The 1,153,433-nt window shown below is 44.6% G+C and overlaps 1 protein-coding gene across 1 annotated transcript; it reads right to left on the minus strand.

The window, feature by feature from the left end:
* Nucleotides 1–213,159: 213,159 nt before the first annotated feature.
* LOC144823882 (mucin-5AC-like) lies at nucleotides 213,160–877,040 on the minus strand. The gene is made up of 48 exons (XM_078682770.1): nucleotides 876,781–877,040; nucleotides 874,233–874,350; nucleotides 839,889–839,979; nucleotides 829,585–829,691; nucleotides 803,068–803,284; nucleotides 798,603–798,728; nucleotides 791,837–791,954; nucleotides 787,758–787,896; nucleotides 741,767–741,877; nucleotides 721,672–721,741; nucleotides 683,844–683,981; nucleotides 683,593–683,757; nucleotides 681,729–681,823; nucleotides 668,374–668,500; nucleotides 661,580–661,835; nucleotides 649,147–649,199; nucleotides 648,710–648,810; nucleotides 637,194–637,345; nucleotides 633,633–633,771; nucleotides 633,428–633,538; nucleotides 620,483–620,662; nucleotides 600,362–600,601; nucleotides 576,311–576,467; nucleotides 572,232–572,360; nucleotides 553,323–553,467; nucleotides 498,208–498,251; nucleotides 483,187–483,405; nucleotides 387,830–388,147; nucleotides 385,428–386,219; nucleotides 383,177–383,497; nucleotides 366,736–367,527; nucleotides 364,475–364,792; nucleotides 362,065–362,856; nucleotides 359,801–360,118; nucleotides 356,836–357,627; nucleotides 330,567–330,674; nucleotides 321,433–321,563; nucleotides 293,882–294,056; nucleotides 288,326–288,357; nucleotides 265,467–265,644; nucleotides 263,240–263,344; nucleotides 250,865–250,905; nucleotides 247,769–247,897; nucleotides 247,528–247,623; nucleotides 247,293–247,424; nucleotides 245,120–245,171; nucleotides 238,158–238,266; nucleotides 213,160–214,221 (listed from the first exon to the last, which is right to left on the minus strand). Exons 1-48 carry the CDS (start codon nucleotides 877,038–877,040, stop codon nucleotides 214,053–214,055), a joined length of 9,708 nt encoding a protein of 3,235 aa, XP_078538896.1. The 3' UTR covers nucleotides 213,160–214,052.
* Between the last annotated feature and the right edge of the window lie 276,393 nt (nucleotides 877,041–1,153,433).

The following is a 1,153,433-nucleotide window of genomic DNA, read 5'->3' on the forward strand; positions in this document are numbered from 1 at the left end:
GGCCAGGGACAGACTAATTTGCATATAGCCAGGTTCTGTGCTGGGATGGGGCAGTGAGCTAAATAACGGTGATGGATCAAGCCCTGATCTATGGACTGGGTAAGAGTGGTCTGCTTAATTCAGACACTCTGTTCATCACCACCCCCTTTTCTGAATCGTTTTTGGCCACTATAGGTGTGGCAGGGTATACTCAGACATGAGTCCCTTGCTCACTGCTCCATCAGGATTCAAGCAAGCCGGGCCGACGAGGCTGAAATGCCAGAAACCGGTCCCCGGTAGCTTGTCTCCTTTCTGGTGAAGAATTGGCTTGGTAGTTTGGTCTGCCCTGTTCCCATGATGCACTGGGCCAGGGACAGACTAATTTGCATATAGCCAGGTTCTGTGCTGGGATGGGGCAGTGAGCTAAATAACGGTGATGGATCAAGCCCTGATCTATGGACTGGGTAAGAGTGGTCTGCTTAATTCAGACACTCTGTTCATCACCACCCCCTTTTCTGAATCGTTTTTGGCCACTATAGGTGTGGCAGGGTATACTCAGACATGAGTCCCTTGCTCACTGCTCCATCAGGATTCAAGCAAGCCGGGCCGACGAGGCTGAAATGCCAGAAACCGGTCCCCGGTAGCTTGTCTCCTTTCTGGTGAAGAATTGGCTTGGTAGTTTGGTCTGCCCTGTTCCCATGATGCACTGGGCCAGGGACAGACTAATTTGCATATAGCCAGGTTCTGTGCTGGGATGGGGCAGTGAGCTAAATAACGGTGATGGATCAAGCCCTGATCTATGGACTGGGTAAGAGTGGTCTGCTTAATTCAGACACTCTGTTCATCACCACCCCCTTTTCTGAATCGTTTTTGGCCACTATAGGTGTGGCAGGGTATACTCAGACATGAGTCCCTTGCTCACTGCTCCATCAGGATTCAAGCAAGCCGGGCCGACGAGGCTGAAATGCCAGAAACCGGTCCCCGGTAGCTTGTCTCCTTTCTGGTGAAGAATTGGCTTGGTAGTTTGGTCTGCCCTGTTCCCATGATGCACTGGGCCAGGGACAGACTAATTTGCATATAGCCAGGTTCTGTGCTGGGATGGGGCAGTGAGCTAAATAACGGTGATGGATCAAGCCCTGATCTATGGACTGGGTAAGAGTGGTCTGCTCAATTCAGACACTCTGTTCATCACCACCCCCTTTTCTGAATCGTTTTTGGCCACTATAGGTGTGGCAGGGTATACTCAGACATGAGTCCCTTGCTCACTGCTCCATCAGGATTCAAGCAAGCCGGGCCGACGAGGCTGAAATGCCAGAAACCGGTCCCCGGTAGCTTGTCTCCTTTCTGGTGAAGAATTGGCTTGGTAGTTTGGTCTGCCCTGTTCCCATGATGCACTGGGCCAGGGACAGACTAATTTGCATATAGCCAGGTTCTGTGCTGGGATGGGGCAGTGAGCTAAATAACGGTGATGGATCAAGCCCTGATCTATGGACTGGGTAAGAGTGGTCTGCTTAATTCAGACACTCTGTTCATCACCACCCCCTTTTCTGAATCGTTTTTGGCCACTATAGGTGTGGCAGGGTATACTCAGACATGAGTCCCTTGCTCACTGCTCCATCAGGATTCAAGCAAGCCGGGCCGACGAGGCTGAAATGCCAGAAACCGGTCCCCGGTAGCTTGTCTCCTTTCTGGTGAAGAATTGGCTTGGTAGTTTGGTCTGCCCTGTTCCCATGATGCACTGGGCCAGGGACAGACTAATTTGCATATAGCCAGGTTCTGTGCTGGGATGGGGCAGTGAGCTAAATAACGGTGATGGATCAAGCCCTGATCTATGGACTGGGTAAGAGTGGTCTGCTTAATTCAGACACTCTGTTCATCACCACCCCCTTTTCTGAATCGTTTTTGGCCACTATAGGTGTGGCAGGGTATACTCAGACATGAGTCCCTTGCTCACTGCTCCATCAGGATTCAAGCAAGCCGGGCCGACGAGGCTGAAATGCCAGAAACCGGTCCCCGGTAGCTTGTCTCCTTTCTGGTGAAGAATTGGCTTGGTAGTTTGGTCTGCCCTGTTCCCATGATGCACTGGGCCAGGGACAGACTAATTTGCATATAGCCAGGTTCTGTGCTGGGATGGGGCAGTGAGCTAAATAACGGTGATGGATCAAGCCCTGATCTATGGACTGGGTAAGAGTGGTCTGCTTAATTCAGACACTCTGTTAATCACCACCCCCTTTTCTGAATCGTTTTTGGCCACTATAGGTGTGGCAGGGTATACTCAGACATGAGTCCCTTGCTCACTGCTCCATCAGGATTCAAGCAAGCCGGGCCGACGAGGCTGAAATGCCAGAAACCGGTCCCCGGTAGCTTGTCTCCTTTCTGGTGAAGAATTGGCTTGGTAGTTTGGTCTGCCCTGTTCCCATGATGCACTGGGCCAGGGACAGACTAATTTGCATATAGCCAGGTTCTGTGCTGGGATGGGGCAGTGAGCTAAATAACGGTGATGGATCAAGCCCTGATCTATGGACTGGGTAAGAGTGGTCTGCTTAATTCAGACACTCTGTTCATCACCACCCCCTTTTCTGAATCGTTTTTGGCCACTATAGGTGTGGCAGGGTATACTCAGACATGAGTCCCTTGCTCACTGCTCCATCAGGATTCAAGCAAGCCGGGCCGACGAGGCTGAAATGCCAGAAACCGGTCCCCGGTAGCTTGTCTCCTTTCTGGTGAAGAATTGGCTTGGTAGTTTGGTCTGCCCTGTTCCCATGATGCACTGGGCCAGGGACAGACTAATTTGCATATAGCCAGGTTCTGTGCTGGGATGGGGCAGTGAGCTAAATAACGGTGATGGATCAAGCCCTGATCTATGGACTGGGTAAGAGTGGTCTGCTTAATTCAGACACTCTGTTCATCACCACCCCCTTTTCTGAATCGTTTTTGGCCACTATAGGTGTGGCAGGGTATACTCAGACATGAGTCCCTTGCTCACTGCTCCATCAGGATTCAAGCAAGCCGGGCCGACGAGGCTGAAATGCCAGAAACCGGTCCCCGGTAGCTTGTCTCCTTTCTGGTGAAGAATTGGCTTGGTAGTTTGGTCTGCCCTGTTCCCATGATGCACTGGGCCAGGGACAGACTAATTTGCATATAGCCAGGTTCTGTGCTGGGATGGGGCAGTGAGCTAAATAACGGTGATGGATCAAGCCCTGATCTATGGACTGGGTAAGAGTGGTCTGCTTAATTCAGACACTCTGTTCATCACCACCCCCTTTTCTGAATCGTTTTTGGCCACTATAGGTGTGGCAGGGTATACTCAGACATGAGTCCCTTGCTCACTGCTCCATCAGGATTCAAGCAAGCCGGGCCGACGAGGCTGAAATGCCAGAAACCGGTCCCCGGTAGCTTGTCTCCTTTCTGGTGAAGAATTGGCTTGGTAGTTTGGTCTGCCCTGTTCCCATGATGCACTGGGCCAGGGACAGACTAATTTGCATATAGCCAGGTTCTGTGCTGGGATGGGGCAGTGAGCTAAATAACGGTGATGGATCAAGCCCTGATCTATGGACTGGGTAAGAGTGGTCTGCTTAATTCAGACACTCTGTTCATCACCACCCCCTTTTCTGAATCGTTTTTGGCCACTATAGGTGTGGCAGGGTATACTCAGACATGAGTCCCTTGCTCACTGCTCCATCAGGATTCAAGCAAGCCGGGCCGACGAGGCTGAAATGCCAGAAACCGGTCCCCGGTAGCTTGTCTCCTTTCTGGTGAAGAATTGGCTTGGTAGTTTGGTCTGCCCTGTTCCCATGATGCACTGGGCCAGGGACAGACTAATTTGCATATAGCCAGGTTCTGTGCTGGGATGGGGCAGTGAGCTAAATAACGGTGATGGATCAAGCCCTGATCTATGGACTGGGTAAGAGTGGTCTGCTTAATTCAGACACTCTGTTCATCACCACCCCCTTTTCTGAATCGTTTTTGGCCACTATAGGTGTGGCAGGGTATACTCAGACATGAGTCCCTTGCTCACTGCTCCATCAGGATTCAAGCAAGCCGGGCCGACGAGGCTGAAATGCCAGAAACCGGTCCCCGGTAGCTTGTCTCCTTTCTGGTGAAGAATTGGCTTGGTAGTTTGGTCTGCCCTGTTCCCATGATGCACTGGGCCAGGGACAGACTAATTTGCATATAGCCAGGTTCTGTGCTGGGATGGGGCAGTGAGCTAAATAACGGTGATGGATCAAGCCCTGATCTATGGACTGGGTAAGAGTGGTCTGCTTAACTCAGACACTCTGTTCATCACCACCCCCTTTTCTGAATCGTTTTTGGCCACTATAGGTGTGGCAGGGTATACTCAGACATGAGTCCCTTGCTCACTGCTCCATCAGGATTCAAGCAAGCCGGGCCGACGAGGCTGAAATGCCAGAAACCGGTCCCCGGTAGCTTGTCTCCTTTCTGGTGAAGAATTGGCTTGGTAGTTTGGTCTGCCCTGTTCCCATGATGCACTGGGCCAGGGACAGACTAATTTGCATATAGCCAGGTTCTGTGCTGGGATGGGGCAGTGAGCTAAATAACGGTGATGGATCAAGCCCTGATCTATGGACTGGGTAAGAGTGGTCTGCTTAATTCAGACACTCTGTTCATCACCACCCCCTTTTCTGAATCGTTTTTGGCCACTATAGGTGTGGCAGGGTATACTCAGACATGAGTCCCTTGCTCACTGCTCCATCAGGATTCAAGCAAGCCGGGCCGACGAGGCTGAAATGCCAGAAACCGGTCCCCGGTAGCTTGTCTCCTTTCTGGTGAAGAATTGGCTTGGTAGTTTGGTCTGCCCTGTTCCCATGATGCACTGGGCCAGGGACAGACTAATTTGCATATAGCCAGGTTCTGTGCTGGGATGGGGCAGTGAGCTAAATAACGGTGATGGATCAAGCCCTGATCTATGGACTGGGTAAGAGTGGTCTGCTTAATTCAGACACTCTGTTCATCACCACCCCCTTTTCTGAATCGCCATCGCTTTGCGAGGCATGTAGTATACACTATAGAGTGGAAGCTTCATGGAAGCTCCACCCACTCTCCGCCCATCTTTTTTATTGGCGTAGGTCCTAAATGCTGCCTTCCGATTGGTTTTAGGTTTGTTAGTCCCTCCTTATGACGAGAATGCCGTCATTTGTATCCTTCCACGGCTACTGGACCCTTTACTACTAACACTATTTTCTTCCTGAGGGCCCCCTCCACCTCCCCTCCCGCAGCCGTTACTCCCCCCCCAACCCCCGGTTTGCTTCACTCTGCACATTTCACGTTACTCCATGTGAAAGTTGCCGGCTTGCAGAGTGCGTGTGCGCAGCCGAGGGGGTGAGACCGATGTGAAAGGACGCATTGCTGGAGTTGCGTCACTTTTGTGACACATTCCAGCAATGCGTGACTTTTGCTCTTACAGATACGTCAGAAATACTGACATATCTGTAACTCCTTGCGACATGATGCGTCATACATTAAATATGATGCATCAGGAATGTCGCAAGGAGTGCGCACTGAGAAGTGACGCATCGCTGCTTTTACGCAGCGATGTGTCATTTCTCATAAATGAGGCCCCAGGGGTTTACAAAGTGACGCATCTACCTAGATGCGTCACTTTGTAAATATGGTGCAACAAGGCACATTTTATACGCTGCTGGTGCGTCAAAAAAAGTGACGCACCGGCGACGTAAAAGTGACGCACGGCCTCATAAATGAGGCCCATATGTGTCTGCAGAAGGCACAGTAACCCACTGATCTGTTTTACCACCAGCCCGGAAATCTCTGTTGCACAAACTCGCCACTCAATTTTGGAAGGGTGTTATCATGTGACCAGCAGGATGCACACATATATAGCTCTGCAGCAATCATTTTAGCCCACAGAGCTATGTCACTAGGATTCACCAATAAATACATAATACATCCTGTGCACAGCCGAGAGAAGCTGGCGACTGCAGCCCTAATGAGAAATACCTCCTTGACAGACATTGGCAGAGCGGCAGCCTCGAAGTCAGTTTATACATTTGCCAACTGGCCCTGAGGCCTGCTGACAACTTAGATAACTTGGTGGGTGAGGACTCTTAACACAATTTAATTTTGTTGGGAATTATTGTAAGCATGTGCCTAAAGCCTCTGGAACCCTCCTTCGGGGCAGAGTGTAAATTATTGTGCTATTCTACTGTGTATGGATGTCGAATAGAATCCCATAACAGAGAAGGAAAGGTTACTTACATCTCAAATCTTAGCATGGTCAGTGACGGCTACCGCCCCCCTCCCTGTGAACCCACATCAACCCAGAACACATTGACACGAAACATAATTTGTCTTTGGAAGGCGGGGGATCACAAGACCCCCCGGCCGTATTTATTAAGATACAAAATAATAACAATTATTAAACAAAAGATACAGTTTTATGCAAAAAACATTCAGGGACATTAGATCCAATCATATCAACAAGTATGATAGGCTAACCTTAACAAGATTCTAATACAGCTTGTTTCCTAACCGAATCTAACATCCTCCTCTGAAATTTTTGCATACTAACATTACTGGCCATATGGCGAGGTCGCTAACCGGTGTCAGGTCCTACTATGCGCCCTTACCGCAGGTGCGCATGCGCAGCCGAGCCCGTTAATTACTCGGTCCACTCCGTGAACTCCATTTACCCACTGAAGGAGGGCCCTTACTCGCGCCATTCGCTGATGTCATGAGTACGCGCGGGGTGGCTACCAGCCTGAGGACAGCGTGACTCTCCTACCCGCGCCCCTTTGCAGCACCAGTGATACCTGCCCCTGAAGTTCTAGGAGGGGCCAGTGACCCCTCCCCCTGGGCGGACACCTCCAAAGGATGATGCCGCCCCCCCTCAGACCTTAAAATAGCTGCTCACCGTTCATGACCTTACCGCATGTCCATACCCTAATAAATACGACGACCTGTGGAAAAAAGATCTAAAGGACAACTACACTATCTAAATCAACATGTCATGACAGACCATCGTCAGGCTACTATGGGAAAAAAGGCCTAAACAAAATTGCAACAGACATTTATGTTTCAACACCACTTCCTAAAGGGAAATAATTAAATAATACACGTCAATACACAATAAAACAGGTATACAATATGCACAAAACACCATTGTAACCGACATTCATGTTTCAACACCACTTCCTAAACAGAAAATAAGTAAATAATACGCGTCAATACACACAATCATAGAGGTATACAATATGCACAATACACCACAATGTTCCAGGGATGGTGGGTGGGGAAAATTAGGAAGCCCCGAGCGTGGGGCACGACCAGTATGGGGGAGCGTCCAGGCGACAAGGGGCCACCTGAGCGCTCCACCCTCCTTTATTCCTGGGATCGCGGGGAGGGGGCGGCACGCCCCCTCCCCCCGCCCCCCAGCAGCTCACCCCCCCCCAGGCCCGGAAGTCTGCACAACGCCTTCCGGGTCAGGGGTCGGGCACCAGCCAGCCGGTGGTGCGGTGCGCACCCCCGCGTCATCACTGGACGCCGGGAGGTCACGCCCCACCACCGGGAGGCATGGGGAGAGGGGGTCGCCGCACTGCCGGGGGGGCCGAGGGCCCCCCTTTTCATTCTCTGTCATAACTATGACTTCCTGTCCTGCGTCTCTACATACACGCGTTCGACGGAGGTGCAACAAAAATACGCGATTGAGACATATTCACACACAGTGGGAAAATAGATAAACACTTCCCCTTCAAACACATATTGGCCCTCACAAGTTTCTACATTAAACATTCCTTTCCATCTTGCAGGCATCTTTCACAGGCTACTATACTTGACAGGAGTAAATCCAGGCTATATGATACTTTACTTGTAAAGCGTGTCAGTTTCCACCTGGGAAGTTCTGCTAGTGGAGTATTTTAGAAGATGTTCCCTTTCCAAATGCATTTTTTAAATGATATAAGTAATTTAGGCAATGAAAACCCAGGCTATATTATAGTTTACTTGCAAAAGTGTGCCAGTGTCCCCCTGTGAATTTCTGAAAACGGAGTATTTACGGGCATGTTCCCTTTTCAAATGCATATTTAAACTATATAAGTAATCCACGCTATAAAAACCCAGGCTACATGATACTTTAATTGCAAAAGTGTGCCAGTTTTCACCTGTGAATTTCTGCTACTGGAGAATTTGAGGAGATGTGTTACCTTTCCAAATGACTTATTTAAATTATGTAAGTAATCCCGGCAGTGACAAAGAGCAACATCGGTTTCCATCTAAAGGCAAAGTAACATGATGAAAGCTTTGAATGTAGGTGCAAAATGTGAAGCACGCCGTACCTATATTCCTTCTCTGCCACTTACAATGCAAGATAATACTGTCTGTACCGACTTAATCATTGTATTATTTTCTCTTCACCTGCTGTCCCAATCTGTACTATCTATCTCATCTTCCGTTTTCTCAACCAGCTCCCCCCTTTTGTACTATTATTTCCAATGTCGCCTCTCTTGCATAACTCCTTCTTTGTCTTTCACTAGTCTCTTATCTCACTCGCCTTAACTTAATTTCCATCACTGACTTTTACATTTAAAAACAGAGCTTTGGACTATACCATTTCCCACTGAAAGGCAATATTTCTCTCCTTGTGTTCCCATACCTGGCGTGTTACGCAGTTTAATGGTTACTTTCCCTCCATGTTAAAGAGCAGTAGATGTTTCAGCACGCAGGCTAATGTGCTGCCTACCTAAATGCAAACCTGCTGATTTTTTAAATTGCATAGGGCGTTATTAAAATTTCCTGCCCAAATAATGGGAGGGTAAATCGTAGATGCTTCACTAAAAATATGTGATGAGATTTCAAGTTACTCCACCACTGATGTGGTCCTGTGATCAAAAATATTATATGAAAAGTAAATAACCAAAAGATAACATAAACTAGTACAAGATAAGAGTACATCTTGGTACCATTTTGAAGTACTAATAACCTCTACCTTTGCAACAGAGACGAGTAGAGACAAGCCCCCCTTCGCCCTCCTGGATGGAGATGGAATTGTCAGTGAGAAAAAGGTGAGTACACCATCAACTACAAACTTCTCCAAAGACCAGGGGCCATATTATCAAGGAAGCTGCGGTAGTTTATCGCTGCTTTACCGGCAGGAAACTGCCGATAGAGCGGCGATAATGGCCTTGATAATATGCGATTCGAATTTCAATCGAAGCCCAGGTTAGGTGTTCACACATCTAACCTGGGCATCGATTGGAATTCGAATCGCATATTATCAAGCCCATTATCGCCGCTTTATCGGCAGTTTCCTGCCGGTAAAGCGGCGATAAACTACCGCAGCTTCCTTGATAATATGGCCCCAGGTTTCCTGGCAAAAGGCAAGGTTGTATTCAGAAACTAAACTAATCCTGTCCGGATTATTTTACATAGATCGAATTCCTGCAATATTCCAGGGCATAATTTTAGGCATCTGCTTGTCACAGGCATTATAGGGCAGAACGAGAATTATAGGATTTATAGTGCAGGATGTGGTTCTTGGAATCAAAACTTCCCCGGAGGTCATAGGAGGGTATGGGGTCACAGCCCCAGGGTACGTTAAATGGGATTTTGGAGCCGCTCCATTATTGCAATTGGAAAGTCAATCTATATTTGTCAGGGAGTTCAAAGGGGCAAAACAATTTGTTAGCTTGACATTAACCATAAGGTCCTGGGGTTGGGGAAATGGTGGTGATAAGGGTCTGGATCAAAGCTTTTGAGCAGTAGAAAGACCCAATGCATGGGCCTTAATCCTCCCATGCAAACTAGACAACTAATGCAAAAAAATTCCCTCATAGCCCCAGAATGTTTTAAGTTGATCACCAAACAGTCCCCTATGGAACACTGATGGTCGCATCTTACCCAGTCCACACCTCTCATATACATTATCTCCTCACACAAATGTGCTTTAAACCCGGAGTTTGATTTGAACCAGTGCACAACCTTGTGTTTTAAGTCTCGCCCATCCTTTGTCTTTGAATGGGAAATCGAGGGGACAGACCCTAGCACAATGACATAAGGAGTACATGCAGGAGGAAGTTGCATCTGTATTTCATGGACCTTCCTTCGGTACTCGCAGTTCACCTTCCATCAACACCTGTGCACTTTTTTTTCTCACCTATCCCACTTTCCCTGGCAAAATAGCCTAGTCCATCGTTCTAAAGCCCTACTGGTACCCCTGGAAACCTGATACCTACTTGGTAAGCACAGAGGAAGGACACAAAAGGGTAGGTTTTTACTATGATTTCAGACTTAGCAGGCCCTACACAAGCTACTGTGTAAACTGTAGCGACAGGCACAGCCGCTAGAGTCAGTAAGTCTGAACTCAGAGCTGTGTCACATGTCAATCCCCAGACCCCAGTCTAGTTCCCAACAAAATGTCCAGTTTAGGGCCAATGATCTTTAACACTCAAATAAACAGTCAAGTCTAAAATCTAATGAAGCGCTGAGCTTGGTGCTGAGAAGTTAGGCTATGTCTGTCCCACCATGGAAATCAGCATCATAAGATGCCTGTGAGGCTTGGGAGGACTGTTAAACCTGTGAACATAGTGGAAGAGCACTATCCCAGGATTTGTACAGAATTCCTTGGGGGAAACTCATGAGTTTCACCCAACTCCAAACTGAATCCTACCCCTTATCCCAATAGAAATGCTAGCCCTAGGAACCAATCACAACCCAGATGCAACAACTAATAAGAAACATATTTTAAGAGCACATGGCCTTAAATTTAAGGGGCTGCGCAAGTTGTTAAAGGAGGGCAAAGTGTTTTAGGTGCTCTGTACGCCAATCAGTAAAGCAGAAATCAGTGTGCAGGGGGAGAGGCAGCTGCTCAGGTACTTAGGGCCTTATTTATGAAGGCCTTGCGCCGTCGGTGCGTCACTTTTTCCCATTTTAAAAGTGGCGCACCGGCGGCGCAAGGCCTTCATAAATAAGGCCCTTAGTATCTTTTTGAATACAGATAGGTCCAGTGCACACTTTGCAGGTCCTATGCAACCCTGCAGGTCAGGACCAAATCTAAAACTACTAAATAATGTGTTTTGCTTAAAACCCTTGTTTTTCTAGTCAAAAACTAGTGCTACATACACATTAAACAACACAATTTTTAAACCACAAAACAGGTTAGGCATTCTCTTTAAACCTAAACTGAGGGCTTAGCGGTGTCTTTTTGCCTTTTTAGATTCTAGAAGGGGTGGGCAGGGGTGTGCCTTCAAGTAGACTCAGGACAGGTTAGGAAAAACAAGGAAAGAAATGTAAACAGTCACGGATTGAAAAAGAGCAATTTTAAAGTAAAAGTGCACTGCACAGAGTGTGTGTTCTCACCACCTTTGCTTTGACCTGGCTCTCTGTGCTGCTCCAGGCTCACCAAAATTGAGGCTACAAATAGAGGTGTCTGATTTGGACTTCCTACCAAAAACCTAAGGGGTTGTGCAAGGTGTTAGGAGAGGGCAAAGGCCTTGCCAGGTGCCCAGTGGGCCAATTAGTAACGCAGAAACTGTTGTACAAGGGGCAGAAGCAGCCACTCACTTGCACTGCTTTCTCATCACTTTAAGTGCAAATGTTGCAGTGATATTATTAATGATGTCATAGACGATTTCATGAGTTATGTAATATGTGTGGTAATTAGCAGTGCATGGTGAGGGAGTGAGTTACAATTACCTTAGGACAATATTTATTGTTACCAGAGCTAACAAAAACTGGTGAACTTCAGTGGTTTTGAATATTTAAAATGTTACATTGTCACTAAAATTCTCACCATACTCAAACCTTAGTTTTTTCAGTGAATTTCTAATTTTATTTTTTAAATATAAAGTAATATTTTGTTACCATACATAAAGCCAACCCCTGATGCACATGGCTTTCAACTGTGCCCTATGGTAGTTTGGCTACAGGGCCTGGCATGTGGTCGGGTCCTGCATCCAACCCCAACTCATTAAGTGAGCCTCAAACTACACGTTACCTTTGTCCGTGCGCAATGGGGGTTGGCCACAAGGCAAAGCCTGCAGCTAGGCCCTGTGGTCATCCCACCCAGAGGCAGCCAACTCCACACTGTGCACAGCCTTTGCCAATGTATAAGGACTAATTGGCTGCAGAACTTGGCTATGTCAAACCTTCCTGCAGGCTGCCAACCCTAGGCTTCAAACAGCCTCTGACCGTGCACAATGAGGGGTTGGTGACAGGCCCAGCAGCTAACTCCCCACAGCAGTCAACCCCATGCCATGCACGGCCTTTGACATGCATGGCGTAGGGTTGGCCCTCAGGCAGCCGGAACCCCATCTCCCAGGAAAACATTTTTAAATCGGAGGGGATGCATGCCCCCCCGAGCCAGAAGAGACTTCGATGATCCCATCCCCAAAGACCTTAATGAAGAGGGGACTCACACCCCCCCTCCCAGAGCCAACACTGGCCACAGTGATCCCATCCCTCGGTGTCAAACCATATATGTAAGAGGGAGGGGGTGCATGGCTCACCTCCCTAAGCCATAAGTGGCACACTTGGCCCTGGGGACCCCATCTCCAGGACCGAATTCCCATTAAAAGGGGTTGGAACATGTGGCCCCCTCTACAATACCTACATCACCCAGGGCCGAAAGAATTATAATGGATAGAGGGGCTGTGCGGGTCCACTCCCCGATCCTTATTAGGCCAAGGGGACCTATCTAAATTATAGGTGGGTGGCCCAGTGCCCACCAGGTCTTCCACCAAGTACAGTGTGGAGAGTAGCCCTGGGGCCCCCACGGCCCCAGCCGGCTCCCCACATACTGTGGGAGGTGGCATTGCTCCCGCCCGGAGGTCGCAGCAGTTTCTTGCATACTCCCTCTGGTAATATCAGTTTCCCTGCCAGCATCAGTGCGGGCAGAGAAATAGAAGTCTACTACCACCCGGTGGGAGCATTTTTGAAATCTCCCGCCTGCTAGTAGCAGACTTGCCTACCTTGCCCGTGCTGCTGTAGACAGGGAAGGAATATTGCTCTTGCTTGGCAGGAGCAAATATATGTTTCCCTGCCTACATCAGTGCTGGCAGGGAAACTGCTCTGTCTCAGGGGTGGGCTCCTCTGGTCCGAGTACTTGCGCCAGCCCAGGCGGTGAGGTACCTGAGCCTTTTTAAAGTTCATGGATGGGGCCATGTGGCCCCCTCCCTTTTAAAGTTATTTTGTAGCCCCGGGGGAAGCAGTCCTGGGGCATGTTAAGGCTCCATGAGGGGGCTAAGGATCCCCTCCCTTCACTTTTACCTAGGCCTGTGAGATGGGGAGGGGGCCACATTCCCCCTTCCCTCCAAAAAAGTATTTGCACCCCCCTTTCCCCCTCTGACCCTGGCCCATCACTCCCTGTTTTTTATAAAGACACACTGATCCCCTGCAAAATAAAAAAATATTTTTTTAGCCCCATGAGGATCACTCTGGGACCCCATTATCAGGCATATGTGGTCGAGGTATCCTGAGTCCTGAGTCCTAAAACCGCTGCCACGTCATAGCTGTTGATGTGGTGGCAGTCAATCAGAGCTCTCCAAAAGTTCTGTTGGGTCATCAGATCCAAAGCGGCGTGAAATACACCATATTTTTCAGAATGAATTGCACAAAAACAGATTAACATCAAATCACACAAAGCACTCTTTCTGGACTAAGAACTAGCTTTCTGCAACATTTGGTGAAAATGTGTTCAGTGGCTTGGGCTGTTGCTGTGTCTAACATTCCTGTCAGACCAGGAGGACATTGCCCACCTTGAGTGTGCTAAAATGGCCAATGACTCACTTGAAAAGAGGGTCGAAGATGCAGAAGGCCAAGAGAGACGAAACAACTTTCATATAATAAGGGTGCCATCAGAGATCTGAGGGAGGTCACCCCGAACAGTTTCTTGATCACTTGTTCTGCAGTTTGATGAAACCAGAAAATTGTCTGCTTGCTTCATTAGTGAAAGGGAACATAGAGTCCTAGTCCAGAAGCAACCACCTCATCCGGCCAGGGCCCCAGCCCAGCTGATCATCATTAGTTTTCTCAGTTATCAGGACAGGATTACCAACCCTAAAAAATCCAGAGATCAAAAAGAGATTGGTTTTGAAGGCTCGAAAATCTCGTTCTTTCCAGATTACACTAACCTGGAGCAGGAGAAAAGGTGCTCCTTTCAGAATGGCAAGATGAAAATGAGGGCTATGAACATGAAATGCATGCTCATTTTTCCAGGTCACCTAAAAGTGATACTCTAAAACCATATTTTATTTACACATCTGAGGAGGCGGGAACCTCGTAGCTGTTGTCCCTCCACCAAGAAGCAGTGATACCGAGGCTAAAAGAGACTGAGGGAAAAGGGACAATAGCACGCAGAAGATGGACCTGAGAAAAACAGGGCTATTTGCCCAAGATGCCTAAGTGCTGATTTGTATGAGACACGCTATCGGTACTATGTATTTCATCAGTACAACATGAACAGGGGTTTAAGTAGAGATGCAACGGACTTTTCTGGAGTTGAGGAATAGGGTAGTTATCAACCCACACAAAGGAAATGTAGGTACAGGGAAATGTTAGGGAATAGTTTAGAATTTCACAATTGTTGTTGTTTAACTTCACATTGTAACAAGCAACAATTAGGTGTAAGTCTTGGTAAATAGTCCTAAACTGAGATTGATTGTATCTCACAAAAAACCCTGAAACAGAGCCATTAAATATTCTTTCATGGAATATGAACTGTCTTATTAAAAGAGTTAAGTGAGGGGTGGTGGCTCAATACATCTGTAAACAAGCCCCAGACCTAGCGATGCTACAAAAAACCTGCTTGATAGGCTAGAATTGTTAATTCTAACAATGCTAACTTTACGAGCGGTTCCAGAGATGTAGCAGTTCTGATTAGAGAAGCACCATCTTCCAGAATACTGGACAATGGGCAGACCTGTATGGTTGCTATGCCTGCGTGCAAGGCACATGTGGTAGAAGATCACTTCTGATACTGAACATATTTGCTACACCAAATCTCCAACAGAAGGTCCTGGATAGTCTTAGTCACATAGTGCTAGATGTAGATGCCACAACGCACATAGTAGGGTATGACTTTAATGGCATCCATGAGCACTAACCCAGCACAAATTTCACATAGATAGTGTTACTTCTTTTTGGGAGTAGACAAGATATTTTCATATCCGGATAATGTATTTATCCCATCAGTGGAAGCCACGCTGGTCAGAGAGGCAGAGTATTTAGCATGAGGTATTTCTGATTAGTCTCTCCTTAAGTTTGTAGTGGGGAAAGGAAGAAGGGACAATAGAGAAACAGATGGCAAATAGTATTTGAGATTTGTAGGACACTGACACAGTTAGCGGACTCCAGGGGTATTCTATGCCCTGGGAAGCATATAAATCTGTCCTTAAAGAGAAGATGCAAAACTATATTATGCAAAATGAAAAATGCAAAGCAAAAAAGTAGTAATCCTGGAGGAGGAACTTATGGCACAAGAGAGGATTTATCTAGAGACAGGATAACTAGACATATTGAAACCGTCGGAGGCCATGAGAGCGGAGTAAATGAATGCTACACACGGCATGGCAAAACGATGCTATGTAGAACACCATAGAAGGCTATACCAGGCAGGGTCACGACTGGTCGCCTGTTGGCCTGGCTGGGAAAGAGAGAAGAGGACTCCAGGTGGGTGGCTGAAATATTATTAGAGACCAGCAAGAAAACTGACACATATCAGATCATAGCACAGGAATTTGGACAATATTACCAGTTATATATGCAGCTAGATGGGTCACATCCAGAAGTGACATGGGAGAATTTTTTAGTGAGTTACAGCTGCCAACAATAAGTGCCAAGAATAAAATGTCTCTGGAGGACGACCTCTCCCTGAATATGTTTTGAGAGGCAGGGATAGAGGAAGTGCTTTTGCCAGGCCTGTGCATTGTGACCAATGCAGTTATATACAAACCTGGCAAACCCCAGAACCTATGTGAGTTCTACCTACAGGCCCATCTCACTGCTTAACATCAAAACAAAACTACGGGTTAAAATACTGGTGGTTAGACTCGTCAAAATAATTTGTTCCCTAATGCACAAAGATCAGATAAGATTCACACCATAGGAGTGACCAGCCTGAGCTAGATGAAATGAAGCACATGCAAGAGCTATTTGCTATACTGTCACTAGATGCCAAAGAGGCATTTGACTATATTTGAGTCAGACCCTAATAGTGTTAGGATGTTTACCTAAATTCTGTAATTGGGTAGCATTGAAATACAAGACTCCATCAGCAGAATCATTTATACTGGGATGGAGCTCCAGACATGGAGGCACGCTCTCCCCCCTCTTCTCACTCTACATAGAATCCGTGACTTGGTGGGTCAGAAGTACCAGGATTTCCAAAAATAATGGAGGACACACCAAAAATATCACCATACATGGATGATATCCTTCTTTACCTAAAAAATCCGGTAGAACTCTCCATATTCCAGGATGTTGAGAAGTACTCAGAATATAGGATTAACTGGTGTAAATCTGTACTATATCTGTGTGGCACATTTCAAGAGAAGTCTGGAGATATATTGGGACTCACTTAACTTAAAGTGAGCCCCAATTTCTTAACAGAAACTCAAAGGAAGCTCCAGCTGTCTCTGATGATAAGGGTTTAATATTTAAAATGATTTTGCTCCAGAAAAGTTTACAGCTGTTGCAAAGCACCCCATTTATCATACCAGACTCCTTTTTGGATCTGATTGACAGGACAGGCACATGCCTCTATGTGATGGGAGGATACCCCAAACAGCACTGCATGACTCGTAGAGGGCAGTGTATAATGGATGCAAAGCTTTCCCAAATATCAGCGCATATTGGTGGGCTTCTCAGCTACAGTCAATAATGAATGGGGATTTGCCCCTAGGGAATAGCTGCTAATGCAGCTTGAGAGAACAAAATGGAGAAGCATGCATACATACATTACCTATACAGAAAGACTGCTAGACGACAACTACAATAACACACTTCATTACAGAAGGGAAACATGTTGAGGAGGTAAATAAGTGGACTGGTTATCAACAGTGGGACACGAAGAGCATCTCTACGGTAGGGATGGTGGTGGTTTCAGGAGCAATTAAAAGGTTTGAAGAAGTTCAGAGGGAGAACGACCTAAATCTCACCTTGAGATATAAATACTCACAACTACAGCATGCCATAAGAGTAGAAGCGATAGGCTGGGAAGAGATTCCATAGTACAGTCCAGGGTAAGGCTTAAAAGAGCTTGCCACCAAAAAGGTCTCACAAAAATAAAGAATTATAATCAATAAAATCCTGACAACTTATAGAAATTCCTACACCTCTGGTAAAAATTATATAGGGCACTTGGGAGATGTGGACTGGGAGGCGGTACAGATGCACCTAAGGGAAGTAACCATAAAAGCTAGGGTGTGACATATCCACCTGAAAATACTACGTAGGTCATGCTAAAATAAAAGTAGATTATTCAAATAGGGGAAGGCACAGAGTCCCAATTGTGTGAGATGTACAGTGGCGGGAGGCATATTTCAGCGCATAGACTGCGAATGTCCCCTTATCCCGGGCTATTGGAAGATCATAAAAAGGGAACTTGAAGCAATACTGGATGTAGATATACCACACACTCTCCAATTCATCATTCAAAGTATTCATGCGACCTGGACCTTCCACAGGCTAAGCTGTTGTTGTATGGGCTGAGCCTGATCGTGGCTAAAAGGGATATTGCTTAAGTGTGGCAGAAGAGGCAGATCCCCAACTAAATACCAATAACTAATAGGCATGGCCATGTCTATGGAGAAGGAGAGAGTGATTTTTGCAGAGAGGGATTGCTCAGGGAAGGTACCACACCAGGAATACATGGACCGTACACACCTAGAACAAGGCATGCTGTCACTTAGAATATTCAAAGGCATAGCATCCTTAGATTGGAAGGAAATTATTGAGAGAACTATGGATACGAGGAACCAATGTGATATTCCATGAGGGCTGGAACATGGGAGATGGAAAATAAAACTATTAATAAAGTTATAAATAAGAGTGAAAATAATGTTTAAAAAATATCACACGGGCAGGAGATGAGTGGATTGTGCTGAATGAAATGGGAAATATGAGGGAACACAGCTAGGTAAGAGCAGGCTGGTGTGCCTCATCAAAATGGACCCATGAATGAGTTCTGCGTCTTGCCACTTTGTGCTTTTCTTAAGACAAAATACATGTCACATTATTTAATTTTTAGCACGAGATGCATGAGGCTGCATTTTATGTAATTATCCTTAATGTTGGTGTCATTTTGGGGATTTTTTTGTAACTAATCTAAAGGTAATCATGCAAATGTTATACAACACTTGAAACATTTTGGAAGGAAGCAACTCCACCAAAAAGTGGATAGAACCAGTGCACCTTATTTCAGTACCAATTACTTACCTACAGTAATGTGTTTTCTGCAAGAGACTCTAGCCGCTGATTCCTCCCCTTTTGAATATTCCTCAGGCATTAGACTGGATCCAGAAACTTTTTTGTAGTACCTCATCACACCAGAAGATAATGCCATGCACCTTCACACTGATTGTGTTCTTCTCTGGAAATGACAAGCCAGGCTTATAAACTCACCACTCCAGCATGTTAACATCAGTTGCTTACAAGAGTATCTGTGTTTCCACATCCGGAGTCACAAAACCAAAGGCAGATCGGTAGACCAGTGTGCAGATTCCTAGACTTGGGATCTTATTAATGGATAGAGTTCAACCACAGAAAGGGGAGTATGGGAGTGTCTGTAAGTAATCTCCAGTTAGATAAAGGACCTGATTTGGATCTTGGCAGATAGTTTACTCTGTCACAATGGAGACAGCTATCCCATCCACCAAAATATAAATCCCATTGGATATCATGGGATTTATATTTCATGGGATTGGATATCCATTACAGTTGTGACGGAGTAACCCATATGCCAAAATATAAATCTAGAAAAACCAAAGGTGGTGATGGACGGAGCATTGACAATACAAACACTCACCCCCAGTCAACTGATAAGGGTATAATCCATCACCGTTCTTTAGCTCACTCCGCCACCCCAGTTCAGACATGGCCATATGCAAATCAGTCTGACCCTATGCCTCATGGGAACAGTCCAGCCCGAACTGCCAAGCCATGTCTTCCCTGGACCAGAATCAAGCTTCCCAGGACCGGTTTCTGGCATTACAGCCGTCTTCAGCCGGACTTGCTTGACTCCAGTGGCAAAGTGAGCAAGGGACTCACGTCTGAGCATACCCTGCCAACTGAGGGCGAACAAAGGAAAACCAAAGGTGGTGATGGACGGAGCGTTGACAATACAAACACTCACCCCCAGTCAACTGATCTGGGTTTAATCCATCACCGTTCTTTAGCTCACTCCGCCACCCCAGTTCAGACATGGCCATATGCAAATCTGTGTGACCCTGTGCCTCATGGGAACAGTCCAGCCCTAACTGCCAAGCCATGTCTTCCCTGGACCGGAATCAAGCTTCCCAGGACCGGTTTCTGGCATTACAGCCGTCTTCAGCCGGACTTGCTTGACTCCAGTGGCAAAGTGAGCAAGGGACTCACGTCAGAGCATACCCTGCCAACTTAGGGCGAACAAAGAAAAACCAAAGGTGGTGATGGACGGAGCGTTGACAATACAAACACTCACCCCCAGTCAACTGATCTGGGTTTAATCCATCACCGTTCTTTAGCTCACTCCGCCACCCCAGTTCAGACATAACCATATGCAAATCAGTCTGACCCTGTGCCTCATGGGAACAGTCCAGCCCGAACTGCCAAGCCATGTCTTCCCTGGACCGGAATTAAGCTTCCCAGGACCGGTTTCTGGCATTACAGCCGTCTTCAGCCGGACTTGCTTGACTCCAGTGGCAAAGTGAGCAAGGGATTCACGTCTGAGCATACCCTGCCAACTTAGGGCAAACAAAGAAAAACCAAAAGTGGTTCTGGACGGAGCGTTGACAATACAAACACTCACCCCCAGTCAACTGATCTGGGTTTAATCCATCACCGTTCTTTAGCTCACTCCGCCACCCCAGTTCAGACATGGCCATATGCAAATCAGTCTGACCCTGTGCCTCATGGGAACAGATCAGCCTGAACTGCCAAGCCATGTCTTCCCTGGACCGGAATCAAGCTTCCCAGGACCGGTTTCTGGCATTACAGCTGTCTTCAGCTGGACTTGCTTGACTCCAGTGACAAAGTGAGCAAGGGACTCACGTCTGAACATACCCTGCCAACTTAGGGCGAACAAATAAAAACCAAAGGTGGTGATGGACGGAGCGTTGACAATACAAACACTCACCCCCAGTCAACTGATCTGGGTTTAATCCATCACCGTTCTTTAGCTCACTCCGCCATCCCAGTTCAGACATGGCCATATGCAAATCAGTCTGACCCTGTGCCTCATGGGAACAGTCCAGCCCGAACTGCCAAGCGATGTCTTCCCTGGACCGGAATCAAGCTTCCCAGGACCGGTTTCTGGCATTTCATCCGTCTTCAGCCGGACTTGCTTGACTCCAGTGGCAAAGTGAGCAAGGGACTCACGCCTGAGCATACCCTGCCAACTTAGGGCGAACAAAGAAAAAACAAACGTGGTGATGGACGGAGCGTTGACAATACAAACACTCACCCCCAGTCAACTGATCTGGGTTTAATCCATCACCGTTCTTTAGCTCACTCCGCCACCCCAGTTCAAAATATAAATCTAGCCCAAATTCTCTACCAGAAAGAGAATTTTCTAAGGTAATCCCTCCACAACATCGGACCCAAATACCTCAATGAAAGAGTCTCTTTCCACGTACCCTAAAGAACCTCCGCTACACCGACCTCGCCCTTGCAAGGACCCCATGCATCTGCACAACCAGAGCAGGTAGAAGACCCTTCTCCTACGTCACAGCAAAGACCTGGAACGGGCTCCCAGTCAACATCAGATTCTCCCCCACTCTGCACACCTTCTGGTAGTGCCTCAAGACCTGGCTCTTCTACTGATCCGGACCTGCACCCCCCCTCCCCTAGTGCCTTGAGACCCTCACGGGTGAGTAGCCCACTTTATAAACCCCTGATTGATTGATTGATTGATTGAAGTAACTTGTTCTTCTGATAGAGACTTTTAGAGGCAGGTTTCCCGCAAGACCAAGCAGGCAATGTGCCCAAGATGTTTGGAATGTGAGAGAACAAGGCAAAGGTCTTCTGGTACACCAGGGAGGACATGCCCCCACCAACTCCCCCTCGCTACAGTCAGTGCCATCACCTCCTGCACTGTAACCAAGGATGTTCCTGCCTAGTGCGGGTCAGTCCTAGGCAGCCTACCAATCACTAAGCCCTGCTCATTCTTTTTCCCCTCATTTCTTCAGTTTTGGACTCACGCAGCCCTTTGCACTACAGTGCCGTTTTGCTTCCCATTTTTCCCACCACCTGCCGCCTGCCACTCCACTCCCCAGTGCCCCTCCTAGGACTTTTTTAATGGAGACAACAGCATGGGCGCACCACTGGCTCCTCAAAGGGGCTCCAAAGGCAAGCCTGTCTGCGCCTGGAGCAGACCCAGTGCCAGGAACCCTGGCCCTCCAGATACCCACAGGGACTCCACCCCTGATCCTTGAACCTTGGATCCCAGACACCGCAACAACTGCTGCCTTGCATCTCATCTTTCCACAGCAGGCCCATTCACCTGCCACCGATGCAAGTAAACCTGTAACCTAGGACGGACCACCCTCGTAGAAACACATGCCATCCTCATCCCGCTGGCCTACACATCCCCAGAACCTCCCCCATGAATCCTGATCAATGCCAGATCGCTCTGCAAGCATGCTACTAAAGTCTGGGACACCATCACCTCCCTTGCCCCTGATGTGACCTTCATCACAGAAACTCCACTTCGGCCCAACATCCCACCGCAATGCCCAACGGTTACGAGATAAAACATGGGGTTCGGCCCAACAAACACGGAATCCGCTGCCACACCACCAAAGATGAAACCATGTTGGTCATGTAACACCTGAATTTTCAACTCCACGCTGATGACAAAACTACCAATAAAGTATCCCTTGCCTACAGACCCCAAAGACCAAGATCCGGCCTCTGCGACACCATCACAGACTTCATCCCCCACTCGATATTGAATCCAAGTACTACATCTTCGTCTGAGACATCAAATTCCAGCACAGACACAAACTCCACCAATATCCTGGAATGAATGGGCAACATCGGCCTCACTCAGCTGGTCACAGACCCCAGACACAGAGCAGGACACACACTAGACCCTATCTTCACATCCATCTACAGAGTCAAATACAGCCATACCGCGGAACTTATCTCAATCGAACTCTCCATATTCCACTTCATCATTGCAGGACCACCTCCTACCACCCCAACCCTCCCAGCATCTTCTTATACAGCTAGAGCAAAGTGACACAGAACCAATGGATGTATTCCCGCAACACCACCCAGGCCAATGCTGCAACCAACTTCATTCATTAAGAATCTTTATTCGGTGATTAAAAAACACCATAAAAGCACATATATATATACATAGATAAAAGGTCATTAAACATTAATCAAGATCCTTATACAAGGTTAATACAAATAGAAATACTGACATACAGGTCCATAAATTTAAAATAGAGAATCCAAAATCTTTCATTCCTATCCCCTGGTCATCCTTAAACGGACCGCAACCTTAATAAAATTCGTAATACAACACAAGGTTAGGGGATCAGAGGCTTTTTGCAAAAAAACTAATGCATCCCTGGCATGTTCCTGTTGGGCTTTTTTAAAAATATTTACAAGAAATCTGCGCCTGGGCATAGAAAAATAGGGACAAAGCAAAACAAAATGGAGGGAATCCTGCGGAGACCTGTTGTCGCAGCCGCAGGGTCCCTTCTGCTCAATTGACGTGGTGAAACCTGCTGGTGAAGCCAACATAAAAGGAAGTAAATTCAGTCTAAAACGGCACATAAGAAATCTATCCTGTGCATTATGCACGAGGTACAGGTAAGGCTCCATACCCTCCACACTCTTCACCAGATTATGAGCCCTCACAGTCTTTTTAACTCCTTCAGCCTCAGCTCTGCATTGGATTTTCCGCTCTAGGAAAATTTCCCCTACTTGTTTCTTGCGCTGGGCTGAAATAGTTGTAGGGTTCGTGAAGAGGTTTACAAAACCTAAATCCTCAAGGGTGTTTTTCACGTATTTAAGCCAGGGGATGCGCATACAATTAGTCCTATCTAAGCAGTCCAATAAAATGTCTCTGCTTAGATGCGCATCTGGATTAACCCATATTTTTAGCCAGGCCACAATTGGCCTAAGTTTTAACAGGTCATCCAAGTATGGCCTCCCTAGCTCCCTATGAGCTATGATTCCAGCGGTACTGGGTGGTACCCTCAGGATAGATTTCAAATATTTGTTTTCTTCCTGTTGGATTCTAGTGGTGTTCACAAATCCCCATACTTCTGCCCCATAGATTACTTTGGAGCATGATACGGAGCGATACAAATTCATCACCTGTTCCAGGCTCCATCTACCTAGCCTCCTGCCATATCCAGCTATTGCCCCATTAGAGGCAATCAATTTGCTACAACGTTCCGCCACCAAGGAGTTAAACTGCAGAGCGCCATCAAAGGTTACTCCAAGATAAGCGAACGTTTTGACCTCCTCTAAAATATGGGTGCCTATTGTATAAATAAATTTAGAGGAAGGTTTTTTGCCAGCCAGGAGCACATAAGATTTACCCAGGTTGACAGATAGATCCAGGGTACTCATGAACTTAACAAACCCATCTATCAGGATTTGTAATGTGGAAAAGTAAATTTTGCCATGTTCTGTGTCCCTACGCCCCATCCATCATATGTTATGTATTCATGACCAATATGCATATGTTATTCCCCATTTCTGATTAATGACGCAATTACAGTTGTGTCCACCTCTAATATGTTAGTTTCCAGTCCTCGTGAATACTACGAATATCAGGCCTATGTAAAATAATGTTGCCACGTTTCTCAGTGTGCACGTTATTCCATTATAAAGTCCCCGTTTCTAGGCCTCAAAAGGGCCCGGACCCTGGATTCAGCTCCTGTCTCCTGAAAGCCTCGCTGAGGAGCGATACAGCCCCCACCTGTATCCTCGACCTTTCACTTACTTCCTGCCTCGCACTGCCCGGTGCAGCCCGGCCCTGCCTCTAAGTCTGCCAAAAGTATGTTATAGTTCCAGCTATCAGTTCAGTCCTCCTCCTTTGCATTCCTAAGCTACTGAACTGCATCAATAGTTTCCGTCGTTGTCTAGCCTTCTCGTCTCCCTGTTAGAGAAATACTGTATTTAATGGTCATTTAGTATTCTTCATCACGCATTTCATGTAGAATAATGCATGGTCCAGTCTTAGAATCAAGTTAGCCTCTCCCCTCATGACTTCTAGTTTATATCAACATGTTCCCTAAACATTAGATACCAGATAGGGTTTAGGTACATGTCGCTCCGACCCTCCAGACTCTAGTCTCTGCTCCTAGCACAGAGTTCGTAGCCCCCAGCTTCTCCTAGTAACACGTCATTGCCAGTTTTCGCGCACCATTAGGTTAGAGGTCCCGGCTCCTTAGGTAGCCCCCTCCTATGTGTCCGCCCATTCATGACATATTCTGTTACGTTTTACTTCACATGTCTAAGTAAACTCCCAGTTACACCTCTTTTTACTGTTATCTCTCGCGACTGCTACACGTCATGCCTTCTGCTCCACCCACTGCTACGTCTACTGCAATGTAATGCTATGTGTTTGCGTTATGTATATAAATGAATGTCTTGTTATTGAATGTTAGCGCGCTCATCCCAGACCAAGCCCCGGCAGCTGCCGGGCCTCTTTTCCCCTGCCAGGCCTTATTGTCCTATTCCTATGCAGGTTGTCCTGATCCTGTCCTTATGCTGTAATAAACCTGCAGAAACTCCTACTACCTCGAATCTTGACTCTTATTTATTGAGCTATCTGTTATGCTTTAAGCCTAGTCAAAAATAGGGTATTATTTATTTATTTACCACATAATGGCGCCCGAATAGGGACTTGCCCTTTCCCCACGCGTCGGTGAAGCCACGCCGACCCCCTGACCCTCTGCAGTCGTGACGGAACCATACCGTGCACCTGGCAGATATTTCTGCTTCAAGTATCCCTCAGGCCCACGGAGGAGACGGAGGAGGCGGTCCAGCATCCGAACGAGACGGTGGAGGAACGCGGCGAGTCCCGACCAGAGCCCAAGCCGAGAGTCCAAGGTCCGAGGTATCCGGAGGTCCACCCGTAACTGAAGTCCGAAGTCCGAAGTTCGTCGTCGTAGTCCAGTCCCGTCCGAGGCCTTCCGTTCCGTGCTGCCCGGTGAGTACCATTGCTGGGGTAGTGTCTAGACAGGGTCAGTCTAAATTGACTCTGGTCCGTGGGTTGGTGGTACCCAAGCTCACAAACGAAGTGTTCACCTAGGTGGATACGGGTCTTGATGTGTTCCTTTATGGGACCGGTATGTTCCGTACTGTTATAGCAGTGCATCCAGTAACTCTAGTCTGTTCCGTTCTCGAGAATTCTGTTCTGTTTTCAGTATTTTCAGGTAGTATTCTGTTCGAACTGTTATTTATAATGTTGTTTAATGTATTTCCAATGTCGTGGTATGCCTGAATTGTTTCCCCAATTGTTATTGTTTTTCGTGTATTGTATTGTGTTCCGATTCAAGTTTAGAATGCCGCTCTTTTCCAAGTTACGTCAGTTAAAAACTAGAAAGGGTCTGCTGGAAGCAGCAGTTCCTGTTCCGCCTAGGGACAGTCCAGGTCACTTTATGTATCAGAAACATGGCATAAGCGCCATATTGTATCTAGATTTATGGGTAGAGTATACCAAACAGTTAGAAGAAAAGTATAGATGGCCCGTATCGGGTACATGGGATGCCGAATGTATCATGCGAGTAAAAGAAGCATTATGGAAAAAGAAAGCCAGACAGTCACAGAAAGATGCCATCGAGTTATGGCGTAAGGAAGCGCATAGAAGAACGGAAAAGGAAGTCAGAAAGTCAGAGTTAAGTAGAGAATCCCAAGAACGAACCCAAGAAAGAGAATTAATCGAGATAGGTGAACAAGTTAAAGCCGAACAGTCAGACAGACAGAGGCATGCCCTTATTAAGGGTATGTATCCTCTCCTTGCCGAAGGCTCGCCAAAAGCGACCCCAGAGGCACCCAGTAATTTCCCGCCACCATTAGTTCCGACCAAGCTACGTCACAAACCGACCGCAGCTGATATTTTTATTTCGTCCTATTTGGACGACACAGTTCCAGAATATGCAAATCCAGTTCGCGCTCCACCAGTCCCTGTAAATCAGGCACTTCCCGTTCCTCCAGACACCGGAGTACCTGTTATGGTACCCCCGGGTCAGCCCGTCATACAAGTTCAGCCCACGTTACAATTACCGACTCTGCAAGCACGAAGAATGTCAGTCGACGATTCTAGTCTAGGGGCCGCAGGAGGAGGTCCTCCTCAAACCCCGCCGCCACACAAACGTTTATCAGCACTCGAATTACATACTCAAGCATCACAGCGTACTCCTAAAAGTAATAAGTCTGTTACAGAAATCAGACAAGCCCTTGCCGAATGTGTTTATGATCCAGTTCCAGGCGAATATAATATGGTTTTATATTCCGTACGCGTAAGAAGGGTGACCGAGTATCTAGTCACCTTACCAAATATGAAAGAAGATCTAGACAGAATATATCGTTTCATCCGTACAGGGGATGATCCAGAAAGTATTGGCGAGATCATGTCTCAAAGGAAAGCCGAGATTCAGCTCATGATATTAAAGTTCCTGATCAATTGTCTAATAAGAGAACAAGATTACCCGTCTAAAGATCCCGCCGAAATGAGAATCCTGACAAGGTGGAGTGATAATATAGCCGAGGGTAAGCACAAGACCATTAGTGCCATGGAAAGTATGTACAAGAAAATTCGTAAAGAAATAGTAAGGTTACACGAACAGCGTAAAGCAGCACAAGTAAGTGAGAAAGAAAGTATCTCTGATCCTGAAGAGGAAGACGAGAATCCCGCCAGAATAGCGTATGTAGGGAAATCCAGATTTCCAGATCGCCATTTACGTCTAGAACCCAAGTCTATTTTTCATCATCCAGCACCAGAACGAGAGCCTTGTTCTCTAGAACAAGTATTTCAAGCTACCGATCACATTCTGAAATCACGAGTCGGTTATAGCGAGTTAAGCACCATGCATGAACAAGAATTAGCCCGATCAGCAGTCCGATGGATTACTGATTCTACCACTTTTCCAGACGAAATAGTGGCACAAATGTTTCTGAAACTGCCCCCAGCCGAGCAACGACTGGTGGGTATGTATATGATCCAGCACCTCATTACTCAGTATGAGGGTCAACACTCTGATCCAGGCCCGTTACACGATATCCTGAACGAGTTACTCCAGTACAGATGGAGAGGTCTAGGTACCGATTTAATTAGTGTTATTCTAGAACAGCGTCACAAGTATAGAACGTTCCTGAACCCGCATTTTGTTCACGTCTCACCCCCAGAAAGTAAACCATTCTACATAGACAGACAGAATCCGTTACGAGAAGTCCACCCAGTCCAAGGGACGGGTGGCGAAATGCAACGAGTGTTTGTATACACTCCGATTTCAAAGATGGAACTCCTCGAGATGAAGAAATTAATTCCCTGTCATGACAAAGATCCAGCAGGGTTTCATAGAGAATTAAAAGACATGCTCCGTATGGGAGAATACACTTACCCAGATATCATTAAAATGTTAAAGGTTCTGCTACCCGCAGGGGTGTATGAAAAGTTAAAGGAAAAAGAATGGGAGGTGGGAGAGAAAAAGATCGATTGGACAGCTCTAGAAGCTGAAGACAAGGCACGAGTACCAGGTACCGGTCTTGGAGATAAATGTAAAGAATTACCAGAATTATTGATTCAAGTTTTACCCAGATTATTGACAACTAGAAAAGAAGACTGGGATGCCATCTCAGCCTGTAAACAGAAACAAGATGAAGACATTAGTGATTTTTATTCTAGATTTGAGAAATGTTTCAGTATTAATAGTGGTCTCAAGACAAGTAGTGAGTCATACCCTCATCTTTTCGTTACCAAATTAGTCGAGAATTCAAGTCCACAAATTAAAAACCGAGTTTTGAAAGTCGAAAGCACCTGGCAAGCAAATACTCCGTCCCAGATGCTCCAGATGCTCCAGTATCACCAGAATAGAATTAGAGAAGAGCAAGAACACGAAAGAAAACGTATGAAAGACACGAAAATGAAAGTGCTAGTTGCACAATCTATTCCTCAAGACAGTCAGAAGAGGGGTCCGATTCAAGCCAGTCATCCTGCAGCTCCCGTTAAAGGGAACTGCAATTATTGTAAACAGCCAGGTCATTTTATAAACGAGTGTGCAGTTCTGAAACACAACATAGCTACTGGTAAGACTAAAGAAAGACCACGTCCGCCGAGACAAGAACAAGTTTCACAGATTCCTCAGTCACAGAATGCACAACAGACAGTTACAGTACCGCAGCCTATTGCTGCAACACAGCACGTTACATCGCAGATGTACCAGTATGCACAGTCTGAGTATCCAGAGTACCAGTCATATTCATGAAACAGCCTAGAGAGGGAGGTAGGCTTGCCTCTCATCGAGATACCTGTAGACCAAGAAGGTCCCTATGTACACAGTCAAGTATTAGGGAAAGACAGAAAGTTTCTGATCGATACAGGGGCAAGTAGGACCACAATTAGTCACGCCGAAGTTCCAGGGGCTCCGCTCTCAGGCTCAAGAAATGTTTCCCTTGGATTTTCAGGAAAACCCATAGTTAATGAAATATCTCAGCCAGTTACTCTAGAAGTAGGTCCATTGTCCCGTACTACTGATCTGTTACTTACTAAGGCATGTCCAGAAAATCTGTTAGGTATTAAGACACTGAAAGAGTTAGGTGCAGTTATTTGCTGTTCCCCAGAGGGAATACGTCTGTTCCTACGTGACTTTAAGGGTCACTATGTATTACGAGATTTTGATTCCAGATTGTCTAATGTTCCGCAGCATTTATGGGCGCAAGGTCCAACTGATGTAGGTTACATGCAAATCACACCCTATCGTGTGACTCTCAAACCAGGTGTAGTGTTACCCCGAATCAGACAGTACAGATTGCCACCTGAGGCTGTAGCAGCCTTATCCAAAATTATTGACGAGCTCATGGCTCAAGGAGTAGTTGTAGAAACTGACTCCAATGTATGCAATTCTCCGATCATTCCAGTCATGAAACGTACTGATCCAAATGCACCCCCAGTATATCGATTAGTGATTGATTTACGAGAGCTTAATAAATGTATTATTCCTCAGTATCCAGTTGTTCCAGACATTTCTTCCCTGTTAACTGCCATTGATTCCGAAGCCATGTTTTTCACTGTTATTGACCTCAAGAATGCATTTTTTAGTGTTCCAATTCATCCAGACAGCCAGTTTCTTTTCGGATTTTGTTTAAATGGAAGGAGCTATATGTTTACACGCGCTCCTCAAGGTTTCACAGAAAGCCCTAGTATTTACAGTCAAGCACTCAAGAGACAACTAGACAATATTCACATGCCAACTGACACTGCCCTGCTCCAGTATGTCGATGATCTACTGATCACAGCCCGTTCTGAACGTGCTTGCGAGCGAGCATCACTTACAGTTCTGTATTTTCTAGCCGAGATGGGGCACAAGGTGTCACCTTCAAAGCTTCAATTCTGTGTCCAGCAAGTGGTATACTTAGGACACTTGCTGTCCAAGAGGGGTAGGCAGTTGACACCCGACCGTATCCAGTTAATAGCGAATCTTCTCCAGCCCAGAACCCAGAAGGAGGTACGTGCTTTTATCGGCCTTACTTCTTATTGTAGACAATGGATTCCCCAGTATGCATTTCTAGCCAAGCCACTGATACAGTTAACGACACAGGAGGCAGCCGTATCGACTGTCCTCCCTTGGACATCTGAACATACACTTAGTTTCAACGAGTTAAAGAAAGCCCTATGCCAAGCTCCAGTTCTAGCTACACCGAACTACAGTAAGCCTTTTACACTTTTCGTTACAGAACGCGAAGGTACAGCATTATCTGTTCTCACACAAGATCAAGCAGGTCAATACAAGCCCTGTGCTTATTTTTCAAGCACATTAGATCCAGTCGCCCAGGCGTTGCCTGCGTGCCTCAAGTCAGTTGCAGCCACAGCACTAGCTATCAGACAAAGTGATTCCATAGTTTTAGGACATTCCCTGACAGTACAAGTTCCACATTCAGTAGAAGTTCTTTTAAACCGAACACAAACTCAGCACTTGACAATTGCACGTTTAACAGGTTATGAATTGACACTGTTCCAGCCACACATAGAAATTAGACGCTGCAATGTCCTGAATCCTGCTACACTGTTACCATCAGTTAATTCAAATCCAGACACACATGACTGTGTGGAAGTAGTTAACGTTACGACAAAGCCAAGACAAGACCTGACAGACATTCCGTTACCAGATCCTGACCTGACACTTTATGTGGATGGTTCATGTATGAGAACTAGTACAGGAGAACTAGTCGCCGCATATGCAGTGACTACTGACACTGAAGTTATTGAAACACACCGTATTGATACCCTGTCCGCTCAAGCAGCAGAGCTAGTTGCTCTGACACAAGCCTGTATACACGCCAAGAACCTGAAGGTTAATGTTTACACAGATTCACGTTACGCATTCGGAGTTGTACACGACTTCGGAGTGCTCTGGCAGGAGAGAGGTTTTATGACTTCTCATGGAACCAAGATTCAGCATGGTCTCCTTATTCAAGCTCTGTTAGATGCCATACATTTACCGACATCTATTGCTATCATGAAGTGCAAAGCACATACGAAAGTTACTGACATTATTTCCCAAGGTAATGATCTAGCAGACCGCACAGCCAAGCTTACAGCACAGACACCAGACATTCCAGTAAACATGACACATACTCCAGATCTGATTACATGCATGACAGTTAAGGACCCTACACAAGATGTCATAGATATTCAGTTACATGCTACTCCCGATGAAATCAAGAAATGGTCTGTACAAGGAGGGGTCCAGACAGATCAAGGATGGTTAACGAAGGGTAGAGCCACATGGTTTCTCCCCGATTCTATGGTTCAAGTTATTATCAATACCGCACATAGTCCAGCACATTTAGGAGAAAAAGCTATGTTAGACAGTATCCAGAACATTTGGTTCAACAAGCATTTACGAGCTGCAGCCAAGCAGAAAGTCCGTACCTGTATGATATGTTGCCAGTTTAATCCAGGTAAAAGTGTCCCGGTGGAACAAGGTGGTTTCCAGCCCCCTGACCACCCTTTTGAGGTCCTCCAGATGGATTATATTCAGATGGAGCGATGTCGAGGTTTCAAGTATGTCCTTGTAGTTGTATGCGCTTTGTCCAGGTGGACAGAAGCATATCCAGTCCCAGATTACACAGCCGCGACCACTGCCAAGCAGCTGGTTCGTGAATTCTTCCCTAGATACGGACTCCCTAGAGTCGTATATTCTGATAACGGTCAGCCATTCTCATCCGAACTCATGAAACACGTTTCCCTGTTGTTAGGGTACCAGTGGAAGTTCCATTGTGTACGCCATCCAGAAGCAGCTGGACTAGTCGAAAGACATAATCAGACTCTGAAAATCCGTATAGCAAAAGTCTGTAAAGACAAGGGTGTGGACTGGTTAGTAGCTTTGCCAGTCGCTCTATTTTACATGCGTATGGTCGCACATTCCAGATCAGGTCTGTCCCCGTATGAGGTCGTATTCGGCCGCCCCCCTAACATGTGGGGTACTCCTAGACCCCGAAGTATTACCGATGTTTCATGTAATATGCTGACAGATTACCTAGCTTCCTTGATGTCTGCCCTCAACTCATGTCGTTCACAGGTTGCCGCCGCATTTCCAGACAATACAGAGGTGGCACCGCACGAGATCGTTCCAGGATCCTTGGTGATGGTCCGCAATTTTGACAGATCAAGTCCGCTGGAACCACGTTGGAAGGAGCCACGTCAGGTCCTCTTGACCACCCGAACTGCCGTCAAGTTAGAAGGCAGGAAGGGGTGGGTCCACCTCTCTCATGTAAAACTTTTCAAAGGACCAAAGCCAGACTTCAAAGACATTGCCAAGAACATTTCCCCGGATTCGAAGGATTGCCAGAACATTGTTTTAAAGGACTGTCCCGCACCAGACTTTATTACAACCCCTCCCTTGGTAGAGAAAACTCCGCAACAGGAGTATAAGTTAAAGCTCAGGTCTAATAAGTCAGCCAGTTTGATTGTATAAGTCCTCCCCTAGGTGAAACGGTTAGACTGTTTCTGACATGTATAAAATAGACCCCCATAGTGAGAGAGTCAGTCAAGGTTCACTCAAATGCATCGTTTTTCTAAGTTTCATATTATTTCTCAGCATAATGATTTCTTGCACCAGCTATGCTTTCTATCTGTGTTTTCCAGTTCCTCATGTGAATATGTCTGCTCATGCTACAGTAGAGCACACGTTTAGTGATCTGCCTCCTCACGAATATTCATACCGCCTCGCCATGCGTAATAACACATTCATCCGTATGTTACATTATTCACACCAGACCAGCAATGCCACTAATTGTTGGGTGTGTGGTCGACTCCCCCCTTTCCAGACATCGAAGGGAGTTCTGCCACTGTTTCCTTATCCATTTTCACACAATGGTTCGTGTGGAGCATGGTCCACGCTAACGTCATCCTCAACAGATATGTCTTTTCTTAACAGTACATGTTTCCCAGACAAGCAAGGTTTCCCCCATAGAACAGGTTTAGATCTAGAAAATGAAGTATATAATTTAGGAAATTATTCGTCGAATTTCATGGTTCTGAATGTTCAGTCTGATACTACTCCAGACTCACCCGCTATTTCAGTACTACCAGTCAAAGGCGAATTATGTGTCCGTAGTTATGGTTCTGTACATATAGGTCATAGTGAATGTACTACTGTTATCCAGTATAGTGACAGTAGGAAATCTATTTTTAAAGCTTCACGTCATTCTTATTTTGTTTGTGGTCAAACTGCATATGTCCGTCTGCCCCTCGATTGGGAGGGAACCTGTTACATTGCTTTCCTACTGCCACCTGTTTTTCTAGCCCCACCTGATTATCATAGGAATTCTTTCTTAGTACACACTAGACACAAGAGAAATCTCCCGATTGTCGATTATACTGAAACCGCCGCAGAGCAATTCATTGATATAGATAAAGGTGTTTTCCCTTATTTAGGTACAGTTGTAAATAGTAAGCTTATTCGTAGGTTAACAAGAACCCTTGAAGCAGTAGTAGATGAGACTGCCTCTGCTCTAGGTAACTTAACTGAAGAACAATCCTTTATGAGAATTGTCGTTTTACAGAATCGTCTCGTCCTTGACGTCATACTGGCCGATAGGGGCGGGGCCTGTAGAATTCTCGGATCCAGTTGTTGCATTTTCATTCCAAATAACGCGCCGTCTGTTTATTCAGCTATAACCAGACTCCATAAAATTGCCCATCTGTTACATCAAGATCCAGGCACCTGGACATGGTCCGGTTGGTTCTGGAATGTAATTTCCGCATGGGGATGGAAAGTCCTGTCCTTTCTAGGTATTGCAGTAGCGATCATATTTAGCTGCTGCCTCTGTATACAATGTGGCCCTGCGATTTGCAGCATGTGTGCTACCTCTTGTATTCCTAGTCCCAAGCCCCGTTCTAAATCCCGTTCCAAGACAATTCGAGACGAGCAAATGGTACTGTATGAAATGATAGACGGTATCATGAATATTGATGTTTCCTGATGGAAACGTAGTGACAAGGAGGGAATGTGGAAAAGTAAATTTTGCCATGTTCTGTGTCCCTACGCCCCATCCATCATATGTTATGTATTCATGACCAATATGCATATGTTATTCCCCATTTCTGATTAATGACGCAATTACAGTTGTGTCCACCTCTAATATGTTAGTTTCCAGTCCTCGTGAATACTACGAATATCAGGCCTATGTAAAATAATGTTGCCACGTTTCTCAGTGTGCACGTTATTCCATTATAAAGTCCCCGTTTCTAGGCCTCAAAAGGGCCCGGACCCTGGATTCAGCTCCTGTCTCCTGAAAGCCTCGCTGAGGAGCGATACAGCCCCCACCTGTATCCTCGACCTTTCACTTACTTCCTGCCTCGCACTGCCCGGTGCAGCCCGGCCCTGCCTCTAAGTCTGCCAAAAGTATGTTATAGTTCCAGCTATCAGTTCAGTCCTCCTCCTTTGCATTCCTAAGCTACTGAACTGCATCAATAGTTTCCGTCGTTGTCTAGCCTTCTCGTCTCCCTGTTAGAGAAATACTGTATTTAATGGTCATTTAGTATTCTTCATCACGCATTTCATGTAGAATAATGCATGGTCCAGTCTTAGAATCAAGTTAGCCTCTCCCCTCATGACTTCTAGTTTATATCAACATGTTCCCTAAACATTAGATACCAGATAGGGTTTAGGTACATGTCGCTCCGACCCTCCAGACTCTAGTCTCTGCTCCTAGCACAGAGTTCGTAGCCCCCAGCTTCTCCTAGTAACACGTCATTGCCAGTTTTCGCGCACCATTAGGTTAGAGGTCCCGGCTCCTTAGGTAGCCCCCTCCTATGTGTCCGCCCATTCATGACATATTCTGTTACGTTTTACTTCACATGTCTAAGTAAACTCCCAGTTACACCTCTTTTTACTGTTATCTCTCGCGACTGCTACACGTCATGCCTTCTGCTCCACCCACTGCTACGTCTACTGCAATGTAATGCTATGTGTTTGCGTTATGTATATAAATGAATGTCTTGTTATTGAATGTTAGCGCGCTCATCCCAGACCAAGCCCCGGCAGCTGCCGGGCCTCTTTTCCCCTGCCAGGCCTTATTGTCCTATTCCTATGCAGGTTGTCCTGATCCTGTCCTTATGCTGTAATAAACCTGCAGAAACTCCTACTACCTCGAATCTTGACTCTTATTTATTGAGCTATCTGTTATGCTTTAAGCCTAGTCAAAAATAGGGTATTATTTATTTATTTACCACAGTAAGCTTCGGGGTGTACGTGCGAGCAAGACCGCGTCATCTGCGTAAAGCAGAACAGGAATATGCCGCTGCCCGACCCTAGGGGAATCTGCCTTTAAACCCAAAAGAAACTGCTCCAACTTGTTAATATAAAGGGAAAACAAAAAAGGGGCAAGAATGCAACCTTGTCTGACTCCGCTCTTACATGGAAAAGAGTCAGACAATCCTCCCTCCCTATTAAATCGAACCTTGGCCGTGGTGTCGCTGTGCAATTCCCTTAATATGGTAATTAAACCACTCTCAATCCCCATGCTTGACATCATGTCCCACAACTTTCCTCTATTGACGTGATCAAATGCTGCTGCCAAATCCATGAATCCCATATAAATGGGTTCATCACTGGCCAGAGTATATTTGGCAGTCAGCATATAAAGGTTCAGGCATTGGTCACTAGTGGACCTCCCTGTCCTGAACCCGTATTGAGTGTCCGAGAAGGTGTTATTCTCTTCGGTCCACTCGGACAGTCGGTTAAGGATTGCCCTACCCAAAAGTTTGGCCGATACGTCAATAAGGGAAATAGGCTGATAGCACTTGGGGTCGTCCCTATTGCCCTTTTTGAAAATTGGCACAATAATCGCTTTAGACCAGGATGGTGGCAGGCCACAGGAGGTAGCAGTATTTATGACCCTGGTCATCAGAGGGGCCCATAGTTCTATATTGCTAAGAAACAGGTCAGGGGGAATCCCATCCGGACCCGGGGCTTTATTTTTAGTCAGACCCTCCATCCCTGCGGTAATCTCCTTAAGAGTGAATACTACCGGGGAAACCTGACTTGGGGTTACGGGTGACTCTACAGGGATACGGGACTCATGGTTATATAAACCCCTTAAGTGTGTGACCCACTGCTCCGGGAGGATGTTAGCCCCTATGTCCGGGGAATCATTTTCTTGAAAGGTCGGTTTATTAATGATTCTCCAAAAACCCGCAAGATCCTTTCTTTCCCCTGCCTCTCTTAAATCTGCCCATGCTTCTGCCTGCAGGGCAAGTTTCCTCCTTTTGGTCTCTTTTTTATATTTTTCTCTACACACCTTGATTTTTTGAGGGTCCCTTGGTTTTAGCTTAAGGCAGCATTTCAACTCCCTCAGTGCCTTAGAGCAGTCTTTATCAAACCACCGGGGATTTACCAGGTTACGTGTGGGCGCACTGGTCTTAAGTAGGCCGTCGATCAGGTTAGCGATCTGGTCGAATGCTTCCAGTAACCTTGATCCCTGGACTTCTAGGTCTAGACAGTCATTAATGGCCAGTAGGCCCTTGTCACCCAAAGTTTTATAAAACTTTACCCCGTCTATTTTGGACCATTTCAGTCTCCTGCCTTGGTCTGTGACCCTCTCCTCAATTGTGCGATGGACTCTGGTTCCAGCACCCACCCTATACGAGAGCACCAAAACAAGAGGGTTGTGGTCGCTGAAGCTGCTCCATTCTATCCCTACACTGATTATTTTATTTATCAGGGATCTCGAAGCCAGAATATAATCTATAATAGATGAGCAACCCCTGCCCTTAAAAGTTGGTGGAAGTGTGCCATCCGACTGTGGGTCTATCATATTAATGGTATGCTCTAAGTCGTACTTAAGCCGAAGCAAACTGAGGGCCGACCCAGTAGGCGTATGATAAAAATGCGGCCCCTTCTCCATTGGGCATTGTGACCAATCTGTGTTTACTTTGACCAGTGCCGGACAGAGATGGCAGTTAAAATCTCCCATTAAAAGCAGCCCATGGGACTGCCCCTTATTTTGGAATGTTGTTTCTTGTCCCAGCCTATGGTCTAGTTCAGCTAGTAGCGGGATATGGTTGTTTGCTATCTCAGTGTTATAGATGTTAAAAACAGAAAATCTTAGCCCCTTTCCGAGGAACCGAACTACCTGTATCCCATGTGAAATCCAATCTGGGGAAGACCAGGTGCCTGGGAGGTCTAAATCTACGTAAATGGACAAACCGCCCATTGCTCTCCCTGATCTGGATTTTCGGGCGGGAACAAAAAAACACTTGTACCCCTGTAGATGATAATTGTTCACCGAGGCCCATGTCTCCTGTACACATATAACATGAAATTTTCTAAGGAAATCAACCCATTCCTTATTGTTAAATTTACCCACTATACCTGCTACGTTCCAGGAGATCAATCTCGCTCCCTCCCCCCTCCGTTCTGAACCCCCCTGTGGCCTTGATGGTATCTCCTGTATTGACCCTTGCGTGGCCAGCCCATGTCCCCCTCCTATACATTCTGTGGCTGTAGCCTTAGGTTCAGCATGCACGGATATCCCAACACCACTCGGTAGAGTTTGCTGAACCTGAAAGCTTTGCTCCACCAACACCTCTGCCAAAACGCCCTTTTCCATATAACCCTGGGGGGCATTATCCGTTTGTCAGTCTACCCCCTCTAGACCGTTCAGGCAATTAAACCGGTTATAGGTATGAAAGGGTAGTTCTGGTCGGCCAAATAATGGCCTAGGGTTAAAGTCCTGGTGTCTCCCCCTCCTGCCAACCCTCTCCCAGTTGTTATGAATTTGTGGCGGCTGCAATGGGACTGGAGTAATGGGAAAAAAGAAAGACACACGAAGGGTTTGGATGGTGGATTCCCTGGATCTGTTTTTCCCTTGGCATATATAGGACACCGTTTCTGTGTCCCTAAAACTCACCAATATACAGTCCCCTATAATGGATTTGTGTGTTCTCCCCACCCATGGCACCCTTCTTACCATTATGATTTCATTATTAAGGTGTGTCGGGAGAGGTCTATTTATGTTTAACCACTTAATTACCCTACTTTTCAGGGCACAAAAATCCTCAGTTTCACCTACTTCGAGTGGGGGAACACCCGCCATGACTACAGTGAGATCATTAGTCTCAGGGGGTAGGTTAGGCCTACGTGGTCTCGGGGGAAGCTTCATTAGAGGGATCAGTGTGGTACTATCTACCGGCTGTGCCGGATGAACGGGGCCTGAAGGAGGAATGGGCATGTTAGAGTTAAGGGGCTTAGTTGGTGCGGGCTTGGTCCTTAAGAGAAGTTGCGAGACTGCCGCATTTGCAGCTTGTGGAGGGACTATGTTTGCTGCACTATTTGCAGGCGGTTGAGGGGCTAATGTGATGGAAGTAGATTCTAAAAGCCTTCCCTGACGACCAGCCGGATTTTTCAGACTACCTAGTGTGGCCTCCAAAATGGTTAGTCTGATCTCAATCTTTTCTATACTCTCGCTAATCGGTAGTAATAGAGACCTTAGCAAGAATTCCAGGTTTCCAAGCGTAACGACAGAGAGGGGGACATTAGCGATATTAGTTCCTGTATCTATTATCGGGGCGGGAGCTAGATCCTCCTGGGCAATAGGTTTGGGGTGTGATTCAGCCGGTAATTTCGCTACTAATACGGGGGGTTTTGGGGACTTCCCAAAAGCCAAATGAGAGATTTTGGGTTTGCTCCTTCCCTGGGCTCCCTTCGATTTCCTCCTACGTTTATCAGGAGGGGGCTCAAGTACTCCTTGCGCGGTGGCTGGCTTGGGTTTAGCTTTCCTAGCCTTAGGGGCTGAGGTGGGTTGGGAGACTAAATCAATGGTCACCCTAGTAGGGCTTGGACTGGTAGCTGGAGCTATACTCATGGCTGCAACTGGTGAAGTGTTCGTACAATCCCTCAGCAGGAGTGGGACATCATCTATTAGGGACAACTCCTCCCTGGGCATGGTGGGTTGATCTCCAAGGGGGGTGTTTTTCAAGTTATCTATTGAGCGTCTCCGTTCTGCCCTTAACCGGGACAGGTTGCACTCTTTGTCCCCCTCCCCCACCGCCCGGGAGAAATAATTCTCTAGGGTCCTGCTTTTAACTCCTCCCGGCTTCAATGGGGTACTCTCCTTTGCCGGGGACGGCATAATGAAAAGTGATGGGTTATATTCGGCAGGGGGCTGTAACAGTGAATAGGACCAGGGGTCGAATCCACGACCAAAGAGGGTAGGCCCAGCCCGGCCAACTCCGGCCTATGACGGCCTTGGACGGTCCCGCCCTTGTCCCGGGCTTCTCCCGGCGCGCTCCCGCACACTCCCGCTTAGCGGGTAGTAAAGACAATTTTATACTTCTAGTGCGGCTAGCCAATAGGATGGAGGACAGGGGGGTGTGTCCAGCGGGGAGAGCAGCCCAGGTGTGATCAATGGGCGCGCAGGGGCTCCTGGACACTGGAGTCCCTGCCTGCTCGCAGCCCCGCCGACATTCTGCCCTGCCCGCTTCTCCTCGATGGTGATGTCAGGCCCACACAGTCAAGCGCCTTCAGCCACACGGCGCTGCGGGACCCGCGGAGCGGGTCCGTGAGGTAGTTTTCAAAAATCCGCGCTTACAGCACTTGCAGCTGCAGCGACCTCGGGGGCAGGGGATCCTCAGGAAGCAGTGCAAAGACGATTTACCAATGGGGTCCAAAGACCAGCGACCAACTCGCCGTCAGGGTAAGGGTTCCAACTTAAAATAGGCAGTTAACATTGGATCACCAATGCCGCCGACCAAGTTGCCCCCCCATCAAACCAGCCAAAACTTGCAGATCCACCAAACAAGCCAGCTGGTACATGCCACAACTAAGTGTAATGAAATGCTCCTGCAAAGAAAAAGATGGCGCACTAGCAGAGATGACACACACCAAGCCACCTTCATGTCAGCCCTCAACAAATCCCACCACCAACTCAAACATGCGAAAAAGGCAGGCCTTGCAGACCACCCTGAGGCTAGCGGCAACCACACCAACTCTTCACCATGGTCAGATAGTTCTCCTGCACAGTAGACACCTAAATCTCAATCCTTCCATCACAGGAACTCTGGGATGCTCTGGTAAATCACTTCAACAACAAGATATCCACCATCTCAGCAGCTGAACACACCAGACACCACAGCCATAATGAACTCTATCCCCTCAGGGGCACCCACCGTCCGATGCCCCCATCGCCTCTTCAATCTATGAAGCGAAGAGATCAGCCACAAACTCACCACCATCCTCAACGCAACCATTAACACTACCACCTTTCCCGACTCATGGAAACATGAGTCGGACCTCTCCTTAATAAACCATCAGCAGTCCCCAGTGATCTCCCGAACTACCACCATATCTCACTGCTCCCGTTTTCTGCCCAAGTCTTGGAGAAGGCTATCAACTATCAGCTCACAGGACACCTGAAGAGAAACAACCTGCTGGACCCCTCCCAATCAGGATTCAGGGTCAACCACAGCACCGAGGCCACCCTGATATATGCCACTGATGACATCCGCACCCTAGTAGACAGAGGAGAATCGGCCGTCCTGATCCTTCTTGGCCTCTCCATAGCCTTCGACACGGTTTCCCACCCCACACTCATCAAAAGAATGCACCAGATTTGAATCAAAGGAGACACATTCAGATGGATGGCATCATTCCTCATGGGACGCACACAGGCAATCCAACTCCCCCTTTACCTCGCAACCCAAGAGGGCAATCTGCGTCATCCCACAAGGTTCATCCATCAGCCCCACCCTCTTCAACATCTATATAATGCTGCTAGCTAACATAATCAGAACCCACAACATCAACATCAAATCCAATGCCGATGACACTCAGCTCATCCTCTTGCTCTCAGCAGATCCCACTACAATGAAGATCAACTTCCACAACTGTATGAAGCATATTGCAGCCTGGATGAAGGACAACTGCCTGAAGCTCAATACAGACAAGACTGAAGTGCTGATCTTTTGCAGCCATTTCTCCCTCTGGAATGACAGCTGGTGGCCCGCGGAACTCAGACCAACCCCAACACCAAAAGACAACACCCACAACCTTAGCATCGTCCTGGACAACAAACTTACCATGAAACGGCAGATCAACACTGTCACCTTGGCCTGCTTCCTCAATCTCCACATGCTCCAAAGAATCTTGAAATGGCTCCCCACAAGCACCAGGAAAACAGTCATGCCAGTCTCCAGTCTTAATCACTTGTTGTCTCGACTACGGCAGACACCACCATCAAACTCATGAGAAGGCTCCAGACAATACAGAACTCAGAGGCCAGTCTAATACTCAACCTGCCCAAAATTGACCCACATCAACCAGCACCTTAGAAACCTCCACTGTCTCCCCATCCAGAAAAAGATGCAGCTTCAAGCTATTGACACACGCTTACAAAGCCCTCCATAGTCAAGGACTAGCATACATGAACCACTGCCTACACTTCCACTAACCATCCAGAAACCTTTGCTGCTCCTCCTTTTCCCTAGCACAGACACTGTGCATCTGCCATAGCCACAGCAGAGTTCACTCCTTCTCTCATCTCGCTGCCAAGGCCTCGAATGCAGTCCCCCTCCACATCCAAACATCATCCTTGCTGACAAACTTCAGGAAAAAACTCAAAAACTTGCTCTTCAACTCTGACCAGCAACTCCGCGCCTGGATACCCTCACGAGTGATAAGCTGCGCTATACAAGTTCTGATTGATTGACCTGTGTCATTGAGTTCCAGATTGCATGAGTATAACAAGCCCAGTAAAGAAGAGGCATTGATGGATAGCAGACCCAAAGTATTGGAGGAGAACAAGCGTTTCCCAAAAGTCTCCACCCTCTTAGATTCTCTGTCAGGAGCAGTGATAGCAAAACCTTCAGTATTGCTCTGGCTGGTGGAAGCTTTGCAACACAAGGCTCTCTGGGAGAGGGGTACTGAGTGAGAAAGGCTTAGTGGGCTAAGAAAAGGGCGATAACACCTGGCAATTTGTCAATTAACTGGAGGGCCAGTACATTATTTAACCCAGGTCCCTAGAAGGCTATCCATCAAAGCCTCAATTAAGAGGAAGAAAGGCTGCAGCACTTCAGTCAGGAAGGAAGTTTTGACCTCTATCTTTACCCACCCTACGCATGTCCATGACATAGGTGACAGATTCTTCCAAGGCTGGGCCAGGAGGGGAGAAAAGCATGGACTCTGGGAGAAGTTTAGCCCACTAGCATCTTGTAAGTCCTCATGCCAATTGCCATCGGCATAGGGTTGAGCAAACTCATCTCCCTGATTAGGATCATTGTCGGAGTTTGTGCCAAAACAAGAATGTAAGGAGTGCTGCCTGCCTGGTGGTAAGGTGAGAGCAGAATCCACTGTTGGATTTGGTTGATACATGGGACAAATTGGGACCGGTGTCAAAAAGGACAATCACGCTACCTCTTTGGGCAGCAAAGTCGGCATTGGGGTAAACATGCCTGGGACTAAATAGGTTGAGGGTACTGAGGGCAGCATTGGTACTGGAGCCAAGAGTGAAATCAGCACAGAAGGTAAATCTGGCACTGGGGGAAACCACCCGCCAGTGGTAATCCAGGTGGTAGACCTTTCTGCCCTATGGAGCCTGAAGATGGGCAAGGGGGAGTTGGTAAAGAAGAGAAGAGCCGGGAAATGTCTGAGTGAATCTCTTCAATTCAGTTGACGTCGGGAGTAGGAACAAGACTGTTGTCACTGCCCACACATTGTCAAGAGAATGGTTCAAAGGAGCAGAACTCCACTACGACGCCTTATGTTTCTTATGTCTACTGAGGATTTGGAAAAAAGACAATCTTAGAGAGCTACTCAAATGGCTCCAGGATTGGGAGCTGGAACTGGCTTTCAATTTGGAGCAGGACTTGTAGCGGTCAAGATACTGCCTCTTCTTTTGCTTGATAATGTAAAGTTTCACCTCATGTTCTCTAAGGGCTTTTGGGTTCATCGTTGCACAGTCCCCACAGGCCTTGGAGTCATGGCCCAACATCACAAACACACCTGATAGAGATTTGTCCCAGACAGCCGTTTGTGACTGTCATTACAAGGCTTAAAGGGGTAACATCCGTTGCACACTGTAGAAATGTGGAAAATAGCTAACAAAATACAGTCTCTGAGAGATGACAGAAGCTCCAGATCCATGTCTAGAGATGCAGAAAGAAAGGAAGTGACATAAGATATCTGAAATGGCACCTTTATAGACACTGACTTTATTTCCGAAGCGGAACGACATCAGTGCAGAGGCATATGGCACATCTTCCATTGTGTTGAGGAACTTCTAAAAAGAGTCTGGATCCATTCTGATGCCTGGGAAATATTTAAAAGGTGAGGACTCTGCAGCTAAAAGACTCAATCAGACAATAGCTAATCATTTAAAAGGCTTTCCACTTTTTACCGTAAAAAACTGTCCATTTATTCAGTTTTATGGAACAGTCAAAATACACCACCGCACACCTGGCTTCTGCAACATTAGACCTGGTAGCGCAAGCACCATGCTCACATACTGCATTATTCAGCTTAATGAATGAGTAGACATATATCTCTAGAAGCAGAAAGACCTTAAGGCACTCTGTAGCTTCAAGGAATGGTTCCCAAACCATAGGATTTTTTGGGACTTCCAGAAGAATAACACTCTTTTCGGGCAAATGTATAATGAGGAATCTCATGCCATTGGGCCCTAATTAAGCTACTTGGCAGGGAGGCTTCTATGACACAATATTAGTAACAAAAATATTGTGATCCTGATAATAAATATTGACATTACAAACTTCCAATGTAAAAAGCAAAAATATCAAATACAATAATATAGGGAATCAAAATACTGTTACTAAATAGGTCGTTATAACAAATAAAAAATATTTTATATGGTATTAACTTAATGTATTATCTTTAAGAAATATATATGCACATAACATTATTGGAAGTAAATGAACAAATTGTATAACATAAAAACAAATTAAAAATTTATAATTTAAATAAAAAAGTAACAAAATATTGAAATAAATAAACGAACACAAATTACAGTAATAATAATTAGGCATAATTAAAAGTACAATATATTGAAAAATTATGAAAAAAGCCACAAAAGTATGAAAAGAAAATTAAATCATGTACCCACTGCGGTCAAGGTTATGAAACTCTGTGTGCACCAGCTCAATAATTCTGATCCTGTCACATCAATCCCTACGCTCAACTCTCAGTGGACCACCGCTATAAGCCTACTCAACATTTAGCATCTATACAATGAAAGGAGCATATAAATCATAGATCACATTTATAAATCAATTATTATACATTATTACAACTAATCCAATCAACAGGCCAAGGATTTCCAAATTCCTTTTGAAGTTGAAAAGTTTTTATTCATAAAAGTTCATTAAATCATTTCCATATTCTTCCCAGTTTTGTAGATCAATCCATCAATTCTTTATAAGCACAAATTCTTAACAGTCAAAGCATACGCCTGTTGTTCTAACACAGGACTTCATCAGGGCTGTAAAAAAACAAACAAACAAAAACAAAGTAAATACATTCATCAGTGTACTATCAATTAAAATTATATAAACCCTATTATTCATTGAATTTAACTTTTTCTGGCCTGCCTATCTCTATTCTGAATCATTTAAATAACATCACTGTGTGGAAAGCATATTTCACCAAAATGTCTCACAACAAGTTATATCTACATTAATATGAACAACTTTCTCATGATCAACCACATCTTAGTAATGTATATACACCAATACCCTCTATTCCAAAAACAATATCTTGTTATCATACTAGAACATAATTCTAATGTCAGGGCAATATCTTCAAGTGAATACCCTTCATGTCTTCCGTTGGTAGCTGAACTCTATTTTTGAGTAATTATTAATTTATGACCTTCAATTCTTGATTGTTAGATGTTAAAAATCTGTTGTTCACGACCTCTTATTATATATTGATCCACCTTTTTATGTTATCGCCCTTATTCCTAATTAGTAAAACAATTTGTTGCTGAGATTACAACACTCCATTTTGATCTAATTAAAATTTCAAAAGCATAACTACATACCGGTAATTTTTCGCTTAGAATAAAGATTATATTTCAGATTATTTAACTGGCGGGAATCATTCCTTTATAACTGAAAAGTGAAGAATATATTTTTGAATATATTCAGATTATTCATCCATCTATACAATCTCCTCTGTAGAAATGAGTATTTTTCTAATTGGGTCCTGTCCAGTGTTCCCTGGAAGCTGCGCGGCTGGGCGCTGGCGCATATCAGTGCCCCCGAGCGCGCACTGCTGTGTCTGTGGCGCGCACACACATCTGCGAGAGCATTCGCGCTACTGAAGCAGCGCGAAAAACCGGAATTTCAAACATGCCGAGGAAGAGGCATTTAGCAAGTGCTCCCTCCTCATTGTCTGCTTTTGTTTAAAGCATTCGTGTCGCAGAGCCCATCACGAGCTGCGATTAACATGAATGCTTTAAACAAAAGCACACAATATGCCCTGCAGCCACACTCTGGAGAACGAAAGAAATGCAGCACCAAACACAGCGTGTGCTTTTAGAATCACCTAAAAGCAAACTGTGTTTGTAGACTTGATACATTTCTTGTCTTAATAGAGCTGGGCTGTGGGGTGTGACTGTGCCTTTCTTTTTTGTAAAAAGTTTTCATGTTAATTGCAGCTCATGGACGCTGCCCATTAACATGAAAACGTTAACAAAGGCACCCCACTGCTGCGCTCTTTTATGATAAGAAATACAGGAAGCCTTCAAACGCAGCATTTACCATTGCCCTAAATCAAACTCCTTTTAACACCTTTCACCCCTCTCTTCTTGTTGATCATGGTTTAGCACCTTTTTCGCCCCCTCCCTCGGACCCGTTCCACCTCTAATTGCGACCCGATGCACTGAGGAATTCCAGCTCTGGATGTGGTTGATCACGAATAGCCCTACCGGTTTGTTGACTCTGACTTTCTGGTGTCCCCTGTAGTCTTCCCTCCTTGGCTGGTCTGCTGAGACCCGACCTGCATTCAATCCCCTTTACTTTCCCCCCCCCATTACCCTCTATGCCCCATTGATCTTGTTTTCTATGTTATTTAAAGCTAAAGCAACGGATGTAATTGTGCAACACAGTTGTTTCCTCATTCTATGCCAAGCTTTTGTAACTAATGTAACTTTGTAACACTGTTAACCTCATATAAAGCGCTCTGATACCCCCGGGTCTAGCTAGCGCTATATAAAACTCTTCGAATAAAAATAAACCATAAATAAAAATGTGCTTCCAGGTGCATATGCTGAAGGGCAAACCACATAGCTGCCCAGGTTTCAGATTGCCATGTGTGACATTTTCTTAATTTCAGAGTAATTATGAGCGACATGTTAACCAGTATGAGTGATACTTTCTTACAAGCAAAATCAAGCTATGAAGATGAGGGAAACATATAAATATGAAAAATGACATTCATTTAAGGATTGGGAAACTCTGAATTAACTGGTGCACAGCGTTAGGAATAATTGTTTACTGACTACCATTTATCAGAGGCATGTCTAACCCCCAGATGCATCAAGAACCCATTTTGCTATTCCTTAATAGCGGAAAATACCGATTCGCTATTAAGGAATAGCAAAATGCAATGCATGAAAAAATCACTAAAAAAATAGCGATTTCTTAAAATTCCTTAATTGCGACTCGCAAATTGCGAGTCGCAATTAAGGAATACCTCCCCATTCATTTCTATGGGCCTATAGGCCTATAGGAATGAATGGGAAGACATTCTCAATTTGCGAATCGCAATTAGAATGCGATTTCAAGGGTGCAGGGGTGTCCAAAGGACACCCTGTTGCACCCCTGAAATTGATCTGTGCACATATGTTGCGCACACACATGGCCTTAGGGCATGTGTGTGCGCAGCATGAAACTTTGAAAAATGAACTTTAGTGCATTTTTCAAAGTTTTTGCAAATTACCATGAAGTTCAACTTCATGGTAATTTGCGAGCCCTATTAGCGAAATCGTTATTTTTTAAACTTTAATGCATTGCATTTAAGGAATCTCAATTTGAGATTCCTTAAATGCAAGTAATCGCAATTTAGCGATTTCCTAATTTGCGATTTTTGCATTTGGGATGATGCTTCCCAAATGCAAAAATACCAGTCGCAAAGGGGCAGATTCTGAGAATCTTCCCCTTTGCGAGCGGATTCTAGATTGCTGCATCTGGGCCTAAGTCATATACTTAGAATCATAAAAATATCAGAGAGCTCCTTTGGAATATATTAAATCAAGGCGTTTCACACATGTTCAGGAGCTGTTTTTTTCTCAGTTGTGTGTTGTTTTGAGGCTTGTGCTTCCAGCCTTTGCCAAACAGAGATTGTCAGCCTTTGTGGTGGGTCCCTCCTGCCCAGCAAAATCAGTAGAGCTTAGGGTCTGGGCCTCTCTGACGAAATGTGAGTTACCTGCCAACAGGGAACCAATGTCAGAGAGGCAACAACATGAAACACTCAGTTAGTTACACACATTACGGGGTGCCAGTTGAGCCACCTTTGTCACCTTCTGAGCACCAGGAGGCAACGCAGGCTGCAGCTGCCTGATCGTGCTCTGCCACTTAAAGGCTAAATACTTTAATTTAATTAGGCCGCGGCCACAGATGGGAGTCAGTTCAGACTGAGGTGGTGGTGCCGCTCCATTGGAGGCAGTGACGCAGACTCTGCCAAGGCTGGCCAGGAGGCTGAAGGTACTGGCAGGCTCAGGCCTGAGCCACTGCAGCTGCAGCAATTCAGGTTTACCGCTGGTCCCCAGCCCGCCCCCAGTGTCGTAGAGGATGGACAGTGAGTCCCACAACTCACAGGCAGTCATAACCATGCCGCGATCTCCAAATCATTCGCCATATCACACTGTGCAATTAGCGGGGCACTCTGCAATAGCCGCATGCCTGTTTTGCCATATTTGCACACAAGCTTGAATACACACCTCCTGCCAGCACCCATTGAGCACCATAATACAAGCCGGCAGTCTGGCAAGCGCCTGAGGTAAGAAGGGGGGGGGGCACACAAACAAAGGGGGAATGTCAGGGGGATGAAGGGGGACATCAGACAAACGTGTGTGATGTACCTCAGACAGCAGGCTCCGCAGCTCCGTCTCCCGTGACACTGCAGTATTCGGTCTCCAGTGCAGCTCCTGAATGTAATGCAGGACTGTATAGGTGACGGGAGATGAGCACTGCCGAAGACGCGGCACGTAGCAGGGCTAAAGGGCTGCTTAGCGGTGGGGCTGTTGAGGCTGCCACTGCACCAGTGTCTCTCACTCCTCTCGGTCTCCCTTGGCTGTGGCAATGAATAATTTAATTCGACGGGGAGCTGACAGTACACAGTCTGTGGCTCGGGCTGGTGTGAGCTGCAGTAGGCAGCGCGATGCTGAGATCTCCAAGCTTGAATTTGGCGCCGCCTGCATAGTTTTCAACAAACTCAACTCCTGCTGGCAGCCAGATGTGACATCCTCCCTGCGGCGCCAAGACACAGTATAATGAATTATTTCTGCTACATTGTAGCAGTGAGTGTTAGCCTTCAGGTGAGCTCCAAGCCTGCGTGCGCCCACCACGGTAGGCGCGCTGCGAGCTGCCATACTTTTTGGCAGCCTTCAGTACAGTGACAGATGCTGACACGCTGACTATGCATATGCCTGACAATTCATTTCAGTGCGGTAATGCGGAGCACCACACTGAAATGCGTTAGTCTAACGCCTGATATGTAGAACTTGGCAGGACTAAAACAATTTGTTTCCGAGCCATGCAGTTTCTGTCATCAGCACTTCTCCCTTTTTTCCACAAGAGCAGTTAAGCATGAATGGCAAAATATCCTAGTTTGCAAATGTTTTCTATATAATTCTGGTTCTGCAATATGTACAGCATAATGCATCATCTGCTGCAGAATTTGACGATTTTAACTAATACATCGTTTGTAGCTCAAATGGGTCAAATGTTGCTAAAAAATGTGAATTGTGTTTCTGCAAAGTGAACGGCCCTTTGCAAAGGTTGACTGATCACCTTTGTCACTGCTGGATTTGTATGTTACACTTGTACTACTACTAATAAGGCAACCTTTTTCCAGAGACTGTTAGCATCGGTAAAAATGTAATAATAACAAAGTATCAGAAAATATACTGCATTACATTCAAGCCTCTTTTTTACTGCATAATTTAGTTAACACTGCGGCATAATTTTGTCCTCCATTGGCGCATAATTCCAGTGGCCCCAAAGCAGACAGCACATGTTAAAAGTGCTTAAACATGAAGCAGAGAGACTGTGAAGATTGTGAACTTAGTTTAGTGTGCTTGCAAATCATGCATTGTCGACCCCTGGTGAGTTACAGCTACTACTGCTGAAACAAGGCCAACGGAGGGACCAATGGGTGAGTCGGACTGGCCTCAAGGGCAATGGCGGAATGAGCGCTGGTGGAGCCCTGTGCAACAATTTTTGTTGGTGCCCTCTCAATGACTCTCTCCACCACTGATTCCCTCACTACCACCCTTTAACAGTGCCCTTCAAGTCTCCAGAACCATACTCTCGCTCAGATGAATTTAACTTGATTTACAGCGCCGCTCATACCAGTGAAGGGTGTCAGAGCACTTTACATCACACTTCTTACACGGAGACAATTATTCATATGTGTGTAAATCTTTGTATAGGAAATGTTACATAAGAGAAAGGACTACAAGGTGTACGAGTGACATGACATCCATACTAGTAGGCAGTATAGTTTAATACTGATTGGTTTGGAGAAACACACTGAAATTATAATGTAATATCATGATTGCGAGTTCTCTTTAATAACCAGAATTTTTTTGTACTCAAATTAACCCTTTTTGCAACAATAGGGTAATCAGACTGGGGAAAACATGAAAGTTAATAGCTCACTGTTCTATTTTAGGATTTTGACTTTTAAACTGCAAGTATTTAAAGGATCTCACAGACAAAAGCAGTGACTCACTGACCCATTTACATTATGTGCACTTTGTGATCTGCATGGTACATGTTATTTGCAGCAGTCACATTAACCCTCTGAGCTAACTTTCCATGACTCAAAACTTCCACTTGACAAAACTCCAGCTATCTCTAGGAAGAACATTAATCACCGGAGTAATCATGACATTTTTATTGTTGCCTAAAATTGCTAGCGCCCAGGCCTGGTCAGCGCTGTTCATGAATATTCTATCTCTGACGCATAGCATTTTAAATTTGAAGACTCAGTTGCATGCTCATATATGTTAGACAATTTTAGCGCACTGGTGCTGCCTCATTGGCAGTGTACCTCAATTGCAGTATTGTCAGAGGGGCGCTAGAATACGGGACTAATGCATTTTAATGCTGTTATGTGGACACTAGCATTAAAATGCGTTAGTCGAAAGCCTGGTGAGGCCCTACCCTAACCCAGCCTTGAAACTGCATTTGTTAAAGTTTTCATGTTAATCGCAGCGCCCATCATGAGCTGAAATTAACATGAAAACTTGAACAAATGCACACAATCAACCCAGAGCCCAGCTCTGTTAAGAAAAGAAATGCAGCAACATAGCTGCCAAGGTTTCAAATTGACATGTGGGATGGTTTCAAACCTGCCTTAACAACATTCACTTGGATCTGTTTGTGAGAAAATACACCGTCTTTTCACTTTTTTAAGCAAGTTTGGAGTGATATTTGGCGCTGCACCCACACGCACGGTCTGGTTACTGGCGCACATAGCCTTGGTTGCGGCGCACATAGACCTTACACTGCCGCACACAGAGGAAAAATATTAGAGGGAACATTGGTCCTGTCTAGAGTTACTTCACCCATAAGAACATACTATTTGTTTATACTACTCCTCCCCTTCTTTTTGTTACAAAGAATCATAAATATTGCACTTAGAACCCGGTGCTCATTTTTAATTCAACATCAAGTACATGTATTTTGTGCCAGAATCTGTATTCTGTGTTAATGATCCATGACTATTCTGTCATATTTCTGCGAGTATTGTCCTCAATCCTATTTAGTAGAGTAAATAATTATTCAAATGCCCACAATGTGAATCTTGTTTAATTTCAACTGGGAAAATACACCAACATACCGTTATTTCCTATATTTTAGGTCCTCCAAAATTCTTCCCTCAAGTACCATCCTTCACGTATTCCTAATATATTTAGTCTTGATACAAATAACTGACCAGGTTTGCTACAATATATATATATATATATATATATATATATATATATATATATATATATATATATATATATATATATATATATATAAACACTAACTTAAGTAAGCCCAAATATTACTACAATTTCTCCTATTAGTTAACCAAATACGCTAATCAGTCCTTCACGTATTCCTAATATCTTTAGTCTTGATACAAATAACTGACCAAGTTTGCTGAAATATATATAAAAAAACACTAACTTAAGTAAGCCCAAATAATACAACAATTTTTCCTAATAAATAAACACTCTAATAATATCTCCATTGTCTAATACCTAATCTCATATTAGTTCTATGCTAGGCCCATAAGGTCTGAGCGTCCTTCACTATTCGCAGCCTGTCCCATGAATCCCACCATGACTCAACTTCACTGACTTACCTTTATTTAAACCTGTTACCCACCTATCAGTTTACAAGTCCAATTAATACATCTCCCAATCCGATTTGGTCAGTTCTGAAAACGGCCTTTCCGATCCGAATCCGGTTCCCTCTGTGGTCCACTAAACTGATAGACCAATCACAAGTCTCTATTTTCTATTGGAAGTTCCGCTAGCCCCTTCCTTATATCAACCAATCCGCATTCATATTTACCAGTTCCCACTCTGGTCCGCTACATTCTTTAGTTCTGCCTTGCCTATTCTTTCAACACCAACGGCATTCGCCTCTTACCCCTCATCTCCATGACGTATTTTGACCAATCCGTACCAACTGCCTCACTTAGACCAATCCGCTTTCACATCTGCATGTTCTCTCTCAGGTCCGCTGTACATTTTGACCAATTGGTCTCCCTGATCTACTTATTGCGTGCCCAGAGCTTTGTGGGCTGCCCCACGTTTTTATCTTTAGTCTGTTACCGTCCCATTATTGTACTAAATTAATACCCGTTTTTAATGTCACCAATGTATCACAGTGAGATATTCATGTCCCGTCTACTATTTTTTTCAATAATTGCATATTCTAACATTCTAACTCTAAGAAAATTAACGTGAATCAATATACTTGCTTACCAAGTTCTGTCCCCCACGGGTGATTTCGCACATCATGTCAATGCTGATTTTGTCACGGTATTATAAGTCAATCTAAATCATGCACACGTGTTCTTATATGACGCTTCTTGTTCCTAGTGATATTAACCATGTCATACTCATATTTGTCAAATCCCTACTGTTATTCTACGATATTACCCAAGTGCCATGTTACATTTTCATTCATGCATTATGTACACTGTACCTTTAATTTCCTTTTGTTATGCTTTGAGTGTTCTTTAGAACACATCTGGCTACTAGGCATTCAGATTGGTTATTCTGATCCTGGATGCCAAGAAGCTATATTCTCTGTTGCTGTGCTGTAACAAAATTTGGCGACGAGGATGGGATCTATGTGCCAATTCCAAAATAACATTTTGCATTTCAAAAGATGGTACACATTTTCCAGATTTAAAAACCAGGTTATTCTCAAGTTCCAGTTCACTAACAACATTGAACATAGCATAAAATCTTCTCTCACTTGCTTCTTATCATGTACATTATGTATTTTTTAATAGTCTTCAGGGTAAGATCTTTGTTATCTGCAACAGCCCACATTTCTTCAGAAATTTCCTAAAAAGAAGTTGATAAAATATCTTGTAAACTAGTGATAACTTCAGTATCATCCAAAATGTTGCTGCCAGTAGTTACACAAGGATGACGAGACATAAAATCCGCAACTAAATTTTTTTTCCAGGGAGATACTCAGGAGTGAAGGAATACTCTTGAAGTCTAGAAGTTAACCTGGAAATACGTGCTGTGGAATTCAACCCTCCACCTGGAGACAGAATATTAACTAACGGCTTATGATCCGTTCTCAACACAAACTTACTGCCCCATATAAAATTCCTGAAATTTTCAATCGCCCACACACAAGCTAAAAGCTCTTTCTCTATGACCGCATACCTACGCTCAGTTTCATTAAGGGTATGTGAAGCAAAACAAACATTCCACTCCTCCTTACCACAGACTTGAGACAACACAGAACTAACACCATACATACTGGCATCAACCGTGATCACACACATTTTGTTCAAACAAAAAGGCTTAAGAGTTGGAGCATGCAAAATGTCTGACTTAATGAGCTCAAAAGCCAATTGTTGTTCATTACCCCAAACAAAAGAATTTCCTTGTCTAAGAAGCTTCCTGAGGGGTTCCATCTTAGTTGCAAAATTATTGACAAACTTACTATAATATTCGCACATACCTGCAAATGACAGTAACTGATCTTTATTAGTGGGTGGAGGAGCTTCACTTATTCCCTCAACATTCGATCTTTTAGGTACAACACCATCCCCTGACAAAGTGTGACCCAGATATTCAACTGAAGACTGGAATAATCTGCATTTACTAGACTTTAAAGTCAAACCATTTTTCCTCAGTTTCTCACACACACAACGCAAATGTAATACATGTTCTTCATTACTCTTAGAAAAAATTAAAATATCATCTTGAAAACACTTAACAAAGTGATCTACATCTCTAAAAATATTATACATAACTCTTTGAAAAACTGAGGCTGCCGAAGCTAACCCAAACGGCATTCTTGTATACTGGAAAAGGCCCTGAGGGGTAATAAAAGCTGTGAGGCACTTTGAATCATCGGTAAGGGGAATTTGATGATAAGCCGATCTTAAATCGAGGGTTGAAAACACTTTTGCACCCTCCAGCATTTAGACTACCTCATTTATGTTAGGAAGAGGATGGCAGTCAACAATTATAGCCAAATTGAGAGCCCTGATGTCCACACACATCCTCAAAGATTTATCAGGTTTTCTAACCAAAACAATGGGAGAAACCCATTCCGCAGAATCTATAGGCTCAATAATTTTCTCTGAAACCAAATCATCTAAAGTTTTTTGGAGATATTCCCCAACATTAATAGGTACACCCCTTATCCTTTTCTTAACCGGAACAACTCCAGATTTAAGTTTGATTTTATGAGAAAATTTTTGAATCATGCCCAACTTATCTGAAAAGACATCCTTAAATTCTGATTTTATTAAATCCGTCTTCTTATCATTAACAAGAGAAGAAATATTCTCAACATCAATGGTTTCATCAAGCATAACAGGATCTTTTGCATGAGGATTAAGTATAATTCCAAATTTCCATTGATCCTTCCAACCCAGTACATTCACCCATTTAACTGCCACATAAAGTTTTACCTCAACACACCTGGTTCTAAAAGTCATATTCACAACAAAACAACCTAACATATCTACCTTAGAACCATTGAAACTCACAGCACGAATTTCAGATGGAGAAATATCTGAAAAGTTTAACACCTGTCCCAAACGCACATCAAAGTATTCCTTAGTGATAATCGTCCAAGGCGAACCTGAGTCAGCCATGAGATCAAGACTTACACCTAAAACAAACACTTCACAAATGGGTTTCTTAATGGCTTGAAAATCAACTGAATCATCAACCATAGAAATCTCTTCACCAAGATAAACAACAAACCCCTTATTATTTAAAGAAAAATTGTCCCCAGCTTCACAAGAACAACTACAACTTTTCGAAAACTCCTCAGAGACAAAAGCTACTTTACCTTTAGGATTTTGAATACATTTCTTGACATCCCTACACACTGTAGAAAAATGTCCTAATCTTCCACACTTCCTGCACTCTCTATTAATAGCAGGGCATCCAGCATATGAAGCAACATGTGTCCTACTGCCACACTTAAAACATATCACAGATTTGTCAAACCTCTTAAAATTTCCTGGATTGTTTACCCTATTGAAATTAGTATGTACATTTTCACCAATTTGCCCATCCTTTTGTTTAACCAAACAAACTTCGTCGGAAGATTCCGATTTGTTCATAGTATGTTCTTTAACAGTGAGCATCCATTTTTCAGACTGCTCTAAAGATTTAGCAATTGCAATAGCCTCAGATAATTTAGGATCACCAAGTTCCCAAAGACGTTCTTGTGTTTTCTTATTCTTAACATGAACAATGATTTGGTCTCTCAACATCTCATCACACATACTTCCAAAATAACAATAAATAGATAACGATCTAAAAGCAGTCAAAGACTCATTAAACGATTCTCTTTCATGTTGTGCACGAGTATAAAACTTATATCTATTTAGAGCTATGTTAGAAACTGGTTTAAATCTTTTCTCAATTCTAAGAAGAGCTTCTTTATACACATTGGTACCTTCACCTTCGCCATTCACAGGGGGAATGGGGGGTAAAGCTCTAAAAACCATTTGTCCTTCAGAACCCAGGTAGTGTAAAAGTATGCTTTTCTTTCTTTCCGCTCCCATACGTTCGCCATCAATAGCTTTCATGTAGTTGAAGAATTCTTCCTTCCAACGTGTCCAGGGAATAGGGGGATCTCCTTTGTTTTGTAAATTTGTTTCAGGTGGATCGAATTGCATGTTGTATAAATTTCAGTAATAAATCTTGTTATAAAGGTACAACAAATCTTGTCAATAAAATGTGTTTAGTTAGTTCTTTCTTATTAATTTGTAATGAATTCCAGATAACGATCTCTTGTAAATATGACCATATCCAAAGAATAAATTGTCTTCCTTGTTGGTAAGAATTATGTCTGTATTATGTTCTTCCAAATAATAAATCTTATTAATGAAACACTTACATGTGTAGAAATACACTTCAAAATTTTGCGAAACAACCCGGGATCCAAATTTCAGTCACTCGGTGAAACGTTGCCAAGGAAACCCGAATAAACAAATCCAAAATGGCCAAAACGCAGCGCGATTACGTAATAGCGTACTCCGCGTGATGCGTAGCCCCCAGCTCTGCTCTCGCGTTGCTCTCGCGTTTAGCCTCAGCTCTACTCTCGCGTTTGTTTAGACTCTTACTGTGTGACGCTTGACTCCGTTCCACCTCCGGTTCTCGAAGATGGCCGTCTAAGAAATACAAGAATGACGGAGGTTCTGCTCCATGTCGTCAGTCCGAGAGCACGCTCCTGAAGCCGGTAGGAACTTCACATAGATCTCATCCAGTAATGTTAGCCATGAAAAGGTTGATAAGAAACTATTTCTGGTGGCCAGGTTTGGATTGCATGGTTGATCACAAAGTTAGAGAATGTACAGTTTGCATGGGAAATGATAACATGCTGAAAGTCAGTGTCCTCCTTCGAAGAACAGATCATGGCCCACAGTTCCCTGGAAAAAATAGCGTTTGATATTTCTGGCCCGTTTTTGTGTCTTCCAAGTGGGCTTTATAGGATCACTCCTCATTCGACCACAGAAGTTAGTCCTTTCCGCCTTCTCAAAGGGCGTGATCCCGCTTCAACTATTTGTCCTTGGTGGTTCAGAGATAAATGTTTGAATAAATCCTTTTCAAAGGAATTGGTGGAACAGGCTGCTCAGAAAGTTGAAAGTAAACAAGCAAAATCTAAGTTCTGGTATGATAATAAATGGAATGTTAGAAATCCTAATTTTGCAGTGGGAGACTTAGTTAGGATTAAAAGACCTGGTTTGATTACAAAATCTTCTGATAAATTTGGCAAACCAATGAAAGTAGTAAGGGTGTTTAGTAATAGCGTTATAACCCAAGATGGAAAGTTGTGGAACATCAAACGTGTTGCTAAATGTCCCATTGTTCATCATACCATGAATTCTCATTCACAACAAGCACCAAAGGAGTTGATTGCATCTAGAGTCAAGATGTCTCTTCGGCAAAGATGTATTCCCAAGAAATTTGATGACTATGTTTCTTAATCTGTTTTGTTTTATTCTTGTTTAATGAAAGAAGATGTGTTACATTTTCATTCATGCATTATGTACACTGTACCTTTAATTTCCTTTTGTTATGCTTTGAGTGTTCTTTAGAACACATCTGGCTACTAGGCATTCAGATCGGTTATTCTGATCCTGGATGCCAAGAAGCTACATTCTCTGTTGCTGTGCTGCTGACAATAAATCTTGACTACAATCTTCAAGCTGTTCCTGTCTATTTTATAACATGCCACTACTCAAGTATAGTACTAAATTAATACCCATTTTAGTTTGAAAATGTCACCAATGTATTGCACTGAAATATTCATGTCCCGTCCACTATTTTTTTAATAATAATTGCATATTCTAACATTCTAACTCTAAGACAATTATCACGAATCAATCTACTTGCCAACCAAGTTCTGTCCCCCACGGGTCATTTCCCACATCATGTCAATGCTGATTTCGTCACGGTATTATAAGTCAATCTAAATCACGCACATGCATTCTTTTTTTAAATGTTTTTTTTATTGAGAGTTCATAGACATAAATATAGGACACAGACATCTCATATGAAATTCCAGCATATTTGGGGACACAACAATTGGCGTAACTGTAGAGAGAGAAAAGTTATCAAAACACTAATCAAATACAAATTTAAAAGTGCTCGATAGTGCAGTCACAGTTGTATTTTAGACAATTTTACTCTCCATGCATTGAAAGCGGGTACTTTGTCTGTTTTCCAGAGTTGCAGGATTAAAGATCTTGCTATTAGAGCTGCAATGAATAAACTTTCGTCGTGCGCAGAGATGGCAGAAGAGCAACCCAGGATTGCTATAGATTCATTAAGTGAGATTTGGGGGTCTATTGTACATCTAAGGTATTTCTCGATCTCCTCTCATAGATTCTGAATTTTTGGTCATTTGATTTCCATATGATATGTGTCCAGGTGCCTTTCTCTGCACAGCGGAAACATTTATCTTCTATTTACGGGTATATATTATGGAGAACAGAAGGCGCTCTATGAATCAACCATTTTGAGTAATATTGCATTCGCTTAAAATTAGCTCCTCGGAATATAACTGCATTGAATTTATTTAGTTTATTCCCGGTTAATTTACTAATCTGTATGCCTTCCCTTTTTCTCCATCTATCCCTGATCTTTTCATATAACAGAAGAGATTTGCTCTTGTTATGTTTTGTTATGTTATGGGTGTCTTATATAGCGCTCGGCTACTCCGAAGAGTGTCCTGGCGCTTTCAAACCCACAACAAACTGCATAGGGCAAGCACGAGGGGAAAAAGAGCAAACAAATTACTGACCATAGAGCCACGTCTTCAGACTCTTTCTAAAAGCCAACAAATTAGCTGTACTGCGAAGCGGCAAATGCAAGGCATTCCAGAGCTGGGGCGCCAAGCGTTTAAAATAACGTCCCCCCACCCGTACTTTCCTGATAACAGGAACTGCGGCAAGGCAGAGAGATTCCGATCTTAAGGCTCTAGCCGGTTTGTAGAAGGCAAGCCGTTTCTGAATATATTCCGCTCCCACAGCATGAAGTGCCTTATGCGCCAGCGTAAGTGCTTTAAAAACAATCCGCTTCCGGATAAGCAGCCAATGTAAGGAGTGTAAAAGGTCCGAAGCTCTAGCTCGGCGATGCAGGCCAAAAATGGCCCGGGCCGCCGAGTTCTGGACCACCTGTAGTCTTTGGATAAGATATTCGGGCAAACCCAAATATAAGACATTTGAATAGTCCAGCCTCGAACTGATAAGGGCCTGGACCGTAATCTTCGTATGCGCCAATGGGAGCAGGGGAAGGAACTTACGTAACATTTTAAGGAGGCCATAACAAGTGCCGGCCAGCCCAAGGATCTGGGACTTAAGTGTCAAGCCGTTGTCAATCCTGACCCCCAAGTTCTTGGAATCAGAGAAGATGACATAGGCGGAAACATATTCACCGGCCACCACTCCTGCCAGTTCGGGTCAGACTGACACCCGAAGAAGAGCACCTCTGATTTATCAGGGTTGCACTTGAGGCTGTTTCGCTGAAACCACTCGAAAACAGCCCCAAGACAACCCCGGATGCTCTCTTCGTCAAACTCAGCCCCCTTCCCACAAGTGAAAAGGAGCTGAGTATCATCGGCGTATGACAGGATCTGAGCCCCAAAAGACTCCGCCAGCACTGCCAAAGGGGTCATAAAGATATTAAAAAGAGTCGGGCTCAACACCGAGCCCTGCGGGACTCCGACCTCCAGAGGTGGTACTTTGGCCGAGTACGGAGGGGCCCAGACCACCTGTCGGCGCCCAGCCAAATAAGATCGAAACCAGCTCAACACCGTCCCTCTCAGACCGATCTCATAAAGCCTGCTGAGGAGACCCTCATGAGGGACGGTGTCGAAGGCCGCCGACAGGTCTAACATTACTAACATGGCTCTTCCTCCTGCATCCAGCACTCCCTTAATGGCCTCATTGACCTCCAAAAGCACCGTCTCGGTGCTTAGGTTGCTCCGGAAGCCCGACTGGGTGGAGTGCAGCAAACTGTAGGTTTCCAGAAAAGTAGAAAGCACAGTGTGCACATGCTTCTCCACTATCTTTGCGAGCGCAGGAAGGAGAGAAATCGGCCTATAATTGGCATATAGCTCAGGGTCCAGACCCGGCTTTTTGAGTAATGGGACGACCATCGCTTGCTTCCAGGCCATAGGCACCACACCCCTAGTCAGGGACAGATTAAGGATGGGATTAATCAGAGGGTTCAAAACTCCCGCCACCCTGGCCAAAAATTTAGCCGGGCAGGGATCTAAAGGTGAGCCCGATTTAAGTTTAGTCAGGAAGTCCTGAGATGCGGAATCAGAGAGAGATGGAAACTCCGAAAGAGTGGGTCCAGAACCAGCTATCCGGCTCAACTGGTCTCCCCGGTTGATGGCATCACTCAGGCCCAAAGAAGAAAAAGACTCCTGGATCCGTTTAATCTTAGAAGTAAAAAAGCTCGCTAGCGAAATCACCCACGTCTCAGATAGCTCATGCCGCACCGCATTAGCATTAGGGGTCACAAACTCCTTCACGATGGTGAAAATTTCCCTACAGGAACTCGAAGCAGTCTCGATTCTCGCAGAGAAATAATTCTTCTTTGCAGACAGGATGTCTACATGATAGGCTTTAATGGTCGCCCTATAGGCAGCCTTAGCCCCAGGATCATACTGCTGGCGCCAGAGCCTCTCAGCCACCTTAAAATTGCGCCGAGACAGAGCCAAAGCCTCCGTATACCAAGGAGCAGAGGTTCGTCTAGATGTTTTCCGAGGAGCAGTCTCAGGTGCTAGTTCGTCAAATCGCTCCACTAACCACCGCTGCAGCAGATCGAGATCCCTCTCTAGGTCTCCAAACATCAGGCAGGGATGATCCAAACAGGCCTGGGCCAAACTTTCAGAAGTCACCCGATGAAACGCCCGACAGATGTGCCTAGGGCGACTCGGCATTATACAAGATAATTTGCTCATACCCAAAATCTGAAACCTAATCAGAAAATGGTCCGACCAGAGGACAGGGACAGGGCTGGCCATATCTAGTGGAATGGTGGAAAACACCTGATCAAGGGTGTGACCCTTGTTGTGAGTCGGCACTGACAGGTAAGGAGTAAGGCCCAGAGGGGAGGTGACATCATTGATTTTAATCGTGTCACCATCCGTCCCCACATCCATATGAATATTAAAGTCCCCAAGCACAATGCAGTGTTCTGTCTTCAGGCAAAGCTCCGATGCCTGCGCCTGCAACTCCTCATGAAAAGACCCCAGTTGCCCAGGTGGTCTATAGACCAGGAGCCCGGTAAAAGATTGATGGGGAGATAAGGTTATAGAGAACGCCAGGGATTCGCAACCTGAAATGGCCTCCATAGGGACAAGCACACAGGGAACAGTTCTCCTGACCACAATCGCCACCCCTCCATCCCTCCCAGTCGATCTGTCTTGCCTATAAACTGCATAATCAGGGGGAATAGCAGTCACAACATCCGGATTAGAGGCCTCCCCCAACCAAGTTTTTGTAAGCATAAGACAAACAGGTTTTTCAACAGCTAAAAGCTCATAGATGTCGAGGGCATGCCTGCTTAAAGAGCGGGTATTAAGTTAGAGGCACAAATGTTTAACAATGGCCTTAGTGCAAACAGCCCCCCCACCGGGACATGGCCAGGTAACCAACCACATCCCTGACACCGCCGTTTACCTCTATATCGCCCCGGAAAGACCACACGACACGCATCCTTACCTTCCCTGTATGAAAGCAGATCCGCCGCGGAATACGTAATCCGTGAGCCAGCCCCTCCCGCCACGCCGTCCACCTCCGGGACGCTGACGGGCGCAGACGGGCTGAACTCAGGCGTAACTCCCGCGGTACTACGGCTAACTCGCTGCGCGTACCCGCTGCGCGTCAACATGACCGCTTTAAATGCAGGTGAGGCGTCCGTTCGAGCGACTAGCCGGACAACCAAAACGGCGCCGCCAAAAGTCCCACTATCCCCCCAAGATGTCCGCCGAAATGTAGGCGAAGGAACAGGGCCCGCCAAAGAAGCGGTGGGTAATTACGATTAAAGTGCAAGTCAGAGGGCCAGTTTAAAAACAGGGGGCAACTACGAACCCAACTAAAGAAATAAGGAATAAAGCAAGGTAATGAGAAAATTCACACCGCTAAATGCACAAATGCTCCTCCAGGCGCAGCGCGCTAAGCAATGCACTGCAGGTTTTCTATTCAGTGGGCGCAGCCTGATTTACCCGCCTTAAATGCAGGTGAGGCGTCCGTTCGAGCGACTAGCCCGACAACCAAAATGGCGCCGCCAAACGTCCCACTATCCCCCCAAGATGTCCGCCTAAATGTAGGCGAAGGAACAGGGCCCGCAAAAGAAGTGGTGGGTAATTACGATTAAAGTGCAAGTCAGAGGGCCAGTTTAAAAACAGGGGGCAACTACGAACCCAACTAAAAAAATAAGGAATAAAGCAAAAATCTTAATCCAAATACTGACCTTCCGTTGTATGGGGCCATTAATTAACGCAACCCGTCCCATTATTGACAAAGGGAGCTGATTCCATTGTGATAGCTGAGAGCTCACCTTTTTCAGTAATGGAATATAATTTAATAAATGGAGATCTTCTATTTTTTCTGATATATAAATGCCTAGATATCTCTTCGGACGGGTATTATATGTCTGTCTAAAGTCAGTTAACAGAGTGTTTACAGTACAATTGCATAATATGATTTCTGTTTTAGTTTTATTTATTTTATACCCACCTATTCTTTGAAAATCCACGAACACTCTCATAACTTAAGTTATGAGAGTGTACCCACATGTATTGTTAAATGCCCCATATTGTTCCTAATGATATTAACCATGTCATACTCATATTTGTCAATTTTCTACTGTTATTCTATCATATTACCCAGTGTCACTACTCAAGTTCTGGCCCATCAGGGATTTGCAATGTAATCTAACCCACTGATTCATATATTTCCATTCATATGATGATCAATTGTTCCTATAAAAAAATGTTTATGTTACTTGCCTGTCATAGTTTGGCAACAGCCTATTTTAAATTTCCTCGTGTATTACTTTATCCTTACATATTACTAATCAATCATTCTCGAACCTGCAACTATATTAATAGCTACCTGTGATATTACTATCACAATTCCACAACCCAAAGATAACACCATCTATATTACTTCCTCTAGGGCAAGGTCGTGTATACAATATATTTCTCAATAGATTTGTTCCCCTCAATCTCCTTGTTCCAAAACATAGATGTTAAAGATTAATTGATGTCCACCATAGTTTCCAATCATTCTTGACTGTTAAATCACATCCTACTTAGTCATTATATCTGAATATCATGTTTTAGACAATTAATCAACTATATAAAAACTATTCAAGTTATACCTCAATACTGTGCACTTTCTTAGTATACTTGAACACACCACCGTTTCTCAAAAAATAATGTAGCTCATTGTCACTATTCACCCTCATGGTTACCGCTCTACATCTGCTTATCCATCTTGCCTCTGGCTGGCGTAGATACAATTCCCAGTTTCCACCCTAGGTTCTCGGTAAGATTTTTTGAATGCCATGGAACTTAATTCCTACTCTTTCTTCATGATTTTCTTTAATATGTTGGAAAATGGGAGATTTTACATCCTTGTTTTTAATAGCTCTCTTATGCTCTTGAATTCTTAATTTCAGAAATCTTTTGGTACTCTCAATGTATATTTTGTTGCATTCACATAGGATGATATACACCACCCCAACACTCTTATAATTAATTAATGCATTATTCTTGAACGGTTTCTTAGTATTATAACTAAATTCCTTTGTTTTATTCACAACTAAGTCACACATGTTACAAGCGCCACATGTAAAAATTCAAGGTAATTTCTAGTTACTAAATTACCTATGGTAGGACATTTTCTAAATGTCACCATTGGTTCATCTGTGATAGTGTCTAGTAGCCCTGGTACACCTTTCAATAAACTCACATTTTTAAGCAAGATTTTATATGTATTATTTGTACTATATGCTGAGATGAAGGCCACTTTGTCTGTAGTGGAATTTCTTTGCTTCTGTATTAGGGTAGATTCCCTTTTTATGGGCTGTACTCTTTTTTTGCCTTTTCTAAACTGTCCTGTGAATAACCTTTTAAAATACATATTAAATAAACAAAACAAATACACATTGAAAAGTAAAAGAAGGTGTGAGAAGCTTCTAGACGGTGGCTTTGAAGTGCATGGAATTTCCTGACTCCCTGCATTGGCTGGAAGCTGGCTGCATAGACAATGTGGAAGTGATAGGTACTTTGTATGAAGGCAGAGTACTCCCTGTTCTGTAGCAAGTGGGAGTGTGCTCAGCTCCACTCCCCCATTCTGCCAGCAGATGGCCCATTCAGGCACACCCAATCTCTTTATTGTGTTACTGTTTGTGAGGAATTCACAAAGTCTCTCAGTTACACCCAATCATGTGACTGATGACAGGCTGCAAGCACAATAGGGCTAAGGGCAGTTAAATGTGAACTTTGTAAATTGGCATTTTCAAAGTTGTAATTGATAAAAGAACTTTATAAATAAATGGGGGTTTTCATTACAATTCCAAACACACCAAATATGAAATATCTACTTGCTCCCAATTAGAAATTATAGCTTATTGAATGCAATAAGACATCCTCAATGTTATCCTATGGGAGGGGTAGACGTTACAGTACTCAAAAATGTATTTAGGAGTTTTTCACTAGTAGAACATGTAAAAAGGTATATTTCCAGCATTTTAATTAAACAGTACTCTGCCTATAGGTTACATATAACCTATCTTAGGGGTGACTTATATGTGTTAAAAGGGGAGTTTAAGGTTTGGCAAGGGGGTTTTAATGCCAAGTCGACTTGCCAGTTTAAAACTGCATTCAGACTGCAGTGGCAGGCCTGGGACATGTTTTAAGGTGCTACTTAATGGAGGGGGCACAATAAGTGCTACAGGTCCACTTGTAGCATTTAGGGGTCCATTAGGATGACGGTCGGACTTTGTCCGCCCGTCATCCTAGCGGGGTTTGGGACCACCCGCCATAAGGGCGGGGGTCCCGGGGGTGGTATTAGGATGTGCCCGCCACAGTGGCAGGCACATCCTGTATTTTTAGCATTGTGGCGGGCGGTGCTCTCTGCACCGCCCGCCACAATGCTAAAAATGCTTTCCAGCATTTGCATTTACAAAGCGGCAGGCACCGCGCGGTCCCTGCCGCTTTGTAAATGCAAATGAAGGGGGGTACCACAGGTACCCCCCGTGTGCACCCCTCTACTGTCCTTCACTCTGGGGGCCCGCAGGGGGCCCCCAGAGTGAAGTCCGCATGCCTTTCCGTGGCGGCATTGCCGCCACGGAAAGGCATCGTGAAATGCCTATCATAATATGGCTGGCGGTGTCTGATAGACACCGCCACCATATTATTCCTTTTCCGCCCCAGCCGCAAGCCGACCGGGGCGAAAAAGCGGCGGACGGTCTTTCCGTCCGCCAAGGTCCCCCCCGCCATACTAATATGGCGGGGGGGAAACGAGAGTTGATGGCGGGCGGATTGCCACCGCCAGCCTGGCGGGGGCAGTCCGCCCGCCATCATAATGGGCCCCTTAGTTTATAGGCCCTGGGTATATGGTATACCACCCTACAAGGCTCTAATAAGTAAATGAAATGTGTCAATAGGTTATAAGCCAATTTAACCATGTTGTAGGAAAGTGAGTACAAGCACTTTAGCACTGGTTAGCAGTGGCAAAGAGGTAGAGTCCTAAAGTCAACAAAAATAAGTTCAGTAAAATTGAGGAGAAGAGGCAAAAGGTTTGAGGGAATACCACTCAAAGACTGATAAGTCTAACACTTCCATACCACCCTAAACCTAAATGTTATGACGGTCACTTTTGGACCCTCGACAATAGTACCACAATGGATTTTCATTTACTAGACTTGTTACTCACAATTAGCATAAAAATTACCCCCTCAGGGTGGAAGAATCACAACAATGTTTGGAAGTGTTTGACAATTGGAATGGAATGTACAGGCAGGCGTCCTTCAAATCTAGGTGCACCATCCAAACCGATGGAAGCAGGACATCTCGGAGGAGGTGAATTCCCTCCATTTTGAATTGGCGGTACACCAGCCACTCGTTGAAGTCTCAGAAGTTGATGACTGGACAAGGCCATTGTCAGACATGTGGACCAAAAGGATGTTGCTTTAGAAACCATTGGGAAGCAGGCCTGAGCCACAGAAGGCTCCTTTGCACAGTAGCACTGAAACTTCCCTGTCCATAAGTGCAGCATCATCAACAGAGAAGAAAATGGGACAAGGGTGTGAAACCTGAAAGGGATGGTCCTAGACTTGTATATGAAAACCCAGCGCCCCCCTACACCCGGAACTGAGCTGAGAAAAGAACTCTCACCGTTGGAGTTGGCACAGCCTGCTTGTCCTCTTTATCCACTTGAAGCGCTGGCCTCGTGTGGGGTAAAGGTTGGTGAAACACACGTTAGTCTGATATTATATGTGTCAGGAGCCTTGTCCCTTCTCCCTTGGGTGGAGTGTGGTTTGAAGGGTGGCCAGCCGAGTGGCCGCTGCCTCGGCTGGCCCCCTGAAAAATCTGCAGAGTGAAAATTATTGTGATTTTGGATTGTGCCTTATCTAGCATGGTGAAGGTTGCCACAAACTTTCCAAGCTCCTTTATGAAGGGGTCTCCAAAGAGGCTCCCTTATGCAGACTCCCCAGGATATAGCGGCATGGATTAGCAAATTTAGCGGCAGAAATATGGAAATTTAGTGGCATAAATATGGAAATTTAGCGGCATTTTTGCGGCACTTTATTTTACTCATAATCATTCATTTTCAGCCTTATATCAATGGAAACTGTTTTAGCAGAGTATTCGCTTTGAAATAGGCAGCCTGGAATATGGAACAGAGGAAGCAGCCCACAGGTGAAGGCTGTTATCCCTAGGAAAGGCAATCCTCCATGTGCTTTAGTGTAGGTTCTGAGAAGCCCTGTAGGCGACATGGCCAGCTGCATAGCATTGCTATTCCTAGCTCTCAGTGGCTCGAGAACCAATGTGAACTTATAATACCTCTGGTCTGGCAACTTCACCTCTTTCCTAGCCTATCTTCCCAAGGCCGCACGTATTGGAAAAGCACAAACTCCTGCTCTCTTCTAACCATTGAATGGCCCTCTTCCTATCCCTGGGACTGCATCACCGAGTTGAACTTATAGCAAGCCTGGTATCTAGCTCTGGTCCCAAGAGTTAGTGATAATTCTCCTACCATTTGCCCCACTCCACCAAGTGCCACCATTCTGCCCTTAAGGGTGTTATCTCCTTTTTCGCCCGAGGGTAAAGCATATGGAATTTCACCCACTAAAAATGATACAACATGCCCCTGCCAACTTTGTTGTGTGGGAATGACAACGAGACCAGTACAATCACCAATCAGCGAGCACCGCAGCATGATCCACGAAATCCTGGAGGGTCTGGATAGGGAGAATACTCTTTTTGAAGCATGACACAGACCACCTTGCTATTTCACTGGGGTACAGTTCAGAAATCTAAAAATGGTGGACAGTATGAGGATTTTTGGTGGCGCTAAAAAGAGTAGGTGCTCTCTGCTGGAGCCTTCTCTTTGCACAGCATTTCGAGGTCATTCATCCTTTCTGCCCTACAGGGGAATCACAAAAGGCGCTGCTTTGGACTTCTAATTCTCTTGACTCTGTCTGGAATCCAGACACATGGGACATCATTATAAGTTACACTTTTCCATACTGGAGAAAGGTATAGCTACATTTACTCCAACTGGCCTAATAGGGGTGGAAGAGTCATAATATCGAACCCAAAATGAATAACGAGCTAATTGGCAACCTTGCAAAAATTACATTGCAGAATTAACCTGCAATCTTTTGCGCTGAATGGGATGTTATAAACGTACCTTGAGAGTGCTTGACCAATATGTTTGACAATTGTATGGTACTATACACCGTCTTGACCCCTTTTTCGGAACATTTCATTTTCGGGTAGCCCCCCCCCCCAACCCACTGGAGAGGACAGGTCTTAATTTGCTTGCTGTACTTCCTTTGCTTTGAACAATGCTTGGTGCAGGCAAAGAGCTGTTTGATATCGCGGTCTAGTTCTCGCTGGCTACAGATTTAACCGTAGCGGTGGGTGTTGGCACAGTCCAAGTTGTGTTGCAGCTGCTTCTTACTTTTACATGCGTATACAAATTGATTTGCCACTGCTCACAGCTCAAAATGTCTAAGGCGTCTTTTTGTGTTAATCTACCGCCCGTAAAATTGCCTGAAAGCAGCATCATTAGGAGCTGGTTTCGGCTGGAACGAGCTTCATTGTAGTATTGGTCAAGATGCTTGCCCCCTTATTGGAAAACTTGGAGCTTCGCCCTTTGCTTCAAAATAGGACGAAGCGTCGAGTGCAATGTTTCTTGAAAGACGCAAAGCCGTGCAAACTTACAACCCAATTCAGGTCACTTTTTTCACGCTACATACACTTCCGTTACATGGTCGTAGTCGGACCTTCCTCGCGCTCCCCCCAATCACCTCCCATACAGATACAACCTTTTCCCTGCTCGCCTTCCATTTTGCGGGTACTTTTGTAAAAATCGCTGAATTTTTACAAAAGTGCCAATTTCGCGGGCACTTTTGTGAAAATCCCTGCATTTTTACAAAAGTGCCGATTTTGTGAGCACTTTTGTAAAATCGCGGCATTTTTACAAAAGTGCCGATTTCGCGGCAAACCGCGAAATCGCAAAATCCTGGAGGGTCTGCTTATGCCACATCTCCTAATTTGAGGTCGAGCTTAATGAGTATGGAGCGCAGACACTCCATTGAAAGGGCACAGTTGGCATTACCCATAAAACGATGGCACGTTACGCCCAATTCGAGAGAACCTCTGGGGAGATTAGGGCTCCTGAAATTTTGGCCTCTTCTGTCTTATTTAGGTCGTGGTCATGGGACCTATGGCAGCTAGTAACTTTTCTTGGCATGAGCGCCATGCCTGTCTATGCACTTTTTTGGGTCTTTCATGTACTTTGAAAGAAAGGTGGACATCTTAAAATCGATGTCTTGGGTCAGGGCCACCTTGCCCTCCAGAATAGGACAATGGTACTCTGCCATGAGGCAGTTTGGGCTTCCTTTTCCAAAGGCTTGTGGAGGAGACTGGCAAGGAACTTAGTAACCTTGTCGCTCAGGACCCACCCTACAGACCACGGGTGATGACTATCGTCTGGACCCAACATATCCTAATATCCTCCCTGCAATGGGGAAGGTGCTGAGCTGATGCCTCATGGGCTTGAGAAGTCAGCCTGTCCGAGTCCCCAGGGGAATTGCCATCCTGGGATTCGGTGGTGTCAGAGTGAGGGGGCTTGGGAGATGAAGGGGGATCTGGGGATGGACTCCTTTGGGGGCAGATTTGGCTAGAAATGCCTCTTTGAGGCACGCAAAAGCGTCCCTGTCTACCCCCTCGTCTCACTTCTTTTTTTAAGGGTGGGGGGAAACATCCCTTGAGGTGTCCACAGGGGCAGGGTAGTTTGCGTTGTAGGGGATTTGGTCCTGGACCTTGGTGAGCTTGGCACCCTCCTGTGCAATCCTATTGAAGAGGCGCTGCTCCATAGGCCCCACTGGATCATTTACTGCCCTATAAATTGAGGTATCCACTGTCTCATAAAAACCCTCATCCCATTGCAAATAAGCAAGGGAATCCTCCTCCTCAAATGTGTTATCAGATGTCTCCATGTCAGATAAGGGGCCTTTCACAGTGAGAAAGTCAGTGGGCAGAAACAGACACACAAGCTATTGATTTGAGGCAGCACAGGTACTTGTTCAGCATTAGGAGCTGGGGAGACTCAAGCTATGTGGATGGGACTGAGGCACCCAATCAGGAGGCACTGATCCCCAGACACATTCCCACTCTTTTATTTTATTTTAATTTTAATTGGGCTCCACTGCCAGGATGTCTCTGAAACCTGAGAGGAAATACGCAGTAATATACTGTCCTAAAGGGCATCTACGCGAGTGGTGTATGCACTTACAGACACCCGCTGGGGGAGTAGAAGTCAGTTGTGGGAAAGATACTGACCCGGTATACAGGGGCGTAACCCTGAACTGTGGTGGACAAGGCTCCAAGGCTTTGATATCGTGGCATCCTGCTGTGAAGAGGGGAATGAGACGTGAGGCCCGGAACCAGCGAGGCATTCTGGCCAGTGCCCTCTAGAGGCTGCAGAGCACACCACGTTCCTTGATACAGACCGTAGCTACATGGGAAGTGCAATAGCAGTCCGGTTACCACATTGGGGCTCTAAAAACAGCAGTAATGCAAATTTATGGGCATGCTCAAGAACACTACCATAGGACTAAATGATGTGGATGAACTGAAAAGTTTCTTAGTCCTCCCGACATGATATGTTCAATGGACGCCCTCATGGGATGGGGTTTTCAACACACCCCTGTGGTTGGTCACTCTGATTAACCATATATTTCCATTTGATTGTTGATGGTTTGGTCCATGAATGTCTGTATATTGGTTGGAGGATAAGACTATCTTCCAGTGCATCAGTAATCCTTATTGTATAGAAATATATAAATGCAGTCACAATGTGTGCAAACAGACTGGACAGACCAACTTTTGTGATTCACATTGGTGGGCTCATTGAAACCATTTTTAGTCCATGGAACCAGTGTTGTTATCACAAATTAGCTTCACCATGGTTCCATGTTCAATGGGCACACCTGGCTTGATACATGAGACATGGAGCTCTTTCGGCTCGATCCCACGGTGATAGAACCTTGAGTAAAGTAGGGCATGCACCTTCACCATTTATGGACCAGAATGTAATGGCTAAATGATATAGGCCTGATATTCCAGACTTGCAAATGATTATATCCCCAATTGCATAATTAGATACAACATACATAGAAATCCTTGGGTCTAAAGAAAAAGGCACATGGTCAGAGATAATGAGAGAATTACACAGAAAAATCTGTTGAGTGATCCCTTTCAGGACGTAGTTCCTCACCCACTATAGGTGGCATGCTTCATCATCTGGGATTCTCCTCTTAGTGGGAAGGCCTAGTCCCACCAAGGGCTACAACCCCCTCTCTGAGAGGGAGGAGCTCAGGGATGTTTTCTGCTCTATTATGGATATTCTAAATCCACTAGATGAGAGCGATATGAACAGGGGGAGGGTGCAGCACAACAGAAAAAGACTGTGTGGGAAGTGATCTTAAAACTAACTAGTGAAAACAAATTACATGCTTTATTCATGTGTTCTCACTGTCAGGATTAAAAACATTGCACCTGCTGTATGGATTTAAACTGCATGTGTCAGACGAAACAGAAGGTCAACATGTTTCAGCCGTGATGACCCACTAGGTGTCAAGGCTTTTGTCAAGACCTGGTTAGATGCTGCTGCGAACTAACAAGTGAATAGGGAACGAATAGTTAACAAAAATGATACTAAAATGCAAAACCAGTTGTACTGCTGTTTTTAGTTCAAAATATAGTGAGTGTACCTAATGAGAACAGATAGAAAAAAATACATCAGTGACTCTGAACAAGTATTAGCAAGTCTTAATTCACCTGTGGGAACCTCAGTCTCACCACAATTCAAATGCATTTTGCATATGTGATTGAAGGAATATAATTTGCTTACCCGTTTTGTGGGGGTAAGATACCTCACCTCTACCTGGCGATGGCTCTGGGAAGGGGGCACCGCTCTAAAAAATGTGGACACACAGTTATTATGATCACATCTCGCCCAGTATCCATAGTATAGTAACCAGACTGGGACATTGACAATTAAAAGAAGAAATGCTCAAGACAGAAAACCTATCTACGTAGAAAATGGAATAGGTGCTACTACCATGTCCGCGTTATTCATAGCTCACTCTCGGAGGCACTGATGTTGTAAAGTATCTCCCATTGTCTATCACATGAAGAGAAGAGTGTGATATTGGAAAGTAAATGGAAATAGAAACAGCCTATGGAGTACTGCAGCCATCTAGTGTATGTATGCAGCTAATTACATTCAAAATTATGATATATATTTGCTGAGCATTTCAGATAAACAGAGGGAATTCTGGGATACAGCCGTAGAAGCAGCTAAGGCTAGGCACCATGTGGGACAACTTAACCTCTACGAGGTTAGAACAAGGCAGGGAAGCTGTTGGCATGGTTAGACAGAAGGGAGGGAGCAGTGCGGTGGGTCAGCGAGATCAAGTGGAGAGATGGTATGACGATAGAGGAACCTAGGGAACTACCTGTCACTCTTCCCATGAATTGACTTGCAGAGGAAGACAGAGATGCCCTAGACAAAGAAATGACTGAATGTGAAATAGCTCAGGGCAATGAAAGTGGGTAAAAGCAGGGGGCCCCAATGACATACTGATTGAGTTATACAAACAGACGGCATCAAAGGTGGCCCCATTGCTCCTCTGGATGTTTCAGGAGAGTTGTAGTCTCAGCACACTACCCAGGGACCAAAGAATAGCTAATAAACTGGATATACACAAGATAGGCAAGCCCAAGGAGGATTGTTCCTCCTATAGACCGATCTCACTCTTGAATGAGGAAGTGAAAATATTGGCTAAACTAGCAGCAACCTGTCTGGCCAAGTTTTTACTGTCCCTGATTCACCCAGATCAGTCTGGCTTTATGTCGGGGAGAAATACGGTGCTGAATTTGAGAAGGCTCTATGGAGTCTTGGGGAGAGCGGAAAAAATAAAGGAGTAAGCAGAAGTGCTTTTTGTTGGATGAGCAAATGGCCTTCAATACCATTGAATTGCCCTTCATGTATGCGGTGCTAGAGAAACAGGGTTTTAAGCCACAATTTCTATTTTGGATAAGATTGCTTTACTCTCACCCACTTACCCAGGTGACTGTTAACAATAACACTTCAAAGCTTTTTAGACTGTACTGGGGAGCAAGGCAGGGATGCCCGCTATCCCCATTGCTATTCGCACTAGTACTAGAACCTCTTGCAGTGTCCATAAGAAGAGACTCTATAATCAGAGGACTGATATGGACACCAGATTGGGAAGATAGAATTTTGCTATATGTAGATGACATCCTATTATATATTGCAGCCCCAAGGGCCACCCTCTATAGGATTCTGCATATATTTGAACTCTACCGAAAATATTCTGTATATACAATAAATTGGGAAAAGTCGGTGCTGTACCTGCTCTTGGGAGCGTGCCAGTCCTACCTAGAGTGTGCGTGATACCCATAGCGACTGAAGGCTTTAAGTACCTGGGCATATAAGTCACTAGAGATCAAAAAGTATTTTATGAACGTAACTTAGAACCTCCACTCCGTAACCTACGTAGTGATGTACAATATTGGAGATCTCTCCCATTGTCGCTTCTGGGTAGAGCCTCACTATTTAAGATGATGGCTCTGCCACAATTCCTTTACGTGCTGCAGAACACTCCCTATTTGATCTCCCAAACATATTTCAAAGCAATTGAAACATACTTGCGACTACTTCTGTGGGACGTCGGCTCCCCAAGAATCTGCAGAAGTTAACAAGAGGATGGTTTGATGGGGGAGAGGCAATCCTGGCTTTGCGAAAGTACTATTGGGCGGCCCAGCTAACAGTAGTTAACCACTGGGTACATTACCCTCAGGATGACCCGGCATATAAAATGGACTGTCATAACATGCAAACAGGAGGATACCTGAGAGCTATTCATGGGAGCGACAGAATAGAGTCCTTTCGTGAGCCAACCTTCACTACACTGCAGGTATGGATAGAGGCACTCACAGCTCTTGGGCGGAAGGGTATACTCACACAGATGACACCATTGTGGTATTCTGCATACTTGGGACTCTTGGCAATGCAAGGTGGTTTTAAGAGGTGGGACTTGATTGGCCTCACGAGGCTGGGAGACCTGTGGGCTAAGGAAGATGTCAAATAATTTGCGACACTACAACAAGAATATCAGCTAGCACCATCGGAAACCTTTAGGTACCTGCTAGTAAGACATGCACTGAGGGCAGTATTGCCAAAGGTAGAGGAACTTCCAGACTCCTCACCATTGGAAGACAGAACTTTGGACAAACGTCTTGAAAGAAGGCGATATCTTTGATCTATCGCAAGCTCATGAACAATTCTCCAGATCCCTCGCTCGCCCTCTGTGCCCGCTGGGAGTAAGACCTAGGACAAATGGAGAATGAGGACTGGGTAGAGGCGTTAACTTCGCCCAAGGAGGTAGCCATCCGATCACGGTTTAGGCAGGTACAATTAAAAATACTCCACAGATCATATATTGCCCACACAACTCTGATAAAATGGGTAGACTTGACTCCCCAAACAGTATCCAGGGGTGTGAACAGGAAGGCACCTTCCCCCACATAATATGGGATTGTCCAGATATACAGACATATTGGGAGGGAGTTATTTTCTGCATTCGAAAAGTTCACTCTATAGAGACACAAAAATCGGCACAATGGTGTCTCCTGAATATCTGGAGCGAAACTGACCTTACAAGTAAAGAGCATCTCTGGTTGACACTAGGATTTATAGTGGCAAAACATAACATTGATAGATTATGGAGTGCCCCAATGGCACCTAGACTGAATGAATGGAAAAGTGACATGGATTGGTGTAATGTGATGGAAAAATCCATATATGAGAGCAGAGGCTGCCCAGATATATAGCCAAAAGTTTTGGGGAGGTGAAATGAATATCGAGGCATAATATGTGCACCGATATCACCATCAAGGCAAGTAAATCAGTCAGTAAAGGCCTAAAATATGGGGGGCTTGAATATGTGACCAATGATGTCCTGAAAATAGCGGTGTAGCTAGGAGGGGGAGGGGGGGGCGGTCCGCCCCAGGCGGCACCATTTCTAAGGCGGCTGCGTCACCGCGGCACTGGAGGCCTGTTGCGGCTGCGGCCGCCTTTATAATTTATTTGGGAACGGACACAGTGTCACCAAATAAATTATCGCCGCAGCCCAGTACTGTAAAAGTGCAAAGCGGCAAAGCCAAGCTTCAGCCTGCACTCCTTCTGACCTGCTTTCACTTTCCGTAACTGCTGCACAGTGCACACAAACGCGCCTGCAACAAAAGTGCTTTCAATTAAATTGCCAAAAACTAAGTCCCTGTGCAGCAGTTACCGAAAGCAGGTCAGAAGGAGTGCAGGCTGCAGCACGGCTTAACTAATTCCCGCGTTAGTGTGTCCTAGACTCGGACTCCTCGACCGTTGTTGGCCCCCCGTCCCAGCCTCAGTGTCCAGTGTCCAGGTCTGTCAATCAGTTGTAGTGTGTGCGGCGCGCGCGAGCGCTACCAATGACGGCCCTGTAATTACATTTTTGGCTAGCCCTCACCTCCCTATCAGAATGTAGCAGTGACACGTTACGCGCTTCACTGCTACGCTCTCGTTGTGAGGAGTCAATTTTGGCCTGGGGCAGTGTTTTATACTTGCAGGCAGCTTTGGGCATTTTGCTGGCCCGGGTGGCACTCTGAACTGTGAGTCTGCTGCACTGCAGACTCAATACTAATAGGGTAACAAAGTTGAAAAAAACCGAACCACCCCTGCCTGCCATAGACCCTGCCTGGAGCGAATGAGGTAAGAGGAGAGCAACAGCAGATTCAGAGGGGTGGGTGGCATAGCTGCCAAGGTTTCAGATTGCTATGTGCGACATTTACATAATTTTAGTATCATTATGAGTGACATTTCAATGACTATGAGTGACACTTTTGTGTGAGCAAAATTAATCAGCAAAGACGAGGGAAACATATACATATTAGAAATTACACCCATTTGAGCAACAAGAAACTCTAACAAGGGTTTAAAAGCTGCTGCAAAGGACCAGAAATTGAAGAGCACTTGTAATCTGATCTTACTGTTAAACGAATGTGTAACCATGTTATTAAGTATTTCAGTGGCAGTATTTTATTAAAGTTCTGTGCACATAAGTAGACACACACCTGGGTTGGGCAGGGGCACAGGCTGAGGCAGGAAAACATCAGAGCTGCGCTGCCAGAGCCTGATTGGACACACTGATGTGTTGCCGGCAGTATCAACAGAAAAGTAAATTAACAACCGATTGCCATAGCCATGCTTTGCCGACTGGGCCCCCATACTCCTCCCTGGCTATTATTGATGCCAGCGCAGTTGCAGACCATCACAGTGTGGACTCTAGGGCCTCTCAGTCCCACGTGGGACTTGGCACCAACAGGATGCGAGGCCTGAACAACATTCTCATCTCAGCCCTCAGTAGTGTTTCAGGGTCAGCCGACAGAAAAAATAAATTGATTTTGCTCACTGGGTTCCCTGGATCCCCTCTGGGAGTCAATCAAATCCAATAGGTCTCGTCTTTGAGGTCTATTGGCTTTACCAAAGTTGGGGAAAAAAGCTTTTTTAAAGTATAGAATTAAAAACAAATTTTAAAAACATAGGACTCAGGGGTGAGGGCATTGGTGGTACATTTGGGGGCCTGATGGTATGGGGAGGGGAAATGAAAAGCAGCCGACAAGGGAGAAGAATAATGTGGGATCGAGATGAGCATACAAATGAATGAGTGCAACATGGAGCATAGGAGAGGCAGAGGAAGAGAGCAAATCACCTTTGTGTAGGTACCCACTGCTTTAATGGGGGGACTATGATGTATGGTCATTTAATGTCAGCTGTAGATGATGGATCCCTGAACAGTGTCATGTATGTGCATGTTTGCATTGTGCTGAGGGATAATTGTTCACACAGCTTTCTGATGGATGTCGCATGCGGTTTTTCTGAGTCCCCAGATAGATCATGCAGTCTGTGTGTTCTCTTTTGTACTGCCAGTCACCAGTGTATTCAACTGTGTAGCCTTTGACTGTGTCATGTATGTGCATGTAACTTGCATGATGGAAGTAACTATTAGCAGCAATACTACGTGTGTCTCGGACATCTTTCAAGTGCTCATCATCCTTTTCCCCAGCACCCACCCCCACCCACTCCCCCCCAGGGGCGGCAATCTGAGGGATAGCCCTGGGCGCCACAAGCTCTAGCTACGCCCCTGCCTGAAAATGTATGATCCTGCTAACATGAACACTACAGCTTGGTGCTGGTTTGGCAGCATGTAACAAGATACTGAATATGCATTGATTCTCTGTTTGTTGTTTGTTTTTATTGTTTAAATAAAAAGATTTCAAAAAAAGATTGCCAAGCACCAATGCTGGAGATTGCCAAGCACCAATCACACGGCAGGCACCCATCATTGTTAGGGCCCTACAAGTTTAAGACCGGGTATGAGGGTTTCGACACTCTGCCTATTTTGTCAAGACTGGGCGTTGATTGCTCCATCACGAGCACAATACACACCGGTTTCATTCCTGGGGTCCTATTTAAATACCTATCTAGGTGGCTGTGCTTGCTATGCATGCGTTTTTCAGGCCAGTGGTTTTATATACATACCCCTTCTCTGGGGCCCTGTTCACAGTAGATAGCATGCCTATCGTTTTCAAGCACCTACATTAATTTTGGCTTGCATAACTATGTTGCACGCACGTTTGGAAACACTATGTGTTATTTACACGAGAGAATGCAGTTTGATTGCCAAGTAGGTCAGTGGCTTAATAACACATGCATGACGACAGGCCCTTACCAATGATCTTGACTGGCCACATTATTATACATTAAGGGCTCTATTACAAGTCTGGCGGTCCACAGACCTCAAGACTCATGGGGCCACATCAGTGGCGGTTTTCCGACTGCCCTATACAATAAGGGCAATCAGAATGCCATTTACCCGCGTCAGCCGCCAGGGAACCACCATTCCCTGGCTGTTTTGTGGCAGTCAGGAGGACGCAATATGCTTGGCATGACCGCAGCTGTCCCGCCGAGCACATTACAAGTTTCCTCTCCGCCATGGTTTTAACCGCCATAAAAACCGTGGAGGAGACGAAACAAAGGGAGCCCTACATGGCCCCCTTGTGCCTTTGTGCCATAGTTTGCAAGTAGGAAGGCACAACATGTGCCCCCTTGTGTGCATGTACTACAGTTCCTTCACGTCATGGACTGACATTCGAAAGGCAGTGCACATTTTCAGGGCACTGCATTGGGAATGTAAAAAAAAGCCCGCCAGACACGAGAAATACTTGCAATCCGGCGTGCGGCCCAATAGCAGTTTAGTGATGCGGCGGGGGGCAGGTCCTGGCACCACACCCCCAAACTCATAATAAGGCCCAACATTTTCAGCACACATGTTCCTTCATCACATGCAGTAAAACCACAATCATTCCTTACTCATATTGTTGGGACTACTTGTATTGTATTGTAATTGTAATTGCATTTATATAGCGCTTACTACCCCTGACGAGGCGTCAAAGCGCTTTTTCGGCGGGTAGCACGCTACTCCGGGACCCACAGAGGATTAGTGTTGAATTAGTATAGTGAAACATGCAAGTACATTTTAAGTGGTGGATAGGTTAGTCAGTTATTTGGATTTGGAATTATAGCAGAAGGATAGATGAAATATGAGCTAATTTCAGTGGTGTATATTAGTCTGTTACTTGGAGTGAGAAGGAAAGCGGATGGATAAAAGGAGAAGAAAGATTTGCATTCATATAGCACTTGTTACCCCTGATGGGTGTTGAAGCGCTTTTTGGCGAGTAGCACGCCACTCCGGAATCCATAAAGGATTAGTGTTGAAAATTAGTATAGTATAAATATGAAGTAATTTGAGTAGTAGATATGTTAATCAGTTATTTGGGCAGTATATTAGTATAGTTGAATATGGAACATGGAATTTGAGAAGTGAACATGTTAGTCTGTTAATTTTTATAGAAAAAAAAGGATAGTGGAGGGATAAAAGAGTGAAGGGTTTTTTTTAAGAGAAAAAGGGCAGCATTTCTGTCCCTAGTCCCGATCAGTCTCGAACAGGCCCAAAACAGGCAACTACCCTTGTCCTCTCCACCCTTAGCCTCGACGCCCGGGCTGAGACGCCCTAAGCCTGGCCTTTTTTGTAGCCCTAGTAATCAGGTGACCCCTTCAGCCAATGGGAACCCTATCCCTAACATTACCCAATCACATTAGCCCTAACTTCTAGAACCAATAGGAGACCAGGACCTTGCAGCCAATCTTAACCCTAGTCCAAGCACCCAATCAGTTCAAAAACCCTGATCTCTACGTCCAGTAAAGGCCCTAGCCCTACCACTAGTCCCAATCCAAGTCCAAGCAGCCAATGGTACAGGTAGCCCTAGTCCCTACAAGCCTAACCCTACTCTTAGTCCCACCCTGGTCCAACAACCAATCACACCAGAAGCACTAAATAGCTACTTCCAATTGAAGGTCTAACCCTAGCCCTAGTCCCACCCTATTCCCAACAACCAATAACATAGGAAGCCCTAGTCCCTACTTCCTATAGAAATCCGAACCCTAGCCCTAGTCCCAACCCTGGAATGATTGAATCAAAGACCGAGAAACAAGTCAGAACCCTCAAATACCCAACCAATGAGGACATTAACCCTAACCCAATAGAAACACCAGATACAACCACCAATCAGTGTACACATGTGCCAACCACCAGCACACCATATAAGGTCCCAGCAACCTCAGACAAGGTTTGCTGGCCAGGGAGTTGGAACTAGCTGCTTGCTCCTGTTCAGAATCTCCTAGGAGACAGACAGGCTCAATCCACAACTTTGGACTTCAGCAGGTAAAGGCTTCACTAACTCGAAATCTAACAATACTGTTTGAATAAAGCTTTACTCCCCCTGCTGGCCAAAAAAACGAAGTGCACAGGCCCCAGTAAATACAGCTCACAGAAGCACCCTCTGATGTAGAAAATCCCTGTAGCAAGGGGGGGGGCAGGGGGCTGGCCTCACTGGCTTGTGAACACAAAATGGTGGCTGGGGTGCACTGTTTGAGCACACAGGCCTAAGCACAGATCAAAGGAGAAATTTGGAGGGAAAACAGATTTGTCACCAAGGAATTAGAGGGACAAACTACAGAGGTTGGACTGCAAATCCCACAATTCAACACACTAAATGAAGGCAATCATGGGCAGGGAAAACCACACATTTAAAACACAACACAGGTGATAAAATATGCAATTGCAGGCAGGATAAAACTACAATTTTTAACTGTAACAACCACAGGCATAGACAGTAAACACAGAAAGTGAAAATCGTTTTTTAAACAACTTTTTGTCTTGGGAAGAGACAGCACTAGTCTGTCTCCTTACCACTTCCTGGACTCTGCTCAAAGCAATCTGGGGCACATGTGGGCTGCAACTCACAAGATGGAGGAGAATGATTTGGGGTGCACCCAGCAAGGCCTTCAGGGGCCTGGGCAGGTGTGAGAGGAGGGCTCAGACTTGCCTGGTAGCTGAATAGCCAATGGTCTGCTGGCCTGGGGGTGGGGTTTGGGCAGCTGCTTGCTCCTGTTCAGAATCTCCTAGGAGACAGACAGGCTCAATCCACAACTTTGGACTTCAGCAGGTAAAGGCTTCACTAACTCGAAATCTAACAATACTGTTTGAATAAAGCTTTACTCCCCTGCTGGCCAAAAAACGAAGTGCACAGGCCCCAGTAAATACAGCTCACAGAAGCACCCTCTGATGTAGAAAATCCCTGTAGCTGGGGGGGGGGGCAGGGGGGCTGGCCTCACTGGCTTGTGAACACAAAATGGTGGTGGGGGGTGCACTGTTTGAGCACACAGGCCTAAGCACAGAGCAAAGGAGAAATTTGGAGGGAAAACAGATTTGTCACCAAGGATTTAGAGGGACAAACTACAGAGGTTGGACTGCAAATCCCACAATTCAACACACTAAATGAAGGCAATCATGGGCAGGGAAAACCACACATTTAAAACACAGGTGATAAAATATGCAATTACAGGCAGGATAAAACTACAATTTTTAACTGTAACAACCACAGGCATAGACAGTAAACACAGAAAGTGAAAATCGTTTTTTAAACAACTTTTTGTCTTGGGAAGAGACAGCACTAGTCTGTCTCCTTACCACTTCCTGGACTCTGCTCAAAGCAATCTGGGGCACATGCGGGCTGCAACTCACAAGATGGAGGAGAATGATATGGGGTGCACCCAGCAAGGCCTTCAGGGGCCTGGGCAGGTGTGAGAGGAGGGCTCAGACTTGCCTGGTAGCTGAATAGCCAATGGTCTGCTGGCCTGGGGGTGGGGTTTGGGCAGCTGCTTGCTCCTGTTCAGAATCTCCTAGGAGACAGACAGGCTCAATCCACAACTTTGGACTTCAGCAGGTAAAGGCTTCACTAACTCGAAATCTAACAATACTGTTTGAATAAAGCTTTACTCCCCCTGCTGGCCAAAAAACGAAGTGCACAGGACCCAGTAAATACAGCTCACAGAAGCACCCTCTGATGTAGAAAATCCCTGTAGCTAGGGGGGGGGGGCAGGATGGCTGGCCTCACTGGCTTGTGAACACAAAACGGTGGCGGGGGGTGCACTGTTTGAGCACACAGGCCTAAGCACAGAGCAAAGGAGAAATTTGGAGGGAAAACAGATTTGTCACCAAGGAATTAGAGGGACAAACTACAGAGGTTGGACTGCAAATCCCTCAATTCAACACACTAAATGAAGGCAATCATGGCCAGGGAAAACCACACATTTAAAACACAGGTGATAAAATATGCAATTACAGGCAGGATAAAACTACAATTTTCAACTGTAACAACCACAGGCATAGACAGTAAACACAGAAACTGAAAATCGTTTTTTAAACAACTTTTTGTCTTGGGAAGAGACAGCACTAGTCTGTCTCCTTACCACTTCCTGGACTCTGCTCAAAGCAATCTGGGGCACATGTGGGCTGCAACTCACAAGATGGAGGAGAATGATTTGGGGTGCACCCAGCAAGGCCTTCAGGGACCTGGGCAGGTGTGAGAGGAGGGCTCAGACTTTCCTGGTAGCTGAATAGCCAATGGTCTGCTGGCCTGGGGGTGGGGTTTGGGCAGCTGCTTGCTCCTGTTCAGAATCTCCTAGGAGACAGACAGGCTCAATCCACAACTTTTGACTTCAGCAGTATACATAGGTGTATTACAATACAGGTTGACAAAGGTGTATATGTATGCTGTTTCAGAAATCGATAGTCCAGATTGAATCTAATGGATTTGCATGGCACGTAGAGTTAGTGCACCCTAGAAAGAAGATACATTCTCCAACAGACATTACGGTCATTCGATTGACATACTTTCCAGCGGTTATATATTACGGTATACTGTAATATTGATGTTTCGCACATACCCTTCTATGGTGTATATTGGTAAGTCATCATCATCATTATCAGAACACTTTCAGGTAGACGCATCAAGCATTTTTGCGAGCGCAAACGTTGCGAATCGCAAAATTCGTCTGTTTGCGCCCGCAAAAATGGCATTTGAGATGCATCAAGTGTTCATGCACTCGCAATTTAAGAATTCGCAAATAATTGCGAGTTCTCAAATTGCGATTGCATTTAAGGAATCGCAATTTGCGATTCCTTAAATGCAATGCATGAACCATTCCAAGATTGCAAAAATTCAAAATCTGGGGCCGCTATTTACCGCGAAGTGAAACTACGTGGTAAATAGCAAAAACTTAGAAATATGCACTTTAGTGCATTTTTCTAAGTTGTATGTTACACACACACATGTCCTTGGGACATGTGTGTGCGCAACACCAGTGAACATTACCATTTCAGGGGTGCAACATGGTGTCCTTTGGACACCCTGGCACCCTTGAAATTGCAGCACATTTGCAATTCGCTAATTGCTAATCACAAATAAGGAATGACTCCCCATTCATTCCTATGGGCCTTTAGGCCCATAGGAATGAATGTTAAAGCCATTCCTTATTTGCGATTCGCAATTAGCGAATCGCAAATAAGGAATCAGTAGAAATCGCAAATAATATTGCGATTCCTACATGCATCCCGTTTTGCGAGTCTTTAATAGCGAATCCTTAAAATTCGCTATTAAGGACTCGCAAAATATAACTTTGATGCATCTGGGGGTCTATTTGATTAATTAAAATGATAAAAGGCAGACAAATTCATACAATTCAGAAACATACATCTCATATATATACATCCTTAGTGCAGACCAGCAGTAGAAGATACAAATTGCTTTTCGGATAAAAACACACATGGTAAAATCAATCAAATAAAAATCAATCAATCAGGGTCAGATGGGGAAGGCAGTCTCTTTGTTTTCGCCCACATAGCTGCCACCAGTAAGCTGGCCACATAAAAAATGTCCCAGGGACTACATAGCATCTGCAAGTAGGTGAGAGCGGGTCTGACTTGTATAAAACCTGCCTCTCGTAAAATTGGTAGCAGATATTTTTTCCTCAAAACATAACCCGCAAAGTGAGTCTTAATCCAAATTACATCCTCCTTTAGAAAGAAAAAGAGACCCTTCATAAACTAGGATTCAACGTGGCCCCAGTAAAATATATAAAGAAAAAGAGACCCTTCATAAACTAGGATTCGACGTGGCCCCTGTAAAGGTGGAAACCGGTCCGACACCAGAACACCATCGAGTAAAACATCATTATCCAGTAGCATCCCGGCTTACAAATAACAGCTGGTCAAATCCCTACAAAGATGATATTTCGGTTTCAATTAACAACGGACAAAGACGAAGCTGGGTCAAGAATAACCAATCTCAGCAAATAATCCCATTGGACAACTCATGGGCTTGGATCGCAGAAAACCTTAATAACAAAAAAACGGGTTCCGAAATCAAGCGCCCTTTTTAGCCACGGTCTAACAATCTATTCCTGGAACATCGCAGGAAAATCTCAAGAAAAACTAGCAACAATTTCCCAAGATCGGCCAGGGATCGTGGCTCTACAAGAAACTTGGGCAACTACAAACTTCGATTTTCCCGACTACTTTGTGTATGATATTCCAGCAGAACCGTTTAACCATGGACATGCAAAAGGAGGGATCGCTATCCTCATATCTGAAGACTATCATTGGGATCAGGAAATTATTCCAACACATTCAAAGAACTTTCAATGTTTAAAAATCAAAATAGGGACTGATAAGACCAGAAGCTCGACCAAAATGCTTATCTGTAACGTCTATATTCCACCGGGAGCAAAAATAGATGTATTATCGATAACTATTTTCGAGGATATCGAAAAGGTGGTAGAAGATCAGAATTTCCCGTTGATGCTCCTTATAGGAGACCTAAATGGACAAATCTCTAATGATTTATTAGAAACATGGGATTTAGGAGAAAAAAATGAGGCCCAGGCAATATCCATTCCTCAATTTCCCTCAGGATGTAAACCAAATAAGAGAGGGGAAATCATTTTAGCATCACTTGCTACTCTCAACGGAGTACTTTTAAATGGCAATATAGAAGGTGACATTCCTGCTTCCTTTACAAGAAGGGGAGGATTCAGTGCATCAATCCTTGACTATATGATCTGCAGTCCATGCCTCTTTGCTCTAGCCCATCAACTTAATATAAAGTTCGAGAAAGGAAGTGACCACTCTATTCTACAATTAACAACAGGTATAACCCAGAAACAAACAACTTCAGTACATATAATGGAACTGCACAAAACAGCTCTCAAAAAATCCAGTGCAAGGTCGGTTAGCGTGGAACCCTAAAACCTTCGAAAAAATCACCCAAACCATTGAGAACTCAAATTTACTTTCAATTAATCACAACATAAACCCAATATTAAATTTTGAGGCAGTTGCCAAGAATCTTGTTTAACGACTACAGAAGAGCGGAAAACGAAGAATGATAAAAACACAAGGCAACAAAAGATTGACCTCAGATCCTAAGGCAAGGGAATTAAACAACTTAATTAGGGCACAATTCCTGTATTTCTCTGACACCAGAAAACAGGAAATCAATAAACTAAAAAACTATCGCAGAAGACAAAAATTAAAAGAAAACCAAATCTTACAGGATAAAAAATGGATAGACCTCCAGTTAGCAGCAAAAAGACAAGACAAACGTACTTATTGGACTATAATAGCACAAGAAACAGGAACAAAAAATATGTTAAAATCAAACCCTGTCCCACCTTCAGACTGGGAAACATATATAACTAATTTATACAAAGTGAACCAAGTCTCTAACTGCGACACAGTAATGCAAATCGATATAGGACAGGATAAAGTCATAAACATCGAGCCACTAACACCTTCCTTAGTAAAATATTACATAAAAAGGCAAGAAGCTCGGCTGCAATGGGCCCAGACCAAATTCCGATTACGGTCCTAAAGAACAACCCAAAAGAGTGGAGTAACTTTTTAACATGCACGTATAACCACATACTTCGTACAGGGGAAACCCCAAAGTCCTGGAAGAGAAGCATAGTAATCCCGATTCATAAAAAGGGTTTGAGACTGCTCCCCGGGAACTACCGACAAATAGCTCTCCTAGATGCAACCGGGAAGATTTTTGCTGTCGTACTTCTAGATCACCTAAAAGAATGGGCACTCTCAACCGGCTCCATTCCACTCTACCAAGCAGTATTCAGACACAAACACTCAGTCATAGATAATATTGCAGTACTTCAAACAATACTAGAAAAATACGTGGGAAAAAAATCGCAGGTAGTATATGCAGTATTTGTCGACTTTACCACTGCCTTCGACAAGGTCGATCGAGTCAAACTTTGGAACAAACTACAGAAAATGGGAATACCACAACATCTTCTCCATTTAATAACATCATTGTACTCTGGGACTTGGTGCCAAGTTCAAATGGGGAGGGAAAAGGGTCTAACCTCCCCATTTCCAACTCCAAACGGCCTGCGACAGGGGTGTCTTTTAGCCCCCCTATTATTCTCCTTATATTTGAGCGATCTACCAGAAACTCTTAATCAGGTCAATAACTTTCCGCCGAAGATTGCTTCCACCAAAATTTACTGCCTGATGTAAGCCGATGATGTAGTAATCTTGGATCTGACTCCCTTTGGTCTCCAACGAAACCTCACGGCACTCACTACATATACAGATGAAAACTATTTAATCCCAAATACCACTAAAACAAAAATTCTACCATTTACAGGAAAGAAGACTTATTGCAATTATAACTGGCTACTAGGAGGTAATCCACTGGAAATCGTAAAAGAATATATATATCTTGGGAGAACATTTACTCAGACATTGCGCAACCAGCCTCATTTGCAAAAAATGGGACATAAAGCAGATGCCCATACTGGGGCCCTCCAAAGACTTTACTCATCCACTGGTCGAAGACAATTCTCCTCCTTGCTCCAGGTTTATAATGCGAAAATTCCTGCAGTTTTATCATTTGCAATAGAACATATCCCAACAAAAGAATGGTCTCAAATAGATGTCAAAGAAGGGAAAATCCTGCAGAAGTTAACCAGGATGCCGCAAGCTGTTCCGGTTCAAGCTCTCAGGCTAGAACTATCGTTAGTTAGTTCCTATTCCAGAGGGATCATAAACATAATTAGATGGGCATATAACCTGGCTCACGCAGACCCAGGAACACTTAGAGCACTGTTAAAAATAGAGACACTGGAGCAAGACTATCGAAAGTATATATTTGGAAAAAACCTAAGTAATGCTTTTAAATTATCATCAGTCTCTCTAGAAATGTTAATATCTTGGACACCAGCCCAGCTGAAACTCTGCTTGAAGCACTTAACACCGAGGCTAAGCATGGAATTGGATATTCATCACTGCTCCAGGCTCTCAATGTACAAACAGTTAGCGGACACAATAGTTTTTTAAAAAGCGCAACCATATATCTTTTTTAACCTAAATCATGGAGTAAGGCGAGCTATACTTCAAATACGGCTAGGAATATTACAGCTGAAATCATACACCTTTAAGTGGTCATCAAATCAAGGAGAGACGAATCTCTGTGACTTATACAAAGGTGGGGTGCAAGATCTAGAACATGTTCTGTTTGTATGTCCTAGCGAGATCGTGGTAGCAGCTAGGAACAGATACATTACCCCGATCAAAACAAAATGTAATATAAACTCGGTCCAGATGTTGATTTCCCTCTCCAATGCTCCACCCAATGAATTTGTGTGTATTAACCTGTACAATTTTTTAAAGTCTTTTTTAAAATTATATTAATGTGATAATCTCTTTTAGCAAAAAATTTAATTTGTACCGTGTATAAATGTGTTGTTCTCGTAAGAGAACTAAATCAAATAAAATTATTATTATTATTATTATTATTATTATTATTATTATTATTAATATTATTATTATTATTATTACATCCTCCTTTGTGATACGACCTGGAGATGAATAAAGCTCGGTGCGCCCGAGACGTGTAAACATCATTCTCAAATACTCCAGCCAGGGAACTCTTTTAGCATTATCCATTGCGATAATATCATCAAGAATTGCTTGGTTCAGGGTGATTTCCTGGTTAAGACAGGTTTTAGCCCAACAAATCAGTGGGGCCACCTTCAATTTATCTGTGACATATCCCAGCCCTACCTCACAGTGTGTAGAAAAAGTGGGGGTAGACTGGGGCACAGTCAGAAGGGATCCCAAATATCTGTTCTCAACTAATTGAATCTTATCCTGAGCAACATAACCCCACAATGAAGAACCATACATAGCAATGGACAAGCATTTTGAGTTATAGACTTTCAACAGGGCCTCCATTGGTCGGGACCTCAACCGTTTCGTGAAGCTCATGAGTGCTGAGGTAGACCTCGCCATAGAGATACTTTTGAGCTTTATTTGGGGGCCCCAGGAGCCTTTGTCGTCAAAGAGAACCCCCAGATAAGAGAAAAAGGCAACCCTTGACACCTCCTCTCCTTTACAAAAGAAGGATTTGGATTTAAGTCTGTTGCGAAGTTTACCCATCACCATGACATGTGATTTTTTTATATTAACTTTCAGGTCTAACGTATCCATGAAAGCTCCAAAGGAATCCAACAGTCTCTGAAGGCCCACTCCTGTGCGGGCCAATAAAACTGCGTCGTCCGCGTATAGGAGAACCGGTATTACCGATTCTCCTACGCACGGAACATCCACCTTAAAACCCCCTAAGAACTTCTCCAGAGCATTAATATAAATAGTAAAGAGAAATGGGGCCAGGATACAACCTTGCCTCACCCCCCTCCCCGACCTAAAGTGGCTCGTGCATCTGCCTTCCTGAGTGACCCTCACTGTAGCATTGAGATCCTGATGTAAGGCCGCTAAAAAGCTATCCAGGGGAGGGTCAATACCAATCTGTAATAAAATCGACCACAATATACCCCGATTCACCAGATCAAAGGCCGAGGATAGGTCCATAAATGCCATAAATAAGGACCCATCCTTCGCCACCGTATATTTACTAATTAAAAGCTGAAGGTTTAAACACTGATCAAGGGTGCCTCTCTTCTCTCTAAAATCATACTGTAAGTTAGAAAGGACCCCTAAACTCTCTATGTTATCCCTGAGTTTATGGAGTAGGACTCTGCCCAAGATTTTAATTGCAGAGTCTAGGAGGGAAATGGGTCTGTAACAAGAGGGATCCTCATGCTGCCCTTTTTTAAAAATCGGAATAATAACGGAGGTTGCCCAAGAAGCGGGGAAAATATTTGCGCTAGAAGCATTAAAAACATTTGTTAAAATCTTGGCACATAAATTCGGGGAGTTGCCATAAAGATCTGCTGGCACCCCATCCGTGCCCGGGGCCTTATTTTTAGAAGTCTCCTGAATCGCCCTTTCTACTTCATCAAGATTAAAAGATAATAGGGGCATAGACTCACGCACCAAGGGAGGACCAAGGGAGGTACGTGGGCCTACAGCACCATAGATCTCTTTAAAATGGCGAAGCCATTGATCATCTTGAATAATGCAGTCCAGAGTTGTGTTCTCTGAGGCGGCAAAGAACGGATGATTAATTGTTGCCCAAAACTTCCCACTATCATGCAATACATCAATTGAAAGGAGCTTATCCCAGGCATCCTTTTTGATTTCTATTTGCCGTCCGATAGTGGCTTGTTTATAAGACCTCCTTAAATCTGCGATGACCATCTTATTTCTTGGACTCGCTTTTAGTGCTCTAAGCAAAGCCTCGTGGGCCCTGGAACAACTGCTGTCGAACCATCTTGGTTGGAGATTGCATCTCGAAGTGGTAGTCAAGTCCTTCGAGATCTGTGTACATATGGCTTCAAAGGCACTAATGATCTCTGGTCTGGTTGAGTTACTATCAAGGCAGATGGCCATATGCCCATCGACCTTGACAAGTAGATCCTCAAGAAAGGTTTCAGGGACCACCTTAGACCACTTTATCCTCCTTCCTTGGTCTTTAGTGACTATTGATAACCCATCCTGGTAGGGACGTTTCTTATTAACCGTTACAGCCCCTAAGTCGAACTCAAGGAACATGGGGTTATCGTCGCTAAATATTGAAGGTATGATCTCATAGGCCCCTACCCTATATAGAACCCCGGTGAAAATAAAAATATAATCAATAACTGTGCCCGAATAAGTGCCCTTGTAAGTGGAAACCCTCGCCTCCACCTCCATAAGGCTTGATTCAAAAACATTACAGTTAGCCAAGAATTCTTCTAGTGCCTCCCCTTGCCTTGAATGCTCAAAGTGAGAGACTGCAGCACCAAGCGGCCCCTCGTGTACCCCCGCATAACACTCCTCCCCACAGGGGTGTATATTAAAATCACCCATAAGGATGAACTCGATAACGGTTTTGATTGGAACTATAATCAAACATAAACTTTTCCAGGGCTTCCAAATGTTGTTTACCATGTTCAAGCTCTCTGGAATTATAAAAATTAATCAAAAGAATCTTTCGGGAGATTGAAATCGACCATTCCACTATAAGTATGTTGCACGAGCCAGATTCCATTAACTTTAAAGACCCAACAAGATTTAAGGAAAAAAGGGAAATTAATCCTCCCTTTGCTCTCCCTGCTGTACCCACAGTTGCCGGGACTACAAAACTAGTATAGCCATCCAGGCTAAAGCTACATGAGGGGTCCCAGGATTCTTGCAAAGCGATTATGTCGTGTTTAGTCAAGAAATCCAACCAAACTGGGTCAGACCTCTTAGCTCTAGTGCCAGCAACATTCCAGCTAATATTTTGCATCCAGCCACTGCCTCAAGGTTGGGGGGACTTGGGAAAGTAGACTGGACTGGGACTACCTGTCAATCGTTAGCGTCTAAATCTGTCAATGGGCCACAGCGGTTATTTAAAGTCAAACCGTGTGCCTGAATTACAGTACAGTCTGGGGGTGGTTGAGGGCCTGTGATAGTTGGCCCTTCTCCTAATCTTTGTCTTTGGCCCCTCACAGACAGTTGGTATGGGCGGTTGAGCTGTGGTTTACAGGGTAGGAGAGCCTTGTGCCATACGGGCTTAGCATTACAAATATTGTTGGCCCCAAGAGGTGGGTCTGGTGGTGGATAAAAATATCCCAAGGGAACTGGTCTAGTCTCTACTTGGACTATCTCAGATCCATCCCAGAACAATCTGTCTGCCAAATCGGGACTATTAAAGTTTCCTATAACACAATTGCCCTCACTGGTCTTTGGGCATTGCCCGATCCAACCCACCCTCCTGGCCATGATGACGCTTGAGGAGATATCCAAACCTCCACTACTATAGTCAGAGCACCAGGATCTGGCCTCCCTCATCAGCGCACCAGTTGATTCCTCCTCGCCAGCCTTAAGCGGAGGGACCCCCAAAAAAACTGCCACTAAAGGTGCGGCTTCTGGGGGGGAGATCCAGGTTAACAGCACATCCCTTTACCTGAGTAACGGAAGTACTGGGCACACAAAGCGCACTGCCTGGCAAGCTAACCGGATGGTTACGCTTACCCGCACTTAATGAGTCCAATGAGCCCAGGCTCCCCCCTCATCCCATAATAGCGGCACTAACATTTGTGCTAATTGAGGACATAGGCCCATTAGATGCACCAATAACCTCGGCCATACCATGGCTAGAATGGGTAACAGTCTTATCCAAAGATTTTTGAGATTTATACTCATTAATGAATAGGTCGATCTTGGCACATTTTTCATGAGTCCAGCAACACAAGTATTCAAGGTGTCCACAATGTCTTTGGCTATATCAGCTAACAGAGGCTCAAGGCGTGAAATAAATAGAGCTTCAAGCAACTCGCCCAAATTGTTCGATGTAGGGCTATTAATATTCACTAAGGTCTTTTTAGGCCGCTTGGTACTTTTCTTGTCACCCTTTCCAGCGCCCCGGATAATGTGTACGCTAGGCTCTAACTGCTTAGCACCCTCCAGCAGAGTTTTAATAGAGTCAGCCATACTGGGAGGATTAACCACGACCACGGCTGGTTCCAAAGGGACATTGGACACTGTCTTGATTACATTGTCAATCTCCTCGCCAACCAGTAGGGGTGGGACCAAACCAAGTTCCAGCTCTGCGGTACCAATTTCTTTGGTAAGGACCCCAATGGCAGAAGACAAATAAGAGATGATGGACTCTGATTTCCTGGGAACCTTAGCCTTCTTTCCCCCCTCCTCGGAGTGAACCTGATGTTTTCGCTTAGCATTTATAGGCGATAGGGGGATGGCCCGGCCCCTCCTCCTTCGTCCTCTGACGGCCTTAGATGGCCCGCCCTTTGCCTGGCTCGTCCCGCGCGTATCTCGCGACACGGAGGGCTTTGGTGGCTATAAGCGCCTGTTGGCGCTGCTGCCTGCATGGTTTGAGCGCGCCATGCTACTGAGGCTGCCAGGGATTGCGGTCCCGGGGCCGCGGCGGCGCTGCAGGTGGCGTCTTGAGACTGCTGGTGGTGGTGGCGGCAAGGTAAGCCCCCCCCGCAGTCCAACACCTCTTGGCAGTATCGGCAGGTTTTCAACATGCACCCTCCTGCTGCAGTGCTTATTGGTAAGTCATTTAGTAATGCACACAGCAGATAACACATAGACAACAGTGTTTTCCTATGCAGACTGATGGTTGGTCTCGTTTCTGTCTTCTGAAACATGCAGATATTGAGCCAGATAATTTGTCCTGAAGAGACCCTCTCACCTCCAAGGGGTCAGAACACCAACGCATATCTCCAATGGTTCTTTGATCATTGGTGATTCACACTGTCCTATCTTGCATGCACATGCATATTTTTAAAAAATATAAACCAAGGATAATTTATGGTGTCTTTCTTTATATATTTTAATGTTTATACATACACTTGAGCACTGCTTCATCTGCACTTTTTATAAGTCACAATGTTATTTGCATTTGTATCGGAGAAGAGTACATAACAGCAACTTAATTTCTCTTCCAGTCTCGTTGTCTGTTTTAGCAGCCTAACTGAGAAGCTTCCATTAAGCTGCATAAAACAATATATTTGATGTGGGTTTCCCCTGATTTATAGAAAGAGGATTCCATATGGTTACAAAGAGCCCCAAGGTGGACTCTGTTTATATAGCACATCCTAACTCTAGTTCCCATAGGCACAGAGGGTTCTCCTTGTGACACCATACACAAGATGGAACAGGGAGCAGTATATCTGCCAAAGGCCTGTTCTCACAGGAGCAGAGGATTGGAAAGAGGAGAGGAACCATACATTGGAACTAGCCAAACTAAGGATCGAGGAGGCAAAGTTGGCAAATGGGATTATATTTATGGCTAAACAGGCATAGTACAGAAGTAATGGTGCCAGCATACCTGCAGTGTCCACTAGAGAAGGAAGGGTCTGGATACCAAAGAATTTGGTGCCTAATGATGTGGTTATGTGGTTCGAGACAACATTGATAAGTGGATCCTAGCTTATATAGTGACTCTAACGGTGCACAATGTTCCTGAGGAGTACTGGTGGGCTAGCTTGCGAAGGTACATGCCCTCGGTGGGAAGGTACACACTTCTAACACTTGAGGGCCAGACATTGTACAACCCTATGAATGCCGTACTTGTCAAGAAATTTGGGTTCACCCCTGGGAGATATAGCCAGAAGTTCAGGGGAAATCATTGTTGTAATCTTTATTCGATATTGTCATATCATAAAAGTACATACATTCTATAAAAACATATTTGATAAAATATCCAATTCATAGAATAAAAGGCAATAAAACATTATTTACATTGATAAGAACAATTTGATGACAATACTACAGTACAACAATGTTAAAATGCATGTAAGTTAGAAACAGTATGTATAGGGTCTATACTTTGTTAGCATTTAACATCCTGGTGCGGATAAGCCAGGCACATGATAGATAGTTTGCCACTCCACATACACTAAGATGGGATGTTGTATCAGTTGTGAGGATACGTTGGGCAACCCGGAAATCTCTGACCCACAACTCTATACAAACTGGTTTCAACCATCTCAGTCTTGCCCTCTTGTAAGCTTTACAGCCAAACAAAAAATGTGGTAGGGATTCTGATTTACACGGGCAGCATGGGCAAGTACTGTTTGAGACCCTTGATCCTTTCCATCTTTCAGTGAATTTATTGAGAGGTAGTGTCCCATACCTCATCTTTAGGAAGACTGATCTGTCTCTTGGTATTCTGATGAGGTCTAAAAACGGTTCCAACTTTCTGCTTGGCTTGTGTTCTAAGAACTGTGTGGTTAAAGATCCCCATTTCAAGCTTTTCTGTGCCTCTGCATCTACCCACTCCCAATAGATTTTCTTAATTACTTGTTTTGGGGGGGGGGGCTGAGAGGTCCAGAATTCTGCCAAGCCCAGTTTAATGACCATTTGTCTCAATTTGTTTACCCACTGTATTTTGTTTGCACTGTTCAAGGTAATCAGTTCATCCAACACCAAAGCATAGCTTGCTAGCTCTGGGGTCCTCCTCAGGCGCACCCAAAACAGCAAGGGGCGAAGGTGAACTATATCTAAGATAGAGCGTTTGCCCATGTCATGGAAAAGGGGTTTCAGCGGAGTTGAGGTCGGAAGGGAGACTAGGTCCCTTATAAATTTGTTCTCTGCTCCTACCAGATCAGGAACATTTTCACAACCCCAGAGTTCAGCCCCATATGTCGCAGAGGGCAGCGCCCTCCCCTCATAGACAGCGAGAGCCGGGGCAATAGGTCTGCTGACTGACATTCGCTGTCTCCTTAAAATGGCACATGAGAACCTCTTGAGGTTTAACAGCATCTTGGCCACATGGGAATCCCATTTCATTCTGCTGTTAATTCTGATTCCCAGGTAGTCAAAATCCTCGACCACCTCAAGAGATGACCCATTAAAAATGATGTTAATTTTCTTTGCTTTTTTGGAAGGGGGCAGCACCATCAGCTTGGTTTTGGTCGTACTAATAGTCAGCCCACGTTCGTGGCAGAACAGGCTAAATCTGTCCAGTAATTTTTGTAATCCAGATGGTGTTTTGGCCAACAGGAGGGTGTCATCTGCGAAGAGGAGAGTAGGTGTTTTCTCCCCTGCCAGGACCGGGGTATCGGTACTGCACTCCCTCAGATGGTCTACCACCCCATTAACAAAGAGGGAGAACAATCTCGGAGCCATCACGCATCCTTGGCGTACCCCCCTGTTCACAGACACCTTCCCTGTAAGTTGACCCTGTCTCCCCCATCTAATCCTAGCATAGCTATCCTCATGCAATTTGACTATAACCTCCAGGAGGTAACGAGGAAACCCCATATCCTGCAACACCCTCCAGAGTTTGTCGAGGGGTGCCAAGTCGAAGGCACTTTTAAGGTCTATAAAGGCCAGGTATAGATTCGCCTTCATAATAGTTACTGTTTTCCAGTATATTTCTCAGAACCTAAAAACCTGGTCCATAGTACCCACGTTTTTACGGAAGCCCGCCTGGAAGTGGGAAAGTATATTCCCCTCCTCTAACCATCTGTCCATTCTATTTACAATGACCCTGCCAACTACTTTCTGCATAGCGTCGATCAAACTAATCGGCCTGTAGTTGGCAGGGTCCTCCCTACCGCCTTTCTTATGTATGGTGACCACTTCCGCACCCTTCCAAGTGTCGGGTACAGGATACCCACTAAGGATTAAATTTATGAGGGGGGCAATAAAATCCGCCCACAACTTGGGGTCATATATATATAAATCACCCAGTAGCCCATCCGGGCCTGCCGCTTTTGCGGGGGTTATATTCCTAATTGCGTCAAGAACTTCCCGGGTTGTAAAGGGTTCTACGGGTGCAGACCCCTCATTGCTATGGTTATTTTATGCCCTGCAAAACGGGCCTGCCTCATCATCGCCACAGTACAAAGTTGAGAAGTGTGAATGCCATTGCTGTTCAGTTATGTGGTTGGCAAGGGGCTCAATTCCTCTTCTGTCTAATTTGTTTATCAGGTTCCAAAACAGAGTTGGGTTCTTTAAGCTGGCAGCGACCCTAAGTTCCTGCCAATATTCCTCCTCCCAATCCCTCTCGGCCCTTTTGATACACATGTTATATTCCCTTCTGGCCAACCGTACAGCTGTGGTGTCCTTTCTTCTGATAGCATTTGCTATTTCCCTTTTCCTTTCCCTACATTGTACCGTGCACCATGGGGTACTGGCTTTTACTGCATTCTTCCTTTTAGGTCCCCTTGTGTCTTTTATTGTGAAGAAGGAACCAATTTTTTTCATTAGGGTATTGTAGGAGTCTGTAAGGCTGAAATTATGATCGGTGTGGGGGCAGGGATTTTAGATACAAGTTCCCTGGTTTCTAATTCCACCAGACCTTTGATACAAAGCAGACTATCTTCTTGGCACAACACCCTGTTCCATTTAAGTCTACGGTTACCGTAAGATGGAACTAATTCTTTTGTTATCATTAATGGATCATCTGAGGTTTCCCTCTCCGCCCCCATTTTATTTCCATACAGAGCAGGTTGTGATCACTATCCTGTGACTGTATGACTTCCATATCAATTAATCTATTCCAAGAGCCAGTGTCAAACAGAATATAATCAATTTGGGATGGACAACTAAGTTTGTTATATGTCATCGCACCATTTGGGTCCGAGATTGTCCTACCGTTCAGGGCACGTAAGTTATATTCTATTGTTAGTGCGTTTATTTGGATCGCTCTTGGGGTCCACTTTTTGATTGGGGCTAGGGTCAGAGGCGGGATAGACTTTTTACAATCTTCTTCATTTATGTCCACAATATCATCTACACTTAGGGGTTCGTAGGTACAATTAAAATCTCCCCCTGTGATGACACTGGACAGTAAGGGAATACCTGGCAGTGCCCCCTCAAGTATGGCTATAGTGGATGAAGTTTGACCTCCCGGGGACCCACGGGCATACACATTGAACAACTCAAAAGAGCTTGTAGAGTGGTTGCCCTTAACAGATATATGCAGTATGTCCTTCCCACACAGACCTGGGTGGAATTTCTTGGTTATTCCATCAAGGCAATGATGGGCTGGGTGAGGGGAAGCAAGGTAGAATATACTGGGCTGTAGAACTGAATCTTGAAGGAGCACATGCTTGATATTTGGTTTACGACACTGTGCCAGCACCTGGTTGAGAGCAAGCTGACGGTCCCCAGGAAGCTAGCTGCAAAGGCGGACCGCTGGGTCAGCACCAGAGTCACAGGAAGGCATCTGGGGGTGAGGGGGGAACTCGCAACAGGGTGGTCAGGGTTACTACCAAGAGAAGGAGGGGAGATAAAAAGGAGCTCTCATAAGGCCCCCAAAATAGTTATCAAGGGAAAGAGTCCCCCATCATCTGTTCAGGTTAGCAGAAAAAGAGCTTCCCAGATAAGATTCAGAACAAGACTCCTAAGTGCTATGAGTGCTATACATATGGGAATTACATGGGAAGTCCCAAATGACCCAATGGGACACAGCCTCCCACTGGAGCTAAGACACCAGTACTGGCAAGTCTAGTGCTTGGGGAGGAGCTTGTCCCAGTCATTGGGAGGAAAGTCAGTGAGGTTACCCTAGTGTCTCTAGGTAAAGTAGAGATGGTGCCAACGTCCATATGCCTTCTATTACTATAAAGTATAGGCAGTGGGTCACCATTAATGGGCAATGGGCTGAAGCTCTGAGGGACACAGGAGCAAGTATGACTACAGTAACGAGTCAGCTTGTGGCCCCAAAGACAATGTTGCCCAATACACCACCAGGTTGCAGTATCTGTCAATTGTGAAGGTCACTATACAGTAGCTATTCGTTCATTTGAGTGAGGGGAGGGGTGTTCTGAAAGTTGCTGTGAGCACTGCCATGCCTGTGGACTGTTTGTTAGGGATTGACATTGAGCACGGTGTCTGGAAGGAAGTAGATCCTAAATCATACCTGGAGATGTCGGGGTTGCCTGAGTGGATTTGTGCATCCACTTGGTCCATGGCGGCACAAGAAGGGAGTCAAGGGAGTTTAGAGCCTAGAAAAAGTTCCCTGACAGCTGCCAAAAGATGGAAGGACAAGGGGTGTGGGAAACCAGACTCTGAATGTCCCCCAGTTGAGGTGGATGGGGCCCCAGAGTTCGTTGCTTTGGAGCTCACAGAGCTTCCTTGTTGTCTCCCTTGTTGACCCACCTGAACTTGTTGGATGGCAAGTAGAGGGGGTACCCATCAGGGAGGAGTTCTGCAAGGCACAGAGAAAGTGCCCAACCCTATACAGCATGAGGCAACAGGCCAAAGCACAGGCAGCTGGTGATGCCTCTGGTAGACACCACATTTACTGGGGGAGAGCCTCCTGTAGAGTGAGCCCAAGGCACCTGTGCATGGGCAGCAAGGGTACTGGTAGTTCCCCAATGCTACTGGGCCTTCCTACTGGAGCTGGCTCATGAGATACCCCAGAACATCTGGGGTATGACAAGACCTTTTCTAGGCTTGTCCCGCACTTTTACTGGACCCGAATGAAGATTTTCTCAGATACATTCTGTATGACTTGCTTGACCTGCCAGGCCAGTGGGAAGACAGGGCAGAAGCTGAAAGCTCCCCTGAATTGCTTGCCTGTCGATGTCGCCCCTTTTGAACGGCTGGACATCAAGATTGTAGGGCTTATATATCCCCAGACAGCCTCTGGCAACAGGTTTATTCTGGCACTGGATACCATGCCTACTGTTTGCTTACATAGAGGTACCGCAGAAGGGGGCTGGATTTAGCTGATTTGTGGTTCGATATGGTCATCCTGTAAGGGGACCTCTCTGTCTGGTTAGGGAGGGGTGGAAACAGGCTCACAGGAAACCTCTCCAAGATGTGGTAAGCTTCATGATACCCCTCCAGAGCAGATGGCCAAGGTTTGGAAGCAAGCCTCTGAAAACTGAGAGGCCAGGCAGGAGGTGATGAAGCAGTGGTATGACCAGACAGCTACCACTGTGGAACTTCGGCCTGGGAAGAAAGTGTGGGTGATGGAACCCGGAGAGCCCAGGGTAATGCAAGTTTGCTGAACTGGGCTCTATGAGATTGTTGAGAGGAAATGAGAGGCCGCCTACTGGGTGGACCTTAAAACCCCAAACATCCCCAGGTTTTCTCCATCTCACCTGCCTCAAACATCACTTTTGAGGTCACCCTGTTGTTAGTGACAGATGGTGGGGAGAAAGAGGAGAGTGAACCTCTCTCTCTCCTCCTAGCCTCCAAAGAGAAGGATGGGTCAGTGGAAGGAGTAAACCTTTTCCCCCACCCTGACTTCGTAACAGTAGAGGGACTGTCACCAGTTGCTGAGACAATTCTTCTCTATGTTTTCAGTCACTTTTAGGATTACCCATCTGTGTACCCATGATGCGGACACAGAGGGCAGCCTCCCTGTCAAGTAAAAAATCTATAGGCTGTCTGACAAAGTGAGTGCCAGGATCAAAGATTAGGGGCCTCATTTACAAGAAATGATGCATTGCTGGCACAACGCATCTATGCATCAAAATGAATTACACCTCTGTATGTCATTGTAAAACACCATGGAAGCGACCTATTAATGGTTTGGTGCAACATGCCGTAAGGCGGGAGCCTGCATCCTAAAAAATGACACAGGGGCCGCAATAGTGACATAAGGAAACCAGACGCATATGTCGGAAAGTTGACAGGAGGCTGCCTTGCGTTAAGTGTTGCGAGGCTGATCACCCGAGCGTCAGCTTGTACTGTGTCATGCCTAAAAAAAGACTAAAAAATGTATTTGTTCCTTCAAAAAACTTTGGGAGACTACACTGGAGGCAGCAATGGAAAGGGGAGCACACTGGAGTAGTCAGAACTATCAGCCCAACAGTGCAGTAAAAGCCAAGATGCCCAGGCAGGCTCCTTGGGGAAGGGCAAGTTCAACTTCAGTCAGTAGGCGAATGAGATACTGATCATTGAGGTGGCAGAGTATCAATATCAGCTCTTTGTCATCTCAAAGTTGCCATTATAGAAGAAAGAGGTCATATGGCAGTCCATTGTGGAGTAAATTAAGAGTGTTTGTTAAGCCAAGAGGACAGTTACCGACTGTTGGAAGTACTGGCATGAGTATAAGAGCCAAATAAAGGAGGAACTTGCTACAAATCTCAAGGCAGCTTTGCAGACCGGAGGAGGAAGCCCAGCAGACCAGGAGGTGATGGCTGCCTTGGAGGAGCTGATGGCAGTTGTCATCCAAAATTAATTGGTGGCTGGATTTCTGGGACAGGACAGTGCTGTCTATGAGGACAAACAAGTCGCAACAAGAGGCATTCCGGGCAAAAAGGTCATGTTGTGTAGTTCAGTAGCTATGTCTCAGCACTCCACTGCACTGTGTGCAGGTCAAAGGGTCAACTTCTGGCTCATGTACTGTTAAACATCACAAAAACGCAATTCACACTAGACAGCTACATGTTGCACAGCTCAGTCAAGCTCTGTCACGTTTCTTCCTTCCATTTGTGAAGTTAAGCACCAGTCCAGGTTCACCTTTGCCACTTGTAGTGGAAAGTACAACAAGAATCACTAGAACTTCAAGTCCCAGAATACAAAACAAAAAACATGTACTGGAACAACACATCATATGGTTAATTTACAAGCTCCCCTGCGCTGTCGGAGCGTGACTTTTATTGAAGTTCTGGTGGCGCATAGTGCAGTTCCTGCATCTACAATGCCATATATAGCCACCCTATGTGGCTTTTCATGGCCTTGTAGATATGGTCTAAGGTAAAGCAGCACAAATCGCTTTGTTACCTCACACTGTGATGGGGAAGCATGCCATGGGCGTTATAGTTGGTGTTCTCATGTAACACCCAGGGCATTTGACACATTTGCAGATTTACAATGTTCAGTAAACCTGGAAATGCGTCAAAAGCATATGCCTCCCAAAGAGTGGCGTAGGGGAGGTGCAACAAGGATGCATAATTCGTTATCATCATTCTGTGGGGCATATTCTCATGGAGTTCTCTCCAAGTTAACGCCACTTTATCGCAGCCAAAGTCACGATAAATGTATCACCCCATTCACAAGCTGGTGCTAATAGCCCATAGCACCAGTTTACCTGCGACAGCAGCCACAAAATCACATCGCCACAGATCACCCCCGCAACTATCGCTAATGAGATGCAGAGTAGGCGTTCGTGTGGCAAAAGCTGCGACAACACCACTCTGTTACATTCTCAACGACCAGCCAGATCGATGATATGACCACAAAACATGTGATAAGGCGCAGTAGCAGCAGGAAATTAACACCTGCTCTGACCTCTCGCAAAGGTGGACCACAGCCTGCACCACAAAATGGAGCCCAGTCCAGAGCCACACCTGAAGGGCAACAGATGCCATGGAGCCACTGATGATGCAGCTGGGAGCCCCAACAGGACCACAACACCCACTGCCAGCACCCCCAGGACCCCCTCTCCCCGGGCACCTCCACCCCCCCTTGTCCAAAGACATGCCACATCAACTACACAGAATCATGTACCAAATAATCCACTGATGTCGCGCAATCACATTTGATGACATGCATGTGTCGTCACATAAATGAGCATCACACATTCACCTTCTTATTAACAAATGAAAATGTATTCAAATCAACACAGAACAGAAATGAAGACACATGGCGGCTTTCCTCGGAACAATCCGTAGGTCACCGCCTGCAAGCCTGCAAAACAAAACTCATGATGAGAAGGTGTGTCTTGCGCACATCAAAGGAAAGAGAGAGTGAGCGAAGGAGAGGGAGAGATACCGAGAGAGAGAAAAAGAGGTAGCGAGAGAAAGACTGACAGAGAGTGGAAGCGAGAGAAAGACGGACAGAGAGGGGGAGCGAGAGAAAGACGGACATAGAGGGGGACAAGAGAAAGACGGACAGAGAGGAGGAGCGATAGAAAGACAGACAGTGAGGTGGAGAGAGACACAGATAACAGAAGAGATGGACAGGGAGAGAGGGTGCCGACAATGCGCACCGAGGCCACACTGCTCACCTGCTGCCGCAGTAGTGTAGTTCCTATATATCCCTAATAGGCTCTGCACATTGGAATAATTTACACTATAGTTTTGACATAGGACTGAGGTCAGTATGTCTCTATCGAGTACATTAAACTTAATTACTTGTGTGTGCCAGTTAACTCAGAGGTCACTAGAAACTTTCTCAAGTGAACAAGAAGGGATTCGTCTCTGACAACAGCATAAACATGACAACTTTGTTTCCATTAGAGTCGGAACAATATCTTCAGAGTCGTGGAAATACTAGATAACCGTTTCACTCAGTCAATCATGCATGCTTCATTTCTACAGAGTTTACACAGAAATAGAGAGACAGGAGTTTCAATAAAAGGGATTTGTTGAACAGTCTTCTTTCTCATGCAAGAGATATGAACTGCTACAATCGTAAGACAGAATGTGAAGTATAATGCGTACAGCGTTAGCAGTAATATAAAATAATACTGTAATAGCATGGTCTGTAGCTATGACATATATAAAAATACATGCATAAATAACACAGGCTAAAATACTCAACTGGTGCTTCCGAAATCATCCTACCCCAGTGTGCCTAACCGAAGTCTAGTACGAGGGAAGAAGTAGGTGCTGTCTTAGCATAAGTTTAGTTTTGCCAAGGATTGCCAAAGGTTTCTCTAGGTTCTAATCAGCTCCATACCTTAGAATGAGAGAGGTTGGTGTCGCTTTCCCGAGACATGATCTCTAACACCCTCAAGGGGAATCAGAAAAACTGGAGCTAGATTCTCGGCGAGGAGGATGACAGTGTCTGGTGAGTGCATCAGTTGGGGAGATGACTTCCTTCAGGACTTCCTGTGGCGAGCCGCGTCGTGCAAGTTGGTAGTCGAACCGCAATGTGCCTTGCCATAGCAAGTGAAGGTATATTTATACCTTGTAGGTATAAATATGCCGGTATTGACGTAAAAGTCAGGCATATGAACATCATGAATGAACCCCTAAGGAATAGATGTTCATGCATAATAAATGAGTTCTTGGAGGAATCAATAACCAGGCAAGGGGAAGCCCCTAAAGCTAAAGAGTCTGGTTTTCAAAGAATTCGTAGTGACGTGTATGAACGGATGTAAGTAGCCATGCCTGTATTTGGGTAGCATGGACTATGCCTAAATAAGGACTGGGTTTTTATGCCTATATAAGGGCAATGTGAATTGTACCTATATAAGGGAATGAATCGGGAAATTCATATGGAATCTAAATCAATACCCAACACCACTGGTGTGTCTCCAACCACGTGCCGGTATGTAGTGCAGTTCACCAGGTCCCACATCTGAAACAGATCCGTCAACTGAAACAGAGTCCAGATACATGAATGGCAAAGTACATACAATTGCACAAGAAATCATTGCCTGTCTGCCCCAGCGCACCCAGGCAGCTAGAAGTTTTATTTCACTTAGAACCTTAGTGGTGTGTTGCTTGGTGGACCATGTACAGATATGAAGTTCATTTGAACAGATGTTGCACTATGTGTGTTAATGAATCCTGGCAGCAGTGTTGAGGATTTCTCTGCCATCGGGTCCCTCATCATCCTCCACTGGGTCCAGGGGTTGTTGTTCACCGTCCCAGGGTACATTAGTGCTCACACATATGTTGTGCAGTATGGCATACACTAGGATCATTTTGTAAACCATTGTTGGTGAGTAAAGCAATCTGCTCCCAGATATATCCAAACTCCCACATGAACCTGCCCTTGCGCAGGCTTAAGCTTTACTCGATTATGTTGCGTATTCAGCTGTGTTCCTGGTTGTAGGCCTTTTCCTGGTCTGTCTGGGGGTGTCCAAATTGGGTCATTACCCACGTCTGGAGGCCATATTCTTGGTCAGCTATAAGTCAGAAGAAGAACTGTCAATACTGTAGATCATGGTTACCAAAACATGCCATGGTGTGTGTGTTATGTGTGCTGACATTGTCATACACATTACTTCTGGAATATTCACCTGACGTGTTAGCCATAGAGTGATACATTGTTTGACACATGTTTCTTGTATTGCTCTGTGTCATGTAAAAAGCAGGATAGGGGATGATACGTTGTTGACTTCAAAATTCTACCCTGAATGTTGACCTTATACTTTTCAATGGAAGATATATGGTGTTTGGACCAGTCCACTATATGTTGTCTTCTCACACTGGATGTTTGTATTAGCCTTTGGGAAATCATATCTTTGGTCAGTAGTGGCCCCATATGTTGGTGTTGACATATTCAACATGCCTTACACTGACACATGCATAGTCCATATTAACACAGAGTGGTCAGTGGTGGGAAACATCACATGCATGACAAACCATTGGTGCGGCCTGTGGACCACCCACAACCCCCATGTTACCACTCCCTTGCATACAGTGATGCTACACTGTATTTCATGCCTCTTTCTATGCCAGCCATGGTGGCATTTCATGTGTTGACTTTTGTGACTTGGGGGTTATATGTACACATGTGTTGTGGTGCATGGCCCTATCTACGTTTCTGGACACTGAGATGTGCAGGATGTCAACCATTTCTAGCTGTTGGTGGGTGTGTAGGGAATTTTGATGTTGCTTACTCACAAGTAGACCTTTACCATATTGTCCATTATGGAAGCGGTCATTTATGATGACGTGGCAGAAAATGAATGCATTATGCACACTCCTATGGTATTTGGCCAGCATGTTTGTAAAGAGGCCCGATGGCCTACGATGGCCTGGACATTGATGGACTGGGTGTGTTTCCTGTTGCGATAGAGATGGGCTGTTGCAGCAGGAGGAGCCAGTTGCACAGGCATGCAGTCCATATCACCCAGAACATGTGGGAAGCTGGCAATGGCATAAAAGTCTTTTTTGAACTCCAGCTGCAGCTGTTGGGTGTTTAGGAAGTGGAGGTAAATGTAAATGTAAATGTCATGGTACTTATAGAGCGCACTGTCACCAGACGGTCACCTTGCGGTGTCGCCTATTCGGCTTCCTGGCGCTGATACTCATACTGCTGTGGAACCCCTCCTGGCTTTCCCTGTGAAGTGTCCACTACTAGTCACCCCCAGGGTGAAGCCAGGCATCCTTAGCGCTGTTGGGGCCGGTGTACTGTGGTCTGAGGCCGATGATGACATCCAGGACAGATGGTAGGAAGGCAGAGAACTAGAAATGCGATATACCAGCTACTCATGTTGATGTGATCTGAAATGACCCTCAGGCCAACCACTGGCGTAGCTAGGGGGTGCGGTCCGCCCCAGGCGGCACTATTTCGGGGCAGCGGCCACGCTGCACTGATGGCCCATGATGGCGACCTTTATCATTTATTTGGGGTCACGGACACAGTGTCCCCAAATAAATTATAAAGGCTGCCGTCATGGGCCATCAGTGCTGCACGGCCGCCGAGTATATGGGTCCCAGAGCCATCATTGGTAGCGCGCAAAAGCGCTGCCAATGATGGCTCTTGATCATTTTTGTCCAGTCCCCAGCAGTGACATGCTTCACCACCACGCACTCTCGAGTCTGGAGAGTGTAGGGAGATGCCGCCAGGCCTTTGAACTATTCCGAACATACAGAGAGCCCCGGCCACCAAGAACCAACAATTACCCAAAATAATAATGAAACAATTATCAGGGAATACAATCAACTCTGCTCGTTTCCCGCAACCTGCCCCCCCCTCTTCTAATTTTACGTAATCAGGCCCAAGTCCTCATCTTCTTCTGCCACAAATCTAAGTAACTCCGAAATAATATACAGCGTGAATTCTCAGTGTCCGTGGTCGCCGTTCATCCCCCAGATCCAGAGAAAGAAAGGCCGGTACCATCTGAGAGAGTTTAAGTTTAGAAACCCCGAGGCGGCAGAGACACAGTCAGTCCCGGGAGGCCCTGGAGGGTGCGGGTGGAAGTGAAACAGCTCCGACCGGGCCTGCATGGACAGCGTCGGACCCTGGGGAGAAGTCTAGAGAGCTCACTGGGTTTGTAAGCGAGGGACTGCCTGCCAGGTACACTACAATGGCCTAAACCATGTGCCAAGGAGACACAGACAGTGTCATTAGCCGTTTGAACGCCACTTTCCAGTCAGGTAAGCCAGAAATCTGACTGCAATGAGATTTACTATTCTCTTTACAAAGTTTTGGATTATGTCATTAGTAAAATATCACTTTTTGTGACTTTATGTACAATTGACAGGTGACTTTGATTAAACAGTAGCCTACTAAGTGCTGCGTGATGGTTCACGTCTTATTAGGCCTGCGCAATGAATATTCATGCAACTGTGCACTACCACCATTGTGTGAATTTACATGAAAACATCTTACTTTGCATTTTCCATTGTCCTCCTCATGCATGACACTTACGTTGGTGTGCTGTGATGTTGAGTTTCTGTTGGTGGGCTTGGCAAAGGATGTTTTACATAATTGTAACCGCCCCCTTTAGCCCATCTGGACATAATCAGCAGGTCTCACGGGCCCTTCAGTCATGTACGTTTGTCACAGCCTGGAGAAGAGGCCCTGATTGTATCCCTCACATGTCCCATAGGAGAGAGACACTACTACAGAAAGGCTGTCTGTCAGTAGACAGCGCCATCACCATTAAGCAGCACTGCATGACCTTCAGAGAGCAGAGCTGGCTTGAGAGGAGCAGAGAGATGTACTGTGTGAGTCACTGCTCAGCTGCAAGGCTTTCCCTGGCTATCCCTGCAATGTCAGTGTGCAGCGGTCCAGGTTCTATAGCTGTGGTGCACTTCTTCACAGGCTCTTTTACTTCAATATTAAGCCAGTTACATCATACTGCCAATTTTGCATTCATTTATCATTGTAAGCCATCCTCCGAAGTTAGTGCCCTTCCATTTCTGGTGCTTTGCAGAAGTTTTAATATCTTCTTAGAGTTTCTCGTTTCTCAAATGAGTGTCATTTATGATATTTATATGTTTCCATCATCTTCACTACTTGGATTTTCTCGCAAGAAAGTGTCACTCATAGTTGTTGAATGTCACTCATAATTACACCGAATTTATGAAAATGTCACACATAAGCAATCTGAAACCTTGGCAGCTTTGAGCCCGGGCCGGACGGACACGATGCCACTGGGTGAAGGAAGAAGAGTGCTGTGTCATGTGCTCGAGAGACTGTGGTGAGAGGTTGAGGGCCGTCGATCATCACTGGTAGAGTCATGCTGCCTCATTGAACAGGTCATATGTGTTTTTTAATGTGTACCAGGGATTAACTGGAGCTTTAAATGTAAATGATAACAACAATATAAGAGTGTGAAACTTCTTAAAGCTATTTCTTAGTTTCTCAATTTGTGATTAGTCATTATGTGTAAGAAATCCCCAGAGGCATGGGAAAGCTGCTTGCTATCCGGGCTGCAAAGATATTTTACCAGTAAGAGCTATGAAGTCTGCATGTACTTTGCAAAATGCATTGTTGCACATGAATCTAGTTAAAAGCGCAATATATATGGTGCGTAATGTAACGTTCACTTGCTTGTGGCTAGGTGTGAGTGGGTTTAGGAAAGAGGGAAGTGTGACAAGACATAACTGGGTATTTTTAGTTAGGACAGCACTAGATCCAGGTTCAGAGCTGGATGTTAGCAAGCCTGCAATGATACAAGCCAACCTCATCTGCATCCCGAGCTTAATCAGATTGAATACAAACCACTCACTTCAAAGCTACAAAGACTAGTCTGCAACTTAAATAAATGCTACCTCTCGGCCCTCAAGTACCACTCTGGTCCCACTGAGTCCACCATAGGGGGCTCCCTCTTCCCTGAGGGTACTTGTCCAAGGTGCCACTAGTCTGTGACTTAGCGCCTCCAAGCCAATGGTCCTCCGTTTACAGTGCGCAGAGGAGAGAAGTCAAGGGGGGTGACCCCGCCCGCCTCTCCCTGACGCACGCAGGACGGGCCCACTCTGGGCTCCCCCGTGTATTGGTGGTGACCCTGGGAATGTGTGACATGCTCCTCCAGACGGTATCAACCAGACATCAGTACTTGCACCCGCAGAACAAGCAGATATGACAGGCAACACTCCCTATATTCCCAGTGAGGTCGAGCACAGATGCGAAGGCAGTGGGGATTGTGGGACTTGTGGTACCCAGTGGCTGAGTCAGCATGGGCTTCTCCCTTGCATTAGTGGTGACCCTGGAGTTGCGTGTCAGTCTCCTGCAGATGGTATCAGTCAGACAGCAGTACTTGTCCCCTCAGAACCAGCAAATATGACAGGCGCTTCTCAACCTCAAATTGTTGTGATTCCTGAGAAAACTCTCCCCATTACCAGATTTTACTGCTACTGCCAGGACTGTCCACTTGATCTTGGTTTGGTTACTTTCAAGCATTTTCTCTATACAGTGAGCCTTTTGGCTGTGACCAACCATAAGTTTGGTGTATGTGGCTCAACTAGTAACCTTTGTCCTACGAAATTCACTCAATGTGCCCCCGTTAATCTCCAACTGCTCACTGGAATAATCACTTCACCTTTTTCGAATTCTTCTGCTCTAGGGTACGTAAGCAGGCAACAAACATGCCTTTGCTCAGAGAATATAGTTATTGACACCTCTGATACCTAGGGAAATTCCCAATATTCATTTTCTACTCAATATCAGACCAAGAATTGTCATACAGATGTTCAAATACTGCAATTTGTTTCATATCCTTAAATCTGGGTTTGGGGAGGCCTATGTTGATCGTACACCCCATGTATGCGATTCTAGGCGGCTGCTTAAGGCAATACAAATTACGGGGTGCCACACCAGAACCACTAAGTGCTCTGCAATTTACCATTCTGCTTTCTTTTGCAGTAAACTCCTATTAAGTTTCTATTTTAGTACTGCTGCAGCAAGCAGTGCATTCATTAGGACTCCCATGAGGCCGAACATTGAGGACAGCAGTGGTCGGGCTCCCCTGCACAGGTACCGGCTGCATCACTGGTGAACAGTCAAGAGCTGGAGGCAGCGAAGAGCATGATTGTGGGGGTTATTCCCAGCGAGGGATACAGCCAGATGCAGAGAGAGTCTGGCTGGGGATGGATCCTACGTTTAGTTTTAGGATTATTACTGCTCAGTGTCTCGAAGTGTCTTTTTGAAATAATACAGCATAGATATCTAGGCTATGTGTACCTCAGTCATTCTCTTCTCCTGAGGCTTGCCCCCCCCCCCATCATGCCTCATTGTATTGTAATGTAATTACTTAGACTAGCCATGCAACTTACTTTCAGCCTCAGGTTAATAATATCTGGTGGCGCTGCGTGCAGTGCTGTAATCTACGAATTGATTTTAATTAAACTGCTCAATATGACTTTTTGAAATAAATAGCATCATAATGCATAGCAAGGTTGGTTTCAGATTGCTATGTGTGACATTTTTAGAATTTCAGTGTAATTATGAGTGACATTTCAACAACTATGAGTGACACTTCCACGTGAGCAAAATCGAGCAATGAAAATGAGGGAAACATATAAATATTATAAATTACACCCATTTGAGCAACGAGAAACTACAAGAATATCTTAAAACTGCTGGAAAGCACCATAAATGGATTGGCACATACATAGCTAGGGGTCACAACCCAGGATGGAAGTTACAGAATGTTGTGATGAGGAATAAGGTTAAAAATACATGGTAACGGGATGAAATAATGGAGTATGTCTAATATTATGACGTAAAGCATGCCAAGAATGTCAGAACACAAAAGCAGTGTACGATTTCTTTAAGTCACTAGGTCTTGTGTGAAATGAACTTCTATATATCAATAACAAGCTGGAGGTTTTTGGCGCGAAAGAGCCAAGCTACACGTTTGTCTTCATTGGGAGCTCCGGAGCAAATACGTCCTTTTTTCCACAGCCCCCCCTCTGCCTCCCGCTATCGGCCATGGGCGGCTATCTGAGGGATATCCCCGGGCGCCAGAACCTCTAGCTATGCCCCTGAGGCCAACATGTGCAATACCGCCAGGAGGATAGCCTCCAGTGGGATGCTGGTGACCCTGGCAGTTGGTGGCTGGAGCCTTGGTCCAATCTGGTGCGGCAATTGCACAATGGACTCCCTCCTGATGCAGTAATATGTGATGACCTCATCCTTCCTGAGCCTGATGAGGGTAGTGCTCTACTAGTAGATGCCCCCCTTCTCCTGGGCTGCCTTTGGAGTGGTGAAGGTGGGGGAGTTCTGAGGGGTTGGGCTGGTGGTGGTTGTAGTCTTCTATGTACAACTGCTAGCTGCAAAATGAGGAGGTCCATTTTGTGGTTCTGAAAATTCTGGACTTGAGAATAAAACTTCGTCGTAACATGACGAATTTAGTATCAAAAGACCGAAAATGACGAGTACACTATGTACAAGCATTTTCGTCATATTCCAGTGACGATTTCGCCTCGAAATCGTCATTCTCGTTATGAACCCTTGGCTTCCATTTTGTATACGGCAGCCATTTTGTGAGTTGCCCTTTACATAGGCTTATAATACAGCTAAATTCGATTCCAAAGGACACGTACACCTTAATTGACTTTTCTCTGACCTGGGCAGGTTGAAAGCATTGCCCCAGGCCGAACCTGTTTGGTCAGTTCCTCTCCCAGTGGCCGAACAAGATAGCATCAAGGCACAACAGGCCATAAACCCATTTCATCGCACACACCCTGCCGAATCCTGCTCACACCTGTCCCTGCTCTTTTCTCTCTCACTTGCTTTATGATGGGGAGGTGCTCATTTTTATTGGGGTCCACCGTTATCTGATGAAATGTTGGGCCTTGCCGGGTGATTTGTTGTGGGCTGGAAGAACTGAAATATGGACATGTCATCATGACTCTGCTTTTTCCTTTGTAACAAAAAAATTTGAATAGTATACTGTAAACCCAAGAATGTTTGCCTGAAGCTTAATATTTCGTATAAAAAGAGAAGCCTGGCTTTGTAAATTTGAGCAGTCTCCTGAGAATATACATCCCGTGTGTTGTACTTCTAGGACGCTTGTTTCTTGGTTGCAGCCAATAAAATCGATCCTTGACTTCACCTAGAAGACTCTGAGTTTCTGTGGTCTGAATCAGGAAAGTACCCAGGGTCTTTGGGTGTACCCTGGCACCGCTGGGTTACCGGTTTGGTACCGGTTCTGAAAAACCCAGTACCTCAGTTGGCGCCCAACGTGGGGCGATACCAGCGGTTCCAGTCCAGCCAGAGGTTCGTGAGGAGCTTCGTGTGAAAATTCTGGAGGAAGGCCATCCACTTCATCGACCCCTGCATGTCGACGTGGTCCGAAAGTCTTTGCTGCGAGGGTTCCCGCTTCCCGACGGCTACAAAGGACTGCTGCCCTGGCTATCGCCCTGATTTGGACCCTTGAAGTTTGGTAGAGCGAAACGATAAGACGAGTCTTCTGGTGACGTCATCGATATCTCAGTTAAGTATAAGTGGAGCGTCTCCCAGTCCTTAGTTGGTTTTTAGTCTTGGGTATCCTTTTGGGATCTTTAATTTGGAACTTGCAAGTGCCAAAGCCAAAGGACTTGTGTATTCACGAGAAATATCGTAATCGATAATCCATTGAAGTTTGAAGCTAGACTAGAGAGCGAAGATGCCTGGTCTTAGCAGACTTGGAAATTTGTTTTGTCTTGGTTGTAATAATAGGGACTCCCGATTGGAGGACTCATGTCCGGTTCCTCCGGTTGGAACTCCAACTTATGAGTTATATGTGAAACATGGAGTAGGCCCCATCACATACAATGAAGTGTGGATCAAATACACCAGAAAAGATGGTGTTTTAAAATGGCCCCAATATGGTAGCTTTGATACCGAAATCTTAGATAACCTCGAAGTTAAACTTTTCAAAAAGAAAGCCCGGCCGGCAATGTTTGACTCTTTCCACCTATGGCGTAAGGAAGCCAAACAGAAGGAAATTAAATTAGCGAAGAAAAATGAGAGAAGGGGGAATTTCGATAATGCAAGCTGCTATGCAGTTTAAAGACAATGAAGAAGAACAGATGAGTGAGCAGTTGCACAGGCAACGTAAAATGGTAATAGATAAATGCTATCCAGTTTTGCCACCTCCTCAGCAAGATGCAGCAAAAGGGCTTGAAAAAGATCCCTTAATGTCGCATTTATTAAGTTTGCCACCCCCCTATGCGCAAAATGCCACGGCACCTCCGCAACCTTTAGTTGTGCAACCTGTGCCTCCTCTTCCTCCACAGCACCCACCAGCTGTTCTTCAGCTGGCTCCTGCTCCTTTGGTGCAGCCTCCTCAAGGCCCACCGATCACATCTGCTTCACCTGTGCTTTCTACGACTTTGCCTAGTGCACCTTCTATTTCTCCTAATGATCCCTCTGCTATTGCCTCTGCCCCTGCCTTATCTCACCCTGTTTTTCCACCCGTTCTTCCGTCAGTTTCTCCTTCCGTTCGACAGAGAATGGCCAACACTGTTACTAATCTTTTCTCACCTTTTTTCGGGTCGCCTAATACGACCCCTAACATGGAACGAAGACAGTTGCGAAGTCAACTGCCTGACTATCGAGAGAGAGATTTACTGAATCGTTTAGCGCATAAATGGGTTATCGACGCTGTAAGGTATGATGTAGAGTCTGTCATGGAAGTCTTCCGTCAATGGGAAGCACCGAAGCAGAGATATGTTTTTGAACAAATGTGCGTTTTTCTCTGTGAGGATTTGGAAGACAATGATCTGGAATACAACCCGCCCAAGTTGTGTCGTGTGCGGTTCGCAGAGGGCATGATCGTAGGTCCCGATGTCGAGAGAGCGGTTGAGACATTGTTGTCATTTTGGAGTAAGGGGGGCACTTCTCAATCACTATTTGAGCATGACGCACCCGGTAGGAAAAAGGCGCGACAGTACCCCATGAGGGAAGTCCCTCCAGTATGGAAGGAAGAAGTAGCAGCTGGTCCTGGTAATGTTCCACCACTTGTGCCAGCACATTTTCAGTGTGTGTGGGTACATGTTCCTTGGAAGCGAGCTGAAGTTTTGGCCCTTAAACAGACATTGCCTGATCCCCGTAAAAATCCTGCAGGGTATTACAAAGAGTTGTCACAAACTGCTGGGTCATGTATCATGAATTTAGCAGACATAGACATGTTGTTTGGGAACGTTGTTCCACAGCCTCTATGGGGAAAGATTCGTCATGCAGATCATGATCAGGAGTTAGGTGACTCATGGGCTAATATTACTGCTGCAGATGGCCGACAAGTTGGTGGTGCTAAACCCGAGCCTTTAGTAGCAGACCTCCCTGGTAGGATTATTAATTACATGAAGACTTTAATGCCTGCCATGCGAGTAAATTGGGATAAGTTGTCTGCATGTAAGCAGAAGAAAGATGAAACGGTCTCAGATTTCTTCACCAGGTTTGAAGAGACTTTTGTCGACCACAGTGGTCAAGATATGAGCACAGAAGGTGGTCAGCGTTTTTTCGTCGATAAATTCGTGCACAATCTGCTTCCCGAGTTGTGTAATAAGTTGAAAGATTCAGAGAGTTCTTGGGCAGTTTCCTCTTCAGCACAGATATTGGCTACTGCACAATATTACGAAAATCGAGACAAAGATGAGAAAGATAGAGCAGAAAAGAAAACTAAGGAGCTGAAAACGAAGGTTTTGTTACAGCAAGCATATCCGCCACGTGGTGGTGGCCAGAATAGTGGTGGTCAAAATAATAGTGGTCAGAGTAACTATCAGAATAATTATCAGCAGCCTCAACAGTATCAGAGGAACTCGCAAAGAGTCGAGTATACTCAACCACGTGTCCCTGTAGGCCCCAATCAGTGCTCATATTGTAAGGAAGAGGGTCATTTCAAGTATAGTTGTCCTATTTTATTACAGCGTGCAAATGGTGCTTCTGGTGTAAGAGGTAGAGGTGTTCAACAAGCATCTAGAGGTAGAGGACGTGGAAATTTCCCCCAGAACACACAGTCTCTTCCACCTCAAAATTCGATGAATAGGTTTGATCAGCAGAATAACGCATTTGGTAGGACGGCTCAGTACTACGCTGATGATTACTATGCAGAAGATGAGCATATGGAAGGTAATGATTGCTAGGACAGCCATAGACAAAGAGAGGGAGTTGTTTCAGTTCCAGTAGATCAGAGCGGACCATACGTTGAGGTGATTACATCAGGTGTGTCAGAGCCTTTTCTGTTGGATACTGGTGCTACAAAGAGTTCTATTATGCACTCAAAACTCCCTGGCGCACCTTTGTCTGGCGAAACGAATGTATCAGTAGGTTTTTCTGGCGCCCCAGTTAGAAATCAGATTTCTGACCCTTTGTCCCTTTCTGTTGGACCTTGTGAATTCGAAGCACCCCTTATTCTAACAACAGGTTGTGGTGAAAAATTGCTAGGATTAGATTTGCTGAAAAGACTGTATGCAACTTTGTACTGTTCTCCTTCTGGAGTACAACTTACACTGGGTAAGAAAGTGGTTTCTCCAATGTATTTGTCAAGAGACAAACTTCCAACAGAATTGTCATCTCTCCCTAATATTCTTTGGGCTACTGGTCCTAATGATGTATGTCTTTTAGAAATACCGCCATATGTTGTAACATTGAAAGCCAATGTTAAAATACCACGAATTCCCCAATATAGAATTTCTAGTGAAGGTGAAAAAGCTTTGCTAGCGATCGTTTACGATCTAGTTGAAAAAGATGTCAATGAAGAAACAAGAGGCAACGTTTGCAATAGCCCTGTTCTGCCTGTTTTAAAACGAACTGATCCTTCCCAGCCACCTGTTTACAGATTTGTGATTGATCTTAGAGAGGTCAAGATGGCCGCCGACAGTCCGTAGGGGACAGCAGCCTAATTCCACTCTCCTCGCAATGGTCTTGATTTAATGGTGACCTAGTGGCATAGAGCGAGTAATAATTACCTGATGTCTGTTCAAGGCCCGGCCACGCATCCTGTGTAAACGGAGCGTACAGTGATGCTTAAAGACCTGCATAGTTTGGTGTTTACCAACATATGGATATATGCAGAGGGTCTTCTACTTGGCGAGAGTACCTTTTGGAAGCAAACAGCGACTGTAATAAGGGAAGCAGCTGCACATCTTTTTGGAGGCTGGAAAGCGATCAGACGGACGATGGCCCCAAAGATACAGAGGCTACCGAAGGAGCAAACTGGGCATAAGCAGAGGAGGGAAGAGCCTGGGACACAGAGCGAGCCAGACACCCCTGCAACTAACCTAAGGGCAAAGGCTCGCCACAGAGCTCAAGCAAGAAGAGAGGCAGCAAAAAAGCGCGAGCTGGAGCGCTTTTTGACTAATGAAAAAAGAAGAGAGGATATCTGTGGCAACTTACCTGTGGATACTGTCGACCCTGTGAGAGAGGCGATCCTCCGGCAGCCCTTGATATTCGAGGCATTCTCACCCCGGCTGGAGCGGGCGAGTTCGGCGCTGGAGATTGATCCTGAGGCTGAGGCTCTGATTGAGGGGCTGGACGAGCGGGAAGCTGTGATTCTGGCTCCGATGGTGCCTTCCGTCATGCAGGGCTGTGGAGGGTCCCCTGCGGCGGGGGGAGCGAGGGCCAGGCGAGCAACGGGCTCGGCTGCTGAGGCTGAGCTGCCTGATCAGATCGACGCACTGATGGGAACAGGAACAGGAGCCGCGGAGGTGGCGGAGGCTGACTCAGCTGATTCGGCTAGCACCGAGACACGAGCTGAGTCTGCGGAGACTGCGGAGACTGTGGTGTGCGCCGAGTCTGAGCCGGCTGAAGTTACAGAGCAGGCGATTGGTCCTGCTTTTATGGGCGGCGACGGCGAGGTCATAAACATAAACAAGGGAGGGGCTGGCGATCCTGATGCCAGTCTATGCCTTAAAATAAAATCGTCTGATCCACTGCAGTTGCAGCTTACTGAGACACTGCGTAATGAGCATGGTGCAGTGGAGGAGGTCGCGCAATTGTTAAAATTATTGAGTGGTCCACGTGAAGTGCAGGATGTGCAGGATGTTCAGGATGTGCAGGAATTGAGCTCACAAAAAGAGGGGAGGGCAGACGTGCTCTCAAATAAGGAATTACCGAATTTGCTATCATCACAATTGTCACAATCGCCACAACTGTTGCAAACACTAACTCAGCAGATTCCTGTTAGTGAGCCAACTAGTGAGCCAACTTTGCCTGAGCGAGACATTATGCAGCAGACAAGCTCAGCCATAGAGTTAACCAAACAAGACGATTTGATTTTCTTGATTGGAGAGGGGAGTGTATTACCCCCGAGACAACGAGAAGTAGAAGCTGAAACAGAGCTCACATTTAAAAATAAGGGAGTTGACTGTAGTGTTGAGCAAGGTCCGATATTATTGCAGCAAGGGGGGACTAACGATGCTCCAGTCAGCACCAGCACCAGTACAAACACCAGCACAAGGATCGCTAGTAGTACAATGACAAGCAAAGGTGTCACGGCAGAGGCAAAATCTGCAATCAAACCAAGTGGTGCTATTCCCAAAACAACTATGATACCAAAGTCTCACAGGCTGGCTGGCCCTATAAGACATATCAAAACAAATGACCCTATATCACAAGACCGTAGAAAACTTGAAAATAAAGGGGGCAGTAGCAGCAACAGTAGTATCACTAGACGTTTGCCTGTACAAGGGCAATATAGGGAGGAGTGTGCCTCACTAAGCAATAACAATAAAGAAGGAGGGGGATTCACTGTTACTGATTTGAGCTCTACCTCTACCTCAACTTGCGACTCACCAAATAGTTCGCAGGAAACAGATGATTATTCCTCACTATCTGAGTCCTCTGAGCTATCTGTGACAGATCAGAGAGGTCCCGCTAAAAAGCATAGGCACAGGGGGTCACACATAGGAGCTGGCAGGCAATTGGTTGTGACACAAAGAGGTTGGCCTAAAAAGCTAAACTGGGATAAATTACCTCCATCACAAAAACTTCAAGATGGTGCAAGTCGAGATGACTCACAAAAAGTGAAGTCCATCAAGGAACAGTCGCGGGGGGAAGCACAGGGTCAGGTTCAACAACAAGACTTTGCGTACCCAGACACAGATACTGATAGATTCGATCTCTTATTTTCTACACTCAGACAAATGCAAGAAGAAGCACGACTCGAAAGTAAAAGAGCAAAACGAGCAAATAGGAGAATACAGGGATCTCTTCATAAAGTAAATGAACTTTACAGTGAACTCTCTGGAAGAATGACGGAGGTGGAGGAGAGAACCGGGAAAGTAGAAGATGAGGTCGTAAAACTTCAGGAATTCAGACAGGGGCAGGAGAAAACCGAGTCTGATATACAGTGGAAACTGGAAAACTTTGAAAACAGGCAGAGGCGAAACAACATAAGATTGCTTGGGGTGGAGGAAGGGAAAGAGGGTGGGGATGTAAGAGCATACGTGGTGGAGTTGTTGAAAGGTGCCTTCCCTGAGATGAACAATTGGGACTGGGAGGAAGAGGTCCAACGAGCGCACCGATTTCCCCTGCAACAAAAAAAAGGTAACGCGAGTTCAAGAGCTATTCTTGTCTATCTTGGGAACTATCTGTTAAGAGAGGAATTAATAGCTAAGGCTAAACCATATAAAAAGCGTACATATAAGGATATAACCTTTTTCGCTCTCCCGGATTTCTGTCATACAACAGTTGAGAGAAGATGGCGAATGAGGCAACTTATAGTTCCTTTTCAAAATCTAGGCTGTGAGGTTTATCTTCTGTTTCCATCTCGTCTTAAAGTAGGTTGCAACGGTCAGTTTAGAGTATTCTTTTCTGAAATTGTTGCACAGGAATACCTGGCCTATCTCCGAGAAGAGAGAACACAGAGGGAACAGAGTAATAATCCTAACCGAATAAATGATCTAAGACAAGTAGTTTCCATAACAAAGAAATAAAGGCGATAATGGGATGGAGTAGCTGGTCAGACGAAGGGAATAAGGGAGAGTGGAGGAAGGAACGTCCCCTGGGGGGCTCGGCTGTTACATATAGGTCAGGATTGACCTATTTGCCGGTAAGGGAGGGGGGGAGGGATCCGGGGGGGAACCAGGGGGGAAGCAGGGCACGACATGGCACGGCACGACATGGTATACAAAAAAAAAAAGAAGTATTTTAGTGAATGGAAAAACCGAGCTGAGAGAATGGCTGGGGAATCGAAAATATGAAAAAAGGAAGAATATAAATAACAATGGTATAGTGGCTACAGAGGGGAAAAATCCACCAAGGGAGGGGGATAAGTGCGAGGAAATGGGGGGGGGGAGAAAGGTTAAAAAACGAAATCATCTGTATAAAATGTATAATATGAATCAGTACGGTGACAAAAAAATGATGTATTTATGGGGACTAGATATGTAACGTGGAACGTGTGTGGGCTAAATGATGCTCAGAAAAGGTTAAAAATCTCAATGTTATTGAGACAAATGAACGTTGAATTTATTTTTTTACAAGAGACACATGTTATTACTTCACAAGAATTTTATTTAAAACAATTGGGCTATCACGTTTTAGTAAGTTCACAGCAGGGTGTTAAGAAGAGGGGTGTAGCAATATTATCTAGAAATAAAAACTTGCTTCTAAGAAAAAAAGCATCAGATCAATGGGGAAGATGGGCAATGGTTGAATGCTTGATAGATGGGGAATGGACTACGCTGATAACTGTATACGGATCAACAGAGGATGATCCGGAGATTTTTCAATTCCTAGATGTAGAATTGGCTATTTGGGCACCCAGAATTATCATGGCAGGGGACTTGAATATTAATGGGGCTGAAGGCCTGGGTTTAGGCTCATTCGGTAAATATTCTGGTAGGAAGAGGCGCGTTAGCCAAGCCCTGCAGGGACTAGTGGCAAATAACACTCTATCTGATGTTTGGGGGAAAAAAAATAATGCTGGAAATAAGGGTTATACATATTATTCGGCCCCACATAAAATATGTGTAAGACTGGACTATTTTTTTATATCAAACGCACTTATATCAGAATCAACAATAGAAAGACTTCCACGGATCCTAAGTGATCATAATCCACTAATTCTCACATTACCAAAAGCAGCATATATTCGAGAGCAAAGACAGTGGACTTTCGAAAGGGAAACTCTGCAGGAAGAAAAATACGTGAAACACATGAAAGTATGGATCAAAGAGTTTTTTGATATTAATAGAGATAGCTCTACCATAGGAGTAGTATGGGATGCTTTTAAAGCGGGGGTCAGGGGAGAAACTCTGAGTTTTAACTCTTACAAGAGAAAACAGGAGCAGATGAGAAATACTGAACTCGCAAAGGCAGTACTTAAGGCTGAAGAGAAATTAGAGGAATGTATAGCAGGCAGTATCCCAGTAGATAATGCAATTGTGGAACTCTTAAAAGTGAAAGGGGAAGCAGAGGGAGAAATTGCTAGAAAGGCGGCAAAATTATATACTGCAAAAAGAGAAAAATGCCACGAATGCAGCGAAACAGTCGGCAGAACCTTAGCTGTTCGAACAAGGCAGCAAGAAGCGACAGGAACGGTAAGGGAAATTAGGGATACCTCTGGTAGGATCCAAACAGAATCAGGGAAAATAAGGGAGGTGTTTAGAAACTTCTATGAGAAGCTATATGAGGAATCAATAAGGGGTGATGTTGCTAAAATAAGGGATTATCTACAAGAAATTCCAGTGACTAGATTCTCGGATGAAGAGGCAGATACTCTAGAGGAAGTTTTCCAGGGGGAAGAAATTAAAAATGCTATCTTGAATCTCCCCTCTGGAAAAGCGGCAGGCCCAGACCACATCCCGATAGAGTTTTATAAAGTATTCTGGGATACCTTAGAAGTTGACATGGTTAGGATGTTGCAGCAAGCACAAACTGGAGATTCAACACCTACTTCATGGGGTGGGGCTGAGATAGTGATAATCTTAAAGAAAGGAAAGCCTCCAGACGAACCAGGATCATACAGGCCCATTACTCTGATGAACTCAGACACAAAAATCTTTTCTAAAGTATTAGCAACACGTTTTGCTAAAATAATAGATAGAGTAGTGAGCAATAACCAACATGGTTTTATACCCGGAAGAGGCACCACGCACCATATACGTAAGGTAAGAACTTTACTTGATGCCACGGCAGTCTCAGGGGACCCAATGGCTATTATGCTATTAGATGCGGAAAAGGCATTTGACCGGGTCTCCTGGGACTATCTGTGGCATACTCTTGAAAGATTAGGAGTAAAAAAAAAGTATATTAAAGCTATCCAGGGGCTGTATGTAGATCCTGTGGCCTCTGTGCGTGTGAATGCAGGGAGTACAACACAATTTCAGATAAGGAGAGGTACGAGACAAGGTTGCCCCTGCTCTCCACTATTATTTGCAATCTATATGGACCCATTAATTCGGAGAATTGAGACCTGTGATAGAATTAAAGCATTATCTACTAGAATAGGTTTTTGTAAAATTCTTGCGTATGCAGACGACGTCGCAATAATTACACCAACACCCACGGAAGCCATTACACAAGTGGAAATAGAAGCTTTGAAGTTTGGGGAAATCTCGGGTTATAAACTTAATACTAATAAAACCCAGATAATTAAAAATCACAACACCATCTGTACAGATACCCGAGTTGTACAGGCAGGCACATATCTCGGAGTTTCTATCTCAGCTGACTTAGACCACTTAGTGGAAAAGAATCTAACACCTTTAATCAATAATGTACGGAGAGATCTAGACAGATTAGATAACTTACATTTATCAATAGTGGGAAGAACAAATGTAGTAAAGATGCTGATTTTACCTAAGTTTCTTTACTTTTTTAGGGCAATACCTTTATTATTTGAAGCTAAATTGTTTAAAAAGATAGAAGACACGATTAATCGGTTTATATGGGCAAAGGGGAAAACTAGGAGAGCACTTAGATTTATGACATTACCACGGGAGAGGGGGGGGGTGGGCCCTACCAGATTTAAAGTTTTACTATTGGTCAGCAGTCCTGCAAAACATGGGTGGTTTAGTGGGGGGTGCAGAAATAGATGGGTGGAATGTGTTGGGATCGTTAGCAATCTATGGTTTGCTGCTGGGCCCAGTAGCAGAAAATGTCTTTTTAAAATATACTGAAATTAGTTACTACAAAAGGACACGATTCAGGACGCTCCTAGCTGCCTTTACAGTTTGGAAAGCCTTTACTAAAAGATTTGGGTTGGGGCGGTATCATTTCTACACCAGATTGAGAGGGAATCCAAATCTCCCCGCGGAAGTAGTCTCTGATAGTATATTTTTAGAATGGGAAAGAAAAGGAATTAGAAGAATGGGAGACCTAATGGGTCAGCAGGGCGTCTGTCAGTTTTCTGACCTACAAGCTAAGTATGCAATCGATAAAAGACAGTTTTTTAAGTATTTACAGATAAGGAGTCTTTTGCATAACAAACAAGGTGGTGCGGCAGGATTCAGCAAAAATGCAATTATGGAAGTGATTGAGGTTGGCGAGGAATGCACTATAAAGAAATTCTATGCTGAGTTATTAAGCTCAAAAGAGGATGATATTGAAAAATGGGCAAATAAATGGAAAGACAGTTTGGAAATAAGGGAGGAAAGTTTCTATATGTCTTTGGAAATGGGGTATACACTTTTATGCTCAGCATCTCTCCAGACACAACACTATAAAACATTATACCACCTATATCACACGCCTGCAAGGATAGCCCAATGGGGGGGGACAGTAGGAATAAACTGTTTTAGATGTGGAAGCTCAGAGGCGGATTTAATTCATGTATTTGCAGCATGCCCACATCTGCACCCACTTATAAAGAACATACAGGGATTTTTAAATCTAGAATTAGGAATAAACATTCATCTCACCCCCCCAATCATCCTACTGGGGATCAAGGATGAGGAGAGACAACACCAGTATAGCTGGGAACCCTTCTTATTCTTAGCTATGGCAGTCATGAGACTCTGCATTGCCTCTGCATGGCTGGATCCACTACCACCATCATTTCACCTATGGTTGGCTAAATTATTATCAATATACAATCTGGAAACTGAGATATATGCAAGGAAAGGGAAAAAGGGAAGGAAAACGGGCAAACATATCTGGGATCCCATTACTTGTTGGAAAGAAGGGAATACGGTCCGATAGGTCTGAAAATGTTTGAACAATATATAATTTGTTATGAAGATTATTATAGCTATTGAAGAAAAGTTAAGAGATGCTGATTTTGATCCATTGTGGGGGATAAGGCTTGTAATTTAATTTTGCCTGTCTGTACCTTAATCATCACTGTATTTATTTGTTTATATGGGTTTTTTTTTTTTTTTTTTTTCTCACACCAAATATCATTTGCTTCTGTTCAATTTGACATGCCATGTTTTATGTAAATATTGTCGTGCCCTGCATATATATATGTAAAAAAGAGGGGGGAAAAAAACTTCTCAATAAAAATATTTAAAAAAAAAAAAATTAGAGAGGTCAATAAAATAGTTGTACCACAATTTCCAGTTGTCCCCGACATTACTGCCCTATTGACTATGATCCCAGCTTCTGCAACATGGTTTTCGGTGATTGACTTGAAGAATGCTTTCTTCAGCATCCCGATTGCTGAGGAGAGCAGGGATATTTTTGGTTTCAGTTTAGGAGGACGAAGCTTCCGCTTTAAACGAGCTCCACAGGGCTACTGTGAAAGTCCATCAATATATAGTCAAGCTTTAAAAACACAGCTTGATACAATTGTTTTACCTGAAGGTGCTACCCTTATTCAGTATGTGGATGATTTGCTTGTTGCTGCAGATACTGAGGAAATCTGTAAAGAAGCCACATTGTCATTGTTGCGTCATTTGTGTGATTTGCACCACAAAGTGTCTCTCTCAAAATTGCAATATTGTCGACAAGAAGTGACCTACTTAGGTCATCTCTTATCGAAGGAGGGAAGGAAACTGACCCCAGAAAGAATTCAGGCATTAGCGAAATTGAGTGTGCCAAGAACACAGAGAGAAGTGCGTGCTTTCTTGGGCATTACATCATATTGCAGGCAATGGATACCACATTTTTCGTTATTAGCCAAACCTTTGGTGGTATTAACGTGTAAAGATACACCCAATCCCATTCCTTGGTCTGAAGAGTGTCAGGAAAGTTTTTCTGAATTGCGCACAGCATTATGTTTGGCTCCTGTGTTGGGTACCCCCAACTACAGTAAGCCCTTTACATTGTATGTCCATGAGAAACAAGGTTGTGCATTGTCAGTTCTGACTCAGTTGTTTGGAGACAAGCAGCGTCCATGTGCATATTTTTCGTCGACTTTGGATCCGGTAGCTAGAGCATTGCCGAGTTGTTTAAGAGCAACAGCAGCAGCAGCTGTTTCTATTCGACAGTCTGCTGGTCTAGTGATGAATAATATGTTAGTCGTGATGGTTCCACATGCAGTGGGCTCGATTGTCAGGTTACGAATTGACATTATTAGCGAGTCATGTGCATATAAAAAGATGCAACACTCTAAACCCAGCTACGTTGTTGCCAATTGTAGAGGAATTAGATGCTTCAGAACAGCATGATTGTTTTCTTAGAACAGAAGAAGAAACGAAAGGGAGAATAGACCTCCAGGACACTCCTCTTGCAAAGTGTGATGGTACATTATGGGTGGATGGTTCATGCTTCAAGCTTCCGAATGGTGACACGACTGCAGTATATGCTGTCACAACTTTGCATACAATTGTTGAAGCTGCACGTATTCCACATAATTCAGCTCAAGCAGCAGAATTGATTGCACTTACCAGAGCATGTGTGTTGTCTAAAGGAATGAAAGTGACTATCTATACCGATAGCCACTATGCGTTTGGTGTGACTCACAGTTTTGGACGATTGTGGAAAGAACGTGGGTTCCTGACTTCGCATGGAGCTAAGATTCAGCATGGTCAGTTGGTGAATGAGCTCCTTGAATCACTGACTATGCCTCTGCAAGTGGCGATTGTGAAATGTAGTGCCCACAAGAAGGTGACTGATGATGTTGGTCGTGGAAATGCATTTGCTGACTAAATCGCGAAAGAAACTGCAAGGAATGTAATGAGCCGAATGTATGTTGCAGGCCCTGCAAGATGGGTTGGTGATGTTGGAATGTGTGAGGACACGATAGAGAGTGTGAAGTCTATTCAAGCTGAGGCTACAGAGAAAGAGTTGAGCATGTGGAGAGAAAGTACGGGTAGAATGGATGCAAATGGTTGTTGGATTGAATTGTCAGAGCATCAGAAATGGTTGTTACCCGATGCATATGTGCTTGCAGTGGTTACAATGGCTCATGGAATGGCTCATATCAGCGTGAAAGGGATTTGCAAGTTGTTGGCTCCAGTATGGCAAAATTCAGGAATTCCCAAGTGTGCAGAGAATGTGGTCAAGAATTGCATGGTGTGTCTGAAACACAATCCTGGTAGGGGAACCCCAACTCCAGCTGGTCATTTTGCACCTCCTACGTATCCGTTCGAGGTTTTGCAGCTAGATTTCATCCACATGGAGAGGTGCAACAATTTAAAATACGTACTCGTTGTTGTTTGTGCCTTTTCAAGATGGGTGGAAGCCTATCCCCTAAAGACAACACTGCCTTATCCACAGTAAAGCCCTCGTGAAAGAGTACTTCCCCAGATTCGGAATGCCTAGATTGGTCTGGAGTGACAATGGGAGTGAATTTGTGGGTCGTGTGATGAAGAGAGTATGTGAAGGGCTAGGCATTTAGCAAAAGTTCCACGCTGCAAATCACCCCCAATCAGCTGGATTAGTAGAATGTTATAATGGCACGCTTAAGTTAAAACTAGCCAAAATTCAAGCGAGCACAGGTCTTAAATGGCCTGATGCTCTACCCTTAGCACTCCTATCCACCAGAATGACTGTGCATTCACGAGTGAAACTTAGTCCCTATGAGATTGTTTTCGGCCGCCCGGCCAACATATGGGGAGTGCCAAGGCCCACTAAGTTCAGCGAACTCGAACACCCTGTTTTGCTTGACTATCTGTACGAATTGACGGCTAAATTACGTGTTTTGCATCAACAGGTTCACGACACCCTGCCTCCGTTCTCTGAAACTCCAGGTCACGCAATCGACCCTGGATCCTTGGTCCTTGTCAAGAATTTCCAGCGAACCAAGAACGACCAGCCCAGGTGGACCGGACCGCACCTCGTCCTTCTTTCCACGAGATCAGCTGTTCGAGTGGAAGGGAAGAAGCACTGGATCCACGGGGTCCATTGTAAAAGGGTACCCCTACCTCTGCCGTATGACCAGTGGGTCCAGAAGGGTGTCGCTGACTCAGAAACTGAAACTGTACCACGCTTTCTGCCTTTCAGTGATGCACGAGTAATAGGAACACTTACCGAACAAGAGAGCGATAACATTTTGCAACCAGTTGTATCACCGTCAATTCCATTGGACACTACAGAACCTGAACTCCTTTTCAAAGACCAAACAATACCTGGGAAAAAGCGCTATAATTTGAGACCGAGACCTATGGACAAATAAAAAAAAAATTCCTGCTATTTTTGAAAGTGCAGCTCTCCCATCTAAGAAACTTGCTTTTTTTTGTTTTTCGAACCGCCATCCGGGTTCCGCTGCTAGGGCCGCGATTGCCCAAAGTCTTTGGGGTGCAGCTGACGACGTTAGGTCCGCAGTTCTGGTTGGTCTAAGGGAGTTGCCCTGGACTGACAGAAGCATTCCTTAGCAGAATCAACCTCCCATCGCGGGCAGCACTTTAGAGAGGATGGAGTTTTCCGAGATGGAGAGACCTGCCAAAAGAGTGAACTTTAAAACCAGGATCTGTAATATAATGACAAAGAAAAGCTTTTTGATATTGTGCATTTTCATGTTATTCAGTGTGATGATATTTTTAATAAGTTATGTGTTATTCTCTTTTCGAGTAACATTTGCACCCACTACATCGCCTATTCCTCCTCCTTCTACTGTTTCCCCACACTCTTTTCAAACCCTTCCTGAACACGAATCAGCTAGGAGATTAGAGTTTATTAATAACTCCTTTGTTCAGCTCTTGCACCAACTTGTAATGAACACAACTAACTGTTGGGTGTGTGGTCTTATGCCTCACACAACGGATAAAGGTATCCCTTATCTGGTCCTGCCTTTCAGCCACAATGGTTCTGTGTGGGCATCTGAACAATGTTCATATACGCACATGAAGTCTACCCCCTACGTTCTGTAACAGACAATCCTAAGAATAGTGCTCTAGTTAAGGGTATAGTAGACATGATTAAGGAAGGTATTTCTTATGAGACTATCCCGAGAGATGAGACACTAGTATACATAGGATGGAACGTAACCGGATATGGAGCTACTCTGAGTGAGAAACAGCAAGCTAAGAGATCTTCCCCGATTTGGATTGTACCCCATCAGGGTCATCTGTGTCTGCAAGGTAATGGCACGAATCCCAGAGCTCAGTTAGGGAAGAGTATCTGCACTAAAACGTATGTTTTTTCAGCCCAGACTTCCCCTTCGTTTTTAGCAGCTAAGGGTACCTATTTCATCTGCCATGATAGAGCCTATACATGGTTGCCCCCTGACTTTTCGGGCTCATGTTTTGTTTCGTTCCTGTTGCCTCCCACCTACACAGCAGCGGCAGATTACCACAAGACAAGGATAGTTAGAGGTGCCTTGAGTCAAGAAGACACTGCAGGACAAGAATTTGGGGACTTCGTAAAGGGTTTTCTGTCGTTCTGGGGACCGATGGCTAACAGCAGGAACATAAGGCAATTAACAAGGGTGGTTGAATCCACCGTGATTGAAACTGCTGGTGCCCTTAGTAACTTGACTGCTGAGCTCCAGTCGGATCGACTTATGACCCTTCAGAACAGGGTCGCATTAGATGTCATACTTGCAGACCGCGGTGGGGTATGTAGATTGATCCAATCGAGTTGCTGTGTTTTCATTCCAGATAACGCTCCAACAGTGTACCAGGCCATCTCTAAACTGCATAAGATTTCCGAATCTATTCATGTGGATAAAGGAGATTGGTCTTTAATGGGATGGTTCTGGGAACTGATATCCGCCTGGGGATGGAAAATTCTGATGGTCATTGGGATGGTCCTAGCCATTCTTTTCCTGTTCTGTCTGTGCGTGCAGTATGCTCCTGCAATATGTGGCCACTGTGCGGCATCATGTGTAAGGAAACCTGTATCAAGAGACGAGCTAAGTACTAGAATGATGTTACAGCAACATCTCAATGACTTTAGGAATATAGACCTGGACTCAGATTAGCATGAGATTAGGTTAAATTGCCTATGTAAGGGCAAAAGGAGGGTTTGTGGTTCTGAAAATTCTGGACTTGAGAATAAAACTTCGTCGTAACATCAGGGCCGTTTCTACCATTAGGCCAGACTAGGCAGCCGCCTAGGGCGGCAAAAGGGGGAGGGCGGCAAAAAACATGCCAATGTACGGGCGATAAAGGTTTGGTTTAACCAGTGACCCAAATTCTTTTACCCAGTGATTTTAATATGAACCTTTGCCAGGTTACGTCTATGGAACATATAATGGACATTATTGAACACATTTCCAAGTATTTAAACAAGCATTTGACAGAACATTTACAGAGGCTGGGAGAAAATGCGCAAATCAACATTCTCCGCGCACTTGCAACAATATCGAGGCGGTGTGTTCCTCATCACACATTGCTGCTTTTGTGCGCTTTAGGGAGGAAGGGTATAGACATAGTCTGTGAAGACATTGCTTGTAACCTGCCTATTTCATAGTGTTTACGTCTTTGCTGTGACATGCCATTAGGCTTCTGCAGGTGCAGCTTTCCAGGCATATAAAAGATCAAGTAAAGGCAGGCTTTCTTCTATTGAATATAGCGTGACAGTACAGCCTTTTCTGTATTATTGGAAATAATTTGATTTTATGTAGAATTTCACAGGGCACTTCTAGGCATCTAGGCTCTAGTAAATAAAGGTTTTAACTTTAACTGTATGAATATTCCCATATACCACCAGGGAGATATTATGGATAGTGTGCAATGTTCCACTCTGGACGGGGAAGTGCTCTCAGCTGGGGGCGCCAGGCATAGATTGGGATTGGATTCCCTATGTTCTTTGAAAGCGATGTTCCCAATGCAAGCACACACTTCCATTTGTCTTTCTCTCTCTCTGTTCCTGTCTTTCTCTCTCTGTTCCTGTCCTGCTCTCTCTGTTCCTGTCTTGCCTTTGTCTCTCTGTTCCTGCATTTTTCTCTCTCTATTCCTGTATTTCTCTCTCTGTTCCTAATTTTTTTCTCTCTCTGTTCCTGTCTTTCTATTCCTGTCTTTCTATCTGTTCCTCTCTTTTTCTCTCTTCCTGTGTCTTTTCCGCGCTTTCTCTTTTTGCCAGCTGCCATATACCCCGGGGAGCTGTGGACAGATGCACCGTCGTCTCTGTTTCTGTCCTGCCTTTCTCTCTCTGTTCTTGCCTTTCTCTCTCTGTTCCTGTCTCTCTCTCTGTTCCTGTCTCGCTCTCTGTTCCTGTCTCTTTCTCTCTGTTCCTGTCTCTTTTCTCTCTTCCTTTGTCTTTTCCACGCTTTCTCTTTTTGCCAGCTGCCATATACCCCAAGGAGCTGTCGACAGAGACACCAGTCATCGACCCTCAAAAACTGGCCTCCAGTGACCCAGACTCCACCCCGCCTACCGGGAAATGCCTGCTGAAATAAATGGCCAATCCGTCCTCGGCGATTATGCCTCATAAATGCACTCAGATTCTTAGCCTGGAACTGTGCTCGGCCCACAATGTGAAAAGTGTTTTGGCCGCGAAAAATTATGTTTACTTAGGTTGTTTCAGTAGCAATCACTAGTGAGGCAGCTGTGGGGAAAGTGGCACGTCATGATCTATAAAATAAAAAGCTGAGCTTGCAAAATAGAAGTTCGCAGTGCAGGCATGGGTGTGCAGGCCATGGTTTGAGGGGAGGGGCAGGAGAGGTGGCGGGAAGAAGAAAATAGGATGGAGGTTCAAGCTAATCAGTTATTCCTCATCACTTTGCCTTGAATTTAGCAATTTGATATATTGACCGCCTTTCTATTTTGCACATATTAGGCCCACGCTATTGACTCTTCATTCCACCACTCTTTACTTTTCAATCGTTGGAACATTTCAAGCAGCATCAGCAGATGCTTCCCGCAGGGTCCGAGTAACAGAGGGGATCTGACGAGACAGGCAATGGCCAGGAAAGTGAGGCTCATGGAATGGAATGTGAGAGCTGCACCAACGAGACAAGAGCAGTGTGCGGGCCTGTGAGTGCTGAAGAACACAAGAGTAGAGCGTGCTGCCAAGCTAAACGGTTTTGAGACAGTGACCGTCACGGCACTGAGGCAGGAAAGCAAAGTCAGTATGTATCGGAGCAGGAGACAACGTGAAATAGCCTCAAGGAAGAGAGAGCGGAGGACCCTTGTAACACTCTAACGTGACAGCAAAGAGAGGTGCTTGCTGCGTGTTACTGTGAAGAAGGGGGCACCTCCAGAGCAGGCTTAAGCTACGCACACTAGTCCCTCCAGTCCCAACCTGTATTGCTTGGCACACTGCAGCACCTTCCGGAACATACCCACCCCAGGCCCCCAGAGAACACTCTTCATCGGAGCGGCCGGTCCCACCACGGACTCTCATGGACTTCTTTACTTTTTCTTTTGTCCTGGCCGCCATTTTGCTGCTGTTCTCGGCCGCTTTTCTCTGGACCCTGACCCGCCATCTTGTCATTCCTTTACCCGTTTCCCTCGTTTCCCCCTTGACGATCCTCAAATGTTTCTTCCCTTTTCTGTTTTGCCTTTTCTCCATACCCTTGTATCCCTCCCATCCTACCTGGGTGCTGTTACTGCGTGCCCCCTCCGCCCCCACTTAATGGAATTCTGCTCTCCTGGTTTTTTTTGTTGGGGTCTTGACCTGAGAAAATCTACTATGTGTTTATATATGTATATAGAGATAACTCTAAACACCAGTATATGCAGTAGACCTTTGTACTCTCTACCTTTCCTATGTGACTCTTAGAGTATATCCATTTGAGTGACTTTACTACTTGTACATTTGCAATTTTTCTTTCTGTTTGTATCTCTTCCTTGTGTGACTTTACATCTTGTACATTTGCAATTTTTTCTGTTTGTATCTTTTATGTAATGCATGTAATCCTAAATCCTTATGTTTTGCAACAGGTTCTTATGTAAAGTGCTCTGACACCTTCGGGTAAAGTTTGCGCTTTAGAAAATCGCATTAAATAAAATGAAATAAAAAAATAAAATAAAAATACATTAACGTTATTTACTGAAAAACTCAGAATCACCAAAAGATTATTTTGGTGGTTCTGAGTTTTTCAGTAAATAAGAGAGCATAGAGGTCCACGTCTTTGAGCGCTATGATGTCATGGGTATTCGATATCCAATTATTAAATGCCTTTGCACTTAGCGATTCAGAAAAGGCATTTAGCGATAACATTAACAGAGTAAAACAAGATACCTGGGTCCGACGCCCCAGTAAAGCTATCTCAGTTCATTTTAGCCCATGAGTGGGTTAGAGACAGGGGAATAGTATTTTTAAATGTATTTTGAGTGATAAGGGTGTTAAAAGACAGGGACAGCTGTGTGATGTGACCATAAAGGAGGAAAAGGCCTTTCGACACTAATCAAATGATGCTTGGTAGCGATGGGTTTGAGAGTGTGTGCAGCTGACCTGTGGCATCTTTAAAAAGTTGTGGGAAGCCTGTTGGAGCCTAGAAGGTTAGTAGCTTCTGGGTCCTGGGAGTTTTTCAGGTGAGAATTGAAATCGTCATGAATAGTAAAACTGGGACTTTGAATGATAAAAGGTGCCAGCAAGGAGCACATGAAGTGACTAAAACCTGGTCTGAGGCCTGGGGGAGGCAGCTGTGCCTGAAATGGCATTTATTTCACATTTATAGCACAACTCTACCCAGCTAAGGTGTCGGTGCTCTTACACAACAGCAGAATTTGAAATGCCAGGACTTAAGAACTAAATTAAACCAGTTACCTGTGGTAAGAGATGCGTGAAAGTATCCAAACTAGCAGAAAGCGGGAGGGAGAAGAGGCGAGAAAGAAGTGAAGTCTAAAAAGGTAAATAAACAGGGGGCAGGTTTGGGCAGTGGGGAGAATAAGGTGGAACTAATGAGAGCAAGGGAGGGGGCGGCATTTTTCAATTCTCGCCTAGGGCGGCAAAACACCTAGAAACGGCCCTGCGTAACATTACGAATTTAGTATCAAAAGACCGAAAATTATGAGTACACTATGTACAAGCATTTTCGTCATATTCCAGTGACGATTTCGCCTCGAAATCGTCATTCTCGTTCTGAACCCTTGGCTTCCATTTTGTATACGGCAGCCATTTTGTGAGTTGCCCTTTACATAGGCTTATAATACAGCTAAATTCGATTCCAAAGGACACGTACACCTTAATTGACTTTTCTCTGACCTGGGCAGGTTGAAAGCATTGCCCCAGGCCGAACCTGTTTGGTCAGTTCCTCTCCCAGTGGCCGAACAAGATAGCATCAAGGCACAACAGGCCATAAACCCATTTCATCGCACAGACCCTGCCGAATCTTGCTCACACCTCTCCCTGCTCTTTTCTCTCTCACTTGCTTTATGATGGGGAGGTGCACATTTTTTTGGGGGGTCCACCGTTATCTGATGAAATGTTGGGCCTTGCCGGGTGATTTGTTGTGGGCTGAACGAACTGAAATATGGACATGTCATCATGACTCTGCTTTTTCCTTTGTAAGGAAAAAATGTGAATAGTATACTGTAAACCCAAGAATGTTTGCCTGAAGCTTAATATTTTGTATAAAAAGAGAAGCCTGGCTTTGTAAATTTGAGCAGTCTCCTGAGAATATACATCCCGTGTGTTGTACTTCTAGGACGCTTGTTTCTTGGTTGCAGCCAATAAAATAGATCCTTGACTTCACCTAGAAGACTCTGAGTTTCTGTGGTCTGAATCAGGAAAGTACCCGAGGTCTTTGGGGGTACCCCGGCACCGCTGGGTTACCGGTTTGGTACCGGTTCTGAAAAACCCAGTACCTCAATGTAGTCAGTGTGGTTGTTAAACTGTTCTGTCAGGCTTCTCTTTTATTGCAACTGCTGATGTGTCGTTTCCTACATCTGGGTTTGTGAGGCACAGGAATTTTGAGATATTGGAGAATCTACGCCACCCTTCATGGGGACGCATCATTTCACAAAATACTTGTAAATATCCCTGCACCAGATTTGCAGCAAAATGTATGCAGAAAAGCCTACCTTGCATATATTAAAACTTAAGTGCTGCAGACGGTTCTAGCTGAGGTCTATTCCGACGCAGACTTACATATTCACTGTGCTTTCTGTCACAGGCTGTCACCACATAGCACGAAAAACACACCAGTCGCTATTCTCCACTGCACCAACCACAATTTAACTCTGTGGCTCTCTGGTTTCACACACACTTTTGCAGTGCATTAACTATTAGAGGTTTCATAATTTATGATAGTGCTTTTCCTACTAACAACTTTTAAAATGTATTTATTATTCATTGAAGCTGCCCGTTATTTTATATGTAGCTACCTGACAGTGAAAGACCTAAAAAACTATGGGGCATATTACCAACGATTAGCGATATTTATCGCTAATGAGGCTTAGCAACGAATTTTTTAATGCTAAGCATCACCGGAAATTATCGCAGAGATAACTTGCTATTAGCAAAGTTTATCTCAGAAGTGATAAAAATCCTCGCGCTAACTGCCACAAAGGTTCTGAGCTGGGATGGTGCAGTGAGCTAAAAAACGGTGATGGATCAAGCCCTGATCTTTGGACTGGGTAAGAGTGGTCTGCTTAATTCAGACACTCTGTTCATCACCACCCCTTTTCTGAATCAACTGCCAAATGAGAGATTATCGCTGGAAAACCAACGATAATCTCTCGAAGTTTGGCGTTAGCTTGATGATAGGGGCTCACAAACTTAGCCATGATATCCACCTTCCATAGGATATCATGGCTAAGTCAGGAAAATATTTCAACAACAAAAGAGCCACTAACGGTTGGTCAGCTCACTGTTGACGTGTAATGGTTGGCGAGCAACATAAAGAGTGGACTAGACACCCACCATTCCAAACGCAAGGTGATTTCCATTATTCTTAGAATTACTGGTAATATTTACGTTTAGATGTTATTCTACAAATTACGATTTCCATTTATATGGACCTGTAAGTAAACAGATGGTCCTATTCTTTATGTCATTCAACTTCAAGAAATTTCACGATCCTGAATGTGGTTGCAAAACAGGTTGCAACTGAGACAACAAAGAAGGGCAACACAAAGAGTGGACTAGGACCAACAGACCTACGAATAAAGTTTTTTGAGGCACTGTTGTTTACTTTTAACTTTTCACCCATATTCACTGAGCACACAGCACTCATATCACTATCAACCTGCTCCGCTGCAATTGCAGGCGTTGTAGCACACGGGGGAGATATTCGATTTCCCCCGTGGGAACCCCATGATGAAGCATGTCATCACTAGGATGAGTGAGGGTTCTTTTTACAAATAGTACCATTCTTTCATTACGAATAGGTTGTCTCTCAATTTCACATTGATCTGTTTGTTCTGCCTTTTTCACTTGTACATAGTGATTTAACCGTTAGTTGCTCTTTTGTTGTTGAAATATTTTGTAGTGGGGTAGAAGAGTGACTATCTTTAGCCCTGACTCTCTTGTTGTTGAAAGTAAGTCAGGAAAATACCAGGTATAAAAAAAGCAGTGCTAACCGTGGTTAGCGCTGCTTTTTTTTTATCACTAACAGGGTTAGCGAAATCCTTGATAATAGGAGAAATGTCACTTAACAACATTTCTCCTATTATTTTTCTCTGGAACGCCCCCTTTGCATCTCATTAGAGATGCAAGGGGAAGCGTAGAGATAATTTTTTCTCCGCTTTCTTGGCTTTTAAAGCCAAAAAAGCGGAGATAAATACCTTGATAATATGCCCCTATGTATGTTTTAATTTTGATGAATGATGTTCAGCTACCTCCAGTTACAGGCAGCTGTAATTCCCAAGCTGTCAGCATCCCATAAAATATTGTATGGTTTGCCTCTAATGCTGTGCATTAAAGTTGCAGCTCATGCATTAATGCCATTATACCCAGGGCCACTGGAATTATTTGATTGTGTGGCCGCAGCGATTTTAGTATAATTATAGTTGTGCCACATTTGCCATATAATACATCATCTGCCACATAATCTGCAGATTTTAACCAAAAAAATGTATTTACTCAAAATGTTTAAACATTACTAAAAAGCAGCAACATGTGTTACTGCTCTGTAGAAGGCCCTTTGTACAGCTGCACCGGTCCCCATGTTGTGGCTTATTGCTATATTTTGGCATTAAACTGGTACTACTAAGGTGCCACCACGCATTGACCGTTTCTCTGGAGATCAGTTAGGGTTGTCAATGATAAGGACTACAAGGTTCTAGAAATTTTTGTCAGGAGGGGGTCATTACGCCTAAAAATGTTTGATGGGGGGTCTCGGCATCAAAAAGTTTGAAGACCACTGCCCTAATGCGTCATTTTGTAAATGGCTAAAAAAAAAGCAGGAGGACTGCAAAAAATGACGCACTGGTGGCGCAATAGGCTTGTAAATAACCCCTAAGGTTTCTAAGATGCTTGAGTTGGGGGTGATTGACATTGGAGAATCTGTCTCTCCCTTGCCTCAGCTGCAATTTTTCCTTCTCCTCTAGACCTCAAATTCATGGATCTGACACCACGGTTCCTAGCGATTCTACTTCCCATGCGGAGCATAAAAAGGAAACATCTACTTTAGCATTAACTGCAGGACTCTGCCAAAACATAAAGAAGATATTTCTGACTTATTAAGAAACTCCCAGCCTGATGCCATCTTCCTGATGGAAACGTGGCTCAATGACAGCTCAGGACCTGATTTTGCCATAGCAATACCTCAGAATTACACGATCCTTAGGATGGATCACGCGAATAAAATAGGAGGAGGCATTCAAATCATTTTTAAAAAGGATTTTATTTGCAAATGGGAGGAACTTCCGCTGAATAATTGTGAAGCAGGCCTTTTTAAACTTTCTCTTACACCCCAATTTACTTTCTCAGGGTTGTTGATCTACCGCCCCCCAGGTTCAGCAGGAGCCTGGGCGGCGGCGCTTCTGGATTTCATTGCCCCCTTTTTACTTGACGCCACCAATTTCTCGATTTTAGGAGATTTAAATTTACATCTCGATGACCATAACTGTTCCATTAGCTCTACGCTAATTTCAGACCTAGCTGCTCTGAACATGTCTCTATTCAATTCCGGCCCCACGCATAAAGCAGGACACCTTGTGGATCCTATTTTTTCCAACCTAAATAATATCACATGCGAAACCCACATTACCTCTACTGTGATCGGACCAATATTTAGTTAGCTTTAAGCTTAAGCAGGTGGTGAAACACGAGCCACCATTTGCCACAACAGCCGCAATTTGGTCCAGAAATTGGAAAAAACTTAATATGGATCATTTAAATGCCCGGCTGTTAGACTCTAGACCAGATCTAAAGTCAGTCAGCACCGCGGATACGTATACCATTCATAACTGGCTAACCGCATCTGCGGACATTCTTATCCCGTTAACGAAAAATAAAACTAAGAACCATCCTCTCCCAGCCCCATGGTTCTCAGAAAAACTTAAAGCAGAAAAAACTAAATATAAGATGCTTGAGAGGCAGTGGAGGAAAGACGACGCACCGGCCGAAAGGCGGTCCTGCAAACAGGCCATTAAAGTCTACCAGGCATTATGCAAAGCGGCGCGAGCTGAATACACTAAAAATAATATTCTGTAGGCCCAACATAATCCTAAACTACTTTTCAAGGTGGTACAAGAATTGTCGGGTGCCGCACACCAATCAGAACCCCCAGAGTTAACGAAAACGCAATGCGAACAACTAGCGACGTATGTCAATGATAAAATTGATAACATTTACTCTGAACTTAGCACAAATGGAGAACAGCTTCCTAAATCTAATCAAATGTCAGCAAATTTAACTACTCCCAGTGAGTCATTAGAATCTTCAGAGAACACACTTAATAGATGGTGACCGCTAGACATAACATCTTTCATGGACACACTAAATAGCATTAAGTCAGGATCCTCGAAGGACCCCTTCCCAGTTCATGTTCTAAAAAAACTGGACCCTCTGATTCTGAAAGGGATTATGGAACTTCTCAATGCTTCAATTGAGGAAGCAGTTGTGCCTGCTACTTGGAAATATGCAATGATTCTTCCTTTGCTGAAGAAGGCTAACGCTGATCCGGAAGTCTTCTCCAACTTTCACCCCGTCTCCCTGCTTCCCACATTCTCCAAAATACTGGAAAAACATGTCAACAACCAACTGACTCAATTCGTGAACTCCCAGAATCTTCTGCATCCGTCCCAATCCGGCTTCAGAACAGGTTTTTCAACCAAATCGACACTCCTGGGAGTGACGGAAACCATCCGTCAGCGGTTAGACAAGGGTAACACAGTGGCACTCATCTTATTTGATTTGAGTGCCGCTTTTGACACCATATCCCATGAGACCCTTGTTCAAACTCGAAGGGTGTCGATGGTACTGTCCTGAAATGGTTGGAGAGTTTTCTATCTAACCGCACATTCCAGGTTTTTTCAAAGAATAATAACTTCAGTTCTCATGTTTCCCTTCCCGGAGTGCTCAGGGATCTATTTTAAGCCCATTGCTTTTTAACGTTTACTTTAGTCCCCTGGCAGCCATAGCAGAAGAAGCTGGGCTTACAATATATTCTTATGCAGATGACACACAGCTTATCTTTTCTTTATCCACAGACGATAAGCCTAAGGTGTCCTCACTTCAAATAGGACTTCAAAAGATTGCAGAATGGATGCATTCCAAAAACTGAAGTTAAATGGAGGTAAAACGGAGCTCCTCATCCTCATCCTCATCCAAAGATCTTTGGGACCCCCAGCACTGGCCGCACCAAATGGGTCCCCATCCTTAGCCATCGCAATTTGTTCGCAACTTGGGCATCACTGTCTATGCGACAACAAGCAGTTAAGACCACTTCAATATGCTTTGCCATTTTGAAATGGCTGAGAAAGATTCTATGGATGCTACCGGGTGGGGCTCAAAAGACGGTGGTCCAAGCCTTGACTGTGTCAAGATTGGACCATGGGAATGTCTTATACCTAGGTGCCAACAAGGATGTCATTCACAGGCTGCAAGTAGTACAAAATGCTGCAGCTAGACTCCTATCCCGGCTTCCTAGAATGACCCCCATCACAAGGTACCTTCGCGACTTACATTGGCTAAAGATCGAAAATCGCTCTAAATTTAAAGCACTCTGCTTCATGCACAGAATCAATGCCGGGAAGGCTCCCAGCTATCTTAGTGCTTTGGTTAAGCAATACATCCCCACTCGTCACCTACGCTCGTCAAAGCCGGCCAAATTCGTGACCCCTAGGTTCAAATGGGCTCGGATGGGTGGTCGTTCTTTTGCTCAATTGGCCCCTGCAATGTGGAATTCATTACCACTTTTACTCCGCCATGACCATAACTATGTCAGATTTCGGAAAGGCATCAAGACATGGCTATTCAATCAGTAAGCTCCATTGATTACTACTCTTCTCATTTAAATGCCCGGCTGTTAGACTCTAGACCAGATCTAAAGTCAGTCAGCACCGCGGATACGTATACCATTCATAACTGGCTAACCGCATCTGCGGACATTCTTATCCCGTTAACGAAAAATAAAACTAAGAACCATCCTCTTCCAGCCCCATGGTTCTCAGAAAAACTTAAAGCAGAAAAAACTAAATATAAGATGCTTGAGAGGCAGTGGAGGAAAGACGACGCACCGGCCGAAAGGCGGTCCTGCAAACAGGCCATTAAAGTCTACCAGGCATTATGCAAAGCGGCGCGAGCTGAATACACTAAAAATAATATTCTGTAGGCCCAACATAATCCTAAACTACTTTTCAAGGTGGTACAAGAATTGTCGGGTGCCGCACACCAATCAGAACCCCCAGAGTTAACGAAAACGCAATGCGAACAACTAGCGACGTATGTCAATGATAAAATTGATAACATTTACTCTGAACTTAGCACAAATGGAGAACAGCTTCCTAAATCTAATCAAATGTCAGCAAATTTAACTACTCCCAGTGAGTCATTAGAATCTTCAGAGAACACACTTAATAGATGGTGACCGCTAGACATAACATCTTTCATGGACACACTAAATAGCATTAAGTCAGGATCCTCGAAGGACCCCTTCCCAGTTCATGTTCTAAAAAAACTGGACCCTCTGATTCTGAAAGGGATTATGGAACTTCTCAATGCTTCAATTGAGGAAGCAGTTGTGCCTGCTACTTGGAAATATGCAATGATTCTTCCTTTGCTGAAGAAGGCTAACGCTGATCCGGAAGTCTTCTCCAACTTTCACCCCGTCTCCCTGCTTCCCACATTCTCCAAAATACTGGAAAAACATGTCAACAACCAACTGACTCAATTCGTGAACTCCCAGAATCTTCTGCATCCGTCCCAATCCGGCTTCAGAACAGGTTTCTCAACCAAATCGACACTCCTGGGAGTGACGGAAACCATCCGTCAGCGGTTAGACAAGGGTAACACAGTGGCACTCATCTTATTTGATTTGAGTGCCGCTTTTGACACCATATCCCATGAGACCCTTGTTCAAACTCGAAGGGTGTCGATGGTACTGTCCTGAAATGGTTGGAGAGTTTTCTATCTAACCGCACATTCCAGGTTTTTTCAAAGAATAATAACTTCAGTTCTCATGTTTCCCTTCCCGGAGTGCTCAGGGATCTATTTTAAGCCCATTGCTTTTTAACGTTTACTTTAGTCCCCTGGCAGCCATAGCAGAAGAAGCTGGGCTTACAATATATTCTTATGCAGATGACACACAGCTTATCTTTTCTTTATCCACAGACGATAAGCCTAAGGTGTCCTCACTTCAAATAGGACTTCAAAAGATTGCAGAATGGATGCATTCCAAAAACTGAAGTTAAATGGAGGTAAAACGGAGCTCCTCATCCTCATCCTCATCCAAAGATCTTTGGGACCCCCAGCACTGGCCGCACCAAATGGGTCCCCATCCTTAGCCATCGCAATTTGTTCGCAACTTGGGCATCACTGTCTATGCGACAACAAGCAGTTAAGACCACTTCAATATGCTTTGCCATTTTGAAATGGCTGAGAAAGATTCTATGGATGCTACCGGGTGGGGCTCAAAAGACGGTGGTCCAAGCCTTGACTGTGTCAAGATTGGACCATGGGAATGTCTTATACCTAGGTGCCAACAAGGATGTCATTCACAGGCTGCAAGTAGTACAAAATGCTGCAGCTAGACTCCTATCCCGGCTTCCTAGGATGACCCCCATCACAAGGTACCTTCGCGACTTACATTGGCTAAAGATCGAAAATCGCTCTAAATTTAAAGCACTCTGCTTCATGCACAGAATCAATGCCGGGAAGGCTCCCAGCTATCTTAGTGCTTTGGTTAAGCAATACATCCCCACTCGTCACCTACGCTCGTCAAAGCCGGCCAAATTCGTGACCCCTAGGTTCAAATGGGCTCGGATGGGTGGTCGTTCTTTTGCTCAATTGGCCCCTGCAATGTGGAATTCATTACCACTTTTACTCCGCCATGAGCATAACTATGTCAGATTTCGGAAAGGCATCAAGACATGGCTATTCAATCAGTAAGCTCCATTGATTACTACTCTTCTTAGCATGTGTCCATAGGCGCCGGGAAACCTCCGGGTAGCTGTTGCGCCATATAAGTTTAAATATAATAACATAATAATAATAATTGAACCCTCCAGTGGCCCCTGGTCCTGCCCTGTGGTGTTGGTACCAAAAGCTGCCCTACCAAGTACTACTCAAGAACTCAGGTTCTGTGTAGATTACAGGGGGCTCAATTCAGTCACCAAGACTCATGCTCATCCCAATCCCCGTGCTGATGAGCTGATTGCCAGGTGATGGGATTCCCAGCTCCTGAGTACCTTTGATCTTACTTTAGGGCAGTTGCGGTTGGTGCAGGAAAGCGCTGTGGGGTGGTGGAGAGAAGTGGGAGGGAGTCGATAGACAACATATTAGGTTGTATTTATTTATTCATACCTATTCGGTCATCTGTCGATTTTCCCCCTAACCCCTCCTGCCCCACCTCTGCCCCACCCCGGCCCCCAATACCCCACCGGACTTACCTGTGCCAGCCGCCACTGCTTCAGGGTACTGGCAGATTGTGCTAGCTGAAGGAGACAAGGATAGGTCAGCCTTCAACACTCCAGAGGGCCACGGCTGATTTAAAGTGATAGGTTTCGGACTCAAGAATGTGCCTGCAACCTCCCAAATGCTGGTGAACCAGGTTTTGACTGGAATGGAGGACTTCAGTGCTGCTTACATGGATCACAGTCTTCCATAGCAGCTGGATGGGCCACCTTTTTCACCTGCAGGTAGTGCTCCAGGCACTGCGAAATGCAGGTCTAACTATCAAGGCCAGTAAATCCAGATAGGGCAAGGGTCTGTGGTGTGGGGGGACACCTGATGAATGGGAGTCAGGTGCAGTACCTTCAGGTCATGATAGGACCCATCATGGCCTGGGAGCCACCAAATACTGAGGAGAGAGCATTGCTAGACCTCACAGGTTATTACGCAAGGTTTGTAAAGGAATATGGCAATTTGACTCAGCTGACTTCTAAGAAGCAGCCCAGAATTGTGATTTGGACAGGAGTTATTTTCTAGGGAACAGAGGTGAAGTACTATTGAAAGAGAAGAGTTTGATGCGGTATGGCTTTGAAGATGTTGAGATCATATCATTCATTTATTAAACTTTATTTCGGCTATTACAGACATAAAAGTGCATAAAAACAGAGAAAATACATTTTTTAACAAGCAGGTAAGTAAATCAGAGGAGTAGTCCATTTAAAGATGCACGCAGAAAGTATGCGCACACTTTTTAGGGATTAGGGCTTTTACTAAACATCAATATGGGAAAGATATCTTAAAAATATAAATTATTTTCACACCTTAAAAACAGATAAAAACATAGAATTAAAAGGTAGCTAACAGTTATCCTCGACTAACAATCATAAAATGTATTTCAGCCCTATTAATGCGGCAAGTGTATAGGTATCTATAATACATCTCACGTAATGGTTGCGCAAAGATGATTAAACTATAAGCATTCTCAACTCTCATTGGAGCAGTCAAGAAGATACCTACTTTTTTACCACATTGCAAATAAAAACTTTGAAATCACAACAGCAAAAACCGGGTTAGTGTCTGTTTTTAGAATCCTATAGATTTCTATATAGTTTCTAATGCCCAGGTTCCTGCACAGTTGGATCACCCACTTAGATCGGGGGCTCTTGTATGCTGGACAGAAGAAAACCACGTGTATCACGGTTTCTTCCTCCGCTAGACACTCTGGGCAAGGACGACCCAGGGTGCCTCCCCACTTATTTGTTCGGACATTGAGCGGGAGAGTCCCATATCTAAATTGAAGATATAATTTCTTTACTAAAACAGGTTGCATAGTGTCTAACACGTGTTATGTTATGTTAATAATTTTCTAAAGCGCGCAGCTGCCCCAGCGAAGGGGCGTCCCGGCGCTATCGGATCTACCTACCCAGGAAACAAACGAGGTAGGAAATGGCAGACCTAGCTATACACTATACAGAGGCAAAGAGGAAGGTTTTAATCGCTTTCTGAAATGCAAGCAAGTTCTCCTTACCGCAGATTGATATCGGTAGAGAATTCCATAGCTTGGCAGCCAGATAGCGAAATGAACGCCCTCCCGCCCTACTACGTTTAAAACGTTTCTGCTTTGTTGGCCCCTAAAAGCAGAGAGCTGGCATAATCTAGGCGGGTCAGGATGGTGGACTGAACAATTAGCTGACGTACTATCGGGTCAAAGAATTTCAGAAGGGGTTTAAGACCTCTCAGTAATCCTGTACAGGTAGCAGCAACTCTCTTGGTATGGGTCTGGAAAGTCAGCGTGTCATCCATCCCGACCCCAATGTTCTTTACAACTGCCTTAGGCGTAGGCATGGGACCAAGGGGCATTGGCCACCAATGTTCATTCCACAAGGCAGCCTTCTTTCCCACCAGCAGAACTTCAGTTTTGCTGGCGTTAAGTTGCAAGTGGTTTTCTGTCATCCATTGAGCCACTGCTGTCATCCCCTCTCTGAATGTGGATGCCGCTACTGATGGCCCCTCAGCTAAGGTGATGACCAGCTGGGTATCATCCGCGTAAGACACCATCGTAAGGTCCCAACTTTTCGCGATGGCAGCCAGAGGCTGTACATAAAGGTTGAACAGCGCCGGGCTCAGAGCTGAGCCTTGCGGTACCCCCTGGCCAATAGAATGGGATTGAGAAAGGAACAGCGGGGCTGACACACGGAAGGATCTCTCCGCTAAGAAGGATCTAAACCAGTTCAGGGCGGTGCCAATGACCCCTGCTGCCTCCAGACGATGAAATAGGATATGATGTGAGACCGTGTCAAAGGCAGCGCTCAGATCTAATAGAATGAGCGCTGCACTTTGACCGGCGTCCAGAACATTCCGCAGATGTTCCGTGGTGGCAAGCAGGGCCGTTTCCGTGCTGTGTCCCGGCCGGAAACCGTTCTGTGACGGGTCCAGGATGTTATGAGTACTCAAGAAACGTGATAGGATGTTGTTCACGTGGGCTTCAGCAATCTTAGCCGCCCAAGGAAGAAGTGAGATTGGTCTAAAATTCTCAGGCTTTGAAGCATCTAACGTAGTCTTCTTGATGATAGGAAACACATAGGCCTCCTTCCAAGCAACTGGGACTATAGCCGTAGCGAAGGACCGATTCAGTATATGGCATAGCGGTTGCCAAAGCAGCGAGATTGATTCTAAAAATTGGGGTGGCTTGAGTGGGTCAGAAGGGGAGCCCGATTTAATTCTGCCCCCCAGTCTAGTGAGTTCCGTCTCCGAAATCTCTGATATAGCTGATAACGTAGGGCAGAGGGCCTCCCTAACAGGCGTATGGATAGTATGGGGGGCCACGAGTGGAAAGGATTGGGAAATCTTTTGCACTTTTTCCACAAACGTCGCAAGTTCTTCACAATGTTGTGCGGAGGTAACACACGATCGAGCCACTCTGTTGCTCCTAAGCTCTTTAAAAATTTTAAAAATACATTTGGTCGGGTTAGGACTCTCCTTAATCTCATTCGCATAAAAAGCCGCAGATGGCTTTATGATAAATCTTAACTTTTGACAGATAGATTAGTTTCTCTCCATCCAAGTATTCCCTTCTCCAGACACGCTCCGCTTTCTTACAAGCTTTCCTGAGCGTTCTCAGAGAATAATTGTACCAGGGGCTCAAGCTGGACGTACGCCCCTTGGTCCATTCTGCAGGAATCAGGGAATCAAGTCCCTTTAGAATCTGGTCGCATAACTCGGCATATGCCTCCCCAGGGTGGGTCTTCTCTCCTAAAGGATTAGCCATGAGGTAAGCGTGGAAATCTTCTAGTCTGAGTTTATGCTCAAACTTGTAATGGCACTTAAAATCGAGAAACCCGTAGGTTAAACTGGTGGGATCAACAGTCTGTACAATGCAAGACAACTTGTATTTCTTCACAGTGCATGCTAAGGACTTTTTTTAAATTTCCACACATGAGGTTTAGTCCATAAATCTTCCATACCCATTGCTCTAAATGTGTCCCTAATAAAAGCCAGCCAGGGAATCCTGCCCACCCCCAACATAGACAGTACCACTTTTAATTAGTCTCTATTATGGGCCAGTTCTGGGATGCACCAGAGACGTTGCCAATACATCAGTGGGCGTGCTGATATTAAATCTGCTATTGGGAAGATACCCAGGTCCATTCTAAGTGGTACAAGGGGAATATATCTTTTGGGAGGCTTAGAATCTGTCTCATAAAACCATTTTCAGTTACTGTGAGAGCATTCACTGGGCAATGCCCCCACTGCTCAGCCCCATATAGAGTGGCTCCCCTAGCTTGTATTTTAACAATTTCTAGTGGCGGAGTTATATCTTTTTGGGCCAATGTTTTATGCAATTTGAGAATCCCCCAATAGCCTGGGTTAATTTTAGATTTGCCTTATTAATTTGTGATTCCCACTTCATTTTATCGCTTAAAGTAAGGCCAAGATAGTCAAAGTTGGAACCCCTATCTAAAGGGCAACCATCCATTATGGGGTGTGGGCAGTTGGTGGAGTTCGCGTTAAAAACCATGTATTTTGTGTTTGTAATATTAACCACCAAGATCCTCCTCTTGCAAAATTGGCTGAATTCCTCTAGGACACGCTGCATCCCAATCGGTGATTTCGAGAGGAGCAGGGTGTCATCCGCAAACATTAGTTCAGGAAATTTGGGGTTTGCCAGTTTAGGTGGGTCAATATCTTTAACAGCAAGAAGATCTTCAATCAACCCACTGAGAAAGAGAGAGAAAAGCATAGGTGCAAGCACGCAGCCCTGTCTCACCCCCTTTTCAATGGGGAAAGGTGATGTTAGTTTTCCATTTTTGCCAAACCTGACCCTAGCAAAAGTTCCCTCATGGAGGGACCTGAACTGATGGCATAGGTACGGTGGGGCACCTATGTCTAGCAGGATGCCCACAGCTGATCGTGATCCACCATATCGAAGGCAGATTTTAGATCCAAAAATGTGAGATACAAACTTCCTCCCTCAAGGACTATGTTCTTCCAATAGATCAGTTGTAGCCTAAACAACTGATCTTTGGTCGAGGTTTTACTCCTAAACCCAGCTTGAAGGGGAGTTAAGATGTCATGATCCTCCATCCATTCATGGAGTCTAGCCAGTAAAACTCTAGCATATATTTTTTGGGACACATCAATGAGACTAATGGGTCTATAGTTTAAGGGATCAGTTGGAGATCCTTTTTTATAAATTGGGATGATCTCCGCCCCAGCCCATGTGGGGGGGGGGACAATCCATTAAGGATCGCATTAAAAAGCAGTTGAAGGTATGGGGTCCACACTGCCTGTTCACTTCTGTACAGGTCCCCTGGGATTCTATCTAACCCGGGGGCCTTGTTTGGTAATACCTTCTTAATTGCTGATTATACCGCGACTAAAGTACATATTGGTACATTCATGTGTAGGGCTAAACTATGTGCATTGCATATATTCCCAGTTACACTTACGGCTTCTTTATAACTAGAATACAATTCTTTAAAATGGAGGCGCCATGCTACCTCACTGATATTAGGCTCAATAGCAGTTTTGCCTTCGGCTCGTCCAGTATGGACTAAATTCCAGAAACTTCTGGTGTCTTTAAGGTCTAAGGCATTTTTTATTGCCTGCCATCTTGCCAATTCCCAATCTGCTTTCGCAGAGGTAATTGTTTCTTTAAAAAAGAACCTACTTTCCCTAATACTTGTCCTATCGCCTTCTTTAAGGCATAACAGGAGCACTCTTTTAGCGTCTGTGCATGTTGAATTATACCAAGGACTTTTTCCTCTTGATTGTTTATTCTCACTTAGCTTATTATTATAAAAAAAGGGTACAAAGTTGCAACCAGGTCCTGATGAACTCTTCCCATTTCCTGCTTATCTTCCTCACATGGACCCTCGCTTATAAGAAGACTTGCCTTTTCAAGCATTGGGATGACACTTAAATTCATTTCCGCTATAATGTCTTCTGACTGGGATATTGCACTCCAGCAAATGCACCGGCCTCCCTCTGCCACTATTAAATTGTCAGATTGGTTGTGTCCAAACCTAGCCCCGAATCTAGTGCTTGTGCTTCAAGTGTTAGGACCAGCGGATTGTGGTCACTTTCAGCCCATATCTGTTTAGGACTCACTTCTGGATTCAGACAGACCACAGGCCCCTAAGGTGGCTACTGCAAATGAGGGGTGAGAATCCAAAATTGTTGAGGAGGCCAATCTCCCTACAGGGAAAGTACTTTACGGTGGAACAAATTTTGCTGATCTCTTTTTTGTTGGCCTTAGGACTGCTGACCAGTACTGAAGTATTCTCTCCCCTAATCATGGTAATGATTGGATTATCAACAACAGGCACATTTGTGTTACCTATAAGTCCTTAGTGCAGTGTACTAGATGTGCCCAGGGCCTGTGAATTAAATGATGCTAGTAGGTCTGCCGCACTGATTTTGCCCCTAACTTAAGTAACCCTTTAGACATGTCTCAGACCGACCACTGCAGAGCGTGTGTGTGTAGTTTACATTGCCATGTCGACTTGGCTTTTAAAACCCCTTGAAAAGCCCTAAACTCCCCTTTTCACACATATATAATGCCACTAAGGTAGGCCCTGGACAGCCCAAGGGCAGGGTGCATTGTATTTAAAAAGTAGGGCATGTACTTTTAAGTTTTACATGTCCTGGTAACGAAAAACTCCCTGATTTGTTTTTCACTACTGTGATGCCTACCCCTCCCTAAGGTTAACATTTGGGATTCTTTGTTACATCTAATAAGCCCTAATTCCCAATTGGAAGGAGATAGAGCTGTCACGTTAAGTACCTATGGAATTTTAATAATAAATCATCTTTACTGGTAAAGTAAAATTTAATATTACAATTTTAAAAATGTCACTTTTAGATGATCTTCAAGGATAAAAGGGAATCTGGCTAATTTATTTAGATGTACTGCTGTTTATTCAAGCAGGCATGTGAGCCAATATTTATATTTTTTCTTGGTTCAGGCGAAATTACTTTACCATTATGTCAAAACATGCATTTATAGTTTCATTGAATTTCATGCATGGTTGTACAAAACAAGATACACAGTACATTTTTGCATTAAATAATACAAGTGAAAAAACAATGATTAATATCATAGGGTGAAAAAGTAATAAAAAGTGCAAATAATGTCGCAATAATCAATAAACACATTGAGGTTTTACCACGTCCAATCTGGCCATACTAAGGAGTAACCCCTTATTTACCAACTTTTAGATGATGGCAATTGTTAGACCCTTGGCGTGGGTTTCCCTTGTATTTTTTGCCTTTTGCCTCCTGTGTTTTTGCTGTGTGTTGGACTTTGTTTTGCTGGTCTAGATGCTTTTGGCACTTTGCCACTGCTGTTCAGTGCCAAAGTCCAAGTGGTCCCTTTGTAAATTGTTGTTATGGATTGGTGATTCCATAATTGGCATATTTGATTTACATGTCAGTCCCTAGTACAGTGCACTCACTGTGTGTGCCCAGGGCATGTTAAGCAACTGCTGCTAGTGGGCTGCAGGACTGAATGTGCCACCCACATAAGCAGCCTGTAAATGTAACTCAGGCCAGCCATTGCAGAGCCTGTGTGCAGCCTGGTACTGCCATGTTGACCTGGCAAGTGCACCCACTTGCCAGGCCCTAAACTTCCCTTTTTTCATGTTAGTCACCACTAAGGTAGGCCCAAGGTACCCCTGTGAGCAGGGTGCAATGTATGTAAAAGGTAGGATATGCCCTGATGTGTGTGGCAAGGCTACCTGTTCCCATAGGATAGAATGGGAAGCTTGCTTATAACATCTTATAAACATAACTACCCCTGGAAACAAGGTCGGAAAATAAAGTTTAGGATTCCTGAACTCAGAATGTTAAAATGCATCTTTTAGGGAGGGTGATTTTTACATTCTGTTTTTGAAAATATCACTTTTAGAAAGTAGGTATTTTCTTGCTTTGTCATCCAGTGTGCTTCTGCCAGGATGTATATTCACTGTCTGGCTTTTGTTTGACAGGGGCTGGGGAGGTGCAGTGGCTCCAGAGAGTCTGGATGAGTCAGGGCTGGGATGAATAGACCTGGGCTGCATTTAGAGTAGGGAGAGGCGACTTCCTTTCACCTGAATGGCCCTGGTCTCCCTTCCACAATGCTGTCTTCACCTCCTGCCAGGAAGCTGCATCAGTGAGGACAGAACTGGTTTTGGCTGGGGACAGACACTCTCTGCCTTCAGAGAACATAGTATTTTACTGAATAAAAAGAGGTACCCAAGCCCCAGCCTTTAGATCACTTCTGGGAAATCAAGAGGAAACTTTGCCAAGGAGAAGAGCTGGAGAAACTGAGGAGTACTGCCCCTGTGTTGTTTGCGGTCTGTGGTTGGCCTGCAGTGGCTACTTTCTTTCAAGGAAAGGGAAAAAGAATTTGCTGTTTGCTGTGTCCCCTGCTGTAGGAAGATCTCCAAGGGTTTGAAGAAGAGCTTGCCTCCTGTTCTGAAATCTCAGGGACACAAAGACTTCACCACCGGCTCCCCTGAACTTCCTTGCTGGGAGTTCCGTCCTGCTAAGAGGTGCCGCCTGCTGTTTGTTTTGGACCTCTGGATGCTGTTTGCCACTGGGAGCTGGAAAAGTAAAGCAACTTCAAGAAGTGTGAGGCATCCGCATCTGATTCTGACGCATCACTGAATTAATCGTCGCAGAGCCTGCCCGCGGCTCGAGAAATCACTAACCCTGGGCGAAGTTCGCATAGCCGCACTACGCGAGGCTATGCAAAGTTGTACAAAAACACTGCGACGCTACAGGTAGCTGTGCGAGTATGCAGAATTGCTTGTTTCCGCGTGCTCGAGTTGGCTTGCGTATGCTCGCAAGATGTTTTTGACATTCAGCAACGAGGATGACCTATTCGGGGAAATATCACGCAAATTTCACCACGCGGTTGACAATGGGTGCGGCCATCTGGTTTTCCTATCTTTTGCATGGTTCTGGGGCCTATTTTTCAATCCCTCTCCAATCTTTCCAATCCTTTGTATTTTACCCTGTTTTTCTGATCTTTTTTATTTTTATCTATCCCTCTCAGTCCCTAAGTCTAAATTTGGCATTTTATTTCTAGTTTTACTGTGTTTTTTACTTTCCTACTGTTTTATATGGCTTCCTTCTTTACTCCTCTACTTCTTCCCCCAGGAGCGTCACAGCCGGTGGGCGAATGTGCGCCAGGTAGAGTTTTGCTGCTCTGAGTTTCGGCGCACCCATAATCAGCTGACCCACTGGTGGTCAGACATCTCGGAACGGGAGCAGGACCTGCTGGACCTGCTAGGTGCCGAGGTCGTGCGGCTGGGTGAATAGCTAATACTATTGTGTGTTCTCTAGACTGTGTTACTGTTATTGCAAATATATATATTTTTCCAAATAGCAAGACTGCGGCTGCTTACGGTGCAGGTAAATTAAGTTTAAAAATCTTTAGTGATTGTTATTCTTCTAGACACAGGTGCTCGGTGCTACTACTCTTACTTGTTTGCATCTTTGCTCTCACTTGGGCTGATTATGTAAGAGTTTACTTTAGAGAACTTAAGTTGGGTAATGCTAGAGAGACTCTAGTTCTTTCTTTGTCCTCCGGTCAGTAAGATAGTGGTGGATAAGTAGTTTTGTTACACAGGGCCATATGTAGGTAAAAAAGAATTTGCGATTCTGAAATTGCGATTTTTTGTGAATCGCATTTTCAGAATCGCAAATTCAGATGTAGGTAAAATATCGCTAAAAATATTGCGATTACCAAAAATTCGCAGAATCACATAGCGATTACTGAAATTGCGATTCCTTAATTGCGTAATCACTATTAAGGAATCGTAATTCTGGGAATCAGCAATTCAGGTGCAGAATGATGACATCACAAACAGGAAGTGTGACTGCCCATGCTGCACCTGATTGCCAGCAGCTGTGTGAGAGCCAGATGCAGAGTGAGAGCCTGTAAGGAGGGTTGGAGGTTTTTGCTCAGCAACTAAAATCAGGAGTAATGGAGTCCCAGGGGGAGTGAGAAGCAGCATGAAGAAAATCCAAGAAAGAGAAAACAAAAATTTAGTGAGACGGAGCTGGAGGTCCTCACTCAGGAGCTAGTAAGCCAACATGACCTCTTTTTGGCAAAAATTCACTATGTGTGCCAGAGGCAAGAAAAAGAAAAATATGGAGTGACATCCAGGAAAAAGTGAATGCAATTGGCGTCACACTTGGCACAGTCGAAGACCTAAGAAAAAGGTAGTACGACATGCGGCAAAGGTCAAAGGTGAGGGTGGCCACAAGATTGTCGGAGCCCAAAAAGACCGGAGGTGGGAAGTTGATAGAACCAGACCCAACGCCCCTGGAGGAGCTGGTGGACGGCACCCTTCAGCTTGAAAGTGTGAGTGGCGTGGCTGACCTGGACAGCTTCAAACACACAGACACCAGACAAGGTAAGATGCACGCCAAAACCCCCAAAACATAACCAGCACACTCACACCCCCAGACACCTAACCTGAGTGCAACTCCAGCACATGCCCACAAGCACACCCAGAATTGCATTATGGGAGATGTAGTCTCATGCACTGATTCCTGGGCCAGTGCGACATAGTAAGGGGGACTCATGATAGTACTAATGTGAATTGAAAATTGTAAACTTTAATGCATAACAAATGCAAGACAGGGCACACAATTAATGTGTGCATTTAAATTCACAGCACCACCAACAACACAGGAAACCGTGGCAGAAGGGGTGGACACACCATAAAATGAGGACGAGGCAGGGCAGGAGGAGCAGGGAGCAGCCAGACAGGCAGACCCTGCGCCAGGCAGACGGCGCAACTTAGTGTCACCACTACCACTGCTGGAGGCAGATGCAACAGATACAGCAGAAGAGGCACAGCCAGTGCAGAAGCAGTGTTCAGGACAGCAGACACCACAGCCCCTTGTACAACCTAGAGAGGGGAGTGGGTCAAGACGCAGGGCACAATACTCCACCAGCAATGCTCCTTCCGATGAAGCTGACACTGTGTTCTCTGGCCTTGAAGGCAGCATGCTGACAGCACAGCACCTGCAAGTGAAAGGTATAAGGTAAATACAGCATCAACTAGCAGCACACAATCACAACATGACAGAGTTGTGACAGAGTCGTGGCTTGGTGTAATGGCCATGACAGGTGCTTTGGAAGGACTGTACAGGGAGATAAGGAGAGACAGGTCAGCCAGGCGCAGGGAGAAACATCGTCTATACACCCGGCTAGACTTGAACACAAGAGCCGTCAACGGCCCGTCAACTGCCACATCCCTGCTGGCCAGAAGATATGTCAGTATGCAGCATGAAATGGCCCACTGCTGCCAGGATGTGGGTAGGGGCCTGGTGCAGGTGACACATGCTGTGGACCAGATGCGCGCAGCTGCCGCAGGTGGCATAGGGACACTTGGCACACTGGATACGGATGAACAGTCCAACAGGAGCAGCATCACTCCACCCCTTCCAGCAGGCAGACGCCGGAGTGCGCGCCAGGAGAGAGTAGGTGATGACTCCAGTGAGGTCAGTGTGCAGCCTGAGTGAGGGACAACAGGGCGTGCAGGTAGGAGGTGAAGTGGCAGCAGGGACTCATGGCTATGTGTGAAGTAACACATTCCATATGGACTCATTGACTGATGTCAAATCTAGCACTGTGGTACAAACATGTGCAAGATTAACATGAAAGTCACGTGTGTGACAGTTGTATTCCTGCAGTAAAGGAAATAAACATCACAGTTCAGCACCATTCTGTGGCATTGTGTCCTCATTACTCGCCTAGAAGTAGTTTTGTGTGATTTCATTACGTCTCAGGCGCCTGGCTGCCGCCCCAGCACCACCTGCCGGTCTGCATCGTGGAACTGATTACTCCTCATCTGATGTGTCTGAATCTGTCAAATCCACTGGGGTGCTCTTCTTGGTAGCGATGCTGTGTAGCATTGCACATGCAATCACGATTTTGCAACATGTGTCAGGGCTGAACTGTAGCGCACCTCCACGCTTATGGAGGCAGCAGAAACGGCTCTTAAGGATTCCAAAGGTCCTCTCAATGGAGCAACCTGAGGCTATGTGGGCGCTGTGGTACCTCTGCTCAGCTGCCGTGGCTGGATTCAGGTAGGGTGTGAGGATGTAGTCAAGTCCACATACACACTGTCACCAGCAGGGTAAAAGTAGCATTATGTTAAATACTGTCCTGCCAGTTCAAACCTTTACTGGTTGTGTGTTTGTGAGCCATGCAATTACTTCTCAGGTAGCCCTCCCCAAACTCGCCACTTGTGAGTCTGTGATTTAATCCACAGTGGCAGAAAATGAATGAGTCGTTTGTGCTTCCTGGGTATTTTGCCACAATATCTGTGATTATATGTTTTGCGTTGCACACTACCTGGATGTTCAGGGAATGATATGACTTTCTGTTCCTGAACACATACTCATTCTGTGATACGGGTGACAGTGCGATATGGGTCCCATCTACGCAGCCAATGACGTTGGAAAATTGGGCTATTTGGTAGAATTCTTGCTTGGTCTGATCTAGTGCCTGCTGTGTGCTGGGAAATTGTATGTGGTGATGCAGCCTCTGAACCATTGCATCAAGGAAAGCATGGAAGAAGCGCTAAAGTGCACTCTGAGAGACCCCTCCTGCTGAGGCTATCACCCCCTGGAAACTCCCTGATGCCAGGAGGTGCAGTGAGCACAGAACATGAACATGGGTGGAAATGGTTTGTGCCCTGTATGTGGGGTGTTCAAGTATGGGTGTCAGCTCCTCTATCAAATCCAGGATGCTGTCTGGGTGCAGCCTGTATTGCACATGGATGTCCTCATGCGTCTGCTGGAAGAGGGTGATATGTGCTCTGTAGATCCTTTCCTGGCATCTCCTTCTCTGTGCAGCATCTCTGATACGCAGCCTCCTGGCTATCACATGCAGGCCTGCCATGGTGGGAAGTCCCAGTGGCATTGTGGGCCTGTTTAAATAGGTAACACCTGGTTACCACCTGCTCAGAGTTGGTGGTAATTTGGAAGTGCAAATTTGCGAATTTCATAAAATTGCTATTTGCGATTTTTTACTACATCTCAATTTGCGAATTCGCATTTAACAGGAATGGCATTTGCGATTATCGCAAATTATCGTAAATACTGTGCCGCAGACTGCAAATTCGCAATATTATTTGCAGAATCGTTGGTACGCAAAAATGGTAATCGCTAAATTAGTGATTCCCATTTTTAGCGCTGCAGAAACCTTTCCTACACCGGAACAGTCTGTTTTGCGATCGCATACACCCTGATTTTTGCAAATCCCAGTGTTATCGATTGCAAAACAGGTTCCTACATATTTAGTTATTTAGTTTTAGTTGGTAATTTTTAAGCTGTCTGCATGACGGTGATGCATCCTCTGTCACGTGACTCATGTCACGTGCTGCTGAGTGCTGCTTACTCCAGTCCTTAGTAGAACCTTTTGTAGTTTGTTTAGGGAGTGAGTAATAGGCTTAGCAGAACATAGCAGCAACCAACCAACAACTTGGTGTATGCAAAAGGGTATGCATGTGTCCCCATCTATGCATTTTTGAGGACTAAAATAAATGGAAATGCAGAGTTAGTGAACAATTGGCCCGTCTGAATAGGTGGGCAAGGTCAGGCATAGTATTCTGGAATCATAAATAATAACGAAACTGTCCGTGAATCCCGCGATACTACCAGTCGATCAGATTAGATAGGTCAATTTTACTGCAATTGTTGTTTCCCAAAAATTTTTGGGAGCATCTTTTTAAATATTTTACTTGTTTCACACCAATCATCAATGTTTGTCTCTTTCATTATTGTATCTTACATGATCAGCACCTAGGGGCAAGAAGATGGGGTCGGAGGCGGCGGGAGCAGCCCGGACCAGGACTAGGACCGCTCCTCTACTGAGGGCTCTGCTGCTGTCCCCAGTAAGTCTTCCTCCTGTTAATATTAATCATTATATTTCCCTACTTTTAACTGCCCCTTATTTTTTCCGAAATATTATTTCCATTTCCTAATTCTATTTTACCAAATCTTCTTCAATCTAGACTATCTATTTCTAACTTCTTGTTATCCCTGACTCTAATTGCCTATGCTCTGACTCCTACATTAATATTTATTAGTCCGTCAGTAGCTAAGCTTTGCCAGTTTGCCACTCTTTATTTTTTTAAAAGGTTTTAAAACTCAGATTCACCAATAGCTCTAGCCACTGAGTCCAGTCCTTTGGGTTGTCCTCTTCTAGTCTTCTTAATCTTGATAGTCTTTGACAATTCCCACCAACAAAATGCCCAACCAGATATTTTATTAATTTTGTTAGGATAGGACATACTCCTACTAGTGTCTAGTCTCTACTCTACTACCCGGTTTGAACTAGTGATGTATGTGGAATATATATGTATTTTAACAATTTTTTCAAGCTTGCTAGCAAAAAAGAATAAATAGGGGGAGGCGTATATGGCATCTAAAAAACATGTAATGTTTGTTCTAGGCGTATCGACCACCAGTGCCCGGGCCAGTGGCGGGGCAGGCAACGCCAGCCAGGAGGGAGCAGCGGAGGGGCAGGCAACGCCAGCCAGGAGGGAGCAGCGGATGCAACAGCTGCCACAGGGGTGGATGAGGCAGCAGCAGTTGTGGGCTTTGATAAGTTATACTTATATTCCTTACTTATTGATAATAGTTACACACTTGCTGCAAGGGTGTACACTGTATGTTGAGAGAGACTAAGTTGTTGTGAACAACGGTTGAAGAAGACACCCCTTACTTAGCATTAGAGGCAAACATTGCATTAGCGGTGGGAGTAGTTAAGTAACTAATGGCCTCTTCAATCTGACTTCAACTCAGATGGGAAAGTTTTATGGAGAAGACTAAGAGACAGACGACCTTGATGGATGGATTGAACGAAAAGGGAAAGAAGGATGGAAGGTGGAAGGACGGGCGAGATGTAAATATATATGACTGGCAGAGAAGAATACGTGCTACCTGGGATGCATGCATAGGTGGTTGATAGGAAGGAATCAGATACATGGGTGGTTGAAGGATGGATGGAAGGTGAAAGAAGATAAGATGCCTGCCTTGCTGGAAGAAACTGCATGGGTGATAACTTGAATCCTCTGGGGTGTTTGATGGGTCAAACTCAAAGGCAAGCAAGGAAGGAAGGATGCATGGGTGGTGGTTTAAACAAAAATAATACATGTTTGTTGTTAATACAAACTAAGGTTTGTTGAGAGGTTAAGAAGAATGATAGACATGTTTACTTTGAATGAATGGATGGCTGGATGGTATTCATCACTTCATAGCATAGGTCGAGACTGTCACTGGATGAAGAGTCTTTGAAGAGAATGTAAAAGGAACCGCACCAGAGTAGCAAGCAAAGCTAAGGAGAATAGAAGTGGTATGTTCAGAATACTCCCTTGACTCACAGTAGTTTGCAAGCACAGCATATATTTTGTGTAAGTATGTTATCAAGCGCTTCCCTCCGACTCCGATGCCCACTCACTACCTATGTTATGTTATGTTATGTTAATAACATTTATTAGGCGCAACAGCTGCCCCAGCAAAGGGGCGTCCTGGCGCCAGATCATGTAAATATTTATTTTCGACTATTTCAGCCTGCCATGGTGGTCTTCACTCGCCTATCAGCTGCAGGGATTAGTTACTAACCGGTTACACAATCAATCAAAATAAAGTACCTCATGTCGTCCCATACAAATATATAAGCAATGATCATTTGACTAAGATATCATCTGCCTTGTAGGCAGGGTGAAAGTGAAATTGAGCAGTTGCCCTGGCCTTGATGTAACATAGAGTATGGCCAGTGCTACCCATAATATAAAAAATAAGATGACTGTGTAGTCAGCTTCCCCACCTGCAGAGTGCAGAGAGTAGTAAATAAAAATAACGTTAGCCTACGTCATGAGTGTAATGTTTGTCTTGAGCGAAGCTGACTGAGCTAGCATGCCGGCTGCAACATGGTTACTTAATATAGCTAAACAAGCGAGGAGAAGAAAACTGGTGTAAAAGGAGTCCATACTACCACAAATGTGATGTAATATGCTTGCTAGTGCTACTGGAGCACTATGTGTAGAATTAATTTTGTGTTACTATTTTGCTAACGATATTACAATAGTATTTTTTCTTTTTTGATATAGGTACTCCTTCCCAACCAAAAAGACCAGACAGGAAGGAGTTGGCAGCCATGGCCCGGCGCCAGAAACTTGAGGCCATACGGAATGAGTATCGTTGGCTGGTGGCTCTGGCGGAGGAGGAGAAGGAGGCGGCAGCAGCTGCAGCCTCCTCTAATGCTTTGGGCCCCACCCAGGCCCCTGGCCCTTGAGTGGTACGGCGCCGCAGCTGGCAGCCTTCCACAGCACTACATCCAGCACTGCTGCCCTCCGTGGATGAAATTGCCGAGGCTTTAAGCACTGTGTGCTCCTCCGAATGGTGCGCCTAAAGAGCAGGTAAAGAAGGTCCTTAAGAGACAGCGAGCCCGCCGATAGACTGAGATCCTGTTGGATTGTCCTTTTGTATTCATTTGTTTGGTGGGTGGACTTTGGGCTACGTTGGGGAAAAGTTGGGGTACATATATATATTATTTATTATGGACAATTTTTGAATTCAACGCCACAGACATTGTTTGGACTCTATCTTTTAAATTTTTGGACATTGGTTGGGGTTATTGATTTTTTCAAATATATAAGAAAGTTGGAACCCAAAAAAAAATTCAGCATGAAGAGCAGCAGTCGCAAAGACAACCTGACAATGATGAGTGAAGATCCAGGAAATCTGGAAGTGGGAGATATGGAGGTACAATTTGAATGTCAACAACTGATTAGAGAAGCTGAGGGGTTAGATTTGGTGGGGACTATTAGTCAGACAGACAATTTATTCTGTTTAGATGTGTTTGACAGACCAGCCACTGTGTTTTAGACCTAAATCAACTTTTACACCTAATACCCCAAAAGATGCAATTGATTTGTTCTCTGAACTTGTGATAAAAGATTTGAAACAGTTATCGGTAATGTCTAGTAAGGAATTTCTCAAAAATGAAACTATGTTTGAGAAAAAGTATCAGGCTGTCATAACAAAAATACAGAATAGACATGACATAGTGGTAAGGCAAGCTGACAAGGGAGGGAACCTTGTCCTCTGGTCCTTGGAAGCATATAATTGTGAAACCATGACACCGCTTCGAGATAGAGACTGCTATCAGAAGGTCCCTCAGAGTAACCTGTCAGAAATCAAACACAAATATATGAAAGACCTTGCAAGATGGAGAGAACTAGGTCTAATTAGTCAATCAGAATATTCCTATCTAAAAGTAGACAATCCGGTACTGCCCACTTTATACTTAATACCAAAGATTCACAAGCACAGAGAAAAACCTCCAGAGCGGCCTATTATCTCTGCCATAGGGAGTTTATTTGAACCGACTTCTAGGTACCTAGATTCTTTCCTACAAACACATGTAAGAGCGTATATTCAGGACTCAAGAGATTGTTTTAACCAAATAGCCAATGTACTGCTGGATGAGTCATATCTTTTGATTACATTAGATGTTGCAAGTCTATACACCAGTATTGCCCATGAGGATGGTATTCGCGCAATCAGACTTTTTTTTAACAAGAGTCCTATCAATTTATATCAATATACTAATATGCTGATTGAGATGTGTAGACTATGTCTCAATAACAATCATTTTCTGTTCGGAGGAGACACTTACAGGCAACTGCAGGGCATGGAGATGGGCACCTGCTTCGCCCCCAGCTATACTACATTGCATATGGGCTGGTGGGAGGAGCAGGTGTTCAAAGCTGACTATGGCAGGGAATGGAGAGACCACATAGTCAAATGGATCAGATTTATTGATGATCTGTTCATTGTGTGGGATAGATCCAAAAAATCAGCCCAGGAGTTTGTAGACAACATCAATGTAAATAATCTGAACCTAAGATTCATTGAACACATTAGTGAGGTGAGTGTGACATATCTAGACCTTGAGGTATATATTTCACAGGGAGCAATTCAAACGAGAACATACAGAAAGCCAACAGCTGGCAATACAATTTTGCACGCGACGAGCTTTCACCCACCGAGATTAAAAATGAGCATTCCCTATGCAGAAAATCTAAGAATGAAGAGGAATTGCAGTGAAAGGGATGCTCTGGGTGAAGCACAAAATGCTCTAACTGAGAGATTCCCACAAAGAGTATATGGGCAAGAAACAAGTGTGGCTCACTGATTAGAGGAGGCAGACTTGGAAGCAGAGGTCAGCCCGGGACCAGGGTTCAATTCCCGGCTCGGCGGGGTCTTGAGTCCTAAAATGTCCATGGATTCGACAATTCTCACTCCGGTGCCTACTCGATTCACGGGTTCACACTCTGCGACTCTGGGCAATAGCTTGCTTAATCTCCACAACGGCCCCTCGCGGTTGGATGCCTGGCTTTCACCTTGCGGATACCCTGCCGGGGTTATCTCACAGGGGAATACCAGGACGGGTTCCCTAAGCAAGCGCTTAGAAACCGCTCGGTGATTTGCGCTATATAAATTCCTGTACATTTACATTTACACTAATACAGGCAAAGAAAAAGGTAGACAGCATAAAAAGAGAGACATTGTTGAAGCCTGATGCAGACAAGATCAGAGAGAAGAAAAAACCCATGCAGGATCAAATACGAATGATCACAGGGTACAGTGCCTACCAGGCGAAAGTGAGAGATAGCCTGAGTAGACATTGGTACCTAGTGAAACAAGATCCAGTGCTGCAAGGCAAAGTGTCTAGAAGACCAATGATAACTTTCAACAAGGCAAAATCAATGAGGGATGACCTATTCAAGACGAATGCGGAAGCTAAGAAGGGAGGAAGCAGGTTGAAAGCCAGCCCTGGCTTCCACAAGTGCTATAAATGTAAGGCCTGCAGGTATGGCATAAATGAACAACAGGTCTTATCACCTCTATTGAGCAGCCCATGAAAAATAAGAACTCCATTAGGCTGTAAAAGTGAATATGTTGTCTATATCCTAAGATGTTCATGTCCAAAGATGTACATTGGCAGCACTTTTCATATGGTTCATGTCCGCATTTTACAACATCTAAGGGCAGTACAAAATAATGATAAAAACGATGTGGTAGCTCTACATATTAATGAGGAACACAAAGGAAATGTAAATGATCTTGTGTATTTTGTGATAGACCAAGTTCCTAAAAACCTGAGAGGTGGTGACAGGGTGAGAAAACTCCGCAAATTGGAATCAAAGTACATACTCCTGTTTAATACCAAGACTCCTTATGGATTAAATGTGGAGGAAGACCTACATGTACATTTAGTGTAATTCAAAGTTCCATTTCAAAGATTTTAAGATATCATTTTTAAATTTTGAAAAACAGAGGAAGGAAGAAGGCTATGTTTATATATGTAACAGGAACATTTGAATTAATGTTAAGTAAGTCCAGGTGTCACTATGAGATTAAGACTGTGGTTGAAAGAGGACAAGGGTTAAAAAAGAGTTTTCCAGAGAGAAAAAACAGCAAAAGTGGTTTAAATTTTTAAATATGTTGCATATTGCATCAATTGTATTGTGGGCACTTGCACTTTATTTATTGTGATAGCTATATTTGCACATGAATTTGAGATTCAATGCTTTAATGTACTGTATCTATTAAGTATACTGTGAAAAAGTACTGGCACTTTGTCATTCTATTTGAAATATTGTTAATAACGAATAATATTTGCACTTTATTTGTGATTTTGCACATGGTATTATGTACTGTGAAGCACTTGCACTTTATTAGCTCTTTGTGATAATCCTTTGTCCTTTACCCATATACTAAAAAGAAATTATTTGATTTATTGGCAGAAATTGAAAGTGGATTGTACGTAAAGGCACCGTCCCGTTATCTTTTTCGTGAAATAACTCAGAGACCACAAGCCAAATGAGATAATTGGTACAAGACTGATTGGATGCGCTGATTTTGGAGAACTTATCGATGGATATTGAGACAAAAATGGTGTTTTCATTGAGACTATATCAAGGGAGAGCAACTGAAAGTCTTAAATGATTTTTTATTATGAATTATTAGTAAAGATCCATCGGTGGAAATACACATGATTAATTTGGTTCAGCACATAGAAAATCAGGTTTTTAATCTATAGTGATAATTTTAACTATTGGATTAATGATATGGTCTAGATAATGAGGTAATTTCCCGTATATAAAGACATAGTCTTACTTCCTTATTCATTTTGAAAATGATCATATGACTTGTAAACCTCTGTTTAAAAATATTTGATTTATTGTGGCTGCCCATTGTGAACAAGGCAGGTGTGCCGAAACGCGTCAAGCGGAAGAAAAATAAACGAAAGCTAAATGGCAAAAGATTATTCCTGTGTCAGGGTCCGATTTTTTAAAGTGAAGTCTGGAGTGGTTAGAATGTATTATTTATTATGGACACATTTTTTATTCAACGCCTCAGACATTGTTTGGACTCTAATTTTTACATTTTTGGACATTGGTTGGAGTTAGGGAGAGGGGTGGGTCAGGTGTTGTGTTTTTTTTTACAATAGTTTCTTTTGTTAGTGGATTAAATTATATTTATACTTAAACTTTACATACAATGTAAATGTTTTTTTGGGGTCACTCTTTTAGGTCAGACGATTTCCTTCCTTTGCTGCTGCAAAATAATCTGCCAATTTTGTAACACACGAACAGATAGATGCTCTACCCTCACTGAGTGACTTGTCCAACTAATACTGTCAGTCTCTCCTCCTAGTCTATGCAGTCTGCCACTGGACTCAAGGGTAGGGGTGTGTGAATTAATGAACCAATTAATCTCCATTAATAATCATGCCTTCCCAAAACTTCTTCTCTTATCTGTGATTGATGTTTAAACGTAGTCACAACGATGGCTGGTTAGTGATGATGGTTTGGTTTCCCAAGATGCCATGGTTGTGGTGGCAGTAGTAGACACTGGCAGTAGCATTTGCAAAATCAGAAAATGAGACAGTCAGTCGCCTGAGAGAGACTCTGGAAGGAGTAGTACAACGAAGTACAGTACACAAGAAGACTGTCAAACAATAAACCATAATAATGCTGATTAGCAATGCTAAAGTAAAATAAAACATAATGGTGGCGTGGATAGCCTAGAACAACAAGTTACAAACTAGTTGTGTCGAGTCACTCGACACAAGCATAAACTTTAGTGCTGTAAAAGGAGGATGATGAATCCAATCGATACCAGGAATTAATGATGGATGGATACTGAGCATGGGTGGGCAAGCAGAAGAAGATCCTCGCCCTGCCTTCAAATTGAATTAGTGTTGCTCTCACCACATCCACCCCAGCAAGTGTGTGATCAATTATTGGTGTAAATTTAATTTAGTCACACCTCAATATAATTCACATAGCCTGGAGGAAGAAGGTTAGGGTTTTATGAATGGTCGGGAGGGGTATTTGAGGTAAACGTTTGACAAAGACAAACAGTACACATGGACAACAACACACACACACAATCTTGGCAGACGACCATCATATTCATAAGTCTGTTAAGGGAGAAAAAGGAAATGCATGCATAACGATGAGTAGTACTTACTAACTAGACTAGTAGACAGTACAGGGCAGCAGTATATTATTAATTTGTTTTATGCTATTTGCTTTGACTGTTGCCCTCATAAAGAGGGACCCAAATTACATAAACTGTATGTTCTGTTGTAATGGGTTTCCTTTTAAATCTAGCAAAGAAAATAAAAAAAATAGCTGTAGGGATCGATAAGCAAAGAGCAACAATAACAACAACACACAGTTGTAATGATTGAAGAGAAAAAATGAATCAAATTATTTAAAAGATGATGATACTGAAGTTACTGTATGATCCTTGTCAAATTTGGAGGGACTCGACGTTCTGAAGGGAATGTTTCGACTCTGCATCTGTTTTTTCCATGGAACAGTGACAATGCGTTGGTATAGAGAGCGATGGACTGGTGCCAAAGGCGATGAGCTGGCTCTGCTCCTGCAATGGCAGTGATGTGTCAATTCTGCCCTTGCAGCAGAGGATGTGTCGGTACTGAAGCAAAATACATTAGGCCCACTTCCAGTGGTCCAGGTGTTTCCTGATGGACTCCATAGAACAGTGACATAAGTGTTGGTGATGAAATTCATGATGTAGAATGTTTAGTTAATGGTTACCCACTGAGGAAAAAAACGTGTAATACAATGCTCTGTGCAGTAATTTGCAAGTACCCAGGCTTGGGTAGGACACTACCACTGGCGACAAGATAGGGGATTATATAAACCCTGCAACCTGAAGAACTGAGAGTGCTCTCCCGGAGACTCTTCAGTGGTCCAGCAAACTGCTCATATGTGTCACGAGTGCCTCAGACAAAGTGAAAATTGATGGTTGGCACATGTGGAGTCAAAGCAACACTCTAGCCAGTGCAAAGTCTGTGAAGAAAGTGAAGTCCTGACAGAATGTTTGTTTGTCATCCACTAAGAATTAGCTGATAAAGTTGAGACATAGAGATACTGCACCACAATATGACACATAGCGATCAGCCATACTGCACAACAGCACCAAAGGCAGTGACAACCAGGTACAGAAAAGAGCTAGAGGCTGTGTAAAATGAGTGCAAGGAAGTGCTAAAAGCAGAGACATTTCCGACATCAAGAAACTCTAAGGGCAGTGGCAACCAGGTAGGGAAAGTGAGACACTGCGAATATCAGCGCATAAGTAGTGCATGATGAGGGTGCCGGTGCAAGTGGGCAGCAGAAGCCACAAGAGCAAGCTCTGCTCCCAGAAGCAGAAACTTCCACAGGTTATGATGCTGCCACATTTCTCAAACCACCTCTTTTCTTTGACACTGCCAAAAGGCAAAATATTGGTAACAGATGGACTGGACATTTTTTGATGATTTAATTTATATGCTGGAAGAAGTAAATGATGAAAAGATCATTAAATACCTGAAGAATTTAGTAGGCGATTCTTAAAAGACGTGATACCAAAAATATCACAAGGTAATGAAGTGTTAAAATCGAAGTACAATCCAATGCCAAATGTCAACTATGAAAGGTAAATTTACATTCAGAAAAGGCAGAGAGCTTGTGAAATGACAGATGAGTTTGTAGAAGACTGGATATGCTCATAAAGCATTGCAAGCTCAATGAGTTCAACGATGAAGAGGCTATATGTCTCAGAGTAATATATGGCTGCCTCTCCAATTCCTTTAGATGAGCAATGCTGAAAGAGAGACTGAGCTTGGAGTGAGTACTCATGGCTGCTAGAGCGGAAGAAAGAGCTGACAGAAAAGCTGCTAACATAGAGACCAAAACAGCCCAAATGAATTAGCACTATGAGAAAAATAAGTTGAAACACAAGGCAGAAGGCCATAAAGTAATGTCTCCAAAGAAAAAGAAGTTGTGTTTCCAAAGTAGATTTTCCTTTCCACATGAGAGTAGATGTCCCGCTATTAGACAGGTATGCAAAGGGTGCAAGACAGGACCATTTTGTAACAGTCCACAAAATGAAGGAAAGATCAAGTGCATCACATTGAGAAAACAAAATGGATGCCAGAAATTTCCAGACGCAAGGTTCTATGCATGCTCACAAGGCCAAGCGGCAACATCAGTTGAGGCAAGTAGAAACTGAACGATGTTGTTTGTCGTCAAATTCTTCGTCTAAATGTTTGTCATCGTCATTGTCGAGTGACAGTGAGGTAGATGGGTATGTGATGTCAACAGGTGCAAATGGAAAATTTATTTGGACACTGTCTCAAGATCACACTGCCCCATTAAACTCCATCAAAAACCAAAGTGTATTTGTGGGCTGCTTCCATGCCACTGCAAAGTCAAGGTTTATTTATAGCCACTGTGAAGCATAAAAATACAAAAGAACAAGCAAACTCATGTCTTGCCAGTCACTGCACTGAGCGCATGTTTACTCAGTTTCAGTACTGCTGCTGACATGGGGCTCATTTCTGTAAACTACAATGTCAATTACTATCATGAGATAGTGGATCAATTTCATCTTTGTTTCATGAATTAGGAAGACTTAAGACCATGAAAGTGCAACTTCACATAAATGAGGACATTCATCCTGTTGCTCTATGACACTGTTGTATTGCATTTCATTTACAAGAGGCTGTTAACAAAGAACTTGATACATTAATAAAGCATGACATCATTTAGCGATCCACTGATCTGATGCCATGGGCATCACTCATTGTGGTGGAGCCGAAAAATGATTATGGAGGGGATGTGTGCTTCTGCATTGATAAGCGCCAAGCAAACAAGGTGATTGAAAGAGAACGACATCCAGGTTCGCACATTGCCATCATAATTATGCAGCTGAACGGAGATTAGTAACACACTTATTCCCCTCTCCCTTACAGCCACCCTTCCACCTTACAAGGTTGCCGGTATCTCGAATAATTCACTCGTCACTTTTCCATCCTTTCCAAATCTTCTCAAATTTCTTAGGACACCCTCTCATAGACTATTTTTCCCTGCACCTGACTTATATCCATTTCTCTTTCCCAATCCTGTTTCCCGGGGGCCACTAGGGATCCCCATTTTCTTGTTTTACGAGGAGGAACCCTAGATTAATTAGTGTGCATTGATAAATGGTTGTGTCCAATTTGCTCCAAATCCCAAATAGGGCAAGTGGGGCGCGCATCGATATCCTCACCTTAGTTGCTGTCTCTTGTCTATGTGTCGCTCCCTCCTTTAATGAACTCAGAACAAGGGGCTTGTGAACATTTTCATGTGCTCCTGTATGGAAAACATTTCACAGATGTCACTGACCACCAAGCTTGCTCACAATTTTCGGCAACCCTAAAGCTAAGATGCCCCCTTGCATTGAGGGTGGAGGCTGCTGTTGGAGAAGTTTGATTACACAATTGTGCATAATCCAGGAAAAACTGGAAACCCTGCTGACTGCTTCTCATGTGTGCCAATACAGTGTCATTGCCCTACGTCTAAAGTGGATGATCCCGATGTTAACTTCATTGTGAAGTCCAGTACCCCTGCTGCCATATAGGTAGAACAAATCATTGCTGCCACAAATACTGACAGCAATTTGCTAATACTCAAAGACATTACTACACATCAGTCGTGGCAAACATATACTTTACCTCTTCATGACGACCTTCAATGTGCTGGAAAAATAGTTTTTTTCAGTCTGCGCTTCGCCCATACAGGTCAACTCCTTATTCTACCATGGGAGAGAGCCCTGCCACCTTAATGTTTGGGAGAACCATGGAAACTAAAGTGTCTCAATGGACCATTGGGAGATCTATTGACTTTGATAAACTTTGAATCACTGATTCATCTCAGAGATGCAAAATGAAAACCTATGCGGACAGATGTCGCTGTGCTCGGAACACTGTGTTCAACAGAAGAGACTAAGGGCCAGATGTAGGTAACTTCAATTTACAGACTCATAAATATCGAATTTTACCGATTCGGTATTTATTAATCGGTAAATATGAAGGAGGGAGATGTAGGTAATTTTTTTATTTGAATTACCGAATCGGTAACATTCGGTATTTACCGATTCGGTAAATACCGAATCAGTATTTCCCATTGATTCCTATGGGCTGTGAAGCCCATAGGAATCAATGGGAAATACCGATTTGGTATTTACCGAATCGGTAAATACCGAATGTTGCAAGGGGGCAGGGGGTGTCACTTTGACACCCTCTAGCACCCCAAGTAAAGGCATGTGTGACATGTGGCACACATACATGCCCTAAGGGCATGTCTGTGTGTCACATTGCACAGATGTGCATGGACACCTGGATTCGGTATTTTACCACACAATAGGATTGTGTGGTAAAATACCGACTCTTAAGGGCCTGTGGCACTCTCAGGAGTGTCAACTACATTTGGATTTACCGAATCGGTAAATTTACCGATTCGGTAAATTTACCGATTCTGTAAAATAATGGCCCCTACATCTGAAAACTCAAATACCGGTCGGTAACGGCCGAATTCGGCCGTTACCGACCGGTATTAGGGCTCCTACATCTGGCCCTAAATCATCATCAGGCAGAAACAAAAACCGAAGTCTGATGCTTCATTTGATGCAGATTCAGAAAAGGGGGTGGTGATGAACAGAGTGTCTGAATTAAGCAGACCACTCTTACCCAGTCCAAAGATCAGGGCTTGATCCATCACCGTTATTTAGCTCACTGCCCCATCCCAGCTCAGAACCTGGCTATATGCAAATTAGTCTGTCCCTGGCCCAGTGCATCATGGGAACAGGGCAGACCAAACTACCAAGCCAATTCTTCACCAGAAAGGAGACAAGCTTCCGGGGACCGGTTTCTGCCATTTCAGGCGTCGTGGGCCCGGCTTGCTTGAATCCTGATGGAGCAGTGAGCAAGGGACTCATGTCTGAGTATACCCTTCCACGCTTATGGTGGACAAAATGATTCAGAAAAGGGAGTGGTGATGAACAGAGTGTCTGAATTAAGCAGACCACTCTTACCCAGTCCAAAGATCAGGGCTTGATCCATCACCGTTATTTAGCTCACTGCCCCATCCCAGCTCAGAACCTGGCTATATGCAAATTAGTCTGTCCCTGGCCCAGTGCATCATGGGAACAGGGCAGACCAAACTACCAAGCCAATTCTTCACCAGAAAGGAGACAAGCTTCCGGGGACCGGTTTCTGCCATTTCAGGCGTCGTCGGCCCGGCTTGCTTGAATCCTGATGGAGCAGTGAGCAAGGGACTCATGTCTGAGTATACCCTTCCACGCTTATGGTGGACAAAATGATTCAGAAAAGGGGGTGGTGATGAACAGAGTGTCTGAATTAAGCAGACCACTCTTACCCAGTCCAAAGATCAGGGCTTGATCCATCACCGTTATTTAGCTCACTGCCCCATCCCAGCTCAGAACCTGGCTACATGCAAATTAGTCTGTCCCTGGCCCAGTGCATCATGGGAACAGGGCAGACCAAACTACCAAGCCAATTCTTCACCAGAAAGGAGACAAGCTTCCGGGGACCGGTTTCTGCCATTTCAGGCATCGTCGGCCCGGCTTGCTTGAATCCTGATGGAGCAGTGAGCAAGGGACTCATGTCTGAGTATACCCTTCCACGCTTATGGTGGACAAAATGATTCAGAAAAGGGGGTGGTGATGAACAGAGTGTCTGAATTAAGCAGACCACTCTTACCCAGTCCAAAGATCAGGGCTTGATCCATCACCGTTATTTAGCTCACTGCCCCATCCCAGCTCAGAACCTGGCTATATGCAAATTAGTCTGTCCCTGGCCCAGTGCATCATGGGAACAGGGCAGACCAAACTACCAAGCCAATTCTTCACCAGAAAGGAGACAAGCTTCCGGGGACCGGTTTCTGCCATTTCAGGCGTCGTCGGCCCGGCTTGCTTGAATCCTGATGGAGCAGTGAGCAAGGGACTCCTGTCTGAGTATACCCTTCCACGCTTATGGTGGACAAAATGATTCAGAAAAGGGGGTGGTGATGAACAGAGTGTCTGAATTAAGCAGACCACTCTTACCCAGTCCAAAGATCAGGGCTTGATCCATCACCGTTATTTAGCTCACTGCCCCATCCCAGCTCAGAACCTGGCTATATGCAAATTAGTCTGTCCCTGGCCCAGTGCATCATGGGAACAGGGCAGACCAAACTACCAAGCCAATTCTTCACCAGAAAGGAGACAAGCTTCCGGGGACCGGTTTCTGCCATTTCAGGCGTCGTCGGCCCGGCTTGCTTGAATCCTGATGGAGCAGTGAGCAAGGGACTCATGTCTGAGTATACCCTTCCACGCTTATGGTGGACAAAATGATTCAGAAAAGGGGGTGGTGATGAACAGAGTGTCTGAATTAAGCAGACCACTCTTACCCAGTCCAAAGATCAGGGCTTGATCCATCACCGTTATTTAGCTCACTGCCCCATCCCAGCTCAGAACCTGGCTATATGCAAATTAGTCTGTCCCTGGCCCAGTGCATCATGGGAACAGGGCAGACCAAACTACCAAGCCAATTCTTCACCAGAAAGGAGACAAGCTTCCGGGGACCGGTTTCTGCCATTTCAGGCGTCGTGGGCCCGGCTTGCTTGAATCCTGATGGAGCAGTGAGCAAGGGACTCATGTCTGAGTATACCCTTCCACGCTTATGGTGGACAAAATGATTCAGAAAAGGGGGTGGTGATGAACAGAGTGTCTGAATTAAGCAGACCACTCTTACCCAGTCCAAAGATCAGGGCTTGATCCATCACCGTTATTTAGCTCACTGCCCCATCCCAGCTCAGAACCTGGCTACATGCAAATTAGTCTGCCCCTGGCCCAGTGCATCATGGGAACAGGGCAGACCAAACTACCAAGCCAATTCTTCACCAGAAAGGAGACAAGCTTCCGGGGACCGGTTTCTGCCATTTCAGGCATCGTCGGCCCGGCTTGCTTGAATCCTGATGGAGCAGTGAGCAAGGGACTCATGTCTGAGTATACCCTTCCACGCTTATGGTGGACAAAATGATTCAGAAAAGGGGGTGGTGATGAACAGAGTGTCTGAATTAAGCAGACCACTCTTACCCAGTCCAAAGATCAGGGCTTGATCCATCACCGTTATTTAGCTCACTGCCCCATCCCAGCTCAGAACCTGGCTATATGCAAATTAGTCTGTCCCTGGCCCAGTGCATCATGGGAACAGGGCAGACCAAACTACCAAGCCAATTCTTCACCAGAAAGGAGACAAGCTTCCGGGGACCGGTTTCTGCCATTTCAGGCGTCGTCGGCCCGGCTTGCTTGAATCCTGATGGAGCAGTGAGCAAGGGACTCCTGTCTGAGTATACCCTTCCACGCTTATGGTGGACAAAATGATTCAGAAAAGGGGGTGGTGATGAACAGAGTGTCTGAATTAAGCAGACCACTCTTACCCAGTCCAAAGATCAGGGCTTGATCCATCACCGTTATTTAGCTCACTGCCCCATCCCAGCTCAGAACCTGGCTATATGCAAATTAGTCTGTCCCTGGCCCAGTGCATCATGGGAACAGGGCAGACCAAACTACCAAGCCAATTCTTCACCAGAAAGGAGACAAGCTTCCGGGGACCGGTTTCTGCCATTTCAGGCGTCGTGGGCCCGGCTTGCTTGAATCCTGATGGAGCAGTGAGCAAGGGACTCATGTCTGAGTATACCCTTCCACGCTTATGGTGGACAAAATGATTCAGAAAAGGGGGTGGTGATGAACAGAGTGTCTGAATTAAGCAGACCACTCTTACCCAGTCCAAAGATCAGGGCTTGATCCATCACCGTTATTTAGCTCACTGCCCCATCCCAGCTCAGAACCTGGCTATATGCAAATTAGTCTGTCCCTGGCCCAGTGCATCATGGGAACAGGGCAGACCAAACTACCAAGCCAATTCTTCACCAGAAAGGAGACAAGCTTCCGGGGACCGGTTTCTGCCATTTCAGGCGTCGTCGGCCCGGCTTGCTTGAATCCTGATGGAGCAGTGAGCAAGGGACTCATGTCTGAGTATACCCTTCCACGCTTATGGTGGACAAAATGATTCAGAAAAGGGGGTGGTGATGAACAGAGTGTCTGAATTAAGCAGACCACTCTTACCCAGTCCAAAGATCAGGGCTTGATCCATCACCGTTATTTAGCTCACTGCCCCATCCCAGCTCAGAACCTGGCTATATGCAAATTAGTCTGTCCCTGGCCCAGTGCATCATGGGAACAGGGCAGACCAAACTACCAAGCCAATTCTTCACCAGAAAGGAGACAAGCTTCCGGGGACCGGTTTCTGCCATTTCAGGCGTCGTCGGCCCGGTTTGCTCGAATCCTGATGGAGCAGTGAGCAAGGGACTCATGTCTGAGTATACCCTTCCACGCTTATGGTGGACAAAATGATTCAGAAAAGGGGGTGGTGATGAACAGAGTGTCTGAATTAAGCAGACCACTCTTACCCAGTCCAAAGATCAGGGCTTGATCCATCACCGTTATTTAGCTCACTGCCCCATCCCAGCTCAGAACCTGGCTATATGTAAATTAGTCTGTCCCTGGCGCAGTGCATCATGGGAACAGGGCAGACCAAACTACCAAGCCAATTCTTCACCAGAAAGGAGACAAGCTTCCGGGGACCGGTTTCTGCCATTTCAGGCGTCGTCGGCCCGGCTTGCTTGAATCCTGATGGAGCAGTGAGCAAGGAACTCATGTCTGAGTATACCCTTCCACGCTTATGGTGGACAAAATGATTCAGAAAAGGGGGTGGTGATGAACAGAGTGTCTGAATTAAGCAGACCACTCTTACCCAGTCCAAAGATCAGGGCTTGATCCATCACCGTTATTTAGCTCACTGCCCCATCCCAGCTCAGAACCTGGCTATATGCAAATTAGTCTGTCCCTGGCCCAGTGCATCATGGGAACAGGGCAGACCAAACTACCAAGCCAATTCTTCACCAGAAAGGAGACAAGCTTCCGGGGACCGGTTTCTGCCATTTCAGGCGTCGTCGGCCCGGTTTGCTTGAATCCTGATGGAGCAGTGAGCAAGGGACTCATGTCTGAGTATACCCTTCCACGCTTATGGTGGACAAAATGATTCAGAAAAGGGGGTGGTGATGAACAGAGTGTCTGAATTAAGCAGACCACTCTTACCCAGTCCAAAGATCAGGGCTTGATCCATCACCGTTATTTAGCTCACTGCCCCATCCCAGCTCAGAACCTGGCTATATGCAAATTAGTCTGTCCCTGGCCCAGTGCATCATGGGAACAGGGCAGACCAAACTACCAAGCCAATTCTTCACCAGAAAGGAGACAAGCTTCCGGGGACCGGTTTCTGCCATTTCAGGCGTCGTCGGCCCGGCTTGCTTGAATCCTGATGGAGCAGTGAGCAAGGGACTCATGTCTGAGTATACCCTTACACGCTTATGGTGGACAAAATGATTCAGAAAAGGGGGTGGTGATGAACAGAGTGTCTGAATTAAGCAGACCACTCTTACCCAGTCCAAAGATCAGGGCTTGATCCATCACCGTTATTTAGCTCACTGCCCCATCCCAGCTCAGAACCTGGCTATATGCAAATTAGTCTGTCCCTGGCCCAGTGCATCATGGGAACAGGGCAGACCAAACTACCAAGCCAATTCTTCACCAGAAAGGAGACAAGCTTCCGGGGACCGGTTTCTGCCATTTCAGGCGTCGTCGGCCCGGCTTGCTTGAATCCTGATGGAGCAGTGAGCAAGGGACTCATGTCTGAGTATACCCTTCCACGCTTATGGTGGACAAAATGATTCAGAAAAGGGGGTGGTGATGAACAGAGTGTCTGAATTAAGCAGACCACTCTTACCCAGTCCAAAGATCAGGGCTTGATTCATCACCGTTATTTGATGCAGAGCAGACCCACTAAGGGTTGTTACTAGTAAAAGACACATGTTCACTGCTCTGGAAAGCCCATTAAGCGAAAATCTTCGCATTTCCAGCACCTGCCTTTACCTTCGCCAACTCCAGATGTCAGGAGAGAGACTAGTCTACCTGAGAATCCAGAGAGGCCAATGACTGTATCAATGTTTCTCACCAATTCCAGTCATGGACATTTCTCCAGTATATTTGCAGCCTCACATGACTAGATCTGGGTGACTGATTCGAGCACCAGACCAACTTATTAAAGAGCTGTAATTTATATATGTATAATTGGTTCTTTTTATGTAGAAAAGGGGGAGATGTAGTGTTTTGTGAGTTATAGATGACGGGCCCTTATGGTTCCTGATGGACTCTGTAGAACAGTGACTTAAGTGCATGGGTCATCATTCATGATGTAGAATGTTCAGTAAAAGGTTACATGTTGAGTAATAAAGATGTGTAATACCAAGTTACGTGTATGGAATGATCATTTGCAAGTACCTGGGCTGGGGTAGCATGCTACAGTTATGATAGTCACAAAATGCAAAAAGCATAAATCTGGTGGTTGTACCTAAGATTCTGAGGTCCCGGACTGGTGGTCGGTCTTTTAGATTTGCGGCTGCAAAATTGTGGAACTCCCTTCCTCTAGGTCTGAGAGGTCTGGAAAATGTTAACTCTTTTAAAAAAGCCTTGAAAACTCACCTGTTCCCCAGGGCAATGTAAATGCATCTGTTGCTGGAAAACATCTTGTATGTGTAGGTGTCAGGACAGTCTAAGCGCCAGGATGCCCGTTGGGTGACAGATTTCGCGCTATATAAGAATATCTATACATACATACATACATAAATGTATACAAAGAATCAATCAACACAATTAAATAAATAAATAAATACATAATAATAAAATAGGATACAGAAAGCGCCATCCATATCTGCTTTTTTCCTTCAACACAAGACCAATATATAAGGAGCAATGCACAGAAAACAATAGTACAAAGAGAGACCTTTACTTACTAAAGAAATCTCCTTCAAGGAGTGGAAATATTCTGATCATTTGAAACTTGTTATTTCAGAATTAGGGTTTGTTGGTACTGGGGTCCCCACCAGTAGAACTTCCACCTGGGTTGGCATTCTCCCGGTGGACGCTGGTTTTTCCTTGTCTCCTGCCCTACCCCTTTTTTCCTTGTTTGGCCTCGGCCACAAATTGAGTCCGTTGTGGGCCCTTACCCCTCAGAGAGTTGCTCAAGTCTGCTGAAGACCCTGAGAAGGTAACTACACCTTGGTTCTTGTGTCTCCCCCATACTTTTGTAATACTCTCATGTGGTGGTTAGGAAGAGGCAGTATAAAAATCGTCTAATAGGCATGGGTATGCCTTTTCTTTGTTATAGTGTTTCATTTCTTGAGTGACTTTTGTTGCCTTTTTCTGATGCTCAAATTGGTTATCATCTGTAATTGCATCTGATGAAATGTCTTTATCTAGAATTTCTTTTTGATGGTCAAAGATTTATTCTAGTTTGCTTTTCTATGCTGCAACGCAGTGTCATACCCTGTGGCCATCAAGTGCCTGGAGCAGGTGATTGCCATTTGACTAAATATGTTTCTACATTTTTTTATTGTGAATGGAAATAGCAGGCATGTTTTGCACTTGCAGACCAAGTGGAATCATTAGCATGTGAGCATGCAGTTGGGTGTGAATGTGTTTTGTTTTATACTTTTCTAGTTGGGATAGTTTATCAAGAGTTGGTTGTTCTGGGGTGGCACTAGAGGCCATTGGTACTTGGAATAATGAGGGGCCACTAATGATTTTGGCTATTTATTTCTTAGTATATGTGGGAAGGTCCTTATTGATTATGATATATAGAGAAATGGAAAAGGGAAAACAAGGGTAGAGAAATACCTATTAGAGATATAGGTCAAGGTTATTATTCTAGAAAGAATCTTTGCAGTCAGAAGGATGCTCTTTTATATGTGAAAAACAATACCCAATATGTAAGACCAGAGAACTGAGCAGTAAAATAAATAATAAACCACAATGGTTCACGATAAACTCATTTGAAATATCCTTACTTGGTAATTTGATGGATGCAGACATTATCCACAGAGGATACAAATGTTGCTCAAACATGAATTTACCTTGAACAAACAAAAGACAAGAGGCATTTGGCAAAAGGCAAACAGCTGGTTTAATTAAACTCTTCGGTCGGGAGCACAGTAACTGAAGCAGGTCTGAGGACTGTCTCAAAGGACAATCGATTTGAGCAAGGTTTTATACATTTCTTTGGATTTCGTAAAATGCTCAGTCAATCCTTTTTTTGGTAAAGAATGTGGGTCTTGTCTTTGGAGTCCTAAATAAGGCCCCTCATAACAGATGCAGGTGGGCTTTGACCCTGAGTGGACGTGATGGGGCCAGTGGCTAACGTGTCCAGATGCCGGCGTGAGGTGCCCATAATCGCTGCGTGTACTGTGTGCTGTGTCCTGATTGGCTATGTGTTTTTAAATTCATGTAAATCTGACTCTATGGCGTTTTTGGGACTGAGGGCACCCCTCCAGCCTTTTTTTGTGCTTTATTGGGGCCAATCTCCCTGGACCATTGTGGTGTTGCTACCCCTATCTGTGGGATTGATCTGAGATTCCTGTTTACACAGTTGTCTGCCAGCTACATGCCACCCCACCTGTGACTTTTCAAACAATAACCTCGGGCCTAGGTCTCAGAGCTTGCCTGGCAATGTATTTCTGAGCCGGGGGTGGCAGAGATTTTATGATGGCCAAATTTGATAATAGAGATGCGATTTCATTCTTACATGTGAATGCACCATTATTAACATTGACATTTACTTGACATTTACTTTTTCAGTATAAACATATCAATTAAAAGTGGTATATAATTCAACCATTTGATGATCCCAGTAAAAGATTTCATGACCAAAACACAACAAATTACAATTTATGAAATGTATTTACAAAATCTCACAAATAAAATCCACAATAATTATACTTGAAAAAGTACTCACAAACGTGAAAGGATAAAATGTGAATAAAGACTGAAAAGTGTATCAGAATAAAAGAAGTAAGAATCTTGACTCCTTAAGTGATATGTAGACTTAGGGTCAGAAAAAGGGGAGTCTGTTTAATGTCTGTAGTCAACGGAGTTTCAACTTCATTTCAATAACGGGTGGTCTCTTCTAGCTTCTTTCACTTACGTAAAATCCGTAATATATCTCGATTCCTTACCACAGAGGCCCTCACCCTGGCCTTACTGGCCCTGGTAATTTCCAGGCTAGATTATGCCAACTCCCTTGATGTTGGCATCCCCGCCTACCAACTAAACCGATTACAGCTGGTCCAGAACCAGGCGGCACGAATGATTTTTAATCAGCCTAGGCATCAGCACGTTCGTCCACTATTGAAAACTCTTCATTGGCTCCCCGTGGTTGAGCGGTGCAATTTTAAATTGGGCTGTACCATCTTTAAAGCACTGGCTGGCCTTGGCCCGGCCTTCACCTCCTCCCTTCTCCATCACTATACTCCCTCCTGGAACCTTCGGTCCTCCCATCTTGCCTTACTTAAAACTCCCACTTTCAAATGCAAGAAACATGGAGAGCTCAGATTCTCGTTTCTTGCCCCTTCCCTTTGGAATGCACTCCCCTTAGAGTTTAGGCTCACCACCTCTTACCCTCATTTCATGTCCCTTCTGAAAACACACCTGTTCCGCAAGGCGCACAATTAATTCCCTCATCATCTGCTTCCGCCCGTTTCTCTCTGTCTCTCTATTGCCTACAGCGCCATGAAACCGCTGGGTGTAAGAGCGCTCTATGAGAAATGTTTACATTACATTACATTTACAATAGGAGGTCGTCATCAGGACAGGATTGAGCCCCTAACGTCAGTAAAACCAAAGTGGCATCTCTGAGGGGTATTAATGCTGCATGGGAGATTATCATGATCTGTTCACAAGTTTTAAAGCCTGTAAGGGCTGCTCTTTTATCGCCCGTATTGTGCACTTTACTCACCGCGTTGTGCTTTGCCCGTGTTCAGTGCCTGCCCGCTGTGAAACTATTTCTGATGCCATTTTGGTCAGCAGTCTAGTCTTTAGGCTCAGTTGTTTACAAAATGAGCCTAAGGGCAAGGAAATGCGGCTTGTGTGCCAAAGGTGCGCCTAAGGCAAGCCCATCTGGGCATGTCCACATCCCTCCGGCTCCAGGGGCCAGGAATTCTGTCCCCGTCTAATCCTAAAAAAGTATTTTCTTCCTCAGTCCAATTATTAGTCCTAGGGCCTCACCACATGAACCTTGTATGCACTCTTTTGACCCTAGCTCACTTATCTGTTCCTGCAACTACTGTGAATTGTCTGCTCAGTCCACACCGAATCATTCTTGTATTTCTTCTCCCCCTCCTCTCACCTGGCACTTTGACCTGGTGAACTCTCGTTCTTTTGCTGCCTATCAACTTGACCTTTTCTGTCTCTTAGCTGATTCTAGGCTCGATGATTTATTTCTCACAGAGACATGGTTAACAGAGGACACGGGCCTGATGTGGTGCACATCCTTCCCTCTGAGTTTTGCATCGTAAGGCAATACAGGGAGGGTAGGTAAAATTTGTGGTGGGATTGCGATTATATACAGGTAATATCTAAAGTGTCAAACTACGGAGCTTAATATTCAGGGCTCTGAAAGTCTTCTCTTTTCCTTAACTCTCTGTTCTACCTTTACATTTTGAAGCCTACTTTTGAAAAACCACCTGGCCCATATATCCAGTTTCTGCAGGTCCTTCTTGAAGTGATTGCTGAATTAGGTATGGACAGGCCCAATTTTACCTTCAATCTTCATATGGACAATACGAATGACTGTGCTTCCAAAACCCTCTTACATGATATGGCCTCTCGGGAGTTAAGGCTGGTGATGGAGAGACCGCCTCAGGATAAGGGTCACGTGATTTATAATGTTTTCCTAACCTGAACCCTAACCTGAACGTACCAGTTTTTATCCCTTTTTGTCTTCTCAAATCTCCTGTATATATACCTCCCCCGCCAGCAGTTTAATGAGTAGTCGTGCAGTTTTCTGGATGAGGTTCATCTTGTTAGGTGGCAGAAAGAGACTCAGCAGACCCAAAAATCCCATTGTTTTAATGAACATCTGTTGTCTCTAAAAAGGGAGTGTACGTGCCCATAGAGGAAACGGAGAAGGACATATGATGAGACTAGTAAAAATGTATACAGGAAGTCCATTAGGTCCTACCATGCAGAAACAAAGTATGATCAAGCTGCTTCTTTTTTGTTTTACACTCACACTCTCCTAAAGAAATCTTTATGATAGTTAAAAATATTACTGAGCCTCCAATCGCCAGCTCTACTCCAGTTGCCTCCGGGGTGCATAGTAACGAATAGGCTCTTTTCTTTTGCAAGAAAATCTTGGATATCTAATGCTCTTTTTCGGACATGCCCAACTCGGTGGTGTTGGCTGTACCATACTGCCCTCTGTTTGCCAAGAGGGTGCACTCACTACATTTTCTATGCTTACTGTGAACCAGCCAAGACTTTAAGGCAGGGTTCAAAATGTATTACCCTGGTACTTACAGACTTGGTAAACCTTTTCCTCTTCTCTGGGCAGGTCCCCCAGCTGTAGAAGCATGCCATAGTTTTTTTTTAATTCTTTTTTATTAAATTTTCAAAAGAAACAAACATCATTGGTGCCATGCATTGGCATTACTACAAAAAGGAAAACAAAAATCAACATAAACATTGTGAGTAACCAGTGCACAATAGTACTGTACATGCAGTTTCATTCAACATATTGATGAGCAACTTCGGGGTGCAGACTCGCTCACAGATGGAGATCACTCCACTACGATTATGACTCACCTTGAGTCTGTGACAACAAGTAGTGACGTAATGGTTCCCAGATGTCCTTGGGCTTGGAGGATGATGGACGCTCCCCTGGGTACAGTTCAAGGTTTTCTTTGCAATACACCCTGTCTTTAACCCAGTGATCTACACGTGGAGCCAGAGAGCTTTCCCATGTTAATGCTGTTCGCCGTTTTGCTAATAACAGAGCAATTCTCACAAATTTGCCTAGAGTCCCTTTTATCTGAGGTACATAACACAGCAGACAAATCAAGGGTATACACTGCAATGGAATACCAGGCATGCCCTGTAGTCGCTCCACCACTTTGCCCCAGAATTTAAAGACCAGTCTGCAACTCCAAGCTAGGTGCCAGAAGTTAGCATCCACTTGAACGAAACTTTTGGAAGCGCTAGTGTCTCGGAGACCGAATTTATATAACTTAAAAGGTGTGTGATAGATTTGATGAATTTACTTAAAATAAATGATTCTCAGATTACCATTGGGAGAGGTTGCTGGTAAGTGTGCAGATGTGCTCCCACTCCAATGGTGTCAAGGGAGGATCAAGCCGATCATTCCAGCGGGCTAAGCTTTTATCGGAGGTTCATAGTACCTCGTCCCTCACTGCTCGATATAATTTGGCTTATGCCGTGAGGGTGCCTCCAGTAAGAGCTGTAACATGTGTGGAAATGTTGTGTGGTGTGATTTGATTGCGAGTTTTAAGAGATGCACAGTAAACTGAAAAAGGGGTGATTGATTAGTAATGTATTGGAGCGATGTAGTTCCCGTCAGGATAAAGATCCTGAATGTGTTCAATGCCAGCTTCTTTAAGTGTGTGCATTGGCCTTGTTTCCTGTGTCACCGAGAATGCCACATGATCCGCTACTGGCAAGGCAGGAGCATATATACTGGATGTTTGGCCGTGATCTTACCAATGGCCTGCCATGCAGCAATGGTAACATCGAAGGTGTTAAATTCTGTTTGTGGCGTACCTCTGTGCGTGTGAGCGACTATGCCAGCTAACGGTGTTGGGTGTGCCTCCCCGTCTTCCACTGCAACATGGGGTGTAAATTCATGTGGATGATACCAGTAATATGTGTATTGTGCTTGTGCACACAAATAGTAGATATAAAGGTCTGGCGCACAGAACCCTCCCTTGTCATAAACCAACGTAAGAGAATACCAACCTACTCTAGCTTGCCTGCCCCCCAAATCAGTTTCAGCAGTAGGGTTCGCACAGTTTTTAAAAAATGTTTGGAGAGCTTTATAGGGATATTGCAAAATAGGTACAAGAAGTGTGGCAACACAACCATTTTTATAACAACAATGCAGTCCGCCAGGGGCAATGGCAATGACGACCACCAGTCCACTTGGCGCACCAGCGACACGCAGGCTTTTCCATAATTTTCCGCAATAACAATCTCAGGGTCACAATGCACCCATATTCCTAGATATTTAACTGTTTCTCTTGACCAAACCAATGGATATTCCATAGTCAGAGGGGCCGTTATCGATGTCAAGGGTATTATTACTGACTTGTCCCAGTTAATCGTGAGGCCAGAGAATAAGCCAAATCGAATATATTCCCACAGGACCGGGGACAGATATCTTTGTGATTCATGAATAAAAAGCTCCATATCATCAGCATAAAGAGATATACCAATGGGACGATGCATAACATTTTGTGCTAACTCTCTATGTCGCTGACCGATCACACACGCTAGGGGTTCAAGCATGAGGGCGAATAAAAGTGGGACAGTGGACAGCCTTGTCTGGTGCCTCTTTCAATCCGGAAGGGCTCAGAGGTGAGTCCTCCCACACGTACACGCGCCGAGGTAGCAGAGTAGAGCAAGCGTACCCAGCCTAGAAATATGCTCGGAAACCCATACACTGTAAGATGTGGAACATGTACTTCTATTCTATCAAGTTGAATGCTTTTGAAGCATCCAACATCACGGCAGCTGCGGGGAGCTCAGGATTCAGCGCGTGAAACATGGCAAATAGGGTTCTAAGATTATGAGACGTAGATCTCTCTGGAATAAAACCAGATTGATCCGGCAGCACCGGACAGGACATTAATGGTTGGAGCTTGGTAGCCAGAATTTTTGTAAGTATTTTCACGTCTAGGTTAATTAGCGACAGAGGGCGATATGATTTGCATAGGGAAGTTTTATCTTTTTTGAGTAATGTGATAATTAGGGCCTGTCGAAGGGAGGGCGGCAATATGCCAGTCTCGTGGGTCTCTACATACATCTCTAGCAAGTAAGGTGTTAAAAGGTCAACATATGCTTTGTAATATTCTGCTGTTAGGCCATTCGGCTCGGAGTTTTTTTGTTCAGCAGGAGAGTATCGCCGCCTTGATATTGGCAGCGTCGATGGGTTGGCTAAGATATTCACGGTGGCCATCTGCTAGCCAAGCACAGGCAATGCCAGAAAGATAGCCATCAAGGGCTTCGCCATCCAAACTCACACGAGATGTGCACATATCTGCATAATAGTCCCAAAATTGATCAACTATGTCTTGAGGTGTGATATGTTCCACACCCTGTGTGTCCACTATTTTGGTGATGTGGTGATGTTCAGTGCGATATTTGATCCTAGCAGATAGTTGAGCAACATCTGAGACCCAGTTGTTTGACCTGTGGATTAGAAGCCAATAGTCCAAGCGGGACCAACTGTTATGTGCTGGTGTGGCGTGTGTCCCCCCTCGTGTCTCAGCACGGCGTAAATGCAGGGCAACTACCAAACCCAGTTCCAGCATGGCATCCCTTATACATTGAGCCACTTTACGTGTATGCACGCCCTGTGGACTAGATCTCTATTTGCTGGTATCTAGATGTGTATTGAAATCTCTGCCCCACAAAAAAGCTGCTTCTGGCCAGGTACGTAGAATACTGAGCATTCGAAGAAATACCTGTGGTTCATTCACCACCTGGCCATACACATTAACAATAGTGATCAGTGTCATTCCTAACTTGCCATGCACCATAGCACAATGCCACTCTTCATCTGTATAGGTTTTGATTGGAATGAACAGCATAACTCTTTTGAATAGGATGAGGACTCCCCTAGCATATGTTGAATATGATGAGGCTAGTTTGTGTCCAACCCAACGGAGTGCAATCTTGGCCTCTGTAGTCTTGGTCAAATGTGTCTCCTGTAGGAGGGCAATCTGAACCCCATGCCTCTTTAAATAAGCACTTGCAGAATCTTTTTTGCGGAGTTGAGCCCTCTGATTTTCTCTGTCAGACAGGTATATTTATCACCCATGACCCAAGTGAACAGAATTAAGCAACATCAGAACATGCCTCAAAGTCAGTACAGTTATAGAAGAATGTAAAAATCGTGGACTGCATATCAGTACAATCACATAAAACAATCCCCAGTGAAGAACTATGACCTGCCCCACCCTCTTTAGCAGCTCCAATTTGCCAAAGCCATATCCTAGAATCAAAACATACTCCAACATGTGGAAACAAGTGTAATAAGAAATATGAGGTACACCCATTGGGGGATGCCGTGGCACATCTAACTGCCAGATGAACCAGGGAGGTGGCCGCCAGTTATGAACTTGTGCTCCCTTGAGCACACATCCAACGCCTGTGAAGGACAGCAGTTAGACCATGATCAGCAGTACAAGTGAAACTGTAGTAGACACAAATTAGCAGTAAGTCGGTGTACATATAATAATACTTATGCACAGTCACAACAAGCAATATAAAGCAACTATGGCAAAGTCATTTTGAGTTCCAATTAGTTAACAGCAGTACGCCATGTTGTGAAATGTAAAAGCACCAACAGTGTTCCCGACAGTGTTTGGGCATCTACAACAGTCGCAGATCTGAGTTCAGGTTTAGAGAGTAAAAGCATTAACCGTCGGGGGCGTGGCTTGCAGCCGAAGAATTTGGCCGCAGCCTAGAGAGGCTCCGTGCTCCTAAAACGGGCCCAGTCTATCGGAGCTGTTATCCGGTATCCAATCTGCCCAGAAACGTGAGGAGTGAAGGCGGAAAGTGTCTGGCATCATCCGGGATTATCTCCAGGAGAAAACGAGACCCCCTGAAGCTGAGGCGGTGAGAGGCGTCCAACGGCCTACTGAGACACGGCAGCCGGGACCCCCAGTCGAGGAGGTATCCGGGATAGGAGGCCAGGGGATCGGATCGGGGAGGAGCGGTGGTGGCGGCGGGCGGAGCGCTCCCCCCCTTTCTGTCCCCAAGGTAGCATGGAGCAGCGGAGTCCGTAGGAATATGGGGTAAAGACTGGTGGCGTCCCCGCAACGCAACGCTGCCCACGAGTGCATGCCTGACGGTAGGGGAGAGGGCTGTAGAATTTCCCCTGCCGCCAATTTGAGCCATCGCGGGCCGGGCCACCGAAGAAGAGGCTGCATACCATAGCAGGTGGAGGCACCCCCCGGGCACGATAAGGACTGGTGCATCCTTGCAAAGTAACGCTGCCCACGAGTGAGTGCCGGACGGTCAGGGCGGGGGCTGAGGAGCTGCCCCTGCTGCCATCCTGAGCCCTTGCGCTGCGGGCTGTTGATGAAGAGGCTGCAAACTATAAAAGGCTGAGATAATCTCCGGGCACAAAAACGACTGGTGGCCATTCCACAACGCTGCGCTGCCCACAAATGGTTACCTGGCGGTAGGGACAGGAGCTATATAATTACCCCTGCCGCCATATTGAGTCCCCACGCAGCGGGCAGCTGATGAAGAGGCGGCATATTATAACGGGCATGATCAACAATGCGGGTGTGAGGCCTCTCCCACGCAGACTTCTCCAACATTATTGTTATAGACTGGCATCAATGCTGGGGCTAACCTACTATTCCTCATACGGCGCCTGCAGCTCCATGACCCAGGGCTCCAGAACGGACCTGTACTGATCCGTCCACGGGGGCGCAGGCTGAGAGAGCACCCGATCTCCGAAGGTAGTGGTGGTTTTGCCCCCCCTCGGGCCTTAGGGACCTGTCTCCACTATCTAACTGAGGCATTATAGTGCTCAGAACTGCAGGCAGCGCCACGCACTGGCCTTGATTTACACTGACTCCTTCCCCCTGGCAGCAACATGAGCAACAGAACTGGAAGAGGGGCCAACCAGGTAAAGCTGGACAAATATGCATTTACTAAGTCGCAGGGAGATGCGCCCGACAAAGAAGTCCTGTCGACAGCAGGGGCGACTGGTGGTCTGGCCACCCTCAATGAGGTGGACTCAAGAATCGGGACCCTCGCAATTGACCTGGCATTGATCCGAGCTGATTTTAATAAAATGTCCACCAAAGTGTCCGAAGTTGAAACAACGACAGCCGTCCTATCATTGGAGACTTCCACCCTCAAAAAACAGGTACAACAGCTGAAGGAGGACAATAAGCTCATGATGGCCCGCCTCGAGGTTCAGGAGGGACGCTCGAGACAGAATAACATCCACCTGATTGGCGTTCCAGAAACGGCAGGGGGTCAGGCTCTTGATCTTTTTGTTGAGGATCTTGTAACAACTCACCTCCAGCCGAAAGGATTGTTGAATTTCTTCTCTGTTGAGCGGGCGCACCGGGTCCCGGTTGGTAGGCCGAAGCCAGGAGCCCCCCCACGACCGATCCTGGTGTGTATATTCAATTTCAGGGACCGTGATGCAATCCTACAAGCCGCTCAGCAGGCCCCTCCGATCCGTATTGATAACGCTGCAATCACGATCTTCCCGGACTACACTGCGGAAGTTACGAAACAGCAGAGAGGATTCCTCGAAGTGAAGAAGGCTTTCCGGAAGCGAAAAAACTGAAATTCTCCACACCTGAGGAGGCACATGACTGGCTGGATGGATGGCGTAAGACAACGAGGTCAGGCCATAATGGGCATCGAGACGCAAGGCGCAACGAACACCAGGAAGATATGGAGCAAGAATGAACATTCCTCTTTAGAAGCAGACGAACGGTGCGTCCCTGACTGTATCGGTGGCCATGGCGGGCAACCTGGCCCTAACCTCCTTAGGACTGTATCCTTTTTGTTATGCTGTTCTGGGTAATAGATGAATATGAAGATGCTGCAGGGGTTAACTGTTGCTGCTCACAGGTACTTTATATTATATACCGGGAGGTTGACCTGCAGCGATGTTAGTTGGACACTTTTTAAGTGACTACTCTCCCTTAATCCTAATTGCGAACTCTATTGAAGGGCTCTGGGTTACTGAAGTTATCGGTGTATTGGCCCAAAGAGGGGCAGGGGCTGTTTTCTCTTACCCCCTTCATTGAAGAACTGGGAAATGGTATTAAGCACTCTGCTTTGTTGGGGTGGCGGGTAGTTTTGATTCCGTCGAGCAGGGAGGCAGGGTGGTTGGTGGGAAGGGCAAGGTGGGTTATTCGGATTGTTTTTTGTTCTGTTGTTTTTCTATTCAGGGTTATGTTCAATGTGGAATATGCGGTTCATCATTTTAAGGGCACACGACATAAGGGTCGCTTGGTACTACTACACTGTTCATAGCGATAGAAACAGGGTTGCCATGCTCTGGAGAAGGTAGTGTTAACCCCCCGAAGTCCCCGGTGTCTCCCCTAACGTTGCTTACCTGGAATGTGCATGGACTGGGGGATAAGATTAAAAGGGGGTTGGTGCTACAGTATTTACGGCACAATGCACCAGCGGTGGCATTATTACAGGAAAAACACCTGATGGGTTCAGCGTGTAGAGCTATGGATCGCTGGGGATACAAAATGGTAATACACTCAGAGTTCTCTTCGGGCTCACGGGGGTGGGCATACAGATACGTAAGCAGTTTCCACTGATAGTACACCAGACTTGGACAGATGATCAGGGACGATTTGCAGCTGTAGCATGTTAGTAGGAGGGGAAGCGTTTTAATGTAGTGTTGGTATACATTCCCCCAGTCCTCTAGACTTTGGCCTTCCCAGCGCTTTGCACATTCCTCTTGAAACTACCTGAGGGGGAGCTGATTTTGGGGGGCGATTTTAACACGGTCGTAGATGGTACTAGGGACCGCTACCGAAGCAGGACGAATGGAGCGGGTGGTTCCCGTATGAAGGGGTTCATAGATGCTTTAGGTTTCACGGATGCTTGGAGGTATAGAAATCCCAATGTACGGAGCTACACTTTTCAATCAGGGGTGCATAATAGCCTCTCTCGTATAGACTATTTTTTCCTTACAGCTGATAGTCTGGCCCATTTAACAGTGTTGAGATTCATCCACGTGACATTTCAGACAATTCCCCAGTTTCCCTGCCCTACACAATGCACACTAGGGTGAGGAAGCGTATTTTCCCTATCTTTCCAGGTTATCTCCAGGTTCCCGCGATCCGCAAAGGTATAGTCAAAGTCACAAAACAGTATTTTCACGAAAATGTGTCCTCAGTGCGATCACCTTGTATATTATGGGAAGCATTTAAAACAGTGGTGAGAGGGCAGGCAATCGCCTCCATAACAGGCTATAGACGTCAGACGAAAGGTGAATTAGAGGCCCTGTAGGCAGATCTGGCTGAGTCACAGGCCCGACATGAGGAGGATGCCACCCTAAATACAGCACAAAATCTTCGCCGTATGCTCAACGAGTATCAGCGTAATCAGGTTAAAATGCAGTTACAAACCACACGGCATACAATATACGAAGTAGGGGACAAAGCGGGCAAGCTTTTGGTATGGCTAGATAAGAAAGAAAGAGCACAGAACACAATAGCACAGCTCCGTACTCAGACAGGGGAAGTGGTGACCGGCCCCCAAAATATAGTGGAGGCCTTGGCTGGCTATTTTGAACTAGTATACACTTTCTGACTCTCAAATGACAACAGAGGAGACGCAAACATATATTAAAGATATTAAAATGTCTGGCCTATCAGAAGAAGCGGCTCTAACTATAGAGGCCGATATTACAATTGATGAACTGCGGACTGCCATCCACGCACTACAGCCGGGGAAAGCAGTGGGACCCAATGGAATCCCAATTGAGCTCTATAAACGCACATCTGACCTGACTGCCCCACATCTCTTGACAATGTTCACAGAAAGTTTGGAGGAGGGGGAACTGCCCCATGATCAACGACTGGCTACCATAATTGCGGTGCCAAAACCTGGTAATCCCTTGGATGAATGCTCCTCATACCGCCCAATATCTCTACTCAACGCCGAGGCCAAGATACTATCGAAATTGCTCGCTACCCGACTAACCCCACACCTCGAAAACTTGATTCACCCGGATCAGTCCGGGTTTATGCCTAATCAAAATACCGCGCTTAATCTCAGACGGGTACAGGCAGTAGTGGCGCGTATGCCATGTCTCCAAGAGCCTGCAGTTATCCTCTCTCTCGACCCCCGCATGACATTCGATATGGTGGAATGGCCTTACCTGTTCTCAGTTCTCAGACATCTGGGCTTCAGCCCCAAGTTCGGCGCGTGGGTGAAGTTGTTATTCTCGCGTCCACTCGCATATGTGGTGGCGAATGGTCACATCTCTGGAAACTTTCCGTTGGGACGGGGTACGCGCCAGGGCTGCCCCTTGTCTCCATTACTGTTTGCGCTAGCGCTGGAGCCATTGGCGGCCTGGATCCAATGGGACTCCATGATTCGGGGCCTTAACTGGACTGCGACTTGGGAGGACCGCATCTCACTCTATGCAGATGACGTGCTGTTATACCGGTCTTCCCCAAGACGCTCAATAGTAGCACTCTTAAATATCTGTGAAATCTTCGGTCGGGCATCGGGTTATACCATCAATTGGTTCAAATCAGAGTTGTTTATCCTTAAGGGTCCGCCCCCATTGCTCCCGGCGGATTGTCCACTTACTGTCAAGGAAGACTCTTTTAAGTACCTGGGTATTTGGGTAACTCCTGGATCGGATGCCTTCTTCCTTAAAAATGTAGACCGACCACTCGAAAGAATTAGGCGTGATGTGATACACTGGCATAACCTGCCTCTGACCCTCCTGGGCAAGGCAGCCCTTTTCAAAATGATGACGCTTCCCCGACTTCTTTATGTACTGGAAATACCCCTTTTCGAGTCCCTTTAAAATACTTTAAGAATATAGAAGCGATGGTCTCGGGCCTACTATGGGGAAATCAACCTGGCGTATTTCAAGGGGTAAACTGATTCGAGGCTGGTATGACGGCTGTAAAGCCCTCCCAGATATTCAGTTGTATTACTGGGCAGCCCAACTGAAAATAATTAATCAGTGGTTACACGCACCCCAAACAGAACCAGTGTTCCAGGCAGATTGGTATGAACTGGGTGAGGCAGGAGTACTTTCCGCATTATATGATGGGACATGCTCCTCCTCCCTTTTGGGCCAGACGGCGCATACAGTTATCATCTGGTATACGCTATGGCACAGACCCATCTAAAATGCAAGGATACTATTACTCAAATGAACCCCTGTGGTCAGCGCGGCAACTGGGTAGACTTCGCAATAGCAAGGGATTCGGGGCTTGGGACCTAATAGGCATCTCCACGGTGTGAGATTTATCGAAGAGGGGTGCGGTAGTGACTTTTGAACAGCTTCAGGTCCAATACGACTTGGCACCCGCCGAGAAATTCAAATACATACAGATCAAGCATGCCATGGAATCAGTTCTACTAGCGGACACAGAGGTGCCTGAGGCCACTCCTTTAGAGGACAGATTACTTACTGAGCATATGCCCAAGAAGGCGACATCATTTACTTATCGTAAATTAGTCAACAACACACCGGACCCAACACTAAAATTAAGGCTCAAATGGTCCACTGATGTGGGGGACTTCGACGAGGCAGACTGGCAGACAGCACTGTCTTCCCCGTGGGAGGTGGCTATACCCTCTAGACCAGTGTTTCCCAAACTGTGGTCCGCGGACCCCCAGGGGTCCGTGACACATTCCCAGGGGGTCCGCAGGCAACAGTTTAGCACAGAAAAGTTTCTTGTATAATTAGCAGCTTTCCAGCAACAATAAAAGTGTCAAGATAAAGCCAGTGATTAATGTGCCTGCTGGAGCGTGAGGAGAGTTTTGTTTAGTGGCAGCTTTGACTTAACTAATGTAGCACAGAGGGTTTATGTGCCTACTGCAAAGAACGTGTAACATGCATTTTAAAAAGCAGCATTTTATGTGCATAGGTTCGTGGTTACTGCTTTTATCACAGATTCTTTTGTTACTGTGCACTTCATAAGTGACAAGCGTAATGAAGTAGAGGGACCTATAAACTGTCATCAAAGAGCGGCTTGCAAACTGCTTGGTACCAGTTAGTAACTTTTGTTTTTTGCCAGGTATTCATTATCCTGATGCTGCTAAAAAGATTTATTTGGGTGGAAATACATTTTTAATGTTAAAGTCAATGCTAGCCACTGTGTTATATTCTGAATCCTGAGTTTGTGCTTTCCCAGACCAAGCACCCTTTAAACATTTTATATACACACTGATTTACATGTACGATTCAATGTCTCTATATGTGTGTAATGTAAAGTGCTCTGACATCCTACAATGGTATGAGAGATGCTATAAAACAAATGAAATACATGTGACAGAGGGGCTATTACTTCAATATAAAATACTAAGTGCCAGATGTACGATCCGTTTTTATATGCGCGAACGGGTTCCTGAACCCGCTTTCACATGCAAAAACGTATTGGGCCATGTACATTGCCTATTTATCGAGTCGCAATTTGTTTGCGACTCACTAAATAGGTTTTGCAACTTGCTATTTGGAAGGGGTATTCCCTTCCAAATAGCGAGTCTTAAAACCATGTACAAATGTTTTGCGGTCGCAAAACACTCACAATTACCACTTACTTCAAGAGGATGGTAATGCATTCGCAAATGGGAAGGTGTCCCCGGGGGACCCCTTCCCCTTTGCAAATGCCTGCAAAATTATTTTTTAAGGGCAGGCAGTGGTCAGAGGGACATCTGCCTGCCCTTAGAAAATGAAACGAAAACGTTTCATTTTCTTTTTTTTTTTAAATGCATGGTAAATGGGCTGCATTTTTTTTTAAATGCAGCCCATTTACAATGCTTTATTTAAAAGCAGTCCCAGACAGGTCCCAGGTATGGAGCCCAGCATGCACCATACCTAGGAGGGCTGGCATTCCCAATACGCTCGCAAATTTGCGACCCCATTGGGAATCCGACACAGTGTTAAACACACTGTTGTACATTTCATTTAGCGACTCGCAATTTGCCACTCGCAATGTGTCGCCAATTGCGAGGCGCTAAATGAAATGGTCGTACATCTGGCCCCAAAATCCTTAGGGGCAGATTTACAAGCCCCTTGCCCCTTTTTTATGCCACCGTTGCATCACTTTCGTGATGCAGCGGCGGCGCAAAAGATGCGCCATGGTGCAGGGTATTTACAACGTGACGCATCTGGGAGATGCGCCACGTTGAAAAGCCCTGCGCCAGAAGGAGGCGTTCCGGCGCAGGAATGCCTCCTAAAAGTGGCTGAGTGAAATCTACAAGATTTCACTCAGTCACTTTGGGGCCCATGCTGCGTCAAAACCCTGCGCCTGCTTGAAGCAGGCGTAAGGATTGATGCAGCGTTAACAAAATGTGGCCCCCCCAGAGCATTGCTGGAGCTGTGTCGCGCTTGCGATGCAACTCCAGCAATGCGCCACCTTTACGGCACAGATGCGTCATGCATCTGTGCTTTTTTGCCCCAAGAGGCGCTGCATTGTAAATGCGGTGCATCAGTGGTGGCGGAGGCATTGCGCACAATAAATGGCGCATCCCTGCTGATATGCATGGATGCGTCACTTATTGTAAATCTGCCCCTAAGTACTTTGAGTATTTGTTTTGTGTGCACACGTGTGTATTTTTTGGGAATTACTGTTTTAATATTTGAAATTTAACTCATACAAATCGCTTGGGGGTCCCCGGCTTCCAATGGTGACTCAATGGGGGTCCTCAGGAGTCAAAAGTTTGGGAAGCACTGCTCTAGACTACGACTGGTACAGCTAAAGATATTACACCGCGTATACTATACGAGGGTCACCCTTCACAACATAGGGAGGGCAATGCATCACTTTTGCCTCAGGGGTTGCGGGACGGAGGGAACGTTCTTTCACACTATATGGCAATGCCCCAAGATTGCAGGGTACTGGGCTAAAATCATGAGAACAGTATCTCAGGTGGTCGAAGTATCAGTTGTCCCGGAGCCAAGATGCTGCCTCCTGAATCAATGGGAGCCAAATGATCTAACCCACCCCGCTCAGGACTGGGTGACGCTCGGTGTAATGTATGCTAAACAAAATATAGCTAAATATTGGGGGTCGGTGGAGGTACCGACACTTAAAGATTGGTGCATGGACCTGGATGCAGCAATAATGGCAGAGAGAGTGGTTTATCTACAACGTGAATGCCCCCGGAAATGGGAGAAAATTTGGGGTGCCTGGAACAAGTACAGGGGTTATTTATGTGAACCACCAACACTGGAGGGGGAGAGTGAGACTGAGTAAGAGATGGGAGGGAGGGATGGACTCTGATGAAGTACCAATGGGAATGTTTTTCGTACCGCTGATTATGCTGACGGATATATTGTCGCAAAGGTCTAATGTACACTATCATGCCCAATGTCTGTGTCATTTGATTGTCATGTGCCCTGCATTGTTTTCAATAAAACCATTATTAAAAAAAAGCAATAACCGTCATTGTCCTATGTGTCAGGGGGAGCCTGTTGTTTGCGGCGAAGGGATTTAGCAAAGTACATGGCCTTTGTAGGGCTGGTGAATATCTTGGCCTTATCATCTGTGCCTATCCGAAGACGAGCTGGATAGAGCATGGCATATGGGATACCTTCATTAAGCCGCAGCTTTTTCACATTCTGAAATTCCTTCCACGCAGACTGAACGGTGGCCGTAAAGTCAGGGTAAAAAGATAAGGTATTCCCTTGATACGTGATAGTGCCTTTCTGAATGGCCAAGCGAAGGACTGCATCCCGGTTTCTAAAATGTAATAAACGTGCAATGTTTGGCCTGAGTGGGGTGCCCATAGGTGGACGAGTTGGCAGGGAGCTCTTTCTACAATACGTGGACAACAAAAAGAAGACTGGTTTGTTCCTAACAGGAGAAGAAGGTGGTCACTAAGGTGTAAGGGGCAGTGCTCAATGGAGAACTAACCCTGGGTATCCATTGCGTTGGATATAGTGGCCTCACACACGCTTGCGAGTGTCATGCTTAATCATAGGCAATGCTCCTCGTTGGGCAGGCGGTACAATGCCTAACGGGCACACCTCTAAGAGGGGCTCTTTATCGGAGATCTTTTTATCCAACTGCCTATGGGTGAAGTGAGGGTGAGGGCCCAGAACAGAGTAGACGGTGTGAGTGAGGATAAAATGAGGAACGAGGTACCGGAAACCAATTTTATTCTGGTGGTCCCCTGCTGCAAGTAAAACAAAGATTAGTCTGTACTCGCTGGAACTTAAGTTTCCATATACGAGACAGTACTAAGGTGTGAAAGGTTTGGTCAACATGTTTCTCGCTTAAAGTACATTGACATGCGATTCTTCAGGACCTAATATATATCAAAACTACTATCTACAAAAACATGACGTACATAAGTGTCAGTTTACAAAAACGCACACAAATTGTACTACCTGTTTAACACCTGCTCTTACCTAAATTGGGAGACTAAAGAGTCCGTTACCACAGGTAAGTGACAAAATGCATTCCCTATAGTGACCATGCGCACAAAGTTACATCGTGACATACTAGTGATAGGTGCAGCTAGTATGTGGCTAAAACCATAGTGGCAAATCCAAATATGGGTGTCTTAAAAACAGTAAAAACATATTATTGTTGCAGCCGCATTCATATCTGGCAAGGTATCTGGATGAGCAAGAGCAATTTACTCACCTAATAGTTAGAGTTAATAGGTGTCAGCAGTGCCCAGCAGGTCTGACATCAGGGGAGAAGCCATTGTAACTAAGGCTGAGAAGAGGTGTAGAGGTGTTAGACCGCCTCATAGAGTGTGTCCGAAGCGAGGGCATGTTTAGCATTCATTGTGTATTGGAAGCAGCCAGCTCGGCTTCAGGCTTTAGAAACAAAATGCATGGTCTCTCGTGGTCCCGTGTGTATAGCTCCAGTATAAGGAATCCATTGGGTAGCCAACAACCACGTATAACAGTGGATGTGAATGGGGAGCAGCCGACTAGGATGCAAACTTTCAAAAAACGTGTGTGGTCGCTCGTGAATCACGTGTATATGGCTCCAATATAGGGGATCTATAAAGTTGTAGACTGACAAGCAGATTATAAGAGTGTCGGTAAGACTCATCAAAACCAAGATACCCATTGTATATCGTAACAAGGGAAGAAATGTGAACCGGAGTCGTGATGGGACTAGTTAAAGGTCGACATGGTACCTAGTGCCGTGTCTAAACTGCAAGGTGCATGCACAACAACACATAAGGTTTGTCTGACTGTACGGCTAAACATAACAAAACATAGAATTTGCCTACGTCCTCAAGCGGACACTCATGTGGTCACGCCTCTAGTGATGGCCTTTGATGGTTTGTTAGAGTCGAGCGGATAGCCACGATATCCGCTAGAGTAAAAGTCGTTGGCACCTTGTGAAAAACCAGCCCTACACTCAGCGTGGGGGTCAGTATGAGCCCCCAATAACCCCAGGATGGCAAGTAACAGCCATAAGATCATCTTCTCCACCAATGACACTTACTTTGTCTGCCTGAGTCAGCATGCTTCTTGCCTACCCATCGCTGCCGAGCCCGGATAGTGAAGAGCCGGCTCGGCGGCAGCGTAGATATACCGGGATGGGCGTTGCTGTGTTCACATCCCGGAAACAAACGCTGATGAAAGGTCATGTGATGATGGCTGCGATTGAAGCGGCCATGACACAGTGGAGTCAGTGACCCTGAACTGTACTCGAAAGAGGAATGTAAGCGTGAATGTGGTCCCCGTATTTATTCACAAGTGCTGATGCACAGGGGAGGTGTATAATGTTGTAGACCATTGCAAACTGAACAACCATCTCGGCTGCATTTGTCTTAGTGATATGGCATTGAAGGTGGGGCAAAACCATCAATAATGCCTGGTTAGTTTGTGTATTATATCATGACATCACGCTGCGTGTCTTGCCAACAGTAAGTGGCATGTATCATAAAATGGATATCAAAAGAAGGGGTGGGCATTGCTGTGCTCACACCCCAGAACCGCACGCATGTGGCAATGGTTGTGAGTGCAGCTGACATGATGGAGTGGAGTCAGTATCCAAGGGTTGGACTAGAATGGAGTATTGTTGAGAACACGAAAGGGTTCCCCCGTGTTGTATCACAAGTACCGAATCACGAGGGAAAAAAAGGAGTTGGTTGTTATGAATCAATGCAACCTAAACAACAGTCGTTAAAGTCTTCTTCACGTAGTTATATGGCATTGATGCCATAGTTAGTTGGTGCAGTGTGTAGTGGCCTCGAGCTACGTGTCAATACAATAATAGATGGCATGTAGGATTATGTAAGTCTCACCCACCAGCATTATCACTCAAGTGCCCCCCTTAATGTTGGGGTAGCGATGGTAAGCATAATAGTGCCACTAGGGAGTGGCTGACAGTATGGAAATTTTGCCAAAGTGGTGTTGTGTACCGTCTTTAAAGTGCACTCCATGGAATGTCCTCGTTCAACCCGCGGCTATCAGTAGCAATCGGTGTATCCATCTCTGTCCCTTCAGGAACAGGTTATGTTTGGATGTGTCTGAGGTAGCTTCCAGAATCATCCAGAAGAGTGAATCAGCCGTGTGGTTCTGTTCCACATAGTGTTTACACATTTTGGTATTTGTTTTCTTGCACCAGAAATTGCTTCTATGTTCAGAGATACGGGTTTTTATGGGGCGGGAGGTCATACCCACATATTGTAGTCCACAAGGGCATGGCAGCAGATATATGCAATATGAAGTGTTGCAATTCGTGTGCCCCCGTAGTTCCCATGTAAAGGTATCTGTCAAGAGGATCGTCTTGTGTATTGACGTGTAAGGACACGCACTACGTACAATAAGCAGATGAGAAAGATTCTCTGCACCGCAAAAGTCATGAAGCATATTTTCCACATATGTTTCCACTCTGCCTACATTTGTGGGTTCCAGCAAAACCCGAAATGCACTCGTTATTGCGCCTCAAGGTCCTCAGTTTTAGCCTGAATGACTGCCAGAATTTTTTCGATGTCGGTGGTTTTGACAGTTACCTGTTGTAGCCCATCTTCGGTATTAGAAATGCATTGCTCTGCCTCACCAATCCTCGCTGCCTGCTTGTCCAGTTTAGGTGACATGTGATCCATGTGGCCGTTGAGGGCCTCAATTTTTCCATCTATGGCTGCAGACCAGCCTGGATGGCTTCTGCTGCAGCGTGAACGAATGACACGGCGCGCTGTCAGGGACCCAAGTAACCATGGACTGAGGCTCCAATTAAGAACCACGTATACGGGGATTCAGCTTCCAAACTTAAGAACAAACTCAAGAACAGCCATACCCTACAGCTCACACACGCCGCATCCCCACGTGGTGGTGTTGGGACAAGTTCCCTTTTCTCCTGATGGATCGACAGAACCCGGTATTTACTTTTCCTTTAGGCCACAGCTCCTGGTACTCACCAAACTCAGCATCCTGAAACCTGCCCCCCTGCCCCACACCCGTCCTGAAGAAGACCCGCTGCTGAGAACTGAACCCACCCTTAGACATTAGGGTCGAAACGTCAACACACCTTGAAAGGCCTACACCCTACTCCTGCCCCCTCCCGACCCACAAATGAAGATACACTGTGATTTAAAACAGTCTAACTAATGTGTTGTAGGCAAATGTCCCAATAGGGGTAGGCTGAGATATTTTAAGGGAGACTATCTCTATCTCATATAGGTCCCCTTTCATTGCCCAAAGCAATTGAATCTCTTCTTTATCTTTTCCTTGTTTCTTTATTCTTCCACACTGAACACCAACTTTTCACATACTTCGTCCTTGCTGATGATGACCTTAAAAATATGATGTATTGTAATAACTTAATTATACCCATTTGAAAAATTCTTTGTGTGACTGAATAAACTTTTGTTTTCAGTCCTAAAATTGTTTGGTAGTGACCTTTATATATATGCCTTTGATCTCTTGTGCCTTACTGACTATGAAGAAGAGTCTTTTCAAACTACAATAATCTGGGACCATTGTTTTTCTGTACCATACGATACCCAGGTCCCTTTGACTCTATAGGGTAACCCCATTTTCAATAATAGCCTGGATGGCGGCCCAGGTATTTTCCAGAGCAATCGTGGTCGCAGAGGTTGTGTCCACCTCTGAGTCAGAAGCTGCAGTCTGTGATGGCTTCCCCAACTTGCGCAGTTCAAAATTAAGGCGTGGCTGAGTTTTATCCGGTTTATCCATGTTAGCAGGTAGGTGATAGCACCGGTGTCCAAGTTAAAGATAATGACCCACAAACACTCTTGCACCTAAATATACTGGTCAATGTATCTGCAAGCACCCCTCGCAAAGGGTACCAAGTGGAACCAGGACGAACCTATATGTCACGTTAAAAAAGGCGAGCACGAAAAATCTCTCCCCACCTCGCCAGAGAGCAATGGATCAATGTAAGCTACCAAACAGAACCCAGACACGATACACAGATCCGCTCACGTAGACCCAATCTAGCACTCAGTGCAGGAGAAAGCGTGATGTGTAGGCACAACTGGATTTCTGCTCTCTATTTCCAGCAAGTAGGCGCCGGGAGTTCCCAAAGGCTAGTTACACTACTCTGCGCCAGAGGGCAGAAGCTGCGTCAGTCTGCAAAGGAATGTGCGATGAGGCCCATTCACCACAGCGCATGCACATAAACCCTGATGTCCCAGAGCAGGCTTTCCACTTCAGTTCCAAAGGACAATATAATGACTGCAACGCACAAATGGTGAATCTTAGCGCACAAAATGACACGCCAGGCCCCAACCCCGGACCCAGTGCAGAGATGAGTCCTACCCACAGATGTAGCTGGGTTGCCCCAGTAATTCCCAGGTGTTAGACACTGTGCTTCAGCTAATGTGCCCGCATAGTTCATTATATTAGGCAGCCGTGGCAGAATACACCATCCAATAAGAAGTTAGCACGGCCCATCCACCGTGGCGCAATATTCACACAATGTCCCACAGCTTGGTTCCAATAAGCAGCACAGCAGGAGGGGAGCGGCACTGGCTGCTATCAGTGAGTGTGTGGGAGTCAGCGGCCTATAGCATGGATGCACTAGGTAAGGCAGCAATGCGGGAAGCAGCATCTCACTCACCGCACACCCCGGGCATGTACTGGAGGGGAGCCAGGGCCTATGCCATCCCGAATGCACGCCGCTGCCTGTAATGCAGTATTAAGTGCTGGGCAGTAGGACCAGCGTGGTGAAGGGACGGGACGAGGGTGGAATAAGGGAAGAGGAGGAGTCACGCCCAAGTTAAGCAGTTGTAATCAGGAGGCGATGAGAAATAGAGGTGAAATAAAGAGAAGTGAACCCCACTCCTGAGTCTGTGTCCTATGTAGCCCACAGGACACTACAGCTGGCGACGAAGGTGGCCACAACTCATGCGATGCGTGTGCACCCTGTGAAAAACTGACTGGAGCTGCTGTGTATGCTGTCCGGTGGTTCTGGGAGCTGCCGTGTAAGCGCGTGGAGTGCCGGTGGTGCATTTGCATATCGCGGTTCGGAAGCCTACCCCGGCCGTGTACATATCAGCATATCGCGGTCCGGGTGCCTACCCCGGCCGCGTGCGTCCTGCTGATGAGTGCGGGGATTCTGAGAGCCCCCCCCGACGTTGGAGTGCGTGAAGGACCCGCATTCTGCTGCATGTCGACGCAATCTGGGAGCCCACCCCAGTCGCGTGTTACTGAGACCACGTTACCTGCGGGTGAGTGCTCCATTAATATCCCTGGCTGCTGGGGAGGTCCCGGTGATTGAAGAGCTTCTGCAATTGTGAGGAGGGCCAAGTCTCGTGAGACGCGAGGGTTTGTGGTGGCCATCTTAAAGTCAGGCGCCTGCACCAATCCCCTACGGGGAAGTCTCGGTGGCCATTTTGGAATTAGGCGAAGTGTCTGAAATCCATCAAACTTTGGCAAACTCAATTGGAAAAGTATCCAACGGCGATTTGGAGTGTGTTTCTTGTGCAGTGGATCGATTAAACATTGGCAAATTCAATTTATATACATGACCAAAGGTGATTTGGAGTGTGCCTCCGTCCAGAACACCAGGGTGATGGCCAACTAATTCATTCCTGTCTGAAACACGTGCATATGACACTGAGAAGCGTGAGCACATCAAGTGACATCTGGGAGTAGTTCTGTGCTTGGTCCAGTGCCTGTTGCTATGGTGTGTTACAGTGTGGCGGCTAGTTGTGGGCTGTCGTCTCGGTCAGTGATACTAAGTGGAAGAAGCCTGCTTCGCCACCATATCTACTACACCTCCACCTCAAGCGGGCCCGGCGCAAGTCAATGCTGGTCACATAGGAGTGCTCGGAGTATCGTTCCTGCGTCCACCCGAACCTTTGGTCCTCGAAAAAGGAGGAGGTATGGGTCTTCGATGGAAGGAGTGGCTTGAAGACTTTGAAGACTTCATAAAGGGTTCGCACGTAACTGAAGCAGGACAACAGCTGATAGCGTTACGTAATTTGATAGGAAAATACTTTGGCCAAATCATAAAGGAATTACCTGCAGCAGATGTGTCGTCCTACGCTGATGTGTGTGAAGCACTGAATCGGCAATTTCTGCACTAAAGGAACATTGACTATGAGCGATACACGTTTAACCTGGCGGCTCAAGAAAAGGAAGAGCCCATCTGTGTTTTCATCATACGCCTTAGATGGTTGGCTCGTTACTGCGAGTTTGATTCTTTCTCGACAGAAGATGCTCTTCGTCTGAGAGTTATTGAAGGCTGTCAGTCCAAATCATTGCGGCGGAAGCTGTTAAAGAAAAGTTACTCGCTGGACGAAATCGAAGAAATGACACGGGTGCATGATCAGGCTGAAGAACATGCCAAAAAGATGGAAGCAGGGAGAAATGAAAAGCGTGAACAAGCCTTCAGGCTTCAATCTCGAAACACGCGTAGATATTCTCCGGTGAAGCCAAGGTCATCCCGGTCCAAAATGCAACAGCAACCTGCAAGCCGATGACGTCGTAGTTCCAGTCAAAACAACAGACGGCGTGAACGTCATCTTAAATGTTATCGTTGTGGCTATGATTTTCCCCACACGGATGGGTGCCCCGCTCTGGGTCAAAAATGCAGGAAGTGTGGGGGGGAGAATCACTTCGAGAACATATGTGGAACTTCCAGAAAAGACAAACAGAGAGAGCAGGAAAGACAATCTCGACCGTCGAGCACGTGTCAACACGCCAAAGCGGTACGAGATCACAGAGACTCATCAACGGGATCGTCCCTCTCCAGCTGCCAGTATCGCCGAAGTAACCGATCCCGACGCTCGTCTTCACAAGAATCAAGGTCACTGTCACCCATCTCGCAGGACAGTGATGAATATATATGTATGGTTGCTGACCCTGACATACTAAAGAAATATCCTCGGCACAGCATCCGAATCGGCATGCACTGGACTAAATTTGTGATGGATAGTGGAGCCTTTCTCAACTATATATCAGTGGCGTAATATCAGAGGATGAAGTCGCCACCTCAACTAAGTCCCGCTCATGTGAGAGTCTACACCTGGATGTCCAAAAACCCACTAGCTTGTCTGGGAAAATTCTCAACTCACCTCATGTACCAAGATCACACAATACCTGCCTACATCCATGTCATTGAAGGGCCAGAGGCTGACTGACTTCTGAGTCTTCCCACTGCTAAGCGGCTGAGACTAGTGGACATTTTATACAAGGTTGATGACGAACTTGATGTGGTCCAAAATTTCCGAAGTTATTCGCTGGCCTGGGAAAGATGGCTCATTGTCAGATTCGGCTACACATCAACGAACAAATAACTCCAGTAGCTCAACACCACAGACGAATCCCCTTTCACCTCCAACAAGCAGTAGAACAGGAATTGCATGATCTGCTCAAAGCTGACATCATAGAAACGACAGATGGACCTACACCTTGGGTCTCTCCAGTAGTAGTCGTGCCGAAGAAAGGTGAACCTGACAAAGTCCGTCTGTGTGTTGACATGAGGTCGCCCAACACCGCCATTGAACGAGAAAGACACCCCGGACCACATATCAGCGACATGATTGCATCACTCAACGGAGCAAAGATATTCTCCAAACTGGACCTCAATAAAGGCTACCACCAACTAGAACTACACGAGCAGACGCGTTACATTACAATTTTCTCAACCCACATTGTTATTGTTATTGTTGTTATTGTTAACTGAAGCTTGTATAGCGCCAAATCACCGTCAGGTCTCTAGGCGCTCATGACAGAAAGAGATAACAACAGCAGGATGGATAAAGAAAGAATGGCCGTGATACTAAAGCTGTGGCCGTGATACTAAGTGGTACTTAAGGCTTCCCATTGGTCTCTTTAGGTATAAAAGACTCTGCTGCTGCTGAAATCTTTCAAGAAGCCATTAGGAAAACTATTCACCACATCCCCAATGCCATAAACTACAGTGACGACATCCTGGTTTATGGGTCTATGACACAAGAACATGATACCGCCTTAGAACGAGTCTGCCATGCACTAATGGAAGCCAACCTCACGTTAAATAACGCAAAGTGTGAGTTTCACAAGTCCACATTGAAGTTCTTTGGCCATATCTTCTCCCATGCAGGAATGAGACCAGATCCAGACAAAGTGGCAGCCCTGAATGACACTCCCAGCCCTCGTGATGCTGGAGACGTTCTCTCCTTTTTAGGTATGGTCAGCTATTGTGCCCGGTATATCCAGGACTATGCAACCATCAGTTACACTCTGAGACAACTCACAGAACAAGGTCACCCTTTCCAGTGGTCTGCGAGGTGCGAAGAAGCATTTAAAGAAATGAAAGCGGCTGTGGAATCAGCAGACAACATGGCTTATTTTGATCCGAAGAAAAAGACAGAAATCACCTTTGATGCCAGTCCTGTGGGGTTGGGAGCCATTCTAGCTCAATATGACACCGAAAGTGATCAACGACACATAATTGCATATGCCAGCAGGAGCCTGACTGATACTGAGAAAGCATACTCACAGCCTGAGAAGGAAAGCTTGGCCGTCGTCTGGGCCTGTGAACATTTCCACATCTTCATATACGGAAAACATTTCACAATAATCACCGATCATCAGGCCCTCATCACCATCTATGGCAATCCTCGAGCTAAAATGCCACAGAGAATAGAAGGCTGGGGTCTTCGCCTCCAAGAATATGCCTATACAATTGTGCACAAGCCAGGAAAAGCAGCAAACCCTGCTGTTTACATGTCAAGGCACCCCAAAGAGGCAACCAAGTGCAGATCGTCAGTGGCTGAGGAATACATATGCTTTGTGGTCGATCAGGCCGGACCACCGGCAGTCCCGCTAGAAGCCATCTGGGAGTGACGCCACTCATGAAGATGTTACGCTGCAAGACGTAAAGCGTCGTATACAAAACAATGACTGGAGACACCTAGATGACAAAAATCCAAATAGCCTTAATCACATACATGAACTTGCCGCTTTCAAGCACGTGAAAGAGGAACTGTCAATAGCCACCAATGGCCTACTCTTACGAGACAATTGATTAGTCATCCCGAAACGTTTACGGCAAGGCGTCATCAATCTGGCACATGAAGGCCATCGATGCATTGTGGCTACCAAAAGAGCACTGAGGGAACGGGTCTGGTTCCCATTGTTGGACCAAATGGTAGAGCTCACGCTGAAGGACTGTCCCTAATGTCAACTGGTCAGTCAACCTGATCCTCCTGCTCCGCTGCAAATGTCCCAGCTGCCGGAGGGTAGTTGCGGTAGACTTCTTTGGGCCATTCAAATCTGGACAATATATCTTTGTCATCATGGATGAGTACTCACGTTTTCCTATCGCACAACTCATTACATCGATGAAAGCGTCCAGTACAATACCTGTTTTGGATGAAGTGTTCTCTGCCTAGGGCATTCCTAAAATAGTGAAAACCGATAATGGGCCTCCGTTCAACAGTCAAGACATCACGGAATTCGCCAAGCATCTCAACTTCAAGCATCGCAAAATTACACCATTATGGCCACAGGCCAACGGAATGGTGGAAAGATGTATGTCTACGCTAAAGAAAGCCATTCAACAAGGTGAACTGTCTCGGAAAGACACTCAAATGGCTCTAAATGAAGTCTTGCGAGTGCCCCGCGACTCTAATGTTGGGCTGGCCGGTGTGCACCCGAAAACCTATGATTGACTGGAATGATGGAGCAGTATCTCTAGATTCTGAACATGATGACATCGCTGCCACTGACCAACTCAAGAAGGAGAAAATAAAGACGTATGCAGATCACCGTCGGAGAGCTGCACCCGCTCTGATTCAGGAAGGCGATTGGGGGCTAGTTAAACAAGAACAACAAAGGAAAGCAGACTGTCGCTATCATAGAACTCCGCTGGTAGTCACCAGACAAAAGGGAACTATGATCACTGCTGAATCGGAAGATAAGAAAATCACCAGGAATGTGGCTCACTTTCAAAAGTGCAGCCCTAAAGTCAAAGAACTGTTAACTGGTCCTGTCAATTGAAAAACGGGACCTGTTGAGACGGAAACCAGTGACCAGCCGTCAAGGGTGATACCCGATGGAAGAGAACCTGACTGCCAAGACATCCATCTACGTCCCCGCCGAACCATTAAAAGACCAAGTCGTCTGATTGAAGAACTGTAACTATGTGACACAATTTTTTTTGGGTTATATGTTGAAGGGTGATTAAACTAGCTCATTTTGTTAAGAAAGGGGAAGATGTAATGCAGTATGAAGTGCTGGGCAGCAGGACCAGCGCGGTGAAGGAACGGGACGAGGGCGGAATAAGGGAAGAGGAGGAGTCACGTCCAAGTAAAGCAGTTGTAATCAGGAGGCAATGAGAAGCAGAGGTGAAATAAAGAGAAGTGAACCTCACTCCTGTGTAGCCCACAGGACACTACACTGCCTTCTCGTAGTCAACCACGTTGCTCCAGCGCATTCCACACAAGCCGGGGGGACACACAAGCAGCAACGACATCACGGGAGCGTAGAAGATGATGACTCCATCAGGAAGAGCAGGTCTCGGCTCCGCAGGTCTCCGCAGTTTTTTGGGAAATTATATGAAAGGTTGTATATCTCTTACAATGCTAAGCCATTCAAAATTTGAGGGAGGAATCAATTTTCAGGATTTTATAATACATCAAAAATCTTTTAGTCTTATGCAGGCATCTTTTTGTTTATTTAAGGATGACTTTATTACTTGACCTGTGTAGGTTCATATAGGAAATCACTCCCTTGCACTGTTTTCATTCAAACAATATATTATATGTACCCACACACCATGTTCTATTCTTCATAAACTAGTTGATCAAGACATTCTATTTGTTGCAGAGCATTGTTGGCCTTTATAACTCTAATAAAAATAATTACTTAAAACATGCTGATGCTAATACGAAAATCTTAATTGGGTTAGAAGGGGAAGCTAAAAACTCATTCCACAAGGTAGAATGTCTTGAATCTCTCTTAAGTTACAAGGCATACTCAGTTTATAAAACCTTGAGAGAGACTAAACAAGAAATGTCAACATTAACAGCCGTACTTTCATGGGAAATTATATAAAGGTTACTTGCACTGTTGAGTTTTGAAATAAGTTTTAACCCTAAACTATTAATGAGTATGTATTTTGTAGCTAGAAGATAAGGCATTTGAAAAGCTAGACATTCCTTTTATTGTTTAATCAATCAATCAATCAGTGAGTTGGTGAAGCGCAGCTACTCACCCGAAAGGGTCTCAAGGTGCTGAGGTGGGGGGCAGCGCCTGGAAGTTCCCGGTGATTCGTCGAAGAGCCAGGTCTTGAGGTCCTTCGGAAACTTGGTGAGTGTGGGTGTCCTACAGAGATGGAGAGGGAGGGTGCTCCATGCCTTGGCCGTGAGGAAAGAGAAGGAGTGACCTCCAGTTCTGGTCTTCTTGATGCGAGTTGCAGTCGCGAGGGTGAGTTGGGCTGAGCAGAGGGATTTGTGGGGTGCGTAGAACAATAGGCAGTGGTTCATGTAGGCGGGTCCAGTGTCTTGGAGTGCTTTGAATGCGTGGGCGAGAAGCTTGAAGGTGAATCTCTTATCGACGGGGAGCCAGTGTAGTGTCCATAGGTGTTGGCTGATGTGGCAGTGGCGTGGTAGGTTGAAGACTAGTTTGACGGATGCTTTCTGAACGTTCTGTAGTTTGCAAGTGAGGTTCTTGTTGATGGCAGCATAGAGAGCATTGCTGTAGTCCAGTCTACTGCTGATGAGGGCGTGGGTGACTGTTTTCCTGTGTTGGAGGGGAATCCAGTTGAAGGTCTTTTCGGAGAAGGTAAAGGGTGTAGTAGCAGGAAGAGGTGACAGCGCTTATCTGGTGGTCCATTTTGAGTTTGGGGTCCAGGATGATACCTAGGTTGCGTTTACCTAGCAGTTACATGTTTTAAACTTGCTATTCCTTGTACCTACTGTGAAGGCTATGATGCATTTTAATCTCACAGTTCAACTGCAAGAACTTGTTATTCTTATTTCAAGTATGTAATGATGTTATAACTAGACACTAATAGTGAAATTAAAGTCAGGTTTTTATACATTGATTAAAGGTTTCCACTTATTACAAGTAGAATAACTCAAAACATCTAACATTGTGCATCCCCTCTACTACTTTCTCAGGTTCAGTTCACTATTAGGAGTCATGTATTTTCTTGCCCACTGTAAGAAAATAGGTTTTTAGTTGGGAGGATGTGAGTCCTTCCTAGATGTAAGTGCTTCTAAAGTAATAAGTTCATATTCTTGACAGGACCATCATATAAGTTAAAAAAACAAAACAGGGCTCGACCCCTGGTATCCATAGAACAGAATAAACAGATGTAACTTAAGGACAAGTGCACCAAAACATTTAAAGTACAAAACAAAAACAGCCAGGAGTGTGCCTAGGAGTATGCCAAGGGAAGTGAGCAGTCCACTATTAACCTTTCACCCACTAGGATGTTGCAAGTATGGTTACACTGTGACCTCAGATTAAAAGGCTTCCTTTCCACAGGTTTCACATCAGCCTTAATTAGGAATGGGCAGACCTCATTGTTGTAATCTTACAGTTTGTTAATGTTATCTGTTATACATATATTATGTTATTCCCTTGTTGTCATTTTCCCTTACCTCATTTCCCAATCCCCATCCCAACCTCCAGTACCTCCGATGTTTGGCCCCCCAGCCAAAAGGAAGAAGAAACAAAACCACAAGGAGCCTTCACTGGTAGCCAACACTAGATACAAGAAAAAATCTCAGGAGGACCTCAATGCGGAACATAACAGTGCTAAATAAGCATCACCAACTGTACCACATTCTCCCTCTGTGTCATCTGTTTCTACATGCCTATCCTGTCAAGACATTGAGCTTTTAATGAATGTTTTTCAAAAAAATAATGTTAAACAATTTGTCACCTTTATTGGATAGGCTTGACAAACTAGAGGTCAATGTGGAAAACATTTAAACGTCTCTCACTAGCTTAATGATGGGGGCAAGGAATCAAGGGCATTTACGATCAGAATCTGCGGACCAAACAGGATGAAAAATCTCTGGAATCCAGAATATCATGGCAGGAAACCAACATTGCAACATAACACAACCTTTAGGAGTCCCCACTGCATAAGAAAAAGGTCATGAAACATGGGAAGCCCATTCCAAATCTAAAGTAATGCGCATAACAATCACCCAATTGAGGAGGGGCACTCTGGTAACTCCTATGCGTCTAATATTCATAGCTCCTTACTTATTAGGAATAGAGCTGAACCTCCTAGGTGGCCCAACCCACAAACAGATAACTGTGCTGTTAGGGTTGATACCAGTAACAAGTTGATCCTACATCTCCCACCAGAGTGCTGCCCATATGTGGTGATCTTAACATATGCCAAATACACAAGATGATGGACGGAATGTTGCACAATGGCAAAACATTCACCCATAGTCACAGATCTGGGTTTAATCCATCGTTATTTTGCTCACCAAGCCACCCTAGTTCAGACATGGCCATATGCAAATCAGTCTTGACCCTGTGCCTCATGGGAACAGTCCAGCCCGAACTGCCAAGCCATGTCTTCCCTGGACCGGAATCAAGCATCCTAGGACTGGTTTCTGGCTATCAGCCATCTTCAGCCATGATAGCTTGACTCCAGTGGCGTAGTGAGCACGGGACCCACGTCTGGGCATACCCTTCCCACATAGGGTGAACAGTACGCCCCCTTGCTTCAGGGTAACCTTAAGAAAACCACCAGTCAGCTGAAGAACAAAGTTTGTCATTGGCTATCTGAAAATACAGATTTTTCAAACTCTAGTTTTCATGACATCTATCGGGCATTCCCTAACACAGGGATTGACTTGGGAAGTTCTAATGCGACGCCACACTCCACCACCCTGCTTTCCTTTCCCCCTCTTCCCTTAGATGGGTTTGACAAACTCGCTTTGCGAATTAAATCTGGTTCTCCATCCGATCCAGTTAGACCTGCTCTGTTTAGAGAGCAGGCCTTTATGGGGCGCACCGTTGTGTGTTCCCTTGTCAACCTATCTTTGGAGGCAGGGGTGGTTCCAACTAAGTGGAAGCAGGCGGTGGTGTCTCCCATCCTCAAAAAGCCTTCCTTGGACCCATCTAAGCCCAAAAACTATCGTCCCATCTCGCTGCTGCCTTGGCCGGCGAAGATAACAGAGGCCCATGTCAACTTGGCCCTGTCTGAGTATCTCGCACGAACCAATGTCCTCGACCCCACACAAAACGGCTTCCGTGCTGGGCACAGCACGGAGACCGCCCTCCTTGTGATGGTGGAACATCTCCGTGCAGTGCTGGATGCTGGACAGACGGCGGCGCTGATATTGTTAGATCTCAGCGCCGCCTTCGACATAGTCTCTCACAGCATCCTCCTGCATCGGCTCGAGGAGATAGGTGTCGGCGGACAGGCTCTACAGTGGTTCCGCTCCTACCTTGGCAATCGTTCCTTCTGTGTTTCCATCTCTCCCTTCAATTCCAACTTCCAACCACTGGCCATGGGGGTTCCGCAGGGATCCTCGCTGAGTCCCACGTTGTTTAATCTCTACGTGAGACCGCTAGCTGATGTCGCTAGGCAGTGGGGCCTAACTTTGGTCTCATATGCCGACGACACACAGCTGGCGGTTACTCTCAGCGGGGATGCGGAAGTAGATGCCCCCAGGTTTCAGGATGGATTGAAGGCGGTGGCTAGCTGGTTGACAGGAAACTGTCTCCAGCTGAATGCCACTAAAACAGAAGTCATGGTTGTCGGTAGGGGAGCGGAACTCTGGGGTGATCAATGGTGGCCATCTGAGCTGGGACCATCCCCGGTGCCGGTTTTGGAGCTGAAAAATCTGGGAGTGTGGATAGACTCGGGTCTGACCTTCGTAGGACACACTAAAAGAACAGCGGCCTGTTGCTTTGGTCTGTTGAGAGGCTTAAGACCTGTTCTTAAGTACTTTGATGCCCCAACTAGACAGTTAGTAATCCAGGCCACTGTCATCTCTCGCCTGGATTACGCGAGTTCTCTTCTCGCCGGGGCCAATCAGGCTGAGCTGACCCGATTACAACGGGTACAAAATGCCGCAGCCAGGGCGATTGTCGGCCTCCCTAAATTCTGCTCCGTGGCGAATGTTCTTCGCTCCCTACATTGGCTCCCAATAAGGAAGCGTATTCTTTTCAAGGTACTCTGCCTGGCTTTTAAGATCTTGAGAGGCATTGGCCCTGAAATCTTGTCTGGCTCTCTTTCCCTCTATGTTCCTACTCGTACTCTTCGCTCCCAAGGCCAGGCCCTGGTTGTAGCCCCCAGATACAGGCTTTGCCGCATGGGCGGCCGCTCCTTTGGTGTAAAGGCGGCCTCAGCCTGGAACTCTCTCCCGGTGGAATTGCGCCTGTTAGAGGATCTTATGGCTTTTAGGAAAGCCTTGAAAACATTCCTGTTTTAGTTATTCACCCCCAGTCTCTGTTATGTGCTTTAGAGTGGTCCCCCCTGGTCCTCTCTTTTTAGCTGTGTTATGTTTGTATGCACTCTCTTGTCAAATGCGCCAGGACGCTCCTTAGCTGGAGTAGCTGTGCACACAATAAAAACCTATAACATAACATAAAATAACATCTTGTTTGTCCCAAGAGTGAGTTGGGTTGGTTCTTTACGAAAGCTTGCAAAAGGAGACTGCATTGTGATAAATTGAAGATACCCATATCTTGCAGGGCGGTTGCTCCAAAGCTAGAGGAGTTAGTGCCACTTGGATTCTTTTATAAACATCTTAAGCCAACTGTGCCATCTCCCTCAAAAAATGACTGCGCCACCCAAAATTCATTGAATAGAAAGGGGCAATTCCCCTTGGAAATCAGATTTAGATATCAAGTACTTACTGCTTTGGATAGTCCAGATTGACTAAACCAAGGGAACGTAAATTCATTGCCGGACTGTGCTTTTGCTGTAGCCCGTCAAGCTGAGGGAGTAACAAACACTGGTAAAATCATCCTATATGAGTTAGCGAACAACATTCCACCCAACCAGCCAACCACTTAAGTACCTGTTCATGATCAAATGCTTGTAAGGTCCATACTTAGTTACCCGCACCAGGGAATCATGAGTGCTGACCAGCCATTACAGATTATTTCTTGGAATATTGCAGGAATAAAGATAGTCATCCGGCTGGCGGGCTATTAATTTGGGTTAAGACAACATTGGATTGCAAAACTAAGCCACTTGAAGTAGAATCCCAGGAGATCCTAGGCATAGATATGATATGGCCTAAAGGGAATATCTATGTTAGATTAATTAACATATACAACAGGTTTAGTAGCCATTATAAGCCCTCAGAAATCCTAACAATGCTCTCCAATTTTCTTGATACCTGTAAGGAAGAGTAATATCTTATCATAGCTGGCGACTTTAATATGACTTTTAAGCAAGTACATTTTGTACAATAATTAGTACAGGAGGAAGAGCAAGCTAGGGGTGTTAATAAGCTACAGATACCTTCCATTAAAATATGCACCATGGTTGGACAGCAGGCATTGTCTCTTACCTTAGCCCATTGGGTGGTGCATGTAAAGGGCGGACACCCTCAGATGAGCAAGCTAAGTCTATGTTCAAGAGGGGGAATGTTAAAAGTAGGATCGATTATATCATGGTGGACATTGATCTGTAGCCCTATGTCAAAGATATTAGAGTCCAAAACCGTGAGGATAGTGATCATAATGGCCTTCTGCTGGACCTATCTGGCCTCCCTGTCTTGCAAAGCTAAACTCATCGAGCAATAGCCCCCATCATTACCCCAAATAATAACAGGAGAGTCAAATGGCCCCAGGTTGTGGCTGATGGGAAACTTCTTCCTAAGATCTATAGGGAAGTGGCTCAGATCCTTATGGTATTTAGTGATCCTGACAAAAGTGTTGGTTCTTTTGTGTCCAGCTTCCAACAATGAATAAATATTATTAAGCCCTATTCGAACAGATTATGCAATTTCATTATGCCCAAGCAAAACATTGCCCTGTGGTACAACAAGGATTGTAGACTAGCTAGGAACAATTTAAAAGGGGCAGTAAAGCAAGGGACACAAGATGACTTCAAAAGTAGTAGGAGAATATATAAGAGGGCTCAGGATGTGGCAAAAAGGAGTTGGGAGGCTGACAACGGGCGCGCACTAACTGAGGCTTCAAAACAGAAGGACAGCCAGCTTTTCTGGCACCTTCTGTCAAAGGGCTCAATCAAGCAGGTCAGTGAAGATGATTTTTATATACAATTGCACGTTAGGGAAGAATACTTCCAGAAACTTTACATTGGCACTGTCTCTGTCCCCAAGGAGGAAACAGTAGTAGCAGTTGGGAAATGTACTTTAACACCCACACAGACTATGCTGAAATACAGGAAAATGTTACAGCAATTAACTTACCCCGGACTGGAAAAGCACCAGGTCTAGACAGACTCCCTGGAGACCTGTACGAAGCAGAGCCTAACATTTGGGGCCCACTGCTTCAAACTGTTTTTAATGCCATTTTGTCAAATTATTGCGCAATTATGTTATGTTGGATTTGAGTCTTTAATTCATATGTACCCTTTCACATGTTTGTGCATTCACGTATTTTTTTGATTTTGTATAAGTTTACGTGTTTGGCAAGTAAGTTCAAGACATTGATACTTCTCTTGATATAAATCGTTTTTTCACTTCAAAAAATTCTTGAATAAAACGGCGTAAGTAATTGCCGAGATAAACATATTCAGGTTTGTTTATCTTTCTTCATCCTGAGTTAAAACGGTGTGAAAAGATTTTGAGTGTGGGTTCCTTGTTTTTCATAAATTTTGCAAGGAGGGGACATCCCTTCAAGGGCGCCGAAATAATCCCCATATTCAAAAAAGGAGACAAAGGGGACCTCTCGAATTATAGGCCAATAAGCCTTATAGATGTTTCTGCGAAAGTGTTCTGTAAAGTTAGTGTGTTACGTTGACAAAATTGGATAGAGGAAAACAATATTATCTCACATTTATAGGCAAAATTTAGGGCATCTACAAGTACCCTAGACCAAGAGTTCAGATTTTTGCTTCTTATTTGGAAGTACATGTCGTATTTGTTGATCTTAAAACGGCATTTCATTCCATAGACCGTAATAACCCATGGGCCACTCTTAGAGACTTAGGACTGCCCGGTGACCTACTTCAACCACTGGTCCACTTATACCAAGGCAATTATGCAAAAGTTAGGTTGAACTCTGATGGTAGTCTTTCAAACAACATAATAGTTTCTAAGGTGGTGTGCCAGGGTTGTGTGCTTGCTTGCCCCAACCCTGTTTACTCTGTACATGAATGGGCTCATAAGCGAACTATATGATTGTGAGGGAGACCCCCCAAGATTAGCTGGTAGCCTTATACCCTCTTTGCTATTTGCAGACGATACACTGCTCATTCCTTAAAACCCCTATTGGCATTAAGAGTTTGTTAACCAAGCTCGCTGAAGCATGCAAAGATCGGGGCCTTGATATTAACTGTTCAAAAATAAAGTTTATAGTTTTTAACCCTTATAAATCCACCAAGGGGAACTTAAAGTTTGGTACCCGAAACTTGGAACAGGTCAAGGCTTTTGACTACCTGGGAGTCAGAATTTGTGACAACCTAACGTGGTCACCTCAAATCCAGAAGAGTGTACTGACACTACAGCATGTGGACTGTACAATAGTAAAGAGGGTAAAACACTCAGTATTCTGCCCAATTTCCCCCATCCTTGAAATACATCAGGCCAAAGGCCTAGGTGCGGCCCTTTATGGGGTAGAATTGTGGGGGCTGAGGAATTTGAAACAGCTAGAGGTCGCGGAAAACATGTTTTTTAAGGGCTATCCTTAACCACCCAACAAATACACCCATATTACCACTAAGCCTTGACCTTGATCTAAAGTCCATCACACTCTTTGCTGTTCTCAAAGTACTAACGTTCTGGGTTAGACTTCGGACCAGTAGTACCCAGATCCCTGTAAAGGATACAGTGGAGGAATGATTAACTTTTCAAAGACATACAGGGCGACTGCCCTGGTTTAATAAGTTCAGGGAGTGGTTTATTAGGCTGGGCTTGGGCGAAATATGACAGTCTATTGGAAGAAAACAGTCTCCCTGTTAAAAAAAGGTACTGGGCTTTTGTTGAACTTTCATGTATTGATGTTGGGGCATGTTGCACTTCAACTTCTGCTTTTTTAAATGTTAAAAGTTGTTTTAAGCTAGATTTGTATATGGATGATATTGAACCCCCTCAGGCACGAGCACTTTACATACAATTTAGGACAGGAATTCTCCCACTGAATGCAATGAAAAATAGCTGAGTAAATGTTACTGTATCCCCTTTGTGTCCGGCCTGTCACTCTACCTCAGAGACCATAGAACATTTCATTTTGCTCTGTCCCGCACATGCAAATTTAAGGAAATCATGGATAATTCCAGCATGCTGACTGCTTTCATTTTCATGCCCCTCTGATAATCTATGCATATTTAGGTCAGACACAACAAGGTGGCTTGTTTTTACAATATCTAGATATCTGCTCTATGCCTGGTGGCAGACACCAAAAGAAGCAAAATAATACTGTGATATAGGCTCACCTAAAAAGCAGGGCAAGTTGTTGGCAAAATTGTTTAGCAGGACATCAGGGAAAGATGGGTATAGATTGTTTTAATAGGTGTGTTTGTTTAATTGACTTCATTGTTTTATGGTGAAAACAAAAACTGTAACCATGTCTTAAATGCTGGTTCAGCCAGTTAGGTCAATGTTCTTTTAAACTTGTTCTTCACTTTTTTATGAAATATTGTTTACTATGTGATTTGCTGTGTATGATCATGTTATTGATTGAACAATAAATTATTATTATTATTATTATTAGAAGCCTAAATATTTGTGCTGTGAGAGCAGCAAGCGTTTAGTTAACCACCCTAACTAACAAGCCAGATCGGCCATTTGTAGAAAATGTAATTCAAAGGGTCATATAGCAGGAGTTTGTAGAAACACTTTTAGGAAAAGTGACAGTTAATATTGATAGTTCAGATGGGAGGCCTCATTATGTCAAGAATATCATTTTTCAAGTTTATGATTTAATGCGGGTAGTCATATCAAATACCCCGAATGCAATGTATTACTTAATGGTAAGGTGATCAAAATGTTTGCTGACTCATACTCCCCTTTTACATTAATTAACTTATCTGATTACAAATCCACATCTAATAATCTCAAGGAGGAATAAGTTGCAGCGGACATTTCTCCCAGTGGGTACACCAAGTACCCGATTCCTCTCAAAGGGATGGTTAAAACCCTTATAACTTTCAAAGACCGGTCCCCTATAGGAAAGGTGTATATTGTAGAATAGGGTTCCAATCTCCTTGGATGACAACATCAGATAGAATTAGTAATAAACTAGATCCTAACAATCCTGAACAGGTTTATACCATACATGAATTGTCTATTACAGGTGAAGCTATTTGCGATGAGTTTCCTGAAATCTTCACAGAAAAGTCTGGTTTGCTCAAGGATTTCCAACACAAAACCAAGATTAAACCCAATGCTATACCAGTAGTGCACAAAACTAGACCTATAACACACCTCATGTGGGATCCTTTACAAAAAGAACTTGTGAGATTGGAGAGTTTAGGCATTAGACAAGCCATCGATTATTCTGATTGGATTGCCCCCATTGTCATTGCGAGAAAAGCCCAAGAAAATAACATTAGATTATGTGTTTACTTACGTAACCTCAATAATAACATATGGGTTTAGAGACGCCCTTTACCACACATCTACGAAATTCTAAGCACGATGGGGGAAGCTACATGCTTCAGCGTGCTAGATCCCTCCATGGCCTACCATCAAGTCAAACTCCATCTGGAGTCACGGGGTTTAACGGCTTTTACCACACCAATGGGCACATTCATGTTCTGCAGAATGCCTTTTGGACTGGCATCCGCGGCTGCGGTTTTACAAAAGATAATGCAGCATGTATTGGAAGGAATACCAAAAAGCTTGGGTTTCCAAGATGATGTATTAGTCTATGGGGCCACTGTAGAAAAACATAGGGCCAGATGTAGGTAATCTCGATTTACCTACTCTTAAATACCGAATCATACCGATTCGGTATTTAAGAGTAGGTAAATGGGATGTAGGTAATTTCTCTTTTTAAATTACCGAATCGGTAAGATTCGGTAATTACCGATTCGGTATTTACCGATTCGGTAATTGCCATTCATTCCTATGGGCCTGGAGGCCCATAGGAATGAATGTCAATTACCGAATCGGTAAATACCGATTCAGTAATTGGGGGAAACATTGAAGGGTGGCAGGGTGTCACTTTGACACCCTGTTGCACCCCTCAATCGTGTATGGGTGCACATGTTGCAGACATACATGCCCTAAGGGCATGTATGTCTGCAACATGGCAGCGTTTGAAAAGCAAAAAAAATGATTTTTCAAGGCTTTTCATTATTTACCATCAACTTCTATTTGGTGGTAAATAACAAATTCTTAAAGCCCTGTAGCACTGATTACAGTGCTACCTACATCTCATAATACAGATTCAGTAATTTTACAGAATCGGTAATTTTACAGAATCTGTAAAATTACCGAATCTGTCAAATTACCGAATCTGTATTTTAGGTGGCCCTACATCTCAGTATCCAAATACCGGTCGGTAACGGCCGAAAATCTGTATTTTCGGCCGTTACCGACCGGTATTTGGATACCTACATCTGGCCCATAATGTTTTATTGAGAATAGTATTTTCCAGATTAGAAAAATACAGGACTAACATTAAAAAACAGAGAAAAGTAAAATAAGTGTCAGATCTGTGGAGTACTTGGGGCATACCATTTCCAAAGATGGATTCAAACCAGAAATGTGTCTCCTTGAGGCTGTCAAGGATGCTCCATTTCCAGAATCTAAAGATGTACCATACACACTACAAATGGCTAAAAGACCATCAAACTATGTTTGAGAAATCCAAGAAAGCCATCCTATCAGCTACTTTTTTGTGCAATTGTGGCCCTTGTAGGAAGACCATCTTAACAACTGATGCAATCAATAAAGGTTTAGGGGCTACTCTGTCACAAGTGATTGATGGCAAGGAAAGGATTGTGGCATTTGCTTCCCACACCCTTGCTAAATCCGAAATGATTATGCCGTAGTGGAGAGAGAAGCTCTTGCATGCTTCTGGGCTATAAAACATTTTTAGAAATTCTATGGGGTCTACAGTTTTGCATTTGCACTGATCACACACCTCTCACATTCATGTTCAGCCCTAAGGGTTCTTCCAATAGCACTCCCCATATTGCCAGATGGATCCTTGGCTTGGAATGTTTTTGCTTCAAAGTAGAGTACGTCCATGGGAATCTTAACATGGCAGCCGATTTTTTATCTAGGTCTCCATTGTATAAAGAACAACAGTACAACACCCTTAAGTATCCAGTTTTTTTAATTAATTGCTCAGCCATTACTTCCCAAGACTGGGAAGAATGTTCTGCCAAGGACAAAACTTTTGACCAATTCAAATCATACACCCTGTAGGGTTTGGTCCACTTCCTACAGTGAGGTCAATGGGAAAGCTAAGTAATTTTGGGAAAGTCGCCACAAAATCAATTTAGACCAGAACTTGATATGCAGAAATTACAAAATAATATCTCCTGAAGGCATAAGGGACAAGGTGATTGACCTTGTACATGAAGGTCATTTAGGCAGAAGCCTAACTAAATCCAGACTCAGAGAACGCTTTTGGTTCTCCAAAATGGACTCATTGGTAGAATCCAAGGTTTAGAATTGTTCAATTTGTGCCAACAGCGACAAATCTAAGGTCACCTACAAAACTCCATTATCCTCTCTTTCTATTCCAGAGAAACCATGGGACAAACTTGCCCTGGATATGATCGGTCCCATTAACCACAAGGGTGTTTCAAAAGTTTTGCTTTTTTCTTGACAGATTACCAGTCCCACTGAGTTGTCACAAAGATAGTCAATCTAATCACTACATAGGTCCACATTGAATTTCTAAAAGATACTTTCACTACAGAAGGCATTCCATCCATCCATCTCACAGATAATGGTGTGCAATTATGTCTAATTTTCTGTTTAAATTAGGCATCACTCACCATAAAACCACATTGTATTGCACCAGAGCGAATGGCCTAGTGGAAAAAAATAACAGAATGATAAAAGACTGTATACAACTCGCCTGTGCCAATCACATGCCTATGGAATGGGCTATTCGGGACATGCTATGGGCTTATCACACTACTTCCAGCCAGGTCACGGGTATGTTGCCTTTCACTTCTCTCAGAAGAAGGAAGCCAAGCACAAAGTTCTTTCCAAATTGGATTGGGGGAGGCGAACGATTCGAACTTAGCCTTACAGACACTAGATACAAAATAGAGTCCCATCAAAACAAGTATAAGGAATCTTACGATTTCAAACGTGGCACAAAAAGTTACAAGTGTGAAGTAGGTGAACAAGCCTATGTCAAGAAACCTGTAGGGAGAGACCATGGTGTATTAAACTTATTTGCATCTATGTGAATTGTAGAAATCAAACTTAATGTAGCAGTCATGGATAATGGGCTAAATTGGAGCTTGGACCATTCGGCCAAATGTTCTCCTGATAAAGTCCAAGATATGCCTGGACTTAAGCAAGAACCAAACCCCAGTACTCCCAGACTCAGTAGACTTAGGTCCTCCCCTAAGTGGTATGAAGACTATCATATGTAAGTGTATTATTTGCATCTATTTCCTTCTCCAAATATTAAGGCGGAAGATGTGTTGTAATCTTACAGGTTGTTAATTTTATCTGTTATACATATATTATTTTATTCCCTTGTTGTCGTTTTCTCTTAACTCACTGTCTTGGTATCTCCTGCTTCCCTTCTTATCCTCCTTTGGTATATTCCAGCAGTTGGCAATGAAGCTCACAAAAGAATGCTCAGTGTGAGGCTTTTGATATGTAAACTGCCACTGTGGATCACTGAGACTCGTAATAAAAGTTTTAACCTTTACCAGTGTTTGGATTTCATTTGACAACACTCACCAATGTCCCTTTTATTTTAGTGGTGTTCCTTACTCCTCTGTAATTGCATTTACTGAAAGAGGATAAGTCACATACCTTACCAATAGGTTCTTCAGTGCACAGACGACATTTCAATTTACATGACATTACTATATTTTCTGCACCACACACATTGACCTAACTGGAATGTTAAATATGCCACCTGGGGATTAGACAACTTGACCACATTTAAGGTGTCAGAGCACATACATTGGGGTCTAGACAGCAATAATTCAGAACGCAGAGTGCAAAACCCAGGAAAACAAGTTAGCAAAAAATCACCACGCAAAAAGGGGCATTTTCTAACACCTACCCATTTTGTCCCTGCACTGATACAGGAACGTGAGGATGCCCAGCCTAAATCCGGCAAATACAAAAATGAAACAAACTATGACAATATTAGCTCCATCAGTTTATTAATCAGCATGTATTAATAAGCAGCAATACCAGTGAAGATAACAGTGAAAAACATGATTTTGTAGGCAACCCAGGACTAAAGAGAAAATCAAGACAATCAACATGGATTTCCATGGCAACTATATAAACAAAACGTAGAACACTGAAGGTTTGCTGAAATATTTTTACCTAAATATCTTCAAAGATTCATTTCCATTGGGGACAAGGGTGCGGTATTATTGTGTTAAATGTTACATCTCACACCGTGATACATGCTTCCCTTGGTATGTGTCTTTTTAGACTGAATAGGAGGAAAACGCGGATGCACTGGTCTGTTCTGAAAGCACGGCCTGTAAAATACTGAAAAAGAAGAGACCCAGGGAGAATTTAAAGGGGTTGCTACAGGAATTTCCCTTCATTTCATACTTTCACTTCCATCAGCCCTATCTTGAAGGCTGTTGTAGCCTTGTCCCTGTTGGTCTCCCTTTTTTCCATTATGTATGGGGAAGTCCCTCTTCAGTATGCTGACAGTAGTATGAAGAGAAAACAGTGATAGGAGGACACAAGCAGCATAGTTAAGTGTACTGCCCACCCTTGTCACATAGGTGCATCACATGACCAAAATAACACCAGTCCCATTGAAAAGACCCATCAAACTCTGGACCTACTGATAAAGCAAAACACCTCTTGTGAAAAGTTTAGATATACATAGCCGCTAAATAGGAAGTAATCTAAATTAAATGTGCTATGCAAGTAAAATATACAGGGTTGCCAAAGATATTGGTGGTTCTTCCTTAAAGCCTAGTCAGGGGAAAAATTATTTATGAACGTCTTGTTAATTTGTTTTCTTCACTTCTGAAGTTGTAGAGCTTCATGCGATTTGATATCTGTCTTTTTTACTGTGGGACACATGCAGTTCTTCTGCAGTCACATTCATCCACAGTGTTGTAGGTGTAGTCGATGCTGCTGCCATCTGGACATGATAGCTGTTCTGTCTTCTGTCTGGTCTTCACCTCCTGGCAGCAGGTGCATTTCTGATCCATCTTTCCCTTCATGCTAGAGTACCTTACAAGCAACAGAACACAAAGCATGCACCATAGGTTAGAGAACATCAGAAAACACCGCTATTTACCCCACAGCAAAATGTCCACTTTAGTTTCACATTTAGTTCCCCATGATAGGTATTAAAGGAGAAAATAATGTCCCTAGATGCAAACTTTTACGAGGACTCCTAAAATCAACTAAACATGGCTCTCTCAGATAAAGTTAAGCTGGGACTCCATGGACAGGTGGTTCTCCTTGCTCCCAAATGCCTACACGGACTGGACCTACACTTTACCATCTAACAGGGCCAGCTCCTCCTCTAGGGCGGAGGAGCATCGCTCCACTGCTTTCTCGCAGTGCTAGAAGCAGAAACATAAAATGGTAAAACTACCATTTTATGTATCAGCTTCTTGCACTGTGAGAAAGCAGTAGTGTTCGGTTGTTGAGTCTGCTCTAGGGCTGGGGAAAAGTGGATTGCCCACTGCTGAGGGAACTGACTGTTTGGTCGGCCATCTGGGCCGACCAAACCAATCATGTGCACTCTGGCCTTTCTCCATGTAGGCTGCAATGCAGCTTACATGGAGAAAATGGCCTCCCCGAGGCGCCTTGCTGGTCGGTGTCCCGACCAATCACAATGCTGCCCTTTCAGCATAGTTATTGGATTTTTTTTAAATTAACTCCCGCGCGAACAGTCGCGAGAACCACTGTGCGACCACCCCGCTTGCAAGTCATGCCAGCCGTGACTGCCCTGTAACACAAGAGCTTGCACAGTGAGTGAAAGGTAACTTGACTGTGCAATGTCAGATCTTTTCTAGGCAAAATATTTAAAAGGTCAAACCACTACATATCTGTAGCAAAATATTTGAATTACATTTTCACGACCTGCGCCCATCTGGTGTGGTTGTAAAAGGAATGGATAATTGATTGTACTTCAACAGACAACAGAATTGTTTGTTGGCTAGGAGGTAGACTTACAGAATTGTGGTATAGTAAACCTGTTTAGTAAAACATTTTTGCAGGATTAAATCACCCTGCTTTCTAGACGAGATTTTTTAGATGGTCAGAAAAGAGTACAGTACCAGTAGCATAAACAAACTGAAAATGTGTCTTTACAGTTATTTGCGATCTAAACAATATACTTCCGAAATTAGACCTTCTTGAATTACATTTTATGTAATAAACATCATGGTTAGCTCTGATTACTAGAATTACAGCATATCTCAGCAGCCATACATACATCACAGACCGCCACTCTTTAGTTAAGGTTAAATTCACAGATGCAGGAATTGATTGTGCAGAATTTAACTTGGTAATAACTTTGCCACCGTTTTACGAATCCCCACAAAAATTTGCTGAATAGGTCCCTTTTTCTACATGAGCAGATGATGCAAGGTTTGTGGTGATTCGTTAAGTGGGTGCAAACAAAAAAGGGGTGTCCCAAAGCATGTTTTTCCACTCATGCACTTTCCATGGATTTTGTACTCAGACATAGCTGCATAACGGCTGAACTGATTTTCATGAAATTTGCCACGCAATTAGTGTGGAAATAATCCTTTTTGCTATTTTATGAAAATCCGTTCAGTTGTTTTTTACTAATAAGAGATAAAAACTTAGTGGTATATTGGGTTACAGTTTTGCACAGTAATACTGTGGTATACAGTGGTACATGGTGATGACAAAACACAATATAATTGGCTGACTGCCCTTGCAAAATGAAGTAGCAGCCAAATTGTGTTGTACACACTTTGCGAGTGTTCTTTGTTTCATTAATGTACATGAAGAATATTTTTCCCCTAGGAAGACATGAGGGACCTTGGAAAACTTTGCACAGGTAATGAAAATCTATTCTTAAAAAAAAAAGTTTATGAAGTCCCATGGTGTTACCTTGAAAGTGCTGCAGTACTAAAAAGTAACACCACTGGACTTACTCTGCCACACTATATGCCACTACACTAAATGGCACTGGACCCTGTGCCACTGCACTCTACTGTATGCCCCTCTATTCCACTCTACACCACTGCACTGTGTGCCTCTGTACTCTGCAACACTCTACTCTGCACCACTGTATACTGTATGTCACTGCACTCCGCGTCACTGTACTCTATGCCACTGCAGTTTACACCTCTGCACTCTATGCTACTGCCCTGTACGCCTCTGCACTATGCATCACTGCACTGTATGCCACTGAAATCTATGCCATTGCACTCTATGCCACCATGCTGTATTCCACTACACTCTATGCCACTGCACTGTATGCCAATGCCATGTATGCCACTGCATTCTACATCACTAAACTCAATCCTACTGCACAGTATGTCACTAAACTTTATGCCACGGCAGTGTGCACCACTGCACTCTATGCCACTGCACTGTACATCACTGAACTGTATGCCACTTCACAGCACAATGCTCCACTGTATGCCACTACAATGAACGCGACTCCACTCTACATCACTTCACTCCACCACACTTTACTCTACACTAAATCTAGTATACTCCACTCTACTGTACACCACACTACTATACCTAACTTCACTCTAATCCACTTAACACTACCCTCTTCACTCTGTGCCACACTACTCTACAGGCCCTCTACTGTATGCCACTCTACTCTACCCTATTCCAACGACTGTATAAAAGAAAATACTAACGATGGATTAAAATTTTGATATGTTACAAACACATTTTTTAAATAAAAAGAGCATAGACATTAAATGAAAAAAACAAAGGCTAAAGTTTAGTTATAGCTAGGAAAACATAAATAATTATTCCTATACAAAACCGACTTAAACTACATAAACATTATAAATTCTTATGTTATAGGTATACCATAAATTTATATTTTTACGCACCACCTGCAAATTACTTTACGTTTATTTATTCTTTCTTTACAAACCAAACTTAAACCATTCAAACATTTGACATTCTTAGGTCCAGGTGTGTTCTGAAGAAAAAGTTACTTACCTTCGGTAATGCCTTATCTGGTAGAGAGTATCTACTCACAGATTCCTCCCCTTAGATTCCCCAGAATCAAATTACTTTACCTTTATGTATTCTTTCTATACAAACCAAACTTAAACCATACAAACATTAGACATTCTAAAGTTATATCTCAAATTTATAATTTACGCAACACCTTCAAATTACTGTAAATCGCACACCGCCTTACACAGTGTTGGCAACTTGTTAGCCACACTACATTAACTATAACTCCCTCCTTTATGTCGCTTTGCTTGCACCCTTTCATATAGACCATGTGAAATCATAGCATTCATAAACAACACTTATGACATCTCAAATGACATAATGTGTCAGAACATTGTGCATGGTAGAGTGGTGGGTTATACCAGAGGCAACCAGGTCACGTTCATTTAGGTATAATCCACTAGAAAGTAGGAAAGACCTCCGGAAGCTTTTGATTCCATATAGCTCTAACAAGTCAGCTACTTAGTCCCTTATGGGTTCCTGGATTCAAGACAAGCAGGTAAAGTCCTCCTTCTTCAGACAGCAAGGCAGTCCTTCTTCTGAATCTTCTTAGGTCAAGGTGTCAGCTGAAGAAAGAGTTACTTACCTTCGGAGATGCCTTATCTGGTAGAGCTTAGATTCCCCAGGCGTCAGACTTGATCCAGAACATTTTAAGCGGTACCTTTCAGGAGATGGCACCGATAGACTCCATGTTGATGTCGTATGCGCTATCCACACTAGAAATAAAGTGCACAGTGCCTATATAGTTGCCACCCCAGTACATTGACATCAATTTCTTTACATGACTACTTCTGCACCAGAAGAAAAGAGCCACATCAGAAGGCTGATTAACCAGTGTTCAGATACTAAGGGCCTACGGGGACCTTTTTAGGAAGAGAAATTGGTTGCAAAATGTAGAAAATGGGTAGGTTGGTAAGGAACGTGCAGCTAGATAGAGTCTCTACCAGATAAGGAAGGCATGTTACTTGTTCATGTGACAGACACCTCAAGCCACAGAGTGCTTACCTTAGAATTGACAACAAAGCAATACCTCCACAAAAGAGAGTGTGGAAACTGGTGCAGACAAAAAAGTCCTGCAGAACCAAATTGGCAAAATGCCCATCACGATGGACCTTACTGTCAAAGAAGGGGTGTTTGGTAAATATTTGCAAGGATGCCCATGTTGCAGCCTGAAAGATGTCCAGGACGCAGGCTTTGTGGGCTAACGCAGTGGTCGCAGCGTTGGAATGAGCCTGTATGCCTTCAGGTAAGGTAAGGTAATACTTTATTGTACAGTTAATAAAAACCATTACTAACCGACATCGATAAAAAATGGTTTTGTGTGTCTATAGCAGCATAGAAAATTGTATTAATACTGTGATATGATGTAAAAAACTGCGATTAAAAGGTGTTAAAGCTAAAACTATTAAAAAACATGCAGGAAGGAAAAATGGTCCACTGCTGAGTCACTACCATTGAAGAGCTTTGCATAGTTAGGCTGACCTACTTTCCCCTTCTAGATACATTTGAATATTGCAGTCCGTATTCAGCATGGGTAACAAGACTTTATCCTCCCTGTAAGCTTGTACTTTGTAGTGAATACACCAGGTGGACTCCTAAGTGCCAGCTGGGCCCTCGTTATTTTCCGATTATTTTGGCTCTAAGGATACAAGTGTTGCACTGGGTTCCATCACTGTCCTCCCTGATTTTTGCTAGTATGGATGCCGTCCCTTCTTATTGCAGGTTGTGGTGCTGACCTCTGCTCTACTGCCAGGCCAATTTGGCTTTTTCTGTTTGTTCTTTCTTTTTGTTAAGAAAGGCTTCTGCGACTTCTATGTATTTTACCAGTCGGCAGCTCAATTAAACCTCGTCACCCGAAACACATGCCAGGACCGCTTGCCTGCATGACCTGAATCGTTTTTTGTTAAATATTAGTCTCAGAAGGTTCCGGCGATCTTGCAGCAGCTCCTTACAGATGGTAATAAGGTGTAAGATATTTTCTTTGCCATTCCCACAAAGGCGGCACTTTGCTGGCATTAAGGGATGAAGCCAAGGGGCCATGTGGTCTGCAGAAGGCAATAGTCCTAGACGATATTTCAGAAATTTCTCTTTTGTCTTTTTGGTGAAGCTGGTCTGAAGATATGTTTGTGGCCTAAGTTTGGTATAACATTGTATAGTTAGCCAACCATGTCGTCGCTCCATCAGTAGAGCTTTGTCCTGCAGGAGAGATTATTTTCTGTTATTTATTGCTTTTTTAAAGCCCGCCAGGGGCCCTTACAGATCCTACAGTTGACGCACCCCAGGTGTTTATTGCGTCCTCCAGGAAAAGCCTTGCGGGCAGTTTTCTTTAATTTGCAGTTCCTTCCAAAGGAGAGCGTTGAGTGTATTTGCTTCTCTCCTGCTTATTTTATACCAGTTTTTAAAGTATACTCCTTTACGTGCCAGCTCTTACTTTACCAGCCCAAATACAAGTCTAATCTGTGCAGGTGATGTGTACCTCGGCAAGACAAAGATCATGCGCAGTGCTCTTGTTACTGTTCCGTCTACCATTTCAGCTTCCCTTCTTCTCATCGTTTCGCTTCCATAGGTGATTGATGGAATCAGTTTTGCTTGAATCACCTTTATTAGGGGAATGAGGTTAGGTCTAATTATCTTATTTTGTAGGTTTCTTAGGGATACCACTGTCATTAGTCCTCTATTTTTTATTTCCTCCCATTGTGGCTTAAAGCTGCCGTTGGGGTCTAGAATGACCACCAGATATCTGTATTTACTTGTGAAGACCAGCTTCCTTGATTCCAATAATCAGCTGGTCGTTGATTTCTTTTTGCTATTAGTGATGCACATGACTTTAGCTTTTCCTTGATTGATACTGAGTTTGTTTGTTTTAGAGTATTGCGAGGTGATATCCAACAGTCGCTGTAGGCCTATCGGAGTCCGGCTAATCAGCACCAAATCATCCGCGTAGATTAAATTGGACAGCTGAGTGCCCCCTAACTTAGGTGCATGAGAGTTACTTTCGTTCAGCAAGGTTGACAGTTCAGCCATAAAAAAATTGAATAATGTTGGTGCAAACACACATCCTTGTTTTATCCCTGTGCTTGTGGGGATCTTCCTGAATAAAAATTCCCCTGCACCTAGTTTGACCTGGACCCAGGTATTGCTGTGCAAGAGAATTAATTGGTTCAACAGCAGTGATGGAATTTTCATTTTCTTTCATTTTTACCACATCATGTTTCTATTAACATGGTCAAAGGCGGAACTATAGTCAATATAGCACAAGTATAAAGGTTGTTTTGCCACAAGTGCTGAATCAATCAAAAGCGATAGGGCTAGTATATTAGTGGTCGTCCCCATGTTTTGCAGAAGCCGGTTTGATTGTATGGGATTGCTGTTGTATCTTCCACCCAAGATGTTAACTCCTGGAGTAAGAGGCCCGAGTAGTATTTTGCCTCATTATCAAGTAAGGCTATAAGGCGATAGCTTCTTGGATCATTCCTATCTCCTGTTTTGAAGATTGGGGATATGATTGCTCCACTCCAGGATAGTGGGATTGTTGAAGTCTGCAAGATTTTTTCAAACATTGGTTTGAAAACGACAGCCCAGTATTCCGGCTCTTGTTTAAACACGACTGGGGGAATACAATTTGGACCTGGTGCTCCCTTGCGTCTCCCTTTCGAGATTCTTTAGTATATCTGTGCGTTCGTAATTGGGAATTCTTCATTATGTGCGAGAGCTTCTTTATATTGAGAGTTCCATTCTTCGGAAACATTTTTAAGATTGCGTGATTCTTTCCACAATTCTTGGCCTTCGTTCAAATGTGTGCCAAGGAAAGTTATCCAGGCCTCTTCGGTGGCATAGGATTCGATCCCCTGGCTTTGCTCATTGATCCGACTGGTAATCTTTTGCCAAAACTGCGCGCCATTATTCATTTTGGCATCGTGTAGGAGTTTTCCCCAAAAGACCTCGTCAGTTTCTTTTTTAAGCCATCATATCAGCTTCCTGCGAGTATCTTTTAACTGTCTCAGCGCTTGACGTGTGACAAGGTTCTGTCCTTACTCTTCAGAAAGTATTGTTAATCTGGGTCTTTAACTTCTTTAACTGGATGTCGTTTCTAAAATTATGATTGTTTTTGTGTTTCAGGGCTTTGACCATTCCGTCAGTCCTTACATTTTCATTTATTTCTGATTTATCTCGTAGAGTTTTTGTGAACACCTCCCAACTCTCGATTAAGTCTGTGGTTGCTAATTGTGCATCTCCTAATGCTTGTTTTGCTTGAGATAAAAGGCTTTGTGGGTCATTAGTTTTACACTTTATCTGTCTTTCAGTTGTTGAGTATTCTGAGCCTAGTCTGTTGGTGGCGAGGGGGCTTAGTATTTTTGGGGCCTCGATCGTGATTTCCTGAGGGAGGTGGTCACTGTAATCCATAGAGCCGATGTGGAAATCTCTTGCCCTTTGATACAGGCTGCGAGAGAGGAATGTAAAATCAATTGTAGTGCTAGCCTTAGTGCTATGAAATGTAGCTGATTGGGGGCGGCCCCTGAGAATCTACCATTGAGTGCTCGGAGGCCCAGCTCTTCTATTTTTGCAAGTAGACTCCTGGCTGTTTTCGGGCTTCTGCCTTCCGAGGTGTTGTCTTGGTGGCTTGGCTCCCAAGCAAAGGGGTCCTCCTCTTCGATAGTATCAGAGGCTGAATTACTGAGCATATTTGAGTTAAAATCCCCGGTGATGATCAAGCTGTTGGTTTTCTCGGTTTTTATTCGTTTTATGAGTTCTTCCTTCAGCTGTTGTGCTCCCTTGGTTTTTTCCCTAGGGTGTAGATAGAGGTTTATTAGGACTCTTTTTTGTTCAGCTCACGAGATGTCAATCGCAGTGCTTGCATTGCATTTGGAGGAGTTAGCTTATAAGCCAAGGGTACTACTGCAACAATGGAATTTAGCGAGCTATACGTGGCAAGGCCTCCCTTCTTGTGGCCAAACAATGAGCTCTATGTAGGCAGCAGAAAGTTAAAATTATATCCCGATAGTACTGGTGGATTGTCGGTCCAGGTTTCTTGCAGAGTAATGATGTCAAATCTTTGCAAGTAGATGTTTAATTCTGAGTCCGAGAATTTGTCTCCTAAGCCGTTGATGTTCCAGGAGCACAAGTTGAAGACGTTGGGCATGTTCCCTGCTTTTGCTTTACTTTGTCATTGATTTTTGACATTGACGTTTAGGGTCCTGGATAGCCAACTCCAATTTTGCGAGGTTGGTCTGCAATTGGCAGATAGTTTCTTGTTGGGCTGTTCTCGATGAACTAAGTTCTCAGGGGTTTTGCTCCGAGCCCCTCTTAGGCCTGAGTTCTAATTGGGCTGCCGTTCTCTTTCTTTTGCTGGCTGTCAAGGGTCAGAGGATCTGGATATCTTAGTTTAAAAAATGGTTGAAGTTTTATTCCCCATGAGTCGAACTTTGCTTGTTCTTTTAGCAATCTCTCAGGAAATTCTGCTGTGGCCCATACTGTTTTTGTTGCTTCTACCCCTGAGTGTCCCGACAGTTCTATAAATTCTACTGACTCCAGGTTACTAGAGAATATGTTTTAAGACTATCAATAGTTTTCAGTAGGTGTAGTATATTCCCCCTATTTAGAGTATCTATTATGCACCTTGATTTGTACTCTGGGTGGAAGACTATTGTGGCGGTGCCTATTTGCCCCTTATCTTGTATCAGGCTATTGTGCACAGTAATAGGGTCCTCCCCTAAGCCATGACATTCCTCATTTGCTTCTGCATGTCTTTTGGCACTCATTTCTGTTTTATTTATTAGTTCTAATCCAATAGGGCTTGCTGCAGTTACTGCCTGTTGAGGGCTTCCTCGAGGGTGTCTTTCTTCCTTTTTATGTGGGGGACTGGTAATAGGCCTTCTTTCTTGAGGCGATTTTCTTTCGGGGTTTTTCCTCCCCACCAGGTTTCCAGTTTCTTGTGGATTGAGTTCCATTTCTGTGATTTCTCTCATCTCAGTCAGCCTGTCTTGCGATAAGTCAGGTGTCGATTTCACACTAGTGGTGCCCTTGGCCCAAGCTATTACCTTTGTTTTTTTCTTTTGGTTTCTTTCCTTCCTTTTCGGTTTTCTTCCCTGTTTTCTTGGTTGTAAGTATTCCAGAGCAGCTTCTTTTTGTGAGTTTTCACCCGATGGCACAGTGTGTGCAGTTAGTAGTGGTTGGGTTCCTTCGTTTTGCTGTCTGCTCCTGAGCTTTATCTTCTGTGCTTCTGTAATTTCCCTGATCGACTGTAGATCTTGGGTCGTCTTTGAACTCTCCTGAGTTGGTGACTGAGTTCCGCTAGCAGTGGCATACTCATTTCACATCTCTTCTTGGCAGAGCTAGTTGATCTGTTGCTTTTTTCGACCTCCCTAATATTGGCGAGGAGATTGTCCATTGCCGTTGGGAGTGTCACCAATTTGTCCATAATTGTTATGCAGGAGCAGTTAGGTTGTTTAAATTGGGTCTGCTTGCGCCCTTTTAACCAAGTAATACAGCTCTGCTAACCTGCCGTCAATGTTGGTGACAAATATTGACAGAAAATTGAGGACAGAAAGTTGTAAATCTATCTTGCCAGACTGGTATTGGATGGCATTTTCCGATAGTTGCATTGTGTGCAAAAGTGATGACCAAATGTCTTCTTTTGCTTTTGGTGTTTCCTTCCCAAGATTTGCGTTAGTTGCACTGTTGGACCCTCCTGGCAGTTCTCCCTTAGTTGCCACTGGTAGGATGCTACCAGTCCTTCCCACTCCTCTGGGGTGAGATACGAGGTTTCAAAGTCGTTGGCCTGAGGTGGTAATGGTGGTGTATTGGTTGAAGTGAATATGCTTGCGGGATCAATTTCAGTTTGCCTTGGGGCACCTCCTAGTTTGACTAGCTCCTGTTGTTTCTCAGGTTTCTCAGGTTGTTGGTCATTTATTTAAGATGTATACTGCCCCTGTGCTCTGGCTTCTTGTGTAGTTATGGTATTTGATTGCCACACATCTTCAGCGTCTATCCCTATTGGGGCAACTCTCGTTCTCCTAGGTTCTTGCATTGCCGACCTGTCTTCTGGCATTGTCAGTATGTATTTGCAGAGTGTCAGTTCTATTTGTGTTGTTAAGTCTCCGTACTTCATGTGTTCACTGTTTTGCGCGTCACCCTTGCCCTGCAAAGTGTGGTTCCTGGGCCCCCAATTTGCTGCTCCCTCTGGTCCATCTTGTCTCTCAGGATTTCTGAGTGGTCCTTGTCCACCCTTTGCAAGTTCTGAGAATTCTAAGGATTCTTCATCTATGTGGCTATGGAGCCTTGTGGTACTTGTGGGACTCCTCTTCCAATTTTCTATTGGAACGAAGTTGGGACTTAGGATCACATTTCGGCCCTCTTTCTTATTCTCCTTTGTGCCTTCATGCCCAGAGCCATTTAGGTTTGTTTTTGGGCTCGGGTATGCCAATTCCTGTCTTCGTCCCTGATCCTGCGCAGTTTGATTCCATGAGGCCCTCCTTTCTGGTCCCTTGTTCGGTTCTTCTTTGCTTGCATGTGCAGCCTCTTGTGCACTGTTCCTCCCTTCTCTGAGGTCAGCTGGGTCCCTTTCCAACCCCATCGGTGGTTCTTCCATCAGGGGTGTTGCCTTGCTTGCCTTACTTGGCTGTAGCGGGATTGGCAGACCACTTGTGTTGCGACTATTTAGGCAGAGGGCAGAGCCGACATCTTTAATAAATTAGAATGTTGTATACATTTTAAGTTGAAAGCCAGGTTTATTCACTGGGAATTATTTTACGGTCCCTCTCGCCTTGATGTCTGATGGACATTTGGGGCTTGTAAGCAGGGGTGAAATCAGAGGAAGTTCTCCCTCCTTGTCTCCATTCCTTCCCTCATCCGTCCCCTTGTCTTCGTTGCTGACATTCATTAAGTCTTTCTTAAGGTTTTTCTTTACTCTCCGTGTTCTTTTAGGGGGGTTAGAGGGAGCCGTATAGTTCCTTGGCTTCCCAGTCCTCATTACTTGGCTTTATTTCCTCTTTTCCCCCTCTTTTCTCCCTGTTGTTTTCTTCCTCTTCTTTTCCCTTGTCCTTAACCTGCAGGGCTCTGTGCCAGTCTGTGCAAACTGACGATTTCAGATCCAATAAATGGTAGTAAATGATAAGGCCAGCTATGATATGATGATGTGATAAGATGTGATAAGATGAGCTGAGGGAAAGTCGAAGGAAGTATAGGATCGCGGCAGGCCAGTAGCTCGCCAGTATAAAAATCCCTATGGAACAGACCCCCACTGATTGCTAGTGCGTGGTGTGTGTATACTGAGGGGTCCTGTGCGGAAAGCCGGGACAGTGAGCGAAAACTGCTAATCTGTTTTAAAATTTCTAAACTGACGTTTTTTAGCTTGTGATTGGAATATAACTTACCCTGGTTGTCTTTTACCTTGGAAGATTATTTAGGTACCATCTCGTAACAGCGGGTTATTTTGCCTCACCAACGGGCACAAACCGGAGCTAAATCGGCCCACTTGGCCTTCAGTCCCACCCCCACCGCAGCCGAGTAGATGCTGCCTGGGGCCCCGCCATCTTGAGTGAGGAGCAGGAGCAGGGCGAGCAGACTAGTGCTTGGCCCCTCCAGCCCTTGCCAGTATAAAAATCCCTATCGAACATACCCCCACTGATTGCTAGTGCGTGGTGTGTGTATTCTGAGTGGTCCTGAGGCGGAAAGCCGGGACAGTGAGCGAAAACTGCTAATCTGTTTTAAATTGCGAAACTGACGTTTTTTAACTTGTGATTGGAATATAACTTACCCTGGTTGTCTTTTACCTTGGAAGATTATTTAGGCACCATCTCGTAACAGCGGGTTATTTTGCCTCACCTACGGGCACTAACCGGAGCTAAATCGGCCCACTTGGCCTTCAGTTCCGCCCCCACCGCAGCCGAGTAGATGCTGCCTGGGCCCCCGCCATCTTGAGTGAGGAGCAGGAGCAGGGCGAGCAGACTAGTGCTTGGCCCCTCCAGCCCTCGCCAGTATAAAATGGTACCCCCTCCAAGGACGCGCAGCGGACGGGCGCAGAGGACAGAACACAATCCGTGCGTCTGGGCAACTTCTCATCTTCCCTGCGGAAAATCAAATATGGAGTCCCACAGGGGGCCTCACTAAGTTCAACATTATTCAACACATATGTATCATCTTTGGCAGATATAGCGAGAAAGTGGGGTATCGATATTTGCTCATATGCGGATGATACCCAACTTATGGTAAGCTTAGACGGAGAAGAGGATCCGAAAAATAGGCTGCTAAACTGTCTCACCGAACTATCAAGCTGGATGTACAGTCATTGTCTAAAGCTTAATGCAGACAAATCAGAAGTCCTCCTGTTTGGTGGATCACAGCAGCTATGGGACAACAGCTGGTGGACCGTTGCCCTGGGTACCCCCCCAACCCAACACTGACAGCAAGGAACCTAGGAGTCCTCATTGATAATACTCTGTCCATGAAACCACGTGTCAACAATCTGCGGCAAGGGCTTTGCACTGTTAAAAATGCTCAGAAGAGTTTTTCCATGGATTCCTACTGAGTGCAGGAAGATTTTTAGTCCAGACACTGCTAATGAGCAGGCTGGACTATGGAAATTCCGTTTTTGGGCATGGCAGACTACCTGTTCACAAAAGTACAATTAGTGCAAAATACAGCAGCAAAGGCAATCTGCAACAGAAAAAGGTATGATCTGGCCAAGAGCTGCTTGAGAGACCTTCATTGGCTTCCAATGAGGCAAAGAGCCTCCTTCAAAATGCTATGTATAACACATAGGGTACTGTATAACACCGGCCACTATATCCTAAAAAACAGGATTAAGTTTTATGTACCCACCACGAATCTTCGCTCTCAATCGATAGCAAGAGCGACAACTACTCGAATAAAAAAAAACAGGATGGGATGGCGGGCCTTCTCCCATCTGGCCGCAACCAGATGGAATGAGCTGCCCATGGATCTTAGACTCACGGACTGCCACGTGACCTTTAGGAAAAAATTAAAATCTATTCTTTTCCCTAAACCTGACTAATTCTGTATGACTTATGTTCTAGCCCACCACTTACGATGAATGATTGCGCTTTAGAAGCAACTTAACATTAACATTAACATTAACACTGCTAATCAGTGCCACAGTGCAAGTGCTCCCTATGTTAAAATAATGCACTCATTGTTTATTCCATGATTGGGTTATTTGATTTATCTGTAGGCCCCTAGGACAATGCACCATGTGTGCCCAGGGCTTGTAAATCAAATGCTGCTGGTGGGCTTGCAGCACTGGTTGTGCCACCCACAGAAGCAGCATGTAAAGTGTGTCTCAGGCCTGCCATTGCAAGGCCTGTGTGCAGTCTAGCATTGCCATGTCTACTTGGTCAAGTGCACCCACTTGCCAGTCACTAAACCTTCCCTTTGCTACATATTAGACACCCCTATGGTAGGCAGAAGGACAGGGTGGGTTGGAAGTATAAGGTAGGACATGCTCTGATGTGTGTAGCATGTTCTAATAGTGAATTACAGCCATTTTCGTGTTTCACTATTGAAGGCTACCTGTTCTCATAGGCCAGAATGGGCAGTTAGATTATTACATTCTTATAATCCTAACTGACTCGGGGAATATGGTAAAAATCCGAATTTAGTATGCCTGAACTCAGAATAATAAAATACATCTTTTAGTAAATTTGTTTTTAATATTCTGTGCTTGAAAATACCACTTTTATAAAGTAGGTATTTTTTTGCCTAACTATCCAGGCCTGCCTCTGCTGGGTTGTGTATTCCTTGTCTGGGTTTGTGAGTGACAGGGCTAGGGGATTCCAGGAGACAGGCTGGGGAAGCCCGGTGTTGAATAGAGAGATCTGCATTTAGATTGGAGGGAGGAGTTTTACCTCGGACCTGCATAGGGCTGGGCCTTCTCTCTACAATGCTGGCTCCACCTCCTGAGGCTTGTCTGATGTATCTGCCTTGCACTGTGAAAGGAGAGGAGGAATCATGTCAACAGAGTGCTCCAGAGCTGTATCTTTCCTCCTCCTGTGGGGCGGCTGATGTATCTGCCCTGCACAGTGAAAGGAAGAAGAGACTCATGTAAACAAAGTGCTCAGGAACTGGTTTAGACTAGGCAGAGGCCTCTCTGCCTTCAGAGAACAAAGGATGTTGGGGTATAACTATTGGGACCCTGATCCCAACAAATTAGAAAACTTCTGGACAAGAAACCTTTCGGCCAAGGAGAAGAACCAATGAAGCTGCTGGAGTTGTACTGTCCCTCTGCCAGTGTGCTGTTTGCTGGGTTGGCCTGCAGTGGTTGCTTCATTGCCAAGGCAGAGGAGAAGGAACTGTGTAAGGACTTTCATCTACAGAATATTCTCCAAGGGCTTGAACTGTGCTTGCCTCCTGCTGAAGTCTCAGGGACAAAAGACTTCACCTCCAGCTCCCCACTGAACTTCCTTGCTGTGAATTCTGACTCCAGACACTTGCGTGCCGCTGGGAGCTGGAAGTACGACGCATCGAGAAGCGTGTCGCCGCCGCAGCTGAAATCTTCGCATCACCGGAGAAGCGAGCCTTCGATGCAGCTCCCTGGAAGCGTGTGTTCATCGAAGCTGCCTGCTGTCGCATCACCGGAGAAGCGTGACGGCATCATGAGAGTTGCCATAGCATCGCCGGAGAAGCGTGTCGCAGGGCCTGTCGTGGCTCCAAAGTACAGAGTTGTTGCAAGGCTGCCAGTGCATCATCGCATCGCCGTATCAAGAGCGCCATCTTCTCGCATCACAACCGGATCATCGCATCGCATCAAGGCGCCATCTTGTGCACCGCAACGGGCCCGCAGGCCGAGAGTCTACGCATCACCTCCGCCCCGGTAAGGTTCACTACGCATCCCCTACTCTGCGCAAGCATTGAGGCACAACGCATCATCTCCCACGGATCACGGAACCGACGCATCTCCACTTTGCGAGCCTTTGTTTACTTTGCGTTACGCATCCAGGTACTTTGTTGAGAACTTGGTCGCATTTACCATTACTTGAACTAAGCAACTTTATTCATCTTTTAAGCAATCTTAAGTGTAGTTTTGTGGATTTTTGTCATTTGTGGTCTTGTGTTTAAGTCTATATAAAGAATACTTATTTTTATAAAACCTGTGTTGTGTCCATCTGTAGTGTTTTCGCTGTATTACTGTGTATATTCACAAATGCTTAACACACAGCCTATGAGATAAGCCTGTCTGCTCGTGACAAGCTACCAAGGGGGTGAGCAGGGGTTATTAAGGAGTGTAATCCCCCTTATCCTGACTTAGAAGTAAGGGTCCCTGACATGCTGCATCTAGATCTGCCTGGACCCGCAATTGGACCTTCCTGAGCCATGCTAGCCTCTTCTGGAGTCTCTGATCCACAGGAGGTGCCTCCCCAGGTCATGGACCCTTTGATGGCCTCAGTTGAACTCCACCTGTGACCTGAAATCTTGACGACTGTGAACTCTGCCAGCCGTAATAACTGCCAACGCGAAGATACTGAGAATCTGACTTCACGCTACAGCGACTGCCAGTGTCGACCTGCAACACAAGATCCACACTTCGTGCTACAACAGTGATAGCCCACGGTGATCTCCACTGCAAAGCTCCAGCAAAAACATTCTGCAATGCTTGATTGAACCTTCGTGCTATAGCGCTGACTACCATGTGTTGTATAAATTATTTGCACATTGCCTTTAAGTTAAACCTGACTGCTTTATGTCAAGCTACCAGTGATTTAAGCACATGTTAATTTAGCAACTTTTGTGGTTCACCCTTATAAGGATTGTGGTTGTTGCCCAAGTGGGGCTTCCACCCCGTCAACCAATTACCAGATTTCCTACATTGGTCTCAGCAGTGGGAATCAGAACTTGCATTTGTGTAGTGCTACTCAATTTATGTGTGTAACACTAAAATCTCATAATGATAACCGGATTCCAAATTTGATTTTTTAGATCTACTTAGTCTGTGATTGGCAATTCTTTTTCTTGTTTTAAAATTTAAGCCTTGCCTCTCATCCTTTTTCCTACAGTGATGGTTGTAGTTGAGCGGCATTGAGAACCTCAGCAAGAATAAGCTGCAGAGGCTCTGCAAGGAGAGAGGCCTCAATGTGAGAAGGAATGCCACCAAAGTGGACCTACAGATAGACCTCGGAGCCTTTGAGTAGGTCAGGAGGATGCAGGCCTCACCAGATGAGCAAAACAAAGTTCACCCTGACAATGGGATGGTGGAATTGAAGGATAAGGAAGATGAAGAAAATGGCCAGGCCTAAGATCCTGAGCTGCGGTAGCAGGAGGAAGAGGGCCACTTGCCCACATGAGTGGGCAGGGGACAGGGTGCCCTCCCACAACTTGTCCCCCAAGGAGATGGTTAAATGGTTTTCAGCCTGTGATATGGCCCTAAATGATGCATAGGATACTAGGGGAGGATTGTGGGGTAAGTCTCTGGAACATACATGAATACAGTGGAGAGGGATACCATGCTGACATTAGAGGTAGAAGACCAAATATGATATGCACTCATGAAAGCCATTCTATCAGCCAGACCATAGCAGTGAAAGGGCTGGTTTCTCCAGATCCGTAACTGCAGGAACAGGTCTGTATGGTGAGGCAGGCACTTGGGCTGGACTTTGTCAACCCTATGGGTATGCTACTTTTGGAATGGGGAGAGGATATGGCCCTGAGGGGGCCATAGTTAGTCCACACATGCCCTTTGACTGCATTCTGGGAAATGAGTTACACCTGGTGTTAGAGGAGCTGTGGGAAATGAGTGATGTCTGGTGTTAGAGGAGCTGTGAAGGCCCTGAAAGCTCAGGTTGTGGGGGGTACTACTCCCACAGGGAGAGTACGGAGACCCACATGGAGATGAAAGGGCAGGAGGTGAAAGTAGTGCACAATGGGAGGACCAATGGACCAGGGGTTTCCAACTCTGAGAACAGATTACCCCAAGACTGACCCTGGTGACACCACTTCTGACTTGGAGGTGCACCCTGCACTGTCACAGAGGCCTGGAGATATGCAACAGGCAGACCCATACATGACACAGGCAGAGTGTATTACCCTTGAGGGGGTGGTGGTTCACCTCTGGAAGTCCTGGCTGTCAGACACCTATGCAGCCTTAAGGTACAGACCCTAGACTGAGCGGTAAATTCCAGGTTACCACCACTGGACTGGTAGGAAGGAGAGTGGAAGTAGAGTGCCTAACACCAGGGGCTGTTGACCCTCACTTGCTCTTGACAATGACAGCTGTCATGGCCTCAGTTGTTTTTTATCTTTATGGGTAGAGTTCTCCCTGGGTTGGTGACAGATGTCTGACCAAAGAGGTGAAATGGGCTACATCACCTTTTAAGGTCAGGAGCTTCACAGATGGGGTCTACAGATGAGAAGACGGGTTCCCCATGGGCTGGTGTAGTGACCCCAGAGGCTAATCTCAGGGGATACAGGTTAGGATTGGGTGGGCATTGTGTTGATAAGTTCCACTGCAAAAGAGGGCCATTGTCTTGTTCTGTTGCCTCAGCAGGGAAGACCATCAAGGTATTGGTTAGTCTACCGTAACCTTTGGCTGGAGGGAGGTCATGTTGGACCTGGCCTTTTTTGCAAGGCCTCTCCCATATTTTTTATCTCTGTTGCTGAAGCTGTTAATGTTGGCCTTAGGACTTTTTCCTGATAATCAGTGGTAAAATGCTTCTGCATCTCTCTAAAACATGGTTCAATTTGGCTTACACCTGATTGGTACATGTAATTTACTTATAGGTCCCTAGTAAATGGTACCTAGAACCTGTAAATTAAATGCTAAAGCTAGACCTGTGGGGTGTACCTAATCCCTAAAAGGCAAAAGGGGTGGGTCCCTAAAAAAAGGGAGAGTGGACACTTAGAAATCACACCCAAGGAAAAAATCTCATGTGCATGATTATTAAATAAGTTTAAACAAGAGTGAGTGGCTTGGCCAAACAAGATGGTGATTAGCACTTTAAGTGCGCTCCATGGCATCTCGACCATCTGAAGCGATCCGGCCTGCTGTGCAAGATGCTCCCACCCATCCCAGCATGGACCTGTGGACAACGTGTGCTGCCTGTGAGCCCTTTCCTGAACTGCCTGGTGCCGTGACTGGAGTCCTGATGCCCTTTTCCGGGCCCTTTTGGTCCACCTGGTTACTGGATGCAAAGTGTTTTGGAGCCGGCTGGGGATTGATGCAAGATGCGGGCCGGAGTGAGGCCCTGTTGCTGTCCCTCCCTACCTGCACCAGGAGCTGGAACCTGGGGATGAGCAGTACCCCCTGAGCTGTTGTTGGGTTGTCGGATGTGCATTGATGGCTGTGCGCGTCGGGTGAATCCAGGGTGTGCCACCACGATTTAGAAGATAGCCTGAGGGAGATGCAAAGACGGCAGACTCAGGCCTGGGGTATCACGGTTTGGTTGGCCCACCCAAATATTTTACTCTCCCAGAAATGGTTCGAGCTGTTGGACTTCCCCTTGAAGGCATGGTTGCCTTCTTCCCTGTAACAGATGGCCTTTCTGCCTGCTTGCCTGGAATGCAGCACCAGCACCAGCCTGGGCCTTTGGGGGCACCCACATACTTTTCAGGTCTAGTTCGTCATCATCACTGGCCTGACTTGATGTTGATGTTGGGCTCCTCTCCCTCTACGGGGACCTGCCTGAGGGCCAAATTGTCCTTCACCTGCTCCTTGGATTTGGAACCTATGGGGGACACTCGCTGTAATGGAGCTGACAGCTCGGTCCACAGGCCACATCTGGACATTGTGCCCATCCTGCCACTGAACCCTGACCTCAGGCCCCTGCCCCATACGACTGCCTGCTGGCACCCTCAGCTGCTCGTGTTGCCCCTGACATCTGGATGTAAGTGGGGCTGAGTGGGGACCCCCAGCCTGAGCCTTTAACCTTCTGCTTCTGTCCTGGGAGGGCCGACCTTTGCACCACAGGGAAAGACAAGTGACTGGCGACCTACATACAGGCTAAGATGGACAGATTTACTTCAGCCCCAGATCCGAATGCAGGGCGACAGGGGACCTCTTCTTCCTCTGACTGACAATTGGTAAAACAGACAGATTTTACCGCCATATTGCAGACCATCCAGGCATCCCAGGAGGTAGTGGAGACCAGAATCAGTGAGATAAAGGCTGAAATATCACTTATCCAACAGGATCTTCAGAACATGGTCCACAGGCTGACGGCAGCACAGGAGAGGATGTCCATGGTGGAAGATGATGTCTCCTTGCTCAGGACTAAAGTGGCCAAGTTATTATCCCTCACCACCCACCTAGAAAAGCTCACTGAAGATGGCAAGAACAGATCATGGTGCAACAACCTGCACTTTGTGGGTTTTCCGGCAGGTTCAGAATACACTGACCATGCAGACTTTGTCCGTGACGGACTGCAATCCTGATTGCCCAAAGAGGCCATCTCACAGTGGTTCGTGATCAAGAGGGCCCACAGGTCACTGGCCCAGCACCCACCTCCAGGGGCAACCCAATGCCTACTGATTGCTCAGATGCTCAACTACCGAAACAGAGATTACATCATATGCAAGACCATGAGGGTTGAGAAATTGACCTTCCAGGCCTCATGGATCAGGGTATTCTTGAACAACACCTGTGTGACCGAGTGGCAGAGCTGGCCCTTTAATGAGGTGAAACAGATGCTGCAAGCCCTCAAGCTCAAGGTTCTACATGTGGGTCGATCCCATGTCTTCAATACCTCGTAGGTGGCATGAGAGTGGGTGACTGAACAAGCGCCCTTGGTTCACCCTGGGGCAGAACCCGGGGCCACTCCCAAGGCCAAGGAATCCATGAAACCCCGGCTGCTGAGGACTTGGAGGTAGCGGCATGCAGTATCTTATTGGCTGCAAGGCCGCTCATTGGACTCCCCACTACCTCTGGTGCAAAGACCTGGGCACCCAGCCAACTGGGCCTTCGGCTTTCCTCGTGGGGAGCTCTGCCTAAAGGGGGTGCGATTAGAGAGAAAGGTGGACTACCTGATGATTCTACAGGTGGGAGAGCTTGTGTCCCAGAGTGAGTACTCATCACATGCATGTATCGAGCGGCACAGGGGAGGTGTATGACTACCCACCCGTAACAAAGAAGATGCTACGGATTGCACTCCAAGGACTGCCACCCTCTCTTTTGAGTTGAATGTTCAGTTGTCAGCTTTTTGGGCAACATGTGCGTCAGTGGAGGAAGTATAGGGTCGGGGGAGTTGGGGAATGATTGGTTTCTTGTTTGTACTGCTTCATATAGTCAGTTTAGCTACCTCTGACCACGACACCGCTTCTGTTGACACAAATATGCCCACGGTCTGTTCCTCAATGGGTCCCTTTGCTCCCAGGCCCGTACCTAGATTGGGTAGCTTTTCCAAAAGGGGGTGAGGCATGCTCTAACCCATCATCTACAAAGCCCTCACTTGGAACATTAATGGTCTCCTAGACCGCCTTGAAAGGAGTGAAGTCTTGAGATATGCCAAGCATCTCTGTCCATCGATCCTGTTGCTCCAAGAGACAAACCTTCTGGGCTCGCACTGCCCTTTCCTGAAGTGATTTGGGTTCAACTGGAGCTACAGGGGGGTGGCCATACTTCTGCACAACTCCATTTGCCTGTTAGTTACCCGCACGATTGATGACCTGCTAGGTAAGTATATGAGGATGGAGGGTTTGCTGGAGGTGTGCCCCTGTAACATCCTTAGCATTTACATCCTGCCACATTTACCCACCTTGGCCTTGGAGGCCCCTGCAGACTTACTTTCAACCTTCCCAGTCGAACTTACACTTATTGAGGGAGACTTCAGTGCTGCTCCTGATCCTAATTTTGACATCCTTGGAGCCTTTACTTCACATTGTTTCATATGCCTGCATCAACTTCGGGTTGGATGGAGTATTTTGTTCTCTGTGATATATGGAGGGTCTGGCATCCTCAAGACAGCATACACCTGCACATCTGTATCTCAAAAGATGTTCTTGTGCATAGATCTCCTTCTGGTTCCCGCGACAGATGTGCAGAATGTTACTAGAGCAAATATCCTCCCTAGGTGCATCTCTGATCATTCTCCCACAGAACTATGCCTTAGTGGCCACAGCCCTGCAGCACGCCCCATTTGACACCTGAATGCCTCGTATCTCCAGGATGGAGTTCCTCGCCACTGAGTTGCAAACCTATTTTGACGCCAATGCTGGCTTGGTGGATTCCACAGGCATTCTTTGGGTTGTGAGGAAGGCTGTCATACAGGGGATTGCCAAGGGCTATTTTAAATGGGTCGAGAGAGCCCAGACATAGACAATGACAGACCTGCAAACCAGATCTCAGCTCTTGAAAGGCAATATGCTACCAAGTACCAACCCCACTGAGCCTGTGTACAGTTGGCTCGGCCTGACTAGGTCCAACCTTAGGCGGACAGCCCTTTAGAAGGCCTGTCAGTATTGGTGGTTTTCTACCTGATGAGTGTACAACTTTGGGGATAAATCCAGTAAGCTCCTCTATTGCCTGGTCACCAGCAATGTGGCCTCCTGAATTGTGCCCAAAGATTGGGATGCCCATGGGCTCCTTCAGGTTAACTTGATCCCAATAGCGACAACTTTTTTTGACTACTACTGTGGGTTGTATGCTCAGCGTTCACCCCCACCCCCTGGAGTGTAGTCAGCCTCTCTTGCATTATATACCGTTCACAAGGCTCTTGCCTATCAATGAAGGCAGCCCTTGACAAACCTTTCACAGAGGAGCAGATCCAGAAAGCCACATCCGACCTGCCTTCCAGAAAAACACCAAGGCCAGATGGCTATCCGTTACAATATTACTGGACATTTTGCAATGTCCTCATTCTTCATCTGCTCAACCTCTACATGGAAGTGGTTCGGAAAGGCAAGGAACCCCCTGAACTTGACAGAGCGACTATTGTGCTAATTCCAAAACCAGGCCATCTTCGCTGCAATGTAGTTATTAATACAATATCTCCCTTTTTAACATGGAGATGAAGAATTTCGTGAAATCATTGTATCTAGGATTCAGCAGGTGATCTCCAGCCTGGTCCACCCAAACTAGTGCCGGTTAATGGTTAGTTGGAGCACTTGTCACTGTTTACAGCGCTTTCACTGGCCTTTTCTGAATGGAGATACTTTCCATATGACTTGGCTGTGAAACCTGATTGTGGAGTATTGGAGGAAAGTAGCACAGTCTCCGAATGATGCCCTTCTGGGGGTTCTAGAACATGTTGACAACACCAGGGGGGAGAGGTCTCTTATTGGGCTTGCCACAGTGGTGGAGAAAAAAGAGACAATACTCGGGGGTGGAAATTGGCCACTGCACCATCAGTGGTGGAGTGGAGGAAGGGGATGGACTGGTGTGGGGCACAAGAGGAACCTGTGTACATGGCATGGGGTTGTCTCCACAAATTCGATGGCATATGGGGGCTGTGGTGGAATCATTATGGACTGAGGGGGAATGTATAATGGTCCTAAATAAGAAACCTTGGTTTATTGTCATATCGGGTGCAGATGGTCGGCAAAGGGAGGTTTCTGCCTTTCTATATCATATTGTGTTTGAAATCAATTAAACTGGTTATACTGTTGTAAAAACATAATTTCCTGATATCTAGGGGGCACATTCTTGATCACTTAGGCATCAGAAATCCCTAAAACCCTATGGATGCACCACATCAAGGGCTTATGGAATCTATTGGATACTTAATTCCATGCTTGCCTTCAAAAAATACCAGTTCATGCTAAACCATATTTAGGCAGTATTATCAAAATTTGTTAGCCACATATGTTGGGGGACGAAGCAAATAATCTATGAGAACTAAGAATAAGAGGAATGTATAACTGATTTCAGTAAAGTTTTGCTTGATACAGACATTTTTCATGCACTAATCCTGTTGTTATAGACACAAGTAAATCAAACAGGATAAATGAATGAATGACGTAACTTGTAAAGCCCACACTACTCAGAGAGTGTCCCATCGCTGTAACATGTGAGTAGGGGAGGGTGGGGAAGAAACTACTGACTGAAGAGATGTGTTTTTAGTAATTTGCGAAAAGCAGTCTTTTTTGTTAGACTCCAGAGTTAAACAGGAAGGAGATTCCAAATTTTAGCCATTCAGACCAAAAAAAGAAACGTGGGACCATTGTCAGATGAGCTTTGATAGACCAGGTCGCAATTTGACTGGTAATCCTGATTTTTCTTGTTCAAATAGTGAGGGCAGGATTTATTAAAGGCACGGTGAGCAAGAATTAACCCTTTAAGTGTGATCCTCTTGCTAACTGGAAGCAAATTAAGTTGACTGAGGTATGGTGATGTCGGAGTGCTCTTAGGAATATTGAACAGCAGAAGTGCTGCTGTATTCTGGACAACCTGTGGTTGCCAGACTAGAAAAGTAGGTAAACCCAGATATAGAGCATTTGAGTAGTATAATCTAGATAAAATAGAAGCTTGGACTATTGTTTTTCATGCGTTCCATGGAAGAAGGGATAAGAATTTTTTAAGTGCCCTTAAAATCCCAAAACAGTTTTTAACTACTGTAAGAATCTAGGCCTTGAAGGAGAGTTTATTATCAAAGATTACTCTCAGGTTTCTGCGAACTTGTGTAGGCGAGCAGGTAGATTTGATTTCAGTAGCAGTTCCAACCCAAACTAGGATTAGACCCGAAGAGGAGGATTACAGTATTATCCAGGTTGCATTGCAGGTGGTTATGGTTGAGCCAGCCCAGAACTGCCCTCAGCCATCCTGGAAAAGAAAATGTTGCAGTCTCTATAGCACCCCCATAGGCGAACATTAGCTCTGTATCATCCACATAAGAGATAATATTAAAGCCAAATGATTCTACCAACCCGGCAAGAAGGGACATATAGATATTGAACAATGTAGGACTCAGTATGGATCCCTGGGGTACTCCACATTTGAGGATTCTAGCCTCGGAAAAATGTTCTACCATATAAGTTGGGTCCAGACAGTGTGAGTTAATGAACATATCATCAATGTTTCCAACGCTGCTACTTACTTAGAAGAACTAATGCAGGTCCCGTTACAGTAAGACAGCTTAACATTGGCCCAACACTTGTTGTGTTCAATACGTGTTGCATTGGTGTGTTTCATGCAGGCTACATCTTCTGTAAATAAATAAATATAAAAAAATAAATAAATAGGTTAACATGTTTGATCGATATGAATACACAAAGGAACTCAAATGGATATTCAAATGCTAAATTAGGCCAATCGGGCATATTTTTCAGAGAAACAAGGTACTGCCCTTTTTCTTCAAAATGACTAAATTCCCTGAAAACATTCTCAGATAAAATAATGTAATTGTGTGCATTTGTAATACCTGTATGGGCTTCTATGATGAGCAATAGTTTCTTATGACCTGTTTTCTTGTTCAGAGAAAACATGCCATACATTAGTCTGACACATTAGGTTATCTACTCTCCCATGTGATTCTGAAACCACACATTCTGGGAAACAATTAATATTTCGCATTTGCGTACCCTAACCTTTACCTGCTACTTGCATTTCCATGATAGATGAGGAATTGGATAAATGAATAGTATGCCCAATGAAGCATAAGAAAGTGCTCTGCCAACAAGATGGCCCTGGTTATCAATGCAGCAATTATGTTGTAGATTGTCTAGACTGCAAATTAACCAGTTAGGTAGTTTAATCCTGTAGTTTGTTGGTGAATCTGTCCTTGTGGTGCATGTAGGGCTGTTCGAGACCAAAGAGGTACGGTCGAGGTAAAATGACAGTATTGCAAAGCTGACTTTGAGCACCTTTGTAAAAACATGGGAGAGGCAGGTTGTTAATTCTATGTCAGGACCGGAGGCGAGGATTATTATGGCTATTCTGTCTTCACTTTATTGAATAGCAGCCCTTTTAGATAAGCAAAATAAACCACTATTCCCATGAACCATAGGGAAATAGGGGAAACAAAACAATCAAACGATAGAGAGTCCATGGCTAGAATGTCCTATCCTCTGCACCAATCACAGGCTCCCAATGCGTTGTAAGTCCCTTGTCACTGTTACTCCTCCTCTTTCTTCACTGCTTGCAGCCAAGATAAGTTACAATTTTTGTCTTCTCTCTCAGTTTGTGATTATACTGATTTGTATAGTGTTTTATTGTACTGTTTTATTAATCTTGCACATTGCGCTGTCTATTGCCATTGTTACTGCTGTGTACTGCGCTCTTCTGGTGTTTTTTATTGTCTTGGGCACGTTGCGCCATCACTGACTGCCTGGCGCTTTCCTCTGTGTGGCCGCCGTGTCTTTCAAGTCCACGGTGTTGGTTCTCTTGTTTCAATTTATTTCCTCTCAGGTTGTTTTAGTGTGAATCCGCTGCTACTCTGCGGCTCGTGTTGGGCCGTGGGAGCATCGGAGCTCCCTAGCGGCTGGCTGCTTGGTGCCTGAGACTCGGGGTGACGGCTCACACTTGACTGGCGGGTGTGCTTTGAATTCCATGCATTCTTTAGTGGTCAGAACTTGGAGCACCACTGCTGCCCCTGCCTGGTCTGATCTTTGCCCACAGTCGCGCCCCTGATCAGGGTCTGTATGCTGTGTTAGGGGAAATATCTCCACTTATTAAAGGTATTTTCCTAAGCACCCTGAACGCCCGTGAACTTAGGTCAGTATCTGCCGTTAGGCAGCTGCCAGCAGTCTTACTGCGGGGGGGGGGGTCCGTATTTCCTTAGGCCAAAAACACTCCTGTTTGGGTGTCAGTAACGCAGACAGAGTCTGCTGTGGGCCCATTCCTTACTGTGGGCTGCCCTCATAATCTCTTGGTACCAGGGCTGTGTGGGTCCACGGCTGGGTCCCTTGATATTGCGTGCATTGCTCGCCTTTCTCTTTGGCTGACATCCAGCCTCCTGTATTTCGAGTTATACCACCTCTTAGTTCCTGTGCACTATTTGCCTCTTGAGTGCCTGGTGCAGTTTTCACTATGGAAGAGGTGTGGCGCCGCGGCTAGGGCGACTGACTCCGGAATCTGGGGATCACGGTTCGATCCCCGGCAGCGGCGGCAGATTAGCCCAGCACCATGTGACTCTGGGCAATAGCTTGCTTAATCTTCACGACGGCCCCCAGCGCCTAGAGACTCTTACGGGTGATTGTGCGCTTTATCAAATGTGGATTATTATTACTATTATTATGGAGGAGTTCCAAGATGACGTCTACCAGGACGATCAGTGGGAATAAGACTCCCTTACAGCCCTCCAGTGGGATGACGACTTTTACGATGAAGTAGATGCGCCCATCCATAAGGCGGTGGAGCAGGCCATGACACCCCTTGAACAAAGACTAACTCGTAAAATAGACCAAGCCTGTGAGAGGCTGGCCAAGGCATCCCAGAGTTTGTCTACCGATCCTTCCTCTTCTGCCTCTGTGGCGGATTCACAGCCCCCGGCGAAACGCACTAAGCCTGCTGGCCCGGCCACTGATGCCTTTGATCGCCTGAAGCAAGAGTTTCTGGCCAGCACTGCGCCCCAACCGGCCCCTCCCTCTCCCCCCCCCGGTGCCTCCAGTTTCTAGGGATGATGTCCAAGGGGATGATGATGATGAAGCCACTGGCCCATCTCTCCCTTGGCGTTCTACGTGCCCAGACCCTTCCTCTGACAGGCACAATCTCTGCGCGGATATGTTGGACCCGGATGACATCCTTCATCTTTGGTCCTCCGCCTGGGCCCCCTCTGACAAAGTTGCCCAGTATGTGGCCAGTCGGATCCGCCACCCACTTGAGCCTGCTACTCGAAACTGCCTTCGGGCAGAGTGTCCTCGCCCCTCCCTGGACGGGAAGGTGGCCGCCACGCCGGTCATTGACACGCGAATGGCCACTTTCCTTCAGAAATGTATCAAGGATCCCAAGAAGGAAATCGAGAATACCTGGTGGGCATGCCAGGACAAGCTCCTTGATATCCTGGGCCCAGTTATCAAAATCCTTGACTTGGCAGAGGAGGCTAAGTCTTCCGGCTCTCTTATATCACCAGAACATCTGTCCTCGTAGGCACAGCGAGTTGTGGTGTTTTTAGGGAACGCCAATCGTGCAATATCCACAGAACGGCGCAGGTCACTTTAATTAAAGTGGACCCGAAGTTGGGGGATCTGGCCGATTCTGAGATGGGGCCTGTGGCACAGGGCAGCCTCTTCAGCGAACCCTTTATAAAGGAATTGGGGAAGTTCATTAATACTTTTACCTCTCTGGACCGGGCACAGTCCTCCATTAGGAAGGTTTCCTGAGGGGCTGGACGAGGAAGGGGCTGCTCGTCTGGCCAGCCAAATCAGCACAGGGGACAAGGCTCCGGTAGCGGGCAATATCAAGACCAGGCCTCTTCGGCAACTTTTACCCCACCCGGGGCTGGCGAGGCAAGAACAGAGGAAGGGGTGGTGGCATCTCCAGTTCTTCCTGTGAGTGTTCTCCCTTCTTCCCTTCTAAAGGTGGGGGGCCGTCTGGCGCGTTTTTTCCCAGCTAGGACTTCCATCACCGGGGACGCCTGGGTCTTGCAAACGGTGCAGGTGTTTCACATAGAGTTTCTCAGGGCTCCATTGTAACCCGTGCCCCCAGTCCGCTTTGTTTTTCCGAGGCAGGCTCCGGTCTAGTCGACCAAGAGGTGCACTCTCTGGTGGACATAGGGGTTATTGCAATAACCATGCCTCACCCTATAGGGTTTATCAGCAACTTCTTTTTAGTGGACAAGCCAGACGGGGGAAAACAGCTGGTTATCAACCTGCGAAAGTTCAACGAGTGGTTGGTCTATCGCCACTACAAGATGGAGGGCATGCGAGATGTGCTTGACTGGATGGCGCGTCTCGATCCAAAGGATGCTTATCTGGCGATCCCTATCTTTCCGCTGCACCGGCGGCTTCTACAGTTTACATGGCGGGACACAACTTACGAATTTACCACTCTCACCTTCGGCCTGTCCTCCGCCCCTTGGTGCTGCACCAAGGTCCTTCGGCCGGTGATCAGGCGCCTGTGAACTTTGGGCATGCGTCTCATCGTCTACCTAGACGACATACTGCTGATGGCTCAGGATCCTGGGACACTCTCACGTCACATTCAAATTGCGGTCGACCTCCTTCAGAGTCTCGGTTTTGTGATCACCGAGACCAAGTCCACCCTGGTCCTGGCCCAGACTGTTCTTTTTCTCTGTTTTTCAATAGACTCCGTGGCGTCCACCCACAGCCTGCCCTCTCATTAGATGACGAAAATTCGTCACGAGATTCGGAGGTCTTTAACCCAGTCGCAAATATCCCTCAGACAGTTGGCGCACATTATCGGCCTGTTGTCGACCTCCATTCAGACGATTTTTCCAGGCCCGCTCCATTACAGAGCCCTTCAGCGTCTCAAGGCGAGACACCTGCGCAAACGCCTTTCCTATTCCTTCAAGCTGACGCTCTCAGCGGAGGCCAGGGAGAGCTCCAGCGGTGGCTCTCTCACATGGAGGCATGGAGGCTTGGAATGGACGAGCCATTTTTGGTTCCACGCCAGATATTATAGAGTCTGACGCAAGCAGGTCCGGCTGGGGTGCGAGGTGTGACAACTTTGCCATGGGAGATGTGTGGTCTCTGTCGGAGCAGAAGTTACACATCAATTGTCTGGAGCTCTTGGCGGGCTCGTTCGCGATCCAGTGCTGGACCAAGGACTTGATCCGGTCCTGCGTCCTCAAGATGGACAAAGTGTCGGCGGTCGGATACATCAACTATCTTGGGGGCACGCGACCCAAAGTTCTCTCGGACCTGGCTGCAAAGCCTGGATCATCAGATCTCGGTCACGGCCAAATACCTTCCTGGCCAGGACAACCTGGTCGCGGACTTCCAGTTTTGCCACTTCCGCGATGTGAGTCTCTGGAAACTGCACCCGGAGGTGTTCGCGCATCTCCAAAGCAATTGGGGTCCTTTCTCTGTAGATCTCTTTGCTTCCCGCCTGGATCACCAGCTTCCCCGGTTCTTCAGTTGGAGACCGGATCCCCTTGCGGAGAGGACAGACGCTTTTTTCAGAATTGGAGGGAGGAAGTGGGTTATGCCTTTCCTCCGTTTGCTATGATCACACGGGTGACAGCCTAGGTGCCCCGTCAACTGGCGGATGTGGTGCTCATCTCGCCAATTTGTAGATCACAAGTCTGGTTTCCAGGGCTACTGGAACTTTTCTTGGGATTTTTCAATCCCACTCCCTCTGTTTCCGACTCTTCTTCTCGATCCGTCAGGGAATCCTCACCCTCTGACTGAGGAGGGTTCTCTGGCGCTGATGGCTTGGCGGATTACAGGGGACGATGGGCTGTCCCAGGCCTTTCGGAATCAGCTACGGCGTTCATTTACAAAGCCAGGGCAGACAAGACCGTCAAGGATACCGGTCCTCATGGGGATGGTGGTGTCGTTGGTGTTTGCGACAGAGTATCGATCCCATGGCAGCGGACGAGGCCTCCATCTTGAATTTCTTGGCCTCGCTGGCAGAAGGGGGGTTGGCGTATCGGACCATCAATACCTTTCGCTACGCAATATCTGCTGGGCATGTCATGATTGATGGCTCCCCAGTCGGGGAGCATCCCTTCATCTATCGCTTACTCTGTGGTATTCGGCTCTTGTTGCCTCCAGAGCCTCGTTATTCCCATTTATGGGATGTTAACAGAGTTTTGAGCTTGTTGCTCTCCTGGCAACCAAATAGATTTCTTTCGCAGAAGAAGCTTTCCGTGAAGCGGGCCATGCTTCTTTGTCTGGTCACTTGCAGACGGGTCTCTGATGTCAGGGCCCTGGATGTCTCAGGTAGGATTCTTTCCCCTACGGGGGTTACTTATACTATCCGTAGGTGCACCAAGTGTGCGTTTCTGGATTCCCCGAAGCTCTGTATGGTTTCTTGCCTTAAGGCTTACGAGGAGATGATGGAGGAGTTTCGGTCTCCTGGGGAACGCCAGTTGCTCATTTCATTTAGAAAGCATCACAAGGTCAGGAAGCTGGGATGGACATGCGTGCGTTCGCGGTCCACTCTGCTAGAGGGGCAATGGCCTCCAAAGCTTTTACCCTGGGAGCATGTCTGGAAGACATTCTGGACGCAGCAGATTGGTCTTTAGATTCTACTTTCAAACAGTTTTACTTCAAACAAGTGATTTATATGGCTGACTTGGTGGTGATCAAGTTTTAAACGAGCATAATCCTCGCCTCCGGTCCTGACATAGAATGAAAAATGTCCTAGCTAGCGTAACAGAAAATTTCAATTCTATTAAGGACTCGGAGACGAGGATTATCCCACACAGGGTACAAGTTCCTTGCTGTATACCCTCCCTCGTATTGGAGTAAGTAAGGTCTTGCTTATTTACATCGCTTGTTGATAATTTGTTGTGTTCCTTTGAAAGTTCTCTTTTACCCTCAGACATTTTCTGTTGTTGATATATGCATTGTTCTTGCAGGCGAGTCCAACAAACAGGATTCTTGAAGTGTCCGGTATGGCTCACCGAGCGACGAAAGAGGTTGAGTAACAGTGATAAGGGATTATCAATGCCTTGGGAGCCTGTGATGATGCAGAGGATAGGACATTCTATCGATGGTCTCTCTATTGTTTGTTTGTTTTGTTTCCCCTATTTCCCTATGGTTCATGGGAATAGTGGTTTGTTTTTGCTTATCTAAAATGGCTGCTATTCAATAAAGTGAAGAAAGAATAGCTATAATAATTCCTCGCTTCCGAGTCCTTAATAGAATTGAAATTTTCAGTTACGCTAGCTAGGAAATTTTTCATGCCCTCAACAAACATAATATAACACAGTAATTAGCTGCTATTGGGACCAGTAATTGGTGCTAGAAATGATCAATTCTTGTGTGTTTGGACTCTTGCAAATAACCTTATCACACATTTATCTGTAGCATCTGTGGAGAATACATCTACTAGAGTAATGAATTTGTAATCTAATATTTATTTTGAGGACATACAGAACGGTGCCTACTATGATCATTTACCAAATCATGTCTGTGAAAGAGAAGTACTTACGTTTACATATCCGTATCTTGCAGCAATCATCATACTGTATCTCGTCCACACCCTTTAATGAAGGAAATGAGAGAGATTGCAAATCAATTAAGGTAGGGATGTCAAGAGCTCATGAAAAGTAGGCCCTTGACACATCATCAGAGGCTTTTCCGCAGTGAGACTTTTTCACCAATTTTCTCCATTTAGAAAATAGTTTTCAGCACAAAGAAACCTTTTCCAAAAGGCCCGACAATTTTTGGTGTGTTCTCTCTCCCTCCCCCTTCCCAACCTGGAAAAGGAGCTACTCTGCCTATGTCAAGAGTACATCTCTGATCTCTTCCAGGATGGCAAGAAGATGAGTTTTTTAAATTCTCACAAACATTTAACCTTGTGGGTGTGCTCAAATGAATAGCGCATTCAAACCTCGGCTTACCTACTCCCTACCTTCAGGTTCAGATTTACTCGCTTGAAAATCTTTGTTTGAGTCAATCCCTTTACTATTTCTAAACTTACTCTTGAGAATATACCAAAATTATTTTGCATTCATAAGAAATGGCATTTAAAGGTGTAAGCCAAATTTACACAAGCAAATAGTTTGAGGTTTGGGTCCACATGGTGGTCTTGCTGGCAAAAACATTCTGTTGATTTAGCTCTCTTCCCGCAGTCAGTACACTCGATGCTAAGTGCATGCTGTGGGCCTCATCTCCAGGTTTTTGCTGTGATTAAGCGTAAAATACTCTTGTAGAACTCTTGATTTCAGGAGTAAGTCAGGAGTCCGCCAAGTGTGAATCACAGCAAAGTTTTTTGAATCGGCTCTATGTATGAAAAGATCCACAGCATTCTTCACTGTTCTTTTAGTTGGTCATGGCACACCAGAACTCGAAATAATGGCTCGCTTCAACAAAGAATGTTTCCGAATTTTGTATCCAAACTTTCTTTAATCTTCACTTCTGGAATAAACTTCTACATGAACTTGTAATATTTTCATAATAATAACTTATTTTTATACATATCTCTTGGTATCAGTTATTTTATTGAACGCTGGGCAAAAAAGATACGGCTAAACTGAAAACATGGAAACCACCAGACCTGTATTATAGTCCTAGTTTCAGCCCACAGATTTATAAGTTAACTTGTAAGTAAAACTTGGAAGGGGTTATTTTACAAGCTGTAAACTCACACGGATGTTATTTAAAATCTTTGGAGAAACAGCCAAATAAAAGAGCTAATGCGTGGACAATAATAGGCAGCATTTCTGAGCTAAAGCTCATTTCATAAACATGGCTTCTTCACTGACAGACTGCAGTCACAAATTTACATGACTTCACTGTTCCGTCTTATATGCTTGCTTACAGTTCTTTTCCTAATCTGTTCTAAATTATGCTGAAAGCTACGAGTTTGTGCACATTAATGTGTGTGTTTTTGTTTTCGATACTAATATATGCACCATGCATTGGGGAATAACATACAAGCATGGGTTTTCAAGCTTTTTTGCACAATATCCGTTTTAGCCCCTGATTGCTATGGGTGTTATTTATAGCACCTGGTAAATAACGATCCCGAGGGGTACGCTATTTATCAGGTGCGATAAACAGCACCTATTATGAGTTTCTTGGGAATATCGAGGATTTTAGTGCTTCAGAGGATAACATGCGGATTTAATGTTTAACGCACCAAAATCTGCAAGATACAGTAAATAACGTATGCTTTTCTCCTGTTAAATAAGGGCGGGTGTGACCTGCTGAACTTTAACAAAGGTTGAGGTATTTAAGGCATACGATAATTAAATAAATTCCAACTTGTAATTCTGACCTTTGAGTAAACAGGGGTTTACGGACAGGTTGGAATATACCAACCCACTCATAATCAGGCCCAAAGTGTGCTATTTTACTCTTGCAATCTCCTCCACGATTGACCTGATGGGAAAGGAGCATCCCCTGGATGAAAATGTGCATGCAAAACTTGAGACTGACAGCAATAGCAGTGATGGCATAACAGAGAAAAAACTATCACGTGTGACTGAATTTACAATTACTACTATTCCCTGGAATAAAGCTGCATGCACCACTCACAATCCTCTGTATAATCACTTCTTGTATAAGATGAGTTGTCTGATGCTTTAGCATGAAGTACACATAGTTTGAAGCCCACAAGCCTGAACAATTAATAAACAATAGATACAATGCAGACGTACCAAGTCACAGTTCTTGGGCTCATGAAGAGGGCATGTTCTGTTCACTGTGATCAGCACCAGGCGTCCCTCGCTGCCTTTATAACACTTGTAGTGGCTGCATTTCATGTGTGGTGGACGCCATTCTTGGTCAGGCTAGAGTTTAAAAGAATTAAGACAAGTTGAAAAGTCAAGAGACTGGATCTTTCCTGTCACGCATCAAGACTGATTTGTAAATTATCTTGGGACCAAGTTCTACCTGAAGAATGTGAGTGGTTCCCTCAGTTGTCACTGTGCACACAACCTGCACACACTCGCCGCAACAGAAGCCAACTTTCTTGCGGTATTCATAGCCCTGTGGTGGAAAAAGAAAAAGAGTATGAACAGCCTGACTATGGTTTCTAAAATGAACCAGTTACACACATGGATGGGAACATAAAGGGTCGTGGTTGGGGTAAGGATTGTGTGTACAACATAAAATAAAGCTGAGATAAACTCACCGCTGGACAATGTGTCTGGCAGCTGGTGGCCTTACATTCCATGCGGTTTAACCGGGTCACCGGGTCCTTTTCGTAGGTACAAGTGCACTCTTGGCAAGAGTCTGCAGGCATGGGAATAGACCGCCCTGGCTGTAGAAAATAAAAGAGAACATGGGGCAAAAAATCAACTTGCATTCAAATGTGTTATTACTAGCAGAAAAGTAGACTGACGGTGTTTAATGGATCAGTAAATAAAACAAAGATAAAGATGGCATTATGTCCATGCATTTGTACCCCTGGCACATGTATATATTCATCAATGTAACAAGTGTCAATGTAACAAGTGTTCTAGCTCTGATGTTTACTACGCTAGGTAAAATAGGAGTTTTTAAAGTGCTAGTCAGGTTTATTATCAGTAAGGAATGTCCATATGCATAGATTAAACGTAAAAAAGAAGTCATCCTCCCCAAACTTCAGTCCTGACTCAATTTAGAGTCGGGGTAGGTATTGTGCTTATATCAGTGTAAACATGGCAGCAAGTTCAAATAAACATTACCAAAGCCAATGGCTTATGACTTTGTCAATGTTGTTATAACATAGAGTAATGCAGGTGAAACCTTACAAGGGCCACCAGGTACCATTGACAAACACCTCACAATATTGAGGGTGGGGCAGCCATCACTATTGTCCCTTGCCTTATCTGGTATATGTTGCATGGTGAATAATGTAGATTAAGTGCAGCATAGTCCCACTGAAAGGAGAAAACTGCCTGCCCATTGGGGCCATTTGTTTTTTGTTTAATGTAAACAATCTGCTGTTGCGTGAATTTGTTTCTTTTAAAAAAAGAAATGCTTGGAAAGCGGGTGGGTTAAACTTTTAAATATGGTGTTCACTGTCATAATCGAAGCGATCAACTGTCCAAAACAGATCTAAATTAATCATAGTTGAAAGAAACTGATTCAAGTTTTAAGGTGGACATAAAAGTAGATTAATATAGAAGAAAGGCTGTTGAGGAATAGTATTCAGAAAAGGGGGTGGTGATGAACAGAGTGTCTGAATTAAGCAGACCACTCTTACCCAGTCCAAAGATCAGGGCTTGATCCATCACCGTTATTTAGCTCACTGCCCCATCCCAGCTCAGAACCTGGCTATATGCAAATTAGTCTGTCCCTGCCCCAGTGCATCATGGGAACAGGGCAGACCAAACTACCAAGCCAATTCTTCACCAGAAAGGAGACAAGCTACCGGGGACCGGTTTCTGGCATTTCAGCCTCGTCGGCCCGGCTTGCTTGAATCCTGATGGAGCAGTGAGCAAGGGACTCATGTCTGAGTATACCCTGCCACACCTATAGTGGCCAAAACGATTCAGAAAAGGGGGTGGTGATGAACAGAGTGTCTGAATTAAGCAGACCACTCTTACCGAGTCCAAAGATCAGGGCTTGATCCATCACCGTTATTTAGCTCACTGCCCCATCCCAGCTCAGAACCTGGCTATATGCAAATTAGTCTGTCCCTGGCCCAGTGCATCATGGGAACAGGGCAGACCAAACTACCAAGCCAATTCTTCACCAGAAAGGAGACAAGCTACCGGGGACCGGTTTCTGGCATTTCAGCCTCGTCGGCCCGGCTTGCTTGAATCCTGATGGAGCAGTGAGCAAGGGACTCATGTCTGAGTATACCCTGCCACACCTATAGTGGCCAAAACGATTCAGAAAAGGGGGTGGTGATGAACAGAGTGTCTGAATTAAGCAGACCACTCTTACCCAGTCCAAAGATCAGGGCTTGATCCATCACCGTTATTTAGCTCACTGCCCCATCCCAGCTCAGAACCTGGCTATATGCAAATTAGTCTGTCCCTGGCCCAGTGCATCATGGGAACAGGGCAGACCAAACTACCAAGCCAATTCTTCACCAGAAAGGAGACAAGCTACCGGGGACCGGTTTCTGGCATTTCAGCCTCGTCGGCCCGGCTTGCTTGAATCCTGATGGAGCAGTGAGCAAGGGACTCATGTCTGAGTATACCCTGCCACACCTATAGTGGCCAAAACGATTCAGAAAAGGGGGTGGTGATGAACAGAGTGTCTGAATTAAGCAGACCACTCTTACCCAGTCCAAAGATCAGGGCTTGATCCATCACCGTTATTTAGCTCACTGCCCCATCCCAGCTCAGAACCTGGCTATATGCAAATTAGTCTGTCCCTGGCCCAGTGCATCATGGGAACAGGGCAGACCAAACTACCAACAGGAGGAATAGTAGACAACGTAATGGACAGGTAACGGCCTTTTCAATACACAATACAAGAGTCAGTGTTGTGATATATCAAACTAAGGGGCAGAATTAATAACATTTTGCTTCAGGTTTGCAATACAAAAGTTACACAAACCAGTACAAATCTTTATTTGAGATTTACTTTGCAGTGAAAGTGTCCATAAAGGAAGACAAAGTAGTGGTAGCGCTGTTTTGCATTGCTTTGTGTCAAGGTGGCATACCATGGGTGGTACATGGGCGTTTTTGTATCAAAACCATATTTACTAAGATTTTTAGACAGTCCTTCTCTCCAAAACGTAATGCCCCTTACTGTTGGTGGTAAAATAGATAAATGTTTTAATCTCTCCCAAACTTTCTAACTTTGCTTATGTGCACAAATTCAAAGTAGGTCGAATTATACAGTTTATCTAGATATAGTATTTTGTACTGGAAGAATACCCCTATAGTACAAAACCCATGCTAGACTCAAGGACACACCTTTGCACTGCAGTCCAAAGGTGTGTGTGTACCTATAGCAGTGCTTCATTTGTAAAAAAAAACAAGTACCAGGCCCCTCGTCAGCAGCCCAATGCAGCTTGCACCACGCATTGCCCCTGCCAGCTCTGCCAATATTAGCACTCCTATAAGTGTGATAATTCAGACTATTGCAGGCCCCCAAAGCTATAAGAATGGCTTAGGCAGCAGGTAATAGTCATTTCCAATCTATATTGAATTAATAAACAACTGTTGTTGTGTTCATCTCTAAATTAGGCAGACAGAGCCACCATGTAGCAGACTGTCACAAGCACCGGAGTTGACAATTAAGCGCTGGTGCATCTAACACCTTTTCAGAATTTTGATAACATTACCTGATATGCTGTTTCATTCACGAGGCATATGCGTTGTGGTTCTGTTGGAGAGAAATAAACATTTTAATTGACAGGATACTTCTCTCAAACGTATGAACAAAAAATAAATCAGCAGTACAGACACAGCACAGAATCCTTCATCTATATTATGTTCAAGCGCTTTGTTAAATGAACAGGCCCCATACTGCAGGACTCCTGCTCATTCATACACACACTATGCCCCCTGGAATGTAATTCAGTAGGAACATAAAATGAAATGTCTACACTTGAAGGGGCACTTTACAAAACGCTCTGCTCATGACTTCTCTTCATATCCGCCATGGAAATATAATTTATTCTAAAAAAAATAAAGGTTATGGAAATTGAAAATGAGTCACACTTTGATTAACTAAATAGTAATGTGATTCTAGTGGCTATGATAGGCTGCTCCTGTTAAGATTTAGATTGGGCACCATTCACAGATTAGTGACCATACCTAAAATGAATGACTGGTAAGACCCCTTCCCTCATTTCCCTGCGATACCAACTCCAAGCAGTCTACTATCCATTTAACTCTTTTCTGTAAGCTGTATTCGGAGTTAAGAAAAGTTTGGTTATTGCCACTTTTAATACAGCAAGGTCTTAGGCAATTCCGTCCAGCCCTTATTCGCCTACAACTATTGGAGAATGACCATGTGGCCTGGAGGGTAGCAACGTACAGGAAAAAGGTCCTTCAGCAAAGGAAAAGTATGACATTTGAGGTTTTGTAGGGTCATTTTAATGAGGGGAAGTGAGATATTAACTTTGTGTATATTCTGTTAGCATGTCAAATTTTAATGTTTTGTGAACCTGCAATGTTAGTGCTGTATTAATCTCTGAATTTTATCATGAAATGTCATTGTTATTGTATACTTCTGTGCTTTTATGACTGTTATTATTATAGTCGAGTATAGCTTTTTTGGATTGATTGATTGAGTAATGTGATTCATAGCAAGGCAGGGTTTAGTGTCAGGAGGAAGAATTAGGCTTTACAAAAGAATTACATTTCATTTTGTTCTACTCATCATGACTATCAATATCCTTCTAATAGCCTAGTGACTGTGTCACACTGTTAATGCATGCATCGTCAGGGTATACTGTGCTGGAATAGATTGAGAGTGTGACAGATTTCGGTTCTTGCATCTATACATGAGCGGGCATGGGAATAGTTCATCTCATGACCACTCAGAAAAATTCTCTGTTTGAATTGTAAGTTGTCTGAAGCAGCTCAAACACATCTTGCTGCCAGACATATCACCACACCAGGCAACAAAAAGGCATTCAGCCTTCCATCGTCCAACAGGAAAATGGTAAAAGATAAGTAGAAAGCTTTTTCGACTTTCTCAAACTCAGTATCTACTGAGAACGTTTAGATGCTCACAATACGGACAATTCTAACTGCTTTATTTTGTGGCACTTAAAACAAAGTGTGTATTACTATAAAACAGTGTTTTAGGCATGTGCACTTTCCCCATTCTCCAGCAAGACTGCGTTATAGCCTGCATGGAGAACATGCCCAGGCACCCATTTCCTGGTTGAGTGTCGCACCAGGATGCTCAAAACCAATCACAACGCTGCATTGCAGCATTGTGATTGGTCAGGGGAGCTGGCTGTTCTTCCTGGCTTCCTGTTTCTCAAGTCCCACGAGGAGAGCAGGAGCAGAGACGTGGGACCCGGTGGCATGGTAAGTGAATATATATATATATATATTTTTTGTATTGCACAACCTTGCGCCACTCCTTGTACCACCCCTCCCCATCCCTCCTGCCCCCACGCCCGCCATCCGGGAGTCATGACACTGCCAGTGCTGGTTTGAAAACGTTAAGCAAAGTAATCACTAGCATAACAAAAGCTTGCAAAATACCAACATTATACGGTTTCTGATGGATAATAAAAGAATATAAGCAAGGACTGTGTTCACATGCAAAATACTTGCAAGATTTCTGATCTAAACTAACATTCAAGAGAGAACACTATAGGAGTGCCTATGGAAGAAAAAGCAGGAAATTGTGAACAACAGATATGCCAAAAATTGGGAACTCCTCTAGCCCTAACTTATTCCAAAATAATTCCCAGAAGTTTCCAGGCAAACCTATTTTTGGAAGTAGACAGTTACTTATATACAATCTTCAAAAGTCAAATTATTTCACACAATCTTTATTCAAGAAATATAATTTCTATATTCAAACATCCTTCCTTATTTCCCATTCACATTCCAATCATGAACCTTAAAACGCAATGCATTTACATTAGAGATCACAGTTAAACAGCTACATTTCTAGAACACCTGCAGCATTTCAGCAAGAACCTACCCCAGTTGCTAATGGATTTTGTATATATTTTCAGAGCATTCAGATCCTGTTAAGTAAACATTATATTTACAGAGTCTTAAAATCCTGTTAAATAAATGTGAATACATATTTGCATACATGCATTGATATCTGTAAGCTTGAATCTAAACAGAGAGCCATGGAGTGTAGAGCATTATGATATGAAGTTGATTCAATATTGTGATGAAACGGCAGTAGAAAATAAGCAAGTTGTCATCCTCTGTTTGGAACTTAGCTCGATGGAGGCTGTGACACTCTTTATTGCTGACAGAAAAGGTGCGCCTTGCAGAGAGGCTTGTTCACCTCTCTTCTGAGCTTCAGGATTGATGGTGCAAGCATGGACGATAGTGTTCCACATTCTTGAACATAGCTCCAGAATTCGAGAAGTACTGCTATAGAGCTTTTACCTTTTGGCAGTTCCTCACTTCCTCACACTAAGGTGGTGTTCTGTTACATTCCCCCTGAGATGTTCAACTTTTATTATATGGAAAAAGTAATGGACTTGAATATCAGCTACTCGTAATTACTTGGGGCCACATTTCAGCCTTAGTCCTGCTCCAATACGATCAATCCAGCCTAAACAACCCGGCCAGCTCCTATCTGAACCGGAACAATAGTAATCCTAGCCTGCTATTCCCCTATTTGGACGTCTTCAGTAAGGTGCAGCTTACCATCAGTAGGGCAGTGACCAAGAGACCCACTTCTTGACATGGTCCTTTAGACAAATTCTTTGCTAAAATTAAGACTGATACTGATAGGGAACTCACGCTCGCTGAGAAGCAAGCAGGTCGACGCCTATCAATTGAGTTGTTAAAACTAAGACCACTCCTTGCCGAGAATGTTTATTCAGCTAGCCCTACAGATCTTACCAAATGCAATGATTCTGACAGTGAGGCTCTCAGCACTGAGGGTATCCCACTTATTTTTCAGACAAATCACTCTGTCCAAAATGACATTATAGTCATTCCTGATCCTACCACTGTAGAGTCCATTGATAATCAGTTAATTGACCTAAGCACTCCCCCCCCTCCCCCATTGAATGGTTTAGCCACCCTCCATGATATAAACGTACCCTCCCCTTTATTCACACCCTTGGGTTTAACTGAGCTATCTCACTTATCCAGTAACCCTGAAACCCCAAAGAAATCTTTTACCAAGAAAAGTAACAAAGGTTTTAACAGAGTTACGAGCTCACCCCCGAGAAAGAGAAGAAGGAAGGGTGCACCTATAAAAGGAAATAGTTCTTTTGTGTTCCCTATACATACGATGTTGAAAGATGTGGAAAAAAGGGACTTAGGAGGGAATGCGTCCATCAAATCATCAATATCTGTCCCAAGCTATGAAGGCTTACTTAATGATATTGATGACCTTATTAAGGCTCTGATACTCCCACTTACCGAAAGGGTTAAAATACTAGTGGAAAAAATGGATCAGATCCTTGATGGACAAAAGACAGCTTCCGATTGTAATTTTGATGAACAAATAAATAAAAATCAAGCTGCTAAATTACCTCCCACTGAATTAGGTAAGCAACATATTGGTTCTCCTTCAGTAATTAATAAGCCTGCTGTGGGGAGATCTAATACAGTGGCAGGTATTAAACCATCTAATAAATTGTCAACAAAATCTGACAAGATAAACAAGGATACTCTTCCTCCTAATACAGGGACACAAAAAAGAAGTCACCATATAGCAGATAATTCAAATGGTACGATCCCTGCGACAACTATGAGAACAAGAAATGTAGTTGACTTACCCCCGGATTCCCTAAACTTTGTTATTGTCCTTACAGGAGTTCCACCTATATCAAATGATAGCCATGAACATCATTCAAGTTTAAAAAATAAGGTCATTCATTGGCTAAGGAAAAATAGACCATTACCACCACATCTAAATGGAGATATAGTGTCGGTTAGGCGATGCAAGTGGGTGGGAGTGAGACCAAAGGAAATTGAAGGAGACGTCATTATTATAAATTTTAAAGATCATAGATTGGTCACGCATATCAGCGATTGGTACCCTGGGGACGGGGAGGGGGGAATTGCTACCCATAACCTGAGGTATTTCTATCCGGAAGCTCTTATGAAGCCCCCACCCACTCGTAATCCATCAAGGGAGAATAGAAATCACAGCATTCGGAACAACTGGAGACCAGAAGGTTTACTTAGATCTACCCTACCGCTAAACCAAGCTCAAAGGTATTATAATGGAAATGATCCCCCCTTCCCCCAACCTATGCTCACTCCTTACCATCCTAGGAGCAATAGACCCAAAGTACCATATAGATTAGACTTCACTACGAACCCGGTGGCCAATAATCTTTATAATAGGAATTTTGATCCTTGTACTCCATTGTCATACCCAAACTATCCACAGGCTTATAATAGTCATAGTTTCTATGCCAACAAATCGAGGGATCTTTATCAGATCTATGATCCCAAGGACACTTGGCATATACCTTTGTCTAATTTATTCCATCCTTTCTCTCGAATGGATGAGAATGAATGACTTAATATGTCACATAACACGGAAGAGACCTATGATGGGCACCCGAGGAGGGGCCTTATTTTGGACCAAATTGATTCATCTATTGTCCCCGGGGACCAACAGGTCCAAAAAATATGTAGGGAAGATCAACTGAGACTTACTATAGAAAACATCTCAGCCCCACATTATTCTCAGTTACCCCCTAATGATTGTAGCCAAGAAAAGGAAGAACATGTCACCATCTGTGAGTTGGGGGAACAAAGGATTCAAGAGCCGGGTTGCTATATTAGCGCTCGGGATGATAGGTCAAAGAGTGGTAGGGAATATTTAAGGGTGCAAAATAAGGAATTTAGGATTATAAACTGGAATGTTGCAGGACTCAAACAATGGGTCACCGATTTAGAATGGCTAAAGGTTATCTCAGATAAAGATATAATATTACTGCAGAAAACCTGGGCGCTGACATCTGTACACATAGAAGGCTTCCATTGTTATTGTATTAAGGCCGAAATGCCTGTTTTTGGCCGCCCGATAGGAGGATTATTAATAGGGTTTAAGACAAACATAGGAGGGTCCATAAAATTGATCCCCTCTAAAAACCCAAACATTCAGATAATTGAGTATACTTGTAGGCTTCCATACTATTTAATACATTTTTATAACAATGATTTTAGCTCAACTCCGAAAGAGAATTATATAGATCTTTTCGGGGAATTATCAAAAATAGCGGAAAAATCACATAATCAGGTGAGCATTAGGACAATCTTAGCAGGAGATTTCAATGCAAAGTTTATAACATCTAAAAGGGATAATGTACAAACAGATAGGGCCTACAAACGGGGCAAAGAATTAGAATATTTTCTTAAAGAACACATCTTAACAGACATAATGGATGTTAATAAAAATGAGCCATCTACTTATATTCCAACCTTCAGAGGACGAGAATCCTCTAGTACAGTGGACTATATCTTTATGTCTTCTGACCTAATAGATAGAGTCAAGAAGGCTGGTGTTCTTGAAACTGCCTTTGGGGATCACAATGCCCTGGAGGTTAATATTGGCTTAGGTCCCCCGAGTGCTTTTGTACGCTTCCTGGGAGCAAGGCACATTGTGACCTCAACTAATAACTTAAGACTAAAATGGCGAGGGATAGATAGTGGCCACGTAACAAATACAATCATAAGTAACCATGGTCTATTAATTGAATCCTGCTCCTTGGATGATGAGAACTACCAAAGAATAGTAAAAGACTTCTCTAAACTGTGTAACATTATAAAATCCCTTTTAAGTGTCCCTATTAAATTGACTACCCCTGAGCCACGGTGGTTCGATTCACATTGCTCAGCAGCTAATAAAGCTCTTCGTAGAGCTTTAAACTGCAAACCCAGAAGTTTAAAGGATGTGAGGGCCGCCAGACAAAATTATAAAATAGCTATAGGTTCAAGGAAGGCTGGTCTATTAGTTGAGCAATGGGAGGCATTAACAACTGCTGCTGCATTAGGGAGCAGTACAACCTTTTGGCCTGCTGTTAAAAAGATGCGTGAAATGGGTAAGCAACTAACTCCAACTAGCTGCACTATAGCAAGTGAGCAATGGGAATTGCATTTTTCCAAAATATATGCTAGTTCTGGAGTAAATACAGAAGACTATGCCCAAGGAACGCTGGAACCTCTAGAAATCACCATGGGGGAAGTCACCATGGCCATCAATCAGAGCCTTGGTAACAAGGCACCTGGGCCTGATGGCTTCCTAATAGATATAATTAAGTATAAACCGGAACTCTGGGGGGAAATCTTTGTGAATCTTTTTAACAGTTTACCTTATGTCCCAATACCCGCATCCTGGTCCACAAGTATAATAGTGCCGATTTACAAAAAGGGAGAACGATCTGATCCTGTAAATTACAGGCCTATTTCGCTTTTGGACAATACATTGAAGATCATGGGCAGGGTTCTGTACAATAGAGTCAACGATTGGGCTGAGGAAATGGGGGTACTAGACCGTTGTGAAATGGGTTTTAGATGCAGGGTCGGGACTATTGAACAATGCCTAAATCTAAATCTTTTAATTAGTAAATATAATATAGCTAAGGCATCTCCCATTTACCTTGCATTCATGGACTTATCGTCCGCATTTGACCTAGTAAATAGGTCAAAATTGTGGTCGATCCTTTTGTCATACGGCCTGGACCCCCCCTGGTACATTTCCTTGCATATCTGCATAAAGATACAAAGGCGCAGGTTCGGATTGACATGGAGGGCACAGTTTCTGGGCCAATTAGAGTAGAAAGAGGTGTGAGACAGGGGTGCGTTTTAGCACCCCTGTTATTCATCATCTATATAAATGGCCTGAGTAATTCTCTCAAGATGGCTACCTCAGATGTACCTAAAATCAAAGGAGGCCTATTACCTTGTCTTTTGTATGCGGATGACGCTGTGCTCATGGGATTAACACCAAATGCCCTACGTGCACTAGTCAGGGATTTTTCATTTTATATGGGGAATTTGGATCTTAAAGTAAATTTTAAAAAATCATTTATCATGTCCTGTGGGCCTGGCGCTAGGCAACTAAACTCTATTGCAATAGGAGCTGATAAGCTGCTCTCAACTAAAACTTTCCCTTATTTAGGTATAGTCTTTGCTGCGAGCGGCCTGTGGGGTGGGCACATTGCCCACGCCACAGGCAAGTTCTCAAAGGCTATAAATTCAATTTTATCCCTTCCCAAACCAAGGAAAATTGGAGCAACTAAAGCCATTTTAAAGATATATAGGCTCCAATGCACACCAGTGGCAACCTACGGCGCCGAAATATGGGGTTCTTCAAAAACCCCCACTTTACAAAAAGAAGAGAATCGGCTGTGTAGGAAATTATTGGGGGTTCCCATTTCATCATCAGGGTATATTTGCCACTCAGAGTTGAATATACCCTATATTAGCGATTTTATTGCTGCCAGGCCTGTATTATTTTGGCTGGCTATCTGGGTAAATGATTATGCTAGCCTAACACAGGACATCTTAAGGGAATGTCTAGCTTGTGACAAATGGAATAAGATCCCATGGCTCCGAGGCATAAAAGAAAGTTTGTCTAGTATAGATAGAGGAGACCTCTTTGATAATCCATCTCATATTAGGAGTTCCGACAAAAAGGAAGTTCAACTTGAACTATATGCTATCTATAATGGAAATAGACTGTCAGAAGAGATGCGGAAACAAACTGTTGTGTCCTATATTAATAATGACTTATCAACTCAACAACTGCCATTGTATCTGATATTACCAATGTGCGGTTGGGAAAGATCGTTACTTTTTAGAATGAGAGCTGGGACGATAAAGTTTTCCCTCTGCTTTCCTTTGGGACACAGCTCACATGGAAATATTCCGTGTCCTTGTGACGTAATTAGTAAACAAAGTGATCTACATTTCCTTTTTATGTGTAAATTTTATATGAAATATATTAAATGGTTTTTAGCCCCATATTTTAAAAAATATAGACCTCTTTCTTTGAATCAGTCCTATCTTATGCTCCTAAAATTAGAAAATGATGAAGTCATATTCCGCACAAGTACTTTTTTAAAAGTTATTTTTAATGTTCGCAGAAGTATGGAATGCCCTTAATCTATTGTACTCTTTATGATTATCGACTTCTTCTTTTTCTTACTCCAGATTGGAAATACATGACTTGTTATTTGTAATCATATGTACTGTATAAACACTTATTTGCACTTAGGTACTGTAATTTTGAATATGTTGAACTGTATTTTAAGACTGCACTTTTATGGATTTTTCTTGTAATCCGAATAAAGATTTTGAATCGAATCGACATGGCCATTGTACGTAGGATGTATTACTAAGGACAACAAAAAGAAATAGGTGGAAAGCTTGATTGATTTCACCCACTGTGAATTACCTGAGCTGCATTCCAGCCCACGGAGTGTAATGCAGCCCTGAGTGATGGCCATTGCTGAGATTAATTAAAGCATTTTATTCATCACAATGTTGTTTGTTGCTGTTGAGACCCTAAGTGTGTCCAGGTATGCCCAGAGATGTGTCTCATGCTCACTATGCAAGAAGACTCAAGCTGCAGCCTACAGACGATGTCCAAAAAAAGCCAAACCCGTTCTGGGTTGCTTGTGTTCCATTCCAGAGGGGACTTTGCCTAGCAGTCTGACATGTACTGTTCCTATGAGGAGCAAGGTCAGTAGTGATTTGCATAACGCAGTCTTGTCTAGCGTGGCATGGTGGGTGAAACATGATGGACTACAAAGCGGTCTGAGGGATCACCAGTGGCTGGAATTTCATTCATCACCTCGTTTTTTGTTGTAACTTTTAATCTAGGTAAAGAGATTGTGTTGTTCATCACTGCTTTGTATGAGATGCAGCATGTCCTAAAAATGACAGACTTTGAGGAGTCCCTATTTAGATGTATCAGTGTGGATGAAGTGAGATCAAATATCGTCATGCTTTTGTTGTGAACTGACCACAATTGGAGGACATTCCTCAATGGGGTCATAGTGTAGTCCGAAACAATGGAATACAAGAATTTGACACCATGTAGTTGGGAGAGCAGCAATGCTCGGATGATGGTTTTGAAGAGTTTAGTTCTCATAATAAATAACAATAAATATTGATATCAGACTGTCTGTGTTTTCTAAGCAATATGGGTTTTAAAGTCGATGGTAAAACCAATGTCAATGATAACATCAGGACATTTTGCATTTGTGTTAAATTAAGCTATGAAGCTCTCTGATCGCATGTTAGAGGTAAGTTTGAATTATGTCTTGGTTCTATTGAGCACTGGTAAGCAATTCGATTTTAGGCCAACATTCTTTGATATGGTGGATTTTCTTGACCATGGATTCTTTTAAATACTGCATATTCGTGACTCTTGAAACTATGTCCGTCAAGTAGCATTGTGTGTTTCATGTATAGGTTGAAGATGCCAGATGAAAGGGTTCGTTTTGTGCTACTCCACAGATCATTGACAGATCTTCAGATCAGGACGTACAAATATGAACAAGATGGGGCTGATCAGACATGTAAGAAGCGACCCAATGTAATACAATACTTACAAAGCCAAGCAAGCCAAGAGGATGCTCAGGAGGCATGAGTGGTTACCAATATCAAATACGTTGAGGGGTCATTTATGACAATAAGGTGGGAGTAGCCTCTGACTGCCATGAGCAGTGAGAAGCTCATCATCTGCCTCTTGAATGGTGGGTGTCTCCATTCTGCAGTATGACCAGAAGCCTGCTTTAGCATTTATTAGGATCTGGTACCTCCAGCAGCATCTTGGCTCATGTCAATGTCCATATTTTAAGATAATAGGTGCCAAGGGAGACAGATCTTTGCTGTAAACATACCCTCGTGGGCCCAATGAGTGTGTTATTCACTTTAATCAATTGGCAAAGAGTTTCCCTACATTTGTTTGAGAAAACACAAAATGAATCCATAGGCGAGTATTCCGTCAGCCTATAAAGTCAGACACAGCATTCACAGTCCTGGTTGTTGCAGAGGCTGCTCCCGTAGGGGGCTCGAGAGCCAGCGCCATAACCAGCGCCGTGCCCTCCCCGGCAAATGAGTGGGGGCAGCGTTTGGCGCAAAAAAGACAAAGAAGCCAGAAGAGGCCCCCCTACCCTTCCCCCCGTGGCAGCTTCCGGGATAGCACCGACACCCCCAGCCAATGGGGAGGCAGGGCGGGATACAAACCCCTAATGGAAGGGGGGACTCCCTGGCGGCAAAGGCGAGTCGGGGGGCACAAAACCACTGCTCCCCCTGGCAAGCTCCTATCACACGGAGCGGGGGGAGCAGCAACAACGGCGGAGCCCAATCTTGTGATGAGGTCCCTGTACGGGCTAAGGTTGCTAACTACATTGTTAAGCGGCCAGACAACCCGTTGCTCCCCGAGGGAGGCCGAGGCGGATACCAGAATCCAGTGCGGGAACTCCCAGGGCATGAGAGCATGAGCCAGCATAGGTCGTAGTTGGGGGGAGCCGCAGGGAGACAGAAGCCTCCCATACGGCGTGGCGAAGAACTACGCCGATAGCGGTTGGTACGGAAGCACACCGGAGGGCGTTGTGCCAGAATAGGACCACTCACCTTCAAATGCCGCACGGCTGGGTGAGTTGGCCTAAGGACAGGTGGGTAGGACCACCCACTCTGGGATGCCTCACGGCTGGGTAACGTGGCCTTCCGAATGGGGGGGGGGGTAGCAGACGGAGACGGTGCTCGCAGCCCAGCCCCCGCCGGACGCCAGGGCACAACAAAGTCGGACAAGGTAGCGAGATGGCCTAACTCCGGGACAGAAGCTAATCCCTACCCGCGCAAATGGGGCGCAAAAAATCCAACCTACCAAAGGAAATGACCCAGAAGGGCCAAGAGACAATACCAAGGAAATTTTGGACGACATAGCATGATTGATGCAAAGTATATACATGTTTCCTTGTATTCCTAATAAAACTGCGGCCAACAAATGACCACCACAAGAAAAACGTGAGCCTTGGCTTTCTTTCATGATAAGGAATACAGTATGGGGGTATATACAACATGCAAGAGGGAGTGGGGCAGAGTGCGAGGGTTATTGCAGAGGCTGCTCCCGTAGGGGGCTCGAGAGCGAGCGCCATAATCAGCGCCGTGCCCTCCCCGGCAAACGAGTGGGGGCAGTGTTTGGCGCGAAAAAGACAAAGAAGCCAGAAGAGGCCCCCCTACCTTTCCCCCCGTGGCAGCATCCGGAATAGCGCCGACACCCCCAGCCTATGGGGAGGCAGGGTGGGATAAAAAAACCCCAATGGAAGGGGGGACTCCCTGGAAGCGAAGGCGAGTCAGGGGGCACATAACCACTGCTCCCCCTGGCAAGCTCCTATCTCACGGAGCGGGAGGAGCAGCAACAACGGCGGAGCCCAATCTTGTCCCACCCACCCACACCTAAGGAACAGCAATGTCGCAGGGCTGAGGAAGAAGCAAGGCGTGGCGAAGAACTATGCCGATAGCGGTTGGTACGGAGGCACACCGGAGGGCGGTGTGTCAGAATAGTACCACTCACCTTCAGATGCCGCATGGCTGGGTGAGTTGGCCTAAGGATAGGTGGGTAGGACCACCCACTCTGGGATGCTTCACGGCTGGGTAATGTGGCCTACCGAATGGGGGGGTAGCAGACAGAGACGGCGCTCGCAGCCCAGCCCCCGCCGGACGGCAGGGCACAACAAAGTCAGACAAGGTAGCGAGATGGCCTAACTCCGGGACAGAAGCTACTCCCTACCCGCGCAAATGGGGCGCAAAAAATCCAACCTACCAAAGGAAAAGACCCAGAAGGGCCAAGAGACAATACCAAGGAAATTTTGGATGACATAGCATGATTGATGCAAAGTATATACATGTTCCCTTGTATTCCTAATAAAACTGCGGCCAACAAATGACCACCACAAGACAAACGTGTGCGTTGGCTTTCTTTCATGATAAGGAATACAGTATGGGGGTATATACAACATGCAAGAGGGAGTGGGGCAGAGTGCGAGGGTTATGCAATGATGATGGATGGAACTTACCACATATAAACGACGGGCAGCAGTCATCCGCATGAAGACTCATCATCAACTGATATCCGGGAAGGCAGTTCTCTGTGGTTGTCCTGCAACGCCTGAAGTTGCACACTGTAACAGTGTAAAGGAAAATGAAAGGGGTGAGATGCAAAACCTGACGGCGGCACCAAGTACTTTTCTTCCTCGTTGCAAAATGTATTTAGCTCACCCAAACTCCATGTTCTCTCATTGGGGTTCCAGCATTTGAAACATAAGGAACATATGCTATTTCCTGAGACTGCATGTGTGGGACGATGATTATAGGGGTGAAATTTAAACTGTTGCCATACTGTGTGCAACTCTTGACTTTCCATGAACGAGGAATGAGAACTTCATCATTCTGTGTGTCTGTAACTATAATGACTGATTTCGGGCTTTTAAAAGGACCAAGTGATCAATGTGTTTACATCAATTTAAATTTGAAGTACATTATAATTGTGTTTGTAGCGTACAGGGGATTAAGTTATTCTCCGACTGGAGTATTAAGTACATTTTTAACACATTTAATGCATTTTTAATAATTCATATTTTATTTTGCTAATTGTGAATCGCGTTATGCCGCTTTGTTCGAGGACAAAATACAGCTTGAGCGTCTTCTGGTGATTTAAAATGTGATTTGTTAACTCCAATAATTCAAAACGTATCGTTTTGTACTGTTCTTCGATATATATATATTTTTTTACTGATTATTGTTTTTGCATATGTTCTTCACATATTTATATTCTAAATGTTATTCTGGACACTAAACTCCAAAATAAATGTATATATCAATTATTCTTTCCCAATAGATATAAATAATAATTGGTTCAAATGCGTAAAAGCCTTTCTGCAAATACGTAAAAGCCTTTCTGCAAATACATCTATAAATGACTTGCATCTGCAAAGCTAACCTGTCAATCACGCAAAATGTAAATCAGATAAATGTATGAACGTTTTCCTCTACCTGTTTCCTGAGCCTGAACCCGCCCTTCTCAGTCTAGCTGTCAAGAACAGAAATGGAATAGTTCGACATAGTGAAGATACATTTGTCCTCCTCACGTGGGCAGAGAGGGTAATCCATTGCCTTTGCAAAGGCTTACCCTCACCACCAACTTCTAAATCAGGCAGTATGTCTTTTACTTTCAAAGTTACTTATAATGTAACAACTGTTCTGATACCAATAATTCCACAAATGCCCCCTGTGAGAGTTACACCATTTTTTTTATATTCATGCGTCTGCTTCTCACGCTGATGGAACGATAGATGTAATCTTGATTTTGAACACTCAAAATCTCTAATTATTTGGACGGGCATCTTAAATGGGCACACTCTAATCCTGCTGCGAATTCACAGGGGCAATTGTTACTCTACACTTGCAGAGGTACATTTCCAAACGAGTGCACCATTATTATTTTCATTAATTCACAAAATTCAGCAAGAGAATCCCTGCAAAGTAGCCCCAGTAGCTGCTTTCCAAATTGAGTGAATTGTGTTGTTTGTAAAGTCTTCTATTTCACAAATGTGCAATTGCACCCTTCGTACAATTACACAGTTTGTAAAGGGAGCCCAACATGCAATTAGGCATTTTTTTCATTGATTTTCTCCAAGGCTAAAATATTTTCCCAGAAAAAGACACCCATTCTCCAACACTGCAACCAACCTCTGGGATTATCCGGTCATTTTACCTCCCCTGAAAGGGAGTTAGTTACTCTAGCCCTTCACTGGAATAAAACTCCAACCGTATGGAGGGCTGGAAAGGCTAGGAAAGGAATGTGTGAATCCCCCCAAAACGTATGCCGCTTGGGTATTCACACACTGACAAGGCGACCCACTCCTCACTCTTCTCACCCTGATTCTTCCTTGTTTGGGTTTACTACGGCATAATTGTACATACTGTTGGTGGAGAATTACACTGTTGTAAATCTATTCACATGCATAGCTTTGTAGATAGATGCAAGGCGAAAACAGAGCCTGTTATGGGCGATAATTGTAGGGTTATGGGTGTGAATTGGAACCATACATTTTAATATATATTGGACATACATGGAGAGCACGGTCGTTAGCAGAATCTGTGGGATGTTCCCAGTTGGACAAAGTAAATAGCAAGAAGCATTCGCTATACATTTCTTAGTACATAGGCATAATTGAAGGTATAAAAGCTTTAAGTAGAGCATTCTATCTTCCTATAGGACAGAAGGACAGGAGATGTACATACTACATATCATGCTGGAACAGCAAGGGTTGTCGGGCATCCGGATCTCAACCAACTCGTAGCCTTCCTTTTCGCAGGCTGGCACTGTGGCTAGCGGACAGTTGACCGGGGCACATTTCACACTGATGGTTTCCTTGTCACATGAGCACTGCTGGCAGTTTGAAGTCCAGGTCTCTCCAGGCTATAACAGGAGGTCAGAGAAGATTACAGGATTGTGCGCCACGTGTTGAGTCATGGTCTTTAAGTATATTATCAGCACCTCAGTCATATACTACAATATACAATTTATAGCAAGAAAAAATATGATTTTGCATATTACTGACAGTTTCTTATTTCCACTCCACTTGTTTCTCTTTATCACATGCCATATAAATGTTATCATTCTTACACCTAAGTTTATTGTCCATGTGCAAATTGTATGATACTCATGCTTGCCTTGTGCTTATGCTTGAGTGACCTATTAATGTAGTGCCGAAAGACGCTTCAGGCATCGGCAATGGCGAGCAGGTACTCCAGGCAGCACCATCTTCATGAAAACGAAGGTATACTAACTAGGTCCTGCATTTACTATCAAATTTGAATGACCATACCCTACGAAGAAAATGATAAATGTAATTGGGCAAAATAAAAAGACACATAATGCAAATTATTTCAAAAACTCTCTTTCACATGGGAATTTGTATTAAATCTAAATTAAACCAAACGCCAGCGTTTAATTTGTAATGTAATGTAATCAGGGTCAGACGTAGATTAAAAATAGGCATTGACACCAAAACAAAACTAAATACCATTAGTAAACTAGTTAGCTAAAAAAAAGTGGCCACATTTGAAATACAGGCCATATTTGGACTTGTAAAGACACCTTTTATGGGTATTCTGCAAGGTATGGGAGACTGTGTGCAATTTTTTGGCAATATTTGTATTATTATCAGGGAAACTTCCAGTAAAAAGCGGCCCATCTGGCCATAAAACAGGCCCTCACACTGCAAAAAGAGCCCCCTACACTAATCTGTCAGACCAGCCCATCGACCGCTGACTGATTGCCCTATAGGCCAGTCCTACCCTGAATGTAATAAGTGCAGGTGGCAAAAGTTTTGTTTAGAAGCACTCTGCCAACGCTATTGAAGGTCATGGTGCCGAATATCAACCCTGCATAGTCTTAATTCCATCCCATGCTTCTTTAATTCACCACTGGCTCACCCAGCTCTTTATGTCACTCTTTAAGGTTCCCTCTCATCCCTTCATTCTCCCTTTATCACTGTTTTGGCATTCTTATCTTTCTCCTTCTTTCCTCTTGATTTTCTCTCTTTTGCTCTGGGAGAAAGTCTGATGAGGAAAAATAAGTACTGGTCCCCAAAAATAAATGCTGGTGGTCCCCACCTGCAAACACTGGGTTAAATTAAGCACTTCCTAAGCCCTACTTAGCACACCCAACGACCTTAGAGCAAACACTCCCTATGCAATATAAAAATTAAAAAACTCAAATCTCTGCGAAATCTTGGTCAATTCTAGTTGTACATCAGATCTGAGCTAATGCAGACAGCAAAATAACCAAGGAACATTGCAAGCAAGTATTGGTAAACATCAAGCTGGTGCATGCCTGAAAAATGGGAAATCCTGCAATGACACAATTAATGCACAGTAGGCCACTGTTGAAGTTTGGGTCTCCAGGCTTTGGTGTGGCTTGAGCAGGCATTAAACTACGTCTCTGTCAATATTGCCCTGTACGTGAAACCTTTAGGTGTTTGGGGACAAGTGGAGGTGCAGGGACCACATTGCTTGAGGGTGATTTTGGACTCATGCCGTCATTCGGCTTGTCACCCCAGGATCCTTTCTTCCACACAACGTATCATTTTCTGCATAAGGCTCGAAGGTTTTCAGATTGTGAGGTTCTGTGATTTTGCGTGCTTTTAAAGTGCACAACTTTCTTTTCTAAACATGGGTTTTTGCCATGCGTCGTGACTGCCATCTGGTGTCGCTTTTTACGTAGGCCTCAGAAGTTAGTCTGCGAGCAAAGCAGTCTGACCTTTTGTGGGTCATGTGTACATTAACTAAGGTTTCCTTCGTGCGCTGGAGTTAATTTCAGAAGCTGGCCTTTCACCTGGAATTGACCCTGCCAAGCCAATTTCCCTGCAAGATCGTTATCCACTTTCCCAATCACCATTCAAGACATTTGTTAACTTTTAAGTTTCTTTACGTTTCTGTTATCTTGCACATTATCTGAAACTACTTTTCTTTACTGTTTCTTCATTTCATGGGTTACGCTTTCAATTAAGGGTTTGTTCGGGCCTTCCAGATTATTATTTAGATATGCCTAAATATTAACTTATGGGTTGGGACACTGTAAAATGAGCTTTACTATATGATGCTGTGTGATGTCATGTATTTTCTATTGGTTGAATTTTGGTGCAGGGGCGTACATTTTAAATGTACCTTTTTGTGTATAAATAGGGATGTCTCGCTTTAGTAAATTGAGCAGTTTCTTGAGTTGTACACCGTGTTGTATTACTGGGATTTTTGCTACTGGCTGCAGCTAATAAATTTGATCTCTGACGCCACCTAGAAGTATTCAGTGTCTCTGTATACCAAGGCAAGGGAACCCAGAGGACTTTGGGCGTGTCCCTGGCGCCGCTGGGTACTTGAAATCCCAGTTCTTCAATTGGTAACTGTTGAAATTCTGTTGTGGGGGTCGATTGGCATTTTCCACCTTCGGGGGTTTGTTCATGCCCAGTATACGAGCTGAAAAGGTTGACCTGCATTTTTCAAAAGGGTTTTGGAGAGCGTTCCCTTACACAAAATGTGTGGCTATGGGCAGGCAGGTGACGCGTTGTACCCACGTATTTTGACCATATCCATATGGTGGGATTACTGCGCTCAGTGTTTTGACCAGCTGATGTTTGCCTGCTTGTGTCTCACAATGGAAAAGTGCCTAGTGTGCCCGTCCTATGGCCTACTTTGCCATCAGTGCTTTCATATGATGCATTGGTATTTTTTTCTGCGCTTTTCGATGACATTAAATATGTCTCGCCTTAGTAAATTGAGCAGTTTCTTGAGTTGTACACCGTGTTGTATTACTGAGATTTCTGCTACTGGCTGCAGCTAATAAATTTGATCTCTGACGCCACCTAGAAGTATTCAGTGTCTCTGTATACCAAGGCAAGGGAACCCAGAGGACTTTGGGCGTGTCCCTGGTGCCGCTGGGTACTTGAAATCCCAGTTCTTCAGTTGGCGCCCCACGTGGGGCGACTTCAGTGATACCGGTCCAAGCCCGAAGATTGCGAGGAGCCACGTGAGGAAACTCTGGAGGAGGGCCCCCACTTCATCGACCCCTGCATGTCGACGTGGACCGAAGGTCTTTTCTGCGAGGCTTCCCGCTTTCCAACGGCTACGAAGGACTGCTGCCCTGACTGTCGCCTTGCCTTGGACCCTCCGATTGATGTTCGTAAAGCGAGAGCATAGACGGTCTTCTGGTGGCGTGACAGATATTTGGTTAAGTATAAGTGGGTCACTCCCACGACTTTGTTTGGTCCCTTGGTTTTGATTTGGTTGCTGCAGTACCCAAAGCCTAAGGGCTTGTATATTTACGAGTGTATCATTTTTTGATTCCCTTCGAAGTTTGAAACCAGACTAGTGAGCAAGATGCCTGGTCTTGGTAAATTTGGTAATTGGTTTGTTTGTGGTAGTAACAGGGATTCCCGATTGGAGGATTCATGTCCGATACCTCCGGTTGGAACTCCGACTTATGAGCTCTATTCTAAACACAGAGTGGGTCCCATTACTTATAATGAAGTATGGGTCCACTACACTAAAAAGGATGGTGTTTTGCAATGGCCCCCACATGGTAGTTTTGAAACAGAGATTTTAGACAATCTAGAAGTTAAGCTATTTAAGAAGAAAGCCCGGCCGGCAATGTTTGACTCTTTCCGCCTTTGGCGTAAGGAAGCCAAAGAGAGAGAAATTAAACAAGCAAAGAGAGATAGGAAAGATAAGAATATGTCAGTATTACAAGCTGCTAGACAGTTTAAGGAAGATGGAGGAGAGCGTGCGAGTGAAGTTTTAGATAGACAGCGTTGTATGGCCATAGATAAATGATATCCGGCCTTGCCGTCTTCTCCTCCAAAAATGATTGAAGACCTTGAAAAAGATCCTTTGATCTCTCATTTACTGAGATTGCCACCTCCCTATGTGCAGGGTGCTACTGCGCCTCTATTACCCCAGGTTGTCCCACCCTTTGTTGTTCAACCTCCTGCTGTTGTTCAGCCACCCAGTGCTCCACAGATGGTTTTGCCTCCTCCTGCGCAACCCATTCTAGGGTCGCCAGCCTTACTACCATCTTTGCCTCAAACTCCTTTGCCTTCTGCTTCTGCATCTTCAATTTCTACTGTTCTTGTCCCTACACCTTCTTTGCCTCAAAATACTTATTCTCCTGTTCTTATGTCTGCTTCTTCTCCTTCTGTTCGAAAACGAATGACAGAAACCGTTTCTAATTTGTTGTCACCATTGTTTGGGTCACTGAATATGACCCCTGTTTCGGAGTCGTAGTCAGCTTCCTGGTTCTGAGGAACGGGCTGTGTTGGATTTGTTGGCTAATAAATGGATTATAAATGCCTCAAGGTATAGTTTGCCAGCGGTTATGGATGTTTTCTTTCAGTGGGAGCCGCCTAAGCAAAGGTATGTTTTTAATGTGATGTGTATGTTTTTGCGTCAGGAATGGGAAGATAATGATTTGGGTTTGATCCCGCAGGAATTACTTGATGTTCAGTGGGATTTTGCTAATGGGATGATAGTAGAGTCTGATATTACAGATGCCGTAGAGACGATACTGGCTTTTAGATCTAGCCTTCCGCCTCAGACATTGTATGAACCTGATTCTTCTGTTAGAAGAAAAGCGAGACAGTATCCAATGAGAGAAGTTCCCCCAATTTGGAAGGAAGGGGACCCAAACGCTAATCCAGTTATTCTGCCGCATTTTCAGCGAATATGGGTACATGTCCCTTGGAAGAGAGCAGAGGTCTTGGCTCTTAAGCAGACCTTACCTGACCCTCGTAAGAATCCTGCTGGTTATTACAAGGAGTTGTCCCAGACAGTTGAAGCGTGTATTATGAATTTAGCTGACATCGATATGTTGATGGGTAATGTAGTCCCCCAACCTTTGTGGGCGAAGATTCGACATGAGAATCATGCTGCTGAATTAGGTGATACCTGGGTGAATATTGTTGCTGCAGATGGTAGACAGGAGGGAGGTGCTAAACCTGAACCTCTAGTTTCAGAATTACCAGGTAGAATTATTAATCTGATGAAAACGATGATGCCTGCTTTATGAGTAAATTAGGATAAGTTAGCAGCATGTAAGCAGAAGAGAGACTAGAGTGTATCTGATTTCTTCACTAGGTTTGAAGAGACGTTTATTGATCATAGTGGTCAGGATATGAGTACGGAGGGTGGTCAAAGGTTGTTTGTGGATACATTTGTCTTTAATTTGCTTCCCGAACTTTCTAATAAGTTAAAGGACTCTGAGAGTTCATGGGCTGTCTCTTCGTCGGCCCAGATATTGGCTACTGCACAATATTACGAGAATAGGGATAAAGATGAGAAGGATAGAGTGGAGAAGAAAACTAAAGAGTTAAAGACGAAAGTTCTTTTGCAGCAAGCTTATCCGCTTCGTCAGAATCAGCCTCATTTCCAGCAACCTCCACAATTTCAGAGATTGTTACAGAAGCCTGAGCCTTATGTTCAGCGATTCTTTCCTGGCCCTAATCAGTGTGCTTATTGCAGAGAGGAAGGTCATTACAAGAATAGTTGCCCGGCTTTGTTACAGCGTGCGAATGGTGTATCTGGTCAGAGAGGTCGTGGTAGTTTTCAGCAAGCTCCTAGGGGTAGGGGACGTGGTGTGATCCCTCAGAATGAGCGTTCCTCTTCCCTACAGAATTCTGTGAATTATTTTGACAGACAGAATGTTCCAAGTGGTCAGTATGCCCAGTATTATGTTGAGGATTACTATGTCGAAGGTGAGAGTTCTGGTTATAATGATAACTAGGACAGCCAAGGACAAAGAGAGGGAGTAGTGTCAGTTCCAGTAGACCAGAGTGATCCTTATGTTGAAGTGATTACATCAGGTGTGGTAGAACCTTTTCTTTTGGATACTGGTGCGATGAAGAGTTCTATTATGCACTCCAAACTTCCTGGCGCACCTTTGTCTGGATTGACCAATGTTTCAGTAGGATTTTCAGGCGCCCCAGTTCGTAATCCGGTTTCTAGTCCTTTGTCCCTTACCATTGGCCCTTGTGAATTGGAAGCTCCACTTATTTTAACGACTGGTTGTGGTGAGAATCTGTTGGGTTTGGACTTGCTGAAAAGATTGTATGCGACATTGCATTGTTCTACTTCGGGAGTACAACTTACCCTTGGTAAGAAAGTGATTTCTCCAATGTATTTGTCTAAGGATTGTTTGCCACTGGAATTGCGTTCGCTTCCTGATACACTTTGGGCTACAGGTCCAAATGATGTTGGTCTTTTGCAGATTCCACCTTATGTTGTCACCCTTAAAGCAAATGCTAGGCTACCTCGTATTCCCCAATACAAGATTTGGAGCGATGGTGAGAGAGCTCTTTTAGCGATTGTCTATGATCTGGTTGAGAAGGGTGTAGTTGAGGAAACGAGAGGTAATGTGTGTAACAGTCCTGTTTTGCCTGTTCTTAAACGTACTGATGCATCTCAGCCACCTGTGTACAGGTTTGTGATCGACCTTCGAGAGGTCAATAAGATAGTGGTGCCACAGTTTCCTGTGGTACCTGATATCACTGCTTTGTTGACTTTGATTCCTGCTTCGGCAGCTTGGTTTTCTGTCATCGATTTGAAGAATGCTTTCTTCAGTATTCCTATTGCTGAGGAGAGTAGGGATATTTTTGGCTTCTCATTAGGAGGCCGAAGCTTCCGGTTTAAGAGAGCTCCCCAAGGTTATTGTGAAAGTCCCTCCATCTATAGTCAAGCGTTGAAAACTCAGCTTGACGGTTTTGTGTTACCTGTTGGTGCTACTCTTATTCAGTATGTTGATGATTTGTTGGTTACTGCTGATGATGAAAAGATTTGTAAAGAGGCTACTCCTTCTTTGTTGCGGTATTTGTCTGACCTTCATCATAAAGTGTCACCTTCAAAGTTGCAATATTGTCGCCAAGAAGTGACCTACTTAGGTCATCTCTTGTCGAAGGAGGGAAGGAGATTGACCCCAGGACGAATTCAAGCGATTGCGCAAATGAATGTACCATCCACACAGAGAGAAGTGCGTGCCTTTTTAGGTATTACATCATATTGTAGACAGTGGATCCCCAATTTTTCCTTGCTAGCGAAACCTCTGTTGGCATTGACTCTGAAAGATACTCCGCATCCTCTTCCTTGGTCTGAAGAATGTCAGAAAAGTTTTTCCGAACTACGCGATGCATTGTGTTCGGCTCCTGTGTTGGGTACTCCAGACTATAGTAAGCCTTTCACGTTGTACGTGCACGAGAGAGAAGGTTGTGCGTTGTCATTGTTGACACAACCATTTGGGGACAAGCAGCGTCCATGCGCGTATTATTCAGCAACGTTAGACCCAGTTGCTAAGGCGTTGCCGAGTTGTCTGAGAGCTACAGCTGCAGCGGCTGTTTCTATTCGACAGTCTGCTGGTTTGGTATTGGACAATACATTGATTGTGATGGTCCCACATGCAGTGGATACCTTATTGAACAGGACTAAGACACAGCACCTTACTAGTGCACGTCTGTCAGGTTACGAGTTGACATTGTTGGCTAGTCATGTTCACATTAAACGATGTAATGTGCTGAATCCAGCTACGTTGTTACCGATCTCTACAGAGACGGATCCTCAGGAACAGCATGATTGTTTTCTTCGTACAGAGGAAGAAACGAAAGCTAGAGTCGATCTAAGGGATACTCCCCTTACGGATGCTGATGGTACCCTATGGGTAGATGGTTCGCGTTTTAAGCTTCCGAATGGTGAAACGACTGCAGCGTATGCTATTACAACTTTACATACAGTTGTTGAGACAGCACGCATACCACAGAATTCTGCCCAAGCAGCAGAGTTGATTGCACTGACTAGAGCGTGCGTGTTGTCAGAAGGAAAGCAAGTGAATGTTTACACCGATAGCCAGTATGCGTTTGGTGTTGCCCATAGTTTTGGGCGTTTGTGGAGAGAGCGTGGGCTCATTACTTCGCATGGGACAAAAATACAGCATGGGCAGTTGGTGAATGAACTTTTAGAATCTCTCACTCTCCCAAAGCAGATTGCAATTGTGAAGTGTAGTGCGCATAAGAAAGTTGTGGATGATGTTGGTCGAGGGAATGCGTTTGCAGATGAAGTTACGAAGGAAACGGCAAAAGACATGATGAGCCGTATGTATGTTGCAGGCCCAGCTAATTGGGTTATGGCTGGTGGAATGTGTGAAGACACAATAGAAAGTGTGAAAAGGATTCAGGCAGAAGCGACTGAGAAAGAAGTGAGTGTTTGGAGGGAAACTACGGGTATGTTGGATTCGACAGGTTGTTGGGTTGAGTTGTCAGAACACCAGCGATGGTTGTTGCCTGATGCGTATGTGCTCCCAGTGGTTACAATGGCTCATGGAATGGCTAACATAAGTTCGAAGGGAATATGCAAGTTGTTGGCTCCAGTTTGGCAGAATGCTGGAATTCCGAAATGTGCAGAGAACGTGGTGAAACATTGTATGATTTGTCTGAAGAATAATCCTGGTAAGGGAACTCCGACTCCAGCTGGTCATTTTGCTCCTCCAACGTATCCGTTTGAAGTGATACAGTTAGACTACATTCACATGGAGAGATGCAATACTTTGAAGTATGTCCTTCTGGTTGTTTGTGCCTTTTCCTGGTGGATAGAGGCCTACCCCCTAAAAGATAATACTGCCTTGTCTACAGCCAAGGTTTTGCTGAGAGAGTACTTCCCTAGGTATGGTTTGCCGAGAATTGTATGGTCGGACAATGGGAGTGAATTTGTGGGTCAAAACAGGAAGAAAGTGTGTGCTGGATTGGGAATAAATCAAAAGTGCCATGCAGCGAATCACCCCCAGTCTGCTGGACTTGTTGAATGTTACAATGGTACCTTGAAGCTGAAATTAGCTACAAGCGAGCACTGGTCTTACATGGCCGGATGCCTTGCCGTTGGCTCTTTTGTCAACAAGGACGACTGTGCATTCTCGAGTGGGACTTAGTCCGTATGAAATCGTGTTTGGTCGTCCTGCGAATGTTGGGGGTGTGCCTCGTCCTAAAGAATACAGCAGTATTGAGTACCCATGTTGGTGGATTGCTTACATGACTTGACTGCTAAATTACGTGTTCTCCACCAACAGGTCTATGACAGTTTGCCGACAGCTACTACAGATCCAGGACATTCAATCCAACCTGGTCAATACGTCCTCGTCAAGAACTTTCAGCGTACCAAGAACTTGGAACCTAGATGGACTGGTCCATACTTAGTCCTTTTGGTTACTAGAACTGCTGTTAGAGTAGCTGGTAAGAAGAACTGGGTGCATGCCACCCATTGTAAAAAAGTTCCATTGCCCTTACCATATGACAAGTGGGTGAGGGGAGGTATAGCCGATTCTGAATGTGAAAAAACTCTTAGATTTGTTCCATTTAGTGATGCTCATTTGACATGGACTCGGTCAGAACGCGAGGATGATGATGTTCTGCAAGCTGCTGTGCCTCCTCATCTAAAGATTGACACCACCAATCCTATTAAGGACCCAACTGTACCTAATAAAGAACGCTACAATCTAAGACCGCGAAAGACTGTACATATGGACAAATAAACGTGAAACTGGAATATTTTTTTTAGATAGGAATTTACACGTTGGCAGATCAAGAAACTTTTTTTTCTTTTTCCTTTTTCGAGTCACCATCCGGACTCAGCTGCAGGGTCACGGTAGGAAGTTCTTAAGGGGTGAGCCACGTATTGACACAAGGTCTGTGGTTCAGGGTCGTTAGTGCGATCTTGGCGCACACTTAAGTGAAGAAGGAAAATTTCCGTGAGCAGCACGTTAGAGGATGGAGTTTCTTGAGTCTGAAAAATGTGTTAGGAAAGTGGATTCTAAAAACCGAATATGTATATTGGTTCGTAGCAAATGTTTTTTAATAATGTGTTTCCTTATGCTTGTGAATATTACGTTAGCTTGTGTGGTTTGGATTTTCTATGTCACACAATTGCCACTTACATCTACCTCCCAACCTACTCTTTCTTTTTCTACTGTTTCTCCACATGAGTTTCATACGTTACCTGAACATGAACAGACACGAAGATCAGAATTTGTGAATAATTTGTTTATACAGATGTTGCATCAGCATCAGCTAGTCATAAATACCACAAATTGTTGGGTGTGTGGTCTCATGCCACATACTACAGATAAGGGAATGCCATATTTGGTTTTGCCTTTTTCACCTAATGGGTCAGTTTGGGCACTCCAATCGATGTTTATCTATGCGAACGAAGCCTCTCCAGTGCGTTCTGTTAACGATAACGTGAGCAAGAATGCTTTGATACAGGGAATAGTCGATATGGTTAGAGATATTGACGCGTATAATGCTATCCCTAAAGATGAGGTACGAGCATATGTCGGTTGGAATAAGACAACATATAGTGTTAGCTTGACGGAGAAAGAAAGGCAGCGAAGGTCTCCTCCTATTTGGATTGTACCCCACCGAGGTCATCTTTGTTTGCAAGGTAATGGTCAGAATCCGAGAGCTCAGCTTGGTAAGAGTGTGTGTGCTCACACATACGTTTATACGTCCCAGAAATCTCCTCCGTTATGATAGAGCATACACATGGTTGCCATCTGATTTTTCCGCCACATGTTACGTGGCATTTTTGCTTCCCCCTACATACACTGCTGTTTCCTATTACCATAAGACAAGATATGGTAGAGGTGTAATCAATGCAAAAGATACTGTCGCAAAAGAAGCTGGAGACTTCTTTAAGGGTTTCCTACCCTTTTGGGGTCCAATGGCTAATAGTAGGAATATTCTACAGCTTACGAGAGTGGTTGAGGCCACTATAAATGAGACTGCAGGTGCCCTTAGCAATATTACAGCTGAGCTTCAAGCGGATCGCCTTATGACATTACAGAACCGTTTTGTTTTAGATATTATACTTGCAGATAGAGGTGGGGTATGTAAATTGATTAGATCTAGTTGCTGCGTTTTCATACCAGATAATGCCCCGACAGTGTACCAAGCCATCTCTAGACTACATAGATCTCTGAGTCTATTCATGTGGACGAAGGAGACTGGTCGTTGATGGTATGGGTATGGGAATTGTTGTTCAAATGGGGATGGAAGATTCTGATGTTCCTTGGTATGGCGTTAGCTATCCTTTTCTCGTGTTGTTTGTGCATCCAGTGTGGTCCCGCCATTTGTAGTCTTTGTGCTACGATCTGTGTGAGAAGACCAGTCCCGAGAGAAGTGAAGGATAATAAGATGATGTTACAGCAACACCTTGATGACCTGATGAGAATAGATATAGACCTAGATTGAGATTGACATGAGTTTAGGCTATTGCCTACGTAATGGCAAAAGGAGGGACTGAGGTTCTGTGATTTTGCGTGCTTTTAAAGTGCACGACTTTCTTTTCTAAACATGGGTTTTTGCCATGCGTCGTGACTGCCAGCTGGTGTTGCCTTTTACGTAGGCCTCAGAAGTTAGTCTGCGAGCAAAGCAGTCTGACCTTTTGTGGGTCATGTGTACATTAACTAAGGTTTCCTTCGTGCGCTGGAGTTAATTTCAGAAGCTGGCCTTTCACCTGGAATTGACCCTGCCAAGCGAATTTCCCTGCAAGATCGTTATCCACTTTCCCAATCACCATTCAAGACATTTGTTAACTTTTAAGTTTCTTTACATTTCTGTTATCTTGCACATAATCTGAAACTACTTTTCTTTACTGTTCCTTCATTTCATGGGTTACGCTTTCAATTAAGGGTTTGTTCGGGCCTTCCAGATTATTATTTAGATATGCCTAAATATTAACTTGTGGGTTGGGACACTGTAAAATGAGCTTTACTATATGATGCTGTGTTGTCATGTATTTTCTATTGGTTGAATTTTGGTGCAGGGGCGTACATTTTAAATGTACCTTTTTGTGTATAAATAGGGATGTCTCGCTTTAGTAAATTGAGCAGTTTCTTGAGTTGTACACCGTGTTGTATTTCTGGGATTTTTGCTACTGGCTGCAGCTAATAAATTTGATCTCTGACGCCACCTAGAAGTATTCAGTGTCTCTGTATACCAAGGCATGGGAACCCAGAGGACTTTGGGCGTGTCCCTGGCGCCGCTGGGTACTTGAAATCCCAGTTCTTCAATTGGTAACTGTTGAAATTCTGTTGTGGGGGTCGATTGGCATTTTCCACCTTCGGGGGTTTGTTCATGCCCAGTATGCGAGCTGAAAAGGTTGACCTGCATTTTTCAAAAGGGTTTTGGAGAGCGTTCCCTTACACAAAATGTGTGGCTATGGGCAGGCAGGTGACGCGTTGTACCCACGTATTTTGACCATATCCATATGGTGGGATTACTGCGCTCAGTGTTTTGACCAGCTGATGTTTGCGTGCTTGTGTCTCACAATGGAAAAGTGCCTAGTGTGCCCGTCCTATGGCCTACTTTGCCATCAGTGCTTTCATATGATGCATTGGTATTTTTTTCTGCGCTTTTCGATGACATTAAATATTTTTTAATTTGTCATCAAAGTGTTGCTGAATTAATGCAGACCTGTTTTTGAGCCTAAGAAGCTATATTGGGAAGTTTCTAATTTTCAATCAATCAAAGCATTTATATAGCGCACTACTCACCCGGAGGGTCTCAAGGCGCTGGGGGGAGGGGGTCCACTACTGCTCGAACAGCCAGGTCTTGAGCTGCTTCCTGAAGGCGAGGTGGTCCTGGGTCAGGCGGAGGTGGGTCGGAAGGGAGTTCCAAGTCTTGGCGGCCAGGTAGGAGAAGGACCTTCCTCCTGTGGTGACTCTTCAGATGCGGGGGACGACGGCGAGGGCGTGGCTGGTCGATCGAAGCTGGCGTTTGGGAGCGTAGAAGTTGAGGCGGCTGTTGAGGTAACCTGGGCCTTGGTTGTGTAGGGCTTTGTGTGCGTGGGTGAGGAGCCGGAAGGTGATTCTTTTGTTGACCGGGAGCCAGTGCAGGTCTCTCAGGTGTCCGGAGATGTGGCTGCGGCGTGGGAAGATCAGGATGAGTCGTGCTGAGGTGTTCTGGATCCGCTGGAGTTTCTTCTGGAGCTTGTAAATGTAAATTGTAAATTGATACTTTTATAGCGCACTACTCACCCGCAAGGGTCTCAAGGCGCTTGTACGAATACCGCTGTGGAACCCATCCTGGCTTTCCCTGTGAGGTGTCCACTCCTGGGCACCCCCAAGGTGGAGGCCAGGCATCCTTAGCGTTGTGGGGGCCGTTGTGGAGATTAAGCAAGCTATTGCCCAGAGTTGCAGAGTGGGACTCCATGATTGGAATAGGCACCGAGGCGAGAATTATCAGGTCCGTGGAATTTTGAGCCCAAGACCCGCCGAGGCAGGGAATTGAACCCTGGTCCCGGGCTAGACCTCTGCATCAGGGTCTGCCGCTCTAACCATTGAGCCACACTTCTCCACTCTTGGCGGTGGTTCCGGCATAGAGGGAGTTGCCGTAGTCCAGACGGCTGGTGACGAGGGCCTGGGTGACCGTCTTCCTGGTCTCAGTGGGGATCCACCGGAAGATCTTATGTAGCATGCGCAGGATGTTGAAGCATGACGAGGAGACGGCGTTGACTTGTCTGGTCATGGAGAGGGAGGAGTCCAGGATGAATCCCAGGTTGCGTGCGTGGTCTGTTGGTTTGGGTGCGCTGCCTAGGGCGGGGGGCCACCAGGAGTCATCCCAGGCGGAGGGTGATGATCCCAGGATGAGGACTTCCGTCTTGTCCGAGTTCAGTTTCAGGCGGCTGTTCGACATCCATTTGGCTACGTCTGATATCCCTTCGTGGAGGTTGGCTCTGGCGGTGGCGGGGTCGTTGGTGAGGGAGAGGATCAGCTGGGTGTCGTCGGCGTAGGAGATGATGCTGAGGTTGTGCTGGCGTGCGATGGCTGCGAGGGGGCTCATGTAGACGTTGAAGAGTGTTGGGCTGAGCGAGGAGCCTTGAGGAACGCCGCAGATGACTTCGGTGGCCTCCGACATGAACGGGGGGAGGCGGACTCTCTGTGTCCTTCCGGCGAGGAAGGAGGTGATCCATTCCAGTGCCTTCTCCTGGATTCCGACGTTGCTGAGGCGCTGTACTAGGGTACGGTGGCAGACAGTGTCGAAGGCCGCGGAGAGGTCCAGGAGGATGAGAGCCGCTGATTCTCCGTTGTCGAGCAGGGCTCGGATGTCATCGGTAGCTGCGATCAGGGCGGTCTCGGTGCTGTGGTTGGCCCGGAAGCCAGACTGCGAGAGGTCGAGGGATCCGTTTGTCTCGAGGAAGGCGGCCAGCTGCTTGTTGACGGTCTTCTCGATGACTTTTGCCGGAAACGGGAGAAGCGAGATGGGGCGGTAGTTCTTGAGGTCGGTGGGGTCGGCTGATGGTTTCTTGAGTAGAGCGCTGAGTTCGGCGTGCTTCCAGCTCTCCGGGAACATCGCGGTGTTGAAGGAGGTGTTGATGATGTCCCGTAGGTGGGGTGCGATGACAGCGTCGGCCTTGTTGAAGACGTGGTGAGGGCAGGGGTCTGTCGGAGAACCGGAGTGGATGGAGTTCATCGTGTGGACGGTGTCTTCGGTGCTGATCGGGGTCCAGGCGCGGAGGGTGGTTGTGGGGGGCGGTGGTTCGGTCGTGGCATGCGTCGGTTGAGTGCTGAAGCTGTTGTGTATGTCCGCGATCTTGTTGTGGAAGTAGGAGGCGAGGGAGTTGCAGAGGTCTTGCGAAGGGGTGATGTCGTTGTTTCCGGCGTTGGGGTTGGAGAGCTCTTTCACGATGTTGAAGAGTTCCTTGCTGTTGTGTGCGTTGTTGTCAAGTCGTTCCTTGAATGCGGTTCTCTTGGTGGCGTGGATCAGTTGGTGGTGTTTTCGGGTGGCGAGCTTGAGGGCAGTCATGTTGTCTGGTGTTGGGTTTCTGCGCCAGGTTTTCTCGAGTGCTCTGCAGTTCTTCTTGGAGCTCTTGAGTTCGTCGTTGAACCATGGTGCTTTTTTGCTGCTCGGTCTGCTGGGCGGGGTCTTCAGAGGGGCGAGGTCGTCTGCGCAGTTGCTGATCCATTTTGTGAGGTTGGTGGCCGCTTGGCTGGGGTTCGTTGTGCTGGTGGGGGGGTTCTTGCTCAGGGCAGTAGCGAGCTGGTCTGTGGTGATCTTGTTCCAGCTTCTGCGGGGAACCTGTAGCTGGTGATGGTGGAGCGTGGTCCTTCTGAAGCTGAAGTGGACGCAGCTGTGGTCCGTCCAGTGGAGTCCCGTGGCGTGGCTGAAGGCGATGTCCTTGCTGGAAGAGAAGACCGGGTCGAGCATGTGTCCAGCGTAGTGGGTGGGGGTGTTGACCAGCTGAGTTTTTGAGTTCCTTATCATCTTGGCTTCATGACCAAGCTTGTTCAGGATAAACGAGATTTTGAGTTCTCTTCTGGAAGAGAGATAGGACAAATGGATAGCTTTGTGCTTTAAGATACTGTGCATGGAAAACACAGCTACGATGATAATAGAAGACAATCTGGAAGATATAATATCAAGAACATGTGGGTTCAGGCAGGGCACAATTAAGCGCCTGTTTTATTGTGATTGCCCTGTCTAAAGCGCATTCCTTTAATTTGCAATTTCTCTCAGTCTGAGCATGAGACAAAGCTAGCATAGCTCCTACACAGTAGGCAGAGGTTGCTTCGCTCTGATTCTGAGCTATTGCTTCAGAATTCGGAGTTAAATGTATGAGTTTCATACAATGCAATGACATAAAATGAGATGCACTGCTGTGCCCTACACAAAGGCACATATCAGGAGATGGCCCCTGCTCTGAACAAATAAGGCACACCTCAGGACTGACTGACTGATGGTATTTCTAAAGCGCACTAATGCCGAGGCGTCTTGGCGCTGAGTAAAGTAACCAACCAGGTACTGACCGATGCATTATTGAGTGAAAAGCTATGTCTTAATTTCCTTCCTAAACAGTCTACGGTTAGTGATCTGTCTAAGGTGAAATGGGACTGAGTTCCATAACCTTGAGGCCAGATGGGAGAAGCCCTTACCTCCCATCGTGATCTTTTGATCTTAGGAACATTAACCAGACATTGCGCAGCAGACCTCAGGGATTGGCTTGGCTGATATCGAGAGAATAGAGATTGAAGATCTAAAGTCCCGTCTCCAGCCAAAGCCTTGTGAAACAAGCATAATGCTTTAAACTCCACCTGTCATTGTACTGGAAGCCAGTGTAGTTGACTGATAGAGCGGGAAGTAGGATGATGCTTGGGCAGGTTGAGAAGTACTCTAGCTGCTGCATTTTGGACTGATTGCAGCTTGGCCATTTGAGCAGTGCCAGCTCCCAGATAAAGGGCATCCCCATAATCGATTCTAGAGAAGATGGTAGCAATTATGACTGTTTTCCTGAGGGAGAAGGGGATGAACGGCAGTATCTTTCTCAGCCCTTTTAGCATGAAAAAGCATGCTGAGGCCACTTGATTAATCTGTGGCCGCCAGGACATGTCCTTGTCAAACACTATGCCAAGATTCCTAACTTTAGCAACTGGAAGCGGACAAGCCCCCGCTGAACTAGGCCACCAAAGCTGATTCCAGATGGAAGCTTTTTGGCCGAACTCAAGGACTTCTGTTTTTGCAGTGTTCAGCTTTAAAAAGTTCAGATTCATCCAGGACATAACCTTGGACATACACTAGGAGAAATCGGCTGCCTTGGCCTCAATTGAATGAGAAACTGACACTATCAGCTGAGTGTCATCTGCATACGACAGTAGCTTAAGGCCTTGTTCTTGAATTAATTTCGCCAAAGGGGTGACATAAACTTTAAACAAGGTAGGAGACAGAGCAGATACCTTCGGAACTCCTCCTGGAAGGGTGAATTTTTCTGATTGGTAGCCATTCCAGAGGATAACTTGTTCTCTGTCTGACAAGAAGGAGGTGAGTAGATCCAGCGCTATGCCCTTGACACCAGAGTCCCTAAGGCTTTGAATAAGTACCTTGGGGTTTACGGTGTCAAAGGCTGCTGTTAGATCCAGCAGGACCAAAGTAACTCTACTTCCTTCATCCATGCCCTTTCGTATTTCCTCTGCCGCCATTATTAATGCTGTTTCCGTGGAGTGATTTGCATGGAAGCCGTGTTAGGTATTGTCGAGCAAGTTATTCATCTCCAGATATGATGATGGCTCCGAGTTCATGGCTTTCTCCAGCAGTTTGGCGGGCAGAGGCAAACAAGAGATAGGGCGATAGTTTTTTCCATCAAGGGGGTCTAGTTTTGTCTTTTTTAGCAGCGGGCGAACGCAAGCCTTTTTCCATACTAACGGAAAGACTCCTGAAATCAGAGCCTGGTTCAAAACCGGCATTAATAATACACTGATCTCTGTGGGAGCCAGGTGAAGTACATACAGTGGGTAAGGATCAGTGGGGGATCCTGACTTGGTTTTAACAGCCGATCTGCCACCATGTTCTCATCAAGAGGGGAGAATTGTAACAGACCACCCTGAGTATCGCTGATAGTGGCTAGCGTACCTTGGTTGTTCTCTGTACTTTTTGCTGCATTAGATAAGTCATTGTAGACAGATTATACCTTGTTTTGGAAATAAGAGGCCAGTTTATCCACAAATGCTTGGTCTGGTCTAAAATTTACATCACAAGGACATTTCATCAGAGCACTTACTGTTGAAAATAGTTCTCTGCCGGAATGCACAGCGTCCTGTATCTTCCTAGAATAATAGGTGGTATTAGTTTGAATAAAAAGATTCTTATATCCCTCAAGTGCCGCACAATAGATCTTCTTTTGGGCTGCATCATAGTGAGATCTCCAGGCACGCTCTTCCTGTCTGCAGTAAATTTTAGCCGTTTTTAGTTCTGATGAGTTCCAGGGTGACGACACCCTTTTCTGCCGAGCTTTAAATAGTCTTTCTGGCGCTACCTTATTGGCAGCTCTGTTGAGGCTATCTTTCAGAACCATGGCCGCCTGGTTTCCATCTGTCCAGGCCGTGGATCTGTCCTCGAGAGCCCCTATCAAGTCAGACCTGATGACTGCCTTCCATGCGCGGTATTTCCTGGGAGGAGACCTAAGTCTCCTCCTAAGAATGGTGGTACTAAGTGTAATAGCAAAATACACTGCGAAATGGTCGGACCATTGAATTGGTGTTATTTTATTGACTGTCAAATTAGGATGGTTGGTGCAGATGCCATCCAGAGTATGACCAGCCGTATGTGTAGGTTCTCCATGTTGTGGCTCATAAATATTTACAAGAGATTGGTCGCCTCCGAGTTGTTATTATCCTCAAGATGGAAATTAAAATCTCCTAACACAGTGTAGTAATCATTCTCCAGGCATGTCTCTAGATGGGTTTGGATAGCAGCTGAGAAAGGGGCTCTTGCACTAGGGGGGTCTGCATATTAGTAGGCCGGAGAAAGGGGAAGTATTGTTGGATTTAAGTGTAAAACTCATTGCTTCAGATCCCTCAACAATCTCAGCAGTGGTGAGGAGAGTAAGGGAGGATCTGTAAATTATAGCTAAATTTCCACCCCTTCCTTCAGCACGGTTGACATTCGCAATCGTATAGCCTGGAGGAGTGGCAATGTTCCACTCTGGGTCACTGCTATCATTGGCCCATGTCTCTGTTAAAAATAATACATCAGGATCTTCCGTATGTATTAAGCATTCCAGTTGATATTTATGTTTGACCAATGATCTAACGTTAAGGAGAAGGCAATTAATATTGACCTTATTGTTGTATGTTGTGGCAATATTCCGTGAGAGATAACCCTTTGACAATGAGTTATACCCATCGATGGCTGCCCAGTCGCAGCGTTTGCAGCAGCAAGACCCAGCAAGATTGGAGATATTGTGAAGGGTGCACCTACCTGTGTTAAGTTCTAAAAGACCTTTTTTAGAGTACAGGATCCTGTTGAAAAGACCAGGTGGTCTGGCGCATGGCGCAATCAGGGCGGTGACAGGCGCACACGGGCTTGCCTTTGGCTTGCCACCGGCACGCCCGCTGCGCGCGGACGCTGCATGGTTGAATTTATGCGATGTCTGTGATCTGGGGGCGGAGCTAGCGGCAAGACCGGAACTGGGATACTAATCTTCAGGTGGGTCGGAAAAGATGCCTGATCCCCGCGTTAGCGATTCCAGTCCGGTGCCAAACGTGAGTATTTATGTTTATTTTAAAAGCACAGCATTCCACAACTAAAAGTAACAAGAAAACACCTAAGAATTAAAATTGAGACACAATCTCGCCAACACGACACGGGCAGCTTAGCCAGTTACCTTACAGAGTGCGCGGTCGCTGCATGGCTGAATTTATGCGAGGTCTGTGATCTGGGGGCGGAGCTAGCGGCAAGACCGGAACTGGGACGCTAATCTTCAGGCGGGTCGGAAAAGATGCCCGATCCCAGTCCCTAAAAGATGCCCGATTCCAGTCCGATGGCAAACGTGAGCACTTATGTTTACTTTAAAAGCATAGCATTCCACAAATAAAAGTAACAAGAAGAAGGTTAACTCTGGTCCAGCACACACCCACAGGACAGCTAGCTCTAAAATATTGGAAGGCACATTATTTTATTGATGCCATTATAACTTCACAGCCTCTGCCTTGCTTGTGCACACCGTTCTTGCAGCCAGGATTTGAGCGCGGTCAGGCCATAAGGAGACTGCGATAGTAAATAGAGAAAACAAACGCCACAGGCAGCATACTATCAACTATACTTCTTATTATAAGATAAAATCCTACCAAATTGGAAACAGATTTTAACCAACCTTTCAGGCCCTAGCTCTGACTAGGGCATGTGAAATTGTATACTTGTTTCATAAAATATCATAACACATCTATGAAATATGCTTTTTTTTTCAAATGTATGCTTTTAGTGTGACGTAGTTTGCCCTTTATCATGTGTGACTTGTTTCACTTACGGTCATACTTTTTGTGTGAGCAAGTCTCCCGTGGGCAAAAATGATATCAAATCACATAATGCAAATTTTTCAGGAATTTATTAAATACTAAATTTCACAGAGGCTTTGTTCTGACCCACTTGGGTGCTGGAACCACTTCCTTCAAAGGCTTCCAAACCTCTACCTATCCAGCTAATGAAAGTGTCCTCCATGTAACTACAAGGCCCATCTGAAATTTCAATTGCGTCCACTACATTCTGGGGAAAAAATTCACACAATATTTTAATGTAGGGGACTGGTTGAAGCAGAAAATACCTTATGGACTAGTGTACTAGCTACTATAATGTATGACTTTTGAACAGCTACATTATCAGAAGTACATAGAATTGAATTGTATGAAATTTCGCAATATTTCACCTGATTGTCCAGCAATTTTACTAAATAAAATGTTGTAGTAAACCCAGGCTGAAACTGCCAGTACCGCGAGGCAGGAATGCTAATTCAACAATCTAATACCCAATGTGCTTGACCTATATCTGCCCATTCTGCCAGTACCGCTTTGTTTGCCATAAGTTGGCAGGGTATGCTCAGACGTGAGTCCCTTGCTCACTTTGCCACTGGATTCAAGCAAGCCTGGATGAAGACGGCTGTAATGCCAGAAACCGGTCCCAGGAAGCTTGTTTCCGGTCCAGGGAAAGCTTGGCTTGGCAGTTCGGGCTGGACTGTTCCCATGAGGCACAGGATCAGACTGATTTGCATATGGCCATGTCTGAACTGGGGTGGCACAGTGGGCTAAAGAACGGTGATGGATTAAACCCAGATCTGTTGACTGGGTGTAAGTGTTTGATTGGTTCAGATGCTCTGTCCATCACCACCCCCTTTTGTACCTCTATACCAGTCAGCATCATCTTCAAGGACAACTGCATTGTCTACAAGGCTGTAGTAATGCCTTATCACATTGACTGGCCAGAAAGCTGTTCGACGGCAGTGAACTTTGTAAAACTAGATTGAAGTCCGGTAATGTAAAGGGAGTGGAAGCAATAAGGCGTCTCTGTGCATGTCTCAAACTTTAGAATAACCTTCCTTACACCTTTGATGAGATCCTACACTCCTAAAATCCAGAAAGGAGCTAAAAAAACAGATCATTGTCCAATTGAGGCACTTCTAACTTTGCCCATAAACATAATTCTCATCCAAATCTGGAATTCTTATCCAAGAAATTGACCTTTACTACTATCACACTTTCCTTTACCATGTCTGTTTCTCCGCCATCTCCTCAAGGCTCTATTCAAAGTATGACTCACACCAAAGTAACAACCTTGTTGTGTTCCCACTCCAGAGCCCTGGATTCACAAGCTATTTTACGAGCAATAAATTCAACAAATAAAATAAAACACTTTTATGCAGAAGGCTGGGGTATCGTTAGGTTATATAATACTTGGAAATCTATATATAAATAAATACACTAGATCAGATATAAAACATAAATTGGTATTGAAAGGTCATTGTACCCTGCATTAAAAGCAATTGAAGAGGGTGCAGGAATTTCGATAATGAGTTTCAGTAAAAACTAGCCTGCCGACTGAAGAAACCATGGGGCATATTATCAAGAACAGCATTAAAATTATCGCCGCTTTATCGCAGGAAACTGCTGCTAAAGTGGCGATAATGGGCTTGATAATCTGCCCTTGTGAATTCCCATAGAAGCCCAAGTTCACACCAGAACCTGGGCTTCTATGGGAATTCACAAGGGCATATTATCAAGCCTATTATCGCCGCTATAGCGGCAGCTTCCTGCTGCTAAAGCAGCGATAATTTTAACGCCGTTCTTGATAATGTGCCCCATGTTACTAGATGAGTAAGATAAATATTCACAAGTCATCCTGTCCGGGTGAGCAAATGTTCTCATTGTAGGAAGAAGCCCTCAAGGATCAAGGGGCATATTTACAAGGGCTTTATCTCTGCTTTTTTGGTTTTAAAGCCAAATAAGCAGAGATAAAACTATCGCCCTATTAACAAGAGGGTGCTAACATGCACTAGTGCATGTTAGCACCCTTTTATCCGACGCCTCAATTTGCATCTCTAATGAGATGCAAAGTGGGCGTCACTGGGCAGTACAACCTTGTAAATATCGCTGATGTGCACATCGCGATATTTACAAGGCTGCCAACGCATTTTAGCAGATGTTAGTTTGGAGGCGAAAACCGCTACTTTCGCAGAAAACTAAGGTCTGCTAAAATGCAGACTAAGTCATACCTAATATGGGGGTGGATTATGCTGATACAACCATAGGGTTGTATCAACAAGGCTATCGCCATTTTGCAGGGAACATCGCTGGAAAACCAGGGATGTTCCCTGCAAAACTGCGATTTCCCTGCTATTGCTGGTAAATATATCACTCTGGGAAAATGCGTTGTAAATAACGCGCTAACAGAGCTATATAACCAAGCGATAGACGGCGATAAAAACTCTATTTATCGCCGTCCTTGTAAATATAACCCCAATTATTAGTTTGTTTCTTTCATGTAGATCAACATTTAAATGTGAGTGCAGTATTTTTTAACTGTTAACATTTTCAAAAAGGCAGCAACATAGTGTGTTCCACTGAGAACATCCTCCAGCTATTTTATAAGGGAATGGTATTCCTTTCACCATTTTAATAAGCGAAGTTGAATTGTTTTCTTTCACAGCTCTGGAGATTCTCTTTTCGCTGTGACAATAAACACTTTTAGACAATCATTTAAACGCCTGCCTTTTGAAAGTATTGCCAGGCAGATAGATGCTTCGCAAATACTCACCAATTTGGCTGTCCCATCATGTGCTATGCAGGCTGAAAGAGACGAAGGAACGAGTTACTATGACGTATTTTTACCAGCTCTAGGATTACCCGTAAAAAAATAAGATTTACATTCAAAGGCTCCGGAGACATACTAAGAGGAAAGCAGAAACACAGTGATGGGCTTTCCAGTCAAACAGATCGCAGAAAGGTAGCAGTGATTTTTAATTTGTCGCACATCACTTGCCAAGGAACACTCGAATAACTTGTCTGTCACACACTTTGTAGAAACAGCACCGGTTATTCAGCATATGCCTATGCCTGACACACTACCAAGAGTGCGTTGCTTTTCCATACACTTCCTACCCATGCAAGCTTTTTCACTAAGTGGTAGGCAATGATCTCTAAACAACTTGATACTATTGAGCGAGCGTGTCCATTTACTGCTCTAACTAAAGTCTTTTAGCACGTAGGCACAAAATCACGGGTGGCATGTCTTGTTTTATACAACTGTGGTATCCCTCTTTCTTTTTAGGATTATCTTTTTGGTCACTATTTTAACCAAATCAATATCTTTTTGATTTCGCAATGGTGAACCCTTTCTATTTGTGAAACTTAAAAGTGACTAATAGATGTTATACCAATTTTCAGTTCATACTGTAGCTTTCTAAATTAGAAGATACGATAGCCTTTAGAAATTCCATAGGATGAAACATGCGTTGGCTGCTGAATGTTACCTGTAATTATACATGTTCACTTGTAAAGAACAAAGCTATTAACTTGCTGGTGAGAAGATTACATTTACACAAACAATACATGCATATGGACTCATGCCTTGGAATGTTTAACACCATTTATTACATGTTTTTTGTTTGCTCCAATATCATCTGTTACATTATTCCGATAGCAGAAAACTTAGCGCAGATGCTATTTTCACACCTGGGTGTAACAGGGTGTGGGACAATGCTGTAGTACCCTCACTTTCTTTGACCATTGTTACTTCACTATTCACGCGCATTATTTTAAAAGTAGTATAGGACCTTGACTATAATAAAGGTGTGAAACAAATGAGATACTACGGCTACCTTTTATAATAGTTGATATATTTGTAGCTGTTTGCCCTCTTATTCTAGGTATCAACACTGACACATAGGCCCAGATTCTCAAAGGTTTAGTGTCGGGTTAGTGTTACTTTTGTTACACTAAACCGATGCAAAACCTTTTTTGGAATTCACAAACAAACGCAAATTGGTACTTGAATTGATTTGCATGGAAAAGTAACACAAAGCAGCAGAAACACTGCTTTGCTTTACCTTGCTTCCAGGGGGCGTTACATGGGTGGTACATGGGTGTACCCTGCTACCACCCATGCTTTTTGATGCTAAACCCTGCTCTTTCCCTGTCACGCAATGAGCGCAGCATTTTAGCTACTGCACTGCGTCTGTGACAGTTACGAGAATCTGGGCCATAGTCTAAACTTGAATGGATTTAGCGACAACAGGAATACATTATTTTAGCATCTTTTCAATATAGGGGGCACCAAGCAACAAGGACCAACCCTTAGCAATGAATGTTTGGAACAGAAATGTATAAAGTTAGAACTAACTAAAAAGAAAGAATTTTCCAATTGATGGGACATCTTCATTCTGAAAAAATATATTGAAAACAAAACAGTCCCTAGGGTACACAGTATAGTAATATTTCCATCCTTTGAGAACCTAGAGGATGATTTACTGCACAAACTGAGTGAGGTATGCTGGACAATTTTTATATAGTCTCTGAGGAGGAAAGTGACCACTATCCCCTATGTGCAAAAACTAGTGCTTCATGGTCCTAAAACCCTTTCCACCTCAGTAACTCCGTCTATAACCCCATTTTTGGCAAATAATTGTAGGTCTGTTGAATGGCCCTCTGTAATAGAGACCCAAGGAACCCTCACAGAAGTATATAATGCCTTTGCAGAGCTTTTCCAAAAGATATTACCCCAGCCTTTGCTTAGTTTGTGTATCAGAAATCTTAAAGAAGTATCAATTAATTTATTTGTGGACATTTTTAAAGGGTACGATAAGCAATGTGGACTGAGGGTTGTTTGGATGATTTGTATTGATTTTTAACATAAATTATGCCACAAAGATTTGCCTACTTACCTTCATAATGACACAAATATGTCAACCATACCCTATTATGTACTAGGGCCTTGTAGGTGAGGTCATGCCAATCATAGGGGTACCCTAACCCATAGCGTACCCTAGTGTATGTAGATGTTTTCATGGTATTCTAAGTATCTATTCAGCTTAGCACCTTGTCAGGCAGAGCCCAGGGACAATCAGAGTCACTTACTAACAGTACCTGTCAGCATAAAAATGGGGGGTGCCCATGGCACAAGGATGACTTTGCAACAATAATCTTTTTCTCACTTGCCCATGGCTAACGGCATTATTGGTTGGAGTGCTGTTTGCCGGTTCAAGAAATAGGATACCTGTGATTCAGTATTAACTACAACAGGATGATATCAGAGGAGTAGCCAAGATAAACCAGGTGGTGTTCTACCGCTTATTTCAATTAATTTTAAGAACTCTCAAAGCTTTGTTGTAATAGAAGGACGCAGCACATGCTTGCCATTTGGTGCTATGTCCTGCAAATGTTTTCACTTGACTTATTTATTAGCAGGAAAGCCGCAGTCAGGCCAGACTTCACAATTACCCATATACTAAAGCAAAATAGGCAGGACCAGATTGACATTGCCTCACGTACAGCAGGAAAATCTAAAAATAAACCCGCACATGAGGGGCTGGTTTATGACAAACAAAACAGAACTAGCTTCAAAGTGGGGGTTATCGCACAGAACGTGGGGGTGATTTGAGGGTTTTTCTGTTCGCCACTATCTGGCTTTTCCTGCCAGTCCTGAACAGGAACGGTGTATGTGGGAAGGCCTGTTAATAAGCCAGTCCTTCTGGTGTACATTAACTAAGATCCTGCAGTGAATGGGACATCAGTCAAAAGTTTTAGATAGCAGAGGTAACTTAGGTTGAACCATCAGAAATCTGACGTTTTATCCTTCTGTACATGAAATGGCACACCTGGTGTTTGGTGTATAGCAGAGTTCTGACTCTGCCGAACAAAACTAGAGTCTAGGTGGCAGATTCACAAGGCCCCCGCGCCACCCGTACACCACTTTTCCCATTTTAAAAATGATGCAAAAGTAGCGAAAGGGCTTGTAAATAAGCCCTAGGTCTATATTGGAATTAAGAGAGGAGAAATTTAATTTAAGTCACGTAATTTTACATAATTTTTAGCATCTCACATATGAATGTTGCTCAAATTGGCTGAGATTACGCCATTATTTATGTGGAAAATTTCAGATTTGTTTAGATAAAAACGCTGTTGCAGGCGCAGAGGAGGAAAGAAAAGAAGCTGAACGACACAATTCTGCAATATGTTTTTGAGCGCAATGTGCCAAAAATGGACACAAGGACACATTTCAAATAATGTAAAATACCAAAGCCAGCATTTTGCATAATAACGAGTAAGTTTGGATTCCTTTTGTGGATATTTTTGCATAATTTCCAGAGAGGAAATTACTCAAATTTCAGGCCTGCATATGATAGAATTATTTGTGTACCCTTAATTTTTTATTTCTGAGTATAAATTCTAAAAATTCTGGTGATTGATTCGCCTTTGAATAATCAAATTTATGTTGAAAATTCATGTTTATGACGCAATTATCTAGGCACTCACGGCATATAGAATATGGGCATTTCTATGCATTAAGGGCCTCATTTATAACACCTTGCGTCAGTTTTGCGCTTCTGATGCGTCACTTTTTGTGACGCATCAGCAGAGTAAAACATGCCTCCTGTTGTGCACTATTTACAAAGTGACGCATCTAAGTAGATGTGTCACCTTGTGAACCCCTGCACTACATTATACCTGCGTTAGGTATAATGTATGCAGGTGGGGCGGTCCCCCGTAAAAAGCCTCGAAGAAGTGAAGCAGTGAAATCTATGAGATTTCACTGCATCACTTCTAGGACGCCGTTGGTTCAAAATCTTGCGCCTGCCTCACAGCAGGCGTAAGACTGACGCAGGCCCTTTCACATGGGGCTTGCCCCATGTGAACGGATGCATTGCTGGAGTTGAGTCACTTTTGTGACACACTCCAGCAATGCGTCACTTTTGTGCTTATAGATATACATCAGAAATACTGATGTTTCTGTAACTCCTTGCGACATGATGCTTCATACATTAAATATGACGCATCAGGTATGTTGCAGGGAGTGCGCACTGAGAAGTGACGCATCGCTGCTTTCACGCAGCGATGCGTCATTTCTCATAAATGAGGCCCTAAGAGTCTTGTGTGCCGTGGTGCCTTGCTGCAATGGATACCAAGGGTCGGGAAGCACATCTATGCATTCCCCAGCAATAGCCATACACCATGGACATACAATTGAAAATTTACCTGGAAACTGACATCTACCATTTAAGGGTTGGATGGAATAGGAAGGAGGGATAGGTTCTGATTCTTGGCTTCTAGATGCCCAATCATGGTCCCACTATGATTAAGATCTGTATTCCACAGCCTCATGGCAGAGAGGCCTACAATTTAGGGGAGACATCTGTGGTTCAAAGGGAAACCCCTTAAACCACCACTAACTTCTAAGCACACAACATTAGACCTACATATGCCATCCTTCAGCATGAAAAAGAAGATGCACATGTGGTGAGATACGCTTTTGGGGAAGGGATCTGGAAAAGCTGGACTGCTTGGTGCACACTGCCAGAGAATTCTTTTGTGCACATGGAGGATTACTGCCATTGAAGGGGACCACCTGCCCTTATGAATAGTGGCTGGCCTCGGTTGAAAGACCTGCTGAAGTGTTGTGCCCTGAAGTGTGCTCATCAATGACCCATCTCAGGAACATCAAATATCTCCCATGGGGGACCTACACCATCTACTTGACATCTGTAGAGCAGTGCCCTCTCACGTGCCCACATCGACTACTGAAACCCAACAGGTAGTGCAGTGTGAGTGTGAAACTAAGACTTGTAAACATAAAACGCTTGCAAACAAAGGCCAAGAGCCTAACTGGCCAGTGACTAGTATTCACAACACTCACTGGAGTTGGAATCACTATGTTTTGTAGAAGAACCAGTAGAGTACCACTCTCGATTTGAAGAAAATATTCTATCACCCCTTACGCTCCGGCAATAATTATGAATTCAATTCTGACTTCCCTTTTCCACACCTACTGCTCCTACACGTATGTTTGTATAGGCACTAAACACACTTTATAAATTCCTTTTTTATTATAATCAAAATGGTTTCGGACGAAATCTCTTTTCTTCCCGTACAACTTTGGCTCGGTGGTTAAAGGAAACAAAACACATGATAAACACTCAGCACAATCTCATTGAAATCAGGTCTTTGCGGTTTTTTGGAGTATACTATAAGAAAAATGACACTGAGTACTCATAGCACACACACCTCATTAAAGTACGAGTTGGAGTGGGGTCTCTCTACAACATACGTTGTAACCAATACTCGGAAATGTAATAACTGATTTAATGCAAGTACTTACATTCACACTCGTAATGAAAGCAGCAACCCCCATCAGTATAGACTTGTTTGGGTAATAAACCACTTGGGCAGGTGATATCTTCCACAGGTGAACATTTAATTGTGTCAATTCGAATGCGTGTGTCCTCAAGGCAAGTGGCTTGGGCACACTTGTCTATCATCCATGCTTCATTGATCTGAAATCAAACAGTAAAGGGTTTTGATCACTGCACTGCAGAAGAATAATTCCAGAAGCAACTTATTTTTCTTCTCGTCCATGATTTAATGCCATTAGTTACCTTCTTTGTGAGACTTTTTAGAGCCACAGTAGGGAAACATGTGCGCACAGTTTGCCCCACACCTTATTGTGACTCATCTTCTAATGCCCTTCTTATTAGGCATTGTATATAAATAATCTCATAAGGGCTGTGCCGAGATGAGACGTGCACGGGTATGAAAAATAGTAATTTTCCCCAGTAAGGTTTCACCAGGGTTGCAAACTTCTGTAAAACCATAAAGCTTGGTTCGTGTGTGAATATTTTCATTCCTGGTTAAAAATAATCCCCTCCGGTACTCACTCTAAAATTCTCCCACTCACAAAGCCCCATAGACATGAGGGCGCGATTCCGTCTCATACAGCTCAGAATTCTACACAGGTCATACACAACTAGAAATAGGCAAATGCGATTCTAATGAATGTATGAGGGGTTGCATGTTGGAGGGCTCATTTTTTCATATGCTGTGAGAATGTGCAGGGCTGAAAAAGTACTGGGGAGAGGTCACAAAAGTGATTGCGGAAGTCGCTGGAATGCCGGTCCCATTAGATGCTAGATGGCACATACTTTGGATCACGGGAGAGACCAAGTGGCCGAAATATACCAGGCAGTGTCTACTGCTGGCCGCAATAATTGTTAAAAGGACCATAGACAGGGCATGGGGGCAGTACACCCCCCAACAGTCACAGATTGGAAAAAGGACCTTGACTGGTGTGGAGCAGCCTAAAAAGTGGTCTATTGTAGCCGGAGATGCCAGTAGAAATGGAGTAAAATATAGAGCAAGTGGACGGAATACAATGTTACATGATAAAAAATAAAGTTAGGTATGTAGTTATTTGCTAGCCCAAACTCGGACAACCCGAAATATCTACCCAGTTAGCGGGGAGTGGTGGAGAGGAAAGGGCCATGAGAACTCAGGGGGTGACGGGAAGATAATGCTTTTTGAATATCTACATATTATGACTTCTACAGTTGAATTATGATGTACGAAATGCATCCGCAAGTTCAATAAAATGAATAAAAAATACATTTCTCCCACTCAAAGTGGCTGTTAGCCCCAAAATCTATTTTGCCAACACTACTTTTGCAAATTTGTTTTCTCACTGTTGGGTAGGAAAAACTTGCAGCTTTGTACACCGTCAGAAAACAATTAGTGAGCACGAAACACTGGTAAAACTTGAAAAGTAAGGATAAACTTGTGCAAAATCAGAATCCATATCGAGGAGATTGAGCATGGCAGGCAACATTGGGAGAACTGGAATTTGTTAAGGGATACAGTGCATTGAAGAAAACAAGCAGGATTGGGAAATTGATGAGAAAGAGAAGTGCAGTCAAAGGAGTACTGGGTAGATATGAACTGCTATGGAAATTGTGATAAAGATTTGAACAAAACTGGGAAAGCAGGGTCATTTAAAAGTGGGAGAGTAGGGACATTTAAAAGAGGATGGTAGAAAGGCGATGTGAGAAATTGGATGTTGGTTGACTGGTCAAGCAACAGGCATAATCCCTGGCAGGGTGGACCACAAAAACTCACTAAAATGATCTGTGCTTAACCCTGGGTAACTTGGTACAAGAAGTAGCCAGGCTTAATATAGAGGCAATCTGTAAAATATTTATACAGTACACAAAGATTAATAAAGTGAAAACATAACACAAGAAAAATCCCACACCAAGTTAGAACAATAGAGTACATTTTAATACATTATTTGACACCAAAACAACATAAATACAATCAGTAGAACTGGAGTTGTGGATTTTATAGGTTTTTATTAAAAACTAGTAGCTAAATGATCAAAGTGCCAATTGTGGACATCTAGTCACTCAAGACAAGTTCAAAGTAAAAAATATAACCAACCATGATGAAGTGTGGGTCACATAAAAGAAGAGGATTGGGCCTGCTCAGTGGTTCATTTCGGACTTAGAAGAAATTCCGGAGAAAATGTTCAGAGAAGGTAAAGTTCAGCAGTACAAGGCTGCAGATGATGTTAAAGGAGGGAATGTCATCATGGAGCCGCTGGAGGAAGTCACCATGCAGAGTTAGTTTTGGGAAGTCGAAAATCTCCAACTGGTCGAGTCAGGAGGCTGTAACAGATAAGAAATTCCAGGAGCCTGGATACCCCTTTGGCAGAGGATGCCTGAACAGGATTTGCTTCTGCAGTCAAGAACATTGGGGGAGCTGCCACGAAATCAGTCTGATTGGCAATGCACCTCAGGTGGATAGAGAAGCAGGTTGGTCCAAGTCCTCTCTGGGTTCTCAGAGAAGGTTTTAGCCAAAAATGTTTTAAGTTCCAAGTTTTGGATTTTCGCTATCTGGGCACTTTTAGCACCACCGCCAATGGTCCAGGACTGGAAGGGCATCACTTCCACCTCATAGGATAAGGCAGGCCAATAATCATTCCTTTTAGGGTCTTGTTGAATCTTTCAACAAGTCCATTAGTTTGTGGATGGTAGGGTGTGGAGAACTTACAGGTTACCCCAATGCACCTCAGGTGGATAGAGAAGCAGGTTGGTCCAAGTCCTCTCTGGGTTCTCAGAGAAGGTTTTAGCCAAAAATGTTTTAAGTTCCAAGTTTTGGATTTTCGCTATCTGGGCACTTTTAGCACCACCGCCAATGGTCCAGGACTGGAAGGGCATCACTTCCACCTCATAGGATAAGGCAGGCCAATAATCATTCCTTTTAGGGTCTTGTTGAATCTTTCAACAAGTCCATTAGTTTGTGGATGGTAGGGTGTGGAGAACTTACAGGTTACCCCACAATATTTCCACACTGACTTCATGTACATGAAGATGGTGCTCCTGTCAAACACCGTCTCCTTGGGAGAGCCCACTTGGATGAAAATCCCCATTACATTCCCCATAGGGATTGCTTCTGGGTACCTCGTGACATTGGGCATCCAAGACCAAGATGAACCTGTTGTCTAAGGTCTTTTGGTCCAATGGCACTACATGTCGATGTCCAGCTTTTCAAAGGGGGTGCCAATAACAGGTAAGGGATTCATGGGAGCCTTTTGCTTTTTCCCTGTTTTCCCAAGGGCCTGGCAGATCAGATAAGTCCTGCAGAATGCATCTGAGGATATCTTCATCCAGGGCCAATAAAAGTGGGAGACAAATCTGGCAAATATCTTGTCCTGTCCCAGATGTCCTGCCTGGGGAATTTCATGAGCAACACAAACAGATGATGGACGAAATGCTGAACACTGTCAAACATTCACCTCCAGTCACAGATCTGGGTTAAATCCATTGTTTTGTCCTCACCATGCCACCCCACCCATATACAAAGCAGTCTTGACCCTGCTCCCCATGGGAAAAATAAACTGAACCGCCAGGCTACGTCCTCCCTGGAACAGAAAACAAGCATCTTGTGACCAATTTCGGGGTATTATCCCTCATTAGACAGGCTAGCTTGAATCCAGTGGCATAGCAAGCACAGAACCCACCTCTGGGCATACACTTCCCACTTGGGGTGACTATAGCAACACTAAAAGATGATGGTTGGAATGCTGAACATTGTCAAACATTCACCCCCAGTCACAGATCTGGGTTAAATCCATCCTGTTTTGGCTCACCATGACACCCCAGATTGAGGAATTTCATGAACCCTTCTCAATAGGAAGTAATAATTAAAAAAACCTTAGCTGCAGCCGGCCATGTCGTGCTCTTCTGCTCTTCTTCTCCAGGCACAGGCTTCCAGACTGTCATGCGGCCAATCCAGACACTGCTCTCATGTATGAGAGCAGCGTCTGGATTGACCTGAGCATTCTGGATTTGTGCTTACAAAAAAACTGGGAGCCTATGCCTGCTCTCTCCAACCCAGCGGTACAGCTCGGCGGAAACAAACTTCACTGCGCATGATGGCTTGGCTGTCCTGAGACGGCCGGATAAACCATCATGCGCACTGAAGGCAGTGTCCACCACACCACCTGTCATCTCCCTAGCGCCAACCCCAAGACTTGGCAGGAAAGGAAAATAAACAAGTGCCTTCCTGGCATCTTGGGGGTTGGGGAGGCAACGCTTCTGCACCATAGCAGAGGAGCTGCCGCTGGAAGTGATGCTCGAGGCACTGCTTACTGCTTGGTACGAGACGAGCAAAGGGGAATGTTAAAAATTGGGTCTCTAGTTGGCAGAGGTATGCACTCTGTCCAAGTAGAGAGCACAAAACTAGTCAGGGTAAGTGACAACTCATTATCCTGTGCTCACCCTCTGGTAGCATTGCACAGAGCAGGCAAGCTTAGCTTAGAAGGCATTGTGTAAAGTATTTGTGCAATAAGTCGCAAATTGCGAGTCGCAATTTGCAATGTACAACTGTGTCAGAGACATTGATTGTGATTCCAAAAGGGGTCGCAAAATGCAAGCCTCAAGAATATTAATGAGACACTCGCAATTTGCGTCCCCATTGAGAATGGCTTCCCCTCCCAGGGATGGTGGCGTGCTGGGCTCAGCAGACCTCCATGTCTGGGACTGCTTTTACATAAAGTTTTATCTTTTTTTAAATGCAGCTGGTTTTCCTTAAAGGAAAACGGGATGCATTTTTTGTTAATAAAACGCTTTTTTTCATTTTTTAAGGGCCGGTAGTGGTCCCTGGGACCACTGCCTACCCCTAAACAATATTTTCCCCTGTATTTGCAAAGGGAAAGGGTTACCTTAGGGACCCCTTCCCATCTGCAACTGCATTACCACCCTCTTGAAGAGGGGGGTAAATTGCGAGTGTTTTGCGATGGCAATTGCGGTCACAAAATATTCGTACATGGCTTGAGAGATGCTATTAGGAAGATAACGCCCCTTCCTAATAGTGAGTCGCAAAATAGTGTTAGTCCATGGCCTAGAGGAAAATTGCATGCGCAAATGGGTCGCCAACCTGTTTGCGCATGCAATTTTCCGTCGTACATCTGGCCCTAGAAGAACAGAGAATATTTAAATAAATAAGACCACAATAACAAAGTATCCAATGGGTAGAGGATGAGATATTGAATTTTGAAGAAATAAAGGCTGTTAAGTACTTAGAAGCAAGTAGCGATAAAAAGGTTACTTTAGGTCACGCCAAACTAGGGTAAAGTCAAAGTTCAGGCCAACATCGTAGAAACGCAGGCCGGCTACAGGACCCACGCAGGCCCTGGTGAACAAAGTTCCTTTCCTGGATGCAAGCAACAAAGTACGTCAATCATCTCCACGCAGTGAAATCAATGCGTCAGTTCCGATTTCGATGCCGATGCCTTGCAGTGAAGACTCGGGGTAGGGAGATCGGATCTGCGTTGTGTCAAACCTTGCAGCCAGGTCGATGCACCAAAGTCGAGCTGAGCAGTCAGGTCCCACATCATTGTCGAGCCAAACAGGACTGTCTCTAGATCTGCACTGTGTTGGTGTCGAAGAGCACTGCATCGGTTCCAATCGGCGCAGTGGTGACAATGCGTTGATTTTGTAGTAAAGCAGCTACAGAACCACTTCTGATGCCCGGAAAATGGAGGGGATATCTCAGGCAAGGTTAGGACTCACAGAAGGAAGAGTCCAGCAGCACCAGCAGGATTGCAGGAAGGCGTTTATTTCACTGAGACTTCAGAAAACAGGAGGCCAGCCAGCAAGCCCTTGGAGATCACTTGAAGGGCAGGCAAAGTTCATCTCTCCTTCATCAGAGTAAGGGAGCAGCAGGCAGCAGGCAGCAGGCAGCAGAACAACAAGCAGAAAAGTAGTCCTTCCAGAAAAGCAGTCTTACCAGAACAGCAGTCCTTCCAGAAAAGCATGGCAGTTGAGTCCTTTGAGCATCACATCAGTCTTTCTGACAGAGGTTCAGTTCAAAATCGAGAAGTGTCAGATTTGTGTTGGTCAGGGACCCAGTACTTATACCCAAAAGTGCCTTTGAAGTGGAGGTGAGTGGAGGTTGGCCTCTGAAGTCTGCACAGTCCCTTTCTGTCCAGTCCTGTCTGCCAGGCAAACTCTGGAAGGTAAATCAGTCCTTTGTGTAGGGACTGGACACAACCTATTGAAGTGTAGGTGTCAGCAGCTCCCATTCCCGCCTGCCCAGGAAGTCCCATCAGAATGTAGATGAATGCAGATGAGTGCTTGGAATGCAGATGAACCTCACCTTCATGTGTTTATGGCTGTCTTGAGAGAATGCACAAAGTGTAGCTGTCACCCAACCCAGATGTTTATTGGAGACAGGCTGTAAGTCACAGAAGAGTTAAGAGCAGGGAAATGTCCACTTCCAAAAAGAGGCATTTCTAAAACAGGAATGCTAATTCCAAATTCACCAGTAAAGACGATTTATCAAGACCATTCCAAACATCTGAAACATAAAAAAGTACTCCTCTCTGATCAGTAATTACAGCATAAAAGTGTATTAAGGAATTCCGAATGATAGTCTATGAGAGGAATAGGCCTCGCAGTAATGAAAAATCAAATAAGCTGTTGGTCACTAACAGGACATGTAACTCATAAAAGTACATGTCCTACAGTTGGCAAATGAGGCATTATTTATGAGGCCTGCACAAACAATATGTCTACATTTGTTCTTCACTGGGAACCAACACCCCACTGTAGCGCTTGACTCTCAGAGGGTAGCATAGCAGAGCAGACTAAGGCTTACTCAAGGGAGCTGGTGTGGGCTTGTAATTGCCATTTACAGGTACGCAGAAATAACACTCAATAATTGATTGTCCAGTCCGTACTTTTCTATATAAAAAGAAAAAGTACACTACTCAATCCTTTGCATTAATTTCCAAATATACATAAACTGTTGCAAATGCTTCTGGACATTGCATAACATTCCCCCCGGAGGGGGTCTAGTACAACTACTTTCATGTATGCATATCATCTTGCCCCCAAATGCCCTTGAGTTAACCATTACCGGGAATGAGGGCCCTTCCCACTGGCAACATCCCAGTGGTGGCCAACCCCATTATCTCAACAAAAAAGCATAATGGGAATACCTTCCATAGTGACATATAACACCGAATGAGCATATCATACTGACCACAAAGTATGCACCTCTAACTCACAGTGGTTGACAGTCTGTGTTGTTTTTCAACAAACGCAGTAGCAAGAATACATGTTCAGGCATCACTTAGAATGTCAGGACTTATCATATCTGGTAACAGGAATAATGCGAGTCAATCACAGCTATAATCACAGGATTACACATTAACAACCACGCACCATAGCAGGAATGTGCAGCAACATAACCCCACTTTGTTTATGATTTCACAAATAACATGTGACGCCCAGTCCTCAAAAGGAACACCATTTGCAAATGCACCACCTGTGCAATTACACCTTTCCACTTCTAGGGGGGATTACCTCAGTGACAATCCATGTTTGACCCTGCACACTTCAATGCTGTCCTAATCTTTAGCTCCTGGCTGTAGTACAAACGTTCCAGCAGGGGCTAGGCTTGAACACACAGAGGAACCCTTGGGGGGTGGTATCCCTTGAGACTGATGTGGGGACTTTCCATTTTCGTGCTGGGGGAGTCTGTGTTGCTCCTGCAGCATCTCCTTCCCCTTTGCTAACAATTAGTGGTGACCCCATCTTCCTGAGGCCACCGTGCGCTGAAAACTGGCAAGATTTCATGCAGGCCTTTCCAGGCCCTGGAAAGCATTATGGGGCACTCTTCCCCATCTCATGCATTTTAGAGCAGCGGCTCTCCCGCCTCACACAGCATCTGCCCTTCATTGGGGGCCCGGTCCCACCCAGACGCTGTGCATGCAGGTACGTTGGAGACCAGCTCAGGGGCCCCACTGGCTGCTCTCGCCGGCTTCCCGACTGGCCAGCACCGCGCTTGCTGCCGTGGGAGCCGGCACTCCTTTTGAGCAGACACGGAGGCTGCCACTGGTCGGGCGGGGCCTCGGGGGAGTGAGACAAAACTGCCCCCTCCTTCCCACTGCTGTGGGGGAGTGCAACAGCCCTCCCCTCTCTTCTCTCATCACGTCGGGCCGGAGTTGGGGTCCCGTGCCCACCTTCATCAGGGCCTGGAGTTTGGGGTCCTGGGCCCCAGAGATCCTCACAGAGAACCCAATGGCGCTCCCCGAATTTGTCTTTGGTTGGGCCTGCAGTTGGTGGTCCCAGGGCCAAGAGATCTATTCTCAGGGGCGCAACAGAGTTCTCTGACCTCCGTTGTCGTCGGGGGCCAGGGTGGGCTCCTGGCACCCCCTAGGGGGCAATGTCACAGGGAATGCAATGGCGCTCCCTGACTTTACCTTCTTCTGGGGCAGCCCACAAGACCTGACCAACCCCCGGGGCACATCCAGGACTGGCGGCGGAGCCCCACGTGCCTTGTCATCGGTTGGGGTAGAGGTCAAAGGTCTCCTACCTTCTGGGGGGCATATCTCAGCCCCTATGGGACTCATTTTCACCATTTTGGCCTTTTCTTGTTTCTGGGGGCCAGCCCTAGCCACCTGCAGCACCTTTCACCACCCTCTTCCCCTCCAAGAGGGTGACTCTGCAAAGTGCTGTCTCCCCTGGCTCCTTGCACCAGCCTTTCACCTGGCTCTCCTTCTGGGCCTCTCTTCTCCTTGCCCAGAGGCCCAGGCTTCTCCTCACTGACCCTGGACTCCCTCAAAGGCATAGTCCAGGGTCCTGGGACAATCAGGGAGTTCCTCCATCCAATTGCTCATGGTGCCAGGCTCCAGCATCAGTCTTCCATAGCCAGACCATACCCCAGAGAGAGCTCCTCTTCCTGGGCAAGAGCTTTTAAAATAATTTTGAGGGGGCTGGCAGGAATGCACTTCTGCCCTGTCACCTCTCTGCCCCTGCTCCCTCCTTTGTGCACAGGCCTCTAGAATACTTCAACATGGCGTCTTCCAGGGGTCTCATGCCACATGGTGTCTGAAAAGCCCCCTTACCCCCTTACTAACTGCATGCCTTGGCCCGGAGCAGGCCTGGTGCCTTGCACCATTTGACAGCTGCTGATGGATAACCTGCGGCTTTGCCCTTGGAATGCTTGCAATGAAGGGCTAGGCCTCTGATGCTACAGCTTGGTGAGGAAGGTAAATAATCCAGGATGGCAGGGTCATACCCATCCAGGCTCTAGTTATTAGCTGAGTCAGAGGAATATGTAATTTCTGGATGACACATAAGCAGTACAGATATGGCTTTGTTCTCCTCAGAATACTTCTTTTTACACAACTTACAGTGTACTTTGGTGCGGGTCTGGAATTTGTAGGCCCTAGGGAAGTAAAACCATCCCATGTGGCCCCTGTCTTCATAGAAGAGTAATGGAGTGTTCCTACAGTGAAAACAGCACACTGACTTTCCCTTGCATGTGTCTCCCCACATTATAAAGCCTATTCCATGTCACTACCCACCTCTGCATAATTCCTGCCACACCAATCTATCTGTACCTGCTATTGGGCTGCGCACGCCAGAGATCTCCCTTGTGCAGCCCTTAGAAGGGTGCACACGCATGTGCACACATGTCTTTATGAAACCAGACTGGTGCCCCTTACCCTGGCTGCAGGGCAGCTGCCTTCTTTCACAAGGGGGACACCGGTGCAATCCACATGCAGTCTGTTTCATCATGAGTTTACTGTGGGTGAGTCCCAGCTTATGAGGCTCTCACACAGTAAAAGCTCACAAATTAGGTGTTCAAAAAGAAAAACATCTGGGCGATTCAGATGGGCAGAACCACCTTCTAACACCTACCTTTTACTTATATTGCACCTTTCCCTTTGGGTTTCCAAGGGCCTTCCTTAGGGATGACGGATATGTAATGAAAGGGGAGTTTAAGGCATGGCAATTAGTTTTAAATGCCACATCGAAGTGGCAATAACCTGCACACATAGGCCCTGCAATGGCAGGTCTGAGGCAGAATTTAAAGGCTACTTGAATGAGTGGCACAATCAGTGCTGCAGGCCAGCTATTTGCAATTAATTTACAGGCTCTGGGTAAATGGTATACCACTTGACAAGGGACTTACTAGAAAATTAAATATACCAGACAGGAGTAAGTCAACCATAACATGTTTAAGTGAGAGAGCACATGGTCTTTAGCACTGGTTAGCAGTGGTAAAGTGCTCAAAGTCCTAAAACCAGCAAAAATGAGTACAGAAAAATGGAGGGAGGCTAGTAAAAAGTTTTGGAGAAGACCACACTAAGGCTGTCAAGTCTAACAGGGAGTGATACGTTATACTATGCGGCTAGATAGCCTGGGTCTTTTTAAAGACTGCAAGAATAGAGATAGTATGGATCAGTTACATGTTTTTTTCAGGCAGGTGGGTCAACCACCATGAGTAAAGTGAAGAATACAATTTGCATATTAAAATGTAAAAATATTCGGTATGTGTGAGGTCCATCACCATTAATAAGTGACATGCATTGAGAGAATATCAACAGTTAGGTAACTCGTGAGGATAAAGCCGTGGTGTATAGCCATGGGAAAGTTCTTGCAAGACATGACATTAATTCCGACTTAGAGTGAGAGTTAATAAGAGCCCTGGGACGGTAACCGTTCCCACAAAGTCACACAGTCCTATGGTCCATACTACCTCTTTAAATAGGCTTTAGTTCTTACAAATACTTTTTCTTGGCACTCAAAAAATATGAAGTCATAGGGTCCTTACAGCTCTGAGTGTTGTTCTGTATGAAAGCAATTCTCTAGTCATCATGAACACAATATTTGTGGGTAGAGACGGGTTTTAGTAACCAGGAAGTAATGGCGCTCAAGCAATGTTGACATTTTATCAGTATCTAGTACAAAAAAGTATGAATGGTGCTGTCAGGAAGGGGAGACTCTCAAAACCCCTCAATCTGTGTAGAAAACCACACAATTACAAATTAACAATAGTCCTGCGCACATATATACAATAACAAATCTAAATAGATGAGTATGTTGAGAGAAATAGGACCAATCCAACGGTGGAGTTTTTGCTCTTTATCTTGTCTCTTTAATCAGGTATAAATTACAAACAGCCAGCCAACACGTGTTTTGTTGTAGACTAAAGTGTGCTACAACTCTTCAGGGCTGGGAAATAGAGAAACATAATCTCAGAACAAGGCACGGAAAATCCATGTCCTCAACAAAACATTTATCAAAAAACTTCAAAAATATATAATATTCTACCCGCAATTAGTGGCAGGTTAAACTACCGTAACCCAACACGCGTGGAAACCACAAGAGAAATTATCATACTCTCGGATAACATAAGGAAAAAAACATTCAAGAAATATCAGTAGAGGTCCCAAATTAGTATAACTGACATTGTATCCGCATTAAAGGCTAATCTAAGTGAAAGTAAAAACCAACAGCCTGATTCACCATGGGGCCGTTTTGCGTGGCCCTAATAGCGAATCATAGCGACTCGCTATTGAGGACACGCAAAACGGTATTCATGTAGGAATTGCCAAATAAATAGCGATTCCTACATGTTCTCTATTTGCGAGTAGCAATTTGCTACTCGCAAAAAAAGGAATAACTCCCCATTTATTCCTATGGGCCAAAAGGCCCATAGGAATGAATGGGGAGTATCCCTTATTTGCGAGTAGCAATTTACTACTCGCAAATCAGATAGCGATTTTAAGGGTGCCAGGGGTGTCCAAAGGACACCCTGTAGCACCCCTAAAATGCACATTTGAACAGGTGTTGCGCACACACATGTCCAAAGGACATGTGTGTGTGTAACATGCAAAAGAAAAAAATACACTAAAGTGCTTTTTACACTATTTACGCAATTTACCACCAAGTCAGACCTGGTGGTAAATTGAGACCAAATATTGCGATTTCGCTATTTCTATTTGGTTGATTAATTGCATTTAAGGAATCTCTATTAGAGATTCCTTAAATCCAATTCCTCGCAAATATGCGAATTCTTAAATAGTGATTTTTGCATTTGGGATGATGAATCCCAAATGCAAAAATTGCACTCGCAAAAGGCAAGATTCTGAGAATCTTGCCCTTTGCGAGTGCAATTTAGCTTGATGAATCAGGCTGCAAGTGTCAATAATGGAGTACCGAAAAGGTTTACAAATGGATAAGTAAACATAGTGAAAGCTATTAACAGTATCAATCAAGTGTACAAAAGACCTTAAATTCACTATTAATAAAATCTAAGAGATACCTCCATGGCTGAATCCAAGATTGGAAAGCTAAAAGAGCGGAGAGAGAAAGGAACATACAGAGAAAAGGGTTATAGTACATCCTCTTAAATAAGGAAGGCTTGTAGCTTGTAACTAAGTCAAGTGTGTATCACTAAACGCAAAGATACCCCACATCCGGTTATAATTCCAAACGGGCAGGGTAACTAAATCCTTGATAATCAGTGTTCGGAGAGAAGAATAAAAGCTGAAGAAGTCCAAGTAAAAAAAAAGAAAAAATAACACAAATAAGCCCAATGGCCCAAAAGGTTCCATATATTCACCAATTGAGAGTATAATGGCTCTGCCCTATATCATATTGACAGTCCACGAGAAATGTGGCTGAAAATACGAGTAACAGCATAAAACAAGTAAGTCGTCCAAATTGTACAATAAATCCTAAGTGGAAATAAGTCCCGAGAAATCACCTAAGACTAGTAGTCTTCATATTAATGAGCAAAAACATCAAAAGAGGCCAACCAATTACAAAAATGACCAACAGTCGAGTACCGACTATAATTAGGGGATACCACCAAGATACCCTCAAAGGGTGCCCAGTTACATGACTCACAATAAAAAAGCAGAAACACTACTACCCAGCCCACCCGGCCTACTACCCAGTAGTAGGCCGGTAAGTGACTTGAGCGCGAACTGTATTAAAAACCGGTGGCCACTACCCGAATAGAAACAGACAAAAGCTAACAGAAGGACCCTAAATAAAGCCCTAATTTTTCATGGAACCGCGCCATCCTCGTGATTCAGAAAGTAAAATCAAAAGGAAGAAACCCTAATATGTGATTTCAATGAAACGTTCGTAAGCAAAAATTATAATTGTTAACCAGAGACAGGTGACAAAACACGAGTCACTGGAGCCACGGCACTAACCGAGTGGCATTCATCACAGAAAATATGAGTTCATAAAGAACCAATGTAGCTCCTGGACAGTATCCGTGTGTCATCATACCATTCCAAATGGGTCTAAAATAGTCAAAAGTAGATTACCATCCCTGAGGGTAATATTCGAGTGCTGCAACCCACGAATTTGCACTAAATAGCCACGGACTAGGAGCCAACCAAGGTCAAGGTGAATATTGAGAAAAACCGTATATAAAAAGGCATAATCAGTCTCAAGGGTGGAGGGAAACCGGCAAAACAAGTCGGAACTTCCATTCGCGATTCATAGAAACCAAGTAGCCCGAAAGAACGTAAGGAAAGGAAGGGAGGGAATATACATTGGCATTGCAGAATTAGCATATTTCATGGTTCCTCAGGTCAGAGTCAGAGTTAACGACAAATACTCCGAGCCATGTGTACAATCCCTAATATAAGAATGGTACATCTATAAAGTAGGTATCAGAGTTTACAATAGCTACTCCGATGATATAAGAGTGGCACATCTATAAGCATAACCACGAAGGATAAAATGGTGTAAGTCTGAAAGAACAGAGAGGCTAATCACCCAGCAAATATTGCATTTTGGAATCACAATTAAGCCACTGCTCCACTGTATGGAGCTTCATGATCCACATAGCTTCCGTTCTTCTGAGGTGTAATTCCCTGTTACCACCCCAGAGGTTTAAAGGAATCTGTTCGATTCCAAAAAAACTAAATTCTTTGTGTGGGCCTTGAACTGTGCAAGATGCAGCATGGGTGCGACTGGGTACCTCACGTCTTGCTGTAGAAGTGCTCTGATATGTTCCCCAATTCTCTCCTTCAGGGTTCTTATTGTGCTTCCTACGTATTGTTTACCATATTTTCACTCAATTACATAGATAACAAACTTAGTCAAACAGTAAATGTTAATTTTGATATCGTATGTCTTATTGTCACATCCACTGAATCTCTTAGTACTGTGTTTAGCCCATCTTCACACCCCGCAAAAACAACATCTGTAGAAACCAGTATTGAGTGTAGTGAGACAAGTGTCTATCCACATTGTTCTTGGTACAGTGGGGCTAAGTCTATTACGAAGCGTTCTGCCCTTTCTGAACATAAATTATGACTGTTTTGTTATATGGGTAGCTAGTGTGTTATCTGCCAATAGAATGTTCCAATGTTTCTTTAGACTCCTGCGTAAAATGTGACTGAGTCCATTGAAATCAGTTATTATACGTGTGGACTGGTTAATCCTCTCTTGTCTAATCTTAGGCCTCAAGGTGTCTTCCCTCTTGGCCTTCTTGATCCTGTTCTCAGCCTTGTTAAGGTGTGTGGTGGAGTACCCTCTGTCTCTGTCTAAGCTACATGTCCTTAATGCATTTGTGGAACTCAGAATCTTCGCTGCAGTTACGTCTTGCTCTAATGTACTCACCATAAGGTATGGAGCTAATCTGATGTACAGGATGTGAAGATTCCACATGCAAGACAGAATTACACGCAATGCTCTTGCAGAACAAACGGCTCTTAAGTTTGTCCTCTTCAATGTATATTTCGATGTCAAGGAAATTTATATATGTGCTGCTGAATTCCATAGTGAACTGCATACCATAGTTGTTATTGTTCATGTAGTCATAGAATTGTTGCAGTTCAGTTTGGGTACCTCCCCATAATAATAGACAGTCATCTATGTACCTGCCCCAAAATATGATCTTATCTGTCCACTTGTTACCTCTATCGCCCCAAATCCAATCCTTTTCCAAGCCGCCCACAAATAGACAAGCAAAAGAGGGGGAAAATGTTGACCCCATTGTGACCCCCCTGATCTGCTTGTACCACTTATCGTCAAAAAGAAAACAAATGTTGTGGAGGATAATGTGCATCATCATGATCAGCATCTCATTGTGCAGCCATTCAGTGGCTGGTCTAGAGCTAAGCATACATGTTAACGTATGTAGCCCCAAGTCTGGTTTGATGTTAGTATAAAGTGATACCACATCAAACGTCACTAGCAGCAATCCTGGTTGCCAGTACAAATCTGAAAGGACACTCAGAATGTGTTTAGAGTCTTGTATATAGCTGGGCAAGTACGGTACTAAAGGACCAAGGAACAGGTCAACATATTCCGACAGTTTTTCTGTAGGTCCCCCTATGCCCGAAACAATTGGCCTCCAAGGAGGGAAAGCCTGGTGTTTGTGTACCTTGGGTAAGGTATAAAAGTATGGGTAAGTGGGTCTGAAAACCTTAAGGTAGGCCAGCTCGTCATCATCAAGTGAGCCCTTGGAGTGCCACTCAAGCAAGTGTCTATTGATCAAAGTACTTAGTGGGCCAAAATGGGTTATGTGAAATCAGTTCATAGCAGTCAGGTTCATTTAGTTGGGACATGACTTCACTGTTGTAATCTGACCTGTTCATAATGACCACATTTCCTCCTTTGTCTGCCTCTCATATTAAAATATACTTGTCATTGCTAAGTTCTCTTAAAGAATGTTGTTCACCTGTGTTGAGATTGTCATTAAAGAATCTATTCCTTTTTTTATTGGTTTGGTTAAAGTCCCAATCATCAAGATCATGTAGTACTCTTTTATAAAAAGTATCAATAGAATTCCCACCCGGGTGAGTAGGTGTCCATCTGGACTTTTTTCTAAGTCCGCAAGAGATAGAAAGATCCATGTCAATTTCAATCTCTTCCAGGAGACGAGTCATAGTATGAGGGGAGTCCTCCACCTCAGTGATTGATGAGAGCAGTTTTGTAGCTTGTATGTCCTGAATACTGGGAACACCAGGCACATTACTCATAATTGCTTTTGGGACTTTCTTCATTTCATTCATTTGGGACTTTCTTCAACTTTAGTCCTCTAATAAATTTTAACAAGTCCACTTTCATTTTGCACAAATCTCCTGAATCTTTGGGGTTAAAACGTAGTCCTTTACTCAGCAGGGAAACCATATCTGTGTCAGGTATTTTGGAGGAAAGATTAATCACTTGTAGAGTATCGTCCCCTGTCTCTATTTGTTCCTGTCGGTGCCTGATCTGAGCTTCCTCTTGGAATCTTCTCTGTCTACTTTGTCTGCTCCTTTGGCCTCTGCGGGTTTTGCCACTAACCCTGTTTGTGTACCTAAGTTCCTGTTCCCTTTGCGGACGGTGCAAACCTCCCACACTACACTTACCGGCCTACTACTGGGTGAGAACCTGTTTCTGCATTTTTATTGTGAGTCATGTAACTGGGCCCACTTTGAGGGTATCTTGGTGGTATCCCCTAATTATAGTCGGTACTCGACTGTCGGTCATTTTTGTAATTGGTTGGCCTCTTTTGATGTTTTTCCTCATTAATATGACGACTACTAGTCTTAGGTGATTTCCCAGGACTGATTTCCACTTAGGATTTATTGTACAAGTTGGACGACTTACTTGTTTTATGCTGTTACTCGTATTTTCATCCACATTTCTCGTGGACTGTCAATACGATATAGGGCAGAGCCATTATACTCTTAATTGGTGAATATATGGAACCTTTTGGGCCATGGGGCTCATTTGTGTTATTTTTTCTTTTCTTTTACTTGGACTTCTTCAGCTTTTATTAATCTTTCCGAACACTGATTATCAAGGATTTAGTTACCCTGCCCGGTTGGAATTATCACCGGATGTGAGGTAAGTTTGCGTTTAGTGGTACACACGTGACTTAGTTACAAGCTACAAGCCTTCCTTATTTAAGAGGATGTACTATAACCCTTCTCTCTGTATATTCCTTTCTCTGTCCGCTCTTTTAGCTTTCCAATCTTGCATTCAGCCATGGAGGTATCTCTTAGATTTTAATAATAGTGAAAATAAGGTCTTTTGTACACTTGATTGATACTGTTACTAACTATCACTATGTTTACTTATCCATTTTTAAACCTTTTCGATACTACAGTATTGACACTTGGTTTTTACTTTCACTTAGATTAGCCTTTAATGCGGATACAATGTCAGTTATACTAATTTGGGACCTCTACTGATATTTCTTGAATGTTTTTTCCCTTATGCTATCCGACAGTATGATAATTTCTCTTGTGGTTTCCACGCGTGTTGGGTGACGGTAGTTTAACCTGCCACTAATTGCGGGTAGAAAATTATATATTTTTGAAGTTTTTTTATAAATGTTTTGTTGAGGACATGATTTTCCATGCCCTGTTCTGAGATTATCTTTCTCTATTTCCCAGCCCTGAAGAGTTGTAGAACACTTTTGTCCACAACGAAACACGTGTTGGCTGGCTGTTTGTGATTTATACCTGATGAACGATTAAAGAGACAAGATAAAGAGCAAAAACTCCACCGTTGGATTAGTAGTATTTCTCTCAACATACTCATCTATTTAGATTCGTTATTGTATGAACACAATATTGTCAGAGATCCATCAATAGCATATTTTATAATTACATTGCTTCCAAATAATATACGTGCATTTAGCAAGACAAAATGTAATGGGAAGCCAGAATAACTCTTCATGTTAAAATGCTAAACATCATAGGCAAATCGGTAGTTAATAAAACATTGCACCAAACAACAATAAGGTCATTATTTTGTGGGTACATTTAAGGTCTGATCATCCATGTATGCGAGATCACCAAGGGGCATATTAGCAAGAACCTCGTTAAAATTATCGCCGTGTTAGCTGCAGGAAACTGGCGCTAAAACGGTGATAATGGGCTTGCTGTGCAGGACATCTAACCTGGTCTTCTATTGGAATTCTATAACGCATATAAGCAAGCCCATTATTGCCGTTTTAGCTACAGTTTCCTGCCGCTAAAACGGCGATAATTTTTACGAGGTTCTTGCTAATATGCCCCACGTGTTTAGTATGTACTAGGCTAAGGTTCGAATAGCCGTTCAACATCACCTTGTAGAGTGAAAAGCCTTGCGTATCTTGACTGCGCGTGTAGTGGTGGGAAAAGTCGTCATACGATGATATAACTTAAATCAGAAAAGCAGAGCAGCTCCACTTAGTGATGTTATTAACAAAGCATTAGCAAAAAGAGGCTGAGCGATTGCTATAGATGCCAAAAAGGTCTTTCCTATCAGGACATGCGTAGAAGCTCCATGTGTGGAGCGATGGCATGGTCATGTACAGGGCAGCATGTCTAGCAACATGAGAAAGACCATGAAGTGGAAAGCCTCCAGCATCTTGACCTTGCGTGTAGCACTGAAGGAAATTGACAGACGGGCAATAACTTCTCTAAGTGAGACTGCTGTGATAATATGATTTAATTTATTTTAGATAAGCCACACTGCTCGTATGACTTTTCCCACCTCTTGTCATGGTAAATGTACCTATACTGTATGAAACCAATGTAATTATGATTTCACCACAGTTTTATCCTCATGAGTGACCTAAGGGTCGATATTGCTTTTTAAATAATAATCAAAATACTATAGAGCTCATTAAAACGATTCATATGCCAGTACCAAGTACAAAAAAAGTGTAATGAGAATCTCTCATCTCATTAACCATACATATTGACTATCACCCCGGGCAGTTACAGCTTTATGAACTAATAGTAAAGTTAGAATCCTTGCACACATGTGCTGGGACATATGCATGTGGACGATGTGTATCACTTACGAATGGTGATGGACCTCACACACCCTAAATAGTTTTACATTTTAATTTTCAATTTTTAGTCTTCTCTTCATGCATGGTGGTAGGTGCATCTGCCTGAAAAGAACAAGTAATTGACCTATATCCACACTATTCTTGCAGCCTTGAAAATGCTCCAGGTTATCTAGCCACACAAGGGGTGTCTGTCTACAATATACCAACAATGTAGTATAGATATCAGAATGAAGCCTTTATGTAAAACAATATGATTAAAACATGCACAATAGAGACAACGACGTTGAGTGTTCTTGCAACCGTATGGGTGGATACACTCAATTTCCTTCTGCAAATTAAAACAACGTCCCAGATACCAGATGCATGGAAGTGAGTTCCATATGATTCAAGGGGCCCCCTGCTCTGCACTCTACCCTTCTCTAATAGTCCAGGGCCCGGGGGTATATCTACAAATAAAGGTGCTGTTGACATCTAGTCACTTTCTGGCTTGCGACGGGCAAATAGTCTCTCACCCACTCCTCTGGGCAATGGATGGCTGTGGTAGCTTTTCTGAATACACTCTGTCTCACTGGAGTTGTACTTGGTCATTTGTGGTTCATGTGTTAGAACTGCTGAGGTCCAGTGACGTCATGATGCTCTGCAAGATCCTGAAGACAGAAGTAGGAGTATCTGGCTTCTGATGGTGGCTCTCGTCTGGCTTTGGAAGAGTCAGTAGCAGATAAACCTTGTGGTGTCAACTGACACAGTTTTTCTGGACTGGTTAGTCACAATGACAGTCAAATAGGAACCTCACTGGGATGTGGTGGACTTGCAGTTCTCTTCTCCAGGCATGACAGGATGACCTAACAGCTTTGAGGCACTGTAGAACACAGTGGCTAAGGCCAATCGACATGTAGATATCTAGTGCCACAGTTGTCAGGCCGTGCTATGGTGGACTGAGGCAGCAGGTGTGTCCTTCAGAGCAGTGTAGTCTATTCTTCACACCTGAAGTCAGTGCAGTGCGAGCCACTCATGCTGGTTTGTGGGGAACCCTGCGGTGGGCACCACAGACTGCAGCCTTTTTCCTCTGGGAAGACAGATGCTGTTTGGATCATAGTCCTGTGGCTGTGCTGACCTCAATCATAGGCACAACAAAGGGTGTCAGGGGTAACAATGAATCTGGTTTCAGTCAGGAAGACACATGGGGCACACCTAACACATGCAATAGTGGCAACAACAAATTCAATAGAGAAAACCTCTACTGCACACTTCAGAAGCACCGGAGTCCCTCTGAGGATTTCTGAAACTGGCTTTCAGGCTAAAGAATGCCAGTCAAATTAGTTGTGAGTCTCTGGTTGGCAGACCACAGCACTAACCGCTTCTGTCCATCCTACCAATGAGCTTCTACTGCAGGGTTGGCTCACTGCTGCCATCTCGCTCTATAATGACTCTTCAGGCAAACAGGACCAGAAATGCAATTCTTCCTTCAGATCATACTTTAGTGATGCCCCCTCATCTCTGGGAAGCTGGCTGTCAAACAGACTCCAGCTCTGGGTGAGCATTAGATCTCTGGGTTTTCTGTGGAGAACATCGTCCTTGGTCAGAGAGAATTCCGAACTGGAAAAAGTTTGTCAGCATCTCCAATTGTTATACAGAGATGGCAGGCAGGGAATGTTGACTCTATGTCTTCTGTTTCATTTTGGTTGGCTCTCGTTTCTAGTACCCTTCTCAAGCCTCTCATCTGGACTCAGACTTTGGAGTGCTGTCACTTGGTAATGCAGTGATGTGAGTAATGACATTGTAATTGCACACTTCCGATGGACCAACACTTGGCATGGGTTTTGTAGGAAATGTTACCTTAAAAAAGTCTAGTTTTAGTGCATTTTTTAACGTGGATATGAAGAACATACACTTTCTTTTTTTGGCAGAGTTTTGCAAAAGGATGTACCCTGCCCACAACAGGACCTTCCCCAATGGTAAGTGGTAGTGCAATAAGAGCAATCAGTGTCTAACACGCAAACAGCAGGCACACTTGGGTAGGACTCTTTCTCTATGGTCGATGCACACCTGGTGCATCATTCATTTCTACCCATCTGAATATGACAAAGTCATGGACAATAACTAACTTAAACCTTCAGTCAAAATCAAAGTCCATTTAAAGTTTTGTATGCATTATTTTTGCTAGAGATGAAGGCTGTGGTGTGCACTCAACCACTCCATTTGAACAGAACCCCAGTCCTTTTTTAGGTCTTGCCTATGCAGCGTGCATGCTTTGCTTAGGAAAAAGACGTATAGAAATAGCTTCAGCTTTTCAGCCAAAAACGTGCACGCATTGCATTGCTTTGAATGGCAATGTGTGCACGTTTGGCGATCCCCTCGTGGTAGCGAGCTTTGCCACCATATGTTTGCTCGTTCCCGCAAGGGAATCGCTGTGTGTTCTCTCCCATTCCCCCCACCCCTCCCACTTGTCAGCCCAGTACTGTTTCACTTTTGCGGCCGCGGGGCTGTGTTTGTGTTTCATTATTCCTACTTAAAGCACTGTCTTTTTTCATTGCATGTGTACAATTATGTCTGGCATTTTGTTGGTCCGTGTGCAGTGTTCTGTATGCATACATGGAGTAGGTATGGTGGTGTATGTCGGTCACAGTGTGCATGTAAAGATACTCTATTCACAACAAAAGAAAACCGTTTTGCTTTGTCAGCGTCTGCCAGTGCATTGAATTTGATTCCAATGATTGGGTCGCTTTTCAGCTACATTTTTATCGCATGCCAAAGAGTTCCCTTACTGTACAGAATTACATTGTATTGTCCATACTTCTTTTGAGTGGGTTATATATTTTTATTACTTCTGCTGCTTTGCCCCGGATATCATTTCTCCAATGCAGCTGCCATTCAGCAGTGAATGCTGTGCTACAGTGGCGTTCAGACTCGATCAACAGAGATGTAGAGAACATGATTATTCTCCAGTCTTGCTCCCTTCTCCGGACTCCACTTTCTGGGTCTATCTACAGCAGCAGAGGTCTCTCGCCATGGCTGCCTTAGTACATACTGCCCATCGGTATTCCGAGGTTCAGGTTCAGCTGGATTGTACGTGTACTGGGTGAGTATTGGCCTATAACAATCAATCTGCATGGGAGGCATCAGCACTTGGAAAGCGCCCTACCCTCTGTTGACCCCAGAGTTGGTCACAGACCCAGAGTTACAAGTGTGTGTAAAAGGCTGAGGCTTTGTAAATAGCAATTTTATAATCTGGACGATTATTAAGTCAGAAAGCTACTAGTGCATTTCTCGTAAACAGTTGCTGTGATAAACAGTGCAAGGTGTAACCAGTCAGAGGTATTAAGTGTCTTCTTTTGGCAAAGTTTTGTATTTTGCTAAAACCTGTAGTTTGCATTGTTCACTAGCAAGAGAAGACCTACACTGCAGTTATACATCATTATTTTTTGAGACCCCCACATTGTAAATACAAAGCTACAAGTTCTAAAAAGCACCTGTTTGAGGTGTTACACATGACATAATGACGCATCGGTGCATATTACTCTGGGCAGTGTTTAATTTGTTTAAAGCGCAGCTCAGAAGCCACAGCAGCGATATTAAATACATGTGCGCCGAATACCAAGGCTGCATAGTCTCCTCAGAGCTCTTTCATACACTGCCAGACACTCCTGGCCCCTTATTTTGCAGGTCCCTACTTTTTTTCCTTGGTGACTTTTTTCTGTCTTTTTCTTTCTCCATTTTTTCCCGTTCGTGTGCCGGTCCCCTAAAATGAATGCCGGTGGGCACACCTGCTACCACTTACTCAAATTAAACAGTGACAGCAGTGGGACAGTTGTCAGCAGTAAATATTTCTCCCAGTCCTACTCTGACTTGTAATAGATATCGGCTGTTTAGGTAAGGCTGCAAGTGCTTATGAGACAGCATTTGCTGTTTTGGGTTATTAAGTATAGATTCCGATCTGATTAGCCGGTCAGCTCACATAAGAGGCTCGTGCAAGTTCTGTTTTCTGCCAGTGCAAGACTACGTGCCATTGTCGGGTTTGGTGCCTCCATTTATCCAGGGTGCAGAGTGTATGGAAGAGGTGTGGCGCCGCGGCCAGGGCGACTGACGCTGGAATCTGGGGACCACGGTTGGATCCCCGGCTCCGGCGGCAGATTAGCCCAGCACCATGTGACTTTGGGCAATAGCTCGCTTAATCTTCCCGACGGCCCCCAGCGCCTAGAGACCCTTACGGGTGATTGTGCGCTTTACAAATGTGGACTTTATGGCGGCGCTACTGCTTCCTTAAAGTAACATTCATTTTGTATTTCCTGGACCAACACCGTTAAAAAAGCAAACAATGAAGGATACAGATTCTGTCTTGCCCCTCCAAGCAGTGTAGATATTGTGGGCATAGAACTCGGCGAGAGATCACCATTGAAGTTAGATATGTCCAGATACACCTTTATTTATATAGTGCATTATACATGCAATTAACCTAATTCTAAGCACTTCTGGTTTTGTGCTGAAGCAAAGAGATATGAGTTAATTCGCCTACATCACCTAGCAACAAGGTTTTGGTCAAGTGCCATTTTTTGCACCTATTTCGCCTGGGTCGAAAGTTGACAGTTAAGCCACCGAAGGTATGTGTCCCCATCGCTAATGCTATTTCATACGTCTGACCTAGTTAGTGAATGCATAGTTGCCGCCATTTCACCGAATATCAAACTATTAACCAGCACTTAGAACCTGGGGCTCTAACTACCAAGATACATTTTCTCCTTGTTTTGTAAATATTCAGAATGTGAAAGTGTACATCCGAGAGTGATCGGTAATATTAGAACTTAAACGTAAATATACACAGATAACATTACGTTACCTATACCGCCCAATTGAGAAGCTGAAATATTACATTGATATCCACAGAATGAGTAGAGAAATGTTGCCATGTTTTGATTCACAAACACATATTACAATACCAACGCCATCAGAGAGGTACATAACAAGTGAGAGAGTTGATCTTTGCCATGACTGTGTGTGTTCCTTTTGAAGTATTGCCATTTTCCAGTTGCTTTGCTAAAAAAGCGATTTTAATAGATAACAGAATCTTCTGTACACAAGTCCAATATAAACTTCCCTTTCCCCTTGTCTGTTTATGTATTTTGTATTGCAGGTACCTTGTGACCTAATTAGGAGAAGGATTAATAGAGCCCTTCCCTCACCTCTCCATATAAGCAGACAATACCTTTTATAGGAGACACCACTCACAGAGACGCCCTCGGTCTCTACACACCCTGCACTTCGGTCCTGATGAAAGCCCACTTGACCTAACCAGGCAACCAAGGGCTGAAACATGTCGACCTCTTTTAATCACTAATCAGAGTGTGTGAGAGCCCTAATAACTCTCTAACACACTACACAAACTTTTTAATCCTATCTCGAATCCAGACCTAATAAACACCATTTTCCTGGCTGTACGAGATTTTAACCTCTTGTTATAACACCCAACACATCACTGATCACTACTGTTTTTAACCAAGGGTATACCTCCGGCTGGAGGATGCATAACCACTAACCCTATGATTATGCGAACACGTGATTAATTAGCGGAGAATCAAGATATACAGCTTTTCCACCAACTCTACACGTGAATGATGTTTTTTTTATTTGGGACATATCGGTACGCAACCTGCAAACCCTGGTTATGCATGAAAAGTGATCCTTCCCTACTTGATCTTTTGAAGTTAAGCACCTACACCACATCCAATATTGAGTTACTGTGTCTACATGTGTCGGTGTATAGAATCAAAATAGGTGAATAACTGGAGACAAGTGTGTTTGTGCATGTTGAAAATTATGTTGTGGGCCATTTGCAAACCAGTGAACTTTGGAGTGCAAGTAGTAGTGTATGTGTAACAAGATAAAGGCTTGAACACACCTGATGTGGGTTATAAAGGCATGTTACATAGTAGGTTGTTGCTTAAAGCCAAAGTGTGTCGTGAAAAAACTGTGAGAAACGACCAAGCTTCTGTTTACAATATATTATCCACCAGTTGGTGTCTGGGCACATACTCATGTTAAGTAATTGTTAGGCAGTGCTATAGACCAGTTCTATATAAAAAGGATTTTATACGGTGTGAATGTTTACTTGTGTAACTTTGCTGAAGATTTTGAGGCATTGCATATTTTCGAAAAATGTAGACTGTACGGGTGACCTACTTAGATATGTTTTTTTTTTAAATTTCTGAATTAAATTTATAGAAAATGTTACAAAGCAAAAATTAAGAACTTAGTACAGGACAGAGAGAAACATTTGCATAATGGGATATGAGAGTTGAAGTATGATATATCACCATTTGCATTAACGTAGACGCATCATGAGGTCAAAGTGATGCAGCAATGCAGTGTAAAGCGATGGTATTAATACATAGGTGCCGATTCCGATTCGGGTCGGAAGGCTTCCGACTGAATCGGTCAGAGCCGGACGGATTCCATTCCGACCGACCAGTCCGATGGGCTCGGTCGGAATGAAATCCGACTCGGACTGCCGGATGCCATCCGGAAATCCTTCCGTACTCCCCCTGTCGCCTCTTTACGACCGAGGGAGTACGATGGCAGTTTATCACTGCCTTTTCGTGCCAGTCTGTCCGATAGAAAAGGCAGTCGGAAACTGTCTTAGGGGTCCCCCAGCAGGCTCCATGGGTGCAAAGCTGCCGAATGGCAGCCTGGGGGCACCTATGGTGCCCCTCTGTGGATCCCTGCACCCGGTGGCAGGCACCTTGGGGTGCCGGCCACAGGGTGCAGGGATGAACTGCACCACTGCTTTTCTCAATGCAGGCATGCATTCCTCTTGGAAAGCATGTCTGCATTGTGAAGCATAGGAGTGCGACCGAACCCTGTTCGGTCGCATTGTATTAGCAAGGCCGTAACCCACGACAGCAGGTCGGTGGGTTACTGCTCCCGATCGATGTCGGACAGGCCTGAGTCCGTCCGACATAGAAATAGGCCCCATAGTATCTTATGTCTTCTTTAATGGAGAGGAGAGAACAACTGCAATGCAAAGCAATTAACGACCAGCTAGATTACCCCAGAATAGTACCAAGGTGTGGGCAGGAAAAGAGCAGAAGAGGTAAGAGGATAGCCAGGAGAGAGACAGCAAGAGAGTAATGAGGAACAAGCATTGGCATAGCCAATAGGTCCTGCTTTTGGGACCTTATAAGTATTTAGTTATACAGCAAAATATCCTTGGTTAAACAACATCAACTGTTGCATGGCTAAACACTTATAAGGTCCCAAATGTGAGACCTATTGGCTATGCCAATGCTTGTTCTTTAAAGTTTTGGGATCTGCACATATTGATTCGTATCACTAGAGTAAGAGAGAGAAAAGTACAAAAGGTTGAAAGAAGAAAAAAGAGGAAGACCGAAAAACAGGGTTGAAAATGACCAGAAAGGCTGACATAAGGGTGTGATAAAGGGGCAGGGATTGTCTGGTGGTGGAATAAAGATGAGTGAGGTGGAAATAACAATGTGCTGCATCGGGGGTCCCTCCCCGCCCCCAAAATCCAAGAGCTGTCCAAGACGTCAAGGGCTTCTAATCAAAACATGATGCCCCAGCACTAACCTTTTTTCGAAATGAAACACTGCCGAACCAGCAAGGAATGTTTGAAATTGAACTATGCAAACTTGCTTTCTAATGGAAATTCAGTGCACCACGGGGACTTAGGCCAGAGTCTATGACGTATAGTCTTCTGCCTTACCTGATAAAACACATCCAAAAGTGTATGTGCAGCATCTTACAAAACTCTAAAATAATGAATAAATAAGTCCTCTAACGCTAGAGGGACATGAAAAGCAGAGGATGGCACAAGGGGATAGGGAAGGAAAAGTGAGGCAAGGAGAGTGGAAATGCCTCAGCAGAGGGTTGGAGGCCTGTATTAGATGGCAGAGGCACCTCTTGTTCTAGAATTGAAACAGTTGCAATTCTATAGATTTTTCTGTACTTACCAACCAGTTTACGAAGGAAAAGCTCAAAACAGGTGGATTAAGCATCCTGAAGCATGAGCTCAGAGTGCAGGAATGGTTACACATGTACTACAGCTAACAAGAGTAGAGAAAACGTGTCAAGAGCTGACCTCCCATCCATCCCCCGCATGATTACAATCTGTACCGAGATGGGACTCTTACAGATTTCCTTTATGTTTCTGATAGCCATGTGGAATTTTGACCCCGCCCAAGCATTTTGGAACGACGTTGAGTTCATTATTTAGGTCGCTACCACTTTGTCTGAACCAGTTGAATGCAAAATACACTTTTATTACTAGAAATTATTAGCAATGTCCTGACTGGATAGCAGGGCTCGAGTCGGGGTACCACGCGGGTGGGTGGCATCTCCCCACTTATTTTACAGGGTGGACGCCGTCCCCCCTTCCAAACAGCTAGACATCACCTTTTTGGCCTCTCTGGGACGAGATCGGAGCCACCTTTTGTGACGTCCCTTCCTGTTGTGACGTCACTTCCGGTGACCGCGTCCCCCACTTCTTTTTTTAGTACTTGTGCCCTGCATACAATTTGCAGTTTTTAGAATATCTAACCAAAATATTTCTAAAAACATAAATATTTCTCATAGATAAAGGCTCTAAGGAAAGAAAACGCACAACATTTACGTGAGCTGCATCTCAGTTTCTCTTTAAGCACTAACTGCATCAGGACTTACCGTGAATGATGACTCGTGAGGTTTTCTGCGTTACTGCAGGCTGCAGTGTGGGTGAATGAGTGTCCCTCAAGATCGACTTTCATTGATTTATAAATGAGCAATTACCTGTCTCGGCGGATCCACATGGCCACAGAAGGAAAGACAGTCTGCCAGGTACCGCTGAACCCGACAGTCATCACCGCAGATGGCGTAACCCCCGCAGCCCACAAAATTCGTCAAGGGGTAAAGGTACTCCCCTACAGCACATTGAACACAAATTAAAATAGAGAAACTGTTGAATCATAGCTTAATGAGTTGAAAACAGGAAGAGGACTAAAGAAAATGTGTTTTACTCTGAAAGCAGGATATATTCAATTACATAATGTTAGCTTTAATTTTTAATCCCCAGCGGGATCACAAGGAAACCACAGCATATTCACTGTGCACCTAAACTTACAATTGATCAGGAACAGACAGTTTGGTCGGGGACTCTCTGATGAGCTCGAATGAAAGGCCTTTCTGTGAAAACAGACATCATTCTCAATGTTGAAAGGTTACTTGCTGCAACCAAAATCTCACTTGTCCAGGATGTTTGGGGAATTTGGGGGGCTGCCGACCATCGGGAGGCCTGCCGCACCCGGGGCGTTTTGGGGCCCGTAGGGGGAGGGGGGACACTGGAGAAAAAGTGGGAAGTTGGCTGGGCTGTTTGGGCTGGCGGCGGGGCTTTGGGCTTCTTTTGGGCTGGTTGGGCTGGGGGGCCTTCAAGACGGGGCATTTTGTGTCACTGTCCACCATTTTGGTGACAGTGACACAGCAGCTGGTCTCGGGACGTTTGGGGTGCGAGCTTTTGCGGTGTTTAGCTCAATCGTTTCACAAGTGCTGCTAATAACGCTACGGGCGGATTTGGTGTGCAGTGCTGGTTTCGGCGTCGGGTTACCTGGCTGTCAGCGGAGGTGGTCCTGCGGAGTGGTTTCTTTGTTGGCTGTGCGGCGGAGCGAGCGAGTGTGGATCATGGTGGCTTTGGCTGATCGGCGGGTCCAGGAGGCATTGCGGCTGTTGGGGGAAGCGGGCCACATGGACCTGGTCCGGCCCGACATCCAGGTAAGGCCGCCGCGGCGCGCTGCGAGCGGCGCCGCGGCAGCTGTGTTGGCTTGTGAACCTCCGCGGTCTCGACCGCGTAAGGCTCCGGCCGGGGGGAGGGTGGGCGGTGTGGCCGGGCAACCAGGCGACAGAGCAGGTTGAGGAGGGCGGTGGAGGGGCTGGGCTTTGAGTTTGTGGGAGGGGCCAGGGGGAGGGGGGAAGAGGCGGAGGACACCAGGGAGAATAGTACGGCCAGGTGAAATTCCAGGGGGGAACAGTGGGGGACAGGGTGGAGGCACGGGAGCAGGGTGGAGGGGGGCAGGGAGTGAGGAGGGTGAGCGGAGGGATGCTGGGGGGTGGGATCCCCGCTGCTTATTGAGGAATCCGACCTGGAGGATGGAGGGGACAGGGCAGGGCTGGGGGACAAGGATGGCGGGGGGAGTGAGTTGGACTGGGGGTCGTCATCGGAGGGGGCGAGTATGGTGGGCCCGAGCAGGTCGTTGTTGCTGGGGAGGGCATGGGGGGGAGTGGGTGGGGTGCGGGGGGTGGTTGGGGAGAGGGAGGGGGCGGGGTAGGGCTCTGGCACAGCGGGGGGCTGTCGCACGGTGGTGGGGGGTGAGGGGGCAGAGGGGGGCTGCGGGGGGTACAGGAGGGGGGAGGGGGTGTGGGGGGAGGCTGGGTGGGGGATTGAGGTGCCATGGTGGGCGGGTTGGGGGGAGGGGGTAGGGGGGTGGGAGGGCGCGGGAGATGGGCAGGGGCACCCGGCACGGAGAGGGGGACACTCTGCAGGGTGGGGGCGGGGCGCTCAGAGGGGTTGGGGCGGCATGTTGGGGGGGACGGGGGCGTTTTTTCCCCGGCATGCTGGACTCCACTTTTTCCCTTGGCAGGAGCTGATTGCGAGGCGCTCGGGTGAGCAGCATGCAGCTCCAGTCCACCAAGGGGATGGGCCAGCTCTGCCTTGTACTGGCGGTCGCGCTCCAATAAGGGACCTGGCATGGGATCACATTGGACGGTGGTGGGATGGGTTCCCGCCAGCCCCCCCGAAGGGTTGTGATGGCCGCCGGGGTTGGGGGGGGTGCGCTTTGACACTGCGGACAACACTTTTGGTTCACGTGTTGCGGAAGGACGGGGGGAGTGTGTAGATCTGACTGACTTGATGTGGGTGTGTAGGGAGAAGGCGGGATTGATCGGCTGGAGTCCCTAGGGGCGGACGGGAGATGCAGGATGTTGGTGTGGGGCGTGCTGGAGATTCAGAGAAGGAGGGGGAGATCAGGGAGAGGGGGGAACAGTAACGTTGTTGACAATATCATGCAGGTACGCGCAAGGCACAATGCGCCCAGAGTGACGGCCCACTCAGCTCCACGGGTTAGGCGGTGGGACCCAGCGAGGACGCCGACCTTGATGCCTGGTAAGGTTGGGGACAGAGCGGGGTGTGGTTTGGGCAAGCGGGGCTGTGCGCTGGTGTCAGTGGGGACGGATGCTGGGGGGAAGATGGGGGGCGGTGGTGAAAGGTCGCTACGTAAAGGAAACGAGGGTGGGCACGAACAGGGGAAACCGTGGGGAGGTGCGGTGCTAGGTGGCGTCGGGTCGGGCGCGGGTGGGGAGCCGGCGGCAGGTGGCGCAAAGGCAGGGGAGTCCGCGGTCGAGGGGAAGGAGAGTTGCGTGGTGCCGGTGCGCAAGCTCCCGTACATGGGAGAGACCAAGCCGCTGGGGGCACATTTGTCGCTGGATACGAAGGAGAAAATATGGAAGGGGGAATACGTGGACATTTTGAAGCTGTTGCACCGGGAGCTGACTTCTAAAGAGGGGTCCAAGGAGGAGGAGCAGGAGTTGGTGAGGCGCCCCAAAGTACCCCTGATGATCGATAATTGGTCGGCGGCCTTCCTCATATACGCTAGCGTATATTGTGAAAAGTTCCCGGACATTGCATTGTTCAAGTACTTGGATGTGGTGCATAGGGCACAGGTGACCTACGGTGGGTACGCCTGGTCCCACTATGATGAGGAGTTCCGGGCACAAATGGCGGCCGACCCGGAGGCGAAGTGGGGGAAGCTGGATTCTGACTTGTACCAGAAGACTATGGGCGGGGCGAAGTTTGGGCGCACCGTCAACACGGCCAGTGGTTTGCCGCTTGTGCCGACCCCCTTTTCGAGCCGCCCCACCCGCGGAGGGGTGGGGCAAGGAGAGACTGCCGGGCAGAATACGGTTGGGGCCTGCTGGGATTTTAACAAGGGGGCGTGTGGCACGAGTGCTCCAAGTGTGGGAGGCGACATCCGGTGGTTCGCTGCTGGGGTGTCAGAGGCCCGCCAGGGCAGCAGTCTGCGGCGGGGGGAAATCAGAGTGGGGGGACGCTGAGCGGGGGATGGGGGGGTTGAGGGGGCACAGGATCTTTGGGAAAAGGCTTGTACGCCGGTTAGGCTGGAGCGGATGGAACCTTGGCTGGCGACGTATCCGCGGGCGGATGATGCGGCCGTGTTGCGACGGGGTTTTCGGGAGGGGTTTTGGTTGGGCTACGCTGGGGGGACAATCTGAAGTCAGTGAATGCGCACAAGGGGATTGTGCGGGACAAACTATTCAAGGAGGTGACGGAGGGCCGGATGGTGGGTCCCTTTGCAGAGCCGCAGTTGCCAGGTTTGATCATCTTCCCGATTGGGGTGGTGCCCAAAAAGTTGCAGGGGCAGTTCCGGCTGTTACAGCACCTGTCGTGGCCTGCAGGGGAGGCGGTGAATGATTTCATCTCGGCCAAGCTCGCGTCGGTGTCGTACTCGTCCGTGGCGCGGAAGCTCGTGGCAGCGGTCGGGCCGGGCGCTCTGATGGCGAAGTGTGACATTAAGTCGGCTTTCTGCCCGCTTCCGGTGCACCCAGAGGATCACCAGTTGCTGAGGATCCAGTTCGACGGGGGCATTTTTGTTGACAAAGCGCTGCCTATGGGTTGCTCTATCTCCTGTGCATTGTTTGAGCGGTCCAGTTCCTTTCTGCAGTGGGCTTTTTCCAGGCGCACAGGCTCTGAGACGGTGACACACTACCTGGATGACTTCTTTTTGGTGGGGCAGCCCAGTTCAACGGACTGCCAGCAGCAGCTGGACGGTTTTACGGACCTCATGGGCTACTTCCGAGTTCCCCTGGCACCAGAGAAGATGCACGGTCCCAGTACGGTGTTGTCCTTTCTTGGTATAGAGCTCGACTCAGCGGCCATGGAAGCACGCCTACAGGAGGACAAGAGGTCGGCGATGTTGACGTTGGTGAGCGGAATGCTAGACAAAGGGAAGGTGACGGTGCGGGAGGTGCAAGTTCTGTTCGGTCATCTGAACTTCGAGTGCCATGTGGTGTGGGCGGGCCAGACGTTCTGCAGGCGTTTGGGGTTGGCGTTGTCCGGATTGACGTTGCCGCATCACCATTTGCGTCTGTCGGCGGGGACGAAAGAGGACTTGCGGATGTGGCTGGCGTTCCTGGGGCGGTTCAATGGTGTGCCCATGGCTCCGGCGGAGGATTGGGAGTGGGACGTCATGCTGTATTCGGATGCGGCGGGTGTTGGTGGCTTTGGTTTGCACTGGGCAGGCCGCTGGCAGGCGGGGGGCTGTAGCATTGTGTTCCTGGAGTTTTTCCCGTTGGTGGTGGCGGTCACTGTGTGGGCGCCTGAGTTGGCCCACAAGCGGGTCTTGTTCAGGGTTGACAATATGTCAGTGGTGCAGGTGGTGAACAGGCCGTCGGCCAGGGACCCGCAGGTGTTGAAGCTGATGAGGGTGTTTGTGCTACGTTGCTTGGAGAATTACATTTTATTTCAGGCCCGTCACGTCTCTGGGGTGGACAATGACATTGCGGATGCTGTGTCTTGTTCGCAGTGGCAGAGGTTCTATGGGCTAGCCATGGAGGCGGAGAAGGTCAAGACGCCGGTCCCGAAGGAGCTTTGGTCCGTGGGAGACGCCGGGTCGTTCAACTGGTGAGGGCGTTGGTGGCGGCCTCCACTTGGAAGGCGTATGTTCAGGCTTGGGAGGAGTTTGGGCGGTCTGGTGCGGTAAGGCACGGGGATCGTTGGCAGCGGGAGGAGCAGGTGGTACGGTTCATGCTGGCCTTGATGGACAGGGGTTTGTCCAGGGTGACGATTGCGGGCAAGTTGTCGGAGGTGGCGTTCATGGGTAAGCTTTGGTGGGGGTATCCGCCGTCGGCAGGGGAGTTTGGGGCTCGATTGTTGGAAGGTTGGGCGAGGGAGAGGGGTGCGTGGGTGAGTCAGCGTCGGCCCATTACGGTGACCCTACTGGGGGGTTTGTTGTCCGCGCTGCCGTCAGTGTGCCGGAATGGGGAGGAGACTGTGTTGTTCTCGACGCTCATGTCATGGCTGTTTTTTGAGCTTTCCGGTTTTCCGAGTTGGTGGGTCAGAAAGGGGGGCCGGGGATCTTGTGGGAGGATGTGGAGGTACGGGCCCGGGAGGTGGCGGTGCGCTTGCGAAGCTCCAAGATGGATCAACGGGGGAAGGGACTTGGGTGGTGCTGGGCTCTGGGGCATGGAAGGGGTGTGACCCATGACGTGGGGTCGGCGGTTGGCGGACGGCCGTAGAGTGTTGGGGGAGGAGGTGTTTGGTCGAAAGGACATCGGCAGGGTGACGGCGGCGCAGGTGTTGTGGGTCTTGCGGAACGCCCTGCGGTGTATGGGTGAGGACCCAAAGGCGTTTGGGATGCATTCATTTCGGATTGGGGCAGCGACTGAAGCGGCATGGAGAGGCTGGGGGAAGGAGGAGATCAAGAGGTTGGGGCGTTGGAAGTCAGATTGCTACCGGACATACGTCAGGATGCGGGAGGTGGAGGGGGCACTTTGAATTGTTGTTTCGCCCTCTTACATGTGTGTCTTTGCAGGTGCTGTGGTGGGGCCGGCTGTGGCGTTGCTGGAAATTTACATTGTGGGACACTCCTTTGCCAAGCGGGCAGAAAGGGCTGAGTGGGACAAGCATCGGAAACTTAACTTTGAACTGGATGACCGCTTGTTTAGATGTCATTGGCAGGGAAAGGGGGGAATGCGTTGGCATGAGTTGATGCCCTTGTTGAACAATGTGGTGCGGGGGGTGTGTGTCCGGATGTGGTGTTAATCCATTTGGGCGAAAACGACATGGTGCTGTGTAAGGGCTTGGCGCTGGTCAAGCAGATGAAGCGGGACTTGTTGGAGATAAGGAGGCAATGGTCATGATGTCACGTGATTTGGTCCAAGTTTATCCCCAGGAGGTGTTGAAGGGGAGCGGAGTGCCCAGGGGCCATAGATAGGACGAGGCGGAAGATCAACAGGGAAATGAGGGATTTCTGTGCCAGGGAGGGCATAGGTAGGATGGAGCATCCTGAGCGTAGGTACAGGGCAGTGTACTTTTTTAGGGAGGATGGGGTCCACTTATCTCGGCACGGGATGGAGCTGTACATTGTTCAGATGAAGGAAGCTCTGGATTTGGCGTTAGGGGTGCGCAGATATCCGAGGGGGCAGGAGTCCTATGGGGGGGTCGAAAGTCGCTAGGCGGCTTTTGAGTGGCGCTTCTCCTAGTTTAAAAATGGGGGAGAGCATTGCAAGAGTCCTGGGCTGTTTGGCAGGTGGTGAGAAACACTGAGGTCAACATTATAGTTAGTTAGGCAGGGGAGCTTGTTGCAGGTGAGATGTTGTGTTGATGTTGCAATTTTGGGTAACCATTTAGGGGTGGGGGGTTGTTAGGCAGTTCGATATTTAGTGAGGTATAGTTTTGTTCGGCACAGGCCAAGGTTTGTGATGTTTAAGGTGCACCTGCTTCCAAAAAAGCGGCCTTTGTCACACCATTTTTGTGTCTGTGATCAGTGCTTGCCCCCCCCCCCCACCCCCCTCCCCTCCTACTGGTGGGCCCCAAAGTTTTTATGTGAATATTTGAAGTTCTGACCAACTGGAATAGAGAAATTCCTCTCACTAAGAAATAATGATATTTTCAATCGTAAACTCTCTTTGATCGAGTATTTCATATTACTGTACTGTTTTTCTAAAAACACCATACTCATGTCTTAAGCTACAAGCAGTCAAATGTGCTGTAACATAGGGACAGTAACCTAAATGATAGTCATAATCATTTGGGAGTAATTATTTTTATCCACCACATCATGTCTCTATTTGGTCAGCCCATTTTGGTCTCACAGTGTTTTGATTGGATGTTGTATTATTTCTCTGCTGATGTCATACCTTGTTTTCTGTGTCAGGAATGGACTATTTCATCCTTCTACACAACCTATTTTCTTCATAACCCTTTCCCGCCCTCACCAAGTTCTTCTTGTTTCCAAGACCCACCAGGTTTATTATTTAGAATTTTAACATTTTTTCTTAGTTTCCTGCTACCCCGACATATTGGCAACCAGCCATCTTAAAATAATGATCTGACTATTCCAGGATGACTGCCCACCAAAGCAGAAGTAAACACTGGTGCAGTAGGGATCTCTCAATGTTTTTTGTTATATTTATAAAAACTCCCATTTAAAGATGGAATATGTGGAGGCATGTTCACACACAGGCCATTTTTTAATTAATTATATATAAATAAAACTAAATGCTTTCAAAGAAGTTATGTTATGTTATTTGTACTTATAAAGCGCACTGCTACCCTGAGGTGTCCTGGCGCTGAGTACTGGTGACCTGGGAAGCAATATGCTGTTAATGAGAGAAAAACCAAGTTTTCAAACCCTTGCGAAAAGAAATAAGATCTGATGCGTTTCTTAGTTGGAACGGGAGTTCATTCCATGCTTTGGAGGCCAGTGAAAAAAGGTTCTGCCTCCCCAATTAGTTTTCTTAAACATGGATGTTTGAACTAACTTAGAACCTGAAGAACGCAGGGTTCTGCTTGGGACGTACCATGCAAGTCTGTGCTTAAGAAACTCCGGGCCAATAACATTCACCGCTTTAAAGACCACACAGAGGGCCTGGAACCGTGATCTGAGTGGGACTGGGAGCCAATGTAATTTCCTCAGCTCTCCTCTAACCGAGGCAAACCTAGCAGTTTCCGACAGCAATCTTGCTGCCTCATTCTTGACCAGTTGCAGCTTGTACATGTGTTGTTTCTGTAGATTAAGATAGAGGCTGTTGCAATAGTCCAGGCGGGACAAAATCAGGGCCGTAACGGCCGTCCTTAGGTTGCTGGCTGAGAGGAAGAGCTTGATTTTTTTGATTATTCTGAGGACCATGAAACAGCCTGAGGTCACCTGGTTCACTTGGTCCCCCATGGTGAGTTTGTTATCAACCATGACTTCCAGATTCTTGGCTTTCCTAGAGGGTATTGGGCAGGATCCTAGTCCGGTGTCCAGACCAAGGGATTGTTGCCAAATATTAACTCCTCCGTTTTAGCTGAATTGAGTCCGCCAAGGATGCAGATACATTCATGGCAGTGCATTCAAAGATGACCAACGTGAATGTGCACTTATTTACAATGGCCATCTCTTCATCCATTGTGTTTCATTTTACAAGCGTGTTTCAAGATGGCTACCCCAGATGCACATGCATCTGCAAGGCTATCCCGCGCAGAAAATAAGCATTGGCAAAGCCAGTAGGTTTCATGGCATAGACCAATTGGCTTTACTAATGTAATACGTTTCTGTTTGTTTGTGTGGCATTAATAGCCCATCCTTTGAAGTCTTCTCTCTACGCCGGATTAGTCATGATTTAATGACATTTCTGAATGTATTATTGGGTCAGCAGAGTTTAGCTTTAGTTGTGACATGCTCAGTATTGCTCAGTGTTAGGCTTGTTTTTGACTTTGTATATCAAGAGATATGTGTTTGCTGATTTTTCTGAACTGCCATTTTCAGCTTTGAAAGTTCTTTTTGGCCTCCCTGAATGTACTGTTCTAGAGGGAGTGGAATGTGCATGAACATTTGAAGTTGATCAAAGTAAGAGTCTGACAGGCCTTCCAACACCATTGTCTGCATTGTCGAACAGGGGTTGTAGCCTTACCTGGACCCAAAAGAAAGAGTCAGGAGCATAAACATTTTAGCAAAAGGGGGTGAGATGTCTATTTATTTATGGTTATACAATGTATTCATATTCTGGAATGCGCTGATTATTTCTTTCTATTGAGTAACACATGGACAATGGGCTTAAAAAATTAAAAGGCCGATTTTCGCAATTACAGATGGAGCCACGCATGCATGCGAACAGCTGCAACCACTAATTCACATATGTTAAAATTCTGCTCTTACCTGGATGATAATTTGTACCATTCACTTCACAGAAGCAGCGTGCAGTAGTTTTTGTGGTAACGCTGGACTCGGTTGTTCTGTAAATTTCTGTAGCATTCACAGGGGCACCTATGGGTAAAATTACAATATCTGAGATTATCGTAATTTCACCAGTTGTTTTGCTATTATCACAATGGACATACGTGGGGCTGGTTTCAGCTTTGCCGCATATGTAGAAAGACAATATACTCTAAGAGCTCTTGCTAGGCATACTTCAACATTAACGTATCTAGCACATTAGTCCATAAAGCACAGTTTTAAAGTTTACTGCTTTCCAGTGAATCTATAGTGTACTGTTTAAACTGGTTATAAGCAGTGTTTGAGAAACATTCTAGACAATTCATACTCATTATAAGGTGTATCATACAGTTGTCTGTGCCCCATGGTTGACTTGCTTCCGGGGTCTAATTTTGTTTTGTTAGTCCTTTGCTGTAAAAAGCTGCATATCAGCCCCACCTCACCACCAGCCCATGACCTTTCTCACATTTTTCTCGATAATTAAGTAAGTTGAGGATGCAGGGCAGTCAGAGCGCCACGCACACTTGTTTTGGAACAATTTTGTGAGTGAGGGTGGAGATGATGGCCTGTAACTCTTCACTAACATTATACTGGTTCTAAAAATAAGCTAGTGATATAAGCGAGTGCAACAAATAAACAAAAACACTTTTTTTGTGGGAGGAAAGAAAGTGGATAAGAAAGTAGTCAGACGTTTTTGCAAAAATGTGCCTCAATATATAGTGGAGGGGCATGGCCGGACGAGCCAACATGGCGGGCGCCTTCTAGAGCACTCTGGCCGATCGTGATAAATATCCGTCAAAATCCTTCCTATTTTCCCATATCTGGTGCCCAGACTAGCCCAACCCAATATAAGATCGGAGACTGTGGGATGTGTTGTGCTCTGACGATGAAGCTTTGACCCCAGATAGCGCTCCCTAACATCTGGTGACGTGCCTAAGTGGGCCTGCCCAGTAGATGACGATGCCTACCCATCTGCTGGGCCGGCCTGAGCGTAGCAATCCCTGGTGCTCAATTGGCTGCCTTCCGCTGGGAGGGCGGTTGCTGGGACCCAGCGGCTGTCCTGGGGGTGCCGTGGGGGCTGGCTGCTCTATTGTCTGTGGCTGAGCTTGGCAGCCCCGCATGGCCCGGGAAGGCTGGGCTGCCATGGGCCGACTGGCGCGCCCACCGTGTTGACCTCAGTGTCCGGGAATAGGCCACTCCTGGAAGAGAAGCCCTCAACTGATGAACGGCGGAGGTCGGCAGAGAAGCCCCCTTGGACGGCGGGTGCTGCTGGAGGACGCAGCCTCCCAGTGGGCCAGACGACCAGGAGAGTACATTGAGTAGAGCTGAGCATGAGAGCAGGTCCGGCGGCTGACTACAACCAGAGGGAGCGGTGAGTTGCTGTAGCCTGGTGGGGGGGCCATCCGGCTGCAGTGGGGGAAGCAAACAGCCCTGAAATATTTAGCGGCGTTGGGTGTGACTGGTGCCACCCGTGAATGCGTGGCCATCGGGACTTAGGACCTGTGGCTGTAGAAGGAGGGCCATCTTCCAAGCGCAGGGCTCTGGTGCTTGCCCGATTGGCTGCTGGCCACAGGGATATCACGCGGAGAGCGCCGGCGTGGGCGGCGCTGGCGGGCCTTCCCCTTTGATTTGCCATGGACTGAATACAAGTAGGGTGAGGGGGAATTACCAGGAGTTGGTTGTCCGGTGGGTGAGATCCTCTTAGAGGGTCCACTTGCAGTCGGTCCTTGGGTGGTGGATGCAGCCATGGTAGGCCCGGTGCGGCTTGCTGCCCAGGACAGGCTGAGTCCGTGAGGGCCGACTCCTGGTGCCCCTTCTCCCACTCTGTCAAGACCCCAGGTGGGTCGGTTGCAGGGATCTACCATCATAGTCACCATGGCAAAGGACAAAGTGCCCGCGTCTTCGATGAAGCAGAGCACTTTGGACCAATACACGACCGCCCGCGCAGCGCAACATGTGGATCAGATGGGGAGACCCAATCCCAGATAATGCAGCCCTGCTGGCAGCGATTACCCAGTCCTGCGACATGCTAGATGCCAAAATTGGTGCAGCGGGCACAGAAGTCTCTTTCCTACGTCAGGACCTTTGCATAGCAGTAGACCAGATTAATGATGTGGAGACTCAAGTGTTGGTTGTGGAAGACACAGTTACAACCTTACAGCAAAAAGTCAACTGCCTAACTGTCATCCCTCAAGAACTTGCGACAAGAGTTTAGGATGCAGAGGGCCGCACGCAACACAATAACCAACGCTTCATGGGCTTCCCCGAGGATTGTGAAGGGACCTCCATGACAACATTTGTAGCACAATGGCTGCGCTCATTGATGCCGAAAGGGTCCCTCTCTCCATCTTTTGTTGTAGAATGAGCCCATAGAGCCCTGGTTAGGAGGCCTTCCCCTGGAGCTCGGCCCCGTCTGATCATTGCCAAGCTCCTGAACTAATCAGACAGAGTTGCAGTCTTACAGTAGCCCTGGGCCAAAAAGATAAACTGATCCAGGACTTGCAGAATATTATGATATTTCCAGACTGTACACGTCTCGCGCAACAGCAGCGTCAATCCTTTGTGGCCGCCAAGCACAAACTGAGAGACCTCAACATCCAATACATGCTGCTGTACCCCCCACTAGTGCGAGTCATATATATGTCCAAGACTTTGACACCCCAGAAGAGGTCTTCAAATGGATGGATGAAACTACCTCACTCAGGCCGAACACTCCACCTCTGCTGGAATTGGACTCCTCTCAGAGCACCAGACAGGGCCACCCGAAGAAACATTAATCGAAGCGGAGACACCAATTGCAATGGAACTGGCACTCCCAGACACAAGTAGAAGACTTTCTTCTCTCATGTTAGAATTAGATATTAAGAATGTGCCTTGACAGTTCTGGGATCAACCTACGTGCGGGGAACTGAATGTCACGGTTGGCCCTCATGAGGTCCACCCGCACGTTCTAAAGACTGATGGTTGGGGAGATGGTGTTTTTGGGACTCCGTTGGTGTGAGACCTCCCAGACCCAACATTGGGGTCCTGGCAGAGCCCCCACTGCAACAGATGCTTCAAGTTCCTCGAGGTATGGTGCTAGTGGGAGGGGTTTAGGGATGTTCATGTTATATGGCTTATATCTGTTGATGGTTAGACACAGGCATGGGTGTCTTTCTGCTTCCACACACCACTCTCATGTACACTACCATTCCCCAAGATTTACTAATGACAGATACACAGATGGCTCGCTCTGGTATGATTCACATAGCGACCTGGAATGTAAGGGAGATGCCAGATAAACTGAAGAGGGGAGCAGTGTTGAAACAAGCCAAGATACTGGGGGTTGATATACTGCTGATGCAAGAGGCCCACATGATGGGCAAGAGAGCCCCCTGCCTGGCACGCTATGGATTCGACCAAATATATCACTCTGGGTTCGTCCAAGGGTCACGGGGTTCACCCATCCTTATCCATTGCAGGATTCCCTTTAGGTGTGCTCAGACATGGCAGGATTCTAGTGGGAGATACACCATAGTTGCTGGTACGCTATATGGGGAGTACCTCGTGCTAGGCAGTTTTTACGCCACCCCCGCACTTGGACATACATTCAAGGAGAAAGTCATAAGTCTGTGGGGAACCTTGCCTGATGGTTTGTCAGTGATAGGAGGGGACTGGAATGACACCATGCACCATATCGACAGGTGGCGCCCTGGTTTCCCTGGCGGTAACTAGTCACAATATTGAAAAAAAATATCGACTGGACAGAATATCGAGTTTGTGATATCGAATAGACAGAATATTGAATTCCAAAAATATAGTGGTGCAGAATATCAAAATACAGGTAAGAAATATTGAGTTCCACAATATCTAAGTAAATATTATCAATTTTTTGTGTGTGTTTTAAGTGTTAGTATATGTGTTAAAAGTATGTATTATTTTTGTAATGTATGTTTGAATTTTGTAAAAGTAATGAATTTTATGTTAATCAATTGTTGCGCAATTTAATTCCGTAGCGGGTTGTGGGTTTATAGGGGAATAGGGTGGGAAGTAATTTAATTATAATATGTATTTTTAGCATTATTTAGAATGAATTAATTATATGTTAAATATTTTTGTGTAATTTAATTCTGTAGCGGGTTGTGGGTTTATAGGGGAATAGGGTGGGAAGTTATTTAATTGAAATAAAGTAATTTATTATGTTATTACTTAATAATGTAATATCTAATAATGTATATTGTTAATTAAGTTAATTATTTTAATATTAATTGATTACTAATTGATTAATAAATAATTAATTAATTCGTTATTATATTAATTGTGTAATACTTTTCATTAATTAGTAATTAATTAGATAATAATTATTAACAATTAATTTGTGAATATAGTTATATTGTTAATTGTAATTAATGGATTAATTAATTGTGAATTAATTATGTGAATTAATTAATATGTTACAATATTGTAGGTGATGTTTATAGGGGAAAATGGTGGGAGGTAAATATTTTAACAAAATAATTAATTGTTCATTAATATTAATTATATTTGAGGAGTGGGTATATTAATTTTTTTCCTACGCTATCCAAACCTTTCCTTACTGTTGCACTCACTGGAGTGGGGATAGTAATTTTTACCCTTCTGCTAGCCAACAGTTTCCCTACTAATGCACTCAGTGGAGTGGGAATAGTAATTTTTACCCTCCCGCTATCCAATGCTTTCCCTACTGTTGCACTCACTGGAGTGGGAATAGTAATTTTTACCCTCCCACTACCCAACGCTTTCCCTATTGTTGCACTCACTGGAGTGGGAAAAGTAAATGTTACCGTCCCGCTATCCAACGCTTTCCCTACTGTTGCACTCACTGGAGTGGGAATATTAAATTTTACCCTGCCATTATCCAATGCTTTCCCTACAGTTGCACTCACTGAAGTGAGAATAGTAAATTTTACTCCCCCGCTACCCAACGCTATCCCTACTCTTGCACTCACTGGAGTGGGAATAGTAATTTCTACCCTCCTGCTATTCAACGCTTTCCCTACTGTTCCACTCGCTGGATTGGGAATAGTAACTTTTATTTATACGCTATCCAACATTTTCACTACTGTACCACTTGTTGGAGTGGAAATAGAAATGTTATCTTTTACGCTATGCAATTTTTTCATTATTGGTATATTTAATGTAGTGTAAAATATATATATTTTTTAATTAATTTTAACGTTTTAACTTATTATATATACATTATTTTTATAGTTATATTATAGTTATATATATATATAGATATATATGTAATTATATCTAAAATAAAACATTTAAATGCATGTTTTTTAACTTACATTTATTATTGATTAATGTTAAGAGTAAGTATACCCGTAGGTATCAGAGCACTTTCCATGAGAAACATTGAGTTTCAAGATACAAATTACATCTGTTACAAGAGCATAGTAAAAGCACAGGCAAAAAACAATTTAAAAGTAGTTTGTCGGAGGGGGTGGGAGGAAGGACACACAGCGGGGAGACAAGGAGAACTGTGCCCAATGACCGGCTGGGTAGGTGGCAGCCGAGGGGGAAAACCAGGGCCAATCTCCTCTATAGCTGTCTAGCAGCTCCTCCGGGCATCAGCCATGTTGCTCAGGTCTCCGAGGTCAGGGATAACAAGAATAACAGTTTCGCATAGTTACATTTAGTTACAGTTGCATAGACAAACATATAAGGACAAGTCCCCAATGGAGGATGGATGAAAATGGGGAGGGGATTAGAAACAGGGGGATGGGAACCAGGTGACTGTGCCTAAATAGCAATTCCAGCAATGACTGTTCCTCCATCATAATTCTCTCCACTGAGAATGCAGGGTCTGTCCGAGGATTGCACCAATATTCGTTAATGTTGAGGAGGTGGGAAGCTGCGTAATAAGTAAAAATGCCAGCTGCTGCTATCCCGCCACAGTAGGTGGATTGAGTACATGTTCGCAGTGCAATGTGGTTGGCCCCTACGCCCCACAAGAAGGTACCAAGTAGTACTATTCTCAAATATCTCGTAAAGCAGTTTCATTTTTTTTTTTACAAATTAGTTATTTGAAAGAGGCCATTTATCAATCAGAGTGGTTTTAGCTAATAAATGTGTATTAGCTTGTTTTCTCACCCTATTGTCTCGAACAATCAATCAATCAATCAATCAATCAATCAATCAATCAAGAATTGTTAAAGTGCAGCAAATCACTGGTGAGGGACTCAAGGCGCTGGAGATGTTAACTGCGTCATGGTGAGATGTTCATTCAAACAGCCACGTCTTGAGTCCTTTCCTTAATTGCTAGAGCGATGAGGCGGTCCAAGCTTTGGCCGCTAGGTGTGAGATGGAGCGCCCCCCGCTGTTGTCTTGGTGGATCCGGGGCATCTCTGCAGGGAAGAGGGAGGTGAATTGTAGGTGTCTGGTTGGTTGGTGGAAAGTCATGCGTTTGTTGATATATGCTGGTCCTTTGTTGTGCAGGGCTTTGTATGTGTTGGTTACTATCTTGACCTGGCATCTCTTTTGAATCAGGAGCCAGTGTAGCTTTTTGAAGTGGGGAGGGGTGTGGGCCTGTCAGGGGAGGTCAAATATGAGTCTTGCTGCTAAGGTTTGTATTATCTGTAGTCTCTTCAGGAGGCATGCAGTGCTTCCTACGTAGAGTGTGTTCCTGTAGTCCAATATGCTGGTGATGAGGGCCTGCGTGATGGTCTTCCCGGGTTGACTGGGAGCCACCTGAAGATCTTCCAGAACATGTGCAGGGTGCGGAAGCAGGTGGATGGTACTGCGTGTAACTGTTTCTCTATAGATAGCTTACTGTTCAAGATGATGCCGAGGTTGCGGGTGTTATTTGGCGGGGTGGGCGATGGACCAAGTTCAGCAGGCAACCATGTGTTGTTCCATGGCGAGGTGTTAATTCCAAAGATGAGGACTTCCATTTTCTCTGTGTTGCGCTTGAGACAGTTGTCTTTCATCCAGTCAGCGACTTTCATCATGCACCAGTGGAAATTGGCTCTGGTGGCGGAGGGGTCTTCTGATAGCGGGAAGATGAGTTCGGTGTCATTGGCTTAGGAAATGGTGTTAAGTCCTTGCGATCTGACTGTATTGGCCAGAAGGGTCATGTACATGTTGAAGAGGGTGGGGCTGAGGGAGGATCCTCGGAGGACGCCGCAGATGATCTACTTGGGTTACAAGGTGAACGGTCGGAGATGGATTTTCTAACCTTCCTTCCATCACATTTCACAATTAGAATGTCCAATTGAACCCCTTTTTAGGTCGAGCTTCGATCAACCTGTTATATCTCTACTGTGGGGTTTGGCAAACCCACCGATTGCCATTGGTTAGTATCTGTGGCATTCAGAAATGCTGGCTTCTTACTGGTGCATTTCTATGAAAGTCCCTCCTGTGCGTGTTTAGCTCTCTTTCCGGTGATTTCAATCAAAGAGCATTTTGATGGCCTCTCTTCCCTCCTCCCATCTGGCTACTGCAGGTCAGGTATTGTTTTTTTTTGTTCTTTTGTTCTGGTTTCTTTCTGTTTAAATTGTATTAACACGCTGCAAAGGTAAATGTATTTTATTTTTTAATCCATTTCCCTTGTGTATGAATGCAACATATTTTTCTTTGGTTTTGTTAATTTCCGTTTCGCCTTGCCCTTGTATTCAAAGGCATCGTTGTTTTCTTTGGTCCGCATTTGCAGGAAGCCGGCACTTGCTGGACACCGGCTTCGGCAATGGTGGCAGCTTCTTGTTCCCCTTGCTTAGAGCTCCTTGATCCAAACCATGCTCCCGCCCTCCCTTTCTCGTCCTTGCAGAATGAAAAGTTGCAGGAGACAGATAAAAATATGCAATTCATCACAGAGAGAAAGTGGCACTGTAACGGCTTCATCGTGCCTAGGGACATCTTTTTCCTATGATGTTTTTTGGGGTGACTGCTGCGGGATGTGGCCATTGCTGTTAAGTACTGTAGTGTATGTTATGCAATCGACATAACGCATGTAAATATAAAATAGCTTTGTTTAATATTCATAACCACTAACGCAGTTGATGAACATGTGATCTATGACAAATTACACTGTTGAGACCCTGATCACGAAATTAATTTGATTTGTGACGTAACTCATGAGGAAAATTAAGTCATAACTAATGGTGACTTCTCAAGTATACGCAATGCCACAGGTAGAGGAACAGGTTGTCTGGGAGGATGGATATACTCCTATTACATACGTTATGTTAGTGTGCACATGGGGGCTTAATTCGTTGACAAGTATGACTCCGTAGTGAGTTAGTGACTTAACACAGGACTCCCCTTTTCTTGCTTTCCCATCGTAATCTTACCTTCTTTGAAACTTCGATTTTTATCTGTGGAAGATAAGTGTTTTTATTAATAGCATATATATTATTGCAAGATTTTGTAACCTTGATTTCTCTGAAGCCAGGTGTTTTTGTTTTATTGAGTGTAATTTCTGTTGAACGTTATAACAGAAAAACGAAAGCCTCAAAATGTAAATGTCATTGTGCTGTATGAGATTGAACTGACTTCCGCGTCTTCAATGATTGCTTCACAAGTCTACAGTGTCAGAGGCTAGGGTGTGTCCATGCTGGGCAGAAATGGAAGGTGCCTTATAGTAATGTTGTGAGGCACCTGGTACCATGATAAGTGTTTTATATATACTTGCAAAGACCACCTACACTGTACATCCTGCTGTACCAAGGCCAGACCAGGCCAGGTCCAGCACAAGCATTATACGATCCAAAAACGAACTCATTCATTGTTCATAACGACATGCACACTGACCTAAGGCTGCAATCCGCGTTAATATTTGATTTTTATATTTTGAAGCTTTTCCATTATGTGATTATTAAATATTCCAGACCCCTGACTTTCAGTTGCAAAGAAAGAACTTTTCCACTGGATAACACTTTCTTATTTGTATACGTCTGAAATATTATCTTGCCAAACTGATTGTTTATTCTGTTAATACCCTTCTTGCTGCTCAGTAAGGTATTTATCCTGAAATACAATATAGTCCAGAATTTAACACAAATCCTTTTGGAAACTTACATACATGTAGTTTCCTTTCACTGCCAAATGAGAACAAGTACATCTTAGAATGCAATATGAGCGAAGGGTCAAACAGAACACATAGTGAACATGTGACCATAAGTTATTCGACTAAATGGGGCATCTTAAGTTTTTTAAAACATAAACTTCTACAAGAGATATCCAGGTGCTTTTACTCCCTCCCCATTAAGGAGAAACAAAAAGGTTAAGGCAGGTACTCAATATTACAGTGCTAGATAAATTAAATAAATCTTCAGCTGCAAGTGAAGACTTAGAAAGTTGTTTTGGGGCCTGAGAGAGACGGGCATAGCATTCCATGCTTTGGAGGTGATCAATGCTAGGGATTTTCCTTCTGTTGTTTTCCTGCACAAAGCTCCAAATAGAGCCAAATAGTGCCTTGCTTTCTCCTTAACCTCACATCATTATTTATTTACTAGTTGCCACAAAAGCATTTTGACCAGCAGTGCTGACCTGAGTTGGTTTGGAAGTACATAGCGAAGTTATGGAGGTGATGTGTGGTTGATGCTTAGAAAGGAGAAAGCAGTGCAAAATATTTCTGTGTATATAGTTACAGGCCCGATTTAATGAGAAAGCGAGGTTTGTATTTGGTTACTGTGGTGTCGCAGTCTAGTGCTCGGCACCCACGTGACCAGCATGGTGCCTCAAGGGAAATCCGAGGCGTGCGCACAAGGGGAGGGGACACTGCCGAGAAGACACACAAGGCTCTCCCACTTTATGAATTAAGCTACTTGTACCTGCCAGCGGCCTCTGTCGTTCCTTCCCAGAGGGCTTTTGATATCACCACAGACTGGCGACGAGCCTGAACAGACCCCGCCGACATCGCTGCTCCGAGTGCCGCCTCAACTGCTGCGGGCGGTCTAGAAGCCGGTCCCCGCAACGGCCACATGGAGAGCGGCTTGCACACCTGCATCCAGCCTGTGGCTGTGACTATATCCCGGCATCCTGCCAACCAGGAATGGAGGTATGAGAGCAGCACGATCGTAGTCATGGACTCTAACGCACGCACACTGCACGAAGCGCCACCACTCCACAACTGCCAAAGGAGCCTGCGTGCACGAGCATCATGCAAATAAATGGTGCTCCCTGCATGCGCCTCAGTCAAAGAGTGCCCCAAGCTCATACCGCTGCTCCGCCTCCAACAGGCGGCCCCTGCTCTGCCTTCAAGCAACCCCTCATACAGTGTTTCCTGCATCTACCTCCACAGTGACACAGTCACGGCGGCTCCATACCACCACTGTGGCCCAGAGTCACAGGCTGAAATCCATGGATGCCTGTGTGAGCTTCCCTTGGGTGCCTCCACACGTGCCTCCATCACAGTCTAACACTACCAGCCGTGTACCCCAGTGACGATCCTCATAACCGGACACTCACCAGTCCTTTGCAATGTGTGCCTAGACCTTCTTGTTGACCAATCCGGTACCGTTCCTCCCCAAGCCAGACGAACCGGCCATGAAATGGGCGGATTGAAAGCGTTACTTCCTCAACTATTTATCAGCATTGGAGGATGAAAGGGAAGAAGAGTTCTCCAGTACACGCATGAAGAAAATACTGCTTCACAGTCTTGGCCCGGAGGGGTTACGGGTGTATGAGAACATGGTCAAAAAACCGAGAACGGCAACTGATGAAGACATATTCCAACATGCATAGGATGACCTAGACGGTCATTACCAGCCAGTCATTTGCACGGCCATAGGTAGATACAATTTCTTCCAATGAAAACAAAGCGACACAGAGACGGTGGAGGACTATGTCGCAGCCCTCAAAAAACTGTCCGTAAATTGCAAGTTCGGCCATCTGCATGATTACTTAGTACGAGATCAGATAATAATGCACACGGTCAAACCCAGTGTGCAGGAAAATTTGCGGGTGAGTGGGGAAGCACCTCTCCATGAGATCATAGCGATCATCAAAAAGGCCAAACTGTCCAAAATATGTGCTGCAGCTGCCAAAAAAGACAACAACTAACTGACTGTGTGTAAAGTAAGCAACAAGAACACTTCCAGGGACAAACCATGCTCGCCATGGGGCATAAGTATGGCTGACAGCCCAAGAAGATTTTGGCAGGGCCCAACCACCTACCCCTGACTCAAAAAGCTCCTGTTACAGATGCAGCAGCCAGACTCACATGGCCAATGACAAACAATGCCCTGCCTTCCATGTAAAGTGTTCCTTTTGTGGGGTGATGGGACACTTTGGCAAAGTCTGCTGGCGAAGACCCAACAGCGGCGCTGTTAAATGTGTCATGTATGACTCGGAGCCCGAAGTGAGGGAGGGGGATGGTGATGATGATTGCATCTTGTGCATTGACGAACAGGTGTTTGGCATTGATTACAACTCCAGAAGGAAACCATCCAATCTATTACCCATAGGGGGTCCAGATATCCATGATAGCAGACTCAGGGTCCCCATTCATGATCATACAGAAAGACATATGGGACAGGGATTTTGCCAGCACCCTAGGACAGCACCTACACCCTACAGACATACATCCTGTCACTTTCACAGGGGAAAAGATCCTCCATGATAGGGTTCAGGCAACTCCACTTCAAGTTCAAGGGGCGAGACACAACAGGCAAATTGTACGTGACCGAAACAGGTCCTCGGATGGGTCGACCAAGGAGCGCTGGGCATCCAACTCAACCCCGGAGGAGAAAAGCAAGTACTAATGACGGACGATTCTCCCAGACTTGACGTAGCCAAACTGCGCAAATAATTCCCCAACGTCTTTGGCTGAACCATCGGGCAACTGTCAAAGTTTACACACAAAATACAGCTGAAAGACAATTCTGTACCAGTCAGTCACAAGGTGCAGAAAATCCAGTTCAACTGCAGGGAAGCAGTGCAACAGGAATTGCAGCGCCTGGAAGACAACGGCATTATAGAGCCCATCAAAAGAGCCGAGTGGCTGGTGCCCTTGGTAGTGGCACGCAAGCCAAATGGGAAAGTACGCCTTTGCATCGACCTTCCAGAACTCAACAAAAACATACTAGTTGACAAGTTCCCACTACCACGGAACAACAACATGCTACCGCAAACCAACGGAATCAAGTGGTTTTCGACCATAGACTTAACGGCCCCATACCATCAAATCTTGCTTCATCCTTCGTCTAGGAAGTTGACCTCCTTCATTACCCCATTTGGCTGATACCGATTTCGGATTTTGCCCTTTGGATTGGCGTCTGCAGCGTTGGTATTCCAGAAACTAATGCTTAACTTGTTCAAAGACTGCTGTGACGTCTTATACTTCCAGGACGACATTCTCGTAACGGGCAGAACCAAGACAGAACACGATGAGTGCCTTCCAATAGTCCTGCAAACCCTCTCAACCAATGGCCTCACCGCTGAACTGGAAAAATGCAGGTTCGGTCTACGCAGAGTCACGTACCTGGGGCATGAGATTGGTGAACATGGGATATCTCCGAAGAAAGCCAACTCAAAGCCATCCGGTTGGTGCCCAGACCTCGAACCAAAGATGAAGTACGCTTCTTTCTTGGACTGGTAGAGTTCTATAGCAAATTCGTCAGGAACTTCGCAACCAAGACTCACAACTTGCACCAGCTGCTGAAGGAGAAGAACACGTTCAACTGGTCAACAGAAGCAGATGCAGAATTTTAGACCATCAAAAACAACACCAGCGAAGCCATCCCACTGCTAGGGTTCGAAAGCTCATGCCAGCGAGAAGGGTTTAGGGGCAGTCCTGTCACAACTCTTCACGGACGGCATGGAAGTAACCATAGGTTTCGCGTCCTGCTCCCTCGCTCCCCACGAGGAAAAATTCAGCATCATAGGAAAAGAAATGCTGGCTTCCATCTGGGCCATGGAAAATTGGTAATACCTCTGGGGCTGCAAATTCACGCTCCTCAAAGTCCTCACTTCCAGCGGGCATGCCAAAGCCGTCCCGCGCATCACCTAAATGATGCTCTGGCTCCTGGATTTCATCTATGAGGTTGAATACCTGCCGGGCCACAAGAACAAAGTGGCTGACTTTCTCAGCCGTTAAGCCGCAATGGAAGTTGCCCCACACACGGTTGGGAAGAGTTCCAAGTGGCACTCACGGCAGACCAAGAGTCCATCATCAGCGCACAAGATTGGAAAACAGCCTACGAACATGACCCAGATCTCTCCAATTTGAAGTCCTTCATCACTCGGTGCTGGCCGGAGAAGAAGCACTTGAAGGACGAACTCCGGAAGTATTGGGAGGTGCGCGAGGAATTATCCCTCAGCAAAGATGCCACCGAAGCAAAGATGCAAAGATGTCCCTCCGAAGGCTTTGCTGGACCGCCTCCTCATCGTACTGCACGAAGGCCATCTGGGCATCGTCAAATCCAAACTAAGGGTGAAACAGTCGTACTGGTGGCCAGCGGTGGATAACTCGGTGGAAAGATTTGGGCAAGATTTCCAGCATAGCGCCAACGCAGACAAAGTGCACACTTCGCTGAGACCCCCGATGGGGGAATTCAGCTTGCCCACAAACCCATGGGAAGAGATGTCAGTGGACATATTAGGCCCCATCCTGGACATGTGGGGAGTACCCAAATACGTACTAGTCCTTGTTGACAGATACTCGAAATGGCTGGGAGTAGACATATGCGACACAGTGGACACCGATGCCGTCATCACATTCTTGACAAATGCGTTCTTGAGGGAAGGAATTCCGAGAGTCCTCACAAGCGACAACGGTCCCCAGTTCACCTCGTAAAAGTGTATTGCCTTCCTTGGGAGAAATGGCATCTGAGACAAACACACGCCAGTGTACCACCCCGCAGGTAACGGCCAAGCAGAACGGTTAAACCGCGTAATCATGGGTTCAGTCCAGGCCGCCATCAGTACGGGCAAGAACTGGGAGACAGAAGTCAAAAACACAGTATGGGCCAATCGCATCACTCCCACCCTCACAGGTGACCGTCCTGAGTTCATCAGAAGCGGTCGCTCCTCACGCTGCTCCAGGCTCTGATTGGTATCGTAGCGCTATACTGCCAGACCGCTCTTTGCTATTTAAAGCCATAGCGCATTACTCGCATTGCTCGCATTGCTCCTGCATATAATTGTGCCTGACTGCTGATTGCATTTGTATCGTAGCGCTGTGTTGCTGAGGTGCGCATTCATGGTCATTCGGTTGTGCTTTGCTGCCTTAGCCTGAGTTGTTCATTTGTGCCTGATTCTGCCGGTACCACTGGCCATTTCATAGCCAATATCAAAGTTGTGCCCCAATCTCGTCCTGTTAGGCTTTTGGCTTGCTGCCATTTTGTTGTTTGTTGTTGTGCCTCCCTGCCCGGCTCTCCACCCCGCTCCCGCCTCCCAGCTGCTCCTCCCTCGCTCCGCCCCCTCCACTATCCACATATGACAGACGCATTTGCGCGCAGCGTTCACGTGCAGCGAACGCGCGCCGAAGGTGCGCCAAAGGTAAGCCCGTCTACGCCCGTCCGCGCCTGGACCGCGCCCAGCGCCAGACCCCCTGGTCCCCGCAAACTCCTCTCCACCCGCATTACGTACGACTCCGCTACCCTCTCAGCACTCAACTCTGGCCGTCTCCCAGACTGCTACCAAGCCGCCCCCTGACACACCCATGGACCCTTCACCTGCCACTCCTGCAAGCTCGACTGCATCAGGACCCACACCAAATCCATAAACTCCAAACAGAGCTCCGACACTAACCACCTGAAGTGCTTCCTACTCAACACCCGCTCGGTCCACAGACACGCCATTGAACTTTGGAACCTACTCGACACCACATCGCCGGACGTCGCCTTTCTTACAGAAACCTGGGTGAACGCCTCATCAGCGCCCAACGTCGCCATTGCCATCCCGGACGGCTACAAGATCATCCGAAAGGACCGCATCAACCAAACAGGAGGAGGAATCGCCATCATTCATAAGAACACCATCCGCATCACGACCAGTTCCGACGATAACCTCGCAGCCGCCGAACACCTTCACTTCCAGATTCACACCGACCCTAAGACCACACTCAGAGGCACCCTCATCTATGGACCACCCAGACCCCGCACACAATTCAGCGAAGACATCACTGACTTCATCATTCCTCACGCCCTCCCCTCCGAAGACTACATCCTACTGGGAGACCTCAACTTCCACCTGGAAAAGAACAACGACAGCAACACCACCACTCTTTTGGACAACCTCGCCAATCTCGGATTCAAACAGCTTGTTGACACCCCCACCCACTCTGCCGGGCACACGCTCGACCCAATCTTCACCTCCAGCAAGCACATCTCCTTTAATGACGCCACAGCTCTCCATTGGATGGACCACAGCTGCGTTCACTTCAACTACAAAAAGACCACAACCCACAACCACCCACAAACAATTCCCCGGAGAAACTGGAATAAAATTACCACCGACCAGCTCTTCAAATCGATTCACCAAAACCATCCTGCAAAATCATCGGACCCAAACCAAGCAGCCACCAACCTCACACAATGGATCACCCACAGCACTGACGAATTAGCACCCTTGAAAAACCATCAAATCAAGCAAGGCAGCAAAAAAGCCCCCTGGTTTAATGATGACCTTAAAAAATCCAAGAAGATCTGTCGCACCCTCAAGAAAGCCTGGCGAAAAAACCCAACCACCGACAACCTGACCACCTTCAAGAATGCCACCCGCAAACACCACCAACTGATCCGAGCCACCAAGAAATCAGCACTCAAGGATCGACTCGACAACAATGCCCACAACAGCAAAGAACTATTCAACATCGTCAAAGAGTTTACCAACCCCACTGCCGGCACCAACGACATCACTCCATCCCAAGACCTCTGCGACTCTCTAGCCTCGTTCTTCCACAACAAAATCGCTGACATACATAACAGCTTTGGAGACCAGCCCACCCAACCTACCCCCGAACTAAAACCCCCCTCCAACAACCTTTACGCCTGGAACCCAATCACCACAGAAGACACCATCCGCCTGATGAACACCATTCACTCAGGATCGCCAACCGACCCATGTCCCCACCACATTTTCAACAAAGCAGACTCCATTATCGCACCCCATCTTCGAGACGTCATCAACAGCTCCCTCAACTCCGCCACCTTCCCGGAAAGCTGGAAGCACGCCGAACTCAGCGCCCTCTTGAAGAAACCCACAGCAGACCCCACTGAACTTAAGAACTACCGCCCCATTTCGCTTCTCCCATTCCCTGCCAAAGTCATTGAGAAAGCCGTCAACAGTCAACTCGCCGCCTTCCTTGAAGCCAACAAATCCCTCGACCCTTCACAGTACGGCTTCCGAGCCAAACACAGCACCGAGACCGCCCTCATTGCAGCAACAGACGACATTCGAACCCTACTGGACAACGGAGAAACTGCTGCCCTCATCCTACGCGACCTCTCCGCAGCCTTCGACACAGTCTGTCATAACACCCTTATACAACGCCTCAGCAACGTCGGAATACAAGGAAAAGCATTGGATTGGATAATCTCGTTCCTTGCAGGAAGAACCCAGAGAGTCCGACTCCCCCCTTTTAGACCAGAGGCCACCAAAGTCATCTGCGGCGTACCCCAAGGATCTTCACTCAGTCCCACCCTCTTCAACGTATACATGAGTCCCCTCGCATCCATTGTGCGCCAACACAACCTCAACATTATCTCCTACGCAGACGACACCCAGTTGATCCTCTCCCTCACCAATGACCCAAACACCGCCAAAACCAACCTACACGAAGGGATGAAAGAAGTAGCCGAGTGGATGAAGAACAGCCGTTTAAAACTGAACTCGGACAAAACGGAAGTACTCATCTTAGGTTCATCCCCCTCCGCCTGGGACGACTCATGGTTGCCTGTGGTACACAAACAATGATGGAACAGTCCTTGGTTTCCTTAAAGCTGAATTGCAATCCTGTTTCTGTGCAGCGTAGGTTAGTCCAAGAAAATCGTCGCCAAATTGTGGTACACAAACAACGATGCGTAGTCCAGGTGTAGCAGTAGATCCTTCTTTATTAGCAGGTAGTAAGGTGGCAGGTTACAGGTTACAGGATAGGAAGTTACAAGGAGAAAACCCCACCAGGAGAGAGCTTCCAGCTCCTCAGCCTGAGATGACCAACTGACTCTCTAGCTAGAGTCAGGCACTTAACATTCCATGATGTCACAGGACATTCTGATGCAGTGGTAGAGGGGAAAAGATATAGTAAGCATTTACCACATTGCCACCGACCCTGGGAACCGCACCCACACCAACGGACCACGCACGTAACCTGGGCTTCATTCTGGACTCCTCCCTCACGATGACCAGACAAGTCAACGCCGTCTCATCATCATGCTTCAACACACTACGTATGCTCAAAAAAATCTTCCGTTGGATCCCCACCGAAACAAGAAAGTCGGTCACCCATGCACTTGTCACAAGCCGACTGGACTATGGAAACACCCTTTACGCCGGAACCACAACCAAACTACAGAAAAAACTCCAACGCATCCAAAACGCCTCAGCCAGACTCATCCTAGACATCCCCCGCCAAGATCATATTTCAGGTCACCTGAGAGACCTCCACTGGCTTCCCGTCAACAAGAGAATAACGTTCCGCCTCCTCACCCACGCACACAAAGCCCTCTACGACCTTGGACCAGAATACCTCAACATGCGCCTGTCCTTTTACACCCCCACCCGCCAACTTCGATCGTCCAATCAAGCCCTCGCTGCAGTTCCACGCATCCAAAGATCCACCATGGGGGGAAGATCCTTCTCCTACTTAGCGGCCAAGACCTGGAACTCCCTCCCCACCCACCTCTGCCTTACACAGAACCACCTCTCCTTCAGAAAACAACTAAAAACTTGGATATTTGATAAGTAAAGCTCCCCCCCCCCTCAAGCGCCTTGAGACCCTCTGGGTGAGTAGTGCGCTATACAAATCTAAACTTGACTTGACTTGACTTGACTTGACAGGGTACAGCCCGTTCAGGGTACTGCAAGGAAGGGAGCCATTCACAAGAGACAGCCCGATATGGATGGATTTGAAACTTCAAAGGAGATGGTGGCCTGCAGTAGTCAGAAGCAACATACTGAAAACTCAAAAGACCAACAAGGATAACTATGACTGGACGCATGGAGTGGGTGAGGTCTCCTTAGCCCAAGGAGACTGGGTAAGAGTGAAATTGGGCCACTTTGAAAAGAAAGGCGACAGCAAAATCAGCCAGCCCCTACAAATCAGAGAACTGTACTCTTGTTCTGCATTACTGAGCAACGGTAATGTATAGCCCACAGCAGAATGGTGAAGTGCAGCAAGGTCCTGCAGTGGCAGATCAATGGCTCCCCCTCAACAGCTGGATCTCAAGGAGTGAATGTGGATCTGGACGACAACGTCTATACCAGTGACTCCAGGGCTTGTTGCCCAAAAGGGGGAACAGGGGGCAGTGCCGGGTCCGCAGAAGAAAGGAACAACAACGCCTTTGCACAGCACACACCACCCCAGATGCCCAATCACACAGACACCCTAGAGATAAGGCAAAGGGCATCCACCTCACACAACAAAGGCCTGGAGAGAGAAACACACGAGGAGCAGACCTCCGGCACACGCACCCGCACAGGTAGATTAGTGGTGCGACCAAGAAGATACAAGTGGTGCGACCAAGAAGATACAACAAATTTACCACTTAGACATGTGGGGTGCCACCTCACCCTTTAATTCTTAGCTGCCCCAGCAAGGGCACATACATCTCTCTCTCTCTTTAATCGCTCTCTCTCTCTCTCTCTTTCCTATGCTGCACCCCCCACACGTAGCTACAGAGTTCCTCTTATGTAGCTGCAACGGTTACCTTTAGGGCTCCTCCGTTGAGGGGTGACCATGCAGAGACTATGTATAGACTTATCCTCATACTATTCACCATTCATGTAAGCTTAGGCATTTGTCCAGATACTTATCTGTATTGTTGTTAAATGGGGGAGATGTGTGGTGTCAAAGTCTAGTGCTCGGCACCCACGTGACCAGCGCGGTGCCTCATGGGAAATCCGAGGCGTGCACACGAGGCGAGGGGACACTGCCGAGAGCACACACAAGGCTCTCCCTCTTTATGAATAAAGCTACTTGTACCTGCCAGAGGCCTCTGTCGTTTCTTCCCGGGGGGCTTATGATATCATCACAGTTACATAAGAGGATTCACCTAACACGAGGTGATCCTTAAGAGCTGTCTTGATGAGCGAGAAGATAGAAAGAAGGCGAGTCAGCTGGAAGAGAGCTTCAGAGCATTGGTCACAATAAATGCCAGTACCGAAACTTAGAAGCTGTACATGAAGGTTTTGGGGAGGCCAAAAGATTCAGATTGGCTAAACATAAGCTATGAATTGGGGCACATCTGCAGAAGTTGGAGGAATTTTAGTTTGTGGAGGAGCACTTAATTACTTACTTTTTTGATTCCAAATCTAAGGTGCAGATATTCAGTCTTATACTCCTACAAAACGGCCTCGTAGTTATGTTAACACTTGTGTGCACTTCTTTTCCTTAAATATTCTTTGGCAAATTGAATGGCAAACTTATACACAATACATATAGTAAGGCAAATATCGTAAACAGAATTAGGTTATGTAGTGAAATCAGATTATATGTATGATGGTTTTGTAGTTCTACACTTCTTAGCTTACAGCTGAAATTCCCAGTGTGAGGAAGTGCACAGAACACATCTATATACAAGCAATTGCAATGCAATAGGTCTTACATTTACGCACTTTTGTGGAGCTATTGACATTGTAAATGACAATGCTTTTTTTAGTTTTTTTGTTTTTAAAACATAAATATTAGGCAATGTCATTTACAATGGGAGAGGTGAGAGGTGTGGCGCCGCGGCCAGGGCGACTGACGCTGAAATCTGGGGATCAGGGTTCGATCCCCGGCTCCGGCGGCAGGATAGCCCAGCACCATGTGACTCTGGGCAATAGCTCGCTTAATCTTTTCTACGGCCCCCAGCGCCTAGAGACCCTTACGGGTGATTGTGCGCTTAACAAATGTGGATTATTATAATGCCAAAGCTTAAACTCACGTAAATGCGAGACCTGTTGCATTGAAAACAGGGCCTATGAAAAACCATGGATCTCCTCCCTATAGAAACCAGGAAGACACTGGTGCATGCCCTTGTTACTTCTCGTTTAGACTATGGCAATACACTATATCTGGGTGCCACTGCTAAATGTTTAAACAGACTTCAGGTTCTGCAGAATGCAGCGACACGGCTGGTCCTCATGCAACCCAGGAGGGCTGCCTCCAAAAGTGCCTTAAACACCTTACATTGGCTCGCAGTTAGGAAGAGAGTGATGTTCAAGGCTCTCTGCGCGTGCCATCGCATCATCCAGGGCACTGGGCTCGTGTACCTGCGGAGTCTCCTTACCTCCTACACGCCTGCACGGCCTCTTAGATCAAGTGGGACTGGCCTGCTGTCAGTCCCTAAGGTTAAGAAGGCCAGGACGGGTGGTATATCCTTTCGGCTTCTGGCGGCCCAGAGCTGGAATAAACTCTCTCTTAACCTCTGGTTGGAACCATCTGAGATGAAGTTTAGGAAGGATCTTAAAACGTACCTGTTCTCACATTAATAGTTATGCTCTGACGTCGTCCTAGGTTTTATTGTTTTGCCTCTCTGACTTATTCTAACGCGGGGACACACCGACATGGCGTAACCAGGCGCTTTATAAAATTCCCTATTATTACTATTATTTTATATCATCTGATCTACTTCAGGACTGAAAAGATTCTATCAAGTGAATAGCAACTTCTCAAATAAATTTATTTGGTTTGATTCCCGTCTCTGTGATCTCATCCAGAGTAGTCTGCGACCTGCTATAGATGCACCTGCTAAAGATGTTACAGACATAAATTCAGATACCAGTTTTATATTAGACAATATGGTGGTAGCATCCTCATTGGTTTGGATATAGTCATACAACAGTTAGAAATCTTTTAGCAAAATATTAATTGCAAAGTTTGCATAGGTGTTTGCTCTAATCAAAAAGAATTGCAGAAGCATAAGCACTGTTCAGATTTGATTTTAATTGTTGTACCCCTTATGTGATGGTGAAGCCTCAGAAGCTAGATTCAAAGTGGAAGCCAGTGAACCTAAAATCATGTTTAATGGCCATGCCTGTGGGAAGTGTTAGGCAAAATCTTTAAATATGTATCTTTTGTTTAAGAAATTGGGAAGTGCCTGTTTGTCGGGACATTTTCACTCATTGCATAAGAGTGGTAAATCATTCCTGTTATTACTGCAAGTGTCCTACTCCCAGGACTATTCTGGGATTAGGTCACTTCCTCTTCTCTGGGTGGATTCTCAAAACCTATAACTGATCTGATGTGTTCTAGTAGGTGCCACAATTAATCACCTTGTACAGATGTGCCTTTCTAATCTGTGTCTAGATCATCATCTTGATCCAATATCTGATTCTTGTCTCTTGGATCTGTAAAGGTAGCAACAGCAGCCTCTTTAATAAATGTTTTTAGTACACACAGTGTGAGAAGTGGCCTGGCATATGCTGTCCACTAGTTATAGTGGGCACCTTGTACCAGTCCAAACAACCCTTTAGAGGTGATAGGTTAAAGCCAACCTTTATTGAAGGCTATCCTTTCGGTAGCTTTGGAGAGCAGCCTTCAGGCTAAGTCTTGAAGGAATATAAAGCAGTTGTTTTACCAGTCTATAATCCTTGAATGACCAAATGAAAGGAGAACCACACCAGGTATATATATATAAAATATATGTATTTATTCTAAAATCACCCTATTAATCTCTTTATGAGGCCAGAGGTCAAAACACATAAGTTACACTTAATATCACACAATAATTAAGCACAATATACGTTGAGCCCTAGGGGCGTACCAACCATATATTAAGAAAGTGGTTTAAGAACCACAACTTGACTAGACACAAGGCCTAAAGCTTGTTGAATCATTGGGACCACAAGGAACCACCCAAGCTAGTGACACATGGGACCTACGGGGGACGCGTTGCAATGGAAGAACACAGCCCCAAATCACGTTAGCTACTGTGGGGAAAGTCGCGGTTGGAAATTTAAAGATAAAGGACACTTAGAGGAGGACTTTGAGCAAACCCCTTTAGACTTAAGGGGTTGTAGGGCCAACACCCACAGGAGCACCAGAGTACTCGAGTTACCTCACCTGTCTTATGGTGTCGGGAACCGTCGTCGTTTTCAATGGCAATCTGCTTCAAAGTGCTGCTGCAGTCGAAGTGGAAAGTGCCCGGTGTGATCCAAGCCTGGATCGAAGATGAGAAGAACCTGAAAGCAGAGGGAACAGAGTCTGAGTCACTTGCCAGTGACCAGGGGCACGTTAGTCGAATGCCCACTGATGCCAGGTGATTTCAGGTGAAAGAGGTGAAACTTGACTCTTCAGTCACGAAGACCAGGAGGCGTCGACGACAACCAGGATCTGGAATTGAGCTGTCCCACAAAAGATGTCGAGTGCTGCGGTGTCGGTGCCCAGATTAGACCCAACAAGTCTTGGCAGCAGCATCCCACGCAGGAATCAAAGAAATGCTTTGGTGTGAACCAGCAAGGACCGAGGGACTCACCACGCGGTGGAGAGTTGGGGCACATCTGGAGCGACCAGGGAAGCCCAAGAAAATCAGAGTTGACTTCGTACTAACCCACCAGTTGATGGACCAGGGATCGCAGAGGGGCCTCAAGCGAAAATGCAAGAAGCAAGCTCTCGGAACACTCTTGGAGTGTAGGCCCACAATCTTCGGAACAGATGGTGCTCGGGGGTGGGCTACAAGCACAACTTTAAGAGACGTCGAGAAGTCAATGAACTTGCAAATGTGCACAGTGTCCAGAAGTTGCGGTTCCACGTCACTCACAAGGGCTGCGGGTCTCAGCTTTGCTGGGGACTCAGGTCGGCCTCTAAGAAGTCTGGAAATCCTCTTCCTGGGCTGCAAATACTTTGGAGTCCGGCGGGAGCTTCGGAGATGCAGACCAGCAATTGCTTTGTTGGTGCCTGCCAAGCACGTAAGTCACTCCTTGACCACAAGGGAGATTCTTCCGTCCTCTAGTCTTTAGTAGAGCATCGAAGTTCCAGGATTCAGTTTCAGAGTTTAATCCAGGTGTAATCTAAAATCCTGTTGCCAGGGATTCCTTACCTATACCTAAAAAAGGTGTTGGACACACTCTGGGGACCCACCTAAGGCCTGGAAAGAGGGGTTACTACACCCATTTCCTTTGTCCAGTTTCGTGCCAGAGCAGGGGCTGGTAGCACCGGCAACCGGTTTGAACTGGGCTATGCACAGGGATACCAAATGTGCCTCCAGTGCAGACTCAAAGCACTCTCAGAGTTCACCCACCCAGGCCCAATACACTAACACCTGTCCGGGAGGTGGTTACACCTCCCTGTGACAGGAAACCTATTGTCCAGGCCTCCCCTGTTGGAGTTTTGGTCAGCAGCAGTAGGCCAGACTCGTGTCTGTGGCTGCAGCATCCATTTTGTGATGCCAGGGCTCTTTTAAACTGGTACCGGGTGTACCAGTGTGTGCATGTCTCTCCCTCTAGAAGGGTGGAATTCTACCCCCGCGCCAGGACTGGCGGGGTGAGGGTAGGATTCCAAAGTGTCTGACACCAAACACAACATGTTTCCAAAGTTAGCATTTACAGCGAGGCTATAATGCACTTAAGAGTATATGGTCTGGCTGCATTACAGAACAGCCCAAGAGAATAGATTCCAAAGGCTGCAGAAGGGTCCGGTTCATGCATGGACACACTCTCACACGGAACCAAGCACCCTGATTCAGGATTGATAAGGCCTGCCATAGGGGTGGCTGATAGGTTTCTATGTGCAGTGATTTAAAGGTAGATATAGGTAACCTATATCTTAGTAAGTGGTGCATGCACACCTTACTCAGGCGGCAGTAGCAGTCCTGTAGTGTCAATTTGGAAGGCTTCCCAGGAGTGGTATAATACATGCTGCAGCCACTGGTAGGCCTCTGGGGTACATATGCCCTTGGTACCTAAGGTACCATATACTAGGGACTCATAAGGGTATCTCAGTAACAAAACTGCAGTGTACCTAATGTACTTGCAATCAATTTAGAGAGGAATCAGCTAGGCTGGGGTCCTGGATAAAAGGGCCCCAACCAGACTAAAGTCGAAAAAGAGTGAATCAGCAGCAAAACGTGGGGGTAAGCATAGTAAGCAGATCCTGCTCTCCTACAGACATGAAATCTGTGGTTCCTTTGTGGTAGCTGTAGAGTGCAACCTGGCTATGCGCAGTATCATGTCACCACACCCCGAGAGCCGGATGCCGGCCGAGGGTACAAATAAAGGGAGTAGCGGTCACTCATGGCCATTCTACGATACCTACTGGAATATTTGTGTCTGTGTCCCATTCGTATCATCTAGCGCTGTGGTGGTCTACAGAACGCCCAGAACTGAATACGCCACACTGGTGACGAGGATGGTGGCGGCTCTTATGGGCTGGATCTGCCCTGACTGAAGTGTGCAGGAGGACCCCGTGCTGCCCTGGGGAGAGGATGTTGAGACAATGGCTTGTAGGAGTGCTGCACTACTCTGCGAGAAAGCGCAGAGTGCACTGCCTGCGGTAGTGACCCGCGATGCAGTTCAGTGAGCCCTGCCATTCAAGGTAATTGCAGTGGTGGCCGCTGCAGAATCATTCAGCGCAGCATGCAATTGCGAGGCAGGGTGCTGTACAGTGAGCGGTGTCAGCGCTACTTAGCGCCAATGGTGCGCATTGCACTAGGTGCATCATCATGAGGGAGTTGACATGATCAAGGTGGCGTAAGGCGGTAAGAGTCTTGCATCGACAGGCCAGATTAAAGAAAAATATAGTAAGGAAAGGATTCCTACAATAAATGACAACAATAGTAAGTTGTTTCAAGTTAAAGAAGGAGGCAAGAGCAGTACAGAACATACACACTTTCTCATACAACAGATGAAAGAACTCCTACATCCAGGTCACAGAGACAATATGCACAGAATATAGCAGGAAGGCATGAGGGTGTGTCTATTGCAAGTCGTGGCTGTCATTGACAGCACAGAAAAAGGAAGAGGGGCAACTCACCGAATAGGAATTTTTTAAGTTTTAGAATTACAGTATGTGCAGCATTTTCAGACTTGCAAGGTTGTTTATCTCATCACCGATTTTGTTTAGGAAATTCTTAGCAAACATTTCTACAGTAGAATTAAAATATATTTAGAATTTTACAGCTCGAACTCTGGAAATTATGCTGTAACTCCTTCACTAATTGTGAAATGATGAAATTGGGTAATATCTCCTCAGGCAGAAAGTGTAAGCCTCAGAATAGATACTTCCCCTGATGGTAATATTTACATTGATTAGTGAAAGAGATGCATTCAGGGCCTATACATCTTCGATTATTTGATTTTCTTCGTAAATGAGGTTACCAGTCTCCTTGTACTCTGTACATGTGTTGGCCAACAAGCTAGAAGGATCGTTATTTACTTCAGGATCTTTCGATGTATCAATAATAGTTATATCTCTGCGGCAGAGAAACATCTATTGCCATGAGAAAACAATGCACAGCTCCGATGGTTAGAGCCCTTGTCTAAATCAATCTGAAAGCAGTGTTCTACGCTGTAGCAAACTGAATGCATTGCTGCAAACAATATTGCTAGAATAGTACTGCCTGTTCACATTTAATGATGCCTTTTGGGATTTACAGGCCTTCACTTATATATGTGGTGGGTACCTCAGTATACTGAGGGCCATTAACAATTTTCAAACCAATTCGCAGGCACAATTTACAGGACTATGTCCTGTATTGTAGGTGGCACAATACAAGGACAAGAAGTGTCTGTACATTTCCTGAAGTGCATTAACTACAAAAGTACACTCCTGGAGAGAAGCATTTAAATGAATTAGAAAAAATATATAAGTGTCCCTGGAGATGATAGCAAACTGCAGGACTTGTGAGTGTTTTTATTCTGAGATAAAAACAGCTCTATCAAAGGAAGGGCATAATAGGTTACACATAATGATAAATCCCAATTTTTCTCAATGGTAGGCTCATACATCTGGAAATATCTTTAGGCATGGGGTTGCCGCATACATCATGCATTGAAACTGAAATTGTGAGGAGATGATAAAGGAAATGTTGAAAAACAAACAGTAATCTGCAGTTTAAGGAATCATGGGAAGTATAACACTCATTAGAGAAATAAATTGGATTCTCACCAGTTGATGGGCTAGCAACATAATACGTGGTTGTAATTGGGTGAATGGTTTCTGAGACTCTTAATGAGGGAACACTCGTGGTGGACGTTGTAGACAATGGCATACTTTTAGTAATTGGTGGTGAGAGTGTACTGGATGTAGATGTTGTAGAAGATGGACTACTTGAAGTTAATGTTGAGTGTGTGCTCTTCATGGGCTTTTGAGTATATACTGCAGTAGCAGTTTTTCTTGAGGATAGACTACTGCCTATAGGGCTTGTAGCCGAGGTGGTACTCATAGTTTTTGTAGAGGAGGTGGTAATGGCTGCATATCTTGAAGAGGAAGGAGCAGCTGTACTCATTGAAAACGATGAAATGCTTCTTGAAGAGGCTGCAGATGAAGACGTGCTGGCTGTGGTGCCTACATACTCTTCAGTGGTTGCTGTAATTCTAGTTACGGTGGACGTTGGATGTGTTGATGTTGATGTTTCACATGGCTCAAAGTTGTAGCTGGCACATAAAAATCTAATTTGAAAGTTTAAACATGGTGGATTTTGCTGTTTTATATTGTAACATGTAAGTCCAAGTGATTTATCACATTTCACTTCTTGGCCAAGTTCTGTTATGGGTGTATTAGGGTGCTTTTCAGCTTGGCACTGAACATCTCTTGGAGTACTGCAAACTTCATTCCCAGCAGCTATTATATTAGGCATTGTCTCAATATCGCCATCCCCAGTCTTTGGATTTGTTGTGTCAAGCCAATGTGTCCAGGTTAGAGTTTCATGTGCAAGAAGACAGTCTACTGCAGGTGGCTCTGTTCAGGAGAAGAAAATGATGTTGTTTTACAGACATTTTACAATTCAACATTTATATGGCATAATACAAGATGTAAAAACTGCTAGCTTGTTGTAGCCTCCACACTGAATAATGCTTCATTCAGGATGAAAATGATCATTATTACTCCAGATCTTCCCTAACATCACCTAAACTGACAAGCCGTATATGATTGCTTGAATGCACTAGATAAATCGGACAGGCCAGTAGTATGCAACTTTAAAAATGTGTCACATATCGTATCACTTCAGGTGAGAAAAGAAATAGTCTTGACGTCTGCTAGGTACACACACATGCCTTTCCACTCGAGTACTTTGAAAACATTAACTTAACTTTGGGAATTTTCTTGATGTGATATGGAATATAACTGAGTATCCAGGTTGGATAGAATATTTGATAACATGGAAGACTCATGTTTTTTGTTATTATTAAACTTTCTGTTTACTTGTAAGCATGTGTAATCAAGTAACTTAGAAAGCTTCCAATCAGGACTTAATGGATCTGAATGGGAGTACATTATTTCATGATCATGTATGACCAATGATTACCATTACATTTTGCATCTTCTAACTCTTAAGATGGTTTTGCTCCTGGTAGAAAAGTGCTCAGTCCTGTGAAACAAAATATTTTCCTTGAAGCACTTGGGCAGCACATGGGTGATGACTTGTAATAACGGGAATTGTGAGAGTGATTCATGGTTTCTCCATAACAGCTGAATATAGAAGGCATGTAGAATGCCTTGGGGTGAGATTAGCAATCCCTAGACTCTGAATGGCTGCTGATATGAAGTGTGCCTCTAGAAAACACTCATTAGATTGAATGGTGTAAAAGTCAATGTGCCTGGGGGCATTTTTGCATGTCCTGAGAGACTGCAGAAATGCTCCTTTGTAAATTTGAGTTCTTAGCTTCCAATGTGTTGACTAATCTAATAGTGTGAAACTAGAATTTGTTTTTACAATGATTAATACTGACTTACTAGATATATGTGGATTTTCATTGCTGATAGGTTTGACATGAATGTTGTACACTTTTGATTTTCTACCATTACTGAGGTTAGCATGATAGGTAGCATATTGTTTCTTAGTATTTTACAAGTCAGCAGTAATGTATAGTTCTTTTACTATTCCTCCAAGTATATGTTGTCCCTTTACAATTTGTAGACTCAAGGGGGCATATTACCAACAACTTGCGATAATTATCGCTATGTTGGCTTAGCGGCAATATTTTTATCGCCATGCTGCGGCGATTTTTATCACTTAGGAACCTTGCTATTATCAAGGTTTATCTCCTAAGCGATAAAAATCGGCCGAAATGCATGAATATCGCTGAAAAGTCAGCGATATTCATGCATTACCGAGCTAATGCTCTTAGCCATGTTATCCACCTCCCATTGGATAACATGGCTAAGAACTGCTCAGGGGCAGGTGTTAGCTTTTGGAGATATTCGCGCTTAGCGCGAATATCTCTAAAAGTTGGTAATAGGAGCTAGCGATGTAAGCGACTGTTTCCAGTCGCTAACATCTTGGCACGCCCACTCTGCATGTCATTAGTGATAAATTTCTCTGACATGTAAAGCGGGGCCCAAGATGGTCGCTATCTCCTACTAGCTGTCGCTAACTGGTGTTAGTGACAGCTAGGTAATAGGGAGATAATTTTATCTCTGCTTTCTTGGCTTTTAAAGCCAAAAAAGCAGAGATAAACCCCCTTGATAATATGGCCCAAGGTTTTCAAATATCATGAGAAATAGGTGCGATAGTGATAAGCTACTGAGCAGTCTGGTAAGTCTGGGAAAAGTATTTAATTATTCAGTAGAAAGTGTAATATATTGATTTTTACATCATCATGTTCCTCTCCTGGCAAGCACAGAAACCAAAGAATCATCTTGTCCTGTCACTTAGAGGTGTTTGGAGATCTGGACATACTTCACAAGGACAGTATTACTCCCTGGACGTCTCCAAGCATAATCTGATAGGAGGCCACTTACTAATCCAAAAAATTCCCAAAAACCTGAAGCCATAATATGGTGATATACAATATACTCGGTAAAAACTGCAAATAAATACTAATATTTTGTGTCTAGGTAGAGAACAGTTAATAAACAAAGTCATAAAATTGGGTATTGGAAAATATATAGTAACCAATTTATGTCTTACCATCACATGCCTCATATGAGCAGCATAGGAATCTAGCTTGATAGTTGAAGCAGACTGGTGGACTCTGATCCGTATTGCGACAAACAAAGCCAGATGTATTACATTGTACAATCTGGCCAAGGTATTCTAAAGGTGTATCGGTATACTTTTCTGCTCTGCATTCAACTTCTCTTGGATCCTTGCATATATTTTTTCCTTTTGCTCTTAAATTTTCAAGTGTCTCAAAGTCGCCACGACCATCGGCTGGATTTGTTTCATCATACCACTCTGACCAATGGCAAACTTCATGCACATAGACACAGTGCGCAGGTGGTTTCTCTGTTTAATATGAATTGAAAGGTAAACTGAATGAGTTGATTGTACAACAGTATAATGTCATCAGTAATCCCTGTACTCTTACATGTATAACCAAATTGTTTCACATTGTATTACAACTTCACTTGCATTAGATAGAATCCTAAAACAACATTATTGCCATTCTTACCCAACAAACTATGTGAAAGAGTTAACTCTTCAAAGTCAATCTGCAAAGCGTCTTTACAAATGTAGTTTTGGACAAATTAAATGTGCTTGTAAAACAGACCTTTCATTTAAAGTTGTGGATTTAGGTTTGGTTCAAGAAAAATCTCCTAAAATATTAGGCTAGTCACCTCTTATTTTTTTTTTAAATAATTGAGGATTAGCACCTTGCCTGCGGCAGCAATTCCACTTTGGTGCTGGATATTTTAATCGCTGGCGTAGTTGTGAAGGAACCCAACCATCATGTGCACAGGCCACCCGTGGCTCTTGACAGCTGGGTTCCGCCAAGAGCATCAAAGGGTTAATATAAAGCAAATTAATGACATGTTTATTTTTGATTTTTCAACAGACACAGAGTGATAGTCAAGATGTGAACAAAATTGTGTGTTTCGTTCAAATGACTATCTTTAAAAATTGAAATATTCTGAATAACCAGACAATGATAACGTTGTAGGTGTCTATCAGTAAAGATTAAAAACACATTTTCACCCTCATTCTGAAGGGACCAATAATCCTGCTTCAATGCAAATAGCAGTTTGTTTGAGTTTTAGAATAGCAGCATGAGCAGCATTTTCAGACTTGCAAGGTTTTATTTCTCATCACAGATTTGGTTTAGGGAATTCTTAGTAAACTTTATACACTAGAATTAAAATATATTCAGAATTTTACAGCTCTAACTACGCTGTAACTCCTTTACTAACTGTGAAATGATGAATGTGGGAAGCACCTCCTCTGGCAGAAAATGTAAGCCCCAGTATACATACCTTCTCTGATGGTAATATTTACACACATTAGTGAAAGAGATGCAGTGGGGGCTTAAAAATATTTGATTATTTGATTTTCCTTGTAAATGAGGTTACCAGTCTCCTTATACAATAAACTCTGCATATGTGTTGGCTAACAAGCTAGATAGTTCTTACGAGAATCTATGCAATATTATTTACCTCAGGATTTTTCAATGTACAAATAACAGTTATATCACTGTGGCAGAGAAACACCTATTCCCATAAGAAAAGAATGCACAGCACATGATAGTCAGAGCCCTTGTCGAAATCAATCTAAAAGAGGTGTTCCATGCTCTAGCAAACTGAATGCATTGCTGCAAACTTTATTGCTAGAATAGCACTGCTGGTCCACATTTAATGTAGCCTTTACGGATTTACAGGCCTTCAGAAATATATGGGGTGTGTACATTAGTAAACTGAGGGCCATTAACAAATTTCAAATCAATTTTGCAGAAACGATTTACAGTACTGTGTCCTGTACTGTAGTACTGTAGATGGCACATCACAAGGAGAAGAAGTTTCGAGACATTTTGAATAGATTCTTATTGAAAGTTGTACATTTTCTGAAGTGTATTGACTACAAAAGTACACTCCTGAAGAGAAGAATGTACATGAATTTGAAAAAAGAGACAAGTGACCCTGGATATGATTTTAAACTGCAGGACAATTGAATGTTTTGTCTATTGTCTGTGATAAAACTAGCTCTTCCAATTTAAGGGCAGAATAGGTTACACATGATGATAAATCCCAATTTTTCTGAATGGTATCTGAAAATGGTAGGCTCGCACAGCTGGAAATATCTTTATGCATAGGGGGTTGACACACACAACATGCCTTGAAAAGGAAATTTTGATGGGATAATAAGGGAATTGTTGAGAAACAAACAGTAATTTCCAGTTTAAGGAATCGTGGGAAGTATAACACTCTCAAGAGAAAAACAGGGAAAATATGGATCCTCACCAGTTGATGGACTAGCAACTGAATAAGTGGTTTTAAATGGGTGAATAGTTGCTGAGACTCTTGATGAGGGAACACTCGTGGTAGACATTGTAGACAATGGCATACTTCTAGTAATTTGTGGTGAGAGTGTACTGGATGTAGATGCTGTAGAAGATGGACTACTTGAAGTTAATGTTGAGTGTGTGCTCTTCATGGGCTTTTGAGTATATGCTGCAGTAGCAGTATTTCTTGAGGATAGACTACTGCCTATAGGGCTTGTAGCCGAGGTGGTACTCATAGTTGTTGTAGAGGAGGTGGTAATGGCTGCATATCTTGAAGAGGAAGGAGCAGCTGTACTCATTGAAAAAGATGAAATGCTTCTTGAAGAGGCTGCAGATGAAGACGTGCTGGCTGTGGTGCCTACATACTCTTCAGTGGTTGCTGTAATTCTAGTTACGGTGGACGTTGGATGTGTTGATGTTGATGTTTCACATGGCTCAAAGTTGTAGCTGGCACATAAAAATCTAATTTGAAAGTTTAAACATGGTGGATTTTGCTGTTTTATATTGTAACATGTAAGTCCAAGTGATTTATCACATTTCACTTCTTGGCCAAGTTCTGTTATGGGTGTATTAGGGTGCTTTTCAGCTTGGCACTGAACATCTCTTGGAGCACTGCAAACTTCATTCCCAGCAGCTATTATATTAGGCATTGTCTCAATATCGCCATCCCCAGTCTTTGGATTTGTTGTGTCAAGCCAATGTGTCCAGGTTAGAGTTTCATGTGCAAGAAGACAGTCTGCTGCAGGTGGCTCTGTTCAGGAGAAGAAAACGATCTTGTTTTACAAACATTTTATAATTCAACATTTATATGGCATAATACACGATGTAAAAACTGCTAGCTTCTTGTAGCCTCCACACTGAACAATGCTTCATTAAGGATGAAAATGATCATTATTACTCCAGATCTTCCCTAACATGACCTAAACTGACAAGCCGTATATAATTGCTTGAATGCACTAGATAAATCGGACAGGCCAGTAGTAAGCAACTTTAAAAATGTGTCACATATCGTTTCACTTCAGGTGAGAAAAGAAATAGTCTTGACGTCTGCTAGGTACACACACATGCCTTTCCACTCGAGTACTTTGAAAACATTAACTTCACTTTGGGAATTTTCTTGATGTGATATGGAATATAACTGAGTATCTAGGTTGGATAGAATATTTGATAACATGGAAGACTCATGTTTTTTGTTATTATTGAACTTTCTGTTTACTTGTAAGCATGTGTAATCAATTAACTTAGAAAGCTTCCAATCAGGACTTAATGGATCTGAATGGGAGTACATTATTTCATGAACATGTATGACCAATGATTACCATTACATTTTGCATCTTCTAACTCTTAAGATGGTTTTGCTCCTGGTAGAAAAGTGCTCAGTCCTGTGAAACAAAATATTTTCCTTGAAGCACTTGGGCAGCACATGGGTGATGACTTGTAATAACGGGAATTGTGAGAGTGATTCATGGTTTCTCCAAAACAGCTGAATATAGAAGGCATGTAGAATGCCTTGGGGTGAGATTAGCAATCCCTAGACTCTGAATGGCTGCTGATATGAAGTGTGCCTCTAGAAAACACTCATTAGATTGAATGGTGTAATGTCAATGTCCCTGGGGGCATTTTTGCATGTCCTGAGAGACTGCAGAAATGCTCCTTTGTAAATTTGAGTTCTTAGCTTCCAATGTGTTGACTAATCCAATAGTGTGAAACTAGAATTTGTGTTTACAATGACAAATACTGACTTACTAGATATATGTGGATTTTCATTGCTGATAGGTTTGACATGAATGTTGTACACTTTTGTTTTTCTACCATTACTGAGGAGGTTAGCATGATAGGTAGTATATTGTTTCTTAGTATTTTACAAGTCAGCAGTAATGTATACTTCTTTTAATTTTCCTCCAAGTATATGTTGTCCCTTTACAATTTTTAGACTCACGGTTTTCAAATATCATGAGAAATAGGTGCGAGAGTGATAAGCTACTGAGCAGTCTGGTAAGTCTGAGAAAAGTATTTAATTATTCAGAAGAAAGTGTAATATATTGATTTTTACATCATCATGTTCCTCTCCTGGCAAGCACAGAAACCAAAGAATCATCTTGTACTGTCACTTAGAGGTGTTTGGAGATCTGGACATACTTCACAAGGACAGTATTACTCCCTGGACGTCTCCAAGCATAATCTGATAAGAGGCCACTTATAAACCAAAAAATTCCCAAAAACCTGAAGCCATAATATGGTGATATACAATATACTCGGTAAAAACTGCAAATAAATACTAATATGTTGTGTATAGGTAGAGAACAGTTAATAAACAGAGTCAGAAAATTGGGGATTGGAAAATATATAGTAACCAATTTATGTCTTACCATCACATGCCTCATATGAGCAGCATAGGAATCTAGCTTGATAGTTGAAGCAGACTGGTGGACTCTGATCCGTATTGCGACAAACAAAGCCAGATGTATTACATTGTACAATCTGGCCAAGGTATTCTAAAGGTGTATCTGTATACTTTTCTGCTCTGCATTCAACTTCTCTTGGATCCTTGCATATATTTTTTCCTTTTGCTCTTAAATTTTCAAGTGTCTCAAAGTCGCCACGGCCATCGGCTGGATTTGTTTCATCATACCACTCTGACCAATGGCAAACTTCATGCACATAGACACAGGGCGCAGGTGGTTTCTCTGTTTAATATGAATTGAAAGGTAAACTGAATGAGTTGATTGTACAACAGTATAATGTCATCAGTAATCCCTGTACTCTTAAATGTATAACCAAATTGTTTCACATTGTATTACAACTTCACTTGCATTAGAGAGAATCCTAAAACAACATTATTGCCATTCTTACCCAACAAACTATGTGAAAGAGTTAACTCTTCAAAGTCAATCTGCAAAGCGTCTTTACAAATGTAGTTTTGGACAAATTAAATGTGCTTGTAAAACAGACCTTTCATTTAAAGTCGTGGATTTAGGTTTGGTTCAAGAAAAATCTCCTAAAATATTAGGCTAGTCACCTCTTATTTTTTTTTTAAATAATTGAGGATTAGCACCTTGCCTGCGGCTGCAATTCCACTTTGGTGCTGGATATTTTAATCGCTGGCGTAGTTGTGAAGGAACCCAACCATCATGTGCACAGGCCACCCGTGGCTCTTGACAGCTGGGTTCCGCCAAGAGCATCAAAGGGTTAATATAAAGTAAATTAATGACATGTTTATTTTTTATTTTTCAACAGACACAGAGTGATAGTCAAGATGTGAACAAAATTGCGTGTTTCGTTCAAATGACTATCTTTAAAAATTGAAATATTCTGAATAACCAGACAATGATAACGTTGTAGGTGTCTATCAGTAAAGATTAAAAACACATTTTCACCCTCATTCTGAAGGGACCAATAATCCTGCTTCAATGCAAATAGCAGTTTGTTTGAGTTTTAGAATAGCAGCATGAGCAGCATTTTCAGACTTGCAAGGTTTTATTTCTCATCACAGATTTGGTTTAGGGAATTCTTAGTAAACTTTATACACTAGAATTAAAATATATTCAGAATTTTACAGCTCTAACTACGCTGTAACTCCTTTACTAACTGTGAAATGATGAATGTGGGAAGCACCTCCTCTGGCAGAAAATGTAAGCCCCAGTATACATACCTTCTCTGATGGTAATATTTACACACATTAGTGAAAGAGATGCAGTGGGGGCTTAACAATATTTGATTATTTGATTTTCCTTGTAAATGAGGTTACCAGTCTCCTTATACAATAAACTCTGCATATGTGTTGGCTAACAAGCTAGATAGTTCTTACGAGAATCTATGCAATATTATTTACCTCAGGATTTTTCAATGTACAAATAACAGTTATATCACTGTGGCAGAGAAACACCTATTCCCATAAGAAAAGAATGCACAGCACATGATAGTCAGAGCCCTTGTCGAAATCAATCTAAAAGAGGTGTTCCATGCTCTAGCACACTGAATGCATTGCTGCAAACTTTATTGCTAGAATAGCACTGCTGGTCCACATTTAATGTAGCCTTTACGGATTTACAGGCCTTCAGAAATATATGGGGTGTGTACATTAGTAAACTGAGGGCCATTAACAAATTTCAAATCAATTTTGCAGAAACGATTTACAGTACTGTGTCCTGTACTGTAGTACTGTAGATGGCACATCACAAGGAGAAGTTTCGAGACATTTTGAATAGATTCTTATTGAAAGTTGTACATTTTCTGAAGTGTATTGACTACAAAAGTACACTCCTGAAGAGAAGAATGTACATGAATTTGAAAAAAGAGACAAGTGACCCTGGATATGATTTTAAACTGCAGGACAATTGAATGTTTTGTCTATTGTCTGTGATAAAACTAGCTCTTCCAATTTAAGGGCAGAATAGGTTACACATGATGATAAATCCCAATTTTTCTGAATGGTATCTGAAAATGGTAGGCTCGCACAGCTGGAAATATCTTTATGCATAGGGGGTTGACACACACAACATGCCTTGAAAAGGAAATTTTGATGGGATAATAAGGGAATTGTTGAGAAACAAACAGTAATTTCCAGTTTAAGGAATCGTGGGAAGTATAACACTCTCAAGAGAAAAACAGGGAAAATATGGATCCTCACCAGTTGATGGACTAGCAACTGAATAAGTGGTTTTAATTGGGTGAATAGTTGCTGAGACTCTTGATGAGGGAACACTCGTGGTAGACATTGTAGACAATGGCATACTTCTAGTAATTTGTGGTGAGAGTGTACTGGATGTAGATGCTGTAGAAGATGGACTACTTGAAGTTAATGTTGAGTGTGTGCTCTTCATGGGCTTTTGAGTATATGCTGCAGTAGCAGTATTTCTTGAGGATAGACTACTGCCTATAGGGCTTGTAGCCGAGGTGGTACTCATAGTTGTTGTAGAGGAGGTGGTAATGGCTGCATATCTTGAAGAGGAAGGAGCAGCTGTACTCATTGAAAAAGATGAAATGCTTCTTGAAGAGGCTGCAGATGAAGACGTGCTGGCTGTGGTGCCTACATACTCTTCAGTGGTTGCTGTAATTCTAGTTACGGTGGACGTTGGATGTGTTGATGTTGATGTTTCACATGGCTCAAAGTTGTAGCTGGCACATAAAAATCTAATTTGAAAGTTTAAACATGGTGGATTATGCTGTTTTATATTGTAACATGTAAGTCCAAGTGATTTATCACATTTCACTTCTTGGCCAAGTTCTGTTATGGGTGTATTAGGGTGCTTTTCAGCTTGGCACTGAACATCTCTTGGAGCACTGCAAACTTCATTCCCAGCAGCTATTATATTAGGCATTGTCTCAATATCGCCATCCCCAGTCTTTGGATTTGTTGTGTCAAGCCAATGTGTCCAGGTTAGAGTTTCATGTGCAAGAAGACAGTCTGCTGCAGGTGGCTCTGTTCAGGAGAAGAAAACGATCTTGTTTTACAAACATTTTATAATTCAACATTTATATGGCATAATACACGATGTAAAAACTGCTAGCTTCTTGTAGCCTCCACACTGAACAATGCTTCATTAAGGATGAAAATGATAATTATTACTCCAGATCTTCCCTAACATGACCTAAACTGACAAGCCGTATATAATTGCTTGAATGCACTAGATAAATTGGACAGGCCAGTAGTATGCAACTTTAAAAATGTGTCACATATCGTTTCACTTCAGGTGAGAAAAGAAATAGTCTTGACGTCTGCTAGGTACACACACATGCCTTTCCACTCGAGTACTTTGAAAACATTAACTTCACTTTGGGAATTTTCTTGATGTGATATGGAATATAACTGAGTATCTAGGTTGGATAGAGTATTTGATAACATGGAAGACTCATGTTTTTTGTTATTATTGAACTTTCTGTTTACTTGTAAGCATGTGTAATCAATTAACTTAGAAAGCTTCCAATCAGGACTTAATGGATCTGAATGGGAGTAGATTATTTCATGAACATGTATGACCAATGATTACCATTACATTTTGCATCTTCTAACTCTTAAGATGGTTTTGCTCCTGGTAGAAAAGTGCTCAGTCCTGTGAAACAAAATATTTTCCTTGAAGCACTTGGGCAGCACATGGGTGATGACTTGTAATAACGGGAATTGTGATAGTGATTCATGGTTTCTCCAAAACAGCTGAATATAGAAGGCATGTAGAATGCCTTGGGGTGAGATTAGCAATCCCTAGACTCTGAATGGCTGCTGATATGAAGTGTGCCTCTAGAAAACACTCATTAGATTGAATGGTGTAATGTCAATGTCCCTGGGGGCATTTTTGCATGTCCTGAGAGACTGCAGAAATGCTCCTTTGTTAATTTGAGTTCTTAGCTTCCAATGTGTTGACTAATCCAATAGTGTGAAACTAGAATTTGTGTTTACAATGACAAATACTGACTTACTAGATATATGTGGATTTTCATTGCTGATAGGTTTGACATGAATGTTGTACACTTTTGTTTTTCTACCATTACTGAGGAGGTTAGCATGATAGGTAGTATATTGTTTCTTAGTATTTTACAAGTCAGCAGTAATGTATACTTCTTTTAATTTTCCTCCAAGTATATGTTGTCCCTTTACAATTTTTAGACTCACGGTTTTCAAATATCATGAGAAATAGGTGCGAGAGTGATAAGCTACTGAGCAGTCTGGTAAGTCTGAGAAAAGTATTTAATTATTCAGAAGAAAGTGTAATATATTGATTTTTACATCATCATGTTCCTCTCCTGGCAAGCACAGAAACCAAAGAATCATCTTGTACTGTCACTTAGAGGTGTTTGGAGATCTGGACATACTTCACAAGGACAGTATTACTCCCTGGACGTCTCCAAGCATAATCTGATAAGAGGCCACTTATAAACCAAAAAATTCCCAAAAACCTGAAGCCATAATATGGTGATATACAATATACTCGGTAAAAACTGCAAATAAATACTAATATTTTGTGTATAGGTAGAGAACAGTTAATAAACAGAGTCAGAAAATTGGGGATTGGAAAATATATAGTAACCAATTTATGTCTTACCATCACATGCCTCATATGAGCAGCATAGGAATCTAGCTTGATAGTTGAAGCAGACTGGTGGACTCTGATCCGTATTGCGACAAACAAAGCCAGATGTATTACATTGTACAATCTGGCCAAGGTATTCTAAAGGTGTATCTGTATACTTTTCTGCTCTGCATTCAACTTCTCTTGGATCCTTGCATATATTTTTTCCTTTTGCTCTTAAATTTTCAAGTGTCTCAAAGTCGCCACGGCCATCGGCTGGATTTGTTTCATCATACCACTCTGACCAATGGCAAACTTCATGCACATAGACACAGGGCGCAGGTGGTTTCTCTGTTTAATATGAATTGAAAGGTAAACTGAATGAGTTGATTGTACAACAGTATAATGTCATCAGTAATCCCTGTACTCTTAAATGTATAACCAAATTGTTTCACATTGTATTACAACTTCACTTGCATTAGAGAGAATCCTAAAACAACATTATTGCCATTCTTACCCAACAAACTATGTGAAAGAGTTAACTCTTCAAAGTCAATCTGCAAAGCGTCTTTACAAATGTAGTTTTGGACAAATTAAATGTGCTTGTAAAACAGACCTTTCATTTAAAGTCGTGGATTTAGGTTTGGTTCAAGAAAAATCTCCTAAAATATTAGGCTAGTCACCTCTTATTTTTTTTTAAATAATTGAGGATTAGCACCTTGCCTGCGGCAGCAATTTCACTTTGGTGCTGGATATTTTAATCGCTGGCGTAGTTGTGAAGGAACCCAACCATCATGTGCACAGGCCACCCGTGGCTCTTGACAGCTGGGTTCCGCCAAGAGCATCAAAGGGTTAATATAAAGTAAATTAATGACATGTTTATTTTTTATTTTTCAACAGACACAGAGTGATAGTCAAGATGTGAACAAAATTGCGTGTTTCGTTCAAATGACTATCTTTAAAAATTGAAATATTCTGAATAACCAGACAATGATAACGTTGTAGGTGTCTATCAGTAAAGATTAAAAACACATTTTCACCCTCATTCTGAAGGGACCAATAATCCTGCTTCAATGCAAATAGCAGTTTGTTTGAGTTTTAGAATAGCAGCATGAGCAGCATTTTCAGACTTGCAAGGTTTTATTTCTCATCACAGATTTGGTTTAGGGAATTCTTAGTAAACTTTATACACTAGAATTAAAATATATTCAGAATTTTACAGCTCTAACTACGCTGTAACTCCTTTACTAACTGTGAAATGATGAATGTGGGAAGCACCTCCTCTGGCAGAAAATGTAAGCCCCAGTATACATACCTTCTCTGATGGTAATATTTACACACATTAGTGAAAGAGATGCAGTGGGGGCTTAAAAATATTTGATTATTTGATTTTCCTTGTAAATGAGGTTACCAGTCTCCTTATACAATAAACTCTGCATATGTGTTAGCTAACAAGCTAGATAGTTCTTACGAGAATCTATGCAATATTATTTACCTCAGGATTTTTCAATGTACAAATAACAGTTATATCACTGTGGCAGAGAAACACCTATTCCCATAAGAAAAGAATGCACAGCACATGATAGTCAGAGCCCTTGTCGAAATCAATCTAAAAGAGGTGTTCCATGCTCTAGCAAACTGAATGCATTGCTGCAAACTTTATTGCTAGAATAGCACTGCTGGTCCACATTTAATGTAGCCTTTACGGATTTACAGGCCTTCAGAAATATATGGGGTGTGTACATTAGTAAACTGAGGGCCATTAACAAATTTCAAATCAATTTTGCAGAAACGATTTACAGTACTGTGTCCTGTACTGTAGTACTGTAGATGGCACATCACAAGGAGAAGAAGTTTCGAGACATTTTGAATAGATTCTTATTGAAAGTTGTACATTTTCTGAAGTGTATTGACTACAAAAGTACACTCCTGAAGAGAAGAATGTACATGAATTTGAAAAAAGAGACAAGTGACCCTGGATATGATTTTAAACTGCAGGACTATTGAATGTTTTGTCTATTGTCTGTGATAAAACTAGCTCTTCCAATTTAAGGGCAGAATAGGTTACACATGATGATAAATCCCAATTTTTCTGAATGGTATCTGAAAATGGTAGGCTCGCACAGCTGGAAATATCTTTATGCATAGGGGGTTGACACACACAACATGTCTTGAAAAGGAAATTTTGATGGGATAATAAGGGAATTGTTGAGAAACAAACAGTAATTTCCAGTTTAAGGAATCGTGGGAAGTATAACACTCTCAAGAGAAAAACAGGGAAAATATGGATTCTCACCAGTTGATGGGCCAGCAAATACATAAGTGGTTTTAATTGGGTGAATAGTTGCTGAGACTCTTGATGAGGGAACACTAGTGGTAGACGTTGTAGACAATGGCATACTTCTAGTAATTGGTGGTGAGAGTGTACTGGATGTAGATGCTGTAGAAGATGGACTACTTGAAGTTAATGTTGAGTGTGTGCTCTTCATGGGCTTTTGAGTATATGCTGCAGTAGCAGTTTTTCTTGAGGATAGACTACTGCCTATAGGGCTTGTAGCCGAGGTGGTACTCATAGTTGTTGTAGAGGAGGTGGTAATGGCTGCATATCTTGAAGAGGAAGGAGCAGCTGTACTCATTGAAAAAGATGAAATGCTTCTTGAAGAGGCTGCAGATGAAGACGTGCTGGCTGTGGTGCCTACATACTCTTCAGTGGTTGCTGTAATTCTAGTTACGGTGGACGTTGGATGTGTTGATGTTGATGTTGATGTTTCACATGGCTCAAAGTTGTAGCTGGCACATAAAAATCTAATTTGAAAGTTTAAACATGGTGGATTATGCTGTTTTATATTGTAACATGTAAGTCCAAGTGATTTATCACATTTCACTTCTTGGCCAAGTTCTGTTATGGGTGTATTAGGGTGCTTTTCAGCTTGGCACTGAACATCTCTTGGAGCACTGCAAACTTCATTCCCAGCAGCTATTATATTAGGCATTGTCTCAATATCGCCATCCCCAGTCTTTGGATTTGTTGTGTCAAGCCATTGTGTCCAGGTTAGAGTTTCATGTGCAAGAAGACAGTCTGCTGCAGGTGGCTCTGTTCAGGAGAAGAAAACGATCTTGTTTTACAAACATTTTATAATTCAACATTTATATGGCATAATACACGATGTAAAAACTGCTAGCTTCTTGTAGCCTCCACACTGAACAATGCTTCATTAAGGATGAAAATGATAATTATTACTCCAGATCTTCCCTAACATGATCTAAACTGACAAGCCGTATATAATTGCTTGAATGCACTAGATAAATTGGACAGGCCAGTAGTATGCAACTTTAAAAATGTGTCACATATCGTTTCACTTCAGGTGAGAAAAGAAATAGTCTTGACGTCTGCTAGGTACACACACATGCCTTTCCACTCGAGTACTTTGAAAACATTAACTTCACTTTGGGAATTTTCTTGATGTGATATGGAATATAACTGAGTATCTAGGTTGGATAGAATATTTGATAACATGGAAGACTCATGTTTTTTGTTATTATTGAACTTTCTGTTTACTTGTAAGCATGTGTAATCAATTAACTTAGAAAGCTTCCAATCAGGACTTAATGGATCTGAATGGGAGTAGATTATTTCATGAACATGTATGACCAATGATTACCATTACATTTTGCATCTTCTAACTCTTAAGATGGTTTTGCTCCTGGTAGAAAAGTGCTCAGTCCTGTGAAACAAAATATTTTCCTTGAAGCACTTGGGCAGCACATGGGTGATGACTTGTAATAACGGGAATTGTGAGAGTGATTCATGGTTTCTCCAAAACAGCTGAATATAGAAGGCATGTAGAATGCCTTGGGGTGAGATTAGCAATCCCTAGACTCTGAATGGCTGCTGATATGAAGTGTGCCTCTAGAAAACACTCATTAGATTGAATGGTGTAATGTCAATGTCCCTGGGGGCATTTTTGCATGTCCTGAGAGACTGCAGAAATGCTCCTTTGTAAATTTGAGTTCTTAGCTTCCAATGTGTTGACTAATCCAATAGTGTGAAACTAGAATTTGTGTTTACAATGACAAATACTGACTTACTAGATATATGTGGATTTTCATTGCTGATAGGTTTGACATGAATGTTGTACACTTTTGTTTTTCTACCATTACTGAGGAGGTTAGCATGATAGGTAGTATATTGTTTCTTAGTATTTTACAAGTCAGCAGTAATGTATACTTCTTTTAATTTTCCTCCAAGTATATGTTGTCCCTTTACAATTTTTAGACTCACGGTTTTCAAATATCATGAGAAATAGGTGCGAGAGTGATAAGCTACTGAGCAGTCTGGTAAGTCTGAGAAAAGTATTTAATTATTCAGAAGAAAGTGTAATATATTGATTTTTACATCAGCATGTTCCTCTCCTGGCAAGCACAGAAACCAAAGAATCATCTTGTACTGTCACTTAGAGGTGTTTGGAGATCTGGACATACTTCACAAGGACAGTATTACTCCCTGGACGTCTCCAAGCATAATCTGATAAGAGGCCACTTATAAACCAAAAAATTCCCAAAAACCTGAAGCCATAATATGGTGATATACAATATACTCGGTAAAAACTGCAAATAAATACTAATATTTTGTGTATAGGTAGAGAACAGTTAATAAACAGAGTCAGAAAATTGGGGATTGGAAAATATATAGTAACCAATTTATGTCTTACCATCACATGCCTCATATGAGCAGCATAGGAATCTAGCTTGATAGTTGAAGCAGACTGGTTGACTCTGATCCGTATTGCGACAAACAAAGCCAGATGTATTACATTGTACAATCTGGCCAAGGTATTCTAAAGGTGTATCTGTATACTTTTCTGCTCTGCATTCAACTTCTCTTGGATCCTTGCATATATTTTTTCCTTTTGCTCTTAAATTTTCAAGTGTCTCAAAGTCGCCACGGCCATCGGCTGGATTTGTTTCATCATACCACTCTGACCAATGGCAAACTTCATGCACATAGACACAGGGCGCAGGTGGTTTCTCTGTTTAATATGAATTGAAAGGTAAACTGAATGAGTTGATTGTACAACAGTATAATGTCATCAGTAATCCCTGTACTCTTAAATGTATAACCAAATTGTTTCACATTGTATTACAACTTCACTTGCATTAGAGAGAATCCTAAAACAACATTATTGCCATTCTTACCCAACAAACTATGTGAAAGAGTTAACTCTTCAAAGTCAATCTGCAAAGCGTCTTTACAAATGTAGTTTTGGACAAATTAAATGTGCTTGTAAAACAGACCTTTCATTTAAAGTCGTGGATTTAGGTTTGGTTCAAGAAAAATCTCCTAAAATATTAGGCTAGTCACCTCTTATTTTTTTTTTAAATAATTGAGGATTAGCACCTTGCCTGCGGCAGCAATTCCACTTTGGTGCTGGATATTTTAATCGCTGGCGTAGTTGTGAAGGAACCCAACCATCATGTGCACAGGCCACCCGTGGCTCTTGACAGCTGGGTTCTGCCAAGAGCATCAAAGGGTTAATATAAAGTAAATTAATGACATGTTTATTTTTGATTTTTCAACAGACACAGAGTGATAGTCAAGATGTGAACAAAATTGCGTGTTTCGTTCAAATGACTATCTTTAAAAATTGAAATATTCTGAATAACCAGACAATGATAACGTTGTAGGTGTCTATCAGTAAAGATTAAAAACTCATTTTCACCCTCATTCTGAAGGGACCAATAATCCTGCTTCAATGCAAATAGCAGTTTGTTTGAGTTTTAGAATAGCAGCATGAGCAGCATTTTCAGACTTGCAAGGTTTTATTTCTCATCACAGATTTGGTTTAGGGAATTCTTAGTAAACTTTATACACTAGAATTAAAATATATTCAGAATTTTACAGCTCTAACTACGCTGAAACTCCTTTACTAACTGTGAAATGATGAATGTGGGAAGCACCTCCTCTGGCAGAAAATGTAAGCCCCAGTATACATACCTTCTCTGATGGTAATATTTACACACATTAGTGAAAGAGATGCAGTGGGGGCTTAAAAATATTTGATTATTTGATTTTCCTTGTAAATGAGGTTACCAGTCTCCTTATACAATAAACTCTGCATATGTGTTGGCTAACAAGCTAGATAGTTCTTACGAGAATCTATGCAATATTATTTACCTCAGGATTTTTCAATGTACAAATAACAGTTATATCACTGTGGCAGAGAAACACCTATTCCCATAAGGAAAGAATGCACAGCACATGATAGTCAGAGCCCTTGTCGAAATCAATCTAAAAGAGGTGTTCCATGCTCTAGCAAACTGAATGCATTGCTGCAAACTTTATTGCTAGAATAGCACTGCTGGTCCACATTTAATGTAGCCTTTACGGATTTACAGGCCTTCAGAAATATATGGGGTGTGTACATTAGTAAACTGAGGGCCATTAACAAATTTCAAATCAATTTTGCAGAAACGATTTACAGTACTGTGTCCTGTACTGTAGTACTGTAGATGGCACATCACAAGGAGAAGAAGTTTCGAGACATTTTGAATAGATTCTTATTGAAAGTTGTACATTTTCTGAAGTGTATTGACTACAAAAGTACACTCCTGAAGAGAAGAATGTACATGAATTTGAAAAAAGAGACAAGTGACCCTGGATATGATTTTAAACTGCAGGACTATTGAATGTTTTGTCTATTGTCTGTGATAAAACTAGCTCTTCCAATTTAAGGGCAGAATAGGTTACACATGATGATAAATCCCAATTTTTCTGAATGGTATCTGAAAATGGTAGGCTCGCACAGCTGGAAATATCTTTATGCATAGGGGGTTGACACACACAACATGCCTTGAAAAGGAAATTTTGATGGGATAATAAGGGAATTGTTGAGAAACAAACAGTAATTTCCAGTTTAAGGAATCGTGGGAAGTATAACACTCTCAAGAGAAAAACAGGGAAAATATGGATTCTCACCAGTTGATGGGCCAGCAAATACATAAGTGGTTTTAATTGGGTGAATAGTTGCTGAGACTCTTGATGAGGGAACACTAGTGGTAGACGTTGTAGACAATGGCATACTTCTAGTAATTGGTGGTGAGAGTGTACTGGATGTAGATGCTGTAGAAGATGGACTACTTGAAGTTAATGTTGAGTGTGTGCTCTTCATGGGCTTTTGAGTATATGCTGCAGTAGCAGTTTTTCTTGAGGATAGACTACTGCCTATAGGGCTTGTAGCCGAGGTGGTACTCATAGTTGTTGTAGAGGAGGTGGTAATGGCTGCATATCTTGAAGAGGAAGGAGCAGCTGTACTCATTGAAAAAGATGAAATGCTTCTTGAAGAGGCTGCAGATGAAGACGTGCTGGCTGTGGTGCCTACATACTCTTCAGTGGTTGCTGTAATTCTAGTTACGGTGGACGTTGGATGTGTTGATGTTGATGTTGATGTTTCACATGGCTCAAAGTTGTAGCTGGCACATAAAAATCTAATTTGAAAGTTTAAACATGGTGGATTATGCTGTTTTATATTGTAACATGTAAGTCCAAGTGATTTATCACATTTCACTTCTTGGCCAAGTTCTGTTATGGGTGTATTAGGGTGCTTTTCAGCTTGGCACTGAACATCTCTTGGAGCACTGCAAACTTCATTCCCAGCAGCTATTATATTAGGCATTGTCTCAATATCGCCATCCCCAGTCTTTGGATTTGTTGTGTCAAGCCATTGTGTCCAGGTTAGAGTTTCATGTGCAAGAAGACAGTCTGCTGCAGGTGGCTCTGTTCAGGAGAAGAAAACGATCTTGTTTTACAAACATTTTATAATTCAACATTTATATGGCATAATACACGATGTAAAAACTGCTAGCTTCTTGTAGCCTCCACACTGAACAATGCTTCATTAAGGATGAAAATGATAATTATTACTCCAGATCTTCCCTAACATGATCTAAACTGACAAGCCGTATATAATTGCTTGAATGCACTAGATAAATTGGACAGGCCAGTAGTATGCAACTTTAAAAATGTGTCACATATCGTTTCACTTCAGGTGAGAAAAGAAATAGTCTTGACGTCTGCTAGGTACACACACATGCCTTTCCACTCGAGTACTTTGAAAACATTAACTTCACTTTGGGAATTTTCTTGATGTGATATGGAATATAACTGAGTATCTAGGTTGGATAGAATATTTGATAACATGGAAGACTCATGTTTTTTGTTATTATTGAACTTTCTGTTTACTTGTAAGCATGTGTAATCAATTAACTTAGAAAGCTTCCAATCAGGACTTAATGGATCTGAATGGGAGTAGATTATTTCATGAACATGTATGACCAATGATTACCATTACATTTTGCATCTTCTAACTCTTAAGATGGTTTTGCTCCTGGTAGAAAAGTGCTCAGTCCTGTGAAACAAAATATTTTCCTTGAAGCACTTGGGCAGCACATGGGTGATGACTTGTAATAACGGGAATTGTGAGAGTGATTCATGGTTTCTCCAAAACAGCTGAATATAGAAGGCATGTAGAATGCCTTGGGGTGAGATTAGCAATCCCTAGACTCTGAATGGCTGCTGATATGAAGTGTGCCTCTAGAAAACACTCATTAGATTGAATGGTGTAATGTCAATGTCCCTGGGGGCATTTTTGCATGTCCTGAGAGACTGCAGAAATGCTCCTTTGTAAATTTGAGTTCTTAGCTTCCAATGTGTTGACTAATCCAATAGTGTGAAACTAGAATTTGTGTTTACAATGACAAATACTGACTTACTAGATATATGTGGATTTTCATTGCTGATAGGTTTGACATGAATGTTGTACACTTTTGTTTTTCTACCATTACTGAGGAGGTTAGCATGATAGGTAGTATATTGTTTCTTAGTATTTTACAAGTCAGCAGTAATGTATACTTCTTTTAATTTTCCTCCAAGTATATGTTGTCCCTTTACAATTTTTAGACTCACGGTTTTCAAATATCATGAGAAATAGGTGCGAGAGTGATAAGCTACTGAGCAGTCTGGTAAGTCTGAGAAAAGTATTTAATTATTCAGAAGAAAGTGTAATATATTGATTTTTACATCATCATGTTCCTCTCCTGGCAAGCACAGAAACCAAAGAATCATCTTGTACTGTCACTTAGAGGTGTTTGGAGATCTGGACATACTTCACAAGGACAGTATTACTCCCTGGACGTCTCCAAGCATAATCTGATAAGAGGCCACTTATAAACCAAAAAATTCCCAAAAACCTGAAGCCATAATATGGTGATATACAATATACTCGGTAAAAACTGCAAATAAATACTAATATTTTGTGTATAGGTAGAGAACAGTTAATAAACAGAGTCAGAAAATTGGGGATTGGAAAATATATAGTAACCAATTTATGTCTTACCATCACATGCCTCATATGAGCAGCATAGGAATCTAGCTTGATAGTTGAAGCAGACTGGTGGACTCTGATCCGTATTGCGACAAACAAAGCCAGATGTATTACATTGTACAATCTGGCCAAGGTATTCTAAAGGTGTATCTGTATACTTTTCTGCTCTGCATTCAACTTCTCTTGGATCCTTGCATATATTTTTTCCTTTTGCTCTTAAATTTTCAAGTGTCTCAAAGTCGCCACGGCCATCGGCTGGATTTGTTTCATCATACCACTCTGACCAATGGCAAACTTCATGCACATAGACACAGGGCGCAGGTGGTTTCTCTGTTTAATATGAATTGAAAGGTAAACTGAATGAGTTGATTGTACAACAGTATAATGTCATCAGTAATCCCTGTACTCTTAAATGTATAACCAAATTGTTTCACATTGTATTACAACTTCACTTGCATTAGAGAGAATCCTAAAACAACATTATTGCCATTCTTACCCAACAAACTATGTGAAAGAGTTAACTCTTCAAAGTCAATCTGCAAAGCGTCTTTACAAATGTAGTTTTGGACAAATTAAATGTGCTTGTAAAACAGACCTTTCATTTAAAGTCGTGGATTTAGGTTTGGTTCAAGAAAAATCTCCTAAAATATTAGGCTAGTCACCTCTTATTTTTTTTTTAAATAATTGAGGATTAGCACCTTGCCTGCGGCAGCAATTCCACTTTGGTGCTGGATATTTTAATCGCTGGCGTAGTTGTGAAGGAACCCAACCATCATGTGCACAGGCCACCCGTGGCTCTTGACAGCTGGGTTCTGCCAAGAGCATCAAAGGGTTAATATAAAGTAAATTAATGACATGTTTATTTTTGATTTTTCAACAGACACAGAGTGATAGTCAAGATGTGAACAAAATTGCGTGTTTCGTTCAAATGACTATCTTTAAAAATTGAAATATTCTGAATAACCAGACAATGATAACGTTGTAGGTGTCTATCAGTAAAGATTAAAAACTCATTTTCACCCTCATTCTGAAGGGACCAATAATCCTGCTTCAATGCAAATAGCAGTTTGTTTGAGTTTTAGAATAGCAGCATGAGCAGCATTTTCAGACTTGCAAGGTTTTATTTCTCATCACAGATTTGGTTTAGGGAATTCTTAGTAAACTTTATACACTAGAATTAAAATATATTCAGAATTTTACAGCTCTAACTACGCTGTAACTCCTTTACTAACTGTGAAATGATGAATGTGGGAAGCACCTCCTCTGGCAGAAAATGTAAGCCCCAGTATACATACCTTCTCTGATGGTAATATTTACACACATTAGTGAAAGAGATGCAGTGGGGGCTTAAAAATATTTGATTATTTGATTTTCCTTGTAAATGAGGTTACCAGTCTCCTTATACAATAAACTCTGCATATGTGTTGGCTAACAAGCTAGATAGTTCTTACGAGAATCTATGCAATATTATTTACCTCAGGATTTTTCAATGTACAAATAACAGTTATATCACTGTGGCAGAGAAACACCTATTCCCATAAGGAAAGAATGCACAGCACATGATAGTCAGAGCCCTTGTCGAAATCAATCTAAAAGAGGTGTTCCATGCTCTAGCAAACTGAATGCATTGCTGCAAACTTTATTGCTAGAATAGCACTGCTGGTCCACATTTAATGTAGCCTTTACGGATTTACAGGCCTTCAGAAATATATGGGGTGTGTACATTAGTAAACTGAGGGCCATTAACAAATTTCAAATCAATTTTGCAGAAACGATTTACAGTACTGTGTCCTGTACTGTAGTACTGTAGATGGCACATCACAAGGAGAAGAAGTTTCGAGACATTTTGAATAGATTCTTATTGAAAGTTGTACATTTTCTGAAGTGTATTGACTACAAAAGTACACTCCTGAAGAGAAGAATGTACATGAATTTGAAAAAAGAGACAAGTGACCCTGGATATGATTTTAAACTGCAGGACTATTGAATGTTTTGTCTATTGTCTGTGATAAAACTAGCTCTTCCAATTTAAGGGCAGAATAGGTTACACATGATGATAAATCCCAATTTTTCTGAATGGTATCTGAAAATGGTAGGCTCGCACAGCTGGAAATATCTTTATGCATAGGGGGTTGACACACACAACATGCCTTGAAAAGGAAATTTTGATGGGATAATAAGGGAATTGTTGAGAAACAAACAGTAATTTCCAGTTTAAGGAATCGTGGGAAGTATAACACTCTCAAGAGAAAAACAGGGAAAATATGGATTCTCACCAGTTGATGGGCCAGCAAATACATAAGTGGTTTTAATTGGGTGAATAGTTGCTGAGACTCTTGATGAGGGAACACTAGTGGTAGACGTTGTAGACAATGGCATACTTCTAGTAATTGGTGGTGAGAGTGTACTGGATGTAGATGCTGTAGAAGATGGACTACTTGAAGTTAATGTTGAGTGTGTGCTCTTCATGGGCTTTTGAGTATATGCTGCAGTAGCAGTTTTTCTTGAGGATAGACTACTGCCTATAGGGCTTGTAGCCGAGGTGGTACTCATAGTTGTTGTAGAGGAGGTGGTAATGGCTGCATATCTTGAAGAGGAAGGAGCAGCTGTACTCATTGAAAAAGATGAAATGCTTCTTGAAGAGGCTGCAGATGAAGACGTGCTGGCTGTGGTGCCTACATACTCTTCAGTGGTTGCTGTAATTCTAGTTACGGTGGACGTTGGATGTGTTGATGTTAATGTTTCACATGGCTCAAAGTTGTAGCTGGCACATAAAAATCTAATTTGAAAGTTTAAACATGGTGGATTTTGCTGTTTTATATTGTAACATGTAAGTCCAAGTGATTTATCACATTTCACTTCTTGGCCAAGTTCTGTTATGGGTGTATTAGGGTGCTTTTCAGCTCGGCACTGAACATCTCTTGGAGCACTGCAAACTTCATTCCCAGCAGCTATTATATTAGGCATTGTCTCAATATCGCCATCCCCAGTCTTTGGATTTGTTGTGTCAAGCCAATGTGTCCAGGTTAGAGTTTCATGTGCAAGAAGACAGTCTGCTGCAGGTGGCTCTGTTCAGGAGAAGAAAATGATCTTGTTTTACAAACATTTTATAATTCAACATTTATATGGCATAATACACGATGTAAAAACTGCTAGCTTGTAGCCTCCACACTGAACAATGCTTCATTAAGGATGAAAATGATCATTATTACTCCAGATCTTCCCTAACATCACCTAAACTGACAAGCCGTATATGATTGCTTGAATGCACTAGATAAATCGGACAGGCCAGTAGTATGCAACTTTAAAAATGTGTCACATATCGTTTCACTTCAGGTGAGAAAAGAAATAGTCTTGACGTCTGCTAGGTACACACACATGCCTTTCCACTCGAGTACTTTGAAAACATTAACTTCACTTGGGGAATTTTCTTGATGTGAAATGGAATATAACTGAGTATCTAGGTTGGATAGAATATTTGATAACATGGAAGACTCATGTTTTTTGTTATTATTGAACTTTCTGTTTACTTGGAAGCATGTGTAATCAAGTAACTTATAAAGCTTCCAATCAGGACTTAATGGATCTGAATGGGAGTACATTACTTCATGAGCATGTATGACCAATGATTACCATTACATTTTGCATCTTCTAACTCTTAAGATGGTTTTGCTCCTGGTAGAAAAGTGCTCAGTCCTGTGAAACAAAATATTTTCCTTGAAGCACTTGGGCAGCACATGGGTGATGACTTGTAATAACGGGAATTGTGAGAGTGATTCATGGTTTCTCCATAACAGCTGAATATAGAAGGCATGTAGAATGCCTTGGGGTGAGATTACCAATCCCTAGACTCTGAATGGCTGCTGATATGAAGTGTGCCTCTAGAAAACACTCATTAGATTTGATGGTGTAATGTCAATGTCCCTGGGGGCATTTTTGCATGTCCTGAGAGACTGCAGAAATGCTCCTTTGTAAATTTGAGTTCTTAGCTTCCAATGTGTTGACTAATCTAATAGTGTGAAACTAGAATTTGTTTTTACAATGATCAATACTGATTTACTAGATATATGTGGATTTTCATTGCTGATAGGTTTGACATGAATGTTGTACACTTTTGTTTTTCTACCATTACTGAGGAGGTTAGCATGATAGGTAGTATATTGTTTCTTAGTATTTTACAAGTCAGCAGTAATGTATACTTCTTTTAATTTTCCTCCAAGTATATGTTGTCCCTTTACAATTTTTAGACTCAAGGTTTTCAAATATCATGAGAAATAGGTGCGAGAGTGATAAGCTACTGAGCAGTCTGGTAAGTCTGGGAAAAGTATTTAAATATTCAGAAGAAAGTGTAATATATTGATTTTTACATCATCATGTTCCTCTCCTGGCAAGCACAGAAACCAAAGAATCATCTTGTACTGTCACTTAGAGGTGTTTGGAAATCTGGACATACTTCACAAGGACAGTATTACTCCCTGGACGTCTCCAAGCATAATCTGATAAGAGGCCACTTACTAAACCAAAAAATTCCCAAAAACCTGAAGCCATAATAAGGTGATATACAATATACTCGGTAAAAACTGCAAATAAATACTAATATTTTGTGTATAGGTAGAGAACAGTTAATAAACAGAGTCAGAAAATTGTGGATTGGAAAATATATAGTAACCAATTTATGTCTTACCATCACATGCCTCATATGAGCAGCATAGGAATCTAGCTTGATAGTTGAAGCAGACTGGTGGACTCTGATCCGTATTGCGACAAACAAAGCCAGATGTATTACATTGTACAATCTGGCCAAGGTATTCTAAAGGTGTATCGGTATACTTTTCAGCTCTGCATTCAACTTCTCTTGGATCCTTGCATATATTTTTTCCTTTTGCTCTTAAATTTTCAAGTGTCTCAAAGTCGCCACGACCATCGGCTGGATTTGTTTCATCATACCACTCTGACCAATGGCAAACTTCATGCACATAGACACAGGGCGCAGGTGGTTTCTCTGCTTAATATGAATTGAAAGGTAAACTGAATGAGTTGATTGTACAACAGTATAATGTCATCAGTAATCCCTGTACTCTTAAATGTATAACCAAATTGTTTCACATTGTATTACAACTTCACTTGCATTAGAGAGAATCCTAAAACAACATTATTGCCATTCTTACCCAACAAACTATGTAAAAGAGTTAACTCTTCACAGTCAATCTGCAAAGCGTCTTTACAAATGTAGTTTTGGACAAATTAAATGTGCTTGTAAAACAGACCTTTCATTTAAAGTTGTGGATTTAGGTTTGGTTCAAGAAAAATCTCCTAAAATATTAAGCTAGTCATCTCTTATTTTTTTTTAAATAATTGAGGATAAGCACCTTGCCTGCGGCAGCAATTCCACTTTGGTGCTGGATATTTTAATCGCTGGCGTAGTTGTGAGGGAACCCAACCATCATGTGCACAGGCCACCCGTGGCTCTTGACAGCTGGGTTCCGCCATGAGCATCGAAGGGTTAATATAAAGTAAATTAATGACATGTTTATTTTTGATTTTTCAACAGACACAGAGTGATAGTCAAGATGTGAACAAAATTGCGTGTTTCGTTCAGATGACTATCTTTAAAAATTGAAATATTCTGAATAACCAGACAATGATAACGTTGTAGGTGTCTATCAGTAAAGATTAAAAACACATTTTCACCCTCATTCTGAAGGGACCAATAATCCTGCTTCAATGCAAATAGCAGTTTGTTTGAGTTTTAGAATAGCAGCATGAGCAGCATTTTCAGACTTGCAAGGTTTTATTTCTCATCACAGATTTGGTTTAGGGAATTCTTAGTAAACTTTATACACTAGAATTAAAATATATTCAGAATTTTACAGCTCTAACTACGCTGTAACTCCTTTACTAACTGTGAAATGATGAATTTTGGGCAGCACCTCCTCTGGCAGAAAATGTAAGCCCCAGTATACATACCTTCTCTGATGGTAATATTTACATACATTAGAGAAAGAGATGCAGTGGGGGCTTAAAAATCTTTGATTATTTGATTTTACTTGTAAATGAGGTTACCAGTCTCCTTATACAATAAACTGTGCATATGTGTTGGCTAACAAGCTAGATAGTTCTTACGAGAATCTATGCAATATTATTTACCTCAGGATTTTTCAATGTACAAATAACAGTTATATCACTGCGGCAGAGAAACGCCTATTCTCATAAGAAAAGAAGGCACAGCACATGATAGTCAGAGCCCTTGTCGAAATCAATCTGAAAGAGGTGTTCCATGCTCTAGCAAACTGAATGCATTGCTGCAAACTTTATTGCTAGAATAGCACTGCTGGTCCACATTTAATGTAGCCTTTAGGGATTTACAGGCCTTCAGAAATATATGGGGTGTGTACATTAGTATACTGAGGGCCATTAACAAATTTCAAATCAATTTTGCAGAAACGATTTAGAGTACTGTGTCCTGTACATGGCACATCACAAGGAGAAGAAGTTTCTAGACATTTTGAATAGATTCTTATTGAAAGTTGTACATTTTCTGAAGTGTATTGACTACAAAAGTACACTCCTGAAGAGAAGAATGTACATGAATTTGAAAAAAGAGACAAGTGACCCTGGATATGATTTTAAACTGCAGGACTATTGAATGTTTTGTCTATTGTCTGTGATAAAACTAGCTCTTCCAATTTAAGGGCAGAATAGGTTACACATGATGATAAATCCCAATTTTTCTGAATGGTACCTGAAAATGGTAGGCTCGCACAGCTGGAAATATCTTTATGCATAGGGGGTTGACACACACAACATGCCTTGAAAAGGAAATTTTGATGGGATAATAAGGGAATTGTTGAGAAACAAACAGTAATTTCCAGTTTAAGGAATCGTGGGAAGTATAACACTCTCAAGTGAAAAACAGGGAAAATATGGATTCTCACCAGTTGATGGGCTAGCAACAGAATAAGTGGTTTTAATTGGGTGAATAGTTGCTGAGACTCTTGATGAGGGAACACTCGTGGTAGACGTTGTAGACAATGGCATACTTCTAGTAAATGGTGGTGAGAGTGTACTGGATGTAGATGCTGTAGAAGACGGACTACTTGAAGTTAATGTTGAGTGTGTGCTCTTCATGGGCTTTTGAGTATATGCTGCAGTAGCAGTTTTTCTTGAGGATAGACTACTGCCTATAGGGCTTGTAGCCGAGGTGGTACTCATAGTTTTTGTAGAGGAGGTGGTAATGGCTGCATATCTTGAAGAGGAAGGAGCAGCTGTACTCATTGAAAAAGATGAAATGCTTCTTGAAGAGGCTGCAGATGAAGACGTGCTGGCTGTCGTGCCTACATACTCTTCAGTGGTTGCTGTAATTCTAGTTACGGTGGACGTTGGATGTGTTGATGTTGATGTTTCACATGGCTCAAAGTTGTAGCTGGCACATAAAAATCTAATTTGAAAGTTTAAACATGATCGATTTTGCTGTTTTATATTGTAACATGTAAGTCCAAGTGATTTATCACATTTCACATCTTGGCCAAGTTCTGTTATGGGTGTATTAGGGTGCTTTTCAGCTCGGCACTGAACATCTCTTGGAGCACTGCAAACTTCATTCCCAGCAGCTATTATATTAGGCATTGTCTCAATATCGCCATCCCCAGTCTTTGGATTTGTTGTGTCAAGCCAATGTGTCCAGGTTAGAGTTTCATGTCCAAGAAGACAGTCTGCTGCAGGTGGCTCTGTTCAGGAGAAGAAAATGATCTTGTTTTACAAACATTTTATAATTCAACATTTCTATGGCATAATACACGATGTAAAAACTGCTAGCTTGTTGTAGCCTACACACTGAACAATGCTTCATTAAGGATGAAAATTATCATTATTACTCCAGATCTTCCCTAACATCACCTAAACTGACAAGCCGTATATGATTGCTTGAATGCACTAGATAAATCGGACAGGCCAGTGGTATGCAACTTTAAAAATGTGTCACATATCGTTTCACTTCAGGTGAGAAAAGAAATATTCTTGACGCCTGCTTGGTACACACACTTGCCTTTCCACTCGAGTACTTTGAAAACATTAACTTCAGTTTGGGAATTTTCTTGATGTGATATGGAATATAACTGAGTATCCAGGTTGGACAGAATATTTGATAACATGGAAGACTAATGTTTTTTGTTATTATTGAACTTTCTGTTTACTTGTAAGCATGTGTAATCAAGTAACTTAGAAAGCTTCCAATCAGGACTTAATGGATCTGAATGGGAGTACATTATTTCATGAGCTTGTATGACCAATGATTACCATTACATTTTGCATCTTCTAACTCTTAAGATGGTTTTGCTCCTGGTAGAAAAGTGCTCAGTCCTGTGAAACAAAATATTTTCCTTGAAGCACTTGGGCAGCACATGGGTGATGACTGGTAATAACGGGAATTGTGAGAGTGATTCATGGTTTCTCCATAACAGCTGAATATAGAAGGCATGTAGAATGCCTCGGGTGAGATTAGCAATCCCTAGACTCTGAATGGCTGCTGATATGAAGTGTGCCTCTAGAAAACACGCATTAGATTGAATGGTGTAACAGTCAATGTCCCTGGGGGCATTTTTGCATTTCCTGAGAGACTGCAGAAATGCTCCTTTGTAAATTTGAGTTCTTAGCTTCCAATGTGTTGACTAATCTAAACTAGATTTTGTTTTTACAATGATTAATACTGACTTACTAGATATATGTGGATTTTCATTGCTGATAGGTTTGACATGAATGTTGTACACTTTTGTTTTTCTACCATTACTGAGGAGGTTAGCATGATAGGTAGTATATTGTTTCTTAGTATTTTACAAGTCAGCAGTAATGTATACTTCTTTTAATTTTCCTCCAAGTATATGTTGTCCCTTTACAATTTTTAGACTCAAGGTTTTCAAATATCATGAGAAATAGGTGCGATAGTGATAAGTTACTGAGCAGTCTGGTAAGTCTGGGAAAAGTATTTAATTATTCAGAAGAAAGTGTAACATATTGATTTTTACATCATCATGTTCCTCTCCTGGCAACTACAGAAACCAAAGAATCATCTTGTACTGTCACTTAGAGGTGTTTGGAGATCTGGATATACTTCACAAGGACAGTATTTCTCCATGGACGTCTCCAAGCATAATCTGATAAGAGGCCACTTACTAAACCAAAAAATTCCCAAAAACCTGAAGCCATAATATGGTGATATACAATATACTCAGTAAAAACTGCAAATAAATACTAATATTTTGTGTATAGGTAGAGAACAGTTAATAAACAGAGTCAGAAAATTGTGGATTGGAAAATATATAGTAACCAATTTATGTCTTACCATCACATGCCTCATATGAGCAGCATAGGAATCTAGCTTGATAGTTGAAGCAGACTGGTGGACTCTGATCCGTATTGCGACAAACAAAGCCAGATGTATTACATTGTACAATCTGGCCAAGGTATTCTAAAGGTGTATCGCTATACTTTTCTGCTCTGCATTCAACTTCTCTTGGATCCTTGCATATATTTTTTCCTTTTGCTCTTAAATTTTCAAGTGTCTCAAAGTCGCCACGACCATCGGCTGGATTTGTTTCATCATACCACTCTGACCAATGGCAAACTTCATGCACATAGACACAGGGCGCAGGTGGTTTCTCTGTTTAATATGAATTGAAAGGTAAACTGAATGAGTTGATTGTACAACAGTATAATGTCATCAGTAATCCCTGTACTCTTAAATGTATAACCAAATTTTTTCACATTGTATTAGAACATCACTTGCTTTAGAGAGAATCCTAAAACAACATTATTGCCATTCTTACCCAACAAACTATGTGAAAGAGTTAACTCTTCACAGTCAATCTGCAAAGCGTGTTTACAAATGTAGTTTTGGACAAATTAAATGTGCTTGTAAAACAGACCTTTCATTTAAAGTTGTGGATTTAGGTTTGGTTCAAGAAAAATCTCCTAAAATATTAAGCTAGTCATCTCTTATTTTTTTTAAAATAATTGAGGATTAACACCTTGCCTGCGGCAGCAATTCCACTTTGGTGCTGGGCATTTTAATCTCTGGCGTAGTTGTGAGGGAAACCAACCATCATGTGCACAGGCCACCCGTGGCTCTTGACAGCTGGGTTCCGCCATGAGCATCGAAGGGTTAATATAAAGTAAATTAATGACATGTTTATTTTTGATTTTTCAACAGACACAGAGTGATAGTCAAGATGTGAACAAAATTGCGTGTTTCGTTCAGATGACTATCTTTAAAAATTGAAATATTCTGAATAACCAGACAACGATAACGTTGTAGTCATCTATCAGTAAATATTAAAAACACACATTTTCACCCTCATTCTTAAGGGACCAATAATCCTGCTTCAATGCAAATAGCAGTTTGTTTGAGTTTTAGAATAGAAGCATGAGCAGCATTTTCAGACTTGCAAGGTTTTATTTCTCATCACAGATTTAGGGAATTCTTAGTAAACTTTATACACTAGAATTAAAATATATTCAGAATTTTACAGCTCTAACTATGCTGTAACTCCTTTACTAACTGTGAAATGATAAATGTGGGAAGCACCTCCTCTGGCAGAAAATGTAAGCCCCAGTATACATACCTTCTCTGATGGTAATATTTACATACCTTAGTGAAAGAGATGCAGTGAGGGCTTAAACATCTTTGAGTATTTGATTTTCCTTGTAAATGAGGTTACCAGTCGCCTTCTACAATAAACTCTGTATATTTGTTGGCTAACAAACTAGATAGTTCTTACGAGAATCCATGCAATATTATTTACCTCAGGATTTTTCAATGTACCAATTATAGTTATATCACTGCGGCAGAGAAACGCCTATTCCCATAAGAAAAGACTGCACAGCAAGATAGTCAGAGCCTCTGTCGAAATCAATCTGAAAGAGGTGTTCCATGCTCTATCAAACTGAATGCATTGCTGCAAACTATATTGCTAGAATAGCACTGCTGGTCCACATTTAGGGCCTCATTATGATTGCGGAGAATCCGCATACTCCGGGCCGGCGGAAGCCACCGCCGGCCCGGAGTATGCGGATTCTCCGCCGCAGTGAAATAGAACACCCACCGCCAGATTAGGATGGCGGTGGGAGTGCGGTTGGACCAGCGGCGGACGGCAGGTCCGTCCGCCACTGATCCGCGGGGTGGGAGGGCTATTTGGTGACGGTGTCTGCAAGACACCGTCAGCCAAATTAGGAATTGCACGGACACATGCTTTTCCGCGGCGGCTTTTCCGCCGTGGAAAAGCATGTGGACTTTGGCTTTTGGGGGCCCGTTGCGGGCCCCCAGGGTGTCGGGGGGTGGGGGGTGCACATGGGGGGTACCTATGGTACCCCCCAACATTTACATGCACAAAGCGGCAGGCACCGCGCGGTGCCTGCCGCTTTGTGCATGTAAATGTAATACATGCATTTTTGACATTGCAGTGGGTGCTGCTTGAAGCAGCACCCGCCGCAATGTTATTCATACAGGATGTGACCGCCAGGGTGGCGGTCACATCGTAATTTGCATGGAGGGACCGCCGCAGCCCCTGCGGACGGTCCCTCCAACTCTGGGGTGGCGGACGGACGCAGGTCCGTCCGCCATCCTAATCGCCCCCTAAATGTAGCCTTTAGGGATTTACAGGCCTTCAGAAATATATGGGGTGTGTGCATTAGTATACTGAGGGCCATTAACAAATTTCAAATCAATTGTACAGGAACGATTTACAGTAGGGTTTTATATAGCGCAAACTAGACCCGAATTGGGCATCAGAGCGCTTTACATAGCATCAGTTGCATTACATGAGGACACATTCATTTTTTCGTTTTGTTAGGCTTAGGGAGATTAGGTGAATTGCCCAGAATCACAGGATGTTCAGTGTCATTGCCGAGGCTCAAACCCAGTTCCCCAGATTCGAGGTTGACCTCCCTAGCCGTCAGAATCACAAAATGTTCGGAAAAATGTGGTATGCTAGACCTTTCATTTAAAGAAAATACTTTTAAAAATGTGAACCAGTCATCTTTTATTTTTTATGAAATAATTGATGGATTGTTCTTTACGACCTGTTTATCTTTTGAGTTTTCAACAAAGACACAGAATGACAGCAAAGATGTGAATGAAATTGCATGTTTAAGTTCAGATAACAGCCTTTAAATTAATGATATATTCTGAATGACCAGGCAATGTAGATGTTGTAGTCATCTATGTGTAAAGATTGAAAACTCATATTCACCCTCATTCTGTAGGGACCAAAAATATCCCAAAGAGAAGTTTGTTTGAGTTTCAGGATTACAGCATGTGCAGCAACTTCAGACTTTCAAGAGTTTTTTCTTGTCACTGATTTTGTTAAGGGAATTCTTTTCAAACTTTATACACAGAAATTAAAATATATTCAGAGGTTTACAGCTCGAACACTGAAAAACATACTCTAACTACTTCACTAACTGTGAAAGATGACTGTGGGTAACAACTCTTCTGACAAAAACTGTTAGCCCCAGTATATGTACTTCCCTTGATGTCGATTTTTCTACTGATTACTGAAGGAGATGCAGTGAGGTCCCATACATTGTAGATCATTTTGTTTTCCTCTTAACTGAGTTTTCATGTGCCCTTGTACAATAAACTCTAGAAATGTGTTTGCTAACAAGCAATCTTAATATTAACTTTTGTTGTCTTGAAAATGTTATAATAAATTAAGAGTATCCACTGCTGCCTATTAGAGATTTTCTGGAATCCTTTTATGGTGCTTCTGTTGTCACCAAGGGGCTCATTAGGATGGCGGACGGACCTGCGTCCGTCCGCTACCCTAGAGGAGGAGGGACGGTCCGCAGGGGCAGCAGCGGTCCCTCCAGTGCAATTAGAATGTGACCGCCAGCCTGGCGGTCACATCCTCAATATTTAACATTGCGCGCGGGTGCTGCTTGAAGCAGCACCCGCCGCAAGGTTAAATATGCATGCTTAGCATTTGCATGCCCAAAGTGGCAGGCACCGCGCGGTGCCTGCCGCTTCGTGCATGCAAATGCAGGGGGGTACCATAGGTACCCCCCATGTGCAACCCCCAACCCCCCACTCACCTTGGGGGCCCGCAACGGGCCCCCAAAGAATTCACCGTATGCCTTTCCACGGCGGAGAATCCGCCGCGGAAAGGCATCTGTTTTTCGCCATCCTAATATGGCTGGCGGTGACTGATAGACATCGCCAGCCATGTTAGAGCTTTTCCGCCGCGGGTCGCCTTCCGACCGCGGCGGAAAAGCTGCGGACAGATTTTGAGACCCACCGCCATCCTAATTTGGCGGTGGGTCTTTTGTGCCTCCCCAGCGGTTTTCCCGCTTCCGCCGGCCCGGAGGATGTGGGAAAACCGCGATCCTAATCGGCCCCTAAGTTTGGCCCCCACAGGCTTACCCTATGGCCCATGTGAAGGAAAGCAATGAGTTGAAAATTGCGATCTAGACCCCTTTTGCAACTATAATACACTTACTATACTATACTTATACTATAATAATACTATACTTATATTATATTTTAAAATAATTTATTATATATATTCATATGTTATATATATATTATATATATAAATATAAATATATTATATTATATTATGATATAATTATACTATACTTTCAGGCAAAGTGAGGTGAGGTATCAAATGTGTATTCTCAGAATGTGTGCACAGTGGTATACGCAGATCACGTATTGATATCCTTGTACACCATGGGATGATGCAGAGAACATGTGATAACCTTACTGTCTAGAGTTATACAACATCATCTGTATTGTAAAAGAAAAAATTGTGAATCTGAAAGGAAAAAATAGAGCATCTTAGGTAAATCTGAGTTCCACTGGACTCTCTTTGGATTCTAAAAAAGTTACTGCTCCTCATGAATGGCCTTTCTTTAAGCCAATAAATAAAATGCAAACTTAGGCCAGCCTCATTTTTATCAGCAGTTTATTGATAGATCTCTCCCGACTACCCAAGAAAGGAAATCTAAAAAGTTGTTTCTGTTCCAATGAAAGCAGTGTCAGACTTTTTTGTTGCAGAGAAAAGCTTTTCGCAGAGGCCCATATTGTGACATCCTGATGAATCAAGGCAATTCAATGTCGAAACCTATGCCTTTGACGGGGGCTATAGGAGCTGTGTTACTGCAAGGTTAAGGTGATGTAGTTTGGAACATAATGTGTTCTACCTTTGGCACATTGTGACTCCTTGAGGCTTACTCACAAACTCATTTTGTAGTATGTTTTGTTGTACTACAGTAAAACTACAAATGTACTACAAATTGCTACTCACAAACAAAGAGGAAGGTACCAACTCTTCTATGTGTTTCCATGCAGAGTTCTCCTCCCCGACTGTGGAGTCTCCACACACGTAAGTATATGTTAGTACTATAATTTTTTTACGTCAAATAAACATTCAAAAATGTCCCTATACTTTACCATAGGGAGACTCCGCAGTATAGGGAAAATAAAAAAACATTAATTAAACTTGGTAAAAGTTTGTCAAAATATTTTTATGTTAAATAGTAGTAGAAATGAACTTTTATCTTTATTTTAAATGTAGAACTAAAGAAAATAACAACTATTTAATTTTGAATTAAATCTTTAATTAAACATAAATATATAAAATGAAATACAAATTATTTTTCCTAAGTTAATAAAAAATAAATTGCCACTGAATGTAAAAAATAAATGTTTTAATATGCATTATTAATGATTAAAAGTGATGTACAGAATTAAGAAAAAAGTCAAGTATAACATGTATTGTTACATCAATATTTTAATTTAAAAAAGGTTATTGATATAGGTCATAACAAAATATTAATTGTACACTATTTAGATCATGTTTTAAATATTATAATATATTTATTTATATTTTTAAATAATGTAATTTAATTTAAGAGTTTATTCTTTTATTTTTTTTTTAATTATTTTATTTATGGCATATCAATAATAGCAATACAAAAAGGAAAAAACATAATGTCTTACAGTCGATTCGGCAGTAACATCGGCAGGCACATCGGATTAATGTAATAATACATTGTAATCTTGTGTGTTATACTCAGCAATAACCTCTATCTCACTGTCAATATGTGCATCAGTCCTCAACCAATTGTATCTACATGCAAATTAAAGAAATCGGCAGATGGTGCCCTACATCGTACACAGCTGGGATCATCTCGTAATCCGTATCCATGCAGACGTTCCGGTGTATACTATACCCTATTTAGAAATTTAAAATGTAATATTCGGTGTCTACCATTTAACGAGACTTTCCTGACATTTGCGCAGCAATATTTCCATTTGTCCTCCGTGAGATCAATCCCGAGGTCCGACTGCCATGCTAACCTAGGTTTCGCATACGGTGATATCTTCTCCTTCAGCGTATCACTATACAGACGCGATATAAGGCGCGCTGGGGATTTAGCCGTGACCACATATTCCTATGCGTTCACAGTAGGTGGTTCCTCCATGTCATCTCCAAGCAGTGTTCGTAAGGTGCTTCGCACTCTATGAAATTGAAACCTAGCCAGAGGTTGCGCTCTCGGAGCTTCCTCCGCGATTACCTCCTCCCACGCACCGACCTTGCCGTTAAGAAAAAGATCCCCCATAGTGATTAGCTTTAGATTCGCCATCACCGATAAAACTCCTCTATCCTTGCATGGGCCAAGCCATGAACACCATTCTAGTTGTGCCCCTGGTGCATATAGTAGCGAGCAGGCCTGAGCGTCCATCAAGTGGTACCAGGCGTGAGTCACCGCATTAAGAGAGTCTAATATGCCCGTGCGTCTGTCTCTTGTACTAGCCATAAGCGCCGGTAACGGAGTTGGATCAGCCACTATACCCTCAATGAGCACATGAGGGACGTTAGCAGGACCGTGCATCCAGTAGTACGCCTGCACACCCTGAGCAGCTCGATAATATAGCTCCAGATCAGGAGCATGTAAGCCCCCTTCCTCGTAAGGCCGAATGAGAATATCCCAAGCCACCCTAGGTTGTTTGCCGGCCCAGACCAACCGCAATATTAATGTATGTAACTGTTTTTAAAAAGTGCGCGACAGCACCATGGGGATATTGCTGAATAGGAACAGGAAGCGGGGAAGCACAATCATTTTAAGCAATGAAATCCTGCCCATCAAAGAGAGGGGGAGGCCGATCCACTTCTCCACATCATCCTCAAGCTTGGAGATAGCGACGCCATAATTCTCCCTTAGGACGACTTCTGAGTCTGTATGGAGCTTAATGCCTAAATATCTGACCGAGTCCGTTGACCATTGTATGGGGTAGTCCGAATCTATTCTGCCAGTGGCCGGTGTGAGGGGGAACAACACCGTTTTGTTCCAGTTCACCATAATCCCGGATAATGATCCAAACAGAACTACCTCTCTCAAAACCCTCGATAGATTTGTGTCTGGGTCACGGACGTAGAGGAGAGTGTCGTCCGCGTATGTTGATACTATCAGGTTATAGCCGGGGAAACGAATGCCTCGGTTGCCGTGATATTCCCTAAGGGCACACGCCAAGGGCTCCGCTACTAGGGCATACAGGAGAGGGGAGAGGGGGCAACCCTGTCTGCAGCCGCGCTCAATGCAAAAGGGGTCCGACGTGAATGATCCTATCCAAACACGCGCCTTAGGAGATGTATATAGTGTGTTAACGAGTTGTATGAACAGCTCTCTGACCCCCATGGGTTGCAACACTGCGCGTAGAAAAGGCCATTCAACGGAGTCGAATGCCTTTTCCATATCCAGGAACACCGCAACTGCAGGGACCTCTTGCCTCGTGTGTTGGAAGGCTGCAAATACTGTACACAAATTCGTAGGTTAAAGTACGACTAGGGACAAATCCAGCTTGTTCAGGGGCCACCAGAGTCGGAATCAGCGGACTTATGCGATTCGCTATTACTTTTGCAAATATCTTAGCATCTACATTTATAAGAGATAGCGGCCGATAGGAAGCACAGACCTCAGGAGAATTACCTGGTTTAAGAAGAGCTATGATGACCACCTCGCACATTGTTGGGGGCATCCGCCCGTCTTCTGCGATCTGCTCCACTAGTTTCAGCAGCTTAGGGATCAACAGCTCTGAGTAAGTCTTATAAAATGAGGCAGGGAAGCCATCGCTCCCTGGCGCACTACCTGCCCTCATTTACGGCAACGCCAATACAATCTCTTCCCATTTGATTAGCCGTGCTAGGAATTTGCGGTGAGTATTCCTGAGCCAAGTTAATTGAATATGCGACAGATACTCCATGATGCGTTCCTCCGACATCGGGCCTCTCGAGGCGTACAATGCAGCATAATAGTCACGGAAACGGACCGCTGCACCCGCCTCATCCATCACCTCACCACTAAGAGGACAGCTAACGTTTACCTTCCTGACATTTTGCCTGCGTTGCTTGGCCATCTGAGCCAGTACCGCTCCCGGGCGTTCACCCTCTCCATAAGACTTGGCAATAGCATATTTCCCAAGATACTTTACCTCAGCATCTGCTTCGTCGTTATATTCTCTAATCATTTGCGCTAATTCTTGTGTCAGGTCTGTGCTACGGTCAAGAAGCCGACGTGTTTCTATATCTTGAAGCCTACGTTCTAAAAGCGCCAGACGATCACGAATAAGCATGGGCCTAAAATCCGTTCCGCTCGCGGATTTTGCGGATTTTCGGCAAATTCGCAATCCGCGAACTCTCCGAACTTGCCGAAAATTCGTAAATCCGTGCGAAGCGGATTTTTTGCTTGGTCACACTTGCCAACTAGAATACTATACAATTTCGCGGGAGTAAACACTTGCGAACACGTAGATGCGGCAGGCAGCGACAATCTCGCAATTGCGAGATTGCAAAATTTACAATTTTGCACAACAAATCCACCAGCAGGCAACATAAACCTTGAAAATTATGATTTTTATCAGAATAACTCCTCAGGTTGACATTTGCCTGCACTTTCTTTTGCAAGGAGTCCATTTTGAGGGGGGGGGAGGAAGGAAGTGCCCCACAGTCTCCAACTTCCTGTTCCTGTCCAGCAGGCTCCTCCCAGTGCTTTCTTCATGTGCTGGTCACTTTGATTTGGATATTGACCTGGAAGGATTACTTTTTGTGGATGCTGCTGGATATTTGGATTTTTGCAAAACTGAAAGCACTCAGCAGGTGCAAAAGTTCAATCTTATCATTAGTAACCATTCCCTGCAGTGCCTGGAAGGATTACTTTTTGTGGATGCTGCTGGATATTTGGATTTTTGCAAAACTGAAAGCACTCAGCAGGTGCAAAAGTTCAATCTTATCATTAGTAACCATTCCCTGTAGTGCTTCCTGAGGGGCCCCTTCGGAGTTCAGTTGCCTACTTGCAACTATTCTATGACCCTGCTCTGACCCTCACAGCAGGCTCAGAGAATAGCTACAAGTATACAACAAAGGTCCTGTTAAAAAAATTACACTGCAACAGAAAGCAATTACAGATGAGGAAGCAGGTGCCAGCCTGGAAGTTCAAATTCAGTGACACATTAATCAGCCCCTAATTCATTCATGTCCGTTGAGGCAGGGCAGGTGTGTTTTTCCCCCCATAATCTACAGTGATGAACTAGAGGGTGGCATGGGTGAGCCAGAGGGTGGCAGTGGTGAAACAGAGGGTGGCAGTGGTGAAACAGAGGGTGCTGTGATGAACCAGACGTAGAAACAACATGGTCGCGACTGTCGCTACCCGACAAGTAAGTTCGCATTTGCGAACTGGTAAAAAACCCTTGCGAAATGGCAGAAACACTTGCGAAAACAGAAAAAAAAAATTGAATCCGTAAATATGCAATTTCGCGGATTGCCAATTCGCAAAATCCGCCCATGCTTAATCACGAATAGACTTGAGGACCCCCGCATGTTTAGAAATGAGGATACCACGTATATATGCCTTAACCCCTTCGATGCTTGTGACGGAACCATTCCGTCATCAGTCACGGTTGAGCTGTGCTGATGACGGAATGGTTCCGTCACGACCGCACCCTGTTCTGGAATGTCCAGCACAAGGGGGGAATCGGCGCCACACGGAAGCTTTTAAAGGTCTCCCAGATTGTGGCAAATGAGTCAACCGACCCCTCGTTTCTATCAAAGAAGTCCTCTATCGCGGTGGATATTTCCTCTCGGAATGCATCGTCAAGCAGTGCATATGGAGGTAGGTGCCAGGTGAAGGGAGGGGGTCGGCGCCTCGGGGAACAAACAGTGACCAGCACCGGAGAGTGATCTGAATAAGTACGTGGCAGTATCTTACACGCTTGTATACTAGAGAGGAGGCCAGCAGAGAACAGCCAGTAATCAAAGCGGGTATGTATGTCGTGTTGTGACGAATAGTGAGTGTACACCCCTTGTGTCGGGTATTTTGTCCTCCACACGTCCTGAAGACCCATTCTAGTCATCTCTGCATCTCTGGTCAAGTTTAAGTCTCCACCCCACATCAGTAGTCCCTTCCCTAGTTTCCGGATAGTACTCGTTATGGTAGTATAAAAAGAGGGACAGTCAAAGTTGGGGCCGTAAGTGTTAATCACGTGGAACTTCATTCCCTTACCTATACATTCAGTGACCACATATCTCCCCTCGGGGTCAGTGACAGTCGGTTGAAATGTGATAGAGGACTTTGGGTTCACCCAGGTCAGTACACCCCTGGCGCTAGATGTAAAGCCCGCAGAGTGGATATGGTTGTGCAGTCCTCTGTAGCATAAGGTTCGGCTATCTGGGAATAAATGGGTTTCTTGCAATAGCGCAATGTCCACCGCGTGTCTCGCAAGGTACTGTAGGACCTTACGCACCTTCCTATGATTGTTTAGTCCCCTAACGTTCCATGTCAGAAAAGTGATAGTGTCACTGTCTTGTGAACTGTGCATTGGTCCAGGAGGCCGCGGGCCAGCAGAGGTCATGTCATCACCTTGCACAAGATTGGTCATTGTATGAACGGTGTAGGTGCATGTTAGCAAATGTCTCACAGTTTCCCGTAAAGCATCGCTCGTGTCGGCCAACAGCCCTGCCAAAAAGAATTGCTAGTGTGCCATTAACTGAAATGCAGTCAAACAATTGCATAAACAACAACAACAAGAACTGTTCCTGTGATCGCCCCCTTCCCCCCACCCACGCATGCCCATCCCAAACCTGACCTCGACCCATGTCCCTGCTTCCCCCATCCCGCAGCCCCATGCCCAACCCACCCAACCAACTCCCCTCCACCCATCTTCCCTTTACCCGCAACCCAATGCAATAACAAAAACAAAAAAAACACAATTAACCATTCTACCAGTTCCCCCCCAAACTGTAAATCCTGGAACAATTGTGGTAAACACACAGGGATGTAGGTAGCTTGCTCACAATAGGTATTGTACTGTGTCTATCCACATAATGTGCTGCAGCACATCCGCTCCCTCGCCCCCAAGTTAATAACAAAGTTCACAGAGCATGTCCCAAACTATCGAGAATATGCTCCGTTAATTTTATAGAAGTGTATATCCCCCTATGTTGTTCAGTCCCGTTAATGCCAAAACCCAATTCCAGCATCATCAATCACTTCCGTTGACCATTCAGGTCCAGCAAGTAGTTCTAGGGCAACAGGTTTCCTCAAAACATTGCAGACTTTACTATTCAAATGAGCATAAACTCGGCATTTTAGTGTAAAGGAGTGTCAATTTCAAAAACATCTCTCCCTCCCCCCTTTCTCACCCCACTTACAGCTGCTTATCCGCCATGACACTCACGTCCCAAGTGCTGGGAACATCAGGGTCTCCAACTCCAGTCAACAAGATCTGTAGAAGGGGCTCCAGTTTGAGGCCCTCCGAGGAGCACGCCACATGTGTCGGTAAGTGTCCCCCCTAGCAACAAACCAGTAGTTCAGTCCTGTTCATCCAGGGAGCGGGTCGCAGGATCGTCTTCTTCTGCCGAATGTCTCGCACTCCTGTTCCAATCCTTCATGGCTTTCTGAAGCGCACGCGGATCTGTGAAGATTGTAGATTTCCCCTGCCTGTTGACTCTGAGCTTGGCGGGGTACAGCAAGGCGTAGTCCATCCCTAGTTCCCGAAGTTGACGCTTCATTGGTATGAACTGTCGCCTTGCTTCCTGAACCCGCGCAGTAAAGTCTGGGAACAAGGAGAGTGTGGACCCTTCATATTGCAGAGGTTGTTTCTCACGTGCAAGTTTCAATGCAGTGTCCCGGTCTCTGTAATTAAGGAGCTTGGCAACAATGGGGCGAGGAGGGGCTCCGGGTTTTGGTCTCGGTCCGTGAGTACGATGTGCCCTCTCCACTATGAACATATCCGAAAAAGCTTCTTCCCCCAGCAGTTTCTTCAGAAGGGCCTCCACAAAGTGTTCCATATTGCCAGTGGAAGTGCTCTCCGGCAGGCCCGTGATTCGTATGTTACATCTACGGGACCGCGCCTCCAAGTCCTCCGTCTTATCTTGTAGTATTTGAAGCACTCTGCCTAGCTGCTTGTTGCCTGCGTCCAGGGTTGTCTGCGCCTCCTCTACTTCCCCAATGCGGCGTTCCGACATGTCGAGACGTTCAGCGTGCTTGTCAAGCCGCTCCACCATCCGGTCCATGCGGTATTTGAGGGCGTCCATCTTAGTTCCCAAAGATGCAATGCCTCCCTGCAGGTTCTTCTCCATAGCCAGCAATATGGTGCGGAGATCCGGTTCCACCGCGGGTTCTCCTCCTGTAGTTCCAGCTCCATCTCCGTCTGAGTTCGGCGGTGGCTCACTAGTTTTGGAGCTTCTGTTGGTAAAAGTCAACTTAGGTTGTAGCCTATCTGGACGACCCATTGGGACGCAGGCGTCAGCAAACAAATTCATATCCGCAAGTAAGGCCCCTCGAGTTCACGTCCGTCTCACGCCGCAAGCAATCCGGTTCCAGGCGAAGCGTCTAGCCACACCCCGTAGTCCTCCAACAGCTCAGGCGGCGCTCGCAATGCGTCTCCCCACGTGCGTTCTGCGGTATCTCTGTAGGCGCCAGTCGACTCCCAGCTGATCCCTGTGCCAATATCTATCAGGCCAGCATATTCAGGTTCTCCACGGCAGTAGGGCTGATGCTTTTCTCAGCACAACCAACTCACCAGCCAGCCAATCAACGGAGTGTCCCCGCTGCACAACACAGGGTGTCTCACGCCCCTGCCGCGTTCAGAACCCCACTACAGCGCCACGTGCATTGCCCCAATAGCCACATCAGCAATTCAGCTCAAAAATAAAAGTGCCTCACAAGACAGTTCCAGGCAATATAGAGGCAGGGAGGGGTCCGTGCCACCCACCGTCACTGGTACCGTGTATTGTGGGCCCACTCCGTTTAGCACCTCGCCTATGTGGGGGGGAGTGGGGCCAGGTGTCAATCGTTCAGTCTAGTGCATCCAGTCACGCTCCGCCGGTACCAGTATAAAGAGCACAGTACCTTATTCCTCAGTGACCGGTTAGCTGTCAATCATGTGCACCAGACCGCTTTCGGCCCAATCTTAGGAGTTGCTGACGTACCGAGGCGCCACCGGGCCTACCACCACGAGGGGAGCCGGGCGGTCAATTTTCTCACCGCTGCCACAGCTGTGGCGTCCGTCTCCGCGCGGCACTTCTCGCTCTCCTCACCAGCCCTCTTTTCACTTGTAAGGGTCCGCCGGGGCACCAGGCAGCACCCGACGATCCCCACAGCGTCGCCGCGGGCCCCGCAGCTCCCCCCAGCCTGTCCGAAGTGTCGAGGGGACCGAGGATAACTCTACCCCGGGCGGGCAGCAGGCTCCGCTCTCCAGACAGCAGGGCACGATCCACAGAAGAGGCACTTCCCCGCCTTGTAGAGGGGTGAGACCAGCCCAGAATCGGCTCTAGGTGTTCCGGAGCTAATACCTGTCGGTTACAGGTTTGGGGGACCAGTCTGTGAACAGGATTAATACCAGGATAATTTGGGAGGCGAGGGAGCTCTCAGCTTAAGCCGCCATCACTGTCGCGAGCTAGCTCCGCCCTCTTAATTTAAGAGTTTTTCCTAGATGGAATTATTTAAGACCTTACCCACATTTATTGTTATGGAAGGGTGTTGCAGCGCCTGTGACTGGCCATGTGTTGGTATTGGACATTCTACTGTTTTTTTCTCAAGCAGTAAGTTACACTCATAAATCTATCTCTATTCCCTAATTTTCAGAGGCTGGAGATGTGGAGTTCTTCACTTTTGAGTAACTTTACACTTGAGCTAAAAGTAGTATAGATAAGTGTTAGAATAAATTAATCATGAAAATTACTCACACATGTAATTTTACCTTTGTGAATAGCCGCCCTGGTGTACAAAGCTATTCTCATTCAGAGAAGAAGATATGGGCCATGAGCTGTGCCTTCAAGGAATGGATACTTCTTTTAAAGGGTCACAGGAAAGATTCAGGATTAGAACTGATAATAGCAATTTCCAGTTTCTATAACCTATACAGGATAATGGTTAGTGTCACTGGACATATTTCTTCCCGTAGTACGTCTTCTATGTCACTAATATTCCTGGCTCTCAAAATGCGGTGGCAGGTGCCCTCTCATATTAACACTCTACAGCTACAGAAAACAAGAGCCTACATTTCCAAATTGCATCACTAGAGTGGTTCAAGCATTTCTACAAAGAACTCAGAATCCAGATGCCCAGATAACCAGGAGAAAATGATGACATACAAAGTAAGATCCCACTCTGAAATCCATGATTGGTATTTCGAACAGCAGGACATTATATTTCTACAAATGCATTACCAGAAGTGTGCTTCAGAAGGTGCCATGATTTTGCTGAGTCTAGGCACTGTGGTCTTCAATCAATTCTTTACTAAGTCAGTCAAACCTTTTATTGCTCATAGCTTTGTCACAATGTTGTGAAAGTAGTTTAGATATCACTTCCTTTATTGAAATCCTCTCAACCGAGGCTTACCATCTCAACCAAATTCATCATAGATTTACCTCTTTCAATAGTCAATATGTTATCATGGTAACTGTCAACCTGTTTAAAAAATGTCTCATGTCATGCCATCCGAAACAATTCCATCAGCAGTCAGCATTGTTAAATGCTTCATCATTGACAGTCCCTTGCCTACATGGACATACCTGGACACAGAGAAGTATTCGTTATGTTTCCAGTTTCTAGCTTCAGATATTTCTGTTCATCAATTATTGTTCTGTGGATATCATCCTCAATGCAATGACCTGCCTAAGAGAGTAAATCAAATTTGGGGCAATATCTGAAGTGCTACAGCAATTTCACTCAATAGCTGGCATGAATACTTACTTACCACTCGCCACGGTAACGGCAAAGGGGACCGGCCGCCAGAGGTGCAGCGGTCCCGCTATGCCAATTAGGATGTGACCCCCACCCTGGCAGTCGCGTCCCGCACCTTTTACATGGTGCCGGGCGGTGATGTAAGCAGCACCCGCCGCAATGTAAAATATGCATGTTGTGCATTGGTATGCACAACATGACAGGCACCGCGTCTTGCCTGCCACCTTGTGCATGCCAATGAAGGGGGTACCATGGGTACCCCCCAAATGCAGCCATCCACCAACCCCTCTCCCTTCCCTCCGGGGGCCTGCAACGGGCCACCAAAATCATTGTACGCATGCCTTCCTACGGCAGAGTCTCCGCCATGGAAAGGCATGCCCATTGCACACATTATAATATGGATGGTGGTGCCTGCAAGGCACCGCCACCATATTGTGTGCCTTTTACGCCCGGCCGGCAATCCGACCGGTTGAAAAGTGGCAGACTGTCTTTCCGTCCACCGCGGTGCCCCTTGCCATACTAATATGGTGGGGGTGACACATGAACATTTGGCGGGTCGATCGCCACAGCCGGGCCGGTGGTGGTCACCCTGGCCCTGCGGTGGCGATCCGCCCAGGTCCTAATAGGCCCCTATGTTCTCCTACAACAATGGTGCCCATTCTTAACTAAAGTGTCTGCATTCTTTTCCCTGTAAGCATTTTATCCACACAGTTTACTAACTACACCTCAAATAAATCATTTGATTGCTATTGCAATTGATTGTCTCAGCCATCTAAAAGGACAAAACATTATTTGAAAAAAGATCCTAAACCGTTGGAAACTGCTATGAAGGCAAGGATCAATCTTCAAATGAAACCAGTGCATATCTTCCAACAAGTTATGGTTGCCATCTATTTTTCACCAGCATATTGTCTGCTACTTAAGCCCTAGCCATGTATTTCAGACCTTTCGTTTTTCTGCTTATAAATGGAACAACCATGTGCTTTTCCATCTCAAATTGCCATCTTCTTGAAAGATTCTTCTGACCTTCTATATCTCTCTATTGAAGCTGTACTTGCCAGATACTTATCAACATACACCTCATCCACCTATGCCAAAATTGGTTGCTGGGCCTTCAGATTACGAATTCAGCAAATGTGTGACTCCGGGCTCTTCCCAGCTCACCTTCTGTATTTTATCCATTGGAAGGGGTATTCTACTAGTTAAAGGCCATGGGTGTCTGATATTGTGGTACATGCCTCTGCTCAAATCTGTCATTTTATTTGTGCTCTTCTGGGGAAAACTGGGATTCCATGGAGATCCTATAATGCCACACCCTCGGAGCAACAATGGTGTACTGCTCATGCTCCTCTGATGGTTCAGCTCAGAGTTCTCTCATGCACCGGGAAGCTTTGTTTCATTTCTCACATGCAGTACACACTGTCTTTTGTGGTTCGAGACAGGCTTAACAGTGATGTTCTCCATCACATTGGCACCATTACTAATGGCAGTGGGTGCACTTTTCCGTTGAGTAGCCAATACCTGGGACCATGCTGGGAAGACAGCTTGGGTTCAGGTACCCTGAAGCAGGGCACTGGGCATTCAAATACCCCGCATATCTATACATGATGGCACCCACTGTACAGACCCATTGAATTAAATTCAAATGTATCATGGTTGCAAATAATTATTTGAGTTGCCAGTGCTACTTCCTCTTGATTATTCCTGTATTAGTTTGCAATGCAATGTAATGAAATTTATATTTTTGGTGGTTTCTTCGCTAGTCATTCATGCTCACCCATTCATTCCAGTTCACACCAGTACCCTGTTTTTCCAGGCCTTGTAGCTGTTCTTCCTTCAATCTGTTCCGTTTAAGAGTATTTGGACCCTGCCAAAGGCTAGCCTGTCCCGATCTATGCATCCTTTGGTCACAGGGAACAAAACTATACCTTTTTAAGTTCAGAGATTTGAATAACCAATGCTATTCTACGGAACAACTCTTTGCACTAAATTTGCTCCATAGAACTCTCACGTCTCCAGCCCTCAAGCACCTTGCTACAGATAGAATTGCAGGTCCCTCCGATGTATCTCACCTTGCTCCCTTAAAATGTGTTCTTTCAAACCCTCTGGCACTTCAGAGGTGTTAACAGCCTTTAGTCTATTGACCACTAACAGTTTTAAGGATTTCAATTAATAAAATTCTGAAGACTGAGAGGCCATGACACGAGTGGAGCTCTGTAGCTCAACATATCCTGGGCCCTACTCATATACAAACAGTGGCAAAGCCAATAGGTCTGCCAATGGCCGCTAGCCTTCTGGCAATTCTTGTTTTGTTTTGTCATGGTTTTTGTTTAACGTTATTGTTCAAGAAGCTACCAGGCACTCATCAATCTAAACAAAGATATTGGCTAAAGGCAAAAGTATTTTGGGTCTCAAAAAGCAGACATTACCATTTTTGCTCCTTGGACTGAAGGGAAGTACTTTGTGTTTGGATGTGCTCCTTGTTAAAGGGCATCAGGTCATAAGTCATATTAAAGTCAGCCAATGGCAGAAATGGGCTGGTGCACTGCCCCGTATGCTTGCTGAATTGGGTGGAAGAAAAATGTAAATATCGCAAGAACAGACTCATGGATGAAATGTGACTGAATACCCCTATAATTATGTTATACACACAGTTGTAGTAAAATCCAAAGGTCTAGGCAAATGCAGGTGTAAATGACTAATTGGTTTGGCATTGGCTGCCAGTCTCTTCCCTTTGAGAAAGAAAGAGGGCAAGAAAGAACGAAAACAAGAAAAAGAGGAAGAAATTAAGAAAGAAAAAAAGAAAGGACTGGAAAAAAAAGAAAAATAATGAAGGACAAAAAGAAAGAAGGAAAGATGAAAGAGAGAAAGGAAGGAAGGAAAGAAAGAAGGAATAGAGAGAGGAAGGAAAAAAGAAAGAAGGAAAAAGAAGAAATGAATGAAGGAAAGAAGAAAAGAGGAGGAAGAAAGAAAGAAGTGAAGAAAGGAATGGAAAGGAAAGAAAAAAGGAGGGAAGGAAGGAAAGAGAAAGAAAGAATGGAAGAAAGAAATGGAGGGAGAAAAGAAAGAAAGAAAGAAGAATAGAATAAATAGGAAGAAAGAAGACAGGAAAGAAAGAAAAACGGAAAGTAGGAAGCAACAAAGGGAGGTGAATCAAAGAAAAAGAAGGATGGAGGAAAGGGAAGGGAGGGAGGAAAGAAAGAAAGAAAAAAGAAAGAAGGAAAAAAGATTAGAAGTAAGTGAAAGAGAGAAGGTGAGAGGAAGAAAGACAGCAGGAAAAAAAAAAGAAAAAACAGAGGCATAGATAAAGCACATTGATCAGTTTATATTCAGAGCACGTGCTATCTGATGTGAAATAGCAGTAGTCAGATAAACAAGGCAACTCAAAATGAATTAACAACAGCATTAGCAACAGATGGGATCTGATAAAGCTAGAAAGTGCCCTGTACTCATATAAAAAAATGTCCTGCTATCACATTAGGCTCTAAACACAAAGACAACCCCAAAGTAATTATAAACTGAAGACAAGCACACTGACACTGAAGGCAACTGCCTTGTTTGAGGATGTGCTCTATGTGAAAAAGCAAAAAGGCAGTCACTCAAAGTGAAGTTAACCAGTAGCTTAAGTAGGCTTACCCACTGCCCCATAGTCTATGCTGTAGTTGCCAGAAGCAAAATTATGAATGACACAACAACAAAAGTAAGTCTATTATAGATATCATTTTAGTAAAATCTAAAGGCTGTGCTAACATCAGACCTAAAAAGGACTTACCTACTGCCCTCTCCTTCCAAAATTAATGCATCCTGGAGATGTATGCCCTCAACTTGGTCTGAGAACTCAGTGGTCCTATTTACTATTCCTCTGAATGAAATACATCCACCTTTAGAACCACTACCTATTACTACCAACTGAGAGTCAGCTATGGGCTCAGCTACAGATAGACACAGTCAATCATAAACTTAAACCAACCAGTGATGGGGACGTTGGAGATGTGCTTGTCACTACCTCTGGTGGGGACCCAAGAGGCATTTCCGACACCACGACTAGCATGCTAGTCGTTCTCTAGGACACAACCTCTCCGTCCTTGACGCCATCTAATAAGCGGGTTGAGGAGGCCAAGGGTGTGCACAAAAGGACAGGAGGCGGAAGCGGCACAAGAGGGTGAAGAGCGCAATGGAGTCCTTGACAGAGACAGAAGAAAATAAGCCAGCATTGGAGGCAAGCCGGAGTACTTCAGCGACGAGAGCAAAACATTTTGAAGGGAGAAGAAAGCCAAACCAGCAGCGGAGGACATCACACCCAGGTGGAAGCAGGAAACAGCGTTTACATTGCATGCGCTACAACGCATGCGATTACAACATGGTTGTTACAATTGACTGCGTTGTCACAACGCAAGCCATTACATCACAAGTCGTTTCTACAACTTGCTGTACGGGGTTCGCTAATCTAAGGAATAGTATAATTTACTGTTACAACACCTTCCTTACTGTGGCACACACTGGAGTTGGAATTGTAAATTATACTATTCCTAAGTCAAGCGTGCCCCCTACAGCATGTCGTAGAAATGACTTGCGATGTAATGGTTTGCGTCGTAATCGCATGCGTAGTAACGCATGTGATGTAACATCACATATTTGGTGGAAGCTAGACTGGGAGGTGACTCCGAGAGAGATCAAGTAGGATTCAGCAGATGAGGACAACATTTCAAGTGCCGGGCGAAAAGGCAAGATGTACGAGGCCACCGAATTGTGGCTTCAGGCAAGTGACCCAGGTGGGGACACAAACACTGTTCTAGTGGACGGTGTCACAGAGCTATTGGTGGGACTTTAAAGGGTCTTGCAGGGAGCGCTCGTGTTACATGTGAGGGAATGGAGGGTTTCGCTGTTATACAGTACTAGGTGTATGTTTGATTGAACAGAGAGACCCTACCTTTACTTCTGCACATTTGAAAACTATTCTAAGCACAACTAACGGGTTGTACCATTAGGCAGTTATCTCTATTTAGCAGTAGGTGGATTTGCCTGAAGTCCAGATCCAGACGTGCTCTAAGGATACTGATCCCCTGGTTTTGGGTAGCCCATTGGCCATCACATTTAGGGATAGAAGTCAGTGGTTATGGATTCAGACCATACAGCCTGTTCAGTACTTAATGTCTCCCCATTTCTGTTTCCTCAAGGGTGAAGTACATAGTCATCTTGACATCCTGGAATATGAAGAGGGCAAGGAAGATGAGCACTGTGTGAAACAGGACCCTACTGAAGACTTCTGACTCCTTGTATTACCCTTTGTTTAAAACTATCAATAAATCCTCATCATTAACACCATGCTGGTTTGGGTTGTGTCTCACTTCCCGTCACACCACCGTTCCTGCATTGACTAACGATATAGAAGAGAAATATGGCCCTCTTTAGCCTATTGACTGAAAGCACACTAGAAGCTTTGATGTCCTTTAACCCTTTGCCGGGGGCCGTCCTGACCATTACGGGTTAAACAACTTTACACATAGATGTAGTAAGCTTACTGCCCTATAGTTTTCTAAAACTTTAAGAGAAAAAAAAATGTGCTGTAAATGACTTGAGCATAAAAGGCATTCAAGTTATTCTTCTCAGGAAAAAGTCATTTATTCCTCAGTCTGTTTTATCCCTGCTATTTCTTTCTTTTATGGAATTGGCAACCTGTTTCTGGTTTATTACTGGCAACAATACACTTGGATGGCAATAGTGCATAGTCCCACATGTGATTACATCGTATGCATGTTTGACAGGAAACTCCCAGCTGACAGGCTTTTTTTCAATACACGAAATGCCATATTCATCTTCACGGCGTTGTGAAACGATGTGAATACACACTGTTTCCAATTTTACTCCCACTAATGCCTATCTCAGTTTTTTGGCTATATTTCTTCTATTGGAGATGTGGGCGGCAGCCATTTTTGGTCGCTGAGCTCATGTTTCCACGGCTATCTTTGTTGCAATACTCCTAGTTATAATCTATATTTTTCATGCAGCCCTTTCTGACCTAGATACAGTTTCCTCCTTGTATTTCCAGTACCAATAGCTTCCTCACGTATGCCAATTTGCTCTATTTGTCCTTACTCTACTGTCAAAGGAAGAAATCATTATCATCGCTGTTTTTTCTGAGCAACTGTGTTTTTTTCTCATTTTTATGATACAATGGCACATGATTCTCATTCCACCAAGTCCTCTGTAATGGGCACAAAACCAAAGCGACATAAGAATGACCCACCGTTTCCTATTCATTCCTCTCAGAATCCGGTACTGGACTCTATCTTAGATGAAGTTCGGGGTCTTCAACCTTTTATGTCTGCAACAAATGAAAAACTAAAACAAATTGAGGAGAGATGGATCGTTATGGAAGGCAAAGTACTGGAACTGGAAAAACGTGTTAGCGATATACAGGATATATCTACAAAGATTCCAATACTGGAACGGGAAATTCCCAATCTGAAACTACACACAGAAGACCTTGAAAACAGAAATCGTAGAAACAACCTTCGCCTTTACGGCCTTCCGGAAAGTATTGAAGGTTCAAATAAGGAGCTGTTTCTTCAGACATTTCTTCCAGAACTTTTAGGTCTTCCACCTTCAACAATTCCCCTCAATATACAAAGAGCTCATTGCCTGGGGTGCCTTAACACTAATGCTACAAAGCCACGTTTTAAACAAAAAGACATACCTTATACATACAATTATTCAAAAGAGCAACATTTACATAACACATAATTTCACAATATTCAGAACAACATTTACATAAGACATAAATTCACCACATCTCAAATATACATTTGCACAATTATTTGTGTACCAACACAAATATTCATTAACAGTTGATTACCAATCAAAAACAGTTGATTTCCAATCAACAGAATCAAGAAAAATCAAGAAGAAATCAGATGGAGAAAAGATAAATCAATATCATGCACAGTATAAATAAGACTGAAATGCTTAATCAAACTTTCAATCATTAAAGGGGCAATTTATTCCCAGATCTTAAAACGGTGCTTGTCTCCCTTTGGCCGACGCGTTTCGAACTCGCTATGTTAATTTGCGTGTTCTCATCAGGGCTTTTTAATTTTCCTGCATGTTTTTGTGCAAAAAATAAATAAAAAAATAAAAAAATAAGAGTTTGTGTTAATTCCTCTAAAATAGTAAATAGCCTCATTTTATCGCTCAGATATATGCGTTGAGAGCAAGGAAATTACCTTACTGAGGTGGTCGCAGTATGTTGGAGTTCAATTATTTTATAATGTTCCTGCCGGGGTGTCTGGAAGAGGAAAAACCTCATCAATGTAATGTTTCCAAAAGAAAGCGGATTGTCTGGTGCCATCATGGTAAGCACCCCTACCTTGAGTCTTGTCTGTGTGTTCCCTTTTTACAACTCCAAAATCGGTAGACATTCGATGTAATTTAGGTTTTCCCAAAGACCCAAGGGTCCCGTTTGTGAGCCTAAAAGAATTGGTAAAGGAGAGCTGTAACTCGTCCTCCTTGCATGGTAAGGTGCTGCTAGCATCCTTAACTGACAATCATGTGTACCTGTGCTCCGGGGCTCAGCGGAAATGTTCTCCCTGCTGCAGGCGGCGTCAAGCAGCGACGGTTCAATGCAAGTTAGAGCGGTCCGTGATCTGCAACAAAGACAAGCGCTCAATTACTAGCGGCTTGCCATCTGAGACAGAGTTCAAATTTCAGCGCGACCGGGCAGTAATCGCTTACCCGTTGTCTTCAGTACTTGGCTGTAACTCACACTCCTGGCGACCTGGCATCAAAGCGCCATGTTGGAAGGAGGCCGGGTTGTTTTATCAAGTCACCTGACACATGGGGTTTATGGGATATGTAGTCCCCTTCAGTACCTATATTCGTGGGGCTTTAGGTGAGTTCAAGTTCATATTTTTGAGGAGGATTTTACAATCTGGAAATCTCAGACATGGAATTTAACCCAGTCTGAAAGCTATTAAATCTCAATATCAGGTAGGCTTCCTTTTTGAGAAGGACATCATCAACATCTTTTACTCTTTTGTTATGCCCAATTGTGTACAGAACAGTCCATTTAAAGTCCATTTCTGAATGTCCTTGTTCAATAAAATGAATATGAACTTGAACTCACCTAAAGCCCCACGAATATAGGTACTGAAGGGGACTACATATCCCATAAACCCCAGGGTCAGGTGACTTGATAAAACAACCCGGCCTCCTTCCAACATGGCGCTTTGATGCCAGGTCGCCAGGAGTGGGAGTTACAGCCAAGTACTGAAGACAACGGGTAAGTGATTACTGCCCGGTCACGCTGAAATTTGAACTCTGTCTCAGATGGCAAGCCGCTAGTAATTGAGCGCTTGTCTTTGTTGCAGATCACGGACCGCTCTAACTTGTATTGAGCCGTCGCTGCTTGACGCCGCCTGCAGCAGGGAGAACATTTCCGCTGAGCAAAGGAGCACAGGTACACATGATTGTCAGTTAAGGATGCTAGCAGCACCTTACCATGCAACGAGGACGAGTTACAGCTCTCCTTTACCAATTCTTTTAGGCTCACAAACGGGATCCTTGGGTCTTTGGGAAAACCTAAATTACATCGAATGTCTACCGATTTTGGAGTTGTAAAAAGGGAACACACAGACAAGACTCAAGGTAGGGGTGCTTACCATGATGGCACCAGACAATCCGCTTTCTTTTGGAAACATTAGATTGATGAGGTTTTTCCTCTTCCAGACACCCCGGCAGGAACATTATAAAATAATTGAACTCCAACATACTGCGACCACCTCAGTAAGGTAATTTCCTTGCTCTCAACGCATATATCTGAGCGATAAAATGAGGCTATTTACTATTTTAGAGGAATTGACACAAACTCTTATTTTTTTATTTTTTTATTTATTTTTTGCACAAAAACATGCAGGAAAATTAAAAAGCCCTGATGAGAACACGCAAATTAACATAGCGAGTTCGAAACGCGTCAGCCAAATGGAGACAAGCACCCTTTTAAGATCTGGGAATAAATTGCCCCTTTAATGATTGAAAGTTTGATTAAGCATTTCAGTCTTATTTATACTGTGCATGATATTGATTTATCTTTTCTCCATCTGATTTCTTCTTGATTTTTCTTGATTCTTTTGATTGGAAATCAACTGTTTTTGATTGGTAATCAACTGTTAATGAATATTTGTGTTGGTACACAAATAATTGTGCAAATGTATATTTGAGATGTGGTGAATTTATGTCTTATGTAAATGTTGTTCTAAATATTGTGAAATTATGTGTTATGTAAATGTTGCTGTTTTGAATAATTGTATGTATAAGGTATGTCTTTTTGTTTAAAACTAATTTCTACCTAAAAAACAAATGAACTAAAAGGGTATAAATAAATAATACCAAACAAATCTTTAACTAAAGTTGATTTGTTACTCTAAATACGGAGATATTATTAATTTTTGTATGGCCAGCATTATTTTTCTCGAAGAATTTACATAGGGTCCAGCTGTCCTTACTCCCTAGGACCTATCTCCTTGTATACAAAAACAAAGCCACGTGGCATCATCATGCTCTGTCTGGAATTTACAGAACTAATGAGTATCTTGAAGGCAGCTAAACTCAAACGTCGTCTTAGTTGCTCTGGACACAACAGCTTCATCTCCCAGGACATCTCTAATTGAACTAACGCACATCATAAGGAATTCCTCGCCCTGCGTCCTCAGATGAGACATCTTAATATTCAATACGGAATACTCCATCCTTGTCTTTGCAAGATTACCCACGATAGACGTTCACGTTCATTCGACGATCCCAAAAAACGTTAACTTTTTCTTCTTAACCTCTCTTTTAATGGAATGGATACTCACACCTGAATTTTTTCAGCTTTTCAGGACTGCCTTTTTCAAACTCATTTGTTAATTTTTACTTACTTTTTTATGTCATAATTGTCTTATTCTCTTTTTTCTTTCTCATTAGTTTGAGGTACTATTTCTACTATCTCTTTTATTCGTATTTTGAGGTACGTCTTTGCCCTGCGTCACTATGCTCCCTCTTCATTGTTCTCCTTCTTTCTTACAGATCTGGTTGTTTTGCCTTGATCTGTTTGTATGTTTCTTTCTCTTGTTTCTTCTATGTTTTCAACTCTATTTTTCATATCTTTTCTTCCCCTTTCTCCTTTTTGCTATCTCCTTATCTTTTCCTTTCTTCTCATTACACTTTCTTTCTTTGTTCACTCTACTTAACTTGATGAATATGTATTTTGGTACTGTGTGTTTTTTGCAATGTTCTCTTTGTATGATTTTCATGTGTGGTGTTTTATTTTTTGTAGCTGTACTCCTGCCTCATCTCCACCTGTGTTTTACCCTCCTACCCCTCCATTATGTGTAAGTTTGTCATGTGGAACGTTCGTGGCCTTGGACACCCCGTCAAAAGACAAAAGGTACTTTCTCATTTATCCAAGCCTTATTCTCAGGTTTCATTTCTCCAAGAAACTCATTGTACTGATGTAGAATCACTTAAGTTAAAAAGACATTGGGTGGGGCAAATTGTGTATTCTCCTGCATCTGGTAAAAAAGGGGGTGTTGTCATTTTATTTCATAAGTCATTATCTGTACACATTTTGTCTACACAGAACGATGAAGATGGACGTTGGGTAATGGCAAAGGTTGTTATACACAACAAAACTCTAGTCTTGTTAAATATTTATGGCCCAGTTAAGCCAGATCCTAAGTTCTAAAATGACATTAAAATTGTAATCTCTTCCATTGATTGTCCTAATATTGTTTTTGCTGGTAATTTTAACCAATGGATAGACCCTTTCTCTGATAGATTATCTAAATTCAAGTTTAACCCTGATAAATCTCACAAAGCATTTCAATTGGCCATTACCTCTCGCCCGCTTTATGATGTTTGGAAGACATGTAATCCTGACTTACTTGAATATACTTTTTTTCCAATGTGCACCACACTCTAGAATTGAATATGTTCTGGTTAGTAAACCCCTGCTCCCTTCTATTCAATCCTCAGCAATTGGATCAATTTTTATCTCCGATCATGCCCCCGTACATGCTGTACTTGACCTCTCTCTTACCTCCCCTCAATTTAGTCCCTGGAAACTTAATGGTTTTTTATTCTCTGACACTGTTTACATTAAAGAAGCAACCACTTTTATTAGTGAATTTTTTTAATTCAATAATCCACCGGACACCTTTGTTTCTAACAACTGGGATGCCTTCAAAGCCTCTTTTCGTGCCTTCACTATTTCATATGTATCATCTAAAATGAAGACCATGCGAAAAAAGTATGCTGACCAATTACATCATCTTAAATTACTAGAACATACTTATTTCACCTCCACCTCTACCCTTCATGAATTAATTAAGGCCAAATCTGAACTCAATAAATTAGCAACGATTGAAGCTTGTAATATTCTTCTCAAAATTAATTCCAAATATCATGGTGGTCAAAATAAAGCGGGTAAAATGCTTGCTAATTATCTGAAAATTAAATCTGAACGTAGAAATATTGGTCCCATCTTCAATGAATCTACTAAAAAAATGCTGTCGTCAAATGAAGATATCGCAGAGGTTTTTCATGAGTTCTATAGATCTCTTTATTCTGATGACACATTTCCCTCTCCTCAAAGTTTAGATACCTTTTTCTCGGGCCTCCCTTCCCCCCCATCTCTTCCTGATGAATTTAATGCTTTGGAAAGAGAGATAACTGCTCAGGAAATAATTAACGCAATTAAATCCTTTAAAAAATCCAAGGCCCCTGGCCCTGAAGGTTTGTCCGTTGAATTTTATGCTACTTTTACCTCCTTTGTTGTCCCTCATCTCTTAGCACTTTTCAACTCTTTTATTAGGGCTAGCAGCTCATCCCGACGTTGTCCGGGTATGAAATAGAATGTGTGCAATGTGTGTAAACGGCAAGGGAAATTTATCTAAAAATCTCGCGGTAGACAACATTTTTAGCATGAAGTGTCACAATAGTTAGGCATGTGTGTGCAGATACTGTGTGTACCTCGGAGTAAGAAGTATTAGCAGATGTCTCTAATGTGTATGTACTCCACTTCCGTAGGTAAGCGTGTGTGAAAGTGTATTCAGTTGTAAATTTCGTGTCCCCGCAGGCACGCTGAATCGCGTCATCCCCGCTTGAGGCCCGGCTCCAGTTTTGTTTGATGTTGTGCTTGTGGGGTAAAGACATTGATGCAGAGAGTTGAGTGGGTGACAGCGCGTGTTGGAGACGCCGCGAGTGTGGGAAAGTGCAGTCAGTTCAAAGGTTAGTGTCCCAGCAGGCGCGCTTAGTCGTGTCATCCGCCGCCTGAGCCCGGCTCCAGCCCTGGTTGATGTTGTGCGCCTGGTGTCAATTCGTTTATGCAGAGAGTTGAGTGTGTGGCAGCGCGCAGGAGACGCTGCAGTTAGTGTCCCCGCATGCACGGTCCTTTATGCAGAGAGTTGACTGGCTGACAGCGCGCAGGATACTGTGCAGTTATTGTCCCCGTAGGCATGATCAGTCGCGTCTCCCCCCCGCGTAAGCCCCGGCAATTGCGGTGCCCATTGGCCACGCCCCTTGCTCCCACGCAATTGCCGCATCGATTGGCCTTGGCCACGCCCCCGGCCCAAAGTACATGTTTGTTTTCCACATGCCCTCAAGGCACGTTTTTTTTTGGGGGATGTGCTGCATGATTGTTGCTGGTTGTCGCGCCCATTGGCCACACCCCTTGGTGCCGCGCAATTGCTGCGCTCATTGGCCTTGTTCACGTCCCCAGCACATGCCCCCAGCACAACCCACACGTTTAAGGAACATTTTCTTTTTGTCGCCATGCCGCGCCCCGCCCCCACCCACGCCCACAAGGGACTACTTTGCTGGTAAGGTTCTTTTACCTTTCAAATGTATATGGTGGGCATCTGTATAGCCAATGTCCTTTTGCTGTCCCTGCCCTTTCCAATGCTGTATTGGGTGTTGTGATTGGTGCTGTGGTTCCTGAGATTACCCGCCTCAAAGGTTTGGGCTCTCTCTTTATAATATTAGTATTATAAAGAGACCATTCTTAATGTAAAAAATGTCGTCCTATATCTTTAATAAATTATGATTGTAAAATATTTGCCAAGATTCTTGCATCAAGACTGGAAACACTTATCCCTCTATTGGTCAGAACTGATCAAGTCGGATTTGTAAAGGGTAGATTGGCATCAGATAATGCACGAATGTTCGCAAATATTATTTCGTCTGCCAAAAAGTAAAAATCTCCCCTTGCAGCAATGTCGTTGGATGCTGAAAAGGCATTTGATCGCATTAATTGGCAATTTATGTTTCAAACTCTTAAATGGTTTGGTTTTGGCCCTACTTTTATTTCATATATTAAATTATTATACACCTGTCCTCATGCTAGTATTTTTGTTAATAACCATTTCTCCAAATATTTTCCTTTATCCAGGGGTACAAGACAGGGTTGCCCACTTTCCCTTTTACTTTTTGTTTTATGCCTTGAACCTTTCCTGGAGCGTATCCGTGTCAACTCGCATATTTCTGGCTTTATTCATAACTCCACCGAAACCAAAATATCTGCTTATGCAGATGATATCTTAATTTACATGTCAAACTCTACTGAATCCCTCCCGTCCTTTCTAGAAGAGGTCCAATTATATTCCAGTATTTCTGGTTATAAATTAAACCTCTCAAAGACAGAAGTTTTACCTTTAAACTCCATGGGCCTCATTTATGAAAAGTGACGCATCGCTGCGTGAAAACAGCCATGCGTCACTTTTCACTGCGCTGTCCTTGTGACACAAATGATGCGTCATATTTACAGTATGACGCATCATGGCGCAAGGAGTTACAGATACGTCAGTATTTCTGACGTATCTGTAGGCGCAAAAGTGACGCATTGCTGGAGTGTGTCACAAAAGTGACGCAACTCCAGCAATGTGTCCTTTTACATGGGGCAAGCCCCATGTGAAAGGGCCTGCGTCAGTCTTACGCCTGCTGTGAGGCAGGCGTAAGACATTGGCGCATTTGTGTCCTAGAAGTGGCGCAGTGAAATGTTATAGATTACACTGCGTCACTTCTATGACCCTTTCTTGCGTCAGAACGCCCCCCCTGCATACATTATACCTCGCGTAGGTATAATGTAGCGCAGGGGTTTACAAAGTGACGCATCTACCTAGATGCGTCACTTTGTAAATATGGTGCAACAAGGCACATTTTTTATGCTGCTGGTGCGTCACAAAAAGCGACGCACCGGCGGCGTAAAAGTGACGCACGGCCTCATAAATGAGGCCCCATATGTTATCAGTTTATGTTTCATGATACTAGTTTTACTTGGTGTCCTACTAAAATTAAATACCTTGGTATTTGGTTTTCTACCTCATTATCTGCCACACTTAAATACACATTTATTTTGTTACTCACTAAAATTCTATCACTTCTTCACACTTGGTCTCCCCTATATCTTTCCTGGTGGGGTAGGTTAGATACCATTAAAAATGATGATTGTACCTCATGTTCTCTACACATTATCTATGTTACCTATACGTATTCCCATCTCCTTATTTTCTCAAACTAACTCCACTTGTATAACATTTTTGTGGAACAAGAAACACCCGCATATTGCTCTTGCCAGGCTTATACGCCCTTAATCTGAGGGTGGTGTGCGTTTTCCTAATTTTAGAGCATATCATTCATCCTTCAATCAAACCTTTGCTTTATCTCATGATTTTGCTGACATCCCTATTCCCAGTTGGGTTATTTTTGAACGCTCCTTGCTAAAAGACTTTTCTTTTTAAAATGTCCTCCTTATGTCCAACAGCACTTTCTTGTCACATTACCCTATTTTAAAATATTCTCAGAGTTTATTGTATAATACATTTTCTAATGGTTTCACTCCCCTTCAATGTTTTTTATCCTCCTCAATGTGGTATAACCAATTTCTTAAATATAAAGGTAAATCTTTCTACTATAAATTTTGGAAAGAGAAGGGAAATATTTTTGTTTACCAATTGGTTTCTCAATATTCTATTATTCCTTTTGCTAATCTACAAATACAATACCACTTACCTGACATGTGTATTCAAGAATATTGTATAACTTCCAACGTCTTACAATCACAATTAGATACTTTTGACCTTCTAGCTGTTGCACCTTCTCTTACCCTATCTTCTCCTTTATATCTTCTATTTCCTACACACAAACCTAAAGCTGCTCTTGTATATAAGTTATTGTTATCAAATGTTACTGAGAGACCTAAATCCCCTATTGAAATTGCATGGGAAACTGACTTGTCTGTTTCTTTCCCCATTACAACCTGGGAGAAACTGTGGTCTAAGTTATTTAAAGTTTCTGCTTCTGTTCGTATTACCCAGTCTCTATATTTCATTTATAATTGAGCTGTTATAACTCCTGTTGGTATTTCTAAGTTCTCTCACTCTTCTTCCCCTTTATGCTGGTCCTGTTCTAATGATAATCGTACATTGAGACATCAACTTTATGATTGCTCCAATGTATTTATGTTTTGGAAATCCATTTGGTCTATATGCATGCAGATTTTTAAGTGTGATATTATATTAACATTACAGAGTGTATTCCTAGGCTCTCCTTCACCTGATGTTGATGATTCATCTTCTGTTACCTTGTTATTTGATCTTTTTAATGCATTAGCTTTTAAAGTCATTTTATCATCCTGGAAAGATAATTCTTAACTGTCTACATTAACCTTGTGGAATTTTATTTGTGACGAGCATAGAATTGCTACTGTTTCCTCCATTTCTGTCTCTCAAAAAATTAAATCCGATCTTCTTTGGCTTCCCTTTTCATCATATCTCTCTACTTATACTCCTGTACACTGATTATTTCTTTTCTCTCTCTCTTCTTTTATAATATTTTTCTACAGAATTTTTGGACCTTTCCTGCTTTTCTCTTTCTCTTTCCTTCTTTTCTATCTTTCCTCTCTCTTTTTTTTCTCATCTTTCCTTTCCCATATTTCTCTAATGCAATGCATATATTAAAGCATTATAATATTTCTTTCCTCTTTGTGGTATACTATGCTGTATATATTATGATTTTCTCATTTTATTATTCTTATTTGTTCTTGTATTTTTGCCATTGAAACTCCAAATAAAAACTTCTTAAAGAAAAAAATAAAATAAACTTAGAGCCAGATTCATCAAGCTTAAATCCGCTAGCAAAGGGCCAGATTCTGAGAATCTGGCCCTTTGCAAGTGGTATTTTTGCATTTGGGATGCATCATCCCAAATGCAAAAATCGCTAATTAAGAATTCGCTAAATTGCGATTCTTTGCATTTAAGGAATCTCAAATTGAGATTCCTTAAATGCAATGCATGAAAGTGAAAAAAATAGCGAATTCGCTATTAGGGAACGCAAATTACCATGAAGTACATCTTCGTGGTAATTTGCAAAAACTTTGAAAAATGCACTAAAGTGCATTTTTCAAATTTTCATGTTGCGCACACACATGCCCTAAGGGCATGTGTGTGCGCAACATATGTGCACACATCAATTTCAGGGGTGCAACAGGGTGTCCTTTGGATACCCCTGCACCCTTAAAATCGCAATCTCAATTTGCGAATCGCTAATTGCGATTAGCAAATTGAGATTGTCTTCCCATTCATTCCTATGGGCCTCTAGGCCCGTAGGAATGAATGGGGAGATATTCCTTAATTGCGAGTCGCAATTTGCGAGTCGCAATTAAGGAATTATTAGAAATCGCTATTTTTGTAGTGATTTCTTGACGCATAGCATTTTGCTATTCCATAATAGCAAATCGGTATTTTTCGCTATTAAGGAATAGCAAAATGTGTTCTTGATGAATCTGGGGGATAGTAACCCTGCTTGGTTCAGCACAGATTGAGATTTCCACTAAAGCCTTTTATAAAGAGTTTGTCTACTTACTTTCAGCAAAAGGTACTAAAAATTATACAATCCTTCAATTATAGCCCTTTTCAAGTACCTTTTTAACCAATACTTAGGTTTCCTCCCAGGAGAGTTCTCTATGTGCATCTACTTTTCCATTTGGTACATCTCAAATTGTATCTACTACTTCTTACTCTGTTAAGATTTCTGATGTTGTACTGCTCTAGTACAATTTCCTGCAATAGAAAAGGAATACAATTGTACCAAACTCAAAACTGTTATTTCCGGGTCCCCATTAGACAGCTGCCTGGATAAATATCTCAAACATTGGACACCAATACTAGCTCCCTTTCTCATGAAATTATTTAACTTATCACTGGAAACTGTCTACTGCACGGAAAAACAATCGTTCTTCACTTTTGAAGATCCCAGATGCTGATCCTCTGAACTTAGCAAACTATAAGCCAATTGCTCTACTGCCAATAACCTGCCCACTTAGAAAGAAGCAATCTTTTACATGCTCATCAATAAAGCTTCAGACCTATAGGAGGAGGGTGCCATGATCCTGTTTAATGACCCACTTTGACTTACCCGGGGTGATATCCTAGAGTACACTGCCCTCACTGCGGCTATCAGGAAGCACTGGGGCAGGGGACTTACAGAATCACCCTCTTCTATGGGCTGCCAATATGTAGTGTTTGCAGCAGGCACTTTTAAAACAGTGACGTCACTCTATAGGCGCATGACACTGGAATACTTACCCCCCTGTCTGTCCTGAAGCTCAAATAGGAAGCTGATATAGGGGGGACATCCCGGATAAGGCGTGGGGAGAGCTAGTGGAGAGCGCCTGGAAGAGCACGAGGAATGCAAGGTTTCATTTAGTCCATTTCCATATTTTACATAGAGCATACCTTCCCCCAGCAAAACTACCTGCATATTTCCAGGCCCAATCAGCGGCCTCCCCGAGATGTAACACAGAGAGCGCAGATTTTAAACACATGTTATGGGGTTGCTCGTTGCTAGACAGTTATTGGGAGGTGTTAACAACAATATTATCAGACCTCATGGATAGAGAACTGAATTCCACCATGGCTCATTGTATTTTGCACTGGTTTCCCCACACGTCCAAGAACAAAATTACTAGCAAATTTATAGACCTGGTGCTGCTCCTGACCAAAAGGAACATCACTACCCATTGGTAGGCAAAACAGGGCCGACTTCCTCTTCATGCTATAAAAAGGAAGTACACCCAAATCTGCACCTATAAATATAGCAAACAGCAGAATGAAGCCATAACTAACAAGGCTAGGAGGGATGGGAACCTATGCTGTGGCGAGGAAGACTAGGACTCGGATTAAGGAAGATTTGTGTAAGTAGTCTGGGCATTCTCTCCTCGTCTGGATTCCTTGACACAGTAATCACCAAATGAGGTGATAAAGTAAGCATTGGCTTCATGAAACATGAAAACAAAACATACCCCAAGTATGAAATTGCAAGACCCTGTTTTATTGTAAACAAGTCAAAAAGAAAAACGCATACATATCCATCGATTTAAACTGGAATGCAGAACTGAAGTGGCAAAAGGAACAGAAGCACCATCCCCCACCTCTAGCCTGTAATGCTCCTCAAAGGTATGAGGAGTAGTCCATGTGACTGCCTTGAAAATATCCTTCATGGATATGCCATTAAAATCCGCACACGACAAAGCCACAGATCTCATAAAACGTCTCTGAACCTAGTTCGTCTTCACCCTGTCCTGAGATTAGGGCCAATAAATTCTTCTGATCCAGCGACTAAGGGTGGAATTGAAGGGCCTCAAGCCAGGCCTCACCAGACCAAATGTGACAAAGAGACTATCCCCCTTACAGAATGGCTCGTCCTGGCCAAGTAAACCATTCACATCTAACAGATGTAAGAGGGACTCTTCCTCACACTGTGAATGAGGGAAAATAACAGGCAGCACCACCCCAGCAGACATGTGAAAAAAAGCCACTGTAGGAATTAAAGTAGGGTGAACACTCAGAATCACCTTATCGTCCAGGAGTCTCAAAAAGGGGGCAGATATCAAATAAGACCCCAACTCTCCAAATCATCTGTCCAAAGCAATAACCACAAGGAACACCTCCTTCAAAGTCAGGAACTTCAAGTCCACTAACTCAAGAGGTTCAAACAGACTCTCTTCTAAAGCCCGCAAAACCAACAGCAAGTCCTATGGAAGGGCAGACAACAACAGTTTTGACCATATCAGACCCAAGGACTTCAACAATGTAGACACCAGGGGCTCCACTAGATCAAAAAAAGGACTCTTGAAAGTCCTAAGTACAGCTCAATGAGCCCAGAGTGTAGAAAGGGCCAAACCAAATTCAAAGCTGTCAGACAAAATGTCCAGCACCTGAACAGGCTCAATATCATCCACAAGAAAACATTTCCTCAAACACCAAGCAGAAACATTAGACCAATGCTTGGCATAAGAATGCATAGTACATGAGTCCCGAGACTGCTGAATCAAACGGGCCACCACCCTCTACTCATCAGACTCATACGTTCAATAACCAAACCTGAAGGTGCATTGACTGAAATACCTTGAGAAGAAGCAGCGGAACCATCAATGGGTAGATAATATGGAAGCACAGCTGAACCACCAACTAGAGGGGTAACCACAGGCATCTCCGCCAGAATCACCAAAGCCACCAGAATCACCAAAGCCCTGCCCGACCTGATCTTCTGCAACATCACTGGAAACAAGCGGATTGGGGAAAATGCATACAACAACTCCTGAGGCCACATGAAGAGCATTGTGTCCAGCCACCATGCCTTCCTGCTAAGCATAATCCTGAAAAAACAAGGAAGTCTGGCAGTCTCCAGGGAGGCAAACAAATTCATAGTCGGAGACCCAATTCTCCTCTGTAAACCCTAGGAACACATTCTGTGTCAAAGACAGGGAACTCATAGTTGAAATACCCTGCTGAGCCAGTCCACCACCACATTCTCCTTGCCTGGCAAGTAAATCGCCGACAGGGACTTCAACTCCTGCTCTGCCCAGCTGCAAATAACGAGACTCAGACAACTGAAGGATTTCACTCTGCATCCCACCTGACGATTCAGGTACCCCATGACAACCTTGTTGTCTGTCCGGACCGGCACATAATGATTTGACAAATGTGGGGCAAAAGCCAGGAGACCCAAGTGAACAGCTTTCAGCTCCTAGCAGTTGGAAGAAGAAACTGGCTGTAGCTTCGACCATTTCCTCTATATAAGTTATTGTTATCAAATGTTAGGATCCCCACAAGGTTGCACCCCAGCCTAGCATACTGGCATCTGTGTTCACTATCCTGGTGGGTTCTACATGAAAACAACATCCCTGGCACACATTTACATAATTCGACCACCAGATCAAAATCTCCCTGTTGGTAATCCTGGCCACTCGGCAGCCAGATGGGACAACAAATGGCTGCTCACTGGATACATATGTAAACGAGCCCAAGACATTACCATCAGAGATGCGGACATAAGCCCCTGAAGTCTCAACTACTGGCTTACTGGGGGACATATCCGAGACATTAGCCCCTAAATGTCCTTCACCAGAGTCAATTTCCTGTCTTGAGGCAGGAACACCTTCCCCACCAAAGTCTTGAACCATGCTCCAATGTAAGTCAGACCCCGTGTTGGGGTGAGATGATTTGCTGAATTTCACCAAAAAGCCATGATCCCGCAACATCTTGCAGACTTCTGTGACATGCTGTTCCGCCTTAGAAGAAAAAGAAGAGTGAGAATGCAGTAAATCATATAAATATGGGAAAGTCAGAATCCCCATGCCACGCAAAACACAAATCAGGGAAGCTAAAACCTTAGTAAACACCTTAGGTGAACAACACAGACCAAAAGGTAATACCTTGAATTGGTAATGGTGAACCAGAACACAAAATCACAGAAACTAATGTGATGTCAGAAGGGCCCGCACATGCAGATATGCATCCTGTAAGTCCAGAGATACCAAGAAATACTCCTGATTGATGAAGGGCAGAATGATTAGAAGAGGACATTGGGAATTAACTAGTTCATCCATTTTAGAACCAGGACAGGTCGGAGATCACCCAAATGATTTTTCACCAGAAAGAGAGCTGAATAAACTCCCTCCCATTCCTGCAAATGAGGCACCAGAACAATGGCACTTTTCATTAAGAGGTCCATTTGCTTTATTCCCCCAACCCCGTGGACAAGATGTGACTCGAAAAATATCAGGGGTTTCCATAAAACCAATTCTAACCCCTCCATCACCACCTGAAGCATCCACTGGTCTGTCACTGCCTGCTGCCAGACCTTGAAAAACAGAGAAATGTGGGGCCCCATCTGATCGCCTAGCACTGCCATATAGACAGGGTTTAGAAGCGGCCACGGAAGAGGAAGCTGGCTTCTGGAACTGGGGTTTATCATAGGAAGGGACACCCCAGCCATGCTCCCTAACACGAAAGGGTCGGTTAAATTTACCCTGGCAGTCTGGACTAAAGGCCACCTTGTTACCAAATAATTTAGGACAGCCAGCCTTTTCAAGAGCAAGCAACTTGCCACATTTTTCGCCATGTCCTCCAAAGAAGGTTCAAACAACTTCAACCCAGAAAAAGGAATTTTCAATAGTAGCCCTTTCTGGGTGGCATCAGCCTTCCACGACCTTAACCACATCTGACGTCTAGCTGAATAGCAGCCAAGGAAGGAGCCACCTCAGGAGTCTCTGGCTCCTCCACAATGTGGGTTTTCTCTAACACTTTACCCCCAGTCTCCATCCTGCAAGCAATAACAACTACAGTAAGCAGACACATCTCCTGCTTATATATTTGCCAGGCACCCAAAGCATGATGCTTTCAAACCGACCAGGCTGCTAAGCAACCGCACCACAATACCTTGCTCCGTCTGCCTCAACCTAACTGCGAAGCATGCATGTTGTGTCAGTAAAATAAAATGCCATCATCGGTTCCCTGAATATTCTGTACACCTTGCAACATGAAGACCTCGCCATCCCCGCCTGCTCATGTCGGGCTCTCAGTGGGTAAAGCGACCTCCATGGAAATCTTCAACAATTCAAAGGATAAGCACAACTGCATTACCCAGAGCCAGTTCAAGCAGGCCTTCCAAGTAATGGGAGCACTGTGGCACACTTTGTGAAATACCTTCTAAAACAAACAGCGGTAAGATCCACAATCGCCATACAATAAGCAAGGTCCTGAGTATGCTACTGCAATACCTCGACCTCGCGGGACCAATGACTCTGCTAAGGCAAGACTTCGATCTCCCACTTGCCTGCACAATTGAAAGAAGCAACTCGCAAATAAAGTTGACCATAAGTGTGTTATCATCAAGACATTCACTAACAAGCAATGTGAAGCTGGTAATATTGTATCAAAGTGTCAAAGGTCATTTGAAAGCAGTGCTGGGGACATATCAAGTTAGCTAAATCTCCTATATTACTAATGGACTTTTTAAAAAGAAAATTATTATTAATGATGTATAAATTAGTGAACTAAAGAATTCCAAAGGATAATGACTTAGTAATATTGATCAAGCTTTAGAAACCACCTTCAGAGGCTATTTTGTGGTTTTCCTTCAGAGAATTGTTTTAAAAATGAGTACCAAGAGAGCAGTTTTAAATCACAATTAACTGTACGATGAAACACAGTGCCTAACGACAACTTTATGGTTAGAGGGAATTTCCCCATATTAAACTTTTTGGAAAAGAGTGTGATAAGTAATTGTTAATTGTCTAAGCTTTCCTTCAAAACCATTTACAATAATACAGAATTAGAAGAAATCAGTGCATAAATAAATAAATACAAACAAACCTACATTTTAATTAAATCAAGAATTCTACTATATTAAAATCAAGATGTTATAAAAGGCATCGACAAGGCCAATAAAAGATAGTGCTATAAAACGTCTAACTGCTATTTAAAGTCTATGTAAAAATAACAAATTTACTTTACAAGATTTGTGAAACGCATCCATGAAATCAGTTTAAATGCTTAAGGTGTTCTTCAGTTATCACCATAAATGTAATTGTACAACCAATGGTTCTCCAAGAGTTGCCCCTGAAGCATAATCTTGTTTATTGAGTGTTCTGATTCAGTGTAGTCTGAAAATAGGCCTTACATACTTCTTACAATTGCCAGCTAGTTTGGGATATACACATAACATATGTTTAATTGATTTCTTATGGGATGCACATAAGCAACGCAGTGGTTGATGATCCCTTTATTTGTTTCAAGAGCCCTCAAATTGTAGTAATAGAATATAGACAACTTCCGAATAATGTTTTTTACAGATAGTATTAATGATGAGTCAAGATACTATTGTCTCCTTGTTGTGTAGTTAGGCTGTAGGCACTCTCGGTTTTATATTCTAGACTAAGCTATGTTTGGAGCTTGTCTATTTAATAATTTGCATACGTCTGATTCACATTGGTGAGGGGCAGTCAAAGGTGGAAAAGCAGGGATATGCTGCATCAACCAACAAGTGCTAATGCCATTACCATTAGAATTAATTATCTCCTGTTTTATTAATGCTTTGGCAGTTTTATCTTGTGAAATAAAGCACCCATTTAAGTAATTCAAAAGGTTTTCATTATTTAGTACACGCAGTAAAGGAATTACCAATTCAAGTCTCAGTCAGGAATGGGGTGTAAATAGTCAAAGATCACATTTTCTTCTTACGTAGTCTAGTTTCCTAATTAGTTGAGTGTGCATAATCAAAGTGCCATATGTTAATATCGGAAGCAATTTAGCGTTAATTGCAGTTATAGTGGGACCTATGACACCTCCTTCATATTTCTTTGCAAATCGCTTAATAGCACATGCTTTATTTATGCCCTTGTTAGACTGTGTGGTGATATGTTAATACCAGTCAAGTTTTTCCTGCCAAGGTATGAGGTAATTCTTCACAGAATCAATGTACTTTTGGTCAATTATCTGTTGTAAATAGGTTGTGAAGTAATTCATTTTCTAGTTCTTGTTGGTGTTTTACCCTTGTATTTGTGTTAACTGACCCAATCATATTTCAATAATTGAGACCAACACCAGGTTGTCTGCATATGCCAGATATGGTACATCTAAGTGCCCAAGTTTTGGAACATCACCGTCATTGTTATTTAACATTTCATTAAGATGAGCTAAATGTCAGAAAACAAACATTGGTAAAGGCCGTAGGTTTCGCCTATGGGATTAATAATAAGTTAAGAGGTGTGGTAGCAGTTTATGAGTGCGGGTAGAAAGGTGTGATTAGTCTCTGTCAAGGGTAAGTGGTGCATGAATGAAGGTTGATAAGTGTCTGAGTGCAGGGTGAAAGTGCCTCAATGCATGGTGATTGATGTGTGTTCGGTGCAGAATAAGAATTGTGTGAGTGTACAGGGTGAGAAATACAAGGTAAAAGGTGTGCAAGAATAGGGTGAGCGGTATGTCTATAGTATAAGTGCAGGGTGAACAGGTTTGATTTTAGGGTGAGAAGTATGGGTGGAGGGTGAGAGGAATCTGAGGGCTGGGTGAGAGGTATTCCTATGGTGGCCAACACTGTGGGAGGAGTGAATAAGCAGTATTTGACTGCCAGGGTAGGTTAAAGGTATGTATATGTGGTGCAAACTTACAAAATTAGGCAAAGCTGTGCTGTGTTCTAATATGCCAGAGACAGCTGCCTGGGCACTGTTCACCTCACCTGGCTCCTGTAGAGGCACAGCTTGTCTGTTCTACCACACATGGCATCTGAGCAGCTCAGTGCAGGAAAGGTAGACAAAGAAAAGGCAAATGGAAAAGGGTGGTGGCCACTAGGGAGGTCACGGTATCAGGAAGGAGGATGTGGTAGGTTAAAACTGGGGGGATGTTCCAAACAACGGTGGGGGTCAGGGGGTTTACCTGGCCATTGGTCGAGGACACCAATACATTGGGGTTATGTTTGCACTACATAAATGCATACATAAAGGGGGAAATATTAAGCAAGGACAGCCGACCAGAGCTAATGAGTGAAATCACACAGGATTTGAGGTGGAGGAGCAGCAATGTGGGAAGTAACTGGGGCATGGGAAGCCAGCTGAGATGATATACTGGCAACAAATACTGTGAATGGGAGAAAAAGGGGTGCAGGAAACACAGGCTCATTAAGTGTGTTGTTTCAGGGAGAATACACACACATTCACTCTAATGGAGTGCTTGTTCTTAAATGCTAAAAAAAGTTCCCTCTCAGTGAGTATCTAGTGGAAGGACACTGGGCAAAAGCCACTGCCTGTGACCGTACGGTGTACGTGGTCTAAATTCCACGCCACAGCATGGATAGCAAAAGCCAAACAAGGAAGTAAAAACAGACAACGTGCTGGTCAATGAGCAGGAAGTAAAGTAGAGCTACATTGGAATCAAGGAATGGTAAGCTCAGGTAAGTATTGGGTGGGTTTTAAACCCTATTTAAGATTTTTTTTAAAAAATACAAACAACTTCGCAAGCACATCGCTGTACAGGCAAAACCTAATAAGAAAGGATAGTACATAATCGGAATGACGCATGGCCACAAAGCGGAACCACGGTAGATGGTGGGCAGCAAGTACAATTCTAATAATAGCTATATTTAAAAATATTTTCCATTTCACTACGAAAAAGGCAAGAAATGCTACCATAAAATGTTTAAGTGAAGTGATCTGCTTAATATGGAAATGGATTGAAGAGTTTGTCTTCCAAACGTTGTTGTTAAAGTAGTGAGGCTGCACGTACACAATAACAATGCCTTTGGTTTTTTGCCACTGTATTTTATTGCAATTACCTTTTTAGTGTTTTTTTTACTTTTATTTTTTCTTGTATTGAAAAAGTTTGCAGTATGGTTCAGGGCCTACCTTTGCATGCATGTTATGTTAGCATGGCTTATTAGAAGTTTAAACACCATTTTACTCTTTCCTGCTTTTGCACACAACACTGCATAGTTGTTTTTGTACGTTAGCCTTCACCAAGGTCTGCACATGAGAATAGGTTTGTTTTTTGACATCTCTAGACATACATCGTGCCCCTAGTCTGAACAGTGAGTGCTGAGCCGTCAAGGTTATCTTAACATGTGAGCCTGTTTATCGACATGTCCGTGTAACGCATTCTACACACAACATTTTGGCAGCTGTGAGCCAAGTAAGATTCTGGCGCCTTTATCATATTACACTTGCCATGATTTCTCACACTTGGAATATTCCTTTTCCAGGGATACAAAGAGCCTTGCTGATCCAGATATAATTTACTCTTATTGGTAATGGGGTCCCCCAAACCAAGCCCAAGAGACGTTCTTTAGTTTATAATACATAGTTCCTATATAGGGAGGGTGATAAAACTAGGCACTATATGATCTGTTTGCTCCATCAGTGTAATATGATTTCTCCTTTTGTATTTTATGGAGTTGTAACCATGCTGACCACATTATTTATAATCATATGTCTGCTTATGTTGGCTAAGATACTGCACATGAGATCACGTTGTTAAAATAAATATTTTAACCTTAACGTTTCTCCTATTTACTCCTGTTGTGGACTGGAATGAGAGTATAACAAAAGAGTGTTCTCACTTCCCAACATTCCTGAAATGGTCCTAAGTCGCATTTTCTAGGTTGTCTAATCCTTGGTTACTTCGCTATAGGACGAAGAGCTAATGGTACACTGATGCTAGCTGGTTAGGGTTTTTCTAGGTAATGAGGTGAGTTGCTGGTACACCACAATTAACTAATGTTCTAGGTCTCTGTGCACAGTTCTGTGTATGAGCAGGATCCTTGCAACAAGTTATGTAGCTGACAGTGGACCACTACTGATTTCAACCAGATGACTGATCAACGTGTCTTATGTGAGGACATTTTAATAGAATTCTGTTAGATAAAAATTCAAAATGGGTCTTATGAAGTGGGGAAGGGCGTAACAACTAGAGAAAGCACTATGGGCCAGACGTATCAAGCGTTTTCCCCTTTCGCAAACAGACCGATTCGCAGAATCAGCCTGTTTGCGACCAGGAAAAAGCCTTTTGGCATGTATCATCCCAAAAGGCATACGAAAATAGGGCAATGCAATTTTTGCAATTACCTATTTTTCGAATGCATTTAGAAAATCGCAATTTGCGATTCTCTAAATGCAAAGCTGGAAGCGCATTTCAAATTGCCACCCTGCGGTAAGGAATCGCAATTTACCACCAACTTCAAGCTGGAGCATGCAGATGCCACGTTGTGTGCCCAACCAGCAGTATACAAGAGGCCATACGTTCCATCAGCCTCAGAGTCAACCTCACTGAAATTCCCGACAGAGGCTGAAAGTTCGGGATCAAAGTCTGAATGTCCTGAAAGAAGCAGAAGTAACAACCATATGCTACTTTTGGGCCTGGCACCCTCTCGACAGCCCCCTTGGAAAATGGCTTCCCCTTCCTGCAGCAAAACGGAGAGAAGGTCCTTCGTCAGCTGATAGGGGAAAGAGTGGTAGGGAAGAGAGGAAGGGTTAGGCTTATCCCTGGTAACTGATCTGTAGGACTCACCATTCCAATAAGATTACCTGCCTCCCTGGTAAGAATAAGTGGATTCTGTACCCCACTGGGTGTATGTGCTTCTGTAAGAGCATTCTGAAGAGATGTGGCAGGTGGGCACCTAGGCATCAAGCTCATAAATGCTGGGTTCCTTGTGGAGGCTGGCAGCATGGAGAACCTCGCCCAAATCCACTATAGGAGCAATAGAACTGTTACAGTTTGAGGGGCGTCATTGGGCAGAAAGGCTCTGAGAGCAAGAGGTAGCCCTGATCTTTTCAAAATGCTTAAGAGCAGAATCAACCTAGTCCCTGAACAGGTGAGTTAAATCGAAAGGCATGTTTATCAGGGTGGACTGGATATTATCTGAGAACTCAGTGGATTGCGAGCACACATGGTGGAGATTGTCAATTCTGGAGCTAATGACCCTCCTTATGGAATCAGTGGTGTCCAAGCCACAACGAAACATGCACTTGGCCACTTTACAACCATTTTGAATCACCTGGTCTAGAATTGTTTTTATTGGCATTTTAAAACAATGCTACAAACAATACAAACAACAAGCTAGTTGCTAATCGATACATAATTATCTTGACATAGGTCCACCACATAAATCACAAATGTCTTTGCATGCATGCTTGCTCCACATCATGGGATTTGAAAAGGAGAAAATACATCATATCATAAAAACAAACCACAGTGTCACATTCCGAAAGACAGTTGAAGAAAGAGTCCACTGCAGCATCTCCCAGGGCACACAATTAAGTAGACCCTTCAACAAACAATTGCGTAGTTCTTCCCAAGAAACGCTCACCACTCAGTCCTCCATCCTCCCCACAAGTCACATGTGCTTATTCATGAAAGCCCAGGTCATGGCGTTGTACCTCCATCAGCCTCCTGGTGCTCTCGGGCCCACACAATAAAGGGTTCCCAGATGTCCCTGGGCCTGGATGCTGAGGATATCAATTCCCAAAAAGTGGTCAGTTGTGAGTGTCCAAAGGTAACATCTCTAATCCAGTCATTTTTCGAGGGAACCCCCTTACGCCCCTAATGCATGGCAACTCGGCGTTTAGGAAATAGGAGTAAAAGTGCGTGCAGTTTGCGAACCTTAACAGGCATATCTTTGACATTACCTAAGAACCCCTATACAGTTTTGGGATCCCCGGTCATGCTAATTATTTGGTGTATCACAGTAAATACGACGGACCAATGTGTTGCCAACCGCGGTCAATTCCATGCCATATGTAGAAAAGTAGCGGGAGCAATTCCAAAGAGGCCAGCAAATCTAATAAAGGTTCGCAGTAATGGGTCATGGAATTAAGAGACTTTGAGCACTAAACCCAATCCCTTTGGCGGTGTGGTGCTTCCTGATGCGTGCTGCGAGCGGCTCGCTATTGCGAATAGTAGAGGGGTTAGTGGGCTTCTTTGCCTCGTACCTCGTGAGATACTAAACAGTAGTGATATAAGCTCGTTCACCCTGACCCGAGCCCATCGGTCTAGTATAAAGCAGCCAAATAAGGTTGATAAACAGCAGACTAAACCCCATGCGAGTTAGAATGGCAAATAAATACTGCCACTCAAGAGTGTCAAACGCCTTTGTAGCATCTAGGAATACTGCGGCAGAGCTTACTTCGGGGTGTAAGTAATGCAGTACTGAGAACGGGGTTCGCAGATTATGGGAGATAGATCTGCCGGGAATATATCCCGATTGATCTGGACAAGCTATCAGCGGGAGTACAGGCTGCAGCCGATTGGCAATCAGGTTCGGCAATATTTTCACATCCATGTTTATTAATGACAGCGGTCTGTTTGAGTCCAGTTCATTTTCCGGCTTCAACAGGGTGATTATTATCGTCTCACGCATCGACGGTGGTAGAACGCCCGACTCTTGAGCTTTTTCATAAATCTCCAATAAATTTGGCACCAGCTCCTCTACATAAGTTTCAGAGAATGCGGTGGTTAGACCATCCAACCCGGGGGCCTTGTTAAATGGTAAGCTCCTAATGACCTGAGCGACATCCTCCACCGTAAATGGAAAATCCAGATACTCCCTGTGCCTTTGACTCAACCAGAGCAGCTCCAGGGAGTCGAGAAAGGGCAGCAGGCTTCCTGGGCTAGTTCCCTGTGTAGTGGTGTATAGTTCAGAATAAAAATGGGAGAACTCATCTAGGATTACTCTCTGATCTCTAATTACCGATTGATGTTTACCTTTTGACTGAGTTACATAAGATGTGGACCTTGGGGCACAGACCATCCCCGCCAGAGTTCTCCCTGGCCTATCTCCCTCTCCTTACCTCCTAGCCTGAGCATGTTTTCCCAAAAATTACACTTCACCTCTTCTTCAAATTCAAGCAGTTTCTCCTTCAAGAGGGCCAGCATCTTAGGATTGTCAAAGGCACAGACCCATGCTTCTAGTTCTTTGATCTGAGCGTCCAGAGATGTAAGTGGCCCTCAAATGGCTTTCAACACCCCGACCTGACAGGCGATGCAGTTACCCCGTATTACTGTCTTAAAAGCTTCCCATAAGGAAGCCACAGTATCTACTGATCCAGTGTTGAGGGTAAAGTAGTCAGTTATATCTCCCCTGTTCTCTTACTTAAAGGCCTTGTCTAAGAGGGCATCCTGCGGTAGCCGCCATGTAAACATACGTGGAACAGAGTTGGGGAGTTCTAGGTGCAAAAGACTAGGCCCTGGTCTGACAGCGACCAAGGAAGATGTGACACCTCCCTGGTCCATGTAGCCACATGACGGGACACTAACCAGAAGTCTAGTCGTGACCACGCTTTATGGTACTCAGAAATACACGTACCCTCCTTGGGTGAGTATGTCAGCAGATGTCTACAAGATTTCTGTCTGCGAGAATGGCATTCAATGCAGCGCTAGCTGCTGGGTGTAGCGTTCAAGATACCCCTTTCCTATCTTTTACGTCATTGAGACTGGCATTGAAGTCCCTACCCCAGATAAGGGTTTCACAGTTGGTCGTCCTCACCCTGGCCCATATATCTTGAAAAAACCCAGGGAAGTCAAAATTGGGGCCATACACCGCAACCAACACAACTAGAATCCCACCCAGGGCGCCTAGTATTAGGACATATCTACCCGCTGAGTCAGCTTGTATTTCACCTTCCTTCCAGTCAAGACTCCGTCTGATCAACACGGCCACCCGTCTGGAGTAATTTGAGTAAACTGATGAGTATACTGAGCCCCATCTACTGTATCGTAGTCGGGGAGAACATGTGACACTTAGATGCGTTTCCTGTAACACGCATATGTCTATGGGATGTCTTATCAAATTTGAGTGGACTAACCTAAAATCCCTGCAGTCAGGTATCCCTCGGATGTTCCATGTAAAAACATTTAAACTGGTCATAGGATATCAAACACAGTATAATTTAAAGGGCCAGTAGGAGCAAAACATAATAGCATAAGTGGTGGCACCCAGAGGCAATATCCTGAAATGAAAAGCAATGGCCTGGCAAACAACATAACAACATACCCACCCCATCCCACCACCCACTCTAACCCCCAATCAGGATTTAGAATACCCATCCCAAACATCATAAAGAAGTCAGCAACAAATGGGAGCTCTCCCGTGGGGGTGGAGTACTACCGGCGTACTTCCCTGACAATACAGGGTGGCCAAGAGAACTGCGGTGAGCCGTGCGTATCCCAAGACCTGTTATGTAACAAATCTAGAGTCACATCCGTCTTTGTCACTCAGCCGGGCCTCGGGCGAGTCCGCAGAGTTAGGACCAGCTTTAGGCTTCTTTCCACCAATATGTTTTGCAAACTTTAATGCCGACTTAGCATCTGTGAAGAAATGTGCGGTCCCATCCTATGACACCTTAAGCTTTTCGGGATGTAACAGCGAGTAGAGAATTTTAGACTGGAGTAAAATCCACTTTGCAGGAAGGAACTCACTCTTCGCAGCCTGCACAGCCGATGTAAAGTCTGGATAGAAGGAAATGTTATTTCCCTTGTGAGTAATCGACCCCTTCTCTCAGGCGAGGCACAAAATAAGATCACAGTCTTGATAGTTCAGAATCTTGTCCAGTATGGGTCTGGGTGTAGCCCCTACAGGTGATTTGGGCGACCTCCCATATGTTGGTGAAACTGGACGAGAGGTTCGCTTAAGAATAGGGGAAAACAGATCGAACATTCGAACCAATAGATCCTGTGCCCCACTAGTGGCCCATTCGCAGGAAAAGAACCATTCTGAGAAAGATCTCAACTGGTCTATATTGGAGAAAATCCAAGCCCATCCAGGCATCAACCCCAGCTCAGTGGAGAGGGGCCTTAATGAAGAGTGCCCATCGGCCAATGCCATTCTGTAATGGAACCCCCCAGGCTGGGGGTATTTGGCCCTTGTATAAAATTGTTTTTTCCTTGGCAGGATGGCCATTTCCCTGCTGGATACCACCATGTTTCCATTTTTTTGAGGGTCCTTATGATCTTATAATGTGTATTTGTGTTTGATGGGACCTTTGTTCTGTTTCTTAAAAATATTTCTCCTATTTTGTTTTTACTTTTTCTCGGAATCCTTCCGGATTATTGTTTGGTCCTATTTTTGGTTTTGCTTAACAGGCTTAATTGATATATGTGCAACAGTAGCCCTCAGCTGGCCTAGACTGTGTGCTGCTACACCGTGAGTATAAAAATCGATCCCGCCCGGGTGAGTTATTTTCCTTGTTTTTCAGGTCTTTATATACCCATCCGAATGACATAACACATGTCCTCGTTCTATGAATGTAATGTATATTATAAGATGGCTGCCTGCTCCGCCCTGAATACATACTCGTAACATGTTGTTAGTCCTTTCTTTATTTCTTACCTCACCCACGTCATCTTATGTCCAACTACGCACTTTTACGCTATTTAAATCGGGCGCTTAAAGATTCTCCTTCGTTTCCGTTTTGGCCACAGGAATCGATTGAAATTGCACCGCAGGCGGAAGTACCCATCCCTACTACATCCACGATACCTTATGGTTAGTCGGGCTTCGCGATGGCGACCCTAATATCGGTTATCGTGCTACATCCTTAGTAAAACCGTCTATTTTTACCTTCTGGCAGCCCTGCAGTAACGATCCAAGGGGTCTATATGTATGAGTCTCCCGTACCCCAATATAGTATTGTTTGAGGTAGCTGGGTTGGGGTATGGATATATTGAAATATCGTGACTTGATGGGCGTGCTTTGGGCGATGAATGTTACTACATTTTGAAATAGCACTACATTAAGGCACTTAGGTGCGATGATTTTCTGCGAGCCGCCATCTCGGGTCAACGGTGGTCTACTAATTACTCGTTTTACTGAATATGCTCAATGTAGTAATCTGCCTTTTTTAGCATTTGTTTCCCACTCTTGGGCTATCCCTCTCTAAATATATGTAATGACCCCCGATGGGCCCGCGTATGTCATTATTAGACGGTATTTCGGCCCCCATACCTCTTGCTGTATTTTACTCTACCAGTTCTTTTTGATTCCCAAGAACTCTAGTTTCGTCTGTGAAATCTGTTTTAATAGATATCATAGATAGTGTCTGTAGATAGGGCACACTACAGAATGCTTTTAAGTGTGTATGTTACTTTTCTGCAGCTACTCGATACTACATCTTGGGCTGAGCATATTCTGGGAAAGCACCTCCGGCTCTTCGCCCCCACCTATCAAGTTCTACCCCTCTGGTATCCTATTGCAGGATACACAAATTATAAGTGCGGTGCAATACTCCAGGTGGCTTATGCATCCATGTAGGTATTACTATTATCGAATCTTGGGCTGGTGGAACGGGGATTTAGTAGCCTCCTATGCGCTCAGAGAACAGCAGTCCGCTCTAATAATAATTATGTTCTCCACAGAGCAGCACTGAAGCAGTAACTGTGGCGGCCTGTAGTTATCTGGCCCTCTGAGGGCCTTTTACCTCTTGATATGTGGCATATCTCCTCCTTGAATAGGTATGACATCCCCTCCTAGGTCTATACATAATATTGCCAGCTTGTCTTTTTCATGGGGGATATGGAACAGCACTGCAATTCAGTCTATATATTACTTGTTTTCTTGGCACGGAACTATATTTGGTTCTTGCATGGACCTTATTCTCACAATGTTCGTTTGGCTACACCTTTATTCACTTTTCTTTCACCCGACACGGGTATCTCTTGGTACACTTTTACTTTATTTTCTCATTTCATCTTATAACACTGGTGTTTTATTACTTGGTTGAGGTTATATGTTTGTTTTTTATTATATGTATTTGTGCAGTTTATTCCATGCTGTGTGTGTATTCCCTCTATGCCCCCTGGACAGCTACGAATTAATTGATAAGTAAACCCTGATTAGAATTGATGCTGAAATATACATTCTTTCCATAGATACTGTGTCCCACTTGATTTGTACATCTCCGCCCTGATGAAGGTGTAGCCCTGGCTGGGGCCACAAACCGAAACGCGCGTTGGCGCTTTTTCCATTGGGGATATTGTGACTGATCTCCTTTCCATCTCCCCAATGATCTGTCCTCATTTGTAACTTCTTGATCAGCCTGTGGCTGTTATGTACTTTGGATATGTTGTGTGCATGTGGTATGGTTTGTATGCAATCCTGGTTTGTATGATGGTTTGATAGTTGTTTATAGATTTGACATGTGGAACTGTATTGACGAATTTTGCTATCTGTTTTTAAATAATCCACTATGTGGTTTGATATTTATGTGTTCAAGACGATTTATGTGATTTAATAAAATCTATATATATTTGTATTCAATTGTCCTTGGTTTGTCCTGGGGGGCAGAGTGCTATTTATCAAATGACCTCTTCGTTAGGCTTATGATTGAATGTTTATAGCCAGGTTTCTCCTTTGACTTGTTAATGTGTATTTTCCCCGCCCATTTGCCTGCTAACAAACCAGGGGTCCCCCTTCCATTTAGGATTTGGACCCCAAGGCTCCGTCAGCTTGTTCCACTGCAAACACTGTTGATAAATTGGATTCAAACAGTTCGTGGAGTAGGTCGGTGACGAAGGTCTCCATCTTAGAGATGGCCGTTGTTTCCGGAATCACGGTAATACGCAGGTTGTGGGGACGGGACCTGGCTTCTAAATCTTCATTCTTTGCACGAATGATGCCTAACACCCGATCCATATGTAACAACTGGTCCTTGGTTTCAACCTGAAACTCATGGAAGTCCGAGGCACAGTTTTCTAGTGCAGCCAGACAAGTTTTGTGCGTTCCCACCTGCTTTTTTACAGCGTATAGTTGGGTAGAGAGCGTGTTCAGCTTGGTGTCGATGTTCCGGAGACTGGATCTCATCTCCAACATCAAAGGTCCGTAGATCCTCCCCTTGATCGTCTGTCTGCGACTCTGGCATTCTCGCCGCGCTGGTCTCTGGGTCCAACTCCGTAAGCCTCGTGGTCCTCTGATGGTCAAAGTTGAGTTTCAGCTGCTTGGCGTCCTGTTTGCCCATGACGTGGCCCAGATCTCTTACACTGTCAACAAAAATGTGCCTGCTCTATCCCTTTGTGTATGCTCCACCCAGACAAGTCTTGTCACCGGTACGTGTCCCCGGTGTCTCGTCTTCGTTTACGCCTTAGCAAATAAATAAATTAACTTCAATGATTGCCCCACAGGGCTGTTGCTGAGACCGGCTGCCTCCGAGCTTCCACTTCCCTCCCAATACGTATCAGCCCTCTTTAGCCCCAGGCAATCTCAGCTTCCTAGAATTGAGTCAGTGGGCTGAAATTCCAAAAAGCACAGTGCAACGATACAGAGCACTATTACTACTCACAATATAACGTAGGTTGTCTCCTCCCGTGCATGTATATAGTTGTGTGAGCTGGCACTGCACCAACAGAGGCGTGTACACTTAATATTATCCAACCTTACTCACGCTCTGATAGTCATTTAGTTGATCAACATGCCACTCAGCCTAGTTGTCTTACATATGCCCGGAGACCACGCTGCTCCTTGGACTGCTAGCTGTGCCCCAAAATGGCCTCCCAAGTGTGCATTCAGCTTAGCCTCCCACTGTGAAGCTAAGCGCCTCCATTCATGTTTTTGTTCACTCCTGCTGGTATCTACCAGCAATTCGGCGTCCTCAGCAGGGACCGCAGCAATTATCGAGTGCGCCACTGGGATTCAGCGAGCCTCAGCTTCCCTCTCCGGGCTTGAGGGTGTCTCTACTATGGGCGCTCGCGCCACACCACGGTCAACCAAAAACCAGCGAGTTAGAGTGCAGTTGTAAGCCTGTTAACATCTGCGCTGTCCCACAGGCTGGCCCCTCAACTTCATTTATGGGCTCATCGCACAGAGCTGTAAGCTTGCCTTTCTCCAGTCCACCCAGGCTCAATCCGCGGCCTTCGGTGTGAGCAGCACCACGGGCTAAATTTGCAAAGTCCCCACTCCTTTCAGTATCGTCTGTCCCAGGCTACTGCCGGGTGCTCCTCCGTCGTCGCACGCCTCTCTCTCTCTGGCCAAGCGGCCAGACCGATTATATGAAGGATGAATTCTCAGCTGGCGGAGCTCGCTCAGCTAGCGGCCATTCCACAGCACGGCCCGCCACACCCCCCTCATCTAGAACAGGTTGAATCTTTACAGGCACACCAAGCAGGGCTTGCACCACCAAATCCCAACGAACGTGGGAGTAGCATCTGAACAAGCAGCTTGTGTTACCGGACTGGAGGGCTATGCTGGTAGAAGAAACTACACATTGTCCAAACTTTTCCATCTGCTTAGATTTCGTTGGTGGGAGTGGTAGGAAATGTGTTGGGATTAGATCAGCTTGCAGAGACTTGAAGCACTTGTCTTTTGAGATAAGGATGCTGCAAGAAGAAAGCAGGGTTGTCTGGAGTGGGGTGATTTGTCGACTGACTGAGGGCCAGAACAAGGCTTGGCCCAGCCCCCCAATACGGTATCTGTCAGTGCCTTAAATGGAAGAAGGAGATCAGAAGTTGTTTGCCCCAGTTGGAGGACTTCTGCCAAGGAGTTGGTCTTGAACTTCAAGTTGGGTAGCTGGAGGTCAAGAACCTCAGCTCCTTATACATCACCATTACACAGAAAGCAGATTCCTCTGTGACTGACCCATCGGGTGAGAGGAGATCCAATTCTATGTAGGTATAGAGACTACTACCCTCCTAGTACTAATTATCATCCTGGTAGGGTTGCGGTCATGATGCATTTCACCTCCCCAGACTCTGCCCCATGTTCATGGTTCCGAACCCCATGACCATCCAAAACCACACTTACATATTTATTAGGCAACAACAGGGGTTTCTATCGAGCACACACAATGCTACACTTTATCCATAAATGGCATCTATGGAACATAAAAACCATAATGTAAGGTAATCTGCTGAGTGTTCTCCATACAAACCACTAAGTGGGTGTGGATGCATGTACACGGGTAGAGTCTGGTGGGGTGATATGAATGTTAACGCTTTTTACCTGCACAGTTTGATGAATGTGGAGAGAATATACCCCCCAATATCATCTTGAGTAATAGTTCCAAATTTGGCCGGAAATATCATTGTGTCCACCTACACCGGTAGAGGCCTCACTCTTACGTCCAATATTATAAGGTGCATATTTTACACTGAGATTGGGATTGGAAGAACATGATCATAACTACCATTAATAACTAAGGAACATATAGTGGAATAGTATATAGTTTGCAACCATGTAACTCTACGTTGTAAGTCCTAACAATTCCCAGCAAAGAAATAGAGGGGGAAGAAATGTATCAATGCCTGATAAAGAAGCCAACTCACCATATGGCGATATAAGCAGAAGTCAGCTACTGTAGTTATTTTTCTTCTTGTAACCCCCTACATGTGGCCGTCAGCCAATGGCCGGCCACAGCACTCCCTCTCCAATGCATCTGTCCCCCAATAAGCAGGACTGGGGAGGGCTATAAATGACCCTCTGGTGCCTTTCACAACAGGGTTTCCTGTTTTCAGATTCAGGCTTGGCTGCTTGGGAATTACCCCCAATCTGCCTCTGGGGGGAGGGGGCGCAAAAAGCCCACTAGACACCAGGGAAAATAAAATAAAAATATAGGGGTGGTGCTGCCCCCCATGGGCATGGCAGTGCCCCCACCCCAAACAGGACTTAACAGTCTTTTGACCCCATACGGGTTGTGATCACCCCCAATCTGCCCCCTAGGGGGGCAAAAGGTCCATGTAGGAGAGACTGATATTGGGGGTTACTAACTCTGAAAGGGACCTGGGCTCAGCTAACCAGGCCCAAGACTAGTGCTCCAAACTTAAAAGGTAATATAAAGTAAGGTAACAGTTAGAAGAGCGCGCACAGCAAGTTGAGGTAAGTACAATATACAAGTCCAGATGTTGTGCTCAAGGAGGGAACGGGGCCGGTTACCACGAATCCAACTAATAAACCACCAAAGGTAGTTTAAACAGACAAAAAAAGGGGTTCATCCGAGCACTCTTGAAGTAATAAAATTAACAGTCCTTCAATCGTAGTGTTTCTACTAGCATATCCAAGTTTAATAATCTTCACTTCACAATTCTTTCCAATGTCCAGGTTCAGCCAACACGTGTTTTGTCTAGTCAGTACAATGACTTAAGGCTTCTTCAGGGCCAGCTCATCAGTTTCTCATGTCCTTAAAGACGTAATAAACAACTCCTTCTGTTTCTTTTTATCATAATAATACCACACAAGATTATCGTCTCATCATTATAGTCCGGCGTAACAGAATCTTAAAGTTCACTGTCAGTACCACGCCGGTCTCCGCTTGATACAGTCATCAGGTGAAAATGGGGTTTATGTAGTACTACACGTGTACGTGTTCTTCAATCCTAACTTCTCGTCCATAATAGTCGCCACGACGCTACAGATAGTATTTTTCCACATGTATTTAAATTGACCCCGTATTTATGATGAAAGCGTAGATCCCTGCTTAAATCTTACTTTGGGCTCCTGTTAAATGGCGTTGTTAGTTCATAGGAGATGGAATGGGGTTTCCCAGCGCTTGCATACCCTAATGGGTGACCAGAAATGCTCTAGAAATGTACCACTGATTGATTGACTGTAAGACGAACTAACAGCTAGGTTCAGAAAGGGCGGATTTCCTCCTTCCCGAGCACATGGTAAATTCTGTGATAACAGTGATGGTTTGGAAGTCAGACATATAATGCTTTATAGCGCATTGCGCCTCGCTTCTGCTATTTCTAGGATATGCAAGTAAGATGTTTAGTTTCTCTTCCCCTTTGCTCTGTGCCCATGATCTGCTCTCCACCTGCTACCCTTGGGCACTAGGTTTTATCAAAATTAGTTCTGCCATTTACTTGATGCCTTCTTGAACAGTGGCGCTCGTACCAGTGCCAAGGTTAGCCCTGCTATTGACCCAGAGGATGAAACATCAGTATCCTATAGCACAGTGGGTTGGTGCGCCTGTTGTGTATACCAAGTGGGAACTCAGGCCATGTGATCAATTTTTAACAAGGTTACTCCTCCTTTCATCCTTCCAAGATGCTTGCTACTTTCATTTGGTTTACTTTGATGAGAAATAACATACCAGCATGTTCCTTGGAGCTCTAACACTCCACAGCCTGCCAGGCTCTCAAAGGGTTCCCCTCCCTGTGGTGTGTGGCAGCCCGGGTTGAAACAGCTTCCCTCCAGGGCACACACACAGCCACACCAGAGTACTTCACAGGTCTTTAAAAGACCATTCACGCGTTAACGAGCTTGTTGTTTTTCACCCCTTAGAGCCCCTGCAGCTACGCTCTGCATATTGCAGAAAATTCACTATTACTGTAGTGGAAACGGGACTGCTGGTGTAATGGGTGTCGAGGGGGATAGAATGAAGCCCCCTTATAATTACTATCTTGTCAAGTCACTCCAGAAATGGCACCTTCTCCTCCAGAAGGTGCGACTCACCGATCTTAAATGCAGCTCTCCCCGCGATCAGAAGCGAACTTCTCTGTGATCAGAAGCAAGCTCCCACAATTAAACCTGCCATCTTCCAGGAAGGGTGGTGAAATAACAATACACGCTGAAGTGCGGCAAGCAACAGTGGGCATTCAGGGAAACATTAGGGGTCCCAGTCTGGCTCTTTACTGGGACGAGAGGCACAGGGCACAAGCAGAACCGGGCTAGGGAAGGTGTAGCTGGCAAGCGGAGGCTGGGGTGCGAGGTGCACGAGGCTGACTGCTATGATGTGCACGAGGGCTTGCGAGAGGCCCTGGGAGAGCGGATTAGAGGCCCCAGCACTTTCTGCTCCTCGCTGACACCTGCCGCTGCTCCCTGCACTGCTGCCCTCTCACACTGGATACGACCAGGATTGGCTCAGGGTCACGGCCGTTACTAAAAGACCCTGAGCCAATAGGTCAACAGCAGGTCACTAAAAGAACCAAAAGGAATTTCAAGCATCAGGAACAGGGGCGTGGGGCAGCAACTCTGAAGCAAGGTAGCGCGGCAAAATATACTAGTATTTTGCCGTTTCTAAATATATATACAGACAAAGGAAAAATAGTTTTCCGTCTGTATTTATATGTAAAAATCCGTATAAACGGAAAACCAGGAGCCCTAATTATAATTAGCCAAGACAACCTACCTGTGAGTCCCTAGTATACGGTTTAGAAACATCAGTAAACTTAATGCACTTAAATGTGCACTGCTTTGGTGTCTGGTGTCATTTTAAATTCAGCCCTGGCTTGCAGGCTGGTTTAAAATAAAACTGTCCATATTCGACTTTGGAACTTTAGGTACTTTCAAAGTCCCAAACTAGAATTGTATTACATATAAGTCACTCCTAAGGTCTCCCTTAGGTGCCCCAAGGTTGTTATAAAAAGCAGAGACATTATAAAATATGTTTTATATGGCCTGGTGTGGAAAAAACAGCCAAAGGCATTGTTTCCCATTGTCCTGCTGTGAGCTTCAGAGGCTAGCATGGGAAGGCTCTATTAAACTCTGATAAAGTAAACTTTTTGATTGGAAGTAGCTAGTAACTCAATTCAAATTAGCAAAGTTTTAGTTACAATAAATCCAACAACTTGCCAAGGTCGGATTTATTATAACTAGTGTAGGAAAGTAGTTTTATAACTTCCTATCTTGAAGCAGCCTCTTCTGATTTGGCCAGCCTGTGACAGCCAGAGCCAAGCTGCTCCCTGCTCCCTGAACAGGTGTGAAGAGGCCTGGGGCTGAAATAATAAAGTCATTTGGTGGCAGGAGATTTGCTTCCTGGAGAAGCCAGAGACAGGAAGAGGGCTGGGAGATAAACTGAACTTCAAAGGTAGAGCCACAGATGTCACAGGGCCCAGTCCATCCCGATCGACAAAAAATCCAGATCCGAAGATCCGGTCGCTTGTCGTCGATAGAAATAGCTTAAAAAAGTGACTAAATCAGAAGATAAAAGCTTGACCGGGCCCAACAACTCTTTGTATCCAACCCGCGCTCCATCACGGTTGGCCTGAAACTTCAAGTGTGTCCCGGTCCGGAGTAACCTGATAGCGGTTGGCACATCACACTTTTTGGCGCTAGAAAGAAAAGATTTTTATTTAAACATTGAAAATTCATATCTCTGGTTCCCTACATTGGATATTTGTTATTTTGGTGTCATTTATAAAGATAAAAATATTCCCTATTTTTATAAATTGGTGTTGGATTTTTATGGGGCTGTGTCTTTCACTTATTTACTGTGCTGGTGTTATTAAATGCTTTACACACCTGCCTCCTAAGTTAGTAAGACTGCTCATCTGCTAAGCTACTAAGGACTGAGCAAGGACTAATTTATTGAGACTTGACTGACCCTTATTAGTGAGTGATTGAGGTAGTATTACTGGATCACTGACTAAATATCGAGGGACAAAATATAGACTACCCAAAATATAGATTCCAAAATATCGACAGACAAAATATTGAATTCCTATCTACAAACAGGTAAGTACCACAATATCGAACCCAAAATATAGTTTATATATATATACTTTCTAAAAATATTGAATTTCTTAAAAATAATGTAAAATTAAAAAAATATTACAAATAAATAGCTAAAATATACTTAAAAATACTTAAATTACCTTACAGTTATTAAAAAACTAATTTAACTTATAAAATAATATATATACAATCATATCTCTTAAAACATATATATATATATATTCATTGGTTCATTTTACTTTTCTTATTCTAATGATGAAAGGCTTGGTCATATGACCTAAAAATTACGCTTTTTATTACTTCCGAACATTATTTTTTCTTAAATATATGTTATAATGTTCCAGGCTAATGTACTTTCCCGGAAAATTTACAACTGTCCTGCAAGTAAAATATATTCTTTTTTCGAGAAAAAGACCGTTTCTTCGTCCCATGACGGAGCCGTTGAGCAAAAGAGGGTCGACCTGCTGTCTTAGTCGCCGATACGCCTGAATATGAGATTCTTATCGATCACTTTATGTTGCAGGAATAGAAAACACAACAGCCCTTGACCATTTATCTTTACTGCGTTCCTTCGTATTATACCTTTTACCCTTCATGTAATTGGTCTGCTTTATTTCACTTGCCTTTTAATGATTCTAAAACAGTGACTATTATTAAAAACTTTACCAATGTATATACTACTACCATGTTTTCTTTTAAAAACCTTTATTGTGAAAATTTCATTATACAAATACGAGCCTATAACCACGTGGGCCGGCCACGGAGCAAACTGTAATCGTATATGATGAGTAGACATTTACACTGTAGAGGAACGTAACGGGCGGGCCATTAGGTTGCAAGAACTAAGGTGTCTAACAGTTACGGAATCGGTGGACGTACATTTTATAATTAAAATACGACAGGGCCAGTTACAATAAAATTATCTAGATATACATTTGCGGGCAAGTACCATGGGTGACGTTAATTCGAACTTTCAATAGTACAGTAATCAATAACACATCAGAACTTAATATCAATAGGGATGTCGAAATATTCAATCAATTCTCGTCCCCGCCCGCCATGTGCTTCAAAACTGCATACGTATCTCGTGATTTCAAGGTTCTTCAACCAGTACACAACAAGGAGTTACGAGTCCCATTTATTCCGGCGCCATTTTGGGCGAGGACGGGCAGGTCCAGGATATAGTCAAAATGTCTCTACCAACCATCGACTATGATGATGTTCATATGCTGTATTTATTAGAGTAACACTCATCTGTCCACATGAAATTAATTTGCCACAATCTAAACATGTCATTTTAATCTTTCCAAAGTTCTTCTAAATATTTGGGACCGTTTCCCTTGCCTCTGATGCTGTCAGTGGCACTTCTTTGATGAATGTACTAGCAGGTCAGGGGTTCTCCTCCAAATCTCTCTTTTATGCAGCACTATAATTAATTGGTGCCACCTCTCCATATGACGATGCATGGTATAGTTACCATAACTATATTTTTTTTCGGTTCCTCTGGAGAGTTCATCGTGGCAGATGAAGCGTGTAACGTACCGGGCATTTACCTTTTTTTGCATGTACAGGAAAGGAAAAAAAAATCGAGCGTCCGAGTTCTAAGGTGTCCCAGGGCCATTTTAGTGGACCAGGCCCAAATCCAAAGAACAGGCCGCCATTTTGAGAGTCCTGTTGCAGCCGCCTGTCGCTGTAGCATCAAGAGCAGCCGAAACTCAGCTGAATGGCAACTGAAACGGTAAAGGGGCGCCCCACTACAGCAGACGAGCCTCCACCTAGGAAGGCCCGTTCACGCCGCCTCCCCCCCCCCCTTCGGGCACCCCACGCCGTTATTCGGAGCAGTATTGTAGGATGGCCACACCAGTGCGGCAACTTGCTAGACATCACCTCGGTGGTAACCGAATCTCAACGCCTTGTGGTGTCTTCTATTCAGAAAACATTGTTATGCTGCCTTCGACCTATTCGCCGCAAGTGCGCACGCAACTCAGCTGCATAGCTTGCTAGACACCACCTCGGTGCTAACCGAATCTCAGCGCCTTGTGGTCTCTTCTATTCCCAAAAAATTGTTGCGCTGCCTTTGGCCCCATTCGCACATCGGTCCGCTACTGACGCCATCTCACAGGCTAATGGGGCGCCCCACGCCGAGTTTCAGCATTGTAGGATGACCACACCAGTACAGCAACTTGCTAGACATCACCTCGGTGCCATCCGGATCTCGGCGCCCCACTGCAGATGAAGTGCCTCTCAACTATGAAACCACCACGGTGACATCCGGATCTTGGCGCGTTGTGCTGCCTTCGGCCTATTCGCACATCGGTCCGCTACTGACGCCATCTCACAGGCTAATGGGGCGCCCCACGCCGAGTTTCAGCATTGTAGGATGACCACACCAGTACAGCAACTTGCTAGACATCACCTCGGTGCCATCCGGATCTCAGCGCCCCACTGCAGATGAAGTGCCTCTCAACTATGAAACCACCACGGTGACATCCGGATCTGGGCGCGTTGTGCTGCCTTCGGCCTATTCGCACATCGGTCCGCTACTGACGCCATCTCACAGACTAATGGGGCGCCCCACGCCGAGTTTCAGCATTGTAGGATGACCACACCAGTACAGCAACTTGCTAGACATCACCTCGGTGCCATCCGGATCTCGGCGCCCCACTGCAGATGAAGTGCCTCTCAACTATGAAACCACCACGGTGACATCCGGATCTTGGCGCCTTGTGCTGGTTCCGGCCTATTCACACATCGGTCCGCTACTGACGCCATCTCACAGGCTAATGGGGCGCCCCACGCCGAGTTTCAGCATTGTAGGATGACCACACCAGTACAGCAACTTGCTAGACATCACCTCGGTGCCATCCGGATCTTGGCATCTCAACGCCTAGTGGTATCTTCCATACAGAAAATATTGTTGCGCTGCCTTTGGCCCCATTCGCACATCGGTCCGCAACTGACACCATCTCACAGGCCAACAGGGCGCCCCACGCCGACTTTTACCATTGTAGGATGGCCACACCAGTACAGCAACTTCCTAGACATCACCTCGGTGCCATCCGGATCTTGGCATCTCAGCGCCTTGTGGTGTGAGTCAGAAAATATTGTTGCGCTGCCTTTGGCCCCATTCGCACATCAGTCCGCTACTGACACCATCTCACAGGCCAACAGGGCGCCCCACGCCGACTTTTACCATTGTAGGATGGCCACACCAGTGCCACAACTTGCTAGACACCACCTCGGTGCCATCCGGATCTTGGCATCTCAGCGCCTTGTGGTGTCTTCTATTCCGAAAATATTGTTGCGCTGCCTTTGGCCCCATTCGCACATCGGTCCGCTACTGACGCCATCTCACAGGCCAACGGGGCGCCCCACGCCGACTTTCAACATTGTAGGATGGCCACACCAGTGCGGCAACTTACTAGACACCACCTCGGTGCCATCCGGATCTTGGCCCGTTGTGCTGCCTTCGGCCTATTCGCACATCGGTCCGCTACTGACGCAAACTCACAGGCCAACGGGGCGCCCCACGCCGACTTTCAGCATTGTAGGATGGCCACACCAGTGCTGCAACTTGCTGGACACCACCTCGGTGCCATCCGGATCTTGGCGCGTTGTGTTGCCTTCGGCCTATTCGCACATCGGTCCGCTACTGACTCCGCCTCACGTGCCAACGTATTTTCTCCGCATTTTATACCCTATGCCGCATAACAGGTCATGTGACTTGTTTATAAAACTTTTCATTGGTTCATTTTACTTTTGGTTTCCTAATGATGGAAGGCTTGATCATATGACCTAAAAACAACACTTTTCATTGGATGAAAACTTTTTTTTTTCCCAAACGATGAAAGCCCCACCTTGTTTCTGGATGTTTCAGACTGAAGCTGGCGTCAGCATGAGAGCACCACCATCTCGTAGCTCCGTCGTGGTCATTCCGCGAGCAATCATGGCAGCCGCTCCCCACCAGAAGCCTACAGGAGTCGGGGGCCCCCAAAACTTTTGATGAATCCTCAAGGCAGAGGAGACGCTTTCGAGAATGGGGTCCAAGACCTAGCAGACAAGCGTCCGATTTCCAAGGTGTCCCAGGGCCATTTCAGTGGACCAGGCCCAAAAAGGAAACAGCCTGCCGCCATTTTGAGAGTCCTGTGACAGCCGCCTATCGCTGTACCGCAAGAGTGGGCGCAACTCAGCTGAATTGCGGCTTTTGACACAGTGGACCAAAAACGGACGGAATGGCAACTGAAACGGTAAAGGGGCGCCCCACTACAACAGATGAGACTCCACCTGGAGAGGCCCGTTCACGCCGCCTCCCCCGGGGCGCCCCACGCCGTTATTCGGAGCAGCATTGTAGGATACCAAAACCAGTGCGGCAACTTACTGGACATCACCTTGGTGCCATCGTTCTGCTGCCTTGGAACTATTCGCACAACAGTTTGCTACTGATGACCCACCCCCCGCGACGCCCCACGCCAGAAATCTGGACGTTGTGCTGCGTTGGGACTATTCGCACAGCCGACCGCTACTTCGTTGTTTTTCCCTAAAAATGTTTATATGTTATTACTGTTTTTGTTTTCTTGTATATATTTATAAGTTATTAAAGTTTTATAATCTTACTACTTTGTCGGAGTGCTATATATTTTTAATGTGACACATAATTGTAAAAACTTTGATGTACAAAGAGTCATCCCTGGAATCTTCCGCTTCAGGCTCGGTCCCCTCCCCAATCACAATACAGGATGGTTTTCAGATAATAGGAACGCGTCTGCTGTGACGGATCTCATCGAGTGTGGGCCTTGATCTACTATAACTCCTTTGAAGAGGGGTGATTCTTTACAGCTGGGGCCATAAACTACATCTGCAGGGCTAGCTGATACCCTAGCACCGGCCTGGACAATCGGACACAGAGGAAAAGGAGTGTCAGAGGGTGCGGTAGTGAATAGGGCGAAAGGGAGGTGTCGGGCGGGCACAGGGTGTGATTCTCAGGGAAGAGCAGCGCAGATGGGGGGAGGTTTATTACCCATGCATAAGACAGAGAGCGGGGGTGACCACTGCCTGGGGGAGATGCTTGCGAGGGTGGGGAGCCATGCTAAGGATCGACAGCGTGCACAGAGTGGGTCTGGTCAAGGCATCTAAAATGACTGCCGTGCACGACAAAAGTGTGGCATTTGAAAAAAGACAAGATGGCGCAGACAATGTTTTTCAACACTTCCTGATTTCCTTCGAATCGAACGTTAACAGACGTTGGGGCATATTACCAAAGTTAAGCGATATTTATCCCTAACGATGCTTAGCAACGATTTTTTTACCGCTAAGCATCGTCAGAAATTATCGCAGATAAACCTTGCTATTATCAAGGTTTATCGCAAATACGATAAAAAACGACCGCAATGCATTAATATCGCTGAAAACTCAGCGATATTCATGCATTACCGAGCAAATGCTCTTAGCCATGTTATCCACCTCCCATTGGATAACATGGCTAAGAACTGCTCAGGGCAGGTGCTAGCTTTTGGAGATATTCGCGCTTATCACGAATATTTCCAAAAGTTGATAATAGGAGATAGCGATGTTAGCGACTGTTTCCAGTCGCTAACATCTTGGCATGCCCACTTTGCATGTCATTAGTGATAAATATCACTCACATGCAAAGTGGGGCCCAAGATGGTCGCTATCTCCTACTAGCCGTCGCTAACTGGTGTTAGCAACAGCTAGGTAATACAGATATAATTTTATCTCCGCGAAGCGGAGCGCTGTTACAGATATATATCTTGTTTTTGAACGTTAATTTCTCAAAATCCACTGAAGCACATATATTGCGACCTAGCAAAGGCACATCGAGCTACCAGTCCCTACAATTTTGCCAAGTTTCGTGCAAATCCATTCAGCCGTTCGATTATTATTATTATTTTTTTTTTGCCCCGCGGGGCCCTTTTAAAACCTCCACATCAAACCTAAGAGGTCAAGGAGGATCTACTATGCCCCCTTATGGTCATTTGCCCCTTCGCTTTGGCCTCCTCTTGTCTCTCGATCCTACCGAGAGACAAGATGGCGGCCGCTACGGACTGTTTGCAATGTTTACAGACGCCGGAGAACCAATCAGCTTCGCAAACCTCCGTTACGCGAAGCGGAGCGCTGTTACCGATATATATCTTTTTTTGAACGTTAATTTCCCAAAATCCACTGGAGCACATATATTGAGACCTAGCAAAGGCACATCGGGCTACCAGTCCCTAATATTTTACCAAGTTTCGTGCAAATCCATTCAGCCGTTCGATTATTATTATTATTATTTTTTTTTGCCCCGCGGGACCCTTTTAAAACCTCCACATCAAACCTAGGGGGTCAGCGAGGATCTACTATGCCCCCTTATGGTCATTTGCCCCTTCGCTTTGGCCTCCTCTTGTCTCTCGATCCTACCGAGCGACAAGATGGCGGCCGCTACGGACTGTTTGGAATGTTCACAGACGCCGGAGAACCAATCAGCTCCGCTTCACAAAGCTCCGTACCGCGAAAAGTCCGCGAACCGGAGCGCTGCCCGGTCCGCTGTTACAGATATATATCTTTTTTTGAACGTTAATTTCTCAAAATCCACTGGAGCACATATATTGAGACCTAGCAAAGGCACATCGGGCTACCAGTCCCTACAATTTTGCCAAGTTTCGTGCAAATCCATTCAGCCGTTCGGGCTAAAAGTGAGGCCAACCGCCCTATGGAAAACTCAATGTTAAAAACATGTTTTGGGACCCCCCTTTTTTCTCGGCCCCCCCTTGACGAACCCCCCCCACATTTTCAAGGGCTGCTCAGAAACAAAATGTGCCATTTTCCTGAAAATTTCAGCCAATTCCGTCCACAAACGCCAAAGTTATTAGACATAGAATTTTCAAAAATCCCATAGAGAAAAAATCCTAACTATATATACCTACTGGCGACCGCCAGTAGGTAATATATATATATATATATATATATATATATATATATATATATATATATATATATATATATATATATATATTAACATAATATTAATAAAAAATACACAATATTATTACCGTAGGATAGCGTAGGGGTAAAAATTACTATTCCCACTCCAGAGAGTGCAACAGTAGGGAAAGCGTTGGATAGCGTAGGGGTAAAAATTACTATTCCAACTCCAGAGGGGGCAACAGTAGGAAAAGCGTTGGATAGCGTAGGGGTAAAAATTACTATTCCCACTCCAGAGAGTGCAACAGTAGGGAAAGCGCTGGATAGCGTAGGGTTAAAAATTACTATTCCCACTCCAAAGAGTGCAACAGTAGGGAAAGCGTTGGATAGCGTAGGGGTAAAAATTACTATTCCCACTCCAGAGAGTGCAACAGTAGGGAAAGCGTTGGATAGCGTAGGGGTAAAAATTACTATTCCAACTCCAGAGGGGGCAACAGTAGGGAAAGCGTTGGATAGCGTAGGGGTAAAAATTACTATTCCCACTCCAGAGAGTGCAACAGTAGGGAAAGCGTTGGATAGCATAGGGGTAAAAATTACTATTCCCACTCCAGAGAGTGCAACAGTAGGAAAAGCGTTGGATAGCGTAGGGGTAAAAATTACTATTCCCACTCCAGAGAGTGCAACAGTAGGGAAAGCGTTGGATAGCGTAGGGGTAAAAATTACTATTCCCACTCCAGTGAGTGCAACAGTAGGGAAAGCATTGGATAGCGTAGGGGTAAACATTACTATTCCCTCTCCAGAGGGTGCAACAGTAGGGAAAGCGTTGGATAGCGTAGGGGTAAAAATTACTATTCCCACTCCAGAGAGTGCAACAGTAGCGAAAGCGTTGGATAGCGTAGGGGTAAAAATTACTATTCCCACTCCAGAGAGTGCAACAGTAGGGAAAGCGTTGGATAGCATAGGGGTAAATTTTACTACTCCCACTCTAGTGAAAATAAATTAATATAATTCACATAATTATCAATTAATCAATTATTAAAAATTAATTATCAATTAAGAAATAATTAATTATCAATTAAAAATTAATTAACAATTCATTCAAAATAAATACCAATAAATTAATTAACATATTTAAATAATTACAATTAAATTACTTCCCACCCTATTCCCCTATAAACCCACAACCCACTACAGAAAATAAATTAATTTAATTCACATAATTATCAATTAATCAATTAATAAAAATGAATTATCAATTAAGAATTAAAATTACTATTCCCACTCCAAAGAGTGCAACAGTAGGGAAAGCGTTGGATAGCGTAGGGGTAGAAATTACTATTCCCACTCCAGAGAGTGCAACAGTAGGTAAAGCGTTGGATAGCGTAGGGGTAAAAATGACTATTCCCACTCCAGAGAGTGCAACAGTAGGGAAAGCGTTGGATAGCGTAGTGGTAAAAATTACTATTCCAACTCCAGAGGGGGCAACAGTAGGGAAAGCGTTGGATAGCGTAGGGGTTCCAGAGAGTGGAACAGTAGGGAAAGCGTTGGATAGCATAGGGGTAAAAATTACTATTCCCACTCCAGAGAGTGCAACAGTAGGAAAAGCGTTGGATAGCGTAGGGGTAAAAATTACTATTCCCACTCCAGAGAGTGCAACAGTAGGGAAGCGTTGGATAGCGTAGGGGTAAAAATTACTATTCCCACTCCAGTGAGTGCAACAGTAGGGAAAGCATTGGATAGCGTAGGGGTAAATTTTACTACTCCCACTCTAGTGAAAATAAATTAATATAATTCACATAATTATCAATTAATCAATTATTAAAAATTAATTATCAATTAAGAAATAATTAATTATCAATTAAAAATTAATTAACAATTCATTCAAAATAAATACCAATAAATTAATTATCATATTTAATTAATTACAATTAAATTACTTCCCACCCTATTCCCCTATAAACCCACAACCCACTACAGAAAATAAATTAATTTAATTCACATAATTATCAATTAATCAATTAATAAAAATGAATTATCAATTAAGAATTAATTAATTACCAATTAATAATTAATTAACAATTTATTCTAAATAAATACCAATTAATTAATTAACATATTTAATTAATTATAATTAAATTACTTACCACCCTTTTGCCCTATAAACCCACAACCCGCTACAGAATTAAATTACGCAAAAATTAAATAACATAAAATTAATTACTTAAAATAAATTACAAAAATATATACACTTTTCACACATATACTAACATACAAAACACTTAAAAAATTCAATATTATTAAAAATTCGATATTTTTATAAACTAGATTATGTACTTCGATATCTTGACTGTATATATTTTTAAAATCGATATTACATTACTTACCTTCAAAACGATATTTTTGATGTCTATATTCTGTCCATTCGATATTTTGTCCATTCTATATTTTGGAGTCGATATTTAGGTTTGTCTATATTTTGGAATCGATATTTTGACCATTTACCAGTATTACTAGCTGTATTGATCTACCTGCACCTACTAATAACCCACCTTCTTACATTTAGGTGCGCAGTGGTGAGATCCGGTACTTGTGTTTGATAACACCATTCAGTATTTAAGTGAGGTAATTAAAAATCGACTGATTGGACCCAGTGCAAACAAATGTTTTGATTTTAAATTTGGACTAATATTCATTAAATCATTTAAAATACATTCTAAATTGTTCTAACTTCAATTTTTCCCACTGATTTTGTGTGTGACCCAACACTAAGGGATACCATAGAACTTGATCTATGTAGCCTACCAACTCTCATAGTAGCAGAGCTTAGGGGCTTGTGCAAGGCTTGGGAACTACCAGCACCCTCCACTACCAGGAAGTCAGAGCTGATAAAGCCCTTAAAGGCTGGACAGAGGCCCAGCTAGCAGATCTGTCCTCTGACACAGAGGAAGCCTAAAAAACAGAGGAAGAGGATGGGAAGACTCCCTAGACCTCAATGATATGGAATCTGAATGCCAGTCCACACATAATGTGACCAGGGCCCTGCCTAGAGCAGGTGATGGAAGAAGATCCACCACAGTAGAAGCAGGACTGTCTCTCGAAGAGAGAGAGAACTTGAGGCCCAGTTAGCCTACATTGCACTAGAGACAGAGAAGTTGGCCGGCCAAAAAGAAGAAGGGATGTGAAGAAAGGAGAGATGGTGGCAGCTAAGGAGAGTCACAGGTGTCATGGGGTGGTGGGTTTGACCCAAGACTGCCCAAGGGGATTGTCCCTAAATGTTAGGAGGGTGAAGACATTGATAAATCGCTGCCAGCTTTTTAGGGGGCCCTTAAGATGAGGAGGGTTAGGTCTCAGTACTGGGGTTCACTCCTGTGGGAATTAATTCCAGTAGCAGGGAGAGACAGGCTCTTGACCCTAGAGGGGGAGGAAGCTGAGTCCCATCGCCACATGAAACGAAGCTTAGTCAGAAGGTTTGGTCTCACCAGTTAGCAGTATAGGCACAAGTTTAGGGACATCCAGAAAGTCAGTACCTAATCCAGGGTTCACTTTGTAGACCTATCTGTGAAGGCACTAGAGGACTGGATTCAAGGTAACAAGGTTAGTACCTATGAGGAGCTACACGATTTGTTCATGAAGGAGCACATATTAGCTAATTGTCCCTCAGAGAAGTTATACCATTTCCTACTTGACTTTAAACTGTCTAGTCCCAGGGAACTGGGAGAGACAGCAGATGAGTGGGTCTGCACAAGGGTGACCAAGAAGAACTAGGAAGGTGATCAGAAAAAAGGAGGACAGGTCTCCTCCCGTGGCAAAGCCCGGGGTAACTCAGATAAAAAAAGGAAAGAGTCCCTAAAAAGTCCCCACACACCTGCAAAAGGTGGGGGTTCCCTGAGCCATTTCACTTTCGAGGGGAAGAAGTTTCTAGGGAAGTTATTTGACCCTACAAAGGCAGGGACTTGTTTTGACTGTTTGCAGCCAGGACACAAAAGGATAGATGCAGTTGGCTAAAAGAAGCCCCCCACAGGTGAGGAGTCACAGATGATTGCTCGAGTAAGTGTGGAAGTTAGCCCAGAGAAGGGGAAGGCATGACCTTAGTTTCCATGGGTCGGTGGAAGTTGCAGCCCTGGCAGCCTTACCACCAAGCATGGAGAGGTACAGGCAGAGGCATAAAATCAACAGAACTGAGGGTGAGGCTCTGAAGGATACAGGGGCCATTGTTACCATGGTGGTGAACAAATTGGTTTGCCTAGGGCAGATCCTACCTGGTGTATTCCATCAGGTTACCTACACAGAGAGCAGAGCCAAGCTTCATCCCATAGCAATGGTGAGCTTGGAAATGGGTGGTGTGACTAGCCCTAGGAAGGTAGGTTTCCTGCCCTCCTAGTAGAGTGTCTACTGGGAAATGATCTTGACGCTTCTAAAGGGTCAGGGGGTAAAAAGAAGGTCCATTCGCAGATTCTGGACCTCCCTGACTGGGTATGTGCTGTGACTTGATCTCAGACTGTACCTCAGGGGAGTGCTGGACACATGGACCCTGGAACAAGGGCCAACGCCTCCAGAAACAAGAGATGGGCACAAGGTATGGTGAGCCAGTCCAAACAGCTCAAGAGGGCCAGGAAGAATATAAACCTGAGGGGGGAGGATCAGGTCTCTGAGGGGAGGACTCCACCCCTGCAAGATCTGTCGAACTTGGCAGAATTGCAAGGAGCTGGAGGACCCACCAGAGAGGAGCTGTGCCAGGGGCAAAGAGAGTCCTCTATACCTAGGGCAGGAACCCCAAAGCAGGTGCAACCAGTACTGGGGTGGTTCCCCCATGTATAGAGAGGTCCTCCTCACCTTGGGCCATGACTGCAGGACATTTGGGTCAGCCCAAGACTTGGAATAGAGTGGTCAACCATTTCCATTGGCCCAAAATGTCTGCCAAAGTGAAGGAGTTCTGCAGCTCCTTAGTCACCTGTCAAGCCAATGGCATGACACAGGGAAGCCAAAGGCTCACTGGATACCCCTGCCACAGGTTGTGACTCCCTTTGAGCGGGTGGGGATTGACAATTTTTGGTCCTCTGCCTAGGGAAGCCAATATATCTTGGTGGTAGTGGACCATGCCACCAGATATCCAGAGACAATACCTCTCAGAACAGTGACTACTCCCACAGTGCCAGAGCCCCACTTCATTTCTTAACCAGATTTGGCTTTCCAGAGGAGGTGATCTCAGTCAGGGGAGTTAACTTATGTCCACCTATCTGAAGGAGATGTGGGATGAATATGCCTGGTGTTACCTATAATTTCACCACTTCATATCAACCCCAGACCAATGGTCTGGTGGAAAGATTTAAGAAGACCCTGATTATGAGCTTATCTAACTCGCTCAGGTGGGAAAAGGATGTTCTCCTCCCATGCCTGCTGTTTGGTTACAGAGAGGTGCCAAAGAAAGTTATTGGTTTTAGCCCCTCTGTGTTACGGTTTGGTCACCATGAAAGACAGCCACTGTATTTGGTGAGAGAAGATTGAGAGAAGCCTTTCAAGGAACCCAAACAGGATGTGCTGGATTATGTGCTAGGCCTGCGGACTCGCATGGCAGAGTGCCTGAATAGAGCAAGCAGCAACCTGGAGGCCAACCAAGAGCTCACGAAGCTGTGATATGACTAGAAGGCTACTATGCCTGAGTACCATTCAGGACAGTTGGTGTGGGTGTTGGAGCCTGTTGATCCCAGGGCCCTCCAGGACAAATGGACTTAGCCCTATCCCATTCTGGACAAAAAAGGTGAGGTCATCTACTTGGTGGACCTTGGAACCTCCACGAGTACCCACAGGGTACTCCATGATAACGGACTGAAACCTCACAAGGACAGGTCAGATATGACCATGCTGATGATAACAGAAGAAGGAGGGGAGGAGGAGAATGAACCTCTCCCCCACCTCTTCTCCACCAATGTCCAAGATGGGGGCAGTCGTATTCTCTGCCAACTTAACAGACCAGCAGGAAAAAGACTGTAGACAGTAGTTGGAGAAGTTTGCTGGGCTTTTCTCCCCCGACCCCTGGGATTACCGCTTGGAGTATATATGTTGACACTAGTGACAGCCTACCTTTCAAAAACAAGCTGTAAAGGTTGTATGACCAGGTCTGAGTCAGCACTAAGGCTGAAGTAGCCAAGATGCTGGAGTTTAGACTAATTGAGCTCTCTGGCATTCCATGGGCCAGGCAAGTGGTACTGGTGTCTAAACGTAATACCCTAAAGGGGGAAGAAAGAATTGAGGTTTTGTGTTGACTACAGAGGTTTGAATGCCGTTACCAAGACTGATGCCCACCCCATACCTAGAGCTGATGAGCTAGCTCATTGACAGGTTCGGGGCTGCAAAGTACCTGAAGCAAAGGAGAGGTCAGCATTTTTCACTCGAGAGGGCCACTTTCAGTTTAAAGTGATGCCCTTTGGCTTGAAGAATGCCCCTGTCACCTTCTACCTTCTAAAGGTTGGTGAACTGAGTCCTGTCTGAGCAGGGGCGGCTCCTCCATTAGGGCAGAGTAGCACCACCCCACTGCTTTTTCGCAGTGCTAGAAGCAGAAAATAAAATGGTATTTCAAAATACACGAGGCCGGGGTATGCCTGGTTGGACGAGAATATGTCTGGTTGTCGGCGGGCGGGAGGGGGCTAGGGGAGGAATGGCCTGCACAACTCTGAGTACCCTGACTGCTTTGATCGGCCCTGGGGCCCACCAAACCAAACATGCGCACTCTACATTTTCTCTTTGTAGGCTGCATACATCCTACATAGAGAAAATGACCTCCCATTAGGCCCCCGGTGGGGCGCTGTCCAAACTCTCTACCAATCACAACGCTGCCATTGCAGCGTTGTGATTGGCTACAGGAGGGAAGGTAGCATGCCTGTTCCCGTTCAGGACCGGCCTAGGAGCAGAGGCATCGCGGGACCAGGATCAGGTAAGTTTTCATTTTATTTTGCCCCCGTTGGTAACCAGTGTGCGATAACCCCTGAGTGACCCCCCCCCTACGAGAATTGCGAGCTGCTGCTCAATTTAAACCCAACATATTGGCTGCTACCCTACACAGTCTGCATCTATTTTTTTTATTTTACTTTTTAAGAATAATTGTGTTGTGATGAAAATCAACTTCTGCTTACATTTCAATAAAAGGGGGCGTGACTAGGACTGGGACCATGCAGCACAAGTCTTTACTGAGCTACACATGGGGCTCATGGCCAGGGGCAAGCAGGACACTTTGGAGCTCAGAATATGTGGAGTTGGGGTCGCATGTGAGACAGACAGCACTCCTGCACCAGATGTCTGCTGTCAAAGGTGAGGAAATAGGTCTCGGGCAGTGTTGCAGCTGGACCGCAGTGCTAACTCTGCCACCAGATTAGCAGGGTGTGCTTAGAGATTTGCACCTTTCCTGCACCCACTGAGAGCAGCTCACGCAGACCCGTGATAAGATATAAATAATGTACAGATCAGGCAAAGACACTGCATAGCAGCTCGTCCAGGCTGCTGCAGTGATGTGTGCACATGTGTAAGCTCTACAAAGGAAAGCACTAATATGGAAACATGATATTTCCAGTTTAGTGCTTTCCTTTGACCGGCTTGCCCGTCCTGGGAGTTATGTTGTTGGCTTGCTTAAATTCTACCGATACCTAATGATAATTTGTGAGCGCGAAAGGCACAGCCTGGAAACGGGTGACCTGGGGTGATGGAGAGGGGACAACCCAAAACTGCACTCCATCCCTAACCCCTCTTTTGTGGTCTGTGGTGTGTTGCTCGGAGATCAGCCGCAGCTGCTCAGGTTAGCGCCATCACTCACTTATACCAGAATACTCACCTGATCTTGGGTGCTTAAAAAAAAATAATAATAAACTATATGCTGTTTACATGGATATTAGAATGACATCTTATTTTAATGGTATAGTAGAAACCGTGTTCAAGCCTGCTCCTTTAGGTACAAGGTTTGATGTGTCTACTACACACGTGCATGCTTTGCTCGTGCTATTAATGCACGTCTCCACTGCATTGGGCACCGTTGTTCTAAACTAAAAGGTATGTATAGCACAGAAACGGTCAAATGCCCAGCAGAAGTAGGGTCGTCTGTACCCCTTTTCAGCATTGTTTGGGAGTAACTAGTGACATTCGCTTAGTTCAGTTGCCTGTACCTCACATTTGGCCTTGTGGTGATTACCATTTACACGTCTTGTCTTATAGTTCTTTGCATTGTCTGTTTCCTTGTGGGTGAATATCCACTAACCAGGAGTGGCTGCTCTGATATTCGGCCCTCTTATTTACCCATAGATTAATTACGTCCAGGAACTATTCAGGGTGTTGAATAGTAGTGTTCTTGATGGGGCACAAGTTTAATTCCTCAACCTTAAATATCTCCCTCTCGTCAAACACTTTTTGAGCTAGTTCAAGTGTGAAGAAAGTTTTCAATGTTGCCCCTGAAACTTAAGTTCCTGATGGTTTTAGAAAATATACTGATGTGATGTCTAAAGAGCACATGCTATGCAAATTCTTGATGTTCTCATAATTTAGGCTATCATGCAATCCCTTAGATATGTATTGAGGGAGTAACAACAGTTTGTTTGATATTGTGTCACTTGATGTTTTGTTATCTATTGTTTTTTGAAGATCAGGAAGTTCTATATGGGCTATATCATTAGTTAGTGTATGCTCTTATTTGTCTAGCCTAAGAGTTTGTTCCACAAGACTTATGGCAGTTTGCGGATGTTGATGATTTTGATTTAATAGTTTAGTTTCTTTTATATTTTTGTGTGTCAATAGCTCTTTTTTGTGGGTCAGGTTCAAATCTTCTGGATTGGAAGGCTGTGATGGGTGCTTAAATTCTCCGGGTCGCCTGTATTTGAAATCTCAGACACACCTATTTGAACAGCTGCACACATTTACATCAGCTTACGCAAAGATTGTCGTCTATAGCTCATAAAAATTGGCAATTTCTTAAATGATAAATAATTCAATTGTATTGCTTTATTAACCTTCCAGCTTCCTCAAATTTGCTTGAAAATGCACCATTTGTTCACTCTTTTTTCATAATTTTCTCAGGGGAGAACACCGCAGAACGCCTCGTAGGTTGTTCGGGCACACTCACAACGCTCGCTCGCCGCAGTGCAGTACGACAATAATTTTACGCCCTACTATTTTCAAATGTCACCAACCACCACTGTGTCTGAGTTAAAAACTTTCAGTGCAGCATATCTTGATGGTATATCTGTATTCAGTTTCACCTGGGTGGAGCACCTGCCCCACTTGAAGGAAGTGCTTCTGGCACTGCAGCAGGCAGGCCTGACAATCAGGGTAAGCAAATGCAAGATAGGACAGAGTTCAGTGGTGTACTTGAGCTATGTATAACCTCTCCAGCCCAAGATCTATACCATCCTAGATTGGGAGGCTCCTAAAACCCAGACACAGGTCAGGGGCTTTCTTGGCCTGACTAGGTACTATAGGAGGTTTGTTAAGAACTATGGGACCATTGTGGCTCCCCTGACAGAACTCACCTCTAAGAAACAGTCCCGAAAATGTCAATTTGTACACAGTGTCAGAAGGCCTTTGACACTCTAAAGAAGGCTATGTGCTCAACACCAGTCTTACTGTACCCGGACTACCTAAGGTGTTTGTGGTGGGGGGGAAACAGCCAAAGTCGTTTTTCCCCATTGTAGTGCTGCTAGCTCCTTAGGCTAACATGGGAGGGCTTTATTAAATGTCAATGAAGTCTAACATTTGATTGGAAGTTGCTAGCAACTAAATTCAAAGTATCAAAATAATAGTTATAATAAATCCAATAACTTCTTACGGTCGTATTTATTACAACAATTGCTGGAAAGTAGCTTTGAACTTACCATCCTGAAGTTACCTAAAAGCCTCTGGTGATTGGCCAGCCTGTGACAGCCTGAGCCAAACTGCTCCCTGAGTAGCTGCGAAGAGGTTTGGGACGGAAACAATACAGCCATTGGTGCAAGGACATTTGCTTCGTGGAGAAGTCATGGGCAGGAAGGGCGCTGGGGAGACAAACTGAACTGGAAGAAGTCACCTGCAACATCAATTGAAAGGACAACTCCAGCTGCCCAGCTTCACCTGGATTTATGTGGACCGACCAGGTGCATTGTGGAAGTTGGAGTCTCAAGGAATCTTTCAGGAGAAGATCTGAAAGTTTGGGAACTTTTTGCCAAGTTTTGTGAAAAAGTACCAGAAGAAGACCGGCATCAATGACGAAAGTCAAGCAGGTGACGATGAACCATGACTCGGGCTGAACGCGCTGGTTTATCCCGCTAAAATCTCTGGAGCCCCTCTCTGTTGACAACAAAGACAAAGACCTCCAAGGCTCACCGAGGCATTGCGCTGCAGCAGCCCGCCATCATCGAAGTCAGAAGATAAAAACGTGACCTTGCCCAACCGTCATCGTATCCAACTTGCACTCCATTGCGGTCTGCCTTAATTTTGAATTTGTCCCGGTTTAACGTGACCCTTATAGCCGCAGTTTTTGCTTTTACAGATTTTAGTACTAGAAAGCACTTTTTAAAATTTAAACTTAAAGAATTCATATCTCTGGTTCTCTTCATTGGATTTTTGTCATTTTGGTGTCATTTTAAAGATACATATATTCCCTAGTGTTATAAATTGGTGTTGGATTTTTATTTTGTTGTGTATTCTGCCTATTTACTGTGCTGGTGATTTTAAATGCTTTACACACCTGTCTCCTAAATTAAGCTTGACTGCTCATCTGCCAAGCTATCATGGGTTTAGCAAGGATTAATTTATTGAGACTTGACTGGCCCTTATTAGTTATTGTGGTATGAGTACTAGCTGTAGATACCTACCTGCACCTATTCATAACCAACCTTCCTTCAGCCCACTAGTAGCCAGGGAACAAAAACATAGGGGTCGGGGCTTCCCCCATAGGCAAAGCCATGCCCCCTCCCCAAAAAAGAACTCAGTCTTTCTGCCCTGAGGGGGTCATTGGGGGTGATTACCCCCAATATCTGCCCCCCCCCCCAAGGGAGGCAGAAAGCCCATTAGATACCAGGAAAAATAATATAAAAAATAAATATAGGAGTGGGGGCTGCTCACCATGGGCATGGCCATGCTCCCTTCCCAAAAAGGACACAACAGTATTTCTACCACCAACCTCAGGGAGGGCGGTTGGAGATGATCAGCCTCATTCTGCATTCTCTGGGGCAAACATTCCACTAGACGCCTGGGAAAAGTATTCAAAAATGAATTTCGGGGTGGGGCTGCCCAGCATGGGCATTGCAATTCCCCAACCCAAAATGGACCCAACAGTCTTTCTGACCTCCACGGGCGTTGTTTTGGGGTGCTTACCCCCAATCTTCCCTCTCAGGGGGCAGAAAGTCCACTTCACACCGGGAATGTTTTTGTTTAAATATATATACGGGTGGGAGCTGACCACCATGGGCATGGCCATGCCCTCATCTCAAAAAAGGGCTCAATAGTCTTTCTGCTCCGTGTTTTGGTCGGTTGGGTGTTATTACCTCCAATCGGCCTCCCCTCCCCACGGGTGGACAGAAAGCCCACTAGACACCAGGGCATTTTTTTTTTTAAACATAGAGATGACTGTCATTCTCCCCCCAACAATTACCACCAATCAGTCCCCCAGAGGGCAGAAAGCCCACTAGACACTAGGGGAAAAAATGTATAGGGTGGGGACTTCCCACCATCAGCATTGACATGATCCCACTGAAAAGGAGACAGTCCAATTTTCCCACCTATTAGATACCAGTGTCTGCGTTTATGCAGCATTTTCTTTGGGGGGAAGCACTCCACCCGACATGGGATCATGATCTCCCCCACCCTGTGGCTTAAAAGACCATTTGCCCCCCAGGGATCGGTAGAGGTACTCACCCAAGCCCACTAAACACCAAGCACTTCAAAATAAAGCTAAAGCCATGACAAGAATGGATCAAATTGAGGTCATTGGGAGTCAATGGGCTGTGTAAGAGTTGATAGCATAAGAATCATGAGATATCTAAATATCTTTTTTTGCCCTGTTCCTCTTAGCTCTGCTCCTTTCTGGCACGTTCTGATCCAGGGCCTGTCTTTTATTGACCCTTCCTCGGTCTCCTGATTCTGCTAGTCTTCTTCATATGTACCTCTTGTCCTTCGCTTCAAAGGGCTGGCTCTCCCAGTCTAGTAGTCTGGACCTCTTGGTCCTGATTCTCTTTGTTTGGGTCCTTCGGAGCCTAGTCATTTTCATCCTAGTTCTCCTGAATATCCAAGTCCATCCTTGGTCTTTCTAGCTTTAGCTGTTCTGGTCTGCCTCACCTTTGTCACCCTGTTTCTGCTACACTGAGGCCCTGTGTCTTCAGGTCCGCTTGATTCTTTGGACCCTGGTCCTAACGTCATGGTCCTCCTGGCACTTCTAGGCCTGTTACTAGTATTTTTGGTCATTATTGGTCTAGTCCTCCTTGATGTGGTCCTGCTTCTCCTGGAATCCTTGGTACTGGCCTCCTCACCTTCATTGCTTATTCTGGGCCCCTGGTTCCACAGCGCACAGTCTAAAGCTCTTATTGTTCCTAGTCCTCTATGATCTGATCCTGAAAAATCCTGCCCCTGGCCCATGCACTCTATGTCCTCGTGGGTGCATCACTAGGCATCTAAGCCTGAATTCCACTCTGTAACAAGGCACTCTTTCCGTAAATTACCCAGCTGCTTTGCCTATGTGCCTCCTGATGTCACTTATATTCTACCTCAGAAGCCCTATTACTGCTTCTCACACAATTTGCCTCCTGCAAGTGTACCAAAGCTCTGTGACCCCATGCAGCAATTGCTTACTCTAGCCCCCCTCTCTCTGTGGTCTAGATACCATCTATCTCGCTGCAGTCCATATGTGCAGATGCTTGTTGACTGCTTCTAGTTTGCAGAGCTTAAATAGTAAGCAAGCACAATCCCTTTTAAATTAAGCTAAAAACTAGCACCAGGCCTTCCATAAGAAGCCTAAAATGAGCCAAGCAATCAAAAATTATCAAAAGAAGGATCATGGACATTATAAATATAAAAATGTATTCTAAAAAATAAATAAGTGAAGGTGGCATTTATGTAAAATGCATTAGACATATTCATAATTCTTTACAAACAACCACAAACCCTTTGACTGCACCAGAAAATAAGTGTGCATGATCTGAAGCTTCTGAAGAATTTTGAATCCTACATTTCGCATTTTAATATTATACTAACATAAATGTTTTTATTAAAACGTAATTTTACTGTTTTTTCATCTGTAAACAAAGTAGCTTAATTCATGTTCTTACCTTTGTATGTACATTTGTATATGCACTTACTTTCAACTGCTTCACAGATTTTCCTACATCACCATTACAAGATGGCCATCACTCTGTTTCAGCATGCATTTAATATATGATTGCATTTTGAAAGACATGTTAGCTCTGCTATTGACAGACATATCTAGATTATTATCTATGACAACATTAAAATCGCCTGTCATAATAATAGTTATGAAATCTAATAGAGTTGAACAAATATTCTTTAGGGGTTCTATGCCCTCCACATTGGGGCCATACCACCCCACAAAAGTATATCTACCGTCATCTAAATGTAGAGCCACAATTACCCACATACCCAAATTGTCTGATATACTCTCTCTTATACTTGCCTCTACTTGCTTTTTTATCAATATAGCTAACCATTTAGTATTACACATTTGGTCCGAGCTTACCACCTGCTGCACCCACTTCTGTGTACCAAACAATTCTGAGCATTCTATTTTAGTTAAATATGTCTCTTGTAACACTATTATTTGGGCTGCCAAATCCCTCAGGTATTGAAATATTCTTGCTCATGTACATTTTATGTGGATACCATTGACATTCCAGGAAAGGATCTGAAAAGTTTTTATCTCTCCCCGGTTCTAAGGGCCATTTAGAACTAGTAATTACCTTTGACACTATGGGTTGGAGACCCCTATCTGCCAAGCAAGTTTCCTGAGGACTTTTTATTTCTATTTTGCACGTAATGCTCCTACCCAGTCCCCCCCTTTACCCCTGCCTTCCCACCCCTGGAGAATCCTCCCATACTTCCCCATAGCCAAAGCAGACTCACAGCCCTTCAAACTACTCTATCCTTGATTACGTCAATGGGCGGCATTCTATTCATACATAAAACAGTACAAGATACATAAATCTACCTTCATAGTGGGATCCCCTTCTTTATGCAGTCAATCAGATCTTCTGCCTCTGTGTAAACCCTAAGGTTATGCTTTTTCTATTGTTATGCATTACCCTAAAAGGAGCTGGTAAATTCGACTGGGCAGTGGCTCCTAATCTCTTAATTTCATCAATTGTTTTCCCCTGCTCCCACTCTCTACTCAGGTTTGCTCGAGAGACATCTGACCTTATCTCAAAAGTGAACTTTTTAGGGATTTTTGCTTCTGGGCCCCAACCAGAAACCGTTCTTTTATTGAACACTAGCAGCCCGTCCTGACGTTGTCCGGGTATGAAATAGAAGGTGTGCAATGTGTGTAATAGGCAAGGGAAATGTATTTTGAAATCTCGCGGTAGACAACATTTTTAGCATGAAGTGTCACAATAGTTAGGCATGTGTGTGCAGATTCTGTGTGTACCTCGGAGTTAGAAGAATAAGCAGATGTCTCTAGTGTGTATGTACTCCACTTCCGTAGGTAAGCGTGTGTGAAAGTGCATTCAGTTGTAAATTTCGTATCCCCGCAGGCACGCTGAATCGCGTCATCCCCCGCTTGAGGCCCGGCTCCAGTTTTGTTTGATGTTGTGCTTGTGGTGTAAAGTCGTTGATGCAGAGAGTTGAGTGGGTGACAGCGCGTGCTGGAAATGCTGTGCGTGTGGGAAAGTGCAGTCAGTTCAAAGGTTAGTGTCCCAGCAGGCGCGCTTAGTCGCGTCATCCGCCGCCTGAGCCCGGCTCCAGCCCTGGTTGATGTTGTGCGCCTGGTGTCAATTTGTTTATACAGAGAGTTGAGTGTGTGACAGCGCACAGGAGACGCTGCAGTTAGTGTCCCCGCATGCACGGTCCTTTATGCAGAGTTGACTGGCTGACAGTGCGCATGATACTGTGCAGTTGTTGTCCCCGCAGGCACGATCAGTCGCGTCTGCCCCCGCCTAAGCCCCGGCAATTGCCGCGCCCATTGGCCATGCCCCTTGCTCCCGCTCAATTGCCGCACCCATTGGCCTTGGCCACGCCCCCGGCCCAACACACACGTTTGTTTTCCACACGCCCTCAAGGCACGTTTTTTTTTTTTTGGGGATGTGCCGCGCGATTGTTGCCGGTTGTCGCGCCCATTGGCCACACCCCTTGATGCCGCGCAATTGCCGCACCCATTGGCCTTGTTCACGCCCCCAGCACATGCCCCGAGCACAACGCACACGTTTAAAGAATGCTTTTTTTTTGTCGTCATGCCGTGCCCCGCCCACACCCACACTTTGCTGGTAAGGTTCTTTTACCTTTCAAATGTATACGGTGGGCATCTGTATAGCCTATGTCCTTCTGCAGCAACTGCCCTTTCCAATGCTGTATTGGGTGTTGTGATTGGTGCTGTGGTTCCTGAGATTACCCGCCTCAAAGGTTTGGGCTCTCTCTTTATAATATTAGTATAGATGTAAAGTTGTATCTGATATCAAAAACGTTACAACTTAAGAAACGGTAAAGCTGAAAATTGTTGAATTCCTGAAATATATCCAAATCTGATATTTGAGAGATAATTAATGCTGTTTTGAGGAGCCTTATTGCAGATTTTAGTTTCATGGCACCAGAGAACACTTACTGCTGGTGGTGGCTGGCAATCTTTCAAAGTGTGCGGCATAATGCTTTTCAGAAGTTCACCGAATTGTTTTAAAAAATTGGCTTTAGAGATCCTTATCTGTTAAGAATTACCTTAATTGTGCTAACAACAGCATTTTGTTGTGGGTACACCCTTATAGCAAGAATTACATACAATATTCCAATAACAGAAGTTTGCCATTGATACTGTCCATATACCATGATGTAAAAACCTAGCTCCAGTATTTCAGAAATGACAGGGCTGTCCTCTCTGAGAACAAGACTTACCTACAGTGTGCCAGCAAGAGCATTTTGCCATAGGTGTCCCCGTGTGTCAAGTATTTAAAGGACTGTATTTTGGCTTGGGCGCCCTCTCTTATGCCAAAAGTCACCTCCAATGTCAAATGTGCATTTTACCATGAGTGCCCCATGCCAAGAATGTCTTCAAGTATGCAGGCCCCAGAATGCTTCCACAGAGATCAACAATTACCTCTAGTATATCAGGGCCTGCATTTATGTCAATAATTATCTCCAGTAGCCATTGGTAGCTTGTTATCTTGGATGCTGCCATAAGCCCAGAATTATTACGAGTATCCCATGACAAGCAGCAAACTCACAATCATAAAATATGCCAACAAACACGCTCATACTCATTCACACTTTCACTCATACTCACTCACTTCCTCTCACAACTCACTTTCTCCCCCCTCACTTACTCTAACGCACTGATAATCAAACATAAAAACATACCTGCACTGCATGGTCCCCTCTCTCACATACAAACAGATTTACAGATACTCATCCTTTCACACTCACTGACTGTGAGCACTTGTATAACTGTGTCTGCTGCACCACTTATATCTACACCCCTGACTCATTCCTACACTACCTAACAATCTCTAATCACTAACTCCTTCTAACGCACTCATACTCCTTCACTCACTCCCTTGCACTCACACTTATTCATACCTTCTCTCAATCTCAGATTCCCAATCACATCTCCAATCACTCACAAAAACATACAAACAAATGCATAGAGAAACAACATTCTTTTCTTTTACTTATCTTAATTCCTTTGCTGGCAACTCGAAGGAATCTGTTTATGAACATAGGAACCAGCAAGCCATGATTCCCAGTGTTTATAAGCGTTTCATTGTCCATGTTAATAACATGAGTTACACTACAATCGCTATCACTACCTGCCACCCGAGCACGCCTTTTACTTATAGAGCACTGTGCATTGCCTTTGGTTACCTCAGAACAGCAGTCTAAATGCTGTTACAATGGGGAACATAAGAGTTCATTTGGTACAAGAACAGCTCTAGTCCAATAATAATCAGCCACTACCCCCATGTATCCGGAGTTCAGTTGTAAGTGACGTGCAAAAGTTAATTTTACATAACTTTTCTAAAACACATATAATGTTGCTCAGCCTTCAGCATGGATGTAGTGCATTTCACAGCTTAGATCCTGGTCATCTAATCATCTTCCTTCAGTTTCCAACCATTTAAAGGCGTACCAGGTAATGGGATTTGTCCATGCTAAGTCCAGAATTAGGTGAATATTGGAGGGTAAAAATGTGTATGTATCCTGATCCTTTGCAGAAGTAGACCTTCAAGACAGGGGCAAGGACTGTGCCCTTGTTTGTCACATCCTCATAATGTAGAACATTCAGGACTGGTGTGCTGCATTTTCAGGTTCAATGTTAAATATAGCCCAGCTGCTTGGTTTTACAATGATTCTAGCCAGTCAAGGTGTTTTTTGGGTGCAACATAAACGATGTTGCATTCGTCAACGCATGTCATTATCATCGCTTACATGAAATACATCCAGTAATAAGAAGGGGAAGAGGGAGGGATCTCCAGGGAAGGGGCTTTTGACCACTTTGTTTATTTCCAGAATATGTTAGGATAAAATATGACTCACAGGTGTTTTATTTTCCACATTGTACATGGCAGGGCATCTAAGATGTAAGAACAACCAAAAAGCGTGAAATGGATTCTTCAATCCAGTGGAAAGCAAGACTTAAACATGTAATGATGTTAGTCTTGTTCATTGTTTCATTTTTAGATCTCGGCCTGACGTAAGCAGCACATGCGCTGCCTTGTCATACGAGGCTTCTTGGAATCGATACGATTCCAGAAGCCTCGTCCCAGATCCGCCTTAACTTTTGATTTGTGCGCATTGTTTTGCTCCACAAATTATGCCAAAGGAAGTGCAATGATTGCACTGAAGGCATGTCACTTCCTCATTGTTGCCACCCTGTCTCCTTTTATCTACGCCCTGCGGGATTGGATCTTTTACCCGCGGCGTTACACTAGTGCCTTTAATTACTGGAGAGGCAGAGTCAGTCGCATGTCAGTTTCTCTGCAAGTCAGTCACATGGCGCGACATGTTGGGGCCTCTGTATTGAAGTGCTTCTTAAAGAACACCTGGGTTCGTAGAGTGAGTCAGCTGCCAGACCAGTAATATGCCAGGAAAGGGGGTTGTGAAGATCTGGTAGGGCTAGGAGAGAGTCGGTCACATTCTGGGCCTCTGTCAGGCTTGCATGTCCAGAGAAGTCAGTCGTATGTCGGGTACAGTCAACCGTCAGACCACTAGCATGCTAAGAAGAGGGGTGTGAAGATCTGGTAGGGCCTGGAGAGAGTCGGCCTGTGACAGGTCAGTAAGGCTGGGGCAGATTCGATCACTTGTCCTGACTCCTGCCTGATAACATCTGGAAGGGCTGGTAGACAGTGACATGTTAAATTGTGGGTCTGTGGCCGATCAGGAGGGCTGGGAAGAATCTGTTGACCTACTTGATAGCATCTGGTGGGGTGAGGGTGCACGTCTGTAATGTGTACAGTAAGGCTGAGAGAACTTTCAGCATGGATGCACTGTTAATCAATATCTGCCTGCTTGATTCCCCCCGCCCCCCTAATATTAGAGACCGTAATCTGGGCTTTAGCAATGGGCCCCCCACCTCGCCTCACGGAAGTGTTATGCCTGTATACAGGACTCTGCCCCAGCTCCTATAACTGTTAACAGTATGACCTCCCTCTGTACAAGACACTGTGGGAAGGGGCTGTCGAGGGGAAGGCTTTTAGGTGTATTTTCATATTTCACCGCTGATGGTTGAGAAGTCTACCACAGTAATGGTAAATTATATTTTATTTATTACCTTGTTTTATTTAGCGCCTTTAGTCGTCGTCCGGCATCCTCGTAGAGCTACGGAGATAGGCACTGTGAAGGCTGAAAGCCACGTGCCTGGGTAGATAGGCCAGGAGATTCCAATGTTGCCTTAAGAGATTTGTGGTATGTGCTGGGATCCGAGCAGGGTCACTGCTGGCAAAGGTCACGGTTAAACCACAGGGTCAGGTATTTTGTAAAAGGATGCCCGACGCTAGGGACCAGACGTCTGGAAAGGCGGGGCCGACATGGCGGGGCGCACCGGCCCCCACTCGCCCCGGGTCCCTTGGTGACCCGGTAGTGATTGAGTCACTTCCGGGTCACGAAGTTGAACAAAGGCCAGGACGGTTAAATCCGGCCTGGCCTGCTAGGGGTTAAAAGGCCGTGCAGCGTGGGAGTTTGCCTCTTTGACTCCTGCGCACCACGGCTTGGCCCTTCCAGCCTTTAGGAGGCTCTAATTAATTTTTTTTTGTTTCGCCCTTGAAGGTCTGCTGGATTCCGGATCGGAACAGGGCGGGTCACGATGACCACGAAAGGGGGGGGCAATTTTTACACTATTTTTCTTTGTTTGCTGCAGGTCAAATAAGGCAGAGAGGAGTGGACGGGCGGCCATCGGAGTCTTTCCAAGTGATTTCCCACGGCAGAAGGAGCAGCGGCAGCGACGTCGTCTTTAAAAGACTGGTGCCAGTGTGCGGCGGTGGGATCACGGAAGCCTCGGTGGGGCAAAAAAGCAGGTCGCCGGTGGTAGTGCACACGGGCTGCCGAAGGGAGCTGGTCTTCGAGTGGTACAGCTGATCATCGCAGTACGGTTCCGAAAGGTGAGCCATGGGCCGCGTGCCGTGTGGGCTGTTTTCTCGCAGCAAGGGTGTGTGTACATGGTGCAGCCAAATATAAAAATTTTACGGTACAGACGGTTATATGGCCTGTTGCACATCAAGTTAAAGATCGTCAGTCAGCGCGTCTGTTTAAGTGGATGCTGTTAGTTCAGGAAGACTCTTGAGCTCTCTTAGCATACGAGAGATAGCGGGATCGGTACCTGCATTCTCCAAGCTGTTTTGCTTTTAACATTGGAGTATTGATCATTGATAGACAGGGTTGGCCACCGCGTGGTTGTGTGGGCCCATGTGAATGTGGGGTGCGGATATGTGTAACGAGGGACTTTGCTAGGCTCCAGTGCACCCAAAATATATTTCCCCTTCCTTCACTAACGTAGCAGCTGTTGGAACCACCAAGCACGGACTGTTGGCGTTCCGATGCTGTCGGTGGAGCAGGCTTTGCCCACACATGCACGCTGTGTTTTTGTAACGTGCCAACTTGTAATTTCTTGCTCAAGTAACCCTGCTGCTCCTATTGTGAAGCGCTCTGACAATTTTGGGGTCAGTCTGTGCTATATAAAACGCAAAGGTTAAAAATTGAAAGGGACGACAGCTTGGGAGGGGATTCTTCTCGCCATACAGGAGATTAAATCTAGCCAGCCTGTGCTACCATATAGTGGCCATATTGAAGAAGTCGGAAAGGATTGTAATAACATACCTTTCAGAGCATGGGTTCCGTAATAGGTAATTTAGATCTTTTGGGGGGACACTTCATGAAATGCGTGAGTTTCCCAGACTATAAAGATCCTGTTGTCAGATATGTCCTGAATTATGCTTGACTCCCATTTTGAAAAAATACGAATAATATTGTAGAACTAAATGGGGCAGAATGAGAGTCAGCACGGCCTGTATTTTCTTTAGGTGGCCTTATTTCACACTAAATGGTTTTCGTTGGGAATGGCGTTGTTGCTGTAATGAACTGTTCAAGTAGAAGGTATGAAGTTTTACTTAGTAACTACTAGTGACTAAAGCGGGCGTCTGTATACAAGTATACCATAGACTGTGACTGGTCTGGTAAGGAAGTAATTAATCCAAAAAGGGCAAACTAGCAGGGGGCATTGATGCTGGATGGTACTTGCCAAGGAGAAGGCAATGTGCAGGCAATTGGAGTGCGAATGAAATCTTTTGAGAGTACGACATTATATTATGCAAACCAATTTCTGCGTGTTTGCCTTCCTTCACTGAAAATATTTAGTTAGCTTTTCCGTCGAGGGAACCTAGTACTCGTTTCAATTTTTGTACAGATAGCAACCGTGAGCAGGGGTATAAATCGAGGTCAGGCCCCATGAGGAACGTATCACACTATAACCAGTAAATTAGCGGCGATCATTATTTTCCATAGGAAGGATTATCGTTAAGCATGAGCACAAAATCCGTTCCGCTCGCGGATTTTGCGGATTTTCGGTAAATTCGCAATCCGCGAACTCCCGCTAATTTACCGAAAATCCGCAAATCCGCGAGCGGCGGATCCGGGGGGCAAAAGTTCAAGCCTTCAAGCTTGAAGTTGTTGTAACTATTTTAGCTTCAACAGGAAGCACTAAAAGATAAAATAAAGCAGGTGCTCGAGCACCTGCTTTATTTTATCTATTAGTGCTTCCTGATGAAGCTAATTTAGTAGCTATTTTAGGATGGCGCTGGCAGCTTGCCGGCACCATCCTGAAATAGTTACAGGATGATGGACAGCTCACTCAAGGGACCCCTGCGCCCTTGGGCGCGATTGCATAGTAACACACACATGGTCGCTGGAACTAGTTGAAGCTCAATTCAGTGACGCATTCATCAGCCCAAAAACAATCGTGAGCGTGGAGGAGGCTGGGCAGGTGTGCTTCCTTCCCAAATCTACCGTCGGAAATCAGCTGTGATGCTGGATAGAGGCCTTTGCATTCTTGACTTTCACAAGCGCAATCCCTGTGCTGTTCCGGTGACCAGGAGCTTCTTTCTCTTCATCTGCTGCTCTGATCTTTCTCTGACCTTTTATACACACAAGAGGCATGTGAACTCGCATGGAAGCCCTGCCAACACACTCGCGGTGTGCACAGTCTTCCCGCCATTTACCCACTATGATGGACAGCTCACTCAAGGGACCCCTGCGCCCTTGGGCGCGATTGCATAGTAACACAGAGGGCAGAAGAGCACAAAAACGAGTGGGACAGAGGGCAGAAACGAGTGGGGCAGAGGGCAGAAGACCACAAAAACGAGTTGGACAGAGGGCAGAAACAAGTGGGGCAGAGGGCAGAAGACCACAAAAACGAGTTTGGCAGAGGGCAGAAGACCACAAAAACGAGTTGGGCAGAGGGCAGAAGAGCACAAAAACGAGTGGGACAGAGGGCAGAAACGATTGGGGCAGAGGGCAGAAGACCACAAACACGAGTGGGGCAGAGGGCAGAAAGGCACAAAAACGAGTGGTACAGAGGGCAGAAGGGCATAAAAAACGAGAGGGTGGCAGTGATGAACCAGAGGGCGCATCACGGTCTCGCCCCAAAATAAACCCTGTGAACACGCAAAGCGCCCCGCGAACATGCCAAAACGCCCCGCGAACACACAAAGCGCCCAGTGAACACGCAAAAATATAAAAATCGGCAAATTCGCACAAATTCACGAATTTTGAGGATCGCGAATTCGCAAATCCGCAAATTCGCGAATTGCGAATTCACAAAATTCGCCTATGCTTAATTATGGTCCTATGCTTCAACTTTCCGTAAGATTGGTGTACATTTGGTTCTAATGGTAAGCGCCTTGATGCCCCCAGACCAAGCAATGCCTCATAAATTGAAAAAAACAAGAGGTGTCTGTTGCTCTCTTGCTCAAAGGTGTCCTCATAGCGGCCAAAGTTTTAGAAAAGAAATAATCCAATGCATGCGTTAATGCAGAAGGAGGGGATGTGGTCCGTCGGCATAAACGCCCGACACTGCTGCTAGAGACCAGAGTTCGAGCCTCGGGGTTGCGGATACATCTTGTGATTCTGGGCAAATCACTTAACCTCTCTGTACCTGAATGTGTAATGTAAATACGGGCCAAAAAAGTGCAGGAAAAGGATACGTGAACTTATTGATCATTGCAACCACGAAACGGTGTATGCTTTTAACCCCCGTGGTAAATAATTCAATAACAAGGTCGCGGAAGGGAAATACTGGGATCACATTTGGCAGTTTGTTTCAATTTTAAGCAATTGGGTCTGCGGGACAAATATACTCTGTCTGGATTCACCGACGCAAAAGCTAGAGGTGCAACGTAATAGGGCACATTTTTATGATGGCATTGTTTAATTACTGTCATAGTTAATATTGCTACAAGGGGCCATTGGTCGCTTCTCTAATCTGCTAGTTGAACGATCAAATATAGCATTAAGTATCAAAAAAGGGTGAACAGCAGAGCTTTGGGGGAAGGGCCTGTTACTATGTGGCGAGAGGTACAGCGGCGCAAGATTGCGCTTAGGGGACAAACAGGGGGGGTAGGAGTGCTCCAACCTCCTCTAGGAGTCATAGGGCAGGCTACATTCAAGGACATCGACGGAATGTAGGAAAGTCATTTCAGCAACTGTTAAAAAGTATTTACTACTTGGTGAGTGCGAAGTTACACTATGCAAGCCAATTCCTTTGTGTTTGCTTTTATAGGACAACAATGCTACAAATTCATGTTTTGCATTGATACTTTGAATTTTGTATTCTTTTTTTAAATGAAAGCAATTGGGGGGCTAGGTGAAATTTTGTTAGTCTTTTCACCTGTAACAATTAAAATAGGTTAGCACTGTCCTTATTCTGGATATGCTTTTGGCATCGACCATATTGAGCCTCGCCGGGGCCAGCTTTAGTTCTAGTCAATTTGCCCTCCTTGACAACCAAATTCACTAACTGGACACCATATGATGATGCCTCTTTTGCTTCCTGTTTGAACAGCATCAAATCTGGCTCTCCACGCGATCCGGTACCGGCCAAAATCTTAAAACAATTGGACCTGAGCTCTCGCCGTGTCCTAATGAAGCTTCTCAACTCTTCTCTGTCTGAGTCCCACGTCCCACAGGATTGGAAACACGCGATGGTCATTCCCTTATTGAAAAAGGTCGGAGCTGACGTGACAAATTTATCTAATTTTAGACCTATCTCGTTGCTCCCCGTCCTTTCTAAGATCCTGGAAAGGCATATTAATGCTCAACTAACTCACCTTGCTGAGAGTCTGGGATTTTTACATCCATCCCAGTCAGGTTTCAGGGCGCATCATTCAACCGAAACCACACTCCTAGGAGTTACCGAGAGTTTGCGACACGGTATCGACCACGGAGAAACATCGGCACTCATCTTACTTGATTTGAGTGCGGCATTCGATACCGTGTCTCATTCCATCCTTCTTGAGACTCTTCGGTCCCTGGGAGTGGAGGGCCCTGCTTTGACCTGGATAGCTTCCTTCTTAAGTGACCGCACTTTTCAGGTCTTCTCTGCCAAAGCCTCCTCTACAGTTTGTCCATCAGCGTACGGCGTTCCCCAGGGGTCTATACTTAGCCCATTGCTATTTAACATCTACGTTAGACCCCTGGCCACTATTGTGGAGGAAGCCGGTCTTTCGTTATACTCTTACGCTGATTACACTCAGATTATTTTTTCTCTTTCCAACAAGGAGTGCAATAAAATCTCAACGCTGAAATCAGGTCTGACCCGTGTGTCCCAATGGATGAAAAGTAATTTTCTTAAATTGAACGGGGACAAAACCGAGTTGATGATACTGGGCAATGACAAAGATCTGTGGGGCCCCCACCATCGGCCGACGGATATGGGACCAACCCCTCATCCCGTCACCCAAGTTCGGAACCTCGGATTCCTCATAGACGAAAATCTTACTATGAGGCAACAGGCAGCCAAGGTGGCATCCATCTGTTTTGCCACCTTGAGATGGCTTCAGACAATGTTGTGGATGCTGCCTCTTTCCACACAGAGAACCGTAGTGCAGGCATTGGTTGTTTCCCACCTGGACTACGGCAACGTTCTCTATCTTGGAGCAGATTCCGCAACGATAAATAGGCTCCAAGTGGTCCAGACCGCGGCTGCTCGGCTCCTTTGTAATGTTCCGCGAAGAACATCTGCTTCCTTTGCTCTTCGAGACCTTCATTGGCTCAGGATCTCGAATCAAATTAAATTTAAAGCCCTTTGCCATGTTTTCAGGATTAAACTAGGCTCAGCTCCGAAATACCTTCAGGGCTTAATACAGTCATATAAGCCAACCCGTAATTTGAGATCCTCCAGAAGTGGTGACTTTGTGGTCCCCAGGTTCAGGCTAGTGAAAATGGGTGGTCGTTCCTTTTCTCATTTGGGCCCAAAAATTTGGAACATCCTTCCCGTGTCCCTAAAGACGGAGACCTCTCTTCTTCGTTTCCGTAAGGGACTCCAAACTTGGCTCTTTCAGCAGTGAGTAGAAGGTTTTTGTCCAAGAAGTCCAGCCTGCTAGTCCTTTTTCTTCTTGAGTCTGTCCCTTGGTGCCGGGAAACCCACTGCGGGTAGGTGTGCGCCTTACAAGTTTAATAAAAAAATAATAAATTGATGCTCCCAGAAGCCTTTGGCTCTGCAGGAGGAATTCAGTCCTTACTGTGAATAACTGCCTGTCTTGTGCAGTTCTTATTCATTGCAGGGAATTATAAGCAGCACTGGTTTGTGAAATCTGTGAATATTCAATGAGTAAACCCTTTTCCAGGGCTCGGGAAGGGCGTTTCTTTAATAGAAATCCTGCCTGGTTTAAAAAAAATTCCTCATGCAGCGCAACGGCTGCGCTGCTCCTATGGGTGGTTTATGTTAACTGGGCTGTGCGGATGGTGTCGGGCCCACGTAACTTCTCCATGCCAATGCCCTCTTTCTCGGGGTCCACCTTGTGAGTAACGCGTGTTTAAGTGTAGGCATTGACAAGGGTTGTGAAAGCCAGTTTCCCAGGTTGCGCGGCACTCTATGCTATGCGCAGACATTAACCGAGTTCCCTGGCAAATCAAAGCATAAAGCCAAACAAGGGACTTAAATATTTCATTTCAAAGGCAAATAACACCGTGGGGGCTGAGTAATGAATTCATTTTGGGAAATGAGTAGTGCGTAAAAGACTCTGTATCATGTATTATTAGGGGTTTCAAATTGCAAACCTCAGCAGGGCACCTGAGGTGAGCAAATCTAGTGTGATGCTGAGAGTGCTCTGTACGACAGCTGTCTTCCACCTAAACTTAAAAATCACCCAGAGTCCTATGTTTTTTGTTATTGCATGTTTATGCAGCACTATATTTCTGAAATATGGTTTGTTTGGACTTAAACTGGGTGTGCCCTTGGGTGGGGAGGGAATTATACATCTCGGAGGGCCCTAATTAGGGTGACACACATGTCGGGCGTTACTTTTAATCATGTCAGGTTGGCTGGGAAGGAATTTTAGCAAAAGCCAGAGCGGTTATTGTTGCCGCTGATGGGGAGTGCTCTATACGGGAGCTGTTTTCCACCAAGATGTGAGTACTACCCAGGGTTCCTTGCTGCTTTATTGAATAATTTATGCACTTTATTTCTGAACTGGTTTTGTTTAGACTTTAACTGGGTGCTCCCTTGGGTAAGGGCAGAGCTATACCTCTCCGAAGACTTTAATGAGAAGGGAACACATGTCAGGGGTTGTTTTTGATAATGTTAGGTTTGTTTGGATGGTAGTTTACCAAAAGCTACGACTGGACTGGTAAGGGCTTAGGGCCAATGTTACAGCTCGGCACGTATTGCAAATTGCTAATCCTATGCGTAATACCTTTGTGGCAATTACAGTCGGAAGTGTTAATGGGAATGCATCTGGCGCTAATCTTAGCTAAGGCTTAGCATGTGAGGACAATGTAATACAGGCATGTGTATGGCAGTATCGTTACAAAGCCAAAAACACTAATCGTTTGTGTTGGTCTTTTCCATTTTATGTATGGCTGGGTCCATGGCGGATATCTGGGAAGTGCTCCACACCACCACAACTGCAACGGGTGGACAGCCAAAGGGACGCGTACGTCAGGCACAGGAATGGCAAGCAGCAAAGTCAAGTGTAATGGGCGATCGATCAAGGACTCAGGAGGTGCCAACACTGGGTTGACTGTTTATGTGTCTATTAACCTTAGAGTTGGCTGGCCACAGTAATGTTTCAAGGATGTTGCTTCACATACTATGACACTATGTTCCTTATCAGGAAACAGTATTTTGTCAGTAACGGTACCTTTGCTCGCAGTGCCACCGTGGTTGTCATAGTAGATTCATGGGTCACCAATTGGTGGTGCCAGCGGTAGTAATGGGGCAGTGCACGGGGATGTGCCTGGCCAGCCGGGCCAAACCCAGGAGTAATAGGCCTATGCAACACCTCAGCACCCCTTGTCGGGGAGCGGGACCCTGCATTTACAGGGGACCGAGCTCCCAGTTGCCATTTTGTAGATGCCGCGCGTTTGGTGACTTCAATAAGGAAGTAGACATACACTGAACATTTCCCAGAGCGTAGTGGCCAGGTGTGGGAGGTTAATAGACTTCACGATATGTCAGTGGGAGCTTTTGGAGGCCTGTGGTTCCCTGGGTAGCCTTTTCAGTTGCTCTGACAGTGGGTGGCAGCGTCATGAGCGATCTGTCTTATTGGGAGCAGCGTAATGCCATCAATTAAGCCCATATGGTGGCACTATGGCGGCACGTATAATTTCCGTGGATCTGACACCCCTAGATTAATTAGCGCTCATTTTGTTGGGGGGGGAGCCCGAAAGGACATGTACACCGGGACGCTTGGGTAGAAGGGTGGTCAACATGACCGTACTCTGGGTACACCCTGGTGCAGACATTCCAGATCTCCCGAAGTAGGGAAGCGGGTCTGTGAAGCCATTGTGCCCATGGGAGCAAATACCTAGTACATCAATAGTGAGGCTTGCTAACTGCAACCCATAGCCCAGGGGTGCATCTGGGGGAGGTGTGCTTCTTGTAAAACGGTGTTTGTTTGTCCACATATGGGTTTCAATCAATTGCAGAGAATTTTTCTCGCCTACGAAAGGGAGTATAGGGACAAGGTATGACCTTGCAAGGAGTTGGTAGGGGCCGATAGTCAGACTAAACATATAATGGCTAGGGTGACGATTTAGAGTTAGGGCATGACCTTTCAGTGTAGGAGGGTAGTGGGGGGGCCAGATAGTCGGTCAACTACGCTGGCCTGTGGCGGTAAGGTCATGATTGGTGAGCAGCTAATTTAAGGTCCTTAGGGGGCGGCACCATTCTCGAATGGGGTCGCCCAAAGGGAGAGACAAGTTGTCTCTCATAGAACTCCAGGGGCAGGTACAGCCTGTTGGGTACATGGGTGCGGAGGAGACAGTCACGCTTTCTCTAAGCTGGATGGCCACCCCGTACGTGCACAATGACGCCAGTAAACAGCGCAGAGATGCAAGGGCCCCCCTTTAATGGAGTTAAGGGAGCATATGGGGGTAACCAGGGGGCCAAAGTACCCTCACGGTAAGCGGGCCCTCTGCGCATGTGCACTTCGACAGAAGGGCGTGGTTAATAGATCGAACGGGGGTAACCGGGAAGGGGGTGTGCCCCCACGGTAAACGGGCCCTCTGCGCGTGCGCACTCCGACAGGAGGGCGTGATTAATAGGGTGTACGGGGGTAACCGGGGAAGGCGTGTAGCCCCACAGTAAACGGGCCCCCTGCGCATGCGCGCTCCGCTTAGGAGGGCGTGGTTTAGTGATAAGGATCTGACACCAGTTATTAACCTTGCCGTAGGCCCAAATAGGTACGCAGAAAATAAATATGTTTAATGTGATTGATATGTTAGTTTTTTGGATAGGAAATACCTTGTACTAGAAATATGTTAAGGTTAGCCATCTGAATACTTGTATATATCAATTGTAACATTTTCTGTGTAACTGTGTAAATATTCTTTATTTACATTTTTTATTTATTTTGTATGTTTTAATAAATACGGCCGGGGGGTCGAAAGATCCCCCGCCTTCCAAAGAAAGGCCCTCTCACGTCCTGTTAATAATGTTATGCTGGTTAACGGAAGGGTGGGGGTCCTCCGGCAGTCCCTGGCCATATGGAAAGGCGGGGCCGACATCGGCCACGCCGCACTTATGGCAGGGCGCACCGGCCCCCACTCGCCATGGGTCCCTTGGTGACCCGGAAGTAATTTAAGTCACTTCTGGGTCACGAAGGGAACAAAGGCCAGGCCGGTTAAATCCGGCCTGGCCTGCAAGGGGTTAAAAGGCCGTGCAGCGTGGGAGTTTGCCTCTTTGACTCCTGCGCACCACGGCTTGGCCCTTCCAGCCTTTAGGAGGCTGTAATTAATTTTTCCCACCCACCAACCCCCGAAGCATATGATTGTTTATTGTGTGTTACGAAGGTTTCACAATTTTGTTGCAAGTGTTTATGTAATTGTGTGTTATGAAGGTTTCACAATTTTGTTGTAAGTGTTTATGTAAGACAAAAGTGTCTGATTAATATGTTTTGTTCCTTAGAACTTTCTCCCATTTTCAGGTCATCAATCGTCGAATTTATTGCTATGCCTAGGTCAGGCGGTAAGGTCATGATTGGTGAGCTGCTAATTTAAGGTCCTTATGGGGCGGTGCCATTCTCGAATGGGGTCGCCCAAAGCGAGAGACAAGTGGTCTCTCATAGAACTCCAGGGGCAGGTACAGTCTGTTGGGTACATGGGTGCGTGGGAGACAGTCACGCTTTCTCGAGGCTGGATGGCCACCCCGCACGTGCACAATGACGCCAGTAAATGGCGCAGAGATGCAAGGGCCCCCCTTTAATGGAGTTAAGGGAGCGTACGGGGGTAACCGGGGGGCCAAAGTACCCTCACGGTAAGCGGGCCCTCTGCGCATGCACACTTCGACAGAAGGGCGTGTTTAATAGGGCGTACGGGGGTAACCGGGAAGGGGGTGTGCCCCCACGGTAAACGGGCCCTCTGCGTGTGCGCACTCCAACAGGAGGGCATGGTTAATAGGGTGTACGGGGGTAACCGGGGAAGGCGTGTAGCCCCACGGTAAACGGGCCCCCTGCGCATGCGCGCTCCGCTTAGGAGGGCGTGGTTTAGTGATAAGGATCTGACACCAGTTATTGACCTTGCTGTAGGCCCAAATAGGTACGCAGAAAATAAATATGTTTAATGTGATTAATATGTTGGTTTTTTGGATAGGAAATACATTGTACTAGAAATATGTTAAGGTTAGCCATCTGAATACTTGTATATATCAATTGTAACATTTTCTGCGTAATTGTGTAAAAATTGTTTATTTCAATTTTTGATTTATTTTGTATGTTTTAATAAATACGGCCGGGGGGTCGAAAGATCCCCCGCCTTCCAAAGAAAGGCCCTCTCACGTCCTTTTAATAATGTTATGCTGGTTAACGGAAGGGTGGGGGTCCTCCGGCAGTCCCTGGCCATATGGTTATGGCCAGGTTATGGCGCTCCTCTTGTTCCAGCGCACTGTGTGCACGGTGCAGCGCACTTCCAGTGTAATAGGAGACGGTGTGTGTCATTCTGTGTCTGCCCTTCCAGTGCGTGATCAGAGACAGTGCGTTTTCCCTGTGTGCCCTGCCAGTGTGTGCAGTTTCTACATGTGTCCTCTTGTCCCAGCAAGCTGTGTGCATGGTGCAGTGCACTTCCAGTGTAACCAGCTGTTGTGATTACTGGTGGGGTTTACTCTAATGGAATACATTCTGCATGTGTTTTTGTGTGCGTTCACTCCGTCCTCCGTATGCATACCTCATATGTACTGTGTGCGTGCGCCCCTTTTGTAAATGCTGTACATGGAGTCTCCTGTGTGAGTGTTTATGTGCCGTCTGCTCTGGGTGCATGACACAAGCATTATGTCTTGTACCTTGTTTTATCCGTGGGCATGATGCATCTATGCCCAGAGTAGGTGAACAGGGTGCTCTCTGTATGCTGTTTGCACACTCCATGTGTGCTATGTCTTTACACTGATTTCGCTGTATATGCACTGAGTGTATGTCTGTGCACAGTTACCTGTTGTACACTCACACAAAAGGAAACAGAAACCACATATTTTGTGTTTCAGGTGTAGATTCTAGTTCCCTGTTGCATTCTGGTACATGTAGTTTTCCCTCCACTACCCCATTTTAAATGCAAAAAAACTATTGGTCCGACAACTCTAAGGCGCACCCATGGCTTTGGCACACACTTGTTCTTTAAATATTCACTCCACTGCAAACAAAAATAAGCATTAAAAATGCAATAGGTCTCACCTCCTATTAAGTTAAAGCCATTTACTTTGCTATACAATACCATTAGCAAAGCAAATTGCTTTAACTTAGTCAAAGGCGAGACCTATTGCATTTTCAATGCTTTTCATCTTGATTCTCATAATACCGTTAAAAGAGCTTTGCAAATGGTCACATAGATATTAAAGAGCTAATGGAGAGGGAGGAACCCTTTTCAGTGAGCATGTAACTTCAGATAATGAAGATTCCCTTGGCTCAACATTAAGTAGTTGATTGCAGTTTGAGAGGAAAGATCAGGTCTATTCAAAGGCAGATCCCTTAATGGTAGACCATTTGTTTATTCAGGAAGTTGTGATCCATGCTGCTATAGCCTGTTGAATTTTGAAGGACTATGAAAGCAGAGTTTCTGTTATAACTCATAGTCTGACAATGTTGTTATGTGGCCCCAGCTCACGTGAACTTGGATTGATGGGTGTGTTGGAGGTGATCTAAATGTAGGTGTTTTGGGGCATGCAGCTCCCATTCTATAATCTTGTGGGCACAGGGTATGATAAAAAGCGGTAAATAGCTAGTTGAGATTTCTTAGATCATCTGAAGATTTCTTTGAGAAGGAAGTGATAAAGGCACGTTTCATGAATCTAGGAATTAACATGGTTAAATATTAAGCAACTCATTTTATCCATGGATCAGTTATACAAATGAATTGCTTGATAAATGAATCATTGCCGGGCTCTGTTAGCTAGTAATACACTTTTGTTTTTGAAGCCAACACTTGACAGTTCATCTTTAGTTTGTGAATAAAAGGAGGGGTAAAAACTAATTTATGTGATTCAAAATAATGTGGGGAGTATGTAAGGAAATGGTTTTGAAATGCTAGAGCCATCTTCCAAATATTGTTTGAAATTAGCTAAGACAAAGAACCGATCTTTGCACTTTTGGTGGGTTGTTCATGGGGCACAATCATTCAGAATAGTTACCCCTTAGTAAAGGTTGAAATTCCAACACATTTGTTTTGAGGCACCACTAATGCTTTTGATGATGTGTTAATGCACAGCAGAGTTTCCAAAGAGTGACTAAGGACATGCAGTGCCACATATGAGGCAGACTCAAATGGAATAACATTCTTTAACACAAAAATGTTCTAAAAGAAATACTGTATACTAGGAACATCACCTACAAATGCACAGGGTTTTGTCACACCAAAGAAGCATACTGTAGATGTTCATTTTTGTTAAAAGCAACAAGAAGCTTGCTAACTCTTGGATAGGCTACATTATTGTTAATCAAGTATATACTTTACCTGTGAAGGTCACTGTTGAGCTCAAGGGAGTAACACTGGACACTGTGGTGGTGGTAGTTAACATAACTTGTGGTAGAGGTGGAGCACATGCATAGTAGATTCTGTTTACAGTCCCATTGGCATCACAGGTGATATTGAAGCAACCGCCAATGGTGTCTGTTGTATGGCTGATTAACTCATTGTATTTGTAGATCTTCCCCTCATATACACAAAGACATGCTGAAAATTAGAACAAGCAGATATCTCCCATTAGTAAAATAGAACAGTTCGATTCAAATGATGCATCTATGAGAATTATTTTCAATGCTTTTTCAATTATTAATAGATTACTGAATCACTTAACATTAAAGGCAATAACAAAGTATTAACAGTAGTAATGAACCAGACACTGTCAACATCTCCCTCGCAGTTGCAGAGGGGTGCTTCTTCCCCAAGCACTGCCCCTCAGTCAAAGAGGTGATTAGGGCCATTAAGGTCAGCCCCGCTGGGTGGCAGAGCCCCAGGCCAGGTTGGGCTCCCTCAGGACCTATTTAAAACCAATCTGGACCTGTGTAGCCAACATCCATAGAGCATCAAGTTCTTCTACCAAGATTGCTGCCTGGTCTAACTTGCTCATTGTCCTAATTTTTAGGAAAGGCAACCGGGAAGATACTAGCTGCTACAGCCCCATTTCCCTCCTGGACTCCACTATGAAGGTGTTGGGCCGCGTCCTGCTATCCCGCTTGGAGGCATGGGCTGAGTTAAGCAGCTCTGCATTGGATATTGAGTATGGATTCCGGAGGGGGATTGGGATGGAAGACCAATGCATTAATCTCTGCCTCTTTCTGCGGAAATATGCAATCGCCAAATGCGGAACCCTCCACCTGGGCCTCATGGATCTGCCCAGTGGCTTCAATAGCGTACCCCACTTGAAACTGTAGGATAGACAGGTCAGTCAGAAACACTATTAGGGAAATCTACTGCGGCTCTAATGCTGATGTTAGGTTCAGGCTGGGGGGGGGTGCTCGGAAACGTTTAGGATGCAAAGGGGTGTCAGAAAAGGGTGCATCCTCACACTGTTCTTATTTTCATTCTATATAAAGCACCTGGAGAGGGATTTATTTTGAAGGTCATACCCCAGATTGGATATCGCCCAATACCAGCTCTCTTGTACGCTGACCATGCGGTTATCATGGGCCCTGCAGCCTTATGACTGCAGCGTCTTTTGGATGCCTATACATTCTTCAACACTACAACATCTTTGTGGTCTCTTGTGGCCTTGGCTGGGCCCAAAGCCTGTCTTTAAGCTCCAGGCCACCCCTTTTAAACACATGAATAACTTCAACTATCTTGGGGTAATCTTCAAGTATAGGGGGCCTGGCTCCGGCAGATAGACAATAGAAACAACCAGCTACCAAGGAGTACCAACAGAGCTTTTTCCTTCACTGTCAAACTGGGCAAAAGAACGCTTACCCATATGTTGCCCATTTACGTGCTAAATGTCTAGGGGTGGCTACCTACGGCGGTAGGGTCTGTGTGTCTCTGGTGTAATCGCTACAACAGATTATCAAAAATAAATTCAGACGTCCTCTATTGGGTTTACAACCGTCCATCATCTCTTTCATCACTCATGGGGAGCTAGGTCTTATCCAACTGTAGGGTATTTTAAGTAATCACCCACTGTTATCATGGCGTAGGATTCGGGTTAAGGAGGCCCTCTCCCTAAGCAGACTGCTAATTAAGGACTGTATGACCCTCTCACTGTCCCTAGATTACCTAGACACAGCAGTGTGCCTGGGCAAGCAGTACTTATTTGAAGACACTCTTCGATGTTTGCACATAATATCCAAAAGGGACACATGCTGAGAGAAAGAGAGATGAGCTAAGGTGTTAACACTCCCTTCTGTCACTCGTTATTTGCAGCTTGACCCCACTAGGAGCATGCAACCATTGTTATCATATGATGTACAACACTATCAGCACTTTATTTTGCTCAGGTTTTGACTCAACATTTTTCATAGACTGGTTACCTTTCCTTAGTGTAATGACTGGTTGCGTAATCTAATGCCTTGTCCAAGTGAACAGGTGTCAGCACAATGCACCTTACATTGAAAGTTTTTCTGCACCTTTTACTCTGCTTATAGGTTCATAGTCCTCAAACCTTTCTTAAGTAAGCACTCCCTGAACCACTGCACAGACGCCTTGCATTTATTACATTCTCTGGGATCAGGGGAGATTGCCTTTACTGTTTATGCCATCTTGGAGATGGTGCTCAAGGCAAGAAAATTGAAGGATGACACCTTTGCGCAGTATGATTTTAGACTTATTGTTATCTTGTCCCATTTACTGATTAAACAATTTTTATTGCTGTGTTGTATTTTAATCTTTGTATTTCTAGCACTTTAATAGCAGATGTTTTATCTTCATTGCAATAGACCATGTATTGAACCCGGTGTCTATATGTTGTGGTCGTCTTCGTTTTCTCTCTGTGGGAGTTACTTAACATGCTATGTCTTATCTAATTATATATTGGTTTTGTATTTTACTTTTATGGTCTATTTTAACATGACCGAATAAAGTTGATTGGACTTGACTTGAATGATGTTGTCTTTTGTGAAGCTCGATAAACTGAACAAAAGGAATCTTGGAGGATATTTAAAATGGATTGCACCACCGGAACGCCACTTTTTACGACATTCGGGTGGCGCAATGCCCTGCTCCATATTTACAAAGTGGCGCTCAGCCACCCGGTGTGGCTTAACGCCGCTATGTAAATATGGTACCCTTTCAGACTGTTTTCTGCATCAAAAGGCATGCAATGAATGTTGCTGTGGGCGTTCCACCACACCACCCATTGCTTTTTAGGTCTCGCTCGAGACCTATTGCTGTGGAGTTGGCTCTCAAGGGAGACAGACCTGGGCACGCGCGTCGAATTCCCATCGTGGGCGCGCACGCCCAGCCCCCGGAGCCGTGCACATCTCCAGATTGCCAGGGTCAGCCATGCCTCTCTCAGTCGCGCGCACACACACACACTGCATACACACACGCTCACACACACACGCGCACCCCCCAACCTACTCACGGGCTCATGTTCACACACACACACAGTCACACATGCGCATCCACACACTCAGTCACACACGCGCATCCACACACTCGAAGTGCCCATCTCCTGTCTCGCTAGCCTGATGCACCAAAAAAACAGTATTTACACGTCCCCCTACTCACCAGGCTGATTCAGGACTCCCCCGCTGCTCTCCAGGCCGGTCTTTCCTCCTCAGGTGTGTGGGGTCAGTGGCTCAGGCTCGGCAGCAGGCGGGGCTCTCCATGAGCACGGGAGCCCGACGTCCGATGTGCACGCTCACGGCACACGGAAACGCGCACAGCGTGACTTTGAGTGTGCGCCCGTACAGCTGAGGTGCATGCTCACGACGTTATCCTTCGCTTGTTCTATTTGTATCTCTTCCCTCTGTGACTTCACAACTTGTACATTTGCAATTTTTTTCCTGCTTGTATAATTTATGTAACTCATGTAATCCGAAATCCTTATGTATCGCAACTGGTTCTTTGGTATAGCGCTCTGACACCTTCCGGTAATGTTCGCGCGAGAGAAAATCGCATTAACTAAATAAATAAATAAATGAACTGTGGCCCTAGGGAGTCGTGCGTGCCCCTCGTTACCCTGCTGTATACAACCTCTTGCACGTGCACTGTCTTGGAGGGGCCGCGGCCCTGCGTCTGGCGCTGCAGTAGTCAGGCACGCCAGGGTAAGGCCCTAACCGGGCATTAAAGCCTGCCTTGATGTCGCGTCTGTGGGATTCGAAGGTCTGCAGCCCACACCTGCTGCGCCACACTGCGGTTTCCTACCCTGAGCCTGGTGCCGGCTACACCCTGTGCAATCTCCCGGCCCGCGCTCCCGCGGCCTCTTATCGCTCTGCCCACCTTAGCCAGGAAAGGCTGTGGCTCTGGGAGATGGTGCTTCAAAGCGCATGGTCTGTTCGATGAGCGGCAGAAGAGGGTTCAAGTCGCAGCCCGCTCCTAGCGCTCAGCTCTTCCACACACGAGCCTTTCTTCCACCCGAGGCGGCCGGAGCTTTTAACGCTCACTTTTGCCCCACATAGGTCGGATTTCCGCGTTTAAATATGGAGGACAACCGCTAAGGAACGGGCAGGTGAACTGAGGGGTTTGCTTAAATTTGTGATAAGTTAAAATATTTCTCGAGCGCACATGCGCAGTAGACCTGGAACTTGGCCCGAGTATATTTCAGCCTACACTGCTATCCAAAAGTGAAGAAACCTATTTGGAGGAAGAGAGGGTCCTCATTATTTTCCCAGCCAGGATACTTGGGAGTGGTCTGGTGTGGTGGCTTGGCGGGTGGTATTCAGTACTTGCTATTCAGTTTGCTAACCACTGGTTGCTATCTTTGCAGGATGCCGCAGTCTCCCAAAATCTCATTATCCGCGTGGGGACCAGGAAGAGCCAGGTGAGTTTTTGGGTTATTGTGCCCCTCAGACCCACGTTGTGTCTGACATTTGTTTAAGTAAAATACATATTTCAGGTGAGCTCTATGCCTTAAATAATTTTTATTGCCTCCACATTAGCACAAGTGGTGACTGGGGTTTGTATACACGGAGAAGAAATGAACGGCGAACAATTAAGGGCCGCCCTAGATCATGTTATTTGCCTTCCAGTGAGGTGGATAAAATGAAGTAATGTCGGCTGCGTTTAAATATTGGTTATCTCTGAAAGAATGTTTCCAGCTGCAATCAGGATGGTGTGAGGTGACTAACACCCACTTTTCTGGTTTTACTGCTGTCAGCCAATAGCTTTGCAACAGACTCTTGGAACCCTCCCTGCGAGAAATATAGGCTTTCCAGGTGCTTAGTCACAGCAGACCATATCCAAGCGGATGCAAATTGTGTATATACCATCCGCCAATAGGTTAGTTCATCACCTGTAATGTTTTGCGTTGACATTCACACCTAAAGTACCTGTGAAGTGGGTGTCTGACTGCAAGTGGGGTTGGAGTGACGGGAGGTTGGTCGATGATTTATAATGAGCCAAAACTCATTTCACAAGCACATCTCTGTGTGGTTTCTTTTTACTTGTCTCCTTTCTTTTCCCATTGCTTTCGTTTGCTCTGTAAACCCACCTCCAAGCCTTTCTTTTTAGCTTTCTCTCCCTATATCTGACATTTTTCTCTGTCCATCCCCATTCTGTTTGTATCTCATCGCCGATTCCCCTCTTCCTCTCATCGATTTTTATCTATCCCACGCTCTCTCGATCTGTCACTCTTTTTCGTCCTCTCCCTCCATTGAACTCTGACACCCTTTCTGTCTACTCACACTTTCACTCCCTCTTTCGATCTGCCCCTCCATCTCTTGCTTTTTTTCGACTTTTTCACCCGCCTGAGCTCTCAAGCTTTAGACAGTGATCAGCTCCTTGGTTACTGATACTTTCACTCATAATCTTGGTTTTAACCCTGCCCCATAATCTTTCTGTCTCCCTGTTGCTCATAATTCTGAGGCCCTTCTCACCCACAAAGCTCTTTCGCTCCTTCCTGTGAGAAATTCGCTTTTGAGGAAGTTCACTCCCATAGTGATCATTCCCTTTCCTATCTCCTCTGCGCCGTTCTTCTATCCTACTCCTTGTTTTCAATGTTTCCTTTCACCACTTTGAGACGACCGTTGAGTAGCGTAAAATGCCATACGAATGAACAGCTTAACTTACATGTGAGAAAACAGAAAGAGGGTAGGAGCACACTGCCTCGCAGCCCAGTACTCCATTTGCCCCAATGCATCATGGTAAATGCAGTGCATGTTAACACTTACTTCCGTAGTAGTCTTTACTTTTTCACCCTTGTTGGTGCAAACTGTGCTGTGTAATTATACACATGTTTCTGAGTTAATTCCTTTATCAGTAGAGAGCAATAAGTCGTTTTGGGGTGCTGAAAATGCTGCCCAAAGTCTTTTCTGGTCTTTGTACCACTCACTGGGTGCAGGTGCATCAACACAAGCTCGTCGGCTCAGTTCCTCAAGGGACCCTTTTGAAACAGGAGGGTGGGAGCACAGTGCCTATCATCCCAGCACTCGATGTACCCCAGTGCCTCATGGTAAAAGCAGTGCATGTAAACACTTGCTTCAGTAGTATTCTTTATTTTTTCACCCTTGTTGGGGTAACCTGAGCTATGTAAACCTCCCCCCCCTGTGTTTAAGAGGGTCCCTTAAGTTGACAAACGCCTGGTGTGCACCTGTGTGCCTATGGAGTGGTACTGTGACCTGTGAAAACTTGGGCAGTATTTCAACAACCCCAGATTACTTTTCTCTGTTCTCTAGTATTTCTGCTCTTTACTAATGAAGGACTAAACACAGAAACATGTGTCTAGAGATAACAGCACTACCTGCACCAAATTTTGTGAGAAACTACAGCAACTTTGAAGTAAGCGTAATTCGTTTACCGGAAGGCAATCGGATGAACTGTGCTGGGATGAGAGGCAGTGTGCACCCCCCCTCCTTATGTTACAAGGACCAGAACACAAAGCAGAAAACCCTAGACTCTGTCACCTACTCCAGGTGTGCGTAAATTGATAATGTTCCCTCCTTTTAGCTGGGTGTTTAGTCCAGTCAGAGAGTGCCTTTTTTGGGAGTTCGATTTATGGAGCTCTGTAGAGTGACTGGATTCACCCTGATGCCCTGTAACCTTTACTGCAAAATAACCATTTTTAGGTCTCGCCCTCGAGAACTATTGTCGTCGAGATGCCTCCCAAGGGAGACAGACCAGGGCACGTGCAGCGATTGGGGTCTGTGGACGCGCACGTCCAGCCCGGCGCCGTGCACTTCTCCTGTCCCACATTCACATCGTCAGCCTCTCGCCTCTCTCAATCACACGTGCACACACACAGCCACACTCACAAATGCGCACACACACACACACACACACGCAGGCACACACACGCAGGCACACACACACCCCCACCCCACTCATGGGCTCACACACGCGCACACACACACAGCCCCCGCCCACCCCACTCACCGGGTCTCTTGTTCTATTTGTTGCATTTCTATCTTTAAGACTCAGTCATCGTTTAAGAGAAAATAAGAACTGGAGTATTGCATTTCTTGAGACTGCTCGGAATGCTGCAGGCATTGGCTGCTGGGCTGAGATGTGCCCAGGGGCATGCGGGGGTACCAATGCCCTCCTTGCTCAGCCCTCCTCTTTCAGGTGAAGAAGCTCCCGCCCCTCATTCCAGTTGAGAACAATGCTAATCACCCGACCCAGGTGGATGACATCACCCCGTCGGCAGTGTCGCGCTACGTGGGGTTTCCGGCTAGTAGAACAGCGGTGGCTGATGGTGCATGCGCACAGCTGAGCTTCCCAGTTCCAACGGCCCCGTGCTGAACCTGCAAGATGAGCGAGGGTCGCAAGGGTCCCGTCGGCGGCCGGGGCTCGCCGCTCCGGCAGGTGAACGGATCTGCAGCGAGCTGCATACAGAGTAGAGTCTGAGGTGTTTGACGACGGGACTAATACCTTCTTCTGGTAAGATGTTGGGTTATGGAAGGCGCAGGTAGGGCAGTGGGACAGGCACTCGTTTGACCCGTTTCGGGCACTGGTTGAGAAAAATCTTCAGGTGCAGGATTTAACTTGTGGTGAGGCAAGTGGAAGATGTCCACTTATTACATCGTGCTGCCCGTGGGGTAACATTTGACCAGTAAGACAGACCCTCACACCGGTAGACAGCGAGCGCATGACCTGCCTAGACTCCTGCGGGAGAGGATAGCAGGTTTTGGCCCTGCGCCGTTAGCTTAATAGCGCAAAGCTGTGGTTGGACATTACAATCCGGTGCAGCTGCAGGCCCTTGTCTCTCGAATGTACAGTGCAAGTCTCGCCATTTCACGGAGTGAAGGACGGTGACAGCCTCTTGCTCTCCCATAGATCAGTAGAGCTACAGTATTCCCTTGTAGTCTCGAATAGTGATGCATACTGACTCTGTTTTATGATTTCACGGCCTCTCGCAGATAATGCTGGAGACACAGCTCCTGTCCTCGTACAGTGAATGATGTTTAGTGACAGCTTTTCAATCCACTCCAGTGTTTGATGGCAGATTTTGACTAGTGCAACGAATGATGTACATTAACTGAGACTAATTGGCTGTTGGTCAACGTCTAAGGGAACGGTGCACATCTGTTTTTATGCTCTTTATGCAACCGCAAGTTACACTGTACGGTGGAACACTGCACAGTTGCTTTTCATCTTATAATAGTACAGTGAGTGTCTCATGGTGGTTATGTATAGCGACAGGCTGCAAACTTGAACACTTTCAGTGGCAACTAAGTTTTCAAGGCGGTGCCTCATTATAACTGCTCTCCTTGGTATCGCCGCGATACGTTTGTGAGACTTCTCATATATATCCCAACAGCTTTAAATCTCTTAATTGCATAGCATTGGGCTGAGCTTAAAATGACATAGTCCAAGTCCCGCTAGAATATGGACCTGTCTTGTATGTAGGACAGACGTCACATGTAATCTGTGCCCAGGGCATGTGAGCTGGATTTATAGTTTGGCACGTCCTCCCTCTCTGCTCCTGTAAATTCGCTCTGCTCTCAGCCAGGTTCAGTCTTAAGATGTTCAGCACCTTAAAGCCTTCTACCCCCAGTGTCGCTGTGTGATTCTTTGTATTACATTTTGAACTGTATAATTGTTCCCTAAAGTAAAAGCAAAGTTATAGTTTTAGCATGCCCAATATGTTGATACAAGTTGCGATTTAAAAGCTTTTTCTTTCATCGATGCTTTCTCTAGTTAACCTTTTTCTAATGCTATTAATATAAAACACAGGTGCTACACGTTTTAAGTGTTTATTCTAAGATGGCACTCTTCACACTGGTATATCATATAGAATTCTGGTTTTGCTCTAACGTGCCCATGGTTGGGATAGTTTAAACAGAAGGTCTAGAAGCAGAGGTATGTGGGATACAGTCAAGCCAAGCGCAACCACCATAAGCAACGCTGGGCGACTCAAGCAATCCCGGATTTGCTCCCGTAAATGAGCCGCCATCTACACTATTCCTCAAAGCCCTCCGTAGTCCTCAATGTCTTCTGGTAATCCAGACCTGGGTGGGGCATAGGAGCTCTTGAGACCTATTGTCGACGAGGGAGACAGACCGGGGCACGCGCGGCGATTCTGGTCTGTGGACGCGCACATCCAGCCAGGCGCCGTGCACATCTGTTGCTCCACATTCACACTCACGGAAGCACACACACGCGCACACACACACACACACACACACAGGCACACACACACACACACCCCCCTCTTCCTCTTACCTCACCGTGCTCTTGTTTCCTATTGGAATTCATGCAGGCAGTGGGATTTATTTCTAGGCTGTCCTCAACTTGAGAGCTAGTTTCAGGGTCCAGTTTGTTTACTCTTTTCACTTTCTGTACAAACCTAACATTCCCCTGGGGAGCTGCCCATCACTAATGGTGCGCTTTGAGACCGGCGAAGCAATCTGGGTAGTGCGAGGAAACTTACATAAAATTCCCCTAAAACTTACTTTTAATTTCGCCCCTGAAAATGCTGGAACTCCACCACAGCAACTGCCCAGAGATTTCCTGCTCTTTCCCGTGCTCCTGAGCTGTTAGAATGCCGGTTCCAGGCAGGACAAGCCTCCGCCTCCAGCTCCGAGCCTCTCCTCTGTCTCAGTACCGCTCCCGTCTTCCTGAGCCTCGGGAGTCCTCATACGCTGCCACCGCGCAGGATACCTCCGTACAGATTTCTCTGGACTCAGACAGAGTCAGGTACCCAAAAAGGTTGCCTCTAATTCGGGTGAGTAAACTTCAAGCGGCGATTCTGGTCTGTGGACATGCACGTCCAGCCCGGCGCCGTGCACATCTGTTGCTCAACATTCACACTCACGGAAGCACACACGCGTGCACACTCACACACACGCAGGCACACACACACACACACACCCCTCCTCCCTCTTACCTCACCGGGCTCTTGTTTAGCGGATTGTGTGCTATTTTGCCCCATGGTGACCTTCTTTCATGCCCATTTTCAGTTACACCCTTTCCTTATTCTGTTTACGCATAATTGCTATCTTTGCCCATCTTTGCTGTGTATTCAGTCACTTTTGGCTATCTTTAGGTCTGTCTGCGCTTGTCTCTAATGCAGAAGATGCATGGATGTGAAAACCCCCTTCTACACACACACACCACTCTCGCTCAACATCTGAAACCGCAGTTTCCAAGGTGCTTTGTGTTTACATAACTTCTGCTCTGTCGTCTGCCTGCTTGGTTGAAAAGGGGCACTTCAGCCACTGAGGGATGTGAAGCAGGCGTTGGTCAGTCGCAGGGCACTCTTGTTTTGAGAATGCTTCATACAACAGTTGATGGGACAGTTAACCAATCGGTAGAGTTATAAAGCGCTATTTGTTGTCTGTCAGGGTATCTAGGCGCTCAAAGTGTTTAGCCTTTCTGGTTTCTAAAATTTGTGAGGCCTGATGACTCGGTTCTGTCCCCGGCCCCTCCGCAGCCCGCACCCCATTTAAACACACTTGGATATAAAACAGCATAAGTGTATTACTGCGTTAGTAGTGATGCCTGTTTTACAGAGGGGGGAAATCATTCAATTCCCCTGTCTTTATTGGTTGATTTTGCTCGCAAGAAAGTGTCACTCATAGTTTTTAAATTTCACTCATAAATAAACTGCAATTATGAAAATGTCACACATAAGCAATCTGAAACATTGCCATCTATGCTCGGCTCTTGGCTTTGGTAATGATTACCTTGTATTGATTACAAGGCTTTTGTGGACACCGGTTGTACACAAATTCTATAATGCTCTTAAAGTGTTCGAATATAATGCTGTGTTTAGAAACTCAAAGTATGCAAATGCCGAAGATGCTTGGATGTGAAAACCCCTTCTACACACACACACCACTCGCGCTCAACATCTGAAACCGCAGTTTCCAAGGTGCTTTGTGTTTACATAACTTCTGCTCTGTCGTCTGCCTGCTTGGGTGAAATGGGGCACTTCAGCCACTGAAGGATGTGAAGCAGGAGTTGGTCAGTTGCAGGGCACTCTTGGTTTTGAGAATGCTTCATAGAACAGTTGTAGGGACAGTTAACCAATCGGTAGATTTATAAAGTGCTATTTGTTGTCTGTCAGGGTATCCAGGCGCTCAAAGTGTTTAACCCTTCTGGTTTCTCAATTTTGTGAGGCCTGATGACTCGGTCCTGTCCCCGGTCCCTCCGCAGCCCGCACCCATGTAAACACACTTGGATATAAAACAGCATAAGTGTATTACTGCGGTAGTAGTGATGCCTGTTTTACAGAGGGGGGAAATCATTCAACAAGTATCAGTACCTGCCAATGGACAGTCTGCGGGCGAGCGGCTGTGAATTCTGCACTGTAAACTAGCCTGCTGTAAAATAAGTTTTGCAGTTTCTAAGTGTGAGTCTGACCCCCGAGGCCTACCGTAGTCTGGCCAGCAGCTGAGTCACGCGTCTACTGTATTGCCGCCCTTGTAGTACTGTTCGTTTCCGGCCCCAGAGTATGCCAACCCAGGACCCCTAACAGAAGCTCGGCAGACGCTCACCAGAGCCAAGTGAGGGCCGCAGACGGCCAAATGGTAATGAAGCTGCTCTTTTGGCTGTCGCTGTATAACGTTAGTGTGTGTCCAAGGCAAGCCCTGGACTCATAAAATAATTAATTGAAGACAAAAGTTGCAGAAAAAGTTTAAAGTTAAAAATGTGTTAATTGATTTGATTTGCTACCTCTACCTGTTAGCAGTTCATAAAATTAAGCACGCAAACTATTGACGTTTAAGGACTTGAGTCGGAGTGGTGGTCAGAGGGAGCGGTAAGTAACGAACAAATGCAGCTCTTTCACTGTCTGCTAAATCTGCACCAGCCATGGGACTAGTTTGCACAGAGTGCAGCTTTCATTATAGCGCAATGACAAAATACTTCTCTTTTTTATTGCATTTGTTTAGAACTATACATGTCATGTACCTCAGCCTCACTCTCCCCAAGCTTGCCCAGTGCCAGTCTGTGGTGGCTTTGGTGACTTGAGTCAGCTGAGTGCTGTTGATTTATTAGGCACCTAACCAGATGGGGCCTTTCACATTCTGAAAGACTCTGCCTGGATCCACGTGGGACAGGGAGGCCCTGGAATAGACTGATGCTACTTGATTGGAGGCAAGGCGCCTGACATTTACACTATGTGCTTTATTTACCTAAGACAGCCAGATACGCACACTGTTACCTTCACTTTACTTTTCGGGCCCTGTGCTGAGTGTAGACACAAACACACAGTTGTATATACACAGCACACTTGCATTGCTGAGTGCAGGCATGAGGCAGAGACACAATCTCTAAACACTAGGCTAATTTTTGGTGTCGCCTAGGCTGCGCATGCGCTGTCTCGACGAGAGATGCTGTCTATAGAATGTGATGTTGGTAACCGCCTCATGTCCGTGCAGACTTTTGATTCATTTGTTCGTATGTCACTTATTTTTTATTTCAGCTCGCAACACTACTGCTATACTTGCTTACGTAACCCTGCTGATGTTTAGGCTAGAAAACTTAACCCAATCAAAACAAACGTGAAAACTAATTCGTTCTCATTGGCTGCTTTGTGTTTACTATAGTGGACCTTTTAGAATCTTGCTCCTATTTAAACCTGCTGACTACTACAGCAACATAATTCCTTGTTTCTAATTGTAGGATTTACAAAAGCGCCAGCTCATTGATAGTGACTCTATTTCATTGCCGACTTTGTGTTTACTCTTTTGGGAATTTTCGACTCTGGTTCCTCTTTAAACCTGCATACTACTAAAGCAAAATATTTCCTTTTTTTACCGTTGGATGAGGTTAGTTTTACAAAAGCGACTATTCATTGCTGGTGACTCAGGTAAGGGACATTTTCGGTGATAACAAAGATGTCGTAAATGTTAAACTATAGTATGTTTAAAAAATACTTGTAAGCGCGATTTTAAATTTCTTGGTGTGCGCCGCTGCTCGTCGCTCACAGACATGTGCTGCAGTACCTCCTGCTTACTCTGTTTATTAATCTACTAGGTCTGTACTTTTCACTGTAAATAGCTAGTATTTTTCTTGTCTCTCTCACTACCTTATAATTGTTGCTCCGTACAAACATTGCCACTCAGCACCACCACATTATCACTCAGCGCTACCCCAGCATCACTAAGCACCACCACATTTTCACTCAGCACCACCACATTTTCACTCAGCACCACCACATTATTACTCAGCACCACCACATTATCACTCAGCACCACAACAGCACCACCACAGCGTCACACAGGGTGACCACCACAGCGTCACCCTGTATCACCACAGCACCACTCAGCACCACCACATTATCACTCAGCACCACCACATTATCACTCAGCACCACCACATTATCACTCAGCACCACAACAGCACCACCACAGCATCACCCTGTATCACCACAGCACCACTCAGCACCACCACATTATCACTCAGCACCACCACAGCACCACTCAGCACCACCACAGCATCACTCAGCACCACCACAGCATCACTCAGCACCACCACAGCATCACTCAGCACCACCACAGCACCACTCAGCACCACCACAGCATCACTTAGGGGCCCACAACATCACTATGCGCTACCACAGCATCACTGAACGCCACAACATCACTCGCCGCAACCACAACATCACTCCGCGCAATCACAGCATCAATATGTGCAACCATTCAACAACAACTGGTTCAAATATGTTCTCTCAATGTTTCAAGCTTTATTACAAATGTCACAGAAAGATGTTAAAATTTCACTTCAGTTCTTGGACTTTCGTCACAATAAAATACACTGAACACAATCTTCACAAAAGTTATTTACAAAAGTTTAAGCTATTACTATTATAAATTACAATAACTTTTATTTAAGTATTAATTATTTTAAAAAATTCAAAGCCATTGTTATTTGTAATAGCAATACATCTAAGTCACGTACATACAACACATTGCATTACAAATGCTATAGGTGTCACATTTGCGAATGTTAAAACTATTGGCATTGTAAATGACAAAGCTATTAATTTAGCTATTTTCAAAACCAACACAGAAATAAAAAAAAATTGCCATTTACAATACAATAGCTCAAAATTTCCTAATGCGAGACCTATTGCTTTGCAAATGCTTGTTGACTCTGCCCCTGATTTTCAAGGATCTGCAAATGTTAGGATGTACCAAAACCTAACGCCAGCCAAAAGCAGGCGTTAGATTGGAGAAACGAGGAGAAAGACTTGTATTTCTCCTCGTTTTAGATTTCTATGTGTGCTGCTTTTTGCAGCTCACATGGAAAGAGCAAAACACATTCGCCGATTGTTTATGTGCTGGCAGGTGTCCCGTCTTGCACATAAACATTCATTAAATAATGGTGAATTGCTACTTGTATGCATGCTGCAGAATTCAGCACATATAGAAGTAGCAAATCACCATTGTTAATGGTTTTTGTGCTGTAAGGGACACCTCTTTGCACATAAACAATTGTTAAGGGCGTCATGTTATTTTCAGTGCCAGCTTAAGGGGAAACCGAGGGGTGCACCGTATTGTTGTAAATGTAGCGCATCCCAGCATTTTTTAAATGACGTAGTGCTGCACTGCAAAATTTGCTGTAGACCTGTGCCAATTCCTAGTAGATGTGCCCCCATGTCTTCAAAAATACCACAGCAGATTTCACCCATGACAGCAGATTTAAGCAGTGAACAAAGGGCTTATCAACGCTTAACTTGCTATCTGAGCCAGAAAGTGTCTTACAGATGGGAAGAGTTTCCAGACCTTTGTAGTGCTGCAAGCTCTCTAATATTTAGTTTTTTAAAGGAGGCTCTAAGTTTGAAGGTCGTAACGTACCAATGATACACATTATCAAAGATGAATGCTCCTGTTAAAAGAAGGTAGACTGGTGATAGAGAGACAAGTATTTTGAAAGATATTCGCTTGAGTATCACAGTTGAGTTTTTCTGTCAAATATGGTTAAAGAACATCCTACCCTCAGTGTCGTATTCACATTCAATGCCTCTTACTGTACAGTGGCTGTAAAAAAGAGCAGAAGACATAATTAATAAGACAAGAAAGTCTTAAAATTATACACCAGATGGTTACATTTTAATATCTATTTAAATGTAGTTGTATGACAGTAAGTAGTACATTTATTCTGCATTCTGGGTTTCACTCACGGATATTGTACAGCACTATATATCTGCTCATCTACGAGTACATTGTTCAGAAAGGTCTCAGTGATGACCATTTAAATTAGCGGACCTACAAAGTCACGAGTTGACAAGCATAGTATATTTAAATAAAACTCTGCTATAATCACAAAGGGCATTACTCTGACTAGGTTGGTTTATTGGTGCAGCAATAACATGTTCCTACTGTACTATATTAGCTCACATTCCAAATTTTACAGTTCGTAATGATGTCTTCCAGTGCAGTCTGTCATGGATGTTGTGTCCAAAGTGTAGGCAACTACCACTATCTAAAAACGTATGTTCAACCGGCTATGTAGAAAGTTTGCCTATGACAATATTGCAAAGAAAGATAGCTTCCGCCAACAAGATTGACATACCCTATTCTGCCTAATATTCAGCTGCTCGACATGTGCTTCGGGACCAGTTCCACACTGTTAGAACTGGGGGTATCTAGTTGGCAGGGGTAGGTACCACTGTCCAAATAGGGACCCTTGCTTCTAGTCAGGGTAAGGAGGAAACCCTCTGAGATAACCCCTGCTCACCCTCTAGGTAACTTGGCACGAGCAGTCAAGGCTAATCAGAAGGCAAAGTGTAAAGTATTTGTACCAACACTCACAGTAACACAGTAAAAACACCACAGACTGACTCCACAACAGTTTAGAAAAATAAAGGTATTTAATCTAAACTACACAAGACCAATACGACAAAAAATCCAACATACACAGTTCAAAAATATGGTTTCAAAAGAGTTCTTACGGTTGCGATAAAAGTTCTTTAGGTTGCAATAAATAATCCACAGTTGCGTGAAAAGTTCACAGTTGTGTCACGTTTAGCTCACAGTACCTTTAGTTGCGACAAAGTTCCAAAAGCAGAAGATGGTGCAGTGGAAAACAAGCGATGCATTGCTCCTGAGACCCTGGGGAGGCGTTTGCGACAGCCCCTCTGCAGCAGCGGGCGTGTTGCAACGAATCCGGTCTGTATGGGGAGGAAGGCCACGTGTCCGGATTCCGGTGTGCAGGTTCCATAGGAAGTTTGTTCTCGCAAAGGTACGATGCGACGATCTTTGGAGTTGCGACGATCTCCGGGGCGAAAATGCGCCGACCAGCGGAGATCTTCTCTCTCGCAGATCCTCGATGCGATGGCTTCGGCGAACACTCTTGCAGCGACGTGATGTGGTCCGCAAGCAGGCGGTGCGGCGATCTCACCCAGCGACCACAGGCTCTGCGATGACACTCGTAGCGATGTTAGACTTCCCGCACCGATCGGGTGCATCCTGCAAACGAAGGATGCGACGGCTCTGACAGCGGCAACAGGCGCTGCGACGATCTCGACCTTCGTAGCGGCGGGAATTGCCTCACAATGTCGAGGATGCGATCCGCAGTGAGCGATGCAATAACGTTTCTGTAGCAAAGTCTCTAAAGCTTAGTTTCCAGCTTCCTAACTCAGGTACAACTTCCAGAGGCACCACACATGGGCCAAGCACTCCAGGAAGGACAGAACTCTCTCAGTAGAGCTCAGGCGAAGATGGGGTGAAGTCCTTTTGCTCCTGGGACTTCAGAACAGGGAGCCAGCTCTACTCAGGGCCCTGGAAATTCCTTCAAGCAAGGGGACACAGCAAAAAGCAAAGTCCTTCCCCTCTCCTTGGCAGCAAAGCAACAGCAGGGCAATCCAGCAGAGCAACAGCTGGACAATCTTCCTTCTTCAGTTTCAGCTTTCTCCTTGGCAGGGGTTCCTTCTTGAATCCAGGATAATCTAATCTTCTGTTGTCAGGGGTCCTGTACTTATACCCCTAAAAGTCTTTGTTCTCTTTGTGCAAGTGGGCCCTGACCCCGGTCTGAACCAGTTCTGGGTGTTTCTTGAGCACTTTGTTTTCCTGGCTTCTCCTTTCCTTTCAGAGTGAGGGGAAGGGTCGTCAGCCACCCAGCAGGAGGTGAAGCCAGCATTGTGGAAGACAGGCACAGCCCTATTCAGGCCCAGGTGCTATCTCCTCCCACCATTCAAGTTGCAAATGCAGTCATTCAGCCTAGGGCTGACTCAGCCAGCCTCCTGGGGAATCCCCAGCCCCTGTCACTTTCAACCCAGACAGTCAATACACAAAAAGGCCAAGGCACACAGGAAGGTCATACAAGAGAACAGCAACTTTCTAAAAGTGCTGTTCTCAAACACAGGATTCAAAAACAACCTTTCCTAAAAGATGTGTTATTAAATTCTGAGTTCAGGGATACTAGACTCTTATGTCCTATCTTGTTCCTATGGGAAGAAATGCTGGTAGCCACTGTAGCCAGCATCCCCCATGTTAACCCATGGAGCAAGATAGCCTTACAATAGTGAAAAACGAAAATGGCTGTAATTCACTACCAGAGCATGTCACCTGCACCAGTACATGCTCTACCTTTCACATACACTGCACCCTGCCCAGGGGGGTACCTTGGGCCTTCCATGGGGTGACCAATGTGCACAAAAAGGGAAGGGTTAGGCCTGGTTAGTGGGGACACTCACCAGGAAGACATGGCAGTTCTCAGACTGCACACAGGCACTGCAGTGGCAGGCCTGAGACACCATTTTAGGGCTACTCATGTGGGTGGGACAATCCGTGCTGCAGGCACACTAGTAGCATTTGTCATCACCAGCCCTGGCACACCCAGTGCACTTTACTAGGGACTTCTTGATGATACAAATATGCCAATCATGTATATCCAATCATAATAACAATTTACACAGGGAGTACTTACACCCTGGCACTGATCAGCAGTGGCAGAGTGTCCAAAGCATCTAAACCAGCAAAACCTAAATCCAGCACAGCATCAGAAATACAGGAGGTAGAGGCCAAAAAGACAGGGGAAATCACGCCAAAGATGCCAGGTCTAACACGCGTCCCCTCCAGCTGAAAGTGGGGGGAACTGTCCACCCTCTTGGGAGTTCTCATCACTAAGGCGGAAAAATCTGGACAGACCATCAGCGTTGGTGTGTTCTGTACCAGGACGGTGTTTCACCGTAAAGTCCATTCCCTGTAGGGAGATGGACCACCTCAACAATTTTGGGTTCTCCCCCCTCATCTGCATCAACCACCTGAGGGGTCTGTGGTCGGTCTGAACACGGAAGTGAGTCCCAAACAGGTAGGGCCTCAGCTTCTTCAGGGCCCAGACCACAGCAAAAGCTTCCCTTTCAATCGCACTCCACCTCTGTTCCCTGCGGAGTAGTCTCCTACTAATGAAAGGCACAAGCTGGTCCCCGCCCTCCTCAGTGATTTGTGAGAGTACTGCTCCCACACCATGCTCTGAAGCGTCTGTCTGCACTATGAACTCACTGGAGAAATCAGGTGCCTTGAGCACCGGTGCTGTGCACATGGCAGTCTTCAGGGTATCAAAAGCAGTCTGGCAGGCTTCGGTCCAGTTCACTCTTTTGGGCAACTTCTTAGGAGTCAGTTCTGTCAGGGGGGCAACGATGGTGCCATATCCCTTGACAAACCGTCTGTAATACCCGGTGAGACCAAAAAAGGCTCTCACCTCTGTCTGGGTTTTGGGGGGCTCCCAAGCCAGAATGGTATCAATCTTTGCCTGTAGGGGCGCCACCTGGCCGATCCCCACCTGGTGTCCCAAATACACCACAGATCCCAGCCCTATCTGGCACTTGCTGGCCTTGATAGTGAGGCCTGCCCTTTGCAGAGCCTTCAACACTTCACAGAGGTGTTGCTGGTGTTCCTCCCACATGGAGCTGAATACTGCAATGTCATCCAGGTATGCGGCGCTGAATTCCTCCAGCCCAGTCAGTTACTGGTTAACCAGTCTCTGGAAGGTGGCAGGGGTATTCTTCAACCCAAGGGGCATGACTCGGAACTGGAAGTGCCCCTCTGGCATTGAGAATGCAGACCTCTCTTTGGCCCCATCAGTTAAGGCAATCTGCCTGTATCCAAAAGTCAAATCAAATGTACTGAAGTACTGGGCAGCTCCCAACCGATCCACAAGCTCATCAGCTCTGGGGATGGGGTGTGCGTCAGTCTTCGTGACCGCATTGAGCCCATGGTAGTCCACGCAAAACCTGAGTACTGGAGTGGCACCGGGCGCAGCAGCTTTTGGGCCTAAGACCACTGGGCTAGACCAGGGGCTGCTGGAGGGCTCAATCACCCCTCGCGCCAACATCTTGTAAACCTCTTCTTTGATGCAGGCCCTGACCTTGTCAGCTACCCTGTAAAATTTTTGTTTCACTGGAAAACTATCTCCAGTGTCCACATCATGGACGCACCAATTGGTGATACCTGGGGTCAGGGAGAACAGGGGGGCAAACTGACCGGGCACTTGGCGACAGTCCCTCTGCTGTTCTGGGGTCAGGGTGGGCGAGAGGACCACACCATCCACTGACCGGCCTTGCTCCTTAGCTCCCAGGAGGTCTGGGAGAGGATCACTATCCTCTTCCCCTCCAGCATCTGTAGCCATGAGCATTGTCACTTCAGACCTATCAAAGTGTGGCTTGAGGTGGTTCACATGCAGGACCCTCAGGGGCTGCCTGGGGGTCCTCAGGTGAACCAGGTAGGTTACTTCACTTTTCCTTTCCACACCCTCATATGGCCCAGTCCACTTGTCTTGGAGCGCACAAGACTCCACTGGGGCCATCACCCACACTTTCTGCCCAGGTTGAAATTCGACCAGAGTGGTATTCTCGTCGTACCATCTTTTCATTTTTTCCTGCCGAGCTTCTAGGTTCTCCTGAGCAAGCTTCCTGAAGCGTTGTGTCTGGTTGCGGATGGCCAACACATAGCTGAACACATCCTGAGGGGTTTTCCTACGGGATTTCTCCCACCCCTTCTTCACCAGCGCGAGAGGTCCTCTAACAGGGTGGCCCTACAGGAGTTCAAAGGGACTTCTGAGCCACCTCCCTGTAGGCAAACAACAGGCATGGTAACAAGACGTCCCACTTCCGTCTCATGGGCTCTTCAAGGCCCATAATCATACCCTTTAGGGTGCGGTTGAACCTTTCAACCAACCCATTTCCTTGAGGGTGGTAAGGAGTGGTGAACTTATAAGTTACCCCACACTCCTCCCACAGAGACTTCATGTACCATGGGGAGCCTATCTTTTCAGGACAAAACATTGCTGGAACTTTGCTGGTGCATTTAATATTTCCCATGTGGACCATCTGCTGGGGTCCTGTCGACTCGTTGGGCGCTTGGCTTTGGGAGCGCTAACACCTGGTCCCCCCCGCCGCCGCCTACCAACGGCGGCCGCTGAGCGGGGGGACTACAGCACCACAATCCCTCCAAGTCCAGCCCACCTACGTCATCAGACGCGCCCGGAGGCGCACAAAAACAGCTGCGCTCCGCTGAGGGAGCGGGAGCCTACCTTTTCAGGACCGAACATTGCTGGAACTTTGCTGGTGCATTTAATATTTCCCTTGTGGACCATCTGCTGGGGTCCTGTCGACTCGTAGGGCGCTTGGCTTTGGGAGCGCTAACACCTGGTCCCCACCCGCCGCCGCCTACCAACCGCGGCCGCTGAGCGGGGGGACTACAGCCCCCACAATCCCTCCAAGTCCAGCCCACCTACGTCATCGGACGCGCCCGGAGGCGCACAAAAACAGCTGCGCTCCGCTGAGGGAGCGGGAGCCTATCTTTTCAGGACCGAACATTGCTGGAACTTTGCTGGTGCATTTAATATTTACCTTGTGGACCATCTGCTGGGGTCCTGTCGACTCGTTGAGCGCTTAGCTTTGGGAGCGCTAATACCTGGTCCCCCCCGCCGCCGCCTACCAACCGCGGCGTTTGAGCGAGGGGAATGCAGCCCCCACAATCCCTCCAAGTCCAGCCCACCTACGTCATCGGACGTGCCCGGAGGCGCACAAAAACCACTGTGATCCTCCCGCGCTGCGGGACGCGCGTGCGGAAGTAGGCCGGGTGAAGCCCGGGTCAAGGGCGGGGCCGTTTTGTGGCCATTCGGGGGCCGAAGGAGGCTGGGCCGGGCACTCTCCCTTGGCTCTGCGTAAGGCCATCCCTGGGACATATTGCTACGTACTTTAAGGTACATTTTGCACACGACTACTTGGTAATAGTTTGACACTTACTGCTATAATTACGTAACCTGCGATTCTTGCCTCCAGCTATTTCGTACTGACTCCTTCTTAGCCTTTTTTGTCAGGGGAATAATTTGCTTTACAATCAGCTTACTGAAAATGCCTGCCCCAGCCTCCAAGAAGCAGTCAAACTCTACTTTACCCACCTTGACGGCGATAGACCGCATGCTCCAGAAGACCATTGGGGTAGTGGTAAACGCCATTGAGCATACGGAGAAACGCCTTTCACTTCCTGATGGGTCCCGTCCCCCACTGTCGTCATTTAATATATCTGCGACCACTATCAATTTGCAGGATTCATTTCTTGCTCCATCTTTTGTCTCCCTTCAAGGGACACACCACACTACAAACACGCATATCAGTTACCCCATTAGAGACAACATTCCCTTGGAGTCACAGCCCTGCTCAGTAGACTATCTTTGTCTCCCCCAATCCAAAATAAACGTTCTTCATTGGGGACGATTAAAGCAGCTACTACTCCACCAAATCAGAGTTGGGGGGGAAATCAAGAGGGCGACATTAGCATCCCACTTCATCTAAGGGATCAGGATAAATCATTTGAATCTAATAAAGATGTATCGTATGTAGAAACACCACTGGAATTTCATCTGAGGAGAAATCTTCTGCTGACTCACCAACATCTAACCGACCAAATGTGAAACAGGCCAAGATCAGCCTTCAAAAAAAGAGAAAATGTAGGGGGGGTTAACACCAAGGCAGAAGTGCTAAGTCTTTAAAAACAGTACACAATCCTCCGAGGATGGATGGAGTACAAACAAAACCCTGCCCTCTAGTTAGGAAAAGCGGGTCGGACTATCAGCCCCCGCATTCTCCCTCCATAAAGGAATTAATGGGGAACATGGAACAATTAGTTAGGTCCCTGATACTCCCCCTACTACATAGGATAAAAATCATATCCGAAAAAGTGGGGGAATTAGAAACCATGATACAGAAGAATGCAGATCAGACTAGGGAGCTAATAACAAATACCTATAAAAACCACACTTGTAAACCATCCTCATCATCTCTTTCATCAGATAAAAAACATAGCAAGGAAGCGCAGCACCCACTAGTGAAGGATAGCAAGAACAATAGTTAAACACCTAAGGGACAAACAAACCCCAAGGATAAAATAGGGGAAGGACAGGTCCAAAAACCAGGAAACGGCCAAATTGATAAAACTCAGATGGAAGAAAGTAAGACTCATTTCCACCCTAATCCCCCCAGGGTACACAGGAGGAACGTAGATCTTCCTCCACAGGCTGCGCCCTACGTAGTGATTCTGATGGGTGTACCAGAATTAGAGGAAGGAAGAACTGAAGATCTTCGAACCCTGAAAAATAAGGTGGTCCACTGGTTGGTAAATAACAGGCCGCTACCTCCAAACATAAACAGGGAAATACTGCACGTTAGAAGGGTACGGTGGCTGGGCCATAGACCCAAAGATCTAACGGGGGACGTGATCATCGTAAACTTCAAGGATCACAGAGTAACCAAACACATTGGGGAATGGTTCGACGGCAGATGTGGGGAAGGAATTACAACTCGGGGCTTAACCTATTTTTATCCTGAGTCCCTTTTGGAGAGACCACCCCGTCCCATTCCCATACGTGGTCATAATACCAATTATCTCGGCTTTAATATCCCATATTAACTGCTATTCCAATGTTGCGGGGTTGGAAGGAGTCGACTGACTCTGTAGCCGTGTTTTGGGGGACCCTCCAGTTCGTAACCATCGTATATTTAAAGAACCGCAAACTATGGAAAACACCGATATCCCACTACAATATTTGGGCATGGACAGTCTAAAAGTAGGTCAAAAAGGAAAGAGCAAGGGAACATATTTAGCAGACAAAATCAATTTCAAAATAAACGAGGGAGGATCTTCCTCTCCACAACAAGAAAAGGCGCAATCAGGTGGAAATACAGGCTATTTCCAGCTAACATCTGACCCTGTAGTTCCTACCTCAAATAATAAGGCCAATATACCTATCATCAATGGGAATAACGAAGGTATTACGGAGCTTAGCGATGATACAATCTTTGAACCAGTTTTAAATATTAACAATCCCCCCATCATGGGGAATACACGGGAATAGTCACGGAATCGGATAAACACAAAGACGACCCAAATATGGGGATCCTATTTTGGAACGTCGCAGGGCTCCGTGCAAAGATTAGCAACGGTGTCTGGTTAGACTTCACTACTAGATTTGGTATCTTATGTTTTCAGGAAACCTGGACTCCCTCAGAGATACACCTGGAGGGATACAGAACATACTTTTCCCCAGCATTACCCTCTCCTTCTGGCAGAGCTAAGGGTGGATTGACCATCTTTGTTTCAAAGCTCCTCCACCATAAAAGCATTGTCCCACCAAAACTGGAGACAAACTTTCAAATTCTTGTCTTCCACCTCAGCTACTCTAAAACCCTTGTTATTGTGAACTTCTACAATAACCTTCATACAGCCGACCTAATAAAAACTTTAAAGGACATAAATGTACACCTCTATGAACTACTAGCTAAAGCTCGAAAAGAACTGACCATGATTTGGGGCGGGGATTTCAATCAGACCCTTTGCAAACAAAGTACGAGTATAGTATGTGGGATTGAGGACGAAAGCCGGAATCCTGTAACTCATTTTCCACACACTGCGGTTGGCCAGTGTCTGAATGAAATTCTATGTGGCTTAGAATTGAACCTGGTTAATGATCTAGTGAATCCCCCTATCCCCATTTTACCTACGTTCAACGGTAGAGGCTGCTTAAGTACAATTGATTTTATTTTTATCTCAGCAAACGCATCAAGGGACCTGATTAACTGTAAAACTCATGATATAATTCTTTGTGACCATTTCCCAAATAATATTACACTGAAATTGTCTAAGAAAATGGAAAGGTTTAACGACCCTTACCCAAAATAACCTCTCCCTAGATATACTTAACGGATATTCCCTTAAGTGGGATATGGTAGATCCTCAGGTTGTTGCCACCAAACTGGTCTCTAAGATAAGATCAGTTCTCGAGAAATTGTTTGATCTAGCCACTACCAGCGAGGAGATCATGGCCAGCTTTTTAACATTAACAACAACAATTAGAGAAACCCTCTTCGTTAAAAAGAACACAGGGAAATCGACCAATAAGGGCTGGTTTGACAGAGTTTGTACAAAAGCCTATCAGGACTTAAAAACAGCGCTACATAAAAAGGATAGATCCTCCAAGCAAATAGCCGTTTACCGGAAAATTTATAAACAGGCCCTTAGAAACAGGAAGAACACGCTGAAAAAAGAGCTTTGGACCAAACTACATTCCTCCTGTGCGATAAGAGACAGTGCCGTGTTTTGGAAGATCTTGAAGTCACCCTTCCTAGCGACTACAACGGTGAACCCCAGCCTTGATGTTGCAATTGAGGAGCAGGAGTGGGTTGACTATTTTGAGCGGATATTCAGCTCACCCCCATCCGCAACTCGATTCTTTCCTTTTGGGCTAAGTTTAACTTCCTTCCCGTTGCCCATTAACATAACTCATGAGGAGGTGGAGACAGCCCTGATGGCTAGCAAAAATGGCAAAGCTCCAGGCCCGGATGGCGTCCCCATTGATCTTTTTAAATCTAATATGGAACTCTGGTCGCCCATTTTAACTAGGGTCCTTCAGGCAACCTGTGAGGTGGGCCTTATTGATTCATGGTCCCAATCTATTCTTGTGCCCATATTTAAGAAAGGGGATCGCCAATCACCATCCTGCTACCGGCCTATTTCTCTGCTGGACTCATTGGGGGAAGTGGCCGGTCGCATTATTTTAGAACGTTTACAGCAGTCGGCCTTAGATAACATGGTTCTGCCTGAACTTCAGTTCGGGTTCCGCGAGGGACTGGGCACAATAGAGCAAGCTCTTAACTTATCCCTATTAATTGACAAATACGTCAAGGCGAAGGGGGGGGCATTTATTTGGCATACGTGGATCTCTCTGCAGCGTTTGACTGCGTCATTCACAATAAGCTGTGGACCATCCTAGCTGACATGGGAGTGGTTAAGTCCCTGCTAACATTTTTGCGAGAGCTGTATTCGAACGCCACAGCTAGAGATAGGTTTGGAGCTGGGGGTGAATTAACAAAGTCATTTAGAGTAGAGCGCGGCGTAAGGCAGGGCTGTGTCCTAGCCCCGTTTTTATTTAATCTTCATACCAACGGCTTGGAAAAAACCATGGTTGCGGGTTCTAAGGACCTCCCCACTATAAATAAGCGCCCTATACCAATCCTACTCTATGCGGACGATGCTGTCATATTAGCGCATACCCCCCTGGAGCTCCAGCGTGCCCTTGTAAAGTACCACGACTTCATGGCTAACCTGGACCTAAAGATAAACATCAAAAAGACGTTTGTTATGTCCGCAGGCCCAAGGTTGAAGAACATCATGCCCATCTACATTGAAAAACAAAATCTGGACTTTACAGCTACCTACCCCTATTTGGGAGTAGTATTTGACAACAAATGCACCTGGAAGCCCGCCATCGAATCAAGGAAGCTTACTTTTAAAAGGACAACAACAGCCTTGGTTACATTTGCTAATAAACTAGGCAGGCGCCCCCCGGTTGAACTTCTTGAAATTTACAAGGCCAAATGTATTTCAAGCGCAATATATGGCGCCGGGATCTGGGGCTTTACCAAGCTTGATTAGGTCCAAAGGGTGGAAAATAACTTTTTAAAATTTATTTTGGCTGTCCCAAAGGGAACTTCCAACTATGCATGCCACATGGAGTTTGGTTTGACTTTCATAACAGATCAGATAAGGATCCAACCCCTACTTCTGTGGCACCGCATATGGTCCACCAGTGAAACCTCTTTTTGTAGGGAGCATATTGAGGACTGTATTTCCCTAGACAAAAGCCACCACATTACCTGGTTAGAATATGTCAGGAAATTCCTCTGCGACCTTGGTATACAACAATATTTCAATTTGCCCGCTACAACTGCAGTAATACCAAGAAAACGGTTTAAAAAGGCATGTCTGACTCATCTAGAATCTTTACGTTTATCTAGTGAGGTCTCTAAATCCACTGTACAACACTCACTGCAGATTCAGACAACAATGACGGTCCAGCCTTACATTACCTTTGAGTTTTCAGGATATGAAAGAATTTTGCTAACAAGGTTAGGACTTAAAATTTTTCACCATTTAGTCACCATCCCTAAGATTAACAACTGGGAAAAAGACCCTCAACCATGCCCCTACGATGATTGCTCCCCCCAAACTACGATACACACGTTACTTTTCTGTAAGTTTTACCAGGATCTGAGGAAACAGTGTCTCACTGCAATTTTAAAAATTATGGGCTTACGCAGGTGTCGTCCGTCATTCCTTGCTCTTTAATTTCTAGAAGCTGAACCCTTTGCTAAATCAGTAGTAAACTTCTTGAAATTGACTATTAAGCACAGGCAGAATTTAGAGCAACAGTGACGTGTATCTTGTGTATTTGTAAAATAGACCCGTTTTATTTTTCTTTTAGATCCTACTGTATTTATACATCAATTTATGACACACTGTTTGTCACTTTTCTTAACTTGTAAGCTTTTTACCTCGATTGTATCGGTTCTTTCCATGTCTACGCATTAGCAGCTTATACTCTTATGGTCGTAGCTTCCATATAAAGAGTAAAAAGTGTTTATTTATGGGATGAATGGAACCTTGGGAAACTGTCATATTGTTGATGTTGTACCATTTTTTAACTCAATTGTTTTTAACTGTTCTTTTTAGATGTAATATACACTGTGCTTTTATGGATGTTCTACGTACAACCGAATAAAGCTTAATTTGATTTGATTTGATTTGACTTCATGTACCTAGAGATGAAGTTGGTACCCCGGTCGGAGACCACCTCTCTGGGGAACCCCACACGGGAAAAGATCCCCATCAACGCACGGCCCACCACGGGGGCTGTGATTGTCCTGAGAGGGACTGCTTCCGGTTACCGGGTGGCATGGTCCACCAAGACCAGGATGAACCTGTTGCCTAAGGCTGTCTTGGGGTCCAGGGGCCCCACGATGTCGATGCCCACCCGCTCGAAAGGGATGCTCACCACAGGGATGGGTTGGAGGGGTGCCTTACACTTCACTCCAGTCTTGCCACTGGCCTGACATGTTTGGCAAGACCTACAAAAGGAACCAACGTGCTTCCTCATCTGGGGCCAGTGGAAGTGGGTGACAAGCCTGTTTAGGGTCTTGTCTTGCCCCAGATGTTCTGCGAGAGGCACGTCATGAGCCAGACCCAGTAGGAAGTTCCTGAAGCGCGCGGGTACCACCAGCACACGGGCTGCACCGGGCTCAGCAAACTTAGGCTCGTTATATATTAAGTCATCTTCCCAGTAGATGAAGTGATCTCTTGCCGCTTCACCTGCTGCCTTGTCTGCAGTCTGTTGCCGCACACCCACGAGAGACGGGCACTCTTTCTGCTCCTGGCAGAATTCCTCCCTGGAGGGCCCACCTTCTTGCTGCCAATGGGTCAGTTCAGGTAGGTCGCCCAGTTCGGCTACCTGCTCCCCTGTAGGTTCCAGGACATCCCCCTCAGGGTCTGCTTCCTCCTGGACCGTGGGAGCGGCTGGGGCTGGTTTCCCGCGCCCTCTGCCCTGCTCTCTCCAGGCAGTTCTCTGGGCCAATGTTTCAGGCTCCAGTTGTGCTGAATCACCACTGAATCGCAATTATGAAAGGGCATAAAAGTAAGCCAACATTCCGAACTGAGAATCACAGAAAATTGCAGCAATAAATTGTGACGCACGCAAGCCGTTGGTAAGTTACTGACTCCTGAAAGGAGGTGGTAACCGAGCAAAAGGGAAAGCTGTGCCTATCAGTCAGCTTTCCCTTAGACTATTCTGTTGGGCAGCCTCGGGAAGAACGGGCAGTGTTCCCGAGACCACTGACTGCTCCCCTGTTAAAGGGATTTATTTTAAAGCATCAATGCTAATGTATCTGTTAATCAAAAATCAATAAAATATTTTGAAATTAAAAAAAAAGTTCCATTAATGAACATAGCCTGCTTAACAAAAAAAGGTTTTCCAATTGGAAATGTAAATGCAAGGATGGTGGTATGCTATTACTTGCAGGCCAGCAGACCTATCCAAGGGGCATATTATCAACAAGTAGCAATATTTATCACTCAATAAGCTTAGCAACAATTTTTCTATCGCCGTGCATCGCCGGATTTTATCGCAGGGATAACGTGCTATTAGCAACGTTTATCTCCAATGTGATAAAATATCCGGCGATAGCAGCTTAATGCATGAATATCGCTGGGAATCCAGCGATATTCAGGCATTAACGCCAATAGGGTCTTAACATGAATATTCAACTCCCATTGGATATACAGGTTAAGAAGTGGTCTAAGCAGGCGTTAGTTTTCAGCGACATTCGCGCTTAGCACAAATATTTTCCTCGCTACACATGCGTTGATAATAGGTGATAGCGATGTTAGCGACTGCTTTCAGTCGCTAACAGGTTGGGTACGCCCACTTTGCATGTCATTAGCGATAAATATCGATGAACTGCAAAGCGGGCCTCAAACCGCACCCTATCACCTAAAAGCTGTCGCTAACTGATGTTAGCGACAGCTTGCTAATAGGGCGTTAAAATTATCGCCGCTTTGCGTCCGAAAACTTCCACAAATGCGGCGATGGTTTCATATCGCCTGCCTGGGTAATATGCCCCCAAGGGTTCACAAATAGCGACTTACCTTCGTAGTATGCAATAGTCAATTTTTTTTGTATTTGTATATTTGTAAACTGTTCTTTTGTACAATGGGCCCTTAGGTGTGCATTTTTCAGGATATATCTTGACAAATGGTTTGAAATGTATTGTTTCATAGGTAGTTCTGATCGAGCTTTCATGTTTTGGTCTTTTGAACTTTGAAAAGTTTGAAAAGAGGAGGGCTCGCACCAAATAGAACATTTCTAAAACAATGTGTCCACCATGTGCATTTGAAAGCACATCTATATTTCTATAGCCATAGCCTCAGGAAGGCCCCAGACTTCAAACATTCCATCGATTCTAGTCTTTATGGTTTCCTCAAAAGATTTCTCAAAACTCCCAGAAGGTGGAAGTTGGCAGCACAGATCTGGCTTTCCAGGCCTTCACTTTGGGACTCTATGCAAAATAGAAATGGAACAGTGCACAACCGGAATCCCCTGAACCTCTTGTTATCATCCTGCAGCACTGCTATCAAGGTCTCCAGATTGTAAATCCTTACCTTGTTATTCTGTACTGTCTCCTATGTTTAGCGTAGCTGCTGACCAATTAGGTCATTTTCATTTCTAAAACAGTTTTCTTCTTGATACCTAATGTGGTTCCCAGCAGACCTCCTAGGGTTCATAGGATTAGAATCCCTTCTGGACTTCCCTGCTTAGCCTGCTTAGCCTCAATGGCTGTGTCCATCCCCTCCTCATCATTGCCTCTCTGCCCCCAAGGCCAGCATGGGAGAGAAAAAGTAAAATGGATCTTTCTTGCTTTCATTTTTGTTTCTTTGGTAGGTTTGGTAAGTGCAGTACTACAGGCCTCTCTAAGTACAGGTCTAGCCAGTTTTACCAAGGCCTCCAGAATCATCTGCCATTCAGCGGCAATTCATTCACTCTCCAATGGGACTCTGCTAACTCATAGGGCCATTCTCACTCCTCCAGTCCAGCGCCACAATGTTCAGCAGCCACTGAGAGAGAGTAATGACTGGTTTCAGTACACCTTTTGTATCTCTTAATTCTTGTTGTGGGTCACTTTTAAATCAACAGGGCAGCAATGGAGGCCTTCTCTTGTACCCACTCTGGCCCAGTATTCTCACCACTATATCCAGGAGTGTTGTTGCCGCAATCCAGATGTCACCAGGTTCACAGAGGTTGCACTTCTCCTGTTTCCAGTGGTTTGGGGGAAGAAAACCTCATGAGGTGGAATCCTCTAGGAAACATCAGGAAGAGCATCCCTGCTCATGGAACTCCAGTGACTTCAATGCCGCCCTCTGGAACAGAGGAGTCTGGCCAGTATCATTTTGTGAAATGGGACCTATGAATATCTGGTATGAATGGGGGAGGCATGAGTATATATTGTTGACATATGAACATGTGACTTGGTTCTCTCATCCCTTTGGACCTTTTCAGAGGTATCTTCCCGTAAATGTTTGCGCTTCACGTTATACTTTGATTCGTGGTATAGGGGTCCATACTATTTGTTTTATTTAAAAAAAGAAGTTAAATTCACACCTTTATTCAGAGAAAATGTTCCAATGTTCACAAAAATGAATACAGTTACATACGCAAACATTGTCAAAGAAACATATGTGTGAGAGGGACTTAAATTGGAAATAAACATTTCAATGGTAAAAATATATGTTGGAAGCTCGGAATTATCGAAAATACTCGGAACTCACTTTTAATAGCTATTTTATCCATAAGTTTGCTATGGATGGGTTGATTAATGTCCTCTGGAAAAAAAGGACAATGCACAGTCCAAGGCTGCCTCCATACACTCACCCTGGCCTTTTAGATATTCTCAGTATATTTTTTTAGTAAACTTGAGAGAGGTTCTCCAATGCTGGGAGACTAGTGAAATGCGTGCCTGTTTTTAGGACAAAGTCTACTTTGTTAAAAGCTTCTTGGGGACATTCAGAAAGCTTCTCTGGGAAGGCATTCCACCCATTGCGTTCCATTGACTGTGGTTTATTTCTCACATTCACTAACTTTTTATTTGTTGGCTTTGTTTTAGGCTGTTCAGTGTGAGTTTGTCCCTCCCAAGGAGTAAAACCATGTCACACTACCTCTCCTTGTATTCATCCACGAGTGTTCCTTTCTGTAAACAGGCATGTAAATCTTGTTCCTATATCACATTTGCTCTGCATTCAAAGACCTAGGTCAAATGTCAGGCTCGGATTTTTGAGGGAGGTTGGTGTTTACTTTTCTTTCTCTGACTTCAAAGTTAGAGGATTTACGTGACAATCTTGCTGGATACTGGGGGTAGAAAAAGGTGTTTTTCCTAGTACACAACATTATTTAAATGAACTATACAAGTATTTCAGAATTACAATAGAACAAATGAAGCAAATTTGTTGTTAATTCTTAAGTGTGTTGGAATCAAATACTTTAATATGATCAAAACAAATCAATATATCATGTGACGCCATTCCCACACATTATCCTTTGAGAGTTGTATAGTTTTATTAGTAAAACGGTATGTGTGTACACTGGTATGTCCATTTCAATTGAAAATGTGTTGTTTGTAATGGCAGTGTGCTACCACCCCATGCATACTCTACTCTGCACTACTCTGCGCCACTGCCCTCTATGTCACTTCAACCTACGCCACTCTACTCTACACCACTCTACCCTATGCCAATGCACCCTATGCAACTCTACTCTACACCACTGCACTTTTCACCTCTCCAGCCTAGGCAACTCCACTCTACTCAGCCCAACTCCACTCTACGCTTCTCTCCAAGACTGCACTCTATGCCACCTCACTCTACTCTGTACTGCTCCACTCTATGCCTACTCACGGTACACCACTCTACTCTGTACCACTGCACTCCATGCCACTACACTCTACCCCACCTTACTCTATGCCATTACACTCTACATCACTTTACTCTTCTCCATTACACTTTACGCTACTGTACTCTACACCACTGTACTCTACCCTGCACCACTCTATGCCACTTCACTCTACTCTGAAACAATCAACTCTGTGCCACTGCACTCTATGCCACTGTACTCTACGCAACTGCTCTCTATTCTCTACACCACTGCACTCTACTCTGGCCCACTGCTCTCTATACCACTCCATTCAACACCAATACACTCTACCCCACTGCACTCTATGACACTCTACTCTGCAGCACCGCACTCTCCACCACTAATCTCTGAACCATTCTACTCAGCACAACTGCACTCTATGTCAATGCACTCTATGCCATTGTACTCTTCAACACTGCACTCTATGGCACTGCACTCCGGATCTCTCCACTCTGCAACACTTTACACCACTGCACTCTCTGCTACGCTATGCCACTCTAATCTACTCTGTATCCCTGCACTCTAGACTGCTTTACTCTATGCCACTACACTCTGATCCACTTTATTATGCTCATCAACACACAAAAGGGGGAGGGCCAATTTTGTTTAAACTCCAATACCCAGGCCCCCTAGAGTAAACCAAATGATCACACACAAGGGGTATATAGAGTACACAACAAGTACACAACACAGGAAAATTCTCCAATTTGGAAAACCCGCCCTCACTCACATACCGAGGTATGTGACATGCTTCCTCATAGGGCCTGCTACAAACGCCTTGGTGTAGCCACATCCACGGCGGAGCATTAGGGAGGGGGAAAAAATAATAAATTCCACACTACGAGACATACAACCAAATAAGTCAATGCGTACAACGAGTAACACACATGAGTAATAGAACGTGCAGTGAACACCTAGTGGATAAACTGATAGTGCGACAAAAAAGTGCAGTAAGGATGTGATTAAAACTGATTAAGGGTGCCAATAGAAAGAATTACTTTATCGTACACAATTTGATACCCCTATCAGGATTAAAAATAAGAAAAGGATGGGAAATGACTTATTGAGAAAATGAGGTTCCTCAAGACTTCCCTCCTACCGCTGCTGAGGTCAACATGTTTCGACCGCTTCAGTTGTGCCTCAAGAGGTCACTTCGGTCTTCTTCAGGACTGTCGCGATCAGAACCACTATCATGGAACATGAGGTCACTTTATCAACAACCCCCCTCGTGGGGACGATTGTTCTGCCCTGGTGAAGCATTATGAAGTATGTCTGTCAAACTTTTTCTCCCGCCCCCTCCATTCAGCCCCAGGCTACCAAGATTTAATGGTAATGCCCTTTTTACATCACCTATGTACTTATTTTGGTTGCGGGTACAGATACTCGGGGTTTGGGGAATATGACGGTAATTCTCCAATTGACGGGCCCTCTCAATATCTATTTACCAAATTAATCATTTTCAATGAACCTCACCATGCGAGCACCCTTGACTAAGAATGTGTACTTAGCCTGTTCGTGGGGGTTCATAGTGTCTGCTTTGCTTACTTTCCCCTCTTGTCTCTGTGCGATTAAGCATACTGATCGGCGAGTGAGTCAGCACTACATTTCCCGACAGCTCCTAAGTGATTGCCACGTCTAACGTCATGACGTTCTTGCGTACTTGATGTCAGCCGGCGAGGGCGGAGTGAGCAATGGTTCTTTGGTGAATACCAGATCTGACACTGAGTTCCACATCTACGCGGTGATCCAAGGTACAGGATCTTTTTGGCAGGGCTAGCCTAAAAGAACGGTAAGGAGAACGGGTGAGGGTTGCATAGACCGGTGCCTCGTCCTGTGATTTGAATGACGCCGGCACGGCAGAAGGAATAACGCTAAATATCTTTCACGCTCCATTCCTTCGTAGATTGTGTTCACAGGCAGACCCTCCTGACGGACACCTGTTCGAGTTTGTGTAACACATACAGCCTAAACTCGGTAAGTTTTATTTACTATCGGGTTACTAGCCTAGATGGAGGCTTTTTAACGATGTGCCTATTTTAAGAGTGGTTCACTTGTGGAGTGTGTGCGGGTTCATGGGAGTCCTAGGCTTGGCCATGGGAATGAGAGAGTGTTGTGTATATCTTTTTCAAATCACTTATCGAGTGATATGAATTAAGATTAAGTGATTAAAGCTAATCACCTATAGTGTTTGAAGTAAAAAAAAACGGGCTACAACACCTTACAAATGAGTCTCATTATGGAACTTTTGTGAGCACAGTTCATTTAGTTGGAGTAGCACCCTATTTAGAGAAATGGAAATCTTAAGGGATGAATTGAGTGAAGGGGGATAGTACTTGTACCTCTATCTTTACTCTTTACTTTTTTTCTAGTGAATGTTCTCCCCCTATTTTGGGTTTTAATCTCCACTAAATGATCGGAGGATCTGGAGGAGTACGGATCTGCTTGAACTACTCCAGTCTGGAGGCCCTGTGACCGAATTACGGCAGGGGGATGAGTGGTTCTGATCGCGACAGTTCTGAAGAAGACCGAAGTGACCTCTTGAGGCACAACTGAAGCGGTCGAAACATGTTGACCTCAGCAGCGGTAGGAGGGAAGTATTGAGGAACCTAATTTTCTCAATGAGACATTTCCCATCCTTTTCTTATTTTTAATCCTGATAGGGGTATCAAATTGTGTACAATAAAGTAATTCTTTCTATTGGCACCCTTAATCAGTTTTAATCACATCCTTACTGCACTTTTTTGTCGCACTATCAGTTTATCCACTAGGTGTTCACTGCACGTTCTATTACTCATGTGTGTTACTCGTTGTACGCATTGACTTATTTGGTTGTATGTCTCGTAGTGTGGAATTTATTATTTTTCCCCCTCCCTAATGCTCCGCCCTGGATGTGGCTACACCAGGGCGTTTGTAGCAGGCCCTATGATGAAGCATGTCACATACCTCGGTATGTGAGTGAGGGCAGTTTTTCCACATTGGAGAATTTTCCTGTGTTGTGTTCTTGTTGTGTACTCTATATACCCCTTGTGTGTGACCACTTTATTATGCACCACTCCACTCTGCACCACTGCACTCTTTGCCACTGCACTCAACTAAGCACCATTCTAATCTGCGCCGCTGCATTCTAGGCCGCTGAATTCTATGCCACTGCACTCTACCCGACTGCGCTCTATTCCAGTATACTCTGCAACACTCTATGCCAATGCACTCTACATCAGTCCACTCTAAGCCACTTCATGCCACTGCACTCTATTCAATGCACCACTGCTCTCTACTCTGAACCACTGTACTCAAAACCACTGCACTCAACACCACTCTACTCAACACCAGTGTGCTCTACTCCATCCACACTCAATACCACTCTACTCTAAAAATAAATAGCTAAAATATACTTAAAAATACTTAAATTACCTTAAAATTATTAAATAACTAATTTAACTTATAAAAAAATACAATCATATCTGTTAAAACATATATATATATATATAGTACCATAATATTAATAAAAAATACACAATATTATTACCGTAGGATAGCGGAGGGGTAAAAATGACTATTCCCACTCCTGGAAGTGCAACAGTAGAGAAAGCGTTGGATAGCGTAGGGGTAAAATTACTATTCCCACTCCAAAGAGTGCAACAGTAGGGAAAGTGTTGGATAGCGTAGGGGTAAAAATTACTATTCCCACTCCAGAGAGTGCAACAGTAGGGAAAGCGTTGGATAGCGTAGGGGTAAAAATTACTATTCCCACTCCAAAGAGTGCAACAGTAGGGAAAGCGTTGGATAGCGTAGGGGTAAAAATTACTATTCCCACTCCAGAAAGTGCAACAGTAGGGAAAGCGTTGGATAGCGTAGGGGTAAAAATTACTATTCCCACTCCAAAGAGTGCAACAGTAGGGAAAGCGTTGGATAGCGTAGGAGTAAAAATTACTATTCCCACTCCAGAGAGTGAACAGTAGGGAAAGCGTTGGATAGCGTAGGGGTAAAAATTACTATTCCCACTCCAGAGAGTGCAACAGTAGAGAAAGTGTTGGATAGCGCAGGGGTAAAAATTACTATTCCCACTTCAGAGAGTGCAACAGTAGGGAAAGCGTTGGATAGCGTAGGGGTAAAAATTACTATTCCCACTAGAGAGAGTGCAACAGTAGGGAAAGCGTTGGATAGCGTAGGGGTAAAAATTACTATTCCCACTCCAGAGAGTGCAACAGTAGGGAAAGCGTTGGATAGCGTAGGAGTAAAAATTACTATTCCCACTCCAGAGACTGCAACAGTAGGGAAAGCGTTGGATAGCGTAGGGGTAACAATTACTATTCCCACTCCAGAGAGTGCAACAGTAGGGAAAGCGTTGGATAGCGTAGGGGTAAAAATTACTATTCCCACTCCAGAGAGTGCAGCAGTAGGGAAAGCGTTGGATAGCGCAGGGGTAAAAATTACTAATCCGACTCCAGAGAGTGCAACAGTAGGGAAAACGTTGGATAGCGTAGGGGTAAAAATTACTATTCCCACTCCACAGAGTGCAACAGTAGGTAAAGCGTTGGATAGCGTAGGGGTAAAAATTACTATTTCCACTCCAGAGAGTGCAACAGTAGGGAAAGCGTTGGATAGCGTAGGGGTAAAATGTACTATTCCCACTCCAGGGAGTGCAACAGTAGGGAAAGCGTTGGATAGCGTAGGGGTAAAAACGTACTATTCCTACTCCGGAGAGTGCAACAGTAGGGAAAGCGTTGGATAGCATAGTGGTAAATTTTACTATTCCCACTCTAGTGAAAACAAATTAATATAATTCACATAATTATTAACTAATTAATTAATAAAAATTAATGATCAATTAAGAATTAATTATCAATTAAACATTAATTAAAATAAATACCAATACATTAATTAACATATTTAATTAATTATAATTAAATTCCTTCCCACCCTATTCCCCTATAAATCTACAACCCGCTACAGAAAATAAATTAATATTATTCACATAATTATCAATTAATCAATTAATAAAAAACAATCATTTAAGAATGAATTCATTATCAATTAAAAATTAATTAACAATTTAATCAAAATAAATACCAATTAATTCATTAACATATTTAATAATTATAATTAAATTACTTCCTACCCTATTCCCCTATAAACCCACAACCCGCTACAGAATTAAATTACACAATAATTAAATAACATAAAATTAATTACTTAAAATAAATTACAAAAATATATATACTTTTCACACATATACTGACATACAAAACACTTAAAAAATTCGATATTATAAAAAATTCGATATTTTTAATAAACTATATTATGTACTTCGATATTTTGACTGTCTATATTTTTAAAATCGATATTACATTACTTACCTTCAAAACGATATTTTTGATGTCTATATTCTGTCCATTCGATATTTTGTCCATTCTATATTTTGACTCGATATTTTGGTTTGTCTATATTTTGGAATCGATATTTTGACCATTTACCGTGCCACTGCACTCTACTAAGCGACACTCTCATCTATGCCATTGCATTCTACGATGCTGCATTGTACGCCACTGAATTCTATGCCTCTTCACTCTTTGCTACTGCATTCTATGTCAATGCTCCTTACACCTGTCCACTCTACACTATGTCACTCTATACGACCCCACTCTATGCCACTCTACACAACTCCACTCTATGCCACTCCACTCTAGAACACTTTATTCCACTATTCGCCATTCCACTCTACGACACTCTATGCCACTCACCTCTATTCCATTAACTTTTAGCCATGCTGAACAGCATCCACGCTCTCCCTCCATTATACTCCTCTGACGTGACCTTCTACTACTAGGTATTGCTTACACAGACGCACCCGCCTGTGTCCACATCTCTACCCTTGCACTGACCGCACCTACGGCCCCATGTTCACCCGTCGACCGGGTTGGAAATATCACCGGTACCTAGATTTACGTATCACGCCTTTTCAGCCCTGAAGAGTCACAGGTTTCCTCCTTTTGACAAAACACGTGTTGGCTGGCGTTGTATGTTTTGAGAAAAGAAAGAAACCTACATAAAAACAACGTGTTTTTTACACCTCCGGTGTCGACTTAATAATTATGAGTCAATCTCTCTGTATCTGTACTGTTTATCTTACACGTGTGCCCGGTACTTGCTATATGTGTTTCTAGTACCAAGGATCTTCATCTTTGGCTCTTTGTGAGGTTTAGGGTTTTACTCCATACTGGCTGCACCGTGAGAATTGTAGAAAATCCTATCACTCACTGACCCATCACTCACACATCTGTTTGAGCGCCAATGTCCTGTTCTTCTCCAAACCCTAAGCAGGCCTTCTAGCATCCACGTTGGTGTACAACATGGCTAAAACTAATTGCCAAAGTAAATAGATCTTGCATTGGCGAGAATTATTTACTTTGCCAATGCTTGTTTGTTTTACTTGCTGCTAGCATTACTTGTATGTTACAAAAAAGGGGATTATGCTCGTATGTAGGTGTAAACATTTAAAAAGATTCACTTTCCTTAAATACATGTAGTTTTCTTTTACATAATGTCGGCACAGAGGCATTGCAGTGCCTTACATGAGAACCAGTAACATTACACAAGGTCAGATTCATTTTGTTAGGCATGGGGAGATTAAGTGATTTTTAGTAGTTTTTGGAGCAGCTGAGTCCCAGATCATGTGGAAGTAACAGCCCAAGAGGCACATGGTGTTCACCGACCGCAGTGCTAGGCTGGTGGAAGAAAACATTATCTTGCAAAAGGTTTCCAGCCTCTTGGTTCCCTATTTGGTTGAGTGAAAGGGAATGCACCAAGATTAATTCTGGAAGTGGAGGCATGGACCGTCAAGCTCTTGGAATTGGAGTGCTGAGTAAGGAAACTGGGGTCCCCTGTTACAGGGCGGTGGCAGCAGGCAATCATCCTATGCACAGCAGCCCCTGTACAAGGCTTGGGCTAGATCCCAAGGAGGACTTCAGTGAGGACTTCATTGAAGGGGAGCAAGGGTTCAGAGAAGTTCCGAGGGGGTGGTCCCCAGTTAAACCACCTCTGTCAACACGTACGTCTGGACTGCTACAGAGTGCAACAGTATGTCCAAGTTCTCAGTCACCCTACGCAACACTATAGAAAAAGAGGCCCCTCTCCTACGTAACCACAGTAGGATGGGAGTCCAGTCAGTGTCAGGTGAGATGTCTAACTCACACGGATATGCCAAATCCTCATATCAGGTGTTCTCTGTATCATCCAATGTTGGCAATATTCATCAGGGTCTCCTTAGCCCTGTCATAGACAAAAGCCTTGGCTCCAAACCAAAAAGCATGGCTCCAGATGGTGCCAGAACCAGCTTCTCGCGACGCTGGGACTGCTCCGTATTGGGTTGAGGATGATAGACATGACATCATTGATTTACATAAATGCTTCTGGGGGCATTGACATGGGAGTGGGTGCCAGAGAAGGTCTTAGTCTCACTGGCATTACCGTACTGTACCCAGCACTGGATCTGTGGGGTCCTACTGGTGCCGAGGGCATACCCGCAAGCGGGAATCCAGTAGGGGCCACTCTCAAACCCATGGGGCCCAAAGGTGCTCCAGAGAGCTCAGGCCCTCCAAAAATAAGGTGCAAGGCCTCATAGATCTCACTTGGCTGGGTGTGGGTAGCTCTTAGAGAAGCGAAGAGGTGCGGGGCTCCCTCGTCTAGCCTGTAGATTTGGACAGAAGCAGAGAAGTTGAAGACCTCTTTCGCTTCTTAGACTTTTTCTTCTTCTGCTTCCAACTTTAATCCTCTGTGTATTCACCTCGTCCTTTTTAACTGCCCCACCTCATAACTGGCTTCCTTTACAGAACAGCTTTTTCAGCATGCCACCATAATCCTGCCTTCCCAAAGCCAAACATAGCTACAGCCATATGTACTACTGTAAAAATGTGTTATTTGTACCCAAGAACAGCAGTGCACCGAGAGACCCACTATGTGTTTGGAAAACCCCATAAAGAAGCTGCTACAGACCTGACGGGTGAAATTAATTATGCTATGCACAAGAGCGCCTTGCCATAACTAACGTATCGCGTCTAGAGTTGGGCAGCCATATTCTAACTAGTTTGAGAAAAGAAAGGCAAAAAGCAAGGTTTTTAGGCGTAGGGGTTGGTTCTGCCTAACTTGTTATCCCTAACTCAGGCTCAGAAACTTTCAAAGAATTAACTAGGGAGTTGCTTTACAAAATGTGCCGACCCCCACACATAAAGTATAAGACAAAGGGACATTCTGAAATATTGGTTAGATTATTAAAGTGGTCTTCACAATACATTTCTGCCGAGCCCCCATCTTAAAAAATGTTTTTGCACCATCAATATATTAATAGTGAATGTTTATTTTCTTGCTAGTGCCTCACTCCCTCTGCTATTCTGTTCATGCTTCGAAAGCAGGTATAGGAACAAAGTGTGAGGACCACTTGCAGTATTGGGTAAAGATAACTGGTTTTAGCAGGACTGCAGAAGTGTTTTCTTGTTAACCTGCATTATTGATTTAGCTCTAAGAACACATCGCATATACTTTCAGAACAGGCAATATGGTATTTAGCAAATGCTCATCAGACAATCTGAATGCAGTGTCATAAAGCAAAATTATGCCCTCCCCCTGCAGATTGTGGTGTGGGACTTGCTGTTCTCATATCTCACTGATATTCTGAGGCCTTGGGCTGAATGGGGCCCCTGAATTGTGGGGCTGCGCTAGATATTTGCCTGCAAAGGATCTCACCCATACAGCAGCAACATAGAAGTAGTGACTCACCACATAAAATAGCTAAACATTAATCAGTAATTTGTTTAGCATGCTGTTGCAGTTTCCGTCATACTTCAGGTTTTCGGTGTGGGTGGCATATCTGACATTTTGACAGGAAGGGAGTGTAGGGTATAACCGTGTGTTAGACCGGCATCCTTGGCGTTGTTTCCCCTGACTTTTTGACACTGTGCTGGATTTTGTTTTTGCTGGTTTAGAAACTTTGGGCACTTTGCCACTGCTGATCAATGCCAAACTGCAAGTGCTCCATGGTTAAATTATTACTGTGATTGGTTATCCATGATTGGCATATTTGTTTTACCTGTAAAGTCGCTAGTAAAGGGCACTGAGCATGCCAGGGCTGGTAATTCAAATGCTACTAGTGGTGTGGTGAGCGAAATAACAATGGATTAAACCCAGATCTGTGACTGGGGGTGAATGTTTTGCCATTATGTAACATTCCGTCCATCAATTGTTGTTTTTGCATTTGTCTCCCCGAGTGGGACGGGTATGCTCAGACGTGAGTCCTGTGCTTTCCATGCCACTGGAATCAAGCTATCCTGGCTGATGATAGCTGATAGCCAGAAACCGGTCCTAGGATGCTTGATTCCGGTCCAGGAAAGACACGGCTTGGCAGTTCGGGCTGGACTGTTCCCATGAGGCACAGGGTCAAGACTGATTTGCATATGCCATATCTGAACTGGGGTGGTGAGGTGAGCAAAATAACGATGGATTAAACCCAGATCTGTGACTGGGGTGAATGTTTTGCCATTGTGCAATATTCCGTTTATCAATTGTTGTTTTTGCATTTGTCACCCTGAGTGGGACGGGTACGCTCAGACGTGAGTCCAACGTGCTTTCCATGCCACTGGAATCAAGCTATCCTGGCTGGTGCCGGCTGATAGCCAGAAAGCGGTCCTAGGATGCTTGATTCCAGTCCAGGGAAGACATGGCTTGGCAGTTCGGGCTGGACTGTTCCCATGAGGCACAGGGTCAAGACTGATTTGCATATGGCCATGTCTGAAATAGGGTGGTGTGGTGAGCAAAATAACGATAGATTGAACCCAGATCTGTGACTGGGGAGGAATGTTCCATCAATTGTTGTTTTTGTACTAGTGGGCCTGCAGCACTGATTGTGCCACCCACCTGCGTAGCCCTAAAATGGTGTCTCAGAAGATGTCTGCGGAGTAGGACGCGCTTTCAGTCCCTCCGGCGCCGCATATTACACAGCTTTAAGTATCGCCCTGTTAGGCGCCCATCCACGCCTGCAGCTGTGGTGCCGTGAGCCCAGGTATCCTCCAGCAGTGTCCGGTACCCTTATTTCGAAAATCGGGCCTGATTGAGGAGGTGTGGTGAGGGGCGGCCCAGACGAGTGGCGCGCCAGGTGTGCCTTGTTGTCGGGGTGCGAGTGGCCCCGGAGAGGTGCTGACTGCCCTGGGGAGCTGGTGTGCCTGGAGCGGCAGTTGCAGAGGCGTTGGGGACTGTCTCTGGGAGTCCCGAGCTGGAAAGAAACAAGCGACCTCAGCCAGCGGCGCATCGGAGGGACGGTTGGGTCCCTGTGGCGAAGGCAACGGCAGAGACTGGCCCGCTGAGGACACGTTGCGGCCCCCGAGCTTCCCGGCGCCCGGTAGGGGCGCTGACTCAGCCTGCGGCCTCGGCGAGTGGAGAGAGTGTGGGGGCCACCGGGGGACATCTGTGCTCCGGCCCGCAGGCCGGCAGACGCCGCTAGGATCCTGCAGCCGACCGGCGTGGGTGCGAGAAGCGGTGCCCTGGTCCTAGTCAGAAGCAGAGCGGCCGGATGGACTACGCGACTTCCTGGTGGCAACCCGGGTTCTACGGTAGGCCTGAAGCCTGAAGTAAGTTGGGGGGCCCGGTGCTGACAGAGGGGCCCCCTCCCCCGCTCTTAGAATGGATCACAGAGCCCAGGGATGAAGTGGTGGGACCGGGATCTGATCGGCTGCCCCCGCCGCATGCTTGAAAGCGGCTGCGCTGCACTCACCTGGAGTGGTTGGTTGGGGCCTAGCTCTGCACCATTCAAGAAGGAGTAGCTATCCCTGACTGGCCTTGCTGTGGTGGAAGCCACACAAACACAGAGGCTCCTGACTGGCCCTTGGAGGGGACTGCCTGATGTTGGAGGAGTGAAGCGTGGGGCCTGTGCACCAGGTCTGTCCCAATACAAGAGTGCTGAGTGTATCCGGAGGGGGTGAGGGCGTCAAGGTCCCAGCAACTGGGGTCCCTGTGATCCCTGATGGCCATATTCGGCGCTAACTCCACTGCAACAACCCTGGGAGACGCCTGGAGGTGAGGAACAGGAGGAGGCCCCCCGGGGTGACTGCGCTCGGTCCGCAGACCGGCAGACGGTGGTGGGCCTGCTTGGAGAGCGGAGCTGGGTTGGGTGGTTGGGGCTGTTGTTGCCCCCCCCCCTGTGGCTCGAGTGGGCATAAACAGGGGGTGAAGGGCCTAGAACTGGCCGTGGTGCCCTGCCGCCGCTCATTGCGCCAAAATCGACAGCGGTCAGTCCTGGAACGTAGCAGCACATAGGCCCCTGGGGTCTGAGCATTAACCTGACGAGTGGAGCGGCTTTGAGGCCAGCGGAGACGTCGACGGAGGGAGCCCGGGCGGTGTGGCCCCCATTGCTTTCCCTGCTTGCTTGTAGACTCCCTCGGGGTCGGCTATGGCGACGTCCAGGGTCAAAAAAGATAAGACAGTGAAAGATGGGACCCCAAAGGTGGTGCGGTCCGCCTCGCCGGTGGCTGACAAGGCCCGCGGAAGGAAGATCCTGAGGCGCCGGCATCTAGGGCCTTCATGGTCGAGCTGTTCTTTGCGATCAAGGCAGACATAGCCGAACTGCGCTCCCAACTGGCGTCTGATCTTCGCAAGGTGCGGCGGGAAGTGGATGGTGTGGGAGATCGGGTCGCGACCCTGGAGGAGCATGTTCTGGGGACAGCGGAGGATATTCATCACCTCCAGCAAGATGTGATCCGCCTAACAGAACACAACTTGGACCTGCAAGCCCAAGCCAAGGACTTAGAGAATAGGTCCCGCCGCAATAACATCCGGATTAGGGCGGTACCCTGGAAGGGCGAGGGGTCGGATCTACGAGAATATGTGGGAGCCCTCTTTCAGCACATTCTTAGTCAGGAGGACTTGCAAGATATCCGAATGGACCGAGTGCATCGTGTTGGTCTCCCCTGGGGACCTAAGGCCCCTCCTCCTGACTTATTAGTGTGTGTGCATGATTTTCAACTCAAAGAACGGATCCTGAGAAAAGCCCGTGACCTCGTCCCCCTTCAGTTCCGCGATCACCGTCCTTTGCTTATTCAAGAATTTGCAGCCTCTACTCTGGTAAAAAGGAGGGAATTCAAACCCGTCACCAACTACCTACGAGAGCAGAGTGTTCCCTACTCTTGGGGGCACCCATTCCGGCTCATCTTCAAGTGAAAGGCCAACCTCATCCAGGTCCGGTCCCTGGAGGCGGCCTGCGACATCCTGGGGCTGGACCGGCCCGCCCCCCCTTCTGAGGCTCTCCCAGTAGGCGATGGCAGCGATCAGCGGAATGGAAGAGAGTTGGTAAGCCTGCTCCGGCAGCGAAACCTAACTCATCGGCGAGTATTTTGGAACGTGGGGCTGCGGTGGCCTCTGTGGCCTAGGTGACGGACGCTTCAGCAGGCACTTGAGGCATGGACCCTTCACCAGACCCTAACAGGGCCAGTAGCTGGCGCCCGAGGTGACGGTTCACAGGAGGTAATGACTAGATCTTCTATGTCCTGGTTCGGAGGGGAGTCCTGTATCAGGAATTGGATGAATGACTGGTTGGCGCCATGTTCCCCTGCCTTTGGGGCCTATACTACGAACTATCGTATGTTCACTTCTTTTGAACTGTTGTGCTATGGTTTTTGGGGGTTTTGGGGAGGGTTTTTTTTGGGGCTCCGCATCAGTGCTCGGGAGGATTTGGGGTAGGTTGGGATGGTACTTCTGAGATGTCCTCCAATGGTCCAGTTTCAGATGCCCTGTCTACTGCTTTTATCCCTTTTTAGTGAATATGGGTAAAGATTAGAAAATTGTTAGCTTGAATGTTCGGGGTCTCAATAACCCTGTTAAGCGCGCAGCTATACTATCACTGTTGGAAAGTGCGGAGGGGGATGTGTGTCTGTTACAGGAGACTCACCTCCTCTCCAAAGATACTAAGAGGATGAGAGACAGGCGTTTTCCAGTGCAGTTGTGGTCCTCAAGTCCAGCGAAAAAGCAGGGGGTGGCTATCCTGTTTCGCGCTAAAGCTCACTATAAGGTCCTATCACAAGTGGTTGATATTAGGGGCGCCTTCTGGTGGTCAGGATCCAATGGGGACCACGCAGTTCACGGTAGGCTCCCTGTATGCCCCAAATGAACACCAGGAGCCCTTTTTGAAGACGGCGCTTGCGGAGGTGCTAGCTTACCCAGATGCATGTGTGCTGGTGGGGGAGACCTGAATGTAGTAATGGATCCTGTGCTAGATAGATCGGCCATCTCTCAGGGAGAGAAACAGTGGTTGCAAGAAGGGGGACTGCATGATGTTTGGCATACTCAGCATCCTCTAGAGCGCGACTTCACCTATTACTCCGCTGCTCATAAAACGTATGCACGCTTGGATCACTTCCTTGCTACGAAGTCGCTAATGCCCCATTTGTCTGCCGCAGAGATTTCCCCGCGCTCTTTGTCTGACCATGGCCTTATCTCTGTACAGATTGCATGTAATGAGCAGCGCCCGCCGTCGTCCGGATGGCGTCTTCGGGACTCCCTCCTCAACTCGGAATTGTGGTTACCCGTGTGATGGCCACGATTACTCAATATTTTGTGGACAATGACAGGGATGGTATGTCGCTGGGGTCCGTCTGGGAGGCCCTCAAGTTGGTGGCCCGGGGGGACTTTATTGCAGTGTCTGCGTCATTTGCTCGGCTTCGTAGGGAGAAGCACGAAGAGTTAGAGAGGGAGGTCTGGAGGCGATACATAAGAGGACTGGAGCTCCACGTATATGGAGAGAGTTGGAAATGAAAAGACGCATGCTTAAACCTCTCGACTTGGACCGAGCAGAATACGCCCTCCTGCACCTGCGCCACAAGTTTTACCTCAGCGGGGACAACAGGGGCCGGATGTTGGCACATAGGTTGAGAGCCCGAACGCAGCACAATGCCGTCCAGGCCATTAGGGATGCAGGTGCGGTGGAGCAGACTACCGATTCCCTTATTGCAGACTCGTTCCGGCGGTTTTATTATACCTTGTACCGTCAGGAACCCGCGGAGCTGGAGCGTGTGGAGGCATACCTGGCTTCCTGTGGAGTAACGCCCCTCTCTCAGACCTTGGCAGCTGCGCTCAATGCTGAAATACGTATCGAGGAAGTCATCTCCGCAATCGCGCGATTGAAACTGGCCAAAATCCCCGGGACCAGACGGCTTCTCGGCCATTTTTTATAAGAAGTCTGTGTGGAATTAGCACCCTTTTTAACTCGCCTTTTTTAATTTATTCCTGGAGACAGGGGTGGTGACCCCTTCCATGTCCGAGGCCTCGATCGGGGTTATCCCCAAGGCAGGGAAAGACCCCATGGACTGTTGATCGTACCTCCCGATCTCACTACTCAACATTGACGCCAAGCTTTTCGCTAACATTCTGGCTGCTCGCCTTAGCCCACTTATGGACGGCCTCATAGAACCGGACCAGGTGGGGTTTACCGACGCGGCAAGGGGGGGAAAACACGAAGAGACTTCTGCACCTCATGGACTCGGTACATCGCTCTCGCACGGAGGCCCTCTTTTTATCAATAGATGCGGAGAAGGCCTTCGACCGCGTTGACTGGACATATTTGTTTGCGGTTTTGAAGGCTTTCCGACTGAGGGATAACTTCTTGAGATGGGTGTGCTGCCTGTATGTGGCTCCGAAGGCGGCGGTTCGGGTCAATGGCTGCAGTTCTGCCCCTTTTCCCATCGCTCGCGGGACGAGACAAGGGTGTCCCCTGTCGCAACTGCTTTTCGCGCTCTATATGGAGCCCTTTGCCCAGACAGTGCGGTCCAATGGAGGTATTGAGGGGATTCAGTTTGGCGCAGATACACACAAAATAAGCCTCTACGCCGAAAAAACGAAATCCTGAATCCTGAGTGAATGTGTGTACGTTGACTTTAAAACCTCACCGTTCAAACTCCCAATCTCCCGCCCACAGCCTCGCAGCGGATCCTAGCGCTGCCAAGGACTCGCCGTGGAAACTAACTTTGCCGCCATTTCCCGCCGCACCCAAAGGCCACGCCCCTTTTTACGAGGCCACGCCCCCTGAGTACATAAGCCGCAGAAACTGAGCGCCTAGTTGAAGACCTTTCTCCTGAGGAGGAAGCCGAGAGCTACAGGCACGAGCACTTGCTCATTCTCTCTTTAAACATTGTGAGTCACTAATAATTTGTATTTTACTTAAAAAAACGAATCCTGAATCCTGAGTGAATGTGTGTACGTTGACTTTAAAACCTCACCGTTCAAACTCCCAATCTCCCGCCCACAGCCTCACAGCGGATCCTAGCGCTGCCAAGGACTCGCCGTGAAAACTAACTTTGCCGCCATTTCCCGCCGCACTCGAAGGCCACGCCCCTTTTCACGAGGCCACGCCCCCTGAGTACATAAGCCGCAGAAACTGAGCGCCTAGTTGAAGACCTTTCTCCTGAGGCGGAAGCCGGGAGCTACAGGCACGAGCACTTGCTCATTTTCTTTTTAAACATTGTGAGTCACTAATAATTTGTATTTTACTTAAAAAAACGAATCCTGAATCCTGAGTGAATGTGTGTACGTTGACTTTAAAACCTCACCGTTCAAACTCCCAATCTCCCGCCCACAGCCTCACAGCGGATCCTAGCGCTGCCAAGGACTCGCCGTGGAAACTAACTTTGCCGCCATTTCCCGCCGCACTCGAAGGCCACGCCCCTTTTTACGAGGCCACGCCCCCTGCGTACATAAGCCGCAGAAACTGAGCGCCTAGTTGTAAGGCTTCTCAGTAATACGCGCAGCGCTTTGCTCGTAGGCGCTCTCTGCATTTTAATTACCCGTTTTATTCTGTTAGTATGATTTTGTAATTTACCCCTGTTTTTAAAGTCACCGACGCATTCTTGCACTTTAATTGTGCCCTGCACCGCTGTTTGGGCGGGCTGTCCAGTGAGGCTTTCTCCACTTTGAGCGCCATCTTGGTGGGACAGAGGTACGCTGACGTTTTTCCTTGTGCGCTCTAGCAGTCAGGTTGACTGGCCAGAGGCAATTGGGACTGCTTATTAAAGCCGGTAAGAGGCAGAGTCTGCCTGTAAGGCTTCTCAGTAATACGCGCAGCGCTTTGCTCGTAGGCGCTCTCTGCATTTTAATTCCCCGTTTTATTCTGTTAGTATGATTTTGTAATTTACCCCTTTTTTTAAAGTCACCGCCGCATTCTTGCACTTTATTTGTGCCCTGCACCGCTGTTTGGGCGGGCTGTCCAGCGAGGCTTTCTCCACTTTGAGCGCCATCTTGGTGGGACAGAGGGACGCTGACGTTTTTCCTTGAGCGCTCTAGCAGTCAGGTTGACTGGCCAGAGCCCTATAAACAATCAGCAATATGGCGCGCAGCGTGTGCGCACAGCGTGGGTGCCGGATTACCGCCGGAGTCACGCCAGAGTCCAGCCCGTCTGCGCCCGTCTGCGCTGAGGACGGGCCGGACGGCTGGTCGGACGCAACTGCTGATACAGCCCCCATAGGCACCAGGTATGCCAAACAAGACCTGTTAATGCTGAAGCCATCTGGTCTTCCTTGCCATCATAGTTATGTCCCAGAGGTTCTGTTAACGTATCCCCGCTGTGGCTGCTTTACGGAGGGCCATGAGGCCCCTAGTCTTACTTTGGCGGTTGATCAGGAGGGACTGAGGCATAAAGGGGGAGGCTGCACCGTGAGGTAGAAGGGCTTCCTCATAAATGCTCGTTCTCTAATCAAGCACAATGTTGCTTTTAAGGATTTTGTTCTGGATAGGAAACCCACCTGGGTGTTTGTCACAGAAACCTGGGCAAAAGATTCCTCGGGCCCAGACCTAGTGGAAGCAGTTCCGGAAGGTTACTTCTTCGCTAGGATGGATAGGACAGGTCGCATAGGAGGAGGTCTTGGCATCTTATATAGGGATAGTCTCCTATGCCACATTTCATCGCTTTCTGACCCTAAGGATGATGTTCAAGTTCTATATTTCTCCTTGAAGGGTTCTTTAGAGGTTCCTTTCACTGGTGTCCTTATTTACAGCCCTCCGGGGTCTAAAATGGAGTTTGCACAAAATATGCTTAACATTCTTGAACCGTATTTTGGCTTAGAGCATTTTACTGTTCTGGGAGATTTAAATTACCATCTGGAGAACCTGGAGTCCAGTGACACCTTCTCTCTGATTGATGTTATGTCTGCATGCGGGCTAAACCAATTGGTGAAGGGTGCTACCCACCAGGCAGGTCATACGCTTGACGGAATCTTTTCTAATGATGATAGGTTGACAGTTAGTTCCCCTTTCCCCCTCTCATGGTCCGACCACTATGCGGTGCCAATTAAATTGTCATTTATTACTCGGGACAGTGTGGAAATGGTTACAAGTAAGAGGGTGGCTAGGCGAAATCTTAAGAACATCTCTAACAATCTGCTTGCCCCTATGATCCCCAGTATGACAATATCCCAGGAGGTAGACGTTTGTCTCTCGGTCTTGCAGTTTGATAAGGCTGTCACCTTGGCTCTAGATGAATTGGCTCCGGTCCGTCTACGATACTCGGCTAGGAAAAAGCCATCGGCTCCCTGGTTCTCTGAATCACTGAGACTTCTCAGGCAGGGAGTTAGGAGGCAGGAGCGTCTCTGGCTGGCCAGTTGGGACCTGAGGGAAAAAGAGGCCCATAAAATCTTACTGAGGGGCTATAAGGCAGAGATTTTAAAAGCTAAGCAACAATACTTCACTGCTTGTACCATCTCTCTCTCCTCCCCGAAAGAGCTTTTTAAGATTGTGGATTCTCTGACCACCCTGCAGGTTCCTGATCCTGTTATCGGCTCTCAGCTATTGTGTAACAACATTGCCTCCTTTTTTCAGGCAAAGATTGCTGATCTGTATTCGGCATTAGAGCTGCAGAAGGCTGAAATTGCGAACTCCTCGGGTTCCGTTGAGTTTGGTCTAGCTACCAGGGAGGTTGCCCCTTTGGGACGCATGGTATCATTTCCTACCCTTGTACCTCAGGAACTAGAGGACCTTCTTACTAGGACTAGATCAGGTTCTCCCTTAGATCTTTGTCCTCTCACGTTTCTCAAGCAGTGTAAGGAGACCCTTTTACCTCCCCTCCTGGAGATCATGAATGGGGCTATGAGGCTTGGCATTTTCCCTCAGCAATGGAAAAGGGCAGTGGTGAAACCATTACTTAAGAAGCCAACTCTGGACCCTGGGGTATTTAAAAACTTTCGTCCCATCTCACTGCTCCCTGCTGCGGCGAAGATGCTGGAAACACATCTTAATAAGCATCTCGCGGCCTTTCTGGAGAACTCTGGCCTTTTAGATCATTTGCAGCATGGATTCAGGAGGGAGCATAGCACCGAGTCGGCCCTTACCATTGTGCTCGATAATATCCGCACACGAGCTGATAGGGGCCAGACCACCCTCCTCATCCTGCTAGATCTCACGGCTGCGTTTGACACCCTTTCTCCCTCAGTGTTAACATCTCGCCTGAGGGAGATTGGGGTAGAGGGGTCTGCTCTTGATTTGCTGACTTCCTTCCTAGACCAGAGGGAACAGAGAGTTATGCTAGGGGAGTTTCTATCTCCATCCCTGTCTGTGCAATGTGGGGTCCCTCAGGGGTCGGCATTAAGTCCGACCCTTTTTAACATCTATGTGACCCCACTTGCCAGACTGATAAGATCTTTTGGGATGGAGGTAGTCTCATATGCCGATGACACCCAGATCCTGGTCTCCCTCTCCCAGTCTATTAATGAGGCTGCCTCTAATTTTAGATCTTGTTTAGAGTCAGTCGCAAAATGGATGACATACAATTCATTGAAACTGAACGGGGAGAAGACAGAGATCCTGGTGTTTGGGGGAAAGGAGGACATCTGGTCGGCAAATTGGTGGCCTGCTTCACTGGGAGCTTGTCCGGTGCCCGCCGCTCTGGCTAAAAACTTAGGAGTTCTGATTGATCCTACCCTCAACATGCGTCAGCATGTGAACAGAACAGTCTCTACCTGTTGGGGCATAATACACATCTTGAGGAAGATTAAACATTACCTATCCCAGCAGGCCAGAAAGCAAGTCGTGGTTGCGCTCATAGGCTCCCGTCTTGACTACTGTAATGCGCTGTATGCAGGACTCAACAGGGGGCTGCTGCAGCGCCTTCAAATGGTCCAAAACGCGGCAGCCAAGTTTGTGTTGGATTTACCCAAACGTGCATCGGCCACCTCTGCTAGGAAGGCGTTGCATTGGCTGCCTGTTGAGGACAGGATTCATTTTAAAATCCTCTGCCTTACTTTTAGGGCCTTAGCGAGGAATAGGTCAGTGGGGATTGGGGCTCTTTTGGCCCCTTATAGCCCCTCGAGGAATCTGCGCTCTGCCAACAAATCTCTGCTACTGGTACCACGCATTCGCAGAGCCAAATGGGGTGGCAGAGCTTTTTCCACAGTAGCACCAAAAATGTGGAATGCTCTTCCTGCGGAAATTAAGGCCCTTTCCACTCTTCAGTCCTTTAGGAAAGCCTTGAAGACATGGCTATTTGCCAAAGCATACCCGTAGTTCTGCCTTTGCCTTTTTTATGATTTATTTTATAGGCGCCTTGATGCCTTCGGGTTTTAGTTGCGCGTTATAAATTTTCTTTCATTTCATTTTTCATTTCATTTCTCCTGAGGCGGAAGCCGGGAGCTACAGGCACGAGCACTTGCTCATTTTCTTTTTAAACATTTTGAGTCACTAATAATTTGTATTTTACTTAAAAAAACTGATCCTGAATCCTGAGTGAATGTGTGTACGTTGACTTTAAAACCTCACCGTTCAAACTCCCAATCTCCCGCCCACAGCCTCACAGCGGATCCTAGCGCTGCCAAGGACTCGCCGTGGAAACTAACTTTGCCGCCATTTCCCGCCGCACCCGAAGGCCACGCCCCTTTTTACGAGGCCACGCCCCGTGAGTACATAAGCCGCAGAAACTGAGCGCCTAGTTGAAGACCTTTCTCCTGAGGCGGAAGCCGAGAGCTACAGGCACGAGCACTTGCTCATTCTCTCTTTAAACATTGCGAGTCACTAATAATTTGTATTTTACTTAAAAAAACGAATCCTGAATCCTGAGTGAATGTGTGTACGTTGACTTTAAAACCTCACCGTTCAAACTCCCAATCTCCCGCCCACAGCCTCACAGCGGATCCTAGCACTGCCAAGGACTCGCCGTGAAAACTAACTTTGCCGCCATTTCCCGCCGCACTCGAAGGCCACGCCCCTTTTCACGAGGCCACGCCCCCTGAGTACATAAGCCGCAGAAACTGAGCGCCTAGTTGAAGACCTTTCTCCTGAGGCGGAAGCCGGGAGCTACAGGCACGAGCACTTGCTCATTTTCTTTTTAAACATTGTGAGTCACTAATAATTTGTATTTTACTTAAAAAAACGAATCCTGAATCCTGAGTGAATGTGTGTACGTTGACTTTAAAACCTCACCGTTCAAACTCCCAATCTCCCGCCCACAGCCTCACAGCGGATCCTAGCGCTGCCAAGGACTCGCCGTGGAAACTAACTTTGCTGCCATTTCCTGCCGCACTCGAAGGCCACGCCCCTTTTTACGAGGCCACGCCCCCCTCACCCGACACCTTTGTCCTATAAAATTATGTGTATATTTCGGTCGCGCAGCGGGCGAGCGCAGCGGGTGCAACGTTTGCGCGCCGAAGGCGCGCCTAAGGCAAGCCCGTCTGCGCCCATCCGCGCCAGCTCCGGGCCTCGGGCCAGCCATACTGTCGGACCTCCACCCGCCCTGAGACTTGCGTGGACCAGATCTCAGCTATTAGACTTAGGTAAAACCTCCTGCTCTTCCCCCACCTCTTGCAGCTTCCCTCTACCTAGCCCTTTTGTGCACAAATGCCTCAACTGTCATTTTACCCTCTGCCCGGACTGGACACGTACCAGTGACAGTAAAACCGCCACCATTCAGCCCCCCCCCACCAAAACCTATTCCATGGGATTGGTGAATTGCCGCTCCCTTCCCAGCCACGCCAATGACATCTGGCTATTACTGTCCTCCACATCCTGGGACGCTTTATTCTTAACTGAGACCTGGATTAAAGAATCCTCCAACCCAGACATCGCCCTAGCTACACCCACTGGTTACAGCTTTACGGGATTAAGCCGTGAAGGCTCCAAAACAGGTGGAGGAATCGCTGTGATACTAAAGAATCACCTGAAAATCACCTCAAGGAAAATTCTAAACATTAAGCCTATTGAAGCTTTATACTTCTCAATCTCAGACTCTACAACAGCCATTTCCTCAGGGATCTTGGTCTATAACCCCCCGCACACCCCCCAACCCGCCATTCTAGAGCTATTGACAATCGCGGCAGACCTCTCCCTTAAACACCCCCACTTTATGGTACTGGGTGATTTCAACCACCACGTTGATGTGTGTAACTGTAACCGCGCATCTCAACTCCTAGAATCTATGCAAAATATAAATTTGCTGCAAAAAGTAAAAGGCCCCACTCATACGGCAGGTCACACCCTTGACCTTATTTTCTCGAACTGCGAGAAACTCACAATCCTTCCCCTCTTACCTCTGACATGGTCTGACCATTTCTTGGTACCTTTCGAGCTACCTTTGACCCAAATTGTCAAACAAGAATCTGCCATCAGAACTCAAGGCAGAAAATGGCACAAACTTTCACTTACTACCCTCGAACAGAATTACCATAACAGTTTAAACCTGCCTCCAGACGATCTCAACGAAGCAGTGCGCTTACTAAATAGCGACATAACGACTGCTATTGAGAAAGTTGCCCCTTTACAAATGCTTAATTCCCACAGACAAAAACCCTCGGCGCCATGGTTCTCCCAAGAACTACGGGCACACAAAAGCACGTGCAAAAAGTTGGAACGAACCTGGAGACAGAACTACGACCCAAGAGCCAAGGCCCTTTATCGACAAGGCCTTAAAGAGTTCCGCAAACTCAAACGCCACACCATGAGCACCTACTTCTCTGATACTATCGCCAAAGCAAAAAACTCGACTAAGGCCCTATTTAATATAGTAAAAGATTTCACTCACCCCACTGCACTGTCCACTCCAGTACCCATGTCTCAAGCACTGAGTGAAAACCTATCTAACTTCTTCGAAGAAAAAATTGCCAACATTGCGACCACTATCCTTCAGAACGGCACAGACATCACCGAAAACCTAACCTCCAACTGCAAACATACTTTCAATGCTTTCCAACCACTCACCAAGGAATTGGCCTTGAATTTATTTCTGGACTGCAAATCTGGTTCACCTTTGGACCCTGCCCCTGCCCTTATCATGAACTAAATTGCCCCTCTAATCATAAGCCCCCTATTCGACATTTGGAATTCCTCTCTACTTACGGGAGTTGTTCCCTCCGCCTGGAAACGCGCAATGCTAATCCCTATCCAAAAAAAACCTGGCATTGATCCTACATCTCTTAGCAACTATCGTCCAATCTCACTTCTACCCAAACCTGCAAAAGTTCTCGAAAAAGCTGTTCAAAAACAACTGTCCCACTACCTGGAATCTAACTCCTTACTTCACGATACCCAATCAGGCTTCAGACCTGACTACAGCACGGAGTCAGCGCTTCTCGAGGTATCTGAGTCGATCCGAGAATGCACGGATAAGGGAGAGGAGGCCATGCTGGTCCTCCTCGACCTATCCGCAGCATTCGATACCATCTCCCATGATAAACTACTGACTAGCCTGCAAGAAGTAGGTATCTGTGGAGCCCCCCTCTCATGGGTAAAATCTTTTCTGACAAACAGAGTGCAACAAGTGATGCTGGGATCCTTTTTCTCCTCCAAAAAATCACTGATCTGGGGCGTACCGCAGGGCTCTGCCCTTAGCCCACTACTTTTCAATGTATATCTCAAACCACTAGCAAAAGTAGTTGAATCCTGGGGCATCAAAGTAACCTTTTACGCTGACGACACCCAACTGGTGTTCTCCTTCAAAGACCACACAGATAAATCATTTAACAACTTCCGCCTCTGTATGCTAAACATCGCCTCCTGGATGTCTGCCAATAATCTAAAGCTTAATACAGATAAGACTGAAGTCTTATTCTTTAATCAAAAATCACTCTTACCTTCCAACCTCTGGTGGCCGACGGAACTCAACCCCCCCCTGGAACCAGTTCAAGCAGCCCGTAACTTAGGCTTTGAATTTGACACTGCTCTTTCCTGTAAGACTCAAATCAACAAAGTCACCTCAGCCTGTTTCGGGAAGCTACGAATGATAAAAAAAATCATCCCCTATCTACCACTTGACTCTCGCAAAACAGTTATCCATGCCCTCATCACCTCTCATCTGGACTACGCCAACAGCTTATACGTAGGTGCCCCCACTTACCTCATTTACCAACTACAAAAAGTCCAGAATGTGGCCGCTAGACTTATCTGCAATATCCCCTACCGTCATTCCATTTCACCTCACCTGATCAAACTACACTGGCTCCCAATAAAACTGCGCATTCACTTTAAAACCTTAACCCTGGCCTTTAGAGCTCTCAATGACCGAGGCCCCACCTACCTATGCCGCAGAATGAGGCTCTCACAAGCACCTCGAAACCTCAGATCCAACCACCTCCGCCTCATGCACTGCCCCCGTTTTCGTCTTACACGCACGGGAGGAAGGTCCCTTGCTGTGGCCACCTCCAAACTATGGAATCAGCTTACCTCTGAGATAAGGTTTCTGACATCTGAACCCCTATTCCGAAAAAAGCTAAAGACCTGGCTTTTCTCCCAGATCTAATCTAATTCTTGTCCTTCCTGTCACACTCCCCTGACCCTCCTGAGATACTGTCTTCAGCGCCGGGACACCTCCGTCGGAGGTAGCTGTGCGCTCTACAAAATACTAAATAATAATAATAATAATAATGACCTGATTCTCTCGCTTACGTGCTCTCACACCTCCTTGCGGCACTTGTCGATGGAATTGTGCGACTTCGGTGACGTTGCAGGTTTTAAAGTTAACTTTTCTAAGTCACAGATCCTTAATGTGTCGGTCCCTGCTACAGACGTGCAAGACCTACAAAAGGATTTTGCCTTCCAATGGGTTCCCCATACCTGGGGATTCGCCTTGCCCCCTCTATAGCACAGACAGTCTCTCTTAACTACAAGCTCTTAGTGGAGCAAACCACCAAATCTCTGGCCGACTGGTCCAGTCTTCAACTCGCCTGGTTTGGTAGGCTGGCTGCAGTCAAAATGATGGTCCTTCCGCGCCTTTTATACCTCTTCCAGATGTTACCTCTGAGCCCCCCACCGGGTACCATACACAAGTTGCAGGGGATGCTTACCAAATTCTTATGGAATCGCAAACGCCCACGGCTTGCTTCCTCATTGCTCACGGCCCCTAAAGCCAGCGGTGGGCTGGGCTTTCCCTCATTGTACGAATATTACCGGGCGGCCTGTCTGCGATTTATTCTCAAATGGAACAGGCCATACTCCAGTAAGCACTGGATGTTTATGGATCAGGCGGTGGCGGGCTGCAATATTTGGCGCGAGTTATGGCTCCCTCGAAAACATAGAGCTTGGGGTTTATACTCGTCCCCGGGGACGTCGCTGACTACGAAGGCGTGGGACCAATTGGTGCGGCGTAAGGGCTGGATCACCTTCCCCTCGCCCATGACGCCCATTGTCGATAACCCGGATTTCCCGCCTGGCTGCTCATCCCCGATCTTACAGCGCTGGAGGGAGGAAGGATGCAAGAGGGTGGGCCAACTCTTTGACCTTGATGGCTTAATCTCGTTCTCCTCGCTCCGCCGGGACTACTTTTCCCTCTCTGAATCCGATGCCTTTCCCTATTCACAGGTGGCACATTGGGTCACTCAATCTCCTAACATTGCTGATATGTCCCGCCTACTGACGACCCTAGAACGCTGGGTGGTTTGCAAAAAAGATGATCGCAAACTTATCTCTGACTTATATGCCATGATCACTGCATGCCCTAAGGCTCAGCGTACTAAAGCGCAGGTGCGCTGGGAGACGGAGCTGGTACGCCCGCTGTCGCATAAGGAGTGGGAAAAGGTGTTTTATCGTGCGCATCATACCGCTGCCAATGTTGCAGGAGCTGAATCGGCCTACAAGGCGGTGAAATACTGGTAACATACCCCAGCGCGTATTGAGGCCTGGGACCCGAAATGCTCAGGCCTGTGTTGGCGGGGCTGTGGTGCCCCGGGCACCTTGACGCACCTGCTCTGGCACTGCCTGAAACTAGAGCTTTACTGGAAGGTGGTCCTCAATGATATAGATGACGCATTTCACATCACATTTCCCAGGGCTCCTGAACATGTGCTGCTAGGGCTCCCGCATGTAAAAGCGTTTCCCTTGCGCTCTATGAGGGGTAAGCAGATCGATCTGGCCTTGTTAGCGGCGCGCTTAGTTATCCTTACGCAATGGCGATCCACTGATTCTCCTGACCCAAGGGACTGGATTCAGTGGCTGTGGCATTTATTGGTGATGGAAAGACTCTCTTTGTGCATGGATGGCAGGGGAGCAGATTATGCAGAGCTGTGGGAACCATTCATTCATCTCCTGTCTCGTGATGTGCGTGTGGTAACGTGTCCAAAGTATCTGCAGATCCTGCAGCTTATCCTGGTGGTGCCTCCGGGTGCGGTCCAATAGATTTGAGGGATCTGGGATGTGCTGGGGGGCGGGTGTGATTTAGCGTGTGCAGGGGGGGTAGACGAGACTGAAGCGGAGGAGGGTGGTGGGAGGGGGGTTGGGTGGTGGGGGTGTGGGGGGTGGCGGGAGGGGTTTCTATTTTGATTTGCTGCTCTTGTTCTTATTCTTAAATGCAGTAAAACGCTAAAAGTGCTGGCTGTTCCTCCTGGCATTGCATGCGCCCTCGCCAGGTTGCCCCCCGGGGTGTAGACCCAAAGGCTGTGTTTAATATTTCTGGATCTTGCTCTGCCGGCCGCTGGATGTAGGCAGCTGAGCTGTGTTATGTGACGTTATGCTGCTCAATAAAAATGATTGATTTTAAAATGGTGTCTCAGGCCTGCCACTGCAGTGTCTGTGCACAGTCTGAACTGCCATGTTGTCCTGGTCAGTGTACCCATTGACCAGGCCTGACCCTTCCCTTTTCTTACACATTGGACACCCTCCCCTCTGAGGATTACATCCTCTTGGGAGACCTCAACTTTCACCTTGAAAAGAACAACGACCGCAACACCACCACCCTCTTGGACAACCTCGCCAACCTCGGACTCAAACAACTTGTCACTACCCCCACCCACATCGCAGGTCACACCCTCGACCCTATCTTCACCTCCAGCAAACATGTCTCCTTCAGCCACACCACAGCTCTCCTCTGGACCGACCACAGCTGCGTCCATTTCACCTACAACGGGTCCACATCCAACAACCACCCCCAACCCACTCTGCGAAGAAACTGGAACAATATCACCGTCGACCAGATCTCCTCATCGCTTCTTCAATACCCCCCCGCCCACTCCTCAAACCCCGACCAAGCAGCCACCAACCTCACCCAATGGCTATCAAACAGCGCCGACATCCTAGCACCACTGAAAAAACGACAAATCAAACCAGGCAGCAAGAAGGCCTCCTGGTTCAACGAGGATCTTAAGAAATCCAAGAAACTCTGTCGCTCCCTTGAGAAGGCCTGGAAAAAAGACCCAAACACCAGCACCAAGGACGCCTTCAAAAACGCCACCCGCATACACCACCAACTGATCCCGACTGCCAAGAAAGCCGCTTTCAAGAACCGACTAGATAGCAACGCCCACAACAGTAAGGAATTATTCAACATCGTCAAGGAATTTACCAACCCCTCTGCCAACTCCAACGACATCACCCCCTCTCAAGCCCTCTGCGACTCCCTAGCCTCATTCTTCCACAAAAAAATTGCAGACATCCACAAAAGCTTCGACAACAGACCCGAAGACCAACCCACCCAACCCTCTGCAGGACCCCCACCCCCCTTGAACATCCTCAATGACTGGAACCCAATCTCCACTGAGGACACCATCCGTCTGATGAACTCTATCCACTCAGGTTCCCCCACAGACCCATGCCCTCACCACATCTTTAACAAAGCAGACTCCATTATAGCACCGCACATCCGAGACGTCATCAACTGCTCCTTCAACTCCGCAACCTTCCCGGAAAGCTGGAAACATGCCGAACTCAGCGCCCTCCTGAAGAAACCCACAGCTGACCCCACCGAACTCAAAAACTACCGCCCTATCTCACTCCTTCCATTCCCGGCCAAAGTCATCGAGAAAGCGGTCAACAACCAGCTCGCCGCCTTCCTCGAAACCAACAAATCCCTCGACTCCTCACAGTCCGGCTTCCGAGCCAAACACAGCACCGAAACCGCCCTCATCGCAGCAACAGACGATATTCGAACTCTACTAGACAATGGAGACACAGTCGCCCTCATCCTCCTCGACCTCTCCGCAGCCTTCGACACAGTCTGTCATAGCACCCTATTACAACGCCTCAGGAACATTGGAATCCAAGGAAAAGCACTGGAATGGATCACCTCGTTCCTTGCCGGAAGAACCCAGAGAGTCCGCCTCCCACCATTCAAGTCAGAGGCCTTTGAAGTCATCTGCGGAGTGCCACAAGGATCTTCACTCAGCCCCACCCTCTTCAACGTATACATGAGCCCCCTCGCGGCCATCGCACGCCAACACAACCTCAACATCATCTCCTACGCTGATGACACTCAACTGATCCTCTCACTCACCAAAGACCCCAACACCGCCAAAACCAACCTACATGAAGGAATGAAAGAAGTAGCGGATTGGATGAAGCACAGCCGTCTGAAACTGAATTCAGACAAAACAGAAGTCCTCATCCTAGGCACCTCCCCCTCCGCCTGGGATGACTCTTGGTGGCCAGAGGCCCTTGGAAAAGCACCCATCCCGACGGAACACGCACGGAACCTGGGCGTCATCCTGGATTCCTCACTCTCGATGAACAGACAAGTCAACGCCGTCTCCTCATCTTGCTTCAACATTCTTCGCATGCTCAAAAAAACATTTCGCTGGATCCCCACCGAAACTAGAAAAACGGTCACCCACGCACTCGTCACGAGCCGCCTGGACTACGGAAACACCCTCTACGCCGGTACCACAGCAAAACTCCAGAAAAAACTCCAACGCATCCAGAACGCTTCAGCCAGACTCATATTAGACATCCCGCGCAAAGAACACATCTCTGGTCACCTGAAAAACCTCCACTGGCTCCCCGTCAATAAGAGGATTCCTTTCCGCCTCCTAACCCACGCACACAAAGCACTCTACGAAATCGGACCCGAATGCCTCAACACACGACTGTCCTTCTACACCCCCTCCCGCCAGCTACGATCCTCCAACAAAGCCCTTGCCACTGTACCCCGCATCAACAAAACCACCATGGGAGGTAGATCCTTCTCCTACCTGGCAGCTAAAACCTGGAACTCACTTCCCACTCACCTCCGCCTTACTCAGAACCACCTAGCATTCAGAAAGCAACTTAAAACGTGGTTATTCGACAAGTAAGTCCCCACCCTTCCTCAAGCGCCTTGAGACCCTCTGGGTATGTAGAGCGCTATATAAATTTATTGACTTGACTTGACATATGGTAGGCCCAAGGTACCCCCCTGGGCAGGGTGCAGTGTATGTGAAAGGTAGGACATGTACAAGTGTGGGTAACATGTCCTGATAGTGAAATACTGCCAAATTCCTTTTTCACTATTGAAAGGTTATCTTGCCCATATGCTAACATGGAGAATGCTGTAAATCATATTTACCTGCATATCTTCCCATAGCGGCAAGATAGACATATGGAGTTTGGTATCCTTGAACTCAGAATTTGATAACGCATCTTTTAGGGAAGACCTTTTTTAAATTCCGTGTTCGAAAATAGCACTTTTAGAAAGTTGCTGTTTTCCTGTTCAACCTTTCTGTGTGCCTCTGCCTGCTTGTGCATTGACTGTCTGGTTTGTGAGTGGCAGGGGCTGGGGGTGGCTGAAGGAGGCTGGGTGAGTCAGTACTTGGCTGAATAGACCTATCCACACGTAAGAGTGGTGGGAGGAGTTGCACCTGGGCTTGAATAGGACTGTGCCTGCCTTCCACAATGCAGGCTCCATCTCCTGTGGTGTGTCTGATGGCCCTTGCCTCCCCTCACAAAGAAAGAAGACATGCCCTGGCAAAGGGCACCCAGAACTGGTTTGGACTGGATCTTGGACCACTCACAAATGGAGAACAATTAATTTTGGGGTATAAAAGTAAGACCTGAAACCCCTGTAAAGTAGACTTCTACAATCAAGAGGTACCTCTGACCAAGGAGAGCATCAGAAGAAACTGCCCTTGTTGTGTGTTCTGGGGCTGGCCTGCAGTTTGCTGATTCTGCTGAGGGTGAGGCTGAAGGACTTTGCTGTGTGCTGTGTCCCCCCCTGCTTGATAACCAAGGACTTTGCTGCATGCTGTGTGCTGTGTCCTGAGAGTCTCAAAGGACCAGAGGAGAGCTGGCCTCCTGTTTGCAACTCAGGGATATAAAAGTATTCCAAGGACTGCTGTAATCTGTCTTGCATCGTGTTCTGCTGTTTCCTGCTGGATCCTGGGGCTAATTACGTGCCCACAGAACAGTATACCTGCTGCCCAGCCTGTGAACGCACTTGGCTGCTCTCCACCAGTACAGAGAGCGCCGCGTTCATCACCACCGCCGACCCGTGAGCAGAACGAAGTAGCGAGGACTGGTGTCTCTTTCCCACCAGCCCCCGATTGCTGAAGATTATTGCCCCCTTTACCTGAGAATCACCGCTGCACCTCGAGCTGTACGCCTGAGGCCGGGTTCACCGATGAGAAGCGCCACGGAAGTCCCTTGCCGGCATCACCGCCGCTGGCCGAGGGGTATGTAGTGTCATCACGAAGGCTGGGCAGAGATTGGTTGCCATGGGGCGAGCCTCCCAGTGACTCAGAGGCTAGGCCTGGCGGCACCGTGCTAGTATTTGTTCCAGCTCTGCAGCGTCACCGCCAAGGCTGCGCTGGGATTGGTTCCCGCGGTGCGTGCCTCCCAGTGACCCGGAGGATTGGTCTTGCGGTTTTGCGCTGGGAACGAGGAAAGGGAACGTCCCCTAACAACTGAGGGGCTTGACTGAGGAGAGCTGCACAGGGACTGGAGGAGGCATAGGGCATCTCCTAACAACGAGGCTTCCCTGCTCCTCTAATGTAGACAGGACGGCTTCGGAAGCCCGGAGAGCTGCGCACGAAGAAAGCTGCATCTGAAGAGCCTTCTTCCCTCTGCCGCAACGAAGGTAACTCGTGCATTTGCACCACATGGTGATTTAAATCTAGAACCGGCAGCATTAGTGCACACTCGCACCCTTATGACACGAGGGGAGTTGGTGACTTCCGCATATGTTTCCCCCTGAGTCAACCAGCGGCGCACACTTCACGCTGAGAATGCGAAATTACTGTTTGGCTGCAAAACACCAGTTACACAATTTCTGAAGAGAATTGGGCTGATAGCGAAGAGCATCACTGAAGGGAACTGTGTGAGCCCAAAGTTACAAAGGTGCACTGTGTTACAAAGGTGAACTGTGTGAATACAAGGGCAAAAATAACTATTGATGGACATAAAGCGGAACATTGTCATACATTTACCCCAGTACAGAGATCTGGGCCTAAATCCATCGTTATTTTGCTCACCATGACATTCCAGTTTGGACCCAGCCATATGCAAATCAGTCTTGACCCTGCGCCCAATGGGAACAGTCCAGCCCGAGCTGCCAGGCCAGGTGCTCCCTGCACTGGAAACAAGCATCTTAGGACCGGTTTCAGGGTTTCACCCCTCTTCAGCCAGGATAGCTTGATTTCAGTGGCATGGAGAGCACGGGACTCACGTCTGAGCATACCCGTCCCACTCGGGGTGACAAATGCAAAAAGAACTATTGATGGACAGAATGCAGAACATTGTCATACATTCACCCCCGTACAGAGATCTGGGCCTAAATCCATAGTTCTTTTGCTCACCATGCCATTCCAGTTTGGACCCAGCCATATGCAAATCAGTCTTGACCCTGCACCCAATGGGAACAGTCCAGCCTGAGCTGCCAGGCCAGGTCCTCCCTGGACTGGAAACAAGCATCCTACGACCGGTTTCGGGGTTTCACCCCTCTTCAGCCAGGTTAGCTTGATTCCAGTGGCATGGAGAGCACGGGACTCACGTCTGAGCATACCAGTCCCACTCGGGGTGACAAACGCAAAAAGAACTATTGATGGACAGAATGCAGAACATTGTCATACATTCACCCCCGTACAGAGATCTGGGCCTAAATCCATAGTTCTTTTGCTCACCATGCCATTCCAGTTTGGACCCAGCCATATGCAAATCAGTCTTGACCCTGCACCCAATGGGAACAGTCCAGCCCGAGATGCCAGGCCAGGTCCTCCCTGGACTGGAAACAAGCATCCTACGACCGGTTTCGGGGTTTCACCCCTCTTCAGCCAGGATAGCTTGATTCCAGTGGCATGGAGAGCACGGGACTCACGTCTGAGCATACCCGTCCCACTCGGGGTGACAAATGCAAAAAGAACTATTGATGGACAGAATGCAGAACATTGTCATACATTCACCCCCGTACAGAGATCTGGGCCTAAATCCATAGTTCTTTTGCTCACCATGCCATTCCAGTTTGGACCCAGCCATATGCAAATCAGTCTTGACCCTGCACCCAATGGGAACAGTCCAGCATGAGCTGCCAGGCCAGGTCCTCCCTGGACTGGAAACAAGCATCCTACGACCGGTTTCGGGGTTTCACCCCTCTTCAGCCAGGATAGCTTGATTCCAGTGGCATGGAGAGCACGGGACTCACATCTGAGCATACCAGTGCCACTCGGGGTGACAAATGCAAAAAGAACTATTGATGGACAGAATGCATAATATTGTCATACATTCACCCCATACAGAGATCTGGGCCTTAATCCATCGTTTTTTTGCTCACCATGCCATTCCAGTTTGGACCCAGCCATATGCAAATCAGTCTTGACCCTGCGCCCCATGGAAATAGTCCAGCCCGAGCTGCCAGGCCAGGTCCTCCCTGGACTGGAAACAAGCATCCTAGGACTGGTTTCGGGGTTTCACCCCTCTTCAGCCAGGATAGCTTGATTCCAGTGGCATGGAGAGCACAGGACTCACGTCTGAGCATACCTGTCCAACTCGGGGTGACAAATGCAAAAAGTACTATTGATGTACAGAATGCAGAACATTGTCATATGTTGGTGTGGAGTGCAAAGAAACAATGGATTCAGGGCCAGATCTCTGTACTGGGGTGAATGTATGACATTGTTCTACATTCTGTCCGGCAACTGTTGTTTTTGCATTTGTCACCCCGAGTGCGACCGGTATGCTCAGACGTGAGTCCCGTGCTCTCCACACCACTGGAGTCATGCTATCCTGGTTGATGATGGCTGATAACCAGAAACCGGTCCTAGGATGCTTGATTCCGGTCCAGGGAAGACATGGCTTGGCAGTTCGGGCTGGACTGTTCCCATGAGGCACAGGGTCAAGGCTGATTTGCATATGGCCATGTCTGAACTGGGGTGGTGTGGAGTGCAAAAAAACGATGGATTTAGGCCCAGATCTCTGTACTGGGGTGAATGTATGACAACAGAAATCTACCAGTTTGTTTTGGGCTAGAAACAGAACATGGAACCATTTTCAAGGACAGAGAAACTATACATATGTATGTGCATTTTTGGCTAATGTTTCTGATCTGATCTAACCTATATATAAAGAGATTGATATTTTTATAACTACCTGTGTGGTGTCCATTTGTGGTGTTTCACAGTGTCATTGTGGGAGTTGGTGCAAATACTTTACACATTGCCTTGGGGATAAGCCTGTCTGCTCTTGCCAAGCTACCAAGGGGGTGAGCAGGGGTTATTAACAGTGTGTACCCCGTTACCCTGACTAGAAATAAGGGTCCCTATTTGAACAAAGGTACTTACCTATGCCACCTTGAAACCCCCAGATCTAACACTGTGTTTAAAAATTTGAGCACCCATTGGTCGGATGTAATGCTCCCTCCCTCTGGGCAAACATGTGCTGTCGAGGGTGGCTTAAAGCAGCTTTGTGGCTGGAGGGGAGTTTGGGTTTGGGTAGTATGTTGTGTCTGGGGGCCTAGATGCTATCAGCTTTATTCCTGGCCTATATCTCAAAAGGGGGCCTGTTGCTTCTGACTGAAGTACTGACATTGAGCTTGTTGCTATCTCCTGCCGAAGCCTAGAAAGGGATAAGTTTGCTTGGGGAACTGCTGAACAGGCAGGACTAGGCCTAGAGAGCATCTAGTAACTGATTTCTAATGCATCACATTGCCTGCTGGTTTTTCTATACAGAATTCTACTGCATCTCCTGCATTGTTGAGGGTTGATTTTGATGACTTGAGGTACTTGACCCACTGGTTGTGCACCCTGGGTGATGTGATATAAAATTCCTCATCTCATCTTTTCCTATTTCCCACCAGGTTGTGGTGTATACTTTTTAACCGCGTTTAGCAAAACCACATAGAGGTGTGACCATTCACATATTCACATGATGTATACACATTGACACTAGGTTTAGTACCCTTTGCAGATTGTGCAATATTGTTTTGATTTATTTGCTTTATTGTGGGAGTATTTCCCCGTACTAGTAGGTTTCCCCCAGTCGATGATAAATTGTTTTTTCCCCATTGAGACTAGGTGTATACTAATTAGTCTGGCTTTCTTCTTCCTTGCAAGTTGCTAACATTTTCTTGTTGTCCTGATGATGAAACTGACAATTTGTTGATAACAGATCAAAACATTGACAAACAAACTAGTGAACTGATAGGATTGATCATAATGATCATTATTTACTATCATTTGGAGTCTTGTTGGGATTAATTCATTTTTTCAGGCCCTAGAGATCCTTGTACACGTTTAATGTATATTTTTCTGTACTGTACTATTGAACATCTTCTTCACTGATGTCACCTTCCACTTGCACTGGAGCACCTGTTATGTGATATTGAATTAAGTTACCTGTTCAATTTGAACTGATTGATTCTGAATTGCAATTCTTTGCCTAGGGGATTTAGACCAGAAACCTCTCCCACAGGGTACCATTGTATCTTTTCTAACCTTCCTAGCCCAGGTACCCAGGGTTACAGGTTTGCCCCATAATAGTTTACAATGGTGACTAAAAGCAGCTTTGTGTAGCATGTTGTGCCTGTGGGCCTGGATGCTGTTGGCTTGATCCCCGGCCTGTATCTCAAAAGGACTGGGGTGCTTGTTACTGCTGACTGAAGTACTAATGTTGTCTCTGTTGTTATCCCCTGCTGAAGCCTTGAAAGGGGAGAGTTTGCTGTGGGACCTGACGAACAGGTGGGACTGGGTTTAGAAAGCAAGCAGTGGCTTTGCTCTCCTTAAATCTTTCCAAGGCCGAGTCTGCCTTCGCTCTAAACAGCCAGAGTTATCAAAGGCCATATCCATCAAGGATTGTTGGATGTTGGAAGAGTAGTCTGTGGAGCAAGCTCAGGCATGACACCGAAGCAACACACTTGTTTCAACTGCCCTACTGAGACAGTTGATCATATCCATGCCTGAGCTAATTCTTTGCTGCAGACTGGCCATCCGTTAATATCAATCAATCAATCAGAGCTTTTGTACAGCGCACTACTCTCCCGTGAGGTTCTCAAGGTGCTGGGGGGTGGGGGGATGCTGTTACTTCCCGAATAGCCAGGTCTTGAGTAGTCTCCTGAAGGTTAGCAGGTCCTGGCTCTGCCGTAGAAGGATGGGGAGGGTGTTCCAGGTCTTGGCGGCCAGTTGGGAGAGCAATCTGCCACCGGAGGTCGCTCTTTGGATGCGGGAGAGGGTGACGAGGGCAAGGTCGGCGGAGCGGAGCTGGAGGTTGGGGGTGTAGAGGGGGTGTAGAGGTGAGTCGTCAAATGAGGTATGCAGGTCCGGTGTTATGGAGTGCCTTGTGTGTGTGGGTGAGGAGCCTGAAGGTGATCCTCTTGTTGACGGGAAGCCAGTGAAGGTCTCTCAGGTGGGGTGTGATGTGGCTGCGGTGAGGGATATGGAGGACCAAGCATGCTGAGGTGTTCTGTATGCGTTGTAGTCGTTTCAGGAGTTTGGCAGAGGCTCCTGCGTAGAGGGCGTTTCCGTAGTCTAACCTGCTACTGACGAGGGCCTGGGTGACCGTTCTTGTTTTGGTGGGGATCCACCTGTAGATCTTGTGGAGCATGCAGAGGGTGTTGAAGCAGGACGACGAGACGGCGTTGACCTGCTTTGTTATGGAGAGAGTAGAGTCGAGGATGAACCCCAGGTTGAGTGCGTGGTCGGTGGGTGTTGGTGTTGTTCCCAATGCGGTTGGCCACCAGGAGTCTTCCCAGGCGGAGGTGGTGGAGCCAAGGATGAGTAGTTCGGTCTTGTCTGAGTTCAGCTTCAGACGGCTGTACTTCATTCGGCGACAGCTTTCATTTCTTCGTGGATGTTGGTTTTGGTGGTGAGGGGATCCTTGATGAGGGAGAGGATCAGCTGGGTGTCGTCAGCGTAGGAGATGATGTTGAGGTCGGGCATTCAGGAGACGTGGGCGAGCGTTGCCTTGTAGATGTTAAACAGTGTTGGGCTGAGGGATGAGCCCTGGGGTACGCCGCAGATGATCTTGGTGGCTTCAGAATGGAAAGGGGGGAGGTGGACGCGCTGGGTTCTGCTGGAGAGAAAGGAGATGGTCCATTCCAGAGCCCTGTCTTGGATCCAAGCGTCGTGGAGACGTGTGCGAAGGGTGCAGTGGCAGACAGTGTTAAAGGCGGCTGACATGTCCAGGAGGTTGAAGGCGGCAGTTTCCCCATTGTCCAGCAGGGCCCTGATGTCATCGGTGACGGCGATGAGGGCAGTTATGGTGCTGTGGTTGCTGCGGAACGTGGACTGGGACGGGTCCAGGATGCAGTTCTCTTCGAGGTAGCGGGTCAGATGTCTGTTGACGGTCTTCTTGATGACCTTTGCCAGAAACGGGAGCAGTGAGATGGGTCGGAAGTTCTTGAGGTCTTTAGGTTCGGCCTTGGGTTTTTTGAGTAAGTTGTTGATCTCGCGTGCTTCCAGCGCTCCGGGAAGTTCGCTGACTCGAAGGAGATGTTGATGGCTTTGCGGAGATGGGGTGCGGGGTCGGTGGGCATGGCGGGTGGGCTCCGGGCGAGGGTGGTGGTTAGCTGGTCTTCGGTGACTTTGCTCCAGCAGCGGCAAGGGATCTGTTTGGTGCGGTGGTGCCTGGTAGGTTTCCCGAAGGTGAAGTGGAGGCAGCGATGGTCGGTTCAGTGGAGTTCGGTGGTGTGGCTGAAGGAGACGTGGGAGCTTGCAGAGAAGATGGGGTCAAGCTTGTGGCTGGCAGAGTGGGTGGGTGTTCAGTTCTGGTCCCTGAGGAGGATGTAGTCTGTGGAGGCGAGGGCGTGTGTGCTGACGAAGTCGGCAATGGAGTCGCTGAAATGTGGATAGGGTTCCTCTGAGGGTGGTGTTGGGATCGGTGTGGATCTGGAAGTGCAGGTGTTTGGCAGTGCTGAGGGTGTTGTTGGGCTGGTTGAGACTCTGAGAGTGTTACTGTGGTTGATGGCAATTACTCCTCATGTTCCGTTGGTGAGGTCCCTGCGGGTGATAAGATGTTGAAGAGTTACCAATATGCGCATTCGAGTACCTCCCCAGGAAGCAAGTAGTATTGAATAACTTGAGGGCAAGGCTGGTGGAGGAAAAAATACGCTAGCTAATGTTTCCATGAATTTAGACTCTGTCAGGAGGAATTGTAGAAAATGCATTTAGGATAAGGTGACTTGTGGATGCCTGTACCACCAAGCTCGCCAGAGTGGGTTGTTGAAGGAGAAAAGCCGGATCCCTTGGCTCAGGTTTATGCATCCTTTCCACTTGCCTATTAACTCAGGGGGCAAGATCCTGGCTTCACTCAAATCAGTGAGGGCCTTATTGAAGGGAAGCAGAGGTTTTTGGCTCATTTGTCCTGGGCTGAGCCCCTCAATTAAAATATTTGTTCACCTCTGTTGTGGGCAGACTGAGATCCAAAACTTCTACAGCGCTCCTAATCACTGTTGTGAAAGAGGAGGGACCCTTTGTTGCCTAAGTCACGTTAGAGGAGGAATGATCAATATCTGGAGAGGTGTTTAGCTCACTGGCTTCTAGCAGATCCAGAAATAGGTTTTCATTGTCCTAAGGAGGATCATCACTATCTTCGCTGGCATGAGGTTGATAAGAGTGCAGGCATGTCATCTGCGACCTTGGGGCTGGTGGTAACTGAGTTTCAGAGGCCAATAATACTCTTTGCTCTCATTCTGGGGTTGGTGATTTTGAAGCTGGCGTTGAGATCCAGGGTTGCGGTGTCAGTTGTAGTGCTGGAGATGAAGTGAGGTCGACTGGGGCAGTCCGCATTAGGGATGGATCCATCAGCAGTAACCGGAATGGAAGTCACCTTGGATCATTATGGCCTGATGGCACTTCCGAAGGATCCAGAGGGGTACCAAAGATATTGCCCAAGACTAGCTTAGATTTAAGGGAATGTAGAGGAGTCGTCAATGGCCCATTGAAATCTGGGAGCATTGAAATCAATTGTAAAATTGATTCTGATAAGGGGGAACGACTCCATGGCTTGGAGCAACAGTGGAACTGCAGGAATTTCTAGGACTAATCTGGACTTTGAAGACGAACAGTTGCGAGATCAGTCGCAGGAATGAAATAGCATCTGTGCCTTTGACACTAACAGGAACCTAGCTTTCTTAGACTTCATCCGAAGTTCCTCTGATGTTCTGCAACGGCAAGTTTGGTTCTGTTGTCACGGACGGGCTCTTTATTCCTCTTTGCACAGCATATTCATGAGTAGAGTTGCGCCTGGAGCCGAGGCACTAGAGACGACGTTGCAGGTGTTTGTTACTGAAATTCGATGGTTGCAGTACTTCCAAGGTTTAAACTCTGTGGTTTTTAGAAAGGGACAGGGGTCTTGCAAACCGGATACATTTGACTGAAGGAAAACTTAAACTGACAGAATTCTATAGAGCCATGATGCAGGCATACACCAGTGGCTGCACCACTGATATTGGGCTTCCGTTAACACAAGACGGAGGGCAAAGGGAGGAAGATGAGCACTCGTAAACGTAAATCAAAAGCAAGCCTTTTACAAAACTCCTAGACGAGGGATTAATTTCGACATGCCTAAAACGTGTAAAAATGGTATGCCCACTTTATCACGCCGTCTCCACCCTTTAACCAGCATGAAGGAGGCAAACAGAAGCAGACAAATATTACAAACCTCCTAACAATACAAGATCGCATCCTGAAAAAAACGTTTTAACTGAATATTACCAGGTTTGACAATGCTCCCGCGGCCAGAACTTTTCTCCGAGATCATGGAAGTTGTCTTCATCATCAAAGCAGCCGCACTTAGACATACACTTCATGTCGACTTCATTGAAGAATGGCTGCTCTGGCGGGCATCTGGGATAACAGCCTAAAGTAAAACAGAAGGAGGGAAAAAGTCATTCCCCTTAGACTTCTTGTTAAATCGAAACTCAAACATACATATTTTGTTAAAGCATTACTGATGCACCTGAGGCTACACTAACTGAAGAGCTGGTTGTTAGGTTTGGAGGAAATCTGAGTATAAAGTACAAGTTGAGAATACGTTTTGATATTATCTTCATTCCTCAGGTATTCATGATAAACCAGAGGAGTGATGTGTTGCATGCAGCTATGCACAAAGGAATATCATCCACTGTTGTGCAAGACTGGCCGACAGGGCAATGCAGTGCCAGAAGGGCTGGTTTGTCACTGCTTGTGGGCATGTTTTTTGTTCTGGTGAGCCGATTTTAATGTTGATTTCCCTTAAATTAACACAAACATTTTTTGTTCTGGTGAGCCGATTTTAATGTTGATTTCCCTTAAATTAGCACACATATTGACAGCGTTTATTCACAATTTCAAAACGTTCCCGATTTACAAATGTGGCCACTTCTTTAGCCATCTGATTCGCTAATGGGGACCACTTCTATTATGGTGCCCCGTCAATTTTTTGTTCTCACTCCGACCCTGGAGTCATGTATTGGGCCATCTTGCCTATGCTTGTTGAAGCTGGGTGAGATAGTCTGCCAAATAAGAAATGCGGCATGTAATCAAATGTTGGGTTGTCAAGACCTCTCCATTCATGCGTTGCAACTAAGCAATGCCAGATGTACCAATAACAGGAACATACACCAAGGCCACAGTTTCATGTACATATTGTGTATGCTTTTGAAATCGCATAGGTGAATGGAACTGATATGCTAGCACAGTGTGATCATACCACGATTGCCCTCGCACTCCAGTAACATCAATTACTGTTGCAAAATAGAAGAATGCCCCCTGGGGAACAGCTGCTTGTGTTTGCTTCTCCTTCCAATGACAGGTGCAGCTCAGTTAGCAGCTGCGCAGTCTTTGCCTCCGCACCTTTACCAGCACACTTCATAAATAAGTTACAGACAGCAGCAGTAAAGGCCCCCTCTCAATTGTACATTCAAGAGCAGATATAGCAAGGGCATTGGAAGAGAGCATGGCTATCCTGACTTGTGCAGTCCCTGAGGTAAAAATACAAACAGAGAAAAGGGATAGCGAAAGAAGAGACAGACATCCTTTTGAAGTAGGGCTGCAGAAAGTCACAGCAGTAGGGTTCATTTCATAGTAGGTTCATTCGCCTCACATATACTCCTCAGCTCAGATTCACAAGAGGCCCAAACACTCTTGAAGCTTCTCAGTCAGAGGACTGCTACACTAAAGAGGGCTGCTGATGATTTCCAGGGTCTAGGAATCTTGCTTCTCGCTCTGACCCTGCAAGTTCAAACTGCTATACACAGCCCTGTCACTAAGCTCACTTACTCTTCTGAATACATCTCAGACATGGAGGGTTCTGTGTGCAATGTTCATCCTATTCCTCTCCATTAGAAGAAGATGGAGAACGACATCGCAGGAGGGCAGAGGAAAGGAGTGGGGCTGGTGTGGATGAAAAGAGTCTTGCTCACGCACTTCTTTGGAGTTCTAGGACCCACCACCAACATATTTTCAAATGAAAACTGTTAGACCTGGCATCTTTGTTGTGGTTTCCCCCTATCTTTTTAACTCTACCTCCTGTATTTTTGATGCTGTGCTGGATTTCGTTTTTGCTGGTTTAGATGCTTTGGACACTCTGCCACTGCAGATCAGTGCCAGAGTGTAAGTGCTCCCTAGGTAAATTAATATTGTGATTGGATGTACCTGATTAGCATATTTGTATCACCATAAAGTCCCTAGTAAAGTGCACTGGGTGTGCCAGGGCTGGTGATAACAATTGTTACTAGTGGGCCTACAACACTGATTGTGCCACCCACATGAGTAGCCCTAAAGTGGTGTCTCAGGCCTGCCACCGCAGTGCCTGTGTGCAGTCTGTGAACTGCCATGTCCTGCTGGTCAGTGTCCCCACTGATCAGGCCTAACCCGTCCCTTTTTGTGCACATTGGTCACCCCTATGGAAGGCTCAAGGTACCCCCCTGGGCAGGGTGCAGTGTATGTGAAAGGTAGAGCATGTACTGGTGCAGGTAACAAGCGCTGGTAGTGAATGGCAGCCATTTTCGTTTTTCACTACTGTAAGGCTATCTTGCTCCATAGATTAACATGGGGGATGCTGGCTATAGTGGCTACCAGCATTTATTCTCATAGGAACAAAATAGGACATAAGAGTCTAGTATCCCTGAACTCAGAATTTAATAACACATCTTTTAGGGAAGGTTGTTTTTAAATTCTGTGTTTGAGAAAGTTGCTGTTCTCTTGTCTGACCTTCCTGTGTGCCTTGGCCTTTTTGTGTATTGACTGTCTGGGTTGAGAGTGACAGGGGCTGGCTGAGTCAGCCCTAGGCTGAATGACTGCATTTGCAACTAGAGTGGTGGGAGGAGTTAGCACCTGGGCCTGAATAGGGCTGTGCCTGCCTTCCACAATGCCGGCTCCACCTCCTTCTGGGAGGCTGACGACCCTGCCCCTCACTCTGAAAGGAAAGAAGAAGCCAGGCAAACAAAGTGCTCAAGCAACACCCAGAACTGGTTCAGACCGGGCTCAGGGCCCACTTGCACAAAGAGAACACAGACTTTTAGGGTTATAAGTACAGGACCCCTGACAACAGAAAATTAGATCATCCTGGAATCAAGAAGGAACCTCTGCCAAGGAGAAAGCTGAATCTGAAGAAGGAAGCCTGTCCTGCTGTTGCTCTGCTGGACTGACCTGTTGCTTTGCTTCCAAGGAGAGGGGAAGGACTTTGCTGTTGTGCTGTGTCCCCTGTCTTGAAGGAATCTCCAAGGGCCAGAGAAGAGCTGGCTCCCTGTTCTGAAGTCCCAGGAACAAAAGGACTTCACCCCCAGCTTCCCTGAACTCTGCTGAGAGAGTTCTGTCCTTCCTAGAGTGCTTGATCCAGCTGTGGGGCCTCTGTAAGTTGTACTTGTGCTGGGGAGCTTGAAACTAAGCTTGAGAGACTTTTGCAAATGAAAAGTATCGCATCGCTCGCTGCGGAGCGCATCCCCGACAGTGCGAGGAAATTCCCGCCGCTACGAAGGCCGAGATTGTCGCAGCGCCTGTTGCCGCTGCCAGAGCCGTTGCATCCTTCGTTTGCGGGACGTACCAGACCGGTGCAGGAAAGTCTAACATCGCTGCGAGTGTCGTCGCAGAGCGTGTCGTCGCTGGGTGAGATCACCGCACCGCTTGCTTGCGGACCGCATCATGTCGCTGCGAGTGTCGTCGCAGAAACCATCGCGTCGAGGAGCTGCGAGTGAGAAGATCACCGCTGGTCCGCGCATCGTCGCCCCGTAGATCGTCGCACCTCCAAAGATCGTCGCATCGTACCTTGGCGAGAACAAACTTCCTACGGAACCTACGCACCGGAATCCATACATGTGGCCTTCCTCCCCATACAGACGGGATTCGTCGCAACACGCCCGCTGCTGCAGCGGGGCTGTCGCAAACGCCTCCCCAGGGTCTCAGGAGCAACGCATCACTTGTTTTCCACCGCACCAGCTTCTGCTTTTGGAACTTTGTCGCAACTAATGAGGTTCCGTGAATTCTGAACCTGGGTCATAAAGGTCGTGGTTCTGTTACGATTTTGGTAACAGCGAACCGTAAACAGTGAGCTCAGCAAGTATGAGTGTTTTCATCATGTTACACCGATGGATTCACTGTGTATTTGAAGATTTCGTTCTGAATCCTTGGGTTCCATTTTGTGCATGGCAGCCATTTTGTAGTTGCCCTCACATAGGCTGATGACTTTAGCTGACTTCTGAATGACCCGAGCGAAGGGACCCTCCTGCCTGAAGCCAAACCTGTTAGGCCAGTTCTTTTCCCAGTAGCCGATCAAGATTAAGCTTCAAGGCACAGGACATCATAAACCTTTATTGCACACAACTATGTCTTATCTTACTCACACCTGTCTCTGCTCCTTTCTTTATGGCCTGTTTACGATGGGGATGTGCCCGTTTTTATTATGGGTTTGTTCAGCTTGTGTAAGAAGGAATGTTGTTTTTTTTTTTTGCATGCTTGCAAAAGCCAGGACTGCCCCTTACTTTTGTGCTGAGTCATGTAACCCTAAAACATATAAAAGGCCTCTGTCCTCTGTATTCCTCAGACTACCTCATTCCGTTGCTACGGCTTCTGTGTGACGTGGCCTCACTATGTTAAGTTTAATAAAGATGTCTTTTCATATTACAGCTTCTGTGCCAAGTTCTTTGTTATATTAGTAAGTATTCCCTGAGAATGAAAATCCCAGTACTTCAAATGGCGCAGCCAACGCGGGGCTCATCAGAGAAGTGGCTTTCTGTGGGAGTGATCTTGTCAGGAGACTGAAATCTACTGAGGAGGACAGAACAGGATTCTAGTAAGAAGGTACTCTGTGCACAGGGATTCTGGAGATTCTTTGATTCTGCAGCCCAGTATATTTCTGATCTTCCTGATTTTGATCCTCACATGATGTCACTCCTGACTGAGAACCTTTTTGGTGTGAGTATTCTAAAAAGACCGTTAGGTCATGTAGAACTTGACAGTTAGAATTTGGATAACCTTTTGATTAGTAAAAGTAAGAGTTAAGTATAAGTGGGTCGCTCCCAGTCCTTTGTTCCTTGATCCTTAGGTTGGTTCTTAGTTTGTTTTGTCCTTAGTTTTTATTTGAAGATTGGAATTGTCAAAAACCGAGGGTCTTGTATATTTACGAGTGTATCGATAGAGATAGCCCCTTGAAGTTTGAAGCTAGATTAGTGAGCTATAAGATGCCTGATCTTAGCAAATTTGGAGCTTTGTGTTGGCCAACTTTGTATACGTTTGGATTAGCCGGCTTCCCCTAAAGGGAATATCTAAATAGGTTTAGATTTAAAAACATATTTCTTCCTCGGTGATTTTGTATCCCCAGGGAATTAAAATATGACATAATACAAAACAAGGATCCTTTGTTCTGCGCAGTTTTATGAATGGAGATATGCAGAACGATTTTTGGTGTTCTGCCAGCCAAAGCTAGTGAATTAAGTGAATTGTGGCTTTGTGCACATACAGCAGTCTGTTGGGCTGTGTTTTTTGCAGTCTTTTGGAACCCTATTGAGACGTGTTTCTTGTAAATATGACTTACAGCCAGTATTTACAAATGGTTTGGTTTGGGTACAGTCTGTGGGCTGTCCTTTGTTTTCGTCCTGAGTGTTAATTGGTGGGTTCAATGTGTGTTTCAATGTCTATGTGATTTTTCTCATTAGTGTAACTTCAGTATGTGAATTGCGATGGCGCAATTTATGAAACAATAGCTACAGCGCTGTATTGTGTGTCCTGAGTGTTTGAATCTTTTCTCTTTATGTCTGCAATGAGCTCAATGTGTGTTTGTGGGTTTCTTGATGTTTTCAGTCTGTTAAGTAAAATGTCAGATTAATTAATATTAAGTAGAAATTAAATAACACTCCAGCAATTTACTATGTCACATGCTAAAATGGCTATATGTTGCTATTTAATTTACAGACTAAGCAAAAACACATATGTGAAAACTGTTTAATGCTTAAAATAGATAAAGTTAAAATTCACATTCACTAGGAATATGAAGGGCCTCAAAAATAATTGTGTGTTTTGTAGCAAAACAAATTTATAGCATTTTTTACTTACATGCATTGTAGTACATGTAAAAGGCAAACACTTCAGCTAAAGTGAATTTTTGCTAGATTTAAATGCATCTTATTGCACGCGCATTTTAAAACTTGAAATGTCTGTTTTCAGTAAGACTGAAAGCGTGCTCAGGTTTCAGCACTGTGCAGGGCCTTTCCTGCCGTTAAGGCAGCAGATGTTGTTTTTCGAAGGCCATGAATGGCATCGGAATGTTTATTTAGTACAGTTGGACTTTTTCATTTCAGAATAGTGTTTTAGAGGGTTACAAAAATAAGGTTCATCTTTTTGTATCACTGCAAGACATTTCAATTGCGGTTTTCCTCTCTTTAAGCATTTTTTTAAAGTATATTTTTTGGTTCTGTTGCTAAATACTGATTGTCCTTTTAAAAAATGGCGCGAAAAAATGTCATGTTTTAAGTTAGGCTTTTGTGCTTAGGAGCATAAATGAATGCATCTAAAAATGATAGGCAAGGGATGCAGCTTACCTTTATATGTGGAATTATCATAAAAACAGATAATTGGTTTCATTGAACGAAAAATTATTAATTATGGGAAAATTATTTGAAAAAAAATAAGTGCTTTTTAAAATCGTTTTTTGATATTTATAAAGCTTAATACTCATACTATGACCTCCTAGTATTAAAATTTGATTTAAGTTATGTGTTACTGTATAATTAGGTAGTTTGCATGTTGGTTTTCACTTGGCGCAGGCGTAAAAACTAATTTTTCAAAGGAATTAGATGTGATATGCTTAATGTCTAATCTTTGCAATCTGTAAAGCAGATTCCGAGGATGATTAATAAGTAATATAATTGTAGGATTTTTTTTATTTTTAAGTGCCCCAAAGATAAAAGTCGAAATTGAGTTAAATGGATTGTTAGCACAGCATTCTTGTCATTTACCATAGCTTGAAAGTGTCTCTGGCTTCGGTAAATGCATACATTTGTGTATAATACAAACTTGCGAGTTGTTATTAAGGTTGTTCTTCATAGCTCAGTGAGCCACTGTGCCCGGTGCAGAGGTTTGTGTTTAATATCAGGGTTGAAGGTTCTAACTTTAGCGGGGCCCATTTAGATGTTCATCCATGTAAGGTTGCTAAAATGAGTACCATTGTATAGGGTGGTAGCAAACATTTGTTCTAATGCTGGTATGCTATGTTATTATGTTCTGCGCATTATTCACAGTAAATGGTTTAATAATCTAAGAATAAATGAATTTTAGCCCCTAAAAGAAGCTATTTATATAACATGTGTTTTTTTCAATAGGATTGATTATTGCAGGTTAGAAAGAGTTGGAAGGTTTTTGCCTTTGTCAGCTCGAGTGAGGGAGTAAGAAGGGGGGCTAAGGAGCGCGCGGAGTGCGCCAGGCAGAGTTTGACCTTAAGGTCAGTGAGATGGGGGTTTAGAAGTAAGTGAAAACAGATGGAGAAATAACTGCTTGGTAAAGCTTCTCTGACTACCAGAAATTCAAGCTTGCACATTAGAGGATTGTGTGAGGCTTTCACGTCGACATCTGCAGCCTATTAAATTAGGGCTTTGTCTCCGAGAAGTGCATTCTTGAGCAGTCTAGTAAAAGTAAAAAGCAGGGCCTCAAGGGGGTGCTGGCACAGGGGACACGCAGAGTGTTTGTGAATGAGTTTTACTTTTGGAAAGTTAAAAGGGCTTCATGTTGCAAGGTGACTGACAAGATGGTAACAGTTAAGTAATGGAAATTTATTTTTGTGTTTGTTAATGTGTATCATGTTTTGTCTTCTGCTTAAAAGTTATAATTGATGTCTGTTTATTATGAGAAATGTCTCTCTTTTGTGTGCTGTGTATTTTTTTCTTTTCGCTTCTGCTCACAGATCATTCATGGATTGCTCTGGGGGATTTTAAGCCTAACAAGACACATGAGTTTGGTTGGTTGAAATGAGATGGGTTTTTTTGCGCAACTCCTTTGAAAAGAAATGTCCATGCATTTTTCATGTTTGTGTACTTTGTTCTATCATGAATTGTTCTTGCTGGTTCTGTGTGTCTGAAAGTTGTATTTGACACTAATTGGTTATCTACTGTCAAAAAGGAGGGTAAGGATTTTAAAATCCTTACACGGTATTATGCGTCACCGCTCATTTATATATGCTATCATTTTACAGCGAGTATTTCTGATGGCTTGACGTCCGTTTTGTGCGTTTTTGCATGTTTTATGTTTTATGTTGCTGCTTATGATACTATTACAAGTTTACCTGTATTGTCAAAGGACATGCATGACGATATGTATCCTGCAAACATTGGGTAGATTTGCTTTCACACTAAATTTCACAGAAAGACAGACAACACTTCATCAGTGTATGTCAAATTTGGCTTTAATGGTATTTGAAGGAAAATAAAAAGATATACAGGAAACAAGGTTTCGCCTACAGTCACATTACTGCCCCCTTTCCTGTAAGGAACAGGCAGCCCTAAAATTATGTATCCTGATTGGACGTAAGGATAAATTATAGGTTTGTGACTCTTGTACATGGTGACCTAATTTCTATATTACATTAGTCAGTTTTATTCTGCTTCCTAAGTAGTATATGGCTTTGGACCATAAAGGAAACCAGGTTTCATTTTTCCCTGAAGAAGGAACTGGAACATTAGATGAGATTACCGTATATGGTGTAGCGGCCAGCGGTAGAGTTAAATTTGTATATTATTGTGATTTTTTTTGTGTATCACCCATACTCTTGGTATTGTGTCACATGCCTGACTATCACCCAAGCACATCATGCCTAGTTATTGGGGATTTTAGCTGTGTCCTAGTCCCATTTCTCTTTTCCGTATTCCTTTCACCAGTCAGTTTTATTATTGTATTGTTCAGGTTCACACTTTCAGATTGTAGTAATGTACCATGGACCTAAATCTTATGTATAATCCCCTTTTGCATAACTAGACTGGTTTCTAAGAATTTTCTTTAGGCCTATTCTGATGTTTTTCCAGTCTGACTGTTAGGGTAGTGATGGACTGATTAACTGACTCAATACTATAGTAAGATAAGCTTTCCACCTCAATAGGAGACACCTTACGTTTTTTTGTGTTTTGGATATGACAAATTCAATGCCTATTCTAATTTGGTTTTTAGTTCCTTTTTCTGCTGCTTTAAATTTTGATGGACCAGATGTATTTTAAATAATGGAAATATCAGGACTCTCTAGTTCTTGTCTTTTGTTTCCACATCTTGATCATTAGCTTTTGTATTGCATAGTCGACCTGATGCACAATTATTAAAAGAAGGTATCTACATTTCCCTGATAATATGTATTACGCGATTTTTTTCCTTTTGAGATGTTCTAGATAAGGAATTTAGGAACACCTGTATGTAATCATTGAGATAAAATGTGTTTACCCCATTAGACGATGCCACTATGTGTGAGGACATCCATTCAGATAGAATTCCCATGTCGCTATCTACCCTTAGATGGTGAAGGATATGCTCTCACACGGAAACCCAATTGAAGAGCCTAGAGGCACTGTTTTGCCTACTGCCTTTGTTCTCGTATTGCCTTTTGGGAATGACAGTGTATTTCAACGCAGAATTGTCCCATGGCGTGCGGCCACTCCTTTGAAGATCACAGGCCACCTGTTTGCAGTCCCCTTGTTGTACAATGAACTGTTTAAAGCATCGCACTTGCTTCATCAGAAGGCGTTCAACATCAGAAAAGAAGGAGGAGCTGGTTTTGCCGCAGAACTAGAATTTCAGTGCAAAAGGGCGCCTGTCATGTGCTGGTTAACCTCTGACAGTGTGCAGTCCCTTGAACCCCTTGGCCTGAGTTTTGGCAACGCACCGAGCGCCTGTCATGTGCTGGTTAACCTCTGACAGTGGGCAGTCCCTTGAGCCCCTTGGCCTCAGTTTTGGCCACGCACCCCCCTTTTTCCTTTGCTTCAACGGAAGTGCAGTGCACCGGAGGATCCAAGATTGGCAGAAGGTACTCCATTCTGGTGCCCATGAAAGAGCAGCCTGAGCGTCCTCTGACACTGAATGATGAGTTTTGGAGTCTGAGAATGGTCCCGGGTCTGCACGAGATGATTTGTGCCCATGACCAATGAAGAGCACAATATCTGTAGTGTCTGCCGCAGAGGAGAGATACGGTGCACTGCCTTGAGACATTGAGACTTTTTGAATGAGCTATGAGTGTTTGCCAGGAGGGCACTCCAATGGATCATCAAAGGCCTAAATGAAGAGGCCCATGCAACAACAAAAGAAGATTTGATGAACAATAGAAGCCTGCCAGAGAGGCTTTTTGAAAGGACTCTGGGCATAGTTGGTTATACAAATGGTTTCCATGCGAGTGCACAGAATGGGTGTTAGGAGGCTGATTGTTTTGCTGGCATTGTTTTAAAGTACTATTCTGCTTAGTAAAAGCAGAATAAAGTCCATTCTCTGTGGAAGAGTATCCCCTTTTCACCTCTGAGCATTAATGAGGGTCACCACTGTTTCACTTGAAACATACAATAAATTACTGAAATGCATAGGAAGCCCTAAAATGTTACTATATAATTTTAGGAGTTGCTAATTTGCTTAGGGTTGTGAAAAATTATAATTTCGTTTGTAATAGTGGTCACTACTTTCTCCTGTTGTCTATATGTTCTTAATAACGTGTTTTCCAGTGTTTTTTTAAACATGACGTTGTCTTTTATGGGTGGGATTTTTTTTTTCCTTTTCTACTCAATTGACATCTGTACTCACCTCCCAACCTATGTCTCTTCCTACTACTACTTCTTTGCATTCTTTCCATATTTTACCTGAACATGGACTAGTTAGGAGACCAGTTTACTGATAATTCCTTTTGTACAGTTTCTGCATCAACACCAGTTAGTAGTGAACATCACTAATTGTTGGGTGTGTGGTCTTATACCACATACTACAGATAGAGGTATTCCCTATTTGGTCCTGCCATATATGGCCTTTGTGCTATTACGTGTGTAAGGAGACCTGTCCCGAGAGAGTTGCTAAGTAATAGGATTATGCTCCAGCAATATCTTGATGATCTGACGAATATAGACCTGGATCCAGATTGATGTGAGTTTAGGTTATTGCCTATGTAAGGGCAAAAGGAGGGGCTGAGGTTCCGTAAATTCTGAACCTGGGTCATAAAGGTCGTGGTTCTGTTACGATTTTGGTAACAGCGAACCGTAAACAGTGAGCTCAGCAAGTATGAGTGTTTTCATCATGTTACACCGATGGATTCACTGTGTATTTGAAGATTTCGTTCTGAATCCTTGGGTTCCATTTTGTGCATGGCAGCCATTTTGTAGTTGCCCTCACATAGGCTGATGACTTTAGCTGACTTCTGAATGACCCGAGCGAAGGGACCCTCCTGCCTGAAGCCAAACCTGTTAGGCCAGTTCTTTTCCCAGTAGCCGATCAAGATTAAGCTTCAAGGCACAGGACATCATAAACCTTTATTGCACACAACTATGTCTTATCTTACTCACACCTGTCTCTGCTCCTTTCTTTATGGCCTGTTTACGATGGGGATGTGCCCGTTTTTATTATGGGTTTGTTCAGCTTGTGTAAGAAGGAATGTTGTTTTTTTTTTTTGCATGCTTGCAAAAGCCAGGACTGCCCCTTACTTTTGTGCTGAGTCATGTAACCCTAAAACATATAAAAGGCCTCTGTCCTCTGTTTTCCTCAGACTACCTCATTCAGTTGCTACGGCTTCTGTGTGACGTGGCCTCACTATGTTAAGTTTAATAAAGATGTCTTTTCATATTACAGCTTCTGTGCCAAGTTCTTTGTTATATTAGTAAGTATTCCCTGAGAATGAAAATCCCAGTACTTCACTAAAAGGTACCGTGAGTAAACGTGACGCAACTGTGAACTTTTCACGCATCTGTGGTTTATTTTATCGCAACCTGAAGAACTTTATCGCAACCTTAGGAACTCTTTTGAAACCATATTCTTGAACTGTGTATGTTGGATTTATGTCGTTTTGGTCTTGTGTAGTTTAGATTAAATACCTTTATTTTTCTAAACTGTTGTGGAGTCAGTTTGTGGTGTTTTCACTGTGTTACTGTGAGTGTTGGTACAAATACTTTACACATTGCCTCTGGTTAGCCTAGACTGCTCGTGCCAAGCTACCTAGAGGGTAAGCAGGGGTTATCTCAGAGGGTTTCCTCCTTGCCCTGACTAGAAGGATGTATGACGTTACAACGCATGCTTTTACCACGCATGCTGTTACAACGCAAACCTTTACAACGCATAGCGCTTTGGGGTGCTGGATAGTGAATAGTTTAATTTACTATTCCAACTCCAGTCCCCGTGGACACTAGGGAAGGTGTTGGATAGTAAATTAAATCTATTCCCTATCCTAGAGTGCCCCTCAGCGCAATGCGTTGTAATTGTTTTCGTTGTAAAACCTGCGTTGTAATAGCACTGCGTGGTAAAGTTTAGTTGTAAAGGATGTTTCCCGACTAGAAGCAAGGGTCCCTATTTGGACAGTGGTACCTACCCCTGCCAACTAGAGACCCCCAGTTCTAACAAAAATGAAATAGCGCAGTAGTGTGGCATTAATGCCTGTGCATGGCTGCAGTTCTGACGAAATATAGCCCCTTGGTCTCCGCGAGGCTGTTTTGCCTACCACAGAGTACTGTATAGGCAGGCTGCTGAGACTGTCAGGGGCCAGAAGAATGGGACCGGTAAACACAGTCACATAAAGGTTTGATGGTAAACAATGAAGCATTACCGAACCATTATCCTGAAGAGCAAAGTTAAAGATACGGACACTGCTGTAGCATGGGAGTCATGAGAGGTATCAACTCTACTTGCAGAGTTGTGAAATATATATGCTGCTCTAGCTTGACTGTGTGTATGAACAACTGATGCCCTTGTCCTTCAAATATATTTTAGCTAAGGCACTGGAATTAATGTTGGCACAGACATCTACACTACTTCCGTCTCATCAAGCACATATGCACTGCTGTACATACCCCTTATGTTGTTCTATAATAACCTACCATTTTGTTATTCTCGACATTTGTAACTATTTTTGCTAGCATTTGGTAATTTTCAACCTTGTAACAAAATATTTATACTGTAAGATGCTCTATCACCATTGGGTAATGTCTGCGCTATATAAATATGCAGACATACATACTTGCGTAAATAAATCAATAGATTTCACAGCAGGGATAGGAAATACGAGCAATGTTCTACCAATTCTGTGGGTTGGATACTGGTCTAGGACAGCTGTGAGTCATGAGCACTACTCTAGTACAGATCTGAGGGGCAGTACACAGTCCGGACTTACACTGCTGAGTTATGGACATTTACCTGATACAGTCAGAGATGCATGACACTTTATTTAGGGAGGAGAGTCTTTATTTTGCAGTCATCAATGTATTTATGTAAGAAGTTGGGTTACTAGTTGACTAGAATGTGAGCCCTGGTTAAGCAGCAACCACAATCCTTGTCAGGGACAGCAAACCCCAAATTAACCTGTGCTCCATACTCTGCAAGCTTGGCACAGAGCCGTCGGGCTTAACTTAGGGACAATGTGTTAAGTATTTGTGCAACACTTCAAACAGTAAGAAAGTAAAAAGCACCACACAAAAAGGATCCCATACAAAGTTAGAAAAATAGAGTTTTTGTCTTAAATAAAACAAGACCAAAACAAAAAAATCAGTGCAGAATAACAGGAGATATGCACTTTTAATGATTTTTGTGAAAATAGTGCCAAAAAACACAAAGCGCCAACTGTGGATATCTTATCGTGCCAGACCGGGACAAAGTCACAAGCTCAGATTGATTGTGATGGAGAGTGGCCAGCTACATCAACCCACCTAGGTCTGCTAAACACAGTACTTTAAATAATGGCGAGTCGTCTGTGTGGCATTGCTTTGGGAGACATTGTATCATCCATTGTTGGTTCTAATGAAGCTGTGTGATATGGCTTTGAGTCAGTTCTGGGGAGCCGGGAGGCGTAGCTCAATAGGGCTTTGGTTTGAGTTGGTTCTGATGAGCTCACAGTTGAGCTGTGAGGCTCTGTGCGGCTTGCACAGCTCATCGTTGGTACCAAATGAGGCACCAGCTGTGCAGCAAGACTTTGCGGGGCTTCATGTCATTTCTTAACAGTTACAATGAGGACCACAGCTTTGCTTGGCAGAACCACATTCAGACTGACTTCAAAGGGCTCAGGGCTGGCATGGCAACACTTGGGAAGGCAGGTCTCACAGATGGTAAAGTCCGGGTACAAGATTGTTCAAAGCCTCTTATGTCCCTGAGGCTTCAGATCAGGAGGCCAGTCAACTAGCACTTGGAGTCACTCTGGGGTCCTTGGTTCAGAGTTGCAGGCAAACTGCTCCTCACCCAGGCAAGAGGGCAGCAGGGAGGAAAAGCAAGGCAGCCGTCCTTCAGAATAGCAATTCTTCAGTACAGCAGTCCAGAATAGTGACAGTCATTTCAGCAGCATTGTAATACTTCTTCCTGGCAGAGTATCTACAAGTCCAGAAGAGTACTGAAGAGTTGGTGTCAGAGATCCAATATTTACACCTAGTGCCCTTCCTCTGGAAGGTGGGCAAAGCTTCTGGAAATTCCCTTTGAAATTCCCAGGCATCCTGCCTTCCCTGTCTTGGCCCCAGACTGACTATATGGGGTATGCAGCCTTTTGTTTGGAGGCAGGACACAGCCTATTCAAGTGTAAATAGGGCTGTGCCCAGACCCTCTCTCCCATTCTGCCAATGATGGTGCATCTGGCACATCAAGCTCCCTATTGTGGTTGGCTGTCTAGGATGAGTACACAATGCCTGACTGTCAACTACACCAAGTTATGTGACCCAGAGTCAGGCTTAAGGCACCAAGTGACTAAGGGTCTGATTTAGATATCAGCGACAGGTTACTTTGTCACAACGGTAACAGACATCCCATCCACCCAAATCGAAATCCCACAGGATTTTATGTCATTTATATTTCGGTGAATGGAATATCTGTCCCGTTGTGACAGAGTAACCCATCCACTGATATTTAAGTTAGGCCCTAAGATAGGAAAATGCAAACTTCTAAAAAGTGGCATTTTCAAAATCCAAATATACCATGTTAGGATTTTTCATTTCAATGCCAAAGAAAACAAATATGAACTGCTTACCTGCTCTCATTTGGAAATTACAGCTTGTTAAGTGTAATAAGGTAACTCCAATGTTATCAATTGGAAGAGATAGGCCTTGCAGTACAGTTCATTTCTGGACCAGCAGAAGGATTCTCCGAGGACTGCCCTACTGCGTGTGGATTGGGGTGTACTTCAGAAGACTGTCCTGCTACACCTGAGACTAAATCTGCTCAAAGAAATCTTCACCGTAGCCTTCCCAATCAACTTATTGACTAGAAAGTCTCTTCCTCGGACACCGCCAGCTGCCTTGCCCCGCTGAACTTTACCTTCTCAGACAATTTTTCTTCTAAAGTGTATCAGTACCGCGGTCCATTGCAGTCGGCTATAACTTTCAACTTTGCCCTTGTCATGCCCAACTAGATGTCAGCGATGGGCTCCTTGATCTGTTAGATGCTATTTTTCACTTTAAAAATAAAAAAATATCGAACTCTGGTTTTACTGATTGGATTTTTGTCATTTTGGTGTACAATAATTTATTTAAATGTCCCTGTTTTTTTTTTTTTAAATGTGACTTTTCTTGTGTTTTTAATGTATTACTGTTCAAGTGCTGCATAAATATTTTACACAAAGCTTCTAAGATAAACCTGACTGCTTTTGTGCCAAGCTACCTGAGGGTTAAGCAGAGGTTAATTTTGTGACTTTCTCTGGTCCACCCCGACAAGGCTTGTGGCTGTTGCTTAAGTAGGATTTCAACCCCCGAAATCAGCAACTCAATTTCTCACACAAGGTCACTGGATTGCGTTGTTCTTTTGTAGATTTTCTGTTGTTTGGACCGGTACAGTGTGTTTGGATGAATCTGAACAGATCTCCATAGTCTTTACTTGATTATTGATTATAATTTCAGAATTTCAAGCTGAAAGCCCGTACACCCTGATATTTTTCTGAGGAGGATGAGACATGGATCACTAATCACTGGACAGGCATATTTTTCCTTTGTCACTTTGAGCATCGCAATCAAATTGGAACTCCCTGATGTCACTAATAAGGGTGCTACAAACTAATAGTGTCATTGAAGCAATGTTTCCCTTCGCAGTGAAGTTGGGACACAGACCAGAGAAAGAAATGATTACCCTCTACAGAGTTAAATGCCTCACAATCGCAATGTATGGGGCCATGGGTCTGGGGATATTGTGACTGTTCCAGACTTGAAACTGTATGAAAGGGTTTCCTCCGAAGGCTTTTGATGACTCAACATGATACATCACAGGACATATCTTACCCCATATAGGATACAGACTATCTGTGGTGAGGAATCTGTAGCTTGCCCTCCCTCTAAAAAACTGGATGGTGATCTTGGTCTCATGACTTGGGGTTGCCCTGACCTCACATGATTCTAGGGGAGGACATTTTGTTTCTCAATAAGACCCTGTCTAGGACACTCACTGATACGCCTGCAGTTTGTTTATTAGGCCTTTTCCGTAGGCCGGACCCCAAGAAGGTGGGGAACATATTTGTGGACGTGGCCCTAGCCAATCGATTAGTGGTCATGGCCTGAAAATCAACGCGAGGTCTAGTGTGGGAAAGTGGGTGACTGAATTCACATGCTGGGCACGGGCTGACGAAAAGGCGCTGAGGAGGAAGGAAGCAAGGGGAGTCTATTACAGACCTATTGAACCACTCTGGAGGGAAGTGGCTGATGAATCGGAATCCTCTGGAACTGCAGTTGACTCTGAGGAGGGGCAGATTGTGGGTCAAGTCCTTGCTGCAAAAATTAGCCAAACCTTGACAGGACTGAGGGTGCGAGGGTCCTGGTGCTGCCATAGAAGAATGGATTACCCCTCCTTGGCCCCCATTTCCCCCTCCCACCTCTGCAACTGATGTTGTTCAGTCATTCTGTGACAAGACTTAGGCATGCATGGACATAGTTATAATTTGTTTATTAAATGAGTATTATTATCTTATAGCATCAAATCCTCCTGAAAATGTGACAATAACCCCATCCGTTGTGGGTGCTCACTTGCTACTGTCTGCCGTGTGGACTACAAATGGTAAACCCAGACTACTGCTTCAGTGTTAATATTGTACCGTATCACTGTATCATTTGAAATGCCAATGAATACAATTATTAATATTAACTTATTACAATGATTCACATTTTTAAGCTGAGGAGCGAGGAGGTTTTCTTTTACTAATAGCTGCACAAACGTGAGTGAAACCAGCTTGGCAACATATGAGGAGTGTTGGTTTCAAGGAGGGTGAATCACTCAGTCGTCTTCCTTAATTTCATAAATGGCAAAGAATTCAACTCTGCAGCAAGAGCTCCTACTTGCTTTCTTTGTTATTTCTGATTTACTCTGTGCTGGCAGATGAGCGACCTATTCTAGGCTGACCAGATGAAAAATGACTGCCCGATGCCTTCCCTAGGATTTTGCAATAAAATATTGAAATACTTATTTAAATCATACCCATACGTATTAGAGCTGTCTGCAACAAAGGAGGATTTCTATCTTCTATGACACCAGCCCAACTAAAAGCTCCACTTGCAAGCACATCAAAGGTCAAATTACAAACCAGCATGTCGGCCTGGAATCAGGTTGCTGTTTCGCTGCTGTAAATTGTATGATGATCAAAGGATGTAGCCATGTAAATAGACACTAGCATGCTGCACAAATACCTGCCCCCGACAGTCTTCAGTTGACTTGAGTAATGATGTGCAACTAGAAAAAAGTTATGCCTTTTTATGAAAGATTGATAGAAATCCCTACAGTAGGAGGTATTAGAAGGTTCACATTTTCAAGTGTAGGATTCTCAAAGGACCCCGTTTTCCCCATCTCACCAAATTATTTAATTGTTCTAATCTTTGACCTGGTTTCATGCTTAGATCTGAGTTGTTTTTAAATTCAGACAGTGGAAAGATGCATATAAGTGCCTCTGGCAAACCACGCCTGGGTCAGGTCTTGTATCAATGATTTACTTGGGTCAGATGTGCGCATAAGACAACTGGCTGCAGCTCAACACTACCAAAGTCGGGGCTATTCTATGTAGTGCTTTGAAAATTGTGAATGTTCTTCTTGAGACATTTAAAATGTACTTCTTTGTTGGTAGTTTGAACACCCACTGACGTGGAACCTTGGAGTGTAGTAGAATAGCATCATCTCACTGAAGTAGTAAGAGAGCCACCGTCAGAGCATTGTGTTTCTTCAAAGGCATTTCTCAGGAACAGATTTCACACCTGGTCTTGAAAAGTGACCAAGCCAGAATCAAAGGAGCTCCCTTTACAATGAGCTGTATGACGTACACATCATCTACTTGACCCATCAGCTCTAATGGGCCTACAAGACTTCATTCTTGATGGTGGGAGAGCTTCAAAAGGGTGATCTAAGATCATTAGTTTGCTGACCTGTGCATTAGTTCAGAGTAACTACTAGAGTCAAACTTAAGGTCCCTTGTATGATGCACATATCTTCATGGCCTAATTCCTATCTATATCAATGAAGGACAAGAGACGCATAGCACCTCTGTTCCTTGCTTAGTAATGCAGGTTCTGCTAGTTGTTCTTAGTTTTCAAATAAGTTGAGTGAGGAAAAATTGAGTTGTGTGTCCTTTTCCCTAGAACAGTCTGGCCTTCCATGACCTCCTTGACTGGAAGAAAGGATTCTGATGTACCATAGTCTTCTTACGCAACATATGTCAAAATAACTAGCTCCTCCCCTGTTTGTTACCTCCATTGATAGGGATGTTTGGGGTACGAAGTCAGCTAGTAATTGTATGTTTTGTTTAAGAAATGTTCCCACTTGCAAATTCTCTCTTACTCTTTTCATTATTCTTTTGTGGAGCCATTAGAAAAGATGACTCTGCAATATGTTTTTTTCCAAATCACAATCAGTTCTGATAAAGCGCGCATTTGTCTATTCGATTCTTAGCAACCCTTCAGAGTTCCTAAAATTAATCTGGAATACTAGCAACTTGAGTGCTGTTTGAGGCCCATGAAGAAATATATGAACTTTTCCCTCCCCAAACATCCCCCCTCTCACCTTCCAATCCTGGCAAATCATGGATACATTTCCCGCTGGGGTTGCTGCATGTCTTCATACAGGGAGCTCCACAGGGCAGGTAGTGCCACTCACATTCGCCCTCTGGGTTATAGTAATCACAGAACAGAGCTGTGGGAAAGAGCGAAAAGAATAAAGGTTACACTTAAGCGATGAACTGCATTAATTAAAGCGTGATGCATTGAAATTCTCCCCTTATCCGTAGGAAGAGTAAACGAAGAGCTTTATACAGAAGGAATATGTTGGCGTGATTGTATTGCTGAAGGAGCTGAGAAACACGTTCTTTAAGAAACATTAGCAAACAATTCTATTTAGAGTTGCTCAAAATAATTATTCGCAACTAAAGGTAACTTTCCGTTCGTGAAGGTCAAAATATCAAAGCTGTGTGTTCTTGTTGAAGAATGTTAAATTAAGTATAAAGTATGGTCTGCCATGCCAGACTGGCAGAGCTTCAGGAAATGTGACAGTAACAGGCTCCAAGGAAGACACAACTAAGCTAGCGCTGCGTATGCTTACTTAGAAGGTAGCTTCCTACTAGACATGGGCAGAAACATGTTGGCAGATAATGGATGGGCTTGAGTCAGTATTCTAAGTATACCAATTGACGTTTGGTTTTTAGTTATACTTAGTGTTCTACTGAATAAAGATGATAACCTAAAATCCATATATATACAATCTTCCTACCGTCCTGGACTCTGTCCCTTCTCTCCCATATTTCGCCCAACTATGCTTCCTACTACTTCACTTGTTTTCAATCATAGACTTGGCACATGGTTGTCAGACCTGTCATTTCTTATAAGTCAAATTGCTCCTAAATGAGTAAACACTGGACTGTCAGTCGCCAGGTACTGAAGGGTGAACTTTAGTATCAATGGGCCAGATTTACCCAAGCTTTGCAACCGTGATAACAGGACGCAAAGCGGCAGCGATTTAATATCCAAGAAAAGATTTTTTTTTTCTCTGGAAAGGTGCACGTTTCTTAGTGTAAAAAGAGCTCTGTGCTGCTTTGTGTTAAGGGTAACCCTGGGCGTAGTCCGCATAGTAGCGCTATGCGTAGCTACACGAAGTGCACTTCGCTCTACACGAGCTACCTGTAGCTACGCAAACTGCATAGTGCACTGTGCAAAATGCTGTTTTCACTGATTGCACAGTGCCGGATGCTTGTCCGCACTGTGCAACCAGTGCAAACCGCATCTTGCACAGTGCAAGCGGTCGTTTTATGCCTCTCAAGTAGATTTCTACTCGAGCTGCAGCTTTCTCAACGCGGACTGGTAGTTTCTCTTCGCGAGCGGTCGCGAGCATATGCGACCACTCGCAATGAGAATCCTGGCGAATATGTGACGTTTTTCCACATACAAATACCCCGCATACCATCACTCCGCAAAAATGATTCCGCAAATACTATCACTCCGAAAATTAACACAACGCAAACTTTTACAATGAATATGCCTTTACCACGCATGCCTTTACAACGCAAAGGCATGCATGTTAAAGGTATACTCATTGTAAAAGTTTTAAAGGTAAGTGAGTACCCTGCAAAAACACTAACCTACACTACACAAACACTACCCTACACAACACCAACACCAAAACACTACCCACTACCCTACACTACCTTACAATACACGAACACTACCCTAAACCCTAAAACACTACCTACACTACACAAACACTACCCTACCTTACACTACACCAACACTACCCTAAACCCTAAAACACTACCCTACATTACACATACACTACCCCACACTACACAAACACTACCATATACCCTAAAAAACTACCCTATACTACAAAAAGACTACCCTACACTACACCCACACCACAACACTACCATAACCCCTAAAACACTACCCTACACTACACATATACTACACTAACACGACCCGATACTACAAAAAAGACTACCCTACACTACACAAACACTACAACACTACCCTAAACCCTAAAACACTACCCCCAGCATGACACTATACAAACACTACAACACTACCCTAAACCCTAAAACACTACCCCCAGCATGACCCTACACTACGCAAACACTACAACACTTCCCTAAACCCTAAAACACTACCCCTGCATGACCCTACAGTACACAAACACTACAACACTACCCTAAACCCTATAACACTACCCCCAGCACGACCCTACACTACACAACCACCTCTACACTACACTAACACTACACTACACTACACTACACAATCACTACCCCAGCACGACCCCCACCCCTAAAAAATTAACCCAAACCCCCTTACCTCTCGCGTCGTCGTGGTTCCACACTCCTCCGGGTTCCGTCTTCTTGAAGTCTATTATTTTTTCACAACGCATGTGCATTTACCATACATGCCTTTAATTCGTTGTAAAGGCATGGTGGTAAATGCAGCTGCGTTGTGAAAAAATGAAGAGTGATGGTATGCGAGGTCAATGACCTCGCAGAGTAATGGTATGTGGACTGAAAGTCCGCAGAAAAAAACGATTCGGAGTAACAGTGCCGTACCATCCTGACATCCCCCCGATGAGAATCTCGCCAGGAGGTTTATTTTACTCGCTCGCGATCGTCAACTTGATGTTGCTGATCGCGAACAAGGAAAAAGTCTCGCTGGGATGTCATTTTGCTCTCTCCCAGTCACCAACTTGACGTTGAGGAAGACATGCAAGCAAAAAATGCTGCGTGTTTGGACTGTGCTACGTGCAATTCACGTAGTGCGAAGTAGTGCAAACTTCGCAAATTACGCAGGTGAAGTGTAGTACTTCGCCCAGGGTTAGTTAAGGGTTGTTTACTATGCAGTATCAGAGGTTACACCCACAAAGCCCGATCCACTCTTTCATAGCCAGACCCGGCTTTCCACTAGAAACTAACACCTACTGGAAACATGACCCACACAGGGGGAATATGTTGAGTTCTTGCAGAAAGTGAACAATGCATGTGTGCTACAGTTCACAGCAAATATCCAATTTGTCGGACCCTTCCAGGTTTGTTTACTTATAGGAATTTGTATGGGAAGGGTAGGCTTCCGGTAGAGAATCCAGCACTAGGCTGCACCCACTGGCTGACTGACCTCTGTGCCATGGTACGGGGTTGTCCATCCTACCGTTTTTTTTCTGTGTTTTCTCTTTCCTGCAACACAATGCAGCAACTGTGATCCTACTCTGCGTTGAGTGAAGTCTTAAAATTTTTTACAGTATATTAGTTTTCATTGGAAGCAATTATCACATGGAAAAATGAAGGTTTAGGAGAAGGGATGAGTCCCCATGCTGCTTTCAGGAGACAGCCGTACACCTTTTGACATGGCACCCTGTTCCCCTTCATTTAGTGAATGGCACACCATTCAGAACATATTTAATCAGAATCATGCAGTCTTCGTGTATCATTTGTATTTGCTGCTTCTCTACTGTGAGAACTGTGTAGGGGTGTTAGCACACGTGCAGCTTTAGCTAAGAAAGGAGAACAGGTGCAGCGTAGAAGCAGGTAGATGCTGCTTCCCTTCCCTGTATGTTATGATAATGTGTTAATCTGTCCCTACCCTTCTATCTTTGTCTCTAAGTATTTACCCTTTTCTAGTTTATGAGTTTTGCAGTTGTTTGATATGTACTTTGCTTTACTTTCTTTAGTCATTATTTCTTAGTTCCCTGCTCCCTCTCTTGCCCAGCAACATGTGCAGGGGCGTAGCTTCAGGTGGTGTATGATACCCCTCAAACAAATGCATTTTTGGCTTGAGAGCTGGGTCTGAGGGCTCTGATTCGGGCCTTCTATGCCCTTGTTGGGTTTTTTCATAGTCCTTGTTTCACTAAAATGTTTTACTTTGATATTTTTTTAATGGAACTTAGAGAGAGGCCTACCTAATGCAAATAAGTATTGAACTTGTTCCTCATCGGGACAGTGTATCTCAAACCATAGGCATCCCTCCACCCTTCGGCAAACAGTCGTTTATTTGGGAAATTATGATTCACCCCCCCCCCCCGCATCTCACTGACTAAGCTACGTCCCTGACCATGTGTCCTATTCATCTTATCAGCTTTTTTTACTATGTTCGTCCGAACTATGATACTATACTCACGGCATACGGTAGGGCTTCTCCAGTGACTACAAATGCCAACTTCATTGCAGGCCTGGGCGTAGGCGGCAACCGCAGTACAGAAGCATTCACAGTCTCCGCCGGTGTCGCAGGCACAGGCGTCACTCACACAGGCTTCGTAGAAGAGCAGAGGGCTGACCTGTGGGCGGCAGGAGGGAAGCAGAAATGTGAGTGAAGAACTCAATGAAGATGTAAAAATAAAGCACTTAGGGGTACATTTACAAGCCCCTTGCGCCATTTTTGCATCATTTTTATGGGAAAAGTGACGCAAAAGTGGCGCAAGGGGCTTGTAAATCTGCCCCTTAATTTACTGGATCTAACTTGACAAACAGAAGCCTGGAAGACGTATTGCTACACATTGTATTGTATTGTATTGTATGGCACATTTATAGAGCGCAACTGTCACCCCACGGGTATCCTGGCGCTGTGATCCTCAATGGCCTGAGCACGATATTATAGTGGCAGCTGTAATTACAATGTCCTTGGGAAAAGATGAGTTTTTAGTCCCTTTTTAAAAGAGGATAGGTCACCCATGCTTCTAAGAGACAATGGCAGCGCGTTCCACAGCCTTGATGCCCTATAGCTGAAAGAACGACCACCCATTCGCATCCTCAGGATCTTAGGAACTACCACCAGGTAGGCTGAGGCAGAACGAAGGGATCTAGTAGGGGTGTACCAGGAGAACAGCTCCTGCAGGGAGATCGGCGCCTGACCGTGGAGGGCCCGAAAGACCAAGCAAAGGGCTTTAAAGTCGACACGTTGGGAGACTGGCAGCCATTGAAGATCTGTAAGTGCTGCCGAAGAAGAATCAAAGCGCCGACAAGAGAGTGCCAGCTTGGCGGCAGAATTCTGCACCCGCTGCAGTTTGCCCAACAAGGTTATGGGTGCCCCCAGAAGTAGTGCGTTGCAGTAGTCAAGTCTGCTTAAGATGATACTACGCACTACTTCTGGTCTAGCATGGGCCGGGAGCAGGGGAAGAACCTTCCGCAAGGTGCGGAGCAACAACATACAGGTGGACACCGTTTTATTCACAAAGCCATCCAGTTGGAGATTGGGTTCGAGCATCACCCCTAGATTCCGAACGGAGCCTGCCGCCGCTACCGTACCCTGAAAGGAGGCGGGGCCAGAAATCCTGTGGTAAAGGACGGGAGATACAGTCCATCGAACAGTGCAACACCTCGGTCTTAGAGCTGTTGAACTGTAAGGAGTTGTTGCTCAACCATTCCGCTGTGGTGGGCATACAATGGTGGAAGGTCTCCTGTGACACCGCATTCTTACCTTCAAAGGAGACGATAAGCTGGGTGTCGTCGGCATAGTTGGTGACCGCAATGCCGAAAGATTTAATTAACTTGACCAAGGGGCGGAGGTAGAGATTGAATAGGATGGGACTGATGGCCGATCCCTGAGGCATGCCCTGTTCTACCCTTTTGATGTTAGATTTAAAGGGTGGTAAGGCGACCACCTGGTGTCTGTCACCAAGGTAGGAGATCAGCCAGTCCAGGGCCAAGCCCGACACCCCAGCCTCCTCCAGCCTCCTGACCAAGATGGCATGGCTGACCGTGTCGAACGCTGCCGACATGTCGAGCAGCACTAAAAAGGCTGCTCGACCTTGGTCGGCACGCATACGAAGGTCGTCCAAAACGGTCACCAATGCCGACTCTGTCCCATGGGCTGGTCTGAAGCCAAACTGCGCCACGTCCAGGCAAGGACTGATCTTGAGGAAGTTGGACAGATGTTTTGTGGCCAGTTTCTCCAAGATTTTAATCGGGAAGGGGAGCAATGAGATGGGCCTGTAATTTGCTGGACACATAGGGTCCAGCGTTTCCTTCTTCAGGAGCGGGGAAACCACCGCAAGCTTCCAGCTGTCCGGGACCCCAGGCAGAGGCCAGGGACTGGAAACAAATCGCATGGAGAGGAGGAAAGAGCACGTGACGGAACAATTTCCAAAATTTGTGCGGGAGTGGATCAAGGGGAGAGCCTGAGGATACTCCGTCCACTAAAGTGCAGAAATCCACCAAAGAAAGAAGGGGGAAACTATCAAGCCGGGCTTTCCCGGCCTCCACCACCATAGAAAAAGGCGGTGCAACAAGAGATGGCAGCTAGAGATTGGAGTCTGACGGAGTACTCAGCTTGCTCAAGATGGTAGCGATCTTGTCCTCGAAGGCCTTTGCCAACGAGTCACACAGCGATTGAGAAGCTGGGATAGCAGTTGCGGTGCAGGCCGGGCGTGACAAATCTTTAACGATTTTAAATAAGGCCTGAGATTTATTTGAAGCAGATAGTAATGTCTCCTCTAAGAACCTAGCTTTGGCGCATTTGATCTGCGCTTTATAGGCCGCCAGTTCTTGTCTGTAGAGAAGTTTATCAGAGTCAAGGTATTGCTTCCTCCAGACACGCTCAGCTCGCTTGCACTGAAGTTTGAGCTGAAGAAGATCCCTTGAGAACCAAGGCATGGCGAGTTTAGTTCTGTCCCGGGTTTTCCGCAGAGGAGCCAGAGTGTCCAAGGAGACGATAATTTGCTGGCTAAGGAAATTATAACTGTCGTCCACACTGCCGCCCAACGTAAGGGCTCCAGAGAGCAAGTTTGGCAGGCTTGCCTGCTTCAGGAGCCTGGACCATTGTCTGCCAAACTTGGTGGCTCCCAAACTACCGCTCTTAGTGTAGCCTGCTGGGAGCGATATGGAAAATTGGACGAGAGCATGGTCCGTCCAGCATTGCGGTAGGATATTCCCTACGATTACCTGTCTTGTGTCTGCAAAGATCAAATCCAGGGCGTGGCCCTTTAGGTGGGTCTGAAAAAGAACTAGCTGCTCCAGATGGATTTTACAGCACGCTTGAGCCAGATATTTGAAAGCTGAGTTTGTCGGTCCATCCGGCCACAGATTGAAATCACCTAACACCATAAATCTGGCGTGGGTGTTCGAAAGATCGTAAATCAAGTCCGTAAGCTCGGTGCCGGTAGACAGACCACTGGCCGGGGGTCTATAGCACAACAATCCAGTGTATAAAACCCCACCTTGTCCCTTCAAGGAGAATCCCAACAGCTCACATCCCGGGATGTCCTTAATTTCCAACTGGGAAAAGTCCAGTGACTCCCTTATATCAGTCCGACTCCTCCTCCTCTAGCCCCAAGCGAGGATTGTGTCTAATTTTGTATCCTGGAGGGCAGGCTTGCCCCAACTCCACCGCGCTGTCTACCTTGGTCCAGGTCTCTGACATGAAGAGTGCATCTAGCTCATGGTGTTCAATGAGTAGAGCTATCTCCGCATTATGCCTACTCAATGATCTCACGTTAAGCAGGCCACAGGACAAGAGTTCCAGGCGCTTACGGATTGTGGGAGGCTGATGGTCAGAAGTAACACGGGGTTTCAGACTGAGGAGTTCATCGCTATTGTAACTGATACGGGAGGGAGAAATAGGAGCAGCTAATCGGGCCGCCCGCGCGCCCTGTGCGCGAACGGGCACAAACGGGCTTACCTCTGGCGCACCTCCGGCGCGCCATCGCCGCGCCCGCTGCGTGCCCACACTGCGCGCTGGACCCACCATCCCTATTTAACACCGTGAAGCGCGGGAGTCCGCCGATGCGAGCCTCTAGACCGCCAACCAAGATGGCGCCTAGTAAACGGCCCGTTCAAGATAACACCTACCCAAGATGACGGCTAACACCGCGATGCAAGCCTAACAAACAGCCAAGCAGTCTAAATCCCGCAAAGTGCGGGTGCGTCCACTATTATGGTGCGGGTATGAATAGAATGACCCTTACAGCAAGCCTTGAGTCCACCCAGAAGACTATTATCCTCTCACTTCGTGCTTTTAGTGATATGGTATATCATTCCGCCTTGTAAGAATTACTTCCATTAGAAAGCATGCAAGACTATTTCACAACTAAAAAGTACACTCTATTTTTGCCAAATTATGTTCTTTATCTCCCACATGCGTTATATACAGAAAACAAACCGGTTTTTCTACGTTTTGCCAGTAGTGTCAAAGCCAATAGGGCAGGCTTTAATGTGATAAACAGCATGTAAAAAACATTTGTTAATGCCTTTGTGTTTTTACATGTTCTGGAATATTGAAGCCAGACCTTGCAGATGCTTGTTCATGAAGGAGCTTCTACCACATACACTACATACTAGATTAAAAACAAATATGTTCTTAATTGCCAATTAGATGTGGAACAAGATGATTACAGAGTATGTTTCATTACTACACTACACTAGTCTTGTATTCAGTCAAATAAACCTCTTTTTTAGAAGTTTGGCTAAGAGAAAGTGGTTGAGTTTAACAATCAGGTTGAGGTTAAAAGAGGGAGCACTGGACATTGAAATCCCACTGACCTGTCCACACATTTTTGTCACATGAAAGCTACTTGAATGATTTGGTCTGATTTAGGTTACCATTAATTCCTGACTACCGTGTAGTGCGTTATAGTGCACGGTAGCAGTGCAGGGATTCGAAAAGTACTCCTGTCACACTGAGAAGACCATAATTTGCCCTTGTGTTAGTGTTTACCTCCAGGGGTGCGCCCTGATTGGAGCACCTTAAAGACTTTAGTTACCAGTCTCTTTTCCTGAAGATTTAGGCACATTCTAGCTACCCAGTTACTTGATGTTCGCATCTATTCAGTGAAGTCTTTGAGATAGTCAAATATATATAGTGGTGCAGCAAAATTGGGTTGCTCTTAAATTTAATGGCTTCTAAATGTTAGTAAAAGAGTTCCTCAACTTTTAGGTGAAATTACTCGATTCAACTCTACCTAAGATTAAAAATGGAATACAACTAACATTGGATACTGATGATCTACTAAGTAGGACTCGCTTGGCTTCATGGGTCACAGTACAAAGTGTTTGTGATTTTTGGGAAAAATCAAACAAGCAGGAAGAAGTGTCATGTAGGACTTAACTTATGTGGGAAATCTTCCAAAACTGATTTCCTATGGGTGGATTAGAAGCTGAAGTGTTATCTTATTGTTTTAGCTGAAAATTGGTCCACGTAGGAATTCTCCGTCAAACCTGCTTGTCCAGCCAGGCATATCTAGAAGCAAAATGTCATTTGATATGTGATCTATAAACTAAACTGCCTCCACTGATTTTTGATACTTTAGAGCACCAGGTGGAGACGGTTGTATACATTGGAGACAGCTCAAATCCATTGACTCAATTCTCGTGCTTTTCTTTAAAGAGGGATATATTATTCTACTAAACCTGGGCAGGAAACAACTCTTGCACTAAATAGTCCAATAGCGAGCCAGAACCTGCAATTTATAGATTTCTCAGTAGAATATTTCTGCTTACCATAGTTACCTTACGTATTCCGTCAATTAAGCCAACAGAGACAGAATATTACTCCATCGGGATATAGGAGGGCGGATAATGCAGTGTGTGCTCTATTTAGCGTAGACGTTCTGATTGTTTTTGTTTCTCGTCCATCACCATCAGGGAAAACCTGACTGTGAGGGACAGGAAATAAATAATGACCCACACACCCTGGAAGAAAATCCCAAAGATGTGGGGGTCATTACTTCTTGGTTTTTCAGAAACAACCTCTTGATTTGAACAGGCGCCCCCGCGTCTAGTGGAGGGACGCCCTTAGTTGCTCCACGAGAATGAGCCTCCCCCATGAGCGGCTAAGAAAGGGGTGGAATTAATGAGCAAGGCCGGGGATTTCATGAGAGGGCGTAGGAATTCCTGCAAGAGTTATTTAAGGCTGCGCCCTGGAGTATTCGGCCTCGTTGTCCCCTCAGTCCTCCAGCAAGCTGCAGAGGTGGATCGGTGACGAGGCGAGAGGTTTCCAGTCAGCGGCGGTGTGCATGGGAGGTCGTTGGCGTAGTGGGTCGCCCTTATAAGGGCATTTAGTATTAAGTAACTTTACAATAATGGTATTGAGCACCTCGCGGTGCGAGGCGTCCCGTTGTCATTATCGGGGGGGGGGGGGGGCACGCCTGGTTCACAGAGCGGCGCTCCCCTAATACAAGGGGGGGCCAATAGGCCCCCACGCAAGCATGGCGGGGCCCGGTCCCTCCCACAACCCGTCCCCTTCGGGGCCGCGTGCCTCGCCCCCTCGCCCCGGAAGTACTGGTGTGCTTCCGGGGCGAGGGGGCGGGGTCGCGGCGGCGAAGGGGTTAAGAGCCTGGGGAGCGCGGGAAGCGGCCTCTTTGTGCCCGCGCTCCCCAGGCTCGCTCCTCGCCCCACCGTGGGGCCGTTTAATTTTCTTCTTTCTTTTGCAGGTATTGCAGGTTCCTGTGTCGCCTGAATTTTCCCAGGAGCCCAGCAGACCGCCGCGTGGGATCAGAGCGTTGCTGAATTGATCGCTGCGGAGGACTCGGTTACTGAAGGGACACAGACCGGCGCCTGTCGAAGAGGAAGCGGGAGACCTTGTCGGGTGATTTTGGAGCCGTTGCTACTCGAAGGCGGGAGAACGCGGGACAAAGAGCGAGAGGCGTCACACAGCCGTGCGGTGGAGACCGTGGAAGGAGAGGCAGAACACGAGGTATTTTGCGGGGCGGGGGCAGCGGCAGGAGGGCTGAGCGCACGTCGGGGAAAGCCGGCTGGTAAACGATCCATCACAGCGGTGCAAGAGCTGGGGAAGTGAGTTGGTTGAATTTGAAGGAAATGATAAGGAAGGTTTAGCGACCTTATTGAGCGCATTCTTGTCGATTTGCCGGTTTGCCTGCCGTTTTGCTCACGATATTTAACTGCCGGTTTGCCTGCCTTGTTCGCTAACGATATTTAACTGTAACCATAGGCTTAGTGACCTGAGTGATTGCATGCCTATTTCCCTGCCTTATTGCTAATAGTGTCTACTGTGCTCGAAATTGGCGGTGCTTATTTTGTGTGTAATGTGTATGTAACACCAGGGACAGCTGAGGCGGAGGGTGCACGAGAGAGCAAGGGGGCTTGCCTTTAGTGTCTAGTCACTTATTTACTGGCTAAAGAGGTACATGCTTTAGATGGGTATTGTATTTACGATTTAAATAGATTAGGCAGGGTATGTACAAAGTTTGATTTCCTTTCAAAGCACTCAGGACAAACATTTTAATTTTGCTGTTATCATACAAGGACGTGACTTAGCTACAAGATACAGGTTGCAAGGGTATATACGTAATCTGGATGTTTAACCATTGGAATTAAGGTTGTTTCACCCAAATATAGGCTGGACGTGGCCCGTCTACCGCAATTGGAAAGCTAACGAAATTTCTATTTCAGGACAACAAGACTAGGATCTCGGTCTGTATTGGACGGGAACGAACCTAGGCCTTTGGTCCACGTATCCCAGCTCGGGCACCGTCAACTGGGTCAGGTACGGAGCACGGTGTGCTCATAAATATGTCTCAAAGAAGGGGGCGTGTCAATCCGAATGTGGGTGTAATGTTACAAAAAATGATGCGCAGAATGTCTGCAATGGATAAGAGACTGGGGAAGGTTGATAAAATGGATAAGGCTTTAGCGGTTCTAGGGGCCAAAGTAGATGCCCAGGCCGGTCCATCTGGTAGACCCAAGCGGACGATAGTACCGCCCAAGCCAAGGGGCGTTTTTGTGTCACCTCCCAGGCGAGCAAGAAATAAGAGAGTGGGGGGGCAGCCACAGAATATTATTCCCATCCTACCTCCTGCTGGACCAATTGTACCACCACAGGTACCCCCAGCTGCCCCACTCCAGCCACTTCAGGTCCCGGTGCCTGTTCCAGGCCCGGTGCCCCAGTTGCCAGTGGCAGTACCAAATGTGCCAGTAATACCGGCGGCGGCACCACTGCCACCCGTCGCGCCACCACAGGCTCCGGTGCCCCTAGGTGCGGGCCCTTCTCCCACTCCCGCGCCAGGGCCCGTGCCAATAGACCTGGCGGCTCAGGTGGCGGCTATTCTACCTTGGTTAGGGGGGGGTGCGTTGCCGGTCAATACTGCTCTGACAGCGGAGCAACAAACATTGGTGACGCAGATATTGTTGGCTAGTGGTAGGGGCGCAACGCCGCCTGCACCGGTTTCTCCCCAAACAGGTCCAGCCAATGATGGAGGCAGTGCCAAGACTGCGGAAGCAATGTTACCCAACGACAATGGGAATGGTAAGGAGATTGCCCTGCCTTTGCTGGGCGAAGGAACATTGCCCTCTAGGGGTGAGTGCTTAACACAGCATGTGTCACAGAGTGTAAAGGAATTGATATGGGCCGACAAGTATGTGAACATGTTTTCATTGCTGATAGATAACAGGGAATGGGAATATGCAAAATCGCAGAAGGAAATGTTTTTGCCCAGTGAATGGAGAGCGAAGCTGTACAAGTTTAGGGTGGAAGAAAATCTCATCAACTGGCTGAGGGGTTTTGCAGTGTTCGGCGCAGTAATGGGCGAACGTTTTAAGGGGATGCAACCAGCCATGAACTGCTACCAAAGTAGGATAACAATGTTCCATGAGAATCATGCAGGGGATGTGTGGAAGGAATATGATGTCGCGTTCAGAAAGTCCAAAGAATTTGATAAAACTTTATCATGGGACAAGGTAGACTCTATCTCATGGCACAATCAATTCGAGAAGGGTCAAGGGGCAAGCACAAGCACAAATGCGGGTAGAGGTTATTTCCCCAGGCCGCAGCAGGCTTTTCAACAGCCCTTTCGATCAGCACCGGGAGGGGAGGCGGCCCAAAAGCAGAGAGCAAATGGAGGGGCAAAGGGGGTATGTTGGGACTTCAATAGGCGGACATGCAACAGGGCACCAGGTACCTGTAAGTTCAGGCACGCATGTAGCGTATGTGGCCACACGTCCCACCCCGAAACAACATGCCGAAATAAAACTGGGGGTGCAGGTAGCAGGGGTAGGAGGAAACCTGAATAGGAAGATCCACCCGCTAATAGCACATTCACCCATCCAGCTGTCAGCATTGATCCCCTGGTTGAATAGGTACCCGAATCACACATCTGCTAGACTATTACAAGAGGGTTTCACACATGGTTTTCGAATTCCTGCTGGGGGGTATGTCGGGAGACCACAGTGTAGGAATCAGCTATCAGTCCTTGCCAATCCGACAGTGGTGTCAACAAAAATAGCTAAAGAAGTGCGTTTGGGGAGGGTAGCAGGACCATTTCACGTCATTCCCACGCAGAATTTTGTGTGCTCTCCCCTGGGGGTGGTGCCTAAGAAAGAACTAGGGGAATTTAGGCTCATCCACAACTTATCCGCACCAAGGGGGGCATCATTGAATGATGCTATTGATGACACAATTTGCTCTGTGAAGTATGCGTCCTTCGATCAGGCAGCGGGCATGCTGAGGAGTTTGGGCGCAGGTACAATGATGGCTAAGTCAGACATTGAGTCAGCCTTTAGACTACTCCCGGTTCATCCAGAGGACCAGCACCTGCTGGGTTTCTCCTTTCAGGGAAAGTACTACGTGGATAAGTGTATGCCCATGGGTTGCTCAATTTCATGTGCTTATTTTGAACAGTTTAGCTCCTTTTTGGAATGGGCATTAAGACAGCATACGGGTCACCAATGGGTGATGCACTACCTGGATGACTTTTTTTTTTCTGGGCCCGGCGGGTTCACGGGAGTGTGCGTTGGCATTGCAGGAATTTTGCGTGCTCATGCGCTCTTTCGGGGTCCCGTTGGCGCAGGGGAAGACAGTTGGACCAGTGACATGCCTGGAATTTCTAGGCATCGAACTGGATTCTGTGGAGGGGTGTTTTAGATTACCAGCAGAAAAGATCCAAAAATTCAAACAGACTCTAGGACTGTGCTTACAAGCGAAGAAGGTGAATTTGGGGCTGTTGCAGCAGACAGTGGGACAGTTAAATTTTGCGTTGAGAGTAATTCCTATGGCTCGCCCATTTTCGCGCTCAATTGCACAGGCCATGAGGGGTCTTCGTGAAAAACATCACCGGACACGGCTGTCTGCTGAGGTGCGCCAGGACATGCGGATATGGATGGCATTCCTGGCGGATTTCAATGGAAGAGTGCTGTGGGGTGCACCTACGGTGTCTTCGGCGGACATTGGTTTATGGACCGATGCGGCGGGCAGTGTGGGGTTTGGTGCCATCCTTGGCAAGAAATGGGTGGCGCAGAAGTGGCCCGCCTGGTGGGAGGAGAGCGGGCTGACGGTGAACATTGGTTTCCTCGAGCTCTTCCCAATCTGGGTGGCACTGAAAGTCTGGCCCGAGGAACTGGCCAACAGATCGGTAGTATTCTGGTCAGACAATATGTCAGTGGTCGAATGCGTCCCCACGGTGGGGCGAGGAGCGAGCCTGGGGAGCGCGGGCACAAAGAGGCCGCTTCCCGCGCTCCCCAGGCTCTTAACCCCTTCGCCGCCGCGACCCCGCCCCCTCGCCCCGGAAGCACACCAGTACTTCCGGGGCGAGGGGGCGAGGCACGCGGCCCCGAAGGGGACGGGTTGTGGGAGGGACCGGGCCCCGCCATGCCTGCGTGGGGGCCTATTGGCGGAGTATGGAGTTTGTGTCGGTATATATAAATGAACAATGTCTTTTTAGTTAAGGGACTCCCGTGCAGGAAGAGATGCGCGCGGAGGGCGAGGCATCCAGCTGCCATAGGCGGAGACACGCCTCGTTCTCATAGCGGCGCTCAATTATGGAGTTTGTGTCGATATATGAACAACATGTCTTGGTAGGATGAAGGGGCCGCGCCGGAGTGGGGACCTCGCCATTAAAAAGGTGATGCGGCTCGCAGTGCGAGGCATTAAACAAAGTTAATGAGCATTGCATTGTTAACTTTTACATTTACGGCTAAAGCTGGTTCATATGTGCAGAACACCTTATTATTATTCCGACTGTATGTGGCGCATAGCTAACTAATATGTACAGTCTAATACATTTAAAATATGCTGTCTAAAGCATGCGGTGGTTTAAGGGGCCGTGCCGGAGTGTGGGTGGCCACGCCTGGTTCGCAGAGCGCGCTCCCCCATGGAGTTCATGTCGGTATACATATATATGAATAATGTATTTTTAAGTTCAAGGGAAGTTTAAGTTCAGGAAGAAATGCGGCGCGGAGGGGGAGGTATCCAGCTGCCATAGGCGGGGGACGCGCCTTGTTCTCACAGAGGTGCGAGCAGCCTTGTTCTCACAGCGGTGCGAGCATTAAATAAAGTTGATGAGCATTGCATTGCAAACTGTTACCTTTACGGCTAAAAGCTGGTTCATATGTGCAGAACACCTTAAAATATTCCGTCTGAATCTGGCGCATAGCAAACTAACATGTACAGACAGTGATAGAAGTGGGCGGGGACGGAAGGGCACGACAGTGATAGAAGTGGGCGGGGACGGAAGGGCACGACGTGCCCCTACTTCTAAAAAATTGTTCAGTCCGTTCCCCTACTTCTCGCTTTCAAAAAAGCGTCCCGGGACGGCAAGAATATTCCAACTTTAAAATGATAACTTTTTTCATTCCGCTTCCAGGGGCTGCTTGCACTTCTCTGTTGCACTCCAGAGGGTGCAGCAGCCCCCGCCTCCCCTGAGCTCGCACAGACCGAGGGCGGGCCATTGTCATTCCGATTGAGGCAGATTAGCCCCTTCAGAATGACAATGCGCCTGCCCTCTGCCTTTAACATATCAAGTGCCCCCGAGATCGGAGTTGGTGATTAGAGAGGAGCTTTCCCCAAGCAGAGTACTGTGGGGAACTTGACATCTTTGTCAATGTTGTACACGGAGTGATGTGAACTGGGCAGGAGCAGTGACCACAGTGACCGCAGTGACCGCAGTGACCGGACAGAAGAGGCGACAGGAAAGAAGAGGTACTAGGGCAGGAGAGGTGTCGGGGCAGGAGAGGTGTCGGGGCAGGAGAATTGACAGGGCAGGAGAGGTGACGGGGCAGGAGAGGTGACGGGGCAGGAGAGGTGATGGGGCAGGGGGGGTGACGGGGCAGGGGAGGTGACAGGGCAGGGGAGGTGACAGGGCAGGGGAGGTGACGGGGCAGGGGAGGTGACGGGCAGGAGAGGTGACGGGGCAGGAGAGGTGACGGGGCAGGTGACGGGCATGAGAGGTGATGGGGCAGGGGAGGTGACGGGGCAGGGGCGGTGACGGGGCAGGGGTGGTGACGAGGCAGGGGAGGGGACGGGGCAGGGGAGGTGACGGGGCAGGGGAGGTGACGGGGCATGAGCTAGAGCAGTAACGGGGCAGGGGAGGTGACGGGGCAGGGGAGGTGACGGGTGATGAGCTAGAGCAGTAACCGGGCGTGAGCGGTGAAAGGACAGGAGCGGTGAAAGGACCAGGAGCAGTGAAAGGACAGAAGCGGTGAACGGGCAGGAGCAGGGAACAGGACAGGAGCAGTGAACAGGACAGGAGCAGAGAACAGGACAGGAGCAGGGAACAGGAGCTGGGAACAGGACAGGAGCAGGGAACAGGACAGGAGCAGGAAACGGGGTAGGAGCAGTGAACGGGGCAGGAGCAGTGAACGGGGCAGGAGCAGTGAACGGGGCAGGAGCAATGAACGGGGCAGGAGCAGTAAACGGGGCAGGAGCAGTGACGGGGCAGGAGCAGTGACTGGGCAGGAGCAGTGACTGGGCAGGAGAAGTGACTGGGCAGGAGAAGCGACTGGGCAGGAGAAGCGACAGGGCAGGAGAGGCGACGGGGCAGGAGCAGTGAACGGGGCAGGAGCAGTGAACGGGGCAGGAGCAGTGAACGGGCAGGAGCAGTGACGGGGCAGGAGCAGTGATGGGGCAGGAGAGGTGACAGGGCAGGAGAGGAGACGTGGAAGGAGAGGCAACAGGGCAGGAGAGGTGACCGGGCACAAGAAGTGACGATCAGGTGACATGACAGGCAGGTGACATGACGGGCAGGAGACATGATGGGCAGGAGAGGTGACGGGCAGGAGAGGTGACGGGCAGGAGAGGTGACGGGGCAGGAGAAGTGACAGGGGCGGTGAAAGGACAGGAGCGGTGAAAGGACAGGAGCGGTGAAAGGACAGGAGCGGTGAATGGGGCAGGAGCGGTGGTTTAAGGGGCCGCGCTGGAGTGGGGGCCGTGCCGTTACAGGAGAGATGCAGCTCGCGGTGTGAGGCCTCCAGCTGGCACATGTGGGGAAGGCACCTCGCTCATCTGAGGTGGCTGCAAAAGGAGGGGCCGAGCCTTTGTGTGTGGGAGGGGTGGTAATGTTCCTGCGGGGCGCCTATTCACCTAAGACTAGGGACATTAAAGTATGCTTCTCCTAATTCTCACTGGTGTATGGGCATTACTATACTTGGGGTCAGGATTCACCCAGAACAGCGGAAGTTTGAAGGACAAGGTTTTTTCAATGAAGCGCTTGCTATCATATTTTCGCTGTTCTTCGGCGCTGTAACTTCAGAGGTTGTGTGTAGTTCATTCCGTGATCACATGGGCGCCATCGGAGGAAAGAAACTCTTTTGGAAACATGTTTTCTCATACCCCGCTGCGTATGGTTACTGTCTAATATGTGCTCTATTTATTTGAAAGGTGGGGTTTGTTTCACAGCCATATGTTACCAATTTAACTCCTCTGCACTTTGTAAATAGCAGGTGGTATTTCCGCAGAGCGCGCTCATGGATACATAATAACTTTCATTCTGGGCAACACGTTGCTTTCAAGCACACTTTTGGATGCGGTGCTACACCAACGTGGATGTGTATTGACACTACGGCTAGGAACTTATAGCAAGTGAAAGCAACATGAGCCGCTAGCCTTCTGGTATAACCCCTTCCCATACGGCATTTGTATACAGTTTGAAGTCTCCACAGTGCTTTCACTTCCTTAATCTCTGCGTTTATGAAGATCGTTTAGTCCCTTACTAGAGACCAGGTTTCCCTGTCTGTCAAGAAGAAGGGGAAGATGGTTGGCAAGGTGAATTTCTTGTAAAATGGGTTCCTGTAACTTTCTGCGCTAATTTGAAACAAAAGTTCATCGTGGGTCAGTCTCCATTGAGCGTTGGTACGTGAGCAGGATATTTTGTTGCTTGACTTCTCACCTAGTGGGCCACGTTATCACTGGGGAGGCTGGTGATACTGGTTTGGGGGATTAGAAAGTGTCTTTATTCAAGGTTCCGGGACTATGGTCACAGTGTTCCACAGTTATCACGGTATGATGAGTACTTTAATTTTGCGTGCAGACACAAACATCTAAAGGGAAGGAGTGGTTTGTGCTACCTGCATTCCCCCAATTCTAGCTTGGTTATCTAGGGGCACAAGAAGGAGCCCACGATTGTTTTGATTACAGGTCCTTTTAGGCATTGTAGGGAATGGCCATTTTGTGCAGAACGGATGGGTCTGTGGGATGTTTTGGCCGATGGAAGATGCCTGGAGTTTTTAAATGGCACACCACACTTTGTGGGCAGCCAACGGAGTGATTCAAGCGTAGTCTGGGTTTATTCATTTTAATGGTATTTGAAGCACAGTTCTGGGTTATTGATTCAACAAATGTAATGGTACTTCTATAGTGCATAATGAATCTTCCCCATGGGCTCGTAAATCATTCTTGTTTACAAGATGCGTTATTGTTCAGGGTCAAATTGATAAGTCTTAATATAAAATGCGACAATGCTTAATCCCTTTTTTGTCTATATTTTATTGTATGGGGAATTTTCATCTCTGGAGCATGGGCTCTAAGGTACATACGAATGTATGTACCAAGTTAGTCCACAAATGATACCAAACGTACTATTCAACCCATAAACACGTTTTATCTGATAATTAATTAAAATGCTGGTTCTCTTGCTGGGCAGGGGGGATTAGTGGAGTAACACATCCATGGCACAGCCCGGGGATCAACCTCTTGCTCACTGGTTCACCTCCTAGTCACTGGTTCATTTCCCACCCATGTACACTTAGCCTTTCCACTTAGCAGAGGTGGACAATTGAACGCCATTCAGTTGGGTAAATAAGCCTATGTTATTTAGCGCCAACATGCCCCGTTGGGGCTTAAAGTGCACAGTGTAAACACATGTCATGAATATGGATGGTCTTTTGCAACCTGGTAGTGACCCCTTACCAGTTGGGATGGTGGTTTCAGCCCTCATGCAAAATATTTTTGTTGATATAATAATGGTGTTCTTGTCCACGTATGTCTGTGCGGTGTGATAACATAACCCATACAACAGGTGCAATTCTCACCCGGTACGCTTAGCCTTGCATCTTGCGGAGCTGGACAAATAGCACCATTCAGTTGGAAGAATAAGCTTCTGGTTTTCACCACCAAGATGCCTTCCACTTCAGGGGTGAAAGGACCCAAGCAAATACAAATGATGCTATATGTCAAAAATATGAATTGGTAGCAGCAACCTGGTAGTAACCCTTTGTCAGTTGGGATGGTGGTTAGAATGGATAAGGGAACTAAAACGGCTGAAGGGATTCGGTTGGTTTGGACTGGTCATTTAAGCATTATTCATGTTTCTTTTAGTCCTCAATACCAAACGAATTAATGCCCAGCGTTAGTTCCATTTACCTCTGGTACGGAGTTAGCCAAGGGTTGGTGGCACAGGGAAATCCCTGTTTTAGGGTGTATCATTAAATCAGATGGTGTACTTGGCTCTCAGTTGATCATTGCCTGAAGAGGTTAGAGGATGTATGACGTTACAACGCATACTTTTACAACGCCTACCTTTAAATCGCAAGTTTTACAACGCATACCATTACAACGCATAGTGCTTTGGGGCGCTGGATAGTAAATAGTTTAATTTACTATTCCAACTCCAGTCCCCGTGGATAGTAGGGAAGGTGTTGGATAGTACATTAAACCTATTCCCTATCCTAGAGCGCCCCCCAGCGCAATGCGTTGTAATGGTTTGCGTTGTAAAAGTTGCGTCGTAAAGGCACTGCGTGGTAAAAGTTGCGTTGTAAAGGATGTTTCCCGAGGTTAGTGTAAGAGCATTGCCACACAGGAAGGTGTCATGGCGCTGCTCTATGGAACATGCCTTCTTCCTGGCATTAATGGACTGTATTTTTTAAACTCATACCAATAACGGGTAGAGATTTATTGGTGGCATATTTCGTAGACAATTTGGGGAATTGCTAACAATTCAGGCGATATTGGGGTGGCGTTACTTGATTGCCAAATAGTTGTATGCAAAGTTTTGCTTTCTTTGCACGTGTTAGCAGTCTTTCATGAGGATGGTTGACGTACCATACAAATAACAACCAGTGGCCCTTGGAGAAGGAACGCATTTAAAAAAAAAAAAAAAAGCTCATCCTAATAACAAATTTGGGGCAGAATCCTCAGGTTATGTGGGGAATTGTCAGCAGGCCTTAGTAAGGACTCATTTTATGCCTTGGAAAGGAAATCCATTTTACATGCTCATCAATTAGTGATTGACTGTGCTTTGCTGAAATAGGACTTTGCTTAATTGCCGGCTTTTTATTTCCTTTTTTCTCTTAAGGGTCAGTAGTAATTAGTGAAGGACGTGTAGAGGGTACCACAATTGATATGGAGTGGGCCTCGGGAAGGAAATACATGGGAACATCGCATCCCAATAACGGGTGGTGATGTACTTCTGTCATAATCCACTGGCAATGGGGAGTGCGGAGAAATGAATCGACATAGGGTGGCTCGCCTCACCCCAGTAACAATTGCAGATTAATGGGGCTGTATTTAATACTAACTGCCAAAGATTTATTTATACACAATTAACATGGAGTGGGCCTAGAGGACCAGATGCATTTTAGAAGCCAACACCAATGAGGGGTTGCGATTTAATTGTGGGAAAGTTTCTCTTCCCACTTTTAAGTTTCAACAGTTCTTAGGGAGTACTGGTGGTATGCAACACAATTAACATGGAGTGGCCTACATGCATTTTAAAAGCAAACACCAATCAGGGGTTATTTGTTCCAAAGTTTCTCAATCAGGGGTTGCAATTCATTTGTGGCAAAGTTTCTCTTTCCCTTTTTAAGTTTCAACAGTTCTTAGTGAGGACTGGTGGTATGCAGCACAATTAACATGGAGTGGCCTAGGTGACCACATGCATTTTAGAAGCAAACACCAATCAGGGGTTGCGATTTATTTGTGGCATAATGCACAGGCAATTTGGATTGTTTACACATCCATCTACATTACGGTGGCCTCATTCAATCGCCAAGGATTTATATGCGGAGGTATATTTTCTTTTTAGAGGACCAATATTGTGCAAGGCAAGTATCATTCACTGGGCCGCAGCTACTACACTGGCATATAAGGATAGCATTCTCTGACAACTCCTACCTTATGCTACACTTTATGGTTGCCTAGCACCATTACAAGGAAATACAGTATGATCTAACATCCTTGGTTGTGGTTCCTTGGTTCTCGTAATAATCTGCCCATTACAACCAAAAGAGAACAAGCATTTACAATGCAATGGTCTCGGCATCATTAAAAGTAGAGCTATTGGCATTGCTCATGACATTTCTTTTTTTTCCCTTAAATCATAAATAACAGCACTCACTGCTCTGCGCACTCACTGCTCTGCGCACTCACTGCTCTGCGCACTCACTGCTCTGCGCACTCACTGCTCTGCGCACTCACTGCTCTGCGCACTCACTACTCTGCACTCTGCACTCACTACTCTGCACTCTGCACTCACTACTCTGCACTCTGCACTCACTACTCTGCACTATGCACTCACTACTCTGCACTCTGCACTCTGCACTCACTACTCTGCACTCTGCACTCACTACTCTGCACTCTGCACTCACTACTCTGCACTCTGCACTCTGCACTCACTACTCTGCACTCTGCACTCTGCACTCTGCACTCTGCACTCACTACTCTGCACTCACTACTCTGCACTCACTACTCTGCACTCACTACTCTGCACTCTGCACTCACTACTCTGCACTCTGCACTCTGCACTCACTACTCTGCACTCACTACTCTGCACTCTGCACTCACTACTCTGCACTCACTACTCTGCACTCTGCACTCACTACTCTGCACTCTGCACTCACTACTCTGCACTCACTACTCTGCACTCTGCACTCACTACTCTGCACTCACTACTCTGCACTCTGCACTCTGCACTCACTACTCTGCACTCTGCACTCTGCACTCACTACTCTGCACTCTGCACTCACTACTCTGCACTCTGCACTCTGCACTCACTACTCTGCACTCACTTCTCTGCACTCTGCACTCACTACTCTGCACTCACTACTCTGCACTCTGCACTCTGCACTCACTACTCTGCACTCTGCACTCACTACTCTGCACTCTGCACTCTGCACTCACTACTCTGCACTCTGCACTCACTACTCTGCACTCTGCACTCTGCACTCACTACTCTGCACTCTGCACTCACTACTCTGCACTCTGCACTCACTACTTTGCACTCACTACTCTGCACTCTGCACTCTGCACTCACTACTCTGCACTCTGCACTCTGCACTCACTACTCTGCACTCTGCACTCTGCACTCACTACTCTGCACTCTGCACTCACTACTCTGCACTCTGCACTCACTACTCTGCACTCTGCACTCTGCACTCACTACTCTGCACTCTGCACTCACTACTCTGCACTCTGCACTCACTACTCTGCACTCTGCACTCACTACTCTGCACTCTGCACTCTGCACTCACTACTCTGCACTCTGCACTCTGCACTCACTACTCTGCACTCACTACTCTGCACTCTGCACTCACTACTCTGCACTCACTACTCTGCACTCACTACTCTGCACTCTGCACTCACTACTCTGCACTCACTACTCTGCACTCTGCACTCACTACTCTGCACTCACTACTCTGCACTCTGCACTCTGCACTCACTACTCTGCACTCTGCACTCTGCACTCACTACTCTGCACTCTGCACTCTGCACTCACTACTCTGCACTCTGCACTCTGCACTCACTACTCTGCACTCACTTCTCTGCACTCTGCACTCACTACTCTGCACTCACTACTCTGCACTCTGCACTCACTACTCTGCACTCTGCACTCTGCACTCACTACTCTGCACTCTGCACTCACTACTCTGCACTCTGCACTCTGCACTCACTACTCTGCACTCTGCACTCACTACTCTGCACTCTGCACTCACTACTCTGCACTCTGCACTCTGCACTCACTACTCTGCACTCACTACTCTGCACTCTGCACTCACTACTCTGCACTCTGCACTCTGCACTCACTACTCTGCACTCTGCATTCACTACTCTGCACTCACTACTCTGCACTCTGCACTCACTACTCTGCACTCACTACTCTGCACTCTGCACTCACTACTCTGCACTCTGCACTCACTACTCTGCACTCTGCACTCACTACTCTGCACTCTGCACTCACTACTCTGCACTCTGCACTCACCACTCTGCACTCACTACTCTGCACTCTGCCCTCTGCACTCACTACTCTGCACTCACTACTCTGCACTCACTACTCTGCACTCTGCACTCTGCACTCACTACTCTGCACCATTGCGAAGATTCAGCCTTAATGTATGGACATTCGTACTGTCCAGCATATGTGTAAATGATGCTCCACTTACACGGTCACGGGTATAGATAACCAGCACTACACTTGCATAGAATACTATGAGAAGTCGAACATTCCACAAGGGTTTTAAGCCACTTCTGAGGTACCAGCCAAGTATTTCTGCCTCTTCAGAATCACCAGTGGCACTTTTTGTACATGGTGTGAGGTAAGGGTTACTCTTTTGCTGAGATACAGAATCGCAGAGGCCTCCTAAAAGCAAAGTCGTTCCCCTGTGCAAAACAATTATCTTATCAGGCAGCCCGTGAGACAGTAAGCATGTGCGCAATACGAAGAAAGTGGAACGCGAAAGAACGCAAAATTGGATCGTTTCCCCCGATTTCTGTCGTTTCCCTCAATTTCTGCTTAGGGTCGTGTGACCGAGACTCGAACCCGGGTCCTCTCGGTCCGAGGTCGAGCGCCCTAGCCGTTAGGCCACCTCCTCTCCGCTATAAAAGCGGCATGCGGGGAGCATCTTGTGGTTTTCAAAACCCATTTGTGCGGCCTACTCTCCGCCTCCGTATCCCGTGTAATCGGAAATGTGTGGCACCGTCACAAGCCTCTCCGTAATTAGCACCGGGTCTGAGTAACGAGAGAAAGGATTACTCCCTTATAAAGTGCTTGAAACCCGGCTATCGGTATAAAGCGCCACTTAGATAAACAAGGCCACAGTTAATTGAATGCCCTCCATTTTTTAGGTCTAAATTCAATCGCGGGCCCTATGCTTTTTCCCGTTCTCAAAGAAAGGGAACTTCGTATCCTTTAATGTAAGTTCTTGAACTGAAAAGCTTATTATTCTTTCAACAGTAGCATGTCTCCCTCTTGTTTAACTCCACCGAGAGTTTCATTTGCAAGAGAGTACCCAAAGCGCTACTGAGAAACTAGGGGCTGTTGCATTTAAATATCCGCAAGCCCAACACCAAGGCTGCCTAGTCTTGAATTTGTCTTGTGCTTTTTTACTACGGAGGCCGCTAGCAACCCTTCCGCCTTCCGGCCATGTCGGAGGCTGCCCCAAGTATTACATTATTTATCTTGGCGCTGTGCAATGGAGTTTCTTGTTACCCATCTCAACGAGCGTCATGTTATCGACCTTAGACGAATGATAGGCAGGGCAGCCCTACAGGATCGGTGCCTCCTGGTCCTCGTGGTGTCCAGCTGGAGGGCCTACTCTTCAGGGTGCAATTGAGAGACCTGAACTTGCCATCACAACTGTCAGTCGAAATAGGGGGCGGGTTATGCCTCTCACCGTGGCCTCGGTGGCCTGCGCAGTGCCTACCTCCCGGTGCTGGAAGGTATTTCGTGCGTAATAAATTGGACATAAGCTGGGCAGTCTTTAATAAGAGGACGTGCAAGATTATCCCTTTCACCGGCCAAAGCTTATCTCTCAATGGATGGCTGAGGGCCATTGCTCTACAGTTAATTAGCAGCAGAGGTAAATCAGGCTCTGGAAGGAGACGATCTCCACACATCTATCTTTGGAGGGCTTCTTAGGTCAGAGGTCACAAAGGACCGATGTGTGAGGCGGGAGGAGGCCCGAGAAATGAAAGAGCAAACGGCTGGAAAGGATCCCAGTGCATCTGAGAAAACCCAGCGCTGAACACTGTGTATTTCAATATAAACAAGAAATCACTGAGGTCCGTTTTTTTTTGCCGAGTTTTATATAGCGCAAACTTGACCCGAATCGGGTATCAGAGCGCTTTACAGAGCACCAGTTACGTTACATGAGGACACAACACTCACCTTTAAAGTTGCTGGGGACGGCCGCCGGTGCAATCTGCAGACTGCAGAGTTCACAGGAGAGGAGGGGCTGGGGCCGGGAGGAGCAGCTCAGGCTCGCAGTCCGTAGTCGCAGGCTCCGCTCAGCTCGAAAGGAATTTGAAAAGGAGGAAGTGGGGGGGGGGGGCCCAAAGATAAAGGGCAAGATTACCGTGTCACTGTTCTGTTGCATGCAATGGTGTACGCGCTCGCACCATCTGGATTGCATTACACGGGCACTCTGACAGCTCGTAATTAAGATTAATCACTCTGCCGTGCTCGTTCTCACACACAATATGCCACATCGGGCACGCGTAAATTACTTACATCCTATCACGGCAACGCTACTGCATACACAGCACAGCGAAGACGAATCACTAGGCAGATGACAAAATACACTAAGGAATGTGTCTGTTCAGACCCCTAGAGATCCTTTCTTTCTTCTTTAGCATTAGGAGCTCGAAGCTCCACCCCCTTCGTGGGCGGAGGCCGAGCCCTAAAAAAGCAGGGAAATTTAGGGCCGGGGACCCACTTTTGGGGTATCAGGGCCAGGACGAGGGGGGAGACGCTGTGGGGTGGTGGCAAAAGCACTCCATTAATGGTCCAGCCTGGTACGTGTACATTACTGTGGGCATTCTTTCGTTTACAAATCAAAGCAGCTAGGTCATTAGTATGGACGGAGTACACGCTGGGGGAGGCTGCATGTGTTCAGGCACTTCGGGGGCTAGGAGTGCTATGTGGTGCTGTGGTTTTCAACTAAATCAACTGTTTGCTGTAGTACATTGGGGCCTGCTGGCACTATTGCGCAACTGTACGTTTGGGCCTGCTGGCACTAGGTGCGCAACTGAGCTGGGCCGCTTGTCCTCGCTAATTTCTTTACTGCCTTTAGGATGGGGCGTGTTACATTGCATGTTCTGTTTGGTTATCTTGAACAGGCTCTACAATCAAAAGCAGTTCCCCATCTGGTCAATTTTGGTCATTAATGCTGGTGGTGGATGGACCCCCAGAGGGGGTAGTATTCAAGTGCACAGTGGGTTGGCGGGGAGGGGGGACCGGCCTGCTGGTGGTCCTCCATTATACTGCATGAACCGCCACTTATGGAATGAGATGAATTTTGGGGCAGTTGCCTGTGTTCAGGTGCCCCGGAGGGCCGGTACGCTATTTGGTGCCCTGGATTTCAAGTACTGCAACTTTTTGCTGTAGCCGTTGTGGCCTGCAGGTACAATGTGCTTAGCAGAGCGTTCAAGTGTATGGTCAACTTAATGTAATGCTTAACTGCAATGACAACTTCAATTTCTTACTGCCTTTGACATGTGGATGTCGCTGGAGTGTGATGCCTAGTATAATGATATATATATCCAAGTAGAATACTTGTACTCTCGTAGAGCAACTCATCACAACTTGCTCCAGTTAGGTAAAAGATGGGGTGCATCTGTCAGTAATAAGCACAGGAGCTCTTTAACCACACTTTACTAATGGCTATTGGGGAGCGCTGTCAGCGCCAGGTGGGGAGAGGGCAAGTGTGCCGGGTAGCTTCTCACCCTGTGGTGGAGCACTGACAGTTAACAACAAAGGGGGATGCACAACAATGGAAGTTCAGTAACTGGATGGACCCCAAGAGGGGGTAGGATCCACGTGTACAGAGGGAAGGCGGAAAAGGGGGACTGACCTGCCGGTAGTCCTAGACTCTACTGCCCTAACCCGCAATGTATGGACTGAGTAGAACCTTTGGGAGGATGCCTGTGTTCAGGTACCCCGGTGGGCCGGTGCGTTATGCGGTGCCCTGGATTTCAAGTAATGCAACTGTTTGCTGTAGCGCAGTGTGGACTGCCGGCACAATGTGCGCAGCTGAGTGGGGAGCTTGGCGGGCTGAGTCGGCCAAGTTCAACTGTATGGCCAAGCTCAACTGCAGGTGTAATGTGCATAATTTTATTACTGCCTTTGACATGTTGTTGCCCCTAAAGTGTAAGGCCAAAACTGAAGTGCAAGTGTAATTTTGACAGGTTGAGGTGGCTAAAGCATGATGCTGTGAATAATTTTATATATCCAAACAGGATGTTTTTCTCCTATTGGTCTGATATGAATTAACTGATTAGATGTGAATAAAAAAGGCTACGCCTTGGACAACATGCTCTGATTCTGAGAGTTCTTGGGCACAGCAGGGGAAAATGATGGAAATGGAGAGGAGTGAATGTCACGTTGTGCGCATACTATAGGAATTTGTCTCTGAAAAAGATAAATACTAAAAATGTTTGGTGATCGGCCATCAAAATCGACGGCGGCAATCCAACAAACATTTTGCTTTGTACATTGAGAGGAACAATCGTGAGGACTGGGTATTTCAATGTAAAGGGATGACTGCTGGGCTGCCTGTCAACTCTATATATGGGGGACTTTCGTCTGTCAGGGTGGCCGAAGTAACGTCCTGTGCCCGTTTTATAGACTGTACTCTTTTCATCCAGCCCAAGGAGTGAGGTAGAACAGAGATTAGAAAGAGCACAATGGAGCAAAAAGTGCGGATAAGCCAGACATCAGAGAAGAATGGGAGTCAGAATGTACCACTGGAATATGAGCAAATGGCCAAAATATAATCACATAACTATATTGCCATAAAAAAGAAACACAATAAATGATACATGAAAGATAACGTAATTTTTCACACGCAAAAAACATTTAAACATGCTGCTTGCCGTATGGTGACTAGTTTCTTTAATCTTCCTTGCTCGGGTTTTCTTAAGTTTAACTTTTGCCATCCAGAATGTTTTTTTCATTTGACCCCTTAAAAATAGTCATTTACAGCTTGTGGACACCAACGTGCCGCTCGTACTTGCCTTTGAAACCTCATATATATTCCCTTTAGAGTCGTCAGTGACAACAAAACATTGACTTCCCTCTATTACCTGAGTATGGCATGCTGCAAAGATATCACTTGTGATAATGCTACACTGCTTCTGGGCCCAGGACTTCCTGTAAGGGTTGGCAGAGCAAGGGTCCGTGGGATAGCCAACATCTGGGCAAGTTGGTGAGAACTTCCAGCTGTTACCGAATTCTGTCACATCCCCTACCACAGCAAGGCTCCTCGTGGTGAAGTCGTTTTTGCTGTTTCCATCATAGTTGCCGCACAAGCCACATATTTTCCCCTGTGAAGTAAGCACATATCTTGGAGTCAGGTAGAGAACTTGAGTTTAGTGCTGCTGTTGTATTGTTTTCCAAATGGTGGTAGAATTGCTGAATGCACACATTTCATATGTCTAATTTCTGTCATCTAAATATGTTGTACATTCTGCATCACAAGCTTGAATCTAGCACCCACTCCAAAACACTCCCTCTATATGTGGATAATTGTTTACATTGCTTTATATTTAATGCATACTACAATATATCTCAAACGATTCCATAGCACTAAATAAGATCAAAATTAAAATTATTCTAGCATCCTACCACATCAAGGTTACGTAAGAATGAAAATATAAACCATAACAGATCGCATTATCATATTGATTTAAATACGCAATTTGTTCTTTCTCATAATAATTATATTAATAGCTAACATATTACTTTAAAACCTTTACCTAAACAAATAGTATTTGTAAAGAACTAGTAACATATAATCAAAGCAACAGAAAAATAAATAATCTCCTCCATTAAACAATGAATAAATATCGATAACTTTCAGAGAACAGTATAAATACTAATTTTCAATCAAAAAAATAAAATCATTCGATACAATACGGCACCTAAGCATTTTAATACCCTTTAGATGTATTTGTGCCTATGAATCATATCATAAGAAAATAAAAACTGCTCTTTTCTATGTAGTATCGTATAATGAACTATTAAAAAAAAGGGTTCAGCACTTTTTCCTGAAACAGTTTCCATTGTTATATCACCCAATCTACACTGCTAATTTGGCTGTTTGGAGCCCAGTGCATATGCCTCTAAGGCATGAGGTTTGTAGTGAGCGACCCTCAATCTCGGCAGGACCCCTTGGATCACAGCCGTTGATTAGAACAGGATGGCATGGACAGTTTCCTTTTGTCAATATTTGCCATCTCAATTTTCCACCAGGAGAGCCTTCTGCCATTATATGTCATGTGAAGGACTTTGCTCCTCTGTATACTCTCTATTTTTCTTTTCTTTTGATTTACTTCTTTCTTGTATCTTATTTCATATTCTTTGTTCATATTCCACTCCACTGTTTTCCTGCCTGAGTTCATGGATCATCAACATCTTGTGATGGTGTCAACTGGCATATCATCATAATTCTGGTATTGTTCCCTGACAGGCCACTGACCCAGACCTAGCTGTTAAAAGTATATATGTCCCTAGGACACTCACCTACAATATCTTACTAAACCTCTGCACCTGGATCTCCAATGACCACCAACTGGGACCACTTGGAGGGCTTCTTTTACTGCAGTTGTTGACTGAATCTAAAGTACCCATGTAAAAAATCGACTTTGAAGCAGACAAAGACGTGGGCAGAGGGAGAATGCAGGGTGTGTGGCCAAGATGGCACCTTGGTTGGACGCCTCGCGCTGAGGCTCTGTCTTCACATGGGCTCCATTGGCAAAACATCCTTCCTGATTTGGAACCCTACATTGCTTTTCTGCACCTCCGGCTCCCCTAGGTGAATCAGGTACTTTTGCGGCGTGGTACCTTCTGCGACGGTGCTTCCGCATCGAAGAGGAACATGGGCTTGGCTCCTGCAGCCTGCTGCGTCCCCGGTCTCCGTTGCAGGATGCGGGTGCCACCAGTGGGATGATCCTACTACTGTGGAGGGGGCTGCAGAGAGACATGACGGTGCCCTGTGTTCGGGCACAACCCTCAGGTGATGGGAGTGTGGTCGCACCCAATGTCAGGCATCCACCTGCTGTCTGGGAAGGCATGCAGACACTGTGGCTGCCCATCAGCACCAGTAGGGGCACTGCACCTGGTCTGAAAACTGCCTGCCTGTTATGGGGGATTTGTGCCCTGAGTGCTTGGACCCCTATCACTATACATACTGCCCTCTGCATCCATTTCCCTTATTGCAGACTGTCCTGAGCCGCCCCAAGGTGGCTGATGGTTCTTCTTCAGGGAGAGAGTCCCAGTTCCTGTTTGAATGCCAGTGTTGCTCTGCTTGGCTAAACACTTGCATTGGACCTGAGGGGCTGCATGCAATGTGCTTTACCTTGCTCCCCTGGGGCTTCTTGAACACATTACCCTGCACTATGCGATCCATTCCAGATAATCTGGATGGTGTTGAGGGCTCTGGAGGTACATAGCACCCTCGGTGGTCTACGGTTTGCTAGACCTGCAAGATGACTGATCTCAAGCAATATGGCTCTCTCTGTAGTTGTGGTTTCAGCACTGCTGCCCCTATGACCACCAGATGACCACGGTGACTGGGGTCCCCTCTGCTCACCGGAAGCACTCTTAGGATATCTACAGAACACTTATTTGCCAACTTCCTGAAGGCCTGCAGCAGACGATGGTGAGCGGAGTGGCCTGGCCTCCCTGCCCCACCTTCACTGACCTTTTCTGTTTCCATGGGTGTGGCAGAGTAAGATGACTTGGATGGCCTAGATGCTAGGGCCATGATACATGGGGAGCTGGGAATGATGTGAGTCCAGCCACCTTCTTTACAGTGTGGGATTGACCGCTTGCGAGCTGTATCTGTGATACTTGCGTCTCTGCGTTGGAAGGTCACATCCCCCTGCTCTCTGTGGTGGCCCAACTGACTGGAACCCTGGAGGCACCAGGTGGCATGGTGCATCCTAAGACCTCTATACATCTGCCCCAGAAGTCAATTCGCATTTCTGGCATCAAACTACACCGTGCTCTCTATAGTTATAAGTACTAGATTGTCTCTTACGTACATCGCTCGAGTCGGGGTACCACGTGGGTGGACGGCGTCCCTCCACTTATTGTACCAGGTGGACGCCGTCCCCCCTACCAAACAGCCAGACTTCACTCTTTGGCCTCTCTGGGACGAGAAGCTCGGAGCTCAGAGCACCCTGCTCACACGCTAACTTCTCAGATGCAATCGCATCTAAGGAGTGAGCGAGGGGAGGCAATGAGCCTGATGGGGCAAGCCACCTTTCGTGACGTCACTTCCTGTTGTGACGTCACTTCCGGTGACAGAATCCCCCCACTTCTTTTTTAGGACTTGTGCCCTGCTTACGTATACGGTCACCTGACGCTAGCGGTTTGTCAAACCATAACGATGCCAGAAACGCGATCGAGGAGAAGCCTGTAGCCATTCAGCACGGCACCCCGAGGTAAAGAAGTACCAATAAAAAGGTAAGACAGCGCTAAGAAAGGTTCTAACATGTAAACTAGAAATAACATCCAGAAATCTTAAACTATAAGTTAGGGACCGTTAAATAATTTTAGTCGCATTGTTCCATTTTAAAAACAATATTTATTCAAAGCATAATTAATCTTCATAAAATTGCAATAAAAAACCAAATACCGATGTGGTGACATAAATAATGAATGTTAATATAAATTTGATAATTGAAGATTAAATGATCTCATCTAAATATATCTGTGCAGTTTTGATCTTTTACACTGAGCTCAATAACATTGGTTTATATGTTAAACTGTTAGGTTGCCTCGGAATTTATTTTCTACTGCAGATTTACCCAAGGTCACATGGCACTCTTTTCCATAGTAAAGCCTGCAATGTTGTCAGCTTGAGACATAAATCATGTATTGTCGCTGAGAAGAAGAAGTGGTAATGAGGGCTAAAGGTAATGGTGACCAGCTTCTGGGAAGTGCCATAATGGGGAAGGAGAGATTGAACTAGGATTCTAAACTCTGTCCAACTCAGGTCACTCCTGCCCGCCCCTAACTCTCTCCTTATGTGTAGTCACGGTGTGTTGGCCTGCATGCTGCCTCTCATTAAGCCTCCTGGACCTGGGATATGCAAAAGGGGCGCAGTTTGGTGTCTCGCTCTCTGTGAGCACCACCTATATATGATTCTGTGGTGCCCTGGCTAGTGTTTCAGCCTCATCCGTGGCAGCTGAGCGTTAAAGCGTCTGCATGTTGCTCACTTTTGAAGATTTGCAACATGGCAACCCATTTGGAGGCAATCTGGATTATGCGTTGTCCCGGGGTATACTCCCTATGCAAAGCAGTCATTTTAGCCTGTACCCTGTTCAGTAGTGAGCGAGTCCATGATATCGCAATCACCTTGAGACTAGTACTTGGAAATTGAGGGGTAAGGCATATCTGGCAGCAGTAAGAGCATTACAATTAACAATTATGTTAGAGTGAGTTCAAAGTAGCAAGCATAGATGACATTGTGCATTTATAACGAATGAACAGTCCGAGGAACTTTTTCAGTGACTTTGCTTTGGTGTGCTATAGTGCTTGTGAGGTAGGTAAGGAAGTATGTCCACTTTATAACCAAACCAGTGACAGAATATTAGGAGCAACATTGTGCCTAAGGGTCTCTTCTGACTACCCGTGGTAGATAAGATGCCAGAGTTAGTAGCATCAGTGTTATTATGATGTTAGTCATAAGCTGGTAAGGTGAAAGTTGGATCTCAGAAGGTAGAAGCAGGGATACATTCACTTTAGCTCATCAGGGATCGTGAATGGGTAAGTGATTTAAGAACGAAGGACTGTTAGTATTTAGGTAAGATAGAGTTAGGAAACTTGTAATAAGTAGAGGGCACCACACGAGAAAAAGTGTGAACGAAACCATAAAAGACTGAGGCACTCATGACAGTGGTATTAATGACAATGAGTAAAACTACCCAAAAGCCTAAGCCTCCAAACTTGGAGACCATGAAGTTAAAAAGAAATAAATTTCAAAAGTGACTATGTCGTATTAGGCTACAACAACGTTCCGAGTTTTTGCTGCTATTTTTTTGCTAAGGTGAGGTGTCCATTTCAGCGTCATTTCTTTCATCTAAACATTTTGTTAAGTCTTTATAATCCTGGAATATATGGGTAGAGCCTTGAACATTAATTAGAAACTTAGTCGGGCCTGGCAAAGAAAAATTGTATGATATCATTTTTCAGCCTTGGACGTAGATATAAGACGCCTTTTCTAACTTTAACTGTGGGTTTCAAATATGCTTCAGAGGTGGTAATTCTTCTGCCATTCCAGGTAAAATTGTTGTTTTTCCTGAGAAAGTCTAGGATCTTTTCTTCATCTTGATAGCGTAAGGGTTTGTAGACTATCGGTCTTGGACAGCCCTTGCGAGGAGATTTGAAAGCAGGCACATGGTGGGCTCTTTCAAACTCTAAGACATCAGTAAAGGGAATTCCAGTTATTTTAGGTAGCCATGATTCTAGAAAAGCAGAAGATGAACCAGCTGGGTTCTCTGTTCCTTCTGGTAGACCAAAGATACGAAGGACTGGGGGGGGGGGGCGTGGCTTTACCCGCAACAATGGCGGTCGTGTACAGTGTGAGATCTGACCAGCCGTCACCTATCCTGCGCTATTAACCTTGCCCTGAGCATCAACGAGGGCAGAGAAGTCTCCTGTGTGGTCCCCGGGCCTGGTGGCATTGTCCGGTGGCGGCGGCTGAGTGCTGGTGAGTCGGGTGACGTGCGGAGCCCCGGTGATGAGGGGCGTCCGGCGAGGCCCGAGGCCGGGACCTCGATTTTCGCGCTGCCGACCGGGGGTGCAGGAATGGCGGCACCTGCAAAGCAGTGCGGCGGACCCAAATGGGCGCGGCTCGCCCTGATACACAGGGGCCGAGCGCGCCCGACATCCTGAGAGGCGAGGGAGCAGGGTCACCGCCGGAGGGCAGATGACGGCGGGACGGCGCCCGTGGAGGCCGGGAGAAGCCTTGCTCCGGGGCGGCATAGTGGGTGCAGCCGCCATCTTGAGTCATCATCATCTTCGTACCCCCTCGGTGGGCCTGGAGTGTGGAGGGGGCCCGGGTCTCTGCAGGTCGGCGAGTTGTGCCCCTCAGCTGAGACAACGATGGCGGCATGGTGGGCCACGTGGCGACTCTGCGTGCTGCGGTGAGTGAGCAAGAAGGGAGCGGTGGGGTGCTGGGGGCCCCCCTCTCTCTCCTCCCCGTGTCTGGCCACATTGACGATTGCCCTTCGTGGGACCGCGGAGCTCGGGGGCCAGATCGGGCCCCGGTTGGAGGCTGATGGACCCCCCGGAACCTGTGAAGGGGTGTGTGTGTCAGTGGCTTGTTGGGACTGCTGCTGGGCCCGGCTGGCTTTGGTTCCCTGTCGGGGGGGCCTGACACCTTGTTACATAGCCCCGGCCCACCGGACATTGTGGAGTTCAGTGGACTGGTTGCCTGCGACTATGGGTCCTGGGGAGGGGCGGTCTGCTGCCCCTCGGCTTGGGGCCCTTTGGACTTACCTGTTGGTGGAGCTGCTCTTGGCCGCGCCTGCGGTGGTGGGCATTGGAGTGGGGCGCTGTACAGCCTTGAGCGACCGACACTGTCACGATGACGCGGGCCTTGCTGGAGGCGGCCACACCAAGCAGGGGACCCTCGACAAATTCACAGAAGCGGGCCAGGGGGCTGGTGGCGGGGGTTCACAGGCCTCTGCACCGGACAATGCGGCTTTGCTGGCGACCATAACGCAGTCCAGGGACATGCTGGATGCCAAGATTGGGGCTGTTGGGGCTGATGTCACACTGCTCCGCCAGGACAGGAGGAATGTGGTGGAGTGGATCACCGGCGTGAAGACCCGAATATCTGAGGTGGAGGATGATGTGTCCATATTGAAAAAGAAGATGGCGGCCATGGAGAAGATACAAAAGGGCCTGGCCATGAGGATCGAGGACGCGGAAGGGCGGGCCCGACGGAACAACCTCCGCTTTGTGGGCTTTCCTGAGGGCTGTGAAGGTGACAATGTGGAGCGCTTTCTGGCCCAGTGGCTGGAAGGCTGGCTTCCCCCGGACATGCTATCACGCTGTTTCATTGTGGGAAGGGCCCATCGGGCTCTTATGCAGACACCCCCAGTAGGAGCACACCCTTGACCGATTATTGGCAAGTTTCTGAACTACTCTGATCGCGATGTCATCTTGCGGCAAGCGCGAGTGAAGGCCTCTCTCACCTATGATAATGCGACTATTTTCATCTTCCCGGACTACACGCAGTTAGTGCAGCAGCAGCGTCAATCCTTTCTAGCCCCCAAGGCTCGCCTTCGCGGCCTCAAGCTTCAGTATGCCTTGCTGTATCCGGTGCGGTTGCGGGTGATCTACAAATTCCGCACACTGTTCTTTGATACCCCGGAGGAGGTATTCCACTGTATGGGCGAAACAGTGAAAGTTCAAGTCAACGTGGCCCAGGGCGGAGAGTCGGACTCCTGTTCAGGTGGAAAGGCCCGTGAGGGCCTTAGGAGTCAGCAGCGTCATCGCAGGCGATCGGAATCTGGACGCAGCTCACGTTCCAGCTCTGTATCTCGCCCGGGGGATCCGGCGCCGACACAGCAATCGGATGCGCCATGAAGTCTGAGGCTGTTCTATAAAGCTGTATGTATGGTAATCATGGATGCTCATGTGCGCAGCTTGCAAGGGCTGGGAGCCTGACCCAACAGGTGTGGGTGGGAGGGAGTGAGAGCCCCTTTCTATGGGTTGTCACTTGGGGATCCATTGGAGGGGGTGGTCCTGGGTCCCCAGTTGGGGCCCGGGCTGCGGTCCGGCCACAACAGGTGCCTCCATGTTTGGGAGGTTCAGGGTGGGATTGTTGGTTGGGGTTGGGGGGTTTGTTTGCGCTTGGTACGCTGCTATGTGTTGCGTTGTGCGTGCTGAGTCACCAGGACACGGGTAATCTATGCAGTAATACAGTCCTATGTCTGCTGTGGGACGGGAGGGACGGGTAGGCCTTGGCTCCTTGTGAATATTGAGCTGGAATGTGAGAGGGGTGCTAGATAAGGTGAAGAGGGGAGCTGTTCTCCAATATGCAAAGAGGGCGGGGTGGACGTCTTATTCCTTCAGGAAACGCATCTGCTTGGCACGAAGGTACTATGCCTCCAACCGTTCGAGTTCACACAGGTGTACCCCTCTGGCTTCACGAGGGGGTCTAGGGGGGGTTGATGGCCTAATACACTGTCGGGTTTCCTATGTGCATGATCGACTCTGGGCTGACACACAAGGCAGGTATGTTTTCGTGCAGGGCAGGATAGGGGGAGACATAGTGACCCTAGGTAGTGTGTATGCCCCGCCGCCTCTGCAGTGGCCCCTTGTTGAAAAACTCATGTCCCTCTGGGGTGCCATGCCTGATACCCTCTCAATAGTAGGGGGGGACTGGAATGACGTTATTGACCTGGGAAGTGATAGGTGGCGCAGCGGGGCGGTTGATGGGGGGTTTCCACCACCAAACTACATGCTCTGGCATCAGGCCTGGATTGGACAGATGCATGGAGGTATCGACATGGCTCACGTAAAGAATAGAGCTGGGACATACCACCGAAGATTTGAAATGGACTGTCATAGAGAAGATACTACTAGGGAGGCACCAGGCGGATGACCAAAGAACCTTATTACTCCGGGAGCAAAAATGGGTCTACCGCTTAAGAAGTCACGTAGTGGGGCTGAACGATGAAATCCGTGGCAATCATTGGGGAGACAATAGAGGATAAGGCACTGACAGTATAAATCATCGGTACACTACCTGAGTTCTAAGATCTCCTACCTTAACCTGTTTTCTTTGCTTTGTTTCCCCCTATGTCTGCGGTGTTTGTGTTTTTTTTTCTCCCTCAGAAACCCTGCAGGAGGTTATAAGGAGAATTTACCAGGATGAGGCCCATCCGGAGCATTTAAAGAAAATCCGTAGCAAACAGAGACAAACCTCTAATCTCCTTACCGTTCCCTACTGATGGGATGGTTTATAGGTTAAGGATATGTAGATGGACAGACGGCTCCTATTACCTGAGCATACATGACATACGGGCCTTTTAGTAACAGCTCCATCGTAGTACTGCCTTTTTGGGATGAGCGGGGGACAGTGGGCTCTCTATTACATAGACAATGATGTTGTGAGGGCCGTGGAGCCATTGCATGAGAAAAGGATCCGTCCCAGCCTCCCCGCGATTTACCTCTCATGCCCTCGATTTATTATACATACTCACAGAGAACAGGAGCAGAGCCTGGGGTCCTTTGGGCCTATATATAAAATGTATCATCTTGACTAACCCCGGTTTGTCCTGATTGGGTTGTTGGGTCATACCCGCTCTCGGAGACTAACATCGATGTAATAGGGGTCGCGGACGCAATGTATTTCGTTAAAGAACTACATCTCCCAGCATCCCTACGTCCGTTCATCTTGTGCGTCATTATGTCCCACGCCGGGTTGGCCGATCACGTGGGTCGTGCGCAACGCAATCAGGGGACAGGACAGCCTATTAAATACAGACAGCATGGATCTATCGCTGTCTTCGCGGTGATCCGGAAACAGGCAGAGGAGAGAGGGCAAGCCTACGGAACAGTAAGGAGGCGGAAGGAAGGGGGGCTCTTGGGGGCAGTGGCAGGCACCTGAGGGCTCCTTTCTTTTTTAATACCATTACGATCTACATTGAGTTAGCCTGTCCCATGGAGGGGCACGCCCTAGACACCGGTATCGAGAGGAGAGATTCATTCGTATTTTTCCTCTCATTCAAACATAGATTGTGCTCCTGGGATACCCTCCTGCCAGACACCAGTTCTAGTTTATATATTATATAAACTCGGTGAGTACTAAAGTGGGTACAGTTTACTACACCCGATGTACTAATCCACGATCCTAATGATACACCATGCCACAACAGCTTGGTAGGGATCACGGGAGCAAGGGGGCTAGATGAGATTTATGGAGAAGAGACGTGGTGACATCTGGTGTGTGTATAAATGCAGCATTGTTGAAATAATACTTTTAATACTATTTATGTACTGTTTGGGATTCCTATACCCGGGGGACTAATTCCTAACCTGGGACAGGAACAAAGAGGGTGTATTACCACACCTCTGACCACATTGGGAACATAGACAGATGTTTTTAGACATGCTGATTGGATAAGAGATCGCCTTGATGTGTAGCACGACTCTACTATTTCTGTTTATTTCTGTTCCTTTTTAGTTTATGTTCTCCCATATTATTGGGAGTATACTCCACACGTGAAAAGAGGGGCCAGGATCTAGTTAGACCGGCTCGTGTTTTGTGGCATACCAACCGAAGTACGGTGGGGCCAGAGGTGGTACTGGGAGCGACATCAGTCCTGAAGAAGACCGGGTGACCTTTCGAGGCACAGTAAGTCGGTCGAAACATGTTGACACTAGCAGTACCAGGAGGGGTGTCTTGAGAAGCCATATCTTCTCTTCTAGACACTACCCATCCTTTCTTTCCTTTTTAATCCTGGTGGGTGAACCTTGGAATACAGTTTTAAATAACATCCTTATCAACTGCACTTTCTGTCGCATCACTAGTTCCAGTGACTTGGTGATATGCACTGTTCTATCACTTTGTATGTTACGTGTATTAAGTGTTGAGTTTTGTGGTCTTATGTTTTGTTGCGTTTGATTTATTATTTTACCACCTCCCTTATGCTCCACCCTGAGTGTGGCTACACCAGTGCGTTTTGTAAGCAGGCCCAATGATGAAGCACATCACATACTTCGGTATGTGAGTGAGGGCAGTTTTTCCAAACAGATGAGTTTTTTTTGTTTTCGTTATATGTGTTGTTTTGTGCTCTCCACCCCTTATTGTGTGTTTAAATGAGAAGTAATGGGGGTTCGGGGTGGCAGAGTTAATTTATAGACCCTCTCCCCTTCTACGTGTAAAGTCACATAAAGAATACACATATTTCTCTGCAGTACATGACTCATTTTCCAGACTCGATTACATATTTGTTCCAAGGGGGCTGGCCTATAGAATCCTGTCGGTGGATATACTGCCGAGGGCCTTGTCTGATCACTCACCAGTAGCACTCACATTTAGTGTAGGCCCAGCCAGGCAGCCATTGAGGTGGCGTATGTCGGGGTGGCATCTGATGCAGGAAGACTACAGGGAGCACATGGCTATAGAATTAGAACATTTTCTAGTGTCCAATGTAGGCTCAGTGGACTCCCCGACTACCCTGTGGGAGGAATTAAAGCCCACTCTGCGGGGCGTGGACATCTCCTGGTGTGCGGCGGCCCGTAGGTAGCGGCGGAAAGAGTTGGTGCAGTGCAAGGCGGCATTAGAGAATTTTGAGCGTAGAAGTCGGGGAGTAGATGGTGGACTCGCCAGGCGACAGCTAGTCCTTGCGCAGCAACAGTACACCACAGTGCTGATGGATGAGGCGCAACAGGCCTGGCTGGCCACTCGTAGTCGGGTGTACCAGTTGGGGGACAAATCGTGCAAAATGCTACATCGATTGTGTCAGGGCACACTTCATGCCCAGCCGCTGCCTCAAATCGTAAGTCCTGGGGGGGGGCCCATACTTGAGCCCACCGCAATTGCTGATTGCTTCGCTGCATATTACGAGAAGCTCTACGCGCCCCGGGAGTGCTTGCCGGCCAATATGATCCAGCGATTCATTGATGACCTTCCCCCCCGTGTGGTATCGGACGATGTGCGGGATTTGCTGGACAAGCCGCTGACTTGATAATGAAATTGGTACGGCCCTGGGTGAGCTGAACCCCGGTAAGGCGCCGGGGCCAAATGGCTTCCCCTGCAAATTTTTTCGGCGGTTCTATGTGCAGTTGGGTCCACGGCTTTGTCCGGTGATGGAGGAGGCGCGTGAGGGGGGTGCTCACACCGGATTGGCGACACGGGGAGGTAGTGGTGTTTTTGAAGCCGGGCAGGCCCCCGGAGAGTCAGGCGTCCTACCGCCCGATATCAATGCTTAATACGGAAGCAACGGTTCTGGCCAAAGTTCTTGCCAATAGGCTTAAACCTCACATCGCGGATCTGGTTCATCCGGATCAGGCAGGCTTCATGCCTCAGAGGGCTACTCGCCATAATATTCGGCGCGCTCATGTTGCGATCTCTGGAGGAGCCTGGGGAAGCAGGCTGCGCTATTTCTGGCGGATATGGATGTGGCCTTTGACTCCCTGAGCTGGATATATTTATTTGCCCTGTTGCGCCGCATCAATCTGGGGCCGCGCTTCTTGGCGTATGTGCGGTTGCTCTACACTGATCTTACGGCCTGCGTACATGTTGGGGGGGCGATCTCTTGATCCTCTTCGGTTCGGTGGGGGACGCGTCCTGTCCCCTTACCTATTCGCGCTCGCCATGGAGCCCCTCTCGGCTTTGGTGCGTATTGATGCCCAACTTAAGGGCTTCCGGTGGTCTGTGGGCCTGGCTGACAAAATAGCACTATACGCTGATGACGTATTGTTTTTTCTTACGGATCTAGATCGCTCGGGCCGCGGCTGTTGCGCATTCTGCAAATTTTTGGTGAAACTTCCGGCCTATATACGAACCCGGCTAAGTCAAAGCTGTGGGTACTCGGTGAGCGGGGGCCGGTGGGGGAGTGGGCGTCAGGCCTCCAGATAGCGTCGGGCAGGGTAAAATATTTGGGGGTGTACCTGTCGGAGGAGGCTGCGGTTTCTCGGGAGCGCAACCTTACCCCTGTGTGGGATCACACGCGCGAAGATATAAAGATGTGGTCCCGTATGCCGTTGACTATATATGGCAGATCGGCCATCTTTAAGATGGTAGCGCTCCCTCGCATCGTGTATCAACTACAAAATCATCCATACCGAATTCCGCGGCGCTGGTTCCAGCAAGTCAACTCAGCGCTGAGTGGGTTCTTGTGGGAGGGGGGGATTCCGCGCGTGGAGCTACGGACCTGTTTCCGCTCTACATATACCGGGGGATTGGCCACTTCTGACGTGCTCTCTTATTACCAGGCTGCACACCTGCTGGTCTTAAATGACTGCTGGTACGGGGACTGGGGCGACCCTGCATATGCGGTCCATACGCTGCTGTACGCGGTGGCGCTTCGGCGGTGTCTTCCCTCTGCCACGCAAGTGGTGTTTTACGTCTGGAGGCAAGCGCTGCATAGAATGGGATGGTGGAACGTGCTCACTCAGGAAACCCCTCTTTGGCATAATGTTCGCCTGCCCCACCTAGCCGCGCTTTTGGGCTTCCGGGGATGGGACGCAATAGGTATTTCCTCGCTAGGGGATGTGATGATAGGATGTTCCCTGAAGTCATTTCAGAACTTGCAGGACGAGTTCGGGATGCCCCGCTCCCAGTTTTTTAAATATCTTCAATTTCGACATGCTCTAATGCCCTACTTGACGGCTCTGGAGCAGCTCGCCGACTTCAGTCCGCTAGAGGCCAAACTATTCATGGGTGAGTTGCCTGATAAGAAAATCTCACACATATACCAGACACTGGTCCACCACTGCTCCTCCGATCTACTTAAACTTAGGTCTGCATGGGAGGAGGATGTTGGGGATCTAGAGGAGGAAGACTGGAATGAAGCCCTGGCGAGCCCGCGGGCTGCTGCAATTTCCACTCGCCTGCGCCTGATCCAATTTAAATATCTACATCGCACATATTTCACACTGCAGCGCTTGAGGCGGGCAGGCATGGTGGGTTCCCCGGACTGTCTTCGGTGCAGCTTGGAGTGGGCACACTTCTACACACTACATGGGGCTGTTCAGCACTACAAAGGTCACGGGATGGAGTCTTTAGATGTCTATCTGAGGTGTTGGCCTGGTTGCTTCCTCGGGATCCCAGATTAGCGTTGCTGCATGTCATGGAGGGCATTGGGGGCAACAGGTACAAGCGTCATTTGTTGCTTCTGCGCCTTACGTTAGCCAAACGAGATATTGCCAAAGCCTGGAAGGCGCCCCAAGCCCTGCCTCTGGCCGCCTGGAGGAACGGCATGGACTTCTACATGGGACTGGAGCAGCCTATATTTATGGCCAGGGGATGCCCTGGCAAGCACTTAAAATATGGAAGAGGTGGGCCGACTACCGGGGGCTGGACTTGGACCCTCTGCCTGACAGAACGGCCCTCCCGTCGTCTTGACACCCGGACATTTGGTAATATTGTGAAGTTCCTTGATTGGACTCCACAAGTCTTTTGTACAAATGTTTTCACTCTATCTTAGCAGCGGCGCAATTGGGGGAGAGGGGAGGGAGGGGGGGGTTGTGTTTCCTGTAAAAGTCTTCATATGACATGTTTGCCATGCCAATGTTTGCAACAGTCTCCGGTGCTCTGAGCTATGCCTCATATGTGTGTTCAGACAAATAAAATCTGTTTAAAAAAAAAAAAAAGATACGGAGGTCTGTTGCGGTCATCCATTTCGGAAATGCTTCTCTGTAGAATTAGTGTCTTGGCCTTCAGTTCTTCGATACCCCTCTTTGAAACAACTCCAGAATCCTCAAGGGAGCTGATTCTATATTCGACCTTTGTAATTTTGCTGCTGATTGAGTTTATATCGAGCCTAATTGCTGCTATTTCATTCTGCATCATGCCCATGTTAGCTTTGGGGATTAGGCTAGGTCATAAACCTCTGCTAATTTATGTATGATCACGTCCATAGTTGTGTTTATATCCATTTTGCCTATAATAAGTGTACTAAGGCTAGGAGGATCTGGCTTATGGTGTGTTAAGTTTGATTTAATCTCTTTGTCTTCCATTAGATATAGATCAATAATATGGAGCAGGTACAGAGTGTGTGGAAGCTATCTCGCCGTGTTGATACAAGGGTAAAGAAATCAAGGCTTCTCTACGTGCGCACCTCCACTATGAACCCATGCTGACACTGTGTCTGCAAGTGCAAAGGATTTTCCTTGGTGGCCGACAGTTAGCTGAACCTGTTGCTTCCCTGAAGATAAAGTAGTCCACTTAGCAGGTGAGTGCAAAGTCAGGCAGCCATGCACAGAACAAGTCGAGGTTCCTGAAGGCCACTTCTCACTCTTATGAAGTATTTATGGACACGTCTACTCCAAGACTGGTAACCTCATGGAACAGGCTTGTAAAGTTTTTAAATCTAGGTCCCTAAGTATAGGTGGCTACTTGGGTCCTAGTGACAAACTGTTTTCCTGCACTAGGTACCGCTATGCAATCTCACCTTAAGATTAGGGGTGGGCGATAAATTCCACTCCTCTGGTGGAGATCATGGAGTTTTGCCCCCTCCATGTTAAGCGTGAAAAAGCATAGTTCCAGTAAAACTCTGCCAACTGATGCCTGCCTGATCTTTTTCTCATGCATGGCTCGCCAATGTTAAGCTGGAAAGTGAGTGGGAGTTGTGGAGTCCCCTAGAACGATTTTTGGGCTCTAGGACGGCATCCGGCAAGATTTTCTCAATGCAGGCAGGCGCAACTGTTTGCAGTGAGAGATCAGACGCTCGTGGTGAGAAAGATGTTGCTCGAGTAGAAGAGCTTCTCGAGTGGGAGCAAAATACCAGTGCCCTCTGGTGTGACGCTTGGTGCTATTCATGCTGATTTTTCAGTGCAGAACAAGCTGCCGGCACTAAAAATAAGCACAACGTGCCGATTCTGCCAGCTTGCAGATCTCCTTGGAATCTTGCAGAGTTTTTATATAACTTCACAGAATTCCACAGAGTGAAACTGCGCGAACTCTGCCCACCCCTACTTAAGATGTACCAGAATTCACTGTCCGCAGAACTCAGTGTGATGCGGGATCATACATAGATAAATTACTCTTTGATCACCATAGTTTGCATACTTAGCACACATTGTGTACATTTAGCATGTACAGTGTAGGTTCAGCAAGTGTTAGTGGCATCTTGAGTGAGGCTCTGTTTGGATTATTTGTGCCCTTCCCGTTACAGTTACTGATTCAATTTGTACGATACAAACAGTAATTTATGCCTATGTTAGCTGATTCATATGAGAGTACCAGTCATCAGGAGTTCCGGAAGCATTAAGTCATCAAAATAACTCCCTTGCGCCAGCACGGGTTGGTTACGGTGCCATCTTCTTTCAGGAGACTCCTATCTGGGTTAGCAAGCAATCCACATTTCTTTTCTACCCCGCCATTCAGAAGTATCAAAGCAACTAAAAACCATGCTGTGGTGGTTACAAAGGCCATATTCACTGGTCAGCCATCTGAACTGATAATTCCACAACCCATGCATCAGTAAAAAGCATCTACTTGGGATGAGCTACACCACAATCTCCTTCCTCGTCTAAGCCACTCCCCCTCCAAGCACTAAGCATGACCACCACAGTGAAGCTCAGACAGTCTAGGTCAGCAGACTGATCCATTCACCCATGAGCTTTTCAGAGACTGTCCCCTTTTACCCTAATGTTACTTCCTAGTAAGGTAGCGGGCATCATGACACAGAGAGGGGAAAATTAGGTAATCGGGCAGAGAGAAACTATCTGGCAGTCAACCAAATGTATTATCCACAGCTCAACTGACTTCGACAGGGTCGCTGATGCTCTTCCCCTTTAACAGCAACACAGACGTGTCTGGATACACAAGGAGATAGACAATGTTGTGTTGCTACAACACTCCCCCTAAAATAGTTTCATGGTCATAAAACTCATGTGCAAGTTTCTGGGGAATGGGACATAGGCTACTCTCCCGGCAGGTTATAAGTAAAAAGGCTTATATCCCTGAACCGTAATCAACTTCCACTGAGTTTCAGTGTCCTCACATCCTTGCATGAGGGGAAATCGGCAAAAGTCACTGTGCACTTCCAGGGGCTGTCTGTATTTATAGATTCAAGTGAATAGCTGATGGATGTCAGCGGTTTAATAGTGCGCACCTATGAAAAGTGAGTGGGTGCCTGAGTGGGTGCCTGTGGTGTGTAAATGCTTTTCTGTAAATAATACATTTGTGAATGTGATTGTTAGAACTGGGATTTCTGGTTGGCTAAGGCTTGCACCAAAGCCAGGCAGAAACCACCACTCTAGTCAGGGCAAGGGAGATACACGCCAAAGATAACACCTGCTCACCCACTTGGTAGCTTGGCACGAGCAGAAAGGCTTATCCCGGGGGCACTGTGTATAGCATTTGCGCACACACACAGCAACAACATCCCAGGCACAACTCCACACAAGGTTATCAAAATAACGTCTGTATTCTCAAAACACATCAGATAGTAATCACACACTACACATTGTGCCAACTGGCACGGGCAATATTCACAAGGGATTATTTACACAGGACAGGGCCACGTGGGCCACTGTCAGAATCAACACGCAGAAATTGGTACAAGTAAAAATAGATAAAAAACCTACAACCAGTAGCCACTGGTAATCACTGTACTCCACCTCAACCTGTAACATACCTTTACAGTATGCACAATCACATCAGGCCCGAATTACATCCAGCGCCAACCTCACTAGTCTAAAGACATTAGACCCTACCTCCTAAGTATAACTCACATTTAGAGGCATAAATCACAGTGAAGTATAATCTCACTAACCCAAACCTAAATAGGTAAAACAACTTCATAAGCCTAAACCATATCTAGAGGTATCAAACACAGGGTGCGTAAAACATACTAAATGCATTACATTTCCTAGCACCACATTTCGAACACATCAATCACATTAGGGCCTTGCGCCCTATCCACATACCATCCCCCTGGCCAACTGGCCATCTCAAGAAGGGACTCAAATGCCCTGTGTCCCGAATGTCAGGGTGCGCTGCCAATGCAGAGCCAGTCAGGGGTGCACCATCTGCGAAAGCCTATGCGTTGCAGCTGCCCACTACTTGCTGGGCAGCTGAGAGCCATGACAGGGCCTAAATGCTGCAGCTGGCACTAAGTGCTGTGAAGCTGTGGAAGGCCTGGCACCTCTGTGCCAATTATGTCCCTCTCAGGAACTCTCATTGGAACTGTGCCTAAACGGTACAGCTGCCCACTACTTGCTGGGCAGCTGTAATTGATAGGAACTGCGGCATGGGCTCTCAGTAGCCCTTGAAGCAAACTGACTGTGCCCCCTGGAGCCATCTAGACTCAGGAAATTATGGGGCTAAACGTTGAAGCCACCTAGGCTCTAAAACAAATACTGCGCACATTGGAGCACTCTAGGTTCTGAAAATCAACAGGTGTCCCCTACTGAACTGCGGGAGAAAGGACAAAATGAGCCCAGGCACAAGGGTGCCCGCTGGGCCCTGCTGGGGGCTCTTTAAAATAACATTGCCCCCTGCTGGAGCCACGCAGAGGCTCTAAGAACACTCTGTGGGGCATGGGGGCCATCTGGCTCTCAGAACGCTGTGCCCCCATGCAGCGCACTGGCTCCTAAAATCATTATTCCCCCATCGGTGGAGCCATCTGGCTCTCAGAAATGCTGCCATCACTGTTGGAGCGGCCCACTGTCAAGTGGGGCCACTCATGGAGTACACAACCCCGAGCCCTCTCCTTACCGGGCTCCGGTGGCAACACTCCTCTCCAATGCGCGGGGGCAGGCACCGGCAATGTGCCTAGCGCCCCCCCTCTTCAAGACTCAGCCGGCGGTCATTGCGGGGCTCTCTCACCTCATGAGAGCCCCGTCCTCTCGACACGCCAGTCTTCACCTGGTCCCCTATCTTGGGACCGGGACTTTTCAGATGGAGCCTGCGAGGCTCCAGGACTTCCTTCCCCACATCTGGCCGCACTTCCGCTTCCGTCCGGCGGCCCCGCCCACAACCAGGCGGGCCGCAGACGCGGCGGCAATCTTCTAGCGCGGCTCGGTGAAACGCGGGGTGGGCACCCGCTTTGGTTATGAGTTTAAAAAGCGCCATGAGGGGTAGGCTCCCTCCAAATTTGGCTATAATGCAGGGTGGGCTCCTGCTATTTAAAATATAAAAAGAGTGGCCATAGTTAAATAAAACTAAGCGGGGGGCACCCGCCGCCATTATCATCCAGGGGGGAAGCTCTACGCTGGGGATTCCCTCCTAAAGGAAAATAAGCACAGTGCTCCCAGGGCACTAAAGGGGTGCAGCAAGGTCCTGGGCAAAGAAATAGAACAACCAGCTCCTCAGCAAAAGGGAAGTCCTCCAGTCTCCCTGCCAAGGCAGAGGGGTCCCAGAAGAACAAGTCTCCAAGGCATCCAGGGGCTGGGCAGGGCCCAGGGAGGCAAGCCTTCCCCTTGGCCCCAGCAGCAGCACACCCCTGGAAGATTCAAGTCAGGACAAGAACATTTTTCATGGGGTCACAGCCTCTTTTTATCCACAGAAATCCTTTGTCTACAAAGGTGCAGGCAGGTGGCAAACCAGATGCAACTGGTTCTGGAGCACTTGGTTTTGCTCAGCCCCTCTGCCTATTCACAGGGTGGGTCAGGGACATCAGACACACCACAGGGGATGGAGCCAGCATTTTGGAGGGAAGGCCCAGCCCTATTCAGGTCCCAGGTTCACTCCTCCCTGCCATCAGCATGAAGATCTCTCCATTCACAACCGGGCAGACCCATCCTGACTCCTGGAGCCAGTCACACCAGCAAGCTCCAGCTAATCACAAGCCAGACAGTCAATTCACATTTACTGCACAGACATGCCAACTTCTAGAAGTGGCACTTCCATACTGTACACAATAAATCCGCACACATCATTGCGCAGCATTTAAGCACACGAGTTCACACATACCAAACTCGACCCTGCACTCCCCACACATCAGTAACTACCATGGTCACACATATTCCCCATGCATATTGCCCATGCATTCCTATGGGAGGGCAGGCCACTCTCACCACACATACACAGAGAGCGCACACACCTTACACTGGACCACAGTGAAAAAGTGCGCAGAGGCCTAAAATCACCAACACCAGGTTACAGAAACAGGCTAGGCAAATGCAAAAAGTTTCGGGGTGAACCTGCCAAAAGGGTCAAGTCCAACTGTGATGTATTGCCAAAATCAATGACAACTGCTTGATGTAATGGTTAACGGTACATACTTGTGGGCTCCCATTGGCTATATGAAGTTCCTTGCTGTGCATTTGTTGATAGTTAATAGTTGTTTGCGTTGTGCTGGTGAGTTGCCCTTTCAAAAAACAGATAGCTGTAATATAGTTATGTGTTCGTGGGTAAAGTCAGCAGCTGTCTGTGGAATGCTTGCTGGTGTGTTTATTATGGAATTGATTACTTTGGTGAAATCCTCTTTGGCGTTTTTGTAGATTTTACATTCAACCTCTAGATCAAATTATCTCTACCTACCCTCTAATTGTATAATACTCACTTTGAAGTGTGAATTGAGCTTGATCATGATGCTGGTCTTCATGTCCCAAATAATGACTGGTCCATTGTGGCTATCAATCGCCATGTAGATGCCCATGCGACGGATTGTGAATGGCATTTCCTTTTCACTGCCCCTCTGTACCATGCCAAAATGCTGGTCACTTAGGGTCAGTTCATAGCCCTGAAATAGAAAAAAAATCTACATTTTAGGGCATTTGAGCACGGAGCACTATGCCTTGGATGAAATATCTAGAAGTGAATTTAAGGTAGAGCGGCTTAAACAATTAAAAGTGCTTTCTGTACTTCACTGAAGGTATATGCTGTAAAACATACTGCTTTGTGTAAACTGGTTACTGCCAATCAGCAGAAGACCATAACTGAGACCTACATATCCTTCTCGTAAACCCTCAATATGAGGCTTAGGCTGTATCCAGTGATCTTCTGATGTATACCTTCCCCATCTACTATTACATTCCGTTTTAACACGGCATCACTTCAATCCTAATGCTGTTATTTCATTCTGCCTGAAAATACAATCTATAAATCAAAGAATATGTTTCATAAATGGAGTAAAACACACACATTTGACTAGCATCTGTTTACAAAAAACCCTCTTACGCCTATTGAGAGGAGATTTTCCAGGGGATTCCTCATTGGCTTCAGGAAGAACTAAGTGTAAAATAAAATTCTCAATGGTGCTTATCTGAGAGTCACAAGTCAGCGACAGAAGTGTCTCTCCTGTAGGAACTGATAGACAAATGAAGATGAAACTAAAGAAAGATTAACCTGACCACTGAGTGACAGATGATACCTGAGATAAGATTAAAAGTTTCAACAGTTACAGTACCCATTGACTTACATTTTTTATCTATATTTGCTTAAGTTTTGTTAAAACAAATAAAGGTTAAAAAATGCCACGCATAAAACATATATACAGATACACAGAGTACACAATGCTAATTATTACCTTTGTTGAGGGATGGGAGTCCTGACCCCTCGCCAAGATCAAAAGCGGTAATAAGTAGCATATTATACTCTGTGAATTACACTATGAGCACAATTCACAAAGGTAACTTTACATATTTGGTCTAAACTTAGACCAACCGTCTAAGTTTACGACTTTGGAAATTCATGAACGGCATTTACGAGTACTATTCTTATGTGGCACTCTGGCCGGATAATTTTACATTTTGTACAACTTTCTTTTTTAAATTTCTGTAAGTACTGTGATACTTTCTAGGTAGTACCATGATATTCTGTATTACGTTGTTTAAATATATAAAGTAATAAAAACTTTTTTCTACCTTTTACACACTTATATATAAACTGACTCAGTCATTCCTATCCATGTATAAAACAGCAGTAAACTATATCTGCCCCTAAAATAAAGTACTCAGACTTAGAATTGTCTAAAGAATATGGATGACTTTTAATTTTGTTAGGGCTTGCATTACCCAATCATATACTGTTTTGTTATTGTAATGAACAATAGCATACCACAAAATTACTACGTTATACTGCGGCACAACATATCACTACATTCTTGTGTATTGCGTGTCTTTTTATGTTTGTAGACTCCATCAGTTGTATAGATGCGACTCGTAAAATTTCTTTGCTGATAGCAAACGATGATAAACTCAGAAAAAAGTGAACGTTTATCTTGGTGAATCACGCCTTATAACTTATAACTTTAAAACTACTGAACTAATTTAGATCTACTACCAAAAAAGTACCGCTACAACCCTTAATCTATATTCCTGCATAATTTCAACTGAATGTGTTCAGTCAGTTTCCCACTACACTCTACCACATGAAATGCATTTCCATCTCCACTCTATGACATGTGATTCCTCTCTACGACACTTAACTCCACTGTATAATAGTCCACTCCACTCGACCCCATGCCACTCCACTCTATGCCACTTTACTCTACACACCACGCTACAACACACCATTCCACTCTTCCACATCCCACTTCACTCTATGCTTCTCCTATCTATACTCCCCACTCTAAAACACCATGCCACTCTATCACAAGCCACTCTTCTCTATTGTATGACACAGCCCTACACTGTACGCCACTCTGGAACCCTCTACTCCATTCTATGTGCCTACAATGTACACCACTCTATTCCACCGTATGACATTCCGCACCACTGTACAACTTGCCACTCCACTCTATGAAAACCCATTCTACTGTAGGACATGCCAATCCACAGTACAACAGCCCACTCCACTCAACGCCACTCCACTCAATGACATGCTACTCCACTCTACTCCACTCTACCCCACCCAGCTCCACTCTCGACATTCCATTACACTGCATGCCATTCCCCTCTCTGAGACCCTAATATACCCTATGACACTCCATGCTCTTCCACTCTATAACACTATACTCCACTCTATGTCCCTCTGCAACGGATGTATGATGTTACAATGCAGGCTATTACAACGCCTGCCTTTACAATGCGGTTTTTACATCGCATACCATTACAACGCATAGCGCTTTTGGGTGCTGGATAGTGAATAGTTTAATTCACTATTCCAACTCCAGTCCCCGTGGACACTAGGGAAGGTGTTGGATAGTAAATTAAACTTATTCCCTATCCTAGAGCGCCCCCCAGCGCAATGCGTTGTAATGGTTTGCGTTGTAATTACCGCGTTGTAATGGTAGTGCGTTGTAAAAGTTTCGTTGTAAGTGATGTTTACCCTCTGCAACACCCTACTGCACTTTATGTTACTGTATAACACTCTCCCCACTTGACTCTATGCCACCCAACTCTACCCCACTCCCCTGCATTCAATGCCACTCCTCTCTACTCCAGAGCATCCACTCTACGCTATGACACTGTACGCCACCACATTATACACCACAACACTCTATGTCATAACACTGCATGCCACAACACTCGACGAAACAACACTCTACACTACTCCACTCTATACTTTTCCACACTATGCCACTCAATTCTACATCACTCCACTTTATGCCACTCCACTGTAAGACACTATACAACAAGCCACTTTATGACATAAAATGTGACTCTACTGTACGACACACCACTGTACTCTATGCCACTCCTCTCTACTTTATGACACACCATCCCACTTTATGCTACTTCATTCTACACTATTCCACTCAACATCACTCCACTCTATGCCACACCACTCCACTGTATGCCACTCCACTGTACACTAGGCAACTCTATGTCACTCTACTCCATGCTATTCCCTCTACACCACTTCACTCTATGTCACTCTGCTCTATGCCACTCCACTGTATTCTATGACACTCCACTCTATGCTATTCCACTCTATACCACTTTACTCTACACCCCTCCACTCTATGCCATTCCACTGTAATCTGAGACATGCCCCTCCACTCTCTGCCACTCTACTATACATCACTCCACTCTACGCTATTCCATTCTACGGCACTCTATGCCACTGCACTCTATGCCAAGACACTGTATGTCACCTTGGTTCATGCCACAACACCCTATGCTATTCCACTCTAAACCACTCCACTTTACAACACTGCACTCTACACCCCTCCCCTCTACGGCAAGACATTGCATGCCACTTAGTTGTACGCCACTCAACTCTACACCATGACACTGTATGCCACTGTATGCCACAATACTCTAGGATGCAGCACTCTATGACACAATACTGCACTCTATGCCACTCCACTCCACTTTGCTCTACAACACTCAACAACATTCTGTGCCTCTCCACTGTACCAAACTGTTCTTCACTCCATGGCACTCCAATGTACTGCACTCTACACCAATATAAGCCACTATACAACACTCTACTCCACTCTATGCCGCTGCCCTCAAATTTACTCCCCTCTACTCTATGGCACATTTATCCATTCTACTCCACTATTCCACTCTATATCACTCCACTCTACTCCACTTCATGCCACTCTACAAGACTGTACACAATGAAGCTGCACTCCATGGTACTGCATTCAATAACACTCCACTGTACAACACTCCGCTCTAAGATACTTGACTCTACTGTATGTCCTTCCACTCTACGTCACTCTGCTCTGCTCTACAAGGCTCCACTCCTAGACACTACACTCTACTCTATGTCACTCAGCTCTTCTCCACTCTACACCCCTCCACTCTACAACACTCTACTCCACTGAATGCCACTGTACTGCACTGTACTCTGCTGTAAGACACTCTACGCAGTTCACTCTATACAACTACAGGAGCTTTGACTCCACTGTACTCTGACACTCTACTTTACTCCACTACCCCACTCTTTGCCACTCCACTGTAACAGTGTATAGCACACCACTCTATGACATGCCACTCCACTCTGCTTCACAAGACGCCACTCAACTCTACACCATTCCACTCAACAACATTCTACTCCACTCTATGCCCCTCCACTTTGCGCCAATGTACTCCACTATATAACACTGCACAACACACCACCCTATGACACGCCACTCCGCTCTTTGCCAGTGCACTCCACAACACTCTACTCCACTGTATGCCATACATTTGGTGCCACTCTACGACTCAGTACTAGATGCCACTCCACTTTATGACATGGAATTCCACTGTATGACATGGAACTCTATTGTATACCACACCATTCCACTCTATGACACTGCATTCCACTCTACGCCACAACACACCACTCAATGACATACTACTCCATACTACAACATGCCACTACACTGTATGCCATTCCACTCTACACTCTTCCAATTTAAGACAGTCGATGACGCACCACTCTATGACACACCCCTCCCCTGTACTCTCCACCACATCACTCAACTGTATGTCACTGCACTCTACTGAAGCACAAGCAACTCCACTCTGAAACTATTGACTCCACTCTATGACACACTATGCTACTCCATTCTATGACACTTTACTCCACTTAATGCCACTCCACTCCACTGTACTCCACTTTAATCCACTTTATGACACTCCACTGTACGACACTACACAGTATGACACTCTCCTCCACTTTACTCTACAACACTCCATTTAATGACACTCCACTTGACAACACTCCAAACTGAAATTGGAAGCACATTTTGATTAACAAATAAAAACCATAGACATTCAGTGAAATAAACAAAGGATAAAGCTTAGTTGTAGTTAGCAAAATTGTATTTATTTTTGTCTATACAATCCACACGTAAACTACACGAGCATTAGAAATTCTAATTTTGAAGATATACCTTACATTTATAGTTTACGCACCACTTACAAATTACTATCTTTATTTATTCTCTCCATACAAACCAAACTTGAACTACACAAATATTAGAAACTCTAAAGTTAGAGTTATATCTTACGTTTATAATGTATGCACCACCTTCAAATTAGTGCAATTCAATCACCTCTTTACACAGCATTGTAAACTCGCAAACACACTGTGTCACGTATGTTAAGGGTTTTTTCCTATACCTAACTACAACATCACTTTAACTTTGTATTTTTCAGTGAATTTCTGGTTCTTTCTTAAATATGAAGTAAGTTTTTATCAACGTTATTACTTATAACATCGTTTTATCATTTTGTTTTGGTATATTTTGACAATTTTTGCAATGAAAACCAATTTGTTTTTAACTTAAAAGTAATATAAAGTTTTTATTTTTATTTTCTATTTTTATTTATTACATATTATCAAGTACGTTTTTATTTTACCTTTCAAAGGTGCCCTGGTACTCTTGTGAGACTCCCACAGCTAATGGCAAGCCCCCGCTGAAACTCACTGTGCGTTCACTTTCAATTTCAGGTCTCCTAAAATCTTGTGTTTCGTATTAAAGAATCATTTTTATTAACTTTTGAGCCTGGAGGGTTTCCATCTGCCAGTTCATAAAGATCTCTTGAGTGTTTTGTGTAAATATTGCCCTGTTTTTATGTTGCTCTGACCTGAAGGAGCACTGCGAGAGTACCGCAAGAACAATGACACACACATAGAACATTTGTGATTGGTTGAATTCATTGCCTTTCTTCATTTACAGGAAGATTCCACTCTTCAAAACTAATTTGCAAATAAGAGATGTCTGTGAAGGCAGTGTGTTGATCCTTTGTCCCCTTTTTTGCAATGTATTGCTATTTTTCCAAGGGAAATGCCTGCAATGGTGCCAGGAGGTGACAGATTTCTAAGAGGAGGATCCCTAACCAAAGAAAGAGTCAGTGATGTGGAGATAAGGCGACAATAAACATTGCTAAGTACAAACTTTGTAACAAAGAATTCTCAAGGGGCACAGGGAAGAAACACTACCATGGAGCCACAGGCATATGGAACAGTATCTATCCTCATGAGCTTGCAAGAACAGAATTGAATGCAGGGCTCTTGAAGCTTCCATCTCTACAGCTGGACCATCAGTTGCTCCAGAACATGATCCCAAAACAAGTTACTCAAGTGGTACCAAACATTGTACCACAGAGCAAGAATATGGGGCCATATGTATGAAACTTTGGGTTTGCAATTCTCAATTAGCGATTTTTAGCGAAACGCTATTTGAGAATCCCAAAATGCTATGTATGGAGGATTTGCAAATAATTTTGCGAATCTTACATATTCCTTAATTACAAATTGCAAATTGAGATTCGCAAATAAGGAATACCTCCCCTTTCATTCCTATGGGCCCAGATGCCAATAGGAATGAATGGGAAGACATTCTCAATTTGCGATTCTCAATTAGAGAATCACAAATTGAGAATGCAATTTCAAGGGTGCCAGGGTGTCAAAAGGACACCCTGTTGCATCCCTGAAATGTGCATGTGTGCACATGTGGCACACATACATGCCCTAAGGGCATGCATGTGGGCCACATGGCACTTAGAAAAATGCAGAAAAGTGCATTTTTCAAAGAAATCGCAAATTACCACCAACTTGAAGTTGGTGGTAATTTGCGATTCCTTATGGCCAAATTACACTTTTTCTAGGCCTCTTACATTGCATTTAAGGAATTGCAATTTGTGATTCCATAAATGCAATCGCAAAATAGGAAATCGCAAATTTGCGATTCCTTATTTTGCAAGGCTGTTTTCCATTCATACATCCCACTTAGCTAAATTTTGAATAATACATATGGCCCATGATTACATACTACTCAAAGTGCAACAAAATCAATGTCGTTGGGGAGCAATCTACCTCGACTTAAATTAAATTAGTGGTTTACACCAGTTTGGAAAAAAGTCTTTTTTTGTTTAAAAGAACACCAAAAAAAAAAAAATAGTCCTGAAAACCCACCAAAAATTGTTAATTTAAAAACCGCCTAGTCTGATTTAAAAATACAAACATTTCATGTTGTTTGTCATGTATGTGTCTTTATGTTTCTGTATGCTAATAGTCTGCTTCAACACGATTATTTTGTTCTATTCTATTCTAATCTATTACGTTCTCAAGCAGTCTTCACTATTGTTATGTGTTAGAATAAAATTCAAGCACACTTATCATCAGATCTATCTTACAGCTAGAAAACCTTTCTATCGTGTTTTTTGTTACTTTTGCAATGCATAACTGATATTAAACTCATTAGTCTACTTTCTGGAAGATTCTAATCAACAGTTATACCATGCAAAAGGCGGCGTAGGGTATTTATAGTAGCGGCTTGCCTACCAAATGGGGTGTAGTTACTTGGAGGAAGTGCACTCTGTGAATATTTCTGTACAAGGAGTTGGTGTGCGTAGTAGTAGCTAGCATATCGAATTGGAGTAAGTGTGAGAAAGGAGTGGGCTCTCAACATAAAATTGTCTACAAGCATAGGTTGTGAGTAGTAGGGGCTAACACACCGAATGAGGTGTGTCCCTTTAAGGGAAAAGAGCTATACATGAGGTCGTCTGCAACAGGCTCAGGGTGTGTGTGTAGAAGCGTCTTGCTTACCTAATGGGAGTCTAGGAGTGTGAATAAGTGTGCTCTCCATGAGATCTTCTGCTCAAGGTTTAGACTGTGTGTTGAATGACTGTAGCCACCTAAGGAGGCTTAGTGACCTGGAGAGAGTAGGCTCTCTGTGAAGACCACTGTACAAGTCCCTGAGTGTGTGTATAGTAAGGGCAAGCAGGGCCAATTGGGTTTAGGTGTGAGAAGCGAATGGGCTCTCAGTAAATAAATGTGCACAAGGCATAGACTGTGTGCAGTATGGTCTAACACACCTAATGGCAAGTGACTGTTTGAAAAGAGTAGGCTAAAAGTGATGACTTCTGTTGAAGGCGTAGGGTGCGAGTAGTAGTGGCTTGTGCACCTAATGGAAGTTGATGTGTGGAGGGAATGGACTCTATGTGAAGTCATCTGTACATGTAATCAACCATGCATTGCAAGGTCTTACCCCCCTAACTGGGAATTTGTATCTGGACAGAGTCAATCAACCAATCACTATGGTTTGTTGATGTATGCTGATCCATCATTGTGCAGGGCTTTGTATGAATGGGTCAACATCTTGAACTGACTCTACTTGAAGACTTTTGTGCAAGACGAAGGCTGTGCATAGTTGGGGCTTGAGCAGCCAATGTGATTTGGAGAGGTAAAGGATGTGCATAGTAGGGACATTACCACCTAATGATGCTTGGGTGTCTAGAGAGAGTGAGCTCTGCTTGAAGATTTATGTGCTAGGCATAGGCTGTGTGATCTCGGGCTTGGCCATTTGCGCATGGGAGGTCGCCTACCTGCAAAGTATCTGGTACAGGGTGAAGGGTGTGCTTAGTAGGGGCTTGCATACCAAAAGATGAGTGGGTGTCTGAAAGGAGTAGTCTCTCAGTGATTTTGTCTTTACAAGGTGTAGCGTGTGCTTAGTATAGGGTTTGGCACCAAGGGTGGCCTGGGTATTTGAAGGAAGTTGACTCTACTTGAACACATCTGTACAATGCATAGGCTGTGAATAATAGCTACCTAGCCACTCGCATCACGTTGTTTGCACCTGAGAGATCGAATACCCACACAGGGTCTGTTACAGGGCAAAGAATGTGCATAGTAGAGGCTTGCACACCTTATGGGGTGTGGGTGTCAGAAGGGAATAGGCTCTCCATGAGTTCATGTGTACAAAGCTTAGGGTGTGTGCTGAAGGGGTGTTACCCCCTGAGGGGGCTTGGGTGTCCGAAAGGAGAGGGTCATGGTTGAAGACATCTGTACAAGGCATAAGCTGTGGTTTGTAGGCACTTGGCCACTCACGTTTCACTGATTGCACTTAACTTTAAAGAGTCTAGTGCAGGGTGAGTAGTAGGGGCTTCCACATCTAATGGAGCATTGGTATCTGTAGGGATGCTCTCCGTGAGGTGTTCTGTACATGATGTAGGGTAGTGGTAGTAGGCACTTGCCCTTCTCAGTATGCGTTAGTTGTGTTTTATACCCCCTACCCTGCCCTCTAACATGCACTTTTTCATTTAGATTCAGAACATGGTGACTTTAACCAACTTTATTGAACAGTACCCAAAAATACAAAATGATTTGACTAAAGGTGAGTTTTATTATCATTTATATTTTAAAATGAAAGTTTATACATTAAATTACTGTACTTTTTAAAAATATTTCATTACTTAATGCATATTTAATTTAATGAGTTAATGGGATGTAAAATTGTATCTTATTGTTTCCATGTCAATGTTATTTGTTTAATATTAATTCATATTTATATTATACATTAAACATTGTTAAAGGTTTTTTAAATATTAACTTTATTACATTTCCAAATACTTTCCCTTAGGGAAAGCTCCACGAACTTTACACTTCAGATGTAGGAGGCGCCACTCCCCCCACTTGGGCACTTCAGATGGTGAAGACATGTAAGCGTACAACTGGGTGTAATTTTCTACTCGGATACTGTGAATTTGGAATAGATTGGTGAGTTACACCTAGGTGTAAGAGTAAATATAGACAAGTTAATATGTACATGTATATTTACCTTTGGGCCCTCATTATTTTTAAAAACATTTGGTCACTGGGATTAGATTTTCATGAAATTAGAATGTTTAACTGAGGATAATGTTTGCAACATTCCTTTTGAGAGGGGAAAGATTGTGGTCGGAGCAACTAACAGCTAGATTCATCAAGCTTAATTGAGCTCGCAAAGGGCCAGATTCTGAGAATCTGCCCTTTGCGAGTGCAATTTTTGCATTTGGGATTTATCATCCCAAATGCAAAATTCGCTAATAAAGAATTCGCACATTTGCGAAGAATTGCATTTAAGGAATCTCTATTTGAGATTCCTTAAATGCAATTCATGAACCATTTTGAAATTGCGAAATCGCAATTTAGGACCGCTATTTACCACGAAGTCAAACCTCGTGGTAAATAGCTAAAACTTAGAAAAATGCATTTAAATGCATTTTTCTAAGTTGCAAGTTACACACACACATGTCCTTTGGACATGTGTGTGCACAACACAAGTGTAAATTCATATTTCAGGGGTGCTACAGGGTGTCCTTTGGACACCCCTGCACCCTTGAAATCGCATCCTTATTTGCGATTAGCAAATTGCTAATCGCAAATAAGGAATAACTTCCCATTCATTCCTATAGGCCCATAGGAATGAATGGGGAGTTATTCCTTATTTGCGATTAGCAATTTGCTAATCGCAAATAAGGAATGTGTAGGAATCGCAATTTATTTAGCAATTCCTACATGAATCCCGTTTTGCAAGTCCTTAATAGCGATTCCTTATGAATCGCTATTAAAGACTCGCAAAACGGCCCTTTCATGAATCTAGGGGTTAGTCAATTAGTTATGTGGATTAGTGGAGCATGTGCAACTGTCTTTTTGTTGCCTTAGTATGCATATTGTGTAATTGCTTCAATTTTGATGGTGCACGTATGCTTTTAAGGGATTCATGAAGACTTGTGCCATAAATTAATACAATGGGGTAAATATTTAAAGCAATCTGCACTTTCTAATAAGATGCAACTACAGCTGCTTTCTGCCGTACAGACTGTAGCCACTACGAAGTCAGATGCCACTTTTGACACAGAGTAGACAGGTTTGAATTGGGAGAATGTGTATTTTTGCTGTACCAAAAAAGTAATAAAACCCAAACTACGAAATGAATTAGAAATTTTGAGTAAAAGTTGGTAAACTGGAAATGTGATTTTTTAAGTGTTAAGTGAAAATAGAGCCAAAAAGCACTAAGCTCCAATTATAGTCTAGGGAAGCGTGAGACAGGGACTTAGGCACAATTTCAGGCCAACCACGATGGAGCTCAGGTCGGAAACACCAAGTGGGTTTATCTGGGCCAAAGATTTTACCATTTGACTCCGTCTTTTTTGTGGAGCTAAGAGTCCGTGTCCATTTGAAACTGGTCAACTAGTTACTTCAGGAAGAAGGCCTCTTGCAACTCGTTGTTTCCCTGTAGCCCCAGAAGTAGTCAGCCCACTGACTATAGGAGCCCATTTCTTTGCCCTGAGTACAAGAGGGAGTAGGTTCAGTCCATCAGACCTCCTCTCAAGTCACAGACACCAGGCCCAATCCTCTTCTTATCTTCAGCAGGTCACAAAAGTGTTCTCATAGTGCTACATGTATGGTTGACACAAGCTATTGGGGGGGGAGGGGCTCCTTGATCCTCCCTAATCAATGATGTAAAATATTCCATGGGCAACACTAACCACTTTTTCAGCAGATTCCTACTGAACACCTTGCTTCTTAATTTCAAGATGGAGAAACACTTTCTCCCCTGTGCAGAGCCTGTTGCCTTCCCAGAGGTGTGGCTAGGGGAATGAGCAATCCCCTCCTCTGTGGTCACTCAAAATTGATTCTGGGGGGAGCTCCCTGCTCACTGGGTTTGGTGCCAGACTGGCTGAGGGAACAAAGGGTTGCCTTCTCCAGGTCACACCTTGCATTCACTATTGAACAGGAGTGGCCTGTGCATGTAAGAGCGGTGGGGTGGGGTTTAGGGGAGTCGTCAAACAATGTGGAGGTAAAATTTAAAAAAAAGAAAACTGCTTACCTTGGGCTCGCCCCATTGCTGACTCGGTTTTCTGTAGTTTTCTTTTTCTTTTTCCTCAATGTCATCTGCCAACTCCCCCTCCTTCCCCCACCCCACCATCCCATCGCTCTTACCTGCATGGACCGCTTCTGTTAGTAAAAGGGTAGACCTGTTTACAAGTTAATGGAGTTTCTGGATGCATTCTAACTGGACTTCTTGCAAGAGGAATAAAACCACCAACCCATACCCAAGTAAGTTTTCCTGCTCTGGGAGCAGTTTTCACACATCATTAAGGTCAAGCACTGGCAGAACAGCTGTTAACAGGTTACTGCTAATTAACATACTGAAAGTTCAGGCAGGTAAAACAAAACTTTCATACATATTCAAAAAAAATCTGACTTTCCAACTAAATTGGAAATTTAATAAATATTTATAATAATCTCAGAATGATTTTTGTAGTAATTAAATAGCTTTTGGGGCCTAGTTGCTGGAGAAACATGCCAATTTTACCATCATTCATGTCCCATTTTTAAATATCAAACACCCCACCCTGTGGGCAACAAGCTGTACTTAGGGAGGACTTATTAATATTTAAATTCAGGTTTTCCCTCCTATCAAAAATGGTTATTTTGGAAGGAGTGGCAGCAAGTTTTTAGGCTGCTGCAGTCAGGCTACACGTTAGGCATGAAGTCATGTTGGCACAGTTTATACTGCAGTCTGAAAGTGGCATTTAATTTCTTCATTTTTCCTACAGCATATACAACAGACTTGTAAGCAAGTGAAATATGTCAATCGGGGGCAAGCAAATTTAACAATGACTAAATGTAGAGCACAGACGCTTTCCTCCTGTTTAGCTGGGGTATAGTGAACAGAGTTATCAAAACAACAAACATAGGATCAAGAAAAGGGCAAATAAATATAAGATGTTCATCCAGGAAAGCCAGATTTCCTATAACCTGCTCTCTGCAAAGCTCTGCATTTGACTAAAACTATCTTATTAGTCCAGGGAACACATTATTCCTAATATAATAAGCCTGAAACACTTACTTCGATAAAGACTTTCAGAGCTTTGGAGCAAGTGGTCCCAGTGGTCCCACAGGGGATGTTCTCAGTGATGATTCGAAAAGTGCCATTGCTGCTGTCACTCCCACAGAAGTCCTGAGAAAGAACAATGACGAAACACATTAGCAAATTTTGACCCAGGTGTTTAGATTCTTCAAATAAGCATAGCCTCCAATGACATAAAGCTTACCTGAGCGAGTGTGTACTCGCAGTCCCCGTTGAAGGTATAATGCCTGCCGTCAAAGGTGACGTAGTGTCCATCTCCATAAACACCACAGCTTCCCAGGCAGACTTGATTGGTGCAGGACCACATCCGATTCTTACATGTGCTGCGATAGACAGAGAAAACAAATCAACTTTTTAGACTCTTGGGGGCAGATCTACAAGTCCCTTGCACCACATTTGCGTTATTTTTAACATGGGAAAAGTGACGTAAAGGTGTCGCAAGGGGCTTGTAAATAAGCCCCTTACGTATTGTGCTGATTTACACCATTAATACTATTTTTGTCTAATGGTGTACCTTCCCTGACTATTCCTTGGGGCTTCTTCTTGAAAAGCACTTTTGTCTGACTGCCATGCCAGGGTTGGTATGCACTAGCATATCTGGAGATATTCCTATTAGTAGTGTTCCTTGTTCTCATGGTCCAAGTTCTGTCAACCAGGGTAGAGCTGAACATGTGGGTGATCTCACTAACAAATGTAGAGTCTTGAGCTGGAATATTGCGGGTTTGAGATCTAAGAGAGATGATCCTAATTGGCTATCCTTCATAAAATCACATGACATAATTGCCCTCCAGGAGACCTGGGATAGGGTGGATAATTTTTGGTTAGATGGCTTTAGCTCATTCTCTCTAGCGGCACACCCAGCTTTAGCAGGCAGGGCTAAAGGTGGTTGTTTCTCCTTTCTCTGGATCTAAGATGCTCGGTAAAAAGGTTAGAGCTAGGCTCTCCCCATTGCTTGACATTGGAGCTTAGTGAACTAAATTGTCCCAAGCTCTTGTTAGTGAACATTTACAATTCAGGGGAGTGTGACTTTGCACACCAGCATATAAATACCTTGAGTTATTTTTTGAACGATTATAAGATAAAGCAATCCACTTGTTTTCATGTATTATTAATGGGTGATTTTAACACGCATTTGTGTAATTTACTTTGTTCATTACATGATCCGCATGGTCTTAATTTTGCCAATATCCCACATTTTGAGCAGACCTTACGAGGTGAGTGTCTTGAGTCGCTTTTAACGTTTGCTGATCTTTTTGAAGCTATGTTGAGAGGCAGGGGTTTCACTCAGGTAAGACCAGCATTGGTCTTCCTACAGTCTTTGAATAACCCTGGGGATATTTTTAATATAGCATCCTTTTTGGTAGCTGCTGTGAGACTAAAGAAACAAAGAAATTTAAAGATGCCTTCTCCCTAAGCAATATTGTAATTTTTACTGTAATTTTATGGGATAAGGGGTATGATTTGGTGTTAGTATATTTATCTAAGTGCACAGAAATCTTGTCTGGGTATTTTAATTACTAAGTTAAAAGTATTTGTTATATTGTCTATGTTTGTGTTTTGTTTTTTGTACTTTTATGATTTTAATTAATCAAATAAGGTGGATTAACTGACTGCCATGACTGTCTGCTTATAAAGACATTTAAATTACCATGTTGCCATCTGAGTACGTCTAGCTGTATTTGGAACTTGTGACTGAAGGCGACCATTTGTTGACCCTGATGTTATAGGATGTTACTTTCTTAATGGGTGTACAGGGGGTGCAGAACAGCAGCTGAACAACCACTGCCAGAGACTACTCTCAACTCTGGAAGGTGATACAAACTACAGTACGATCGGTTGTCTTACTGTGGTCAACTAAGAGGTTTGATTCAACACGGTTAAAGATTTCTGCTGATAACAAATCCTTTTCCACAATTCATGTCTTAATTGCACATTTGCACTGATTTACTGCTCAGTTGTTTGTCCTGATAAAGTTTGCAAGTAAGAGAATATAACATATTGACTCACTGAAACATCAATTCTACGAATGGTAGAGAGCAATCTAAACATGCAAATGTTCCAGTGGGCAGAACTCTGCATTGTATCAGCCCATTTCAGAAGCAGATGTTATGGTAAAGGTGTGGCGAGGAATGTACTGGCTTCAAAAATGAGGTGTGGTTTAATGAAGGTCTACAGCAAAGCATAAACATCCAGAACCCTAGGTCTGCTTAATTGAAATAGATTTCGCCTCAGTCTTCTTTGCAGTGAATACGTCCTGAAAGAAAATGGTTTACACAGTAAAGAAGCATGACCAACCCACATTTTGTAAGGTCGACGGACAAGCACGTAGCTCCGATCTCAATGGATTGTAAAATAAAATGCCAATAAAAATGATTAATAGAGAATTGGAGGAGGAGCATTTTGACCATAAAACAATACTTATTGGATATTTAAAAGAATTGGCACTTAGGTCGCATTGACTAGGGCAGTAAAACGCGTAGCCTCTATCTCGAGAGCTCCTAACTAATAAGCAGACTGCAAATAGTTTTAATACCTCCTCAATAACTCCTCGACCTATTCCTTTATAAATGAGATGTGTTCATGTCCCTCTCTTCAGGCCTTTTCCAATCACATGGGACCTTAAATGTGGACAACAATCATGCCCCTCTCTTTGTTTGCAGCTTGTTGGTAGGCGTTCTCCTACATTGATCTTCATGTCCTCTTGCTAACATTTCCACATAATGTATCACACTTGCACCATGCAACGTGGTGCATGCAAAGCTTAATTCAGATTTATGAAACCGCACAATGCCAGTTTTGGTGGCCCAGAGTGGCTCCATAAATCTGAGTAAGGCAATGCAACGGAAATCGCTGCGTTGCCTTACTCTGCCCTGGGAAGGCGTCCCTTGTGCGTTGCATGGGTGTTCCCATGTAACTCTCATGGTTCTTGACGCATTCCAGATTTACCAGAAGCAATTTGTGTCCTGCCTCATTAAAATTTACGAGATGGGTCGGATTATGAGCGACTCCTAATTATCAATTTACAAATTAGCCAATTAATACATAGGTGATAAAATGAGTTCATAACATTCTTTGCTGATAGTAAAAATAGAGATCGCAAATTGCGATCAGTATTTAGTGCTTCTGGCCCTATGTTTCTTATGGTTTACAACCCCCTATAGGCAATTACAGAAATCATGGTCTGCTGACCCTAGCAAGCCGCCATCACTATGATGGCCACAAGTCGAGCTGAGGGGCAATTTATGACCTGCCTCTTTAATATTCATGAAATACATCAGATTAGGACCTCTCATAATCTAAATTTTACAAAATGACCTACTTGTACATAGGTCATAACATTATTTCATAACATTATATACTAATAGTAAAAATAAGAGTTACAAATTGCGACCAGTACTTAGTGCATAAGCCCTATCTTCCTTGTAGTTTACAACCATTATAGTTGAAATTTTTGGTCCGTCTCCCCTTACTGTCTTCTGACTTTGTCTCAGACTCATTTATTATTGCGGTACAGGTCTGTCTGGGAAGGACCTTATGTTTTAGCCGGCCAGGTCTCCTCTGCTACTTGTCAAGACTGTATGACATGATCCTCTATGCAGCTAAACATGCGGAATAAGGGGTTCACTCTGTAAACGTGATGAGTCCCTGGGGTGTCTCTGTGTTGGAAGCTTTTTTCCTCAATTTGTTTTCTTCTTGCTGCTAGAAGGTGAGAATTTCAATAGTAAGCAAGGCGTGTCTTACATACCAAGTGTTGCAGTTGACTCGGATCTTGTCTCCTGAATGGTAGGGGACCTCATTGTGAATGCAAGGGCACAATTCTTCCTTGATGCATCCTCCTCGGTCATCGGACACCAGGCCCTGGGGACACATGCAGCCAGAGACACACTGGGTGCTGTACTGTGTGAGAGAAGGGAACATGTTGGTTTCAATTAGGGATGTTCTAGTAACGTTCTCTGCTGCTGCCTAGAAACAGAGAGCCACCCTTGATTGTCTGCTGCAGCACTTCTGGCTCTTTGAGGTACAGACAGACATGTGCAGTGGGGATAATCTGTGACTTTACCAGAAGTACAAGAGGATCCTAAAATATTATCAACAAACAAAGCACACTTTCGGGTGTATTTAGAGGTTGTCTTGTATTTTTTCCTGGTCTGCTTTGATGGTAAAATTAATCATATAGTGGCTAGTAGAAAACAATCTCAATGATAGGATGAGTAAAACGTTGAGAACAGACCTGTCTACTGTAGTATATATTAGGGGGAACATCCTTTACAACGCAACTGTTACAACGAAGTACCTTTACGATGCAACTATTACAACGCAACTTTTACAACGACTTGCGTGGGGAGGCGTTCTAGGATAGGGAATAGTTTCCAACACCTTCCCTACTATCCACGGGGACTGGAGTTGGAATAGTAAATTAAACTATTCACTATCCAGCGCCCCCAACACAAGTCATTGTAACGACTTGCGTTGTAAAACTTGCGTTGTAAAGGCAGGCGTTGTAATAGCATGCGTTGTAACGTCATACATCCATATATTAGAAACCAACCTGCATCCGTCTATTGTGTATTCCCACTTGAGAAATGGCGCATAAATCTGACAATATCTGCTCCAAATAATTCAAGTTGGCCAAATTGAACGGAAGGTTGCATTAAAGGAGACAGCAAACATATTGTTTCTCTTCGACTAGTAAATAGCCCACTGGGTGCAGCACCATTACTGTGACTCCATTACCTCCTCTTCCTTCTTCCACAGCACAGTCCTTAAAGAGTGCAGCAGAAGATCACCAAGCAAATAAACTACTACTCTTACCCTGGATTGCCTCCTTCTTTCCCCTGCCACCGTGCCATAGAAAAGGAAGTATCCCATGACGGATTACTGTTTTTCTTCTTTCTGGGAAGACACGGGCAAAATCAAGTAAGAAGGGTCCCATTTTTTTTGTTTAAGAATATTGCTCGTTTTTAGGTGTAACATGACCTGCGGTCTTTACAAGTATGGCGTGCATAAGGCACTGCTTGTGAGGCTGTGGCACTAGGCAATGCATGGGGTCCAGCTTTATAAGACCTAATATACGTACATAGTTGGTATCAGCGAGGTGCATATTACTGAGTCCTCCAACCCTGTTTATTGACAAGCGGAGTCAGAAATACAATTTGAAAAGTAGCGGGACCGCCATCTTATTTCAACATGGCAGCTGTCTTGCGAGAAACGCAAGTAGTGATAGTAAAAACAGCTGAGCCTGTAGCATCGTGCTACAATAACTACAGACACACGTGGCTGTTATAACTGGAGCTTTATTACGTGCTTGTTACTCCTGCCCTGTCTCTATCCTAACTGCCCGGGTCCTGTCCCCTAGCTCCTCCCGTTCCTGCTCCTCCCTCCTAGCTCCACCCCAACCACTAGACTACCCCATACAATCCTACATCTCCCCCCTTCTTAGCAAAATGAACTTAGTTTCCGCATTGTTTGTAAGTCTTCAATCCACCACGCGGGTTGACGAACAGCTTGTTCTTCAAGCGTCAGTAGTGTCGAATCCTGGGTGGTCCTGACTTTGATCAGTCTTTCCGGTGTCTTAGCCACGATGTCCTTAGCCGCGGGAATGCACTTTTGGGAATGCAACCCATTGCATGTGGGCTGCTCATTATTCGGTTCCACAGTTATCGTGGTTCTTTCTTGTTGGGTGACTGCTACTGGCTCAGCTCGGCAGTGACTGTCTGCGTTCCTTGGTGACCCTTGGTCTATTACCGATTGATCTCCTTCGGGAGCGGACGATGGGCTGGTCTTCTTCTGAGCTCCCACCTGTGAAGTTGTTTCTCTTTGTCTTGTCAGGTTGGGAACGGCACTGTTCTTCTGTTTACCGCCAGGCATGTCAGGCATTAGTGTATTATCTGATATGGGTGTCCTGTCTTGATTCTTGGACTCATGTGTTGCCTCGGTTTGTTTCTTCCCTTCCCACTCGTGTTTGAGGCTGGCGAGACCCTTGACCACCCGGTCATGTGCCTGTTTGTCTCTCATTCGGTGGCAGTTCATCTCTGTCACTATGTTCGGTCCTCCCCGCGAGGTGACGGGATAATCCTTTGCCACTTGGTAGATATTGTCCCATTTCTTTGTTTTCCTTCCGTCAGTTCTTTGAGTCAACCTCTCTGACCCCATCAGGGGTGACGGTATATTATTCATGTCTTGATGTGGCGATGACTGACGTGACTTGTTGTCCTTTGGTTCTGTTGTGCGTCCGGGTGATTGATGCCATGGCCGTGGTCGGGACCATGATTTTGTTGACCCGAATGAGCGGACAGACATGTCTTCCGACTCGGAGGAGTCGGTTGCCGATTTCCTTTGACAACGTTCTTTTGAGGGCGTTGTGACTGATATGTTTATTGAGTTGGTATTCTGGGATGACATGCTCCTGGGGTCGGAGCTATCTACGGAGCATTTCCTTGGGTATGTCTCTTTTTGTGTCTTTCGTGTTGTTGCGGTGGAGGGATCGTTTACTTCATTAGTTTGGTCTCGGGGCATTTGGTCTTTACCCTTTTCACGGGACATCAATGGTCCCTTCTCCGCTTTCTCGTTGACACAACTGTCTGGAGTGTACATGCCCCTCCCCTTTTGGTGTCTGAGTGGCTTGCCACTCCTCACGTGGTTGGTTCCTTCTTCTCGCTTGTTGTTTGTGTTAACGTCCGTGCCATTGGGATGATTTGTCTCACCGCTTGATGCTTCCTCGGACTCATCTGTAGACTTTGGTGCATAGCAGGAGGATGGCCGGGGTTGTTCGTGTGCTGGGTTCTGGCATTGACGGGATGGGTCCCATCTTCCGTAGTTCGTCTTTTTTGCCTTCTTGTTGAGCAATCTGCCATTTTGTCCATGGGTGTGATCTGTCCCACTTGACACTTCATCTGTTTCATAATCATTCTCATCATCGGTTGACTGATTCCTTGAGGTTGAGTAACTTCGTGAGGTTGTATCAGTATCATCATCTGTTGACTGACTCCTTGAGGTTGAATGGCTCCATGAGGTTGAATCAGTACCGCTTTCGCAATCCTGATTCATCCTGGTCTTTTGTGATGGCGACTTGGAGTGTTCCCTGACGCTCTGTCTCTGGTTTCTTGACTCTGATTCACCCTCCCTCTTTTCAGCTTTGTTTGTCTCCTGGGCCTCTCCCTGAGGCATGATGGGTGCCTCTTTCCAGACATTTGAACGCACGTCTTTCGAGAAGTCTTTTGCTTTTATTCGCACTCCAGCCTCGGCCCCTCTGATGATTCTCTTTAGCGACCATTGCTCCTGAAGAATCTTGCGCTTCGTGTCTGCGCTTGAACAGCCTTCGATTATTCGGAGCCGAACTGCTTCTTCTTTAGTAAATGTGTTGAAGTGGCAGCAGGGTACCAGACTTAGTAACCGGGTAATGAATCTCGGCAGTGGTTCTCCTGGTTCCTGCCGCGCTGTATTGAAAGCGATGCGAGCATGATCCACTTCCACCGGTGCATGGAAATGGGCACGTAGCTTCACTTGGAGTCTTCCATAGCTCTCTGTGTCCCTTTTGGGAAATGATCTGATTAGGCGACGGCCCTCATGACCGACTAGCTGGAGGAGTAGTGTCAGACATTTTCCATCCCTTTGTTCATCGATTGCATCAAGAAAATCGTCCAGGGAATCCAGCCACCGGTTCCATTCGGGACCCAAGTTCTGACCGTCAGTCTGTGATACTGGGGGTGGTACTTCAATGCAAGGACTGGACCAGTGGGTTGCTTTTACCGCCGCCATGAGGGAGGTGTGTTTTATCTGCTATCGTCGTAGAATTGTTCACTTTGCCTCCCGTCGTAGTGGCTGACCTTCTTCTGCCGAGGTCCTGTGTTTGGTCGTTTACTTTGATTCTGGGAAGGTTCGCCACTCAGCTACACCATGCGTGACTCAGCGAATCCCCACTTTCTTTTGAGTTGCCTGCTACCTGCAGGTGATTTGGGGCTCTTCCGCGATGATATGTGACACCAGTGACATCTCGTTCCTGTGCTTCTTTTGGCCTGGCACAGGTTATCCAGTGGTTTCAATGATGAGAGAATGCTTTGTTGATGTTCATTTACTCATGTAACTGGATTATTTTAACTCCTTAGCTCCTCTTACTATTGACCACTTATCTTCGCGTGGTGCTGACAGTTTACTTTGGTACTGGCCTTTAGTTCGTGTTTGTTACGTTCGGGATCTGCATTTGCTTGGTGTATTCGGGATTTGCACTAGCTTGTGCTCGTCGACTTCGGAACGTGCATTCGTCCGTGCTTGGTGTGCTCGGGTTTGTCTTGGTTCGTGCTTATGGTGTTTGGATTTGCATTTGCTTATGCTTAGTTCGCTCCTCTGCTTGCATTAGCTTATGCTTGTTCTCTCGCATTTGCCAATGCTTGATTTATTATTTCTCTCCTTGTCTTTGTCAATGCTTGTCTTCTTAGGTTGCTTCTTGCATTTGCATGTGGTTGTTTGTCGTCTTTTCAGCGCTTCATTATCCTTCACTTGCATTCGCCAATGCTTGTTTGCATGTGTCAATGCTTGTTTTGTCACAGTCGCCAATGCTTATTTCATTTACAGTTGCCAATGTTTACTTCATCACTTTTGCCAATGCTTGTTTTATTTTCAATGCCAATGCTTGTTTTTTTTGGTCTTTGCCTGACTCCAAAATGGCCGCCTATGAATCATACAGGGTATGTCCCTGAAATCCGCCTGACTCAAAGATGGCCGCCGCTATTGCAGGCACACACGAGGCTGGCTCTCCAGGCTCATTCACTCGGGGGCACTCAGGACTCACCGGCGGCCGGCTTCTGGGGCAGTCCACGCCAGGATTCACTCCTCCTTGGCCACCACGGACATCAGGTGAGATCGGGGTGGGCTCCCGGCTCGCCTCCACAGTTCCCGCTCTTCTTCGCCGTAGACCTCCCAAACCTCACGCATCGGGCGTGAGGTTTTTCCGATGCCCGATGTCGCCGGGGCTCTGATTTCAGCGCTCTCGGCAGCGCTTGCTGGCGGCACGTTGTGGACGCCGTCCACACCTCTGGGGCACTTTACAGGGTCGGAGTGGGCTCCCGATCCCTGCACACACACAGGCTCTTCACACCGGGCACACGCTTCCAGCGTGAGGCGATTCTTTAGCGCGACGGACTGCTTTGTCTTCAGGCAGTTTGGCGCTCGTGTCTTCGACCCCTCTGCTCCCTCACAGGCCTTGGGGTCACTCTTGACGGCTGCAGGCCTTGATCTCCAGGCGGCAACGCGGTCCCATTCAGTAGCGTTTTCAAAGCTGCAAGCTGCTCGGGACAGGGCGTCTTTGTAGGGCTTTGTGCACAGTGGGGCTCGCTTCATCCCACCCTCGTCGCCAGCTGTAGCATCGTGCTACAATAACTACAGACACACGTGGCTGTTATAACTGGAGCTTTATTACGTGCTTGTTACTCCTGCCCTGTCTCTATCCTAACTGCCCGGGTCCTGTCCCCTAGCTCCTCCCGTTCCTGCTCCTCCCTCCTAGCTCCACCCCAACCACTAGACTACCCCATACAATCCTACAGAGCCCACATAAGGGAATGTTTGCTTGCCAGCAGTAGACACATTATTTGTAACTTGGTTATAACTTGAGATCCAAGACTGATGTAAGAAAGAGTGCTTCTAAGATGCACCATGTGCTGAGTGACTCTGAGCAGGAGGAGGAGCAGTGCTCTTCACAGGCGCCTAGGATGGAAACCATTCAGTGCCTAGCTTTGTAGACACTCTCAGTGGTATATAAAACCAGAGAGAGACCGTCATTGATAAAAACACTGCATATGTCCTCTCTTGACCACGATCACAATGCAGAGGGGGAGAAAATTAAGGGAAGATTTGTTCAAGGATGGAGTTGAAGGAGGTGGTCCAGCAGTTAAGGCAAAATTTGGTATGTCCAGATACCCCTTCCTAAGAAGGTGAGGAGGATTTATGCAATATCAGAGGGAAGAGCCTGAAAGTTTATCTCTACACAGAGCCATAAGGGAAAAGATGGCAAACAAAAGGAAGAATATTGACAATAATACCTTTCCCACTTTCTTTGCCAAAAGATACCCACTACAAGTGTTTGCTGAAGACTTCACTTTGCAGGTGAATATGGACTCATTACTGGAATGACTTTCAACATAAGGCACTGTTGTGTCAGAGGAGGAGTACTTTCTGATACAGTCGATAAGAGAGTGGAAGTTGTGAGCAAATGAGTATACTTGGCATCTAACTTCTCCAACAGACTCTCGGCGTATGTTATGTATGCCACTCACTCCTTAGTGAATAGTTTTCCTAACATGGGGGCCGATTAGGATGGCGGAAAGATTGCCCCCTGCCAGGCTGGTGGTAGCCACTGCCGGCCCGGCGGGGGCAATCCGCCCGCCATCCTCACTGAACTGACCCCCCGCCACATTAGGATGGCTGGGGGGGTCCACGGCGGATGGGAAGACCGTCCGCCGCTTTTCCACCGGTCTCCTTTGCGACTGGCGGAAAAAGTGCGTACATATGGTGGCGGTGTCTGTGAGACTCCGCCGCCATATTACGATGCCTGCGGTCCTATGCCTTTCTACTGCAGCATTGCCGCCGTGGAAAGGCATACGGTCTTTGCTTTGGGGGCCCGTTGCGGGCCCCCAGGGTGAACGGGGGGTGCACATGGGGGGTACCTATGGTACCCCCCTGCGTTTCAAAGTATAACATAACAGGCACCGCGCGGTGTCTTTCATGTTGTACTTTGAAACGCACAACATGCATTTTTAGCATTGCGGCAGGCGGTGCTTTCAGCCCTTATGGCGGACTGTCCCTTCCTACGACAGGATGGCGAGTGGACAAAGTCCGTCCACCATCCTAATCGGCCCCTTAGTGAGCAAAGAGAACACGGTGTGGAGGTAACCTCTACCGTATTAATCATGGAACAGCAAGTCCACTTTCTTTCAGATGTAACATTTGTCTCATTGGAGACAGCAGTACATGGGTCTTCAATTGCTGTGAGAAGACACATTTGGTTGAGGTCTTGGAAGGTGGATGCGCCACAAAATAACTTCTTGATGGGTATTGCCTTCACTGTGTTGAAGTTGTTCCGTGACAAGTTAGAGACTCTGTTAAAAAAAATCAGTAAAGGACAAAAATATATTTGCTCCTTCAAAATCAGCGACGAGGGAAAAATGTTATGCCTCGAAACGGGCTTTTGGTGCAGCCTTTCAAGCTAAATTGATGAACCAGCTCTATCGAGGTCAGGGGACGTGGCAGGTCTGTCCTTCTGAAAAGTCCTGGGCTAAAGCAAAAGTGACTTTCAATCCACCTCTGAAGTCATGACTATGCTAGGAAACAACTGACTGCTTTCCAGGAGAAGTCTAGACAGTCAATTTCGGATCAGAGGGTCCTGAGTATTTTCCAACTGCGCTACCAGATACAACGATTCTTTTTAACTACATCTCTGCTGAAGGATCAGGTGAAGAAGTATGCTTTGTTAGAGCAAATTCATGCTCCACACAAGATGATGTTTTTACAGACTGAATTCCAGTATCTAAAAAATGAAGACTTTCTAGCATCGCAGGATTTCACAGATGCAGATCTGCCCATTATGATACTTCAGGTGTTTTAGACGTATCTCTGATTTGTGATTCAAGATGATCATTATCAGTTTCAGGTCCTGGCCTTTGGATTGACCACCTCTCCAAGGGTTGAAGGGTCTTTACCAAGGTATTGATTGGCACTGTTGGTGGAGCTGCTACATGCAAAAGGTGTACTAATTTTCAAATATTTTAATGACTGATCTGTTCCAGAAGCTAGGATCAAACATTTAATCTCCATAAACTTGGACAATCTCAACAGGCAAGGGCTGGCTAAAAATGCAAGGTTTAAGGGCTTAGTCAGTGAGGATTACACCTTGGACCAGACTCCATATTTACCCAATAGTAAACACAGATTATCTGGAGAAGGGGATCCTTCTAGTAGGCCTTCTCCCAAAAATCCTGATGACAGATGCACATGAGTTGGGGAGCGATAATATACATCAAGCACAGGGGTAGTGGTCCGAGAATCAACGTGTTTGGTCCTCCGGTTGGACTGAGTTACATTTTGCTTCTCTGGTCAGGGGTCACAATGTTCAGCTCAAGAGAGATAGCCAGGGGTGGTGTAAGCATATGACAACCATCAAGGGTGGTCATAGATTCATGCATTGTGACTTGTGGCGCAGGAGAAATGCCCTTGGGCCTTGGAGGCCGCCCATCCTTCAGGGAAGGAGATTGCGCCTGCAGGTCATCTGAGCAGATTCTTCCCTTCCTTGGAAAAGCAAGCCCTATTTCTAAGAGTATTCTACCAAATAGTGCAGAAAGAAAACAGAGGTGGACTTTTTTGCAGGCAAAACTTTGGTTCTGTGTAAGAATATCCTGTCAGGAAGGTTGAAAGGTACATGCTCTATTTTTTCTCTTTCCTCCTTTTCCCCTAGAGCTGCGGGTATTCAAGAAAGTGAAGAAGGATCACGCAGATGTTCTGTGGGTACCCCCATAGTGGAAGTGGCATCCATAGTGCCCCCTGCTTCTCCACTTGGCAGTTCTGGATCCATGGATGATACCAGTGTATCCTTGGTTTATGAGGAACAGCTATATGTCTCAGTCAGTTCTGAACCATCTACAGATGGAAGTATGTGGTTGAACGAGAATACCTAGAGAGTTTGGAATGCTTACTAGAAGGAACAGAGCATATTGAAAAGGCTAAGAATACATCTATACTTAAGTCTTATTTGAGACTTTGGCAGAAGTTTGAGAAATGGTGTTTAACCTGACAATGAAACACAATCTCCTGTGAACCACCTATAGGTTTGGATTTTTTAAAAGATGGATTTCAGGTGTGTCTTGCGGTCTCCATGCTCAGAGGACAGTGGGCAGTAGTAAGAGTGCTAGAAGCCCACAACTTGTGGTCATAAAGCTGATAGCAAAAATATTGTTAAGAAGCTATTTTTCTCAAAAGATCAGTGGTTCATTCTCCTGAAACATCATGGAAATTACCATTTGTTTTACAGGCAGTCCAAAAATCACATGAAATATGTCCCTTATAAAGTATTGCTTTTCATTGCTATATCCTTGGGGAGAAAAACTGGGGAAATGAGGGCCCTGTTGGAATCAGAACTTTTGTTGAGGATCTTTTAGGGCAAGTTTTTAATTGTTCAGATGGCTTTCTTCTTACGGAGATCAATGGGCCATGTTTAAAGGAGCATCAATCAGTGATGTATGTAATGCTGCCACATGGGCTAGCCTTCATAACTTAATGAGGCATTATAGGCTGCTAGTGGAAATATTGTCGCTGGTTTATTTGGTATCACAGTACAGGGTGCAGTTTTCAAATGAGAAGGAAATGAGTAAAACTTATTTTTCAACTGTTATGATGTATGGTTAATTTTTCATCATAAGTGGAGTTTAAGCTAAATGATTGGCTTTGGTATCAACTTAATCTTTGAGGACTGTGTCAAGGGAGATGGATGAGAAGATAATGGCCTGGTTATTTACAGTAATCTTCATTACCCCTAGTCCAGGCTTTCCTGATCCAAGCTGAATGTTGAGTAGTGGAAGAGTGAGGAAATTAATATTATTGTTCCCAGGCCAGTATAAATGAAAGAGGTGACATAAAAGGGTAGCAGAGGTGCAACTGGGGAACTGTTGCTTCAAGGTTCATCACTCCGCCCCATCCTCTTCAACGCATACATTATACTTTCGGCTAATGTCTTTCATGTACACGACATCAACATCCTCTACTATGTTGAAAACATGCACCTGATACTCTCCCTTTGGATATGGCCCCTAACACAAGAAACAACGTCCCCACCTGCATGACCGAAGTCAATGTCGCTAACTGGATGAAAGCCAACATTCTCAAACTCTACACCGACAAGACAGAAGTAGTGATCCTTGACAAAGAACACCTCACCATGAGCTATTTTCATTTTTGTGAGACTCTTTCCGCATGGTGGCACATAGACACATGGTATTGATGTGTGCTATAGGTTTACACCATCAAATTGTTTTTAATTGTGATTTATGGTTTTGCAGCCTTGAAAAAGTCTGGAGTATGAAACACGTGTCAGCACTTCTTGATGGCAAAACCAATCATAACATGTGCAGAACCTGGTTGTGAATAAAGAAGAAGAATTCAATATAATCTACACCCACATTAGACTTTCTTATCAGGGATTGCAGTGAAACAGCAGAGTTTGTGCTTCATTGTAATTTTTGTATAAGTTGTCTGGACTGTTCCACAGTACGACGAGGTGCATCATAGGCTGGGTGCTGTCATCACGTGAGCATCACTGTGAAGGACTTATTGTGTCTTGTTTATGAGATTGGACATTGGTACTATTGCGTAACACCATTGATGGGTGTGCAAACATTTAGCATAGCTACTTCGGTTTTGGTCTAATCATTAATGAAAGACCGACTAGCTGATTGTAGCTCCTGGTCCGCCTTCCACAGTGGAGGTGGCACCCAGCCTACACTTTCAAGGGGAACAGAGATCCCCTACAAAGAGAAGTTATGTACCTGAATAAAGGGAGGGGTTTTAGGTGTTCATAGGATCTTCTTTCCCCCTTACGATGGGTACACTGACTGTGTGCTTTCTTACTGAGGTGCAATCAAAATATCTCCTGATGGCCTATTTGTCTCTGCCTCAGCATCCGTAATGCAGTGTGGGCACAAGCGCATACTTGTTTGCAGCATTTTCATGGAGCCACAAGCCTATGCAAATGATGGAAGGTCCTTTTAGGATAGAAGAAGCTCTACATGTGTGCTGACACTATCTGTATTGCAGAAGGGGCCACATAAGTGACACCACAGCTCCTTCTGCATACAAACGTGCCTCGGGGTGCAGAAAGAGAGTGCACATGCCCTTTGTGCCCCCAGGCCACCTTATGTAATACAGCCCTAGAAAGGCTAATTGTAACACAAACTATGCAGGACAGAAGTCACTTATTCAACTAAGTTAGAAGTCACAAATACACGAGGGTGTGAGAGTCACAGTCACAGATATAAGAACAGTTTTCACAGCTTGGTCCCACAGACAAAGTTCATGGCTGCAGGCACCAATCATGACAAATTAAGTGTGTTTCTCTTTATATCATTTGCCTATTATTCTAGTGCTAAATCAAATACGTTTATAATAAGAAGTTTTGATAAATTGAAGAAAAATTAAATCCTAATAATTGGGATATCGGAAGTCTTGTCAAAGGAAGGAGAATGCAACATTGACACATCTGAGCCCCAATCGGTGGACACTTACGCACTCCATGTCAAGTGTGTGACAACTCTTTTGGCACTCGGATCCTCTGGAACCCACACTGGACTTGGCACAGTCAAAATAAATCATTGGAGCCAAACACTCTAGAAGAGAGAATGGAAGACAAGTGAATGTGTAATGCAGCTCTCATCTCCAAGTGCTTGATCAGTGTGTTTCCAGTGGAGGTGATGGGTGATTATGTTTAAAAGGCCCTCAGGTGATGGGTGATTCTGTTTATAAGGCCCTCTGTTGGGAGGGTACGTGGGACTCCATACATGAGATCAGAGCTACAGGTAGTGAAGATCCAAGTGCAAGGCAAGAAATACAGAGTTTCATATACAAGATCAGTCATACACTCTGAGTCAGTCTGATTGCGACACACCGTAATTGGTGCTGTGGGTCTAGGGCTTTATTGATATTAGACATAGATCAGCTATTACCTGGTTCTCTGCTGTGCTCCCCGATACAACTCAGCTTTCCCTGTGTGCAGGTGCTGAAAGTGAAAGAACGCAGAACATAAATACGCATCTCCTGCACAATATCTCTTTCTAGACTTAAACATTTGTCCCGAGGTAGCAGTGCAAATTTGCGCTTCTTTTCATGATTACCATAACTGATTACATACATAACTTGTCCTTTACTTTTTTCAGATCCGTTATTAATCAAGCTTCACACATTTTCTACTTTTGTTGCAAGGTCTACTACTGCACTGACGGAAGTCTTGTGGACTAGTGTGATGTCGCTGCAATCCATTCTATGCACGCCTGTGAGAAATTAATTATCTGTAACTTTATCTCATGGACTCAAATGCATTTGAATTACCTTGAAGGGTGAAATGCTTGTCTATCGTGTGCTCTACTATTCCCTACCAACCAGACACTTCAGGTCGGTGGTGCTGCATCGATCCCACTACCTGAGACTAGAACCATAGTGGATTTCAAGAATTTCTTTTTTTAATATTTTTATTGTTTATTTTATAGACAAACACATATGACAGTTAACATTTAAACATTTTGCATTGTCCATACAGGGCAACATACCATTTGAGGGTAACACTCCATTTGACTTAGGTGCTGGTAGCATGGATTACAAAGGCTTGGATGTCCCTGTTAAAACTATTGTAAAACATATATCATAAAACATATACCCGTGGCTCTTTGTACTAGGGGGAGTCCGGAGGGTCGATCGGGTGGCAGTAGATTATGAGCTTGAACGGCCCCCTGTCCCATTGTCTACTCTGGGGAAAGTGCAGGAGAGATAGAGAAGATTCTAAGGGGAAGGGGGGAAGGGGGAGTCTTGCTCTGGGTGGGGGAAAGGTGCTGGGTTATGCCACTGGTATTGGTCAGCACCTTCAAAGTGGGTCATACAGGTCTAGGAACCTGTCCAGGGAAGCCCCCTATTGGGGTTTCTCCATGGTATGTTTCTTAGGTTCGTGAGGTCGGCTCCTCTCAAGAATGTTACCCAGTTGAGCCACCCCTTCTAATCTGGCCATCTCCCAACAGCGAATTGTTCAGAATTTTAGATTCTGGACATAACTCCACTCAATGTATGTTTTTCATCAACTACTGCATTGATCTATCTTCTGCATCTTCTCCATTGCACAAGGGTCTGATGTGACATTGGTGTGTAGCGTCCACAAAAAAAAACAAATTATTTAGATTTAAAAATATTAACATTGAAGTGCAACTTTACAATGAATATCAGACGAATATTCCTTATAGAGGGCATTTAGGGATGCCTCAATGCTATCTTTCCTGGTAGAACTTGCTAATTACCAGAGCTGCTTGTCTGCTTTCTCTTGGATAGGATGCACCGTTGAAGTACATGATTGAGGACGGTAGCAGAATATGATACAGCATACCATCTTCTCGATCTGTCTCTTTTGGACAACATAAAGCCTTTACAGGCACGTCCAAATACTACAATCAGCGGTGTGTGTAAGCAAATTAAATCTGTGCTCATATTCATGTACTAACACAATGCCTTCTTGTAATGCGCCTTACTGGTCAAAGGTAAAGAGCGTAACTGATGAGTGTGCGTGTGTTTTATTATGATCAAAGAATGTATTGATTCTCAAAAAATAATGCAAAATTAAGGAATTATCTTTTCCAAAGGAGGCAGGGGGATACAATAAGGCTCTGTTAGAAATTGGCATGCACCCTGTCCAAGTAGGGACCACAATCCTAAAAACGGTAAGCTAGTTGCATACAAAAATATATCTGTGCTCATCCTCTAGTAGCTTGACACAAATCATTCAGGCTTTTCTAAAAAGGCAATGTGCAAATTATTTGTGCAACACACACACCCAATAAGTCAATAAAAACACCACTTAAATGAGCCACATTGTTAGAGCAATATAGAATAGTGTTATAAGTAGAATTAGCCCAAAAAGTCAAAAGTCCAATAAGTAGAACCGTAGATGTGAACTTTTACAGAATTAATTAAAAGGTAGTGTTATAGCTCAATATAGCACCTAGGGGTTGGATCGTGCTGGACCAGGGCAAATCCAAAGATCAGGCTGACCACAATGGATGGCAGGTTGGCTATAGGATTCACGCAGGTACCGTTGAGAAAGTACCTGGGATGGAGCAAGTATCAGCATCAAAGACTCTATGCTTCGGTTCTGATTCACATAGTCGGACCGATGTGTCGTAGTTGAGCCTCGCAGTCGAGTCCCATGTCATCATTCGAAACCCTTACAATGCAGATGCTGCATCGATGATGAACCTCGCATTTGGGCCCAGCATCGTCGTCGAGCCTCACAGGGATGTTCTTAGATCGGCATTGCATTGGTGTGAAAGGGTACTTCATCGGTTCCGATCGACATAAAGTCGTCACTACATCCGTTCTGATTGTCCTCGACATAAGAGATCACCTTTCAAGGACCCAGGACTGAATTTGCACCACCAGGCAGGGCATGATTCACTAATGGTATTTGGAGGAAGTCTTTGATGGCCCTGAACTGCAGACAAAGGTGGCAAGCCAACAAGCCCTTGGAGTCACTCTGAGTACTAATGAGATGGGTCCAGTCCTTGCTGCGTGTGCCACATGCCCTGAATTGTATGCGTTTGGAGATGGGGTCCACAACCAGTAAGCGATGCATCTCCTGTTAGCACTATCTGTGGAACCGGGTTGATGAAGAGCTGCCGTTTTGAAAGGTTTTGTGTATTCCACCTCTGCAGAGAGTGATGGGTGTGGCCGTCCTCCAACAATAGATCAGATAAGAGACCCCGAGCCTGGCTCCACTGACGTGCTAAGCACTCCTTAAGGGGACGCATCTGGAGTCTTGCGTAAGGGACTATTATAAATACAAGACGCCATCATCCCTAGTAACTGCATGAACACTCAAGCTGGTAATGAGTGTTGAGGCTTAAACTGACAGAGTGAAGTTTGCATATTGCGGATTCTGGCCGGATTAGGTTAGGCCAAAGCCTTTTGTGTATCTGTTGTGGCGCCCAGATACACTTGTGTGTTGGGTGGTTGAAGATGGGATTTGGACAGATTTACTGTGAATTCAAGATTGTAGAGCAACTGCACTGTTTAGTGAGTGTGGCGCAGACAGCTGCTTTGTGAGTTGGCTTTTATGAGTCAGTCATCCAAATATGGGAAGACGTGAATGTGTTTTTGATGGACAATTTTTTTTTGCCCAATATCAATGAGATCGTCCTCGGCTTGGCTGGTGGTAAAGTGTTCTCTAAACTCAACCTACGAAGTGCTTACCACCAAATTAAACTCCATCAAAATTCAAAAGAGTACACTTGGTTCATGACCCCGGAGGGCACCTTCCAGTTCAAGAGGTTACCGTTTGGACTATGTTCTACTGCACGTGCTTTTCAAAGGATTATTACGGATATCCTCAAGAACATTGAACGTGTTGTTTTTTTTTCAAGACGACATATCAATATATGGTTTGGACTCAAATGACCACAATTGCATTTTGGGTAAAGTGTTTTCGTGTTTAACAAAAGCTGGCCTAACGTTACGTAAGGACAAGTGTGTTTTTGTGGTCAAAGAGGTTGATTATGAAGTAGTGTGGCTCACTGGTTAGAGGCGGCAGACCCGAGAGCAGAGGACGGCCCGGGACCAGGGTTCGATTCCCGGCGCGGCAGGTTTCTGGACCAGGGTCAGCGGACTCGATAATTCTCTCGCCTCGGTGCCCACTCTGATCAGCGTTCACACTCGGCAACTCTGGGCATTAGCTTGCCTCATCTTCACTAACGGCCCCACCAGACCGCCGGGGATGCCTGGTCTCACCCTGGAGATACCCATTAAGGGACCATCTCTCAGGGAAGCCAGGAAGGGTTTCGCAGCGGTCGAAGCGCCTTGGGACCCTACGGGTAAGTAGTGCGCTATATAAATGCCTATACATTTACATACATACATACATTATCTAGGATACCATGTTACTGGAAATGGGATTCAACCAAAAAAAAGATCTTGTAAGCGCCATACTCAATGTAGCAGAGCCAGATGACAAAGATAAACTACGATCGTTCATGGGCATGGTAGAATGCTATGCGAAATTTGTCAAGAATTTTGCAGAGAAGGTTGAACCTCTAAGAGATATTTTGAGAAAAAGGAAAGTGCTCACCTGGGGGGCAGCACAAAAGGATGCTTTTGAGTCAATTAAGAATAATATTGTGAATGACAATATTCTTTCTAGTTTTGAACATTCCTTACCCACATTTCTCACCGTGGATGCAAGCTCTGTAGGCATTGGAGCGGTCTTAACACAGAAGCGTGGTAGTCACTTGAATACAGTTGCTTTTGCATCTCGTTCGTTGACCATGAGTGAGAGAAATTATTTGGTCATCGAGCAAGAGGCGTTGGCAGCTGCATGGGCAACAAGATATTTTAGAATCTATTTGTGGGGAGTTCACTTTACACTCAGGGCGGACCACAAACCCCTCTTGAAAGTTTTGGCTCCTGGAGGGATCAAAAATTGTTCGGGCAGAATGGCTAGATTAGCTGTCAGTGTTCAAGATTTCACATGCAATGTAGAGTATGTACCTGGATGGTGCAACAGTGTTGCGGATTGTTTATCCAGGTTACCAGATACCAAAGCTAGGCCAGAAGAGTTGGTGACTGAAAATGTTGTTGATTATCTAGAAGACCTTGTGGGGGATCTTTCTAAATCAGTTACAAAAGACGAATGGATACAGGCAATGAAGGAAGACCAGCTTATGGGAAGTTTGATTAGGGTGTGTAGGGAAGGGGTTTCTAGACAGAGCACAGTAACACCCGATCTTAGACCCTATGTACAACTACAGGATGAAATATCAATGCATGGAGATTTCATTTTAGTAAGAGGGGAAAGATATATTCCACCTGTTTCATTGAGACCCCTTATCATTGGCCTAGCACATGAAGGTCATTTGGGACAGACTCTCACGGGCAGGCGCCTTAAAGAAATTTTTTGTAGATTGGTCAAGGGCACTATGCAACTTGCTCTGGTTTCAAATCGGTATGTTCAAGGGGAAATCAAGGAAATGCTTTGGGCATATCGCACAACTATACACCAGAACATGAACAAAACACCCTATGAGCTCATGAGAGGGAGATTGGCTGGTACAAAATTAATACCCACATGGATACAAAATTCACACTTGTCAGTGGACCAACACACTGTCACAGTTGGCAAAACGAATATTTCTGAAGGAGATTTGGTTAAGGTCAAACCGGGAGGAAACCACAAAATGTTTAACAAGTTCAGGGGACCTTTTCAGGTAAAATCTGTGTCTGGTAACTATGTCAGGTTACAAAATGGTCAGACATGGAATCTCCGGAGAGTGGCATTGTATCAGAAAAGTATTAAGTCGCAGGGATCTCAGTTACCAACATCACCTCCACGTCAAGTTATTGGTGTAAAGGGGGATAGACCTGTTCGCAAGAGAAGGACACCCACATATTTGAAAGATTTTGTTTAATGTTTAGGAAAGGAGTGGGTTGGATTGTAATTTTCTGTTATTGTTCATTAATGTTTTATTATCCAGGTTATTGTTTTTTTCCTTGTCTTTCTCCTTCATTAAGCCGCAATGTATGTTTAATTTTCTCACTATCTACATGATGTTTACTATTATAGTGTAATACTTCTAATTCATATGTAACCAATCTATGTTTATTCTGTTTTCATCATATCATGTCAAAGGGAAGGAGATGTGTTATGTTTATAGTCCGCGTGGTGGCTCGCGACTTGCCCTGGGCTCGTGTCAGCTCGTCCCGTGCATGTAACCTGGGCGTTCTGGACACAGCCGTTAGAATTGGTGGAGAGCCTGGCACTGCTGGTCGGGAGCCATCCTTGGGAATATATTTGTATGTTCTCTTTTTATAACAATAAAAACTTTAAAATAAAAAAAATAAATAAAACACGCCCACACTTGCAGCGCCCAAAAAAAAAAAGAAGTACAGGGAATATAAACCGGCCCTTTGATATTTTAATGGAACTGGTTCCATAGCTCCTGTCTCTAACAGAGAGAGAACTCCTTGCTTTAGAAGGGTAAGATGTTCTTGTGGCATTTTATTGGATTGTGAAAGAATGTTTGGGGGAGTGTCTGTAAGTTCCAGGCAGTTACCATATTGGATAATTTGTAGAACCCATTTGTCTGAGGTGATTGTTTTTCAGACAGGAAGAAATTGGGAGAGACGCCCCCCAACAGGAGAGTAATGATTGGGAGGTAGTGCAAATAAGTCACTGCTTGTTATTTGCGGGGAAAGTGCGTGTGGAGTTGCTAGTGCCTCTTCCCTTCATGTTGTTTCATCTGAAACTTCCTCTGAAATAGCCTCTTAATGAGGGCAATTGGTTGTTACCCTTGTAAGAGGAGGAGGGATTTTCTATGGAAATATATTCTTGGAGCCACCCCTGTAAAAGGAGGGACGAAAGGAACCTGTACCCGGGGGTAACTGCAAGGTCCCCATGGACTTTGCAACCTCGATATTATCTTCAATTTTTTCTAGTGAGGTGTCAACTGCTGGACCAAAGAGGTGTTTTTTTTTTCAAATGGCTGGTTGAGAATAGAGGCTTGCACCTCAGGTTCGAAACCTGAAATCCTCAACCAAGCATGCCTGTGTAGCAGTACGCTCGTATTTACTACCTCGAGCTGCTGTATATGCTGCTGTAGGGCGAACCTTATGGAGGTATTGGTGGTTAGTTTGCCCTCCTAAATAAGATCGTTAGCCTTAGATTTATGTTCATCAGGCTAAAATTGCATGAGCTTTTCTAACTCATCATAATGACCATTATCATAAATGGCTAACAAAGCATGACCATTGACGATGCACCAATGATTAGCTGCTTGTGACACTGCCCTTTTACAAGAGGCATCAATTAGTTTCAACTCTTTTTCAGGGGGTGGGTCCTCACCTGTGGTCTATGAGTTAGCTCTCTTGAGAGTGTTAGAAACCACAAGAGAGTCTAAGGGCAGCTGACCTTTGATGTAGGCAGGGTCAGTGAGTGCAGGTATATATTTTTTCTCAACCCTTGGTGTAATGATTCTTGCCAGGGTCTTTAAAAACGAATCTGCGTGATTAAGCATCCCCTTAAGCATTGACAGTGTATGGGTAGTTCTTTAAGAGGAACTTAGGGTCTCAAATACGAAATCCTCCTCTAAAGCCTCTTTATGTAGTTCCACTCCATGGTAATGAGCAGCTCTGTTAAGTTGCTCAATGTAACCTATATTGTAGTTGGGTGATGAGGGTCTAGATGGATATAACTCAGGGTCATTATCCGTGTTTGGGTCAGTGTCATAGTCCTCCCATGGGTAAGTATCTTGTGGCCTGTCTTGATCCCCATCCCCTTCTCCTTCAACCTGTGGGTCAGGTGATAGAGGTGGTGGTGAATTTGTGGGTGTGATGATTAAGTTAGGATCAGTGGGCAAAGGAGGTGGAATATAAGGTGGTGAAGGGTTAGTACCCACATGTTTTCTCTTCAAAGGAATGTGGTACTCCTCTTTGGCCCATTTGCCTTTTTTTCAGGCAATTTGGCATAGATATGTCCAGTGTCTGGGTTTATAACCAGCTCTTTCTGATTCGGATCCGAAGGTGGAACGTCGGACCGAGGCTCCTTTGGTGGAGTCTTTTTGTCTTGGCTTGTTATTTTCAGCGTCGAAAGTTTCGGCTCCAAATGTTTCGGTTATTGAGATTTTGTTTTCGATAAAGGTGGGATGTGGACGATGACATGCTTTGATTTCAACGCCGAGGATTTTTGTTCGGTGCCGGCATGGGGTCGACTCGAGCCTGAGCTAGAAGGCTTGTCTTTGTGTTTCGGCTCCGATCCTGGGGGTGGGGCGCTCAAAACTTTGTTGCGGTGCTGACCTTGGCCCGCAGGCAGAGGTAGGACCAGAGCTGTTGAGGCACGGGGCCTTCTGTACTCACAGTACGCTGACCCGGTGTAACTTGCTCCTCTACTTCCATGTCGGAGTCGGCCTCAGACACCGAGATGTGTTCTGCTTCCTCGGCTCCTTCAGCTGCTTGTTCTTCTCGATTGGAATCTTCGCTGAATATGCCGGTACGGAGCTGCCTTGTTGTTGCATATCGTGATGTCCAGTCCGACAGTCACGAAGCGTCTTCTTTGATCAATACGATCGTCACGCTTCACAGTCTTTCTCGTCGTGTTCCGGGGATAGACAGCGGTTGGACATTCTGTGCAGGTCAGTACGCGGAAACTTGGAGCAACACCCGGGATAGAGCTTGAATGGAGCCAGTTCCATCGACTGGCAGCGTGCCCGGTGCGGGTAGGCCCAACGGGTTTCCGATCGAAAATCTCTGAGTTGAAACGGTACGTGGAGTATGAGAAGCGAGATCGAGAAACAATAACATCAAGGGTAGTGAATTGTGAGTCAAAGGGAACCCAAGAGACAGTGCAGAACCGGAGTGCAGAAATTCACATATGAACCCAATGGCAGAAAAAAACAATCTAACAGTGGAGTCAATGCCCATGTACACTATCACCAAAAGGAGGTGTCACCTACCTTGTGACTGGAAAAGACTTCTTCGAAGAAAAACAAAGTGCAAACATGCAGACCCAACACTAGATGGCGGGCTATGCACAGCATGTGATCCACAGCTCACATGCCTCGAACACATCTTTTAACCTGTTCGCTGCTACCGTCAGACGTCGCGCGAGCTACCTCCCTGGTGCTGCGCACGTCCATCGGCCGACGCGGCCGCACCTATTTCTTCGAACGTTCCGCACTAGCGCTGAACGTTCGAAGCAGCAAACAGGTTAAGTACAAATTCCAATTGGGAAAAGATAGAGATTTGGAGGTTGGCATCTCAGGGCAAATAATGTAACATTGCAATTTATGGTGCAGCCAGATTTTAAATTGTGCATCTAAAAATGCCACTTATAGAAATTTGGCATTTTCTTAACTGAATGGTTCTGTGTCTCTGCCTGTCTCTGAAAACACCTCTGGATTGAGTGACAGCTGGGTCTTTTGAATCTCCTCTAGACAGTCACAAAAAGGGAGCAGGTGTGTGACATTTGCATGCTGATTGCCCATCACCAGGCTGATGGGCCGTCTTGAGGTAGATTAGGAGGGAGGAGATGACACTTGCACCTGAATTGGGCTGTGCTTGTCCCCACTCCCCTCTGTTGTGAGTCTGGAGCCAGGCCAGGAAAGGCAGGGAACGTGTGATCTTCAAAGGTCTCTATGAAGTCTCTCCCACCTCAAAGGCACTTTGGAAATAAGCACTGGACCCTGAAACCCCCCAAATCAGAACTTTGCTGGAAGCAAGGATATTCTGCCTGGAAGAAGCACTGCTGTGCTACAGATGGGGCTGCCAATTTGCTAACTGCTTTGCTGTGTTGGCCAGCTTGTTGCTGTCGGTGGAACTGCCACGTCACTGCATGCTTTGCTTTATTGGCCTGCTGCCTGCTTTTTCTTGCTAGGAGTGGGAGGGCCTCGGCCTACTCTCTACATCCTTGTACCCAAATTTCTCCAATGGCTTACTTGCTTGCTTGACTCCTGTTCTCTGAAGTCTCAGGGTCATAAAACACTTCTTGCAATTCTGCTGGTGCTGCAGGACTCTGCTATCTATGAGTCTTATCCTTGCCTGAGGTGCCCCCTCGATTCATGAGCCTCAGAAGTGGGTTCTGCAGCTGTTTCTACAAACATTGATACATCATCACCACTGCGCTGAGTGGAACTGATGCTGTGCCCTCCGACGCCAACGCAGTGCCGATCAGAGGACATTCATATGCAGCTCAACAGCGATACATCAACCTGACTGTGAGGTTTGATGACACAACACTGACCCAAAGATACCACTGCAGGGCACAACTTTTATGCACCAACTTGACGGAGTGAAGCGGAACAGGGGCATCAGGTATTCCAATGCCTAGGCTTGCTCCATCCAAGTTACTTTTTTAGGGGGCCTTGCATGGGTCCTTTAGCTGGCCTGCCCTTCATCGTGTTCCGCCTGAAACTTTGGATTTACCCTGGTCCAGCACGATTTCAAGTAACCTTCTAGTGCTATTGCCTTCTAAGAACTGTATATAGATATTATCTTTAAAAATTCATTTCTCAAGTACTACTTATTGGATTTTATCATTTTGGTCTTGGTTTACTCAGATAAATATTCTCTATTTTTGTAAACTGGTGTTGGAGCTTTTTAGAGATTTTTTTACTGTGTTACTGTAAATTAAGTGCACACAAATGCTTTACACATTGCCTCTTAAGTTAAGCCTGACTGCTGGGATTGGGGCTCCTTCTTCGACAGGGTGTACCTACACTCTGCCTAACAGAAACCTCAGTTCCTAACACTCACCCTTTACTACCCAAAGTTACAGTTCAGATTCATACAATATATAAATTGATTGCTACCAAAGTGTCTATCAGAATGACTCTGGGTCCAGGCTATCCCTACATGCCCAACATGTTTGACAATCTGAAGGTGAACTAATGACAAACCACCAGATTCAACTTCTCCAGTAATGCCAGTGAAATCATTATTGGCAATAGGGCCTTATTCTAAACATGTATGCTCAGTAAGCTAAACTTCAGGCACCCCAAAAAAGAACACCCCAGCTACATTTCAAATTAAGTTTTTACTGTAAAGGTCACCTTTTCAGTGTCATAACATTCAGTGGCTCTCCTTAAACCTACATGAAGGATCCATGGGTCACTGAAAAACAAGATTTATGCAAAAAGCTCTCTCCTGGGCCGTTTCTTGTAATTTAGCGTGCTTTCCATCTCAGAATCCCTAGCTCCCTAATACTACACGAAGAATCAATCATATCTTGAGTTCAGACATGTTTCATTCACAGCCCAAGGCACTCTCGAGTTTCCACTGTAGGCTCCTGCATTGTTACTGTATTCACCCAGCTGTGTATGGAAACAAACTCACCTATCTTTAGGGTATGAAATGTATTAATTATCTTTTGTTCACTCTTAATCTGTTTTAAGAACTCTGAAGACTTTGCAGTAGTGCAGGAACAATTTTTAGAGGGGGTGGGGGTGCTGACATCAATATTATATCACTATACTCATAGGGATTATGAAAAATCCAAGCATCACACAAACAACAAGTATTGCAAATGAACCACGCCTATTCTGAAAGAGAGGGGTAAGGCTGTAATATGCAGCTGATGATGCATTTTAGAGCACACTGTTGCAAATGTATTACTTAATTATGCTGTGGTAGCACACTGTTATTTACAGACAGCACATATTTTACCTTAAAATAACCACTACATTTGCACAGACATACAGTTCTACTAGCACACATATGATAATGTGTGGAAGACGGTATTCAGCAAGGGGCATATTTATGACATTTGTGGTTCAGGGCAGTGCAGCAAGCCACCTTGCTGAGCTGACATGTGTTACATTGAAAGGGCAGGAATGCACCATATTTATCAAAAACTGAGCATTACTCTTCTTTTCCAGCCACGGCGTCTGCAGGTAAGAGTGGTGGGGCCGTGTGAGGAGGGATTTCGACAGACGATGGTGAGGGAAAATTAAATAAATAATTAATTTCCCCTCTTCATCGTCCGTCGACATTCCCTATCAGCTGGTCCCACCGCCCCACCGCTCCTACCTGCATGGGCCGCAGCTGTTCTTTCCCCATGTGCTCATGTCACTTTGACAGCCTAGTGCCAACACAGGCAACCTTGCACCTTGGAGCAAGGGTGCATGTGTTGTAGGCAGGATTGTTTTGCGCAGAAAGAGACACATTCCTACACAACAATAATTTCGAAAGGCTGTTTCCTCTTTCTATGTGCGCTGTAGAATGAAGCACACACAGAAATGCAAAAGAACGAGGAGAAATAAAAATATTTTTCCTTGTTACGCCTCTCCTCAGGAGGCTTATGTTTTTTGGTGCATTCCCAGGTTTATGAGGTCTCATGAATCTGGAAAGGCATCCAAAACCATAGTAGTTGGGTTAGAACACCCACCCAATGCCCACAGAATGCCTAATCAGGGCAGAGTAAAGCATCAATTTGCACTGTATTGCATCACTCTAATTTGTGGAGCCACTTAGAGCCATGCAAAGTGGCTTTGCGTTGCTTCAACAATATGGCTTAAGTTTGCATCGCCCTTGCATCATAATGGGGTTGTGCAAGAACTGTCTCATAAATATGACCCTCAATATTTGTCATTTGTGCATCACCATATAAAGGGTCTTGATTTTTTTGGTCTTAAAATCTTTGTTTCCATCACACTTCAGAATTAACGAAAAAGCACTACTTTTATTTAATGCTCATTCACTTAAGGAACTCCAGCATGGGTATTTTACTCCAGAGCTTTAAGGCCTCCATGCCCTGCCCCTCCAAAGAGTGTCTTGGTGCAATGACATTTATTTATTTATTTATTTATTTATCTATAAAGTTTGGTGGGGCTCATCGTCAATTTCCAGTCTGTCAACTCATCTTACCACATGATTCCGCTTTCACGGATGACCTCGCCAGACGGCATGGCAGACATCTTGTAGTAGCAGGGGCAGGCATCCAAGGCCACACATTTGCCGGCGTCATCCATCAAGGCTCCGTCCTGACAGGTGCAGCCGTCCACGGGGACAAACTTGAGGCTGGACGTGATATCCCGTTCACTGCGCGAGCGACAAGTAGCCTGGCTGCTGCTGATGTTGTAGCTGTATGTCTGGGATTCGGGGCAGTTGCTGATGTATTTAGCTTTTAATAAAGAAAAATACAATTTAATTTAGAACACGTTTTTAAGAGAAATAAAAGAAACAAGAAAAGTAGATCCCAAGCATAAACTGAATTAACAATTTAATTGGGCTGAATGAAAAATGTGGACAGCACCTTTTCTACCAAGAACGAAGGCAAGTAAATATCGTCTCATGGTGACCGATTAAAATGTGAGGCTTCCATTCCGCATAAAGTTAAACCCATCTGAATGTATCAATCAGATGGGAGCATTTTTTCAGGAAATTAATGCATATTGATTGTTCAAGGGCTGACTCGAGAGAGGGTATTCTCTGATGCACTGAAAAGCAATACGTACCAATTGTATTGCAACGGAGGATGCCATTGCAGGGAAGTCTAGACTACTTCGTCCCATAAAGAATCAAAAATGATTGCATATGGCAATGGAAGGCCATGGACAAAATCTTACAAAATGGTTGTAGACATCACTTTTGCACTGATTTCCTCTTCGTTCTCCGACCCTCACACTATCCTTTATCAGTGTATTCTGATGCTAGCACTTTTTGCCTGCTATAAAATAATAATCGCATGATCACGGTAGTGACAACTAGGACTCAATCTCTTCTCGCCAATGGGCCCTTCCAAGTAGGTCATCTTGAGCACCAATTTCGCTCTGTCTCCATACGATAAATTGTCTTTACTCGACAATGGGCAGCATACCGGCCAGTCAAGCCTCCCCCACGTGAACAATATTATACAACACAAAAACAATTCATGATATAATCTGTAGTTGTGTGTCCTACAATGATTTTTTTTAAGGTAACCGACAAGTCACGGAAATGTAAACGTGTTAACTTTATTGGAACATAGCTGTAATGAAGAACAATGGGCAGGGTTCACAAATGAAATACAGTCCTGTAAGTAATGCATGGTGTCCGCATCGGCCTATTCATGTGCATAAGTTATTTTGGTGTCTACTTGCGTATTGTTCGTCACCCTACCTTAGTTACACCTTTTCACCAGTCATAAATGCACAAATGTTCTACTTTCTTGTCCCTCTTGCGCCCATCTATATGAACCAACATAACAGATATAAAAGTACAAGAAAAAGGAAGAAGTCATATTTGCCAACACGTATTGCATAGGATGTGCCCATTCACACACCGCCAGTCAGTGAGACAGCATCCTTATGCGTGCCACTCGATGTAATTTATGAAGGGGATATATCATCCAGTCGTGCACTCATTGGGAATGTCACATCCTACTTGTTCAATATGTCACATTTGACAAGCAGCACCACATTGAATCATATATGTATTCCACGTCTAGCAACCTAATTACACATCTCTATAACAGGACCCACAATGTCAGACAACAGTCCTATTAGTCTGACCAGTTTGAGGAACATAGTAGTGGGATTGACTTCAACATCTACAGAGAGTCAGGGTAGCACTTGCCCATACGTTGTTTCCCCATCCCAACTACAATACACCCAAAAAAGCACAACTTCATAAACAACTAATGTCAGATGCTGCGTATACAGCAAAATACTTTGGCAATCACACACTTGCGAGTGTTCAACTATTACATTTGACATATCCTGTAACTCCCACGCCAAATTCAGCACCTCAGAAAGGCACATTTTCTAACCTAACACATTGGCATGTCCATTGTCGTGTCCTACCACCCAGGAACTCACACAGGACACGATTGCCCATGTCCTGGACACGATATCCATTACAATGACAACCTACAAGTGCCACATTGCCCCTAAAGCAAGAGAGCGGTTCCCCTTAAATTACCGAGAAGACATTTCTCAACATATGATAAGACTGCACTGTATCTGAACTGGTATGTCACTGTCAGCAGTGAACAAACACAAAACAAAACAAGGAGAAATTACCTGCCGTCTAACAAATCTAGAGTCAAGTATAGACAATATAGCCAATGCTACCTCTATACTGCCGCCCTCTGAAAACAGTATTGTTTACATTAAAGCATGCCCATTCACTACAGAATTACAAATGTGGATATTTCCGGGCAGAATACGTGTCAGCGTATATTCACACCTACTGACCCTGATTCACTTCAACCATGATGCAGTAGCCCTAGGCTACAACCTGCTGACACATGGCTATTGGCAACTGCTGAGAAAGAAAAGTCCCTTGCATGGTAATGGACGTTTATCCATGCCCTGAGTGCCCCAGCTGGGTCCTTGGTAATAATTTTTGGTGAAGCTGAGCACGGATCATGCATGTGCTCCATGACCTAGACCTGTTTCACAGATTGCAATCTTGCTTAGACCAGGAGGAGCACCTAAAGAGAATCTGCTGCCTCCACTGGGAGTTAAACGGCATAAGAGCGGTGGTGACAGCATACTGTGTTTTCAATATTAATAATCAGTAGAGGGAATAGGCCTTCTTACCTGTGTCACTAAAATGGAGCTTTCTGGTCTACTTCTGTAAAGAACCGCTGCTGTGTGATTAGGTCATCCTTGACCTGCATTGGGTTGTATGCCGTGCCAGTCAGTGTGCATGATTGCTCGTTTGCATGGGTATGTATGTGTGCCTTAGATGTGGTATAGTACAGGAGAGTCAGCGCACAGGAGTGCGTGTGCACACTGGTGAGTATGCGTACTTGTGATTTGGTGCAGGGATGTATGTGTGCTTGTGAAAGGCACAATACATGGAAGTCTATGGTTTCCATTCTGGGGAACCCTGGGCCTGCTGGAGGAGCATGTGGAGGTAGAGGAGCACCCTAGACAGATTTGTGGATTGCTGCATTCCTGAGAGTTGGGTGGGAGACACACTGCAGAAACAAGAGGCAGGTGCTCCGTGTACTTTAAAATAACTCATTTAGGGTCAAAGAAGCGTCAAAACATCTCAGTAAGGAGATGGGTTGATATGGGAGTCATAAAGAGTAAGGCTGAGTTCCGTTTGTAAGATTTTGACACACATATTACTGAGGCTAACATTCAGGTGTGATCCTCTAGTTACTCCCAGCGCCTGTGTTTGGAGCAGTCCGATTTGGAGACACTCCAGCTGTGACAGAATGTTCTATGGAGTGGACTACAAAGGAATTGATCCGAAAACAGGCGCCACATTGAGTGTGACTCCTGTATTCCAGATGGGAGCCTCGGAGGAATCTGAGGGCCATTGCCCATGAACGATGTGCCACTGGGAGTTCAGAGATGTCATTTTGTCATCAGAACTCAAATAGCACCCAGGTTTGCCATCGGAGACAAGAAGTACTTTCAGTGACAATGGAGGAGCCCCATAAAGATCCAGACACCATGCTTGCTGTGACAACACTACTGCTCATCTGTGAAGAAAGCCAAATTCGACTTAAGTCCAGGACTTGTTGCCTCAAAAAACAGGGAATAAGTCTGCATCAAGAAGAGAGGAACTCAGGTGACCTAAGGGACTGTGTTAGAATATAGAGCTAAAGAAGAGTGCATTATTATTTAGTGTGTTCCATTGTTCACCTTGTGTGTGTTTCTAAATACTACTTTTTATAAAAGTAAATATTTGGCTGGACATTCAATTATTGTGGTTCCTGAAGTACATTGACTTCTGAGCCTGTGGTCACCCTACACCTACCTCTTCTCCGAGAAGCCTAGGACTGCTCAACTCGTGCTGCCACTGAGAGTCAAGGGCAGAAGGGGTACTTAGCCCAGTTACTCAGAGCCCACAGTAGGCCTGGTCCCTGGACATCAAGAATAGCAGGCCTCAACCACCACAGTTGGTCTCAGTAGCTCCTGCTTGCCCAATGACCTACTAAAAGGAATTCTATCGGCAACCTAGCCACTCAACCTGAAGTAGCAGGCCCATAATTCACTGGAAGAAATGTAAAACGTGTGGGGAAGTTAAAGTTGCATCTAGAGCCACAAATATGTACATTGACACCCTGTAATTGGATGCTGGTTCATTTAGTGTATAACACACCATGAATGAGTAAACATAGGCATGTGTTTCATTGACATTTGCTCACATGGGTTTCTCATGTAGCTGTGAAAAAGGTACATTTAATTTCAGTGCCCCATCGGCTAGTGGAGGATACTCCTGTGTTGCTGTTGCTGTCATTAGTTAGATTGATTACTCAGGGGAGGCAGAGGATTGCAAGATGGTGCTGTTGAGTATTAACAGTCCCTATCATACAGGTGGAGAAAGATGCACAAATGCATCATGCGCACCCTCCTATACACCTCTTTCAAACCGAGTCATCTAAACCCACTGCAAATGTGTTGATGGAGGATGTACTTTTCTCACGGATAGCACTGTTTTCATTTATGTATCTGCTAAAAGGAAGAAGCACTTGATTGGCCTGGCCAGATATTCATATTGTAAAGCCAAACAACGTCCTGGGTCAACTGATCAGTACAGTCCAGCCCACACCTTGACCACATCTTTTAATGAGACTAACTTGTCACTTATTGTGATTGTGCTACTTAAGCTTTGCATCTTCGGCAACTGCAGTGGCTGATTTGAAAGCTGACAACAAGAGGTCTGCTATGAGTAGGAGACTGGCTCAGTGAAGCAGCCAAGGGAGACTGGAAAGATAAGGGTACATCATGAGGCTGTTGTCTGATAACGAACAGTGAGCAACAGAAAAGCATGAGAATGCCCTGGATCTAGAACACATTATATGGACTCAACACAGTGACATATGAAAGCTGTCTAATATAATTCTCCATCTACATAATACCTAATTGGGAACATTGTGATTTCCATCCCTTGGATAGTCACCCACCAGAGACCTTTGTTTGGCCAGCAACAGGTCTTGCCCAGTCTTCTACAGTGTGAAATCAGACATCATCCATCCAACAGCCCATTAAAAACACAAGCCTATACTGAAATCTCTCCCACCAATTGTACCCCTCTGAGGCAACCTAGGAACCATTAGAAAAAAAGTACTCTTCCAGGCACTTAAACACTGCATCAGTCTCTGAAAGACTCTTCTGTTCCACATTTAATCAACAAATACTATGCCGTCAATCACTCCTTTTCTAGAAGATAAAAAGAATCAGAACCCTGACAGATGGTTTTAGACAGATATTCATTCCGCATCCCATCACACTATCAAATGGCAATTTTTAACCTCATCTTGCATGACTAACTCATCAACATCTTCCAATTCCTCAAGAAAACATTATTTCGAGACGTCACTCTACTTGTTTTATAGGGAATTCACAAATTGGAGATGTCCTTAAACCCCACTCCCAATCAGCAGCCACCACTCAACCAATGAACCTTCCGGGATGAACTCAAAATACAAAAGACGTTTACCTCCATTAGAAAAATACCAACACTGGGCCCGGATGATCTTTCCATCAATTGCCCTACCACTCTCCTACTCACTCCACTACATAATTAGATCTACAAACATATCTTCCTGCTGGAGTATTAATCTGGCTTCAGACCATGATGTAGCTTGGAGACTGCTAGTCTTCCAGTATTTTAGTAAACTCCTCTCATCAACAATAAAAAGTACTACTTGACGTTTCTGGAGTTTTCAAGACCACTTCTCGGATACAGGTCAGAAAGGTTCACCTTCAACCTCACCTGCCATCACCAACCCATTCAGATAAGAACCTCTAGCTTCAAGAACTCCACATTTTATGAGGAGTAGTCTGGGAATCCATACTCTGCCACATCATCTTCAGTCTCTGCATGAAACCTCTTCAATCCCTACTTACCAACAACAGAAGAAAAGGGGTGTGATCTTTTCCCATGTGAGTAAGAGAACTTCAAGTGACCCCTCTCCTTAAATTTCTAATTCCTATCCACAGCCTTTATTATTTTTTTTGTAAATATTTGTTGCTGTTCTATAAACTCTTCTTGAATTTTCTTTCTGATTGACATGTCTTTTTCCCTGTACCCAATTGTGCATTTCATTGCGAGAAAAAGTCAAGTATGTTTCTCCTGCTGGAGGATAGAACCATTTACCTGAAAATCAACTGTAGAAAACAATTTGCACAAAATTATTTAATCAATGTGTTTTTTTTACTAGTGTACTATCAGCCAAGCAATCAGTGCTTACGTTCCTGGAAAGCTTTGGAAGTTGATTAGCACAGGAGAACTGGGCTCAATTCTCATGAACTATACAGCACATTGATAAGAAATATAAAAAAGAAGGAAATATTGTCTTTTAGGTCAGATCATTTTGGCTGTTCATCTTCTAGTTGCAAAGGAAACCAAGAACAGAAGATCATGAATAAAGTAGATGCGGATCACATGTAGAAAACAAACTAAAATTGATCTTAATTGGAGTATCCATAGAATGATGTCACAATACATCTAGAAACCGCAGCAAACATCATCAATCAAAGCAACATCTAGAATGCCTATTGTAAGTAATTGTTAGAGATGTAGGATTGAGTAAAGAGAAATGTTTTTCTTTACACTGGGGGACCCCTTTAATCCTAAAAAATAATTTTGCTGCTAATGTTTCACTTTGCTTGATATACATGCTCAGAAGTTTGAGACTGAAATGCACATCATAAATATTATGTCAGCAAAGGATGCATACCATATGTCCAACTGGAAGTAGTTGTAATACTTACAACAAATATTCTCTCTCCAGTTGATCAATAGGACCCCTTTGAAGGCACAGGCCCGGACATAGGACGAGAGAGCAGCACATAGGCAGTCTTCACTCTTCTCACAGTTGCAGGTATCAAACATACAGTTCTGGTGAACAAGAAAGCCGATTCTCTGTTAGTAGCAGCAGCAGAAATATCATAGTACCACCACCACATATACATTGTTCACACAGCCATTCTCAGAGCATGTCATGCATAAAAGATCCTTGAGGGTCAGCCAATGAGAAGGGCTGGGATGCCATATCGTCAATAAGCCGATCGTAACCATCAGTGTCTTCATTCAATCAGACGACCTGTCTCTCTGTTTGTACATCCAGTTACTAATGTTTTTTATTTTGCGGGTCTGGTTTAGGAGCAGTGGTGGCTCCTGCGCTAAGGCAGAGGAGCGTTGCCCTACTGCATTTAAACAGTGTGATGAAAGGAACAACAAAAATTATAATAACTTGTTGTTATCATCATTTTATTCTTTTCAGCTGCTTTGTGGGCAGGGTTGCTTTGCTCTCAGAGCAGGGCAGGGGAGGAGTGGTTTGCCCACTCCATGTGTGCATAAATGCTTGGACGGCCCTCTGGGTTTATATCACAGCCAGGGTGGAGAACATATCCAGGCCCCGTCTCCGTCTGAGCACAGAACCACGACACTCACACCAATAACAATGTTTCATTGCAGCGCTGTGATTGGTCAGGGGAGCCTGGGTGTTCTTCCTGGTTGCTGTTACGGCCCGAGAACGGAGGCAAGAGGGAGCAGAGGTTGGGGATGTGGTGATAAGATACGTTTTTTTTAACTTTTTTTTTTACATTCCCATTCCCCCCCACCCTGCCCCGCCTGATCAGTGCTGGCCACCATTGTTTAAGAGAGATTTTTCTACTCCACAAAACACATTTTTAATGTGGTTCCTTCTGTGGTACACAGACAGCTGACAGGAATATCTGCAGCAGGAAAAAAATCTTAATAGATAGAGTTAACTTTAGACTGGAAAAAAATTGGCAGCGTATTACAAAAAGCCTCATCAGGACTACCAGAGCACTCAGCATTCGGTTTGGACAGGGATTTAATTGTTTTAAAAAGATCTTTACTGGAGTTTTTTGCTGTGCTTATACTTTCCAGAAAAAAATAATATTTTAGCAGATTTTATTAGGTCCTTGTATTGCCTCAGTAGTTCTTTATATTTAACCCTCTCGTTTGTACAGTAATCCTTCCTCCATTGGCGCTCTTGCATCCGGCATTTCCCATGAAAGGCCTTAAGCTCCAGTGAAAACCAGGAAGCAGATGGATACTTCCTATAGCTTTTTACTGTCTTTTCTGGCACCAATTTTAGTGCAGCTGAGTTTAGCCACTGTGTACAAGTCACTGCAGCATTATTTGGGTTGCCATGGGACACTGGGTAAGTATTGGAGAGTATGTCCCTCAATTCTTTTACATTCAGCTTTTTCCAAGGCCTATAGTTTTCGCTTCTCAGTTTGTTGTTATCTGGAACATTGCGGGTGGAGAAGCCAAGTGTGAAAAAGATGACCTCATGATCCGACAATATTACTGGCAGAACGTTATCAATTTTTAACTCCGGATTATTAGTAAATACACCATCCAGAGTATGATTGGCAAGGTGAGTTGACTCTGTTATCATCTGGTTTCAATTAAAACTCTTTAGAGTATCAACTAGACAATTATTCTGCAACTCCAAATGAAAATTGAAAACGCCTACTAAGATAAAACTGGAACAGTTTATACAGGATTCCATAAAATCCTGTATTCCATGAATGAAATCAGCCTTTGGGCCTGGCGGGCGATAAATCAGTAGGCCCTAGAAGGTAACTGTATTATCCTGTTTAAGGCAAAACCAAGTGCCTCACAGTCCAGCTGGAGTATTGTCTGAAAACTAGCCGTTATTGAATTGCGAAACACAAGTGCAACCCCACCCCCTTTCTTGCCTATTCTGTCCAGGAGATCAATGGTATATCCATTGGGAATCGCAATATTCAAGTCCTGGTCAGATAGGAAAGCTATATCTGGATTATATTGCTTCAAAAAATTTACAAACTTGTATTTGTTTTTTTATAAGAGATCTAGTATTAAGAAGCATACATAAGAACTCCCTATTTGATTCCTGCCTCTCCACTTTTCCTATTGGGGCTTCTATAGATTTCCTAGGACCCTGTTGTTCTATAAAGGTCTCTTTAAGATCAAAATTGAAGTTTTGACAAATAATACATTTTGACTCGGGAGATAGAGAAAGAGGACGACATAAAGGTGACTTAGCCTCTTTCTGAATTGCTGGGAGCTGATCCCTCCTATATTTAATCAGTTGAGCAGGGGTTCTGGCGCCTGGCGCCGTCCAGGCACAGACGGGCGCAGACAGGCTAGCCTTTGGAACGCCTTTAGCGTGTCAGCTGCTTGCCCGCTGTGCGCCCGGGTTCCCATCCTTGATTTATGCTGAGGTTGCCCGGAAATGCTACCAGCAGCTGGGAGCAACTAGACCGTAAACCGCAGGAAAATGGCTGTGGCCGTGCCTGATGGGAAAAGAGCCAAACCACTCACTCTCTCTGCCTAAAAGGGACAGTACACCCCCGCGGCAGAACGGAGAGTCGGGAGGCCCTTGGGGATGAAATAGGTAACATTATACATAAGAGTGGCAGTAGTCTATTCTTCATGATAGCACCATAAAGGAGTTAAAAAACAGAACAAAGATAAAAACGTAAAGTGCACATTTAAATAAAAAGACTCGTCGTATAAAACCTACAGCAGCTTTCACTTTTTAAAAACCGGACACATAATACACACAGGCAGCACCATATAAACTCTTGTTTCCGCTCATGAGCAACAGGAGGATGGGAATTGGAGGTATCCCTAGAACCAACCTCACGCCTGACCACAGTCTCATTGTAGGACAAGTCTGCATCACTCATTAACATAAAACCATTTAAACCATCTGCGCACCGAAAAGATTCGGGTACAGACACCAAGGAGCCTCCCTCCCCTGTGGTATACAATGCAACTTTGCGCTTGTTCCACTTGTTGCCATTTTCAAGAAGCACATAGTTGTCAAAAGCTTGTCTAACCCTGAAGGAACCCCAGAACTTAGACAAACCTTTGCAGAGTCTTCCATGTACCACTTTGACCCAGTCACCAGCACACACACCTCTGCCATCAGACTTGACACCATCCACCTAGTTGAAAGCCAGCTTGGGAGAAGCCAGCCATGCAGGGACAAGTTTGGTGCTGGGTTTCTCCCACGCATCTTCTCAAATGGGGTGGACCCAGTCGCACTGTTGACAGTTGTGCGAAGTTCCCAAACCATCTCGCTCACCATCAACCTGTCATCCTTTCCACTCTGTAAAGTCATGGAGATGGTCCCCTTCACCCGACGATTGGCCCACTCCACCATGCCGTTGGCTTGGGGGTTATAAAGGACCGTGAGCTGGTGAATGATTCCACATTTGCTTAGAAAGCCCCTCATCTCATGCAAACCCAGTTGCGTGCAATTGTCAGTGATGAGAATGCGGGGAAGCCCCTCCTCATCAAAAATATGCTTCAACTGCTCGATGGTCCTCTTGGTCGTGACATCAGACATGAATCTGACAACCAACCACTCAGATAGGCATCAATAAGCACCAAGGCATTTCTCAACCTCTCCTCCACACCCTGCATAGGTCCAATAAAATCAAGACAAACAGTACTCCAGGGCAGACCAGGATCTTCAATGTGACCCAAAATGGCAGGACTATCCATCTTGAGTTTCTTTTCACTCTCCCTGCATACCTCACACCCCACCACCCAAGACCTGATCTGCTCATCCATGCAAGGCCACCAGAAATGTTCCCACACATGTTTCTTAGTCAAGGTTTGTCCAAGGTGCCCTTCATGCGAAAGCTTGATAATTCTGCGTCTCAAAACGTCAAGAGGCACAAACTTATCATTCCTCATAAGGACTTTGAAATCACTCATACTCAGTTCGTCCAAAACCCTTACAAAATGTCTGACTGGGGGAGCCAAAGTGCTCTCCCTCTGTTCCCCAAGAACTAACATACGTTCCACACACTTAAGAACAGTATCCAAATCCATAAAATGGCACCACTCATCAGAGGAGAAGGCACAACCAACACATTCCCCAACATCACTCAAAGAAGTCACAGCACCCACTTGCTCCCAAGTAGAACCCAGACAATGCTCACCAGTGCTATTCAAAGACAGACAAGACAAACAATCGGCCTAAGCATTTTTCCAACCAGGAATGTGAGCCACCTGATACCAATATTCGTGGAGCCTAGAGGCAAGTCTGGTCAGTTTTGCCGATCCTTTATCCACACCACCACATCTCAACACCTTGACTAAGGGCTTATGGTCAGTGCAAATACAAAAGTCAACACCCCACAAGAAGGTTCTGAAATGCTTCACGGAGCAGGAAGCTGCAAGAGCTTCATGCTCAATGATCGAATAGTTGCTCTCACATTCGGACAAGGAGAGCGAGGCAAACGTCATTGTTCTCTCCACACCTCATGCAACTGGGAAAGTATAGCCTGCACACCACACACACTGGCATCAATGGTCAGAAAGGACATGAGATGAGTGTCAAAGGGCGCTAGAATATCTGCCTCGCAAATGTCCTTACTAATCAGATCAAAGGTGTGTTGTTGAGCATCGCCCCACACAAAAGAACACCCTTTCCTCAAAAGAAATCTGAGAACCTCAGTTTTGGTGGCAAAACCCTTTAGAAATTTAGCATAATACTCAATCAAACCCATAAAGGACCGTAACTGGTCCTTATCATGGGGAATGGGACATCTATGATAGCCTCTAGAAGATTGGCCTTGGGATGGACACCCTGACCAGAGATGGTATGCCCCAGATATTCAATTTCCTCGACCAGAAACTTGCACTTATCCTTCCTAAGGGTTAGGCCAACCTCCCTCAACCTGCCAATCACCTCCTTCAAGGTTCTATTGTGTTCTTGCACAGACACACCAAAAACCAGGATGTCATCCTGGAAACATTTTACATGGTCCAATCAATCAATCAGTGAGGGAATTGTAAGCGCACTACTCACCCGTGATGGTCTCAAGGCGCAAGGGGGGTCCGCATATCTGTTTAGCCGAAAAGCCAGGTCTTGAGGGCTTTCCTGAAGGTGTTCAGGGAGGGGGGCATCTGGTGTCTGCCGGTAGCTCATTCCAGGTCTTGGCTGCAATGTGAGAGAAGGATCTTCCGCCTGCTCTGGCTCTGTGGATGCACGGGGTTTCGGCCAGTGCGAGGATGGAAGATCGGAGGTTTCTTTTGGGTATGTGGAAGTTGATTCTGACGTTGAGGTATTTGGGTCCGTAATGGTGTAGGCATTTGTAGGCGTGAGTAAGAATTATGAAAGTTACTCTTTTCTCCACGGGGAGCCAGTGGAGACTTCGTAGGTGTTGGCTGATGTGTTCGTGTCGGGGAATGCCGAGGACGATTCTGGCGGCGGTGTTCTGAATTGTCTGGAGTTTGCGGAGTAGGGACTTGTTGATGCCGGCATAGAGTGCGTTTCCATAGTCCAGTCTGATGGTGATGAGTGCATGGGACTGTCTTCCTTGACTCAGGGGGGATCCACTTGAAGGTCTTGCGGAGGATGAGGAGGGCGTTGAAGCAGCTGGAGGTGACGGCGTTGACCTATTGGTTCATGGTGAGTGATGAGTCGAGTACGATGCTGAGGTTCTTGGCGTGGTCTGAGGGGGTAGGTGGGCTTCCGAGGGCGGTCGGCCACCATGTGCTATCCGATGTGAAAGGGGTGATACCGAGGACTTCTGTCTTCTCGGCCTTGAGCCTTGAGCTTCAGGCAGCTGTTGGTAATCCAGACTGCAATGTCTTGCATTCCTTTCTGGAAGTTGAGGTTGGCAGTGGTGGGGTCTTTGGTGGGGGAGAGGATGAGCTGGGTGTCGTCAGCGTAGGTTACGATGTTGAGGCTGTGTTGTTGGATGATGGCTGCGAGGGGTGCCATGTAGATGTTGAAGAGGGTGAGGCTCAGGGATGAACCCTGTGGGACTCCGCAGATGATTTTCGTGGGGTCAGCGAGGAAGGGTGTGAGTCTGATCCTTTGGCTTCTTCCAGTGAGGAATGATCGGATCCAGTCCAGGGCTGTTCCTTGTATGCCTGCGTCATGTAGTCCGCAACTAGTGTGTGGTGGGAGCCGGTGTCTCAGGCCGCTTATAGGTCGAGTAGGAGGAGGGCTGCAGAGTGGTCTTGGTCCAGGAGGGTGCGGATGTCATCTGTAGCGGTAAGTAGGGCGGTCTCTGTGCTGTGGTTGCTTCGGAATCCGGATTGGGACAGGTCGAGGATGGCGTTCTCTTCAATGAATCATGTCAGTTTCCTGTTGACTGTTTTCTCTGCAACTTTGGCTGCAAAGGGAAGGAGCGAGATGGGCTGATAGTTCTTGAGGTCAGTGGGGTCAGCTGTGGGTTCTTGAGCAGGGGCCTTACTTCAGCTTGCTTCCAGTCATCTGGGACAGTGCCTGTTTTGAAGGTGGTGGTGATGGTGCATTGTAGTTTGGATGCGATGACGGCAGTGGCTCTGTGGTAGATGTGAGGTGGGCAGGGTCGGTGGGGGCCCCGAGTGGATGCTTTTCATGGTTGAGGCGGTGTCTTCAGCCGTGATCGGTGTCCAGTTGGAGATGGTGGGCTGGCTGGTGTTTTTGGGGGGCAGGGGGCCATCTGTGGCGCCTGGTGGATCCTTGTTGAAGTTGGTGTAGAGGTTTTTGATCTTGAGGTGGAGATAGGTTCCAAGCTTGTCGCAGAGTTCTTGCAGTGGGGTTAATGTCTGTGGCTTTGCTGCATGGGTTGGTGAATTCTCTAATGACACTGAAAAGTTACTTGGAGTTGGCCAGGATGTTGTTGTGGATGAAGTTCCTGTTGGTGTCTCTGATCTGGTTGTGGTAATCCAACATGATTTCCTTGTAGGTGGTGTGGTTTTCGGTTGTCTTGTGTTTCTCCAGTTCTACTCCAGGCGTCTGCATGTGCGTCTGGCTTCTGGGAGAGCGGTGGTGTACCAGGTGGCTTTCCTGGGGCTTTGTCTGTTGGGGTTGCGTAGCGGGGCGAGCTCGTCTGCGCAGTTGGAGATCCAGGTGTAGTGTTCTCTGGCCCCGTGGTTTGCGTCGGGTACCCAGGTGTGGTTGTCTCGGGTGAGGGTGGAGTTAAGTTGCTCGTCAGTAACCTTGCTCCAGTTCCTTCGTGGTGGGCGTGGGGCTTGTTTGGGTGCCTTGGGTTTGTTGATGGCGAACTGTACTCAGTGGTGGTTGGTCCATGGCGGCTACATTGTTTGGCTGAATTGGATGCTGTATCCTGCCGCGAAGATGGGGTCAAGGGTGTGTGCTGCTCTACGGGTTGATGTGTTGACGAGTTGTTTAAGTCCGATGCTGGTGAGTTTGTCACAAAGGATAGTGGCGTTGGGGTCGCTGGGGTTGTCGAGGTGGAAGTTCAGGTCTCCAATGAGTATGTAGTTTGTTGAGGTGCTGGTGTGGGGTGCGATGAAGTCAGTGATGGTGGTGGCAAATGGTATTCATGGGACTGGGCGGTCTGTAGACGAGGGTTCCTCGGAGTGTGGCTTTGGGGGTGGTCTGGATCTGGAAGTACAGGTGTTTGGCAGAGGGGAAGGTTTCGCTGGAGGTGGTGAAGTGGAGGGTGCTCTTTTGGGCAATGGCTGGGCCCCCTCCTGGGTGGTTGGGGCGGTCTTTCCTCTGGATCTTGTATCCGTCTGGGATGGCAGTGCTGATGTCGGGGGCGGAGGATGTGTTGGTCCAGGTCTCTGTGCAGAAGGCGATGCAGGGCGAGAGAGAGTCTAGTAGGTTCCAGATTTCCATGGCATGTTTGTGTATGGAGCGTACGTTGAGGATTATGCATTTTATGGTGTCGCCTGTGATGGCATCGGTGGTGGTATAGGCCGGGGTGGCGGTGAGGGTCTGGCGGCAGTGGAGGCAGGAGAACTGGCCGTGGGTCATGTGCGGCGAGGCCTGTTGGCATTCTCGAAGTCTTCCAGGGTTGAGTGCGAGGAGGGTGGTGGTGTCGTAGCGATGGGTAATGGGAGGTCAAGGGTTCCTGGTGCTGGTGGCAGTTGGGTTGCGGAATGGTGCAGACGGGCTTGCCTTTGGTGCGACGGTGGCGTGACTGCACAGTTGCTGCCATTAAGTATGGGAGGTAGGAGGGGGGAGAGGCTGGGAGGCGGGAGGGGGGAATTCCGGGGGTGGAGGCGCCGTAGGGGCAGCAGCGGCGAAAGGAACAGGCAGTCACAAGAAAGTAAAAATAGTGGTAGAATTAGAGCAAGACACAGATGGGCACAATAACAGTGGCACTACAGGGAAAACCCCAAAACCCTGAAAACATCAGACATGATCCGCTGAAAAACACTGACAGAGGAGAACCATCCGAATGCAACCCGTGAGAAGCGAAAGGTGCCCTCCATGGTAATGTAGACCATGAGATTTTTGGATCCTATTGTAGCTTGATTTGGTTTTAAGCTCTTTTCAAATCAAGCTTGGAAAAGTACTTACCACCCTTGATTAAAAGCAATAGTTAATTGATGTTATGGAGGGGAAAAGTATCCGCAACCACATGTTGATTAAGATTGCGAAGGTCCACACAGAAGCTGAGCTTACAATCAACCTTCTTTGTGATAACAACTGCAGAGATCCATTCAGAGGCTTCAACTGGATCAATAACCCCTTCCCTGATCATGTCCTCTAACATTTCTTTCACCTTGTCCCTCACAATAACAAGGATCCTCCGCAACCTGTGCTTGACAGGGATGGTGCCCTTTTCCAAAACAAACTTGTGAGTGTACCCCCTCAATTCACCAAGATTCTCTCTAAAAACATCATCCATTTCTCCCAACACTTGCTCAGTGGTGACATCAGCCATGGACAAAATTTGGCCCGGGGCGTGGTGATCGATGACAATATGAAGGTCAAATTGATGTGCCCAACCCAAGATTGTGGGACCATCTTCTGCCACATAGATCTTACCCACAATTTGCCTTGACTTAAAAATGATAGGAGAAGAAAAGTAGCCAAGAACAGTAATTCTCTCCCCTTGGTAACCCTAGGATCAATGTCCTTAGGTAAGAGCGGAACCAGAGGCCACTCTTTCTCCCACATCTTGGAAAAATAGTGTACAATTAACCACAGTCCACCATGAGTTCCACTTGCTTGCCAGGAATACCAAAGGACACTTTAGGAATCCACCTCCTTTCAACTTCACTGTTGTCCGGAAGAACCATCAACACATGGTCATCACCGTCACCTTCAAGACAGAAATCCTCTGTCACAGCAACCCTGGATCTGTTGAAGTCTCTGCACATATGGGCGTAATTACCTCTACGCCCACACTTTCTGCAATCCTGCTTCGAAGCAAAGCACCACTTAGAGTCACTTGAATGAAAAGCGCTACCGCACCAGGTTTAGACTTTGGAGTTGGCAGACCTTGGCGCCTTTGGAATGGGTTTGCCAAAGGAAACTTTGTTGGTATCATGCTTCTTCTCAACAGCAGCCACACCTCCTTCAGTACCCTCTTTCTTGCTCATATCCTTCATGCAACGCTAAGATTCTTCGACAACCTTAGCAATGGAAGTGGCATCCTTCGTTATGATAACCAGAGACGTTCTTGAGTTTTCTTGTGGTAACAATGAACTATGAGTTTGTCCCTAATAAGATCATCAGTCATCTGTTCACATTTGCATTTTATAGACAGCTCCCTAAGACAAGAAACAAATACAGCAAGACACCACAATATTTTCCTCTTTGGCAAACCTCTTCTCCAGATGCAGCTTGGCCTCTTTAAAGACATCCTCCACAGGATGATCATCATTTCCCAACATATGAGGTGAGTACTTGAAAATGCGATGCGCCTTTTTTCCAATATTACCCAACAAGAATGCTTTCTTCCATTCAGGTGAAAATTCAAGGCCATCAAGAGCAATAATGTAATTGTCAAATAAGTCAATACATTCCTCCCATTGCATGGACAGTTGAACAGGAAGCACAATGGAGGAAACAGCCATGACTGCAATAAAAAACAGTTAAAGTAAGGCACAGAAAGGATAATCATCAATAATAACAATGGTCAGCAGAGGGCGAGCGTACAATCTCACAGGAAAGAAGACTTCACTTTCCAGAGGGCAGGCTCCTCTGCAGGGTGAGTCATGTGAGGAAAAAAAAATAGCCAGCCCTGGATACAATGAGGTACAGTGCAGGGGTGGGCGTCACAACAAGTATCTCACATCTCACAGAACAACTCCAAAAACAGCGGGGCACAACCCGAAGCAGAGCGCCAAAAGCATTTCTCACCACAGGCATCCGGAGGGTTAACTCTCCTGAATTCAATCAAGTCAGCCTCCAACCTGAACAAAGCACCAGAGGGCTGTGGGCCACACAATCTGGTAACAGCAGGCAGCAAACGTTGCTGCGGATCGGAAACCGCCGCAGGGACCTGACACGCAGGGAAGGCAGCAGACACCAGGCATGTCTGAAAGGAACAGGAGACCGCAGGCAGACCAAGCAGAACAACGCTGCAAAGCAGAGTGAGGGGATTATCACCTCAGACAGGGTCGGATTGGGATCACAATTTGGCCGGGCACTGATGAAAAAAGTGTCCCACATTTGCGGGGCATGGCCCACATTCGAGGGGCGTGGCCCACATTCGAGGGGCGTGGCCCACATTCGCGGGCTTGGCCCACATTTGCGTGCATGCCCTTTCATGAAATACACAAGGAATGTAAGTGGGAGGATATTGTTCTTGGGAAAGACACAGGGTCACGGTGACAATGTCCTATAAGCTGAGCACCTGAAAACAGCCAGGCCCCTCTCTATTACCAAATTATTCCCCAGCCCTCCAGTGCAGGAGCACCTGAAAACAGCGAGGACCCTTTCTATTAAAAACTTATTCCCCAGCCCTTCAGCCCAGGAGCACCTGAAAACAGTGAGGCCCCTTCCTCTTAAAAAATTATTCTCCAGCCCTCCAGCGCGAGAGCACCTGAAAAACAGTGAGGCCCCTTTCTATTAAAAGATTATTCCTCCAGCGCAGGAGAACCTGAAAAATAGTGAGGCCCCTTTCTATTACAAAATTATTCCCCAGCCCTCCAGCGCAGGATCACCTGAAAAACAGCGAGAACTCAGCTATTTGTAAATTACTCAGCCCTCCCCAGCCCTTCACTGCCTCAGGGCAATGGCATGACAGGAGAGGGGCTAAAGCAAAAGCACAGCTTCTGGGCAATCCATGGGGGTGGGGGGAGACTAAGGTGAAGATGGTGCGAGTTCCCCACATCACCTGGCCCACATAGTGAGACCGATTCTTCCTCGCCCACTATGCCCTAAATGAGAGGGGCTAAGGGCAAAGTCTCAAATGCAAGCACTGTTTCTGGGCTGCGTGGGCCCCAGGGGGGCCGAGGTGAAAATGGCTCATAGGCCTGAGCAACACCTGACCCCTGGGAGGCTGATTCTTGCACACAATCACCCCTCCCCAGCCCACCATCAGCATGATGGCTTGGCAGGGGGTCAAGGAAAGGCCACAACTGATCATCGCTGAACGGCAGGCCGCACAGTGAAGCTGCTTTCCTCGCCCTGTCAGTGGTCTCTGTGGACTGGTAGAGGGTGAAAAAAATGGCCCACAGAGTGCACTGAGACACTGGCCTTTCTGCCCATGCCCGAGTGCACGCAGTGCCAATCCGCCCCTGACCTCAGAATGAACACAGATGACACCAGACCTCAAACGTGGAGCAGGCAGCTTAACAGGAGGTAGGAGCTAATCTTGACTCACGCTTCACACTACCGTGTAAAGTGTCACCACATGTTGCTGGCGATCGTTGCCAAAAATGTGGTAATGACACTCGTAGACAACGTGAGGTACACAGGTAGGTTTATTCCTTCAGCACAACACAGAGCGTGAACGCCACCTCCACCAGCCACACACCAACTGCCGTCGGTGTAATCTTGGCGCGGGGCGAACAAACAGGTAGAACTTTCTCAAGTAGAGGCAAGAGCACATTACAACAGAATCCAAGGCAGAAGCCTCAACCCAAGCAGACGTGGGCTTTTGGCATTGTGTCCCAGCAAGTTCTGTGGTGTACGGGCTGTCAGATCAAGTAGTTCTGACCACAGAAACAGGTTAGGTTCATTCTCTGACACTCAGTAGTTCATTATCACTGCTAAAAGAGGCAAAGGAACTGCAGGTTAGGCCATTGAGCCGTGCATTTTATGGTGAAGCTCCATCTCTGCCAAACCATGAATGAGGACCACATTTTAATTGACTAAAGAAACAGTGCAAGAGAGATGGGGCTACAGCTAAAGAGGAGAAAGTGGGTTAAGTGTAATAGGAGAGAATAAGATAAAGATAGAGAGGGAAAGATGTATCAATAACAGAGAGATTAAACTATAACAGTGAGAAAAGAATGAACAGTGATAAGCGTGAGAGAGAAAGTGCAAGGATAACAGAAGAAAGTGACAATGACTGGTGAAGAAACGAGCTAAGGACCATAGGGGTCAAGAGTGTTTGATATATGTTAAAAGAGGGATAGGACGAATCATTGAGATTTAACAGTCAGCCACTTTTCACCTTAATGTACCAAGGCCCAGATTTATCTAAGGGCTGTATTGCACTTACGGCATACAGGGTGACCCAAAAGCAACGCAATCCTTAAGTCACATGTACCAAGCCTCACAAGGCCACTTTGCGTGTTCCTGCATGGGTTGGCAAATATGGAGTAATGCAAGTTAGTGCAAGTTGCCGGCTTGTGTTACTCTTTGTCAGGATGTAATTACATGGGTGGGAGTGGGTGTTCCCTCGCATCCACCCGGGTATTTTGAATCATTCCCAGATTTACCAAGACAAGTAAACCTGGGAGTACATCAAAATTGTATACCTTCCTGAATGAGGCACAAATACATATATTTCTTCTTGTTGTTTCCTCTTTCTAAGTGTGCTGCATTTCCTTCCTGTTCCTTTACAAAATAACAATCCTGCCTGCAAGGAGGCACCTTGCACAAGTTGCAAGCGTGCTTGCATTGGCCTTATGCAGCAAATAGTATTTCAACTCAGTTAATGAACAGGATTGCGCCATATCTTACTAAATAAGACACATACCTGCCCTCTCAATTTGGCACAGCGCAGCTCAGCAAGTTGTCTTGCTGCATAGCGTTACGTCAAATATTGATGAATCTGGGCCCAGATCCGCATGTTTCGAAGCAACTGCTGTCCCACTTCATGACCAACTTGAGGTTACTTCTGCATTGTGCAAAATGTCTACACTGAGAATGGTGAATAAAAACAGACCCATGGGAATGGTAAAGAGTTACAGACCCCCAACAGAGAAATCGTACCGTGTAGTATATATCCGGACTCTGCACAGGATGGCATTTGGCAAACGGTCCTTCCTTATCCACCAGAAGTGCACATCCAGCCTGGGCGTATTTTTCTAGAAGAAAGAGAAAAACAGATAGACAATCAGTCCTCAGTAGAGGTGTGACAAATGGTCACCAGTCCCCAAAAGGCAGGCATATTGGTGGGAGTCAACATAGGGAATCAAAAATAGTATGTGTTAAGGTGACATTTGTGATTTCCATTATCATCGGGGTATGATAGCTAAGTTCAAAATAAATAGTGGCGGCTAGTAGGGAATGGGGGTGGCAGGGTGGTGGGGCACAATGGTGGGTTGAAAATATAAAATAAAACACACTTACGTTTGCCACCAGCCACATCTCTCCTCCGCTTCTCTGCTCTTCCTGAATCCATTCAGGGCACACATGATCCCCTTGGTCAATCACAACGCTACAATGCAGAGTTGTGATTGGTCTGAGCGCAGTGGATCGGTGCTCAGATCGGTACAGGGAGCCTGTACATATTCCCTACTAGGCTGTCCATTACAGCCGAAAGGGGGAATATGCAAAGTGCGCATGACTGGTTGGCCTGCCAAAACGTCAGGCCCAGAAGTCAATGCTCACTAAGGGCCTGATTACGATGTTGGGCAGAAAGCCTACTCCCGACATTTGGAATCTCCTACACTGTGTCGGAACCCTTCTGTTCGACTCTGTCAGTTTACAATCCGCCTAACCGATTGCGATGTTCTCGGTTGGATTGTAAAGTGCACGGTCATTTCGAATCGTTCCGACAGGCTCTCAGAGAAATTGTGTCAGCTGGAACTGCATGGTACAGCTCTATGGACATCATTTGGACCATGCGATTATGATTAAGTTTTACAACAGCCTTTCCATGTCGACCTGTCTGACACTAAAAGGCTGTTAAAAATTGACTTTAGAGGGCCGTAGCAGGAACACCATGCCTCCGCGGCCTGAGGTAGAGTACCCCCTGTCAATCACTGCATGGGGTGCCTGTCACAGGGTGTAGGGATTCCACAAAAGTCACTTTTCTCAATGTTAGCTTATGTTCCAACTGGTTTCTGACCCACACACAAGCACCCATAGAGAATAGCGAGTCTCTGCCCGAAACAAGTGCGGTTGCATCATAATCGGTCGGTCGGAACCGCCGACCACAAGTAGTCAGAAACAATTTCGAGACGGTGTTGGTCAGAAGAGTTTCCGACCGTAATCAGTCCCCTAGTGTGCATAGTCCACTACTCCTCCCTGAGCCACCAGCCCTGCTCCGCTCTAACCCAGCTCAGCAGCAACCAAAAATAAAATGATAATAACGTTCAGTTATTATCATTTTATCTACCCCTCTTTTGCTGCTCTAAGAGCAGTGAGGCGACGCTCCTCCGCTATAGCGGAGGAGTAGCCACTGAAAACAAACCAGAGCCAAGTTATTAAATAGATGAGACTGGCCTCCATATGCCCCTTTTGTTATTAAATTTTTTCTTGCTGCAATAGAAATTTAGGAAATATGTGTCAATCAAGTCACTGACTTGTAGCTCATAATACATCTGCGATAAACAATGACATGTAATGTAATATTCGGAATTCAGTATCCACTGCTCTGTAAGTACAGAGGATTGCTTGCCTGCTCAGCAGATGGCAGCCTCCAATAGCTTGCTTGCCTCACTGATTCTGACCAGATATGATCAAACAGGCGAGATCTGAAGGTTAAGCCCCTAGAAATGGTATACTGACAGAGGCATTTCTGAGGATACTGCATATGCTGTGTGGTGCATTCTCTCTCCCTACTCGGAAAATCAGTAGAAACAATTCCCTTTTCTAGTTTGGTTTTGGACTATCTTCTATATAAACTGACCATTGTCTATGCTAAGAGCACAGGGGTCCTCATAGATGTTCCGGACATTCGGGCAGTCAGCAGCTGTCTTCCAGGTGTTGGCAAAAGCGGCTGCAGATCCTTCGAGCACTCCACTAACTGCTGTGAAGTCATCAGCTTGAACATTGTTGAAATTTCCACAGAGACCTTTTTGGGAACAATAGACAGAGACAGTGAGAATAGCCCACAAAAAGCCAAGAGAGGCTGACTGTGGGGAGATCTATGCCACTTACCACAGGTTTTCCCTTTGTAAGTTTGTTCGAGACTGATGAAGAGCTGCATGGTGGGCTTTAGTTGTATCTGAAGCTGTGGTCCCTCGTGTACAAACACAATGAGGAAGAAGGAAGAAGGCTGAACGATGGTGACGTTAGCTGTAGACACCAAAAGAGATTACATTATTGTTTTATTTTTTCGTAAAGTGAGGTCTTCAACTAGAAAGTAATGCTAGGAGTAGTCTAGACTTGTTAGACAGTACATTGGATTAGGGTTATTTGTGTGGCAATTCGTTCTGATTTTGTGGGGGCAATATTATTTAATGGAGCATTGTATGTAATATACAACTTGCAGTTTCATGGGTTGTCCCAGAGTGGCTTGAGTTCATTTCCTGGTAAAAACCTGCACATTTTGACTCTGACGTGTCCACGAATGTATGATGTTACAACGCATACATTTACAATGCAAGCCTTTACAACACAGTTTTTACATCCCAACATCTTTTACAATGCATTCTTTTACATAGCATGCCATTACATCGCATTTTCAGAAACTACCTTTACAATGCATTCCATCACATCACAATTATACCTTTACAACGCATAACATTACAATGCAGACCATTACATTGCATTTAAGGTAATGTTGGATAGTATAGGTGTAATAATTACTATTCTAACTCCAGTGAGTGCAACAGTAGGGTAAGTGTTGGATAGTGTAGGGGTAAAAATTACTATCCTAACTCCAGTGAGTGGAACCGTAGGGTAAGTGTCAGATAGTGTAACGGTACTATGTGTTGTAATGGTATGCGTTGTAATGACTTGCAATTTAATGCCTGCGTTGTAGTGACATGCAATGTAATGGCCGCGTTATAATGACATGCGATGTAAAGGATGTTTCGATGTAATGACTGCTATGTAAAGGTAATGCGATGTAATGACTGCATTGTAAAGGTTGTTTCCCGTCCTCCACATTAGCACAAACCCACTTCTCATCCTTCACTTCCCACTGCTGCTCAAACCTCCCCTTGTAAGAAGGCAGTGATTATTTCGAATGTTCATCACATAATAAGTTGAGGGAGTGGATCCATTCTTTGCCATATATTGCTCTAAACCAAGCAGGATGGTCCTCTCCTGACACTTCCTCTAGCCAATGGGGATGGCTTCTCTGATAGTCCATTGTGAGTCTTGACTATAATAATACTGTAAAGTCTTCTTCAGTTCGAGTGAAATAGGATCAGGGGAGATAAACACCAAATTGAAAATCAAGGTGAACCACAATACAGCGATGTGTTTGGGGGCATCTCATCATGAGTGCCACGTGTCTCATGATTTTGATACTTTTGTAAGAGGCGAAGAACATAATATTCCAAAAAGGAGATGACTAAAATGTAGTCCTATTTATTAACTAGAATTACAACATTAGAATGCTGACAGCTCCAACAAAGACAGTGAAGTGGCTCTGGGCTAAAAGTCACTGGCATAAGCCCTCTATTCCAACATACCAATGTTGTTGGTTCTGTTTCTCCCTTTTCAATTTAGAACATTGCCCTCTTTGGGTGGAATTCTCTAATAGCCTTATGGTCTTTCTATCTTAGGCTTTACCTGATGATAAAAGCCCTCTCCCAAGTTCTAAGATGTTGCCTGTTCAGGGTCTTTAACAAACTCTATAGCTCTCAACAGTGGACAATAGGCCTAGATCACAGGTGGCTTCCTGGTTGATGCACCAAATGTAACTTTCCACCAAAAAGAATACTTTGTCTGCACCCCTGAGAGATCATATGTATCATACTGATCTAAACTTCTAATTGAGCGCTTTGTTAAATCATGAAATAAAGCTGAGAGGCTTATTTTTAAAAAGGGGAGCCCGGCAAAGCTAAAGTCTTTTAAATTTGCCTTCTGTTGCCATTACTCTTGACTTTTATTACTGCATATTTTCAGCCCAATATTCCTGTATTCCACTTTTAAACAAGCATTGACAAAGCTGGCTTTAGACTGGTAACACATTCAAATACAGACATGTATAAAAAAAACACACATTTGTTTGCTTACATTTTATAGGGCAGTAACACTGTAAAATAAAAAATGATTCGCCGAGCTGATAGTTCATATGCAGCCAAACAACATCCGAAAAACCAGACGAAACCTGGGTGGTTCAGTGAATGAATATACCATATCTCACTGAAGCATACGTATGTAGTAGGTATTCACAGTCATCAGGAAATGGCTGCCTCTTGTCTCGGGTCGCTGTTACGCAGCGGCAGTGTCCACGGACATGTACATTTCAAGTACTGTGCATTTAAAATGTTATTGCTTAGTAAATGATTAACATTGTAGAGCGTGACTGACATTTTAATGGTCTGTGCTGTATAGTGCTCGCATTTACAGTGGCATAGCTAGTTTGCCAAGGACCCAAACGTAAACAAGGAACAGCTGCTGCAATGCGTGAAGAAAAGAGCCTTCTTGGGGTGCGGTGGGTTCCAGATACACCTGGTCCCCCGTGCGTCTTCTGTACTAGTTACAGTTACGTCCCTGAACATGTATGAAAATGAAAACAAGCAAATCGCAAAGTGGCTCACCAGTTCAAGCCCTCTCAGCAGGAGCACCTATCTGGCTTAATGTTTGAATACCTACATGCACGAACGAATGTTCATTTGTGAGGTTTTTCTGTGTTTTTACTTGAAATGTTTTATCAAGAAGATGCTTTGCACATATTAACTCAAGATAGGAGGAATATTATGACACAATGAATAGCGAACAGCTCCACGAAGCACTGCTTTTGTGAAAAGACTGCCCGATGAACAGAGATGTGAATGAAAGTCTTGAGGCTTTATTACTACTAAAGAACCGGGAGCCGCTCCAGCACTGGGCTGGTGTAATTGAGTGGCGGCCTGCCCTGTGCACTACACGATACATAACTGCATGTGACATTGTAGGTCCCCGTTGGGTCTGCTGAAGTTGGAGGGGCCTTCAGTATCTGGTGCTGACAAGTGAGCTTCCTCATGACTTTGGTGTAGTGCTGATCGTAATCTGTAGATGAGAAGCCGCCCGCAGCCATAAGGAAATCATTCACCCCTTACCTAGAGGGTTATCCTGCTGCAACATAACTGTCCATAATCCATAAGGAAATCGTTAAACCCCTACCTACAGAGTTAAATTCTGCAACAGAACTGTCCCTATTGGCCTGGCAGAGGTGAAGAGGAGCGAGAACTGCCGCTGTGGACGTCACAGCGACGTGGCCGCCATTTTTAACTTTTTTCCCACCAGCTAAAATCTTCCTAATAATCCTACCAGGAGTGTGCCTGACCTCAAGATGGCATGTGGAATTTATTCGGTCCAAGGTTTCCCCCACCCAAATCTGACAATCTCTAAGTACTCCTGATCTCCATCCTGACAGCGGAGTACGAGCACTATGTCCGACCCCCGGTGGAGCTGCTCTGTTCAGCTATTGAGGAGATCGGCCTTTGTTCATCCCCTCACTGTCACCTACCCAGCCGGACTTTGGGCACAGTTTTTCTCTCCATCTCCCTGTCTCACCCACCCCTCTACTCATTGTATTTAGGTAACTCTGCTTTTTTCCTTGTCTCCTAACTATCTATCTGTCCCATTTAGCACTCTTTTTTGTTGTCCTACTTCCTTTACTCCTATCCCCTCTCACCTGAATCTTTCCCATTTCCCGCTACACCACCTAGCCCCCTGTCCTCTTTATGCCCCTTGACTAAGCACTCCTTCTCCCCTTGTGCGGGAAATATCCAATATTTATACTCTGGAGTCTCAGCGAACCCGCTGAGAGAGTCCACAGTGCCTAGGGAGCCACTCACAGTTGATGTATGGTATGGCACCCCTTGCCAAAGCACTCCCGCTCCTCTTTTTGGGGAAGGATCGAGTATGTAGGCCTTGTAGTCTCAGAGACCCCTCTGAGAGAGTCCACTGCGTATATAGAGCCTCTCGCAACAGAGATGGGGAAATGATCCCCTTCCCCTGGGATCACAGCTTACTGGACTTTGGACGCAGCTTTGACTCGTCTACCGGTTTGTGTCCCCGTCACCCCTCCCTCCTCTTTCCATGCTGTGTCTCTCACCCTTCCCTCCTCTTCCCTCCTCCATTCTCTGTCTCCCTCCCATCTCTTACCCCCTCCTCCCCTGAATCTCTCCCCTTGCCTGCTTTTACCCTTACGTATATGTCCTTTTTGTTTGTCTCGACCTTACTTGTCACTATGTTGCCAGGCTCTAATAACTGTGTAACCTTTGTAACAATGTAACCTGCAATTATGGTCTGATACTCATGTAAAGCGCCCTGATACCTCCGGGTCTAGCCAGCGCTATTTAAAACCTTTAAAATAATATAAATAAATAAATTAGATTTTAGTATTTCAACTGGGTGGGTTAAAGAAAACTAACCTAACTATTTAAACAGATGAAGGTGTACATGAACGGTGTACATATTCCAGGCATGTGATAAAAATGAAATAGCAACTTGGACATGAACGAACAGGTGAATGGCTTAGAAATGGAAATGGAAACATATTACAAACTAAGCAAGTAATATACACCCTGGTAGGCAGACCTCTGGCCTCACAGAACCAAAGAACTGCCCATTACATTTCTATATATCTCTGTGCTCTGAGCAGAACCACTATTGCAATTTACTGAGTGGTCGCTATTTTTGTTGATCCAAGCCTGCACAGGTTTTTTTGTGTTCAAGAAACCAAAATTGCCAAAGCAAGAGTTTATTTCTTAAAAATAAGAGAATAATAGCCTTGACAGACAAGGAGTTTTTCCATGCACTTTGAGATCACGGTTTATTTTCTACCCGTACCGGCATGCCTTGCAAGGTGATCCGGATCAGGGCGCTCTCCCCACCCTAAGTAAAGTGGAGTGAGCACCACTATGACCTGGTGATGCTCAGGTCAGAGGTTTCCAATGTCACAACCAGCCAAGTCCTAACACCTTCCACCTGAAACCCGGCAGTCCCCTCACATATAAATGGGTCACGGAAGATGTTATTTTGATGGGGCGGGAATACTTCAAAAATTCTAAATGACTCACTAAATGGCACTGACCACATAGGGCACATGAAATACCCTTAGGCTTGGGGACTGTGAGCTGCTTCCTGGTGCTGAATGGACTATGGAGGCCTCACCCCTAAATTCATGCTCAATCGACTGGAATCTAATGTTGATAGGGACATAAAGCAAGGAGTTGTCCTTGGCCCAGTTTGCAGAGTTATGGTAAGGCGGATGCTGGGACTTCAGAGGTAATTTTCTCCAGCTTCCAAGGCTGAGGCTCAATAGGCACTGTTTGCTCTGTGGCCAACTAATCGGGGTCTGACAAAAGTATTACGGGGCTCATTTATGGGAAAGTTAGTCAGTGCAGTGCAGCAAGTCACGTATTACATGACAAGAAACGGGCAGGAATACATCCTTTTTAAGGCAGTATGGCGCATTCCTGTCTTTTCCCATGAGCTAGCGTGTTTTGGCAGCCTAGCAACAACACAGACACTCATGCATCATTGGGCAAGTGTACCTGTGTTGCATGTAGGATTGTTTATGTGCAGAAAGAGACAGCCTCCTGCACAGAAACAATCATGGGAGGCATAGTCCTCTTTCTATGTATGCTGCAGAATGTAGCACACATAGAAATTGGAACAAATAAGGAGAAATAGATCTATTTCTCCTCGTTACGCCTGCTTGGGAATGTGTAGGATTTTGGTGAATACCAACATTTACATGTTCTTGTAAATCTGTCAATGCGTCAAAATCCATGGGATCACCCATGCAATGCCCATGGAATGCCTTGCCAGGGCACAGTAATGCAACGGTGCAGGGACAGAAAATAGAGTACAAAATATCGAGTTGCACAAATATCGAGTCATTAATTTCGTGGGTCAGAAATATCAACAGCCCGAATATTGTTGTCAAGAATATCGACTTAAGGTAAGTTACATCGATTCGAAAAATATCGAAGTATTTAATATCGTTAGCAAAGATATCGCTGTTAAAAATATTGTTTCTTATTATTGTCATGTATTTTAGTATACATTTTATATATATATGTGATGTATATGTTTTTTTTCTATAAAAATAATTTCTATTTTTAATATATGTATATGTGTAGTAGGTATTTATTTTTATTTGAATTTTACACTTTTTGTTCCGTATTGGGTTGTGGGTTTACAGGGTAATAGGGTGGGAAGTAATTAAATGTATTAATTTATTTTATTTAAATTTTGCATTTTTAGTTCCGTAGCAGGTTTTGGGTTTCTAGTGGAATAGGGTGGAAAGTAATTTAACTAGATCACATTTATTGATACATGTTCATTTATTAATATTTGTTTATATGAGATGTTATAGTGTTAAACGTGTAAAGTAATTTATTATTAATTAATTCATAATTGGATGTTAATTAATTTTGATTAGTTAATTGATAATTAATTGGTCATTGTCTAATTCATTTTAAGTATGTGTTGTGGTGTTTATAGGAATAAAGGGTGTGAAGTAATTTGTGTTAAATTAATTAATATATAGTTGTTAATTAATGTTAATTATTTGATATTTATTTTGGGTAATTGTTTATTTTTGTGTGTGTTGTTTTTGCTTTTAAAGGGGTAAAGTGTGGGTATTAAATACATTTTAATAATTTAATTATAAGTCATTAATAGTAATAGTTTTAAATTTAAAAATTTGTTTTAATTGTGTTTTATCATTTTATAGTTTAATTTAGGTGTGTATTGTGGATATTATAATGTTAAAGTGTTTATAGTGAATTAATGTTTATTCCTTCTTTTACACAAGCTGCCACTCTGTAAGTGTCCAGGTCGAACAACTCGGACCTCCGAGTTCCAACTGGTGGATTGGTTTCAATCTGCTGGATCTGCGTGTTGAGCAGCAGGGCACCTTTGCAACTGGACCAGCCGCTGAAAATACCACAAAGAAGGTTGCCCTCGGTGAAGGCGCCTCTTATGCAGAGTAACTCCTAAAGTTGAAGACTACAGAGTCGTAGTCGTATTAATCCGATCTTTTTATTCATTGCCCATATATATATAATTTAAAATATACAAACCTGAAATCACCAGATGATAGAATGGGACACACATTCAGTATGTCATGAAAAACGCTGTAGCGAAGAAACTTGTGAAGTGATAAGGACTACCATGTGGCCAACTGAGCTAGGATCTTAGGGAGCTTCTTTAATGTAGATCTAATTTACAAAATTCCCTAATCTTCTATGGAAGAAGCAAAGTGATGGCTCATGTTGATGGAAAGGTAGTAAGCCACATAAAAATAGCAAAATGCATATTCATTGACCATTGGGCCTAAGTGTTCTATACGGTTTTCCAAGAATCACATTTCAACTTGTATGTTAGTATCCAGTAAAGAACAATTGAAAGAAAGGGAAGTGGTAATGTTGAGTTCATAATTTGACAGCCTCAGGTGGGAGAGCTAGACATATTAAAAAGGCATCACAGAAATGCTAGGCCTTTCATCCCTTCATCCGGGAGGTTAGTCATGTATAAGAACAAACAGGTGTGTGACAACATTATCACCAAAGGAAACATTAGACAAATGGATGAAGAAAGTTTACACAGTGATGCTGCTGTACAAGTTAGCATCATCTGCAACTTCTACCACCTCAGTAACTTCATATAAAAAGCTCAGCAAAGAAAAGGGGACACTAGGGGCACCAGCATGTAAGTTGCAATAGCACAGGCTCATGGTTGACAGAATCACATAGTTATCAGAGTTGACATATAGTAATTATCATGAGCACATCCCCAAAATGGTCAGATATACTGAATTATGGTCATACACTTATCGATTCCGATCTCGCTAGGAAAGCCCTCAGACTCAGATCCGGAGAGTTTTCCGAGTGAACCGTGCTTCAGGAGTCTGTACGATGCAGCCGTATGCTGACGAACTCTCAGGGAGCCTGTGAATAGACGCGTACACAGGCTCCCATAGCAAAAAGGGGTGGGTGGGGAAAAGCGCACACCCTGTGGTGGGCACCCCATGGTGCCCGCCACACTTTGCATGCCTGGATCAGGGGGATCCATGGGCACACCCCCGTGACAGATTCGGAGGGCCCAGAGTGAAAGGAAGCTTGCTACAGCCCCCTGAAGTACATTTTCAACAGCCATTTTGTCTTGCTGAGACCGAGGCAAAGCGGCTGTCTGAATCGTGCATCGTACTTGCTCGGTCGGAATTCAGCTCCATTGCCCGGCACAATTTGGCTACGAACAAGTCGTACGGACAGGTTTGGGTCTGGAAACAATTTGGTTGATGTGTAGGTGATCTTCACATCTTTCTTGGCCATTCGGACTTCTGTACGATTCGGTCTGAAACAAGGGCTACAAATCAGATCCAGGAAAGCCAAATCCGATTCGGAGGCCTTCCGGATGACATTGGAATCAGCCCTAAGTAGCAAGTTAGTGAAGGAGGAGGTATAGGATGATTGTACTAAACATAGCCTCTTGCACTCAGATGCAGACTTTGTGGTGGGACTACGTCCTCCAGCACCAATGTGCCCAGGAGGGGCGGCGCTGACCATGAACGTGCTTAAAAGTACAAATTGCTTCCTGCAGTGTGGAACATGTGTCTGGGGCCTAGACGAAGATACCACTAGACCTCATTGCCCAGAAGAGACTGGGCTGGGCCACCACTCTTGGATCCTTGGGATGTTGCTTCACAACAATATTGATGAACCCATCTTGAACATATTGCTTTGGTTGCAGGGACTGTATCCATGGTTATTTTTGGTCTAAGAACCATGGGAAAGCGCAAACTGGCTGGAGAAAAGAACAGTGCTACTGTCAAATCCCAAACTAGTACAATTTTAGATAAATTCCTGACTCCAGTAGTGAGTGTAATCACAAGGAAATAAATCTAGCAGAGAGGCGCCTGTCCCTCGATATGGGTATGAGGCTTAGTGACCTGTCACTAAGTGGTGTACCACCACAGTCAGGTACTTATGAGGTGACATCTGCGAATTTCTATGGCTCACCTACTGCTGGGGCTACCAACCAAGCTCCCCAGCTGATTATGAATAGGATGTCCTCTACAGATGTGCCTGCGAACACTAGCCAGCAAGGAAGAAGAGGAAAACCAAGCAAAGGCCTGTTCCTGTCACACCAAGAAGCAGGGTCCAATGTCCGCTCCTCTGTCACCATAAAAAATCAACAGGCTATTGTCTAATGCAGGCAGAGTTGTCTCCAAATTTCAGTCATATAGAGAGAAGTGGTGTACAAAAACTGGATTGGGAAAGCGCCATGGATCAAATTCAATCTGTTGTGGCATCATCAATTGTTCCTTTGGTGGACAGGATGTGCTGCTTGAAAGGGGCTATCCTGGAGTTATCTTAAAAGCTACATTAATTCCTGGCTCCTCCAGCACCTACACAACCCCATGACTGGGTTACCACCAACAATGGGGCCAGTTGCATTAATATCAATTCCAACCCAGAACAGAGGTCTTTGTTGCCCATGGAAACCTCCATTCCCAAAGTAAACACATGTACACTACCCCTGGGGGCAGGGCCCATGCCTACAGCAAGTTGTAGTAAAGTTGACTAAGGGCAAAGAGGACAAGATAGAGCTAGTTGTACAAATCAACCTCTTTTTCAGGAGCCAAAGTCCCAATTTCATACCAAATGCACCAAGCCATGCTTGAACTTGTCATCTGGCTGCTATCCGTATGTGGCGGACCTGGTTGGGGTATCGCCACTTTCCTCTAATAGGGATGATTCATACCTGGGACTCAAAAATAAAGTTTCACATTGGCTTTTACAAAACACTGATTCTTCTATCTTCAAATATGATGATATACTACTGGTGAGGTAATTTGGGTGGATTGGTCAATCAGCAAAATCAATAGAAAGGGACTGTGTGGTAATAAACTGTAGGCACCTTGGCCTGGCTCTTCATTTATCAAAACTGGCTGCAGGCCTTGTAACTTAGAAATAGCTGCCAGCATTTGTTGTCTTTTGAAATTATACGTGGAAGAAGTACGTCTCTCAGCCGTATACAATTCGGCGGGACAGAGCGACACTTAATGCGGTTGGGTTTGCGACACTACCATTCGTGAACTATTATTATTAGCAATTAACTGTTTACATGTGATTGCTGGCGTGGTTTACATTGCATGTATATTGAAGCCTTGCTGCTAGGACTCTGCAATAGCTTTCTCAACCAACCCGGGCGATTTTCGCTTGTTGGACCACTTTTTTGCCCTGAAGAAGCCTGCATGGGTGAAGCGTGTTAGCTGTGTTGTACATAAATTACGAATAAATGATCCATTACATCAAGCCTTACCTGTTCCTGTCATCATCACTAGCCCGTGCATTGTGGACTGTTTCTAACGATTGTTCTGCATTTCTCTCTTTACATGTGCCTCTCTTATTTTTGTTTAAATGTGTTACATTTAAGACCAATAACGGTGGCTGGTCTTTTGAGGTGGAAAATTTGTGAAAGATTGTATAGGAAAACCTTTTTAGGGTTTACTTTTCATTATTACCTTTTGGAGAATACCGGTAGTAGTGCAGCAGCATATACCCTGCCATCGTGTCTTTCAGTATTTCAGTATTTTTCTCCCAAGGTTCTTTTTATAAACCCAATCCTCCAAGATAGCTGAGCAGGAGAGGGAATTTGCCTTACAGAGCTGATGCTCCAGGAGCCTTCATTGTTCCTACTGTCTATAGCTATCTACCACTAACAGATTTGGACATCAATGATTGACTCTCTCCCACTCTGGAAAAGAATAGGGCGACTGAATCAGAAGGGGTACGGTAGCAGGATCTAGTTCTGATGCACAACAATCTACTATAGCTGATGGCTTCCTACATACAGTGTCTGATGCCAATAGCTCCTCTGAGATTGGAGAAATATTGCAACCCTTCACAGTTTATGGCTTTCCACTTCTAGCGACTGATGCCCATAGCTTGTCTGTTAGTTGTGGCCACACAATTAGTGCCAAAGTTTACACAAAGCTTTTCTCTTGGAAGCTTGCTGGCATTATGAAAAAACCTTCATGCCCAGACTGGTGTGACTTTGTGGACCAATATGATATTTTCTTGTACCAGGAGACCGGGCTGTTACCCAATTTTGATCTGGCTTTGCTAGCTTTGATTGACCAGCATCTTCATCTGGGAAAGGCCGGCCATTGGAGTGCCTTGGGTTCCGCATCAAAACCACCCTGGGATGTACTACTGAATTAATTGATGTTGGCTCTCCTGCTTTATTGTGTGTCATCATGCAGATTCCTTTTGGGGTCTCGTTTTGTTAGTAGAATGCATATTGTAGGCATGAAAGTGATAAGGCCAATCTAGCCACCATTGATCTAATCAATGCCTATCTGCCATCCCTCCCTGTTGGCTTTTTCAGAAATGTGGCGGTGGGGTTACCAATGCCCCCTATGTGGGCAGGGGCTGAGATCATCCAGATTTTGCGAGAATGGTTTAAGGTCCCTTCCCTCTAACTTTCGGTCAATTAGCCTTATTGACAGTTCTCGGCAGCTTTACAGCCAGATTTTGTGGGACAGATTGCACAATTGGATTGAGGATGTGGGCTTGTTGACCCCCTTGAAACTAAACTGGGGTGGCATGGTGAGCAAAAGAATGATGGATTTAACCCAGATCTCTTGACTGGGGGTGTATGCTTTGATTTGTTCAGCAATCCGTCCATCAATTGTGTGTCTTTTGCTTTCTTGCCCCAAGTACGCCGGGTATGCCTAGACATGTGTCCCGGGCTCACTGCGCCACTGGAATTAAGCTATCCTGGCTGATGAGGGCTGAAAGCCCGAAACCGGTCCTAGGAGGCTTGTTTCCGGTCCAGCGACGACCTGTTTTGGCAGTTTGGGCTGGACTGTTCCCATGAGGCACAGGGTCAAGGCTGATTTGCATATGGCCAGATCTAAACTGGGGTGGCATGGTGAGCAAAATAATGATGGATTTAACCCAGATCTCTTGACTGGGGGTGAATGCTTTGATTTGTTCAGCATTCTGGCCATCAATTGTGTGTCCTTTCCCCATGAAAATCAGGCTCTGGGCATGGACAAGTATCACTCACCAAGTATTTAGATTTCAACACATTTATTGGAAAAATGTTACAATAAGGGGTGGATGTCTTTATGTAGGCTTCATCAATCTTTGCCTTTGACAGTGTCCCAAGGGAGGCCCTGTGGAGGGTTTTGACCAACTTGGGAGTTTCTAAATGCCTTGTAGATGTTATCAGCAGGCTCCATTTGAATAACTATGCACAGGCCAGATACAGCTCCATTGGTGAACTGACAGTGTCCATTCCAGTAACTGGGGAAGTAAGGCAAGGGTGTGTTTTAGCCTTGACCCTGTTTCTATTATGTAATAATGACCTGGTGCCCTGACTAGAGTTGTGCAAGCATAATGCTCCGAGTCTGGCCAACAGGAAGGTACCAACACTTCTGTATGAGGACACAATCTTACTGTTCTCCAAATATCCCATGGGCATTCAAAATCTGTTAGAATAATTTGGTATCTTCTGCAGACAGGGAGGTAGGGAGATCAATCATACTAAAACCAAGTATATGGTTTTGAACACCTGTCCTACAGCCCATCCAACTATGGTTCTCAATGGTATTCCTCTGGAGAGAGTTTGCATATTTGAATGCCAAGTGTACACACTCACTGAGCAGTTTGGCTGAACATCACAGATACAAAAATGTAGACTCAGGTCAGGACATTATGCAGGAGAAGCATTCTGAGGGATCTACATGGCTCCACTTTTCAACTGATTTCCTCAGCCCTCCAAATTTATAATTTACAATCACTTGGCGGGTCATTATACGGTGCAGAACTTTGGGGGCATGAAGATGTAAGTGATAAGGAGCTGGTGGAGAATCATTTTGCTCTGCTCCTCACTAACCTTCCTGCTAGTACCCCACTCATTTCCTTCCAGTTAGAACTAGGCCGCAGAAACCTCGCCCATTGAATAGAACTTAGACCACTACTGTACTAGAGGCGTGTCTGGGTTTCTGCTGATTTAGTGTCTTATCAGATGGGTTTACAGGAAATGTTAAAGCTCCCTGGAGCTGCTAGGATCTCATGCCACTTGACTGAGCTTGGGTGTGGGAATCTTTGGATGAATCCAGAGTCTGCATGCAAAGTACAGAAGTTTCTTCTCAAGGGTATATACTAGAGGCATGTGGACGGTGGGATCAGCAGGAATGGTAGGGTGGGCTCTCTGACATCAGCCTTTCTAGAGTTTAAAGACGTCTACTCTTCGGAAGAGTACATAGACGTGATTGGGCCCCCATACGCCAAAGCCCTGTATATTGCATTTCGTATTCGGATCCTGCCACTTCGTACAGTCACTGCTAATGGCAATGTGCCAATAAATAACTTGACATGTCTTGTCTCTATTGTCCTGATGCTAAATAATGTACTATGCATGTTCACTTCTTTTTCCTCATTATCAGGCCCACAGGAGGAAGTGGATATTGCCACTCTGTCAAAATATGGGGACATGGGGCTATAGGACAGCTTCTAGGATATCAGGAACCAACACAATACAGCCAATCGTATTTGTTGTTTCCCATTTGCTGTTATATATATGGAGATGTAGACAGAAAAAGGTAGCCCCTTGAATGTTGTCATAGCTGCATACTGAGCTAGCACCTTAAGCTGAGCAATGGATAAAATGGTTAAATGCCATTTAGATTATGATTGCGGGATTATATTGCAGACTAGGGGCCAGATGTAGGAGAGCAAATACCGGTCGGTAACGGCCGATTTCGGCCGTTACCGACCGGTATTTGGTGTTTGACATGTAGGAGCCATCCTTTTACAGAATCGGTAAATTTACCGAATCGGTAAATTTACCGATTCTGTAAAATACCGAATCGGTAATTTTACCGATTTGGTAAATCCAAATGTAGGTGACACTCCTAAGAGTGCCACAGGCCCTTAAGAGTCTGTATTTTACCACCCAATCCTATTGTGTGGTAAAATACCGAATTCAGGTGTGCATGCACATCTGTGCATGCACACCTGTGCCATGTGACACACAGACATGCCCTTAGGGCATGTATGTGTGCCACATGTCACACATGCCTGTATTTGGGGTGCTAGAGGGTATCAAAGTGACACCCCCTGCACCCTTGCAGGATTCAGTATTTACCGATTCGGTAAATACCGAATCGGTATTTCCCATTGATTCCTATGGGCTTCACAGCCCATAGGAATCAATGGGCAATACCGATTCGGTATTTACTGAATCGGTAAATACCGAATGTTACCGATTCGGTAAATCAAATTTAAAAATTACCTACATCTCCCACCTTCAAATTTACCAATTCATAAATACCGAATCGGTAAAATTCGGTATTTACGAGTCTGTAAATTGAAGTTACCTACATCTGGCCCCATGTTAGTATTTTGTGCACCAGGCTGCTACTGTATGTATTTTAGGCACATTGCTCACCTTGATTCTAGGATTCTTAGCAGAGTTTTTATATTTGATGTATTTTATGAACTCAGCAAGCATTATGGAATATGTTTACACCTTAGCAGTTATGCTGCTGCTGTATGGATGTCTTTTGATTGTAAAATCTATTTTTTAGATGATTTTAAATGGTTATATCAAATTGATGTTTTATTTTTATGTGCCTTGATGGCAAATTTGCAGAATAAACAATTATTTGATAAGAGAAGGCATTATGGCTGAAACTGTTAATAGCACACCAGGTTTGGCATTTATAGTATGCCCCTAGCCAGACTGGCAGTAGAGTACTGTATAAGGTCAAAGGCAAGCAGACGGTCAATGAGTGATAGGAGAGGTAGCTGTATGATCGTTACTGCATTGTAGTGTTTACTTCTTTAGAGATGTGTATCTTCAACTCTTTCCTAAATTGGAGCAGCACTGGGGAGACCCTGACTGATATGGGTATGATGTTCTAGATGCTGGGTGCACTTATGGAAAAGGCTTGCTTTTTTTTTCATACTTCTTAATCTCCAATCTGATGTGTCATTGCTGTGGATTTGCTTAGAGCCACCAGAGGTGGTTAGCTTGTCAGCAAAACAAGAGGGGTTGCTGGTCATGATGGTTTCCTAAAAGATGCAGTTGGTATTGAAGATGGATGGTATTAACTGGAAATGGGAGTCAACAGAGTTTGATCTGGATGAGGGTGATCTTATTTCTTCCTGCCTTGGATGAGATATGGTGCAGATGCCCTTAAGGTGTGCAACTGTAGAGTCTGAGAGGCCATGGTGCATGGTGTCACCACCATCCAGATGCGGTAGTTTGGGGACCTGAAAAGCACTTCTGAAGAACAATTTCAGGTTTTTTAGAAGACAGCTACTACCGTATCATGTTTGTTTTTTGGCAATGTGTTCCTTGAAGGTGAGGTTGGGGTCTAAAAATAATCCAAGTGATTTGACCTTTGGTAAAAGTTGGGGTTTGAAGCTGTCAAGGTTCATAGTATTGAGTGAGGTTTGTACTATTGCTTGCTTATTGTTCTTGGCAAATAAAAGGAATTCTGCCTTGAATGGGTTGAGCTCCAGGTAAGCACTGGACATTCAGGTCTGAATAAGGGGCAGACAGTGTTGGAAGCTTTGGACGCCTGGAGCAGAGGATACTTTTAGGTAGATCTGTTTATCATTTGCTTGTGATGGCTTTATCTGTGAGCAGAGCCCAAAGGGGCTCCATATTAAATTATTGAAGTTAATTATAACTGGAGACAGTATGGAACCCAGGGGGCCCTGCAGGTGATAACAATGTTTTGGGACCTGAAGGTGTCTATGTGAACAAACTATGTTGACTGACGAGCTAGGGGAAGGTTTGGTGACAGACATTTGCAGTGAATCTCATTAGAGATTTTAGGGTGTGGATAAGGGTCATATGATCAACTTTGCAGCTGAGAAGGTCCAGCAATATCAGGAGGCATGTCATCTCGATCTGTGGTCAAGAGGGCATTGTCTACGACATGCAAGGTAGCAGACTCCATACTGCAGCATGATCTGAAGCCAGATTGGTAGTCATGTAGAAGCTGGTTAGCACTAAAGTGATCTTGGAGTTGAGTATAAATAGTTTTTTCAGTGATCCTGCCAACGAATTGTAGGTGAGCTATGGGGCAGTAGTTGGCCAGGTCATCGCGATCGAAAGTAGGCTTTTTAGAAATGGGAGGATCTGGCCAGTCTTGAGTGCTTACTGGAAGATGCGTTGAGTGTGGGAGGCTTCAACAATGGTGAGCAGAGATGAGAGAGCTTCCCTGGAGAGAGTTTTGAGGAAGGACGAGGGTAAGCCATTATCTTCATATGAAGTGGCTTTGAGGGAATAGGCCAGCAAGAGCTATAAGAGGCAGGGCTTGGAAGGATAGCTATTGTGGGATTCTACAAAAAGTTGTAGGCATAAGAGGATGAGGGGACTGCTTCAGGAGTGGGGTTGCTGCAGGAATTAATTATTATGAAATGTGTTCTACTTTTGTTTGTGGCTTCATTAATGGTGTTGGTATAGAACTTTACTTTGGCATAGGTGATTTGCTGTCATGTTATTAATAAGATTCAAGACAAATTAAGGACTTCTAAAACATCACACAATGTTCCTCAAACTGGTGAAGGAGTAGCAAGCAGGGTACGTTGTCATCAACAAGAGAGCAAAGGGCACTCCTGAAAAGTATACTGATGATCTGCACACCTTTTCCATATTTCTAACTCAGTGTAAAATCAATTTTTAGTGAATACCTAAGCATTTACCAGCTTTTTTTTCTTATAGATACCATGGGATTGAGCCTAAATCAGCATCCTTGTTTGCAGAATTATAACCGATTCATAAAGGATTTGAAAGTCATATTCAGAAAAGGATAAACCACACAAGAAGCCCATGTGGTGGTATTAAAATCCCTCAAGATTTAGTTTAGTATATCAATCTGCGTAAACAAATATTGCCTGAGGTGGTCTATCTGGATGGCACAGCACTGCTGCACTCTACCATGGCATTCGCAAAGAGACCACAGATGCTTTTGTACTAGTGGAAGACAGTCCTGATTCCTTAAATGAACTGTCTGATTTTACATTACAAATAGAATTTCAACAAAAAAAGGGACAACTCTGGAAGGAGGTAGACCCCACGATATATTAAAAAACACCAAGAAAGAAAACAGCTTCATGTGACACTTTGACGAACCAATGCAGATTGCTAATTTAAGAAAACATTTGACACAGGAGGAACAAGAAAGGAAAAGGTAAGAAGGTCTCTGCATTCTTTGCGGTAAAAAGCAGTGCCAGGTTTACGTAATTTCCCCAAGAGAACGGGAAACAACTTGGCATGAGCATACATTGCAAACCCAGGTCGAGCCAATGTCAGGATAACGGGTTTTCCTCTTCCAAGACACATTATTATTTCTCTGTGGAATTACCAAGCCAAGTATCCATTAGAGATCAAGGAATTAATCATTGGAGATCAACTGGCTTCTTCATGGACAAATCATTTGAACACGAGACATTGAATACTACTTTTCAGACAGAAGTACTAGAAGACGTCCAAGGGGTGGATGAAACCCCTTTAACAGCTGGCATTATCGAGTGGGAAACAGCTCCTTTAGATATGGCCACAGAGACAGGTCACATTGTAACTGTGATCTTTAACTTGATTAATGCACCCCCTCAACTATGATTTTAGGGACTACATGGATGAGAAAACATAATCCTTGAATTGATTCTGTAGTTGCGAGTACTTATTTCTCTGATCCCTTTTGTAAAGAGTATTGCTTTCCAGGAAAATGTATCACCTGAAAACAATCATCTATCCTGCATGTTGGTGTCCGTAGAATCAAAATCCACAGCAACACTAGAAGTTTATAAACAGTTTGAGAATGTTTTCAACAGGAAGGCAGCGGACACATTGCCCTTTTGCAGTCCATTTGACTGTGCAATTGATCTACAATCAAATGGTAAGATACCATCTGAGCACACTTATCCCTTAAGTCCCTGAAAAGATCAAATTCTCAAAGAATATCTATGATAAAATGTAAAAACAGGTTAATTCATCTTACTGCCTTGGGCTCTCATCTTCTTTATTCCAAAACCAGGAGGATAATATTGCCTCTCCATCAATTACTGAGACATTAATCAGATCACCACTCAAAACTGATAACCTTTGCCACTGATGTGAGTTCTATTAGGTTAATTCCCACGTGCCCAGATAGTTACAAAACTTGATTTAAGAAGATCTGGTCACTATTCAGAAGGGATATCAATGGAAGACAGTCCGTAATACTTCATATGGATATTTCAAGTATTTAGTAACCCCATTCAGGCTATGTAACATACTGGATGCCTTCCAGCATTTTTAGATTATGTAACATATTGGATGTCTTGCAGTATTTGATAAAATATACCTTGTGGGTCTTTTTATAATCATTTGTTATCATCTGAATGGTATATTAATGTTTTCTGTCTCTAGAAGAGTATATCAGATGTCATAGTCCTGAAAAGGGTAGCCACATGGACTATGAAATGGGTACAGCAGTAAGGGATTGACTCATTCCCACCATGGTTAAAGAAATTCAGAAGGCCCATTGTCCCGCTTTGCTCATCTGCTAACTAAGCACACTGACATGGGATTTGCTTTCCACTGAAGCAGTGAATAAGACACATTTTTTTCCATCTAATAAAAGCACCCATCTATCTACATCCTGATCATTCATTACCCCTCACAGTGGAAGGCAGCAAGTTATTTTGTCTTGTATTATAGGACCCATCCATAACCAGAGATATCCACAAACCCAGGAACTCTATCCTGTGGTGTATTTTCCACACACCTTATTAGCAGATTAATCAATTTACACCAGTTATGACTGTGAGTTATTAGCTGTTCATGAAGCATTTTGTTACTGGAGGCACTATTAGGAGCAGGTACTCTTTTCTCATCATTGTCTGGAATTATCACAAAAATCTTGGCTATCTGAAATCTGTGATAGCCATAAACTTGTAGGCATGGCCATTGGTCACTATTTTTATCCAATGTTTCAGTATAATATCTACTATTGTCCTTGTAATCACCATGGCAAGGCTGATGCCTTATCCAGAAAGTCTGAAGAAGCATGACCAACAGCAGAACATCATAAGATTCTTATGTTTCAAGGATACCCCAGGATGAAGCTGAGACTTCACCAACAGAGATTCGAAGACAATAGGGAAAACATCCAAAGAGAAGAACAGATTGAAGAAGAATAGGAAAAATTACAATATCAACAGTGATACTGAACATACGATGATAGACATTTCACCGGATGTATACGCACAACAGAAAATGTTACATTGGTGTCATGACAATCCAGTGTCAAGTGTCACGTCACCCTGGCATCCATAAAACACAAAAAGTGTCCATCGTAATTTATGGTGCCCAATAATGACACAAAACATTATGGTTTTATGAAACATGTTCGTGGTTATGGGTTGTGTTGGACTTGGCCCTTCTGGCAAGTTCACCCCTGAACTTTTTGCCTTTTAATGTTACCTAAGTATAGGGATTTCTGGTCTTTGCGCACTTTGACACTGTGTCTCAGTGTAAAGTGCGTGCGCTCTCTGAGTGCGTATGTGAGATCGGCCTGCCCTCCTATAGGAACGCATGGGGGATATGTGTGTCCATGGTAGTTCCTGATGTGTGAGAAGTGCAGGGTCGAGTTTGGTATGTGCGGACTCGTGTGATTAAATGCTGCGTGATGATGTGCGCGGATTTATTCTGTCTAGTGTGGAAGTGCCACTTCTAGAAGTTCGCCTGTCTGTGCAGTGAATGTGAATTGACTGTCTGGCTTGTGATTGGCTGGAGCTGGCGGGTGAGCCTGGCTCCAGGAGTCAGGATGGGTCTGCCCCGGTGGTGAATGGGGAGATCTGCATGTTGATGGCAGGGAGGAGTGCACCTGGGACCTGAATAGGGCAGGGCCTTCCTTCCACAATGCTGGCTCCACCCCCTGTGGTGTGTCTGATGTCCCTGACCCATCCTGTGAATAGGGAGAGGGGCTGAGCAAAACAAAGAGCTCAAGAACCAATTGCATCTGGTTCCCCCCTTGCCTGCACCTTTGTAGACAAAGGATTTGTGTGTATAAAAAAAGGCTGTGACCTCATGTAAAATTTTCTTGTTCTCCTACTTGAATCTACCAGGGGTGTGCTGCTGCTGGGGCCAGTGGAAGGCTTGCCTCCCTGGGCCCTGCCCTGCCCCTGGATGCCTTGGAAACTTTCTTCCTGTGGGGCCCTTCTGCCTTGCCTGGGGGGGCTGGAGGACTTTTTCTTTGCCAGGAGCTGCCTGCTCCATTTCCCTGCCCCAGGACTCCTTGGACTCCCCAGCGCATTGGGAGCACTGTATTTACATTGACCTCCCCAGCGCTATGCTTATTATTGCCAATCTTTCCCCAAAGGAGGAGAAATGCATGGGTTGGCGCAGCGCGGTGCTGCGTGTCCTGCTAGAGGGAACCCCGGCGTGAGGGGTTTCCCCATGAAGCCTCATTGCGGGTGCCCACCCCGCGGTTTTTATACTATCAGGGGGGCCTACCCCGTTCATGCCGCTTTGATCTTTTAATTACGCGGGTGCCCACCCCGCTTTCTATTTTCAATCGAGGGAGCCTGCCCCTCATTTGCCGCAGTTAGGAATTCACCGCCGCAGGCCCGGGACCCTCGGGGACACCCCGTAACGTCGCATGCAGCACCGCGCTGTGATTGGTGCGGCGCCGCGCTGTGATTGGAGGGAGTCCCCGGCTGCAGAGAGAAGCTGCCCGTGCCTCGCTGATCTCCAGAGTGATGAGGGAGATCGGGCGAAGCTGGTGTCGACTTGTGCGGGGCTCCCATGCCTGAGGGAGAGCCCCGCAGGCACCAACAAATGCTGAGGAATGCGGAGGGGGGTCGAGGCACATTGCCGGTGCCTGCCCCCGCCACTTAGGCCACAAATCTTCCCCCGCCACATTAGTGAAGCCGAGTACCGACGAAGAGTCCTTCCGCCAGTGAGGAGACTGGAACCGGTGAGTGGTTCTCTGTATGTGCCAATACGAAGCACAGTGCACTCCCTGCATCATTTCCTGAGCGGCCCCGGCCAGCAGCGGGCCTCTCCCACGAGGTTCGCTAATTATGAGGGGGCAGTGATGGCTACAGAATCAGCGGGCCAATTCCCGAGTGGGGGGGACCTGATTATTCTCCAGTACTTGACTTCGATGGGCACCTTTATTTAGAGCGCTAGAGTTTGGGGGCCTGAATATTTTAGGAGCCAGAGTGCTCCGATGCACATAGTGAGTCTCAGAGCCTATAGGGTTCCAACATGTGCAGTATTGTCCTAGAGCCTCGAAGGCTCCAACGTTGGCACAACTTGTTCTGAAGGGCTAGTGAGAGCCCCTGTCGCAGTTTTGAGTCTACAACTGCCCAGAAAGTAGTGGGCAGCTGCACCGTTTAGGTTATTTTCTTTCTAGGGACATGTCTTTGGACTCAGGAGTGAGTCGCACTCCTGCGCCCCTACTTAGGCCTTCCCCTGCTGCGCAGCACTTAGTGCCAGATGCAGCGTTTAGACCCTGTTCTTATCCTCAGCTGCCCAGCAAGTAGTGGGCAGCTGCTACGTTTAGGTTTTGGCGCAGTGGCGCAACCTGGACCTTAATGTGATTTATGTACTACTTTTTGGGTGTTCGGAAATGTACCGTGTGTAGTATGTTTTGAGCACCCTGTCTTGATACCTCTAGATTTGATAGGAGGTTGTTTTACCTGTTTAGGTAATGTTAGGGAGATTGTACTTCCCTGTGTGATTTCCGCCCCTAGTGTAAGGTTTTACTTAGGTGGTGAGGGTCTAATGTAGTTAGACTGGTGGGATACTGTGCATGATGGATTTCATGGCGCAGACTGTTGCAAGTGCAGTGATTATCAGTGTTTACTGACTGTACATCCTATGACCTATTTTACTTGTGTGTTTTAGTTCACCTTTACCAAGTTCACTTTGTGATGATCCTGACAGTGGTCCATGTGGCCATGTCAGGTGTACATAATCCCTTGTAAATATTGCCCGTGCCAGTTGGCACAATGTATATGGTGTGATTACTATCTGATGTGTTTGGATAATAAAAAGGCTATTTTTGATATAACCTTGTGTGGAGTTCCTTTTGTGGGGGGCCTGGAATGTTGTTGCTGGTGGGTGCGTGCACAAATGCTTTACACATTGCCTCCGGGATCAGCCTTACTGCTCGTGTCACTTTGCCAAGGGGGTGAGCAGGGGTTATCTTTGGAGTGTAACTTCCTTGCCCTAACTAGAGTGGTGGTTTCTGCCTGGCTTTGGCGCAAGCCTCATCCAACCAGAAATCCCATTTGTAACAGGTTTCAATTGAATTTATTGATACATTGCCACACACTCACACCACACAATTATCACTTCAGGGGCAAAAATGCAGCATCAGTGAAAGGGTGGCAGAGAACATATTTTTTTTTATTTTTCCATTCCTCTATTCCCAAAGGTGTTAGGTCCGTTAGGTATGGCTCTGATTGTTCTCCCCACCCGCTTTTTTTGTTGTTGCTATTTTCACACTGTGAAAGAGACATAGGGGCGGGGGGGGGGGTAGAAGAGTTAATGCATCATTGATTGGATAACAATACTCTGTGATTATAATTACAGACTTCCACCATGATGCCAGAATATCTCTCTCTCTCTCTCTCTCTCTCTCTCTCTCTCTCTCTCTCTCTCTCTCTCTCTCTCACCTTCCCCTTTCCCCCTAGTCACATAATCCTTAATCTTGCATATATACAAGCAGGAAGTTCGATGTTGGGGGATGGAGGAGCATGACCACTCCTGAGTCCAGACAAACAGGAGGCAAATATTTATTTTAAAAAACAAGATGGTTGCAGTGTGGAAGCACCGGATGACCTGGGGAGGTAGAGAAGCAACATACAACATGGTTGAGCTGGGGGTGCCCGAGGGAAAAACAAGAGAGCAAAAGGGAGGCAGTGCAAACTAAAGGGGAAAGCAGCAGATGGGAAAGAGAGCAACAAATACACACACTTCTTGAGTGCCTAAATGAAATGAAAAAGTAGTTCCCTAAATGCAAACAATATCAGAAGTAGACGGACACAATCAACTGGTTGAGGGTGGGACAAGCAAAAGAATAGGGAGGAAAGCCATTGAATCAAGAAGAGACTGCTGAGATAAACAATAAAATCATGAGCAAGGGACTGATGCAAATCCCACTTTGTATTGATTCAAAACAATAGTTCTGACCAACAAACAGCTAAAACTATCTGTACCCAATACTGAACAATGTAAAAGAAAATTGTCATGAACAGAGGAGTAGCTTGCAATCCTGCAGCAGATGTAGTAGCACAGAGGTCCACTGCTCCCCAGTTGTGGAGGTAATGGAAACCCATTTTCCTTTGTTGCTTAGGGGTCCATAGCACTCTTGTTATGGTATTTTGCAATAGTTTAATCACAATAAACGTGGCCCTATGCATGTATAGTTACCTGCACTTCTGCTCCTTCAGTAGTCTGCTGAGCTGAACATCCATACATACAGTTATTCTGACACATGCAGTTTGGGACACAAATCTGTATGCATATTTATCTTCTACTAATTATGTCCGTAATTTACCCTGATAGTATAGCAGACAGTGCTATCCTATCACTCTAATAAGTTGGGCAATTCAGTATACTGCATGTTACAAATATGTTCATATCTTGACCATAGGGTAATGAGGGGCAGAAATGATGTCTGTTGCTCAAGGATGGGTACCGAAGCCAAGATGGTACAGTGCCTTACCTCAATCATTTTCTAAATTATTTTCCCTGGTAGACTGGTAGGTTTGCTGCCTCGTTGGCGTTGGCTGGTAGTGGTGTTTACCCCTATCTGCCCATCCCAGAGAGACTCTAACATCTCGCCGGAACACCAGGGAAAAAAGTGAGCAACAAAATCGGGTGTGGGGCTTGCTCATTCTGGCACTAGATTTCTGCTCCACCCTAGGCACCACGCAGTTTATCTGTGCCCTTAAAAGGCATATTTGAAAAGTCACATACAATCAATCTACCTGCCTTAAGAGACAGTAATACTACTCAACAGCAGGAATAGGTTAAAAAAAGGAAAGGTGTGGGCTTCATTCCATTTTGCCATTGGGTCCCACCTTTGGACACCATAAAGCATTTCTGTCATCTAGGCGAGGCAGAATGCTGGGGTTACCTCCTTTCTGCCAGCCGATATATATCAAAATTATGCCCAAAAGGCCCACATTTCCTCTCACGTGCCATGTGGATGACTGCAGTGTTTGGGCTCTGGGTCCTGGGACAGGGACAGGAGTAGGAGTCATGGCCCGATGTCAGAATGGGCCAGACTTAACCCTAGTCTTTAAATGAAAAACAATGACGAGTCTGAACTACACATACACCACACTGCCCCGTTTGTGCCATAACTCAGCCTTAATCAGGCGAGCTCAAAACAGACTAGGGCATTGTGTCTGATTACAAATAAATGCTGTCATCAGGACATGCATGAACTCGCCTGTGCTGAAAAGAGTGCATTCGTGAAACACAGGGCTGCAAGTTGAAACCACAGCTATGTCGTTCCCTGAAGGTGGATCAGCTTCTTTTTGAAGAGGGGGAAAGACAGTGCTCTCCTGCTGCAATCCCCATGCAAGGATTCACTAGGGAGATGTACAGTGCGAAAGTGTATGGTGCCCCAAAGGGAACAAAGTCAATAAAAGTTGGAGCTGAACAGCTCCTTCTACATTTATTTTCAATTGTGTTGATGTCTGCATGCCATGCACACTGATCGTCCTTCAAAAAAAGACACCTTAGGCTCCTGAGGAAGCTCCTCCCAGCAGCAGAGGGGCAGCCCTACAAAGGGAAGTCCTCCAGGGCAGGAACCAAAGGGCTTCCCTGCCCTAAATGGAAGGATCTGATGTTTACGTTCTCTGCACTGGGAATGAGCAGGACATGAACATTATTGATTTAAGTGGTGTGCAGAGCTCTGGAGAGGGGGTGGGTCCTTTATTCTAGCCTTGCAGTGTAGCCAAATCACACAGGGAATACGATTACGTGATGACCCTGTAGAGCTGGGACATGCCATATCAGGGAACATGATCATGTTCTCCAACGGTTCAAAATGATTGATCTGCCTAGATGTGTAATCCTCAGGGTAATTGCAATGCAGCCTTTGTAACAGTTAAGCGTTCTCATCTTTTAGCCCAATTTGATTTGATCAATATCAAGGGCAGATTGATTCTCTTCTTTCCTAATGAATCTGGCCCTATCAAATTCCCTTGTTCAGTTTTTGTGCCCCTACAGTAAGCCATCTTGTGGAGGGTACCCCAGGGCTCTTACTAATCTCTTATGCCGTTTAATGTTTATATCTGTCCTCTGATCCCTGTGATGAGCTTGCTTGTCTGTACAGCAATTTCATACGCTGATTACACACTAATCCTCTGTCAGCAATGTTTTGCCAACCCTCTTCCAATTGCAACCAAAGGTAAAACTTAGGGGGCCTCATTTATGAGGCCCCTTGCGCCATCGGAAAGTCACTTTTTGTGGGCTGACCGACTAGTCCCCGCAGGGGACCCTCATAAGAGGGCGGCCCCCTTAGTGCCACAAGATGGCACACGGAGCAGCCTAGTGTCTCCGGACCCGAGTGGGTCCCGCTTGTCACTTCCGGCCGGGGCGGGGGCAGGGAGGAGTATAAAGTCCTCCCACGCCCCCCCTGACGGCCTCTTTGCCCCCTCACCCTGACGCCGTTTGCGTGCCGTCTGGATGTTCCGTCCAGAGGCATGGAGACTCTCCACTCTTTTCTTCACCCTGATGTTTTTCAGATGTGACTGGGAGCTGCGGCTCAGATCGCGCGGTGAGTGCTCTTGGGAAATGCCCCCCCCCCGCCCGCTCCCCCTTGGGGGTTGTAGCAGGGCTGGGCGGCCTGCACAGTTGCGGGCCACTTTCGGGGGGGGGGGGGTTCTGCGGCAGCTCCCGTTTGGCCACTGGGCGGCCCTGGGGGCACTGTGGATACGGCTAACGGATAAGACGGGGGCAGCTGTGCCTGCGCCCTCCGTCTTATTTTTTGTCAGGGGAGGACTCAGAGGGGCTCCGGCCTGGTCTTGCCTGCAAGGTCCCTTCCCTTTGGGGTTTGTGGCCGGTGCCTGTTTGGGATAGCCGCGAGCGAGGGGAGTCGCTGGTTTCTTTGAAGGCCCCTCCAGTGTGCGGTGCTCGTGATGGGGACCCGTTTACCCTTTTATTTTGCTCAGAGAATACCTTGGCAGCCATCACACTTTACAGCATGCGATGTCCCTCCTTATGTTTGGGCATTGCCTTCACAGTTCCTCCTGGTCGTACAGGTTCCCATGCATCCCGTTTCTTGATTTACTTCTCATTTCACATGGACATACCCAGTTTCTTTCTACATGCATGTGTGAAAATGATCGCTATGTACAGCTGCTTCTTTTATTGCTACAAGACTGCATGAGCAAGGTTCCATTTTCTGGCTTAACAATACGTGATCCCTGCAGCGAGGCCCTGCCAGTCGTGCTCGGCTTCCTCCGATTACCACCGATGCCTGTGGGTGGCGGGCAGGGGCGGGGCGGCTTCCACGCTGCCCTTTCCCATATACAGCCCCTTCTATCCATCCGTGGGTGTGTGGTTATCGGCGGAGATTGCTAGTCTCTGGCCCATGCCGCAGCTTGGCATACTTCGAAGTTTGTGGAGTGATAGGCTGCTGATGTAGGAAGGGTATTATGTGGTGTGCAAGTTATAGAGCCGTTTTAGCTCAATTGGGAGAGCGGTAGTCTGTGGAGCTTTTTGACCCTGGTTCGATCCCGGGTATCGGAAGGTGACTTTCGTCTCACTTTTATGGCTCCTACGTGCACGAGCCCCCGACTCGGGGGGCCACGTGCAATTTTGTAATGGCGCCCGCCACGGATCAAGGCCCTCGCCTCCTTCACGGGGCGGGGCCACATGAGTTTTATTAAATGGCGCCCAATTTTTTAGAATGCCCGCACCAGTCCCCGGGCGTGTTCTGGCAGCGGATTTGTCATGCAACTGTAAGTATTCACCTAGAGTGCAGCAGTTGGCCTTGTACCGAGGAGCGCCTTTTATCTTTTTCTCCCTCCTTCCTTACAATTCGCCATTTTCCTGCTGATGGCTCTACACGTAGCGCACTAGACGAGGCGCTCAATACCACCAGGCCTCAAGGTCCGCGGCTGTGGGCCTCTGCGGGCGAATTCCATGGTGTCCTTCTTTTCCAAAAGGTTGCCCCCCTTTTTGTAGCGACAAGTCCTAGATCCATCCGTAGTAGGGATGTAGTGCCGGGTTTCTATAGGACGATTTCCAGCCAAGTCACCGCAAGGGCCCGAGTGGAATCGCGCCAGTTGAGGGAAACCAGCCGCATACTGGTGCGTGCTAGTTCGATTGTATATTCACAACGTAGTTGCGCGCGGTAGTCCCCACAGCGATGTCGCATTAGAGGCCGGGTATGTGGAAAGTAGTTTGGAGGTGGCCTAGGTGCTTGTTTCGCGATGTGGCTTTGGTAGCCCTAGTCTTCAGGCCGAGGTATGAGAAGTAAGTACAAGTAGTTTCCACAGGACTGGTATTAAGTGATATGGCCCACATGTAAGGGTTCGCCCAGGCTTTGCAGTATTGTTCCTTCGCCTCTGGTGTCCTTCGCTCAGCGGCAGAACGCTGGCTCATGCCCAATTTTTACCTTCATGCCATGTGTTTGGTGAAAGTTTATGCTGTGTTGATTGTACCACTTGGTTTTATCTAGTTTTTAAGTGGGACTAGTCATCCGTGCCCAGCTAGCTGAGTCTGTTGAGGTGTTTTCTAACTTCAACACATCTCTGGTGTTCTCTCGGTGTGGGGCAGACATGGACAGAGGGTGCTTTGCAGCTTGCAGAGTACTGGGAGCTGGGGGAGTATGAGTGTTGGCAAGTGGTTGGCAGCTCGGCCAGGGGCGCGTCTGTGCTTGTTTTGCGGTAACGCTTATCTCTTCACATGGCCGGTACTTTACCTCACTGGTTCTTGGGTCTGTCTCCTCGCTTGGACCTACTGCTAGGATGCTGCGCTACATACTGAGCTGTATTCGGTAGGAATGTTCACGTCCGTCAGACGGGCTTGCCTAAGAGAAAGTGTTGCTCGAGCGACGTCACTGTCTCTCTGTAAGCTTGGAAAGGTCTCTTATGGCTACACACCCATTGGAAGCTATTGTCTTGCCGTGCGTTCCCTCGATTAATTATGCCTTTATTAGTGCTGTTTTTACAGAAGGTGTCAGGCGCTTCACTATGGGAACAGATCAGATACATGGGAGCACCATAAGTGTACACCTTATATTGCAAACGCTAAGTTCCATGAAGCATAGTGACTAAGGTGGACTTAATACTAGGAGGAGCTATCAGTGCTTTAAAAGAGGAATATGTGACATGTGTGCAAGTTACAAAAGCGTACAATGTACAAGTAGAGGTATACAAATGCAATACTTGGCAGTCTAACACAAGAACAAACGCTTCGCAAGCAATGGTGACACTTGTGCAAGTCCGTAAGCGAACACGATGTAAGAGGTAGCAAACAGTGTGTTTAATGATAAACATGACGTGTGCATGTTACTAGGAGTACATAGGCAGGTGGAAGGATGATACTGCAATATTTGGCAGACTCACTAACCACAAGAAGACTCTGGGTAGACTCTTCCATTGTCTAGGAGAATAGAACTTGCTATATAATAGGTCCTCCTTTAGATTTTAGGAGGGCATGTATGGAAGTTGGAAGTGTCTTTATAGGAAGAGAACCTTGAGGTCAGCTTGTAGGCCCGGGTTGAGGAGGTGTTCCTAGGTAGAATGATAAGGGGACGAGTTAAGTTATGAATCTAATCGCACACCCAAAGTGCAATGGGCATCATCAGACTTTAACTTTGGATTCTTGACTTAGTAGCTAGACACAACACTTCACCATTGCCTCTGGCGCTACTCAAGTGTTTGCCCCCCCCCCCTCTCCTCCCGAGAGTGTAACATGGACTAACTAGTTAGCGTAACTGTCAAACAAGCTTGGCCTTGGTAGAGTGGGGGGCATTGTTGACCCCTGCCTCAGTGCAGAGAATATTTATTGGTATATGAGGGGGTCAGGGCTTCTAAGGGATGTTTTATGTCCCATATGCAGGATCAGCGCTGGAGAACCGCCCGCCTAACAAGGCGGGCTACCCTAACTAGCAACTGGGGAATGTGGGGTTCTGGATCAGCCATCCAGGAGTGGAGTGTAACTTGTATTTATTTTAAGGCCTGGGATGAGGAGGTGTTCCTGGGTAGAAGGGTAAGGGGATGAGTTAGATGTGATTCTTTATCACACACATTGGTGTTTTGTTCATCTCCTGACTTAGCATATGAATAATTGTCTTAGCTTCAAGACACAATATACACTACTGCCCTGTCGCTACGCAAGTGTTTGTCCCACCCTACTCCGCCCAAGAATTTAATATGGACAAACTAGTTCTCGAAACTGACAATCAGGCTTGACCTTGGTAGCCTGGGGGGCATTGTTGGCCCCTGCCTCATTGCGGAGAATATATATTGGTATGTTGGGGGGAGCAGGGCTGCTAATGGATGTTTAATGTCTCACATGCAGGAACTGCGCTGGAGAGCCACCCGACCCAAAGGGGGGACAACCTGAACTTTCAACAGGTATATGGGCAATGCACACTGGGGGGGAGGGCAGTGAGCTGGTGTCTGGGACACCCATGTCCTCCCCATGAGTCATGACTGTCCCCAGAGTGGGGCGCGCAGGTTACGCACCATGGAAGGAATACATTGGTAGTCAACTGTTGAATCTGAGCAGAGCAGGTAGTTCCTGTGCAGTAACGGGATGTTTTCTCTTTTAAAACAACTGATGAGTCTGGGCAATTTGTTGATTTACTAGGAAAGGAATTGAGGGTTTGCTCTGTAAGCAATGGCAGACTGTGGGCGAACCTTGTATCCCCTGTGTTAAACTTGTAATGCTTTTCTTTTATACTAATGGCGTGTCCTCAACTTGAACTTGTATACTGCAGGGGAGAGACTCATTCCCACCTTCTCCTGCCTTAATAAGACCCAGCATTTACACAATTTTGTGATGCGTTACAGGCCTGGTAGCTACTGCCTCCGGGATAGCAATTTATTTCATTACCTTGGCCCAGTGGCACCTGGGAGCCTCACGACGGGAGCTGGATAAGAGATTATCGATCTATAGTATTAGGGGACATGTCCTTTTGACATGTACTTGAGGTTAGTACATGTAGACAGTTGGCTAATTTTCTCAAGCACATGTTACTACCAGGCGATGCATTGCATACACTTGATAGGGCTCATAGGAGTGCATTTTCGCTACGGAGTACAGCTAGCAGTTTTGTGTTAACAAGCTATGGAGTGCCCTGATCAGCTATTGTTGAGCCCCTTTACGGTGCGAAATTATACCTGGACACAATAAAATACATAAGTAAATTTTTCCTGTCATAGCTACCCACCTGTGTCAACAAGGGGGAGGGGCCCTTACCTTTTTGCCCGCCTAGTGTTGTGGGGTACACACTTGTCAACTGGTAACGTTTAACCCCACAAGGTGAGAGAGTCTGCCTGGACTTCCGTAAGTGCGGGTAGGGGCCGCCACTTCTATCTTCAGCAGCAAGTGTGGTATAGGTCACCCCACATGGGTAGCAGGGTCTGCCCTGACTTTATCAACATTGGTACTTTGTATCGACAGGATGGGGGCATGCGCTGGTTTCTACCCCTTGGGAAATATAATATTTGTTGGAACTGGTGAGTCTTAGCATAGCAGGTATCCCCTGTGCAATAATTGGGCGTTTTTCTCTTGTAAAATGACTGTGTCTGGGCAATGTGTTTGTCCCTGGACAATAACTGGTGTGTTCTCTTGGAATCAAAATCATGAACCCCCCTGTGCCATAATTGTATTGTGTCTTCCGTTAAAAATTTGGGGAGTCGGGGCTAATCTTGCATCCCCCGGGAGAGGATGGAATGTGTTCTTTTATACAACAACTAGTGCTCAAGTAAGGGACTCGGATCCTGGCGAGCGAGGTAGCAATTTGCTTACCTGTCTATGCTGGGTTTGGGCTGTTTTCATGGATCTGTTCTCTCTTCCAGATACGCACTGGTTTCGTCCTATGAAGGACAAACCACGCCTTCTGGCTAGCCTGCCAGGGCGCGGAGCAGGTACAGGGGAAGAACACACTGGGGCCAGTGTGTGGGGCCCTGGGTCAGCACGCCCAGGATTGGAGTACAACCTTTTTTCTGTTTACAGGACAGACATTCGGATCAAGCACACAGGCACCACTCTGAAAAGAACTTTTAGGGCCGTCAGAGTTGGTATTAAAGGGGGCGAGCTTGTCGCACTATAGTGCCAGATGGTATAGTACCTTGGGCAGGTACCAAGGGTTAAACTCAGGTACAAGTGGCAATATCTCCTCAAGCACATGTGACTAGCTGGCTATGTGTTTGTATCCACTGGATAGGGTTCAGAGGAGTGCTTTTTTTTTTATAAGTGCAGCTTGTAATACGGTTTTATCAGCTATTATCTTGGTTTTAGGTAACTATTGTTGAACACCTTTCACTTGCTGTGGGAAAATACTTTGGGACACACTAAAATTATAATAATATTTATCTTCTGGTCATAGCAATTACACCTGTATCGCACAGGACGGAGGGGCCCTTCCAGTTCTCCTCGCATGCTTGGTTGCTGGATAAACATACGCAATTTGGTAAAGGTTTAACCCACGCAGGTTAGAAGGTCAGGAGGGGCGGATAGGGACCGCCTCTGCTACTTTCAGTAACGAGTTCACCGGTACTCAATTTACCAAGGTTGTTGTATCTGTGCGCAGCACCGTCCGTCGATTGTCACTAAGTAACACTGTCTGGTTTTCAGATAGGACCACTACAACAGGCACGGAGTAAGTCTAGATCTTTGGTGACGTTTGCCTTTGGATTTAACGGCTTGTTTTAATTCTGGTGCCCAGAATAATCTTCTCTTGTTGGCACGTTTCGGCCAGATAGGGTTGTGTCTTTGCAGGAGGGCCTACTATTGTGTTGGCTGGGTTTTACTTGTAGGGTCCAGATGTGGGCAGGTAACAACTAAAGCCCTATTCGAACTGCAGGGGTTTTTTCACGCAGTGGAGGGCCCTGGGCTAGGTGCACTGGTAATAGTACGACCTGAGACAGTATTTAGTTAGTGGTGATTCAGGTTTTAGGGGGGAGATCTTAGGCAGTATTTACATACAGGGAAGTGCGTGGTGAGAAGATAATAGTGTCCCAAGCTGCACAACATGGTATAGGCATTTGGATCAGGCGCTTGCTATTAGCCACCTTGGGTCCAATGAGTGCCCAAACGGGGCGACGTGTTCTGTTTACACAAGCAGGCGAGTTCGGCATGGGCTTAGCTAAGCTGCGGCCAGGCAAGGGGCTTGTCCCAAGTACGGTGAGAATATCAAGGGTTGCAGGCAGGCACTAAGAAATGGATCCTCGAGACCATCTAGGACAGACATAAACTCCAGCCCTATTGCCAGGCATTGGCAGAAGCTGCCAGATAGTTTGTGGGTTGGGGTGCAAGACACTGAGGGGAACATGGGGTCAGAACATAACTTGGGTGTAAAGATGGAAGTAGGAGTGTTCAGCTTTTTCCTGCTCAAGAGGGGGCAAGTTATCGTCATGTCTGCCCCCCCCCCCCCTCTTCTCACGGGTAGCATGCAAGGACACCAGTTCTCAGGTCACATCCCCATGGCAGGTTAATCACCAAAGGGGGGAAGGGGGGGACCGCCTTTGCTGGCCTTGCCAGGACAGGGATAGCCATTCACACTATCCAGAGCATGTAGAGGAGATAAAGGTTAGAAACTCAGACTGGGGAGTCTGGGCCATGAAACCCCTCGCTAGAGCGTCGGGGGGCATCAGGCTGGAAGGTGTCTTTGTGGGACGGGCAGGGCATTAAAGGGCTGCAGCACGTGACACAGCATTCGCGTTTCACGGATGGGTCCCAGTGGATACACCAAAAAGACTGAAGCGAAAAGTGTGGCTCACAATTGTGCAGTTCGACACCATCTTTCGTGTAGGTATCAGGGTCACAGGTGGATGCACCAGTATAAGCATGGCCCGATTCTTGATGGTTATGGGAGTGGCCCTAGAAATAGCAGGAAGTAAGTAGGAATGCCGGCCTTGGTGGGGGGCCCTGGCTGCGACGGTCACCACACCCAGGGCTGTGGAGGAGTTACAGGGTGATCCAGAGGCGGAAAGGTACTTAGGGGTACCCTCTTCAGGAGCACAAAGGATGCTGAGGCCTAATATCTCCATGAAGTCTGTGCGGTGGACCCTGGGGTGCGACGGCGCCCCGTTATCCTACGGGCGGTTGGAAACCTGTGCAACCGGGGGTCGCTTGAACGCTCCGCCCCTCGTAGGGGGGGGGCGTGAGCAAGAGGGTGGACCGATGGTTCACCGGAAGTGGGAGTGGCTACCCACTCACCACAACCGCTAAGCACCAATTGGCTAAGGCCACGATGCAAGTTTGGCCCATCAGGTGGTAGGCGGCGAGGGGCGGCTTGCCTGTGGATCGCCTGTAAGATAACCTACCTTGTTGGCATATTGTTATGCAAATAAACCTGCAGCAATTTTTTCCCAACAAAAAAGTTGTCTTGTCTGCTTATTTCATGCTACATGTATGTTGCTGCGGGAGGGATGGTCAGTGGGCCGATATTGGCACTATGTGACGTTCCGTGGCGCAGAAGCCTGCGTGATATTTATCAGGCAGCACTCAGACACTTTTTTTGGCTTAATGTTGCCTGATAAATATCAGTCCCTTTAACGCAGTGTTCTGAGTTAAAGGGGCGTGCAAAGGGTGTTGCTGGGGGCATTCCCAGCAACACCCACAGCCTTTTGACACTGCCCCAGATTTACGAGAAATGGTAAGTCTGAGGCAGTGCCAAAAGCTTACACCTCACCAGGGGAGGCGTAAGGGAGGTGCAACGGGTAGAAACATATTTATTTCTCCTCGTTTTCCCTTTTTATATGTGTGCTGCATTCTACAGCACACATAGAAAGAGGAAAAGCCTTTTGTGATTATTTTTGTACAGAAAGGTTTCCCTTCCTGTACAAAAATAATTATCCCCGCAACGCAGGGCACCATTGTGCAAAGGTGCCTGCGTCGCAGGCAGCCCATTGTGTGCCGGGGCAGGGGAAAAGGACAGGAATGCGCCGTATCTTATAGATACGGCACATTCCTGCCCTTTTCGTTTGCCGTAGGGAAGCGCAGCAGGAAGGCCTGGTGCGCTTCCCTACGGTAAAACCTCATAAATGAGGCCCAGGGTCTTTTAGTTGAGCATTAGCTTTCTCTTACAATCCAAATTAATTGGATTTTTTCTTCTTGCTCCTATTTCTTAAAGCTCTTGAAAAAGATCCTTGTTTATAAGCTTTGCCTGCATAGCACTTGTGCTGCGCTTCTGAAATCTCATGTAATCAATATACATCTTAAAATGGCCTTTTATCCTGCCCTTACTTTTCAATCTTTTGTGGGCTTGCCACTTTGTTTTCCTTGGTTTATGTTGGTTGTAGCATGATAGTTCCTGATGTTCTTCTTGTTTTTCTTGTCAGTGGAGCTCGACCCGAATACTCTTTTGTTACTTTTCATACGCTTTTTTCGGCCTACTTTTTTCTCTGTGAGAAATCATGTCGCCCGACCTCATGTGATTTTTGCTGCTGTGCTTCTTACAAATCTAAATATTGATCTGGAATATTTTAAACATTTTTTGGGGGGTGCAAGTTCTTTGTATATGTTTAAACTGAGCGTTTAGCTTAGTAAGCTAGTTGTTTTCTATACAAAGTGGCATGTTTTGTTATTTCTTTTACACCGAGTGTTGCTAACTCGCAACTCATGTGGTGCCTCAGCCACAGATCGCCCTCCCTCACACTGTCACTGCTTTTCCCTTCATTGTTTATCACTCATCGGTGTGTGTAGCAACATTCAATTAAAAGAACATGTTGCGCTTTGTATCCAGAGCCCGGCCTTGTTCTAAGAATGAAAGCTTAGACATTGTTTGCACAGGGCTCTGTTTTATCAAATCCTTCGCTTAGTGGGTGCATTTTGAACTGAATGCCTGCCCGGAGAAGAGCTCTAGGTCTGACTTAACAGCTAGATGTCTGTGCTTGTGAATATTCAAGGTAGGTACAACATATGATTACACCGTCACTGGCTTTTGAAAATCTTCCATTAGTCTGAAGTTTTAGGAATATAAAGAACTGCAAAAAACGTGCAGTTCATGCTTTTCCTTTGGGTGATTGTAAAAACAACGAAATCTCCCAAATCAAACTGCAATTTAACTCCAAATCACACCAGACATAGAGGGAGAGAGATTTTGGCATTAGGGTCAGAGCTGCGACTTGGGAATTGGGAAACTGTGTTTAAGTCTGGCGTATCCTCAATATTCTGTGATTCCCAGTAGATCACTTAACCTGTGCCTATAAAAATAATTTAATGTAACATTGTGTAATGTAACTGGTGCTCATGTAAATTGCTAAGATTACTTCATGAGAATTTGCACTACATAAAACTGCAAAATACGAAAAGCATTGGCAAAGCCAATCGGTTCCACATCAACAAAATATATTGGTTTTGTCAATGTTTTTTTAGACCTGTCACCCAGCAGCATTTCTTAAAGTTAAAAGAAAAACACCATGACGTGGTCACTGTTGGTCACGTCATTGCTCTTTTTTTAAAAAACTATAAGGCATGTTGTACAGCACCCAGCGCCGCTTGGCAACCTGTCATAAAAAAACTAGAAAAAACCAATAGATTTTTTCATTTTAATTTACAACTAAAATGGAGACCGGTTCCTCGCCCTGAGGATTATCACACCGCTTCTTCTGCTGGGTTCTCAATGTTTACGTGTAACAAGGCAGGTAGCAGGATGGTGCTCGATGCCGCCAACTACAATGGGCTTTTGCAGACCATGGCCTGTCACATGTCAGAGGTGAGCGCATTCTCGAGGCAGTGTGCAGGAAATGTGTGTCTTGAATACATGGCCAATGTGAGAGGAGCAGAAAACTTGCAGGAAATGTCTGCGATAGAGACAGCTTTGCCATGTTTTTGCCTTCCTTGGTTATGCTGCATTGTTTTTTTTTGGTAGGCATTTACCAGATATACAGAAATGCTCAGATTTGGAGCATGTTCTTTCAATGTATTTTTGCCCATTCCTTCCCCCCATTAGAACTGTGCCTGATGTCAGTTAATTTCTTTTTGGATAAGAATAAACCCGGAGGTAACAGGTAGCTGCATGCAGCATTACGCTGCAAAACATTGTAGCTTGCAAATTGTTAAGATTGTGTTGATTTCTGCAGGTTATGTCTCTGAAATGGGCTGGAGTTCCTCCTCCTCCTCAGTGTACCGTCCTATGGACCTGTAGCTGTAAATATAGCATGCAGGCATAGTTTTAGAAAGGGCAGAATGGGTTAAAATATTGAGACAGATTATGTAATTCACCAGTGAATTTTCAGGCTAATGTGCTTTTTGTCACTTATTTCTATGTTTCCTGCCTATTCATTTAGCATGTATCTGTGCCGTTATATCGCTCATGGAAAAAACATTGGCAAAGCCACTAAGTTTCACCTATGCAAAATCTATTAGCTTTGTTTGTGCTTTTTTACATGTTGGGCAGATGTTGTGCTGCAGTGGAACATGACTTAAAGTAAATAAAAAATGCTAGAATTCAGTCAAAGCTGGCCATGTCACATAGTACTTTTGTTTTTTTACTTTTAGCCATGTTGACCAGCATGTCAACTGCTTTCCATCATGTAAAAAACATTGACAAAGACAATAGAATTTCCATAGGCACAATATATTGGCTTTGCCAATACTTGTTTGCTTCGACAGCTACATATACAAGTTGTGCATACATTGACCTTGTCCTGGCTGGATACTTGCAATATCATATAGCTAATCCTGCCAGATTCTTATAATGGCCCCGTGTTGGAAACGTGTGGTTTATAGAAGTGAGGGCGACTTTTTATACAAGCCAAATTACACGTGTTTTTCATTGTAGAGTATAACAACACCGATTTTTCAGACATTCAAAGTACCACACACACGAGTAATATGGACCTGAATGCAAACTTGAGTTGCACTAATGGAATGTAGTGGTAAAAATACTTATAGGAAGAGTAATAAAGTTGAATGAAATATAGGCATCAAGGCCATTTTTCACAATGGTGAACGTACACAGATGTAAATTTACTATGTTTTTGATATTGACAAACTACAAGTGTAACCTTACTAATAGTAGTTTTACAGGGAGACTCCGCACATAAAAAGACGGGCCGGTCTTATCTTTTTATATGAGGAGTTCGCTGCACCCAACTGCGAGTCTCAATAGTCGTAAAATTACTATTAGTAAAATTAAACTCGTCATTTGTTAATATAAAAAAATAGTAAATGTACACTAAAGTATAACTTTACTTTTAGGAATTATTACCAAGTGCTTAGTTTTTTCCCCATTAGCTCATATTAATCAACCAGAGTATGTTAAAAAGCTATTCATGTATATGATATTTAAAAAGGTAAATAATTGATCTGCTCCAGTAAAATATATCACATTCAAGATATGATTCATCATCTCCACACCATTCATTTCTTAAAACTTTCTAATAGGTGAAGGACTCTTTAATCAAAGTAAACAATATGGCTGGAGCCTCAATAAGCTTTTAAATGTATTTGTGTGGCTGATATTTGCTTCGTACTATTGAACTATCTGTCATAGGTTACTCCCTAGCAAACGTTTATGGTTTGGACCATACTATCTGCCCAACCAACCCTTACCCGGTATCTTGATTTGAAAAGACCACGTACATTTTTTTTCCTTCAGTCTCCCAGTCAGATCGACCAGGCAATATAGCGAACTCACCTGCAGACATGGGTGGCCGTGTGTGGATCGAGTTTACAAACACACTTCCATCAGGTTTGATCACAATTATCTGGCAAGAAAACAGAAAAAAACTGTGAAAACTTTGCTATCAAGTTTCTGATCTGAAGCAGACGTTTAATGGAAGAACTGAAAAAAATATTTTATGTACTGTTCATGAGAACACTTAAATCGAACCCGCAGCTCCCTCATTAAGCATTTATTTATTTATTTTATTCAATTATATGGCACACTCCATAATCTATGCCAGAGAATGTCAGGCACACACACATGTAATGTCATAGAGTCATACAGAACTGAGGGCCCGATGTATCAGAGGGTTGTTTCCATTTTATGCCAATGTGAAAATGCATTTGTGGATTGTACACTGTTGGAATCAGTGACAATAGGAGACACTAAACAGCCTCCTATTGACTTCCCAGATAATAAACATAATACTGAAATGGCCAGTTGATTCATGCCATCCTTCGATGAAATGGATGGCTGTTAGTGATGGTGCCACTATTTCACTTTTGCATCTAATGTCATGTTAATGTGTGACCCGTATAATCATTGCTTGAATATATACACCTGATATTTCATATCTGGTTTTACAATAATGAGTGATTTTCGTACATTTGATTAGCTATAGTTTGCATATGTGAGGAAAATTGAATTTTGCCCTGCTATGTGTCCCTACGTGTTCCCCAACATGTAATATATATATGCATGATCGCTATGCATTTCCCTCCATGGCCGAGAATAAAGACGCATTTGCAGTTGCGTCCAACGTTAATATGTCAGTTATCCAGTCCTCCGTGAAAGCAACGTGAATTAGGCTTTTAGGCCTATGTTGCCAACGTCTTTACATAGTGCACGTTAAATCATCGAGATGCACCCGTTTCTAGGCCCCACAGGGCCCGGACACCAGACCCAGGCCTCAAGTCTCCTGTAACGCTCCTAGAGATGCAGCCCCGCCCGCATCCCTGACCCTTTCCTTACTTCCTGCCCAGCAACGCGGTGCCCGGCTCGGCCTGGCCTGCCTGCCAAGAATATGTTATGCCTACAGTTATCTGTTCAGCTCCCCGTCTTCACATTCCTAGCTAACGAACCGGATAAACATATCCATCTACAGTCTAGTCTTTCTGTCTCCATGCAAGTGAATTACTGACTTAGTGTCCATAGAAGATCCATAGCTCACGCAATACATGAAGAAATATATGCATACACTAGCCTTTAGTGACAAGTAGCCTTTGCCCTGATGACTTTTAGAATCAAGCAACATGTACTCCAAACACAAGATATCAGATACGCTATAGGTACAGGTCGTTCTGACATCCCAGACTTTAGTCTCCCCTACTAGTGCTAGAAGTCAGCGCCCCCCAGCTCTCCCCAGTTACACGTCATGACTCGTTTTGCGCGCACCAGTAGGTTAAAGGTTCCAGCTGCCCAGGAAGCCCCCTCCATGTGTCCACCCACTTATGACACTTCTGTGACGTCTACATCACATGCCTCCGTGCACGCCCTGTGCACGCCTTCTTTTCACGCCCATATGTTCTTATCTTTCGTTTGTCACTTGTTACGCCTACTGTATTCAATGCAACTGTACAGTTTTACTATATATATTGTATGATGTTAATGAAATGTTGAATGTCCCTTCCTGAACCTTAGTAGGTGATGGAACCCGATATCCATTGGCTCGAGCCACTTAATTAAAGCCCGTATGACTCAGATACCACGGACTCTGCCTCTTATTTATTGAGCTATCCTTTTCATTTAATGCATAGAAAAATAGTACCGGTAATTTATTTATTTACCACATATGTACAAATTAATTCATCAATTTAGTAGGCCTCAGATGTTGGACCCCATTCTAATTATATGTTGTATTTTTGCTTGCTGTGCATAATGTTTCTCTATTCCAGGCACCACGAGCTGACATTAGTCTAAAATGTTATTTATGAACAAGTTACTTACCTTCGGTAACGATACATCTGTTTGAAGCAAAGGTTAGTTATAGATTCCTTACCTTAGAATTACCCCCAGGCGTCAGACTGGATCCGGAAAGTTTTTCATCAGCAGTACCCCTGCACTTCGGAAGGTGGCGTCGGTCGACTCCGCATTCATCGTTGGCATCATGGTTGTCGGGATGACATTGCAGTAGCTACATAGATACTGCCCTCGCGCGCTAACGTCAGTTCTAAACATGACTTTCCACTCCAGAATCGCAGATCTCTGCAAGACACTGACCACTGGTGCACAAAGCTAGGGCCCTAAAAGGAAGTCCTTAAACCTAGAAGTCAGTTTGCAGTACTGGGAGGATAGGTGGGGTGGTAAGGAATCTATAACTAACCCATCTTTCTTACAGATATATTGTTACCAAAGGTAAGTAAATTGTTCATCTGAAAGAAACAGTTAGTTATAGATTCCTTACCTTGGAATAGATACCCCAGCAATACCAACCACAGAGGTAGGTCTGTGAACTGAGTTCACACCAGAAAGTCCTGGAGAATAGAACAGCCAAAGAAGCTGTCTCTTTGGACTTGGCTGTCCAGGCAGTAGTGTTTGGTGTACTTGTACAGTGATGCCCACATAACTGCCTGATAGATGTCCCCGTTCCAAAGCTGTGGTAGCGGCCGTCACCCTGGTGGAATGGGCGCGCAGTCCCACAGGAGGCTCCTTCTTTGCCAAAGAATAGCATGCTTTGATGCACAAAACGACCCACGTGGAGATGGTCCGTTTTTGCGAGGCCCGAACTTTCTTGACGCCCACGTAACCAACAAAAGCTGGTCGTCCACCCGGAATTGTTCGGTGCGATCCAAATAGAAGGAAAGTGCACGTTCTGGATCCAGACCTGGAGCCTCTCTGCCTCTTTTGAAGGTTGTGGAGGCGGAAAGAAGGTGGGCAAAGAGATGGTTTGGCCAATGTGGAAAGAAGTAACCACCTTGGGAAGAAAGAAAGGTCTAGTTCCAAGGATGACCTTGTCCAGATGAACAGCCAGAAAGGGGGGCTTGGAAGAAAGAGCTTGGAGCTCACTCAACCTGAGCGCAGAAATGGCCACCTGAAAGGCAGTTTTCAAAGTCAGAAGCCTAAGAGGACAGTTATGTAGCGGCTCAAAGGGAGCGCACATAAGATATGTAAGAACCCTGTTCAAGTCCCACTGAGGCATTAGGAAGGGAACCGGAGGGAAAAGATGAGTAATGCCCTTAAGAAAACGATTTACAACAGGGGACTTGAAAATAGAAGGATGGTCAGGAAGCATAAGGAAGGTTAAAATGGCCAAGAGGTTGTCCTTTAGAGTGCCCAGCATAGAGCCCTACTGGGCCAAAGAAAGAGAGAGTAGGAACAAGAGAACCTCGGAAAGAGGTGCGGAAAGGGGATCCACAGCCTTTGCTGTGCACCATGCCACAAATGTGTTACATCTGCAGGTGTATACCGTCTTAGTGGAGAGATGCCTGGCTGCCGAGATAACAACACAGACTTCGGGAGGCAGGTCAAATGACGTCCACTGCTGCCGCTCAATCTCCATGCAAGGAGGTGGAGGCTGGACATGTTCGGGTGGAGGTCCGTCCCCTGCTGCTGCAACAGAAGTTCCTCCTGAAGAGGCAGTCTGATTGGAGGATCGATGGTTATGTTGAGCAGCTTGGGATACCAGACTCTTTGTGTCCTATCCGGAACCACAAGAATGACTTAGGCCCGGTCACGCTTGATCTTCTTCAGCACTCTGGGCAGATGTGGTATAGGCAGAAAAGCGCATAGAAGACCGCAGCTCCACTCGCGACCAAAAGCGTCGCCTAGCGAGTGCCGCCTTGGAAATTCCAACGCACAGAATTGCTGACAATGCGCGTTCTCTTCAGTGGCGAATAGATCTAACCAAGGCTCTTCCCACTGTCGAAAGAGGCCTTGCACCACCACCGAGTAAAGATGCCATTTGTGATCCATCATGCACCTGCGGCTGAGTTTGTCCGCCCTGGCATTCAGAGAACCGGCCAGGTGTTGAACCACCAGGGATATGCCCTGATGTGCTAGCCATGTCCCGAGGCGGAGGGCCTCCTGACATAGGGTCCAAGACCCCACCCCGCCTTCTTAGTTGCAGTACCACACGGCAGTGGTGTTATCCGTGAACACCTACATTACTCTTCCCCGAACAGGGGGGCGGAATGCTTTGAGTGCAAGACGAATCACCTGAAGATCCAGAAAGTTGATGTGGAGCCCGGGATCCGCCGGAGAACAGAGGCCTCTGATCTCCACCTCCCCAATGTGGCCACTCCATCCCAGAAGTGATGCATTGGTCACCACTGTGAACTCTGGTTGGGGAAGGGAGAGAGATGGATCTGCCGTTGACCTAATCCTGGTTCGTCAGTCACCACTGCAATTGTCGTGCAGGGCTCTCCGAGATCTCAACGCAATCGGACAGATTCTCCTGATGCTGTGCCCACTGGAACTTCAGGTCCCTCTGCAGAGTCCGCATATGCCATCTGGCATGATCCACCAGCAGATGCAAGAGGCCATGAGGCCCAGCAACCTCCGGGTCATTCTGACCGAATCCCAGGATAGAGGCTGAAAGATCGGAATCATAGCTTGAATATCCTGGACTCGCTGTTCGGGAGGATAATTCCAAAACTGTGTCGTGTCCAGAACCACTCAAATAAAGAGGAGCTTCTGAGAGCGAGTCAGGTGTTACTCTGGCTCGTTGATAGAGAACCCCAGCGAGTGCAGGAGGTCCACTCTGGTCTGGAGGTTGGAGATGACTGCCTTTGGAATGCCCGCCTTCAACAGCCAGTTGTCGAGATTGGGGAAGACTGGAACCCCTGATCTGCGTAGATGAGCTGTGACTACCGCCATCACTTTCATGAACACCCGAGGGTGATGATAAGGCCAAAGGGGAGCACAGTAAACTGAAAGTGCTAATGGTCTACCGTGAACCGCAGGTAATGCTGGTGGGCCGGCAGGACGGGGATGTGAAAATAAGCGTCCTGCAAGTCCAACGCTACCATTCAGTCTCCAGGGTCAAGGTCAGACAGGACCTGAGCTAGCATCAACATTTTGAACTTCTCCTTCCAGAGGAAGTGGTTGAAGTTCCTGAGATCGAAGATAGGAAGCAGGCCTTTGTCCTTCTTGGGCACCAGAAAGTAGTGGGAATAGCAACCATGACCTACTTCTGGTACAGGAACTCACTCAATGGCCCCCTGGCCAAGAGTGCCGAAACTTCCTGTTGGAGAAGGGTCAGATGATCCTTCGACATGCAACGGTACTGAGGTGGCATGGATGGAGGCGTATTTTTTTATGTGACACTTTGGGCTTTGAACTTATAAAATTAGCCATGTGTGTTTAATGGTCAGAAGCAGACATAAGACCCTGTATATTCTGTTATATTCAAAATTTGGTCTGCACCCTTTAAAAATTCAAAACATTATTTAAATCCAATAGTGATCATGTTGAATACAGAACAGGTAATCGTTTTCCCAAGAAGCAGCAAACGAAGATTCTTCGCTTCAGTTCAATTCTTTATTTAATGTTCTTATTATTGTACAAAAAAGGCAGATAGCCTAATAGCCAACGCGTTTCGTCCGTCACCGGACTTCTTCAGGGCTGCTTTTATATTTCAGATAAGGAATCCAGTAGGTAATTAACTTGTTCACGATTAGTGTTTTCAGGCCAAAGAGTAAAGCTGCAAGTCAGCGTGGTTCCGAGTACAATGTGGTCGTCTGGACGTTGTAATGTTTTGAATTTCTGAAGGGTGCAGACCAAATTTTGTGTGTATCTTGCTAAGGGAATTGGGCTTCCTCAAATCCCTGTTAGGGTCGTATAGGGATTACGCTCCTGGTACTGGCACCTTCTCTATAGACTAAAGTGTGGTACTCTAATGGTTGTGCAGGCAGTTTTGCCTTAATCCCTAAATTGTTGTTGACATATTCTGTTATATTAATTGCATCTTTTCAGAGTTGAACCATTAAAGAAAAAGGCTTGAAATAAGTGTAATCCCTGCACGCATACAGTTATGAAAAAGAACAGCTTGATGGGTGGTTTGTGATAGCTTTTTTAAGTTAGAGAACACATGAAAGCTAGAGTGAAAAGTCTGCAGTGTCTGAGCAGGTCTTCCAAAAATGTTACAATGCTAGAGATCATATTGTGCTCCAAATTTGTGGAATGAAATCCAACTAATGTTGTATGAGACTTAACAAAATCAAAATGACACCCTTTAATGATGTTAAGTGAGAAGAAGGCAGAAGGAGGTGTCCATGCAGTGCACTTTGCACGCCAGCTCCCTCATCAGCCATCTTTGATGTGCCCACTAAAATGCTACAGGCAGTTATACATTGTGAGATCATGTATTGACCATTGACTCCACTTTACTCTAACTACATGTTGTGAGCATGGTTACATCTTGTGTCTGTCTGACCTCGGCCTTTTAGCTTCGAATGCAGGCAGGCCTAGGTTACTTGCCCGCATCGATTGTGTATGTTTCTCACTACATCGAGCGAGAGAGATAAGAACAGACACTGTGGAATGCATACAGTGTCCAAGGATGAGAGTGTGAAGAATTCTGCCTCAGCTCTCATCGCAGCCTGGCCAGCCCATTGAGTGACATTGAGTGTAGCCAGCACCTACAGTGCAGATGAAGGGAGGGGAGCTTCTCCATGTTAGTAAAGAGTATAAAGACCGAGACCTCTTGGCGCTTTGACAGGAACTCTCCTGGGAGTGGATGTGCTGCCTAGGGCTTTTGTGCCCAGTTGAGACCTCCCTGCATTTATTTTACATGTGCATTATTGCAATTTGATATATGGGAACGTGCTGCAATAAATATTCCCCTTTACTTGGCAAACGAGTGTTGAGCTTTAATTATGTTGTACTTTGGTATTCTAAAGTCTGTAGAGGCATATTTTGAAGAGTGTTCATGTTGTGTCCTGGTATTTCGAAGTCTTGCTCAGGTGTTCTGAAGAAAAAGCAAACACCCATTTCCTCTGCACCACCGGTGGCCGGCTGCTCGCCAACTACTGCTCTGCTGCTGTCGCTGCTGAGACAGACTCCGAGACTCGGTGACAGCTGAGCATGAAGCTGGGCAGGTGGTATGCTGGACTTTTGGATATTAAGGAGCCTGAGAGGCAGCGTGTAGCGGTGGGTAGCAGATGGTAGACAACGGGTAAGGGGGCCGCAAGGGTCACTGGATGTGCTTAAAGCATTGGCACCTAGTGGTTGGCAGTTTTTAACCACTGACCGCTCCCATAGAATCGCGAGGAGTTTGGAGCAAGGAACAAGGAGAGGAAAATGAGCAACAGTGCACTAGGCACTGCGGCGTTGGTGTTGAGCCCCGGTGCGTAGAAGCGTCCAGGTGTCAGTGCAGCTTGCTTACTTCATAGCTCTCTCACCTCTCCATCCATCATTTCCTCCCTTTTGAATCCCTGCATTGCAACAGAAGCTGGTGCACTTGTATCTCCTGCCAGAGGCCTCTTTCACCCCTCAAGGGGTTCTCTGTTAATGAAAGGTGACAAACAACAGGGTAAATGGTAGGGAAGGTGGCATTACCATTGTCACTGGCTAAAGCACCACTAATTGGAGTAGGGTTGCTTTCCACTCTTCGGTCCTGCGATTTTGATACTGCTATAGAGGCCAGCGGAGAGGAACTAGGGCTACATATCTTATGTAGTCCTTGGGGACATCCACTGCAGCTGCTGTGATTGTGGGGGCTGAAACATAACCCGCAGAGGGAATTGACCTGCCTGCGTGCTTTTGCAAAAACAACAGATGATGGACAGAATGCTGACCAAATCAAACATTCACCCCATGTCACAGATCTGGGTTTATTCCATAATTTGCTTGCTCACCACGCCACCCCTGTCTGGGGCCAGCCATATGCAAAACAGTTTTGACCCTGCTCCCCATGGGAATAGGCCAGCCAGACCTGCCAGTCCAGGTCCTCTCTAGACCAGAAATACGCATCCTGGGACTGGTTTCGGGGTTTCGGCCCCTCATAAGCCAGGCTAGATTGAATTTGGTGGCACAGTGAGCACAGGACCCACGTCTGGCCATACCCTTCCCACTTAGTGTGACAAAAGCAAAAAGAACAAATGATGGTGGAATGCTGAAACAAACCCCAGTCACAGATCTGGGTTTAATCTATAATTTTTTTCACTCACCACTCCACCCCAGTTTGGACCCAGCCATATGCAAATGAGTCTTGACCCTGCTCCCCATGGGAACAGCCCAGCCCGAACTGTCAGGTCATGTTCTCCCTGGACTGGAAACAACCATCATGGACTGCTTTTGAGTGCTTGGAGACCTGTGGGCATGGGACATCGATTTTGCCTGCATTGGTAGCAGGGGGACCACAACCCCTAAAGTTATTTGCAAGCCCAAGAGGAGGGGCTTGACCTGCCTGTGCCCTTTTGAGCTCTTGGAGACTCGCTGACACGATACATGAGCAGGCGAACACTGGGCCAAGAGCAGCCCATCTGCGCTCAGCAGAGCCTGGAGGAGGTTGAGCCACCCCCTATTGGTCACCCAGTATCATCCACATATATGTAGATTACTGTTGCTTATCTCTGGTTCAGTTTTTGCTGATCTGTGATCATATGTACTTGCACTCTTATTAGTTGATGCCAGTGGTTTTGACTGCTTGAGTCATCTTTTCTTGAGACATTTATCGCTCAATCTCGAAAATTAGGGGACTCTTGACATTCCAGTGAGCAGTAACTCCATGAGGGCCAAAATGGGCCAAGCTCATGCTTCTGCTACTTCTAAATCTAACAGGGTTCCCTCAGACAGCAATCCTGCTCTGCCACCCCGACACTGAAGTGTGCTGTGAAACATTTTAGGCAGGCGAAATAATAAATAACCCGAAAACTACAGAATCTGGATTGGGAAATTTGTCTGCAAAATCGCTCACTTCACCTTTGGCTGCTTTTCATGATCATATAGACAACTTCAAGAGTGCTTTGATTAAGGACATGTGTTAACATTTTAAACAGAGTGTTGAGGTTTGTTCTAATCCCGTAAATCAGCGTTAAGACTTCATTAAAACCAAGCTTCCCCTGATTTGGCAAGGTATGGTGGGTGTGGTACCTCAGTTGTCATTGAGTACCCTGTGGCTGGTAATGTCGACTCTAACTTGGATGCTGCTGCTGGCCCGGGGGTCCAAGTGTCCAGATCAGTGACCTCTGTTTTTGATCCACCAGTCCCTCTCTTAGTCCCCGCAGCAGTATCTGCTGCTGGCCCTGTTGGGTATGCCCCCTCTAGGTCTAGGGCTGACATTTCACCCCATCAGCCTGATAAAGCCAATTGGAGGAAGGAGAAATACTATAGTTCCCCCACATGTAATCTGCCAACAGCAGCTTGAACGTTTGTGGTTAACCTTGGCAAACGTTCCATGTTTAGGCCAACCTGACAGCAAGACAACATCCAGCTGATAAACATGGCCACACACTGGTTTCATACTAACCTTATTTGCAAGAACAGGTTGTTTAATCAAATCATGTTTGCACAGAGAGTAGAATGGTTAGGACCTTTGGCCAAAGAGTTCCCTGGAGATTGTATTATTGTTAATTTCAAAAGCCCAGTTACCGTGACCAATATTCTGCAGGGTCAATACCTTGACCCCTCGGCTGTTCCTGGGATTAGGGTTATGCTATTGGGTTGTTTCTACCAACCTCATAGGCTTAAATCTGTACCCGTGTATAAACTCCCCCAGGACTACCACAGCTGTGCTTTACCTCTTACCAACAGGTTTTCAGTACTATCTGACTTCTCTAGTAACAACTGACCTGTGAAAGGTCGGAATCATGAGGTTTAGGGCCCAGCAAGGTGGCCTCTCTTGCAATTCTTGTGCGTCTGTTAGCTTCTTTGACACTATTAATTGTCCTGAATCTGTTGTGCTGAATAGGTGTTTGGTTTTGGCTACTCCTAAGCCATTAGGTAAAGTAAACATTTTGAGCTAGAATATCGCTTCAAGCAAAACTAGCTATGGACAATTAAGTGGGATTCATCTAGACTTACAATATTATTCTCTTAAAGCAGACATGGTCAATATCCAGTGTTTTTGTAAAGGTTTTTGCTGTTTTTCTGTTGCTGCTACTCTTGTTGCCTCTGGTTGTGCTAAAGCGGCCCTATCTGACTGGTTTAAGATAAGCCTTCATTGTCTCCTTGTTCCGATCCCCTGTGAGTGTAGCCTGATTCAAGCCTTTTTTAAAGTGGTTGTGTAACTTTGGTATTTGTGTCATTACTTTATACAATGATCATTTTATTCACACTAGCAATCGTCATTATGCTGATGTGTTGTCATTTATTAATGAACTTGCCAGCAATCAAGCGGAGGATGGTTTAGAATTTAATCTTATTTTAATTCGGGGTTTTAATGTTAAACTTGGGAATTTCCCCCCCTGGGCAACGGGCAAAACTTGTTTGGGCTCACTTGGGGTGAAGAGGTTCCCTTAGGCTAAAACCGAAAGTGTTGAGAACAATATTACTATATGGTTGATCTTGACCTTTGTAATCCACTGGAAGTGACCGACCAACCATATCCCAAAATTGCCACATATAAGTGAGAGGGACACGCCACTACTACTGATTTCAACTCTTCTTCACAGGCTATTATGAACCAGGTCACTGATGGGTCTGTTGTACCTTCCGTTTTGACTGACCATAATGCTTTGAATATCTTTCTACTGAGGCTGAGGAATAGCCCTGTTAAGTTGAGGATAGCACATGGAACTTATTCAACATGCAACCAGGGAAGAATAGTAGCCTGGCACTTGGTCAATATGACTGAGATTATCAAGGAATTCTGTTTAGAACATTTGGGTTTAATTTTTAACTGTCTCCAGACGACCCAGGAGTGCTACACAGGTATACATTCTTTTGTCAGGCTGAGCTCTGTAGTTAAAGAAGTACTTTCTAGACCATCTAAGATTAGGCCTAAAATACGTCCATGTTGGTTTCATGATACTTGTAGGTTAGCCAACAAACAGCTCAGGAAGGCCCTTCATGCTACACCAAAAAATAGGACTCTGATTGCCGTAGAATTTATAAACAGGCATTTTGGGGGAGTGCAGGCCGACACCTGGTTCAGTTTGGTGGCTGCCTGCAAGAGCTGCACTACCTGCCTATTCTGGTGTACGTTAAATGATTTAAAGTTGCAGAATAAGAGCACTAACATTAGCCCAGATCAGTGGCTGGATCAGTTCCATAAATTCTATGACCCCACTATCATTCTCACCACGTTTAACAATGTTCACATTTCCCCCTCACCCTTTGATATAGTCTTCTCCCTATCGAAGGTAATTTAGGCTATTTTTTCTGGGCAGGTTCTTCCTGTCCTTTTTTAATAAGTTGAGTGTAAATTTTAAGCAAACTGGTTCGAGACCTTTTTTTATGCTGCAATGGGGAAGAGAAAGACCACAGAGGCAATAAACAGGCTACCAACTGCAAAGGAAGGTCCCAGCTCACCAGGAGCAAATTGTGTAATAGACAGAATAGATGGCTTCTTAGTTAAAGCTGAAGAGATATTAAAATCCCTGGACTACTCTGCACTATCTGCCTTGCTAAATTCCAAACCGGGTTATGTAAAGTGGAAAAGGCCAAAGAATGGGGTCCCAGACATTTTCACCGGGAAGAAATCTTTGACTCCACCCTGTCTCAAAACCTCTTCGAGCTTGAATTTGTAATGCAGTATTGATGGCAATGACTCCAGGGACAATGTAGTGTCTCTAGTTAATCCAGATGTTTTATGTGAAAATAGATGTGATGCTCTTTGTTTGCAGGAGGGGTGTGTGCTACAGCTGGCCATGTCCACCAGCATAATACCTCCCAAGATGTTGCAAAACTAATGGAGATGATTGAGGGGCTAAGGGGTGAGGTTCAGTACCTAAGGGTGATTATTAAGTAGGGAAAATTGATAAAACTAAATCAATTAAGGTGGATTGAAAGAGCTCTATGTTTGCTATGACCCGGGGGGGATATCCCCATACTGAATCCCCCTACTAGATGTCAATTGGAAATGAGATCTAACCCCAAGACACCCATGAGGCACACGGCCTAATAGCATGGGCTACCCCACGCCCTGACTCCACTTATAAATCTGGTGCGTTGGACAAATGCAGAAGTGTGACCATGGGGGTAGGGTGATTTGTTTAAACAGCAAATGTGTAATGGGTTGCTGTTCTAAGAGCACATAAATATGTGGAGGGAATGAAGCACAGGTCTTGTAATGACTCTAACAATTCTTGCAATCCATACCACTCACCTCACTGCCCTAGGAGAAGGTCTGGCGATAGGGAGTCCTAGCATCTAGCCTATATAAAAAAAAAAAGTCAGATCTTCCTATACCTATTTCCTAAGGCCACACAGGGGTGTTGGGAAGACCAAGATTCCCTTACCAATAGAATCATTCACTGGTTTAGAAATGTAAAGGGGTGTCACTCAATCATGAAGAGTGACATCATAGGCATTGAGCAGATTGTGATCTCTGGTCTCCCTGATGATGTAATGAGAGTGGTTTTGAATGGCCAGGTCAATGGCCCATTGGCCATGGATGCCCATAGGATCAGGAAAGCTAACACCCAAATCCAGATTAGATATTGGTATGGGCCTGAAGTACAGTACATCCCCAGATGGAAGGGACAAGGCCTAGGTGGTTGATATCGATTGACTATGTAGCATTACAGCCCATACATACCCCGCAGATAAAAGTCAAGACAGGCATGGACCTACTGGTCCTGAGGTTAAGGGGGGGATGAGATCTACTATAGTGGATAAAGGGTGTATTTCTACCAGCCCAATCTCATCTAATGGCCCAGTGATGAGTGGGGAAATGGCTCTTTGATGGCTTCTGACAAGTTTAATAGATCAAATACACTGGGGTGGGCTGTATCCCTCGTAGTAAGGAGATTTCTTTGGAGCTTGCCACCAAACCAATATGAAATCTATCATGGAACGTGGCTGAGATAGGTGCTAAATTGGGGTACAGAATTAAGGGACAGTTCATAGACGAACATGATATCTGACTCCTCCAAAAGACATTGAGTGTCTCACCTGCGGCTAGGAAAGGGTATGCCTCATTCAGTGTGAATTCAATAGGGTCATCCAGGGGAACCCCATTGAGGTGGTTTTGTAACATGGGTGGGGACAGACCTACAATGTTCAGTAAGAATCCTACCAGTTACTCCCCAAGATGTGTTGCCTAAAAGGGTGGACCTCTGCTGTGGCAAATCTATAGTGCTGTTTAATGTGTTAAATCGGGTTGTTGGGCGGAAAGAGGAGAACCAAGCCACAAGTACTATAGAGGATTTTCTCTCTGACTACAAGGGTAAAGGTGAGATCATAGTGAGTTAAACTCCACTTTTGAACCTCTCATGTCATTTGATCAAGATATGTCACTAGAGGAGGTTGCAAAATGGAGAATTCCCCCATAGACCCACCTTCTATAAAATGGTCCGCAGAGAGCTGCACAGCTACTTGCACTAACGCAGAATTTTAATCTTAGAACAGCAAACGGTAGACCCTTATCTGATATTAACGGGAAACATGTTTTAATAGGCCAGGCTATACTAGCCGATTAGATTACTTTTTAATTTGCTTGAAGGGCAGGGATTCTGCACAGGGACATGGTGGTCATTGATAGGGTAGACAGTGATCAGAACGCTTTTAGCCTGTCAATGCTGGGTACCCTTGCCAATGTTCTACCAATTCGGGGTTTCACACAAGTTAGGGGTGTAAAGCTCTCCAACAATGGAAAAATAATTAGATGGGGATGGGGTGAAAAACATCCAAAAGCCCTGGAGGAAGCGGTTGCTGAGGCTAAAGAGCTGATTGTGGTTTGGGAAATTTAGCCCCAGAAGATAGAGGTCTGCTTCTGACAACGATCCATTAGGTGTTCTTTAATAGTATAAGGGAGAGGCTGGTGCAAGACAATCAAGTGAAATCACAAAATCCAGAAGGAAGCTCCCTGGTATTCCAAAGGATCTAGGCTGGCAAACGTTCAACTATTGGCAATGGCCAAGTCTAAGGGCAGGTCTCAGCTTGTGGTGTGAAGGGCACTATATAAAAAAGAACTGGAGATTGCTAAAAGATCCTGGAAAGATGCATTCTGGGCCCAGTTGTTTCACGCCATGATGGCAAAAGATAATGCAAGCTTTTGGGTATGCTTGGTGATGAGAAATAATGGTGACAAGAAGTTAGTTGGATACCATGTGCAACCTGAGGACAAGGCATCCCATTTTAGTAACTTATAGTCCTGTAACAATGTTACCATGAGTAGGCATCAAACCTGAGTTGGCATTCAATTAAAGAAACATAATATCCTTGTGTTCAAACTAAGGGGCCGATTAGGATGGCGGTGAATCCGCATCCTCCGGGCCGGCGGAAACCACCGCCGGCCTGGAGGATGCGGATTCACCGCTGCGGCCACAGACATCACCCACCGCCAGATTAGGATGGCGGTGGGATTGCGGTGGGACCAGCAGTGGATGGCAGGTCCGTCCGCCGCTGATCCGCGGGATGTGGAGGACTATTTGGTGGCGGAAACTGCAAGACACCGTCAGCCAAATTACGATGTGCATTGAAACATGCTTTTCCACGACGGCTTTTCCGCCGTGGAAAAGCATGTGGTCTTTGGTGTTTGGGGGCCCGTTGTGGGCCCCCAGGGTGTCAGGGGGGGGTGCACATGGGGGCTACCTATGGTACCCCCCAGCATTAACATGCACAAAACGGCAGGCACCACACGGTGCCTGACGCTTTGTGCATGTAAATGTAAAACATGCATTTTTAACATTGCGGCGGGTGCTGCTTCAAGCAGCACCCGCCGCAAGGTTAAAGATACGGGATGTGACCGCCAGGGTGGTGGTCACATCCTAATTGCACCGGAGGGACCGCCGCTGCGCCTGCGGACGGTCCCTCCGCCTCGGGGGTGGCGGACGGACGCAGATCCGTCCGCCATCCTAATAGGCCCCTAAGTGAGACTGAAGATGCTATTAGAACTAGCTTATTAGCAAAAGCACCCGGGCCTGACCGTATTCCAAATGAGCTTCTTAAATCTAACTTGGAAGTCTGGTGACCCTACATAAGCCATTTTTCGAATGCCATTTTGAAGGGCATGCCAATTCATAAAACTTAGTGCATTGCAGAGCTCGTTCTAATCCACAAGAAGGGGCAGCATAGAGTCCCAAGCAAATATCGACCAATCAGAATGATAGACGCTTCACAGAAGATCTTCTGTAAAAAGATTCTGGTGCATCTCCAGGATTTGATCCAGGAAAAAAAGAATCCAGGAAAGAAATATACTATCTGATCCACAGGAGGAATTTAGGAGTGATATTAGTACAGTCAATCAGATATTTCACTTTAATTGCCTTTTTTTGAAGCTTTTAGTGGTAAATGGATGCTGTCTTTTTGTTGCCCTCATTGGCCAAAGGGAAGCCTTCAGTTTAGTCCATAGGGCTATGCTGTGGTCCACATTAGATAGTATGGGCATCCCTCTCAACCTACTTGCGATTTTGGTACGGTTGCACAAAGATAATTGCATGAGGTAGGAGGGGAACCTGGGGCAGCTCACTTCACCTATAAGTATTCAGTGGGGGGGGGGGCAGGCAAAGTTCTGTCATAGCCCCCACTCTAGTCTCACTGTATATGTAAACGATGTAGTAAATCAGTTGGACAAGGAGGGTTGTGATTCACACAAGGTGGGAGAAAGGAGAGTACTTGCTTTACTCTTTGTGGATGACACTCTCCTGATCTCCAAATCATTTAAAGGACTCCAACAACTCCTGAATAACTAACTTTTTTAAAATAAAACGTGATTTTGAACTTAATAGCTACAAAAGAAAATGTTTGTCATTCAACCGTAGAAGAAGCAATAAGTACAAATGTCGGCTGAACGCTGACTCAGACCCAATAGAGCAGTTCTCTAACTTTGATTACTAAGGGAAAAGATTGACACCAAATTTGGATTGGGCCATGCAGGTCTAAAAATCAGTTTGCTCACTGACTCGTGAGAGACAAAGATTTTAAAAAGAACAGTGGTCAAGAAAGCTGCCCGTCAATTGAGATTTATAATGTAAAAGCACTGGGAGCTGTCTAGTAAAGTGCAGAGATCTGGGGCCACGCTAACTGTAATATTTTAACATTTAACAGGAACCAGGTTCATGAGGTCCTCTTTGCCCTCCCAGAGAGCACACCACTGACTCTTTTATATCTTGATCTGGCTTTTAGAAAAATGTCCTGGAAGTCAGAGTTAAGGCCACAGATTTATTGGTATAGGATATGGAACTCATTGGCTTTAGGAGCAGATAGAAAAATCCTAAAGGATGTCTTGGCCTTATCTAGGACATAATATGTACCATGGTTTATGCATGTAAGGTCAATGCTCAGGAAGTTGGGGATGGAGATGTTCTGAGCAACACCGGAGGAGTTTGGTGCCATCTCTATAATGGCTATCCAGTTAGAAGATTGAGACCAAGTATCTGTGGAAACAGTTCGTAGATGTGGGGGTCTCCCATACCTTGGAATTTATTATTTTAAAATCCTACGGAGATATGAGAAGTCGATTGATGAGATTACCTCTCCTCCGACTCGGAAATTGTTCCTTTAATTTAGGTACCAGAGTCTCTGTATTTGAATATATTGTGATAAATGGGAAAATGGGAAAAACAACATCAATGAGTGTCTGGTGTGCAGGGGACCATCAGGAACCATATTACATTTTGTCCAGGAGATATGATGTACAGAGAAAATGGCTATTTCTGCTGTGTAGGATCCTGGGTGTAAGGAAGTATCTAGGTGCACTAAGAAGAGACAGCTCCTGGCTGGTAGTCTTCGCAGGTGCAAAGTATCTTTTGGCTGCCTGGATCTGGAGACCTAAGTGTGTTCATGCATATGATAAGGACATGAAATGATAACCATATAGGAGGAAACAGACAATCCATTGATTTTGTGATGTGTCAAACTTTTGCATATGGATCGTATATTATTTGACCTAATCCTTGTACACGTTTCCTGTATTGGTGCTGTTCTCTATTGGGTCTAAAAAGCCTAGAAATGAAATGAGGGATAATATGTATTTTCCCTCTTCTTCGATTCTAAGTATGAAATGTAAATGATCTTTGCCCTGGTGAAGTAATGTGGGAGAGTATGGAAGAGTTTCACCATGCTGCTAAATTGGAACCTAAGGATTTGTTTATATAGCCAATTCGAGGGATTTCTGTGTGGTTCTTTTAGTTCTCCTTTTAAACCAGAATGTACTGGCCCTTTCATTAAGATGTATGGAGTAGTTCATTTTAGACCTGCCATGATGTTTTGTACGTTTATATATATTTGTCTGTACTTTTATGATCAAAAAAAGTTAAGACTGATTGAGTTAAGACTATTACAGCTAGTCCGGCCAATGAAACCCCAAGGCCGGGTGGGCAACTAATTATAAGCTATATCAACGCTTCATGCACCATTGTGTTTTAAAATTTTTGGCATTGCATGTCATTGTGCCATTGTTATTTCAATTTTTACGAAGAGAAATCATGCCAGCCTTAGCTGCCAATGGGCAATCTTTCTTTTGGATTTGGTTGTGAAGGTCATGGGGAGGGTTATGCTTAAGCTTTTGACCTCAAGAATGGTCAAAAATAATTTCCTTTCAATGGTGCAGTATATATTCTGTGATGGTCTAAGTATGATGGAGCAATGTCTTAATCTCCATCTATTGGTTAGCAAATATGTGATTGCTAAGTGTGGCTCCATCTATCTGGCCTTCATGGGTCTCTCCTGCGCCTTCGACTGCATGGTGAGATCTAAGCTATCGGATATTTTGTTGGGTCTGGAGGTGAATTACAGTATTGTCACCTTTTTTCGAGCCCTCCATTGTGACATTGAAGCTTTTGTAAGATACAACATCAATGGCAAATGTACTGACGCTTTCAGCATTTCTTTGGGTGTGAGACATGGCTGTGTGCTCGTCCATGTACGGCAAACTGACTTAACAGAAGCAGGTGCATGCTGAGGGTTAAGGACATGGTGGTCGCTGTCCTACTGTATGCACATGATGCCATGTTTATGGCAAGTAATCCTAATGGAATAAATATTCTGTTGGGCACCTTTGCTGATTTTATGTCCAAATTAAATCTTGAAACCAACTCCTCCAAGACCTTAGTCATGGCTTGCAGCCTTTCACATCTCAAGTGCCACATCCTGGCCCTACAGGGGAAACACAAGTCCAGAATGCTTGAGTTCCCTTACCTAGGCGTCATATTTGACTCCAATGTCTGTTGGGTTCCATGCCTACCCAAGCAGATATTGAGGGTTTCCAATTCTGTAGGGTTTTATTTATTTGGCTTTCTCTATCAACAGCAAACCATTTGGCCCCTTGTTAGAAGTTTTCCACTAGAAAGTGCAACTCTGTTATGTTTTATGACTCTGGGGTATGGGGATACAAGGATGTAAGATCACAGCATCTGGAGGAGAACAGGGTGTGCAGACAACCTTTGGTCCTGCCAGCAAGTTCTCCAACTCTTGCAATTCACGAGGAGGTCGATCTTGCTTACATGAAGGACTATTAATTTGGCCACATTGTTATTAGGGTGTTCAGTTTGGAGGAACCTTCAAGCGGCTCTAAATAAGGATATCATCAAAGACTGCCTGTCTTGTGATCGTGGGCATCGAATTCCTAGGCTCTCATATATTCAATCTGTGGCAAATAAATTGGTCAGACCCTCACTTTTCTCAAACCTTCAAAATCCAACTTTTAAGGACAAATGTTGTCTTACAGCAAACTTCTTTGCCCTCAGGAGGGAGGAGAGGGAGGCCATGGAATTAGCCAAGGGTAACAACCATGAGCATCTCAATATCTGCATGACCACAGGAGCTGAATCCTATTTGGGCATGGTTACCAACAGTTGGGACTGCTGGTCCCTTCCCGTCAAAATTAGATTTGATACTATACATTGTTATCTGTGTTTTCCCTTGGAACAGTATGATCAGTTGTCAATTTTGATCAGTTCTTGTGATGAATCCTCCACCCACAATTGATTGCACTTCACTTTTTTCTGTACATTTTATGTCGAATTCACTAAGTGCTTTTTAATTTATATTTTGAGAAGCTCGGGTTTGTTACATGTAGACCTGCCCTGTTTTTCTTCAGCATCTTAGCTCACCCCCTGTCTGATTCTGCATAAGTTTTATTCTGAAAATTTGCCCTGTGTCACAAGAAAACATTGTTGTTTCAGGACCATCTTTAAATATTGCACAGGGATTAAAGCTTTGCCGATCGCACTAAACATTGTAGAGATTGTTAATGTCACTAATGTCATGTCCCAACTGTAGAAAGATTTTAGAAAATGTTTATGAATGTTTTTAAAGTACATTGTACAATTTTAATATTGTGATGTCTCCACATGTCTAAGAAAAGAGACACAGCCAGCTCATTTATATTTTGGATAGATTCATATGTTTTTCTCTGTGATATATTAGATATGGTATTTATTATACGTTTTAATTGTGTGCTTTTATGGTTTATTTTTAAAACCGAATAAAGCCTGTTGATTGATTGATTGATTGATTGATTGATTGATTGATTTTAATGACCAAAATGATTATTAAAGCAAATAGTACCACAACTAAATTAATATACAGAAGATGTCAGGCTGGAGCAGCATGTTTAGATTTGTCACAGAAAGATTTTTTTCTGAAATTTATCAGCTACCAATGCTTGCTAAATGAGATTACAGATCAGTGATGGAAAACATTCCCAGTCTTGAATGAGGAATAAAAGGGAAGTATTAGTTTACCTTGGATTTTCAACTATGACATTCTGGTCTTTGCAGTACAAACACCATACTGTGAGCTCAACATGCATTGATCTCTAAAGGATTTACTTACCAACTCTAAATTGGGTGCAGTGAGCAGCCACCTTAAGGAACCTTAAGGTTAGGGCTGTTGGACTTAGATCCAGGGAGACAATAGTTATCTTTGAGTTTCAGCAGGGATCAGGCGCTCCCTATAACGTCCACACATATGTTATGTACTGCAGCACAATTCCCATTTAATCATTTATTGTGTGAAACTTCTTTGGACTTCTACAGCTGAGAAAACGTAATGTGCCAGCACTACTTCCCCTTACACTTACAGTTTGCCCTCCAGTGAGCTGAAGGTGGATGCTTTTCAGGCAAGTCTCGGTGTCAGTCAGGCCACACTTGCGCAGTTCTCCCAAGATGGTGAATGTGTTGTCTCCACATGTCTAAGAAAAGAGACACAGCCAGCTCATTTATATTGTTATTTAAATGAAATTACTAAAGCAAATACTTATGTGCATTTTGTATATTTAATGCCTTCTCAGTAGATGGACATTCACCCAGGGGATGGGGAATTTCGTTAGGTAAAAATCATGTAATATCTGAATCGGACACATAATAATAACTGATGAGTCAATGGTGTACAATTAGACTGTGAAAGTTCCTGTTGCAGACATTTGTTATAACATAAATGTTGTGGAGTAAAATGCAAACCCCATTCATTTTATCATTGTGTTTACTGAGCTGCCTAAGTCATAAATGTCACTAAAAAGAAGCTCCATAAAAAATACACACATGGGCTTTGGGTGATCCCATAGGACTATTTTCTTCTCACCTCATGCTATTGGCTGTTTGATAATTTATCCCCCCCCCCATATGTAGTGATTACAGTATAATAAAAAACTACATCGAATTGTCTCACATACATTTTATTTTACCTCTTAGAGGCACTGTATATAGAAAGAAATACTGTTTTTTTGTTTTGTTTTACATTGCTTCAGTTATTTTAATGTAAGAGTCAGGAATCTAAATCCAAGCTAAACTGTTGGCGTTCCTAAGGCTTCTTCGTCCTACAGGCAGTTGCTGGGCTGAGGAGGAGGACTTTCCCTTTTTTGAGCATGATTCACAAAGGTAACTTTCAATGTTATCAAACTGAAGGGTCTGGGAGCTACATACTATTTGGTCATTTATACTTTTGAGTAAGTTTATTACTTTTTGTTTTTCACAAATTCCGAGTGTAATTCACTCCAAAAGTGTAACATGGGAATATCCAAAAAGTAGTCTTGTTACCCTTTATTTTGGTGGAGGCATGTAAGTTACACTTTCGAAGTAAATTTATACTTTTGCGAATAGCCAAAAAGTAGCAAACATACTCAAAAGTGTACATTTCCTTTGTGAATCTGGCCCTTTATGTACAGGGGTACATCCACTCTACTTATTCACTGACTACCTTTTTCAGGGGACATTCCTTCTTCATGCCAGAGCTTATCACTCTCCTTCCGCCCCTGTGTCGTGAACCCATACTGGACCTGATTAATCTTTCTCTCGCGGAAGGCGTGGTTCCTGCTTCTTGGAAGCAAGCTGTGGTCAGCCCTATATTGAAGAAGCCTAGTCTAGACCCTCTGCTCCCTGAGAATTATCGCCCCATCTCCCTCCTGCCCTGGACCGCCAAGGTCACTGAGGCACATGTAAATTCCATCTTGTCTGCCCATCTCTCTCGTAATAATATTCTTGACGAGAGTCAGAATGGCTTTCGGGCACAACACAGCACCGAAACGGCCCTGCTCTTTATGAGCGAACATCTCCGTTCGGTGCTGGATGTGGGGCAGACAGCGGCGCTCCTTTTGTTAGACCTGAGCGCCGCGTTTGATACTGTGTCTCATGGCATCTTGTTGCGGAGGCTGGAGGAAGTGGGACTTGAGGGCAAGGCTCTTCAATGGTTCCGCTCTTTCCTTTCGGACCGGTTTTTTAAAGTGGCCATTCCTCCTGGTCAGTCCTCGTTCCATCCTCTGGGGTTAGGAGTCCCTCAGGGTTCGGCGTTGAGCCCCACGCTGTTCAACTTGTATGTAAAACCGCTAGCTGCCGTAGTTAGACAATCTGGCTTAACCATGACATCTTATGCCGATGACACGCAGCTAGCGGTGACACTCAGTGGGGACCCTGAGGTGACTGCCCCCAGGTTTCGCGCAGGGCTTCTTGCCGTGGCGGACTGGATGCGTATTAACTGTTTACAGTTAAACGCCAAGAAAACCGAAGTCCTGATTTTAGGAAAGCAAGCGGATTTGTGGGGAGATCAATGGTGGCCTCCTGAGCTGGGGGTGACTCCCATTCCAGCGGCTGAAGTGAAGAACTTGGGGGTCTGGCTGGATTCCAACCTTTCTTTTACCAGCCATACTAAGAAGATCGCAGCCACCTGTTATGGGATTCTGCGAGGACTAAGACCGGTCCTTAAATTCTTCGACCCCCCCACTCGGCAACTGGTGGTCCAAGCCTCCATTCTTTCCCGGCTGGACTACGGGAGTGCTCTGTTGCTCGGCGTTAATCAGGTCGAGGCGACTAGACTGCAGAGGGTGCAGAATGCCGCTGCGCGGGCCATTGTAGGCCTCCCGAGACGGTGCTCTGTATCGGCAGTCTTGACCTCCCTGCATTGGCTGCCGGTCAGACAGAGAATCAAATTTAAGGCACTCTGTTTGACATTTAAGATCCTGAAACTCTCGTCTCCCCCCGCCTTGTTGGGCCTTGTTTCCCCTTATGTCCCCAGGCGGTCTCTCAGGTCGGAATCCCTCTACCTGGCGAACGTGCCTAGATTTAGATTGAGTAGGATAGGAGGTCGTTCTTTCTGTGTTATGGCGGCTGGATTATGGAATTCTCTTCCTGTCCATATCCGTGCCCTGAATAGCCTGACTCTTTTCAGACGGGCGATTAAGACCCATCTGTTCACCTCCGTTAACTAATTTCTTCTTCTCAGTGGCGATCTGTTATGTTGTGGTACTTGATCAAGCGCCAGGACGCCCCTTTGCTGGGGCAGCTGTGCGCTGAATAAAAGTTATTAACATAACATAACAACATGCATCTTAACCCCTTCACTGTTGTGCTCATCCTATACCCCGGAATCGTTCTCATAACACTATATGTTCCATTGCTCAACACATTTCCTTTCTTTAACACTATAGTACCTCTACAATTCTTTACAAAGCAATGTATTAATTTTCTTGTCCAAGTTTTCTGCCCTTTCTAAATACTGGATCTATTAAAGGCCATCTTCTACAACCTTACTTAACAAGTACACCAACCACCTTAACCCTCATCTTAAAGGAAAGCACTGCATTACAAACACACCTAACTTAATATAAAGCAATCAATACAATATATGGGAACATGAAATAAAACCCATGACTAAAGAAGCAATATCCAATAAAAAAATAATAATAATAAAAACAAGAGTACAAAATAAAATGAGGACATAAGATAAGCAGCCAAATTAGCTTTCTATCTTCTCAGCAAAGGCTAATAAAAGAAAATAGGATTCCAGCCCTTCCAAATTCGAATATTTTACTCGTCTGTGGTTGGGAATCCCCACCCAAAGAAAGCACTTCCTCTTGATAAGCCTAGAGTCACCCAGGGTCCAACACGTCTGTGCCTAAAATCCAAGGGGCATATTTACAACGAAAGTGGAGGAACGTGGAGTTGAGCCAAGAAGGCTAACTCCACGGAACAACCACAGCAACACCCATTGCCCACCCTTTTCACGCTAAGTATAGTGAGAAAGGGTGCCTTATTTATAAGGTGGCGTTAAGCCATGTTAAGTGGCTTAATGCCGCCTTGTGAATAAGGTAAAGCCCCTATCTCCACAGGAATGTCGATAAAAGTGACGTTCCTGTGGCGATAGGGGCCTGTAAATATGCCCCCAAGTTTTTAAAGGACAGATGCCTTTCAGTCAATACAAACCAAGTTAAACACAATAAAAAACTTGTAGAGAAGCTTGTGCAGGGAAAACAAGACAAAGCCAATGTGATTAAATCTCCAACCTCCGGCCACCAATAATGATGCTGAATAATAAATATTTTAAAGGGGCAAGAGAAGATGGAGGAACGCCCATTAGAAAAGCCTTTCCCAAATCCTGTCTAGAATTGACCACAATCTGGAATACTGAATTAAATACTGAGAGAAAAGCAGAAATAGCAAGTTTTATTTCATTAAACACATGTATTTTGTGCACTTAGAGGAATGGCAAATCAATGTCACTGTAATATTTGATGAAGGTACTGGCAAATGTGGTGCTGTTAATTACATTATTAAGAAATCACTCAATTTTCCTTATTGTATGTATTTATGTTTGTATGTATGTATGCATGTAGGTATACAAGTATGTATATGGTGGTAGTAGTAGAAGTAGCAGTAGTAGTAGTAGTAGTAGTAGTAGCAGTAGTAAATGTGTTTATTGTGAAAATAAAAACATACATACAACCATCAACACAAATATCACATAAATCATTAAATACCAGATAAATAAAAAAAGATCTTGAAATACATATTATAAACATAACACTATAAAAAAAGATGAATGCCATAATGATAAACATTGCCGCAACGAACAGGATAAAGGGGTTTCTAAAAATTCTAAATGAAACAAAGCTGGTCTGAATTGTCTAAACCCCAAAGGACGCAAATGGGGTATTACAATTTAACAGAAGCATCACTGCAATATCACAAAACAAAATAATATGCTAAATATTATGTGGGTAAAAGTCATCACAGGGGCAAGGTATAGCATATGCAGAGTTGCTGTAGTTGTTAGGGAAATTTAATACGCTGCTCATTGAACCCAGTTTAAATTTGGACAATAGCCATTGATCATACTTGGAAGTAACTTCCATTAGATAGGGTTCAATGGGATGTATGACGTTATAACGCATACTATTACTCCGCAGACCATTACAACGCGACTTTTACTCCGCATACCGTTACAACGCATAGCGCCTTGGGGCGCTGGATAGTGGTAAGTATAATTTACTATTCTAACTCCAGTCCCCGTGGACCCTAGGGAAGGTGTTGGATAGTAAATTATACTTATTCCCTATCCTAGAGCGCCCCCCAGCGCAATGCGTTGTAATGGTATGCGGAGTAATGGTCGCGTTGTAATGGTAGTGCGGAGTAAAAGATCCGTTGTAACGGGTGTATACCGGTTCAATGCAGTCTAACATTTCTGACAAGAGATTTCTTAAATTTCTCATGGTCCCTCGTCATACAAGACATAATATTGTCCAGATCCTCACTTAATTTTCAATGTGGTTAAGTTAAAGACTCTTGAGAGACTTATCCAACCATAAACAGATGAAAACAACAGGATAATTAAATGCTGTAGCCGATTAGACCACACTGAAAGTCATAACAGAAGTAGAGCTAGTCTGATCTTATTTTCCAGATACCTCATGCCAAGTTCGTGATGACAAGAATAATTGGATGTGCTGGGACAAAGTCCCAATAATCTCTCACAGGTTAGGTTTTCAATTACTTGCAAAGAGGTGAGATCCGCATATCCCAGATATACCTGCGCCAAACAATACCTTAGACAAGCATATTTTTATTAGCACTCCATCATGCATTTTGAACGCGTACTGCTCAGTTTGGAGGCAAACTCAAATAGTCTTACCCCCACACAGACTGGTTGGAAATATTCATCTCAGCGAATCTTCAATACAGGTCATGCTAATTTTCAGTTCTCGCAAGAGCTGCTCTTACACCAACATGCCACTGAACTGAGCAGCGAACAACAACCAAGGAGCTCAGATCCCAGAGTGGAGTCGAGGGGCAGATCAGGAAGGCCTCCACCGCGGTGCACTGAGGATATACAGCATTGTAAGGCCACATAACCTGACCATGGAACCCGATGTGGTCCCACTGAAGCGCTGCAGGTCAGGCATGCCCCCGATGCAACACGCTGAGGCACACTGAGACTCTGCGGCATTGCAAGGCTACAGCTTCAGGGCTGATGTCGTCCCGCTGAAGTGTTCCTGCCTTCTTCCTTCTAGCACCGCTTTGCCGCTGGGCCGCTTGGCTGCTGGGCCACATCACCAGAGGCAATGGCCCAGGAGTATCCCAGCCGGCTGGGGGCACACTGAACCAGACCCGGTACACCAGCACTGTCACTGTCACGGTGAGCACTAGAGGGTGGGGGCAGCAGAGCACCAAAAACCACTGAAAACCAGCAGCAAAGGAGGAGCCACTCTGACTCTCCCATGCTGGTGTCTGACACACCCTTCCTCAAGTTTGCTCAAGTGTGTTCTAGCCTGCTCGAGATGCTACACCACTCACCACCTACCTTGCTCTCCCCTACTTCACATCCTGGAGGAAGCTTTGGCAACAGGAGCTTCACGAGCTCATATGCTGGGCCTCAGTTTTAAGCCACATACCACCAGCATAGCCCGCAAACTGCCCGTACCACTCAGCTGGCAGTTCAGATGCTGAGTAGAAGCCCAAAGGTCCTCACCGTGTGATTGGGTGACATGAGGTTGAAAAACACTGATCAGTGAGGTCAACCCACATGGCAGGCACACCCGGTAGAGGGCCCTGCGGTGGGGTACATGCGGTAGTAGCGGATGCGGTCAAGCTAGAACCTGGTGCAGTCTGCAGTCCCTTCCCCCTCCTAGTGACCACCAGAGCTCTCACTCCCTCTCTCTGGCTGCTAAGGCGTGAGTGCTTGTACCCCCCCTAGATCGCAAGTGGTGTGGCGGTGCACAGAATGAGTGAACAGGACCACAGAATCCCCTGGATAACAGACTGTACAACTGAAAACAGATATTAGGTAACCTGTTTGAGCACTGCAGATACCAACAAGTGCACTAGATATCAGATGCTAATAAGGTAGGGCTACTCAGCGGCAGTGGTGGACTCACTTGTCAGTGGGTGGCCTGTTGCTCCTGCATTTTCTTGGATGATTGAACCAGTTATATCACAGCCACATCACAGCGATAGCGAACCTCCACCATGCTGGGGACTAGGTAGCACAGAATCCAGATACAACCTGGTCATGAGGTTGGGCAAGGAGAGAGGACCAATCTCCACCGCAACCAGCAAAAGGAAAAGAAGTCAACAGAACAGCAACACTGACAAATAAAAGAGGTCGCGAAAGGGTGAAGATCCCTTATTAGTAACCACACAGGAGCCAGAGGTACAAAGAAGTGTAGGCTCAACCAGCACGGAGGAACACTTCTAGGGCAATGTCATGCAACTACCATCCAAAAATATACACAAAATGTTGTTCATTTTAAATGACACCGGTTTAGGGTTATATTCTAACAATGACTGGATTACCAATCTCAAACTGGAGAAGGAACAAAAGACAGACACTGCTTGGCTATCACTCGTAAACGCCATGCAGCTCTCAGTGAACACTTTACCGTTTCAGACCGATAAAATGGACATCCAGTTATCACTCATCAATTCCTTAGCAGTATTTGTCTCCGGAATAGATGGAAACCTTGTGGAACTGAATAGCGTGATCAAGCGAGCCCAAACCAACACCCAGCTGATGCATGAAGGTTGCACCTGCGGTCCAGTACTGGAGAAATTCACAACTCTGCCCACTATTCAGGGCGGATTATTAATGGATCTAAAACAAACCACAAGCTGTAGAGAGACCACCTTCTCCAACGAACAGACCCTTCATCCCAGTCCTTTCCGACATAGGCTCTGCATCCTGTCAGCCATAGGTCCAAGGGACAGAGAGCAGGACCAACCAAGTCCAACTGAGTCAAACAAGTGTCCAAATTTCCAACAACCATCCTCCTCTGCGACAAAACAGGTGCCATAAAAAAACTGAATCTAATTATGAAAGGGAGAATCCACGAAAAGAACAGCGGAACACAGCTGTTACTCGCCACAAGCAAAGATCGAAAGACAGAAACAGAAAGAATTGAATCACTGAGCACTTTCAAACAGATATCAGATACAGTATCTCCCTAAGGGAACAGCAGGAAGACGACACAATGGACATGCTCACAGGGATAGCAGAGGCCGTGGACAGGCCGACTGGCAAAGACTCAGTCGAGGGCAGTGGAATGGTCCGTATTCCAGGCAGTGGTGAATCAGAACAGGGACAAGGGTTTGCACAAGCTGCATCCATAAATGTGAACACTGAAGCACTCCCGCTGAGGGGAGCAGAAGCCATTCAATTGGTTGGGGCCAATCTGCCCACTAACTCAGTAGCTGAGGGGCTCCAGAGGGCTATTCAGCCAGGAGTCATAACATAAGCTACGCCATCCTTAGCCCTACCGAACATTCCAAATAAGGAATCAAATACCAGAGATCACTGCAAGCCCAGCAACTCAGTAGCACACAAGCCAGCTTTAAATCTTTTCCCAATGAAGAGCCAGGCACTAATGTCACTATCTAATTGCCAGAGTACAAATTACAAGAGGGACAAGACATATTAACCGGGGAATATTTTATGTCTATTAGCAGCGATCGGTGGTATGGAGCACCTAAAATCATTAGACCTGGTAGCCTTTTAATTTATTTAAACTGGACATTCATCTAGAAATGAGGCTACTAAGGCAGCATGGGCAACTGCAGAGCTAGCCAGGAAGATTCTGAGTGAACAGGCACTCTTTAAAAACTGGGAAGTAATACGCACACCTCAGTATTCCCCTGGTATACTCCACCCCTGCTTTTCTAGAATCAGCCTAAGCCAGTCTCACATATCCCTAAGCCACTTTCTAAGTACTCAAGAAGTTGAGGAGCATCACCCCTGTACCATGAACAAAGGAAAACTTCCAATGTAGCTTAAATGTACAAACAACTGATGCATCAGCTCAGGACTGAAGCACAATAAATGGCGTATACAGCATTCCATGACAAAGCTCACACACCATCAAAAAACTGCTGATCAAATCAAGCTCACTGCGCATATGTTCTTGGAACATTAATGGCTTTGGAAACAAAACAACATATGACCACGTACTACTCTTCTTACAATCGTTCGATATTTTCCACTTCACAAAACATGGCTTGAACTACCATTCTGCATGCAGGGCTTTACGGGTTACACATCCCAGCCCGCAAAGGAGGCAGGTTAGGCCACAGTGGGGGAGGCATGTTAATCTACACCTCAACAGCAAGCATCAGCACTGTCAAGGAACTGGAGGTGAAGTCAAAGGCAAAAATTGAAATAAAAGCAATGATCTATTGTGAGGAAACAAAACTAAGGACAGTAAGTAAGTAAGTAAGTAAGTAATATTTATTTATATTGCACAGTTACTTAAAACCATTTACAATACATCTTAAAAAGAAAGGCAGTCCTAAAAAAATGCATTTGTATACGAAACCTTCGAAATCAGTATATACCAAAACAATATATGTATTAATATTTGTATCTGTACATTCGTGAATAAAAACAGCAAGCATATACCAGTGTGTCCACATTTGTGAGTTGCTTGCGTAAATTAGGATATTGTAGTTATTAAAATAATGTCTTATCCATCTTGTTAGTGGGGCAAGTTGGCTTATTGGTCTGAAGTGACTTTCATCATGCCTGACCCTTCATTTTCCGTAAGCCTGTTTCGAAGCTTGGCCATGTATTTCCCAAACCTGGCCAGGTCTGTTGGAAGAGTGCAGGAGAAAAGTACCGAAACAGCTTCTTTTACTGTTCGAACCCCGTGTCGTAGCCAGATTTGTTTTAAAAAGATCCGTCGGGGCAAGAGCATCTCAGGGCAGCAGCAAATCATGTGTAACAGAGATTCATTTTTATAGTTGCAGAGTCTGCGTCTTATTTTGTGTTCCAGAGACCTCCACCCAGGGTTTAGCTCTTTAATTTGGAGGGGCACTAGTCTGGCCCATATGATGTTTTTGAGTGCTTTCCTTCCTAGTGCTTGGCTGAGGTAGGGCTGTGTTTTGTGCCCTATATATGATGTTGCCAACCCGGGTGGTCCTCTTCCTGTTACGAATTCTGCTAGGTCATTTGTATTTGACGAATAAAGACATTGTTTGTTTATTGCATTTTTAATCGCCAGGTAGTTTGTTGGTGCATCTTTCCAGTTTTCAATTGCCAGCCCTAATGTTTCCGCTGCTTTTTCCTTGTAGCTATGCCACGGGTTAGCGGTTTCTCCGTAAATTGGCTAAAGCATACTTTTTAAACTTCCAGCTGGGGCTGTTAAAACTTGGTAAAAGTATTTAGCATGTGTTCCCAAGCATTCCTTACTTTGTTGCTTTAGGCCTAACTCCAAACGAATTAGACTGTGACGAGTGTGTTTGGGAAGTTTAAAAATACGTTTGTAGGCTTGGCATTGTACTTTATCCAACATTCCCTCCATTTTGCCTGGGAATGCCTGTTGTGCATATCCTGCGGTTGCCCTGATCTTGGCTTGTAGTACCTTTCTAATGGGAGCTGACGTTGGGCTCTGCATGAGCTCATTTAATTTGCATATCAAAAAATGTTTTGCCTGTGCTGTGGCCTTCATTTTGTGCGTATGTGATCTAGCTTTGCCAGTTTCACTTAGCCAGCACCCGAGATAGTTATATGAGCGCGTGGTTGTGATAATTTCCTTCCCCACGTGCCATTTCAGTGAGGCTTTTTTGGGGAAGTGGCCAAAAACAACAACTTTTGTTTTTTGCGCATTGATTATGAGCTCGTTGATTTCAGAACTAAGGACACTGATTATAAATGTGTGACCGCTTCCTAAAGGCAGGGCAAAGGACTCAGAGGTACTGATCAGTAGAACCAGAAGGCTTTGTGGGAGAAGAAAAAAACTCCTAACTTTATTCTATGAAGGGATTTTAAACTACACCTACTTGACACACCTGCAGATGAAGAATTTATAGACACCCAATCATTGCAATGGGACATCCCACAAGAGGGGGAGTACACAACAGGCAAACAACTCCTGAGGGAGTTAGAGCATCTCAGTGTTTGGGCACTAAACTGTTATTTACCAAAGGATAACCCACCTGCAGCAAGTTTCCACTCCACGACGGCCACCTTAACACTGGACTACACTTTTGCCACTCTTTCAGTGTACCATGAAGTTTCTTCATACCAACTGGCTGAGGAAGAATCCAGTGATAATTTGAGTGGTCATGCTCAAAGCGAGCCCTGCACACGCCCATTATCCAACTGAAGTACCACGCTCTGTACACACCATGAGCAACAACAGGATTAAATGCAACATCACTTCCATAGACCAACTCTTGGGGTCTGCCAAGGACGTATTACAAGGACAGCAAGACAGTCCCACAAACGCTTAGGCCGCATGGGGGCCTTCACAAAAGCTCAAGGTGACACATTCACCACCTCAATGATAAAAAGGAATACACCACTGCAGGGTTACTGTCAGGGTCATCTTACTCTTTTGCAACAAGAGCAAGTAAAGTCACTCAAAGAATCACAAATTAAATTTTTGGAACACTCAGCTGTAACCAGAGTGATGATAATCTGCAACGAGAGGTGAGACAGAACAAAGCAAGCAGCGCTAAAACAGCTAACTTGGACATCTAAAAGGGGAAGGAGAAGATTCTCTTTGGGCAAAGCTCCATTTTCATATAAAAAATAATGACAATGCACGGTTTTTGTGCTAAGTAAATATCCTACAATGTCCCACCCACCAAGGGATCAGCTCTAATTTGCCCAAGAAGCTTGGACAAAGTTCCTGTATGAGCACTTCATTCACTTTGCGGAAGAGCAAAGTCATGCAAGTGCGCTAGAGGAAATCTTACCCAACTCTTCTAACAACAAAGCTAAAAAGGAAGATGAAAGGGCAGCCCAAGGCAAATGACCACCTCAGGTTCTGACAACAGATTCCTTTGTAGCAACTACACAGCTAATAAAGATACAGATATCCAAAGAGAGATGGAAGAGGCCCCAGGCCCCAATGGGATTCCACCAGCACCGTTTAAACAGAATGCCAGTTACTTATAAGAGAAACTGGGGCCGATAGTCCAGCAAATATCAGAGGATGATGTAATCCTGGCCTCATGGACAGGGTCCATATTTTCACTGATCCATTAACACAGCAATTAGAGCAGTGCAAAAAACTTCTGGCTTGTGGTGCCTATCGATAATGAGGCCAAATACTTTGATGGTACCATTCTAGAGAAGTTGACATCTTGGGACATAGCCAATCTCATCATGCCACTAAGCTAGACTGGATTGTGCAAACATATGGGAACCACAATTAGCATACTGGCCCTTTCCCTATTTAAAGACGAGGCAAAAGGCAAATATTTACCCGTGTACTTTTGCTTTATCGACTTCCAGGCCACTTTGGACCATATTGATTGAGACAAACTATGGATGAAATTGGCTAAATGAATGTTGCATTTGCCAATCTGAAGCTATTGATTCTGTTACACACAGGCACATGGGTACAGGTTAAGTTTGGGACAGGGACGCATCTTTCAAGACATATTCCAACCTCCAAAGGCCTGAAGCAGGCTGCGTCCTCGCCCCTACTCTATTCAACCTCTTGCTAGCCAATCTAACATCAAAATTGGACTGCTCCAATTCCCATGCCCTGAAGCTGGCCAGAATAGTTCTCTTCAATCTCCTCTATGCAGATGACCTGGTGCTAATAAGTCACACGCCGGTCAGTTTGCAGCACCACCTCGATGCCACCCATGCATATTCAACATGTCCGAAAGATCAATTTTTGAAAAACACAAAAGCCATGTCAGTGAATAGCATGAAAACAAAAGCATCACACTGGTATATCATCACCCAACATCTAGTTAGTGTTGGAATATAAATATTTAGGTATCATTATCGATAAAAAGGGATCATTTAAACCACAGAAAGAGGCCCTGAAGCAGAAGGGGAATGCCCTAGCAATGGCATTAAAAAAACCTAAAGAAGAAAGTGGCCGGCCCGACTATAACACTATTGCCCTGGGTAATGCAAGCAAATTCATTTTGACAATAGCTTACGGGAGTGACCCATTACATGAAAGAGATGCATCAGCTCTGGATAGGATTAGGGTTGGATCATACAGAATGATATTCAGGCTCCGGAAATACACTTCACCAGCCCAGATAGGGCTGACGTTTGGACTTTAGAAACAAGCTCTCACCATGAGAGGCTCACATGTTAACTGCTGGCATAAAATTAAGAATGCAGAACCAACTACACTAAACACACATCTATGGCTGGAATTGATGACCAGGAGCAGCTCTCCTGCCAAGGCTTATTTCAAGAAATCAGTAACTCATCTTAACCTACAGGACTCCAGTGGATCATCTGCAATCCACACCAGCTTAAAAAAGCTGGTAAATAAAACCATCAAAATAGTCTCACTAAATGGAGACAAGGCAGCAGCGGCAGGCAGATCCAGTGGCTTCCTTGTGCTTTGCATCTATGACTTACAGCAAACAAATGATGGAACGCTGACAATGCAAACATTTTCCATGTCAAAAGATCTGGGTTAAATCCATCGTTCTTTTGCCCACTAAGTCACCCCAGTTTGGACCCAGCCGCATGCAAATCAGTCTTGACCCTGTGCCCCATGGGAACAGTCCAGACCGAACTGCCAGGCCAGGTCCTCCCTTGACTGGAAACAAGCATCCTGGGACCGGGTTCAGGGTATGTCACCCTTCTTCAGCTAGGCTAGCTTGAATCCAGTGGCACAGTGAGCAAGGGACCCACGTCTGGGCAAACCCATCCCACTTAGGGCGAAAAGTGTTACAGCAAACAAATGATGGACGGAATGCTGCCAATGCAAACATTCTCCCCAGTCAAAAGATCTGGGTTGAATCCATCGTTCTTTTGCCCACCACCCACCCCAGTTTGAAACCAGCCATATGCAAATCAGTCTTGACCCTGTGCCCCATGGGAACAGTCCAGACCGAACTGCCAGGCCAGGTCCTTCCTGGACCGGAACCAAGCATCCTTGGACCGGAATCAGGGTAGGTCACCCTTCTTCAGCCAGGCTAGCTTGAATCCAGTGGCACAGTGAATAAGGGACCCAGGCTTGGGCATACCATCCCACTTAGGGCGAAAATTGTTACAGCAAACAAATGATGGAGGGAATGCTGACAATTCAAACATTCTCCCCAGTCAAAAGATCTGGGTTAAATCCATCGTTCTTTTTACCACTACGCTACCCCAGTTTAGACCCAGCCATATGCAAATCCGTCTTGACCCTCTGCCCCATAGGAACAGCCCAGACCGAACTGCCAGGCCAGGTCCTCCCTGAACCGGAAACAAGCATCCTGGGACCAGTTTCAGGGTAGGTCACCCTTCTTCAGTCAGGCTAGCTTGAATCCAGTGGCACAGTGAACAAGGACCCACGTCTGGGCATACCATCCCACTTAGGGCGAAAAGTGTTACAGCAAACAAATGATGGAGGGAATGCTGACAATTCAAACATTCTCCCCAGTCAAAAGATCTGGGTTAAATCCATTGTTTTTTTCCCATTACGACACCCCAGTTTGGACCCAGCCATATGCAAATCCGTCTTGATCTCCTGCCCCATGGGAAAAGGCTAGACCGAACTGCTAGGCCAGGTCCTCCCTGGACCGGAAACAAGCATCCTGGCACCAGTTTCAGGGTGTATCACCCTTCTTCAACCAGGCTAGCTTGAATCCAGCGGTACAGTGAGCAAGGGACCCACCACGTCTGGGCATACCCACCCCCTTAGGGTGAAAAGTGTTACAGCAAACAAATGATGGACGGAATGCTGACAATGCAAAAATTCTCCCTGTTGGACTTGGCCCTTTTTGCAGGATCATCCCTGAACTTTTGCCTTCCTCCTATATTTTTTCTGACCTGTTGTTGCCTATTAGATGACTCTGGGCACTTTACCACTGCTGATCAGTGCTAAAGTGCATATGTTCTCCTTATTGTAAATTAATGTATGAATTAGTGATTCCATGACATGCTGGTTTGGTTTACCTGTCAGACCCTAGTACAGTGCACCAGGAATGCCAAGGGCTTGTAAACCAAATGCTGCTAGTGGGTTTGCAGCACTGGTTGTGCCACCCACAGAAGCGGGCTGGTAAAAGTGTGTCTCAGGTCTGCCATTTCAGAGCCTGTGTACAGTCTGGTACTGCCATGCTGACTGGGCAAGTGCACCCACTTGCCAGTCCCTAAACCGTCCCTTTTCTTCATAACAGACACCCCTACGGTAGGCCCAAGTGCAGGGTGCATTGTAAGTATAAGGTAGGACATGCCCTGGTGTGTGTGTGGCATGTCCTAATAGTGAAATACAGCCATTTACAGTTTTCACTATTGCAAGGCTACCTGTTCTCCATAGGCCAGAATAGGCAGTTAGATTATTACATTGTATAATCCTAACTGACTCAGGGAACATGATAGAAATTCGAGTTTAGTATGCCTGAACTCAGAATGATAAAATACATATTTTAGTGAAGTTGATTTTAACACTCTGTGTTTGAAAATACCACTTTTAGAAAGTAGGTATTTTCTTGTCTAACTATCCAAGCCTGCCTCTGCTAGGTTGTGTATTCCTTGTCTGGAGTTTGAGTGACAGGGCTGGGGGATTCCAGGAGACAGGATGAGTCAGCCCAGTGGTGAATAGAGAGATCTGCATCTAGATGGGAGGGAGAAGTTGCACCTGGGACCTGAATAGGGATGTGCCTTCCTTTCAGAATGCTGGCTCCACCTCCTGTGGGGCGTCTGATGTTTCTGCTCTGCACTGTGAAAGAAAAGGACTCACGTAAACAAAGTGCTCCAGAACTGGTTTGGATTAGGCAAAGGCCCCTCTGCCCTCAGACGACAAAGGATTTTGGCGTATAAATATTGGGACCCTGATTCCAAGAAATTAGATCACTTTTGGACAAACAAGAAGAAACCTTTGCTGAGGAGAGGAACCCGAAGAAACTGAGGAGAGACTATCCCTAAGCTGAAGTGCTGCTTGGGGGATTGGCCTGCAGTGGTTGCCTGACTGCCAAGGAAAGGAGAGAGGAACTTTGTGTGTACTTTCATCAACGTGTGTAAGGATCTCCAAGGGCTTGGAACAGAGCTTGCCTCCTACTGAAGTCTCAGGGACAACAGACTTCACCCACCAGCTCCTCAAGAGTTCTCCTGAAGTGCCTGCAGTTGTGTTGGACTTTTTTGGGACTTGCGTGTATCAAGGAGCTGGAAGCACGACTCAAGATCGAGAAGCGTGTCGCAGAACTGCCGCTGCCGCTTCCCAACACGAAGCGCCTCGCATCGTCGGAGGAGAGGATCGACGTCGCAGCAGATGCCGCCGCATCACCGGGCAGTGTGTCTCAGGAGTAGAGGATCGACGTCGCATCAGACGCCGCTGCATCTCCGAGAAGCGTGTCGCAGGGCCTGTCACGGCTCATCGTCGGAGAAGAGGATCGACATCGCAGCAGACGCAGCTGCATCACCAGGCAGAGTGTCGCAGGGCCTGTCGCGGCGCGCATCGTTGTGGAAGCAACTTGCATCGCCAGGAGAGAGGATCGACGTCACAGCAGACGCCGCTGCATCACTGGGAAGGGTGTTGCATCAAGGAGAAAGCGCCATCTTTATTTCTTTGCACCGGATCTTTGCCGCAGCTCCATCATTGCACCACTTTCTTTGCCCTGCGTGTCGCATCTTAAGGTACATTGACTCAAAGTGTCGCATTTTAAGAACTAAAGAGAACTAAGCTAAAACTACCATTTTAAGTACAGTATTGTGGATTTTTGTTGTTTGTGGTCTTGTGATAAGTCTATATAAAGAATACTTATTTTTTATATAAAACCTGTGTGGTGTCCATCTGTAGTGTTGTCACTTGATTACTGTATGTGTTCACAAATGCTTCACACACTGCCTCTGAGATAAGCCTGTCTGCTCGTGCCAAGCTACCAAGTGGAGAGCAGGGGTTATTTTAGGAGTGTACCCCCTTACTCTGACTAGAGGCAAGGGTCCCTATTTGTCACAAGTACCTACCTGTGCCAACTAGAGACCCCCAAATCTAACAGTTTGAATTAAGAACATGCAAAGGAAAACATATCTACAGTTTAGCCCTAGAAATATTAGTGACATTTGTCATGTCTGTAAAGTATTATTGTACTGTCTTTTTACTCATTTGTACAATAGCGTAGTGGGCAATAATATATTGTTGGCAGATGATGTAATGCAGTGCAGAGTAGTACAAAGAAAACTGGTATGCTTTATTGCGATATACCAAAATCTTGAAGAAAGTAAAAAATGTCGATAGTAATTGTTTTTCTAATTGTTCTCTTTAAAATACCAGTAACCTAAGACCCTTGCTAATTTCGTTGAAACACTAAGCACACGTTGCTTCAATTTATCTAGAAAAAAGTGCAGAAACTGGCTTACATGCTGTTTAGTGAATAAAGTGCAGTACAGTATAGGGAATGTTTGGCACCCTGTTGCACTGTCGCGATAGACGCACTATATTGCATTGCATTGAGCTCTGAGGTGGGAGTTGCAGCAGAGAGCACCAGGCATTCATTAGGGGGAGAGGCTGAGAGGCACACAAATAGCACGCCAGCTGAGTGAGCGAGGGCGTTGTATGATTTCAAGTACGTTGCAGTAAGCCAGGTTTTCATATAAAGCAATTTTTTGTCAAATTAACACGCTCCAGAGGCGCACTGTGACGGAATCGGTAGACAATAAACATACCTAAATTGCAAGGGGAAGCAATGGCCGGGGATTTCGGTTTAAGGCTGAGCCGTCCACCTCTTCAGAGTAAGTCATCCAGGCCGCAGTCGACGATGGACTCCCTCGGCAAACGTGATGCTCAGGCTGCTCAAAGGCAGCTGCACTTTAGTATGTGCCTGTGCTCCAGTGGCAGTTGTGCGGATTCAATTTCCACGCAGCAGTGAAAGCAGTGCCATTGTTGTGGGGCAAGATGGCCGCGGCTGGACAGTGCTGAGCGGTCGCACTAACCTCCTCTCCCGTACCGGGATGTAACATCTGGATTCTGCGAATATGAGTCTCTAAGACACGGCGTGAAATCAGCAAGGTCCCTGATGTTGTTTATGAATTGGTCCTTTGCAAACTACTTATCCGACTTTAACGGGGCCGACTCTGACAGCAGCGTGCCGAGGACCGTGAATAGAGCACGGAGGTGGCTCGCTCTTCAAGAGCAGAGGAATATCTGGCAGTGTGTACAAGTGGCAGCAGCAGTAAGAATCCTCTTTAAGGATGTATGCCGTATAGCCTTGCATCTAAAGGCTAAAACAAAAGCAATAACAACAATGCGACCTCTAAAGCCGGAGAAGGGGCAAGGCCAGCGCAAGGACGGCAAGGAAAGCAAGGAGAAAGCTATGGAGAAACCTGTCTCGACAGCAGGGCTGAACGAAAAAGCACCCAATGTGAATGGCCCTCCCCGCTCATCAGGTGCAGTCCGAAAAAATACCGCCCTCCCCCCGAGGAAGAAGCAGGAACCGCGGGGAAAGGTAAACACTCCAAGCGGCAAGAGTCAGGGCGGCCGAGGGGTGGATGCGTCTGTGAGCGATACAGACGCGAAGCAATTGGAAAAGGAAATCAGCAAAAATAAACCCAGAGAGCAGCTCCGCCAGTCTACATTAGTTGGAGTCTTCCCTCCTAAGCTTACCGGCTGTGATGAAGAGCGCGCAATCGGCGGTAGTAGCATCCCTGTAACCGGCAGTGTTTCAGAAGCCGACGGGGCCATCCGCGAGGACGCTGAGGGCGCAGGGAGCGTCGGACGTGGAGTTGCTACGCAACCATCAAGCCTGGGTTCTGACAGCATGAGCAGGGAAAATTCCATTCTGCTAACGGGGCAGGCAGGCGCACTCGGCAGGAGGAGCTCTGCACCAGAGACAGTGTCGGTGGAGAGCATGCCAGGTAGTGCACCCGGAAAAGCAGTGACCCCAGAAGGAGGGTGGAGGAGAGGCCTAACAGGTAACTCAGACATGTTGGGGGCCATATTGATGATGGAAACCGAGCTGGGTTTGGGCTTGAAATCAGACCTAGGCAAAGATAAAGATAAAGATAAGAGCAGCGCTTTAACTCTGGTGGGGGAGGAAAGCAACACACCCGGCTTTAAAGTCCATTGCGAAGAGAGCTTAAACAAGATTGGGGAAGGGCCTTCAACAGAGGGAGAGTTTTTTTCTCCAGATGAAGGTTCGGAGATGGACCAGAGCGCCGAGGGCAGTTCAGAGGAGCTGTCTAGCTCAGGATCAAGTATGGCTGGCAATGATACGACCAGGAAAAAACTGAAAAGACTGTCAATGTTAAGCAGACGCCACACTGAGACACCATCTGGGGGTTCCAACCGATTAACATGGGATTACTCAGCTACCTCGTTAACATATTCTGAGGAGAATAATAGGAAGGAGATGCCTTCCGAATCTACAGCGCAACCAGCCCCCTTTGACATACTGTTTAGCACTTTAAAACAAATTCAAACAGAAGCGAGGACAGAGAGCCGGAGAGCGAGGCAGGCCTCAAAAAAGATTCAGAACACAATGAGGAAGATGAACAAACTATACGATGAGATTGCAGACAGAGTTACAGAGGTAGAGGAACGTACTGGCAAGCTGGAGGATGATGTTGGGACTTGGCGTACCTTCCAGACGGCCCAGGAAAAACTCTCTGAAGACTTCCAGTGGAAGCTGGAGGATTTTGAAAACCGCCAGAGGCGGAATAACGTTAGAATCCTGGGTGTGGCAGAAGGGCTTGAGGGGCAGGATACTCGACGCTTTGTGGTTGGCTTGTTAAAGGGTGCATTTCCTGACTCCGACTGGCAATGGGATAAAGAGATACAAAGGGCACACAGATTTCCCTTTGCACTAAAGAAAGGTTACGGAGGAGAAGGGCAGGGCAATCTACCCCGGGCGATTCTTGTTAATGTAGGTAACTACCTTCTAAGGGAAGAAATCATCGAGAAAGCCAGACCCGACAAACGGTGCACAGCAGGGGGCATCACCTTCTTTGCCAGGCCCGATTTTTGTCATGCCACAGTGGAGAGAAGGTGGAGGCTAAGGCAAATGATAGCGCCTTTCCAGGCGCAGGGGTCTGAAGCATATCTTCTCTTCCCTGCAAAGCTTAAGGTCGTAACGAAGGGAAGAATTAGATTTTTTCTGTCAGAGATTAAGGCCCAACAGTTCTTAGATGAGCTCAAAACACAAAAGGGAGGGTAACAGAGCAATGGTACTTTGCTGAGTTGATATCCAGTTAGGACTATACTATGGGTTGGTGAGATCCCGGGGGGGAGGAGGGTGCGATTAGCACTACCCAAAGCGACCACACATAGGTCTAATTGACCTATTTGCCAGGAAACAGGGGGGGGGGGAGCTGCTGGGATGGGAAGGACAAGGGGGGACAGGAGGGGGGGGTCAAGGGGGGGGGAAGAGGGGGGAGAAAAATGTAAAAAAACTGGTTAATCTTTCTGAAATGTTTGAACACTCCACACTGTCTTCTTTTTTGCTAGTTGTGAGTACACTTGGTAGGATTCATAGGTTATATGGTCATGTATACCGTATTAAAAATTTGGGGACACTTGGAAAACTGAAAACTTGCAATGAACTGTAGAATTGCGAGTATTAATGTGTGTGGGTTAAATGACTCTAATAAGAGAAACAGGGTAGCGGCGTTGTTAGGGGGGTTGCATCTGGATATAGTTTGCTTACAAGAGACCCATATAGAGGTGGCTCAGGCTTATTTGCTTGGGCAACTAGGGTTCACAGTTTTAGCTAAATCAAAACAGGCTATAAGGAATAGAGGGGTCGCGATACTAGGGAAGATCAGGGATATGGTTGTGAATAAAAAACAGGAAGATGAGTTGGGGCGGTGGGTCATGTTGGATTTGACTTTTAGGGGTGTGAGGTTTACTTTGGTAACTATATACGGCTCAACGCAAGATGACCCGCAGGTGTTTCAATTTGTAGACTCAGAGCTGGTTAATTGGCCTGAACCGATCATATTATGCGGAGACCTGAACATACATGATTTTAGAGACCCTATTCTACAGTCAGGGACTCCTTATTCAGGAAGGAAAAAAAGAACCTATAGGGCATTGTGTGATTTGGTTAGTAACAACTCTTTATTCGACCCTTGGATAGAGCTGCATTCAGCTTTAGATGGTAGCACATTTTATTCTGCCCCTCATAAACGGATGGTTAGGCTGGATTATTTTCTGGTTTCTGGATCCCTCATTAATGCAGTTTCAATAGAAAAATACCCCCGCCTAATTTCAGACCATAACCCTTTGGTTTTAACAATTAAAATAGGGTTGGATAGAAGGGAAAAAAGGGAGTGGACTTTTGAAAGGGCATTACTGCAGGAGGAGGGGTACAAAGAGCGTATGGGATCATGGATCAGAGACTATTGGGACTTCAACAGGGGTACCGCTAGCCCGGGAATGGTTTGGGACGCCTTTAAGGCGGGGGTAAGAGGGGAGACCATGAGCTATGTGGCAGCTGCAAGGACAAAGGAAAAAAACAAGATCGCGGAATGGAACATGAAACTCCTTAATGTAGAGAGGGAGTTGGGCGAGGCAATATACCAGCAACTCCCCTTAGAGCCAGTGTTATTGAAGACAGTGTCACTAAAGGCAGAGGCCTCTGAACATATGTTATCCAAGGCGGTGGGGGAGTATCTGGCCCGAAAAGAGGGGATATATGAATTCAGCGAAAAGGTAGGGCACTTGTTGGCTGTTCGCACCAGGCAGCGAGCAGCAGCAGCTGATATCCTTGAGATGATAGATCAATTTGGAAATCGAGTGGTAGGAGCAGATGGGATACAGAAAGTCTTCAGGCAGTTCTATGCAACATTATATACGGAAAACATAAAGGGGAACTCGCATGAGATAGAGGGGTATCTGAGAGGGGTGGCTCCAGAGGGTATCTCTCCAGAAAGGAAGGAGGAGTTAGAGCAACCATTCAAGAAAGAGGAGCTTATAGAAGCATTAAAACTTCTTCCTTCTGGAAAGGCTGCAGGTCCCGACCAGCTACCGGTGGAATTTTACAAAGTTTTCTCTGAAGTGTTGGCTAAGGATATGTTTGATGTGATGATCAAGGCACAGCTAGGGGAATCAATCCCCGACTCCTGGGGGGGGGGCGATATAGTGGTGATTCCCAAAAAAGGGAAACCGCTAAGTCAGCCAGGATCATACCGCCCAATAACGCTAATGAATGCGGACTCAAAAATCTATTCCAAAATTCTGGCTAGAAGGTTGGCAGGAGTTATTGAGGAACTAGTCGTTCATTCCCAACATGGGTTCATACCAGGCAAGGACACCACACAACACACAAGGCAGGTCTTAACTTTTTTTGACGCAGCTAGTACCTCAGGAGACCCTATGGCTGCGATCTTCTTAGACGCCGAGAAGGCTTTCGATAGAGTCTCCTGGGAGTATTTGTGGGAAGTATTGAGATGGAATGGCATTGGCAACAGATATATCAAAGCAATGCAGGCATTGTATAAGAACCCTACGGCTAGAATTAGGGTGTGTAGGGGATTTTCAGAGGGAATCAGGATTGAAAGAGGCACGAGACAGGGCTGCCCGTCGTCTCCCTTACTGTTTGCGCTGTATTTGGATCCTTTTCTGCGCCGGCTTGAATCGAATGATGGAATTGCTAGGATGAGCTTGAATGGGTCGGAAGCGAAGATCTTGGCGTATGCGGATGACGTGGCCATCCTAACCCCAAATCCAGATGAGGCAATGGTGGAAGTAGAAAGGGAGGCCGAGTCTTTTGGGAAAGTTTCTGGGTATAGCTTAAATAAAACCAAGACCCAAATAGTGAGCAATCGGTATGTGCAAAATGAGCAAAACAACGTAGATTTAAGAAAGGTTAATTCAGCAGTTTACTTGGGGGTAGAGGTATCTGCGAATTTGGAAGTAGCAGTACAGAATAATGTGGTTCCCCTGCTAGCGAAGGTAAAATCAGACCTAGAACGACTTAACAACCTTCACCTGTCCTTGCTGGGATGTACGAATGTGATTAAAATGTTGATACTCCCAAGATTTTTGTATTTTTTTAGGGCAATCCCACTATTCTTTGAAGCAAAGTGGTTTTCAGCATTAGAGAGGATTCTTAATAAATTTATTTGGGCCCATGGGAAAACGCGTAGGGCTTATCGGTATATGACACTTCCGAGGGAAAGAGGGGGATGGGGCGCACCTGACTTCAAGCTGTATTATTGGGCTGCGACCATTCAATATATGCAAGGCTTAATAGGGGGGGGAGATGATTCAAGGGTAAGAGAGGGGTCTACTAGAATCTATAAGGCTGTATTAGGGGAAGAGGCTGAAAATTGCTTTCTGGCTTGTGTGGAATACGGGTGCTATAAAAGAACTAGATATAAGACGGTTGAGGCAGGAGTGAAGATATGGACGGCATATATGAAGAAAGTGGGGCTAGGAAGATTCAACCGCTATACAAGACTGTTTAAAAATAGGTCATTCCCAGACGAGGTGTTCGGAGATAGAGTAATGGAAAGCTGGATGAAAAAGGGGGTAACAAGCATTGGAGATCTGTGGGGGATCCAGGGTTTGGCCACCTTTTCGGAGATATGTACTAAGTTTGGTTTAAATAATAAGGATTTCTTTAAGTATTTACAGATTAGGAGCTTCTTAGGGAATAAGCAAGGAGGTCCGGCTGGCTATAATAAAGTAGAGATAATGGAAAAAATAAGACTAGGGGGGGACTGTTCTATAAGAAGTCTATATGCTAGCTTCGTGTCCGGTATGCAGGACGATTTGGATAAACACAGTGAAAAATGGGCAGAAAAGCTGGAAGGAGAATTAGGGTGGTTCCAGGATTCTTTGGAGCTAGGATGTTCAGTGTTGTGTTCGGCGTCTTTACAGTCGCAGCACTATAAAACTATATACTCCCTATACTACACGCCAGCAAGGATAGCGAAATGGGGAGGAACAGAGGGTATAACCTGTCCGCGTTGTAACTCAGGAGAGGCGGATATAATACATATGTTTGCATTATGCCCACAATTACACACACTGCTACGAAATCTTGAACATTTCATGGAGGCTTCACTTAAGATCAAGTTGGAACTTAAGCCAGTCCACATACTTTTAGGAATAGTACCAGAAGAAGGTGAACATCATGAGTTTGTTTTTTTGGCTATGGCAGTATATAGATTGTGTATTGCTAGGGCATGGCTAGACCCTAACCCCCCGACTCTACAAGTTTGGTTGGCTAATTTACTGTCCTCATACAATCTGGAAAAGCCAATTTATGAAAGGAAAGGTAGGAGGGGGAGGGAAAGAGGGATGCGGATTTGGGAACCAATAGCAGATTGGCGGTCGGGGATAGGTTAGGATATATCTCAAGAAAATCATACATTATGTTGGACAGTGTTTGAAAAGATGATTAAGTCTGAAATGTTTTTTTTTTTTTTTTTTTTTTGTTAAACCGGATGTTTTAAGTCACTGAGTGTACATTTATACATGGTGTGTTGTAACCTAATTGTTTTTTCTTTCTGAATAAAAAAAAAAAAAAAAAAAAAAAAAGAAAGCAGTGCCATTGCCCAGCAGCGGCCTGAGTCCCAAAACTGTATCCACCCGCTTGCGCCGCCGCAGGAGGCTGCAGCAGGTTGTAAGTCTAGTATGCGTAACTTTGCATTTCAGTGCAGTGAGCCGGATCACCACACTGAAATGCTTTAGTCGTAGCGCGAACTGCATCGCAAAATGCGATGCAGTGCGCGCTACGAAATTCGTTTTCTTAATTAAATTGTTTACTTACCTGCAATTATCCATATGCCGGTTTTTAGCACCCTACACCCTGCCCCTCCCCCTCCCCGCCTTCCTGCCCCACTGTAACTCCCTCCACGGGCCGCGGATACCTAATAGTGAAATACAGCCAATTTCGTTTTTCACTATTGGGAGCCCATCTTGCCCATCGGATAGAATGGGGAAGGCTGTGTACCATCATAGCAGCCTATCTTCCCATAGGAACAAGATGGAGACACGGAGTCTGGTACCCTTGAATTCAGATTTTAATAACACATCTTTTTGTGAAGATGGTTTTTAAATCCTGCGTTTAGAAATGGATCCTGTGTGGAACTGCTCTGTTGCTGTAGCTGCTCTCCCGCTATCCCTGTGACCAGGAACCCCGCTAACTGCACCTCTGACAACGGCAGCACCCGCCCGCCAGTCTCCAGCTTCCCGGCCGCTCGAAATACCACCAAGAGCGGGGGCGCCAGGAGGAGACCGGCGAGGGGCTTCACTACAAGATCCAGAAGCCCTTGCGAGGTTGCAGCGACGTCACCGTGCGCCAGGCGGCGCTTTAAATCACCACCAAACCCGTCTCGCGGAACGCGAGCGGGACGCTGGGCGAAGCCTGGGCCAAGGGTGGGCCCGTCTTAGCCCGTCACAGACCGGAGGAGACTGGGCTGGGCCCACCCCCCTAAGATCTTCTATAAAACAAGAACCGGATCAGTAAGTAATTTTGTGCCCACAAAGTCATCTATGTGTTGATCAGAAATCAAATTTTCTCTACTGCCTCCCTTGTCTATCAGTATATAAATGTCCACTAGAGGCTCTAGGAGTAAAACCTTGAAAAACATGACATCTACTGTTGGCCCTATCGATCTTTTCATCACTAAAGTGAATCAAACCATCGACCAAACGGTAATGTTGATCGACCGACGAGTATCCTATGAATTAGATCAAGCCAGACGCTCGTCAATGGGAATGATAGCACAAGCAAACCCCAAATGTTCCATTGCAAAAATCTATAAATCTGGAAACAAATGCGGACATCCACGTGATCCCAAACACCGTTGATCTTTCCGTATCACTACAACTTTCAGACTCACAACTGAGTCAAGGTCTCGAACAGACCCCTGACATTTTTGCTAGCCCGCAGCGAAAATCTATCGAACTCACACAATGTGAATCAAGAGGGATTAGGGAAGGAGCAATTTCGAAAGTGCAACATCACAAAGAAAAACTCCAAAAAAAACCAATAAATAAAGATACAGAAAACTTAAACTCAGATTCACCTATTAAAATGTGTGACTCAAACAACGTTTTAAATTCACATAATGACAAAACTGTTGCCTCTTTGGAATCAAATAGTAACACCAATTCCGATGTATTGTTAGTAGCAGATCACAACGATAGATCTAATTCCAAGCAAACTTACAAAAAGCCGGCGGCTTGTATTACAACAAAAAACGTAATTAACACCAAAACACAAGCTTCTCTACTAAAAGAAATAGCTGAAATAGTCAAGCACCAGCTCCAACCGCTTCAAAAAAGCACACAAATCATAGAAAAGCAATTAGCAATATTGGTTACAAACTCAAAAACAACCTCTAATCCGATAAACAAAGATCATCTAAATCTGCCTGGACTTAAGGTCTCATCAAGTATCACAAAACCTACAGATAAACCAAAACAACCAGTTAGTAGCATGGCTACTACAAATAATACAAATGCAAAACCAGTAGAGATAACAAAAAAAACTACTAATAATCAGATATCTTCACCAAAGAACAAGACTCCTCAAGAAACTTCCAAAACAGTTATAGGCACACAAAACAAATCACCAGGAAAACTCCCTAGTGTAGATGGCACGGACAAAAAAGCTCCCCCAGTAAAAAACCCTTCTACAGTTCCCACATCAAATACCTTTGGTTATGATCAGACACAGAGACAATTTAACAAATCAGAAAGGTCAAATAAAAAACGGTAAAAATTGGTAAATCTTCCACCGGAAGCAGCACCTTTTGTTGTCATCTTAACAGGTGTTCCAGAATTGAGTAATGACACAGAAGAACCAACTTGGTCATTATTAAATAAAACTCGATACTGGTTAAATATCAACAGACCTAACCATCCAAATAACAACACCAGAATCGCAACTGTGAAAAGGGCTTCATGGATAGGTCATCAACCAAAAACAATATCTGGAGACTGTATAATTGTTAATTTTGAAAATCCCCGTGCTGTGGAATACATATGCTCTTGGGATTCATCAGGTAATACAGGAGGAATAAAGGTTAAACGTCTATCTTTCTTTTACCCCCAACAAAATCCCCGCCCTCATGACTTCAACTGCCCCCCAGAATGGTCCTGGAACCACCATGATCACGAACAGAGAAACTGGAACCAGGGACACTGGGGCCAAGGAAACAATCAGAGAAATTGGAATCAGGGAGATTGGGACCAAGGAAATAATCACTCGAGCTGGCACCAGGGAGATTGGGGTCACGACTACAACGACCGGGGTGATTGGAACAACTATGGTAGGAGGCTACGACAACCACTTCATAGAGATACATGGGCTGGAATACCAACGTCAAATAGTTATAGCTGCCTGAATATGGTCGACTGACCATCATCAGAGCCCTGTATTATGACCAACTCGCACTATATTAGAGCCTGCTTTGAAAGACCAGCTAAACATCTTGTGACCACAATCTCAAACAAAATCCAAGGCACACCAAAAGCGAGACAACTGGAACTAAAAGTAATGACAAAATCCCAACCCACGGTAAAACAGGCTGAAGTACCTCAGTGTATAACTAATGCCAGCAATAGATCAACAACCACGCTACAAATCTCCCCAAGGTCACCTGTCAATTTTAGTAAATACCATGACAGGAACTTGTTATCCTGGAACGTGGCGGGACTAGCAACCAAATATATGGAAAGCAGCTTTTTAGACTTGGTCCACTCAAGCGACATAGTCTGTCTACAAGAGACATGGCTAAATAATTCAATCCATCTTGTGGGATATAGAACATACTTCTCCCAGGCAACAAAATCAATATCAGGGAGAAGTAAAGGAGGTCTAACTATATATATCTCCAATCTTTGGCCATGTCGTGAAGTAACTCCTGTTACACTCCACCAGAATTACCAGATTATTATCATCAAAGGAACTAATCAAGAGGTTTATATCCTTATAAACTTCTACAACAACATGACTATAAACGAGCTGTCCAAAGCCTTAAATGAAATTTTAGAGGAGATTAATGATTTAAAGAGAAAATATGCCAGAACTCCACATACAATAATCTGGGGAGGCGATTTCAATCTTCATTTATGCAAAAATAGCGACGCCCCCATCTACGGGATTACAGACGAATATGAAAATCCGATACCTCATTTTTCTCACGCCCCTGAAGGCACCAACATGCAGGCCATTATGGCTGAACTAGACATAGGGTTTGCAAATATGTTAAAAACGCCTATCACGCAGTTTTCTCCTACCTTTCATGGCAGAGGTTGTGAATCGGTAATTGACTATATTCTGATATCTAGCAGTAAAGCTAAATGCATAAAATCATTTGAAGCGGAGAGTAATGCACTTAGCGACCATTTTCCACTTAGAATAACATTTCAAGAACTAGATTCTCAAAAGAATTTAGAAAAGACTCTGCCCGCTTTGCTACACCAAGAAGTACTAACACTGAACAGAAAAAAACGGGTATACCCTTAGATGGGGCAATCTAGACCAAGAACTTATTAATGTGAAAATAATCAAAACATGTAAGAACGAAATTGACAAATGTCTAGACCCTTCTTCAAACTCAGCAGAGATCATGAGTAGCTACTATGCAATAGCGAACACAATAAGTCAAGAATTAACCGGACCCATCAAAAAAAGTAATACTTCGAAAAATGGGTGGTTTAACACAAAATGCACAAAAGCATACTCAAATTTAAAGAAAGCCTTGACAAAACAACCAAGAAATAGAGCAGAGGTAACCGAACTAAGGAAAACTTATGCACAGGCAATTAAACAAAGGAAAAAGGAGTTACAAATAAAGCTTTGGACACAACTCCTGAAAAGCAGTGCCCTAAAAGACAGCACAGCCTTCTGGGAAACAGTTAAAACTCCATTTTTAACTGATAATAATGCTGGCCCCTCTTTGGATGTTGCCATAACTGCAGAAGATTGGGTACAGCACTTTTCAGGGTTTTTTGGAGAGGTTAGGTCCGAAGACTTAACATCTCAAGATCCTCTCCCGCTGGTGCAATACCCGATAGAGATACAATTTACACTCAAAGAAACAACTAATGCTATAAAATTTGCAAAAAATGGCAAAGCACCGGGACCAGACTCTATTCCTATGGACCTCTACAAAATCCTACCTGAATTATGGGCTCCCCTTCTGACTAAAGTGTTAAACGCAGCAAAAGATACTGGCCTTCCTGACTCTTGGTCAACCTCGATCCTGGTCCCCATTTTTAAAAAGGGCAACAGAGACAGTCCAACCTGCTACCGCCCCATATCCCTCTTGGATTCAACTGGAAAGATGCTAGGGCGTATACTTCTAAATCGACTCCAGGAATGGTCAAAAGAGCAAGGGGTACTCTCAGACCTCCAATACAGCATCAGGGCCGGGCTAAGCACCGTCGATCAAGTCCTAAATTGAACATTACTTGTAGGAAAATATGTAACAGCGAAGAAATCTTGCCTACACATGGTGTATGTCGATCTTACAGCAGCCTTCGACTGCGTGAATCACTCGAAGCTCTGGACAATAATGCTACAAATGGGGATAGAACCACCTATAGTAGATATCCTCCGTGAGCTATACTCTGGCGCAACGGGAAAGGTCAGATATGGAGTAACAGGACAACTAACTAACAGCTTCCCAATTCAGAAAGGGGTCAGACAAGGGTGCGTGTTGGCCCCTTTCCTATTCACACTTTATACGAACGGCTTAGAGGCGGCACTGCTAAAGGGCGTTAAAGATTTGCCGGAAGCCGGTCGTCGACAGATTCCAGCGTTACTATACGCCGACGACGCGGTAATCCTGGCAAGAACACCAGTCCAGCTTCAGAGGGCCCTAAATAATTATTGTACCTTTATGACCAGTCTCGATTTAAAAGTGAACATAAGGAAAACTTATGTAATGCACGTCGGCAACAGAGGGAACAAAGAGAAAAAAATCTTCGTGGACAACTTGCCTCTTGAAAGAGCTAACACCTATCCTTATCTTGGTATAACTATTGATGAGGCATTTAACTGGAGAGAGGCAATTAATTCCAGAAAGCTAGCCCTCATAAGAACAGTCGGCGCTTTAAAAGCATTTTCACTTCGTTTGGGAAAAAGACCACCTAACGAAATGATTAAGATATACAATGTAAAATCCATCAGCACAGCCACCTTTGGTGCAGGAGTCTGGGGTACAACGAATGTAGAGCAACTCCAAAAAGTTGAAAACTCCTTCCTAAAGTTTTTATTGGCTGTTCCTAATAGCACCACCACATTTGGTTGTCACCTTGAACTCGGAGTACACTATATATCGGACATCATTAAGATTCAGCCTATCATGCTATGGCGTAGAATATGGGCCACGGAAGAATGCCACCTCACAAGAACAATAATAGAGGACTGCATGAAACTAGACCATATGAAAAAGATAAAATGGCTGGTATATGTAAAATCTTTTTTCACCGACATTGGCCGTCCGAGCTTCTTTGAAGACCCACCATCTGTAACAGACATTTCAAAAAAAGACTTAAAAACACTTTGTCTGTCACATCTGTCTGAACTCCGAATGTTGTGTGAAATAGGTAAACCCTCAGTACAACAATGCTTAATGATTCAGTTGGTTCCAACTATCCAACCTTATTTACAGTATGATTTGTCGCAATATGAAAAGCTACTCCTTACTCGCTTCAGGCTTAACATATATCATTTTTTGGTTTTATTTCCCACCCAGAATGTATGGACTCACAAGACTGCAGTGTGTCCATGTGACTCTATGTCCCCACAGTCTACAATTCATGTCATATTCTTTTGTAAATTTTATATGCAACTACGCAGGAGGTGGATATTACCACTACTAAAAGTTATGAACATCCGTAGATGTCGCCCTGCCTACCTAGTACTGCAATTTTTGGAAAATTCTTTGATGACAAAATCTGTGGCACAATATCTAAAATTATGCATTAGGCACCGTACGAACCTGTAATGATGTGTAACAGTTTTAACAATTCCTTTATAATGAATGAATAATGATTTTTAATATTTATTGCGTTTTTATGTACTTTTATGGTTTTCACATATGGAACCCGAATAAAGATATTTTGAATTGAATTGAATTGAAATGGCCCTTTTAGAAAGCTGCTGGTTCTCTGTTCAAACCTTCCTGGGAGTCTCTGATTGTTTGTGGATTGACTGTCTGGCTGTGGGGAGTGACAGGGGCTGGTGAGATGTCTTGGCTCCAGGAGTCTGGGTGTGTAGTCCTAGGCTGAATAGGCCCATCTGCATTTAGAGAGGTGGGTGGGGAAATCCCTGTAGCTGAGTTGGGCTGTGCTTGCCTCCACAAAGGACTGGCTCCACCTCCTGCTGGGCGTCTGAGGACCCTGCCCCCCTGTCTAAAATGAAGAAGTTGTGCACTGGCAGAGTGCCCCCAGGACTGTTTTGAACTGGGTACAGAACTCCCAACACATGAAGAACGAAGACTTCAGGGGTATAAAAGTAGGACAGAGATCCCTTAAAAATCAGACTTCTACAATCAAGAGGAACCTCTGCCGGAAGAAGAACAGCTGAAGAAACTAAGGAAGACTGCCCTTGCTGTGTGCTCTGGGGCTGACCTGTTGTTTTACTGCTTCAACTAAAGGAGAGAAGAAAGGGGACTTTGCTGTGTGCTGTGCTCCCCCCTGCTTGAAACCAAGACTTTGCTTTGTGCTGTGTCTGCTTAGAGTCTCCACGGGCCTGAGAAGAGCTGGCCTCCTGTTCCTGGAACACAGGGTTAAAAAGTTCCCCAGAAGAACCAAGACGCTGTAACAAACGTCTTTTATTCACCCTCTGTGCCTTATTCCCAACTGCCTGCCATGTGGGAGGATAGGTGTGCTCATTTGGCACACAACTGCGGGCGGCCGTGGGATTGCTTGGCCTCCCCTGTGAGTAATTCCCCGAGTAATTTGATAACGTTGTGTGCGGCCTGCCTGCAACATGCAACCGGTGGGGAGGGTTGCTGCGCCCGAATCGCCAGGTCTACGAGTCACCGCCGCGTCCCGGGACAAAATACAGCCCGAGAGATCTACAACCGTCGCCGCGGCACCCTGACCCCGACTACGTCCGCCTCCGTCGCGCTGGCAGTGGCCTAGCGCAAGGAAGAGGTGCCGCGACATAGGGGGCTCGTCCCGTGAGGCTGCGCTGTGATTGGCCCAGCCTGAAGCAGTGCCTCGTCACCCGGGGGCTCATCCCGTGGAGCTGTGCTAGGATTGGCCCAGCGCAAGGAAGAGATGCCGCATCATAGGGGGCTCGTCCTGTGAGGCTGCGCTAGGATTGGCTCAGTGTCCTTAAGCATCACTCTATGCCTGAAATGGTTTTGTTTTGACTTATACTGGGTGCTCCCTTGTGTCTGGACAAAGCTATACCTCTCTGAAGAGCTCTAATTAGAGTGAAACACTGTGTCAGAGGTTGCTTTTACTCATTTCAGGTTGGCTTGAGTTGGTATTTTGCCAATTCAAAGCTGTAATGCTGTACCTGGAGTGATAAATGGCTTTTGTCATTTTACAACTCGGCAAGTACAGCACTTTGCTAGTCCTATGCTTAAAGACTTTGTTATAGAAATAGCAAAAGACTTTGTCCTTTTCTATCTCGGCGTGGAAGGCACTTTGCTAATCCTATGCTTAAAGACTTTGATAGAAAAACAGACATTTGAGGTGAGCAGATCTAGAGTGTCGCTGGTGTTGAGAGTGCTCTAACAGGAGCTGCTTTCCACCTAAACTTGAGAACTACCCAGAGTTCTCTCCTTCTTTTTTGCAAAATGTATGCGTCACTCTATGCCTGACAGGGTTTTGTTTTGACTTATACTGGGTGCTCCCTTGTGTCTGGACAAAGCTATGCCTCTCTGAAGAGCTCTAATTAGAGCAAAACACTGTGTCAGGGGTTGCTTCTACTCATTTTAGGTTGGCTTGAGTTGGTATTTTACCAATTCAAAGCTGTAATACTGTACCTGGAGTGATAAATGGCTTTTGTCATTTTACAGCTCGGCAAAGACAGCACTTTGCTAGTCCTATGCTTAAAAACTTTGCTATAGAAATAGCAAAAGACTTTGTCCTTTTCTATCTCGGCGTGGATGGCACTTTGCTAATCCTATGCTTAAAGACTTGGATAGAAAAACAGACATTTGAGGTGAGCAGATCTAGAGTGTCGCTGGTGTTGAGAGTGCACTAACAGGAGCTGCTTTCCACCTAAACTTGAGAACTACCCAGAGTTCTCTCCTTCTTCCAAAGGTTACAGAGCTGTTATAGTTAGGCTGAGATTTCACTCATACAAAACCAGAGAATTTAGCCATTATAGTTAGCTGTGCAAACTATAACTTGCGCCCCCAATGCACTACTGATGACGTCACATATTACATCACTCATGACATTGTCAGTGACATCACTCATGACATCTCAGATGACATCACTGATAACATCATCCGTATAATCTCTGATGTGCTTACTCATAAGCCAATATAACCTTTCATACACCCAATCCAAATTTCAGACTACCATTCTCGAAACCATTGATTCACCAATACCAGTACTTATATACCCACTCACTAATGCATAGGTCTGCACACACATCTACTCACTCACCCACTTATACAGCCACGCATACACCCTGTCACTCACCAATACAGCCACAGATATATCCACTCAAACACCCATCCAGACACTCACTCACCATCAGTCCCCGATAGAGCTACTCACAGACCTAGTTACTCACCCAAAAAGTCAATCACACTGCCACTTACTCACCTATACAGTTATACACACACCACCTCCCTTCTTCATACAGATATTAACACATACTTACTCTCCTATACAGTCACTGACACAACCACACACTCAACCATACAGCCACTATCACAATCACCCCCACACACAGTCACTTATATACTCCAAAACTCACATACTGTGCCTTTCACATTTGTAGTTACTCATCCATTTACCACTGAGACATCCATTCACTCGCTGACAAAGCTATACACACACTCACTCTCCAATACAGTCACTTATTGATGCATTCATGAACCCATACACCCAGGGATTCACCTACTCACACATCCATGCAGGGAGTCACACCCCCCCTCACCCACTCCACAGACACCCATACAGGTACTCAGACAACTAATCAATAACCCATATAGACACTCATGTACCTACTCACCAGCCCATGCAGCCACTCACACACCAACTGACAGACTGATACAGATTCACACAGATTAATCACTCGCCCATACATTCACTGAGACATGTATAATCACTCACTGATACAGTCAGTCACGCACCCACAAAATCACCCATACACACGCTCATACACCCATTCATACTTCAATACACCTTGGCACACACATATATATATATATATATATAATTTTTTAATATATACATATATTTATATATATATCCGATCCATCGTTATTAACTTCAGCTTTCCAACTTTGAAAAACGAGCGAGGACCCAAAATGGTACACAGTCAAAATATCGAGTTTGTAATATCGACCTACAGAAATATCGAGTTTGAAATATCGAAGGTAAAGAATATCGAGGTCAAGAATATCGTTGGACAGAATATCGACCCTAAGGTAAGTAATATCAAATTTATTTATATCGATGTAAGTAATATCGAAGTCAGTAATATCGATATCAAATATATCGATGTTACTAATTTCGATGTTACTAATATCGATATTTGTATTACTATTATGTATTTTATAATGTATTTAATATGTATGTGTTATATGTTTTTTGTTAAGTATTTTACTTGTTTTAAATTACATGTGTACTATTTTTATATATTAATAATGATATTTTAAAGTTGATTTAATGTTTTAGTACTGGAGTGGGTTGTGGGTTTATAGGGGAATAGGATGGGAAGTCATTTAAATACATTAAATGAATTATAATTTTTTATGAATTACAAATTAATTTTAATTAATTTTTGCATTTAAGTTTTGTAGCGGGTGGTGGGTTTCTAGGGGAAATGGGTGGGAAGTATTTGAATTGTAATTAAATAATTATTTATTATAATTTATTGGTATTGATAATAAATTCGTTTTTAATTAATTATTAATTGGCAATTAATTATTTTAATTGTTAATTTAATTTTTAAATTGGTAATTAATGTTTGTAATTGGTAATTAATTTTTGTAATTGATAATTTATTTTTTTAATGGGTAATTAATATTTGTAATTGGTAATTTATTTTTAATTGGTGATTAATGTATGTAATTGGTAAATCATTTTTTTAATTGGTAATTAATGATTGTAATTGGTAATTAATCTTTTAATGTGTAATTATTGTTTGTAATTGGTAATTTATTTTTAATTGGTGATTAATGTATGTAATTGGTAAATAATTTTTTTAATTGGTAATTAATGATTGTAATTGGTAATTAATATTTTAATGTGTAATGATTGTTTGTAATTGGTAATTAATTTTTTTAATTGGTAATTCATTTTTTTAATTGATCATTAATGTTTGTAATTGGTAATAAATTTTTTTTTTTTTGTCCTCATATCCACCATGGTAGAAGAAAGCCATCTAGAAACAGGCCAAAGAACCGCTGTCTCAGTGTTATACCGGATGGGATCATATGGAGAGGGGGGGGGGGGGCGACATCCCACAGCTGTTACTGGCTTAGTCTCACTTTTGGCTGCCTTTGGGGAAGCCCTCAGCATGTCCTAAGCCGGGCTTGACCGGTTATCTGCTGCATCGAAGGCTGAAAATGGGCACCATAGTAGTGTAATCATTGGACCCGGGAAAAAAAAATAATAATAAAACCCGGATCTTTATTGTGCCCAGACCAGCATGTGCCAGAAGTCTCTTTTGTTTTTACTTGCCAATCTAGCTAGGTCCATTCTGGCCGTATGTAGGATGGATGCCAACCAGTCCCCATGTGAAGGAGGTAGGGGATCCTTCCACCTCCTGCAAATCTCCGTCCTTGCCAAGAGGATAGTGTAGAAGGCAAGACTTCTTGCTGGTCCTTGTGCTCCTGTCAGGATCCCAAAGATTACTGAGGATAGATCGATGATAACTGGGAAGCCCAACGATATTGTAAGGGTCTTCCCTATTGCTTCCCAAAATGTAGCAACACGAGGGCATTCAAAAAACATATGGGTGTCTGGTGCTGCCTGGAGTCCACACCTTGGACATACGACTGGGTTCCCTAAAGCAAATTTAGATAACCTCTGGGGAGAGTAATACGCTCTATGCAAGGTGTATAGATGATTCCTGCGAAGCCATGAGGGTTTTACTAAATTCTTTAGGAGCTCAAATGAGGTTGACCAAAGTTTTAGTAGATCTTGACCCGTGATTAAGGTTCCCCAGAGATGGACTGATAGCGTGAATTCACCATCAGATTCCTCAAGCAAGAATCTGTACCATTTTGAGACCTCCTTTTTAGATGGACCAGTACTCACTAAGTTCGTTATTACTTGACTGAACCCTCCAAGAATGAACCTATTTCTTTTCTTCGGGGTCCAGCAGAGGGTCGCGACAGGTATACCACGGGTGCCGAGCGTCGAGGGCGGTGTGCCAATTACGCCTCCACCCCCCTCCTGTGACCCATGGTGTGAAATCATCACACTATCAAAGTGCAGAAACCGTAATATCGGAAGCCTCCTAAACCAGGAGTTATTAGAAAGACAGCTTTTCTTTCTAATTTTTTGCACTTTTTTCATTATTTATTTTCACTTTCACGTCCCTAGGTAAGGGTGGACCTTAGAGAGTCCATACCGCCAGGGTTTACTCACACCAAGTCCTGAAGAATGCCAGGTAAATTCACACCGTTTCGTGGCTGAAACATGTCGACTGACTTAGGAAACTACCACTTGAATAATTGTGGACGTATTTCCTACACATCATTTTTTTGATTAGTCCTTAGTGATCCTAATAAAATTAATTTTGATACACTACAGACTTTTTAAACCTCACATCACTCACTTAATATTCTTTGCACAGCACTGTCCTTACCCACCAACCCGCTCCGCAGTAGATCTGGCGTTGCAGCACACAGAGGGGATGCTAGATCCCCTCTGTGGGGCCCGATGATGAAGCATGTCATCACTAGGTGGTGAGTGAGGGCTTTCTTCAAAACGCCTTAAGTGAAGTCGTTTCTTGCTCCATATTGATGGTCTCCTTAATTGCTTTGGAATACTCTTGTTTTGTTCATTAGACTGATACTGGGGTGTAAGAGTATCCCACTACCCTACCTCTCCTTTTGTTTTGATAGGCACAGAAGAATGACCAAGTCTTACCTTGGGGCTTATATCCCCTGGGGCACCTCGAGAGATAGCAGCAGAAGAAACAGCTTGATAAGGTAGCCCCAGGCCCCTCAAAAATCTCCCTCTCCTCAGCTCCAGCGCAGCTGCCCAGATACGCAATTGTGGTAATTGGTAATTAATGTTTGTAATTGGTAATTAATTTTTTTAATTGGCAAGTAATTTATTTTAATAGGAAACTATTTTTATTAATTGGTAATTAATAATTTATGAAAAGTATTTTTTGGTATAAAAAATAATGTTATTGTTTAAAGTTTTTTTAATTGCTAATCATTTTTTAATAATAAATGTGTGTTTTGTTTTGAAAAATATTTCATTGTTCAATATTTATTATTTGGTAACTAATATTGATTAATTAATATGTATTGGTATTTATTGTTAATTTATTGTTAATAAATTATTCAATTGTAATTATGTTTTTAATAATTATAAATGGGTATTTGTAAATGATGATGGTTTCAAAATTAAATTATTTATTATTTTAAATACAAACATTATTTATAGGTATGTTATATTTAATTTCTATGCTATCCAACACTTTCCCTACTGTTGCACTCTCTGGAGTGGGAATAGTAATTTTTACTCCTACGCTATTTAACGTTTTCCCTACTGTTTTACTCTCTGGAGTTGGAATAGTAATTTTTACCCCTACGCTATCCAACGCTTTCCCTACTGTTGCACTCTCTGGAGTGGGAATAGTAATTTTTACCTTCCTTCTATCCAACGATTTCCCTACTGTTGCACTCTTTGGAGTGGGAATAGTAATTTTTACCCCTACGCTATCCAACGCTTTCTCTACTGTTGCACTCACTGGAGTGGGAATAGTAATTTTAACCCACCCGCTATCAAATGCTTTCCCTACTGTTGCACTCTTTGGAGTGGGAATAGTAATTTTTACCCCTACGCTATCCAATGCTTTCCCTAGTGTTTCACTCTCTGGAGTTGGAATAGTAATTTTTACCCACCCGCTATCCAACGCTTTCCCTATTGTAGCACTCTCTGGAGTGGGAATAGTAATTTCAATGTTTACCTTCCCGCTATCCAACGTTTTCCCTAATGTTGCACTTTTTGGAGTGGGAATAGTAATTTTCACCCCTACGCTATCCAACGCTTTCCCTACTGTTGCACTCACTGGAGTGCGAATAGTAATTTTATTTTATTTTATTTTTTTTTTTTTTGAAAACCTTTATTGAGACAAAAAACAGAAGATACATGCGCGAGCCCACAACCATCACGGCCGGCCGCAAAGATAGGCGGGAAATAACAGGAGAACAGTATATCAGTATACCATCAGGATATTGCAAAATACGCCAGAAGCGACAATGGGGCGCGCTACACAGGACAGGAGGTTTTCATTTTTAAGTCAGAAGAAAGCGAGGGGCTGCAACAGGAAGAATTGTACACCTTACATTAAGGGACACAAAGAAACGCGACAAGAGGGGCGTACCCCATTTACAAGGGAAAGTGGGCTATACATACAGCAACTATATAAGCTAAGCATCCGCAACAATAAACCAAGCAATAGGCAGCAATACACGAAATAACGATTCCAAGCGGAATCCCAGAAAGCCCACCCCCAAAAACAGAAAACAAAGATTCGTTAAAACACAAGGAGAAAAAAGGTGCGAAACCCCGAAGCAGCCACCCCCACGAAGAGGAAAGAACCCTCTCAAAGCCGGAAAAGAGCGATAGGGACCATAGAACAAAACAAACTAAAAGAACAAACCCCCCCCACACCCACCACCCCGCACCCCTGTAATGGCTACGGCCAAATCCACTAACAGCGTGCCTGTCGCCCTGGAACTGCCCCACAGTAGGGAAAGATATAAAAAGAGTGGAGGAGGAGAGAAACAGACCCGCTCCGGGATGCAATATTCGGGCCGCCCATCCCTAGACCCCGCCATCGATACAAAATAAATGTGGAACATCCCCGGCTATCCATCAACATCCCAGCAGTAAGAACAACAACAAGCTTAACATGGGAGGGGACACCCTCCACCCCGCCTCCCGCAGCCCGGCGTAACGACAAAGTCCAGCTTTATAGTACCGTCCATCAATTCTAATCCCAACAGTAAACGGTACACAGTGCTTGATAGGGGGAGCTCAACCCTGGCCCCCGCGATCAAGAACATCGACGTGGTCCAGCTGCACAGTAGCCATCTTGAATGGGACAAACAAACCGTGTGACCCCGCAGATCAGAACGCCGTCTAACAAAGTCTGTCCAATCAAATGTCAAGTGTGCAACCGCGATAGAAGTGCAGACATCGCACTGGAACAGCCCCCCCGGCCCGGGCAGTAGTAGCACCCGCAGAATAACGTAGGAAGCGTCTCCGTAGATCAACAATGGAGTGTCCAAACATGGCGTCCGAGGACGAGACCCCACACATTGAACCAGCATACAGACATCAGACCGCTGCATCACCGTCGCAGACAGCATCACGGGGATATCGGGAGCACATACCAACAGCACCTCCGGGCACATCCGGGCAGGCAGTCTACAGAAGTCGGGCACAGGATGAGGCTCAGCTTCACGCAGTTGTAAATGTGCTTGGTCAGGCAGGGGCACAACAGATAGAACAGCATCCAGGCTGTGCCCTAGGTCACAGGCATTGGCACAAAAAGCAGTACGAAGAGTATCCAGGGCTCTCATAATGTCCACCATCCGCACTAGTGCCTTAGGAGAGAAGGATGCGTCGGATCCATGCACACGGGGCTCAGAAACTCGGTGCAGCCCACAAGACTGGCCATCCACGTTATCATCACCAAGCTGAGCACCACGCCGGCGCACTGTAGAGCCCCACCGGGCCGGGGGCACAAAGGGAGCACCGACCATGTTGCACCAAGCAGGCATAAGTGTTGTGACCGCCGCAGCCTTGTCACCAGTTGCAGCCCGGGATCGTGAAAAACGAGCTCCGCTGGCTCTGTCACCAAGATGGCTCCCACTTCCTCAAAGAGCAAAAGAAGACGCAAACAAATGCATACAGGAGCCCGGGCGGTGAAACATTGTTGCATGCGCAGCCAATATGCCCCCCTCGTAGAGAGGAGTAGAGCGGACAGAGGGGAAACACAGAATTCAGCCGCAGCACTCCGTCGGCCGGTCCGGCGCCGTCCACAGCGGCCGCTGTTGTCGTGGGCGAAGGCAGCCGCCCCCGGAGAACAAAGACCCGTCAGCGTCGGGCAGCGTCCGGGAGGAGGCGAGGACGTCCCAGCGTTTCCACCGCAGGGAGCACCGAATAAGATACACCAATGGAGTCGGGGTCACCTCCCGAGCCCGAAAACACCGCTTAGGATCAGGATCGATGCCAGGATAGGTCGCGGGACGGGAGGGAAGCGAAAAGGTCGGCGGAGCCGAAGGATTAGGCGGCCATCATGGTCGCCGGCTAGGCTCCTCCCCGCGAATAGTAATTTTTACTCACCCTCTATCCAATTCTTTCTCTACAGTTGCACTCTCTGGAGCTTGAATAGTAATTTTTACTCCTACGCTATCAAACGCTTTCCCTACTGTTGCACTCACTGGAGTGGGAATAGTAATTTTTACCCCTACTCTATCCAACACTTTCCCTAATGTTGCACTCTCTGCAGTGGGAATAGTATTTTTTACCTTCCCGCTATCCAACACTTTCCCTACTGTTGCACTCTTCGGAGTGAGAATAGTAATTTTTACCCCTACGCTATGCAACGCTTTCCCTACTGTTTCACACTCTGGAGTTGGAATAGTAATTTTTACATACCCGCTATCCAACGCTTTCCCTACTGTTGCATTTTTTGGAGTGGGAATAGTAAGTTTACTTTCTACGCTATCCAATATTTAATTACTGTAGTTTTTTTTAGTTTAAATAGTAGTTTTATTTATTTTTTGTTTAATATTTTTTGTATTATTTTAGATAATGTAGTATTTAATTAATTTTGAATATTTTTAAGGTATATTTAATTTTTTTAATTTATTAAATAATGATATACTTTTTATTTATGTTATTATTTTATGTGTGTAGATGTATTTGTAATTTATAGTATTTATGAATAATTTATAAGTAATTAAAATAATTATTAAAAGTTATTATTAAGTAAGAATATATTATATATGTTATGTCTATTTTTAATAATGTTTTATTAATATATATGTATCATTTATTAATTTTAAACATTATAAAATATTTTTAACCATGTTTATTTTATTTATTAGTATTATTTACTTTATTTTACACATTTATTTTTAACTGGAAAAAAATGATATTTTTAACTACGATATTTTTAACATCGATATTTTTGTTTCGATATTTTTGTACTTACCTTGTTGTAGATAGGAAATCGATATACTTACCTTCGATATTCCAGCGTCGATGTTTCTGTAGGTCGATATTCTTAGAGTCGATATTCTGTCAGTGATTCACCCAAAATTGGTGCAAAGTGTTGTTTTTTGCCACCCAGCTAGTCCGCCGTGACTTGTTTCGGCCGGTTCATGGCCTTGATCACATGACACAGCTTGAACAGTTTCTCCCATATTTAAAGTGCCAGTGCATATCATTCGTCAACCAACATAGACAACAGATTATGATGGAATTTCTATTCAGAATGCAAGTTAAGACATTATTTGGATCCACCATAGTTGAAAATTATAAGTAATCAACATACAAGACATTGTATTAAGAAACAATAATTGTAAGTTGTCTATTAAACTGAGATCACATCTTATAATATGATATCAGCATAAATGCTCAATTTGCCAAATGTCTCTTGTTTGTGCGTTGGTTGTCATAAAAGGCTACCATATGTGCATGTCCCTAAAATTATACAATTAATGTAAAAAAATTAAAAACCAAAGTGCAATGTGTATTGAAAGTGATATGTGCCTGTTGTTGCCGTTAATGGTCCTGATTCAATTATCAGTAATCAGCATTTACCATTGTGAATAATTTGTGTATATACAAAGCAAACTATTATATGATTAAATTCTCGAGCATATTCCCAGTCATCTAGTCTATTCGGACTAATTGTGTATGGCCATGGAATATGCTACTTAGATGCAGACCCAGGTTTTGGGAAAATGGAGTTGTTAGGATCCATACAAATGCATGCCGATGCGAGGATGACCGGCCTTGCATAGAAGACAAGCCCTCGGCCTGTCCGTACCAATACCATACAAGGAAGTGGGACATTGCCTCAAATGAAAGCGAGGCGTGGCCCAGGTGCTCGATTCCTGTTTCTTTGTGCTGGACCCAGCCAAACGGAAGAATATTTAGCACAGCCTGAATCAGCCATACCTCCACCGCAAGCAGGGGAGCTGGGCCAAAGATAAGTATTTAGATGGAATGGGACCTTTGATGAAGTAAGTTCTCAAAATGTGATACGAGAAGCTGACAAATCGAATAGTGCTTTGCAGAGTGCAATACCTCTATGATGGGGCAATCCTTTACCTAATACCTCTTCTTTCCCCAATTTTTCTTATAGAGCTGGACTACAGGGCTGCCCACTCATGCCCCTGTGGGAACGTTTGTCCCACTTGCTTTGGTTGAGAGGCTCCTATAATTTATGTTATTCTGCACTCACCTCTACCTGGTGATAGACTATTTTATTTGTGAAAGATTGTGAAAGATTGTTACTAACCCACAAGATGGTTTGGTATGTAATTTTGAAAAAGTGGCTACATCATACAAAATGTTTTTTGATATGTTATTTTGAATCAAGTGGATATATAATATAATATTATTGTTTCCAGTTGTACCATGCATCAGAGATATGCCCATTTGGATACTTCTACCAGTATGTATGTGATCGTAAGCTATGAGATGAATTATCAATGAATCAATCAAGGGTTGTAAAGTGCACTTCTCACCCATGAGGGTCTCAAGGCACTTGGGGGGGTGTGAGGAGCTCTGTTGGCCAGGTGTTGAGGTTTTTTTCTAAACTGGTGCAGTGTTGGGCTTTGTTGGATGTAAAGGGGGAGTTCGTTCCAGGTCTTGGCTGCAAAGGCTGGTCGCGGTCAGGTCGCAGACAGGCTTGCCTTTGGCGCGCCCACTGCGCTCCACCATTAAATAGAACTCGGAGGTGTGTGAGCAGCTGGGCGGCGAAAGTGAACATGCTGAGGGGAGGGGCCTTGGGGGCAGCAGCAGCAGGGTGAAAACAGGCACAGAAAAGGAAGGGAAAGAAGGGACACAAAAAAGGCATACAGAGAAAGGCAGACAGAAAAAAGTCAAACACAGAAAAGGCAAGAACAGCGAAAGGCAGACAGAATAGGATGACACGGATAATAAAGCGGACTGGCAGAAGAGCAGATTCTTCCACTAGACCACCAGGGATGAGACGCTGGCAGGAGCCTCCGGGTGGAGAACGCCTACCTGAAGCTCAAGTTGCTGCTAAGGTCAGAGCCTTAATGGTGGAGCTGCGCATGGGAGAACAGTGACTGACTAGGAGGTCGGAGGTCTTCACATACAAGCTTGTATGCACTATTGGGATTATTTGGTATAGACGCTACTTCTGATGTACTCTACCTGCCCTCTGTAATGCATTACTTTTCCATACATCTGATGCTCTATATTATTATATATAGTAGTAAAACAGGTCTGAAACATGTTGGTGTTATAGGGTCATAGGACCATCATATCCTTACATCCATATAGTATTCTAATTTTTAACCTTCCCTCCCACCCTACTAATAAAGGGTTACGCCGCCTTACACATTATTTTCATAAGTGCTCGCTGAAATATGGTTGAGCCCACCCTGACCTTTAGAAGTACTCTACCTGTCTTCTGTAATGCATTACTTTTTCATACATCTGATGCTCTATATTATTATATATAGTAGTAAAACAGGTCTCAAACATGTTGGTGTTATAGGCTCGCTGAAATATGGTCCAGCGCACCCTGACCTTTAGAAGTAATGTTGAACCCGATTATGAAGCATACCACTACTAGAGAGGGTGAGGGTTATATAAAGAAAGTGCCGTACCAGTGGTACGGCATTTTGTGCTGTACCACTGGTCCTATATAGGCCTTTAAGGAGTCGTTTTTCGCTCCAGAAGGGATACCTTTTTGTCCTGTTGTATGTTCAGCTGCCACCTTGGAATGGGTTTGTAAATGCATTAAAATATGCCACTGAAATTGTGTGTGTACCAACAGCAGCCATTTTTTAATGTATTTCAATACATTTAAGAAAATGCTGTGGTTCAAAAAGATGGGGTGGCATGGTGAGCGCAAGAATGATGGATTTAACCTAGATCTCTTGACTGAGGGTGAATGTTTTGATTTGTTCTGCATTCCGTCTATCAATTGTGTGTCGTTTGCTTTCTCGCCCTAAGTACACTGGGTATGCCCAGACGTGGGTCCCGGGCTCACTGTGCAACTGGAATCAAGCTATCTTGGCTGTAGAGTGGTGAAACCCTTAAACCGATCCTAGGATGCTTGTTTCTGGTCCAGGGAGGACCTAACTTGGCAGTTCGGGCTGGACTGTTCCCATGAGGCACAGGGTCAAGACTGATTTGCATATGGCCAGGTCTAAACTGGGGTACATAGTGAGCAAAAGTATGATAGATTTAACCCAGATCTCTTGACTGGGGGTGAATGTTTTGATTTGTTCTGCATTCCGTCCATCAATTTTGTGGTTTGTGGATGTGCGCATATAAGCAGTAGCCATCTTATGATACATTTTACTACATTTGAATAAATGCCATTCTGAGATGGTGTTTATGGGTGTGCGTGCTTCAACGGAGGCCATCATTAAATAGAATTTGATTAACAAAACAAGACCAGTTCATAGATGTCTGACACACATGTGCACAAATGGAAGGGGATCATGGAATGAACTGATAACTATGTTAAGCTTGTTACCACTGGTAATGCGCAATCACTAAGAAAGTATAAAAGGTTTAAAATACAACAATTAAAAAAAACAGGATTTGAGTGGGAAAAGGACACTGGATGTGGTTGGAAAGAGATTGGAGAACTGTGTAGGTGGGGTGAAGTGGGCATGTTGAAAGAGAGGGAGAGGTAAAGAAAAGGAAATTGTCTACCCTATGCATTAGAAACAGAGAAGATCTGATGTCAGCAGTGGAAGGATACATAATAAATTCAAAACACTGAGCTCGAAATGCTCCTTGGTGAGACTAACACATGAATAGGAAAGAGAGACATTAAATCAGGAGCTGGAAAGTGAGGCATAAAACCAAAGCTATCCAATAATGAGGAAGGCGTTAAAAACAAGTCCATTTTAAGTATATGACACCTACTAGAACCCATAGGTCTAGCCGAAATCTAATAAAATGAAAGTTAAGATGGACTTAATTTTAAAGACGGCAAAGAAGTCCAGGCTTCTATAGTACAGAAAGAGCTCATCAGCGGTGCAGTGTTATATGACCTAAGATGTAATTAGGTGTCATAAACATATTGGTGGGTGGAAACCACCCAGTTCCCTAAAGTCTCCAAAAAGATGTTATGTACAATCAGAGCCATTGCTGGGGGGATATCAAAATGAGTCGATTCCATCTGAATCACCTGAGGTCTCTACTAAGGAAAAAAGAACCACTTTAATAGAACCACAAAAATCTCCATGCACACTGCTATAACCTCTAAGTGATATAGCTAGCAGTATGAACACTCCTCCTCATCGAATAATCTTGTGACATCATCCAGCACCAGCATGGGACCTGACTCTACGGCACAACCGACCCAGAAAGTAAACAGATAAGACTGATAAGTGCAAAGGAGACTTTTTGACAAAATATGTAGAGATGACAATGATTTGCCTCGGAAACTGCACATTAATAACTATAGTGACGTTTTTATGTCAACTGACAATATAAAGAACCATTCTTTTATTCATTCTTCACACGATTAACAATACCTAAGTAACCTTCACTTGTTATGAGTTTTCAATAGAACAGTATTATTCTCACTTTAGTCTTTAACCTTCCCTAGTGATATTGTCAATACGAGCATTTAAGAAGGAACAGATATACAATGGAAATTAGTGAGATGGTTTTAGTAAACTTCCTTGTTATCATATACATAGTGATTAGACATATGTCTTATATGAGTCTAGCTGCATTAGTTTAATTTAAGGACCAGAAAGTGTATTTTGAACTATTACCTACACAGTAAGTTAGTTCTCTTTTTCTAAAACTTAGAATGGAGCAAGCAAGCGGACTCCTTTTCCAATGATTCTTTCAAATGAAGCCTTTCACTTACCTTTGCTATTACATAACTGCAATCGCCGTGGAATTTGTAGCGAGTCTCATCAAATGTGGTGATGTGTGAACCTCCTTCGATGAAGCATGTACCGGAACATGGTTTGTCCACACACTTCCACTGGCCACTTGCACAGGTGCTAAAGGGTAAATGTAGTATCTTTGTTAGTAAGCAAGAAGTGATCTAGATACTTCTTTGTTTGCTTCTATGCATACTTCTAATTTTCTCCTTCAGTCTAGGGCAGTTTCCACCAGCAGCCCAATTAGAAAATGTGAAGGTCCAGAGTTGGTTTGCTGATCTTAAGAACCTTCACTCTGGGTATACAGGCAATATTTCACCTAAATCATTGCACATTGTATTTCTGGGGGTCAGCCCAAGTGGGTGATGTTATTTTCCTTATAGTTTGGGATTGACTGTGCTGTGCAAGTCTATACTATTTGCACCAGTTTTCTAGAATTTCTTAGTAATCAAAGTACATCATATTACAGTAGTCGAGATTGTCCCAATCATTTCTACAATATGACACCCACTTTCATTATGGCTCCTACTAGGAGTAATGTTTTGATTGCCTCCGATTGGAAAGAATGCAGTGTTCGATAGAAAAGAAACCCATATTTTAATCATTGACAACGATTTTAATGCCATTCTCGAAGATGCAAACCATAGATTTTGTTTTATTGCTTCTATACTGGTAACAACATTCTGAGTCTCATATTTAGAGACTAACAAATATTTTCATCAAATAATGCTTTTCTACACGGAGGGGGAGGCCACCACTTTTGAGCTGAATACAAAACTTAAATGATGCTCCTATGGAGATTAAGGTTGATTGCAAATGATCTGATCATAGCTCCTTGCGGCTTTAGACACAAATTAAATAACTCTGGATAGTAAGAAAGAAATTGAGGTAGGACGCACCCTGATAAATCCTGTATTCCAACTAATAACATGATTATCTTAAGAAGAGATATGAAAAGAGTTCACACAGATCAGTGCACCACTGGCTTGATAAACCTATTATGCAAAGTATACAATCAAACTCCCATACTTGCTCATGTCGTAATAACAATTAACTCTCCTTCATTAATCAGCAGCCTCCGGTCAAACCTCCAACTGACCTTCATCTAAAAGATGGATGCCTTCTAGATGAAGCCATAGCTACTTTCTTACAACTCTCTCCGTGATTTGAGCTAATAGTGGGAATGTGAAGATAATTATTCTAGTACATAATTCATATGGTTTTCTTTTATTCTTGGCGTCATTTATTTTTATTTCCAGAAAAAATTGCATTCACAGAGATCTCTAAGTAACATAACATTTGTGCCATTACTGAAATGGCACTAGAGATAGACTTTATACACAGTGGGGTACAGTGCACATCTATCAATCAAATATTTAAGGATGAAATCAAGATGTGCCTCAATCAAACCCAAATTCCACAACCTGAATATCACGGCACAAGAACCTTGTACCCTTATTTTTCCTTCCATATGGAGTCTTTTGGGGATATTCAAAAAGGTAACTTACAATTGTGACTAACTTACACATGTAATTTACTCTTACTTTTTTGAGTAACTTTACTACTTAGAGTTATTCATGAAATTCAAATGTAAAGTTACTCAAAAGTGTAGTTTACACCTGCCTACCCCTGAGAATGTGGTAAGGCAAACCGTATGAGTATAAGGTACTACTTTAAAGAAGTCCAGCACCACATATGGCCAACCAGTGATACTGCATCATTCTCCCACAGAAATCAACGGAGGTAGGGACTATGAATAAAACCCTTTAGGAAATGATGTTAAATGAAATTAAACAATTGAAATTAGCTAAAAATATAAAAACATTTAATTTAATGTTAAAAAATGTCTACAAGTAATGAATATTCATTATTTAATTTTGAAATATTTTTACAAACTTTTTTAGTTTAAAATAACTGCTAGAATAATTTTCAGTAAAAACATTAAATCATTTTTAATTCATTCTATTCATAGATAAGGCTTACTCAAAATAATTTTTACTGCAGGTGAGAATGTAGTTTTTATTTGAAACGTCAGCAAAGAATATTTTTTACTTAATTGAATATATTTAAACTTTTAGGGGACTATTAAGATGGCGGGTGGACCATATGTGCGGTGGTCCAGTGGGGAAGATAAGGATGCGCACACCACACTGGCGGGCGCATCCTGCATTTTTTACAATGCGGGGGGCCGTGCTTTCTGCAGCACCGGCCGCAATGGAAAAAAGGCAGGTTGTGCATTTGCATGCACAACGTGACAGGCACCGCGCGGTGCCTGCCACATTATACATGCAAATTCAGGGGGTACCTACAGTACCCCAATGTGCATCCCCCAACCCCCAACACAGACACAGCATGCCCATTCCTGCCATGGAAAGGCACATCACCGCCTGCATCTTAATTTGGATGGCAGTCTCTTGCAGACACCGCCACCAAATCAAGCCCCTTTCCGCCCGGTCGACTGGTCGACTGGTCGACGGGTGGAAATCCGGCGGACAGTCTTTCTGTACGCCAGAGTCCCCCCACCATCATAATATGGCAGGGGGGGAATGGGATGCGGGTGGTGGTAAATGGCGGGTGTATTGCCACCCCCATGCAGGCGGTGTTAATCCGCCTGACATACTAATAGGTCCCACAATGTTTAATTTAAATGAATTTATTAATGGTGAAAGGTTAGTTTTGTTTAATTCTATATTCTAAATGTATATATATTTAATTGACAAAAATATTTCAACTAACATTATTTGTACTAACAATTTCCACGAAGAATAGATATTTTTATATTTTCTCTATATTTTGTCATATGGACATCTGCATCATGGTGATTGCCCTAAGGTATAGTATATGGAACGTTGCCCTATAATTTGCCATGTGTAAAGATACACTTTGACTACGGAGTCTCTCTATGGTAAAGTATGGGGAAAAATAAACCAAGATAATTAAACTTAAAACAAAATATTGTAAAGAATTACGTCAAATATTAATGAATATTAATACAGTAAATTTATTGTACATTTATTGTAAATGTAGAATAAAAGAAAAGATGCTACAGCACTTTTAACTTAATTTTGAATTCACAATCATCTTAATTTAAAGTGAAATTGCATTAAACATATTTTTCTCAAGTTTAAAGTAAATAGTAAATCACCACCAAAAGTATAGAAAATATATAGTATGCACTAATAATTATAAAAAAATGATGTAGAGAATTAATTAAAAAATATGTAATTATATTTTATTAAAATTCAATTCTACATTAATTTGTTATGCAAAATGGGTTATGTTATTTTATAATTCTATAATAAATATGTATTATTTTTATAATGTACATCAAATTATATTTGTATATATTTGTGAATACTATACATATTTAAAATTAATGTAACTTTATTTCCTATGGGGTTTCATTCTCAGTCTCTATCTCTATTAACTTTTATGGGAAGATGTTGTTGTACCTTTGGTTGGTCATGTGTGGTGCTGGATTTACTTCAGCTCTGTGCTAGCATAATTTCCTCCCATTTTGGGTCCCTTTTTGACTGTAGTAACTTCAGTAGGGCAGTTTGTAAATAGCAACGGGCTTACTCTTGTTGGTGGGTACACATCCCTCCCTAAATCCCTTCCCTTAACCCTAAACCCCAACCCCTTTAGTACTAAGTATTCCCCATTTTCCAGCCACTCTCCTTTTCCCTTCCACATGTAATACTAAAAAGTATAATTATGTGTGTGGAGACTCCACAGTGAGAGCAGAGATCTCCAAGCTGAAAAAGATAGGAATGGTGGAGGCAGACCCTCTGCACGTATGTTTGTGACTAATGTTTTATAGTATCTTTCTAGTGGTATTGTAGTATTACAAACGCGCTACAAAATTAAGTTTGTGATTGGTCCCTAAGGGTCTCAGTCCAAGATGCACGCTTAAGGAACATTTTCATTGTGTTCTTTAATTTTCTATATTGATGCTCATTTCAGCAAACTATTTCGCTCAGCTGTGCTTCATTTGATACTAATCTTTGAAGTTAAAAGTGCCACTTCAATCATTTAGGCAGGGGGAAGCATAGACACATACCATTTTCGACATGCGGTTGTGTAAGACATTCCAGTGCTGTAAGATTCTCCATTGTAAGTGCAGGAACACTGTTCATGTGGAATGCAGCCGCGATTATCAACGTCATCGAGGATAGTTCCTAAGGCAAACACAAAATGTGAGCATGAGATGCACTAAAGTGAGAAAGAAATAAATGATGACGGATGTGAGTGAGCTGTTAAACGATATGGATGCCTAAAGATGTCTGACTCTTCTCAGGGCCAAAGAGTGAGATGATAACTCCTGAAGAAGACTACTCTTTCGTTTGCCTGTGACTTGAGGTGCAAAATAGCAAGCAAAAATGGTGGGAGCTAATATATATGATACAGACAGTTTATCAGACAGGGTCTTAATTTTAAACAAAACATAACTTTGCAAAGTTAACTTGGTGAGGTTACCAGATGACGATTAGTAGATCAAAGCAAAAGGTCATGTTCATCATCATCATCACTGGCTTCTTAAAAAGTGCAAGACACATTTCAAAAAGGCTTATAAACACTCAAGACAGAAGTTCACAGGAATGAAAAAGTGAACATAAGAACATCATAGCTAAATTTCTATGCAACAAAAAATCAATGGTATCTTGAATAGAGGTAGCAGTCAAATTCACATAGTACCTACATGGAATGAGAGGGATATACAATTATCCAAACTTGTTTTATCCATGTAAGATCAAGTAGACATTTACCTTCAGACCATAGGTTCCCACTATCAAGATTTTATCGAGAGAAAGAGAGGAGAAGAGACACACGTGCAAGACTATTCGATTCTGTCAGAGAACAGCACAACAAACATAAAGGACAGGAGGCTGTGGACGACCACCTCTTTTCTGATGGCTCATAAGAAGATACAGAAGGTCAAAAACAAGCAGCTCCATGTATGAGCCAGTAGAGACAGCACAGCAGCTCCAGGTTACTATAAACAAGCTAAAAACAAGCATTGGAAGCCGGCCAACTTCTTTTTGCCGTATGGCCCACTGTTATCGCTTAGTTTATCACCACATTTATCACCACATTGGGTTCCCTCCATATGTGTTCCTTTGTTCCCTCCCCTTAGTATTTCCCCAATCACTTGTTGCCTTATCTCTTTTTCTCTGTTAGAATCCTGCAATCCATGGTCAATGTCATTTAATCACTACAGCTGCTTTTCCTGACTGTTCTTCTGGTGCATCTGGGCCTCTAAGTGTTTCCAATTGCCTTGTCTTCCTCTGTATGCTGTCATGTGTGTACCCCTCTATATTTATTGTCATTGTGCCTCTTATTATTACTGGTTCTTCAGTCCCGACTTTGAGATAGCTCATTAAAACACCATCCGGAAATGCAGAGGGATTCACCTGTAATGTGCCCTTCCTGACATGGTGTGTTTCCCTCTCACCTTCCCTTATTTGTATACTCCTCTTTCCCTGTTCTGAACTGATCTGGGAGGTTAACCTGCCATCCCAACTCTTTGGGAGTCCAAAGAGGGAGATTGGTGGATTACAGTCTGTGTCCAAAGACTGCCTTGTGGAAATGGCACATTTTTGACAGTTTGCCAGGCCAACATATGGTCTAGGATTTAGATCTTAATCCACTTCAGGCAATTGCAATAATCAGATTCAGAGTGAGCTCAAAGTGGCTCCCCATGAGCAAACCTTTTTGTTAAATAAGATCAACCTCTTAGTACTGGGCTTTGCTGCTGTCAAGATTTGGGAGGATTTGGGGTTGTACTACAGGCTTAAGATCGTCAGGGGAATAAATGGTTTGATTTTCTTGAGATGTTTTAGTGCTCCTTTGGCTGTGGCTTTGTTGTGTTCCTTCATTGATAAGTTTATGTCTAGTGTGATACCCAAGAAATTAACAGAGTTGGACAGTGTGATAGGACAGTCTAGTGCATTCAGATTTTGAGCCATTCATGGATTAGTAGTAGTTTGCCTTTAGGGGATAGGAGTAGAAGTTCAGTCTTGTTGGGGTTCAGCTTAACGTGGTTGATGTTTAGCCAAGTTTGTATTTTAATTAGTGTGGCATTAAGACGTTGGATGTCACTGGAAGATTTTATTCTGTAGTAGTTGTGTGTCGTTGGCTTATAGGTGATACTTGATCCCAGTTTGATTCAGGATAATTGTGTGGGGTTCCATGAAAGGATGAATAGGGCTGGAACAAGGATGGATCCTTGAGGTACACCTTGTGGTACTGGCATGAGCTTCGAGAGACAGCTGTTGCTTTTTATTTGTTATGTGCAACATTGAAGATAGGACATGTACCATCTCAGAACTGTGCAAAAGATACCAGTGTTGTTTTCAATGAGTTGGGGGTGTACCAGGAGAATTAAGTCCAGAAAAAATCAAGGGCTAGATGTAGGTAAATGGCATTTACCGATTCGTAAATACCGAATTTTACCGATTCGGTATTTACAAATCGGTAAATCCATGTAGGTAAATATTCGGTAACAATTACCGAATCGTTAAGATTCGGTAATTACCGAATCGGTATTTACCGATTCGGTAATTGCCATTGATTCCTATTGGCCTTGAGGCCCATAGGAATCAATGGCAATTACCAAATCGGTAAATACCGATTCGGTAAAATTACCGAATAGTCAAGGGTGGCAGGGTCTCACTTTGACACCCTGTTACACCCCGATTCAGGCTTGTGTGCCATGTGACACACATACATGCCTAAGGGCATGTATGTGTGTCACATGGCACAGGTGTACATGCACAGGTTTGCATGTACACAGGTATTTGTTATTTACCACCAACTAATAGTTTGGGGTAAATAACAAATCCTTAAGGCCCTGTGGCACTGTTTTCAGTGCCACCTACATCCCATATTACCAATTCGGTAAATTTACCGATTCGGTAATTTGCAGAATCGGTAAATTTACCGATTCGGTAAATTTACAGAATCGGTAATTTTTAGGCCTCCTACATCTAAAACTACAAATACCGGTCGGTAACGGCCGAAATCGGCCGCTACCAAACAGTATTTGGTGTCCTACATCGGGCCATAGGTTCTTTATTTTTAATTTACACAAATTGCACGAAGTGTATCAAGGCTCAGCCAACACGTTTCATTCCCTCTCGGGGAACTTCATCAGGTCTCACAGATAATAAGAAAGAGCATCTGATGCTCCAATTGGCCCTATTGAAGGTACAGCACGGCACATGCTTTAGGAACTCCCTGTTGCGTAAATACGAACCAATGCTCCTGAATTCCAGCACCTGTAGTTTCAAAGGGCCGATAATAGAAATTATATGATCAATTTCGAAGTCAAGGTCCAGTGTAATAAACTGGAACAGTCTGGAATGCTAGCAGTTAAGATGAGTTTCTTCAATAGAGAGCCTGTGGTTTTCACGAGCCGAATATTATAAATTCATGTAGGCAGATCAGATATCAACGTCCAGTGTGTGAGACTGGAACCTACTAAAAGGGCAGCAGGTATAATTAATCCTGCACCAAGAGACCATTTCCCAAGTACGTCCAGTCCGCACCCCATCCGGTACCAGTGTGTTTTCTCAAGTGGCGCTTGGTGATGAACTGTATCAAATGCCGCTGATAGGTTGAGTAGGATTAGGAGGCAGGAGTCACCTTCAACTAGGGAATGGTGAATATCATCTGGTATATTGAGCATAGAAGTTTCTGTGCTACAAACTTTCCTGAATCCCGATTGGAATGTGATGTGGATTTTGAATTCTTCTATGTGTTGGTTGAGTTGAAGTACGACACATGTTTCCAATGTTTTTGCTCGGAAAGGAAGATTGGTGATGGGTCTGAGGTTTTTGAGATCATTGGGGTCTGCCCCTGGAATTTTTAAAATGGGGTGTCTTGGCGGAGTTGGAGGGAGTCTGGTGCGCCTCGTTATGAAAGAGAGGTATTGATGATTTTGGTTCAAAATGGGGAGACAATATTGTTGAGGTTTTGTACTAGGGTGGAGAGGAGAGGATCAGTGATGTGGGATATATGTTTCAAGTTAGCAATTGTTTTGAGAATGTCTACTTCTTTCACAGGTTTGACATCTGTACATTTAGCATTGTTTTTCAATTGAGGGAGTTTGTTACATGTTATATATTGCTTTTTTGGGGGAATTTCTATATTGACTTGTGTGTCAGTTAAGCCTGCGATTTGGGATGTAGGCTATTGCGAAGGGCCAGGGATTGTTCGGTTTTTAAAATTTGGTTAGCAAGTAGGTTACCTATTTCTTTGCAGCGTTTATTGGTGTTTTTTGTTTCCTGTTGAGAGGTAAGTGTAGTTTGTCTTTTAATTATGTTGAAGAGCTCCCTTGGACAGTTCTTTGCACAGTTGGGTTGATAGCAAAAATAAGTAGTGTTTTACCTGAAAATGTGTTTCTTGTAGGAGAGCTGCTTGGATCTTAGAAGTGAAAGGTGTGCCAGTAAAGCGTTCTGTCGTCATAACTTCTTGGTATGTGTAAATTGTCTTCTGTCGTTGTTAAGGTGTAGGTTGGAGCAGGATCTGGATTGGATTATTCTCGATCTTTTCAGTTAGAGTGGTGTAACATCATCAAATAAATCTGTCATCGGTGAGCTATTGCGAGCAGTGAGGTTTTCAAGGAGGGGTTGTGAATGTAGTTAAGCTCTGATCCTGAATCAAGCTCAGTTTGCGGGATTGTCTTGAGGTTCCTAGCCCAGTGCATGGTTTTGTTAGATGGTGTTGGAAAGGATATGTGGCGTCATTTGAGATTGAACAGTATTTGATGGTGATCCAACCAGTCTATAGGTAAGATGGGCCGAAGGGAGACAAGTTCACTTCTATTAATGATCGCTTCTCAAGTTGAGCTTTTACTAATGGTCTGTTCAGGGAAACATCCTTTACAACGCAACTTTTACCACGCAGTGCCTTTACGACGCAACTTTTACAACGCAAACCATTACAACGCATTGCGCTGGGGGGCGCTCTAGGATAGGGAATAAGTTTAATTTACTGTCCAACACCTTCCCTAGTGTCCACGGGGACTGGAGTTGGAATAGTAAATTAAACAATTCACTATCCAGCACCCCAAAGCGCTATGCGTTGTAAAGGTATGCGATGTAAAAACCGCGTTGTAAAGACCTGCGATGTAAAAGTATGCGTTGTAACGTCATACATCCGTCTGTTCAATACAGAGTTGCTTGAGATCAATGGAAGTCAAGGTATAGGGGTTGAGTGCTCACTAAACCATGTTTCTCTAAGGAATGCAATGTTGATTTATTCCCCGTTCTGAAGATATATATGCAGATCTCACCTCTAAAAATTAGAGAAGGCATAGTGATGAATGTAGTCTGTTAGGGAATTTTTATTGTTTTTGTAATTTGAAGGTGGAGAAGGAAGATGTTCCTCTATTTTGCAGGGCTGTTTAGAGTAGAAAATGTGGTAAATTCTCCTGCTGTAGTAGGTACTGGTTATTACTGTTTCTGGAGGTTGTTTGGGTAGGTTATGTTTGAATTTTTTTCCTGCATTATTTGAGAGATTTCAGGGGTATTTTATGCTACATGAATTGGGGCAAAATCTTTCAAGTGCTTTGTCGTGGGGCTTAACGTAGGGGTAAGGCATCTTGGCTGTCCCTTGCTCTATCAACAGAGACCCCATTTGAGAGGAAGCATGTCACATTGTAAATATATGCAGATGACCGTGTTATGGGTCGCAATTTTAGGATGTCATGGTAGGCAGCTTAGGGCAATTTCGTGGGAGATCTTCCAGTAGTAGATTATGACTGGTGGGATTTAAAAGCTTATTCAAGATTAACTTTTTTGTTAGCTTGGAAAAACTATTACATATTTTAATCAAGATAAAATTGCATAATTTAATTTATATTTTTGAGCACCTGCAATATATTGTGCATGTATGAACTGTCAATAATTCATCAGATATTGTATGCTCTGTGTGCGCGCGCTAAATAACACAGCCGCCATTCACATTAAAATACATATATTTCGCAGTTACTCTATTTTTCTGATGAATTTTGGGTTTTCAATGTTTTTGTCATTTACATTTTAAACATAGGAATATCGATATTTTTATATTGATATTTTTCATTCTATACGTCTTTATTAGGAGTAGCTGGAGAAGGTTATCTACACATTTGAATCCTGAAAGAATTTGAACACAATGAGAAACTGGATTTAGCTCTCAACTTTAAGAGGGCATACATACCTGAATGCAACCCAGTGGCACTGTATGAAACATAGTCCCACCATACCCTATCTAAGGCAAGTCCAAAGCTTATATATTTCTAATCGCTCTTCAGGACCTAACCGTTGGGTTGTTGTTTATGTTTGTACTTCTTATCCACAGGTCAGTTCTTATGAACGATTGGTTATATCCTCTTATGCATGTCTGTAGTGGTGATGTTCTACTAAAAATATTGTGATGATGAAAAGCCTTTAAAATAAAAAATAAATAAGAAGAAAATGCTCTTGTTGGCACAGAAGACCATGCACAGCCACAGCTTAGCAGCATCACGAGGAACGTAAAAGTCTATGCTGAAAAAACTGAAAAGTACACAGCACATGAACATTCACTATCAATTGCCAGACATACCACAGCAAGCCTTGCCGCATTTTCAAGTGGTGATGATGAGACTGATAAAACTCAATGGTTGATTTACTATTATTATAGAAAATAAATTAAAGGTTTATAAGAATTGTGACAAACATGTGGACCACAGATGTTTCGGGCATAACCGATATGGGGACTTTTTGACAACAGTGCTTCAGCATGCCAGTTATTCTTGTAATGGTTGAAAGGGTTTACTTCAGTCCAGAGGATAAACTGACCTGGAGGACAGAAGCATCCTTGCACGCAGTGCTCGTCGCAGAGGTCAGTGCGCTCACGGTTGGAACATGCATTCTTGCAGGGGGAACCGCATTCCTGGTACTGCATGGTGTCAGGACACTGCTTGTCTGGAAGGAAAGAAAAGTTAATGCTAACGTTAAAGTTTATATTCATAAAAGCACATTCCAGTGCTCACTCCATTGCGGATGGACAAACCAAACAGGCCCCATGCAGCTATTAGCATCTTGGCAACAGTGCATCCATTAAGTTTGTACCGATTGGTATTCCTGAACAACTGAAGCTCTTGCAAGTTCGGCCTTTGCCTTGGAATGAATGGGCTGCTTTTGTTTTAATTTTTTCCCTCCGTTTCCCTGTGATAACCTTTTAAAAATCCCACGATCTACTTTTCCTACAAAACTAAATGTGACCTCATTACAAACATTGAACTATAATGCTTCACTAGTCCTGTTTATCACGATTTCGCTGTCCAGCTTTTAATCCACAGGTGGTCCTGAAACACTGAAAAGCAATTCAATAATCCCTTAAATTACCCCAGATTCTTCCCAACTTTCTAACTAGCTACCATTAAAACAATTTCACTCTATCGAGTGCATTACCACTACTTTCATGTGTTTGTGTATCGAGGACGCTCTACAGCCATTCATGTATGACCTATTACACACAACCTAAGACTCAAGACATTTGTACCTGATGACTATACAGATCTACCTAATTTGTATGTATCCTAATAAAAAAACTAAACTTATGTCCTAACCTTTATCTATGTTATACATCTATATCAAGATATGGCACATATTGTTTACCAAAAAAGAAGGATTCCATGATTCAACAGCAGCTCCTCGACTGTAGGTCCGCAATTACCTTTGTATTGTTGATCAATATATCCAAAATGCTACTCTTCTAATGGTTGGCCTATGTGCGGGCAAGAGTCATGTTTCTCATGATCCTCATATGCGTGTACCATACCTTCCCACCAAACAACACACCTTTTTTTGGTCACGTTCTCTTCATAGAACCATTATAGAAATGGGTTATGGGTAGCAAGTGCATATAGAGAGAGAGAGAGAGAGAGAGAGAGAGAGAGAGAGAGAGAGAGAGAGAGAGAGAGAGAGAGAGAGAGAGAGAGAGAGAGAGAGAGAGAGAGAGAGAGAGAGAGAGAGAGAGAGATCTGAGCCATCTGAGCCATTCCAAGGACATTTTTACTGATAAGGAGCCCACCAAGAACTTCTTCAGAATGCAGATGCAGGAACTGGAGCCAAACGGTATATAGGAATGTTCTCTGTTTTTCTTGGCTCATAAAAACGCATTTATTTAGGTAGGCTGTACATACATTGGGGCTTGTTTACAAGCCCCTTTCACCACTGATGTGTCACTTTTTGAGACGCACTGGCGGCGCAACCTGCTGCCCCGTATTTACGAGGACACTTAAGCCACCCTGCGTAGTTAAGTTACTGTAATTAAGAAAACATGTAAGCTTTCGGATATTAGAGTCTGTATTGATATTATTAACAATTCATTGTTTAGTGCTCTTAACACAAATACTGTATATATACATTTGTAGTTGTTTAATGATGATCAGACATTTATGAAAGTTGTTACTTAAATTTAGCGTTATATTACACAAGAGACAGCAGGCTGGTAAATGTGGTGGGTAGAAAGGGGTCTTGTGTTGTCTTGTGTTCTTATCACCCGGTAGGGTATTCTGGCAATGAGCCTGTGTGAATCTAGGCCAACCTAGGGCCTAGTGGGACTACTCAAAAAGCTGAGTGTTCTTGCGGGATTCAAGAAGTGAGGAGGCTGTTATGTGTAGCAACAGGTTGTTCCACGCTTTAGGAGCAATGTAGGTGAAGCCTCGAACACCGGATCTGGTTATCCTTATGCACGAGATTCGTGCAAGTAGGAGTCCGGACGAGCGGAGATGTCTGGACGCTTTGTGAAAGCAGATGCAATTCTCTGTGAATATGTGCCTGTGACAACCCTTACCCCTGAGTCATAGCCTTGGTGGCAGTGTTTAATTTGAACTTGCGGTTTCAAGGTGGGGCCCACTGGCACTCATTTTTGGGGACCAGCACTTTTCTGCAATAAATTGTAATCCAGAGAAAGAGAATGAATGACCATACCAACGAACATATACCCAAAGGCGTCAAGGCACAGTAACAGTTAAACTATCTGGCAGGAGCAATGCATCTTGGTAGGTCAGATTTACAAAGCAACAAGCCAGATCAGGTGATTACCTTATGAACAGGAAGATGTGGTTCTACACTGGAAATAGATGGAGGAAGAGTGTTCCATAGCTTGGCTGCTGCGACTGAGAAAGCTCCTTCCCATCATGACCTCTAATACCTAGGGACAACCAGACGATTTTTATTGGCTGGACGCAGTTGTCTGGTAGTGACATATAGGTAGAAGATGTGCCTGATTCCCTTTGGTCCTGAGTTGTGTAGTGCTTTATGCACAATACACAAGGCTTTGAACAAAGTTATTTTTTCTGCTGAGAGCTAGTGCAATTTCTTGATAGCAGCTGAAATTGAATGGTATTTTGGAACATCTAAGACCAGTCTTGCTGTCGCATTCTGCACCAGTTGCAATTTATTGATGGAGGCCCTATTTATATCTAAAAAAAGGGCATTGCAATAATCCATCTTTGAAAAAATTAATGTTACAGCAGCTTGCTTCCGTGCGGCAAGAGAAAGAAATGGGAATATCTTTATGAGGGTTCTTATGACCCAAAAGCAAGAAGACACAGTTGTATTAACCTGAAGACTGAAAGATAGACTGGTGTCAACTATGATACCCAGATTGTTTGCTGATTCAACCAGTGAGGGACATGATCCCAATGTTTCTGGCCACCATGAGTGGGTCCATTCGGGGCGATCATTACCAAACATCAAAACCTCCGTTGTGTCGCTGTTTAATTAAAGGTCATTTTTCTCTCATCCAGAATGCCACCAACATCATACAGAACGAAAAATTGGCAGCTGAGGCCCCTAAATCTTCTGTAGTTGACGCAATTAGTTGTGTGTCATCTCCTTAGGATATTACCTCCAGCCGAAGGATCTAACCATATTTGCCAATGGAGAGACATATATTTGAAAGAGGGTGGGGCCCAAGCAGGACCCCTGTGGGACTCCCTAACAATTGAGGATTGGGTCTGAGCAAATTTGGTCCTTTTTATTTTTTTGTGATCTATCAGTTAGGAAGGAAGCCAGCAGCTTCAGTGCACAATCTGTGACACCTATTTCTTGTAGCCAGTGAATCAAGTAATTTGGTGAGATGGTATCAAATGCTGAAGACAAATCCAATAAGATCATCAGCACGGTTTGCCCAGCATCAACCAAAGTGCGTATATTATTTGCTGCAGTTATTAAAGCAGTGTCAGACCCATGGTAGCTTCTAAATCCATACTGAGAAGGATCCAGTAGCTGTTGTTGCTCAAAATGTACACTCAGTTGTGTATTAAGATGTTTCCCTATTATCTTGGCAGGTACCAGAAGCAGGGAGATGGGTCGATAGTTTTTGAAATCTGTAAGGTCAAGATTGTCTTTTTTTAAAAGAGGCTTGATGACCGCTGTTTTCCAGTTAAGTGGATTGCATCCCGTGTTGATGTTTAAATTAAGAGTTGCTGTTAGGTGGGGTACAATAGTCTCCCTGCCTAACCGTGTCAGTTTAGATGAGCAAGGCTCCAGAGGGGAGCCTGTTTTAATCCCTTGTAGAAGCTGATCAGTCTAATCATTTGAAAGGGGTGAAAAGGCAGAAAGGCAGTGGCCTCTTTCCATGATGTGGGAATGGCTATTGGATGAAGGATTGATATTTTGGTCACTGTTAGAAGACTTGGTACTCAGATTCTCCAGAGATGAGTGGATTTTGGCACTCTTAGAATGAAAATAGTTAGCCATTCCATCACAGAGAGCCTGTGAGCTCTCATAATGGCCCATGGTGGTAGGGTTAGATAGTGTATCAATCTGTCTAAAAGTGAGAAAAACAGAACAGGCAGAATGACGTAGGAAGGGGAAGACAGAAAAACAGTGGTAATGGGGAGAAATCAGGGATGAAGAAGAACTTATAAAAGTGAGATAAAGAGACAGGAAGTGTTTGATGATGGATTAAAGAGGTATGAGAAGGAATCAAGACTATGTCGCCTTAGTATTCAGCACCCCTAGCTTCGATTGTGCCCCCTGCGGGCTTTTGAACAAAATTGTGGACCCCAGCACTTATTTTTTTTTTGACAAATGAAGCTCTGCTTGATGAGCCTGTGCATTTAAATGAAGACGTCAAATATGTTTCTGCTCAAACAAAGGCAAAGTCTCTTGTAAATGGTGTAACGTGGTGTTATACAGTGAAGACCTGAAAGTGATGGTGTTTGAGCCCCCCCACCCCCATGTATTTAATATGTCTGACATTTGAAATCAGTTCACACAGCAAGTCTTCAATCTACCAGAAACTTACAGCATAGATCTGGCCGTCTCCAATTCTGAGGTCTCCCACCCGAATGTGTACACTGTCGCGAGTATTCAGTCACAGTCGCGCAGAGGCAGAATGATACGCCGTCACCTGCACAGTGACACAGGTCTCGGCTGCAGGCTTCGATGTAGGGACTGGCTGCCACCAGTGTTTGGCATGTGTCAAACGCAGGGTCGCTCCATATGGCTTTACAAACATGCTCCTGTTCAGAGTGAAATACAGAGAGGCAGCGGTTTTAATTCAAACGCCTGTTTGATTTCGGTGATTTCCAATATAACATCCTAATTGTATTGTGTCTTGCGTTATAAGATTAATTCTGGCCAACTACATTGCATTCTGGGAGCTGCCCGCAAGACAAATTAAAATGAATTGCATACCAGTATCATTCTGAGGGAAAAATGTTGGCCAAAGAGGTTTCATTTTAATGCACCATGTACTCTAAAAGAAATATTCTTGGAGGCACATCGTAACTAACAAAACACTGATTGGATACAGGCAAGGAGGCTGTCGGGGATGATATCAACAGTTACTTAAAAATGAGACATGATACAATGAGGGTTGTAGAATAGAATGTTGCATCAATTCTGTTAAAATATTTATGCTGCCAATTGTCAAGGGCATTTATGAGTGTGTGAAGTAGTACTGTAGAAGTACTACTTCACACACTCATAAATACCGTATATTTCTGGCACACTAAACAATTAAGGAACTCTGGTGCAGAGAGAGCATGTGGTCAGATGATATTTACCCTGTATAGAAAACAAAATATTTGCTAAGAAGAATGGAAACTGTATCAAAGTCATGGTGTGGAAGGGAGGGGGAAGTGGAAAGGGAGCTGTGGAGTGTGTGCAGTTGGCACTTTCAGGGTGTCGTGGCGCCATCTTGTGCAAAGGAATTTTGCCTGGCTGTGAGGGGAGACTAACACACATTGAAAGGTCTGGGTCATTGCAGTTTGAAAGGTTTAAGCAAAAGCTGCGTGGAGTTATACATTTCTCTAATACACGTTTGCACTCTTCTATTTTATATACATCACTGTTGGATGGCAGAATAAAAGAAACAGTGGCCAAGCAACAAAATTCACTCAATTATATTTCCGACATTTCACAGCATGGTTCATATGAAAATGGTACAGGCATCTGGCGATTTCTGTAAGCGCAAAAGTCTCACATTGCTGGGGTGTGTCACAAAAGTGACGCAACTTCAGCAATGCGTCCTTTCACATGGGGAAAGCCCCATGTGAAAGGGCTTGCGTCAGTCTTACGCCTGCTGTGAGGCAGGCGCAAGATTTTGACGCAACAGCGTCCTAAAAGTGACGCAGTGAACTCTCATAGATTTCACTGCGTCACTATTACGAGGCTTGATGCGTGTGAACGCCCCCTTTGCAAACATTATACCTGACGCAGGTATAATGTAGCGCAGGGGTTTACAAAGTGACGCATCTGCTTAGATGCGTCACTTATAGTGCGCATCAGGAGGCAAGTTTTACCCCGCCGATGCGTCACAAAAAGTGACGCATCGTAAGCGCAAAACTCACGCAAGGCCTCATAAATGAGGCCCCAGGTATTTTCAGAAGACTTTTTACAATGCACAGCTTTGTACAGAGAGAGAATTGAGGGAAAAGAGAGATTTGCATAAGCCCATATACTTGTACTACTGTTATGAGTGGGCTAGAGCAAGACAGGGGTGCTTGAACAATTTTCAGAGTGGGGGTACCGCCATCAAAGGTACATCACTATAATAATAGGGATTGGGAAATATCCAAGCGTTTTGAAAAGAATAAGTGTTGCACATGTATTCATCAGGGGACTAGCAAGAGTGTAGCATGAAGCTTGTGTTGCTTTTTGGGAAGGAAACACTATTGCAAACATATTACGAAAGCATAGTATGGTAGTACAGTATAATTTACTGACAGCTCATTCTCCATTGAAATGGCTACTACATTTGCCCAGACGTACCGTTTTACGGCCAAACAGCGTGCACACAATAATACTTTTTTAAACACATTTTTATTGATATTTTATATTTTGGTACTTTAGTACACATGTATAAATCAATTCTTCATTTACATATGTCCTTTACACGAGGCACATACATACTAATTCAATCCTGGCTTAAAAGATTATCGTTGATGTTCTGTTTCTTCAGTACATTTTACAGGGATCTATAAGTATTGACTTATCATTAATTCACAATTATTTATCCCATTTTCACCAGCCTCTTCTATTTGGGCGGCCGCCAGCTCCAGACCAGGGCTAAGCAATGCCATCTATGTTTAAGGGATTAACATTAAAACCAAACTACTAACTAAAACCTGTGCAGAAGGGTGGTGTATGTATGTTCCTAGGGGAACTTACTTGGAGGGGACAGCTAAGGAATGATCATTGGTGGGCAGGGAGGGGCCTTCTGTTATATCCAGGCCCATCTCACCCCTCATGTCTTATCCCTCTGTTATGAGCACTCATGCTGTCTGGTGACAGACTCTGCCGTACAGGCTTATCAAAGTAATGAGGCTGCTATGTGTAGGGTATTTCCAATCATTCAGGTGCACTCCCACTTCCTTCTCCCTCACTACTTGTTTGTGTCGGGTTTTCCCAAGCTAGCAAAGCCTCTTTCCATTCATCCGCTATGTCACTTCCGTATTCCACTCGATTCCTCCCAGCTCAGTGCTCTCCCTTCAGCTCCAGTCCAGCTAATTAAGTCATGATTCCAGCTTGCAACCTGTGGCCCAGCGGCAGATTTCCAGTTCTATGATATCCATCTTTTGGCTAGTCCCATGGCTAGGGCTATTAGTCTATTCCTGACTTTACGCTTATGTGGCCGGGGGAAGAGTCCGAACAGACAGACCTCCACCGTGGGGTCAACTCCCGCCCCAGGGCAGCTTTAATCTTGGGTAGAATTGCTTCCCAGAATAGACGTAGACTTGTACAGCCCCAAGACACACGTATGAAGTCAGCATTGACATGGGCACATCTCAGACATTTTCACATTTTCCCACCATAAGTGACATGTAGGTCATATGCACAAAGTTGAATTGTGTATATTTCAGATGTGTCTTTCAGGAGGTCGCCTTAGGTAATCTTGCCCCACTCTACATCTGTAAGTTCTCTATCTAAGACTCTCTCCCATTTACCCCGCAACTCTCGTAATGGGGTGAGTGACACGGCGAGTAAGGTGGCATAGAACCACTTCCCTTGATGTCCCGCAGTGCCCAATGTAATCAATGAGTGCAGCACAGCATGTGACTCCGGTTTCTCCCTACCCATTCCCCACAGCTGCCAAAAGGTGCGAGTCAGGCCCTCGTACTGTAAGAACTGACCTGGGGGAAGACCACAACTATCTACCAGCTCCTCAAACGGGATCAGCGTTTTATCTTGGTAACAGTTACCCAGAGTCTCCAACACTGCCTCCGTCCACGGCGTCAACTGCTCTGCCATGAATGACATGTTGTGGTGTCCACAGGGTAGACCTACTAGTGGCAGTATGGGGGTACACCTCGAGCACACTCTCTATTTAGCCAGGCATCATTTCCAGATCAGCAAAGCTGTATTTTGCAACATCGAGCGTTATGGGACAGAAATCGCTGGATGCAGTAGTTTAGCCAACAATAAACTATGGTGTGTGACGGGTTCCATCAAAAAGATACCCTCTGCGTTCACTCCCTCTAGCCATTGTGCCACCCATTGCAGCTGATACTGATACCAATTCACCATCTCACATCATGATCACACAAAGCACTTGTAATGACCATATATTTTATTTTTTCACTTGTTGTGTTGTATAATTTTTCGGGGAAATTACCAAAATACATTATTCATCTGTTAGAACATCAATTTATTACAAACCATTACACAACATAAAGACACAAAAACACTATTACAATAAATTACATTCCTTACATTAATTCACATCATGAGCATCGATGGTAGATGCTTGCGTAGAACACCTGTTTGGAAAAACAACAGTCAACACATTTCGAACCATATTATGTATTTTATAGGGTTCTCCTCAGGACTCAGAACACACAATGAGCTCTTATATCCAAAATGAGTCTCTCCTGCTTGATTATATTTTTCATCTTAGCAGTAGCCCCAGCTTCCCGATATACTAAGACATTGTAATGGGAAAGTCCTTCCCAACCATGAGAGCCAACGATCACTTCCAGGTAATGTGTACAAATTCACTTCTACTTGAAGCAACATCGGACGGGACTGTTAATCTCCGTGCTGTAAATTACAGAGCAGAGATTAACAGCGCCGTCCAGTGGAGGCTCATGATGTGAATTTATAAAAGTTATAACTGGGATGGTGTATATTGAGTCCAATTGGTACACTGTTTGGTATCGCCCTTGTTAAAGGAATATATAAGCAGGATGTTGAAACGCCGGCTTAAAGGGCGTTGTTTTGTTTTTTGTTTGACAAAATGATAGATTGTCTTTAAAAATCACCGAACTGGAGCTATCAAGATTTCTGTACCAGGTTATTTACATAGATGTATTGTCTAACGTTTTGTTTGACTTGTTGTTTTGATGTAAGGAATGTCATTTAATGTAATAATTATTAACTGTAATTTATTAAGCGCGACAGCTACCCCCAACACAGGGGTGTCCCGGCGCTGAGGAACATCTGGTGATAGAGCGACAGAAGGAGTAGTACGCTTATTGATCCTTCATAACAGCTGCCTGAAGAGCCACGTCTTCAGGGACTTTTTAAAACAGGATTCTGATTTGGCATTCCGTAAGAAGACTGGTACGGCATTCCACATAGCGGCCGTTCTGACCGTGAATGCTCTCCCACCTAGCCGAGATTTCTTAAAACGCGGGGTCTGTAGCAAGTTAAGAGAATTTGAGCGCAGCACCCGGTTTTGCTTGTAGGGACATAATCTTTCCTGCAGTTTCCATTCAGAGCCCGATAGGCCACTGTCATAGCCTTGAATATGATTCTTTTCTCCACTTGAAGACAGTGGAGTTTATGTAAATGCGGAGAGACATGGTGTCGGAATGGTATACGCAAACCAGTCTCGCAGCCGCATTTTGAATCATCTGAAGGCGTTGGATTGCATATTTAGGTAGGCCAAGATACAGACCATTGGCATAATTTAGCCTAGATGGTACTATAGCATGTACTACTGTTTTGCGGCAATCTTCTGGTAGAAAATGCAAAACTTTCCGGAGATTTATTTATTTATTTTTTGAAAATATTTTTATTGCATAAAAGACAAACCATATACTGATACACAAGTTGCTCCACTCCTTAAATCATATGCATCATCACATTAGTCAATAGATTCAAACAGCGTATATTTTTACAGTTCTCGCTCTCCATCTCTGCTCTTTCGTAATTCTAGTTCTACTACTGGGGACACACATATCTCTCCCCTGAACATGTTCCATTTGGCCCATTTCCTATCCCATTTCTTCGGACACCCGCGTGCAATAAACACTTCTTTTTCAGCGATAATGCATTTGTCCAATTCCCTCATCCATATCGCCACTCCTGGTGGAATTGGCACTTCCCCATCTCCTAGCAAGTTCCCTTTTAAAGAGCGTTAGGCCCAGTGTTGCAAACTGCTGTTCTGTCTCCGTAAGATCCATAGCTTCCCAAATGTTCAGGAGGCCTACCCGCGGCGTCAAGTTAATCGGCTTATCCAGGGCAGATCGCAGATGCGTCACTATTCTATCCCATCGGTTCTGCACCAATGGGCGTTCCCATATCATATGATAGAAGCTAGCTGACTGCCCGCACCCCTTAAAACATAAATCGTCCGGCCTTGACCCAATCTTTGCCAGAGTAATCCCAGTCAAGTATGAACGGTGTAATATACGGAGCTGTATGAGTCAGTATCTAAGTGTAATGGCAGCCTCTCTTGGGGACATCAGCGCCTGCCTCCAGTCCTCTTCTTATATAGCCCCTAAATCCCTTTCCCACTTCTCCTTGAGTTGTACAAAGGAATCTGGCATGTGATTAATAAGCTTCCTATATGTGAGGGAAATAGCCTTAGTGCGCAATTGTCCATCTAGTAGGCGATCCTCTAGGGGAGAGTACTCTGGTATATCTGCACAATCAGGAAATGCCGCCATCAATGCATGTCTGATTTGCAAATATCGAAAGACTTGATGAGGTGCCAGTTGATACGCTTTCCGTAGCTCTTCAAACCTTAGAATCCTACCTTTTTTAATCAAATCTCCTACAACCGAGATACCTAGCATGTCCCATTTGTCAAACCTGGGGTGGTGACAGAGCATGCCCAGCTTTTGTGCAGACCATAGTGACGTCATAGCAGTGAGTCTGTTTGTCTAGTCCAGGCGGGAGTTAGCTAGTCTCCATATCTGCAGCGTATGTTAGGTAGGTCCCACAATATCCTTTCTTCGTGTTGCTGAGTACAGCGCCCCGGGAAAACCAGCCCCGTCCATCTGAAATCTATCCAGGGTACACGGCGGGTCGTCAGGCAAGGTGTATTTCCATCTATTGACCGTGACCAATTGCGAGGCCCAATAGTACACCCGAATATCCAGTAGAGCTATACCCCCATCATACCATCCCTTCGTTAATTTTTGAATCGCTATTCTGGGAGCTCTCCCGTCCCATAGTAGTGTACGCACCTCACCCTCCACTGCGGTAAAGAAGCCATCAGGAACTCTATTCGGACATTTCTGTAGCACATATAGGAAGCGTGGGAGAGCAAGCATTTTAAAGAGGGCAGCCCGGCCAACCAGAGATAGAGGCTCCAGTGCTGGACATCCGCTCGTAGCCGAGTGAGCAAGGGCGCCAGGTTGCTCCTGTAAAAAAGAGCCGAGTCTGGCGTTACAAAGATCCCCAGGTATTTAAAGCCTTCCGCCGCGACCATCAGTGCGCAGTCTTTTGGAAGACGTGGGGCCTGTCCATGAAGCATATACATTACCGATTTGCTCTAGTTGATAGCGTAGCCAGAATACTTCCCAAAGTTAGTAAAAATGTCTATGAACATCCGTTTGGATCTATATCGATATGCTAGATATAGCACTATATCATCTGCATGGAGTGGTATTCTGTCTTCATAGTCAGGGGACCATCTGAGACCTCTGGTCATCACATCTTTCCTTACCCACGATGCTAGAGGTTCCAACATCAATGCAAATAATAGCGGCCATAGGGGCACCCCTGCCTCGTACCTCTACGAAGAAAAAACTGCCTGGACGTGTAGTTATTCACTCTAACCTGTCCTGATATATCAGTGTAGAACAGTCTCACCCACTTTATGAATTTCAGGCCCAATCCCACTCGTAGTAATACCTCAAACATATAAGACCATTCAATCAAGTCAAAAGCCATAGAGGCGTCAAGGGCTAATATAGCAGCATCTTCCCCTAGATAGTCCTGCCGGGCCAACACATTATGTAGGCGACGAATATTAAGGGCCGTATTTCTTTCTGGCATAAAACCTGAATGGTCAGGGTGCACCAGGGAGGATATCACCGTCCCCAATCGTGTGGCTAGAAACTTAGCCAAGACTTTCGCCTCCACATTAATTAAAGAGATCGGTCCATAGGAACGACAGTCGTCCACCGCTTTACCCGTTTTATAGATGACCACAATGCTCGCCAACCTTTGGTCTGGGGGTAATACTCCCCTTTCCCAGCTCTCCTGATACATGGCCTGCAAATGTGGGACCTCTTGAGTGGCTGTTGCTTTAAGAAATTCCACCGGGGTACCGTTGGGTCCCATAGCCTTTCCTGATTTTATGCGGCCAATGGCTGTCCGAATTTCCTCATCGGATAGATCAGCCTCTAGGGATTCCCTATCTTCAGCGGACAGAGTAGGCAACGCACACTCCTCCAAAAGCTGTTGCGATTCCTCAGCTGTATATATGGCTGATGGCGAGTATACTTCCTCGAAGTGGTCAGCAAATGCCTCTGCGACGTCTTCAGGGCAAGAGACGATGTCTCCGCTGGGTTTCCGTATCCTAGGTACCCACCTCGCACCCTGCTCCTTCCTTTCCTACCAGGCCAGTGTTTTACCCGCCCTATCCCCCAATTCGTAAAGTCTATGATGAGCAGCTGTTTTCGTCGTTATCATGTGTTCTCGGTCTTTTAATTTGTATTCATCCCTTTTGAGTGTCATGGCATGCATCAACTCTTCCGAGGGGTGAAGTGCATACCTTGCCTCCACCACCTTGAGCTCCTCTTCCAGCTGTGTCAACCTCTCCCGTCTTTTGGCCACATATTGAGTTTTCAACGAAAGAGTATATCCCTTCAGAACTACCTTATAAGCTTCCCAAATCATTTGTGCGGAATCTACGGATCCCACATTTTCCTCAAAGAAATACCCAGTCTGGACATTTCGCTCCTCTCTAATATCCGGGATCTTCAATAACCCCTGGTTGATGACAATGGTACGGATTTTCTGTCTGGCACCATGTGGGAAATCTATTCCTACAGGGGAGTGATCTGATAGGCCTCTGGGATATGTCTTGGGTCGCCTAAAGTTACCCACTGAGTCTGCATATGTTAAAAAGTATTCAATCCGGGAAAGACTGCCATGTACACTGGAGAAATAACTATAGCCTACCTGGTCATCCCTCAGTTCCCGTCCAACATCTAGGAGCCCCAAAGCCGTGGTGAAGTCTGACATAAGTTCATTTGGCCGAGTATTTTGTCTCACAGGATGCCTATCCGTTAAGTCACTCATCATCATGTTATAGTCTCCCCCCATTATTAAGGTCCCATCAGGAAGATCCGTGAGCACCTGTCCTAGTTCAGCTAAGGCTACTTTACACAACGCTGGCGGTAGGTAGATTGATACAATATTTAGGGCTCTTCCCTCCCATTGTGCCTCAACCACTGCAAACCTACCAGTGACATTTGTCCATGTATTAAGAACAATCAGGGGAACATTTTTCCTAACCAGGATACATGTGCCCCTAGAGCCACTAGTGTAATCTGCATGCACTAGAAGCCTATACCCCCACCTGTTTAGGGCCTTACTCTTATTGCCGACCAGATGGGTCTCCTGCAAGAGAACTAAGTCCGGGGACTGCTGTTTCAAATATTGCTGAACTATCCCTCTTTTAATTTTGCCTCCCAGACCGTTAACATTCCAAGTGAGGATGGAGAGCACCGATTCACGGTCGGCTACCATCCGTTCTCCGTACAAACATCGCACTGTAGGTCGGACATAAGGTCAACAACATAATGAGCTCGATACATATAACAGAATCAGCACCAGCTATTAGTCTGTCATCCAAACATGAACTTAGAGAAAAAGGCCAATATACTTGTTTGTGGTCACAGTAAAGGCCGCCCTCCCGTTTTGTAGCATAGAGCTACACAATTTGAGCAATATCATGGCAACAACAACAACAACCCCCGTCCCAACCCCTATCCACCCCCCCACTCCCTTTAACTACCCCCCACCCTGCTACCCTCCCTGTGGATTCAAAACTACCCACCCCCAAACATGGCAGAGTGCCTCTCACCCCATTGAACATGCTATAAATGCAGAGGGAACTACCCCCCCCCATCCATGGCTACTTCAAACGTTATTCTTTATAACTACCACTGACCTAGTAATAAGTAATTTCGTGCAGCGTCATATCACATCATTCCATTCCATTTGTAGCTTGTCTCCTTTCTGGTGAAGAATTGGCTTGGTAGTTTGGTCTGCCCTGTTCCCATGATGCACTGGGCCAGGGACAGACTAATTTGCATATAGCCAGGTTCTGAGCTGGGATGGGGCAGTGAGATAAATAACGGTGATGGATCAAGCCCTGATCTTTGGACTGGGTAAGAGTGGTCTGCTTAATTCAGACACTCTGTTCATCACCACCCCCTTTTCGACATCATTCCATTCAGCAGATACTTCATATAATCCACCCCGAGTGACCCACTAAGCAATTGTAGTACCAAGTCCACAGGTCACCTCCACCCCCCCCCCCCGAACCTTTACTTGTTCATCGTGGACCAAGAAGAATGTCTCAGCTCAGCAGCCGGACAATTCAGTCTTGATCCTCCAGCCTGCTGTACTCTATAGCCGCCTCCGTGAGAGGTGTATCGAATCGATCATCTCTCTGCACTCCTCCACTGTAGTCCAACCCTCCATCCAGTCCCAGACTGCCTCCGGCGAATCGAAGAACCACGATTTCCCCTTTGATTCCACTCGCAGCCGCGCTGGAAAGAACATTGAGAATTTCACTTCTCGGTCTCGGAACTCCCGCTTCACTGCTTGGAAACTTGGTCTCTGCGCCTGGACTTTAGCCGTCGAATCCGGCAAGAACGTCACCTCATAGTTCTCGATCTTCAATGGTGGAGCTGATCTGGACGTTTGCAATATTATATCTCTGTCCCGATAGTTAAATACTCTGGCGATCAATGGCCTCGGGGGTGCACCTGCTTTGGGCCTTCCTCCCGGCACTCTATGAGCTCGTTCGATAGAAAAGTAGCTAGATAGCACCTTCGGTTTCAGATACTTCGTGATCAATTTCTCAACATATAAGTCCACAGCCGGCCCCTCTGTTCGCTCCAGAACACCTAGGGGCAGATTTATGAAGCCTTGCGCCGCCGGTGCGTCACTTTTTCCCATGTTAAAAATGACGCACCGGCGGCCCAAGGCCTTCATAAATCTGCCCCCTAGTATTCAAATGTTTATGCGGCGGACCCTGCCTTCCTAGTCGTCCAGCTGCTGCGCCATTCGATCCTGTTTATTCTGCATCTCTAGCATCTGAGTCTGTAAGTTCGAGGTGTCTATCTGCAGAGCGGCCGTCACAATCTTCAACTCCTTCACCTTCTCATCCATTTTTCTAAAATCGTCTCAGAGCAGCGAGACCTCAACTGTGACCGAGTACACTGATGTGCATATTCCCCCTATTGCCGCCATCACGTTGTGTAGAGTCGGCTCTGTTGTTTGCGATTGTCCTGCACTTTGCCCTTCTTTATCCAATCTGGGTGACTCGCCTTTTTCGCCTCCTTTAGCCAAAGCAAATTTGGCTAACTGTCTCTGGGCGTTGGCCCTCGACCCTTTGCCTCCAGTCGCCATGGCTGTAGGGGCCTCAAAACCAACTCAGTTGACAGTGCCGTCTATGTGCGCCTATGTGGCCAACTTCACTATCCCTCCACGTGTAATCCGGGCTTTCCGCTTTCTGTCTTCAGCTCCTGTCGCCGGTTAGCATAGGCAGTACCCACCCGGGACTCCGAGCTCTGCTCAGGATGCCTACAAAGCACGATGGCGTCTTCTCTACGCACCCCGCTGCCTTATTCCACCGTTGCTCGTCTGATTTGCCATACCAGCCCCAAGCCCGGGGCCTCAGGGTCAGCCGCAATATCTTTATATGCACACTCCAATCTGTTATAGCAACAAGCTTGTGCAGGCCTCAGCGCTCTCCTCGGACGTCCACCGACACCACTGCGCACTCTCCGGTCTCTCCAGACTCTTTCCCCGGCCCAGGTACTGGGATCTTGGTGTTCACGCCCACTTACGCCACCACACTCTGCACTGCACGTGTCCAGATGGTGGATAGGGGGAGCGCACCCCAACACTTCCAGCCACCTGTATTAGCCTCTCGCCCCCTCCCCGCAGGCCCTCCTTAGATTAATGCTTCCACTCAGGGGGCGACACGGAGAAATTATCCTCTGAGGGTGATCAGGCCTAAAGCCAGGGGCTCAAGTACATTTGTATGCCGCTGGGCGGCCTATTTGCTGTCTGATGGGCGGCCTGGCCTGGCCTCAATCGGCCTCTCGACGGCACCCGATCATTTATTTCAGGTCCGGTGTCGGGGATGGGGCTGCGCACCGCAGGCCCATCCCTCTACTTCGCCGCCCGGTCCCCGGTCCCCGTCACCGCCCGCATATAGGCCCAGAAGCTGGGGCCTCGATTAGTGCAGGCCCCGGCGTCACAGTCCACACAGCTCCGCTCTAGAGGGGTGGGGGCCACACGGCGCACAGCGCCTTCTTCAATGGCCCCCTCCTCCTTACCGGGGCTCCGCGCCGGGTCCCCGCTGCTCTCACAGTTGCCCCACGGGAGGGCGAAGTCTCAGTATGCCGTAAGAGACCCCGGTCCGGTGCCGCCATGATGGATCCGCCGGGAAACATCCTTTACAACGCAACTTTTACCACGCAGTGCTTTTACATCGCAACTTTTACAACGCAAACCATTACAACGCATTACGCTGGGGGGCGCTTTAGGATAGGGAATAGATTTAATTTACTATCCAACACCTTCCCTAGTGTCCACGGGGACTGGAGTTGGAATAGTAAATTAAACTATTCACTATCCACCACCCCAAAGCGCTATGCATTGTAATGGTATGCGTTGTAAAAACCGCGATGTAAAAGCATGCGTGGTAAAAGCATGCGTTGTAATGTCATACATCCGGATCCGCCGCCGCTCGGACCAGGGCTCACTTCGCCTCAATAACCCTATCGCGGGCTTCTCTGGACACACGTCTCAGCAGGGGGGGCATCAGGGCAATACCCCCATCTGTCCTCGCTCCACACTCAGGTCTGGTCGGTGGTATGGCAGCTATTACGCCATGGAAGGGCGAGAGCTCTTTCAGGTGGCAGCCATCTCTCTCGGCTGCTAGCCACGCCCCCTCCGGAGATTTTTTAATTTGCTAAAACAGGTCGCAGAGACCTGTTGTATTTGAGCTGAGAAGTTGAGATTCGCTTCCCCATTTTACTCCTGAGTTGCGGATAGAGGTGGTCGGGGATGGTGGAGCACCCATTTCTGATGGCCACCATACTGCTGACTCTGGCACAGTTCCCTGCCCAAAGAAAAGAACCTCTGTTTTCTCCGTGTTTAACTTTAATTTATTAGCATTCATCCAACTAGCTATATCGCGTAGGCATCCCGTAAAATTCTTTAAACCATCCAGCGTCTGCTCTTTGAAAGAGAAAACCAACTAGGTGTCGTCAGCGTACGAGATTGCTTTCACTCCGCAGTTGGCAATCAAAGAAAACAAAGGAGCTAGGTAGCGGTTAAAGAATAGCGGACTCAAAGCTGAGCCCTGGGGCAATCCGCACCATAGCTGTTTCGGTTGAGATTCATAAGGCTTAAGGGCAACTTTTCTGAGTGCGTCTCCTCAGATAAGAAATCAGCTAGGTGAGTACTTTGCCCTCAAAGCCCACTTCTTTTAGGTGCTCGACCAAATTAGTGTGGTCAACAGTGTTGAATGCCGCGGAGAAATCCAGGAGCACCAGCAATGCTGGTGCTCCTGAATCCAGTGACCACCTTATTGACTCTGCCACCTCCAGGAGAGCAGTCTCCGTACTAAATCCTGCTCGAAAACCAGATTGAGTATCATGCAGAGCCCCATTCTGCTCAATAAATCTGGTCAGTTGACGTTGAACTAGTTTTTCCAACATTTTTCCAGGAGCGTGTAATAAAGAGATTGGTTGCAGATTTTTGAGATCACCCGGATCTCCATTTTGTTTCTTTTTCAGCAGGAGCAGTGTTGCATGCTTTCATTTATCTGGGAAGATGCCTGTATTCAGAGAGGAATTCCAGATGTGACGTAAACCATCCACCAGTGAGGAGGATAACATCTTCCATAATTTAGGGGGGCATGGATCATCTGGGGCTTCTGAATGGCATTTCTCAATTTCAATAAGGGCATCCTGCTGCATAATTGGTGTACACTCACTCAATCTGGGTATCTCCCCTCCGAGCGGAGATTTATCCCCTTTCACAGTGGCCTCTGTGGCACGGAATGACTCATAAACCTTTAAGATTTTATTATCAAAATAGTTTGCGATCTTATCGCATAGAGCTGGGGATGGGGTTACTTCTGTCTTCAGTACCCTGGGCTTAAAAAAAGATTGAACTACCTTGAAGACCTCGCTATTGGACTGGTTAGCATTTTAAATGCGTGACGCAATATGGTTTCGTCTAGCTGGTTTTATCTCCTTATGAAACCCTTTTAAGGCTTTTTTATAATTTGCCTTCGATCTCTCACAGTAGCTCAGCCTCCATTGTCGTTCCAGCTTTTTGCACCTACTTTTGGTCTCCCTAAGGGCATCGGAGAACCAAGGGGCAGTAGGGGATAGTCTAGTTGATTTCACCACTCTGCCTAGTGCTACTGACTCCACCGCCGTAGCGATCCAGTGGTGTATCGATACTGCATCAACATCGGGATTAGCCGATAAGCATAGGGGATTATCTTGCAAAATGGAATTTAGTGCTGTTTCGGCCAGGTTATTCCAATTTCTTTTGAGCATAAGATGCGTTCCTTTTGCTTGCTCTGCATTAGGTAAAATAATGGAAAAGAGGACCAAATAATGATCTGACCATGTTTTTGTGTCTCTATGTTGTGTAATCGTTTGTGATAAATTGATGTTCTAAATGATGAATAATGCATTTTGGTAATTTCTGGAGAAAATTATACAAAATAATAAATGAAAAAATTAAAGATATGATCATATCAAGTGCTTTTTGTGATCATGATGTGAGATGGTGAATTGGTATCAGTATTGGCATGTGTGTATTTGTTTGATTGTCAAGTAGGCCAAGCCTTACTGATTATGGGCCCAACCCTTTCTAGTTGAGGAACCATTGCAGCTGGGCAGCGAACATGTAGAGCTCAGCACACACACAATAATGTGGAGAAACTGGGATTCATGGAAATAAGTATGTATATACTGTTTTTGATACAATTAAAATCTTTGCTTCCATCACACATGAGAACTACAAGAAATTGTGCCTTGTGTGTTATCGAAATTGATGACATATTCTGAACCATTTATACAGTTGATTGATGTGTTTTTAGATGTCATTGTGTGTTACCAGATAAAAACAAAATGGAAAGCCTTTTTTGCAAATTCACCTTCTGAACTGCAGCATGGTTATTTAGGAAGTGCTACAGCACCCCAGCCCCTCTACTTCCAGTGCCTATTAGGCAAGAGGAAAATCTTCAGCAGGGGGTCTGCCAAGGAAGAGTTCAGCGAGTGTTGTTGCTGCTGCAGGAAGTTGGAGTTGCTTGGGAGAGTTTGAAGCTTGCCGAGTCAGTGGACATGAAGAAGAAGGTTGGAGAGCAGTGACGTTGGGCTGGTGTGGGTGAGAGAGAGGAGTATGTTCCTGCTAGAGGGGGGGCTAGTAATTGCAGGAGACAGACAGGCCAATCAGAGCTGCCGGGGAGCGCAGGGAGATAAGTGGAGACCCAGGGCTACTGCTGGTGTGTTAAAAGAACAAGCTTCTGCCTCTGGAGCACCGGAAAGCTTTGGAGTTGGATGGTCAAGCGAGGCAAACATGGACACTGTGGAGCACTGGGAGTAGATTGGGGCCCAGGGCCTGTGGAAGGAGATAAGAGCAACATGCTAATCCTGTGGGTGGAACAATGAATGTGTGTGGGTACTGCACACAGTATACAATATTTATCAAAGATTAATCCGATATGAGTGCTACCTTTGATTGGTGCCTGCAAACACCTAATGAAACATGTATGTAGCCTGGCACCTGAATGGCTGCCAGGGCTCTTGGGTGCACTCTTGGATGAGTAAACTCTTAAATAGCTTTCAACATTTCATTTTTATTTTGATCAATTATTTATATGATGTGTTAACTCAGTATATTCACCGTAATCAAACGATATCAACAATTTTATACATAAATCATAACAAATTCATGACATTCAGTTAATCAAACTAAATATACAATGTAAAATACATGAACCCAATGCATTTCGGGACCTTGCGGCCCCTTCGTCAGGGGTCTATCGGGAAAGAAAACATAAAGAGAAGAAATAGTAGAGAGAAAAAGAAAAAGGAAAGAGAAAAAGAAAACTCGTTACTCTTGACGTTTAAAAGTTTCTCAGTTACTTTTTTGAAAAAGGACAATATTATCATTTGGATGACTTAAGCTCTCATATGTTGAGATGCCGCTTCTTTATAGATTATTGCATGAATTATAGGTCATGCAAGTTCATTTACATATTTTTAGTAAAGTCATGCGTTTTAATTACACCGTCCTACCGTAATTGTATGGTTATTGATGATAAACAGCTTTTCTGCAGGAAGATAAAAATAAATACAGGGTAGTTTGCTACACTATGAGTTGAATAAAAGTATGCGCATTACTATTTATCCTATTGAATAGTTACCTGCGAGCCTATGCATACAACATCGGTCTCGCTTCTGTGTTCAGGACAAACAAGCACTGTCTGTCAAAAAAAGAAACCAATTAGAATCTTGGTTCATCTAATACTATCCTCTAAACATATCTATACATAGCACCATAGCCTTACCTCTTCGGGTAGCTATAATTGCATCCTTTTAGTAAGCCGGCCTGCAACAACCTGGCAAAAAAGTTGAACGGGACGTTTTATTTCTACTTAACACAGTGACAGAAAACACTGTTTACAATTTGCACACGCTCGCAGCATGAATACTGCCTGCGCGCCTCATTGGAAAAGCTCCGGTGAGCATTTACCTGCGGTCCTAGGCTGGGAGGCTTCGGTCCCGCAGAGTTGGTTTACACTTTTAGCCTGCAAAAATAACCGAGTGTCAAAAGGTGGCGATTTTCAGCAAAAATAATGCTTCAAAACGCTATGCATTTTTGGCAGATAAGCGCTCTCGCGTCTTACCGGGGTGTGCTCAATTAGCTTCGTCTCTCGGGTTCTGTGCTCGAAGGCTTCGTGGCTCAATCAAACTAGTTGTCCTACATCTATGCTATTGGTGGTCACATCATGGAAATCGATAACGGACTTCCAATCTTTTCGCGGCGGCCATCTTGAAATGCCTAAGACCTGTTTTAGTTCTATTTAGATCTCTTATAAGGTGAATCAATTATATTTGAGCTATGTACTACTTAGTTATGAATCAAAAAGTAAAGGAAAGGATAAAGATTGAAACAAATATTGGCGCATTGGTGCAACAATTGACTCTGGCTGTGAGCGTTTCAAATAGATAATTAATAAACTATTACATACTCTACCTACTCCATATCAATTATATTAAATACCTGCCTATTTACAAACTTGAGCTCTGTGCATAATTGTAACCGATCAAGTGGAGTTTGGTTATTTGTTCATTTGAAAAATTATATGTATGTGTTTCACTACTCAATTCAACGCGGGTCTGAATTCGCAGGGCTTCAGAACTGGCCATATTTTTAGTCTTTTTACAAAAAGCAAACCATCTCCATTTTATCATTAAGTCCGAACGGGACAAGTGTCTGTAATTTTCGCATCCAGTAAGCTTCTCTCTGGAGAAGGATCCTTGCATTGTCGAAACCAAGCCTTTGTGGAACTTGCTCTACTACTTGAAACCTTAATTGAGCGATTGTGTGTCTGTATTCAATCCAATGTTGCGCCAACGGCGAGGTAGTATTCTTAAGTCTTATCCGACTTTTGTGCTCAGTGAGCCTCACTTTTAATTTCCTATCTGTTTTTCCTACATAAAGGAGTCCGCATGGGCACTTGATGGTGTAGATCACATGTTCCGAATTACAGGACGTGTTATGCTTTAATTGTATTTGCTCACCAGTTCTAGGGTGTCGAATTACACTTCCTGGTATTACATTGTTGCAGTTTTTACAATTGTGACATTTTGTCGTTCCTTTGAAAATTACAGGTTCACTATCTTCTGTGGATTTAATAGTCCTGCTTAACATTTCTTTGAGATTCTGGGCCCTTTTGTAAGCAAACAAGGGTTGCTCGATGAAGAGATTACCAAAGTCTTTCTCTGCTTGCAAAATTTCCCAACGTTTCTTGATTACTTTCTTGATCTCCCAAGATACCGTGGAGTATTTAGTCACAAATACCATCCTTTTGCTTGTTTTCTTAGGTTTCTTTTCAAGTAGTTCATGTCTAGGGATAGTTTTAATTTTTTCAACATGTGCTTCTAAGAGTTTTTTTGGGTACCCTCTATCCAAATACTTTTGTCCTGCAGAAAAGCTGTTTATCATCAAAAACCATACAATTACGGTAGGACGGTGTAATTAAAACGCATGACTTTACTAAAAATATGTAAATGAACTTGCATGACCTATAATTCATGCAATAATCTATAAAGAAGCGGCATCTCAACATATGAGAGCTTAAGTCATCCAAATGATAATATTGTCCTTTTTCAAAAAAGTAACTGAGAAACTTTTAAACGTCAAGAGTAACGAGTTTTCTTTTTCTCTTTCCTTTTTCTTTTTCTCTCTACTATTTCTTCTCTTTATGTTTTCTTTCCCGATAGACCCCTGACGAAGGGGCCGCAAGGTCCCGAAATGCATTGGGTTGATGTATTTTACATTGTATATTTAGTTTGATTAACTGAATGTCATGAATTTGTTATGATTTATGTATAAAATTGTTGATATCGTTTGATTACGGTGAATATACTGAGTTAACACATCATATAAATAATTGATCAAAATAAAAATGAAATGTTGAAAGCTATTTAAGAGTTTACTCATCCAAGAGTGCACCCAAGAGCCCTGGCAGCCATTCAGGTGCCAGGCTACATACATGTTTCATTAGGTGTTTGCAGGCACCAATCAAAGGTAGCACTCATATCGGATTAATCTTTGATAAATATTGTATACTGTGTGCAGTACCCACACACATTCATTGTTTCATATTTTCTGCTAACGGTGGGAACTAGCACCAAAGAAATGTCGTTTGATTCAATATCAGGAATAACGGAAAACAGAGCGAACATCAAAGTGTATACCTCAGATGAGGCAGATTTAATATATAAATTGATAAAGGAAACCAAAACTTTTGATGTTAAAAGCGGATCAGTTACGCAACAACTAAAACAGCTCGAATACTTAACTAAACGGGAGCTAAATCAACGCCTACACGCCTCAACGCTAATTCAATATCATCGCGTTAGACGTATTCCCAGAGGACTCAGACTAGCCATCAGACCAATGTTATACAGACTCAATAACAACCCGCATTTTATGGAGAAGTGGTTTTGTATTTTGAATAAGTGCTCTTTAGACTTAATTCTGCTATTAGTGGAAGAGCTTTCAAGAATCATCAAAGAACTGGAAGAGGAAATATTTAATATCAAAAACGATTTAGCCACCAGACTGGAAAGAGAGCCTTGGGATAAATTTCTAGCTGACCTAGACATTAAACTTGATAAGTACGGAAAGGAATTACAGGAAACAAAATTGCGAAAATTCAAACGCGATACAATTGATTATAAGCTTAATGATGCTTATACTTGGGCCGAGGTCTATGCATAAAGGAGATATACAAATAAAAAGCAACAACCTACAACATCTGATGAGAGTGGAGTCTCAGATAGTGATACCAGCACATCAAGACAACCCTTAAGCAAACAACAAACAGCTCCTTCAACCTCAACAGAAACAATAAGCAGTTCAGTTCCCATTTCGGATCCTTTTTTAGAGGTGGGCCTTCTGCCCAGCAAACCACCGGATCAAGCAACAACGTCACAGGTGGACAAAAAACGAGACGAGGAAAAGGAAAAAGAAAAGGAAAGAAAAGCGAGCCTAAGGAGTCAGACCAAAACCTCGTGATAAATATATCAGAATATCCTTTGACAAACTTTGAAGCAGATCTACTTAACAAAGGAACATCATTTGTTAGCACTTATCAAACGAACGAGCTAGAAACAGAAGTTGCGTTCTTTAAGTTCATGCGGCTATTGAGGCTCAAACACTTTTTCACAATAGTCAATCCAATCCAAACCGAGGATAACGAAGAAGTCAAATTTAGACCGAAGAGCACTTTTCTAGCTCCAATTTCGCACAAAACACTTGATACCTTCGAAACATTGGTCAAGGCGGATTTAAGCAAAATACACTTCAAACGGAAATTGAACAACTTAACTAAGGCTGAACATAGTGCTTTACAAGCACTAGCTAAAAATCCTGCAATAGTAATCCAGAAAGCGGACAAAGGAGGAGGCCTAGTGATAATGGATTCTGCATTTTATCTACGAAAAGGCACGGAGCATGTAAATGACACAACTACTTACATAAAACTGAATAATGACCCAACAATGGAAATAGCACAGACTTTGGACAAAATACTGGATAAAGCAGAGGAACTAAATTGGATCAACCCAACAGTCAAACGTTATTTAAGGCAAATTTACCCCAGAAGACCAAGGATCTACTTCCTGCCTAAAATTCACAAACATCTTCAAGACCCACCATTCAGACCTATAGTGTCTGGTTGCTCCTCAATATTCGAGAACCTTGGGATATTTATTGATAGCCACATGCAATCATTTATACAGCAATGGCCCACATATTTGGAGGACACATCTGATTTCTTAAGAAATCTGAAAACCATTGATGAGAAATCAGTGAGTGAATGGATCATATGTACAATTGATGTAACAGCCTTGTACACATCGATACCGCACAAACTGGGATTGGAAGCCATGGAATGGGCTTTATTGAAAGGAGAAAAACCAGAAGAGGTCAAATGCATGATTATCCAACTATTGGAATTTTGTTTAGAAAATAGTTATTTCACTTGGCAAAATGATTTTTTCTTACAATTGAATGGTACAGCCATGGGCTTTCCTGGAGCCTGCATTTACGCTAATGTCTTCATGGCGAAATGTGAGGAAGACCATATTTTGAAGCATCCTGAGTGGCAGACAGGCCTGGTCTACTACAAAAGATATATAGATGATATCTTTGTAATTTGGAACAAATCGCAGACAAAACTGATTGAGAACATTGAATTTTTGAATACGATTGATCCACGAATCCAGTTTACACACAGTATGAGCACTGAAGCGTTACCATTTCTAGACGTGCTGGTAGAAATCAAAGATGGGTCTATACACACAAGCGTTTATAAAAAACCAACTGACAAGAATAATGCATTATTATACGGAAGCTTTCACCCTGCAAGCCTGATCAATAACCTACCAGTGTCGCAATTTATGCGCATAAAGAGAATCACGTCCAATCCAGATATTTGTGAAAAAACCATAGAGGAGCAAAAACAAAAGTATTTGGATAGAGGGTACCCAAAAAAACTCTTAGAAGCACATGTTGAAAAAATTAAAACTATCCCTAGACATGAACTACTTGAAAAGAAACCTAAGAAAACAAGCAAAAGGATGGTATTTGTGACTAAATACTCCACGGTATCTTGGGAGATCAAGAAAGTAATCAAGAAACGTTGGGAAATTTTGCAAGCAGAGAAAGACTTTGGTAATCTCTTCATCGAGCAACCCTTGTTTGCTTACAAAAGGGCCCAGAATCTCAAAGAAATGTTAAGCAGGACTATTAAATCCACAGAAGATAGTGAACCTGTAATTTTCAAAGGAACGACAAAATGTCACAATTGTAAAAACTGCAACAATGTAATACCAGGAAGTGTAATTCGACACCCTAGAACTGGTGAGCAAATACAATTAAAGCATAACACGTCCTGTAATTCGGAACATGTGATCTACACCATCAAGTGCCCATGCGGACTCCTTTATGTAGGAAAAACAGATAGGAAATTAAAAGTGAGGCTCACTGAGCACAAAAGTCGGATAAGACTTAAGAATACTACCTCGCCGTTGGCGCAACATTGGATTGAATACAGACACACAATCGCTCAATTAAGGTTTCAAGTAGTAGAGCAAGTTCCACAAAGGCTTGGTTTCGACAATGCAAGGATCCTTCTCCAGAGAGAAGCTTACTGGATGCGAAAATTACAGACACTTGTCCCGTTCGGACTTAATGATAAAATGGAGATGGTTTGCTTTTTGTAAAAAGACTAAAAATATGGCCAGTTCTGAAGCCCTGCGAATTCAGACCCGCGTTGAATTGAGTAGTGAAACACATACATATAATTTTTCAAATGAACAAATAACCAAACTCCACTTGATCGGTTACAATTATGCACAGAGCTCAAGTTTGTAAATAGGCAGGTATTTAATATAATTGATATGGAGTAGGTAGAGTATGTAATAGTTTATTAATTATCTATTTGAAACGCTCACAGCCAGAGTCAATTGTTGCACCAATGCGCCAATATTTGTTTCAATCTTTATCCTTTCCTTTACTTTTTGATTCATAACTAAGTAGTACATAGCTCAAATATAATTGATTCACCTTATAAGAGATCTAAATAGAACTAAAACAGGTCTTAGGCATTTCAAGATGGCCGCCGCGAAAAGATTGGAAGTCCGTTATCGATTTCCATGATGTGACCACCAATAGCATAGATGTAGGACAACTAGTTTGATTGAGCCACGAAGCCTTCGAGCACAGAACCCGAGAGACGAAGCTAATTGAGCACACCCCGGTAAGACGCGAGAGCGCTTATCTGCCAAAAATGCATAGCGTTTTGAAGCATTATTTTTGCTGAAAATCACCACCTTTTGACACTCGGTTATTTTTGCAGGCTAAAAGTGTAAACCAACTCTGCGGGACCGAAGCCTCCCAGCCTAGGACCGCAGGTAAATGCTCACCGGAGCTTTTCCAATGAGGCGCGCAGGCAGTATTCATGCTGCGAGCGTGTGCAAATTGTAAACAGTGTTTTCTGTCACTGTGTTAAGTAGAAATAAAACGTCCCGTTCAACTTTTTTGCCAGGTTGTTGCAGGCCGGCTTACTAAAAGGATGCAATTATAGCTACCCGAAGAGGTAAGGCTATGGTGCTATGTATAGATATGTTTAGAGGATAGTATTAGATGAACCAAGATTCTAATTGGTTTCTTTTTTTGACAGACAGTGCTTGTTTGTCCTGAACACAGAAGCGAGACCGATGTTGTATGCATAGGCTCGCAGGTAACTATTCAATAGGATAAATAGTAATGCGCATACTTTTATTCAACTCATAGTGTAGCAAACTACCCTGTATTTATTTTTATCTTCCTGCAGAAAAGCTGTTTATCATCAAAAACCATACAATTACGGTAGGACGGTGTAATTAAAACGCATGACTTTACTAAAAATATGTAAATGAACTTGCATGACCTATAATTCATGCAATAATCTATAAAGAAGCGGCATCTCAACATATGAGAGCTTAAGTCATCCAAATGATAATATTGTCCTTTTTCAAAAAAGTAACTGAGAAACTTTTAAACGTCAAGAGTAACGAGTTTTCTTTTTCTCTTTCCTTTTTCTTTTTCTCTCTACTATTTCTTCTCTTTATGTTTTCTTTCCCGATAGACCCCTGACGAAGGGGCCGCAAGGTCCCGAAATGCATTGGGTTGATGTATTTTACATTGTATATTTAGTTTGATTAACTGAATGTCATGAATTTGTTATGATTTATGTATAAAATTGTTGATATCGTTTGATTACGGTGAATATACTGAGTTAACACATCATATAAATAATTGATCAAAATAAAAATGAAATGTTGAAAGCTATTTAAGAGTTTACTCATCCAAGAGTGCACCCAAGAGCCCTGGCAGCCATTCAGGTGCCAGGCTACATACAAATCCTGTGGGTGGAGCAGGAGCCTGTACAGGTAGAATGTCAGACTGGCTGAACAGGGCCACCCTGCTGAAGGACACTGGGCATTAATGCTGGTAGAGAGGGCAAGGTAGTAAAGGTGGAATGGAACCCCCAGTTCTGCCATCGAAAATCCTCATAGTCGTAGTGTAGGAAGCATTGATTCCACGCCGGTTGTTTTTTCTCCTTTTACATGCGTAAATGGACATAGTTTTACCCTGGTTTTGTTTTCAGTACCACTTTTGTCATGAAAGGTAGTTTCATGTGAAAGTAGGAGGCTGTACACCTGTGAGTAGTAAAGAGGGATGGATGGCTAACAGGTCATCAATCATGGCATTGCCTGTGTTACTTTTATTGCAAATATATACATCACAGTTCAAGCGTGTCTGCACAGACGTGTTGTTCTGGGTAAGAAGATTTAGGCATTGGAATGCTTAGAAATCATTGACATTACCTGTTTGCACTAGATGATGCGGTTCATTTTAGAAAGGAGGTTTGAAAGTAAAAACTAGTATGTCTGAAAAGAAAACTATACAAACTAAAATTCAAAGTACCAGTGGTATAAATACCGGTATTGAGTCGAAATTTGAAACACACACGCACTATTACAATGCATTCAATTCAAGGTCTGTTACTGTGAATAATTACAATCTTAAAAGTCTTACTAACAAAACATCAAGTAAGTTAAAATTACGCTAGTTAATAAAAAGGAATCTAGGAAACAGAATCGATTAAGATGCACTTGAATGAAAGAAATGCCCAATACTTTTGCAAATAATTGATTATGCCCCAAAGAACTCACTCCTTGACTGAAGGTGACTGTAACTGACATTTTTTGGTTGATTCTTTTACCTCTTTCATGCCCCCACTTCCCTCTAAATTTGAAAGCCTCTGTGATGTCAATATTTCTATATGCAGATGCCGTTTGTTTTGTACATATACATTTGTCACTCAAACATAATTTTGCTCCTATTTATTCCACCATCTTTTATTTATTACCACCAAAATTGTTCATGACCTTATGTTTCACATTATGTTACTGTTAACATGGTCTAGGTACAATGTAATGTTTTGGGTGTACAGGGAACGTAAAAAGGACTGTACCAATAGAGGATGGCTATTGGCAACTGACATGGATATATCATATTGTGTGTGAGAATATGCTTGGAAGGGGCAGGACAGGAAAATGAGAGACCTACCACACAGGTTACAGAGACCTTAATGGGTCAGAGAGAAGACACATACTTAGGTCACAATAATCCTACCACTTAGGGTAAGTCCGAATTAGCCCCAGCAGGAGCATTCTGAATGTGCATTATTTGTGAAGATCCGGCGAGAGGCAGCCAAGAAAGATGGAACTGGACTAATCTATCCTGACTTGCATAAGGGCATTTAGGAAGGCTATGAGAAAAAGATAATGAAGGGCAGATTCTTCGCAATTTGCGTAGATGAAAAAATAGCTTTTAGACACGCCGTACCCATCTTGGTCCATGGAAACATTAGACCCAAACAAAATGCCCAGATCGCAGACTATAAACAGGGGCTTCAGCATCAGCCCAAGTGATGAAGGCCAAAGAGTGGATTCTGGCAGCATCCACGTATCGGCAGCATGCATCACAAAGGGAAAGCCCTTGTGCAGAAGAAATAAACATGTAGGCTGGGAGGACTAAATGGAGGGAGGTAAATGATCCCTGCTGAACTTTCTCTGTCTTTTTCGATGGGAAGGACTCCGTCCCTCATAGCACAACGCCTCTAATAGACATCTTTATTACAATAGAGAAGGATGTGTGGATGGATGATGTTGGAGAAAGATAACAGATCTAATAAGATCAGAACACCAACACCTCTCTCATACACAATCAAGCACCTGTTCAATAACGACAGGGCTGATAGCTGTCTCTGGTTTAGACACTGTCTAAACCCCATCTGTCTAGGGTTCAGCAATGAGTTACTGGTGACAAAACTTCGCATTTCAGAGGCAAACACATTTTCCTGAAGTTTGCTTAAATCCTTAAGGAGAAAGTTAGACCAAGTTTTCTAGACCACTATCTAGCAAAGAAGGGGTTCATCAGAAATAGGCAAATGATGAGGGACTCGAGTACGCCTTGAAAAAAGAGCCATGTTGTTGTAAAGAAAAGTTAATACAATTGCAACTAGGCTGAGCAGCTAAAAGGCATACATCTATAACAATAAAAAAACCTGCCAGTTGGAGATAACAGGAGGAGAGCCTTCGCTTCATCAAACAAGTGCTTCAGCTTCAGGTGAGGAGAACTCAGTGAATCACTGAAAAGCAGTCTTTGGTAAAGAGATCTGACTCTCATCGAGCGCACATACCTTACGTTACAAACTATAGCTCAGCACCCTGCCCTCCACCCACCTTCACACATCTGTTACTGCTAGTTTATGCTGATTTTGCTGATATCCCCAGTTCTGAAATCATAGCTGCATGTCTCCGGTTCTTGCCTGGCAGCGAAGAGCCTGGTAGAGCCAATGGTGCTAAACCACCCAGAATGTGACAAACCCCTCTCGGGAAATCCCGATCTTGAGCATGAAGAAGCAGCAAGATCAGAGACAAGTGGTAGCCTGTCACTCTGCGGGATTCAGTAGCATCCTCCATCCCCCCCCCCCACCCCACACAAACACACATACAATGCACATTAAAGATGGTTTGATATAGAAGGTGTGACACTTTCATATGTGCAGTGTGTATGGGTTAGGTGAGGTAGGAAGCGTGGATGTGGATTTGCTGCTCTGTGTGGATGACTTTATTTTGTGCCCATTGCTCTGCTGCATTCCCACGGCCAGACCTAGCAGTGTGAGGGTAGCAGACCACTCTACTGCGGTGTAGCTCTTCCCTTAAGCCTATTGTGAGGCACAGCCCAACAAACCCATTTGATATGGTCTCCCCCGTCGATAAATATCAACCAAATATTTTCAGTATTATACTTTATTTCCTCCCCATCAAAAAAACTCAGTGGGCAAGCATCATTTTGTCATTGTCTGTTAATGTTTCCATTGTGACATGCTTTTAGGGATCAAAATAATAACTGAAATACCCCACTACATGCCTATCTTTGCAAATAGCCAATACGAACATTTGCTGGAGAAGGTTAGGCACAGTCTGTAAACAAACGAATGAAAAACACTTATACTCACTAAATTTGAGCAATTTTTCCGTGTTTCTTCACTTGCATCTTCACACTGTTCTGTGGGTCCATCGAGCTTCTGCAAATTCCCAAACTGTATGGGAGTTAGACGGATATCTGTAAGATTGCAAAGAAGCCGGTTTGCATTAATTTTTAGACCTTCAAGTTCTTCTCAAATTCAATTGCTATTTATAGTGTGTCCAACGCTGCATGTACAACGCCGCAATCCTTCTGTTTTACTTCTGACCATCTCATGTCCACAGAAAATGAAACGACAAAGTCCTCTTTAAAAATTGTTAAATACTATCCGTGATCCCATAAGCTAATTGCAGACTGCTGGGCTCCTCTGTAATAATCACGAGTCCTTTAAGGGCCTCAATACAAGGTCTAGGATGCCATCATTTTGATGGTGATAATGGGGAATGAAATGAACATTCTGCGATGTCGTTTCCCTCAATCAGTGATGCTGGAAAATCACAAGGCACATCAAGGTTTGAGCCCAGTATTTAAATCGAGTGCTACTGTAAATAGTGTGGTAAGTGGGTTACCAAACATTTTTACCGTTGGTGCAGTGCTCCAACAAAGAATTACTTAAGGCCCTATTACTTACTGGTAATCTTCATTACTCCTGGTGCCTTTGTCCTCGTTCCATTCATTATGTTTGAGTTAACCCTATCTCACAGACAGAAAAAAGAATGAAGGGATGCCGGACCCCTACCCAAACCCCTCCCACCGGAAGCACACAAGTGTTCTTACCCAGCATTCATTCCCTCTGAACTACCAAGCCCCAAATGAAGGCCACCCGTCCGGGAGGGAGAGACGGAAGTAATGAATGGAACGAAGACAACGAGAACAGGAGTAATGAAGATTACTGGTAAGTAATAGGGCATTACCCCCAGGACTCTCCCGTCCTCATCCCATTCATTACAAGTGAGAATACCCAAGCAACACCACTGGCATTCATCAAAAACAAACCACCAGTACACAAGGAAGACAGCATCACCAAGTGATTTATTGGAACTCAGAAGTAATAAGTCAGGAGCCTACAGCCTGCAGCACCCCTAACCCAAAATTAGCATCATGATCCAGCAAATTCTGGATCCGATAATGCCTCACAAACGTGTTAGAGGATGCCCAAGTAGCAGCCCTAAAAGTTTCAGGCAGGAAAACCCTTGTACCTCAGCCGAGGAGGCTGCCATCCGACAAGTAGAAAACTCCTGTACCACCAACGGATGAGGGGAATCTGAAAGGGAGCAAGCCAACTCAATGGCCTGCTTCAACCAGGGGCCAATGGACAAAGAAGAGGTCTTCCCCCCAGGAGAGGAGACCCCAAAGGACACAAACAGGGAGTCCGACTTCCGGAAAGGACGAGTCCGATCCAGATAGACACGCTAAACCCAACTGACATCCAGCAACGACCAAGGAAGATCATTCCCAGACACCTGACTCATCCTCAAAGCAGACAAAACCACTTCTTGTGAATGATGAAACTGTGAAGGCACCTTCGGGAAAAAAGAGGAACCCAAACGCAAGACCACCCCATTCTCAGGAAAAGACAGTAAGGGTTCCCGCGCCATCAGAGCCCCCAACTCACCAAGGCGCCTGGCCAAAGTAATGACAAATAAAAAAAACACACATTCAACGTGACAAACTTGATGTCCACCACATCCAATGGCTCAAAAGGAGCTGCAAACAAAGCATGTAACACAGGAGGGAGGTCTCACAAGGGGAACAGGGACCGCACTAAAGAATGGGACAAAGAAAACCCCCTCAGCAACCTGGAAACCAAATCGTCCAAATACACTACATTTCCCCAATGGGAAAAAAATGCCTTAATTGAAGCCCACTGAGCCTGCAAGGTCGAATCAGCCAAATGCTTCTCGAACTCTTCCGGAGAAACTGCGACTCCTCCACCTGAGAACACTCCAGGGGGGGCAATTCAAAAGCACAACATTAGAGCTGCAAATACCCCCAATGTCTGTCTCCCATAGGAATGGAGGGTCGAAGGCCTCAGAGACTGCTGAGTGGCCACAGCTAAATGCTCGGGAATCACATACGCTGCCTTCCCCGCCTCTCAACCTCCACATGACTGCCACATACAGGGCAACATTGGAACTGTCTCAGGGGACAAGGAAAGCAGGGGATCAACCATGACCCCTGAACTGCCAAGAGCCACTGAGTGGGGAACCAATACCGAGGTCAAAAGTGCACCACAACCGCCACCTCCCAAGACTCCTGCATCAGGTGAGCAAAGAACCGGGGGATCAGAGCAATGGGTGGGAAGGTATAGAACAGGTGGGATGGCCAAAGAATGGTCAGAGAATCCACCCCCAAATCACTACCTGATGAACCCTGGAACAAAACTGAGGAAGCTGATCATTTTGCCAGGAAGCAAACATGTAGAGAAAGGAAGACCAAACCTTCCCCACACCTGTCGAAAGACCTACCAGGTCAGAGACAACTCCTGGGAGGCGGGGGAATGACTGAGGTTGTCGGATCTGACGATCACAATCCTTCCCAACAACAACCGACAGAAACCCATGACCACTCTGGAGACACCCATGAACGCCCTCCAATTGGATGAAAGCCTCACCTCCTGGGAGACTAACAACCCTGCATAAAGCCAGACCCCCAACATTGCCCTCCACCCAAAAGTACTGGCATCTGTAGTCAGGACACAGGAGGAGAGGGCTGCAATAGCATCCAACGGTAAAGATTGTCTGACACTGTCCACCAGCACAGTGCAGAGAAGAGGGATGGATATACAGTAACCATAAAGTCGCGGCCCGAGACAAAGGATCCCAACAGGCCAGCAGATGGACCCACAGAGGCCGGAGATGAAAACGTGCCAAAGGCACCGTGAACACTGCTGCAGCCATGAGCCCCAGAAGCCCCAACCAGAGCCAAACTAAAAATGAAATCCCCCTCAAGACCCTCCAAGCAAGGGAACTCAAGGTCACAGCCCGGGGTTCCAGCAAGAACACTCTGTCCAGACCTGTGCGAAACCTGGCTCCTTTAAACATCAAGTCGTTTGAGGGTATCAGTTGACACTTCGGAAGGTTCAGCAAAAACCCATGATCTTTCAAAGCTAAACACACCGTACCCAGATCGATCAGCAGCTCATCCCAAGATGGAGCATGGATCAGCCAATCATCGAGGTAAGGGTAGAAGAGGATACCCCGGAGATGCAAGGAAACTACCAACGGTGCTACAACCTTATTGAAATACCTTGGGGCAGAACAACGGCCAAAGGGCAGGACATGAAAGTGAAATTGAGTTCTGTGACTGCAAAACCTCAGGAACCTGCGACAGCTGGGATGTGTTGGGACATGATAGTAAGCGTCTTGCAGATCCAGGGTGCACATGAAATGACCCGGGAGAACCAACTGGATCACCCATTGCAGAGTCTCCATCTTGAAGGACAGGCGGACAATAAATTTGTTCAGCCTTCAATTCCAGCACCGGACAGAATACCCCTGTAAACTTGGCCGCCTAAAAGATTATGTAAGGAAACCCCAACCCCCTCTCCTGAGTAGGCATCACCTGAATGGCCCTTTTCTGCAAGTGTGACCCAATGCCTAGGGACAACTCGGTCCACTTCATCTGGCTGGGAGACCATTGAGTCGGACGAACCCCTGAATCTAGAGTAGGCACCGGGAGTTCGATGCGGTACCACTGATGCACAATGTCCAACATCCACATATCTGAATAAGACTGCGCCCAGGTAGAAAGAAAGTGTTGAATCCGCCCTCCTAGCAGCATTACTGGTTCATCCATCATACAGTCAGGAGAGAGGTTTAGGCTGGGGAGACTTTGCCCTCCAGTCTCGACCCAGGCCAAGAGAAAACCTACCTTGACTCCTATAAAACTGCCTTCTAGAAGGCTAACAAAAGGGGGATTTAGTTTTGCGAAGCCCCTTTATCAGCTGAGGACTGCTTCAAGGAGGAGGAAGTCTTCTTTTCCTTAAAACGTGTGTGCAACTTGTACTCCTACTCTTCCCCAAACATCATAGTTCCTTGAAAAGACAAACGCAGGGCAGAGGCCTTCTGAGCAGCATCCATTTACCAATCCTTCAAAACCAGATTGCGGTGCGCTGCAACACAAGCCCCAGCCAAAAGAGCAGAGGCCCGCACCACATCCGAAAAAAACTCCACCTGCACTCAATATTATCCAAAAGCCCAGAACAGTCCGATGTATCATCCAGAGACTGATACAGAGCCTTGACATCAGAAATGAGGGATTGAGCAACATACGTCCCATAAATACCAGCACGCAGGGCCATATGAGAACCTGGGTAAATGTTCCTGAGCTATGCATCAACCTTATTATCGACAGGACCCTTAATAACAGCATGCTCGGCCAATGAGGTCCTCCCCACCAGACTAACAACAAATTAATTGATGGGAATCGAGTCAGGAAATTCCATGCACATGTCCTGCAGAGGGTACAGTTTGGCCATGAGGCAGGGAAGTATGATCTGATTTTGGTCCTTCCACTCAGTCTTCAACACCTCATGGATGAAGGATGGCGGTTACACCCACCATGACAGCATTCTGAAACTGACAAAGCAAAGAACCTCCAGACGTGCTCTGAGCCTCCTCTTCAGGAAAGCCCATATTCGATTTAAGATGGCTCAGTAACTGGAAAAATGTCAATATATTTCCCTTTGAGCTCCTTGCCCCCATCCACTCCTCATCGGAACTTGAGGAATGAGAGGGCTGAACTGACTCTAATTGGATTACTGTCATTTAGTGTCAAATAATGTATCACATTTTTCTCTATTTTTCTAAATTGGTCTGGGAATTTTCTTTTGTTGTGTTTTTGCTTTATTCCTGTTTGTGTGCTGCATAAATACTTACACATTGCCTCTAAGTTAAGTCTGACTGCTTTTGTGCCAGCTACCAGAGGGATAAGCACAGCTGAATTTAGAGGCTTTTTTGATTCACCCTGACTGGTTTTGTGAATATTTCTTGGACAGGGGTCACCAACCCCATTCAACCAACAACCATGTTTCTCACATTGGTATTCAAATGTGTGGATCAGGACTTGGTGCCTAGGAGGAGGTCTGCAGAATGCAAGCTGCTACACAGGAGGATGCTGATGAGGATGATGAAGTGGATGAGGAGGAGGAGGAGGAGGAGGAAATAGAGGCTGAATGGTACTACTCTGCAACAGCTCATTGCTGGAAAGAAAAGAGCTTCTGTTTCTCTTGGCTCCAAAACCAGAGGGTAGGAGGAGACCCACATGAGTGAGGTGCCCTACTGTCCAGCACAGCACAGGAAGTAATGTGTGTCTCCCCCGCATCCCACTAAGGACCTGTGAGACAGGAAAGCTGAAGGGGAGCGCCAGCTGCAGATGGCCCAGCTGGAACTGGCTGGTGGGGGCAGAGAGAGCGCTAGCCCTGCAAGAGAAACAGCTTGCTCTGGAGGAGAAGTAATGGTTGTGGGCTCATGCACTGACTTTCAATGAGTTGGATCTAAAGCTAAAACAATCCTCAGAGTCAAGCAGAAATAGCGGTAGCATATCCACATTGCACTCTGCTGCAAGTCCCCATCCCTAGAGTACTTAAATTTGTTGTTGGGGATGACATAGACAACTGGTTTGAAGCCTATTAGGTTGTACTGGAAATTAATAGGGTCCCTCAAGATTGGGGGGGGGTCAGTCTCTGGAGACATAGTCCTAATTAAGGGAAGGATACCTTGCTGGCCCTAGGTAAATGAAGGTCATGAAGGAGGCCCTGGCCTGGATATTTGAGCTCACCCTTGAGAGGGATCATTAAACGTTTAGGGGCAGCCAGAAGCTGATCCAACAGGCCTGGGTGGATTGTGTGATCGTTTTTGCAAAGTACTGGATGGGTGGGGGAAAGGCAGTGAAGTGAGTGATTACAAGAGGCATACAATTTGATTGTCAGAGAGCACATGTTGTTTTGCAGAGCTGCGCCAACACTTTGTGGATAATACCCTCTTTGACCCCCAGGTAACTTGCTAATGAGGTATAGACAACTGGGTCAGCACCAGGGTCCACACAAAGGTACATGGGAATGATCCTGAGGAGGGTGGTTCAGGTTACCTCTGAAAGAGTGAGGGGGAGGCCGACAGTGAACAAGACAGGTCGCAGAAAAGGGAGGGAGGAAAAGGTTCCCATATTCCTTCCAACGTTAGAAGGAAGGGCTGTAGTAGGTGGTGGAACAAGGTGCCCCATTTCCAACCTGGTGCTTTGATGGTCTCCAGTTGGGAAATAAGCAAGGGGGCCTGACCTGTACCAAGAACCCACCCACTGACGACAGCTCTAAAGGAGTGGCCCATGTGGTCTCCGGTAGAGGTAGTCCCCAGGAGCAGGTGTTAGAACATACCTAGTCTCCCTTAGTTAGGAGATAGACTCAGAGAGTACACTTGTGATCCCTGAGGGTGAAAGTCATCACTTCCATCAAGTCAAGGTGAATGGGGTCCCAGTCACTGCTCTGAGGGACACCTGGGACAATCAGACCATTGTAGTGGAAAGGTTGGTTTCCCCAGAGCAGTACACCGGCCAGGTAAGTAGGGTAACTCAGGCCGCTCAGATAACTCAGGTACAGGGGCAGAACGTTCTCCTACCCATGACCCAGGTGTCCTTCAAGTGGGGTGGGGTGGGTAGTGGACCCAGAGAAGGGGCACCGTTTTTTAAAAAACCTTTATTGAGGAAAAATAAATTGCACTTCATGATACAGTATATGCAGGTGGGAAGTCCACAATCACAGATTTAAATCACAGTTATGGGATACAGTACATGAATCATTATATGCAAGAAGCCCATTATATAACACAGAAAGAGAAATGTGGGGAGAAGGCAGAGGGGCAAAGAGGAACACCCGGGGGGCCCCATACGGACTGAAGAGGGTGCGGGGTTTCAGGAGAGTGTGCAGGTAGGGGGGTGTCACCTCACGCCACAGGTGGCGAGCCGGTGGGGAGCGCGGCAGAGGCCGCAGAGGGTAAAGCATCTTGTCGCTGGAGATGAGACCCCAGATGTAGATCAGTCGGCAAGTGGCCGGCACCAATTCCCAGAATTCGGAAAGCAGCTTCTGACAGCGGAAAGCATCCTCGAGCCAAGCGCTAACCTTGGGCACATATCTGCGGCCCCAGCACTTGGAGACCCTGCGCCTTGCGAGGAAGAGAAGCATCACAGTCAGCTGGCTAGTGGCGTCTGGACAGAATTTCAAAAAGCCAAGGAGGCAGAGCAGTGGGTCCGAAGCAACAGGCGTCACGGTAATCTCATTAATAGAGGCGCACACGTCGCGCTAGTAGGCTGAGACTTTGGTGCACAGCCAGGCGAGGTGGGAGAAGAATGCCACAGTAGCTGAGCAACCCTAGCATCTGTCGCTGGGGGTGAGGCCCATTTTGTGCAGTTGAGCAGGGGAGCGGTTTAATCTATGCAAATATTTAAAATGTATGAGGCGCAAACAATAGTTTGGGGATAGGCGTTTGATCTGATTACAGCAGTACAGCCAGTCCTCCTGAGAGAGATCAGCACCCAGGTCTTCACTCCACGCCGGGCGGGCGCGGTCAGTGAAAATAGTGGAGTCCGCAAGCATAATGGCGTAGATTGTGGTGACCAGTTTGTGAGGGGAGGAGGAAATATAAAGAAAGTAGAGGCCAGCCATCAAGGGGAGGGGGCTGGGGGAACGTTTAGTGAAGCTTCCTACAGAGCTCTCAGTTGGTAAAAGAGTCCATGGGACCGGACTCTGACTCCAGAGAAAAAAAAAGTGTTGCTAGGATAGAGGCCGGACACCGTGGAAAGCCCCAGGCGGGTTGCGTATTTGACCATCCCAGCCATCTACAGGGGGGAAATGTCAGGTTATGTGCAATGGGCAAGGCATTTGCAGAGAGCAGACGAAAACCAGAATATCTCCGGAGCCCATCCCAGGCCCATCGCAAAGTCTCCACTGTGTCCATCTCGCCGTGTGGGGTTTTTGCCTGGGCAAAACGAGCAGTCGAAAATAGCCAGGGGGCTGCGAGATCTGGCTCCACAGCCACATGTGGCTGGAAAGGCGTCGGGTGTAGCCAGAAGTGAAGGAAGTTAGCTTGGGCGCTGAGGGCATGAAGTTTGAAATCCGGGGCACCCAGACCACCCCAAGACAGAGAAAGAGTGAGTATGTTATATGCGATTCTAGGTTGCCGTCCTGCCCAGACAAGGTTCATAATGAGAGAGCAGAGTCTGTGAAAAAAGTGAGCTGTGAGGGGTATTGGTACGTTCACGAATAAATACAAAAACTTCGAGAGCACAACCATCTTGACAATGGCTATGCGGCCCGCCAGAGAAAGAGGCAGTCGCGGCCAGAGCTGGACTTTGGACTCCAACCAGTCCACAGCACGGCCAAAATTAGACTTCCAGAGCTCGTCCACATCCCTGCTAAGCCATATTCCAAGGTATCTGGTAGGCCCCAATGCCCATACAAACGGATAGTCAGAAGTAAAGGGGACAGTTGTGTCCATAAGAGGAAAAAGAATGGATTTACTCCAGTTGACCTGGATACCGGAGAGGTCCTCAGAGCGTACCACCTCGCGGACCATAGGGGCCGAGATTCTCCTGGGGTTGCGGACATGGAGTGTAACGTCGACCGCAAGAGAAGGGGCACGGTTAGTTCCCAGATGCCCATAGACTGCATTCAGGGGAATGAATTGCCACCGTTGTCAGGCCAGCTGGGAAGAGCAACTGTCCAGGGAGCCCTGAAAGCTCAGAATTCCTGGGATATTGGGGAGAATTGGTGGGCAACACAGCTGCACAATAATAGCGAATGAGGGTTGACTCTGAGACTTGACCCGACCACAAGACTGGTGTGGTTGGGATTGGAAGAGAGCATAAACATTTATAGTTATATAGAAAAAAGAGAAGGTGGCGTTTGCTGCAACCCCCTCTAACCCCAGGACAACGTTTGATGTCTGGGACTAGGCTACTAGGCACTTGGGTTGGCAGGGAAAGGTGACCAAGAAAACAGCACTGTGGAAGAGGGACATGTTAAAAAGGTCGGAAAGTTGACTGGAGTTTGTCAATTGAACTCCATAGGCATGTCCATAATAGGAGGAATGAGGAATAATAGATGTGAGTAGGTGAAAACAATCAAAGTCCAACAGCAAACATATGATCCAAGCCCTGCGCAGAAATATAGGTTCCTGAAACTTCATCAAGCTGTGCAAGCAAAAAAAATAGTTTTGAAGATGGTTCCTGATAGTAGTCCTTTGCGAAATAGGATACTAGGAGGTAAGATGAACAGTGAAGTGATCTCCCAAACATATTGTACTATGATAAATTATAAGCCTGGCACATTCATAAAACTCAGGTAAACCTTGGAATGAGACAGACCTCATAGAGAATATGGATTGGGTGGTTGCCCTCATGCAGCCTAAAGAAGTTTCCATTAAGTCCAAACTGAGACTAATACAATGAAAATCATGCATAGGACCTACTACAATAGAAGCTGACTATGCCAAATAGGTATGGCTCTGAGCCCACAATGTTTTCGATGTGGGGTGGGCAAAGGTACATTTATGCGCACCCTCTGCGACTCCCCCCTTATCGCCGGATACTATGCCATCATTATCAAAGAAATAGAAGCTATCTATCTCTACAACGATGCAGTTTATTCTATTGGGAGTCTGTGCAATGCTGAACTTATGCAAGCTCATCTCTTGTTCTCTTGAGATTGTGACCTTACATATGCTCACCTCCTGTTGTATAACTTAGGATTCATGCTAGCAAAGAGGGACATTGCTATTCTGTGGTGTAGGCCCCAGTTGCCATCTTAGTGGCAATGCTTCACCGGCATCGATATGTGCATGAAGGCAGAGAGAGTGGTTTACACCAGCAGAGGCTACCCCAAAAGTGTTTGACAGATTAAGGGGACAGATAAAGGCAGTATTATGATATAGAGTAGGCGGGGTGAGAAGCACCATCTTAAAGTTTACTTCAGCAACATCCACATGGGAGGTTTGGTACCTACACCTGCCTGGAGTCAAGAGATAGGGACTTACTGAAGGTGGACATGGATCGGTGGAACAGTCAAAACGCATCACACAGAGGATGTGCATTATGTTAAATCTGATTGGTCATGTGCTAGCTAAATATGAATGTAGTTTGCATCAAACTGAAAAACAGGTTACAAAAAATGTATGCCACAGCCCAATAATTGTGTGTTGCTACTTCCTTAAAATGTGTTCCTATGCTAGTACCAGGCTAGAACGTCTTATGAATTTAGCTGACTGAAGCTCCGTCATCAAAGCATTTAGAAGCTACCACCCAGAATTAGGTCTACTAGTGATAATCAATTATTAAAAGTCTTACCATTGGAAACAAATTCATTGTAGGTAGAAATGCCATTAAAATCTCCACAAAGGCCACAGGTCTGATTGGCATATTTCTTGTCCAACTCCAGCTAAAGCAACAACAATGAAAAAAAAAAGTTACAGCCTAACATACACACCATATGATTGAGAGAGTGTTTTTTAAAACTCTTTTTATTAAACATACTCAGTAATAAACTTTTTAATCACGTATTGAGTAGTCAAAGTTACAGGCTACATGTTCCAACATATACCATTCAGTTCGGCATTCTACAGTGAATGTTATCCAGTGACCCTCCCCACCCCAGTTTGCCTACCCCTACGTGCCTCTATAAGCTTTCCAGTTCACCCAGATTTTCTCACATTTATTCGGGCACCCTCTACTCAAGTAAATTGCGTGTACCGCCTGTTGACACCAGTTTAGGTCAGAGGCCCAGTCCCGTAGGGCCCACCGTTCCCCATTGTTTGAACATTTTGCATTTGGACACCACTGCTGCTACTTTGAGCTATTGTGTCATGTATTTGGGCCAAGGTTGCTCATTCGGGATCAGCAAGAGAATCCACTTTGGATTTATTGAAAATTCCACCCCCATCACCCTGGCCATTCTTTTCCCAATGTCCTTTCAATAGGCCTGTATCTTTGGGCATTCGCAAAACAGTCCCCTTCCTGCCCGCATCGTCTGTGGCACAGCCATGTTTCACTGTGTCCCATGAAATGAAATGAAAATGAATGAAATGAAATGAAAGGAGTCTTGTAATGCGCTACTAAGCCCGGAAGCATCAAGGCGCCTAAAAAGAGATCAAAATAACCAGTTAACCAGCACTACGGATACGCCTTGGAGAACAGCCATGTTTTTAGGGTTTTCCGAAAGTTCTGGACTGACGGTTGGGCTTTAATTTCGAGAGGAAGGCTGTTCCACAGTTTGGGGGCTACTGTTGAAAACGCCCCCCCCCCCCCATTTGGTTCTATGAACGCGGGGAACCACCAGCAGACTCTTGGTTGAGGAACGGAGAGCTCTCTCCGGTACATATGGATGCAACAGTTTCCTCACGTCCTCAGCCCCATTACCGGTAAGCGTCCCATAGGTCTAAGCATGGGCGTAAAATCCGTTCCGCTCGCGGATTTTGCGGATTTTCGGCAAATTCGCAATCCGCGAACTCTCGCGAACTTGCCGAAAATTCGTAAAATCCGTGCGAAGCGGATTTTTTGCTTGGTCGCACTTGCCAACTAGAATACTATACAATTTCGCGGGAGTAAACACTTGCGAACACGTAGATGCGGCGGGCAGCGACAATCTCGCAATTGCGAGATTGCAAAATTTGCAATTTCGCACAAGAAATCCACCAGCAGGCAGCATAAACCTTGAAAATTATGATTTTTATCAGAATAACTCCTCAGGTTGACATTTGCCTGCACTTTTTCTTTGCAAGGAGTCCATTTTGGGGGGGGGGGGGGTGGTGGGAGGAAGGAAGTGTCCCACAGTCTCCAACTCCAACAAGGATTACTTTTTGTGGATGCTGCTGGATATTTGGATTTTTTCAGAGTTCATTTGCCTACTTGCAACTATTCTATGACCCTGCTCTGACCCTCACAGCAGGCTCAGAGAATAGCTACAAGTATACAACAAAGGTCCTGTTAAAAAAATTACACTGCAACAGAAAGCAATTACAGACAAAACTGAAAGCACTCAGAAGGTGCAAAAGTTCAATCTTATCATTAGTAACCATTCCCTGTAGTGCTTCCTGAGGGGCCCCCTCAGAGTTCAGTTGCCTACTTGCAACTATTCTATGACCCTGCTCCGACATTCACAGCAGGCTCAGAGAATAGCTACAAGTAGGCCACAAAGGTCCTGTGAAAAAAAATTGCACTGCAACAGAAAGCAAATTACAGATAAGGAAGCAGGTGCCAGCCAGACTGGAAGTTTAAATTCAGTGACACATTAATCAACCCCAAATTAATTCATGTCAGTTGAAGCAGGGCAGGTGTGCTTGCTTTTTTTCACCCCCATAATCTACAGTGATAAACCAACCAGAGAGTGGCAGTGATGTACCAGAGGGTGGCATGGGTGTACCAGAGGGTGGCAGTGGTGAAACAGAGGGTGCTGTGAACCTGTGATGATGAACCAGACGTAGAAACAACATAGTCGCGGCCGTTGCGAGCCGACAAGTAAGTTCGCAATTGCGAACTGGTACACAACCCTCGCGAACTGGCAGAAATCCTTGCGAACACAAAAAACGCCAAAAAATGCGCAAATTCGCAAAAATTCACGGATTTTGCGGATTGCGAATCCGTAAATACGCAAGTTCGCGGATTGGCAATTCGCAAAATCCGCCCATGCTTACATAGGTCACACAAAGAATCTTAAATTCAATCCTAGACTCAATGGGGAGCCAGTGTAAAGTTTTCCTGGCAGCCTTGGCGGAAGATAGTCTAGGAGCATCCAGTACGAATTTGGCCGCCGCGTTCTGGACTGTCTGTAAGCGCTGCATAAGACCTTTGTTAGCACCAGCATAAAGAGCATTACAATAGTCAAGTCGCGAACCCACCAATGCAACGACGACTTGCTTGCGAGCCTGCGGGGACAAGTAATGCTTAATTTTGCGAAGAATTGTAATAATGCCCCAACAGGTAGCGACTGTTCTATTGACCTGCTGTGCCATTGAGAGATCCAGGTCAATAATTACTCCCAGATTCTTAGCAGAATCTGTAGGTGTAGGGCAGACTCCCAACGAAGGAGGCCACCACTCGGCCGTACAGATGTTGGTGTTTCCACCAAAGACCAGAACTTCGGTCTTCTCCCCATTCAGTTTGAGTGAATTGTTAATCATCCACTCAGCAACCGCCTCCATACAGCTTCTAAAGTTATGAATGGGAGCGTGCACTGAGCGAGAGAGGGACACCAAGATCTGTGTATCATCAGCATAGGAGACTACCTGCATCCCATACGATCTCACCAACCTGGCAAGTGGGGCCACATAGATGTTGAACTGGGTCGGACTTAATGCCGACCCTTGAGGGACCCCACATTGCACAGGTGTGGGAGGAGATAAAAAGTCTCCCAGCTTAACCCTCTGCTCCCTCTGACTCAGGAAAGAGGCCAGCAAGCTCAAAGCCACGCCCTCTACCTCTATCTCCCTCAAACGAGATGTTAGAACCGAGGGAGACAGGGTATCGAAGGAGGCTGTCAGATCTAATAGGATCAGCAGGGAAGTATGGCCCTGATCGACCTCAGTGCGGATGTTGTCAAGCACTATCGTCAGGGCCGTCTCCATGCTGTGTGCTCTCATGAAGCCGTGTTGGGACTGATCTAACTGACCCGAGGTATCCAAGAACATCGCCAGATGCTTGTTTAGGTGGGTCTCCAGCATCTTGGCAGGGGCTGGGAGCAAGGAAATGGGGCGGAAGTTCTTGAGTACCTCTGGGTCTAGTGTGGGCTTCTTAAGAAGAGGCTTGACTACAGCTTTCTTCCACTGCTCGGGAAAAATACCATCCCTCATTGCTCTGTTCATGATATCCAAGAGCGGGGGCAGTAGGGTATCTCTGCAATCCTTAAGAACTTTAAGAGGACAGGGATCTAAAGGAGACCCTGACCTCATCTTGCTTAAAAGCAAGTCAAGTTCCTGTACAGAAAGCGATGGAAACACAGATAGGCGCACAGTGGTGGCAGGGACATCAACTTCAAAGGGGAGGAAAACAGGACCAGGAGAGGAAGGGGGCATTAAGGCCTTTTGTGAATCAAGGGCCGAGTAGATGTCTGCTATTTTCGTATGAAAATATCCTGCGATTTTATCACAGAGGTCTTGTGAGCATAATATAGCATCCTGAGCAATATAGTTCTGGGGTAATAAACCCTGTGCAGGATCTTTAACTGACCCAACCGAAATCTACCATGGATTGCTACCTCCCTCGGACCTTACATGGCTTCCATCCATTCATCTTTCTCTAGTGAGAGCAGGGCTCGTTCCCATTGAGCTCTCAGGCCCTCTAAAGGATCTGGCAAATTGTTAATTATATTTTTGTATATCATTGAATTGGCTTTGGAGTGTAATTGTTCTGTCAATAACCTGTCCTCCAGGGGAGACGCATCCGAAAGGGAGGTCCCCTCTTGAATGTATCCTTTGAGGGTGTGGTCTAGTTGGAGGTATCTCAGCCGTTCTCCCGGTCCCAGTTCGTACTCCTGCTGCAAGGTTATGAACGTGAAATAGGCCTGGCCCAGGCATATTTCCCCCAAATTCTCTAACCCCAGCAACTCCCACTTGTTTAGGCTGTGTAGTGAGCCCAACCTTTGCAATTGTTTACTCTCCACCAGCGGTGTCATTCTTGTTAGTTCCCCCCACCCCCAGCCCATGTGCTGGTGGCAGCATGCCATGCATTCACTACTTTTTGCATGTGCGTTGGCAGATTTTTTACCCTGCCTTTATCCCGGTCAAATTGACCTACCCCAAAAGTGCACTGGCTAACGTCTGGTTTGATGATTCTTTAACTCCAGCTAGGAAGAACAGTAAGGTCCTAGAAGGAGCATGGGGACGGTCCAACGACCTTTGGGCTAGAGTACGGTATAGAAGTGCAATCAAAGCATACCATAAACTGGTCCGCACGGCTAGGGCCAGACACTATGCCAACATGATCACTACTATTAGCAACACTACCAAAGCTATATTTACACTTCTGAAGGTTATGGTAAAATCCCCTTCTGCCGCTGACAGCACCATATTCTCCAGTCTGCAATACAATGTACTGGCTACATTTTTCATTAATAAGGTTGAGCGTATTTACAGTAGTTTCTGCCTGGGAGATACCTCTCGCTGCATGGGGAGGAATGTGCCCTTGGGCTCTGACACCTACTCCCTTTCCTCTTTCCCGCCCATTTACCCTAAAGCTCTGGAAGCTCTATTTGTTAAGGTAAAATCAGGGTCTCCAGATGACCCCTAAAAACCTTACATCTTCATAAAATTCCAACAGTGTCTCCTACCTGAGTGCGTGGAGTTAATCTGTCCCTATCCTAGGCGTCGATCCCTTAGCCATGGAAACACGCCAAAGTTGTTTCTCTGTTGAAAAAATCCAACGCTGGACGTGTCCAAGCCTGAAAACGTTCAACCAATTTCTATGCTCCTGTTCCTATCCAAAATCATGGAATCAAATTTTAACAATATTTTGACTCAATATCAGGAAGTCAACTCGACACTGGATACAGGATGTATGACGTTACAACGCATACTTTTACAACGCCTACCTTTACATTGCAAGTTTTACAACGCATACCATTACAACCCATAATGCTTTTGGGCGCTGGATAGTAAATAGTTTAATTTACTATTCCAACTCCAGTCCCCGTGGATAGTAGGGAAGGTGTTGGATAGTACATTAAACCTATTCCCTATCCTAGAGCGCCCCCCAGCGCTATGCGTTGTAATGGTTTGCGTTGTAAAAGTTGCGTTGTAATGGTAGTTCATTGTAAAAGTTTCGTTGTAAAGGCTGTATACCCTGGATACATCTCAAAACTGTGTTCAGCTACGACACAGTACCAAGTCCACTCTGCTGGCAGTTATAGAACAGCTACGGACCTCTTTGGATCAGTGCAGAACCACAGCACTGATTTTGTTTGATCTGCGTGTGGCCCTGGACACAGTCTCCCATAAAATCGTGCTCTATCGGTCTTCTGGAAATCGGTGTCGATGACAAGGCCCTCTCCTGGTTCTCGTCCTTTTTGGCCGACCAGACTTTTCAAGTTATCATCCCTCCTTTTTCCTCCCGCACCCACCCGTTATATTCCAGTGTCCCCAAGGGGTCAGGATTGAGTCCTACTTTATTTAATGTCTAAATCAGACCATTGGCTTTGTTGGCTAAAGCTTGGGATATTTCTCTGGTGTCATACACAGATGACACTCAGCTGCTGATCACCTTTTCTAATAACCCCTCCCAGGATTCAGCAAAATTGAAGGAAGATCTAACTGCCATCTCTGACTGGATGGCAAACAACTATCTGCAGTTGAACTCCACCAAATCTGAAATCATCCTGGTGGGCAGGGACTCCCATCTCTGGGGCAACCAGTGGTGGCCTCCTGCTCTTGGTGTACACTCCCTGCCCAAACCTGTTGTTAAGAACCTGGGAGTATGGCGTTGACAACAATCTTTCCTTTGAGGCCCATGCCAAATCAGTGACAGGCACTTGTTTCGGACTGCTACATGGCCTAAAGCCGAATCTAGGTCTTTTTGATTCTCATACTTGGTAGTTGATCATCCAGTCTACCGTCATGGCCAGATTGGATTATTTTAATGTGCTATTTTTGTAATCCAAAAATCTGTGATCAAAAGGCTCCAACATGCCCAGACGCTGCAGCTAGCGCCTTGTTTGCTCTTCATAAACATTGTCATGGTTCCAATCTCCTCTGCCGGTTACACTGGTTACCCACAGAAGAGAGAACACATTTCAAAGCTCTGTGCACCATCCATGAAATCTTTTCGGGCCTTTGCCCCGGGAACTTGAGCGCTATGTGCTCCCCCTATGTACTCACCCACGCCTTGCGATCAGCAAATCTGCATCTGGCGCGAGTGCTGGGGATAGGGAGGGCCAGAGCGGGTGGCTGCTTGTTCAAGGCATTGGCACCTGCCCCCTGGAGCTCCCTGCCTCTTCCTATTCGCAGCATCCCTGATCACTGGATCTTTAACAAGAAAGTGAGGACTTGCCTTTTCTCCAATCATTGAAATTTCTTCTGACTCCCCACTATGCTTGACAGTTAGCCCTGGGACGCCCGTTGCTAGGGCAGCCATGCGCTATATAAATATTATAACATAACATTATATGGGACAGATGGGAATCCTCTTGGCCCCATGGCCTCTCTGTCTACCCTGTAGGCTGATTCTTATCTGTCGCTGAAGGTCCACTCATTCACACACACCAGCTGCGTGGCCCAATGCTATGTTTTGACATCGGGAACAGCCAAGCCCCCTTCATAACTCCCTTCCGCAACTTTTCAAGGGCTATCTGTGTGTTTCCCAACACCAGATCAAGTCTCTCAATTCGGTTTCTATTCTGCAAAAAAATGTTTTTCGGTAATTCATGGGGGGGTATTTTTCATGGCGTAGATTAATCTAGGGAGGGACATTATTTTGAACAGGGCTGCATGGCCCATCAGTGTCAAGAGGAGTGTATTCCATCATTCGGTGTCTGGTACAAACGGAGCAAGCCGTTTTCCAGCGTTTCTGATATAGAATGCCTGGGGGTCCCTGGTGATGGTGATTCCCAGGTATTTAAAACTGTTGAGCTCCAGCGGTATCACACATTCCCTTGTAAGTGTGGGGGCGCCTTCCGCCAGTGGGAACAACACAGATGTATCCCAGTTGATACGGTACCCAGAGTATTCCCTATATATGCGAAAAATGTGATGTATCCTGTCGGCTGACTGCTTTGGTCTTTCAAAGTAGAGAAGGATATCATCAGCATATAAGGAAAAGCGCTCTTCCCACTTGACCCCCCTTGGTATCCCTCATATTAGGGGGTCCCACCTCACCCATGCTGCCAGAGGGTCTAGCGCCAAGGCAAAGAGTAATGGAGATAGCGGGCAGCCCTGCCTGGTTCCCTCTTGTAGCTCGAAATTGTGGAGTTAACTCTCAACGTTTGCCAGAGGTTGATTATACAGGAGTTTTACCCACGCAATAAAGTTGGGCCCAAAGCCCAGATGGGCCAATACTGTGAATAAGTAGTCCCACTCTACACTATCGAACGCCATTCTGGTGTCTAAGAACAGAATTCTCTAGCTACTGTTGTGTGCAGAACACCAAACAACCAGTGTAAGTTGAGTATTGTGATTCTATGAGGCATAAATCCAAATTGATCGGGATGCACTAGTGAAGTGATGACTGCCACCAACCGTATGGCCAGTGCTTTTTCTAAGACTTTGGCCTCATATTTTATCAAATATATGGGCGTATAGGACCCACATCTCTCATGGGGTTTGCCCTCTTTGCGGATCTCTACCACCATAGATACCCTCTGGTCGGGCCCAATCTGCCTTGCCCTCTGTTAGCATTATGATTAGGTGGTCAGCTGACTTATCCAGCATTAGTTTGAAGGGTTCCACCGGTAGGCCATTCAGAGCCACCGCCTTCTCTGATTGCAAAGTGCGTGTTGCATTTTTTTGTTCCTGCACTGTTAGGTCACCTTCCAACATTTAACTATCTGTTTCGGACAGTGTCAGCATCCAAATGTTTTTGAGGAATTCTGGATTCTGTAAATTTCTCCTCTGTGTGTGCCATGGAGAAGAGTATATTGACTCATAATACTTGGTGAAGGCTTCAGCAATTTCTTTACCCATCCCATGTTTCTGGCCTGCCTCTTCAATGTTCCCAGGGACCCAGTTACCCTTCTTTCGTTTTCTATCTAGCCATGCCAGTAGTTTGTTTGTCTTCTCTCCTGCGTCATGAAATCTATGTTGTGTGGTTCGTGCCAACATTTTGGTACTCTCCTTTAGTAAGTCCCTTAACTTACCTGCAGTTTGAGTCTCGCTCACGAATCCTCTATATCACCCTTCCCTAGTTTAGCTTCCTGGGCCATAATTTCTTCCTCCAGTGATAGGCGTTTTATATTTTGGTCCTTTTTTACAGCGTCTATTTGAGCCTGGGGCTGGCCCCTCATCACTGGTTTGAACGCTTCCCAGAGTGTTACCTTTGAGTCTACAGATCCGATTTTTTCAGTAAAAAATTGTTCTGGCCCTTTCCTAAGGGCTGAATCAATATTGCTATCCTTAAGATAACATAAGTCAATTCTGGGGGTAAGAGAGTGATCTCTTTGGGGCCCCTCCAACACCACCTCCACCGAGGAGTGATCCGACACTCCTTGTGCTATATGGGTCGCCCTCCGGACTTCTCTTAGGTTACTGGCCTGAGTGAGGATATAGTCTAGTCTAGAAAGACTTCCATCGGAGGCAAAACCATGTGTATATTGCCTAATTCTGAGAAGTTGATGCCTTCAGACAGTCCCAAGGCTTGGATAAACACCCTCAATGGGCCCGTCTTCCTCTTGGATGTCACTTTCCTCATCGTATATAACTTTGCCGAGACAACATTGTTTATGCTGCCCCCCCCCCAAGAGTATTTTACCCTGCGGAAGCGTTAACAGCAGCTGGCCCAATATGGAAAAGGTCACAGATTATAGGACTGGAGGGGCATACACTGAGCATAGGTTCATACGACCTCCATTCCCATTGGCCACTTACCGCTACATATCTGCCTAACCAGTCGGGCCATTGCTGTGTTTGTGTGTACGGGAAGGATGTTCTACACAGTATCCCAACCCCCCTGGAACCTGAGGTGTATCCCACATGTGCCAGCAGCTTGTAACTGGATTGATTTAGAGCCCTACACTGGTTTCCCAGGCGGTGGGTTTCCTGCACCAGAACTATATCCGAAGTGTGTTTCTTAATATATTGCAGCACCATTGTATGTTTTATCCCACTGTTGAGGCCATTTACATTCCAGGACCATAATTTAACTGATCCTGGATGGGTGTCAAGGGAGACCATGTGGACAGTCTGTGAGTTCCTCTCTCCTCCTTCTCCTTCTGGAGTAGGGACCTACCTGGTCTGGGGTTTTTGCATTGCTAGTCACATAGCCCACCTTCACCTGTCTCTGACCACCAAATTGAACTAAGTAAAAACTTTAAAACTGAATTTCTCTAACTTTCCCCTATCACTCACCTCTCCCCACCATGCTACCATGCTACCCTGCTAAAAAAGTTGCCCATTGCCCACTCGTGAACCCGCAGAGCGTCTGCAGCCCACAACTCTGAACTTTGTCAACACACTGTGGGGGGGTGTTTCAGCTGCATGAGCGCAGTGTGTAGTGTATTGGAAAAGGTACAACCCTTTATACATTTCCCAATTTTAGTTGCCAAATAACTCTTTAAATTTCTTTGTGCATTTCCAGAATTCCTATAGGCACTTACTGCACTACTGCCCTGATCTCATCCACCCATCCCCCTCGTATTTGTCAAGGATGCAGGCCCCACATTTTCAGCTTGCTGCATCAGCCTCCAGTGCTCTTTCTGCTCCCTCCCTCCTGAGTGGCTGAGTTCCCTCCGCGCTTCTGCAGTTGGGCTACATCATTTCAATTCTGCTTTGTCCCTATTTCTCTGTTGCTGGCTCCAGGATTATTGTGTTCCTCAAGCCACTTCCATACTTCGTCCAGATCTACAAAATGCCAAGTCTTGCCATCCGCTATGATTCTTAACTTGGCTGGAAACCGCAACATATACTTAAGTCCCCTTTCACGGAGTTCCCTCTTTGCAGCTTCAAAGCTCCTTCATTGCCACAGCATGAAATCCGGGAAGAACCTGATGTGTGTGTTTTCAAATTGGATATTGCCTGCAGCCCTAGCTGAATGCAGGATGGTGTCGCGATCACAAAAGTAAAAAATATGTGCAATTATCATCCAGCCCGTCGGGGGACTCTGGGCTCGATGGGTCCTCTCCACCGTGAAGAATTTAGACAGACTTTGGGGTTTTAGCCTGTTGAGTATGAAGTCCTCCAGGAAGAGCTCCATGCTAGGGTACTCCATCCCCTCTGGGACCGCCATTACGTGAATATTGTTCCTCCTGGCCCTGTCCTGGATCTGCCAGCTTGATCACTATCATTGTGGCTTGATGAGTAAGCTTTTGCACCTGGGACTCCAGGCGCTTTGTTGTTAACTGAAGCTGAGTGATTTGCATTTCCGCTGTAGTCACTTATTCACGGAGGTTCGACAGGTCAGTTCGTATCAAATTCACTTCCACTGTTACTACTTCTATTTTTAGTTCAAGACTCTCTTTCAGGTCGCTAATGGCTGCCAGTATGGCACCCATGGAGGGCTCAGCTGCTCCCTCAGGCCCCTCCGCTTGATGACCAAGGAAATGTGTAGTTGTTTGATTCCATGCCTGCCTGCCCCTTGAGCTTCACCATTTGTCCTTCGCTTGTGTGTGTATGGGCCCCTGGATTTTCTGTCTGGTGTGCCCCGAGGGGGCGATTAGGGAATTATAGCCTGTGTGCCAGAGGAGGTCTCCCCCCCTCTGTTATTTCAAGTCTGACTGGCCCTGGATCACCTCTTACCTTTTCGGATCAGAGCCTTTGTTGTCTGATGTGGTTGTTTCCTTAGGCGTGTCCCTACTTTTTAGTTGAATCTGGCATAGAAGGTGTTTCTGTAGTCCAGTCTGCTGGTGATGAGTGCATGGGTGACGGTCCTCCTGGCGTCAGTGGGATCCATTTCAAGGTCTTTCACAGTATGTAGAGGGTGTTGAAGCAAGTGGAGGACACAGCGATGATCTGACGGTTCATGGTGAGTGAAGAGTCATGTATGATGCTGAGTTTGTGAGTGTGGTTTGTTGGGGGGAGGGTGTTCCCAGGATAGGGGGGGGGGATCACCACGCGTTATTCCAAGCAGAGGGGGAGGAGCCGAGGATGAGGACTTCTGTTTTCTCTGAGTTGTGCTTTAGTCAGCTGCTGCTCATCCAGGTTGTGACGTCTTTCATCCCTTCTCGGAAACTGTTCCCGGTGATGTTTTGTTCCTTGGTGAGCATAGTTTATAAAACAATTGCAAGGAATCCATCTAGTCCTGGGAATTTTCCTAACTTAAGCTTGCTCCTGGTGCTTCTATCCTCCTGCATAGTTATGGGCTCCTCCAAAGTATCTTTTGACCTGTGCATGAATTTGCAATTAAGGATTTTTTACTGAAACCTCTGTTTTTTTGTAAATGATTTTTATTGAGATTTTCAAACTTACAGATATTTGACAAACCATTGCAGTCAATATTACATAGACGAATTGCAAAACACATGACCTGTTTTCAAGGTCTACATTTCTCCGCTAGGGTCAGGATACTGTCACCAATGTATCAAATGTCTTTTGTTCTTTCATGATTAATATGATTCCTTGTTCAATATGGACTCAATCAGAAATATCTCTCTCATTTAATCTTGCTAAGGCTTTTGCATTCAGCGAATTGGTGTGCCAATATAGTTCTGCTCCCACTGTTTGGTGGAGACCCTTATCTCATACATGCTTGGCTTTGGGGAATGATGTACACTTCTCACCAATTACCCACTTGCATTCGGTTTGCTTGCTCCCTCTTTTCTGGTATTAGCCTGCTCCAAATTAATATGTGGTTGGTTCTATTGAGCAGTGTTTGTTCTTTTGTCTGGATTTTCTAGTCTATGCCATAATGGGTAGGCAGACCCTCCAGAACTCTTTGACTAAATGTTCCACTCTTGAATACAGCTCTTACTCTGCACTAAATGGCCTGAAAGAGCGCCTTTCACTGGGTACTATGATTAGCTACCCACTTTGATAGTATTCACCTCTGCTCCAAGAGTACCTCTAACAACTGCTGCAAAGTGTGTTCCTGCTTGTTATCACTTTCAGCAAGCCCTTAGAGTGACTCAGTATCTGGGTCTTCTTGCCAGCTTGGTTGATGGGGTCCCTCTTCACACCTCAGGGAACCTGCTGTCACTTTGTTTTGTGGTCCCCCCTTTTAGGAAATCTCAAATGCTTGGAGGAGTGGGTCAATTTCTCTATTTATAAGGTAGATGGACCCCTCTTTGCCTCTGCAAAATCCCACCATAACCCTCTGCGTTTACTGCACCTCTGCTGTCCTCCCCTAAGGGTTGGCTCCAATTGGTCTTGAGCCGAGCTTTGAAAATGGCCTAAATGTGTGCCACCATTGACTATTGTGGTGCCTCTTCTGTGGTCTTGGGGTGCCATAGTCGTCACTGTCAACTATTTTAGCACCTTTGGTCTTCACCCATAACAGCATCCCTTAGTAAGCCTCTTTCATGCCATGGACATTTGACTGAGTCAATCATTTTTGTTGTTGAAAGACCCTCATTTCCTCTACTTGGTCCTTTCATGCCACTGTTGTTCCTCTGCTGCTGTCTTGCAGAAGGTATCATGCAGACTTGTCTCGATCAGTGCCAGGTCAGCACCCGTGGAACTCACCTATGCAGCTTGGTGATCATGTGTAGCTAATATTTAGTGATGGTCACATTCTTGTCAGTCCACAACTCCGCTCCCCCCTCGCTTGCCCCAGAGGAAACAATATAGATGGCTTTGATCCTCATGTTCCACAGTCACAGCTTCATTCCTTTGTGTTCAGGTCTGGCAGCTGTTCCACTCCACTCTCAATATGGTGCTGCTCTTATCCTGGCCGCTCTCCGATTAAGCAATGGAGAAGTCATCAAATTGACACTAGGGCAACTCTTGCTTTATGGTTTCACAGTCTTTGGGCGTCTATGTAAGCTAAACCCATCCTGGGGGCTGATGGAGGATGCTAATGTAAGCATTTAAAACTAGGGAAGGAGAGGAACTCTTATCTTCAGGTCCTCTCCATTCGACTGCTGATCACATCCCTCTAAAACCATATTTAGGCAAGTGGACTTAATTTGCCAACTTCTGCCTCCACTGGAATTGACATCACTGTATTTCCCAGAATACATGTCTACAGGAGGTGACATCACTTCTCAATGCTCTTGTCGACTTGGGTTGAAAAGGCTTTGGGCCAGAACCCCAGTACAGCTCTAACCCAAAAGGTAGAGTCTCATCATGTGTCTCACCCAAGACACCACTCTGCCAATCCCAAAAATAAAACCCAGACCTAGAGCACACAAACATTATTTTAGTATCCACACAATACCTATACCCAAACCCATACACATCTCTACTAACCACCACAAACCCCCAAACTACCAAACATACTGTATGTCATAAAAATAACTGCATGTCCTGCACTAATCCATGATCCAGAAATCTCACACCTCATCAGCTATCACTGTCTTGATGCACCTCTTTATCGCAGACATATGGCTTAACCCCAAATTCTATAATATTTCAGGCATCCTTCCCACAGACTATAGCACCCATTGGTCAGACCGTACTCCTAAGAAGGTCACAGGTCTTGCTGTCATCGAAAAGTCTTCCTTGACCAGCACCTTGGGCAAGCAAGCAACAATCAACTCCAGGAATCAGCTCATGTTTCACTTCCCACTCTCCCAACCTCAGTCTGTCACATTCCACCTCATCTACAGACGTCCTGGGCAGAGTAAGGCTTCATGGACACATTTCTGAAACTCCTCACCAACTCACCCCTACAACACCATCGTTGGTTATTTCAACCACCCAGACAAATCAAGCATGAAAAAACAAAAGACATGCTCCTCATCCCCACCGACAAACTCAGTGTTGTACAACATGCCACCCAGTCAACATACTCCAAAAGAATTTACCTGGACTTTGTCTTCTTGATATCACAAACCAACTAGTGCAAGCCTTCAAAAAGGACAGACTAGACTGAACACCTCAGTATCACCAACTCTCTGTTCAGAATCTAACAACCACATAGAGATAGGCATAAACGGGAACAATAAACCTCCAGACCGTTCAAAGACTTCTCCGTACACTACCTAGAGCTGAAACTGATCTCTCACATGCTACCTCCAAGTCTGATGTCAGCAGCCTTCTAAACTATTTCAACACATTTATGAAAACTTAAGTAGACAAACAAGTAATGTACATACAGTAACAATTTCCTCAGGTAGAAACTCCATCTAGCCACAGATTCCTCATCTTTTGGATGCTCCCAGGCGTCAGATTGGACCCAGAAACTCTTTTGTGCTACATCAACGAGCCAGATGGTGGCACCCTGCGGCTATTAACCAATGTCGCTCTGCCCTGGAAATGATGTGTGGGGCCCATAGAGGCACCACTCCGGTGCACTGATGTCAGTTGCTTTCTGAACCATTTGCAACCCTCAGACGTGTTGTGCCAAAAGCAAATTGGTAGACCACTGTACAGATTTCTAGAACTGGAATCTTAATTATGGTACAGTTCAATCACAGAACAGGGAGGGGGGGAGTGAGGAATCTGCACCTAGACAAAGTCCCTACCAGAAAGAGCGTTACTAAAGGTAGATAACTTATTCTTCTGAGAAAGGTTTCTAGCCACAGGTTCCTCACCTTTTTGACAATACCAAAGCAGTACATATTGGAAGCAAGTCCGTGAATGGATTCAAATCAGAAAGTCTCACAGGACCAAGCTGGCAAAGTAACCCTCTCAGCAAACCTGGCTGTTCAGACAGTTGTGCTTTGGGAACCTCTGGAGGGACGCACACATAGTGTCTGACATATGTCTAGAACAGAGACTCTGTTTGCTAATACAGTGATAGTAGCTTTGGCCCTAGTAAAATGAGCATGCAGTTCTTATGGCAGCTGAATTTTAGCCAATGTAGCAGATTTTAGAAGGCTGCTTTTTTTAGGCAAAGTAGCAGATCTTAATGCAAAGCACGATGCAGCGAGAGATGGTACACTTGAACAGCCTTTCCTTTTTTGGCTCCAGCGACCCCCTACCCCAAAGAGTTAATGATCTACCCGATGTTCTTTGATACAATCAATGTAGAAGTTCACTACCCTCTTGGAGCCTAAGCAGTGGAGACTCTCATTCTTCTTAGAGGGTTGAGGTAAAGCACAGAGTGCCGGCAGGGTGATAGTCTGACTGATGTGGAAAGGTGTGACAACTTTCAAGATCAGCTTGTCTAGGAAGAAGGTGTTTAATGGATGAATACACAGACCCTCAAGCTCACACACACAACGTGCCGAGGTGATGGTGACAATGAATACAGTCTTGATGGTAAGGAGCTGTAAAAAATGGCTGTGCAGCACCTCGAAAGGAGTGCACATCAAATAAGTGAGGAGGAGCTTGATGTCCCATTGGAAAATATAAAGAGTGCTGGCCCCAAAAATGATTTACCCTCATAAATTGTGGGACTACAAACAGAGGAAAACCTTTTTGTTTGTGTGGGTTATTTTATTTCAACCCTTTTCTTATCAATTTTTAGTTAGTTTGCAAAACATTTCATGGGTAAGACAAACACTATTTACAAACATTTACAATATTTACAAACTATTATACATGCTCAATATCATACAGTGAAACAATAACATATAAGTGAAAAAATCCACATTTAAACAAGCTTCTCAGACAAGAGAAAAAAGCAATAATTAGACCAACACAAATAGTAAATCTTTGCGAAGAATCAAATCATTAGAATGCCCAGCAAGGGTCAAAAAACAGAAAAAGGCAACAGAAATCTGAATTCAAAATCTTCAATCAATTAGATTTTATGAGAAACAACTCAGATGAAATCTTTTTATATCACAAATTGCCTATTTGCCGTTTTGCCGACGCGTTTCGAATCTGGATGCAATCTCAGATTCTCCTCAGGGCTCTATCAGTGTCGCATTCTACAAAAAGAAAGGAAGCTTGCTTTAACCACCATTTAAAAGAACATTAAACCCCCCTTCCGGGCATAAGGTCACAGAATTTTACCTTTACTTTTGGAAACGCGGTCCCGCGATCCAATTATTCAAATGTTGTAGGGCTTTTGATTTAAACAGAGTTTCTGTTGAAAGAACAAGCGAATTAAGAATCACTCATAATGCCAATGAGAGACATGCCAATAGCGTCGCTACACTCCTGTAAAGCTCACAAGTCGTACCTTAGCACTGTGGGGCACGGGAACGCTATTTATTCATTTCCTGCTCAAATTCCTCCACTCGCAAAACAGGGGCGCTGCCACCTGGAAACAACAGACAAATACTATGCTTTACGATGTTCGCGTATGCTGCAACAAACGTGTGCAGGATTGAAAACACTTCCAGACCGACATACCTGGTATCGTCAATCAATGGCAAGATGTTAAACCGGTCCCAGCGTGCCTGGGTCGTCGGACGGAGGACAGGCTGGGGGGCAGGCTGGAGTTGCCTCCACGGTATTTCCCAAGGCGTGCTTCAACCGCGCTGATTTCTAAAAGGAGGTATCTCCCATTACTTTGTGCAAGAACGCCGTGTTCGTTTTGTCATCATAGAAGAACACACAACTACCTACCTCACTTTCCAATGGATGAAACGGGAAGTGCCGACTCATTGGTTGCGAGCGGCCATGTGGGGTGCCTTCATCTAAGCAGACCCGCCGCTTGGCATTGTGGGATTTGTAGTTTCCAGGCATGCAGGGATTGTTATAAACGAGAAATTTCAGACAAAGAGTTGAGCCCTGTTTGCGTACTGTTGAATTTAAGTATTAAATATGCTTCTTTCTTTAGTAGCATTTGATCATTATTTGCACCCACAGTAGGTGAAGTCAAATTGAACAGCACAGTCCACTTGAACTCGTTTTCCCCATGGCTGTGATCAATAAAATGTTGAACAAGAAGCGCCTGTGCTGTTCAATTTGACTTCACCTACTGTGGGTGCAAATAATGATCAAATGCTACTAAAGAAAGAAGCATATTTAATACTTAAATTCAACAGTACGCAAACAGGGCTCAACTCTTTGTCTGAAATTTCTCGTTTATAACAATCCCTGCATGCCTGGAAACTACAAATCCCACAATGCCAAGCGGCGGGTCTGCTTAGATGAAGGCACCCCACATGGCCGCTCGCAACCAATGAGTCGGCACTTCCCGTTTCATCCATTGGAAAGTGAGGTAGGTAGTTGTGTGTTCTTCTATGATGACAAAACGAACACGGCGTTCTTGCACAAAGTAATGGGAGATACCTCCTTTTAGAAATCAGCGCGATTGAAGCACGCCTTGGGAAATACCGTGGAGGCAACTCCAGCCTGCCCCCCAGCCTGTCCTCCGTCCGACGACCCAGGCACGCTGGGACCGGTTTAACATCTTGCCATTGATTGACGATACCAGGTATGTCGGTCTGGAAGTGTTTTCAATCCTGCACACGTTTGTTGCAGCATACGCGAACATCGTAAAGCATAGTATTTGTCTGTTGTTTCCAGGTGGCAGCGCCCCTGTTTTGCGAGTGGAGGAATTTGAGCAGGAAATGAATAAATAGCGTTCCCGTGCCCCACAGTGCTAAGGTACGACTTGTGAGCTTTACAGGAGTGTAGCGACGCTATTGGCATGTCTCTCATTGGCATTATGAGTGATTCTTAATTCGCTTGTTCTTTCAACAGAAACTCTGTTTAAATCAAAAGCCCTACAACATTTGAATAATTGGATCGCGGGACCGCGTTTCCAAAAGTAAAGGTAAAATTCTGTGACCTTATGCCCGGAAGGGGGGTTTAATGTTCTTTTAAATGGTGGTTAAAGCAAGCTTCCTTTCTTTTTGTAGAATGCGACACTGATAGAGCCCTGAGGAGAATCTGAGATTGCATCCAGATTCGAAACGCGTCGGCAAAACGGCAAATAGGCAATTTGTGATATAAAAAGATTTCATCTGAGTTGTTTCTCATAAAATCTAATTGATTGAAGATTTTGAATTCAGATTTCTGTTGCCTTTTTCTGTTTTTTGACCCTTGCTGGGCATTCTAATGATTTGATTCTTCGCAAAGATTTACTATTTGTGTTGGTCTAATTATTGCTTTTTTCTCTTGTCTGAGAAGCTTGTTTAAATGTGGATTTTTTCACTTATATGTTATTGTTTCACTGTATGATATTGAGCATGTATAATAGTTTGTAAATATTGTAAATGTTTGTAAATAGTGTTTGTCTTACCCATGAAATGTTTTGCAAACTAACTAAAAATTGATAAGAAAAGGGTTGAAATAAAATAACCCACACAAACAAAAAGGTTTTCCTCTGTTTGTAGTCCCACAATTTATGAGGGTAAATCATTTTTGGGGCCAGCACTCTTTATATTTTCCAGTAATATTAGGTCCAGCTGACCCCTTGTCCCAGGACCAAACTCCGTTTTTTTACAAAATGATGTCCCATTGGGGCATCACAAAAGTAGAGGGGGTAAATATATGTTGTAGCCCTTTACAAAAGTCACATCACCATGGGTGACTTAAACAATGAGGGCTCATTAAGCCAAATAACTAATCAGAATATCTTAACTATAATTCACACCTTTAGGTTGCACTGCTTCTACCCTTTCATATTACATCACTACAATGTGAAATCATAGCATTCATAACATCCATTATGACATCTCAAATTATATAATTTCTGAGACAACTGTGCATGGTAGACAGGAACATTTTAGTTCATGTACTATAGCTAGCAAGTTGACAACACTGTGTACAGTGGTCAGCAAGTTACAGTAATTTGAAGGTGGCGCATAAATTATAAATGTACGGTATAACTATAGAATTTGTAATGTTTGTGTAGTTTACATTTTGTTTGTATCAAAAAAATAGTTTTCTCTTAATTATAAATAAGACTTAACCTTTGTTTTTGTTTTATATATACATATATATATTCACAGAAAAAACCATAGGTTATAGACCATATATAGTTAGGAATTAGCATTTACAAAACCTTGAAAATTCACTGAAAAAACCATAGGTTATAGACCATATATAATTAGGAATTAGCATTTAGAAAACCTTATTTTACTCACACAAAACCATTGAAATTCCATATATAGTTAGTTGCACTAACTATATATCGCGCACCCGCAATCCACTGCTGATGATGTCACATATTACATCATTCATGACATGGTCAGTGACATCACTGATGACATCACTGATGACATCTCAAATGACATCACTGATGACAACATCCAGTGACTGTATGTTTCTGTAAAGTTAAAATATGTCTTAGATATTGAAGAATGAGTGGATGTATAAGTGTCTGGATGAAGGATTTAGTAGGTGCGTGACTGACTGTATGAGTGAGTGATTAAATGTGTCTCACTGAATGCATGGGTTAGTGACTAAACTGTCTTAATTTGTGCATCATTATGTCTGTTGTGATGTAAACTGCTGCATGTGTTGATCATTAGCTATACGAGAGGCTATATGTGTTATTAATTGGTTGCCCAAGTATTTCTATGGGAGATTGAGTTTGTGTGGGGGTGGCTGGAAGGTGTGTGACTCTGTGCATAGATGTGTGAGCAGTTTATTCACTAGGTGTATGAGTTCAAGAGTGCATGTGGAAACAGCTACATGGGCAGTTGACTGTGTGCATGAGTGTATTGATGAGTGAATGGATATCTCAATGCTACATGTCATAGTAAGTACATATGTAAAACACAGTACATGTGAGAGTTGGCATATATAAATAACTGTGCATGAGAGCCACTGAGTGAGTGGTTGTATCGATCATTGTGAACTTGTATCAGGGATTGTATAAGAGAGTAAATATGTGTTAGTATATGTTTCAATAAGTAAGGTGTGTATAACTGTATAGTTGAAGAAATGGAGGTGAGATTGTTTCTTTGCATGACTGACTGGGTGTGTGAGTAACTCCATGGATGAGTGGCAGTGTGTGAGTGTCTGTATACACTGAGTGTATCTAAGGTTATATTAGAGTCTGAAGAGGTTTATCGTATTAGCACAAGAATGATGCCAAATGAGACGTCATCAGTGATGTCATCAGTGATGTCATTTGAGATGTCATCAGTGATGTCATCAGTGATGTCACTGACCATGTCATGAATGATGTAATATGTGACATCATCAGCAGTGGATTGCGGGTGCGCGATATATAGTTAGTGCAACTAACTATATATGGAATTTCAATGGTTTTGTGTGAGTAAAATAAGGTTTTCTAAATGCTAATTCCTAACTATATATGGTCTATAACCTATGGTTTTTTCAGTGAATTTTCAAGGTTTTGTAAATGCTAATTCCTAACTATATATGGTCTATAACCTATGGTTTTTTCTGTGAATTTCATTGGTTTTTTAACAGCTAATATCTGTAGCTGTAAAATGTATTCTTCTTTAAATCCAAAAATATATTTTATATGTTTATGAATAATTTTTTTTTTAAATATTTTTTTTTCTTCGTTCCCGCTTCGCGAATCGGGAAGCTTCCCGTTAGCTGACCTTGATGCCGCGAAATAGACCGCGAGCCGGTAAACGTTTCTTTACCGCAAGTGCCGCGTTAGAAAACAACATCGTGACGCCTCCCGTCCGCATGACGTTTCACGTTGTCGCGTGATACGTCATATGACGTGCTACGTTAGCGAACTGGTACGCGAAGCGAGTCGCAAAGCGCAGGTTTCTGGAAGCAAACCGGGAGGCCCTGCAAAGCGCTTAACGTAAACACAGCAAGTCATGTGACTTGGTAATAACACTTTTCATTGGTTCATTTCACTTTTGGTTTCCTAATGATGTAAGACTAGGTCATATAATCTAAAATGAACACTTTTGATTGGTTGAGAACTCTTGTTTTTCCCAAATGATGAAAATCCCTCCTTCTTTCCTCACTCTGACTTTCATCATTGTGAGAGAAAGACCCTTTGTGATCACTGAGCAATGGCTTCTTTAGTAGCTTCAGCTGGTGCTTCCCCACCACCTCCACCACATCCAAGGAAGAGTGGACCACCTGCTCAAGTTGTAATTCAACAAGAAGAAGAAGAAGAGGAACAGGAGGACGAGCACGAAGAGAGGCAGTTTTTGCCTGAGCAGCCCAGGACGTCTCACCGGAAAGAAAACTTCATTTGGCAATTTTTTAAAATTCCCAAAGGTCAGAAAAAAGTAAATGCAAGATACGTAACTTGCCTTATATGTCAAGATAGACTGTCCAGAGGGACCGACAAAAAATACAGTTTCGGAAACTACACAATGCATCGCCATATGACTAGGTGGCATCCTAACAACTACAGTGCTGCACAGTTTCGGAACGACCTAGATAATCTCCCTATTATGGCCAGAAGATCTGTTGTACCGGAAGTAACGGGACCAGAGGGCAGGGAGATGGTGCCAAATATACAAATGAGATTTGGTGATGTAAAACACATCTGCGCATTTTGCGATGGATTCATTTCCTACGGAGAAAAAAGCATCACTCTGATCAACAGAGCTATTGACTATCATATGCAAGTTTGTCCGAAACGCCCAAAATAATAAATACTTCTTTTTTTTGTTTTGTTGCTCCTGTTGAGCCCTTTACAATGAATCGTTTTCATTGCCCCCTCCAAGAAAAACCCAAAAAAATATAAAACTGTTCCGAAAAATTCAAAAACAGTAAAAAAAGGTTCAGAAAAATAAAAAAAAAAGTTCTTTTCAGAACTACCTCCCCGTTATTAAAAAATTGGTACAATATTTGGAACTGTGCCAACCTCTATTTCTCTTAGTTCGCTTCCTAGTTCGCTCGCTGGTACGCGAACCGGAAGCGAACCAAAAACAGTAAGTATAAGGGAAGGAAACAGACACTTATGTTAAAAGAAACACAGCTATAAGGGAGTAAACTAGAGATACCATTACCCGTAATCCACTGCTGATGATGTCACATATTACATCATTCATGACATGCTCAGTGACATCATCAGCAGAGGATTGCGGGTTTTTTGGCAACATGCCTTATCCACGGTTTAATAACGCTGCCTTTTGCTTTATATAAGTTTTCAAATTGTATGAAATATATACCAATAGGTCGTTATGAACCTTTAGGTAGTGCTTTTCTTCATGAGGTCTGGTCGCTTCCATACACATACAGATGTTTCAAAGATGATCAAGAAGTTTATCTGAATGGAGAGGAATGCACTGAGACGCCAGATCATTCACTAATGTGTAGGCACATACAGTTACACGGTTCATGCAACAAACACCGTCCAAATATGGCTTGCGTGTTGCAAGGCACGCCAGTTCCTGCTATCATCCCCACGTTCAAGTTGTTGGAAAATGGTAGTTATTTGATGCTCAATAATGAAGATTGTTCTGAGTTAATTAAAAGTATTCCTTTTATCGTAACAGTAAGTGAACGGGTTATTTGCTGCAGAAATGTTCTATTTCCTCCCACACATGAACATAGGGAGTTTTCAATCTGGCCACAAATACCAACCTTGGGACACGTTTCAACGGCATGGCAAGAATAAGAGCTCTTTTGTCTCAGAGAGAGGTGGCCTTGAGTTCGGCCCGTGAAACTTTCGTACTTCACATAGCGAACACCCATACAGAGGTGCACACCCTTTTCAATTAAGATTTGCCTTTCAATTTCAGCAACATGTTTCCGACTATCTTTAACGCATCCTCCACAAAGTCCCTGGCACACTTTTTTAAAGTTGTTACCAGTGGTCTCGTGACTTCATTTGAGAAAATCTTTGGAGTCATCCCTGCTTCCTTTCATTGTATTTTCTGCACTCTGGTTCGTAGATTGGCATTTTTACTTGCATTACCAGCGGACGCTCTTGTGCTTTTTTACATTTTTAAATATGGATGTCCCTCCTATGCAACCTCCGACCCTGCAGCTGCTGACACTGTTCCGCAATCGCATGCTAGAATATTATGGCACAATGCCGTTGGCGATATTAAGCACGGCATATGGATTATCTTTTCGGTTCTCCTACTTCACCTGTGTCCAGCCTGTATTTCACTGCCTGACCTGTGATTTCGATTGGGCCATTGATTTGTGTCTCTGCGGACCGGTTTCTCCTGACGTCGACTTTAATCAGCTGATGACTCCTATCATTACTCACGAGTTGGTTTGTCCTGGCGAAAGGATTATGGCTGTGGCATTGATGCATGGACTACTTGGTCCCTGGAATTTACTGGCGGCAGCACAGTCTTTCTTGGAACAGAGCTTTCTTGAAAACCCACCGAGCTGTCCTCTGATGGTGATAGAGGATCCGGTGCTGGGAGAGCACGTATGTTCTTTTCCGCTTTTAAATTGGATGGCTGAACTGTTTTCGGATGAAGACGGTGACTTCCTATTGGAGGCTGTTGCAGCTTATTTTGCATACACAGTTATGTCATAGACCTTTTTCATGTTTGATATGCTGAGTACTAGCATTTCATTGACAATTCATTGACTTATTTGTCAAGTTTTTATTATTTACCTTGCCTATTGGCTTAAGACTCGATAAAGTACTTGGCTGTTTTATTTTTCTTTAGCATTAAATTTTCCTAGTTTTTAATGCTTTACCTTGCGGACCGTCCACATATAAACTTGCAATCTGCTCTCATGAGATGGCACTTCTATTATCTTATTCAGTTCGTTTCCGGATCATGAGGAGGTGTCATCTAGGTCCTGGATATCTTTACACCGTGTTAAGTTAGCATGGGCTCATTACCGGTTTAAACGCCATTTTTCCTTTTTTGCAACTTCTGCACACGACACTTAGTTGTTGCTTTAGCTTTCCACCTAGTAGTTCATCGTGGTTTACATGAGAATAATATGTTATTGGTCTACTATCTGCTTTACTTGTTAAACTATATCTGTACAGCGAGTGCTAAAGTTTCAAGAACAACACGATACAGAATTGTTATGAGGTCTGATCTCCACGACTTCATACTCATAACATAAGTGCAACTTCTGCCAATTCTGGGCATGAGGCGGGTTTTATATTGCTTTGCCGAACACACATACACAACAGTTGATGCGGTTCACATGAAGAGAGAGCTGGTGTATGCTGATGTGATTCCTTCAAATCTAAGACACTAAAGTATGGGCACGCCCTAAACCAACACAAAGAGACCTTCTTAGCAAATAATATAATATGTGTATTAGGGAGGGTGAGATATAAGCAGCCGCGGGCCGTGGAGGGAGTTACGATGGGGCAGGGAGGCGGGGAGGGGGAGAAGCAGGGTGGAGCCCTCTCTACCTTGCCCCTCCCCCTCCCCGCCTCCCTGCCCCACCGTAACTCCCTCCACGGCCCGCGGCTGCTTATAAGTGTTGCTAACTCTTATTCATTTACAGCATGTTAACATACTGTCACCATTCGCTTTTTATGTACTAGTAACTATGCTGGTAATTTTGCTACTGATAATATGTGTACTTGTATTCTCCACCCTGCTTCTCCCCCTCCCCGCCTCCCTGCCTCACCGTAACTCCCTCCACGGCCCGCGGCTGCTTATAAGTGTTGCTAACTCTTATTCATTTACAGCATGTTAACATACTATCACCATTCACTTTTTATGTACTAGTAACTATGCTGGTAATTTTGCTACTGATAATATGTGTACTTTTATTATCTAAGGTACTACGCCTGAGAAGACGGCATTAGTAAATAAACATTTCAAATACACATCTGTTCTTCTTAACTCCATGTTCTGGTTTCTAAGAAATCTATAACGACCGACTGTTCATGAGTTCCACGTATCCTGAGGTACTATAAGTTCATATTCTGGATTGTCTAAACATTGAGAGTTTGTTATATCCAATGTGACACTGTACCTAGCTTGCTAAGGAGTTTTTGATTACTAACGTGAGTTTTGGGACACCCTAATTCGCCGAGGTTCCAATCCTCTGTCCACAGTTCTGTGTGAGAACAGAAACCCTGCGACAGGGGCACCCCCGATCCTTGCTGGAGCTTCATCACACTTGCGATACAACTCCAGCAATGCGCCACCTTTACAGCACAGATACATCACGCATCTGTGCTGTTTTTGCCCCATGATGCGCCGCATTGTAAATGCAGCACACCATAGGTGACGGAACAGCGGCACAAAATGACTAACACATCCCTGGTGATGCGCCAGTCATCATAAATGTATCCCTATGCTTCTTATCTTGTTAGAGATGAACCGCCATATGTATCATCAAAGTTATTTGCATTTCCTAAATAGCGAACTTTAAGGAATAAATAGCGATTCTTTACCATTCCTAGTTTGCGATGAGCTATTTGCTAATTAGCCGAATGTAGCCCAATGAAGCCCAATGTAGCCCAATGTAGCCCAAAGATGGCCGCCAGACACACAAAAAAACAAATGTAGCCCAAATATCAGCCAGATGTAGCCCAACTATAGCCCAGTGACAGAATGACCAATCAGCTTCGCAAACCTCCGTTACGCGAAGCGGAGCGCTGTTACAGATATATATCTTTTTTTGAACGTTAATTTCTCAAAATCCACTGGAGCACATATATTGAGACCTAGCAAAGGCACATCGGGCTACCAGTCCCTAATATTTTGCCAAGTTTCGTGCAAATCCATTCAGCCGTTCAATTATTATTATTATTATTTTTTTTTGCCCAGCGGGGCCCTTTTAAAACCTCCACATCAAACCTAGGGGGTCAGCGAGGATCTACTATGCCCCCTTATAGTTATTTCCCCCTTTGTTTTGACCTCCTCTTGTCTCTCGATCCTACCGAGAGACAAGATGGCGGCCGCTACGGACTGTTTGGAATGTTGACAGACGCCGGAGAACCAATCAGCTTCGCTTCACAAAGCTCCGTTGCGCGAAAAGTCCGCGAACCAGTGCGCTGCCCGGTCCGCTGTTACAGATATATATCTTTTTTTAAACGTTAATTTCTCAAAATCCACTGGAGCACATATATTGAGACCTACAAAAGGCACATCGGGCTACCAGTCCCTACAATTTTGCCAAGTTTCGTGCAAATCCATTCAGCCGTTCGGGCTAAAAGTGAGGCCAACCGCCCTATGGAAAACTCAATGTTAAAAACACGTTTTGGGACCCCCCTTTTTTCTCGGCCCCCACTGGACGAACCCCCCCCAAATTTTCAAGGGCTGCTCAGAAACAAAATGTGCCATTTTCCTGAAAATTTCAGCCAATTCCGTCCACAAACGCCAAAGTTATTAGACATAGAATTTTCAAAAAACCCATAGAGAAAAAATCCTAACTATATATACCTACTGGCGACCGCCAGTAGGTAATATATATATATATATATATATATATATATATATATATATATATATATATATATATATATATAAATATATATATATATATATATAAATATATATATATATATATATATATATATATATATATATATATATATATATATATATATATGGGTGGGAGGAGCAGGTCCTCATGGCAAAATACTCTGATGTATTGACTAAACATGTGAAAGGTTGGTCGAGATACATTGACGATCTTTTCTTGGTCTGGCATGGCAGCGAATGCGAGGCAAATGATTTTATTGAATCTTTAAATCAAAACATCTTAAATCTCAATTTCACTGCCACCATAAGTCAAACGTCAGTTACATTCTTGGATGTTGAAATTTATATAGACCAAAGGAGGCTAGAAACGAAATTATATCGCAAGCCTACGGCGGGGAATGCCATTCTCCATGCCAGTAGTGCCCACCCTACCCACCTTGTACAAAGCATTCCCCATGGCGAGATTTTGCGCATAAAAAGAATCTGCAGTAACAATGAGATACTGCATATAGCGCAAGGGGAATTAATTTCTAGGTTTAGGAAAAGAGGCTATAGTAACTCGTGCCTCAAAAAAGCCCTTACAAAATGCAATCAGGTGGATAGGGAAACTTGTCTCAGCCGGAAAGATCCCAAAATCCAAAAGTGATGTATCCAATACATTTAGATTTATTTTGGAATATAATAAAGAGCATCTAGCTGTTAGGAAGATCATCAAAAGGAATTGGCATTTTATCAAGCAGGACCCCGTTATTGGTATGACTGCCCCCAAGAATCCTATGATTACCTATAGAAGGGGAGCATCTATGAAAGATGTTCTCATGGACAGTGACCCATAGGGACAACAAGCCAAGGGCTCTTGGCTTGCGCAAAGAAAGGGGTTTTACAAGTGTAAAGTGTGTAAAGCCTGTCAACATGGAGCCAACATCACAGAATTCTCTACACCATTTGGGGGTCCCAATAGAGAAAAAACCAAAAGCCTCAATTATAAAACTGATCATGTGGTCTATGTGTTGGAGTGCCCGTGTGGACTGAGATATATAGGCAGTACCATCTTACAAGGACCCAAAAGGGTACTCCAACACATTAGAGCCATTAAGAACCACGATCAGTCATACCCAGTGGCCAGGCATTTCCATGAGCACCATGATGGTAATCCTAAGGACCTCAAATATTTTCTTATCGACTCTGTTCCTAAAGACAAACGAGGAGGTGACAGAGAGAGGAACCGTAGATTATTGGAGATGAATTACATTCTCAGTTTGGACAGTAAGCACCCCAATAGTCCTAACAGTTCGGAGGAACTGCACGCTAGCTTATAACCATAGGGTCTAAATCTGAAACAAAACTTTACATCTTATTATAGAACTGGAATATCTTACTGGAGTTCATCGAATGGCTCTCTTTGATATTTCTGATCCCACCACAATCTCAGGAATTTATTTCTGTTCCCCATGTTTACATTTAGCGATGTATCCCCTACATGGCTGCTGTTCGCTATACTTCCTTAATTCTCTCTTTTTTAACTACCTTTTATCCTTTTTATACAAATATACACTTTGCACTTTTTATCTTTCCGATTTGGATTCCCCTTTTTTAAAAAATGGTAAAAAATAAAAAAAACTAGTGGTTTGCACATGCACTTATTTTTGCACAGGAAGTTACAATCAACAGCCGGAGATCTCATATCTAGGGTTTCTTGATTTACTATACCGGAAGTAGATGATGTAAGATTTGACATTCCCCTCTTTTTCTCTTTTGTACTTTTCATCCCATATTTGGATGTTTAGCAATTGAGGAGTAATTAATTAATTAACTTCTAGCAATTCCGTTTCAAATATTTTGAAGTATACATATAGAGTATGCACTAATATTAATATACCTGGGACCTCCTCTGCTGTTTCATAGATGTCGGTATAGATTAGGAATAAAAAGGCATTTATATATACATACTTTTGATTTTACAAACATGAATTTCATAAATAGGTGTGATACGAGGTACCTACTATTTTTTAGATGTATATATAGTTATTTATTTATGTATTTATTTATTCCAAATGTATTTATACTATTACATATTTTAGAAAGGAATTAAAAAATTATTGTGTACATCTATGTTGCCAAGTATTTATGCACTTATTTATGTCGGTACTTATTTATTTATTTAATTATGTATGTCAAATATTTAAATATTTAAATCTATTGACGTATGTGTATAAAGGTGGACAACCTATGATCAGCTGATATAGGCCTAGGATGATTTTAGTTAAGATTGACATGATGGCGCATTTATGCCTAAATTAATTACGTTTCGTCTTACTGTCATGCTCTATGTCTACAAATTTGTGGCATTGAGATTTTGATTTGTATTAAGACACTTAAAATGGTTTTAAAATCACTGGATTGACCGCAGCGCGTTGTTTTAGCACTGTATATCACATGGTATGTGTTTAAACCAATGAAAACAAGTCTTTGTTAAAATGAAAAACAGAAAAAAAGAAAAGTGAGTAACTATATAAAGGAATGCCATTGGTAGTATAGCGTCATGTGATCAAGTCCCCCTAGTAGGGACGAAACGCGTCATGGCTGCCTACTTTTGTTTGTAAGTTCCAAGAACAATAAATTGAAGGCATTTTAGGAGCTTTTGTGGTCCGTGCTCTTTATCTGCATCCTGAGAGGGAAAAGCGGTGCAAGGAGTTTTTTCGTGATATATATATATATATATATATCTCACGCTCCACTTCCCCACTCGTAGTCCAACTACGTAAAGAAGTACCGCACTCCCAGGCAATTTTCACAGCTCTTTATTCAGCTTTTCAGTGACTCACAGCAAAACGACAGACGCGTTTCAGCAGTATGCCTTTGTCAATGTCATCGGCACTCTCAAAATGCCATGTTTTTGAAACGAAAATTGGTACACTAAGGTAAAAGAAGGACCAGCGCACACTTGTTAAATGCGGGCACCATCTTGTAACGGACACATATGTGTCCATGCAACCTAGCAATTAGCTGTAAGCCATAACTATATCTCAGTATGTACTTATACATGATTCTCCAGCATATATATATTCACTTTTCACAGAAAAAAACTGGTTAAAAGGATGTTAGAGTTAGGTGAAATTGTTAGTTAAAACATACTGCTTTAAACTAACAAAACCACTGAAATTCACCAGTTATAGGTAATCCAAGTAATTATAACACATGCCCCAACATAACTATAACTCAAACACCACCATGCACAGTGTTGTTATCACTAATGTAATTTTAGATGTTGGAGTAATGGTATCAATGATGTCATTAAACATCTAATGAGTGATAAAATATGGGAGGTAATTTGCAGTGCACGACGAGCAGTGCAGAGTCACACACCAATTCCCCCCAATAAAACCACTGACCCTGGGGAGTCGGGTACCTCGGGCCCCTATGAGGCTCAGGGAGAGGGCTTCACGCCCCCCGCCCCCGAAATATATCAAAAGGCACACAGGAATTTATTTGCCTCCTGGTTCCCCTTAAAAGTTTGAGTAGGGGGGCTATATGCCAGCTCCCCCCAAAAAAGGAAATTGCAACCCCTATGACCCTGGCCCACCCTGGGGAGTTATTTTTAAAATAAGGGCAAAGGGAGGTATGGTTATGAGATCTCCGTTTGTGTTTAAAAAAACTGAAATTCATCATTTATTGTTTACTGAGTTAATTATACCTTGCATACTCATCATGCACTGCTTATGCCCTCACATGTTACATCATTCATGATGTGGTAGATGACATCATTGATGACATTACTGATGACATCTCTAGTGATATCATTGACAACGATTACATCAATCCTAATACCATAGTCATATACAGTATAGAGTAACTTAGTGTACATGTGTGGGTCCAACAGATTGGAAATAGTGTGTGAAAGTGAAATTGTGCATGTTGAAAGGTATATGGTGCACCACTTACAAATCACTAAACTTTGGGGTGAAAATAATACTCCTTGTTAAACAAGATAAGGGCTGAGCGTACCTGATGTGTGCTGCAGAGGTTGTGGCATAACACCAAAGCCTATTCCCAAAAAACTGAGAATGGCCAAAGCTTTTGTTGACCATAGATTACCCACCAGTCGATATCTCATCACGTGCCCATGCTAAGAAGAGGTTGTAATACAGTGCTATAGAGAGATTCTATGTAGTGAGGGATTTTATAAGGTTTGGATGCTTATTTCCAGAATGTTCCAGAAGCTTTAAAGGCATTGCTGATTGTTGAATAAATATAGGGGTGTGCCTCTTAGAGGGGGTTAATCTAACACTGATGTTTTAAGCTTGGCCCTAAGTGTGTATGCCAAAGTGTCCGTTTGTTTTACTAACCTGAGGAGGGGTATCCATAGGGCCTGCCAGAGGGTATCTTTTTACTACTAAATTAATACTTGTCAACCACTTGACTTAAAATGGTAGGTCATATGAAGTATTTATGAGAGGTAATCCTTTTAAGGTCAATTGAAAATTAGCCCCAAATGTAGCATGATGAAATACTTCAAATCCACAAACGCTGTAGGACAATGTTCATAATGATTTTATTATGCTATCAGTGATATCATCATTGTTGTCATTTGAGATGTCATCGGCGACGTCATCGATTATGCAATTTAACTTATTATAAGTGATGTAATATATGAGGTGAAAAGCAATGTATGGCGAGGAGTTAGCTCAGCAAACTTTGTCTAATGAATTTCAGTGATTTTTTAAAATTCTTAACAGATAACAATAATATCAGCTTAGTCTTGGCATTTTATTTGAAGTTCTAGTTTTTTTTAACATAGGCTAAGACCTAATTACCATACCTAATTATAATGTTGCTTTTAACTTTGCTTATTTACAGTGCGTTTCTGGCCTTTTTTGACGCAAGGTTAGATTTATTACCATACCTAACTATTATGTCGCTTTAAGATTGGTTATAATTATGTGAATTTCTGGGGATTTGTGAAACTGTCACCTAGCAGCCTTCGGATGCGGGCAGTGGGATGTTGATCACAGGGCTAGAACAAACCATCCTTCTCCGTGAGTGGACAACCTCCCTCTGCGTACTGCCATATGCAGCTGGTGATGGCTGCAAAGTATGGCATATATGCAAATATGTAATGTACTGTTTATTACTGTTGTTGAATGTGGGGAGCGATTGTGACATGCCTCCTGAGATTCATGCGGCCCCACCTTTACCTCAACAAGGGTAATAGCATATTATACTCTGTACATTACATTTTTCGTCTATTGTTGCTTTAATTAAAGCTATTGAACCAAAATCAGGATGCATGGGGTTAAGTTTTCCCAACCAGCTGAAATCACACTGAAGAGATACCATGACTATTAGGAAAGTCGCTTCCCTGTGGAGTAATACTTACATGATGTGATAAAAAGCTTTTATCTCATATCAGTTTTGCGGTACTGTGTACCTCATCAACTGCAGAGATGACAGTGCACACAAGAGAGATCTCTAAGAAGAAGCAGGGTCCAATTAACATTTTGAAGAGCTGTCTCTCTCACTTGTGAAAATTCTAAAATTGAAGACGTTAACAACAACAATGCTCTGTTTCCTCACAACCAGTCAACCTAATACTATTTGGACAAACCCAAACCTTTAGGAATTATTATGTTTCTAAATTATTATAAGTACCTTTCTTTTTGTGTACTTAATATTTTTATTTAATTGAACAAGATTTCCCCTCTAAGCCAAAATAAATACAGAAAGAAAAAAAAATCTCCTTTCATTCAATATATCACAACTGTCTCAATTATGTAGATTATGAGCAAGAGGTGGAACCAGCAGTCGACTTAGTACAGTTAATTGCTGAGTTACGTTGCATTCTGTGCCATCTCAGCCCAGGTGATGATCAGCCCACAGACTAGACACAAATGCCCAGGTTTATATAGGCTTTGCACTGGTGCAAATTGACACATATAACAAAAAGTGGATTGTTTTGCTTTGAATCTAGAGGGTCTTACAGGTGGGAATTAGTGCAAACACCCACAGGTAATAATGCAAGGCCCAATCTACTAAGCAGCCTATTTATATGCTTCTTGCGCCGCTGGTGCATCACTTTTTGTGATGCTCCAGTGGCGCAGGAACCTGTTCCAGATTTACCAGGCAGCACTAAGCCAATTTTTGGCTTAATACTGCCTTGTAAATACTGTTCCCTTTAATGCAGTTTTCTGCGTTATAGAGGTGTTCAATGGGTGTTGTTGGAGGTGATCTCAGCAACATCCATGGCTTTTTGACACTGTCCCAGATTCACAAGAAATTGTAGCTCTGAAGCAGAGCCAAAAACGTATCCCTCCATAGGGGAGGCGTAAGGGAGGTACAACTAGGAGGTATATCTTTATTTCTCCTCGTTTTTCCTTTTTCTATTTGTGCTGATTTCTGCAGCACACATAGAAAGAGGCAACCGCCCCTTGCTTTTGTCTGGGAAGGTTTCCCTTGCTGCACAAAAATAATCAACACCGCAACAAAGATGCCTGCGTTGGTGCACAGCTGCCCATTGTGAACCAATGCAGGGGAAAAGGACAGGAATGTGCGGTATCTTATAGATTCGGTGCCTTCCTGCCCTTTTCTTTTGCCGTAGGGCAGCGGCAGGAAGGCCTGTGGCACTGCCCTACAACAAAAAGTTCTAAATGAGGCTCTAAGATTTCTAGACAACACTTTGTGCCTCATTTATTTAGGCAGATGCGTCACTTTGTAAACCCGTGCACTACAATATACCTGCGACAGTTATAATGTATGATGGGTGGTCGTTCTGGCGCAGAAAGGGCTTGTAGAAGTGTTGCAGTGACATCTATGAGATTTCACTACACCACTTTTGCGGCCACACTGTGTCAAATCCTGACGCCTGCTTGAAGCAGGCATAAGGGGTGATGCAGGCCTTTTCGCATGGGGCTAGCCCTTTATGAGGTGACACATTGCTGGAGTTGCATCTATTTCCAGACACACTCCAGTAATGCGCCATTTCTGGGGCAACAGATACGTCAGGATTTCTGACGTATCTGTCAATCGTTGCGACATGGACCACCGTACAGTAAATAAGGCGTAGCCACGATGTCGCAAGAATGGTGCACTCAAAAGTGTTGCATCTTTGTTTTACCACAGCAATGCCACACTTTTCAGAAATGAGGCCCTATGTGTCAAGAACTACTGCCTACTTGAAGAAAGCCCAAACTGTGGAAAATGTTTTTATTTGTCTGAGTTTGTCTACTCATAGAACTTTGTACTGGAAAGGTTTTCTTCCATTACTAATTTATTCAAACCGGAGTTCCCTGCTGTCTGAAACAGTATATTGTCTAAACCAAGTTTGGAGCAGTTGCTGTTATTTAGTTTGGGTGATGCCCCTCTTTTTGAATTACAAATCGCCTGATTTCATCATGATCAAGTATTTAATTGGTTATTGGTGGTTACGTATTAGGTGTGTTATGGAATGTAGCCGCATTGTCAAAACGTGTGTATTATACCTGACTTACAAATAGTGATATATCTATTCTCAGGTTGAAACTTCCAATTTAACAGGGGAAAGATCGAATAAGGGCAACTGGAGCCAACGATGCATGACTAAGTGTTTTGGGAGAGACACCCTGTGCCAGCTTACGTACCTTGCTAAGCGGCTGGATGTCTTGCCCATTTAAATTGTGTACATGTGGACAAGCAAAATTCTGTGGTGGGACGGGTTTCCTATTAAATCTTTAAAGGTATTTAAGCACTAAGTAGGATAGATGAGCTCAATCTCAAAACTACACGGGAAATATCTTAACATGCAGGGTTTGTCTTACCAGGAGACTTCCATCGTTGTGCCATCTGAAGTCTATTCCTATCTTTGAAGACACTTTCGTATGAAGATCGTTTCTGTTAATCTGGACTCTGGAGTGGGTCGAAGGAAGTTTTTCAATCCTGTAGCCAAATAGAGAAATTCAAAAGTGGGTTTGAGGTGAGCTAGGCTGACGTGCGGGTGGGAGAACAGAACTGGAGAGATCACACAACTGAAACACAGTGTTTATTTAAATGTCAATGTGTTTAGTAATTGCCAATTATGTATTCATGTATTCTTCTCCTTTGCTTCCACAGGTCATGAATGCTGCTAGAAACAGTCTAGCCATTTTTCGGCATAGATTTAAAATCACAACTCTTTTGCATGTAAGATGTGAAGAAATTCCATTTTTGCATGATCACCCTGTTGGACCTGACCCTCTTTGTAGGATCACCCCCAAACTTTTTGCCTTTACCCTCCACTTTTTGCTGAGTTCGTTTTTGCTAGCCTTAGGCCTCCATGCACTTTACCACTGCTAACCAGTAGTGCTTGTTCTCTCTCCTCTAAACATGGCCATCTGTGATTCTATCCTGCCAAGTGGTGCTACCCTATTTCTGGACCCCTGGATGTGGGCTTAAGGTGATCGCTCGGCCTAGAGCAGAATCAATGCATTTCCACTGCTGGGTGGATCAGAGCCACTGAAAATATGTGCAACGCATCGCAGTCCTTCACAGCATTTGAATCGCTGCTGCTCTGTGCATCCTCAGCACAGGCGCTTGCCTCCGTTGGCGAGGGCAGCCTCAACAACAAAGCCTGACTCCACATCACAGCCTCCCAGCTTCTCAGAACCGACCACCGCTCTGACTATGTGCCGCATCCCCGGCTCCTAACTTCACATCACAAGCACTCATCTACTGGATCTTCAACATCGATTCAATAATTCCTGCACCGAAGCCTCACCGCATCTCAGAACAGATGCATCGCTGATGCTGCGGATCCTTGCAATGCTGTGCAACCAGGATTTAAGGTACTCTGTTCAATGGCCCTAACTGGGTCCCTTTAGCCGACCCCTGCTCCATCATGGTCGGCTTGAACTTGTAACTATGTTCCAGTCCGGCATAAATAGATATCCACAGTTGGTACTTTACACCTTTTGGCACTATTATTACTAACATCTTTAAAATTGAATATCTCCGGTTCTACTGATTAGCGATAACCCTGCAAAAAGAGCCAGGTCCAACACTTACACACCACCACTTTTTACCCCCACTTTCATGATTGATTGCTGGTTTACTGACTCTGAACACTGGGTAGCTGTCTTCCAGTGACCAGTGTATTTGCTCCAATCCCCTAAAGTATATGTGCAATTGACTGATACCTGATTGGCATATTTAACTTATCCACAGGTCCCTAGTTTATGGAACTATGTGCACCTAGGGCCTGTAATGTAAATGTCACTAGTGGACTGCAAGACACAGATTGTATCACAACTACAATGAGAAAGTTAAAACATGACTCTAGGTATCCACTGCAGCTTAGCAGTTTTAAAGCTGCCAATTCGACCTAGGAAAATACACCTTTTGCCAGACCAAAACCTTCCTTTTTAATATTGGTATTTCCCCAAATATGTAGGTCCTAAGTCCCCTTAGAGTGGGGTGAATGGTATTTAAAAGGTTTAATGTGTGTTCTTAAGTTTAATATGTACCAAAAGTAAACAAATCGCCAGAGTCGTTTTTCACGTTAGCAAGGCTGGCTCTCCCATGTAAATCAACTGGGTTACATTATAACACCTTGCAATCTACAACTTCAGATAGGGAATAGCAAGACTCATGATTCAAGTACTCAGTTAATAGAAATGTAAAGTCCAATCTAATGGATTTTGAATTACTATTATGGAAATGCTACTTTTAGAAAGTTGACATTTTCCTAACTAAAATCTCTAGTAGCCCTCTCTGAGATAATTCCCACTGTTACATGGCACCTTGCTGGGATGTATGAATTGCTCCCAGGAAAGGGAAAAAATGGCCTTGGATGGGAGGAAGAGTGACCTCCTCCTCACAAGATGGTGTTGGGGGTATATGGCCACCATCTATGCAAGCTTCATGGGGGCAGCCCCTGCCATGGGCAGATGCAACTTACAAGTAGGCCTGCCCCAGCCATTTTCTAAGTAGTCAGAGCGGCTACAATACCTTTGGGGGAAAACCCAGTCCCAGAACTAGTTCTGAAGGTCGAGTTCCTTATTTTCCTAGACACACCTCAGGGGTGTCCCAGAGCTCTAAGAAAGGGAAGAGAGAGACTCTCATGTTGAATCTAAAGCACACACTGACCAAGCAGCAGCATTAGTTTGCATTAGATTTGAAAAAAGGGACTCTGAATCATAAGTGCATAAAGTGTTTTAGAACAAAAACATCTTGACCCGCATTATATCGTTCATGAAAAGATATTTTACATCACAATTCATGCTATATCATTCATATTTCAGTGCTATAAAGTGCCATGCCACAGTAACCACACTACAGAAGCCACATGATGATACTATTCTGGAAGAGCATGGCTCCATATCATGAACTTACAGCTTTCCGTCCACCACAATTGAACTGTTATCCATTTCAATGACTACACCATCAATCTTCATGCTGATGTCGATGATGGTGGGGACTTTGTTCACCAGTGCACGTCTGATCTGGATATTGAAGTCCTCATAGTGGCTTTTGCAGTGAGAGGAGTAGACATAGTTGCAGGTTCCCGGGAAGCGGAAGATATCCCCATCAAAAGTCTTGAAGTGAAAGTTGCCCCATGTGCTGCACACTTGCCCGTTGTGAGAACTCGTCATAGCTGTAAAAGTAACACAGACTCTTACAACCTACATTAATGCTCCTTTCTTAACAGTGAGGATATGGCACCAAACAAACTTGTTTAGACTCTTCACTCAAATTGCCCTCTGCGTTCTATAGATGAACCCCTGCCGCAAGAAATAAATCACAACACTTACCAGACAACACAAAACTGATGTTTGTTACTGTTCATTTCACCTCCTCCTCTTTGCATTAGGCAATTCTCTAGCACTGCCCAAAATGTCCCCAGACTTCTTAAAATATTCTTTTTACCATTTAAAATGCTACCAGTTCCCAACACTCATTAAAAGGTCAGATGGTTAATTGAATGTGAGATAGAGGGAAGCACTGGGGCAAAATGTAGGAATATAAAAGCCTTCTAAATGCAGTCATACCCTTTAGGGTGCCATGATCATCTGTGTGACTTTGCATACCCGATAAACCTGTGTAAATCCCCCTGAAATTGAAGCTGGAATATCGAGGTGTACAACTATTGATGTCTGCATATCAAATCCAAAATATTGAAAGGTAAGTATAGAATTAATATTCCTATTTTCACATATATGTACATTGGCGATATGATGATGATGTTCATCCATCATTCTCAATGAAGACCTTGGCATCTCATTGATTGATTGATAGGGCACTGTGCATTCGAAAAACGAAAATGACCAAGAAGTCCAATTCAGACTTTGAATGTCTTGTCAGATGTCGGGCAAACTTGTGATGATACTGTCCGTGATGTGCCGGCAGCTCTGGACTTGTACCGCTCACGCTTTGTTTGAGCCTATGTAGTGCGCTTCACCTCTGAGATTTATATATATATATATATATATATATATATATATATATATATATATATATATATATATATATATATATATATATATATATACTAGCAGCACGTTGTCCGGGTATACACACGCCCACAACGGAGTCCTGTGAACGCTTGTTTTGCAGGATTTCCGCGCCCCGTTTTTGCCGAATGGCCATTGAATGCTGCGCCGATTGCTGTATGGCCACGCCCCCACATGCCCACAACGCAGCCCTGTAAACGCTTGTTTTACTTGCTTTCCGCCACCAGATTTCCGCCCCAACACAATGTACACACTTGTTTTACCTGATTTCTGCCCCCAGATTTCCGCCCCCAGCACAACGCACGTGGCCACAAGGAAGTACTAACACGTAGCGTTGGCCACACCCCCACATGCCCACAACGGATCCCTGCAAACGCTTGTTTTACCTGATTTCCGCCCCCAGCTTTTACCTGATTTCCGCCCCCAGATTTCCGCCCCCAGCACAACGCACATGGCCAGAAGGAAGTACTAACACATAGCGAATGCCGCGCATATTGCTGTATGGCCACGACCCCACCACAACACACACGCACACGCCGCCAGCATAACGCCCCGAGCAAAACATCCATGCCCTCAAGGGACTACTTTGCCCCTAAGGTTCTTTTACCCTTCGAATGTCTATGGTGGCCAGCTGTATAGCCTATGTCCATCTGCTGCAACTGTCCTTTCCAATGCTGTATTGGGTGTTGTGATTGGTGCTGTGGTTCCTGAGATTACCCGCCTCAAAGGTTTGGGCTCTCTCTTTATTATATTAGTGTATATATATATATATATATATATATATATATATATATATATATATATATATATATATTCACTGAAAAAACCATAGGTTATAGACCATATATAGTTAGGAATTAGCATTTAAAAAACCTTATTTTACTCACACAAAACCATTGAAATTCCATATATAGTTAGTTGCACTAACTATATATCGCGCACCCGCAATCCACTGCTGATCATGTCACATATTACATCATTCATGACATGGTCAGTGACATCACTGATGACATCACTGATGACATCTCAAATGACATCACTGATGAGATCACTGATGACATCATCCAGTGACTGTGTGTTTCTGTAAAGTTTAAATATGTTTTACATATTGAAGAATGAGTAGATGTATAAGTGTCTGGACGAAGGATTTAGTAGGTGCATGACTGAATGTATGAGTGAGTGATTAAATGTGTCTCACTGAGTGCATGGGTTAGTGACTAAACTGTCTTAATTTGTGCATCATTATGTCTGTTGTTCTGTAAACTGCTGCATGTGTTGATCAGTAGCTATATGATTAACTATATGGGTTATTGATTGATTGTCCAAGTATTTGTATAGGAGACTGAGTGTGTGTGTGGCTGGCTGGGAGGTGTGTGACTCTGTGCCGATCAATGTGTACTTGTATCAATGATTGTATAAGAAAGTAAGTATGTGTTAGTGTATGTTTGAAAATGTAAGGTGCTCTATGTTTAACTGTATAGACAAGAAAATGGAAGTGTGATTGATTCTTTACAGGACTGACTAGGTGTGTGAGTAACTCCATGGATGAGTGGCAGAGTGTAAGTGTCTGTATAGGTGTATGAGTGCATATGATAGTGTTGTAAAGATGAGTGATTGTATGTATGAATGATTGTATGGGTGAATGAGTGAATGTGTGTGTAGACGTAGGAATCAGTGAGTACGTATGTAGTAACTAGTATTGGTGTGTCAATGGTTTCAAAAATTATACTCTGTATTTAACACTGGGTGAAACAGAGGTTATATTAAAACGTGAGGAGATGCATTGTATTGTCACATGAATGATATCATCAGTGATGTGGTCATTGATGTCATTTGAGATGTCATCAGTGATGTCATCAGTGATGTCACTGACCATGTCATGAATGATGTAATATGTGACATGATCAGCAGTGGATTGCGGGTGCGCGATATATAGTTAGTGCAACTAACTATATATGGAATTTCAATGGTTTTGTGTGAGTAAAATAAGGTTTTTTAAATGCTAATTCCTAACTATATATGGTCTATAACCTATGGTTTTTTCAGTGAATTTTCAAGGTTTTGTAAATGCTAATTCCTAACTATATATGGTCTATAACCTATGGTTTTTTCAGTGAATTTCAATGGTTTTTTAATAGCAAATATCATAAGCTGTCGAATGTCAAGTACGTGGTAAGTAAAAACATTTTCGTGTTTATGCACACTGATCTGCTTTGAATACTGCCCCCCACCCCTCATTTCTATTAGGAGTACTCTCTCTTTGCAGATAGTGAAGGGTAGTTAACGCAGCCCTTTGCCCCCTTTGTAATACGTCGTGCCTGCTTCTCTCTCCATTTGATTGATTGTTCTCTTTGGTTCATTCTCTATTTACAAACAAGCACAGAGTCGCAATACTCTGTTTAGTCTTTGCAGATAGCGAAAAATCGTGTAAAAAAACAAAAGGAATCGAGCAAAATCAGTAGGCCACTAATGGGATCTCTTTTTGACCTCGCTAAAATAGAAACATTAGGAACAACCTGTTGAAAATAGCAATGCGTATGTACATAAGCGGCGTTCATTTGTGTTCACAGTACCCCTTGTTGATTGTTTCAATCGAGCATTGAATTGTTCGAAGTTAATTCTCTTAAGGATCTTCTCTACCTGCAAACGAGGAAGAATAGGAATATTCTCTCTCCCTTTGCAGATAGTGAAGGGTAGGTAACGCAAGCCTTTAACACGTCGTACCTATTTCATTCCTCATTGATTGATTGATTGTCCGAACATTGACTGTTTGGGAATTAGTTCTTTTTGGAGGTATTCCCTGTTTGCAAATAAACGTAGGAAAATCTTTGCAAGTAGTGAAAGGGTACGTAATGCGGACCTTTCTCCCCCGTTGTAATCTGTCATGCCTATCTACTCCCCACTGATTGATGCACCTTTTTCACCCGGACCATTTACTAGAGATACGTCATCTGGCCCGACCAGAGAGCACCCCTAGTGAAAAGGACATATGCAATAATAACGAAGTGATCACTGTATCCTGTTAACAGAAACTTTACCATGAAACAACCTGGAAAGAAAAAAATAGGAAAACGAAAATCAGTAGGCCACTGATGAACATGAACTTTTATTAAACAACAAACAAAGAAACGATAACATAACGTAATGATAAAACCTATTAATGTCCTAGAAACAAGAAAACGTTAAAGTATGCCAGTGGTGAGAGACCAGAAAAACAGTCCGAGAAACCAAATCACCCCTCGCTGTCCCAACTCATGCACTCTGAAAGTTCAAAGTTTTGAGGAGTGCTTGTAACATTGTCTGAAGCCTATTTGCAATTGCTTCATCTTCACTATTCTTAAAGTAAGTGGGGGCTGTTGTGATGCGGTGCCACCCTGAACCGCTTGACGGAGGCCCCCGAGGGACGGTGTCATGTCGCGGACTCGGAGGGGGCGCTTGGCTCCGGCCCCCTCCCCAAGTCGTGTTGCCCTGGTGTGGCCTGAGATCGCCCCCGACATAGGTGGCCGGCTCCCGGGGTCAAGCGGAACTTTTTTCCTTTTGGTGACTCTTCCATTCTTCACCTTGTCCCACAATCCGTTTCACCTAAAGACACGCTGTAGTGGGGCACCCCTTTTCCGTTTCATTTGCCATTCAGCCCGCTTTTGCTACACTGTGCCTCTTCCGCTATTCAGCTGTTTACCGCCCGCTCTTTCGACTACAGCGTCTCGCTCACCATGTACTTGAGTTGCTCCCGCTCTTGCGGTGCAGCGATAGGCGGCTGCCACAGGACTCTCAAAATGGCGGCCATCTCTTCAGATTTGGGCGTGGTCCACTAAAATGGGCCTGCGACACCTTGGAACTCGGACGCTTGTCTGCTAGAGCTTGGGCTCCATTCTCGAAAGCGTCCCCTCATCCTTGAAGATTCTACAAAAGTCTTGGGGGCCCCCGACTCCCGCAGGCTTCTGGTGGGGAGCGCCTAGCATGATTGCTCGTGGAATGGCCACGACGGAGCTACGAAATGGTGGTGCTCTCATGCTAACGCCAGCTTCAGTCTGAAACATCCAGAAACACTGTAGACTACCAATTCGATCAGTTCCGGTAGCGCTCCAACGTGACCCGGTAGAGAAGAACTTGCCCTCCCCTCTTTGACTGATGGTTCTTGTTGCCTGTCCCTTCTGTTGTCATTTAACAGAACTATTTAGCCTGCTGAAAGGGGTTGTGTGCCGTCCGCTGGTTGGTGGAGACATTTTGACTATATTCTGGACCTGCGTTGTCGCGTAATGCGTCATATGACGTGCCGCGTTAGAAAGTTTAATAAATTATTAAACACAATAAACAATCCTTAAAAAATAAAAAAAAATAAAAAATAATCAACAAAACCAACAATCAATTAACAACAGTATTTGAAAAGTCTATCATTCATTTTTCATTGCAGTACGCTGCCCAGAAAGCTTCCCGGTTCCCGGACCGGGCGCTACCCACGCAAAAAAACAAAAAAAATATTTATTTATTTTTTGCCCCGCGGGGCCGTTTTAAAGCCTCCACATTAAACCTAGGGGGTCAGGGAGGATCTACTATGCCCCCTTATGGTTATTTGCCCCTTTGTTTTGGCCTCCTCTTGTCTCTCGATCCTACCGAGAGACAAGATGGCGGCCGCTACGGACTTTTTGGAATGTTGACAGACGCCAGAGAACCAATCAGCTTCGCTTCACAAAGCTCCGTTGCGCGAAAAGTACGCGTCCTGGAGCGCTGCCCGGTCCGCTGTTACAGATATATATCTTTTTTTAAACGTTAATTTCTCAAAATCCACTGGAGCACATATATTGAGACCTACAAAAGGCACATCGGGCTACCAGTCCCTACAATTTTGCCAAGTTTCGTGCAAATCTATTCAGCCGTTCGGGCTAAAAGTGAGGCTAACCGCCCTATGGAAAAATCAATGTTAAAAACACGTTTTGGGACCCCCCTTTTTTCTCGGCCCCCCCTTGACGAAACCCCCCCAAATTTTCAGGGGCTGCTCAGAAACAAAATGTGCCATTTTCCTGAAAATTTCAGCCAATTCCGTCCACAAACGCCAAAGTTATTAGACATAGAATTTTCAAAAAACCCATAGGGAAAAAATCCTAACTATATATACCTACTGGCGACCGCCAGTAGGTAATATATATATATATATATATATATCTCTACATATATATATAAATCTTCAAGGTACGTAGATGTGGAGTTAAGGATTGTAAATCTAAATTTCCTCTATATTCATTGATCTTTCAATATTTTTTTATCTCAATAGTCTTAGCATCAATATTTAAAAGAACAATGATTTCCCTATAAGTTAGGCAGTCCAAGTCAAATCCTTGCAGAAGGGACACATCCCTTTGTATCATGCCCCAGGCCAGATGAGGTGAAGATGATGCTTTAGAGAAAGCAAAGTACATGATAATTCATTCTGAGATTTTAGATTTTTACAAATCGGAAAACATGTTTCTCTGCTCTCCTAAATAGGGTAAAGTTCCATAAGATCGAGCTTGGAATAAATCTTCAATCTCATAGCCTTCTCTTGTTGAGTGGAAGAAATTGATGCCAATTTCTTTGTATTTTTGTTTCCATTGCAATGGAAATTTAAATGTGTGGAGCTCTTGCCATTTAAGACTTTTTTCCTGAGCAGGACGCCCTTTAACGCTATTTCGAATCAATAGGATTCTAGTGAAATTCTTTAGGCGTGCCGTGATCATGGGCTTCCAATCAAAGACAAGCATGACAGCTTAGGGGCCGATTACGATGGCGGATGGACTTGAGTCCACCCGCCATCGTTACGGGAATTGGGACCGCCCGCCAATATGGTGCCAGTCCCGCCCATGGGATTACAATATGACCGCCACGCTGGCGGTCTCATTGGGCATATTTACCATTGCAACGGGTGCTGCGGGCTGCAGCACCTGCCGCAATGGTAAAAATGCAGGGTTTGCATATCCCTGCACTACGTGGCAGACACAATGCAGTGCCTGCCACATAGTGCTGGGAAATGTAGAGGGGCACTATAGGTGCACCCTAAGTGTAGAATAAAGTCCCCTGCTGAAGGGGGCCCTGCAACTGGCCCTTAAAGTTAATCTCTGCCAGCCTTTGAATGGTGGGTGAACCGCCATTCAAGGGTGGTGGAGATGAAACATCCTAATACGGTGGATGGTGGCTGTTAGGCACCGCCACCATTCTAGGTATGCTTTCCGGGTCCGCCAAGTAATCAGAACAATTGCCTGTGGCGGACCCGTGATGGACCGACTTCCCGTCTGCCATCAAACTGTCGGCCATCATAATGTGGCAGGCGGAGATGGGCCGCAAGTTGGCGGTGAATCCGCCACCAGCAGGCTGCTGATGGTGGATTCACCGCTATCATAATGAGCCCCATAGTTTTAAAAAGTCTTGAAATAGGAAGCTTTAAGGAGGTAATACATGACAATAGTAGAGTTGTGATGGAGAGAGTGATGTCTCACAGCAAGGATTAGGCAATATCCAGGGTTAAGTTTGTCCTGCAGGTGGTGGGTGGTGGGATACTGAGATCTTCACATTAATTACCTTACAATTGAAGAATTGATTGGTTTTCCATAATTACTCCGCTCCACCTTTTTACCTATGTTAACTGATGACATTTTGATAATTTTACAGATAAATGGTGACAGTATTTTTTATGGTTTAAATGTCTTTATTATTTCACAAGATCAAAGCAATACAAGGCAGTACAGGGTCATAGACCTTTGTTATCAAATGTGTTAAACCGCCCAACTAGCCCCCCTCCCACCCTGGGAACTGCAATAAAGAAAAGGACATCACCTTGTCGTGTCTGGAAAATGTCAAAATCTCCCTCAAGCAGTATTAGTTGGAGGCTCTGTTAGCCATAAAAGCTGCAAATATTTAGGGCTTGTGAGTTCATGGAACTCTGCAGTAAGAAATGATAGTAAGGGACGCCATAGGTCTGGGAAGCTTGTCCCTTTATTAAATATGGAGAGTGTTAGAACCGGGATCCCTGGTTGGCTGAGGTAGGGCTGAGTGCACACCGGACTGTTCTCCTCTATTGCATCAGTAACGAAGGGAGACTGGACCAAGCTCACCAATGGGGGCTGTTATCCTGTTAAAATCCTCTTGGCTGGTATGAGAGGCAAGGCTAATTGAAGACGCGCAAAGCCCAGTGTCCTTTGCAGTGGAATTGAAAGTGGTTTGCCCTGAGCAAATTGCCTGATAGATACCAAGGCAATGAAAAATGTCGGCTGTAAGTAGGGTGTGAATCGATTGGTAGTATTCACATCTTCCTTTTTTATTGTTCATATATATACCGTATGCAACAAGAAGGAACACCATTAAAGAAATTGTCCCAGTTGCAGAATATATTATATGTTAATTGTTGAATGTTGTATGTTGTGTTACATATAATTTGTGTTCACTGCACCACTCACTGTCTTTTCTTTGGGTTTAGGACACGTTTCCGTTATAGCTTGATGGCACCAATGATGATAACAGGGCCATCCTGGTGAGTACCAGCCAGGGGCCCCATTGGTGGTGTGCCCGTGAGGTGCCATGTCGCTTTCTCACCTTTTTTCTGTTGTTACACTAGGTGAATGTGGGTTTTGTATTTGTTTTAAGTCTGTCTATCGGAGTTGGGCTATTTTTAACAGTGGCAGCAGACTGAGACATCCCCTACTCTAGATTCATTGTAAGAAGAGAGGTATGTTGTAATTTATGTACAACCAGCGATGCCTGCAGATCTTTATATGGTATGGTAACTACCTTGAACACTAGGACAATAGTAGTTTGTTGGCTGAGGTAGGTACCTTAGGCCAAATAGGGGCTCGCGATTCCACATCAGGGAAAGGAAAGACACCTTCTTAGATAGCCCCCGCTCAACCGCTTAGTAGCTTGGCACGAGCAGCCAGGCTTATCTTCAAGGCAAATGTGTAAAGTATTAGCAACCACACTCACAGCAACCCAATGATGACACCACAAATAGACTCCACACTAGTTATACGATAAGACCACACAATATAAATCCAACATATGCGTATTTGTAATATTCCTCCTGGCAAGTTAGTAGGCAAGCCAGCCCTTGTTAGTTCTGGCGACATTAAACGTTCCACTGCAGTCCAATAACAGTGCTATGCAGTTCGTAATGCTAAAATCAGGCACTTTGCAATGTAACAATAATGCTGTAGTGTAGTTCCTATATTCCCAATAGGCTCAAAGCTTTGCAATAATATATACTATATATTTGACGTAGGACTGAGGTCTACTAGGTCTCTACCAAATATACTAGACTTAATTGTGAGTGCCAGCAAGCTCAGAGATCACTAGAAACGTTCTCAAATACACAAGAAGGGATTAGTTTCTGATAATCACATAAACATGACAACTTTGTTTCCCAAGAATAAGAAATGTATCTCTAGAGTCGCGGAAACAATAGATAGTTATTTCACTCAGTCAATCGTGCATGCTTCGTTTCACCAGAGGTGCAGAGAAATAGACAGGCGTTTTCAATAAAAGGGTATTTATTGAACAGTCTTCTTTCTCATGCAGAGGAAATGAACTGCTACAATCGTAATACTGGTTGCAAAGTACAATACGTACAGTACGAAGATTATTATAAAATAATACTGTATAAGCATGATATGGTTTCTAAACCATAAAATACATAGAATACATACATTAATAAATAAAGACTAAAAGTACTCAACTGGTGCTTCTAAAATACGCCTACCCCGGTGTATCTAACCTAGGTCTAGTACAAGGGAAGAAGTAAGTGAGGTGTAGCTTAGTTTCAGTATTTGTTTGCCAAGAATCTATCCAAGAATTCTCTAAGGGTCTAATCAGCTCTGTACCTTGGTTTTAGAATGAAGGAGGTCTGGTATCTCTCTCTCAGGACTCGATTTCCCAACATCCTGCAGGGTAGCTTGGAAACACTGGAGCTGGATTTCTCGGCAAGAGAAAAGACAGCTTCTCTCTCAGTGCGTCTGCTGGAGGGTCGGCTTCCTTCGGCACTTGCTTCGGCAGGACGTGGGCAAGTAGATAGTCGAACTGCTCCAAACCACCGTGTCTTTGTCTGGGCAAGTGTGGGCATATGTATACCTTGAAGGTGCCGAGTTTGACGTAAGGTTGGACATAATAACGTCATCAAAGACTCAGTTCTTTGAAAACTCCATGAGTTCTTGGATGAATCAATACTCAAGCAAGGGGAAGTCCCTGACTGTTGAAGGCGGGTTTTTCCAAGAAATCGTTGTGGATTTTCGGAACTAGTGTAAGTAGCCATGCCGTATTTGGACTGCATAGGCTAAGTCTAAATATGGTTATGATTTCTATGCCTATATAAGGATAGGGTGATGTATACCTATATATGGGCATGAATCGGGAAAATTACACTAGGGTCCTAAATTCATTTACACTTTGTAAGGTAAAATAATTAAATATGTAACTCTAGAATCAGGCACTTTTCAATATAAAAATAATGCAATACGTAACACTTGGATCAGGCACTTTGCAATGTTAAAATAATGCACTGCGGTATGCGCTAATCAGGTTGTTCATTTGCAGAAACAATACAATGCGTAATACGCTAATCATGTAGTTCGCTATGCAGAAATAATGCAATGCATAATACGCTAATCAGGTAGTTCGTTATGCAGTAACAATGCAATGCGTAATACGCTAATCAGGTAGTTCATTATGCAGAAACAATGGAATGCGAAAAAAGCTAATCAGGTAGTTCATTATGCAGAAACAATGGAATGCGTAATACGCTTCAGCACCGATCACAGTGCCTCAGGCGGTCTCTCGGCCACTCGTACTAGTCTCCATCAACCTCTGTCAACTGTTGCACCCCACACGGGTATGATGTGAACAAAGAGTACAGCTCCGCACTCCAACCCCCGTACTGCAACACGCCTAGAAAGTACGGGCCGCGATACGATCCGAAGCAGAGGCTCACACTTCAGGAAGAAGAGAGGCCGAGAACGTCTCCCTCCGAGCCCGCACCCCGCCCCAGGCATCCACAAGATACCTGGGGGGTGCGACCTAGCTCTTTTCTCCTCTTCCCGCGACTTGGGCCTCCGATGCGATGTTAATTCCGGAGAGTGGGACTCGGGCCCTCCCTTGACGAGGTTGGCTCGCGGTCCCTCTTTGATAATGGTGGGCTCGGGCCTCCGGGGCTGCCTGTCCAGGGCACTTTAACTCCGTAACTTCGGGTGCACGATCACAGGGCACTCCTCAACAAGGTCTCAGGCTGCACGAAGCACACGCACACAGAGTCGCTGAGACTCACTTTAACCCACTTTAACTCCAGGTGCACCATAACAAGGCAATCCTCATGAAGGTCTCAGGCTGCCCAAAGCACATGCACACAGCGTCGCTGAGACTCACTTGGATTCCGGGTGCATGATAACAAGGCAATTCCCATTGAAGTCTCACAAAGCAGACGCACACGGCGTCGTTGAGACTCAATTGGATTCCGGTGCACACAATGACAGGACAATCCACTCGAAGGGCTCAGGCTGCAAAAAGCACACTCACACAGCATTGCTGAGACTCCCTTGGACTCCAGGTGCCCACGATCACAGGGCAGTTCTTATGAGGGTCTCAGGCCGCAAAAATCACATGCACACAGCGTCGCTGAGACTCTCCTGGAAACTTTTGTGTTCCTAAGTTTCGGCAACAGGGAGCCAGCTCACCTCGGACCATTGGGGATAAGTTACTTCAGGACACAGCACAGCAAAGTCCTTTCAAGCAGGGGGACACAGCACACAGCAAAGTCCCTTTAGCCTTTCCTTGGTTAAAACAGCAAACTGCAGGCCAGCCCCAGAACACACAGCAAGGGTCAGTCCTTTCCTTCTGTCTCTTCAGTCGTTTCTTCCTTGGCTAAGGTTCCTCTTGACCACAAAGTAGCTTCAGTCTTGTTCACTGTTGATCAAGCCATCATTCATAAGTTCAGGAGTTTCAGCTCTCATAGTTATACCCCTCACTGGCTTTGAAGTCTTTGTGTTCCGGGGGGCACTGACCCATGTTCAAACCAGTTCTGCATGCCTCTCTGCCAGTAACATCTTCTTTCTTTGATTAGTGGAGGTGTGGATTCTCAATCACTCAGCAGGGGATGGGACAATTGTTTTATCGCAGCAACCAAGGCCTCTTCACCTCTAGGGGCTAGTCCTCCCCCTACACTCCAGGTGCAGGCCAGCCTGTTGCTGTCTCACCTCCTCACCTGGGTCAAAACATTTCCCATATCCTATCGCTTTCAAATTCAGAAGTCAATCCACAACCAGGCAGAGACACACAGAAATGTTAGAGCACAAATATCCAGCCACTTCTAAAAGAGTGGCTTCTTAACACACAATGCAAAAATCACCTTCTTAAAAAGATGGGAAATTAAATTGTGAGTTCAGGCACACTAAACTTCTCCTCTCCAGCTTAAGCCTTTGGGTAGGTAGGCTGGAAAACATATTACACAGCCTTCCCGGTCTATCCTATGGGCAAGATGGCCTTTCAACATTGAAAAACGAAATGGAGAATATTTCACTGCAAGGACATGGTAACACCTTAGTACCTCTCCTACCTTTCACATGCACTGCACCCTGCCCGGGGGGTACCTTGGACCTACCATAGGGGTGTCTGATGTGCATAGAAAGAGAAGGTTAATTTCTGGCAAGTTGGTGCACTTGTCAGAACAACATGGCAGATTACATGCGCGCAGGCACTGCAATGGCAGGCCTGAGTTCCCTTTTTATCGCTACTTGTGTTTGGTGGCACAATTAGAGCTGCAGGCCCACTAGTAACAGTTGCATTACCAGCCCTGGCATACATAGTGCACTTTACTAGGGACTTTATCAGTAAGGCAAACATACCAATCATGGACAACCAATTACCATCACACTTTACACAGGGAGCACTTGCACTGTGACACTGATCAGCAGTGGCAAAGTGTCCAAAGCATCTAAGATGGCAACACCATGTTAGAAAAAAGGTCTAGGGGGAAAGCAAAAGGTTTAGGCAACTTAAGCCAAAAAGGCCCAAGTCCATCATAGAGAGGCAGTCATTCTATGTCTAGAATATACCATAGGCGATGGAGCCGGCCTTAGTAGGTGGGGATATGCCCCATACCGAAGTGTGATAATATGTTCTGTAGAGCTTCCCGAAATGCTAGAACAATCTGCCTCCCCCTAAGGGTAGACCTAAAAACTGTATAGGCTGGGAAACGCGGAAATTGTGCATTTAGATGGCCGTCAATATCTTTCAAACACAAGGAGATGATGGACGGAGCGCTGAAACTTTTCAGACTCTCACCCCCAGTCACAGACCTGGGTTGAATTCATCATTGTTCTTTAGCTCACTTCGCCACCTCAATTCAGACCCAACTATATGCTTATCAGTCTTGACCCTGAGCCTCATGGGAATAGTCCAGCCCGAACTGCCAAGCCAGGTCTTTCCTGAACTGGAAACACGCATCCTGGGACCGGTTTCTGGGTAACACCCTTCATCAGCCAGCCTAGCTTGAATCCAGTGGCAAAGTGAGCAAGGGACCCAAGTCTGGGGATACCCTGCCAACTTAGGACAAAGAAAGCAAACACAAGGAGATGATGGACGGAGCGAGGAGCAAAAAAACTATGGGTTTAGCCCCAGATCTCTGTACTGGGGTGAATGTGCGACATTGTTTTGCATTCTGTCCATCAATTGTTGTTTTTGCTTTTGCCACCCCGAGTGGGACAGGTATGCCCAGACGTGGGTCCCCTGCTCTCCATGCCACTGGAGTCAAGCTATCCTGGCTGTTATGGGGTGAAACCCTGAAACCGTTCCTAGGATGCTTGTTTTCAGTCCAGGGAGGACATGGCCTGGCAGTTCAGGCTGCACTGTTCCCATTGGGCCCAGGGTCAAGACTGATTTGCATATGCCTGGGTCCAAGCTAGATTGGCATGGTGAGCAAAAAAACAATGGATTTAGGCCAAGATCTCTGTACTGGGGTGAGTGTATGACATTGTTCTGCATTCTGTCCATCAATTGTTGTTTTTGCATTTGTGTGCATCTTCCAGCACCTGCGCCCAGTAAACTGAGTTTAGGACATTCCTATAATAAGTGTGTTAGTGTGCATAGTGAGCCACAGTCACACCAACACTCAGGCCTACAGGTGGGATTTCCTTTGTGTAGCCAGGGAGGGGTTAGATACCAATAGGTTACTATTTTGGTTACAATTTCAGTGCCAGCTACATTTCGGGCTGTATGTCTTGTGCGGTAGTAAATGTTCTCCCGTTCCCGCTGTGTAAGTGTGCGGCCTAATTCAAGCTCCCAGCATTTCCGACTCGGGGATCTGTGGTGGGATATGGGAGAGCTAAGGCGGCCATACAATTCTGTTATAAGATGAACGTTCGATGTTTTAGAAAGCAACCATTTTTCAAAAGGGTTGAGGTGTTGTTGAGCATGAGGGCCTATATTAGTGTGCATCACCCAGTACCAGATCTGGTTGTAACAGAAGTGATCCATTTCAGGTAAGCTATGCCCCAAGCGGAAGTCCTCGAATAACAAAGGCCCCTCTTCATCAATGAAATGGCTAATGGATCTTCAACTCTCATGTCCCCAGTGTCTAAAGCCACAGGATCGAAGTCTGAATTAAAGTCAGAATTGCCTACAATAGGTGTTCAAGGGTGAGGAAAAGGACATGAATCTCCCCTGAATGAGCACTCTGTTCCACACAGCGATGGAGGCCATAGTAATGGGAGATAGGTACAAGCTCTTCAGGTTAGACGATTTGTGAAGGAAGTGTTCCATAGGGACTTCCTCGCTACCGCTCTGTCCATGAAAAGCCATTGCTTTTTCGGATTCAGGGTGGGACCACTCCACAAGGGCCCTATATTGCACAGCTTGGTAGTTCCAGAGCAAGTTCAGTATGCCCTATCCTCCCTCATGGGGGAGGTCTGTAACTGAGATCCTTATTCATCCAGGGCCGTTTGTCTGCCCATATAAAGCGGTTGATCTCCTGTTAAAGAGACAAAATATCCCTGTGGGGGGCTCTGCTGGGAGCACCTGAAAGCAAAACAATGTTTTCAGTAATATAGTTATCTTCACCGCTGCTATACAGCCTAGCCAAGAGAGACTACATGGCCTCCATCGACGCAGGCCTGACTGTATCTGCTGGAGTAGAATTTTAGAGTTAAGGGATACTGTCCTCCAGGTTTTAGCCGTTAGCTGAAGCCGACATAGGGAACCGATGTGGTGGCCCATTATATTTGGTAAGAGTGCTGTAGCTCAAGCAGCCTAGGGGTTTGAAGTGAGAGATTGAGACTTTTGTATATTTACTTTGAAATCAGCTGCCCGAGCGAACCACTCGAGCTCGGCTAGGAAAGCTGGAAGGGAGACTAAGAGATCCTCCAGGGTAGCTACCACATTGTCCGCATAGAGACTGATAGTATGTTTCTCCCATCCAAAGTGGACATGGGATATATGAGTATTATCTCGAACTCTTTGAGTCATAGGCTCCATGAAGAGAGCGAAGAGTAGGGGGGAGAGCAGAGAGCCTTATCTTATGCCCCTGCAGATTAAAAATGAGGCTGAAGAATGTCCTTTCACATGAACCATAGCCGATGGCTGTGTATAGTTGCTAAGAATCCACTTGCAGAATTGGTCCCCAAAACCAAAGTGCTGCAGAGTTGCCTCCATATATGGCCAATGAACCTTGTAGAACGCTTTTTCAGCGTTGATTGTTAGTAGCATGTACTCCATGTCAAAGGGCTGCACTTTATTAATATGATAGAGCACCCTTTTTGTATTGTCGCTACATTGGCAGTTGGGCGCAAACCCTGCTTGATCTGGGTCTATCAGCCCTGGTAACAGTGGAGTCAAGAGAGCAGCCAGGATTCCTGTGAACAGTTTAAGGTCAACATTGAGTAGAGATATCGTCCTGTATGAAGCACAATTTCGCCTATCCTCTTCGGGTTTTGGAATAACTCTTAGCATTGACAACAGGAGTGTGTCAGGTCTCCTATTGCGTTGAATACCCTGGTAAGGTTGGGAGCTATGATGGGCAGAAACTCTTGTAGAAAAGTGCTGTAAAACCATTTGGGCTTGAGGATTTAAGAAGTTTTTGGACAACCAATAGCAGAGAGCACCTCCACGATGCAGATTGGGCGATCCAAGTCTTTGCTCCTGCGTTACCCTAGAGGTAGAGGCTCTGAGGAGATAGTAGGGTGGGCATCTAGGGGGAGCTCCTGAGCTGCATAGAGGTCTGTATAGAATTGACAGACCGACTCAGCTATGTGTGGGTCATCCCTCTGAGTCTGGCATGGTTGAGACTCTCATCATTTGTCACTGGGCATGCAGCCTGTTGGCCTACAGGTGCCCATATCTATCTCCCCCAACATAGAAGGTGTTGTGCAGATGAAGTGCACCATGCTCTGCCCTGTCTAGATCCAGGCCAGATAGTTGGGAACGTGTGGCCTCTAGTTGTCGCCAAACCCGAGGAGCACTAGTGCTTTTCTGGATGTGCTCTAGTTCCTGGGCCTGTCTAGAGAGATTATCTCAATTATCTCTGCAGATTAAATTTTACGCATGGGAGATTGCAATGAATTCACCGTCAGGGTTGCTTCCATGCCCCATTCCATTTTTCGATCTATACGAATGGGGTGGAAGCACCATTGTTGAACTCCACACTGGACGTCACAACGATCAAGAATGTGCGCATCCGAACTCCGCTATACGCAGACGATGCTGTTCTGTTTGCTCGTACTGGTCAAGCTTTACAACAGCTATTGGGGATCTATGCCAGTTACATGAGTAGATTAGATTTAAAATCAAATGATGCAAAGTCCCTTGTCCTAATCACAGGGATGAGTGAGAGGAAGGTCCCACATTTTTATATTGAGGGACACAAAATAGCTCATACAGATACTTTTTCCTATCTTGGAATAACATTTGAGTGACAATTATCCTGGTCCAGCATGATCACAACTAGGGGCCTAGCCCTGCAAAAAAGCATTATAGCACTTAACTCCTTTACCAAGAAACTGGGTGCAAAGACCCTCGAAATTATCAAAAAGGTCTACTCTACCAAAGCAACATCAGTGGCAACCTATGGAGCAGGGATTTGGGGATACACTAACGCCCATACTCTCCAGACCATTGAGAATTCTTTTTTGAAAAAACTAATTGGCCTTCCGGCAAGCTGTTCTAACTTTATATGCCATGCCAAGTAGGACGTCACCTATATTGCTGATACAATTTGGCTGTCACCCATGCTTTTGTGGCACTCGATATGGAGAAGAGCATCAGTAAACCTTACACAGAAGCTAGTAGAAGATTGCCTTATTTTGGACCACGCTCAAAGGATTCTGTAGTTATGATGGTTATCGTATATAAAAATAGTCTTAATTCCCTTGGACTAAGTCATCTATTTACATCTCCATTTACTTGTGCTACAGTATCCAAAAAAGAAATTAAAACACTTTACCAAAGGGCAATGGAGCGATTCAAATTTAACTGCTCGAAAGCATCTGTAAAATTATATCTAGAGAGCCAATTGAACAGGCAGGTGCCCAGCACTATCTATTTTACATGACTAATCCACGTCACACATTCATCTTAGTAAGGTTCTTTCTGAACCTCACACCCAGCATGTTTTCCTGTAGTGCTAGCATTTTTCTATTGCCAACCTTCCCACCTGCCCATGTGATGGTTCTTCCTCTCAAATTTACATATTCTCTTTTTTTGTAAATTTTACAAGGCACATAGTAATAGATTCACCAGGCCGCTTATGTGCAAATATCATTTTATCTAATGTCGCCCCGGTCTGTATTTTTTACAATCATTACCTGACCAACTAGTATTTTTCTCTGTGACCTCATTTTTACTTCTTTCATGGAAGAGTAGGCAGCTGAGTATCCCTGCCTTATGAATTGTGCATTTTAAACCTTGTTATTAAATTCTATGTTTTTATCCATTCATTGCTTATCAGTCACATTGGTTGTACTATGAAAACGGTATCTTTTTAACGTGTTTTCTATATGTGTACTTTTATGTTCTTATATATTAAGTATCGAATAAAGTGATTTGACTGAATTCACACCTGAACACTACCTTCAGAGGTTCCCAAAGTGTGGTGATTGTGCTTTCAGATTTGTCATTAATGGTTAGGAAGCCCTTTAACAATTTAGTGATTTGCTGCCCAGCCTAATGGTGATGTAGTAACGTTTTCCATAGACGCCAGGTTTCGGGAAGTGGGCAGGTTACGGGAATGGTTAAGGTGAAAATCACTTCTGCTTGATATGACAGCGAGCAAGATACTATCTTGGATGATTTAGCTTTGGATAGGATCCCTGAGGTGCCCAGAAAATAATGTATCCTAGTGTATGTCTTATGCACGTGGGAATAGCAGGTATAGTCCCTTGTTTGAGGATGGAGGGACCTCCAGATGTCTACCAGGCCCATATCCTGTAACCACTGCACTTCTTCACCGGAGAGAGCCCCGCTCTGTCCCTGATGTTGGGCCGAACAGTATAATTTGTTATCAAAGGTTAGCTTAAGATCTCCCCCCATCAGCAACGACTGGTCAGTCGAACCTGTCATCTCCGCCGCGGCTCAACGAACAAAATATTCATGGCCGTCATTAGGGGCATACACCGTACCCAAAGTGAAGCTATGTTAACCAAATAGACCATCAGTCTTCCCTAACTTCGGCCTGCTCAGGACCCTCTTTCCCAGGGAAGGTGATATAAATAAGGATAGCCACCCCAGCAGTTTTAGCAGAAAGGGACAAAAGAATTGTTGGGGAAAAGTTCTAGATCGAAGTCTCTGAGTGTCACCAATGAGAAAGTGCATTTCTTGAAGGAGGCATATATGGGCCCAAGTGCTCCAAGTATGAAAAATATAACATGTCTCTATATTGGGTTATTGAGGTCCTTCACATTAAGGGGTAATAATCTTAAGGTCCGTTGCCATCAAAGGAACAGTGGGATAGACCCTTCAATGTGGCTGCTTGGTACAATTGGGTCTTGGTTGCGCAATGTGTCATCAGCAGCATGAGAAAGGTTGCCACGTAATGAGTACTTTGTGGAGGGATCAGTGCTAGAAGGGACCCAGGTGTAGGAGGAAGTTGAACACCCCAGTAGAAAACAAACCAACAAATAACAAAACTTAGTGAATAATGTCAATTTCCTGGGCAAAGTGCCCTATGGAGAAAAGAGCGATAGGAGGAATACAGTGGTCATCGCACCCTGCTCTCCGCGCCCACCCGGGTCCACCACCCACCCTGCAAGACAGGAAAGAGGGAAAGGCTAGAAGCATAGACAATAGGCAATGACAAAGGAGCATGTGTATATCAGGTATGCACCAGATCAGTGGAGTCTTCAATGAGTGACGCCAGGACCGACTGTCGTTCTTTGGCCATTGTATCTTGATCTCGTCAAGATGGTGGAGACCGCTCTTGTGACTCAGCTTCTATGTTCAGTAACTGACACACTTCCTTAAGCTAATGAAGATGATGGATTTTCCCATTAAGACGAAAGATCAGGTGGAATTGGTGGCCCCATAAGTAGGGCACTCCAAAGGATTGGAGGTGGAAAGTGATCGGTTGGAATGCTTTGCGTTTTTGAAAGGGTGATACGGCCAGGTCCTAGTATAAAGTTAGCTTGTGTCCTTGAAACTGTATTGGGCCTTTATCTCAGGACAGCTGAAGGATGCGTTCCTTCAGTGAGAAATCACAGACGTTATGATGTCTGCAGGAGGTGCAGGTGAAGGTCTCTTAGGTCCCACTCAGTGAGTGCATTCCTGTTTAATTTCGACATCAGGAGGTGCTTCTATAATCATGTTGAAAGGTCCATAACAAAGGAAGTGATGTCTGGGCCTCTGATCCAGCTGAACACCTCTGATGCGTATGTTATTGGAGCGCAAGTTTTTTTCTAAATCTTCGGTGTGGGCCTTCAATTCTTGGTGCTGATCACATAGACGCAGAATCTCTTGTTGGAGTTGTTCAATCTGTTCATGTTGGCTCGATTTCTGCTCTTCATACCTGTCCACTGTCGCCTAGGGCATCCACATTCTGTCTCACCTCATGAAGATCATTAGAAAGCATCTTTTTCATAGTCTGAATGTCTTTCTGCAGAGAGGCAAACAGGGCTTACATGAATGAGCATGTAAGAAGGGCCTCAGAGTTGTTGGCATCCAGTGATGTTGTCCTCTCTGAGGCCAGCAAGGAGTCTTCTGTGTGAGAGCTTGGGGACTTGAGTAACATCTCTTTCTCAGAGCGATGATTCTTCACTTTACTGTGGCCATGGCGTTGTTGGCGTCAGAGTGTCACAGTAATAGAGGTGCATAGTCATGTTGCACCAAAGAGATCGCTTTGGCTGCAGATAGGTAGATTAGTGTCATAGCCCAGGCAATAGGAGAGGTTGGGAGCCAATGACCCAAAAATGGAGAACCTCAGGATCCGCGCGGGCCCCCATCAGGACCACTGCTGGCAAATGGAGAAGGCCAGTGCCAGAATGTCCACTCAATGCAGTGCTGACCCAAGAGACCTCTGCCCACTCTGAGGACGGCCAGGCCAATTGACACTGGTGTGAGGCAGCCAGGTAACAGGAGGCCCGACCTAACCCGTGACAAGTCTGGGGCCGCCAGGCAATTCCGTCCAGGTGAGGCCACGCAGCCCACAAAGCCAGACCAAAGGTCGAGTCCTAAGCAAGGAGTAAGATGGGGCGGCAGGTGGCGCAGCACCACAGCGTGGCAGAAAGGAACTTATCTGCGTATGGTGAGGCTTTGTGGCTGCGACTCATGGACTCACCCTTATGGTAGCAGTAGTCTGTGTGGCCGGTTCAGCCCAGGGAGTCGGAGAGGGATGCCCGCATACCCCCAATGGCTGCACCAGCCACCATGGATCAGATACAGAGGCCCAGCTACAAGTCTCCTCAGTCCCACCAGCAATGGGTATTCTATTGATCTGTGGTCCTTTTGGCAGATTCACCACTAAACTTTTTGCCTTTTCTGTGACCTGATATTGATCGTGTTTGGCCTCTGCGCACTTTAGCACTGTAGCCCAGTGTAAAATGCGTGCGCGCTTTGAGTGCGTGTGGTGAGACTGGCCTGCCCTCTCAAAGGAATGCATGGGGGATATGTGTGCCCATGGTAATTCCTGGTATGACAGGAGCACAGGGGCGAGTTTAGTATGTATGGACTCATGAGAATAAATGCTGCGCAAAAGTGTGCGCAGATGTATGGTGACTAGTGGAGAAATGCCACTTTTAGAAGTTGCCATTTCTGTGTGCTATGTGTATGCCTGCCTGATGTGAATTGCATGTCTAGCTTGTGAGTGACAGGGGCTGGATGATGTGTTTGGCTCCAGGAGACAGGGTGAGTCTTCCCAGTGCTGAATAGAGAGATCTGCATGTAAATGGGAGGGAGGAGTTGCACCTGGGACCTGAATAGGGCTCTGCCTTCCCTCCACAATGCCGGCTCTTCCCCCTGTGGTGCGTCTGATCCCTGAGCCCCCACCTGACAAAAGAGAGAGGAGCTGAGCAAGACAAAGTTCTCCAAAGCTCCCCCAAACCAGTTACATCTGGTTTCCCAAGCCCTGTGCTGTGTCACAAAGGAAAATGTCCTATAAAAGAAGGGGCTGTGACTCCATGAGTGTTGTTGTGCTCTTACTGACTAGGGGGGGGCTGCTGCTGGGCTCCAGGAGGAACCACCACTTGGGACTGCCTCCCTGCTGGAGGACCCTGTGAGCTGGCATGCCTGGGCCCAGCCTTTACCCCCTTACTCCTGAAGGGCTTTCCCTGGGTTTGGACTTTTATCCCTGGAAGGGCTGGGTCTTCTGATCCCTGAGTGCTCTTCACTTTTATTTAAGGAAGCACTGGTGGCCTGCAGCGCGAAGCTGCAACATGTGGGATTCCCACCCCACATGGGCCATTATTTTACAGGTTTCGGGCAGCCTTTAGGTGCTCATTTTTTTATTATTGGGGGTTTCCAAACCCATGTGATTGCTCGCCGCATTTTTGTGAGGAGAGCGGGTGCCCATCCCACATTGCCACTCTGTTTGCGGGTGCCCACCCCGCGGTTCAGCAGCGGTATCTACATTTAAAGTAGTGGGTGCCCATCCCGCATTGTGGTGCCCTTTCACGGGTGCTCACCCCGCCTCTGTAGTGGTAGAAAATGGGGGCCTACCCCCATATTGCCTCCGCGTGGAAGAGATCCCCGCCGCGCTGCCCGTGGCGACCTGGAAGTCGGTCAGGACGAACCTGACGGTGGGTGGAGCCATGCGCCATCAGGAAGCGAAAGCAGCGGCCTGGGACAGAGCAGGGCTCCCATGAGGAGGAGAGAGCCCCGCATGTGGCCAAAGAAGCAGGAAGCGGACGGGAGCCTACCCCACGCTCCTGTGACGAAAGAAGCAAGAAGCAGATGGGAGCCTACCCCGTGCTCCTGTGACCAAAAGGAGAAGGAGACTGCCTGAACAGGTGAGGAGGGGCCCAGGGGTGAGAGAGAGCCGAGGCACGTTGTCAGTGCCTGCCCTCATCCACAGGGACCCAGAGAAATCTGCCAGTGCGCCCCCGTGAGTGAGGGGGGCTGAACGCAACGCAGTGTTGGTGCCACTCGAGGCACATTGTCGCTGCTTGTGGCATTTTCGTTGGGGGCCATTTGTATGCTAGAGTCCAAGGGAGGGGCTCAGGAGGCACGCTGGTGGCAGGGCTCATTTTTACAGCTGCCCAGCAAGTAGTGGGCAGCTGCCACGTTTAGGTTGTGCATCTGCGCACTTTCCTTTCACTGCTCCTGCAGCCAGCCATTACTTTTGCGGGACATAGGGCCTTTTTGAACCCCTGGGAGAGGCCAGTTGGCTGGGAGCCAGTTCAGGATTCCGATTGAGGCACACTGTGTTTATACTGATTATTGCCCAATGTACTTATGCTGGTGACGCTTAGTACCTCATGTGATTTATGTTTATGAGGCTGGAGCATAATGTAGTTTTACGCCTGAGGTGGTCTATGCTAAGGAGATTCATGTGGTCCTTGCTAAGGTGATATGCCTGACATGATTTGAGCCTCTTCTATTTTTTATGTTACAGGATCTAGGTCTCAGTTCAGTATTTCACCATTAGTTACTGATTGTGCTTTACATTTACTATTTGTGCTACATTTACAATTGGTGATTTGTGATGGTTTTGACAGTGGCCCCATTGGCCCTGACGTGTGTAAATAGTCCCCTGTAAATACTGCCTAGTGCCAGTTGGCACAGTGTACATTGTGTGATTATGATCTAATGTGTTTATTATAATACAAAGGCTATTTTTATATATAACCTTGTGTGGAGTTGCTTTTGCGGTGTGCCTAATGTGTTGCTGTTGTGTGGGTGTTGCGCAAACACTTTACACATTGCCTTCAGGATAAGCCTGACTGCTCATGCCAAGTTACAAAGGGGGTGAGCAGGTGTTATCTTTGGCATGTAACTCCCTTGCCCTGACTAGAGTGGTGGTCTCTGCCTGGCTTTGGCGCACGCCTTAGCTAACCAGAGATCCCATTTCTAACAATCTTCAAAGGTGAAGGGGGCCATATAGACTTGTACAGCAATGAACTATCCCCGTGTGAGATGAGGTCCCAGGCAGCAATCTGCTGCAACCCCCGATGGCTGAGGCGAAGGGGTCCGAAGGCACAGGAAGGTGGGGCCGGTAATCTCCAGCAGTAATCTCAGCCCAGCTATCTCATTGGGCAGGCCGCACCTGAACGCCCTTCAATCCAGACTGCCGAGGCTCGCTTGTAAGTCTGTCAAAGGAGAGTGAAGGAGGATGGACCCAGCAGCAATCCAGCCTTCAGCACCGACCCACAGGTCCAGGGTCCAGCGCTGGCAGCTCCCGAAAGGGCCTTGAGGCCACCAGGTCCCCGACAACAGACAGGCCCCTGCAGATAGTGCCAGGGTCAGCAGGGGCACCGTTACACATGGTACCTCTACAACAAATACCTGATCAAGGCAAGGGACTCCACACCAGAGTCGGCTCATCTCGTTGAGGTCTCGACGCCCTCTGGAGGAAGAGCAACTGGAGGTCGAGGATCCAGGATGTCGAGGCCCATTGCTGCGTTTTGGGGCAAGTGCACCCCGAATACCCGCCTGGAAGTGTCCAGTGCAGTGGGGTGCTGGGTTAGCTGCAATGCAAATCATACCAGTTCCAGCTATACAGTGGCTTAGGCGTGTGGGCCCAGCTGCACGGGTTGGAGAGATGCATCTCACTCGTTCAACATTTTGGCCACAACCCAATAGTATTTTTATAGAGGTAAACACTCCCAGCATTGTCATGGACAATGGTACGGGACCAACATCGCAATTTAGAAAAATCAGCCTTGCCATGATTTCTGGATCCTGCAAAATGTATCTGTAGTGAACAAACAATGGCAAAATACATTTGTGAAGATTCTATTCACATTGTACCTGGAATCCAGTTTTACTTATCGTGATGGTGATCAAGGTGCAACATGTGCACACCTATTAAAACTTGAGTTTTGAAATAAGCATCATTTGACACTCAAAGTGGTGTGATAGTCCATCACTGTTCCCAGTAAGCGTGACAATAAAAGTAATAAACACAGACTGCCAAACGGTATTTCAGTTGTTCAAAGACACAGCGCACGGAAATAGAACTAGGGATGTAGCTGTCAATTGGGGAGCAGTTGCAGTAGCACTGGGGCGGGTGGGGTTAAAATGTGCTTGCTTGCATTAAGGTCCATGGCGCCCTTCTTATGGCACCAAGATTAACAGATGTCCCACATCAATAAACACCTCATCTTGCAATTATGCACATTAAGCAAAGTGGTGTGTATATATTGGAACCCCTACAGAGGTTTAGCTTTTGTCTTATTTTTTGGTTTGTAGGCTGCCTTTTTAAATTAGCACTTACTCTTTTTCCAAGAACAAGGGGCCAGATTATCAAGAAAGGGAGATACATTATCACCAGAACCTGGGCTTCTATGGGAATTCACAAGGGCATATTATCAAGCCCATTATCACTGCTTTAGCGGCAGTTTCCTGCCGATAAATGCGGCGATAATGTATCGCCCTTTCTTGATAATATGGCCCAAGGTTTGCTGTATTAACCTAATTCTGTAGAAGGCACATGGACTTGCATTAGCATTTTGTGTTCAGATTAATACCTACCTCTAGTACCGGAAAGAAATGCATTTTCTAACAAATAAGGGGATTCCTTGAGCATTTTTAGGACCATCTTCTTACCGACAGAAGAGCTCCATTTTACAGATGAAGTGTTTGAGGGGAGGAGCTAGACTTTCTCCCGGTGTCCGAAACAGTTTATTATGTCCAGAATCCATCGCTTCTTAGCTATTTTATTGGCCATAAAGCTGAAATGCATGATCAAGTTGTCTATTTCTGCTACCATGAAAGTCATGTTTTTCATATTGGTGTTGCCTTCCTGTCAACAGAGAGGCCACAGTCGCTCTCTCCTTTCTATGTGTACAAGAATTATATCACCCAGTCAGCACTAAACTCATAGTCCACTTGGAAGATAATGAAGTAAAGAAAACTGAAGAACAGCACTGCAGGTCATGCCTAGTGGCTGTCCCTTCCCCATCTAGATTGCATAGAAGACAATGTGGTACCTTTATCAGAAACGTTTCTCAATCCTGGCATGAAGGTGACAATAACATCATCTGCAAGGCTGTTCTTTCTGAGGAGCCTGAACTCGACATCATACTGGACAATGGCTTCAAATATTCTGTAGCAAAAATATGAGGATAGTCTTCTCCGGAATAGGTTAAGACTTGCTTGGGCTCAATCAGGTTTAAAGTGAGTATCCCAAGCATGTCAATCAGGTCAATCAAATGGCATCCTTCAGAGGAAGAAGTTAGTGTTAACAAAGGTAGTTCATGCACTACCCCAATCCTTTAATGTGAATTCCTCTCCAAGAGGAAGACAAGAGAAAGGCGTATGCAATGTATCAAGTCCAGGAACTATATGACTAAGTGTTAAGACTCTCCTAGAATCTCAGCATTCTTCTGAAACTTGATTGAAAACAGATGGTGCAAGGTAAATAGCGATAGGTCCCTGCTCAGTTTTCTCATTGCTACTACTTTCCAGTTCCAGTCTGTCTTCTAGGGCTGTGATGTATTCCTATAGGTACTGTATCGATTCCCCTATTCCTGACCCTGGTTTGGTTAATAATTAACTAGCAGTCATCCAACGGTGCAAAAACCGTTATCTGATTAAGCCACACCACGGCACAGAAGCGCGTTATCTGATTAGGTCATAACGCATGCCATCTAATTAGACAAGCGATATTCCTCCAGCCCCTGATAAGGCATACGGAGTTCTCAAAACAAATCAAACCTACAGCGACCTGGGAAATTCCCAACGCCATTGTTTTGATTTCACCGAGAACTTCAGCAAAGAATGTGCGAACGAGCCCGTTCATATGACATCCTTATTGACGTATATATGTCCATCCTTACGTCAATCTCGGCACCTTTCAGGTATAAATATTACCGACATTGCCTTAAGCAAACACATGCGGTGGTGACGAGATCGGAGCAGCGAGACGTGCTGAGGAGCCCAGCAGAGAGCGAAGCCCACAGACGCTGCCCCGCCTTCCTGACGCGCTGAGAACGAGACGCTGCCTTTCTCCTGCCGAGAAATCCAGCTCCGGCGCTTCCAAGCAGCCCTCGCAGGCAGCTGGAATATCAAGACCTGGGATAAGAGATACCAGCCCTCCATCATTCTAGATCTCAGGTACAGAACTGAATAACCCCTTGCAGAGAATTCTCGAATCAGTCCCTTGGCAAAACAAACTTAACTTAAACTGCTACTTATCTACTCCCACCCACGTATTAGGCTTAGGTCAGGTACACTGGGGTAGGCGTGGTTAGAAGCACCAGTTGAGTATGATTAGTCAAATATATATATGTATGTATCTATTTTATCCATTTTAAAGTATCATATGGCTCAGAAACCATATCAATGCTTTTACAGTATTATTTTATAATTCTGTCTCTACTGTATGCACTTTACTTAACTACAAGTATTGCAATAATAGCGATTCATTTCTCTTGAATGAGAAAAGAGACTGATCAATAAATAACATCTTTTATTGAACCACGCCCATCTCTTATTTCTCTACAAACTGGTGAAACTAAGAATGCACGTACTGACTGAGTAAAATAAGTTGTCTATTGTTTTCACACAACTCTAGAGATACACTCTTGATTAGGGGAGAGCAAAGTTGTCATGTTCTATGGTTGTCAGAAACTAAATCCCTTCTTGTCTATCCAGGGAGGTTAAAATCCTCCTTGCCTATTCAAGAAAGTTTCTAGTGAACTCTGAGCTAGCTGGCAAACACAAAACTTTAAGTCTAATATCGTCGGTAGAAGACCTAGTTAACCGCTGCCCTAGGTCTATACTATTGAAGATATTATTCCAATGCGCAGAGCCTATTGGGATAATAGGAACTACACTACATGGCGCCCAAACGTTTGGATAGGTGATAAAACTAACGCAAGACATTAGAGTAACTCAGTCATGCTTTTTCACACAGACCCCTTTTTCCCATAATACTCCAAAGACGTCTGGAGTGGGTGAAAGGTCATATCCGCCAAACCTCGCAGGAGGAGACTCCTATGTATGGTTCTTGGTTTATTCAACGTTGAAGGATACACTGTTCCAAAATATTGTGCATCTAATCTTTGTTTCCATAGAAACCTGATCTGCAAACAAACAGAATAACCTTCTTGACAATAGTATGTCAGAAACTGAAGAAGAAAGGGAGACAGTTAGACTAGCAGCTGAACTCCTAGAAGCAGACAATACTCTGCTGGAAAATGACCCAAATGCAATACTCATCCAGGTCAACATAAGGAAATCTATAACCTTAAAACTTATAGAAAATGGACTGACACCAAGAGGTGGTACAGTCATATTCGTAATTGAGGCACACGAATATCGGCAGACAGAGGTATTCTATTCATGGATAAACTTTCCAGCAGCAAACGCTGTAACAAAGGACTTCCACTATTACAAAATAGAGGAAACTCCTAGTGAGTACACTCCTTTCGAGGAAGTGGAAATACCACTCAAATTCCAAGAGCACCTGCTCTTGTTTCATGGCGCCCTAAAACATAATAATCACATCACCAGGCTCGGTCCACTAGGTAGACCAGGAGCAACGTGGCCGGTCCTAGCCGGATATACACCACATCCAGACATTGAAGAAATGCCTGCACCAGAGCTTTTAGCACAGCTAAAACAATTAATAAAATACATAGACAATTAGTCCAATATGTAATGCGGACTTCAATAATCCAACCAGCAATTAAAATTCCACAGCTGACCACTCATCAGGGGAACACAAATAAAATTCCACCTCAGAACATACAGTTCTGTCTAGGTAAAGTACCCGCAAAACGGGAACAAATTCCTTTCTGGCTAGCACAAAAAATAACTCAAATAGAGGCGGTGTTTCCAGATACCACCCCTGTTGAGAAACATAGGATTCTGACTATCTGTCTCCCAATGGGAATCGCACCACATGTGGAGGACTGTGACACTTGGGGAACAGTCTTTGCTTCCATTTACACAAAAACACATGGTGTACCATCCATGTCAGTAATACCAGATGTGCTAAAACAGATTCAAGATGAATACGGTCCAGAACCCGCTTTAACTCTCGGTATGAAACTACTGAAAGATTTCAAGCAGGTCTCGGCAATATTATTAGCCAACATAAAGGGAGAAGCAGCAAATGTGGCGATTCGCCAGAGGTTAAAAGAGACAAATATAGCAGACCAACCATCTGAAATTGCCAGAATCATAGAAAAATCCTATGAAGAACTAGGAAGAGATAGTTTGGGTGGAATACCAGTGAAACCCCAACTAGTTGAAAGTCCTGAAAAGGTATTTATAAAAAATAATTTAAACAATCAAAAAAAGAGCTGGGATGGAAATAAACAATCCAATCCTAAAGAAAAAAGATTCCAGTCCAGAGGAAAGTCTCCTTGGCAGAGAGAAAGATCTCCCGACCAAGGACGCAAGTCTCCCCAACGGGAGCCCTCTGTGAAAAAATACAACCTTAGAAATAGGGATAATATAAAGAAACCTGATAGATATCAAGATATTGATTCACGTCCCTCTAAATCTTTTCAGACTTCCTCGCAGAAATTGGAAAGAAGAGGACGATCAGAACAAAGGGAAGAGCACGTCAAGTCCAAAGACAAAGAACCTGCTCATCTGAATAAAAAATTACAATTTCCAAAAAAGAAGGTAGCCAGTATTAAAGTAATCAACAATGCCGAGAATACTGAGGACACAGCTGAAAAACGGAGAATGGGCTCAGACAATGCTAGACAGCGCAGCAGAAGTGAGCATAGCTCGCAAAGTCCTTATGAATCATCTGGAGACAGTGGACACGAATGAATACATTCAGGTGGAAACTGCAGATACCAGAGTTAGCAAACCTCATAAAATATATGAAATAACATTGCGTATAGAGGGGGATAAGACTAGAAAAATAAGGGGACTATTTTGGGATAATCTGTCCAAGGGCTATGACATCCTTCTAGCTGAACAAGACTGGCCTCCAGAGTTTGTCAGGGAGTGCCCACATGGCGAAGAAATAATTATGCCTGCCTTCTCAAACCATATTCCAATTCATAAAAAATATACACTTGCAAGAAAGTGGGCAGTAGCTCAAGCCCCTGCCTTATATAAAAATCATGTGGGATGGGATGAGGACTCTCCTCCTCACAAAATCCAGTTAAAATCACAACCTACTGCACAGAGGCAGTACCCGATTAAGCAAGAAGCTAAAAAACAGGTAAAAGAGATCCTAGATCAACTTGAATACCAGGGGGTGATTGAAACTTGCACCTCACAAATGAACAACCCTTTGTTTCCTGTCTCCAAGCCAGACAATTCATATCGTCTTGTTTTGGACTACAGACACCTTAACTCATGTTGCAAAACATTTGCAGTACAAAACTCGCACAGTGCTGCACTAATGAATAACATAGTGCGCAAAAAATACAAAACAACCTTAGACATTTCTAACGGTTTCTTTTGTCAAAATATAGCACCAGAGAGCAGATATTTGACGGCGTTCTCAATAAATGGCACGCAAAAGAATTTCTGTCGTTTGCCCCAGGGGTTCAAGAACAGCCCAGGGTTATTCTCAGCGAGGGTAACAGAGTTACTACAAACCTATGATGACGAGGCATTATCTTATGTCGACGACATCTATCTAACAGACGATGACTTGGATACTCACTTGAAGAGAGTGAACACCATAATACTTGGGTTCGCAGCAGAGGGTTACAAATTTAACTTTAAAAAGTCAAGAATTGCCCATCTAACAGTCCTGTTTTTAGGATATGAACTCTCAAATGAAGGCAAAAGCCTGGCTGACAATTTCCTAGAGAAATGTGCTGTAATCCAAGCACCCAGAACACTAAAAAACCTACAATCAATTCTAGGTTTCCTGAATTTCGGAAGAACTTATATTATAAATTATGCAGAAAGGGTCAAACCCCTTTATGATCTAATAAAACCAGATTTTAAAAGAATCAATTGGACTCAAAAACACACAGAAATTTTGAGATCTTTACAAACAGACATGTTAATTAAAACAAAATTACAAACACGTGACAACACACGCAACCTTGTGATTCGAGTCATCCCAGGAAGATGCGGATTCACATACCTGACCTCTAATGAGGGAGAGAAGGTACCAATAGCATACAAATCATATTTGTACACAGAAGCTGAAAAAAGGTTCAGCATTAAGGAAAACATTGTTCATGCGGTTCAAACAGCTGTAGGAAAAGAAAAATACCAAGCAGACGGTAGACAGGTTACAGTCAGAACAGCAGAATCAGCTTTTGAGGCATTAACAACACCATGTAATTTACCGACAACTGCACTAAATCCAGAATGGATACAATGGGTAAATTCTGTTGCTACAGACAAAGTAAAATACTATTTTGACCCGGAAATGAAAGAGTTAAAATATCTAGAATATGAGAAAGAATACCCTCTGCCAATCGACATTCTGCCTTTACAACAGTACGCCTGTGTAATACATACAGACGGGCATGCTCAACCCTCAGTTTGGGGAGAGCTGGCTTACAAGGGCCACATGCGAAATTGTAAAAGAAGTGTGGCGCGGAGGTAAATTAAGACCTCTACTTACAAAAACACACTCAGTGGAAAATAATTCAGAACAACAAACGGAAATAATTTCATTAAAAATGGCGCTAGATAATGCCGATCGCGAATTCCCGACACTTATTGTGTGCGATTCGTATTACTGCGTCAAAACATACAATAACGATTTGAAGAAATGGATTCAAAACGGTTACAAAGATGACACAGGTGCAACAATAAAGCAAAAATTGCTTTGGGAACAAGTAGTTCTTTTACAGAAAGAACTACCAAAAACTCACGTGATACATTCACTGAGTCATCAGCGTGATGGCGTTCACGTTGCAGGGAATTCATTGGCTGAGACAGCCACAGCGGGAGCAACTAAACCAGCTTCCGTAGCTACAAAGAAGCGTGCAGTAAAAAACATTGACGGTGAAACTGTGCTGGCGGTGAAAACGTCATCAAAAGGCGACTGTTCAGCACTACTGATCAATTATCCATTCAATTACACATACATAATCGATGCAAACTCAGTCCCTTTTGCTCGAATCTCTGGAGTGGGGGATAGAGTGATTCCAAACACGGACAGGAGAGGCTTGTTAATAGCAGACGCACATATGGGTGAGGGTCTCAGACACCTTAAGCTACAAGATTCTCTGGAAGAATTACAATCAGTGTACTGGTGGCCAGGCATGAGTCTGCATCATCACATTTTTGTAAAAAACTGCCCAGACTGCAATAGAGATCGCAGTGGCGAGCGGAGAGGACTATTGCCATGGCATTACAATCCAGATAAACAATAACAATAAGAAAGCCCCCATCAAAAAAAAAAAAAAGCGTTATATTAACATAAAAGTCTAATTTTCACTTATAATGTAGACCCCAGCGCTCGGCTGACGTCTGGACTGTTATAAAAGGATTTGTGAGTCTATAATGGCATATACGCTAGGAGCATGCTACGTTTTGACTAATGTATTCCTTTTAGCCTTCAAGCTTATGGGGAAGCATGGTCAAATGAGCATAGCATAGCGGGACTCTTCTCACTTCCTTCCTGAGGGATACGGGATGGTGTAAAGAAAAAACCAAGACATAAAGCAATCTATAACGGAAAAGGTATTAGGTTCGGGTACTGGGTGGGTCAAACATCTAATAAGTGTCTAACGTAGTCTAAATAACCTGCCAAGGAATTCTCTGAAAGGGTTCAGTCCGTACGAACTATTGTTCGGGACTAGAATGATGATCCAAGATCTTGATAGTCAGACTTCAGTGGTTAAAGACAAAAGCTTTGATATCAAAGATCGTTTGGCTATTTTACAGGACTTAAATGAAACAAGAAAAGACCTGAGCAACATAAAGTTGAAACAACAGCCAACAACCACTGAAGAGAAACCACCTGTCCCAGCAAGGCCTGTCTGGATTCCAAAAGTCGGGGATCTAGTCAGAGAGAAGATCGCGGTAAAGAAGGAATTTGGGCCTTCTTACAGAAAAGCAGTTCCTGTCTTGTCTGTCAACGGGACAAGATCAGTAGTACTACCGCCCCTTGCTGGTAAAAAGGAGAACCGAGTTGTATCCATCGACCTGGTTAAACCACAATCATGTGGCCGATAACAAACAGTAGGCCAAGTGGACTCCCAAGAAGTAGCAGAACACCAATGTTTGCTACGAATACAGAGGCTCAAACTGGAAGACTGATCACATTTGGGAAATCTACAGTGAATCAACAAGGACTATGCAACAAAGCAGTGGAACTTGAACCTCTTAAAACCCAAATTAAAACTTTTCATCAAGAAACAACAACCTATGATGATGTAACTGCAGACTTTGCTAATGAAAGAAAGCAAAATCCAAAAACAATTGGAACAATTGACAGAACAGCATCCGGCTACTTCATCAACTTCGATGATTCATCTGAAGACCTGAGTGAAACAAAGAAACAGCCATCAACAAAAACTTTTAAAGACAAAGCTAAGGAACTTTTTCAACAGCTGAAAGAAACCTATCTGATCTCTCCATGGATTGAATTTTGGGTGGCCTTCGGTGCATTTTTCCTTATTCTTTGGCTCATCTTAGTACTATGTTTGGGACATTTCATTGAAGGGAAATATGCTAAAATGGACACAGCAAGCCAGAAAATCAACTTGGTCCTTAAACCACACACATCTTCACACATCGAGAAAAGAGAACTTTCTTCAGTAAACTTCACAGCCAATCCTATACCAGGCGGTGTAGCATGGGACAAAACTGATTATGAAATATATGGTCCGGTTGAAATCCTGAAGTATCCACACCAATTCAAGATCTCATTGAGTGACTTTGTAAAACCAAGCTCATTTGCGGATGATTGGGACTTTGAAAGTATTAATGATATGATGCCTGATCTTATGATGTCTGCTAAATTTACAGAACATGATTATTTGCAGGGTTCGTCTAATTATGATCAGATGTTCTGCTACAACCATTATGGTAACCATTATCTACATAAATCTGCTCAACCTAGAAATGTTTTAAATTATAACCAATGGGAACATTGTGCTACTCCTCCAAAAGATAGCTCAAAAACATTTTATGATAAATATTCATACTTTTCAGGGTTTAACACAAGTAATGCAGAAACATTTTATTTCAAATTGTCAAATAAGACAGGTATGAAGACCATGCTTACAAACACAAAATTGATATATTCCGATTCATTCTTTGAACAAATGAATACATTTGGGTTTGATTTCTGGAACAATAATATTGAAGCAAAAACTGTTTGGGGTACAAGAGATTGGCAAGTACAAGGTATAGAATCATTGTTTAGAGCCTGCATGATCCCAGAACAAATTATATTTTTGAACGACACTATTCAACAAACTACCTGTCTTGGCTTAGCCAAAATAAAAGATTTGAACAAACCGTCTATTCCAAAGCCAACAGTGAACAGTAATAGCTCTATAGATGTTGAGATAGACGTAAACCATATTTTAAACCAAAACAGAACAGATCCTGAATGGAAAAAATGGTTGATCTGGCCCACAGATACAAATAACTGTCAAGACAGATTCCTGAACAAAGAACAGGGGTTCACATTGACTAGGCCAGACCCCAGATATTCCCAAAGACAACATCCAGGGATAGTAACAACCTACAGCGTGGGCAAGCTCTGCCTTCAATGGCTACAAACGTCCACACTGGCTGAAATTAAGCAACACCTAACTTTACTTACAGAAGGTGCTGACTTGCGTGATTTCATATTGGGACCACGCAAACAGCGTCAAAAAGTTTCATAGCGGCCTCTATATATGCAGCTTATAACGAAGTCTGGAAAGTAACTCAAATTGAGACAGCAGAAAAAATACGGGAAATTGACCGTATTAATTTGGAAAAATCACTTTCTGTGGTGGACAATGGGTTAATGACTCTATCCTCCAGAATATATTCTCTGGACAGCATTGTGTCTTCAGCAATCGATATAATATCGCAAGACTTACTGATGTTACAACACGGTCAGTCCCAATTGCGTTCTATTGTACAGCTTGGCTGGACGTTACAAAATTTGCGTTCTGGCTATGTGCCTTGGCGTTTAATCAACACAACGTCATTATTTAATATCTTTAACCTCACTGATAAACAAATCAGTTTGGCACAGAAGGGTGCTGACTATACAATTCTGAGCATTGAAAAACTTGAGAGATTACCATTGACAATGTCAGAACAACCTGTCATTGAATGGATAATACATGGGATAATAAATATTCCGATAACTACTTTCCAGTTTCAATTCTGCCAAAAATATATACAGGCAGGCCAGTATGAAAGGTTGGGTAAAGGATACATTAAGTCAATATGGAACTTGCCCTATACACACGAATGTGTCAGCAATAAAGGCCAGAAAGTGTTTCACAGTGGCGATAATTGTGCAAGATCACTGAGCGGAACACTTCTGTGTCAGGGTATTAGTTTGCACGGAGCCTGTGAAGGGACTTCAAATAACCTTTCATGTTACCAGCTAGGCACACCTGCAACACGAATAGAACCATTCTTTAGGAGACTCTCAAACGGGAGTTACATTCTAATATTAGATCGCAGATGTTGTAGTTTGCTGCCCGGAAAACCTTATCTCATAACTGTGACTAGGAAGGTCATGTCATGTGATGTGAACATGTATTGTTCCCCAGTGAGTCTGCAGACAGGGAGGCAAGGTTATGGCCCGATTTGAAAATTGCTTCTATTCGAATAGATACTTTAAGCAGAATGAAGACTGTGCTCCTACAGACGCCGACAAGGCTCACGTCATCAAAAGAAACGTATGATCTCCAAGTTGCAAGGACAACAGAAGAGATTCATTCATTATTATCAACTAATTCCCCCATACATTTCGCAGAGATACTGAACGAAATCTTAAATATTTCTGATACCACTGGTATCTCCAGTGTATTTAAAGCAGTGTTTTCGGGTGCTTTAACTCCATTCAAAGCCATCCTGGGTATTTTTCCAGACTTTGTCCATTCCATTTTTGGCGGACTTCCACTCCTTTTGGGACTAGTAGCGGGTATTCTATTTTTGATCCTGTTATTTCGCTATGGCAAACCATGTCACAGACAAAACACCTGCGACAAGGGAAGAAATGATCCTAGCCATTGGCTACCGGGACCGGGTAACTAAAATCCTTGGACTATCCCGGCTCAGAGACCTGAACATGACTTGGTTTCTTTCATTTAGACCAATGTGGCAAAGTTGTGTTATGCCTGTATTAAGGTGCTTGCTATGCGGCGAAGAATGCGTGTTGGACACCTGTCTGGCACTACAATCGGATGTGCCAATGGACGCAGATACCTTGTTGGGTCCGGTAACGGCTCATGCATTGTGCTGTCCCCAGCGGCTACCAATCCTGATGACGGCATTCGTGGAGTCTTCACCACTACGATTGAGGGGTAGTGAAGTACAAGATGAAAGCAGCATCGATCAGGTACGACCTTCAGTCAGCTATGCTGATCCAAACATCAATGGAGGCAAACATGCTCAGGCTCATGAATGCATGGTAACAACCTTTTCCGAATTAGTGGAACTTACGCAAGAAGCTGTTGACAGTTTTTTCAACAGTCTAAATAATATGATGTTTTCACCAGAGCAGCAGGAATAACTTTGAGCAAACTAGCACTTGGAGTTCCCTACATGCTGAATTTGGCCTTCAACTTTTTGAAGAAAAGCGATATGAAACATTTTTTTTCTCATAATTTTTTTTTCAGACTGCAAGAACTTTTTCCCCAATTCGACAATATTTACGATTTTTGGGACACTTATCTTCTGCTTAAAGTAGACGTTATTCTTAGAGAACTAAATTTCTATTTTTAGGTAGTCACAAGACATTCGCTATGCTAGCACTGTTATACATAAATTTATGATTGTGATGAAATGGTCTCGCACTTTTTTTCTGTATTAAGAGCCATTTCATGTGTGGTTTTCGCATTTAGATTATGCTGAATTTTTAACATATGAGTAGCATTATTAGACTGCTTGTGCTTATAGTATACGTGACAGTACATGTGATTGTGTTTCGTATATTTTATAAAATCCAATTTTCGGAATGCATATAAATGTATTTTGGGGTCAATCAATCAATCAATCAAAGACATTTATAGAGCGCACTACTCACCCGGAGGGTCTCAAGGCGCTAGGGGGGGGGGGTGCTGCTACTGCTCGAACAGCCAGGTCTTGAGCTTCTTCCTGAAGGAGAGGTGGTCCTGGGTCAGGCGGAGGTGGGTCGGAAGGGAGTTCCAGGTCTTGGCGGCCAGGTAGGAGAAGGACCTTCCTCCTGTTGGCGCTCTTCGGATGCGGGGGACGGCGGCGAGGGCGTGGTTGGTCGATCGGAGGTGGCGTTTGGGAGCGTAGAAGTTGAGGCGGCTGTTGAGGTATCCTGGGCCTTGGTTGTGTAGGGCTTTGTGGTACGGTATACACAAACGCTACTGATATTCACTATGCCTAGATTTGTAAATATGGACATAGTCTCATGGAGTGGGTGTGATGTATTCCTATAGGTACTGTATCGATTCCCCTATTCCTGACCCTGGTTTGGTTAATAATTAACTAGCAGTCATCCAACGGTGCAAAAACCGTTATCTGATTAAGCAACACCACGGCACAGAAGCGCGTTATCTGATTAGGTCATAACGCATGCCATCTAATTAGACAAGCGATATTCCTCCAGCCCCTGGTAAGGCATACGGAGTTCTCAAAACAAATCAAACCTACAGCGACCTGGGAAATTCCAATAGCCATTGTTTTGATTTCACCGAGAACTTCAGCAAAGAATGTGCGAACGAGCCCGTTCATATGACATCCTTATTGACGTATATATGTCCATCCTTACGTCAATCTCGGCACCTTTCAGGTATAAATATTACCGACATTGCCTTAAGCAAACACATGCGGTGGTGACGAGATCGGAGCAGCGAGACGTGCTGAGGAGCCCAGCAGAGAGCGAAGCCCACAGACGCTGCCCCGCCTTCCTGACGCGCTGAGAACGAGACGCTGCCTTTCTCCTGCCGAGAAATCCAGCTCCGGCGCTTCCAAGCAGCCCTCGCAGGCAGCTGGAATATCAAGACCTGGGATAAGAGATACCAGCCCTCCATCATTCTAGATCTCAGGTACAGAACTGAATAACCCCTTGCAGAGAATTCTCGAATCAGTCCCTTGGCAAAACAAACTTAACTTAAACTGCTACTTATCTACTCCCGCCCACGTATTAGGCTTAGGTCAGGTACACTGGGGTAGGCGTGGTTAGAAGCACCAGTTGAGTATGATTAGTCAAATGTATATATGTATGTATCTATTTTATCCATTTTAAAGTATCATATGGCTCAGAAACCATATCAATGCTTTTACAGTATTATTTTATAATTCTGTCTCTACTGTATGCACTTTACTTAACTACAAGTATTGCAATAATAGCGATTCATTTCTCTTGTATGAGAAAAGAGACTGATCAATAAATAACATCTTTTATTGAACCACGCCCATCTCTTATTTCTCTACAAACTGGTGAAACTAAGAATGCACGTACTGACTGAGTAAAATAAGTTGTCTATTGTTTTCACACGACTCTAGAGATACACTCTTGATTAGGGGAGAGCAAAGTTGTCATGTTCTATGGTTGTCAGAAACTAAATCCCTTCTTGTCTATCCAGGGAGGTTAAAATCCTCCTTGCCTATTCGAGAAAGTTTCTAGTGAACTCTGAGCTAGCTGGCAAACACAAAACTTTAAGTCTAATATCGTCGGTAGAAGACTTAGTTAACCTCTGCCCTAGGTCTATACTATTGAAGATATTATTCCAATGCGCAGAGCCTATTGGGATAATAGGAACTACACTACAGGACAGTTCTATAAAACTATACAAAGCCAAGGATTACTCAGAAAAGACACTAGCCACTTTCAAATTATTACTAATTTCTAATAGGAGGTTCTTTGGGCTCGAATGCATATTGACTAATACTAAGAGTTATATTCACAAAGACGGGCGATAACTACCGCCATCGTCAGTCATCGCCAGAAAAGTTAACGCTGCCTAACCCTGATAATATTGCCATGTTAGCGGGCTATTTTCAAGCCCGCAGTACATGGCGATAGTAACAGGCAAGGGGTGTCAAAACCCACGTACTAATCATCGCGATGGTGAATTAAAATCCTGCCTTAGCCGGCGATACGTTGTGAATGGCCAGTTATCGGCTGAGAAGTCCCATCATCACTACTTTTAGCTCCCGGCTCAACACTGCCCCTGCTGGAAGCCAGGTGTCACCGTGAGACTGGCAGTATGGTGACCTCGGCAATCAGCTTCCTCGAAGTCTGACCATTTGTTTTAACCAAAAATACTGTCATTTTAGTGGTGCTAGCTTAGGCAGACACATTCCATCTGGAATACCTGCATCTGAAAAAGGCTCCTGGATGTGTTCCCTTCCATGCTGCAGGTAGTCGTCCTGCTTAACACCAGCAAAAGGCTGGTGTAAAATCCCTGGTGCTACAGCGGGTTATCCCCTGTTTTTGCTTCGCTTTGCAGATCTGGCAGTTTGTTGTAAAAATGGTGTTATGGTTTTCTTGTTTGTTTTTGCACGGGAATGTCTACTCTGCATCTCATTAGTGTTAGTTGGTGGTGTCCACTGTTGAGATAAATTTGGGGGCAGTTATCGCAGGAATACTGGTGTTGCCTGCAGTTTGCACCAGCTTGTGAATGTGGTGTTAATGCTATCACCATTTTTGATGTGTTAAAGTGGGGATAATTCGGAGATAAATCCTTGTGAATATGCCCCTAACATTTCTAAAGACTCATTATGAATGTTTATTGATGCTCTAACTGCAGCAAAAGGGACTTGCATTCCATGTATTCTCCAATGATCGTGATAACATTTTATTTTATTTTAATCAGCAACGTTTTGAAAGAAATGTTGAAATTTGGTGTCTGCGTCTCAGAAACTGTTGAGACAGTCATTTGATTCGACTTGCTTTGGCTAAGGAATCTCAGAAGTACAGCAGATAACACAATTGGAGGATTCAAATAACCATGAGCTAAAAAAAACTCCCATCTACTCTAACGTGCCGCGAGGTTTTGTGTGAGTTTTACTATAAGACTAGATTGTGTGTGTAGTCCCCACTGGTAGAGAATGTAGCAAGTCCAAAATACAGGAAAGAAGGGCAAATCATTTCGGTGAAAAGGATCTAAGACATTTGAAAGCAATGCGGGACCTAAGCACAAGGAAGTGGTGTCCAGTACAATCTCAGTTACACAACGAATCATCCTAGAGTTGGGATTGGCTAAATATATTTTGCTTGCTTAATTTTGAAATCGGCTTTAAAGTGTCTGGTTTGTGGGTACTGCGTAGACATGTTTGAGGTTCAATATATAGTGTGACAACTTTAAGGCATTCAGGAAAGTCCTATAAGGTTAAGACTCCTTTTCTGTTACTTTTCTTTTTGGACATAGCCTTTCAACTTTTATTCCCAGTGTGACCAGCTGTGCAAGGCTGATAAAGTAGTAAAAACATTAAAATAAGTGGGATTCTACTCCTTATATTTGATAAAAGACTTTTTTAGATCACCTATATTTGGAATTATACCCATACAACGTCTTACGGCCCATAATCAGTATCTTACATTGAGCACAAACTTGATGAACAAAAAAGGTTTCTTCAGCTCTTTGAACATTGGACTCACGCTTGGCCTCCTTATAAGGTCTTGCATACTGTTGAAGCAAGGAGTAGAACATTTTACCTTGAATAAACACTCACCACATCTGGACTCATTTTGTGGTCATCCTTCATTGTTGAGAATTCATACAAAGCTACCCTCACCAGATGGATCATCTTCTGTACTCACTGTTATCAAGCCTATGAAACAAGCTTTCTTGAAAGAATTCCTCTCTCTTCTAACAGATCTCACACAGGCGCAATATTTACACTATGTAGAGCAGCATCTTGAGCTACTGATTCCTGTTACCTTTGAGAGTCAGACTTTCTCACACCCAGAAAGTATCGAATAAACGTATCATTTTGATCCATGAACAAATAGGTATTTCTACAGATATTGCAATTTACTGAGTCACCCGTAATTAGGGCTTCAATCTGTTATAAGGCATACACTTATTATGTAACAATAATAAAGACATTCATGCAGGATAAAAGTAAGTTGGAACAAATAATCTTTAAAAGTCATTTGTTCAGAAAGAACCAGCCTTCAACCTTCCTTCAACCTAGGGTCTCCTGACCAAGTACAGCAATTATATCATAAAGTAATTGTGAGGAACTAATGTTGCATTCGCCTTTGCCTTCATTACATTAAAGCGCTGGCACACTTTCCATACCCATCAAAATCATACAATATCTAGTGAATCTACCACGCCACATTGGCTAAGTGTACAGAACCTATTGCATTATGCGACCTTTGCTTGATGTTTTAGCTCAATTTACACAATCATAAATTTTACTTCTTCAGGACAAACCTAAGTACCTCTGAAATGGAGATGCTGGAGGTTTTATAATGTGAGGAAAGTTTCATACAGATCCCCCTTATTGACATTAAACTTGCTATATGTAATTTCCTGCTTTTCCTACATTGAGATTACTTCCATAGTTCTTCACTTCAAACTGACAAAATTTAATTCCGAGTTCTAGTTGGCACCGACATCTTTAGAGCTATACTCTCCATCTCCACAGTTAATTTTAAAATAATTTTCCTTGTGGCTTTGAAACTGAATGGTTATTGGCAATTTTTTTTCCTGAAAACAAATTTAAAAGGGATGTAAAATCATAATTTTAATGTGAAAACTCACATGCAGGAAAACCTCCAAATTAGGCTAATAATTGAATTATTATTAAGAAATACTGACCGTTTGAAAGAGAAAAACATTGCAGCTTCTCTCACCATAATTGAAACCCAAATTTGGAAATCTTTACTGCAGTGATATTCAATTTTTAACCCTAGACTTTTCAAAATCCAATCGCTGTGGTTATTTTTTCTACTTTAGATACCTTGCCTTTTTCCATCCTGTGAATTTAATTTATTGTGTCTGTGCATCATATAAAGTAAGATGCCTTGAAATCTGATTCACTACAGATTAACAGTATATCCCCCTAAAATCTTGTGGAGTGCAATTTAGATTGTTTTTACTTCTCATTTTCCTTAATAAATTAATCTTCACATGCCCGATGTCTCAGCACCTGTCTTTAGACAGCTTATTACATCCTCTAGAAGGTTCAAACAACCCAGAACCCTTTAATCATACTTTGCATCGGCAGCAGGGCTGATAAAAAAGGCGAAGCACCTCCTAGCAACCTGATATAAAAAAGCGTCACTGCAGTGATTATTTGTTTTCGGTACTTTGGCGAAAACATTTACAACCATATTGAGATAACCCTCCCAGCGCCTTCCATCACTCCCATTTTTCATACAGTTTACTTTATCTACCTCTTTAACTTTAAACTTATAATGCGCATACCCCACGAAAACAGAAATAATATAATCAATGATTCGTCTAACTTACATCTTATTACTGGCATGGTCGATAAGGGTGACATCATTGTCATGCCTGATGAGGCCATAACGAAATCTGAATGGAAAAGGGAAAAAATAAAATGGAAAATGAAAAAATATATAATATATGAAAATGACAAATTATCTTGAAAAAGAAGAAGGGAAACCAACATAGGAATATTAAAGTGACAAACACATTGCTATTTCTTTATTAGAACTAATGATTGTGACTACAGCTAGGTAAGGGTTAAAGTACCCCTGCCATGCATTGTAAGGATGTTGCAAGTCACCAAGTAGTTCCATAACCATATAAAAGAACCAGGATGAAGGAGTAAAGAGGTTGCTTTATAAGGTTATGAAACTCCAAGGTGACTTTCCATGGCCTTATCATATACAGTACGGGGGTACGTTATTCCTTATTGTACATGGTCACACCATCACTTTTGTCACAAATCACTTAAATCCTTGGTGTTTGACTCTCTCATATGAAAGAGAGAGGATATTTGTAAACATGAAGACTAAAAAGATCATCTTTAGTGCAAAATGAAACACATGAAGAAAGCTTTTAAATATGATTTGCAAAATGAAAATAATATTAAAATTCGTTTAACACAAGTCAGTTTTTTAAAAGGTGCAGTATCTCAGATTGTGTAGAAACATACAGAAAAAATCTAACTTTTGTATAGTTACCTCAGTAGGGCAAAAATAAACATATTGCCATTAATATCTCCTTTTTGTTCTTTACGGCCAGAAAAACAGAGTATGTTTTTCTAAACTGCTGCTTTAATTATGCCCGGTGACCTGACTTGCCTTTCCCCTCAGCTGCTGGCCCTGGCAGCAGGCATTGTTTCTTAGAACTAACCTGTAATGAGTTATTACAGTTGCGTCGCTATGCCATTTGTAGGAAAGTGCCCCTTTTGACATGGTGCCCCTCCCACTTTTTGCTAAGTTCCTGCTAACCAGGTCCCCAGCACCAGTGTTGTACCCTAAAACGGAACCATTGTTCCAAAATTGCCACCACTTTAGACTTCATGTAAGTCCTTAGTAAGTGGTACTCCTGGTACCTAGGCATTGGAACTAATGAGGGTTCCTAAAGACTGCAGCAGAAATTGTGCCACCCTAAGGGACCCGTCACCAAATATCTTCAAACTGCCATTACAGACTGTGTGACTTGGTGCAGAGAAAAATTAAGAGTTGACTTGGCAAGTATCCCTGTGTGCCATGCCTACCCAGCACTGCATCTGTTATAGGTAGGTCACACGTACAGGAGGTGTACCAGCCCTAAGGCAGGATGCACTATACCCATGTGTGGCCATATCTGCATGAGTGGATGTGTCCCTGCGACATCTAAGTTCACCCTTAGATACCTCAAGTGCACAGGGAATCCATACTGAGTACATGGACTGGTTACGCATTATTACGGCTTGACTGTGCCCCATGGTATTTGGTACGAAACACCTCTTTTTGATAAACCAGCACTGATGCCAACACTGGATTTATTAATCTATACAGCCAGAGGACACCTTAGAGGTGCCTCCTGAAAACCTACCAATCCCTATTGTGTTCACTGACTGGCTGGAGAACTACCAAAGCATTGGGTAGCCTGCAAGCACTTTGAAATGTTTCCTACAGTGTTCCTTGGAGAGAGGACCGACACCCCTGCAGTCCACAGGCCCCTACAAACAGAGTCCGATCCACAGCCTTGCAGCTCCTTGGCCTGACTGATGCTGCAGACGACTAGCAGAAGGTAATCGTGCTCTGGAAGGTGAGATCTGTCTCCCCACTGTATATGAAGACACCAGGACCATAAGGAGCCGTGCAGCACCAACTACCTGGGTAATGGACACCCTGCACCGAACACCAACAGTGAGAGTCTCGTCGCGGATTCCCACTGCACCATGATCTAGCAGCCGGTGTGGGATGTCAGCATCACTGAGAACCACTCCGGGACTGGCCCAGCTGTCCTGATTTTGCCCCTGCCAGCTGTTTGCCTCGAACCGCAAGGAGCATTTTGGGCACCAGCCCAGCATCCCCAACTAGTCTGGACCCGAGCCGTCTGGCCTGGGTTCTGAAGAACCGACTGTTTCTCCTTGCTCCAAGACACCTTCTTCCCTAAGCCCCCATTTGAGAGCTCTCTGGCTTGTTCCCAATTGTCTGTATACAACCTATTTCCAGGTGGTCCCCCCTTCACCATAGCACACCCAGCTAAAACCTCACCAGCACCCTGCTTCTGGTAAGCCCGAGCAGTTCCCGAAGAACTATTGGTGGTACTTTGGACCTTGGCCCACTACAACACAGAACCATGAAGCTGAACCTTTGAAACCTTTATGCATCAGTGACTTTTCCTTCCATAGGTTTGCATTGTGCAGAAAAGCACACAGGTTTAAATGATTTACTTACCTATGTACATTGTTTTACAAAAACAGTACTTACTTTGAATGAAGTTACTGTTTTTTTCAGATTTATATAAAAAGAAGTATGATTTTTCTAATTTAGTCTCAGATTTATTCTTATAGTGTATGTCCGATTTATTGCCTCTGTAAGTAAAACAAATGCATAGCCTCTTTTGCCTATGTGAGCCAGTTACGGACCCACTGGATTTGTTTTTAAGCCTGGGCCGAGTTTGCGGAGTTCTGCTACATGGAACTCCGCAAAGTGTAAAAAAACTCTGCCGTGCAACACAGAGCTCCGCAAGCGCCAGAGTTTGTTGGATAACTGCTCTTCGCAGTGATTTTCAGTGCCAGGTGCATGTCTGCAATGTGCAATCAACGCAAACAGCACCATGCATTGCAGACCTGAACCACAAGCTCTATATTTGGTACTCCTGTTCATACAATGACACAACAATATTGCAAATTAGCGCAGGGCAGAAAAATGCTAGAAACACAAATCCCTTTTTAGATTTTGCCTACTGGCAACAATAGCTACTTTTGGCAAACAGTCATATTGCATTCAATAAAGACTTTCAGTAGACACAGTGTCCACACCGTGGTGATGATTCAATGGCCTTCTTGTTTATCCCAGTTCCATGCTTTCCTCCCCATTGTTGTGGCTGTCCAACCCAAGGAGAGTTTTTGGTTCACTGCTTCTCGGTCGTGGCCCATGCAAGTAAGAGCGGTGGGGCGGTTGGGCCCAGTGAGGGGGGGATTTTAACAGACAACAACGAGGGAATGCTAATTATTGTTTACATTTTCCCTAGACAATGTCTGTGAAAATCACTCTCGCCTGCCCCACCGCTCCATCGATCTTACCTGCATGGGATGAGGCTGCTGTGTCTGGAATAGATCTTCTCTTCCTTTAAGTCTGCTTGTCCCTGCCTCGCCTCACTCTTTTCGGTGCCTCACTCTTTTCGGCACCCATCTTGTCTTTACAAATGAATACCCCCTCACACCTGCTCGACATGCTCGCCGTCCATGGTATTGTTCGTCGGCTTTCATTAAGTGGTTTACAACCATTTCAAAATGGGTGCTTGTATGTGTGCATACGTGCAAGTGATCAGTGGCCACCTTGAAATGTTTTTTCTTTTCTGCTTCAAAAAAAGAAAACAAAAGAAAAAACATTCTAAGATGGCTGCCAAGCATGTGTGTACCTGTGCAGTGACCACAATGGGAAGGATTTCCTTAAAAAAGTAGAAAAAAACAATCTAAGATGGCTGCCACAACTACATCCACCTGCATGGGGGCAGCTAAGGAAAATCACAGGCATTGGCAAAGCCCACAAGCAAGATGTTGCTTTGTAGAAATGGGGTTGTTGCTTGTGTGATGTAATGCACTCCAACACCCTGCCCTACATACTTAGGATATGCACATGAGAGACGGTCAAAGTGAAGATGAGGGGTACCATTTTAGGCTGGTAGCAAGGCCGGACTGGCCGGACCCAGCATCGGGTGTTTCCCTGGGAGGCTGGAAAGCAGGGCAGAGAGCTGTTTTGTTACGGGGGGCTGGCACTTCAAAGTTCCTTGTATAGCCAGTAGTTTTCAAACGATAATAAAAGCGGCCTCACTTATATTCAGGTGTGGTTCGCCGTTGTCTGGTGACTAATGTACCTGCTGGAGCGAGATGCGAATTTTGACTCGTCTAAGGTAGCGAGCTGTGGGCATATTGAAAAACCTTCAAGTGCACGATTGTCTCAACCTAATATAAACTTATTTTGACTTGTACTTAGGTAGTTGTCTATTTACTTACTTATATACTATTGCTCGACCACCTCTGACGTGTCTGTAAAACGTACCTTTTGTCCCGAAGTTTTGTCCTGAATTTTGACCTTTTGTCCTGAGTTTTTGTCCTGAATTTTGTCCCTTTGTCCTGAATTTTTACACTCGCCGTCCTGAATTTGCACCTGTGCTAGTTGGTCACCCTACTCTCAAGATAAACTGATTCTATTCCCCACAAACAACTCTGACTGATAAGGTGTGCGACATGCAGGCAACATTTTGCACAGTCCTCAGGGGAGAACTATGATCTCATTTTAGAAGAGTCAGTAAGAGATTAAAATAAATACATAAAACACATGATTAAGCTGAGGTTTTTAACGACGAATAATACAGCAGCCTTCATTTAGAAAAAAATGTATAAATTTCCAGAAATATACAAATATATTCAGCATTGCAATATCTAAGGCAGTACAGCAGAAGCCCAGGAGCCACGGAGCTCTGCTAGCATTTCTTTTTTATCTTAATGGAAACTTTCTTACATACAACTGTTCTCTTAAAAAGTGGCATGAGTTCAGCCCTCCTTGGCGTATTTTGACCATTGTTAAAAAAAGAGACACCAGCGCTGGGCATCTCATTTCTGGCAATATTATGGTATTATTCTCCACCTAACGGACATGATGCAAAGTTTAGCTGCGCAGTTCAGCATTGCACAACAATACCCGTTATGGTATCTGTTGCCACATCTATTTCTTCTATTGCCAAAACACTTGGGGCCTCAAATATGAGAAGTGGCGCATCGCTGCGTGAAAGCAGCGATGCCCCACTTCTCAGTGTGCCCTCCTTGCGACACCAATGATGCGTTATATTTACAATATAATGCATCATGTCACAAGGAAGGACAGATACATCAGTATAACTGACGTGTCTGTTAGCGCAAAAAGTGGTGCATTGCTGGGGTTGTGTTGGAAACCTGACGCAACTCCAGAAATGTTCCTTTCACATGGGGCAAGCCCCATGTGAATTTGAATTTGAATTTAAAAGAATTTATAAAGCGCGCATTCACCAGGCGGTTTCTTGGCGCTGGGGGATACTAGTGCCTGAAGTACAAAGAGCTAGGGAAAAAAGGCTTGCTGGAATAGAAAGGTTTTAAGAGCCCTACGGAACTCCATATAGGAGTCGGAAGATCTAATAAGAGGCGGTAGTGTGTTCCAGAAGGTGGGGCGAGAACAGAAAATTTCAAACCACTGGATCTGCTTTTCTTGAAGCGGGGGATTGAAAGAAGGGATTTGGAGGAAGAGCGCAGGTCTCTGGTGGGGCAATAGGCTTTAATAGAAGAAGAGATAAAAGCAGGGGCCGTGCCTGCACGAGCCTGAAAAGTCAGGCAACTCAGCTTAAAAAGAGCCCGCTATTTAATGGGTAACCAGTGTAGTGATTTGAGTAGGGGGGGGAGTGGTGGAATTTGGGAAGGCCGTATATCAGGCGGGCGGCCTGGTTCTGCACTAGCTGGAGGCGCTGGAGGGCGTAGGTGGGAACCCCGTTGTATATAATGTTCCCATAATCGATCTGAGACAGGACCATCGCCATTAAAATCAGCTTGAGTGCAGGAAAGGAAAAGAAACGGGAGATTTTCCGGACAATACGCAAAGTAAAGAAACAGGAAGAGACAACAGAACTAATGTGGGAGTGAAGTGTGAGATGTTGGTTAAGAGTGATCCCAAGGTTTTGACTGAGTGTGAAGGAGAGGGAGATGGGCCCAGGGAGGGGGGCCAAAAGGAAGGGGACCAGGGGTTGCGACTGCCACCAGTCAGGACCAACTCTGTCTTATCCGGGTTGAGTTTAAGGTAGTTGGAATTCATCCAATCCCGGATAAACAGCATGACCGATTGGAAGCTGTGAATGCCTGCTGTGGAAGGGGACAAATTAAAAATGAGTTGGAAGTCATCGGCGTAGTTATACACCGTGACCTCCATCTGCTGCAGGGCAAAAACCAGAGGGAAAGTATAAAGGTTAAACAATAAAGGGGAAAGGGAGGACCCCTTGGGGACGCCACACTGCACCTTGCGGGGGAGGGCAGAGAAGTCGGCCAAATGGACGGCCTGGGTATGGTCACTCAGGAAGGAGCTGAGCCAGGCCAATATTGGGCCCCCCATGCCCGCCGCCTTGACACAGGAAAGAAGAATAGAATGATCAACCGTGTCAAAGGCGGCGGACAAGTCAAGGAGGACAAGAGCCTGAGGAATGTTAGTATCCAGCCCCTCCCTAAGCTGATCCATGACCGAGATCACCACCTTCTCGGTGGAATGCCGAGGACGAAAGCCCACTTGGCAAGGTGCAAGGTAAACGCTATTCTCCACAAAGGAGCTGAGTACCTGAGTGATGTACGACTCAAAGACCTTTCCCAAAAAAGGAAGAAGGGAGATGGGACGGTAGTTTGCCGGGGAAGCGGGGTCAGCCCCGGGTTTTTTAGGATGGGGATGATGATGGCAGTTTTGAAGGGGACAGGGACAACACCCATAGTGAGGGAATCGTTCAAGAGGGTAAGGGGAGGGGAAGGACAATCTGAAAAAATCTGGCGCAAAATGTGAGCTGGGCAAATGTCAGCAGGAGAGCCGGATTTGACACGGCTGAGAAAAGGGAGAAAAGCTTCTCTGGTCAATAGAGGAATGTGAGTGAGAGCAGACCTATTGAATGGTGGTTGGGGGTCGATAAAAGTGTGGGAAGGGGGGGAATATTGGCCTTGATGAGTGCGACTTTCTCAATGAAAAACTCATTGAGAGAGTCGCAGAGATCCTGGGAAGGGGGAATTTTTGACGATGTCCTGTCAGATGAGGCCAGCTCACGAACAGTAGCAAAGATTTCTCTTGGCTGACTCTCAGCAGCCAGGATTCGCCCAGATAAATATTCGGCTTTGGCGGCAAGAATATCTCTTTTGTATTCGCTAAGAGTAGAAATATAGCGTTGCTTGCGAATGGGACAGTAGGCGAGCCTCCAGGCTCGCTCGGCTTGTCGCACCTCCAGTTTTTTGGCTTTGAGGTCAGGGCTGAACCACTTGTTCACATCATGAACGCGTCTGACTGTGATGCGCTTCATGGGGGCTACTTGATCGCAGGCCCTCGAGAGCCAGCGGTCGAGGGTGGCTACTTGGGATGACACAGCCAAGCCAGCTAAGTCCGGGCAAGAGGTTGCCAATGAACCACACAGGGAAGGGATATTTACTCTACACCAATTCCTTGCCCAGGTGTTTCTGGGAAAGGAGGGAGTAAGACTAAGGTCCAAAAAAAAAAGAAATTAAGAAGTGGTCAGACCACATGCAAGGCATAACAGTGGGGGCAGAGACTGAGATGTTTAAAGTCCAAATTTGGTCCAGGGTATGACCTCGAGAATGGGTGGGGGTGTGAACCTGTGAAACAAAGTTAAGGCTAAGAAGAAGCTGGGTAAAATCTCTAGACATATTGTCTTCTGCGGGGTCATTGGGCCAAAAATTAAAATCTCCCAGAACTAAAACTGATGCATTGTTGACTACCAGAGTGGCTAGTAGGTCCTGGATAGCAGGGATAAAACAGGGGCTCGGCAGGGGCGGTCTGTAAACTAAGACACACGTAATGGGGGCCAGGAAGGAAGCGGAACGCACAACCAGGCAATCCGCTGCCGGAATCGTGGGAGAAGGAAGCGTCTGAAAGTGGAGTCCTTTGCGAGCGATCAAGGCAACCCCGCCACCCAACTTCCCCTCCGGGCGGTCAGTGCAGAGTAAGAAGTAGGGGGCCGGTAGAGCGGCAAGGACGCTTGGCAGGGAATCTGAACGAAACCATGTTTCAGTCAGAAACAGGAGGTCCGGTTTATTAGAGTCCAAGAAGTTAAATAACTCAAGTTGGTGCTTGACTGCAGACCTAGTGTTCAAAAGGAAGGCAGAGATAGTGGAAAGGGAAGTAGAGGAAGGGGGTGAGGGGGAGGGAACCAAAGGAAAAGAGGACAGGGAGGGCAGGGAATCGGGGAGGGAGGACGAGGGCAAGGGTCGGGCTAGGCCAAGTGCCTGGGTCCGTAGTAACGTCACGGACTGGAGAGACCAAGAACCCTGAAGGGAGCACAACTGTGAGGCAGAATAATTAAGAATGCGAGTATGATGGTGTGCCCCTAGCCCCGGCCAGCCGCGGACGGGCGCAGACGGGCTTAACTTAGGAGCAACTTCGGCGCGCCTTCGTCGCGCCCGCTGCGCTCGTCCGCAGCGCGTCCGGTTACTCATGTGCACTTTATGCGGAAGAGCCTCGGACAACTAGACCGCTAACTCTGGTCTCCGTGTCCTTCAGTCTCCCCCAAGATGGTGCCCGCTTTCCACCCGGCCGGCACAGAGAGCCGCGGGGGAAGAGCCGCCCTCCACGTAACGACAGAGGAGCCGCGATGGACCGGGGCGAGTGCTGCCACACAGATGGTAAGCCCACAGCGTTCTAAGCATTAAAATACAACAGCAAAATAAAAAATACTGGGCGCCTGCATCTGATCATGCAGAGCGCCAGAAGCTGCAAATGCAAGGGAAGATAAAAGCAGTACACAGTAGATAACACGCTGTAGCCCCTTCACCACGTAAGCGCCCAGTGGGAACCAGGAGCTGCCACCGACCTGGTAATCCACGGGAAGCCCAGTAAAGTCAGCCGCTTTATGCGGAAGAGCCTCGGACAACTAGACCGCTAACTCTGGTCTCAGTGTCCTTCAGGCTCCCCCAAGATGGCGCCCGCTTTCCACCCGGCAGGCACGAGAGCTGCGGGGGAAGAGCCGCCATCCACGCAACGGCAGAGGAGCCGCAATGGACCGGGGCGAGTGCAGCCACACAGATGGTAAGCCCACAGCGTTCTAAGCATTAAAATACGACAGCAAATTAAAAAATACTGGGCGCCTGCATCTAATCATGCAGAGCGCCAGAAGCTGCAAATGCAAGTGAAGATAAAAGCAGTACACAGTAGATAACACGCTGTAGCCCCTTCACAACGTAAGCCCCCAGTGGGAACCAGGAGCTGCCACCGACCTGGTAATCCACGGGAAGCCCAGTAAAGTCAGCCGCTTTATGCGGAAGAGCCTCGGACAACTAGACCGCTAACTCTGGTCGCAGTGTCCTTCAGGTTCCCCCAAGATGGCGCCCACTTTCCACCCGGCAGGCACAGAGAGCCGCTGGGGAAGAGCCGCCCTCTACGCAACGGCAGAGGAGCCACGACGGACCGGGGACAAGTTCAGCCACACAGATGGTAAGCCCACAGCGTTCTAAGCATTAAAATACGACAGCAAATTAAAAAATACTGGGCGCCTGCATCTAATCATGCAGAGCGCCAGAAGCTGCAAATGCAAGTGAAGATAAAAGCAGTACACAGTAGATAACACGCTGTAGCCCCTTCACCATGTAAGCCCCCAGTGGAAACCAGGAGCTGCCACCGACCTGGTAATCCACGGGAAGCCCAGTAAAGTCAGCCGCTTTATGCGGAAGAGATTCGGACAACTAGACCGCTAACTCTGGTCTCTGTGTCCTTCAGGCTCCCCCAAGATGGCGCCTGCTTTCCACCCGGAAGGCACAGAGAGCCGCGGGGGGAGAGCCGCCCTCCACGCAACGGCAGAGGAGCCGCGATGGACCGGGGCGAGTGCAGCCACACAGATGGTAAGCCCACAGCATTCTAAGCATTAAAATACGACAGCAAATAAAAAAATACTGGGCGCCTGCATCTAATCATGCAGAGCGCCAGAAGCTGCAAATGCAAGTGAAGATACAAGCAGTACACAGTAGATAACACGCTGTAGCCCCTTCACCACATAAGCCCCCAGTGGGAACCAGGAGCTGCCACCGACCTGGCAATCTATGTGAAAGGGCCTGCGTCACCCTTACGCCTGCCATGAGGCAGGAGTAAGGTTTTGACACATTGGTTTCCTAGAAGTGGCGCAGCGAAATATCATAGATCTCGCTGCCCCACTTCTACGACCCTTTCTTGCGGGGGTATGCCCACCCCGCATACATTATACCTGGACACGTATAATGTAGCGCAGGGTTTAACGAAGTGACGCATCTAGCTAGATGCGTCACTTCGTAAATACGCCACTGGTTCATCACAAAAAGTGACACACCGGTGGAGCAAAAGTGACGCAGGGGCTCATAAATAAACCCCTTGATATAGTTGCGGTAAACCAGTGTCATTGATCCACATGAAAGCTGCTGCATTTGATTGATAAGCCACAAAGAGGTAGAGATTCGCCCCTCTGTGGCTCTCACGTTTAATTGCATCTAATTTAAGTTATAACACAGGTAATACAAAGTGGGGAAATGGGAGAGGTAGAGAAGCGTTTAAAATGTGCCTTTTTTTTGCAGGATCATACCAGATTTTTGCCTTCTTAAGACCAACCCATTTTTGTTGGCCATCGGACTCTGTGCACTTTACTCCTGCTAAGCGGTCGGAAAGTGCTTGTGCTCTCTCGTCAAGCTTGGTAAAACTGGCATACCCTTAATTGGCACATTTAATTTTCATTTAATCCCTAATATATAGTATCTGTAAATTAAATGCTACAAGTGGGCTGCAGCACTCATTGTGTTTTCCAATGAACTAGCACACTACAACATGTCTTCAGGCCTGCCCTCCCATCCTGTTTGTGAAGTTTTGTGAAGTTTCCAACCTGTCAATACAAACCTTTTGCCAGGCTTAAACCTTCCTTTTTTATTTTATTGATTTTTGATGTTACAAAAACTTACAGCACCATTCTCAGAGAAAAGAAAGGGAAAACAAATCATAATACAGCCATGTGTCCATTCTCTGCCGCGGCAGCACTCTCCCGGCAAGGATCAAATTACTGCAGTCACACAGGGTGTTCATTGTGAGTCTGCTTCCTCTTATTCCCTGGAAATGTCATTTATCCCTTATTCCTATCCCCTGCCATTACCGCTCTCCGAGGTTAGTCCTCTACCCCATAGGTCTGTTCCTTTAAGTCCAAGAGATGGGCCTGTATGTCATGTGGCTTGATTCTGATCCTCCTGTGATGTGCCCAGCACCACCACACCATCCTGTGCTTCTGTGGTCATCCTCTGTACAGGTAGTCATGCTTCTCCAGTGCCATACATCTGCCCAAGACTGCATTCCATTCCTCAAGTGATGGGCTGTCCTTTGACTTCTAGTGTCTGGCAATGTCTTGTTTTGCCCCTACCAGTCCTATCCATAGTAGGGCCCTTTTGTATCTGTTGCCATCAATACTGCCTGTTATATGTAACAGTGTGAGCTTAGAGTCAGCTGTCAGCCGCTATCCTATGACTCTGCTGAGGCAATCCCAAACCCCCATCTAGACGGGGAGAGGCATGGTCAATACCATACTCTGTGGAGGAGATCTGCTTGATGAATCCCACATCTCATGCAGTGGGGCATAACAAGTACACCCATTCACTAGAGCCTGGTGCATTTGAAACAAGTTCTGTGTCGGTAATTGAATTGTATGAGGTGGAATTAGGTGGCCATGGCCGCTTCTCTGTGGGTGCTTAGGGCTTCTCACCAGTCATTCACGATTAAGTGTTTAGGGTCTGTTGTCCAGAAGGCCCACAAGTCTGGAAATGCCTAAGGGGTATGTATGACCAACGATTTATATATTGCAGATGATTTATGTCTAATGGGGGATTTACCAGTATCTGTACTTCCAATGGATTGTATCTGGGAGCTCTGTCACGTTGGAAGTGTATGGTTGCAGGGCATATCTTGTTTGCATGTAATGATAGAATTAAGTTCTATGGAAGTTGCATTATGCCTACTAGCTCAAGAAGGGTTTAATCACTCTAATAGTAATGATGTTCCCCAGGACAGAGATTCCATTTAGGTCCCACCCTCTAAATCCGTTGAGAGAGGACACCTGGGGGAGCCATCATCTTGTCCATAATCTAATCTCCCTTGTAGGGCACTTGTTCCAGCTCCATTTCCACTGGGTGCCACTCCAGACCGGGTAGATGACATGCATTGCAGGAGGGAGTCTACGAGTGTAGGCCACTATACAAATAATGTGAGATCAGGGTCTCTTGCATGGCCCATCTTTCAGAGGTTGGGTTTTCTCCATGTCCATGCCACCATTAGTTGAGAACCACCAGGTGTGCCAAACTGTAGTTGGAATGGATGTCTGGCATGGCCAAACCCCCTTCAAACATTGACTTGTGGCATTTAGTCAGGGTGATCCTGGGTGTGCTAGAATCCCAGATAAAGATTTGTAGACTTTCATTCAGGAGCTAGAAAAAGGTCTTAGGTATGAAACAGGAGTGGTTTTGTAAATGCCCAAAAGCAACATTGGAAGAGAGGACCAGAAGATGAGATATGCCTGTAGGTTAGTCATGAGGGATTACAAGTTCTCTTTCCAGGCTCATTTACTATTTTCAGTGATGTAGACTCCCAGGTAGAGGAACCCATCTATGCATTCTGGAGGTCTGCAGCCCAGGGCTGGGAATGCGTATGGTTTCCAACAAGGAAGAGTGTGGGTGTGTTAACATTGACATGTAGACCGGCGCATTGTGGGGAAGTCAAGAAGGTATGGCAATTAAAAAAAATCAAAGGCATTGATTGCAGGCTGCTTTTGAAATACACATATGTCCACATTTGACTTTGGAATTAAGCCTTCTTTCAAAGTATGAAACTACTTTTCTATTACATATAAGTCACCACTGAGGACAGCCCTAGGTGCACCAAGGTGAAGGTGCCTAGTTATGAAAAGCAGAGACAATATAAAATATGGTTTATATGCCCCGGTGAGGTTATTTCCCCATTTTAGTGAAGCTAGCTCCATGGGCTGACATGGGGAGGCTTTACTAAACTTTAGAAAAGTCTACCTTTTGCTTGGAATGAGCTAGAACAATTCTTCAGAGTATCAAAATAAAATTTGCAATAAATCCAACAACTTGCCAAGGTCAGATTTGCTGAAGGAAAGTAGTTTTAGAAATTACTTTCATGAAGTTGCCTTAAGCAGCCATGCAGCAGCCTCTTCCGAATGGCCAGCTTTTAACAGCTTGGGCAAAGGTGCTCCCTGATTAGGTGTGAAGAGGCCTGGGGTTGAAACCATAGAGGAATCTGCTGCCTGCAGATGCCAGATCAAGAAGGGGGCTAGGTAGCCAAACTAGTCCTCAAAGGGAGAAGCACAGATAGCACAGGAATCAACCCCACCCCCACTTCCTGCACCTCCAGCCAGATGTGAGCCCCTCAAGTTAGATTAGGAGAGGGGCTGGTAGTGGAGTGTAAGGAAAAGTTAGCCACACATGTGGGTTGGGTTAGCCAGACCTGAACTCCCAGGAGAGAACAGTTCTCCATGTTTATTACTAATGAGATGTGCATTCCGGAACAGAACTGTGCCACACGTCTCAGGAGGTGGTAATTAGAGAGGATGGCAACCTGAACCCCACTTGTTTTGGGTACCCCTCTCTTGCCAGCCCTAAATCTGGAATACATATGGGATAGCTGCACTGCAACTCAGATCCCTGCTGTGCTCTCAAGGCATCACAAAAGATGACTTTGCCTGTCTTAAAAGATCAAAGAGTGGACTCCCTGATCAGGATCAGTCACCTGCATCAAAAACCACATGACAAGCCCAGCTCACAAACTTCACCTGGACTTTAATTGGATTGACATGGTGTATTGTGGGAAATGTAGTCCCCATACTTCAAGAGGCAACTCAGAGCTTCTGGACCATTGGCTGGTGTTGTGGACTCATCAAGTTCTGAAAGTTTAGGAACTTTGGCGAACTTTTTGGAAAAATCCCCGTAAGAACATCAACCTCGAGGATGAGAGTCAAGCTGGGATCGTCGAACAGCGACTGTGCAGTTTTGCCTTGCTGAAAGATCCAGAGCCCTTCGCCGTTGACGCCGAAGACAAAGACCTCCAGGATTCATCCCAGTATCGCACTACAGCAAACCGCTATCATTGAATTGAAATCCAGATTGACGAAGCCGATTGCTTGATGTCGAGAGAAAAAGCTCAAAAAAAGTGACTATGTTCAAAGGACTAAACTTGACAGGTCCCAACCACTCGATATATCTGACCTGCGATTCATCACAATCCGCCTGCAACTTTGACTTGGTCCAGTTCCAGCACAACCAGTTACCGGTGACTTTTAAGCACTAGAAAGCACATTTTTGTATTTAATCTTATCTCCGGCTCCCTACATTGCATTTTTGTCATTTTGGTCCCATTTTAAACATAAAAATATTCTCTATTTTTAGAAATTCATGTTGGATTGCGATTGTGTTTTGTGTCTTACATATTTACTGTTTTGGTGATACTAAGGGCCCGATGTAGGTCGATCGGTAACGGCCGAAAATCGGTATTTTCGGCAGTTACCGACCGGTATTACAGAAATGGGATGTAGGGGCATGTGTAACTGATTCGGTAAAATTACCGATCGGTAAATTTACCAATCAGTATTTCTACCGAATCGGTAATTATGAGATGTAGGTGGGACTCCTCTGAGTCCCACAAGCCTTACAGAATCGGTATTTTAACATCAAATTCAATTTGATGTTAAAATACAGATTCCGGTGTGCATGCACATGTGTGCATGCACACCTATGCCATATGACAGGCAGACCTGCCCTTAGGGCAGGTATGCCTGCCGCATGGCACCCGAGCCTCCTTTGGGGGTGCCAGAGGGTGTCAAAGTGACACCCCCTGCACCCTTGTGAAAATCTGTATTTACCGATTCGGTAAATACCGAATCGGTAATGCCCATTCATTCCTATGGGCTTCAAAGCCCATAGAAATGAATGGGCATTACCGGTCGGTATTTACCGAATCGGTAAATACAGATTTTTACCGATTCGGTAAAAGAAACATCTGGATGCTCCTACATGTCCCCCCTTCTTATTTACCGAATCTTAATTACCGAATCGGTAAAATTCGGTAATTAAGAATCGGTAAATAAGTCCTACCTACATCGGCCCCTAAATGCTTTGCACACCGGTCTTCTAAGTTAAGCCTGACTGCTCGTCAGCCAAGCAATTTGGAGCATATTTGTAATTATGGTATTATTATTAGTTGCATCTAAATGACAGCATCTACTAAAAAAACACCTTCTAACAGAGGTCCATGCTGAGTTACGCAATTTTCACCTACAGAGAGATTCTGGAGTTGTGTATGGCTTAAAGAATTGTAGTTGCTAAATCGATTAGGGGCTCAGTGGACAAGCTCTGGTTGTCGGATGGATCTCCCTCTTTGCCCTGCTTTTGTGAATTTAGCTATATATCCCTGGGCAGCCTCCGCGTATTGTTCCCCATGTCGACCTGCCGTGGTGGTGGCATACGGGCGCTGCTGCCTGAATTGTTAATATCCTCTGTGGGGTCTTTGGTGGGTGGTGCAAGTTTTTAACCTCTTGTTGTGTGTGACAATGCCTCCGGTGGTTAGTCCTCACTGCGGTGGTCAGTATCGTGGTAAGGTTGCCCTGCTCTTTGGGCACAATGACTGTGCTTAGCTCAGCCCACTCTGGGCTCAGCAGACCGGCTCCGTCCTGTCACTGAGTTGCAGCGGTGAGGCGGGCTGCACCATCTTCGTGTACCCAGGCCTCTTTTGAATGTGCAGGCAGGTGTGCTGCTCGGGCAGTATTCAGTTTTCCTGGGAGCTAGCCAAGGCTGTACAGAGCTCAACCCTCCTGGGGCTCAGAGGACCAACACCTGTATGTTGCTGGGTTGTAGCAGAGTGGAATCTGTACTATGTTCACAGCCCCAGTGCTCTGTTGGGGATAAGGGCCAGATATTCGGATTGGGTGGTATTCTGTTCTCCCGAAAGCAGTCCACTCCATATGCCGGTTGGGTCACACCCCTGCCGATGCATTGTGTATGTGCCCAGTGTCACAGTGGTACTTGCTCCCCTGGCCCACCCTTGAATCGAAAATTCTACCTTCCTTCTCGCATGAGACTCTCTGGTCTCAGTATGCCTCTATTCAGGGGAGTTCCCCGGCCTCTGCGTACCCCGCTGTGTCTGCTCCAGACTCAATGCCTCCTCTCTACCATGCACCTCCCAAGCAGCTGCAGTAGTATCCTGTCTCTCGTACCCATTGTACTTTGTGGGGCTGCATGGGCGGGTCTCCAGGAATAGGGTCTCTGCACCCAGCAACACTCCTTCAGTGCAGGGGTGTCTCACTGCTATGTCAGGCTGCCCTGTGCCTCCCAGTTGACATCTTGAGAAATGCAGGCAGGGCATGGTGTCTACCAACGATTGGCAGCTGGAAGTTGTCGCACTATGTTTGTCTGCTTTGGTGCCCCGGCTGGATTGTTTTTTGGGAAGGCTGTGTGGTCACCATCTTCAGGGTTCATGCAATAATCTAAACCTTTCTTTTTAATTCTTATGTCATCCCTAATGTAGGCCATAAGTACCAATAGGACAGGGTGCATGGTAATAAAAAATTGAGGACAAATAGATTTAAACTTTAACAGATCTTAGCAGTGAAAGAACTACAAAGACGTTTTCACTGCCGAAAGCCAAGCTTTCTAATAGAAAAGCACTGTGTTTATAACTCATTACAATGCACAACTTAAGTTTGGGATGAGCTAAAAATATTATTCTATGAGCCATTTTAATCAGTATTTAAAATACAACCTAATGGTCAAGTCAAATTTAAATTTCCTGTTTTTAAAATGCCTCTTTTAGAAACTCTAATACACAAATAGGGCAACCTAATAGTCCCCAAGGAACTGGGTATAATCAATAACAAAAAGCAAGTGTACCTTGAGGAATCATTCATCTATAACTTAATTTTTTGAACTGTCACATGTGTGAACAAAATATTAATCGATCAGCGAATATCTCATGAAGTTATATTTTTTATATATGTTTGATTTAATCAGTTTTATAAAAAACATGGTGAAATAAATACATTCATTATATCATGTACGCCAACAATTGTACTGCTAACTCAGTGTTTGTAATACACAGTAGTAGCAAACACCTTTTGTCTGGAAACTAGAGTATGGGCAGTGCATAAAATCAACCATACATTAAATTAATGTGCAGCAACGGACATAAATGAAAACAAAAAGGCGAAATTGCATTGACGTTTCAATCTCTTTAACGGTCTGCAAGATCCACGAGACCATCTTCAGGACGGTAACGTTGCACCATGAATTAGATTGAAAATCACTAAGATATATGTTGATAGTCTGGAAACATTTTCCAAAAATATTTTACATGAATTACTTCCAAATTCATAAGCCGTTCGGGTTATTCAAAAGTTTTGGCTTGCAAAATAACCGGAATAAATCCATTCTCCACTCGACTAACAGAACGAGAAAGTGGCATTTTCCTGCAAAGACAAATGTGCCATTTTCAGTGTTCAGGGTCACCTAACTGTTAAAGGTTCTCCTGTGGTGAGATGTGTATTGCTCCCATACAGTGGAAAAGAATCTGGGTGTGGAAGTTGTGTGTCTTCCTGAGAGGATGGCTAGGAAGCAGCTGTGCCCCTGCCCTGATTACACTTCATAGGGCCTGATTTGGCCCACACACAAGAACCTGACACCAGGCCATCCCATGCCTTTGTTTCAGTAGCCTGGCAAAACCCAAAAGAAAATCACAAATTGAACAGAAGAATCCAGTTTAGAGTTAGAAAAGGGATGCCCCCCATCATCAAGCTGGCTTAGGGCATAAAAGTGGCATCCCTAGAACCTGAAATTAGAACACTGTCTGGACTTATGAAGGACTGAAGAAGGACAGCCCTGCAGACAATGACCTGAGAGGAGCCCTGAAGACTGGACCTGTTCCCCCTCTTGTACCCACTACAAAGTAGTGGACTCCAGGGGTCATAAGGCTATCCTCCTGTTTAAGCTATAGTGAGGCAACAAGCTGAAATAGGCCTTTTTCTGCTACTGACCAAGTGATAAGGAGTGGACACTGCTGCAGCATCTACCTGCTACCCTGTGAATTTGTAAGTGCCTCACCTGAAGTCCTGAGGGCGTTAGAAGTGTACTTCTGTTATTCGCCCATTGATTTATTCTTTAAAAAAATTTAAAATAACCCTATATAATTATGCTGATGATCTTCAGCTAATTATTCCTTTAAATTTCCCAAACTCGGCCGCCGAATGCTCAGCAGTAATGTCGCATATACAGAACTGGATGACCTCAAACCATCTTAAACTGAACCCAGGCAAGACAGAATTGATCTTGCCTGGGGAAAGTGGACTGAGCTGGGGGAAACCGTGCTGGCCAACAGACATGGGAATCCCCCCTACAAAGACCCAATCGGTTAAAAGCCTGGGGATAACACTCAATGAGGACCTGTCCCTAAAAGGACAGGTGGGAACGGTGGTTTCCTTCAGTTTTTTTCAACTTAGGAAGATCAGGAAAATTGCCTATCTCCTAACTCACTCTGCACTCATTCAAGTGGTGATTGCCCTTGTCCTCTCCTGGCTGGATTTTTCAAACAGCCTTTATTTGGGTCTCCCGATGGGCCTATTAAAACGTCTACAGATGGTCCAAAATCAGGCGGCAAGACTGATTTGGAAACAACCAAAGTGGCAATCAAATAGAGCTGGGTTGGAAAAATTACACTGGCTGCCAGTGGCCCAGCGAATTGCCTTTAAAACAGGGTGCATCACTTTTAGGGCGCTTCATGATAATGGCCCTAGATTTATTAGGCAATCTGTTACTTACTACACACCCTCGCGTAATCTACGCTCTAAACACCTAATGCTTGCAAATGTCTCCTCGTTCAAGAAAAAACGTCAGGGTGGTAGCTGTTTTTACCATCTGGCTGCCTCCTTTTGGAATACTCTTCCCCTTTCAATCAGACAGAGCTATGACCTACTGGCATTTCGAAAATCTTTAAAAACATGGCTGTTCCAACAGGCTTATGCTTAAGAGTGGTGTTGGTTGTCTTGATCCTATAGCGCCAGTGAACCCAAGGGTGTATGTGCACTCAAGAAATTGTTATTAACATAACATAACATAACATAACATTGGGACTTAAGGGTAAAGTCACAAGGTAAAGGCTTTGACCAGGAGAAACTAGTTATGATATCTGGCCTACTCTCCCTCATGGTCAGCATCAAATAGCATCTAGATCCTGTTGTAACTCTACCATTGACTTTCATTGGCAGTTTGTGCTTCTTAGTGCTATTTTTAATTAAAACTTAAAATTCTTCATTTTAATGTGATTGTGTTTATTAAATGATTCTTTGTTTCTAATTCATTTTGGAATATGCTTTGTTTTGCATTTCAACTGTATTGCTGTTTTAGTACAGCAAAGAAACTTTATGCATTGCCTCTAAGTTGAGGCTGACAGCTTAGTGCCAAGCTACCAAAGTGTTGAGCACAAGGTTATTTGGTGACTTTTGTATTCACCCAGGCAAAGGGTATGATTATTAATATTTAGAAACTGAATAGCACTCTGAAGCGCTACATGGGAGAGTAAATTCTTTATTTAGATATAAAAACATATCTTTAAAAGATTCTTCCAGCACATTAATACAATCTTACAGCTTAACAGAGATTAAAAATGAAGAAAATAAAAACAGAATAAAATCTGGCTTTCTTATCAGTGCTTACTGCAACGTATCAATTTAGAAATAGCACTCCCGGACAATGCAGATGGGGTTAGGTACACATTATGCTGCACAGTAGTCCAATTTTTCTAGAAGCCTGTAGGCATGCTCAACAAATTTGGCCAATTTTATGTTTAAGACAGTGTTCTCTAAGGACAGAGCAGCAGTAATGGCATGTCTGCAAGTCCGAACTCCCAGCCTGTTCCATTCCGGCCTGAGTAGGCGTCTGCGTTGGGAAATGAAGAAGGGGCATATACAAAGCACATGCAAAAAAGTTTCGCTTACTGACCCACACCCTCTACACGTTTGATCAGCCCTTTTTTGCCGCCATACAGGGAGATTTTGTAGGAAGCGCCAGTCTCCCAGTCTTGGGGCTATCAGGCATCGCTTTAGATGGTAGGAGAATGTTATCGAAAGATAATTTGCCGGTCAAAGTCGTTTATAGGAGTTGGCTACTGCCCAAGCATGGCTACGTTTCGCAAGGAGAGCTTTGTCCATAATCAGGGATTTCAGTCTTATAACTTTTTTAATTGTGTTTTTGAAGGCAGTCTGACTTGGGTTGAGGGCCCAGAGATCCGCAGCAGACGTTTGTTGGATGTAATTATTTAGGAGGCGGCCGTATGTTCCTCCCGGATTGCTCATACTAATTTCATTCCAGACCAGGAGTTCCAAGGTGCCAGCTTCTGCCTTCCTTAGTTTGTGGATCAGATTAAGATATGAGCCAACATTGGAGGATTCATAGTTAGTTAAGCCCAGCTCTAGTCTGACCTGTGCTGGCGAGGAGGAACTCGGCAGGTGAAGCAATTTCTTATAGAGTTTAGTTGTCAGTTTGTTTAAGGATTTGTTCATTTTTCCCTTAAAGATCTCTATGCCATACGAAAGAGTGGGCCCGATCTTTGCTCTAAGCACTGCAGAACCGTGGGGCCTGAGAGTCTCCTCAATAGCTTAGCCAGGGATATCATTAGCGCTGTTGCCTTGGCTGCAATCACAGTGCTCTGTTTGGTGAAATTACCCCTGAAGTCCAAATGGACCCCTAGGTATTTGTACGATTGGCCGATTGAAATGCTTTCTTTGTGTATTGTCCAGCCTCCACCGTTGTAGCGTTTTTTGCCAAACGGGACAACCATTGTTTTTTTCATGTTGATCTCTAACTGGTTGTTGGCCGTGTATTGCATTAAGGCGTCCAGAAGTCTCTGTAGCCCCACTCTGGTGAGACTGAACAGTGCCAAGTCGTCGGCATATAAAAGATTGCATAATGCCGTGCCTCCTACTTTTGGTGGATGACTGATTACTACCTCTAGAGTACTTGATAGGTCCGCAATGAATAGATTGAAGAGAAAGGGAGCCAGCACGCATCCCTGTTTGACACCACGAGAGGTCCAGATTTTCCGAGAGAGATGCGCGCCAGACCCTAACTTCACTCGAACCCATGTGTTGGAGTACAGCAGGATAATAGGATTCAAGATTTCGTCTGGGATTCCCCACTGCTTCAGTTTTTGCCACAGCGCTGCCCTGGGCACCCTGTCAAATGCTGCTTTGAAGTCGACAAAGCAGCAAAAGACCGACCTGGAATTTGTGAGGGCTTTATCAATGATGGTGGAGGTTGCCAATAAGTTTGTCATTGTTCCCGATTTGGCAACAAACCCTGTCTGATTAAAAGGAATCAGATTTTTATCCTTTGCCCATTGTCTGAGATCCTCCAAAATGAGGCCTGCAAAATGTTTTGCCTCTATGTCCAACAAGGCAATTAATCTGTAGTTGTTCGGGTTGCCTCGTGGTCCGGCTTTATAGATGGGATGGATAATAGCACCTCTCCAAGAATCCGGGATGGTTTGGTAGGTCAGGGTGTAGTTAAAAAGACTTAATAGCACTTTGGACCAGAAAGGGACGTCGGACTTGAATAGCCTCTGCGGCAGGCCATTCGGGCCTGGTGCTCCATCTTGTCTCCCTTTAGTCAGTGCTTTGACTACTCTTTCTTCAGACAGTTCCACGAATAAGGAAGGCCCCTGCATTTGATCAAGTGGAGAATTCGATGTTGTACTCGTACCAGTGTCAGAGATCCATGTTAATCCAGGGCAGTCAGGATTATCTTGTGCCTGGAAATGCTCTGTTAGGTACGAGATCCAGTCTGCTTCCTGAATGTTCGCTGATCCGAAGGATGTTGTATTTCGATCGATATTGTTGATAAGAGACCAAAATGTCTTTGAGTTTTGTTGTTTGCTTTCCCATACTAGTTTAACCCAGAATTGAGATTCCTGGTCCTTTCTCTCTTGGGTAACTGCCCTCCTAAATGCCTTTTGGGCATGACGATATGTGTCGAGGAGGCTGCTGTTCTCTGGAGATTTTAAAAGTAACCTCAGTGCGTTGTTTCTCGTTCTTTTTAATGTTTTTATCATGGGGAGTGCTGTTGCTCCTACTGGTGGTGTGCAGTTTGAGCCCTGCCTTGTAGCTGGATAAATTCTGATCAAATGTGTGCATAACTGCGACCATGTTGCTGTTGGGGAGGCCATTTGGTCTAGAGCACACGTGATAAGATCCTTGCTAGTTTTTAGGATGCACTGTCCATTAGCCTCACTCCATTTCAGGCGTTTTAGGTTGTCGGAATGTATTTCTTTTGTATGTAGATGGTGCCTTTTTATGGAGAACTAAATTTGTAGCAAAGGAAACGACCAATGGCCTGTGGTCGCTCTCAAGTCTTGGCAAGACGGAGAAGCTGGCCAGATTGGACAGGAATTCCGAGTTACAAATAGCGAAATCCAGGTAGGATTTTGTTCTTCCATTTGACCAGGTCCAATTTGGGGGGGAATCGCTTGCTGATCTTCCATTCACCACCAGATACCCTGCATTGTAAAGCCTCAACACGGTGACCTCGCCTAGTGTATTGGAAATTTGCATGGGGGTTTGGATTGGGGGACATACTCAATAATGCTGGTCAAATTGGGTCCTTCTGAGTCTGATATATTCCCCTGGAAAAGGTTCGTATTAAAATCCCCAGTGATGATGCGGTCCGAATTGGGGTATTCTGTGGCTATATCGTTCATTGTTTCGCAAAATCTGGCCAGGTGGTCTTTTTTTGTGCGGGTGTTGGAATTAATATACACATTTATAAGTAGGAGCAATCACTGTCTGTTCCGTAGTTTGATTTTGACCCCCAATAGCCAGTCTTCCTTCAAGTTAAGTTGACTCAATTCACCTTTAAGATTGTTGGATATGTATATGGAGAGCCTGCCTTTGGGGTGGCCGAAGCGGCTGTCCCTCAGTGCCTGCTTCCGATATTCAATGAATCCTTCAATGGGGCGACCCTCAAGCTCCCAGGTTTCCTGCAGGGCAACTGCCACATGTTCCCCCAGGAAAGACATAGTGTCTTCATTTAGGATTTTTTGGTGTAGACCACAGATGTTCGCTACATCTTCCAAGCAGAAGCACACTTGTCTCTCATTTACCCTACTATTACCCTCAGAACCCCAATCAAAATTGAACACTTTACCCGGGGTACCTTGCCGTGCAGTCAGGACCAGTCACTCAAAACCCTTTGACCCAGCTCTTCCTTGCATGACTTATACCCCCATCACGTATCTTCTCATAGAATTAAATACCTGCCAGCTTGTCCCCAATGATAATTGCAGAGAAACCCTTCGTATTTGACCCAAAATAAATTCCTGCAAGCCCATATGTCACAACCTTAACCCACTATCACCATTCCATCTGGCACTCGATGTTGTGCGCTGCCTCCAGCCCTGTCAGTACATGCTCACTGGGGAATACGCCTGCTAGTTTATCTGCTTCCACACCCCTATGTCTCACAGGTCTTATGGGACATGAAGAACTTCTTTTGTCGCACTCAGGCCAAACTAGAGAACCTCTCCCATTGTGCGCCAACCACTAAGTGAGCCAGCCTCCTACACTTAGCTCAGAACAAGTGTTATTCTCCAAGCACAGCATGATTAATTCTCTCAGAATCTTCAACAACCAAGCATCAGACATAGTCATTTTGTTCTCCACCTACACCACTATTATATTTTCAGATACAAATGTCATCCTCCTGTTCCTCACCCCACAGATTCACTGCCAATAGCAACAGACAAAAAAATACAAAAGGTAATACTGTAGCACTTAACCTTTCAAGATTGGGGCCAGATTTTGGCACACCAAAGTCCCTCCCAGAATACCCAAAAATTCCCAACTCCCGAATTATCCTTCCATGTCATCAGGTAATTTTACATTGTCACTGTGTTATAACCCATCAAAAAATGCTTCCAAACCTACAAGTCATCCTTCACTCATCTGGACAAACCAATCCTGTGATGTGGCTTAACAGTCCAATGCATCACAAAGGCAACACTTCTACAAAAAACTTGTCCGAGGCCACCGCCCTACATGCATAATTCAAATGACCCAACACCATTTATGCTAGTCACAGCTCCCACTTCCCTCTCCTCAATAGCTCATTAATAAAAACCATTCACCACCTCCTACTTGTCACTGGAACCTGTGAAACCATAGCCACAGAGTTCAACTCAATCCTTAAAAACATCAGAGTAGTTGCTCTGTCTCTGTGGATGCAAATGGCACACCAAAATAGTCCACGACCACCACCAATGCCATCATCAATCTCACACACTCTTTCTTTACTCCCGGTCTCCCCACCAGCAGGAAACCAGCCAAATAATGAAAACCCTGATCAGATGCTGCTACTGTGCGAACCACCCATTCTAGGAAGGACATTTTTCAAACACTGCACACGCAAATGAACATCCCATATCCTTGCACTTGTTAACAAAGTAACTGCTCTGAAACTGCATTACTAGTAAGTAGAAATTATCGGGTGGAAGGACAGAATGCAAAAATTAATTTCAATATCCTCCTTGCTCAGTTCTGCACTGGCCCACACCCTTGCACTAACAAAAATGCTGTGTCTGCGCTGGCATGTGGCACTTAACTCGCCTCCTGGTTGATTAAGTCATTCAGGCCATGACACATGACAGATGGTGAGCCAGCCTGAACTCCCCACGAGCTATCTTTGGCACTACTCCTAGCATGGACACCAGAAAGTTCCTCAACTCTGACTCATTTCTTTCCACAGCTTCTAACGCACTAGCTCCTCCAACATATGCTTGTCTTCAGATTTTCCACTTGGCAACCCACTCAGCGACAAATGAAAAGTATGCAAAAGTCAAATCAAAAACCTCCTACAAGAAAGGCACCGTCTGGATATTTCTTCAATCAATGTAGCTTTACCTCTGGTTTAAGTGTAGTATCTGCACTTTGCTGCCACTACTTTGAGCCCCCTGTTAAATAAAAAATGTTTTAGCTGTGTTGTTTATATATATATTGTTCTGCACAAGTTAACCTTTGCAGCACCATTTTATGTTTGGGTGCCATTTTAATCCACGAGTGAAACTCCTCTCTCTCTGCCTCTGCGAGAAGCAGCTTTGGTAATTTGCATTTCCTTCAAGGTTGAGCCCTGCTGTACTAATAAATATACTGTTTTTATTAGTGCATACCTTTCCCACCAGATAGAGGCCTGCTCCCACTAGTCCAGAATTGGGTACAGGCAGAACGACCTTGGCATAGAGATATTGTGTTCCCTGTCTCAGGATCAAAACTTATCCTTCTGTACCTCCTTAGTGTAGCTGCCTCTATCTGGTCATTTCCAGTCTGGGTGTGCCTTCTTTGGCTCTGAATCATACATAATGTATCACCATGTTTTCTGATGTCATTCCCTCTACAGCAATCCCATGAGACGGGGCTGATTGGGCTCCGCTCGACTGTAGTTGAATAAATCCTTGATTTGTATTCTCTACTTTCTGACTGACTCTTCATTTGTATGGAAGGCTGAGAGGTGGTTGCGAGTGACCCGGGTGGCTCTAATTGGGTCACTTCCTTCAGTTGGCGCACGAACAGGAACCCCATCGGACGAGTGGCCCATCCCCTCCTGAAGACGGGTGGGGAGGTCGAGGCTGTCCCTGTGTTGGACAGACAGACCAGGGATCCCTGCACGAGAGAGTTTCTGAAGTTTCAGCTGCCTCTACTGTCCCGCCAGATGGTGCCTCGCCCAGCAGTCATCCCGACTAGGGTCCTGAACAGCGAAATCCTTGGATCTGACTATTTGGTCCAAAGAGTCAGGAGTGGAAAATAAATTAATTTGACCTGTGTGCACCAGGTGAGTTTGTTGGTTCTTTGTGGATATGGTACCCTTTTGCTTTGTATTTGGCACGGTCTGAGGACCGATGTTGTGAACACTTTGCCATGTAACATAACAACTTTGGCTCACTTTTGAAAATGCCTGCATTTAGTAGGTATATGGTTTCCTGTTGTCATTGTTGTTCTGCAGATGCTTGATTGGAAGAAAGTCAGCCAGCGCCTCCAGAAGGCACTCCCAATTTTGATATGCATGTGAAACATGGCCTTGGCCCAACTATGTTTAGTACTCTATGGCACAAATTTAGGAGGGACAATGCAGAGTTGCAGTCGCCATTGACGGGCAGTTTTGATGACCAAAAAATAGTTTTTTTACAGGCGAAGATGTTTGCGAAAAGAAGTAGACAGGCTATGTTTTATTCTCTTCGAACGTGGCTAAAGGAGGCAAAACAGAGGTGAATGAAAGCAGAGAAAGAGGCCCGAAGGGGAGAATACAAACATTGACTTAGAAGGCTGTAGCACATGATAGAGAGAAACAAGAGATAGGAATTGAACGTGAAGATAGGAGGTTTCGATTAAATATTGATCAATCTTAATGACTCAAGAAGAAAATGATACGTTTGTGGAACAATTGTTAGATACTCAACCTCCATCCCCATATGCCCCGCAGAAGATATATGCCTTTCTTCCTTCACAGGCCCAGCTACCTGATTCTTCTGTCTCTGCTGTTTTGACTTCTGTTCTTGTTGATCAGGCTGCCTTGCCATGGCACCTCTTATATTTTCTTTGTCCTCGCCATTCGTGGCAACTATGACTGTTGGTACTTCTGCAACATCTATTCCTTCGGCTTCTCTTTCGTCAGCTCTTACACACATGACAGCCAGCAGCGACATTAGTGTCTACTACCTCTGTTATCACTCCCACTGTGTTCTTCTATTCCCTGACATCACAGATTAGTGGGACACCAGTATGTGGATTTGAGGATAGAGACTGAACGAAATTTAAGGAACATATGGGGCAGACGTTAGTCTGATCTGATGTGGGAGATGAGGAGAAAAAGGTAATAGCTAATCAGGCTGCCCTGTGGGCTCGGAATCGCATTTGTGGTGTGGAAGATGTGTGGATTGTGATGTAAGATTATGAGCCTTTTGTACAACAGCATACCCTTAAGAATATGTTGGTTACTTTTTTGATCATTACACGGAAGGTGCTACAGGTCTTTCATGCAGTCCAGACACACTAGGGGAATCTCAAAGGTATTCCACAACCAAGGCTGGAGTAACAGGATAGATAGAGGGATACAAAAGATGTGAAAAGTACCCATCAGCCCACTCAATAGTGGAGGCTCGTCATTTGGGATTTTCAAATGTAGAGAGTTGGTGTCCAACCAGCACTGCCTCCAGTGAATACTGAGGCTAGCATAGGACCCAAAGGTTGAACCTTCAACCTGAACAAATGACAGCACAAGTGGCTGAAAAGGGCTGAGTTGCAGTGCTCAAAGATGTGAAAAAAGAAGATAATCCAAGTGATTCTAAAAATGCCTAACTTGACGTCAACAAGAAAACTTTATTGAGTGTGCCCGTCAAGATGGTATGGTTAAAAACAGAGTGACAATAGCAAGAAAGATGATTAGCTATTTACCCGAGATGTTATCTGGTCAACATGTTTCAGCCTGTAAAGGCTTTCGTCAGGACCTACGTATCACTACTGCAACACTTACTTTATAACGTGTAAAAAAAGAAGAAAGAATAATCTTTTCATGGGTGGTGTATCCCCTCCTGTTAGAAAAAAGAAACATAAGACAATATTGCACAAAACAAAATGCAAAGCGTAACTAAAGACCCATAGTATGACAATCACACACGTATGTAATATTCACACTATTCATAATATATTCACTTACCCAACTTTGTGGGATCAGGAGCCTCACCTCACCTGGCGACAGCTCAGGCTAAAGGAGGCCACGCACTGAAAGAAATATATTCAAGATAAAAATAAAGTTATGTTCATCATATATGCAGTTATTTACCAGATCACCAGCAGACTAAGGCTGTTGTTGGCCATGACCATTTACTGGTATTGAAAATGTGCTAACCAAATACATATCTGAGAGTTACCATACACCCATTGGGATTATATACAACCTAAGTGGCGGTGTGTATTTCTGATGTTTATTCAAAGAACTGCTTTGTTTCTTTTAGGTGACACCCATAGCCCAAGGTATAAATTCTGTGTCATCTGTTGCATAAACTAACACCTTAGCAAGCAGTCATATATCTCTTCACAAGCTCAAGGTTAGCTTCAAATAGTCCTATCTAGGGTAGAGAGTATGTAAAAAAACTTTAGCATGCTAAAGGAGAGAGTGTACTCCTGGATCCCAGATTTCTTAAAAAAGAAAAGAAAACATGTACTTTCTAAGCGTTTTGCCAAAAAGGCCACTGATGCGCTTTTAAACCCCCTATAGAAAGGAAGAAAATAAGGAAGAAAATACCTCCCACAACAACCCTGTCTGGTCACCTACCTCTCCGTCGTTACCTCTGGCTTAAACTGAGCCGAGGGGGAGGTGGTGTGCCAGCAGAGCCTGAAAGAACATAAAGAAACGTGGCGGACCAGAGAGAGACACACTTGCTGTCTACTCTCCTATTGGATCATTACCGCACACTCAATAGACCAATCAAATCAGGTCTGTACACCTGCCGGCTGCTACACCGGACGCGATGTTGAACCATGCTTTTAATCAGGGCGGACCATATAGAGAACTACCAGCCGAGTACGCCCATTGGTTCATAGTCTAACACAGGAAACAGTTATTGACAGTTTACACGTTTCCTGCGCGCAGGAAACCGCCTCCAAACCCTAAGCCGGACCTGATTGGTCCAGGCCGACTTAACCGGATATGTTACAGAAGACGCTGTAAAAAGTTCACACAACTCCGCTGTCTTAGCGGGCTGTCTCCTCACTAGATGGAGCATTCCGATTGGTTCTCGTCCCGCTCGAGTGGACAAATACAAGCGCTGTCTAAGCAAGTTCACGCGCTGACTAGAAAATCAACGCGCTGCCTAGAAAAGAATAGAAAAGAATATCAGAGGTCAAATGCATCAGACCAGCACATATAAGTATACAACCAGACATACAAAATTATTATATGTTTACCGACCAACCACAATGTTTATGTGTAACAGAATACACTGAGGTGCCCATAGCGAGTGGACGTTAGTAACATCCTGTACTATCCTCGTGTCAATTTTCACTTCAAATATTGCCTTAATCACAAGGTTGGTTACAGGTCCTGTCAGTTATGTCAGAATACGTTCGCGGAAGATAATAATTCCGCATTTCACAATGCATGTGTGGGCCTGCAGCCAAAGGAGGCATGCCTCAAGTGACAAAATTATAACGGTGACACAGTCAGGTGTAATTTTCATATAACTGTGTATTCCTGGTGCTCACCCAAATCTTGGTTCAAGAGACCTCAACAGTTCATAACATGCCCCTCTACCAAAAACTTCTATCCTGTGTAAGGGCAACACCAAGTTTCTGGAAGCTTATAGAACACCATATTCTCTGTGTAGCACAGTCGCTGCCACTACAACTGTAACCACGGAACATCGTCGTTCAATCCTTCGGAGTCGCACATCAACTTATGGACCCATCTCTGCTCTTTCCTCAATACAAATTGGGACCTGTCTGTGACATGCTGGGGTATGTAAGGTTGTTCTAACACTACCCATTGAAGGTCATCAGGTTGGTGTCTGGCTGCAAGGAAGTGTGAGGTCAGACGTGTCGCCTGCTTGTTACGCCTGATCGTGCTTTTATGCTCTTGTATCCGTAGCTTGACCTTCCTCGTGGTCATACCTATGTATCTTAAATTGCACGGGCAGGTAATTAGATAAATTACTCCCTCGCTATTGCAATTAGTATGACGTTTGAGTACCCATGGTTTAGCTGTGCCAATGTCAACATGTAGAGTTTTCCTCGTTTGTGGGCAAACTGAGCAGTTCCCGCAGGGGTAGTGCCCTTGGACCGGTGGAAGATCCCACAGTGTAGCTATCGGGGTCTCTGGAGTTGTTCGTGGTCTAGTGTGTACCAATTCATCTTTGAGGTTGCTCCCTCTCTTGAACGCAAACAGAGGCAATGGTATGTTCTCTCCGGTGCTGTTCAAGATACGCCATCTGTGTCGTATAATTTTCTGAATCTTCGATGACGAAGAATTGAAGGTAGTCACACAAGCCAATCTGTCTAAAGGAGGTTTCTTGACTGGAGGTGCTAAGAGTGCCTCACGGTGGTTGTTTTCTGCCCGTTTCTTGGATTTCTTAATCAAAGTAACTGGATATTTACGTGCAATCAATTTTGTCGACAGATCTTTAGCTTCAGATTGAAAGTCCACTTTGTCAGAGCAGTTCCTGCGGACCCTCAGGAACTGCCCAAAGGGGAGATTCTCACGAAGAGACCGAGGATGATGACTATCGAACCTCAAAAGCGAGTTGCGGGCCATTGGTTTCCGATAAAGCGTGCTGGCTAGGTGACCATCCTTTGGGAAGATCCACAGATCCAGGAAAGACAGCGCTGTTTTGCTGTAGTCCAGGGTAAACCTTAAATAAGGATTCTGGCTATTGAGCCAGTCTTTGAAAGCCAGGAGCGATTGTTCATCACCACGCCACACCAGCAAGATGTCGTCTATGTACCTTTTCCACACCATCAATTTCTGATGGTGTGGATTGGTGATGGCAAGGACACAGTCAGTTTCAAATTGGTGAACATAAAGATTCGCCAGACTCGGCGCAAATTTACTCCCCATTGAGGTCCCTGATATTTGCAAGTACAGGTCTTTTTCAAAAGCAAAAAATTTTTGAGTCATAGCCAACTTCGCCAGTTCCATTATGAAAGGGATTGGTGTTATGGTGTCTGGTGCTGCATCCTCCAGGAGTCCTCTTACTGTTTCAAGGGTGTCTAGCTGGGGTATACATGTATACAAAGATTCCACATCTAGAGATACCAAGATGTCTTTGTCTGTATCAAACTGCACCTCAGGTAGTAAACGCAGTACATCCTTTGTGTCCTGTAGGTAGGATGGCATTTTCTTCACCAGTGGACTCAAAAACACATCCACAAAAGAGGACAAGGGTTCAAGAAGAGACCCTATGCCAGAGATGATGGGCCGTCCCAATGGTTGTCTAGTGGGTTTATGTATTTTAGGCAAGGTATAAAATGCCGGAATGACAGGAAACTTAGTCATTAAGAAAGCGGATTTGTGTGCTGTAATCCAGCCTTCACTGCTTGCTTCTTCCACTAGGCACTTGATCTCGTTTGTGAGCCTCAAAGTAGGGTTCTCGTCCAAAGGGGCATAGAAAAGGGTGTTACTTAATTGTCTTAGGCACTCCGTCCTGTATGAAGTGGCATCCTGAACCACTATGGCACCCCCCTTGTCGGCTGGCTTTATAACGATATTAGTGTCTTTTGACAAAGTTGTCAAAGCATGCCTCTCTGTCTTGGATAGGTTCTGGTAACAGTCATCTTTTGAGAAGTCAAGTGATTTCAAATCGTGTAGGACTGCTGCTTCGAAGGCACCTACTCTGGATGGTACTTGTTGAAGTAAGGGCATGAAGGTAGATTTAACCCTCAGGCCTGTGTTCCTATCAACAGTTGGATCCTCCGACTCTTTGTCTCTGAAGAGATGATGTAGCCTGACAGTTCTAAAGAATCTCTCAATTTCTCCACGGATCTGAAAGGAGTCTCCATTATTCGTCGGTACATAACCCAGGCCTCTATTGAGTAATTTGCACTCACACGTAGTGAGTGTCCGCGTGCTCAGGTTCACCACAAGGTCCTCTTTTGCATCTGTACATGATATGTCTGACCTCATTTGCCGCGATGTGCTGGGTCCTCCAGTTCGTCTGCCCACTGAACTTGGTGGCCTCTCCGCCTGCCCCGATTCCAGCCTCGACCCTGTCCTAAAAAAGCCTGGCTGTCGAAGTACTGGGGCTGCATTGGATAGTGTGACATAGGAGGGGGGAATTGGGGATAACCCCACGGGGCTGGTGGCCACCATGGTCCCTGTTGGTACATGTTCCCTCGCCCACTATACCTACGATGTGCAGCCCCGGCTGCGGGCCTTGATAGCGTTTTTCTTTTTTCTCTGGTTTATTTTTCTTTGTTCATTTAGGCGATTGGTATCCCAATTTTGCCTAGCAGTTTATTTCTTTCCAGTATCACCATGGCAGACTTCGGGGGCCTAGGTTATGATGATGATATTCTAACATCCATTTTGAGTGAGAATCCCAGCATGCTGGATCAGATACCAACCACAACCCCTACAGTAGTAGGAGATTGGGAAACAGTACTCAATCTTAAGAAAAGCCTCTCTCGCACATCTGTGCACGGACAGATCATGGCAGAGTATTTACACGGCAAATGCGCACCCACAGGTTTAATAGTGACCAACGCTCCCAGGCTTTTCCTGACGGATAAAGCCTTCGTTAAGGACTGGTCATTAATAGCGTGGCGCTGTACTAGGGACTGGCTAATTTTGATTATCACAACAGCCAAGAGGATAGCGGATGCCATTCTAATTGAGATACAGGTCCTAGAAGGACAGATCAAGACTACTCTCACCACCAAGAAGTTTGAGAAACAACAGGAAGACTCAAACAAGGCTAGCAAAGAGTATAGAGATCCAATATTCTTTGCGAAGATAGAGAAGTTTAAGAAAGATCTTGAAAAATTCTCACACGAGAAGATATATCCCTACACTAGCGAAAATTACAACCCTAGTGATTGAAGCAAACCAAAAACAACAGGATCTTCTTATGCTACCTCTTCTGATTCCGATTCTTCTGATGCTGAAAAGGGTAACACCAGTCAATGGAGAAGTAAGGGCCGCCAGGCTCGAGCCAATCATAGGTATAGTGGGCGAGGGAACATGTACCAACAGGGACCATGGTGGCCACCAGCCCCGTGGGGTTATCCCCAATTCCCCCCTCCTATGTCACACTATCCAATGCAGCCCCAGTACTTCGACAGCCAGGCTTTTTTAGGACAGGGTCGAGGCTGGAATCGGGGCAGGCGGAGAGGCCACCAAGTTCAGTGGGCAGACGAACTGGAGGACCCAGCACATCGCGGCAAATGAGGTCAGACATATCATGTACAGATGCAAAAGAGGACCTTGTGGTGAACCTGAGCACGCGGACACTCACTACGTGTGAGTGCAAATTACTCAATAGAGGCCCGGGTTATGTACCGACGAATAATGGAGACTCCTTTCAGATCCGTGGAGAAATTGAGAGATTCTTTAGAACTGTCAGGCTACATCATCTCTTCAGAGACAAAGAGTCGGAGGATCCAACTGTTGATAGGAACACAGGCCTGAGGGTTAAATCTACCTTCATGCCCTTACTTCAACAAGTACCATCCAGAGTGGGTGCCTTCGAAGCAGCAGTCCTACACGATTTGAAATCACTTGACTTCTCAAAAGATGACTGTTACCAGAACCTATCCAAGACAGAGAGGCATGCTTTGACAACTTTGTCAAAAGACACTAATATCGTTATAAAGCCAGCCGACAAGGGGGGTGCAATAGTGGTTCAGGATGCCACTTCATACAGGACGGAGTGCCTAAGACAATTAAGTAACACCCTTTTCTATGCCCCTTTGGACTAGAACCCTACTTTGAGGCTCACAAACGAGATCAAGTGCCTAGTGGAAGAAGCAAGCAGTGAAGGCTGGATTACAGCACACGAATCCGCTTTCTTAATGACTAAGTTTCCTGTCATTCCGGCATTTTATACCTTGCCTAAAATACATAAACCCACTAGACCACCATTGGGACGGCCCATCATCTCTGGCATAGGGTCTCTTCTTGAACCCTTGTCCTCTTTTGTGGATGTGTTTTTGAGTCCACTGGTGAAGAAAATGCCATCCTACCTACAGGACACAAAGGATGTACTGCGTTTACTACCTGAGGTGCAGTTTGATACAGACAAAGACATCTTGGTATCTCTAGATGTGGAATCTTTGTATACATGTATACCCCAGCTAGACACCCTTGAAACAGTAAGAGGACTCCTGGAGGATGCAGCACCAGACACCATAACACCGATCCCTTTCATAATGGAACTGGCGAAGTTGGCTATGACTCAACATTTTTTTGCTTTTGAAAAAGACCTGTACTTGCAAATATCAGGGACCTCAATGGGGAGTAAATTTGCGCCGAGTCTGGCGAATCTTTATGTTCACCAATTTGAAACTGACTGTGTCCTTGCCATCACCAATCCACACCATCAGAAATTGATGGTGTGGAAAAGGTACATAGACGACATCTTGCTGGTGTGGCGTGGTGATGAACAATCGCTCCTGGTTTTCAAAGACTGGCTCAATAGCCAGAATCCTTATTTAAGGTTTACCCTGGACTACAGCAAAACAGCGCTGTCTTTCCTGGATCTGTGGATCTTCCCAAAGGATGGTCACCTAGCCAGCACGCTTTATCGGAAACCAATGGCCCGCAACTCGCTTTTGAGGTTCGATAGTCATCATCCTCGGTCTCTTCGTGAGAATCTCCCCTTTGGGCAGTTCCTGAGGGTCCGCAGGAACTGCTCTGACAAAGTGGACTTTCAATCTGAAGCTAAAGATCTGTCGACAAAATTGATTGCACGTAAATATCCAGTTACTTTGATTAAGAAATCCAAGAAACGGGCAGAAAACAACCACCGTGAGGCACTCTTAGCACCTCCAGTCAAGAAACCTCCTTTAGACAGATTGGCTTGTGTGACTACCTTCAATTCTTCGTCATCGAAGATTCAGAAAATTATACGACACAGATGGCGTATCTTGAACAGCACCGGAGAGAACATACCATTGCCTCTGTTTGCGTTCAAGAGAGGGAGCAACCTCAAAGATGAATTGGTACACACTAGACCACGAACAACTCCAGAGACCCCGATAGCTACACTGTGGGATCTTCCACCGGTCCAAGGGCACTACCCCTGCGGGAACTGCTCAGTTTGCCCACAAACGAGGAAAACTCTACATGTTGACATTGGCACAGCTAAACCATGGGTACTCAAACGTCATACTAATTGCAATAGCGAGGGAGTAATTTATCTAATTACCTGCCCGTGCAATTTAAGATACATAGGTATGACCACGAGGAAGGTCAAGCTACGGATACAAGAGCATAAAAGCACGATCAGGCGTAACAAGCAGGCGACACGTCTGACCTCACACTTCCTTGCAGCCAGACACCAACCTGATGACCTTCAATGGGTAGTGTTAGAACAACCTTACATACCCCAGCATGTCACAGACAGGTCCCAATTTCTATTGAGGAAAGAGCAGAGATGGGTCCATAAGTTGATGTGCGACTCCGAAGGATTGAACGACGATGTTCCGTGGTTACAGTTGTAGTGGCAGCGACTGTGCTACACAGAGAATATGGTGTTCTATAAGCTTCCAGAAACTTGGTGTTGCCCTTACACAGGATAGAAGTTTTTGGTAGAGGGGCATGTTATGAACTGTTGAGGTCTCTTGAACCAAGATTTGGGTGAGCACCAGGAATACACAGTTATATGAAAATTACACCTGACTGTGTCACCGTTATAATTTTGTCACTTGAGGCATGCCTCCTTTGGCTGCAGGCCCACACATGCATTGTGAAATGCGGAATTATTATCTTCCGCGAACGTATTCTGACATAACTGACAGGACCTGTAACCAACCTTGTGATTAAGGCAATATTTGAAGTGAAAATTGACACGAGGATAGTACAGGATGTTACTAACGTCCACTCGCTATGGGCACCTCAGTGTATTCTGTTACACATGAACATTGTGGTTGGTCGGTAAACATATAATAATTTTGTATGTCTGGTTGTATACTTATATGTGCTGGTCTGATGCATTTGACCTCTGATATTCTTTTCTTTCTTTTCTAGGCAGCGCGTTGATTTTCTAGTCAGCGCGTGTACTTGCTTAGACAGCGCTTGTATTTGTCCACTCGAGCGGGACGAGAACCAATCGGAATGCTCCATCTAGTGAGGAGACAGCCCGCTAAGACAGCGGAGTTGTGTGAACTTTTTACAGCGTCTTCTGTAACATATCCGGTTAAGTCGGCCTGGACCAATCAGGTCCGGCTTAGGGTTTGGAGGCGGTTTCCTGCGCGCAGGAAACGTGTAAACTGTCAATAACTGTTTCCTGTGTTAGACTATGAACCAATGGGCGTACTCGGCTGGTAGTTCTCTATATGGTCCGCCCTGATTAAAAGCATGGTTCAACATCGCGTCCGGTGTAGCAGCCGGCAGGTGTACAGACCTGATTTGATTGGTCTATTGAGTGTGCGGTAATGATCCAATAGGAGAGTAGACAGCAAGTGTGTCTCTCTCTGGTCCGCCACGTTTCTTTATATTCTTTCAGGCTCTGCTGGCACACCACCTCCCCCTCGGCTCAGTTTAAGCCAGAGGTAATGACGGAGAGGTAGGTGACCAGACAGGGTTGTTGTGGGAGGTATTTTCTTCCTTATTTTCTTCCTTTCTATAGGGGGTTTAAAAGCGCATCAGTGGCCTTTTTGGCAAAACGCTTAGAAAGTACATGTTTTCTTTTCTGTTTTAAGAAATCTGGGATCCAGGAGTACACTCTTTCCTTTAGCATGCTAAAGTTTTTTTACATACTCTCTACCCTAGATAGGACTATTTGAAGCTAACCTTGAGCTTGTGAAGAGATATATGACTGCTTGCTAAGGTGTTAGTTTATGCAACAGATGACACAGAATTTATACCTTGGGCTATGGGTGTTACCTAAAAGAAACAAAGCAGTTCTTTGAATAAACATCAGATATACACACCGCCACTTAGGTTGTATATAATCCCAATGGGTGTATGGTAACTCTCAGATATGTATTTGGTTAGCACATTTTCAATACCAGTAAATGGTCATGGCCAACAACAGCCTTAGTCTGCTGGTGATCTGGTAAATAACTGCATATATGATAAACATAACTTTATTTTTATCTTGAATATATTTCTTTCAGTGCGTGGCCTCCTTTAGCCTGAGCTGTCGCCAGGTGAGGTGAGGCTCCTGATCCCACAAAGTTGGGTAAGTGAATATATTATGAATAGTGTGAATATTACATACGTGTGTGATTGTCATACTATGGGTCTTTAGTTACGCTTTGCATTTTGTTTTGTGCAATATTGTCTTATGTTTCTTTTTTCTAACAGGAGGGGATACACCACCCATGAAAAGATTATTCTTTCTTCTTTTTTTACACGTTATAAAGTAAGTGTTGCAGTAGTGATACGTAGGTCCTGACGAAAGCCTTTACAGGCTGAAACATGTTGACCAGATAACATCTCGGGAAATAGCTAATCATCTTTCTTGCTATTGTCACTCTGTTTTTAACCATACCATCTTGACGGGCACACTCAATAAAGTTTTCTTGTTGACGTCAAGTTAGGCATTTTTAGAATCACTTGGATTATCTTCTTTTTTCACATCTTTGAGCACTGCAACTAAGCCCTTTTCAGCCACTTGTACTGTCATTTGTTCAGGTTGAAGGTTCAACCTTTGGGTCCTATGCTAGCCTCAGTATTCACTGGAGGCAGTGCTGGTTGGACACCAACTCTCTACATTTGAAAATCCCAAATGACGAGCCTCCACTATTGAGTGGGCTGAGGGGTACTTTTCACATCTTTTGTATCCCTCTATCTATCCTGTTACTCCAGCCTTGGTTGTGGAATACCTTTGAGATTCCCCTAGTGTGTCTGGACTGCATGAAAGACCTGTAGCACCTTCCGTGTATTGAATATGTATAGTTGGGGGACAAGGTGCAGGTAGGTCTATAACAATAATTCCCCTTGGGCCCTACTCTACTCTGTAGTTTTGTGTACTTTTTTGATCAGTCTTTAGGAGCAGTGTTTTAACGTTGCAGCACCGCAAATTCTATATGATATTGATGATCATTTGTATGTTACTGATATGGCACCTGGTCAAGTCTTTGGTAATGTTGCGACATTGGTTACTTATCGGGTAGACTTATTGAGAAGAGCCCCTACCCAGTATCTCAGTTTCCGATGCGGGAGGTTCATCCTATTTATCATCCAGAAATCCCAGAGCTAAGGGATCAGCATAATGTTGTTACTAGACCTGGGGCAGCAGCCCGTTTCCAAGAACAATAGGTTTATACTTCATGGAAAAGGAGTTAAGTCTTGTCTCATAAGACCCAGTTACGACTGGTTATTATAAAGAATTGACTAAAGCTGCCTCATCTACAGTGATGACACTTGCTGATATTTAAATGTTCTTTAGCTTACTAGTTCCGGTTGATATTTGGAGACAAGTTCACAAACAGGATCATGCTGCGAAATTGGGTGGTACCTGGGATCAAATAAAAGTATGGGATCAAGAATGGAAGCCAGGTGATAATCTTAGACCAGAGATACTTGCTTTGCCTGGCCGTATCATTACGTATATGCATTCTCTTATCCCTCTAAGAAAAGTTGATTGCGATAAGTTGTTGGCTTGCCGTTAAAAGAAAGAGGAGAGTGTGTCTGATTTTTTCACTCAGTTTGAAGGGGTGTTTCTAGACTATAGTGGACAGGATTTGTCGATCGAAGGTGGCATTCGATTGTCAATAGATTTGTTTCATTTGTTTCCCATTTACTTCCTGAGATTGAAACCTGATTACAGGCTTCCAAGAGCACCTGTTCCACATCTTCCCCTTCTGTTATTTTGAATACGGCACAGTGTTATGAGCACAGGGAAAATTAGGATAGAGAGGGGACGGAGAAGAAGCATAAGGATATGAAGTTGAAAGTGTTGTTGCAGCGTGCTACTAGGGGGAATGGTAGAGGAGGTGGTGGCTCGGCCCGACTGCTTCCACGCAGTAGCAGGCCTACAATTAGGCTGAATCAGTGCACGTATTGTAAAGAGGAGGAACACTGGTGTGCTTTTGCAGAAGGTGGTGGGTCTGAGAGGACAAGGTTCTTGTGGACGGGGTCATGGAACTGATAGCCAGGACAGGGTTCAGAATGCTGTGGCCCCGCAGGATCATTCTGATCAAAATTAATTTGATGACCCTCACTGAGGACAGTATTATAAATGATGATTATGATACGGATGAGATGACAGGGATGTCTTACAGCTAGGACAGCCAGGGACAGAGTAAGGGACTAGTTTTGATACCTGTAGATCAACGGGGTCCGTACGTTTGCGCGGGTATGCATGGTTCGACTAAGAAGTTCTTGGTGGCCACAGGTGCAGCAAACAGTACTATTTCTCATTCCTTGGTCCCTGGGATGGCTCGATCTGGCCACAATAATGTTTTGGTAGGTTTTTCTGATGTATCGGTTGTGAGCCCCATTTTAAAACCCCTTGCATTGTCTAGTGGTCCTTTCACTGTGGATTCACCATTCTTGCTGATGTCTAATTGTGTAGAGAATTTGATGGGTTTGGACTTGTTGAAGAAATTGCATGCTATGATTTATTTCTCCCTGGTGGGTGTTTACATGACAATGGGTCCAGATGTCATGTGCAATCAGCAGTGCCTGTCCAAAGATGCGCCTCTTCCTGTGGAGTTTAAAAATGTGCCGCTCTCTCTTTGGGCAACAGGTGACACAGATGTGGGAATGGTACAGATACCTCCAGTTTTGATCCGAGTTAAAGACAATGCTATTTTACCTCACATACCTCAGTATAAAATACCGCAGGCAGGTGAGCAAGCTTTACTGCATATTATACAGGACTTGATTGAGAAAGGTGTGGTTGAGGAGATGACTGCTAATGTTTGTAATTGCCCTATTCTTCCCATTCTCAAATGGACACCTTCGGGTTCCTCTGATGATCATGCAGATGTTTATCGCTTTGAGATTGACTTGCGGGAAGTTAATAAAATAATGATTCCCCAGTTTCTGATGGTCCCTGACATTACGACTCTTTTGACAATGATTCCTTCTTCTGCTACATACTTTTGTATCACTGATTTGAAAAACACGTTCTTCAATATTCCCATTCATCCTGACAGCAGATGTCTGTTTGGGTCACCCTAGCTGGTAGAAGCTTTAGATTATGTTGCGTTCCTCAAGGTAATACAGAGAGTCTGAGTGTCTATAGTCAGGCATTAAAAGATCAGCTGGATTCCTTGTCACTCTCTACTTGCTCATCACCTTGGATACAGAAGAAGGTTGCAGAGACAGTACAGTTAAATTAGTGTTACATTTAGCTCAACATGGCCATAAAGTATGCGTTTTCCAAATTTCATTATTGTCAACAGGAGGTCACCTACTTAGGTCACCTACTGTCAACAGAGGGTAGGAGATTGACCCCAGAGCACATCAGCACCATTGTTAAAATGTTCATTCCGTAAATTCAGAAAGATGTGCACGCTTTCATAGGTATCACTTCCTCTTGCAGGCAGTGGATACCTAGCAATTAGCTGTTAATCAAACCCCTGCTTGCTTTAGCACTTAAGGATGTGCATGAACCCCCTGCCCTGGATGCTTGAATGTCAGCAGTCTTTTGAGCAATTGAAAACTGAGCTTTGTTTGGCTCCAGTACTCAGCACCCCAGACTATACTAAACAGCTTGTATTGTACGTCCATGAGATTGCCGGGTGCGCGCTTTCTGTTTTCACACAAAAATTTGGAGATAAGCGATGGCTGTGTACTTATTTCTCTGCTGTTCTTGACCCTGTTGCAAGAGCCCTTCCGACCTGTCTAAGAGCGTTCGCAGCTGTGGCTGTCTAGATAAGGCAATCAGCTGGACTCATTCTTGATACTGATCTCACAGTCATGGTACCCCATGCTGTGGATACACTTTTGAATAAGACAAAGACACAGCACCTCACCAGGTCGTGTCTGACAGGTTATAAGTTAATTCTGTTTGCCAAACAAATTACGATCAAATGATGTGCCACTCTCAATCCAGCCACCTTACTACCCCTCCCTTCTGAGAATAAGGAGATTGACATGCATGATTGTATCTTACCGACGGAAGAAGAGACGAAAGGTCGGGTAGACTTGACTGATGTTCCCTTATCTGGCCCCTGAGGGGAACTATATGTTGATGGCTCTTACTTTAAATTACCAGATGGCACTACAAATGCTGCAAATGCTATTACTACGCTGCATACGGTAGTTGAGACATCACAAGATCAATATCTGTCGGTCCAAGCTACAGGGCTTGTTGCCTTATTACAAGCCTACGAATTGAGTGAGGAACTGGTTGTTAATATTTATAGTGACAGCCAGTACACCTTTGGAGTCACCCATAAATTAAGACGACTCTGGGCAGAGAAAGGGCTCCTTACTTCCCATGGGACAAAGATTCAGCACGGTCATCTTATACATAGGCTTCTGTCGACTTTGAAACTCCCTAAAACATTGGCAATCGTAAAGTGTAGCGCCCATGGGAAAATTACTGATGATGTAGGAAAAAGAAAACACTTTTGCAGATCAGACTGCTAAGGAAACAGCCCGGATTAGGATGAAAAGAATGTTCGTAGCAGGCGCAGCTAGGTGGGTGCCCGAGGTCACAATGTTTAAAGATACACTTGATAATGTGAAGGAAATAAAGAGTGAGGCCACAATGGAGGAATTAGCAGTGTGGCAAGAAAGAACAGCACCATTGAACAAAGAGGGATGTTGTATTGACAAGTCAAGGAGGCAAATATAGAGGTTGCCAGATTCATATGTGCTTCCTGTAGTCACAATGGCCCATTGCCCAGCCCATATCAGTGCTAAGGGTATTTGCAAGTTGTTAGACCCTGTATGGCAGAATTAAAACATCTCCTAAACTGCCACACATTTAGTGAAGTATTGCATGGTGTGCATGATGCACAATCCTGGTACCCCTACACTACCTGGTGACTTTGCAGCCCCTACTTTCCCTTTTTAGGTCCTTCAGTTAGATTACATTGAATTGGACAGGGTCAATAATTTGAAATACCTTCTTTCACGTTCACCTAGGTAATAATGTTTTGCTATATTATGTGTTTGCTCATTTGTTGCTTCCATAATATATAGTAGCTATTCCTTAGCTGTTTTTAGAAATGTTGTGGATGTTCTTGTTAACAACAGAATCCTAAATTATTTTATTCCCTGTTTTTTATTAATTTCTGTATATGTTCTATCTGCTAGGTATTATTTTGATGGTCTCACACTAATTGTGCATGTTCACTTTAATTGTTCTTATTTAGAGTTTTAATCTGGAACGTTAAAGGGGTTAATAATCCTATAAAAAAACAACGCGCGTTAACCCATCTAGCTAGATTAAATACTGATATTGCTTTTATTCAAGAAACTCACTTATCAGAAGTTGAAGCAGCTAAATTGAAAAGAGGTTGGGTGGGTCATGTTTTCTCTTCCTCCGCCTTAGGAAAGAGGAATGCCTTATCTATACTATTTAATAAAAACCACAAATTTTCAGTAGTTGATCAGGAGAATGATCTTGAGGGCCGTTGTATAATTGTTAAGATACTTGTTGATCAAATACCCTTAGTACTGTTCAACGTTTATGCTCCTGTTAATGTGGATAATGTGTTTTGGAATCTGATTTCGGATAAGCTTGTCATGCTTGATGATGACTATATTATTTTTAGAGGTGATTGTAACCAGGTTCTCGATCCCATCCTGGATAGACGCTCCTCTGTAAAATTCTCTAATACCAAGATACACTCATAATTCACTTCTGCTATACGTCGCAAAGCTTTAACTGACATTTGGAGACTCTGTAATCCAGACTTACAGGAATACACATTTTATTCTTTCATTCGATCCCTCCCCTCTCGCATATGATACAGATTTTACCTTCATTGGAATCGGATATTTCCTTATCTGAAATTAAGAATGCTGTTTAAAAATTAAAGAGGGTAGGGCACCTGCCCTGATGGCTTTACTATTGAATTCTATGCTCATTAACCTCCTTATTACTCCCCCACCTTTTATTGCTTTACCAGTATTTTATACAAGATGGTTTCTCTTTTGGTTCATTTCAAGAAGCCGTGATTTGTGTAATTCCCAAGGATAATAAAGATCCCCTTTTTGTAAAACTGATCGTCCGATTTCCTTGGTTAATTTAGATGACAAGATTTTTGCAAAGATTCCTGCCCTTCGTTTTGATCCCGTTCTACCTACTCTTATTTGCCCGGAACAATCAGGGTTTGTCAAAGGTCGATTATCGTCAGACAATTCCAGGTTTTTTTTATTATTCTAAGTAAGGCCTCTTCTCTTAACTATCCCATTGCTGCTATAGCATTAGATGCTGAGAAAGCATTTGATAGAATTGGATGGGATTTTATGTTCTAGGCCCTTAAATGGATCGGGTTCCCTGCTAAATTAATTTCTCTTATTTCATTATTATATTCTGGACCAAAAGCCTCTATCTTTGTTAATGGGAAGAACTTAGAATACTTTTCTCTCTTTAGAGGAGTTTGTCAGGTTGCCCCCTATCACCCCTTTCATTTATAATTGCCTTAGAGCCTTTTTTAACAAAAATTTGGTTAGATGACAATATTTCAGGTTTCAAACTCAATACTACACAAGTTAAAATGTCTGTCTACGCCGATGACATTCTTCTTTATTGTTCCAACCCCGCTACTTCTCTCCCAGCTTTCCTCTCTCTAGTTTATACATTTTCTCAACTTTCTGGGTATCATCTCAATTTGGATAAATGTGAAGTCCTTCCCTTAAACTCTCTCTGTTTAAAACATGATTTTATCTCTACTGGTTTCTCTTGGAAAACTTCTAAAATTAAATACTTAGGGTTATGGTTTTCTCCTACCATTCCAGAAACCTTGAAAGAGAATTTTGATAATCTCTCCAAAACTTTGTCTGCATCTATGGATCGCTGGCATCTACTTTTTCTCTCATGGTGGGGTTGCCTAGACTTGATTAAAATGATGCTTTACCCACTAATTCTCTATCTCTTATCCATGGTTCTGGTTTATATTCCTGGTTTTTACTTTTGAAAAATTGACTCTATATTAACAAAATTCCTTTGGAAGAATAAGTCTCCTTGAATAGCTCTTAATGCTCTCAAAGCTGATAAACTCTCTGGTGGTCTCAAATTTCCTGAATTCAAATCTTATCATTATGCTTTTTCCTTGAGGCAATCTTCTTGTTGGCTCTCTCAAGATCATGATCATATTGTTCATCCTCCCATTTGGTTAAACATTGAGAAACACTTCATAGCTCCTTTTCATTTTAATGAATCTCTTGCTTTTACTAACTTAGGGCCACATTACGATGGAGGATTTTCCGCATCCTCCGGGCCGGCGGAAGCCACCGCCGGCCCGGTGGATGCGGAAAATCCTCTGCGGACCCACCAAAGACCCACCGCCACATTAGGATGGCTGGTGGGTCCTGGTTTAATTCCGCTGCTTTTCCGTCGCGGTTGGCTTACAACCGCGGCGGAAAAGACCGAATATGGTGGCGGTGTCTCTCAGACACCGCCAGCCATATTAGGATGTCTGGAGTTCAATGCCTTTACACGGCGGCATGTCCGCCGTGCAAAGGCCTACGGATTCTTGTTTGGGGGCCCGTTGCGGGCCCCCCGGGGTGAAGGTAGAGTGGGGGCTGCACATGGGGGGTACCTATGGTACCCCCTGCATTTGCGTGCACAGAGCGGCAGGCACCCCGCGGTGCCTGCCGCTTTGTGCATGCAAATGCACAGCTTTCATTTTTAACATTGCGGCGGGTGCTGCTTCAAGCAGCACCCGCCGCAATGATAAAAATAGAGGATGTGACCGCCAGGATGGCGGTCACATCCTAATTGCATAGGAGGGAACGCCGCAGCACATGCGGACGTTCCCTCCTACTCAGGGCTCGCGGACGGACGCAAGTCCGTCCGCGATCGTAATGGCCACCAATATTTCTTCGTTTCGCCCTCAAGTAATATCTCACACACGTAAAATATTAACTCCTCTTCTTCCATCCTTTTACCCTGCTCTTTCTTCATTAGATCAACAACCCTTTTGGCACAATCACTTACTACGTATTAAAGGCCGTACTTTTTATTGGAAAACATGGAGATCCAAAGGTTTGCTCTGGATTTCTCAACTGGTTTCTAATAATCTTCCTCTTTCCTTTTCGGACCTTCAATCAAAATTTTCTTTATCCTCTTCGTGCAAATCTCAATATGATTCACTTCTTCCTCCTCTTCTGCAATATCTTCTTTCCTTACCATCAATTCCCAATATTCCCACCAAATGTTCCACTCTCTTCCCCTTATTGTCTACTACTATTTCCGCCTCTTCTCTTTATAGAAATACATTTTTCTCTTCTGATAGGTCCAAGGGAAAATGCGAGTTGGCCTGGGAAAGGGATCTTGTAGAATGTTTGTCTATTCCATTATGAGACAAATTATGGATAAAAATTCATAAAACATCAAGAGCAGCTAACACCTCTCAAACCTTATTTTTTATCTATAAACGCCTTCTTTTCACCCCACTGAAACACTGAAATTAGCTTCATTTTCCGCAGACCTCTCCTCAGACTTTTGGTCATGTAATGGCTCCGCAGCCGATTTAAAGCATATGCTTTTTGATTGTCCCTCTCTTTCCGTTTTTGGCTTTTAGTTTGGTCCCAAATTAATAAAATGTTCAATACCCAAATCCCTTTTTCCATTTCCAACATCTTTTTGGGTTTCTTATCACCCTACTGGCCATTTTCAACCCCCATCCCCTCATTAATTGATTTGCTGTAAGCAAAAGCCCTACATCTAATCACCTCTAACTGGAAGCAAGCTGAGAATGTTACCTTCAAGGCTTGGTGGAATGCTGTTTGTTTTCATCATAGATTAGATACAGGCATCATCACCCCTATCTCTTTATGCATTAAAAGGGATCTTTTATGGCTTCCTTTATCCTCATATCTAACGAACTTAGCTTCGGCTCGCTCCAATATAGTTGACACTCCGGACGAAGTTAGGAAACCTCCATAAATTCTTTGTTGTCTTTTTATTCTACATTCCCAATAATTATCTTCTGATGTTACTCCTTTCTCTTTTTCATGGATTCTTTGTTTATGTTTCATATTATACTTAATAATAATACAGTTGTTGTATTAGAATTCTGATTCAGGTAATGTTTTCCCATTTTTATTGATTGATTCGCTTTTTCACCCCCTTCCTCCTTATTTCTCTCCCCCCCTTTTCTCTCCCCTTTTAATAGACATAGAAGTTTTTTCTTTATGGTTTATGCTTATATGATATTTCTATTTATGTATGTTATACTTTCTTCTTCAAAAAACTTTAAAATTAAAACATAAAAAATAAATAAATAATTTGAAATACATGTTGGTGGTTGTGTGTGCATTCAGTAAATGAGTTGAGGCTTACCACACTAAAGACAATACAACCATTGCGACTGCAAAGGTACTCCTGAAGGAGTTCTTTCCTCGTTTCGACCTGCTGCATTTGATCTGGAGTGATAACTGAAGTCACTTTAATGCCAAAGTCATACACTTAATTTGTGACGGTTTGTCATAAAACAAATTCCATGCTGCAAACCACCAACAATCTGCAGGTCTGATTGAGAAGTACAATGGTACTCTCAAACTGAAAATGGGAATGATTCAGGAGACAACAGGGTTATAGTGGCCAGATGCTTTAGCATTTGCTCTTTAGTCAACAAGAACAACAGCACATTCTAGAACAGGATTGTCACCCTACGAGGTTGTGTTTGGACACCCGGCAAATGTCTGGGGCATCCCATACCCTCGTAGATTTCCAATATAGAGTATCCATTGTTAACAGACTTTCTCTTCCAGTTAACTAAAAATTTGCATTCTATTCACCAACAGGTCCGCGAGTCCCTTGCACCCATACCAGAGGGGCCCGGACACAACAATCGGCCTTGCGATTACGTATTGGTGGAGCCCAGTTGGAAGGGACCTGAACAGGTCCTCCTGACAACTCAAACCGTTGTGAAAGTCCCCGGCGAAAAGAACTGAATTCATGCCAGCCATAGTCGTAGGATACCCTTAGCTTTGCCCTATGATCAGTGGGTGGCGGATGGCATTGGGGACACTGAGTGTGAGAAGGTGCCTCAGTTCATCCCCTTCAGCTATGCTAAATTAACGTGGACCCAAACGGATACAGAGAAGGATGACGCACTAAATGCAGCGGTCCCTCCAGAAATCCAAGCCATTCAAGAGCTGCTGTTTGTTGACCCAGCTGTGCCTGGAGTCACTAGGTACAATTTCCGTCCTTGGCTGAGGAATAGTGCACCAAAGGAGAGGTCATATTAGTCAGGGATGGACTGTGTAAGTTAGCGTGTACTTTGCTATAGTACCAACTGTGTTAGTTTAGGGTGTTTTGAGATTAGTGTACTGTTCCGACATTGGACAGGATAGATCAAATGTGCTCTGTATGAGGGGGGTACATTATCCTGTGTGACGTGGGATTCATCATGAGTTAAGGACTGAGCAAGCTTCACCGCCGGTGCTCAAGAGCTCCAACGTTGATGAACAATAGGTGCCTGTACTAGTGAGGCTCTGACGGACACTGAGAACACTTACCTTTGCTTTCAGTTTTATTGCATTCCTCTTCTTGTTCCATAATGCATCCATTTGGTCGACCTATTGAGGAGGAGGAACAGCCAGTTCCACTACCGCGTTTAGCTTGGGGTTGGTCAACAAAGAGTCAAATAGTTGGCACATTAATTGTTGTAATTATGCTAATTGCAATACTTGGAATATCCTGGTTTCTAGAGGAGAAATATCCAGTACATTCCTTGGTTGGTACAACGCCCACTCCCCCAGAGCACATGTTTGCTACTTTGGCCCCTCACAAAGAAGAGCATAGAAAGTCTCACACAGACAAAGTATTTATACAAATGTTGCATCAAGCCCATAATGTGTCCAATACAACCGATTGTTGGGTTTGTGGATTGCTCCCCGCAGTTACTCAAAAGAGCAACAATTTGTTGTCCATGCCATTGTCATATATTTGTAGGTGTGAAGGTTGGTTTGAATTGTTCATCATTGTGTACAACCATTTCCAACTCTCTACTCTGGTTATGACACCTGCTGATTCTCGCACTGTGGTAGAGTTTATACGTTTTCATCACAGGTTAACTTCCATAGGACCAGCAGGACAAGGGACCTCCGGTACATTGTCCCCCAAATCCTGTATGGGCACTTATGAAAAAGTGAAGAACAAAATATGGTTTCAAATGGAAATGGCTGATTTCCAAAGGTTCAACACCTCTGAGAATTTTCAATCGTCCAAGCTTGCAATATTACTAAGGACAAACGGATGCTGGTGTCTGTGGTCACCACAACAGCTCGTGTCTGTGTCCAGGGGACTGGGGAGATAAAGGTGGGGGAGAGTAAATGCAAGCTCACCTACAGACTGAGAACAATTAATAGTCAGCCATGGATCCTATCCCATAATGTCTATTTTATCTGCGGATCCCAAGATTATGTTTGGCTTCCAAGGGGATGGTAAGGCAAATATTACCTCCCCACTGTGTATGTTGCCCTATCCAATTATCATAAATATCATCAGCTGCAGTGTAGGAGTACATACTTGCCCGGAGTCAGAAGGGTGTTGACACAAAGGAAATAGATCAGACAGAATCTACTGCACTGCAGTTTTGGGGATGCTTTGAAGGGCCTTCTACCTTATTGGGGTCCCATGGTTAACAGCCTTAAAATGTGCCAGCTTACAAGAGTTGTTGAAGGGGTTATCAATATGACTGCGGGGATTATGACAAATATCACTGCTGAGCTCCAGGCTATGAGTTTAGTCACTTTACAGAACAGGATGGTGTTAGACGTCATCCTTTCAGATCGGAGAGGGGCCTGTCACGTCATTGGCAGCAGCTGTTGCATTTACATACCTGCTCACGCTTCCAATGTGTACGCAGTATACAAAACTCGCATAGACTGTCGTCTGAAATACACCAAGAAACAGGTACTTGGATCCTATCAGGGTAGTTCTGGAATATGCTAACAACATGGGGTTGGAGGATTCTCATCTTTTTGATTGTGGTTGCTAGTATTATTTTTACATGTTGCCTCTGTATACACTGTCATCCGGCTTGTTGCACCTATTGTGTAAATGCTCTCACCCCTAAACCGAAAATATCAGTTCATGATACTAGTGCTGCAATCATGTTGCAGAAGGACATTGAGGACATGAGGCAGATCGACGAGGGTGTCTTTGAATACTGATTATGTGAGCACCAGCTCATATTGATGTTTCTTATCCTTGCAACTAAGTTTTTGTTAGTAACATAAAATTGTTAGCTTCTGCTAAAAAGAAGGGTCTGTTAGAATAAAAAAATGTCTTAGCGTTGTTGTTTATGCATATTGTCCTGCATAAGTTAGCATTTGCTGCACCATTTTATGTTTGGACGCCATTTTGATCTGTGAGTGGAACTAATCTCTCGCTACCTCTGCCAGAAGCAGCCTTGGTAATTTTCGTTTCCTCCAAGGTTGAGCCTTGCTGTTCTAATAAATACACCGTTCTTATTAGTGCATACCTTTCCCAATAGATAGAGGCCTGCTCCCACTAGTCCAGGGATGGGTACAGGTAGAACAACCATGGCATAGAGATAGTGTGTGCCCAGTCTCTGAATTGAAACATATCTTTCCGTACCTCCTTTGTGTAGCTGCCTCCATCTGGAAATTTCCAGTCTGGGCGTGCCTTCTTTGGTTCTGAATCGTACATAATGTATCACCATGCTTTCTGATGTCAGTCCCTCTGCAGCAGTCCCTAGAGACTGGGCAGATTGGGCTCTGATCGAGTGTACCTGCATAAATTCATGGTATCTACTTTCTGACTGACTCCAGTTGTATGGAAGGCTGAGAGGTGGTTTCGAGTGACCCGGGTGGCCCTAATTGGGTCACTTCCTTCACCCCCTCCTCGTATCAAACTGGCTGAGGTGGGTTGCCCTCTACTGTGAACTGCAGCAGGGAGTGCCTGGCACAGCACCTGGAATAATCATGACAAGAACTGCACGGGTTCCAGCAGCCCCCCACATGGGCGGGATGCTTGACTGCTCCCTCCTCCCCACTCTGAGTGGGGGAACTCGAATAGGGCTGGTAAGGAATAGGCAGCCCACTCACAGTATGTGGCATTTAAGAAGGTCTCATAGGTTCCATATATGTATCCAAGCCCCTGGTTAATAACCCTCATGATTTCATTCGTTTGGTGCTCTTTTCTGCCCTGAACTGCTTGTAATATCTTAACCACCCCAACCCCCCAAAACTGATGCTAATTGTCAATGACAGCTAATGCCTTCCATGTATTTCCATAATGCCACATTCTGCTCCGAGACCTTTTCACACAAGTTGCTGGTGAAAATAGTGAAATCCGTCATTCAGGTATCAATGTTATGGGCACATTTTGGCCTCTTAGCTCATTTTCCTCTGTTTATGAGCCCTCTTTGCTCACCTTCTCTGTATGCAGCAATGTAAACCCATCAATATAACCATTACCTCAAATCTTATCTTTGGTTGTCTGCCTGAAGTGACCCCCAAAGGATTCACCTATGCCCATATATGATAATACCACATGACTCCCCTTCACCATTGCGGTAGGAACCGCAGAGTCTCCACCAGGGTGTCCTCTCCTGTGTTTATCCCTTTCTGAACCCCTATGTTGTAGCAGCATATACCCCTTTTTTAAACCAACCATCACAGTCTCTCCTGCTTTAGATCTAGCTGTAGAGCCAAGCCCTTGCACAGCATATATGCACAAAGAGTGAGAGAAGCATTATTGTATAGACCACACTTCTAGGGTTTAATCCCAAAAACACATAAAGAAAGCGATGACAGACATAACTGCTTGTTCTCTAGATCCTGTAGTGAATCCCTTTATTCATTGGTTTGCACATAAAAGCCAACGCGTTTCACCCTCGCGGGCTTCTTCAGAGTGAGGATACGGTCCACAAAACATAGGGTATTGGCCCAGGTAAGTAGATGATTTCTCCAATGGATTCATGAATAAAAGTTCTGAATAAGAGTGCTCAGAAATTTCCGTAACTGAAGTGAGTTTCAAATCTAGGACAAAACTGAGTGACTTGGAAGAAACAACTAACAACTGACGGAAAACAGAAATTCTGTTTTACTTTAGTTGGATTTTAAGTTTGCTTCCATCATGAGACAACAGTTCTGCAAGCAGACAACTGATGTCTCTGATATCATTTTCTCTAAAGTGTTACTGGCATACTGATGGATGGTTGCCTACCAAATCTGGAACCAGTCCCCTAAAGTCTCCATATTTAAATTAAACTTGGAAGGTTAGCGGAGGGATCCATTGGCACAGCACAGTATACTGATAGGTGGATACTCGAAGGCACTCGTTTAACAGTGATCTGGGAGCAATGGCGTAAATAACTTCTGAGTGTTCCTACACATGCCGATAGAATGGACAGGTGGACCACTTGGAAACCATTATCCAAATTTGCTGAGTGATCCTCTGTCAAGTCGTCGCCAACATCAGCATTTAATGTGGCAGCAATGAGTTACTGTCTCTGTAATATGGTGTGACAGCAAGTTAGACTGATCATACCTTTTCAATACCAGCCAGTTTATAGGTGCCGAAAAATAACTTTTTCAAAAGGGGGTGGTGATGGACAGAGTATCTGAGTTAATCAGAACACTCCTACCCAGTCAACAGATCAGGGCTTGATCCATCACCGTTTTTTAGCTCACTGCACCATCCCAGTTCAGAACCTGGCTATATGCAAATTAGTCTGTCCCTGGCCCAGTGCATCATGGGAACAGGGCAGACCAAACTACCAAGCCAATTCTTCACTGGAAAGGAAACAAGCTTCCGGGGACCGGTTTCTGGCATTACAGCCGTCTTCGGCCCGGCTTGCTTGAATCCTGATGGTGCAGTGAGCAAGGGACTCATGTCTGAGCATACCCTTCCACACTCATGGTGGCCAAAATATTTTCAAAAGGGGGTGGTGATGGACAGAGTATCTGAGTTAATCAGAACACTCCTACCCAGTCAACAGATCTTTGGACTGGGTAAGAGTGGTCTGCTTAATTCAGGCACTCTGTTCATCACCACCCCCTTTTCTGAATCATTTTGTCCACCATAAGCGTGGAAGGGTATACTCAGATGTGAGTCCCTTGCTCATTGCACCATCAGGATTCAAGCAAGCCGGGCCGAAGACGCCTGAAATGGCAGAAACCGGTCCCCGGAAGCTTGTTTCCTTCCCAGTATAAGAATTGGCTTGGTAGTTTGGTTTGCCCTGTTCCCATCATGCACTGGGACAGGAACAGACTAATTTGCATATGGCCAAGTTCTGAGCTGGGATGGTGCAGTGAGCTAAAAAACGGTGATGGATCAAGCCCTGATCTTTGGACTGGGTAAGAGTGGTCTGCTTAATTCAGGCACTCTGTTCATCACCACCCCCTTTTCTGAATCATTTTGTCCACCATAAGCGTGGAAGGGTATACTCAGATGTGAGTCCCTTGCTCATTGCACCATCAGGATTCAAGCAAGCCGGGCCGAAGACGCCTGAAATGGCAGAAACCGGTCCCCGGAAGCTTGTTTCCTTCCCAGTATAAGAATTGGCTTGGTAGTTTGCTTTGCCCTGTTCCCATCATGCACTGGGACAGGAACAGACTAATTTGCATATAGCCAAGTTCTGAGCTGGGATGGTGCAGTGAGCTAAAAAACGGTGATGGATCAAGCCCTGATCTTTGGACTGGGTAAGAGTGGTCTGCTTAATTCAGGCACTCTGTTCATCACCACCCCCTTTTCTGAATCATTTTGTCCACCATAAGCGTGGAAGGGTATACTCAGATGTGAGTCCCTTGCTCATTGCACCATCAGGATTCAAGCAAGCCGGGCCGAAGACGCCTGAAATGGCAGAAACCGGTCCCCGGAAGCTTGTTTCCTTCCCAGTATAAGAATTGGCTTGGTAGTTTGGTTTGCCCTGTTCCCATCATGCACTGGGACAGGAACAGACTAATTTGCATATAGCCAAGTTCTGAGCTGGGATGGTGCAGTGAGCTAAAAAACGGTGATGGATCAAGCCCTGATCTTTGGACTGGGTAAGAGTGGTCTGCTTAATTCAGGCACTCTGTTCATCACCACCCCCTTTTCTGAATCATTTTGTCCACCATAAGCGTGGAAGGGTATACTCAGATGTGAGTCCCTTGCTCATTGCACCATCAGGATTCAAGCAAGCAGGGCCGAAGACGCCTGAAATGGCAGAAACCGGTCCCCGGAAGCTTGTTTCCTTCCCAGTATAAGAATTGGCTTGGTAGTTTGGTTTGCCCTGTTCCCATCATGCACTGGGATAGGAACAGACTAATTTGCATATAGCCAAGTTCTGAGCTGGGATGGTGCAGTGAGCTAAAAAACGGTGATGGATCAAGCCCTGATCTTTGGACTGGGTAAGAGTGGTCTGCTTAATTCAGGCACTCTGTTCATCACCACCCCCTTTTCTGAATCATTTTGTCCACCATAAGCGTGGAAGGGTATACTCAGATGTGAGTCCCTTGCTCATTGCACCATCAGGATTCAAGCAAGCCGGGCCGAAGACGCCTGAAATGGCAGAAACCGGTCCCCGGAAGCTTGTTTCCTTCCCAGTATAAGAATTGGCTTGGTAGTTTGGTTTGCCCTGTTCCCATCATGCACTGGGACAGGAACAGACTAATTTGCATATAGCCAAGTTCTGAGCTGGGATGGTGCAGTGAGCTAAAAAACGGTGATGGATCAAGCCCTGATCTTTGGACTGGGTAAGAGTGGTCTGCTTAATTCAGGCACTCTGTTCATCACCACCCCCTTTTCTGAATCATTTTGTCCACCATAAGCGTGGAAGGGTATACTCAGATGTGAGTCCCTTGCTCATTGCACCATCAGGATTCAAGCAAGCCGGGCCGAAGACGCCTGAAATGGCAGAAACCGGTCCCCGGAAGCTTGTTTCCTTCCCAGTATAAGAATTGGCTTGGTAGTTTGGTTTGCCCTGTTCCCATCATGCACTGGGACAGGAACAGACTAATTTGCATATAGCCAAGTTCTGAGCTGGGATGGTGCAGTGAGCTAAAAAACGGTGATGGATCAAGCCCTGATCTTTGGACTGGGTAAGAGTGGTCTGCTTAATTCAGGCACTCTGTTCATCACCACCCCCTTTGCTGAATCATTTTGTCCACCATAAGCGTGGAAGGGTATACTCAGATGTGAGTCCCTTGCTCATTGCACCATCAGGATTCAAGCAAGCCGGGCCGAAGACGCCTGAAATGGCAGAAACCGGTCCCCGGAAGCTTGTTTCCTTCCCAGTATAAGAATTGGCTTGGTAGTTTGGTTTGCCCTGTTCCCATCATGCACTGGGACAGGAACAGACTAATTTGCATATAGCCAAGTTCTGAGCTGGGATGGTGCAGTGAGCTAAAAAACGGTGATGGATCAAGCCCTGATATTTGGACTGGGTAAGAGTGGTCTGCTTAATTCAGGCACTCTGTTCATCACCACCCCCTTTTCTGAATCATTTTGTCCACCATAAGCGTGGAAGGGTATGCTCAGATGTGAGTCCCTTGCTCATTGCACCATCAGGTTCAAGCAAGCCGGGCCGAAGACGCCTGAAATGGCAGAAACCGGTCCCCGGAAGCTTGTTTCCTTCCCAGTATAAGAATTGGCTTGGTAGTTTGGTTTGCCCTGTTCCCATCATGCACTGGGACAGGAACAGACTAATTTGCATATAGCCAAGTTCTGAGCTGGGATGGTGCAGTGAGCTAAAAAACGGTGATGGATCAAGCCCTGATCTTTGGACTGGGTAAGAGTGGTCTGCTTAATTCAGGCACTCTGTTCATCACCACCCCCTTTTCTGAAAAACAACTTTTGACTTTTTTTAATCAAGAAAGAGAGATGGGGGAAAAGACGAAAGCTGCTCAATCAGTTCAACACGTGTGGGTTTTGTAAGCAGACACAAAATGAGTTCAGTAATTAGAGCAGTTGAAAACCAGACTTATGTTATAAAGGTATTCACTACTGAGCACAGAGGAGCCAGCCCCTAGACTTCAAGGGAGGGTAAGATTTCTATGAGGGCAAGATCTATAGCCTAACATGTAGGTTCAAGTGATTATGATAATGAATAACTGTAAGGAATTTAAGTATTAGTTGAGAGGGGTGAGAGTCCGCCTCAGATAATAATCACAGTCCTTGTCAGGATGAACTACTAAAGTCACAAAATAAACCTGTCCTTAACTCTCTAGTAGCCTGACACAAAAGCATCTAGGCTTAACTTAGAGACGTAGGGCCTAATTACGATTTCTGGTGAACATACGTCAGCCCGACACCATTGCGGATTGGGAACCGCCTGACTTTAGGTTGGCGGTTCCAACTGCAGCATTTGGATGTGACTGCTCATAAGGCAGTCGGAAACATCACTTTTTCAATGGATGCTTATGCGACGGGTGGAAAAGGCCCGCAGCACAAGCTTCCATTGAAAAATTGATGTTTTCAAACATCCCTGCACCGTGTGGCAGGCACCATGCGGTGCCTGCCACACAACACCCCGTTACCCTTTGCAAAGGGCCAACGGGGGAGCAAGCCCTGCTAGGGCCCCAAAGACATTTTCCGACAGCCTTTCAACGTCACAATGGCCGACATGTAATGGCTGCCGTAAACTGCCATCATAATCCCAACGGCGGACCCGACCCTGGCTCCACCGTCATAAGGGGATTATGATGTGTTCCAATGCACCGACGGGGTCCTTGAGCCCGTTGGAAAACATAGGATGGTCCATCCGCCTGCTGCCTCCGACCACAGGCATTGTAATGTGTCGGTCGGACTGCAGCAGCAGATGGCAGTTGGACAGTAACCGCTGAGCCGTTGGTTGAGGTCCAACCGCCATCGTAATATGCCCGAATGTGTAAAATATGAATGCATTACTCAAAAAGGAATAAAGTGGAAACATAACACTAGAGAAACTACAAAACCCTTTAAAAAATAGAATACATTTTAATGAATGTAAAAACACCAAAAGTGGCCAAAATCCAGTCTGTAGAATCAGAGATATGTACTTTTAAAATTAGATTTTAAAAAAGTGCCAAAAAGAAAAAAGCGTCAACCACCATCATTTGGTTGCACAAGGCTGCGTCTAAGTCAAAAGTTAAGGTCTAAGTCAAAAGTTAAGGCTGACTGTAATGGAGCACGAGTTGTATACAAGTACCAGGTTGGTCCTAGTCCAAGAATTACCTTCAGACTTAGAAGAAATTCTGAGACATTAGTCTTCAGCGGGGGCACCCATGCTGGATCCTAAGACAGGGCTGTTGCTAATGGGGAGCTGCTGGACAAAGTCTTGGTGAAGCTGTCAACGAAGGAGGGGACATTTTAGAGTGGGAAAAGTCAACGTTTCATGCCAGGGAGGTCATCACCATCGATGGGGTACTGCTCAATGTTGAACTCGGTGAAGATTAACCCTTCAGATATAAATGTTTTTCCGGAGATTGGATTTCTTCAGAGGACAAGGCTTTAGCCTTAGAGGGGCCAGGTATCATCATCAGGAGACACCGCTGAACCGAATTTGCTGCTGCAGAGAAGAATGGAGCAGGAGCTGAAGCAAAGTCAAGACCACCGGTGCTGCACCCACAGCAGATAGATTTGTAGGTCGGCCTTGGTCCTATGCTGGTTCTGAGAGCAGAAATGTGTAGAAAGGTTTCTAAGTGACAGCATTTAGGGTTAGGCAGGAGGTCTACTCTCTAGCACAAATCCAAAGGTTCAGGTCTTGGGGGGCACCACATGTGGGGTAGGACTAAATCCAACAAAGGCCAGCAGCAGGGTCTAGTTGGAAGTGGACTCCTGGGGACCTATTATATGAAGTCCCCCTCGGGTGCAACGGGTGTTTGCGCCCTTCTGTGCATTCCCCTGGGGCACTTTGGTATTACAGAAGGGGCCACAGACACTTGTGCGGCCCCCTCTATAATACCAATAGCGCTGGCACACATAAAGGATTAGCACTAACTTTAAGGGGGCGGTCCCTCATTTGCATGGGGGGTGTCCATGCAAATGAGGGAATTCCCTTGCCTCTGCACCCGCGCCGTATTACCAACACTGGCACAGAGGCAAAGAACCCTCAGAAGGTACACTGCCAGTGTGCCATTTAAAAGGTTGTACACTGCCAGTGTACCTCCTAGGAGCAGCACTCTGCAGAGGCTAAATGGGGTCCTATGGATCCCCCAGATACCCCACTTGCAGGTGGGTGCAGTCACTGACTGTACCTGCTTGCAAAGGGATATCTAATACCCTTTGAAAGTTCAGCTGGATTGCCACCTGCACTGTGAAACACAGAGTGGCTTTAACGTAGCAGATCCATATTTTATTTGAATACGCTGCCCCAGGGCACCATGTGTTTGTGGCTGCTCTGGGGGCAGTGCATTATTGGAAATAGGACCCATTTTCATTTGTTTACGCCAGGCATACTATTTTAAACGTGCTCCTGGGTCAAACAATGAAAATGCGCTTACACCATACTATGGCCCCATAGCAGTTGAAGAGAGAGGCCTTTGGAGGCTTGCTGTGTCTCTGTACCTCAAACGAGAGGTCAACTGCCCTTTGAAGTAAAGTCTCGGGTCCTGGGTTCAAGGCGAGCAGGGCCAGTCTTCCTACACGATCTTCAGACACCAGAGCAGTCCTTCTGCTAATGTTCACAGGTCCAACAGTTTTATGAGGAGGGTAATAGGTGTGCAGCATGTATGCCCAGTGCCAGCCTGTGTGTGGAGAAAACTCCTGGCCACTCCTTAACCAATGGGGTAAACATTTCCAGGGGTGACCTCACACCCTTTTCCAGCACTTCCTGCATGTTGTACTGTAAGCTATCTCACAGTACCCCTCTCTACATAAACACAACATTTCAGAACCCTTCTTCCAATGCGTAAAGCTCTTTGTTCTCACGCAGAATTGTAGCTACAATAATAGCCAATCCCTCCACTGTGGTCATTCAAACCCTGGTCTAGGGCTGCTCCTACTTCTCACTGGGTTTAGAGCCAAGCTGACTTGGAAGACAAAGAGAGGCTGAACTAGGTGTAAGCTAGATCTGACATCGACAGGGTAGGCACACTTTGACCATACTATGAAGCTCAGCAAAGGGCGAAGCACAGCCCCCTGGCCATTCTACCAAAGGAGGAAAAACATCTCTTCACCCCATGCCTTTTCTCCACCGGCTGGGAGCAATCCACATCTCACTTCAGGAGAGTCACTCAAAAGTCAGGTCACACTGGACACTGGTGTGCTAGAGGTGTGATAAGGGGCTCCTCTGTTACTTCCTGCAACTTATGTGGGAGGGAACAACCGGGAAGGGAGCGATTTCCTAAAATGCTGCCTGTTCGGCTGCAGCCTCAAAGCGATTGGCATCTTATTCTACAGTGTGGCTGCGCAGTGGGATACACTCCTGCCTCCCCATCTTGCTCAGCTTATTTTTCTGATTTGAACAAGACCCACGTTAATGGATCTCAGGTTTCTAGTAGGCGAGTACCATAAGAACAGTTTTTGAATGTTACCAGCTCCACCTCCATATAGTGCCTTATGAACCAGACAGCGGGCCTTAAATTCCACCCGCTGCAGAATAGGGAGCCAATGTAGTGATCTTATACCAGCAGAGGTAGAATGGCCTTTGGGGATGTTTAGGAATTTAGGGACTACCTTTGATGGGACTTTTAAGGTAGGTTGAGGCCTTGCAAAAATTTAATTTGCCAGGTCGAAATGGCATTTTAAAACTGCACACTCAGGCTGCAAGGGTAGACCTGGAGATATGTTTCACAGGAATATGCTGCTTTTTCTTGCATACTATTACCCCGCATGTTGTTACAACCTGGGCATTACAATGACCACGTTATAACAACGCATTCCATTACCCCGCAAGTCGTAACAACGACTTGAGGAGGGGGGCGCTGGATGTTGGAATAGTAAAATGTACTATTCCAACTCCAGTCTGTGCGGACTGTAGGGATGTGGTAAATAAAATATTACCCTGGCAGAATTTCTAGGCATTAACCAAATATCATGCATCAAATGAGAGACAGGATCCGTGGTGTCCAAGTTAAAATGGGCTTTATTCCAATAACTCGAGTCAAAGGGAGAATATGTTCCATCACCACTGAGGTTCAGGAAGAGTAATCTAACATTCAATAACAATGAACAGCATATATACAATTTTCTCCTTGTACATAGGGAGGAGCGCTCCAGGCCGAGCAAGAAAGAAAGAGATAAGAGCATGTGGGCGTACACTTGATGAGTCATAGGTAGATGATAGGTAGATGTCATAGGTGGGTGGGTACTTAGGGGAGGAGTTTGCATGACCAGCTGGAACTCTGCCCTAATTGTGCAACTTTGAGCATGGCGTGCAACTGACGTGTAACTGGGAAGAGAGCTGACTTTCGGCCTAGCAGAGACATCTCTTGTGTCAGGGCGAAAAGCACATCTTGTACAATCTGATATGATAGGGGATGTATTGTCTGAAGCAAAAGGTTGTTCACCACTAAGAATCAGAAAAGCATATATTTCTCTGTTCATTGCATGGGGGCTGAGACAGAGAGCTAGGCCTTATCTGTCGCGAACGGGTTCTGTTTACATTTCCTCACCGGGCAGGGATGCCACTCTGTACAGCAAAACAGATAACTGTTATTCATAACACTGTCTTGGCAGAAGTTCAGAAAGTGGTTCAACCACAATAAAATAAAGGGCTCAGTACGATATTTATTTAAAATGCACAATGCAGAATGCAAAATACATGGGCCTTTATTTTAGCTTAATGTTTGGGAGACTTTGATGACTTGACTTGCAGGACATGTTTGCAGAGGCCTAGTGATTCAGGCCACTACGAGAAATATGCATGGGTGCCATGCACATGAATGTAACATAGGGTGTATGTAGTGGACATTTTTTTTGGTCAGGCAAAATATCATTTCCCTCATTCCCTCCTTGTCAACTACATAACCCTTCAGGATACATCTATATTCATGAGACCGTATAGCTGATCATACAGAATCATTTCGCCAGGCCACACTGCAGACAGTGATAGTATCATGGCAAACTGCTCCTGGATCAAGTCGCCAGGGCAGATGCAGTCACATTCACTACTGCTTCAAGGGTTCTTGTTAATTTGCGTAGCAGTTTACTATTTTGGACGGGGCCAACAAAGAAAAAGAAACCTTTGTTGAAATCTGTATATTGCTCCCACGCTGTTTCTGTCTGCTATATAACAAGTTCCACCCTAGTCTAAGGGCAGATGTACATAAGCTGTCTGACCGCAAATAAAATAGGTATGGCGTGACGTTTTGAAAGAAGAAAGTCCTTCTGAGACTGAAGTTCCCTGTAAATAGCTCCTTGAAAATATGGTTTATGAAGAGCATGTCATTATTATAACTTGCTGAGTTTCTTGTAAATATGGCTTGTGAATAGCGCCATGTGGTCATGGTTTGTGCAGAGTATGTTGTCATTACGTTAGGCAGGAGAGAGCTGGATCTCTTACAAGTGCTTGGAGGTAACGTTTTGAAGATGTTTTGTTTTAACATGCTGCTTAACAAGGTGTTGAGGGATTTTGGCGTTGTTTGGCGTTTTCGGGGGGGCATGTTTTTGAGCGGAAATTCATACCCGTTCCAGTGGAGGGATTCAGCTGCTTTTTGGTGAGGATGTAGGGCAGCGCTTGGACTACTGTGATGCCAAATTTTAAAAGGATCTGAGCTGTGGAAGTGGAGGAAAAAGCATGTCTTGTGCGGAGGTGCGATTTGCAATGTTATCCAATGGGCATGTTTTCCTAAGAATCTTTTTTTGGTTTTTTTAGAATCTATTTCGGCAGAACTCCCTTTGTTTTCTGATAAGGGGGTAGTTGGCCACATACCAAGCACTCAGTTGCATTGCTGGTCACGTATGCATACTGGATGAATGTATATGTGAGGAAATGAAAAAGAAAACATGTAGCAATAAACTAACACCGATTATAACAATGCACAGAATCAAATAATAATCAAGGTAACAATCCATCTGCTGCGTAATGTCTTGCAGTATCTGCAGTGTCTTGCAATCTCTCATCTTGCTATTCTCATATGTGATCTTATACATGTCAGAAACTGGTCTAACCGATTCACCACCGGGTGGACTTAAACAATTAAACTACGTCTGACTTACTAGATCTAAGCTTGGACCTATACTCTTGCTGAGGGGTCTTTTCAAGCAAAGGCGGCACAAAGTCTGTTGTGTCATTAAAGTCAATGTTCTTTTCGAATGTTCCACATTGTCCAAAATAGCGCTTAACGTGATGGGCATGGATCCAGCCCTTGCGTCCCTCCACTTTCAGTGCGGTCCTCGTGGTAAGAAGCACCAACTTCGGGGTCTTCCAGCGCGGCTCAAGGGGGCTTGATCGGTCAAAATTCCGGATGCACACAAAGTCCCCTGGGACTATGGCGTGTTCCTTGACCTGTGTGTTGTCAGGGAAGGCGGCAGCAACCTGTGAACGACAAGAGAGTAGTGCAGACATCAAGGAAGCCAGGTAATCTGTCAGCATGTTACTGTCAACATCAGTTATCTTTCTGGGCATAGGCGTACCCCACATATTTGGCGGTCTACCGAAAACCACTTCATACGGAGATAGGCCTGTTCTGGAATGTGCTACCATACGCATGTAAAAGAGGGCAACCGGCAGGGCTACCATCCAATCCACGCCTTTCTCTGCACAGACCTTTGCTAATTTTGTCTTGAGGGTTTGATTATGTCTCTCTACAAGGCCTGCTGCTTCCGGGTGTCTGACACAATGGAACTTCCATGTGTAACCTAACAGAAGGGACACTTGTTTCATTAATTCAGAGGAGAATGGCTGGCCATTGTCTGAATAGATCACCCGAGGTGTGATGTATTCCTATAGGTTCTGAATCGATCCCCCTATTCCTGACCCTATTCTGGTTAAACAAACCAACAAGTTAACTAGCAGTCAGCCCATGAGGCAGAAAACCCCCATGATGCAGATACCGTTATCTGACGCAGTCACACTACGGCACAGGAACGTGTTATCTGATTAGGTCATAACGCTTGCGATCTAATTAGACAAGCGATATTCCTCCAGCCCCTGATAAGGCATACAGAGTTCTCATAACAAATCAAACCTATGACAACCTGGGCAAAACCCTGCGGCCATTGTTTTGATTTCACCGAGAACTTCAGCAAAAGAATGTGCTAACGAGCAAGTCGTATGACATCCTTATTGACGTATCTATGTCCATCCTTACGTCAATCTCGGCACCTTAAAGGTATAAATATTACCGATATTGCCCTATGCAAACACACGCGGTGGTGACGAGACGGAGCAGCCATACTTGCCGAAGCCCAGAAGCAGAGCAGACCCCGCTGGCGCAGCCCCGCCTTCCTGACGCGCTGAGAACGAGACGCGCTGCTTTCTCCTGCCGAGAAATCCAGCACCGGCGCTTCCGGGTAGCCCTCGCAGGCAGCCTGGAATATCGAGACCAGAGAGAGAGATACCATCCCTCATTCAACCTAGATTCCAGGTACAGAACTGAATAACCCCTCACAGAGAATTCTTTAGTTATTCACTTGGCAAAAACAAACTTAACTTAAACTGTAACTTTCTATTCCCGCCCACGTATTAGACTTAGGTCAGGTACACGGGGTAGGCGTATTTAGAAACACCAGTTGAGCACGTTTAGTCAAATGTATATGTGTATGTAATATATTTTATTCATTTTAAAACATCTTATGGCTTAGAAACCATATCAATGTTTTTACAGTATTATTTTATACTATTGCTTTTAATGTATGCACTTTACTTAGCTATAAGTATTGCAATAATATCGATCCATTTCTCTTGTATGAGAAAAGAGACTGATCAATAAATAACACCTTTTTATTGAACACGCCCGTCTCTACCTTTTCTCTACAATCTGATGAGACTAAGAATGCACGTACTGACTGAGTAAAATAAATTGCCTTTTGTTCACACGACTCTCGAGATGTACTCTTGATTAGGGGAGAGCAAAGTTGTCATGTTCTATGGTTGTCAGAAACTAAATCCCTTCTTGTCTAATCAGGGAAGTTAAGTCCTTCCTGAACATTCGAGAAAGTTTCTAGTGAACTCTGAGCTAAGCTGGCAAACCCAAAACTTTAAGTCTAATATCGACAGTAGTAGACCTAGTTAACGTCTGGTCTAGGCCTATACTATTGAAGGTATTATTCCAATGCGCAGAGCCTATTGGGATGATAGGAACTACACTACATGGCGCCCAACGTGTTTGGAAAGGGCGATAAAACTAACGTAAGACATTTAGAGTAACTCAGTCGTGCTTTCTCACTCAGACCCCTTTTCCCAGAATACTCCAAAGACGTCTGGAGTGGGTGAAAGGTTATATCCGCCAGACCTCGCAGGAGGGAACTCCTATGTATGGTTCTTGGTATAAGTCAACGTTGAAGGATACACTGTTCCAAAATATTGTGCATCTAATCTTTGGTTCCATAAGAAACCTGATCTGCAAACAAACAGAATAACCTTCCTGTCGGTAAAATGGACAGTGATGAAGAAAGAGAGACAGTTAGAATAGCAACTGAACTCGCAGCAGCTGATGCTACCATGCAGGAAGCAGACCCGAATATAATACTCATTCCGGTCATCAAAAGAAAATCTATAACCATAAAACTTATAGAAAATGGACTGACACCTAGAGGTGGTACAGTCATATTCGTAATTGAGGCACACGAATGTCGGCAGACAGAGGTATACTATTCATGGATTAATTTTCCAGCAGCAAATCCTGTAACAAAGTACTTCCACTATTACAAAATAGAGGAACCTCCTGAAATGTACACTCCTTTCGAGGAGGTGGAAGTACCACTTAAATTTCAAGAGCATTTGCTCTTATTTAATGGCGCCCTAATGCACAATAATCACATCACCAGGCTCGGTCCTTTAGGTAGACCAGGAGCAACGTGGCCGGTCCTAGCCGGATACACACCACATCCAGACATCGACGGGATGTCTGCAGCTAACCTGTTAACACAGCTAAAACAATTAATAAAAATACATAGACAATTAGTCCAGTATGTGATGCGGACTTCAACAATTCAGCCAGCGATTAAACTCCCACAGCTGACCCCTCATCAGGGGAACACAAATAAAATTACACCACAGAACATCCAGTCTTGCCTAGGTAAAGTACCGGCTAAACGGGAACAAATACCATTCTGGCTAGCGCAGAAAATCACCCAAATAGAGGCGGTGTTTCCAGACACCACCCCGCTAGAAAAGCACAGGATTCTGACTATCTGTCTCCCAATGGGAATCGCACCACACATTGAGGACTGTGACACTTGGGGTACAGTCTTTGCTTCCATCTACACAAAAACGCACGGTGTTCCATCCATTTCGGTAATACCAGATGTGCTAAAACAAATTCAAGACGAATACGGTCCAGAACCCGCTTTAACTCTTGGTATGAAATTACTAAAAGACTTCAAGCAGGTCTCGGCTATATTATTAGCCAACATAAAAGGTGAAGCAGCAAACGTGGCGATCCGCCAGAGGTTAAAAGAGACAGATATAGCAGACCAACCAGCTGAAATTGCCAGAATCATAGAAAAATCCTATGAGGAACTAGGTAGAGATAGTTTAGGTGGAATACCAGTAAAACCACAACTAATTGAAAGTCCTGAAAAAATATTTTTTAATAATAATTCAACATCACCAAAAAAGAACTGGGATGGAAATAAACAATCCAGTCCTAAAGAAAAGAAATTCCAGTCCAGAGGAAGGTCTCCTAGGCGAAGAGAAAAATCTCCGAACCAAAGACACAGGTCACCGCAGAGTGACCCCTCTGGGAAAAGATATAACCTTAGAAATAGGGATAATATTAAGAAACCTGATAGATATCAAGACATTGATACACGTCCCTCTCAATCTTTTCAGACTTCCTCGCAGAAATCGGAAAGAAGAGGACGATCAGAACAAAGAGAAGAGCACGCCAAGTCCAAAGACAAGGAACCTGCTCAGCTAAAAAAGAAACTACAATTTCCAAAGAAGAAGGTAGCCAGCATTAAAATAGTTAACAATGCCGAGAATTCTGAGGACACAACTGAAAAACGGGGAATGGGCTCAGACAATGCTAGACAGCGCAGCAGAAGTGAGCATAGCTCGCAAAGTCCTTATGAATCATCTGGAGACAGTGGCCACGAATGAATATCTTCAAGTGGAAACTGCGGACACCAGAGTTAGCAAACCTCACAAAATATACGAAATAACATTGCGTATAGAGGGGGATAAGACTAGAAAAATAAGGGGACTATTTTGGGATAATCTCTCCAAGGGCTATGATATCCTTCTAGCTGAAAAAGACTGGCCACCAGAGTTTGTATGGGAGTGCCCTCATGGCGAAGAAATAATTATGCCTGCCTTCTCAAATCATATTCCAATTCATAAAAAATACACACTCGCTAGAAAGTGGGCAGTGGCTCTAGCTCCTGCTTTATATAAAAATCACGTGGGATGGGATGAGGACTCTCCTCCTCACAAAATCCAGTTAAAATCACAACCTACTGCACAAAGGCAGTACCCAATTAAGCAAGAAGCTAAAAAACAGGTAAAAGAAATACTAGATCAGCTAGAATACCAGGGGGTGATTGAAACTTGCACCTCACAAATGAACAACCCTTTGTTTCCGGTCTCCAAACCAGACAATTCATATCGTCTAGTTTTGGATTACCGACACCTTAACACATGTTGCAAAACTTTTGCAAAACTTTTGCAGTGCCAGTGTCAAAACATAGCACCAGAGAGCAGATATTTAACTGCATTCTCAATAAATGGCACGCAAAAACAATTCTGTCGGTTAGCCCAGGGGTACAAGAACAGCCCGGGAGTATTCTCAGCGAGAGTAACAGAATTACTACAAATATATGATGATGAAGCATTATCTTATGTCGATGACATTTACTAAACAGATGATGACTTGGAGACTCACTTGAAAAGAGTGAACACCATAATACTTGGGTTAGCAGCAGAGGGTTACAAATTCAACTTTAAAAAATCCAGAATTGCCCATCTGACAGTCCTGTTCTTAGGATATGAATTATCAAGTGAAGGCAAAAGCCTGGCTGACAATTTCCTAGAGAAATGTGCCGTAATCCAAGCGCCTAGAACACTAAAAAACCTGCAGTCGATTCTAGGCTTCCTAAATTTCGGAAGAACATACATTACAAATTACGCAGAAAGGGTCAAACCCCTTTATGATCTGATAAAACCAGATTTTAAAAGATGCAATTGGACTCAAATACACACAGAAATTTTGAGATCCTTACAAACAGACATGCTAATTAAAACAAAATTAGAAACACGTGATAACACACGCAATCTTGTGATTCGAGTCATCCCAGGGAGATGCGGATTCACATACCTGACCTCTAATGAGGGAGAAAAGGTACCAATTGCATTCAAATCACACTTGTACACAGAAGCTGAAAAGAAGTTCAGTATTAAAGAAAACATTGTTCATGCAGTTCAAACCGCAATAGCTAGAGAAAAAGACATAGCTGACGGTAGACATATCACAGTCAGAACAGCTGAATCAGCCTTTGAGGCACTAACAACACCGTGTAATTTACCAACAACAACATTGAATCCGGAATGGATACAATGGGTGAATTCAATCACAACGGACAAAGTATACTATTACTTTGATCCAGAACTAGAAGAAATGGAAAATTTAGAATATGAAAGAACATTCCCTCTGCCAATCGACATTCTGCCTTTACGACATTACGCCTGTGTAATTCATACCGACGGACATGCTCAACCCCCCGTTTGGGGAGAACAGGCATGCAACCCCACATGTGGGATTACAAAAGAAGTGTGGAGTGGAGGTAAACTAAAACCTCTATTAACAAAAACACACTCAGTAGAAACTAATTCAGAACAACAGACTGAAATATTAGCATTGAAAATGGCGCTAGATAATGCGGATCGCGAATTCCCGACACTTATAGTGTCAGATTCATATTACTGCGTCAAATCATATAACAAGGATTTACAGACATGGATTCAAAACGGTTACAAAGATGACACAGATGCACCAATAAAGCAAAAACTGCTCTGGGAACAAATAGCTCTTTTACAGAAAGAGCTACCAAAGACTCACGTGACACACTCACTGAGTCATCAGCGTGATGGCGTTCCCGTTGCAGGGAATTCATTGGCTGAGACAGCCACAGCGGCAGCCACTAAATCGGCTCCCGTAGTTCGAAAAAAGCGTACATTAAAATACATTGACGTGAAACAGTGCTGGCGGTGAAAACGTCATCAAAAGGCGACTGCTCAGCGTTACCGATCGACTATCCACTCAATTATACATACATAATCGATGCAAACTCTGTCCCTTTTGCTCGAATCCCTGGAGTGGGGGATAGAGTGATTCCAAACATGGACAGGAGAAACTTGTTAATCGCAGACGCACATATGGGCGAGGGTCTCAGACACCTCAAACTAGAAGATTCTCTAGAAGAATTACAATCACGGTACTGGTGGCCAGGCTAGAGCCTGCGTCACACCATGTTTGTAAAAAACTGCCCAAACTGCAACAGAGATCGCAGTGGGGAGAGAAACAGTTTAATACCTCGTCGTTTTACTCCAGAAAAAATCAAGAGTAAAAAGGAAGGGTTGCGATTAACATATACAGGCTAGTTTCCACTTATAATGTAGATCACCAGCACTCGGCTGACGTCTGGACTGTTATACAAAGATTTGCGAGTCTAAATGGCATATACGCTAAGAGCATGCTACGTTTGACCATTGTCTTCACTCTAGCCCTCCAGCCTGAGGGGAAACATGACCAAATGAGCATAGCCCAGCGGGAATCTTCTCACTTCCTTCCTGAGGGAACGGGATGGTGTAAAGAAAAAACCAAGGAATAAAGCAATCTATAACGGAAAGGATATTAGGTTCGGGAGCTGGGTGGGTCAAACATCTAATAAGTGTCCAACGTAGTCTAAATAACTTGCCAAGAAATTCTCTGAAGGGATTCAGTGCGTACGAATTATTATTTGGAACTAGGATGTTGATCTCTGACATTGATAGTCAGACTTCAGTGGTGAAAGAAAAAAGCTTTGATATCAAAGACCGTTTGGCTATTTTGCAGGACTTAAACAAAACAAGAAAAGACCTGAGCAACATAAAGTTGAAACAACAGCCAACAACCACTGAAGAACCACCACCTGTCCCAGCAAGACCTGTCTGGATTCCAAAAGTCGGGGATCTAGTCAGGGAAAAGATCGCGGTAAAGAAGGAATTTGGGCCTTTTTACAGAAAAGCAGTTCCTGTCTTGTCTGTCAACGGGACAAGATCAGTTGTACTACCGCCACTTGCTGGTAAAAAGGAGAACCGAGTTGTATCCATCGACCTGGTAAAACCACAATCATGTGGCCGATAACAAACAGTAGGCCAAGTGGACTCCCAATAAGTAGCAGAACACCAAGGTTTGCTACCAGTACAGAGGTCCTAACAAAGAGGCTCATCACATTCGAAACGCCTACAGAAGAACAACAAGGACTATGCAACAATGCAATAGAACTCAGACCTCTGAAAACCCAAATAAAAACATTTAGCAGAGACACACCAATCTATAATGAAGTACCAAGTGAAAATGCAAGAAACAGAAATCCTGAAGCAATTGGAACAATTGACAGAACTGCATCCGGCTACTTCATAAACTTCGATGATTCCTCTGAAGGCTTCAGCGAATCAAAGACACAGCCATCATCAAAAACCTTTAAAGACAAAGCTAAAGAACTTTTGAAACAACTGAAAGAAACATATCTGATTTCTCCATGGATTGAATTTTGGGTGGGTTTTGGTGCATTTATCCTCATACTTTGGCTCATCATGGTACTAACTTTGGGACGCTTCATTGAGGGAAAATATGCTAAAATGGACACAGCAAGTCAGAAAATCAACTTGATCCTCAAACCACACACATCTTCACACGTCGAGAAAAGAGAACTTTCTTCAGTCAACTTCACAGCCAATCCTATACCGGGTGGGGTAGCCTGGGACAACACTGACTATGAAATTTATGGTCCGGTCGAAATCCTGAAATATCCACACCAAATTAAGATCTCATTGAGTGACTTTGCAAAACCAAGCTCATTTGCTGATGATTGGGACTTCGAAAGCATTAATAATATGATGTCTGACTTAGTAATGTCTGCTAAATTTACCAAACATGATTATTTGCAGGGTTCTACAAATTATGATAGTATGTACTGTTATAACCACTATGGTAACCATTTTTTACATAGATCTGCACAACCTAGAAATGTTTTAAATTATAATCAATGGGAACATTGTGCAACCCCTCCAAAAGGAAGCTCAAGAACCTTCTATGACAAATATTCATACTTTTCAGGTTTTAACACAAGTAATGCTGAAGCATTTTATTTCAAATTGTCAAACAAGACAGGGACAAAGACCATGATAACCAACACAAAATTGATATATTCAGACTCGTTTTTTGAACAAATGAATACTTTTGGGTTTGATTATTGGGACAAAAATGTTGAATTGAAAAGTGTTTGGGGTACAAAAGAATGGCAAGTGCAGGGTATAGAATCTTTGTTTAGAGCCTGCATGCTCCCAGAACAAATGATATTTTTAAATGACACTGTTCAACAAACTACCTGTCTTGGCATAGCCGAAATCAAAGACTTAAATAAACCGTCTATTCCAAAGCCAACAATGTTCAGCAATAGCTCTACAGATGAAGAGATAGTCGTAAATTATGTATTAAACCAAAACAGAACACATCCTGATTGGAAACAGTGGTTGATCTGGCCCACAGATACTAATAACTGTCAAGACAGATTCCTGAACAAAACACAGGGGCTCAAAATGACCAGGCCAGACCCTAGATATTCCCAAAGATATCACCCAGGAATAATAACCACCTACAGTGTGGGCAAACTGTGCCTTCAATGGCTACAAACTTCCACACTGACAGAAATTAAACAACACCTAACTTTACTTACTGATGGTGCTGACTTGCGTGATTTCATTATGGGACCGCGCAAACAGCGTCAAAAACGTTTCATAGCAGCTTCTGTATATGCGGCATACAATGAGGCCTGGAAGGTTACTCAAATTGAAACAGCAGAGAGAATACGGGAAATTGACCGTATTAATTTGGAAAAATCACTTTCTGTAGTGGACAATGGGTTAATGACTCTGTCCTCCAGAATTTTTTCTTTGGACAGCATTGTGTCTTCAGCAATCGACACACAACGTCACTATTCCAAATCTTTAACCTTACTGATAGACAAATCAGTATGGCGCAAAAGGGTGCTGATTATACAATCTTGAGCATTGAAAAACTCGAAAGATTACCAGTGACAATGTCAGAACGACCTGTCAGTGAATGGATAATACATGGGATAATAAATATTCCAATCTCAACCTTCAGGTTTCAATACTGCCAAAAATATATACAGGCTGGCATGTACGAGAAATTGGGAAAGGGGTACATTAAAACAACATGGAACCTGCCCTATTCACATGCATGTGTCAGTAATAAAGGACAGAAAGTGTTTCTTAGTGGCAATAATTGTGCGATGTCACTAAGCGGCACGCTTCTGTGTAACGGAATTAGTTTGCATGGAGCCTGTGAAGGGAATTCATACAACCTTTCATGTCACCAGCAAGGCGCACCTGCAACAGAAATAGAACCATTCTTTCAAAGACTCTATAATGGGAGTTACATTCTAATTGTAGACCGCAGATGTTGTAGTCTTATGCCCGGGACTCCTTATCTCGTAACTACGACTGCGAAGGTCAAGTGCTGTGGACGCTCATTGTTCCCCAGCTCCTTTCCAGACAGGGAGGCAAGGGCATGGCCCAATTTGAAAATTACTTCTATTCGAATAGATACTTTAAGCAGAATGAAAACAGTGCTTCTTCAGACGCCTACAAGGCTCACGTCATCAAAAGAAACGTATGATCTACAAGTCGCAAGGACGACTGCAGAGATACATTCATTGTTATCAACTAATTCCCCCATACATTTCGCAGAAATACTGAACGAAATCTTAAATATTTCTGACACCAATGGGGTCTCAAAGGTATTTAAGACAGTATTTTCGATGGCATTAACACCATTCAAAGCCATACTGGGTATTTTTCCAGATTTCGTCCATTCGATTTTTGGCGGACTTCCCCTGATCTTGGGACTAATTGCAGGAATTCTATTCTTAGTCCTTATTTTTCGTTATGGCAACCCATGTCACAGACAAAACTCTTGCGACAAGGGAAGAAACAATCCTAGCCATTGGATACCGGGACCGGATATCAAAAATCCTGGGACTCTCCCGGCTTAGAGACCTGAACATGACTTGGTTTCTATCATTTCGACCAATGTGGCAAAGATGTGTTTTACCTGTATTAAGGTGTCTGCTTTGCGGAGAAGAATGCGTGTTAGACACCTGTCTGACGCTACAATCGGATGCGCCAATGGATGCAGAAACATTGTTGAGCCCGATCAAGGTTCACGCTTTGTGCTGCCCTCAAAGGCTACCAATCCTGATGACGGCATTCGTGGAAGCTTCACCACTACGATTGATGGGTAGTGAAGTTCAAGATGAAAGCAGCATCGATCAGGTACGACCTTCTGTCAGCAATGCGAATCAGAATGTCAATGGAGACAATCATGCGCACGAATGCATGATTACACCTATTTCCGAGTTAGTGGAACTTTCCCAGGAAGCTGTTGACAGTTTTTTCGAAAGCCTAAATGATATGATGTTCTCACCAGAGCAGAAATAGAAACTTTTGAGCAAGCTCGCACACACCCTGAATTCGGCCTTCAACTTTAAAAATAAAGTCACATGAACAATTTTCCCTCCAGTTCACGGACAGCAATTTTTCAGCAGCCCCAAAGTATTTTTGCATATTTTTCGGGACACTATCTTCTGCTTAAAGTAAGAACTATTCTTAGAGAACTAAGGTTTCTAAAAATTAGATAGCTTATAGACATTAGCTGCCCGCTGGTATGTTCATAAATATTTTATTCTGTGATGGAATGGTCTCGAACTTTTTTTCTGTATTAAGAGCCATTTCATGTGTAATTCTCATATACCAAATAGCAATATTGTATACAAATGTGATTACTTTGGCATTATTCTACAGCTTGAGTGCATACAATACATATGACTGCAATTTTTCCGTATATTTGAAAAATTTCGAAATGCATTTATGTATTTTGGGTGGAAAGGTATACACTATACTCTATAGTATGTTTTACTATGCATAGATTAGTAAATATGTCCATAGTTAGCGTGGAGTGGGTGTGATGTATTCCTATAGGTTCTGAATCGATCCCCCTATTCCTGACCCTATTCTGGTTAAACAAACCAACAAGTTAACTAGCAGTCAGCCCATGAGGCAGAAAACCCCCATGATGCAGATACCGTTATCTGACGCAGTCACACTACGGCACAGGAACGTGTTATCTGATTAGGTCATAACGCTTGCGATCTAATTAGACAAGCGATATTCCTCCAGCCCCTGATAAGGCATACGGAGTTCTCATAACAAATCCAACCTATGACAACCTGGGCAAAACCCTGCGGCCATTGTTTTGATTTCACCGAGAACTTCAGCAAAAGAATGTGCTAACGAGCAAGTCGTATGACATCCTTATTGACGTATCTATGTCCATCCTTACGTCAATCTCGGCACCTTAAAGGTATAAATATTACCGATATTGCCCTATGCAAACACACGCGGTGGTGACGAGACGGAGCAGCCATACTTGCCGAAGCCCAGAAGCAGAGCAGACCCCGCTGGCGCAGCCCCGCCTTCCTGACGCGCTGAGAACGAGACGCGCTGCTTTCTCCTGCCGAGAAATCCAGCACCGGCGCTTCCGGGTAGCCCTCGCAGGCAGCCTGGAATATCGAGACCAGAGAGAGAGATACCATCCCTCATTCAACCTAGATTCCAGGTACAGAACTGAATAACCCCTCACAGAGAATTCTTTAGTTATTCACTTGGCAAAAACAAACTTAACTTAAACTGTAACTTTCTATTCCCGCCCACGTATTAGACTTAGGTCAGGTACACGGGGTAGGCGTATTTAGAAACACCAGTTGAGTACGTTTAGTCAAATGTATATGTGTATGTAATATATTTTATTCATTTTAAAACATCTTATGGCTTAGAAACCATATCAATGTTTTTACAGTATTATTTTATACTATTGCTTTTAATGTATGCACTTTACTTAGCTATAAGTATTGCAATAATATCGATCCATTTCTCTTGTATGAGAAAAGAGACTGATCAATAAATAACACCTTTTTATTGAACACGCCCGTCTCTTCCTTTTCTCTACAATCTGATGAGACTAAGAATGCACGTACTGACTGAGTAAAATAAATTGCCTTTTGTTCACACGACTCTCGAGATGTACTCTTGATTAGGGGAGAGCAAAGTTGTCATGTTCTATGGTTGTCAGAAACTAAATCCCTTCTTGTCTAATCAGGGAAGTTAAGTCCTTCCTGAACATTCGAGAAAGTTTCTAGTGAACTCTGAGCTAAGCTGGCAAACCCAAAACTTTAAGTCTAATATCGACAGTAGTAGACCTAGTTAACGTCTGGTCTAGGCCTATACTATTGAAGGTATTATTCCAATGCGCAGAGCCTATTGGGATGATAGGAACTACACTACAGAGGTAATCCATACCTGGGGAAATACTCGCGCACTAACTGTCTGGCTGTTGTTACAGCAGTATAATCTGGAACTGGATAAGCTTCTGTCCATCTAGATAGTGCACATACTACCACCAAGACGTACTTGTAACCTCTACATCTGTCCATTTGGATATAATCCATCTGGAGAACCTCAAAAGGGTGGTCAGGAGGATGAAATCCGCCTTGTTCCACCGGGATGCCTTTACCTGGATTGAACTGACAACAGATCATACATGTTCGTACTTTCTGCTTCGCTGCGGCACGCATGTGCTTGTTAAACCAGATGTTCTGTAAGCTGTCTAACATTGCTTTTTCTCCTAAGTGTGCTGGACTATGGGCTGTGTTAATGATTATTTGTACCATGGAATCTGGGAGAAACCATGTGCCTTTTCCCGTAGTCATCCAACCTTGGTCAGTCTGGACCCCTCCTTGTTCAGTCCATTTCTTTATCTCATCTGCAGTGGCATGTGTCTGTATGTCGAGTACGTCTTGAGTGGGATCCCTGACTGTCATACATGTTGTCAGTAATGGTACCTCTGTCCTTGTCGTGTCTGTTGGTGTCTGGGCTGTAAGTTTGGCTGTTCGATCTGCCAGGTCATTACCCTGGGAAATGGTGTCTGTAACTTTGGTGTGAGCTTTGCACTTCAGGATAGCAATGGCTGTAGGTAAATGTATGGCTTCTAACAGGGCTTGAATAAGCTGGCCATGCTGAATCTTGGTCCCATGGGAGGTCAGGAAACCTCTCTCCCTCCATAGTACCCCGAAATCATGAACAACGCCTAAGGCATATTGCGAATCAGTATAAATGTTTACTTTCAAGTGCTTAGCTCTTATGCAGGCTTGTATCAGAGCGATGAGCTCTGCGGCTTGTGCTGACAATGTGTCTATTTTCTGTGTCTCTATGACTTCTTTATCAGTGGTCACAGCATAGGCCGCTACTAACTCTCCTGCACTCGTTCTCATGCATGATCCATCTACATAGAGCGTTAAGTCTGGGTCTGAAAGTGCAATATCTGTCAGGTCTTGTCTTGGCTTTGTCACTATATTCATTAGTTCCACACAGTCATGTGATGGTGCATTTACTGTACTTGAGGGCAAAAGTGTTGCAGGATTCAGAATATTACAACGTCTGATCTCTATGTGTGGTTGAAATAATGTCAGTTCATATCCTGTCAGTCTTGCTACAGTCAAGTGTTGTGTTTGTGTTCTGTTTAAGAGTACCTCCACTGCATGTGGGACCTGTACTGTCAGAGGGTGACCCAGCACTATGGAGTCACTTTGTCTTATGGCTAGGGCTGTTGCTGCAACTGATTTCAGGCATGCAGGCAGAGCCTGGGCCACTGGGTCTAGTGTGCTAGAAAAATAAGCACAAGGCTTGTGTTTTCCTGCTTGATCTAGTGTGAGAACAGATAACGCTGTTCCTTCTCTTTCAGTTACAAAAAGCATGAAAGGTTTGCTGTAACATGGAGTCGCTAACACTGGCGCTTGACATAAAGCTCTTTTTAATTCCTCAAATGCCAAGGTGTGTTCTTGTGTCCAAGGGAGGACAGTCCCCCCTGCCTCCTGTGTAGTTAACTGTATGAGTGATTTGGCTAGAAAGGCATACTGGGGAATCCATTGCCTACAGTATGAAGTGAGGCCAATAAAGGCACGTACTTCCTTTTGTGTCTTGGGCTGTGAAAGGTTAGCAATGAGCTGTATACGTGCTTGTGTTAGCTGTCTCCCCTCCTTGGAAAGCAAGTGTCCTAGGTACACTACTTGCTTTTCACAGAATTGCAACTTCGAAGGGGACACCTTGTGCCCCTTGTCAGCCAGAAAATGTAAGACTGTCAGTGATGCATTTTCACATTCTTTTTCTGAACGTGCCGTAATCAGGATATCGTCCACATACTGTAGTAACGCAGTGTTGGAAGGCATGTGAATGCTGTCTAGCTGTCTTTTTAGTACCTGACTGTAAATACTAGGGCTTTCTGTAAAACCTTGAGGAGCTCGTGTAAAGACAAAGCTACGACCTCTTAATGAAAATCCAAACAGGTACTGGCTGTCTGGGTGAATGGGAACACTAAAGAAAGCGTTCTTCAAGTCGATAACAGTAAAGTAAGTAGCCTCTGAATCAATAGCAGTCAATAATGAAGAAATGTCTGGCACCACTGGATATTGTGGTACTACACATTTGTTCAATTCTCGCAGGTCAATAATCAATCGGTACACTGGCAATACACTAGGATCAGATCTTTTAAGGATAGGAATGACAGGCGAGTTACATACATTTGAGACTGTCTCTACCACTACCCCCCGTGCAATAAGTTCGTCAACTATTTTCAGTAATGCTGTTTCGGCGTCAGGTGGTAACTTATATTGTCTAATACGTGGAAGTACTACTCCTGCTTTGAGTGTGACATGGTGAGGCGTAATGTCCATGTAACCTACATCAGTCGGTCCTTGTGCCCACAGGATCTGTGGTACGTTCTTGAGTCTGTAGTCAAAATCAGTCAGTACATAATGTCCCTTAAAATCACGTAAGAACAGGCGTACTCCCTCTGGAGAACAGCAGATAACTGCTCCTAGATCTTTTAATGTCTTCATACCAAGTAAGTTTTCTGGACATGACTTAGTAAGTAGCAAGTCAGTGGTACGTGACAGTGGACCAACCCCTAGGGAGACTGGTTTTGATACTTCATTAACAATAGGCTTTCCTGAAAATCCCAGGGAAACATTCTGTGAGCCTGAGAGAGGTGCCCCTGGAACCTTGTCATGACTGATGGTAGTTCTGCTCGCCCCTGTGTCAATCAGAAACTTTCGATCCTGACCTAGAACACGACTATGTACATACGCACCCTCTTGATCTACAGGAACCTCAATAAGGGGCAAGCCTACTTCCCTCTCGAGGCTGTTTCATGAGAACTGTTGATATTCTGGATAGTCAGACTGTGTGTGCTGATACATTTGTGGTGTGGCATGAACAGGCGGTGGTGGAGGATAATTCGCTTCTGTCTGTTGCGTGTTCTGTTGCGTGTTATTCTGTCTAGGAGTGTACTGTCGCTCTTTTGTCTTGCCTGTAGCAATGTTGTGTTTCAGAACAGTGCAGTCCTTTACAAAGTGACCTGGTTGTTTGCAATAATTACAGTTCCCTTTGACAGGTGTCGTGTTATGTTTGTTTGAAGTCGCCGGTACCGTCTGGGCAACCAGCACCTTCATTTTTGTCTCTTTCATGCGTCTCTTTTCATGATCCTGCTCTTCTCTAATCCTATTCTGATGATACTGTAGCATCTGTAACATTTGTGAAGGGCTGTTTGCTTGCCAAGTACTCTCAACCTTCAGTACTCTATTCTTGATCTGGGGTAAGGAATTCTCTACTAATTTGCTCACAAAAAGATGTGGAAATGACTCGCTACCAGGCTTAAGGCCACTATTAATAGTAAAACATTTCTCAAATCTAGAATAGAAATCACTAGTGTCCTCGTCTTGCTTTTGTTTACATGCTGAAATAGCATCCCAATCTTCCTTTTTAGTAATCAATAATCTTGGCAAAACTTGTATCAGAAATTCAGGTAGTTCTCTAGCTCTTTCTCCAAGACCAACTCCTGGGGCCCTGCCCTTCTCTTCTGTTTCCAACGCATCCCAACTTAACTTTTTCTCACCCACTTCCCAGTCTTTTTCCTTAAGATTTTCATAAATCCCTGCAGGTAACAGTACTTTTAATAGCTTCAGAATGTCAGCGTATGTATAATCTCCTATGCGGAGGATGTCTTTTAATTCACGGTGAAATCCCCCTGGGTCTTTATCATGACAAGGCAACATCTTTTTCATTTCAAGAATCTCTAATTTCGTTAAGGGGGTGTAAACATACACTCGTTGTAACTCATTGGCCGCATTCTTAACGGGATGAACCTCTCGTAGGGGGTTCTGTCTGTCTATGTGTACGTTATGTCTGTCATGGTGTAAGACTGGAGGCATGTATGTAGTCAGAGAATCTATGTACTTATGTCGTTGATCCAGGATTACATTAATTAATTCAGTACCTAAACCTGTCCATCTATCTAGTAAAATGTCGTCAAGTATTTTATGCAAGTGACCAGGATCAGAATGCTGACTTTTATACAACGTTATCAAGTGTTGAACCATGTAAATACCAGCCAAACGCTGTTCGTTCGGTGGAAGGCTTAAGAAAGTCTGAGCCACTATATCACTGCTATATATATGGGTGGCTGACCGGGCCAACTCTATTTCGTGTTGTGTGGGAGGTCTCTCACTCCCTATCCATTGTTTCAGTGCTTTTTCAGTAGCCTGGAATAATGCTTCAAGGGAATACCTTTCTTTTATAGCTGGCCCCTGTTTACGGTAATCAAGGCACTTGGGTCTGTCAAACTGTCGCGCTTTTCCTACATAATTAATCTTGTCTTTTGGTTCATCTACTTCTTCTGTTGATAACTCACCATTTTCCTCAGACTCTTTTCTGTGCCTTTCTATTATTTCCTTTCGTATTTTCTTGTACATGGCATCTATCTGTCCCTGTTTCTCATGTCTACCGGCATCTATGTGATCACTCCATTCTATCAATCCTGCTTTTACATCTCCGTCCCCTTCGTCCTGTTCCCTGATCAGGCAGTTAATAATAAAACGTAAGACATGGTTCTTAACCCCTACTTTTCTCTGTGCCATGGCTTGTGCTATACTATCTGGTCCCTCCCCCGTTCTAATAAAACGATACATGCTATCTAGGTGATCTTTCATGTCTGGTAATGTCTCTAGATATGCAACAGCTTGTCTTAGTCTACGTGAAATCACGACCATTGAACCCTTTCCTGGTTCTGTATCATATACACAAAATGGAATGGCTGCATCTACAGTAGGCACCCCTCCCACTGCCCCTGGACCTACGTCATCTTTTGCTAGCTGCTGCTGAAGTTGCTGGAGCTGATCTGCTGCTGGGGGTGGAGGAAAACCTGCATTAACGAAGTCTGGAAGGGACTCGTCTAGATACGAGGAAATGAATGCTTCAGATGCTGTCGGCTTTATTCTATGTACTCTATATGGTACAGGTGGTGGCGTTCGAGACCTACTGGATCTTTCTGAGGTGGTCACTTTAGCTAGTTCTTCTGACAGAACGGGATAAATACCATTAACAACGGCGTTTCTTTCCCTATCAGTCTGTTCTGTTTTGACACGTTCCCCCTCCTCCCGCAGTTCCTTTTCTCTGGCTTTTTCCCCAGCTTGTCTAGTTCTATCTGCTTTATTCAATTCTTTCTCTGTTCTCCTATGTGACTCTTTGCGCCACAATTCGATGGCATCTTTCTGAGAGGGTCTTGACTTCTTTTTCCATAGTGCTTCCTCCACCCTCATAATACATTCAGGATCCCATGTACCCGAGATTGGCCATCTATACTTTTCCTCCAGGTCCTTGGTGTAGTCTACCCATAAATCTAAAAACAAAATGGCGTCTAGCCCATGCTTATTATACATATAATGACCAGGTGTGTCTCTAGGCGGGATGTTAACTGGTTCTTCTAGTATACCTTTTCTGGTCCCTATCTGCCGTAACTTTGAAAACAGTGGCATGTTTGAAACCAATATTCACAAAAATAGACTGAAACAATCAACAATCATTCACACACAAACAAATATTAAACACTAAAACAGTTACAACCTAAACTGATACAGAGAGCTAAACATGTACTTGAAAAACTTTATGCACTGAAATACAGTACAACCATACCGGTCTCAAAAATGAGACACGTCTTGACCGCGCCCACGTTTACCATGGGCACGTCTTTACCGGTCTCACGTGAATGAGACACGTCTTTACCGCACCCACGTTTACCATGGGCACGTCTTTAATCTTGATGCATTCCCCATAGTGGTACTCACCGGGAAGCAGAATCTTGAAACTTGAAGGCCTCGGACTTCTACGCATGCGCCTTGGAACAGGTGGACCTCTGGAGACCTCGGACCTTGCTCTCTCATGGGCTGGGCTCTGGGTTGAGACGATCCGCTTTCCTCACCGCCTCACATGGATGCCTGGTCGCAGTCCGTCCTCCTCCTGGGCCTGAGGGAGTAGCGGGTAATCCCAATGGTGTGTACACTTTAAAGTCCGTCACGGCTGTGGAAGGGGGCAAAGACTAGACCTACAAACTCCGGCGAGTGGGGAAAGGGACATGTCCCTGTTCAAGGGCGCCAATTAATGTGGTAAATAAAATATTACCCTGGCAGAATTTCTAGGCATTAACCAAATATCATGCATCAAATGAGAGACAGGATCCGTGGTGTCCAAGTTAAAATGGGCTTTATTCCAATAACTCGAGTCAAAGGGAGAATATGTTCCATCACCACTGAGGTTCAGGAAGAGTAATCTAACATTCAATAACAATGAACAGCATATATACAATTTTCTCCTTGTACATAGGGAGGAGCGCTCCAGGCCGAGCAAGAAAGAAAGAGATAAGAGCATGTGGGCGTACACTTGATGAGTCATAGGTAGATGATAGGTAGATGTCATAGGTGGGTGGGTACTTAGGGGAGGAGTTTGCATGACCAGCTGGAACTCTGCCCTAATTGTGCAACTTTGAGCATGGCGTGCAACTGACGTGTAACTGGGAAGAGAGCTGACTTTCGGCCTAGCAGAGACATCTCTTGTGTCAGGGCGAAAAGCACATCTTGTACAATCTGATATGATAGGGGATGTATTGTCTGAAGCAAAAGGTTGTTCACCACTAAGAATCAGAAAAGCATATATTTCTCTGTTCATTGCATGGGGGCTGAGACAGAGAGCTAGGCCTTATCTGTCGCGAACGGGTTCTGTTTACATTTCCTCACCGGGCAGGGATGCCACTCTGTACAGCAAAACAGATAACTGTTATTCATAACACTGTCTTGGCAGAAGTTCAGAAAGTGTTTCAACCACAATAAAATAAAGGGCTCAGTACGATATTTATTTAAAATGCAGAATGCAGAATGCAAAATACATGGGCCTTTATTTTAGCTTAACGTTTGGGAGACTTTGATGACTTGACTTGCAGGACATGTTTGCAGAGGCCTAGTGATTCAGGCCACTACGAGAAATATGCATGGGTGCCATGCACATGAATGTAACATAGGGTGTATGTAGTGGACATTTTTTTTGGTCAGGCAAAATATCATTTTCCTCAGGGAAGGTGTTGGATTTTAAATCCAACATCTTCTCCCCCTCTCCGCAAGTCGTTGTAATGACTTGCGGGGTAATGGTATGCGTTGTCACAACACGTTTGTTGTTACGACCGAGTTGTAACAGCATGCGGGGTTACCGATGCGGGGTGACGGTTGTTTACCGTTTTACAGTGCAACTTTAGTGGGAAGCACAATGAGAGCAGCAACCTACTTGTAGCATTTAATTTACAGGCTCTAGGTACTTGTACTACCATAGTCTAGGGATTTATAAGTAAATTACATGCACTAATTAGGTGTATGTAAATGTTACCTGACTTAAAAGGGAGAGCACAAGCACTTTAACACTGGATCGTGGGAGTAAAGAGTCTAGAGTCCTTTGGTCAGCAGAAAATGGTTCATTTAAAGATGGCAAACACATGTAGGTGAACACCATGCAAAAGATGGTTATTTCTAACAATGTTTGGTTGTTGTAATCTCAGAAAATGTAGCCCATTATTGGACTTTACACAGGTAGGTAAAGAGACTAAATAGAGATGAGTTAAGGGATTTTGTCAGTGTTTTGTCAACTAAATACTGATTTAATTTGGAGCAGATGTTAATTGGGTCTGTAGCTTCAGCAGGTGGAGTTCTAAACTTGGAGTCATTTATAGGATCTCAATATTTTCTTTTAGATCCTTAAATTTGCTTAGATGAGAAGCATTCAGGAGTGACACCATTTGATTTTAGCCCTACAGATTCATTGCTTACTCTCCCTCAAACTGAGTGTGTACTAGGAAAAATGTTTTAGGATCTGCGGGATTCATCTCACATGGAGGAATATAATTTACAATACATCATATACAAAGGAAATGATGTCTACCGGAGTTAGTGGGCATGAAAGTGATAGGCTTCTCACAAACAAATGAGTGGAAAGTATTTTAGCTCTTGAGTGGATTTTTTTCTTTTTTCGACTGAGCGGTTCAAAAAATAATTTGTGAACAAATGGGGCCAACAGCTGATTGGACAAATTGATTTCCAGTGATTCTATCACTGAAAAGGTCGAAGGGTGAGAAATTATAAAAGCAAAGATGCAACCTTAATGATGAGATGGTTGAGTGACAATTTTCTGGTAAGGAAAGACTTACAAGCTTTTATACACTTTTCGCAACACACCACGCAAAGAAGCTCAGTTAAGGATTTTGAAGTCACCTACAGAATGTTACAAGTGTGTGACAGAACAAAACTCAGCAAATTGTTCTACACAATTAGGACAGGAGCTAGTAACAATAAGATACGTGAAACTCAATTTTATCCGAAACTCTCAAGGAGTTTTTCTGGAGATACTGTAAAATGAGATTAAGGTGCATTCACTGTATTATTTGACAATTACATCCACACCTAATCATATTCATCTTTTAGGTATCATTTCACTAAAAAACATGTTCCTAGTAACACAGATGACTTCCGACCTATCACCCGATGGAAGACAGTCTAGATATGAGTTTAGCATCCACCACATTCTTTGTGCAGAAACTCTGGGACCCAGATGGCCTAGAGACTGCTTGGGGAGCATGTACAATTCTCTACATCAGCATACCATGTATACTTTGAAATGCCAAAAAATAACAATGGGCCTCATTTATGAAAAGTGACGCATCGCTGCATGAAAACAGAGATGCGTCACTTTTCACTGCGTCTTCCTTGTGACACCAATGATGCGTCATATTAACAGTATGACGCATCATGGCGCAAGGAGTTACAGATACGTCAGTATTTCTGATGTATCTGTATGGCGCAAAAGTGACGCATTGCTGGAGTGTGTCACAAAAGTGACACAACTCCAGCAATGTATCCTTTCACAGGGGGCAAGCCCCATGTTGAAAGGGCCTGCATCAGTCTTACGCCTGCTGTGAGGCAGGCGTAAGAAATTGATGCATTTGTGTCCTAGAAGTGGCGCAGTGAAATCTTATAGATTTCACTGCGTCACTTCCATGACCCTTTGTTGCGTCAGAACGCCCCCCCTGCATACATTATACCTGGCGTAGGTATAATGTAGCGTAGGTGTTTACAAAGTGACGCATCTAGGTAGATGCATCACTTTGTAAAAATGGTGCAACAAGGCACATTTTTTACGCTGCTTGTGCGTCACAAAAAGTGACGCACCGGCGGCGTAACAGTGACGCATGGCCTCATAAATGAGGCCCAGGGAATTTAAATAATTCACTAACTGATAACTTAATCAACCATGTGACAGGTCTATACATGGGCTTGATCAGACGTGGGGCCATATTATCAAGAAAGGGCGATATATTATCGTCGCTTTTATCAGCAGGAAACTGCCGCTAAAGCGGCGATAATGGGCTTGATAAAATGCCCTTGAGAATTCCAATAGAAACCCATGTTCGACCAGAACATGGGCTTTTATTGGAATTCAGAAGGCCATATTATCAAGCCCATTGTCGCCGCTTTAGCGGCAGTTTCCTGCCGATAAAAGCGGCGATAATGTATCGCCCTTTCTTGATAATATGGCCCGGGGTTCTTCAAACTGCGATCTCTTTAGGCTAAGTGGTTGCCTGGAAATGTGGATTTTGGTGCGACAGGCTCTTAGCTGTGTTCAGGGCTATAGGTTTTCGCTCTTCGTGCTACCGCTCAAAACCCTACAGCGCTTAATTTTACAGTGAGGGTCACAGAAAGTCAAACGTTTGTGGGTACACCAAACACCACGCAGTTCTGTGGAAAGTTATGTGTCACTTTAGTGCTTCTCTGTTCGGCATGCTTTTGCATGTTGATCTTTTTAGCCTCTTGCCAAATAATCTTAATTTATGTGTTATATGTCATTGTGGAAATCCCTATCAAAACATCCGTAAATAGTATAAGTGTGCAAATGAATTGCCCTTAATTCTTTTCTAATTCTGGTCAAATATTTTCTGATTGCATAAGACACACATCAATTCAATTTTGTGTTTGCTTTTGAAAGTCCTCCCTGTTCCAACCTAAATTGGTCAGTTTCCAAGTTAGCTTCCTGCAAGCGCACTTGCCTGAGGAAAAAAAAATGACAGTAAGGAAATCTGATATGCTGAGTCTGCCAAGGTACAGCCAGCCGCTTTGGTAAATGTTAAACGGCAGAGGTTGTGGAGTAATGCCAGAGCTACCGAATGTGGAACTGGGGAACCAGGTTCAAGTATCCACGTTAGGCAACACATCTGTGATTCTGGGTACATCACTTACAGCCTGATTCATCAAGCCGAAATCGGCACGCAAGCGCAAAGCGCTATTTTTGCATTTGGGATTCATCATCCCAAATGCAAAAATCGGTAATAGCGATTTCGCTATTTTGCGAGGAATTACATTTAAGGAATCTCTATTTGAGATTCCTTAAATGCAATTCATCATCCATTTAAAAATTGCGAATTCGCAATTTCGGCCCGCTATTTACCGCGAGGTCAAACCTCGTGGTAAATAGCGAAAACTTAGAAAAATGCTTTTAAAAGCATTTTTCTAAGTTGCATGTTGCACACACACATGTCCTTTGGACATGTGTGTGCGCAACACCTGTTTCAATTTGCATTTAAGGGGTGCTACAGGGTGTCCTTTGGACACCCCTGGCACCCTTTAAATCGCTATCTTATTTGCGATTAGCTAATTGCTAATCGCAAATAAGGAATACTCCCCATTCATTCCTATGGGCCTTTTGGCCCATAGGAATGAATGGGGAGCTATTCCTTATTTGCGATTAGCAATTTGCTACTCGCAAATAAGGAACATGTAGGAATCGCAATATTTTTTGCAATTCCTACATGAATCCCGTTTTGCAAGTCCTTAATAGCGATTCCTTATGAATCGCTATTAGGGGCTCGCAAAACGGGAGAATGATGAATCAGGCTGTTAGGGCCTTATTTATGAAGGCCTTGCGCCGCCGGTGCGTCACTTTTTCCCATGTTAAAAATGACGACCGGCGACGCAAGGCCTTCATAAATCTGCCCCTTAATGTCCCCCTGTCTGAAAAAATGTAAATGATAAATGTGTCCTTGTGTAATGTAACAGTTGTTCGTGTAAAGCGCTCCAATACCTTCAGGTTAACTGCAAAACAATAAAATAAATCTTTGACAATTGTACACGTGTGCATCAAAAAAACATGCAGGGTTGGGAAAAACTCTTTTAAAAATCCATTTTGGAAAGAGGTCTTGGGAAAATGTTTAAGTATAAAATTCTTGAATCCTTTACAAATTCTGATAGTGATTCAAGGTCCGTAAATACTAGCACATTTTTCCCAAAAGCTCAGAATGGAAAAAAGCACGGGCAAAGCTAAAAGCCCTTGGCTTCATTGTACCCACAAATGTAAACACAGGCATTCACAAATGCTTTTGCATGCATTGTATTCACACGTTTATCACATAACAGCCTGTCCTACTGGCGTTGCCAGTACTAGGAAAACATAGTGAAAATCGTGGTTTATGTGCTGAATCATAGTAGGCAAAAAAGAACTGAATATGACAAAGCAGATAGGTGAGTTTATTTTCAGATTTAGAATAATCTCTCTTTTATTCTAGTGGAAGGACTTCCTGGAAGGACAAATTATACATTGCCAGCTGTCAGCATGAGGTGAGAGAGGAATACTCCTCTGGGTGAAGCCAAACCAAAGCCCTCTTGATGCATATTCCAAAGTGCTAAAATATGTCATTCAAACAGTCTCCCTTTCAAACCAGATCTGAAAAAGAAAATTTGCCGTACTTAGATTAGCCATTATTGTGAACATTTACAATAGTGATGCATTAGAGTTAATGTAAAAGATTTTACCATGGGGGTCATTTAGAATATGTGGAAAGCTGTAAAAAATCTGTCTGTGTGATTATGTTGAAAATGGCTTTCAATGCATTTAGCACTACTCTTTTATTAGGAGAAAAGTACTGCCTTCTTTGCCTATTTTTATCAGGACACAAAAAAAAAGCTGGAGCTAATTTACTCTAGTAAATTGTGGGAAAAGAGACGAAAACAATGCTTGCATACGTATCTCTAAATTTGTGGTAATGTCATGATAACTGGTTGTTGTAACAATATTACAGAATTGCAGTATAACATTCTGTTCATAATTCCCTTAGTAGGGGAGTATTAATTTCAAATGGCAATAAAGCACTGCTCCACTTTACATACATAGTAAAATGTATTCCTGGAAGTGCTTCCACTGATGCCCTATTAAAATCTTGTCTAACTCTTTAAAATTGTAAGATTTTCAATGCTGTCTGACACCACTAAGGGGCTCATAACAATGTCCCCGATATTATCCTGTAGCTGCTCCCCAGAGTGCCAGATACCAGGGGCATTGATAATTGCAGGGAGGGACCTAGTGATAGACTCAACAGGGATAACAAGTGAGACAGAGAGGAATTATCAGAGGATTCAGTAAATTGATTCTCAATTCTTTCCAGTATTTTACCCTTTGGCTCCCCCTACTTTCAGCAGATGCATCCCTGAGTGAGCATCAAGGGGTAGTAAGAATTGTGTAGGGTTTAAGAAAGGGCAGAATTCAATACCAAGGGACTATCAGCGTGCAGGAAAAATTAGTGGTAATAGAGAGTAAGACATTTTTAGGTTTAAAGCAAGGGCATTTTTAAGGGTTAGTTATGGTTTTTAGGGTCAATGGATGGGTAGCATAAGGGGTATTAAAAGAGAGTGTAGCTAACAGGGAAATGTAGCTGTTACAACCAAAAGAAGTCCATTGGATAGCCATGAGGTAAGTTGTAAGTAAGAGGTTTATTTAGCTTTGTTACAGGATAGGTCTAGATGGTAAATAGAAGATATGAAGTTGAGCCCCACCAGGAGCAGCATCCTTGCTGCTCAGCCCACACTCTCCAACTGTCCCTCTCTCTCTCCACTCTGCCAAGCACTCCAACATTCCATTCCCTTATCAAGCATTCTCACATTCCACATACACTTCAAATTCATACTGGCTGATCAGCAGGGAATGTATAACCAGGGAAAGGATGCGTTATAAGAAATCAAAGATTAACAGTAGCCTTAAGGGGTTTCTAGGATTCAGGGAAAGGTCTCATTAAGGAGTATTTAGGGTTTGTAGGTTACAGAAAAGGGTAATGTTAAGTGGTAACCACAAGATTTGAGTGTTCAAAGAACTGTGTCTTTAAGGGTTAATAAGGCCTTTTTAGGGTTAATGGAATATAACATTAAGTAGTAGTGAGGAGTTTTTAGGCATCAGGAAAGAGTACTATTCCTATTAAGGGGTAATCATGTTTTTTATGGCAGCTCATTGAAAAGTAGTATGGGTTTAAAGGGTTCAGGTATGGGTAGTGTTTTGTGTTAGTAAAGGGTTTGTAGGTTTCAGAGATGAAAAGCATTAAGGAGTAGTAAGAGATTTTTAGGGTTCATGAGTGGTGTTAAGGGGTAGAACATTTTTATGATTCAGCAAAGGGTAGTGTTATGAGGTAGTAAGGGAACAACAGTGTTAAGGAATTTTTAGTGTTCAGGAAAGGGTAGCATGAAGTGCAGTAAATGGTTTCTAGGGTTCAGGGAAGGGTAGGGTTAAGAGATTGTAAGTATTTAAGGGTTCAGGGATGGGTACAATTAAGTGGCAGTCAGAGTTTTTTAGGGATTAAAGAACAGTTGTGTTAAGAAGTAGTAAAGGGGCTTTAGGGTCCAAGGAACGTTCACATTAGGGTGTAGTTAGAGTTTGTAGGGTTTGGAAATTGATACATTTGAAGCTAGTAAAGGGTTTGTAGGTTTAAGGGAAGGGCAGTGGTTAGGGGTTTTTAGGGTTATGGGGAGATAGCGTTAAGTGGTAGCAGTGGGTTTTTGGGGTTTAAGGGAGGATAGCATTTATAAGCAGTAAGATATTTTTATGGTTCAAATAAGATGGCATAAACGGGCAGTAAGGGCTTTTATGGTTCATGGATGGACAGCATTAGAGGGTAGAGGGTTTGATGAGCTCATGCAAGGGTAGCATTTAGCAGTAGTAAGTGCTTCTTAGTGTTTTAGAGATGGGTGGCGTTAAGGAGTAATCAGGGTTTTTAAAGTTTAAGGTTATGAGGCGTTAAAGGGTGGTCTATTTTGCTAGATCAAGGAAGTATAGTGTTATGGGTTTTTATCAGGTTTCCAGGGATTAGGGAAGAGCTGCTGTAAGAGGTAGCAAGAGGTTTTTAGGGTTAAGGAATGTCTTGTGTTGAGGGATAGTAAATGGTCTTTTAGAGTTTAGGGAAGGATACCCTTAAGGAGTAGCATAGAATAGGGCTCAGGAAAGGGTAGCATTAAGGGCTAGTAAGAGATTTTTATGGATTAGGAAAGGGTAGCATGATGGGGGAGTATGTGTTTTTAAGGTTCAGGGATGGGTGCCATCGAGGGGTGATAAGGGTTTTTAGGATTCAAAGACACGTTGAATTAAGGGCTAGTTAGGAATTTTTAGGGTTCGGGAAAGGGTAGCATTTAGGGGTTTGTTGGGTTGAGGTATCCGTATAATTAGGGGGTAGTAAGGTGTTTTCGGGAGTGGGGCAAGGGTAGGTTTAAGGGGTAATAAGTATTATTTAGGGTTCAGGGATAGGTATTGTTAAGTGGTGATAAGAGGTTTTTGAAAATCAGGGATGGGTGTATCTGACTTGGAGGGCTCGGGATATGTAACGTTAAAGTATAGTGAGGGTTTTTAGTATTAATGAGTAGTAAATTTTCTGGTTCAGGGAAGGGAAGCTTTAAGTGATAATATGGAATTTTAGGGTTTAGTGACAGGTAGTAAGGGGTGTTTACAGTTCAGGGATGCGTAGCTGTAAGTAAGGGTGGTAAGGGTTTTTAGGGTTCAAGGGTGGGTAGCCCTATGCCCTAGCAAGGTGCTTTAGGGTTCACATAAAGGTAGTGTGAAGGGTAGTATGTGTTATTTTTTGTTTCAGGAATGGTAGCATTAAGGGGTAGTAAGAAGTCTAGATTTAGATTTTTAGTAGTCTAGAAAATAGTAGCATTAATTACTAGCAAGAGATTTTAGGGTTTAGGGAAGGCTAGCGTTGAGGGGTCGTAATGGTATTTAGGGATCAATGATGTTTAGCATTAAGGAATATTAAGTGGTTTTAGGGTTCATTGATGGGTAGTATTAAGGAGTAGGATGTTTTTCTGGTTCAGGAAAGGGTAGTTTTAAGGGGTAGTGTGGAGTCTTTAGGGTTTAGTGAAGGGGTAGTTTCAAGGGGTTGTAAAAGTGTTTATGCTTCTGAGATGGATAGCGTTAAGGTATAGTAACAGGATTGTAGGGTTCAAGGTATGGTGGCATCCAGGGATTTTAAGGGTTTTTTAGGATTGATAGAAGGGTAGCACTCAAGTTGTAGTGCAGAGTTTTTAGGGTTCACTGAAGGGTAGTGTTCAGTCATAGTAAGACTTTAAGGGTTCAGGGATAGGTAGTATTAATGAGTAGTAAGGTTTTCTAGTTAAGAGAAGGGTAGTGTTAATAGGTAGGATGGTCTTTTAAGTGAATTAAATATAACATTAGTAATGTTATTAAAAATAAATAAATTTGACATCAAAATGAATAATCGTATTCACTTTTGAGAGCCAAGGATCCTAAACAAAAGTCTATACAGTCCATAAATCGTAACTCTAGGAATTAACAAGGAGTATCATGTTAAAAGATCTCTGAAGAGTGGTAAGGAGGGATGTGCCAGGGCTACAATACAGCAACATATTCCTCCTGACAGCCATCCTCTATCTGGGCTCCTGCCCGAGAGGAACAAACACCATCATGTTCTTATTTTCTAGGAGACAAATGACGTTCGATTGACCTGTATTTACCCTGAAGGTCAAGCTGTGTTTTACACAATAGCTAGACTGGATAAAGAGCTCTGGCTCAGACAACAAGACACGGCCCTAGTAGGGCAAGTTTGTTTTGGGAAACACACGACTTCTGGCCAATTAAAACATGTAAGACTGTCCATCAACTTGTAGGAGGAGCCAAAGCCCTCCCTCTGGAGTACTTCTGAAAGGTCTTTTTAGGCTGAGCACATAGGGTTTGGTGACAGATATGCTGTCCAGACAGATCTAAAAACCCTTACGTACATCGGGCCCGTGTACGGTATGTCCATGAAAATTGTATCATCACTTTGAAAGTCTGAAACAATCACATCATACACTTTTCAAATTGCAATTAGTGAATAAAATCAGCTGAAAATAACAAGTAATATTCAGCGATTCACAATAAGTATGTTTTGGTTATACAAATATCGCATGACTGGAAGAAACTTTCTTATAATTCTATTTTATTTCAATGCAAATTCGTATTGAATTTTCAAGTAATTGTTGTGCTCTACGTTTACGCATTAAGAATTGTTTAGCAATATTATTATTGCTGCTCATCAAATAAACATATTTTTTACAATATCTTTCCATACGTGCTGTCTTATATCTCTACTCATATATTTCTGGTTTCTTCTCACATTTATTAATGTGAGGATAGAGTGTAATATACAACTGTGTAGCCTTTCAACTAAACAAGGAGCGGTTGGGTAATTCTGCGTTGGCATTGTGCATGTCCTCAATGGCACACGTGGCAACAGGGACTCACGTTTGTCTGTTCACATTTACTGACTACTATATTTTGTTCAATGTCAGAGTAGGAGGAGGTCTATAGGGAAGAATATTCATATTACTTGTGTGGGGTTGCCACTGCCTGACAACAAGGGTTTACTTTCACTTTCTGCATGTTTGTGGTTACTCTACCTTAGTAAAGGGGCACCCCCCGCCCCCAGTAAGCCTCCACATCTTCTCTCTTCAGAGGAATAGTGTGAGCATAAATCTGTGGGTAACATTTGTAAACATGTTTCTGATGACGCTTGAGTAAACGGGCCCTCTCACTGATGTCACTGGATGTCTCTCAGCATCATTTCTAATTAAGTATGCCTGTCCCTTGCAGCATATATTCTCCCCGCAATTTCCCTATAGCCCAAGCACCGTTTTCTTTCCAACGTTTCTTCATATTTTTCTCTGTTGACAAGTGGGGATTTCTTTAATGAGTCACCAGCAGCACCCCTAGTTTCCAGGTCCAGGTCAAACTTTCTCAGCTTCCTGTGCCATGTTGGCCTGAAGCCATGAACAGAATTAATACACAACCCTTAAATCATGACTTTGAGCACATCCCATTTTATTCTAGTTTCCTCCACCGTCCCCTTGTTCTTGGAAAAATAATTGACTATGGAGTTCATAGACAGATAGGGCCATATTATCAACAACGGCGATAACATTATCGCCGCTTTAGCGGCAGGAAAGTGCCACTAAATCGGCGATAAGTGGCTTGATAATATGCCCTAGAGAATTCCAATAGAAGCCCAGGTTTGTGGTCCTTCACACCAGAACCTGGGCTTCTATTGGAATTTGGAGTTTGGACACACCATCATAATGGCCTAAAGTTAAAATGGCATGTTGGGAGGACTGGGTTGGTACCTTTTGATATTATGGCTATGACTATGGTCCATTGCAGTCAAAACAAGTTACTGGGAATGGTACTTTTTAAAATTAAAGTGCTAATGCTTTCGCCATGATAAGTTACTGTCAAAACGAGTTGCTGGGAACTAAAAACCCTTACCTACATCAGGCCTATGTACAGTATGTGCATGAAAAATGTATCATCAGTTTGAAAGTCTGAAACTTTTGGAATTTAAGTGCAAGTGCTATCGCCATGGTCAGTTGTAGAGAAAACTAGTTACTGGGAGGAATTTAAGGTGTAAGTGCATGTATAATCTCTCAAGCAATTGCTGCCCGCCTCCTGCCTATTTCTTAATCACGGGATTTTTATCAAATCCCTGCAAGAACTTGACCATAACACAATTCAGACCTGCGTCTGTAGGATAAAACCAGGCCAGCACCGTCTCCTTGTATGACCGTAAGCCCCGATCTCTTCACTTCCTTTGCAAAAGCACATGTCGATCCTCCATTCCTGCTTTACACTGGCATAATACGTGAATACTGTCCTCCAGATTTTCCCTGCATAGCAGCAGATGTCAGGCCCCCCCTGGACTCCTTCTTCAAGGGGAGATATCTTAATAGGGGTAACAGGGCCAGCCTATACTTCAAGAAGTGTACTTTAGCCTGATTGCTGTATGTGTCGCCCAGGTAGCCCTGAGGTTATAACCTAATTTAGTCATCCAGCTGTGACTCTCTTTGGACAGTCTGTCTTTGTACTCAAGCATTTATAGGCGATGTGAGCTGGCTATGATTCGTTTTTTTAACTCCAAAGGGCTAAAAATAGGTCCCAGACTTTAGTTAGGCTAAGAGAAAGCAAGGCCAGTTTCAAGTAGACCTGTGCCGGGGAGTTCGGCCTATGAATCAGTTCTTGCCATAGGTGACCTTTCAAAGAGCTCTCAGATGCCATCCTTAGATTGTGGCAGCAGATTGCAAAGGCAGCCTTCTGAGCCAGGGACTGTTTGGCAATGCTAAACTCAAGCCTGATTTGTGTAGGAGATGTGTTCGGTGGCAGTTGGAAAATGGACCTGTATATTTTGAGTAATATTCTATCCAAGGTGGCACAGTCTCAGCCTCTGAGTGCTTCACCCCTAGCCTGTGCCACCTGCAAAATTGGTGTAGGCATTGGACCCTTGAAATTGCTGTAAAGAGACATTAGACCCAAAGCCAGAGCATTACCTTCCTTCCTAAATGGTCCCGATATTCTCCATTCCCATTAAAATAGACACCAAGGTACTTGAAACTTTTTACTAACTCCATTTTTTCATGTCCAATAACCCAGATGTACTTCTGTGCACTTTTTTCTTGAACTATTCAGTTTTTTTCTATTAATTGACGGACTGTTTCTTGTGGAATAAGCAAAAGTTACATCAAACAGACACTGCAAGCCAACCTTAGTTCTACTTATGAGAACTAGGGAATCCGCATACAATACGTTTGATAGCTGGAGGCCCCCCAAGTTGGGGGAATGTGAGTTTACTCCATTTAATGTAGGAGTGAGCTCACAAAGAAACAAATTATATTAGGTCAGGGCCAGGACACATTCCTGTTTCAGTCCTTGTGTTGTTTTGATTTCTTTTGATACATGGCTGCGATCTCCAATTTGTATTCTCACCAAGGTATCATGTGTAATAGTTTAGGGCCTTCAACAACCCAGTTGGGATATTTAAGTAAACCAAGTCCTTAACTTTGTTCTTGATGCAACAACACCAACCAGCAGGTGAGATTTCCACAAAGGTTCTTCCAGTCTTATTCTACCCCTGAGGTTTTTGGTTATCAAGAAACAACCTCTAAAAGCAGGAATTTGTTTTTTTTCAAAACTGATAAAAAACAATGACCATGACAGACAAGTTTTATTGTGATCGGCAGGTGCCATTGATGTTTTTGCCATGTGCTGGGGTCTGACATGCATTGTATTGCATGATATTCCTTAGCAGGGAAACCTAGTGACAGTTGCTCTGTCCTAAAGAGTGCAGATTGGCCCTCACCACGATTTGGCAGCCTAGGTTTAATTGGACCATCATGTCAAAGTTTTCTTGGACAGATCCAAGGGAAGCTCCATCAGTGAAAACCCTGTGCATCACCTACTTCTAAATGAAGTGGTAACCATGAGTTTTGAGCGGTGGGATTCTGACTGATTTACTTTGGGGCTCTCTTTCAGCTAAACTGTAAATTATGGGTTGCCATGAATTCCTGGAGGAGCTGGTATCTGAATTACCGTCACTCTCTAGAACTGCAAGGTCTCTAAAAATGCTGTGGCTCTTTTATGTTTCCTTTAGAGATTTGGCTAAAGCATCAAAAATCCCTCTGGATTACTAAAGGAGAGAATGAGGAGTTACCAGCGGCATCGAAAACAGAATTCCATCAGTATTTCTTAACTTCTGCTCCAGGCATTCTCAAGGTTCAGCCTATAAACATTATTGATTCTAAATCCCCAGTGTAAACAGAACCAGTATTGTTAGCTCCATGGGTGCAAAATTTAACATCCCCACACTGTGGCAAAGAGTGTTTTATGTTTGGATGTACTCTTCCAGGCTGAGAGAGCCATGCTTGCACAATGCAAATCTCAAATGAGAAGCTCTGTTTCACCTCTTTATTCCTCCAGGATTACTATTCTGGTTGAGAAGGTGGTGTAAGTGGTTGAGTATCTAGACAGTATAACAAACAGGGGTAGCATCTAAAATAGTATCTGACCAACACCTGACCAGCGCCTCTCTAGATCCCACATCCCTCCACCTACTTCTGGCTCCATTGCCTCAGGCTGCTACCAATGCTGTGCCCATGATGTGATTCAACTTCTGAGAGTAGCTTCTCACCATTAAGCTGATGTTCTTTGTGTGCTTGAGGAATTCGTAATGCTCCCGCAGAGGTGATATCGGTTCTGTGTATAGCAAATGTGCACTGTTGATGTTGTTGGTGTAATGACTGTGTAAAGGGAGAATACACTGTTGCTGCCTGTACTGTACCTGTTTAATGTCACACAAGCTTGTATTGCTGATAACCTAGGTGGTACTTGTTTCATGTTTGAAAGAAGCTTACTGTGGTATTGGGATGGTATCCTTCCGAGGGGTATGTAGATGGAATATGTATTATGTGATATGGGCAGGTTCCATAATTTTTGGTCGGTATCGGGTTTTTGTAGGGCAACACCTGTTGCTTGTGCCGCTCTGTGCGTTGATGCATATTTTACATTAAAGAAAAGATTTCTATTTTCCTGTGTGGACTTACCTTCTTCACATTTACACTGCTGATGTGCATATGAAAAAAGATTGCACTGCTGCTGACTGTACTGCAACGGTACTCTAGGTGCAATGAAGGTATGCCCCTTCTGCACCCCGAATGACCTCTTGATCCCTGGGACTTCTTATCTGTGTCGTAATGGTTCTCTGTGAGGGAAGCTTGGGTTGCCTCCCATTTTTAACCGATCTCTCTGTTTGTATTGATGCTATGTATTAGATTACTCTACTGCTATCGGTACTGCTGATTTCTTTGTACGCAAGAGTCACTCCCTACATGCCATATATACACTTTGTGCATGCGCAAAGCTGCTGTGCTTAGAATGTTGAAGTCAATTTAAGGGGTCGATTAAGATGGCGGATAGACTGGAGTCTGTCCACCATAGTGGTGGTGATAAGGACCGTTCGCAATGCATGCGGCAGTTCCGCACACCAAATTAGGATGTGACCGCCACCATGGCAGTCACATTTTGTATTTCAACGTTGAGGCGGGTGCTGCTGACAGCAGCACCCACCACAATGTTAGCAGCACCCGCCACAATGTTGAAAATGCATGTTGTACATTTCACTGCATTTACTGAAATGTAGGGGTATCCCATGGGTACCCACCCTGTGCACAAACACCTCCCCCCAGCCCACTGGGGGACAGCAACGACACCCAAAACCAATCCCCACCAGCCTTTCCATGACAGTTTCACCACCATTTTATGTATGCAGACCGCACTGCCAGGCAATCGTTAGGATTGCCTGTGGCGTTTCCATGGCGGACGGTCTTTGCGTTCGCCATGGTCGCAGTCTGGATCCACCCACCATCCTGATCTGGCAGGCGGTAAATCCACGTTCGATGGCGGACGGATTGCCACCGCATGGCTGGTCTTGGCGGTCCTTCCACCATCACAATGAGCCCCTAAGTGTGTGCTTTAGTCATGTGTGTTGGGCTTTTAAGCACCTTTCTTTCTTCAGTAGGATTTTTGTTTCAACCGAGTCTAAGGGCTTTTGGAGAAGGAGCTTTGAGGCATTGAAGGGCTGTCACAAGGTGATATGCATACATTATTTCCTATCTCTGTTTTCATTAATTTATTTATACATTCTAGTGTAAATAACAAGAGGCAATACCTCAAAGGTCAGATAGAGGCCAGGGCCTGCCGATTCTGCGATCTCGTATATTTACATTTTGATTTTGCTACTGTACTGCTGCAATCCAGAGGGATCACTCATTTCTTAGTAAATATGCAACTTACATTTATTTGAAGAATATGTATAGTGCATTGTCCCCAGACAGATATTAAAGCGCTTTACAAACTGCCAAACAGTTCTCAGGAAGATCCGGGGAGGCACGATTAAGAATGGAAGGGCCCTGTGGGGGCGAAGGATGATGGGTGGCGGATGGGGTGGGAAAAGCGTGGTTCAACAACAGTAATGCACCTTAAAAATGTAATGTAAAGTGGTTGGATGTATCTTTGAGAAAGCGGGGGCAGTGCGGAAGGTGACTGTTCTATGTTAGCTGCAGTGAAGAGTGATTACTCTCCATATAGGTAATATTTAAAGAGGTAAGTCTTGAGGCCTTTCCTGAAAGACAGGATGTTGAGGCTACATATGAAGTGAAGTGACAGAGAGTTTTAAAAACTGGATGTAGCTCCTGAGAATAATTGTTCCAAAGCTAAAAAAGACATGAACTTAGATGTTTCTGATGTTAAGAAGGTCTTGCTTCATGAGAATCTTAAGCCTCCGGACAGCTAGCGGAGATTGGTTAAGTAGGTGGGTCTGTTGTGGGTAAGGCTTCCCCAGTGATGTATAAGATCTTGAACTTGATCTGAAATTTAAGCCATCGGCGGTCTCTCAGAACCAGGCAGACATGGTCAAATCTTTTTTTTGGGGCGATATGAGTATGGCAGTGGAGTGGAAGGTGGCTTTGAGCCATCATGTTAAACTTAAGGCTAGTGTGACATGGCTTTGTCACAGATTCGCTTATAGTCTGTCTCCTCCCATAATGTACTTAAATGCCATGGAAATAATGCACTTTTATGTCCTGGCTGGTGTGCTACTGATGACCGAGATAAGGGATAACAGAGCGATATTCAAGACATGAATATATGGGCAGGAGTGGGGTTGGTCTGTTTTTTTACAGTTTCAGATGGCATAAGCATGAAAATAAGTTTTAAAGCTTTTCTAGTCAAATCATTGCATTTCATGATCAACAGGCCAATCGGAATCTGAGCTTGAAATACATGGGTAGATTATTTAGATTTTCTTAAATATTGTCTTCACTTGCATCCAGAGGGTCTGAGATAGGGGTGGGTTGAATTTGCGTAATCGCTTTACGTAAATCTCCTCGAAACAGTAAAAAATCTAACACGCGGAATTGCTTGTTCTCAATGCTTTTTTACTGTTCGCAGTCGCTGTTTGCGTGCTCGGGGGAAATATCTCCTGAACACGCATTTGAGAACGCGAACAAGCAAAAAATTTTGAAAAGACGTGGAACGCAGAATTTGGCCAATTTCGCCTACTCCGCGGAACGGCGAAATTACCCAAATTCCACAAATTCCGCGAGCGGAACACAATTTACCGCCCAGGCCTAGTCTGAGAGAGTTGACAAGCAACGGAAGATTAGGTGTAAAGGGAGAAGATGATTAAGAGAGAATGAGTTCATGATTGAAGCATTTTTTGTGCAAAAGAGCATAGAGAGTTTTTTGCAAAGCTCGTTAAAAGCCCAGAAAGCCAGCCACTGCTTAGTAAAGTGTTTTGCTAAGTTCACTAACAATAGCAAAAAAAAGACATGATACAGAAAATTATTGTGACATGCAGAAAATATAGCTTATTTATAGGCTGGCTCACTGACAGAATATCGACCTCCAAAATCTCCCCATTCACAAATATCAAGTTTTTAATATCAATGTCAAAAATGTCCACATCCTATATTTATTATTGCAAGTACAAAAATATCCCAAAAATATATTGATGCAAAATATAGTTGTACAAAATATCGATTTTAATATATATATAAAAAATAATATTAAGTATATAAAAACAATTTAACTTTAAAATAATACATTAGATGTAATATACATTTTAATAAATATAACAAATACAAAAACGCTGCCGCCACGGAAAGGCATGTCCCCGGAAAGGCATGTCCCCACTGATATGCTAATATGGATATTGGTGTCTCCCAGACACCGCCACCATGTTAACAGCTTTACCGCCTGGTCGACTCTTCGACCGGGTGAGACATGTTTCTTTCAATGGCCAGCTCTAAAGTGATGGTCCTCTGAGTGCATCGTGTGTCGCCCAGAAGATTCAGTGAATGCTAGACCCTTTCTACTTCCGAGTCTATCAAAAAGACCCTTGGTGCTCTGCTACATGCCTACTTGATTGATAATATTTTCTCTAACGAACCACCCAGTCATATTATCATATAACATATCTTCTGTCATAAATGTCATTTCAATTGAGGTTAAGACACACAACTTTGCTTAGAGAACACAGTCTCCTCGTGTGATGCAAGCAATTGAGTTTTACCATGCTCATGAGTAATTTTCAAAGCATTCCTCTAGCATCATGCCACTCCAACACCTACTGTTGAACTACCTCAGTCCAGCAAAAACCCAAGACTTTTATTTTTTGCTGGCTGTACTCTTTATATTGCAGATTTCACCAAGTTTTCTTTCTACAAGCCTTACCCATGCATGATCTGAGAAAGTGTTATACCGCCGCTGCTTCATTTTAATTGATGAGCAATTTCAACAAGCTGACCCTTCCATCATTTTTGACTAAAGTCTGTTTTATTCATGACTGTTTCGAACTCTTAAATCTACTTTGCGTGAATACCTGGTGCCATGCGATTTCATTTTGAATCTGGAAGCAAGCGTCAGCATGTACATAAACCTGAGCCCTGCTGGTCTTTGAACTCTTGCCAACACTCAGTTTCCAAACCATGGATGATAGTAATTTTACCTTCTGTTGTATTTTGCAGCTGGTATCACCCGTTAGGAATTGATCGGTATGCTAGGAGGAATTTTCATGAACATTTCTAGCTAATCTTAAAGAATATTTTTAGGCATCTTCAGAAATCAGAAGGACTTGGTACCTCAGTCACTATTCCCCATATCCAAGAGATGCGTTCATGAGACTTAGCCTAGAATATATCCTTAATACAAGCTCGTACACCAAATCCTTCGGCTCTACAGATACATGTTTATACCTTTTTCTAGTGGAAGTAAAGATGAAAGTTAAAAGATTGGAAATAAGTCATTTAAAGGAAAAAGTCACAATAAATATCTGCTCCTCTGCACAGAAAATTCGCTTTTAAATTACAGATGTAGCTGGATCTTTCTTTGGTATAGACGTTTCTTTAAGACTGTCAAAGACATGCGCACTTTCTTCAAAATCTAAGTTTAAAACGTAAAACGACTCCTCTGTGTGGTCAATAATCCTCCAGCTGTTTTTATGGTTTCTACATTCTTACTACACTACTATATAACTAAGTGACATGATCTCACCCTATCTGCACTTCAATTCTCTGCTCTTCGTGTCATAACTGTGCTCCAGCATGAATGTAGCATGTGAAGGTGTATTTATTTACAAGCTCTTAGTTTCTATGTATTTGCAAATGCACTTGCTTTTAGGACATCCACTTCCTTGTATACAGTGCACCTTGCTCTTCTGATCAAGGACTGCGGTACATGAAAACCCCAATTAAAGTCAAATAAAACATATAGGGCAAGATGTCCTTAGCTTTATGTTTGTGATTACCTAATAACAAACTTTAGAGATTCGCTATTAGGTAATCATAAACAGCCTCATTATTATTCATAAAGTAGGTCGCTATTTGAGACCTATTGGGAATCGTTGAAATCACAGGTCAGCACACCACCATGTCTGTGATTGGTTCTTAATAAAGCATTTTTTTTAATGCAGCCCCTTCTCTTTAAAGGAAAACGGGATGCAATTCAAAAAGAAAAAGGGAAAGTTTTCTTTTCATTTTTTAAGAGTAGGCAGTGGGCGTGAGAACACTACCTGCTCTTAAAAAACAATTTTACAATCATTCATGAAGAGAAAGAGGTCCCTTGAGAACCCCTTCCTGTTTGCAAAAGGTTTACCACCTACTTGAAGTAGGAGGTAAAATGCACATTTCGGTCACAAAACATTCACATATACCACTGCGAGTTGCTATTAAGAAGTGACGCCCTTAACACGCCCCTTCCTAATACCGAATCGCAAACCCATTTTGCGATTCATTACTGGGTTACTGAATCGCAAATTAGGGTTTTGTAGATTCAAATAGGTTTTTTCATGCTCGCAAATGGCCATATCCGAATTGGGCCATTTGCGATCTAAAAAAACTATGTACACCTGGCCCATAGTCTTAAGTTACTGTCCGTGGCCACTGTGCTGAGTCCTTAATTTGTGCTAATGACATTGGTCAACCTAGAGCCTAAACCTCCCCTAAAGCATATAAGCAGTCCCAAAATGAGAAACCAGTAAATAATAAAATAGTCAATCTCAAACATAGTAGATGCTGTAGTCTACTCAAATGCATTAAAATAAAACAGGGTGTTAGTTATTAATTCTCATGTTATGCAGTATTCATAAGTGAACATTTAGATTCATAAGAAAGGTTTCAGAGCACCTCATTATTTTGCCCAATCCCTTATCATGTTGAAAAATAAAGGAAGCAGTCCTACCGTTTGGTCTACAATAGAGGCCCACCAAGATCAGGGTCCATGCTGATATGAAGACCCTCTGATCTCCCCTCATCTTGCACGGAGTTTGGCAGCCAGGTACCAAACTGTACTGCGTTTGGTGTTAGTGCATCTACAGCTCAGTGTGAAGTATTTATAACAGACAACCTGGCCTAATTCCAAGTAGCAGCGCACATCATCCTGGAGAGGAGGGGCTCTGTAAATTTCACTTCCCGACCAGGTGTAAGCCCAGGGAAGGAAAAATACACCTCTCTGCTTCCTTTTTTGCTATGTTCGCGCTGCTTTGTAGAAAGGCACTGCAGGGTCAAATGAAATATGCTTTGTCTGCACTGCTCCGATACACTAAAGAAGAGCACAGAGTCTACTGCATTTTAACAAAAGTCCACTCTTTATTTAGGGATCGACACAGCAGCTAGACTATGCCACCATCAAGGTCTCTCGTTAGAGGTTTCATCATTGGGAGAAAACGGGAACTTTGATTTGGAAATTACAATTCTATGGATTGGCACTTTGTGCTATTCCGAATTTGTTGTCATCATGCACGATACCAATATACACATCATGTGTTTCTCTGCCAGGCCTTCGAGATTAAGAACGGTTTGAGTCTGCCTGTTGCCACTATTTCTTTGAGAATGCTTTGCTCAGGCGAATTTTTCTTAGAAACGAGTGGCCGGCTGTATAAAGTATTTTTGTGGTCGCAAGCGAATCGGGCAGCTGGCGACTAGAAATGTTTTTAAATGTACAAAATGAGCTTGCCTAATATGTTGCCGAATCACATTTTGCATTTGCAAATCGATATTTGGAAGGTGCGTGTTCACGGCGTCCCTTTCAAATACTCAATGGGTACAGTAAGTATCACAGTTTTGGGACCAAATTCTGGTCACAAAACAGTAATACTTTTCCACCAGTTTAGAACTGGTGGTATCCCATTCTCTAAGGGGAAGGGGTCTCCTGGGGAACCCTTCCCCTTCGAAAATGTAAATACAAATATTTTTTAAAAGCAGGCTTCTTAAATAACGAAAATGCAAAGTTTATTTTTTTCTTTTTAAATGCAGCCCATTCTTCTTAAAGGAAAACTGGCTGCATTTAAAAAAAATCTATCTATCTATCTATCTATCTATCTATCTATCTATCTATCTATGTATCTATCTATCTATCTACCCATATATATATATATATATATATATATATATATATATATATATATATATATATATATATATATATATATATATATATATATATATATATATATATATATATTTATTCAGCAAACGTCCCAATATGAGAGGAGCGGCAAAAAGCTGGTGCAGGCGGCGAGGTTCAGGACACCCTCGCAAATTTGTGAATACAGCAAAGTTTTCTTCAAAAGAAGACGCCGCACACCACCTCAGTTGTAAGATTTAGTTGTTTATTTCATGTAGGTTCCCCACCTACGCGTTTCAGACAGATACACTGTCCTTGATCACGGTTACAAACACGTGTCCATCATTAGTTTCTACTATTTATACTGGCTAACTCCACTTGGCAATTAAGGTGCATTGTGGGTGCAGTAGTTTTAATGCATTTTTTATCTTACAGTGCGTTTTTGCCCAGCCGGATCGCGGTATTATAATGGCATTCCTTGAACATTTAGGATGTTGTTGGTCATTATCGTCTTGTAAGTGTTATCACTTAATGCCAGACGGTATAAGACCACGGGGAAGTCAGGGACTGAGTGTCCATGTGGGGAATAGTTGTCTGAATACCCAAGTCTTCCATTACTCGTGGCGAGTGTGAGGCTAAGTGCCTCCGTTCGGTAATGTCATTATAAACTTTGATCAACAGCTGGGTTCACGCAAAGTAAAAAAAAAAAGGAAAAATTGTCTATTGCATTAGGTCATATCAATTTGCTTTGTCCAGCTAGTAGGAATTAGAATCAAAAGAATAGTTATCTACGTAAACAATGTTCAAAACAACAGGAAATATTTACAATCGGCTGTTTGTAAAGGAGTGTTCAGAGGGCTTCCAGAACAAGATTTTTATAAATGTACGCTAAGTTCTTCGTCCATGTTCAGGCCCCACGGCTGTCTGGTTTTGAACCTTATGATTAGTTTTGATTCGAGGCGTCTCAGTCTTGTTACTCGATCGCCTCCTCTTTCATTTTCTCCCACCAAGGCAATTCCTGAGTATTTCATATTTTTCCATGTTTTGCCAGGGTGTGTCTTCAGATGTTTTGCCGTTGCGTAACTCATGTCATTGTTCTGGATGGCTCTGGTATGTTCAAGTATTCGTTTTTTGAGTGGGCAGATGGTAGAGCCGATGTATTTCTTACCACAGAAGCAGACAATTTGGTAAACTACGAATGATGACTCACAAGTTATCTTGTCCTTTATGTCAAAAATTCTTCCTTTTGGATCTTTCAAAGTTTTTATGTTCTGGCCGATTGTACATGCTTTGCATGTTGTGCATTTGCTAAAACCCAGTTGTCGTTTTTCTAGCCAGCTTAAAGTTTTGATTTCCTTTTTAAAGTGGCTATTTACTAAGGTGTCTTGTAAAGAGGGCGCTTTTCGATAGGTGATTAAAGGTCTGTCACCTATTAGCGATCCTATCTCGCTGTCCTTTTTCAGTACATTCCAGAACTTGATCAGAATTTGACGGATTTTGTAAATCTCTCTTGAATATGTCAAGATTAGTCGTGGTTTTTCTTCCCCATTGTTCTCTGTGGATTTACATTTAGGTATCAGAGTTTCAGCTCTTGTTTTGGCTCTTGCTTTTTGCTCGCCCTTGGTTATATCAGCCCGTTTGTATCCACGCTGAATGAAGCGGTCTCTGGTTTCAGTAAGTTTGTTTTCCAGTTCTGTTTCTTCCGAGCAGTTCCGTTTCATTCAGAGAAATTCCCTGTAGGGAATACTTTGTTTCAGTGAGGTGGGATGGAAACTCGTTCCATAAAGTACACTGTTCGTGGATGTTTTTTTTCGGAATACTGTGGTCTCCAATTTATTGTTGTTGACGTAGATCTTTGTGTCGAGAAATTCAATTTCTTTCTTTTGAATATTGAATGTGAACTGTAGTCCTACATTATTCACATTAAGAATTTCAATGTATTCCACTAGTTTTGATTTGGTCCCTTTCCACAGGAGGAACAGATCGTCTATAAATCTTAGCCAGACAACCACGTCCGTGGTGTATGGCTCGTTTTCCTCTCTCCAAGCTATGTTTTTTTCCCACCAACCCATGGTGAGGTCGGCATAGCTTGGAGAGAAGGAAACTCCCATGGCACATCCACAGATTTGTTTGTAGATCTTCTTGTCGAAGGTGAAGACATTGTTCTCCAAGCAGAACGACATCATGTCGATTAGCATGTTGGTATGTCTTAGCTCGGATATTGGTCTCTGGTTGAGGAAGTATTTGATTGCATTCATGCCAATGTCATGCTGGATCGATGTGTACAGTGACACGACGTCTATGGTTGCTAGCCAAAACTCTGGTTGCCATTCCACTCCCATGATGATTCGTAGGAAGTCACCAGTGTCTTTAATGAATGAGCTCAACGTTGGGACTATAGGAGCTAGAAAATAGTCCACATAAGAGGATACATTTTCGCATAGAGATCCACAACTCGATATTATCGGGCGTCCAGGTGGTTTAATCAAGGTCTTGTGAACCTTGGGCAGGAAGTATAATGTTGGCATTATAGGATGGCTGACCGTTAGGAAGTTCTTTTCTTCTTTGTTTATCAGGCCGCTTGCTTGCCATATGTCGATCTTCTTATGCAGTGTCCTTGTCATGTCCATTGACGGATTGTGCTCCAGTAGTTTGTAATTAGTTCTGTTATTCAATTGGCGATGTGCTTCCTCCAGATAGTCTTTCTTATTGAGAACAACAATGTTTCCACCCTTGTCTGCGGGTTTTATTTCAATCATTGGATTTAGCTGGAGATTTTTTAGAGCAATGCGTTCGTTCTTTGTTACATTTTCTTTTTTATTGTTTGTGTTTTTCATTGTCTCTAATTCCGCCACTACCAAGTCATGAAATACATCAATACGATTGCCAGGGTAAAGAACGGGACAAAACTTTGACTTGTTTTTCAAATTGGTCTTAGGATGTGTTCCTATCACATTGCCCATTTGAGATAAAAATTGGGTGTTTGTCAGGTCTGTTTGTTCCACTTCGTGGGTTAGTTCCAGTGCTGTTTGTAGGCTTGTTGCATCCGCGACTGCAAGGGATGTTGATGATGCAATTTGTGCACCGGTATTAGTTGTTGGTGGTGCTTCTCCCGGTTTTTTCCGCGAGAAAAGTTTTTTTAATTTAAGCTTGCGCACGTACTTATAGATGTCGATTCTAGTCTCCACTTCATCATGGTGTTTATCAGGGCAGAAGGTCAGGCCTTTCCTCAAGAGGGACTCTTCAATAGTTGTTAGTTTGTAATCGGATAGGTTGATTATCAGTTTTTGATCCAATTTGTAGACTTTGTTTACTTTTTGAATGTCCTGTTGCGGAGAGGATATCTTTGATTTGTGGCCTCTCCGGGTTTTCCTCCTTGTGTAGGGTTTGACACCTGTCCCCTTCCGCCTCCCCTTGTTCTGATCTGGCCACGTCCTCTTCCCCGTGTTTTTGGGGTTTGCTGGTCTTTGTGGAGCATTTCTAGCTCCTCTAAAAAAGAGAGCTTTTTGGATGGCACTCTGGTTTGTTCTCCATCACTAACTTCAGACTCCGTTTCACTGATTGTATTGTCCTGAGGCGCGTTAGTTGGTCCAGTTTGATGTTGCGTTTTTAATGTTTCAAAGCGTTTGGCGAAGGTGAAAATGGTCCCATTTTCAAAATCTGCTTCGTCACGCCTGAATTTGCGTTCCTTTCTATCCTGTATCTCGCTGTCATGTTTGTCAAGATTTTTGTCCATATTTTGTCGTAGGTTCTTAATAGTCTCTTCACTTTCCCCTTGTGCTTGAATCTGTTCTTCCATTTCTTGAATTTTAATATGTAGGGCTTCTAGGTCTTTTCTGGCGTGTTTCACGATAATCAGTATCATTCTACGTGAGCACTCCATATTATTCTCTCCCCACTCTTCCAGCATTTCTGCACTGGTGTCTGGATGATTTGGTAGGGTGAAGATGCGAAGTCCCCTCGGAACTAATCCTAGCTCCGTGTATTTGTTCAGGGTTAGTATTTCCCAACTTTTAGAGATTTCTTTTCTTTGTAATTTTTCAAGTTGGTGGAAGAGTTGCTTGGTAGTAACTTGAACAATTTGACTAGTTGCATTTCTGACAGTTGTAGAACTGGATGATGCAGCGTTCTTTACAAAAATACTTTCAGCTTTTTCTAGCCGTTTAGCTGTGCGCTGTTCCATTTTGATAAGAGGAGGTTTCTGGGATTAGGTGTCAGTTCTGATGTGCCGGTTGTGCAAATTGAAGATTCGTGACCTTTGTTACACGCGGTTGTTTTCTAATGGGGATTTCCGCAGTATACAAGATTATCTTTACTGCTGCACAATGAGAAATAAACTATCTTACTGAGGTGAGTAATGTCTGGTTCCTGTCTGGAAGCAGTGACAGTTAGAATAGCGCGTTTCAGTGTTTGGAATGCACGCTATGCCGAATACTCGCTACAGCATTTTACATGCGCTATGACACGCCAACAGAGTTTGTTCGGTTCACTTCACTTACCCGGGAGTCTCCCGTCGCTGGTGGTGCCCTCCGACACTTCCAGTCGGCGCTCAACCGGCGGAGAAACCAGTGACGTTTTGCAAGCGCGTGAATTGTCAGATTTTCGTGCTCAGATCAGTTTCCGTTGGCAGGACGGTTCACGCGCTTACAAAACGTCACTGGTTTCTCCGCCGGTTGAGCGCCGACTGGAAGTGTCGGAGGGCACCACCAGCGACGGGAGACTCCCGGGTAAGTGAAGTGAACCGAACAAACTCTGTTGGCGTGTCATAGCGCATGTAAAATGCTGTAGCGAGTATTCGGCATAGCGTGCATTCCAAACACTGAAACGCGCTATTCTAACTGTCACTGCTTCCAGACAGGAACCAGACATTACTCACCTCAGTAAGATAGTTTATTTCTCATTGTGCAGCAGTAAAGATAATCTTGTATACTGCGGAAATCCCCATTAGAAAACAACCACGTGTAACAAAGGTCACGAATCTTCAATTTGCACAACCGGCACATCAGAACTGACACCTAATCCCAGAAACCTCCTCTTATCAAAATGGAACAGCGCACAGCTGAACGGCTAGAAAAAGCTGAAAGTATTTTTGTAAAGAACGCTGCATCATCCAGTTCTACAACTGTCAGAAATGCAACTAGTCAAATTGTTCAAGTTACTACCAAGCAACTCTTCCACCAACTTGAAAAATTACAAAGAAAAGAAATCTCTAAAAGTTGGGAAATACTAACCCTGAACAAATACACGGAGCTAGGATTAGTTCCGAGGGGACTTCGCATCTTCACCCTACCAAATCATCCAGACACCAGTGCAGAAATGCTGGAAGAGTGGGGAGAGAATAATATGGAGTGCTCACGTAGAATGATACTGATTATCGTGAAACACGCCAGAAAAGACCTAGAAGCCCTACATATTAAAATTCAAGAAATGGAAGATCAGATTCAAGCACAAGGGGAAAGTGAAGAGACTATTAAGAACCTATGACAAAATATGGACAAAAATCTTGACAAACATGACAGCGAGATACAGGATAGAAAGGAACGCAAATTCAGGCGTGACGAAGCAGATTTTGAAAATGGGACCATTTTCACCTTCGCCAAATGCTTTGAAACATTAAAAACGCAACATCAAACTGGACCAACTAACGCGCCTCAGGACAATACAATCAGTGAAACGGAGTCTGAAGTTAGTGATGGAGAACAAACCAGAGTGCCATCCAAAAAGCTCTCTTTTTTAGAGGAGCTAGAAATGCTCCACAAAGACCAGCAAACCCCAAAAACACGGGGAAGAGGACGTGGCCAGATCAGAACAAGGGGAGGCGGAAGGGGACAGGTGTCAAACCCTACACAAGGAGGAAAACCCGGAGAGGCCACAAATCAAAGATATCCTCTCCGCAACAGGACATTCAAAAAGTAAACAAAGTCTACAAATTGGATCAAAAACTGATAATCAACCTATCCGATTACAAACTAATAACTATTGAAGAGTCCCTCTTGAGGAAAGGCCTGACCTTCTGCCCTGATAAACACCATGATGAAGTGGAGACTAGAATCGACATCTATAAGTACGTGCGCAAGCCTAAATTAAAAAAACTTTTCTCGCGGAAAAAACCGGGAGAAGCACCACCAACAACTAATACCGGTGCACAAATTGCATCATCAACATCCCTTGCAGTCGCGGATGCAACAAGCCTACAAACAGCACTGGAACTAACCCACGAAGTGGAACAAACAGACCTGACAAACACCCAATTTTTATCTCAAATGGGCAATGTGATAGGAACACATCCTAAGACCAATGTGAAAAACAAGTCAAAGTTTTGTCCCGTTCTTTACCCTGGCAATCGTATTGATGTATTTCATGACTTGGTAGTGGCGGAATTAGAGACAATGAAAAACACAAACAATAAAAAAGAAAATGTAACAAAGAACGAACGCATTGCTCTAAAAAATCTCCAGCTAAATCCAATGATTGAAATAAAACCCGCAGACAAGGGTGGAAACATTGTTGTTCTCAATAAGAAAGACTATCTGGAGGAAGCACATCGCCAATTGAATAACAGAACTAATTACAAACTACTGGAGTACAATCCGTCAATGGACATGACAAGGACACTGCATAAGAAGATCGACATATGGCAAGCAAGCGGCCTGATAAACAAAGAAGAAAAGAACTTCCTAACGGTCAGCCATCCTATAATGCCAACATTATACTTCCTGCCCAAGGTTCACAAGACCTTGATTAAACCACCTGGACGCCCGATAATATCGAGTTGTGGATCTCTATGCGAAAATGTATCCTCTTATGTGGACTATTTTCTAGCTCCTATAGTCCCAACGTTGAGCTCATTCATTAAAGACACTGGTGACTTCCTACGAATCATCATGGGAGTGGAATGGCAACCAGAGTTTTGGCTAGCAACCATAGACGTCGTGTCACTGTACACATCGATCCAGCATGACATTGGCATGAATGCAATCAAATACTTCCTCAACCAGAGACCAATATCCGAGCTAAGACATACCAACATGCTAATCGACATGATGTCGTTCTGCTTGGAGAACAATGTCTTCACCTTCGACAAGAAGATCTACAAACAAATCTGTGGATGTGCCATGGGAGTTTCCTTCTCTCCAAGCTATGCCAACCTCACCATGGGTTGGTGGGAAAAAAACATAGCTTGGAGAGAGGAAAACGAGCCATACACCACGGACGTGGTTGTCTGGCTAAGATTTATAGACGATCTGTTCCTCCTGTGGAAAGGGACCAAATCAAAACTAGTGGAATACATTGACATTCTTAATGTGAATAATGTAGGACTACAGTTCACATTCAATATTCAAAAGAAAGAAATTCAATTTCTCGACACAAAGATCTACGTCAACAACAATAAATTGGAGACCACAGTATTCCGAAAAAAAACATCCACGAACAGTGTACTTTATGGAACGAGTTTCCATCCCACCTCACTGAAACAAAGTATTCCCTACGGGGAATTTCTCCGAATGAAACGGAACTGCTCGGAAGAAACAGAACTGGAAAACAAACTTACTGAAACCAGAGACCGCTTCATTCAGCGTGGATACAAACGGGCTGATATAACCAAGGGCGAGCAAAAAGCAAGAGCCAAAACAAGAGCTGAAACTCTGATACCTAAATGTAAATCCACAGAGAACAATGGGGAAGAAAAACCACGACTAATCTTGACATATTCAAGAGAGAGTTACAAAATCCGTCAAATTCTGATCAAGTTCTGGAATGTACTGAAAAAGGACAGCGAGATAGGATCGCTAATAGGTGACAGACCTTTAATCACCTATCGAAAAGCGCCCTCTTTACAAGACACCTTAGTAAATAGCCACTTTAAAAAGGAAATCAAAACTTTAAGCTGGCTAGAAAAACGACAACTGGGTTTTAGCAAATGCACAACATGCAAAGCATGTACAATCGGCCAGAACATAAAAACTTTGAAAGATCCAAAAGGAAGAATTTTTGACATAAAGGACAAGATAACTTGTGAGTCATCATTCGTAGTTTACCAAATTGTCTGCTTCTGTGGTAAGAAATACATCGGCTCTACCATCTGCCCACTCAAAAAACGAAAACTTGAACATACCAGAGCCATCCAGAACAATGACATGAGTTACGCAACGGCAAAACATCTGAAGACACACCCTGGCAAAACATGGAAAAATATGAAATACTCAGGAATTGCCTTGGTGGGAGAAAATGAAAGAGGAGGCGATCGAGTAACAAGACTGAGACGCCTCGAATCAAAACTAATCATAAGGTTCAAAACCAGACAGCCGTGGGGCCTGAACATGGACGAAGAACTTAGCGTACATTTATAAAAATCTTGTTCTGGAAGCCCTCTGAACACTCCTTTACAAACAGCTGATTGTAAATATTTCCTGTTGTTTTGAACATTGTTTACGTAGATAACTATTCTTTTGATTCTAATTCCTACTAGCTGGACAAAGCAAATTGATATGACCTAATGCAATAGACAATTTTTCCTTTTTTTTTAACTTTGCGTGAACCCAGCTGTTGATCAAAGTTTATAATGACATTACCGAACGGAGGCACTTAGCCTCACACTCGCCACGAGTAATGGAAGACTTGGGTATTCAGACAACTATTCCCCACATGGACACTCAGTCCCTGACTTCCCCGTGGTCTTATACCGTCTGGCATTAAGTGACAACACTTACAAGACGATAATGACCAACAACATCCTAAATGTTCAAGGAATGCCATTATAATACCGCGATCCGGCTGGGCAAAAACGCACTGTAAGATAAAAAATGCATTAAAACTACTGCACCCACAATGCACCTTAATTGCCAAGTGGAGTTAGCCACTATAAATAGTAGAAACTAATGATGGACACGTGTTTGTAACCGTGATCAAGGACAGTGTATCTGTCTGAAACGCGTAGGTGGGGAACCTACATGAAATAAACAACTAAATCTTACAACTGAGGTGGTGTGCGGCGTCTTCTTTTGAAGAAAACTTTGCTGTATTCATATATATATATATATATATATATATATATATATATATATATATATATATATATATATATATATATATGTCAATGCTCGAAGGTGTCCACCTTTGAGTAGCACGCGAGCAGCAGCTTGGTTTATGTATAGGTGAGGACGGGGATCCACTCGTAGACGCCGCTCCGTACGGGATCTGCCCGACGCGTTTCGAAGCTCCATATGCTTCTCTTCAGGGGCTTTAACGGAAGCGGTGTGCGCAACCGCCGACCCACTTCCCCATTTTATATATAACACACCCACCGATGGGAGGCTCAAATGAGACTGTGCATTCTGGGAAGTGTGGTCCGGGAAGCACACAATCAAGTCCTGTATGGACTCCACAAGTGGGCCCGTCCTCAATTCCAAGTACGACTGCTGCTTCACTTTCGTGACCCCCAGGGTACCGGGGTGGTGCATACTCCGCGGCTGGACCGCCGCGTATAAATCAATGCTCGAAGGTGTCCACCTTTGAGTAGCACGCGAACAGCAGCTTGGTTTATGTATAGGTGAGGACGGGGAGCCACTCGTAGACGCCGCTCCGTACGGGATCTGCCCGACGCGTTTCGAAGCTCCATATGCTTCTCTTCAGGGGCTTTAACGGAAGCGGTGTGCGCAACCGCCGACCCACTTCCCCATTTTATATATAACACACCCACCGATGGGAGGCTCAAATGAGACTGTGCATTCTGGGAAGTGTGGTCCGGGAAGCACACAATCAAGTCCTGTATGGACTCCACAAGTGGGCCCGTCCTCAATTCCAAGTACGACTGCTGCTTCACTTTCGTGACCCCCAGGGTACCGGGGTGGTGCATACTCCGCGGCTGGACGGCCGCGTATAAATCAATGCTCGAAGGTGTCCACCTTTGAGTAGCACGCGAACAGCAGCTTGGTTTATGTATAGGTGAGGACGGGGATCCACTCGTAGACGCCGCTCCGTACGGGATCTGCCCGACGCGTTTCGAAGCTCCATATGCTTCTCTTCAGGGGCTTTAACGGAAGCGGTGTGCGCAACCGCCGACCCACTTCCCCATTTTATATATAACACACCCACCGATGGGAGGCTCAAATGAGACTGTGCATTCTGGGAAGTGTGGTCCGGGAAGCACACAATCAAGTCCAGTATGGACTCCACAAGTGGGCCCGTCCTCAATTCCAAGTACGACTGCTGCTTCACTTTCATGATATATATATATATATATATATATATATATATATATATATATATATATATTGCTTTATTAAAAAGCAGTCACAAACATGGTAGTCTGCTGACCTCAGCCAGACACCATCCCTGTGACGACCACATTTCCCAATGGGTCTCAAGTTGCAACCTACCTTATTAAAATGCATGAGGCAGGTCTATTTGCAACCAAATAGTAATCACTAATGAAACTCAAGGGAGTTTCATACATTAGGAATACAGATTTCCTAATTGCCATTTTGAGAGAATTGAAATTAGAAAATTGGTATTCCAAATGTTAGTACATCTAGCCCGATGTCCTGTATCCGCCCGCCAAATGTCCCTGGTTCACCCCCTGTCATATTAGTATGGCGGGGCACCGCGGCGGATGGGAAGAGCATCCGCCTCTTTTCCGCCGGTCAGATTGCCGGCCGGGTGGAAAAGACTCCGCCATGGAAAGGCATGCAAGAAATCTCTGCGCAGGGCCATTGCGAGCCCCCGGGGCGCAGGTGGCTGCACTGGGGGGGTACCCATGGTACCCCCCCATCATTGCATATGCACACGGTGCCTGTCACGTTGTGCATGGCACTTAACATTGCCCATGTGACTTGTCATTTGTGAATTAAATATCACATTTTGAAATTTGTGTATTCGTTTGCTATGTACTTGTTTGTGTATTTTTATGTTTTGAATTCGGCTACGATCACAGAAATGTATTAGGCTGGGTTTCCTGGCTTTCATTCGTGATTCAGTGGGGGTCCACAAAATTCAAGAGCTAAGAACCAGTGCCCTATCCAGATGCAGGGAATTGTTTTCAACACTGTCACTTGGGGGCTGCAAGTCCAACAGTGACAGCGGAGAAAAACAATGACAGAGAATGTGGCATGAATGTTGTAATATGTGAGGTCATATGCAGTGCATTGCAAGGGCGCTAAATAAAGGTTTTTCATTTTACTATAACCAGTGAATTTCCGTTTATTTTTAGTGTAAAATGGTACATTAAAACTGTAATTTTCACCTATGTATAACATCCCTTTAACCTTTGTGTTTTTTTACTGAATTTCAAATATTTCTATATATAAATTAAGATATTATTACCATACCTAATTGTAATATCACTTTTTCATTTGATTCTTTCAGTGGAATGTAGTTTTTTTTTAATGTTAAGTAATATTTTATTACCACATTTAACTACACCAACCACCTGCCACACATGGCCTTTGGTCTTCTGGCATGAGGCCAGATCCTGCAGCAAAACCAACGCCATTTCCAGACCCTTGCAGTGTAGCAGTGGGTTTGCCATCCCACTGCTACACACAGGATGTGCATTGCATTGGGTTAGCTGCAGGGCCTGGCATGAGGCCTTGCCCTTTGCTGAACCCCCCACAGGCAGCTCCCCCTTTGCGTACATCACCTCTGCCGCTGTGGGACTCTCACAAGAGGTTGCACTGGTTACTGCAAGAGTCAGTGAGATCACAGCTCAGCCTAAAATATTTAGCATGGGGGTCCTTTTGGCACCCTTCACAAAACCTCGAGGATCATGATTCCCCTACTCTGCCCGCCTTATACAAAGGATTTTGTTCATTTTCAGGACACATGGGCCAAGTCCCCGTGTCCTGTAATGGCAGCTGCAACATTTCTCTTCTGGTTGCAGTTTCAGGGTGATCAGTCAAGCGGGGACAGGGGAGTCCCAGAACGTAAACTCCCCATGCATTTTCCATTGACTTCTTTTGGCGGGGCTACAGCAAAAATTGCTGAACATAATTTCACCAAATTCGACAGGAAGCTAGATCTTGGTCTGCGAATTGTGCTTTTTGTGATGTAGTGTGAATCCGTTCAGTAGTTTTTGAGAAATTCCGGTTGAAAAATTACTGAATATTTTGGCAGTTGGGCTTGCAAGGGTCCCGCGAGCCTCCTGCATGAGACCGATATCAAAAATGGAGCTCTGTTATTGGTCGAGAGGCCTGGTTTCCCCATGCATCTTCACGTTCTCACACTAGCAAGAGGCTCCAATGAGTACTGCAAGAGAAGGCGCTCTGATTGGCTGGCTATTGGAATGCTGGACATTAAATGGCCCCATCACAGTTTACTGTAAAAAATTAGAGGCTTGTTGGAAATGAAGTTAAATGCTATATAAGGTGGCAGCAGAAAGGCATGCTGTCCCCCTAGTTTTAGAAAGGAGGTGTCTAAGGCTTAACTACTGTGAAGATAAATCTAAATTGTTTTAAAATAGTTTTTGCTATCTAATGCCTCTCTCTCTGGAGTGTAAATAATAAAAAAGAGTAGATGACTTCTCAATATGCTCTTTTAGTAGGAATGCATATTATACTCCTAGTTTTTGAGAGGAGATCTGCAAGAGAAAAGTACTATGATGAGTAAATAGTTAATTCTTATTTAAAAGAAATTTATGCTCACAGGATAGTGAAAAGTAGAAAGAAATAGATGATCTTTGAATTTACTGTAGTATGCATGCTTGCTACTGTAGGAAGGAGTATTACTAGAGATGGTGTTTATCAGCATCTTCTAATTACGCCCATTGACTTGGTAAGGGTTGTTACTAGAGTGCAGTCACTTCCCACACCCTACTGTGCACACCTTACATCAGAGAGGAAATGTTAGCAGGGAGGACAGTCCCTCTCCACTCACTATTGTACACACTTGTCATCTGAGAGAGAGGTGTCAGCAAAGAAGCCAATCTTTCTCAACATACCCTACTATGCACTCCCGTCATTTAAGAGATAGGACTGACAAGAGTCCCTCCCCGCACAATATTATGCACACTCTTCATCTGAGAGAGAGGGCTGAAAGGATAGGCCACACATTACCACTCACATCCATCATCTGGGACAGAGGTCTGAAAGGTCCATCCGCACACCCTACTATGCCACCCGTAATTCAAAAGAAGGGTCTCAGCAGTGAGGCCAGTCTCTCTCTACATACCCTACCACACACACTTATCATCTGAGCAAGAGGCCAGTCCCTCCCCACTCTCTCAATGTACATCTGGCATCTGAGAGAGAGCTCTGTCTGGATAGACCTGTCCCTCCCCACACAATTTTACACACACACCTGTCATCTGAGAGTGAGGTGTGAAAAGACAGGCCTGTTATTCTTCACGCACTACTTCGAACACCTGCCATCCCAGACGTAGCTCTGAAAGAAAAGGTCAGTCCATCCACACATCATACTATACACACCCATCATCTGATAGAGAGGTCTCAGCACAGGGGCCAGTCTCTCTCCACACACTCCATTACACACACCACTCATCTGAAATAGTAGTCTGTAAAGAGAGAGCTGTACTTCTCCACTCACTACTAAACACATCCGTCATCCCAAGGAGAGGTCTGAGAGGAAAGGGCTATCCCTTCTCACTGACTAATATGCATACCATTCATCTGACAGAGAGAGTTTTCAAAGGAGAGTTTACTTTATCCACACACCCTACTGCATCCACCCATCATCTAAGAGAGAGGTCTGAAAGAAGAGGCCAGTCACTCCCCACTGACTACTAGGTGCACCTGTTTTCTGAAAGAGAGGTCTGAACAGTAAAGCCAGTTCCATGACATAGACTAATATGTATATCTAGTATGCAAGTAAGGAGTCTCAGCAGGCAGACCAGACGCTGCCCACTACCATGCATAGTTGTTATTTGGAACAGAGGATTCAAAGTAGAGGGTAGTCCCTCTTCATACTCTAGTAGGCACACCAGAGGGTTTTTAGTGAGATGCCAGTGCTTTCCATATACTACTATCCCCTTACAATTGTGTTGCAATCCCTGAAGAGTCTCATGAGTGTAGAGTGCAAGCTTCATGCAATCAGCCTTTCCACCTGAAACGTGTGCGATTCTGTGAGCCTCTCACGACACCTACGTGGAATATTACTGGGCCTGCCACAAGGTATTTTACGATCTTGCGAGAGTCTTGGCAAATTGTATGGGGAGAAGTGAAAAAAGGGCTAAGGCTCAACCAAAGGTTACCACTCTTATTATATAACATAATGTGTATTTGAAAAGCGCATGTTCATACATAACGGTATCTTGGCGCTGAATAACAGATGACTATTGCTACTCAACAGTACTCATTTTTATGAACCTCTGAAGGACTAAAGGCTGAGTTGGCCTGCCAGGATGTGAATCTCTGACCATGAGGTCAAACACAGGCCCCTTCAGTGGATGCATTAGTTCACCAAGCCACTAGACCCAACATGGTTATAGAAATGCTGTGAAGTGATTGGGTACAGAACCAGAGAAAGCTCAGTTTGTCTTGGTGCTTTGGAGGAGAAGGAAGTCTGTTTGAGTTGTTCTCAGCGGAAGTGATTTTTTGTGGAACTGAAAGAGACGGGTGTCTTCATATGCATTTTAGAAGAACTTCAAGTTCAGGTATTTAACAAAATATTTTATTAAATGTGTTGTTAAGTATCACTAAGTGTAAGTGAAAAGCTATTTGGGAGGTATAACTGGGTTAATATTGCTTTTGAGAGAGGTACACATTATACTGTGGAGAGATGTGAGCAAGGTTTGCAGATTGTGTCAAACAACTAAGGGTCAGATGTAGGAGCCCAAATACCGGTCGGTAACGGCCGATTTCGGCCGTTACCGACCGGTATTTAGGATTTGGCATGTAGGGGGCATGTCATTTACAGAATCGGTAAATTTACGGATTCTGTAAATATACAGAATCGGTAAAATACCGATTCGGTAAATTTACCGATTCTGTAAATGAGATATAGGTGGCACTTCAAAGAGTGCCGAAGGCCCTTAAGAGTCGGTATTTTACCACCCAAACCCATTGGGTGGTAAAATACCGAATACAGGTGTGCATGCACATCTGTGCATGCACACCTGTGCAATGTGACACACAGACATGCCCTTAGGGCATGTATGTGCAACACATGTTACACGTGCCTGTATTCGGGGTGCTAGAAGGTGTCAAAGTGACACCCCCTGCACCCTTGCAGGATTCGGTATTTACCGAATCGGTAAATACCGAATCGGTATTGCCCATTGATTCCTATGGGCTTCAAGGCCCATAGGCATCAATGGGCAATACCGAATCGGTATTTACCGATTCAGTAAATACCGATTTTTACAGATTCGGTATTTCTAAAAATAAATGCACCTACATCTCCCTCCTTCTAATTTACCGATTCATAAATACCGAATCGGTAAAATTCTGTATTTATGAATCAGTAAATTAGAATTACCTACATCTGGCCCTAAGTGTTTCTACTGTATATACTTGTAAGTAATGAAAATACTGTTTCTTAAGTTATAAAAGAAAGAATGTAATAAAACAAGCTCTACTGTCTTTATAAACCTCATTGTATTTTTATTTTAGCCCTATGAGATGTTTGGGTGTTGATATTGCTATTTCTTGAGTGAAACACTGTTACTTTATAAACTGTTATGGAAGTAGAGTTCACGGCATGCTATAACTTAATTACAAAAATATGAAAATAGGATGGTTGAGGTTGTGGAATTTTTCAGGAGAAAGGAATAACAAGGTACTGGTGCACTAGATATTAATATTTGATTGTGGGTGAAAAATGTAGTAAACCTTAGACAATATAGTGATGTATCACTGTTAGGAATTGTTGATCAATAGGCAACTTTTATATTTTTCGTTATTGTGACATTTTTAGAAAAAAAGTTAAAACTTATCTCTGGGAAAATATTTTTCTGCTTACATAAGCAGCAAAAAATGGCCTTGTTAACACATGCAGGACTATTGTGATGGACAGTAATAACTACCTCTTCAGGCACAGTGCATTGAGGTTAGAAGGATGTGGAAGCGCCTGAACAGTTGTGCAGTTCAGCAACACAAGCTAACTCTGCACGTGCTACGCTTTGTCACTTGCAATTTATAGATATGCTGCTTTGCTGAGACATTTTTCCCACCTAGCCTGCTATGATATATCAGGAAACTGAGGACTCTTTGGCAGGCTAAGGTGGCTAAACGACTGGAAAATAGGTGCTATGTAAATCAACATATGGTATGCAAATAAAACAAAAAGTAGGGAAGACATTATCAGCTGCTGATGAGCATCAGAGAATATCTTTATATATTATACACTTGTTTGCTTTGTTTGTTTAGTAGTTGTTCATATAGTTTGTTAATAAATTTGTTGTAGTTTTGTATTGTTAAATTGTTTTATTATAATTAAAATGTGAACATTAATTTTGATTTCTTTGCTTAATACTTCTTATTATTTTCACTTTTATTGTAGTATTGCAATATTCACTAAATAACTAGCTGTTCCATCTTCAGGCATTGTAAATGTAATGCTGTGTGTATATTTTTCTCTATCGTACTATGAATATTTTATACTACAGCTGCTTGGTAATAGAGAAGTCAACTATTTTGCTATGTAGCTATGGTGACTTGCCATGCAACACTGAGGTGTCAGTAGAGAGATCAATCCTTGTCCACATACCTCTGATACAAGAGAGAGGTCTTGACACAGAGGGCAGTGAATCTTCAAACTCTAATATGCACTCCTTTCAGCTGCTGTGCACACAGTATTACATATGACTGTCACCATTGGGAGATGTCTGTAAGAGAAATGAGTGCAACAATCAAATATGGACACCAGTTGTGAAAGTCCGTTTTCAACAGAGAGGATACTCTATTTCATACTCTACTCTAGACATTCATCACTATGAAGAGAGGTCTGAGCAGAGAGAACATTTTCTACTCACAGTCTACATTGGAGACATGTTACTCTGGGGTATGTCTCAGCTGGCAGGGTGGTGTGTTTCTACACCATAGTCTCTATAGTTGTTACGCAAGACTGACTTCTCAGCACAGAGATCATTTCATCCCTGCACCTTACTGGTACATCTGTCATACTGGGGAGAGCTGTGACCAGAGAAATAAGCCCCTTTTCACACCATGAATTGCACAGCCACATCCAAGACACAGGTTACAGGAGAGGGCTCAGTCTCTCCCCACTCTCTACTTTGCAGACCTATCATGTGAGAGAGATCTATCAGCAAACAGGACAGTTCCGACTCACAGCCTACTATGCATAACTGTCAGCATGGGAAAGGTGTGAGAAGAGAGATATATTTTTCTCAAGTCCTGCTACAGACACCTCTCAGCCAGGTAAAATGTGTTAGAGGACACTCCCTTCCCATGCACTACTGCATATCCCTGTTGGTATAGGGAGAGGTGTCAGCGGAGAGGCCACTTTTTGCCAACACCATACTGCACATCCATGTTGTTCTGGATATAGGTGTTACTGGAGAGGAGAATGTTCCCTACACACTACTGTATATGTCTGTCATCCTGGGCTGGGGATAGCTGTGACTTGACAGTTAAATCCATTCCCACACCCTAATATATATGGTTATGTCCCCGAGGAGGTTTCTGAAAAGAGGATAGTACTTGTTATACTTACTATGGAATACTGGGGTCTTACATGTGAGTTATATACCTTTGCCACGCCACTAGGCATACTGCTGAGCCTAGGAAAATGTGTGAGTGGAGAGGCAGTGTCTCTTAACACCCTATTCAAAACAATGGCTATATTTACGCAAGGTCTCACCGGAGAGGCCAGTCTCTCCCCATAGTTTACTATTCATAGTTTTTAGGCTGTGGAGAGGTGTCAATGAGATTCCAGTGTCTCCTTACACCATACTGTTGTTGTACTTTGAAAAGGCCTCATTTGAGAATCCAATCTAGGAGATTTATTTTTCCCCACAATTTTATAATGGATTGAATTTTATTAAACTAAATACACTTTTCTGGTGTATATAAATGATATATTTTACATCGGGTTATATTCAGTATAAATACAACGTCCATTAAAAAAAAGTATAATCTCAAGTGCGGGTCGCGAGAGTAATCCAGGAAGCACTGCCCCCTCAGACTACATGCAAGGGATTGCCTCCCTGGCTCTCGCAAGAGTGTTGCGAGAGCTTTGGAGACAGGATAAAAAGGGAATCATTATACAAACAAAATAGATGAGTAAACTATAGGGTAGTTCTGAAAAGAGCTGTTTTTGTTCACAGCTTTCAACAACTATAAAAATATTATCGTGTTTTCAAATATTTTTTTATATTTTCTGGGTCCTTTAATTTTGTTTTGAAAGGTTAGGACAAAAACATACAACTTGAAGTGTTAAACAAGCATCAACAGCATCTTCTTAAAAACAAAAAAGACAAAAACCTACAAAAAATGACCAAAAAAAGAACAACAAAAAAACGACTTTTGTTGGGGAGCATATGTGCTCTTGGACAAGCTTCTCCTGGGCAGACCTGATTGAAGCTTATTAAAAAATATAATCTGCTTAAACATGCAGCAAAATAGCACTTTACAATAAAAAACTGAGGAATGTAGTCTGTTTGTGCATTTAGAACCTGCACAAGCACAGTATCTCCTGGAGCAAATGATTATGAAGGCAGTGTAGAGGTACATATATATATATAAATATATATATATATATATATATATATATATATATATATATATATATATATATATATATATATATATATATATATATATATATATCTATATATATATATATATATATATATCTATATCTATATATATATATATATATATATATATATATATATATATATATATATATATATATATATATAGTCTTGGAATTAACATCATGGTGTCTTAACAATAACTATTTTATGTTTGGCAATGATATTTATCTTCAAAAATGGGGTGTGGCCATGGGGGCCTGTTTCTCCCCTAGCTATGCGTGCTTGCACTTGGGCTGGTGGGAGGAGCAGGTCCTCATGCACACACACAACACAGCTTTTCATGTTTTAAAATGGATGCGTTTTATTGATGACATATTTGTGTTATGGAAGGGGGACGAAAATAGTGCCAAAGCTTTTGTTAAAGCAAAAAACAACAATCAAGAGAATTTAAAATTCACATCAACAATAAGCAAACAAGAAGTTGACTTTTTAGATGTTAAGGTCTTTATTCATAAAGGACATTTGGCAACAAAACTACACAGAAAAAGCACTGCTGGGAACAGTACTTTACACGCAGCAGTGCTCACCCCAAGCATGTCATCAATAATATTCCCTTCGGGGAATTATTAAGACTCAAACGCATATACAGCCAGGAAGAAGATCTGGCCATTTGTACCTCCCAAGTATTAAAAAGATTCAGACAGAGAGGTTACAAAGATGTTATTTTAAAACAAGCTGTGAACAAAATGCAGGTAAGATCGAGGGAATCACTGCTCAAGTGTGAAGAAACTACCCCCACTGGGACACAGGCCAATGATCTCTCCCTGGCTCCTAGATTTGTTACCACATATAATCACCAGGAAAGAAAAATTAGGTCCATTGTAAAGAGTAGTTGGCCCATTTTACAAACTGATGCTGTATTGGCTCCAAGACTACCCAATACTCCAACAATTCCATATAGGAAGGGACCTTCCATGAAAGCTCAAATCAGTAGTTTTCCTGAGTTGAGCAAAAATCAGATGTGGCTTCAGTCCTGGCTGGGATTTGTCAAGTGCTCCAGCTGCAGGGCGTGCAGATTCGGAGCAAACACTACACACTATGCCACTCCTTACAGTCCAGAATTGTCTAACATCAAAGGATCTTACAATTGTAAGACTGAATATGCTGTCTATGTCATGACGTGCACCTGCGGCTGGAGATATGTGGGCAGCACCAAGCTGCAGGTGCATGTCAGGATCCTTCAGCATCTTCGCGCTATCATGAACAATGATAGTTCATACCCAGTGGCAAGACACTTTAGGTCTAGGCATAACAATGACTTACAGTGCCTCAAATACTTTGTCATAACAGCTATTCCAAAGCCACGAAGGGGAGGAGATAGAGATAAGATGCTAAGAAGAATCGAATCACAAATAATTGTTGAATTAGACAGCAAATTCCCCAATGGACTTAACACTGCAGAAGATTTGGATAATGTTTTATAAAGTTTGAGTTTAATATAAATGGATAGAGCTATATAGAATAGTAATTAGGCAACCTCACTGCCGCTATGTTAATTTTCTTCTCTCTTTTTTCTTCATATAATGGATTTTGTTAAACCATATTAGTAAGTTGATTTTGGGGAATTTTTTAAATTTTTGTTTGACATGGATATTACTGTTCACTGTTGAAACAAGATTCTTTTCTTTAAGTGTGTATTAGACTGACATGCTACATTGATTTGATGGAATATGCAATTTCAGGAGGCTTCTTCTTCTCTCAGTTACTCCAACACTATGTGTAATACAGTTTGATCCTATTATTCTTTAAATTTGCATTTATGCAGGATAGAAATGAGGCAGGTTAACCACCCAAATATAATAGAGATCAAGAGCCTTTTACCAAACTTTTTTATTCTCTTCTCAAAAGTGTTATTTGCACATGTTTCAGTATGATGGTTTACAATACTGGCGATATTTTGCACAAGATAAAACAAAAGCATCTATTTGCACAGAAATATATTGCGTTGTTTGCACATACTAAAAAAAAAATGAGAGATGAAATAAGCGTTTACTTTGCACATATTTATTGCATTATTTGTACAAATAATTGCGATAGGGTGACACAAGTTCATTCAATGCACGCTGTTCTCTTAAATACGGAGTGGTGTTTATATGCTAATTATTGAGTTTTAGATCTGATACTGTACATAGTTATATTTTTAACACATATGAATTTTGGATTTATGAATTGGGGAAAATTATCCTCAATCAGGCTGCATTTATGCAGTGAAATTAAGATCGTTTTTTTTTAGCAAATCATTCGAGTCAAAGTCTTTCTTATCGTCATTTGTTGGCTGACATTTGAATTGTTTGTATAAAGATTATTCAAATAAGAAAAAAGTACAAACAAAGTTTTTTGCAGTATGTCTTCTATGTCTATGATCACATGTGGTGTTTGAATAGCATATTTAAGAAAATGGCGGGCTTACAAACTGACAATCTGTGAACAAGGGCGGACGCCCGAAACGCGTCAGAGTTTGCAGCTCCAATAATAAATATTTTGTACCAGAAGCATTGGGATTTCCTTTGGTTCGCCGAAAGGAGGTGCCGCGACAGCGTGCTATGTATATATATATATATATATATATATATATATATATATATATATATATATATATATATATATATATATATATATATATATATATATTCACTGAAAAAACCATAGGTTATACACCATATATAGTTAGGAATTAGCATTTAAAAAACCTTATTTTACTCACACAAAACCATTGAAATTCCATATATAGTTAGTTGCACTAACTATATATCGCGCACCCGCAATCCACTGCTGATCATGTCACATATTACATCATTCATGACATGGTCAGTGACATCACTGATTACATCACTGATGACATCTCATTTGACATCAATGACCACATCACTGATGATATCATTCATGTGACAATACAATGCATCTCCTCACGTTTTAATATAACCTCTGTTTCACCCAGTGTTAAATACAGAGTATAATTTTTGAAACCATTGACACACCAATACTAGTTACTACATACGTACTCACTGATTCCTACGTCTACACACACATTCACTCATTCACCCATACAATCATTCATACATACAATCACTCATCTTTACAACACTATCATATGCACTCATACACCTATACAGACACTTACACTCTGCCACTCATCCATGGAGTTACTCACACACCTAGTCAGTCCTGTAAAGAATCAATCACACTTCCATTTTCTTGTCTATACAGTTAAACATAGAGCACCTTACATTTTCAAACATATACTAACACATACTTACTTTCTTATACAATCATTGATACAAGTACACATTGATCTGCACAGAGTCACACACCTCCCAGCCAGCCACACACACACTCAGTCTCCTATACAAATACTTGGACAATCAATCAATAACCCATATAGTTAATCATATAGCTACTGATCAACACATGCAGCAGTTTACAGAACAACAGACATAATGATGCACAAATTAAGACAGTTTAGTCACTAACCCATGCACTCAGTGAGACACATTTAATCACTCACTCATACATTCAGTCATGCACCTACTAAATCCTTCGTCCAGACACTTATACATCTACTCATTCTTCAATATGTAAAACATATTTAAACTTTACAGAAACACACAGTCACTGGATGATGTCATCAGTGATCTCATCAGTGATGTCATTTGAGATGTCATCAGTGATGTCATCAGTGATGTCACTGACCATGTCATGAATGATGTAATATGTGACATGATCAGCAGTGGATTGCGGGTGCGCGATATATAGTTAGTGCAACTAACTATATATGGAATTTCAATGGTTTTGTGTGAGTAAAATAAGGTTTTTTAAATGCTAATTCCTAACTATATATGGTCTATAACCTATGGTTTTTTCAGTGAATTTTCAAGGTTTTGTAAATGCTAATTCCTAACTATATATGGTCTATAACCTATGGTTTTTTCAGTGAATTTCAATGGTTTTTTAATAGCAAATATCATAAGCTGTCGAATGTCAAGTACGTGGTAAGTAAAAACATTTTCGTGTTTATGCACACTGATCTGCTTTGAATGCTGCCCCCCACCCCTCATTTCTATTAGGAGTACTCTCTCTTTGCAGATAGTGAAGGGTAGTTAACGCAGCCCTTTGCCCCCTTTGTAATCCGTCGTGCCTGCTTCTCTCTCCATTTGATTGATTGTTCTCTTTGGTTCATTCTCTATTTACAAACAAGCACAGAGTCGCAATACTCTGTTTAGTCTTTGCAGATAGCGAAAAATCGTGTAAAAAAACAAAAGGAATCGAGCAAAATCAGTAGGCCACTAATGGGATCTCTTTTTGACCTCGCTAAAATAGAAACATTAGGAACAACCTGTTGAAAATAGCAATGCGTATGTACATAAGCGGCGTTCATTTGTGTTCACAGTACCCCTTGTTGATTGTTTCAATCGAGCATTGAATTGTTCGAAGTTAATTCTCTTAAGGATCTTCTCTACCTGCAAACGAGGAAGAATAGGAATATTATCTCTCCCTTTGCAGATAGTGAAGGGTAGGTAACGCAAGCCTTTAACACGTCGTACCTATTTCATTCCTCATTGATTGATTGATTGTCCGAACATTGACTGTTTGGGAATTAGTTCTTTTTGGAGGTATTCCCTGTTTGCAAATAAACGTAGGAAAATCTTTGCAAGTAGTGAAAGGGTACGTAATGCGGACCTTTCTCCCCCGTTGTAATCTGTCATGCCTATCTACTCCCCACTGATTGATGCACCTTTTTCACCCGGACCATTTACTAGAGATACGTCATCTGGCCCGACCAGAGAGCACCCCTAGTGAAAAGGACATATGCAATAATAACGAAGTGATCACTGTATCCTGTTAACAGAAACTTTACCATGAAACAACCTGGAAAGAAAAAAATAGGAAAACGAAAATCAGTAGGCCACTGATGAACATGAACTTTTATTAAACAACGAACAAAGAAACGATAACATAACGTAATGATAAAACCTATTAATGTCCTAGAAACAAGAAAACGTTAAAATATGCCAGTGGTGAGAGACCAGAAAAACAGTAAGAGAAACCAAATCACCCCTCGCTGTCCCACCGCCTGCCACGCCAAAAAAATCGATAGACTAGGGAAAATGCAAGTCAGTAGAACATCCGCCCCCACTCTGGAAACTTCCAAGGTGGGGCAGGGTTCCGGCTACGCCCAGCCGGGAGCAGCCCATATAAGGCAGGTCCTGCTGCCACGCCTCGGCCAGGAGATCCTAACGTAGGGTGTAGCCGGAGGAGAGGCCGAGGCCAGCGGGACCCGACCAGGGGATTGCCTTTACAACGCTGAACAGTTGCAGGGGGGGGGAATGTCTCCTCGACCCTCCCCTCTCTCTCCCAGTCCGGCCGCGGTGGCCCTTGAGAGTTGCAGGTAGTCCCGCCACATGCTCTTCCGGTCCGGCCACCAACGGTCGGGGGGCCGAGGCCGACGGGATCCGGCTGCAGCCGATAAACCAAGAAACCCGTTCATGGGGCCAGAGCCAGGGGCGTCCGGCCGACATCCACCGGAAGCCCGGCCCGAAGACGGACGGGACACTTCTTTCTTTTATAATGGCTGCAACAACACTGGGGGGGGATGTCTTGCACATGCCTCCGACCCCCCCCCCCCCTCGTCCTCATCGCCTGGTCCGGCCATAACAAATCTCAAGCGAGACGCCGTGGGGTGCACTGGGAGGGAGAGACGGTGCGAACAGGCCTCTCCCGCCTCCCCAGGTGGAGGCTTCCCAGCTGCACCCTCAGCGCTCCAGGCGCCCGGAAAAGGGTTCTTCCACTGTGGCCATGCTGCAACGTCTCGCCCGGCAGGGTGGAGCCCGTCCGCTCATGTGACCCCGCGATCGCCGGTAGCTTCCGAACTCTCAAAATGGCGGTCGACCTGGCAAGAGCGGGCCCAGCATAAAGAAATGGCCCGGTCACTGGTTGACTCCACCACCGTAGTCCTCCACGACCTTGAAGATTCTAGAGGAGCCGCGGGAGTCTCCGACCCCCGATGGGGAATGACTGCCATGATCGCCCGTGGAGTGACGAAACTGTATCCGCGGGACGTCGGCGCTCCCATGCTGGCGCCAGCCTCACTTTGAATTACTAGAATCCTGCAGACCTCACTTCCGGTGAAAGCACAGTGTGACCCGGTAGGAAAAATTATTGCACCCCCTCCCCTTTTTGACTGATAGTTCAAACCACCGATCCTTTCCTTTGCCCTTTTAACGGAACTTTGGACTGCCTCCCCCTCTTTTACATTTTCTAGAGAAAACAAAACATTAACCACTACATTAGCATAGCAGTTGACACCAGAACTGTTTTCAAATTGAAAACCAACAACATCTTCAACAGAATCCTTTTTGTTTCTGCTGTGACCCTGCTACAGCACAGGCATTGTCCCCAGCAGTAATTCTGCAATGCCGGTAAGAATAGCTGTGGTGCCTACTGGACTCACTCACCCCCGCGGCGCCCCACGCCGTTTTTTGCTGGGCGGCAACTTACTAGACATCACTTTCGTGCCATCTAGATTTCAGCGCGTTCTGCTGCCTTGGAACTATTCGCACAACAGACCGCTACTGACAAGAATATTTCATTATTGGTGCTGTCAATTTCAATAAATCTATTGCATAATTCAAAAGAAATTGCCACGGTCTCTTCGTTGTTTAAATGTTTTTACTGTTTTTGTTTTCTTGTATATATTTATATGTTATTAAAGTTTTATATTCCTACTACTTTGTTGGAGTGCTATATATTTTTAATGTGACACATAATTGTAAAAACTTTGATGTACAAAGAGTCATTCCTGGAATCTTCCGCTTCAGGCTCGGTCCCCTCCCCAATCACAATACAGGATGGTTTTCAGATAGTAGGAACACGTGTGGTGTGACGGATCTCATCGGGTGTGGGCCTTGATCTACTATAACTCCTTTGAAGAGGGGTGATTCTTTACAGCTGGGGCCATAAACTACATCTGCAGGGCTAGCTGATAGCCTGGACAATCGGACACAGAGAAAGAGGAGTGTCAGAGGGTGCGGTAGTGAATAGGGCGAAAGGGAGGTGTCGGGCGGGCACAGAGTGTGATTCTCAGGGAAGAGCAGCGCAGATGGGGGGAGGTTTATTGCCCATGCATAAGACAGAGAGCGGTGGTGACCAGTGCCTAGGGAAGATGCTTGCGTGGGTGAGGAGCCATGCTACGAATCGACAGCGTGCAGAGAGTGGGTCTGGTCAAGACATCTAAAATGGCTGCCGTGCACGACAAAAGTGTGGCATTTCAAAAAAGGCAAGATGGCGCAGACAATGTTTTTCAACACTTCCTCATTTCCTTCGAATCGAACGTTAACAGACGTTGGGGCATATTACCAAAGTTAAGCGATATTTATCGCTAACGATGCTTACCAACCAATTTTTTACCACTAAGCATCGTCAGAAATTATCGAAGATAAACCTTGCTATTATCAAGGTTTATCGCAAATGCGATAATAAACGGCCGCAATGCATGAATATCGCTAAAAACTCAGCGATATTCATGCATTACCGAGCTAATGCTCTTAGCCATGTTATCCACCTCCCATTGGATAACATGGCTAAGAACTGCTCAGGGCAGGTGTTACTTTTTGGAGATATTCGCGCTTAGCGCGAATATCTCCAAAAGTTGGTAATAGGAGATAGATATCTTGCATGTTGTAATGCAAGTTATTGTGGTATATGGAACTCATACCATAATCTCTCAGGAAAGCAGAAACTGATCCTTTTGGGACCGCCTAAAAAGGCCTAGGGGGTGAGGAGTACTCTACTTTGCCCCCTTTTCACGTTCCGAACTATTTTATTTTACTCTCTTCTGTAATTACACAAAATAGCAGCGATAAGATGCATCGGAGACACACAGTGAGAGAAAGGAGGCCGGAGATGAAGAAGAGATGTCAAATACACATTGGAGATAATATAGTGGCAGAAGGGAAGTAAATATGAGTAAACTTACCATGTAACATAAAAATGTTGCACTCTATACTATAAGTCTCATTTTATACTACAATCACTTCGCTACAACCTCATAAATTAAAAATAAAAATGAATAATGTCTCAAACAATTTTTGATTTCTAAATATAAATTTATTCTTCAGAATTTTCTAAATTTGAAAGAACTAGTAACATGTCCTCATCAGCAATGTCCTCATTAAAAGTCTCCAATGATGATTCTTGTAACTCTATGGTCTCCAAACACTCGATAAATTCGCCATCAAGAGATTGATCAAAAAAATCATTCAAGTCATCTCCTCCTTGTGACAATATTTCATTATTGGTGCTGTCAATTTCAATCAATGTAGTGGAATCATTCAAGTCATCTCCTCGTGACAATATTTCATTATTGGTGCTCTCAATTTCAATCAATGTAGTGGAATCATTCAAGTCATCTCCTCCTTGTGACAATATTTCATTATTGGTGCTGTCCATTTCAATCAATCTAATGGAATCATACAAGTCATCTCCTCCTTGTGACAATATTTCATTATTGGTGCTCTCAATTTCAATCAATGTAGTGGAATCATTCAAGTCATCTCCTTGTGACAATATTTCATTCTTGGTGCTGTCCATTTCAATCAATCTAATGGAATCATACAAGTCATGTCCTCCTTGTGACAATATTTCATTATTGGTGCTCTCAATTTCAATCAATGTAGTGGACAATTCAAAAGAAATTGCCACGGTCTCTTCATTGTGAGCCATTTTATTTTGAAATTGCTTGCTGTAAATTGCAGAAAAAAATAATCACTTTCATTTATCGTTTTTAGTAATACATAATATAAAACTAACTTTATCAAGTATTTAGTATAACAGAAGGACTGCAAATAAATAACAGAAAACATTTTTCGAATTATCTTCAAGTGTACAACATAGTTCCCCTTACAAATTAACAACTCACCTTTTTAAAAGTAGCAGAAGTGTTAGTACTGTGTAAATCAAACACCAGAAATTCACCACCAAAAATTCCTCACAAATGTACCTCAGACAGTAGTATCACAAAATGGCTGTGGTTTCCTCTCATTTGACATATATACATAACCAATTAACTTTCATCACACACAAATACAAAACCAAAGTAACATTTTAATTGGTTCTAAATTTCAACACTTTCAAATGTGTTTTCCCCATGCAATTTTCCATAGGACATTTACATACGTCTACAGCCTGAATGGCTGAACGGAATTACACCAAACTTGACAAAATGGTACATCAAACCTAAGAGGTCAGGAAGGATCTACTATGCCCCCTTATGGTCATTTCCCCCTTCGCTTTGGCCTCCTCTTGTCTCTCAATCCTACCGAGAGACAAGATGGCGGCCGCTACGGACTGTTTGGAATGTTGACAGACGCCGGAGAACCAATCAGCTTCGCAAAGCTCCGTAACGCGAAAAGTACGCGAAGCGGAGCGCTGTTACAGATATATATCTTTTTTTGAACGTTAATTTCTCAAAATCCACTGGAGCACATATATTGAGACCTAGCAAAGGCACATCGGGCTACCAGTCCCTAATATTTTGCCAAGTTTCGTGCAAATCCATTCAGCCGTTTGATTATTATTATTTTTTATTTTTTTTGCCCCGCGGAGCCCTTTTAAAACCTCCACATCAAACGTAGGGGGTCAGCGAGGATCTACTATTCCCCCTTATGGTCATTTGCCCCTTCGCTTTGGCCTCCTCTTGTCTCTCGATCCTACCGAGAGACAAGATGGCGGCCGCTACGGACTGTTTGGAATGTTGACAGACGCCGGAGAACCAATCAGCTTCGCTTCACAAAGCTCCGTTGCGCGAAAAGTACGCGTCCTGGAGCGCTGCCCGGTCCGCTGTTACAGATATATATCTTTTTTTAAACGTTAATTTCTCAAAATCCACTGTAGCACATATATTGAGACCTACAAAAGGCACATCGGGCTACCAGTCCCTACAATTTTGCCAAGTTTCGTGCAAATCCATTCACCCGTTCGGGCTAAAAGTGAGGCCAACCGCCCTATGGAAAACTCAATGTTAAAAACACGTTTTGGGACCCCCCTTTTTTCTCAGCCCCCCCTTGACGAACCCCCCCCAAATTTTCAAGGGCTGCTCAGAAACAAAATGTTCCATTTTCCTGAAAGTTTCAGCCAATTCCGTCCACAAACGCCAAAGTTATTAGACATAGAATTTTCAAAAAACCCATAGAGAAAAAATCCTAACTATATATACCTACTGGCGACCGCCAGTAGGTAATATATATATATATATTTATATATATATATATATATATATATATATATATATATATATGTATATATATATATATATATATATATATATATATATATGTACATATATATATATATATATATATATACACACCATTGTGGACACAGTTGCATAAAAATAATGAAAACAATATATAAAAACCTTTAAATTAAAACCAATATAAACAAAAAAACACAAAAACGCATTGAAACTGATGTCAACAAAAATATAAGAAACCCAACAGTGAAAGACAAAAGTAATACAACATTCAAGCACATTTTTTGTTTACATATATATATTCAAATGTGAAGACCCAATTTAAAAATATCCACTCACAAGTGTATCTCACAGTGTAATCTCATGAGGTCTTATGCTTTAGTTACTTAGAATCTGAGTAATAGGATAGTAGCCCCTTTTCTTTTCTCTTTAAATGTGATGTTATTTGTTCTCTTCTCCTATCTTTTTAACAATTGATACTTTAACTACGTATATACCTTTTGTGAGAAGTTGGCCTGATATATGATGCTCACTAGTTCTAGTGATCACCTTGTATCAGTCCAAACAACCCTTATGGTGATTGGTTGTAAGTCAACCTTATAGACCAGCTATCCTAATGGTAGCATGGACAAAGCAGTCTTAGGCTAAACTCTTTTGGCATGTGAAGCCAGCTGTTTTACCACATATAACCCCTTGAATACCAGATGAAAGGACACCACACAGGTTGTTATGAAAATAAACGATATATTTATTAATAACAAAACACCTCTGAACTCTTTATGAGGTCAGAGGGCTAAGCACATGACAAACTCTTAGAAAAAATACGATAAGTTGCACAAAATTACAATGGTGCCCTAGGGGCACGACAAACCATATACTAAGTAAATGGTATAAGGAAATCGATAGAAGGAATGGAGCTGTCCAAAGGCTGTAGGTTCGCTGGGACTACACTAACCTTACCTCAGGTAAGTAATAGGAGGCCCACGGAGCGCGTGTGCAGAGTGTGAACTCACACGCGAGATGCGGAACAAAGTCAATGGACAGTACAGTTTACGAAAGAGGTAAGTACGGACAGTCTTTAATATCTAGGACTAAAACAACTGGAAATCTGGACACTAGGAAAGTTAATCTACCCTTGAGCACCAAAATGCTCTTGTTACCTCACCCATGGGCTGCGGGTGCATAGGTGTCAAAGTGTGTCGGGTTTCCGCGTCGAAGTCAATGGAGCCTTGAGGAAAGATGCTGCAGGCGACCAAGTGGAAGATGTCCGGTGCGATCCACGGGTGGATCGAGGAAGAAGAGGACCCGAAAGCAGAGGGGACAATGTTCAAAGTCACTAGCCAGTGACCGGAGTGGAACCAGGAGGGAACCAGATGTCGTCGTCGCGATCAGGTGAAGAGTGGACGCTTGACTCTGCAGCCACGTGGACCAGGAGGTGTCTTCGACGACCAGGATGGAGGCACGAGCTGTCCCACGCAGGCTCTCGCTGTCGGCGGTGTCTGTTCCGGATTCAGCGTCAACAGGCCTTGGCAAAGGCAACCCATGCGGTGAGTGGAAAAGGCGTCTGGTGCGGACTAGGAGAGTCCGGGGTGCTCCTCTTTTGGAAGGGAGCAAGGGCCAGTCTGGAACAATCAGACCAGCAGTGAAGATTTCAAGGATCGTCGTCTAGGAGGTCACTAGCCAGCCGGCAAGTGACCAGACAACGCGTCGAGCAGCAACCAAGCAAAAGGGCCCCACGCAGATCTCGTGGATGCTGGAGGGCTGGTCTTCGGTGCAGGAGCTGCTCGGGGCTGGGGCTTCTCAGTCCCCAAAGCACTTCGTCAAAGTTACCTCAGAAGTCGTGCTGGAAGCGAAGTGCAGTTTCTTTCAAGATTGCCGGTCCCACGTGTCTCGTCGCAGCCACGGATCTCAGCTGTGCTGCAGATGTAGGTAGAGGTCGGAGAGGTCTGGAAGTCCGGGTCTCGTCGGGCTCTGAAGTCTGGATCCTCGAGGGAAGACGACAAAGGGAAGCCGCTGGACGCTTGATGGTGCCTGCTTGTGCAGGGTGGACACTCCTTGGCCACAAGGGAGATTTCTTCAGTCTTCTGTGTAGAAAGTCGAAGTCCAGAGTTTCTTCTTGTAGAGTTTCAGTTCAGGATTAATCTAATCTGGAATGGGACCAGCTCCTACCTTTATTCTCCTAAAGGGGGCTGCACTACGACTAGGTCCCTCCCATGAGTGGGACCAGGAAGGGGGGTGGTTACACCCCCTATCCTTTGTCCGTCTTCGCGCCAGAACTGGGGCAGGGGTGCCCCAGCAACTGGTTTGAACCGGTGTATGCACAGGGCACCTTGTGTGCCCCAGGCATGTCTCATTCCTTTCAGGCCGGTCCTACCCAATACACAAAATCCTGTCTGGGGTGGTGCTAGCACCTCCCAAGGCAGGAAACCCTTTGTTCAAGCCTCCCTCGCTGGAAGGACTCCCAGCAGCAGGAGGTCAGACCTGTGTCTGTGGTGGCAGCATCCTTTTTGTGATGCTGAGGCTCTGCTTAACTTTAACCGGGGTTCACAGTTACTTACATGTCGTGTCCCTCTAAAAGGGTGGAATGCTACCCCCGTCGCCAGAACTGGCGAGGGGGTAGTATTCCGATTCATATGACACCTTACTCGACATGTTTTGAAAATGCTATACCAAAGTTAGCAATAACCGCGAGGATTATAATGCACTTAAGAGTATATGGTATAGAGTTATCATGGAACAGCTATAAGGACTTGGTTCCGCAAGCTGCAGACAGGCTCAGCTCATGCTAGAGCACCATCTCACATAATTCCAAGCACTCTGCCTTCAGGATTGATAAGGCCTGTCATAGGAGTGACTGATAGTAGTATATGTGTCCATTTTGGGGGTTAGATATAGGTATACTATATCTACAGCAAAGGGTGTTTACACCACCTTGCCCCAGATGTCTTAACAGCCAGTTGTGTCAGTTTTGGATGGTCAGCCAGGGGTGGCATAATACATGCTGCATCCCCTGGTAGGCACTGGGTACACCTATGCCCTGGGTACCTAAGGTACACTGTACAGGGATTGATAAGGTGACCCAGTATACAATTAGATATGTACCTAAGGTACATGGAGTCCATTTTAACAGAGAGAGCAGGAAGCCTGGGGTCCTGAATAGCAGGATCCCAGGCCAACTAAGTCAAAAACCAGCAAAACACTAGGCAAAAAGTTGGGGGTAACCATAATCAGATATCCACCTTCCTACACCTTTCACTACATTTGGTTTTGTCTTGATACTTCTTGGGTCACAGTCCTTTGACTGGGTCGCATTGCGTTGATTAATGAGCTCTCTGTTCTTGTACGGGAGAGCATCATTGTAAGGTATACATAGTTCTCATAGTGAACTGTATAATATACTTCAGTATCTTTGGATATTTTGGATATTGAAACTATTGTTGGTTCTCGATTGGATGGATGCATTGTACATTGTAATTATCCTAGGTTGTTATGTAATAACACTTTTGTGTCTGCCACAACATTTCTCTACTTGGGAAGTCCAAACAGGGATGTATAATGCCTAGTGTACAATAAACTCTAAACAAATTCCCATAACCTACTGTTAAATATTCTGATGATCCTTGGTGTGAAACATTCAAGGGCAGTAGACTTTTTATTTTACACTTAATGCAATCATATGATGGTATGAAACATTGACGGGCAGTAGATTTCTTTTTTTACACTTTTTGCAACTATATGAGCACAGATGCGGTTTGGTTTCATGATTGAACTGCTTATAAATATATCCAGCGAGTTTGTCTTGAGGACTGGATCAATATAGTAGTCATTAAAATACTCGTACATTTTCATAAAGGACTCAGGCACAGTTATATATAATACGTCATTCTCAAAGTAATGTAGTCGGTAGTGTTGAGAACTGGAAATGCATATCGGAGATAACATCGAGAACCAGAAAAGACTGTTTGATAGTGGTCTAGTGTTCCGCTTTTGATCCACATTCTTCAACGAAAACAAGGGAAACCCTACTCACAAAGGAACCAGGGCCAACAATTATATCAAAAACAATGGTTCCAGTGGTATAATCAAAATGATATGAATTACATATATAGCTCAATGGCAATAAACATTAATACTGAGGATTGAGAAGGATGGCAGAAAGAAATGTACGTATAATTGTGTATATTTCTCTCGTGTTTTTTACTTCATAGTATAAATTTTGATTGAAATATGTCATACAGTACAGTACATACATAAACAAAAACATAAACAGTACATAAAAGTGCAGTGTGTCCCAAGTGTATCAATAAAACCAAACTAACAATACACAAAACATAAGTTCTCTCAAGGCACGGTGGTTTCTAAATGGATATATGAAAAGGAAAAAGACCAAAAAAGAATAATTTGATGATTAAAAGTGATTCTACACAATCGTAGACACTTTATTTAAAGGTTCAATTCCTTGTTGCGTCGTTGGCGTTTCGACCCTTTAGGGTGTGGGTCTCGTCAGGACAGGACAATGAAGGACATCTGAATGTTATCACGTATTCACCCATGCATGGTGAAAAAATGGAAAACATTCACTCACTTACAAGTGACCCAGCCGGGTACACATGTAGTGGTCAAAGAATTGCAATGAGCAATGTGCAAAAGAGGGCACTGATAATGTTGTCTCAAGGTAACTTCCGTTATACCTGCGGTCAATTTGAAAATAGCGCGGATAGCCAGATAAGCATCCGGTTCTCGGGTACAATGATTGCCATATATTTTTATCGAGGAAAATGCCTCGCTGCTGTGGAGCCCGGTCGCGTCTCACAGCTCTCTCCTTCCATGTTCCCGGAAGGAGAGAGCTGTGAGACGCGACCGAATTTTTTCCATTTTTTCACCATGCATGGGTGAATACGTGATAACATTCAGATGTGGACGATTGCTGCTCCTTTACTCATGATGATCCCTCTTTACTAAATGTTTGGTACAACTATATGCAATCAAGATACAACCATTTTACCTTTGCAACTACAGGTACTTTCTAATTGTGCAACTCATGCTATACATGATGACACGAGGTGGTTGGTACTGTGGGGTTTGCATCCCGTCCTTGATGATATTCTGGTTACCCATGCACAGACTGAGAGGCACAGTCTCAAGATAACATTGTGTTTAGATTTCAGTATTGAACTAGCATGGTTATGGTGTAGCTCAATTATTTGTTGTGTATTAAATCTACGGAAAAAGAGTCACAGGGTAGTATTTCCGCAGGCACACTTTTAATACTGCCCGTTTTTCACTGCAGTTTATGATGGGTCTTTCAAGTCCACTAGTTTAGCACCCTTGATGTTGAATATTATATGGAACGTCCTACCTTGTCTGGGCTGTCATATTCTGCATTCTCTTTATCCTCATGTTTTGAAGGGTGACTTTATATTAAAGTTTAAAGAAGAATTGCGGAGTCATTGCTGGACCGTGGCCTCTTTAATACGGATTGACTTGTACACATTTCCAATGATGGTAAGCCAATTTGCATGACTTGTTGTGTACGGTTCATGTCACCATCTGGGTTATAAGGTGATTATGGGACTTATTGCTTTAAAGTGCAGTTTTTCTCACTTTTCTCTGGTCTGTCATTTCTTGACACATTAGGAATTAGGAATTTTTGTATTTAATTTCTACTTTACACACTAATGTCTTTTGGTTTATCTCATTACTCATGGTCTAAGTAACTAAAGCATAAGAAATCATGAGATTACACTGTGAGATACACTTGTGACTATATATTTCTAAATTGGGTCTTGGCATTTGAATATATATATGTAAAAAAAATCATTGAATGTTGTGTTAATTTTGTTTTCACTTTTGGGTTTGTTCAAATATTGTTTTGTTATTTTAATGCAACTATGTGCACAACAGTTTATATATATGTATTTTTATGTATTTGCAGCCCTGAAGAAACCCTTGTTTATGGACGAAACGCTTTAGCTGTGTCTGTTTGTCTGAAAAGAAGAATACAGAGTTTGAAAAGGAAATAAAGAATTAGCTTGTTCAAACTGGAAACAATAGACTAAAATTGTTGAAACTCAGACTTGTTACTGATTATGATCATATTGCTTCCCATCATTTTTTTAAAAAATGTTTCTGATTTATGGCCATGTGGCAGCTGGTCATTTGAGGTGGGCAATAGAAGTATTTGTAACGTGTGTGTGACTATACTAGGTGGTACAACAATTTTCAGCTAGCTGCCACTTTGTTCTAAGCCTGTGTAGAGGTGTTCAGCTCAGTAGCAAGAGCCAACTCTGCCTGTGCAATACTGTGCAGATGCATATACCTGAGGCTCTCCACATCCATGAAGTACTCATGCTAAATTGTTTATTTCTGCTTCTCCGGCTGAACTCTTTCTTCCTACCTGAACTGATTTAGAAGAATTGCCACACCAAGGATTGTTTTGGAAGCTGAGATGGCTGAGCTGGTGCAGCGACCACTTGCTGGTCATCAAATCTGATGAAGACGTCTTTGTGAAGAAAGGCATACAGGAAAGCAGAGCAAGCCAAATATATCTACTCTCGAAGAAATCCAGTAGAGAAATAAAGCAAAAAGGATGCAATCTTCTTCTTTCAAATAAAGACGTTCATATGACGTTCATATGAACCGATCACAATCCTTCCTTCGGGTCTGATTCCTCTCCCAGACCTCTTGCGAGAATCCCAGGAGCATCTCGTGACATCTTTAAAATATTATTGCAGAGATATGAATGCATTGGGGAGAGGGTTGCGTACTTGGAAGGCAAGAGTGACGGGAGAGACACGGAAATGGCGGCACTTCAGCAGGAGATACTCAGGATCCATGATCAACAGGTTGACCTCCAATCCCACCGTGAGGACTTGGAGAATCACTCCCGGCGCCATAAAATCCGGATCCTGGGAGTGAAGGTGGGCGACGACTCGAAAGACCTGTTCACCTTCGAGAGGGAACTCTTCAACCACATCCTGGGCAGACCCCTGGAGACGCAACTCAACATAGACCGCGCACACAGAGTGGGACCGCTGTGTGCACCGTCTGCCCCGCTGTCGGACATCCTGGTCTGCGTCCAAGACTACCGCACCAAAGAAGCTATATTTCAAAAAGCACGGCAGATGCACCCCGTGAAGTTCCGAAACCAGGCGCCGGTTCTGTTTCCGGACTTATCAGCCCTCACTCTGCAAAAACGCAGAACCTTCAGACCCGTCACTTTGCATCTCCAACAGCACAACATACCCTACAGTTGGGGCCATCCCTTTTGCCAGGTGTTTCGTAAGGACAATACACTATACCAACTGCGTCCCTGAAAGAGGCCTGCAGATTGCTGGGGGTGGATATTCCAAAGGAGGAGAGCGAGGAGGAGACCACCAAAGAGGACACAGCTGACTCCAGACCTCGATGATGCCTGCAGGGCCGTAGATGCAGCCTAAGAAACCTCCTGCGGCGGAGATTGCTCAGGGCCTGAAGTCGGCTCTGGCAAATGTCTCTGCAGAACTGGCCAGCCTCCCACCGGGCTGATAGCAGACATTATTTCTAGCCGGCTGACTGATTTGTTAATGGGCAGGTCGTGGGCGGGAGGAAGGGTGGGTTACTATTGATAATCTAACCCCAGTTACGTTTTTACTAATCGTCGATGGATGATGGACAATGGGGGACAGTTCCCCCTTCTCAAGGGTTCTTGTTTTTGTTGTTGCTTTTTGGGGGGGTTTGCGGGGGGGATCCAGTGTTCCATGTCCACCTTCCTTCAGGAGCTAGGTCAGTCCTACAGACTCGCAGGGCCCTCTGTCATCTGGCCACCTCGCATCCCAGTTCTACCAGGTGTGACACATGTCTGGGCTTTTATTTCTTATTGGTGCCAAGTATGCCTGCCACCGCTCTTAAGATTTTAACCCTCAATGTGAGGGGTCTCAATAACCCGGTAAAAGGCAGAGCGGCCCTGTCATGCCTAGAGAACGCCTAGGCAGATCTCTGCCTCCTGCAAGAAACTCCCTCTTAGCAAGGGACTGCCACCGTTTACGATCTCCGAAGTTCTCCACTCTGTTCTCTTCTTCCACCTCTACCAAAACAGTCGGGGTGGCGATCCTAGTGGCTAAGCGGTTTGGTGGGGTGGTTCTGCAGAAGGAAACTGAGATTAAGGGGAGACTTCTGATTTACCGATTTGCGATAAACGGCCTAACTTTCACCAGTGGCGCTGTGTATGCTCCTAACGAGGGCCAGGAACGATTCTTGCATACGGCCCTCTCGGACACCATGGCCACGACAGACCGTCATATCATCCTGGGGGGAGACCTGAACCTGGTTTTTGATAATGTTAAAGATAGATCTTATCAACGCACACACCAGACCGGCGCTCTCTCTACCGAGGGGCTTGCCCGAATCCGGGACCTGGGGTTATGTGATCTGTGGCGCTGCCTTCACCCTCACAAGCGGGAATACTCATACTACTCCAATGCACACAAGACCTGCGGGACTAGACCATTGTTTGGTTTCTGCACCAGTGCGCCCACTCACGACCACGGTCAATATAGGAGTTGCCTCCTTGTCGGACCACGCGCTGGTCATTGCCACTCTCACTCTCCCACCATTATCACTACCTTCTCGGGTCTTGCGTCTTAGAGAGACACTAATACACCGGAAGGATGTGGTTTAGCGCATACAGCACTCCATTACTGATTACCTCTCACATAATGCCAATTCTGACACGACCCTTGCAATGCAGTGGGCAGCGTTGAAAGCAGTCCTAAGGGGGGAATTCATCGCTATTTATGCTGCAGATAATGCTGAGCAACAGCGCAAGAGGGAAGACCTTACTCAACAAAGTAGGGAATTGGAGCGGATGCATCAGAGGACTTGGACCCCTCGGGTGTGGTCACAGATTAAGGCCGCGCGCCAGCAGCTAGGGGCGCTTGATCAAGATAGTGCAGAATTTGCTGTGCTCTGGCTAAAACCCTCTTACTACACTGGGGGAGACAGGTGTGGACGCCTCCTCGCCCATAGACTGCGAGAGGCCCGACAAAAACAGGGAGTCAGAGAAATCAGCAGACCGGATGGTACATGCGTCTCGGAGGACAAGGCGATAGCTGAAGCATTTCGCGATTATTATGCCACTCTGTACACAGGGAAAAACCAAAGGTGGTGATGGACGGAGCGTTGACAATACAAACACTCTCCCCCAGTCAACTGATCTGGGTTTAATCCATCACCGTTCTTTAGCTCACTCCGCCACCCCAGTTCAGACATGGCCATATGCAAATCAGTCTGACCCTGTGCCTCATGGGAACAGTCCAGCCCGAACTGCCAAGCCATGTCTTTCCTGGACAAGGAATCAAGCTTCCCAGGACAGGTTTCTGGCATTACAGCCGTCTTCAGCCGGGCTTGCTTGACTCCAGTGGCAAAGTGAGCAAGGGACTCACGTCTGAGCATACCCTGCCAAATTAGGGCGAACAAAGAAAAACCAAAGGTGGTGATGGACGGAGCGTTGACAATACAAACACTCACCCCCAGTCAACTGATCTGGGTTTAATCCATCACCGTTCTTTAGCTCACTCCGCCACCCCAGTTCATACATGGCCATATGCAAATCAGTCTGACCCTGTGCCTCATGGGAACAGTTCAGCCCCAACTGCCAAGCCATCTCTTCCCCGGACCAGAATCAAGCTTCACAGGACCGGTTTCTGGCATTACAACCGTCTTCAGCCGGGCTTGCTTGACTCCAGTGGCAAAGTGAGCAAGGGACTCACGTCTGAGTTGGCAGGGTATGCTTAGACGTGAGTCCCTTGCTCACTTGGCCACTGGATTCAAGATAGCCTGGCTGATGAGGATTATGAATCCGAAACCGGTCCAGGATGCTTGTTTCTGGTCACGGGAAGACATGGCTTGGTAGTTCGGGCTGGACTGTTCCCATGAGGCACAGGGTCAGACTGATTTGCATATGGCCATGTCAGACCTGGGGTGGCTGAGTGAGCTAAAGAATGGTGATGGATTAAACCCACATCAGTTGACTGGGGGTGAGTGTTTGATTTGCTCAAACCCTCCGTCCATCATCCCCTTTTGTTTCGCTTTGTTCGCCCTAAGTTGGCAGGGTATGCTCGGACGTGAGTCCCTTGCTCACTTGGCCACTGGATTCAAGATAGCCTGGCTGATGAGGATTATGAATCCGAAACCGGTCCAGGATGCTTGTTTCTGGTCACGGGAAGACATGGCTTGGTAGTTCGGGCTGGACTGTTCCTATGAGGCGCAGGGTCAGACTGATTTGCATATGGCCATGTCAGAACTGGGGTGGCTGAGTGAGCTAAAGAATGGTGATGGATTAAACCCAGATCAGTTGACTGGGGGTGAGTGTTTGATTTGCTCAAACGCTCCGTCCATCATCCCCTTTTGTTTCGCTTTGTTCGCCCTGAGTTGGCAGGGTATGCTCAGACGTGAGTCCCTTGCTCACTTGGCCACTGGATTCAAGATAGCCTGGCTGATGAGGATTATGAATCCGAAACTGGTCCCAGGATGCTTTTTCCGGTCCAGGGAAGACATGGTTTGGCAGTTCTGGCTGGACTGTTCCCATGAGGCACAGGGCCAGACTGATTTGCATATAGCCATGTCAGAACTGGGCTGACTGAGTGAGCTAAAGAATGGTGATGGATTAAACCCAGATCAGTTGACTGGGGGTGAGTGTTTGATTTGCTCAAACGCTCCGTCCATCATCCCCTTTTGTTTCGCTTTGTTCGCCCTAAGTTGGCAGGGTATGCTCAAACGTGAGTCCCTTGCCCACTTGGCCACTGGATTCAAGATAGTCTGGCTGATGAGAATTATGAATCCGAAACCGGTCCCAGGATGCTTGTTTCCGGTCCAGGGAAGACATGGCTTGGCAGTTCGGGCTGAACTGTTCCCATGAGGCACAGGGTCAGACTGATTTGCATATGGCCATGTCAGAACTGGGGTGGCTGAGTGAGCTAAAGATTGGTGATGGATTAAACCCAGATCAGTTGACTGGGGGTGAGTGTTTGATTTGCTCAAACGCTCCGTCCATCATCCCCTTTTGTTTCGCTTTGTTCGCCCTGAGTTGGCAGGGTATGCTCAGACGTGAGTCCCTTGCTCACTTGGCCACTGGATTCAAGATAGCCTGGCTGATGAGGATTATGAATCCGAAACTGGTCCCAGGATGCTTTTTCCGGTCCAGGGAAGACATGGTTTGGCAGTTCTGGCTGGACTGTTCCCATGAGGCACAGGGCCAGACTGATTTGCATATGGCCATGTCAGAACTGGGCTGACTGAGTGAGCTAAAGAATGGTGATGGATTAAACCCAGATCAGTTGACTGGGGGTGAGTGTTTGATTTGCTCAAAAGCTCCGTCCATCATCCCCTTTTGTTTCGCTTTGTTCGCCCTAAGTTGGCAGGGTATGCTCAGACATGAGTCCCTTGCTCACTTGGCCACTGGATTCAAGATGGCCTGGCTGATGAGGATTAGGAATCCGAAACCGGTCCCAGGATGCTTGTTTCCGGTCCAGGGAAGACATGGCTTGGCAGTTCGGGCTGAACTGTTCCCATGAGGCACAGGGTCAGACTGATTTGCATATGGCCATGTCAGAACTGGGATGGCTGAGTGAGCTAAAGAATGGTGATGGATTAAACCCAGATCAGTTGACTGGGGGTGAGTGTTTGATTTGCTCAAATGCTCCGTCCATCATCCCCTTTTGTTTCGCTTTGTTAGCCCTAAGTTGGCAGGGTATGCTCAGACGTGAGTCACTTTCTCACTTGGCCACTGGATTCAAGATAGCCTGGCTGATGAGGATTATGAATCCGAAACCGGTCCCAGGATGCTTGTTTCCGGTCCAGGGAAGACATGGCTTGGCAGTTCGGGCTGGACTGTTCCCATGAGGCACAGGGTCAGACTGATTTGCATATGGCCATGTCAGAACTGGGGTGGCTGAGTGAGCTAAAGAATGGTGATGGATTAAACCCAGATCAGTTGACTGGGGGTGAGTGTTTGATTTGCTCAAACGCTCTGTTCATCATCCCCTTTTGTTTCGCTTTGTTCGCACTCTGTACACAGGGGCCCTGCTAGACAGAGCAGATGGAGCTGCTTTTTTGGAAACAGTCACCTTGCCGGCTTAAACACAGGCCCAAGTTGACCACCTCGACAGGAAGTAATAATAGTAATAATTTTATTTGCACAGTTAATTAAAACCAATGCAATGCAATACAAAACATGAGAATTAAAACACAATATAAAAACACCTATGTTTAAAACCATCATTGTATGAGCATTTATGTTCTGTTCTTAGTAATTATAAAATCATATCAGCCTTTCAGTTGTCTCTCAGTATTTGAAATTAAGTATAATTTGTTTTTCAAGACAAGTTGGAACCAAGTCAATTCAAGATTCTGGCCCTGGCATTTTGTCCCCCACAGCCTTTAGAAATTTTACCAGGCCGCAGCTCAATTGAGGGTCCTGAGATGCAAAACAGGTTAGTACTGCGCTCCTTCGTGTACGTATCCCAAGCCGAATAAAGTGTTGCTTTAAAAGGAGTTTCCTCTCATCCAGCAATTTCTCGCAAGAGCATAGTAAGTGAATCATGTCTTCTTCTATATGACCGCATAGCCGGCATGACAAACCTGCTTTCTTTTTTAAACAGTGCGGGAGATGCTGGATGCAGGGCAACAGCCCAAATCTGTATTTTAAGAAGCACATTTTTGTCTTTTTGGCATAGCCCAAGCCCAAATAGATCTGAGGAGCTTTTGCCGAGTAAGAATTCAAAATCATCCAGGCATGCGTTCTTTTTGCAAAAACTGTTTTGTCTTGTACCCACGACTGGTGTTTGATAGATTTCTTTACCAGTTTATTGAAGGCTTTATGGTCTAACGAGGATGCCCAGAGCTGTTCCAGCCCGGTGTTTACAAGACTTTTTGCAAGATATTTAGCTGCAGGCGAGGTCGAAGTCTGCTCTATTTCCCTCCATAGATGTTCGTTCAAGGTTCCCTGTTCAGATTTCCTCACTTTGTCCCATACACAGATATAGGCCCCCTGGCGTGCCAGGAGCTGTTGTTGAATGCCAAACTCCAGCCTAATCTGTGATGGGGAGGTCCACTTAGGAAGACTAAAGATGATTCTATATGCAGCTGTGATTGTATTGTCAAGTATTGTTGCATCTCTGCCTCGTAAAACCTCACTTCCATAAGTGATTGTTGGCAGTAGTTTTGCTCGGATAGCTTGTACCAATGGTGTTAATGATGGACCAGATAGCTTGTTATTCAAGGTTTTTAAAGCAATTGCCAAAGCTATCCCTTTGCCTTTGATGCAAGACCTTTGTGCAATGAATCGGCCGCCGTTGACAATTTTCACGCCTAAATATTTATATATTGACGTGTCTTTAATGCGAGATTTATTCCAGAGCCACGTGAAGGTTTTTCTTTTTCTTTTGCTGATGGTCATAGATTGAGTTTTCTCAAGGTTAACTTTTAAATCATTTGCCTCAGAATAGCTCTGAGTGATGTTCAGGAGTCTTTGAAGCCCTACGTTAGTATGGCTTATGAGAACAATGTCGTCCGCATATAAGAGGCAAGGTATATTAAGCCCTCCTAGTTTGGGGGCATGTGAGTTGCAGTCAATCAGATTTGGCGCCAGGTCGCCCAAGAACAGGTTAAACAATGTTGGGGCCAGGACGCAGCCCTGCTTAAGGCCGTTGTTTGTCGGTATACGCCTGGACAGCAGTGAGCCGTCCCCAACCTTTATTCGTATCCAGGTATCCGTGTGCAGGTTTATTAACAGGTCCAGCAGCGGTTTTGAGATCCCCCAATTCTTTAGTTTAGACCACAGGAGATTCCGATTGATGTTGTCGAAGGCCGCTTTATAATCTATGTAGCAGAGATGTAGTGGCAGTTTTTTCGTCTCTGCCTTATCTATTAGTAGGCCCATGGTTAGGATATTAGTCATCGTGCCCACTGTTTTGACAAAGCCTGTCTGATAAACCGGTATCAGCGATTTCTTTGCAGCCCATTCCTGTAGTTCCTCCAGCAGTAATCCTGCGAAGTACTTCGCCTCATTGTCTATTAGGGCCACTAGTCGGTAATTTTGAGGAAGAGCCCTGTCCCCTGCTTTGTATATTGGGGTTATAATAGAGCCCCTCCAGGAATCTGGCAAGATGTTCGAGCACCTGATTTCCAAAAAAAGGGGTTCAAGAGCTGCTGCCCAGTAACCCGCATCTTGCTTGAAGAGGATCGGGGGGATTCCATTAGGTCCCGGAGCTCCTTCCCTTCTACCTTTTTTAATTTGACATTCAATGCTGTGTTGGAGCTTTGAGATGTTGTTAGGTTCGTGTTTGTCTTTAGTTTCGGTGCGCAATTGGGTTTGTTGTGCAATGTTGGCATTGTCGACTATTCTATTATCTAATGTAAATAGAACCTTGTTTTTAGAAGGTTCTTGATTGAAGTGCGTGTCAAGATAGGATGCCCATATTTCCTCTGTGATGTTTGATGAGACCTCTAGATGTGCTGGACGTATCAGCGAGTTAATGGTTTTCCAAAACCTCGCCCCATCATTCTGTTTAGTGTCTAAGTGCAGTTTAGCCCACAAATCCTCCTCTGATTCTTTGGTTGCTTCCCATTTCAACTTTTTTAGATTGGATTTCAGTGACCGAAGGTGGTTTTGCTTTGCTATTTCTTTTGGGTCTAGTTGTATTTCCCTCATTAGGCAATATATCATGTTTTTCGCTTCCTTGATTTTTCCTCTGTACTCTCGTGATAGGTTGTCAGTTTTGCCGATCTTTGCAGCTGCTTTGGGCTGTGTTGCGTAGTTCGACATCATGAATGTAAATTGTTACCATTTTGTAACCTCGTTTAATCCAGTCCGCTCCAAAAAGTATTGTTGTGCACTTCCTATTAACATCTCGCCCATTGCTGCTGAGTACTTGATTTTTTTTAAATTGACAGTATGAACGGACTCTTTTGGGGCGTTTGATCGCTCAAATGTAGGTTTCACTATATTCAAAGCCATTTCCTGAGGGCAATGGTCGCTATCAGTTTTTTCCCTATCTGGAACGAGGTTATATAATGGAAAAGAGGCAGTGAAACAAAGGTGTAATCTAAAATGCTGTTTGACCTAGTAGAATGATAAGTTGGAGCTGGCGGACTGTCTCCCGCGAATCTACCAATTAGGGCTCTGATATTAAAATGTTCCAATTCTTCAAGAGTCTGTGCCCCTAGTTTTGTTTGCTTGGTTATTTGAGATTTCTCTTGTAGTGGTAGTTCCCAAGGTATGTTTTGAGCTAGAATTGCCTCTTCTTGTGGCGTACCCATAAGGTTAAGGTTGAAATCCCCTGTAAGTACAATGTTAGTTGTTGACCTTTCCATAAGACATTCCTCCAAGAAATTGTATAATTCCTTAACTGCTTTTTTTTTCCCTTTAGGATGGATATAGGCATTGATGAACAAGCATTCACAATTGACTTTCTCCTCATCTTGGGGTGCTAGGGCTAACTTAATTGCAAGATTGGATTCTGAAGAGGAGCCTATTTCTTCTATCCTGACAAAACTAGTAGCTGCTACATAAATCGCTAATCCACCTTTAAGGTGCCCGTACTTAGCTGACCTTTTGGCATCTGTAAAAAATCGTAAGTATCCTTGGAGATGTGGAGGTTCGGCTAGCCATGTCTCCTGCAGGGCCACTATGTCGAAGGATCTTATGTAGGCTATAAATTCCAGCATTTTAGTTGATAGCCCATTGATGTTCCAGGAGCATATGCGCAGTTGGTTTAGCGTGTGCTCCCGGGAGTTATGGTCGGGTTGTCAGTTGCTGTTTTTTATAGTTCTCACAATCCGTCTCAGATCTTTCAACTCAGTTAAAACTACCCTGTCTACTCCTAACCAGCAGGTGCTTTCAATGTTCTCATTGCTGCCTGTTCTACATGGCCCTGCCGCGCCTCTAAGGACCGAGGTTCTGTGGCTGGAAGCATTGTCCCTGGGCTCCGGCTTTGCTTCTGGGAACAGGATGTCTGGGTATCTTGGTTTTGTATTTGGTTTTATCGTAATTCCCCAGTTCTTAAATACCTCTGCTTCAGATAGAATTCTCTGCGTTGTTTTTCCCGAGGCCCAGGTCGCCTTTGTCGCTTCCCTTCCTGTACCTTCTAAGTCTACAAATTCAATGGATAACAGGTCTGTGCTTGATACGTTTGCCAGTGGGGGGATGTGAGACAATAGTCGTAGTATATTTGTTCTGTTTAGGATATCATGTCGTCCTTTGGAGATGTATTCTGGGATAAACCATATGGCCTCTGGGGTATTCCCTTGTTCATGTATGCGCCCCACTCTATTGTAACTGACTAAGGGTGTTTCCAGATCCACATAATCTGTTGAACTTGTTTTTACCATATAAGTGTCAGTATTGATTGTTCCGCCTGAGGCTTGGTCAGTTGTGCTTTGGTGCGGCACGAGAATTTCGGGATCTGTGTGTCTCCCCCTTTCGCCCAATAAGTGCACGTTGCTTGTCCAATTTGCTGGTGCCGATTCTATTGTTATATGGTCTCCCCGTGTATGTAATGTCGCAGTTGCTTGATTGATATTGTATATTTGACTTTCCGTCGGTCCTCTGCCTGTTCCTTGACTTTCTACTCCTTTATCAATTCTAACCGGGGTAAGACCTCGTTCTGTCTTTTGCAGGAGATTGTGGCTGATCTTTGTGTTGTTTATCTGCGCATTTGACAAGCCGGTGTCAGCAGACTTTGGGGGGTTCCTTGTTGGTTGTGCAGGTGCTGATTTGCCGTTTAGAAGGTGTTTGTTTTGTTCGTCTAATCCGATATTAACTGGATTCTCCAGAATTTCAGATATTTGGCCTGTTGCATCGGATTTTTGGCTTGAAGTTTTCTCTTCCCCAGATTGTGATTTGTTTTGCTCCATGGTAATAGATCGACCAAAGAGTTGCCTAAATCCTTCGCGTTTTGAGCAGAGCTTATGTTTTCTGCCTTTATGTTTTTTCGCTCGTCTCTGTTTCGCGTTCGATTTTATATCACTGACATCTTCATCTATCGTGCCCGTTGGTAAAGGGCACTTTGGGCCCGAATCTTTATCCACTGGGCAATTGCTTAGATCGTTCTTTCCAGGTTGTACCTGAATAGATGTGCTCGTCTGTACAGTCTTTCTACCGACTTCATTATCTTTACCAGATTTTTCTTTAGCAGCCACTTCTGTTTGTGTGTGAATAGCAATTTTGGTGTCTTTTTTTGATGGGTGATCCCGTATCTCGTTGTGCGGCATGTTGTTTTCCTGGGGAGGTCTTTTGAGTTGTGAGCACAGGTCTGTTAGTAATGTTGGGAGGGTGGATAGCTTGTCAATAATTGGGCCGCATTTGCACCCACTGCTGGTGCTCCTCTTTGTATCTTGTAGATGACCCAATTTGCTCTGGAGAAGCGTATTTAATGCACCCATTTTCCCATCTATGGCAACCACAAACACAGCTAAAGTATCCAATAGCGTTAGTTGGGCGTCCATTTTCTCCGATTGATAGTGTAATGCGTCCACCAAGAGTTGTACTGTGTTTAGGAGACTGGGCCAGGCGCTTTCCTGCCCGTGCTGAGTTGGGATTTTTTCTTGACAGCCAGGTGGTCCCTTAAAATTTGCTACTCCTTCTGGCAAGCTTGAGTCCTCTTGTTTTTCCTGTGCACCTTCAATTCTCATGGACCGTGTATATGTAATCTTTCCGCTGCTGTTTTGATCTTGAGGGTATGCAGCTACAAGCTCTTCCCACTCTTCCTTCCCCAGGTAAGAGGATATTTCTATTACCTCTGACACTGAGGTTATTTGTCTTTCTTCTTTGCTGGGAGTCCTATCCGTCTTTTTATCACCAAGCTCTTGTTGTTTGTAGGAAGTTTCCAGGACTATCATGGACAAATCCTTCTCTTCACCGCATTCAATTCCGCTTCCAGCTTCATTCTTGTTTATAGATTCCTCCAAGAGGCTTATGACCTCTGACCTTGTATTGTTCCTCATGTTATCATCCTTAGCGTTGTCGCTGATGTTGAGTATGCTATTGTGAGGTGTTCTTAGTGGCCTATCTATTGCTTTATTAGGCCAGTGTACTTGAACTAAGTTGGAATCTATAGTCAGTTTTTTCCCGGTACTGGGTCCCACAGACCCGATCTTTCGCTTTCCCTCAGTATTCTGAGACTGGGGTGTTGATGTTGTTTGAGGTAAGGAAATAGACATTGTGCTGTTTTTTTCTTTGCTCTTGTCCTTGACCTTACCCTGTAGCAGCTGTGTGCCCCCAAACTGGAAAGGCAGAGGTATCTGTGATGGCTCCTGGGGCGATTGTAATTCTAATTCCTCATTGATCTTTGAGAATAAGGTGTCCCCTGCGTTTTTTAGGAAACAGAGGGGTATATTATCAAGGGGTTTATCTCCTCTTTTTTGGCTTTAAAAGCCAAGAAAGCGGAGATAAAATTATCTCCCTATTACCAAGCTGTCGCTAACACCAGTTAGTGACAGCTAATAGGAGATAGCGACCATCTTGGGCCCCGCTTTGCATGTCAGTGATATTTATCACTAATGACATGCAAAGTGGGCGTGCCAAGATGTTAGCGACTGGAAACAGTCGCTAACATCGCTATCTCCTATTACCAACTTTTGGAGATATTCGAGCTAAGCGCGAATATCTCCAAAAGCTAACACCTGCCCTGAGCAGTTCTTCACCATGTTATCCAATGGGAGGTGGATAACATGGCTAAGAGCATTTGCTCGATAATGCATGAATATCGCTGACTTTTCAGCGATATTCATGCATTGCGGCCGTTTTTTATCGCATTTGCGATAAACCTTGCTAATAGCAAGGTTTATCTGCGATAAAAATCGCCGATGTGCGGCGATAATTTTTGTCTCTAAACAAGTTAGAGACAAAAATTATCGCTAGTTGTTGGTAATATACCCCAGAATTTTGTATAGATTTTGGGTTGGTATGAAGATTGGTTTGTTTTTTTACTCCTTTCTGCGCTCACCGTAGAGTCACTTCTTAAGTTGTTGGTAGTTGATTTGTCCGACACTATGTCTATTAAGGAGCTCTGTTTGGCTGGCGGAGACCCTTTAGTTTCTTCAGGTGTCTTATCCGTTTGCTTGCGTTTTTTTCCTGTGCTTGTTGGGCCTCCTCGTATCCTTCCTGATCTCATTTTATGGGCGTCCCTTAGTTGCGAATTAATAGATAGATTAAGTGGTGTCAAGTAGGACCCAGAAGACAAGTCTCCTTGTCAGCCCTGCCCTGTCGGTGCCGTTTGAGCTGTTTTTTTTTGATTGCACCAACTTTGACCCCTGTCAACACAGCAGGCGCAGGCCAGCCCACATGACGCACCCCGCCAGAAAACTTAGGCTAGAATAGTTGGTGTTGGTGTTGAGTAACCAACCAAGCCTGGGGGTTGGTAGTCACTGAACCAGAAACTGATTGATGGAGGTGATTCAATTACAAAATGGCGCTAGAGGCTCACCTCTGGTGTGCTATACGATGCCCTGACGCAGGCGGGCGGCAGGTCCACTCCTCCTCTCCTCCTCTCCTCCTCGCTGTCAACTGCAGCTTCTGTTGCGGAATTGTGCTATGAAGCCAAGGTTGAGGCGGGGGCCGGAGCTCTCACGCACTCCGCGGCCCGCAGCTCCCCCCGTCTCCGTCTCCGGTTTGCCTCCGATTTGCCTGCTTTACCTGCTTTATCTGCTTTACCTGCTTTACCTGCTTACATGCTCAGTAATAACAGGTATCAGATAATGAGTCGGGGTCTCAGCAGGGTCTCAGCAGTATCTCAGCAGTAAAGGACCTGCGGCCTGTACTGACCAACGGCTCCCTGCAACAGAGCAAAACGCGAGCAAAACACGAGCAGCTGTCTTGGCAGAAGCCCAGCCTCTTGATCACAGCCTGGTCTTGGCTTTCTCCAATGCAACAGCCCCCCCCCGCACCTGCTCCAGCCGCAGGTGTCAGCCGCAGTCACTGTCTCCTCTCCTCTGCTCTGCTCTGTGGCTGCTCTGTGGCTCCGCGGTGACTCCTCCAGCGGCGTCCTGCACAGCACAGCCGGTCCCAGTGCCACAGCTAGTCCGCAATCCGCAATCCGCTCACTCCCAGCGAGCCAGCGTGATGAATTCAGGCTTCAGCAAGGCCCAAAGGTACCGAAAGGGTTCGCCCTTCTGTGTACAAAGTCCTTAGACTTCCAAATGAAGTTGGCAAGGAAACTGGAAATACAAAAACATAGTTTAATAAACCTTTAAAGGTGGTGATACAACCTCCACAACACTTCTACAGTATTGTACAGAGTAGCACACTGAATACAAGCACATGGCCCCTTTTATACACAGTGGAAGGGGTTCAGCTTACAGCTTAGACAGAGGTTACAACCACGTAAGGACATTTCCAAATATATCAGTGGGTGGAGCTAACAGTATTTCTAGAACATGGGAGGGCTATGCTAATAAGGAACAACTGTTACTTCTGCTGAGCATGCGCTACACTCTCAAGAAGGACTAATAATAACTGTTGCTAGGTAGAATCCACAGTGTAACTGGCAGAGAGGTAGGACAATCAGAACATTGAGCACATGGCAATGTAGGGCATGAAAATGGTGGACTCAAAATACAAAATGAAATCCCTATACTAGATATTTGGACTGATGCATTATGGCTTCAGCTAATGCTTAATAATACCGCTGTTTTATTTACAACAGACGACCCTTTCAGCGTTAGCTGAAGCCATTCCATTTCATAGGGTAGTCATCAAACTCATCTTGAATATCAATGCTCATAATGTTAGAAATCTCTTTAGTTAGATTTTTTTGATAAGCAGCTTCGGAAACAGCTTTCTTATTGGGTATACAAGAGGTAATGCAAAGGGAACATATCATAGGACCACATTGAATACACATACAGCAAGAAAAAAGAATTACTACTATTATACAAAGGCCAGTGAGGATCTTCCAACCCCATGTAGTAAATAAGGTCCAAAACCAACTAGAGAAGGTCCATGTACCATTATCAACATGTATGTCAGCAGCTATTTTATGCAGTTTATTTATGGCATTATAAACAGAAGGTGAGTTGTCTGGGATGAAGACACAACAGCTACTTCCAATAAGTCTACAAGCTCCTCCTTTTTCTGCTAATATGACATCTAACACCATTCTGTTTTGCAGGGCAACAATTCTAGTAATTTGCAACTCTTCAGTTACGTTTCCTAGTGCTGCAGCAGTTTGGTTGGTCACTGCCTCTACAACTCTAGTTAATCTTCTTATCTTTCTACTGTTTAGGGCAGCTCCAACAAAAAAGAATAACCCTAGGTTAAAATCTACATATTGCTGCAAACTAGTGTCGGTCTGGTCCACATCATCGATAGATAAAGTACGTTTGTATCTATTCACAGTGGCATTATTCAACAATTTCAAGTTTTTATGATAAGTGGCAGGTGCTAAAAACACTGGTGGTAATAAAAACGATACATAGCATACTCCTGACCAGCCAGCTGGTAATCGATAATATCCTCTATTACCGCATACAAAATATGTATTATGGGATGCTAAAAATGTGCTATTATTCAGACCATCTATATTTAAGACTTTAATACAATCACTAACACCTACAGGGATGTACCCAACACTTTGTACGCATAAGTCCGCTTGTGCTTGTGCAACTGAGATCACACATTTTTCACTTTCGACAGTGTCTCTAGTGTTCGTAAAAATGTAGGGAGTAGACTCATTGTCTGGTCGATATTCTTCCCACTCCCATATAGTTCCATTGGCTTGTGGATAGCCTTCTTTATTCTGGTGACATTCTTTATTTAATCTAAAAAGTAATCTTCCAACAGCAGGCTTTCTTGTGGCAAATAGAAGAGTATACCAGGCACGACAAGAACCATTATGAGAGAAAGGGAGAGGTATAAACGGTGTTCCCCCCTTATTCTGGTACGCTGGCATCATACCACATATCCAGCAATTTGTTTCATTTGTAGCAGTGTGGGTATGATGTAGCATCTGAATGAAGGTGTTATTTACAAAGGACAAGCGGTGTTTTGATTCCTGATAGGGGAGCGTATAAAAGAAATGCTCCTCTGGCACCAGTGTAGAAACCACATATAGATCACGGGCAGGAATTACATCCTCAACAAACCACGTGATAATGGCAACAACTGCCACACTAGCAATAAATCCAAAGGCGCAGATCACTTTCTTTCTCTCCATGTTGAACAAATGTCTCGCAAATCTTCCTGAAACTAAAAAAAAAGGCTGTCAGAACTCTTCCCCCAAGGCGGCTGTTGTTTTCTTCACCAACGGGCCAAGACGGGTGTCACTACTCTAATGCAAGGCTGATCCCCCCCCCTTGCCTCATCGGCTCTCCGTTGCACCAACCAAGAGGCCGTTCTGACAGCAGTCTAAACAGCAGCAAACTTCTTCCTGGGTCGAAGGTTGTATTTTCTTACTCCAGAAGTCGTCGGGTCCGGGAAGAACTCCTCTTGCTCATCAGGTACCACAGCAGGGCCTTTCTCTGTAGTCAGGATTTCTCGATGGTCAATTAACACGGCAGGATCCACCAATCCGGGTTGCACTCTGCGACAATGAAGGGAATGAATCCAATTCTTCCGGTTGGTCACTCGGACGGCCGTTCTTGTTGCGAGCAGAACCTGCTCGGGACCGCACCATCGAGGCTCCAGGCCACTCGTCCTCTCGAACGCCTTGATGAGGACGAAGTCACCGGGTCGGAGACTATGACCCTCACCTGTGGACCGGTCAGGGAGTGCTTCTCGAACCTGTTGATGAATAGAAACCAAGTTATCAGTTAATTGTGCCAGATAGTCATTCATCAATACACAAGGTACATCATATACGGAACTTGGTTTGGGCACTCCCCAAATATTCATGGGACGACCAAACACCACCTCATACGGTGTAAGGCCGGTTCGGGAGTGTGGTACTGATCTTATTGACAACAATGCCAAAGGCAAAGCGTCGGGCCAAGTCAGAGAAGTGGAAGCCTGGATCTTTGCTAGTTTAAGCTTCAGTGTTCCATTGTAGCGTTCCACCAAGCCAGCCGACTGTGGATGGAACACTGCATGAAACTTCTGTTTTATCCCCAGACCTCTCAGAACGTACTTGATAACGTCTGCTATAAAATGAGGCCCGTTATCACTCCATAATAGTCTACAAACACCATACCTAGGGAAGAACTCCTTCAGTAGCACCTTTGCTGTAGTCATTGCAGTATTGTCCTTAGTAGGGTAGGCTTCAATCCATTTACTGAAAGCACACACCACCACCAAGACGTACTTTAGATTATTACAGCGTTCAAGTTGGATATAGTCCATTTGCAGGACTTCAAAAGGTGCAGTAGGTATTTCAAATCCTCCTGCTGGAGTCCGTGTTCCTTTCCCTGGGTTGTATTTAAGACAGATCATACAGGTCTGTACCACTCTCTTGGCCGTGCTAGCAATCTCTGGATGCTCCCAAACTTGCGCAAGCAATTTCACAATCGCTGAAGCTCCAACATGTGCTAGCCCATGTGCCATTTGAACCATAGGTTGGACAAAAGCTGTGGGCAACTTCCACCTATCCATTTGTTTGTTGCGCCAACAACCTTCATCATCCAGTTCTCCATTTTCAGACCATTGCTCTCGTTCTTTATCAGAAGCAACTCTCTGTATTTCCCTCACTTCTTTCCTAGCATCATGCCATCGTTCTGCTTGTGACTTCACAACATACATTGAAGTGGAGTCAGGTCTCATTGCAGTTTCTCGTGCTACTTGGTCAGCGAAAGCATTTCCTTGCCCTACTTTGTCAATAACTTTCTTATGTGCACTGCATTTCACTATAGCTATCTTCTTAGGAAATATCAGGGCAGTCAAAAGATTGTGCACCAGTTCTCCATACATAATTTGTGTTCCGTGTGATGTCAGAAAACCTCTTTCCTTCCAGAGCAGGCCAAAGTCGTGCGCTACTCCGAAAGCATAGCGGCTATCTGTATAAATATTCACACACAACTCTGCACTAAGCTCACATGCTCGTGTCAATGCTATCAGCTCCGCTGCCTGGGCTGATTTCTGTGGTATGCGTGCTGTTTCCACGATGGTATACAAAGTAGTGATGGCATATGCTGCCGAAGTCGTACCGTCCGGTAGCTTCAGGCAGGAGCCATCCACCCATAATTCTCCATCTACATCTGAGAAAGGCGTATCCTGGAGATCGATACGACCCTTTGTCTGTTCCTCAGTCACAAAAATACAATCATGTGCTTCTTGTGCCTCAGGATTAGTCGTCAGGAATGGTAACAATGTTGCTGGATTTAACGTAGCACATCTCCTCAATGTGATATGGGGAGCCAGCAACGTTAGTTCATATCCGGTCAGACGGGCACTTGTTAAATGCTGCGTCTTTGTTTGATTCAAAAGGGCATCAACAGCATGGGGAACCAACACTAACAGCTTGTGAGATAACACTATTCCCTCACTCTGACGTATTGACACAGCTGTCGCTGCGACCGAACGAAAACACCCCGGCAATGCCCGAGCGACAGGATCGAGCAATGCCGAGAAATATGCACACGGACGCTGCCTGTCCCCGTGCATCTGTACTAACACAGATGACGCACATCCATCTCTCTCATGTACATATAATGTGAAAAGTTTCGTGTAATCAGGAGTGCCTAACACTGGTGCTGAACAAAGGGCCTGACGTAACTGTTGGAAAGCGTTTTCACATTCATCTGTCCAAGGGAGGGGAATTGGAGTGTCTTTTGTCAATAGCGCTAACAGTGGTTTGACTATATGTGAAAACCCCAGTATCCACTGCCTACAAAAGGACGTAAGACCCAAAAATGCTCGAACATCTTTCTGTGTAGAAGGTGTTGGTGTGTCCAGGATGGCTTGGATACGATCTGATGTAAGTGCACGCCCCTCCTTAGACAAAAGGTGGCCTAGGTAGGTCACCTTAGGTCTACAGAATTGCAATTTCTTCATAGATACCTTATGATTGTGAGAAGCCAAAAAGGAAAGCAAGGACAACGTACAAGTCTCACATTGCTCAGGGGTGTCAGCAGCCAACAAAATGTCATCGACATATTGAATAAGCACTACCCCCTCAAGCAAGACAAAGGAATCCAACTGTCTTTTCAACGCCTGACTGTAGATACTAGGGCTCTCAGTATAGCCCTGTGGAATTCTACAAAATCTATACGATCGATTATTCAAAGTGAAGCCGAAAAGGTAACGGCTATCAGGGTGAATAGGGATCGAAAAGAAGGCGTTCTTCAGGTCGACAACCGAGAATGTTGTCGCTGTTGGTGGAACCAAGGTAAGGAGTGTCGTGATGTCAGAAACAACAGGGTATTGGGGCACCACTATCTTGTTCACCTCCCGCAAATCAATAATAAATCGATATACCCTAGTATCAGTGTCTTTCTTCAAGATTGGTAAAATAGGACTGTTACAAACATTGTATGGGACTTCTTCCACCACCCCCACTCGGATGAGATCCTGCACAATCTGTATGAGCGCCTCCTCACCCTCCTGTGAAATCCTATATTGAGGCAGGCGTGGTAACACAGCTCCCTCCTTCACACTAATGTGAACCGGAGGAACGACCATCTGTCCCACATCAGTGTCTGAAGTAGCCCACAACGTGTGAGGTAAAGAGGCTAATGCAGCACTTTCAGCGACCATACACACTCTCTCCTTTGCAGGGTAATTATCATTTAAAATCACGCGTACTCCTTCAGGGGAGCAGCGGATTGTGGCTCTAAAATGTTTCAGCATGTCTAGACCCACAATGTTGTCAGGCGTATTTGAGGAAAGCAAGAATGGACATGGTGCTGTAAATTTGTCGGTAATTGGCTTGGTAGTTTGGTCTGCCCTGTTCCCATGATGCACTGGGCCAGGGTCAGACTAATTTGCATGTAGCCAGGTTCTGAGCTGGGATGGTGCAGTGAGCTAAAAAACGGTGATGGATCAAGCCCTGATCTTTTGACTGGGTAGGAGTGTTCTGCTTAATTCAGATACTCTGTCCATCACCACCCCCTTTATGAATCGTTTTGGCCACCACAAGTGTGGAAGGGTATGCTCAGACGTGAGTCCCTTGCTCACTGCACCATCAGGATTCAAGCAAGCCGGGCCGAAGACGGCTGTAATGCCAGAAACCGGTCCCCGGAAGCTTGTTTCCTTTCCAGTAAAGAATTGGCTTGGTAGTTTGGTCTGCCCTGTTCCCATGATGCACTGGGCCAGGGTCAGACTAATTTGCATGTAGCCAGGTTCTGAGCTGGGATGGTGCAGTGAGCTAAAAAACGGTGATGGATCAAGCCCTGATCTTTTGACTGGGTAGGAGTGTTCTGCTTAATTCAGATACTCTGTCCATCACCACCCCCTTTATGAATCGTTTTGGCCACCACAAGTGTGGAAGGGTATGCTCAGACGTGAGTCCCTTGCTCACTGCACCATCAGGATTCAAGCAAGCCGGGCCGAAGACGGCTGTAATGCCAGAAACCGGTCCCCGGAAGCTTGTTTCCTTTCCAGTAAAGAATTGGCTTGGTAGTTTGGTCTGCCCTGTTCCCATGATGCACTGGGCCAGGGTCAGACTAATTTGCATGTAGCCAGGTTCTGAGCTGGGATGGTGCAGTGAGCTAAAAAACGGTGATGGATCAAGCCCTGATCTTTTGACTGGGTAGGAGTGTTCTGCTTAATTCAGATACTCTGTCCATCACCACCCCCTTTATGAATCGTTTTGGCCACCACAAGTGTGGAAGGGTATGCTCAGACGTGAGTCCCTTGCTCACTGCACCATCAGGATTCAAGCAAGCCGGGCCGAAGACGGCTGTAATGCCAGAAACCGGTCCCCGGAAGCTTGTTTCCTTTCCAGTAAAGAATTGGCTTGGTAGTTTGGTCTGCCCTGTTCCCATGATGCACTGGGCCAGGGTCAGACTAATTTGCATGTAGCCAGGTTCTGAGCTGGGATGGTGCAGTGAGCTAAAAAACGGTGATGGATCAAGCCCTGATCTTTTGACTGGGTAGGAGTGTTCTGCTTAATTCAGATACTCTGTCCATCACCACCCCCTTTATGAATCGTTTTGGCCACCACAAGTGTGGAAGGGTATGCTCAGACGTGAGTCCCTTGCTCACTGCACCATCAGGATTCAAGCAAGCCGGGCCGAAGACGGCTGTAATGCCAGAAACCGGTCCCCGGAAGCTTGTTTCCTTTCCAGTAAAGAATTGGCTTGGTAGTTTGGTCTGCCCTGTTCCCATGATGCACTGGGCCAGGGTCAGACTAATTTGCATGTAGCCAGGTTCTGAGCTGGGATGGTGCAGTGAGCTAAAAAACGGTGATGGATCAAGCCCTGATCTTTTGACTGGGTAGGAGTGTTCAGCTTAATTCAGATACTCTGTCCATCACCACCCCCTTTATGAATCGTTTTGGCCACCACAAGTGTGGAAGGGTATGCTCAGACGTGAGTCCCTTGCTCACTGCACCATCAGGATTCAAGCAAGCCGGGCCGAAGACGGCTGTAATGCCAGAAACCGGTCCCCGGAAGCTTGTTTCCTTTCCAGTAAAGAATTGGCTTGGTAGTTTGGTCTGCCCTGTTCCCATGATGCACTGGGCCAGGGTCAGACTAATTTGCATGTAGCCAGGTTCTGAGCTGGGATGGTGCAGTGAGCTAAAAAACGGTGATGGATCAAGCCCTGATCTTTTGACTGGGTAGGAGTGTTCTGCTTAATTCAGATACTCTGTCCATCACCACCCCCTTTATGAATCGTTTTGGCCACCACAAGTGTGGAAGGGTATGCTCAGACGTGAGTCCCTTGCTCACTGCACCATCAGGATTCAAGCAAGCCGGGCCGAAGACGGCTGTAATGCCAGAAACCGGTCCCCGGAAGCTTGTTTCCTTTCCAGTAAAGAATTGGCTTGGTAGTTTGGTCTGCCCTGTTCCCATGATGCACTGGGCCAGGGTCAGACTAATTTGCATGTAGCCAGGTTCTGAGCTGGGATGGTGCAGTGAGCTAAAAAACGGTGATGGATCAAGCCCTGATCTTTTGACTGGGTAGGAGTGTTCTGCTTAATTCAGATACTCTGTCCATCACCACCCCCTTTATGAATCGTTTTGGCCACCACAAGTGTGGAAGGGTATGCTCAGACGTGAGTCCCTTGCTCACTGCACCATCAGGATTCAAGCAAGCCGGGCCGAAGACGGCTGTAATGCCAGAAACCGGTCCCCGGAAGCTTGTTTCCTTTCCAGTAAAGAATTGGCTTGGTAGTTTGGTCTGCCCTGTTCCCATGATGCACTGGGCCAGGGTCAGACTAATTTGCATGTAGCCAGGTTCTGAGCTGGGATGGTGCAGTGAGCTAAAAAACGGTGATGGATCAAGCCCTGATCTTTTGACTGGGTAGGAGTGTTCTGCTTAATTCAGATACTCTGTCCATCACCACCCCCTTTATGAATCGTTTTGGCCACCACAAGTGTGGAAGGGTATGCTCAGACGTGAGTCCCTTGCTCACTGCACCATCAGGATTCAAGCAAGCCGGGCCGAAGACGGCTGTAATGCCAGAAACCGGTCCCCGGAAGCTTGTTTCCTTTCCAGTAAAGAATTGGCTTGGTAGTTTGGTCTGCCCTGTTCCCATGATGCACTGGGCCAGGGTCAGACTAATTTGCATGTAGCCAGGTTCTGAGCTGGGATGGTGCAGTGAGCTAAAAAACGGTGATGGATCAAGCCCTGATCTTTTGACTGGGTAGGAGTGTTCTGCTTAATTCAGATACTCTGTCCATCACCACCCCCTTTATGAATCGTTTTGGCCACCACAAGTGTGGAAGGGTATGCTCAGACGTGAGTCCCTTGCTCACTGCACCATCAGGATTCAAGCAAGCCGGGCCGAAGACGGCTGTAATGCCAGAAACCGGTCCCCGGAAGCTTGTTTCCTTTCCAGTAAAGAATTGGCTTGGTAGTTTGGTCTGCCCTGTTCCCATGATGCACTGGGCCAGGGTCAGACTAATTTGCATGTAGCCAGGTTCTGAGCTGGGATGGTGCAGTGAGCTAAAAAACGGTGATGGATCAAGCCCTGATCTTTTGACTGGGTAGGAGTGTTCTGCTTAATTCAGATACTCTTTCCATCACCACCCCCTTTATGAATCGTTTTGGCCACCACAAGTGTGGAAGGGTATGCTCAGACGTGAGTCCCTTGCTCACTGCACCATCAGGATTCAAGCAAGCCGGGCCGAAGACGGCTGTAATGCCAGAAACCGGTCCCCGGAAGCTTGTTTCCTTTCCAGTAAAGAATTGGCTTGGTAGTTTGGTCTGCCCTGTTCCCATGATGCACTGGGCCAGGGTCAGACTAATTTGCATGTAGCCAGGTTCTGAGCTGGGATGGTGCAGTGAGCTAAAAAACGGTGATGGATCAAGCCCTGATCTTTTGACTGGGTAGGAGTGTTCTGCTTAATTCAGATACTCTGTCCATCACCACCCCCTTTATGAATCGTTTTGGCCACCACAAGTGTGGAAGGGTATGCTCAGACGTGAGTCCCTTGCTCACTGCACCATCAGGATTCAAGCAAGCCGGGCCGAAGACGGCTGTAATGCCAGAAACCGGTCCCCGGAAGCTTGTTTCCTTTCCAGTAAAGAATTGGCTTGGTAGTTTGGTCTGCCCTGTTCCCATGATGCACTGGGCCAGGGTCAGACTAATTTGCATGTAGCCAGGTTCTGAGCTGGGATGGTGCAGTGAGCTAAAAAACGGTGATGGATCAAGCCCTGATCTTTTGACTGGGTAGGAGTGTTCTGCTTAATTCAGATACTCTGTCCATCACCACCCCCTTTATGAATCGTTTTGGCCACCACAAGTGTGGAAGGGTATGCTCAGACGTGAGTCCCTTGCTCACTGCACCATCAGGATTCAAGCAAGCCGGGCCGAAGACGGCTGTAATGCCAGAAACCGGTCCCCGGAAGCTTGTTTCCTTTCCAGTAAAGAATTGGCTTGGTAGTTTGGTCTGCCCTGTTCCCATGATGCACTGGGCCAGGGTCAGACTAATTTGCATGTAGCCAGGTTCTGAGCTGGGATGGTGCAGTGAGCTAAAAAACGGTGATGGATCAAGCCCTGATCTTTTGACTGGGTAGGAGTGTTCTGCTTAATTCAGATACTCTGTCCATCACCACCCCCTTTATGAATCGTTTTGGCCACCACAAGTGTGGAAGGGTATGCTCAGACGTGAGTCCCTTGCTCACTGCACCATCAGGATTCAAGCAAGCCGGTCCGAAGACGGCTGTAATGCCAGAAACCGGTCCCCGGAAGCTTGTTTCCTTTCCAGTAAAGAATTGGCTTGGTAGTTTGGTCTGCCCTGTTCCCATGATGCACTGGGCCAGGGTCAGACTAATTTGCATGTAGCCAGGTTCTGAGCTGGGATGGTGCAGTGAGCTAAAAAACGGTGATGGATCAAGCCCTGATCTTTTGACTGGGTAGGAGTGTTCTGCTTAATTCAGATACTCTGTCCATCACCACCCCCTTTATGAATCGTTTTGGCCACCACAAGTGTGGAAGGGTATGCTCAGACGTGAGTCCCTTGCTCACTGCACCATCAGGATTCAAGCAAGCCGGGCCGAAGACGGCTGTAATGCCAGAAACCGGTCCCCGGAAGCTTGTTTCCTTTCCAGTAAAGAATTGGCTTGGTAGTTTGGTCTGCCCTGTTCCCATGATGCACTGGGCCAGGGTCAGACTAATTTGCATGTAGCCAGGTTCTGAGCTGGGATGGTGCAGTGAGCTAAAAAACGGTGATGGATCAAGCCCTGATCTTTTGACTGGGTAGGAGTGTTCTGCTTAATTCAGATACTCTGTCCATCACCACCCCCTTTATGAATCGTTTTGGCCACCACAAGTGTGGAAGGGTATGCTCAGACGTGAGTCCCTTGCTCACTGCACCATCAGGATTCAAGCAAGCCGGGCCGAAGACGGCTGTAATGCCAGAAACCGGTCCCCGGAAGCTTGTTTCCTTTCCAGTAAAGAATTGGCTTGGTAGTTTGGTCTGCCCTGTTCCCATGATGCACTGGGCCAGGGTCAGACTAATTTGCATGTAGCCAGGTTCTGAGCTGGGATGGTGCAGTGAGCTAAAAAACGGTGATGGGTCAAGCCCTGATCTTTTGACTGGGTAGGAGTGTTCTGCTTAATTCAGATACTCTGTCCATCACCACCCCCTTTATGAATCGTTTTGGCCACCACAAGTGTGGAAGGGTATGCTCAGACGTGAGTCCCTTGCTCACTGCACCATCAGGATTCAAGCAAGCCGGGCCGAAGACGGCTGTAATGCCAGAAACCGGTCCCCGGAAGCTTGTTTCCTTTCCAGTAAAGAATTGGCTTGGTAGTTTGGTCTGCCCTGTTCCCATGATGCACTGGGCCAGGGTCAGACTAATTTGCATGTAGCCAGGTTCTGAGCTGGGATGGTGCAGTGAGCTAAAAAACGGTGATGGATCAAGCCCTGATCTTTTGACTGGGTAGGAGTGTTCTGCTTAATTCAGATACTCTGTCCATCACCACCCCCTTTATGAATCGCTGTAAATTTGTCGACATGAAATGCAAGGGGTTGGGATAATGGGCTAAGAGAAGGTGTTCCATCGAACCCTACAGATGTGATCGTTAAGCCAGACAGGGGAGCCCTCGGAACCAATTGTTTAGACAAAGCGCTACGAGTAGCCCCTGTATCAACCAGAAACTGATCAGTAGAACCCAAAACATGTGCTGTAACATAAGGACCCCTCTGATCTACTGGTACTTCAACTGATTCCTCCCCCCATCCTACGCAATCCTATGCATATTGGGAATCATGACTTTCGGGGTGCACATAGTCAGACATCTGATACTGATTTCGTCTATCAAAGGTATTAGACCCTCCTTGTTGTTGCTCCCTAGATTCGAATCTAGCCCTGTCATTTAGGTTACCTCGTGGTCCAGAAAAACCCCCACGATTTCTCCAAAAACCTCTACCCCGTCCCATAGCCCTGTGTTCTCGCGCTAAAGGACACTCATTGGCCCAGTGGCCTCGTTGCTTACAATATGCACATTGATCTTTAGCCAAGTCTGTGCGGTTATATGTAGAATCATAAAAACCCCGACCACCTCTATTATTTCCTCTCTGGGGTGGTCCATACACTTGTGCTAACATAACTTTTGTTTTCAAATCCTTATATTTCTTATCTTCATTACTTTTTGCTTCTAGTTCCTGACGCTCGTAATACTGAGCCATTGTCAGGAGGGATGCCGGAGTCGAAGTCGTCCAGGAGCTTTCACTCGCTTTCAACCGAGCTGCTACTCCCGGTAATAAATTCGAAACATATTTGTCTACAAACAGATGTCGACCCGTGTCATCCGTCAGAGACTGACCACTGAAATCGTGAAAAGTTTCTTCAAATCGCGTAAAGAAGTCAGAAACTGATTCATCTATCTTTTGCTTGCAAGATGCTAACATAGTCCAGTCAATCTTTTTAGGGGGAATAATCGTCTTTAATTTAATCAAAATAGCAGCAGGGAGGTCTAGAATGAGCTGGGGTGGTTTCTGCGCAGGTTTCCTAGCTCTGTCCTCCTCCTCAATGTCTTCCCATTTAGCTTTAAACGTCACTAAATCATCAATTTTCCGTACTGATCTCCACATGTCAGGGGGTAATATAAGACCAAAGAATAAATCAACGTCAGCTAATGTCATAGTACAAGAATTCAAAGCCCCCTCAACTTCCTCATAAAAGGCAGCAGGATTTTTCCGTGGGTCAGGTAACGCTTTCTTTAAGGCCATAACATCCGCTCTATTCCAAGGAGTATATACCCAATTATAGATAAAATACCCTCGGGCATCAGCTGAATCTTTATCTGAACTAGTACCCGCTCCTTTAGGAGGAACATACAAAGGCGCTGCCTCTCGCATAGGTTTAACATGCACAATATCGACCTTATCTGAAGAAAAGATAGATGATTGTTTCCCGTCGCCACTCAAACCCGTCTCTTTGTCGTCCACCGTCTTTTGTCGTTTTTCTTCTCGTAACCGAGACGCCTCATCCCGCAATACGAATAACCGTCGAACTGCATCAGCTGCCTGGGAAGGAGAAAAGAGACCTTTACGCAATTCTTTCTTATCTTGTATTATGTCATCAGGTTCAAGAACAGGAGAATATTTTCGAAAAGCCCCGACTACTTCATCAGAAAAGGTTTCAAGAAAATAAATTTTTTCCCTGTCCGGCCATTTTTCAAGAGACAACAATATTTCAGCAAGAGGAATTGTACCCTTAAGAATACGATAAGAAATTTGTCGGAGCTCCGCCATACGATCAGATGTTAGCTTAGACCGCGTGTCTACCTTATCTTTAAATGATCCAGAATCCTCATCTTCCCCTTTCGGAGCAGACGGGCCAGCATACGGAGGCGGAGAACGATCTAGTAATGAAAAATCATCATCAGAATTATTAAGGACAGGATAAAGAGGCCGACGAATGGGATATTGGCCAGATATCTGCAATCTACGTTCCTTTTCCCGTTTTTCTTCCGCGTCTTTTTGTTCACGTTGTCGCATTTCTTGCGCCTTCTCACGCACATTCTTCCTCTGCTCTTTCTCAATCAGCGCATGTTCACGTTTCTCACGCTCACGTACTTCTTTCACCCACATTCGCACACTCTCAAACATATCTTGTCTCGCTCGGCGCTTACACAGGCACTGTTCCACATACTCAATTTTGCGCACATCAAACGAACCATACAAAGGCCATCTCAACTCAGGATCCTTCTTGGTATACTTCCTCCACAATGTGCTGTACATTATAGGGGAAAGACCAAACTTAATGTACATGTCCCTATTCGGCGTCCCTTCTGGGGGAGCCGGCTGCGATTCTTCAAGACTTAACCGGTTTCCACAGCAGCACCACTTACGTAGTGCGCTAAAAGCAGACATGCTAGAAATAGTGCGAAATACGCAATATTATACAGAAAAATGGCACTTAATCGTTGCGCCGCTCACAACCATATGTTGGAGAAAAATCTCCACATTGCCTACCTATATGTGTTGCAACGCATATATACCCATATTCATAATCATAATATGATCGATCATCCAAACATCTCCATATCCATATCCATAAGCCACAGCAAGCGTATCCTAAAACTGCCTTGCTAATCACTGGCTACCATAAACACTCACAGTAATTACCATACATTGGTCCTTACCAAGCACGAGCGTCCAGATTCCACTTGCCAAGTTCCACAATTTGCTCAAACAGCTTATCCACAGCAAACCGACAGAAGAGGTCTCAGTCGAAGACCGGCGCCACCCAGATGGTCAGATCAGAAGGAAGGAAGAAATACCTCAGGATGCCAGGACTAAAGACGCCGCTGGCAGTGATCACTTCCCCGGCAGAGTTCCACTCCTTCGTCACGACCAGTCCTTCGAGCCTCCGAGTCGCCGATGAGCCCCACGTGACGGGCGCCAATTGATGAATTCAGGCTTCAGCAAGGCCCAAAGGTACCGAAAGGGTTCGCCCTTCTGTGTACAAAGTCCTTAGACTTCCAAATGAAGTTGGCAAGGAAACTGGAAATACAAAAACATAGTTTAATAAACCTTTAAAGGTGGTGATACAACCTCCACAACACTTCTACAGTATTGTACAGAGTAGCACACTGAATACAAGCACATGGCCCCTTTTATACACAGTGGAAGGGGTTCAGCTTACAGCTTAGACAGAGGTTACAACCACGTAAGGACATTTCCAAATATATCAGTGGGTGGAGCTAACAGTATTTCTAGAACATGGGAGGGCTATGCTAATAAGGAACAACTGTTACTTCTGCTGAGCATGCGCTACACTCTCAAGAAGGACTAATAATAACTGTTGCTAGGTAGAATCCACAGTGTAACTGGCAGAGAGGTAGGACAATCAGAACATTGAGCACATGGCAATGTAGGGCATGAAAATGGTGGACTCAAAATACAAAATGAAATCCCTATACTAGATATTTGGACTGATGCATTATGGCTTCAGCTAATGCTTAATAATACCGCTGTTTTATTTACAACAAGCGAGCCAATCAACAAGGGACCAGGTGAGGAAGACGTGCGAGGACGTTCGGCAGGCTCAACAAGCAGGCTCCCGTGCGGGCTTACGTGAGGTTATCGCCGGTCGGGGCCAGGGGCCGGGGGCAAGGCGGGTGGAAACGCTGTTCCAGAGCTAATTCTTTTGCTGTTTTTAGTAGCCTGCTCCCGCGACCCGCACGCTGCTTGATTCTGGCGTTTCTGGCGTCTCTCCGGCTCTTTGCAACTCTCTAGCTCCCTATAGCGACCTAGAATCAAGGATAGGGGAATTGCATACAAACCTACTGTCACCATTATGGAGTCTTTCATAAAGTACTCCAAGTCCATAGGAAGTACGTCATTCCCTCGACAGGAATATCCACACCGAGGAAGTCATTGCAGCCATTTCTCGTCTTAAGCTGGCCAAGGCCCCAGGGCCAGATGCTTTTCGGTGGCCTGCTTGCCCCTCTTCTCTGCAAGCTGTCTATCTCTTTCGCTGACCCTGGGGTAATCCTGAGTGACCTTCTGGAGGCCTCCATAGTGGTCCTCCCCAAGCCCGGGAAGGATAAATCTACGTGTGGAGCGTATCGCCCAATCTCCCTCCTTAATGTAGATCTTAAATTGTATACCGGAATTTTAGCAGCGCGCCTTGCTCCTTATATGCCAGATCTTATTGATCCGGACCAAGCGGGATTCATCCCTGAGCGCCAGATGTCAGACAATACCAAACGAGTTCTCCATCTCATCGAGAAGGCCACACGTATCCCGGGGGAGTACATGATGCTTGCTATTGACGCTGAGAAGGTGTTTGATCGCATTCATTGGCCCTACCTGGGGCAAGTCTTGGAGAGAGCAGGGATGGGGGAGCGGTTTCGCACATACATTCTCAATTGCTATAAGTTCCCCACAGACGTTGTCCGCGTGAACGGGCATATGTCTTCCCAATTCCCCATTGAGAGGGGCATGAGGCAGGGGTGCCCTCTTTCGGCACATCCTCTTTTCCCTTTATATGGAGCCCCTAGCTCAGAGAATGTGGCAGAATCCAGCTGTTACCTGGATAAAATTCGGGGGATATGTCCACACAATCAGTTTATATGCTGACGATGTGCTGATATCACTGGGTACTCCAAGGAGTGCACTGCCGACATGTCTGGCGGACCTAGATACATTTGCTTGGGCGGTGGGGTTCAAGGTGAATGCAGACAAATCGATGGCCTTAGATCTCTCCCTGTCGAAATCCACCCGGGAATATTTGCAGGACAGGCTTCCTATCCAATGGGCGAAGGACACCTGGGGATTCAAATAGCCTTCTCTCTTCCTGCTGTGGTTGCCACCAACTATGCCCTCCTGAGCAGGAAGATTCGCCAGAAACTCGGCCAATGGAAGCATTACCCCCTCTCATGGCTCGGCAAAATTGCAGTGGTCAAAATGACCATTTTACCCCAGATTCTTTATCTTTTCCGCACCATCCCTTTGCGGCCGCCCGAAGGCTGGATACAACTGGCACAGACAGATCTTGCACAATTCATTTGGAGCGGTCGGAAACCAAAAATGAGGCGTGTGTTCGCGACGCTTGCCTCTGAGATGGGAGGACTTGGGGTGCCTGACCTGCAGCTCTACTTCCATGCCGCTCAACTGCGCCACCTGGTTGAGTCGAGTCGTTGAGAGTCAGGGAAGCACTGGCTATTCCAGGACCAGGCGGTGGCAGCGCGACCTTTGCAGGAAATTCCCTTCTTGAGCAGGGCCCACAGACCCGCCAATTTGTACGCATCGCACATTACAAGGGCTCCCCTGGAGGTATGGGACGCTACCAATCTCAAGCACGAATTCATGACCTTTCCGTCTCAACTTACCCCACTGATGGACAACCCTGACTTCATTCCTTGTATGGACACGATCGCCTTTGCGGGATGGAAGCCGGCTGGGTGACGCTTTCTGTACCATATGTATGACGCAGAGGGGGTCGTTCCATTTCCCCACTTTCGGCAGTTATATGGGCTCCCAGAGACAGAGAGGCTCAGATACTTACAGGTTAGACATTGGGCGCTCCAGCCTCGGGTCCGGTCCAATGCGGATAGGCTTCTCTCCCCTTACAAAAGTTGGCTCATTATTCGCACATCGGATAAAAAACTCATATCTGATCTGTACAAGATGCTACAAGTTAGCTCTACTCATACATACAATCCCAGTAAAGCGAGATGGGAGAGGGAATTGGGCAGGACACTTAGCCATAAGGAGTGGAACAAAATATATTATAGGGCCTGACATTCCGCATACCACATGGAGCTTACTGAGACCCTCACAAAGGTAGTCACCTACTGGTCCTACCCCCGGAGCGCTTGCATGTCATGGATCGTACTCCGGAGGCGACATGTTGGCGCGGCTGTGGCCAAGTAGGCACTCTAGTACACCTATTAAGGGAGTGTGAGCATGTTCGATCCGACTGGAACCAGGTGTTAGATGAGGTGGATAAGCATTTTGAGATTGAGATCCGGCGCTTCCCAGCGTACATCCTGCTGGGCCTCCTTAATCCTCTGATGTATCCGCTACCGTCTCGCAGAGGCAGGCAGATAGCAATTGCACTGGAGTCGGCGACACAAAACATACTCACACATTGGCACACTCTCAATGCCCCAACATTTATAGGTTGGCTTCATTGTTTATGGCATGTACTTGGTATGGACAAGCTAAAACTTACCTTGGCGGGGGAGGGATCCAAATATGATGATTTATGGCAACCCTTTCTGTCACTGCTAGCCACGGAGTTCAGGGAGGTCACGTGCCCCAGGTATCTCCAGCTGCTACGTCTCACCGAATCACACAAGACGGCTTGAGAGGGGGAGTCACGTATGGACCCAGGAAGCTTAGGTAGTGGACATGGAACACAGGGAGGGGGAGGGGGGATTTGGAGGGGTTCGGGGGGGAGATCTAGAGGGGTGTTTTTCCCCTTTTTTTGTTTTGTTTGTTGATTAAAGTTATCCTTTGTATGCAACACCAACTGACGAGGCACCTACGGTCGAGTTTCCACCACTGACTTACTTGATACAATTGCACAGTCCACAGCCCTGGTGGTTGATGGCTAATCATGTGTTACTGTATTTGTGTGTTGCACTTTAAAACAATAAAGAAATTTAAACCATAAATATTATTGCATTATGTATTTCAAGGAACAATTCATTATACATTTTTCCAAGCTAATAAACATCTCTAATGTCTACATTTGTTCTGAATTACACCAAACAAATGTTATTAACTTAATTGCAAATGCATGATCTCGCAGGTCAATCACAAGAGGTGAAGAGGAAGCGCAGCACACTCGCAGTCCACACAGGTGATGTGTTCTTCTCCTGTATACGTCTCGCAAGATTGTAAAATATCGTTGCCCTATATATTCGATGGAACAAATCATAATAAAGCTTACAAACATACTCAACTTCTGCAATCTGTTACTTTGTTCAGAAGTAGAGGAAAACACTGTTCTAAACTTAATACCAAATATAAGATCTCGCAAAGGGTCATGAGAGCCAACCAGGTAGTATGTCCCCCTCACAGTCCACTTAGAGGATTATATGTTCAACTCCCACAAGCGTATCATGAGAGTCACCTCCTTTAAAAACAAAATGAATATTATAAATATATTTTACTGAATCTCTTTTAACAGATTAACATTAAATAATAACTGAACACATCAAAAATATCTCTAAACAGTAGATTAAATCAAAATATAGAACTCTAGTGATTATTCACATACTTAGAAAATAGCTTTATATAATTAAATTTAATTCTATACAATATTGAAAAAACAGAATACTCTCTCTGAATGATAATTACGACTTTAATGTAAAAACATGTACAAAGTCTATGCAAAATATGCAATTATAATATCAATGAACTTGCTGGGAAAATGTCTCAATATGAGATCCAGGAGAATTGAGGAGATAGGCAATAACAAAATACATTTTATTGTATTACTCTGTTTTATACAAATAATAAGAGGGGAATGGATCACTTGTATCTGTGTAACCACGGTTCAATTTTCTTGTCGTCTGTAAAAAACCCTCATTCACTTACAAAGGTCGTGAGGCGGTATATCTTGACTCTCTGCCTTATAAAAAACGTGACAGCATCATCATTGGGTTTCTTTTTTTGTTGTATGCTATCCTCCACCCGGAAGCAAAACTGCTGGTTACAGCAGTAGTGATCAGAGACATAAAAAGTGGGGGTGCTCAAGTGAGGTGAGTTAAAAGGACCTCACATATCCTGAACTGTATCTTTATTCAGTTCGGTATGGAGGGAAATAAAAACTGTGGCCTGCGTGGGATGACAAACTATTTTTCTAACGCACTGAATTGTCGATGTGATCGGTCGACATGTTTCAGCCCCATACGATTGTCCAGATGGGTCGGGGGCCTTCTTCAGGACCTACAAATGTGGAGGCTGAATGTTGTCACAGCCTGGGTAAGTATAATTTAAGCTCAACAGGTTACTTGTTAGTCATTGGCCATAGAGTACCTTTAACTGCAAGAAAGAAAAAGAAAAAGAAAAAGAAGCATAAAGAGAGGTTTGCTTTACATCAAGGATACTCTCACAATGATGTGTGCTGTCTTAATGATCATAGTAATTTTAGAACACATGTAAAGACTATGTAAGCAAAATACAAGGGAACTTATGAGTTATACTTGTAGAAGCTAGTCTGTGATAAGCAACTGAAAGAATGGCAATTCTCTACCCCCGATGGTTAGTTGGTAATGCGAGGGGTGCCCCGGTGTTAGCAACCCTGCATGATGAAAGTAGAAATGTGATTAAATAGCCCGGTAGATATCATGTTTCGGGGGTTGTTAAGACCCTTCTATGTGGTGTGTTATTTAAGTGTAGGGCAAAAGACAAATCGTTCGGACATGAGAAATGTGTCTTGACAAGTTAGGATTACGCATGTTCTGCATATTTTTATGAGCGCACATGGTTAGGTGCCCTTCAAGAGTTTCGTCAAGTTGATGGCATGTTAAAATAAAATACATTTACTTTTAAGAAATGTTTTGCAAATTGTGCACTTTTTGTGTTAAGTTACAATACGAAAGCAAAACCTTTTCAGAATAATGTCCATACATGGGATATATTATTCAGTTATTCTACCATATATACATTTACAAAAAAATTGCTTCGAAAGCCCCCTAGAAATTTACTAGAAATACAAAGGTTAAAGTAACCTTATAGTTAGGTGTGATAAAAAAAATATTTTTTAAAAACCTTTGAAATTCAATAAACAAAACAAAGGTGAAAGTAACATTATAGTTAGGTGAATTTTTCAGTGACTTAATTTATGACATCCCTGACGACATCTCAAATAACATTACTGATGACGTCATCCACATTTTGTTTTCCCTCATTTCACTTACATTACTTTGGAATGAGGGGCCTGACAGTAGCTACAAAATAGCACACAAGAATATCAGCCATTACTACTGCCACCCCAGATGCAACTCACTTAGGTGTTAAAAACAGGCATTATATGCAATACTAAGCCTATAGAATATACTTTAGAGTTAGCAAAGATCACATTAAGAATCAGCCACATTTCTATGTGAAACCCTCATTCACTACACTTTTCAATGTCTATATCATTGTTGAGAGAAAACCAAAATACTGAATTTCTGTTAAAGAAATAGCCTGCTACATAAAGTTTAATCAGTTCAGTTCATACGTCTTTATTTCGAGATATTCCATCATAAAAGACATTCATAAAAACACTCTACTCTTGACTATATTCAACATATACCCTACATAATAATAAAAACATTAAAACTAGTTAATAAAACCTTGTATACATATATTCATTTCAACACACAGATATTCAGTAAGTAGTGTATTGAACATATCATACAAACTAAATAGATAGGATGCATAAAACATGATTAAATTTGCAATTAAAGACGTACTAAATATATATTACAAATAAAAACAATCAATTTGTCAACTCTCAAGTGGGTACCTGGCTCTAATTATCCATGCCCACCCCAAGAATTTTGCTACCTCTATGGCCACAATCTCTGATGTATTGGTCCTCAAAAGCCATAGCGCCTCCAGACCCACCCATGTTCTCATTCTGGTACAAATTGGTTTTAACCATTTTCTCCGGGGGGCTAGATAAGCGGGGCAAGCAAAGAAAACATGGCCTATTGACTCCTTTTGGTCCCTACACCAAGGGCAATACTCTGACCACGCCATTTATTTGTAAAAGATCTCAAGGGTAGCGTCCCGACCCTAGACTGGTGATATTGCTTTTTATCGCTACTCCCAGTGATGACATCCCAGTATTCCTCCAGTGAGGGGTCGAGCTTGTGGTCCAAAAACCTACCAGTCAGAGAGGTGGAATCTATCTGGACAACAAGTTGGTGTCTTACGGTCGCCCAATACAGTGCTTTAAATTCCTTTTTTAGAAGGAAAAAGCATTATTTCCGGGGGCCAACCACAGCTGACTAAGGCCCATGTTTCCCAATATAGATTTTACATTTCTGAACCAGGGAAGATTACCTGATCCCATAATAGATCTAAGATCTGAAATTTGATTGGCAAAGGGGCCAGTTCCGGAATTGTCCATATCCTCCTCCACAGTGCTACCGTCCTAAACCGCGAAACATCATCAATGGAATGACAACCCAAGTCAAGTAACAGGGGTTTCATAGGGCTAGATTGGTGGAGGCCGACCAGGTTGCGAAGGAATTTATTTTGAACTCTGACCAACGAGGATAGGTCCGGAAAGCCCCATAAGTCCGCACCGTACAGGATTGCTGAACTTATTTTAGCATTATATATTTTTAGTGCGGGCGCTATCCTTTTAGTTAGTGAAGTTCTTTGCTCCTTAGTTAGGCACCCTGTTAGTTGGGCAAATTTCAAGCAGAGTGCATCAAGCTGCGGTTTCCATCTAAGCCTATTTTCTAAAACAACCCCTAAGTAGGTCATAACTTCCACCCGCTCTAGCTCGATACCATTCATGCTGACATGACCCATCAACGGCCTGTTTTTGGTTAGTACCATGAATTTGGTTTTGCTCACGTTGACCTGAAGGAACATATTTAATGCTGTTTGAAGTCCCTTCTGGGTTTTAGATAGGATAAAGGTGTCATCCGCAAAGATAAGGAGTGGAAACTTTTTGCCACCCAGTACAGGGGCATCTGTTGGTGTGTCTACAAAATACTGCACGACTCGGTTGATAAATAGCAGAAACAGAGTCGGTGCAAGAACACACCCCTGGCGGACACCACGAGTAACAGGGAATCGCTCAGTAACCTGCCCCTGCCTACCCCATCTAACCTGCGCAAAGTTCGCCTTGTGTAATCTTATTACTAAATCCAAAAGTGAACGCGGCATTCCCATATTTCCTAGGGCAGCCCATAACTTATCTCTTGGGACGAGATCGAAAGCGGACTTAAGATCTACAAACGCTGCATAAATAGTTCCTCCACCCAAGAACACCACCTTCCAGTATATCAGAATAAATCTAAACACCTGGTCGATTGTACTGACACAAGATCTAAAACCAGCCTGCATGGGGGATAGAATGTTCTCAATATCCATCCAGACCTGTATTTTAGCCAACACCATCCTAGCTATGATTTTCTGGATTGCATCTATTAAGCTAATGGGGCGATAGTTCCCCGGGGTCGAACGATCCCCCTTTTTAAATATTGGTAATATTTCGGCCCCTCGCAAAGAAACCGGGATTGGAGCCCCATTCACGATGGCATTGGCTAGTATCGTAATATAAGGCACCCAATTCAACAAATCATACTTAAATAAGTCGGCCGGGATGCAGTCCATACGTGGGGCTTTACCGGCTTGAACCAAAACCACTGCAATCTCTGCATCTTTGTTCTCAAACACTATGGGAGAACATGACATCAGTAACATTGGGGTTCTAACGCAGGGCCCCTAAACTGGGACGCGAAATGATCAACCCAATCTTCAGCAGAAACATGGTTCGCCGGGGATTGCAAGTCCAGGTTCCCACCCCATTTGACAACTTGCCAGAACTTGATCTGATTTGAAGACCTACTTGCCTCACATAAGTCCTAACAGCGTCTGTCGTCCCAATCTCTCTTAGCCTCCCTTTGGGCCTTCTTGTACTCTAATCTTGCCGTCCTAATATCTACAACCACTCTGGATTTTATGGCTTTAACCAGGGAACTATGAGCCTGTCAGCACGATTTATTGTACCATTTGTTCCCTGGTTTTAATACCGAAACTTTCCCGGGTTTGAGGATTTTGGTGAAGAGTGCTTTCAGGGTACCAAAAAGCTGCTTATGGAGTGCACTTATATGCCCTGAGTGGTCCGAGGGATCGGCCAGTGCCTGAATGGCACACAAGATAGATGAGACTTCGTGGGAGATCCTATCTAAAGTAGCGGGGTCTTCTATTACCCTACCCCACCGAACCCTACGTCTATCATTAGTTAGGATAGCCTCTGCTATGACGCACCCGGTGGCTCTAAAGCTCCCCGGGCTATCCTCAAGTTTTTTTTCATTTCAAGAGGATTTTATTGAGAGAAAGAATGATCCAAATAATATCCAAAACAAAATACAAAGATGCGATACATTCCAATATGAGCAGAAATGTGAAAACATGGGCAATATTTGAACAATAACAAGCTCAATGTAAGTAAAATTGGAGAACAGGCACCTAAAATGAGGGTAATGAATTGAGCCAAAAGAGGAATACATTGTTCAGAACGTAGAACGTATCAGTCCGTAAGATGAGGACAGGGGCAGGGGGAGGTAAGAGGAACAACAGGAAGAAGGAAGGAGAGCAAGGAAAAAAGCAGCAGAAAGAAGGAACGGGAAGAGAGGACAGGAAAGAGGAAGAAAGAAAGAAGGAATCCCACAGGAACAACCCAATGTAATGTAACTCACCAAGCAAAAAATTAGGTAGACATAACAGCAGGAAATTGAGGGACTACACCATTCGCAGAGAGTTCCATATATCCATCCAGAGTTGCCCAAACCCCACTAGAGATGGAAGGTGACAGATGTGCTAGATCTACTGAAGTGTGAGCACTGCGTAAGAAGGAAACCCATGCCCACCAAGTGTGATAGGAGACAGACGAGAAAGACTTCCACTCCATAAGAATAACTTTGATCGCTACAGATAAAAGAAGGTCTAACAGTTGTAATTGTAATGGCTCAAGGGGAAGAGGCGTAGGAGCCGCCCAGGGGCCTAAAATAACTAAAGGAAAAGAGAGCTGGAGCTCAATTTCAAAGATAAGAGACAAATGTCGCTGAATAAGGTCCCAGAAAGATTTAAGTAAGGAACAATTATAGAACATATGAGGAAAATCACCTGCCTCAACGCCACAACTCCAACAGAGGTCATCCTCTTTAAGGTTGAGAGAATGAAGACGCACCGGAGTCCAGTGGAGTAGATTGATCGAGAAAAACTTGGACTGTATTAAGGAAGGAGCAATTTTGTGACGTAACGCTAATTTGCCAATGGATTGCCAAGCTTCGGAGGAGATATGGTCCGTAATATTGTGATCAAAATGACGCGACCATTTTTGCTGTGCAACCGTCTGATCAGGAAGCGAAGAAGAGGATAGAAACCTATAAATGTGGGAAGCAACATGACCCGCTTTGAGCCAGATAGAAAACAGAGAGATGGTGGACGAGGAGGGGTGAAGACGAGTTTTCGAGATCGCAACCTTGATTTTAAGAAAAGTATAGAAGTCTAGATTTGTTAGAGAGTGTTTGAGCGCTAAGTTAGAGAAAGGTAAGGGCTCACCAGACTCATTATACAGATGTTGTACAAGAGAGACACCCTTCATTGCCCAATACGACATGAGTGCGGGAGCGATATTGATTTTAATTTTGGAATTACGCCAAATGGAAGACCATCTAGTCTTGTGCAGAGGAAATGCCATTTTCTTATCCACTTTCTTAATTGCGATGATTGTATCAATGATGATAGATCGGGAGAATAGAATATGTAGAGTGGAAGTAGTACACAAAGAGGCAAGTGGTAAGGGAGCAGCTAAGTCCTGTTCTATGAGTAGCCACAGAGGGATATGACGGGTTGGGGGAGAAAACCAGAGGGCACCTTGAGAGGCCAAAAAAGCAGTCTGGTATTTTTCCCAATCCGGGAAGTTACAACCACCCATATCACAGGGTCTACGTAAATATTTGTATGCCAACCGAGCACGTTTCCCGCTCCATAAAAATTTGGAGGTGATACCATCGATTTCCCGAAAAAAAGAGTCAGATAATTTAATCGGAATCATGGAAGAAACAAAATTGATAATCGGCGTGATCATCATTTTAAGGGTTTGTAAGCGCCCCCACCATGAAATATGTTTGGGAGACCAAGTATCCAGAAGACGACGAACTTTAGCCAGAGTTTGAGACTCATTATACGTAACCGTGGTATGTAGTGACGAACAAAAATAAATGCCTAGATATTTAAGATGGGAAGCTTGCCATTTAAAGCCAGCCGAGCCCATATGCGCAGGAAAGCAGTAGGCATTTAAAGGGAACAGTTCTGTCTTATCTTTATTTAGGGTATATCCCGAAACTTTAGAGAATAAAGAAATGGTGTCAGAGATAGCAGGAATGGCTAATGCGATATCGTCCGAGAAAATGAGAACATCGTCTGCGTAGGCTGCAGTTTTTAGACAATGAGGGCCAAAAGAGAACCCTTTGATATCGGGGTTTAAATCAATCAGCCGAAGGAGAGGATCGATAGATAACAAAAACAAGAGAGGGGATAAAGGACAACCTTGTCTCGTTCCCTGGCAGAGATTAAAAAAAGAGGATGTGGAACCATTAACTCTAATATTAGCTTTAGGTTGGGAATACAAAGACATTACCATGTTAATAAATGATTCCCCGAGGTTATGTGCATGTAAAACAGCTCGAAGAAAAGGCCAAGAAACCTTATCGAAGGCCTTCTCCGCATCGAGGGCCAAGGCCGCGGCCGGTAAGTGGGATCGCTTGGCCGCCCCAATAATATGGCAGAAAGTGCGAATATTATCTCTTGCTAGCCTACCTTTAACAAAACCAGTTTGGGAGGGATGGACTAAATGGGGAATAAAGGATTCTAGACGTTTCGCCAGGATTTTAGCAAAAATCTTCGCTTCCATATTGAGAAGCGAAATAGGGCGGAAATTCTTAGGGTCCGAATGGTCCTTCCCTTCTTTTGGGATCACCACTATGGTGGCTTCGGCAGCCGTACCAGAGACAGACCCATTACGAACAAAAGCGTCAAAGACAGCCTGCAACTTAGGAACAAGCAACGGGAGAAAGGTTTTATAAAATAAGATCCGATACCCATCAGGGCCTGGAGCTTTCCCCGAACGGGTGGCCTTGATCGCAGAAACTATTTCCTCAGGTGAGATAGGTTCATTTAGAGTGGAGCGATCTTCCTCTGATACTGATTGAATCGGAATTGATTTTAAAAAATCTTGGCATTTGTCAAAAGAGGCTTGGTTAGAGGGGGTATACAATTTGTTATAAAAATCACGAAAAACTTCAAGAATTTCCTCAGTTTGGAATTTTTTAGAGCCATTATGGTCCTTAATAGAAGAGATCTGAGAGGATCTAGAGGAGGAGTCTTGGAATTTTAATGTAACAGCCAAAAGTTTGCCAGCCCGATTCTTTAAAAGTAATTTTTTGGACTTTTGTGCTTGGAAACCAATATGAGCTCTTTTAGTGACAATTGTATTATATTTGTATTTTAGAAGCTTAATTTGTTGTAGGACAGTCGGAACTTTAGTATGTCTAAAGGAAGCCTCCAAAGTCTTGATTTCAGATGATAAATCAGTAAGTTCTTTTTTAATCGCTAAATTGCGTTTGGACATGCATGCAATAACTTGGCCACGGAAAGTACATTTAAAAGAATCCCAAAGAATTATTGGAGAAGATACAGACACCTCATTTTCACGGAAAAAAGTATTTATATCCTTGGAAAATTCTTCCACTTGGGTAGAGTCATATAACACCTCCGTATTAAGTCTCCAGGAACGACCACGTGGTTTCGGAGCAAAGGACGAGAGCGTAAAAGTAACCGCAGCATGGTCCGAGATAACAATGGGATGTATAAGCGGGGAGGAAGAGGCTGCGACAAGAGAAGAGTGAACTAGGAGATAGTCAATGCGAGAAAATGAGGAATGAGGGGAGGAAAAGAAAGAAAAGTCACTACCAGTGGGATTATGGAGACGCCAAATATCATGCAAATTAGCAATGGAGCACATGTTAAGCATCTGTTTGTGTGCTTTAGGCGGACGAAACTGAAAAGCGGAATTCCTGTCCAATAAAGGGTCCATAGGTAAGTTAAAATCCCCACCCACAATAAGATTACCAGCATGTGGGGTATCATGCAGTTTTTTAGAAATGGATTTCCAAAAAGCAGGGTTATCAATATTCGGAGCATAGATATTCATAACAAACAGATCATGTTGTCCATCTGATAATTTAGATAGGAGCCATCGACCATCAGAGTCATGCTCAGAAGAGATAATCGATAAACCCGAATTTCTCGAAACCAACGTAACCACACCATTGCGTTTACCAGAAGCATCCGAACAAGACACATCCGACACCCATTCTTTCTTCAAAAATAGCGCTTCTCTACTAGTGATCTTAGATTCTTGAAATAGGACTAAGTCCGCTGAGAGAGATTTACAATAATCTAAGATTTTAGATCGTTTGACCGGATGATTTAAGCCCTTAACATTAAGGGATAAAACATTTAAACCTGGCATCTACCTGAAGGGGATACACTCGAAGACAACAATGATAACAGAGAAAAGACGAAGTACAAGACTATAGTAGACCAACCACAAAACAAAATAGATGTTACGGGAGCAACCATGTGGGAAAACCATGAAAAAAGAAAAGCCAGAAGGAGAGAAGAAAGATTAGAAAGGAGAGAGAAACGAGGCAGAGGGGGAGGTCTAAAAGAGACCCATAACATGCAAGGGAGAACGTGGAAAAGGCGAGTCGAAGACCCGTACTAGGAGCAAAAGTTGGTAAAGAAGAATAGCCCATTATGAAAAAAAAACGACTTACAGTGAAGTAAAAATCAATAGAAAATGCATACACATAGAAATACATTTTATAATGAGATATTATAGTGCTATTAGAAGAAAAATACCACTCAGAGTAGATTAACATTACCCCAGCAAGCGCAAGAGCATGGCATAAAGAACAATACCATAAAATATAGGAAAAGCTGCATTATGTATGAAACATCTTAAATAACATATACCATTTTGTGAATAGAGGAACAAAGAAGTGCTGAAATCGCATATGAATCAAACCAAAACACCTAATTCTAACTATACTATAAAATGGAGTAACAGAAGAGGAAAGATAGAAGGTGTATGAGAACAGCATGGAGACACGAGGAAGAAACCGAGAGGGAAGATGTAAACGAGCATAAAGAAAAAGGAGAAGTCTACACCACGATACTACAATGCTACATAGTATAATGCAAATATAATAAACAATGCTATCGAAAGGAGTAATAATACTTGATTAAAAGATAATAAATCTGCAACTAAGAACTCTAAAAAGTGCAGGTAACTAGTAAGTATAAACAGCAACAATATAAGAGAAACACACCGTAATAAAAATTGATAGGAGCAAGAAAAAAAAAAAAAAAAAAGGAGTTGAAACAGAGGTACACACGAAATCAGAGAAGACGGGTAAAGGAAAGAAGAAGAAAAAATTGAAAGGATCTACAAGAAGTTTCTCGAAGAATAATGAAGAGAAAAAAGAAGGAGAGGACGGATACTAGAAAGAAAGGAGAACTATCAGAGTGGTCTAGAAAGAAGAACAGAGATAGGACATACGATAGCAGAGGAGAAGATCAACATGAAAACATGGCTGGAGAAAGAAGAGAAGGTAACCATGCAGAAAAAAGACATAACCAGAAGTAAAGAGAACAATAAATCAGGTCCCTGAGGCCCCAGGAGTCTGCGTCGTTGCACGTTGAATCTCCATCTCTATCTCCTCCTGGTTGTCCAAGAACGTTGTCAAGTCTGCCGGTTCATCGAAGATTCTGGAACGCCCTTTATAAGTAATGCGAAACTTGGATGGACCAGAAAAGGAAAAAGAGATGCCCAAGTCAGTGAGACGTTTTCGAAGATTCAAGAAACCTTTTCGTCTTATGACCGTGTCTCTGGCAAAGTCTTGGGAAATGGATATGCGATGACCCTCCCAGTTGAGTTGTTTAATCTTGCGCATATGTGACAAAATCAGCTCAGTGTGTTGATGTCGTAAGGGCTTAAAAATGATTGCTCTTGGCTGGGTGGCTGCCTTAGAACGAAACGTTGGAACACGGTGTGCTCTTTCAATCTCAAAGTCTCTGTGGAAAGATAGTTGAAGTGTATCAGGAATCCAATGAGATAGGAATTCAATCATGGAGGAGGATGATTTCTCTGAGTCCTCCGGTAGGCCAAAAATACGCAGATTAGATCTCCTATTACGGTCCTCCTGCTCCGTGAGGTCTCTGCGCATCGCCGCCATAGACCGCTCCATCTGAGAAAGGGACCTGGATTGCTTTTGCATACCATCCTCTGCGGAACTTATCCGTGTTTCTGTTGCTGATACACGTAGAGAAAGGGCTTTAAAATCATTCCTGATGGCAGATACTTCCACTTGTAGTAAGTCAGTGTTAGTTTTGGTTGACTGCGCAATATCATGAACCTCATTGAGGCGCGCCAATATGGTGTCCAATGTGGAAGTATTGTCTGCCTGAGGTGATTCAGGAGTCGGAGAGACTGACTTAATTCGCTTCAAAGAAGTGCCCGGGTCTTTAGAGTCTTTGCTGTTCAAGGAGCGACTCATAATGACAGTGTTGTAGCAGGAGACTAACAAAAATGTCACAGGGATAGAGTATAGCACCAGAGTTGCGCAAAATATCCAGAAACAGTGAAAAAAGAGACAATTCACGCTCCAAACACGCTATGGTAATCTAGCGGTTGAAAAATGAGCAAAAACAGGAAGACACCTCAGGATATCAACATGAGCATCTCAATGAATCATGTAGAGAGAAAAGACTGCGAGCACTTTCAAACCCAGCCAAGCAGCAAAAAGTACCATTAGAAAGAAAGCATAAATGTTACCATTGTAGCCGTCGTGTGAAGAAACCCTTAGATATACACGAAAGACTGTTAGAATGTATCCGCAGCGGCGCCTCAGAGAGCAGATGACAGGAACGTCATACGCGGCAAAATGGCGGCCGCTCCTCAGGAATGCGAGCGCCTGCGAGTATGGAAGCAGAACGCACAATTCCGGTAATTGAAATCGCGGAAAAACAGCGTCGTGGAGATCAGCGCATGTTCCGCCGTAGGTGTGTGGTTTTTCCGCTTAAAAGGGCACGAAGAAACGGAGAAAAACGCTCAACGGGATCAACTCACCCCGGAGCTCAAGCGCAACACGCCATATGACAGCGGCGCGCAAGCCACGCCCCCGGCTATCCTCAAGTTTTAAACTTAGAACCAGCGGATTGTGGTCACTCTCGGGACGAGCGGAAATTAACATGTCCTCAAGTAGCGACCAATACTCAACTTTAATTAAAATATGATCAATTCGACTTGTGCTAATACCATTGTCGAATGTTGCCCAGCCTATTTTATCGGAATGTGATCGGCCATTAACCGCTCTCAGCCCCCACTCAAGGCACAATCCCAACCAATGAAGTGCTGCCTCAGTACCCTTCTTAATTGGATTTAAATCAAGGTGTGGGACTTTCCATAATGCATCTTCTTCTGCATAGATGTCCTCTCCCTCACATAAAAGGGGTTCAAAAGTACAGTTGAGGTCCCCAGCCACGACTACGAACATATCTCTAACAAAAAAGTTTAGGAAGAGATCAAGCTCGTTAATAATCGTCGGACTCCGCCCGCCGGGGAGGCCACGTGCATAAATATTAACAATAAAAATCTCCTGATGATTTTTCCTAGGGAGCTTAATCCCAAGAATATCTGGGTGGTGCACTAACACTTCTGTGGGCCTATAGCTAAAGGACTGCCTCACCCAAATGGTTAAGCCACCAGACGCTCTGCCTTTTCTACCCCGTATGGCGGGTTTATCGAAATTGAGGTACCCCAGATGATAAATGGGGTCGGGGGCCAACTTTCTTGAAATATTAGGATATCGTGGTCATCTACAAAATCGGCCCACTCTCCTATGGCTATTTTACCTTTTAGCGATACAAAAGGGGATGATGGACGGAGCGTTTGAGCAAATCAAACACTCACCCCCAGTCAACTGATCTGGGTTTAATCCATCACCATTCTTTAGCCCACTCAGCCACCCCATTTCAGACATGGCCATATGCAAATCAGTCTGACCCTGTGCCTCATGGGAACAGTTCAGCCCGAACTGCCAAGCCATGTCTTCCATGAACCGGAAACAAGCATCCTGGGACCGGTTTCGGATTCATAATCCTCATCAGCCAGGCTATCTTGAATCCAGTGGCCAAGTGAGCAAGGGACTCACGTCTGAGCATACCCTGCCACACTTAGGGCGAACAAAGTGATACAAAAGGGGATGATGGACGGAGCGTTTGAGCAAATCAAACACTCACCCCCAGTCAACTGATCTGGGTTTAATCCATCACCATTCTTTAGCCCACTCAGCCACCCCATTTCAGACATGGCCATATGCAAATCAGTCTGACCCTGTGCCTCATGGGAACAGTCCAGCCCGAACTGCCAAGCCATGTCTTCCATGGACGGGAAACAAGCATCCTGGGACCGGTTTCGGATTCATAATCCTCATCAGCCAGGCTATCTTGAATCCAGTGGCAAGTGAGCAAGGACTCACGTCTGAGCATACCCTGCCACACCTAGGGCGAACAAAGCGATACAAAAGGGGATGATGGACGGAGCGTTTGAGCGTTTGTACCGCTTTTGGCCGCCATAAGTGTGGCAGGGTATGCTCAGACGTGAGTCCCTTGCTCACTTTGCCACTGGATTCAAGCAAGTCGGGGTGAAGACGGCTGGAATGCCAGAAACCGGTCCTCGGAAGCTTGTTTCCGGTCCAGGGAAGACATGGCTTGGCAGTTCGGGCTGGACTGTTCCCATGAGGCACAGGGTCAGACTGATTTGCATATAGCCATGTCTGAACTGGGGTGGCAGAGTGGGCTAAAGAACGGTGATGGATTAAACCCAGATCTTTTGACTGGGTGTGAGTGTTTGATTGATTCAGATGCTCCGTCCATCACCACCCCCTTTTGTACCGTATTGTACCGTATTTTACCTTTTAGCCCTGCAATATTCCACGAGACTATTTTAAGCGATGTATCCTGAGTGGTCGATTGTCTTTGATCTAGCACCCCCCAGGTTAGATCCTAATGACCACCCACCCTCTATAGGGAGTTCTCTGGCTGGGGGCTCTCTTACTAGAGAACTCAGGGGAGACCATCCCACACCATGGCCAAACTCCTGTCCCACCTTGAACACCCCTATAGACCTGCAAAGTGCAGAATCACTACCAACCACCACTCCAACATCAGGTATGCATACCCCCAGGGAATACCTTCCAGATCTCTTGGACTGAGTATTACCACCAGTCGTATTCAAGAGTCAATCAACCCCCTCTAAGCCTGTAAGAGGCTCAAACCGATTAGACAAGGGAAGGAAGTGCGCTACCCGATCTAAGGGGTATCCACCAAAAGGTCTTCTCCTTCGGGGGTTAGGTGGGGGATAGAGAGGACTGCAGTTTCTTTGAGGATAAAAATAATTGAGGCCTAGTGATTGAACTTCACCCACCCTCCCAAACCTTAGTTCTCTACAAACAAAATCAACCACCCAAGGATCCCTAAAGTTTATAATGACGCAATCTCCCTCTAAATCCTTTGGGCAATGTCCCACCCAGCTTACCCTTCTGACACTTAATATCTCAGTATTGGAAGAGGGAGGGAGAGTTCTGTTCTTATTAAGCCAAAATATGACTTTGTTTTTCAGCTCCCTATGTGATTCCAATTTCTCCAATGGCTGGAACTCCCACCAATATAATCGTGTAGGGTGCGGACTCAGGGGTAGGTTAACACAAGGGAGACGCTGTTTAATAACCTCCTTCCCCGATGAGCAATGCCCATTTAACTGACTACCTGTATCTGGTGCACGGGGTGCGAACTGTGTTCTAGGCACCGCGCCTGCCACCGGGTCCCTGCCCCTAGTAATGCCCGAGGAGTTTTTACATACAGGGAGCTTCTCCGTGCATGGTCGTCCTAACTGGATATTGGGTGTATCAATAGTAGCTGGAAGAGCCACCCTTGCTCCATCACCAGTCCCTAAAACGTGGGAATCGATGGCTAGGCCCTTTGGGTTTTCCATACCTTTTACTAGTTTATCCAGCGTATTGGAATTAGCTATAACTAACTTCTCCAGCTGATCTAATTTAGAATGAATCATCCTCGTTCGTTCTAATAAGGGTAACATCAGGGATTTAACTCAAATTTCCATTTTACCCAGAAACCCATTGTCTGCACTGCAAATGGGAGATTGTTCGCTAAAGTCAGTGGGGGCCGGGGGGGTGGATTGTAACATGTGAGGTCTGAATGATACTATTTTTCTTGGGAATTTTAGCTGTGCCCCCCTTCTGAGTACCACCCCCTCTTTTCCTTTTACTGGGTTTGGAATTAATTGATGCACCCATATTTTGAACTTTTGGAAGGGGTCTATGTGGCGAGGGAGAATTACAGATTCTGTTATTTGAACCACTCGAGGCCGTACTAGTTGTGGTTGAGTTTAGCGTGGAACAGTCCGCCTCGTTGCAGGTACTACCGGCATGAGGCAAGGACAAGAACCCTGATTAGCTAAGGGGACTTTTAAACTTGGTGGATCGGGGGAGACTGCAGACCCAATTTGACCTAGGGACGAGCGTTTTCCCGTTCTAAGATCTAGGGACAAGCGATTCTCGGTGAGGGCTATTTCTTTTTCTAAAATACCTTTTGCCCGTTTAAAGAATTGGTCCAAGGTTCCCGTTACCACCCCGCTCGTAGTTGAAACATATACTGTTCTATCTTTCCCAGAACGTAGTGCCATAGTAACTGGAGTCCTAGAGCTTTAACACAAAAAACGACAGTATAATTAGAGTAGAAGCCTGAGATATGATAATAATGCTCAGCACAACCCGGGATTAAGGGGGGGGGCCCAGCCCGGCCTCAAACGACCTCGGACGGCCTCAGACGGCCCGCCCTTTGCCCGGGCTTCGAACGGCACCCATCCCCGCCCGTCCCGCGTCGCGCGATGATAGAGGTAAATATAAACCTCCCAGGCAGGGCGCGTGGACACTGAGGGAAGAGGCTGCAGCTGTAGACTGAAGGACTGGACTTTTTAAGAACCAGCGGTGCCAGGGAACAACACCTGAAACCTTCGTGGGATACCTGTTCGGCGCACAAGTGACAGAGACACGGGACACTTCCTTCGGCGTCAAAGATCAGCGTTTTATTACTGCAGGGATGCAAAAGTCATGGGAGGTACAACAGAGTGTAGGTTCCGAGAGTCTGCTTCAAATTGCAAATGTGGATCGCTCCTTTTATACACGTTTTCGACATTGCACAACATACGGACAAAAGGTTACAACTTAGTTCCCACAATAAACGCTAAGAAAAGGATTGCATTGATGTTTTCAGAAGCCCGGAACATAATTACAGTACATTTGCCGGTTCCCAACTGTAAAAGCACATTATCCTGCTGCTAGGCACATTCCACTCTAGTTGTAAAAGAACGAGAGTAAGAGACAAGAACAGGTGCAAGGAAGTCAGACAACAGAAGAAGAAGGAGTGTGGGGGTAATATCGGAAGCGCAATCCCAGGATCAAAGGATTCGAGCCGAGCGCATGCAAGGCTGAAACAATAGGCCAACGTGGGAAGATTACCCAGCTGCGGAGCCATCTGCCTCTGCCGTGTCATCCCCCAGTCATAAAAGACGCCCAAAAAGGAATATACATCCTCCGCAAAGCTTGGGAATCACAGGGTCATGAGGCGGACATTTGCCTGTTCGCTGACTACGTGAGGGCAAGAAACAAAATGGATGCCATATCTAAAATGGAACCCGAGGGTTCAGATGTAGAAACCCGTAAATAAGATGAACCCTTCTAAGTAGCGTAGCGAAAACGCGTACACCTACTAAACTCGTCATTTACGGTTCATAGATACCAAACTCGTCCATATTCGATCATGCCCAAAACATCGTAACGATTCTCACGGAACCTCAGACGCTCCTTTTGCCCTCATGTAGGCAAGCACTAGTCAGAATCATAATCAATTTCGATATTCATCAGATCATTCAAGTGTTTCTGGAACATCATCTTATTCATCAATGTCTCTCCGGTAACAGATGGCCTTCTTATACACGTTGTAGCACAAAGGCCACATAAGGCAGGACCACACTGCACACAAAGACAACACGTGAACAGAAACGTCACAACAACCCCTATAATCATCAGAATTTTCCAACCCCAAGTTGACATCAGACCCCAAAACCATCCTAGAAGCGTCCAATCTCCCTCGTCCACGTGTATGGATTCTGAGATTTTATGCAACTTCGAGATGGCTTGATAAACCGTTGGAGCGTTATCAGGTATGAAAATGCAGCAGCTCGAATGGATGACCTTACACACACCACCTCTGTCTGCTAGTACAACGTCTAGAACCATACGGTTCTGTAGCGTCATAAGCCTATCCGCTTGAAGCTCTGCTGTCAGATTACCAAGGGCGCTTGCAGTTATGTTAGCAGTTGCTTCTACTACACGAGTTAACTGTCTCAGATTCCTGCTATTGACCATAGGGCCCCAAAACGGTAGGAAACCCTTAAAGAAGTCTCCTGCTTCTTGACCGGCAGTATCTTCTTTACTAATGACACCTCTCACAACTCTAGTTTTGTGATAATCTGAGGCAACAGTGAAAGTCGGAGGCAAAAGATTCGCGATATAGCAGGTACCCGAGAAGTCATGAGGTAACCACGTATATGCGCGATCATAACATACAAAATAGGTACCCTTGGCAGTCAGAAAGACAGGGGAAGAGAGCATTGGTAAAACGTAAGTATCAACACAAGCACTCTTCCCAAGCTGAGCTCTCGGATTGCGACCAAGACCTTGCAGACAGAAATGACCGAGATGAGGTACGATCCAGATTGGAGATGAGCTTTTAAACTGCCTATCATTCACTGATGTACTATACTCAACCTCACTCAGATCCTTATAAGCTCGCACCTCTTCCTCTGGGATAAGTGTTGCGTCAAAAATATCTCTATTCAAATCTGCAATTGCTATCGCCAAAGACTTGTGGTACGGGCCAGGACCAAGGTCTGCAGAGCGAGGCTCTCGATGGGGGTAGGAATCTAGTGCACTACGGAACATGGATTGAAATGCTCGAGCTGACCCCTGGGAGCTATAAGGAAGAACAAAATACGGAATACCCTTATCCATGGTATGTGGCATTAACCCACATACCCAACAATTGGTAGTGTTCATCACCAACTGATGCTGATGTAGAAGTTGAACAAAAGAATTGTTCATAAATTCCGCACGTCTGACCTGTTCATTTTGGGGCAGAAGATGAAAGGAATGTGGAGACATAGCGGAAACAGAATTTAAATCATGAGAAGGAGGAGTAGGTAAAGTAGAAGGCAGCAATGATTGAAAACCAAAATATACTCCACCCACCAGCAGCATAGAAACAGTTAGGAACAACATAAAAACCTGTAACAAAAAACATTTTGTTCGAAATGTCTTGTGCAATTTGGATCTTTGCGCCACCATTTTCTCAATTTCCAACAGCTTAGAAGACTCCATCTTCTAAAAAACCGTCCGTGACGTTCTTGACGCACTTCGTTCTGAGTAGCGATTATCAATCCCCAGGAGTTCCCAGAAATCGACAAAAGTAATCGACCTAGTGTCAGATACCTGCTAAACAGGAGGAAGTACCCGCACGGCCCTACGGTCAACCCAGATGAAAAGGTTTTTAAGCGTGAGTTCATTGAATTCAATATACGCCTCCTAGCTGTAAGGAAAAAGGTACACAATATATATATAATGTCCACAATTTTTATGGCAACAATAGAGGTGATGTAGATTCAAAAAAATTAAAAAAACAGAATTTATTAGTCTGTTAGCGCGGACGAAGAAAGTATCGACTTCTTCCGGGGCGAGTCTGCTCTTCAAACAGTGGATCAGACGGCAAAAGAGTGTTTGACTGTTCAGGCAATTGTTCAGAACTTGAATTCTCCAATGCTGATGGTAATGATATTGTTTGAGAGCAATCAACAGGGATGTCTAATAGAACTGAAGTGTCCCCTATGGGCTGAGCTTCGCTAAACGGTACAAAGCGCTGAGGGGCGTCGGTCTCAGACGAGGCAAATCCTTTCCTTATCCATGTGTCTGCTGGCAAAGGAAGCGGAACCTTCTTGGTGTGGGTGGCATGCACCCAATGTTTTCTTCCTTCCAGCCGAACAGCGGTCCTCGTTGCCAGCAACACCTGGTAAGGTCCCACGAATCTCGGCTCGAGGTTTCGTTTTCGTCCGAAATTACGGGTAAGAACCCAATCACCTGGTTGGAGCCGATGACCAGGACCCTCTGTTTGTGCCGGTAGAGCCTCAAAGACCTGTTGATGAATCAAACTCAATTTAGCAGTCAGATCATGAAGATAGTCAATTAACATTGGATATTCAAGTCTGTCAAATTCTTTAGGCCTCGGAACTCCCCAAATGTTCGCAGGACGGCCGAACACAATCTCATATGGGCTGAGCCCTACTCGAGAGTGCACAGTCGCCCTGGTCGATAAGAGAGCTAAAGGCAAAGCGTCGGGCCATGATAAACCAGTCGTGCCTGGATTTTGGCAAGTTTCAGTTTCAGAGTGCCATTATATCCTTCCACTAAACCCGCAGACTGAGGATGATTAGCACTATGAAACTTCTGATTTATGCCAAGACCACGACATACACTTCCCACAAACTCACTTCCGTTATCTGACCATACAATCCGTGGCATTCCATACCTGGGGAAATATTCTTTAAGCAGAACTTTTGCTGTGGACAGGGCAGTATTATCCTTTAGGGGGTAAGCCTCAATCCATCTGGAGAACGCACAAACTACAACCAAGACGTACTTCAAATTATTGCATCTCTCCATGTGGATAAAGTCTAACTGAATAATTTCAAAGGGACATGTGGGAGGAGCAAAATGACCACGTGGAGTGGGGGTGCCCTTGCCAGGATTATACATCAAACATACCGTGCAATTTTTAACCACTCTCTCCGCACATTTAGTAATTCCATCATTCTTCCATACGGGCGACAACAACTTACATATGCCTTTCGTACTAATGTGTGATGTACCATGAGCCATAGTAACAACAGCAAGCACGTATGCATCTGGTAACATCCATCTCTGCTTTTCCGACAAATCAACCCAACATCCATTCTCGTCTAACTTTCCCGTACTTTCTTTCCACTGAGTCTTTTCCATCTCAGTAGCTTCATTCTGTATCTCGTTCACACTCTCAACTGTGTCTTTACACATACTAGTCTCCCCTGGCCATCTTACTGAACTCGCAACGTACATTCGATTTGTCAGATCTCTAGCCGTCTCCTTCGCAATCTCATCCGCAAACGCATTACCGCGACCAACATCATCCGTCACCTTCCGATGCGCACTACATTTGATTATTGCCACCTCTTTAGGCAATGTAAGTGCGTCCAAAAGGTCATTCACAAGCTGTCCGTGCTGAATCTTCGTACCATGCGACGTCAAGAATCCTCTTTCTCTCCACAATCGACCAAAACTATGCGCCACACCAAAAGCATACTGGCTGTCTGTAAACACATTCACCCTCTTTCCTCTGGACAACACACACGCTCTCGTCAAGGCGATCAACTCAGCCGCTTGGGCCGAATTCTGACTCAATCTCGCAGATTCCACAACCGTACTCAATGTTACTACAGCATACGCAGTCGTCACATCACCATTCGGTAACTTAAAACATGAACCATCCACATACAAAGTACCATCGGGATCTACCAATGGAGTGTTTTTCAGGTCAATACGACCCTTCGTCTCCTCTTCAGTTCTCAAATAGCAATCATGTGGTGTTACATCACTTAATTCCATGTCGATCGGCAACAACGTTGCTGGATTCAACACATTACACCGTTTTATCCGTATGTGACTTGCCAATACCGTCAATTCATATCCAGACAACCTTGCGCTCGTCAAATGTTGAGTTTTCGTTCGGTTCAAGAGAGTGTCGACTGCATGCGGGACCATCACCGTGAGCATATTATCCATGACCAGACCTGCGGACTGTCGAATGGACGCCGCAGCTGCCGCTGTTGCTCTCAAACAACTCGGCAAGGCTCTAGCTACTGGGTCTAAGGTCGAAGAAAAATATGCGCATGGACGCTGTTTGTCGCCAAATTGTTGTGTCAGAACACTCAACGCACAACCGTCCCTCTCGTGAACATAAAGTGTGAACGGCTTATTGTAATCAGGAGTACCCAACACAGGAGCCGAACACAACGCATCACGCAATTCAGAAAAACTTTTCTGACACTCTTCAGTCCATGGCAAAGGAGATGAAACATCCTTGCACGTAAGGGCTATCAATGGTTTCGCCGACAATGAAAAATTTGGAATCCATTGTCTGCAGTATGACGTAATACCTAGAAAGGCACGTACATCTCTCTGAGTTTTTGGCACAGTCATTCGAGCAATCGCTGCAATTCTCTCTGGGGTCAACCTTCTCCCATCCTTTGACAATAAGTGACCTAAGTAGGTTACTTCTTGACAACAATATTGCAGCTTAGAAGGTGACACCTTGTGATGTAAGTCACATAGGTGTTGCAATAATGATACTGTAGTGGTTTTGCAAATAGCCTCTGTATCAGCTGCCACTAATAGGTCGTCAACGTATTGAACTAAGGCTGCGCCTGTCGGCAAAACAAATGCATCAAGCTGACTTTTAAGTGCTTGGCTATAGATCGACGGACTCTCACAGTAGCCCTGTGGTGCGCGTTTAAATCTAAAACTGCGACCACCCAATGAAAATCCGAATAGGTCTCTGCTTTCCTCAGCGATCGGAATACTAAAGAAAGCATTTTTTAGATCGATTACCGTGAACCAGGAGGCAGAAGCCGGAATCAGGGTCAACAAAGCCGTGATGTCAGGCACCACAGGAAACTGGGGAATCACGATTTTATTTACTTCTCGTAAATCAATTACAAAGCGGTACACAGGAGGTTTAGTTGGATCTGTGCGTTTCAAAATCGGTAACACAGGACTATTACACACATTTCCTCGAGTTTCTTCAATGACATCCTTTTCGATCAGGTCATAAATGATCGCTAATAGTGCTCGCTCACCATCGAAAGAGATACGATACTGTGGTATACGTGGCAAGCGCACATTCGATTTCAACTGAACCACATAAGGTGGGATGTTCAATAAGCCTACATCATTGGGACCCGTAGCCCATAACGACGCAGGAAGGGAACTCAATTCCGGTGGGAACTTATCAATTGATAAGTACATAGGAGAGATTGCTCTCTGACCTAATGTAAGCTCCACTCCCGCAGGAGAGCAGTACAAAGTCGCATATAACCGTTTTAACAAATCCAAGCCCAAAAGATTCTCACCACAACCAGTAGATAAAATCAATGGGGCCTCTAGCTCATGAGGACCAATCGTAAGGGACAAAGGGCTAGAGACAGGATTGCTAACAGGGGCGCCAGAGAATCCAATGGAAACATTTGTTAAGCCGGACAAAGGTGCGCCAGGGAGTTTCAAATGCATGATGGAACTTTTCGTCGCACCAGTGTCTAACAGAAAAGGCTCAACTACGCCAGATGTAGCAACTGGGACGTAAGGCCCACTCTGATCAACCGGAACTGATACTACTCCCTCTCTCTGTCGGTGGCTGTCCTAGTAGTGGTTGCCTGCATCAATCTCATGTTCAACGCAATAATCGTCCACATGATACTGTGCTGATTTATCGGACCTCACATTTCGTTGGTCAAAATAATTATTCGCGTCTGATGAGGTATGAGGGCGCTCATGATTTTGATTTTGAGAGGCACCGCGGCCTCTACCACGAGATGCCTGCTGGGGGCCACCACGACCCCCTCGTGCCGGCAGTGGCACCCCATTAAGTCGGTCACGCAAAGCTGGACAATCATATTTTATATGGCCCTCTCTTCTACAATATGCACACTGATTATACCCAAGCGTAGATCTAAAGTCAGAGGAGTCAGAACGTGATTGCATCCTGGAAGATTGTAATTGTGGTTGATATTGCCGTTGCGAATCATTTTGATTCGAACGCGGAGGATACGCTTGTTGTAACAAAACCTTCGTTTTAAGCTCCTTCGTTTTCTTGTCGGAACGATCACTTTCTTCCTTTCCCCTATTCTCATAATATTGGGCTGTCGCTAATATTTGAGCAGTAGTTGAAACAGCCCAAGCACTTTCTGAATTTTTCAATTTGTTGCTTAGCTCAGGCAACAAATTCGATCAAAATCTATCAACGAATAATCGTTGGCCTCCCTCAGTGCCCATATCCTGACCACTATGATCAACAAATGCCTCTTCGAATCTAGTAAAGAAATCGGAAACACTCTCGTCCTTCTTTTGCTTACAAGCTGCTAATTTATCCCAGTTCACACTCATCGCTGGCATAATCGTTTTCATGAGCGTAATGATTTTCTGGGGCAGATCCGTAATTAACTGCTCAGGCTTAGCCCCACCAACTTGTCGGCCATCAGCCGCTATTATTGCAGCCCAATCACCGCCTAACTCATTCGCATGATTTTCTTGGCGAATTTTCGCCCAAATCGGTTGTGGTACGACATTGCCAAACAGCATGTCGATGTCAGCAAGATTCATAATAGTAGCGTCTACCAGTTGAGACAACTCCTTATAATAACCCGCCGGATTCTTGCGCGGATCAGGCAAGGACTGCTTTACCTGCAAGACTTCTGACCGCTTCCATGGGAGGTGTATCCAAACTCTTTGGAAATGTGGCAGAACCGCAGGATTACCAGCAGGATTACCTGGCATCCATACTGGCGGAACCTCTCTCATAAGATACTGACCAGGAGTCGCTTTCCAATTATCAGAGTCGTCATCAAACGACACTCGAGAAGGCACTGTGGATCTATAGGCTAACAATCGCTCTAAGGCACGTCGTACCTCTCCACCTACGATCATACCGTTCGAAAATTGACTCTGAAGTTCAATCATATCGGGCGGTACATTATCTAAATCATCATTATACCATTGTTCTCTCAAAAAGTTACACATTTCTTCGAACACAAATCTCTGCGTAGGCTCATTAAACTGAGAAAACGTGTCAAAAACCATGCGTGAAGGGTAATTAGCAGGGTGTCTTATCCACCTACGTGCCATATTCACTAACGTTGCACTCTCCCTTCCACCAGGGATTTGACTTCGTCTCTGGGGAGTTTCAGAAACATCGGATGGAAATAACTGTCCAAGAAGTGGTGAATAGAGGGTAGCAACAGTATTAGGGATACGGTTACGAACAGAAGGAGAAGAAGAAAGAAGAACAGGAGCAACAACATTAGAAGTGAAAGTAGGAACAGCGGGGGTAGTCAAGGTAGTTGGAGTAGCAGAAACTAGAGGCTGAGGAGGTACAGGCAAAGGAGCAGTTGGAATAGGAGTAGTTGGAGGGACAAACACAGGACCAACAACGGGTTGAGCAGCAGCCGCTTGAATACCGGGAGGGACAACAGGAGGAACTATAGGAGCCGTAGTATCCTGTGCATAAGGAGGTGGTGATTTCAATAAATACGCTAGCAAAGGATCCTCTTTCGCTTCTTTCGCGTCTTCGTTCTTTTTATCAGAACTAGACGATAAAACCGGATAACATTTATCCACCTTCATATGATGCAGTCTAGTAGAAACTTCTATCTCTTTTTCTACTTTATCTCGCTGACATTGCTACACGACTTGCATTATCGGAACGATACCCTCTCTTCGATTCTTCTTAAGCTGTTTGATTTCTTTCTGCTTGGCCTCTTTACGCCATAACCGAAGGGAATCAAACATAGCTGGCCTGGCTCTCTTCTTAAATAATTTAGCTTCTAGATTATCTAAAATCCCAGTATCAAAACTTCCATGTGGTGGCCAACTAAGGACACCATCTTTTTTCGTATAACGAATCCAACAGTCGTTATATATGATAGGACCCACACCATGTCGACTATAGAGCTCATATATCGGAGTTCCAACTGGAGGTATCGGACACGAGTCCTCCAACCGGGAATCCTTGTTGCAACATTTAAAGAAACCAAAGAAACCACTACGGCTAGGCATCATGCACACTAACCAAGTATCAAACTTCAAGGGTTACCAAAGTACTAAATCTTCGTGAAAGACAAAACCCTCGGTTTTTGGCAATTGCAACTGTCAAATAACAACTAAGAACCAACAACTAAGCACCACAAATGCAATGGAACCATGCAAACAACTAAGCACCAACAACTAAGGACTGGGAGCGACCCACAAATACTTAACTGAGAGCTCGATGGCGTCACCAGGAAGGCCCGTCTATCGTCTCGCCATACAAAGGACTACGCCAGGCACCAAACAGGTCGATAGTCAGAGCATCGATCCGTTGCAGCCGTCAGGAGGCGGGAATCTTCGCGGGAAAAATCTTCCGACCACTTATTTCGACAACAGGATCGATGAAGCGGGGTGCACCTTTTCCTCGGAGAATTCGCACGAAGTTCCTCGCAATCGTCAGGCTTTGGACCGGTACCGCTGATCGTGTCCCACGTTGGGCGCCAACTGAAGGACTGGACTTTTTAAGAACCAGCGGTGCCAGGGAACAACACCTGAAACCTTCGTGGGATACCTGTTCGGCGCACAAGTGACAGAGACACGGGACACTTCCTTCGGCGTCAAAGATCAGCGTTTTATTACTGCAGGGATGCAAAAGTCATGGGAAGTACAACAGAGTGTAGGTTCCGAGAGTCTGCTTCAAATTGCAAATGTGGATCGCTCCTTTTATACACGTTTTCGACATTGCACAACATACGGACAAAAGGTTACAACTTAGTTCCCACAATAAACGCTAAGAAAAGGATTGCATTGATGTTTTCAGAAGCCCGGAACATAATTACAGTACATTTGCCGGTTCCCAACTGTAAAAGCACATTATCCTGCTGCTAGGCACATTCCACTCTAGTTGTAAAAGAACGAGAGTAAGAGACAAGAACAGGTGCAAGGAAGTGAGACAACAGAAGAAGAAGGAGTGTGGGGGTAATATCGGAAGCGCAATCCCAGGATCAAAGGATTCGAGCCGAGCGCATGCAAGGCTGAAACAATAGGCCAACGTGGGAAGATTACCCAGCTGCGGAGCCATCTGCCTCTGCCGTGTCATCCCCCAGTCATAAAAGACGCCCAAAAAGGAATATACATCCTCCGCAAAGCTTGGGAATCACAGGGTCATGAGGCGGACATTTGCCTGTTTGCTGACTACATGAGGGCAAGAAACAAAATGGATGCCATATCTAAAATGGAACCCGAGGGTTCAGATGTAGAAACCCGTAAATAAGATGAGCCCTTCTAAGTAGCGTAGCGAAAACGCGTACACCTACTAAACTCGTAATTTACGGTTCATAGATACCAAACTCGTCCATATTCGATCATGCCCAAAACATCGTAACGATTCTCACGGAACCTCAAGATGGAATAGCCTGCTGGTCCTCGCAGTCCCTCAGTGTAGGTATTTTGCAAGGCTGGACCACGTGAATGTCCCCGCGGAGCGGGGGCGTGAACAGTAAACACAAAGTCCCTCCGGTGTCCTCCAAGTAAGGCACGGCAGGCAGAGGCAAAGGCTGACACAATGAGCGGCACCCGCGGAGCGGGGGCCGCGAAAGGTTGACATGGATCCAGGCAGGGGCGTGGACACTGAGGGAAGAGGCTGCAGCTGTAGATGGAATATTCTGCTGGTCCTCGCAGTCCCTCAGTGTAGGTAGTTTGCAAGGCTGGACCCCGTGAACTGCACCCGCGGAGCGGGGACCGTGAACAGTAAACACAAAGTCCCTCCGGTGTCCTCCAAGTCAGGCACGGCAGGCAGAGGCAAAGGCTGACACAATGAGCGGCACCCGCGGAGCGGGGGCCGTGAAAGGTTGATATGAATCCAGGCAGGGGCATGGACACTGAGGGAAGAGGCTGCAGCTGTAGATGGAATAGCCTGCTGGTCTTCGCAGTCCCTCAGTGTAGGTAGTTTGCAAGGCTGGACCCCGTGAACGGCTCCCGCGGAGAAGGGTCCGTGAACAGTAAACACGGCCTTGCGATAGTCACACGATAACGTGTTAAATGACTGCAGTAAAATCAACGCGACCCTGCAAAAATGCGGAACACGAAAGCTTAAAAGCAGCGATTTCCAAAACCACGATACAAAAATCTGCGAAAACCAGCGACAGGCCTGCGATTCCCACATGTCATGCGGGAAAATGCATCAGAAAAGCAGTGAGAAAAAATGGTGAGATGACAATGTACTGGTAAAACCCCACATCCGTGATGTAGAACAAATGACCATTGTCCCGCATCAAATAGGCATCTCCTCACAAACAGTCACAATGTACATTGACATGCAGTCTGCATGTAAACTGCGCCAATGTAGAAACATACAAAGAACACACAGTGAAACCACATCTCCTCTTCACATTGCAGAAGGACAATCAACCTCGTGCACATAGACGTGTCATGTCCATGATCAATCAAGTGTGAAAGCACGGACAAATGCAGGGGCAGTGACTCACCTTTACGTACATGTTGCTCATGTTGTGGGACTTGAGTCACAGGGTTCATCCCTGCATCATGGTGCTACATATTTGTCCCAAAAGAAGCCCTGTTGTCACTTGTAGGTCACAAATGACAGCATATATGTAATGATTTGGGACACACGTGGAACGCCAAAGAGTGGGATTCTGTACCATCTGTGACACACAGAACTGCCATTTCGAATACATGACACCCTAAACAGCCTCTCCATTCAGAGGTGACACACCCACCATCTATCATCAATTTATGAAATTGTTAGCACTACATGTCGCACTTACACTTGTCTGAGTGATGTGCTTGTACAGATGAGTGACATGCACTCAGGAAATGTGTCTTGGAATGCATTTATTTGCACATGCTGTGCCTGTGGTCACTTTGTACTGTCCCACGATTGCTGAGGACTGTCACAATGTGACGTGCTTATGTGAAGAAATTGTCAATGATGGTGTTCCCACGGGCTATTCCCGCTGCGGCTGCAATGGGGTGTGGTCCACCTGCCTCATCTTCCTCATCATTGTCCGTGCATCTGGCACTTGTATCCATGTGACATTGGTGCGTACACATATGTTGTGCAACACACAGCATGCAGCGATCATCTTGCACACCATGTCTGGGCTGTGCAGGAGCCTTCCACCTGTGATGTCCAGGAATCTGAAATGTGACTTCAAAACACCAAATGTGCATTCCACGATGCCCCTGGTGCGTTTGTGGGCTGCATTGTACTGCCTATGGGCCTCTGTTTGGGGCTCGGAGGGGTGTCATCATCCAAGCACAGACTGCATATCCTTGATCACCTGTGACAGGGCAGAGAGACATAAGTCAATAGTTCGTTCTGCATGATGTGTCGGCAGGCTCAAGGGTACAATGGTGTGTGATATGTGTGAGGCTTCAATGTGTATTATGTAGCCCCATTGATGCTCCTCCATCCCCCAGGGCCTATTTACAATTGTGTGTAGCGCAGTTATATCACTTGCATTCCTACGGCACACCATTGTCATGACTGTCTGCGCATGTCCACATGCCTGACAAAGATACTTTGATGCTGTGCGCAGCAGGTGGGCGGCCACATGTGTGTAGGCCTATAGTAAGGATAGGGCGGACACTGATGTAGAGTTCATGGCTGGCTGAACTCGCCATGCGGTTGAGGGTAGACCGTTGGCTTATGCTGCGGTAATAGCAACACACACAACAGTTGGCATGTTTGATCCCTGACCCTGAGTGGTTTGCTCTCCCTTATTTACCCCTTCGGCCGAGCCCGTTCTCCGGGGGCATGCTACATTGCAACATCTGCCATTGCAGGAAGGTGGCGCCGACACTACAACAGAGACACACGCATTAGTTACTTCCTTGGCAAGGCCTAAACTTAACTATGCCCAGAGCCCTGGGCTGATTAACCACACCCCTATGCTGGACTGTCGTACACAATTCCACTCCACTTACGCTCACAGGGGGGTACGACACAGCTATATGGCCTAGGTCTACCCCACTACCTGAGGTGACATATTTGCGCCCGCTGTACACAGCACAATGTAATGTGGCAGGGCCTGGGGCCCTCATGCATACATACTTACCACACTCCTGGGCATGATGCAGAGGCCAGAAGCCAGCAGAAACAGACAAATGGAGGAGTGGAATGCTACAGCCTCGTTTTTACCACCAAATCAGTATCACCTACATGATGATCAAGACAACCCCCAGGCCATAGGTTCATACGCTACCAAAGTTCAACCAGAGAGTGTCCATGAATGTCGGGGCACAGAGTTAGTGGTACCAGAGCTGAAACTCTGCCATAAATAAATCAAGACTCAGTTCCAAATGTGGAACCTACTCAAACCGCAGTGTGGTCCGGAGGCTGTGGACAGCAGGGACACACAGCCACGTGTTGTTGGCTCGAGATGCACAGAGTTAGTAACACCAGAGCAGTTGTTGGTAGTTTTCTATCACCTCCGTAACGATGATCCTGTTTTCCTCTGGACTGAAACGCATCTTCCTCTTACACCTCTCCTTGCTTGCAATGATATGTACTCTGCCATAGAAAAATCAAGACTCAGTTCCAAATGTGTGATCTACTGGACGGCAGTGGTGTCAGCACATCAAAGGGAGTATAGTGATATAAATGCGGCCATTGACATATGAACTCGGCCATCATGATATCAAGAATCAGTTCCAAATGTGTGACCTACTAGACTGCAGTGTAGGCCGGAGGCAGAGGTGGAGTACATCAACGGGAAAGGAGTACTGCGGGCTTGTGTTTTTCGGAGGCCGTGATGGTCTGAGGAGGCTCCCAAGGTCGCGGGCCTCGGGCTTGGATCTTGCGCCAGCACGTGGTTGGCCCTCTTTGATACACGCCGGTGTCGGCAGGCGAGCAGCGAGGCCTGGGTGCGCAGGGATTGGCAAGATGGGATCGGGGACTAGGGGCCCAGGGTGCAGTTGGTGCACAGGATCGCAGGCAACGCTGCTCATGGTGACGGAGTCAGCCTTGTGGTGGGGTGAGAGGCGCAGCCCTGGCAGACACATTAGGCAATCCGGAAGAGAACCATGCCCAGAGGGGACGTAACAAGCTACATTTCGAAGATCTTCCCCACTGGCTGGGGTGACATGGTTGCGTCCACTGCCCACGATACTCCAAACACCAGCAGTGTATGTCAACATGGATATGTCTGTGGTATGCATACTGCAGTCTGGCCAGCACATCCACGCCACACTTGGCATTGTGTACATTCTCATTCATGGGTCAATTGCCTCCTTCGCACATGCCTGGTTCCCACCTCTCCCCACATTCTGCTATTGTGTGGCTGAGGTGCCATGCCATTGATGGCTCATGTACATGGCTAGCCCAGGTTACCACAGTAAGTTGTGTTGTCGTGTCTGGTGGCTGGGCATGTTGTTTGGCATGTTTTATGTGTGTTTGTAACATCTGCATTACCAAGAGTTACATGGTTGTGGAGTTGGGGTGTGTGGTGTGTTCACGAGCAGAGCATTTCGGTAGGTGCCATCCTGGAAGTGCAGGTTGATGATGGACTGTTAGAACATTTAGGAATCATGCCCACTGCCTGGGTAGTTGGCGACGACATTGGTGAAGGGTCCCTGGTGGTCAACTATTTCCGACACATTGATGGAATGCGTGTGCTTTTTGTTTCAGTAATTGTGTGCAGTGTCGGCAGGGGGCACAAGTAGGACATGTGTGCAGTTGATTGCCCCCAACACGTGTGGGAAGCCAGCTATGGTGTAGTAGCCTTGCTTGGTCTCCAGCTGTTCCTGTGTAGTGTGGGGAAGTGCAGATACTGGGATACCAAGCTGATGATGGCATCCAAGACAGTTGTGAGGAACTTTGATAGGGCTGGCTGTGAGACTCCTCTGACTCTGGCAGTTGTTGATTGGAAGGTACCAGAAGCCAACAGATGCAGTCTGCTGTGTTGGTACCGTCAGCCTGTGGGCAATGATGTTCAGTATGCGCAGGATGTTTGTCCTTTTGAGCCTGTAGTGCGCAATGACATCCTCTGGTGTTAGTTCTGTGAGGCTGATGCATTTTCTGAAGGTCTCCTGTCTTTGTCTGCGCTGCCTCTGTGGTAGTCTGGGGACGTGTGGGGAAGTCTGGGGGGTGGCGAGACTGAGGGTGGTGGCGGTGGGTGTTGTGGCCCTCTTGGGGCTCCGAGCTGCATGATCAATAGCTCCATGGCATCTGTTGTTCTTCAGGTGTGGCTCTGGGCTGAGCTCCCTTTTATGGTGCAGGTTGTCGTCCAACTTTACACCAGGTAGAAGCCGGTGTTAAATCCCTGCTGCTAACGCGCCTTATCGCATGTTGTGGGACATTATCGCTGATCTGGCTGGTCGTTGAGAATGTTGCGGAATGGTGTTTTTGCGGCTTTTTACACGGGAACGACTACTCTGCATATCATTAACATTAGTTGCCAGGGTCATCGGTGGCGATGTTTTTTGCGGCTGCTATCACAGGTAAACTGGTGATATTGGCTGTTAAAACCAGCTTGTGAATGGGGTGATAAATTTATCGCCACTTTGGCTGCGATAAAGTGGCGATAACTCAGTGATAAGTCCTTGAAAATATGCCCCTGAAACTCTCATGATAAATGCACCATAGAGTATTCAAAATACAGTACTGTGAACAATGTATAGTCTATGCACCAGTTGTCAAAAAAGGTATTTGCTAAAAAATACCACAATCTCAAGGTGCTTGAGAGCATATTCTTTGCACCCTTCATACTGTGGTGAAAACTTAACAGATAAGTCATCTTTTCTAGCAGAATTAGGACACATACATAGCGTACCACCTAGTGCAACAGTCTTCTGTGTTAAGTATAAATTAGGAAGTTACAATATGCTCTCTAACAAACCAAGGATTCTTACACAAGTTTATTTCCACTACACAGAATCGTTCAACTGTTGGAAACATGTTCTGAACTACTATAAACTTGTGTGCAGCATAATAAATATTGAGAGTTACAGTTGAATGCAAATATTTGTCTTCAATGCCTGTACATAGCTATCGTGCATTAGAAGCACATGCGTGTGGCAAACACTTACATCCATTAACTGTATTGAAGCTGGACAAAATTATTCACTCATTGGATGATGTCATTGATGATGTCATTTAAGATATCATAAGTGATATAAATTAGAACTTGTCATGAGTGATGTCATGTGCAAAGTCATAAGTAGTGCATTGCAGAGGCAAAAGTTATAGCTAGTGTTACTAAATATAACTGGTGAATTTCCATGTTTTTATTTAGTTCAAAACATTAATGTTGTCACTGAGAAATTGAAATTCACCTAACTATAATATTACTTTAACATCAGTTTTTTCAAATACATTTCTAAGGTTTTAAAAAAAAAACAGGTCCTTTTATCACACCTAACTATATATTTACTTCACATTTTGGCTTTACAGTGAAATTACATATCTATAGTTATAGTTAGGACTTAGTTTCCATGGGAAAAGCGTTTTTTGATTTGCTAATATCTCTGGTGCCGTTTAACGAATATTTGAGAAATTTTTAAAACTAATGAGGTGCTCCGGTCAGCTCCTCTTCTTGAAAAGTTTCGGGGTGATTCGTTAGGCGGGGACTGAGAAAAAAGGGGGGTCCAAAAACACGTTTTCTCTATTTTAAATTCCATAGGAAACGTTTGTCGCAGCTACAGCCCAAACTGCTGAACGGAATTACACCAAATTTGGCAGAGAGGTAGCTCTTGGTTCAGAGTGCACGCTTTGCTTTAAATGGTGTAAATCCAATGAGTAGTCTTTGAGAAATTCAAAAATAAATTGCATATGATATCTGATCAGCGCGGTGGATCAGCGAACCCTCCCAAGTACGAACTTGATTTTGATTGGCTGCCAACATTCCAAAGCAAAAAGCGCTGGCAGCCATCTTGTGACTCGGTTGAATCGAGTCAAAAGGAAAAAGGTTAAAAAACAAGATAAGGGGGCAGGGTGGAAATACCTTACCCCCTAGACCGGCTCGGGGGGGTCCCACATAGATCCCAAGGGGCAAAATAAGTATTATTTAAATAAAAATTGTTGGGATTCGCGTAGGGTCTGCGAATCCGGCCAAAAATGTCTCCCTCACTTCATTTTCTTGAAGTCACCGGGTGGGCCTCGTCCCGGGGGCAATTCTCAATTGTGATGTGGAGTCCCAAAGGGGGTCCTGTGGGACTCTGGCCCTGGTGCCTCTGACCACTCTCAGCAATCCAGGTGAGTGGGGCTTACTAGAGGTAACAGGAGTGCTAGGTGGCCCCTTGGGACCCTCCGGAAGCCAGAGGACTTCATCCCCCAAGTAAGAGTGTGCCAGGTAGAGCGTTTGCAGAGTGATGGAGAAAGGGGGTGTGACCTGTGTCCACCTCTTAGCAATCCCCCTGAGTGTGCTTAGTGGAAGAAACAGGTAGGCTTGTTGGCCACTAAGAACAGGAGACTTCACTCCCCATCGAAGAGCATGACAGAAGGCATGTTTGGAGAGTGGTGGGCAAAGGGGGAGTGGCCTGCTATGAGAATTTAGCAATCCTGCTGTGTGGGACTTACTGAAGGTAATATATGGGGTAGTTGGCCCCCAAGGATGTCCTTGAGGGGCATCTACCCTTTCCAGTTACCTCTAGTAAGTCCCACACGGTGGGATTGCTAAAACGTCTTCGGAGGCCATGCCTTCCTTTCTCCACCACTCGGCAAACACGCCTCCTGGCATACTACTGTTTTGGGGATGAGGTCCACTTTACTCCAGAGGGTCTTTGGGGGCCAAGTATTCCTACAAAGTATATGGTATTTAGTGTATAGGAATTATGTAGAGTGGGGTTATGTGTTAAGGAGACTAATTATGTAGTATGGTAGTCTCTGTTGTGGAGTGGTAACCTCAGGTTTAGTCTTCCTCATTTTTATAGAAGTTAAACTATGAACGTAATGAGATAAAAAAAAGAAACCACTGAGGAGCACTTCTGGCCCTAGTCAGAGATATGAGCAGGGTTACTGGAATTATGTGACTGTTTGGCTGCTCCATTGTTCGCACAATAATACATTTTCTGCATTTGCCAGATAATCCATCATCTGCTGCATAATCTGCAGATTTGAGCATAAAAAAACTTCTTTCTAGCTCAAACAGCTCAAACATTACCAAAAATGCAGCGACAAGTGTTACAGTGTGGTGGGAGGCCCTTTTCAAACATAGAATGGTCACCTGTTACTTATTGCTAAATGTGGGTGTTAAATTGTTGCGGCGGCGCAAGTTATGGTTAGCTCTACTAACTATAACGGCCACATTTCTCTGGTTTTGTAAGTGTGAAATGTCCAACTAACTACAATGTCCCTGAAGCCTATGGTTTTTTCAGTGAATTTCTAAGGTTTTTTAAATGCTAATTTCTAACTATAACGTCCCTGAAACCTATGTTTTTTTTGGGAATTTCAAAGGTTTTTTAAATGCTAATTTCTAACTATAATGTTCAATAAACCTATGGTTTTTCAGTAATTGTTTTTTTTGTGATATCCTAAAAATAGTTTTTGTAATTGTTTGTGTTTGTTATTAAAAGTATATAATGTCTTCTGTTTTTTTAAAAATAATAATATATATTTTTTTTGTTGAGAAAAAAGTGGAGTCGCACACCCATTGTGTACCTATCTCAGTGGGTGTGCGGATTCAAACCACCATATTGGTGAAGTCATGAAGGATGCGCATTTCAGCCAGCACACTCCGCTTACGCTTACAGGGAGGGAACTACAACGCTACATGTCCCAGGTCTTCCCTGTAGTGATCTGCTGATCACAGGTCTAGTTGTCAGCATGCCACAGCCACTCTCTCATGGCTGGTTTACACCCACACTACACCCATGTAGCACAGGCTTCACTAGACATGTGACCCTGTCAATAAAAAGGGCCGGGCGCATGTGCTCAACGCCATTTCTACTCTCTATATGGGTGTATCTGTGTGCCTATTATGTTGGTGGAAGCCTAGGCACTTTGGCCGACACGGGCCTCACGCAATGTGGCGATGACTTGAGGTACACAGAGTTGGTGGCAGCCGTGGCATTTGGCCGACATGGCCTCCCGCAACATGGCAATGACTTGAGGTGCACATAGTTGGTGATCACTGAGGCATTTTGACCGACAACGGCCTCCCGTCACGTGGCAATGACTTGAGCTGCACTGAGTCAGTGCCACCAGAGCTGAGCTGGTCTGCAGCCTGCAATGATACGTAGGCCTCCATGCATCATTGTGCCAATTAATACGCAATTTGAATTGTGAGCTCAGCTGGACCGCGTGTACGCCAAAGGCAGCTGGCTGTACAGACATGACTCCTCAGCACGGTGCAGCAGGATGTGCTGGGGGCCTGTGCCGTGGAATCCAGGAAGGTCTGAGGAGGTTGCTCCGGCATGTGGAGGGCCCTCTTGGAGACATGCCGGTGGCAGCATGTGAGCATTGAGATCTGGGTGCGCAGGGCTGGGCAGTCATCGCTGGGTTGCGGACTGGTCTGGGGACAAAGGTAGGATGCTTGCGAAAGATGTAGGAATCATGCGCACTCCCTGAGAAGTTTGCAACAACATTAGTGTACAGGCCCTGGTGGTCCAGTTTTGCCTCCGCATAGTTAGAATGCGTGTGGTTTCTGTTGCAGTGATTGTGTACCATGTCCACATCGGGCACAAGTAGCACATGTGTGCAGTCAATTGCCCCCAACACGTGCAGGAAGCCTGCTATGTCATGGTTACCTTGCTTGGTCTCCAGCTGTTCCCGCGCAGTGTGCGTGAAATGAAGATGCAGGTGTATGAAGCTGAAACAAACCGTGATACTTACAGGCATGATAAATCTAGGCCTGGGCGGTAAATTCCGTTCTGCTCGTGGAATTTGCGGAATTTGGGTAGAACGCAGAATTGTCCAAAATTCCGCGATCCGATGCTACGCAGAGTTATGTGCTTATTTGCTCTTTCAAAATGCATGTTCGCAAGATATTTCTCCCCGAGCACGCAAACAGCATTCGCAAACAGGAAAAAGCATCACGAATGGGCGGAACAAGCAATTCCTCGTATTCGCTGAATTTTTGCGTGCTCGCAGAGATTTTTTACTTTTTCACGGAGCTTTGCGTATCACGACTATGCAGATGCCGCCCACCCCTAGATAAATCCTGCATAATGAGACCGTAACAGAAGTTCATGTGGTTGTAACATTTCTTTTCTTTCTAGCGAAGGTTACGACTACACAAACTTCTGTTACGGTAATTTTGTGCAGGATACCAGTAAGCATTCCGGTTTGTCCAAGTGCAATACATTGTACCATATTACTTTTGTGACCATACTAATGCTTGAACCTTCTCACCATTTATCCAGCAGGTTTCTGAATGTGGAGTATGGGGATTTCCAGGACGATCTGCAGTTATTTGGAGCCACAAGTTGCCCTTTTGATATTCCCCATTGTGAATGTCACCCGTTGTTTGATGTTTTTGTGTTGTTAATTTATTTTTTTGTAATAAAGTTCTGTTCTTCCCCTACTGTTGACTGCTGGACTTTATGACCTGGTGCACCCCCATTTTAGTGACTATAATCTTGGATCTGGAGCACAGAGGTGACAAGTAATGGCTGGGGTTGGGGTTGGTTGTGCAGGAATACTACGAATTGGGACGAGCGGGTGGTGCGGATATAGGGGTCCTACATTGCTTTTGTGGACATGCATCCAAGACGTGTGAGGAAGTTTAATAGGGCTGGCTGTGACACTCCTCCGACTCTGGCGAGTTGTTAGTTAAAGGTACCAGAGGGCAACAGGTGCAGCACAGCCAGCAGCTTTGTCTGCAGAAGGATGTTGATTGTCCGCAGTGTTGGTACCGTCCGCCTGTGGGCAATGTGGCACTGTACACCAACTCGAGAAGGGGGCGATAATTTTTTTGCCACATTTGCTGAGCAAAAGTGCTGATAACTCGGTGATAGAAGTGTGGCTCACTGGTTAGAGGAGGCAGACCTGGAATCAGAGGTCAGCCCGGGACCAGGGTTCAATTCCCGGCTCGGTGGGGTCTTGAGTCTAAAAATGTCCATGGACTCGACAATTCTCGCTCTGGTGCCTACTCGATTCACGGGTTCACACTCTGCAACTCTGGGCAATAGCTTGCTTAATCTCCACAACGGCCCCTCGCGGCGGGATGCCTGGCTTTCACCTTGCGGATACCCTGCCAATGTTATCTCACAGGGGAATACCAGGACGGGTTCCCTAAGCAAGCGCTTAGAAACCGCTCGGTGATTTGCGCTATATAAATTCCTGTACATTTACATTTACATAAATCCCCACTGTTGGGTTATAGGTTGGGTCTAAAACATGCCCTTGTGTTTATTATGACTTTGTTGTAGCTACATGCGACTCACTGGAAAAAACGATGAAAAAACAAGAATTGTGGGCAGGGTACAAACACCCCGACCCCCTAGGCCTGCTCAGGGGATCCTGTGGTAAATAAATAAATAATACCCTATTTTTGAATGAATAAATGAATAACAGATAGCTCAATAAATAAGAGTCAAGATTCGAGGTAGTAGGAGTTTTGCAGGTTTAATACAGCATAAGGACAGGAACAGGACCACCTGCACAGGAATAGGATGGCAGCGCTGCCGGGGACAGGATCGGGAATGACGGCGTAACTTTTAATAACAGTACATGAGCATATATACATAACGCAAACACATAACATTACATTGCAATAGGCGTAGCAGTGGGTGGAGCAACAGGCGTGACGCGTAGCAGTCGCGAAAGATAAGGGTGGAAAGAGGTGTAACAGGGCGTATACATAGACATGTGATGCAAACGTAACAGAATATGTCATGAATGGGGCGGAAACCATGGAGGGGGCTACCTAAGGAGCCGGGACCTCTAACCTGATGGTGCGCGCAAACTAGCAATGACGTATCACTAGGAGAAGCTGGGGGCTATGAACTCTGTGCTAGGAGCAGAGACTGAAGTCTGGAGAGTCAGGGCGACATGTACCTAAGCAGTATCTAGTATCTGATGTTTAGGGAACATGTTGATATAAACTAGAAGTCAGGAGGGGAAAGGCTAACAGACACTAAGACTGGACCATGCATTATTCTACATGTAGTGCGTGATGAAGAATATTAAATGACCATTAATACAGTATTTCTCTAACATGGGGCCGTAAAGGCTAGACAATGACGGAAACTATTGATGCAGTTCAGTAGCTTTAGGAATGCAGAGGAAGAGGACTGAACTGATAATCTGGAATCATAACATACTCTTGGCAGACTCAGAGGCAGGGCCAAGCTGAACCGGGCACTGCGAGGCAGGCAGTAGGTGAAGGGTCGAGGATACAGGTGGGGGTTGTATCACTCCTCCGCGGGGCTTCAGGAGACAGGAGACAGGAGCTGAATCTGGTGTCCGGGCCCTTTTGAGGCCTAGAAACGGGGACTTTACAATGGAATAACGTGCACACTGAGAAACGTGGCAACGTAGCTTTACATAGGCCTGATATTCGTAGTATTCACGAGAACTGGAAACTGCCATACTAGAGGTGGACACAACTGTAATTGCGTCTTTAATCAAACATGGGGAATAACATATGCATATTAATCATGCACATATAACATATGATGGATGACACGTAGGGACACAGAACATGGCAAAATTTACTTTTCCACATTCCCTCCTTGTCACTACGTTTCATCAGGAAACATCAATATTCATGATACCATCTATCATTTCATACAGTATCATTTGCTCGTCTCGAATTTTCTTGGAACGGGATTTAGAACGGGGCTTGGGACTAGGAATACAAGAGGTAGCACAAATGCCGCAAAGCGCAGGGCCACATTGTATACAGAGGCAGCAGCTGAATATAATCGCTACTGCAATACCTAGAAAGGACAAGACTTTCCATCCCCAGGCGGAAATTATATTCCAGAACCAACCGGACCATGTCCAGGTGCCTGGATCTTGGTGTAACAGATGGGCAATTTTATGGAGTCTGGTTATAGCTGAATAAACAGACGGCGCGTTATTTGGAATGAAAATGCAGCAACTAGATCCGATGACTCTACAGGCCCCGCCCCTATCGGCCAATATGACGTCAAGGACGAGACGATTTTGCAAAACTACAAATCTCATAGCAGATTGCTCTTCGGTTAAGTTACCTAGAGCAGAGGCAGTCTCATTGACTACAGCTTCAAGGGTTCTGGTTAACCTGCGGATTAGTTTACTATTCTGGATAGGTCCTATAAAGAAAAAGAAACCTCTATTGAAATCTGTATATTGTTCTAGAGCAGTTTCAGTATAATCGACAATTGGGGACTCCCTTCTATGTCTAATGTGTACTAGATGTGTGTTTCTATGATAATCAGATGGGGCTAGGAAAACTGGTGGCAGTAGGAAGGCAATGTAACAGGTTCCCTCCCAATCGAGGGGCAGACGAACATATGCAGTTTGACCACAAATAAAATAAGAATGACGTGAAGCTTTGAAGATAGATTTCCCACTGTCACTATACTTGACAATAGTAGTACAATCACTATGTCCTACGTGTACGGAACCATTATTTCGGACACATAATTCGCCTTTGACTGGTAGTACTGAAATAGCAGGTAAATCTGGAGTGGAATCAGACTGAACATTCAAGACCATGAAATTCGAAGAATAATTACCTAAATTATACACTTCATTTTCTAGATCTAACCCGGTTCTGTGGGGGAGACCTTGCTTGTCTGGAAAACATGTACTGTTAAGAAAAGACATATCTGTTGAGGATGACGTTAACGTGGACCATGCTCCACACGAACCATTATGTGAAAACGGATAAGGAAAAAGTGGCAGAACTCCCTTCGGTGTCTGGAAAGGGGGGAGTCGACCACACACCCAACAATTAGTGGCATTGCTGGTCTGGTGTGAATAATGTAACATACGGATAAAAGAATTATTTCGCATAGCGAGGCGGTAAGAGAGTTCATGAGGAGGCAGATCACTAAACATATGCTCTACTGTAGCATTAGCAGACTTATTTACATGAGAAACTGGGAAACACAGGTAAAATGCGTAACTGGTGCAGGAAATCATAATGCTGAGAAATAATATGAAACATAGAAAAACGATACATCGAATAGAGTTTTGACTAACTCTCTCACTATGGGGGTCTATTTTATACATGTCAGAAACAGTCTAACCGTTTCACCTAGGGGAGGACTTAGACAATCAAACTGGCTGACTTATTTTACTAGACCGGAGTTTAAACTTGTACTCCTGCTGCGGAGTATTCTCTAACGGGGGAGGGTTTGTAGCAATGTCTTTTGCGGGACAGTCCTTGAGAACAATATTTTGGCAATCCTTCAAATCCTGGGAAATGTTCTTTGAGACGGGTTTCAGTCCATAAAACTTCTTCACGTGCGAAAGGTGCACCCAGCCTTTGCGACCCTCCAACTTCACGGCTGTACGGGTGGCGAGGAGGACCTGTCGGGGCTCCTTCCAGCGTGGCTCCAGCGGACTTGAGCGGTCAAAATTCCGGACAAGGACCATGGATCCTGGAACGATTTCATGCGGTGCCACCTCGGTATTGTCTGGAAATGCGGCGGCAACCTGTGAACGACAAGAGTTGAGGGCAGACATCAAGGAAGCTAGGTAATCTGTCAGCATATTACTTGAAACATCGGTAATACTTCGGGGTCTAGGAGTACCCCACATGTTAGGGGGGCGGCCGAAAACGACCTCATACGGGGACAGACCTGATCTGGAATGTGCGACCATGCGCATATAGAACAAGGCAACTGGCAGAGCTACTAGCCAGTCCACACCTTTCTCTTTACAAATTTTTGCGATGCGAATTTTCAGGGTCTGGTTATGTCTCTCTACGAGACCGGCTGCTTCAGGATGGCGTACACAATGGAACTTCCACTGGTACCCTAACAATAGGGAAACGTGTTTCATTAACTCTGATGAGAATGGCTGGCCGTTATCAGAATATACGACCCTAGGGAGTCCATAACGGGGGAAGAACTCACGAACCAACTGCTTGGCAGTGGTCGCAGCTGTGTAATCTGGGACTGGATATGCTTCTGTCCACCTGGACAAAGCGCATACAACTACAAGGACATACTTGAAACCTCGACATCGCTCCATCTGAATATAATCCATCTGGAGGACTTCAAAAGGGTGGTCAGGAGGCTGGAATCCCCCTTGTTCCACCGGAACACTTTTACCTGGATTAAACTGACAACATATCATACAGGTACGGACTTTTTGCTTGGCTGCAGCTCGTAAATGCTTGTTGAACCAAATGTTCTGGATACTGTCTAACATAGCTTTTTCTCCTAAATGTGCTGGACTATGTGCGGTACTGATAATGACTTGAACCATAGAGTCGGGGAGAAACCATGTGGCTCTACCCTTCGTTAACCATCCTTGATCTGTCTGGACCCCTCCTTGTTCGGACCATTTCTTGATTTCTTCAGGAGTAGCATGTAACTGGATATCTATGACATCTTGTGTAGGGTCCTTAACTGTCATGCATGTAGTCGGATCTGGAGTGTGTGTCATGTTAACTGGAATGTCTGGAGTCTGTGCTGTAAGCTTGGCTGTGCGATCTGCTAGATCGTTACCTTGAGAAATAATGTCAGTAACTTTCGTATGTGCTTTGCACTTCATGATAGCAATGGATGTCGGTAAATGTATGGCATCTAACAGAGCTTGAATAAGGAGACCATGCTGAATCTTGGTTCCATGAGAAGTCATGAAACCTCTCTCCTGCCAGAGCACTCCAAAGTCGTGTACAACTCCGAATGCGTAGCATGAATCTGTGTAAACATTAACTTTCAAGTTCTTAGCGTGTATGCAGGCTTGTGTCAGAGCAACTAGCTCTGCTGCTTGAGCGGACAGGGTGTCAATACGGTGTGTTTCAATAACTTCGGTGTCGGTAGTCACTGCATACGCGGCGACTAGTTCTCCTGTACTTGTTCTCATACATGAACCATCCACATAAAGTGTCAGGTCGGGGTCTGGTAACGGAATATCTGTCAGATCTTGTCTTGGCTTTGTCGTAATGTTAACTACTTCCACACAGTCATGTGTGGCAGAATTCGAAGTAACTGATGGTAACAATGTAGCAGAATTTAAAACGTTGCAGCGTCTGATTTCTATGTGTGGCTGGAACAGTGTCAATTCATAACCTGTTAAACGTGCAATTGTCAAGTGCTGAGTCTGTGTTCGGTTTAAAAGAACTTCCACGGAGTGTGGAACTTGTACTGTCAGGGAGTGTCCTAAGACTATGGAATCACTTTGTCTGATAGCTAGTGCTGTGGCTGCAACTGACTTGAGGCACGCAGGCAGAGCCTGGGCTACAGGATCTAATGTGCTCGAAAAATAAGCACATGGCTTGTATTGTCCTGCTTGATCTTGTGTGAGAACAGATAATGCTGTACCTTCGCGTTCTGTGACGAAAAGTGTAAAAGGCTTACTGTAGTTTGGTGTAGCTAGAACTGGAGCTTGACATAGGGCTTTCTTTAACTCATTGAAACTGAGTGTATGTTCAGATGTCCAAGGGAGGACAGTCGATACGGCTGCCTCCTGTGTCGTTAACTGTATCAGTGGCTTGGCTAGGAATGCATACTGAGGAATCCATTGTCGGCAATAAGAAGTGAGGCCGATAAAAGCACGTACCTCCTTCTGGGTCTTGGGCTGAAGAAGACTCGCTATTAACTGGATACGGTCTGGTGTCAACTGCCTACCCCTCTTGGACAGTAAGTGTCCCAAGTAGACCACTTGCTGGACACAGAATTGAAGCTTAGAAGGGGACACCTTGTGCCCCATCTCGGCTAGGAAATACAAGACTGTAAGGGATGCTCGCTCGCAAGCACGTTCAGAACGGGCTGTGATCAGTAGATCATCGACATACTGGAGCAGGGCAGTGTCAGTTGGCATGTGAATGTTGTCTAGTTGTCTCTTGAGTGCTTGACTGTAAATACTAGGACTTTCTGTGAAACCTTGAGGAGCTCGTGTGAACATATAGCTCCTTCCATTTAAACAAAATCCGAAAAGGAACTGGCTGTCTGGATGAATGGGGACACTGAAAAATGCATTCTTGAGGTCTATGACAGTGAAAAATGAAGCTTCGGAATCAATGGCTGTTAATAGGGAAGAGATATCTGGGACTACTGGATACTGGGGAATAATACATTTATTAAGTTCTCGTAGGTCAATCACTAATCGATATACTGGGGGTGCATTTGGATCAGTACGTTTCATGACTGGAATGATCGGAGAATTGCATACATTGGAGTCAGTTTCTACAACTACTCCTTGAGCGATGAGCTCGTCAATAATTTTGGATAAGGCTGCTACAGCCTCAGGTGGCAATCTATACTGTCTGATTCGTGGTAACACTACACCTGGCTTGAGAGTCACACGATGGGGTGTGATTTGCATGTACCCTACATCAGTTGGACCTTGCGCCCATAAATGCTGCGGAACATTAGACAATCTGGGATCAAAATCTCGTAATACATAGTGACCCTTGAAGTCACGTAGGAACAATCGTATTCCCTCTGGGGAACAGCATATAACTGCACCTAACTCTTTCAGGGTTTTAATGCCTAACAAATTCTCTGGACATGACTTAGTAAGTAACAGATCAGTGGTACGGGACAATGGACCTACTTCTAGAGTAACTGGCTTTGATATTTCATTTACGATAGGTTTTCCTGAAAATCCAAGGGAAACATTTCTTGAGCCTGAGAGCGGAGCCCCTGGAACTTCGGCGTGACTAATTGTGGTCCTACTTGCCCCTGTATCAATCAAAAACTTTCTATCTTTCCCTAGTACTTGACTGTGAACATAGGGACCTTCTTGATCTACAGGTATCTCGATGAGAGGCAAGCCTACCTCCCTCTCTAGGCTGTTTCATGAATACTGCTGGTACTCTGGATACTCAGACTGTGCATACTGGTACATCTGCTGTGTAACATGCTGTGTTGCAGCGATGGGCTGCGGTGCTGTAACTGTCTGTGGTGCATTCTGTGGCTGAGGAGTCTGTGAAACTTGTTCTTGTCTAGGCGGACGTGGTCTTTCTTTAGTCTTACCGGTAGCTATGTTATGTTTCAGAACTGCACACTCGTTTATAAAATGACCTGGCTGTTTACAATAATTGCAGTTCCCTTTAACGGGAGCTGCAGGATGACTGGCTTGATTTGGACCCCTCTTCTGACTGTCTTGAGGAACAGATTGTGCAACTAGTACTTTCATTTTCGTGTCTTTCATACGCTTCCTTTCGTGGTCTTGCTCTTCCCTGATTCTATTCTGGTGGTATTGGAGCATCTGTAACATCTGGGACGGGGTATTAGCTTGCCAGGTACTTTCGACTTTCAAAACTCGATTTTTAATTTGTGGACTTGAATTCTCGACTAATTTAGTAACAAAAAGATGAGGGTATGACTCACTACTTGTCTTGAGGCCACTGTTGATGCTAAAACATTTCTCAAATCTAGAATAAAAATCACTAATGTCTTCATCTTGTTTCTGTTTACAGGCTGAGATTGCATCCCAGTCTTCTTTTCTAGTTGTCAATAATCTGGGTAAGACTTGTATTAATAATTCTGGTAATTCTTTACATTTCGCTCCAAGACCGGTACCTGGTACTCGTGCCTTATCTTCAGCTTCTAGAACTGCCCAATCAATCTTTTTCTCTCCCACCTCCCATTCTTTTTCCTTGAGCTTTTCATACACCCCTGCGGGCAGCAGAACCTTTAACATTTTAATTATATCTGGATACGTGTATTCTCCCATACGGAGCATGTCTTTTAATTCTCGGTGGAACCCTGCTGGATCTTTATCATGACAGGGAATTAATTTCTTCATCTCTAGGAGTTCCATCTTTGTAATCGGAGTGTAAACAAACACTCGTTCTAGTTCGCCACCCGTTCCTCTAACTGGGTGGACTTCTCGTAACGGATTCTGTCTCTCCATGTAAAATGGTTTACTTTCTGGGGGTGAGACATGAACAAAATGCGGGTTCAAAAACGTTCTATATTTGTGACGCTGTTCTAGAACGACACTAATTAAATCGGTACCTAAACCTTTCCATCTATACTGGAGTAACTCGTTCAGGATATCATGTAACGGGCCTGGATCAGAGTGCTGACCCTCATACAATGTAATGAGGTGCTGAATCATATACATACCCGCCAGTCGTTGCTCGGCTGGGGGCAATTTCAGAAACATTTGTGCCACTATTTCGTCTGGAAAAGTGGTAGAATCAGTAATCCATCGGACTGCTGATCAGACTAGTTCTTGTTCATGCATGGTACTCAACTCACTGTAACCGATTCGTGATTTCAGAATGTGATCGGTAGCTTGGAATACTTGTTCTAGAGAACCTTGTTCTGGTGCTGGATGATGGAAAGTAGACTTGTGTTCTAGGCGTAAATGGCGATCTGGAAATCTAGATTTTCCTACATACGCTATTCTGTCGGGATTCTCGTCCTCTACCTCTTCAGTATCAGAGTTACTTTCTTTCTCGCTTACTTGTGCTGCTTTACGTTGATCGTGTAACCTTATTATTTCTTTACGAATTTTCTTGTACATACTGTCCATAGCACTCATGGTTCTGTGCTTACCCTCGGCTATATTATCACTCCACTTTGTCAGGGTTCTCATTTCGGCTTGATCTTTGGACGGGTAATCTTGTTCTCTTTTTAGACAATTGATCAGAAACTTTAATATCATGAGCTGGGTCTCAGCTTTCCTTTGGGACATGACATCACTAATACTTTCTGGATCTTCCCCTGTACGGATGAAATGATATATTCTGTCTAGATCTTCCTTCATATCCGGTAGGGTGACTAGATACTCGGCCACCCTTCTTACACGTAATGAATATGAAACCATATTATCCTCGCCTGGGACTGGATCATAGCCGCATTCATTAAGGGCTTTTCTTATTTCTGCTACAGACTGATGTCTGGGCGTACGTTGTGACGCTTGCATATGTAATTCGGCTGTCGTTAAACGCTTATGTGGCGGCGGGGTTTGAGGAGGACCTCCTCCTGCGGCCCCTAAACTAGAATCATCAACTGATGCTTTTCGTCTTTGCACCGCAGGAAGTTGAGATGCGGGCTGGACTTGTATGGCGGGCTGGACCGGGGGGACCGTAACAGGTACTCCGGTGTCTGGAGGAGCGGGAAGTGCCTGATCTACAGGGACTGGCGGAGCGCGAACAGGATTTGCATATTCTGGGACTGTGTCGTCCAAATAGGACGAAATAAAAATATCAGCTGCGGTCGGTTTGTGACGTAGCTTGGTCGGAACTAATGGTGGCGGAAAGTTACTGGATGCCTCCGGGGTCGCTTTTGGCAGGCCCTCGGCAAGAAGAGGATACATACCCTTAATGAGGGCATGCCTGTGTCTGTCTGACTGTTCGGTTTTAACTTGTTCACCTATCTCGATTAATTCTTTTTCTTGTGCTCGTTCTGAGGATTCTCTACTTAATTCCGACTTTCTGATTTCTTTTTCGGTTCTTTTATGAGCTTCTTTGCGCCATAACTCGATGGCATCTTTCTGTGACTGTCTGGCTTTCTTTTTCCATAATGCTTCTTCTACTCGCATGATGCACTCGGCATCCCATGTGCCCGATACGGGCCATCTATACTTTTTTTCTAACTGTTTGGTATACTCTACCCATAAATCTAGATACAATATGGCGCTTATGCCATGCTTCTGATACATAAAATGACCTGGACTGTCCCTAGGCGGAACTGGAACTGCTGCTTCCAGCAGACCCTTTCTAGTTTTTAACTGACGTAACTTAGAAAACAAGGGCATGACTGGACTGTAATCTATATCAATCAATCATTGACACTTATAAAGCGCGCTACCTACCCGTAGGGTCTCAAGGCGCTGGGGGGGAGGGGGGTGCCGCTACTGCTCGAACAGCCAGGTCTTCAGCTTCTTCCTGAAGGAGAGGTGGTCTTGGGTCAGGCGCAGGTCGGTCGGGAGGGAGTTCCAGGTCTTGGCGGCCAGGTAGGAGAAGGACCTTCCTCCTGTAGTCGCTCTTCGGATGCGGGGGACGGCGGCGAGGGCGTGGTTGGCTGATCGGAGGTGGCGTTTGGGAGCGTAGAAGTTGACTCGGCTGTTGAGGTAGCTCGGGCCTTGGTCGTGTAGGGCTTTGTGTGCGTGGGTGAGGAGGCGGAAGGTGATTCTTTTTATATAGTAACTTGGCCGTGCACTGCTCAACATATACCAATGTTTATGCGTAAATCGTGCTCCTCTGGTTACTCCCTGCGAGGAGTATGTGAATCAAAATAGTTGCACTGGCACCAGCAGGTGCGAGTGTCTCCTAGGGCACTGATAGTTATGCGCTGAAATCCTCAGCTATGTTCTAAACAATAAAATTTTCAACAAAGTTTGTCTTTTGAAATTTTCTGAAGTATTTTATTCATACTTGTGATTATTTCCATGAATGGTCATAAATTTCTCCATATCATATTTATACAGTCCACATGTATATTTCTCATCCAGTTATATTTACATATGCCAGAATTGTATTTAAAGAATTATATTCCAATGCATTTCGGCCTAGAAAGGCCTTCATCAGGGAAACCTGTGAAAAAAACGAAAATTGTATCTATCACGCTGTATTTACCAAATCAAAAGAATAATTTCACTAATACATTATGCACGTTCCCATTTCAATCTCCAAATTTACATGATACCAATACAACGAATTCCTAACAGTCCTTCGTGTTCTCATGTATAAACACACACTCTATTTATGTCGTTTCAATAGCCCATGGCATAATTCTGTTTTTAAATAAACATGTTATCCTATTTTACTCATATAACCGACATTCGTTTACAAATTGAACTTCACGACATTCGTTTGCAATTTGACCTTCAGCACGGTGTATTTCCACCGGGAAAGGTACAAGCCGCTTTGCAACAAGTTAACTATGCGCAATGGCGTTTCACAATTAGAATTGACGTTTCACAGTGCTGGATCACAAAGGCATACACTATAATCTTTGCCTGTAACATATTTGCATTTACGCTATCAATTCTATTCTAAATGAAAGCGCACTATAACACGCTCGATGTTATGCTCTTACCGGGTTGCAATGTAAACTAGTTTCCAACCAGCCCTTCGAGTTGCATCTCGCTGCTGGAAAGTTGGCGTGTGACGTCTATGGGTCAGGCTATTTTGAAAGGTTTCGCGCGTTTTTAGTTAAAGGGCCAGAGTTACAGATAATATGCAGGGCTCGGGGAGTAAGTGTGGTTCTCAGAAGGCGGTTTAGGGAATATGAATAAATCAAAATGCTAACTTAAAATCATGCACAGCACCACAATGCAACTTTCAATGTAGTAACACTTTAAAGATAACAACCAAATTCTGTCCTTTCATTAATCCCATGTGGGCGCAAGGTCTGTAAGTGAAATATCCAGTAGTTTTCTCGTTTTAGTAGAGCTTTCCTGTTGTCAGTCTCCTCATTTTTTTGAACCACTTCCAAAATACAAGCTTTCATCTGATTGATTTGGTGGTTTTGTTCAATGAAGTGGTTGGCAAGCGCTGATTTCACCACTCTGGTCCTGATGTTACTCTTATGTTCTGTTAACCTTATTTTGAGTTTCCGTTCTGTTTGGCCAACATACGCGTGCCCACATGGGCATTTGATCATGTAGATAATATTTTTTGTATCACATGTACCATTAACCTGCAACTTGATTTTGTTACCTCTCATAGGGTGGGTAATGAAATTACCTTCCATAATGTTATTGCAGTTGCTGCAATTTTTGCACGGAATTGTACCCTTGAATGTGGTTGTAGGTTTGATCGCTGGTGTTTGTTTGATGATTTCTCCTAAATTCTTGGCTCTAGTAAACGCAAACAGTGGTTCCTCAAGAAAGATATTGTTAAAATCAGGTTCCATTTGTAACATCGGCCAATGTCTTTTGATGGTTTTTTTAAACTGGGGGCTTGCTGTAGAATATTTACTGACGCATGTAGTTCTGTCAGCCTTTTTGCTTTTCTGTGTCGAAAGTAAACTTTTTCTATCTTTAGATTGTGCTCTTTCCAAAGCTCCCTGTAATACCTCTTGTGGATATCCTCTCACTCTGAATTTATCAAGCATAATTTGTGTTTGCGCCTTAGATTCCTCAGGGTCCGAGACAATTCTCTTAACTCGAAGGAGTTGTGAATACGGAAGGTGTTGTTTAAGGGGAGCGGGGTGGAAGCTCTGATATGCCAGTAAATTGTTCCGATCTGTAGCTTTAGTGAACAGCGTAGTTTCAAATTTGTTAGCTGTTTTTTTGATAGTCACATCCAAGTAATCAATTTGACTTTCATGTATGGTATAGGTGAACTGTATCCTTTGGTCAACACAATTAAGTCTCTGAATGTTAGAGATCAACTGCTCTCTTGTGTCCTTCCACAATATGAAGATATCATCGATATATCTTAGGTATAACCGCAATCCTTGTTGCCATGAATCTTTTTGTAGGATGTGGTTATTTTCATACATGTACATGAAAATATTTGCATAGGTCGGAGCTGCCGGATTTCCCATAGCGGTTCCTGTCTTCTGAAGGTACCATTTATCTCCACACTTGAAAAAACTATGCATCAAGGTAAAATGCAAAAGTTCTAAGAGAAATATCTTCATGTTTTCATCATATTCCATGTCAAGTAACGCCTTTTCTACTGCCTCTAACCCCAATGAGTGGGGTATGGACGTGTACAATGCTTGAACATCGATCGTGCACAACAGTATATCTTCATTAGGTGTGAGTGTTACATTATCAAGCTTAGTTAAGAAATCTGTCGTATCTTTGACATAAGAACTCATAGTGGTGACATATGGTTGAAGGTATTTATCAATCAGCTTACCTACTGGCTCTTGGATGCTACCACAGGTGGATACTATAGGGCGACAAGGTGGTTTAACTGGATCTTTGTGGATTTTAGGTGTCAGATAAAATCTCGGTGTCTTGGGATAGTCTGTTGTGAGGAATTTATTCATTTTGTCATCTACACAACCATTCAACATACCTTCTGATACAATGGTTTGGAGTGTGACTTGAATCTCCTTGGTGGGATTGTTTGTTAGTTCCATATAAGTATTTTCATCTTGTAGATGTAAAGCAAGTTGTGAATCGTAGTAGTCTTTATTCATTATTACTAGCGCTCCACCCTTATCCGCTATCTGACATACAATTTTAGGATTGTTAGCTATGTTCCTAAGAGTGGCATATTCTTTTTGAGTAAGATTTTTCACTTTGCCTTTTCTCCGATAGTTAATTTTATTCAAATCCTGTTTAACCAGTTGTTCAAATAAATCCAGGGTTTTGTGGCTCATGGGAGCCATATATGTGCTGGTGGTAGTGAGGCCTTTTAAAGTGTCTTCCTTTTTCTGTTGGTCTCCTACGATGTTTGAAAAGAAATGTCGTAATCTGAGTTTTCTCATGAGTTTAAATAGACTTATGTTGATCTCCAAATGGTTAGTATGTGCCGTTGGTACAAATGATGTACCCTTCTGAAGAATTTTAGTTTGAATTTTTGTAAGATTGACATCTGAAATATTAATCACCAGGTTGTCTATCGGTTCTTCTTTCTGTCTTTCTTGGTCGTGACATTCCGGGTCTGTGGTGGTCCTTTCTCCGTGGCTTGTCCGAGGTCTTCTTCTTGACCTCCTGGTTCGTCCCTTTCGTTGGGTCCTACTCCTAAAAAAGGCTGCTCAGATGTGGTGGCTCTGGTTGTTGGTGTGGGTATGGTGGGTCTTTTTCGAGACATCTCTGATGTACCATCAGTATCTGATGAGGAAGTATCCGTCTGTTGTGTATACGGGCGATTCTGTCTCCTTCTTGCATACACCTCTGCCCAATTATATACCTCGTCTAATTTGTAATCGATCGTATCTCGACGATATTTTCTTAATTTCCTCTCATTTACCTCTTCGGTATGTTTTGCCAGTTGCGTCTTGATATCTTCCAAAGTTTTATTCATTTCTTCGGTGGTCATCATTTTGTTAAGTTCTTCTTTTACTACGGTAATGTCTTTTTCCAATTCTTCCAATATTTGGGACAGTTCTTCAACGATTAATAAAATAAGATCTAAAGAGCACTTATTTAGAATGGCATACCATTTGTCAGTGAATTTTCTGGAGTTTTTGCAAAGTGATGGTTTTAATAAGATTCTCAGACCTCTTGGGATTCTGGACGCTTTGTGATAACGAATCATAGTGCTGGCATGTAGGCGTTGATTAATGATTTTGCGTGATAGGTACAACAGTTGTTTCACTTGTTGATCTTTCGATTTCGTTGTGGTGTACTCAAAGCTTTCTTCTTGAATAAGGGAATACATTTTGGATGATTCTTCATGAGTATAAGCGAATGTGTCAGCTTTAGTTTCAGTAAGTTTGGTGATCTCATCATACTGCATGTTTTTCATATAGCGTGCTACAGTCCAGGAGCAGGAAAATGTCAGACTATATAGTAACTTGGCCGTGCACTGCTCAACATATACCAATGTTTATGCGTAAATCGTGCTCCTCTGGTTACTCCCTGCGAGGAGTATGTGAATCAAAATAGTTGCACTGGCACCAGCAGGTGCGAGTGTCTCCTAGGGCACTGATAGTTATGCGCTGAAATCCTCAGCTATGTTCTAAACAATAAAATTTTCAACAAAGTTTGTCTTTTGAAATTTTCTGAAGTATTTTATTCATACTTGTGATTATTTCCATGAATGGTCATAAATTTCTCCATATCATATTTATACAGTCCACATGTATATTTCTCATCCAGTTATATTTACATATGCCAGAATTGTATTTAAAGAATTATATTCCAATGCATTTCGGCCTAGAAAGGCCTTCATCAGGGAAACCTGTGAAAAAAACGAAAATTGTATCTATCACGCTGTATTTACCAAATCAAAAGAATAATTTCACTAATACATTATGCACGTTCCCATTTCAATCTCCAAATTTACATGATACCAATACAACGAATTCCTAACAGTCCTTCGTGTTCTCATGTATAAACACACACTCTATTTATGTCGTTTCAATAGCCCATGGCATAATTCTGTTTTTAAATAAACATGTTATCCTATTTTACTCATATACCCGACATTCGTTTACAAATTGAACTTCACGACATTCGTTTGCAATTTGACCTTCAGCACGGTGTATTTCCACCGGGAAAGGTACAAGCCGCTTTGCAACAAGTTAACTATGCGCAATGGCGTTTCACAATTAGAATTGACGTTTCACAGTGCTGGATCACAAAGGCATACACTATAATCTTTGCCTGTAACATATTTGCATTTACGCTATCAATTCTATTCTAAATGAAAGCGCACTATAACACGCTCGATGTTATGCTCTTACCGGGTTGCAATGTAAACTAGTTTCCAACCAGCCCTTCGAGTTGCATCTCGCTGCTGGAAAGTTGGCGTGTGACGTCTATGGGTCAGGCTATTTTGAAAGGTTTCGCGCGTTTTTAGTTAAAGGGCCAGAGTTACAGATAATATGCAGGGCTCGGGGAGTAAGTGTGGTTCTCAGAAGGCGGTTTAGGGAATATGAATAAATCAAAATGCTAACTTAAAATCATGCACAGCACCACAATGCAACTTTCAATGTAGTAACACTTTAAAGATAACAACCAAATTCTGTCCTTTCATTAATCCCATGTGGGCGCATGGTCTGTAAGTGAAATATCCAGTAGTTTTCTCGTTTTAGTAGAGCTTTCCTGTTGTCAGTCTCCTCATTTTTTTGAACCACTTCCAAAATACAAGCTTTCATCTGATTGATTTGGTGGTTTTGTTCAATGAAGTGGTTGGCAAGCGCTGATTTCACCACTCTGGTCCTGATGTTACTCTTATGTTCTGTTAACCTTATTTTGAGTTTCCGTTCTGTTTGGCCAACATACGCGTGCCCACATGGGCATTTGATCATGTAGATAATATTATTATTGCGCCCACATGGGATTAATGAAAGGACAGAATTTGGTTGTTATCTTTAAAGTGTTACTACATTGAAAGTTGCATTGTGGTGCTGTGCATGATTTTAAGTTAGCATTTTGATTTATTCATATTCCCTAAACCGCCTTCTGAGAACCACACTTACTCCCCGAGCCCTGCATATTATCTGTAACTCTGACCCTTTAACTAAAAACGCGCGAAACCTTTCAAAATAGCCTGACCCATAGACGTCACACGCCAACTTTCCAGCAGCGAGATGCAACTCGAAGGGCTGGTTGGAAACTAGTTTACATTGCAACCCGGTAAGAGCATAACATCGAGCGTGTTATAGTGCGCTTTCATTTAGAATAGAATTGATAGCGTAAATGCAAATATGTTACAGGCAAAGATTATAGTGTATGCCTTTGTGATCCAGCACTGTGAAACGTCAATTCTAATTGTGAAACGCCATTGCGCATAGTTAACTTGTTGCAAAGCGGCTTGTACCTTTCCCGGTGGAAATACACCGTGCTGAAGGTCAAATTGCAAACGAATGTCGTGAAGTTCAATTTGTAAACGAATGTCGGGTATATGAGTAAAATAGGATAACATGTTTATTTAAAAACAGAATTATGCCATGGGCTATTGAAACGACATAAATAGAGTGTGTGTTTATACATGAGAACACGAAGGACTGTTAGGAATTCGTTGTATTGGTATCATGTAAATTTGGAGATTGAAATGGGAACGTGCATAATGTATTAGTGAAATTATTCTTTTGATTTGGTAAATACAGCGTGATAGATACAATTTTCGTTTTTTTCACAGGTTTCCCTGATGAAGGCCTTTCTAGGCTGAAATGCATTGGAATATAATTCTTTAAATACAATTCTGGCATATGTAAATATAACTGGATGAGAAATATACATGTGGACTGTATAAATATGATATGGAGAAATTTATGACCATTCATGGAAATAATCACAAGTATGAATAAAATACTTCAGAAAATTTCAAAAGACAAACTTTGTTGAAAATTTTATTGTTTAGAACATAGCTGAGGATTTCAGCGCATAACTATCAGTGCCCTAGGAGACACTCGCACCTGCTGGTGCCAGTGCAACTATTTTGATTCACATACTCCTCGCAGGGAGTAACCAGAGGAGCACGATTTACGCATAAACATTGGTATATGTTGAGCAGTGCACGGCCAAGTTACTATATAGTCTGACATTTTCCTGCTCCTGGACTGTAGCACGCTATATGAAAAACATGCAGTATGATGAGATCACCAAACTTACTGAAACTAAAGCTGACACATTCGCTTATACTCATGAAGAATCATCCAAAATTTATTCCCTTATTCAAGAAGAAAGCTTTGAGTACACCACAACGAAATCGAAAGATCAACAAGTGAAACAACTGTTGTACCTATCACGCAAAATCATTAATCAACGCCTACATGCCAGCACTATGATTCGTTATCACAAAGCGTCCAGAATCCCAAGAGGTCTGAGAATCTTATTAAAACCATCACTTTGCAAAAACTCCAGAAAATTCACTTGCAAATGGTATGCCATTCTAAATAAGTGCTCTTTAGATCTTATTTTATTAATCGTTGAAGAACTGTCCCAAATATTGGAAGAATTGGAAAAAGACATTACCGTAGTAAAAGAAGAACTTAACAAAATGATGACCACCGAAGAAATGAATAAAACTTTGGAAGATATCAAGACGCAACTGGCAAAACATACCGAAGAGGTAAATGAGAGGAAATTAAGAAAATATCGTCGAGATACGATCGATTACAAATTAGACGAGGTATATAATTGGGCAGAGGTGTATGCAAGAAGGAGACAGAATCGCCCGTATACACAACAGACGGATACTTCCTCATCAGATACTGATGGTACATCAGAGATGTCTCGAAAAAGACCCACCATACCCACACCAACAACCAGAGCCACCACATCTGAGCAGCCTTTTTTAGGAGTAGGACCCAACGAAAGGGACGAACCAGGAGGTCAAGAAGAAGACCTCGGACAAGCCACGGAGAAAGGACCACCACAGACCCGGAATGTCACGACCAAGAAAGACAGAAAGAAGAACCGATAGACAACCTGGTGATTAATATTTCAGATGTCAATCTTACAAAAATTCAAACTAAAATTCTTCAGAAGGGTACATCATTTGTACCAACGGCACATACTAACCATTTGGAGATCAACATAAGTCTATTTAAACTCATGAGAAAACTCAGATTACGACATTTCTTTTCAAACATCGTAGGAGACCAACAGAAAAAGGAAGACACTTTAAAAGGCCTCACTACCACCAGCACATATATGGCTCCCATGAGCCACAAAACCCTGGATTTATTTGAACAACTGGTTAAACAGGATTTGAATAAAATTAACTATCGGAGAAAAGGCAAAGTGAAAAATCTTACTCAAAAAGAATATGCCACTCTTAGGAACATAGCTAACAATCCTAAAATTGTATGTCAGAAAGCGGATAAGGGTGGAGCGCTAGTAATAATGAATAAAGACTACTACGATTCACAACTTGCTTTACATCTACAAGATGAAAATACTTATATGGAACTAACAAACAATCCCACCAAGGAGATTCAAGTCACACTCCAAACCATTGTATCAGAAGGTATGTTGAATGGTTGTGTAGATGACAAAATGAATAAATTCCTCACAACAGACTATCCCAAGACACCGAGATTTTATCTGACACCTAAAATCCACAAAGATCCAGTTAAACCACCTTGTCGCCCTATAGTATCCACCTGTGGTAGCATCCAAGAGCCAGTAGGTAAGCTGATTGATAAATACCTTCAACCATATGTCACCACTATGAGTTCTTATGTCAAAGATACGACAGATTTCTTAACTAAGCTTGATAATGTAACACTCACACCTAATGAAGATATACTGTTGTGCACGATCGATGTTCAAGCATTGTACACGTCCATACCCCACTCATTGGGGTTAGAGGCAGTAGAAAAGGCGTTACTTGACATGGAATATGATGAAAACATGAAGATATTTCTCTTAGAACTTTTGCATTTTACCTTGATGCATAGTTTTTTCAAGTGTGGAGATAAATGGTACCTTCAGAAGACAGGAACCGCTATGGGAAATCCGGCAGCTCCGACCTATGCAAATATTTTCATGTACATGTATGAAAATAACCACATCCTACAAAAAGATTCATGGCAACAAGGATTGCGGTTATACCTAAGATATATCGATGATATCTTCATATTGTGGAAGGACACAAGAGAGCAGTTGATCTCTAACATTCAGAGACTTAATTGTGTTGACCAAAGGATACAGTTCACCTATACCATACATGAAAGTCAAATTGATTACTTGGATGTGACTATCAAAAAAACAGCTAACAAATTTGAAACTACGCTGTTCACTAAAGCTACAGATCGGAACAATTTACTGGCATATCAGAGCTTCCACCCCGCTCCCCTTAAACAACACCTTCCGTATTCACAACTCCTTCGAGTTAAGAGAATTGTCTCGGACCCTGAGGAATCTAAGGCGCAAACACAAATTATGCTTGATAAATTCAGAGTGAGAGGATATCCACAAGAGGTATTACAGGGAGCTTTGGAAAGAGCACAATCTAAAGATAGAAAAAGTTTACTTTCGACACAGAAAAGCAAAAAGGCTGACAGAACTACATGCGTCAGTAAATATTCTACAGCAAGCCCCCAGTTTAAAAAAACCATCAAAAGACATTGGCCGATGTTACAAATGGAACCTGATTTTAACAATATCTTTCTTGAGGAACCACTGTTTGCGTTTACTAGAGCCAAGAATTTAGGAGAAATCATCAAACAAACACCAGCGATCAAACCTACAACCACATTCAAGGGTACAATTCCGTGCAAAAATTGCAGCAACTGCAATAACATTATGGAAGGTAATTTCATTACCCACCCTATGAGAGGTAACAAAATCAAGTTGCAGGTTAATGGTACATGTGATACAAAAAATATTATCTACATGATCAAATGCCCATGTGGGCACGCGTATGTTGGCCAAACAGAACGGAAACTCAAAATAAGGTTAACAGAACATAAGAGTAACATCAGGACCAGAGTGGTGAAATCAGCGCTTGCCAACCACTTCATTGAACAAAACCACCAAATCAATCAGATGAAAGCTTGTATTTTGGAAGTGGTTCAAAAAAATGAGGAGACTGACAACAGGAAAGCTCTACTAAAACGAGAAAACTACTGGATATTTCACTTACAGACCTTGCGCCCACATGGGATTAATGAAAGGACAGAATTTGGTTGTTATCTTTAAAGTGTTACTACATTGAAAGTTGCATTGTGGTGCTGTGCATGATTTTAAGTTAGCATTTTGATTTATTCATATTCCCTAAACCGCCTTCTGAGAACCACACTTACTCCCCGAGCCCTGCATATTATCTGTAACTCTGGCCCTTTAACTAAAAACGCGCGAAACCTTTCAAAATAGCCTGACCCATAGACGTCACACGCCAACTTTCCAGCAGCGAGATGCAACTCGAAGGGCTGGTTGGAAACTAGTTTACATTGCAACCCGGTAAGAGCATAACATCGAGCGTGTTATAGTGCGCTTTCATTTAGAATAGAATTGATAGCGTAAATGCAAATATGTTACAGGCAAAGATTATAGTGTATGCCTTTGTGATCCAGCACTGTGAAACGTCAATTCTAATTGTGAAACGCCATTGCGCATAGTTAACTTGTTGCAAAGCGGCTTGTACCTTTCCCGGTGGAAATACACCGTGCTGAAGGTCAAATTGCAAACGAATGTCGTGAAGTTCAATTTGTAAACGAATGTCGGGTATATGAGTAAAATAGGATAACATGTTTATTTAAAAACAGAATTATGCCATGGGCTATTGAAACGACATAAATAGAGTGTGTGTTTATACATGAGAACACGAAGGACTGTTAGGAATTCGTTGTATTGGTATCATGTAAATTTGGAGATTGAAATGGGAACGTGCATAATGTATTAGTGAAATTATTCTTTTGATTTGGTAAATACAGCGTGATAGATACAATTTTCGTTTTTTTGCACAGGTTTCCCTGATGAAGGCCTTTCTAGGCCGAAATGCATTGGAATATAATTCTTTAAATACAATTCTGGCATATGTAAATATAACTGGATGAGAAATATACATGTGGACTGTATAAATATGATATGGAGAAATTTATGACCATTCATGGAAATAATCACAAGTATGAATAAAATACTTCAGAAAATTTCAAAAGACAAACTTTGTTGAAAATTTTATTGTTTAGAACATAGCTGAGGATTTCAGCGCATAACTATCAGTGCCCTAGGAGACACTCGCACCTGCTGGTGCCAGTGCAACTATTTTGGACTGTAATCTAGACACAATACAATACACAATGAACACGATACTTATTCCCCATTCATACCACGACATTAAAATACATGAAGAACATTTAAAATAACAGTTCGAACAGAATACTACCTGGAATACGGAACACAGAATACATGAATTTTCTCGAGAACAGAACTGACTAGAACAGAAACCAGATGCACTGCTGAAACAGTACGAAACTTACCGGTCTCATAAAGAGACACGTCAGGACCCGCATCCACCGAAGTGGACACTTCGTTTGTGGGTCTGTGTACCACCAACCCATGGACCAGAGTCAATTAAATTGACCCTGTCTAGATACTACCCCAGTAACGGTACTCACCGGGCAGCAAGAACGGAAGGCCTCGGATCGGACTGGACTGCTACGACGACGGACGACGAACTTCGGACTTCAGTTACGGGTGGACCTCCGGATACCTCGGACCTTGGACTCTCGGCTTGGGCTCTGGTCGGGACTCGCCGCGTTCCTCCACCGTCTCGTCTGGATGCTGGACCGCCTCCTCCGTCTCCTCCGTGGGCCTGAGGGATACTTGAAGCAGAAATATCTGCCGGTGCGCAGAAGAGTTCCGTCACGACTGCAGAGGGTCAGGGGGTCGGCGTGGCTTCACCGACGCGTGGGGAAAGGGCAAGTCCCTATTCGGGCGCCATTATGTGGTAAATAAATAAATAATACCCTATTTTTGAATGAATAAATGAATAACAGATAGCTCAATAAATAAGAGTCAAGATTCGAGGTAGTAGGAGTTTTGCAGGTTTAATACAGCATAAGGACAGGAACAGGACCACCTGCACAGGAATAGGATGGCAGCGCTGCCGGGGACAGGATCGGGAATGACGGCGTAACTTTTAATAACAGTACATGAGCATATATACATAACGCAAACACATAACATTACATTGCAATAGGCGTAGCAGTGGGTGGAGCAACAGGCGTGACGCGTAGCAGTCGCGAAAGATAAGGGTGGAAAGAGGTGTAACAGGGCGTATACATAGACATGTGATGCAAACGTAACAGAATATGTCATGAATGGGGCGGAAACCATGGAGGGGGCTACCTAAGGAGCCGGGACCTCTAACCTGATGGTGCGCGCAAACTAGCAATGACGTATCACTAGGAGAAGCTGGGGGCTATGAACTCTGTGCTAGGAGCAGAGACTGAAGTCTGGAGAGTCAGGGCGACATGTACCTAAGCAGTATCTAGTATCTGATGTTTAGGGAACATGTTGATATAAACTAGAAGTCAGGAGGGGAAAGGCTAACAGACACTAAGACTGGACCATGCATTATTCTACATGTAGTGCGTGATGAAGAATATTAAATGACCATTAATACAGTATTTCTCTAACATGGGGCCGTAAAGGCTAGACAATGACGGAAACTATTGATGCAGTTCAGTAGCTTTAGGAATGCAGAGGAAGAGGACTGAACTGATAATCTGGAATCATAACATACTCTTGGCAGACTCAGAGGCAGGGCCAAGCTGAACCGGGCACTGCGAGGCAGGCAGTAGGTGAAGGGTCGAGGATACAGGTGGGGGTTGTATCACTCCTCCGCGGGGCTTCAGGAGACAGGAGACAGGAGCTGAATCTGGTGTCCGGGCCCTTTTGAGGCCTAGAAACGGGGACTTTACAATGGAATAACGTGCACACTGAGAAACGTGGCAACGTAGCTTTACATAGGCCTGATATTCGTAGTATTCACGAGAACTGGAAACTGCCATACTAGAGGTGGACACAACTGTAATTGCGTCTTTAATCAAACATGGGGAATAACATATGCATATTAATCATGCACATATAACATATGATGGATGACACGTAGGGACACAGAACATGGCAAAATTTACTTTTCCACAATCCCACAAAAACCCCAAGGGCCCAAAAATGATTACTATTTACTAACAAAACAATGGGGCATATTCTCAAGGACTTATTGCAGAGTTATATGCACTGTAGCGCAACAAAAGTGGTGAAAATATTATCATCCCATTCTCAACCTAGTGAAAACTGCAGATATCGCCAGTTTTCCAGCGATAACTTCCGCAAAAAACATCGCCACGAATAAGAGCGACAACTAACATTAATGATATGCATAGTAGGCATTCCCGTGCATAAAAAATACAAAAACACTACTTCCCAATATTTTCAGTGACCAGCCAAATCTGCGATGCGATCTAAAAACAGGCAAAAGCTGCGTCAGTAGTAAGAAGTTAACATCTGCCTTTTACTAGTGTAAAGCAGGACAACTACCTACAGTATGAAAGGGGGCCCAGCCCAGAACACCATCTGAAGACCAACACATGTCATAGAGCTACTGATCATGCAGCTCCGACACCCAAGAAGGCCACAACACCCACCGCAATCCCCCCCAGGATCTCCCCCCAGACCACCCGCCTTACTACCACCGAGACAGAGCAGAACAGGACAGCGGACCTTCCCAAAATAGCATGGCCCCACAGCCACACAATAGCTGAATGTTGGGAGATGTGGCAACCAAGTATGTGTGAAGGAGGCAAGTCACCCATCAATAGCAATGCACACAATGCCAAGTGTAGCGGTGATGTGCTGGACAGACGTCACTATGCAGAGCACAGACCGCTCCATGTGTAAATATATTGCTGGTGCTTGTAGTGTTGTGGACAGTGGATGCAACCATGTTACCTCAGGCAGTGGGGAAGATCTCGGTCATGTAGCTTTGTTGTCTCCCCTTGTAAGTGGAAGCTACGTGGCAATGACTTGAGTTCCACTGAGTTAGTGCCACCAGAGCTGAGTGTGTGCATGCAGCCTGCAATGATGCACAGGTCTTGATACACCATCCTGGCAATCAAGACCCGATTTGAATTGTGAGCTTGGCTGGACCGTGTGTACGCCACACAAAGATGGCAGCATGGGTGCGCAAGGTCAGGACAGGGATGAAGGTGTGTGCAGTTATATGTGCTCTGCCATCACTGATTCTATACCATGTTTCATATGAGTGAGCTTCAGGGCTGCAGTATGTCTCGACACATGGTTGGAGACACACCGGTGGCGGAAAGGTAAGCTGTGATTCTTTTGTCCACAGTGTCTGCACTCACTCTCCCTCTCCATCTCTTCCTTTCGCTCTCTCACACTTTTTTCTCTTTCTCCCTCTCTTCCTCTCTTACTCTTTCTCTCTCTCTTCCTCTCTTTCTCTATCTCTTCCTCTCTCTCTCACTCTTTCTCTCTTTCTTCCTCTCTCTCTCACTTTCTCTCTGTCTTCCGCTGTCTCTCACTCTCTCTTTTCTTCTCTCTCTCTTCCTCCTCTCTCACTCTTTCTCTCTCTCTTTCTCCTTTGATGGGCGCATGACGCACAATCGTATCTTGCTTTTTGTCTTGCAGGCTGTGATTCGCAGATTGTCGAGGCATGACACGCCATGGCTGTACCTACTTTTATTTTGTTGTTTTGTTTAAATAAAATGTTTTATATGTAAATCCATAGATGACTGTGATTCTCATTTCTCCGACCTCACATGCATCTTGATTGTTATAATTGTGCTACATCAGCTATTTGTTACTTTCCAGATTTCGAAAGGTTGCTGCCATATTTGTTTGTCGGGGGGTCAAGGGGGATGGCGGACAAGGGTGTCGGGGCACTGTTGGGTGTCCAAGCTGCATGATCGTTGGCTCTATGGCATCTGTTGTTGTTCAGGTGTGGCTGTGGGTTGGGCTCCCTTTCATGTTGCAGGTTGTAGTCCGACTTTACACCAGATCAGAGCAGGTATAAACTTCCTGGTGCTAACGCACCTTATTGCTTGTTTTGTGTTCTCTTCGCCGATCTTGCTGGTCGTTGAGAATGTTGCGAAGGGGTGTGTTTGCTGCTTTTTGCACGGGAACACCTACTCTGCATCTCATTAGCGATATTTACCAGGGTCATCCGTGACAATGATTTTTGAGGCTGCTATCGCTGGTAAACTGGTGATATGGGCTGTTTGCACCAGCTTGTGAATGGTGCGTTAATTTTATCACCATTTTGTCTGCAATAACTAGCAGTTAACTCAGCGATATGTCCTTGAGAATATGCCCCTTGGTGTTTTAATGACCTGAGAAGTACTGAAGTGCCGCGCTGAGAGCCATGCACCCAGCGCATTCACACTAGGGGTCAGGCTGAGAGCCGCGCACCCTCCGTGTTCACACTAGGGGGCTGCGCTACGGTCGCGACTCCAAACTTTTTTGAAGAAAGTAAATAAAAAATGTTCACATTAATTTACAATTGCCTCGGGGACCACATCCCGAGGCATGCCCACATCAACATCATTTTTTTTTTCTCCAAAGGGGAGGCGGGCCGCGTGCCCCCCTTCCAGGCCATTTCTGGCCCCGGGGACCCCATCCTCTGTTGGGGACCGTGGGGGAAGCCCCGTTGCCCCCACTGTCCCTCCGGCTCCCCGCCTCCTGCGGGATTTGGCATTCTTTTGGGCAACTGGAGCTGCTAACATGCTGCTTCCCGAGCCCCAAACCAATTCTACTTTCCTTTATTGAAGCGAGAGGAGGATTTCTCCTCTCGCTTCAACGAAGCAAACCAGGGTTTGCTATAACAGGGTGGAAGCCATGCTCCCGCCCTGTCATAGCAAACAGCAATATCCCGTGGGGGGGGGAGACGGGACACCCTGGTACATTGAAGGACCAGGCCCTGGGCGGTGACGGCCCCCTGGGTCATCACGCGCTCCAGGAGGGGGGTTGCGCGGCCCCCCTCCCTCTATTTTCAAAACCCAGGGGTGGTGGTGGTCCCCTGGGCTGCAGGAGGGCCCTGTGCCCTCCCGCACCATATATACATAGCCCCAAGGAGGTGGTGGTATAATGATGCCGGGAGCTGGCGCACCTGGGGACTCATTTAAATGAAGTGGGGAGCCCACGCTTCATTTTAAAAAAAAGTTTTTATCCGGATTTGCGAACCCAGCACACATTTGTATGTTGAAAAAATATATATATATTTGGGGGGGTCCTTGTGGCACCCCCTGAGCAGGCCTAAGGGGTCAAGGTGATTCTATCCTGTCCCCTTTTCTTCATTTTTTACTTTCTTTTGCTGTTGATGGCTGTCAACACTTCCTGGTTTGGAGTGTTGGCAGCCAATTAGAATGAAGCTCGTGGTCGAGAGGGTTCACAAACCCACCGTGCCCCTAGATATCGATATTTTTATTTTTTTATTTTCTCAGCAACTACTGAACGGACTTACACCATTAAAAAAAAAATCACTTTCTGAACCAAAAACTACATTTTTTTGCCAAATTAGGTGTAATTCTGCACAGCAGTTCGAGCTGTAGCCTTGGCTAAAGTTTCCCATGGGAAATTGATTTTTTGACTTTTATTTTTCGAATTTCTCAGCAACTACTGAACGGATGTCCACCATTTAAAAAAATAGGTCGCTTTCTGAACCTAGCGCTAGCTTTTTGCTAAATCTGCTGCAATTCCGTTCAGCAGTTCAGGCTGTAGCCTTGGCTAAAGTTTCCTATGGAAATGAACATGGAGAAAACCCTTTTTGGGACCCCCTTTTTTCTCAGCCCCTGCTTGACGAATCACTCCCACACTTTCAGGATATGAGCTGACCAGGATCAACCTTTTTTGTGGAGAATTTCGCAAAGATTCGTCAAATGTTGCCAAAGCTATTAGCAAATCAAAAAATGCTTTTCCTATGGAACTAGGTTCTAACTATGACTACCTACTGGCGACATCCAGTAGGTAATGTGTATTGCCTCTTGCAGTTGCCATTAGGCACTTATAGCTAGGACCTTGTTTCCATTGGAAAAGGATTTTTTCAATTGGTAATAACTCTGATGCATCTTCATGAAAAACTCCAAATTAGTACCCCACTTTGTCTAGTTGTGCATGGAAAGTTTCGGAGTGATCCATCAAGTTGGTGCCGATAAAAAAGGACGGTCAAAAAAAGTGCATTTCCCATGTTATTTCCCATGTTATTTCTCATGGAGGTTTTAGACGTGACTTCATCCACAACCGCTGAACGGAATGACACCAAATTTGGCATCAATCTAGCTCTTGGTCCAGAAAAAGCCCTTTTTGTGATTTGGTGCAAATCCATTCGTAATTTTCAATTTATTAAAAAAAATATATATATAAAATATCTAGAGGCATGATTCCTTCGGCAATTCATCATTGCCAACAGCAATGCCATGATTGGCTGGAAGCAACCTGAGTAGGAAGTTGTGGCCCTTATTTTATATATTGAAGGATGGTCCTGGCTGCAAAAAATGTAAATGAAATGTAGAAGAAGGGGTCTTGGTAGATGTCAGTGAGGGACCCCTGGTGGGCAAGAAAATGTACAGAAAATATGCTTTTCCCACAGGTGAGGGTTTGTGAATCCATCATGATGCTTAGCGTGTACCTCCATGATGGATTTGTGAATTTAGCTGAAAAATTAAAAAATAAAATACACTCACATGCTTACACACTACAACGCCCACTTACAAACTCACTTAGACACTTTCACACTCACTAACAGACCTACTCAAACACTCACACACCTACTTACAGACCCACTCAGATGCTCATACACCAACTCACAGACACTTACACACCAACTCACAAAATCACTCAGACACCCACTCACACACCCACACAGACACTGACTGACCCACTGAGATACTCTCACGCCCACTGTCAGACCCACTCAGACACCCACTGACAAACCCACTCAGACACTCTCATACCCATTGACAGACCCTCTTAGACACTCTCACACCCACTGCAAATACACTCAGACACTCTCCCACCCACTCACAGACCCACTCAGACACTCACACCCACTGACAAACCTAATCAGACACTCTTTCACCCACTGACAAACCTACTTAGACACTCACACACCCACTCACAGACCGACAAAGGCACTCAAACACCCACTGATAAACCCACTCAAAGACTCACAACGCACTCACACACCCACATGACCACTCACACACCTACTCACAGACCCATACAGCCACTCACAAACCCACTCACACACTCTCAGAACCACTCACGCATCCATACTGCTACTCACACATCCATTTGCAAATCCATGCAAACACTCATATACCTACTCACAGACCCATACAGTCATTCACAAACCCAATCACACATCCACAAATCTATTTACACACCCATACAGCCTGTCACACACCCACAGACAGACCCATATAGACACTCATACACCCACTCACTGGCCTGAACAGCCACTCACACACCTGCACTCAAGGGTTACAGGTTACAATTAGGATATTTTTTTTAATTCACTAACAAAACAAAGATTACAGGAACGTTATAGTTAGGAAATAACAATGAAAAAGTAGAAATGGGCGTGGCTGCACCGGCATCCAAGATGGCTGCCCGGATGGGAAGCTTCAGCTCCTTAATCCCCCTAAATCGATAATTTAAGCTGCAATCAACTATCCACAGCCATTGGAGATGCAGCACTTTTTATAACAATGAATGAAGCACATATATCCTGAATATCATTTCCGGCATGCATAGGGAGGTGATGATACCTGACACATGGGGTGGTGCCAGGCCTGACTCTCGGCGGCCCTGCAGTGGCAGGGATCATGGGTGGGCATGAGACGAGAGCTACCGAGCCCTGCTGGGTGCCACACCAGCTCTTTGGCATCTGGCCCCTGCTTTTCCTGTGTCGTGAGACCTGCAAGGACTGGGCCCTACGCTCTAGGGTTGAATTTAGGTGCCTGAGGGGGGCG

This window comes from Lissotriton helveticus, chromosome 3_1 (assembly GCF_964261635.1).
Source record: "Lissotriton helveticus chromosome 3_1, aLisHel1.1, whole genome shotgun sequence".
NCBI classification, from domain to species: Eukaryota; Metazoa; Chordata; class Amphibia; order Caudata; family Salamandridae; genus Lissotriton; species Lissotriton helveticus.

Bases quoted from the DNA above. Each gene is read 5' to 3' on its own strand.
- LOC144823882 (XM_078682770.1), bottom strand. From the start codon at position 877,040: ATGACGAGTTCTCACAACGGGCAAGTGTGCAGCACATGGGGCAACTTT. The intron at 367,528-383,176 runs GTAAGACATAAA...TCTCCTGAACAG, and splicing joins CTCATATGAGGCATGTGATG to AGCCACCTGCAGCAGACTGT. The intron at 330,675-356,835 runs GTGAGAATCCAA...TTTTACCCATAG, and splicing joins TGTTGCTAGCCCATCAACTG to GTGCCCCTGTGAATGCTACA.